Source organism: Typopeltis vanoorti, chromosome 13, assembly GCF_054136105.1.
Source record: "Typopeltis vanoorti isolate ZY-2024b chromosome 13, IOZ_Tvanoo_1.0, whole genome shotgun sequence".
NCBI lineage: Eukaryota > Metazoa > Arthropoda > Arachnida > Uropygi > Thelyphonidae > Typopeltis > Typopeltis vanoorti.
The window spans coordinates 15,093,085-16,180,030 of NC_143561.1; the positions used below are offsets into that span (position 1 = coordinate 15,093,085).

At 37.4% G+C, this 1,086,946-nt stretch overlaps 4 protein-coding genes, 1 non-coding gene and 1 pseudogene across 8 annotated transcripts; 2 read left to right on the forward strand and 4 right to left on the reverse strand.

Moving 5' to 3' along the window:
* Window positions 1-60,381: 60,381 nt before the first annotated feature.
* Window positions 60,382-744,868, reverse strand: LOC150099946 (ATP-binding cassette sub-family C member 1-like). Of its 4 annotated transcripts, none has more exons than XM_090403128.1 (32): window positions 744,734-744,868; window positions 687,461-687,637; window positions 680,827-680,952; window positions 643,755-643,889; window positions 634,742-634,855; window positions 625,082-625,143; window positions 606,121-606,246; window positions 597,930-598,127; window positions 558,810-558,984; window positions 525,355-525,609; window positions 487,694-487,759; window positions 483,581-483,718; window positions 470,104-470,250; window positions 437,183-437,267; window positions 375,101-375,294; window positions 370,681-370,857; window positions 362,084-362,251; window positions 337,332-337,528; window positions 299,845-299,956; window positions 275,130-275,225; window positions 271,348-271,468; window positions 257,715-257,859; window positions 248,807-248,972; window positions 233,463-233,662; window positions 206,692-206,818; window positions 166,340-166,441; window positions 151,556-151,699; window positions 118,918-119,076; window positions 114,618-114,784; window positions 103,749-103,943; window positions 85,439-85,564; window positions 60,382-62,686 (listed from the first exon to the last, which is right to left on the reverse strand). In XM_090403128.1, exons 1-31 carry the CDS (start codon window positions 744,773-744,775, stop codon window positions 85,453-85,455), a joined length of 4,428 nt encoding a protein of 1,475 aa, XP_090259254.1. In that variant the 5' UTR covers window positions 744,776-744,868; the 3' UTR covers window positions 60,382-62,686; window positions 85,439-85,452. The 4 variants fall into 4 exon arrangements, with proteins under 4 accessions (XP_090259254.1, XP_090259256.1, XP_090259257.1 ...); XM_090403129.1 differs by lacking the exon at window positions 60,382-62,686 and adding an exon at window positions 67,733-68,213; XM_090403130.1 differs by lacking the exon at window positions 487,694-487,759.
* TRNAV-CAC (transfer RNA valine (anticodon CAC)) lies at window positions 386,391-386,463 on the reverse strand. The gene has a single exon. It is a non-coding gene; the product is annotated as a tRNA-Val (tRNA).
* A 51,478-nt stretch (window positions 744,869-796,346) lies between the features above and the next one.
* LOC150099948 (anoctamin-7-like) lies at window positions 796,347-838,660 on the forward strand. The gene is made up of 17 exons (XM_090403180.1): window positions 796,347-796,628; window positions 820,151-820,253; window positions 823,935-824,035; window positions 824,426-824,501; window positions 825,415-825,769; window positions 825,936-825,983; window positions 826,072-826,169; window positions 826,295-826,506; window positions 827,789-827,944; window positions 828,049-828,085; window positions 828,188-828,297; window positions 831,483-831,637; window positions 831,753-831,927; window positions 832,037-832,166; window positions 832,541-832,674; window positions 833,584-833,664; window positions 838,538-838,660. The coding sequence occupies exons 1-17, from the start codon at window positions 796,347-796,349 to the stop codon at window positions 838,658-838,660; spliced, it is 2,376 nt and encodes a 791-aa protein (XP_090259306.1).
* A 3,540-nt stretch (window positions 838,661-842,200) lies between these two features.
* Window positions 842,201-884,165, reverse strand: LOC150099949 (chitin deacetylase 1-like). The gene is made up of 4 exons (XM_090402907.1): window positions 883,994-884,165; window positions 846,710-846,940; window positions 844,619-844,952; window positions 842,201-843,701 (listed from the first exon to the last, which is right to left on the reverse strand). The coding sequence occupies exons 1-4, from the start codon at window positions 884,052-884,054 to the stop codon at window positions 842,846-842,848; spliced, it is 1,482 nt and encodes a 493-aa protein (XP_090259033.1). The 5' UTR covers window positions 884,055-884,165; the 3' UTR covers window positions 842,201-842,845.
* A 9,656-nt stretch (window positions 884,166-893,821) lies between these two features.
* LOC150099950 (carbonic anhydrase-related protein 10-like) lies at window positions 893,822-1,015,580 on the forward strand. The gene is made up of 10 exons (XM_090403181.1): window positions 893,822-893,864; window positions 928,200-928,271; window positions 966,642-966,689; window positions 1,004,234-1,004,370; window positions 1,006,457-1,006,651; window positions 1,010,436-1,010,531; window positions 1,010,985-1,011,051; window positions 1,013,174-1,013,328; window positions 1,015,265-1,015,396; window positions 1,015,497-1,015,580. Exons 1-10 carry the CDS (start codon window positions 893,822-893,824, stop codon window positions 1,015,578-1,015,580), a joined length of 1,029 nt encoding a protein of 342 aa, XP_090259307.1.
* A 33,146-nt stretch (window positions 1,015,581-1,048,726) lies between these two features.
* Window positions 1,048,727-1,048,845, reverse strand: LOC150099951 (U4 spliceosomal RNA; annotated as a pseudogene).
* Window positions 1,048,846-1,086,946: the final 38,101 nt, after the last annotated feature.

Here is a 1,086,946-nt window from a genome sequence, read left to right on the forward strand (position 1 = left end):
TATGCAATTTAATTTTTTTAAAAAAATGAGATGAAAATCGGCACATATACAGACTAACAGATCGTCTTAAATCGAACTCGCGCGCACACATACACACAAATTACACTTTTTTTTTTTTTTAGTTTGTCTTCTATGACACCAGCTTAACTCGGGGTTGGCAACACGCAGCTTTCCCAGTCCAGTTTTGTAGCCTGCGATATTCATCATGCTTTCGCAGTAGGGGGTAACTTTGCCATCATGAAATCACAACATTCGGTAATTGGTTGGTTGCGCTCAGTTGTTTGGAATTAGGGCTGAGACAATCTGGTTGGCCGAGTTAGCGTATCCGCTTTCCAACCAAAAGGTTGAGCGTTCGAATCCCGTTATGGGATTGAGTGTTCGTCTATTGACGATTACTGAGCAGCAGCATTCTCACCTAGAATGCTTCTGCTCATAACCAAGCATTTAACGTATTTTTATATACGCTGTGTAAGTGACGTTTACGTCATATCTGCATAAAGGTTTCTAATTCACTGACAGGCATTGGCGCACCCAGGGAGGGAGCCAAGGGGCCCTGCCCCCCCCCAAAGAAAAAGGAAAAAACACTAGAAAATTTTCCAAAAATCTTTTCCTAATTTTTTTTTTTTTTTAATTTATTTATGTTGTGTCGTGTCTTCTATTTCTATACTACTTATGAATTAGCGGTCACATAAGGTGGGAATACCCTGTAGCTCTCGGGAATCACTGCCGTTGTGAACGCAAGGCGAACGAAGTAGTGCTGGCGATACGTTGTTTGCTCTAGCCGGGCCAGAGATCACAGGTATCATGTATTGGCGATCACTGCAGATGCTCAGTCATAGGTCGTATGCAATGCGCAGTGTGTATTCTCAAATCGTCTACTCAACTCCCCCCCCCCCCCAATTAAATCTTGAGTACTCGGCCCCCTCCAAGATTAAATCCCGAGTGCGCCACTGCTGACCGGTATGTGTATATACAAATGAAGCGGGATTTTCAACCTCAAAAATTCCACTACAGGTGGGATATTCGTAATACTCACTTTAAGACGTCCCGGAATGTAGACATAAGGATTCCCTTATGGAAAGAAGTGTGGTGAGGCATGGAGCTGCTACGGTAGCCATGAAGGTCCATAAGAAATCTTGAAAATCTGCTCGATCTAAACTGGTGAAATTGGTTGATAAGTTTCTTGAGAGAACAAAACGATAGTGATGGAGGTGTATGGGTTGTGCTAATAAATTTTTAACAACCAGGTCGTAAAGAGAGAGAGAGAGAGAGAAACCAATTCTTCTTTATAAGAATTACAAACCCTCCCTTCGAAGTTATAATTATTAGGTTAATGGAATGAATACAGCACAGAGAAACAATACCCTACAAGTTTACTGGATCCCATATTTAGTCTCTAGCTAATTTCTTTATGGAGGATTGTGAAAAACATGCCCTTGATACTACCATTCTCTATTTGGAACGTGATGTGTTCTCAATCCCACGTCTAACCAATGTCAGTTTGCAGAAAACCCACCCACACAGGCAGGACCGTACTTAGACTTTTCGAGGCCCGACTATTTCTTTATGCATTTTCTTTGTAAATGGAGCCCTGGGGGCCTCACTTACAAAATGCATAAAGACAAATAGAAATAATCAATATATACAAAAAAAAAAAAAAAAAAAAAAAAAAATTCATTCCATTTATTACAAAAACTTATGCTAAGGAAAGACAATACATTATTAATTACATAATAATATGTGGTCTCAATACCGAAAACTGCCCACAGAAAACAAAGAACAAAAATCAATACATATCAAATACAAATATTAAATATCAAACACAAATATTAAACTAGCTATTTTATATAACAAGGAAGACATTGATGTATAATATAATAAAATTTGAGATGAATTATATTAGTAATAATAAAATAAAAACAGCTACTTGAAACATGTAGTTTCAAATACAAAACAAAACAGCTGGCTAAATCTGGCTGAGATTAAATATATCTGGAGTTCCTCACTAAGAAGGATTACGGTATTTTTTCTAAAATCTCGATATCCGGTCATCTAGGAAAATGTGAGGATTATTTTCTGTCCCAAATCCCAGATCCTGAGGGCAATATAAATTCTAAAATGAATATATAATTATTATCAGTTAAACCTATAAACAGGGCAAAATAGTAATTCCTTACACATTTAAAGAAAGACATTATCAATGTTTCTCAACTATTAAAGATTTAGCTAAAAATAAATTTCAAACAATCTAGATTTACCTCAAATACATAAATGAAAAATCAAGTTAAATTAACTTTAAACAAATGAATAGATTAGCGTCTTCATACGGTATCTTTAGTGACAAATCGACTAATAGATAAGTGAAATGAGATTTCAAGATAAATGACCATAAACAGGTCATGGACACAAAATATGTAGAAATAAATAGTATTCGCATTCTTGTCTTTTAAAAAAAGTGCATATGATCTATTTAGATAGTGAGACAAAGCAACGACACCCTTTTACGAGGGTAGTCTGAAAAATTCTCGGCCTAACAATGAATAAACGAATTTATAATATCAACATAATCTCCCTTAAGAATAATATATTTATTCCAGCGATGCTCCAGCGCCATTGTCCCGTCCCTGTAGTGGTTCTCAGTAAGATCTGCAAAATACCCCTCTACAGCTGCAATCACCTCTTGATTCGAAGAAAAACGCTGACCAGCGGGGAAGAGTTTTAGTTTTGGGAAGAGATAGAAGTCAGAGGGAGCCAAATCTAGGGAATAGGGCGGATGTTCCAAAAATATATTGTGCAGATCCCTTAATTTTTTTATTGCCAAAACATCTTTGTGGGCAGGTGCATTATGCTGATGAAAGATGATTTTTTTCTTCTGCAAACCGGATCTTTTCTCACGAATTTTTTCATCTAGTCTGGTTAAAAGATCGGAATAATATTCCCCGGTTAATGTCTTATCCTTTTCAAGATAATTAATAAACAAATGCCTTTAGCATCCCAAAACACCGATGCTATCACCTTTCCTGCTGATGGAACCGACTTTTTCATCTTTGGCGCGGAACAACCGGCTTCCGTCCATTGTTTTGACTGCTGTTTGGATTCTGTTGTGATGGTAAATCCAAGCCTCATCCATAGTAATAAATCAACGCATAAAGTCAGTTTTATTCTTTTTAAAACGCTCCAAGCACTGTTCAGAGAATTTCATGAGAGAGATTTTCATTTTGATCTGCTATGAGGAAGCGCGGCACTCATATTGCGCAAAGCTTTTTCATTTGCAATTCTTCATGCAAAATATATCCTGCACTTTCTTTTGAAATGCCTATAGTCTCTGCAATTTCATGCACTTTAACTCGACGGTCATCCAATACCATATCGTGCACTTGATCGATGATATCTGGTGTTGTTACACTTTTTGGACGTCCTTCACGTGGATCATGTTCAAGGCTGGTACGGCCACGTTTATACTCGGCAGCCCATTTCTTAATTGTCAAAAACGAAGGAGAAGAGTGCCCATAATCTTTTATGAACTTCGAGTGAATTTACTTTGGCGTTAAACCTTCTTTTACAAAGAATTTTATAACCGCACGATACTCAATTTTATCCTTTTTCAAGGGATATAGACAACACTTTTGTTTCAGACAGCTATATAAAACAAATTACTTGATAGAATGACTTGTAATTTCACACGGATGCTTATGACAGATGTACCAACTTAGAAAAAAAAAAATCTTGCCGATAGTGTTTCCATCTACGGCCGAGGCAGAGAACTTTTCAGACCACCCTCGTATATACGAAGATATATTAGAGTAATACAGAAAAATTAATCATTTTTATGTTGAATTTTAGTTATTTATACTTTTATTTCTTCAGTTTTAAATCTCATTGTTTTGGGCCCTTAAATTTGTCCTAATTTTTCGTGCTCCCCTCCAACTAAAGTGTTTTGCGCCTGTGCATAAGCACCGCTCTGAACACAAGTAGATACCGTACATACATAAACTTTTCCATCCTTACCCCCCCACACACACACACTCAACAGTATGGCGTTATCAAAACCCTTGCTAACAGAGCCTGCGACCTTCTCCTTTCCGTTGAACTCACTTTTATTCACAAAACCCTCCTATCCAATGAATGTAATGCTAAAAAGATCAACAAATTGGTTTTTCCTTGCATCTCTCTCTCTCTCTCTCTCTCTACAGACAGACTGCAGTGATGTTATTACCATTCCCTATATAGGTAACACCTCAGCAAAACCGCTAGAATTCTAAATACATATTATCTCCGTATTGCTTTCAAACCACATCTGAAGCTGGTTGCCCTTATCCGTTCTCCTGACGATCCTCTTCCTCACCTCTCTGTTCCAAGTGTTTACAAGATTCCTTGTTCTTGCAAATTATCTTATTATGGTCAAACCGGGAGAATCTACCACCATCTGCCTAGAAGAACAAAAGAAGTACATTTGCCATCATAACTGTGGTCAGTCAGGCCTAGTTGACCATGTTTTGGATATCTGGCACAGAATCAAATAAAAAAACTTCACCGTAACAAAGATAAACTCGAAAGACTTTTCTTGAAAACAGCAGCGGATTTTGTATAACCTACCTAATCTTAATAAACATGTATGTCTTAAACTAATCAAGATTTTGGAAACTTTAATTCTTAGACCTCTGGCTCAAGCTAAGATTTGCCAATAGCATCTGTAGAGAGGGAACCCCCTCATAGGATAGGCTTTGTCTAATTTTTTTCCACTTATTTTTTGAGTGTTTCTGAGTGTGGTTTTACAAGTTTAAGATTGTATCCCTGATGATGTCTCTGTGACAGAGATAAAATAAAGGATCCAATAAACATATTAACAATGTAAACCATGATAATCACGGGTTTAAGTGATTAATAAAAACCTAAACATAGCCTTAAAAGGCCATTCCACTGGACAAGTAGATATATTTATATATCCGAGAAGTCTAATCGGTGAGGATGAAAAAATATAAACAAAGAATACAAATAGCCAAATAATGAAACAAATTACTAACAGAAACGATGTAAACATTAAAATACGACTCTTGACTGGTTATGGATGTATTTCATTATTATATCCCTCAGAAACACGGAAAAAAAATGGAATAGGGATTAATAGCTCTGGAAATGTGGTTAAGAAGAATGAGGCAGATCAATTGTATAGAAAGATTACAAACAAACAAGCACTTGAAAGAACAAACGAAAAAAAGAAGAGTACTGAATGAGATCAAGAAGTGAAAAATAAAATTCTTAAGACATGTTCTATACAGATCTTCAGAGATGCACAAGATACGAATAAGTGGAGGTCAATGGCCTCCAATCTCCGGATCGGAGATTGCGCTACTTCAGTACTACAATTATATTGTATTGGATTGTGCAGAATTAATGCTCATTTTAATAAATAAATCCTTTAACGCTTTTTATTCTCCTATAGGGAGTAGGCGAAACTGTTTTAGTCTTCTCTAACTTTGGGAGACTGAGGGGGTAGTTCATATTTAGAAAAATAAATGAAATATAAATTCTCCAGAGCCTTTTATTCTTCAAATGGAGTAGACAAAGGCCTTTTAGTTCTAACTTTTTTGGAGATCGCGGACAGTACATCTGTTCCCTTAGCTGTCATAGGCTATTAATAATTTCAAAGGCATCCAGGAAGAACAGTACGGCAGGCAACTGAATTAATCAGCGATTTAGAATTGCTGATTAATTCTGAACAGTTGCAAACTGGCTGCCCAACTGATTAATGTATCCATTCTTCAAAAAAAAAAAAAAAAAAAAAAGCCTGTTGGTTAAAATCCCGCCGTGGATATGGATGTTCGTAGTTGCATTTTGGCGAAAGATGAACTTCATCATCCGGTATGACACCGTCTTCCATTTTATTGGACGTCTGAATTTGATTGGAAAATTTCATGTTTGGTATCTAGAACACGGTCTCCAGATAATATAAAAAAATTAAATCCTTTAGAAACTAGCGGCAGCCAATTTCCATCCTTAGCCAATCGCATATAACTGGTTCAAGACTATCAGTGATTTTAAATGGACTAACCACCTTATCCTCGAGTTGGGGTTGCGAAGTCCAAGAATACTTGGAAAGGTCGTTGACGCTTGTTAGGACCACTGAAAGGATAGGATGAGACCTGAATATACACTATAAAACACACACACACACACGCGCGCGCGCGCGCGCAAATTTTCGATTTTTAGAAAAACAACTCGTACAGATAGATACTTATGTGCCTCCTCTCATCACTTCCCTCCGCATAAACTTGGTATCATTTCCACTGTGGCCAATTGAGCGAGAGCTCTAATTTCAGAAGAAGAAGATTTTCAAATAGAACTTAATCACCTCAAAAGCATCTTCCTAAAGAACGGATACCCACCTCAAAGCATTGAAAACCGTCTAGACCCACATATGCCAACTCGGCAAGAAGATAACTCCGATCCTATTGCACACATTCAATTACCGTACGTAAGTTCTCTATCACCAACATTGGCGAAAATTATGAAGAAATTTAACATTAGAACTTACTTCACTGCCCTATCAAAACTTCGTTCTTTCCTAAGTCAACCCAAGCCAAAACATAACCAACTTCAGTACCCAGGAGTTTACAAAATCATCTGTTGCAGTTGCAGAAAACCGTATTATGAGCAAACCGATAAGTCGGTCTCACTACAACTCGAAGAGCATCAACGTGATATCTCTCACAACAGAACACGTGCAAGCGCCCTCTCCAGTCATGTCCTTTTCTCTGCCAACTCTAATTTAGAAGAGCATCAACACCAGATAGTCTGGAATCTTACTACTAATATCCATAAATGCGCTGATGAACTAGAAAGGAGCATCTTAGAATCAAAAGAAATAGTTCTGGACCTCTCACACATGAACAGCAATTTCAGTTATAGCTTACCTGACTCACACAGCTGTTATTCAGTTCTGGTGCTCTCGAGATAGTTCCCACTCACTAACGCCTCACGCTAGACCTGCCACGCGGACGGCAGTTCAAATTTGACTGTTGTTGTTCCTAACTTTTTTATGCGAAGTCCATGTTTTATCTTGCTATTTTCCAGATTGTGATAATTTGTACACCTGAAGAATTCGGCATTCCGACGAAACTAGTTGTGCTTTAATTAAAGTTTTTATCTTACCTTATCTCAGTGTTCCTAGTCAGTAAAATTATTATTTAAAATGTCTTCAATCCGAGTAAATACCAGTTACAATATATATATATATATACTAGGGGGATACCTCCCCGGTTCCTATGGCGCCCAACCCCCCCGAGTTCCGGATTGGCAGGACGGTTCTCCTTGAATTCTGATGACTCGAATTTTGAAGACTCGAAATGGGGTACGCTCCCCTGGCGCCTAAGGTAGCCCCAGACTGTCGAGTCTGGGAAAGGGGGGTGCTCAATCCACCTGTCGCTTGACGTTGCCTTGGGTGATGTTAGGTTTGTGTGCAGCCATGGAAACCCATATTCTTCAGCTCGCGGAGAACATTTGCGATGTTGGCGTTGCTTGCGGAGACATATCAGAAGTCAGCAGCATCTTTGAACCGAAGAAGCATTTTTTCGAGTCACGCGCTTCAGCACTCGGTAATCCCGCTCTGTAATTTTATGAGGCCTATCAGGCAAAATAAATGGCCACATAAGCATAAGGCCACATAAAATTGGTTCCATCATCAGTAATTAAGTAAATGACAGACTTATATAGTGTGATGGAATTATGATAGTGATATGAAGCTTGTATTTGAATCTAATGGATAACATATCTCACTTATCCAGGTGTGCATACCAAAACAAGGTTTAAATATAAAGAAAAATAGAGTATTTGTATATTATTTTGTATATAGAATAGATTGTTAAACAGAATGGGAGAGGAAAGATTAACAAAATAAGTGTTCTCTACCAGGTTAGCAGGAAAAAGACCCAGAGGAATACCAAGACAGAGGTGGATTCATACGGTAAAAAGTGACTTAGAAAATAGAAATAGAAATAGAAGATTTGATAATGTTGGAGTCTTGACAGGTTAACAGATTGATTTAAAGGAAAATTGTAGATAGGAAGTTAGTAATGATGTAAATTTTTCATGTAGTACTATCATATCCTGTACACCCCCCCCCCTTAGAACATGGCAGAAATTTGATGATGATGATTATTATTATTTGTTGGAAGTTATTATTCAAAATAAGAGTGTAATCATCTTTGGATTTTAATGCGCAGTTTGAAGAACATAGAACTAGAGGGGAAAAAATTTAGGACCATTTGGTTTTGGTAAGAATAATAAAGGACAAAGGTTATTAGATTTTTGCATTGGAATCTCAAAATTGAAATCGCGAGTTTGAGAGAGGAAAAAGCTGCAGAATCACAAGGTGTAGTTGGGATAGTTAACAAAAAAAATGTAATGGATTATTTCCTCCTCGATGAAGAATGGAATAGGAAAATCATAGACATCAAAGGTATGGTAAATAAATGTGGCAAGATAAAAAAAAAGAAAGAGAGAGAGAGAGATCAGATAGATAGACAAAGAGCTGAAATCGTGAATGTTGAAACAGGCTGAGGCAAACCAAGAATTTGAGTTTCGAATCAGATTCAAGGACCAATTAATTACAGATAATGTAGATGAAGAGGAATTTTTTATAGTAATTTTTATAGTAGTTTTTATAGTTATGGTAGAACAGTAGAACAGATGTGTGGAAAAACAAATGTAAGCAGAAAAGGGACAGAAACATGCTGATGGAATGCGAAACTTTAAAGAAGTAGGTTTAAAAAAAAACTGTTTTTGCAAGGTCATGAAGATTAGATCAAATGGCGATAATAATAATTGCAATTTATAGATCATTAAGGAACTATAAGTTGCACAATTATTATTATTGCCATTTAAGAAGTACACGATCGGTCCATATTGGCAATCTTAATCATAATTTTTAGAATCAGGTATTGAGTGGTATGCCTCAGTATATATCCTTGTGGATATTCTCTTGTCCGGTTTACCTTTTTTACAGGATGAAGAACCTGCGTTTCAGAGAGGGAAAACTCTGCTATCTCCTAATAAAAGAAATTCACTCGCCTTCATTTGAAAAGCCTGATAATGGTTAACGTCCTAATCAGGATTCAAACCAAAGTCGTTTCGATTAAAAGGCTTCTCAAAAGCAACCTAGCTACGAAGGGTCTTTCAAATGATAACAGGATTGTTTTAATAAGAGAAAGAGCTAAGCAGAAAAAAATAATAGTAATTAATTAATTAATTAATATTTTTGTATATCTTTAATTAATTAATTAAACTCGCCATAATAATCAAAGAAGAAAAGATAAACAACTGATTTGAATTTGCACTGACAGAAGAAGCCATGAAGAATCAGTTTATTTATTTTTAATAAATGGAGACAGAAATCTTGTAACCATCCAGATATGAGCTGAAGCAGATTATGCAGATCATAAATAGCATAGGTCACAGAATCGAATATTAAGGAATTTGATTTTTGATGATTTTGTATTCTCTCAAGGTGTGTTATTTGAACCGCTTGACGCCTGTTTTCTAAACAGGATCGAAACTATAGCTTACACTCCCCCCTGATTCCTACGGCAGGAAATATGCTTAACAATGTCATGAAAAACCGAGTCATATACTCTCAGTACGTCTATGAAAATAGACTGTTGCTTTTTTTTACTGTTGGTAATGTTCTTATAAAGCTCCTCCGAAGCTCTAGACCAGCTAACTTACCTCACTGAAGGTGAGTTAGCTGGTCTTATACGAACATAGCAGGATTTTTTCCTCCCGGAAACTTAAGTTTTTCATTCCGCATACAGGCAAATAGGCCAAAAGAACATACTCAATTTACAAGAAGATAGGCTATTAGTGATAGTAGGCGGTTGATGGTGGTATTGTCGCTGTGCGCAGTTGGAAGATTATGTAGGGGGAGATGATCAGTTATGCGTAGTGTACCCTATGATAATTCCTTGCGCTCATTGGAGACGTCAAGTAATAATAACATAAACGAAACTCTATGTCAACATAACATATTAACAAAGCAAACATTAATGCATTCTATTACTATTAACTGTTAACACGAACACCTAATAATTCATTGAGAGATTTAGTACCATGATTTCTGCTATTTGAATCTTTTGGCTGTACTGTAATTTTTATTAGATAAATACTATACCTTGAAACATATCTACGCAATACCAATACATATGCACTTCTGTATTCATAAGGAAGTGTTCTTAAATTGTGAACGCTGTATTTCCTCCATTACACAATGGATTTCTAAAAGTAAATGAATATCGTCATGCTCTCTGCACACATTGACAACACAAACAGTTGGCCTGTAAATCACTCGAAATTTTACCTCGTAAAAATGTGATATCTTAAAGAAACGAAAGTTGCATGATGACATTTAAATCGAGAGTTGTGAAGATATAAGCGCCATATTGTATGTCAAAGATAACTTGAAAAGGTTGCAAGGCTGGAAATCATTGATTATTATAAAAACTTATAAAATGCTGTTCGTGCTACAACATTAAATAAACAAATCCTCTAAAGTATCTTTTAATTCTTCAACTCAGACATCTTTTTGGTTTTAAAGTTTTTGGAAATCGGTGGGTAGTTGTTTACACTCTTGGTCTTCGCTATTAGTTGAGTTAATTTCTACTAACGATGTCTAAACATAGGAGTGACGACAAACTGCTGCTTTTCGACTCCTAACTGATATTAAAGTGTGAAATAGTTATCAGTTTTCTATGGTTCGCTGCCCTGATTTATATGGTTGCAATCTGTTGGAAGGGAAGAAATACTTACTCGCGTATCGATAAAGGTAATCTATCTCGAGAATTAGGTGAAAATCAACTCAGAAATATTCCTTAGTTAGTGATTAGTTCGTAACTAGAAAATAATGTATAACAGCCTCTCTTTTGTCAATTGAGAGGAATGCAGTTACAATAAGACTACACAGGTAATTCACAACTATGTAAAACAGTGCAATTTAATAGACATGTCTGTGCATATTGGACAACCTTTCCTGTTTTTATTCATTTATATTAAACGAGAGTTATAGTAAGAGTGGCAGTCCTACGAAGTAATTTATACGAAAATATATCTCTTCTAATTGAAAAATATCTGGGGTTGATCCCTGTCTTGAATGAGAATTTATTTGCACATGACGACAGTTACCACGGGAGTGGAAGGCATAAAGAGCAATCTTTACATCTCTACATGCATTTTTATTGCCTTTGATTGGAATGACCTAATATGTGAATCACGTATAGAAGACTAGGAAATTTTTAAGAGCTTTTCAATTGAAAGCGAGCTTTATTAAAAAAAAAAAATAATAAACTTCTGCAACCGCTATATTTAAAATGAAAAAGCTGTCATCACGAGTGAATCCCAATCCTTACGCTCAATTGATAAACGCTCAAAGCCAAAAGAATACTCATGACTTCATGTTAAATGTTGATTTTTTTTATTCGTTTTTTTAATAGAATGAAGAAGAGTCTCCGCTGCTTAGTCAGCATATTATTATTATTATTATTATGTGACATCTTCAGGGAGTCCAAAGACTCGTCGAGGGAGAGTGTGCCAACAGCATCGAAATTGGATCCCTTCCAACTACTATTCGCGTTCAAACTTGCTTAACTTTTTGCGAGCCATTAGTAGCAGAGGCTCTACCACACACACACCCACACGAATCTACAGTCAAAAATAGAATGAAAAACAATCTAGCCATTCTTAATGACCAGAGGCGGTCCTGCTTCGTTGCTCTCATAAAAGAAGTGAAACGTTTACATCTGAATCATTGGTAAAGATCAACGACCTGCTATCAGGCAAATAGAAACTTTCCAGCATTATGTGACAAACAACAACACTGAGATTGTTTGCATATTAATCAGCGAAAATATTATAATCCCTTAACATATTGGACCCCTTTGGCCAAGATAACCACTTGAAGGCATCTTCGCTTTGACTCCACTATACCATGGAAGATATTCCTATTTATATAAGTTTATTGCCTGGCGTGAGAGCACCTCCTCTCTTTTATCGGAGTCCAGAAATGGCTTGAAAAAGTTCCATGTTCGATCTCTAGAGCAAAATTTCCGTATTATCTAATCGAATCAAAGATAAAAGAAAATAACCTTGGACTATCCACTGTACTAAGATACTATGGCTTTATAACAAGGGTGAGAATCATGCCTTACACGTAAAACCAAAACGCTTCCTATCTTTCAAGCAGCGATAATCTTGAAATTTGAGGTGATAGCGCGATAAAAATAATTACTATCGGTGTATATTACATAATATTACATCAAACGTTTGATGTTTAATTTTGTAGATAACTGCATCCTATACTTTAGGTTAGGGATGGTACAAAGTTCCTGTAGTGAAATTGCTTGTTTTATAACAATACGTTTTTTTTTTCTTTTGTGTATAAAGAGAGTTCCGAAAGGTGTTCACAATTTTATTACTGCTTTTATGTTTCTGTAACTAAAGATTTTAGAAACAAAGTTGTTCATCATGAATGAAATTCCTAGATCAGATTTATAATTTGATGTAGGAATTATAAATTATAGGAAATAGCATTAGTTACGTAGTAACTAATGCAATTTTTCTTTATTGCGACTTTTCAAAGATCCCAACCGGCTTATCGCAGAGCCTGGCGTTGGGGTATACATGTCCTTGTATGAGAAAAAGATGGAAGACAATCACAAACAGCCAGGCGAGACTCGAACCTGCAGCCTCTTGGCTACAGAGCGGAAGCACTAGCCACTTGGCCTGTTTGGCCAAGTGACTAGTTCTTCCGCATTGATTTAGTGCTTCCGCTAGTGCCTGTCATGATAGTTTTTTCAGGAGTATTTAGTCGAAATGTAGTTATAAAAAAAAAAAAATTAAATAATTCTGAAGGACATTCTTTCATAAAAAGAACTTCTGATAAAATCTCTCTCTCTCTCTCTCTCTCTCTCTCACACACACACACACACACACACACGCACGCACGCACGCACGCACGCACAGTGGGAACTGTGGAGTAGCTAGTCGGAAAAATGATTAGCTAATAACTGGAAGAGTTCTGGGTCCGGATCTTTCCTATTATAATATAATGTTTTTTAAACTGATTAGCTGATTTTATTCCCGTAAACAGATATACTTATCTCCAAAAAACGGACAAACCCGCCTGTGAACACGCGTAATTAACAGATCTGATAAACTGTTCTTAATAATAGTTACTTTGACATTTTTATATAGACCAATCCCTCGGATGCTTCCAATAACCAGAAAGATATTGTTAATACATGTATCCTTCGATTAACGCGGTTAATTAATCCCTTGATGCTACCGCGCATATCAAAATCGCATTAATCAAATATAATAATCAATGGTAAAAAGTAAAATTCGTCCATGATCGATTACTATACTAATAGTTCGTTTTATATGGTACTCTTTTAGGAAAGATGAATGCAAAGTGAATGTTTAATACATACATGTACCTATATTAGTTACAGCAATTATTTTTAATAAAAGAAGTTAACAAAAGTCGTTTGAACAGTTTTAGTTTTTTTCTTTGCGACATAAATTCTACGATAACAAGGAAAATGACTCTCCAGATCTCGGCAAACAAGCATTCTTCGACTAACATCTGGATCCCTATCCATTACTTGCTGCTGAAGCGATTCTAAACCGTGAAATATTCAATCCAGTTCTTTGATTATTATCTCCTTTGGAACCTCATCTTCACATTCCATTTACGTTGTCTTCATATGCGCGTTGTTGTTCACTTTCAAGAAGATTATTATCACTGAAAACTGAAATCTTTTAAATTTGAATCCAATAATTCTTTAACATCTTCTGCATCAACACCATCAAAACCAAAGTCTTCACCAATGGCAACGATTTCTTCAATCACGTTGTTCACAGGATTTTGAAAACAGTCATTGTCGCATTCTGGCAAAATGTTTTTCCAAACAGCTTTCATGCAGCTAGAAGACACTTGCTCCCATGAGTCACGAATGGTTTCAATTGTGTGTTTAATGTTAAATTTTTTCCAAAAATCGTGGAGCGTAATCGCATTTTCTCCCGTTGTTGTTTCTACTGCCTTTGAGAATATCTTTTTAAGAAAATAGACTTTGAAAGTTGCAATGACGCCCATGTCCATAGGTTGTAGCAATGATGTCGTATTTGTTGGGGAAAATAAAACTTTCACATTCTCACACAGATTATCAAGAGAATTTGGATGACCAAGTGCGTTATCTAAAAGCAAAAGAGCTTTGAAAGCTAAGTTATTTCACTTGCAATAAGCTTCAACTGCCGGGAAAAAATAAGACTTAAACCAATCTTAGAATAGACTTTGGGTAACCCAAGCCTTCTGATTCACCCGCCAAATTACAGTTAAAGAGTTCTTGTTACATCCTTTTAAAGCCTTTGGGTTCTGAGTTCGATAGACAAGCAGCGGCTTCAATTTAAAATCTCCATTAGCATTCCCTCCAAGCATAACAGTTAAGCGAGCTTTTGATACTTTATAGCCAGGCTGCGCTGCTTCTTTATATATATATATAAAGTTCTAGATGGCATTTTTTTCCAATAGAGGCCAGTTTCATCTACATTGAAAATTCGGCGGTAATCGTAACCATTTTCTTCGATAATTTTCTGCAGCTCAGCAGCAAATGTGGATGCAGCATCTTCATCGGCACTTGCAGCTTCGCCTGTTATTTTCACATTCTTTAGTCCAGCCCAAGATTTAAAATTTTAAAGCCAGCCTTTGCTAGCTGCGAATTTTAAATTGTCTTCTTTATATTTTGTCTCTTTAAGTCTTGAAAACAGGCTTAGAGTTTTTGGCCTTGACATAGGCACTAATTAGAATTCTGTTTTGATTGCTGCCTTCCAGCCAAATAATCAACAGTTCTTCCATTTCAATCATCATAGCACTCCGGTTACGTGTGCATTGCATACTTGCAGATGCATCTTGCTCGCAATCAGTGGCGGCCCATACATAAGCACTACGACACTGCAGCACCTCCAAGGAAAAAAATGAAAATTTTAAATTTTGTTTGTGTTTATAAATAATAACAATGCTTACAACGTTATATAAATGCAATACAACATGTTAAAGGTTACAGTTATGTTTTGACAATAGTTAATAATTGGAATTATTCGATTAACGCTTTAGATTACGAAACAAATGCACTGCGATCTAACGCCGATATTCGTTTGCGCTTGTCATTGCACGTTACGTCATTAGATACACTGCCGCTTAGGCAGTGTATCATAAGCTTGCGCGCGTTATTTCTGTGAGATATGAAACGCTTATTATTGGTGCGTGTTCGTGAACTATTTTTTGTAAATGTTATTTTATTTTGTTAAGATAACATATAATTATTTATTTATTATAAATACAAGGCTGAATTATGACGAGCGTCACTGTTGAAAATATGAAAAGAATTATATTTTTTCAATTATCGTTACATGAAACAAATGTACTGCGATCTAACGCCAATATTCGTTTGCGCTTGTCATTGCTATTGATACGAAACTTTTATTATTGGTGTTTGTTCGTGGTGAGGATGAAATATCTTTAATAAAGCAATTTTTTAATATGTAAATTTATTTATTAATAAATTCGTTACTGATTAAGATTTTTTTTTTTTTGGTATATGCAACACTCCCACTTGAAATTTTCACCGGCCACCACTGCTCGCAATACTCATCAGCTTTGGAGAAAATAGTTCGTATTGTAGACTCGTTAAAACCAAATTCGCTTCCGATCTTACTTTTACTTTCACCACGTTTGAATCTTTTAATTATATCAAGTTTTGCATCTAAGATAATTACTTTCCTTTTTTTTTTTTTTTTTTTTACTTAATGACCGGTTGTGGGATTGATCTTATTCTTCGAAATGATTAATGAGCTGTAAAATTTACGGAGAAGTAATTTGTAAACATTCTGGAGCTTGTAATACAACCACTCTTAATGTTGGCAGGGAAGCAACTGGTTGGCACTCAGGCTCAGGGAGCACGGCTGCGTGGGAGGAATGGCGTCATCATGCTCACGCCACGAGGCTTGCATGTTTTTGCGTGGTAAATTTAAAGGCACGTTAATCAAAACTCTTGCCGCGTATATCAAGGGATCAGGGCCGGCCATCTTGGGGGTGCAGTGGGTGCAATGCACCCGGGCCCCACGATCGAGTGGGCACAGGCGATACACATTTGCGGAAACGTATTATATTTCAAATGTTTTTTTTTTTTTTTCCTGTGCCAAAATCATTTGCAGGTAAGAGGTTTTACAATACGTTTATTTCGAATCCTTTAATTTTTACCTTTGAAAAATATTTTAGGGCCCCAAAAGGTTTCTTACACGCGGCCCCCTTTATAGAGAAGGTCGGTCCTGCAAGGGATTGCCGGAAATAATTTCGCCGGGTTAATCAAATCCCGCGTTAAGCAAGAGATAGCTGTATATGAATTCATGATAGCGAAAGAGAGCGAAAAAAAAAAAAAAAAAAACAGACATAAAAACAGTAGCGTAGTATCATTATGTCCTTGGGACAATTTCCAAGGTTAGACACCAGTGTTAGAAGGTCACTTCAACAGTGACAGGATATTTTACAAATTATCGAAAGTCATACTAAAAAAAAAAAATTAAAAAAAAAATGCATATAGATAAGAATTTGCCAAGGCCACCAAAAACCTAGCTACGCTTTTTTATGAAAATACCATTTTCTGTGCTTTCCCAGGTGAGAGACATTATAGGAATATGAGAAGGAAAAAAGCTTTCTCAACAAGGAGTGTAATAAAACGTAAAGGAATGCGATCGCCCGGAATGCTTCGGGAAAAAGTAACATTGATCAAGCATCCTGTTCCAGACTACTGTGGAAGAAATAAACACAGATACATAGTAAGTGTTCGTGGTATCAAAACAAACTTTCTCAACGAGGACAAGGATTATATATACATAAGCAAATAGACTTTACAGGTTTATGAATATGCAGGTAGGACTTTATACGGCAGACCATCGAATAAGGTGATAACATTTATTTTAATTGATATCACGACGTTTTATCTTAATTGCACAGGATTGTATCCAGGCTCTGTTCAGCATTTCATACTAATGAAATGTGTTCCCGACGTTTGCTATGAGGTCGCCTTCGCTCTACCACGGAGCATAAAGACAGATGATTGGTTATAACAGCAAAACGTAATCGACGCACCACAGCAGGTCAGCTTGCAAATCGGCTCCATTCAAGCATAGGCACGCGAATATCTCGATAAACTGTGGTAAGAGTCTGTGATAAGTAGGCCTATACCCGAAGACTTGTAACCTGCCTTCCTTTATCCACAGCTCATCGTAGAGCACATTTTCAGTGTTGTTGTATCATAAAAATCGGACCATTGGACCAATTTGGCCATTAGCCCATTGGACATCAATGGGCTAATGTACGTTTTACAGATTGAGAGTCGTCTTAGTCTTTCCTCTGATTCTAGACGACTCTTGATCTAGCGTGAAAGTGGTGCTGCTTATTATCGTGAGAATGGTCATAAAATAATGGAAAGGTACAATGAAAAATGAAAAAAAAAATGAAATAATAATGGAAAAAGGAACTAACTGGTGAGCAAAACGATGTTGTACCCAAGTTCTTCAACGTCATGTTCGATTGTTCCGTGGTGCTGTAGGCGAAATATTCATTTTTTATGGATGCCAATGCCATCACATTTTACCGAGCAGTGAAGATACTTCTAGAGATTGAGGATATTAATCGAATCGAGTGGCCAGCACGCTCCCCAGATCTTGACCCCATAGAACACGTTTGGGACGCAATAGGGAGACACATTGCTGCTCGAAATTCTCCCCCATAAAACAAACAAGGCCCTTTCCTTGCTCTGAAGGGGGATGAGTGGGCTAGTTTGCTTCAAGAACTCCTGAATCACTTGGCTCTAAACATAGTACGACGTTGTGAGAGCTGTATCGCAGATCTGGATGGACATATTCCATACTGAAATATTTCTCCATATAGTTTTCTGTAAGCACTGCATATTAATTCCTTAACAAATTTGTAAGGTACTTTTTTTGCCAAAAACACCATCAGCCATTGTCAATCCACTACTGAATGAAGGCCTTTGCAAGATTACTCCATAACTATCTGTCCATTGTTCTCCTTTCCCATGTCATTCCTGCAAATCCATGATATCATCAAAACACCATGATTAATGTCGGCGTCGTGGGCGTTTTTCCTCTCCAGGAATCCAATCCATACTTCTTTTGTCCATCGTTGATCTTGTCTTCAAGCAATATGCCCTGCCCCATTCCTACTTCAGATGTTTCACTCTTCCTATGATGTCAGACACTTTGGTTTGGTTTCTTATCCATGTATTCCTTTTGTGATCTAATCTTGTGACACCAAGCATAACACTTTTCGTACTAAATTGTGTTGATCTTAATTTTTGAATTTCCTTTGCATTTAGTGTCCATGTTTCACGGTCATATGTCAATATAGGAAGAATATTGATTAAAAACTTTTCTTTTCAAGCATAATGGTAGTTGACTTTTGAATATTGAATGTAATTTTCCAAATACTTCCACCCAAGCATTGTGTCTTTTAATTTCATCTATGATATTTTGTTCCACGGATATCTGTTGTTCTCAGTATATGTAATGATCTATTTGTTTAATTTCATCGTAATGGATTTGTATTATTTATGGTTGAACATAGCTATTGAACATAACTTGGGTCTTCTTTAGGTTTATCTTTAGTCCAGCTGTTTTGCTAGCAACTTGGAGTTCTTGGATACGAGTCTGTAATTCATGAGCAGTTGAAGTAAACATAACTATGCAAATGTAAATGGCTTAAATATCTTCCATTTATATTCAGACCTTTCCTTTCCCATTCAAGAAGTTTGAATATTTCTTCTAGGCATGCTGTGAATAATTTCGGAGTTATTGTGTTGCCCTGTCTTATACCTCCCTGTGTTTCCACAGTAGAGATTTTTCCATTGAAATGAATTGCTGCTGTTGCATTAGTGTATGCTGATTTTATCGTCCTGATGTATGGTTCCTCCACTTGTTGGTTTCGTAATGCTTTAAGTATTGCACAAGTTTTTATTGATTCAAAGGATTTCTCATAGTCAATAAAACCAAGACATAACGGTAACTGATATTCATTACACCGTTCAATAATCTGTTGTACAACTTGAATATGACCCATTGTACTAAAGCCACTTCAAAAGCGTGCCTGTTCTTTTGGATGCGCTAGGTCCAAAGTTGTACAAAAGCCTATGAGCTAAGACTTTTGTAAACACTTTGTAAACCACGGTAGTTCGCCAAGTCTTCTACCTCATCTTTTTTATGTAGCAGAATTAAGGCAGTCTTATTCTATGTTCTTGATACATCCTTTTTCTTCAGGCATAAAGTAAATAGTTTGGCTAAAAGTTTGTAGATCATTTCTCCACCTGCTTTTAGAGGTTCAGCTATAACTCCATCTTCACCTGCAGCTTTTCTATTTTGCAAGCTTTGGATGCTCCACATAACTTCTGGTAGAATCTGTGGTACTTCAACTGTATCGTAGTTGTCTTCTTCTTCTTCATTTACAATTTAATTTGTACGAAATGTATAACACAATTTGTGAGTAATATACTTTATTAATATGCTGGCAATGAAAAATTTTTTTTCGTATACAGATAAAAATATAGCTCGTTCTTAGCTTTTGGACACTAGTGTACTTAAGAATATAAAAGCAAAGTGATATTTACCCTTTATCAAGATGAGATCACTACTCCGATTCACAAAAACCTTGACATAGCACTTAAATATCTGTGTTTATCCGCTATGGTGCGATTGCCGGTCATCTTATTATGGACAGACAGAAAAAATCTATCGAACAATGTATTGAAGAATACGTTCGAGATATTGAATGCGGCAGGATTGAGGGTTCAATTTTGTCATCGCACGTGCTTTCTTCAGCTGACCCACAAGACACATCGGCAATGAGACAACAAGCGTTATGGGAGAAATATGAATAATCACATCGTTGCTATGATGGAACCAAGAGAAAAATTTGGGAATCCTTAGAAATTGCCTTAGATCCTAAACACTAAATATAAACTCAAGTATCAACTTGTCTGAATGCACCGCAGCCTTCATTAGCCAAATGTGTGCACACGAATGCGTAAACACGCACAGCGTGCTGGACAATGCCATGCACATTTAGAAATAATTAAAAAAAAATATTACTCTCTCTATAACTACCTCGTGGTTGTCACCTTTGTTAATCTTTACTGTTTGCGTATCAGTTTGTGTGTTTATACCTGAAGAAATCCTGTGCAATTAGGATGAACCGTCGTTTTCTTAAGTAAATAATTATAATTGTTTCCATCTTATTCCATGTTCTGCGTTATAAACTCATGCTTATCCTTGATAGCACAAGGCTATCAAGGATTTCATAGGCATCTGGGCAGAGAGCATAGCAGCCAACTGTCTCCATATTGTAGTCCTAAAGTCTAACAAGTATATATTATTGTCTGAGTATGCATGAGTTACAGGTGTAGGATTAAAAGCCCGAATTTCCAGGAGAAGTAAGCCATACTACTACTACTACTACTACTACTAATAATAATAATAATAATTATTATTATTATTAGTAGTAGTAGTAGTAGTATAGCCTATTTCATTCATTTTAATATCATATGTTCCCTATAATAACATTTTTTAACAATGCAGGTGTTTTATGAACACAATAATTTAATCATTACTGATGATACGCTCAAGGAGAGGAAGATTATTTTGATTATTTCCTTTTCTAGATAATCAAATAAAAAAAGCATGCAAAGGTAATTCCTACACTCCACTCTGCCAATGTGAGTAATACCTTTATCTAATCTTGGTTGCTAACTCAAACTTCACCTTTCATATACAACTGGGGTGGGGGAGGATCGCATACTCTCTTGTGTGAATCAATAGCACTTTCTAGTAATTTTTATCTAATATTTTTACAGTATTTTGGTAACACTTCTAATTTACCAGCATTGGCTGAGTGCATATTGTAGAAGCTATCCTACCAACAAGCTGTGGCAATAAGTATTGGCCATGATCTTTAGGTGGTGGACAATTTCCGGCGCTCCGTGGGAGATCATTATCTTACTTATTAGACACTTGAAATGGCTTCATAAAGTATTAGTACCATTGATGAGCCAAATGCTAAATAATTTGGAAATCCTCTACAGTGACCTAACACAACCATGTTTGTTCCCTAACACCATTGTGTTAGGTTCTAATAACAATGTGCATTGTTATTAGAACAATGCACATTATTTATTTGGTTTAATGTGCAATAAACTGTTTAATGTGCAATAAACCCAGTAAACTAAACCAAATAAATAATGTGCATTATTTATTTGGTTTAGTTTACTGGGTATTCTCTGCTGTTTCTTTCTTGGGCCTTAATATGTCTGTAATATTTTATGAATGTTAGTACGAATCTTTTACTAATCAGCACAAACCAATATGTGCCACTGATGTGAAAATCTATAATATATTTTGAAGTTTGCAAATTCTTCTCCCGTGTTAGTGACGTATGCAGTAGTGTACGTTTCTAAAGTGAATACATATTTCAACACTATATACGTTTGAATAAGTTCTGACGGTGAGAGTCATGAAATTTGTGTGTGTGTGTGTGTGTGTGTGTGTGTGTGTGTGTGTGTGTGTGTGTGTGTGTGTGTGTGTGTGTGTGTGTGTGTGTGTGTGTGTGTGTGTGTGTGTGTGTGTGTGTGCGTGTGTGTGTGTGACTTTACCACCATTCATAGATGGTAAAGACGCATAAAATTGAACAAAATCTTTACAACTAATGATGAATAATGATAAGCCATAATTCTTATACGTACGCTAATGAAACGTCAATTTCTATATCTAGAAGCACAGACTAACATTTTGGTGAAGAAATGAGCTAAGGTATATTAAATACATTTATTAACATTTTGTGGAAATTATAACTAGCAACTATTTTATTGGTATTATTTGCGTAGGTATTGGGGAATGTTCCAGATGGAAGTCTTCAACAACCAATGAAATTCATCACTTGTTGAAGACTGAAATATCTTGAAAAAGTTCCATGTTTTATTTGAAGAGCAGAGTTTATGGATTATGTAAACAATAAAACTAAATAAGTTAAAAAAAATATGCTTGACGTCCTTTCTTAACATATGAGATATCACTTTTTTTTCTCTTTTTTTTTTCTTTTTTTTTTTTCAGTCCTACCCGCGAAAGGTTTTAATCTTATAATACTGTGGTTAGTTGGGAACCATACTCCGGTAACCAAACACTTTTTACCTCAAGCCACTGCAGACTACCAATAAGCAAGAAAGTGGCTCACATTGGGCAGTGAAATTCATGTACCACCTAACGACATTCACAGACATCTAGGCCTAGGTAAGCGAACTTCCTCGCACCGGGAAAATCCAGTTAGAATTCAGCATTATAATAGAATGTATTAAAATTGTTATTATTGCTAGTTCGTTAAGTTTTTAAATCAGTAAATCTCACCACGACCCCTTCCCTACCAATATTTTATCGGGTGTATTGTCCATGTCATTTTTTTAAATTAGATAATGTCATACAAAAAGTATTATTATTATTATTATTATTATTATTATTATTATTATTATTATTATTATTATTATTATTATTATTATTATTATTAATTATCGGTTTTTTAACATTTTATTATGTCTCAGATAAATTATCTATGTATGTAATTTATCTGAGACATAATAAAATGATTACGAAAGCGATGATGTCTGACGTGCTGGATTTTGATAGCTGATATAAAATGTGATTCAAGGAATTTTGACTAGTAAATTTGCTAGTAGTAAATAGTTTTACTACTATAATCAATCGGTTTATTTTTAAAGAGGTCCAACGAATCAGCTAAGTAGGTAAGTCAACAAATTTCAAAACAACGGCGATACGCTAGGCCTACTGCCATTAGTATCGCCATTGTTTCATTGCTTCATTTACTTCATTAGAAGCTGTCTATTATTATTATTGTGGAAAGGGAAAGTCATGTCCTGCTCTACAGAACAAGACTTGGGTCTAACCATGCATGCACCGTACGAAGAACTTAATTTTAAACAACTTCTGGCAATATTTAAACACGTAGGAAATCTGCTTCACACAAAATGGCCAGGAAAGGTTATAGTTCATGAAATAGAAGTTGGTACAGATGATCTCAACTCTTAGAACTTCTTCAAGACAGCGCTAGCGAAATAGCAACAACTGCTGAGGATAATCCCTTTACTGACCACACCGATTATCAGGAGGTTCGCGCTCGCAAATAACGCAAAACTGCAGCCTCTGAACCACCAAATGCGGATGAAATGGAAGAAGAAGATGGCTCTGTCCCGGACTCTCCTACCTCCTCAAGGGAAAAGATACCCCCAATTATTCTGCTGATAAATGGATGTCCCTAAGGACTACGATGTACAACTTATAGATCTCATACAGCCAAGCAAAAAATGTCACAGACGGTATTAAAATCCAACCCAGGACAGTGATGGATTATCGATGGTTAACCTCTGAATTGAATACCAGAGGTATTCAGTACCACACTTTTTCACTGGGATCAGAAAAAAACCTCAAGGTAGTGATTAGCGGTGCATCTGAAGATGTTTCCACAGAAGAAATCACTGCAGATCTACCAGAAAGATTTACCACCCGTAAAGGTCAGCAGAATGACAAGGAGAGACAGGACTCCAATGCCACTGGTGTTAGTAGAGATCAGTCAAACCTACAAGCACATATATTATCTGACGTCCATCTGTGGACTGAAAATCATTATAGAACAATTAAGGAAAAGGGCTTCAACAGGGCAATGCCATAGATGCCAGAAGTTTGGTCATGCCCAGAAAATGTGTAAGGCTGAATTTAAATGCTTAAAATGTGGGGTCAGCCACCCAACAAATACATGATCTAAGCCAAAATCCATCCTGGCTAAATGTGCCAACTCTGGCGGTCCTCACACTGGCACAATCCAAGAAATAGAAAACCAGAAGAGGAACACACTGTTCCTCTCTTAGCACACCTACATCAGAGACTACTTCACACCCTCCTATAGTTCAACATAAAGGATCAGAAGCCCATCTGCTGAAATCTGAGGCCCCTAAAATAACAACTCAGAAACAGCATTCTAGGATGTATGCGGATGTAACTCGCCCTAAACAAACATCCCTGGAACAGCCAACATCGCATCCAAATCTGACAGCTATCATTTCCTCTTCCTTGGCAAATATGCTGTTGCATTTTAGCAGATCCAACCTTTCACAAAGTTCTACTAACAGATTTCTAAAGGGCATACAAGCCATTATTTCAGCGCTCACTAATGAACAGTAACAAAGTAAAACCAGAATCTCTAGAGATCATTGCGTGGAACGCGAACGGCCTGAGTAGTAAGATTTTAGAACTTCAAAATTTCGTCTAAAGACATCAGCCAGACGACTTTTTACTAAATGAGACGCACCTAAGACCTTCAGACAACACCAAAATTTGTGGATACCAACTGTACAGAGCTGATAGACTATCCCACAGAGGAGGGGGGGAGGCACGGCAATTTTCATTAAAAATTTCATCTCTCATCACTCCATAAACATCCCTCCTACCACCAATCTCGAAGTCACCGGCATTGAGATTCTCACGAGTTCTGTCGGCAAATTAAAAATCTTCGCCGCATATCATCCTCCACATAAATCATTACTGTTCTCGGATTTGAACACCTTATTCGATACCGGAGAGCCTATCAATGTGGCAGGTGATTTAAATGCCAAGCATTCAACCTGGAACAGCCGTTCCACCAACAAAAATGGAGAGACGCTACAAAACTATGTTGGTTTCAACAACCTTCTTATAATAGGTCCTGCTGATCACACCCAACACAACACTTTGGTCGGGCTGATGTGTTGAACATAGCCATATTGCAGCACATCAGACTCCAATACAATTTCATGACGATTAACGATCTGTCATCAGACCATAACCCAATACGATTAAAATTGGGAAACCTTGAAAAATTATCTCCCCCTCCTCACTCATTCATTCCTTGGGAAAGGCTGATCCCACCCATCACAATGGGAACAGGACCAATATATTTTGGAAGTACCTTGGAGAGCCTTCTCCAAGGTACTTCCAAAATATATTGGTCCTGTTCCCATTTAAATCAAAAGAGGAAATTGAAATAGCTGTTAAAAATTTAACAGAACAGATTAAAGCAGCCTGTGCAGCAGTTACTACCCCTGCAACTACATGCAAGTCCAACCACTTGCCAGAAGATATTATGAATCTGATTAGAGAAAAAAATAAGGCAAGAAAAAGATATCACAACACTAGGGCGCTGCAAGACAACGGATCTTGAACAGGTTCAACTCTGCAGTGAGAGATGCCCTTGCAGCACATAGAACTCAACTCTGGGAAGAAAAAATAACCCTCATCTCTACTGATGCCACTCCATATGGAATCTCATCCGAAAGATTAAAAAACAGAAATAAACCTCTCCCCCCCCTCCAAACAGATTCAGGTCTCATCCACACTGATGCTGATACAGCTGAAGCAATAGCAAATCATCTTGAAAAACAATGTAAACCTGCATACGATCACCTCGATTTTAACCATATATTCAAGCTCCACCGTAATGTCAGATATTCATTCAATTCTGCTCTCACATATTCCACTCAAACTGCACCCATCTCACCTGCTGAAATATATGATATTATTAAGAAGTTCAAGAACAAAAAGGCTCCTGGACCCGATGGTATCTCTAACAAAGTAATAAAGCTTCTACCACGTAGAGCTATTGCCCATCTGACAAATATAATTAACTCCATCCTTCACTACAAACATTTCCCTTCCTGCTGGAAACTGGCGGACATAATACCGATCCATAAACCTGGAAAATATCCCAGATTGCCTGAAAATTACAGACCAATCAGCCTCATCTCTAATCTCGGCAAAATTGCCGAGAAGGTAATTCTTACCAGACTTCAAGATTCAGTACTCCGATTAAATATCCTGCCTGAGGAGCAGTTTGGCTTCCAACAGTCGCATAGCACCACGCAGCAAATTCACAGATTGGTGGAACAAATCATCACGGGTTTTAACTGGCGTCAATGCACTGGGGCTGTTTTCCTTGACATAGCCAGTGCATTTGACAAGGTTCGGCATTATGGTTTGCTATACAAACTGATATCATCTGATGTACCAATTGGAATCATTCATCTTATAAAGGCATACCTCTATGATAGGCGCATGCAAGTCAGGATGTGTGGGGTAATCTCAACACAAAAACGCATCTTGGCTGGAGTTCCACAAGGATCCTTGCTGATGATACAGCGATATTAGCCAGATCTTTAAAGCACCTAGCCATCAAGAAACTGCAAGAAAACCTACTGCTAATCGAACAATATTTTTCCAAATGGCGACTCCAAGTGAATCCCCTGAAGAGCGTAGCCGTCCTATTCTCCAGAAGATCACTGCTTCCTAACGAAGATATTCTCCTTTTCAACACTAAAATTCTGTGGGAAAATGAGATCAAATATCTTGGTTTAATACTGGACAGAAAACTGACTTTCAGCTCCCATATCAAGACTTTCTGTGCAAACACATCAAAATCCATAGCCCAGCTCTACCCGATAATTAACAGAAACAGTAAGCTGAGCACCAGAATCAAACTTCTCATGAACAAACTGATGGTTCGTCCAATACTCACCTACGCTTCACCAGCCTGAAGTCATACTTCAAATTCTAATATTCTAAAATTACAACATATCCAGAATAAATGTCTCAGATTGATCCTGCGTGCCCCATGGTTCATCCGAACTGTCCAGCTACATCGGGACACAAATGTCCCCTATATTTACACTTTCATGCAGACTATAGCAATCAAATTCTTCTCAAAAGCATCTGTGCATCCTAACAAATTGATCCAACTGGCTGCAGATTATGACGCAATGGATCATTTCAAACAGAAAAGACCTAAAGCCATCCTAAACTTCAACACTGACGACTAATCTCCTAGCCCACTCATTGCGAGCAATTAGCTCATAAACTTTCTCCACTCACAGTTTCTCTCAAGATAGTCAGCAATATGAAAAGCTTTTGCTTCACCCCTTATGTCAGTAAAGTTGATAGTACATAATAAAATATTTTAAAAAAAAACCATTCTTCGTGACACCTCCAAGGAGTCCGTAGACTCATCGCGGGAGGACACCCACTGAACAACTCTTCGTCTTCACCACTATACCGAACCACTACTACCAATCATCTACATCAGGGCTGTCCAAAACGCGGGCATAATGCGACCGACCTGTGGGTTTTGATTTTCACAAGCGAAAAAATAAAATAACAATATGAAACTGAATGTTTCTACCAATCTTGTACACTTTACAGTCCATCCGAAATCCTCTCTAACACCCTTTCCCTAAAACGATTCCTCACATTCTATTCTTTCAAGTGAAACCACTTAATTGTCTTCATCTCATGGCTGCCAGAGGTTCTTATCTTCGATCTTATTTTAAGGTCAGCGAACAGCAGTCAGTGTTGCTGTGCCACTTGATCTGTTGGAATTACTTTACAATTTGTCACAACCTTAAGATGTTTTCTTCTAGTCAAAATGTAGTCAATTTGTGAACTGTTGTTACCACTCCTAAATGTTATCAAATGTTCTTTCCTCTTGTAGAAAAACGAGTTCACAATTGCCAGATCAAACGCTACTGCAAAGTCCACAACCCTCTCTCCTTCCTGGTACACTATTCTCACTCCATGGCCACCATGCACCCTTTCACAGTCTCTATTCTGTCTCCCTGTGTGTCCGTTCAAGTCTCCTCCAACAATCACCATCTCGTTTCTTCCAGTTCCCTCATTTCTTCATCTAACACGTTCCAGAACTCATCTTTCTCCTCTGCTGTACAGCCAACTTGCGGGGCATATACACATAATACGACCACCCGCTCTTCTCCAAAACTCAATTTCATTCGCATCATCCTGTCGTTCCTTCTACCCACTTCCAGTACTTCGCCCTTCATTCTGCCACATACCACACCATTTCTTCCCTCATTATTCGCTCCAGAGTAGAACAATTTATATCCATCTCTCGGTTCTTTTGCCTTTCCCCCTTCCACCTTGTCTCCTGCACACATAAAATGTCCAACTTCCTCTTCCTCATCATGTCTGCCACTGCTCTTCCCCTTCCAGTCATACTTCCAACATTCAGTGTTCCCAATCGCAACATCCTCTCCACCTGCTGGGCTCGCTTCTTTAACCGCACCCGCCCTTGATGCGGTAGCCCTCGTCCACTTCTCGCAGCTGTAGGGCGATGTGGCTGCGCGTTGCTTACGGGATACGCCCTAGCCCTTATATCATTTTCTCTTTGACTCATATCATAGCTAGAGCTGCGGTGAAGTTTTACGACCGGATGCCCTTCCTGATATCAACCCTCGCCATTTATCCGGGCTTGGGACCGGCACCTATTGAGGCTAGCTTGCCTCCTTCGGTGGCTGCATAAGACGAAATGACTTAGCAAGATAGGAAAGATTCACCCCTAGCCCTCGAATACTCTAATAGCATCAGGGGTAAGGAGCAAGGAGAGGAGAAAGAAGCAAAGAAAGAAGAGGAGCGACCAGTCTACAGATAATATAACAGATGTATATTACATGAAGTATGGCATGATCCAGCATCTGGTACCTCGGGTTTGCCATGCCCGTACTCACTAAAGTGAGCTCTTGAGGTACCTTGCATTTCTTTCATAATTTTTGAAATTCTGGTTTAATGGCTTCTGATACTGCGATACGAAGGTCTGGTTCCAAGTTTAATTTATTTCGATATTTGGTTTTAATACCTGTCATTGCAATAAATGATACCTCACATATAGAGTAGAACCAAACGGTAGGAGTGCATCATTTGCTGTGTTTACTAAATTGCTATACTTCGACTTCAGTCCCATCCACCAATTGTGAAGAGATTTCTGTAGAAATTCGTTTTTCAAAGTTGTGTTGTATCTAATGTCAATTAATTTATTATAATATTAATATTAATTCACTATTTCTAGTGTAAACGTAAAAGTAAGCACAAAAAGGCGTTGGAATTGCACAGAAACAATATATACTAAAAAAATGTTAAACTTACTACTAATAATCAAATAATTAATACAACTGTGGTATCATCTGTAGATAGCAGGATAACTAAGCAATTTTCCTTCTCTAGTTGGGCTTGTCAACACTAGGATGCTCTACAAACAATGGCAATGATAAGAAGTAAGAGATTTACTCCCTAGTTTTAAAAAAACATGACAGTTTTGCCACGGACGATTATGTGTGCAAAGTCGCCCAATGTGCGCTACTCGCAAATTTAAGTTTACACGAACTTTATAACGTCTTTGTCTATATTAGATATATGTTTAATTGATGAAAGAAAGTAATATTCTTTATCTTTAATTAATTACTTAATTTTTTTCCTATCCCACGTATCGACTTGCGTATCCCCTGAGGTACGCGTACCCCACTTTGGAGACCACTGCTGTATATAGTATCAGTGCCTCTGCTGTGTAACGACGTGGCACAAGTGCAACTCTATTTCTGATAGTAACATTATCTTTGTTATCGTATTTTTGTCTTGTTATTGTTAATAGTCAATCTTAGGGAAAAAAAATGACGAAACTCTACAACATCACCAGAAGTAATAGAATTTCAATCTATTCATACTCTTTCCTAAAATGAGTCATATATGAAACATCAAGTTATCTTAAACCAAGTTAGTAGCTCAATTACGTTATATTTCAATTGAGTGACGTCATATGTGTAGAACTGGACGTTCTTCGTTGCACCAGGTTGTGTTAAGCTGTTAAATAAACAGTCAGCAGAAGTTGGGTAATTTCAAGTTGTTTATTCAAGTAAGTAATAAGATCCATCAACATGAAAACGACATCTGTAAATCAATAACATATTTGGAAAACACTATCTTTTCTGGAGAATTACGACACCTATTATATAGTATATTAATTAATGTTATTAATAATCTCTAAAATACATTTATTAATACACTGATTTATATAAAATATAAATTGCTAATTATAGCAGTTTATATTAAATTTATACCAGTTTTTCTTTTATTTCATGGGTAAAAAGCACCGCTACGCTACACCAAGAGTACTGGTTGGGAAAAAGTTCAAGTATTATTATTATTATTAAAAATTATTATTATTTTCACATATGGATAGCTCCATGACGTCCATAGACTCATCGTGGGAAGTTTATTACTTCCTGTCATATTTTGCATAGAATTCATTCAATGACAACTCACTCACAAATGACTCTAGCAAAATCATTCCACTAATTTACCATTCTCCAAGAAAAAAAATCTACTCTCAAGCATTTGGTAATCAATTCTTACTTAATTTCCAGGGATCGTCCTATTTTATGTAATTTAATTTCTATTTAATGTAATTAGATTTCATTTTCAATGAATTTTTTTATAATAAAGAATCAATAACGACGCTGATTTCAGCTGTGATTAACCATGCATTTTGCACTGTCATTTTTACATAAAAGTTTAAATTTTTAATAATATTATTATTCTTTTAAAATATGATAAGGATAGAATGAATATATCAGTGTGCCTGCCTCAAATTTTCACACACTTTTACCAGAAATGGGATTTTATTTTATGTTAATTTTATTCAGGAAAGTTGGTAATCTATGACACAGTTTAGCGTCACGGATAGTCGGAGTTATATTGTCGAGGAATCCCGCACGAGACATCAAACATGAAACTTTTTCCGACCAGTCTTCCAATAAGCATAGCAGTGTGGTCTCACACCGATTATCTATTATGCTCCCATTGGCAAATATTTTACATTGTCCGGTTCCTTAATATAATGGCATATTTTCATATAATTACTTATTAACTCCGAAGTATGAAAGTCTCTTCCTCATTGCAGTTTCTTCATCCTGAATTGCGTAGAGTACTCTTCATTCTGATAGGATACTGGGATAATTTATAACTAAATTTAAAAAAAATTAAAAATCAGCTAATGCCTTTTTATTCCCGTATACGGGGAGTAGGCGAGATGGCGGGACATTTGAACCATCTCTCTCTTCACTGTGTACCGCTTAATTAGTGATAGCCTTGGGCCATCTATCTCTGATTGGTACCAGTGGAGATTGAATTGCCCACTCAGTCTCCAAAAGTTAGATAGGGCTAATTTATAACTGTCGATCAATAATATGATGGTAGAATTCACGCTAGAAACGTCAGGTAGGAGTATGTATGTATGTAGCTTTCGAATTTTAAGTAATGTGGTTGGAGAGGGAATATGACAGAAATAAAAAGAACAAGGAAGAAAATATAGGAAAGAGGATGGTTCATAAGAAATAGGGAGCCTTCATCGTGTTCACAATTACTCCGCATCACTATTAATTATTTACCATCCATACTTGGTTGTTTTGGTATTACTATTTGTTACCAAATACCAAGTAAATTTTGCTGTCCTCTCCCTCATAGATAAAAGCTTACTTATAATATTAAGCAAGGTGATGAGTGATAAGGAACTGAACAGAAAGTATATAAAGAACATGTCAGGAACGATTGTATTCATTCAAAGTAATCTTTAATATTATTAATTGAAAACTTAAATATAAATTAAAAGAATAAATCAGCTAATGCCTTTTATTCCCTTTTAGGGAGCAGGCGAGGCCTTTAAAACCTATCTAACTTTTGGAGACTGAGTGAGCATTTCAATCTCTACCTGTAGCCAATCAGAGATAGCTGCTCCATGTCTATCACTAATTATAGGCGGCAAAGATGAAGAGACGGGCAAACAAGTGCTGCATCTCTTGATACCTAACCCTGACAGGATATGTTACTTTCTGAAATAATGTGGGTTCTACGATCGATTTTCTTGGTTTTACAGGACGAAAAACCCGAGTTTCCAGGAGAAAAAAAGCCGCTTGCCACTGCCAGAGATCGACTAACTCGGGACCGGTTTTTTCCTATATTAATTAAAACGTTTATTTTCAAAAACAGCAATGTGTGCAGATGTGATTTTTAAAACTTTAAAAGTAAGAAAAGAAATTATTCTGAATTCAAGAAATAGTCTTGAGCACTATATCTGCATCATACAGTCTCCATAGTGTATATCCTAAACAACAGATTTATTCGATCGAAAAGACTGGTTTGAATCTAGTCTAGAATTAGGTTAAGTTATTTTGAATTACATTGAAGCCACTATGAGACATTATTTGTTTTCTTCTTGCCAGTTTATATTTTTCATGGGGTAAAAATAACTGATAGTTTTCCAGACAAAAACATGATACCCCTCCATGTAAGACTGAGTCACTTTCAGTTCTTTGAAATTCTTCATGTCGTAGATACACTGAATTAGATACTTTTATTTACCATATAGGCAATACTGATCCTTTTCAATTCCCTGCACATAGTTCGGTGAGATGTGAAGGTTGGGAATAGCCTTCGTTGAATACATCAGTCAATTGCTGCAGAGGAAGTTCTGTTTATCCGTTCAATTCTACTCAGACGAGCGATTTCGTTCCTGACAGAATGTCTTAAGACCATAGCTATGTCTCTTAGGCAAACAATGTGGGTTATTTTTCCACTGATTAAACACCCGAAATATCTCATCTTTTGAGAAACGAGCCAGCTCTGCTGTTTTCAAAATCGTGGCTCCAGCCAGACGGGCACTCACAATAAGCTCTTTATCGAACTCGCAAAATTCGTTTGTTTTTTCCCATTGTGATCAACACTGTTTATGATTACTGTCCAGCGGCATTCTTAATTAGTTGTCTAGAACATGTGGTTACGCACGTGACCAATAATTTTGCATATACGTTGTGCAAGTGAAATTTACGTCCATCTGCATAAAGGTTTCTAATTGAGTGGCCATTATATGTAGAATTAAAACACAGATCCTACCAAAGGGCATCATCGTTACCAATCGATCTGCGAAGTCTCCAGTTTGCAGCATGAAAAACATGAGAATTTTTGAACTGAATTGAATGCTTTGCCGCATGAAAACTGAAATCTCCTTCCACTTCCGTCTTATACGGACAGTTGGCGCGTATAAGACGAAAGTGGAATGAATTTCCCTGCAGAGATTTCATTTTTTCATGTAGCAAAACATTCAAACGAGAGAAGATAATATTTAATGATATATGGCGATTGGACAGAACATCATGTCTGGCAAGAGTTAGGTTTATACTAGTCTCAAGCCATTGGCAACAATGCCTGATGCAGAAATTACCTTTATTCTTCACACCGCTTTTGCTAATTGCTTCCTTAATGTTAATTTATTATTACTATTATTATTATAATTGATACACAGTCAAAACAAGATATCATATAAATAAAAATTTGATTGGTGAGTCAGAACAATTCAGATTCTACCCAAGAATCTAAGAATAGTCTGTCAGGTAGCGTCATTATTATTATTATTATTATTATTATTATTATTATTATTATTACACAGGCCGGCGATAGAAAAGTTGTCTGAGAAGTAATAATTTGATTCTTATAGATTTTTAGGTGCTGAGTTCAGAAAAAAAATTGTAAAATATTCCATCACCCACCAATTTTACCCAATTTCTAATTTTATCGTTTTTATTAGTAGTATTTGGATTTAAATTCAGCGCATTAGTATTTATTTTCATTCTCCTTTATTTACAGCTAAGTAGTTGTATAAGTGCTTTCTTCATGTGGCTTTTTATAGTAAATAAAGAAATTCCCATTAAACTTCTCATTCTTAAGATAGGAGAGGGAGGGAGGAATGCATGTAAAAGCGCAGGTGGCTACTTTGAATATGATTCGGATGACTTTCTTGTTGTCACAAACACTTACATTTTCTTGTGTGATTCTTTAGTTGAACTTTAGTCGTTGACTGCTCAAGTATATTTCTGAAAAGTGGTATATTTTCTCAGTTAGTGTGAAGATTTAATTTAATGTGTTTGCGTTTTTCTTAATATTTTTACGTAGTGTTGTGTAATAGTGTTGATGTCATTCGTTAAAATTCGTTGAACTGTGTTTTCTAAATGGTGTTTGTAATGACTTCAAACGGTTGCAAAAATTCACCTAACATTTTCTGCTACATACGTGGAGAGTTGGTGGTAAAAAACAAAAGAAACATTACAAAAACATGAAAAAAGTGTACTATGCGTATTTTGGGATGAAACTTGGTGACTTAGATACGTCATGGGCGCTGCATATAGTATGCTCCATTTATGTAGAACAACTTAGAAGGTGGTCGAAGGGAGAACAAAAATCTTTCCGTTTCGGAATTCCCATAGTATAGCCAGAAGCCCGCAACCACACCGATCACTGTTACTTCTGTTCTTTGAATGTTCGAGGTTTTAATGTGAAAAATAAAAAAGACATTTCGTATCCTAATTTATCATCTGCAATACTCCCAGTGGAACATGGCCTGAAATACCAGTGCCAAGAGCTCCACTAATTTAAGAAGAACCACTCAGCACCGATTCAAACGAAGAAGTTGAAGATTTCAATGATGATGATTACAAAGATAGTGGCCCATCTGAACTTTTTTCACAGACTGATTTAAACGGCTTGGTCAGAGATTTGGGTCTTCCTAAGGAATCTGCAGAACTGCTGGGCTCGAGACTAAAAGAAAAGAATTTGTTATTCACTGGCATTTCTTTCTCGTGGTTTAGATGGGAACAACATAGGCGTTAGCTGATTTTTTTGAGAAAGAGATTTAGATAAATTCTTGAGAGAGATCCCACTCGTGAACTTCAAAATCGTACCAACAATTTATTAAAAACAACTTCTGAACTGTCTAGAAACATTCGCCTTTCTCTTCGCTCTCTCCATCCGCTCATGCCACGCATATATGGAGTTCCCAAGATCCACAAGGAAAATACCCCACTTCGTCCCATTGTTGAAGGCATTGATTCACCAACATACAGTCTTTCAAAATATCTCGCAAAATACCTTAATGTTTTTCTGGCAAGTCTTCGTCTTTTATTAACAACTCTGCGGATTTTATATCATACATTAAGGATATTACTGTTCAAGAAAATGAAATCATGACTAGCTTTGACATAGTATCCTTAATGTATGATATAAAATCCGCAGAGTTGTGGATTTTATATCATACATTAATGTTCTGACACTACTCAAAGATAAATTATCTAAAAAAATGTTAGCCTTACTTACTCATTGCATCAAGTCTGGATACTTTAGATTTCAGGACACCATCTACAAGCAAAATCATGGTCTAGCAATGGGTAATCCTTTATCTCCTGTACTTGCCAACATGTATCTGGAAGATTTTGAAGTTAAAGCTATCTCTTCCTATTCCTTAGCACCTAGAATTTGGAAACGATATGTGGACGACATTTTCCTCATTTGGAGCCATGGACATGATTCTCTCCAGGATTTCCTTGAACATCTCAATAGTCAACACTCGAATATCCAATTCACGGCTGAGTTTGAAACTAATGGCTCCCTGCCTTTGCTGGACGTGAAACTGAAATGAACTGAAATGAACGTGAAATTTTAAGTTTTTCTTTTGAAAAACTTAAAATTTCGATCTACAGAAAACCTACACACACCAATAGATATCTCCATAGTCAGTCCCATAATTTCCCTCCTCGGAGACTTGGAATTATTTCTACTTTGGGACATAGAGCTCGCTCCCTTCTAAACGACCCAGATGAACCTCATAAAGAAATCAATTTTCGTAGATTTACTTTCAGACTGAATGGTTATTCTCAAAAAATTACTAAAAATTCCTTTTTAATCCTCCTAGTCGCCATACTGATGAAATGAATAATGTTAAAGGCAATATATCTATACCATAAGTAAGCTCAGTTTCCCAAAAATTAGCCAAGGTTCTCAAGAAATATAACATTAGAACTTTATTCACTCTGCTTCCTAAGATCCGCTCTCTAGTGAGCCGTCCAAAGTCTAGCCATCACAATCTAAAATATCCCGGTGTATACAAGATACGGTGTGACCGCGACATTCCTTACTTTGGCCAGACGGATAAGTCTATTGAATTGCACATGGAGGAGCACAGGAGGGACATCGCTTACAAGAGAACACGTGTCAGTGCTTTATCCAGCCGTATCCTTTTTTTCTGCCGATTCTGATGATCAAAACTATAGTCATACAATCCTTTGGGATAGATCTAACAACATTTTCCGTTGCCATGACAAATTGAAGAGAAAAATTGTAGAATCTAGAGAAAACATCCTCAACCCTGTACATTTAAATAATAATTAAAGCTACAACCTCCCAGACTGTTATTCTGCTGTGATCACATACTGGCTCTCACGAGACGCCATACGCACGCACTCACCCAACAATGTGGCTAACGGAGGAACAGCTTTGAATGCGTTAACTACGACGCTTTCATGTTAAATATGTATAGATGCATACATAAATGTATGGAACACGTTCAAAGAATGAAAACAGAAAGATTACCAAAACAAGCCTTAAAGTACAAGCCATTAGGAAAAAGAAAACCAGGATGTCCTCTTAAACGATTCAACGATGACTTCTAAGACCGGAACAGGCCAAGCTAGGCCTAAATCCTTGATACGCATGATGATGATGATGATGATGATATGTATAGTGACTTTTCTGTGCTGGTCACAGTTTTTATCTTCAATGTTTAATGTTTTTCCTTTTCTTTTATGAAAACACCTGAAGAAGGCTGTAAAAAGCAAACTACTCGTGTGATACCATTAAACCATTTTCCTTTACTGTCAGTTTATGTCATTCGATTCTTTTTTTAAAAAAAAAAAAGTGTATAAAAAACAGTGTACAAAAAAAAAAGAAAAAAATATATATATATGTAATCAATCATATTTAATCCTGTAGTGTAAATGACTAGCATTGATTTATCGACTAATTACGATACGACTAATTATGTACATTAAATGCTACTGACGAAATTCTAGGTAATTGTAAACTTGTATTACTCATGCATGATAACTAAACAAGTTGATTAGGAATTGTTGGTGCGGTGATAGTAGCGTCAACGGATACACCCGGATAAGGTAAGAAGATATTTCTTTTGTTAACGGTAACAGCGTGTGTTTTATCACTGTCAGAAGAATATATATGAGAAGAGGACAACTCAGATAACGTGACAGCTTACTGACCACCTGCGATTCACTTATCGTTCTTTAAAGACTTTTGGAGAATGATTATTATTATTATCAAATCAAGTTGGAAAGGGAATTTAACCAGAAGCGATTTGTAGTATTTCCTTATATATTTTTTTCCTTATGAAACAGCAGATAAATAATAAAATGCATAACCTGTTAATTTCATCATTTATGAAGATAAGGCGCCATCTGTATTTTCTTACGAAATCATGATTACAACATAACTTTTAAACTTAAATTTTGGAATATATTTAACATATTTGTTAGATAATAACAAGCAGGTTCATAACTAGGATTACATAGTACCTACGCAAAAATTTTAAAATTTATTTTAAAATTAAAATTTTAAATTTTAAAATGTATTTTAAAAATTAAAAAAAAAAAAAAAATATATATATATATATATATATATATATATATATATATATATATATATATATATATATATATATTTTTTTTTTTTAATTAGAATTTACTCGGGATTTATAAAAATAAATTTAACTGACTAGAACCCGAGAAATTATAACAAAAACCTTTAATAAATCACGACTAGTTTCATCGGTGCTCCGACTTCTTCAGGTGAGATATAAAAAAAAACATAAGACATAAAAATAACAAGGTAAAAGACATGGACTTTCCAGCTTAATAAAAAGTAGAATAGTAACAGTCATATTTAAATAGGTGACCGCGTGCTACCGTTGGCATGAGTTGAATGTGTGCGACAGCTAATTTTATAGCGCCAGTACTGGACCACTGCGCTATGGGAATCAGGCAAATTGTAGCCTAGATTGTTGTTCAAATGTGAAGAGTCCAGAACTATTTCTTCTGATTCGATAATTCTTCTTTCAAATTCATCCTTATATATATATAAATTAGTAGTGCGTTCCCAATCAACTTGATGTGGCTGTTCTTCAAGGTTAGAGTTTGCCGAGAAGAGGACATGACTGGAAAGGGCGCTTGCTCGTGTTCTACTGTAAGAGATGTCACGGCTATGTTCCTCAAGACGAAGTGAAACAGATTTATCTGTCTGGCCAAAATAAGGTCGACCACAGTCGCACAAAACTTTATAAACACCAGGAAAATGCAGTTGGTTGTGTTTTGGTTTTGGTCGACTCAGAAAGGAACGAAGTTTTGGCAGAGTAGTATAGTCGGTCTTTATGTTGAATTTCTTCAAAATCATAGATAGTTTCGCGGTAAGAGAGCTGATAAATGGTAACTGTATATGAGTGATAGGGTTGGAATCATCTTCTTGTCGAGATGTTGGCGTGGTCTCAAACGTTTAGTGATGTTACGAGACGAATATCCATTATTTAAGAAGGTGTTTTTCAGGAAGTTAAGCTCTGTTTGAAGGTCTTCTTCTGTGGAAGCGAGACATCTTGCTCGATGGGCAAGGGTGGAGATGATGCCCAGTTTCTGAGGAGGGAAGTGATGAGAAGAGCCATGTAAATATCTATCAGTGTAGGTGGTTTTTCGAAAAATTGAAAATTTAAGACAGTCAGGTAATCTGCTGATCTTTAGATCCAAGAAGGGGAGAATGCCGTTAATCTCTAGTTCTGATGTGAATTTAATGTTCTGATGTTGGTTATTTAAATGGTTTAGGAAGTTTTGCAGTTCCTCTAAACTATGTCCCCAGATAAGGAAGACATCATCAATGTGGCGTAACCACAGCTTAGGTTTTTAAAGTAGCTGAAGAAATAACTTTCTCTTCAAAATCTTCTAGAAAAATGTTAGCTAAGACTGGGGATTATTTTGGCCAGACAGATAAATCTGTTTCACTTCGTCTTGAGGAACATAGCCGTAACATCTCTTACAGTAGAACACGAGCGAGCGAGCGCCCTTTCGAGTCATGTCCTCTTCTCGGCAAACTCTAACCTTGAAGAACAGCCACATCAAGTTGATTGGGAACGCACTACTAATTTATATATATGCAAGGATGAATTTGAAAGAAGAATTATCGAATCAGAAGAAATAGTTCTGGACCCTTCACATTTGAACAACAATCTAAGCTACAATTTGCCTGATTCCCATAGCGCAGTAATTCAGTACTAGCGCTCTAAAATTAGCTGTCGCACACATTCAACTCATGCCAACGGTAGCACGCGGTCACCTATTCAAATATTACTGTTACTATTCTACTTTTTATTAAGCTGGAAAGTCCATGTTTTTTACCTTGTTATTTTTGTATCTTATGTTTTTTTATTTCTCACCTGAAGAAGTCGGAGCACCGATGAAACTAGTCGTGATTTATTAAAGGTTTAATTACACAATATATATATATATATATATATATATATATATTGTGTAATTTTAAATAAAAAATCTTTAAAAAAAGTAGATGGGGTAGTTGGTTGACAGGGAATAGTGACGTGATGTAGAGACGGAAGATTGAATAGTGTACAAAGTGGGTTATGTGGCAGGCCCTCCCGCGATGAGCCTTGTACTCGATGTAGGTGTCACATAACAATGTTAGAGCATATGTTGTCCCCAAATTCAAGAAAATGTGTAAAGTGAAAAACAAACAAACAAATAAAAGGTGTGTTTATGGTTAAAGTACAATTTTTGCTGGTAATTGCTGCCTATGAAACCTCTATTAGGTACTGCCTTAGTTTCTTAATGGGTTACGACGGCTCAGCTGAGGAAGATTATTTACATGTTCATCTTGCAAATTCTTTAATTATATCGCCAAACGTCAGTTTAATCATATAGATTTCAATAATCCTTAATGAATACTTTTGATAATTTTTAATGAATTTTAATTTCTTACAGGTTAAGAAAGAAAGGGTAATAATGGTTTATGATGAAATGAATACCAAGCTAGAAAAGGAATTCTAACATTTACATGGAATGACCTTTAATGAATGGTTGTGGATGGCGAAAATTTAAATAGGTTTAATGAATATAAAGTGTTATGGGTGAATGGAAAGATTAAATCATTTCACTTTACACCCGAGTGATTAGAATATAATTACGAATTTATTTTAATTGAAAAGCAAGTTGATAGGGAGGTAATTAACATTGTTGAACATTATGTATAAAATATAAAAGCTAAATAAATAAATAAAGCAAGTGAAAGGAAGAAATGGGGTCACTTAAAAATGAATAAATACAAGCCAACTGATGAGTGATAGCAAGGGGAGTTTCGAAACCGATATATCAGTTTTATTGAACTACAGCGGTAAAGTATACTGTTCATCTACTGCTGCTGAATGTTATCAGATATAGGAAAGTTCCTTCCCCCCCCGCAAATTGGCAATGTAAGGGTTTGGTTTCTTCATCCTTCAAATCAATTATTTTACGCTTCTCTCTTTAATGGCATTTATTTTCTATTGGTTTTAAAAAATCTTGTTCAAATAGCTTTGAGCATGTGCTTAGTACTAAGCACATGCTCAAAGCTATGTGCTTAGTACTAATATCGATGTAATTTTTAAAAGTAATTTCGTGTTCTTCAGAAGTTTGTCTCACTTATAGCCAGAGACGTAGCTAGGGAGGAGCGGTCCACCCCGGGAGACACTTGGAATCTTTTTGAACTTTTGCAGTTAATTCTGAAATACAGTCTCGAAAACTCATTTCCAACGATTGTAATACTACTGCGAATTTTCCTCACAATTGCTGTAAGTGTTGCTAGTTGTGAGAAGAGTTTTTCTAAATAATTGATTAAGAATTACCAACATTACTATGAAATAGACTTCGCCAATGTCATCAACGATTTTGCTAAAAGAAAAATAACATTTTAAAATGTTGAAATTAAAGTTTTATTTCAAAAATAAACATGGTGTTTTAATTTATTTCCCTATACGTCGTTTTGACGTTTCGTAGTATTTTTGGTGTGTACTGAGAGGGGCGGCAAACTCAGGGATCGCCCTGGGTGGCAAAAGCTCTAGCTACACCACTGCTTAAAGCAGACCCTGTTCACCTATTCCTCTTCTTGGTAACTGCAGTCGATCAACCTCGTGGATAATGCATGATACATAGTTATTAATTTTCGAGTTTAAGTCCAATTTGTCCAGGCCTTATTTTGTCTAATCTATTATGCCTGCTGTGTATCGGATCACTGATATAACTCAAGAGTTCATTGCCGGAAATGTGTTCAGTCCATTAAGTGTTATTCAAATATTTTATTATTATTATTATTATTATTATTATTATTATTATTATTATTATTATTATTATTATTATTTCTCAATCATAGATTTCGTAGCTTCCCAACAGAGCCAAAAAAAAAAAAAAAAAAAAAAAAAAAACACCCAATAAATAATAACAAACTGGTGTCATCCTCAGTTGGTTATTATCATTTCATGCATATGTAACCAAATGCATGAAATGTACGTATCACATGTAAACCAAATATGTAATGTATGTATTATATGTAAACAAACGTAAGTAATTGATCATATATAATCAAATGTATGTAATAACTGTAACAAATGTATGCAATGTAATAAAAAAAAATGTAAATGATGAGTTTACACTGTATATTTGTGAGAATTAGGAAATATAATATTTTGATTGCATATGTGTAAATACTGTTGTATAATCACACCTTTTCAAACTTGAAAAAAAAAAGTAAACTACAACATGTAATATTATACAACTTATGTAACTCTGAAGAATATGATTGTAAATTACTACTGTGATTGTTACTTTAAAAAAAAATGTTATTATCATTACTATTTAAATCTCATTTTATATATAGCACAACGTGCTGAACCTTGTAAAATAATATACTGAATAGATGATCATTATACAATATTTGAAAGAACAATTATTATGATTATCATTTTACTGATTTTCGAATACATAAATAAATATAAATATAATATAATAAACATGGATTTTCTATTTCTTGCAAATATTTGGAATAATGATGAACTATAGAAATCACATAATTGTTTTATGTTTAAAAGGTATTTTAACGGAATTTATTAAAGAAAAATAGTAATTTATTAATCTGTTTAATAATAATAATAAAAACATTTTATACATCTCCTAACTGCAAACAAATATTTATATCAGATAACCTGAGTAACCTAAACGATCATTCTTTTAAACAAAGAAATACTGTTCAGGTCAAAGTTTAGTGTACTACAGGCACATATTTTGTTGCTCAATGGTCAGAAATCTTGTCTAGCTGCAATCTGTATACGGTTGCGATTATTACACTTTAAAAAGAATGATTCACTTCTTGAATCAAGGTCATTTATTGATCAGCAAAGCAGTTGGCAGAGTCTGAATCTAAAATCAGCAATTTGAAGGGTTTTGTTTTTATTATTATTTTATTTTATTTAAGCGAACATGTGAATGGAGATTTCTAACAGATTTAATTAGGAAAGAACATTATATGTATTGCAAAATGTCCGTATTTATTTATTTATTTTGAAAAGGTTGTGAGCCTATGTTACATCAGTACCACGTCCGTATATGTTACAGTTCCTCGATACATTATTCATATAATGAGAATTTTCGGGTGAAAAATTCATAATGAACCTCAGACACTAACGGAGTGGTAAATATCTGACGGTTGGTCGAGTTTGACCCTTTCGCCTTTCGCACCCAACAAAACTTATGCTGTATATAAAACTGCACATAATTCCATGGCTTTCTGGTTTAGTTTGCTGCTATCTTTTTGTTCATGATATTGTAAATGGTGTGACGAGTGATATTCAGTTTTTGAAGATTTTTCATTAATACAATATACGGACTTTACGATTCATTATATTATATATCGGCTTAGACTCTTTAAAAAGTGTTGATCACTTTAAATAAATAAAAGTATAGAAGCTTATCAAGTAAACTGCAGTTAACAGTCACCCATAATTATATCAGTTAAAACAAACACGTATAATAATCATAAAGTCAAAAATATGCCTTCATTTGCATGATATTTGCATATAAATGCATGCATGCATTCCAAACCAAATACACGAATAAAAGGCAGACGAAAAGCTAGAACAGCCTCTAATTAGAAGATAAAGTGCTTGGTACGTGTGGCCATAGTAACGGTATTCATGTTGTTAGAAATGTATAAATGTTTTATTTGTGCATTTCTATATTTGTACAATTTTTATGTTTTAATCTCTGTTAGATTCGTATGTATTAAACAATTTATTTTTTTACTTTGCCCTCCTGAGGAAATGTAGTATAATGTATACGAAAATGGTAGAGATTAAATTGCTCCACAAATGTTTGTTGCAAAACTAACGATATGAAGTAATACAGAATACAGTATTTAAAAGAGACTAACAATGTTGCACTCGCACGATTCACTGCATTATGATGACTTGCGATGACACGGAAAATGTCCGAGCTCCACATGCATCAGGTTTTTCGCAAAGATGACCAACCACATATCTTACTTGATATCAGATACAGACTGTACTTTGTTTCTTGTTGCATTGATTAGGATTTTTTTATGATTGTCGATGATTCTTTGAATTCTCTGAAAGATATTGTAATCGATGTGAACCATTCTCTAGACCAGCGTTTCCCAAACTATGTTCCGCGGAAAGTGAATAAGTGTTCCCTGAAAAATTATCAACATTAATATGAGCCTGGGATGGTTTTAAATGATGCGGCAAGTTCAAACATGTTCGAAAATCAGGCGTTCCTCACTTTTGCGTGTGGACTGTGCTATTAAGGCCAGCGCGCGCTGGCATTAACTCAGCCGCCCGCGGTTGTCGACACCTCTGAGCGCGAGTGAAGTACGGAGGTATTTATTCTGGGAAACGTGCGGTCACAAGCAAGCGCACACTATCGCCACAACAGGCTGTGGAGATAGGGTGCGCTTAGCTTTGCATTGAATACGAGACCGATGATACTCGACTCTAACCAAGGTGTTCCGTTAAAATTTCAGAATTTGTGAAGTGTTCCATCGTAGGAAGAGTTTGAGAAACCCTGCTCTAGACTTCATATATGCACCCCTCCCCTTATGTCATTGGCGTATTTTTACATGCTTATCTCTCCTGACTGGCTTGTTTATCTCACATTGCAAATTCTACATAAACAAGCGATTTTGTATACAAAAGGTTTTTTTTTTTTTTTTTTTTTTTTTTTTTTTTTTTTTTTTTTTTTACAGTTGCTATGTGGCATCTATACTGGATATGAACTTTTAAAGTTCCCCATAAAATCGGCCATCAGAACATACGCAATTTGCGTACTAAAATATTGTTGGTGGTGGAAGGGCGGTGTGGAGTTGGGTGACCTTCCCCGATGAATCTTTGGGCTCCTTCGAGGTGTCACGCATATTTATTTATTTTTTTTTAACTAGATAAATACTTATTCACAGTATTTGCATATACATGAGAACGAATGTGTATTCAATTCACTATATAATACAATAATACAACAGACAATTCACTATTCCAGTTATTCTAACAGACAATTGGAATAATTTTATGAAAATACACGTATTTTTTTTTTTTTTTTTTTTTGCATTTTGTCATTATGTATTTAATACAGATATTTTACCACATACAATTTAATGATAATGATAGTAATAATAATAATAATAATAATAATAATAATTCAATATCAATATCAAAGTTTGTTTGTTTGTCTGTTAGTAATCAGCGTATTTACATATATACTATTAAAATATTATTATACCATTTTTCTCACAACAAATATTCAGTACACAAATTGCTGAGTACATTCATTTTTGATAAACTTCTTTGTCTGTTCGGGCGGAGTTTTGTTGTCTTTCTCGAAGCTTCTGCTGAGTTTATGTGAGGAAGATAATAGATGGCAGTGGTTTTGTTTCACTACCCATTGAGAGCCAGATGTACATGTATGTGCTTGGAAACATATATAGGGTGGACATAATTAGAGGTATTCAGAGCCCTGTAACGAAAAATGTAGTGGGCGAAATTAAACCAAACGTGGTGTAAGTGCACTCTGGAACATGGGTTTTTTTTATTCACAGAAGATAAAAATAGTACAAAATTTTGCCACCAGGGACATTTGGCAGTAGAATCGCGATATTTGCATAATTTCACTGTTTCTACTGGCGAGTTGGTGGATATAAGGAAGACCGAAACGGATTCGCGTCATTCTAATGAGACTGAAGGGCTATAGATATCATCTTTCCAGGACGTGTGTTGCTAGTCAAGCTTTACTATCAACGACGCGGTAAGGCTAATGATGAATTCCAGCGTTTGAAGGATAGGACAAGAGGTCCAATGACAATAACAAATCTTAGAAAAATTATTTTACGATTTGAAAATAGCGGATTTTTAGCAGTGAGACCAGAACGGTTTATTCCTCAACAAGCTGACGAAGTTGCAACTGCCGTCGTGGAACACGGAATGAATAACGAACAAAGAGTCCAGCAGTGCTCAGGCAATATCAAGGCAACTGAACATGCCACACTCAACTGTGTGGAAAATCCTGCTTCAAATGCTGAGGTTTTCCCCTACAAGATCTCCCATACTCAAGCTTTGCTTCATGCAGAAATTCGACTACACTTTGCCCTGACGTTCTTAGCTCGAATGGAGGGGGATGATTCATGGCCATGGAAGGCTTTGGAACTGTGGTGTAATTTCACTGCATCGTTTACTATCGGTCCATACTTTTTCAAAGAACCTCCCGACAGGACCAGTGACTTGTACAGTCTCTGCTATCAGATATAGAGAGATGCGCAACTTTGTTGTTTTGCAACTGCAGCAGTGAAGATGCCTTGATTTTCATGATAGTTGGAGCACCACCTCACATTGGATTGCCGGTATAGCAAATGTTACGAAAACACGTCAGAGAACACAGAGTGATTAGTCGTACGTTTCCCCACAGCAAGGCCACCTCGTTCGCCTGATCTCAATCCCCGTGATGGTTATCCATCTGAAATGCATGGTGTATGAAGGGCATGTTCGTGATTTAACAACCGTGAAAGAGAGGATAACACATCATGTGAGACAAATCGATGCAGATTTGTTGCGTTCTGCTGTAGAAAATGTCATTCATAGAATGTAGTTCTTAGAACATCTGAAAGGAGGACATATTGAATCACATTTGCCGGTTATACGACCACAAAAATTGATATCTTGTTGTGTCTCTTTTAGCCACTACTGTTTAATTAATCCCAAACCATGCACTTATAGCGCCAAATGTTCCCTGGTGGCAGAATTTTGTACACACACACACACACACACACACACATATATATATATATATATATATATATATATATATAAAAAAAAAAATCAGCTAACGCCTTTTTATTCCCGTATATACGGGAGTAGGCGAGGCCAATAGACGCTACGAGAATAAGATCGTCCTCAAAGGCCATAGCATTAAAGGAAAAAGCGCCTAGTGAGTAGCCTATACGGCTAGGAAGAGAGTGAAGAAACTCATGTATGAGCAGTTAAAGAAAATGGGAGATAGAGGATCATCCTGGCGAACATCCGCACTGCGGGATTAGAAGTCGCACGAGACCCTGTAGTGATACTGATGGAGCTACCCAAGTATAGCTCCATAACATGGGAAAGAAAGGGTTCTGGAGACATCCAGCAATAGACAGCGCTCGAAGGAGAGCAGGAAGGGAGACGCTATCAAAGGCCTTTTGTCCTTTGATAGCGTCTCCACATTGTCCAGCGACGCCCTATATAGAGGCTTAAAGCGGCTTCGGGAATCAGAGAGAAGAGAAGAAAGACGATATATATTCTCGGCACAGCTGTCCAAAGGGACAAACGCTCTCTGTCTATAATCATGCTGTATATGCTGCTAAAGCCGTTTGACTAAGATTTTATGATAGTCTAAGTATCACAGGGGAGATGGAAATAGGTCTGAAGTCTGATGCATGGCTTGAAGTTTCTTTCTTCGGAATGAAGATAGTTCTTGGGCCGCGTAGGTATGGTAGTACTGCTTTACTGGAAAGGAGAATGTCCAATAAGTCTTTGAAGAATATTCAACGGCATCTTCCGAAGCCTAGCTGCAGGAAAGCCATCAGTTTCGGAGGCGGAGAAATTGGATGGAAGAGCTGCTTTCGTCTCCTGGATGGAGACAGGCTGGTATATTTGAAGGGCAGGAACAGACCTCAATATCGTGGGTTAGTCATCATCAGGGAAGTGTGGAGGTGGAGCAGAAAAGAGTGTACTCCATAATTTAACAAAATTATCATGTAAATCTGCTAGAGGTGGAGGGGAAGCACCATCAAGGATGGTCTTGGCACATTGCCCTCTATTCTTTTTATAGAGGGCCTGCATAGGCCTTCTTCCTCTGTTTAATATTTGACAAAGTCATTGTAGAATGAGACATAAGCTGATGTTGTCGAGGCATCAGAGTTTTCGGAGAATTCAGCATGGAGGTAGTCATTTAGTTAATCTGTGATATCCATTCCCAGAAGGTGGGTCTGGATGTGAGAATTTGATGGTTATATTCCGGAAGAGAATCGTCTAGAGATGATGTCAGTCTGAGAATCAAAGCCTCTTCTTCAACAGCAGGATTGTAGCTGGAAAATGGAGAGGCAGGGACAGAAGATATGGAGTATTACCTGTCCCTACCTGTGGCGGATGGGCTGCCAATCCTTGAACTAAGGCTTTGTAGTTGGCTTTCCGTCTATGACACTTGATGGCATCCAAAGATCTTAATGAGAACACCTTAAATAAAGACTCGTTGATGTTCTTTATCCCTCGAGCCATCAACTCGATCTCATGAGCAGCGAGTATCTTTTCTTCTTTGGCAGTCCAATGTGCTTTGATGCCTTCAGTTCTTATTGCAGCGCTGGCTTCGGCTGGATGTTTTGAGGTGCGATGCACGCCAAGGCCAACTGCGGTGGAGAATGCACGATCTCAAACATGATGAAGTGTCTAAGGTTTGGAACTCCTTCACCGCTGGAACAAGCATGATGAGAAATTAAAGAAATGGGTTGGTGACTGTCCTTTCAGGGCTTTCTTTTAACTTTTTTCCTGAGGACGCCGCTGGAACCGGTGGCAAGATCACCTCCAAACAAGAACCAGGCATCTCGAATCACTCCCAACGAGTTTCCTGGCTCCAGCCTATACGAGTCGGAGCCTTCATCTGATGAGTTATTGCAAACGAGGAAACTTAACCCTACCAGGACTGCTAACCCTGGAAGGGAGGAATAGCATAGCAGGCCAGTCAGTCACCCGAAAGTGTCCAGGAATCTCCCCTAGGAGGCCGCCTACTGCCGCACTTGCAGCAAAATGTCTCAGGGGATGTGCAAGCCAAGACAACAACGCTTCGGATTCCCATACGTTTGCAGACTCAAATCCCCAGTATACCACTTTTTGATATCTGTCTCTTAGCCATCCTCTCATCCATGCTAATATTCTATAATCCAAACCCATTTTCTCCAATTAATGCAGCAGTGTACCATGCTGTATTCTGTCAAAAGCCTTAGCAAAATCCAAAAGTATCATGGTGTATCCATTCCCCTTGTCTAGTTCAATGGTAACATTGTTATAGAATGTGAGCAAGTTGCTAAAGCATGACCTTCCCGTATCAGCCTATTGATGACCTTCACTATCAACCTATTTCTAAATGCAGTAACCAATGTTTCCAAAATCTTCACCACTGAACTCCTGAGATACTAATTGGTCGATAGTTGGATACATCAGTCTTTGCGTCACCCTTGCCCAATGGAATTACCATACATTCCTTCCATTCCTGCGGAATCTTCGCTGTTCTGAGACTCATATTAAACATCTTGGTCAAAGAATAGCCTCTTCAGCTGAACACTCTTTTTACACCCATGCTGATGTCCTATCAGTTCCTATTGCTTAATTCTTATTCAATTCGCACAACACCTCTAGTACTTCCTCTCATACACCTGAGTTTCTCCATCCAGTGAAGAGGTAGCAGTGAGATTAATGTTGCATACACTAGGTTGAGAACTTTAACAACTGGGCACTCATTAGTTGAACAACCTCATCTGCATCTGTTACCCTCACGCCGTCTACATTTAAGTTATTCTTTCATAATCATTCCTTCTATTGCAGTATATCGATAGAATTCTTGTGTGTTGTCCTTAGCACGCAGGACGCAGGACATATATGGCGCAGAGGGTGAAGCTTGACGCTTTTCATATTCCCTGTTGTCTGTTTCGGGAGCAGTGATGGGAGAGATTTGTGAGCTATTTTAGCTCGCCCTGAGTGGGCAGAAGTGGTTATTCGTAGTTGGGTGTTAGGATGGCTTTCGGTCTTTTATGTTTCCAGTAGTCATTATCGTCATAGTTTCCGGCTTGTTGTATCAGTTGGTTTGGATGGATAGATGTCTTCATAAAGAATTTTTCTGCTAGGGAGCGTAGTAGTGGAGAGATGTAGGGGATATTTATGTCCCGATGGATCTGGGCGTTCCTGATGAACCACGGGGCGTCCAGAATCATTCGCAGGCATTTGTTCTGTAGTCTTTGTAGCTTGAGGATGTTTGTCTTGGAGGTATGGCTCCAGGCTGGGGAGGCGTATATGACTGTGGGACGGATCACTGTCTTGTACAGTAGTATTTTATTTGTTGAGCTTAGTTTGCTGTGTCTGTTGATCAAGGGGTATAGCTGGGCGATAACTTTTGAAGCTTTGGTGCATATGCTCTTGATGTGGCTGTTGAAGCATAATCGCTTATCGAGAAGTATTCCTAGGTATTTTGCTTCAGTTTTCCAGGGAATTTTAGAGTTGAACAGGGTGATGTCTCCTTTGGGGGATGCTCGTCTTCTTGTGAAGAGTATCGTTGTACTTTTCTGGGGGTTTAATTGTAGTCGCCAGTCTTTAAACCATTTTTCTAGATTCAGGATGGTGTCTTGTAGTTTTTTGGTGACGAGAAGTGGTTGACGAGATCTGGCTAGAATAGCCGTGTCATCAGCATAAAGGGCGATGGTGGATGTGAGAGGATTTTGAGGGATGTCTGCCATATAGATGTTGAACAGGATCGGGGCTAGCAATGATCCTTGAGGAACTCCAGCGAGGATTTTCCGTTGGGTTGAGACTGTCTCATTGATTTTGACTTGCATCCTCCTGTTGGAGAGGTATGATTTGATCAGGTGTATCATGTGTAGTGGAAGGTTAGCGATGATAAGTTTGTAGAGGAGACTTTGGTGCCAGATCTTATCGAAGGCCTTTGAGATGTCTAGGAAGACAGCTCCAGTGTGTTGATTCCAATTGTGGTGATGTATTCTACCAGTCTATGGATTTGATGGGTGGTGCTGTGATTTTGACGGAAGCCGAATTGTTCTTCTGGAATGATATTTAATTGGTTGACATGAACTTGGAGTCTGATGAGGATGATTTTCTCAGCTATTTTCCCTAAATTGGATAGCAGGCTGATGGGACGGTAATTTTCAGGTAGGTGTGGGTCTTTGCCTGGTTTGTGAATTGGGATGATGTCAGCTATTTTCCATGACTGGGGGAAGTGCTGCCATTTGAGGATGGAGTTTATGATGTTAGCCAGATGTGCTATGGCTTTGCGTGGTAGTGCCTTGATGACTTGGTTAGTGATGCCATCCGGACCTGGGGCGTTTTTGATATTGAGATGGTTGATGATGCCGATTATTTCGGTAGGTATTATAGGACTTGGATTGACATCGGGACGATTTACTGTGAACCTGACTTTACGATGGATCTTGTATACGTGCCTGATGTTTAGGTTATCATATGCAGGACTGCATTGTTTCTCTAGGTTTCTTGCTATGGCTTCGGCTTTGTCAACATCTGTGTATGCAAGGTGCTGTTCTGCTTGCAGAGGGGGGGGGGGGAGGAGAGACAGTTTCTTTACATACTCAGACTTTGCTTTCCATACAACAGGTGTAACTTTCGAGCCTGCTGCTTATAATTTTCATAGCGGACAACACCCTTATGTACACAGTATACCTTCCACATTATCCTTTTCTTACGAATCTCTTGTTTAGTAACATCCATTTGACTCCTACCCTATTTATTCTTCGAACTTTCGGGACACATTCTGATATCGCATCTTTTAAGTGTTGTTTAACATGTTCATTGCCAATCGCGCGATATCGCGGGATGCGAGCTCTCACCAAACGGCCGATCACGCGTTATCGCGTGGACGTCGCTAACTAAATAAAAAAATTAAAAAAATTTGGCCACCACACGAAATTCCAATTTTCAGCTTGGCAATGAAAGTGTTAAATGCTTCCCATGCACTGTCGATATTCTTCTTCTCCCACAACCGATCCCATTCCAATGAACTCAGTATACTCTTCAGTTGGTCATAAATTCTTGCTTTGTAGTTCAGCATGTAACCTTTCTGAGTAGAACATCCATAAACTTAACCATTCCCAAGAGAGTACCGCATGATCACTGCCAAGAACCGGAGGCAGAATAGTTACGTCTTTAACTGAAACGCCTTTTGACATTATAATCAAATCTAACACTCTTTGACCTCGAGTTCCTTCTGTCACTTGCTGCGTGAGGAAATTGTTCCGCAACAGCTCTATAAATGCATTTTCATTCTTCGCAAGAAATTCTAGTGCTATCTTAACCCTTTCTGCCCTAGTGATTCCAATTGGAAACACTAACTTTCTTGGCCTTCATAGCCCATATTACGTGGCGAATGATTCCAATTCTGAAATGATTCACTGAAAATGAAATTTCCATGAATCTTTGAAAAAAATACATTTTCATTTTCTGAAAAATGAAAATGTATTTCTCAGAAAAATACTTGATATCCTTGCTTTTTTAGACTTAAAGACAAAATAAATAGAAAGAAAGAAATTTTTTTTTCACTTGTAAAAAAAAAAAATTCAGGTCAAAAAGGGTTAACAATATTTGGATAATTAAAATATCCCATTATTTACTGTTTTCGCGGTCATCTTTTCTGTTTGGAGATGCATTTCTTCATCATCAGCAACCGATCCACCAAGTCAGTAACAACACCCCACTATATAATTGATCTTGTTAGATTTCACCTCACACCAGATGGCTTCAAACTCACTGCCACATGAAATATTGTTACTAGTAGTACTACAGTCATAGGTCTCAACTCTAACCGGATTCAATTCATCCAATATCATTAGCAGCATGCCCCCTCCTCTCCTATCTTCTCTATCCTTCCTAAAAATAGTGTACACTTTACTCTCGATACCAGTTAGTAGGTCTGATTCTGATAGCCAGATCTCACTAATGCCTACAGTCTGAGGTCTGGTATATGTACAATCTGTATGTAAATACGTTTTTTCCGGTTAACGTGTAGATGCACGCAGGGACAACCACTGCATGCGCACGGTTTAACCTTTTTTGGAGGGAGGTAATTGGATGGATGGGGGGGGTGCTTGAGTCCTCAATACAACACTTGTATTGATGTTTGAGGAATTCGTCAGTTTTTTTCTCGTGTGTGTGTAATTTCTGCCTAATTTTCCATCTCTCTATAATATCTAGAGCAGGCCTAGGTTTCTTTTATTGAATGACAGTTTGTTCATCGTCAGGTGCGTAAAAGTTTCGGTGGCTTGTCAGTAGTAATTATTATACAAATAGGTTATGTAGTTTGTTGACTGTGGTCTTGTTATCTGATATATTATTCTGGTTACTCTGCAAGTTGAACTGAAGTAATGTTTTAGCATGGCTGTGTAGTAGTATAGGTGTTTTACCTTAAACTATATAATAATAATAATAATTTTTCGAGTTTTCTTTTGTGCGAACATCTTCAGTTACGTCATACATTTAAGTATGTACTATCTTGGTAGGATCCAGCTACTTAAATGGTTAATGACAGGGGATGAAAGCACTAATGACGTAAGATTCGTTATTCTATAATAATAAGTCCTACAACTGCAGCTTGTTAGACCAAAAATCGAATGAATAACTGTTGTAATAATGAACAACATTTTTATATTAAAAAAACGTTCAAAAGTGCTATGGTAAGTAGCCTGATTATTTATGAGAATAATAATAGAGAATAGCAATAACTTCTATGAAGTGCAAATGGGATCATGTACGTTAACAAACAATGGCTGTACGATGCATGTCCTTTTTTTTTTTTTTTCTTTTGTGGTACGTCTATTTGTGTCGAATTTCCAAATATTTTCGATAATAACCTCAACAAAACGACACTATCTTATTATCGTGTGCGCAGAGTATGACGGCATTCGATTGTCTCCATCCAAATGACGTGTGATTACTTTTCAAAATCACAAGCGTGAAGTGATGTTGCAACATTTCGCGGAATAAAAACATACACTCTGCATGTCCCTATAAATGTTTTTTCTTCTCCTCTTGACGATTTGGATTTAATTAAAAGGAAAAAAAAAACGAAAATAATAGCAAACATTATATTATAACGATTTACATGTGCATTTCAGTTTTCTTTTTCTTCCATTTGCAGCGGTGGATGATTTTCGTCTGCTTATAATTAGGACCGTACGAGGGTTAAGAAAATAGTAGTGACATCTGGCATGACTCAGAATATCTCTGCATGAAAATTATGCAGAGATTTTCTGAGATTGCGTGTAGCATAATATATCGGCAGCCAAGATGCTAGATGATTTGTGTCAATCATATAGTGATGTTTGTGATTATATAGTGGAGACAGAAAATAACTGTCCATCAATTACATACCGCTGTTTTCGAATTTTTAAATATCAATTCCTCAACAATTGTATAACAAATAGCCCCATACCAAACTCCGATTATTACTGCTAAAACATATTATATATATCAGGGGCGAATATTCCGGGTGTGCTAGGTGTGCGGTACTCATCCACGAAATATTAGTATCACTGGTATTATATTTTTGCATTTATTCCCGTTAAAGACTCGCCCAATTGTTTGCAGACTTCGCGCGCGATTCCTAAAATTGAACACAATAAACTAGTAATGCTTCATTGTCCTCTTCACGAGGATAATAAAGCATTAAAGCAATTGACAGCTGAACTGGATAGAGGTAATGGATTTACAGTGATTCTACTGGACCTTGCAAAGGCCTTTGACAGGATACCACATGGAATTCTAATCAGTAAATTGCAGCATATGGGGGTGGATATAGGATTGGTGAGATGGATAGGAGGGTGGTTGACGGGAAATATCAGAGAGTGGTTTATTCAGGAGTAGAGTCCAAAAGATGGCCTGTGGCTAGTGGTGTAACGCAGGATTCTGTTCTTGGACCACAACTTTTCAATTTGTTCATTAACGATATAGGAAAGGATATGAGGGGAAGTGTTCATTTGTTTGCTGATGATGGAAAGTTGGGTAGAGCAATAGCGAGTGCACATGATGTCAAAATTTTGCAACATGATTTGGATAGTTTGAAGGACCGTACTAAGGAGAATGGATGTCAATTTAATTTGGCAAAGTGTAAGGTTATGCATTTTGGGGTTAAAAGATTAGCAGCAGTATATCACATTGGTGGAACCATACTGCAGGAGATTGACGAGGCCAGGGATTTGGGAGTGTTGGTGGATAGGGAGTTGAAGTTTAGGGTGGTACATCGCAAAAGTGGCTAAATCAGTTCATCAAATCACTTGGTTGCTGACAAATACTTTAACAAGCAGAGACAAACAGGTTATTGTTCCTCTGTATCAAGCCTTGATAAGACCCCTATCTCGACTACTGTGCCCCAGATTTGGTCACCTAGGTTTCTTCTTGATGGGGAGGAGGTTGAGAGGATCCAGAGGTGAGTGACCAAGATGATAGGTCTGTGGAATGAACCTTATGAGAACAGGTTGAGGCTTTGTGGGTTGCAAAAATTGGATAGGCGGAGGAGGGGAGATATGATTGAGACATTCAAATTACTGAAGGGTTTCTATAAAATTAATTCAGAAGATATTTTTGAGAACAGGGCTGGTTGTGGGAGGACTAGGGAACATCCATGGAAACTGGGCAAAAGTGTGGTTAGTAAGGGTGTTAGAGCTGGGTTCTTTACTTTTAGAGTGGTGAATGAGTGGAATGGGCTGCCGGAGTCTGTGGTGGATGCTGTGACAGTGAATGAGTTTAAGGCGAGGTATGATAAATACTATATGAATGTCGAATAGTTGTGATGAATATGATTTGGGGCCTCTCTCGATTAGTCTAAGGACTCCCTGGAGTTGCCCGTAATAATAATAATTAGTGCTTCATGAAGAAGGCGATTTCGCCGCGTAAACATTGCGTCACATTCGCGTTAATAGCTCGGGTGTGCTTTCAAAATGCATACACTTTAGAGCCATTCGAAAAGATGAAAAGAGGGCGCAGCGTGTCAAATTATTAGTGGTGTATTACTTTTAAACCGCTGAGAAGGCGTGACTAGGAGAGCTTAAATTTTGAGCTCATTCAGCACCTAGCGGCTATGATTGGTTATTGTGTCAACCAATCCAATTGATTGTTGTCACGAGTTTAGAGATTACTATATGCGATGGCTTTATTACAAACAGCTGTTACACGTTTTCTGGAACTGAAAATTTGAAAGTGGATATTAGGAGAAAAATGCTAATTGTGTTTTCTCTTGCTTGTGCGGTATAGCATCTTTTGAGGTTGCAAAGTTTTTTAATGGTATAGAGACATTTTTATTCTAGTCTTCGGAAACAACAGACAGTAAAAAATATCTATTCCTAAATAAAAATGAATATTCTGTGTATTATAAGACGTTGTTGATCTACAACAAAATACCAGCATATGTAAGATTGATAAGACCGCTGATACCAAATTAAAAAAAAACAAACAAAAAAACCTAATGAATTTAGGATTCCCGAAAGTGTTGATAATTCTGATTTTCCGATTCTCAAAAGTTTTTTTTTTTTTTAATTATGCTATTATAAATTCAAGTTTAGAATTTATAGGATCGTGCTATTCGCTCTACCCAGCAACTTATAGGACACATATCACAAATGATAATTATTAATTATTCGTTTACCATTAATGAAAGTGTTTCTGCTCACTTATTCCTTCCTATTCTCACATGTCTTATAAATGATGGTTCACATATTTTCAACTTTGAGTATTTCAAATATACCAACCAAATATAGCATTCTCCTGCATTGTTGTTTTCTAATCAATCATAAAAACAGATTCTTCCACTCTATGCAGAAGTATTCAAAGTTATCCTGCAATTAATTGCATTGGACCAGTTAAGATGAGTGCTGATGACCTCTCAAAACTTTCGTACATCGATAAAATGCAATCCCACAGTCATGGGCGTCTGCAGGGGGGGGGGAACGGGGTACTTCCCCCTGGGATCAATTTAAAAACTTCACAAATTATAATCGTAAAATTGATTGAGATATGTAATCTTGCACCCTCAATCCTGGGAACGCTTTGTCTGTCTTAAAATTTTATTATGGGTTGGCCATAGAACACGTGTTTCATTGCAGTAATAAAACACGTGTTCCTGTTTTTGGTTTGCCATCTCTCTAGTAAGTTACAGAATGAAGTGTGAATGTAAATTTATAGTGAAACAAATTTAAACAAAAAAAATACATTTTTAAAAGGTAAGTGTATGTAATTTAATATCATTCTATTTGTTAGTTTTATTATTTTTTTGCTTTTAAACTGAAATAATTTAATTTAGGATTAATTAATTAGTTGATTTTTAATAAAATATGCCAGTCCATTTTTTAATATATGAAATTGTGCTAAAAACTATTAATTCTGAATACCTCCCCCCCCCCCCCAAGGATTAAAAATCATTAAAATCGATGCAAAATGAAAATAATGTATTTATAGTTTACTTCAACAAATAATTACATAAAAAAAAAGCTAAAAGACGTTTATTGATGTAATTATTTAATTAAATCAATAAGTATAAAAATTTATTGATATAATTATTTGTCTCCAAGCTTCCCCCCCCCCCCCAATGGAAAACATGACAGCACACCCAACCGAAATGAATGATCACGTAATGCTACTGATATATATATATATATGCACCCTCTGTCTAAAAAGAAAAAAAAAAAAAATCAGCTAATGCCCCTTTTTATTCCCATATAGGGATTAGGCGAGGCCGTTTAGCCGTATCTAACTTTTGGAGACTGAGTGGGCAGTTCAATCTCCACTGGCAGCCAATCAGAGACAGCTGGCCGAAGGCTATCACTAATTAAGCAGCATGCAGTGAAGGGAGACGGCTCAAACAAGTGCCGCCATCTCGTCGTCCCTAACCCTAAACCAATATATATATCTAATGTCTGGAATAATGTGGGTTCTACGGTCGATTTTCTTGAGTTTATGGGACGAAAAACCCGAGTTTCCAGGAGAAAAAACCCGCTTGCCTATGCCAGAGATCAACTAACTTGGGAACCGGTCAAAAAAAAGGTTTAGAAAAATTTCCTCTAGTCGACGACTAGATTCGAAACAAAGTCTTCCTTCGTGCGGTCAAGCGCCGTGGTGAGCAAACGCCCCATCCAATGAGCTATACAGGCTCCTGTCCAAAATGAAACAGAACTTTTCGAAAATAGAAGAAACTAGTGGCGCCACCTGTTGTATCCTTTTGTTGTCAAAAGTGGCAACCTTCATTAGTGTTGTGTCAACTGTTTATGACATTTGTTTCATTAGAAGCCGAATAGTGACAGTGTTTTGAAGAACGGTCGTCGTCACGGTATTCATTCCGTACGCGACGAATTCTCGCTATCAATCGCTTCAAAACTTCGAGATAAAACTCACCATTGACCGTTTTGCCAGGCGGAACTAATTCTTTGTGGATAATGCCCTTAGAATCATAGAAACAAATTAGCATTGTTTTTAATTTTGACTTCTAAAAGCGACTTTTTTTCAGATTCCCCTCTTCTGGTGGTCTCCACTAAGAACTAGCGCTTTGTTTTGGGCTGATACTCAAAACACCACGTTTCGTCACCAGTAACGATCGTTTCAAAGAAGTTTGAGTCCTTACGAATGGTTTTAATGAGGTCCCAGCAGTGTTGAATTCGATACATTTTTTGGTCTTCGGGTGCACTTGTGGGGAACAACTCTAACTCGGCTTCTAATGAAACAAATGTCATAAACAGTTGACACAATACTAATGGAGGTTGCGGCTTTCGACAACAAAAAGGATACAACAGCTGACGCCACTAGTTTCCTCTATTTCCGAAAAGTTCGGTTTTCACACACACACACACATATATATATATAATATTTATAAAATTAATTTAACTGACTAGAACCGAGAAAGTATAACAAAAACATTTAAGAAATCACGACTAGTTTCATCGGTGCTCCGACTTCTTCAGGTGAGAAAGAAAAAACATAAGACTTATAAAAATAACAAGGTAAAAAACATGGACTTTCCAGCTTAATAAAAAGAAGTAGAATAGTAACAGTCATATTTGAATAGGTGACCGCGTGCTACTGTTGGCATGAGTTGAATGTGTGCAATAGCTAATTTTAGAGCGCCAGTACTGGATTACTGCGCTATGGGAATCAGGCAAATTGTAGCTTAGATTGTTGTTCAAGTGTGACGGGTCCAGAACTATTTCTTTTAATTTGATAATTTCTTTCAAATTCATCCTTGCATATATATAAATTAGCAGTGCGTTCCCATAGTGCAGTAATCCAGCACTGGCGCGCTAAAATTAGCTGTCGCACACATTCTGTTGGTGTGGCCGTTCTTCAAGGTTAGAGTTTGCCGAGAAGAGGAGATGACTGGAAAGGGCGCTAGCTCGTGTTCTACTGTACGAGATGTCATGTCTATGTTCCTCAAGATGAAGTGAAACAGATTTATCTGTCTGGCCATAATAAAGTCGACCACAGTCGCACAAAACTTTATAAACACCAGGAAAATGCAGTCGGTTGTGTTTTGGTCGACTTAGAAAAGAACAAAGTTTCGGCAGAGTAGTATAGTCAGTCTTTATGTTGAATTTCTTCAAAATCCTAGGTAGTCTTGGAGTAAGAGAGCTGATAATGGTAACTGTATATGAGTCATAGGGTTGGAATCATCTTCCTGTCGAGGATGTTGGCGTGGTCTCAAATGTTTAGTGATGTTACGAGACGAATAGCCATTATATTCAAATATGACTGTTACTATTCTATGTTTTTTACCTTGTTATTTTTATAAGTCTTATGTTTTTTCTTTCTCACCTGAAGAAGTCGGAGCACTGTTGAAACTAGTCGTGATTTATTAAAGGTTTTTGTTATACTTTCTCGGGTTCTAGTCAGTTAAATTAATTTTATAAATGTATACATCCCGAGTAAATCCTAATTTCAATAATATATATATATATGTGTGTGTGTGTGTGCGTGCTGTCATGTGGGTTATGAAACGCGTGCTACAAATTTCACCGCAATTTGGCTGTATGCATGGGCATGCATCAACAGTAAATTTTCCAGTGGGGGGGGGGAGCTTGGAGACAAATAATTACATCAGTAAACGTCCTTAGCATTTTTTGATGTAATTATCAATTACTATTTATTGATGTAAACTATATATACAGTACATTATTTTCGCCTACATCGATTCTTGGAAAAAAAACTATTCAGTATTAATACAGTTTTTAGCACAATTTCATATATAAGAAAATTGACTGGCATATTTTATTAAAAATCAACTAATTAATTAATCCCCAAATACTAAATTAAATTATTTCAGTTTAAAAGCAAAACATAATAAAACTAACAAGTAAAATAATATTAAATTACATATACTTACCTTTTAAAAATGTATTTTTCTGTTTAAATTTGTTTCACTATAAATTTACAATTCACACTTCACTCAGTGACTCACTAGTACTCAATTTGTACGAGCAAAAACATCTAGTTCTCAGATCTTTGCTAACCATGCCATTACTCAATTTTTCAGTAACTTCTTGTCCTCTATTCTGCTATATATTCAAAACTTTCTCCTGAGTCTATCCCATAAAATAATTATTTTAGTAACTTATGTTTCTATAACATGCAAACCTTTGTCAGCCTAGTTTGGCTGAGTGAATAGCATATTCACTCTCTGTCTGACAAGGTGATAGTAGATTCAAATCTTATTATGCAAAATGGATATTTGTGAGTCTTTAGGTGTGAGATCATTATCCTGATTATTGGCAGCCTGAAGAGTTTATAAAAGATCCCATGTTTCATCTTTAAAGCAGAGCTCCCAGACTATCTAATCATTAGCTTACCCATGGAACTAAAAAAGGAAAATAAGTATAGAATCTTTCGTGGGTAGTGTGCACATAAAAAAAAAAATAATAATAATTAGAAATCCACTTTTTGAAGCATTTGGTAACATCTACCATATCATCAAGTCTATAACAATAGACTTGATGATATGGATGAACCATATTGATAAATGGTTTGCCTTGTGTTTAAGCATATTATAGTTAAATTGTGAGAATCAGGAGAATAAAGAGATATCAAGAATATAATGAAAATATACTGGATAATTCAAAAACAGCAAAACACTTTATTACAACTTAGTAAAGAAAGTTTAGATTACATTACTGTGCAGAAACAAATATGTAAAAATATATAAATCATAAAAGAAATCCTTAAATTAAATTAAGTAATTAAAATTAGCTCATTCTCTTTTAATTCAAGAGGAGTAGTATTGATTTTTTTTTTTATCATTTCTCATTTGTCAAAGTTAATATTGTTTACAAGGATAAATATCACTTGAAACTGAATAACTACACTGTTTTTCAAATTAAGTGTTTGACACATTATGAAAACCGTTTTTAGTAGTTCACACAATTAACAAAAATGGCTTATGTAACATTCACATAAATATTCATAAGGCCCTATTTTATAATTTTTAACATGGATTTTAACAAGTCAAGCAAATAATTCTAAAAAATGAATAAATAAATCCTCTGAACAATGAAACACCATTTTTTATATATATGAGGAGGGTGGGGGGTTTGGAAAGTTCTGATAAACACCTAGGACAAAAATGATATTAAAGCAACTGATATAACCACAAGAAAGAACATATCATAAACCCCTTTCACCCCATATTTCACCAAATTTCAATAATCTGTTTTTCTTCTTTTAGGATCTATAAGAATACATAAAATTAATTTTTGTTCTAGGTGTTTATCAGAACCTTCCAGAACCCCCTCGTATATGCAAAACAAGTCTATTTGTACACTCTAACATTCCTTTAATAATCAAAGGTTGGTCGATTGGTAGAGCCTCTGCTACTAATGGCTCAGTTAAGTAAGTTTGAGCGCAGTTAGTATTGGAAGGGGACCAATCGTTTGATGCTGTTGACACACCCTTCCTCGATGAGTCTTTGGACTCCCTGGAGGTGTCAAATAATAATAATAATAATAATAATAATAATACAACATGGAGATACCTGTAATAATAATAATATACAATTAATTTAATTTCCATCTTCATAGCATGATAATTCAGACCCAACTCAGCTCAAACAGTATGGTTTGGTTTAAAATTTGAACTCTGATATATGTTATCTCTCCAAAACATTCTGTTTCGGAGAGATAACGTAGCAAGTTTAAATTTGAAAGACTATTCATGGAATTAGCCTCAGCCCTAAGAAACATGCCAAACCTCAACAAATTTGTTTGCATGAGACTGCCCCAAATTTGGGAGGCTTACATCAAGAGACCTTCAGCCCAACAGCCAAGAATACCTACATAGCCCGCTAGGGGGCACCATCAAGACTTAGGAAAGCCATAGCTTCCTCGCTTCATTTCTCATTTACTGTGTTTAGTGCCTGCGTGCACGTGTCTTTATTGTAAGTTCCTTTGAAGATGGCAACATGACGTTGCCGAAATATTGGAAATATATTAAAGTTTAATTTAATGTATATTCTATTGTACATTGTAATTTCCTTAAGTTATTTAGTAAACGTGTTATATTATATCATTATATCTTATCGCATATTTCTTAACTGACTCTTGCATGATTTTAGTAATTTGTTTCTTTAAATCTATCTCAAGATTTTTGTGACATGCCACTTTTCTCTATCATTAATGAAACTTCTCAATAATGGTCCAAATTAATCTAAACAAGTAACTTCCAATTACTTGTTTAGATTAATTTGGACCATTTTAGACTTGTTTAGATTAATTTATTAAGATTATGTAGGAATTGTAAAGCAGAGCTCTACTTTGCTTAAAAGAAACCGAAATGTCACACTTTCAACTGATGTTCAATGGGAATTGTGGAACACACACACATATATTTCCTCCATCTTGCAGAAATTGTCTTCATGACTCATGAAAGCACTTTGGATTTTTTGGAAGTTTAATGACATTCACACGTGTTCACTTTAGTTTACTGTTTCAATGTCAGTATGTGTGTCAAAGTTTTTAAGTGTCAAAGTGGAGATTCAATAGGATCATTTATGAGTTAAAACTGAGCATTGTATTAATTTTTTTTTTCTTTATTATTTAATACCAGCATAATTTGAAATTTTAGTAAGTTATGAACCAGGGTCTATATGATCATAAAGGATTACAAAGGTAAAAAACTTAATTTAAGTACTTATTCCAGTTCATAAGATTCCATGTAGGTGCGATGTTATGGTTTGATGATGTGAACTGATAACCTCTTTCTATCATCAGTTACTGGGTATGAACGTTCATACAGTTATTCATGTGTTAGTCTTCCTTTGATGAATGAAGATTCTTTTCATTTAAATCTTCTTCGAGCACTGGTAAGTGACAGACTTGAGGTATTCAGGCTACACTTTTCATCCTTTTTAGATTTCACCTTGTAATAATGTAACTGAAATATTTTAAATAAATAAATAAGAAAGTTGCAAAGTAGGAAAACAAAGAGAATGCAGAGAAAAAAAAATCTTACCACACCTCCAAGAATTCACAAGATCCAGTGTCTCCGACACTGCATTTTGTGAATTCACTGCAAATGCCACAATATTTTTCATACACCTCAAATGCCTTTGCAGTCCATGCCCTCACTACAATCACTGTGTAAAAAATGTATTCCTTTTAAAAATCTTCTCTCTGCTTTCTCTCTCTCTCCCTCTAATATCTTGCTTTATTATTATTATTATGATTCAGGCCTCCATGCAGTCAAAAGACTCATAGTGGGAGGTCCGTCCTAGAAAACACTGTCTATCATATCATTCCTTGAACTCATTAACCGTTTATGCTTTCACCACATCAGGCAATGCATTCCATTGCTCAACCACCCTCCACGTAAAGAAACCACTCCTCAACCTCTTGCTCACAGCTTCCTTTCGTAACTTCCAAGGATGGTCCCTTGTTCCCCCCCCCCCCCCATTCCACTAAGCAAAAGAACTCCCCCAGTGTCCACCCTGTAACTACCTCTCAGCAGTTTAAAAAGTCTCAATCACCTCACCTCTCCTTTTTCTATCTACCAAACTCTGCAGTCCACATTCCCTCAGCCAATCCTCAAAACCAACATTGTATAGTCCTGAAACATCTTTGTTATCCACCTCTGTAGGTTTCTTTGCATGGAGGGTGGTTGAACCATAGAATGCATTGCCTGATAGAGTGGTGAGAGCGAGAATGGTCAATGAGTTTAAGGAGTGGTATGATAGACTTTGTATTTCCTAAGAGGGCTCCCACGACGAGTCGTGATAGACTTTGTGTTTCCTAGGAAGGACATGAGTCTTTTGACTCCATGGAGGCTTGAATAATAATAATAATAATAATAATAATAATATTCCACAGTTAATTTATCCCCCTCAAATCGTGGGAACCAAATTTGAGAACAGTTGTCTAAGTGTGGTCTGATCAGGGCTTTATACAATGGATTGACAACTCTTTTATCTGTGAAGGTCAGAAAACTTAATAATATCTTACTTTCTCTCTCTTTCCCTCACTGTAATCACTCCCCCCCCACTCTAATATCTCTCTCCCTCTCTAATATCTTGCTTTCTTTTCTTCCTAATCTCTCTCTCCCCTCTAATATTTCACTTTCTCTCTAATATCTTTCTTCGTCTAATCTCTCAATTCTCCTTTAATATCTCACTTTCTCTCTCTCTCTCTGTGTCTAATATCTTTCTCACTGTAATCTCTCTCTCCCTCTAATATCTTGCTTTCTTCTCTTTCTAATCTCACTTTTTTTCCTCTCTCTCTCTCTAATATCTTTTCTCTCTCTCACTTCTTTCCTTCTCTCTTTCTCTTTCTCGAATATCTTTTCTCGGTGGTGTAGTAGCTAGAGCTTTGGTCGCCCAGGGCAGTCTCTGAGTTTGCTGCCCCTCTCAACACACAACAAAAATACAAAAAGTCAAAACGACGTATAGGGAAATAAATTAAAACACTGTGTTTATTTTTGAAGTAAAACTTTAATTTCAACATTCTAAATATATATATATAGTATCTTTCTTTCTCTCTCTGCAATATCTTTCTCTCCTTCTCTAATGTCTTTCTTTCTAGCTTTAATATATCTCTTTCTCTCTCTCTTGATTGTAGCATGCCCCCTTCTTCCTATTTACTAGGTTCTATAAATTACATTCAATTTCATTCAAATCATAAAACATTATACAGCAGATTCCGGTTAATCGATCTCATACGGAGGTAGCAGGGTTTTTTCTCCCGGAAACTCGGGTTTTTCATCCCGCATACATACAAATCAGCCCTTCAGAACACACGCAATTTACAGACAAAAATTACTAGTTGTGGTGGTGTTGGAGGTGGGCGGTAGATGGCGTTGATGGAGATGATTCGTAGTAGAGGTTAGGTGTAGAGACAGTTGTAGGTGTCCTCCCGCGATGAGTCTTTGGACTCCTTGGAGGTATCAGGAATAATAATAATAATAATAATAATAATCAGGGCAGCTATTTATTTGGGAAAAATACCGAGGAACAGAAACAAATCGAGAATATAACCCAAAGTTGCTTTGCTTGTTTGGGCACATTGCTGCTTTATTGGGACATGACTGTAGTTGGTGTACATGTAGTGAGTTACATAGAGAGTGTTGCTGTCAGTCAGTGCTGGGATACAGAGTAGAGAGGATGCATGTATTCTGACAGTGTAACGATTCTACTTACAGTGGCTAGGTAGTGTACTTTTGATTAAAACAGGTATGTGTTAAACTTTTTAGTAAAAAATGTAACAAACAGTGGCTAGGTAGTGTACTTTTGATTAAAACAGGTATGTGTTAAATTTTTTAGTAAAAAATGTAACAAACAGTGTAGCGATTTAATTTTTTTTCTTTTTATAAGGCACCCTGTCAAAATGCCATGGAAAGATCTAACATTAGCAGATAAAATCACCTTACCTGACTATGTCAGATTGGTCAACTGGATTCAGGATTGGCTGTCTGATAGGTATCAGAGAGTTGTGTATGGTGGAGCAGTTTCCAGGAGGCAGAGGGTTACAAGTGGGGTCCCACAGGGCTCAGTACTAGGACCTATATTGTTTAACCTTTATATCAATGACATAGCCAGTGGATTGCAGGAGGATATTCAGTTGTTTGCGGATGATGCGAAGCTGGGAAGGATTATTAGTAATAGTGCAGATGTGGTAGCCCTGCAAAAGGATTTAAATAAGCTAGATAGATGGGCAAATGAATGGGGGTGTCAGTTTAATGCAGCAAAATGTAATGTCTTGAGGTTTGGGAAACATCGATGGGATGCTGCATACTCTATGGGAGGAGTTATACTGGAGGAAGTAGGGGAGACAAGAGATCTGGGGTTGATGATTGATAGAAACCTGAAGTTTAGGGGACATATTGCAAAGGTGGTGAAGGTAACACAGAGGATTGCTGCTATTATGAGAAGGACACTGACCTGCAGAGATAAGAGGGTTATCATTCCGTTGTATAAGTCTCTGATCAGACCACACTTGGACTATTGTTCTCAGATTTGGTCCCCAGGATTTGAAGGGGATAAATTAACTGTGGAAAGGATACAAAGACGGATGACAAAGATGGTTTCAGGACTGTACAAGGATAGTTATGAGGATCAGCTGAGAGAATGTGGACTGCAGAGTTTGGTGGATAGAAGAAGGAGAGGTGATATGATTGGGACTTTTAAACTGTTGAGAGGTGGTTACAGGGTTGACACTGGGGAGTTCTTTCGCTTGGTTGATCAGCAGGAAGGAGTGATGACAAGAGGCCATCCCTGGAAGTTACGAAAGGAAACTGTGAGCAAGAGGGTAAGGAGTGGTTTCTTTGTGTGGAGGATGGTTGAGCCGTGGAATGCATTGCCTGATGGAGTGGTGGGAGCGAGAACGGTCAGTGAGTTTAAAGAGTGGTATGATAAACTTTGTGTTTCTCAGGGGGGGACCTCCCCTCGATGAGTCTTGACAGACTTTATGTCTTAGGAAGGACCTCCCTTGATGAGTCTTTTGACTCCTTGGAGGCCTGAATAATAATAATAATAATAATAATAATAATAATAATAATAATAAAAAGCCAACTTTCTAACACCAGTCATCATCAGCTGGCAGAGATAACCGGTGATCCAAAATCTACAATCATGTGTTTGTTAGGCCAGCAGGACAAATTGTGAGAAGAATGGGCATCACATGATGAACAACAGGGAAAATCCCAAAAATGGAAGCAAGAAAGCAAGAATCCAGATGTTGAGGAGGCTCAATCAATGATTCTCTATTGTAACTGGACGAGGCATGCATGTTAATGTTCAAATGTTAAAAATTAAATCAGAAGATTTAACTAGAAAGCTGGAAAATGTGAGCTTTAAAGCTACAGATGGTTGGTTGGTTATTGAGATGGAAACCAGACATGAAATAAAATTTAAGAAGGTACACGGTGAAAAGGACAGTGCTGATACTGTGAGCACTAAACAGTGGAAATCAACTAAACTACTCAAATTGCTGCAGATTAGTCCTTATGAAATCTATGATGCTGACAAAACAGGTCTGTTTTACCGTGCCACACCAGATGGTTCCCTCAGCTATAAACTTGCAGTGTGGTCAGGTTCAAATAAAGCAATGGATTGCATTACCATGTTGCACTGCTGTAACATGTTGGGAAGTGACAAATGGAAGCTATTCGGTACTGGAAAAAGCGCCAAGCCTTGATGCTTTAAAGGGCTTAGAATGGACATTTTGCCAGTTCTGTATTATGCCAACAATTATGAATTGATGACTTCTGTTATCTATCAGTAATGGCTAATGAGTTGGGATGCAGAATTGCAACAAAACTGCAAGAAATATTCTTCTGCTTCTGGACAATGTGGCACATCCTCAATTAGATTGTTTGAAAAACATTCAACTTGAATTTCTTCCTGCTAACACCAAGTCCCTGGTACAGCCACTGGATATGGAAATCATAAAAAATTTGAAGATATTGTGTTGAGGAAGGTTGGTACACTACACCCTTGAAACAGCTGAAGAGAATCTTATTATTTTATTATTATTTGACACCTCCAGGGAGTCTAAAGACTCATCGAGGGAGGGCACCCACTCTACAGCTCTGTCTCCACCACTTAATCCACCAACTGACCGCAACATCACCAATGCCATCTATTGCCGACTGAAGACTAGTATTTCCGCAGACAATCACAAACATCCATGCCCACGGCGGGATTCGAACCCACAGCCTTTTGGCTGGAGAGCGAATATGCTAACCACTCGGCCACACACTGACATCATCTTCAATGACCAAAGAAATCAGTGCAAAAGTTACCATTTTACGGGCAGTACAATTTGTTGCAGATAGTTGGCAAGAAATAAGCAGCAAAACAATTCAAAACTGCTTTGGTCATTGTGGCTTTAAGAATTCAAACCAGGAAATGCCAGATGGATAATGAGAGTGAAATCATTTTGGAACTGCAACAAGTCAGAAACTATGAAGAGTTTTTATACAGGGACAATAGCCTTCAATGTTATAATGAAAATAAAGATTGTAAGGATGCAATTGTTGGAAAAATTTCAACAAAACACCTAAAGACCCAGGAAAATAAGGAAAGTAATGAGGATGACACACCTGTACATAGGTGAATGACTTACCAGGAAATTTATTGCTTAATTATGATGCTACTGCAAGGTGGCAATCCTTTATCTGAATTAAATACTTGTGCTGATTTTGTTCAGTTACAGTCTAGAAAGAGAACACGTCAGGTTACACTTGATAAATTTTTCTAAAATAATTGTTAGGGAAAATATGCTTCGTTGATAGATACCTACTTCTTCTGGGAGACTGACACATATATTACTTAGTTTTTTTTTTTTAAATGAACTGTGGAATGCATTGCCTGATAGAGTGGTGAGAACATGAACTGTCAAGGAGTGATATGATAGACTTTGTGTTTCCTAGGAAGGACCTCCTGTGATGAATCTTTTGACTCCTTGAAGGCCTAAATAATAATAATAATAATAATAATAATAATAATAATAATAATAATAATAATAATAATAATAATAAATAGAAACATGGTTAACAAAGGTATACTGAAAATTTAAACTTTTTCCATAAAATTCAAACTAACCAGTTTGAAACAGCTGTCAGGCTGGTGAAACCTTAAAAAATGGACCAAATTAGAAAGCAAATATATGAGATGCCTGGGCAGCATGCATGTTTTCAAAGATGGTCCACACCAGGGCGAGTCGTAAATGCCGGTGGATGTATTCCCGTAAATGCTCTGGTCAACTTATTTTTACAAACTTTCATAGTTTCTACATTTAGCTTTGAAATAATGGTGAATCTAATATCCACTTGATTTTTATAATTTTTGCATTGCTGAACTGAAGCCTTTTGGCTCTTTATTTTAGTATAAAGTTAGAAGTTTATCAGTACAGTACAGTATAAATTAAAATGGATTTGTAACTGATGTACTTTCAAAGAATGTTGAAATAGTGCTGCTCTCAAAGTGGCAACATTTAGAATATTAGTGGGATTGTAGAACTAATCACAAAAGGATGCCCAGATTATTGTCTATTTCACACCGGATTCACCATATATCATTATTATTTATTATTATTATTGTTCCGGGCAACTACAAGGAGTCGACAGACTCATCGAGGGAGGCCCTAACATCATGTCAAGAACAACTATTCAACATTGACACAGTATCTATCATACCTTGCCTTGAACTCATTCACGGTCGTAGCACCCACAACAGACTCTGGAAGCTTATTCCACTCATTCACCACTCTCCAAGTAAAAAACCTAGCTCTAACACCCTTGTCAACCACGCTCTTGCCCAGCTTCCATGCATGGCCCCTAGTCCTCCCACCACTATTCATATTTTCAAAAATATCTTCTGGATCAATCTTATAGAAACCCTTCAGTAATTTGAATATCTCAATCATATCACCCCTCCTTCACCTATCGTCCAATCTCTGCAACCCACAAATCTTCAACCTATTCTCATAAGGTTCATTCCACAGACCTGCTATCATCTTGGTCACTCGTCTCTGGATCCTCTCCAGTTCCTCCCCATCACGAAGAAAGCCTGGTGCCCATAACTGGGCACAGTAGTGAAGATGGGGTCTTATCAAGGGTCGATACAGAGGAACAACAACTTGTTTGTCTCTGCATGTTAAAGTATTTTTCAGAAGCCAAATGATTTGATGAGCTGATTTAGTCACTTTTGCAATGTGTCCCCTAAACTTCAATTCCCTATCCACCAACACTCCCAAATCCCTGGCCTCATCAATCTCCTGGAGTACGGTTCCACCAATGTGATAACTGCTGCTATTCTTTTCACCCCAAAGTGCATAACCTTACACTTTGCCACATTAAATTGACATCCATTTTTCCTAGACCAGTCCTCCAAACTATCCAAACCATCCTGTAAAATTTTGACATCCTGTGCACTCACAATTGCTCTACCCAACTTTGCATCATCAGCAAACAAGTGAACACTTCCTCTCAAATCCTTTCCTATATCATTGATGAACAAACTGAAAAGCAGTGGTCCAAGAACAGAGCCTTGTGGCACACCACTAGTCAAAAGCCTTCTTTTAGACTCCACTCCTGAATAAACCACTCTCTGGTATCGCTCCTTCAACCACCCTCCTATCCATCTCACCAACCCTATACTATCCCCATCTGCTCCAGTTTACTGATTAGAGTTCCATGTGGTATCCTGTCAAAGGCCTTGGCAAGGTCCAGTAGCATCACTGTAAACCCATTACCCCTATCCAGTTCAGTCGTCACTGTGTTATAAAACGTGAGCAAGTTACTGAAGCATGATCTACCCTTCACAAAACCATGTTGTCCCCCATACAATATCCCATTTTCATCTATCCAATCCTGTATTCTTTTCTTGACTAATTTCTCTAAGACCTTGACAATGATTCCTGATATGCTAATCGGTCGGTAATTTACAACAGCAGTCTTGGAACCACCTTTATGCAGTGGAACTATTTTCCCCTCTTTCCACCCCTTCGGAACTAACCCAGACTCGAGACTCAAATTAAACAAAATGGTCAAGGGTACTGACAATTCTTTAGCTGCTTCTCGTACGACACGAGCTGGTATACCATCCAATCCAACGGATGTATTGACATTGAGGTTATTATATCATTAGGTAGAACATCTTGAAGCACAGATGTTTAATGTGATTTGATCTTTCCTTGTGTGATTTTACATACAACAAATGAAAACTGATTAGCTTTTGTTCCATCAATCTTCCAGTAGGCTTACAGATGTGCAATGTGCTCAGGCACAAAAAAACTATTCAAGCCATTTTTATTTCCTTGGAATATCATAGAATAAAGTTTGATGCTTTGCAAGGTACTAGAGTACGAGGTTTTTTCTATCACTAGCAGCTTATATCTGTGCATTTTTGCTGCATCTCACTTGGACTATTGTGCACAGTCTGTCTCCTGGTTTTCATTGTGATTCTGATATATATTGGAGAGAGTGCAAAGGACAGCGTTAAAAATGATATCAGGATTGTGGAATACCGATTATGAAGACATTGGGAATTTGTAGACTGCACACACTAGCAAACAGGAGAAAAAGGGGTGATATGTTTGAGACTTACAAACTGCTGAAAGGGTCATACAGGATTTCAATTGATGGAATTTTTCAATTTATGGAGGGTGGGGAAAGAACAAGAGGGCATCCTTGGAAGCTGAGAATGAAGGCCACCAAGAAGGGTGTGAGGGCTAGATTTTTCTCTCAGAGGGTGGTGCATGTGTGGAATGGATTGCCTTTGAATGTTGTGAGAGCAAGCAGTGTGAACTAATTCAAGAATAAGTATGATAGCTGGTGTGTGTAGTATGTGGCCTCCCTCGATGAGTCTCTGACTCCCTGGAGGTCTCTCTTAATGATAATAATCTGAGCACCCTAGGATAGCAACTCTATCCCTAGATTTTCAGAATCTGTGAGTTCTTATTTGTCCTCTGCCGTTGTTTTCTTTTGTGGTGTGTATGAAATTTATTATTATTATCGTTATTATTATCATCTGACCTCCATGGAATCGGAGACTCATCGTGGGAGGTACATGCTATTTCACACAATGCTCATCCAACCATGATTTAAATTGATTAAATGTTTTTTTTTCTTTCTTTTTTTCTGTGCAGAGTTGTGAATGATTGGAATGCCTTGCCTGAGAGTGTGGTGTCTGCAAGGAGTTTGAATGTGTTCAAGGCACGGTATAATGAGCTGTGTGTGTGATAAAAGGACCTCCCAGATGAGTCTTTGACTCCATGAGGTCTTGGGATAATAATAATAATAATAATAACACACTCAAAGCATTCCACTCTCCATGCAAAGAACCTGCTCATCACTCCTCTGCTCATACCATCTTTATACAGTTTCCAGTGATGGCCTCTTGTTCAATCCTTCCTTCCTATTCTATGAAAAATTTCTTCCATGTTAACCTGCTAATAACACCTGGCTAGCTTATATGTCTCTATCATATCCCCCCCATTCCTTCTATTCAGAAGGCTTTGCAACTTACATTCTCTCAATCTGCTGTCGTACTCCAAAGACCACTGATTCACAAAGATCACCTTTGTGAATCTTCTCTGGACCCTTCCCAGCATATCCTCATCACCAAGAAAACCCGGCAACCAAATCTGTGCACAATAATCCATATGAGGCCTTGATAGGCCTTATACAATGGCATCATAATTTCTCTATTTCTGCATGTCAGGGTCCTCTGCATCATCCAATTTCATCAGCATTATACAAGTATTCAGTACTGATGAGCTCGTCAGCTACACATTTAGCAAATTCTCCACATACTTAATTGCTGCTTCATCTTTAAGGACCATTTTTCACCACAGACACTTTATGGATAAAAATTTCATGATAAACTTTTGAAGCCATCCTTCACTAGTCACACCTTTATCCAGTTTACGTTCTTTAGCCATTGAGTAGCACACCCCAACCACACCTCCAATGTTGTCTAAACATTTCCATCAGCACTCGGTTATGCTCAATATATTTATGATTTTTCATAGTTTTTCTAATATTCATTTTCTTCTTAGAATGAGTGTCTGCAAAGAATGTCAGTAAGAAAGTGAAAACAAAGTTTTCACTTTGTTTCTTTATATCATACTCTATGGGAGGAGTTATACTGGAGGAAGTAGGGGAGACAAGAGATCTGGGGTTGATGATTGATAGAAACCTGAAATTTAGGGGACATATTGCAAAGGTGGTGAAGGTAACACAGAGAATTGCTGCAATAATGAGAAGGACACTGACCTGCAGAGATAAAAGGGTTATCATTCTGTTGTATAAGTCTCTGATCAGACAACACTTAGACTATTGTTCTCAGATTTGGTCCCCAGGATTTGAAGGGGATAAATTAACTGTGGAAAGGGTACAAAGGCAGATAACAAAGATGGTTTCAGGACTGTACCATGTTAGTTATGAGGATCAGCTGAGGGAATGTGGACTGCAGAGTTTGGTGGATAAAGGAAGGAGAGGTGATATGATTGAGACTTTTAAACTGCTGAGAGGTGGTTACAGGGTTGACACTGGGGAGTTCTTTCATTTGGTTGAACAGCGGGAAGGAGTGATGACAAGAGGCCATCCCTGGAAGTTATGAAAGGAAACTGTGAGAAAGAGGGTGAGGAGTGGTTTCTTTGCATGGAGGGTGGTTGAACCATGGAATACATTGCCTGATGAAGTGGTGAGAACGAGAAGTCAATGAGTGGTAGGACAGATATTGTGTTTCTCAGGGGGGACCTCCCCTCGTTGAGTCTTGGTAGACTTTGTGTTTCTTAGGAAGGACCTCCCAACGATGAATCTTTTGGCTACATGGAGGCCTGAATAATAATAATAATAATAATAATAATAATAATAATAAACAGTTGACAAATATCATAAGTATTACACAATTACCATATTGAAATGGCACAGTTCAATTGTTTCAACACTTCTACCTTATCTTGTATTAATGTGGACTTGTGTTCATACTGAATTCCACCGCCGAAAACCGATCCTCATTTTGAATCCCTAGTAAATGTAAGCAATTTACTAGGGCTAAGAATTTCTCAAAATCAAAGGATTACCACCACCTATAGGTGTAAATAGTTAAGTAAGCATGCACTACATGTAGTGCCATCTGCGGTGTCCCAGTGAACTGGTCAGGTGAATTTCAAGTGCACCTTCATAATTTTGTCCAGTTAAAGGAGGTGCTGGACCATCCATTACTGGAAAATGCATACCTGTAGTTGCTTTCTTTTACCAAAAACTATTTAAAATATAGCACAAAAACTGCACACAATTTATTATTATTATTATTAAAGAAACTGGCTCTGCGTGCTAAAGAGAACCCACAAGAATTCTATCGATATGCTGGAAGTAAAAGAAAGAATGAATATGAAAGAATAACTCTTCGAAATCCAGACAGTGTTATGGTTACAGATGCAGAAGAGGTCGTTCAGTTAATGAGTGCTCGTTTTGTTAAAAGCTATCAACCTGGTGTAAGCAACATTGAGCTCAAAGTTACACCTTCACTAGATAAAGAAACGCAGGTATATGAGGATGAGGTATTAGAACTGTTGCACAAATTGAATAAGAATTCAACAATAGACACTGATGGGATATCAGCACGTGTACTAAAAGAGTGTTCGGCTGAACTGGCCATTCCTTTGACCAGGTTGTTTAATATGAGTCTCGGAACAGGGAAGATTCTGCAGGAATGGAAAGAATGTATGGTAATTCCATTGCACAGGATGGGGAAAAGACCGATGGATCCAACTATCAACTAATTAGAATCTCAGGAGTGGTGGTGAAGATTTTGGAAAAATTGGTTAGGGCTCACAGAAATGGGTTTACTAAGGGAAGGTCATGCTTGAGCAACTTGCTCACATTCTATAACAATGTTACCATTGAACTAGACAAAGGAAATGGATACATCATGATACTTTTGGATTTTGCTAAGGCTTTTGAGAGAATACAGCATGGTAAACTGTTGCATAAACTGGAGAAGATGAGTTTGGGTTATACAATATTAGCATGGATAAGAGTATGGCTGAATGATAGATATCAAAAGAGTGGTATACGGGGATCTGAGTCTTCAAGGGTAAAGGTAACAAGTAGTGTACCACAAGGATCAGCACTTGGTCCACTGTTATTCAATCTGTACATTAATGATATTGGGAAGGATTTGACAAGTGACATACAGCTATTTGCTGATGATGCAGAGATAGGTAGGGTAATTAGGAATGCTGCTGATATGCAGTACTTGCAGAATGATTTGAATAGGCTGGAATTGTGGGCATGGGAAAATGGGTGTCAGTTCAATGTGAGTAAATGTAAAGTCATTCACTTCGGCATGATTACATATCCAATGTCGTATTATATTGGTGGGATTAGGCTAGAAGACTGCCTCTTTACAAGGTCTTGATAAGACCTCACTTGGAATATTGTGCACAGGTCTGGTTTCCGTTGTGATTCTGATATATTGGAGAGAGTATAACAGAGAGTGTTAAAAATGATATCAAGATTGTGGAATACTGATTAAGATAGATTGAGAATTTGTGGACTGCAGACACTAGTAAACAGGAGAAAGAGGGGTGATATGATTGAGACTTACAAACTTCTGAAAGGATCATACAAGATTTCAATTGATGGAATTTTTCAATTTATGGAAGGTAGGGAAAGAACGAGAGGGCATCCTTGGAAGCTGAGAATGAAGGCCACAAGAAGGGTGTGAGGGCTAGATTTTTCTCTCAGAGGGTGGTGCGTGATTGGAATGGATTATCTTTGGATGTTGTGAGTGCAAGCAGTGTACATGAATTCAAGAAAAAGTATGATAGCTGATGTGTGTAGTATGTGGCCTCCATCAATGCGTCTCTGACTCCATGGAGGTCTCTCTTAATAATAACAATAATAATAATAATAATTATTATTATTATTCCAAACTTCCATGGAGTCACAAGAATCATTGTGGGAGGCCCTATGTTAGACAATCATACTGCTCCTTAAACCCATAAACCACACTGCAATGAATTCCATGAGGTAATCACACTCAATGCAAAGCGCCTACTTGTCACCTTCCAATTCAATATTTCCTTTGAAATTTTCAGGGATGGCTTTTTGTCCATGTTCCTTCCCCCTTGTTCTACTTTATGAAAAATCTATCCAGTGTCAATCCTGTAAATACTTTTCCCACATACACAATTTCCAATTCACCAACCTGATATCTAACTCTAAGAGGGTGGTCTGAAAAGTTCTTGGCCTCAACAATAGATGGCAACAACATCGGCAAGATTTTTTTTTTCCAAGTTGGTACCTTTGTCATAAGCATCCATGTGAAATTGCCAGTCATTCTATCAAGTAGTTTGTTTTATACAGCTATCTGAAGCAAAAGTGTTAGCTGTATCCCTTGAAATGGATAAAATTGAGTATCGTGCGGTTATAAAATTCTTTATAAAAGAAGGTTTAACGGCAAAAGAAATTCATTCGAAGTTGTTAAAATTTATGGACGCTCTTCTCCTTTGTTTTCGACAATTAAGAAATGGGCTGCCGAGTTTAAACCTAGCTGTACTAGCCTTGAAGATGATCCATGTGAAGGACATCCAGAAAGTGTAACAACACCAGAAATCATTGATCAAGTGCACGATATGGTATTGGTGACCAGCGAGTCAAAGTGCGTGAAATTACTGAGACTATAGGCATTTCAAAAGAAGTGTAGGATATATTTTGCATGAAGAATTGCAGATGAAAGAACTTTGCGCAAGATGTGGTGTTGTGCTTGCTCATAACAGATCAAAATGCATTCACATGAAAATCTCTGAACAGTGCTTGGAGCGTTTTAATTACTATGGAAGATACTTGATTCACCATTACACACCAGATTCCAAACAGCAGTCAAAACAGTTGACAGAAGCCCGTTTTTCAGCGCCAAAGAAGACAAAGTTGGTTATATCAGCAGGAAAAGTCATGGCATTGGTATTTTGGGATGCTAAAGGCATTTTGTTTATTAATTATCTTGAAAAGGATAAAACAATAATTGTGGAATATTATTCCGATCTTTTAACCTGAAATGAAAAAATTATGAAAAAATTCATGAGAAAGACCCGATTTGCAGAAGAAAAGAATCATCAGGACAATGCACCTGCCCACAAAAGTGTTTTGGCAATGGGAAAATTAAGGAATCGGCACTATGAATTGTTGGAATATCCGCCCTATTCTCCAGATTTGGCGCTCCTCTGACTTCTATCTCTTCCCAAAACTAAAACTCTTCCTCCCTGGTCAGCATTTTTCCTCAAATCAAGAGGTGATTGCAGCTGTAGAGAGATATTTTGCAGATCTTACTGAGAACCACTACGGGGATGGGATAATGGTGCTGGCACATCAGTGGAATAAATGTATTAGTCTTAAGGGAGATTATGTTGAAAAATAAAAATAATTTTGAAATTATAAAGTTGTTTTTTTATTGTTAGGCCGAAAACTTTTCAGACCACCCTCATATGTGTCACAATGTTATCACGTGATACCTTATCAAATGCCTCCGAAAAAAATGGGAGTATATTCCTTTCTTTCACCAACTGCTCTTGTCACTTTATCATAAAAGGCAGGCAATTTCTGAAACAAGAGCATCTCTTAACAAATCCATGCTGACCCTCATAGATATTAGCCTTACTGCCCAATTTTGTATATGATCTCACTAATTTCTCCAAAAACTATCCCTAGTAACCTTAACAATTACAGAAGAAATGCAAACTATTCTACAGTTTGATGCTTGCATTCTACTACCACCACCACCACCACCATCCTTATGTAATGCAATTATTTTACCCTCTTTCCATTCACTAGGCACTTTCCCACAGTTTTACTTTCATGAACAGGCAGGTGAATTGAAGCTGTCAGTCCCTTAACATATTCACTTAAACACTTGGTTAAACATAGTAAATTTAGTTTAATCCTTTATCCAAGTGTGAGCAAACAAAGTTTGCACCTGAAAGTATCTTCAGGACTGGGGTAAGGTGGTACAACACCAGGGCAACTCGTTGCAAAGGTGGAGCAAGATACCAACACTCCTATCTCAGTATCTCCTATAATGCAAAACACATCTCCTTGCAGATATGTCTAATGTTATGCATTAAGGGAAGGGCCACTACCCAGACTAGTTTCGACCTTTATTGAGGTAGAATGGGAGTTCATGTCTTTCATCATCGGCCTTTGGAGTATAAAGATTGCTGAGGGTCAGCAGGTAGTAATAGGGGAAGTTAAAGAAAGGTAGAGTAGGATAGTAGGAGGTAAAAAGAGGCCTCAGTCAACCTGTTTAGCTGTGTAACCCAGAGGTTGTGGCTAAAAGGTCTGTAAAACATAATCTCCTTACACCTGTTCTAAAAAAAAAACTTAAAATTTACACTTCACTTTATACGAAAAAGATAACTTTAGGTTACATTAATCCAGGTATCTGGAGACGTCATCTCGTAACCCCTAAAAAAAAAAAAACGTTTGTTAAAATTTGGAACTTAGATTATTCTTAAACTATGCCTTACAACTGAAAAAGAAAAAAAAAAGAAAAAAAAAACTGCGATAGCGGGATCCGTATTGAGGTGGACTTTATCAACCAGAGAACCGAGAGTTGGGGGGGTGGGGAAGAACCCGGCCCAAGTGATGCAGCCCACAAGGAGCTGCACTGCCTCGACGTAAGCCTTTGCAGCCCGGGTTCTCAGGTCTACCCCCTCCTTAGTGAACTAGAGAAACCAATAAGTTGTACAATAGAATTAAGTATTTAGTTGGTCCTGAAAAAAGGACACGTTTTTAGTTTGCCCTTAACTCTTTTTTTGTTGTATTTTTCTGTAAGATTTGAGAAGCTACTGTTTTTTCCCGGCCATTTATTATTTGGTGAACAGCTTTATACAGATTCCTTTCCGTTTCTTCGTTTAATTCAGGGATTCCTTTTAGCTGTGCTGGGTTTAGTTCACTTAATCTTTCTATATAGAGGTCTCCCCCATTCTAAGCTTATGGTCTCAGGACCTGTGAGGAGGAGTATAGGTGCTCCTATTTTGTCTATTGCCCTTTGGAGGATTACCTCGGAATCTTCTGGGATTAAACGCATTAGAACCCTTTGGGCGTCCACGGCGGGGATGGATTCTTCCTCCGATTCCTCGGCTGAGGTAATATTGCCTTTTCTTGATTCCTCGGTCTCTTTTTGATTTTCTATTCTGATCTCCCTTTCTTCCTCTTCCTCAGAGTCAGATACTTCTTCTGGGCATGTGTTATCTGGTTTTGTTCTCTTCTCCTTCTTCAGGGCTGATTGGTCTTTTTTCTGTGTCGTTGCTGGCTTCCATTTCTTCTACTTCTGTGGTCTCTTCCATCTCGATGCGAGTTTTCCTTGCGTTACGTTTCTTTTTTTTTCTTTATTTTCCATTCTGAGTTTTTCGTGGCGGCGGCTTGATTTCCTGTTGTTACTGTCACGATAGCTGTGGGTTGAATGACTGGAGAGTCTTTCTGCTCCGTTGTTTTAGGCTCCTCTGCTGTTTTGCCTATAACTAGAATGTCGTCCTTTTTGTCGGGTTCAGGTTTATTTACTGGAGTGGTTGCTGGGGTTGGCGATATAGCACCTCCTATTCGTTCTGCTTGTGTCCTGTTGGGACAAACGTCTACCTTGTGGGTTGTATTTCCACATTTCAGGCAAGGTGCCTCACACTGGGCTAGGGCATGTCCTGCCGCCATGCAGTTCCTGCATTTGTTCTTGGGGCAGTCTGCACCTAGGTGTTCGAGTGATCCCCACGAAAACATTGCTTTTTTACACCAGGGTAGTTGACTATTACCCTGGCAGAGCCTAGAAATACAAAGTTGGGGACTTCGGCCTTCATCTCCATAAGGAAGGTCACCTCGCCAGTCTTCCAGTTGGGGTAGTCAGCATCGTTGGTGATTTTGACGTCCCGTACGTCTCCCCATTTTGAGAAAACCTTTTTTATTATCTCACTCCCTTCCTCGAGATATTCTACAGGGAACCTTTCTATTCGTAGTGTCTTCAGTAGACTTCCTACTACGAAGGGATAGATCATTTTCCCTTCACATTCTACACCTGCCATTAACTTATTCCTGGTTTCTATATCTTTCACCACTACCTGATATCTACCTGCTCCATAAGGTGTAAAACCAAATATCTTTTGTGCCCCTACTATGTTGGCGAGAGCTCTCGCTAAAGTCCTCTTCGGTACGTTGACACCTGCCTTTATACCGCGGGTCTTCACTTGCGTCAGAAATGAAGTCATTTGGAAGAGAGAAAAATATCTCACTATGAATTAAGTTCTGGAAAAGTGGATAGACCTTTAAACGAGGGCCAAGTGTTCCCGGTTTGCAGAAATCTCCTGCTACGCTACGTAGAGGCGGAAGACTACAAGCAGGCACCAGGCAAAAAGAAAGGACAAAAAATAGAACTAAAAAAAAATTTCTCACCAAGGCTGGAAGCTTCTGGCAGCAGGACTGGAACATGAAGCTCTCTTTCAGATTCGCTGGATCGGGCCTCACAAACTGGATCTCATCAGTGGGAGCTAGGCTAAAGTGGAGATACCAGGCAGAAGCATTAGCAGGTCATCTCCACCTATGGGAGTTGCCAAATGGTGTGCCACCCTTTTTTAATAAATTACTCTGGATTTAGAGAAAGATGTTGAAAGTTTATTTTACACTTGGTTAGAGTATAGTAAATTTAGTTTAATCCTTTATCCAATTGTGAGCAAACAAAGTTTGCGCCTGAAAGTATCTTCAGGACTGGGGTAAGGTGGTACAACACCAGGGCAACTTGTTGCAAAGGTGGAGCAAGTTACCAACACTCCTGAAGAGACCTCAATAAAGGTTGAAACTACTCTGGGTAGTGGCCCTTCCCTTAATGCATAACATTAGACATATCCGCAAGGAGATGTGTTTTGCATTATAGGAGATACTGAGATAGGAGTGTTGGTAGCTTGCTCCACCTTTGCAACGAGTTGCCCTGGTGTTGTACCACCTTACCCCAGTCCTGAAGATACTTTCAGGTGCAAACTTTGTTTGCTCACACTTGGATAAAGGATTAAACTAAATTTACTATACTCTAACCAAGTGTAAAATAAACTTTCAACACTTGGTTAAACAACATTTAGTCCCACTGCCTTACTAACATCCATTCAGGAACAGATACATTCTCAAATGATTAAATGTATTATGTAAATATTAAAAGTAATGATCAGTCATCATCATTTGATCCCTTTTTTCCATCAAACAGGGTGATTCATCCACAATTATTACTCTACTTCCTGCTAACCACATAATGAAAGAATTCCTTAGAATTTTCTATGAACTACTGCTGATCGCTTCTTGTATTCTATTTTTGTCTTCCATACTACAGTACACTAGTTACTTTCCTGGATTGAATCATATTCCTCATGAAACTGCTCTCCATGTCTTGCTTTATACTTTTTTTCATAACCTCTTTTTCATTTGCTGTTCCTGTTTGACTTTATTAGTCACCCACTTTTCACCAAATTGTGTTATCTCTTCCACTTGAGGAATGCAACTTGCCATTGCTGTTGATAAATATTTCTTCACTAGCTCCCATACACTGCTGATATCTCTTTCTTTCCATTCTTCCATCCACTGAACTGCCCTAAGCTGAAAGATTATTATAGTAACCTGCTTTATAATTCCATATAAATTACTTTTGCCTTGATACTTCTGCATATCTATTCATCCTCCAAGTCTAGACTGTGTAACGAATGCTGTTATTGTAGACAAGGTAGTAACTCTTTATTCTAATTAGCAGTGCGCTTTTGCTTTCATAACCTTTCTTATTTATTCTATTGTGTACTATGTTTATCCACCTTTCGTATTTACTACTCGTATGCCTATGAACACTGGAAAATTTATTTGTTAAGACTGCGCCACCACTATTTCTATATCGGCATAAGACTCAGTAAAATGTCCGGTAGATCTCTCTCTCTCTCTCTTACTAGCATAAATTCCTTCAATAAAGTTTACATAAACAGTCGTAGTTCTGAAGTACTTAAACTACACTTTTAACCTTAGTTGTTTCCCCGCTCACTGATCTGAGTTTATTTAGGAACAGTGCATTGTAAAATAAAAGATCAGGTGGCACTGTGTTGACATATAATTAAAACACATTTATTTACATTAATAACAAAGTACATTAATTAAATGATAGGGAGGTTACTCTCTCCACCTATCCGTTAGACTATCAATATCCGTTAGACTTTTTGCATAAAGAAACAAACTTTCCCTTTTCAATACTAAATAACTATACAATATAATTACTCAATTACTTCTCCACTTATTAAATCAAATTATTGAAACTAATTTACTCACAAAGAGGTTAGCTAGCTGTGCCAAGTCATCTCACAAATTATATTCCAATTAATAACAAATCAGAGGACTCTCTTATAGATACATCTTATTACTATTTCTTATCAGTCCTTCTATAACGTATCTCCTAGATTACAAAAGGAATGTACAACAAAAGATGGAACAAACTTTGGATGAGTGTGCGACACAGAGCCTCTGTGTCGCACACTCATCTAAAGGTCCTGCACTAAAGTCCCTATGCTTTTCCTTTCATCTCGGGCCTTAGGCTGAGATGAAAGGAAAATCTCCTGTATCCAATACCCCAATGAGACACCAATATCCCGATGAAACATCTCCTGAAGCGAGTCTCGCTTCAGGAGACGTTTCATCTGGATATTGGCGGGCTTTGGACTGCAATTTTCCGGTACTCGAAAAGCTCAGGCAAGAGATTTCAGCATACGAGCTTGAAGATCGCTCTGTGGCTTTTGGCTTCGGTCGACCTCCCGTGGCAAAAAGACATTCGACCGACACTGCCTCGGGTATTTACATCGGCTGGTCTCTCGTCATTCCCATTCTTCTCCTCTGGCGTGGGCTTGCCGTAACGTCAGGTCCTCTGGATCCTACTGCCGATATTTCTGCCTTTAACTGCTGACTCTTCTGCCTCTAACTGCCGACTCTGATGTTTGGCTCAGTCCTTTTTTATTTCACGTTCTTCAGGACTTTGCATGAAGGGTTGTAACCCCTGAAGAATTCGGCACGATTCCTTGATCTTCTGTTAAGACCAACTTGCTCTTTCTTCTCCTCCATGCACTCCTTTAATCCTATCTTGTCGAGCAGTGGAAACTTGTCTGAACCTTACTGTTCTCTTTGACACTGACCTAGAAGGTGTTTATAGGTAGAGCTCGCAAACAACTTTCTCATACACTTAAATCTTAAAAACTTTCTTATGCCCTTATACATAACTATTATACAAAGTTCCATTGGCAAAGCATTGCCTTTGTTTCTGATATTCTAGAAATTTTTTGTTAAAGCAGTGAATACAGTCAATTCCCATAGGGTTATTTACATTAATATTTAGCATAAAATATATAGAGACATACAAGATCATTTTTGTAGCAGTTCTCATAAGATGACTTATGTAAAAATCGATGTAAAGCGCTTTGGTATTTCCAAGCTACATTGAGTTTTACACATGGTCACTCTTACCAATGGGGGGAAAAGACTGCCTTCTCAGTTACAGTCTGATCCTCTGATGCAAGGACCAAATTCAAAATTTTGCTCCTTGTACTATATGTTTCCTGAAACACCTGTCCCTCATGAATTCCAGAAATTCAATTCCTTATTATATTGCTGTAGTTAAACTCTTTCATAATGATTACGTGCTTTGCACTCACCAAACTGATTTTCCTAAACATTTCCTATTCATCACTTCCTGTATGTTCCCTTGATTATACCAATGTCCTACTAATATTTTGTCCTGCCCCCAGACCTTTCAAATTCTTCACTCTAAGAGGACACAGCTCATCACTTATCATAAGTAACACTGTTGATAAATATTTCTTCACTAGTCCCCATACATTGCTGATATCTCTTTCTTTCAATTCTTCCAACCAATGAACTGTGCACAATGTATCCAATTTGCCCATCCTATCTGCTGAAATTAGCTACACATACTGGCCAGTGAATTAGAAACCTTTATGCAGAAGTATGTAAATGTCACTTACATGGTGTATATGCAAAATACTTGTTCACGTGCATTACCATATTCTAGTAACTATCTAAGAATGCTTCTGGTAAGTAATCATCAAAGTGTTGATCACAATTGGAAACAAAGATCTTTCAGAGTTCAATAAAGGGCTTATTGTGGGGGGCCCATCTGGCTGGTGCCATGATTTTGAAAACACCAGAGCTGACTGGTTTCTCAAAAGGTGAGATATCCTGAGAGTTTAATCAGTGGAAAAATAATCCACACTGCTTGTCTAAGAAGCATAACTGTAGTCCTATGACGGTCTGTCAAGAATGAGATTGCCATAATCAAAGAAGGCTTGTACAGACAAATAGAACTTCCTGTGTTGTGTGCAGCAATTGACTGGAGCATTTAATGAAGGCTGTTCCCAACCCATATCTCACTGAACTGTGCACAGGGAATTCTGTCTCAAGCTTATATGAAAATCGCTGTATTAAATAAAAGTTTCTAATTCAATGGCCAGTATGTGTAGATTTTTCTGCTTCTATTCCTGTTAGGACACATTTTTCTGTCAACCACATTTCAATGATTCCAGTAATCTTTAGACAAGCTGAGATTATCAATGTCACCAATTGTTTCCCTTTATTCCTGATACTTCTGGTAATTGTATAGAGACATCAATGCATTATCACCATTTCTATACCTATTAATATTTCCTCAAGCCTCCATCTGACTCTGCAATATATCGTACATTCTCCCATCTCCAAAGTTATTACTTCTATAAGAGTATCCTTGCTACCATTCACCCTGGCAACTCTAGCTTCCCTGCCCTAACACTCTCACTTGTCCACAGAACAGCAATCTCTCCAAATGTCTCTGCCCTTCCTGTTCAAATGAAGAGCATCTCTTGCATACAGCTCTCTTCTATCCTCAAATGCACTTCAGGCATCCACATATTCCAGACCTCTCTTTTGACACATTCTCAATATCATGTCATTCATTATTACTGCTCTCCTCCTCAATTTTGCATTATCATATCTTGACAATATACTCACTATCTTTCCTCTCACACTTTTACTATGGCACAATGCCATGGCATTAACCTCAAATATCTTGCCACCTGATTCACACTTCCTTTTAAATAATTTCTACCATCCATCACTATCATATCATCAACATTCTCACTTCGCTTTATTTCCACAGACACATTTTCTATCATTTATCAAAGACGACTGCTCCTCTTACATTCTGTTCTGCACACCACAAATTGTTGAATCTCCATACATTGCACCCCTCACAGATCCATTCATTCTTGCTCATCTGCATCCTTCTCTCTCCTCCAACACTCTCCTTCCTTGCGTTCCCTTTTATCATCCGCCTTCCTCTCATTTCTCTTTCCCTTTCTCCTGTGTCCTCTAGACTTTCTCTTCTTCCCTCTCTTTCCTTGTTCATCTCGCATCAGTCAGACTTTCAAGTCTTCTAATCTCTCCCTTCATTGAAGGTAACTCATTTTTCATACCTTCCAATTCCCCTCTCTCTCTCTCTGAGGATATGTATCTTCCTCTCCATCCTACATCTTATCTTTATTTGAGATTCACTGACACGGTCGACACCATCCTTCACAACTTTCATATCTCCAGTCACACTACCTAATGTCAAGTCTGTCACCACCTGATGTTCACCTTCTTCCCAATCAATCACATTACTCATAACTCTCTCTTCTGGCAAAGTCATTTCTGTAGCACCACTATCACTGCTTGATACCTGAGTTACTGATATCAAAATCATCCAGTTCTTCTCATTGTCTATATTTCAATCAAACATGTACTCCCTGTCTCTCCCTATATATATATATTTTTAAATATTATATATTATTTAAAAATGCAATCTTTAATTGGTGATGAACCAAGAAACATATGGCAGACATTATAATTCATAGAAGGAAAAGGTACAATACACAAAGCTATATATTGGAAAAGTACTTTAAACTCAAAAACTTCCAAATGTACACTCAGTAACAATCAACTCAGGCAAAAATGTATGCTTAAGTTATAACAACTTGGTAATAATTGATATCAAAACATTATTTCAGAACACTAAATTCTTCACCCTCTAAATTTATATAGCACTTGGTAAAAATTGTAAGGATTCAAAATATGATTCTGTTATTAAAGTATATTTTTTACCTAGTTCATATCTCTCAGACAAGACCAGCATCTTTAGCAAGAGAATAGAAATGTGATGATGATGTTTGTAAAAGTTGATTAGGATTTCCATCTTCTATAATTTCACCTTTTGATAACACAATTACTCTAATGAAAGATAATACATTTTAATATTCTAATTAGTATCACAAGCATCACAAGCAGTGCAAAAAAAAAGAAGATTATTATCTTTATCAGACTATAATAAATTTAGTTTAATCCTTTATCCAAGTGTGAGCAAACAAAGTTTGGCCCTGAAAATATCTTCAGGACTGGGGTAAGGTAGCACAACACCAGGCAACTCGCAGCAAAGATGGACCAAGCTAACATCACTCCTATCTCAGTATCTCCCATAATGCCAAAAATGTTATTGGCATTATAATGTATATAATGCCAATAACATTATATACATTAGATATGTATATAATGTTATTGGCAGTGGCAGGAAATATCTTTAGGACTGTGGTAAGGTAATACAACACTAGGCAACTCACAGCAAAGGTGGACCAAGCTCACATCACTCCTATCTCAGTATCTCCCATAATGCAAAACACATCTCCTTGCAGATATGTATAATGTTATGCATTAATGGAAGGGCCACTACCCAGATTAGTCTCGACCTTTATTGAGGTCTCTTCAGTGGGAGTCAGGCACAGAGGTGGAGATACCAGGCAGAAGCAATGGCAGGTCATCTTTTTCTATAGCAGTTGCCAAACGGTGTGCCACCTTTTTATTAAATTACACTGGATTTAGAGAAAGATGTTGAAAGTTTATTTTTCACTGTTAGACTATAATAAATTTAGTTTAATCCTTTATCCAAGTGTGAGAAAACAAAGTTTGTGCCTGAAAATATCTTCAGGAACTGGGGTAAGGTAGTACAACACCAGGCAACTCGCAGCAAAGGTGGACCAAGCTAACATCACCCCTATCTCAGTATCTCCCATAATGCAAAACATATCTCCTTGCAGATGTGTATAATGTTATGCATTAAGGGACCACTACTCAGACTAGTTTCGACCTTTATTGAGGTCTCTTCAGTAGGAGCCAGGCCCAGAGGTGGAGATACCAGGCAGAAGCAATGGCAGGTCATTTTGCACTACCTTACCCCAGTCCTGAAGATATTTTCAGGCGCAAACTTTGTTTGCTCACACTTGGATAAAGGATTAAACTAAATTTATTATAGTCTAACCAAGCGAAAAATAAACTTTCAATGTCTTTCTCTAAATCCAGAGTAATTTAATAAAAAGGTGGCACACCGTTTGGCAACTGCTATAGGTAACGATGACCTGCCATTGCTTCTGCCTGGTATCTCCACCTCTGGGCCTGGCTCCTACTGAAGAGACCGCAATAAAGGTCAAAACTAGTCTGGGTAGTGGCCCTTCCCTTAATGCATAACATTATACATATCCGCAAGGAGATGTGTTTTGCATTATGGGAGATACCGAGATAGGAGCGATGTTAGCTTGGTCCACCTTTGCTGCGAGTTTCCCGGTGTTGTACTACCTTACCCCAGTTCCTGAAGATATTTTCAGGCGCAAACTTTGTTTGCTCACACTTGGATAAAGGATTAAACTAAATTTAATCCTTTATCCAAGTAAAGGTCAAAACTAGTCTGGGTAGTGGCCCTTCCCTTAATGCATAACATTATACATATCCACAAGGAGATGTGTTTTGCATTATGGGAGATACTGAGATAGGAGTGATGTTAGCTTGGCTCACCTTTGCTGCGAGTTGCTCGGTGTTGTACTACCATACCCCAGTTCCTGAAGATATTTTCAGGTGCAAACTTTGTTTGCTCACACTTGGATAAAGGATTAAACTAAATTTATTATAGTCTAACCAAGTGAAAAATAAACTTTCAACATCTTTATCAGACCTTCATCAAACTGCTTTAAACTTGCTCCTCACATTCTCCTTCGTCAACTTATATGTTGTAACCATATTATCCCTTCTTTGTCTACCTACTAGGTTCTTGAAATAACATTCTCTAAATTTATCTTCTTAACCAACAGTCCAGAGATATGACACTACTTTTGGCACTCTTCTCTGGATCTCTTCATCTACTTAAAACCAGGTAGCAAAATCCATATACTACTGCTCACATGTAGCCTGCTCTTGACCTCAATAATAGTGCTTTATGGCAGTGCTTCCCCAACTTATGGTTGTAAAGGCCCCTTTGGAAAAATTAAAAGATTTCAATGTCCCCATCGAAAAAAAAAAAAAAATCGTAATACAGACATATATTATTATAATATTTATTGTATTTATATTCAATACAAAACATTCAGTGAATATTGCAAAAATCAAATGCAAATATTACATTTTTAGCATCTTACATACATATTTGACTTAGCACATTACCTTATACAGATAGATATATTGTTAAGTAGATATAATATCTACTTAGTTTTAAAGCATTTTAAGTTTGTTTTCATTATTTTCATTGGGTAGGTAAAAGGAAGGTGGCGCTAGTGTCCTTGGTAAATGTGGCGGTCGAGTTAAGCTAGTCTAGAAAACGTGTTTTTAAAGTTAAATATAGTGTGGCTTTTTGTCACAAATTGTGCATCGGTTAGAAACAAGTGTCCTTCAGTGGTATTATTGTTTAGAACTGTGTTGTATATATTGTGTTTTCACTGCCGTTTGTTTCACCATATCAACGTGTAAAGATGGCGTCCAACAAGAAACGTACGTCAGCGGCGCGCAGGACTTCTACTACTACACGAAAGGCTGGCTCAGCGTTAGATTTTTCGCAATGGATGCGTTGCGGAAACTGCTACATGTATGCACCGAAAAATGTGAAGGATCTGTGGTCGGTCTGGCAAAATGAAAAGAAAGAAAATGTCGACGTATGTGAGAAGTGTCGGGATAGGCTGGAGCGTTTAGGAATGGAAGCTGACATCGGGACCATAGCGGAAGAACTTCGGCGGGAGTTTACGAAAATGAAAAATGACCTTCATCTTCTTCATGAGGAAGTGGAAGTGATCGGTAAGGAGATACTGGAAGTTAAAGCTGAGTTTAATGTGTTAAACAGAGAAATTAGGACTATAGAGATTACTTTAGCTGAAGTAACTAGAACAGGATTACATATGGGTGAGTCTTTGGTGAATGATTCAGTAATAAATAGTATGGGAGTGATTGGGAGTCAACATAATAAAACCACAAGTGGCCAAGAAGAAATGAGATGTAGTGAGAGTGGGGGGGTAAGTAATAGAGAGTTGAGTAATGAAGCTGGGAGAGTCATGCTGAATAGTGTAGAGAATGAGTCCATGAGTGTGAACTTGAATGAAGTTAATAGTGGTAAAATATATGGTGATTCTATGATTAAGGGTATGGAGAGTGGTATGCATGAGGAGTGCTTGGCTGATGGTACAATAGAAAGAGTGGCTTTAGCAATAAAGAGAGGGCATGAAACAGACAAGATGATAGTTATGGTGGGTACGAATGACCTGAGAGGTAGTATAAATCGGGTAGGAAAAGATTTAAGAACATTATTAGATATTGTGAAGAGGAAAAGTGTCAATGGGAGAATAGTGTGTGTGCTGCCTCGTTTTGACAATTACGAGTTAAGTAGACGAGCAATGATAATGAATGATATGATTGCAAGAATGTGCAGAAAAAGAGGTCTGGAGTTTGTTGATGTTTGGAGTGTGTTTGAAGGAAAAAGGCAGTTGTATGCTAGAGATGGACTGCATCTTAACATGGAAGGACATAAGAGATTGAAGAAGTTATTGTTTTCTGAACAGGTTGAAGTTATTGGGCAGGGAAACTAATATTGAAAAGGTTGAGTGTAAGAGAGAGAAACTTTAGCACTGATTGTGTATTTATTGATCCTTATAGGCAGAATAAATTGCAGAAGAGAGGGGAAAAAAATCGGCATAGGACTACGGTAGTTAGTGACTTATATATCAGTTCTAAAGCCGGTACAAGATCTAGAGGGAATCTGCAATTTTTGTATACCAATGCTAGAAGCATTAGAAATAAGAGAGAAGAATTTTTGGCATTAGTCAGTGAAATCTCACCAAAAGTTGTAGGCATTAGTGAAACTTGGCTGTCAGCAGAAGATGAGGTCACTGGAATTGAATGTGACGGGTACAGTATTTTCAGGGAGGATAGAGAAGATAGAACAGGAGGAGGAGTACTGTTGATGATAGCTGATGTGTTGCAGCCAAAGAAAGTAGTATATCATGATGATAGACATGTGAATGAGAGTTCATTTGAGGCAGTCTGGTGCGAAATAGTGACCAACGCAACCAAATATACAGTTGGATGCTGCTATAGGCCAGGGAGTACAGGGGGAGATATTGAATTCATGCATCAGCAACTTAGTGCAATGAGTGAAGGCTTAGTGATTATTATGGGGGATTTTAATTATGGTGATATCAATTGGAAGGAGGAAATATCACGTAGCAAAAAGGAAATGGAGTTCATACATCTGCTACGAGATAATTACTTGAAACAGCACGTAACTGAAGGGACACGTGGTGTGAGAGTGTTGGACCTGGTTATTGGTTCAGAGGTTATATGCATAAGTAAGGTGACCTCGTTACCTCCAGTTGGTGAAAGCGATCATGTGGTATTGACTTGGGAGGTTGCAAAATCTGTGGATTTTTCTATTAAGAAGGGGTATGTACGAAACTACAGGTTAGGCAATTATAACAAGCTTCGGAGTGAGCTTGCAGCCATCCCATGGCAGAACATATTGCAAGGGAAAGATGTTAGCAGTGCTTGGGATAAAATCAGCGGGTATCTGAGGAAAGCAATATCAGATTGTGTCCCCATGGTCAGGAGGTCAAACAAGGCAGGCATTAGATGGATGAGCAGTAGTATCAAGCTTGAACTACAAAAAAAGAAAATGTTATGGAGAATTTACAAGGAGAAGGGCGATCAGGACACCCATGAGCAGTACAAGGCTCAAGCTAGGAAGGTTACCAGCATAGTAAGAAAAGCTAAATCAGATTATGAGAAGACCTTAGCCAAAGAGATCAAGGGTAATCCCAAAGAGTTCTTCCGCTATGTGGCAAGTAAGAGGAAGAATGACTTCGGAAGGATAACCTTAGTGGGTGCTGATGGTATTGAGGTGACAAAATCAGATGTAATAGTCGAGTTACTGAGTGATCACTTCTCAAAAGTCTATCACCCAAGTGAGGATATCTCTATACCTATAGCAATACCTAATGTGAGAATTGAAGCTAAAGAATCAGAGGTATTAAATATATTGCGAAACTTAAATGCAAACACTGCGGTAGGCTTAGATGGAATATCAGCTCGGGTGTTGCGTGAATGTGCAAATGAATTGTCAACCCCTCTTACCTGGATATTTAATTTAAGTTTGAACTCTGGTATGGTCCCTAGGGAGTGGAAGTTAGGCAAAGTGGTTCCTTTGCATAAGGGTGGCTCCAAAACTGCAGTATTGAATTACAGACCAATCACCATCTCAGGAGTAGTGGTAAAAGTATTGGAAAAGTTGGTTAAAGACAAAATTCAAGAATGGGTGGATCAGGATATGATACTCTATAGAGGCCAACATGGTTTTGTTAAAGGTAGATCCTGCCTTAGCAATCTATTAACTATCCATAATAGAATAACATCAGAGTTGGACAAAGGAACTGGCTACACAGTGGTACTTCTGGATTTTGCTAAGGCTTTTGACAGGATACCCCATAGAACACTGTTACGCAAATTGGAGCAGATGGGAATGGATATTAAATTGGTGATATGGATAGGAGAATGGCTCAGGGAGAGATACCATAAGGTGGTGTATGGAGGAGCCGAGTCCAGAATGAGGCAGGTGACCAGTGGTGTGCCTCAGGGCTCTGTGCTTGGGCCAATGTTGTTTAATTTGTATATAAATGATATAGGAAACGGCTTAAAGGGAGATATTCAGTTGTTTGCTGATGATGCAAAGTTGTGTAGTGCAATAAAAAATCAAGCTGATGTTGAAAGTTTGCAGGAGGATTTAAATAAGCTGGTAAAATGGGCAAAAGAAAATGGATGTCAGTTCAATGTGGAAAAGTGTAAAGTCTTGCATTTTGGGATTAAAAGATTACCAGCTGTGTACTACATAGATGGAAAGGTACTCCAAGAGATTGATGAGGCTAGGGACTTAGGGGTATCTGTAGATAAGGAGATGAAGTTCAGAGGACACATTGCTAAGGTGTCCAAGATTGCACATAGGATTACTTGGTTGTTGAGGAACACACTGACATCCAGAGATAAAGAGGTTATTATTCCCCTTTATAAAGCATTGATACTTCCACATTTGGATTACTGTGCTCAGGTCTGGTCACCTGGATTCCTTGGAGATGAGGAGGCTGTGGAGAGGGTTCAGAGAAGAGTGACCAAGTTGTTGAGTGATATAAAAAATGCTCCCTACATTGATAGATTGAGAGCTTGTGGATTGCAGAGATTGGTTGATAGGCGAAGAAGAGGGGATATGATAGAAACATTCAAATTACTAAAAGGTTTTTATAGGATTGATGCAGGGGAAATGTTTCAGCTGTGTGATAGTGATGGAAGAACAAGAGGTCATCTCTGGAAATTAAAGAAGAGTGTGGTTAACAAAGGTGTCAGAAGAAGGTTTTTTGCCTGGAGGGTGGTGAATGAGTGGAATTCATTGCCTGACTTTGTTGTGAGCTCTTCATCTGTAAATGAATTCAAGAAGAGATATGACAGATATTGTTTTGCTAGTTTGGGTCTCCCGCGATGAGTCTACTGACTCCATGGAGATACCCGTAATAATAATAATAATAATAATAATAATAATAATTATTTAATGCCCCCCCCCCATCGACAAAATTAACGGCCCCTAAGGGGGACCACAGCCCACAGTTTGGGAAGTGCTGCTTTATGGTATAAACAATACCAGAAGAATAAAGTAAATAATTAATTTATTGAGTTACTAATATTTTGCTAGATCTCAAACTGCCAGGTATCTTTTAGAGCACAAATTACAAACTGTGATAAGACCAATTACTCAATTAGATTGTCATTAATAGAAGTTATTAATTAGTGGAAGCAATTCAAATTTTAACTGAAAAGAACTGATGTCCTATCAAAGTATCCTCCAGGAGCTAAAAAATTAAGCTAAACAGAGAAGCAAGCTAAATACAGTATAAGAATCACTGTCTCCTAGACCTTAAGGAACTTAACCCTTTCACTACTGAGAATATAGAAGTTAGCCCACCAAATCTCCTTGCTGACTTCTTTCTTTTACAATTTAAATTAACAAAAATAACACATAAAACTTTACAATATATATATATTGTTTATAATGTGTCCAAACACATCATTTAAAAATTAGAAAGAGAAGAAAAAGAAGGAGTGAGGGAGCAGATGTATGTATGATAAATGTTGGGTGCCTTAAGATCAATCCTTGTTTCAAATAATATCATATAATTGCTAAATTTTGAAAGTATGATGGAGGTGATACTGAATGTTATATTTTCAATAAAACAATAACTCCTGAGTCACTAGTTTGGTTAATGAAAATATTGCTCAGTATTTTTTAATTTTGGCAATTATATGATATGTTTTGAAACAAGGATAGATACTTAAAGGCCCCAACATTTATCATATGTACATCTGCTCTCTCACTCCTTCCTTTTCTTCTTTTTTTAATTTTTAAATGATGTATCTGGACACACACATCACAATATCATCTGGGTGTTTTTTGAGCAAACTCAGTGTTGGAATTGTCTTCCTTTCAGTTTTTTTTTTTTTTTTTTTTTTTTTTTTTTGTGGTGGGGGGGAAAGGGAATCACCAGGTGATGTACATTCCATATTAGTGGTTGCTCTTAGCATATGGAGGATTTGAAAATTTTCTCTTATGTCACTTGAAAATCTGCAAATACTATATTTTCTCCATATTATCTGCCAGATGGTGAGGTCAGAGTTGCACTTGTTAAGGGGTAGCAGCAAAAAAAAAATAATAAATAAATAAAATAAAAAAAAGAGAAGTTTTTGTTATTTTTATTAGAGTTTTTTTTACTTTAATTATGGAGAATCTAAGCTAGATTCAACATATAGTCTGTCTGTAGGTAATTTGCAGTTGTGGAATTTGTACTTAAAACATAATATTTTAGTATAGTTTGTAGTAGTTCTTAGTGCGTTGGTTCTTGTGCAGTGTTTCAAAAATAATGGCAGCAGTAGCAGCTCCGTTTGCCAATGACTTTTAAGCAAGTCCCCACTCCATTTGAGGAATACATATTGCACAGCATACTATGGGATTTTGTGGTATGCAGTGCTTGAGGCATGTATGCATCCTGACATTTAGATCTGTAGCAGGTAATAGATTGAGGAGTGCATATATGAAAAAAATGTAGAAAATGGGAAGAACTTTGTGATTCAGACATTAGTACAATCAACCTCGGCAGCATTACATCAGAAACAGGAAAATGCTGACCAAGAGAGATGAGTAGCATGATCGAGGGTGAGGATAACGAGCAGAATGTGAATGTAAAAATAAAAGTAGGGAGTATAGTAAGTTTGAAAGATGGTGAAGTTTTCAAAGATGATGTTAATTGTTGGAAGTTTTTTTTTCCACTTAGTTAGACTATAATAAATTTAGTTTAATCCTTTATCCAAGTGTAAACAAACAAAGTTTGCACCTGAAGTATCTTCAGGACTGAGGCAACTTGCAGTAAAGGTGGACCAAGCTCTCATCACCTCTTGTCTTAGTATCTCCCATAATGCACAGCACATCTCCTTGCAGACATGTATAATGCTATGCATTAAGAAAGGGCCACTACCCAGACCAGTTTTGACCTTCATTGAGGTCTCATCAGTGGGAGCCAGACCTAAAGGTGGTGATACCATGGTGGAAGAAATGGAGAGATCATATTTACCTATATGAGTTGCCAAAAGGTGTCTCACCTTATTAATAAATTTATCTGGATTTAGAGAAAGATGTTGGAAGTTTTTTCCCCACTTTGTTAGACTATAATAAATTTAGTTTAATCCTTTATCCAAGTGTAAGCAAACAAAGTTTGTGCCTATAGCATCTTCAGGACTGAGGAAACTCGTGGTAAAGGTGGACCAAGCTCTCATCACTCCTTGTCTTAGTATATCCCATAACTGACAAGACCTCAATAAAGGTCGAAACTGGTTTGGGTAGTGGCCCTTCCCTTAATGCATATATGTATATATGTCCGCAAGGAGATGTGCTGTGCATTATGGGAGATACTAAGACAAGGAGTGATGAGAGCTTGGTCCACCTTTACCACGAGTTACTTCAGGAACAAACTTTGTTTGTTTACACTTGGATAAAGGATTAAACTAAATTTATTATGATGTTAATTGGGAGGATGAATGGCAAGTAAGAGTAGCTTGTAGAGAAAGAGAGAGAGAGAGAGAGATACAGATTGCTGAAAGTGTAATGCCTCAGGAATGAGTTGAGAAGCTTAAAAAAAGAGATTAAGCAACTGGAAACAATGAATGCAAAGCAAATCAGAGTAGACATGAGAGAGAGTTATGGGAATTATAGAAGAGGAGAGTCAGTAAAAGGGAGGGAATGAGAAAAATATAAGAGAGTACTGGAATTAGGGATGGAGAGATTCCTGTGACAAATGGAGAAAGCGTTAGAGTAGAGAGAGTGAGGGAGGAGGGTGAGAAAGGAAGAAACAGAGTAGTAAGAAGTGTGATGTATAGAGACTTGATGATCCATGGTGTACAAGATAGAATGTTTGAGGAGTGTTATTCATTATATTTGCTGGAGGAATGATAGCGTGATTATGGCAATTAAGTGAGGTGAAAGGGTGAATAATATAACGATGGTGGGCACAAATGATTTGAGAGGCAGTGTGAATCAGATGGCAATAGATATGAAGTTCCTGCCTGAGGTTGTGCAGAAGAAGATTGAGAGAGGAAAGACATGCATGTTGCCAGATATGATAATGCAGAGCTTCAGAGAAGAGCATAAATAGTGAATAGTATAATAGCCAAAATGTGTCAAAAGAGTGTATTCCAAGCCACTCTTTTGGCACATTTTGGCTATTAAACTATTCATTATTTATGGCTTGCATTTGAATAAGGAAGGATGCAGGCTTCTGGAGAGAATGCTGTTCTCTGAGCAAGTCAGTCAATGCTGAAACCAGTGGAGTCTGGAGGGTATAATGATAGGTTTAGAAACAGTGACAATGCCTTGACTGTTTATACTAATGCCAGGAGCATTTGGAATAAAGGAGATGAATTGGTGGTGCGGATAGCATCAGCCTATCTGAAGATTATTGGGACCTCTGAGACATGATTGATGGAAGATTGATGAATATACTGACAGGAATAGAAGTAGCAGGATATAGCATTTTTCTACAGGATAGAAAGGGAAAATGTCCACTCTGAGAGGACATAAATGATGATGTCCTCTCAGAGTGGAGGATTTGGAGAGCAATGGCACTAATAGTTTTGAAAGCATATGGTGTAAGGTAGAGGTGGGAAGGACAGGATATTTAGTGGGGCATTGCTACAAGCAAGGGAGCATAGAGAGTGAAGAGAAGATGTTTAAGCAGTTGAGCTTGGCAAATGCAAGAAGAATGATTGTTATGGGAGATTTCAACTACAGCAGTATAAATTGGGAAACTGCATGCAGTAATAAGGGAATGGAATTTCTGGAATTCTTGAGGGACAAATGTCTTAAGAAACATGTAGTAGAAAAAACACAAGGTTCAAGAGTTTTGGATTTGGTCATAGCATCAGAAGAGCTGATTATAAGTGAGATGGCATCTCTGCCTTCAGTTGAGAGAATGACCATGTGATTTTGACTGAGAAGATGAACAGACATGTAGGAGTGTCAAAGAGAAAGGAATGTATGTGGAATTATAAGGCAGGTTATTATAATGGACTTAGATATCAAATTGAGGCACTTCCATGGATGGAGCAATTGGAAGGGTGAGATATCATTAGTACTTGGGAACTTGTGAAGTGTGTCCGGACAATTCCTCGCCGAATATTGATCGCCGACAATTAACTGCGGAGACTATTCATTGTGAGGAAAATTAATTGCATGAAAATTCATCACAGATATATGTGAAAAAAATTTCCCATATAAGAAATATTTTAAAGAATTAAGAAATATTTTTTAACACATTTAAGAAATATTTTATATATTATTTAATATTTCGATTATATTTAGCTTTTTGAAAATTTTTATTTGGTATAAAGTTATTCATCGCAGATATATGTGGAAAAAAAAATTCCCATATGAGAAATATTTTAAAAAAATTAAGAAATAGCCAGTCTGGTTGGCCGAGTAGATAGCATATCTGCTCTCTAGCCAAAATGCTGTGGGTTCGAATCCCACCGTGGACATGAGTATTTGTGATCGTCTGTGGAAATATGAGTGATGATCGACGCTAGATAACGTTTGTGTAGTTGCAGCGAGTTAGTGATTGAATCTTGAAGATGGGACTCTAGACCAGGTGCCTTTCCTCGATTGAGTACTTGGACTCCCTGGAGGTGTCAAATAATAATAATAATATGTCGATTATACAAGGGTTGTCTAAAACATTTTGGCCTCGACCATAGATGTCAACACTATCGGCACAATTTTTTTTCTAAGTTGGTGCATCCATGCAAAATTGCAAGTCATTCTATCAAGTAGTTTGTTTTATACAGCTGTCTGAAGCAAAAGTGTTGTCTATATCCCTTGAAATGGATAAAATTGAGTATCGTGCGGTTATAAACTTATTTGTAAAAGAAGGTTTAACGCCAAAACAAATTCATTCGAAGTTCATAAAAGTTTATGGGCACTCTTTTCCTTCATTTTTCAACTATTAAGAAAGGGGCTGCCGAGTTTAAATATGGTCGTACCAGCCTTGAAGATGATCCACGTGAAAGACGTCCAAAAAATGTGACAACAACAGAAATCATTTATGAAGTGCACGATATGGTATGGATGACTGGCTAGTGAAAGTGCATGAAACTGCTCATTCTACTTGTTCTTTTGAAGTGCTTAGCACTTCAAAAGAACGAGTAGAATATATTTTGCATGAAGCATTGCAAATGAAAAAGCTATGTGCAAGATGGGTGCTGTGCTTGCTCACAGCAGATCAAAAACACACTAGCATGAAAATCTCTAACAGCACTTGGAGCATTTTAACAAGAATAAAACTAATTTTGTGCATCAATTTATTACTATGGATGAGACTTGGATTTACCAAAACACACCAGAATCCAAACAGCAGTCAAAACAGTGGAGAGAAGTCAGTTGTTCAGTGCCAAAGAAGACAAAGTCAATTCCATCAGCAGGAAAGGTAATGGCATTGGTGTTTGGGATGCTAAAGGCATTTTGTTTATTATATCTTAAAAAGGGTAAAACAATAACTGGGGAATATTACTCCGATCTTTTACCCACACTAGACAAAAAATTCGTGAGAAAAACGGTTTGCAGAAGAAAAATATCATCTTTCACCAGGACAATGCACCTGCCCACTATCTCTTTCCAAAACTAAAAGCTTTCTCGTTGATCAGTGTTTTTCTTTGAATCAAGAGGTGATTGCAGCTGTAGAGGGGTATTTTGCAGATCTTACTGAGAACCACTACAGGGATGGGATAATACCGGTGGAGCATCGCTGGAATAAATGTATTAGTCTTAAGGGAGATTATGTTGAAAAATGAAAATAATTTAAAAATTATAAATTCGTTTTTTCATTGTTTGGCCGAGAACTTTTCAGACCACCCTTGTATATATATATATATGAGTATCACATCTGGATAGATGTCTGAACAGTTCGCAGAACAAGTATTCTTAAATGTAATGTCCTTTCTTCCTATACCTATTCCAGTTTTTCAAATATTAACATTTCATCAGCAAAACCTGCAGTACTCGAGTAATAAAATATATTATTATTATTATTATTCCTGACACCTCCAAGGAGTCCGAAAACTCATCGCGGGAGGACATCTACAACTGTCTCAACCACTACACCGAACCTCTACTACGAATCATCTCCATATTTACAACTTTTTAGGAAGAAACTGAAATTAGGAAACTCGCCGATCAATAATATATTACTTTCATTGTATAAGAATAAAAATATTATGAAAATCTAATTAAAATCTAAACAAATAACAAATAAATACATAAAAAACTTTATTTTGTGAAATTTATCTTGCATGCATTTACTTTTCATATATCGGTATCAATATCATTTCAATTTTCTAGCAAATAATGCTTTCAACAAATTTTTTCCACGATGAATTTTCCCAGTGTAAAATTTTCCATTCGATGAATTTTCACCCGCGATGAAATTTCCCCCATGATGAAATTTCCTCTCAATGAATTTTCCCTGCAATAGATTTTCCTCTTAATGAATTTTTCCGCAATGAATTGTCCGTGAACCCTTTTGAAGGAATATTTATAAGGAGCAATAGCTGCTAATAAATATTCAAGTTGTATGCCACGAGTAAAGAAAACACAGTTTGGCATCAAGTGAATGACAAATAATATCAAACAGGAACTGCAGATAAAAAAGAATATCCTTATCTCTTTCATAAATTTTCCTTCCTTTCCTTCCAGGTAAGGAAGGAAAAACTAGGATACGAGAAGCGATTTACCCTGAGATCCAAAGAAAATCCTAAGCAATTTTTTTTTTGCTATGTTGCCAGTAGGAGCAGAAATGATTGTGGAAGAATGACATTGTTGGATAAAAATGGGAATAGAGTGACTGATGCAAAGGATGTGTGGAGTTGTTCAATGAACACTTCATTGGGATATTTCATCCTGGAGAAGTAAGTTTTAATACTAGAGGGATAGGGCAGGTTCAAGGTTTAGAGGTACAAGAGGAGGGTGTGTTCCAAATACTGAGTACCCTGGATGTCAGTAAAGCTGTGGGACTGGATGGTATTTCACCACAGGTTTTGAGAGAATGTGCTAAAGAACTGACAACTCTGTTGACCTGGTTATTGAATGAAAGTCTGGCCATGGGAAAGGTTCCCAAGGAGTGGAGGAGGGTGAGATAGTGCCATTGCATAACGATGGTAGCAGACTGGAAGTGTCAAACTATAGACCAGTTTGTATTTCATCAATATTTTTTATGATCTTGGAGAAATTAGAGAGGGATCATTTGCAGCATTGGGCAGATATGGGTAATGTTACCTGTGAGAGTGGGCATGGATTTGTTAATGGGCACTCTTGTTCAGTAATACGATTGTCTTTTATAACACAGCGACAAGAGCAGGTACCATACGATAAGCTGATATTTAAGTTGAAACACATGGGTTTAGATGTCAGGTTAGTGAACTGGAATTTGGATTGGCTATCTGATGGTTGTGTATGGAGGAGTATGAAGGAGGCAGAAGGTTACAAGTGTATTCCCACAAGGCTCAGGCTCAGTACTGGGACCTGTATTATAAATTTAGTTTAATCCTTTATCCAAGTGTGAGCAAACAAAGTTTGCGCCTGAAAGTATCTTCGGGACTGGGGTAAGGTGGTACAACACCAGGACTACTCGTTGCAAAGGTGGAGCAAGCTACCAACACTCCTGTCTCAGTATCTCCTATAATGCAAAACACATCTCCTTGCGGATATGTCTAATGTTATGCATTAAGGGAAGGGCCACTACCCAGAGTAGTTTCAACCTTTATTGAGGTCTCTTCAGGAGTGTTGGTAACTTGCTCCACCTTTGCAACAAGTTGCCCTGGTGTCGTACCACCTTACCCCAGTCCTGAAGATACTTTCAGGTGCAAACTTTGTTTGCTCACACTTGGATAAAGGATTAAACTAAATTTATTATACTCTAACCAAGTGAAAAATAAACTTTCAAATGGGACTTGCATTGTTTAACCTTTATATCAATGACATTGTCAGTGGATTGCAGGGGGTGTGATATTCAGTAGTTTGCAGATGATGTGAAGCTGGGAAGGGTTATTAGTAATAGTGCAGATGTAGTAGCTGAGTGACAAGATTTGAATAAACTGAATAGAGCTAAATGTAAAGTCTTGAAGTTTGGGATACATTGATGAGAGGGATCTGGGGGTGATTACTGATAGAAACCTGAAATTCAGGGAACATATTGTAAAGGTGGTGAAGGTAATCCAGAGGATTGCTGCAAAACTGAGAAGGACTCTGACCTGCATAATAAAAGAGTTGTCATTCCATTGTATATAGATCTGATCAGACTACACCTGGACTATTGTGCTCAAATTTGGTCTCCAGTATTTGAAAGGGATAGATTAACTGTGGAAAGAGTTTAGAGGCAGATAACAAAGACGGTATCAGGACTTTGCAATGTTGGTTATGAGGGTAGGCTGAGGGAATGTGGACTGCAGCATTCAGGAGGCTGCATACTGATACAGATAGAAGAACAAGAGGTGATATGATTGATACTTCTAAACTGTTGAGAGGTAGTTACAAGGTGAACACTGGGGAATTCTTCCATTTCGTGGAACAGGGGGAAGGAATGAGGATAAGGGGCTATCGCCATCCCTGGAAGTTAAGAAAGGAAGTTGTGAGCAAGAAGGTGAGGAGTGGTTTCTATGCATGCAGTGTGGTTGAACCATCATCATTAAAGCCACCCATTATTATCACCCTCCTGTCATTCACCAGTCTCATCTCTCTCTCTGAACATTTCAGAATCATTTCCCTCTGCATTCCCTAGCCTGTAGCAACAGCCCACTAAATATCTCAAATTAGTGCTCACCTCAACCTCACACCAAATGGTCACAAAGCCATTATCATTCCTGCTTTGAAGTTCCACACGGAGAGGACACAACGCTTTTGAAATCATCAGTAATATCCCACCTCCTTGTTTATCTTTTCTGTCTTTTGAGAAAAAATATTATAACAATCATATTCCATTCTAAGAAGTACATTATCTTTCATTACCAGGTCTCTGACACCAGTGATTTGCAGACTGACAACTCTATCAAGGCCATGAACTCTGCACCCATATTCCTAATACTTCTTGAATTGGATTGGTGTATAAGCAGAGTAGCTTTCACCTAGTTCTTCTTTCCTTCCTGCAATTCCTCACCCTATGATTTGAGCCCTTTCGACTCGAATTGATTTGAGAGTAATTTGTTGCTTCCACTTAGGCAATTTTGCATCCAAGTCTTCCTTTGTCATTTATTTCCCGCTGATCCTGATATCTTACTCACAGTCCCAATGTCTAGTTTTCATTTCCTTGACTGACAACTCTCTCCTCCTGTTTTCAACAATTTACCCAATTTTACATTGCTACTCTCCATCCAATGCAGACCATGTGCAGCAAACAATTCTCTCATACCCTTAAATTTATTCCACACACATCCATGTACTCAAGTCCTTTCTTCGTGCACGTTTTAGCTATCATACCATTCATAATCATTGCTCCTCTCCTCAGCCATCTACCATTGTACCTTGACAACACACAATTCTCCATCTCACACTCTTCCTCTTCACTGCTTAGCAACACTCACATATCCCGTGCTATCTCATTCACACTTCCTTGCAAATTCTGTGCTACTTCATTCATATTTCATCACAAATCATTTGTTCCTAACAGCAATTCTGTGCTACCTCATTCATATTTCATCACAAATCATTTGTTCCTAACAGCAATTCTGTACTACCTCATTCATATTTCATCACAAATCATTTGTTCCTAACAGCACAGTCAACATCTCTGCATTTCCTCTCTTCTCTCCACAACCCCAGTCACTCTTCCCACTGTTGATCTTCTCAGACATACTTTTGACTCCTGTTCCATTTTGACATCATTTGCCAGTCTCCCTATAGTACTACAATATTTTCCACCATTCAATGCAATCATTCATTCTTTGACTCATCTTCCATCGGCACCTTTCTTCTTACACTTCCAATGACCACTCTCTTTTTAAATGTCCTATGTCACTTTGTCCACACTTCAATTTATTCCTCAACCTTACCAGTTCTCTTGAATATCTTCACTCATGTTCACACAAGCTTCTTTACTATTCTTTCTTCACTCTTCTACTGTTTCAACATCTCTCACATCTTCCTCAGTCTTAAGTTGAGAGTTTATTTTTCACTTGGTTAGACTATAATCAGTTTAGTTTAATCCTTTATCCAAGTGTGAGCAAACAAAGTTTGCACCTGAAAGTATCTTCAGGACAGGGGTAGGCGCAAACTTTGTTTGCTCACACTTCGATAAAGGATTAAACTAAACTTATTATAGTCTAACCAAGTGAAAAATAAACTCTCAATGTCTTTCTCTGAATCCGGAGTGATTTAATAATAAGGTTGCACACCCATTGACCACACCCTAGGTTAGGATGACCTCTCATTACTTCTGCCTTTGTATCTCCACTACTGGGCCTGGCTCCCACTGACAAGACCTCAATAAAGGTCGAAACCGGTATGGGTAGTGGCCCTTGCCTTAATGCATAGCATTACACATATCCACAAGGAGATGTGCTTTGCATTATGGGAGATACTGAGATAGGAATAATGAGAGCTTTCTCCACCTTTGCAATGAGTTGCCTGGTGTTGCACTACCTTACCTCCGTCCTGAAGATACTTTCAGGCGCAAACTTTGTTTGCTCACACTTGGATAAAAGATTAAACTAAACTTATTATTATTATTCCTCAGTCTTAGTACTGTGTCATTCATTGCATTTGTACCACATTTGCTCCTGACTTTCACTATGCTCACATCACTTACGCCATTCACATTCCCATTGACTGTTTCTTTTGTCAGATGACTTGCCTGGAATGATAAACACTCTTTCTTATTGTTACATTCTCATACTTTCATCCTAAGTTACCAATACATTACTGTCCATTGAATCTCATTTAAGACACACTTTGCACACCCACATTTTTCCTTCCATCTGCCTTAAAACTCCATAACCTATCCATATAATTTGAATATCAAATTTAACTCATGAATAGATAAAATCGCTGCCATCTTACTTTCAATACCCATCAGTAGCTCTAAGTTTAAAGACTTTAATAGATTACTGAAACAAATAAGACCATACCTTACAAATACCACAAGTGCAAAATTTCTACAACAGCTCTCACACACAAACACAAAAAAATCTGCTGTTAACTATCAACAAAGAGTTATCTGATCCTACGGTGTTCTTGTACAATTCCTGCAAAGCACCACCTGACACCACATAATATGTCAATCCACCAGTTTACAGAAATTTACTTATAGGTGAGTTAATGGTTAGATAATCTAGTAACTCTTCTCTTGAGACAAACATGGAACTTTTTAAGTCACTTCAGGTTTCCAATAAACAGGCAGTTTTACACCAGCAATAAAAATGATCTTTCCCCTAAAAATATACTCATTTTTCTCAAGAATAATCACAAAATATTCATTTTGATACTCACCTATCATAATCCAACACTGTATGTAACCTATGAGCAACAGTGATAATCGTGCAGTGAGAAAATGCTTCTTTTACAGTGGCTTGTATTAAATGATCAGTAGGCAAGTCCACTGAAGCTGTGGCTTCATCTAGAACCAGTATACGGGACTGGCGCAATAAAGCTCTAGCCAAGCATAGTAACTGTCGTTGTCCATTACTAATTGCAAACAATGAAATTAAAACAATTATATTAGGAATTATATTTACTAATGCAACTAAATAATGTTAATGATTCTCTTTCAATTATCTTTATGTCCAACAACAAATATATATATACTGTAATATATATGGAAACACTATACTGAATACATTATTTCTGAGAGAAATATATTCCCTGAAGAACCTAACTGTAAAGAAACAAAGCAAATACTTTGAAGTGGAAATATCAGTTTCAAAGTTAACTGTCAACTTAACTGGATATCTCAATCTTATATTATTACAATTCAATTTTTAACTTTATTAAAAAATTAAATTAAAAAATTCTTTTGAAACTGATTCACCCTTTTTAATTTTTTATTACACAATTTTCAAAATAGTATCCTACTTCTGACCTTCAACTATAAGAGATTTTTCATTTAGAGGAAGTATAAATAGAAAAGAAGAGGAAATGATGGAAAAATTAGAGAGTTACCAGGTCAATAAGCCTATCTCGATATCATTAATTATTATCATTATTATTATTAATACATAACACCTCCAGAGAGTCTAAAGACGCATCGAGGCAGGGTACCTACTCTACAACTCTCCGTCTCCACCACTCCACCAGTCACAACTACCTTCATTATCTGCACCAAAGGCATCTACTGCCAACTACTGACTAATATTTTCACAAACAAACATCCATGCCCATGGCAGGATTCGAACTAGCAGCCTTTTGGCTGGAGAGTGGATATGTTAACCACTTGGCCAACCAGGCCAGCAATGTACAAGATAATGTCGGTAATGTACAAGATAAACAATAATAGCCCCAAGAGAGACAACTCCTATAGTACTCAGCTAGACTTTCCTCTTTATGGGACACCAACCTCCCATAAACAACACTCTAATGCCTGCCTGACAGCCAATCACCTATCCAACTCACTAGTCACTCATCCAATCTTATCTATTTCAATTTAGTTACTGGCTTGGTGTGTAACTATCTATCAAAGGCCTTTGAACCATCCAAGTATACTACTGTATATGCATTTCCCTTATCCAGTGAATTCGTCACCTTGTTATAGTACATAAGCAGGCTGCTAAAACATTACTTCCTCCTAACAAACATATCCTGATCATAATGAGAATACTGCTATTATTATACTGCTATTTTGCATGATATCTTATATTTCTCATGATTTCTTTTATTCTATTTCTTGCAATTTTGTTGAGTTTTTTTTTTTTTTTAACTTCTCACAACTGTGCCCTCTGTTTGCTAGTAAAATTTACGTTGACAAGTAAAATAGCTGAAATGAGTGACAAAATCAGAGTTGAATAATGTTAGAGGGAAAATCCTATTAAAGTAAATCCACAGTTTATTTCACATGTTTTTGGTAAACAAGAAAACTATAACCAATGATCATTATGTTAGAGGGCCACTGGGCTAGTTTTAAGTTCCATGGTATTCTTCACCTGAGAAGAAGAAGGCTTGCTTATGGAGGCAAAGAACAAGATGAGAGCTGCTGAGAGAATTTAGTAGAGAGGCAGCAAATACAGTAAACTACAAACAAATTGTTATGATCTCAAGAAGACCACCCACAGAATATTAATAATCTCTTGTTGAGATGAAGTTTATAGCTTGTTTAAACTATACCAGTTTAGTCTACAGATCTCACTTGTATTTGATGGGAATGGTTTGTAAGTGGAATAGTAATGCAGCATTATGGCATGCCTATGGTAGTATTCTTACTTGTCACTGATCCTAATAACTTTTCTTTTTATCTGCTCCAGCTTTTGTGTTCATGTTACTTGAGAATATCCCATCCACATCTCTAAATTCAATTTTCATTGTTCTATATTGTATCAGCAGCCTGATCTTTCTAAACATTTTTTTTTAAATTTATCACTTTTACTTATCATTTTTCACTAATTCACTACACTTGCTCTCCTTTGGAATAAAATATGACATAACTTTGTGTAGTTCACCAGTCAATAAAATTTTAGGTCTCGATAATTTATCTTTCTCTTTCACAAAGAACTGGAAGTATGAGGGTGGTCTGAAAAGTTCTCGGCCTCGACCATACATGGCAACACAATCGGCAACATTTTTTTTTTCTAAGTTGGTACATCTGTCATAAGCATCCATGTGAAATTGCAAGTCATTCTATCAAGTAGCTTTTATACAGCTGTCTGAAACAAAAGTGTTGAAAAGGATAAAATTAAGTATCGTGTGGTTATAAAATTCTTTGTAAAAGAAGGTTTAACGCCAAAAGAAATTCACTCAAAGCTCATAAAAATTTATGGGCACTCTTCTCCTTCGTTTTCGATTAACAAATGTGCTGCCGAGTTTAAGCGTGGCCATACCAGCCTTGAAGATGATTTTCGTGAAGGACGTCCAAAAAGTGTAACCACACCAGAAATCATTGATCAAGTGCACGATTTGGTACTGGATGAGTCAAAGTGCTTGAAAAAATTACTGAGACTATAGGCATTTCAAATAAATGTGTAGGATATATTTTGCATGAAGAATTGCAAATGAAAAAGCTTTGTGCAAGATGAGTGCCACACTTGCTCACAGCAGATCAAAAACACATTCACATGAAAATCTCTGAACAGTGATTGGAGCATTTTAATAAGAATAAAACTGATTTTGTGTGTCAATTTATTACTATGGATGAGACTTGGATTCACCATTATACACCAAAAACCAAACAGCAGTCAAAACAGTGGCAGAAGCCGGTTGTTCAGTGCCAAAGAAGACAAAGTTGGTTCCATCAGCAGGAAAGGTCATGGTTTTGGGAAGCTAAATGCATTTCGTTTATTAATTATCTTGAAAAGGGTAAAACAATAACCGGGGAATATTAATCCGCTCTTTTAACCAGACTAGACTAAAAAATTCATGAGAAAAGACCCAGATTGCAGAAGAAAAAAATCATCTTTCATCAGTATAATAAATTTAGTTTAATCCTTTACCCAAGTGTAGGCAAACAAAGTTTGCACCTGAAGTAGTTCAGGACTGAGGCAACTCATAGCAAAGGTGGACCAAGCTCTCATCATTACTTGTCTCAGTATCAGTAAGGAGATGTGCTTTGGATTATGTCCCATAATGCAAAGCACATCTCCTTGCAGACATGTATAATGCTATTGGAAGATTATTTTGCACTTGGTTAGACTATAATAAATTTAGTTTAATCCTTTATCCAAGTGTAAGCAAACAAAGTTTGTGCCTGAAAATATCTTCAGGATGAAGGTAAGGTGGTACAACACTTAGGCAACGCACAGCAAAGGTGTGCCAAGCTCTCATCACTCCTTGTCTTAGTATCTCCCATAATGCAAAGCACATCTCCTTGCGGACATGTATAATGCTATGCATTAAGGTAAGGGCCACTACCCATAATGCTTTGCATTATGGGAGATACTGAGACAAGGAGTGATGAGAACTTGGTCCACCTTTGCTGTAAGTTGTCTAAGTGTTGTACCACCTTACTTCAGTCCTGAAGATATTTTCAGGTGCAAACTTTGTTTGCTTACACTTGGATAAAGGATTAAACTAAATTTATTATAGTCTAACCAAGTGCAAAATAAACTTCCAACATTTTTCTCTTAATCCAGAGTAATTTAATAATAAGGTGGTACACCTGTTGGCAACTCGTATAGGTAAATATGACCTCTCCTATTCCTTCTGCTTTGGTATCATCACTTCTGGGTCTGCCTCCCGCTGACAAAACCTCAATTAAGGTCAAAACAGGTCTGGATAATGGCCCTTATCTTAATGCATAGCATTATATGTCCACAAGGAGATGTGATTTGGGAGATACTGAGACAAGGAGTGATGAGAGCTTGGTCCACCTTTGCTATGAGTTGCCTCAGTCCTGAACTACTTCAGGCATAAACTTTGTTTGCCTACGCTTGGGTAAAGTATTAAACTAAATTTATTATATTCTAACCAAGTGGAAAATAAACTTCCAACATCCTTCATCAGGACAATGCACCTGTCCACAAAGGTGTTTTGGCAATGGGAAAATTAAGGGATCTGCACTATGAATTGTTGGGACATCCACCCTATTCCCCAGATTTGGCTCCTCTGACTTCTATCTCTTCTCAAAACTAAAAATCTTCCTCACTGGTCAGCATTTTTCTTCGAATCAAGAGATGATTGCAGCTGTAGAGGGGTATTTTGCAGATCTTACTGAGAACCACTACAGGGTTGGGATAATGGCACTGGAGCATCACTGGAATAAATGTATTAGTCTTAAGGGAGATTAAGTTGGAAAATAAAAATAATTTAGAAATTATAAATTCATTTTTTCATTGTTAGGCTGAGAACTTTTCAGACCACTCTTGTAAGAGGGAGAATGAAAATATTCTAACAATCTTTTCTTAATGATATTTTAGTATCTAGCAACTCACTTCTGCAATGGATATATTGTAAACGGAGGCTATTTATTGCTACCATTAATATTATTTTTATATATAATTTCCTTTCTTACTCTACTTCCTCTATCTTACTATTGTTTATCCACCTTCCGTAATTACTAGCCTTATTCCTAAGAACACTGAAAATTTTTTATTGAGACTGTGGCATCAGTATATCCATATCGGCATAAGACTAAATAAAACGTCCAGGAGATCTCTCTCTCTCTCTTACTAGCATAAATTCCTTCAACAAAGTTTACATAAACAGTCATGTTTGTAAGTAACTAAACTGCGCTTTTATTGCCTTAATTGTTTCCCACTCACAAGTCTGATTTATTTAGGAACAGTGCAGTTGTAAAATAAAGGATCAGGCAGCACTCTTTTATGAAATAATTAAAACACATTTATTTACATTAATATGAAATATACATGAATTAAACAATAGTGAGATTGCTTTCTCTATCCATCTATAAAATCTTTAGCATGAAATTAGAACCCTTTTACTTCAACATTAAATAATCTCTTTAACTCAAAAACTTATGTAACTCTGCTTACAATTTCAACTTATTAAACTTCTAGTATACTTGCAAAGAGGTTAGCTAACTCTCTGTTAAGTTAATTTTATAAATTTTATATCAACTTCCAACATACCAATTGATTCTCTTAAAGACACTTCTCATTATCATTGAACAATCTCTTAAAAGTCCATCTACAACCTACTATGAGAGGGAATATACAAAATGTTTGAACTTACAAAAGACTCTGCATCGCACATTCAGTCAAAAGTCTTTCACTGCAGTCTTATGGCATTTCTTTCATCTCAGATCTAGAGTTTCCTTCAGGAATGTCTGGCATTCAGCAGTATCTCATCGGGAAAATAGTGGGCTGTGGATTGCGACCGGCAAAAGGTTGTTCTCCCACAGCAAAAAAGAAAATCTTCTGAGCGAAGTTGCTTTGGGTAATTTACATTGCCTTATTTCCTTTGCTTGGGCCTGGATGACTGGCTTTTCTATCTGCTGTTTCCAATAGCTCTAACTGCCGCCTCCAATGACCATAATTGCTGCCAACTGACTCTTATGGACTCCCGAATCTATTCCCTTTCTCTGGCGATGACTCGAAGACTTCTCGCAACCTTGAAGCTCTCTGTCTGGCGGCGACTGGAAGCCCTCCCTACTCGGCTCTGTCCCTTTTTATTATGCCTACTCTCAGACCTTGCACAAAGGGTTGTAACCCCCTAAGAATTTGGCATGACTCTTTCATCTTCCTTTAAGTTTGACCCGCTCTTTGTCCTCCTCCATGCATTCTTTTGATCGTATTTTGCCGGGTGCGGAACTTGTCTAAAACTAGTGGCACTCTTAGATACTAACTTTAAAGGTGTTAGCGCAGAGCTTGTAAGCACTTCTCTCATACACAAAACTAGTAAACAACTTTCCTGCACTCTTACACATAATTATATACAAAGTTCCGATGGCAAAGCATTGCCTTTGTTTTCGACATTAAAACAGTAAATACATTCACTTCCCACAGGGTTAACTACATTAATATTTAGCAAAACACACATAGAAACAAACAAGGTTATTTACAGTTCTCATGGGACTTACCTATGTAAAAAAAATCGATGTAAAGCACTTTGATATTTTTAAGCTACATCGAGATTTTACAATATCACTGTATCCATATTCTGGTCAACTTCCAATTAAACATCGAGGAATCATTTTGTCATATAAACTGTTAACTTCCCTACCAGCTGAGGTGGATGAAATAGCGAGACCAAATTGAATGGACCTTTCACTACACAAAGTTAGTAAACACTTTACTTACTTAAGATTTTTGCCATTCTCCATAACACTATAGCATAACCCACAGGGAATGATCATACAACTTATTTTAAATATGAACATTCCAAATTCATCCAAATTTGGCTAGCACTTTACTTTTATTTAGTAATGTTTAAAAGTACATAGAATTACTAATAAGTGAAGGAAAATTGCCTGTGAAGAGGAAAGTGACATGGAGAAATGTTTAGTCAGTTTGTAGGCTATCTAGCCGATATTTACTACTGGACAAAAGGGGGAGTATTAAGTTTGGGAATTTTGGCTACCCATATATCTGGGGTGGTCTGACATAAGGTTTAAGCCTTTTTGGTAATCTCTTTGGGCCACGATGTAACATTTTTAAAATAATTTATATGCTTTTTTTCTTTTAAGATTTTTTAGGATCCCAATCTGTAATCTGATAAGTAGAGGAATCCTTAAGGAGATGACTCATTTTTATGTTGTAATCCCTTTGGTCCATCATAGGGCCTGGTTGGCCGAGTGGTATAATAATAATAATAATAATAATAATAGTAATTATTATTATTATTATACAATCTCCATGGAGTCAAAGGCCTCACCACACAGAGATCCATTATTCACACAATACCTACATGCAATACACAATATCAGAATAGCCAGAGGTAGTAGGTAGTTGTAAGTGCTTCATTCACTGACAAAGCACTCACAACCACCTCTGGCAACTCATTTCATCCATTCACCACCCTCCAAGCAAAAAATCCAGTCCTAAATCCCCTTGCCAGCAATCTTGCACAATTCCCATTCCTCATTCTCTCTCACTAACAGCTGTGTACTAAAAAAAAACTTCAGTGTCAATTCTATAAAATCCCCATAACTTATATACTTCTATGAAGTCTCCTCTTTTCTGCCTACTAGTTAGTTTTTGAAGCCCACAGACCTTCAATCTATTCTCATAGGGAGTATTCCATAGATCTACCACAATTCCTTGCATTTTTTCACTTGGCTCCAGATCCTCTCCACCATTTTTTCATCCCTACAAATTCAGGTGTTCAAATCTCTATGCAGTAGTTCAGATATTGCTTGAATAAAGCCTTATAAAGGGAAACAATAACTTCTCTATCATTGCTTGTTAGCATGTTCTTTAACAGCCACATAATCTGATGGCTGTTTTGGCTATCTTTGCAATATGTCTGGCATCATCAGTTTTCTGCATATCAGTTCCATCAATATATAGTACACAGCTTGTGATCTCCTCTTCTCCAAATCTATTTAATTTATCCTGTAGGATCTGTACACTACCTTCATTTACTATTCAATTGCCAGTTTTGCACCATTAGCAAGGAACTGAATATTTCCTGTCAAATAATTTTAATCCCTACAGAATTCAGGTGTACAGATCTCTATGCAGTAGTTCAGATATTGCTTGAATAAAACCTTACAAAGGGAAACAATAACTTCTCTATTGTTATTCTATCACACGAATTAAAGAACAGAGAACCAAGTACTACCAAGCCGTGTGGTCCATAATTGGTCATCTGCTTTCTCCTAGATTCAACTTCTCAATAAACCACTCTTTGATATCTGTCTATCAGCCACTTGTAATCCAAATCATTAGATTCATATCCTTTCCTATTTGATCTAATTTACAACAGAGTTCTATGTGGAATCAAATGCCTTTGCAAATTCCAGCAGTATCACTGAGTAGCCATTTCACTTATCCAACTCCATTGTCACTTTATTATAAAAAAGTAAGCAAATTACTAAGGCAAGATGTACCCTTCAACTTTATAAATATTGTCCCCAAGTAAGATAGCACAGCTCAATGGGTTGTATGAAGAAGGAAGATGGATAAGTGGAATGCATAACAGTGAGGATGAGATGGTAGGAATGGCAATCAGAGTGAGGATCAGAGAAACGACAGTGGTCAGACCGAACAGAGAGGTGTGGTATAGAAGCTAAAATAGAAAATGTTGGAGGTGGTAGAATAACCTCAAAGACAGAGATTGTTATGTTTGTATACAAATACAAGCAGTATTCAAAATAAGAAAGCTGAGTTTGTTGCATTGATTGAGTCAGTATGTGAAAAGATAATTGGTATAAGTGAAACTTAGTTGTTTGAGGATGATGTCATATAGGGAATAGAAATGGAAGGATGTACAATTTTCTAGAAGGATAGGAAAATGAAAAATAGGCAGTGCTATTAATGATTGCAGAGGAATTGGGTCCACAAAGTGTGAAAGTTGATAATAAATGTGGAATTTGAATCTGTGTGTGTGAAGTTAAAATTAACAGTCTATTATATCTGACAAGATGTTGTTACAGGCCAAGGAATATAGAGAATGCTGATTGTGAAATGTTTAGGCAAATTGGTTGCACATGTAAAAAGAAGGTGATCCTGATGGGAGACTTTAATTACATAAACACAGAAAGGAAGGAGGAGAGAGTGTATGGGAAAAAAGGGAGAGTGAGTTTGTTGAAATTCTGAGGGATAAATATCTTAAGCAGCATGTGACTAAAGCAACTAGACACTTTATTGTCTTAGATTTGGTGATAACTTCACAATATGTAGTTATTAATCAAGTATTAATGCTGTGACCAGTTGGAGAGGGTGATCATTAGCTACTTGTTTGAGAGGTGGTAAAACAAGAAAAGGCTACTACCAAAAAAGAGATATATGTGGAATTATAAGATGGGTGATTATGGGATGCTCTGCAGTCAGCCAGCATCAATATATTGCATAGATGAGTTGTGCAGAAAAGATATTGATGGTGCATGGAAATTCATAAGGCAGTATCCAATACAAGCAATGTAAGTTATGTTAAGTGAGTGAGTAAATAGAGTAATAGTGAAATGGATGAACAGTGAAATCAAGCAAGCTGTGTTGGAAAAGGCTATGGAGTAGGTACAAGACTGGTGATTGGATCCATGAAGAGTACAAAGTGCAGGCAAGGAAGGTTATCAGCATGGTAAAGAACGAAAACATGCAGTATGAGAGAAGATTGACTGGTCGGGCCAATTAATTGAAAGGAATTTTTCCACTATATGGCAAGCAAGAGAAAGAATTATTATGGCACTGGTGGACAGTCATGGCAGCAGAGTGACTGTTCCAAAGGATATAATGGAATTATTGAATGAGCACTTTATCAGTGTATATCATACTGATGTAAACGATGCTGTGCAATTTATAGAAGGAAGGTGATTAGGAGAATTAGAAGTGAGAATCAGAGTTTTATCGGTTGTTAACTGGGTTAGATGTTAATAAGGCTGTGGGAATGGATGACATATCAGCATGTATTCTTAAGGAATGAGTACAACATTTAGTTATGCCTTTGACCTGGTTATTTAATGAAAGTCTTGATGAGGTTCCTAAAGAGTGGAACAATGGCAAAAAAGTACCACTCCATATGCATGGTTCTAGGACAGAAGTTTCAAATATAGACCCGTCTGTATAACAGCATTTGCAGTCAAGACGTTGGAGAGATTGGGTAGGAATAGAATGAAAGATTGGGTTGATGAACACAATATTCTTCATAATGAGCAGCATGGATTTGTAAAGGGCAGGCTTGTTTTAGAAATTTACTTGCATTTTATGATAAAGTAATGAGTGCACTGAGGAATCATATGCAATGAAATTCTTGGACTTTGCAAAAGCATTTGATAGATTACCATATGGTAAGTGAAGGAATCATATACAGTAATATTTTTGGACATTGCAAAAGCATGTGGTATCATCATGTGGTAGATTACCACATGATAAGAACCTCCTTAGGAAAACTAATAATGATGGTACATAGCACCCTTCAATTGGAAAAGGCCTGAGTTTGATTCTCATCATGATGAGAAGAATCTTTATATGGGCTTTTTCAAATGAAGGTGAGTTAGATGATCTCATATAGAGGTAGCCGGGTTTTTTTCTCCCAGGAACTTGATTTTATATCCAGCGTACAAGTATATTGGCCATAAGAACACACGCAATTTACAGACACAGAGCAATTTACAGATTTATCCCAGAGAGGATTATAAAAAGAGTAGAAATTGAAAGGGAAAGAACCAGAGGTTGTCCCTGGAAGATATATGAGTGTGGTGAAGGCTGGTGTGAGGAGTACATTTTTCACCTGGGGAATTGTCAGTGAATGGAACATATTACCAGGATATGTTGTTAAAGCAGAGAGTGTTAAGGATTTTAAGATTCGGTACGATAACATGTTGTCATTTGAATGAATCTCCTATGGTTAGTCTGCTAACTCTATGGAAGATGCAAAAATAATAATAATAATAATAAAGCATCATAATCATGTCACTCAGTTCCGAATTTTGTCTTTTGCCAATTTCTTCAATAACTTAATCATCACTATTTTGCCCTCTTTCCACTTCATTGGCACCTTGCTAGTAATGAGGCTTAAATTAAACAGCTTAGTGATGATTCAAATTCTCTTAATTTTAATGTTCTGCATTAATCCAATTTTTGCTAGCACTTTACTTACCTAAGATTTTCCCCATTCTCCATAAGAGTATAGTCTAAGCCACCTGGAAGTAATGATACAAATTCTTTTAAATGTGAATGTTCCAAAGCTATCCAAATTTCATCATCAGAATGCTCTTCAAATGGATCAAGATTCATACGTAAAGATCCAGCAAATATAACTGGATCCTATAATTAAAAAAAAAAAAAAAAACAGTTAACAACTAAAATATTGAAAACAGAAACTTCTAATAATGTTTCAGCATGGGATTCAGAAGTTAGCAATAACACACTCTTAGTTAACTATAGATTACAAATATGACACAATGTTATATGCACGTCATATCACTTTCTTATTAAACTGTTTCCAGTTGTGTATAAATACATAGTTGATTCCTACTTATATGGATGACAAGAATGATATCAGCCAGAAGTTGAGCAAGAAAATATAAGTGCAGAGAATGTGATTATGGAGGTGGCAGAGAAAGCAAAAGCAAGTGTGACTGCATTGAATGGAAGTGAGCCTAACGATCGAGATCAAGTCGGTATGATTGAGGGAATGAAAAGAAAACCCAATTGAAGGAGCTAAAGTGGGAGTGATTGTTGATATGAAAGAGAGCACGACCGATGGAATATAAGAGTTGAAAAGAAAATGACTGAGAAATGAGATGAGGCATATGCAAAATGAAATTAGGTTTGGTGGATATGAAATGGAAGCCTGTGAAAAAAATAAAATGAAAGATAGTGGGGAAAAAGGAGTGGCAAATGATTCAATGATTCGAGAATAGTGCTGTATAGAGATTCTATTATAAAATTGTAGTGGATGAGAGGTGCAGAAGGTTTGTTTTCCAGGAGGGAGGATGATGGATGCTTTGGATATGGGAGAAAGCATCAAGGGGAAGGTAGGGATGATACAATTGGGTTGGGCATATGGAGAACATGAGAATAGGAATCAGAAGATTATTCAGAAGAGTGAAAGACAATAGTGTGGTAGGAAAAGTAGTTGGTGTGTTATCTAGGTATCCCAATAATGAGTTGAAGCAGTGATCAAAAATCATGAGTGGTATGCTAGCAGATCTGTATAAAGAGAAAGGGATGCAGTTTGTTGATGTGTGAAAAGCATCTGAGGGACAAACAGAATTGTATTAAAAAAAGAGATGGACTATGTTTAAATGGATTTAGTGTGAAAAACTAGAGAGACTTGCTAGAAAAGTATAATGAGCGATGTGAATAAGGTTTCAGTAGAAGTCAATATTATATAAATGAGTAGGAGAGTGGATGAGACTGAAGCAATTGTGAATGAAGATGGGAATATAAGAACAGGAATGCAAGTTGGAAAGGGAAATGATGGGGGGAGGGGGAGAATCAGAAACATAAATGCAAGGAGAAGAGATGCTTAAAGAGTAGTTGAGTTTGGGAAGATATATGACAGGTATTGTGTTTTCCCTCCTAATCCTCATGTATTGAAAATTTTCTTTTGTGTAACCATATAGAATCCCTTTAGTAACTTATAAATTTCTATCATGTACCCTCTCCTCCACCCATCAGCTATAGCCTGCAACCCATACACCTTCAATCTATCCTCACAGGGAACATTCCACAGACCACGAGCTTGGTCACTTACTGAATCCTCTCCATGACTTCCTGATCCCCCCAAAACACAGTTAATCAAATCTGTGCACAGTAGTCAATATGAATCTGAATCATAGCCGTATAAAGAGGAATAATAACATCTCTATCTTTACTCATTAATGTGTTCTTCAACATCCAAGTAATCCTCTGAACTGCAACCATAAGTTTCTCCAGTTTAGCAGTTCTGTGGTAAGTTTTTTGGTATTGAGACCACATTATTATGGAATTAAAGAGTTTAATAAAAAATAAGCAATTAAAACCCAACAAGTTTTATAAGTCAAAATCTTTACATCATCAGGGGTACTGGTACCTAAAGTTTTTACACAACAAAAGCCTGTTAACAATTAATTACACATATTAGATGTTTTTGATAACTTCACAACTGTAAAGTTGTGAAGTTATCAAAATACATAATAATTTTTTTACACATAATTACATACTAATTCTTGTAGAAAGGCTTATATGCTGGTTAAACATGATAACTAAATACTTAAGGAATTGACAGCATACACTAGAAATATAAATTAAATCAACTTTAATATATACTTTCCGATATTTCGGCAAGGTCACGTTGCTATCTTCATGGGAACTTAAGATAAAGACACGTGCACGCAAATACTACATAACAGCAAATGAGAAACGAAGCGAGGAAGCTGCCATTTTCCTAAAGTCCTGATGGTGCCCCCTGGTGGGTTTATTAGGTGTTCTTGGCCTTTGGGCTGAAGTTCTTCTGATATATGCTTCCCAAATTTGGTGCAGTCTCATGCATCCAAATTTGATGAGGTTTGGCATGTTCCTAAGGTCTGAGGCTGATTCCATGAATAGGCTTTCATATTTGAACTTGCTGCATATTACTATGTGTGTATTACTGTGGCTTTATTCCACTTTATTTTGTGGCAAGTATCCAGAGCATGGTCTGCAAGCCCAGAGTGGCTGTACTGGTGAAATCAGATGTAGTCCTTGTGTTCTGAGATTCTGATATTTGCTGTCCTGCCTGTTTGGGCAAAGTCAAACAGGCCAAAGCCAAAAAAAAAAAAAAATTGTCCTACTTTGGCCAAACTGGCAGGACAGCAAATATCAGAATCTCAAAACACAAGGACTACATACAATTTCACCAGTACAGTCACTCTGGGCTTGCCCAGAGTGGCTGTACTGGTGAAAGTTCAAATATGAAAGCAAGTTCATATTTGAAAGACTATTCACGGAATCAGCCTCAGCCCTTAGGAACATGCTAAACCTCAACAAATTTGGATGCATGAGACTGCCCGAAATTTGGGAAACATATATCAGAAGAACTTCAGTCCAAAGACCAAGAACACTTAATATAGCCCGCAAGTGGGCACCATCAGGAATTTAGGAAAATGGTAGCTTCCTCGTTTCGTTTCTCATTTGCTGTTATGTAGTACTTGCATGGCGTGTCTTTATCTTAAGTTCCCATGAAGATGGCAACTTAAGATGGCCGAAATATCAGAAAGTATATATTAAAGTTGATTTAATTTATATTTCTAGTATATGCTGTCAATTCCTTAAGTATTTAGTTATAATTACATAATAATTACATACTAATACAATATATAATAATTTTTATTTACACAAAATAAAACAATGTTTTATTATGTGTAAATAAAAATTATTATGTATTGTATTATTATGTAATTAATTATTAATGGGCTTTTGTTGTGTAAAACGTTTAGGTACCAGTACCCCGATGATGTAAGTCTTTCTACTTACAAAACTTGTCAGGTTTTAATTGCTTATTTTTATTAAATTCTTTAATTACATAATAATGTGGCCTCAATACCGAAAACTTAGCACAGAGTCCTCTAAACTATTTTAGCAACTCTTGCAATATGTCATCTGAATTTCAAATCTCTATCAACCATCAATATGATATGAAGTATGTAATCTTTTCATCTCAAAGTGCATTACTTTACATTTTACAACAGTAAATTGACAACCATTGTCCTTTGCCCACACTACCAATTTGTTGAGAGAAACCCGGTATGGGTAGTGGCCCTTGCCTTAATGCATAGCATTACACATATCTGCAAGGAGATGTGCTTTGCATTATGGGAGATACTGAGATAGGACTGATGAGAGCTTTCTTCACCTTTGCAACAAGTTGCCTGGTGTTGTACTACCTTACCCCAGTCCTGAAGATACTTTCAGGTGCAAACTTTGTTTGCTCACACTTGGATAAAGGATTAAACTAAACTTATTATATACTACCAGTTTATTTAAATCATCCTGTAAGATATTTACATCACTTTTATCAACTATTGCTCTTCCCATTAATTAGCAGCCAACCTCTCAAATCTTTCACTATATCATTAATGTACAAATTAAAAAGTAGTGGTCCTAGTACTGAACCATGGGGCCCTCCATCAATCACACTGATTCGCCTTGATTCCACTCCACCACACACTACCCGCTGATAACTGTCTATGAGCCACTGCAGTTGGATCATTACTGGATAATTCTATAATTAAATGTTATTCACTATTTTTTAATTTATATCAAATAAACATTGTTTAACCTGGCATTAGTAAGGTGGGGTATCATAATTAATTCTTTCTATATCTTTGGGATCTGTGACACCCCACCTTACTAATGCTGGGTTAATAATTAACAACATTAATGGTACGGCATTTATATTATCACATACATTACATACAGGCAGCTAATCTTACTTGAGGTATTATGGACAATGCAGATCGCAAAGTATGTAGTTCTATTTTGTTAATATCTACATCATCAATATAAATATGTCCTCTAGTGGAATTAAGAGCTCTAAACAGGCACATAACCAGTGAAGATTTTCCAGCTCCAGTTCTGCCAACAACTCCTACCTAAAATAAAAATTGCAAAACTATACATTTATTCATATTTATTTATTCAAATAATGAATTTATGTTTATAATTTTTTTTACCTCTTTTCATATTTACAGTTATCCACAATTTTAATGTTTAATTAGCATATATTCTTTACATACTGATTTTTGGCCCAAATATAAGTCATGTACCAAAGAATCCTTTCAGAAATGTATTTTTATGTATATCCTTTCACGTATGCTGAAGAATATCCCCAAACTAATATGCTTTTAAAAATAGACTTTAATTAGCAAACTATAAATTGGTAGATTTATTAGCAGAGTGACACTATATCTTTCCAGTCTATCTTTACAGAATATAAATTAGTTAATACTATAACTTAATAGATAATTAATAGATTGTTCAATATAAGAAATGTATATGATATTTTTAATTATGGGTGTTAATACTGTGTATACTGTAATGAAGAGATGTCACCTAGGTGCAAGAAAATTGATTTCCTGAATTTTTCTCAGAGAAAATGATCTTAAACACAGATTTGGTCTTTGCATTGGAGAATGGTACTGTGAATGAGGCAAAAAAATCATCCTCCATTTGGCAAGAAAAATGAGAAGTTAATTATCTGGCAGTTTTTGGAGATGTGAAGACTTCTACGAAGAAAGGATAAATGTAGAACAAAAAAAGCCATTCATTCAAGAATGCTTAAGAGATATCTGAAACACTGACATGGAACATGGAAGTCAATGCTGCATGGGCACTGATCAAGAACTATTTAATAGGAGCAATGTCTGAATATATTTTCTAAAAAAAATATGTACAATGGATGAATTATATGATTAAGCAATCTAATAAAAGAGGATAACCTAATCAGATTACAAAGGAAAATTCCAGAGTTTGATATATGGTCACTAGAAGAAAAAAAAAAATTAGCATTGCAATGAAAAGTAGTAGTGTATCTGAATGGTGTTACAAAATGTTTTTTTTTTCCCTTAATTATATCATGTAGATTTGTGTAAAGTACTTTTGTATGATAGCCAGACTGGATATAATCATTGCACTGTGGTATTATGGTTCTAAAAATGTTTGCTTCAGTTTTTATTTTGATTAATGTGAAGGTGCCATTAATGTTACAAAAATGGTGGCAGCGGCAGCAAAGAAGCTTATGGCAGAAGCACGGAAGGTCTCAACTTGGAGATCAAGTTTTTCCCTGGATTTTTTTGCAGTGGATAAGATGCAACAATTGTTTTATGTATGCATACAAAAATGTCAAAGATTTATGGAGTGTGAGATAGAATGATAAAAAGGAACATATTATGGTACGTGAGGAGCGTGATGAAAGGCTAGGACATTCCAGAAATGAGAAAGGCATTACCAAGAATAATCAGAAAATGGATGCGAGTGCTTGTGATGGTAATAATAGAAGTGATGTGGAAGGCATAAGCAAGAGTTAATGAAAATGAAGAGTCAGGTTATGTGTATTGTTATTATTATTATTATTATTATTATTACCCTAAGATCTCCCCCCACCATGAAGTCAAACACTCATCTAGGAGGAGGGGGAGGAGGTATGGAGGTGGAAATTGAATGTTTAAAGAAGAACATAACTAATATGAATGACAAGGAGGTTAAGAAGAAGCAAATATCTAAATATGATAGGGTTGCTTCATATGATAACTCAATCATTAAAGGTGTGACAAAAATAAAATGCACAAGATGTGTTTTATTATTATTATTACATGACACCTCTAAGGAGTCCAAAGACTCATCTAGAGAGGGCACCCACTCTACTACTCAATCCACAAACTACAGTGAACTGCAACGACCATCATTATATACACCAACGGCATCTACTGCCCATTACCACCACTAGTATTTTCACAGACAATCACAAACATCCATGTTCACAGCAGGATTCAAACACACAGCTTTTTGGCTGGAGAGTAGATAAGCCAACCACTCGGCCAACTAGGCCGGCGCCTGGTTAGGTACCTGTTTATAGGATACAATAAAATGAATATCAGATGCTTTTACATATATGCAAGGAACAGGCATTTTTCTGCTATGTGAGAAGAAAGAGGAAAAATAATTACTGCTGGATACTGGTGGATAGTTATGGCAGCAGAATAATCATAGGAAATGATACGGTGGAATTATTTAATGAACACTTCATCAGTGTATATTGTAATAATATGAATGATGATGTGCAACATGCAGAAGAGAGACAAGAGTAAGGAGAATTAAAGGTGAAAGAATCAGAGGTGTATTAAATGTTCCTTGGGGTAGATGTTAATAAAGCCATGGGAATGGATGATATATGGGCTATTGGTCAGAGGATATTATTATTATTATTATTATTATTATTAAACAAGACCTCATGGAGTCAAAGACTCATCCAGGAGGTCCTTTTATCTCACACACACCTCATCATACCGCGTCTTAAACACATTCAAACTCCTTGCAGACACCACACTCTCAGGCAAGGCATTCCAATCACTCACAACTCTGCATGAAAAAAACCTGCCTCTCACTCCCCTACTAACACCCTCTTTATACAGTTTCCAGGGATGATCTCTGGTTCTCCCCTGATCTCCCACAATTCTCTGTAGAACTTCTCCACCATTGATCCTATAACAACCCCTTACCAACTTGTAGGTCTCTATCGTATCTCCCCTCTTCCTTCTCTCCACTAGACTCTGCAAATTACATCTTCTCAATCTTTCCTCATACTCTACATCCCAGAGGTCAGAAACTACCTTAGTCAGTTGCCTTTGGACCCTTTCCAACATCTCTTCATCCTTCTGAAAACCAGGTGACCAAATCTGGGCACAATAGTCCATGTGTGGCCTAATCAAAGCCTTATACAATGGAACAAGAATCTCCCTACTTCTACACGTCAGTGTCCTCCGCATCATTCCCAGAAGTCTTTGTGTTGTCTTCACAATTTTGGAGATTGTGTCCCCTAAATTTTAGATCCTTATCCACTATCACCCCCAGATCTTTTATTTCCTCTCCCTCCAACAATATATTCTCGCAAGCATAAATTCTGCATCCCATCTTTGTTTTCCAAATTTTAAAACCTAACATTTTTCAACATTGAACTCACATCCCCATTTGTTTGCCCAATCACTCAATTTATTCAAGTCTTCTTGCAAGGCCACAACATCTTCACTACTCTTTATGGTTCGTCTCAACTTTGCATCATCTGCAAACAACTGAATATCTCCATCCAAATCTTCGCCAATATCATTAATATACAAGTTAAATAGCAATGGCCCTAAAATAGATCCCTGAGGCACTCCACTAGTGACTTTCCTTTTCCTGGATATGCACCCCCATACACAACTTGTTGATACCTATCAGATAGCCAGTCTCCAATCCAATGCACTAATCTAATATCCAACCCCATCTGCTCTAGTTTGACTGTCAACTTATCATGAGGTACTCTATCAAAAGCTTTTGCGAAATCCAAGTATATTACTGTGTATCCTTCTCCTCTGTCCAAGGAAGCAGTCACTTTATTGTAATAAGTAAGTAGATTACTAAAACATGACCTCCCTTTAGCAAATCCATGCTGTCCATCAAAGATTATACCATTGTTGTCAACCCAACTCTGGATCCTAGTTCTCACAAGCTCCTCCAACGACTTAACCACAACACCTGACACACAGATAGGCCTATAGTTTGATGCTTGAGTTCGATCACCTCCTTTATGAAGTGGCACAATCTTGCCCTCCTTCCACTCTTCAGGGACTTGACCAAGTGCAAGACTCGTATTAAAAAAATATGTCAAGGCAGGTGTCAACTCTCTGGCACATTCCTTCAGAATACGCAGTGATATATTATCAAGTCCCACAGCCTTATTTATATCTAGTTTACTCAACTCCCCAAACACCTCTTGCTCACTTACAGTCAGTCTCTCCTCTCCATCATCAACTGCTCTTAATCTCTCCATGAAGTCACATTCACAAGATTGAAAGATCTTTATGAACTGCTCATTAAGTATCTCCACCACACATTCTGCAACAGCTGTCTTTATACCATTTCCTCCAATCAATGTCATCCTTTCATAATCATTCTTTCTTTTGCTGGCTACATATCGAAAGAACTCCCTAGGATTCTTTTTGGCTTCATTAGCTAACTGCTGTTCATACCTCTCTTTAGCTACTCTCACCAACCAAGTCACCCTCCTTGCCTGGTCTTTGTAGACCTCATGAAATTGGTTACTTCCACTTCTCTTATGCTGCCTCCACACTGCCCTTTTTCTCTGTATTGCATGCTTAATCTCTTTATTCATCCATCTCACACCTACCTTATTTAACCTTCTCACCCATGGTATACATTTAGACATTGCATCTACTAAATATTTTTTGAAAATCCTCCAAGCTGCATTGTGAGTGACTGGTCATGTAATTTAGCACGCGTGTAAAATTAGTGATTTTTATCTCTTTTATTGATTTTTAAATCTGAAAATTAGTGCATTATAGTGCTATTAGTGTAGATTTTTGTGTTTTTAGAGTATTTCGTATCTTTATAACATTTTTATTGTGATATTGTTGGTATGGCACCAATGAGACGAACAATGGGGGCAAAGACCATGTTGTCTGGCAATTTGAATTTGTGGGATATTATTCAGTGCAATGTATGTTAAATGCATTCGCAGAGAAAATTAAAGAATATATGGAAGGAAATTGAAACTGGAGAGAGACGGAGCATGTATTAAGTGTTTTAAGAGTGTCTATTAGGTGACAAGAATGCAACAAATACCGATTATAAGATGGGAAATGATGTTATTAATGTCATGGATATAGAGGAGAATGAAATGGATATTAATATCATACTTAAATGTTCCTTCATAGTACAAAGCATGAAATTGAAAAATTGCAGAAGCCGCAATAGTTAAGCAGAGCTGCAGAAAGAAAGAAGTAGGTGATCCGAAGGAATAATAAAAACCAATTGAACAAACAAGAAGAAGAACAAGTTAAGGAGAAATTTTGTATTGAGGCTCAATGATCATAGGAGTACTTAAACAAAAGTATGACAAAATCATGTTTCCCGGGTGCAAAAATTCACGCTATTAGCCACGCTATCCAGATACAAAAAAAGGTAAGTCAAAGGAAATGATTGTCTTGGTGGTACAAATGATTTGAAAGGTGAGAAGTACTCTATGAGGGATGATGTAAAGGAATTGTTAGAAGAGGCAAAACTGAAGAGCGAGATGGTGAAAATTGTAAGTCTCCTACCATGCTATGATAGAGGCGAACCGAGGAGGGCATTGATAGCTAGTGAGTCTATACATAGATTGTGCAAAAGGAATGATGTAGAATTTGTGGATTTTGGTCTTTCTTTGATCTGTGATCTCACAGAAAGAAGAATTTGAACAATCCTGATGGACTGCATCTAAATGTTTTTGGTGTTAGGTATCTGGGGAGGGAGGGGGAGAGAGAAAGAGAGAGAGAGAGAGAGTTGTTCACCAAGCATGCCGAAGTGCAAATTATTATTATTATTATTATTATTATTATTCAGGCATTCATGGAGTCGAAAGACTCATTCCTAGGAAACACAGAGTCTATCATACCCCTCGTTGAGCTTATTGACCGTTCTTGCTCTCACCACTCTATCAGGAAATGCATTCAACGGTTCAATCACCCTATATGCAAAGAAACCACTCCCACCCTCTTGCTCACAGCTTCCTTTTGTAACTTCCAGGGATGGCCCCTTGTCATCACTCCTTCCTGCTGTTCCACCAAGAGAAAGAATTCCCCCCAGTGTCAACCCTGTAACTACCTGTCAACAGAGAAATTCAGAGAAACTTAAGCAATTAGGGGGAAGCAATTGAGTTTGTGTGAAGGCACCCATGAAGCAAGTGAATGTGAGAATGACCAAGTGAGGAATCTAGTCTTTCAAGCAAAAATATTGAATAAGGAATATGGCAGCCAATTCAGAAAGTAAAGATGGATGGGGGGACTAAAGGGATGCTGAAGTTTCTGTATACTAATGCCAGAAGTATCAGGATCAAGAGGGAGAAGTTTTCGCATTACTTAGTCCAACCTTGCCAAAATTTATAGTCATTAGTAAGACTTTGCTAACAGCAGATGATGTAATTACAGGGATTGATTGTGAAGGGTTTAGTATTTTCAGGGAAGATAGAGAAGACAGGATGGGGGAAGGGTACTGCTGATGATAGCAGATAAATTGCAACCAAAAAGAACAGGAGACAGGTGGAAGGGTAGCGCTGTTCATTTGAAGCAATCTGGTGTGAGATTAAGGTGAGATTTTGGATAAATTTAGTGAATAAATTGAGTGAATGGGCATGGAAATGAGGATATGAGTTTAATGTTGCAAAATGTAAGGTTTTAACCATTCTCTACCAGCCATGGTGGATGAAATAGTGATACCAAATTGCACTTCTCATGCATGTTATTCAATAGATGTTACAGAATCGTATCCAGATTTTGCTGGAGGTCTACAGATGTCATGGCCAGTTGGGGTGTTAAAATTTGGGAAACAAAGATGGGATGTAGAATTTATGCTTGGTGGGGATATATTGTTGGAGGTGGAGGAAATAAGAGATCTTGAGGTGATAGTGGATAAGGTATCAAATCTTCCACCAGTTGGTGGGAGTGACCAGTCATTTGAGGTACTGTTAGAAAGGGATATATGTGGAATTATAAGACTGGTAATTATGAAATGCTCAGGAAACAGTGCGATAATAAATAGGAAAGAGGAACTGGATGGAAAGAATATCAATGCTGCTTGGGCCCTGCTCAAGAACTATTTGGTAGAGGCAATATCAGAATGTATTCCAAAGGTTAAGAGGGTAGAGCAGGTGTGAAATGGATGAATCAAGAGATAAGGTATGCAATCCGGAAGAAACACAAGATGAATAGTTATAACAACCAGTTGCATGAGAAGTACAAAGAGCAGCCGAGGAAGGTGATTCTCTTGATGAGGGTAGCAAAAGTGTAGTATGAGCAGCAGTTAGCTAAAGTGGCCAAAAAATCCCAAAGAGTTTTTTCGATATGTGGCCAGTATAAGAAAGACTGATTATGGTAGGATGGGATTGATTGTGAAAACAGAGGAATGATAAATGCTGAAGAGGATATAGTTGAGATATTTAATGAACAATTTATAAAGATATTTCACTCTCATGAATGTGACATCATGCAGAACTTGAAAGCAGTGGGAAAGAAGGAGGAGAAACTGAGAAATTGAATAGACTTGATGCTATTTCACCACATATTTTGAGGGAGTGCTATAGAGGCCTAACAACAGCTTTTGCATATCTTTTCATCATGAGTCTCTCACTGGGTCATGTTCCAGTGTAAAGAGGGTAAAATTGTTCCAATTCATAAGGAAGGTGTTAAGGGTAGGGCTTTGATTACAGACCAGTCGGTGTGTCTGGAGTTGTGGTTAAGGTATTACAGAAGTTACTTAGGACTAAGATTCAGAATTGGGCTGACAACAGAAAAATACTCTTTGGTGACCAGCATGGATTTATTAAGGAGGATCATACTTTAGCAATATGCTTACTTTTTATAATAAAGTGACAAATGCGTTGGATAAGGGTGTTGCATATACAGTGGTATATTTAGATTTTGCAAAGACATTCGATAAATTGCCACATGACAAGCTAGTAATTAAATTAGAACGAATGGGGCTGAATAGTAGATTAGTTTGCTGGATTGGAGATTGGCTGTCTGATAGCTATCAGCGAGTTGTCCATGGAGGAGCGATATCCCAGAAGAGGAACGTTACTAGTGGTGTACCCCAAGGGTCTGCTTTAGGTCCATTGCTGTTTAATTTGTATGTAAATGATATTGGGAGAGGGTCTGAATGGTGATATGCAGTTGTTTGCAGATGATGCAAAGTTGTGGAATGCTATCCGGAGTAGAGCAGATGCTGTCGCTTTGCAAGAGGATTTGAATACACTAGCTGAATGGGTAAATGAGTAGGGATGTCAATTCAATGTTGCAAAGTGTAAGGTTTTGAAATTTGGGAAGTAGAGATGGGATGTAAAGTACACAATCGCTGTTGGCGGAAATATCTTGGAAGTGGTAGAGGAAATGAGAGATCTGGGAGTGATTGTAGACAAGGACCTAAAATTTCGGGGACATGTTACTAAAATAGTGAAGACAACACAGCGGATAATGGGAATGATGCAGAGGGCACTGAGTTGTAGAAATAAGGATGTTATGGTTCTTTTGTACAAGACTCTGATCAGGCCACATATGGATTACTGTGCACAGATCTGGTCATCTGGTTATCAGAAAGATGAAGATGCATTAGAAAAAATTCAGAGACTATTGTCTAAGGTGGTTTCTAGTCTCTGGAATATTGAGTATGAAGACAGATTGATACAATGCAATTTGCAGAAATTGGCGGATAGAAGGAGGAGAGAGGATATTATCGAGACATATTAGCTGTTAAGAAGTTATTACCAGATTAACGTTGGGAGGTTTTGCACAGAATGGGTGAAGATAGGAAGAGAACAAGAGGTCATCCCTGGCAACTGTTTAAGGAGGTGTGAGCAAGGGAGTGAGGAGGATGTTTTTTTCATGGAGAGTCGTGAGTGATTGGAATGCATTGTCTGAGTGTGGTGAGTGCAGAGACAGCAAATATATTTAAGACGCAGTGATAAACTGTGTATAATAGTAGACCTCCCATGATGAGTCTTTCACTCCATGGAGGTTTTTTATAATAATAATAACACAAAGAATTCTGGGAATGATGTAGAGGACACTGATTTGTAGAAATAAGGAGATTCTTGTTCCATTGTATAGGGCTTTAATTAGGCCACACATGGACTACTGTGCACATATTTGGTCACCTGGTTTTCAAAAGGATGAAGAGATGTTAGAAGGTGTCCAGAGGCGACTGAGTAAGGTAGTTTCTGATCTCTGGAATATGAATATGAAGAAAAGTTGAGAAGATGCAATTTACAAAGGCTAGTGGATACGAGGAAGAGGAGTGGTATGATAGAGACCTACAAGCTAGTAAATGATTGTTATAGGATCAATGTTGGAGAGGTTTTACAGAAAATGGTGGGAAATCAGGGGGAGAAGTAGAGGTCTGGATGCTGTATAAGGAGGGTGTGAGAGTTAGAAGCAGAATTTTTGTATGCAAAGTTGTGAATGATGGAATGCCTTGCCTGAGAGTGTAGTGCCTGCAGAGAATTTCAGTGTGTTTAAGGCCATTATAGGAGACATGCATGCTAGATGGCGTCCATATATTTGCCTCCTATTGGTCCATTTTGATAAAGTTTCACTAGCCTAACAGCTGTTTCAAACTTAACGAAAATAAAGAGCCAAAACTCTTTATTTTAGTAAATACTTTTATGCACTGACTGAGAGTTCACTTATGACAAATACACCTCTCCAATGTTTCAAGTTCCTTAGTACTGAGAGTTTTTGCTCTCTTAACATTTCTGCCTGGTCTCTGACAAAAACCAACCAGTTTGAAACAGCTGTCAGCCCAGTGAAACTTTATCAAAATTGACCAACAGGAGACTGTCACAGCGTGCATGTCTCCTATAAGGTCCGTGCTAGGGCAACTCGTAAATACCAGTGAGCGTATTCCCGTAAGCTCGCTGGTCAAATTTCATACCAAACTTTTACAGTTTCTATATTTGGCTTTGAAATAATCCTGGATTTAATATTATTATTATTATCCAGGCCTCCATAAAGTCAAAAGACTCATCGTGGGAGGTCGTTTTTAGGAAACACAAAGTTTATCATACCACTCCTTGAACCCATTGACCGTTCCCACTCCAACCACTCTCTCAGGTAATGCATTCCAAGGTTCAACCACCCTCCACTCAAAGAAACCACTCCTCACCCTCTTGTCACAGCCTCCTTTCGTATAACTTCCAGGGATGGCCCCTTGTCATCACTCCTTCCCGCCGTTCCACCAAGTGAAAGAACTCTCCAATGTCTACCCTGTAACTGCCTCTCAACAGTTTAAAAGTCTTGATCATATCACCTCTACTTCTTTATCTAAATCAAGTGGATTTAATATCCACTTGATTTTTATAATAATAATAATAATAACTTTTATCTCAGTCCTCATCTGCACCCCACCCATGGCACTGATGTACTTATAGGTCTTTTGATCTCTCTTATGAAATCATTATAAAAAAAATCTGCAGGACCTACATCACCTTTATCAACTATTGTCCTATCCAATTTGCATCATCATCAGCAAGCAACTGAACCATCCTCCTCAAATCACATCCTAAATCATTATGGTACATTAAGATATAATTGTGAACACATCCTATATCATAAAGATGCAAATTAAACACTCCACTGGTTACTCTTGTTCTTCTAGATTCCATTCTACCATATATTATTATTATTCTCTGTCACCTCCAGGGAGTCCAAAGACTCATCAAGGGAGGGCATCTACTCTACAACTCTGCTTCCACCACTCACAATCCACCAACTGACCGCAACTACACCAACGCCATTACTCTCTGATGTCTTTCCACCCCCATTCACACCACTAGCTTCATATCCATTCCAATTTGCTTCAAATGACGTAATAGCTTTCTATGTAGTATTCTCTAAAATGCCTCTCTTCAAGGTCCAAAGTCCAGCAGTATTGTGGTGTAGCCAAGGGGGTTCTCAACCTGGTTTGTGGTTGCAGGCACATTTGAGATTGGGAAGAGTGGCAGGCACTAATATATTTTTTTTTCTGTGAAAAGTTATACTTGCTTATCATAACAAATGATAACAATTAAGAAATTAATAACTATGAAAGTAGGATAAATACACATGTAACATTTATTATATAACTAAATTAAAGCATCGGACAATAAGCAAAAATTGGGCAATAAAGCATTTCTCTTTACTCTACATAAAACAATAGTCTTCTTCCCAATCGTTGTTGAATTTATGGGTGCATTGTTTTTTATTTGGATTACTCATTTTATTATTATTATTATTAAGAGAGACCTCCAGAGAGTCAGAGACTCATCGAGGGAGGCCACATATTACACATACCACCTATCCTATCATACTTATTCTTGAATTCATTCACACTGCTTGCACTTACAACATCCAGTGGCAATCCATTCCAATCACGCACCATCCTCTGAGAGAAAAATCTAGCCCTCACACCTTTCTTGGCGGCCTTCATTCTCAGCTTCCAAGGATGCCCACTTGTTCTTTCCCCACCCTCCATAAACTGAAATCTTGTATGACCCTTTCAGAAATTTGTAAGTCTCAATCATATCACCCCTCTTTCTCCTGTTTGCTAGTATCTGCAGTCTGCAAATTCTCAATCTGTCTTCGTAATCAGTATTCCACAATCCTGATATCATTTTTAACACTCTTTTCTACTCTCTCCAATATATCAGAATCACAATGGAAACCAGGAGATCAGACCTGTGCACAATAGTCCAAGTGAGGTCTTATCAAGGCCTTGTAAAGAGGCAAAATAACATCCTTATCTTTACATGTGAATGTTCGTTTCAGCATTGCAATTATCTTTTGAGTTGTATTTGCAATCTTTGCACATGTGGCTCCCTAAACTTCAACTTCCTATCTAGTAACACTCCAAGATCTCTAGCCTCATCAGTTTCTTATAGCCTAATCCCACCAATATAATGCGACATTGGATATCTAATCATGCCGAAGTGAATAACTTTACGTTTACTGACATTGAACTGACACCCACTTTCCCATGCCCACAATTCAAGCCTATTCAAATCATTCTGCAAGTACTGCATATCAGCAGCATTCCTGATTACCCTACCTATCTTTGCATCATCAGCAAATAGCTGTATGTTGTTTGTCAAATCCTTCCCAATATCATTAATGTGCAGATTGAATAACAGTGGACCAAGCACCGATCCTTGTGGTACATCACTTGTTACCTTGAAATTTTGGGACAAAATTTTTAAACACGAGAAACAAAGTATGGTCAAAGTGTGTCAACAACACAGGTGAAGTGGTGACACATTCCTCAAGTGCACAGTAGCCAGTAGACTAAATACCTAAAATATACACACAAAATTGGCACTGGTATCACACACAGTCAAAGATAGAGGAATTACAAAATGTTCGTAATATAACATAAATGTTAATGCTTTTTATGATTTCAATAAATATTATTACTAGGAGAAGAGGATTGAGTACTGCTGGTGTAGCCATTTTCCTTATTCAACTCAGCTTTGCCTTATTGTAAAATGTGAATAGATTACTAAGACATGACCTTCCTTTTACAAAACCATGATGTCTATCATACAGTATCATATTTCTTACCACCCATTCCTGAAGAAACCAGTACCTTAATACTCCTAAGATATTAGCTGGTGTGTAATTTGCTACTTCTGTTTTGGAGCACCTTTTATATAGCGGAATTATTGTGCCCTCTTTCCACTCCCGTGGACCATGCCAGATCTGAGAATTGGATTAAATAACTTCATCAGATGCTTGCCTCCAAAGATTGAAGACACACTCAAGATGCAGCTTATTCCATTCACTCACCACATACCATGAGAAAACCCTGAAAGCCACATGCTTCCTAACTACCCTTGCTCAGCTTCCAGGAATGATCTCAAGTTTTTATTCCTAAATCATGTGAGTCGATAATGGAATTATCGACTCACATGATTCTATCATATTACCTCTCCTTCTTCTATTTCTCAAACTTTCTGCATGATTAATTTGAGAAATAGAAGAAGATCTTCAACTGGTTTTCATATATGTGCAAAATTCCACCAGTCAGATATCATTTTGGTTAGCCATTGAAAGATATTTTTGTCTTTCATCATACACATGAATTCAGGTGACCATATCTGAACACAGTAGTTGGGTGTGATCTTATCAAAGTCTTGACATAAGTATTTCAATCTCAGAATTCAGCAGTAACAGATACAGTACTTTGGAAGTGGGTGAGTGCTGACTTGTGGATACTAGTAGCACATTACCAGACAGTGAAGATGGTGTGATTTTTTGTGTGAATATTGGGTGAAACTCAGTCTCCTCCAAACACTGGTATCAGAGAAACTTGGTTAACTGAGGAGGATGTTCTGACAGGGATAGAAATCGAATAGTATAGCATATGTTGGCAGAATGTGGTAGTGGTGGAGTGTTACTCATGATAAGAGATGAATTATGTCCTCTAAGGGTAGAGAGTCAGAGTGTAAAAGACATTAATGGCATTGAGAGTATATGATACAAGACAGATGTCTATAGAGAAAGATATTTAGTGAGCTATAGATGAAAAAAAATGTGGTTTTTTGCTCACAGCGATACACAAGAAATGTTGGATGTGTGGAGAGAGAGAAAAAGAACTGCTGGGAAAGGAGATGGAAGGCATGAGACTGAGTAGAGGAGTGTGAATGAAGAGGAGGCTGGAGAGGGTGGCTATTTTGAAGAGAGAATGAGAGAAGGATGTAGAGAGTAAGGGGAGAGAAGAAGAGAATGGAAGAAACAGGGAAAACAAGGAAAATGAAAAACGTCAAGAGATTGTGGAAGCAAGGGATAGAAGAGAGAGAGAGAGAGATGAGAGGAAGGGAAAGTGGTAGAGAAAAGTGATTGGAATCAGTAAAGTTCAGGGATGCCAATAAGCGCAGAATGAATGAAACTGAATGAAGAGTAGAGTGCCAGAGGAGTGTTAGCTGGAGGAATGATATATTGTGCAGCAATGGAAATGAAGTGAGATGAAAATGTAGAAGAGATGACAGTGATGGTCACAAATAATCTAGAGGTAGCATGACTTATGTAGCAAGAGATTTGAGACTGATGTTAGGGATACTGCAGCAGAAATATGTCAGAGATAAGAGAGTGAGTGTGCTTCCTGTATGATAATGCAGAGTGGAAGAGAAGAACAGTCAGAATGAAATATGAAGATGCATGGAAAATATCTGAGGAGAGAACAGAGCTATATTCAAGGGAAGGATTATATCTGAACACAGAAGGATGTAGGCATTTGAAGATATTGTTGTTTTGTGGACAAATGAATATGTTAGACAGGGAAACTAGAATTGCAAGGATGAAACATAGCAGGGATGGCCTCATGGGAATATTTGACTTGAGAAATTAGAGGGTGTACACAGCATTTATTCCAGGAGTGCTAGGTGTGAGCCAAACATCCATAAAATTCATGATAACATAATTTTCAAGCAGTTATTTATTTATTACTTATATCACTTATATTATTTGAAGTAAATTATTATTATTATTATGTGACACCTCCAGGGAGTCATCCAAGGACTCATCATGGGAGGGCACACTACTCTACTTCACTAATACATCTCATCCTCTCCACTCTTACTTAATTCTCCAACTACGACACTACTACCATCAATGGCATCTATTGCCATCATCACCAACAACAGTGTTTTTTGTCTGTAAATTGCATGTGTTCTGAAGGTCAATTTGTCTGTACGCGGGATGAAAAACTGAGTTCCTGGGAGAAAAAACCTTGCTACCACCATATGAGATTGGCTAACTCCCCCTTCACTGAAAAAGCCCATATAAGGATTCCCCTCGTCATGACGAGAATCGAACCCAGGTCTTTTCCAATCGAAGGGCGCAATGTTCCGCTATTCTTCCAACTGCATTACGGTGGCTTAAATAGTCACAAAATGTTACAAATATCAAGATACTCACAATGCAACTGTATATCACATAAGGTAAGCGTTGCCCTTGAAGCATACACACTGACTAGTCATATATCAAGAGAGAGTAATGCAATTCCCTTTGTGTAATCTGCAACAAGGCATCTACTGAGTAGAACTAAGTAGATTGCCTACAGCCAAAAAGTGAAGTGGAGTTAATTATTCCTTGTGGTTTTCTGTTAGATAACTATATATATATATATATATATTTTATTTTTTTTTTAAACTGACATTTATTTTTATTCTTCTTGGAAAACAGTTTTGAAGTGTTGATATTTTGTGTACACCTTTTTCATATAAGAATGCTAAGAATGAATAAGGGTGATAAACAGTGGAAATGCAGTACTTTTCTGTGTCAAAAAGTGATGCCCATTTGCAGCTCTGTGAACAGGTGTTAAAATCTCATGACCAGAATGAAATGGGACAAACATGTTGAATGCATTCCAGAAGATGATTTGTAACTTCTTTATAAAATTTGGCTGTCACTGTTCTCCCCTCCAGTAGGAATTCTTTGTGCACCACACCTTGAGAGTAAAAAAAAAATGAACATTGTTTTGATGTATGACTTTATGAATCTCAATTTCTTCAGCATGTGATGTCTCATCAATTCATTTAGAACTCTGTCGTTTTGTTTTGAGATCATAGGTGAAACACCAAGTTTCATTTCCCATTATGATTTTATCAAAGAAATTTTTGTTTACATCTGTAATCACAATAATGTCCCGATGAAATGTGACTTGATCTTCTCTTTTCGGAGCTGTCAAGGCATGTGTCACAAAACGTGCACACAACTTCCTCCTTCCCCCAACTCTTCACTCACAATGCAAAGAATAATGTTCTTAATGATGTCTAAAGCCTCTGCTATCATTCATGATGTGATTTGTGAATCATTCTTTACCAACTCAGCGCCAGCAGGAATGTTTCCCTGAATTCAAGTCGATGTGTGATGGCCACTTCTCTCATCATGAAATCACGAATACCACCTGAAGATGTTAGATCAGTTCAGAGACTCATTACAGAAATGAGCAGCAGAAAGCAGGTTTTCTGTTGCAGATAGTAACTAGAATAGTAAGGAGAAAAAATTAAAATATGAGAAGAGACTAGTGCTACAGTTCAAGGAGAATCCCAATTAATTTTTTTGTTATGCAGACAATAGGAGGGAAAATGACTGTGGATTGATTTCCCTTTGGATGGAGATGGCACTTCAGTGATAAAGGCAGATGACATAGTTGAGCTGTTTAATAAACACTTTATTAGAGTGATCTGTTCTGGTAATGCATTCTTTATTCCTGGAGGGATAAGGAGAGCTGAAGAGTTACAAGTGAGTGAAAGAGGATGTGTTCTGAATACTAAGTATGTTAGATGCCAGTATAGTGGGGCCAGATGGAATTTTGCTGTATGTTTTAAGGGAAAGTGATGTGAAACTGTGTCATTAACCTGGTCATGCATGTCATTATACTTATATATACTTTGGTTAATGTGGAAACCAACCCATTTATGTTAGAATATTTTTATAAGCAAATCTTATATGAACAGTATGGCAGAAAAAATAAAAATAAATAAAATAAATAAAAATACTGAATAACTACAATGATATATTTACAACTATTGGTGGAATCTTGATTGAATAGAGCATTAATGATAGTAGATCATGTGCTTGAAACATACACTTTGTCTTTCAAGACAGGTTTAGGTCTTAGTGACAGAATTCTCTATCATCTTGGAGAACAAGGGTTGGGACATTTGCTGGACATTGTGTAATTTTATCCATTAGTTCATCAAGGATTGAAGGCGGGTCATGGTGGAATATCCATTCCTTCAACATACCCAAATGAAGGCATTACGAGATGTGAGATCAGGAGAACGTGAAGGATACAGGAATTCTGTGAACGTCAAAATGACCCTCCTGGGGAAGTGTTCTGATAAATAGGCTCTAGAAACCATGTGATGTGTGACAGTTTGCTCCACCCTGTTGGAATACCTGTGCATGAAATGGAATGTTTTTTGCACGACATATGCTATGCTATGTCGTGCAAAAAAGTAGTAGTGTCCAATTACGCCATGGCCAGAAACTGCACATCACACAAGCTGTGAAGAGGTTTCTCTTGTAAAAAGGTTTCGAGAAACCAAAAATCTATAGATTTGTCTGTTTACGACTGCTTAGATGGAAATGTGCTTCGTCTAAGAACCAGACATTATAGAAGGACGGATCTTCAATGACATTGGCCAGCATGTGTGCATAGTATTCTCATCATGCACTGTAATTCATTGCTATTAAAACTGACCCACCTGAATGACGTATGAAAAAGGCACCCAGCTCCTTAAGGATTCTATGTAGTGACCACCTCAGTATCCCAAATTCTATCACTCTTCAGCACTGACTGCTTTTTGGAAATTGCAACATTTGCTTCAGCACATTCCCATGATTCTCATTTGTATTAACAGTTCATGGTCTACCCAAATGCCCTTTGCATTGCAGCAAAACTTCTCGATTAAGGCAATGATTACACTATTACTTGGGGTACACTTATAGAAACAATGAACAAACTGCTCATAATCATGTCGTGGGCTTGAACCATTTGCTCTACCAACTCTGTATGAATGAAAATAATGCTCAACAATAAACGTCGTTACATGAAATGTCAATGCCACGGCTACAGCTAAGTGTAATTGCATAGACTCTACATGTGTTCTATTAATTCTTCTAATTAATATATAATTCTATTAATGTGCATGCAGTCAAATGGCATATCTTGTAGCACATGTACTGAAGGGGATGTCGAAGTTCAGTAGTGTTTTTTTTTGCTCCATACTGTATATAAACTCAAAATTTGAAAACAATTTTTTAAATCTGCGATATGAATTTTTGAGATTTGAGATATGAAAAATGTGAAACTGGCATGCCACACACACACTCGTGTGTGTGTGTGTGATATGCTGTGTGATACGATGTGCGATATTAGAGTTTTATGTTGTCTCTGAGCTTCTAGTTCATGTAATCTTTTGTAACCTTTTGTAATCTTTTATATAATGAGATAAGCCTAGTTTTTATGTTCTGGAGCACCCTTAGATCAGGATGCATCTCTTGACTGCAATTCTATGTTTCAATTATAATTAAAAAAAATTTTATGAAGTGATTATATATATTGCCTACCTTTGTTGTGCTTCTGTCAATGAATGTATGAAATCTGAAGTCAAGATTGCAGATGATGATGATGAACGAATATGGTATTAAGATAGGTGAAATAATATGATGAAGCTTCATTATTATTATTATTACATGACACTTCCAGGGAGTCTAATGACTTATCGAGGGAGGACACCTATCAACTACAACGAACCACAACTACAATCATCATCATCACCAAAGCCATCTACTGCCCCACCACTAGTATTTTCAGAGACAATCACAAACATCCATGCTCACAGCAGATTCAAACCACCATTTGGCTGGAGAGCGGATACGATAACCACTCACTCAACCAGGCTGGCAATGATTATAAATTGATTTTGTCATTGATTTTTAAAATAATTTTAAAACTGACACATGAAAGGAAGTTAAAAGCATAAAAATAATAAAAAGGATTTTTTTTTTAAGTATAAAGAGCTAATAAGCTTCATTTCGGCAATGAAAACATTACTTAAATTAAGGGGATATTAAATCCCACATAGTTTTAAAACTGAATAAGAAACACAAAGATCGGAATCAGAGAGTTTCTTGCCGAATATAGTAAACTATAAAGTATCGGCGACACTAGCGTTAGCCAATGCAAGTGATCCTAGTACATAGTATACAATACCGGGCAACTCGTTGCAAAGGTGGGGGAAGTTCAGATCGCTATTCTTAGGTATTTTCCATAATGTAAAAACACATTTCCTAGGAAATGTATGCTGTTATTACATTATGGAGGGAGGTCACTACCCAGACCGGTTTCAGCCTTTTTTGAGGCTTCATCAGTGAGTAGCTAGACCTAATACCAAAGTGTATAGCGAAAAGAACTTATGTACTCTGCGAACGAGTTTTCCAAACAGGTGCAACCATTAAGTTACTTAAGTATAAAGAGCTAATAAGCTTCATTTCGGCAATGAAAACATTACTTAAATTAAGGGGATGTTAACTCCCACATAGTTTTAAAACCGAATAAGAAACACAAAGATCGGAATCAGAGAGTTTCTTGCCGAATATAGTAAACTATAAAGTATCGGCTACACTAGCGTTAGCCAATGCAAGTGATCCTAGTACGTAGTACAATACCGGGCAACTCTGTTTCTTATTCGGTTTTACAACTATGTGGGATTTAATATCCCCTTAATTTAAGTAATGTTTTCATTGCCGAAATGAAGCTTATTAGCTCTTTATACTTAAGTAACTTAATGGTTGCACCTGTTTGGAAAACTCGTTCGCAGAGTACATAAGTTCTTTTCGCTATACACTTTGGTATTAGGTCTAGCTACTCACTGATGAAGCCTCAAAAAAGGCTGAAACCGGTCTGGGTAGTGACCTCCCTCCATAATGTAATAACAGCATACATTTCCTAGGAAATGTGTTTTTACATTATGGAAAATACCTAAGCATAGCGATCTGAACTTCCCCCACCTTTGCAACGAGTTGCCCGGTATTGTACTACGCACTAGGATCACTTGCATTGGCTAATGCTAGTGTCGTCGATACTTTATAGTTTACTATATTCGGCAAGAAACTCTCTGATTCCGATCTTTGTGTTTCTTATTCGGTTTTAAAACTATGTGGGATTTAATATCCCCTTAATTTAAATAAAAAGGATATTATTAAAGATGAGAATAACTTTGGTGAAGAATGACGTGATTTTATTGGTAAATACACTATAAAACTTGGAAAATTTAAAATGAAATGTTAAAAGATCAAAAACTAAAACATAAAATTGTAAAAGATAAAAAAGGAATGGATAGATGAAATGATTGTGATAGTGGGCATGCATGACTTGAGAGGAAATGTAAATCGGGCGGCGAGAGATCTAAGATTCTTGCTTGAGGTTGTACAAAAGAAAACACAGAGAGGAAAGATTGTGTGTGAGTTGTCCAGGTATGATAGTGACGAGCTGAGAAGGAGAGCAGTAATACTGAATAGCATAATAGCAAGAATGTGTCAGAAGAGAGGATTGGAATGTGTGGATGCTTGAAGGGCATTTGAGGACAGAATGGAACTATATGCGAGAGACTGCTTGCATTTGAATGAGGAAGGACAAAGACATCTGGAGAGATTGCTGTTTTCTGAATGAGTCGGTGTGTCGATGCAGGGAAACTAGAATTCCCAGGGTGGATGGTGGGAATGAGTGTTTGGGGGAAGGGGGATGACATCCGGTAACACTGAGTCCAGTGGGATCAAGAGGGGATAATGATAGGTATAGAAGCAGTGACATCTTTATGCTTTATACGAATGCCAGAAGTATCGAAAATAAAGGAGATGAATTGGTGGCGCTGATAGCATCAGCTTGGCCAAAGATTATTAGGATCTTAGAGACATGGTTGACGGAAGATGATATAATAACAGGAATTGAAGTAGCAGCCAAAGCCTCCTCTAAAAGTGGAGGCTTTGAAAGGCAGTGACACAAATGGTTTTTAAAGCATACGGTGTGAAGTAGAAGTGGCCAAGACAGGATATTTAGTAGAGTGTTGCTACAAACCAAGGAGCACAGAGAGTAGGGAGCAGGAGATGTTTAGGCAGTTGAGCATGGCATGTGCAAGAAGAATGATTATTGTTATTATTACGGGCAACTCCAAGGAGTCCTTAGACTCATCGAGGGAGGTCCTAAACATCATGTCCAGAACAACTATTCGCATCCACACAGTATCTATCATACTTTGCTTTGAACTCATTCACAGTCATGGCACCCACAACAGACACTAGCAGTTTATTCCACTCATTCACCACTCTCCAAGCAAAAAACCTAGTTCTAACACCCTTGCTAACCATACTCTTGCCCAGTTTCCATGGATGGCCCCTAGTTCTCTCACCACCATACCTTTTCTGAAAAATGTTTTCTAATTAATCTTGTAAAAACCCTTCAGTAATTTGAATGTCTCAATCATATCACCCCTCTTCTGCCTATCAACCAATTTCTGCAACTCACAGATCTTCAACCTGTTCTCATAAGGTTCATTCCATAGACCAGCTATCATCTTGGTCACTCACCTCTGGATCCTCTCTACCTCCTCTCCATCAAGAAGAAACCCTGGCACCCAGATCTGGGCACAGTAGTCAAGATGCGGTCTTATCAAGGCAGATAAAGAGGAACAATAACTTGCTTTTCTAGTAGCAAGGCTTATATGTTAATCATACATAACTGGTAATTAGCTTACGGAATTAACAACGCATATAAAGGATATTAATTAAAGGCAACTTTAATGAATAACTTCAATATTTCGGCAATGTCACTTTGTCATCTTCAGGAACATAAAAATATGGTATGTGCACGCAGGCACTAACAAAAGCAAATGAGGAAGAAGGCAAGAAACTAATATTGTTCCTAAAGTCCTAATGGTGCTCTCTGGCGGGCTAATTTGGTTGTCTTGGCCGTTGGGCTGAAGTTCTCATAATGTAAGTCTCCCAAATTTGGGGTAGTTTCATGCACCCAAATTTGTTGAGGTTTAGAACTTTTTTAGAGCTGCTGATGATTTCTTGAATAATCTTTCATACTTAAACTTGCTGCAGTGTATTAGTTTAGTTTTCTTCAAACGAATTCTATGGTGGGTATCTAAGGCATGGTCTGCCAGCCCAGAGTGGCTGTACTGGTGAAACTGAATGTAGTCTTTGTGTTCTGAAATCCTGATATTTGCTGTCCTGTCTGTTTGGCCAAAGTAGGACAATTTGCATCTGCAAGGGACCTGGTATACACCAGGTAGGTCTAGGGGAAGTGGTTGGTCTTTGGTAGAGCAGATAAGGGATGCCAACTTTTTATATGGTCTATAACAAGAAGTCAGGTCATATTTTTTGAGGATATTGGTTATTTTCTCAGAGGTGCCCTGGATGTAGGGGATGGTGATAGATTTGGTGTAATCTTTATTGTGGAGGGGGGGGGATTGTGGTTTACTGGTTTTAGTATTTTTTGGATTTTTTGGGGGTTATAGCCATTGGCTAAGAAAGTGTTGAGGATGTGGTTTAGTTCAGTGGTTAGAGCCGGCCTCGTGATCTGAGCAGATTAATTTTGCCCTGTTATACAGCGTTTTTATAACCCCATATTGTTGTGAGGGAGGGGGGGGATTGCTGGTGAATGTATCTGCCAGTATGGGTGGGTTTTCCAAAGATCCATCAAGCTGGCGAGTGATTAAAGTGTCTAGGAAGGGGAGGGTGTTGTATTCCTCTTTTTCTAAGGTGAACTGGACTCTGGGTGTTGGTTGTTTAAGTGTGTTAGGAATGAGTGGAGTGTATCTGAGCCATGTGGCCAAATAGTGAACACATCATCCACGTATCAAAGCCAAATAGTGGGTTTTTGTGGGGCAGAGTTTAAGGCTTTCTCTTCAAAGGTCTCCTTAAAGAAATTGGCCAAGGGTGGGGAAAGTAGTGAACCCATGGATGTCCCCTCTATCTGTTTGTAGAATTTTCCATGCCAAACGAAATAGCCTGAGTTCATTGTTAACTGAAATAGGGCTGAGATATCAGGAGGAAACTTGGCTTGGATGAGCCCTAGGGTTTCTTTGAGTGGGAGACATTAGTGAATAGGGAGGAGATGTCAAAACTGACCATTATGTCAGTGTGTTGGAGTGAGAGGTTTTCTATACTGGCTTTAAAGTGGGCTGAGTTTTTTTATGTGTGATGATGTGTTGCCAGTATAGTGTGTGAGCGTATTGGCTAAATGTTTGGCTAATTTATATGTGGGAGAAACAATGGCATCCACTATGGAACATAATGGCACATTTTGTTTATGTATTTTTGGGAGTCCATATAATCGGCAGGGGGGGGTCTAGAGTTATAAGGTTTTAGTTTGTTAGTGACTTCCACAGGCCAAGAGGTGACTTTCTTAAGGAGTCTGTGGAGAGTTCTAATCTGAGAGATGGTAGAATTATATTCAATAGGGAGGTAGGTAGTATGGTCTAGTAATAAAGCATTAAGCTTACCTTTGTAGTCCTTTTGATTGAGCACCACAGTGGCGTTTCCCTTATCTGCTTTGGTGATTACTTTTTTGTTTTTCTTCATTTCTAGTAGAGCTGCATATTCATCTTTGGATAAGTTGGTTTTTGGAGGTTTTGCTTTGGTGAGAACACCAGCTACATCCAGTCTGACATTGTTGGCGATATGGTTAGGAAGGCTGCAAATCCCACATTCTATTTGGATCATGATTTCCTTGGCAGGTAGTCTTTTAGGAGCTAGGGCGAAATTGTGGCCACGTGAAAGTGCGGTGAGTGCTTCAGGCTTTAAAACTATGGACGAGAGGTTGACTACATTGTTGAGTGGTGGCTGTGGTAAGGAAGTAGAATTCTTTATCAGGTTTTCGTATTTTTTCAAGTGCTGACTACGTATTTTTTTGAATTCTTTTCTTGCCGAAGTGCATGAGACATCATAAAGAATTGTCCAAAGATCATGGCCGAACATATCTGAAAGCTCTTTCTCTAGCACCCGTAAGGTTTTGTTTTCGTCGGCAAGGAGAACACGCGTTGTGGTAATTTGTTCTCTTAATAGGGCGAAGCTAGTGCGATTATAAATATGGAGAGCTTTCTGTGAAGTAAAACGGTGCTTCAATTTAACACAATTAGGGATTACCTTGTTATCCCGGCAGCGTTTTAGGAACGTCAGATGATTTAGTTGTCTCGATATATTCAACCTCATTTTGCCGTATTCACGGGCCTTTCGTGTGATGGAATCTCCATGGATGATCGTAATTCTAGTAGCAAGGCTTATATGTTGGTCATACATAACTGGTAATTAGCTTACAGAATTAGCAATGCATATAGAGGATATTAATTAAAGGCAACTTTAATGAATAACTTCAATATTTCGGCAACGTCACGTTGCCATCTTCAGGAACACAAAAATATAGTATGTGCAAGCAGGCACTATCAAAAGCAAATGAGGAAGAAGGCAAGAAACTAATATTGTTCCTAAAGTCCGTCCTAATGGTGCCCTCTGGCGGGCTAATTTGGTTGTCTTGGCCGTTGGGCTGAAGTTCTCATAATGTAAGTCTCCTTTATATCCTTTATATGCATTGTTAATTCTGTAAGCTAATTACCAGTTAATAACTTGCTTGTCTCTGCTCATCAAAGTATTCTTCAGTAACCAAGTGATCTGATTTAGCCACTTTTGCAATGTGCCCCCTAAACTTCAACTACCTGTCCACCAACACTCCCAAATCCCTGGCCTTGTCAATCTCCTGGAGTACAGTTCCACCAAGGCGGTATACTGCTGCTGTTCTTTTCACCCCAAAATGCATAACCTTACACTTTGCCATATTAAACTGACATCCATTCTCCTTAGCCCAGTCTTCCAATCTATCCAAATCATCTTGCAAAATTTTGACATCATGTGGATTCACTATTGCTCTACCCAACTTTGCATTATCAGCAAACAAATGAACAGTTCCTCTGAGATCCTTTCCTATATCGTTAATGAACAAATTAAACAACAGGGGTCCAAGAATAGACCCCTGCAGCACACCACTAGTCACAGGCCTTCTTTTGGACTCTACACCTGAATAAACTACTCTCTGATATCTCTCCGTCAACCACCCTCCTATCCATCTCACCAACCCTATATCCATCCCCATATGCTGCATTTTACCGATTAGAATTCAATGTGGTATCCTGTCAAAGGCCTTAGCAAGGTCCAGCAGTATCAGTGTAAATCCATTACTCTTATTCAGTTCAGCTATCACTGTGTTATAAAATGTGAGCAAGTTACTGATCTTTCCTTCACAAAACCATGCTGTCCCCATACATTATCCCATTATCATCTATCCATTCCTGTATTTTTCTCGATTACTTTCTCCAAAACCTTGACAACGACTCCTGATATGCTGATCGGTCGGTAATTTACAACAGCAGTTTTGGAGCCTCCTTTATGCAATGGAACTAATTTCCCCTCCTTCCACCCCTTTGGGTCTAACCCAGACCTGAGATCGTAATGGGAGAAGGTGGGAAGAGGAAAATGCATGTAGTAATAAGGAATGGAATTTCTAGAATTCTTGAGGGACAAATGCTTTAGGCAACATGTAACAGAGGGAACAAGAGATTTAAGAGTTTTGGATTTGATCATAGCATCAGAAGAGCTGATAATAACTCAGATGACATCCCCCCCCCGACAGTTGGAGCAAGAGTGACGATGTGGTTTTTACTTCAAAGATGAATAGACATGCAAGAGTATCAAAGAAAATGGAACGTAGGTGGAATTATAAGGTGGGTGATTATAATAGTCTTAGATATCAACTTGGGGCAGTTCCATGTAGGGAGGAATTGGAAGGGTGAGATATCATTAGTGCTTGGGAAATTATGAAGGAATATTTGTTAGCAGCAATAGTAAGCTGTATTCCACGAGTGAGGAAGAGAACACAATTTAGTGTAAAGTGGATGACAAACAATATCAAAGAAGAACTGCAGGGAAAAAGAGATTATGGAAGAGATATAAGGAGAGGGTGGAGAGCAGCTGCATGAGGAATATAAGACTCAGACCAGGAGAGTGACTAGTATGGTGAGGAAGGCAAAACTGGAATATGAAAAGAGATTGGCATTAAGATCCAAAGAAAATCCTAGGGAATTGGAATTTTTTTAGCTATGTCTCCAGTAGGAGGAGAAATGATTGTGGAAGATGATATCGTGGAATAAAAATGGGAATAGAGTGACCAATACAGGTTACATAGTGGAGTTGTTCAATGAACACTTTATTGGAGTATTTTAACCTAGAGAAATAGGTTTTAATACTAGATGGATAGGGCAGGTTCGAGGTTTAGAGGTGTAAGAGTAGAGTGTGTTTTAAATATTGAGTACTCTGGATGTCAGTAAAGCTGGGAGACTGGATGGTATTTCACCATGGGTTTTGAGAGAATGTGCTAAAGAACTGACAGCTCTATTGACCTGGTTCTTCAATAAAAGTCTGGCTGTGGCGTTGCATAAGGGTGGTAGCAAACTGGAAGTGTCTAATTATAGGCCAGTTTGTATGCCATCAATAGTTGTTAAGGTATCTTTGTCATATGCTATGAAAATAGCATATGACGAAAATACCTTAAACCCTCCAGGGAGGATATCTCCTGATCTTTCACGTCTGAAATCCAAGAATCTTCTCTTAAGGCTTGCAACTTGGAATGTAAGGACCTTATATGAAGCTGGGAAGTTAGATAACCTTATACAAGAACTTGAAGCAATGAAAATTGACATTGCTGGTATCAGTGAATTCATTAAAAATTGCAGCTCAACCTTTTAATATTTTTATTGTCCAAATTATTATTATTATTATATGATACCTCCAAAGACTCATCGAGGGAGGGTACCTGCTCTATAGCTTTGTCTTTGCCACTCAATCCACCAACTGACTGCAACTACACAAATGCCATCTATCGCCAAACACCACCACTGGTATTTCCAAAGACGATCACAAACATCAATGCCCACAGTGGGATTCGAACCCGCAGCTTTTTGGCTGTAGAGCGGATATGCTAACCACTCAGCCAGCTAGGCTGGCAAATGTACTTCTGATTACCCAGATGAAGATGTAGAATATTCCTATAAAGACATTCAAAATGCACTAAACAGCGCTAAATTAGAAGACACAACTATCGTTATGGGAGATCTCAATGCTAAAGTAGGGAAAAGATCTCTTCCTGCATGGGAAACCAGGACCTGGGACATAGAAATCCAAGAGGAGAAAGATTAATAGTTCTGTGAAGAAAAAAATCTGGTAATAGCAAATACTTTATTTAGCCACCCTCCTAGAAGACTTTATGCATGGAAAACTCCTGGACACAGCTGTAGGAACCAGATCGACTATATAATGATTAAAAAAAAGATTCCGGAATAACATCTTACAAGCCAAAACATACCCAGGGGCTGATATTGGATCAGACCGCAACCCTGTGGTCATTAAAGCAGCAATAAAATTAAAGAAAACAATGGAACCTTTAAACATAGAAAAATATGATCATGGCTCCCTTAAAAATCAAGAAATACAAGATAAATTTTTAAGGGAACTGGCACAATCCACTGCTATTAATGTTCCTGATCCCACCAAGTATCCTTACCCTAAAGATGAGATTGAGGATATATGGCAGAAATTTAAAGAGGGCATAAAAAAAGCAGTAAAACAAACAATTCCCAAATTTGAGAAGAAAATGAGTAAACCCTGGATGAATGACAAGATACTGAAAGTGATGGAGATAAGAAAGAAACGCAAAAATCATCCTGAATAGAACTTAAACAAGGAGATCAGGAAAGAATGTAGGATTGCAAAAGAACTATGGTTTAACAACAACAAATGCAAGGAAACTGAACTTCTAGACAAAAAGCACAAAACCAGAGAACTTCACGAAAAGGTTAGAGAACTAAATAACAAATCTTGTAAAAGGATAGGCTCTCATTGCATTGAAGGTACCGGTGGAAACATCATAATGGAGAAAGACAAAATAACGGATAGATGGGTAGAGTATTCAAAGGAACTCTACAATCATGATAGAACAGATAAGCTGATGCAAGAAGATTTGGAGGGGCCTACTATTTTTACCTGGGAAGTAACAAATGCCATTAGGAAACTGAAAGCAGGAAAAGCTCCAGGAATGGATGGAATTATGGCAGAATATCTAAAGGTTTTATTAGATGATAAGGCTATAAGATCACTGACTGACATATGTAACAAAATATACGAAACTGGACACCTACCAAAAGATTTTAAGCACTCAACATTCCTACCAATACCTAAAAAATCGAAGACAATCAAATGTGAAGAATATAGAACAATCAGTCAGATAGCAAAAGTTATGTTCTATATCAACCGAGAAAGAAATAAACATAAAATCAAAATGGAAATTAATGAAACACAATCTGGTTTCCAGGAAAATAAAGGAATTAGAGAAGGACTCTTCAACATTAGAACTATTATAGAAAGATATCTGGAGAAGCAGAAAGAAGTCTACTTATGTTTTATTGACTGCACAAAGGATATACAACATGAACAACTAATCAAATGCATCAGAAATTTAGGAGTAGATGGTAAAGATACCAGATTACTGATAAATCTATATCGGGAGCAAACTGCCTCAATAAAAATATATGGAGAAATCTCAGAGGAATTTCCATTAAAGAAGGGTGTCGGACAAGGCTGTGTTCTTTCTCCTATATTGTTTAACCTCTATACTGAAAATATCTTCCAGCAATTAGAAGAATTTAAAGGAGTCAGCATAGGAGGCAGGAATATAAACAACTTAATATATGCAGATGATACAGTACTGCTAGCTGAAAATAAAAAAGATCTTCAAAACCTACTAGAAGAGACGCTGAAGCTAAGTGAACAATATGGACTTAATTTCAACTTCAAAAAAACCAAAACCATGCTGGTAACAAGAGAAAAAGGGAAAATACCCGATATAAATATTAAGATCAGAGGAAATATTTTAGATCAAGTAGAGAGTTATATATATTTGGGTCACTAATTACAGAGAATGGGAAGTGTGATAAGGAAATATTAAGAAGAATAGAAATTGCTAGATCAACCTTCATTAGCATGAAAAACATTCTGACATCAAGGGAACTTCACACAAAAACAAGAATTAGACTGTCCAAATGTTATGTATGGTCAACCCTGCTGAAAATAAACTAAAAGCCTTTGAGATGTGGATCCTCAGAAGAATTCTTAGAGTCCTATAGACTGCCAAAAAAAAAGTAATTTAGAAATATTAGAAATGATTGGAGAAGATGGGAATCTAAGGAAAAGGAAAATCACCTACCTTGGTCTCACACTAAGACATGAATCCCTACAAAAAACACTTCTAGAAGAAATGATACAAGGAAAACGAAGAAGAGGAAGACAAAGAACAGATTGGATGGGAAATATTAAGGACTGGAATTTTTTGTCTATGAAGAATGCAAAAGAGAAGCACAAAACCGTACATGGTGGAAGCTCATGATAGTCAACCTCCTGGAAGGAGATGACATCTGACAAGACAAGTAGTTGTTAAGATCTTGGAAAAATTACTGAGGGACTATATACAGCATTGGGCAGACAATGGTAAGGTTATCTGTAAGAATCAACATGGATTTGTTAATTGGCACTCTTGCTTTAGTAATATGATTGCCTTTTATAATAAAGTGACAAGAGGAGTTGATGAGGGAAAGGCATATACTGCCATTTTTTTTTATTTTGCAAAGGCATTTGACAGGGTGCCACATGATAAACTGATATTTAAGTTGCAGTACATGGGTTTAAATGTTGGGTTAGTCAAATGGATTCAGCATTGGCTGTCTGGAAGGTATCGGAGAGTTGTGTATGGTGGGGCAATATCAAAGAAGCAGAAGGTTACAAGTGGGTTTCCCATAGGGCTCAGTAGTGGGATCAGTATTGTTCAACCTTTATATTAATGACATTGTCAATGGATTGCAAGGGGATATTCAGTTGTTTGCAGATGATGTGAAGCTGGGAAGGGTTATCGGTAATAGTGCAGATGTAGCAGCCCTGCAAGAGGATTTGAATAAACTAGACAGATGGGCAAATGAATGGGGGTATCGGTTTAATGCAGCAAAATGTAAGGTCTTGAGGTTGGGAAACATCGATGGGACACTTCATACTCAATTAGAGGAGATGTATTGGAGGAAGTAGGGGAGACAAGAGGTCTGGGGGTGATGATTGATAGAAAACTGAAATTCAGGGGACATATTGCAAAGGTGATGAAAGTAACACAGAAGATTACTGCAATACTGAGAATGATGCCGACCTACAGAGATAAAAAAGTTATCATTCCATTGTATAAGACCCTGATCAGACCACACTTGGACTATTGTTCTCAAATTTGGTCCCCAGGATTTTAAGGGAAGAATAACTATGGAAAGGGTACAGAGGCGGATAACAAAGATAGTTTCAGGACTGTACAATATCAGTTATGAGGAATCGGCTGAGAGAATGTGGACTGCAAAGTTTGGTGAATAAAAGAAGGAGAAGTGATATGATGAGACTTTTAAAATGTTGAGAGGCAGTTACAGGAGGGGACATTGGTGATTTCTTTCGCTTGGTGAAATAGCAGGAATGAGTGATGACAAGAGGCCATCCCTGGAAGTTATGAAAGGAAGCTGTGAGCAAGAGAATTCCCTCCACAATTGTTTCTTTTTTTTGCAGCTCAAGCTTAATAGTGTTATTCATCCATTTAACCCCTACTTGATTTATTATTTGGACTCTTGGTATACAGTCAACCACTGCCTCCTACAAACACTTCTTAACCACCTCCCATGCACTATCAACATCCAGCCCTTGCAGTTTTACATGCCATGGAACTGAGCCAAGCACACACCTAAGCTTGTCATCATACTTACCAGCCCGGTAATTCCACATGTACCCTGTCTTAATTGTAAATTCCACTCCTTTAGCCACCTCCCAAGTCATGACTTTATGGTCACTCTCACCAATTGGTGGCAACATGGTCATGTTCGTTACAGCCACATTCTCAGTTGCAATTACTAGGTCAAGCACTCTCTGCCCCCTGGTATTTTCCACTATATGCAGCTGCAGATAGTTGTCCCTTAATAACCGTATAAAATCCAATTGCTTCCTCCCATGTGCCCTCTCCTCTTTCCAGTCAGTGTTACCATAATCGAAATCACCCATAATAATTACCCTCTTTCCACTCATTTCTTCTATTTGCCTATGCATACTATCCCCACCATCTATTCCACCACCTAGTCTATAGCAGCACCCAATGGTATATTTTGTTCTGCTAGATTCTATCTCACACCAAACAGCCTCAAATGTGCTCTTTTCTCTATTCTGCAGTTCAACTTCTATATTCCTTGGCTGCAACTCATCAGCTATCATCAATAACACTCCTCCCCCTTTTTATTCACCCTGTCACTCCTGAACATGCTATACCTGTCGCATTCAATCCCACTAGCTTTATCATCTTCTGTCAGCCATGTTTCACTAATACCAACAACCTGTGGCCTGGAAGTGCCAACCAAGGCCAAAAACTCTTCCTTCTTGTTCCTAATACTCCTGGCATTAGTGTACATGAATTGCAGAAGCCCATTTGTTCCATCCCTACTTTGATGCTTTATACTAACTATCCCATTCTGATTTGTTGTCCTTCGTACTCGCTCAGGCATAATATACTCATTCATACACTCAACTGCCTCCCTAAAGTCTGCATATCTACTCTCCCCCCCTTAATAAATCTAGTTTCCCTGAGTCTGTACATCCACTTCCACATCATTCATCAACACTTTTTCAAGCCTCCATACACCAACTCCATTCAAATGTAACCCATCCATCTTATATAAGTCCTTTCACCCATCGAACTCATTCCACACATCCACAAATTCCACACCACTCTCCATGCATAACCCATGCATAAAGTCATTGGCAATTATGGCCCTCCTTCTAAACACTTCACTGTCATACTGTGGTAAAATACTCACCATCCTAACTTTCTCACTCTTCTCTTTTGCTACCTCAAGTAATTCCCTCACATACTCTATCATTTCCATTTTGTTCTCTTTCAAATCATTTGTTCCTGCCACGATTATCATCTCTTTCACCCTCTGATTTTGCACTCGAATAGATTCGCTGACGTCCTTTATGTTAACACCCGGCTGGTACAACTTCGTCAAACTCTGAACTATCACACCTCTTAATAGCGAATGCCCATACAGCACTTGATCCTTCATTTTATTGACGTTTACGAACATTCTATTATTTGTCGTCACAGACTTACGCCGGTTATTAGTCGGTACGTTCAGCACACATTTTTCCATACACTCCAGTTGCCTTTTCGCTCTGTGTATCGCTCCTTCAAACGCGCAATTTCACTACTCGCATTTATCTCACCATTTTCATTATCAATCAAAGCATCCATTCGTTCTGTATTTCTATCTTCATTTACACTTTCAACGACGCTCTCACACCTATCTGGCACTACCACGCAATTCTCTATCATACCGCCATTTTCTACATTCTGACTATCATTAACGATATCACTCTCGCCACCCGATATACATGCTTGAGATCCTCCTCCTTACACTTTCTGCACATATTAACTCCACTATCACCCTCTAACCAGACACCCACCGCTCTTCGCAAAGCATACATCTCACAGACAGCACATTGCATAAATTCGTTTACATCAAAACTCTTAAACAAACATGGCGAGCTGGCCGCCATTTTTTTTCTTTATCGGTGCCATATGTACGCTATCTCATCTTTAAAATAATACTTAAAATAACAGAAAACACACAAAAATTGCACAGACACACCAAGAAACAAAAAGCAAAGAATACTACTTAAAATTCTAGTAAAATTGGCAATGTTAACACAAAATACTACTAATCTTTATAGGAGCTCTCGACAAGTGCGACACCAAGCAGGTCAATAATATGCATGCAAATATAATAATAATATGCATGTGTTTATGATAAATCATATATATGAGGGTGCCTTCTGATTGTTTTGTAAAGGAGGGGTATCAAATTAAATTCTTTGCCTAGTATTATCACCCCTTGCATCTTTATGTCAGTGCAAATAGACCTTAATTTGAACACTGAACATGCATGTCAAATAAATCAAGAGAAACTGACAATTAATCATAAAAAAATAAACTCAACGGTATTTATTGCATAAGATAATTTTTTTCATCTAGCTATAGGATAATTTTTTTTTATATAGCTATGTTTTTCTTCTAAATATATTCATTAAACATCCAATATACATTATTCTTTACCTTTTCTTTTGGGTTTATATACAAGTTGACATTTGATAATACAGGATCCAATCCATCTCTGTAAGTAGTACTATAATTCTCAAACATGATGGCTCCTTGATTTGGCCACTCTGAAGGTATTTGGTATTGTTTCTCCCAACCATCCTGCAGAAAGTAAATTTTTAAAATAAGAATATTTGTGTATTTAGAAGTCAGCATGTTGTTATTGTCAGTATTACTATATATAGATTTATTATTATATATAGATATATAATTGCAATGCAGAAACAAATGTTCACATGTAAAGATAAGGATGTTATTTTGTCTCTTTACAAGGCCTTGATAAGACCTTGCTTGGACTACTGTGCGCAGGTCTGGTCTCCTGGTTTCCGTTGTGATTCTGATATATTGGAGAAAGTAAAAAGGAGAGTGTTAAAAATGATATCAGGATTGTGGAATACTGATTATGAAGACAGATTGAGAATTTGTAGACTGCAGAAACAGGAGAAAGAGGGGTGATATGATTGAGACTTACAAACTTCTGAAAGGATCATACAGGATTTCAATTGATGGAATTTTTCAATTTATGGAGAGTGGGGAAAGGACGAGAGAGAGAGAGAGAGAGCATCCTTGGAAGCTGAAAATGAAGGCTGCCAAGAAAGGTGTGAGGGCTAGATTTTTCTCTCAGAGGGTGGTGTATGATTGGAATGGATTGCCATTGGATGTTGTGAGTGCAAGCAGCGTGAATGAATTCAAGAATAAGTATGATAGCTGGTGTGTGTAGTATGTAACCTCCCTCGATGAGTCTCTGTCTCTCTGAAGGTCTGTCTTAATAATAATAATAATACTGTATTTTTCGATAGATAACGCACACCTCCAACATTTTCATCACTCCTTTTGATGTATAGATAATGCACTAGCAGTAGAGTTAGGAAGTACAGACAGAGGATGGAGTTCTTTAAAAGCCCCTGCACTGCTAGCAGTAGTGGTAGATTTTTTTAATTCTAAATTTTACAATTTTCACATTATTGGGGAGCACTGTGACATTACTACGACTTTTTGTGTGACTGTGCGACTGGGAAGCAAAAGTAACTAAATTTCATTTGTTTCTGAGAGAAAACTTGTGTGGGGTTGATGCTCGTCACTTTGGGAATATGGATGAGATTCCCATAAGTTTTGACATGCCTAGTTCTAGGACTGTGAATCTGAAGAGAGCAAAAGAGGATTCAGTTACTACAACAGGGCATGAAAGGTCTAACTTTACTATGGTTCTCTGCGTAACTGCAGATCATTCCAAACTGCCACCGATGGTGATTTTCAAAAGAAAGACTGTTCCAAAAGGTTGTGATTCTAAAGATATTATTGTTACTGCTAATGATAAAGGTTGGATAAATTCCAAGGTTATGAAATTTTGGTTGGAGAATCTATGGCAACAGAGAAAAATGGCATTTTTCAACCCAAAATCTTTGTTAGTGTTGGATTTATGTGGCACACACAACAGCAGAAGTTAAAACAATTGCGAGTATTCCAAATTGGCTGTCATTCCAGGTAGTTTAACAAAAAATAATTCCAATTCCTCGATCTTGCAGTAAATAAACCATTCAAAGACAATTTGCAGGCTAAGTGGGAAGACTGGATGATGAATGGCATCCATGAATATAACAAAACAGGGCAGATGAAAAGAATGTCATATAAAGATATAGTTATGTGGACTGTAGAAAGTTGGGATGCTGTAAGTGAAAACTGTATTAGAAATGGCTTCATTAAAGCACAAGGGAATGCAGTGGTCTGGTGACAATGATTAGGAAGCTGAAGAAATACCGTTAAATTGCATTAAAAACGAAATTTATTCTTTCAATATTGAGTCGGATGAAGAATTTTTTGGATTTGAATAGTGTAAGGTTCAATAAATATTAGGCAATACTTCTACCTTAGTTTTGTTATTATATTTGATTTACCTCTCATACCTTTCAAATGTATACCACGCATGTTTATTTTTAACGAATTTAGACTTTTTTGTATAAATAACGTGCGCGTTATCTATTGAAAAATATGGTAATAATAATTACCCAGAATGCACTTTATGAATTAAGATTTACCTTTGATCACAGACTGCAGTTAACTCTCTATAACAAACTCATAGGCACATAAATAGTAGTCTGTCTGTGGAAGACTTGTCATAATGAGTTTCCGTTAGCATAGTATTATGCTATCAAACTTTAACCTCACTATTGTGAAGTGTGACTTCACTTATTATTATTATTATTATTATTAGCATCTGACCTGCATGGAGTCAGAGATTCATCATGGGAGGTACACACTATTGAACACAAGGCTCATCCAACCGTGCTTTAAAATTCAATGTGTCTACATTCGCAACACACTCTGCAATGCATTCCACTCACCAACCACTCTCTATATATAAAGAATCTACTCCTCACTCCTCTGCTCACACCTTCCTTCTACTGTTTCCAGTTATGGCCTCGTGTTCTACCTTCCCCCCCCTTCCCATTCTATGAAACTGCTCACTCACAATTAAGCCATCCTCTTCTATGTCCACTACACTTAAGTTCCTCATGATTCCAACCCTGATCAGGATGAAAAACTCATATAAATTGTTGGGCATCTGCTTGCTTCAATACCGACTTAATATCAAAAAGGTTCAGTCATTAGCCAATACACTGCTTCAGCTGTCAGTGGTTCAAATTTTGAATTAAATGTCTTGAGTTATTCCTAGTTCATCTAATGCTCCCCAAAGGACTTCTTTGTAAATGCTATCATATGCTTTTCTAAAGTCTCCAATGAAATATAGACCTACAGATTATATATTCCCAAGTTTTTTTCTAGTTCTAAGTGTAAAAATTGCTCAAATGTTGATTTATTTCTTCAGAATCATGACTGATATTCACCTATATGTTCTTCAGCATAAAGCAAGATTCATTCTTTTTACTAAAATAATTATAATCATTTATATGGGTACTCCATGTAGTCAATGACTCATTGTGCGAGACCTATTCTATCGATTAATTAACAAAATATCTATCATACATTTCCTTAAACTTATTCACTAATGGAGTGGTCACAACCACCTCTGTCAATTTATTCCACTCATTTACCGCTCTCCAAGGAAAGAACCTAGTCTGCACACCCTTACTAACTACATTCTTAGACAATTTCCAAGTGTAACCTCTTGTTTCCACCTACTCTCCATCTACTGAAAAATTTCTTCAATCTTCAAACATGGTTGAATGAAGATGATATCGTAATGGGAATAGAAATGGAAGTGTACAGTATTTTTTGTGAGGATAGAAAGGGCAGGAAGGGAGAGGGGGTGCTGCTGATGATAGCAGGGGAATTAAGTCCACATAAGGTAGACATGAAATGGGGAAATAGTGGCAATGGTTATGAGGGTGTAGTGTAACGTGGAGGTTGAGAGGAAGACATATTTAGTTGGATGTTGCTATAGGCCTGGAAAAGTGGAAGGTGGTGATGAAGAAATGTATAAACAACTTGGATTAGTGATTTTATGATATTATGGGCGATTTTATTTATGGTGATATAGATTGGAATGAAGAGATAGCATTTGGGAATAGGGAAAATGAATTTCTCAGGTTCTTGAGAGATAACTATCGCAGGCAGCGCATAAAGAAAGGTACACGAGGATCAAGAGTTGTAGATCTCATCATTTCATCAGAGAATGTAATTGTTAGAGGTGTTTCACATTTTCCTCCAGTTGGGGAAAGTGATCATGAAGTAATCACCTGTGTTGTGGATAGTCATATGCAGACTTTTGCAAGAAATGGATATATGTGGAATTATAAGGCTGGTGATTATGACAAGCTTAGGAGACAACTTCTAACACGGAAAAGCTATAACACAGAACGAGGAGTTGAGCGGTAAGGAAGTAAATGCTGCATGGGAACTTACAAAGAAATACATAACAGCATCAATGTACGAATGTATCCCAAAGGCCAAAAGGCTGAATAAGGTAGGTGTAAAATGGACGAATGTGGAGCTTAAGCATGAAATTTGAAATTGAAAGTATACTTTGGAGGAAGTACAAGTTGAATAATGGTAATCAGTCACATGAAGAATATAAAGAACAAGCCAGGAGAGTGACTCAGTTAATAAGGAAAACAAAAGTGCAGTATGAGCAGAAATTGACAAATCTCATGAAGAAAAACCTTAGAGAGTTTTTTAGATATGTGGCAAGTAGAAGGAAGACTGATCACGAAAGATGAAGTTAAGGGATGAAAGTAGTAGAATGGTAACTGCTGCAGTAGACATTGTTGAGGTATTCAGTGATCAATTTATAAGGGTGTTTCATCCTGATCAGGGTAGAATCATGAGGAACTAAGTGTAGAGGACACAGAAGAGGATAGCTTAATTGTGAGTGAGCAGGAGGTATTTGAGGAAATAACCTTGATGTTAATAAGGTAATAGGATTTGATGACATATCACCACGCATCTTAAGGGAGTGTTTCAGGGAACTGGGAGTAGCATTGGCATGCCTGTTTAATACGAGTTTTGCAACACGCAGCAGGTTCCAAGGGAGTGGAAGGAGAGTAAAATTGTTCCACTGCATAAAGACAGTGATAAGGCTGTAGCTTCAAATTATAGGTCGGTCTGTATAATAGCACTTGTGGTGAAGGTGCTGAAGAGATTGGTGAGAAGTAGGATACAGAAATGAGTTGATAACTGCAGTATTCTCTGTGGTTATCAGCATGGGTCTGTTAAGAGGAGATCATGTTTCACTAACTTACTTATGTACTATATCAAGGTGACAAATACCTTGGACAAGGAAGATGCATACACAGTGGTGTACTTGGATTTTGCAAAGGCTGTTGATAGACTGCCACATGACAAGCTCTTAAATAAAATTGTATGGAGATTCACTATTAAGAGGTGTGATAGTTGAGAGTATGACGAAGTCATACCAGCCGGGTGCGAACATAAAGGACGTCAGTGAATCTATTCAAGTGCAAAAACAGAGGGCGAAAGAGATGATAATCGTGGCAGGAACAAATGATTTGAAAGAAGATAAAATGGAAATGATAGAGGATGTGAGGGAATTACTTGAGGTAGCAAAAGAGAAGAGTGAGAGAGTTAGGATGGTAAGTATTTTACCACGGTATGACAAAAGTGTTTAGAAGAAGGGCCATAATTGCCAATGACTTTATGCGTGAGTTATGCATGGAGAGTGGTGTGGAATTTGTGGAGTGAGTTCGATGGGCAAAAGGATTTATATAAGATGGATGGGTTACATTTGAATGGATTTGGTGTATGGAGGCTTGAAAAAGTGTTGATGAATGTAGTGGAAGTGGATGTACAGACTTAGGGAAACTAGATTTATTAAGAGGGGGGGGGAGTGGATATGCACACTTTAGGGAGGCAGTTGAGTGTATGAATGAGTATAATATGCCCGAGCGAGTATGAAGGACAACAAATCAGAATTGGATAGTTAATATAAGGCATCAAAGCAGGGATGGGACAAATGGGCTTCTGCAATTCATGTACACTAATGCCAGGAGAATTAGGAACAAGAAGGAAAAGTTTTTGGCCATGGTTGGCACTTCCAGGCCAGAGGTTGTTGGTATTAGTGAAACATGGCTGACAGAAGATGATAAAGCTTGTGGGATTGAATGCGATGGGTATAGCGTGTTCAGGAGTGACAAGGTGAATAAAAAGGGGGGGAGAGTGTTATTGATGATAGCTGATGAGTTGCAGCGAAGGAATATAGAAGTTGAACTGCAGGATAGAGAAAAGAGCACATTTGAGGCTATTTGGTGTGAGATAGAGTCTAGCAGAACAAAATATACAATTGGGTGCTGCTATAGACTAGGTGGTGGAATAGGTGGTGAGGATAGTATGCATAGGCAAATAGAAGAAATGAGTGGAAGGAGGGTAATTATTATGGGTGATTTCAATTATGGTAACACTGACTGGAAAGAGGAGAGGGCACATGGGAGGAAGGAATTGGGTTTTATGCAGTTATTAGGGGACAACTATCTGCAACAGCATGTAGTGGAAAATACCAGGGGGGCAGAGAGTGCTTGACCTAGTAATTGCATCTGAGAATGTGGCTGTAACAAACATGACCATGTTGCCACCAATTGGTGAGAGTGATCATAAGGTCATGACTTGGGAGGTGGCTAAAGGAGTGGAATTTACAATTAAGACAGGGTACATGTGGAATTACCGGGCTGGTAAGTATGACAAGCTTAGGTGTGTGCTTGGCTCAGGGCCATGGCATGAAAAACTGCAAGGGCTGGATGTTGATAGTGCATGGGAGGTGGTTAAGAAGTGTTTGTAGGAGGCAATGGTTGACTGTATACCAAGAGTCCGAATAATAAATAAAGTAGGAGTTAAATGGATGAATAACACTATTAAGCTTGAGCTGCAAAAAAAGAAACAATTGTGAAGGGAATTTAAGGAGAAAGGTGACCAGCAGGCGCAGGAACAGTATAAAGCTCAGGCCAGGATGGTAACAAGGGTGATAAGAAAAGCAAAAGCAGATTACGAAAGAAAATTGGCCATGCAGGCTAAAGAGAATCCCAAACAGTTTTATCAATATATTGCAGGTAAAAGGAAAAATGTTCATGGCAGAATGATTTTAAAAAATGCTGAGGGCAGGGAGGTAACTGAATCAGTCGATATAGTGGAATGACTGAGTGAACACTTTGCAAGAGTATATCATCCAGGAGGTGACATTGCAGGAATGGAAGAACCAACAGCTTATACTGGAATTGTGATGAATGAAGTAGAGGTAACTAGTCTATTACAAAACCTCAATGTCAATACATCTGTGGGATAGCAGCTAAAGAATTGTCATTGCAACCATTTTGTTTAATTTGAGTGTCGGGTCTCGGCCAGTCCCAAGGGGGTGGAAAGAGGGGAAAATAGTTCCACTGCATAAAGGCAGTTCCAAGGCTGCTGTTGAAAATTACCGACCAATCAGCATAACAGGAATCATTATTCAATCAGCATAACAGGTCTTGGAGAAAATAGTCAAGAGGAAAATACAAGATTGGATATATGAAAATGGGATACTGTAACAGGGACAGCATGGTTTTGTGAGGTGTAGGTCATGCCTCAGTAACTTGCTCATGTATTATAACCCAGTGACGGCTGAACTGGATAAGGGTAATAGGTTTACAGCGATTCTACTGGACCTTGCTAAGGCATTTGACAGGATACCACATGGAATTCTAATCAGTAAATTGCAGCATATGGGGATGGATATAGGTTTGGTGAGATGGATAGGAGGGTGGTTGATGGAGAGATATCAGAGAGTGGTTTATTCAGGAGTAGAGTCCACAAGACGGCCTGTGACTAGTGGTGTGCCACAAGGATCTGTTCTTGGACCACTGCTGTTTAATTTGTTTCTTAATGATATAGGAAAGGATCTGAGAGGAACAGTTCATTTGTTTGTGGATGATGCAGAGTTGGGTAGGACAATAGTGAATGCAGATGATGTAAAAATTTTGCAAGATGATTTGGATAGATTGGAGGTCTGGGCTAAGGAGAATGGATGTCAATTTAATGTGGCAAATTGTAAAGTTGTACATTTTGGGGTGAAAAGATTGGCAGCATTTTACTACATTCGAAGGTGAGTTAGCTGATCTCATACGGAGGTAGCAGGGTTTTTTCTCCTGGAAAACTCGGGTTTTTCATCCCGCATACAGAAAATCGGCCCTTCAGAACACACGCAATTTACAGACAAAAAATACTAGTTGTGGTAGTGGTGGAGGTGGGCGGTAGATGGCGTTGATCGAGATGATTCGTAGTAGAGGTTCGGTGTAGTAGTTGAGACAGTTGTAGGTGTCCTCCTGCAATGAGTCTTCGGACTCCTTGGAGGTATCAGGAATAATAATAATAATAATAATTGGTGGAACTGTACTCCAGGAAATTGATGAGGCACGAGATTTAGGAGTGGATAAGGAGTTGAAGTTTAGGGGGCACATTGCAAAAGTGGCCAAATCAGCTCATCAAATCACTTGGTTGCTGAAGAATACCTTTGGTAAGCAGGTTATTGTTCCTCTGTATCGAGCCTTGATAAGACCCCATCTCGAGTACTGTGCCCAGATTTGGTCACCTAGGTTTCTTCTTGATGAGGAGGAGGTTGAGAGGATCCAGAGGCGAGTGACCAAGATGATAGCAGGTCTGTGGAATGAACCTTATGAGAACAGGTTGAGGATTTATGGGTTGCAAAAATTGGTTAATAGGCGGAGGAGGGGAGATATGATTGAGGCATTCAAATTACTGATGGGTTTCTATAAAATTAATTCAGAAGATATTTTTGAGATCAGGGCTGGTTGTGGGAGGACTAAGGGACATCCATGGAAACTGGGCAAAAGTATGGCTAGTAAGGGTGTTAGAGCTGGGTTCTTTACTCTTAGAGTGGTGAATGAGTGGAATAGGCTGCCAGAGTCTGTGGTGGATGCTGTGACAGTGAATGAGTTTAAGGCTAGGTATGATAGATACTGTATGAATGTGGAATAGTTGTGATGAACATGATTTGGGGCCTCCCTCGATGAGTCTAAGGACTCCCTGGAGTTGCCCATAATAATATTAATAATAAAAAACTGAAACAAATGGGATTGGATAACAGACTTCTGTGTTGTATCGGTGACTGGCTGTCGGATAGGTACCTATCAGAAAGTTGTATATGGGGGTGCAGTGTCTCGAAAGAGAAAGGTCACCAGTGGTGTGCCGCAGGGGTCAGTTTTGGGACCACTGTTGTTCAATTTGTATGTTAATGATATTGGGTTGGGTTTAACTAGTGATATCCAGCTGTTTACGGATGATGCAAAACTGGGGAGAGCAATGCACAGTCAGGCTGATGTTAATGCCTTACAGGAGGACTTGAATAGATTGCATGAATGGGCAGGTAAGTGGAACTATGAGTTCAATGTTGCTAAGTGTAAGGTTTTGAGATTTGGTAAGCAACGATGGAATGCAAAGTATACACACTTGGTGGGGAAACTTTAACAGAAGTAAAGGAGATGAGAGATCTAGGAGTGATGGTGGACAAGGACCTGAAATTCAGGGCCACATTGCACAAGTTGTGAACACATCACATTAAATAATGGCAATGATGCAGAGAACCCTGACATGCAGAAATAGAGAGGTTATGATTCCATTGTATAAGACTTTGATCAGGCCTCATATGGATTATTGTGCGCAAATTTGGTCATTGGGTTTTCATGGTGACGAGGATATGCTGGAAAGGGTACAGAGAAGATTCACAAAGGTAGTCAGTGGTCTTTGGAATGTGGAGTACAAGGAGAGATTGGGAGAATGTAAGTTGCAGAGCCTTGTGAATAGGAGGAAGAGGGAGGGATATGATTGAGACATATAAGCTGGTCTGAGGTTGTTTTCAGGTGGACATGGAAAAGATTTTTCATAGAATTGGAGAGGGGAGCAGAACAAGAGGCCATTGCTGGAAACTGTATAAGGAGGGTGTGAGCAATGGAGTGAGAAGCAGGTTCTTAGCATGGAGGGTGGTTAGCATGTGGAATGCATTGCCGGAGTGTGTTGTGGATGTGGACACACTGAATCAGTTTAAGACGTGGTTGGATGAGCATTGTATGCAATAGTGAGTACTTCCCACAATGAGTCTCTGACTTCATGGAAGTCAAATGTTAATAATAGTAATAAAATCCCTTTAGTAACCTAAAAGTTTCTATCATATCCCCTCTCCTCTACCTGCTAGCTAAACAGGTGGAGGAGAAAAGATATGATAGAAGCCAGACACCCTCAATTTTTCTTCATAGGGAATATTCCACAGACCTGTCAAAGCTTGGTCACTCATCTCTGAATCCTCTCCACCACCACCTCTCAATTCACAAGAAATGCAGGTGACCAAATGTGTGTGCACAGTAGTCAACATGTGGCCAAATCATGGCCTTATAAAGAGGGATGATCATCTCTCTATCTTTATTTGTCAATGTGTTATTCAGCATCCAAGTAATTTCCTGAGCTATTTTGCCAGCTCTTGCAATATGTCCTCTGAATTTCTGATCTCTACCCACAATCACCCCCACCCACTCAGATCCCTAGCTTCATCAATTTCCTGTAAACTAGTACCATCAGTATGATACAAAGTATGTAATCTTTTCATCCCAAACAGCAATACTTACATTTTACAACATTAAATTGACAACCATTTTCCTTTGCCTACACTGCCAGTTTATTTAAGATGTGGGAAGTTTTTTTAAGTTTATTTAAATCATCCTGTAAGATATCTGCATCATCTTTATCAACTATTTTCCTCCCTAGTTTTGCATCATCAGCAAAGAACTGAATATCCCTCTTCAAATCTTCTGCTATATCATTAGTATACAAATTAAAGAGTAGTGGTCCTAGTACTGACCCCTGGAGCACTCCAATAGCCACTTTCTTTTGCCTTGATTCCACTTCACCCAAATCTCCATGCCACCAGCCTCATATCCATTCCCATTTGCTCTAACTTATGTAATAGTTTGAGGCGGGACCTACCTTTTAAAAAATCATGCTTCTGAGTATAATATTCCTATCCACCCATTCATGAATGGGTGGATAGGAATATTAGTGGATAGTGGTGGTTAAAGTATAACCACCACTCCAGAGATACTAATTGGTCTGTAACTTGCTACTTCTGTCTTGGAGCCACCTTTATGTAATGAAACTATCTTACCTTCTGTCCACTCCCTTGGAACCCTGCCATGAGACTTAGATTAAATAACTTCGCCAGAGGCACCACTTGCATTCTCATAGCACGAGCTCACATACCATTCAGGTCGACTGCTGTATTCACACTGATAATTTTCAACATACTGAGTACCTCCTGTTCATCTACCTCAATGCTCTCACCAGTCTGTCATCTCAGTAACTGCAAAGTCACCATATGGATGATATGACCTTGCAAAGTGATCACTTAGTAAGTGACTATTTCTTCTGCTTCTGTTTTTCCTACCACCAGAACTGAGTAAAGTTATCTTTCATAAGCATTCTTTCTTTTACTTACTACGTAACGAAAAACTCTTTTGGATTTATATTGGTCTAGTTAGCTAATTTTCTCTTGAAATCAGATTTAGTCTTCCTTACCACACTAATTACCCTTCTTGTTTGTGCTTTATACTGCTCATGGGCATGCTGATCACCTTGTTGATATTCCTTCCACAATACTTTATTTTTTTGCAGCTCCAGCATCATATTGCTAGTCATCCAATTAATCCCTACTCGGCTTATCCTACTGACCCTGGGTATACACTCAGATACTGACATGCCGAAACAATTCTTGACTACTTCCCATGCACTAGTAACATTCATTCCATTTAGTTTCTTATGCCATGGCACTGCTCCAAGTTGCCTCCTAAGTTTGTCATAATCATCAGCTTTGTAGTTCAACATAAACCCTTTCTTGACTGAAATTTCCACATGTTGAGCAACCCTCCAGTACAAGACCGCATGGTCACCTTTCCATGATCAGAGATACAGTTGCTACTGCAATTATAGATAAATCTAGATAGATAAAGATAAATAATATTAGATAGAATTTCGAAGCCTGCTGACAGTAGCGATGTCCCCCTATAATTTTCAGATACATTTTTGATTCTCTTTTTATATACTAGAGTCATTAGTGATTCTTTCCATTCTGCCAGTATCTCTTCTTTTTCCCATATTAAATTTACCAGCTTATGTAATAGGAGTGATTATTCACTTCCCTCATATCTGGTGAATGAATTAGACTACTATTCCATCAGTACCTGGTGCTTTGTTGTCATAGAGCTGCTTTATACTTTCTTCTATTTCAGCTGGTGAAGGTTCAAATATTTCTAGGTGACATGTGTGATAAGTATTCTGTTTAAAAGACTCAGTATGTTCATCACAGTTTAACAGTTTGTTAAAGTACTCTCCTGTTTGCTATTTCATCTCTAGTGGCTAGTGTTTGTCCATTGCTATTGTTTATTATTATAGGTTCTCATATGTTGTTTTCATATGTGGACCTGCTTTTTTTTGTTTTCAATTTCATGGAAATATTTTCTAATGTTATTACTGTATTTCTAGAGTTCTTCAATCTGTTCATGTAAACATTTTTTTTCTCTGTTGTCTGATTATTTTATTGGGTTCCTTGCTGCTCTTTGTATATATCTGAGCAGCATGAATATCAGTTGGAATATTAAGCTAAATGCTTCTATCTTTTTCTTTACTGCCATTTCACATTCTTCATTAAACCATTTTTTACACTGTATTTTACTTTAAATTCCAAATGAATTTCCTACTGCTACTTTGATACTATGCTTGATATGATTCCAGATCTAATCTTTAAAGGTACCTGCATCATGACTATAAACAATAAATTATACGATGACCACAGTAATTAACTTTAATGAAACATTCTTTGACATATTTCTTCTTTGACACTCTTTCTTTCAACATTCTTTGACATCCTTCTTACATGCACAGCCTGTGGTAATTTATCAACCAGTGTTTATTGAAAACCTACCTTTGCTGACAGATACATTCATCAAAAGTCTGCTCATCACACCTCTCAAAAAAAAAAATGGTGTTATCAAGTCTTTAATTAATAGAGCACATAATGTGTGCTTCTCTCCCTCAAGCTTACAACAAGAACTTCTCACTAGCAAAACATTAATGAAATTTAATGGTTACAACCCTAATCAAATCCAGCAGATAACTGATTCCTATGTTCCAACACCTCAGTATTCTTCAACAGACCACAGGGTTCCAATCCCTTATATTTCTGGCATCTCTGAACCGATTGGTAGAATTTTGAAGAGGTATCATCTCATTCCCACATATTTTCTTATGAACAAAATTTCTCATTGGTTGCCATCTACAAAAGACAACCTGTCACCGCTATCATTAGCTGGCATTTACTAGATACCTTGTGAACGTGTTCTGTGGAAAAAAGAATTAATGAACATCAGTATTATATTGGATACATAAAACCTCAAAAGTCTGGTCTGGCACAACATAGTATGGGCACTAAACGCAGTATCCAGTGGAATGAAGCTCGTCTTCTCCATAGAAGCAGGTTTAAATATGAATGCCTTTTCAAAGAAAGTTGAGAAGCCCTTTTACATTGGCCAAATCTGAATCAAAGTGATTGTCTCTCACTCTCCCAAAAGTTTGGGAGATTCTTATTTTATGTAACCATCAAAACAGTTTTTAATAATATTATTTATTAATATTAATTTCTAGCACATGGCAACAGTTTTTAATTGGTAAATCACCGACTGTTGTATGTACCTTGTATTCCCATTTCTTTGATTTGCTTGTTTCTTCGTATTGATGATGTACTGTTATTTTCAGTACGAAATATCAGTACTTTCTTTTCATTAAAGTTAATTACTGTGGTTATCGTGTAATTTATTGTTTAATGATTCCAGATGGTTTTTTTTCAGCTGCATATTTTTTAAATTTCTGTTTTAATACAAACTTATATTTTCATCTCTCTTCTGTTTTATGTAGTTTATTAATACTATATCTCAATGATGCAGAATAGCACCAAATAGAAAATAGTCACTATCACACTCAGCTCCTCTGAAGCTTTGAATATTCTGAATGCAATTCCTATGTCTTTTATTTATTATGATATGGTTTTTTTGATTGAATATATGTCCATCAGGATATTTCCACTTGTGCTACTTATTATTAAATTTAATAATAATAATAATCCCATTACACCAAAGTGTATAACTTTTACACTCTAACATTCAACTGATAACCATTTTCATATGCCCACAGTTGCAGCCTATTGAAATCATTCTGCAAGTACCACATGTCAGCTGCAATCCTGATCATTCTGCCATTTTTGCATCATTAGTAAACAGCTGTATGTCACATGTGCTTCCCAATGTTGCTGATCCCTGTAGTACACCATTAATTACCTTATAAAGACTCACATCTGCCTCATATACCAGATCTATCAGTCAGCCATCCTCTTATCCATGCTAATATTTTATAATCCAATCCTGTATTTTCCAATTTATGCAACAGACTTGCATACTACATTCTGTCAAAAGTCTTTGCAAAGTATAAAAGTATCATGGTGTATCCATTCCTCCTTGTCTAACTCAATATGAGCATTATTATAAAATGTGAGGAAATTGGTAAACCCATACTGTTCATTGCAAAGTATAGATTCTGTTCAGGCTATCTGTCTGTCTGTCAAGCACTTATCAATATTTCCAAAATCTTCTTCACTAGTCCTAAGGCACTAATAGGTCAATAATTAGAAACATTACTCTTTGCACCAACACTCGTGTAATGGGATTATCATACATTCTTTCCACTCCTGTGGAATCTTCCCTGTTCTGAGACTCAACTTACATAGCCTGATCAAAGGAACAGCCAGTTCAGTTGAACTGGCTGTTCACTTTTTTGTATTTATGCTCATATACCAACAACAAGTGGCAAAACAGAAGACTGACTCAATAAACTGTGTTGTTGCCAGTGTCAAGCAAATATTCATATTTTTTTGTATGTCTAATATATGTTTTTCTATTTTTTTTTTAATTTTTAAAAGTTAAATAAAATGCTTAATAATGATAATTTGATACGCATTTTTCACAGTCCAGGGAGGGAGTGAGGGAGTGTGTGTGTGTGTGTGTGTGTTCTTTGTGTCCATGCATATGTAAAGAATAAATCATTACATGTACATGGACACATGTAAAGTTGAAACATTTAAGAGTTATCATTCTGATGATTAGATTTTGCTTTCTATTAGAGAATCAAATTGCATGCATTATGTACAGTATACAAAAGGAGTTATAAACATATAATATTATTTCTTACCTCCTCTTCAATGCAGGAATACTCCTTGACCCTTTCCAGTGCCACAATACTAGTTTCAAGTTGGGAGGTAACTCTCACTAGCCATTCTAAACCTTCAATTAGCTACATAAGAATTGTTTGAAAATCAAAATGGATTTAACACGCACGCACGCACGCACGCACGCACACACGCACACACACACACACACATATATATATATATATATCATTGAATATACAGGTTAACAGCATCATCATCATCAACTTCCTGATATGTATCCTCAGGGGTGTACAGAATACTATAACAGTAATACATAATAATTTTATTATTATTACTATTACACCCAGTCTTCCATGGAGTGAAAGACTCCTTTTTTTTTTTTTGCATAAGTCTGATGCACAGCTTATAATATCATGACTTAAATACAATCAAATTCAAATACAGGTAAGCCTCGTATAACGTGGATGTTAGGTTCCATAGAAATGCCTTGTTATATAAATCGCGTTATGTAAGACTTAGATCACATAGAAAAAGTAGGGTTATGTTCCGAAATTTTTTTTTTTAAATTATATAAACAACAATGACATATCAAACAAAAACAATATTTTTATTTAATTCAGGTAATTCAAGTAAGTTAAGAAAACATAAACTATGAGCCAAATACGTAGTATAAAATTATACAAATTACAAATTGTAAATAAATTTCATTGCACATAATGCATAAATGTTTTAGACACAATAAAATAAAGTGCATATTTTAATCATCATCGTCTTCAGAAATAACATTTCGTAGATGTTCTTTAAGTGGCCGGAGGTCGTCGCCACTCGAAATCTCTTGGACATCATTTGTATAATTTTCATTGCATACTTCGGCTGGTTTAGTTATCAAGACATCAGTAATAAGACTTTGCTTTCCACTATGGTGCAATTTTTTTATTAAGTTCATAATATGGCACTAAACAAATAGCCAATTGTCTTGTGAATTTTCCCAAGAGCTCCATTGAGGAATCCAAGTCCAATCCTTCTGCTAATTTCTTTAAACTGAATTCTTTAACGGATTCATCACAATCAGAATCTTCGGCAGAACTTTTCCTGCCATCTGGTTCAACGCCATCTATTAATTGTACCAGTTCCTCCTCATTTAAATCTGTTTCTGCATCAATTAATTCACTAATTTTGTTTTCAACCATATCGCAAAAGCCCTCTCCACCAAAAATGTGTGTGACGTTTATTATACTATGTAGCTCGGCATCCACTGGAGGTACGAAATTTTGTTCCAGAATGGCTGCAGGCCATATTTTTTTCCAGCAAGCATTCAGTGTAGAGGGTTGTAATTCCTTAATGGACTTAGAAATAATTTTCACACAATTCAATATTGAAATCTCTTTCCACACTTGAGGCAGTGTCATGTTTGGATTAGATTCCATTTTTTCCAAAATAAATTGGAATGTTCACCGAATATAATATGACTTAAATGTTGATATTATTCCTTGGTCGAGTGGTTGAATAAGTGAAGTAGTATTAGGTGGCAAAAAAGTTATTTTAATATCCTGATGGCTTACATTTGTTAGGTGGCTTGGTGCAGTATCTAAAATTAGTAGAATTTTGAAGTCCATATTCTTTTTCTTTGTGTAATTTTTTACATCAGGTACAAAACACTTGAAAAACCAATTTTCAAACATGCTAGTTGTAACCCATGCCTTTTTGTTGGCCCGCTAATAAACAGGTATGGTGGACTTGTTGAGCCCTTTCATCGCACGAGGATTTGCGGATCGGTTAATAAACATTGGTTTTGTCATTATTATTATTATTATTATTATTAAACAAGACCTCATGGAGTCAAAGTCTCATCTGGGAGGTCCTTTTATCACACACACACACACACATCTCATCATACCGTGTCTTAAACACACTCAAACTCCTTGCAGACACCACACGCTCAGGCAAGGCATTCCAATCATTCACAACTCTGCACGAAAAAACCTGCCTCTCACTCCCTTACTCACACCCCTCTTTATACAGTTTCCAGGGATGACCTCTGGTTCTCCCCTGATCTCCCACCATTCTCTGTAGAACTTCTCCACTATTGATATTATAACAACCCCTTACCAACTTGTAGGTCTCTATCCTATCTCCCCTCTTCCTCCTGTCCACCAGACTCTGCAAATTACATCTTCTCAATCTTTCCTCATACTCAACATTCCAGAGGTCAGAAACTACCTTAGTCGTTCGCCTTTGGACCCTTGACCCTTTCCAACATCTCTTCATCCTTCTGAAAACCCGGTGACCAAATCTGGGCACAATAGTCCATGTGTGGCCTAATCAAAGTCTTATACAATGGAACAAGAATCTCCCTACTTCTACACATCAGTGCCCTCCGCATCATTCCCAGAAGTCTTTGTGTTGTCTTCACAATTTTGGCGATATGTCCCCCTAAATTTTAGATCCTTATCCACTATTACCCCAGATCTCTTATTTCCTCTACTTCCAACAATATATTCTCACCAAGCATAATTTCTGCATCCCATCTTTGTTTTTCAAATTTTAAAACCTTACATTTTTCAACATTGAACTCACATCCCCATTTGCTTGCCCAATCACTCAATTTATTCAAGTCTTCTTGCAAGGCCACAACATCTTCACTACACTTTATGGTTCGTCCCAACATTGCATCATCTGCAAACAACTGAATATCTCCATCCAAATCTTCGCCAATATCATTAATATACAAGTTAAATAGTAATGGCTCTAAAACTGATCCCTGAGGCACTCCACTAGTGACTTTCCTTTTCTTGGATATTGCACCACCATACACAACTTGTTAATACCTATCAAATAGCCAGTCTCCAATCCAATGCACTAATCTAATATCCAACCCCTCTGCCCTAGTTTGACTGTCAACTTATCATGAGGTACTCTATCAAAAGCTTTTGCGAAATCCAAGTATATTATTATTATTATTATTTCGGGCGACTCCAGGAGTTCTTAGACTCATCGAGGGAGGCCCTAAACATCATATCCAAACAATTATGCGATTACATTCTCACAGTATCTATCATACCTTGCCTTGAACTCGCTCACTGTCATAGCACCCACAACAGACTCTGGCAGCTTATTCCATTCATTTACCACTCTAAAAGTAAAGAACCCAGCTCTAACACCCCTGCTAACCACACTCTTGCCCAGCTTCCATAGGTGTCCCCTAGTTCTCCTACCACCAGTCCTGATTTCAAAAATATCCTCTGAATTAATCCTATAGAAACCCTTTAGCAATTTGAATGTCTCAATCATATCTCCCCTTTTCCACCTATCAACTAGTTTCTGCAACCCACAAATCTTCAACCTGTTCTCATATGTTTCATTCCATAGACCTGTTATCATCTTAGTCACTCGCCTCTGGATCCTCTCCACCTCCTCCCCATCAAGAAGGAACCGAGGTGACCAAATCTGGGCACAGTAGTCGAGATGAGGTCTTATCAAGGCTCGGTACAGAGGTACAATAACTTGCTTGTCTCTGCTCGTCAAGGTATTTTTCAACAACCAAGTGAGTTCATGAGCTGATTTAGCTACTTTTGCAATGTGCCCCCTAAACTTCATCTCCCTATCCACCAACACTCCCAAGTCCCTGGCCTCATCAATCTCTTGGAGTACAGTTCCACCAATGTGGTATACTGCTGCTAATCTTTTCACCCCAAAATGCATAACCTTACATTTTGTCACATTAAATTGACATCCATTCTCCTTAGCCCAGAACTCCAATCTATCTAAATCATCCTGCAAGATTTTGACATCTTCTGCATTCACTATTGCCCTACCGAACTTTGCATCATCAGCGAACAAATGAATTGTTCCACTTAGATCCTTCCCTATATCGTTAATGAACAGATTAAACAGCAGTGGTCCAAGAACAGAACCCTGCGGCACACCACTAGTCACAGGCTATCTTTTGGACTCTACCCCTGAATAAACTACTCTTTGATATCTCTCCATCAACCAACCACCTATCCATCTCACCAACCCTATATCCATTTCCATATGTTGTAGTTTACGGATTAGTATTCCATGTGGTATCCTGTCAAATGCCTTTGCCAGGTCCAGCAGTATCACTGTAAAAACCCATTTCCCTTATCCAGTTCAGCCGTCACCTTGTTATAAAACTTGAGCAAGTTACTGAAGCATGATCTACCCTTCACAAAGCCATGCTGTCCCCTGTACAGTATCTCATTTTCATCAATCCATTCCTGTATTTTTCCCTTGACTACTTTCTCCAAGACCTTGACAACGACTCCTGATATGCTGATCGGTCGGTAATTTGCAACAGTAGTCTTGGATCCTCCTTTATGCAGTGAAACTATTTTCCCCTCTTTCCACACTTTCGGGACTAAACCAGACCTGAGACTCAGATTAAACAACATGGTCAAGGGCACTGATAATTCCTTAGCCGCTTCACGCTAGACCCATGCCGGTATACCATCCAATCCCACAGATGTGTTCACATTAAGGGTTCTGTAATAGACCAGTCACCTCCACTTCATTCATCACTATTCCCGTATAAACTAATGGTTTCTTCATTTTTTCAATGTCATCACCTGGATGATATGCTTTTGCAAAGTGCACGCTCAGTAACTCCACTATATCGACTGATTCAGTGACCTCCTTACGATCGTCATTCCTTAAAATCATTTTGCCGTGTACAGTTTTTTTTTTGCTTGCAGCATATTGAAAGAACTGTTTGGGATTCTCTTTTGCTTGCATAGCTAGTTTCCTTTCATAATCCGCTTTTGCTTTTTTTACCACACTCGTTACCTTTCTGGCCTGCACTTTATACCGTTCGTGTGCCTGCAGGTCACCCCCTTTCTTTAAATTCCCCCCCACAGTTGTTTGTTTTTTTGCAGCTCAAGCTTAATGGTGCTATTCATCCATTTAACCCCTACTTGTTTTACTATTCGGACCCTAGGTATACAATCAGCCATAACCTCCTGTAAATGCTCCTTGACCACTTCCCATGCTCCATCGACGTCCAGCCCTTGCAGTTGTACATGCCATGGCACTGATCCAAGCAATCTCATAAGCTTGTCATACTTGCCAGTACGGTAATTCCACATATACCCTGTCTTAATCGAAAATTCCACACCTTTAGCCACCTGGGAGGTGGCTAAAGGTGTGATCACTCTCACCAATAGGTGGCAACATGGTCATATTCATTACAGTCAAATTCTCAGATGCTATTACCAGGTCAAGCACTCTCACACCCCTAGTATTTTCAATTACATGCTGTCTCAGATAGTTATCCCTTAATAATTGAATAAAATCCTTTTCCTTCCTCACATGTGTCCTCTCCTCCTTCCAATCAATGTTACCATAGTTGAAATCCCCCATAATAATTACCCTCCTTCCACTCATTTCATCAATTTGTTTATGCATACTATCTCCACCATCTATTCCATCACCTGGTCTATAGCAGCACCCAACTGTATATTTTATTCTGCCAGTCTCAATCTCACACCAAATAGCCTCAAATGAGCTCCTTTCACTATCCTGCGATACAACTTCAATTCTCCTTGGCTGCAGTTCATCAGCTATCATCAATAATACCCCTCCCCCCATTTTATTCTCTCTGTCCCTCCTAAACACACTATAACCTACACATTCTATCTCACTAAGTATATCATCTTCCGTCAGCCATGTTTCACTAATGCCAATAGCCTGTGGCCAGGAAGAGCCAATCAAGGCCAAAAATTCTTCCTTCTTGTTCCTAATACTCCTGGCATTAGTATACATGAAATGCAGTGATCCCTTAGTCCCACCCCTATATTGATGCGTTATTCTAAATGACCCATTCCCATTTTTTTGTCCTTAGTGCTGGTTCGGGTACATTATATACATTCTTACACTCATCTGTCTCACTGATGTCTGCATATCCATTCCCCCCCCCTCCTTGGTAGTTCTGGTTTCCCTGGTTTTGCACATCCATTTTCACTTCATTCAGCAACACTCTTTCCAGTCTCCGCACACCAAGTCCATTCAAATGCAGGCCATCCATCCTGTATAAGTCCTTTTCGCCCTTCAAACTCATTCCATACGTCCACGAATTCCACACCATACCGTCTGCATAACCTGCGCATAATGTCATTTGCGATTATGGCCCTCCTTCTAAACTCTTCTCTGTCATACCGCGGCAACAGACTAACCATTCTAACTCTGTCACTCTTTTCTTTTGCTACCTTTAACAATACTTTCAAGTCCTCTCTCATAAAAAATTTATCACTTTTCAATTCATTCATACCTGCCACAATTATTAATTCTTTCACCCTCTGTTTTTGCACTCTAATACTCTCACTTACATCCTTAAATTTCGCACCCGGTAAGTACGATTTAGTTACACTGCCATCTATCACCCCTCTTAATAACGAGTCACCATACAACACTAAAAATAGAATGAAGATGGGATTCGAACCCACGCGTGGAAACCCCAATGGATTAGCACGCCATCGCCTTAATCACTCGGCCACCTCGTCAACACCTTTTTTATTTACAGGTGATAACAACACCATTTACAGGTGATATCCTTTTATACGCTTATAAATTATTCCACTTTTTTTAATTATTACAATACGTACAAGCTGAATTTTGTTTTACACAAGAGAGCAGCTATAAAGACATGCATATGATTAGTTGAGTATTAACAAAAGGTTGCGCAACCAAAAGGCAACCACAAATGTTGAATTGAAATGCTAATTCTCTTCAATCGAATTCCATAATATCTGAAACTGTCATAACAACATTCACTATTAGTTTTAACACATTCACAACAGGGTGTCATTTATCGTTCCGACGGAACTTCTCATTACTAACTGGCTCAACTCACACAAACGTTTCAACCCGTGGTTTAATTTTATGGCTTCCCGGCAGGCAAACTCACACATTCATTATATGGCATGTTTCAATTCTTGGTAGTCTTTTATTTTAACTTAGCCTTTGTGATCTGTCATAATGACATCGAGAATTTCAAATGCAATAAAACAAACACTTATTTCATAATTGAAAAATTGGACAATAGTTTTTAGTTAGATACTGTGTTTCAGTGCAACATATGGTTTTGCTTAAGTCTACACAGCATAGTTTCTGTGAGAGGGGACATGTGATTTATTAGTTAGCGCCGTTTTTATTCCATCTGTCTCTAATTGCACTGTTTGTTGAAATGACACAGACTGCAAAAGCCTCTGTACTGTTCCTTATTCAGGGATACAATAAAACTAAATTCAATACTTTTAACTACTAGAGCGATAAAGGCAGACACAAATTTAATGAAGATAAAATCTGATTTTTAAAAGCTGCAGTGAAAAATATATGAAAAAAAAAAGGGTTACTAGAAATTGTAAACCGCGTTATATCTAAACCGCATTGAACAAGGGATACTACAATTTGTAGACCGCATTGTATCGAAACTTTAATAAAGTGACAAGCGCAGTTGATGAGGAGAAAGGCATATACTGCCATTTTTTTGGATTTTGCAAAGGCATTTGACAGGGTGCCACATGATAAGCTGATATTTAAGTTGCAGCACATGGGTTTAGATGTCAGATTAGTTAACTGGATTCAGGATTGGCTGTCTGATAGGTATCACAGAGTTGTGTATGGTGGGGCAGTATCAAGGACGGAGAAAGTTACAAGTGGAATCCTACAAGGCTCAGTACTGGGACCTGCATTGTTTAACCTTTATATCAATGACGTTGTCAATGGATTATAAGGGGATATTCAGTTGTTTGCAGATGATGTGAAGCTGGGAAGGGTTATTAGTAATAGTGCAGATGCAGAAGCCCTGCAAGAGGATTTGAATAAAGTAGACAGATGGGCAATTAATGTGGTTTCAATTTAATGCAGCAAAATGTAAAGTCTTGAAGTTTGGGAAGTATGGGAGGCTGCATACTCGATTGGAGGAGCTGTACAGGGAGACAAGAGATCTGGGGGGGGGGGTGATGATTGATAGAAAACTGAAATTCAGGGAACATATTGCAAAGTTGGTGAAGGTAATCCAAAGGATTGCTACAACTTTGAAGGATGCTAACCTGCAGAGATAAAAGAGTTATCATTCCATTGTATGAGACCCTAATCAGATCAGACCACACTTAGACTATTGTTCTCAAATTTGGTCCCCAGGATTTTGAAGGGAATAAATTAACTGTGGAAAGGGTTCAGAGGCAGATAACAAAGATGGTTTCAGCACTGTACAATGTTAGTTATGAGGATCGGCTGAAGGAATGTGGACTGCAAAGTTTGGTAGATAGAAGGAGGTGATATGATCGAGACTTTTAAATTGTTGAGAGGTAGTTACAGGGTTGACACTGGGGAGTTCTTTCACTTGGTAGAACAGTAGGAAGGAGTGATGACAAGGGACCATTCCTGGAAGTTGCAAAAAGAAGATGTGAGCAAGAGGGTGAGGAGTGGTTTCTTTGCATGGAGGGTAGTTGAACAGTAGACTGCATTGCCTGATAGAGTGGTGAGAACAAGAACGGTCAATGAGTGGTATGATAGACTGTGTTTCCTAGGAAGGATCTCCCACAATGTGTCTTTTGACTCCATGTAGGCCTGAATAATAATAATAATAATGATAAGAATCCCTTATCTGTCTTATATGTCTCTGATGAAACACTACTCCTCCCCATATCTACCAGGACTGTAAATTGCATCTTCTCAAACTTTTTTCATATACAACATTCCAGAGACCAGAAATGACTTTAGACAATCACCTCTAGACCCTTTTCACTATGTCTTCATTCTTTTGAAAACCAGGTGAACATATCAGTGCACAGTAGTCCATATGAAGTTTAATCAACATGTAGACTACTATATTCCAAAGTGGGGTGTATGCCCCACAGGGGAGCAATTTGAATATTTTGGGGGGCAATTAGAAAACGATATTGTATTCATCACCTCATCACCGATATAATAAAAAAATCACCATTGTCGGTGATGAATTATCGATGTTGCAGCCTGACTTTCCAAGAAAAAAAGTTGGATGCACTAGTACAGTAGTCAACATAAACACTTTGCAGCATAAGTGTGTTAAGATTAGATCACAGCAACTGTCACTTCTGAAAAGTAAAAAGTGCCAATTTAAAAAATTATAACACATTTTAGGAATGTTAGTCAAGTGAGTTTATTTATCATTCTACTAGTTTCACTGATTTTTGCTATCGGCATCTTCAGGGATACAATTGGTAAGCGATATGAGGGTAACAGACTAGGTTTTAACTGACAGTTCTAATTCATACAAAATTTGTATTGTGTGAGACAATGTGCGTCTCGGGAACATGATTTATTTGTTATGAGACATAATGTAATTGGCATGAAAGTTCATTTCTTTAATGTTTAGTGATCTAATTCAAGTTTTCCAAATTTCTGGTAGGATTAGACCTTGATTCTTATTCAGGTTTCCTGTTGAACGAGCAACCATAGCAGCCTCCTTGAAGGTTCTGAAATGGTAGTTCTCTTCTATATAGGGCATATGACTCTTATGCCACTCAGTAAGATGGTTGGTAGATGCAAAGTGGGAAGAAAGGCCTGAAATATCTTGTCTGTTGTTTCTAATATAGCCTATGTGCTCCTTCTGTCTCGTTTTGAAGAGGTCTTAAGCATATGGATAATAGACAAGACCCTCATCCATTCTACAACTACGCTGAAGTATATAATATACCTTGTTCCTGTGGTGTTAGTTACGTTGGTCAGACCTCTAGAAGCTTCGAAATGAGACAGAAGGAGCACATAGGCTATGTTAGAAACAACAGACAAGATATTTCAGGCCTTTCTTCCCACTTTGCATCTACCAACCATCTTATTGAGTGGGATAAGAGTCATATGCCCTATATAGAAGAGAACTACCATTCCAGAACATTCAAGGAGGCTGCTATGGTCGCCCGTTCAACAGGAAACCTGAATAAGAATCAAGGTCTAATCCTACCGGAAATTTGGAAAACTTGAATTAGATCACTAAACATCAAAGAAATGAACTTTTACGGCAATTACATTATGTCTCGTAACAAATAAATCATGTTCCCAAGACACGCTCATTGTCTCGCACAATACTAATATTGTATGAATTAGAACTGTCAGTTAAAACCTAGTCTGTTACCTTTATATTGCTTACCAATTGTATCTCTAAAGATGCCGATAGCAAAAATCGGCAAAACTAGTAGGATGATAAATAAACTCACTTGACTAACATTCCTAAAATGTGTTATAGTTTCTTATACAAGTAGTCATGAAAGAAAATCACACAGTGCCAATTTAACTTCGTGCAGCTTTTGTTGTAGAAAGAACAAAGCAAGTTTGTTTATTTTTTTTATGTATTGTCAATGTTTTTTATGCTAGGAGGCATTTTTCTATGTAACATTTTTAAATGTTGTTAGTTTTCTGGTCACCCAAAAGTTGCGCTATTACCAATTTAAATAAAATGAACATTTTACCAGAACTGTATTAGGTTCTTTGAAAACATAAACATAATCTATCATATTTCATTGTTTTCTTTTTCTCTGTTTGTGATGACAGACTTTTAAAATTTTACTTTTTTATTAACTTTTTTATTTATTATATGTGTTTGTAGTAGTATAAATACATGTTGATGCAAAGGCTAAGATATTTCGCTTCATTGCATTTCTGCAATTATGTCAAAAGAATGTTTCAGCCAAAAAATTTGACCAGTTTTTTTGGTGATATAAGCGTGATGTAACTGATGCTGCTGTAATTGTTATTGCAGATCAGTGGAGCAAAATGGATGATGATTTAAATGACAGATTTTCTGATTTAAAATAAATAGATTTTACATCTTGGATTAACTCAGACAATGCTAGTAGACTTAATTAACTGTTGTGGCCATGCAGGATCAAGAAAAACTCTCAGACATGCAAAATGATAAGTCTATTAGAACTTTATTCAACATAAAAGGAATAATGGTATGGCTTTGTGACAAGGCAGAAACGAAATACCCAAATTCAACTAGTTCTGCAAGAAAATTACTGTTGCCCTTCCCATTGTCATATTTAGTAGAATGTGGCTTTAGTGCTATAAATGACTTGTTACTGTAAAAAAAGAAATCATCAGGATATCACAAACCATAGGGATTTGAGATTGAAATTGACTAAATTTTTACCTAAAATAAAAACTCTTTGCAATAGACATCAAGCTCAAGGATCACATTAAGTTGAGCTTGATTTATGTTTTATAATATACAAAGTGTACGTGGATGGTCTGAAAAGTTCTTGGCCTAACAATGAAAAAACGAATTTATAATTTCAAAATTATTTTTATTTTTCAACATAATCTCCCTTAAGAGTAATATATTTATTCCAGCAATCCTCCAGAGTCATTATCTCGCCCTGTAGTGGTTCTCAGTAAGATCTGTAAAATACCCCTCTACAGCTGCAATCACCTCTTCATTCTAAGAAAAATGCTGTCCAGCAAGGAAGAGTTTTAGTTTTGGGAAGAGACAGAAGTCAGAGGGAGCCAAATCTGGGGAATATGGTGGCTGTTCCAACAATTCATAGTGCAGATCCCTTAATTTTCCCATTGCCAAAACTCCTTTGTGCACAGGTGCACTGTCCTGATGAAAGATGATTTTTTTCTTCTGCAAACAGGGTCTTTTCTCATGAATTTTTTCATCTAGTCTGGTTAAAAGATTGGAATAATATTCCCCGGTTATTGTCTTACCCTTTTCAAGATAATTAATAAACAAAATGTCTTTAGCATCCCAAAACACTGATGCCATGACTTTTCCTGCTGATGGAACCAACTTTGTCTTCTTTGGTGCTGAACAACCGGCTTCTGTCCACTGTTTTGACTGCTGTTTGGATTCTGGTGTGTAATGGTAAATCCAAGTATCTTCCATAATAATAAATCGATGCACAAAATCAGTTTTATTCTTGTTAAAACACTCCAAGCACTATTTGGAGATTTTCATGTGAGTGCATTTTTGATCTGCTGTGAGCAAGAGCTGCACCCATCTTGTGCTAAGCTTTTTCATTTGCAATTCTTCGTGCAAAATATATCCTACACGTTCTTTTGAAATGCCTATAGTCTCAGCAATTTCACGCACTTTGACTGATCCAATATCAAATCGTGCACTTGAGGAATGATTTCTGGTGTTGTTACACTTTTTGGACGTTCTTCACATGGATCATCTTCAAGGCTGGTACGGCAATGTTTAAACTCGGCAGCCCATTTCTAAATCAAAAACAAAGGAGAAGAGTGCTCATAAACTTTTATGAACTTCGAATGAATTTCTTTTGCTGTTAAACTGTCTTTTACAAAGAATTTTATAACTGCATGATACTCAATTTTATCCATTTCAAGGGATACAGACAACACTTTTTCTTCAGACAGCTGTATAAAACAAACTACTTGATTGAATGACTTGCAATTTCACATGGATGCTTATGACAAATGTACCAACTTAGAAAAAAATTCGTGCCGATAGTGTTGTCATATATGGCTGAGGCAGAGAACTTGTCAGACCACCCTCATAATATAAAATTTATATTCATTGAAGGATGTCAAATTGAAAACAGTCTTACCTGTGTTTCTTTTTTATTTAATATCTATTGATATTATACTTTTTCAGAACTTGGTTGACTATTATCCTAGAAGGGGCATCAAAATGTTTGAGGTGTTGAAGTGGAGCATGATTCAAAACAGGTTGGAAACTAGTGCCTTATATAATGGAATAAGAATCTACAAGTCAGTCCTCAGCATCACCGCCAGAATTCAGTAGTTTAGCTATTTCTAATGAGTCTCCACATCCTCCTGTCTTGGGCTATAACCACATCCAAGTTCTTTATCCTCAAGTCCTCATCCAACAGCTCCTCCATCCATCTGCATGACCTTCTTCCTACACACTTGTCCTCCCTCCCAATCACATGACCAAACCATCTCAACTTTGCCTCCTGTATCTTCACTCCTAAGTTCGTAACTTTCACTGTTCCCCTTTTCACCTCACAATTTTATAAATGTGTCCCCTAAATTTCAGATTGATATATACACCATCACACCCAGATCTCTGATTTCCTCCATCCATCTAATGTATCTCCACCATGTGCATACTTTACATCCCATCTTTGTTTTTTATATTTTAAAACCTTACACTTTGCAATATTGAAATGGGAACTCCACCCTAGTTCTCATTCACTCAGTCTATTTAAGTCCTGTTCTAAAGTCACAACATCTACTCTATTTCTCATAATTCTTCCCAGCTTTGCATCACTCGTGAACAACTGAATATTCTCATTCAAACCTTTCCTAATATCATTAACATACAGGTTAAACAGCAATGCCCCTAAAAAAGATGTACCAAATGAATCACTTGTCTGTTTTTAGTGCTGATCATTGAACTGATTATTTATTGCCGCTCATCTTATATTGTCCACATACTTCCTCTGTATTGCATGCTTAATCTTAATTTCACACTGACCTTATTTAACCGTCTCATCCTCACAGTATGTTTAGACATTGTTTCTATTATATAATTCTTGAATATCATCTAAGTAGCAATGATCTCTTTTCCTAACCAATTATTCATTCCATGTAACAGCTGCAACTGTCTCTTGATAATCACTCTTGTTCTAGATACAAATGTTCTTTCCTCACAAAAGTCCTTGGCTGGAAACCACCCAAGTAATCACTTCATGGTCACTCTTACTAACTAGAGGGATATTTGATGCCTTATTTATAATGACATCGTGTGATGACTTGAGATGATCAAATCCCAGGTCCTTGATCCTTGTGTATCCCTGTTATATACTGCCTGAGGTAGATGTCACTCAAAAACTCAAGAAATTCATTTTCTTTACTTCTGGATGCTATCTCATCATCCCAATCTATATTGCCATAGTTAAAATTACTCATGATGATCACCCATTTCATATTTGCTTGGCTAAATTGCTTATACATTTTATTGTCACTGCTTTCCACATTACTATGTTTATGACAACATACAGCTAAGTAATTCATTCTATTCACCTGTATCTTGCACCAGTCTGCCTCAAAATGTTGTCACTATTTCCCCCTTGCATGGGCATAACTCATTTTCTACCATCAACAATACTTCACCCAACTTTTTTTCATTTCTCTCTTCATGAAAAATATCATATCCTTCCATCTCTATTCCTGTCCAGATGTCATTCTCATCCAATCTCACTTATGGCAACAATTTTTTTTTTTTTTGGATCAAACTCAATCAAGGCAATAATTTCATTCCTTTTGTTTCTGATACTTCTAACATTTGTATACAAACATAAGTGTTCATTTCTGGATCTATAACAACTTTCACTGATATCATTTATTAGATGGAACTTCCCCATGCCTTCCTTGATCTGTTTTTCTCTCTCTCTTTCTTCCAATACCTTCTTCAAGCCGAACTGTCCAACTACCCGCACATCTCACCCTATTCGATTCTTTTGTCTACTCACACTTTCACTTTTTCTTTGAATATTGAATATCAACCTTGCTCATTTTATGTTCCCCTGTCCCCCCTGAGTCCTCCATTTTCCTGTCTGTCTTGTACACTTTTCTCATTCTCTACACTTGTGCTACCCACTTCTTCATTCATAAGCACCACTTCAATCCCTCCTTCTTAGAGCAGCAGCTTCTCCAAATAACTTACACAAAACCATTCAAATGCAGTCCATTCTATTCATCCTTCAAACGCATCCCACACATTCAAAAAACTGCACTCCTTTCTCTTCAACACTTTTCTGCTAGCATTTCATTCATAATTCTTGCTCTCTGTCTCATTTCATCACTGTCATACTCGAGTTACACAATGACTACTTTTCCTATCACACTATTATCTTTTATCCTTCTCAATGACCTCCTGAAAACAAAACTCATGCATCTTCTCATTCATCACACCTCTCTAATAACCTAATCCCTATACAACACTTCTTTCATACAGACATCATTCAGTTCAGTCTTCATCATTCTTCCATACATATATAATTTGCTTAATTTCACTCCCCCATCCACTTTATCTCTTGATTTATCTTCAACTCAGCTTTCAAATATTGCATTGTTTTTTGGTAACATTCTTTCTGACTATTTTACGATCAGTCACAAATGCTTTTTCTTCATTAGGCCCACTCTTCAATTTACAGTTATTTACACTTTGTTGTTTACTGTCATCTCACACATTTTCCTATGGTCAGTAACACTGTCTCAAGGGGGGGGGGTGATTATGAAGAGCTCAGGAGACAGCTTGCAGGTGTAGCATGGAATGAGGAGTTAGCTGGAAAAGAGATCAATGCAGCTTGGGGGATTTTCAAAAACTATTTAGTAGATGCAATGTCTAAATGTATTCCACGGGTGAGAAGGTTAAATAAGGTAGGTGTGAGATGGACGAATAAAGAGATTAAGCATGCGATACAGAGAAAAAGGGCATTGTGGAGGCAGCATAAGAGAAGTGGAAGTAACCAATTTCATGAGGTCTACAAAGACCAGGCAAGGAGGGTGACTTGGTTGGTGAGAGTAGCTAAAGAGAGGTATGAACAGCAGTTAGCTAATGAAGCCAAAAAGAATCCTAGGGAGTTCTTTCGATATGTAGCCAGCAAAAGAAAGAATGATTATGGAAGGATGACATTGATTGGAGAAAATGGTATAAAGACAGCTGTTGCAGAATGTGTGGTGGAGATACTCAATGAGCAGTTCATAAAGATCTTTCAATCTTGTGAATGTGACTTCATGGAAAGATTGAGAGCAGTTGATGATGGGGAGGAGAGACTGATTGTAAGTGAGCAAGAGGTGTTTGGGGAGTTGAGTGAACTAGATGTAAATAAGACTGTGGGACTTGATAATATATCACCACGTATTCTGAAGGAATGTGCCAGGGAGTTGACGCCTGCCTTGACATATTATTTTAATACGAGTCTTGCACTTGGCCAAGTTTCTAAGGAGAGGAAAGAGATCAAGATTGTGCCACTTCATACAGGAGGTGATTGAACTCAAGCATCAAACTATAGACCTATCTGTGAGTCAGGTATTGTGGTTAAGTTGTTGGAGAAGCTTGTGAGAACTGGGATCCAGAGTTGGGTTGACAACAATGGTATGTCAACCCAGATGGACAGCATGGATTTGCTAAAGGGAGGGCATGTTTTAGTATATTTTACAATAAAGTGACTGCTTCCTTGGACAGAGGAGAAGGATACACAGTAATATACTTGGATTTCGCAAAGGCTTTTGATAGAGTACCTCATGATAAGTTGACAGTCAAACTAGAGCAGATGGCGTTGGATATTAGATTAGTGCATTGGATTGGAGACTGGCTATCTGATAGGTATCAACAAGGTGTGTATGGGGATGCGATATACAGGAAAAGGAAAGTCACTAGTGGAGTGCTTCAGGGGTCTGTTTTAGGGCCATTACTGTTTAACTTGTATATTAATGATATTGGCGAAGATTTGGATGGAGATATTCAGTTGTTTGCAGATGATACAAAGTTGGGACGAACCATAAAGAGTAGTGAAGATATTGTGATCTTACAAGAAGACTTGAATAAATTAAGTGATTAGGCAAGCAAATGGGGATGCGAGTTCAAAGTTGCAAAATGTAAGATTTTAAAATTTGGAAAACAAAGATGGGATGCAAAATTTATGCTTGGTAAGAATATATTGTTGGAGGTAGAGGAAATAAGAGATCTGGGGGGTGATAGTGGATAAAGATCTAAAATTTAGGGGACACATCGCCAAAATTGTGAAGACAACACAAAGGCTTCTGGGAAATGATGCGGAGGACAATGACGTGTAGAAATAGGGAGATTCTTGTTCTGTTGTATGAGGCTTTGATTAGGCCACACATGGACTATTGTGCCCAGATTTGGTCACCGGGTTTTTTCAGAAGGATGAAGAGATGTTGGAAAGGGTCCAAAGGCGACTGACTAAGGTAGTTTCTGACATGTCGAGTATGAGGAAAGATTGAGAAGATGTAATTTGCAGAGTCTGGTGGACAGGAGGAAGAGGGGAGATAGGATAGAGACCTACAAGTTGGCAAGGGGTTGTTATAGGATCAATGGTGGAGAAGTTCTACAGAAAATAGTGGGAGATCAGGGGAAAACCAGAGGTCATCCCTGGAAACTGTATAAAGAGGGTGTGAGTAGGGGAGTGAGAAGCAGGTTTTTTTCATGCAGAGTTATGAATGATTGGAATTCCTTGCCTGAGAGTGTGGTGTCTGCAAGGAGTTTGAGTGTGTTTAAGACACGGTATGATGAGATGTGTGTGTGATAAAAGGACCTCCCAGATGAGTCTTTGACTCCATGAGGTCTTGGGATAGTAATAATAATAATAATAGTAATAATCAGTTTCACATGCTTTCTTAATATTCACACAATCTTCCTCAACATAAATTGACATTAATACTAATCCCCTGACAAAAAGTTTCCTACAAATTATTTGATTCACTTGATTTATTTATGTCTTCTTATAAGGCCACAAAATCTTCTCTACCCTTCATAGTTCGTCCCAACTTTGCATCATCTGCAAACAACTAAATATCCCCATCCAAATCATTGCCAATATCATTAACATGCAGGTTAAACAGTAATGCCCTAAAACAGATCCCTGAGGCACACCACTAGTGACTTTCCTCTTCGTGGATATTGCTTCCTCATACACAACTTGCTGATACCTATCAGATAGCCAGTTTCTGATCCAATGCACTAATCTAATATCCAACCCCATCAGATAAATAAATAGGATTTAGAAATTTCTGCTCGTTATTTGGGCATTATTTCTAAACCCAATTTTTCAGATCAATAAGTTAACATTGGTTTGAACACTGTCCTTGTATATTATATCATTAATGTTTCAACAAATTTCTTTCTTATTTCATATAAATTTATTCAGTTGACTGTAAACCATACCAGTGTTGCTTATTCTGTTGTCTATTTCCATATTTAATTTGCCACCTTCATTTAAAATTTGCCTAAACAGCTGAACTATTTTACTTGTTTCTATAAGTTTCAATGAGAATGCAGTTGAAGTTTTTCATGTTCCTTCCTATTTTCATAGTTTTTATCTTTATAAAAACTATGAAAATAGGAAATTCACCGATTAAAAAGTGATTTTTAATCGGTGAATAGTCCGTTTTTTTCCCGTTTTTATACGTTTTTGAGTGCTGAATTGTTTCTCTGAATACGAGTGTACTTCAGTGGTTGTTTTTCGGAAGTTAGTTGCTGTCGCGATATAATATATGTTGGTACCGTCAGAATCGAACGCGTAATGGTGGAAGACAAAACGAAGCTAAGTTACTTTGTATTTAGTTATATTTCATTTTATTTAATTATATTAGTACTTAAATGTTCTGATGTTTGTACTTTTTCCCCCTCTTATTTATTAATTGAATAATGATTAAGGATTACGCTACTCGGCAGTAAGGAATGATGGTGGATTCAGCAGCAGTTGCAAGTGGCGTAACGCCAAGTCCTCCGCCATTTAAGAACTCGATTATTAGCAATATCATAAGGGACTTTGTGGCATGCAGTACTTGCGGCATGTATGCTTCTAAGGAATTACATATGTGGTTTGTTAAAGAGAGTGGAGAGCGTATGTGCGCAAAATGCAGGCAGTTGGAGGAAATAAGTACATTAGATATATCGATATCCGACTTTGTTGCTCCAGGAACGGAGAATGAATGTAGGAAGACGAATAGTATGATAGGAGAGAATGAGAAAATAATGGTTGATAGTGTGGAAGGTGTGAGTGACTGTGGAAGTTTAGGAGATGGTTTTGTTTGGGAGAGTGAATTTAGATTAAGAGTGACTGACCTGCAGCGGGAGATAGATGAGTTGAAAGAGGAGGTGGAATGTCTAGTGAATGAGAGCAGAAGTATGAAAGATAAGATTAGGAGAATGGAAGAGATGAATGCAAGGCGAATCAGAGTAGGAGAGAGAGAGAATTTAAGGAGTATGAGTGAGAGGTATGGGGGTGCTAGAAGAGGAGAGATTGGAAACAGTAGAAGAGAAGGAATGAGAGAGAGGTATGGGAATGCTAGCAGACGAGAGGATGAAAAGAGTAGGAGAGACGGAATGAGAGAGAGATATGGAAGTGCTAGAAGAGGAGAGAATGGAAACGGTAGGAGAGATGGAATGAGAGAGAGGTATGGGAATGCTAGAAGACGAGCGGATGGAAACAGTAGTAGGAGAGACAGAATGAGAGAGGGATATGGAAGTGCTAGAAGTGGAGAAAATGGAAACAGTAGGAGAGAGGGAATGAGAGAGATGTATGGGAGTGCTAGAAGAGGAGAGAATGGAAACAGTAGAAGAGAGAGGTATGGGAATGAAAGAAGAGGAGAGAATGGAAACAATAGGAGCGATGGAATGGTAAGAGGTATAATGTATGGTGACTCAATGATCCGTGGTGTTCAGGATAGGATGCGTGAGGAGTGTTTGCCAGGAGGAACAATAGAAAGGGTGGCTATGGCAATTAAGAGAAGTGAAAGGGTGGATGAGATGATTGTGATGGTAGGAACGAATGACTTGAGTGGTAATGTAAGTCGGGCAGCGAGAGATATGAGATTTTTGCTTGAGACTGTACGGAAGAAGACAGAGAGAGGAAAAATAGTGTGCGTGTTGCCTAGGTATGATAATGATGAGCTGAGCAGAAGAGCGGTGATATTGAATGGCATAATAGCGAGAATGTGTGACAAGAGAGGACTGGTATATGTGGATGCTTGGAGTGCGTTTGAGGAAAGAGAGGAGTTGTTTGCGAGAGACCGTTTGCATTTGAATGAGGAAGGACGTAGGCATCTGGAGAGATTGCTGTTCTGAACGAGTCAGTGTGTCCCAGGGAGGATGATAGCAGGGGTGGCCTCTTGTGGGAATGGATACTTGGGAGAAGGGAGACAATGTCAGGTAAGACTGAGCCCAGTGGAGTCTAGAAGGGATAATGCTGGGTATAGAAACAATGGCATTTATATGCTGTATACTAATGCCAGGAGTATCCGGAATAAGGGAGAGGAATTGGTGGCGCAGATAGCATCAGCCTGGCCAAAAATTATTGCGATCACTGAGACGTGGTTGACAGAAGGGGATATAAAAACAGGAATAGAAGTCGCTGGGTATAGCATTTTTCGCCAGGATAGGAGGGGAAAGCGTGGTGGTGGGGTGCTGCTTATGATAAGTGATGACCTATGTCCTCTAAGAGTGGAGAATTTGGAAGGTAGTGAGACAAATGATTTTGAGAGCGTATGGTGTGAGGTAGAGGTAGGCAAGACAGGATATTTAGTGGGGTGTTGCTACAGACCCAGGAGCACAGAGGATGGGGACCAGGAGATGTTTAGACAGCTAAGTTTGGCAAGTGCAAGAAGAATGATTGTTATGGGAGATTTTAACTTCAGTAGTATAAATTGGAGAGAGGAAGATGCATGTAACAATAGGGGAATGGAATTTCTAGAATTCTTGAGGGACAAATGTCTTAGGCAACATGTAACAGAGGGAACAAGAGGTTCAAAAATTTTGGATTTGGTTATAGCATCAGAAGAGTTGATAATAACTGAGTTGACGTCTCTCCCACCAGTTGGAGAGAGTGACCATATGGTTTTGACTTGGAAAATGAATAGACATGCAGGAGTATCAAAGAGACGGGAACTTATGTGGAATTATAAGGCAGGTGATTATAATAGTCTTAGACGTCAACTTCGGGAAGTTTCATGGAGGGAGGAATTGGTAGGCCGGGATATCATCAGTGCGTGGGAAATTGTGAAAGAATATTTGTTATCAGCAATGGTAAGTTGTATACCACGAGTGAAGAAGAGGGCGCAATTTGGAGTAAAGTGGATGACAAACAATATTAAACAGGAATTGCATGCGAAAAAGAGGCTATGGAAGAGATATAAGGAGACAGGTGAAGAGATGCATGAGGAATATAAGACACAGGCCAGAAGAGTGACTTGTGTGGTAAGGAAAGCGAAACTGGAATATGAGAGGAGATTGGCCCTAAGATCCAAAGAAAATCCTAGGGAATTTTTTAGCTATGTGGCCAGTAGGAGGAGAAATGACTGTGGAAGAATGATATTGTGGGATAAAAATGGGAATAGAGTGACTGATGCAGAAGACATAGTGGAATTGTTCAATGAACACTTTATTGGAGTATTTCATCCTAGAGGAGTCAGTTTTAATGCTAGAGGGATAGGACTGGTACGAGGTCTGGAGGTACAGGAAGAGAGTGTGTTTCAGATACTGAGTACTCTGGATGTCAGTAAAGCTGTTGGACTGGATGGTATTTCGCCACGAGTTTTGAGAGAATGTGCTAGGGAATTGACAATACCTTTAACGTGGCTTTTCAATGAAAGTCTGGCTTTGGCAAAGGTGCCCAGGGAATGGAAGGAAGGTAAGATAGTGCCATTGCATAAGGGTGGTAACAGACTGGAAGTGTCTAATTATAGGCCAGTCTGTGTGTCATCAGTAGTTGTTAAGATCTTGGAGAAAGTAGTGAGGGACCGTGTACAGCATTGGGCAGATGAGGGTAATGTTATCTGTGAGAATCAACATGGATTTGTGAAAGGACGCTCTTGTTTTAGCAATATGCTAGCCTTTTATAATAAAGTTACAAGAGCATTAGATGAGGGAAAGGCATATACTGCAATTTTCTTAGACTTGGCGAAGGCATTTGACAGGGTGCCACATGATAAGCTGATATTTAAGTTGCAGCACATGGGTCTGGATGTCAGATTGGTCAACTGGATTCAGGATTGGCTGTCTGATAGGTATCAGAGAGTTGTGTATGGTGGAGCAGTTTCCAAGAGGCAGAGGGTTACAAGTGGGGTCCCACAGGGCTCAGTACTAGGACCTATATTGTTTAACCTTTATATCAATGACATAGCCAGTGGATTGCAGGGGGATATTCAGTTGTTTGCAGATGATGCGAAGCTGGGAAGGATTATTAGTAATAGTGCAGATGTGGTAGCCCTGCAAGAGGATTTAAATAAGCTAGATAGATGGGCAAATGAATGGGGGTTTCAGTTTAATGCAGCAAAATGTAAGGTCTTGAGGTTTGGGAAACATCGATGGGATGCTGCATACTCTATGGGAGGAGTTATACTGGAGGAAGTAGGGGAGACAAGAGATCTGGGGTTGATGATTGATAGAAACCTGAAGTTTAGTGGACATATTGCAAAGGTGGTGAAGGTAACACAGAGGATTGCTGCTATTATGAGAAGGACACTGACCTGCAGAGATAAGAGGGTTATCATTCCGTTGTATAAGTCTCTGATCAGACCACACTTGGACTATTGTTCTCAGATTTGGTCCCCAGGATTTGAAGGGGATAAATTAACTGTGGAAAGGATACAAAGACGGATGACAAAGATGGTTTCAGGACTGTACAAGGATAGTTATGAGGATCGGCTGAGAGAATGTGGACTGCAGAGTTTGGTGGATAGAAGAAGGAGAGGTGATATGATTGAGACTTTTAAACTGTTGAGAGGTGGTTACAGGGTTGACACTGGGGAGTTCTTTCGCTTGGTTGATCAGCGGGAAGGAGTGATGACAAGAGGCCATCCCTGGAAGTTACGAAAGGAAACTGTGAGCAAGAGGGTAAGGAGTGGTTTCTTTGTGTGGAGGGTGGTTGAGCCGTGGAATGCATTGCCTGATGGAGTGGTGGGAGCGAGAACGGTCAGTGGGTTTAAGGAGTGGTATGATAAACTTTGTGTTTCTCAGGGGGGGACTTCCCCTCGATGAGTCTTGACAGACTTTATGTCTTAGAAAGGACCTCCCTCGATGAGTCTTTTGACTCCTTGGAGGCCTGAATAATAATAATAATAATAATAATACTAATTTTTATGCCAATTATTCATGTTAGTTAAAGAATCCTGAAGACTTGCACCGGGTTTGCTGAGGAGTGTATATCATCTGCATAAAACCTTTCTTTCATAATGTGATTCATGATGAATAAGAGTGGTGACAGTATGCATCTTACACCTCATTTTACATGAAGTCAGCTTCCAGTATTTCTTCAGTTCTAACTCCTAACCTAACAACAAGAGAATTGCTTAAGGATCAAAGCTGGGAGGAGACCTCCATGTAGACTTTTAAAGAATGAAGAGAACCAAATGAGGCATCTTGCCTAATATCCAGTGTTCACCTTCTATCAATGTATTCAAGTAGTTCATATCCAGGTAGCTATTTGGGATCTAGCTACAACCTTTTGATACTATAGAAAAAAATGAGTACAAGATGAATAATGGTAATAATCAGTTTCATTAACAGTATAAAGAACAAGCCAGGAGAGTGAATCAGTTAGTAAGGAAAACAAAAGTGCAGTATGAGCAGAATTGGCAAATCTCATGAAGAAAAACCCTAGAGAGTTTTTTAGATATGTGGCAAGTAGAAGGAAGAACGATTATGGTAAGATGATGTTAATGGATGAAAATGGTAGAATGGTAACTGCTGCAGAAGACATTGTTGAATTATTCAGTAGTCAATTTATAAGGGTGTTTCATCCTGATCAGAGTGGAATCATGTCTGCATGGTTAGCCTAGTGGCTATGCACTTTGCAACCATATGCCTGGGGAAGGAGTGTCCTGGGTTCGATTTCTGTCGCCAACACAAGAAGCTTAGGGATCTTCCTCAGCCATAGCCAAGTTAGCCGGTCTTGGGTGTGGAGAGCAGGGTTTTTTCCCCTAGTTTATCTGGAGTTTTTCATCCCACAAGCAGGCAAACCGGCCCCGTGAACACACGGATCTACAGCCATAAATACTTAATCCCCCATGAGGGGGGGCTCAACTTGCCCCAATAGGGATGGGGGAGGGTGAAGGAAACTCCATATGAATAAATAAATAAGGGTGGAATCATGAGGAACTTTATTGTGAGTGAGCAGGAGGTATTTGAGGAAAGAAATAACCTTGATGTCAACAATGCAATAGGATTTGATGACATATCTCCACTTGTTTAAGGGAATGTTCCAAAGAACTGGGAGTAGCATTGGTTGAAGAAAGTGGAAAGAAGGTAAAATTGTTCCACTGCATAAAGGTGGTGATAAGGCTGTGGCTTCAAATTATAGGCCATTCTATATATTTGGAGTTGTGGTGAAGGTACTAGAGAGATTGGTGAGAGTAGGATACAGAATTGGATTGAAAACAGCAGCATGGGTTTGTTAAGGGGAGATCAGTTTTACTAACTTACTTATGTACTATAATAAGGTGACAAATACCTTGGACAGTGGAGATGCATATACAGTGATGTACTTGGATTTTGCAAAAGCTTTTGATAGACTGCAATATGACAAACTGGTACATAAATTGAAACAGATGGTATTGGACAACAGACTTCTGAGTTGGATCAGTGACCAGGTAGATAGGTATCAGAAAGTTGTATATGGGGGGGGGGGAGATGGGCAGTCGTATCTCATAAGAGGAAGTCACTAGTGGTGTACCACAGGGGTCTATTTTGGGGCCATTATTGTTCAATATTTGTATATTAAAGATATTGTGATGGGTTTAACTAGTGATATGCAGCTGTTTGCAGATGATGCAAAATTGTGGAAGCATTGCAGAGGCAAGCAGATGTTATGATCTTGCAGGACTTGAATAGATTTCATGAATAGGCAGGTGAGTGGAACTGTCAGTTCAATGTTGCAAAGCATAAGGTTTTGAGAATTGGTAAGCAACGATGGGATGCAAAGTATACATTTAGTGGGGAAACTTTAGAGGACTTAGAGGAGATGAGAGATCTAGAAGTGATGATGGATGAAGGTCCCGAAATTCAGGGGCTACATCGCATAAGTTGCGAAGACATCACATCAAATAATCATAATGATGCGGAGGATGCTGACATGCAGAAATAAAGAGGTTATGATGCTATTGTATAAGGCCTTGATCAAGCCTTGTATGGATTACTGTGCACATATCTAGTCGCTGGGGTTTCATGGTGATGAGGATATGTTGGAAAGGGCCCGAAGAAGAAGATTCACAAAGGTGGTAAGTGGTCTTTGAAATGTGGAGTAGGAAGACAGATTGAGAGAATGTAAATTGCAAAGCCTTATGAATAGGAGGAAGAGGGGGATATGATTGAGACATATAAGCTAGTCAGCGATTGTTATCACTTTGACATGGAAGAAATTTTTCACAGAACGAGAAACGGGGATAGAACAAGAGGCAATTGCTGGAAACTATAAAGAGGGTGTGAGCAGAGGAGTGAGGAGAAGGTTCTTTGCATGGAGAGTGGTTGGTGAGTGGAATTCATTGCCTGAGTGTGTTGTGAATGTAGACACATTGAATCATTTTAAGGCATGGTTGGATGAACACTGTGTGCAGTAGTGTGCACTTCTCCTGATGAGTCTCTGACCCCATGAAGATTGGATGTTATTAATAATAATAATAATATGAAGTGTATATGTTTGATATATTTGATCCATGTGGCTGGTTGGGGTTAAACCAAAATAAAATGATGGTACAACATGACAGAATTTAATGCTGGCAGGAGGCAATGCCTGGTTAAACAAGGTTTCTGCTGTTTATGTCAAGAAACCAGGGCATCTAGCAAAAAAGTCAGCTACTGGCAAAGTTCCAATTCAACATCAGTAGAGTTCAAGATTTGCATATCAACATAAGAAGCATCAATGGAAAACAAATTGAACTAGAAGATTTGGATAATATTCAGATCAACACAATTATTATTATTATCGTAAAATCCAATGGAGTCACAGACTCATCTAGGAGGTCCCTTTTGTCATAGACACAGTTCATCATACTGTGCCTTAAATTCTCTACAGACACACACTCTCAGGCAATGCATTTCAATCATTCATAACTCTCCACGCAAGAAACCTTCTTCCATCCTTGTACAGATTCTAGGGATGACCTCTTGTTCTCCCCCAATCTCTCACCATTTTATGAAAAACTTTAATAAATTTAGCTTAATCCTTTATCCCAGTGAGCGCAAACAAAGTTTGTGCCTGAAAATATCTTCAGGACTGAATATAGTATTGTACTCTAACCTGAGTAAGTAGTACAACACCAGGGCAACTCGTAGCAAAGGTGGAGCAAGCTACCAACAGTCCTAGACTTTGAACATACCGTGCTACTGCCTCTGCCTGGCATCTCCAACTCTGGGCCTCATTTTCTTTACTTCTAGTTGCTATCTCATCAGTCCAGTCTATATTGCCATAATTAAAATTGCCCATAATGATCATCCTTTTCTTATTTGATTGGCTAATTTGATTATACATTTCATTATCACCACCATCCACATTACCTGGTCTATAACAACATCCAACCAAGTATTTGATTCCATTGACCTCTATCTCACACCATACTGCCTCAAAACCATTGGCACTATTTCCCTCTTGCATCTCTACTTTATATGGACATAACACTTTCTCTATCATCAATAGCCCTCCCCCTCCCGTTTTACCCCTTCTATCCTCACAAAACACATCATACCTTTCCATCTCTATTTCTGTCAGGATGTCATCCTCTTCCAACCATGTCTCACTTATTCCGACAATCTTTGGGTGAACAGACGCAATTAATGCAACCATTTCATCTGCCTTGTTTCTTATACTTCTAGCATTTGTATACAAACACAACAGCTCATTTCTGGATCTACAGCTAGTTCCACTGATACCACTCACTTGATGTGATCTCTCCATGCTCAACTGGGGCCATTTCCATTTCTGCTTATTCATTTTAAAACCCTTTTCAATTCCAAATGTTTCCTCTTGATCCCAGGTCATCCCATTTCTTTCCTCTCTACACATGATCTCATCTCCTCTTGGAGCATCCACCTTTCTTATGCCATGTACCCCTGTCCACCCTGAGGCTTCCCATTCTCTACGTGTGTTGAAGCTTAAGTGCTGTGAAGAATTCATGTTAGAGGTTTAATGGAATATTAACAGCACTGAGAAAGGATTAAAACTAATTTTAATACTTTAAAATTAGTTTTAATCCAATATTTTAATCGAATACTTCCAATATTTCATCTCCGTCACAGAGACATCTTCGGGGATTACAAAAACTTTTTGTAACAACACACACACATAAATACAATACAAAGTGAAACTAAACTCATATCTAGGTGGTGTGCCCTCTATGGGCCTTTGCAGGTGGCATGGAATGTAAAGATGGATCTCTGATAATTAAAGTTTCCCAAATTTTGGGAAGTTTAATGCAACCGTATTTGTTTAAATTAAGTTGATTCCTGAGTGCAGATGCAGATTCAAAGAATAGTCTTTCTTTTTTGAATTTACTATAGTGGAGCATGGTATTTTTTTTCTAGGAGATTCTGTGGGATGTATCCAAAACATGGTCTGCAAGGCCAGACTGACCATAATCATGTTTACAGATGTAAGAACTGTGTTCTTCTAACCGGATGAATGCTGACGTGCCTGTTTGTCCGAAGTAGGCAAGTTTACAGGAACAAGATTCTCTACCAGGCACTGAAAGAGGAGGAAGCTGGTCTTTAGTGGAGTGGATAAGGATAGCAAGTTTACAGTGGGGCTTAAAAGCTGTATGGAGGTTGTACTTTTTTAATGATCTGGCTATTTTTTCTGAAGTACCACGGATGTAAGGAATAGTGATGAATTAACTTTAGGAGGTGAAGAACGGGAGAGAATGTTAGCTACGTCAAGTCTGATGTTATTGGCTGTTTCTGGAGCTAAGCGCAAGATTCCGCATTCGATGTTGTACATAATATCCAATACTATATAATATTCAATACTACATAGTATTGGATATTATGTACAACATCGAATGTGGAATCTGGCACTTAGCTCCAGAAACAGCCAATAACATCAGACTTGATGTAGCTAACATTCTCTCCCGTTCTTCACCTCCTAAAGTTAATTTATCTTCCAGTCAACTCTCTGCCCTCAAAAAATTACGGAAAGAAAAAAGTATTGTCATCACCAGAGTTGATAAGGGTAATGCCACTGTTGTTCTCAACGCCTCAGAATATAATCGGAAAATGGATATTATTCTCTGTGATTGCACTACCTACTTACCACTGGAACACAATCCCACAAAAACTCAAGTTAAAAAATTAAATAAACCTACTTAAAAATGTTTCTTCCTGGCCTCCCAACATTACAAAAAAACTCAAACCATTCTGTTCTCGTCCTCCTGGATATATGGTTTACCCAAATTCCACAAACCTAATTCTCCCCTAAGACCTATAGTAGATGCCACCAATGCACCTTGCTACGAATTATCAAAGCTGCTAGCTAACTCTTTGAAACCTCTCATTGGTCTTAACTCATCTTATGTAAAAAACTCCACCCATTTTAAAAACTTAATTGAAAATTTTACTTTAATTATGATTTTTTTCACTTTCGATTCCTGCATCACGCCGTTTCCAGTTTCATTCGTTCTCTCAATTTCGTTTCCTTCCACCACTCTTGCCTCAATTTCGTCCTTTTTAACATCCGTTACATTTTTTTATATCACTGGCTTTCTTTCTTACTGATTTTTTAACATTCTTTCACACCATCCTTCCCTTTCAAACGTGCACTCATTTTCCCTGCGACATTCTCGCTACTAACACTTTCTGTCATCAATTTCATATTTGCATTCATCAATTCCTTGTTCAGGTCGCACTTCGCACACACCATCCTTCCATCCGCCCTAAATATCCACAAATTATTTATGTAATCGAAAGAATACATATAGCACACCTCGCACTTAACAAAACGACTGAAGTCTAAATTAAAATCATGGAATTCGACCAACCTTTGCTGGCAATATCAAGTAATGAGATGAGAAAATATCAGAATAGGAAATTGGACAATGAGCTTATCTGTGTCTATGGTGGTCCCACAGAAAGGTCTACTAAGGAAGAAGTGGAGGAATTTTTTGAGACATTAGAGAAGGCAGTTGATACAAAGAAATCAGAAGACTAGGAATCATTACCACAACATGGAAATGTATTGAGAAAATTTGGAGAAAAGAACAAAGCTAATAATAATGGTAAGTAGCTGCTAGATTTATGTTCAGGATATAAACTAGTCATTACTAATTCCATCTTCCAACATACAGATTTGCATGAATTCATATGAACATAGGACACAAGAAATAAGAAAAATCCCATCGACTATGTTACTGTTTATAGTGATGTCTTCACACTAGATCAGGACAAAAGAGCATGCAGAAAATATAAAATAGGAAGTAATCACCATTAGTTAACACTAACGGTGTTAACTAATTCAGTTTTATCCTGCTGTTAAGCAGGATAAAACAAAAGATGAACTGCAAACTGAAATACACAAACATTATTAAAAAAAAAAAAAGTTTGAAATCAAGAAACTGTTTCAGCCCCTGAAGAAAACATTGACTGATTCAGCCAGAGAGGCATGTGGTGAAGTTATTTTGCAAGGATAGAAAAATCAGAATTCCATGGTGGACTAAGAAATTCTGATTTTAATCTGATTCTGATTAAACAGCCAGCCAAAGAAAAGAAGAAAGCATATCAAAGGTTTCTGGCAAGTAGTTCAGCATGCACTCTGAAAGAATACATAGAAAATGTAAGAAAGAAAAGTTGTGCATAAAACTAGCTAAACAAAAGTCATCAGAAAACTTTAGTGAGAATGTAGAAAATAAATATTCTTACCAGGAGTTTGTTAGAACCACATTTGTGATAACATGCCAATACCACTGGAAGAGGCTATATATTTCACATCATCAGCCTGTTAGGTTTAAATCATGAACAATAATGTAGTATTAGCAGGGATCTTTCAGAGGAAATTTCAGAGGGATCTTTATTCTTTCAGTTTAGATGTAAACTGAAAATATAAAGATCCCTCTGAAATTCCAAAAAACAATTTTAACTCAAAAATCACAAAAAAAGTCTTCCATAATCATTTTACTAACATCCATGACATCAACAGTAACTTAAATGATGTGCATCATCATCTTCAGTCATCCATACATAATGTTCTCTTTCTGACTGATCCTGAAATTTCTACAAAAACAACCACAACTCATCTTAACTGTCCAAATCACACCCTATATGACTCCTTTGAGTGTGGCTTTTTGTCTCAAATTATGCTGCAGTTGTGCTTCGGTTTAATACAAGTGTCCTTCAGTGGTGTTATTGTTTGAAACTCTGTTGTATATATTGTGTTTTCACTGCTGTTTGTTTCACTACTTCAGTGTCTAAAGATGGCATCCACAAGAGACGTACGTCAGTGGCTCGGAGGAATTCTATACGAAAGTCTGGCTCTGCCTTGGATTTTTTGCAATGGATGAGTTGCAGAAACTGCTATATGTATGCACCGAAGAATGAGAAGAATTGGCTAAATGAGAAGAATGAAAACGTCAACGTATGTGAGAAGTGTCGGGATAGACTGGAGCTATTAGGAATGGAAGCAGATGTCGGGACCATAGCAGAAAAACTTCAGCAGGAGTTTGTGAAAATGAAAAGTGACTTTTATCTTCTGCAAGAGGAATTGGAAGTACTCAGTAAGGAAGTTCTGGAAATTAAAACTGAGTTAAATGTGTTGAATAGAGAAATTAGGACTATGGAGATTACTTTACTGAAGTAACTAGAACAGGATTAAGTATGGGAGAGATTTTGGTGATTGATGAAGTAATAAATAGTATGGGAGCGATTGGGAGTCAACATAATGAAAGCACAAGAGATTTAGAAGAAATGAGATGTCGTGAGAGTGAGGTAGTAAGTAAAAGAGTGTTGAGTAATGAAACTGAGAGAGTGATGCTGACTAGCATAGAAAATGAAGCCATGAGTGACACTTGTTTGGACTTGAATGAAGTTATGAGTGATACAATATATGGTGATTCTATGATTAAGGGTATGCCTGAGGAATGCTTGGTTGGTGGAACAATAGAGAGAGTGGCTTTAGCAATAAAGAGAGGGCATGATGCAAAAAAGATGATAGTTATGTTGGGTACAAATGACCTGAGTGGTAGTATTAATCAGGTAGCAAAAGATTTAAGAACATTGTTAGATATCGTGAAGAAGAAAAGTGTCAAAGGGAGGATTGTGTGTGTGTGTGTGTGTGTGTGTGTGTGTGTGTGTGTGTGTGTGTGTGTGTGTGTGTGTGTGTGTGTGTGTGTGTGCCGTCTCGTTTTGACAATTATGAGTTAAGTAGACGAACAATGACAATGATAATGAATGATATGCTTGCAAGAATGTGCAAAAATAAGAGGTCTGGAATTTGTTCATGTCTGGAGTGTGTTTGAAGGCAAAAGACAGGTGTATGCAAGAGATGGGGTGCATCTGAACATGGAAGGTCATAAGAGATTGAAGACATTACTGTTTTCTGAACAAGTTGAAGAAATTGGGCAGGGAAACTAAAATTGAAAAGATTGAGTGTAAGAAGGAGAAACTTATGCAGTGATTGTATATTTCTTGATCCTTATTCATGGAATAAATTGCAGAATAGAGTGGATAAAAATCGGCATGGGACTACTGAAATCAGTGACATGCATATCAATTCTAAAGATGGTACAAGAACTAAAGGGAATCTGCAATTTTTGTATACTAATACAAGCATTCGAAATAAGTGGGAAGAATTTTTGGCGTTAGTCAGTGCAATCTCACAAAAGTTGTAGGCATTAGTTGAACTTGGCTGTTAACAGAAGATGTGGTTACTGGAATTGAATGTGTATAGTATTTTCAGGGAAGATGAGGAGGTTGTGGAAAGGGTTCAGAGGAGAGTGACTAAGTTGGTGAGTGATGTAAAAAATGTTCCCTACATTGATAGATTGAGAGCTTGTGGATTGCTGAGGTTGGTTGATACGTGGAGAAGAGGGAATATGATAGAAACATTTAAATTACTAAAAGGTTTTTATAAGATTGATACAGGGGAAATGTTTCAGCTGTGTGATAGCGATGGAAGAACAAGAGGTCATCCCTGGAAATTAAGGAAAAGTGTGGTTAACAAGGATGTGAGAACGAGGTTTTTTGCCTGGAGGGTGGTGAATGAATGGAATGAATTGCCTGACTCAGTTGTGAGTTCTTCGTCTGTAAATGAATTCAAGAAGAGATATGATAGATATTGTTTTGATAGTTTGGGTCTCCCACGATGAGGCTACTGACTCCATGGAGATACCCGTAATAATAATAAAAGATGTGTTTGTGCTTTTGTGAATTCTGATATTCCTTGCCAAAGGATGCCTAATCTAGATTCTCACCTTTTTCACATCCTTGTTTCCTTCATCTGCTGCCTGTACCATTCTCCTGATTCTGAAAATCATTCTAAGCTTTTTTTTTGACTTCTTATCTTTAAAGCTCGATTTCATACAGTCAAAAATTTCCTCATGGTACAATTTCATGGAATAATTATGGCACAAAAAGAAATAATTAAACTGCAGGTTTAATTGTTTAAACATTTCATCTGTCACAGAAATATCTTCAGGAATACAATGTTAAAATTGGAATAACACACACAAAAACAAACAAGAAACAATAAGTCGAAGAAATGAAATTAAACTAAATGGAGACTCAAGTCCAATGCAGGGTTCCCTCTATGGGTGTTGCTGGCATAAACAGAGAGGAGAGGAAGTGGATCCTTAGGAGAGCAGAGAAGGGAACCAGCTTCAAATGGGAGAAAGCCCCATTTGAAACCTGAGCTGGAGTCCCTTATCACTTCTCACTCTGTTCAAATTCCCCAACCGATATTATCTAAACCACAGTTCTCCAAAAAGTTTACTAGCGCTGTCTAAGAAAAGCAAAAAGCCATTAGTTGGTTTTTTGCTTTTTGCTTTTCACAAGTGGCTTGAGAGCAAAACATCAGCATCATTCACAGACTACACAATTTCCTTCAATATTTGTAAAACCCCATTAAAAGAGCAAAGTCTAAGTTCAACAAGGATATGTAGGAAACTCACTGCTTGTGTCACCAGCAGTTGCACCGTCAAGTGCAACTTTTGTCCATCTGTGCGTCTTCCTCTATCTCACCCTAATCATTGCATTATAACATCACCATAGCAAAGTACCTCCTTCCTTGCCTAGAACATCGCATCTCATGCCTTCTGTGACCTTCTGCCAGAAAGACATCAGAAGAATCATGAACAACTTGGATACTACAAAGCAGCTGTTCCTGATAGAATTCCACTCATTGTGCTCAAGAGATGCATTCCTGAATTAACATCTGTTCTCTATCATCTATTCACTAAACTGTATTCAAATGACATCCACCATCCAGCATGGAAGAAAGCTCATATGAAAGCTCACAGTTCCCAAAAAAAGGAGATAAACATTTACCATCAAGATATCGATCTATTGCTCTGACATCAATTTTCTCTAAAGTAATGGAGAAGGTTATTAACAATCAACTTCTTCAACACCTTAAGAACTGCTACCTAATTAGTGACCACTAGATCCACATGAGATCTCCTAACCTATGTTACTCACATTTGGACCCATTCCATGGAAAGGTTTGAGAGACCTGTGCCATTGCTCTTGAAATCTCCAAGGTTTTTGATAGTGTCAGGCACTGAGGGCTTCTTAACAAGTTACAATAATTTGGACTGTCTTTCGTGTAACTGAATAACCAGTTTTCTATGATAGATCCCTATGTGTAACTGTAGATGTTGTTCTCTCCTTAGACTTTTGTGTCAATGCTGGTGTTTCTCAGGGCTCTGTCATTTCATCCACATGCTTCATGATTTTTTATAAATGTCCTGCTCTCATTGACTGCAAATCCTATTCATAGTTTTGCTGCTATCTCACTCCACTCGCCCTACTCCTATGACATGAAGCTTCAAGATCATCTATAATAAAGTGCTCTGAACACTGATTGTCACAGTATCCTTGGTTGAGGTGAAAGCAACCTGGACAATTTCAATGCCTCCAAAATACACTTTTGTTATTTTCCCATAAAAAAGACCTCAGATCTTCTCTGCTGACTTTTGATAATGCTCAACAATCTCTCTTCTCAGAATGACTTACTCCAAACCTTTCCAGGCATAATTTATTTATTTATTTTGTATCCAAACACAAGTGGTACAGTAGTAAGTAAGTGGTACAACATTATTTACACCAAATTAGGATACATTACAAATGAGAACAGCTTAAATTTGATAGGTGAATTATATAGGGAATAATAATAAAATATGAAGAAAAAGAAACTGTACATAAGTTATATACAATAAACATGGTCAGATGTTCCTCCAGTATCTTGCACAATCAACTGCTCTTTTTGTGCAGGATATAAGGTCCTCTTTTGTGCAAGGTGATTGAAGAAGGGGGACAAGAAAGAAGGTGTTCCATGGACTGGGTTGTCCCACACTCACAATTATCTGGTCCTGTGAGGTAGCGCCATTTGATGAGGTTTTGTTAGCAGCATCCTGTCATTCGAAGTCTGTTGAGACTTTTCCAAGTATTCCAGTCCAAGTGGGCACCACATTGGAAGATGTGGTGTTGGAATACCAGTATTATTCTCAGGATATAGTGCAAGCCATTGTCAAAGTCTTGTCTCTGGAGGATTTTTAGGTGGTTCATCAGTTGCTAGGAAGCTATGTTGGGATCTTAGTCTTCAGGGCACTGTGATCTGGCTGAATAGTGGGTGGCGTTCATCATTCATTTGTCTGCTTCTTTCGTCAGCTGAGAATGCAGATCTTCAAATTGAGGGGGGGGGGTGCAATACCAGCCAAAGTATAGAGGTCTTTCAGTGGTGTTGGTTTCAGGCATCCTGTAATTAAGTGGCAACTTTCATTCCATGCTGGGTCAAGTTTTTCAGCATGGCAGGATCTGGACCATACTGGGCAGGCATATTCAACAAAAGAATAGCAAAGGGCCAAGGCAGAAGATATCAGTGTGCTAGGGTATGCATCCCATTTGGAGAAGGTAAGCGTTCTTAGTACGTTGTTTCTTGCATTCACTTTTGGCTTTGTTTTTTCTATGTGTGTTTTATATGAAAGGGATGCGATCGAGAGTCACACCGATGTAGGTTGGGTTCAGGAATGTTCTAAATTAGAGCCTTCCCAAGAAATCTGTAGCTTCCTGTTGGCTTGCTTATTGTTAAGGTGGAAAAGGCCAGTCTGGGTTTTCAAGGGTTTGGTTTTAATTGATTGCTGCTATAATATGTGGTTAGACTATTTAAGGCAAGTGATAGGGTAGTTTCAATGGACTCGAAATTTTTTGATTGAGTAGCTATAGCAAGGTCATCAGCATAGATAAAATTCTAGTTCTTGGAAAGATGGGGAGATCGTTGACGTAAATGTTGAAAAGTAATGGTGATAACACACTTCCCTGGGGGAGGACATTTTTTTTGGGAGAATGCCAGCAGCACTTCTGACCCCCTCACATCCACAGAAAAGCATCTGTTTTCCAAGAGTGATTGGATCAGAAGAACAAGGCGATAATCTCTTCTGTATATTTTATTTATTCTGTATAAAATATACAGTTATTCTGTATATTTTATTTCTGGATGTGAGATAGTTTATGGTATCATATGCTGCAGTTAGGTCTACAAAAGACTGCTCCTATGGTTAGTTTTTGCTCATAACCATTTTCTATATATTGAGTGAGGTTGAGAATTTGTGATGTACAGGATTTGCCTGGTCTAAAACCCACCTGCTCAGCAATAAGATGGGGTTCGATTAGAAGTTGTAGCCTATTCAAAATTAATCATTCATAGAGTTTGAAGAGATTGCTGAGTAGTGATATAGGTCTGTAATTTTTTGCTTCAGTTGGAGTTTTCCCTGGTTTCAGAAAGGCCACCACTTTAGCATGCCTCCAGATAGTTGGTATCCTTAGGGTTCTGAAACAAGTGTTGTATAGTTTTAATAACCACTCTTTAGTCCCAGATCCAAAATGTTTAATTTGTTCATTACAGATATCACCAAGGCCAGCAGATTTTCTAGGTTTTAATAGGTTTATGGCAGCATTGAGTTCAATAATGGTGAAATCTGACTTAATCATATTTGTTCCTCGCTTGGGGTTCTAAGTATCTTATTTTTTGGGTACTTTTTAGGAAATTTTCCATTCAGCAGCAGCTGGTGAGTAATTTGATTAGTTGTTACCTGTGGATGCTCATATGGCTTAGTGAAATCCTTCCTAATTCTGTTGATAAAGTTACATGCTTTTCTACTACTATGGGTCATATCAAGAGCTCCTATTTCTTTTTTCCATGAGGAACGCCTTTCCTCTGCCATCTTGGAGCATAATTTTTCTACTCTGAGAAGGGGATTGTTGTTTTAAAGTTGTAAGTAATTAGCATACTGGGCTTGTATGTCACTGGAAAGGCCTAGAATGTAATTTGTGTAGCATCCTCGGGGGATGTGTTTATTATTATTATTATTATTATTATTCAGGCCTCCATGGAGTCAAAAGACTCATCGTGGGAGGTCCTTCCTAAGAACATAAAGTCTGTCAAGACTCATCGAGGGGAGGTTCCCCCTAAGAAACACAAAGTCTATCATACCACTCCTTAAACTCATTGACCGTTCTCGCCCTCACCACTCTATCAGGCAATGCATTCCATGGCTCAACCACCCTCCACACAAAGAAACCACTCCTTACCCTCTTGCTCACAGTTTCCTTTCGTAACTTCCAGGGATGGTCTCTTGTCATCACTCCTTCCTGCTGTTCAACCAAGCGAAAGAACTCCCCAGTGTCAACCCTGTAACCACCTCTCAACAGTTTAAAAGTCTCAATCATATCACCTCTCCTTCTTCTATCCGCCAAACTCTGCAGTCCACATTCCCTCAACTATCCTTGTACAGTTCTGAGACCATCTTTGTCATCCGTCTTTGTATCTTTTCCACAGTTAATTTATCCCCTTCAAATCCTGGGGACCAAATCGGAGAACAATAATCCAAGTGTGGTCTGATCAGAGACTTATACAACGGAATGATAACCCTCTTATCTCTGCAGGTCAGTGTCCTTCTTATAATTGCAGCAATCCTCTGCGTTACCTTCACCACCTTTGCAATGTGTCCCCTAAACTTCAGGTTTCTATCAATCATCAACCCCAGATCTCTTGTCTCCCCAACTTCCCCCAGTATAACTCCTCCCATAGAGTATGCAGCATCCCATCGATGTTTCCCAAACCTCAAGACCTTACATTTTGCAGCATTAAACTGACACCCCCATTCATTTGCCCATCTATCTAGCTTATTCAAATCCTCTTGCAGGGCTACCACATCTGCACTATTACTAATAATCCTTCTCAGCTTCGCATCATCTTCAAACAACTGAATATCCCCTTGCAATCCACTGGCAATGTCATTGATATAAAGGGTAAACAATATAGGTCCTAGTACTGAGCCCTGTGGGACCCACTTGTAACCTTCTGTCTCCTTGAAACTGCTCCACCATACACAACTCTCTGATACCTATCAGACAGCCAATCCTGAATCCAGTTGACCAATCTGACATCCAGGCCCATGTGCTGCAACTTAAATATCAGCTTATCATGTGGCACCCTGTCAAATGCCTTCGCCAAGTCTAAGAAAATTGCAGTATATGCCTTTCCCTCATCTAATGCTCTTGTAACTTTATTATAAAAGGCTAGCATATTGCTAAAACAAGAGCGTCCTTTCACAAATCCATGTTGACTCTCACAGATAACATTACCCTCATCTGCCCAGTGCTGTATACGGTCCCTCACTACTTTCTCCAAGATCTTAACAACTACTGATGACACACAGACTGGTCTATAATTAGACACTTCCAGTCTGTTACCACCCTTATGCAATGGCACTATCTTACCTTCCTTCCATTCCCTGGGCACCTTTGCCGAAGCCAGACTTTCATTGAAAAGCCAGGTTAAAGGCACTGTCAGTTCCCTAGCACATTCTCTCAAAACTTGTGGTGAAATACCATCCAGTCCAAAAGCTTTATTGACATCCAGAGTTCTCAGTATCTGAAACACACTCTCCTCCTGTATCTCTAAACCTTGACCCTGCCCTATTCCTCTAGCATTAAAACTGACTCCTCCAGGATGAAATACTCCAATAAAGTGGTCATTGAACAATTCCACTATGTCCTCTGCATCAGTCACTCTATTCCCATTTTTATCCCACAATATCATTCTTCCACAGTCATTTCTCCTCCTACTGGCCACATAGCTAAAAAAATTCCCTAGGATTTTCTTTGGATCTTAGGGCCAATCTTCTCTCGTATTCCAGTTTCGCTTTCCTTACCACACTTTTCCCACAGTATTTTTATGAATTCAGATACTCTTGCAGGCTTGGTGGGACTGGTTCTATAGAGTAGTCAAGATCTTACATGAAACCCTTCCGATTAGCTTTTTTGAAATTAAATCGTCTCTAAGGGACTGTGTTAGACATAATGGCTGGGCTGACTTGAAGCATTATATGCCTATGTTGAGTATGTGGAATGGGATTTAAAACCTTGTTAACACAAATGTTGGATATTTTTGAGCTATATAACAAATATGAGCTATAAGCCTGACCTCATATAACAAATATGAGGTCATTATAGCCTCGCTTCCATCTGCCACTGTGAAAGATGTAAGGAGTTTTGGATTATGTATCAGGTTTAGAGAAAGGTTTTCAGTCCATTTTTCAACAAGTTCTCCATCTTCATTGGACTTTGTGTAATCCCAGTTAATACTATGGCTGTTAAAGTCACCTAATACAACATTAGTCATCTCTGTATTATTATTGAGGAGGATGTCGGGGAAGGAAAAGCTTCTTCTGGCGGTTTATAAACTGAGGTGATTGAGATATTTTAAAATGCGATTGTAATAATCTCAATGCTCCTGTTGTTCGTTGAGTCAATGGACGATGGCATTAAGCTTTCTTTTGTAAATATTGCACTACCATATTTATCATGGGGTATCTCTTTGATGAGTTTCATACCATGGATGTAAGGTCTGGCAAAACATTGGAGAAACCTTCAATATTAAATGATATTAATTTTAGGCCTGGCTCCAAGTGGGAAATTTAGGGCAGGAATTTGGGAGCATTTTAGATCAATTACTTGCGTTTGGTTGATAGCAGTGTTAGCTTTCCATAATGGGTATTAACAAGGTGCAGGAACGAGAACCTAGCTCTGTGCTAGGTTCCCATTCCTGAAATCATACCACTTCTATACCATCAAATGTCAAAAAACTTAGCATTATTTTCCAATCAAGGTGATACTTCTCCACTGAACGTTACTTACTCTGTATAAATCCCAAATCCAACCAACTTTGGAATACCTGTCTCATGTATGGAGTGGTGCACCTAAGACCTCCTTAAAAATTCTTGATGCTGTTCAGGAAAGGACAGGCCAATTGATAAATGATGCTTCTTTTATAGTGTCTCTTCAGCCACTTTCATTGATGATCAGTTTCTGCATTGTTTTTTGTACAGATATTTCCATGGCCATTGTTCAGCAGAACTAGTATCCAACATGCCTCTTATTTTTGCCAGATTTACAGGAACTCTTACTGCAACTGCTCAACATCATTTTACAGTCAGACTGCAACTAAAACTTACAATTACCAGTGTCTTTCATTTTTCCACCTCAATTCCATAGAACAGTCTCCCTCATGAAGTATTTCTAAAGGACTACAATCTTTAATGGTTCACGAAGAATGCCATCTTTCGTTCCTTCCACCTCAATTCTGTAGAACAGTCTCCCTTAGCATTGCTAAAGGACTGCAATCTTCAACAGTTTAAGAATATCAACAGATTATTTCTGATTCTACCCTCACACAGCATCCGTTTGCTATAGGCTTCTGCTTTTGTGTGTGGGATAAATATAAACACTCCTTATATAAAATTATTTACAGTCTAAGATGAGTCAGTAATACTTATTTATTATTATCCCAAGACCCCAATGGAGTCAAAAACACATTGTAGAAGGTCCCTTTGTCATACACACACCGTTCATCATACTGTGCCTTAAATACATTCAAATTATCTGCATACTCCACATCCTCAGGCAAAACATTCCAATTATTCATAACTCTCCAAGCAAAAAAAACTGCTTCTCATTACATGATCACACTCTCCTTATACAGCTTCCAGAGATGCCTTTTGTTCTCCTACCTATTCTATCTGAAATCCAACCTATTGACAATAAAATAGCACATAAAATAAACTATGATCAAATCGCGAATTAATTTGATCAGCCCACAAAGAAAATTTTGAAGAGACTTTTTATATTTTTGATGATTTTGTACTTTTGCATTTTTACCATAATAAATATATATATATATATATATATATATATATATTTTCCCCCCCCTTGCATGAAGTACAAAACATTTGTGCTTTTAAAAAATGAAGTTAAAATTTGAAAACTTTATGATAGGTGCAGTACAAATTGGCCTCTGACTCTTGCTAATTTTTTGTAGATCTGACCTGGGTATTATTCAGGAATAATAGTCAATATTTCAACATAAATAAATAAATAAAACTAATGATATCTACAAAAATATTATCAAATTTCATGCTTTTCAAATAACTGTAATAATAATTTTACCATTAGAGAATAGACAAGGGTGAGTCCAACAAGACCTGCATTCAAAGTATCCCTTCCAATAACTGAAAAAAGTGCAGTTATGAAAACAACAGAACCTCCAATTAAATAAAGAGATTCTTCCATCCATCTGAAACGAATAAAAGTTACAAAATAAATTATATTTGCATTTATCAATTATACTTACTACTGCAGATACATTTCATATTATACATTAAATTGCATTATTACTATCTGATAGCTGGCCTGGTTGGCCGAGTGGTTAGCGTGTCTGCTCTCGAGCCAAGAGGCCGTGGGTTTGAATCCCGCCATGGGCATGGATGTTTGTAATTGTCCTACAAACTTTGTGTGGAAAGGGAATCTGTGACCCTACCACTAGAATAAGCATAAGAATGCTTATTCTAGCAGAAGACATCATTGCCAAAACCATGTGAGGTACAGCAGTGACCATACAGCATCTACGGATGTCAAATGCGAAATTTTGTGAAATGTCACATTTGATGTCTACGAATGTGAAATCTGATATGCTTATCATATTTTTAGCTGATAATAAATCACACCTTCTAAATATCAAGGTCCTCATCTTCCCATTCTAGAATCTGTAATAATCGTAAAAAGGCTATTAAAAAATCTCTATTATGAAGTGTAGAGATTTTTGGTCCATTGATGAGGCATGACTTATTCCCTTCCTTGTTTCACCTCTCTCACATCCTGATGGTGCCATAGTAATATCACCTAATGGAATGTGTGTGTGTCAAGGACACACACACCCTATGCCATGAACTACTCACAGCATGCCTCTCTGCCTTCCTCCAAAAAGAAGACATCCGAAAAATCTTGAGTAGTCTTGATGTTAATAAGTCCCCTGGTACTATCCTTTCAATTATTCTTAAAAATTGTGCTTCAGAATTAACACCAATCCTGTATCTCACATAACACCCATCCCATGGTTCTGTACTCATACCCATGCTCTTCCTCCCATACATTGATGACTTTCATTTTCTAACTTCAAATTCTAATCATAGTTTTGCTGATGAAGTACTCTCCATTTCTCTTCTGCATTTGAGAAACTTTGTAGTATCAAATGATTCAACTTCAAGATCTTCCCTAATCAATGTCTTAAACAGTGATCATCTCATCTCATCATCCTTTTCCCTCTTTCACCTTGTGGTGTCGAGGGTTAGTTAATCATTGGACCTCAAACCATTCGCAGGATAAGGTGGTCAGCCCTACGCCCTGGTGTATCTTATGTCCTGTAGTGTTGAGTTCTCAAGGCCAGTTTGCCTGCTTTACAAGATGAAAAACCGCAGGATAAATTGGGGGAAAAATCCTACTGTCCATGCCCAAGACCAGCTAACTTGGCTATGGCATCATTCCTAGAAGCCTTTGTGTTGTCTTCACAATTGTGGTGATGTGTCCCCTAAATTTTAGATCCTTATCCACTATCACCCCTAGATCTTTTATTTCCTCTCCCTCCAACAATATATTCTCAACAAGCATAAATTTGCATCCCATCTTTGTTTTCCAAAATTTAAAACCTTACATTTTACAACATCAAACTCACATCTCCATTTCCGTGCCCAATCACTCAATTTATTCAAGTCTTCTTGTAAGGCCACAACATCTTCACTACTCTTGATGGTTCGTCCCAACTTTGCATCATCTGCAAACTGAATATCTCCATCCAAATCTTTGCCAATATCATTAATATACAAGTTGAACAGTAATGGCCCTAAATCAGCTCCCTGAGGCACTTCACTAGTGACTTTCCTGACTTTCCTTTTCCTGGATATCGCACTCCCCCCCATACACAACTTGTTGATACCTATCAGATAGCCAGTCTCCAATCCGATGCACTAATCTAATATCCAACCCCATCTTTTGTAACTTCCAGGGATGGGATGGCCCCTTGTCCTTGCTCCTTCCCCCTGTTTCATCAAGGAAAAGAACTCCCCCAGTGTCAAACTACCCCATAACAGTTTAAAAGTCTCAATCATATCACCTCTCTTTCTTCTATCTACCAAATCCTGCAGCCCACATTCCCTCAGCCACTCCTCATAAGCAAAATTGTATAGTTCTGGAACCATCCTTGTTATTTGCCTCTGTACCCTTTCAACAATTAATATACCTTCTTCAAATCCTGGGGACCAAATTTGAGAACACTAGTCTAAGTGTGGTCTGATCAGGGGTTTATACAATGGAATGACAACTCTTTTATCTCTGTAGGTCAACATCCTTTTCAGTATTGCAACAATCCTCTGGGTTACCTTCATTACTTTTGCAATATGTTCTCTGAATTTCAGGTTTCTATCAATTATCACCCCCAGATTTCTTGTCTCCCCTACTTCCTCCAGTACAGCTCTTCCAACAGAGTATGCTGCCTCCCACTGATGTATCCCAAACTTCAAGACTTGACGTTTTGCTGCATTAAACAGACATCCTCATTCATTTGCCCCCACATGTCCAGTTTCTTCAAATCCTCTTGCAGGGCTACCACATCTGCACTATTACTAATAACCCTTCCTAGCTTCACATCATCTGCAAACAACTGAATATCCCCCTGCAATCCCAGTATTGAGCCCTGTGGAACCCCACTTGTAACCTTCTACTTCCTTGATATTGCCCCACCATACACAACTTTTGATATCTATCAGACAGCCAATCCTGAATCCAGTTGACTAACCCGACATTTAAACCCATGTACTGCAACTTAAATATCAGCTTATCATGTGGCACCCTGTGAAATAGCTTTGCAAAATTCAAAAAAATGGCAGTATATGCCTTTCCCTCATCAACTGGTCTTGTCACATTATTATAAAAGGCAGTCATATTACTAAAGCAAGAACCCTCCTTAACAAATCCATGTTGACTCTCACAGATAACATTAACCTCATCTGCTCAATGCTATATATGGTCCTACACTAATTTCTCCAAGATCTTAATAATACTGATGAAACACAAACTGGTCTATAATTTGACACTTCGAATCTGCTACTGCCCTTATGCAGTGGCACTATCTAACCTTCCTTCCATTCCTTGGGTACCTTTCATATAGCAAGATTTTCATTGAAAAGCCAGGTCAACTGAGCTGTCAGTTATTTAGCATATTCTCTCAAAACCTGAGGCAAAATTAGTGTGACAGGAAAGGTAGTCAGTGCATTGCCCAGGTATGACTGTTATGAGATGAAGTAGAGAGAAGAATTATGAATGATATGTTAGAAGAAATGTGTGAAGAGAAAGGAATACAATTTGTTAATGTGTGTAATGAGTTTGAAGGAAGAATTGAACTGTATAAACAGTGATGGATTGCATTTGAATGGTTTTGGTGTGAGTCATTTGAAGAGAATGCTACTGGAAGGGAGAGTGATGAGTGGAGAGAATGAATCTGAGAAAATAAGAAGTAATGTGAAACAGCAGGAGAATAAGGAAGGTGAGATTGAAGTGGTGCTTATGAATGAAGAAGTGGGTAGTATGTGTAGAGAATGAGAGAAAAAGTGTGCAAGACAAACAGGAAAAACGGGGAGATTCATGGTGAACAGGGAACAGTGTGAGAAAGGTTGATGCTCCATGATGATGTGAATACATGGGTAGACAAAAAAGGAAGGGGATGACCTGGAATGTAGAGAAAACAGTTGGATTTGAAGAAGATTCTGGGATGAGTAAGGAGAAACAGAAATGGCTCAAGGAAAATATGGAGAAGTCGCATCTAATAAGTGGTATCAGTGAAACTTGTTATATATCTAGGAATGCACTGTTATGGTTGTATATGAAAGCTAGAAGTATCAGAAACAACGGAAATGATTGGATGAGGATGACATCCTGACAGGAATAGAGATGGAAAGGTGTGATGTATTTTGTGAAAATGAAAAGAGTTAAAAGGGAGGTGGAGTGCAGTTGATGATAGAAAAAGTGTTACGTTTATACAAAGTAGAGATGGAAGGCGAAATAGTGGTTTTGAGGCATCATGGCATGAGATACAGGTGAACGGAATGAAATATTTTTTTGGATGTTGCTATAGACATGGTAATGTGAATTTTAGTGATCAGGAAATATATGAGCAAATGGGAAAAGGGTGATCAATAATGGTGATTTTATTTATACTTAGGGACTTGCACTTGGTCAAGTCCCTAAAGAGTGGAAGGAGGGCAAGATTGTGCCACTTCATAAAGGAGGTGATCGAACTCAAGCATCAAACTATAGGCCTATCTGTGTGTCAGGTGTTGTGGTTAAGTTGTTGGAGAAGCTTGTGAGAACTAGGATCCAGAGTTGGGTTGACAACAATGGTATAATCTTTGATGGACAGCATGGATTTGCTAAAGGGAGGTCGTGTTTTAGTAATCTACTTACTTATTACAATAAAGTGACTGCTTCCTTGGACAGAGGAGAAGGATACACAGTAATATACTTGGATTTCGCAAAAGCTTTTGATAGAGTACCTCATGATAAGTTGACAGTCAAACTAGAGCAGATGGGGTTGGATATTAGATTAGTGCATTGGATTGGAGACTGGCTATCTGATAGGTATCAACAAGTTGTGTATGGGGGTGCAATATCCAGGAAAAGGAAAGTCACTAGTGGAGTGCCTCAGGGATCTGTTTTAGGGCCATTACTATTTAACTTGTATATTAATGATATTGGCAAAGATTTGGATGGAGACATTCAGTTGTTTGCAGATGATGCAAAGTTGGGACGAACCATAAAGAGTAGTGAAGATATTGTGGCCTTGCAAGAAGACTTGAATAAATTGAGTGATTGGGCAAGCAAATGGGGATGTGAGTTCAATGTTGAAAAATGTAAGGTTTTAAAATTTCGAAAACAAAGATGGGATGCAGAATTTATGCTTGGTGAGAATATATTGTTGGAAGTAGAGGAAATAAGAGATCTGGGAGTGATAGTGGATAAGGATCTAAAATTTAGGGGTCACATCGCCAAAATTGTGAAGACAACACAAAGACTTCTGGGAATGATGAGGAGGACACTGACGTGTAGAAGTAGGGAGATTCTTGTTCCATTGTATAAGGCTTTGATTAGGCCACATATGGACTATTGTGCCCAGATTTGGTCACCTGGTTTCAGAAGGATGAAGAGATGTTGGAAAGAGTCCAAAGGCGACTGACTAAGGTAGTTTCTGACCTCTGGAATGTCGAGTATGAGGAAAGATTGAAAAGATGTAATTTGCAGAGACTAGTGGAGAGAAGGAAGAGGGGAGATATGATAGAGACCTACAAGTTGGTAAGGGGTTGCTATAGGATCAATGGTGGAGAAGTTCTGCAGCGAATAGTGGGAGATCAGGGGAGAACCAGAGGTCATCCCTGGAAACTGTATAAAGAGGGTGTGAGTAGGGGAGTGAGAGGCAGGTTTTTTTCGTGCAGAGTTGTGAATGATTGGAATGCCTTGCCTGAGAGTGTGGTGTCTGCAAGGAGTTTGAATGTGTTTAAGACCCGGTATGATGAGATGTGTGTGAGATAAAAGGACCTCCTAGATGAGTCTTTGACTCCATGAGGTCTTGTTTAATAATAATAATAATAATAATAATTACCACAATACAGATTGGGATGACAAGGTTTGCAAATGGCTGTAAAGAAAATAGGTTTCTTGAGTTTTGGAGAGACAACTAACTCAGGCAGCATGTAACAGAGAGCACACAAGGATTGAGGGGCCTGGAGATTTGATCATCTCATCAAAGGTTGTTATTATAAAGAAGGTGTCAAATTATCATCCAGTTAGTGAGAGTGACGATGAAGTGATTACCTGGGTGACTGACAGCAGTGTGAGGACTTTTCTGAGGAAAGGATATATGTGGAACTACAAGGATTGTAATTGTGAAAAGTTCAGCAGACAGCTTGCAGGCATAGCATGGAATGAAGAGTTGGGTGGAAAGGAGATTAATGCTGCTTGAGTGATATTTAAGAACTATCTAGTAGAAGTAATGTCTAAGTGTATTCCAAGGGTCAGAAGGTTAAATAAAGTAGATGTGAAATGGATGAATGAAGAGATTAAGTATGAAATACAGAGGAAAAAGGCATTATGGCAGCAACATAAGAGGAGTGGTAATAATCAATTCCATGAGGATTTTGAGGCAGAGAGCAAGAAAAGAACAGGCAAGGAGGTGATTCAGTCGATAATAATAATAATTATTATTATTATTAAGAGAGTGACCTCCAAGGAGTCAGGGACTCATCAAGGGAGGCCACATTTCTGATTCTGGATCCCTGTAAATAATGACTTTCAACAATTCCTATTTTATGGTAGAATGGCATTAATTTTGAGAAAACGGTTTAAGGACAACTGCTGCAGAGGATATAGTTGAGATATTTAACGAGCAGTTCATAAAGGTATTTCATCCTTGTAAATGTGTAATTATAGAGAGCTTGAGAGCAGTAGATGAGAAGGAAGAGAGAGTGACTGTGAGAGTGAGAAAGAGGTACATGGGGAATTAAGCAAACGTGATATAAATGAGGTTGTGGGACTTGATTATATATCACCACATATTTTGAAGAAATGTGCTAGGAAGCTGATATCGGCCTTGACATATTTGTTTGATATGAGTCTTACACAGGGTCAAGTTCCAAACAAGTGGAAGAAAGGCAAAATTGTACCGCTTCATAAAGGATGTGACAGAATTCAAGCATTAAATTATAGGCCAATCTGTGTGTGTCAGGTGTTGTGGTCACAGTGTTAGAAAGACTGGTGAGAGTCAGGATCCAGAATTGGGTTGACAACAATGGTATTATCTTTGATGGACAGCACAGATTTGCTAAAGGGTGATCATGTTTTAGTAATCTACTTACTTCTTACAATAAGGTGACAGCTTCATTGGCCAACCCCATCTGCTCTAGTTTGACTACCAACTTACTGCATGGTAAGTTGATAGTCAAACTAGAGCAGATAGGGTTGGATATTAGACTAGTGCATTGGATTGGTTGGAGATTGACTGTCTGATAGTTATCATCCAGTTGTGTATGGGGGAACAATATCCTACAAGTGGAAAGTCACTAGTGGTGTGCCTTATGGGTGTGTTTTAGGATTATTGCTGTTTAACCTGTATGTTAATGATATTAGGGAAGATTCAAATTGGAATATACAGCTGTTTGCAGATGATACAAAGTTGGGACAAACTATGAGGAGTAGAGCAGATGTGGTCTTACAAGAAGACTTGAACAGACTGAGGGAATGGGAGTGAGGATTCCAGTTCAATGTTGAGAAATGTAAGGTTTTAAAATTTGATAAATAAAGATGGGATGCAGAATTTACTCTTAGTGGGATATGTTGTTGGAGATGTAGGAAATAAGAGATCTTGGGGATGATGGTAGATAAGGATCTGAAATATACACGACATCTATCAAAATCGTGAAAACACAGTGACAGTTTCTGATCCCTGGAATGTTGAATATGCAGAAATTCAAAACAATATAGTTTGCAGAGTCTAGTGGATAGGAGGAAGAGGGGGTGATATGATAGAAAAGTTACTAAGGGATTGTTATTGAATTAATGTTGCAGAATTTTTTCATAAAATGGCTGGTGATTGGGGAGAACAAGAAGTCATTCCTGGAAACTGTATAAGGTGGATGTGAATAAGGGAGTGAAAAGGACGTGTTTTGCACAAACAGTTGTAAATGATTGGAATGCACTGCCCGAGAGTTTGATGTCTGCAGAGAATTTGAATGGGTTTAAGGCATGGTATGATGAGCTGTGTGTGTGTGTGTATATGACGAAAGGGACCTCCTACATGAGTCTGTGACTCCACTGGGTCTTAGGATAATTATAATAACGTACTCATATGAAAGCTGTACAAAGAGGGATAACAACTATTTTTTTGCCTGTCTTCGTTTAGGAGTGTCCCTTATTTTAAATACATTGCCTCTTTTCTCAAGAATCCTTAAGGTATTATAACTGTATTTTAAATGTAAATATATGCAGATTAATAGAGGAAGAAATTTTGCACATACCTTGTTTGGAAGTTAGGATCTTCTTTCTCCATACCTCTGCTGTTTGCTGTTAAAAAAAGAGAGGGGGGGTTCGGAAATGTGGAGGGGGTGTTTTGATAATTTAGAAAACCCTTTTTTTTTAAAAATAATATATATATATACATTATTATATTTAAGGGTGCTTTTGGGGAAGGGGAGGGTTATATGGGAAACTGGGGTGGGAAGAGCATTCTCCCACTCCAGTTTTCCATATAACCCTCCCCTTCCCCAAAAAGTGCCCTTAAATATAATAATGCATATATTGAAAAAATTTTAAATTATTTAAAAAAACCTAGGTTTTCTAAATTATCAACCCCCCCTTTTTTTTTTAACAGCAAACAGCAGAAGTATGGAGAAAGAAGACATCCTAACTTCTAAACAAGGTAAGTGCAAAATTTCTTCCTCTATTAATCTGCATATATTTACCTTTAAAATACATTTATAATACCCTAAGAATTCTTGAGAAAAGAGCCAATGTATTTAAAATAAGGGACACTCCTAAACAAAGGCAAAAAAATAGCCGTAAAAATAATAGGAGTAACACGGGAATTTCCCAAAAATAATACCTAGGGATAACAACTTTCTTATTCCTGCTTGTCTCTTAATAATGTTTCTTAACATTGATGTGATGTTTTGAGATATTTTGCCTACATCTACAATATGTCATCAGAACTTCAACTTCTATCTACTATTACCATAAAACGCTTAGCTTCATCAATTTCTTTCTTGCAGTATAGCCCCATCCATGTGAACACACACCCTATAGTTTTTTCATCAAGTGTTACACATAACACTTTACACATTAAACTGGTAGCCATTATTCTTTGTCCTTGCCAGTCTATTCACATAATCCTGATAGATCGTTACAAGTAGATAACCTTTATTAACTATTGTTCCCCAAAATTCAGCAAACATTGACAAACAACTGGATATTTTTCTCCTCCAAATTACTTCTAATATTATTGATATAGAAATGGAACAGCAGTGGCCCAAGTACAGTACAATGTGGAACATCAATGGTCCTTTTTAGACAACTTTTATTAACAATTGCACTCCAAAGTTGAGCATCATTGGCAAACAATTGGATATTTCTCCCATTATTATTATTATTATTATTATTATTATTATTACGGGTGTCTCCATGGAGTCAGTAGACTCATCGCAGGAGACCCAAACTAGCAAAACAATATCTGTCATATTTCTTCTTGAATTCATTTAAAGACGAAGAACTTGAAACTAAGTCAGGCAATGAATTCCACTCATTCACCACCCTCCAGGCAAAAAACCTTGTTCTCACACCCTTGTTAACCACACTCTTCTTTAATTTCCAGGGATGAAACCTTGTTCTTCCATCACTATCACACAGCTGAAACATTTCCCTTGCATCAATCCTATAAAAACCTTTCAGTAATTTAAATGTTTCTATCATATCCCCTCTTCTCTGCCTATCAACTAACCTCTGGTTCTCAATCAATCAATGTAGGGAGCAATTTTTACATCACTCACCAACTTAGTCAATCTTCTCTGAACCCTCTACACAGCCTCCTCATCTACAAGGTATCCAGGTAACCAGACCGGAGCACAGTAATCCAAATGTGGAAGTATCAACGCTTTATAAAGGGGAATAATAACCTCTTTATCTCTGGATGTCAGTGTGTTCCTCAACAACCAAGTAATCTTATGTGCAATCTTGGACACCTCAGCAATGTGTCCTCTGAACTTCATCTCCCTATCTACCAACACCCCTAAGTCCCTAACCTCATCAATCTCTTGGAGTACCATTCCATCAATGTAGTACACAGCTGGTAATCTTTTAATCCCAAAATGCATGACATTTCACATTGAACTGACATCCATTACCTTTTGCCCATTCTACCAGCTTATTTAAATCATCCTGCAAACTTTCAACATCAGCTTGATTTTTTATTGCGCTAAACAACTTTGCATCATCAGCAAACAACTGAATATCTCCCTTTAAGCCATTTCCTATATCAATTAAATACAAATTAAACAACAATGGCCCAAGCACAGAGCCCTGAGGCACACCACTGGTCACCTGCCTCATCCTGGACTCGGCTCCTCCATACACCACCTTCTGGTATCTTTCCCTGAGCCATTCTCCTATCCATATCACCAATTTAGTATCCATTCCCATCTGTTCCAATTTGCATAACAGTATTCCATGGAGTATCCTGTCAAAGGCCTTAGCAAAATCGAGAAGTACCACTGTGTAGCCAGTTCCTTTGTCCAACTGGGATGTCATTCTATTATAAAAAGTTAATAGATTGCTAAGGCAGGACTACCTTTAACAAACCATGTTGGCCTCTATAGAGTATCATATCCTGATCCACCCATTCTTGAATTTTGTCTTTAACCAACTTTTCCAATAATTTTACCATTACTCCCGAGATGGTGATTGGTCTGTAATTAACTACCGCAGTTTTAGAGCCACCTTTATGCAAAGGAACCACTTTGCCTAACTTCCACTCCCTAGGGACCATACCAGAGTTCAAACTTAAGTTAAATATCCAAGTACGAGGAGTTGACACTTCCTTTGCACATTCACGCAACACCCGAGCTGATATTCCATCCAAACCTAGAGCAATGCTTGCATTTAAATTTTGCAATATATTAAATATCTCTGATTTCTTAACTTCAATTCTTACATTAATGATTGCTACAGATACAGAGATATCCTCACTTGGGTGATAGACTTTTGAAAAGTGATCACTCAGTAACTTGACTATTACATCTGATTTTATCACCTCAATACCATCAGCACCTACTAAAGTTATCCTTCCAAAGTCAGTCTTCCTTTTACTTTTTATAGTGGAAGAACTCTTTGGGATTACCCTTGATCACATTGGCTAAGGTCATCTCATAATCTGATTTAGCTTTTCTTACTATGCTGGTAACCTTCCTAGCTTGAGCCTTGTACTGTTCATGGGTGTACTAATCACATTTCTCCTTGCACATTCTCCATAACATTTTATTTTTTTGCAGATCAAGCTTCATACTACTGCTCATTCATCTAACGCCTACCTTGTTTGTCTTCCTGACCATGGGGACATAATCTGATATCGCTTTCCTCAGATATCTGCTGATTTTATCCCATGCACTGCTAACATCTTTCCCCTGAAATATATTCTGTCATGGGATGGCTGCAATCTCACTCCAAAGCTTGTTATAACTGCCTAACCTGTAGTTTCCGTATATACCCCTTCTTAACAGAAAAATCTACAGATTTTGCAACCTCCCAAGTCAATACCACATGATCGCTTTCACCAATTGGAGGTAATGAGGTTATTGGTTCAGATACCCTCTGAACCAATAACCAGGTCCAACACTCTCACACCACGTGTCCCTTCAGTTATGTGCTGTTTCAAGTAATTATCTTGTAGATGTATGAACTCCATTTCCTTTTTGCTACGTGATATTTCCTCCTTCCAATTGATATCACCATAATTAAAATCCCCCATAATAATCAGTAAACCTGCACTCATTGCACTAATTTGCTGATGCATGAATTCAATATCTTCCCCTGTACTCCCTGGCCTATAGCAGCATCCAACTGTACAGGGTGTTCGGGATAAATTTGACATATTTATAATTAATTATATTTTTCCGTAAGTTACATGTATTAACACACACTTCTCTTCATTTAAAAGTTTGGACCCTTCTTCATTCATATACAAGATGTCAGAAAGGATGGATAGCTGGAACCCACCTGAATCATGGAAGAGAATAACTTGTATCATGATGATTCGTGCCCGCCATCAAAATAAGGATATTACGACTGCTGCCCAATGCTCCCTGAATACAGTAAAAACAATCAGGCATGAACTAGAGACATGCAATGGTGACTACGAGGATGTAGCAAGAAGAAAGATCCCTAGCAGACGATCTGATTGCGTTCGTACAGCAGAATTCCTCGCAAATCTGCAGGAACAGGTGTTGAAGAACCCTGGCATTGGAATTTGGGCTTTGTTCGTGGAGTTGCTAACTGTAGTCAAGCCCTGGATAACAAGGGTAGCCAATGGTAGGCCGTATGTATGGCAGCAGGATTCGGCCCCTTGCCACACCTCTGGGAAAAGTCAAAAATGGTTGTCTGAAAATTTCTACGACTTCACCAGTCCAAATGTTTGGCCTCCAAACTCCCCAGACCTTAACCCCATGGATTATTTTGTATGGGGCGCAGTTGAAAAAGACACCAATCGCACTTCCAGTAATACAAAAGCCCAGTTAATGGATAAAATTAAAACAGTTTTTGCGGCCCTTCCCAGGGAGACTGTAGCATCAGCTTGTTCGAGGTTCCGAAGCAGAATTGAAGCTGTGATCGATGCTAATGGTGGTTATTTTGAGTAAATCTTGTTGATAGTATTGTAATTAACTCTGCCTGTAATGTTTTTTTGTCAATTCATTAAATTTAATAGATACAAAGAAGATTTTCTTTTTCCTTACGAAACTGTCAAATTTATCCCGAACACCCTGTATATTTGGTCGTGTTGGTCACTATTTCACACCAGACTGCCTCAAATGAACTCTCATTCACACGTCTATTATCTTGATATACTACTTTCTTTGACTGCAACTCATTAACTATCATCAACAGTACTCCTCACCCCGTTCTATCTTCTCTATCCTCCCTGAAAATACTGCACCCATCACATTCAATTCCAGTGACCACATCTTCTGCTGACAGCCAAGTTTCACTAATGCCTACAACTTTTGGTGAAATTGTACTGACTAATGCCAAAAATTCTTCTCTCTTATTTCAAATGATTCTTGCATTGCTATACAAAAATTGCAAATTCCCTCTAGTTCTTGTACCAGCTTTAGAACTGATATACAAGTCATTAATTTCAGTAGTCTCCCATGCCGATTTTTATCCACTCTATTCTGCAATTTATTCCATGAATAAGGATCAAGAAATATACAATCACTGCATAAATTTCTCCTTCTTACACTCAACCTTTTCAATTTTAGTTTCCCTGCCCAATTTCTTCAACTTGTTCAGAAAACAGTAATGTCTTCAATCTCTTATGACCTTCCATGTTCAGATGCACCCCATCTCTTGCATACACCTGTCTTTTGCCTTCAAACACACTCCAGACATGAACAAATTCTTATTTTTGCACATTCTTGTAATCATATCATTCATTATCATCGCTCATCTACTTAACTCATAATTATCAAAACGAGGCTGCACACACACTATCCTCCCATTGACATATTTTCTCTTCACAATATCTAACAATGTTCTTAAATCTTTTGCTACCCGATTTATACTACCACTAAGGTCATTTGTTCACACCATAACTATCATCATGTCTGTATCATGCCCACTCTTTATTGCTAAAGCCACTCTTTCTATTGTCCCACCAGCCAAGCACTCCTCAGGCATACCGCTCTCCATACCCTTCATCATAGAATCACCATATATCTTACCACTCTTAACTTCAAGTCCACACAAGCGTCACTCATGGACTCATTTTCTACGCTATTCAGCATGACTCTCCCAGTTTCATCACTCGACGCTCTTTTACTTACCCCCCCCCCCCCACTCTCACGACATCTCATTTCTTCTAGACCTCTTGTGGTTTTATTTTGTTGACTCCCAATCACTCCCATACTATTTATTACTTCATCATTCACCAAAGACTCACCCACAAGTAATCCTGTTCTAGTTACTTCAGCTAAAGTAATCTCTATAGTCCTAATTTCTCTGTTTAACAAATTAAACTCAGTTTTAACTTCCAGTATCTCCTTACTGAGCACTTCCAATTCTTCATGCAGAAGATTAAGGTCATTATTCATTTTCATGAACTCCCGCTGAAGTTCTTCCACTATGATCCCGACGTCTGCTTCCATTCCTAATATCTATTCCAACAAACACTTCTCACATACGTTGACATTTTCGTTCTTCTCATTTAGCCAGATCGACCACAGATTCTTCACATTCTTTGGTGCATACATGTAGCAGTTTCCGTAATGCATCCATTGCGAAGAATCTAATGCTGAGCCAGCTTTTCGTGTAGAAGTAGGAGTCCTGCGTGCTGCTGACATACGTTTCTTGTTGGACGTCATCTTTACATGTTGAAGTAATGAAACAAACGGCAGCGAAAACACAATATACACAACACAGTTTCAAACAATAACACCACTGAAAGACACTTGTATCTAACCGATGCACAACTGCAACACAATTTGAGACAAAAAGTCACACTATACTTAAATTCAAAAACACGTTTTCTAGCCTAACTAAACACGACCGTCACATTCACCAAGGACTAGCGCCATCTCCCATCCACCAAATTATTTAAAATATTATTGATGACAAATTGAACAGCAGTAGTCCAAGTATAGCACAATGTGGAACACCACCTGTGTTCTGTCCTGTCTGAAATTCAGCTCTACCATATTCTACTCTCTGTTATTTGTAACAATGATTTACAACATAAAAACACCATAGCAAAATAATTAATTTGTTGATCACTGATATTTCACTATCACTCTAATTAAATGCTACATAGGTGACATATCACACTTAATTAGATGGTTGTAGAAACACTTCAAATTATAATGAGAAGGAACTATGTTCTAACAAGGCAACCCCTTCTTGGGATCAAAATTAAGTTCATTCAGAAAGATTCAATTCAGAAAAATCAGCAGGATTTAACTACATTTTTCTCCAGTCCCAAGAAAAAGTCTTGTTAGCACATTAGTTCCTTTTCAGTTATTACCTGAATTGTTTCTGCTGTTATCTAATTTAGGGCTATGTGTCTATCACATTTATATTCATGTGCTATTAGGATGATTGTTAGAAATCCAGCAAAAAGTAAGTAAATAAGATTAATGAATTAACTGTTTATTTTCCCTTCATGTTGTTCATACTACAAAGCATGGTTATGAATACAAACATGACTGAAGGATTAAATGGGATATCAGCTTGCATACTATGATCTAAATATCTCAATGCAAATAAAGAGAAGGCCACCAGAGCAGGTGAGTGTGAGCAAGGGCATAAGGAATAGGTTCTTTGGATGGAGAGTGGTTGGTCAGTGATAATGCATGCCTGACATTGTAGTGAATGTAGATACACTGAATGAGTTTAAAGCACAGTTTGAATCCAGGAGAATGACTAGAGGAGTGCCTCATAGCACTGTACTAAGGCCATTGCTGCTCAAATTGTACATTAACGATACAGAACATGACTCAAATGATAGAACAGAGCTCTGCAAAACTGGGTTAATAAAGGTGATGTAGAGGTTATGTAAGGTGATTAAAATAAACTGGCACTGTGAGATAAGAATAATGGATGTCAGTTTAACATTGCCAAGTGTAAGGTTATGCAATTTGGGATGAAAATATATGCTGTGTATTACATTGATGATGTTGTGGATGATGGTGAAGATGGTGTGGAAATTTATAGGACATACTGCAAAAGGGAGGGGACAAAATATTCAAAATAGTACTTGGATATTGAAGAACACACTGCAAAAGTAGAGATAAGGAAGTTATTATCTCTCTTTATAAGGCTAGGATATGGCCACATTTTGATTCATGTTGAAGTTTCTGGAACAGAAAACTATGTAGGCACTTGAATGCAAATAAATAATTTATTGATTAAAATTAATTATTTACAAGCCAACATTTCACTAGTTGAAGCTGGCATCATCATTATTATTATTATTATTATTATTATTCAGGCCTCCATGGAGTCAAAAGACTCATCGTAGGAGGTCCTTCCTAAGAACATAAAGTCTGTCAAGACTCATCGAGAGGAGGTCCCCCCCCTAAGAAACACAAAGTCTATCATACCACTCCTTAAACTCATTGACCGTTGTAGCCCTCACCACTCTATCAGGCAATGCATTCCATGGCTCAACCACCCTCCATGCAAAGAAACCACTCCTCACCCTCTTGCTCACAGTTTCCTTTCGTAAATTCCAGGGATGGCCTCTTGTCATCACTCCTTCCCACTGTTCAACCAAGTGAAAGAACTCTCCAGTGTCAACCCTGTAACCACCTCTCAACAATTTAAAAGTCTCAATCATATCACCTCTCCTTCTTCTATCCGCCAAACTCTGCAGTTCACATTCCCTCAGCCGATTCTCATAACCATCCTTGTACAGTCCTGTACTTTAATAATACACACCCAACAAAGACAAAAAAATTAAATGTCCTGGATAACAAGGACAATCTTGCATGGAGGAAGACAGTGGTGCACTTGTTGGTGATTCCTATTATTAATGATGATGAGTAGAGAGGACAGTACACCAAAAATCTATGGTTCTATTAGTGTCACCCAGATTTCAGTAGATGATACATTAGTTCTACTTTCCAAAATATATTTCCCTGACATTTGTGAACTCTTTAAGCACTATCTTAAATTGGTATATTTTGGGTGGAAAAACCAGCCCTTTAAACAAATTCAAGGTGTCGCAATGGGCTGCGAACATTATACTTGAAATTGTGCATTTTTTTCACTTAATTCGGTCTCTTCCCCCCCCCCCCTGCCCAACACACACACAATCAAGCCCAAAGTATAGTTGAAAATATCTCATGTTCTTTCTAACTTTTTTACATTTCAATAGAAAGGGGGATGGTAAATCCCCCTATGTTTTTATAGCTGGGTACGAAACTCGGATCGAAATCCATCAAAATCCATAGAGTTTCATGCCGAAAAAACTATCGGCGAGCCCAAGTGTAAATGATCACTTGGGTAGTACAACACTAGGGAAACTCCATGCAAATAATAATAACTAATAACTTTTTTACATTTCTTCAATCATCAAATTAATTTCACAGTGGAAGAGGAAAAAGAAGAAGCTCTAGCCTTCTTGGATACTATAGTTACAAGGCAAGCAGATAGGTCTCTCATGTATTCAGTTTACCATAAGCCTATACATAGAGACTGATATCTACATGCCATTTCACACTGCCATCCTGTCCAGAAACAAAATTTTCAAAACATTAGCCTCCAAGAGCAGAGCAAATCTGTCCTCAATGATATGAATAGAGCCTGAAACAACAGGATCTATTCATATCATTCAAACATAATCATCATTATGATAAACTTAGGAGGCAGCTTGGAGCTATAGCATGGAATGAGGAGTTGAGCAGTAAAGAAATGAATGCTGCTTGGGAACTGACAAAGAAATACATAATAGCATCAATGTGTGAATGTATTCCAAAGGCCAAAAGACTGAATAAGATAGCTGTAAAATGGATGAATGAGGGGCTTAAGCATGAAATCTGGAAGAAGGTACTTTGGAGGCAGTACAAGATAAATAATGGTAATAATCAGTTTCATGAAGAGTATAAAGAACAAGCTAGGAAAGTGACTCAGTTAGTAAGGGAAACAAAAGTGCAGAATGAGCATAAATTGGCAAATCAGACAAATAAAAACCATAGAGAAAATTTTAGATATGTGACAAGTAGAAAGAATAATGATCATGATAAGATGATGCTAATGGATGAAAATAGTAGGATGGTAACTGCTGCAGAAGATATTGTTAAGGTATTCAGTGATCAATTTATAAAGGTATTTCATCCTGATTAGTGTGGAATCACGAAGAAATTAAGTGTAGACGACATAGGAGAGGTTGGCTTAATTGTGAATGAGCAGGAGGATTTGAGGAAAGAAATAACCTTCATGTCAATAAGGCAATAGGATTTGATGACATATCATCACATATATTAAGGGAATGTTCCAGGGAATTGGCAATAGCACTGGCATGCCCGTTTAATAAGAAGGGAGTGGAAGGAGGATAACATTGTTCCACTGCATGAAGGTGGTGATAAGGCTGTAGCTTCAAATTATAGATCAATCTGTATATCTGAAGTTGTGGTGAAGGTACTGGAGAGATTGAGAAGAAGGATACAGAAATGGGTTATAACAGCAGTATTCTGTGTGGTTATCAGCATGGGTTTGTCAAAGGGAGATCGTGTTTTACTAACTTACTTATGTACTATAACGAGGCGACAAATACCTTGGACAGAGGCAATGCATATACAGTGGTATACTTGGATTTTACAAAAGTTTTTGATGGACTGCCACACAACAATCTGTTAAATAAATTGACACAGATGGGATTCGACAACAGAATTCTGAGTTGGATCAGTGACTGATTGTCAGATGGGTATCAGAAAGTTGTATATGGGGGTGCAGTATCCTGTAAGAGAAAGGTCACTAGTGGTGAACCGCAGGAGTCAGTTTTAGGATCACTGTTGTTTATTTTGTATATTAATGATATTGGGATGGGTTTAACAAGTGATATGCAACTGTTTGCAGATGATGCATAATTGGGGATAGTAGTGTTCGCCAATATCATTAATATACAAGTTAAATAGTAATGGTCCTAAAATAGACGCCTGAGGCACTCCACTAGTGACTTTCCATTTCCTGGATATCGCACCCCAAAACACAACTTGTTGATATCTATCAGATAGCCAGTCTCCAATCCAATGCACTAATCTAATATCCAATCCCATCTGCTGTAGTTTGACTGTAAACTTATCATGAGGTACGCTATCAAAAGCCTTTGCGAAATCCAAGTATATTACTGTGTATCCTTCTCTGTCCAAGGAAGCAATCACTTTATTGTAATAAGTAAGTAGATTACTAAAACATGACCTCCCTTTAGCAAACCCATACTGTCCATCAAAGATTATACCATTGTTGTCAACCCAACTCTGGATCCTAGTTTCACAAGCTTCTCCAACAACTTAACCTGACACAGAGATAGGCGTATAGTTTGATGCTTGAGTTCGATCACCTCCTTTATGAAGTGGCACAATCTTGCCCTTCTTCCACTCTTTAGGAACTTGACCAAGTGCAAGACTCATATTAAAAAAATATGTCAAGGCAGGTGTACTCTCTGGCACATTCCTTCAGAATATGCGGTGATATATTATCAAGTCCAACAGCCTTATTTACATCTAGTTTACTGAACTCCCCAAACACCTCTTGCTCACTTACAGTCAGTCTCTCCTCCCCATCATCAACTGCTCTCAATCTCTCCATGAAGTCACATTCACAAGATTGAAAGATCTTTATGAACTGCTCATTAAGTACTCCCCCACACATTCTGCAACAGCTGTCTTTATACCATTTCCTCCAATCAATGTCATCCTTCCATAATCATTCTTTCTTTTGCTGGTACATATTGAAAGGACTCCCTAGGATTCTTTTTGGCTTCATTAGCTAACTACTGTTCATACCTCTCTTTAGCTACTCTCACCAACCAAGTCCTTGCCTGGTCTTTGTAGACCTCATGAAATTGGTTACTTCCACTTCTCTTATGCTGCCTCCATAATGTCCTTTTTCTCTGTATATCTCATGCTTAATCTCTTTATTCATCCATCTCACACCTACCTTATTTAACCTTCTCACCCTTGGAATACATTTAGACATTGCATCTACTAAATAGTTTTTGAAAATCCCCCAAGCTGCATTGATCTCTTTTCCAGCTAACTCCTCATTCCACACTACACCCGCAAGCTGTCTCCTGAGCTCTTCATAATCACCCTCCCCCCTTGTAGTTCTAAATATAACCTTTTTTCACAGGGATCCTTGCACTGCTGGCAACCACCCAGGTAATCACCTCATAGTCACTTTCACCAATTGGTGGATGATTTGACACCTCATTTATAATTACATCCTCTGATGAGATGACCAAATTCAAGACCCTTAATCCCCATGTGTCCACTGTTACATACTGTCTGAGGTAGGTATCCCTCAAAAACTCAAGAAACTCATATTCTTTACTTCCAGTTGCTATCTCTTCATTCCAGTCTATATTGCCATAATTAAAATCACCCATAATGATCACCCTTTTCTTATTTGCTTGGCTAATTTGACTATACATTTCACTATCACCATCATCCACATTACCTGGTCTATAACAACATCCCACCAAGTATTTGATTCCATTCACTTCTATCTCACACCATACTGCCTCAAAACCATTGGCACTATTTCCATCTTGCATCTCTACTTTGTATGGTCATAACTCTTTCTCTATCCTCAATAGCACTCCCCCTCCCTTTTTACCCCTTCTATCCTCACGAAACACATCATACCCTTCCATCTCTATTTCTGTCAGGATGTCATCCTCTTCCAACCATGTCTCACTTATTCCAACAATCTTTGGGTGAACAGACGCAATTAGTGCAACCATTTCATCTGCCTTGTTTCTTATACTCCTAGCATTTGTATACAAACACGACAGCTCATTTCTGGATCTACAGCTAGTTCCACTGATACCACTCACTCAATGTGATCTCTCCATGCTGGACTGGGGCCATTTCCCTTTCTGCTTCTTCATTTTAGAACCCTTTTCAATTTCATCTGTTTCCTCTTGATCCCTGGTCATCCCATTTCTTTCCTGCCTACACATGCTCTCACCTCCTCTTGGAGTATCCACCTTTCTCATGCTGTGTACCCCTGTCCACTCTGAGCCTCAATATGTTGGAAAGGGTCCGGAGAAGATTCACAAAGGTTGTCAGTGGTCTTTGGAATGTGGAGTACGAGGACAGATTGAGAGAATGTAATTGTTGCAGTAGTGTGTACTTCCCACAATGAGTCTTTGGCTATATGGAGATCATATGTTAATAATATTAATAATATTAATAATAATAAACAAAATGGATACAACAAAAAAACCTTGTGAAACTCCTTAAAAGAACAACAAATTTGCAACTTTCCCAAACCAGACTAAAACATACCATATCTTTACTTTACATCAAAGATACAACAGGGTTTCCACCTGAAACAACACAGAATCAGAAAAGTATACAAACTTTAAACAAAGTATCTACCCTCCTGAGACAAATAAAGGATCACCAATATCTGTTGATCCTTTATTTGTCTCAGGTGAATATCCTACCAGTGGGGAACTCAGGATTTGGTCAGACAGGATGAACTACTTTGCTCTTGAAAAAAATAACTTAAACATATATCCAGAATGGCAATCAAAGAGTGGACTCTCACAACATGCCTTGCAGAAAGATCACTTCAGCAGTTGGAAGAAAACAGGCTACATCACAAATCCTAGTTTAAATTGGAGAGACTGCTCATAGAAGTGGCACAAGTTCTGAATCCAGGCAGCTGTAACAGAACTGATGGTATGATCTTGAATAGATTTTGTTGCACACCCTATCTATCCATCATCACTAATAACAGGAATTACCACAAAGAGTGCCACTGTCATCCTCTATGCCCTTGTTATCCAAGTCATTTTGTTTTGTGTCTTTACTGAGTGTACATTAAAATGCTTCTGATAATGCTGGCTTGAGCTAGCAAAATGTCAGCTTGTAAATAATTAATTTCAGTCATTAAATTATTTTTTTGCATTCCAGTGTCTATGTAGTTTCTGTTCCAGAAGCTTCGACATGAATCACAGCAATAGATACAGAAAATTTAACATGGAAATGCCCACATCTTGACTATGGCATCTTAGATTTGATCACCTGGGTTTTTTGGGAAAAGGGTACCAGATGAGTGACCACAATGGTGAAAGGCCCATGTAGTACTCGAGGATAGATTGAAAGTGTGTCAGTTACCATGGTTAGTTGATAGACAGAAAAAAAGGAGGATATGACAGAAACTTATAAGTTACTAAAGATGTTTTATAAGACTAATACAAAATAAATTTTTCAATACATCATGAATATAGAGAAACAAAAGGTTGTTTCTAGAGGTTGTGTAACAGTGTGGTTAGTAAGGTTGGGGAAAACATTTTTCTGTTCATAGAGTGATGAATTGACCAGAATGGATTGACAAAGGTGGTTGTGAGTGAATGAATTCTGACAGTGAATGAATTTAAGGAGAGGCATGATAGATATTGTATGACTGCTGGGTATAGAAATAGTGGCATTTTTATACTTTATACTAATGCCAGGAGTATCCAGAATAAAGGAGAGGAATTGGTGGTACTGATAGCATTAGCCTGGCCAAAGATTATTGGGATTACTGAGATGTGGTTGACAGAAAAGGATATACTAATAGGAATAGAAGTAGCAGGGTACAGCATTTTTCAGCAAATAATGATTAGTGTGGACCTCATATGATGAATCACCCGACTCAATGAAAGCCTACATAATAATAACAATCTTCAGGTGAGAAAAAATATTTGGCCAGGTCAAAATATGAAACAAAGAATTTTTCACTGTTTTGCCACCAGTAACAACTGTCATGTGCTATTGTAACGGTGAACCTATTAGCTGAGCTACTGCTCAGAGGTAAGTTAAATCCATAATAATATAAGATTACTAAATCAAGTTCCAGAACTGAAATCAGAAGACATATCATTATTTGAAAAATGTAAATAGTAATCCATAAACAATTCTTTGATGGTAGTATTACCTAAATTTTCATAATACAGTATAGAAGCATCTACAATTTTTTTTAATATTTGAACCTCTCATAAAGATTAGTCTTACAGGTGACTCTCACTATAGCAAACACCACTGTAACAACTCACTCATTACAATAATCTACTGAAAAATCCAAACCAAAGCCCCAGGGAGGACTGTGAAATTTGCAGAGATGGTTTTGATTGGGAAAATGAATGGCAAGTAAGAGTGACTAACTTAATAGAGAGAAAGATGAGTTTAAATAGGAGGTGGAATATCTTGTGAATGAGATGAGAAGTACGAAAGATGAGATAATAAGAATGGAAGAGATCTATGCAAGGCGAATCAGAGTAGGGGTGAGAGAATGTTTTGGGAATGATAGAAGAGGAGAGAATAGAAGCAGTAGGAGAGAGGGAATGAGAGGTTTGGGAATGATAGAAGAGGAGAGAATAGAAGCAATAAGAGAGAGGTATGGGAATGATAGAAGAGGAGAGAACAGGATAAGTGGAAGAGAGGGAATGAGAGAGAGGTATGGGAATGATAGAAGAGGAGAGGAGAGAATGAGAACAGTAGAAGAGAGTTATGTGAACGATAGAAGAGGAGAAAATAGGATAAGTGGAAGGGAGGGAATGAGAGAGGTATGGGAATGGTAGAAGAGAGGGAGAGAATAGGATAAGTGGAAGGGAGGGAATGAGAGAGGTATGGGAATGGTAGAAGAGAGGGAGAGAATAGGATAAGTGGAAGAGAGTGAATGAGAGAGAGATATGGGAATGATAGAAGACGAGAGAATAGGAACAGTGGAAGAGAGAGAGTTATGGGAATGATAGAAGAACAGAGAATGGAAACAGTAGGAAAGAGGGAATGAGAAGAATGCGAGGGACCACTGGAACCAGGGATAGAGTGATGTCAGGAAGGCAGGTAAATAGGGGAACACAGAGAGAAAGTGTTAGAGGAGAGAGAGAGAGAGAGAGTGAGGGATGCATGGGAGCATGGGTATTAAATGATCCGTGGTGTGCAAGATAGGATGCATGAGGAGTGTTTGCCTGGAGGAAGGATAGAAAGTGTGGCTATGGCAATTAAGAGAGGGTGAAAGGGTGGATAAGATGATTGTGATGGTAGGAACAAATGACTTGAGAGGCATTGTAAATTGGGCAGCGAGAGATATGAGATTCTTGCTTGAGATAGTACACACACACACTATCTTTCCTCTCTGCGTCTTCTTTTGTGCTCAGCTCTTCACTATCATGCCTAGGTATGATAGTGAAGAGCTGAGCAGAAGAGCAGTAATATTGAATAACATAATAGCTAGACTATATCAGAAGAGAGGATTGGAATGTGTGGATGCTTGGAGGGCATTTGAGGACAGAGAGGAATTGTATGTGAGAGACTGCTTGCATTTGAATGAGGAAGGATGTAGGCATCTGGAGAGATTGCTGTCCAGAATGAGTCAGTGTGTTAATGCAGGGAAACCAGAATGCCCAAGGTGGATGGTAACAGGGGTGGCCTCTTGTGGGAAAGGGTACTTGGGAGAAAGGGAGGACATCAGTTAATGCTGAGAAGAGTGGAGTCTGGAGGAGATAATGCTGGGTATAGAAATAGTGGCATTTTTATGCTTTATACTAATGCTGGGAGAATCTGGAATAAACGAGAGGAATTGGTGGTGCTGATGGCATCAGCCTGGCCAAAGATTATTGGGATCACCGAGACGTGGTTGACAGAAGAGGATATAATAACAGGAATACAAGTAGCAGGGTACAGCATTTTTCGACAGTAAAGGAATCGAAAGTATGGTGGTGGTGGAGTACTGTTTACGATAAATGACGACTTATGTCCTCTAAGAGTGGAGACTTTGGAAGGTAGTGACATGACATTAATAATTTTCAAAGCATATGGTGTGAGGTAAAGATAGGCAAGGCGGGATATTTAGGGTGTTGCTGCAAACCAAGGAGCACAGAGTGTGGGGACCAGGAGATGTTCAGACAGTTGAGCTTGGCAAGTGCAAGAGGAATGATTGGTATGGGAGATTTTAACTACAGCAGTATAAATTGGGGAGAGGAAGATGCATTTAGTAATAAGGGAATGGAATTTCTAGAATTATTGAGGGACAAATGTCTTAGGCAACATGTAATAGAGGGAACAAGAGGTTCAAGAGATGACATCTTTCCCACCAGTAGGAGAGAGTGATCATGTGGTTTTGACTTGGAAGATGAATAGACATGCAGGAGTATCCAAAGAGACAGAAACATATGTGGAATTATAAGGCAGGTGATTATATTAGTCTTAGACATCAACTTGGGGAAGTTTCATGGAAGGAGGAATATATTTTAGTAGCAATAGTAAGCTGTATTTCAGAAGTGAAGAAGAGGACACAATTTGGTGTAAAGTGGATGACAAACAATATTAAACAGGAAGTGCATGTGAAAAAGAGGCTATGGAAGAGATATAAGGAGACAGGTGAAGAGCAGATGCATGAAGAATATAAGACATAGGACAGGAGAGTGACTAGTATGGTAAGGAAGGCAAAACTGGAATATGAAAAGAGATTGGCCCTAAGATCCAAAGAAAATCCTAGGGAATTTTTTAGCTATGTAGTCAGTAGGAGGAGAAATGATTGTGGAAGAATGACATTGTGGGATAAAAATGGTAATTGACTGACTGATGCAGAGGACATAGTGGAATTGTTCAATGAACACTTTATTGGTGTATTTCATCCTAGAGGAGTAAATTTTATTACTAGAGGGATAAAGCAGGTTCGAGGTTTAGAGGTGCAGCAGGAGAGCATGTTTCAAATACTGAGTACTCTGGATGTCAGTAAAGCTGTGGGACTGGATGGTATTTCACCACGAGTTTTGAGAGAATGTGCTAAGGAAACTGCAGATCCTTTGACCTGGCTTTTGAATGAAAGTCTTCTGGCTACGGAAAGGTGCTCAGGGAATGGAACAAAGGTAAGATAGTGGCATCTCATAAGGGTGGTAGCAGACTGGAAGTGTCTAATTATAGGCCAGTTTGTGTGTCATCAGTAGTTATTAAGATCTTTGAGAAATTAGTTAGGGACCGTATACAACATTGGGCAGATGAAGGAAATATTATCTATGAGAGTCAACATGGATTTATGAAGGGACACTCTTGTTTTAGTAATATGCTAGCCTTTTATAATAAAGTTACAAGAGCAGTAGATGAGGGAAAGGCATATACTGCCATTTCCTTGGATTTAGCGAAGGCATTTGACAGAGTGCCACACGTTAAGCTGATATTTAAGTTGTAGCACAGGGATTAGGAGGTTCAGGTTGGTCAGCTGGATTCAGGATTGGCTGTCCGATAGGTATCAGAGAGTTGTGTATTGTGCAGCAGTTTCAAGGAGGCAGAGGATTACAAGTGGGGTCCCACAGAGCTCAGTACAGGGACCTATATTGTTTAACCTTTATATCAATGACATTGTCAGTGGATTGCATTGGGATATTCAGTTGTTTGAGGATGATGTGAAGCTGGGAATGGTTATAAGTAATAGTGCAGATGTGTTAGTTCTGCAGGAGGATTTGAATAAGCTAGACAGATGGACAAATGAATGGGGTGTCAGATTAATGCAGTAAAATGTAAGATCTTGAGGTTTGGGACACATCGATGGGATGCTGCATACTCTATGGGAGGAGCTATACTGGAGAAGTAGGGCAGACAAGAGATCTGGCGTTGATGATTGATAGAAACCTGAAATTCAAGGGACATATTGGAAAGGTGGTGAAGGTAACACAGAAGATTGCTGCAATAATGAGAAGGACGCTGACCTGCAGAGATAAAAGAGTTATCATTCTGTTATATAAGACCCTGATGAGACCACACTTAAACTATTGTTCTCAGATTTAGTAGCTAGGATGTGAAGGGGATAAATTAATTTTGGAAAGGGTACAAAGGCAGATAACATGGTTTCAGGACTGTACAATGTTAGTTATGAGGATCGGCTGAGGGAATGTGGACTGCAGAGTTTGGTGGATAGAAGAAGGAGAGGTGATATGATTGAGACTTTTAAACTGTTGAGAGGCAGTTATAGGGTTGAAACTGGGAAGTTCTTTCGCTTGGTTGAACAGTGAGAAGGAGTGATGACAGCCTTGAAAGTTACGAAAGGAAACTGTGAGCAAGTGGGTGAGGAGTGTTGAGAATGGTCAATGAGTTTAAGTGAGAGGGAGAACGATCAATGAGTTTAAGGAGTGGTATGATAGACTTTGTGTTATTGAAGGCCCTCCTGCGATGAGTCTTTTGACTCCTTGGAGGCCTAAATAATAATAATAATAATTATAAAATAAATTCATTATAGGAAACTATTCACTATAACAAATCATCCCTGTGGTCCTTATGAGTTTGCTATAATGAGAGTTGACTGTGTCATACATTTATAAAGATATTAGCATGTGGTAATATACATGATTAACTCTTTGGCAGAGCTTTACACACCTGCTAGCATTATTTTCCAAATAAAAACAATTACGATTTTTATCAATATTACTGTAGCATTTCTTGATAAAGTGATGTTCAGCATTAAAAGCTTTGATAACTGCAGTTCCAGCAATGGTTTCTGTGAAGCTAGAATATATAGGTGACATAGTAAGAGATATGAAGCACCTGAGTTGTCTTGATGTTGTAACATAGAGTTTCTGTAAAACAAAACACAAAAAATAAAACTTACTGAACTTTAAAGTATTATTGAAAGTTTATTTATCACTAGGTTAGACTATAATGAATTTAGTTTAATCCTTTATCCCAGTGAGAGCAAACAAAGTTTGCGCCTGAAAATATCTTCAGGACTGAATATAGTGTTGTACTAACTTACCTGGGTAAGTAGTGCAACACCAAGGCAACTCGTAGCAAAGGTGGAGCAAGATACCAACACTCCTAACCCAGTATCTCCCATAATGCAAAACACATTTCCTTGTGGATATGTATACTGTTATGCATTAAGGGAGTGGCCACTACCCAGAATAGTTTCGACCTTTATTGAGGTCTCTTCAGTGGGAGCCAGGCCCAGAGATGGAGATACCAGGCAGAAGCAGTAGCAAGTCATCTTTACCTATGGGAGTTGCCAAAAGGTTTGCACCTTTTTTTTAGTAAATCACTCTGGATTTAGAGAAAGATGTTGAAAGTTTATTTATCACTAGGTTAGACTATAATGAATTTAGTTTAATCCTTTATCCCAGTGAGAGCAAACAAAGTTTGCACCTGAAAATATCTTCAGACTGAATATAGTGTTGTACTAACTTACCTGGGTAAGTAGTGCAACACCAAGGCAACTTCCTTAATGCATAACAGTATAGATATCCACAAGGAAATGTGTTTTGCATTATGGGAGATACTGGGTTAGGAGTGTTGGTATCTTGCTCCACCTTTGCTACGAGTTGCCTTGGTGTTGCACTACTTACCCAGGTAAGTTAGTACAACACTATATGAAGATATTTTCAGGCGCAAACTTTGTTTGCTCCCACTGGGATAAAGGATTAAACTAAATTCTTTAAAGTATTATTATAATTATTACTATTACAGAAGCTCTTCAAGGTGGTCAAAGACTTATTGAGGAGGGGATCTCTTTCAGTTTACATAATGCCTAAATACCTATCATATTGTTCTTTGAAAAGGAAAATATGATACCTTTTGCTTATTACTTGTACTTTGAAGATTACATTCCCTTGGTCTCAAATTCTCCACAGTCTCCTTCAGAGTTATAATTCCACAGGTCAGATATCATCTTGGCTACTCTGCAGGACTTTTCAATTGTTTACTCATCTCCTATGAATTTAAGTGATCATATCTAAGAAAAATAATCAATATATGGTATTATCAAAACCTTGTACAAAACCCGCACTATTTGCAGAATATTAATCATATATCTCTCCTTGAAAGCACTGACCAACAAATTATTCACAACAGACTCAGGCAACCCTCAATTCATTCACCATTCCCTCCAAATAATCTAGTTCTTTCACCGTTGCTAACATATGCTTATTCAATTTCCATGGATGACCCCTCATTCTGCCCTCTAGTTAAGTACTTAAATATTTTCTTTGATCCTATACAACCTTTTTTTTAGTAACTGAAATGTTTATCATATCCCTTCTTTTTGTCCTGTCAACCAATCATCTTGGTCACATGCCTCTGAATTCTTCCCACACATCTTAATCACCAGAAAGCCTATACTAACAAGTAGAAGATAAGGAACAATTACCTTCTGCTTGTTAGTATTCGATAACCAAATAATCTTATGAGCTCCACTGGCCACCTGTGCAATATGCACTCTGAACTTCAACCCCTGTTCACAAACACCCCTTAAATCCATAGGTTCATTAATTTGGAGTATAGTTCCCTCAATGTGGTAATATACAGCATGTAATTTTTTTCATTCCAAAATGCAGAACTTTATGCTTTTCCAAGTTAAACTGTCATTCATTATTCTTTGTCCCATCTCTCTACATCACCTATTAACTATTAGGCTACATCACCTATTAACATGAATCACAAGTCATAAATATTCACATGATTTATGACTTGTGATTCATGTTTTGAATGTAGTTAATTATTATTATTACCACCTGTGACACCGCCAAGGACTCCGAAGACTCATCGCAGGAGGACATCTACTGTACAACTCTCCGTCTCTACCACTACTGAACCTCTACTACCAATCAACTATATCAGCGCCATCTACCGCCCACAACCACAACAAGTATTTTTTGTCTGTAAATTGCATGTGTTCTGAAGGGCCGATTTGTCTGTGTGCAGGATGAAAAACCTGAGTTTCTGTGAGAAAAACCCTGCTACCTCCGTATGAGATCGGCTAACTCACCTTCAATTGAAAAAATCCATATAAAGATTTCTCCCATTACGACAAGAATCGAACTCAGGCCTTTTCCAATTGAAGGGCATAATGTACCATCATTCTTCCAATTGTACTACGGAGGCGCTTAATGGCCTCTCTTCCTGATGATGTCCATATAATATTGCATGAAATATATTGAAGTTTTTGAATAAAATTCTATATAATTTTTGTTACACATGTAAGCATTAAAGTTATTTTAATAGGTCTGTGCACGTTCCATTAAAGCCAATTTTACATTATTAGCAAACAACTGAATATTTCCATTCAAATAATTTCCTGTATCATTTATGTACAAATCAAACAGTCATGATCCAAGCACGTGGTCTTGTGGCACATTGCTATTTACCTGATTTCTCCTGGATTCTGACTCCTCCATACACTACTCTTTGGTATCTATATCCGCCACCTTCATATCCATATCACTTTGCAAGCTCCTTTGAAAAATCCAGAAATGTAAAATGACTATATGACTCTCTTCATATAATTAAAATGATTATATGAAGAGACTTAATTAAACAGTTTAGTTAGATGTAATGCCAATTTGTGCATTCTTATAATATTCCATGTAGTTCTATGGCTATATTTGCACTGAGATTATTCAGTATCCTGAGGATTTCCAATTCAGCAACTTATATAATAAATAAATATTCTTTAATCAACTTTTGTGATATTTGTGACAGAAATATTCTCACTTGAATGATAGACCCCCCCCTGCTTCAAAGTGGTCAGTCACCTGGTCTTCTCCTGTCACCTTGCTATCATTAGCACTCAAAGTTATAAGTTAGTGTATTTTTTTAAAATTGTAGTTATCCAATGTAAAGAATTAATCCCCTTAGCTGAACTGACATTTATTATAGAACAATTTATTCCCTTAACACTAATTTTGCATAATTATCAAATCATTGTATATTACTATTAACATCAATTCCAATATCACTAATATAAAAATTAAACAATAATTGTTCAAATACACAACGCTGCGATACCAAACATCACATTCCTTCAAGATCTTAGACTAAACACCACCATACACTACTCTCTCTAATACTAGTCAATCAGTTGCTTTCCTATCCATGTCACAACATATTGTGCATACCTATTCTTCTGAATAGAATAACAAACTACAGTGTGGCATCAACCGCCTTATCAAAATCCAAAAGTATTGTGTATATTTATCCTCTTATTCAACTTTTAGGTGACAGATGAATTTCACTGTTCAATGTGAGGCTCTTACCCTGCTTATTAGTTACCATCCATGTCTCAACCTATTCTACATACCTATCCCTCTGAGTAGGATAACAATCTTGTGTTATATTATGAGTCTTTGACTCCATGAGGTCTTGGGGTAATAATAATAATAATAATTCCTCTTATATAACTTTTAGGTGATACATGAATTTCACTGCATGGTGTGAGGCTATCACCCTACTTATTGGTGATCTGAACTGGCTTGAAAAATTCTCTTAGTTAGCCCTTAGTCTGCCCATGGTATTAATACTAACATATGATATATACAGGTAGGATATCATCATCATCATCGTTTATTTATAATTTTACAATTATAAATAGGGAAACCAATCAAAACAAAAGTAGTCTGTGTACACTAAGATAGGACTTGGAGGTTCTTACGACGTGAAGGAAAACCAGGCTTCTCTGTCATATGCTAATTGATGGATCTCTGATGCGGAGAGTTGGGGGTAAATGGGGAGAATATTACTGATATATGGGAAATACATCAGCAATATTCTCCTCTACCTTTTTCTCTTTTCCTATCTGTAGGGAAAAGAAAAAAAGGTAGAGGACCTGAGCATCAAGAGATGCAGAGCGTGGGTGTCTGAGTTGGTTGCTGAGCGATTTTATTTGGTTTCTTTGAACAGTGCTGACTAGAGGATCTTGCTGGGTTCCATCTAATATAGTAGAGTTGGGAATGTAGTCTTGCCAGGAGTAATCCAGGATATTTCTCAGACAAGTAGTTCCAAAGCTATTTATAATATTGATTGCTGCTTTTGTTGAGATGTTCCAAGTCTGAGAGCAGTACAGAAAGATAGACTGGCGGTGCATTTGTAAAGACAAATCTTCATCTCCTTTGAAATGAGGCTTGACTTCCATACTTTATTAAGACTTCTGTAAAAATGGAGTGCTTTCTATTTTTTTTTTTTGTCTTAATGTCTGTTAAAGAATCTGAAATGTGTGATCCTAAGTATACAAAATCCTCTACTTCGTCAAGGTTTTTGATTTATATTTTGATTTATATAGATGTGCCCATTTATTTGATTTTGCCCATAGTTCATTTGGAGGATGAATATACAGCAGAAGTATCAAGAAGAAAGGCATTTATGCAGAATTATAAGGTGTGGAATTATTAATCTTGGCAATTAGCTGGTGGAAGTTCTATGGATGGAAGCATTAGAAGGGAGAAAGAATGGGAACCAGCAAAGAAATATTTAATAGCAGCAATGGCAAGCTGTATACTTGAAATGAAAAATATATGTTGTGGTGTGAAGTGGATGACTAATGAAATTAAACACGAACTGTAGATGAAAAAGAGTTTATGGCAAAAAGTATAGAGGGATGGACATCAACTGAATGAGGAATATAAGACTCAGACCAGCAAAGTGACTACCATAATAAGCAAGACAAAACTGAAATTACAAGAGGAGATTGGCCCTGGAAACCAAGGAAAATCCTAAGACCTTTTTGCTATGTGACTAGTAGGAGAAATGATTGTGAAAGAATGATATTGTTAGATGAAAATGGTGGTCAATTAACCAATGCAGATGACATAGAGGAGCTGTTTAAGGATCACTTTACTGGGATATTTCATCTCAGAATCTGTTTAAAAATTTATTTCTGTAGAGATGGAGAGGGGATTCAGGGCTTAGAAGTGTATGATGAGAATTCATTTCAAAATACCGAGTACTCTGGATGTCAATCCTCAGATTGACATCCAGAGTACTCGGTATTTTGAAAGAGGGCAGAAGATAGCGAAAGTCGTGAATATTGGTGTTGAAAGATAAGTTCTTTTTGGAAGTTTTTAGCAAAATTTAAGTCATTTTTTGCATCATCATATTTATGAGTGATTAACTGTAAGGGTAGTGTGAGTGTAATTTTAGGATTTTTTAAAGGTTTAATATTTGTTTTTTTGTACACTGTATTGTGCATCATGGTGCCAATGTGCAAAACAATGGTGGGTGATTTTAACATGTGTGATTATGTTCACTGCAGCATGTGCAAAATATATAGCCTTCACAGAATGAGAAATTTCTGGAAAGAAAATGAAAGTGAGAAATGTGTTTGTTGAAAGTGTTTCATGAGCAAATTATTATTATTATTATTACATAACACCTCCAGGGAGTCCAAAGACACGTCGAGGGAGGGCATCTTCTCTACAACTCTTCGTCTCACTACTCCACCAACCTTCATCATCTACCAATGCCATCTATCGCCAACTACCACCACTAGTACTTTCAGAGACAAACACAAACACATGCCCAAGGCGGGATTTGAACCCACAGCCTTTTGGCTGGAGAGCGGATATGCTAACCACTCGGGAAACCAGGCCGGCGTAATAAGTGTATAAGTGTGAAGAGAGTAAGAAGAGTGATAGCGATGAGTTGCAAGACGAAATGAATGATAATGCAATTAGCATAGTTAAGTCATCATCATCATCAAATTGCTGAAATTACCCTCAAGGGGTGTACAGGATATGATAGTACAACATGAAAAATTTACATCATTGCTAACTTCCTACCTACAATTTTCTGCCAAATCAATCTGTTACCTGTCAAAGCTACAACATTGTCAGATCTTACATTTATATATCTATCTATCTTCTAAGGCACTTTATACCGTATCAATCCACCTATATCTTGGTCTTCCTCTGGGTATTTTTCCTGCCAACCTGGCAGAGAACACTTGTTTGGCTAATCTTTCCTCGCCCATTCTGTTTAAGTGACCATACCACCTGAGATTAGCTCTGCTAACGCATTCCTGGATGCTGGCAATGTCAAGTTCTTTTCTAATATCCTCATTTTTAATATGATATTGCCATTCATGCCATCTGTTCATGCCCCTAATCTTTCTCAGGACTCTCATATCTGCAGTCTCTAGTCTTTGGTCAAATGTTTTACTTATGACCCAGTTCTCAGATCCATAAGTTAAAATTGGTTTGAACACTGTCTTGTATACAGCTAATTTAGTGTTTTGACTAATTTCTCTCTTATTCCATATAAATTTATTCAGTTGACTTCCTACCACACCAGCTTTGTTGATTCTGTTATCTATTTCCATATTTAATTTATCATCTTCACTAAAAATCTTGCCTAAGTAGCTGAAATGTTTTACTTGTTCTATAGATTCTCCATTCAGAATGCACTTGATATTTTCAATGCTTCTGCCTATTTTCATTATCTTGTCTTGTTATTGCTGACCTTCATACCATATCTATCACAATAGTTATTCAATTTAGTCAATCTTGTAGACTTGTTGCAGATTTATTTAGAAATATAACATCATCTGCATAAAACAAGGAGCTGACATTGACATCTCCAATTTTGATATCAGGTTTAATACCACTTTCCTTCATAATGTAATCCATATAGATAATGAACAACAGAGGTGATAACGTATATCCTTGTCTGACACCAGATTTAACATTAAACCATCTCCCTGTACTTCCTTCAATTCTAACTGCTGAGTTACAACTCAAATAAAGACTAAGTATTGCTTGATATAATGCTCCACTGACACCATACAACTGTAGTGTTTTGAATAGCTTCTCTCTTGGCACCTTGTCACATGCTTTTTCCAGATCTACAAAACTTAAATACAGATCTTTGTTATGTTCACAGGACTTTGCAACTATTTGTCGTAAAGTGAATATCTGATCCTGACAGCCTCTATTTGGCCTGAATTCAGCTTAGTTAAGTAATAATATTATTATATTATGTATTTTATTACTGCATAAAATGCATACCTCAGTAAATAAAATGAATTGGTTGTCTACGGGTTGTCCATCGGTCGTCTATCAGAAGCCCATCGAGGATGCAACCTTCTGAAGAAGCCATGCCAGAAGTCCAAAGGGACGATGAAAAGCCGATCCGCCAGGCAGAGATTAGACCTGATGACAATCTTCGCTGGGAGCTATTTTCCGAGGAGAGGAAATTTCGACCTGGGAGGAACTTCTCCGTTACATTAAACGCACACGCACCCCTCATGCCAAACCCTTTCGCCCTAAGTGCCGGAGAGACAGCGTCCCAGAAGCTGACGGCATCGATAAATCTAAAGCCGGTGTGTATGAAGGGAGTCAAAACCTGACATGGAAGAAAAAGTGAGAACTCCAATTCGAAGCCAAGGAATAGGTACGCACAGTGGGTATCAGTCCTAAAGTGAGTTTGACCATTTTATTCTGTTTTGTGAATTATAGGAGAACTTTAATAGTGGACTGTTAAGTTTAAGGTGCTGAGCTTTGCAGAGTTAATGAATGAAATTTAATGCTTGATAAGTGATTGACAATCATGTATGTACTAGTTGAAGGTTAGTCGTTTGAAAGCAGTACAATTGCCTAGAATAGTAATTTAGTATTGGAAAGGAATGAATATTTATATGTCATGATAATCTTGAATTGAAAGTGTATTTTTAACATGATAGTTTTTATTAAGAGTTAAACTGAGAATGTCTCTTTAAATGGAATTATAGTGTAAATTGTTTACTTGTAAATAAATGTGGTTTTCAATTGTCAATAGAGTGTCGCCTGAATTTTAATTATACGATGCACTGTTCCGAAAAAAATTAGATCCAAATTTGCTGGAACCCAGGAGAAAAATAGAGAGAATAATTAATGGACCACAGCTGTAAACTATAATTAATCGGAGGTAATTTGCATTTAAAGGAAAAACTACTGGACACACTTAGCATATCTTATTGCTAGGAAACGAACATCGGTGGCGCAGCTTATCAAATAAATTTTGTTTATTTGATAAGCTGTTTGAGGAATAAGAAGTGAAGTGCAGAACACAGTTAGTAGAAAGGGAATTTATGCATTAAGGGAAAACATATATAGGAAGGAATAGAACAATATTACCAAGGTGCAGCCGACTGCATAGAGCATAAAGTTAAAGATAGGGTAAAGGTAAAGAAAGATAACGGTATACAAGGATAGAATACCGAGATTAAGAGAATATAAGATTGAAGGAAGAAGGAATAGAATAACGTTAAGATAATTAAATTAAATGAGATATAAAAAAGATAAATAAAATTAAGTAAGAATACACACCCCCGTTTACAATACCACTCCTTAAACTCATTGACCATTCTCGCTCTCACCACTCTATCACACAATGCATTCCATGGTTCAACCATCCTCCATGCAAAGAAACCACTCCTCACCCTCTTGCTCACAGTTTCTTTTCGTAACTTCCAGGTATGGCTCCTTGTCATCGTTTCTTTCCACTGTTCAACCAAGCGAAAGAACTCCCCAGTGTCAACCCTGTAACCACCTCTCAACAGTTTAAAAGTCTCAATCATATCACCTCTCCATCTTCTATCCACCAAACTCTGCAGCCCATCAGCTGATCCTCATAACTAACATTGTACAGTCCTGAAGCTGTCTATTATCTGCCTCTTTACCCTTTCCATAGTTAATTTATTCCCTTCAATCCTGGGGACCAAATCTGAGAACAATAATTTAAGTGTGGTCTGATCAGGGTCTTATATAACGGAATGATAACTCTTTTATCTCTGCAGGTCAGCGTCCTTCTCATTATTGCAGCAATTCTCTGTATCACCTTCACCACCTTTGCAATATGTCCCTTGAATTTCAGGTTTCTATCAATCCCAGATCTCTTGTTTCCCCTACTTCCTCCAGTATAGCTCCTCCCATAGAGTATGCAGCGTCCCATCGATGTGTCCCAAACCTCAAGATCTCACATTTTGCTGCATTAATCCGACACCCCATTCATTTGTCCATCTATCTAGCTTATTCAAATCCTCCTGCAGAACTTACACATCTGCACTATTACTTATAACCATTCTCAGCTTCACATCATCCTCAAACAACTGAATATCCCAATGCAATCCACTGACAATGTCATTGATATAAAGGTTAAACAATATAGGTCCCTGTACTGAGCTCTGTGGGACCTCCACTTGTAATCCTCTGCCTCCTTGAAACTGCTGCACAATACACAACTCTCTGATACCTATCAGACAGCCAATCGTGAATAAAGTTGATCAACTTGAACCTCCTAATCCATGTGCTGCAACTTATATATCAGCTTAACGTGTGGCACTCTGTCAAATGCCTTCGCTAAATCCAAGGAAATGGCAGTATATGCCTTTCCCTCATCCACTGCTCTTGTAACTTTATTATAAAAGGCTAACATATTACTAAAACAAGAGCACCCCTTCATAAATCCATGTTGACTCTCACAGAAAACATTTCCTTCATCTGCCCAATGTTGTATATGGTCCCTAACTAATTTCCCCAAGATCTTAACAACTACTGATGACACACAAACTGGCCTATAATTAGACACTTCCAGTCTGCTACCGCCCTTATGAGATGCCACTATCTTACCTTTGTTCCATTCCCTGAGCACCTTTCCATAGCCAGAAGACTTTTATTCAAAAGGCAGGTCAAAGGATCTGCCAGTTTCCTTAGCACATTCTCTCAAAACTCGTGGTGAAATACCATCCAGTCCCACAGCTTTACTGACATCCAGAGTACTCAGTATTTGAAACATGCTCTCCTACTGCACCTCTAAACCTCGAACCTGCTTTATCCCTCTAGTATTAAAATTTATTCCTCCAGGATGAAATACACTGATAAAGTGTTCATTGAACAATTACATTATGTCCTCTGCATCAGTCACTCAATTACCATTTTTATCACATAATGTCCTTTTTCCACAATTATTTCACCTCCTACTGGCCAAATAGCTAAAAAATTCCCTAGGATTTTCTTTGGATCTTATGGCCACTTGGCCCGTGTCTTATATTCTTCATGCATCTGCTGTTCACCTGTCTCCTTATATCTGTTGCCTCTTTTTCACATGCACTTCCTGTTTAATATTGTTTGTCATCCACTTTACACCAAATTGTGTCCTCTTCTTCATTTGTGGCATACAGCTTACTCTTGCTGCTAACAAATATTCCTTCACAATTTCCCAAACACTAATGATAGCCTGCCCTTCCAATTCTGCCCTCCATGAAACTTCCCCAAGTTGATGTCTTAGACTATTATAATCACCTGCCTTATAATTCCTCATATGTTCCCGTCTCTTTGATACACCTGCATGTCTATTCATCTTCAAAATAAAACAATATGGTCACTCTCTCTCCAACTGGTGGGAGAGATGTTATCTCAGTTATTATCCATTCTTCTGATGCTATGACCAAATCCAAAACTCTTGAACCTCTTGTTTCCTCTATTACATGTTGCCTAAGACATTTGTCCCTCTAGAATTCTAGTAATTCCATTCCCTTATTGCTACATGCATCTTCTTCTCCCCAATTTATACTGCTATAGTTAAAATCTCCCATAACAATCATTCTTCTTGCACTTGCCAAGCTCAACTGTCTAAACATCTCCTGGTCCCCACCTACTGTGCTCTTTGGTTTGTAGCAACACCCCAGTAAATATCCCATCTTGCATTCTTAGGAAATTGGAAAGATAGTGTTACTTTAAGTTTTGAAGTAACACTATCTTTCTATCTTGCCTATCTCTACCTCACATATATGCTTTCAAAATCATTAGTGTCACTGCTTTTCAATGCCTCCACTGTTAGAGGACATAAGTCGTCACTTGTCATAAGCAGTACTCCACCACCATGCCCTACCTATTCTGCCAAAAAATTCCGTACCCTGCTACTTGTATTCCTCTTATTATATCCTCTTCTGTCAACCACGTCTCAGTGAACCCAATAATCTTTGGCCAGTTCCTCTGTCACCAAATCCATCACCAATTCCTCTCCTTTATTCCAGATACTCCTGGCATTATAAAGCATAAAAATGCCACTATTTCTATACCCAGCATTATCCCTTCCAGACTCCACTGGGCTCAACATTACCTGATGTCCTCCCCTTTCTCCCAAGTACCCTTTACCACAAGAGGCCACCCCTGCTACCATCCACCTTGGGCATTCTGGTTTCCCTGCATTAACACACTGATGCGTTCTGAACAGCAATCTCTCTCTCCAGATGCCTACGTCCTTCCTCATTCAAATGCAAGCAGTCTCTCGCATACAATTCCTCTCTGTCCTCAAACGCCCTGCAAGCATCCACATATTCCGACCCTCTCTTCTGATATATTCTAGCTATTATGTTATTCAATATTACTGCTCTTCTGCTCAGCTCATCACTATCATACCTAGGCAACACACACACACACACACACACACACACACACACACACACACACACACACACACACACACACACACACAATCTTTGCTCTCTGTGTCTTCTTTTGTACTATCTCAAGCAAGAATCTCATATCTCTCTCTCGCTGCCCAATTTACAATTCCTCTCAAGTCATTTGTTCCTACCATCAGAATCATCTCATCTACCTTTTCACCCCTCATAATTGCCATAGCCACACTTTCTATCATTCCTCCAGGCAAATACTCCTCACGCATCCTATCTTGCACACCACCGATCATTGAGTTCCCATACATTACGCCTGTTACCACCCTATTCCTCGATTGCTCCCATGCATCCCTCTCTCTCTCTCTCTCTCTCCTCTAACACTTTCTGTGTTCCCCTACTTACCTGTCTTCCTGACATCACTCTATCCTTGGTTCCAGTGCTCCCTCGCATTCTTCTCATTCCCTCTCTCCTACTGTTTCCATTCTCTGTTCTTCTATCACTCCAATAACTCTCTCTTATTCGCTCTCTTCCACTGTTCCTATTCTCTCTTGTTCTATCATTCCCATTATATCTTCGCAAGGTTGAGATATGAGAAAAATATAGTCACTGTGGTTTTGAAGTAAGCAGTATGGTGTGAGGTGGAGATTGAAAAAATGAGATATTTATTTGGGTGTTGCAATAGGCAGGGGATGTGGAAAGTGTATAAGAAAATTGGCTTAATCATCAAGAAAAGGGTGATTATAATGGGTGAGTGTAATTATGGCAATATTGATTGGAATTATGTTATACTATCAGGAAATAAAGAGTGAATTTCTTCAAGTTATTGAGGGACAACTATCATAGGCAATATGTAACAGAGGGCACACGACAGTTGAGAATCTTAAATCTCATCATATCATCAGAGGAAACTTAGTGTGTATGTGTGTATGTATGTAGAAAGGTCTGTAGAAAGTTCCCTATGAAGATAGATTGAAGGTGTGTGAGTTACAGAGATTGGCTGACAGACAGAGGAGATGGGGACATGATAGAAACTTGACAGCAAAGATTGGTTGATTGGTAGAGCCTCTGCTATTAATGGCTCACGTAAACAAGTTTGAGTGCCGTTAGTAGTTGGAAGGAGATCAATCGTTCGATGCTGTTGGCACACTCTCCCTCGATGAGTCGTTAGACTCCCTGGAGGTGTCAAATAATAACAATAATAATAATAATAATTATAAGTTAATAAAGGTATTCTATAAGATTGATACAGAAGAAATTTTTCAATACATTGGGGGTTGGAAGAATCACACTTGTAAGTTGTCTAAGAGTGTGGTTAGTAAAGGTTTGAAGACTAAGATCTTTACTTGGAGTGGTGAATAAGTGGAATGAATTGCCAAAGGTGGTTCTGAGTGCCCTAACAGTGAATAAGTTTAGGGAGATATATGATAGGTACTCTGTTAATGGATTGTGTGAGTCTCCTGCGATAAGTCTTTTTGACTTCATGGAATCCATATAAATAATAAGAATAATAGTTTGATGATTCTAGTTCATCATGATCCTTCTTAGGAATACTTCCACTTATAAGATTTTCATTATGCATCAATGCCTCAGTGACTTCTGAAGCATTTAGTACCTGAAATATATCAGTTTCATTCTACTCCAATTCTTTATTCTTACTCATTCCTATAAAAATAAAACTTGTTTCACCATGATGAAATACTGTGATAAAAGGATTAACAGTAGTATATCATCTACATTGATCACCCAACTAATACAGATAACTAATAATATACTTCTACTTTTATCTGACGTTATCTCAGTTAATTATTTTTAATATATTTTGTTTATTTTATAGTATATTCACATCATACATTGTGAATATACTATAAAATAAACAAAATAAAACTTGTTTCACCATGATGAAATACTGTGATAAAAGGATTAACAGTAGTATATCATCTACATTGATCACCCAACTAATACAGATAACTAATAATATATTTCTACTTTTATCTGACGTTATCTCAGTTAATTATTTTTAGTATATTTTGTTTATTTTATAGTATATTCACATCATACATTGTAAGTTATGATCTTTGAATTTAGTTACTAATTTTTTTTTCATTTTATTTTATTTATTTATTTTATTTTTATCTTTCAAGAGTTGATGTAATATATATTCTGGCTTTTTTTTTTTTTACAAGGAACACTTGTTGTGAAGTTTGTACAGCAAGTCTTCAAAGGACTAGTACTCAGACAATTTATTCATTAACAAACACATTTTAAGACTTTGCAGCCTAGATTAGAAATGGTTTACAGTATAATGCAGTAAGAATGACACTTATATTACACTCTTCCATTAAGTAGCTCATAATCAACTGCATCCACTTCCCAAGCATTGAAGTGGGAGGGGGAACATGAAGCATGATATTTCTAGTGCATAACAGTGTGCACATGATGCAAAGTTGGGACGAACCATGAAGAGTAGAGAAGATATGTGGCCTTACAAGAAGACTTGAATAAATTGAGTGACTGAGCACGAGAATGGGAATGCAAGTTCAATGTTGCAAAATGTAAGATTTTAAAATTTGGGAAACAAAGATGGGATGCAGAATTTATGCTTGGTGAGGATATACTGTCAGAGGTGGAGGAAATAAGAGCTCTTGGGGTGCTAGTGGATCTGACATTTAGGAGACACAACACTGCCAAAATTGTGAAGACAATTTTGGCAATGTGTCCCCTAAATATGCAGGACACTGACTTGTAGAAGTAGGGAGATTCTTGTTCCACTGTATAAGACTTTGATTAGGCCACACATAGACTACTGTGCCCTGATTTGGTCAACTGGTTTTTAGAAGGATGAAGAGATGTTGGAAAGGGTCGAGAGGCAACTGACTAAGGTAGTTTCTGACCTCTGGAATATCGAATATAAGGAAAGATTGAGAAGATGCAATTTACAGTCTGGTGGATATACGAGTAAGAGGAGAGATATGATAGAGACCTATAAGTTAGTGTTGTTATAGGATCAATGTTTGAGAGGTTCTACAGAAAACAGTGGGAGATCAGGGGAGAACCAGAGGTCATCCCTAGAAACTATATTATTATTATTATATAACACCTCCAGGGAGGAGTTCAAAGACTCATCGAGGGAGGGCACCTACTCTACAACTCTCCATCTTCACCAATCCACCAACCACAACTACCTTCATCTACACGAGCGTCATCTACTGCCGACCACCACCACTAGTATTTTCACAGATAATCACAAGTATGCCCACAGTGGAATTCGAACTTGTAGCCCTTTGGCTGGAGAGGGGATATACTAACCACTCGGCCAACCAGGCTGGCACATAAAGAGGGTGTGAGCAGAGGAGTGAGAAGCCGGTTTTTTGCATGCAGGGTTGTGAATGATTGGAATGCCTTGCCTGAAAGTGTGGTGTCTGCAGAGAATTTGAGTGTGTTTAAAGCATGGTATGATGAGCTGTGTCTATGATAAAAGGTCCTCCTAGATGAATCTTTGACTCTATGAGGTCTTGGGTGATAATAATAATAATAATAATAATAATAAGAAGAAGAATATTCTTACCTGTATTATATAATATATTATTGCCAAAGGAACTGCTGCAATCAGTGAATAAACACTTGCTAGAGAAATAATAACTAGTGCACCAGGAACCCAAAGAATAATACTTCTACTGAATTCAAAAAAGGTAGGAATTTCCACATCAACTGATTCCATGTCACTACCAAATCTGAAAAATAATAAGAGAAACTTATGTAATTAAAACAGTAAAGTAAAATAATACAAGGGGGGGGGGGGCGGGTTCTGATAAGCACCTAGAGCCAAAATGATATTAAAACAACTGATATAACCACAAGAAAGAACATATCTTAAAACCATTTAACCTCCGTGTTTCATCACATTGTAATAATTTGTTCTTTTTCTTTTAGGACATATAAGAAGACATAAAATTAATTTTTGTTCTAGGTGTTTATAAGAACTTTCCAGACCCCCCCCCCCCCACTTGTAAGAAGAACAAACTTTCTGAATAATGTCAAGAACATAAATTCAAATTTATAGTAAATACAAATTCAAATATAGTGTTTACTATTTGTGAGTGTGAGAATTGTAAATAAGAATAAGAAGTAGTAAGATAGATTCTAAAACAGACCTCCCATGATGAGTCTCATGACTGGCCAGAATAATATTAATCTCCATGGAGATTTTTTTTTTGATATTACACAATGGTATTCTCAATCCTCAGTGTTGTTCTCTATCCACATTGATGACTTACAATATGTAGGATGAAATATCTGTATAATAAATCAATTTTTACTGTGGTATATGTGTGATTCTACAATAATAGATATCCCTCAGGTGTCGTTATACGAGAAAATATTGCTCATTTAGCTGGTGAATTCGAACATTAACAAACTAAAGCAAATGTTTACAAATAGCATTCAATGCATCATTTTTTGTAGAAGGCATAAAATTAATGTTTTATGTCTGGTGAGTTGGTGAATGGTGAGTTGGCAGTCTTTATTATGCAATACACTAAATAAATAAATAAATAATAATAATAATAAAAATTTCCCAATATACTGCACCAAATAGGTAATAAAAAAAAAGAGGAAGATAAACTTATTATCAACAGTCCACAGTGGGTAAGCCAAGTGCTCAATAATCATCCTTAATCGAACAATTTCTTGTGGATCTGACAAAGAAATAAGGGAGCACAGGTCCAATCAATCCATTGTATATCAGAACAGTTATCAAATACCTTTAGTATCTTCTTGGGCCTGGCTCCCACCAATGAGACCTCAATAAAGGCCAAAACTTGTCTGGGTAGAAACCCTTCTCGTAGTATTTCTGAAAATACGTATTTCTAAAATAGAAGCATGCTTGACATTATGGGATATTAAAGCAAATGAAGTCCATAACTTCTGGATATAACTTCTGATGTGAAGTCAATAACATCTGGATACAAGTAGACTAGTCATGAAGATACTTCACATGCATAATTTGTTTACTTATGCTTGGGTAAGCATTAAAACAAAAATATAATTTCCTGTCAGGTATAATATAATCATGAATGGTGAGTTGGCAGATGCGCATGAGGAGAAAGGATTGCAGTTTGTTAATGTGTGAGATGCATTCAAAGGAAGGATGGATTTATGTACAAGCAATGAATTGTATTTGAATAGATTTAATATGAGTGAAATGGAGAGACCATTGTTAGAAGGAATGTAATGAGTGATGTGAAAAAGATATAAGAGGAGGTAAGAGGTGATGTGAAAGATTAGGAGAGCAAAACAGATGAGGCCAAAATCCTTGGATACGGAAAGTATATCAGAAGAGATGAGGATTGAAAGATGGACAAAAAGGGGAAAGGTCAGGGGAAAGAGAAACATGCCATAAAGAGAGTAGATGTCAGAAGCAATAGTGAAAGTAATAGTCCAGTATGGGGAGATATATGAGGTAAGCGATAGCAACTGGGAATGGAGAGGTGTGGGGAATTTACAACCAACAAATGCCATGGATAGGACTTCTTATAGACCTAAGAGTGAACGCCTGTTTTTATTTATAAATATCACAAGCACCAGAAGTAAGAGAGGAAATTATTTTACCTACTGAGTTTATTTGCCTCAAAAATTTTAGATTAAGTGAAACATGGTTCAGTGATGATATCCTGAAAGGAACAGAAATGGAAGTATAGGACTGCAGTGTTTTTTGTGAGGATAGAAAGGATAAGAAGGGAGGAGGAGTGCTATTGATGACAGCAGGGGATTATGTCTGCACAAGGTGAAGATGCAAGAGGGAAATAGCAGCAATAGTTTGGGACAGTGTGGTATGAGGTGGGAAATTAAAAGATATTTCGTTGGATGTTAGCAACATCCAACCAAATATCTTTTCAACTGATCTGATGAAAAAATGTATAAGAAACTTCAGTTAGTGAGCAAAGGAAGGTAATCATTATGGGTGATTTTAATTATGGTAATATATATACTAGAATGAAGAGATACCGCCGTGGAATAAAGGGAATTGATTTCTTGAGAGACTACATCATGATGGAAAGTAACAAATTTGATCATTTCATTAAAGGATGTGATTGTGAATGGGATGTCGCATTCCCCCTCCAGCTCATAAGAATGATCATGAGATAAATTAAAGATACCAAGAAATTATATACTTGGTTTAATCTTTTATCCAAGTGTAAGCAAACAAAGTTTGCACCTGAAGTATTTTTAGGACTGGAGCAACTTGTGGCAAAGGTAGTATGACTTCACATCACTTGCCTTAGTATCACACAGTGCAAAGCATATCTCCTTGCAGACATGTATAATGCTATGCATTATGGGAAGGGTCACTACCCAGAACGATTTCCCTGTATTATGTGCAGGGTTACCTCTCCAAAACTCACGAAATCCCCCAGATACCTAACATTGAGTGAACCCAAGGATCATTTAACTCAGTGATTGTTCCCCTCAGTCAGGCTCACCCCATCACTGAGAACTCTCAGCGTTGGCTCTACCCAGTGGCAGGCCCATCCCACCACCGAGCAGAGCTGCTCATATCTCATCTGAGGGACAACAGCAACAGCCGGGCCTCAGTTAACTTCATGGGCTACAGCATTGCTATCCATTACCCCTCTTCACTTGGGTAACAGCTACAGCCGAGCCTCAGTTAAAACTTCATTGCTACAGCATTGCCATCCATTACCCAAGCTTTTGATACCAAGGTTGAAGTAATGCAGAAGTCAAATTTTTATATACAAGTTGCCAAAAGGTGCCACACCTTATTATTATAATACTCTGGATTAGAGATAGGTAGTTGTTGAAAGTTTTTCGACTTGGTTATACTATAAATTAAAGATACCATGAAATTATATACTCGGTTTAATCCTTTATTCAAGTGTAAGCAAACAAAGTTTGCACCTGAAGTATTTTCATTACTGGGCAACTTGTGGCAAAGGTGGTATGACTTCGCATCAGTTGCCTTAGTATCCCACAATGCAAAGCACATCTCCTTGCAGATATGTATAATGCTATGCACCAAGAAAAGGGTCACTACCCAGACTGGTTTCGACCTTTACTGAGGTCTCATCAGTGGGTGTGCCTTTTGGCAACTCGTATATAAAAATATGACTTCTGCATTACTTCAACCTTGGTATCACTTCAGGGTCTGGCTTCCACTGATGTGACCTCAATAAAGATTGAAACTAGTTGGCAGTTTGATTCTGGGGGAGCAAAGTTTCTGCTCTCTAAAGGTTTTTGCCTTGGGGAGCTTTTGAGCATCCAGGAATTTGGATCCATTGAGGGGGCTTGTATTAGGACTTCTTTGGCTGATGCTTTTCCTGAGCAGTTCTGCTTGGTGGTAGGGGAACCTGTCACTGAGCAGAGCCATCGCTAAGTTAAATGATCACTCAGGTCGCTCATTGCTGGGTAATCTTAGTGATCACACGAGTTTTTGGAGAGGTAACCCACACTTAAACAGGGAAACCGGTCTGGGTAGTGACTCTTCCCATAATGCATAGCATTATACATGTCCGCAAGAGATGTGCTTTGCATTGTGGGATACTAAGGCAAGTAATGTAAAGTCACACCACCTTTGCCACGAATTGTCCCAGTCCAGAAAATACTTCAAGTGAACACTTTGTTTGCTTATAACTTGGATAAAGGATTAAACCAAGTATATAATTTCTTGGTATCTTTAATTTATAGTATAACCAAGTGGAAAAACTTTCAACAATGATCATGAGATGATCAGCTGTGTGGTGGGTAGTCATACAAAAACTTCTGTGAAGAAAAGATATCTGGAACTGCAAGGTCAATGATTATAAAAAAGAAGACAGCTTGGAGCTATAGCATGGAATGAGGTGTTAAGTGGAAAGGAGATAAATACTGTTTGATTACTGACGAAGAGATGTTTAACAGCATCAATGTGTGAACATATGCTAAAGGTTCAAAGGAATAAAGTAGGTGTCAAATGGATAAATGAAGGAATTAAGCAATGAAATCTGGAAGGAAGAAGAGGATACTGCAGAGTCAACACAAGAAGAACAATAATAGTCAAGTGTATGAGGAGTACAAACAAGCAAGGAAAGGGCTCATTTGGTAAAAACAGCCAAAGTGGGATATGAACAAAAATTAGCAAACTGGCAAGAAAAATAGTCAGGCAACTAGAAGAATGAGTGATTATGGTAAGATGATGTTAATGGATGAAAATGGTAGATTAGTAACTGCTTCAGAGGACATAGTTGAGATATTCAGTGAGTTGAACTATCAGTTGAATGTTGCCAAGTGTATGATTCTAAAATCTGGTAGGCAAGGATGGGATGCAAAGTATATACTTGACAGGGAATTTTGAATGAGAACATAGAGGAATGAAAGATCTATGATGGTGGACAGGATGTGATCAGATTATGGTAGTGATATGAAGGATCTTGATACGGAGAAATAAAGAGGTTACGATTCTATTATATATGGATTATTATGCATAGATTTGGTCACTTGGTTTACATGGAGATGAAAATATATCAGAAAGCGTCCAGAGAAGAATTTACTAAAACGGTATCAGGTCTTTGAAATATGGGTATGAAAACAGGAAATACAATTTGCAAAGCTTCATGAATAGAAGGAGATATAAATGAGACATATACATCATTAAGAGGATGTTACTGGGTGAATGTCAAAGAAATTTCTCATAGAGTGGAGAACAGGGATAGAACAACAGGCCATCTCTGAAAATTGTAAAAAAGAGGGTGTGAGTAAGGGAGAGAGGAGCAGGTTCTTTGCATGGAGATTAGTGAGTGGAATGCTTTGCCTGAAAATGATGAATGTGGACACATTGAATAGATTTGAAGCATGGTTTGATGAGCTGTGTATGTCTTTTTTTTTTGTGATTCCCACTCATGAAAGGTTATAAGCTCGTGAGTGGGTTAAGGTTTTTTCCTACTTTTTATTAATTTTATATATTTTTTGTATTTTTATTTATTTTTACATAGTCCAAAAACCCTACTGTTATGTCTGTGACTCCCCATATTTATCTTTGCACTTATATTCTTTCTGTTATGTCCTGTTTCCTCGTCACTTTTTACCCTTTTCTTTGTTATTCTTATATTTTTCTATATAACTATTATTCATCACTCATGCAAATCAGTTATTCCATTGCCGACAAATTTATATTTGTTTAGAACGACTGCGCCAGCCGGCAACTAAATTCTGATACTCACATAAGTAAAGCTAAGCAACAAAGGGATCATGTGATATGCAGTCGTGGCTCCCGCCTTTTCTTTGTTACGTAAATTGCTTCCCCCTTCACTCATACAGGTCCGAAAATTTTATAAGTGGTAATTCAATCTCAGAAACAACAGACTCATGAATCTTGACATAAAGAAATACATTTATTATAAACACTTGCATAGATACACTTTATATAATAATTTCAATGCTAGAGAGTCTGAACTCCCCCCCCCCACCTCTTTAGGTTAAGATATCCAAAATTTCAATTCTTATGTTTAAATGAATCAATCCTATATCTCTGTTATATTATTATGTTCAGACTTGACTATTCCATACAGGATTACTCAGTACTCACTCTCTAAGGACAATTATATACAGACTTTATACAAAGTATGTCAGACGTATCTTATCTTGCATTTTAACATGGAAAAATATTCTAATACGTGCTCAAGCTCTATCCCTCCCCACCACAACTTAATAAAAATTCAGGCTAATATCTAACATTATATCATATGGCATCTTCCTGACAAACAGTTCTAAGGTTAGGTTCCTTTCTCAGCACAAGCTTAGAGTGGCACCAGCTTATTTGACACAGACAAATCAGTCCAACTAGTCTTTTAGGCACTATTATTATTATTATTATTACGGGCAACTCCAGGGAGTCATTGGACTCATCGAGGGAGGCCCCAAATCATATTCATCACAACTATTTGACATTCATACAGTATCTATCATACCTCGCCTTAAACTCATTCACTGTCACAGCATCCACCACAGACTCAGGGAGCGCATTCCACTCATTCACTACTCTAAAAGTAAAGAACCCAGCTCTAACACCTTTACTAACCACACTTTTGCCCATGTTTCCATGGATGTCGCCTAGTCCTCCCACAACCAGCCCTGTTCTCAAAAATATCTTCTGAATTAATTTTATAGAAACCCTTCAGTAATTTGAATGTCTCAATCATATCTCCCCTCCTCTGCCTATCAACCAATTTTTGCAACCCACAAATCCTCAACCTGTTCTCATACGGTTCATTCCACAGACCTGCTATCATCTTGGTCACTCGCCTCTGGATCCTCTCCACCTCCTCCCCATCAAGAAGAAACCTAGGTGACCAAATCTGAGCACAGTAGTCTAGATGGGGTCTTATCGGGCTCGATACAGAGGAACAATAACCTGCTTGTCTCTGCTTGTCATCGTATTCTTCAGCAACCAAGTGATTTGATGAGCTGTTTTGGTCACTTTTGCAATGTGTCCCCTAAATTTCAATTCCTTATCTACCAACACTCCTAAATCTCGTGCCTCATCAATTTCCTGGAGCACGGTTCCACCAATGCAGTAAACTGCCGCCAATCTTTTCACCCCAAAATGCATAACCTTACATTTTGCCACATTAAACTGACATCCATTCTCCTTAGCCCAGACCTCCAATCTATCCAAATCATCCTGCAAAATTTTGACGTCATCTGCATTCACTATTGCCCTACCCAACTTCGCATCATCCGCAAACAAATGAACTGTTCCTCTCAGATCATTTCCTATATCATTTATGAACAAATTAAACAGCAGTGGTCCAAGAACTATGGATAAGTTAATGTGTGGAGCTCCTTAATTCCTTGGTTTCTATTCCTTTTACAATTACAATCTATAATAAGTATGAAAAATTGTACATTACCATCGTTTTCTTCTCTTTTTATGGAGTTTCCGTGACTTCCCTCCATGCTTTCACTTCCGTATTTTCTCACCACGTATTTCATGGCATCAGCTACTTACTTCCACTATCTTCGAAGGTCGCCCTTTGCTGACTTCACTTTCGTATTTTCTCACCATGTGTTTTCATGGCATCAGTGACTTACTTCCACTATCTTCGAAGGTTGCCCTTCGCTGATTTTACGTTGGCTTAACTTACCAACGGCTCTTTACTGGAATTCTGACGTCATTCCTTTGGTGGCTTTACTCGACCCGGTGCAACAGCAACCGGGAGATTGTTGCTGGACACTGGCGACAAGCTTCCATAGCTATCCAGGACTTGGACGGGAACGCAGGCAGAAAACAAGAGAGAGAGAGTTTGAGTCTCGTGCCGTGCCTTATATTACAAATGCGAGCGCCTTCTCTCGGTGACTACGTCATACTCTTAGCCACAGCCGATTGGTCACCCCAACTCCGAACTGTTTTGACATGGTTCTAATACATAGATCTCTCATGCACATTTCATAATAACAATTTCGGTCCTGAGACACAATTTCCCTTTGCTTATTTTACACAGACATTATCAATTCTAAATACAGATTTCCTAAGTTTACTTAATTTTAACCATCTCAGTCGGTTTGATATACTTCTGAGTGAACATATGTACAATACTCTCTTAGCCCTCTCTCTGGAGGCATAAGCATGTCCTTATCCTTAGGTCTAATCGTTACTGTGTGTTGGGTCGGAAACAAGATGGCTTACAAATAGTGAGTCAGCATATTTTCCGACACAACACTACTCTAGAGTCCAATTATGGAATTTTTTCATGCCACTTCAGACCTCCAATATGCAGGGTGATGGTCTCACAATGGGCAATGCAATTCATCTCCCACCTAAGAAGGATGTGAAAGTGTGTACCTCTCATGATGAGTCTTCTGACTCCTTTGTAGTCTAGTGTAAATAATAATAATAATTTTCCTTTCTTTGAGGCTTACACGGTGATCAGAATACACTTTGGAAAATTATGGATACAACTCTCTTTTCTCAAACATGGTAGTTGTCTCCATAATTTTCCAAAATGAATAATAGTTTTGAAACATTACTTTATCATTACTATATGACGGTGCGTACCTCTCATGATGAGTCTTCTGATTCCATTGTAGTCTAGTAAATAATAATAATAATTTTGAAACATTACTTTATTTCTGCATTGTGTACTTTTGTGATGATATTGTGATCACCTAAACTCTGAAAATGCCTCAGTAACTGGAGGCAAAATATCAATAATAAAGCTTTTGCTTCTTTTATATGTGATAAGCTATTAAATCTTCAACGTAATAAGGTGAAGTAATTCTGTTTGGTTTTATATAAGGGTTTGCCTCAAAATCTCACTAAGCTATTGTAGGAAAAAATGTCACAATATTCAAGACAGCTTTTGAAATAATTTCAAAAGTTGGTGAAGGAGGAAAGGAAAGACATAAGAGTATGATCTGATAAGCTTGTTTTCATCATAGAATGCAGGCTTTTTGAAATACATAATCTTTATGTCTATATTTACCTGTTAATAATTCGACCCACTGGAGTAGTATCAAAGAAAGAAAGAGGAGCTTTCAAAATCTGAGTAAGTAACCTTTCATGTATAACAGACGATGCCTTAATACCTCCAATAAATGTTAAGAGTGCTGTGATTACTATAGATACACCTGAAATTAGAAATATTTATAAATAACATTATCATTTCCTTTTAAATAACATTATTATTTTTAGAATTTTTTTTTATAAAAGTAAATTTGTTATTTTAGATAAATCAATCATTCAGATGAGCATGGGCCAGTATATTCACTTAAAAACCTCAACTAATTCAATAGTAACCTTCTTCTTCCTCTTGTGCTTTATCCCATCTATTTGGGGTTAGCCTTCTTACATGATATAACCTTACATGTGTGATCCCAACCGACTTGTCGTAGAGCCCGTCCAAAGATTATTGGGATCGCTCAGACATAGTTGATGGAAGACGATATACTGACAGGAATAGAAGTAGCAGGATATAGCATTTTTCAACAGGATAGGAAGGGAAAACATGGTGGTGAAGTACCGCATATGATAAGTAATGATTTATATCCTCTGAGGGGAGGATTTAGAGGACAGTGGCACGAATAATTTTGAAAGCATATGGTGTGAGGTTGAGGTGGGCATGACAGGATATTTAGTGGAGTATTGCCACAAACCAGGAGCATAGAGGATGAAGAGCAGAAGATGTTCAGGCAGTTGAGCTTCCTGATTGCAAAAAGAATGATGGTAATGGGAGATTTTAATTACAGCAATATAAATTGGAAAGAATAAACTGAATGTAGTTGTTAGGGGGAATGAAATTTCTGGAATTCTTGAGAGTAAATGTCTTAGGCAACATGTAGTAGAAGGAACACTAGGTTCAAGAGTTTTAGATTTGGTCATAGCATCAGAAGATTATAAGTGAGATGGCATCTCTGCCCTGAGTTGGAGAGAGTGATCATGTGGTTTTCATTTGAAGATGAATAGACATGCAATAGTATCAAAGAGAAAGGAATGTATGTGGAATTATAGGCAAGGTGATTATAATAGTCTTAGATATCAACCTGGGGTAGTTCAATGGAGGGAAAAATTGGAAGAACACAATATCATTAGTACTTGGAAACTTGTGAAGAAATATTTATTAGGAGCAATGGAAAGTTGTATACCGTGAGTGAAGAGAGAGAACACAATTTGGTGTAAAGTGGATGACAAACAATATCAAACAAAAAAATGCAGGTAAAAAATAGCTTATAGAAGAGATAAGAAGGAAGGTGAAGAGCAGATGCATGAAGAATATAAGACTCAGACCAGGAGAGTGACTAGTTTGGTAAGGAACGGAAAACTGGAATATGAGAAGAAATTGGCCTTGAAATCCAAAGAAAATCTTAAGGACTTTTTTTGCTGTGATCAGTAGGAGGAAAAATGACTGTGGAAGAATGATATTATTGGATAAAAATGTGAACAGAGTGACTGATGCAAGGACACAGTAGGGTCGTTCAGTGAACAGTTTATTGGGATATTTCATCCTGGAGAAGGAGGTTTTAATACTAGAGGGATCGGGCAGCAGTGAGGTTTAGAATTGCAAGAGAAGCATGTGTTTCAAATACCAAGTAATCTCAATGTCAATAAAGCAATGGAGCTGGATGGGATTTTTCCATTGGTTTTGAGAGAATGTGGTAAAAACTGTCATCTCCGGTTTTTCAATGAACGTCTGGCCATGGGAAAGGTGCCCAAAGAGTGGAAGAAGGGAGTGCCATTGCATAAGGGTGGTAGGAAACTAGACATGTGAAACTATAGACCAGTTTGTACTTGTTAAGATTTTGGTGAGGAATTCGTGAGGAATCATATATAGCATTGGACAGATGAGGGTAATGTTATCTGTGAGAGTAAGCATGGATTTGTGAAGGGATGTTCATGTTTAGTAATCTGCCTTTTATAATAAGGTGACAAGAATGGTTGATGAAGGAAAGGCATATTCTGTCATTTTTTTCATATTTTAGAAAGGCAATTTTTGACAGGGTGCCACATGATTAGCTGATATTTGAGTTATAGCAAATGGTTATATTATTCAGGTAAGTGAACTGGATTGGCTGTCTGACAGATATAAAAGAGTTGTGTATGAGGGAGTGGAATCAAGGAAGCAAAAGGTTATAGTGGGATCCCACAGGGATCGATACTGGACCTGTATTGTTTAACCTTCATATAAATGGCATTATATTTAGGAAGAATATTCAGATGATATGAATTTGGGAAGGGTTATTAGTAATAATGCAGATGTGGTAGCACTTCAGGAGGAATTGAATAAGCTGGACAGAGGGGCAAATAAATGGAGGTGTCAGTTTAATTCAACTAAATGTAAAATGTTCAAGTTTGGGATACATCAATGTGTGGTTGCATACAGTTGCATAATCTGTTGGAGGAACTGTACTGGAGGAAGTGGAGAGGAGAGGGATCTGGAGGTGATGATGAAACCAGAAATTCAGGAAACATCTTATAAAGATGGTGAAGTTAACTCCGAGGACTGCTGCAATACTGAAGAGGATGTTAACCTTCAGAGATAAAAGAGTTCTCATTCCATTGTATAGAGCACCAATCAGACCACCCTACACTATTGTGCACAAATTTGGTCCTCAGGATTTAAAGAGATAAATTAACCATGAAAAAAGTCCAGAGGCAGATAATAAATATTATATCAGGACTGTACAATGTTAGTTATGAACTGAGGGAATGTGGACTGCAGAGTTTTGTAGATAGAAAAAGAAGAGGTGATATGAAATAGGGTGAAAGAGGGAGAAGGAGCAAGGACAAGGGCCTTTCCTTGAGAAAGTTGTGAGCAAGAGGTTTCTTTGCATAGATGGTGGTTGAACTGTGGAATGCATTGCCTAATAAAGTGGTGAGAGCAAGATTGGTCAATGAGTTAAAGGAGTGGTATGATAGACTTTGTGTTTTCGATCAAGGCCTAATATGCACCATTGTTTGGACTTTTATATGGATGTATGGATTATTATACAGCCTGGTTGGCTGAGTGGTTAGTGTATCTGCTCTCCAGCCAAAAGACTATGGATTCGAATCCTGTCATGGGCATGGATGTTTGTGATTGTGAAAATACTAGTGGTGGTGGACAGTAGATGCCATTGGTGTAGATGAGGTGCCCTCCCTCAATGAGTCTTGGACTTCCTGGAGGTGTCAAATAATAATAATAATCTCTGTTCCTGTTAGGATGTTAACCCCTCATCCAACCATGTTTCACTTATTCCAACAATTTTTTGGTGGACAAACAAATTAATGGAATCATTTCACTTCCCTCTTTTCCAGTACTTCTACCATTCATATAACAACATAACAACTCATTCCTGGATCTATAACAAGTTTCACTGGTACCACTTATTAGATGTGACCTCCTTACTTAACTTGAGCCATTTGTTTTTCTCCTAAATCATTCCAGAACCTTCTTCAAATTCAAATGTTTTCCCTGCACCCCAGGTTACAACTTCCCTTTTTGTCTATGCACACATTCACATTTTCTTGGATCATCAACCTCTCTCTCACCATGTTCTCCTGTCCATCCTGAACCTTCCAATTTTGTTGTTTTTCTTGTACAGTTGTTTTTTCATTTTCCGCACTCATATTATTCACTTCTTCATTCATAAGCACAACTTCAATCTTTCTTTGTTTACTCTCTGAATCTTTCACATCGCTTCTTATTTGCTCAAATTCATTCCCTGCTGTCATTACTCTGTCTTCCAGCAGATGCAGTCTCTCCAAATGACTGACACCAAAACTATTCAAATGCAGTCCATCACTCTTATACAGTTCATATCTTCCTTGAAACTCATTCCACACATTAACAAACTGGACTCATTTCTCTTTACACATTTCTGCTAATATATCATTCATAATTCTTGTTCTCTGCCTCATCTCATCAGTTATACCTGGGCAATACACTATCTTTCTTTCACACAATTAACTTTTATCATTCTAAACAACCTCCTGATATCCAATCTCACATTCTCCTTGTTCCCAGTCAAATCATTTGTTCCTATTACCACTACCAACTTCTTTGCTTGCACAATAATCCATATAAGGCCTTGATCAGGCCTCATATGGATTATTGTGCACAGATTTGGTCGCCAGATTTTCATGGTGACGAGGATATTATTATTATTATTATTATTCAGGCCTCCAAGGAGTCAAAAGACTCATCGAGGGAGGTCCTTCCTAAGACATAAAGTCTGTCAAGACTCACTGAGGGGGAGGTCCCCCCCTGAGAAACACAAAGTCTATCATACCACTCTTTAAACTCACTGACCGTTCTCGCTCCCACCACTCCATCAGGCAATGCATTCCACGGCTCAACCACCCTCCACACAAAGAAACCACTCCTTACCCTCTTGCTCACAGTTTCCTTTCGTAACTTCCAGGGATGGCCTCTTGTCATCACTCCTTCCTGCTGATCAACCAAGCGAAAGAACTCCCCAGTGTCAACCCTGTAACCACCTCTCAAAAGTTTAAAAGTCTCAATCATATCACCTCTCCTTCTTCTATCCACCAAACTCTGCAGTCCACATTCTCTCAACCGATCCTCATAACTATCCTTGTACAGTCCTGAAACCATCTTTGTCATCCGTCTTTGTATCCTTTCCACAGTTAATTTATCCCCTTCAAATCCTGGGGACCAAATCTGAGAACAATAGTACAAGTGTGGTCTGATCAGAGACTTATACAACGGAATGATAACCCTCTTATCTCTGCAGGTTAGTGTCCTTCTCATAATAGCAGCAATCCTCTGTGTTACCTTCACCACCTTTGCAATATGTCCCCTAAACTTCAGGTTTCTATCAATCATCAACCCCAGATCTCTTGTCTCCCCTACTTCCTCCAGTATAACTCCTCCCATAGAGTATGCAGCATCCCATCGATGTTTCCCAAACCTCAAGACCTTACATTTTGCTGCATTAAACTGACACCCCCATTCATTTGCCCATCTATCTAGCTTATTTAAATCCTCTTGCAGGGCTACCACATCTGCACTATTACTAATAATCCTTCCCAGCTTTGCATCATCTGCAAACAACTGAATATCCCCCTGCAATCCACTGGCTATGTCATTGATATAAAGGTTAAACAATATAGGTCCTAGTACTGAGCCCTGTGGGACCCCACTTGTAACCCTCTGCCTCCTGGAAACTGCTCCACCATACACAACTCTCTGATACCTATCAGACAGCCAATCCTGAATCCAGTTGACCAATCTGACATCCAGACCCATGTGCTGCAACTTAAATATCAGCTTATCATGTGGCACCCTGTCAAATGCCTTCGTTGGAAAGTCCAGAGATCATTCACAAATCAGTGGTCTTTGGAATGTGGAATGCAAGGACAGATTGAGAGAATGTAAGTTGTAAAGTCTCAATCATATCCCCCCCCCCCTTCAGGAGGAAAGGGGGATATGATTGAGACATATAAGCTTGTCGGGGGTTGTTATCAGGTTGACATGGAAGAGATTTTTCGAAGAATGGAAAGGGGGAGGGTAGAACAAGAGGCTATCACTGGAAACTGTATAAAGAGGTGTGAGCTGAGGAGTCAGGAGAAGGTTCTTTGCATGGTGAGTGGAATGCATTGACTAAGTGTGTTGTGAATGTAGACACATTGAATCATTTTAAGGCACAGTAGGATGAGCATTGTGTGCAATAGTATGTACCTCCCAGGATGAGTATCTGACTCCATGGAGTTTGGATGATAATAATAATAATAATAAACTGAAGCAGATGGGATTGGATGATAGCCTATTGAATTGGATAGGTATCAGCAAGTTGTGTATGGGGTGACACTATTTCAAAAGAGGAAAGTCATTAGTGGTGTGCTGCAAGGATCAGTTTTGGAACCATTGTTATTTAATTTGCACATTAATGATATTGGGTTAGGTTTAACTGGTGATGTACAACTGTTTGCAAATGATACAAAATGAGGAGAGTGATGAGGAATCAAGCAGATGTTGGGCATTACAGGAGGACTTGAATAAATTGTATGAGTGTATAACAGTATGGACCTGTCAATTCAATGTTGTCAAGTGCAAGGTTCTGAAAGTTGGTAGGCAACAGCAGGATGCAAAGTATACACTTGGCAGGAAAATTTTGGAGAAAGTTCAGGAGATAAGAGATCTTGGAGTGGTGGTGGACAAGGATCTGAATTTCAGAGGTCACATTGCAGAAGTTGTGACATCACAACAGATTATGGCAATGATGCAAAAGACCTTAACTTGTGGAAATAAAGAGGTTCTGGTTCACTTGTCATAATGCTTTGATCAGGTCTCATATGGAATCATTGTGCACAGATTTGATCCCCTTGTTTTCATGGTGATGAGGACATATTGTAAAGAGAAGACTGACTAAGGTTATAATGGAATATGATTATAGATTGAGGGAATACATAGGAGGAATATTGAAGATATGATTGATACCTTTTAGTTGGTGAAGGGTTGTTACCAGGTTAATGTGGCAGAAATTTTTGTAGAATGGGAAAGGTATAAAATAAGGGGACATGCATGGAAGTTGTATAAGGGTGTGAGCAGGGGCATAAGGAGTAGGTTCTTTGCATGGAGAGTGGTTGGTAAGTAGAATGCTTTTTTGGACATTGTGGTGAATGCAGATACATTGAATGAGTTTAAAGCATGATTTGTTGGACTCTCCCCCATTGCAGAAGGCAAACTCTGTTAGTGATGATTTTTTGACTTCATGGAGGTTTGGTGTTAATAATAATAATAATAATAATATTAATAATAATAACGTATTCCTTCTATCCAAACATCTATCACTCTACTGCCATATGCAAACAGATTACTAAAACATAACATTTTTAATAAATCCATGCTTGCCCTCAGAGTGAATCCTGCTGTTCTAAACCCAATCCTTGATCCTATTCCTCATGACCTTTCTTTTTCTTAGAGTTATGGTTAGGATATTACATTGATAATATCCTAACCATTTGAAGTCTCAGTCCTGGCACCATATTTGAGTGTGGAACAGTTTTTATCTCTTTCCACTTTTTTAGAATCCTCCCTATATCATAAGTCTTCTTGCCATATTAACATTGAGTAAACTTTATTTTTTGTACACTTCCTGCTTACTCATTTCAAGTTATGATTTTAAACCAGCATGAAATACCATGATGAATACATTTCTTGTTAAATACCTTGCATATATACTGCAGTGGCTACTAGTTTACCATTTTTGTTAAATGATATCACCCCTTTTATAATCATACTTTCCTCTATTAGTCACACATGGCAAAGAACTTTTTGTGATTTATATTCACTTTCTAATACTACGCATTTGTACGATGTGGTACTTTCCTAGCCTACTTTTTATTTATCTCACGTAAATACTTGAACTGCCTGAATAATCTTTTTTAACCACTCAAATGGTCACATTGATAAAATGTATCAAAAATATAAGCTTGTATCCATGTTATCACAGCAGTAGTCAAGTGTTATATTAACTCCAATATTCACTTTGCATTCATGTAATTATTGATATGTATATACATCAATGCCAGTTCAGTTGTTAAAGACTATCTGCTTATTCTCAACATTCATCCATTTATGCCAGCCCCTACTCAACCTCATTCAAATGTTGCTGTTATTAAATATTTCTTGACCAATGCCCAATCTCCTTCACACCTAATTCTTTATTCCATGCTGTTGTTGTTGGTTCTCTCTGGAGTTTTCATCATCATCACTATCCTCTAGCTCAACATACACTACCATGTATATGGTAGTGTTCGTGCAAGCTCCTGATAAGATAAGTATTATTTTCAGTTATCGTTGATAAAATTTACTTAATATTGCATAGTTTTGTTTGCCTTGCGTATTTTAGCACGTCTGTTTGTGTGTTTTTGGTGTGTTATAACTTATTATTTGATAAAACACGTTGCAATAATTATGGCACGTGTACGAAGGAAAATGGCGGCCAGTAATGATGGTTCGCCATCTTTATCAAAGAACGATAGTTTAAAAGAAATGAGTCAGTGTACTAGCTGTGAAATGTACGCTTTGCGGAGTGCGGTCGGAGTGTGGATAGATGATAATAAAGGATTGAATGTGTGTAGAAAATGTAGGGAGAATGAGGAATTGAAGTGTATTTCGGATCGTGAGTGTGATATTTTTGTCAAACTTCAGAATGAAGAAAATAGCGATATGACAAGAAACGGCAAGGTTGTACATGAGAATTATGAGAATGTGAATGTAGAAAGTGTGAATGATAGTATTAATGGTTTCTCAGAGAATAAAAAAGATGAGATAGATGCATTGAGTGAGATCGCGTTGTTGAATGGTGCGATAGAATGGGCAAAACAGCAGCTAGAGTGCATGAACAAAAGTCGACTGAATGAACCAACCAATAATAAAAGGTATGACAGGAAAAATAGGCGTATGAATGTGAATATGAACAAAATGAAGGACAGAGTGCTGTATGGAGACTCGTTAGTACGAGGTCTGTTAGTAGAGGATTTGACAAAATCGTACCAACCTGGTGCGACCATAAAGGATGTAACTGAATCTATTAGAGAGCAAAAGGAAAGGGTGAAAGAAATGATTGTTGTGGCAGGTACGAATGATTTGAAAGGAGATAAAATGGAAATGATAGAAGACCTGAATGAATTGTTTGAGGTAGCAAAAGAAAAGAGTGAGAGAGTTAGAATGATTAGTCTTTTGCCACGGTATGACAATGAAATGCTTAAAAGGAGGGCCATAATTGCGAATGACTTTATGCGTGGGTTATGTATGACGAGTGGTGTGGAATTTGTGGATGTGTGGAGTGAGTTTGATGGGCGAAAGGATCTATATAAGATGGATGGCTTGCATTTGAATGGTTACGGTGTAAGAAGACTTGAGAAAATGTTGCTGAATGTAGTGGATGTGCAAATTCAGGGAAACTAGATTTGTTAAGGGGGGGGGGGAGTAGATATACAGTCCTTAGGGAGGCAGTTGAATGTGTGAATGAATATAATATGCTAGAGCAAATAAGGACAACAAACCAGAGTGGGATGGTTAGTATAAGGCATCAAGGTAGGGCTGGGGCAAATGGGGGTCTTAAATTCATGTACACTAATACTAGGAGTATTAGGAACAAGAAGGAAGAGTTTTTGGCAATGGTTGGCACTTCCAGACCACAGGTTATTGGTATTAGTATTATTGATATAGCTAGTGGAATTGAATGTGATGGGTATAGTGTGTTCAGGAATGACAGAGAGAATAAAATGGGGAGAGGAGTATTGTTGATGATAGCTGATGAGCTACAGCCAAGGAGAATAGAAGTTGAATTGCAGGATAGAGAAAAGAGCACATTTAAGGCCATTTGGTGTGAGATTGTGGCTAGCAGAACTAAATATACAATTGGGTGCTGCTATAGACCAGGTGATGGAAAAGATGGTGGTGACAGTATGCACAAGCAACTAGAAGAAATGAGTGGAAGGAGGGTGATTATTATGGGAGATTTTAACTATGGTCGCATTGATTGGAGTGAGGAGAGGACACGTGGGAGGAAGGAATTGGATTTTATGCGGTTATTAAGGGATAACTATCTGTGACAGCATGTAATGGAAAATACTAGGGGTCAGAGAGTGCTTGACCTAGTAATTACATCTGAGGATTTGGCTGTAACAAATATGACCACATTGCCACCAATCGGTGAGAGTGATCATAGGGTCTTGACTTGGGAGGTGGCTAAAGGTGTAGAATTTTCAATTAAGACAGGGTACATGTGGAATTATTGGGCTGGAAAGTATGACAAGCTTAGGAGTTTGACTGGTTCAGTGCCATGGCATGTACAACTGCAAGGACTAGAAGTTGATAGTGCATGGGAGGTAGTTAAGAAGTGCTTGCATGAAGCAATGGCTGACTGTATACCTAGAGCCCGAATAATAAATCAAGTAGGGGTTAAATGGATGAATAACACCATTAAGCTTGAGCTGCAAAAAAAGAAACAACTATGGAGGGAATTTAAGGAGAAAGGTGACCGGCAGGCACATGAACGGTATAAAGTGCAGGCCAGAAGGGTGACGAGTGTGGTAAGAAAATCAAAAAAGGAGTATGAAAGAACATTGGCCATGCAGGCTAAAGAGAATCCTAAACAGTTTTTTAGATATGTAGCAAGTAAAAGGAAAAATGTACATGGCAGAATGATTTTAAAGAATGCCGATGGTAGGGAGGTAACTGAATCAGTTGAGATAGCTGAGTTACTGAGTGAGCACTTTGCAAGTATATATCAACCAGGTGGTGACATTGCAGAAACGAATAAACCAGTAGATTATATGAGAATTGTGGTGAATGAAGTGGAGGTGAGTAGTCTATTGCATAACCTCAATGTCAATACATCTGTGGGATTGGATGGTATACCAGCTTGTGTAGTATGAGAAGCAGCTAAAGAATTGTCAGTACACTTGACCATTTTGTTTAATTTGAGTCTCGGGTCTGGGTTAGTCCCAAGCGGGTGGAAGGAGGGGAAAATAGTTCCACTGCATAAAGGTGGTTCCAAGACTGCTGTTGTAAATTACCGACCGATTAGCATATCAGGAATCATTGTCAAGGTCTTTGAGAAATTAGTTAAGAAAAGAATACAGGATTGGATAGATGAAAATGGGATATTGTATGGGGGCAACATGGTTTTGTGAAGGGTAGATTATGCCTCAGTAACTTTCTCACGTTTTATAACACAGTGACGGCTGAACTGGATAGGGGTAATGGGTTTACAGTGATACTACTGGACCTAGCCAAGGCCTTTGACAGGATGGATACCACATGGAACCCTAATCAGTAAACTGGAGCAGATGGAGATAGATATAGGGTTGGTAAGATGGATAGGAGGGTGGTTGAAGGAGAGATACCAGAGAGTGGTTTATTCAGGAGTGGAGTCAAAAAGACGTCTTGTGACTAGTGGAGTGCCGCAGGGCTCTGTTCTTGGACCACTGCTTTTCAATTTGTTCATCAATGATATTGGAAAGGATTTGAGAGGAAGTGTTCACTTGTTTGCTGATGATGCAAAGTTGGGTAGAGCAATTGTGAGTGCACAGGATGTCAAAATTTTACAGGATGATTTGGATAGTTTGGAGAACTGGGCTAGGAAAAATGGATGTCAGTTTAATGTGGCAAAGTGTAAGGTTATGCACTTTGGGGTGAAAAGAATAGCAGCAGTATATTGCATTGGTGGAACTGTACTCCAGGAGATTGATGAGGCCAGGGATTTGGGAGTGCTGGTGGATAGGGAGTTGAAGTTTAGGGGGCACATTGCGAAAGTGACTAAAACAGCTCACCAAATCACTTGGCTTATGAAAAATACTTTAACATGCAGAGACAAACAAGTTGTTGTTTCTCTGTATCGAGTCTTGATAAGACCCCATCTGGACTTCTGTGCCCAGTTATGGGCACCAGGGTTTCTTCGTGATGGGGAGGAAGTGGAGAGGGTCCAGAGACGAGTGACCAAGATGATAGCAGGTCTGTGGAATGAACCTTATGAGAATAGGTTGAAGATTTGTGGGTTGCAGAAATTGGACGATAGGCGAAGGAGGGGTGATATGATTGAGACATTCAAATTACTGAAGGGTTTTTATAAGATTGATCCAGAAGATATTTTTGAAAATATGACTGGTGGTGGGAGGACTAGGGGGTCATGCATGGAAGCTGGGCAAGAGCGTGGTTGACAAGGGTGTTAGAGCTAGGTTTTTTACTTGGAGAGTGGTGAATGAGTGGAATAAGCTTCCAGAGTCTGTTGTGGGTGCTACGACCGTGAATGAGTTCAAGGCAAGATATGATAGATACTGTGTGAATGTTGAATAGTTGTTCCAGACATGATGTTAGGGCCTCCCTCGATGAGTCTGTCGACTCCTTGGAGTTTCCCGGAACAATAATAATAATAATAATAATAATAATATATATCTTTTCCTCATATAATTCTCCTTGTTGCTTTCACCAAGTGGAAGTAAGATTTAACACTTCACAATAATTCCCAATGCAGTGATTTTAATTCAAAGACTTTTTGATCAAGTATTTGCTTAAATACGTGATCCAAAAGTTTTAGAATTGAAACACACACACCCCCAAAGGTAATTCTCACTCTATTTCTTTCTCTGTCTCTTTCTCGAAGACAAATTCATTTTGCTTGGTCTTGGATGCTATCTGCTTACTAAAATATATATTTTCCTAATTGGATAGGGTTGGATATTAGACTAGTGCATTGGATGGGAGATTGGCTATATGATAAGTATCAACAAGTTGTGTATGAGATAGCAATATCCCAGAAGAAGAATCATTAGTGGTGTACCTCAAGGGTCTGTTTTAGGGCCATTACAGCTGTAAAGCAGGTGCCCTCCTTCGATGAGTCTTTGGACTCCCTGGAGGTGTCAAATAATAATAATAATAAAGTTTTTGATACAGAGACAACCAGTCCTCGACCAGTTCCTTGTAGTTTTGTGCCCCAACATTTCTGAGGAAGTTAGTTGACACCAGATGAAACGTGTCCCAAGCTTCACCTTGTAGCAGGTTTTTGAACATCTCGTCAATCAAGAGCTCTCAGATCTAAGGTCCCACAAAAACTCCCTCTTTAATTTTCACTTCGCTGAGTCAAAGGAATTTGTCAGCCAGGTCCTTGAAAGCTGATCCAGTCTGGTCCATGGCTTTTACAAATTTTTTAGCAGACTGAGTTGGTGTGTAGGGGTGGTAGCAGAATTTTATATGTTTCTGCCAGTGCTGGGTGTTGCACATTCTTCTCTCTGACCTTCAGAGATTTCCTCGCAGGCCAGTGTCTCTTCACATAATGCAAAGTCCTTGCTTGGTTGTCCCATTCACATAAAAAACAGCAGTACTTCGTATATTCCAGCTACAGACCACCAACACAGACACTATCTTCAAGTCACCACAGAGATGCCAGCTGTAATTGCTGCATTGAAGACAGTCAAACAGCTGTTTAGATTGCGTAGGTTTCTTTCATGTAAACAGTGTATCCAACTGGAACAAATGGAAGCTGGCCTCCATTATGAAGCAACACCGCCTTCAGACTCAATTTAGATGAGTCTATGAATAATTGAACAGTGTGTTATTATTATTATATATGGATCTCTCCACAAAGTCAGAAGACTCATCATAACCATTATTCATACAATATTTATTCCTCTGGCAATCCATTCCAGTCACCACTCTCTGTCTCTCTCTCTCTCTCTCTCTCTGGGCAAAAAATCCAAATACACAAGGGATGTGTTTTTACTTATTTTGGTGCTCATAAATTGGGACTGGCTAATCTGCAGGCTGACTATATGCAGTGATATTGAATAATCTGGATTAGCTGTGTTCATACTTGCTAAAATTTCATACATAGTAAAAGGATGGAGGTCTGAATAACTTATAAGTATATTTGAGTAATTTATGTTATATATTTCATACATGACAACGTAATCATCCATAAAGTATTTATGTCACATAAATTACTTTATGCAGCTCCAGGATTTAACTATCCATTCTAAATAAATTTTATTTCACAAATTATATTAAAAAAATCCATTTCTAATGATTTACCACTGGCAGGGAATTCTTATAAAGCAGCAGTAGTTATTCAACAGCATCAATAGTTTGGATCCCTAAAAAAAAAAATTACCTTGAGCAAGCATAAGTGATCCATAAACTCCAAGTCGTAAATTTCTTTTATTAATATCCTGCATTCCATTGGGGAGAGGCTGATCTTGACTCCAATCACTCAGCCACACAGCAGATCCCAACTGGTATGAAATAAAAACATTCAAATCATTACTAAATTAAGCTTACGATCTTGTTTAATAGTTACATTAAAATCAGATCACTATGTTATTATTGATTAAGCAAAGTTTTCTTAAAAGGAGATGACAAACAAAGGATTATCAAATTAATAATTAAGAAACTCTAAAAACCATTTTATAAAGTTCAAACTTTTCTTTAGGTAGAACATAACCAAATAGCGCAATACATTTTTGACAATCATGAAAACAATTTTGAGTGCACTAAGTTCTGTCCCATAGTATTGGTTGCTAGATGGAAAGGATATTGGCAGTGCATGGGATGCATTTAAAAAATACTTAAATGATGCAATATTCAAATATGTCTCTAGAGTTTGAAGAATAAACAGGGTGGGGGGTGGGGTGAAACTGATGTGCAATCTTATTAAGCAAAATATTTTTAAAGATGATGCAGAAGGAAAAGAATTATATTGTTATCGAAAAGAATGTTGCAAGTAGAAAAAAGAATAATGTGAAAGCATAACTGTACAGAATGAAGATAGTATGTGGGTGACAAATGCAGAAAAGATTATTCAATTAATGACTGCTCATTTTGCTAAGCGCTATCAACTTGGTGTGCACCATTGAGCTCAATACTACCTCTTCACTGGGTGAGAAAACTCAGGTGTATGAGGAGAGGGGATGGGGGTACTAGATATGCATAAAAAGAATAAGAATTCAGCAGTCAGGACTGATGGGAAATCAGCATAGTTGCTAAAAGTGTTCAGATGAACTGGCTACATCTTTGACCAGACTGTATAATTTGAGTCTTAGAACATGGAAGACTCCACAGGAGTGGAAAGAATGCATGCCAATCTTATTGTACAAGGGTGGTGCAAATGTTGATGTATAACTATTGACCTATCAGTATCTCTGGAGTGGTGGTAGTGAAGATTGTAGAAAAGTCGGTAAGAGCACAAAAATGGGATGACTGTGAATCTATCTATACCTTGCAAAGAACAGCATGGGTTTACTAACGGAGGATCATGTTTGAGCAACCTGCACATTTTATTATAATGTTATGGCTGAGTTAACTAATGGGAACTGGAGATGCTACAGTACTTTTGAACTCTATTATGACTTCAGACAGAAAGCACAATGGAAAGCTGTTGCATACGTTGGAGAATATTGGTCTCTATTATAAACTATTACCATGGATAAGGTATGATAATGAAAAGTTGAGATGGAAAGCAAGAATCATGAATGGTATGCTGGCAGAGTTGAGTAAAAAAAGGGGAGTGGAGTCTGTAGATATGTGGTGTGTATTTAAGAGAAAAAGTGGATTAGTACAAAAGTAATGGATTGCATTTGAATGGCTTTGGTGTGAATCAACTGGAGAAACTGGTTCTAGAAGGAAATGCAGTGAATGATGGGGAAGAGATCAGAGGAAATATGAGGTGAAGGGAAAGATCAGGAGAATGGAGCAGATGAGACTGAAGTGCTTGTGAGAGATAGGGAAATGGAGAGGATAATATTCTCCATCCTCCAAGCAAAAAACCTAGTCACACACCTTTGCTAACCACACTTTTACAGAATTTTCAGAGAAGGAGGAGATGACTTTGTTTTACCACTTCCTTCTATGCATTAAAAAAGACTTTTTTTGTCAATCCTATCAAATATCTTTAATAACTAATATGTTTCTATCATATCTCCTCTTTTCCATATATCAACAACTAGAACATCACCATCTGCACATCCGCAATCTATCCTGATAGGAACATTCTATATTCTTGTAACAATCAGTTCCTCCATGTACTATTTTTTTTTTGTCTATCTGCCATCCTCTTATACGTATCACCAGCCTCATATCCAACCATATTTGTTCCAATTTACACAACGGAGGTCCATGTGGTATCCTGCTGAATGCCTTTGTAAAGTTCAGTAGTATCACTGTGTAGCCATTTCCTTCATCCAAGCATCACATCACATCATATCACATTCCTGAATGCTGAATGGGTGGGCAGGAATATGACAGGATAGGACAGTAAATTCAGGAATGATTCCTGATTTCACTGCATAATGACCAGACTGCAATTTGCTACCTGTCTTAGAGTCCCTTTCATCATTTCTGACTGTAGATGACTTTGTAGGCTTTTGCCCACAAAGTATTCCTGGTGAGATTTTTACAGGATAGTTTGCCATTTCACAGGGTAAACACTTCCTTAAGCACTGATCTGCTTGCTATAATTCAGTATTGTGAGGACAGCTTTGTCAATTTTAATATCTCTAAAACACAATCTTTGATGTGTTTAATAATACTCAGATGTCCATGCAATTAGGTATCCCTCTTTCCTTGGACTGACTTACACCTCTAATCTCCCATGTAATAAGAATATCACATTCATAACAGCCTCATCAGCATCTCAGAAAAAAACCTGGAGTCATTTTCTGCTAAAGACATTATTTCTCACCAGTATACAATTCTTAACATTGTCTAAATCCTAAATATGCCTTCCCTTAAATATTATTCTCATATATCGGGTGTTGAACCAAACACCTCTCTAAAAATGCTTCATGTTGTCTGGAGGAGAACGATTCAGTTAAATGGTGACCCTTCTCTCACAGGATTATTCCAGTCACTGTCTCATAGATATGTTTCCTCTTTGTGGCTCTGCTACAGGTATTTATGGTAGTGTTGAACTGGCCAACACTATTTCACCACTTTCCCTCAAACCCATTTATTGTCCCTTAGTAGGGCAACAAATGGATGCTGGTGGCATCCATTTATTATCCTACTCAAAACATACTGAACCAACTTCTTGTCCACCTCTTTCTTATATCCTCTAGAAGTCCTCCCTACTTCTCTAAGGAATACAACATCCAGCTATTAAAAAACTTATCTACAGGTTCCTTCTTTTATAGTTTTTTTGTAATCAGATATCACGCATTTCAATTGGAAAAAAATTTTTGATGTGCTTCAGAAAATTGTAGTCAAGCAGATTTGACCAAGTTTCTTTTCTTTCCTTTTTATTCCAAAATAAAAATAAAAATCATGGCAATGTGGATTTCACTGTAAGCAGAATCACTGTAAATATCTACTGTATTTTTTCTACAGTTCTTGTTAATTTATTTATTCATCTGACCTTAATCTTGGAATATCCAATACTGCTGGTGTGAAATGTTCCTTATTTAACTTTACTATTATGTTTTGTGATATAGTAATGATGAAGCTCTTTGGTTTGGAAAGATCTGGCTTCAAAGTTCTCATTTAGGATGCAAAAGAACCTTTACTTTTTAATTGAAGGTAAGTTAGACAGTCTCATATAGAGGTAGCAATGCTTTCCAGTTGTTTTCTCTCAAAACAGGTAAATCAGTAAAGTACATACAGAAATGATCCTTAGAAGCAGCAAACAATGAGGATAAGGTTGATCACTCTATCATAATATTATTTATGTTTATATAAAAGTCAAGCTACTTGACCATGGCAGGCAACTGAGTCTGAAAGCATCATGTCTCAAAGACAATATAGTATATAGTAATATAGTACATATTAAATTTAAAATCAAATTTATAAAAACTATTTAAACTGTGTTGGAAGTTAAAATTATATGTCAGAATTTATTTAATGATTAACTTTTCAGTTTATACTATACATCTCTTATATTAATTTCAAAACATCAAATCTTACCTGACCTGCAACATATATGGCTGCAAATAATGTTGACATTGCAAATAGGAAGATGCCCATGTAGCAGATATAATTAAGGTATATTTGAAGATTAACCTAAATATTAAAACAAACATTAATTATGACTTGTTGGTAAATACTAAATATGTTCCTCTCACTATTACTATTTTTAAATTCCAGTACACTATAGCATTAGAGATACTGATATAAAGATTTGAATTCAGATTGAGAATGCTATAATAACAATTCTTTGTTTTTGAAGTGATTTGGATTAATATAATAAACAAAAGTAAGCAAAATCAATCATAGAAGAACACAAACACGCATACAAACAAATACTTACGATTAGGAAAATTAGCTCTTATTTAAATATGAGAATATGCTCAACTTTAATGACAAGAGCAGTTGATGAGGGAAAGACATATTCTGCTATTTTTTAAATTTCTCAAAGGTATTTTACAGGGTGCCACATGATAAGTTGATATTTAATTTGCAGAACATGGGTTTAGATGTCAGATTAGTCAACTGGAATCAGGATTGACTATCTGATAGGCATCAGAGAGTTGTGTATAGTGGGACAATAACAAGGAGGCAGACAGTTACAAGTGGGGGTCCCACAGGGCTCAATACTGGGACCTGTATTGTTTAACCTTTATATCAATGACATTGTCAGTGGATTGCAGGGGGATATTTAGTTGTTTGCAGATGATGTGAAGCTAGGAAGGGTTATTAATAATAGTGCTGATGTGGTATAGCCCTCCAAGATAATTGAAATAAACTAGACAGATGGGCAGATGAATGGGATTTCGGTTTAATGCAACAAAATGTAAGGTCTTGAGGTTTGGGACACTTCATACTCTATTGGAGAAGTTGTACTGGAGGAAGTAGGGGGAGACAAGAGATCTGTGGGTAATGACTGATAGAAACCTGAAATTCAGGGAAAATATTGCAAAGGTGATGAAGGTAACCCAGAGGATTGCTGCAATACTGAGAAAGGCACTGACCTGCAGATATAAGAGAGTTGTCATTCCATTGTATAAAGCCCTGATCAAATCACACTTGGACTATTGTTCTCAAATTTGGCCTCCATGATTTGAGGTGGATAAATTAATTGTAAAAAGGGTACAGAGGTGGATAACAAATATAGTTTGGACTATACAATGTTGCTTATGAGGATCAACTGAAGGAATGTGGACTGCAGAGTTTGGTAGATAGAAGGAGAGGTGATATGATTGAGACTTTCAAAATGTTGAGAGGTAGTTACATACTGGGAGTTCTTTTGCTTAGTGGAACAGGGGGAAGAAATGAGGACAAGAGGCCATCCCTGAAAATTACGAAAGGAAGCCATGAGCAAGAGGGTGTATAAGGGTGGTTGATCCATGGAATGCATTGCCTGATAGAGTGGTGAGAGTACGAACAGTCAGTGAGTTCAGGGTATGGTATGATAGACTTCGTGTTTTCTAGGAAGGACATCCCACAATAAGTCAATGAGTCTTTTGACTCCATTGAGGCCTGAATCATAATAATAATAATAATTGGCAAGAGGAGGAGACAGATGGCTTAATGATTTGAAAAAACATTAAGGCTAAAATAATGTTTTACAGACTTCAGGAAAAAAAGAGGTATTAACGATGTTATTGATTATATTTTTTTAAAAGAATAAATATAATAAAACAATACATGGCATAGTCTGCGCAAATATGAAAAAATTCAAATGCATTCCATTTAAAGATTCCATTTTCCAACTAGCTAAAGACTTCTTACCTGTGTTGTAATCATATTATTTTTATTATTCAGCACCTTCATGGAATCACAAGAATCATCATAAAATGCCAGTCTTAAACAACACAAAGTCTATAAAGCCATTCTTCGAACAGATATGCCACACAAGAAAATGTAATAAATTTAGTTTAATCCTTTATCCAAGTGTGTGCAAACAAAGTTTGTGCCTGAAAGTATCTTCAGGACTGGGGTAAAGTGGTACAACACCGGGCAACTCCTTGCAAAGGTGGAGCATGCTACCAACACTCCTATCTCGGTATCTCCCACAATGCAAAACACATCTCCTTGCGGATATGTATAATGTTATGCATTAAGGGAAGGGCCACTACCCAGACTAGTTTCGACCTTTATTGAGGTCTCTTCAGTGGGAGCCAGGCCCAAGTGGAGAGATACCAGGCAGAAGCATTAGCAAGGTCATCTCCTCCTACAGGAGCTGTGTAGGAGCTATTGGGCCTGGCTCCCACTGAAGAGACCTCAATAAAGGTCGAAACTAGTCTGGGTAGTGGTCCTTCTCTTAATGCATAACATTATACATATCTGCAAGGAGATGTGTTTTGCATTATGGGAGATATTGAGATAGGAGTGTTGGTAGCTTGCTCCACCTTTGCAAGGAGTTGCCTGGTGTTGCACCACTTTACCCCAGTCCTGAAGATACTTTCAGGCACAAACTTTGTTTGCACACACTTGGATAAAGGATTAAACTAAATTTATTACAGTCTGACCAAGTGAAAAATAAACTTTTAACAAGAAAATGTAATAGAAAATTACATTATACAGTGCATGGAGAATGTGAGGGTGGATATTAGACTACTGAGGAGAGTGGATTGTCAATGTCTTGCCAAAGTACGACAATGATAAGTTGAGAAGGAAAGCGAAAATCATAAATGGTATGCTCACAGTGCTGTGTGAGGAGAAGGTAATGCAATTTGTGGATGTGTAGTATATATTTGAGGGAAGAATGGAATTATACAGAAGTGATAAAGTGCATTTTAATGACTCTGGAGCGAGTGAACTGGAGAAACTATTGTTACATGGAGTACAGTGTGTGATGCAAGCAAAGAGATCTGAATTAAGAGGCTAGTGAAACATCAGAAGAGTGGAACAGAAAAGGCTGAAGTGCTGCACGACAAAGTAGTAGTGCGAGAGATAAGAGAGAGAACGGGAATGAAAGAGGAACAGGAAAACAGGGGGATTGCAATAGCCTTTTGTGTGGTATCCTATCAAGTGGCTTAGCAAAGTCCAACAGTATTATAGTATGTCCATTCCCTTTATCCAACTCAGCAGTAACATTGTTATAAAATAAAAGCAATTGTTAAACATAATCTTCCTTTAGTAAACGCATGCTCTTCCTTGCAGATAAAACCTTGTCTGTCAGCACATTTCCTTATTCGAGTTCTTTTAGTTCTCTAAAATCTTTGCCACCACTCCAGAGATACTAATTAGTTAGACACATTAGTTTATGTGCCACCCTTGTACAACAGAACTATTATACCTTCTTTCCATTCCTGTTGGATCTTATTTGAGCTGAGACTCAAGTTATATTATACAAACATGTTAAGGGTCTAGCCAATTTGGCTGAATATTCCTTTAGCATACATACAGATACCCTATCTGTCCCTATTGCTGAATTCTTATCCAGGCTATGCAACAGCTCTTGAACATCATTCTTGCACAACTGTATCTCTTCTTACATTGTAATAGTATGACTGTGCACTATGTTACATACACCTGGCTGATAAATCTTAAAATGAGCACTCATTATTTAAACAATCTCATCAGCTTCTGACACTGGGGCACTATATGCATTTGCTAAAGTATTCTTCCATGTTCATTCTTTCTTTTATTGTGATATAATGATAAAATTCCTTTGGATTGCCTGGATTGTTTTTAGCCTGCACATCAAGTTTCTAATATCTTCATTTACCCTCCTCAACTCAGTCTTCATTCCCTCTCTCCTTTCTCAGCAATTCTGTTTCTCTCTCCACACATCCTAGTTTAAATTCACACACACACACACACACACACACACACACACACACACACACACACACACACACACACACACACACACACACACACACACACACACACACACACACACACACAATCATGATCATCAGGCAAACTATTTCTGTCTGATACACTGCCCAAGGCTAAATCAATCTGTACATCTTTAATATTTTCTCCACCCTCCAACATGCTACTGGTATCCACAGACTGAATTTCACCGGTTTCTGAAGGATTATTTCTACTGCCATTATATCCCAAGATTGAGATACTTATGTCTCTCAGTATCTCCCACTGCCTACATTTCATGCACACATACACATTCCCATCTCACACCTGCCACATTTTTTAACAACAAGATGCATGCATACCACTTGTGTAGCAAGCAACAAAATAATCAACTACACTACGAATAATATAGTCTTTAAATCGTGGTGGGCTGGATAGGTTGCTAAAACTGGCAGCCAACAGAACTTTAGCATGTTGAATACAATGGGTACAGTTGGATATAATACTGAGACAATAAAATTCTAACAAAATACCACACAATCATACAAAAAAAAAAAAAAAAATCGTCAATCTGAATAGCACAAACTTAAAAATTAGTATTGACAATGAAATAAACACAACGATATCTTTGTTTTTAACAGGTCTTGACATGCACTACCTCTGTCTTCACATGCTAGCAGCACTACAGAGGAATGAAGGAAGCCTTAAGAAATCTACAACTGAACAAAAACACAGCTGTATAAAAGCAGACAAAAGAAATGCACATGGAATTTTTTCCATAGTAATTATAAAATTAAAGTCATCTGTATGAAGGGCAATTAATTCTACATAAATTGCCCTTCATACAGATGACTGTTCTTGCTCTGGAGATCATTTTAATTTTAGTCACTGCCCAGTGTTCGCAAAAAAAGGACTCATTAAAACCCTTTTTTTATTAAAAATTTATTAAACTCATTAAAACCATTAAATGCATCTATAAATGAATTTAATTTTGTATAAAAGTCCCCCCATACCCTCCAAAGTACCAATGTTTACTCGACATAGCATGTTCTGCTAAGCCAGACTGTTTCGATTTGTGATACAGATGTATGATTCATGTTCCTCACAACAGATGATTGCAGATCTACCAGATTGTAAGCCAAACGAAGTAAGACCATGGAAGAAAAGGATCTGGCAGACACCTTGAAAGCTGAATGGAGGAAGCTTATCGTTAAGCTTCTTTCTTTAAGGATATGAAAGAAGAAGCTTCTTTCTTTAAGGATATCGAAAACTTTCTGACAGGACAAAAGGACACCACAATGTTAAGTGATCTCAGAACTTTAGCAATGCATTCAGAAATCTCTTCAATATGCTGGAGTATGATTATTATTATTATTACTGTTATTATGCAACACCTCCAGGGAGTCCAAAGACTCATCAAGGAAGGGCACCTACTCTATAACTCTCTGTCCCACCCCCACTAATCACAACTACCTTCATCATCTACACCAATGCCATCTACTGCTGAGCACTACCACCAGTATTTTCACAGGCAATCACAAACATCCATGCTCATGGCAGGATTTGAACCCGCCGTGGGCATGGATGCCCATGCAGCCTTTAGGCTGGAGAGTGGATATGCTAAGCACTTGGTCAGCTAAAGAAAGTTTTTTTATTATTATTATTAAGTGACACCTCCAGGAAGTGAGACTCATCAAGGTAGGACATCTACTCCGTATCTTTCTGTCTCCACCAACTACACCAACGCCATCTACCACCCGCCACCACCACTAGTATTTCCACAGACAATCACAAACATCCATGCCCACAGTGGGAATTGAAATCACAGACTTCTGGCTGGAAAGCAGATATGCTAACAACTCGGCCAACCAGGCCCAAGATATTTCTTCCACATATCTCGAGACTGGAAGTCTAAAGCTGTTAAATGCTTTGTTGATAAAGGACTCATTAAAAACTCTTTTTTTTTTTTTTTTAAGGCAGATTTGATATACAGTAATGACAATTTGACAGTTTGCTTTATGATGTTGTTGTTGTTGTCTTGTCCTTTGAAGATTCTTAGATGTTTCCATTTGCTCCTTGAACTGCTTTGGCTATCTCGATTATTTTATATGTATAGAGCTGTTGTTTAAGATTAGGATCAATTTCTTGCAAGGCTGTTGTAATTGCTGGAAAGGTAAAGATATGAGTGGGTGTCAGTTCAATATTGGGGCAGTTGTTGCAGTTTCTATATGTTCTCGTATCATCTGTATTGATCTTCATTCCTCTGTAATGTCCTGTTCGTAGTCTTGCTATCGTGGTGGAGGTCTTTCTGTCAGCATTGATTTCGGGAATTTGATGTTGTATCACTGATTTCAGTGGAATTAGTTTAGCTTTTGCTAATGCATTAGCATCAGCAAGAGTTATCATGTGAGTTTCTTGGTTGAGTTCTCTGGCCTCTTTTGCTAATTTATCAGCTACTTCATTGTAATCAATGCCTACATGAGCAGAAATCCATTGTAAAATGCAACTTTTTCCTAAACACTTTAGTTGATTCAAGAGTTTATGGGTGTCTTGTGTGAGTTTGGTATTGCCATTTTTGATTGCCTCCATAGCTGATCTTGAGTCACTGTAAATTATAATTCCCTCAGATTGTTGAGATGGTGATAATTTTAAGTAGGCTTCAAGTGCTTTATTTATGGCGTAAAGTTCGCTGGTAAAATTAGAAGCAACTCTCCCAGATGCAACTTTTATTGAAAGTTTTTCACCTTTCAGGAGGAGAAGAAGAACACCAGCACCTCCATTAATCATATTGGTATCTGACGATCCATTGGTATAACAAATAATCTGTTTGGAGGATGAAAGAAGATTAATAGTATTTAGGCTCTTTCTTTGAGTATTTCTTTTGATTCTTTTTTTGTACAGAGTTTGGTAAGGTTTAGATTTATGGAGTATTTGGAGGTAAAGGACTGGAAAATAGAGGTTCTTTGTTTATGTGGGCATTTAGCTGATCAAGAGCTGTTTCCTTCCTGAGAGTGTCATCATATTGTAAAGTTGATGATCTATGAAGTCTGCATTTTTGATTCCAATGTTTAAACATTTTTAGGGAGATATGTTCCCTCTAATGAGAGTGTCCATGAGGTGATTACCTGGGTGGTTGCCAGCAGTGCGAGGACCTATGTGAGAAAAGGGTATATGTGGAACTACAAGGGGGGGTGATTATGAAGAGCTCAGGAGACAACTTGCGGGTGTAGTGTGGAATGAGGAGTTAGCTGGAAAAGAAATCAAGGCAGCTTGGGGGATTTTCAAAAACTATCTAGTAGATGCAATGTCTAAATTCTAAATGTATTCCAAGGGTGAGAAGGTTAAATAAGGTAGGTGTGAGATGGATGAATAAAGAGATTAAGCATGCAATTCAGAGAAAAAGGGCAATGTGGAGGCAGCATAAGAGAAGTGAAAATAACCAATTTCATGAGGTCTACAAAGACCAGGCAAGGAGGGTGACTTGGTTGGTGAGAGTAGCTAAAGAGAGGTATGAACAGCATTTAGCTAATGAAGCCAAAAAGAATACTAGGGAGTTCTTTTGATATGTAGCCAGCAAAAGAAAGAATGATTATGGAAGGATGACATTGATTGGAGAAAATGGTATAAAGACAGCTGTTGCAGAAGGTGTGGGGGAGATACTTAATGAGCAGTTCATAAAGATCTTTCAATCTTGTGAATGTGACTTCATGGAAAGATTGAGAGCAGTTGATGATGGGGAGGAGAGACTGACTGTAAGTGAGCAAGAGGTGTTTGGGGAGTTGAGTAAACTAAATGTAAAGAAGGCTGTGGGACTTGATAATATATCACTGCATATTCTAAAGGAATGTGCCAGGGAGTTGACACCTGTTTGACATATTATTTTAATACGAGTCTTGAACTTGGTAAGTTCCTAAGGAGTGGAAGGAGGGCAAGATTATGCCACTTCATCAAGGAGGTGATAGAACTCAAGCATCAAACTATAGACCTATTTGTGTGTGTCAGGTGCTGTGGTTAATTTGTTGGAGAAGCTTGTGAACTAGGATCCAGAGTTGGGTTGACAACAATGGTATTATCTTTGATGGACAGCATATATTTGCTAAAGGGAGGTCATGTTTTAGTAATGTACTTACTTATTACAATAAACTGACTGCTTCCTTGAACAGAGGAGAAGGATAGACAGTAATATACTTGGATTTTGCAAAGGCTTTTGTTAGAGTACCTCATCATAAGTTGACAGTCAAACTAGAGCAGATGGGGTTGGATATTAGATTAGTGCATTGGATTGGAGACTGGCTATCTGATAGGTAACAACAAGTTGTGTATGGGGGTGCAATATCCAGGAAAGGGAAAGTCATTAGTGGAGTGCCTCATGGGGTCTGTTCTAGGGCCATTACTGTTTAACATGTATATTAATGATATTGGCAAAGATTTGGATGGAGATATTCAGTTGTTTGCAGATGATGCAAAGTTGGGACGAACTATAAAGAGTAGTGAAGATGTTGTGACCTTGCAAGAGGACTTGAATAAATTGATTGATTGGGCACGGAAATGGGGATCTGAGTTCAATGTTGCAAAATGTAAGGTTTTAAAATTTGGAAAACAAAGATGGGATGCAGAATTTATGCTTGCGAGAATATATTGTTGGAGATAGAGGAAATAAGAGATCTGGGGGTGATAGTGGATAAGGATCTAAAATTTAGGGGACACATCGCCAAAATTGTGAAGACAACACAATGGCCTCTGGGAATGATGCGGAGAACACTGACGTGTAGAAGTAGGGAGATTCTTGTTCCATTGTATAAGGCTTTGATTAGGCCACACATGGACTATTGTGCCCAGATTTGGTCACAGGGTTTTCAGAAAGATGAAGAAATGTTAGAAAGGTTCCAAAGGTCACTGACTAAGGTAGCTTCTGACTACCTCTGGAGTGTCGAGTATGAGGAAAGATTGAGAAGATGTAATTTGCAGAGACTGGTGGACAGGAGGAAGAGGGGGAAATATGATAGAGACCTGCAAGTTGGTAAGGGGTTGTTATAGGATCAATGGTGGAGAAGTTCTACAGAAAATATGGGAGATCGGGGAGAACCAGAGGTCATCCCTGGAAACTGTATTAAGAGGGTGTGAGTAGGGGAGTGAGGGGCAGGTTTTTTTCGTGCAGAGTTGTGAATGATTGGAATGCCTTGCCTGAGAGTGTGGTGTCTGCAAGGTTTGAATGTGTTCAAGGCATGGTATGATGAGCTGTGTGTGTGATAAAAGGACCTCCCAGATGAGTCTTTGACTCCAAGTGGTCTTGGGATAATAATAATAATAAGAAGAAGAATATAGAAAATAAATATCAAGAAGGTGGAAAGATATTCTGGAGGTTGTTGAAGAAGCTCAAAAACTGTGGAGGAAAGAATGCTGTAAAAGAATTAGAGATGATAAAGGTGACATGAAAAACAGGAGGAAAAAGATATTCTTGAAGTGTGGATTAATTACTTTGAAAAACTGCTAAATGAAACAAGCAGTGATGACAGCACAGTAGTAAAATACACTGGCCAAGCATGTAGGCAGGAATACATATTCATATTTGAAGTAGAAAAAGCCATCAAAAGCCTGAAATGTCGAAAGGTAGCAAGAGTAGATGAAATTCGACCAGAAATGCTCAAGTATGGAGGTATGAAAGTCGTACAGTGGCTGCACTGCATAGTTCAGAAGGCCTGGACAGAGGGACAAATTCCAGATGATTGGAGTAGAGCGCTCATAGTATCCATATATAAAAAGAGAAATAAAACTGATTGTGAGAATTACAGAAGCATTTCATTACTGAATGTTTCTGGTAAGATATATGCAAGTATTATTGTTATTATTCCGGCCTCCATGGAGTCAAAAGACTCATCGCGGGATGTCCTTTCTAAGAAACACAAGTCTATCAAGACTCATCGAGGGAGGTCCCTCCTAGGAAACACAGTCCATCATACCACTCCTTAAATGCATTGACCGTTCTCACTCTCACCACTCCATGAGGCAATGCATTCCATGGTTCAACCACCCTCCATGCAAAGAAACCACTTCGCACCCTCTTCCTCACAGTTTCCTTTCGTAACTTCTAGGGATGACCCCTTGTCATGACTCCTTCCTGCTGTTCAACCAAGCGAAAGAACTCCCCAGTTTCAACCCTGTAACCACCTCTCAACAGTTTAAAAGTCTCAATCATATCACCCTCCTTCTTCTATCCACCAAACTCTGCAGTCCATACTCCCTCAGCTGATCCTCATAACTAACATTGCACAGTCCTGACACTATCTTTGTTATCCGCCTTTGTACCCTTTCCACAGTTAATTTATCCCCTTCAAATCCTGGGGACCAGATCTTTTTTAGAGCTCTGTTGGAAGTGTTAGATATGTGTTGTGCAAAACGTAATTCCTGATCAAACATAATGCAAAGGTATTTTGGATTTGTGACACTTTCAATTAGCTTGTTGTTGATCATGACTTTGGATTGTAGGAATGTCTATTTTTCCTGTCTGTACTGAAGGTGCTTAATTTTGTTTTGTCTGGGTTGATTTTGAGTTTAAGTTCATCTGACCATTTTTCTAATCCTCTCATGGATTTGTTTAGAATCTCTGATTCTTTGATTTTAGCACTTGTGTGCCAGATGGCTGTATCATCTGAGTAGCCAGCTACTTTGGTGTTTTCTGTAAGGTAGGGATGAATGTTATTGAAATATAAAAGGAATAGTAAGAGACTGAGTACAGAGCCCTGGGGGAACACCAGTCCAGGTTCTCCGCTCTCTTGATATTGCTGCATTGATTCTAACCTTGATCTTTCTTCCTCTAATGAAATCAGCAATCCAGATTAAAGCATTTCCTTTAATTCCAATATCATGTACTGTTTGTATTAATTTTTTGATCGAACACAATTGAAAGCAGCAGTCATATCAAGGAATATGGCAGTTGTCTTTTTTGTTGGTTTTCCTGACATGAGTCTATTATTGTGTGGCAGAAGTGGAATAACTGACCTGTTGTTGAATGACGGGCTCTATAGGCAGTTTGGTAGTGGTTAATTTTCTTATTTTTTTGTCAGCCAGTGCATGAGTCTGGAATGTATGATTCTAGTAATTTTACACAGTATGCTAGTTGGTGCGATAGGTCTATAGCTTTGACATTCTGCAGCATTTTTGTCAGGTTTCAGGATGAGTACAATAACTGATTTTTTTCATTCTTTTGGAAGTTTGCCTGTTCGCCAAGAGGTATTGAGAATGTCCAGTTGTTCTTTGGCGTTTTTGCCAAGGTGTTCGACCATGCGACCAAAGATAAGATCATTACCAGGAGATTTATTAGGTACAGTTTTCTCGATTGATGAATTTAGTTACATAATGTAAATTCTTCGGTGAAGATGTTTTAGTATTTTACTTGTGAGTTTATTGAGGATCTTGTCCTTTTTGTTATACTGAAGTTTGGAGTTGTTTGAATAGGTTTTTGCCAGTGTGTTTGCAATTTCTTGATCTGTAATAGCTTCTTTCCCAGCATTTATGATGAAGTTTATTTTCTGTTGGTTCTCTTCTTTGATATTGTTGTCTAGGATTCTAATAATTTGTTTTATGGTGATCTTCTCATAAAACACTCTTCATTTATGACCAGTGTCCAATTTATACGATGCTGCATTTGCTAAAACAATGCATTTAGCAAAATGATGCTCCCATGAATCACCTGACAGTTTTCACAAGCTGTTTACAACATCATTGTTCACTGTATCTGTCTCTATGTTATTAATAACGGCAGATAAAATTTAAATTAAAGATGCTGCTGTTTCTAATGAAACCCTATTACATTACATACTAATATCAAAATGATTAAACTTAGTGATATGCTGCATGCTAAACTTATTGTAACAACAGTAGTTATAAACAAAGTTAACGTTAAAGATACCAAGTAATTTTATAACCTTGGTTTTAATCCTTTTCCCCAAGTAACTAAACAATTTCCCCCAAGTAAGCAAACTTGCCACAAAGATAAAGTTCTTAGTTGAGTGCCACACTAGTTAAAACTATGGTTATCTATAAATATGACAATCTTATTGCTGAAATAGAAAAATTTGAATAGTGTAGTTGATGACGAAACAAGTTGGTTTCCCATAAGCCAAACTATTCAGAATAATTTTATATTTGCAAAAATTATTCTAAATTTTTTTGTTTGCATAACTGATGTAAATTATCTACACCATTTACACATATATATGACTGCTTAAAATGTTATTAAACCATTAAATGCATCTATAAATGAATTATAAAAAAAAAAGTCAGTGATCTACTTTATGACAAAATTTGCTATACAACAGTGGTCTAGAACATAACATGTTATATAACTTGGTTATGCCTGTAATTCAATTCTTGTCACAGAAGATCTTTAGTTTAACATATATTATGAGCACGATATAATAAGGTCTTAATATTTAAAATTTCTTGACTGGGATGATGATGAGCAGAACCATGGATATAATGATTAGCATGTGTTTCTTTTTTGAAAAACTGAAAATTGTAAATTATTATTTAGCTCACGTACAATCAATATATTTAAAAAGGCTAGCTGATTGATTTATTTTCCCTTAAGGAGATGCTTTTCAAATAACCCTTTATATAGTAGTTGGCAAGTGTAAGAGAGAGAGAGAGAGAGAGAGAGAGAGAGAGAGAGAGAGAGAGAGAGAGAGAGAGGACTAAGAGGATTATTTATGGTTAAACATTTAATCTTTTGATATAATTTATCTTAGCTAAAACAACCGGAATAGATAACAAAGCCAAAAAATTTGATAATCTCAGGAGGAAAATCTTATTATTATTATATTCAGGCCTCCATGGAGTCAAAAGACTCATTGTGGGAGATCTTTTTAGGAAACACAAATTCTATTATACCACTCCTTGAACTCATTAACCATTCTTTTGCTAACAACTCCCTCAGGCAATGCATTCCACAGTTCAACCACCTTCCACGCAAAGAAACCACTCCTCACCCTCTTCCTCATAGCTTCCTTTGGTAACTTCCAGGGATTGCCCTTGTCATCACTCCTTCTGGCCATTCCACCAAGCAAAAGAACTCCCCGATGTCTACCCTGTAACTGCCTCTAAACAGTTTAAAAATCTTGATCATATCACCTGTCCTATCCACCAAACTCTGCAGTCCACATTCCCTCAGTCAATCCTCATAACTGACATTGTATATCCTGAAACCATCTTTGTTATACGCCTCTGTATCGTTTCCACAGTTAATTTATCCCCTTTTTTAATTTATCCTCCTGATCAGGGTCTTATACAACAGAATGATAACCCTTTTATATCTGCAGATCAGCGTCCTTTTCAGATTGCAGCAATCCTCTGTGTTACCTTCACCATTTTTGCAATATGCTCCCTGAATTTCAGTATTTTATCAATCATCAACCCCAGATCTCTTCTCTCCCCTACTTCCTCCAGTATAGCTCCTAAAATTTAGTATGCATCCTCCCATCGATGGATCCCAAACTTCAAGACTTTACATTTTGCTGCTGCATTAAAGCTGCATTAAACCGATACTCCCACTCATTTGCCCTTCTGTCAAGTTTATTCAAACCCTCTTGCAGGGCTGCCACATCTGCACTATTACTGATAACCCTTCCCAGCTTCACACCATCTGCAAACAACTGAATATCCCCTTGCAATCCATTGACAATGTCATTGATATAACTGTTGAACAATACAGGTCCCAGTACTGAGGCCTGTGGAATCCCACTTGTAACCTTCTGCTTCCTTGATATTGCCTAACCATACACAACTCTCTGATACCTATCAGACAGCCAATCCTGAATCCATTTGATTAACCAGACATTTAAACCCATGTGCTGCAACTTAAATATCAGCTTATCATGTGGCACTCTGTCAAACGGCTTTGCAAAAGCCATTTGACAGAGTGCTACAAGTGAAATATATACTGTGAGTGCATTATATATTATAGCATTATATAATATAGAGTACATGATATACTGTGAGTGCATTATATACTGCCTTTCTCTCATCAATTGTGCTTGTTACTTTATTATAAAAGGCAATCACATTGCTAAAGCAAGAGCGTCCCTTAACAAATCCATATTGATTCTCACAGATAACATTACCCTCATCTGCCCAATGATGTATATAGTCCCTCACTAATTTCTTCAAGACCTTAACAAATACTGATGACACACAAACTGACCTATAATTAGACACTTCCAGTCTGCTACCGACCTTATTATTATTATATTCAGGCCTCCATGGAGTCAAAAGACTCATCATGGGAGGGCCTTCTTAGGAAACAGAGTCTATTATAACACTCCAACCTTATTATTATTATAGACCTGATCAGGATCTTATACAACGGAATGATAAATCGTTTATCTCTGCAGATCAGCATCCTTCTCAGTATTGCAGCAATCCTCTGTGCTACCTTCACCATTTTTACAATATGCTCCATATTTTCATATTGATAACTATCTTACTTTCCTTCATTCCTTGGATACCTTTCCTGTAGCCACACTTTTATTGAAGAGCCAGGTCAACAGAGCTGTCAGTTCTTTATCACATTCTCTCAAAACCCATGGTGAAATACCATTCAGTCCCACAGCTTTACTGATATCCAGAGTAGTCAGTATTTGGAACACACACTTTCCTCTTGCACCTCTAAACCATGAACCCGTCCTATCGCTCTAGTATTAAAACCTTCTTCTCCAGGATGAAATACTCCAATAAAGTGCACATTGAACAGCTCCACTATGTCCTCTGCATCAGTCAATCTATTCCCATTTTTATCCTGCATTGTTCCACAATCATTTTTCCTTCTACTGGCCAAATAGCTAAAAAATTCAATAGGATTTTCTTTGGATCTAAGTGCCAATCTCTTCTCATATTCCAGTTTGGCCTTCCTCACCATACTAGTCATTCTACTGACCTGCGTGTTATATCCTTCGTGTATCTGCATTCCACCCCTCTCCTTATATCTCTTCAATAATCTTTTTTTCGACTTCAGTTCCTGTTTGATATTGTTTGTCATCAACTTTACACCAAATTGTGTCCGCATCTTAACTCATATAATACAGCTTACTCTTACTGCTAACAAATATCATTATCAAATTCCTGATATATACCCTCAAGGGGTGTACAGGATATGATAGTACTATATGAAAAATTTACATCATTACTAACTTCCTATCTACAATTTTTCTCCTAATTAGTCTGTTAAATTTGAAAGCTGCTATATTATCATGTCTTATATTTCTGTCTTCTAAGATACTTTTTACTGTATCAATCCACCTATATATTCATCTTCCTCTGTCTTTTTCCTGTCAACCTGGTGGAGAACACTTATTTTGCTAATCTTTCCTCTCCCATTCTGCTTAAGTGACCATACCACCTGAAATTAGCTCTGCTAATGCATTCCTGGATGCTGACAATATCCAGTTCTTCCTAATGACTTCATTTTTAATATGATATTGCCATTGATGCCATCTGTTCATCCCCCTGATTGTTTCTCAGGACTCTCATATCTGTAGTCTCTAGTCTTTGGTCAAGTGTTTTACTTGTAACCCAGCTCTCAGATCCATAAGTTAAAATTGGTTTAAACTTGTATACAGCTAAAGCACTTTTATTGTTAAAATACCAGAAGATAAATGATAAAATATACAAAAAGCCAACAAGTTTCACTAGCCACTGTCTAGCACTTTCACGGCTGAACTGGTGTGAAAACAAATGCATTAAGTTACATGTAAAACATACATTTTAGTAACTGTTAGGGCATTACATTTGATCATTCGTGTTTGATGGCGTGCATGTGTTCGAATGCTTCAGTCAGAATCCGGTACATGACCACGTGTTGTGTAGTTTTTTGCATATTGTAGTTCTGTTGAACTGAGAGAGATGATGAGATTTTTCCATATGTCTTTAAGAATAACAACTTGATTTCTATTTAAATTATTGCCTGTGCGTAATACCACAGCTGCTTCTTTTCAAGTTCTGTGTCTGTAGTCATTCTCGATGTAAGGCATAGAACTGTTTTTCCAATCTATAACGTGATTTGATGAGCTAAACCAGATGTGATGATTCTATTGTGATTGACATCCCCCACATGTTCCTTCTGTCTTATTTCAAAACTTCTAGAAGTCTGACCAATGTAAGAAAGGCCACACGTGCGTGGAATTTCATATACTCCAGGACATTTGAAGAAAGGTACCTCATCTTTGGGTGATCTTAGGATTTGTCTGATCATGGTAGTTAGTTTAAAAATCACTTTGATGTTATGAGCTTTTAACATTCTCACCAATTTTGTGGAAACTGAATTAATATATGGAATGACAGCTGTGGACATATATTGGGGCACCGTAACCTGTTGTTGGTGGTTGCATTCAACTTTGCATCATCTGCAAACAACTGAATATCTCCATCCAAATTTTCACCTATATCATTAATATACAAGTTAAACAGTAATGGACCTAAAACAGACCCCCGAGGCACTCCACTAGTGACTTTCCTATTCCTGGATATCGCTTCCCCATACAGAACTTGCTGATACCTATCAGGTAGTGAGTCTCCAATCCAATGCACTAATCTAATATCCAACCCCATCTGCTCTAGTTTGACTATCGATTTATCATGAGGTACTCTATCAAAAGCCGTTGCGAAATCTAAATATAGTCTAAACATTCTTGCCAAAGTCCTCCCATGACTTTCATTTAGCCAGTTTTACAAAGTTTTTAGCTTTCTTACATTTGTCTCTGTATTCTCTAAGAGCGCAAGCTGACTTATTTGCCAGGACTTTTGATACACTTTCTTCTTTTCTTCTCTGCCTCTTTAACTTTCTATGTCCACATGGAGTTCTGACTTTTCTATCCTTGCATACAACCTCACTACATGTCTCTGGCTGAATCAATCAGTGTTTTCGTAAGGGCTTGCCACCGAATCTCCAAGATTTGGTTTCTGCTCTCAAACTCTTTCATTTTTTTTCTTGAATAATATTTGTATATTTTAGTCTACAGTTCATATCTGAGAGCTGCTCAACTTTTATTCTCTTTAAAATTTTCTTACATTTTCTTACATGTTAAGCGCCTCCGTAGCGCAATTGGAAGAACGACGGTACATTGCGCCCTTCGATTGGAATAGGCCTAAGTTCGATTCTCGTCGCGACGGGAGGAATCTTTATCTGGTCAATTTCAATCGATGGTGAGTTAGCCGATCTCATACGGAGGTAGCAGGGTTTTTTCCCCCGGAAACTCGGGTTTTTCATCCCGCATACATACAAATCGGCCCTTCAGAACACACGCAATTTACAGACAAAAATTACTAGTTGTGGTGGTGTTGGAGGTGGGCGGTAGATGGCGTTGATTCGTAGTAGAGGTAAGGTGTAGAGACAATTGAAGATGTCCTCCCGCGATGAGTCTTCGGACTCCTTGGAGGTATCAGGAATAATAATAACGTTCTTCTTTTCAATTTGAAATTCAATTTTATCCTGCTCAAGACTAAATGGTGATCACTTCCAATTTCAAATCCTCTGTACACTCTGATGTCCTGCACCAGTGGGAAAACATCACTATCAACAATAACATAGTCAATGAGACTTTTCTTATTCCTTGCCTCTTCTCTCCATGTGAATTTGTGCACATTTTTATGTTGGAACATTGTGTTAGTAATAACCAGTCCATGTCTTGAGCAGAAATCCAACAGCTATTTGCCATTATAATTAGCTTTGCACTTTTCTCCAAATTTTCCCAAAATATTTTTGTATGTCTGACAATCATTTTCTACTCTGCTATTTAGATCCCCCAACAAGAACCAACTTTTCCTTTTTCATTGTGTCAGTTGCTTTTTCTAAAGCATCAAAAAATTCCTCCACTTCTACCTTAGTAGAACCTTCTGTGGGACCATAGGCACATATAAGTCTCATTGTCCAGTTCCCCATTCTCATATTTGCCCACATCACTCTACGAGACTGCCTGCCATTCAAGAAGATTAGCATCGTATTTAGTGTTGAATACTATGGCTACTCATTCTTTTCCTTGACTGCCATTGCCTGAATATAACATTTTGTATTTATTGCTTAGAAAGATCTTGCCAGTTTTTGTCTTTTTTGTTCCAGTCATCCCTGTTATGTAATCTGGTACTTATCCAATTCCTCAGCTAGCTCCTTTTCTTTGCCATTCAGGCTTCTTATGTTGATAGTACCAATCCTGAACTCTGGTGATGTTGAGTTGGGGTAAGTTTTGGGATTTGTTCCAGTATCTGACTTTTCGCTGTTTATCCTGGTTCATCTGGCGAAAACAACGGGGGCCTTGTTTAACCGGGCATCACCCCAGCCGGCATGAAATACTGTCATGTTGTACCATCATTTGAAATTTTGGTTTAAGCCAATAAGGATACAATTTGGTCAGCTAAATCCCAAATTGCCAGCCCCAGCCTCGTCCATTCAGTATCTAGGTAGATACCTAACAGGGTGCACCACGAGAAGGTGAGGATTGGACATTAGGTCAGAAGCTCTGGTTGGTTCTCAGCATTCCTTTGAAGGCTATGTGGAGGTCTCCTCTCAGTTATATAGCTTTGACCCTTATTCCTTTGCAATTTCCTAAGCACTAATGATATTCTGGTCTTTCAGTTCTGCCCTCCATGGAACTGCCTCTAGTTGATACCTAAGACCATTATAATCACCTGCCTTATAATTCCACATATGCTCCCTTTTCTTTGATATACCAGCATGTCTATTCATCTTCCAAGTCAAAACCACATGGTCTCTCTCCAGCTGGTGGGAGAGATGTTATCTCACTTATTATCAGCTCTTCTGACGTATTACCAAATCCAAAACTCTTGAACCTCTTGTTCACTCTATTACATGTTGGCTAAGACATTTGTCCCTCAAGAATTCTAGAAATTCCATCCTCTTATTATTACATGCATTTTCCTCTTCCCAGCTTATACTGCTGTAGTTAAAATGTTTAAGTAAATTAATAGTGTCTGTTAAAGGAATACTTATAATGATAATGGATACTAGTAATAGTAATAATGAATACTAGAATGAATAGCATGTTAGCCAGAATGCGTCAGAAGAGAGGATCGGAATATGTGGATACTTGGAGGGCATTTGAGGACAGAAATGCCCTCCAAGAAAGGAACTGTATGCAAGAGACGACAGACCACTTGCACTTGAATGAGGAAGGATGTAGGTATCTGAAGAGATTGCTGTTTTCTGAATGACTTGGTGTGTCAATGCAGGGAAACTAGAATTCCCAGGGTGGATGGTAGGAGGGGCAGCCTCTTGAGGGAAGGGGGACAATATGAGGTAACACTGAGTCCAGGAGTTTGGAAGGGGTAATGATAGGTATAGAAACAGTGACATTTCTGTGCTTTATACTAATGCCATGAGTATCCGGAATAAAGGAGATGAACTAATTATGCTAGCATCATCCAGGCCAGAGATTACGGAATCTCTGAGGCATGGTTGACGGAAGATGATATAATAACAGGAATAGAATTAGCAGGGTACAGCATTTTTTTTGGCAGGATAGGAAGGTAAAATGCAGTGGTGGAGTACTGCTTATGATAAGTGAAGACTTATGTCCTCTAAGAGTGGGGCTTTGGAAGGCAGTGACATTAATGGTTTTGAAAGCATGTAGTGTGAGGTAGAGGTGGGCAAGACAGGATATTTAGTGGGGTGTTACTACAAGCCAAGGAGCCCAGAGGGTGAGGAGCAGGAGATGTTTAGGCAATTGCATGGCAAGGGCAAGAAGAATCATTGCTATGGAGATTTTATCTACAGCAGTATAAATTGGGAAGAGGAAAATGCATGTAATAATAAGGGAATGGAATTTCTAGAATTCTTGAGGGACAAATATCTCTTAGGCATTATGTAATAGAGGGAACAAGAGGTTCAAGAGTTTTGGATTTGGTCATAGCATCAGAAGAGTTGATAATAACTGAGATAACATCTCTCCTACCAGTTGGAGAGACTGACCATGTGGTTTTGACTTGGAAGATGAATAGACATGCAGGAGTATCAAAGAGAAGGGAACGAATGTGGAATTATAAGGTGGGTGTTTGTAATAGTCTTAGGTATCAACTTCAGACAGTTCTTGGAGGGAGGAATCAGAAGGCCGGGATATCATTAGTGCTTGGGAAATTGTGAAGGGATATTTGTTAGCAGCAGATGAAAAAAAGGTTATGGAAGAGATATAAGGAGAGGGGTGGAGTACAGATGCATGAAGAATATAAGACTCAGCCCAGGAAATGACTAGTATTGTAAGGAAGGCAAAACTCGAATATGCGAAGAGATTGGCCCTAAGCTCCAAAAAAATCCAAGGGAATTTTTTATCTATTTGACCAGTGGTTGGAGAAATGATTGTCGAAGAATGACACTGTGGGATAAAAATGGGGATTGTGTGAATGATGCAGAGGACACAGTAGTGTTGTTCAATGAACATTTTATTGAAGTATTTCATCCTGGAGAAGTAAGTTTTAATGCTAGAGGGATAGGGCAGGTTCGAGATTTAGAGGTGCAAGAGGAGAGTGTTTTCCAAATGTTGAGTACTATAGATGTCAGTAAAGCTGTGGGATTTGATGGTATTTCACCATGGGTTTTGAGAGAATGTGCAAAAGAACTGACAGCTCTGTTGACCTAGCTTTTCAATAAAAGTCTGGCTGCAGGAAAGGTACCCAAGGAATGGAAGGAAGGTAAGATAGTGCCATTGCATAAGGGTGGTAGCAGACTGGAAGTGTTTAATTATAGGCCAATTTGTGTTTCATCAGTAGTTGTTAGGATCTTGGAGAAATTAGTGAGGGACCATATATAGAATTGGGCAGATGAGAGTAATGTTATCTGTGAGAGTCAACATGAATTTCTTAAGGGATGCTCTTGCTTTGGTAATATGACTGCCTTTTGTAATAAAGTGACAAGTATATGCCTTTCCATCATCAAGAGCAATTGATGATGGAAAGGCATATACTGTTATTTTTTGGGGTAGTCAACTGGATTCAGGATTGGCTGTCTGATAGGTATTAGAGAGTTGTGTGTGGTATGACAATATCAAGGAGGCAGGAGGTTACAAGTGAGGTTCCACAGGGCTCAGTGGGACCTGTATTGTTTCACTTTTATATCAATGACATTGTCAGTAGATTGCAGGGGAATATTGAGTTGTTTGCAGATGATGTGAAGCTGGGAAGGGTTATTAGTAATAGTGCAGACAGATGTGGTAGCCCTGCAAGATAATTTGAATAAACTAGACAGATGGGCAGATGAATGGGATATCGGTTTAATGCAGCAAAATGTAAGGTCTTGAGGTTTGGGACCTTTCGTACTCTATTGGAGGAGTTGTACAGGAGGAAGTAGGGAAGACAAGAGATCTGTGGGTGATGATTGATAGAAACCTGAAATTCATAGAAAATATTGTAAAGGTGTTGAAGGTAACTGAGAGGTTACCTTCAACACCTTTAATAAGCTGCAATACTGAGAAGGACGCTGACCTGCAGATATAAAAGAGTTGTCATTCCATTGTATAAAGCCCTCATTGAACCACACTTGGACTATTATTCTCAAATTTGGTCCCTAGGATTTCAAACAGATAAATTAATTGTTGAATTAATTTATCTGTTTATGTTAATTTATGTCTCCTCCAAACTATCCAAATCATCCTGTAAAATTTTGATATCCTGTGCACTCACAATTCCTCTACCCAACTTTGCATCATCAGCAAACAAGTGAACACTTCCTCTCAAATCCTTTCCTATATCATTGATGAACAAATTGAAAAGCAGTGGTCCAAGAACAGACCCTGCAGCACACCACTAGTCACAAGCCGTCTTTTAGACTCCGCTCCTGAATAAACCACTCTCTGGTATCTCTCCTTCAACCACTCTCTGGTATCTCTCCTTCAACCACCCTCCTATCCATCTCACCAACCTTATATCTATCCCCATCTGCTCCAGTTTACTGGTTAGAGTTCCATGTGGTATCCTGTCAAAGGCTTTGGAAAGGTCCAGTAGTATCACTGTAAACCCATTACCCCTATCCAGTTCAGCCGTCACTGTGTTATAAAACGTGAGCTAGTTACCGAGGGATGATCTACCCTTCACAAAACCATGTTGTTCCCCATACAATATCCCATTTTCATCTATCCAATCCTGTATTCTTTTCTTGACTAATTTCTCTAAGACCTTGACAATGATTCCTGATATGCTAATCGGTCGGTAATTTACAACAGCGGTCTTGGAACCACCTTTATGCAGTGGAACTATTTTCCCGTCTTTCCACCCCCTCGGCACTAACCTGGACCCGAGACTCAAATTAAACAAAATGGTCAAGGGTACCGACAATTTTTTAGCTGCTTCTCGAACGACACGAGCTAGTATACCATCCAATCCCACAGATGTATTGACATTGAGATTATGCAATAGACTACTCACCTCCACTTCGTTCACCACAATTCCCGTATAATCTACTGGTTTATTCGTTTCTGCAATGTCACCACCTGGTTGATATATACTTGCAAAGTTCTCACTCAGTAACTCAACTATATCAACTGATTCAGTTACCTTCCTACCATCGGCATTCTTTAAAATCATTCTGCCATGTACATTTTTCCTTTTACTTGCTACATATCTAAAAAACTGTTTAGGATTCTCTTTAGCCTGCATGGCCAATGTTCTTTCGTAATCCTTTTTTGCTTTTCTTACCACACTCGTTACCCTCCTGGCCTGTGCTTTATACCGTTCATGTGCCTGCCAGTCACCTTTCTCCTTAAATTCCCTCCATAGTTGTTTCTTTTTTTGCAGCTCAAGCTTAATGGTGTTATTCATCCATTTAACCCCTACTTGATTTATTATTCAGACTCTAGGTATACATTCAGCCATCTTCATGCAAACACTTCTTAACTGCCTCCCATGCACTATCAACTTCTAGTCCTTGCAGTTGTACATGCCATGGCACTGAACCAATCAAACTCCTAAGCTTGTCATACTTTCTAGCCCGATAATTCCACATGTACCCTGTCTTAATTGAAAATTCCACACCTTTAGCCACCTCCCAAGTCAAGACACTATGATCACTCTCACCAATTGGTGGCAATGTGGTCATATTTGTTACAGCCAAATCCTCAGATGTAATTACTAGGTCAAGCACTCTTTGAGCCCTAATATGTTCCATTACATGCTGTCGCAGATAGTTATCCCTTAATAACCGCATAAAATCCAATTCCTTCCTCCCGTGTGTCCTCTCCTTACTCCAATCAATGCGACCACAGTTGAAGTCTCCCATAATAATTACCCTCCTTCCACTCATTTCTTCTATTTGCTTGTGCATACTGTCACCACCATCTTTTCCATCACCTGGTCTATAAAGCAGCACCCAATTGTATATTTAGTTCTGCTAGCCACAATCTCACACCAAATGGCCTCAATTGTGCTCTTTTCTCTATTCTGCAATTCAACTTCTATTCTCCTTGGCTGTAGCTCGTCAGATATCATCAACAATACTCCTCCCCCCATTTTATTCTCCCTGTCATTCCTGAACACACTATATCCATCACATTCAATCCCACTAGCTATATCATCTACAGTGAGCCATGATTCACTAATACCAATAACCTGTGGTTTGGAAGTGCCAAGCATGGCCAGAAACTCTTCTTGTTCCTAATACTCCTAGCATTAGTGTACATGAATTTAAGACCCCCATTAGTCCCACCCTACCTTGATGCCTTATATTAACTATCCCACTCTGATTTGTTGTCCTTATTTGCTTGGGCATATTATATTCATTCATACATTCAACTGCCTCCCTAAGGACTGTATATCTACCATCCCCCTTTAATAAATCTAGTTTCCCTGAATTTGCACATCCACTACATTCAGCAACACTTTCTCAAGTCTCCTTACACCATAACCATTCAAATGCAAGCCATCCATCTTATATAGATCCTTTCGCCCATCGAACTCACCCCACACATCCAAAAATTCCACACCACTCGTCATACATAACCCACGCATAAAGTCATTTGCAATTATAGCCCTCCTTTTAAACATTTCACTGTCATACCGTGGCAAAAGACTAATCATTCTAACTCTCTCACTCTTTTCTTTTGCTACCTCAAACAATTCATTCAGGTCTTCTATCATTTCCATTTTATCTCCTTTCAAATCATTCGTACCTGCCACAACAATCATTTCTTTCACCCTTTCCTTTTGCTCTCTAATAGACGCAGTTACGTCCTTTATGGTCGCACCAGGTTGGTACGATTTTGTCAAATCCTCTACTAACACACCTCGTACTAACGAGTCTCCATACAGCACTCTATCCTTCATTTTGTTCATGTTCACATTCATACGCCTATTTTTCCTGTCATACCTTTTATTATTGGTTGGTTCATTCAGTCGACTTTTGTTCATGCACTCTAGCTGCTGTTTTGCCCGTTCTATCGCACCATTCAACAACGCGATCTCACTCATTGCATCTATCGCACCTTTTTTATTCTCTGTAAAACCATTAATACTATCATTCACACTTTCTACATTCACACTATCACAATTCTCTGGTACAACCTCGCCGTTTCTTGTCATATCCCTATTTTCTTCATTCTGAAGTTTGACAAAAATATCACACTCACGATCCGAAATACACTTCAATTCCTCATTCTCCCTACATTTTCTACACACATTCACTCCTTTATTATCATCTAACCACACTCTGACCGCACTCCGCAAAGCGTACATTTCACAGATAGTACACTGAATCATCTCCTTTACATTACCGTTCTTGAAAGAAGATGGGGAACCATCATTACTGACCACCATTTTCCTTTGTACTGGAGTCATACTTACTAGTAACGTATTTTATGAAATTTTTATCAAATATTTGTTACAGATCTTAAACAAACTATTTAAAAATAAATATATAAAAATAATTGTCTACCTTTCCACTTTGTCTTTTTTCCATTTGTGTCAGGCAAACTATATCCTCCTCAGCTAATGAAACAGATGAAATGGCAGAATCTTCATGTATTGAAAGTTGTTTGTAAATGTTTCTGCATTAATAAGAAAAAAAAATTAATGGAAGTGTATGACAATATTAAAAGAAAAAAATTCTAATTCTAATTCGAATAAGGAGAGTACATCGTAAATTTTCAACACTGTTATTAGTTTATCAGAATTTGAATAAAGTTTATTTCATTTTCTGGTTAGTTTTCTATTCTGCAAGAAGAAAAACCCTGAGACTGCTGTATGATACCAGCTAACTCAATTCAGTTGAACAGCCCTCATAAATACTATCTATTCTATGTGTGATTTGAATTCAGGTCTCTCAACAACAAAAGTACATTGTCATTACCAAATGTATTAGTTCTCAAATCTACCCAACATTGTAATATTGCTCACACATTAGGATGGCAGTGGGTAGGGTTCCTAAGGAACGGAAAGAAGGCAAAATAGAGTACCACTCCACAAGCATGGTTCTAAGACACAGAAGTCTCCAACTATAGGCCAGTCAGTATAACTGCGGTTGTGGTCAAGGTTTTGGAGAGATTCGTAAGGAATAGAATACAGGTTTGGGTTGATGGACATAGTATTCTTTATGAGAATCAACATGGATTTGTAAAGGGTAGGGCCTGTTTTAATAATTTACTTGCATTTTATGATAAGGTAACAAGTGTGTTAAATGAGGGAGAATTATATACAATGATATTCTTGGCCCTTGCAAAAGCGTTTCATAGATTACCACATAAATAGGTGTACAAGCTGCAGAGGATCAGAGATTGGCTCTCTGAATGATACCAACAGGTTGTGTATGATGGAGCAGCATCTTGAAAAAGGAGGATAACCAGTGGCGTGCTTCAGGATTCTGTTCTTGTGCCCATGCTGTTTAACTTGATTGTAAATGATATATCTTCAGATGTTTGCTGATGATGCAAAGTTGGGAAGAATTATAAGTAACACTGCTGATATCAATTACCTCCAGGAAGATTTGAATAGACTTCTTACTTGGACAAAAGAGTGGGGTTGTAGTTTTAATATCAGTAAGTACAAGGTGTTGCATTTTGGAGTGCAGAAACATAAGGCTGTGTACTATATTGATGGTGCCATAATGCAGAAAGTGGATTAGATTAGAGATTTGGGAGTGATGATTGACAGTAGACTGAAGTTTAGAGGGCATATTGCTAGTGTTGCAAAGGCTGTACATCGTAGTGCTGCTATGATAAGACGTACTCTAACATATAACGATAAGGAAGTGGTTGTGCCACTGTATAAGGTATTGGTCAGGCCACAGTTGGACTATTGTGCTCAGATCTGGTCATCTGGCTTTCAATGTGATGTGGAGAGGGTTCTGAGACGAGTGACTAAGACAATATCAGGAGTTTGGAATGCTGACTATGGAGAGAGGTTGAAGAAATGTGACTCGCAGAGTTTGGTGGATAGGAGGAAGAGAATTGATATGATAGAAACATTTAAGTTAGTGAGAGGATTTTATCAGATTAATCCAGATGGGGACAATAAAAAGGTAGAAGGTTTAGAGGGGAAGAACTAGAGATCATCAAGTTATGAAAAAGTGTGGTAAAGAGGGGTGTGAGGAGTAGATTTTTTACATGGAGAATGTAATTTGTCAGTGAATGGAACACATTACCAGAATGTGTTGTTAATGCAAGGAGTGTTAAGGATTTTAAGACTCTATATGATAAATATGTTGTCACTTGAATAACCTTCCACGATGAATCTGCTGACTCCATGGAGGATATAATAATAATAATAATGATTAAAAAAATAATAATAATAACGTGTGTGCTTGATGCTCTCTTGAGGAAAATCTGATGCTCTCCTGGGGACAATCTAATTGAATACAAACCTCTTACAAACTCCTTGCAACCACTTTCCCATAAACACAGTTTCTGTAGTGTTTTTTTTTTTTTTCTATAGATATTTTTATGGACACCATTCTACTGAAATGACACCATCATTCCTCCACTTTGTTATTTGACTATAAGAACACAATAGTTTCCTCTGTTATTTGGAACATTTTAGTTACTCTGTCTACTCAAAAGATTACAGCTTTCTGACATAAAAAAAAATGCATCAACTGATTCCTTCTTTCCCCTTAGCCTCTTGCCTACACTTAATGTAATATAGGTTTTCAACCTTTTGATGTACAGATTAGCAACCTTTTAGAGTTTCTAATTATGGTAATTATTATTAATAGACTTACTAAATGGGCATGGCATCTCATTCATAGGTTATTCTGCCTATGAGATACAACTATTAAAATATGATAAACGAGAATTTTACCCTCCCCCCCTTTCATGATATTCCAGTCTACCACTTTTTAATTCCATCATAACAATATTCCAGAGATTCTGAGATTAAACAATATGTAATTTAATACATCACCTCAAAACTCAATAAGAATTTCATAATAAGTTACAGTCTACATTATGTTACAGTCTATATCTATGAATAATTATCCTTTCCTATACATTTTCTAGGGTAAAATCCCCTCCACCACCTCCTGGTTGCCTAAAATATAGGTAACCAAATCTGTGCACAATAGTCAACATGTGGCTGAATCATAGCCTTATAAAGAGGGATAACAAAAAGTCAAATAAAAGTTTGTGTGATGAAACCACTAAAATTAGTATTCATTTCACTAACTACATATATATAATAATTTACTTTGGCATCAAAATTATTATTATTAACATAGGTACTCCATGGAATCAAAAGACTCATTCCAGGAGACTCACGTTATCAACGCAGCCACCTCTGGCAATCCATTCCATTTATTCAGTACTCTCCAAGTAAATCAATCTAGTCTGCACACCCTTACTAATGATACTCTTAGACAATTTCCAAGTGCGACCTCTTGTTTCCCCCCCCCCTCCACCTCCCATGTATTGAAAAATTTCTTTTGTGTCAATCTTATAGAATCCCTTTAATAACTTATAAGTTTCTATCATGTCCCCTTCTCCTCTGCCTGTCAGCCAAACTCTGCAACCCACTCACCTTCAATCTATCCTCATAGAGGGAACATTCCTCAGACTTGTCACAGGTTTAGCCACTTGTCTCTGAATCTTCTCCACCTCCTCCTGGTTGCCTAAAAATGCAAGAAACCAAATCTGTGCACAATAGTCAACATGTGGCCGAATCATAGCCAAAGAGGGATAATAACTATTCTATCTTTACTTGTCAATGTGTTTTTCAACATCCAAGTAATCCTCTGAACTATTTTGCATCTCTTGCAATATGTCCTCTGCATTTCAAATCCATATTCACCATCACATTACCTGCTTTACAAAATAGCTGATTTTAATCTGACATTTTCTAACCAAAATCAAAAAGTCAAATAAAAGTTTGTGTGATGAAACCATCATCAAGTAGAAATACCACAACATAATATTAAACTTTCCAACAGGTAACTTGGGTATCATGCTGCACTATAATGAATGGTACAATTTCACAGTTTTGCCTTTTGCTATAAGTTACTAAAAGATTACTGAAATTATGCCATTTTGAATCTTACCAGAGGCATGTGAAAAGTCTATCCTGATTCCTACATTTCAACTGTTTGTACTACTTGCCCTCAGGTATTTGCCTAAGTCTCTTGAAATCCTATTCTATATTTGTTGCTCAACTATGTGTCTCCTGGCAGGGTGGCAGGTGGTACATAGTTTAGTGACAGTATGAATGTGGGCTTAGAGATAAGTGATTTTCTTTAGTATATAATTCACAATATTATAGATAGTCGTTGGTAGTAGTATTCTTGTTTATGACTATGCAATAGTATATTTTGCTTTTGATAGATTTATAAATATACATTGCATTCAAAGCAACAATGAGAATGAGAACAATTGCAGCTAAGACAGTTGTTCAGAGGGTTTGACATGGGGGATTTTTTGAGATGTAGTGTGTGTGCATGTGTGTGTGCGATGGAGACAGAGGGGTTGTAGAGAAAGTGCCCTCCCTTGATGAGTCAAAGGACTCCCTATAATAATAATAATAATGAGAGCAAGAGTGGAGGGGGAAGGAGTTTCATAAACTAGAAATGTGAGACTTGCTGGAAGTGGAAAAATGAACTGATGATGCTAATGCTGAAATGTGTGAAATCAAGAATGTTTTAGAGAATGGAATTCAAGGCATAAATGACAGTGAAAGAAATGTGAAAAAGTATAAAAGAGGTGACTGAAGGTAACAGGCCAACTGACTGTAAGATAGCAAGCATGAATGGCAATAAGGAAGAAAGCATGACCAACAAGGTAGAGAAAGTGAATGGAAGTGAGAAAGTAATTCTGGAGATGAATGCAGAGGTGGTGAAGATGAGACAAGAGACGAAGCAATTGCTGAGTAATATGAGGAGACTAGCATATATGTATAGAGTGAGAAAAATGGGTAACATGAATGAGGTGATGAATGATTTGAGAGTGGATATGTATGGAGGATTCAATTATTAGAAGTGAAATAATGAGAAGGTACATAGGATTTGCTTTCCAGGGAGTAGAATGAGTAGAGTAATTGAAGCACTAAATATGAGGAGTAAGCAAGCAAAGTATTGGTTGTTGATAGTAGGCACAAATGATTTGATTGGTAACAAGGAGAATGTAAGAATGCAAATCAGGAGGTTGTTGAGGAGAGTAAAAGATAGCAATGTCGTAGGAAACATAATCAGTGCATTGACCAGGGATGCTAATGATAAGCTCAGACAGCAAGTGAAAATCATGAATAGCAGAGTTGTATTAAAAGAAAAGAGTTCATTTTGTAAATGGGTGGGATGAATATGGGGATGGAATGGAGTGGTATAAAAGAGAAAGGATTTAGATTTAAATGGATTTAGTGTGAGTCAGCTGAAAAAACTGTTGCTATGAGAGAGAGAGAGAGAGAGAGAGAGAGAGAGAGACTGAGAGAGAGAGAGAGTAATGACTGAAGTGAATGGAGGTCCTAAGAAAACAAGAGGAGATGTGGATGAGAAGAAAGTAGGATAGAAAAGCTTGTAAATGGAGAGGTGAGTAGCATGAGTGAATAGAAAGAGAGAAAATGAATGCAAGATAGACAAAACAATGGGGAGGGGTGGACAGGGAAACTGTGTGAGGAGTGTGGATGATGGATATAGAAATGAATGTGTGAGTTTACAGGAAAGTTTTGAAATTATTATTATTATTATTTTATTATTATTGTAACGGGAAACTCCAAGGAGTCGACAGACTCATCGAGGGAGGCCCTAACATCATGTCAAGAACAACTATTCAACATTCACACAGTATCTATCATACCTTGCCTTGAACTCATTCACGGTCGTAGCACCCACAACAGACTCTGGAAGCTTATTCCACTCATTTACCACTCTCCAAGTAAAGAACCTAGCTCTAACAGCCTTGTCAACCACGCTCTTGCCCAGCTTCCATGCATGGCCCCTAGTCCTCCAACCACCAGTCATATTTTCAAAAATATCTTCTGGATCAATTATAAAACCCTTCAGTAATTTGAATGTCTCAATCATATCACCCCTCCTTCGCCTATCGTCCAATTTCTGCAACCCACAAATCTTCAACCTATTCTCATAAGGTTCATTCCACAGACCTGCTATCATCTCGGTCACTCGTCTCTGGACCCTCTCCACTTCCTCCCCATCACGAAGAAACACTGGTGCCCATAGCTGTGCACAGAAGTCCAGATGGGGTCTTATCAAGGCTCGATACAGAGGAACAACAACTTGTTCGTCTCTGCATGTTAAAGTATTTTTCAGAAGCCAAGTGATTTGGTGAGCTGTTTTAGTTACTTTTGCAATGTGCCCCCTAAACTTCAACTCCCTATCCACCAACACTCCCAAATCCCTGGCCTCATCAATCTCCTGGAGTATGGTTGCACCAATGCGATATACTGCTGCTATTCTTTTCACCCCAAAGTGCATAACCTTACACTTTGCCACATTAAATTGACATCCATTTTTCCTAGCCCAGTCCTCCAAACTATCCAAATCATCCTGTAAAATTTTGACATCCTGTGCACTCACAATTGCTCTACCCAACTTTGCATCATCAGCAAACAAGTGAACACTTCCTCTCAGATCCTTTCCAATATCATTGATGTACAAATTGAAAAGCAGTGGTCCAAGAACAGAGCCCTGTGGCACTCCACTAGTCACAAGACGTCTTTTAGACTCCACTTCTGAATAAACCACTCTTTGATATCTCTCCTTCAACCACCCTCTTATCCATCTCACCAACCCTATATCTATACCCATCTGCTCCAGTTTACTGATTAGGGTTCCATGTGGTACCTATCAAAGGCCTTGGCAAGGTCCAGTAGTATCACTGTAAACCCATTACCCCTATCCAGTTCAGCCATCACTGTGTTATAAAATGTGAGCAAGTTACTGAGGCATGATCTACCCTTCACAAAACCATGTTGTCCCCCATACAATATCCCATTTTCATCTATCCAATCCTGTATTCTTTTCTTGACTAATTTCTCTAAGACCTTGACAATGATTCCTGATATGCTAATCGGTCGGTTATTTACAACAGCAGTCTTGGAACCACATTTATGCAGTGGAACTATTTTCCCCTCTTTCCACCCACTCGGGACTAACCCAGACCCGAGACTCAAATTAAACAAAATGGTCAAGGGTACTGACAATTCTTTAGCTGCTTCTCGTACAACACGAGCTGGTATACCATCCAATCCCACAGATGTATTGACATTGAGGTTATGGAATAGACTACTCACCTCCACTTCATTAACCACAATTCCCGTATAATCTACTGGTTATATTCAATCTACTGCGATGAGTCTTCAGACTCATCGCAGGAGGATACCTACAACTGTCTCAACCACCACATCGAACTTCTACTACGAATCATATCCATCAACGCCATCTATCGCCCACCACAACTAGTATGGCCAGGGATATGGTGACAACATTCAGGTCCAGCGAAAAGTGTGAGATCAGTGATGATAGTGAGAAAAGATGGGAAGGAAGTATGAAGTAGTGTTGTATCCAAGAAGTGGGGCCAGTGGGATTTGTTACAGAACCAGAAATAGCTAGGAATGCATGTTTATGAATGCTAGAAGTTCAAAATAAGGGGAATGAAACTGTATCATTGGCAGAGTTTATTCACTGCAGAAATGGCTGAACGATGATGATATCCTGACAGAAATAGAGATGTAGGCATATGATGTTTATCATGAAGACAGACAGGGAAGAAAGATAGTAGGAGTGCTGTTGATGGTTGCAGAGAAGTTATGTTCATCCAAGGTGGAGATGCAAGAAGCAAATAATGGCAGTGGTTTTGAAACATTACAGTGCAAGGCAGAGATGAAACATTTACTTGGGTGTTGCTATAGAGTGTGATGTGCAGGAAAGTGAGAAGGAAATGTGTATAGGCAAAATTGTCTGGCTAATAAGAAAAGGGTAACCATTATGCATGATTTCAGTTGTGGTAATATCCAGCAGATCAGAATGAAAAGGCAAATCTGGAAAAAAGAGAATGAATTTCTTGAATTTTTTTTTCTTTTTCATTTTAGACAAATTATGGACTCTACAACAGCAAAGTCCATAACAGAAATAATTATCTTAATTTCCCGGTGTTTCAACCTTTGTATTAAGGTTGAAACACTGGGAACATCTGAAACATCTGGAGTATACAGAGACAAGCTATATTACATTTCACACAGTATGCTAAAGAGAATGATTTGATCAACAGTTATTCTACTAGCCTGACCTCTGGTGAAAATAAAATAAAATAACTACATCAAAGCTATATTTTATTTAAGACAACATCAGAGAAACATTCTTTCATATAGATAGTTTTATTACAGCAAAAATTATGTCCTAATTTAACATGACAATTGTTATATTAGATTTAAGATCCTGGATTACCTATAGTCCTATTTATAATTAACTCTTAGAGAGGAAGGTTATGTGGGTAGAATATGTACCTTCCATATTTTTGGGGTTTTTAGACCATCATTATTGTTAAGATTAGGGGTGATCGATAAGAATTTCGCAGGCCTCTTTAAATTTACGTTCATACCATGTTTTGGTGTGATGTAAACAACAGGTGCTTTCCCAGTCAATTCTATGTAAAGTGTTCAGGGCATGATCAGATAGTTATTATATTTAATGTGTCCCTTCCTGTTCCTTTTTTTTTCCTGATAGAAATTGTGCATCCTATTCCCCCTATACAGGGCAAATTATTATTATTATTATTATTCCTGACACCTCCAAAGAGTCCGAAGACTCATCGCAGGAGGATACCTACAACTGTCTCAACCACTACATCGAACTTCTACTACGAATCATCTCCATCAACGCCATCTATCGCCCACCACAACTAGAATTTTTTTGTCTGTAAATTGCGTGTGTTCTGAAGGGCCGATTTTCTGTATGCGGGATGAAAAACCCGAGTTTCCGGGAGAAAAAACCCTGCTAATTACAGGCACAATGAATACAGAATATTCCAGAGTGGGCCAGATGATCCTTGGATGAATTGAGTAAGTTCTTTAATTTTGCAGGAGATTTAAAGGTAGCTTTAAAGTTGTATTTCTGTAGTATTTTGTTTATTTTATGTGTTTTGTGTCCCTTTAATGTATGGAATAGTTACAGGTAAAACTACAGTTAAAACTGTGGTTTTAACTGTAATTGTAGTTTTATTGTAGTGTGGTTTATTTTTGTTTTTAAGTGAGGTCTTGTGAAGAATTTTGTTGATAGTATTTTGGCTATAGCTATTTTTTAGGAAGGTATTACTGATAACTTTTAATTCATCTTTAAGTGCTTGTTCATTGGAGCAAATCTTTAAAGCACTGTTTTTTAGTGTGTTAATGACACCTAGTTTATGTGTTGGGTGGTGGTGGTGGTAGTGGTAGGAGTTTATGTATATATTGGCCAGTATGTGTTGGTTTCTGGTAAACAAAACACAAAAAAATTCTTGAGTTTTTGAGACACAACTACCTATGCAGTACATAACAGAGGGTACTGAGGATCAAGGGTCTTGGTATCTCACCAGAGGTTATTGTAAATGAAGTGCTAAATCTTCCTCCATGTGAGGAATTCTGTGAGAAAGAGATATATGTGAAACTATAAGGCTGGCAAGTATGACAAACTCAGGAGACAACTTGCAGCTACATTATATAATAAGGAATTTGATGGAAAGGAGATAAATGTTGCTTCTGCCCTGCTCAACAACTATTAGGCAGAGGCAGTATTTGATTGCATTCCCAACTTCAGGATATCAAATGTGATGGGTGCGAAATGGATGAATAAATATGTGAGGCATACAGTTCAGAAGAAAAAGGCATTATGGAGGCAGAACAAGATGAGTAGTAATAGTCAATTGCTGGAGGAGTACAAAGAGCAGACAAGAAAGTATGAACAGCAGTTAGCTAATGATGTAAAAAAAACTATGGAGTTCTTTTGACATATTCTTTTGCCAGCCTGGCTGGCCAAGTGGTTAGTGTTTCCCTCTCCCCAGCCAAAAGGCTGCAGGTTCGAATCCCACCATAAGCATGGATGTTTGTGATTGTCTGTGGAAATACCAGTGGTGGTTGCCGGTAGATGGTGTTTCTGTAGTTGCAGTTAGTTGGTGGAGCGAGAGTTGGAGAGCTAGTGCTCTCCCTTGATGAGTCTGTGGACTCCCTGCAGATGTCAAATAATAATAATAATAATAATAATATGGTAATTTGAAGAAAGAGTAATTATGGAAGAATGATATTATTATTATTATTATTATTATTACGGGCAGCTCCAAGGAGTCAATAGACTCATCAAGGGAGGCCCAACATCATGTCAAGAACAACTATTCAAAATTCACACAGTATCTATCATACTTCACCTTGAACTCATTTACAGTCATGGCACCCACAACAGACTCTGGCAGCTTATTCCACTCATTTACCACTCTCCAAATAAAAAACCTAGCTCTAACACCTTTGCTAACCACACTCTTACCAAGCTTCCATGGATGGCTCCTAGTCCTCCCACTACTAGTTCTATTCCCAAAAATATCTTCTGAATTAATCTTATAGAAACCCTTCAGTAATTTGAATGTCTCAATCATATCACCCCTTTTCTGCCTATCAACCAATTTCTGCAGCCCACAAATCTTCAACCTGTTCTCATAAGGTTCATTCCATAGTCTTGCTATTATCTTAGTCACTCATTTCTGGATACTCTCCACCTCCTCCTCATCGAGCAGAAACCATGGCGCCCATATCTGGGGACAGTAATCCCCAGATATGGGCAGGCCACTTTTGCGATGTGTCACCTAAACTGCAACTCCCTATCCACCAACACTCCCAAATCCCTGGCCTCATCAATCTCCTAGAGTACAGTTCCAGCAATGTGATATACTGCTGCTAATCTTTTCACCCCAAAATGCAAAACCTTACATTTTTCCACATTAAATTGACATCCATTCTCCTTAGCACAGTCCTCCAAATTATCCAAATCAACTTTTGACATCCTGAGCATTCACTATTGCTCTACCCAACTTTGCATCATCAGTAAACAAATGAACAGTTCCTCTCAGATCCTTTCCTATATCATTAATGAACAAATTAAACAGTAGCGGTCCAAGAACAGAACCTTGTGGCACACCACTAGTCACAAGACTGCTGTTGAAAATTACTGGCCGATCAGCAAATCAGGAATTGTTGTCAAGGTCTTGGAGAAAATAGTCAAGAGGAAAATACAAGATTGGATAGATGAAAATGGGATACTGTATGGGGGACAGCATGCTTTTGTGAAGGGGTAGGTCATGCCTCAGTAACTTGCTCACGTATTATAACACAGTGACGGCTGAACTGGATAAGGGTAATGGGTTTACAGTGATTCTACTGGACCTTGCTAAAGCCTTTGATAGGATACCATATGGAATTCTAATCAGTAAACTACAGCATATGAGAATGGATATAGGGTTGGTGAGATGGATAGGAGGGTGGTTGATGGAGCGATATCAGAGAGTGGTTTATTCAGGAGTAGAGTCCAAAAGAAACCACTCTCTGATATCACTCCATCAACCACCCTCCTATCCATCTCACCAACCCTATATCCATTCTCATATGCTGCAGTTTACTGATTAGAATTCCATATGGTATCCTATCAAAGGCTTTAGCAAGGTCCAGTAGAATCACTGTAAACCCATTACCCTTATCCAGTTCAGCCGTCACTGTGTTATAATACGTGAGCAAGTAACTGAGGCATGACCTACCCCTTCACAAAAGCATGCTGTCCCCCAATACAGTATCCCATTTTCATCTATCCAATTTTGTATTTTCCTCTTGACTATTTTCTCCAAGACCTTGACAACAATTCCTGATTTGCTGATCGGCCAGTAATTTTCAACAGCAGTCTTGGAACCACCTTTATGCAGTGGAACTATTTTTCCCTCTTTCCACCCCCCTTTTCTGGTATACCATCCAATCCCACAGATCTATTGACATTGAGGTTTTGTAATAGACTATTCACCTCCACTTCATTCACCACAATTTCTGTATAAGCTATTAGTTCATTCATTCCTGCAATGTCACCACCTGGATGATATACTCTTGCAAAGTGCTCGCTCAGTAATTCAACTATATTAACTGATTTGGTTATCTACCTACCATCAGCATTCCTTAAAATCAATCTGCCGTATACATTTTTTCTTTTACTTGCAACATATCGAATAAACTGTTTGGGATTCTCTTTAGCCTGCATGGCTAATGTTCTTTCATAATCCGCTTTTGCTTTTCTTACCACACTTGTCACCCTTCTGGCCTGGGCTTTATACCGTGTTCATGTGCCTGTAGGTCACCTTTCTCCTTAAATTTCCTCCATAGTTGTTTCTTTTTTTTTTAGCTCAAGCTTAATGGTGTTATTCATCCATTTAATCCCTACTTGATTTATTATTCGGACTCTAGGTATACAGTCAGCCATTGCTCCATGCAAACACTTCTTACCTGCCTCCCATGCACTATCAACTTCTAGTCCTTGCAGTTGTACATGACATGGCACTGAACCAATCAAACTCCTAGGCTTATCATACTTTCCAGCCCGATAATTCCACATGTACCCTGCCTTAATTGTAAATTCCATGCCTTTAGCCACCTCCCAAGTCAAGACCCTATGATCACTCTCACCAGCTGGTGGCAATGTGGTCATATTTGTTACAGCCAAATCCTCAAATGTAATTACTAGGTCAAGCCCTCTTTGATCTCTGGTATTTTCCATTACATGCTGTCGCAAATAGTTATCCCTTATTAACTGCATAAATTCCAATTCCTTCCTCCCGTGTGTTCTCTCCTCTCTCCAATCAATGCTACCATAATTGAAATCTCCAATAATAATTACCCTAATTCCACTCATTTCTTCTATTTGCTTATGCATACTATCTGCACCATCTTTTCCATCACCTGGTCTATAGCAGCACCCAACTGTATATTTTGTTCTGCTAGCCTCAATCTCACACCAAATGGCCTCAATTGTGCTCTTTTCTCTATTCTGCAATTCAACTTCTATTCTCCTTGGCTGCAGCTCATCAGCTATCATCAATAATACTCCTTCCCCCATTTTATTCTTCCTGTCATTCCTGAATACACCATATCCCTCACATTCAATCCCACTAGCTATATCATCTTCTCATCTAGCTATATCATCTAGGTATATCATATTGGTTAATGAAAACTGTAGAATAATACTCACTGAGGAGAATATAGTAGAGAAATTAGCAGTTCATAAAGGCATTTTATCTTCATGAATGTAATATTGTGCAGAACTTAAGAGCAGTGGGAGAGGAAGAGAGCACCAATGGTGAGTGGATGACTCAATACCATATAACTATGTGTCTGGAATATCCCAAAGTATTTAACAGCAATTTTGAAATAATTTTCTAGCATGAGTCTTAGACTGGCACAAGTTCCAAGGGTAGAAAGAGTAGCCCTGCAACACTTTGACAAAATTGTTTTACTTCATACAGGAGATGATACGATTAAGGCTTTGAATTACAGGCCAATCTGCTTGTCTAAAATTGTGATCAAAGTGTTAGATAGGATAGTAAAGACCAAGGTTCAGAACTGTGTCAACAATGCTGACATTCTCTTTGATAGATAGCACTGGTGTGCTAATGAAAGACTAAGTTCCACTAGTAAGTTTTACTAGTGGAAACAAGGTAAAATTGTCAGCTTCATAGTATTATAATTATAGGATAATCTGTTTGTCTGAAATTGTGCTCAAAGTGTTGGAGTGCTACTCCATGCACCACGTAATTTCAAACACACACACTGCAATGGCCCCATTATCTAAATTTATTGCACTTCTACTAAAACCATTGTTCCTTCCTCCCTGATTTAATATTTTCTTGCCCATGTAGAAACACAATTTTTATTCCCCTCTCTACCAACTGGAATCTCTTATTATGGTAAATATTATTATTATAATTATGGGTAGCTCCATGGAGTCAGTAGACTCATCACGGGAGACCCAAACTTGCAAAACAATATCTGTCATATCTCTTCTTGAATTCATTTACAGTCAAAGAGCTCACAACTAAGTCAGGCAATAAATCCACTCATTTACCACCCTCCAGGCAAAAAACCTTGTTATGACACCCTTGTTAACCACACTCTTCTTTAATTTCCAGGGATGACCTCTTGTTCTTCCATCACTATCACACAGCTGAAATATTTCCCCTGCATCAATCCTATAAACCTTTCAGTAATTTAAATGTTTCTATCATATCCCCTCTTCTCTGCCTATCAACCAACCTCTGCAATCCACAAGCTCTCAATCTATCAATGTAGGGAGCATTTTTTACATCACTCACCAACTTAGTCACTCTTCTCTGAACCCTCTCCACAGCCTCCTCATCTCCAAGGAATCCAAGTGACCAGGCCGGAGCACAGTAATCCAAATGTGGAAGTATCAACGCTTTATAAAGGGGAATAATAACCTCTTTATTTCTGGATGTCAGTGTGTTCTTCAACAACCAAGTAATCTTGGACACCTTAGCAATGTGTCCTCTGAACTTCATCTCTGTATCTACCAACACCCCTAAGTCCCTAACCTCATCAATCTCTTGGAGTACCGTTCCCTCAATGTAGCACACAGCTGGTAATCTTTTAATTCCAAAATGCATGACTTTTCCACATTGAACTGACATCCATTATCTTTTGCCCATTCTACCAGCTTATTTAAATCATCCTGCAAACTTTCAACATCAGCTTGATTTTTTATTGCGCTACCCAACTTTGCATCATCAGCAAACAACTGAATATCTCCCTGTAAGCCATTTCCTATATCATTTATATACAAATTAAACAACAATGGCTCAAGCACAGAGCCCTGAGGCACACCACTGGTCAGCTGCCTCATCCAAGACTCAGCTCCTCCATACACCAACCTTCTGGTATCTCTCCCTGAGCTATTCTCCTATCCATATCACCAATTTAGTATCCATTCCCATCTGCTCCAATTTGCATAACAGTGTTCCATGGGATATCCTGTCAAAAGCCTTAGTAAAATCTAGAAGTACCACTGTGTAGCCAGTTCCTTTGTCCAACTCAGATGTCATTCTGTTATGAAAAGTTAATAGATTGCTAAAGCAGGATCTACCTTTAACAAAACCATGTTGGCCTCTATAGAGTATCATATCCTGATCCACCCATTCTTGAATTTTGTCTCTAATCAACTTTTCCAATACTTTTACCACTACTCCTGAGATGGTGATTGGTCTGTAATTAACTACCGCAGTTTTAGAGCCACCCTTATGCAAAGGAACCACTTTGCCCAACTTCCATTCCCTAGGGACCATGCCAGAGTTCAATCTTAAATTAAATATCCAAGTAAGAGAGGTTGACAATTCCTTTGCACATTCACGCAACACCCGAGCTGATATTCCATCTAAGCCAGCAGCAGTGTTTGCATTTAAATTTTGCAATATATTAAATAACTCTGATTTCTTTGCTTCAATTCTCACATTAGTTATTGCCACAGGAACAGAGATATCCTCACTTGGGTGATAGACTTTTGAAAAGTGATAACTCAGTAACTCGACTATTACATCTGATTTTGTCACCTCAATACCATCAGCACCCACTAAAGTTATCCTTCTGAAGAATGACTTCGGAAGAATATCTGAGGTTGATGATTGATATAAAACTGAAATTCAGGGAGCATATTGCAAAGTGGTGAAGGTAACTCGAGGATTGCTGGGTTATGATTCGAAGTTGGTATTCAGAAGGAATACATGGACATATTATGGTAGATACATGGGCGTTAGGTCCAGAAGAGATACCAAGGTTGAAATAATGAACAAATCATATATTTCCTTTATATAAACAAGTTAAAAGGGATATCACTTTATTATTAAATTACTCTGAATCAGAGATAGATGTCAAAAGTTTTTTCACTTTCTTATATTATAAATTAAGATGCCGGGAAATGGTATTCTGAATAACAGATTAAACCAAGAATATAATTTCTGGGCATCTTTAATCTAACCAATGATGGCGAACCTATTATATGTATGTCAACAGTGACACATCATGACATTTTGGGTGATACAGTAGCAGTATTTCTGATTTACCGGTTAGTAGAAATACCATTATAGACAGAGTGATGACAACGATCTCCAACATACAACATCAATTAAAAGGAGACTTAAATAATTGTAAATATTTTTCAATTTGTCTTCATAAAACTACAGATGTAACCTTGTTGATGTCACTGATGTCACACTGCTAGATTTTCTGATGGTCAGACAATGAGAGAAGAGCTAGTAAAGCCAGAAACAGTGCCAATAAATACATCAGAGAATGAAACATGTAACACTGATCTAAAAATGTGACCTAAGCATTGATATGTCGAAAGTTGTATCTGTGACAATAGATGGGGTATTCAATGAAGGGAAAAAAGTTAGATTTGTGACACAGTTTATAGAAGTAATTGGACATCCAGTTGTACCATTTCATTGCATTGCATTATCCACCAGGAGGTGTTGTGTGCCAAAGCAGAATCTACATTGCAGAACTACATGATATAATGACAGTTGTAACAAAAATAGTGAATTTAATAGCTGCTAAACCCCCTTCGGAAGCAAGAATTTTCTGCACTATTGCAGGACTATTATTATTATTATTATTATTCAGGCCTCCATGAAGTCAAAAGACTCATCATGGGAGGTCTTCCATAGGAAACACAAAACCTATCATACCACTCCTTGAACCCATTGACCGTTCTTGCTCTAACCACTCTCTCTCTCTCAGGCAATGCATTCCACGGTTCACCCACCCTCCACGCAAAGAAACCAATCCTCATCCTCTTGCTCATTTTCCTTTCGTAACTTCCAGGGATGGCCCCTTGTCATTGCTCCTTCCTGATATTCCACCAAGCAAAAGAACTCCGCAATGTCTACCCTGTAACTGCTTCTCAACAGTTTAAAAGTCACGATCATATCACCTCTCCTTCATCTATTCACCAAACTCTGCAGTCCACATTCCCTCAGTTGATCCTCCTAACTGATATCGTACAGTCCTGAAATCATCTTTGTTATCCGCCTTTGTATCCTTTCCACAAAGGATTTATCCCCTTCAAATCCTGGGGACCAAATTTGAGATCAATAGTCTAAGTGTGGTGTAATCAGGGTCTTATACAACAGAATGATAACCCTTTTATCTCTGCAGGTCAACTCCTACTCAGTATTGCAGCAATCCTCTGGGTTACCTTCACCACTTGGCAATATGATCCCTGAATTTCAGTTTTATATCAATCATCACCCTTGGCGCTCTTGTCTCCCCCTACTTCCTCCAGTATAGCTCCTCCAATCAAGTATGCATCCTCCCATTGATGGATCCCAATCTTCAAGACTTCATTTTGCTGCATTAAACCGACACCCCCATTCATTTGCCCATCTGTCTAGTTTATTCAAATCCTCTTGCAGGGCTGCCATATCTGCACTATTACTGATAACCCTTCCAGCTTCACACCATCCGCAAAAAACTGAATATCCCCTTGCAATCCATTGACAATGTTATTGATATAAAGGTTGAACAATACAGGTCCCAGTAATGAGCCCTGTAGAACCGCACTTGTAACCTTCTGCTTCTTTGATATTGTCCTACCATATACAACTCTCTGATGCCTATCAGACAGCCAATCCTGAATCCATTTGACTAACCGGACATTTAAACCATGTGCTGCAACTTAAATATCAGCTTATCATGTGGCACCCTGTCAAATACCTTTGTAAAATCCCAAAAAAATGGCAGTATATGCCATTCTCTCATCAATTGTGCTTGTCACTTTATTATAAAAGGCAATCTTACAAAAGCAAGAGCGCCCCTTAACAGATCCATGTTGATTCTCACAGATAACATTATCCTCATCTACCCAACGCTGTATATAGTCCCTCTCTAATTTTGCCAAGACCTTAACAACTACTGTGACACACAAACCGGCCTATAATTAGACACTTCCAGTCTGCTACCAACCTTGTGCATCTTACCTTCCTCCCATTCCTTGGGTGCCTTTCCCTGCAGCCAGACTTTTATTGAAGAGCCAGGTCAACAGAGCTGTCATTTTTTTTATCACATTCTCTCAAAACCCATGGTGAAATACCATCCAGTCCCACAGCTTTACTGATATCCAGAGTACTCAGTATTTGGAACACACTCTCATCTTGCACCTCTAAACCCTGAACCTGCCCTATCCCTCTAGTATTAAAACCTTCTTCCCCAAGATGAAATACTTCAATAAAGTGCTCATTGAACAACTCCACTATGTCATCTACATCAGTCAATCTATTCCCATTTTTATCCTGCAATGTCATTGTTCCACAATAATTTTTTCTCCTACTGGCCAAATAGCTAAAAAATTCCCTAGGATTTTCTTCGGATCTTAGTGCCAATCTCTTCTCATATTCCAGTTTTTCCTTCCTCACCATACTAGTCACTCTCCTGGCCTGTGTCTTATATTCTTCATGCATCTGCTGTTCACCTGTCTCTGTATATCTCTTCCATAGCCTCTTTTTCACATGCACTTCCTGTTTAATATTGTTTGTCATCCACTTTACACCAAATTGTGACCTATTCTTCATTTCTGGAATACAGCTTACTATTGCTGCTAAAAAATATTCCTCCCCTCTATGAAACTTCTCTGTCTTATATCCTTCATGTACCTGCATTCCACCCCTCTCCTTATATCTCTCCCATAATCTCTTTTTTCGACTGCAGTTCATGTTTGATATTGTTTGTCATTCACTTTACACCATATTGTGTTCTCTTCTTCACTTGTGGAATACAGCTTACTATTGCTGATAACAAATATTCTTTCACAATTTCCCAAGCACTAATGATATCCTGGCCTTCCAATTCTGCCTTCCATGGACATGGGAACCACCTCAAATTGATACCTAAGACTATTATAATCACCTGTCTTATAATTCCACATACGTTCCCTTTTCTTTGATAAGGATGTTGAATCAACTTACAGTAGATTGCTGATGTGCAACAATGTAAGGTTTTTAAGAGAGGAAAAGATTTGTGGAGTGCTATGAAGAAATTAATTTATATGTTGAGAATAAAAATTTGGAACAGGTTCTTAAGCTCAGTGATTATACATGGGTCAGCACACTGACTCTTTAGAGACCTCTCTGTTCATACGAATAAAATGAAATTTAAGTTACAAGGTTTTGGTAAAAGTATTGAAGTTATGTTTGGATACATAAAAGAGCCTTTGAAACTAAACTTCAAATTTTCAAACGAGATGTGGAGACTAAAACTTCATCTAAAAAAACTTGACTGAAAAACATTTTAAGGAGGTCAGCATGGATGTGCAAAATGAAATAAAGCCCTTGCATATAAAGTACTAGCATATTTTAAACTCAATAAATGATCAGTTTGGCAGATTTAATCAATTTAGAAGTTTAGAACAGACAATTAAAATAATTAAGTATCTGGATATAGTTGTATTCACTACTATTGAATTAAATGATTTCCAGTGGCTACAAACTGAAGGATCATAACTGCAGTTAGCAGAGTTCCAGGCCAGCATCTGGGCTGAAGTGTTTGTTGTCCAGAGGTCTCAACCTGAGGAGCTGGAAAGAAATCGCCTGCAGAATGAACAGTGCCACTACAAACAAGAAATTTTGAATGTTTTGAACCGAATACCAGAAAGTTTTAGCACCCTTAAAAATCTAGCAGTAGCTTTACTCACAATTTATCCCTCTATATACTGTTGCAAGGCTTTATTCTTGGCATTAAGCAATATTAAAACAAACAAAAGAAAGCGACTGAGAGGAAATAAATTAGTGCAGCTTGCTTGGGATTGAAGTGCACTAAGTAACTACCCTCAATTTCAGACTTATTAAGACTCAGAAACAAACAAAAAAAAAAGCATGAATTGATGTTAATCAAATCGAATGCAATGCGTTCCATATTTTTTTCAGTTCAATTCAAAATTACTATTACAAGTAAGGTAATTTTTAGTGCACTAATTTAAGCCCAATTAACAGTGTGCATATCATTTCCTCTATTGTAAAAAACTGATTTTTCTTTTGTATCAAACTAACTGTTTTTAATAATGAATCTGTTTTTTTCATTATATTATTTTACATGTGCATGAGTTTGTTTTACTCTTATTTCATTTTTGTAATTATCTGATGTGTCAATATATATCAGGCACTAGTATCATTAGCGAATGTGGCAGTCATGTTGAGTTGTGCTAGAAAACGTGTTTTCAAATTAAAGTATAGTATGCCTTTTTGTCTCAAATTGTGCTGCAGTTGTGCTTCGGTTGGATACAAGTGTCCTTCAGTGGTGTTATTGTTTGGAATTCTGTTGTATATATTGTGCTTTTGCTGCTGTTTGTTTCACTACTTTAGCAACTAAAGATGGCGTCCAACAAGAGACATATGTCAGCAGCACGCAGAACGTCTCTAAGAAAGTCTGGCTCTGCATTGGATTTTTCGCAGTGGATGTGTTGCGGAAACTGTTATATGTATGTGCCAAAGAATGTGAAGGATCTGTGGACTGTTTGACTAAATGAGAAGAATGAAAACGTCGAAGTATGTGAGAAGTGCCGGGATGGCTGGAGCGATTAGGCATGGAAGCAGACGTCAGGACCGTAGCAGATTAACTTCGGCAGGAGTTCGGGAAAATTAAAAGTGACCTTCATTTTTTTCAAGAGGAATTAGAAATGCTCAGTAAGGGGGTTCTGGAAATTAAAACAGAGTTAAATGGGTTGAATAGAGAAATTAGGACTATGGAGATTACTCTAGCTGAAGTAACTAGAACAGAATTAAGTATGGGAGAGTCTTTGGTGATTGATAAAAAAATAAATAGTATGGGAATGATTGGAAGTCAACAGAATGAAAGCACAAGAGGTCTAGAAGAAACAAGATGTCATGAGAGTGAGGAGTAAGTAAAAGAGCATTGCGTAATGAAACTGAGAGAGTGATGCTGAATAGTGTAGAAAATGAGGCCATGAGTGACTCTTGTTTGGACTTGAATGAAGTTATCAGTGATAAAATATATGGTGATTCTATGATTAAGGGTATGGAGAGCGGTGTGCCTGAGGAGTGCTTGGCTGGTGGAACAATAGAGAGAGTGGCTTTAACAATAAAGAGAGGGCATGATGCAGAACAGATTATAGTTATGGTGGGTACAAATGACCTGAGTGGTAGTATAAATCGGGTAGCAAAAGACTTAAGAATACCATGAAGAAGACAAGTGTCAATGGGAGGATAGTATGTGTGTGCAGCCTCGTTTTGACAATTACGAGTTAAGTAGACGAGCGATGATAATGAATGATATAATTACAAGAATGTGCAAAAAACAAGGACTGGAATTTGTTGATGTCTGGAGTGTGTTTGAAGGCAAAGGTGTTGACATGTGGTATTGACTTGGCAAGAGATGGGCTGCATCTGAACATGGAAGGACATAAGCGATTGAAGAAATTACTGTTTTTGTTAACAAGTTGAAGTAATTGGGCAGGGAAACTAATATTGAAAAGGTTAAGTGTAAGAAAGAGAAACTTGAGCAGTGATTGTATATTTTTTGATCTCTATTCGCAGAATAGAGATCAAAAATTATTCATTACTGTATCCCTTGTGTATTCAAAAGTATTCATTGCTGTATCCCTGTGTTCATGGGGCCAGTTTGCCTGCTTGTGGGATGAAAAACTCCAGATAAACTGGCAGAAAAAACCCTGCTGTCCACGCCCAAGATCGGCTAACTTGGCTATGGCTGAGGAAGATCCTTTAGCTCCTCACGTTGGCAACAGGAATCGAACCTAGGACACTCCTTCTCCAGGCATATGTTTGCAAAGTGCAAAGCCACTAGGCTAACCATGTGGACTGTGGTAGTTAATTACAGATGAATCACCATCTTGGGACTGGTGGTAAAAGTATTGGAAAAGTCGGTTAAAGACGAAATTCAAGAATGGGTGAATCAGGATATGATACTCTATAGGGGCCAACATGATTTTGCTAAAGGTAGATCCTGCCTTAGCAATCTATTAACTTTTCATAATAGAATGACATCTGAGTTGCTCAAAGGAACTGGCTACACAGTGGTACTTCTGAATTTTGCTAAGGCTTTTCACAGGATACCCCATGGAACATTGTTACGCAAATTGGAGCAGATGTGAATGGATACTAAATTGGTGATATGGATAGGAGAATGGCTCAGGGAAAGATACCAGAAGGTGGTGTATGGAGGAGCCAAGTCCAGGATGAGGTAGGTGACCAGTGGTGTGCCTCAGGGCTCTGTACTGGGACCCTTGTTGTTTCATTTGTACATAAATAATATAGGAAATGGCTTAAAGGGAGATATTCGGTTGTTTGCTGATGATGCAAAGTTGTGAAGCACAATAAAAAATCAAGCTGATGTTGAGAGTTTTCAGGATGATTTAAATAAGCTGGTAAAATGGGCAAAAGAAATGGATGTCAGTTCAATGTGGAAAAGTGTAAAGTTATGCATTTTGGGATTAAAAGATTACCAGCTGTGTACTACATTGATGGAACAGTACTCCAAGAGATTGATGAAGATATGGACTTAGGGATGTTGGTAGATAGTGAGATGAAGTTCAGGGGGAACACATTGCTAAGGTGTCTGAGATTGCACATAGGATTACTAAGTTATTGAGGAACACACTAACATCCAGAGATAAAGAGGTTATTATTCACTTTTACAAAGCGTTGATACTTCCAGATTTGGATTACTGTGCTCAGATGTGGTCACTGGTTTCCTTGGAGATGAGGAGGCTGTGAAAGGGTTTCAGAGGAGAGTGACTAAGTTGGTGAGTGATGTAAAAAATGTTTCCTACATTGATAGATTGAGAGCTTGTGGATTGCAGAGGTTGGTTGATAGGTGGAGAAGAGGGGATATGATAGAAATATTTAAATTACTAAAAGGTTTTTATAAGATTGATGCACGGGAAATGTTTCAGCTGTGTGATAGTGATGGAAGAACAAGAGGTCATCCCTGGAAATTAAGGAAAAGTGTGGTTAACCAAGATGTGAGAACGAGATTTTTCGCCAGGAGGGTGGTGAATGAGTAGAATGCATTGCCTGACTCAGTTGTGAGTTCTTCTTCTGTAAATGAATTCAAGAACAGATATGATACATATTGTTTTCATAGTTTGGGTCTCCCACGATGAGCCTACTGACTCCATGGAGATACCCGTAATAATAATAATAATAATAATATGCATAATACCACACGTGACTGGACTGTATATTTTGTAAATAAATGAATATATATAAAGAATTTGAAAATCAAAAGTAATTTAATAAAAAGGTGACACACTGTTTGGCAACTCCTCTAGGTAGAGATGACCTTGCTAATGCTTCTGCCTGGTATCTCCACTTGGGCCTGGCTCCCACTGAAGAGACCTCAATGAAGGTCAAAACTAGTCTGGGTAGTGGCACTTCCCTTAATGCATAACATTATACATATCCGCTAGGAGATGTGTTTTGCATAATGGGAGATACTGAGATAGGAGTGATGTTAGCTTGCTCCACCTTTGCAACGACTTGCCCAGCATTGTACCACCTTACCCCAGTCCTGAAGATACTTTCAGGTGCAAACTTTCTTGGCTCACACTTGGATAAAGGATTAAACTAAATTTATTATAGTCTAGCCAAGTGAAAAATAAACTTTCAACATCTTTCTCTAAATCCAGAGTAATTTAATAAAAAGGTGGCACACTGTTTGGCAACTCCTATAGGTAGAGATGACCTTGCTAAAATGCTTCTGCCTGGTATCTCCACTTATGCCTGGCTCCCACTGAAGAGACCTCAATAAAGGTCGAAACTAGTCTGGGTAGTGGCACTTCCCTTAATGCATAACATTAGACATATCTGCAAGATATGTTTTGCATTATGGGAGATACTGAGATAGGAGTGATTTTAGTTTGTTCCACCTTTGCAACGAGTTTCCCGGTGTTGTACCACCTTACCCCAGTTCTGAAGATACTTTCAGGGAAACTTTGTTTGCTCACACTTGGATAAAGGATTAAACTAAATTTATTATATGTATATAGAATTGTTTCTCTTGTGTTTGGGGGTGGGGGGGCATTTCAGCAGAGAGTCAAGTTAGGAATTTTATGAATTTTTGACATGCTGCACCTGAAAGGTTCACCATCACTCATCTAACCAAGTGAAAAAACTTTCTATAGAATTGTGTTTATCACCACCAACAACAAATTACAAAATAGACTAAAATACAGAACCACAATAACTTACGCTAAATGCTACTGTGCCATAATGTAGTTTATAAGTTCAACTGCTAGTCAGGATGAAAAATTTTTTATATTGGTTCTACCATTCATTCTATTAATCACGTCAAAATGGATAAAATATGGATAGCGGTCTATTCTGGCTATTCCCATTACTTTGTGGGGTTGTTGGAGTGGGATCAGCATGTTGTCATGTGACATGTCATGCTTCTTGAAGAGCACATTAGGGATGACTGATATGTGGGCCCCAGTGTTAAGCAGGAATTCACATGGCATTTCCTCTATGATCCCTCAAAAGGGCAAGGTTCCCTTTAAAGTCTGTCCCTGCTATATTAGTGTTTTGCATCCTGTAATGTATGCCCTCATGGTCTCTGGGAGAGGCGATATGGTCCTTAAAAAAATTTTTTTTTGTCTCCTCCCTTTATTCTTCTGCTAGTATCATATCTATGCATTCAGAGGCTTCAGTCACATCTGCTATTATTTTCACTTTCTCTCTCTCTCTCTCTCTCTGGCCGCTATGTAGCATTCATCCAGGCTGTTTGTTCCTTTCATGTATGTACTTCCTTTTAGCTCAGAGGAGAGGCCTGCCAGAAATTGTTGCAGTGTCAGCCATTCAATGCGTTCCTCATCGTGTGGTGATGTTTTTATGTCACGGGCAAGGGTTGACAGCCTGTTAAAAAAATTTGTCACCCTCTCCCCTTTCTTTAGTAGACAGCTGTAGAATTTTTTAATGTTTGGCTGATTCGGCATTTTTTTTTGAAATTCAGAGGTCAACGTCCTTTTGAAGTCCTCATACTTTAGTGCTCACCTCAAGGTGAGGTGGGAGCAGAATGTTTTTTTTTGCCTTCCCTATAAGCTCACTACATATCAAGGACAGGAGTTGAGGTTCGCTCCATTGGGCAGCCTTTCTTAGCTCCTCTACATACCAAACGAAGGATCACATGTCATCATTCCCTTCCCCTGAAAATTTTCGACATATCTGTTTGGGGTTTGTGTTTTTGAAGAACTCGGGGTTACTCAGTTCTGAACTCGATGGTGTAGCCATACCTGTACTCTTGGCTTATTCTATCAATTATTTTTGCACTGCCTGGTTGTTGTGTTTGAGATCGAGACCTACTCACTGTGATAGATCAAAATTAAGAAACATAAATCAATCAACTCTTTAACTCCCTTAAATTAGATTAAACACTTTAAGTAGCATTACATGACAATTTCAGAATATGATATGTCTATTATCTTCTAAGAGTGGACAGCACATAGGCATATACTAAGAATTGTCTAGACATGTATCTTTAGGGAGACAGCTAAGGTAACATACACACAAAAATTATTTCTGCAAGGATCACATAACTCTTCGGACTACCAGTCCGAAGAGTTATATATCTGAGACTAACTAACAATATAGTCTCAGTCTTCCTTTCTGCAAATGTGCTTAAACCGAATTTTTCATTCAATGCTCCCTCTTGAACTTCAGATAGGTCAAAATTACCTTAACATTTCTTGCAGCATACAGTCTCACTCAACCACCATGTGTGAGTCACGTGCATATCCTGGTTGGACTTTTATTCAGTGCAGATTGCTTTCCCATCTCATGGATTGATGCACACTCGATTTTAGTCATCATTGGGAAACATCTGCGATGCCTGTCTGGAACTTCTGTACCCTACAGGAGGGACATCACGGTTCGGGTTTAATTTTGGATCCGAGCCTTTATTTTGTCGGTCTGCACTTGGAGTTTTTTTGTCGGACCTCCTCACATCATACCTCTTTCACCTTCTTCCCCACTCTCTTGATTTTCCTACGATCAACTCCCTTTTTATCCTGCAAATTATAGTCATGGTCGCATCGAAGACTTTCATCTCGAACCCGTGAAGAGCTCCTCCGAGAATTTGCGAAAAATCTTGCTTGTAAGATTCAACAATGGGTTTATCAAAGTCATGATCTTATGGCTCTTAGTCATCACTGTGGCATGCACAGTTTCATAGAATCTGTCCTTGCGTTGATTATCAACATTTCCCTTTTTTTTTGTTTGTTGCAAATTACACATATTATTCTTCTGTTTCTGTTTACACATATATTATTTTCCACTTCCAATTTACACACATCCCTTTTAATTCACACATGTTAATATTTTACAATGTTTCCTCTCCACTGGGTGAATAGATATACACTTAATAGACAATTATATGATACACTTCACTCCCTTTCCTTATTTCTTTCTAGCACAATTTTCACCAGCAGTACAGGTATTTTCTTTGTTTAGGCTCTGTTCTTGTTAGATCCTGAACGAGGATCTGTCTAGCAGAGGTAGGCCTCATTCACGATATAACAAAGGCCCCCCCCCTTTTTTCTTAAAATTGTTTTCGTTAGAAAAAATTTTTCTTTAACCAGTTAGTCGTTGCCCCCATTTCCTGTTCCCTTCCTTTTCCCCTTTTAGCAACAGCATCTCCTTTCTCTGGAAAATGTTCTCCTGTCTTGCCTGGGTCTCAGCATGTACCTTGACATGGGGTTTTGTGATTACCCCTCTCCCCTGACCTCGTTGGCTCGCTTTGATCCCCCCCCCCTGACGGGTTCCATCTTCGTGGGTCATGTCTGGGGTCTCTCTGTGTCTCGTGAGGCTGGGGAAATATTCATCTGGAAGATGCCCTTCTTCTTCTCCCTTATGGTTTCCTTCTTGAAGTGATTGCAGATTGTCATGGGACTAGTACCCACTGTTCTTGTACTTGTTCCCACCCCTCTGTCTCCTCTTTGTCCCCCAGACATTTTCCAACGAGTCACTGAAGCAGACTAATCTCTCAGATCTTTTCTTGTAGAGCCTCAGGCAGTCAGAATGGACAGTGATGACCTTTCCTTTATGGTTGGTTTCCTTAATTTTAAACATCACGGGTGTTACTTTCTCGATTATCTCAAAGGGCCCAGCTGCACCACTACCAAATTTCCCCCCTTTTCCTTATCTTTTGAGGCTATGTTCCCTTCCCTCAGGTCCTTGGTTTTCCTTAGCCTGTTTGCATATTGTTTGGCATGCTGGGAAACCCTGTCACTAGATTCATCCACCAAGTCATAGGCTAGCTTGTTGACTCTAATAAGGTTGTTGAGGTATTCATCAATATCGGGAAAACCGGTCTCTGCCTTGGAGCCTCTGAAATCATTTGGAAACATGGTTTGAAGCCATAGAGTAGTACTGCGGGGTCCTCCCTGGTGGCTGCATGTAGGGCTGTCCTGCAGTGAAGAGGGTGTGAGGGAGATGAGTATCCCACTCTGAGATCTGCCCTTCTGCCAGTTTTGCTAATGTGAGCTTCAGAGTGCGGTTCATCCTCTCACACATTCCATTCGCCTGAGGTGATATGGGGTGGTGAAAAGTTTCTTTATCCCCAATGATTTGCATAACTGTAGGATTTCCTCGGCAGTGAAGTTCATGCCTTGATCTGACAACAGGGTTTCGGGTTCCATACCTTGAAAACATCATTTTGAAGAGCTTACTAGCTGCTGTCTTGGTCGTCTGGTCCTTCATGGCTGCAGCTTCGGGGAACCTAGAGAACATGTCTAATACAACTAGGATGTACATGTTTCCCTTGAGGTGGTGGGGAGCGGTCCCACAGTGTCCATGGCCATAGCCTGAAAGAGTCACGAGGGGAGAGGGAATGGTTGGATGCGGGCCTTACCCGTGATGGGAGACTTCCGTTGACATAAATGACACGAGGACACATATGCCTCCACATCGTGTCTCATTCCCTTTCAAAGGTACCTATCCGTCACCCTCTTCCATGTCCTGTGAATTCTCTGGTGTCCTGCCATGTTGGGTCAGTAATGTCCTTCTTCTCCTAGGCCTGGAGCCGGGGTTCGGGTGATGCCCCCTTCACAGTCCCTTGAATGACTGAGATTTGTTCAGTGGTTCCTTCATTGCAGCTGGGTTTCTCCTCAGCCTGGGGGTGTTAGTGACTGGGACAGGTAGTCAGCAACAACATTAGATTTTTCCAATATATAACTAACCTCCATATTGAATTCCTGCATCTCCAAAGACCAGCGCACAATTCTTTGATTCTTATCCTTCATAGATGATATGAAGGATAAGAGTTTGTAATCTGATCTGAGGATGATATTTTGTCCCAGCAGTATGCGACAAAGCTTACTGAGGCTGCACACAATTGCCAGTGCCTCCCTTTCAATCACAGAGTAATCCCTTTCCGAAAGAGATAATCTCCTGCTAATGAACGCAACTGATTTGAAAGATTCCCCTTCCGTTTGCTCTAGCACTGCACCAATGGTGTCCTTGGATGCATCAGTGGCAAGGTAGAAGGTTTGCCCTAGTCTAGGATAGGTAAGAACGGGATTAATATTACTTAATCACTCTTTCCCCTTTTTGTCATGGTCCATATTTTGGTGAGTGGCAATGTCATTCTCAAACACAATTCAATGACCAGGATTCAATTATAAACATAAAAAAGTTTTATTTTACACTATCAGTATACATGAAACATAAATCAATCAACTCTTTAATTCCCTTAAATTAGATTAAACACTTTAAGTAGCATTACATGACAATTTCAGAATATGATATGTCTATTATCTTCTAAGAGTGGACAGCACATAGGCATATACTAAGAATTGTCTAGACAAGTATCTTTAGGGAGACAGCTAAGGTAACATACACACACAAATTATTTCTGCAAGGATCACATAACTCTTCGGACTACCAGTCCAATGTCCCTAAAAGTTCCACTAACTAACAATATAGTCTCAGTCTTCCTTTCTGCAAACGTGCTTAAACCGAATTTTTCATTCAATGCTCCCTCTTGAACTTTAGATAGGTCAAAATTACCTTAACATTTCTTGCAGCATACAGTCTCACTCAACCACCATGTGTGAGTCACGTGCATATCCTGGTTGGACTTTTATTCAGTGCAGATTGCTTTCCCATCTCACGGATTGATGCACACTCGATTTTAGTCATCATTGGGAAACATCTGCGATGCCTGCCTGGAACTTCTGTATCCTACAGGAGGGACATCACGGTTCGGGTCTAATTTTGGATCCGAGCCTTTATTTTGTCGGTCTGCACTAGTTTTTTTGTCAGACCTCCTTCTCATGTCATACCTCTTTCACCGTCTTCCCCACTCTCTCTCGATTTTTTGACGATCAACTCCCTTTTTATCCTGCAACTTACAGTCACGGTTGCATCGAAGACTTTCATCTCGAACCCGTGAAAGAGTTCCTCCCAGAGAATTTGCGAAAAATCTTACTTGTAAGGTTCAACAATGGGTTTCAACCTTATGGCTCTTAGTCATCACACTGTGGCCTGTCCTTGGGTTGATTGTCAACATTTTCCTTTTTTTTTGTTTGTTGCAACTTACACATATTATTCTTCTGTTTCTGTTTACACATATTATTTTCCACTTCCAATTTACACACATCCCTTGTAATTCACATATTAATATTTTACAATGTTTCCTCTGCATTGGGTGAATAGATATACACTTAATAGACAATTATATGATACACTTCACCCCTTTCCTTATTTCTTTCTAGTATAATTTTCACCAGCAGCACAGGTATTTTCTTTATTTAGGCTCCGTTCTTGTTAGATTCTGAATGAGGATCTGTCTAGCAGAGGCAGGCCTCATTCACGATCTAACAGTGTCCTTCTCATTATTGCAACAATCCTCTGTGTTACCTTCACCACCTTTGCAATATGGCCCCTAAATTTCAGGTTTTTATCAATCATTAACCCCAGATCTCTTTCTCCCCTACTTTCTCCAGTATAACTCCTCCCACAGAGTATGCTTTCACCACCCTATAAGACAATACATTCCATCGTCTTATAGGGGTGAAATGGGTTCCATGGTTTCAATCCACCCAATGCAAAAAGAGCCACTCTTACTCTTTTTGCATGAGTGGATTGAACAAGAGGTCATCCCTGAGTGTTGCAATTTTCAGGGATGACCCCTTATCCTCATTCCTTTTTCTTTTCAATCATAAGTAAGAAATTCCCCAGTGTCAACCCTGTAACTATCTCTCAAATAGTTTAAATGTCTCAATCATATCACCTCTTTTTCTATTGAGCAAACTTTGCAATCCACATTTCTTATGTTCATTCCATATCTCATATCTTCAAAACCTGATATCATTTTTGTTATCAACCTCTGCACTCTTTCCAAGGTTAATTTATTCCTTTCAAATCCTGAGAACTAAATCTGAGCACAGCAGGTCCAGGTGCAGTGTAATGAGGGATTTATACAATAGAATCACAACCCTTGTATCTCTTTCAGTTAGTGTCCTTCTCAGTAGTGTAACAATGCTTTAGACTATCTTCGCCAGTTTTGCAATATGTCCCCCCCCCCGAAGTTTCTATTAATCATCACTCCCAAATCCTTTGCTTCCGCACTTCCTCCAGTTCCTCCAACAGGGTATGCAACCACCCATTGATGTATCCCAAACTTCCACATTTTATATTTAGTTGAATTAAACTGATATTCCCATTTATGTACACATCTGGACAGATGTGGACAGATGTACACAATGTATGAGTGTGCGTAGTAGCCAGTGGGAGCTTGGCGATTCTTCTTCTTCTTCTTTCACTCTGCCTTATCCCATGTTAAACGGGGTCGGCACACCAATCTTTAACCTTCCTCTTCCAAGTTCTCCAGTCCAGGGCATCCTTCGGACTCCATCCTTTCTCCCTAAGATCCTCTGTCATCTTATCCCTCCACCTGAGCTTGGGTCTGCCTCTTTTCCTCCTTCCCCCAACTCCATATACTCCACTCATTTACCAACATACTCCTCACCCTTCCTCTCAACATGTCCAAACCACCTCAGCCTACTTTCTTGTATCTTCTTGTCAATTGGTCCCACCTTAACCGTCCCTCTGATGTAGTCATTCCTTATCCTGTCCTTCTTTGTCACACCACTCATCCATCTCAACATCCGCATCTCCGCTACCTCCATCTTCCTCTCCTGTGCCTTGGTTATAGGCCACGTCTCCACACCATGGAGCATCGCCGGCCTCACCACCATCTTATAGAGCTTTCCTTTCCTCTTACAACTCACCTTCTTGTCGCACAGGACCCAGCTCATCTTCCTCCAATTCATCCAACCGCATGTTATTCGGTGCTGTATTTCCTCATCCAGGTCACCATTCCTCTCGACAACCGACCCAAGGTACTTGAATTTCTTCTCTGAAATTAGCCTTTCACCCTGGAGTCGTATGACGATATCCTCGTCACTCCCCGTTGACATATATTCAGTCTTCACCCGGTTAATTCTCATGCTGCTCTCCTCCAATGCCTTTCTCCACTCTTCCAGGGTATTTTCAAGCTTCTCTCGGGATGATTTGCATAGAACAATGTCATCGGCCAACAGCATGCTCCATGGTGCCTCCTTCTTGACATCCTCCACTAGTACATCCATGACCAGGTCAAAGAGGTAGGGGCTCAGAGCTGACCCTTGGTGTAGCCCTACGACAATAGGGAACCCTTCTGTCATGCTGACACTAGACCTGACCTTAGTTTCTGTTCCCTCATACATCTCCTTCACCAACCTCACGTACTTCTCCGACACCCCCCTCTTCCTCATACACCTCCATACCTCCTGCCTGGCCACTCTGCAACCCTGATTACCATCCATTAAATGTCAGGGCAGCTCTGAATATATTGCATAAAGAGCCATGGAACAGTGATTTTGGGATTTATTAGTAAATGGCAAAATATTGCCATTTACCAATCTGCAGTAGGCAAGAATGGTGAATTATAGTTCAATCTTCCAAGATGAGTCAAACAGCATTAAATTAAACTTCATTCTCTGAAGGCCAGATTGTTACCACAACAGCAATAGGCAGTTAAACATGAAATCAGAGAGTGCTAAGAATTCCCAGGTAACCAGATAATGCTGCTATTGTAAACTAGACCTTGGAACTTTAAACCGTTGGACTTTCATTTTTTGAAAAATGTATTCATTACTGATGTCATTTTGGCAAATTTAATCATTGTATTGAGTTTTTGATATTAATTAATATCATATTGCTCAGCAGAAACAAATAAAAAAGTTATTTATAAACAAAGTTAAAATCAGAACACGTAGAACTCCCATTTGCAATTCAGTCCTATTAGGAGTAATTTCCCTTCGGTAATGATATCTATCTTGGAAAAAAGAATGAATATGTCACTCACACACACACACACATATATATATATATATATATATATATATATTTGTAATAAATTTTTTTAACTTAGGGATTTCATGTTTAACTATATTATGTTTAAGACTTCATGTTTAACTGCCTATTACTGTTGTGGTAACAATCTGGCCTCCAGAGAAAAGTCCAATAGCTACTCACTGAGGAGACCTCAAAAAAGGTTGAAACCGGTCTGGGTAGTAACCCCCACCCATAATGTATTGCAGTATACATCTTTTAGTGAGATGTGCTTTACATTATGGGAAAATACTAAGAATAGGGATCAGAGCTTTACCTACCTCTACAATGAGTTGCCCTGGTGTTGTACCATCTTTAGACTTGAACTATGTTTCAGGTGCAAACTTAATTATTTGCATACTTGGGATTAGGAGTTATATAACCAAGCTTATAAAATTACTTGGTAACCCTAATACAACAGACACACACACACACACATATATATATATATATTATTATTACAGGTATCTCCATGGAGTCAGTAGACTCATCGTGGGAGACCCAAACTAGCAAAACAATATCTGTCATATCTCTTCTTGAATTCATTTACAGACAAAGAGCTCACAACTAAGTCAGGCAATGAATTCCACTCATTCACCACCCTACAGGCAAAAAAACCTTGTTCTGACACCCTTGTTGGCCACACTCTTCTTTAATTTCCAGGGATGACCTTTTGTTCTTCCGTCACTATCACACAGCTGAAACATTTCCCCTGCATCAATCCTATAAACCTTTCAGTAATTTAAATGTTTCTATCATATCCCCTCTTCTCCGCCTATCAAAACCTCTGCAATCCACAAGCTCTCAATCTATCAATGTACGCAGCATTTTTTACATCACTCACCAACTTGGTCACTCTTCTCTGAACCCTCTCCACAGCCTCCTCATCTCCAAGGAATCCAGGTGACCAGACATGAGCACAGTAATCCAAATGTGGAAGTATCAACACTTTATAAAGGAGAATAATAACTGCTTTATCCCTGGATGTCAGTGTGTTCCTCAACAACCAAGTGGAAGTATCAACGCTTGGTGAATTGGCAAATGAAATGATATTTGGTGAATGTAATCCTATGTGCAATCTTGGACACCTTAGCAATGTGTCCTCTGAACTTCATCTCCCTATCTACCAACACCCCACTAAGTCCCTAACCTCATCAATCTCTTGGAGTACCGTTCCATCGATGTAGTACACAGCTGGTAATCTTTTAATCCCAAAATGCATGACTTTTCCACATTGAACTGACATCCATTACCTTTTGCCCATTCTACCAGCTTATTTAAATCATCCTGAAAACTTTCAACATCAGCTTGATTTTTAATTGTGCTACCCATCATCAGCAAACAACTGAACATCTCCCTTGTAAGCCATTTCCTATATCATTTATATACAAATTAAACAACAATGGCCCAAGCACAGAGCCCTGAGGCACACCACTGGTCACCTGTCTCATCCTGGACTTGGCTCCTCCATACATCACCTTCTGGTATTGCTCCCTGAGCCATTCTCCTATCCATATCACCAATTTAATATCCATTCCCATCTGCTCCAATTTGCATAACAATGTTCCATGGGGTATCCTGTGAAAAGCCTTAGCAAAATTCAGAAGTACCACTGTGTAGCCAGTTCCTTTGTCCAACTCAGATGTCATTCTATTATGAAAAGTTAATAGATTGCTAAGGCAGGATCTACCTTTAACAAAACCATGTTGGCCTCTATAGAGTATCATATCCTGATCCACCCATTCTTGAATTTTGTCTTTAACCAATTTTTCCAATACTCTTGAGATGGTGATTGGTCTCTAATTAACTACTGCAGTTTTAGATCCACCTTTATGCAAAGGAACTACTTTGCCTAACTTCCACTCCGTAGGGACCATACCAGAGTTCAAACTTAAGTTAAATATCCAAGTAAGAGGGGTTGACAATTCCTTTGCACATTCAAGCAAAACCTGAGCTGATCTAAGCCTACAGCAGTGTTTGCATTTAAATTTTGCAATATATTAAATAACTCTGATTATTTAGCTTCAATTCTCACATTAGTTATTGCTACAGGTACAGAGATATCCTCACTTGGGTGATAGACTTTTGAAAAGTGATCACTCAGTAACTCGACTATTACATCTGATTTTGTCACCTCCATACCATCAGCACCCATTAAAGTTATCCTTCCGAAGTCATTCTTCCCTTTAGTTGTCACATAGCAGAAGAACTCTTTGGGAATTACCCTTGATCTCTTTGGCTAAGGTCTTCTCATAATCTGATTTAGCTTTTCTTACTATGCTTGTAACCGTCCTAGCCTGAGCCTTGTACTGCTCATGAGTGTACTGATCACCTTTCTCCTGGTAAATTCTCCATAACATTTTCTTTTTTTGCAGATCAAGCTTGATACTACTGCTCATCCATCTAACGCCTGCCTTGTTTGACTTCCTGACCATGGGGATACAATCTCATATTGCTTTCCTCAGATACCCGCTGATTTTATCCCGTGCACTGCTAACATGGAAAGATGTTAGCAGTGCATGCAATATGTTCTGCAATATGTTCTGCCATGGGATGGCTGCAAGCTCACTCTGAAGCTTGTTATAATTGCCTAACCTGTAGTTCCGTATATACCCATTCTTAAAAGAAAAATCCACAGATTTTGCAACCTGCCAAGTCAATACCACATGATCGCTTTCACCAATTGGAAGTAACGAGGACACCATACTTATGCATATAACCTATGAACCAATAACTAGTTCCAACACTCTCACACCACGTGTCCTTTCAGTTACATGCTGTTTCAAGTAATTATCTCGTAGAAGATGAATGAACTCCATTTCCTTTTTCGTGCGTGATATTTCCTCCTTCCAAATGCTATCACCTTAATTAAAATCCCTCATAATAATCACTAAACCTCCACTTATTGCACTAATTTGCTGACGCATGAATTCAATATCTCCCCCTATACTCCCTGGCCTATAGCAGCATCCAACTGTATATTTGGTTGCATTGGTCACTATTTTGCACCAGACTGCCTCAAATGAACTCTAATTCACATGTCTATCATCTTGATATACTACTTTCTTTGGCTGCAACACATCAGCTATCATCAACGGTACTCCTCCCCCTGTACTATCTTCTCTATCCTCCCTGAAAATACTGTACCCATCACATTCAACTCCAGTGACCACAGCTTCTGCTGACAGCCAAGTTTCACTAATGCATAGAAATTCTGGTGAGATTGCACTGACTAATGCCAAAAATTCTTCTCTCTTATTTCGATTGCTTCTTGCATTCGTATACAAAAATTGCAGATTCCCTCTGGATCTTGTACCGGCTTTAGAACTGATATATAAGTGACTAATTTCAGTAGTCCTATGCCAATTTTTATCCCCTCTCTTCTGCAATTTATTCTGCATATAAGGATCAATAAATAAACAATCAGTGCTAAAGTTTCTCTCTCTTACACTCAACCTTTTCAATATTAGTTTCCCTGCCCAATTACTTCAACTTGTTCAGAAAACAGTAACTTCTTCAATCGTTTATGTCCTTCCATGTTCATATGCAGTCCATCTCTAGCATACAACTGTCTTTTTCCTTCAAACCCACTCCAAACATCAACAAATTCCAGACCTCTTTTTTTTGCACATTCTTGCAATCATATCATTCATTATCATCACTTGTCTACTTAACTCATAATTGTCAAAACCTTTCCTGTTCACAATATCTAACAATGTTCTTAAATCTTTTCCTACATGATTTATACCATCACTCAGGTCATTTGTACCCACCATAACTATCATCTTGTCTGCTTCATGCCCTCTCTTTATTGCTAAATCCACTCTTTCTATTGTCCCACCAGCCAAGCACTCCTCATGCCTACCACTCTCCATACACTTAATCATAGAATCACCATATATCTTACCACTCTTAACTTCATTCAAGTCCACAGAAGCATCACTCATGGACTCATTTTCTATGCTATTCAGCATGACTCTCCCAGTTTCATTACTCAATGCTGTATTACTTACCCACTCACTCTCATGACATCTCGTTTCTTCTAGGCCACTTGTGGTTTTATTTTGTTGACTCCCAATCATCCCATACTATTTATTACTGCATCATTCACCAAAGCCTCACCCATACGTAATCCTGTTCTAGTTACTTCAGCTAAAGTAATCTCCAGTATCTCCTTACCGAGCACTTCCAATTCCTCATGCAGAAGATGAAGGTCATTTAGTATTTTCACGAACTCCTGCCGAAGTTCTTCCGCTATGGTCCCAATTTTAGCATCCATTCCTAAATGCTCCAGCCTATCCCGACACTTCTCACATACATAGACATTTTCGTTCTTCTCATTTAGCCAGACTGACCACAGATCCTTCACATTCTTCGGCGCATACATGTAGCAGTTTCTGCAATGCATCCATTGCGAAAAATCTAACGCTGAGCCAGCCTTTCGTGTAGAAGTCTTGCACGCCGCTGACATACGTTTCTTGTTGGACGCCATCTTTACACGTTGAAGTAGTGAAACAAACGGCAGCAAAAACACAATATATATACAACACAGTTCCAAACAATAACACCACTGAAGGACACTTGTATCTAACCAATGCACAACTGCAGCACAATTTGAGACAAAAAGCCACACTATATTTAAATTTAAAAACACGTTTTCTAGACTAACTAAACACGACCGCCACATTCATACTAGCGCCACTGACTGACATGGTGCTAGTGTCCTCATGCATAAGAGAAGTTGCAAAACCTATAGCGCAATGATACCATGTAAATTAAAGGTGCCATGAAATTATATTCTTGGTTTAATCCTTTATCCAAGTGTAAGCAAACAAGTTTGCATGTGATGTAGCTTCATGACTGGGCTATATAGAATTGATGTGATGTTATAGAAGCTAATAACATCGCATCAACAGCTTCAGTATCTCATATGCATTATGCAAAAATGGGATAACTTCACATCAACCCCACACTAATGGGATACTAAGATAATTGATGTGAAGTCATTAGAATCTACATAAGAGTAGCCCACTTCATGAAGATACTTCATATGCAAAGATTGCTTACACTTGAAAACAGGATTTCTTGGCATCTTTAATTTATAGTATAACCAAGTGAAAAACTTTGAACAGCAACAGTATGTGAGAGCAAGATTAAGGATGATGGATTTCTACTGCATTAAATGGTGTAACTAATGGAGTTTTATTTATGTGAAAATGGTATATCATGATGGCATATGAAGTTTTTTTTTTTTTTTTTTCAAAATTACTATAAAATGCTGAAAGTTAGAAGCAAATGATATGATAAGCAAACTGGCCATTTGGTTTTGTGTTTTAAAGACATATTTATTCATGATAAAACATGAAATGAAATTTTTTGTATGCACCACATACATATGTATGTATGAATGTATGTACATAAGAAACTTTGCACTCATATGCATTTCATGATAAAAATGCACTCTGCAGAAGGGTTGTACATTATTCATTTGTGCTTAATATTAATAAAATTATACAGAACATACTTGGAATTTTTAGAATCTAATGAACCATCATCTTCTTCATCTGTGTTTTGTTGTTTTTTAATAAACTCAACCAAATCTCTGTTCCTTTCGAACAGCTCTTGATAGGTTCCCTGGTCTTCAATTTTTCCATTATTCAAGATGATAATATGATCAACCTCAGGCAAGAATGATATGTTATGAGTGACAAAAATTCTAGTCTGAAAACAAATAATCTTTATTAGAAATTAATGTAAAGTTAAATAAATATTCTATTAAAAATTCTGAACATTTTTTTATAAATGAAGAGGTCCTGGATTTCTAAATTACACTGGAAAGCCATATAAATTTTAGTCAGTATTGGATTAATACAAGTGTTAATCAATACTTTTTTGCTATCAGATTACAATAATACGAGCATTGTTATAATCTGATTGCAAAATGTTTAGCATTGTGCATTAATACTGTGGTATTATTATTATTATTATTCAGGCCTCCATGGAGTCAAAAGACTCATCATGGGAGGTCCTTCCTAAGAAACACAAAGTCTATCAAGACTCATCGAGGGGAGGTCCCCCCCCGAGAAACACAAAGTCTATCATACCACTCCTTAAACTCACTGACTGTTCTCGCTCTCACCACTCCATCAGGCAACGCATTCCATGGTTCAACCTCCCTCCATGCAAGGAAACCACTCTCACCCTCTTGCAAACAGTTTCCTTTTGTAAAGTATCTAGTCTTTTTTTTTTCTCTTAGAAAACTAATACAAACACCTTAAAAAGAGTTTAAAAGCAGAACTCAAAAAAAAAAAAAAAAGACTACATAAATAGTTAATTCCATTTACTATTTAGGAATGACAACCTTTTGCTTAAGTAAATGGAATTAACACATAAAAACACATAAATAACCGTCAAGCCAATATAGGATAAGGAGTGCAAAATAGCATAGGACTACATCAGCTGCACAGGGAGAACTAGTACTATGCAAAGATTCTGTCATTTTTTGGATAAAAATTTGTTTATTTACAGTCTCGATTAGGAGAGTAATCTCTTATAATGCTACTAACATGCTAAACTTTTTGATTTCCTTCCCTCCCTCCTTCGAATATTAGTTTTCTCCAGTTCAACTTTCATAACAGAAAAATCATCTCCTTCATTAGGGAAAAATCATCTCCCTCAAAGAGGGAGAATTGTGGACATCAGAGAAATCACCTGATTTCTCTGATGTTCCCAATTTGATGTTCACGATTTGAACTGTATCTTAATGCAGTGATCCAGCAAGTAGAGATGGCAAAAGCACTTGTCATCACCAATGGCCTTACACAAATTGTTCATATTATTATTATTATCATTCAGGAGCTCTATGGAGTCACAAGACTCATCATGGGAGGCCCATCCTAGAAAACACAAAGTCTATCATATCACTCCTTGAACTAATTCATCATTCATGCCCTCACCATCCTATCAGGCAATGCATTTCATAGTTCAACCACCCTCCATGAAAAGAAACCCTTAAGACTTCCTTTTGCAATTTCTAGTGATTGGCCCTTGTTCTTACTTCTTCTTCTATCATATGAGAACTCCTCTGTGTCAACCCTGTTGCCTACTAGATAAGTCTAATCACTCTCAAACTTTTTTGATTTCTTCCCAACTAGTGATTCTTCTAAGTATATTATGGATATTAAGGTTTTAGTATGGCATAAAGAGCGTGTACTTTTCCAGTTGATTTGGTGTAAGGTATTGAGAGCGTGATCTAAGAGGCCTGCTTCACCAAAATGGTTATATTTAATGGCTAGAAAGTATTTTTCAGAATTGTATATCCCACAAAAGAAAAAGACAAGATAAAAATAAAAAAGAAACAATAGATCACACAAAAATATGCCAGTACTGTGAAACAATTTCACAAATAGAAGAAAAATAATAATACTAATAGAAGGTGAAAAAAGATGTGATATCAAACATAAAAATAGGCGTAGTACAAAGGACCAGACAGTATTTTTCAGAACAGTACAATCCCTACAAGCACTGTTGAAAATATTATTATGTGGAAGCCAGAAAACAGGAAAAGCAGAAGAAACTACCCCAGAAATACAAAATTTTGAAATAGAAAAAGCAATAATATGAAAAGTAATGATATGCCAAGAGAAGATGGAATTACAACAGGAATGATGAATGCAGCAGGAGTAATATTAACAGAAGAACAAAAAATCTATTTGATAAATGCCTAAAAGAGAACAACCAGAACAACGCTGCATGATACTCTTGTTCAAAAAATTTAATAAGATGGAAAATTACAGACCTATAAACTTGCTGTCACAAGTTTACAAACTGTATACAAAAATAATAATACTATTTATATAATAATACAATATAATATATTATAATTATAAGAGAGGTGTATATGGTGGGGCAGTTTCAAGGAGGCAGAGAATTACAAGTGGCCCCAGTACTGAGTCCCACAGGGCTCAGTACTGGGACCTATATTGCTTAACCTTTATATCAAAGACATTGTCAGTGGATTGCAGGTGGATATTCAGTTGTTTGAGGATGATGTGAAGCTGGGAAGGGTTATTAGTAATAGTGCAGATGTGGTAGCCCTGCAAGAGGATTTGAATAAGCTAGACAGATGGGCAAATGAATGGGGTTTGCAGTTTAATGCAGCAAAATGTAAGGTCTTGAGGTTTGGGACACATTGATGGGACGTTGCATACTCTATTGGAGGAGCTATACTTGAGGAAGTAGGAGAGACAGGAGATCTGGGGTTGATGATTAACAGAAACCTGAAATTTGGGCCACATATTGCAAAGGTGGTGCAGGTAACGCAGAGGATTGCTGCATTGCTGCAATGAGAAAGATGACCTGCAGAGATAAAAGAGTTATCATTCTGTTGTATAAGACCCTGATCAGACCACACTTAGACTACCTGTTCTCAGACTTCGTCCCCAGGATTTGAAGGGGATAAATTAACTGTGGAAAGGGTACAAAGGCGAATAACAAAGATAGTTTCAGGAATGTACAATGTTAGTTATGAGGATCTTATGAGGATTGTTAGTTATGAGGATTATATTGTTAGTTATGAGGAGTTATGTTAGTTATGAGGTAGACTGCAGAGTTTGTCCTACTTTTGTCACATTGATAGATAGAAGAAGGAGAGGTGATATGATTGAGACTTTTAAACTGTTGAGAGGTGGTTTACAGGGTTGACATGGGGAATTCTTTCACTTGGTTGAACAGTGGGAGGGGGTGATGAAAAGGGGCCATCCCTGGGAGTTACGAAAGGAAACTGTGAGCAAGAGGATGAGGTGTGGTTTCTTTGCATGAAGGGTGGCTGAACCATGGAATGCATTGTCTGATAGAGTGATGAGAGCGAGAACGGTCAATGAGTTTAAGGAGTGGTATGATATACTTTGTGTTTTCTAGGAATGCCCCACGATGAGTCTTTTAACTCCATGGAGGCCTGAATAATAATAATAATACTATTGGATGAAACTAAGCCTAATGAACAAGCTGGAAAAGGATTTAGCACAGCTCATTGACCATTTGTACTCTTACGACTCTATCTGGCAAAGCATTCCACAGTTCAACCACCCTCCGTGCAAAGAAACCACTCCTCACCCACTTGCTCAAAGCTTCCTTTTGTAACTTCCAGGGATGGCCCCTTGTCCTCGCTCCTTCCCCCTTTTCTGCCAAGAGAAAGAACTCCCCCAGTGTCCACCCTGTAACTACCCCTCAACAGTTTAAAAGTCTCTATCACCTCTCCTTCTTCTATCCACCAAACTCTGCAATCCACATTCACTCAGCAGATCATCATAATAATATGCATATCATAAGTATAGTCCTGAAATCATCTTTCTTATCTACCTCAGTACCCTCTCTACAATTAAATTATCTATTTCAAATCCTGGTGTCATTGATATAAAGGTTAAACAATACAGGTCCCAGTACTGAGCCCTGTAGGACCTCATTTGTAACCTTCTGCCTCCTTCATATATTGCCCCATCATACACAACTCTCTGAAACCTATCAGACAGCCAATCCTGAATCCAGTTGACTAACCCGACATCTAAACCCATGTGCTGCAACTTAAATACCAGCTTATCATGTGGCACCCTGTCAAATTCCTTTTCAAAATCCAAAAAAAATAGAAGAATATGCTTTTCCCTCATCAACCACTCTTGTCACTTTCCTTCCATTCCCTGCGTACCATTCCCTTGACAAGCCAGGTCAATGGAGCTGTCAGTTCTTTAGCACATTCTCTCAAAATCCAAGGTGAAATTCCATTCAGTCCCACTGCTTTATTTACATCCAGAGTAATCAGTATTTCAAACATACTCTGCTCTTGCACTTCTAAACCTCGAACCTGCCCTATCCCTCTAGTATTAAAACTTACTTCTTCTGGATGAAATACTCCAATTTAAGTGTTCATTGAGTAACTCCACTAATTCCAATTCCTCCATCAGTCACTGTATTCCCATTTTTATCCAACAATGTCATTCTTCCACCATCATTTCTCCTCCTACTGGCCATATAACTAAAAAATTCCCTAGGATTTTCTCTGGATCTTTGGGCCAGTCTCTTCTCATATTCCAGTTTTGACTTTCTTACCACACCATTCTCCTGGTGTCATTCTTATATTCTTCATGCATTTACTCTCCATCCTTCTTCTTATATCTCTTCTATAACCTTTTTTTCACCTGCAGTTCCTGCTTGATATTGTTTGTCATTCACTTTACACCAAATTGTGTTGTTGTGTCGGAAATAACCAGCCCACTGTCAGTCAGCCATTTATTTCGGACCCAACATGAGAAGGTGACTTACGATAAAAACATGCTTATACTTTCAAGAGCAGGAGTGAAGAAATAATAAATGAACTGTAATCAAAAAGGGTATATCAATTTAATTAGCAAGATTGTTATAAAATAGTCCAAATTGTATTCTAAATTCATGCCCAGTATGGAAAAATTATGTTAAAGAAATCAGAATCATATGTCAACCAATCAGCAGAAGGTCAAATCATTACGTAAGAGTCCTCAGTGACACAGCAGAAAAACCATATAGCCATCCGGTAACCTCAACCGTAACAGTTTCGTCAAGAGAGGCATGGACAAAAGAATGTGACATCATCAATACCTGGCGAATCAGGAATAGTCAAGTAGGTGACAAAAGTACTGAGAGAGGGCACTTGCGGATGAAATATAATTAGCCACGTGCACTTTAAATGCACTCTCATGTTCCTGTGTTCTTGTTCGAAGGCCGTGAAAGCTGAGGAAGCTTGTCTCCAGTATCCAGCAACATTCCACGTTGCTGTGGGATCCGTTATGCACAAGATATCCGGCAGAACATCGGCAGACCAGCAGACAGAGCCGTTGGTGAATCTGCTACCAATGTGAGGACAGCGAAGGAAATCCTTCGAGGAGAAAAGAAAGCAACAGACAGCGGAGCGACAAGAGACTCTTGCCACGTCCGAAGAAAACCTGGGATTAAGGAAAAGTCGGTAAGGTGCAGAACTTTTATTTTATGTATGTAACAAGTCATAGAGAAAGAAAGTAAACAAAAGGAGAGAGAACTTTGAGCATAGCCCTGCTCGAGCCATCTAAGTGATCCATTTGGACTAATCGCTGTGATAAGACCTTCCGATGTTAGTTTAATCTCTTGTGTGTAAGAAAGACATTATAGCAAAACAGTTATTAAATGATTCAGTATATGTGATAATGTGTGAAGGCCTTGTTTCCTACAGAGAGCCTACAACTTATATAAGATTTACAAGGAAGAGTTCAGTCCTCTGACTAAAATAGTGACTGTTGATTGAGTGAATGTATCATGTACATTTAGCTAAGATTGTAATATTCAAGAATTGCATAACCACGGGAGCATCACTTAATCCTAATGCTAGATGCAAGAATAAGGATGATTAACTAATGCTCTTGACATAAATTAGATGAGTTTGTATGATAAGAGATATATAAGAGCGGTTTTAATATTTAGGATATTTGAATGACCTATCACAGTAGTAAGAAAATCTATGCATGAATTATTCATTTTATTATTGAGATATAATTTTCTGTAAATATCTTTTGTTTAAATAAATGTATTCTTCTAAACTAAAACTTGTGAATTCTTGTGTTTGACACTGAATTACCGCTTAGAAAAGTTCGGACCTGTACAAGTAAGGAATGTTGTATAAAGAGGGGTAAAAAGGGGAGCCATGACTTCATACCACGTGATCTCTAACCTCAATTGAGTTGTTGCTATAATTAATACCCTAAATCTTAGTATCAGAAACTGGTTTTTGGCTGGTGCAGTCGATCTTTATAAATTTGTCAGGAACTGATTTCAAATACACGTAACTTCTCAAGATATAAAATTAAAATAGGGTATAATAGGATAACAAAATACCCAAAGCCAAAAAGAAAACGAAAAGGGGACGAGTCAATGATGTAACAGTGTCCTCTTCTTCACTCATGGAATACAACTTACTATTGCTGCTAACAAATATTCCTTCACAATTTCCCAAGCACTAATGATATCTCACCCTGCCAATTTCTCCCTCCATGGAACTGCCTCAAGTTGATATCTAAGACTATCATAATCACCTGCCTTATAATTCCACATATGTTTTCTGCTCAGCTCATCATTATCATATTTGGACAATACACACACTATCCTCCCTGTGTAAGTTTTATTCTATACAATCTCAAGCATGAAACTCAGATCTCTTGCTACCCATTTCATTCTAACTATCAAGTCATTCGTGCAGACCAGCACAATCATCTCATCCACCATTTCATCCCGCTTAATTGCCATAGCCACATGACCTGTGGTTCTTCCCTGATCTCCCACTATTCTCTGTAAAACTTCTCCAGCATTGATCCTATAACAACCCCTTACCACCTTATAAGTCTCCATCATATTTCCCCTCTTCCTCCTGTCCCAGACTCTGCAAATTACATCTTCTCAATCTTTCCTCATACTCGACATTCCAGAGGTCAGAAACTACCTTAGTCAGTCTCCTTTGGACCCTTTCCAAACTGTTCATCCTTCTGAAAACCAGGTGACCAAATCTGGGCATAATAGTCCATGTGTGGCCTAATCAAAGCCTTATACAACGGAACAAGAATCCCCTACTTCTACACATCAGTGTCCTCTGCATCATTCCCAGAAGCCTTTGTGATGTCTTCACAATTTTGGTGATGTGTCCCCTAAATTTTAGATCCTTATCCACTATCACCCCCAGATTTCTTATTTCCTCTACCTCCAACAATATATTCTCACCAAGAATAAATTCTGCATCCAATCTTTGTTTTCCAAATTTTAAAACCTTACATTTTGCAACATTGAACTCACATCTCCATTTCCGTGCCCAATCACTCAATCTATTCAAGTCTTCCTGTAACGCCACAACATCTTCACTACATTTTATGGTTCGTCCCAACTTTACATGATCTGCAAACAACTGAATATCTCCATCCAAATCTTCACCTATATCATTAATATACAAGTTAAACAGCAATGGACCTAAAACAGACCCCTGAGGCACTCCACTAGTGACTTTCCTTTTCCTGGATATTGCTCCCCCATACACAACTGTTGATACCTATCAGATAGTCAGTCTCCAATCCAATGCACCAATCTAATATCTAACCCCATCTGCTCTAGTTTGACTGTCAACCTATCATGAGGTACTCTATTGTTGTGTCGGAAAAAGTGATGAGTCATCCCTTTTTTCCCACCCAACATTAAGTTACCTCAAAAGCCAGGGATAAGGACATGCTTGTGCCTCCGGATGGGAAGTGTACCGTACAATGTCCTGAGAAAATGTAAATATCCAGATGTGTAAATTCCAAACTTTGTTAAGATAGCCCATAAGTTTATTAAGATAGTAATTCTGAATGAATTAAAGTAGAAAGTCATGTAGTATTATCAAATAGATATGTATAAGCTAAGTACGAGTATTAAAGCTTGTAAAGACAGTTCGTAGCCACGGCGTCCAATCGGCTGCCGCCGTATGCGTGACGACACCGCCGAGTGAGGGAGCTGCTTCGGAGTATAAAAGTTTCGGTGGGAGTTCGAATCGCTCTCTTATCTCTTTTCTCTCGTCTCTTATCTCCGATCGCTTGTGTCTCGTCTCCGAGGTTCGTCAGCATCAAGCTTCCCGAAGGAGAGCTATGTAGAGCTTGCCGCCATGTGTAGCAAGTATCTCCCCTTGCTATGCATGTTACATCGGTCAAAGCTGCAACTACAATGTGTTCAAACACATAAGGAGAAAGAGCCGCTGATGGAATCTACGTCAGCGTATAAATCTGTGTATGAGTGTTTTCAGTTCGTGTAGAACAAAGGAACAAAGCCAGCCATCAGAGGAGGTACAGTGAACAGATCAGAATACCTAGTCAAAGCAAGAATGGTAAGCAAAGATTTTCTTATATTAATGTAGGATTAAAGTATCCGTGGAATAAAGAAACAGAAGTTAAGAACACACGCTATTTACATGTTGTACCATAAGAACAGTCTGCAATTTGGACACTTGTGTCTACTGTTAAGAAGAAAACGTATTAGGCTCCAGCTGAACAGGAGCCCGGGCTCCGGACTGTTTAAGTGATTTAAGAAAAGTAATGTCATATGATCAGAAAGTAATTAAGTGTTAACAGATATTTTGGGGGAGAGAATTAAGTAGAAATAAGTACTGTTGTCCTAGAGAATTACATGTCAGATTTATTGAATTGTCTAGTGTTTATATGTAATGTTTCATGTATGATATTATCAGGTAACTTAATTGTGAGAGTTTGAAGATAGATATATGTATAGAAGTGAGGAATTTATGTAAGAGAATGTAGTACAGAAGTTTTGAATTTTGATTTATTAAGAAAAGGAACCTAGACTCTATTAAGGTTAAGAATCTAAATAACATGTATACTTGTCTTTGTGAAATAATAAATGTGTTTCTCTTACATAATCAATTGAGTTTGTCATATCTTCTGCTGATTTGAATTACTGTTTGGAAAATTTCGTACCATGCATTTAAAGGGGAAACCAATAGTGATATGAGAATAGGGACCACAACTGCATATATCTTGATCTCTACAATTTTCTTTAAGTATTTTAGATAGTGTATCAGAATTTATTTGCTGGCTGGCGCAGCCTTAATCTATACAAATTTGTCGGCAACTGAAGTCTGATAGCAAGAGATACAAAACTTAATGTTAACTAGTAAGTTAAAAGTTAAAGTAAAGAAAAAGGAAAGTAAAGATATTAACAGTAAATAAAGATAAAACCACAAGAAAAACTGGGATATAACACTATCAAAAGCCTTTGCAAAATCCAAGTATATTACTGTGTATCCTTTTCCTCTGTCCAAGGAAGCAGTCACTTTATTGTAATAAATAAGTAGATTACTAAAACATGACCTCCCTTTAGCAAATCCATAGTGTCCAACAAAGATAATACCATTGTTATCAACCCAACTCTGGATCCTAGTTCTCACAAGCTTCTCCAACAACTTAACCACAACACCTGACACACAGATAGGCCTATAGTATGATGCTTGAGTTCGATCACCTCCTTTATGAAGTAGCACAATCTTGCCCTCCTTAGGAACTTGACCGAGTGTAAGACTCATATTATAAAAATATGTCAAGCAGGCGTCAACTCCCTGGCACATTCTTTCAGAATATGTGGTGATATATTATCAAGTCCCACAGCCTTATTAACATCTAGTTTACTCAACTCCCCAAACACCTCTTACTCACTTACAGTCAGTCTCTCCTCCCCATCATCAACTGCTCTTAATCTCTCCATGAAGTCACATTCACAAGATTGAAAGATCTTTATGAACTGCTCATTAAGTATCTCCCCCACACATTCTGCATCAGCTGTCTTTATACCATTTTCTCCAATCAATGTCATCCTTCCATAAGTATTCTTTCTTTTACTGGCTACATATCGAAAGAATTCCTTAGGATTCTTTTTGGCTTCATTAGCCAACTGCTGTTCATACCTCTCTTTAGCTACCCTCACCAACCAAGTCACCTTCCTTGCTTAGTGTTTGTAGACCTCATGTAATTAGTTATTTCCACTTCACTTATGCTGCCTCCACAACCTTTTTCTCTGTATCGCATGCTTAATCTCTTTATTCATCCATCTCACACCACTTATTTAACCTTCTCATTCTTGTCATACATTTAGACATTGCATCTAGTAAACAGTTTCTGAAAATTTATTTCTCTATTTTGGAAAACCAAAGTTATAAAAAACAACAGATTGATTACAAGCTCACATGTTACAGGAAATGCTGGTTGATTAAAAAAAAAAAGTTAATGTGAAATTTGGCATTGTTTGAGCCTCGCAATATTTTCATAGTCAAGTTGATATGAAGAAGTGGCCAATTGCAGACAATCATTCAAATGATCATTTGTAATTTGGTTTCTTAATTCATTTTTTATGATGGTCATATTTGAAAAAGTGAATTCTGAAAAGTATGTCGATCCGAAACACGACAGAATTTTTCGCGCAATATCAGTTAATATTGGAATTTTTCATGTGCATACTTCCAAATGACTTCATTGTTTATTGATTTTAAATGTAAACTATTGTGAATGTTTATTATATCAAGCTCTACTTCAGTTTGGTTCATATCAAACAGCCCACTAATTTTAATTGAAAATTCTGTGAAGTTCAAGTTTTCTTGAAATGGATTATTGATAAAAGATACAATCATTTCAGTTTTATTAAAATCTTTAAATTTTGAATTTATTTCTTCCTCAACTAATTCTATTTCACAAATAAATTCTTTTAAATCATAGCAAAGCATTTCTTGATTTTGTTCAAAAATTTTAATAAATATGGGAGATGTCTAAATTTGCAGTCATTTATATTTTTCTTTAATGAAAGTAAGTATTGTTGGAAAGTTTTTATTGAACTTAACATGTCAATTAAATTTTTATCTCTACCTTGTAACTCTAAATTTAAATTGCTTAATTTCATACAGAAATCTACTAAAAATGATAAGTGTAACAACCATCTTTATCACTCAATTGAGATAAATATCTCCTTTTTCATCAAGAAAAAATTGTATATCCTTAATTAATACAAGAAATCTTTCTAAAAATTAACTTCTGCTGAGCCAGCGAACATTATTGTACAACAGAAGTTCCCTATCATCATCTGCATTAAATAACCGGCATTGCAGGGCTTTTCCTCAAACAGAATTTACAATTTTAAATGTAATATCCAAAACATCTTTTGTGTTTAATCTTTTACTACACAGTACTTGTTGGTGAATAATACAGTGGTACGTTAAAAAATCTGGATATCTGATCATTTTTACATAATGAAATGAAGCCTGATTTATTACCTATCATTGCAGGAGCACCATCAGTAGTAATAGCCACAAGTTTAAAAAGCGGAAGTTTGTGTTGTTTCACAACTTCATCAAATACCAAAAAGATGTCTTCTCCCCTAGTCCTTCCCAATAATGGTATAATTTTCAAAAGTTCTTCTTTACTTGAATAATCTTAAAATACCATGCGAATAAATACCATTAACTGAGTAATATAAGTAAAGTCGTTTGGTTCATCAAATTGTAATGAAAATGCAACACACTGGTGAATGTCTGACATTAACCTAGTCTGGAAACTTTTCTCCAGCAATCTGAAACCTTGTCTGAGGTCTAGAAGTAGTCTCTCTCTAGCGACATCTCGAACCGAGAAGCTACTTTCTGGAAGCAGGAAACTCCTCTCTCAAGCAACGTGGATCCGGGCATCTGACGGCGACTCTGGACCAGGCGGCCTCCTCTCTGACAACAATTCTGGAACCGGGACCCCTTCTGCTTGCTTCAGTCCCTTTTTATTAGGCCTAATCTGAGACCTCGCATGAAGTTTGGCAACCCCAAAGAATCAGTACGAGTCTTTTATCTTAAGTTTCAAGTTCGGCACGCCTTTTGTTCTCCTCCACTTTCTTTTGATTGTAAGTTACCGGCCATCGGAAAGTTGTTTGAGCTCTTTCTGACTGACTTCAGAGATGTTTACACATAGAGCCTGCAAGCCTTTCTCATACATACAAGTTTCAATAACAATTCTTTCAATTCTTTCTAATGCTGCCATGTACAGCTTCAGCAACAAAAACATTGCCTTTGTTTTTAACATAGGCAATGTTTTTGTTGCTGAAGCTTATTGTTGCTAATTCTTATTAAAGCAGTATATACAGTTAACTTCAAAAGAGTTATTTGCAAAAACATCTAATACAAACTACACCGAGAACAAACAAAGTTAATTTTTTTATGATATTCACATGGGACTTAACCTAAGTAAAAAATCGATGTAATGTGCTTTGAAATATTTAATATTTATAAGCAACAATCGAGTTTTTACACTTTGCTTATAATCATATTCACTTGGCTTGCTGTTTGACTTCCACTGATCCAAGTTAATTCATTTACCTGGACTTATAAGAAAATTACTGATTTGACAATTTTAATGAAAAATAAATGAACAATAGCAATACACTTAAAGTGAATTAAAAATAATACAAAATAATGATAAATAAAATATAATGTTTTCAGTTTTAATTAAATTTGTAAGTAAGGAGGAATACACAAGAGATCGACCAAAAATCGCTCTGCGATTGACAGGTTGAACACCCCTGCTATACTATATAACGAAAACTTATCTTTTTCTTCTGTTCTTCTGAGGAACAGGTCCGACTCTGACCACCTTATGCTCTCAGTACCAAATTATAAAAAGAAAACTTTCATTTCAGTTGAAAAACAAGCAATCCTAATAGTAATGAAGAAACACAGAGTAGGCCAAAATGATTATTATTATTATTATTTTAGTAACCTCCACGGAGTCAAGAGATTCATTGTGGGAGGCCCACATAACCAGCAAGACATCTATCATAATGAGCTTTGAAGTTATTTATAATACCTCTCTATACGGTCCCTCTTTATATGGCTTTTTGCTATAACAGCCCTGTGTATTATGGCTAAGTTTCGATTTACGGCCTACAATTTTTCAATATACGGCCAAAACGTCAGGAAATCCCCTGTGTATGTTTTTTGTCATGTGTTCTAGGCCGGCCTCACCGCTCTGCGCAGGAACGCTAATTGCATTGTCTTGTAGTCGCGCAATCTTCGTGTAGCACATAATTCGTACCTGCCTTCTGTAAACGTGCTCATGAGTAGATGCATTTAGTGATCAGCTTAGTAAATTAGGTAAATCTTCAGTATCAAAAGTAGAAGCGTTTGTTTCTTCTTGCATTCTGTTTCAACTATAAACATTGTTGATAAGTACATAATATGCATTTGTGTAAATACATATTAAAGTGTGTATGTATTCGTGTTGCTATGAAGAGTGTACATTATAACTGTTATTATTATTTGTTTTTTAAATAGAATGCAATATGTATTTGGGGGAAACATGAGCCCAACACGTTCTTTAAATTTGGAAAGTGAAGGAGTTAAAAAAAGAAGCCATAAATCTGTCAATATCAACAAATTTTTCAGAAGCTTCAATATTTGTTGATATATGTAAGGCATTAGGGCTTGCAAAATCTACGGTTCAAACAATTCACGCTAACAAAGAAAAAAGTAATGCACATTCACAGTCAGCTGCACCTTTAAGTGTTTCAAAATTAACATGCCAAAGAAGTAGCAATATGGAAAGAATGGAAAAATTATTAAACATATGGATTGTAGACAACAATCAATGGAGGATGCCAATGAGCCAAATGACTATCCAGGAAAAGGCGAAAAGTATTTTTGAAAATTTGAAGAGTGAAGATGCTAGTGAAGGTCTGGCAGATGAAACTTTTCTAGCAAGCTGCTGTTGGTTTGAAAAATTTAAAAATCGCCATAATTTGCATAATATTAAAATGAAAGGTGAAGCAGCTAGTGCCGATGCCAATGAAGCGATAGCCTATCCAAACATTTTGAAATCAATTAGTGAAAGAGGTGGATACGTTCCTCAATAAGTTTTTAATGTGGACGAAACAGCACTTTATTGGAAACAAATGCCTGAAAGAACTTACATTTCAAAGAACGAAAGGGCTGCATCTGGATATAAGGTGTCCAAAGAGCGATTAACTTTGCTCCTTGGTGTAAATATACCATATTCACACCAAGGAGCAAAGACCAATTCATATACCAGTGTGGTGTGAAGCTGAAACCACGTTTGGTATATGCTTCTGAAAATCCAAGAGCTTTAAAAGGATTGAACAAGAAACAATTGCCCATCATTTGGAGGTCCAACAAAAAAGCTTGGATGACCAAAATAGTCTTTGACGATTGGTTCAAAAATTATTTTTGTCCTGATGTCAAAAAATACTTGCAGGAGAAAAATTTAAGTAAAAATTCTTGCTCCTATTGGATAATGCTCCAGAGCATCCAGTTAACGTATCTGAATTATCTGAAGATGTGGAGATTGAATATCTACCTAAAAAAACAATGGCCCTAATCCAGCCAATGGATCAGGGTGCAATAGCTACTTTTAAGGCATATTATTTACGAAGAACCTTTTGAAAACTTATAAATGAAACCGATGGTGAATCGTTAATTAAAGAGTTCTGGAAAAAATTCAACATCAAAGATGCTGTGGACAACATTATCGAATCATGGAATGAGTTGAAATCAACCACAGTGAACCATGTGTGGAAAAAAATTTGGCTAGAATGCATTACAAGTAATGATTCTGAATTTGAACCCCTTTCTGAAATTAGACAAAATATATTGAACCTAGCAAATGAACTTGGTTTTGAGAATGTGGAAGAACATGATGTAATCAATTTGCTAGATGCTGATACTTTCTAACGAAGAATTAATATAGTTAGAAACAAACCGTACATTTGATGAGGAACAACAGGAGCCAGTTGTTAACCTCATTTAATTAACCTCAATAACAATTAACCTCAAAGGATTTATCGAATGTGCTTACTCATTTCGAACAAGGAATAAACATCCTACTTCAAAAGGATCCTAATGAAGAACGCAGTGCCAAAGTTTCTCGCGGCATTAACACAGTTATTAACTGCTACAAAGAATTGCAAAAAGAAAAGAAAATGGACTCAATACAACAAATGTTGGACAAATTTTTTAAACCGGGTCCTCCGACAATAACAGATGGTGACACTAATGAAGCAATGGCGTGCAATTCATCATCAGACTGATTCGAAAATTAAAAAAACGTTCATTTGTTATTTGTGTTTTATTTCGTATTATTTTATTAGTATTATAGAATTATATTTTTGTTTTTATTAATAACTAATGTAAACAATATTTTAAATGAAATAAAAAATGCATTTTCAACCAAAAATCCAATGATGTTCTCTTTTTTTATAAAATTGGAATGGATCTTACCATTCCAATTTATTTCCATAAAATATATTTATATATTTCCATATAAAGCCGAATTTATACGGCTTTATATGGAAATAAACGATTATACAGCATTTCGCTTTGCGGCCGACTTTCCACGAACGTATCTTGGCCGTATAGTGAGGTATGAGTGTACCTGCATTCACAGTGCACTAAGGCAATACGTTCCAGTCACTAACAACTCTCTACATAAAAAATCTACTCCTCACACACTTCTTCACCACATCCTTATAAAACTTCCATGGATGGCCTCTCATTCTTCCCATCTTAAGATCCACTCTTTTTTATAATTTCTTCTGTATCAAACTGATAGAATCCCTTAACTAACTTGAAGGTCTCTACCATATCATCTCTTTGCTTATCCACCAACCTGTGTAACCCACATTCTCTCAAATGCCCTTCATAACCAACACTCCAGAGTCCTGATGTCACTTTGGTCATTCTTCTTTCAACCCTCTCTAGTGTTTTTACATCATAATGAAAACTAGAGGACCAAATCTGAGCACAATAGTCCATATTTAGTCTGACCAATGCCTAATATAGAGGAACCACCACCACCTTCTTATCCCTACATGTCAATGTACTTTTTATCACAGCAGCAAAACAATGTGCAGTCTTTGCAACACTTGCAATGTGCCCTTGGAACTTCATTCCACTATCTAAAATCATTCAAAGATCCCTGAATCTCATTCTCTTCCTGAAGTAAAGCTCTACCAATACAGTACGTAGCCTTATCTCTCTGTATCTCAAAGAGTAATACCTTGCATTTATTAATATTAAAATTTCAATCCCACTCATTGGTCCAAACTAAAAGTCCATTCAAACCTTTCTGTAAAGAATTAACATCAGCACTACTCCTTATAGTCTACCTAACTTTGCATCATCGGCAAACATTTGAAGATCCTCAGTCAATCCACATGATATATCATTAACAAATAAGTTAAACAGTAGGGGCTAAAGAAGAGAACCATGAGGCATGCCACTGGTCACCTTCCTTTTCTGACACACTGCTCCATCATACACAACTTCCTGGTATTGTTCAGAGAGCCAATCTCTGATCAATATAAATAATATGCTACCTATTCCTATCCTCTGCAGCAGGTATACCAACTTATCATGTGATAATCTATCAAATGCAGAGTCCACAAATATCACTGTACATGATTCTCTCTTATCCAACACGTTTGTCACCTTATATTTCAATCCCGTATGTGAGAAGTGTCGGGATAGGCTGGAGCGTTTAGGAATGGAAGCTGACATCGGGACCGTAGCGGAAGAACTTAGGCGGGAGTTTATGAAAATGAAAAATGACCTTCATCTTCTTCATGAGGAAGTGGAAGTGATCGGTAAGGAGATACTGGAAGTTAAAGCTGAGTTTAATGTGTTAAACAGAGAAATTAGGACTATAGAGATTACTTTAGCTGAAGTAACTAGAACAGGATTACGTATGGGTGAGTCTTTGGTGAATGATGCAGTAATAAATAGTATGGGAGTAATTGGGAGTCAACAAAATAAAACCACAAGAGGCCAAGAAGAAACGAGATGTCGTGAGAGTGGGAGAGTAAGTAATAGAGCGTTGAGTAATGAAATGGGGAGTCATGTTGAATAGCGTAGAAAATGAGACCATGAGTGATGCTTGTGTGGACTTGAATGAAGTTAAGAGTGGTAAGATATATGGTGATTCTGTGATTAAGGGTATGGAGAGTGGTATGCATGAGGAGTGATTGGCTGGTGGGACAATAGAAAGAGTGGCTTTAGCAATAAGGAGAGGGCATGAAGCAGACAAGATGATAGTTATGGTGGGTACAAATGACCTGAGTGGTGATATAAATTGGGTAGGAAAAGATTTAAGAACATTGTTAGATATTGTGAAGAGGAAAAGTGTCAATGGGAGGATAGTGAGTGTGTGCTGCCTCGTTTTGACAATTCAGAGTTAAGTAGACGAGCGATGATAATGAATGATATGATTGCAAGAATGTGCAGAAAAAGAGGTCTGGAGTTTGTTGATGTTTGGAGTGTGTTTGAAGGAAAAAGGCAGTTGTATGCTAGAGATGGACTGCATCTTAACATGGAAGGACATAAGCGATTGAAGATGTTATTGTTTTCTGAACAGGTTGAAGTTATTGGGCAGGGAAACTAATATTGAAAAGGTTGAGTGTAAGAGAGAGAAACTTTAGCACTGATTGTGTACTTATTGATCCTTATAGGCAGAAGAGAGGGGATAAAAATTGGCATAGGACTACGGTAGTTAGTGACTTATATATCAGTTCTAAAGCCGGTACAAGATCTAGAGGGAATCTGCAATTTTTGTATACCAATGCTAGAAGCATTCGAAATAAGAGAGAAGAATTTTTGGCATTAGTCAGTGAAATCTCACCAAAAGTTGTAGGCATTAGTGAAACTTGGCTGTCAGCAGAAGATGTGGTCACTGGAATTGAATGTGATGGGTACAGTATTTTCAGGGAGGATAGAGAAGATAAAACAGGAGGAGGAGTACTGTTGATGATAGCTGATGTGTTGCAGCCTAAGAAAGTAGTATATCATGATGATAGACATGTGAATGAGAGTTCATTTGAGGCAGTCTGGTGCGAAATAGTGACCAACGCAACCAAATATACAGTTGGATGCTGCTATAGGCCAGGGAGTACGGGGGGAGATATTGAATTCATGCATCAGCAACTTAGTGCAATGAGTGAAGGCTTAGTGATTATTATGGGGGATTTTAATTATGGTGATATCAATTGGAAGGAGGAAATATCACGTAGCAAAAAGGAAATGGAGTTCATACATCTTCTACGAGATAATTACTTGAAACAGCACGTAACTGAAGGGACACGTGGTGTGAGAGTGTTGGACCTGGTTATTGGTTCAGAGGTTATATGCATAAGTAAGGTGTCCTCGTTACCTCCAGTTGGTGAAAGCGATCATGTGGTATTGACTTGGGAGGTTGCAAAATCTGTGGATTTTTCTATTAAGAAGGGGTATGTACGGAACTACAGGTTAGGCAATTATAACAAGCTTCGGAGTGAGCTTGCAGCCATCCCATGGCAGAACATATTGCAAGGGAAAGATGTTAGCAGTGCTTGGGATAAAATCAGCGGGTATCTGAGGAAAGCAATATCAGATTGTGTCCCCATGGTCAGGAGGTCAAACAAGGCAGGCATTAGATGGATGAGCAGTAGTATCAAGCTTGAACTGCAAAAAAAGAAAATGTTATGGAGAAAGGCGATCAGGACAACCATGAGCAGTACAAGGCTCAAGCTAGGAAGGTTACCAGCATAGTAAGAAAAGCTAAATCAGATTATGAGAAGACCTTAGCCAAAGAGATCAAGGGTAATCCCAAAGAGTTCTTCCGCTATGTGGCAAGTAAGAGGAAGAATGACTTCGGAAGGATAACCTTAGTGGGTGCTGATGGTATTGAGGTGACAAAATCAGAGGTAATAGTCGAGTTACTGAGTGATCACTTTTCAAAAGTCTATCACCCAAGTGAGGATATCTCTATACCTATAGCAATACCTAATGTGAGAATTGAAGCTAAAGAATCAGAGGTATTAAATATATTGCAAAACTTAAATGCAAACACTGCGGTAGGCTTAGATGGAATATCAGCTCGGGTGTTGCGTGAATGTACAAATGAATTGTCAACCCCTCTTACCTGGATATTTAATTTAAGTTTGAACTCTGGTATGGTCTCTAGGGAGTGGAAGTTAGGCAAAGTGGTTCCTTTGCATAAAGGTGGCTCTAAAACAGCGGTATTGAATTACAGACCAATCACCATCTCAGGAGTAGTGGTAAAAGTATTGGAAAAGTTGATTAGAGACAAAATTCAAGAATGGGTGGATCAGGATATGATACTCTATAGAGGCCAACATGGTTTTGTTAAAGGTAGATCCTGCCTTAGCAATCTATTAACTATTCATAATAGAATAACATCTGAGTTGGACAAAGGAACTGGCTACACAGTGGTACTTCTGGATTTTGCTAAGGCTTTTGACAGGATACCCCATAGAACACTGTTACGCAAATTGGAGCAGATGGGAATGGATATTAAATTGGTGATATGGATAGGAGAATGGCTCAGGGAGAGATACCATAAGGTGGTGTATGGAGCAGCCGAGTCCAGAATGAGGCAGGCGACCAGTGGTGTGCCTCAGGGCTCTGTGCTTGGGCCAATGTTGTTTAATTTGTATATAAATGATATAGGAAACGGCTTAAAGGGAGATATTCAGTTGTTTGCTGATGATGCAAAGTTGTGTAGTGCAATAAAAAATCAAGCTGATGTTGAAAGTTTGCAGGAGGATTTAAATAAGCTGGTAAAATGGGCAAAAGAAAATGGATGTCAGTTCAATGTGGAAAAGTGTAAAGTCATGCATTTTGGGATTAAAAGATTACCAGCTGTGTACTACATCGATGGAAAGGTACTCCAAGAGATTGATGAGGCTAGGGACTTAGGGGTATTGGTAGATAGGGAGATGAAGTTCAGAGGACACATTGCTAAGGTGTCCAAGATTGCACATAGGATTACTTGGTTGTTGAGGAACACACTGACATCCAGAGATAAAGAGGTTATTATTCCCCTTTATAAAGCATTGATACTTCCACATTTGGATTACTGTGCTCAGGTCTGGTCACCTGGATTCCTTGGAGATGAGGAGGCTGTGGAGAGATTACCAGCTGTGTACTACATCGATGGAAAGGTACTCCAAGAGATTGATGAGGCTAGGGACTTAGGGGTATCTGTAGATAGGGAGATGAAGTTCAGAGGACACATTGCTAAGGTGTCCAAGATTGCACATAGGATTACTTGGTTGTTGAGGAACACACTGACATCCAGAGATAAAGAGGTTATTATTCCCCTTTATAAAGCATTGATACTTCCACATTTGGATTACTGTGCTCAGGTCTGGTCACCTGGATTCCTTGGAGATGAGGAGGCTGTGGAGAGGGTTCAGAGAAGAATGACCAAGTTGGTGAGTGATATAAAAAATGCTCCCTACATTGATAGATTGAGAGCTTGTGGATTGCAGAGATTGGTTGATAGGCGAAGAAGAGGGGATATGATAGAAACATTCAAATTACTAAAAGGTTTTTATAGGATTGATGCAGGGGAAATGTTTCAGCTGTGTGATAGTGATGGAAGAACAAGAGGTCATCTCTGGAAATTAAAGAAGAGTGTGGTTAACAAAGGTGTCAGAACAAGGTTTTTTGCCTGGAGGGTGGTGAATGAGTGGAATTCATTGCCTGACTTAGTTGTGAGCTCTTCGTCTGTAAATGAATTCAAGAAGAGATATGACAGATATTGTTTTGCTAGTTTGGGTCTCCCGCGATGAGTCTACTGACTCCATGGAGATACCCGTAATAATAATAATAATAATAATAATAATAATATATTATTATTATTATTATTACACACTCCATGCGGTCGGCAGACTCACATTGGAAAGTTCATTGAACTGACAACATATTTATCATAATGAATTTTAAAATCCTTAACACTCCTTGCAATAACAACATATTCTGGTAGTGCATTCCATTCAGTGATAATTCTCCATGTAAAAAATGTACTCTTCACACCCCTCTTCACCATACTGTTACATAAGTTCCTGGGATGGCATCTGGTTCTTCCCCTTCACCTTCTACTTTTTTTACAAACCCCTCTAGATTCATCTGATAAAATCCTCTCGCTTACTTAAATGTCTCTATCATATCACCTCTTTTCCTCCTATCTGCAATCCACATTTCTTCAACCTTTCTCCATACCCAGCATTCCAAAGTCCCGATATTGTCTTCGTCACTTGTCTCTGAATCTTCTCCAATGTTTCCACATCACACTGAAAACCAGTCGACCAAATCTGAGCAAAATAGTCCAAGGGTGGTCTGACCAATGTTTCATACAGCAGTGGCAAAACCACTTCTTTATCCCTACATGTTAGAGTATTTCTTTGCAGCACTTGCAATATGCCCTCTAAACTTCAGTTCACTGTCAACCATCATTCCTAAGTCTCGAATCTTATCTGCTTCCTGCAGTACAGTACCAACAATATAGTACACAGCCTTATATTTCTGCACTCCAAAATGCAACATCGTGTACTTATTAATATTAGAATTACAACCCCACTCCTTTGTCCAAGTCAAAAGTCTATTCAAGTCTTCCTGAAGGGAATTAACATCAGCAGTGCTACTTATAGTTCTCCCAAACTTTGCATCATCAGCAAACAACAGAAGATCCCCAGTCAGTCCACATGATATGCATCATTTACAAACAAGTTAAACAGCAATGGCCAAAGAACAGAACCCTGGGACACACGCCACTAGTTATCCTCCTTTTTTAAGCACTGCTCCATCATACACAACTTGTTGATATTGTTCAGACAGCCAATCACTAATCCATCTAACAAATATACAGGGTGGCCATAAAATAACTTTCCCTCTTTGGAGTCATCTGTAGCTGAAACCAATAAACGGAATGAGATCAAATTTTATACTGAGACTTTTGAAGGCATGGGAAGGATTTCGAGGAAATCGATTTCCACAAAAAAAAGATTTAGTACCAAAAGTCGCCGATAGGAGGAATTTTGGTGCTGGCAGAGCCAAAAGCAGTCAAATATTTGAAGTAAAAAGGATTATGCAAATTTTATTGTACGTACTTGAAAGCAGTGCCACCAATTCCACTTAAAAAGGGATTGGGAACGTTCAGGCAGTTATTTGAATGACTGTCGGGTTATCAGTCAGTTCTTTCCGAAGTCATGGCCGCCTCGATCCCCGGGCATCACTCCATGTGACTTTTCGCTTAGGTATTTGAAATCCATTGTGTATGTTGATGGCATTCCCAATTTGCATGTCTTGAAAGAGAACATAAAACAGGCTGTTATGAATATCCAATCCAACTCCTTATGCTCAGCTGTAGAGCATGTCACACACGGGATGCAATTTGTTGTACACAAAGGTCAGCACATTGAAAATTGTGTATGTGGTCCAGTGGACCCTGATTCTGATGAATAAAACATTATTTCCTGTGAGTTCAATCACTTGATTAATTTCTGTGTGTCTTGCAAGTTGTTGTTTTAGTTTAATTATTATTATTATTATTATTATTATTGTAACGCACCACATATTCAGCTAGAATGAGTGATGCGGCTGTCACTTACACCATCAAAATGTTATTATTCCATTTTATCTGTCTTTAATATAATTATCCACTTATTTTCAGCTCCGCCAGCACCAAAATTTCTCCTATCGGCGACTTTTGGTACTAAATCTTTTTTTTCGCAGAAATCATCTCCCCATGCCTTCAAAAGTCTCAATATAATTTGGTCTCATTCCATTTATTGGTTTTAGCTACAGATACTTCCAAAGAGGGAAAGTTATTTTATGGCCCCTGTATTATCTATTCCCATCCTCTTCAGCTTGTACACCAACTTATCATGTGGTAATTAGCAAAAACTTTTGCAAAGTCCAAGAATATCACTGTATATGATTCTCCCTTATCTAACACACTTGTTACCTTATCATAAAATGCAATTAAATTGCTAAAATAAGACCTATCCTTTACAAAACCATACTGACCATTAACCAAATCCTGTATGCTATTTCTAACCAATCTCTCCAACACCTTGACTACAACTGCAGTTATACGGACTGATCTAATATGGGAGACTTCAGTCCTAAGAATTATGCTTATGGACCAGTATTTTGCTTTCTTTCCACTCCTTAGGAACCTTGCTCATGGCAAGACTTTCATTAAATAGCCAAGTAAAATATTGAAGCAAAAGTTGACAATCATTTAACTTCACAACATCAAGAAACAGACATAAGGTCTGATAGTTAATTACTAAAGAAAGAGTCAAAAAGGCATCATTTCAGTGATGTAAAATTATTATTATTATTCATCACACAAGGAGTCTGTAGACTCATCGAGGGAAAAGGTTGCAAAAGTTGACACACAAAAAATGAAGCAAAAGTTGACAATCATTTAACTTCGCAACATCAAGAAACAGACATAAGATCTGATAGTTAATTCCTAAAGAAAGAGTCAAAAAAGGCATTTATTATTATTATTATTCACACCTCCAAGGAGTCTGTAGACTCATCGAGGAAGGACGCCTACTGTACAACTTTCTGTCTTGACCACTACACCAAACCTCTACTACCAATCATCTACTTCCCACCACCACAACAACAACTAGTATTTTTTGTCTATAAATTGAGTGTGTTCTGAAGGGCCGTTTTTTCTGTATGTGGGATGAAAAACCCAAGTTTCAGGAGAAAAAACCTTGCTACCTCCATATGAAATCAGCTAACTCACCTTGGATTGAAAAAGTCCATATAAAGATTCCTCCTGTCACGATGAGGATCGAACTTAGAACTTTTCCAATTGCGCTATGGGGGGCTCTACATCACATAGTCAAAGTGGATATTAAATCCAACATTATTTTAAGAGCTGAATGTTTTAGAAACTATGAAAGTTTTATAAATTGATCTGAGAGCTTAAGAGAATACAATCCTCAGCATCCCCTAGTTGCCTAAGCTTGGACTACTTAAAAGACATGAGCACTGCCCAAGCTTCCATATATTCTGATCTGCTCAAGAACAAGCACTAGAAACGAATACAATAAAAGCAGAGTGAAAAGATCCATAACGATGGCAAATGTTGGTCCACTGTCTCTTCTTTATCTCTGCAGAGATAAAGAAGAGACAGTGGACCATCTAATTAGTTCTTGTAGCAAGATTGCCCATACAATCTATAAACAAAGGTATGATCTGTTATAAACAAAGGTATGATCTGTTAGCAAAAGCTTTATACTGGAGCTTATGCAGGAAATATGGGTTCCCAACTTGCAAAATCCTTTGGTATCACATAGTTGAAAATGAAAATGCCAAGATATTATGGGACTTTAAAGTTCAGTCAGATAGACATCTTGAATATAATATGCCAGACATCACTATAGCCAAACAAGAGCAGATGTAGTTTATTGATGTTACAATACCTGATAATAGTAGAGTTGAAGTAAAATTGCATGAAACACTGACCAAGCATAGAGATCCAGAGATCGAAATTCAATGACTTTTGCAGCAAGAAAACACCAACTACCATCCTAGCTGTCATCATAGGGGCATTAGGAGCAATATTTATGAGACAAGAACATTTATGAAACAGCTGAAAAAGTTGTGCCTCCCAGATAAAACATGATCTCAAATCCATAAAAAAAAAAAAGTCGCTTTTAGGGACATCTCCCATTTTATGACAATATCTAGTTGATAGGCCTTTGAATAAGGTCTGAATTGGACTCATTTGATAGTCAAAGATTTCATTGTTCTGTTTCATGTTTCTTGTTACTCTGACTGTAAACTCTGTTAATTGAATATACAAATTAGAAAAAAAAATAATAATATTTTATTAGAGGTAAAATAGATACCTTTTGTTTTAGAAGACCAAAAGGTCCAATTACTTTCTGAAACAGATGAGTTGCTACATGAGCATCAACAGCACTCAGGGGATCATCAAGCAAATAAATATCATTATCCTGATAAACTGCACGTGCAAGACTCACTCTTTGTTTTTGACCGCCACTCAGATTAATACCCTATTAATAAAATTCATTAAACTTTATGACAGGTAGCAAATTAATGACATGAAATAAATTTTTGTATACTGTTATCATTTTGAAAACTCATTTACAATATGCTATTGATAGTATTATAAAGGCTATCTACGTATTTGTCTATTTTTAATTTACTGAATTTGACCACTACTCAATAAACTTAAGCATTAACTCACAGACACCTGTAACCAACAAGAAACAGTAACAGTTATTTATATTTCAGAACACACTGAGAATGATGCACTATTTAACTTTCTGTAATTCCATTAAAAAATATTATAGCTCTGCAAAATACTAGAGAACAACCATTATTTTTAGAGCACATGTGTCTAAAAAATATTTCCTGAATTTGTTTATGTACACTATGGCTCAGGTAATTTTCAGATTATTTAACAGCTAAGGTGTTAACAGAAGATCTATCATAGACATGGTTGTTAGGTTACTAGTTAGTTAATTATGGTGAATCTAATGGTGATTTTTTGTTGACTCTCTCTCTCTCTCTATATATATATATATATATACAGGTAGTCCTTGACTTGGTTACATTCCAACCTCTCCGTCGTAAATCGATTCTGACGTAAGTCAAGGACTTTTGTTAATTCTTCATTTGTTTGATTTCTGCTATAATATTTTCATAAATTGGGTTTCTATATAACTTAAAATGGTGAAAACTGTATAAACTTACATAAACATTTATAAATTATTTACTAGCACATACAAAATAGATAAATACAAAATACAAAATTAAGAAAGAAAATTTTACGAAAAATAGTTGTTCAGATCTTGGAGAAAGTAGTGAGAGACTGTATACAGCATTGGGCAGATGAGGGTAATGTTATCTGTGAGAGTCAACATGGATTTGTGAAAGGGCGCTCTTGTTTTAGCAATATGCTAGCCTTTTATAATAAAGTTACAAGAACATTAGATGAGGGAAAGGCATATACTGCAATTTTCTTAGACTTAGCAAAGGTATTTGACAGGGTGCCACATGATAAGCTGATATTTAAGTTACAGCACATGGGTCTGGATGTCAGATTGGTCAACTGGATTCAGGATTGGCTGTCTGATAGGTATCAGAGAGTTGTGTATGGTGGAGCAGTTTCAACGAGACAGAGGGTTACAAGTTGGGTCCCACAGGGCTCAGTACTAGGACCTATATTGTTTAACCTTTATATCAATGACATTGAGAGTGGATTGCAAGGGGATATTCAGTTGTTTGCGGATGATGCAAAGCTGGGAAGGATTATTAGTAATAGTGCAGATGTGGTAGCCCTGCAAGAGGATTTGAATAAGCTAGATCGATGGGCAAATGAATGGGCATGTCAGTTTAATGCAGCAAAATGTAAGGTCTTGAGGTTTGGGAAACATCGATGGGATGCGGCATACTCTATGGGAGGAGTTATACTGGAGGAAGTTGGGGAGACAAGAGATCTGGGGTTGATGATTGATAGAAACCTGAAGTTTAGGGGACATATTGCAAAGATGGTGAAGGTAACACAGAGGATTGCTGCAATTATAAGAAGGACACTGACCTGTAGAGATAAGAAGGTTATCATTCCATTGTATAAGTCTCTGATCAGACCACACTTGGATTATTGTTCTCAGATTTGGTCCCCAGGATTTGAAGGGGATAAATTAACTGTGGAAAAGATACAAAGACGGATGACAAAGATGGTCTCAGGACTGTACAAGGATAGTTATGAGAATCGGCTGAGGGAATGTGGACTGCAGAGTTTGGCGGATAGAAGAAGGAGAGGTGATATGATTGAGACTTTTAAACTGTTGAGAGGTGGTTACAGGGTTGATACTGGGGAGTTCTTTCGCTTGGTTGAACAGCAGGAAGGAATGATGACAAGAGGCCATCCCTGGAAGTTACGGAAGGAAACTGTGAGCAAGAGGGTGAGGAGTGGTTTCTTTGCATGGAGGGTGGTTGAGCCATGGAATGCATTGCCTGATGGAGTGGTGAGGGCGAGAACGGTCAATGAGTTTAAGGAGTGGTATGATAGATTTTGTGTTTCTTAGGAAGGACCTCCCACGATGAGTCTTTTGACTCCATGGAGGCCTGAATAATAATAATAATAATAAAATACATACTCACATATCAAAAATGGTGCACTTACTTTAATTTGAAATTCCTTTAAATATTAGTTAACATAAACAAAAAAACTTATTAACAGTGTCTTTAATTAAACAGGTGAGTAACTGTCACTTATTTGGATGATTATGTTTATTTCTCGCGAACAGGAGTGGCTTTTTTAATCAGAAAATTGGTTAATGGGTATTTTTCTTTTTTTCTTCATATATTTTGCGATAACATCTGACTACTTCTCGAATTTGCTTTTCGATTTTGGTGAAGCAATCAGTGTCTTGATCCATATTTTCCAGTAGCTGAAGTTCTTGATTTAGTTTAGAAAATACTTCAGCTAATCCTTTTACAGTACATTTTTTAAACGATTTCTCTTCTTCATCTTCCTCATTATTCCTTTCTTCTTCTACAACTCTTTTGTTTTGGAAAATCAAGTCTTGATCAGTCAGTTCACCTTCTTCATGATCTGCTAATTCTTCTATATTGGTAATATTGATTTCTAAATCCAGTTTTCTTGCAATTTCAATGATTTCTTCACCAATTTGTTCTAACATGCTATGCTCATTGTACTCTTTGAGTGTCTCCTGTGGTAGTAACATCTTCCAAATTCCTTGCATACATTGTTCGAATACTTCCTTCCATGAAGTTTCAATGTTCTGGATACATTGGTTAATATTGTAATTTTTCCAAAAATCACATAATGTTATAGCATTGTTGTCCTTTGCTGTTATTGCTTGAGAAAATGTAGTTTTCAAGTAATATGACTTGAATGTAGCAATCGAAACTTGATCCATAGATTGAATCACTGTTGTATTGGGTGGTAGATACATCACATTTATATTTTAATTCAAACTGCTGATGTGAAGAGGTTGTCCTGGAACATTGTCAAGCAGCAATAGAATTTTAAAAGGAATGTTTTTCTCAAGACAGTAAGCACATACTTCTAGAATAAAACAATTTAAGAACCAGTCGTCAAATAAAACAATTGTCATCCAAGCCTTAGGATTACTCGTGTAGTAAACTGGCAATTTATTCTTGTGAATGTTTTCCAAAGCTCTGGGGTTTTGTGAACAGTAAACAAGAAATTATTTTAATTTAAAACCAGCAGCATTTCCTGCAAGAAGAAGCGTATTCCTATCTTTAAATGCCTTAAAACCATGCGACGATGTAGCTTCTCTGTGAATGTAAGTTCGTTCTGGAATTCTTTTCCAGAACAGCCCGGTTTCATCTAAGTTAAAAATCTGCTCTAGCAAATAGCCTTCATCTTTTATCATCTCTTTCAGATTTTTCTTGAAAATTTTGGCACTTTCAAAATCGGAACTAGCAGCTTCTCCAGTTATTCGTATGTTATGTAAGTTAAATCAGCTTTTGAATCGATAAAACCAACCTTTACTAGCATTAAATGTCTGCTCACCATATTTATCTTCTCGTTGTTTCCTTAAATTGTCAAATAGGCTGCGTGCTTTTGTTTGAATCGACAACAAACTGAGAGGAATATTCTCGTTGATTTGATCATCTATCCATAACATTAAAAGCTTCTCCATTTCATGAATTGGCCCTGCTATTTTTTTCGTTAAAATTGTACATTTCATATTAACTGCCCCTTTAGCTGCCTCCATTATTCTTGATTTATCTTTTATGATTGTTGAAACAGGAGAATGCAATAGGTTTTCTTCTCATGCTATTACACCGGCTTTCTTTCTTCTGTCATATGCTTTAATGACCTTCATTTTAACATCTAAATTTAAAGCTTTCCTCGCTTTCTTTTTTATGTTGGAATTTTCATCAGTAGTTTTACTTCTCTTACTGGACATGATAGGGTTACGACGAGATACAAAAATTTCAACGAGAGAAAAACGAACACTTTGACTGCTGATTAGCAACTAACGTGCCAAAGGCTATGATAAGTTAGAAGTGGATGAATCACAGCAGGGGCTATTGCGTATTGGTGATAGGCTTTGCTTGTCGTCTAATGGCGACGCTGCAATGCATATAAAAAAGCAATGTGATATATGTATGTATATGCTGGTGGCAAAGTTAAATTAGAGAATTTTTAATAATAATAATTGCTGGCAGCAAAGTTAAATTAGAGAATTTTTAATAATAATAATTGCTGGCGGCAAAGTTAAATTATAAAATTTTAATAATAATAATTGCTGGGAGCAAAGTTAAGTTAGAGAATTGTTAATAATAATAATTGCTGGTGGCAAAGTTAAATTACAGAATTTTTAATAATAATAATTTTGGCCATCATAAGTTGAGGACTACCTGTATATATATACACACACAAACATTTAACATAACTGTGAAGCAATCTAATGACAACTATTACTAAAATAATGGAATTCAGCAGGAAAACTATAATGACCATGAAGGATGACACGCAAAATCATGAAGTGTTCCACATTTTGGCTAGCCTGCTGGCTGAGTGGTAGCATATCTGCTCTCTAGCCAAAAAGCTGCGGGTTTGAATCCTGCTGTGGGCATGGATGTTTGTGATCATCTTTGGAAATACGTAGTGGTGGCGATCGGCAGTAGATGGCACTGGTATAATTGCGGTCAGTTGGTGGATTGAGCGGCAGAGACAAGAGTTGTCGAGCAGGTGCCCTCCCTCGATGATTCTTTGGACTCCCTGGATGTGTCTATTAATAATAATAATAATGATTCCAGAATATGCTTAACCAATATATATCCTGAATACTATAGATAAAGCCAATGGCAATTTCTGTTGCCTCTATACAAGTCCTACATATGCTGTCTAACCACAAATGCAAGGCCCACATTTGGCTATGTGCCAAGAAGAGTCAATTCATGTTGAAGGGGAGAAAGGAATAAAATGATGTATGAATTCGTTACCAACACGTGAAATCATGTGCTTTATACGTAATTTTCCAACTGTTCTTTTTCTTCTGCAGCTTCTCCCACTTAAGTGGGGTCACTGTTGATGACGAGTCTCCTCCACATCCTCCTGTCTTGGGCTGTCACCACATCCAAGTTCTTCATCCTCAAGTCCTCTTCTACCAGCTCCCTCCATCTCTTCTTTGGCTGACCACGCTTCTTCCTTCTTTGCGCATCCATCTGCATGACCCTTCTTCTCACATATTCGTCCTCCCTCCTCATCACATGACCAAACCATCTCGACCTTGCCTCCTGTATCTTTGCTCCTAAGTTCATAACTTTCACTGTTCCCCTCACATAGTCATTTCTCAGACGATCCTTTCTGGTCACACCGCACATCCACCTAAGCATTCTCATCCAACTGTTATATTTTCCAACTGTTATACAAGCAAAATAGTTATCACTTTAAAAACTAGAATTTTTATAAAGAAAAGCTAATTTTCCGACATATAATAATAATAAACACTCATCCCACAAAATGCATTGATTATCCTATTATTGGAATGGATTCACCTTCTTCTGTCATGTGCAGAAGTGTCGAGGGTCTCGCATCTGTGGTCACACAGTACCTACAACGAAAGTAACTGTGAAGGAACCTAATGACAACTGCCATTATATATGCCAGAAAAACATATGACATTCAAGTAAATTCAGGTACAAACTCCCTCCTGTCTATCTCACAGATGATCTGTTTCTGTATCATATCTTTGCTATAGGTATTTTCATGGGTGTTGCCATGCTGAACTGGTCACTACAATTCTGCCACTTTTTCACAACACATGTAAGAACATGAGCAGCTACAGGTCAACATCCATTCAAAATTCAGCTTCAGAATTATCATACTAATTGCTTATCCTCTATCTCTGCTTTTTGGAAATGTTTTCCCTATATCATTTTTCCCCAATGACTACAGCCCCCAGCTCTTCAAGAAACCAGTGGCACACCCAGGGAGGGGACCAAGAAGCCCTGGGCCCCCAAAAGAAAAAGGAAATAAACACTAGAAAATTTTCCAAAAATCTTTTCCTAATTAAAATTCATTTTTTTTAAATTTATGTTGTGTCTTCTATTTCTATATTACTTGTCATGTATTGGCGATCGCTAGAGATGCTCAGTCATAGGTTGTATGCAATGCGTAGTGTGTATTCGTAAATCATCTACTCAACTCGCCCCCCCCCCCCCCCCAAGATTAAATCTTGAGTGCTCGGGCCCCCTCCAAAATTAAATCCTGAGTCTGCCACTGCAAGAAACATATTAACAAGTTCTGTCTATATCATTAAATAGTTGTCTACACATTGCACTCAACTGTGTTAGATAAAACGAAAAAAAATTTTTTGCCATTCTTGGTTAATAAAATCTGATAATAATTTTGGATATTACCAACTGAGGAAAGTGCTCAGTATTATCATTTCTAATATATCATTATATATATATATATATATATATATATATATATATATATATATATATATATATATATATATTAAAAAAAAAAAACATTGGTCTACTCACTGTATACATAGCTTCATTCTCTTCAAGGTGATATAAAACAATCTGTGAAAATACTACATTGTTAGGAACATTAAAATCTTTTTGATACAGTTAAAAATTAAAATTTCCCAAAATTTGGGAACAAAAACTCCGTTGCTGCAATTAAGATTACTTTGAAATACTACATCAAAGCATCTTTAATATGAACATTTATTCAAAGGATGTTCCAACACCATAATGCATGTTCAACTCTCAATCACAATGACAGGTTTCCTATCTCCAAAGTGCAAGATTTCATTTCTAACTATATCAAATTGATTTAATCATAGTTTCTAATAGGTATCCTATTTTAATCTACTGAGGATGTTATTGTGAATGCAATCTTTCTCCATGAGGTGGTAATCTGAATTGTAGACAGACATATGACAATTACTGTAAGGAAAGTGTATATACTGCTTGGAAAGAAGTCAATAAACACCATTATGGGCAAGGTGCTTCATGCCATGTAATGAGTCATGTGTCTGTAGCCGGTATAAATTGGAGGAATACGATGCTGCAAAGTCAATGCAACTGGATGAAATGGCTGAAAGAAGGGACTGATGAAGTTTGAAAGAGACATTGTGATAGGATGCCATGTTATGGGCATATCTTTGGGAAATTGTTGACAAACTAGTCCATCCCAGGTCATTAATCAGTGATATCATACTGGAATGGAAGTGCAGGGAGTCAAAAGCAATACCTGCAGTGGATGACCCACTGCACTTACCTAACAGACATGACTGTAGGGTGCTACGAAGGTGATCCAATCGATACCCAGAACTCTGCAAAAACTGTCATTCGTTGGCCGACACAGTGAATGCAGAGTTCTGGGCATTGATTGGACCACAAATCGACACAAAAACATTCAGAACCAAGGCTCAGAGCATGGTTTCCATGGTAAGACTGCAATATGCAACTGCAAGAGAGGACCATTCAAGCATTAGTGCATTGTACCATGAAAAATAGACAGGCTACTACTGAGCAATTCTGCGAAATATTCAACACTCATTTCAACAAAAATTCTGCACTGGGAACCACACAGAGTTGGATATCATAGTCGAGTTGCCTTACACATGCCCTTTGACCACTCCCATCAATGCACATCATTGTGTCCATTGGTCCAAAGATCACAGACAGTGGACTATACAATAGTGGAGGGATGTGATATGGTCTGATGAATCCATATTCACACTTTTTGCTGCAAATGGCAAATATGTGTGTGGTGTTAGCTGAAGGAAGTTTATCAACCAGAGTGCTTATTTCCAATTGTGAAAGGTTTTGGTGGTTCTGTAATGGTTTGGGGTGTTCTCGTGGTATGATTTGGGTCCACTTGCTGTACTGGAAGGCAAAGTGGATGTTGCATGTTATCTTTCAATCATAAGTGATCATCTTCATCCCATGCTGATACACTTTTCTGCTATGCAGCCAGCCATGTTTTAACAGGATAATGATCCCATTCATCAAGCAAATGTGGTCACCCAGTGGTTTGCAGAACAAGATGGGTGAGGTGTTCTGTCTGTCATAGCCATCCCAATCGCCAGGCTTAAATCCTATAGAACATTTATGGGACATTTTGGAGAAAGCTCTCAGGCAATGTTTCCCACCTCCAAAGAACAAAGGTGAAGTGATCCGGTTTCTGTCAGATGAATGGTGTAAAATTCTTCCTGTTGAATTCCAAACACTGATAGAGTCTCTCCCTTGAAGAACACAGGCTGTATTAAACACCCACAGAAGACTAATGCTGTATTAATTGAAGCGTGTTACTGTTTCCATTTGTTGTCCATTACCTGTATGTATTTTCTTTATAAAATTTTAATTCAGAAATTTGAATTGATATAATGGTATTTCAAGATATTCCATTTACTTATTACTTTATTATATATATTAGTTCTTAAAGTACCTTTTCTCCTATTTCTGTCATATCTTTTCCAGGGAGGATTTCCAGATCAGGATTCAGTGCACAAGCATCTAAAGTTTCTTGATATCTATTTTTTTCCATATTACTGGTGAATAATATATTTTGCCTTAAGGTATTATTTTGAATCCAAGCCTGCTGAGGAAGATATGCTATTGATCCCTGTGGTGATAAAAAAAAAGGTAATTATGCATGTTCTTTGTTTTATGAGATAACCCTAATTATTTTTATTTGCTTTAAATTCATATATGGTATTGTCTAAAAAAAAATGTTTAATGTTCTAAAAATTTTTAAGTGAACAACAACATATTATTATTATTATTATTATATGACACTCTAGGGAGTCCAAAGACTCATTGAGGGAGGGCACCTACTCTACAACTCTGTCTACTCTACAGCTCATTCACTCATTACACTGTACATATTTTTACTTGATTGTAAAAATTATGGTTAATTATAAATTAACCATAAATGTAAATTATAAATATAGTTAGTAAACTTAAGTTAGCCAACGTCGTTGGCTGAATGGTTAGCACTCTCCAGCCAAGAGGCTGCAGGTTCAAATCCAGCCTAGGGCATGGTTGTTTGTGATTGTCTTTCACCTTCATACGTTCATTCATAGAAATATATATACACTCTTCCAAGATGGACTGGATCACCATGGGAAAAGTAGACCTAATTCTCCTGCAATCGGAGAGGCCTTGCCTTCACCCTGTAGTGGGTGAAACAATACAGGCTGATCAACATCATCATCAAACCATAGTTAACAAGAAATTATATTCTTATTTAATCCATTATCCAAGTGTAAGCAAACAAAGTGCACAAGAAGTATTTTCACGATAAGTGAGTGACAATTTCATAATAGTAATTTCATAAAAACTATTATAATAATTTCGTAATAGTATCTTTATATAGAGGCTGTTGACTTCACATCATTTGCCTCAATATCTCATAATGCAAAGCACACTTTCTTTTGGATGTGAATAAGTAAAGAAAAAAAAGGTCTGAATAGACCATTACTGAGGTCTATTCAGTATCACTGAGGTCTATTTAGAAGGGTTGCAGGGTGGAGGAGACACGGGATCTGTGGTTATGTGGTGATGTATAAGGATTTCAAATTTAGAGATGTGCTAAAATTCTGGGCATCAAGAAGAGATTATGACAATGATCACATGCAGAAGTTAGGAAGTTATAATTTTCTTGTATACAATCTCAATCAAACTACATATACTAGAGGCTGAATTATGTACATCTGCATAAAGGTGAAACCTTTATGCAGATGTACATAAATGCCATGTATGCAGTGTATATGCAAAATAATTGGTCACGTGTATCACCATGTGTTGTAGGCAACTATAGCATGCGACCAATTATTTAAGAATGATGCTGATCAGTAATAATCAATAGTATTGATCACAATGGGAAAAACAAAAGATCTTTCAGAGTTCAATAAAGGGCTTATTGTGGGTGCCTGTCTGGCTGGAGCCACGATTTTGAAAACAGCAGAGCTGACTACCTTCTCAAAAGGTGAGATATCCTGGGTGTTTAATCAGTGGAAAAATTATCCACATTGCTTGTCTAAGAGGAGTAACTGTGGTTCTAAGACAGTCTGTCAGGAATGAGATCACTGTCATCTCAAAAGACTTATATGGATAAACAGAACTTCCTGTGTGCAGTAGTTGAATGAAGCATTTAATAAATTCTGGATCCATATTTCACCAAACTATGAGCAAGGAATTGAAGAGGATCAGTGTTGGCAGTCACATGCCTATATGGAAACTACAAATTTCTGTGAAGTTTCTAATTCAGTGGCTACTGTGTGTGCATATGAATTACTGAGCACAGATTTGGTCACCTGAATTTCAAAAAGATGATGATATATTGGAAAGGGTATAGAGATAGTTAGCTAAGGTGGTTTATGGTCACCAGACTGTTGGGTATGAAAAGATTGAGGAAATGAAATTTGCAGAGTTTAGTAGATAAGATGAATAGGAAGATATGACTGAAATATACGTGTAAGTTGGTAAAGGATTTGTATCAGATTCATGTGAAAGATGGTTTCTCATAGAATGGGGGAGATGGGAGACTCTGCTCACACATCTCCTTATACAGCTTCCAAGAGTGTGAGCAAAGTTAGTAGATTTTTTGTGCAGAGAGTGGTGGGTGATCAGAATGCATTGTTGGAGAGTGTAGTTAGTGCTGAGATAGTGAATGAGTTCAAGGTGCAAATTGATGACTATGTGTGATAGTGGAGCCTCCTGCAATGAGTTTTAACTAGGTTAACTAGGTCTGATGATAATGATAATAACAACTGGAAGGTTAAATGCCATATAATTTGCAGTTGTCAATTCCTGTGACAGAAACTCCACTGCGACATCCATTAAGAGATAAACAGTAAAAAAATACTTAGAAATTTCTGCAACATGTTGATAATGTCATGAAGTTCTTTTCATTATAGTACTGCTTCTTGAGTGCGCATGTTTGTTGCATGACTAGTGATTCTTCAATCTGAATATATTTTTTAAAATTCACAGCAGGTGAAAGTGACAGCACCAGAATTAATGCAGAAAAAATATCAAAGGATTCAGGTGGTATTTTATGGAGATCTGCTTACCAAATTTATGCTGAATGAAAGAACATGAGGAGAATAACAGAGGTTTTACATGAAAGGTTTGTGTGGGCTCAGAGGGTGACAACTTTAGATACAGATAACTTGGAAAATGAGAAGAAGAAGAAGAAGAATGTTGAAAGGGACTTGATGTAATTGTAGAAGAGAAGTGCAGAAATTACAAATTGCATTACTAAGTCATGTGAGGCAAAATATATGATTTGTAATATATATGGAGTAAATCTGAGAGGAAACTGAAGTGTGGTTTAAGATAGACACACTACATCTGGATCTAAAGGAGGACTGAAGACCATCCTTCTCAAAATAGCTAAAGTAGATTACCTGACTGCACTGTCTGGTGCTAAACCTCAGAGGTCTAAGACACTATTGGAACTAATGAAAGTTCATTACAATGGGAAGTGAAGTATACTGAACTTCTGTTATGTCTAGCTGATCTGCAGTATCCATGTTTTCTGCCTATGCCATCAAACTGGTGGGCTCATTCAGTAGCTCTGGATATACTATCCATGAACGAAGTATTTATAGAAGCCATATGTACCTCCATGGAGACAGACTCATTGTGAGAGCCCAACATCAGCACAAAAATATTCAGAACCAAGGCTCACAACATAGGCTTCCATGGTAGGACTGCAGTATGCAAGTCCCACATTACCCAAACCACATGCAAAGTCATCTCCACTGGTGTAATGAGTACAGTTGAACATGGAAGCTTAGAAAGCTGTGTTATGAAATGATGAATCACACTACATCCTCTACTGATCAGATGCCCCATGAATGTCTCTTAGCAGAGGCATTCAACAATGTAACTCCCAACTATGAAATTCGGAGGTGGCAGTGTGATGGTATGATTCTATTTTTACTGGTTTGGCGTTGGACCTCTATTTGTGGTGCCAAGAACTGATAGTGGTGGAGACAAATGATTTAAATGGACATGAAAAGAATGTAAGGCTGGATATCAGGAGGTTACTAAGGAGAGTGAAATATAACAGCATAGTGGGACAGGTTGTCTGTGTCACCAAGATATGACAATGATGAGCAGAGACGGAGAGTCAGAATCATGAATGGTATGTGGTAGAGTTGTGCGAGGAGAAGGCAGCGCAATTTGCAGACGTATGGCATGTATTTGAGGGATATTTGAGGCAGTGGAAAGTAGTGTGAGAGATGAAGTGAGAACAGAATGCAAAGAGGAAGAGGGAAATGGGGAGAGCCTGGATGGACAGAGAAACAAGGGAGAGTGGATGATAGGAATGGTAGTGAATACATGAATGGGGATGATCAGCACAGAAATTTAATAGATCAGGATGCAAGTATGGTAGTTGAGATTCAGCAGATATATATGGTAAGCAACAATAAAGGTGATTGGGGCAAGGATAGGTGGTAAAATCATAACCAAGGGACTCAGGTAGGACTAATTATAGATCAAAAAGTTGTGAGTGTAAGCCCTAACAATGAAAGTTTAAGGAAAGGTATGATAGGTATTGTGTGCATAAAGTTTAGTGTGGGTCTCCCACAATGAGTCTTCTGTTTCCATGGAGATACACATAATAATAATAATAATTATATCAATGCAATGAGGCTTGAGTGAAACTTTTTTCCCTTTGGTAGTTTGCTATACCAAGTAAATTCACTATAATGAGAGCCGATTATAAATATATTGTGGACACTTAATGACTTACCTTCGTACATTATCATCATTATCATTATAGTTTGAATGGAAAAAACTTCACATGCAAGCATGTTTCTATATGCTTAATAACAGTAACATGGAATACTCACATTAATATTAACATTTCCATGCATTTTGTACATCTCTCCCAACATCGCAGATAAAAGTGAAGATTTTCCAGCACCCACAGGTCCTATAATGGCTGTTAGTGACCCTTCCTGAATTTTAAAACTAATATTTTTCAGAATTACAGCTTCTTTCGGATTCCAGGTAAATGTTCCCTTTTCAAATGTTATTCTGTATCCTAAATGTAGAAACTTTATATCAGAATAGAAACCTTATAGAAAACACATTGTGCAATTAAACTAAAAACTGTTCAATTGTAGTATTATATTTATGTGGAAAATATGACCACATAAGTTATCAATTAGTAAGCACAAAAGAACTGGCTCGGAAGATGGTGTATCAGCCCTTTAGCTCAGCACTTCCCAAACTGTGGGCCGCAGCCCCCTTGGAGGCCATAGGTTTTGTTGAGAGGGACCGTGAAATAATGAAAACAAATTTAAAATGTTTTAAGACTAAGTAGATTTTTTTTATTTTAAAAGAAACGTCTTTAACTTTTATTATTTATTTCTTTTTTGTTATTTTTTATATTTTAATGGAAAAATTCACACATTGGTGTTGGTTCACAAACTTTGCTTCCTGCGTATTTCGGAGCTTAATGAATATTAGTAAATATTGCTTATTCGTATAAGTTTCATTTCAAAGCAGTGGCTAATTGTATTTACTTCGAATGCTCTCCAGGGAAGCTCCAAATCTTCCTGTCCCTTTCATCACGCGTTCGTAATCAGGGACTGTTGATATTGACTTTATATACATATCAAAACTTGTTTTATGTTATCACAGTCATCCGAGCTAGTTTTCTGTTACCAATAAAAGTTTCGCATATACTTCACACATGAAAAAAAGCTTAAACAAGTTCATGTGGGGAGACAGTAACTTGCTTGCAGTGGTAAACAACACCCCCTCCCTAACAGACACTATTCTGCAGAGGCAATAAAAACAAGTACTTTTATTATGCAAGTGAATAATGTATGAGGAGTCTGTGTATTATATTTCTCAACAAATAGTGCAATTAGAGACAACTGGGATAAAAACACACTAATTAATGAATCACATGTCCCCTCATACAGAAACTATGCTGTATAGACTGAAACAAAACCATATGTGCATGGGCAAACACAGTATCTAACTAAAAACTATTTTATTAATTAGATGTGTCTGAGTTCGATTTCAGTATTATATGGTGTATCAGCACTTTAGCTCAGCACTTCCCAAACTGTTAATGAACATAAAACATTCATTATATATATATATATATATATATATAATGAATGTTATGGCAGTTTCACATATGGAATTCGGTTGAAGAGAGTTAGCATTTCAACTCAATTGTCAGCTATGCTTTTATCTTTCGGTTGCGCGATCTTTTGTTAATACCGCACCAATCATATGCACGTTTTAATAACTGCCTTTGCTGTCTGTTTCGTGTTAGGCTTAATTACCATAAAGGAAGAAAAGTCACAAAAGAGAAAAATGTTCTGGTCCAAGGATTCCCTTATTCAGGTAATATTCACTAATTTCATGTTATCAGTCTGTGGTGTGCCAGCATCGGTAATTGGTTATATTATTTGATCTATTCTATGTTAAAAAATGTAACCCTGAGATGGATAAGTGGTTGATAAAAAATAAAAAAAAAAATCCTGCGAACAATCAGAAGAAGCAGAAACAGACTAAAAAAAAAAAAGGACAGTATTTCATATTTTCCCAGAACAGCCCGCATCGTCTTCAGAACCAAACGGTAAGAGGCAAAAAATGTAATATATGCATTTGATTTTTGCAATATTCGCTGTGTATGTTTTGTATTGAATATAAATACAATAAATATTATTACTATTATTACTATTATTACAGGCAACTCCAGGGAGTCATTGGACTCATCGAGGGAGGCCCCAAATCATATTCATCACAACTATTTGACATTCATACAGTATCTATCATACCTCGCCTTAAACTCATTCACTGTCACAGCATCCACCACAGACTCAGGGAGCGCATTCCACTCATTCACTACTCTAAAAGTAAAGAACCCAGCTCTAACACCTTTACTAACCACACTTTTGCCCAGTTTCCATGGATGTCCCCTAGTCCTCCCACAACCTGCCCTGTTCTCAAAAATATCTTCTGAATTAATTTTATAGAAACCCTTCAGTAATTTGAATGTCTCAATCATATCTCCCCTCCTCCGCCTATCAACCAATTTTTGCAACCCACAAATCCTCAACCTGTTCTCATACGGTTCATTCCACAGACCTGCTATCATCTTGGTCACTCGCCTCTGGATCCTCTCCACCTCCTCCCCATCAAGAAGAAACCTAGGTGACCAAATCTGAGCACAGTAGTCTAGATGGGGTCTTATCAAGGCTCGATACAGAGGAACAATAACCTGCTTGTCTCTGCTTGTCATCGTATTCTTCAGCAACCAAGTGATTTGATAAGCTGTTTTGGTCACTTTTGCAATGTGTCCCCTAAATTTCAATTCCTTATCTACCAACACTCCTAAATCTCGTGCCTCATCAATTTCCTGGAGCACGGTTCCACCAATGCAGTAAACTGCCGCCAATCTTTTCACCCCAAAATGCATAACCTTACATTTTGCCACATTAAACTGACATCCATTCTCCTTAGCCCAGACCTCCAATCTATCCAAATCATCCTGCAAAATTTTGACGTCATCTGCATTCACTATTGCCCTACCCAACTTCGCATCATCTGCAAACAAATGAACTGTTCCTCTCAGATCATTTCCTATATCATTTATGAACAAATTAAACAGCAGTGGTCCAAGAACAGATCCTTGTGGCACACCACTAGTCACAGGCCGTCTTGTGGACTCTACTCCCGAGTAAACCACTCTCTGATATCTCTCCGTCAACCACCCTCCTATCCATCTCACCAACCCTATGTCCATTCCCATATGCTGCAATTTACTGATTAGAATTCCATGTGGAATCCTGTCAAAGGCCTTGGCAGGGTCCAGTAGAATCACCATAAACCCATTACCCTTATCCAGTTCAGCCGTCACTGTGTTATAATACGTGAGCAAGTTACTGAGGCATGACCTACCCTTCACAAAACCATGCTGTCCCCGATACAGTATCCCATTTTCTTCTATCCAATCTTGTATTTTCCTCTTGACTATTTTCGCTAAGACCTTGACAATGATTCCTGATATGCTAATCGGTCGGTAATTTACTACAGCAGTCTTGGAACCACCTTTATGCAGTGGAACTATTTTCCCCTCTTTCCACCCGCTCGGGACTAACCCAGACCAGAGACTCAAATTAAACAAAATGGTCAAGGGTACTGACAATTCTTTAGCTGCTTCTCGTACAACACGAGCTGGTATACCATCCAATCCCACAGATGTATTGACATTGAGGTTATGCAATAGACTACTCACCTCCACTTCATTAACCACAATTCCTGTATAATCTACTGGTTTATTCGTTTCTGCAATGTCACCACCTGGATGATATACTTTTGCAAAGTGCTCACTCAGTAACTCAACTATCTCAACTGATTCAGTTACCTCCCTACCATTGGCATTCTTTAAAATCAATCTGCCATGTACATTTTTCCTTTTACTTGCTACATATCTAAAAAACTGTTTAGGATTCTCTTTAGCCTGCATGGCCAATGTTCTTTCGTAATCCTTTTTTGCTTTTCTTACCACACTCGTCACCCTTCTGGCCTGTGCTTTATACCGTTCATGTGCCTGCCGGTCACCCTTCTCCTTAAATTCCCTCCATAGTTGTTTCTTTTTTTGCAACTCAAGCTTAATGGTGTTATTCATCCATTTAACCCCTACTTGATTTATTATTCGGACTCTAGGTATACAGTCAGCCATTGCTTCATGCAAGCAATTCTTAACTACCTCCCATGCACTATCAACTTCTAGTCCTTGCAGTTGTACATGCCATGGCACTGAACCAATCAAACTCCTAAGCTTGTCATACTTTCCAGCCCGATAATTCCACATGTACCCTGTCTTAATTGAAAATTCTACACCTTTAGCCACCTCCCAAGTTAAGACCCTATGATCACTCTCACCGATTGGTGGCAATGTGGTCATATTTGTTACAGCCAAATCCTCAGATGTAATTACTAGGTCAAGCACTCTCTGACCCCTAGTATTTTCCATTACATGCTGTCGCAGATAGTTATCCCTTAATAACCGCATAAAATCCAGTTCCTTCCTCCCGTGTGTGCTCTCCTCATTCCAATCAATGCGACCATAGTTGAAATCTCCCATAATAATCACCCTCCTTCCACCCATTTCTTCTATTTGCTTGTGCATACTGTCACCACCATCTTTTCCATCACCTGGTCTATAGCAGCACCCAATTGTATATTTAGTTCTGCTAGCCACAATCTCACACCAAATGGCCTCAAATGTGCTCTTTTCTCTATCCTGCAATTCAACTTCTATTCTCCTTGGCTGGAGCTCATCAGCTATCATCAACAATACTCCTCCCCCCATTTTATTCACTCTGTCATTCCTGAACACACTATACCCATCACATTCAATCCCACTAGTTATATCATCTACAGTCAGCCATGTTTCACTAATACCTATAACCTGTGGACTGGAAGTGCCAACCATGGCCAAAAACTCTTCCTTCTTGTTCCTAATACTCCTAGTATTAGTGTACATGAATTTAAGACCCCCATTAGCCCCAACCCTACCTTGATGCCTTATATTAACTCTCCCACTCAGATTTGTTGTCCTTATTTGCTCTGGCATATTATATTCATTCTTACATTCAACTGCCTCCATAAAGACTGTATCTCTACTCCCCTCCCCCTAACAAATCTAGTTTCCCTGAATTTGCACATCCACTACATTCAGCAACACTTTCTCAAGTCTTCTTACACCGTAACCATTCAAATGCAAGCCATCCATCTTATATAGATCCTTTCACCCATCAAACTCACTCCACACATCCACAAATTCCACACCACTTGTCATACATAACCCACGCGTAAAGTCATTTGCAATTACAGCCCTCCTTTTAAACATTTCACTGTCATACCGTGGCAAAAGACTAATCATTCTAACTCTCTCACTCTTTTCTTTTGCTACCTCAAACAATTCATTCAGGTCTTCTATCATTTCCATTTTATCTCCTTTCAAATCATTCATACCTGCCACAACAATCATTTCTTTCACCCTTTCCTTTTGCTCTCTAATAGACGCAGTTACGTCCTTTATGGTCGCACCAGGTTGGTACGATTTTGTCAAATCCTCTACTAACACACCTCGTACTAACGAGTCTCCATACAGCACTCTATCCTTCATTTTGTTCATGTTCACATTCATACGTCTATTTTTCCTGTCATACCTTTTATTATTGGTTGGTTCATTCAGTCTACTTTTGTTCATGCACTCTAGCTGCTGTTTTGCTCTTTCTATCGCACTATTCAACAACGCGATCTCACTCAATGCATCTATCTCATCTTTTTTGTTCTCTGAGAAACCATTTATACTATCATTCACACTTTATACATTCACACTCTCACAATTTTCATGTACAACCTTGCCGTTTCTTGTCATATCCCTGTTTCCTTCATTCTGAAGGTTGACAAAAATATCACACTCACGATCCGAAATACACTTCAATTCCTCATTCTCCCTACATTTTCTACACACATTCAATCCTTTATTATCATCTAACCACACTCCGACCGCACTCCGCAAAGCGTACATTTCACAGCTAGTACACTGACTCATTTCTTTTATGCTACCGTTCTTTGATAACGATGGCGAACCTTCATTACTGGCCGCCATTTTCCTTCGCACAGGTGCCATACTTATCTGTGACGTGTTTTGTCAAATTATACCCTAATCTTTAATAATTTTTCAATTAATAAATAAGAGGAAAAAAAGTACAAACATCAGAACATTTAAGTACTAAATATAATTAAATAAAATGAAATATAACTAAATACAGTAACTTAGCTTCGTTTTGTCTTCCACCGTTACGCGTTCGATTCCGACGGTACCAAAATATATTATATCGCGACAGCAACTAACTTCCAAAAAACAACCACTGAAGTACACTCGTATTCAGAGAAACAATTTAGCACTGAAAAACGTAGAAAAACGGGGGAAAAAGCGGACTATTCACCGATTAAAAATCACTTTCTTCTGCATTATAATAATATATCTCTCTATTACGATTTTGTATCGAGGGGGGCCGTGAAATATTTTAATTTTTGCAAAGGGGGCCCTGACATCCACAAGTTTGGGAAGCACTGCTTTAGCTAACAGGCAGTGGGGTTGAATACTGCTGTAAGCATGGATGTCTGTGATTGCCTTTAGGTATGAAATGGATTTCAATGATTTGGTCTGAGACCACAATCCTGCTTACAGAAAAAATTTTCACACAATCCTGCTATTGGAGACCTGAAATGGTTTGAAAGAGTTTAATGTTTGGATTTGAGAGAGTAGGATTTCAGGCATATGTAAAAAATATATTTTTTTTATTATTACCATTATCATTATTATTATTATTCAGGCCTCCATGGAGTCAAAAGACTCATCGTGGGAGGTCCTTCCTAAGAACATAAAGTCTGTCAAGACTCATCGAGGGGAGGTCCCCCCTAAGAAAAACACAGTCTATCTTACCACTGCTTAAACTCATTGACTGTTCTTGCCCTCACCACTCTATCAGGCAATGCATTCCATGGCTCAACAACTCTCCATGCAAAGAAACCACTCCTCACCCTCTTGCTCACAGTTTCCTTTTGTAACTTCCTGGGATGGCCTCTTGTCATCACTCCTTCCCGCTGTTCAACCAAGTGAAAGAACTCCCCAGTGTCAACCCTGTAACCACCTCTCAACAGTTTAAAAGTCTCAATCATATCACCTCGCCTTCTTCTATCCGCCAAACTCTGCAGTCCACATTCCCTCAGCCGATTCTCATAACTATCCTTGTACAGTCCTGAGACCATCTTTGTATCTTTTCAACAGTTAATTTATCCCCTTCAAATCCTGGGGACCAAATCTGAGAACAATAATCCAAGTGTGGTCTGATCAGAGACTTATACAATGGAATGATAACCTTCTTATCTCTACAGGTCAGTGTCCTTCTTATAATTGCAGCAATCCTCTGTGTTACCTTCACCATCTTTGCAATATGTCCCCTAAACTTCAGGTTTCTATCAATCATCAACCCCAGATCTCTTGTCTCCCCAACTTCCTCCAGTATAACTCCTCCCATAGAGTATGCCGCATCCCATCGATGTTTCCCAAACCTCAAGACCTTACATTTTGCTGCATTAAACTGACATGCCCATTCATTTGCCCATCGATCTAGCTTATTCAAATCCTCTTGCAGGGCTTCCACATCTGCATTATTACTAATAATCTTTCCCAGCTTCGCATCATCTGCAAACAACAACTGAATATCCCCTTGCAATACACTGGCAATGTCATTGATATAAAGGTTAAACAATATAGGTCCTAGTACTGAGCCCTGTGGGACCCCACTTGTAACCCTCTGTCTCCTTGAAACTGCTCCACCATACACAACTCTCTGATACCTATCAGACAGCCAATCCTGAATCCAGTTGACCAATCTGACATCCAGACCCATGTGCTGCAACTTAAATATCAGTTTATCATGTGGCACCCTGTAAAATGCCTTCGCTAAGTCTAAGAAAATTGCAGTACATGCCTTTCCCTCATCTAATGTTCTTGTAACTTTATTATAAAAGGCTAGCATATTGCTAAAACAAGAGCGCCCTTTCACAAATCCATGTTGACTCTCACAGATAACATTACCCTCATCTGCCTAGTGCTGTATACGGTCCCTCACTACTTTCTCCAAGATCTTAACAACTACTGATGACACACAGTCTGGTCTATAATTAGACACTTCCAGTCTGTTACCACCCTTATGCAATGGCACTATCTTACCTTCCTTCCATTCCCTGGGCACCTTTGCTGAAACCAGACTTTCATTGAAAAGCCAGGTTAAAAGCACTGTCAGTTCCCTAGCACATTCTCTCAAAACTCGTGGTGAAATACCATCCAGTCCCAAAGTTTTATTGACATCCAGAGTTCTCAGTATCTGAAACACACTCTCCTCCTGTATCTCTAAACCTTGAACCTGCCCTATCCCTCTAGCATTAAAACTGACTCTTCCAGGATGAAATACTCCAATAAAGTAGTCATTGAACAATTCCACTAAGTCCTCTGCATCAGTCACTCTATTCCCATTTTTATCCCACAATATCATTCTTCCACAGTCATTTCTCCTCCTACTGGCCACATAGCTAAAAAATTCCCTAGGATTTTCTTTGGATCTTAGGGCCAATCTCCTCTTATATTCCAGTTTCGCTTTCCTTATCACACTAGTCACTCTTATGGCCTGTGTCTTATATTCTTCACGCATACTCTCTTCACCTGTCTCTTATATCTCTTCCATAGCCTCTTTTTCACATGCAATTCCTGTTTAATATTGTTTGTCATCCACTTTACTCCAAATTGTGTCCTCTTCTTCACTCGTGGTATACAACTTACCATTGCTGCTAACAAATATTCTTTCACAATTTCCCACGCACTAACGATATCCTGGCCTTCCAATTCCTCTCTCCATGAAACTTCCCGAAGTTGACGTCTAAGACTATTATAATCACCTGCATTATAATTCCACATAAGTTCTCATCTCTTTGATACTCCTGCAAGTCTATTCATTTTCGAAGTCAAAACCATATGGTCACTCTCTCCAACTGGTGGGAGAGATGTCATCTCAGTTATTATCAACTCTTCTGATGATATAACCAAATCCAAAACTCTCGAACCTCTTGTTCCCTCTAAGACATTTGCCCCTCAAGAATTCTAGAAATTCCATTCCACTATTGCTACATGCATCTTCTTCTCTCCAATTTATACTACTGTAGTTAAAATCTCCCATAACAATTATTCTTCTTGCACTTGCCAAACATAGCTGTCTAAACATCTCCTGGTCCCCATCCTCCGTGCTTCTGGGTCTGTAGCAACACCCCACTCAATATCCTGTCTTGCCTACCTCTACCTCACACCATATGCTCTCAAAATCATTTGCCTCACTTCCTTCCAAAGCCTCCACTCTTAGAGGACATAGGTCATCACTTATCATAAGCAGTACCCCACCAACATGCTTTCCCCTCCTATCCTGACGAAAAATGCTATACCCAGCGACTTCTATTCCTGTTATTATATCCCCTTCTGTCAACCACGTCTCAGTGATCCCAATAATTTTTGGCCAGGCTGATGCTATCTGCGCCACCAATTCCTCTCGCTTATTCCGGATACTCCTGGCATTAGTATAAAGCATATAAATGCCATTGTTTCTATACCCAGCATTATCCCTTCTAGACTCCACTGGGCTCAGTGTTACCTGACATCGTCTCCCTTCTACCAAGTATCCATTCCCACAAGAGGCCATCCCTGCTATCATCCTCCCTGGGACACACCGACTCGTTCAGAACAGCAATCTCTCCAGATGCCTACGTCCTTCCTCATTCAAATGTAATCAGTCTCTCACATACAATTCCTCTCTTTCCTCAAACGCACTCCAAGCATCCACATATACCAGTCCTCTCTTGTCACACATTCTTGCTATTATGCCATTCAATATCACCGCTCTTCTGATCAGCTCATCATTATCGTACCTAGGCAACACACACTCTATTTTTCCTCTCTCTGTCTTCTTCCATACAGTCTCAAGCAAAAACCTCATATCTCTCGCTGCCCGACTTACATTACCACTCAAGTCATTCGTTCCTACCATCACAATCATCTCATCCACCCTTTCACCTCTCTTAATTGCCATAGCCACCCTTTCTATTGTTCCTCCTGGCAAACACTCCTCACGCATTCTATCTTGAACACCACAGATCATTGAGTCGCCATACATTATACCTCTTACCATTCCCTCTCTCCTATTGTTTCCATTCTCTCCTCTTCTTTTATTCCCATAGGTCTCTCTCATTCCCTCTCCTCTACTGCTATTCTCTCTTCTAGCATTCCCATACCTCTCTCTCCTACTGTTTCCATTCTCTCCTCTTCTAGCACTCCCATACATCTCTCTCATTCCCTCTCTCCTACTGTTTCCATTTTCTCCACTTCTAGCACTTCCATATCCCTCTCTCATTCCATCTCTCCTACCGTTTCCATTCTCTCCTTTTCTAGCACTTCCATATCTTTCTCTCATTCCGTCTCTCCTACTGTTTTCATCCTCTCCTCTGCTAGCATTCCCATACCTCTCATTCCATCTCTTCTACTGTTTCCATTCTCTCCTCTTCTAGCACCCCCATACCTCTTACTCATACTCCCTAAATTCTCTCTCTCTCCTACTCTGATTCGCCTTGCATTTATCTCTTCCATTCTCCTAATCTTATCTTTCATACTTCTGCTCTCATTCACAAGACATTCCACCTCCTCTTTCAACTCATCTATCTCCCTCTGCAGGTCAGTCACTCTCAATCTAAATTCACTCTCCCAAACAAAACCATCTCCTAAACTTTCACAGTCACTCACACCTTCCACACTATCAACTATTATTTTCTCATTCATATATATCTTTTTTTCATTCTCTCCTATCACACTACTTGTCTTCCTACATTCATTCCCTATTCCTGGAGCAACAAAGTCGGATATCGATATTTCTGATGCACTTATTTCCTCCAACTGCCTGCATTTTGTGAATATACGCTCTCCACTCTCTTTCACAAGCCACATATCCAATTCCCTAGACGCATACATGCCGCAAGTACTGCATGCCACAAAGTCTCTTATGATATTGCTAATAATTGAGTTCTTAAATGGCGGAGGACTTGGCGATACGCCACTTGCGACTGCTGCTGAATCCGTCATCATTCCTTACTGCCGAGTAGCGTAATCGTTAATTATTCAATTAATAAATTTCGTTAAATAAATAGAAAAAAAAGTACAAGCAATTACAAGCAAAACAAAACATTTAAGTACACTAAATAAAATGAAATATAACTAAATACAGTAATGAAAACTTAGCTTCGTTTTGTCTTCCACCGTTATGCATTCGATTCCGAAGGTAACCAAAATATATTATATCGCGATAGCAACTAACTTCCAAAAAACAACCACTGAAGTACACTCGTATTCAGAGAAACAATTTAGCACTCAAAAACGTAGAAAAACGGGAAAAAAACAGACTATTCACCAATTAAAAATCACTTTCTTCTGCACAGCTCAAATTCACTGCCACATGCTACGGCGACACTAGCGCCACCTATTCAATAAGCAACACATGTTCTCGCACGGGATCAAACCGAGGACCTTGTGCATGTGAGGCGCACGTGATAACCACTACACTACGAGAACACTAAAAATGTTACTTCCCCAGGTGAGGCTTGAACTCACAACCTCGGCATTACTCAAAGTACTGTCTTATAAGTACCGTGCGCTAAGCAGTTGCACCACTGGGGAACCTGTGATATAAAGAAAAGTTAAAATAAAGAAAAATTAACTAAATAAAATCAAAACTAATTTAAAAAAATAATAATAATAGTCCTGCACTGGTGATAATGTACTATAAGCAGACAACCTTTCATGAGTAGGAGCAGAAAAATAAATAAATAAATAAATATACTCAGTACAATGCCCAGACCTGAAGTTACTTCAGGCACAAACTTTGTTTGCTTACACTTGGATAAAGTATTAAAACCAAGAATATAATTCCTTGGCATCTTTAATTTACAAAGAACAGACAACAAGAGTGATTCGATTGGTGAGGGTAGCAAAGGTTCAGTATGTGATCCGGTAAGTTCATTCATTAACTAAATGAAGCCAAAAAAAAAAAAAAAAAAAATCCTAGGTAGAAAGGCACTGATTGTAGAAAATAGTATAAGTTGAGATATTTAATGGGCAAATAATAAAGGTCTTTCATCCTTGTGAATGTGATATCATTATTATTATTACTATTATTATTATTATTATGACTCAGGCCTGCGTGGAGTCAAAAGACTCATGATGGGAGGTCTTGCATGGAAAACACAAAGCCATTCCTTGAACTCATGGACCGTTTGTGCACTCACCACTCTATCAGGCAAAACATTCCATGGTTCAACCACCCTCCATGCAAAGAAACCACACCTCACTCCATTCAGCTTCCTTTCGTAACTTCCAGGGATGGCCCCTTGCCCTTGCTTCTTCCCCTTGTTCCACCAAGCGAAAGAACTCCATCAGTGTCAACCCAGTAACTACCTTTCAACAGGTTAAAAGTCTCAATCATATCACTTCTCCTTCTATCCCAAACTCTGCAGTCCTCATTTCCTCAGCCAATCCTCATAGCTAACATTGTACACTCCTGAAACTGCTATCTGCCTCTGTACCCTTTCCACAGTTAATTTATCTGCTTCAAATCATGGGGACCCAATTTGAGAACAACAGTCCAAGTGTGGTCTGATAAGGGTTATGGAATGACAACTTTTTTATTGCTGCAGGTTAGCATCCTTCTCAGTACTGCAGCAATCCTCTGGGTTACCTTCAAAAATTTTGCAACATGCGCACTGAATTCATCATCATCACCAACCCCAGATCTCTTGTCTTCCCTACATCCTCCAGTACAATTCTTCCAATAGAGTATACAGTCTCCCATCGATGTATCCCATACTTCAAGACTACCTCCCAGATGAGTCTTTGACTCCATGAGGTCTTGGGTAATAATAATAATAACAATAATACATTTTGCTGAATTAAACTGAATCCCCATTCATTCAACCATCTGTCCAGTATATTCAAATCCTCTTCCAGGGCTGCCACATCTGTACTATTACTAATAGCCCTTCCTCATTTCACATCAGCTGCAAACAACTGAATATTCCCCTACAATCCATTGAGAAGGTTGTTGATATAAAGGTTAAACAATACAAGTCCAAGTACTATCAGATTGGCTATCTGATAGGTATCAGAGAGTTATGTATGGTGGGGCAGTATCAAGCCTGAATCCACTTGACTAATCTGACATCTAAACCCATGTGCTGCAACTTAAATATCAGCTTATCATGTGGCACCCTGTCAAGTGCCTTTGTAAAATTCAAAAAATGGCAGAATATGCCTTTCCTTCATCAACCACTCATCACATTATTATATAAGGCAATCATATCGTTAAATTTGTAATCCTTGTAAACTTCATAAGAGAATTTACTTTATCACAATTTAACAAGTAGAAACCTTAATAAGAAAATCGTGCTTGCATCTAAGTATAAAATGAAATAAATATATTGAAAAGAATAATTGTTGACTCTCATATAACATATCTCATATAACATTAGAAAAATGAGATAATTAATTTACAGCATTTAGTTATAAGAATTTTGCATGTAAAAGGCTTGCTTGTTATACACTTGAAACAAGAGATTGTAAGTTATGCTAATTCTTGGAAAATTTGGGTGAGCTGATAGAGTTTGATAAAGCTGACTCATAGGATTAACTAGAACCAAAGTAAAGCCCAAAGTCACAGTCCCCGATTTAGACACTGCCGCGGGTCAGTCCCGTGCACACGGCCCACCAAAGGTAGAAGTTTCAGCAGGGAGACACCATCCTAACAGGTTACGAGAAACATGATGATATCGCAGGAGGAAGAAAATTAATTGCAGGCGGTGCCAGTAGGGTCATAATATAAAAGGGTTAGGGAACCCCCCCCCCACGTGGTTCTTTTTGTCTTTTGCCCAGTTTTTTTTTTTTTTGAGATTACCTTATGAGTTTCCTGAGTGACAGTCAGGAGCCCCCTTTCATCTGCCACGACATGGAATATTAGTAAGTGGGATTTTAGGTCCTGTTTTCCTACCATCGAGAGCAAAGGCCGCCACATAGTTGGGAAGAAAGATATTAACTGTATACTAAGCCAACCTTGGTCTAAAGGAAGGAGATCATCAGTAGAAATTGTGGATATCCTCATGGCGAATCTGATGACTGCAGAACAGCAGATAGATCGTGTTTCCTTAGAAGAAGCCTGAATTCATCCAGTCCTACAGCTTTATTGACATCCAGAGTACTCACTATTTGAAACACACTCTCCTCTTGCACCTATAAATCTCGAACCTGTTCTACAGGTTCGAGATTTATAGTACTAAAATTTATTTCTCCAGGATGAAATAGTCCAAGAAAGTGTTCAATGAACAACTCCACTACTCTGCATCAGTCACTCTTTTCCCACTTTTATTCAACAATGTCATTCATCCACAATCATTTATCCTTATACTGCCCACATAGCTAAAAATTTCCCTAGGAATTTTATTTGGATCTTTGTGCCAATTTCTTTTCATATTCCAACTTTGACTCTGTTATCATACTAGCCATTCTCCTGGCATGAGTCTTATATTCTTCATGCAACAGCTCTCCATCCCTCTCCTTATATCTCTTCCATAATGTCTTTTTCACCTGCATTTCCTGTTTGATATTGTTTGTCATCCACTTTACACCAAATTGTGTCCTCTTCGTCACTCGTGGAATAAGCTTACTAATGCTGCTTACAAATATTTCTTCACGTTTACCAAAGCACTAATGACTAAAATATCTAAAACTATTATAATCACCCAAGTTATAAATCAACACATATATTCCTTCTCTTTGATACTCTTGCATGTCTATTCATCTTCCAAGTCAAAACCACATGGTCACTCTCTCTCACCAACTGGGGGAAGTGATGCTATCCAAGTTATAATCAGCTCCTCTGATGCTATGATCAAATCCAAAACTCTTGAACCTCATCTTCCTTCTATGACATGTTGCCTAAGACATTTGTCCCTCAAGAATTCTAGAAATTCCATTCCCTTATTGTTACATGCATTTTCAGTTAACCAATTTATTCTGCCATACTTGAAATCTCCTATAACAATCATTCTTCTTGCACTTGCCAAGCTCAACAGCCTAAAAATCTCCCAATAATCACCCTCTGTACTCCTTGACTTGAAGCACCACCCCACTGTCTTGCCAATATCCAATAGCCCAATATCCTGTCTTGCCGACCTCTAACTCACACCATATGCTTTCAAAACCATTAGTGTCACTGTCCTCTAAAACCTCCACTCCAAGAGGACATAACTCATCACTTAACGTAAATGGTATTCCACAACAGCATTTTCCCTTCCTATCCTTTCGAAAAATGTTGTATCCTGCTACTTCCCCTCCTGTTATTATTATTATTACGGGCAACTCCAAGGAGTCCTTAGACTCATCGAGGGAGGCCCTAACATCATGTCAAGAACAACTATTCAACATTCTCACGGTATCTATCATACTTCGCCTTGAACTCATTCACAGTCTTGGCAGCCACAACAGACTCTGGCAGATTATTCCTCTCATTCACCACTCTCCAAGTAAAAAACCTAGCTCTAACACCCTTGCTAACCACACTCTTGCCCAGCTTCCATGCATGGCCCCTAGTCCTCCCACCACCAGTCCTATTCTCAAAAATATTTTCTGAATTAATCTTATAGCAACCCTTCAGTAATGTGAATGTCTCAAACATATCACCCCTTTTCCGCCTATCAACCTATTTCTGCAACCCACAAATCTTCAACCTCTCATAAGGTTCATTCCATAGACCTAGACCTGTTATCATCTTCGTCACTCGTCTCTGGATCCTCTCCACTTCCTCCCCATCAAGAAGAAATGCTGGCACCCAAATCTGGGAACAGTAGTCTAGATGGAGTCTTATCAAGCCTTGATACAGAGGAACAATAACCTGTTTGTCTCTGCTTGTTAAAGTATTTTTCAGCAACCAAGTGATTTGATGAGCTGATTTAGCCACTTTTGCGATGTGCCACCCTAAACTTCAACTTCCTATCCATCAACACTCCCAAATATTCTCCTGGAGTATGGTTCCACCAATGTAATATACTGCTGCTAATTTTTTCACCCCAAAATGCATAATACACTTTGCCAAATTAAATTGACATCCATTCTCCTTAGCCCAGTCCTCCAAACTATCGAAATCATCCTGCAAAATTTTGACATCCTGTGCACTCACTACTGCTCTACCCAACTTTGCATCATCAGCAAACAAATGAACACTTCATCTCAGATCCTTTCCTATATTGTTAATGAACAAATTGAAAAGTAGTGGTCCAAGAACAGAACCCTGTGGAACACCACTAGTCAGAGGCCATCTTTTGGACTCTACTCCTGAATAAACCACTCTCTGATATCTCTCCATCAACCACCCTCCTATCCATATCACCAACCTTATTATCCATTCCCTTATGCTGCAGTTTACTGATTAGAATTCCATGTATCCTGTCAAAGACCTTAGCAAGGTCCTGTAGAATCACTGTAAACCCATTACCCTTATCGAGTTCAGCCGTCACTGTGTTATAAAACATGAGCAAGTTAGCGAAGCATGATCTACCCTTCACAAAACTATGCTGTTCCCTATACAGTATCCCATTTTCATCTATCCAATCCTGTATTTTTCTCTTGACTATTTTATTCAAGACCATGACAACGATTCCTGATATGCTGATAAGTCGGTAATTTACAACAGCAGTCTTGAAACCTCCTTTATGCAGTGGAACTATTTTCCCCTCTTTCCATCCCCCTCGGGACTAACCGAGACACGAGACTCAAATTAAACAAAATGGTCAAGGGCACTGACAATTCTTTAGCCATTTCAAGTACGCCACGAGCTAGTATACCATCCAATCCCACAGATCTATTGACATTGAGGTTTTGTAATAGACTATTCACCTCCACTTCATTCACCACAATTTCTGTATAAGCTATTGGTTCATTCATTCCTGCAATGTCACCACCTGGAAGATATACTCTTGCAAAGTGCTCGCTCAGTAATTCATCTATATTAACTGATTCAGTTACCTCCCTACCATCGGAATTCTTTAAAATCATCCTGCCATATACATTTTTTCTTTTACTTGGAACATATCGAAAAAACTGGGATTCTCTTTAGCCTACATGGCTAATGTTCTTTCATAATCCGTTTTTGCTTTTCTTACCACACTTGTTACTGTTCTGGCCTGTGCTTTATACTGTTCACGCTTCCTGTCGGTCACCTTTCTCCTTAAATTCCATCCATAGTTGTTTCTTTTATTTTGCAGCTCAAGCTTAATGGGGTTATTCATCCATTTAACCCCTACTTGATTTATTATTCGGACTCTAGGTATACAGTCAGCCATTGCCTTATGCAAACACTTCTTAACCGCCTCCCATGCACTATTAACATCCAGCCCTTGCAGTTTTACATGCCATGGCACTGAACCAACGAAACTCCTAAGCTTGTCATACTTACCAGCCTGATAATTCCACATGTACTCTGTCTTAATTGTAAATTCCACACCTTTAGCCACCTCCCAAGTCAAGACCCTATGATCACTTTCACCAACTGGTGGCAACATGGTCATATTCGTTACATCCAAATTCTCAGATGCAATTACTAGGTCAAGCACTCTGACCCCTAGTATTTTCCATTGCATGCTGTCTCAGATAGTTGTTCCTTAATAACCACATAAAATCCAATTCCTTCCTCCCATGTGTCCTCTCCTCCTTCCAATCAGTGTTACCATAGTTGAAATCTCCTATAATTACCCTCCTTCCACTCATTTCTTCTATTTGCTTATGCATACTATCTCCACCATCTATTCCATCACCTGGTCTAATCTATAGCAGCACCCAACTGTATATTTTGTTCTGCTAGCCTCAATCTCTCACCAAATAGCCTCAAATGTGCGCTTTTCTTTATCTTGCAGTTCCACTTCTATTCTCCTTGGCTGTAGCTCATCAGCTGTCATCAATAACACACCTCCCCCGATTTTATTCTGCCTGTCACTCCTGAACACACCATCCTCTCACATTCAATCGCACTAGCTATATCATCTTCTGTTAGCCATGTTTCACCAATGCCAATAACCTGTGGCCTGGAAGTGCCAACCAAGGCCAAAAATTTTTCCTTCTTGTTCCTAATACTTCTGGCATCAGTATACATGAATTGCAGAAGCCCATTTGTCCCATCCCTATTTTGATGCCTTATACTAACTTTCCCATTCTGATTTGTTGTCCTTCATACACACTAGGGTATATTACACACATTCATACATTCAACTGTCTCCCTAAAGTCTGCATATCTACTCCCCCCCCCCCCTTAATAACTCTAGTTTCCCTGATTTTGCACATCCACTTCATTCAACAACACCTTTACAAATCTCCGTACACCAAATCCATTCAAATGTAAACCATCCATCTTATATAAATCCTTTCGCCCAGCAAACTCACTCCACACATCCATAAATTCCACACCACTCCTCCTGCATAATCCGTGCATAAAGTCATTAGCAATTTTGGCACTCCTTCTATACTCTTCACTGTCATACCGTGGCAACAGACTCACCATCCTAATTCTCTCACTCTTCTCTTTTGCTACCTCAAGTAATTCCTTCAAATCCTCTCTCACATCCATTCTGCTTCTGTTCAAATCATTTGTTCCTGCCTACTATCAATTCTTTCACCCTCTGTTTTTGCATTCTAATTGACTCGTTTACATCCTTAACGTTCGCACCAGTTGGTACGATTTTGTAAAACTCTCATCTATCACACCTCTTACTAAAGAATCTCCTTACAACACTTGCTCTTTCATTTTGTTTACACTCACTATCATACTCTTATTTTTCTTATCATACTTTTGCCGTTTATTAGTTGGTACACTCAGTAAACATTTTTGCCAATGCGCCCTGTGTATCGCTCCGTGTAACCGTGTGATTTCACTCATTGCATCTGTCTCATCATTTTTATTATCCATTAATTCATTTATTTTCTGTATGTTTACCTTCATTCTCACTTTCAATGCCACTCGCAGATCTATCTGGTACTACCTCGCAAATATCACTATTCATACTCATCGGAGGATGTAATTATCAATGAGGTATCAAATCATCCACCAATTGGTGAAAGTGACCATGAGGTGATTACTTGGGTGGTTGCCAGCAGTGCAAGGACCCCTGTGAAAAAAGGGTATATGTGGAACTACAAGGGGGGTGATTATGAAGAGTTCAGGAGACAGCTTGCAGGTGTAGCATGGAATGAGGAGTTAGCTGGAAAAGAGATCAATGCAGCTTGGGGGATTTTCAAAAAATATTTAGTGGATGCAATGTCTAAATGTATGCCACGGGTGAGAAGGTTAAATAAGGTAGGTGTGAGATGGATGAATAAAGAGATTAAGCATGCAATACACAGAAAAAGGGCATTGTGGAGGCAGCATAAGAGAAGTGGAAGTAACCAATTTCATGAGTTCTACAAAGACCAGGCAAGTAGAGTGACTTGGTTGGTGAGAGTAGCTAAAGAGAGGTATGAACAGCAGTTAGCTAATGAAGCTAAAAAGAATCCTAGGGAGTTCTTTCGATATGTAGCCAGCAAAAGAAAGAATGATTATGGAAGGATGACATTGATTGGAGGAAATGGTATAAAGACAGCTGTTGCAGAATGTGTGGTGGAGTTACTTAATGAGCAGTTCATAAAGATCTTTCAATCTTGTGAATGTGACTTCATGGAGAGATTAAGAGGTTGATGATAGGGAGTAGAGATTGACTGTAAGTGAGCAAGAGGTGTTTGGGGAGTTGAGTAAACTAGATGTAAATAAGGCTGTGGGACTTGATAATATATCACCGCGTATTCTGAAGGAATGTGGCAGAGAGTTGACACCTGCCTTGACATATTTTTTTAATACGAGTCTTGCACTTGGTCAAGTCCCTAAAGAGTGGAAGGAGGGCAAGATTGTGCCACTTCATAAAGGAGGTGATCGAACTCAAGCATCAAACTATAGGCCTATCTGTGTGTCAGGTGTTGTGGTTAAGTTGTTGGAGAAGCTTGTGAGAACTAGGATCCAGAGTTGGGTTGACAACAATCGTATAATCTTTGATGGACAGCATGGATTTGCTAAAGGGAGGTCGTGTTTTAGTAATCTACTTACTTATTACAATAAAGTGACTGCTTCCTTGGACAGAGGAGAAGGATACACAGTAATATACTTGGATTTTGCAAAAGCTTTTGATAGAGTACCTCATGATAAGTTGACAGTCAAACTAGAGCAGATGGGGTTGGATATTAGATTAGTGCATTGGATTGGAGACTGGCTATCTGATAGGTATCAACAAGTTGTGTATGGGGGTGCAATATCCAGGAAAAGGAAAGTCACTAGTGGAGTGCCTCAGGGATCTGTTTTAGGGCCATTACTATTTAACTTGTATATTAATGATATTGGCGAAGATTTGGATGGAGATATTCAGTTGTTTGCAGATGATGCAAAGTTGGGACGAACCATAAAGAGTAGTGAAGATATTGTGGCCTTGCAAGAAGACTTGAATAAATTGAGTGATTGGGCAAGCAAATGGGGATGCGAGTTCAATGTTGCAAAATGTAAGGTTTTAAAATTTGGAAAACAAAGATGGGATGCAGAATTTATGCTTGGTGAGAATATATTGTTGGAAGTAGAGGAAATAAGAGATCTGGGAGTGATAGTGGATAAGGATCTAAAATTTAAGGGACACATCGCCAAAATTGTGAAGACAACACAAAGACTTCTGGGAATGATGAGGAAGACACTGACGTGTAGAAGTAGGGAGATTCTTGTTCCATTGTATAAGGCTTTGATTAGGCCACCAATGGACTATTGTGCCCAGATTTGGTCACCTGGTTTTCAGAAGGACGAAGAGATGTTGGAAAGGGTGCAAAGGCGACTGACTAAGGTAGTTTCTGACCTATGGAATGTCGAGTATGAGGAAAGATTGAAAAGATGTAATTTGCAGAGTCTAGTGGAGAGAAGGAAGAGGGGAGATATGATAGAGACCTACAAGTTGGTAAGGGGTTGTTATAGGATCAATGGTGGAGAAGTTCTATAGAGAATAGTGGGAGATCAGGGGAGAACCAGAGGTCATACCTGGAAACTGTATAAAGAGGGTGTGAGTAGGGGAGTGAGAGGCAGGTTTTTTTCGTGCAGAGTTGTGAATGATTGGACTGCCTTACCTGAGAGTGTGGTGTCTGCAAGGAGTTTGAATGTGTTTAAGACCCGGTATGATGAGATGTGTGTAAGATAAAAGGACCTCCTAGATGAGTCTTTTACTCCATGAGGTCTTGTTTTAATAATAATAATAATACCTCGCATATCACTATTTTCTACATTCTCACTTTCAACAACGATATCACTCTCATGACCTGAAACACTCTTTAAATCCTCACATTCCTTACACTTTCTGCACACATTCACTCCACTATCATTGTCTAATCAGACTCCAACCGGTCTCCTGAAAGCATACATTTCACAAACAGTACACTGAATAAAATCCTTTAAATTAACAGTTTTAGACAAAGATGGCAATCTGGATGCCATTGTATTCATATTCCTCCTTATTGGCTACACACCATGTAGCCCTCTAGTGGCCTGAATCATATCATCTTCCATCAATGATGTCTCAGGAGATCCCAATAATTTTTGTATAAGCTTATGCTCTTAGCACCACCAATTCATCTCCTTTATTCCAGATACTCCTGGCAATAGTATAAAGCATAAAAATGTCACTGTTTCTATACCTATCATTATCCCCTCCTGATTCCACTGGACTCACCTGATGTATTCCTCCTTCTTCCAGGCACTTATTCCCACAAAAAGCCACCCCTGCTACCATCCACACTGGTAATTCTAGCTTCCCTGCATTGACACACCTACTCGTTCAGAGAACAGCAATCTCTCCAGATGCCTACATCCTTCCTGATTCAGATGCAAGTAGTCTCTCACATACAGTTCTTTTCTTCTCAAATGCCCTCAAAGCATCCACATATTGCAAGTTCCCTCTTCTGACACATTCTGGCTATCATGCTATTCATTATAATACTCTTCTACTCAACTCATCATTATCATACCTGGGCAGCACACACAATATCTTCTCTCTGAGTTTTCTTCTGTACAACCTGAAGGATGAATCTCAGATCGCTCTTCATCTGACTTACACTGCCTCTCAAGTAATTCATGCCCACAATCTCAATCATCTCATCCACGCTTTCATTCCACTTAATTGCAATAACCACATTTTCTATCATTCCTCCAGGCAAACACTCCTCAGGCATTCTATCTTGCATACCATGTATCATCAAGTCTCCATACATCACACCCCTCACCAATCTGTTTCTTTCTTGTTCACTTGCATCCCTCACTCTCTCTGCTCTAAAACTTTCTTTCTTTCTTTCTTCCCCTACTTACCTGCTGTCCTGGTATCTCTCCATCCCTGGTTCTAGCACTCTAATTTTTTTAATTCCCTCTCTTCTACTCTTTCTATTCTCTCCTCTTTAATCATTCCCATAACTCTCTCATTTCCTCTCTTACTGTATTTATTCTCTTTTCTTCTATCATTCACATAACTCACTCTCTCATCCCTCCTCTGTTTGCCTTGCATTCATCTTTTCTATTCGCTTGATCTCATCTTACACACTTTTAACTCATTTCCAAGACATTCCACCTTCTTTTTCAGTTCATCTATTTCTCACTGCAAGCTAATCACTCTTGCTTGCCATTCATCTTCCCAATTAAGACCACTTCCAAAAATTTCACAATTATTCAAACTTTCCACACTCCCCACTTTTATTTTTCATTTATATTTCGCTCATTATTCTCACACTCTATCACACTACTCGTCTCTGTAGGTCGAAAGTCTCCCACCTCTGACACAATGCTGCCGATGTCAATTATGGTCACTAAGTCCTTCCTCTTTCCTACATGTTCCACATATATGTACTCCCTCATCTCTCACCTGCTACATACCCAACTGCCAGGATGCATAAAGAGTAAAGTAAAGAGAGAGCCTCATACAAGTGTCTACTAGAGTCTTATACAATGATTTCATTATATAATATTCTAATTAGGATGCATATGGATTACTACACACAGATTTGGTCAACTGGTTTTCAACAGGATGAAAAAAATGTTCGAGAGAGAGTCCAGAGGCAATTGACTAAAATAGTTTTTGATATATAGAATGTTGATACGAAGAAAGGTTGAGACAATGCAATTTGCAGAATTTATAGTGGATAGGAGGAATAGGGGTGATATTATAGATACATACATGTTGGAAAGGGATTGTTATAGGATTAACATTGAAGAGGATTTTCATAAAATGCTGGGAGACTGGGGTGAAAACAAGAGCTTATCCCTTGAAGCTGTATAAGTAGGATGTGCAAAAGGAAGTGAGAAGTAGGTTTTTGGCATGGAAAGTTGTGAATGATTAAAATGCATTGCCTGAGTATGGTGTCCACAGAGAATTTGAATGTGTTTTAAGTATGGTATGATGAACTGTAAGTATGAGAATAGGGACCTCCTAAATTAGTCTGTGACTCTATGGGGTCTTAGGATAATAATAATACTAATACTAATATTATTATTAGTAGTATTAATACTACTACCAATAATAATAATACACTATTTAAGAACACTTTTTTTACCACAGCTCAATATTATTATTATTTTATTACTATCTGACCTCCATGGAGCCAGAGACTCTTTGTGGGAGGTGCACACTATTACACACAATGACATCCACCAATGCCTTAGACCGATTTAATATGTCTTCATTCAAATCGGACTCAGGCAATGCAATCTTCACACCAACCACTCTCCATGAAAGAACCTACTTTTCACTTCACTGTTCAAACCCTCCTTATTGTTGTTAGGGATGGTCTCTTGATTCAATCTTCTCTCCTATTCAATGTAAAATATCCTCCATTTCATCCTGATAAGGACCCCTTACTAACTTATGTCTCAATCATGCCTAATTATTATTATTATTATGTGACATCTCCAGGGAGCCCAAAGACTCGTCGAAGGAGGGCACCCACTCAACTCTCTACCTTCACCCCTCAATCCACAATGAACTGCAACTGCACCAATGCCATCTACCATCCACCACCATCACTAGTATTTTCAAAGACAATCACAAACATCCATGCCCACGGCGAGATTCGAACCCACGGCCTTTTGGCTGGAGAGCGGATATGCCTAACCACTCGGCCAACCAGGCCCGCAATGAGGCTTTGCAAATTACATTCTTTCAATCTATCTTCATACTCCTCATTCCAATGATTACTGCCTATGAACATTCTCTGGACTCTTTCGAAGTTATCTTTGTCACCGTGAAAACAAAGTGACCAAATCTGTGCCAATAATCCATATGGGGACTGATCGAGGCCTTATACAATAGCATCATAACCACTTTATTTCTGCATGTCAGGATCCTTTACATCAATGCCATTATCTAATGTAATGTCTTCACAGCTTGTGCAATGTGGCCAATGAATTTCAATTCTTTGTCCCCCGCCACTCCCAGATCTCTCATCTCTTCCATCTCCTTGAACATCAAGTGTATGCTTTGCATCCCATCCTAGCTTACCAAATTTCGAAACCTTAAACTTCAAACATTGAACTGGTAGTTCCACTTATCTGCCCATTCATATAATCTATGAAATCCTCACATAAGGCCATAATATCTACTTTCCTCTGAATTACTCTCTGCAATCTGCAAACAGCTGCATATCACCAATTAAAACCATCCCAATATCATTACTATACAATCTGAACAATAATGATCCCAATACAGACCTCTGCTTCAAACTAGTGACTTTCTTCTTTCGGGATACTGCATCCCTATATACAACTTTTTGATATCTATCTGACAACAAGTCCTCTCAGAAGCAAGTCTAACTCAGAAGAATGTTATCCAATCCTATCTGTTTCAATTTATTTAACAGCTTATCATGTGGCAGTGTATCAATATATTATCAAGTGCAAAGATAAAGCATATTATAGCATAATAGTATATGGATTATTACCAGGTTATTAGGGAGGCTGTCAAGAAACAAAGTAAAAGAATAAAGCAAAACTAAAGAGTTAACTGTTTTTGACAGGTACAAAATATTGAGATAAAATGGGTCATGTCGAAGTAACTAATATTAATGATTTAAGGCAGGATAAGTACAGAGAAGGCAATGGAAGGAGTGAGACGAAATATGAATGAAAGTATCAAAGAAGTGGCTAAAGGTAACATGGATGATTAGATGAGGGTGGGGTGGGAAGTGGCACATTTACGCAGAGTCCTTCACAGGACAAAATATGAGCTCGAGCAACTAGAGGAATGACTAGCATGTGGAACAGCAGAAGAGAGAGAATGAAAGAAAAAAGTGAATGGGAAAAGTAGGAAAGAGTGAGAAAACAGAAGTAAGGAGAAGGTATTCTATGGAGATTCAATAAGAAGTGTACTTAACAAGAAAGTGATAAAAGTGTTTTCCAGGTGCAAAGGTAAACAACATTAGTGAAGCTGTTAGTTTGTAGAGTAAAGAAGTAGAAGAATTGATTGTTTTGGCAGACATGAACAATTTGAAAGGAGAGAAATATGCAATGAGAGTAGATATGAAAGAGTTTCTGATAGAAGCAAAGAAGAAGAGTGAGAAAGCAAAGATTGTGAGTAAGAAAGTAAAGACTGTGCTTCCTCGCTATGATAGGATTGAATTGACAAAATGGCATAATTGTTAATAAGTCAAAGAGAAGAATGTACATTAGGAATGAAGTGCAGTTTATAAATGTGTCAAGTGACAAGATTTTTTATATTATTCCCACACACCAGAAGATACATATCAAATAAATCTTTTGTGTGTAAGCTAAAGGACAAAAGTATAAAAGGGCTTGTACACTGCTCGAAAAGAAGTCAGCAAACACCCTAGGAAAAGTGCATTGTGTCATGTAATGAGTCATTTATTTGTAGCTGGTATAAATTGGAAGAAAAATATGATACTCAGTACAACTTTGTCCGGGTGAAATTGCTGCGAAAAGAAAACTGACGAACTTTGAAAGACGCATTGTGATAGGATGCCATGTTGCAGGCCTATCTACGCAGCAAATTGTTGACAAACTGGTCATCCGAGGTCATTAATCAGTGATACCATACTGAGATGAAGTGCAGGGAGTCAACTAGAAGTGGTACTAACATTAGACAACCCACCACATCCACCAAACGTGACCATACAGTGACAAGAAGGATAATGTAAAACCTCCATTCATTGGCTAACACAATAAACACAGTGTTCTAGGCTTAAACTGGAACATGAATCTGCACAAAAACAATTCAGAACCAAGGCTCACAACATGGGTTTACTATGGTTGGACTGCATTATGCAAGCTCCACGTTACCCCAACCAGCATTCAGCGTCATCCTCAGCAGTGCAAAGAGTGTGTACAGTGAACACAGAATCTTGGAATGCTTTGTTATAGAGATTTGAATCACACTACACCCTCTACAGAGCAGATGAATGGATATGGGTAAAGCAGATGCTTAGTGAATGTCTCTTACCAGAGTGCATAACCCCAACTATGAAATTTGGAGTTGGGGGTGTGATGTTACAGTTCTATCCGTGGTGCCATGAATACTCAACTCTGAGAGGTATCAAAACATTCTGAACAATGCAATGCTACCTACTTTGTGGCATTTTTATGGAACTCGCCACTATTTCTTTCAGCTAGACAATGCACTATGTCATAAGGCTACTACTGTAACTGGGTGGTTTGTGGACGCAAATGTCATCACATCTGACTAGCCCCCACAGATTCCTAATCTCAACCCTAGTGAACATCTGTAGGAAGAACTGGAGTGACAAGTGAAGTCAAGGAACGACATCATATGTTGCAGGAACGTCTGTTCTGCAACAGTCCAGGTCCTCAGTACATGCCAACAGGAAGAATGGTCCAAAATTCTCATTGATTGCTATCATATGCTTGTGGAAAGTATGCCCAATAGGACTACTGCAGTCATTGCAGTGAAAGGAGTCCTACATCTTATTAAGGATAGGCTATGATGTTTCTTCCTCATACTATGGTATCTACTGACTCATTTCCAAGCAATGTATATGCTTTATGGAATTCATCTGAATGATTTCGGTGTGAGATAGCTGAGTAAAGTATTGTTCAATAAGCAGCTACAGTGCAAAATCAGGGAAGCTAGATATGTTAGGGAAGATGCAGTCATGTATGTATCAAGCTGTGTCTGGAACAAATAAGAGCAAGCAGAGATTGGCTTGGTTTATTTGAATTTATGGCCAAAGCAACTAAGGCTATGAAGCCAATGTTATTATTATTATTTTTATTATTATTACTCCAAGACCTCAAGGAGTCAAAGACTCATCTGGAAGATCCTTTTATCACACACACACACACACACACACACACACACATACATCTCATCATACCGAGCCTTAAACACACTCAAACTCCTTGCAGACACCACACTCTCAGGCAAGGCATTCCAATTATTCACAACTCTGCACGAAAAAACCTGCCTCTCACTCCCCTACTCACACCCTCTTTATACAGTTTCCAGGGATGACCTCTCTTTCTTCCCTGATCTCCTACTATTCTCTGTAGAACTTCTCCACCACTGATCTTATAACAACCCCTTACCAACTTGAAGGTCTCTATCATATCTCCCATCTTCCTCCTCTCCACCAGAAGCTGCAAATTACATCTTATCAATCTTTCCTCATACTCAACATTCCAGAGGTCAGAAACTACCTTAGTCAGTCGCCTTTGGATGCTTTCCAACATCTCTTCATCCTTCTGAAAACCTGGTGACCAAATCTGGGCACAATAGTCCATGTGTGGCCTAATCAAAGCCTTATACAATGGAACAAGAATCTCCCTACTTCTACACGCCAGTGTCCTCCGCATCATTCCCAGAAGCCTTTGTGCTGTCTTTACAATTTTGGTGATGTGTCCCCTAAATTTTAGATCCTTATCCACTATCACTCCCAGATCTCTTATTTCCTCTACCTCCAACAATATATTCTCACCAAGCATAAATTCTGCATCCCATCTTTGTTTTCCAAATTTTAAAACCTTACATTTTGCAACATTGAACTCACATCCCCATTTCCGTGCCCAATCACTCAATTTATTCAAGTCTTCTTGCAAGACCACAGCATCTTCACTACTCTTTACGGTTCGTCACAACTTTGCATCATCTGCAAACAATTGAATATTTCCATCCAAATCTTCGCCAACATCATTAATATACAAGTTAAATAATAATGGCCCTAAAAGAGACCCCTGAGGCACTCCACTAGTGACTTTTCTTTTCCTGGATATCGCACCCCCATACACAACTTGTTGATAACTATCAGATAGCCAATCTCCAATCCAATGCACTAATCTAATATCCAACCCCATCTGCTCTAGTTTCACTGTCAACTTATCATGAGGTACTCTATCAAAACCTTTTGCGAAATCCAAGTATATTACTGTGTATTCTTCTCCTCTGTCCAAGGAAGCAGTCACTTTATTGTAATAAGTAAACATATTACTAAAACATGCCCTACCTTTAGCAAATCCATGCTGTCCATCAAAGATCATACCATTGTTGTCAACCCAACTCTGGATGCTGGTTCTCACAAGCTTCTCCAACAACTTAACCATAACATCTGACAGATAGGCCTATAGTTTGATGCTTGAGTTTGATCACCTCCTTTATGAAGTAGCACAATCTTTCCCTCCTTCCACTCCTTAGGAACTTGACCAAGTGCAAGACTCGTATTAAAAAAATATGCCAAGGCAGGTGTCAACTCTCTGCCACTTTCCTTCAGAAAATGCGGTGATATATTATCGAGTCCCACAGCCTTATTGACATTTAGTTTACTCAACTACCCAAACACCTCTTGCTCACTTACAGTCAGTCTCTCCTCCCCATCATCACTGCTCTCAATCTCTCCATGAAGTCACATTCACAAGATTGAAAGATCTTTATGAACTGCTCATTAAGTATCTCCCCCACACATTCTGCAACAGCTGTCTTTATACCATTTTCTCCAATCAATGTCATCCTTCCATAATCATTCTTTCTTTTGCTGGCTACATATCGAAAGAACTCCCTAGGATTCTTTTTGGCTTCATTATCTAACTGCTGTTCATACCTCTCTTTAGCTACTCTCACCAACCAAGTCACTCTCCTTGCCTGGTTTTTGTAATCCTCATGAAATTGGTTATTTCCACTTCTCTTATCCTGCCTCCAAAATGCCCTTTTTCTCTGTATCGCATGCTTGATCTCTTTATTCATCCATCTCACACCTACTTTATTTAACCTTCTCACCCTTGGAATACATTTAGACATTGCATCTGCTAGATAGTTTTTGAAAATCCCCCAAGCTGCATTGCTCTCTTTTCCAGCTAACTCCTCATTCCATACTACACCCACGAGCTGTCTCCTGAGCTCTTCATAATCTCCCCCTCTTCATAATCTCCCCACATATATCCTTTTCTCACAAGGGTCCTCGCACTGCTGGCAACCACTCAGGTAATCACCTCATGGTCACTCTCACCAATTGGTGGATGATTTGACACCTCATTTATAATTACATCCTCTGATGAGATGACCAAATCCAAGACCCTTAATCCTTGTGTGCCCTCTGTTACATACTGTCTGAGATAGTTATCCCTCAAAAACTCAAGAAACTCATTTTCTTTACTTCCAGTTGCTCTCTCATCATTCCAGTCTATATTGCCATAATTAAAATCGCCCATAATGATCACCCTTTTCTTATTTGCTTGGCTAATTTGACTATACATTTCACTATCACCAGTATCCACATTACCTGGTCTATAACAACATCCCACCAAGTATTTGATTCCATTCACCTCTATCTCACACCATACTGCCTCAAAACTACTGGCACTATTTCTGTCTTGCATCTCTACTTTTATGGATTATTGAACAATTTGTTCAATATCGCCTGCTTTGTGGAATGAAAAACCCTAGTTTCCAGGAGATAAAACCATGTCACATCTGCATGTGACTGGCTAAATCACCTTCAGTTGAAAAGCTCTGATGAAGGTTCTTTGCAGCCTAGATGGATTTCAAACCCAGGTCTTTCCAACCAAACGACGTCATCAAAACTGACCAAGTTATGTAGGCTCCCTCCTGCGAGCACAGAAATGTTCATGAAGGACCAAATGCAGTTTCCGATTTCAAATCAGAATCGATAATAGTTGACATTTTTTTTGTTTGGTTTACAGTTTATTTGGCATAAAAACAACAAAGGTCATACTATACCATTTTAAAGGTTACAGCTATACAAAAAGTTGGCATAAGCAGATTTTGAAACATGTACTCAAATGCTATTGTATTTTCAGGGAGGACAGCGGGGAACAAGACAGAAAGAAAGCATTGCTGATGATAGCTGAGCTTCAACCAACAAAAATAGGATTTAAGGAGAATTTTTATGTTTGAGGGAGAAGGTTCATTTGAAGTAGTCTGGTGTGGTGCAAGATATAGGTGAATATGACAATATATATTGTTGGTTGATGGTATAGACCAGGAGGGTCACAGAAAAGATGTGAATGCAATGCTTTGTCAGATTAGCACAAGGATTCCAGGCTGAGCAATTATTGTGGGAGAGTAGTTCAACTATGAGGGCATATAATGGAGGGCGAAATGGGGCATGGCAAGATGGATATGGAATTTATAAAGTTACTATGGGATAATTACCTGAAGCAGCATGTTATGGACACTTTGAATATAGACAGTATGGACAATGGTGTAGAGGATCTATAGGCGAATGACAAAGAAGTTGTAGCTGGTTGTTAGGAGAACCTAACAGTAACCAATCTAGCTATGCTGCCTCCTCTTGTGGAAAATGATGATGTAGTCTTGACCTAGGAAATTTTCAGACATGTAGAATTTTCTGTTAAGAAGGGATACATGTGGAAATTTGTGGAATTACAAAGCAGGTGATTATGACAAGCTGAGGTGTCAGCTTTCAGCAGTGCAATGGAATACGAATTTGGAGTGGAGAGATGTTGGTAGTGGATGGGAGGTGGTCAACGGTGTTTAAATAAAGCAGTATCAAAATGTACATATGCCCAAAGTCAGGAGGTAAATCAAGTAGGAGTCAGATGGATGAGCGGATTCATTAAGCAGGAGTTGTAAAGAAAGTTGTTTAGGGAATATAAAAAAAAAAGGTGATCAGCATGCCCATGAACAATACAAAGCATAGGCAAGAAGGGTGGCCTGCATGGTGAGGAAATCCAAACAGTGGTGTGCCTCATGCCAGCCTGGTTGGTCGAGTGGATAGCATATTTACTCTCCAGCCAAAAGGCCATGGGTCAGAATCCTGCCATGGATATGGATGTTTGTGATTGCCTGTGAAAATCTAGGAGTGGTGGGCAGAAGATGCCGTTGGTGTAGATGATGATGGTAGTTGCAGTAGGTGGAGACTCCCAAACAAGTACCTCATGATCACTCTCACCAACCGGCAACAGTGTCAACACTTCATTAACTACATTTTGTGAATTTATCATGAAATCCAAAATATTAAAGCCTCTAGCTGCTTCAGACCTTATCTCTCAGAAATTCTGCAAACTCACTCTTCTTGTTCCCATACATTATCTCCTCCTTCCATTCCATATTCTTGTAATTAAAGTCTCCCATCATGTTCACTTTCTTTTTATGTGTGCAACTAATTTGTCTAAACATTTCACAATCAGTATTCTCTGCATTTCCTGGTCTATAACAGCATCCTATCAGATATAATAGCCTGTTTATTTCCACCACACAGATTCAAAATCTGTGTATGGACTATCAACTGCGACACAATTCCTCTGCAATCATTAATAGCACTCCCCCTTCTCTTTTCACATTTCTATCCTTCTGGAAAATTATATTCTATTCCAAACATCACATCCTCAGACAACCAAGTTTCAATTATTCCAATTATCTTTGGGCATATTGTCGCAATCAATGCACCAAACTCAGCTCGCTAGTTTCGAATACTCCTTACATTTATGTATAAACATAGCAATCCCTGTGTGTTTGAGGCCATTCTACCAGCACCAACATTCAGAAGGAAAAGCAATGAGCAGTAATTTTATTTTTTGCCAAAGCTATGGATACTTGCATTGCATGCTTGGCCAGAATCTTTCATATCCACACTGTTGAAATTGTACTTGAGCCTCAAAATAATTTTTTAAGTCAATAAATTCTTCACACAAATTTAGACGAACAGAATTGGCATCAGAAAGAAATAGATTTTTGATCCAATCAGGTATTTTAAGCTCATCAAAGTCTTTGAATCTGATCATCAAAACTTCTTTCATGTCAGAATATGGGAACAATAACAATCCGAATCTGTATTAAATATTAAATCATCTATTATTTGTAGACTTGGGAACTGCAGAAAATCTCACCTTGCAATACTCTGTTTGTAGAATGTTAATTTGCTGATAAAAGCATTTATAATTCCCTTTGCTTTAATAAGATTCATGTTGCTTCCCTGCAATTTGATGTTAACCTAATTTAATTTGTGAAAATATCAGAAAAATATGAGATGTCAATCTTTTCTTTTTTTAGAACATTACACATGTTCTCATCTCATGAATTAAGATATTCCAAAATAGTACCATAGAGATCATTAAAACGTCGCAGACAGTTTTGTAAAATCTTGTATAGAGAGAATTTTGTACAAAATTCTTATATATCGATTTTACTTGAGAAAGAAAGTCAATACCAAATACTTGTAGTTTAATTAACAATTTTTATAAATCTTTTATGTAATCTGGTAAAATATTAGAATGTATTGCTAAATTATATGACCACCAATATTGTACAAACACAGAGATAGCCCAGACAGGATTAGAACTATGGAACTGAGGCTATCGCTAGCCATGAAGGTCAGCAAAGTTATGGGATTTTCCTGCCATCACTCAGCAATTTCATAGGGGGGAAAGAATCCCTGGTAGAACATCCAGAGAACTAAATCTGAAGAAGTTTCAAGGTTGTGAAGGTAGAATAAAAAGGAGACAAGCGCTCTGCTCCTGGCTCTTTGTTCCTGCCTTGTTCTGGTTTCGCTTCGAAGAGGTCCCTGTGTCCAGCTGTTCCAAGGATGGAGGAAGATATCCCGCTAGCAGTATTTTGATGATGATAGGAGATTTTTAACGGCGGTGTCGGCCTATTCGAGAAGTCCAATTGAGAAATTCCTTAAGTGACCTCTGATTATGCTGTATCGTCATTGCCATGGAGAAGTGTCTGTTCTGTTTGCGGTTCTAACGGGAAGGAAGAATATATTCATGATCTCTAGTAGGATTTTGAATGCTGAACTAGCTGAGATAGGTTTCAAGTAAGATTAATGTAGAACTGTTATGGAATGCAAACCTTAGAGCAGGAATTGTTGATTATATAGTTGCTAGCATAATGTAAAGTTGTGAAGTCGGAAAGCTGCACTTCTAATTCATTGTGAAATAGTTATTAAAAAAATTATGAGCATTTGTCAATATTAAGAGTTATTGTTAAAGTTAATGCTGGACGGGAGATTGAATGTGAAGCTAGTTAGGCATAATTCTGTTAATGATCAGAGTTAATTTATTTTGAAGTGCGTGTGTGAAACTAACCACATGTCTGAAGTATATGTGAACGTATATATTGATCTTTGTCTTTAAGCTAAAGGCTAGAAGTGCTGATTTAAGTAATTTGATAACCAGACATGTGCATTGCATTGTTACTTAGCAGAATTAATAAGAACCAGATAATCGTGCCTCCATAGCGCAATTGGAAGAATGACGGTACATTGCACCCTTCGATTGGAAAAGGCCTGAGTTCAATTCCCATCATGACGGGAGGAATCTTTATATTGGCTTTTTTCAATTGAAGGTGAGTTAGCCAATGTCATATGGAGATAGCAGGGTTTTTTCTCCCGGAAACTCGGGTTTTTCATCCCGCATACAGACACGCAATTTACAGACAAAAAATACTTGTTGTGGTGGTGGTGGTGGTGGTGGGCGGTGGATGGCGTTGATGTAGTTTATTGGTAGTAGAGGTTCGGTAGTGGTGGAGAGAGTTGTACAGTAGGTGTCCTCCCGCGATGAGTCTTCGGACTACTTGGAGGTGTCACGAATAATAATAATAATAATAAATTTGATATGTGTAAAATCTTTTTCCTCTTATTTTGTAATTTCCATGTCTTAGTATGAATAAATTGTCTTGTTTGTTAATAACTTGCCTGGTTTCGACTTACCAATGCACTTCTCATAAAAATATAGAACCTTTGTGTCCTTAAAGTTAAAGTTAACCACGACTGACTAATAGTAAGTTTCAAACGTTGCTTGATTTAGAACTGAGTTTTAGAGATAATTCTGTGTTCTGCTGAGCATTTCTCTAACATGTATTGGAAAGGCAAACAATTCCTGTTCGTGATCTTTAATGGTGCAGTCATTATACAAATAAATTTTTAAAGATCAGTGAAAGAGAAAGTCAGCTAGTTAGACAAAGGAAATTGGTTCCAGCCAGAGGCAATTCCTGAATCTATACTCCACACATGTGAAAGTAGCATAGTTACAACCTTGAGAAGAGGGGGGGGGGGGAATGAAATGTAGACTAAAGGATTAAAGATGATAAGAATAGCTCAAGCAATGATTACAACTCAGAATTATGACTGACAAGAAAATAAATAATAATAATAATTATTATTATTATACTTGACACCTCCAGGGAGTCCAAAGATTCATCAAGGGAGGGCATCTACTCTGCAACTCTCTATCTCCACCAACTACAATCAACCACAACTGCACCAACGCTATCTACCGCCCACCACTACCACTAGTATTTTCACAGACAATCACAAACTTCCAAGCCCATGGTGGGATTCGAACCCGCAGCCTTTTGGCTGGAGAGTGGATACACTAACCACTTGGCCAACCAGGCTGGCGTAGTTCAACATTATCAAACTGAAATAAAAAAAGTTAAAAAAAACAAAAATAATAAATAGAAATAAAATATTACAACAAAACATTGTAAAATATTACAGTTTCATTTGAGAGCCATTTAACTTCGGTGTGAAGCAAAAGACTGAAATTCGATTTCTGAAATTCATTTTCATTGCAAAGTTCCCAAAAAAATATGGGTATTCAATGACTAGGCTTTTATTTTATTCACTGCTTTAATAACATCTAAAGTCTTATGTAGTCTACTGCTAAGATATTTTGCAACTAAGTTCTGTCTATGAAGAATGCAGTGAATTCTAAAGATATTTGAAACTGCTTCTTTTCAAAGAGTTATAAATCCACATCACCAATCCAAAGCACCACAACTGATGGAGCTGGTGCTCCATCAGTTGCACACACAATAATATTTGTGAGAGGAATGTTTTTAGCATTAAAAAATTCTTTAATAACCTTACAAATTATAGAACTTTTTCTGTAAATTTTCAGTTATTCAGCACGAGTTTCAATGTAGAAACTCTTCAATAATTTCTTCATTAATATTTATATAACGCACATAGGCCATTAACAAAGCTTCATTTGTCACATAAAGTTGTCTCATCGAGTCGCTAAGAAAATTCTATGGTTTTTAAATCATCACAAAGTTATTTGCCATTTTGTCAATTCTTGTTGATACTGAACTATTGCAGAGGAACTGACAATGTCATATTACTTTTACCTGGGCAAATCATCATATCTAAAACTTCATTTATAGCTGGTAAGATGACTTTCGTCAATAGTATGTTGCCCACATTTGGCAATTAAATTTGAAAGTTTGTAAGATAAGTCCCTACTCTTGTTGGTTACTTTGTATTGCAACCAACCCTGGACAGTCCAGGACAATTTTTAAATTTAGTCTTTAATTCACAAAAGTAGTCCACATCCTTTTTTGCTTTATTTGGATGTGCTTTGTTCTTAAATGCTCAATCATTCTTGAAGGCTTTATTCCATCATTTGAGAAAGTTTTTTCACATAATATTAAGCACTTTGGTAACTACCCATTATTTATAGATGGAATAACTCCATATTTTAAATATTCACTTGAATATTGACGGCACTTTCTTTTTTTTTTTCACTCATTTTAATGGGCTACAGTGCTACACAATATCAACAAAGTGCGCCACACAATACCATGAGCTAAATGTAAACTGCAAACCTGGGTTGTCAGATAGGCATTAGGAAAAGTAGCAGATAAAGCTTGTAAAAGTAGTGGATTCTGCTAAAAATAGTCCAGATTAATTATTTTCAATGTAGAAAATTCAAACCAAAAAAGTAGCTCAGTTACTTAACTTTCAATGTAAAAATTCTAAAAAATAAGTACCAAATATTTGTTGCAACCAAATATTGGTTGCCAGCAGTGCAAGGACCCCTGTGAAAAAAGGGTATATGTGGAACTACAAGGCGGGTGATTATGAAGAGCTCAGGAGACAGCTTGCAGGTGTAGCATGGAATGAGGAGTTAGCTGGAAAAGAGATCAATGCAGCTTGGGGGATTTTCAAAAAATATTTAGTGGATGCAATGTCTAAATATATGCCACGGGTGAGAAGGTTAAATAAGGTAGGTGTGAGATGGATGAATAAAGAGATTAAGCATGCAATACAGAGAAAAAGGGCATTGTGGAGGCAGCATAAGAGAAGTGGAAGTAACCAATTTCATGAGGTCTACAAAGACCAGGCAAGGAGGGTGACTTGGTTGGTGAGAGTAGCTAAAGAGAGGTATGAACAGCAGTTAGCTAATGAAGCTAAAAAGAATCCTAGGGAGTTCTTTCGATATGTAGCCAGCAAAAGAAAGAATGATTATGGAAGGATGACATTGATTGGAGAAAATGGTATAAAGACAGCTGTTGCAGAATGTGTGGGGGAGATACTTAATGAGCAGTTCATAAAGATCTTTCAATCTTGTGAATGTGACTTCATGGAGAGATTAAGAGCAGTTGATGATGGGGAGGAGAGACTGACTGTAAGTGAGTAAGAGGTGTTTGGGGAGTTGAGTAAACTAGATGTAAATAAGGCTGTGGGACTTGATAATATATCACTGCGTATTCTGAAGGAATGTGGCAGAGAGTTGACACCTGCCTTGACATATTTTTTTAATACGAGTCTTGCACTTGGTCAAGTCCCTAAAGAGTGGAAGGAGGGCAAGATTGTGCCACTTCATAAAGGAGGTGATCGAACTCAAGCATCAAACTATAGGCCTATCTGTGTGTCAGGTGTTGTGGTTAAGTTGTTGGAGAAGCTTGTGAGAACTAGGGTCCAGAGTTGGGTTGACAACAATGGTATAATCTTTGATGGGCAGCATGGATTTGCTAAAGGGAGGTCGTGTTTTAGTAATCTACTTACTTATTACAATAAAGTGACTGCTTCCTTGGACAGAGGAGAAGGATACACAGTAATATACTTGGATTTCGCAAAAGCTTTTGATAGAGTACCTCATGATAAGTTGACAGTCAAACTAGAGCAGATGGGGTTGGATATTAGATTAGTGCATTGGATTGGAGACTGGCTATCTGATAGGTATCAACAAGTTGTGTATGGGGGTGCCATATCCAGGAAAAGGAAAGTCACTAGTGGAGTGCCTCAGGGATCTGTTTTAGGGCCATTACTATTTAACTTGTATATTAATGATATTGGCGAAGATTTGGATGGAGATATTCAGTTGTTTGCAGATGATGCAAAGTTGGGACGAACCATAAAGAGTAGTGAAGATGTTGTGGCCTTGCAAGAAGACTTGAATAAATTGAGTGATTGGGCAAGCAAATGGGGATGTGAGTTCAATGTTGCAAAATGTAAGGTTTTAAAATTTGGAAAACAAAGATGGGATGCAGAATTTATGCTTGGTGAGAATATATTGTTGGAAGTAGAGGAAATAAGAGATCTGGGAGTGATAGTGGATAAGGATCTAAAATTTAGGGGACACATCGCCAAAATTGTGAAGACAACACAAAGACTTCTGGGAATGATGAGGAGGACACTGACGTGTAGAAGTAGGGAGATTCTTGTTCCATTGTATAACGCTTTGATTAGGCCACACATGGACTATTGTGCCCAGATTTAGTCACCTGGTTTTCAGAAGGATGAAGAGATGTTGGAAAGGGTCCAAAGGCGACTGACTAAGGTAGTTTCTGACCTCTGGAATGTCGAGTATGAGGAAAGATTGAAAAGATGTAATTTGCAGAGTCTAGTGGAGAGAAGGAAGAGGGGAGATATGATAGAGACCTACAAGTTGGTAAGGGGTTGTTATAGGATCAATGGTGGAGAAGTTCTACAGAGAATAGTGGGAGATCAGGGGAGAACCAGAGGTCATCCCTGGAAACTGTATAAAGAGGGTGTGAGTAGGGGAGTGAGAGGCAGGTTTTTTTCGTGCAGAGTTGTGAATGATTGGAATGCCTTGCCTGAGAGTGTGGTGTCTGCAAGGAGTTTGAATGTGTTTAAGACCCGGTATGATGAGATGTGTGTGAGATAAAAGGACCTCCTAGATGAGTCTTTGACTCCATGAGGTCTTGTTTAATAATAATAATAATAATAATAATAATAAATAAATTTGAGCAGTATTGTCAGACACAATATTCTGAACAGTGTTGCAAACATGCAATATAAATAGGAGTGTTAGATTAAATACGGGACTTTTTGCTTTTATTATATTAGTAGTATTATAATGCTTACTGCCCCCTTCAGCATTCACAGTACCCCCCCAGGGGATGCTACCGCCCAGGTTAAGAACCACTGCTGTAATCTATCAAAACACTTTTCACATACGTCAATGCTTTTCTTCTTCTCGTTTACCCAAACAGTCCACAAATCTTTCCTATTTTTCAGTGCGCGCGCACACACACACACACACACACACACACACACACACACACACACACACACACACACACACACACACACACACAGCAGTTTTTGGAACACATCCACTGCTAAAAATTCAAGGCAGAGTAGACTTTCATACAGAAGCCTTCCATGCTGCTGTCATATGTTTCTTTATGGATGCCATCCTCAGAAGCTAAAGCAGTACAAACAAACAAGTAGCAACACACAATATAAACAACAAAAATTTTCAACAACACCACCACTGAATGACATTGTATTCAAACTGAAAAAATGCAGCACAATTTGCAATAAAAAGTCACACTATACACTAATTAAAACACTTTTTTTTTTAGCACTGCTATGTTTACTTGAGACCACTCTCGAATATATAGCATTGTTAAATGGTGAATGAAGAATTTTATGATTATTAATACTTCATTCATGATTTAACATGAATTGCAGTTCCTGAGCTAAGTTTGCTCCTAAGTAAATTGTAATTTAAGCACTTACTGTTTTTTGTTCATTGAAATAATAATTATGATTTTTTTTTAGTTATTTATCTTATATAAATTCTTTATATTAACTTGTAAATGTATCCTAAACGAATTGTAATATATGCATTTTATTTGTTGTTATTGAAAGTGAAAGTATCTCTAAGGGACTCTGTTAATGTGATTTGCTTAGGCTACTGTCAGAAAATCAAGTTATTTTGAGATAGTGTGTGCCTTAGCGTTGGGAACTGTACAACGATCACGTGGGAATTTCATTGTAAACTGAAAGAGCGGAGAAAAACGAGTTTGGGTGGGAAAAAGAGAGAGGATTTTATGAGATATAGGAAGAAGGAACTAGAAGGAAATTGGAGAGAGTGTGGTTATAGTTTCCTGTCACCCTGTAAAGGAATTTACCTGAGTGAAAGGATAATAATATGATCGAGATTTATAGTAAGATAAGTTATTACGAGCAAGAAAATACATTTTCCAGTCTTAACAAATAAGTTATTGAACTCAGGGATACTATAACTTTTGTGTTGTCTATAGTGGAAGATTTTCGAGTGCCTAGAAGTGTTGTAAGAGTTTTCCATAATGTGCAAGCTATGATGATCATACCGATAAGAATATCTATTCTATAACTAATGTGTGATAGTGTTGCTTGTGTCCGGAGAACTTGGTCATATTTCGTGTTGCTGGAGCCAGCTACTCAAGCTTGAATGAGTGATATTATAAAATATTTTCCTTGTAAAACTAATGTGAGAAACTTCATTGAAGAATTAATTCATGTTTGAATGTGTTATCTCACAATGTATATGTAAATGCAAGATTGAGCCTTTTAAGAACTATTTTAATCCTCTGATAGATATTGATGATGCCAGCTAAGTGTTTGATAAAATTGAAGTTTGTGATTATTCTATGAGACTAAAAAGAATTACTTTTTAAGTGTTTTGCTGAATATTGTTGTTGTTGTTCAAGGTGAAACTAAGTTGAAATCCTAACGGATGAGAATTGTGAAAGCCTTATATATATGTTGTAGCATATATATAAGGCTTTCACAATTCTCACAATTTATAGAATGTATAAATTATTATCTAATTGTATTGATCTTAATAGAGTTCTTGTTTCTTATGTAAAAATAATTTTGTGAGAGAATTAAATATCTTGTTTAACTTGATTCTTGTGCTTGCATAATTTCAGTTTCATTGCACCGCTCATTAAAATACGAATCTTGCGGGAAACCCTATGTATAAGTAAGAAAATTTTGGCCTGTAGTAAGTTTTCACGTTGCTGTTGTGCTATTTGATGCTTGACTCCTTCACAATAATTGTGTGATTTCAAACATACACTGGTAGAGTATAATAAAAATTTTCTTTATGTTTGAATGTGGAGTCAATCAACAACTAGCAAATATAAGGTTGGATGAAAGACTGAAACCAACAGCATATATCATGAGTATGCCGCAAATACATAGCATAAATATGAATAGAAAAAAAGACAGCTTCCAACTTTAATGAAAATCAGATCATTGGTGAATGTGGCGGTCATATTTAGTTAGGCTAGAAAACGTGTTTTAAAATTTTTAAAATTTAAGTATAGTGTGGCTTTTTGTCTCAAATTGTGCTGCAGTTGTGCATCGGTTAGATACAAGTGGCCTTCAGTGGTGTTATTGTTAGAAACTGTTGAATATATATTGTGTTTTTGCTTCCGTTTGTATCACTACTTCAATGTGTAAAGATGGCGTCCAATAAGAAACGTATCAGCGGATCGCAGGACTTCATCTTCTACACGAAAGGCTGGCTCAGTGATAGATTTTTCGCAAAGGATGCATTGCAGAAACTGCTACATGTATGCGCCGAAGAATGTGAAGGATCTGTGGTCAGTCTGGCTAAATGAGAAGAACGAAAATGTCTACGTATGTGAGGTGTCGGGATAGGCTGGAGCGTTTAGGAATGGGAGCTGACATCGGGACCATAGCAGAAGAACTTCTGCAGCAGTTCATGATCTGAAAAATGATCTTCATCTTCTGCATGAGGAATTGGAAGTGCTTGGTAAGGAGATACTGGAAGTTAAAACTGAGTTTAATGTGTTAAACAGAGAAATTAGGACTATAGAGAATACTTTAGCTGAAGTAACTAAACAGGATTACGTATGGGTGAGTCTTTGGTGAATAATGAAGTACTAAATAGTAGGGGAGCGATTGGGAGTCAAAAAATAAAACACAAGAGGTCTAGAAGAAACAAAATGTCGTGAGAGTGGGGGGTTAAGTAAAAGAACATGGAGTAATGAAATTGGGAGAGTCATGCTGAATAGCATAGAAAATGAGTCCAAGAGTGATGCTTGTGTGGACTTGAATGAAGTTAAGAGTGGTAAGATATATGGTGATTCTATGATTAAGGGTATGGAGTGCAGTATGCATGAGGAGTGCTTGACTGGTGGGACAATAGAAAGAGTGGCTTTAGCAATAAGAGACGGCATGATGCAGACAAGATGATAGTTATGGAGGGTACAAATGACCCGAGTGGTGGTATAAATCGTGTAGGAAAAGATTTAAGAACATTGTTAGATATTGTGAACAGGAAAGGTGTCAATGGGAGGATAGTGTGTGTGCTGCCTCGTGATGATAATGAATGATATGACTGCAAGAATGTGCAAAAAAAGAGGTCTGGAATTTGTTGAAGTTTGGAGTGTGTTTGAAGGAAAAAGACAGTTGTATGCCAGAGATGGACTGCATCTGAACATGGAAGGACATAAACCATTGAAGAAGTTACTGTTTTCTGAACAAGTTGAAGTAATTGGGCAGGGAAAGAAATATTGAAAAGGTTGAGTGTAAGAGAGAGAAACTTTAGCACTGATTGTATATTTATTGATCCTTATACGCAGAATAAATTGCAGAAGAGAGGGGATAAAAATCGGCATGAGACTACTGAAATTAGAGACTTGCATATCAGTTCTAAAGCCGGTACAAGAACTAGAGGGAATCTGCAATTTTTGTATACCAATGCAAGAAGTATTCGAAATAAGAGAGAAGAATTTTTGGCATTAGTCAGTGCAATCTCATTAAAAGTTGTAGGCATTAGTGAAACTTGGCTGTCAGCAGAAGATGTGGTCACTGGAATTGAATGTGATGGGTACAATATTTTCAGGGAGGACAGAGAAGATAGAACGGGGGTGAGGAGTACTGTTGATGATAGCTGATGTGTTGCAGCCAAAGAAAGTAGTATATCATGATGATAGACATGTGAATTAGAGTTCATTTGAGGCAGCCGGGTGTGAAATAGTGACCAACGCAACCAAATATACAGTTGGATGATGCTATAGGCAAGGGGGTACAGGGGGAGATATTGAATTCATGCATCAGCAAATTAGTGCAATGAGTGCAGGTTTACTGATTATTATGGGGGATTTTAATTATGGTGATATCAATTGGAAGGAGGAAATATCACATAGCTAAAAGGAAATGGAGTTCATACATCTTCAATGAGATAATTACTTGAAACAGCACATAACTGAAGGGACACGTGGTGTGAGAGTGTTGGACCTGGTTATTGGTTCAGAGGATATATGCATAAGTAAGGTGTCCTAGTTACTTCTAATTGGTGAAAGCAATCATATAGTATTGACTTGGGAGGTTGCAAAATCTGTGGATTTTTCTGTTAAAAAGGGATATATACGGAACTACAGGTTAGGTTAGGCAATTATAACACGCTTCGGAGTGAGTTTGCAGCCATCCCATGGCAGAACATATTGCAGGGGAAAGATGTTAGCAGTACATGGGATAAAATCAGCAGGTATCTGAGGAAAACAATATCAGATTGTGTCCCCATGGTCAGGAAGTCAAACAAGGCAGGCGTTAGATGGATGAGCAGTAGTATCAAGCTTGATCTGCAAAAAAAGAAAATGTTATGGAGAATTTATCAGGAGAAAGGCGATCAGTACACCCATGAGCAGTACAAGGCTCAAGCTAGGAAGGTTACCAGCATAGTAAGAAAAGCTAAATGAGATTATGAGAAGACCTTAGCCAAAGACATCAAGAGTAATCCCAAAGAGTTCTTCCGCTATGTGACAAGTAAAAGGAAGAATGACTTCGGAAGGATAACTTTAATGGGTGCTGATGGTATTGAGGTGACAAAATCAGATGTAACACTCGAGTTACTGAGTAATCACTTTTCAAAAGTCTATCACCCAAGTGAGGATATCTCTGTACCTGTAGCAATAACTAATGTGAGAATTGAAGCTAAAGAATCAGAGTTATTTAATATATTGCAAAATTTAAACGCAAACACTACTGTAGGTTTAGATGGAACATCAGCTCGGGTAATGTGCAAAGGAATTGTCAACCCCTCTTACTTGGATATTTAACTTAAGCTTAAACTCTGGTATGGTCCCTAGTGAGTGGAAGTTAGGCAAAGTGATTCCTTTGCATAAAGGTGGATCTAAAACTGCGGTAGTTAATTAGATACCAATCACCATCTCAAGAGTATTGGAAAAGTTGGTTAAAGACAAAATTCAAGAATGGGTGGATCAGGATATGATACTCTATAGAGGCCAACATGGTTTTGTTAAAGGTAGATCCTGCCTTAGCAATCTATTAACTTTTCATAATAGAATGACATCTGAGTTGGACAAAGGAACTGTCTACACAGTGGTACTTCTGAATTTTGCTAAGGCTTTTCACAGGATACCCCATGGAACATTGTTACGCAAATTGGAGCAGATGGGAATGGATATTAAATTGGTGACATGGATAGGAGAATGGTTCAGGGAGCGATACCAGAAGGTGGTGTATGGAGGAGCCGAGTCCAGGATGAGGCAGGTGACCAGTGGTGTGCCTCAGGGCTCTCTGCTTGGGCCATTGTTGTTTAATTTGTATATAATGATATCGGAAATGGCTTAAAGGGAGATATTCAGTTGTTTGCTAATGATGCAAAGTTGGGTAGCACAATAAAAAATCAAGCTGATGTTGAAAGTTTGCAGGATGATTTAAATAAGCTGGTAGAATGGGCAAAAGGTAATGGATGTCAGTTCAATGTGGAAAAGTATAAAGTTATGCATTTTGGGATTAAAAGATTACCAGCTGTGTACTACATTGCTGGAACAGTACTCCTAGAGATTGATGTGGCTAGGTCCTTAGAGGTATCGGTAGATAGGGAGATGAAGTACAGGGGACAGATTGCTAAGGTGTCCAAGATTGCAAAAATAATTACTTAGTTGTTGAGGAACACACTGAACATCCAGAGATAAAGAGGTTATTATTCCCATTTATAAAGGGTTGATACTTCCACATCTGGATTACTGTGATTCTTGTAGAAAGGCTTATACACTGGTTAAACATGATAACTAATAATTAACGAATTGACAGCGTACACTAGAAATATAAATTAAGTCAACTTTAATATATACTTTCCAATATTTTGGCAACAATATGGAGTTATTAAGACACTATTCAACAGGGCAAAACTAATCTGTTCAAATGATGAAGCCCTAATGTGATTTAGTTCAGTACTTGCACTGAACTAAATCACATACTTGACACTTTCTCAGCCAATGGCTACCCCCCCCCCCCCAAAATACTTAAACCAGTTATCCACAACCCCCCCTTCACAAAAAAGATTACTCTAAATCCATCACCGTTCCCTACATCCGAGGCATCTCGGAAAAAATCAACAAAATCCTGCAAAAAACATGACGACCACTTGTTACAGACCACATTGAAAATTGGCATCCTTTATCCACTCCACTAAAGAACAACCACTTCACCTAGACCTATCTGGTATATACGAGGTCCCTTGCAGCTGTAAATTGTCCTACTTTAACCAAACAGATAGGACAGCAAATATCAGAATCTCAGAACACAAGGAATACATCCGATTTCACCAGTACAGTCACTCTGGGCTTGCAGACCATGCTCTGGATACTCGCCACAGAATAAGGTGGAAGAAAGCCTCAGCCCTTAGGAACATGCCAAACCTCAACAAATCTGGATGCATGAGACTGCCCCAAATTTGGAAAACATTCATCAGAAGAACTTCAGCCCAAAGGCCAAGAACTACCAATATAGCCCACCAGGGGGCACCATCAGGACTTTAGGAAAACGGTAGCTTCCTCGCTTCTTTTCTCATTTGCTGTTATGTAGTACTTGCATGCACTTGTCTTTATTTGAAGTTCCCAAGAAGATGGCAACGTGACGTTGCCAAAATATCGGAAAGTATATATTAAAGTTGATTTCATTTATATTTCTAGTGTACGCTGTCAATTCCTTAATTATTAGTTATCATGTTTAACCAGCATATAAGTCTTTCTACAAGAATCATAATCATCCACAGAGATTCCTTCGCACGCAAGGCCTGCCATTACGGCAAACTGAAGCTGAAGTTATCCAGAAAACTGAATCGTCTGACCTTCCTAAAACGCTGCCGGGATAATCAAGTCGTCCCAAATTGTGTAAAATTTAAGCACTGTTTCAGTTCACAGAAAGCTCTCTGTATCTACAACTGGGTGAGCCAGGCTTTACTTCGGGAGCAAATTACCACTTCACGCGGTTCCCTAGCCGACATAAACAGAGCTATTTTAGCGCTAGAGAATGAGCTTTCGAATACGCTTAATCGCGAGCTTTGGTGAGTTCTACATGACATCTAATGTACTGCGGCAAATAAAGAATTGGAACGAATACGGAGTCGACATATCACAAGTTTGATAAATTGAAAAAGAACTCAACGTCCAAACCTAAACTACAAACCAACACTGTAGTTAACCTTTCTTGAGTTATCTTAAAGCCTGAAGCACTCAACGCCCTGTCATGTGGTCACAACTTCGCCATTGCTCCTAGGATAATATTACCAGTTGAGGAATTAATCATCTGGATTGAACGCGGGATTCGCCACCTTCCAAACCATATCGCCAACGATATTAGATTGGATGTCACCTGTGTTCTCACAAAAGCTAAACCACCAAAAACCAACATATCCATTAGTGAATACAAGTCACTACAAGAATTGAAGAAAAACAAAGAAATAGTTATCACCAAAGCAGATAAGGGGAATGCCACTGTGGTACTCAATCATAATGACTACACAGGTAAGCTTAAGGCTTTACTATTAGATCGAGCTACTTACCTCCCCATTGAATACAATCCCATCAACTCACAAGTTAGAAAACTCCATAGGCTCCTTAAGAAGGTCACTTCTTGGCCTGTGGAGATTACCAACAGACTAAAACCATATAACTCTAGACCCCCCCCCCGTATATATATATATGGGCTCCCAAAAATACATAAAGAAAATGTGCCATTACATCCCATAGTGGATGGCATTGGTTTCCCCACTTACAAACTAGCTAAGCATTTAGCCAAAGCGCTCTCACACTATACTGGCAACACACCATCACACATAAAAAACTCAGCCCACTTCAAAGCCAGTATAGAAAACCTTACACTCCAACATAATGACATAATAGTCAGTTTTGACGTCTTCTCCTTATTCACAAATGTCCCCCTCAAAGAAACCTTAGAGCTAATCCAAGCTAAATTTCCTCCCGATATCTCAGCCCTATTTCAATTCACAATGAACTCAGGCTATTTCATTTGGCAGGAAAAATTCTTACAAGCAGATAGAGGGGACAGCCATGGGTTCACCTCTTTCCCCACCCTTGCCCAACTTCTTTATGGAGACTTTTGAAGAGAAAGCCTTAAAATCAGCCCCACAAAAACCTACCATATGGCTTCGCTATGTTGATGATGTATTCGCTATTTGGCCACATGGCCGGGATTCACTCCTCTCCTTCCTAACACACTTAAACAACCAACACCCTAGAATCAAGTTCACCCTGGAAAAAGAGAAAAACAATAACCTCCCCTTTCCTAGACACACTAGTCACCTGCCAACCTGATGGAACCTTGGTTTTCTCAGTTTTAGAAAACCCACTCATACAGGCAGATACATTCACCAACGATTCCATCACTCCCTCCCCCTCATAACAATATGGAGACACTATTCAACAGGGCAAAACTAATCTGTTCAAATGATCAAGCCCTAACCACTGAACTAAATCACATCCTTGACACTTTCTCAGACAATGGTTCCCCCCCCCCAAAAAAAATACTTAAACCAGTTATCCACCCCCCCTTCCCAAAAAAGATTACTCTAAATCCATCACCATTCCCTACATCTGAGGCACCTCAGAAAAAATCAACAAAATCCTAAAAAAACATGACATAGAAAATTGCGATCCCTTATCCGCTCCACTAAAGACCAACCACTTCCCCTAGACCTACCTGGTGTATACCAGGTCCCTTGCAGCTGTAAATTGTCCTACTTTGGCCAAACAAGCAGGACAGCAAATATGAGAATCTCAGAACACAAGGACTACATCCGATTTCACCAGTACAGCCACTCTGGGCTTGCAGACCATGCTCTGGATACTCGCCACAGAATAAGGTGGAAGATAGCCACAGTAATACACTGCAGCAAGTTCAAATATGAAAGACTATTCATGATATAAGCCTCAGCCCTTAGGAACATGCCAAACCTCAACAAATTTGGATGCATGAGACTGCCCCAAATTTGGGAAACATTCATGAGAAGAACTTCAGCCCAAAGGCCAAGAACTACCAATATAGCCTGCCAGGAGGCACCATCAGGACTTTAGGAAAACGGTAGCTTCCTCGCTTATTTTCTCATTTGCTGTTTATGTAGTACTTGTGTGCACTTGTCTTTATTTTAAGTTCCCAAGAAGATGGCAACGTGACGTTGCCGAAATATCGGAAAGTATATATTAAAGTTGATTTAATTTATATTTCTAGTGTAGGCTGTCAGTTCCTTAATTATTAGTTATCTGGATTACTGTGCTCAGGTCTGATCACCTGGATTCCTTGGAGATGAGGAGGCTGTGGAGCGGGTTCAGATAAGAGTTCAGATAAGAGTGACTAAGTTGGTGAGTGATGCTCCCTGCATTGACAGATTGAGAGCTTGTGGATTACAGAGGTTGGTTGATAGGTGGAGAAGAGAGGATATGATAGAAACATTTAAATTACTGAAAGGTTTTTATAGGATTGATGGAGGGGATGTGTTTCAGCTGTGTGATAGTAATGGAAGAACAGAGGTCATCCCTGGAAATTAAAGAAAAGTGTGGTTAACAAGGGTGTGAGATCAAGGTTTTTTGCCTGGAGGTTGATGAATGAGTGGAATTCATTGCCTGACTTAATCGTGAGTTCTTCGTCTGTAAATGAATTCAAGAAGAGATATGACAGATATTGTTTTACTAGTTTGGGTCTCTTGCAATGAGTCTACTGACTCCATGGAGATACCCATAATAATAATAAATAATAATAATATAATAATAATAATATTAAAAATGTAAACAGAGACGTATGGACACTGACATCATCATGATCGTCATCCTGTCTAGTATTAGGTCTTGGGAATGTTACGGTCTCATTCCATTTTTTATATTGTCTTCCTACTGATCTCTTTCCCAAGAGCTTGTATTCAAAGATTTGTTCGGTGATTCTACTATTGTCCAGATGTGGTACCCCTGCAAGAGGATTTGAATAAGCTAGATCAGTGCTTCCCAAACTTCTGGATGTCAGGGCCCCCTTTGCAAAAATTAAAATATTTCACGGCCCCCCTCGAAAAAAATATTGTAATAGAGATATATTATTATTATATTTATTGTATTTATATTCAATACAAAACATACACAGCGAATATTGCAAAAATCAAATGCATATATTACATTTTTTGCCTCTTATCGTTGTTCTGAAGACGATACGGTCTGTTCTGGTAAAATATGAAATACTGTCCTTTTTTTTTTTAGTCTGTTTCTGCTTCTTCTGATTGTTCGCAGGATTTTTTTTTTTATTTTTTATCAACCACTTATCCATCTCAGGGTTAAATTTTTTAACGTAGAATAGATCAAATAATATCACCACTTACCAATACTGGCACACCACAGACTGATAACATGAAATTAGTGAATATTACCTGAATGCGGGAATCCCCGTACCAGGAACATTTTTCACTTTTGTGATTTTTCTCCTTTTATGGTAATTAAGCCTAACGCGAAACAGACAGCAAAGGCAGTCTGTTTATTAAAACGTGCATATGATTGGTGCGGTATTAACAAAAGATCGCGCAACCGAAAGATAAAAGCATAGCTGACAATTCAGTTGAAATGCTAACTCTCTTCAACCGAATTCCATATGTGAAACTGCCATAACATTTAATATATATATATATATATATATTACTTAGTTTTAACACTTTTACGAATTTTAACACGTTCGGTTGAATTTTATTGCTGCCTTGGGAAATCGAACTCACATACATCTAATTAATAACAATAGTTTTTAGTTAGATACTATGTTTGCCCATGCAACATATAGTTTTGTTTCAGTCTATACAGCATAGTTTCTGTATGAGGGGACATGTGATTCATTAATTAGTGTGTTTTTATCCCAGTTGTCTCTAATTGCACTATTTGTTGAGAAATATATTACACAGACTCCTCATACCTTATTCACTTGCATAATAAAAGTACTTATTTTTATTGCCTCTGCAGTATAGTGGCTCTTAGGGAGGGCGTGTTGTTTACCACTGCAAGCGAGTTACTATATCCCCACATGAACTTGTTTAAGCTTTTTTTCATGTGTGAAGTATATGCAAAACTTTTATTGGTAACAGAAAACTAGCTCGGATGACAGTGATAATATAAAAAGAGTTTTGATATGCATATAAAGTCAATATCAACATAAAGTCAATATCAACAGTCCCTGATTACGAACGCATTATGAAAGGGACAGAAAGATTTGGAACTTCCCTGGAGAACATTCGAAGTAAATACAATTAACCACTGCTTTGAAATGAAACATATGAATAAGCAATATTTACTAATATTCGTTAAGTGCCGAAATACGCAGGAAGCAAAGTTTGTGAACCAACACCAATGTGTGAATTTTTCCATTAAAATATAAAAAAATAACAAAAAAGAAATGATAAAAGTTAAATACATTTCTTTTAAAATAAAAAAAATATACTTAGTCTTAAAACATTTTAAATTTGTTTTCATTATTTCACGGCCCCCCCTCAATAAAACCTACGGCCCCCAAGGGGGCCACGGCCCACAATTTGGGAAGCGCTGAGCTAGATAGATGGGCAAATGAATGGGGGTTTCAGTTTAATGCAGCAAAATGTAAGGTCTTGAGGTTTGGGACACATCGATGGGATGCTGCATACTCTATGGGAGGAGTTAAACTGGAGGAAGTAGGGGAGACAAGAGATCTGGGTTTGATGATTGATAGAAACCTGAAATTCATGGGACATATTGCAAAGGTAGTGAAGGTAACGGAGAGGATTGCTGCAATAATGAGAAGGACACTGACCTGCAGAGATAAAAGGGTTATAATTCCATTGTATAAGACCCTGATCAGACCACACTTTGATTATTGTTCTCAGATCTGGTCCCCAGGATTTGAAGGGGATAAATTAATTGTGGAAAGGGTACAAAGGCAGATAACAAAGATGGTGTCAGGACTGTACAATGTTAGTTATGAGGATCGGCTGAGGGAATGTAGACTGCAGAGTTTGTCCTACTTTTGTCACATTGGTGGACAGGAGAAGGAGAGGTGATATGATTGAGACTTTTAAACTGTTGAAAGGTGGTTACAGGGTTGACACTGGGGAGTTCTTTCGCTTGGTTGAACAGAGGGAAGGAATGATGACAAGAGGCCATCCCTGGAAGTTACGAAAGGAAACCGTGAGCAAGAGGGTGAGGAGTGGTTTCTTTTCATGGAGTGTGGTTGAAACATGGAATGCATTGCCTGATGGAGTGGTGAGAGCGAGAACAGTCAATGCATTTAAGGAGTAGTATGATAGACTGTTTCCTAGGAGGGACCTCCCTCGATGAGTCTTGATAGACTTGTGTTTCTTAGAAAGGACCTCCCACGATGAGTCTTTTGACTCCATGGAGGTCTGAATAATAATTCTTTCAATGTGAGGTTTCCATTTCTGTCTATAGTTGTGGATATATTCTATTATTGGTTGTTCATTGATTCTTCCATGCTTTCTTTATTTCTTTTATGACTTTCTTTATTTCTTTTATAGAAGTGAGGTGTGGATGATCAGTAAAGGAAATGAGAGAAAACTAACTCCAGCAGAAATGAGATTTATGAGGGAAACCGCACGAACATCTTGTTTGATCGGCCACACTTCACTTCTATAGGTCAGCACTGGTCTTGCCAATGTTTTATAAGCTCTAATCTGAGTATGTTTTTGCACACAAATTTCAATATAGCTTTAAATGTTATAAATCAGAGTTTAAAAACTTTGATTTATAACATTTAAAGCTATATTGAAATTTGTAGTTTCAATTTCTATATCTTTTTCTTCTCTGTAGGTTAGGTTAGGTGATATCCAAGATATTTGAAAGAGCTGACTTGTGAATGGGTGATAGGCCTGCCTTACCCACCTGTTTATAGGTTCCCAATCTGGATTCTTCCATTAACTTTTACTGCAACCATATTGTCTGTATAATCCAATAACTGTACTGTCTAAACAGATTTTACTTCTTGTTGGTTTTCTTCCTTTAAAGGCAAATACCTTAGTCTTCTCTTTTGAGATTTCCATATTAAATTTTTTTTGCTATTAGATTAAGATGATGGATAGAGTATTGCAGATCAGTTTCAGACGTTGCAAGTATAGTCTGAGCATCTGCAAACAGTATTGTATCTATATTAGTGCATTTGTTAATTGGGATATAACCATGGACTGCAAGTCTCCCATGTCTTACTATAGAATTCGTATAGCTTATAAAAGAATGGGTGATAGGCCTTACCCCCCCCCCCGTTTATAGGTTCCCAGTCTGAGATTCTTCCATTAACTTTTACTGCAATCATATTGTCTGTATAAGTATCATGGATTACTTTAATTAGGTGATGAGGAACTCTATCATTCATTAATATCTCAAATAGTTTATTGCCATTAACTCTGTCAAATGCCTTAGAATAATCAATAAAGACAATATGGGCTACCACATTGTATTTTTTATGCTTTTCTGATAAAATTTTTAAGGTAAAGTATTCATCTGTGCAAGAGCAGCCTCTCCTGAATCCATTCTGCTCTTTGCCTATCCTATCTTCATAGAATTGGGTCAGTCTATTTTTCAGAATTTTACTATAGATTTTATAGCCAGAATTCAGGAGACTAATTCCTCTATAATTTTCACGGTCATTAATATCGCCCTTCTTGTGTATAGGAATAACTATTGCCTTTTGCCAGTCTTTTGGTAGTGATTCACCATTCCATATTTCATTTATTAGTTTAAGGATATGAATTTTGAGGTTTGGGCATGCATATTTGATTAACTCAGTATTTATCTCACCTACACCTGGTATTTCATGGTTTTTGCAACTTTTCAAGTAATTTCTAACTCGTCTATTAATGTAGGATCCAAGAGTGCCTCATTATCAAAGTATATTGTTTCAAAATCTTTACTGTGGGTCGAAAAGGTTTTTATAATAGCTTAGCCAGGTATTCCGATTAAATGCGTGAAAGACGTGAATTTTCTCTTAGATCTCTATTTAAATTATTTAATATTTTATATGTTTTGGACTGTGGGCGTGTAATATCTGTTTCAAGTTCAGAGACACTGAGAAGAATTATAATTTGGAGTCAGAAAATCTAATCATAATCACTCTCTGCATAAACACCTACCAAGTTTAAGCAAATGAAAAATTACAACATGATTGAATGAAGATGATATCATAAAGGTTGGCTATGGCAATTAAGAGAGGTGAAAGGGTGGATGAGATGATTGTGATGGTAGGAACGAATGACTTGAGTGGTAATGTAAGTCGGGCAGCGAGAGATATGAGGTTTTTGCTTGAGACTGTATGGAAGAAGACAGAGAGAGGAAAAATAGTGTGCGTATTGCCTAGGTATGATAATGATGAGCTGAGCAGAAGAGCGGTGATATTGAATGGCATAATAGCGAGAATGTGTGACAAGAGAGGACTGGTATATGTGGATGCTTGGAGTGCATTTGAGGAAAGAGAGGAATTGTATGCAAGAGACCGTTTACATTTGAATGAGGAAGGACGTAGACATCTGGAGAGATTGCTGTTCTGAACGAGTCAGTGTATCCCAGGGAGGATGATAGCAGGGGTGGCCTCTTGTGGGAATGGATACTTGGGAGAAGGGAGACGATGTCAGGTAACACTGAGCCCAGTGGAGTCTAGAAGGGATAATGCTGGGTATAGAAACAATGGCATTTATATGCTTTATACTAATGCCAGGAGTATCCGGAATAAGGGAGAGGAATTGGTGGTGCAGATAGCATCAGCCTGGCCAAATATTATTGCGATCACTGAGACGTGGTTGACAGAAGGGGATATAACAACAGGAATAGAAGTCGCTAAGTATAGCATTTTTCATCAGGATAGGAGGGGAAAGCATGGTGGTGGGGTACTGCTTATGATAAGTGATGACCTATGTCCTCTAAGAGTGGAGAATTTTGAAGGAAGTGAGACAAATGACTTTGAGAGCGTATGGTGTGAGGTAGAGGTAGGCAAGACAAGATATTTAGTGGGGTGTTGCTACAGACCCAGGAGCACAGAGGATGGGGACCAGGAGATGTTTAGACAGCTAAGTTTGGCAAGTGCAAGAAGAATGATTATTATGGGAGATTTTAACTACAGTAGTATATTTTGGAAAGAGGAAGATGCATGTAGCAATAGGGAGAATGGAATTTCTAGAATTCTTGAGGGACAAATGTCTTAGGCAACATGTAACAGAGGGAACAAGAGGTTCAAAAGTTTTGGATTTGGTTATAGCATCAGAAGAGTTGATAATAACTGAGTTGACTTTTCTCCCACCAGTTGGAGAGAGTGACCATGGTTTTGACTTGGAAAATGAATAGACATGCAGGAGTATCAAAGAGACGGGAACTTATGTGGAATTATAAGGCAGGTGATTATAATAGTTTTAGACATCAACTTCGGGAAGTTGCATGGAGGGAGGAATTGGAAGGCCGGGATATCATTAGTGCGTGGGAAATTGTGAAAGAATATTTGTTATCAGCAATGGTAAGTTGTATACCACGAGTGAAGAAGAGGACGCAATTTGGAGTAAAGTGGATGACAAAACAATATTAAACAGGAATTGCATGCGAAAAAGAGGCTATGGAAGAGATATAAGGAGACAGGTGAAGAGAAAATGCATGAGGAATATAAGACACAGGCCAGAAGTGTGACTAGTGTGGTAAGGAAAGAGAAACTGGAATATGAGAGGAGATTGGCCCTAAGATCCAAAGAAAATCCCAGGGAATTTTTTAGCTATGTGGCCAGTAGGAGGAGAAATGACTGTGGAAGAATGATATTGTGGGATAAAAAAAGGGGAATAGAGTGACTGATGCAGAGGACATAGTGAAATTGTTCAATGAACACTTTATTGGAGTATTTCATCCTGGAGAAGTCAGTTTTAATGCTAGAGGGATAGGGCTGGTTCGAGGTCTGGAGGTACAGGAAGAGAGTGTGTTTCAGATACTGAGTACTCTGGATGTCAGTAAAGCTGTGGGACCGGATGGTATTTCACCATGAGTTTTGAGAGAATGTGCCAGGGAATTGACAGTGCCTTTAACGTGGCTTTTCAATGAAAGTCTAGCTTCGGCAAAGGTGCCCAGGGAATGGAAGGAAGGTAAGATAGTGCCATTGCATAAGGGTGGTAACAGACTTGAAGTGTCTAATTATAGGCCAGTCTGTGTGTCATCAGTAGTTGTTAAGATCTTGGAGAAAGTAGTGAGGGACCGTATACAACATTGGGCAGATGAAGGTAATGTTATCTGTGAGAATCAACATGGATTTGTGAAAGGACACTCTTGTTTTAGCAATATGCTAGCCTTTTATGATAAAGTTACAAGAACATTAGATGAGTGAAAGGCATATACTGCAATTTTCTTAGACTTAGCAAAGGCATTTGACAGGGTGCCACGTGATAAGCTGATATTTAAGTTGCAGCACATGGGTCTGGATGTCAGATTGGTCAACTGGATTCAGGATTGGCTGTCTGATAGGTATCAGAGAGCTGTGTATGGTGGAGCAGTTTCCAGGAATCAGAGGGTTACAAGTGGGGTCCTACAGGGCTCAGTATTAGGACCTATATTGTTTAACCTTTATATCAATGACATAGCCAGTGGATTGCAGGGGGATATTCAGTTGTTTGCAGATGATGCAAAGCTGGGAAGGATTATTAGTAATAGTGCAGATGTGGTAGCCCTGCAAGAGGATTTAAATAAGCTAGATAGATGGGCAAATGAATGGGCATGTCAGTTTAATGCAGCAAAATGTAAGGTCTTGAGGTTTGGGAAACATCGATGGGATGCTGCATACTCTATGGGAGGAGTTATACTAGAGGAAGTAGGGGAGACAAGAGATCTGGGGTTGATGATTGATAGAAACCTGAAGTTTAGGGGACATATTGCAAAGGTGGTGAAGGTCACAAGGAGGATTGCTGCTATTATGAGAAGGACACTGACCTGCAGAGATAAGAGGGTTATCATTCCGTTGTATAAGTCTCTGATCAGAGCACACTTGGACTATTGTTCTCAGATTTGGTCCCCAGGATTTGAAGGGGATAAATTAACTGTGGAAAGGATACAAAGACGGATGACAAAGATGGTTTCAGGACTGTACCATGTTAGTTATGAGAATCAGCTGAGAGAATGTGGACTGCAGAGTTTGGTGGATAGAAGAAGAAGAGGTGATATGATTGAGACTTAAACTTTTGAGAGGTGGTTACAGGGTTGACACGGGGAGTTCTTTCGCTTGGTTGAACAGCGGGAAGGAGTGATGACAAGAGGCCATCCCTGGAAGTTACGAAAGGAAACTGTGAGCAGGAGTGGTTTCTTTGTGTGGAGGGTGGTTGAGCCGTGGAATGCATTGCCTGATGGAGTGGTGGGAGCGAGAACGGTCAATGAGTTTAAAGAGTGGTATGATAGACTTTGTGTTTCTCAGGGGGGGGGGGATCTCCCCTCAATGAGTCTTGACAGACTTTATGTCTTGGGAAGGACCTCCCTCGATGAGTCTTTTGACTCCATGGAGGCCCGAATAATAATAATAATAATAATAATGGGAACAGAAATGGAAGGGTACAGTATTTTACGTGAGGATAGAAAGGACAGGAAGGGAGCGGGAGTGGTGCTGATGATAACAGGGGAATTAAGTCCATATATGGTAGACATGAAAGGGGGAAATAGTGGCAATGATTATGAGGCAGTGTGGTGTAGCATGGAGGTTGAGAGGAAGACATATTTAGTTGGATGTTGCTATAGACCTGGGAATGTGGAAGGTGGTGATGAAGAAATGTATAAACAACTTGGATTAGTGAACAAAGGAATGGTAATTATTATTGGCGATTTTAATTATGGCAGTATAGGGTTGGTGTAAAGTGGATGAATGTGGAGCTTAAGCATAAAATCTGGGGGAAAAAAATCCTTTGGAGGAAGTACAAGGTGAATAATGGTAATCAGTCACATGAAGAATATAAAGAACAAGCCAGGAGAGTGACTCAGTAAGGAAAACAAAAGTAGAGTATGAGCAGAAATTGGCAAAGCAGGCTAAGGAAAATAATAGAGAGGTTTTTAGATATATGGCAAGTAGAAGCAAGAATGATCATGGAAAGATGAAGTTAAGGGATGAAAGTGATAGAATGGTAACTGCAGAAGACATTGTTGAAGTATTCAGTAATCAATTTATAAGTGTGTTTCATTCTGATCAGGGTGGAATCATGAGGAACTTAGTGTAGTGGACATAGGAGAGGATAGCTTAATTGTGAGTGAGCAGGAAATATTTGAGGAAATAAATAACCTTGATGTTAATAAGGCGATATAATTAGATGAAATGTCACCACGCATCTTAAGAGAATGTTCCAGGGAACTGGCAGGAGCATTAGCATGACTGTTTAACAAGAATATTGCAACAGCACAGGTTTCAAGGGAGTGGAAGGAGGGTAAAATTGTTCCACTGCATAAAATTGTTCTACTGCACTACCAGATAAACAGACTGGTCAAATTATAGACTAGTCTGTATATCTGGAGTTGTGGTGAAGGTCCTGGAGAGATTGTTGAGAAGTAGGATACAGAAATGGGTTGATAACAGCAGTATTCTCTGTGGTTATCAGCATGGGTTTGTTAAGGGGAGATCATGTTTCAGTAACTTACTTATGTATAATACTATAACAAGGTGACAAATACCTTTGACAGAGGAGATGCATATACAGTGGTGTACATTTTGGGATTTTGCAAAGGCTTTTGACAGACTGCCACATGACAAGCTCTTAAATAAATTGAAAGAGATGGGATTGGATAACAGACTTCTGTGTTGGATATGACTGGCTGTCAGATAGGTATCAGAAAGTTGTATATGGGGGTGCAGTATCTCGAAAGAGAAAGGTCACCAGTGGTGTGCCACAGGGGCCAGTTTTGGGGCAATTGTTATTCAATTTGTATGTTAATGATATTGGGTTGGGTTTAATTATTATTATTATTATTATTATTATTATTATCCGGGCCTCCATGGAGTCAAAAGACTCATCGTGGGAGGTCATTTTTAGGAAACACAAAGTTTATCATACCACTCCTTGAACCCATCAACCGTTCCCACTCCAACCACTCTCACAGGCAATGCATTCCAAGGTTCAACCACCATCCATGCAAAGAAACTACTCCTCACCCTCTTGCGCACAGCCTCCTTTCGTAACTTCCAGGGATGGCCCCTTGTCATCGCTCCTTCCCGCAGTTCCACCATGTGAAAGAGGCGAGAGAATTAGTGATAATTAGCTGTTTTCAGATGATGCAAAACTGGGGAGAGCAATGCACAGTCACGCTGATGTTAATGCCTTACAAGAGGACTTAAATAGATTGCATGAATGGGCAGGTAAGTGGAAGAGTCTTCATGGAGGTCGGGTGTTGATGATGATAATAATAATAATAAGAAGCCTACCTACACACATGAAAATGAAGGAGAAGGGTACACATGCCATCTAATCATGTGCAAATAACACATGATCCTGAATATTGATAATACATTTCACATAGCTTTAACAATAACTTATGTTTATGGCACTGTAAAGAAAATTTGTATTTATATCTAATAAATTTAACATATTAATTGACAATAAATACTTCCAATCCATATTTTAATTACTTATGATTTAATTAAATCCAAATCCACATATATCCACACTTTAGAAAACCAATAAATTTTTTACAAAACACGAAAAAATATATAAAATTTGGCAGCCTGGTTGGCTGAGTGGTTAGCATATCATGGGCATGGATGTTTGTGATTGTCTGTGAAAATACTAGTAGTAGTGGTGGGCAGTAAATGGTGTTGGTGTATGATGATGGTAGTTGCGGTTCTTGGTAGTTGGTGGATGAGAAATGCTGGAGATGGAGAAGTACAGTAGGTGCTCTCCCTCGATGAGTCTTTGGACTCCCTGGAAGTATCACATAATAATAATAATAATAATATATGATGGTAAAGAAGTCACACCATGTCTGGCTGCCTGGCAAATGATGCAACAACTGAATGGGACAAAACTTGTATATCAGTATACTGTGGAGATAGATGGCTTTGAAATAGGATGTTTATTTCATTTTCTTATTACTTATTATTACTAAAACAGTTGATAGTGTTTGTTCTTTATAGCATTTTTATTTGGTTCTCTCTACTTAATAAAATTATATTCTATTTAAGTTAAAATATACAACTCAGCATAGATGTTGGATATGTATTTATTTTTTTAATTACTTTTTAAGGTTAGCTCTGGGTTGCATGCTGGAAAAAAAAGTCATTGCCATGTGACAATTGGCATACATGCCAAGGGTTTCCACCCCTGTCCTAGAGACTCTTTGACTTCATGAGGTCTTAGAAAATAATATTAATAATGAGAGGTTTTTTTCAATTAACACAAAAAGACACAAGGGATAAGCAGTACTATTTATTTAAGGCCATATATTTCGGCCTGAATTTTCAAACATACATTAGTATGTTGTTATGCATAGTAAACTTATTGCCCAGTTAGTTTCGGTGGACAGCATCTTCTGCACTCCAAACTACAGGCTGTTAGTTTGAATGACACAAAAAATGTACTAACTTGACCTGTAATATTCAAGCGGAAGTATACGGCCTTAAATAAATATTATTATTTGACATCTCCAGGGTGTCCAAGGACTCATCAAGGGAGGGCACCTGCTCAACAACTCCATCTCCACCATTCAATCACCAAGTGACTGCAACTACACCAATGAAATCTACTGCTGACCACCACCACTGGTATTTCCACAGACAATCACAAACATCCATGCCCATGGCAGGATTCAAATCTGCAGCCTTTTGGCTGGAGAGTGGATATGCTATCCACTCGGACAATCAGTAATAAATAGTATTACTTATCTCTTGTATTTTGTGTGTGTGTGTGGGGGGGGGGTAATTGAAGAAACTTTCTTTGTTGCACTTGCTGTTACTTCTAGCAGAAATATCCATAATGGTGAAGGTAACAGAGGATTGCTGCAATAATGTGGACACTGACCTGCAGAGATAAAAGGGTTATCATTCCGTTGTATAAGACTCTGATCAGACAACACTTAGACTATTGTTTTCAGATTTGGTCCCTAGGATTTGAAGGGGATAAATTAATTGTGGAAAGGGTACAAAGGCAGATAACAAAGATAATTTCAGGACTGTACAATGTTAGTTATGAGGATCGGCTAAGGGAATGTAGACTGCAGAGTTTGTCCTACTTTTGTCACATTGGTGGACAGAAGAAGGAGAGGTGATATGATTGAGAATTTTAAACTGTTGAAAGGTGGTTACAGGGTTGACACTGGGGTGTTCTTTCGCTTGGTTGAACAGAGGGAAGGAATGATGACAAGAGGCCATCCCTGGAAGTTACGAAAGGAAACCGTGAGCAAGAGGGTGAGGAGTGGTTTTTTTCATGGAGGGTGGTTGAAACATGGAATGCAATGCCTGATGGAGTGGTGAGAGCGAGAACAGTCGATGCATTTAAGGAGTAGTATGATAGACTGTGTTTCCTAGGAAACACATGGAATGCATTGCCTGATGGAGTGGTGAGAGTGACAACGGTCAATGAGATTAAGTAGTGGTATGATAGTCAAAAGACTCATAGTGTTTTGACTCCATGGAGGCCTGGATAATAATAATAATAAAATAACTCATCGTATTCCAGAACTGCATTCCAGGAATTACTAGCCTGGAATCAAATACTGATAAACACTGTAAATGTTTTATACGGAATTGATAGTTTTACTTCTAGCTTTGAGTTTTGAAAGGAATAAGTAGTACTATTTATTTATGGCCTTATATTTCAGCCTGAATTTTCAAACATACATTAGTATGCTGTTATGCATAGTAAACTTACTGCCCAGCTAGTGTGGATAGCATCTTCTGCACTCCAAACTACAGGCTATTAGTTTGAATGAGACAAAAAATACTAACTTGGCCTGTAATATTCAAGCTGAAGTATACGGCCTTAAATAAATATTATTATTTGACATCTCCAGGGAGTCCAAGGACTCATCAAGGGAGGGCACCTGCTCTACAACTCCATCTCCACCATTCAATCACCAAGTGACTGCAACTACACCAATGCCATCTACTGTTGACCACCACTGGTATTTCCACAGACAATCGCAAACAACCATGCCCATGGTAGGATTCAAATCCGGAGCCTTTTGGCTGGAGAGCGGATATGTTATCCACTCGGCCAATCAGTAATAAATAGCATTACTTATTATTATTATTCAGGCCTCCATGGAGTCAAAAGACTCATCGTGGGAGGTCCTTTCTAAGAACATAAAGTCTATCAAGACTCATCGAGGGAAGGTCCCCCCTAAGAAACACAAAGTCTATCATACCACTCCTTGAACTCATTGACCATTCTCGCTCTCACCACTCCATCAGGCAATGCATTCCACAGTTCAACCACCCTCCACGCAAAGAAACCACTCCTCACCCTCTTGCTCACAGTTTCCTTTCTAACTTCCAGGGATGGCCTCTTGTCATCGCTCCTTCCTGCTGTTCAACCAAGCGAAAGAAACTCCCCAGTGTCAACCCTGTAACCACCTCTCAACAGTATTTTGTGTGTATATGTGTGTGTGTTAATTGAAGAAACATTCTTTGTTGCACTTTATTATTTGCTGTTTCTTCTAGTAGAAATATCCATAATGATAACTCATTGTATTCCAGAACTGCAGTCCAGGAATTACTAGCCTGTAATCATCAACCTGGAATCAAATACTGATAAACTGCAAATGTTTTATACAGGATTGACAGTTTCACTTCTAGCTTTGAGAGGTTTCTTCAATTAACACAAAAAAGACACAAGGAATAAGTAGTACTATTTATTTATGGCCTTATATTTCAGCCTGAATTTACAAACATACCTTAGTATATTGTTATGCATAGTAAACTTACTATCCAGTTAGTGTGGAAAGCATCTTGTGCACTCCAAACTACAGGCTGTTAGTTTGAATGACACAAAAAATGTACTAACTTGACCTGTAATATTCAAGCTGAAGTATATGGCCTTAAATAAATATTATTTTTATTATTATTATTATTATTATTATTATTATTATTATTTGACATCTGCAGCGAGTCCAAGGACTCATCAAGGAAGGGCACCTGCCCTACAACTCCATCTCCACCATTCAATCACCATGTGACTGCAACTTGTATGTTGTTGTATATAATATTGTATACAACATACAATAGGCATTCATTTGTATGTTGAGTTGTATAGTAAACTAACTGCATTGTTAGTTTGAATGACATAAAAAATGTACTAGCATAACCTGGTGGTCAAGAATTACTGTTCATACCAACGTTCCTAAATTTCTTTATATTACCCTGTGGTTTGTTATCGTAGAGAGTATGAAATAAGAAAACCAGTACCAACCTTCCTGTGTTTTTTCTCCCACATTATTAGGATCAAGTTCTTCACTGTCCAAGAAATTTTGTAGTCTTTTAATTGAGACATGAGCCTAATGGAAAAAATGGATGCAACCATTTCATTTGTTTTGTTTTCTTTATTAAAATAAAATTTATAATTAATTCTAGTTTATTAAGAAATTTTTAATGTGTGATATATCAATTGCTTCAATTTAAATTAGGCAGATTTTTATAAGGAGCACATTATTATTATTATTATTTGACACCTCCAGAGAGTCCAAAGACTCATCGAGGGAGGGCACCTGCTCTACAACTCTGTCTCCACCACTCAATCCACCAACTGACTGCAACTACACCAATACCATCTACCACCACCACTTCCACAGACAATCACAAGCATCCATGCCCACGGCGGGATTCGAACCCGCAGCCCTGTGGCTGGAGATATTTGGCTAGTTTGTATGCAAGCATGGATGTGTGTGTGTGTGTTGAAACAGGGAGAATCAATACCATATATTCTGGGAATGGTGTGAGGTTTGTAGACCTATGGATATTTCATGAATGGAAAGACTTACATAATGCTGATGGACTGCACTTAAATGGATTCAGAGTTGTCTCACAAAAGTCCATATTAATGTTTCATGATATAAACAACACCAAAAGAGAGAAAAAAAATACATTTATTATGCTTACTAATATTTCAGTGGTTTTCTAACCAGAATCTTCATGTTGTTAATACCGTAAAGCACTATTACGAATAATCAAACCTAAGCCTTTCATACATGTCTCAAGAAAGCTCTGTTAATAGAGAGTGTAGAAACACAAAGCCATGAAAATGAAAGCCATTTATTTGGATGTAGGCACATGTCAGGTGAGCAAGTGTGAGAATGAACAAACCATGTGAAATCTAGTCTCTAAAGTAACAAAATAGAATGTGGTAACAATATAAAGCATAATAGTGATTAGGGGCCTAAGGGAATGCGACAGCTTATGTTTAAGAGATAACTTGCTAAGAGATTATTATTATTATTATTTGTGATACCTCCAAGGAGTCTGTAGGCTCATTGCAGGAGGACACCTACAACTCTCCATCTTTACCACTACACTGAACCTCTACTACCAACATTTACATCAAGGCCATCTGCTACCCACCACCACCATAACTAGTATTTTTTGTCTGTAAATTGCGTGTGTTCTGAAGGGCTGAGTTGTCTGTATGTGGGATGAAAAAACCCAAGTTTCTGGGAGGAAAAAATCCTGCTACCCCATATGAGACTCACCTTTGATTGAATATAAAGATTTAAGTCTTTTTATTAAAGAAAGAATTTAAGAAAGGATATTTGTTAGCAGCAATGGTAAGTTGTATACCACAAGTGAACAAGAGGACACAATTTGGAGTACGGTGGATGGATGACAAACAATATTAAACAGGAATTGCATGCGAAAAAGAGGCTGTGGAAGAGATATAAGGAGACAGGTGAAGAGAAGATGCCTGAAGAGTATAAGACACAGGCCAGAAGAGTGACTAGTATGGTAAGGAAAACAAAACTGGAATATGAGAGGAAATTAGAACTAAGATCCAAAGAAAATCCTAGGGAATTTTTTAGACATGTGGCCAGGAGGAGGAAAAATGACTGTGGAAGAATGATATTGTGGGATAAAAATGGGAATAGAATGACTAATGCATATGAGAGGACATAGTAGAATTGTTCAATGAACACTATATTGGAGTATTTCATCCTGGAGGAGTCAGTTTTAATGCTAGAGGGTGAGGGCAGGGTCGAGGTTTAGAGGTACAGGAGGAGAGTATGTTTCAAATGCTGAGTACTCTGGATGTCAGTAAAGCTGTGGAACCGGATGGTATTTCACCAAAAGTTTGGAGAGAATGTGCTAGGGAACTGACAGTGCCTTTGACCTGGCTTTTCAATGAAAGACTTGCTGCGGGAAAGTTGCCCATAGAATGGAAGGAAGGTAAGATAGTGCCATTGCATAAGAGTGATAGCAGACTGGAAGTGTCTAATTATAGGCCAGTTTGTGTGTCATCAGTAGTAGGTAAGATCTTGGAGAAAGTAGTGAAGGACCATATACAGCATTGGGCAGATGAGGGTAATGTTATCTGTGAGAGTCAACATGGATTTATGAAGGGGTGTTCTTGTTTTAGCAATATGCTAGCCTTTTATGATAAAGTTACAAGAGCATTAGATGAGGGGAAAGGCATATACTGCCATTTTCTTAGACTTATCGAAGGCATTTGACAGGGTGCCACATGATAAGCTGATATTTAAGTTGCAGCACATGGGTCTGGATGTCAGATTAGTCAACTGGATTCAGGATTGGCTATCCGATAGGTATCAGAGAGTTGTGTATGGTGGGGCAGTTTCAAGGAAGCAGAGGGTTACAAGTGGGGTCCACAGGGCTCAGTACTGGGACGTATATTGTTTACCCTTTATATCAATGACATTGTCAGTGGATTGCAAGGGGATATTCAGTTGTTTGCAGATGATGCAAAGCTTGGAAGGATTATTAGTAATAGTGCAGATGTGGCAGCCCTGCAAAAGGATTTGAATAAGCTAGATAGATGGGAAAATGAATGGGAATATAGGTTTTATGCAGCAAAATGTAAGGTTTTGAAGTTTGGGAAACATTGATGGGACACTGCATACTCTATGGGAGGAGTTTTACTGGAGGAAGTGGGGGAGACAAGAGATCTGGGTTTCAACATTGATAGAAACCTGAAATTTAGGGGATATATTGCAAAGGTAGTGAAGGTAACACAGAGGGTTGCTGCAATAATGAGAAGAACACTGACCTGCAGAGATAAAACAGTTATCATTCCGTAATTAAAATTAAAAGCCAAACGGCTAGTTTTCTGGCAACTTAACCCTTCGCCGATAGTTTTTCGGTATTGAGTTTCATTTACTGGCTATATAAAAACATAGGATTTTTATCCCTTTAATAACAGTTATCATTCCGTTGTATAAGACCCTGATCAGACCACACTTGGACCACTGTTCGCAGATTTGGTCCCCAGGATTTGAAGGGGGTAAATTAACTGTGGAAAGGGTACAAAGGCAGATAACAAAGCAAAGATGGTTTCAGGACTGTACAATGATAGTTATGAGGATTGGCTGAGGGAATGTGGACTGCAGAGTTTGGTGAATAGAAGAAACAGAGGTGATATGATTGAGACTTTTAAACTGTTCAGAGGTGGTTATAGGGTTGACACTGAGGAGTTCTTTCATTTGGTTGAACAGCAGGAAGGAGTGATGACAAGAGGCCATCCCTGGAAGTTACAAAAGGAAACTGTGAGAAAGAGGGTGAGGAGTGGTTTCTTTGCATGGAGGGTGGTTGAACCATGGAATGCATTGCTTGATGGAGTGGTGAGAGCGAGAATGGTCAATGAGTGGTATGATAGACTTTGTGTTTCTTAGGGGGGACCTTCCCTCGATGAGTCTTGATAGACTTTGTGTTTCTTAGGAATGACCTTCCACGATGAGTCTTTTGACTCCATGGAGGCCTGAATGATAGTAATAATAATAAGATTCCTCCCATCACGACTGGAATCGAACTTAGGCCTTTTCTAATTGAAGGGCACAATGTACTGTTATTCTTCCAATTGTGCTACAGAGGCGCTATATTTTTATCCACTGCCTCATCTACAACATTGCCATCTACTACCCACTACCACCATCACTAGTATTTTCACAGACAGTCACAAACATTCGATACCCACTGTGGGATTCGAACCCACAGCCTTTTGGCTGGAAAGGGGACATGCTAACTAGGCCAGCAATTATTACTTAAAACAGCATGTGATGGAGGAGACTTGGGATTTGGAGTGCTGGAGCTGGTCATAGGATCAGAAATCTGTCCATAACATCATGTTGGAGGCTTAATGTAATGTATATACAGCACTCAGAAAGGATTAAAACACATTTTTAATACTTCCAATATTTCGTCTGTCACTGAGACATCTTCAGGGATTACAAAAAACTAATGTAACATATACTCAAATACCACAGGATACTAAGCTAACCACATGGGTGACTTCAAAGTCCTATCTAGGTGGTGCACCCTCTATAGGAGATCGTAGGTTGCCTAGAATGTAAGGTGGGATCTCTGATGATTAATGCTTCCCAAATTTTCAGAAGTTTAATGCAACCATATTTATTTAGATTTGGTTGATTTCTGAGAGCTGCTGCAGATTTAAAACAGATTCTAAACACACGGATCTGTCCATAACCAAGGTGTTCATAATACTTCCAACTGAAGAAGGTGATTATGTGAACTGGACTTGAGAGACTGCAAAATATGTGAAATTTCAAGTAAAAAGGGATATATGTAGAAAGCTCTGGGAAGGAGCAAACAAAGTTTGCACCTGAAAATATCTTCAGGACTGAATATAGTGTTGTACTATCTTACCTTGGTAAGTGGTACAACACCAGGCAACTCGGAACAAAGGTGGAGCAAGCTACCAACACTCCTATCCCAGTATCTTCCATAATGCAAAGCACATCTCCTTGTGGATATGCATACTGTTCTGCATTAAGGGATTGGCCACTACCCAGACTGGTTTTGACCTTTATTGAGGTCTCTTCAGTGGGAGCCAGGCCCAGAGTTGGAGATACCAGGCAGGAACAGTAGCAAGGTCATCTTTACCTATAGGAGTTGCCAAAAGGTTTGCCACCTTTTGGCAACTACCTTTGGGGAATGATGCAGAGGGCACTAACTTGTAGAAGTAGGGAGATGCTTGTTCTATTGTATAAGGCCTTGATTAGGCCACACATGGACTACTGTGCCCAGATTTGGTCACCTCGTTTTCAAGAGAATGAAGAGATGTTGGAAAGGGTCCAGAGGCGACTGACTAAGGTAGTTTCTGACCTCTGGAATGTTGAATATACAGAAAGATTGAGAAGATGTAATTTACAGAATCTAGTGAATAGGAGGAAGAGGAGAGATATGATAGAGACTTACAAGTTAGTAAGGAGTTGTTATACTATCAATGCTTGAGAGGTTCTATAGAAAATAGTAGGAGATCAAGGGAGAACCAGAGGTCATCCCTGGAAACTGTATAAAGAGGTTGTGAGCAGGGGAGTGGGAAGCAAGTTTTTTTGCATGCAAAGTTGTGAATGATTGGAATGCCTTGCCTGAGAGTGTGGCGTCTGCAGAGAATTTGAGTTTGTTTAAGGCACGGTATGATGAGCTGTGTGTATGATAAAAGGATCTCCTAGATGAGTCTTTGACTCCATGGGGTCTTGGGGTAATAATAATACTAATAATAATAATATAATAAAGAGTCAAAAGGCTATTTTTTTGGCGACGTAAATTATTTAATTAAGGGGATAAAAAATGCTTCGTTATTTTAAAAACGAAGAAACTTGAAGATCGAAATCTAAGAGTTTCATGCATTAGTCGTAGTCCAGGCATAGACTCACGCTTGAACTTGCCGAATGTTCTTTGGCATGAAACTCTTAGATTTCGATCTTCGAGTTTCTTATTCGGCTTTAAAATTATTATTATTATTATTATTATTATTAAACAAGACCTCATGGAGTCAAAGACTCATCTAGGAGGTCCTTTTATCTTACACACACATCTCATCATACCGTGTCTCAAACTACTTGCAGACACCACGCTCTCAGGCAAGGCATTCCAATCACTCACAACTCTGCACGAAAAAAACCTGCCTCTCACTCCCTTACTCACACCCTCCTTATACAGTTTCCAGGGATGACCTCTGGTTCTCCCCTGATCTCCCACTATTCTCTGTAGAACTTCTCCACCATTGATCCTATAACAACCCCTTACCAACTTGTAGGTCTCTATCATATCTCCCCTCTTCCTTCTCTCCACGAGACTCTGCAAATTACATCTTTTCAATCTTTCCTCATACTCAACATTCCAGAGGTCAGAAACTACCTTAGTCAGTCGCCTTTGGACCCTTTCCAACATCTCTTTATCCTTCTGAAAACCAGGTGACCAAATCTGGGCACAATAGTCCAAGTGTGGCCTAATCAAAGCCTTATACAATGGAACAAGTATCTCCCTACTTCTACATGTCAGTGTCCTCCGCATCATTCCCAGAAGTCTTTGTGTTGTCTTCACAATTTTGGCGATGTGTCCCCTAAATTTTAGATCCTCATCCACTATCACCCCCAGATCTCTTATTTCCTCTACTTCCAACAATATATTCTCACCAAGCATAAATTCTGCATCCCATCTTTGTTTTCCAAATTTTAAAACTTTACATTTTGCAACATTGAACTCACATCCCCATTTGCTTGCCCAATCACTCAATTTATTCAAGTCTTCTTGCAAGGCCACAACATCTTCACTACTCTTTATGGTTCGTCCCAACTTTGCATCATCTGCAAACAACTGAATATCTCCATCCAAATCTTCACCAATATCATTAATATATAAGTTAAATAGTAATGGCCCTAAAACAGACCCCTGAGGCACTCCACTAGTGACTTTCCTTTTCCTGGATATTGCACCCCCATACACAACTTGTTGATACCTATTAGATAGCCAGTCTCCAATCCAATGCACTAATCTAATATCCAACCCCATCTGCTCAAAAATAACGAGGGATTTTTTATCTCCTTAATTAAATAATAATAATTATTATTATATGTTCATCAGTAGATAGTTTGGATCTCCTGTGATGAGCTTTTAGACTCTATGGAGATATCCATGCCATAATAATGATATAATAATAATAATAATAAACAATATTTTTTACCAATGTATACTGTGATAAGTATCCATGGCATGGTCACTGAAATATGAGTAGCCATATTTGTGCAGCTGGAAGTAGACTGTGTTTTGCAATCCTGATGTTGCCTGCCATGCTAGCCAACTATAGGGTAACTGGTAAACTCCTAAAAGACGGGTTGTAACTAATCCTTTGGAAAGCAGATAATGTATAACAAATGTCTGTGTTGTCTAAAAGTAGAAATCCTTTTATACTTCTTTAAGATTTATAGCATTTTTCAGTTCCTGGGACTTATGAAATAGATATGGACACTGTATTCTATGGCTGAAAAGGAGGGGGGGGGATAGGCATGTGAAGGTGTTGGTGTTCTCTTAATCCAATAAGAACTGCAGCAATTGGCTAAGAAGGCACTGCATGCTTGATTTCAGTAGAAAGGGCATTATCATCAGGAAGAATATCAAATGCCTGTTCACTAACGGTTTTGAAATTGCACACTATTTTGAGGGCTGGGGGCGAGAATGTTGATGAATGTACTTCCTTGTGTGAGTGAACACTGAATATGGGAACGTTGATATGTAGCAAAAATTAAGGATCTATCGATTTGGCATAGAGGGCATCTAGAAAGATCAGACTGTTATTGTTTACTTTACCAATAAAACTGATAGATGTTTAGGTATGCTCAAGTGTTCAGTTTTAGGAGCACATTGTTCTTATAGTGTAGCAAGATCTGTGCTGAGAACCATCCTTTTCAACTGTCTCTCTGAAGACATTAGCAATTAGTGTTGTATTTGTTATATATCTTTTATCTGTTTGTATATTTTTCTTGCCAAGCAAAATTCAAAGTTCTGATGAAATAGGTCGGAGATATTGAGCTAGAAATTGAGCTAAAATTCAGAAATTTTAGGGCATCTTTAAAGAAGCACTGGTAAATAAATAGGAGATATTGAGTGCAAGACTTATATACAGAATTTAAAGTAGGCAGAGTTTTTCGCATGTAAGAATTAGTAAGAAGAGCTAATTTTTGACAGGTCTATATGTGCGTGTGTGTGTGTAGGAGGGAGGGGGGGGAGAGTTAATACCATCCATTATAGGAAACAACAGCAAATTGTGTGTGAGAATTTTGGGTAACCCATATATCTTGCTGGCAGTGCCGTAATGAGGGTATGAAGTGCCTGTGGCAAGTGTCTAACTTGCGCCCCCCCCAACCCAAAAATGACGAATTTTGAAAAATTTAAATGCAAAAGTTAAATTTTACTAAATGCAATATGTTAAATACTTACTATTAACCCCATCAAAATGAGTTGCCTGTAAATCCAATTATGTATTTGTATAAATAAATCTTATTAAATAAGAACAAATTTTTATTCATATTCAATGACAAATAAATTCAAGAAATACAAGACACAGGTATAATATAATAAAAACAAGTTCAGCATATTTTATATAGAAATCTTTCTAGCTTTTTCATTTGCAAACTTATATTGTCATAATTTAATGTTTTTAAATATCTTTTTCAATTGATATTACAGACGTTTGTCATTCGCTCTTGTCCAATAGAACGAAGGTACGATTTTACAATTTTCAATTTGCTAAACGAACGTTCGCAGGAAGCAGTTGTTACAGGCATTGTTATGAACAGCCTTAATGCTATGTCTAGATTTGGATATGTGTTTTGTAATGAGAGTTCATAATTTCTGTGCAAGATTTGAAAAGCAACCATATCGCCTATATTTTCAAAAACTTCCATGGCTTGATATTCGAAACTCAATTTCACATACAAATTCTGGAGCATCTAAGTCGCTATTATATTTCAATGCCAGGTCAGTTGCACATCATTTAAGATCATCTAGCTGCATAATTTTTAAAGCGTGTCCATTTAAAAAACTAAAGTTGTTTGCAACCTCTTGTAAAGCAGTAAATCTACCATTGAGTTGTATTAGTATTAGATCTAAAACTTCATGCATTTTTTTTTTTAATAATGCAGTTTCATTCATAGCTTTCTCACCAGGCATATTTTTTATTTTGCGCCGTCTCTTTTCTAGAATGTAAGTTTCAATATTTATTGTTTCAGCTAAACTTTTTCCCGAACTGTGAAGCGAATCGAAAAAATCATTTCAGTACTGTTGAATTTCATTTTTTAGAGCTTTTATCATTTTCGACTGTGGTGTTTTTTCTTGTGAAAGTAAACTTACTTTATTTATCTTTCCTAATATTGTATCCCAAAATATTAATAGTGCAACAAAATTAAATTTTGTTAATAATTTTAGCAACGTTCGAGCATTTGTTACAGAGTCTGTTGTAACTTGTCTTTGTCCATCACGCATTTCATTGAGAAGTTGTATTATTAAAGGCATTTGATTTCGTAAGGCTTTTACCGCATTAGTTTTCAAGGACCACCTCGTGTCACTTAAACCTTTAAGACGAACAGATAATTTTTCCTTTAAAAGTTCCCATCTACTAATATAATTTACAAAAAAGTTAAACAATTATTGATTTGTTCCAAAGCATGATTTCATTTGAACAGATGTTTGTGCATCATGAACGCCTATTAAATTAAGGTTGAGAGCAGTGCACGTAACAAACCTCACCATATTGTTTAAAAGTAATATCCTGGCATATACCCCCTTATATTTACCTCCATTATTATTTGCTCCATTATCATATGACTGTCCTCTTATATTTCTAATATTTAATCCGTCTGATATTAACTTTTTTTCGATGTCATTCGCAAGTGCTTCGCTAGTTTTTTCATGTGTCACAATAAAATCTATAAAGGTTTCTTCAATGCTACATTTATTCATGTTAGGATCAAGGTTAACATTATGCAAAATTTGAGTTATCTGTTCCTAGTGAGAAGTGTCAGGTGTGCTATCAAATAAAATAGAAAAATATTTTGCTTTTTAAATATTTGAAATAATATGCTGTCTAATTTTAGAAGCAACTATATTAATTATATCGTTTTGTATTATAGGAGAGAAATAATTAACTTGATTTTTCTTATGAGTTTCAATATGTTGCACAATAATAGGATCGTAATGACTAATTGATTATATCGTGTTAAAAAATTTTCCATATTCAGGATGACCAATTTTTTCACAAGTTCCTCTCAAAGCGTCATTATTTTTTATGCAGTGCAGAATGGCATTCAAAATAACTTTTAAAATATGCCTCCACTTTTCTTTTAAAATTGCTTCTTGTAATTGATCATCTATAAATCCACCTTTCTTAATTTTTGATGTGAAAGTTTTCTATTCGACGTAAATTTTTTTATGATATAACGAATTTTCATGATGTGGTAACACAGGATTCAAATGCTGCCAGTCTCGAAACCCCACAGTGTCCATACATTCAGATTTTTTCCAAAAAGAATACATGAAAAACAGAACAGTGCATCTTTTCGCTTGCAATATATCAACTAATATCTGAGTACTTGTTCTCCGTTTGACATGGTTTTTACAACCCATTTTTTATCAAAATGCCGATTTTCTGTATCAGGATAAACACTTATATTATCGCACAACTCGGGTCCATGTTGAACAAATATTTGTATGTTACTATTGGTTATGTGCCATGTTGTGGAGTCATTAAAATCTATTATTTTTGCATTAGCAATATTTTCTAATTTAACATCCACCATATAATTATCATTATTACATTGTTTCTCGATTTTTTCGTTTTGATGTTCAATTGTACTTTTCTCTTCTGTTTCAATTTTACATGAAACATGACTACTTGTAAAAGGCAGATATAATTCAGTTGTTAAGCTTGAATGAACTAGAAGTGTAGATGATTTTTTAATAAAAATATCAATTGGAGTTATATTTTACTTGATATTTTCAGTCTTCTGTTCTCTTATTTTTTAAGCTGTGCATATTACCCTAGAAGTGTTTTTTAATTTAAATTTGTGTTTTTATTAATATAATTATTTATAGTACTTACTCAGTATGCCAGTATGTTGTATATAAACAAAATTATCTGTCTTCTCCAGTATGCTTTGTTCCACAAAATAGCGAAAATATCTAACAATTACGACACAGCAACAACACAACTGATCTCATGAATGACAACAAGACTAATAATTACACGATTTTTGAAATTCTCTTATCTACAAGAAGTAGAGACGAATGGAAATATTGTGGGTGGGAAGATTGTGATTTTCATTGGATCCTGGGTTTAATAGGTGTAAATAAGGGCTGGCGAATAATTTTTGTGGGTGGCTCATGAAATGACGGATTCAGTTAGATGGAATGATATCGAAGGAGGTCATAAAGGGATTAAAATTATAATATGGAAGGTAGTAAACTTGGGATGGGCAGATACACATTAGGAGGATAACTGAAGAATGTATTAGATTATTTATGCAAATGTTTAGGATTAGACATTTAGGATTAAGCGCCTCCGTAGCACAATTGGAAGAACGACGGTACATTGCGCCCTTTAATTGGAATAGGCCTAAGTTCGATTCTCGTCGCAACGGGAGGAATCTTTATCTGGATGATTTCAATCGAAGGTGAGTTAGCCGATCTCATATGGAGGTAGCAGGGTTTTTCTCCCGGAAACTCGGTTTTTCATCCCGCATACAGACAAATCGGCCCTTCAGAACACACGCAATTTGCTGACAAAAAATACAAGTTGTGGTAGTGGTGGAGGTAGATGGCGTTGATTCGTAGTAGAGGTTCGGTGTAGTAGTTGAGACAGTTGTAGGTGTCCTCCTGCAATGAGTCTTCGGACTCCTTGGAGGTGTCACGAATAATAATAATAATAATAATGATAATTAGACAGGAATTTGGAGATACAAAATCATAAAATTGGAAAATACATTCATTAATAGTTAATGGTGCAATGGAACAATTTACTTGAGACAAAAACGAGAACAATTGCAAAGAAATATGTTCAAGTGGTTCAAGTCGTGATATTAGGCACTGTCATTGCCATCTCACTCGAGACAAATTGTAACTCACCAGTGTTACCAAATGTAGCAGAATTCCGCTGTGTTGCAGAATTTGTATGTCTAAAGCGGCGTATTGCCGAAATTTAAAAATACAATATAAAATAGCGGATTTTTATATCTAGTTCTTTATTTTTATTTTTTACATTTTTACGTTTTGCACCCCAAACCTAGTTGCGCCCGTCGCAGGCGCCTCTTTCGCCACACCCTTGTTATGCCATTGCTTGTGTGTGTGTGTGGGGGGGGGGGGGGGGATATTAAACCATAACATGTTAGGGTGATTAGGAATTCAAAAGACTAGAAATTTACATTTTAAGAAGTCTGTGGACAGTTTCAATCCATGAGTTGGTGAGATTAGAGTCTAACAATACTGCATTTATGAAATAAAGATGAACAGTTAAAATACTTTCAATTTATTAAACCTGGCATTTCTCCAGTGCAACACTAGCATTTTCAGATACTAACAAAATGACTACAAGATATTAAGGAACCACAAAGTTGAGTCAACATACACGCTCTGTCCAAAAAGAAACTAGTGGTGCCACCATGTTGTATCTTTTTGTTGTCGAAAGCAGCAACCTTCATTAGTGTTGAGTCAACTGTATATGACATTTGTTTCATCAGAAGCCGAGTTATAATACCAAGAGTGACAGTGTGTTTTGACGAACAGTCGGAAAATGAGTTTCAAACAGAGCTGCGATTGACTTTTGTGTTAAACTTGGTAAACGTTTTACTGAAATGCATCAAATGCTTCAAAAAGCATAAGGTGATGAATGCTTATCCCGTACTCAAGTGTATGAGTGATTTAAGCAATTTCAAAGTGGTCATGAGAAGCTTGAGGATGACGAAAAGCCAGGCTGTCCAAAAATTGGACTGAGCGAAGTTAACATCCAAAAAGTGAACGATTTCATCAAAGAAAACCCAAAATCGTCCATGGGATTGATTGAAAATGAATTGGGGATTCCAAAATCAACTTTGCACAACATTTTGACACCCGAGAGTTTGGGCCTTTGTAAATTAAATTAGCGATTTGTTTCCTACAAGTTGAGCGACGAACAAAAAATATATCGAATTGAACAGTGCAAGGACCTCATTAAAATCGCTAGTAAGGACTCAAACTTCCTTGAAATGATCGTTATTGGTGACGAAACATGGTGTTTTGAGTATAAGCCCAAAACATACTGAGTGGAGGCCACCAGAAGAGGGGCATCCAAAAAAAGTCGCTTGGAGAAGTCAAAGTAAAGACAATGCTGATTTGTTTCTATGATTCCAAGGGCATTATCCACAAAGAATTCGTTCCGCCTGGCCAAATGATCAATGGTGAGTTTTATCTCGAAGTTTTGAAGCGATTGATAGCGAGAATTCATCACGTATGTCGTGAATATCGTGATGCAGGCAGCTGGTCACTTTTGCACGATAATGCACCGTCTCATCATTCAAACAATGTGAGACAGATTTTGAGCAAACACCAAGTTTGTGTGTTGGATCACTCACCGTATTCACCTAATTTAGCACCCTGCAATTTCATTTGCCGATGAAAGGAAAGCGATACAACACTGTTGAAAATGTTCAAGCGGCAGTAACCAGGACCCTCAGGAGTATCCCAAAAACCGATATAAAAAACTCATTTAACGAATTAATTGACCATGCCAAACGCTGTATTGAAGCTGAGGGACAATATATTGATAGAAATAAATGATTTGAATAATTATAATATGCCTGTGTTTCATTTTCTATCAAACGTTCGGTTTCTTTTTGGAAAGAGAGTGTAATAATGCTGGATATTTTAAACAATTCTGCTCTGTTTGTTTCTTTCTTTCTCACAAAAAAAAAAATATATATATATATATATATATATATATATATTTCACATTAATTCACAGTGTGCACACACGCACACACTTTGAATTAATGTGGCATAATATATATACACATACTGAATTATTTAATATATTATATAATTTTTTCAGGCAATGATTGGAGCAGAGCAATCACAGTTCTCATCTATAAAAAAGAGAATAAAGCTGAATGTGAGAATTACAGAGGAATTTCTCTCAAAAGAAGTTCAGAAAAATTATGAAAGAGAAACATAGAGAAGAACAAGCTAGATTTAGGCCAAATAGAGGCTGTCAAGATCACATTTTCACTTTAAGACAAATAATTAAGAAATCATTAAGATATGACAAGGATCTGTATTTAAGTTTTGCAGTTGGTCGACTGGTAGAGCCTCTGATACTAATGGCTCAGCAAAACGTTAAGCAAGTTTGAGTGCAGTTAGTGGTTGGAAGGGGTTCAATCATTCGATGCTGTTGGCACATTCTCCTTCGATGAGTCTATGGACTCCCTCAAGGTGTCATATAATAATAACAATAATAATAATAGTAATATTCTCATATGACAACAAAAGACATGTCACAAGGTGACCAGAGAAAGGCTTTTCAAAATACTACAACTATATGGGGTAAATGGAACATTATACAGAGTAATACATATTTATATTTAAGTTGTCAGTTAGTTACAACTAAAGGAAATACAGGAAGACAGTTTGATGTAAAACCAGGGGTAAGACAAGGATGTACATTATCTCCACTCTTATTTATTATCTATATGGATCACATTATTAAACAAAGTGGCATTAGGACCAATATTACAATTTGAAATTATTTTTTTTTATTATTATTATTCAGGCCTCCATAGAGTCAAAAGAGGTCATTCCTAAGAAACACAAAGTCTATCAAGACTCATCGAGGGGAGGTCCCCCCCGCAAGAAACACAAAGTCTATCATACCACTTCTTGACCTCATTGACTGTTCTCGCTCTCACCACTCCATCAGGCAATGCATTCCATGGTTCAACCACCCTCCATGCAAAGAAACCACTCCTCACCCTCTTCCTCACAGTTTCCTTTCGTAACTTCCAGGGATGGCCTCTTGTCATCACTCCTTCCTGCTGTTCAACCAAGTGAAAGAACTCCTCAGTGTCAACCCTATAACCACCTCTGAACAGTTTAAAAGTCTCAATCATATCACCTCTGTTTCTTCTATTCACCAAACTCTGCAGTCCACATTCCCTCAGCCAATCCTCATAACTATCATTGTACAGTCCTGAAACCATCTTTGTTATCTGCCTTTGTACTCTTTCCACAGTTAATTTATCCCCTTCAAATCCTGGGGACCAAATCTGCGAACAGTGGTCCAAGTGTGGTCTGATCAGGGTCTTATACAACGGAATGATAACTGTTTTATCTTTGCAGGTCAGTGTCCTTCTCATTATTGCAGCAACCCTCTGTGTTACCTTCACTACCTTTGCAATATATCCCCTAAATTTCAGGTTTCTATCAATGATCAAACCCAGATCTCTTGTCTCTCCTACTTTCTCCAGTTTAACTCCTCCCATAGAGTATGCAGTGTCCCATCGATGTGTCCCAAACCTCAAGACCTTATATTTTGCTGCATTAAACTGAAACACCAATTCATTTGTCCATCTATCTAACTTATTCAAATCCTCTTGCAGGACTGCCACATCTGCACTATTACTGATAATCCTTCCCAGCTTCACATCATCATCTGCAAACAACTGAATATCCCCTTGCAATCCACTGACAATGTCATTGATATAAAAGTTAAACAATACAGATTATGGTACTGAGCCCTGTGGGACCCCACCTGTAACTCTCTGCTTCCTTGAAACTGCCCCACCGCACACATAACTCTCTGATACCTATCGGACAGCCAATCCTGAATCCAGTTGACCAATCTGACATACAGACCCATGTGCTGCAACTCAAATATCAGTTTATCATGTGGCAACCTGTGAAATGCCTTCGATAAGTCTAAGAAAATGGCAGTATATGCCTTTCTCTCATCTAATGCTCTTGTAACTTTATCATAAAAGGCTAGCATATTGCTAAAACAAGAGCACCCCTTCACAAATCCATGTTGACTCTCACAGATAACATTACCCTCATCTGTCCAATGCTGTATACGGTCCTTCACTACTTTCTCCAAGATCTTACTAACTACTGATGACACACAAACTGGCTTATAATTAGACACTTCCAGTCTGCTATCGCCTTTATGCAATGGCACTATCTTACCTTCCTTTCCATTCCATGGGCACCTTTCCCACAGCCAGACTTTCATTGAAAAGCCAAGTCAAAGGCACTGTCAGTTCCCTGGCACATTCTCTCAAAACTCATGGTGAAATACCACCCAGTCCCACAGCTTTACTGACATCCAAAGTACTCAGTATTTGAAACACACTCTCCTCCTGTACCTCTAAATCTCGAACCTGCCCTATCCCTCTAGCATTAAAACTGACTCCTCCAGGATGAAATACTCCAATAAAGTGTTCATTGAACAATTCTACTATGTCCACTGCATCAGTCACTCTATTCCCATTTTTATCATTATCATTATCAGTACCACAATATCATTCTTCCACAGTCATTTCTCCTCCTACTAGTCACATATCTAAAAAATTCCCTAGGATTTTCTTTGGATCTTAGGGCTACTCTCCACTCATATTCCAGTTTCGTCTTCCTTACCATACTAGTCACTCTTCTGGCCTGTGTCTTATACTCTTCATGCATCTTCTCTTCACCCGTCTCCTTATATCTCTTCCACAGCCTCTTTTTCGCATGCAATTCCTATTTAATATTGTTTGTCATCCACTGTACTCCAAATTGTGTCCTCTTGTTTACTCGTGGTATACAACTTACCATTGCTGCTAACAAATATTCTTTGATAATTTCCCACGCACTAATTATATCCCGGCCTTCCAATTCCTTCCTCCATGAAACTTCCCCAAGTTGACATCTTAGACTATTATAATCACCTGCCTTATAATTCTACATACATTCCCGTCTCTTTGATACTCCTGCATGTCTATTCATTTTCCAAGTCAAAACCATATGGTTACTCTCTCCAATTGGTGGGAGAGATGTTATTATCAACTCTTCTGATGCTATAACCAAATCCAAAACTCTTGAACCTCTTGTTCCAACTATTACATGTTGCTTAAGACATTTGTCCCTCAAGAATTCTAGAAATTCCATTCCCTTATTGCTACATGTATCTTCCTCTCATCTCCCATAACAATCACTCTTCTTGCACTTGCCAAACTCAACTGTCTAAACATTTCCTGGTCCTCACCCTCTGTACTCCTGGGCCAGGCTAATGCCATCTGCGACACCAACACCTCTCCCTAATTAGCATTAGTATATAGCATATAAATGCCGTTGTTTCTATACTCAGCATTATCCCCTCTAGACTTCTGGGCTCAGTATTACCTGATGTTATCACCCTTCTCCCAAGTACCCATTCCCACAAGAGGCCACCCCTGCTACCATCCTCCCTGGGTCACACTGACTTTTTCTGAACAGTAATCTCTCCAGATGCCTACGTCCTTCCTCATTGAAATGCAAGTGGTCTCTGGCAATGTCAAACTTAGCTCTTTGCTTTATGCAGATGATGTTGTACTCCTAAGCACATTTAATGCAAGTCTACAGGATTTTCTAACTAAACTGAATAACAGTCGTGACAAATTTGGCATGGAAATCGGCAATAAAATGACGAAAACTATGAAAATAGGCAGGAGCATAGAAAACTTCAACTGCTTTCTGAATGGAGATCCTATAGAACAAGTAAAATATTTCAGCTATTTAGACACAAGTTTTAGTGAAAATGCCAAGTTAAATCTAGAAATAGATGACAGAATAAGCAAAGCTGGTGTTGTGGGTAGCCAGCTGAATAAATTTATATGGAATAAGAGAGAAATTTACTCCAACACTCGAACAAAAAGAAACTGACACACAGATAGGCCTATAATTTAAGGAGAGGTGATATGATTGAGACTTTTAAACTGTTGAGAGGTGGTTACAGGGTTGACAGTGGGGAGTTCTTTCGCTTGGTTGAACAGCGGGAAGGAGTGATGACAAGAGGCCATCCCTGGAAGTTACGAAAGGAAACTGTGAGCAAGAGGGTAAGGAGTGGTTTCTTTGTGTGGAGGGTGGTTGAGCCGTGGAATGCATTGCCTGATGGAGTGGTGGGAGCGAGAACGGTCAGTGAGTTTAAAGAGTTGTATGATAGACTTTGTGTTTCTCGGGGGGGGGGCCTCCCCTCGATGAGTCTTGACAGACTTTATGTCTTAGGAAGGACCTCCCTCGATGAGTCTTTTGACTCCTTGGAGGCCTGAATAATAATAATAATAATAATAATAATAATTTGAGTTCTGTCACCTTATGAAGCAGCACAATCTTGACTTCCTTCCATTCCTTTGGAACCTGACCCAGTGCAAGACTCATATTAAATAAATATTATTATTATTATTATTATTATTACGGGTATCTCCATGGAGTCAGTAGACTCATCGCGGGAGACCCAAACTAGCAAAACAATATCTGTCATATCTCTTCTTGAATTCATTTACAGATGAAGAGCTCACAACAAAGTCAGGCAATGAATTCCACTCATTCACCACCCTCCAGGCAAAAAACCTTGTTCTGACACCTTTGTTAACCACACTCTTCTTTAATTTCCAGAGATGACCTCTTGTTCTTCCATCACTATCACACAGCTGAAACATTTCCCCTGCATCAATCCTATAAAAACCTTTTAGTAATTTGAATGTTTCTATCATATCCCCTCTTCTTCGCCTATCAGCCAATCTCTGCAATCCACAAGCTCTCAATCTATCAATGTAGGGAGCATTTTTTATATCACTCACCAACTTGGTCACTCTTCTCTGAACCCTCTCCACAGCCTCCTCATCTCCAAGGAATCCAGGTGACCAGACCTGAGCACAGTAATCCCCCCCACCCCCCCCCCCCCCCACCCCCCCCCCCCCCCACCCCCCCCCCCCCCCACCCCCCCCCCCCCCCACCCCCCCCCCCCCCCACCCCCCCCCCCCCCCACCCCCCCCCCCCCCCACCCCCCCCCCCCCCCACCCCCCCCCCCCCCCACCCCCCCCCCCCCCCACCCCCCCCCCCCCCCACCCCCCCCCCCCCCCACCCCCCCCCCCCCCCACCCCCCCCCCCCCCCACCCCCCCCCCCCCCCACCCCCCCCCCCCCCCACCCCCCCCCCCCCCCACCCCCCCCCCCCCCCACCCCCCCCCCCCCCCACCCCCCCCCCCCCCCACCCCCCCCCCCCCCCACCCCCCCCCCCCCCCACCCCCCCCCCCCCCCACCCCCCCCCCCCCCCACCCCCCCCCCCCCCCACCCCCCCCCCCCCCCACCCCCCCCCCCCCCCACCCCCCCCCCCCCCCACCCCCCCCCCCCCCCACCCCCCCCCCCCCCCACCCCCCCCCCCCAAGTGGATAAGGATCTAAAATTTAGGGGACATATCACCAAAATTGTGAAGACAACACAAAGGCTTCTGGGAATGATGCAGAGAACACTGATGTGTAGAAGTAGGGAGATTCTTGTTCCGTTGTATAAGGCTTTGATTAGGCCACACATGGACTACTGTGTCCAGATTTGGTCACCGGGTTTTCAGAAGGATGAAAAGATGTTGGAAAGGGTCCAAAGGCGACTGACTAAGGTAGTTGCTGACCTCTGGAATGTCGAGTATGAGGAAAGATTGAGGAGATGTAATTTGCAGAGTCTGGTGGACAGGAGGAAGAGGGGAGATAGGATAGAACCCTACAAGTTGGTAAGGGGTTGTTAAATCATCAATGCAGGAGAAGTTCTACAGAGAATAGTGGGAGATCAGGGGAGAAAGAGAGGTCATCCCTGGAAACTGTATAAAGAGGGTGTGAGTAGATGAGAGTGAGAGGGAGGTTTTTTTCGTGCAGAGTTGTGAATGATTGGAATGCCTTGCCTGAGAGTGTAGTGTCTGCAAGGAGTTTGAGTGTGGTTAAGACACAGTATGATGAGATATGTGTGTGATAAAAGGACCTCCCAGATGAGTCTTTGACTCCATGAGGTCTTTGGGGTAATAATAATAATTTTAGTGTGCAAAAGCAAAGATTCGTACTTGGCTTCCATAGATATGCAAAGTTTTAAATGTCTTGTCTTGACTTGACTTGGTCTAGTACAGGTTTTAATATTGCCAGTAATGTTTTAGAAACTAGGGATTTTTGGTGCAAAAAACAGTGCATAGATATAATATTTGGGTTTATTTTCTTTGCAAGGGTAAGAAATCCTTTAATAGAGAGCCTACCATGACCTATAAACGATATTCTATTGGTTTGTGCATAGCAGTGTTCAGTAGTTACGATCAGAGTAGCCAACTACACTCAGAACTCTGTCACATGACATCTTCCACTGGAGGAACACTTGTAACCAGTTCGTGGAACACATCTGTTCCAGGGAACATCAGTTAAGAACCACTGGTCTAGTGGATAAAAGGGAGAGGGATGATTTGACAGAGACATATAGGTTGGTAATAGATTTATAGGATCAGTGTTGAAGAGGAATTTAATAAAAGGGTGGGAGATCAGGGTAAAACAGGAGATCATTCCTGGAAGCTGTATACGGAGGGTGTGAACAAGAGAGTGAGAAGCAAGTTTTTTGATGTAGAATTGTGAATGCCTTGCCTTGCCTGAGAGTGTGGTGTCCACAGAGAATTTTGTGGTATGATGAGCTATGTGTGAAAAAAGGACCTTCTAGATGAGTCTTTCATTTATGGGGTCTTAGGGCAATAATAATAATAATAATAAAAGTTCCTCATATTCTAGATGTGATTTGATTCCATGAAATTCCAAGTAAAGGATATCATAATTATTGACTGAACTAGATTTTATAGCTTTTGTCATACATTTTCTCTCTCTCTCTCTCTCTCTCTTGGAAACTGCAATGGATAGACCTGTCTTACCGAACTTTTTACATCATTCATTTTGAAGAACAGCAGATTTTAAATATCTTTTGCCAGATTTTTGTTTGGTATACTGTTTCAACGATGTATTGTTTCCCATCTGGAGTCACTGAAAATGAACTTCAGATATTCCTAAGCAAGATCTTTTTGTTTGCAACAGCAAATATGATGCAACAATGGGTATCGGTTAATATTTATCAATATAAACTAGATTTACTGTTGAAAGTGATAAATATAACACTCTTGCTTTTGTCTCATACATATCACTTCCTGATAGATCACTATCTTGCCAAGAAAACTTACTTCTGCTGGAAGATATATCCATGTGGACTACTATTATCTGTCTACCTAAAAATTGGAGTAATTAAAACCGTGGACCATTGAGGCATTAACATTTGAAATGAAAATTCTTCTAGCATTCTTCTTAGCATGCATAAGAACTGCCTTTCTTCAAATGGAGGGCTATAACTAATCTACCATTAAGCTGAGAATAGAAATTTCTGAACAGATATTTTCTTCATGCCTTCCTTCTTTCCACAAAAGGCAAAGTATTATTATTATTATTGTTCCGGACAACTCCAAGGAGTCGACAGACTCATCGAGGGAGGCCATAACATCATGTCAAAAACAACTATTCGACATTGACACAGTATCTATCATACCTTGTCTTGAACTCATTCACGGTCGTAGCACCTACAACAGACTCTGGAAGCTTATTCCACTCATTCACCACTCTCCAAGTAAAAAACCTAGCTCTAACACCCTTGCTAACCACACTCTTGCCCAGCTTCCATGCATGGCCCCTAGTCCTCCCACCACCAGTCATATTTTCAAAAATATCTTCTGGATCAATCTTATAGAAACCCTTCAGTAATTTGAATGTCTCAATCATATCACCCCTCCTTCGACTATCGTCAAATCTCTGCAACCCACAAATCTTCAACCTATTCTCATAAGGTTCATTCCACAGACATGCTATCATCTTGGTCACTCGTCTCTGGATCCTCTCCACTTCCTCCCCATCACGAAGAAACCCTGGTGCACATAACTGGGCACAGTAGTCCACATGGGGTCTTATCAAGGCTTGATACAGAGGAACAACAACTTGTTTGTCTCTGCATGTTAAAGTATTTTTCAGATGCCAAGTGATTTGATGAGCTGATTTAGTCACTTTTGCAATGTGCCCCCTAAACTTCAATTCCCTATTCACCAACACTCCCAAATCCCTGGCCTCATCAATCTCCTGGAGTACGGTTCCACCAATGCGATATACTGCTGCTATTCTTTTCACCCCAAAGTGCATAACCTTACACTTTGCCACATTAAATTGACATTCATTCTCCTTAGCCCAGTCCTCCAAACTATCCAAATCATCCTGTAAAATTTTGACATCCTGTGCACTCACAATTGCTCTACCCAACTTTGCATCATCAGCAAACAAGTGAACCCTTCCTCTCAAATCCTTTCCTATATCATTGATGAACAAATTGAAAAGCAGTGGTCCAAGAACAGAGCCCTGCGGCACACCACTAGTCACAAGCCGTCTTTTAGATTCCACTCCTGAATAAACCACTCTGGTATCTCTACTTCAACCACCCTCCTATACATCTCACCAACCATATATCTATCCCCATCTGCTCCAGTTTCCTGATTAGGGTTCCATGTGGTATCCTGTCAAAGGCCTTGGTAAGGTCCAGTAGTATCACTGTAAACCCGTTACCCCTATCCAGTTCAATCATCACTGTGCTATAAAATGTGAGCAAGTTACTGAGGCATGATCTACCCTTCACAAAACCATGTTGTCCCCCATACAATATCCCATTTTCATCTATCTAATCCTGTATTCTTTTCTTGACGAATTTCTCTAAGACCTTGACAATGATTCCTGATATGCTAATCGGTTGGTAATTTACAACAGCAGTCTTGGAACCACCTTTATGCAATGGAACTATTTTCCCCTCTTTCCACCCCCCTCGGGTCTAACCCAGACCCGAGACTCAAATTAAACAAAATGGTCAAGGGTACTGACAATTCTTTAGCTGCTTCTCGTACGACCCGAGCTGGTATACAATCCAATCCCACGAATGTATTGACATTGAGGTTATGCAATAGACTACTCACCTCCACTTCATTCACCACAATTCCCATATAATCTACTGGTTTATTCGTTTCTGCAATGTCACCACCTGGTTGATATATACTTGCAAAGTGCTCACTCAGTAACTCAACTATATCAACTGATTCATTATTAAAACACTTAAGGAATAGAACAACGTAGTTAAGGATATAAATTAAATTAAACTTTAATAAATATTTTCCGATATTTCGGCAATGTCACATTGCCATCTTCTAAAGGAACTTACAAAAAAAGGACGTGCACGTAGGCACTACAAACACAGTAACTGGGAATGAAGAGATGAAGCTATTGTTCTCCTAAAAGTCCTGATGGTGCCCTCTAGCGGGCTAAGTAGATGTTCTTGGACATTGGGCTGAAGGTCTGCTGATGTAAGCCTCCCAAATTTGGGGCAGTCGCATACAACCAAATTTGTTGAGGTTTGGAGAATTTCTTAGGGCTGAGGCTGATTCCATAAATAGTCTTTCGTATTTGTATTTGCTACGGTGTATTACTGTAGCTTTCTTCCACCGTATTCTGTGGCGTATATCCAGAGCATGGTCCGCAAGACCAGAATGGCTGTACTTGTGAAATCGGATGTAGTCCTTGTGTTCAGAAATTCTGATATTCGCTGTCCTGGCTGTTTGGCCAAAGTAAGAAGATTACAACTGCAAAGGACCTGGTATACACCAGGTAGGTCTAGGGGAAGTGGTTGGTCTTTAGTGGAGCGGATAAGGGATTTTCATCTCTTCATTCCCAGTTACTGTGTTTGTAGTGCCTACGTGCACGTCCTTCTTTTGTAAGTTCCTTTAGAAGATGGCAATGTGACATTGCCGAAATATCGGAAAATATTTATTAAAGTTTAATTTAATTTATATCCTTAACTACGTTGTTCTATTCCTTAAGTGTTTTAATAATGCATAACCAACGTATAAGCTTGTCTACGAGAATCAACTGATTCAGTTACCTCCCTACCATCGGCATTCTTTAAAATCATTCTGCCATGTACATTTTTCCTTTTATTTGCTACATATCTAAAAACTGTTTCGTATTCTCTTTAGCCTGCATGGCCAATGTTCTTTCGTAATCCTTTTTTGCTTTTCTTACCACACTCGTTACCCTTCTAGCCTGCGCTTTATACCGTTCATGTGCCTGCCGTTTACCTTTCTCCTTAAATTCCCTCCATAGTTGTTTCTTTTTTTGCAGCTCAAGCTTAATGGTGTTATTCATCCATTTAACCCCTACTTGATTTATTATTCAGACACTAGGTATACTGTACCAACTTCTAGTCGTTGCAGTTGTACATGCCATGGCACTGAACCAATCAAACTCCTAAGCTTGTCATACTTTCCAGCCCGATAATTCCACATGTACCCTGTCTTAATTGAAAATTCCACACCTTTAGCCACCTCTCAAGTCAAGACCCTATGATCACTCTCACCAATTGGTGGCAATGTGGTCATATTTGTTACAGCCAAATCCTCAGATGTAATTACTAGGTCTAGCACTCTCTGACCTCTAGTGTTTTCCATTACATGCTGTCGCAGATAGTTATCCCTTAATAACCGCATAAAATCCAATTCCTTCCTCCCACGTGTCCTCTCCTCACTCCAATCAATGCGACCATAGTTGAAATCTCCCATAATAATTACCCTCCTTCCACTCATTTCTTCTATTTGCTTGTGCATACTGTCACCATCATCTTTTCCATCACCTGGTCTATAGCAGCACCCAATTGTATATTTAGTTCTGCTGGCCACAATCTCACACCAAATGGCCTCAAATGTGCTCTTTTCTCCATCCTGCAATTGAACTTCTATTTTCGTTGGCTGTAGCTCATCAGCTATCATCAACAATACTCCTCCCCCCATTTTATTCTCCCTGTCATTCCTGAACACACTATATCCATCACATTCAATCCCACTAGCTATATCATCTACAGTGAGCCATGATTCACTAATACCAATAATGTGGTCTGGAAGTGCCAACCATGGCCAAAAACTCTTCTTTTTTGTTCCTAATACTCCTACCATTAGTGTACATGAATTTACGACCCCCATTAGTCCCAACCCTACCTTAATGCCTTATGTTAACTATCCCACTCTGATTTGTTGTCGTTATTCGCTCGGGCATATTATATTCATTCGTACATTCAACTGCCTCCCTAAGGACTGTATATCTACCATCCCCCCTTAATAAATCTAGTTTACCTGAATTTGCACATCCACTATATTCAGCAACACTTTCTCAAGTCTCCTTACACCATAACCATTCAAATGCAAGCCATCCATCTTATATAGATCCTTTCGCCCATCGAACTCACTCCACACATCCACAAATTCAACACCACTCGTCATACATAACCCATGCATAAAGTCATTCGCAATTATGGCCCTCCTTTTAAACATTTCACTGTCATACTGTGGCAAAAGACTAATCATTCTAACTCTTTCACTCTTTTCTTTTGCTACATCAAACAATTCATTCAGGTCTTCTATCATTTCCATTTTATCTCCTTTAAAATCATTCATACCTGCCACAACAATCATTTCTTTCACCCTTTCCTTTTGCTCTGTAATAGACTCAGTTACATCCTTTATGGTCACACCAGGTTGGTACGATTTTGTCAAATCCTCTACTAACACACCTCGTACTAATGAGTCTCCATACAGCACTCTATCCTTCATTTTGTTCATGTTCGCACTCATACGCCTATTTTTCCCATGATACTTTTTATTATTGGCTGGTTCAATTAGTCAACTTTTGCTCATACGGTCTAGCTGCTGTTTTGCCCTTTGTATCGCATCTTTCAACAATGCGATCTCACTCATTGCATCTATCTCATCTTTTTTATTCTCTGTAAAACCATTAATACTATCATTCACACTTTCTACATTCACACTATCACAATTCTCTGGTACAACCTCGCCGTTTCTTGTCATATCCCTATTTTCTTCATTCTGAAGTTTGACAAAAATATCACACTCACGATCCAAAATACACTTCAATTCCTCATTCTCCCTACATTTTCTACACACATTCACTCCTTTATTATCATCTAACCACACTCTGACCGCACTCCGCAACGCGTACATTTCGCAGATAGTACAGATGGTACAAAGTATATCCCTAGTCTCTTCCAGCTGCTTACAAAATTGCATGAACTTGAACAAAATACTAATTTCAAGCAACATATTCCAAATAGTAGGTTGTTTGGAATATGTCCTCCTAGAAGCAAAAGCAAAAAGTTGTTGTCAGAAGATCTAATATGCCAATATTGCCACAGGAAGTTTTTGTGGAGAAGATCTGCTATACCAGAATTCGTTAAGCTTATCTGGTCTTTCCAACAAGAAAGAAGCTCGGAAGTACTAATTGAAATTAAAATGAATTGGCAATAATTAAAAACTAAAATCAAGCATATTTGAAAACAATCAAGCAAGTTGTAATTGAGAGCAGTTGATGATGGGGAGGAAAGACTGACAGTAAGTGAGCAAGAGGTGTATGGGGAATTGAGCAAACTTGATGTTAATAAAGCTGTGGGACTTGATAATAATCACCACATATTCTGAAGGAATATGCCAGGGAGTTGACATTTGCCTTGACATATTTTTTAACATGTACTGGTTTCTTGAACTAGGTCAAGTTCCAAAGGAGTGGAAGGAGGCCAAGATTATGCTGCTTCATAAGGGAGGTGATAGAACTCAGACCTATCTGTGTGTTGGTGTTGTGGCTAAGTTGATGGAGAAAGCTGGCGAGAACTAGGATCAAGAATTGGGCTGACAGCAATGGTATTATCTTTGATGGCCAGCATGGATTTGCTAAATGTAGGTCATGTTTTAGTAATCTATTTATTTATTACAATAAGGTGTTGGCTTCCTTGGACAGAGGAGAGGGATACACAATAGTATATTTAGATTTTGCAAAGGCTATTCATAGATTACCACATAATAAGTTGATAGTCAAACTAGAGTGGATGGGGTTGGATATTAGATTAGTGCATTGAATTGAAGACTGGCTATCTGATTTCTATCAGCAAGTTTGTATGCGTAAGCAATATCCAGGAAGAGGAAAGCCACTAGTGGTGTGCCTCACAGGTCTGTTTTAGGACCATTGCTGTTTAACTTGTATATTAATAATATTGCTGAAGTAATAATATTGTATATTAATAATATTGGATGGATATATTCTGTTGTTTGCAGATGATGGAAACTTGGGACGAACCATGAAGAGTAGAGAAGATGTTGTGGCCTTAAAAGAAGACTTGAATAAATGGAGTGAATGAGCACAGAATGGGGATGCATATTCGATGTTACAAAATGTAAGGTTTTAAAATTTGGGAAACAAAGATGGGATGTAGAATTTATGCTTGGCGGGAATATATTGTTGGAGATAGAGGAAATAAGAGATTTTGGTGTGATAGTGGATAAGGATCTGAAATTGAGGGGACACATTGCCAAAATTGTGAAGACAACACAAAGAATTCCGGGAATGATGCGGAAGACGCTGACTTGTAGAAGTAAGGAGATTCTTGTTCCATTGTACAAGGCTTTGATAGGCCAGACATGAACTAATCTGCACAGATTTGGTCACCTGGTTTCAAAAGAAGGAAGAGATGTTGGAAACTTGTCCAGAGGGGACTTATTAAGGTAGTTTCTGATCTCTGGAATGTCAAATATGAGGAAAGGTTGAGATGATGCAATTTACAGAGTCTAGTTATTAGGAGGAAGAGGGGTGGTATGCTAGAGACCTACAAGTTAGTAAGGGGTTGTTACAGGATCATAGTTGAAGAGGTTTTACAGCAAACGATGGGAGATCAGGGGAGAACCAGAGGTCTAGAAGCTGTATAAGGAGGATATGAGCGCGAGTTCAGGTTTTTTGCATGCAGAGTTGTGAATGATTGGAATGCCTTGCCTGAGAGTGTGGTGTGCAGAGAATCTGAGTGTGTTTAAGGTGCGGTATGATGAGCTGTGTGTATGACAAAAGGACCTCCTAGATGAGCCTTTGACTCCATGGGATAATAATATTAAGTTAAAAAAACCTATCACACAACTACTTTTCCATAATACATTTGAATAAATTCTAAATGAAATAAAAGAGCCACGTCTGCATGGTTAGCCTAGTGGTTGTGCACTTCACAACCATACACCTGGGGAAGGAGTGTCCTAAGTTCGATTCCCATTGGTGATGTGAGGAGCTGAAGGATCTTCCTCAGCCATAGCCATGTTAGTCGGTCTTGGGCAGTAGGTTTTTTCTCCAGTTTATCCTGGGGTTTTTCATCCCACAAAGCAGGCAAACTGGCCTTGAGAACTCAGCACTACAGGACATAGGATACAACAGGGCATAGGGCTGACCACCTTATCCTGTGAATGGTATGAAGTCCGATGATTAATAAACCCTTGACACTGCAAGGTAAAAGAGGGTATAAAGAAGATGAGATGATGATGATGATGAGATAAAAGAGCCACTTTTCTGTTGTAGATAATATCGACATACTGTCTATGAAGCAAGAATGATGCTCACTTCAAAACAAAAGGCAAATAAAGCTGCTAAAGAAAGATCATGTTTTAACAATCTGCTTAGTTATCACAACAAGATGGTGAACGCGCACTGGAGATGGGGATTCATATATAGTAGTATATTTAGATTTTGAAAGGCCTTCAACAGATTTCCCCATGACAAGCTGGTAATTAAATTGAAACAGAATGGATTGCATGGTAGATCAGTGTCTTGGATTGGAGATTAGCTGTCTGATAAGTATCAGCAGGTTATGTATGGGGGGAAGAGTTGATATCCCAGAAGAGAAACATCATTAGTGATGTGGTCCCAGAAATCTAATTTGGAGCCATTGCTGTTAATTTGTATGTAAAGGACATTAGAAAGGACTGAAATGGTAATATACAGATAATACAAAGTTGTTGATAGTTATGGGAAGCAGATCGGATGTTGTAGTTTTGCAAGAGGGCCTAAATGCATGAATGGGTGCTAGCATGTGGGGGATATTAGTTTAATGTTACAGAGTATAAGGTTTTAAAAATTGGGAAGCAAAGATGGGTTGCAGAGTATAGGACTGGTGGAGATATCTTAGAATAGGTTAAGGAGATGAAAAATCTGGGGATTGTGGATAGGGACAAAATTTCAGGGGCACTTTGCTAAAATTCTGAGGATAACACTACAAATTATGGCAATGATCTGAAGAACAATGACATATAGAAGTAAGGACATTATGATTCCATTGCAGAATGCTTTGATCATGTTGCATATGGATTACCGTGAACAGATTTGATCACCTAGTTTTAAAACTGGTGGTGAGTTGTTGGAGAGGGTTCAGAAACAGTTAACTAAGCTGGTTTCTGGTCTCTCAAATGTGGAGTATCAGAACAGATTGAGAGAATGCAAATTGCACAGCCTAGTGGACAGAAGGAGGACAGAGGACATGATTGAGATAAGAGATTAGTAACATATTATGCTAATTTCATTCCCTGTTACACATCCCATCACTCAGTGTTCTTACCATCTCTCAAACCTCTTTCTGATGCACGTGCACACACACACACACACACACACACACACACACACACACACACACACACACACACACACACACACACACACACACACACACAACACACACACAGACCTTTTCTTAAATCAATGCAGTCCAAAGTTCTTTGCATACATGTAGAAACTTTTGGAGTGTATCTGCTGGGTAAAGTTCAACATGGAGAGGAATGAGCAATTGAAATGATTTGCCTGAGAGTATTGTGGGTGCAGAAACAATGAATGCATTTAAGGCTTATGGTTTGATAAGCTGTGATTGTGATAGAAGGACCTCATATAATGAGTCTTTTGACACCAAGAAGGTTGGATGATGATATCAAAAATTCAATCTGGGAGAAGAGCCAAAATATATTATTATTATTATTATTATTATTATTCAGGCCTCCAAGGAGTCAAAAGACTCATCGAGGGAGGTCCTTCCTAAGACATAAAGTCTGTCAAGACTCATCGAGGGGAGGTCCCCCCCCTGAGAAACACAAAATCTATCATACCACTCTTTAAACTCACTGACCGTTCTCGCTCCCACCACTCCATCAGGCAATGCATTCCACGGCTCAACCACTCTCCACACAAAGAAACCACTCCTTACCCTCTTGCTCACAGTTTCCTTTCGTAACTTTCAGGGATGGCCTCTTGTCATCACTCCTTCCCGCTGTTCAACCAAGCAAAAGAACTCCCCAGTATCAACCCTGTAACCACCTCTCAACAGTTTAAAAGTCTCAATCATATCACCTCTCCTTCTTCTATCCACCAATGTGACAAAAGTAGGACAAACTCTGCAGTCTACATTCTCTCAGCCGATCCTCATAACTATCCTTGTACAGTCCTGAAACCATCTTTGTCATCCGTCTTTGTATCCTTTACACAGTTAATTTATCCACTTCAAATCCTGGGGACCAAATCTGAGAACAATAGTCCAAGTGTGGTCTGATCAGAGACTTATACAACGGAATGATAACCCTCTTATCTCTGCAGGTCAGTGTCCTTCTCATAATTGCAGCAATCCTCTGTGTTACCTTCACCACCTTTGCAATATGTCCCCTAAACTTCAGGTTTCTATCAATCATCAACCCCAGATCTCTTGTCTCCCCTACTTCCTCCAGTATAACTCCTCCCATAGAGTATGCAGCATCCCATCGATGTTTCCCAAACCTCAAGACCTTACATTTTGCTGCATTAAACTGACATGCCCATTCATTTGCCCATCTATCTAGCTTATTTAAATCCTCTTGCAGGGCTACTACATCTGCACTATTACTAATAATCCTTCCCAGCTTCGCATCATCTGCAAACAACTGAATATCCCCCTGCAATCCACTGGCTATGTCATTGATATAAAGGTTAAACAATATAGGTCCTAGTACTGAGCCCTTGTACTATAAATTTAAGGATGCCATTTTAAAGTATTCTTACTGTTAATAATCCACTATAAAAAAAATAAAAAAACTTGCAATATACAAGCTGTGTTCAAAAATAGACGGAACTTTTGCTATAATACTTTGCTCGTTTTACAACAGTTTAAACACTGTCCCCTTCAAAGTAGTCTCCTCTACTGACCATCATATACACCATTCCCAACGTTTCTTCTATTGTTGAATGCTTCATTGAATGCACTTTCTTTGATGGTGCACAGTTCTCTTATCACATTTTCCTGAATCTCCTCTATGGTTTAGAAATGACATCCTTTCAAAGTGGTTTTAAATTTGGAAAACAGGGAAAGTCTGCTGTGGCTAAGTCCGCAGGTTAGGGTAGATGGAACACTATGGATGTCTGATGTTCCGCCATATAACTGTGGATGAGGAGTAACACATGAATGTGCATCTGAAGATTTTCAGTCAAAGTTTGATGGCAAGATCTTATGCTGATGCCAACTTTGTCAGCTACTTCTCGGACAGTTAAATGATGATATCCATGAATCACAGCATGAACTTTCTCGACATGGTTGTCGTCTGTTGATGTAGAAGGTAGTCCAGGCCTGGATTCTTCACCGACCAATGCTCTGCCCTTTTAAAAATGCTTAAATCACTCATAGCACTGCATTCGGTTCATACAGTCTTCCCTGTATGCTTGGTTAAGCAATTGAAATGTCTCTGTAAAATTTTTACCAAGTTTGCAGCAAAATTTTACATACACATATTATTCTTCAAGCTCTTTCATTGTCACTTTCTCAATAACCGATGAACAGCTTGTGCATGTGCTCACTTCATCAGATGTAACTCAATGACTAATGCTCATAGCAGAATGGGACATATGGCAGTTTGTTGTCAAAACGTGCAACTAGGTGTGTTCAGTAGCTGCAGCATGCTCGCTGCTGGTTGGCACGCTAATTAAAAAGTTTGGTCTTTTTTTGAACACATCTCGTATACGTGACATATAATACTAAAGAACTATTCTTATATCTACAGTTAAAAAATGTAAACAAAATGACTGCAAATTAACAATTAACTTTATATGATAAATAAAATAAAAAATCAAATATTTCATTTGGTTACTGTTTCATATTTGACATGTCTAAAATAATTTTCATACACATCTCTGTACAATCAATAATCATATTTTTTGTTATAATCACTGCATAACTCATAATAAGAGCCCAAAAGTGATTATATATAAATATATTAAATGACTATAAGCTGAGAGGTAAAAAATAGAAACACTATTTTAATTTAAGTAAACTGCACAACTAGTTTTGTCTTCTTAGAAGATTTCTTTGGGTGCATAACATCTGGAACTACCAACAAACATTGCAAGAGAAAAAAATCTATACAATAAAACATTAACATATTAACGTTTGAAGATGTTATGTGTATCTCTTCACTGTTAGGTGTGCACACGCATTCAAGGTCTCATAGACACCCAAGTTGGAGAGCAGTGCAGTTGAGGTTAGTGTTGAGATGTACATTCATGATTAAAGCTATTTTATGCTTTAATGTATGGATTTTTTCTCCTGCAGTTTTTGGTGGTTCCCATATGTTATGCACCCAAAAAAAGTCTTTTAAGAAAATGAAACTAGCTGTGCAGTTTACTTAAATTAAAATAGTGTTTCTATATTTTATAACTAAGATGAAAAGCCAAACGGTCAGCCATATGTCTCTCAGCTGAGTAAATCAGTTATATCATATATATATATATATTTCCCTCATCTCCCTGGAATTTATTGGTAAGTATGATTAAAAATTTTTATATATTTATCAGACCATTAAAGTTATTAATATAAATACTGGTATGAAATATAATCTTAGCCTGAAGTGATAGTTTTAGTCCATATCACTTTCTTTCTCTCTCACTCAAATTAATTTCTCCCAAACCAGTTTCAAAATGCTAACTCTCTCCAGCATTCTGTACTTCCTTTTGTATATATATATATTTTCTTCTTATGTGAATCCTACACATGAGAGTTGTAAAAACATAATGTAAGTATCTTTGGTGGGCTAAAGATTAAGATAATATGGAAATCCTACCCTGGAGACCAAACATTGAACTTTTTCAAGCTGCTTCAGGCTTCTAATATGCAAGGTGGTGGTCTCACACCAGGTGATGAAAATTGGTCCCATCGTAAAGATTTTCCCAAACATCCATGTCCAAGGTGGAATTTTGAACCTATGGCCTGCTGGTTAGTGAGCAAATATGCTATCCCTTCAGCCAACAAGACTGACAAATTGCTAAAGTTGATCAATAAATATTAGAACAAAAAAATAAATAAATAAAATAAAATTATTTATATTGAATAACACTGCAATATTAAAATAGAATAGAAAATAGAAAATAATTCCATACCCTAACTAATCTTGTCAGTAAATCTGGAAGAAGACCCATAGGAAATCGAAGTAAGTTGAAAAGAGATAAAGACACAAAGGCTGTATTAGCATCAAGAACATTACGAGCATCAACCAGTGTGTAGACAGTAAACGTAGCTAATGCAATCTAGAATTATATATATATATATATATATATGTTAAAAAAAAAGAATATTCATTGAACAAAATAAGAAATTCATTGTGATCACCTGTTCATTCATAACATAATGATTTACATTTTCTTAAAATTCACATGGGCTTATTCATCTAGTTATTAATGTAGAAACTTATATGTTGATGTATTTGGGTGTATAGAGTACTCAATTTCAATAAATTTGATATAATGGAAAGTAACAACAACTAAGTATTAAATGTTAAAAATACATTTTTTTTTTTTTAAATTTGAAAATACTACTGCTACAGCCTAAAATAAAAAGTAATAAAAATATATTATTTTATTGTAAGGCCTGTTTGGCCCTAGGGAAATGGTGGGCCAGGTGACCTGAATGAAGATCACTCTAAGTTCAATACTAGTGTCCAACTAGAGGAACCTTTTTTTAAAGACTTTCTTGAACTGGTTCCCAAGTTAGTTAGAGAAAATAAGCAGATTTTCTCCTGCAAACTCAAGCCTTAGAACTTGCACTATTTCAGAGAATGATATATAGTATTAAGGATAGGGATCATGAGATGGCAGCAGGTATCTGCTATACAATCTCCTCTCCTCTCCAAATGCCAATTAGAAATCATTGATAGTCTTGGGCCAACTATTCTGTGATTGGTTGGGGGGGGGGGGGAATAGCTGCCTACTAATCTTCAAATGTTAGTTTGGGAAGGAGTGGAAGGAGGACACGATTGTACCACTTCATAAAGGAGGTGATAGAACTCAAGCATCAAACTATAGGCCTATCTGTGTGTCAGGTATTGTAGTTAAGTTGTTGGAGAAGCTTGTGAAGATCAAGAATTGGGTTGACAACAATAGTATTATCTTTGATGGACAGCATGGATTTGTTAAATGGAGGTCATGTTTTAGTAATCAACTAGCTTATTACAATTAGGTGACAGCTTCCTTGGACAGAGGAGAAGGATACACGGTAATATACTTAGATTTTGCAAAGGCTTTTGATTGATTACTGCATGATAATTTGATACTCAAATTAGAGCAGATGGGGTTGGATATTAGATTGGTGCACTGGAATTGGAGACTGGCTATCTGATAGGTATCAAAAAGTTGTGTATGGGAAAGCAATATCCAAAAAAAGAAAAGTCACTAGCGGTGTGCCTCAGGGGTCTATTATAGGGCCATTACTGTTTAACTAGTATATTAACGATATTGGTGAAGATTTGGATGGAGATATTCAATTGTTTGCAGATGATGTAAAGTTGGGACGAACCATGAAGATTAGAGAAGATGTTGTGGCCTTACAAGAAGACTTGAATAAATTGAATGATTGGGCATGGGAATGGGGATGCGAGTTCAATGTTGGAAAATGTAAGGTTTTAAAATTTGGAAAACAAAAATGGGATGCAGAATTTATGCTTGGTGAGGATATATTGTCGGAAGTGGAGGAAATGAGATCTGGGAATGATAGTGGATAAGGATCTGAAATTTAGGGGACACATAGCCAAGATTGTGAAGAGAACACAAAGGCTTCTGGGAATGATGCGGAGGACACTGACTTGATGAAGTACAGAGATTCTTGTTCCATTGTATAAGGCTTTGATTAGGCCACACATAGACTATTGTGCCCAGATTTGGTCACCTGGTTTTAGAAGGATGAAGAGATGTTGGAAAGGGTCCAGATGCAACTGACAAAGGTAGTTTTTAACACTTTGGCTGCCGTAATGTTAAAAAATTTTGTGATCCCCGGACCAACTTCTTTTTGTTTTACAATTCGCTGAAAGTAACATAAAATAATCATATTTTATGATTTTTTATCTATTTCATGCAGCTAAATAGATTTGTTAAGTGCAAATCATGTGTGAACCGTGCGGCCTGAGAAGAATTTTTTTACTGACTGGGCCGAGCGGTGCACATGTGACTCGCACTCCACATAAGGTCAAACTTGCATATCTATGATGCGCATGAACAGTTATATGCATTCAGTGTTTTGTCCGGTGGAATAAATTTGTTATAAATTGCCCTGATATGGGAGACTATGAAAAAGAGCAATGTCATTTAGAAGCATTGATAAATGAAGTTCTATCTGATGACAAACCATACGAATATTCATTGGAAAGTTATAATGGAAGTGATCTTAGTTCTGTGTTTTCAGATTCTGATTCTCTCATTGCTAGAAAGAGAATAAAAGTATCTACAACTGGTAATACCGAAGTTTTTGCTGCTAGTACATCTTAGTTTACTGCTGCTCATTCTGTAGAACAAACAATTGATGATGTTATTAGAAATCTGCATTTGACTAATGATTCTTCCTCAGATGAAATACTTGGAATTTAACTGACCTACAATGGAATGAAATTACAGGTGATAATCTAAAATATTTTCAGTTTGTGGATAATAATTTTGGAATAAAACAAAATGTTATTGAAGCAATGCATGATAAACAGCCTGTAGACTTCTTTTTTATGTTTGTTGATGAAGGACTGCTGGACCTAATGGTGCAAGAAACTAACAGATATGCTCTTCAAAAACTTAGTAAGACAATTTTACCAAAAGCAAGGATAAGAAAGTGGAAAAACACAAATCCCAATGAAATGAAGATATTTTTGGGTCTGCAAATTTGGTTTGGTTTAGTGCAGATGCCAAAATTAGAGTGTTATTGGTCAAATAACATCCTCTATTCTACAGAAATCAAATAAGTTATGCCAAGGAATCAGTTCGATCTTCTTCTCAGTAACTGGCAATTCACAGACAACGAGGGTTGAAATACTTCTGAAAGACTTTATAAAATTACACCTCTCATAAATCATATAAGAAAAAATTTCCAGAAAATAATGACACCTTCGAGTAATATTTGTGTAGATGACACTTTAATTCCTTTCCGAGGTCGTCTTGCCTTTCGTCAGTACACCAAGAATAAACGACACAAATTTGGCATAAAACTATTCAAATTGTGTATTGAAGATGGATATACCTATGATTTCAAGATATACTGTGGCACAGAAAAGACCAATACCACTAATAGTGTTCCAACTTCCATTGTTATGGGACTTTGTGAGAATCAATCTACTTGACCATGGACGCACAATATATGTAGATAATTATTATACCAGTAATGAATTAGCGCACAAACTTTTGAATAGACAAAACACCTTGTAGGCACTTGGAGAAAAAATTGAAAGGGAATTCCACAGGATGTTATCCAGAAGAAATTGAAAAAGGGTGAATTAATTTGTAAAGAAAGTGACACAGGGGTGGTGGTAATAAAATGGTGCGATAAATGTGAAGTGCTTATGTTATCAACAAAACACAAACAAAATGAAATCTCTTACAGCAAGGATGGTAACGAAGTGCAAAAGCTGGAAGCTATTATAGACTATAACAAAAGCAAAAGTTTTATTGATCTATCTGATCAGGTAAAAGCCTATGCTTCTTGTCTTCGAAGAAATGTGAAATGGTAACGAAAACTCGCAGTTGAAATTCTTTTAGGTTCCGCTGTGGTGAACGCTTTTATAGTATATAAGTGAGTTAGTGATAAAAACATTAGCATCACAGAATTTAGAGAAAAAATTGCAAAAGAGTTATTAGGATTACACCAAAGGAAAATAATGTCACTACAACTTCAAACAAGAAAAAACATATTTTAGAAGAGGTTGGTACCAGTAATAGGAGAAGATGTACATCTTGCTACAAAAAGTTAACCGAAGAACATAATAGAAAATATGTAACATCTAAAGCCACACAGACACAGTGGAAATGTGTTCAATGTGAAAACTTTTACTGTGTTCGCTGTTTTACTATTGTGCATAACTGTACTTTGTAATAGTTTAGTAATAATTTCACCTAATTATTTTTTTCATATCTATTTGACTATTGTTTGTTTATTTTCAAAAAAGTATCATTTTTTGTTTCTTAGTTTTTCAATTTTTTAGAAGAAAAATTTATGATTTGGCACATTTATAATGACAAATATTATAAATAAATATTTAGCACCATTCTTATTGTTTAATTCAACATTAGAAATTGGCCTCAATCAGGTAAAAATAAAATCCCTATAATAGGCCACCTTTTGTACATGTTGTTGAAATTCCACCACGTTAACTATATAAACCTGTTTACCAAGCCCCACATTTCCATTACCCATAAGCATTTCATTTAGATATGATGAATCATGGGTGAACTACACAGCCTGAAAGAAAAATCTTTATGCAAAGCAAATATGATTCACGCAACGCATTGAAAAAACGTAGTGTGAATTGTATTTGATTCATACGGCGGTCAATGTGTTAAACTCTGGAATGTCGAGTATGGGGAAAGATTGAGAAGATATGATAGAGACCAACAAGTTAGTAAGGGGTGGTTGTTATAGGATCGATGCTGGAGAGGTTCTACAGAAAATAGTGGGAGATCAGAGGAGAACCAGAGGTCATCCCTGGAAACTGTATAAAGAGGGTGTGAGTAGGGCAGTGAGAGCAGGTTTTTTTCATGCAGAGTTGTGAATGATTCGAATGCCTTGCCTGAGAGTGTGGTGTCTGCAGAGAATTTGAGTGTGCTTAAAGCACGGTATGATGAGCTGTGTGTATGATAAAAGGAACTCCCAGATGAGTCTTTGACTACATGGGGTCTCGGGTAATAATAATAATAATAACAATAATAAAATCAGGCACTGATTTGAAGCAGAAAATATCATATGTGAGTAAGGAAATTGAATTCCTTAACTTAAGAACACTTGTAGTTGAAGCAAAGCATGAGACTTGATTATTAGAGTTAATATCATCTCAATATGGAGATAACAAGAATGTCATCACTATGCCAACTGGGGAGAGTAACCATGTGGTTTTAACAATATTATTATTATTATTATTATCCTAAGCTGGAGTAAAATAGTAACCTTGGAGGTCCCTTAGTCATACACATGCCTTAATATATTATTATTATTATTATTATTATTATTTAGGACTCCAAGGAGTCAAAAGATTCATCATGGGAGGTCCTAGGAAACACAAAGTCTATCATACCACTTCTTAAATTCATTGACCATTCTTGCCCTCACCACTCTATCAGGCAATGCATCCCATGGCTCAACCACCCTTCATGCAAAGAAACTAATCCTCACCCTCTTGTTCACAGTTTCCTTTCAAAACTTCCAGAGATGGCCCCTTGTCAATACTCCTTCCTGCCGTTCAACCAAGTAAAAGAACTCCCCAGTGTCAACCCTGTAACCACCTCTCAACAGTTTAAAAGTCTCAATCATATTGCCTCTCCTTCTTTTATCCATCAAACTCTGCAGTCCACATTCCCCCAGTTGATCTTAATAACTAACATCGTACAGTCCTGAAACCATCTTTGTTATCTGCCTTTCTACCCTTTCCATAGTTAATTTGACCCCTTCAAATCCTGGGGACCAAATCTGAGAACAATAATCTAAATGTGGTCATATCAGTGTCTTATACAATGGAATGATAACTGTTTCATCTCTGTAGGTCAGTGTCCTCCTCATTATTGCAGCAATCCTCTGTGTTACCTTCACCACCTTTGCAATATTATTATTATTATTATTATTCAGGCCTCCATGGAGTCAAAAGACTCATCGTGGGAGGCCCTTCTTAAGAACATAAAGTCTGTCAAGACTCATCGAGGGGAGGTTCCCCCTAAGAAACACAAAATCTATCATACCACTCCTTAAACTCATTGACTGTTCTTGCCCTCACCACTCTATCAGGGAATGCATACCACGGCTCAACCACCCTCTATGCAAAGAAACACGCCTCGCCCTCTTGCTCACAGTTTCCTTTCGTAACTTCCAGGGATGGCCTCTTATCATCACTCCTCCTTCCCGCTGTTCAACCAAGTGAAAGAACTCCCCCAGTATCAACCCTGTAACCACCTCACAACAGTTTAAAAGTCTCAATCATATCACCTCTCCTTCTTCTATCTGCCAAACTTTGCAGTCCACATTCCCTCAGCCGATTCTCATAACTATCCTTGTACAGTCCTGAGACCATCTTTGTATCTTTTCCACAGTTAATTTATCCCCTTCAAATCCCGGGGACCAAATCTGAGAACAATAATCCAAGTGTGGTCTGAGCAGAGACTTATACAACGGAATGATAACCCTCTTATCTCTGCAGGTCAGTGTCCTTCTCATAATTGCAGCAATCCTCTGTTACCTTCACCACCTTTGCAATATGTCCCCTAAACTTCAGGTTTCTATCAGTCATCAACCCCAGATCTCTTGTCTCCCCAACAACCTCCTGTACAACTCCTCCCATAAAGTATGCAGCATCCCATCAATGTTTCCCAAACCTCAAGACCTTACATTTTGCTGCATTAAACTGATACCCCCATTCATTTGTCCATCTATCTAGCTTATTCAAATCCTCTTGCAGGGCTACCACATCTGCACTATTACTAATAATCCCTCCCAGCTTCGAATCATCCGCAAACAACTGAATATACCCTTGCAATCCACTGGCAATGTCATTGATATAAAGGGTAAACAATATAGGTCCTAGTACTGAGCCCTGTGGACCCCACTTGTAACCCTCTGCTTCCTTGAAACTGTCCCACCATACACAACTCTTTGATACCTATCAGACAGCCAATCCTGAATCCAGTTGACTAATCTGACATCCAGACCCATGTGCTGCAACTTAAATATCAGCTTATAATGTGGCACCCTGTCAAATGCCTTCACTTAGTCTAAGAAAATGGCAGTATATGCCTTTCCCCTCATCTAATGCTCTTGTAACTTTATTATAAAAGGCTAGCATATTGCTAAAACAAGAAGGCCCTTTCACAAATCCATGTTGACTCTCACAGATAACATTACCCTCATCTGCCCAGTGCTATATACGGTCCCTCACTACTTTCTCCAAGATCTTAACAACTACTGATGACACACAGACTGGTCTATAATTAGACACTTCCAGTCTGTTACCACCCTTATGCAACGGCACTATCTTACCTTCCTTCCATTCCCTCGGCACCTTTGCCGAAGCCAGACTTTCATTGAACAGCCAGGTTAAAGGCACTGTCAGTTCCCTAGCACATTCTCTCAAAACTTGTGGTGAAATACCATCAAGTCCCAAAGCTTTATTGATATCAAGAGTTCTCAGTATCTGAAACACACTCTCCTCCTGTACCTCTAAACCTTGAACCTGCCCTATCCCTCTAGCATTAAAACTGACTTCTCCAGGATGAAATACTCCACTAAAATGTTCACTGAACAATTCCACTATGTCCTCTGCATCAGTCACTCTATTCCCATTTTTATCCCACAATATCATTCTTCCACACTAGTCACTACTCTGGCCTGTGTCTTATATTCTTCACGCATCCTCTCTTCACCTATCTCCTTATATCTCTTCCATAGCCTCTTTTTCACATGCAATTCCTGTTTAATATTGTTTGTCATCCACTTTACTCCAAATTGTGTCCTCTTCTTCACTCGTGGTATACAACTTACCATTGCTGCTAACAAATATTCTTTCACAATTTCCCACGCACTAACGATATCCTGGCCTTCCAATTCTTCCCTCCATGAAACTTCCCGAAGTTGACGTCTAAGACTATTATAATCACCTTCATTATAATTCCACATAACTGTTCTCGTCTCTTTGATACTCCTGCATGTCTATTCATTTTCCAAGTCAAAACCATATCGTCACTCTCTCCAACTGGTGGGAGAGATGTCATCTCATTTATTATCAACTCTTCTGATGCTATAACCAAATCTAAAACTCTTGAACCTCTTGTTCCCTCTGTTACATGTTGCCTAAGACATTTGTCCCTCAAGAATTCTAGAAATTCCATTCCACTATTGCTACATGCATCTTCCTCTCTCCAATTTATACTACTGTAGTTAAAATCTCCCATAACAATCATTCTTCTTGCACTTGCCAAACTTAGCTGTCTAAACATCTCCTGGTCCCCATCCTCTGTGCTCCTGGGTCTGTAGCAACACTCCACTAAATATCCTGTCTTGCCTACCTCTACCTCACACCATATGCTCTCAAAATCATTTGTCTCACTTCCTTCCAAAGCCTCCACTCTTAGAGGACATAGGTCATCACTTATCATAAGCAGTACCCCATCACCACGCTTTCCCCTCCTATCCTGACGAAAAATGCTATACTCAGTGACTTCTATTCCTGTTATTATATCCCCTTCTGTCAACCACGTCTCAGTGATCCCAATAATTTTTGGCCAGGCTGATGCTATCTGCGCCACCAATTCCTCTCCCTTATTCCGGATACTCCTGGCATTAGTATAAAGCATATATGTTCCCTGAATTTCAGGTTTCTATCAATCATCAACCCCAGATCTCTTGTCTCCCCTACTTATTCCAGTATAGAGTATGCAGCATCCCATCAATGTGTCCCAAACCTCAAGACCTTACATTTTGCTGCATTAAATCGATAACTGCATTCATTTGCCCATCTGTCTAGCTTATTCAAATCCTCTTGAAGAGTTACCACATCTGCACTATTACTAATAACCCTTCCGAAATTCACATCATCCACAAACAACTGAATATCCCAATGCAATCCACTGACAATGTCATTCATATAAAGGTTAAACAATATAGATATCTGTACTGAGCCCTGTGGGATGACCCCACTTGTAACCCCTTGCCTCCTTCAAACTGCCCCACTGTACACAACTCTCTGATACCTATCAGACAGCCAATCCTGAATCCAGTTGACCAGGCTGATATCCAAACCCATATGCTGCAACTTAAATATCAGCTTACCATGTGGCACCCTGCCTTCGCTAAATCCAAGAAAATGGCAGAATATGCCTTTCCCCATCTACTGCTCTTGTAACTTTATTATAAAAGGCTAGCATATTACTAAACCAAGAGTGCCTATTCACAAATCCATGTTGACTCTCACACATAACATTACCCTCATCTGCCCAATGCTGTATACGATCCCCAACTAATTTTCCAAATCTTAACAAGTACTGATGGCACACACTCTGGCCTATAATTAGTTACTTCCAGTCTGCTACTGCCCTTATGCAATGGCACTATCTTACCTTCCTTCCATTCCCTGGGCATCTTTCCCATAGCCAGACTTTCATTGAAAATCCAGGTCAAAGGAGCTGTCAGTTCTTTAGCACATTCTCTCAAAAACTCGTGGTGAAAAACCATCCAGTCCCACAGCTTTACTGACATCCAGAGTACTCAGCATTTGGAACATGCTCTCCTCCTGCAGCTCTAAACCTCAAACCTGCCCTATCCCTCTAGTATTAAAACTTACTCCTCCAGGATGAAATACACCAATAAAGTGTTCATTGAACAATTCCACTATGTCCTCTGCATAAGTCACTGTATTCCCATTTTGATCCCACAATGTCAATGTGGGATAAAATCTCCTCCTACTGGCCACATAGCTAAAAATTTGCCTAAGATTTTCTTTGGATCTTAGGGTCAATCTCTACTCATATTGCAGTTTTGCCTTCCTTACCATACTATTCGCTCTCCTGGCCTGTGTCTTATATTCTTCATGCATCTTCTCTTTACCTGTCTCCTTATATCTCTTCCATAGCCTCTTTTTCGCATGCAATTCCTGTTTAATATTGTTTGTCATCCACTTTGTCATCTAGCTATTGTTATTCAATATTACTGCTCTTCTGCTCAGCTCATCACTATCATACCTGGGCAACATGCACACTATCTTTCCTCTCTGTGTCTTCTTTCGTACAACCTCAAGAAGAATCTCATATCTCTTGCTTCCCAATTTACATTACCTCTCAAGTCATTTGTTCCTACCATCACAATCATCTCATCCACCCCTTCACCCCTCTTAATTGCCATAGCCACTTTCTATCATTCCTCCATGCAAACACTTCTGACGCATCCTATCTTGCACACCACGGATCATTGAGTCTCCATACATTACACCTCTTACCACCCTGTTCCTCGATTGTTCCCATGATCCCTCTCTCTCTCTCTCTCTCCTCTAACACTTTCTCTCTGTGTTCCCCAACTTACTTGCCTTCCTGACATCACTCTATCCCTGGTTCCAGTGCTCCCTCACATTCTTCTCATTCTCTCTCTCCTACTGTTTCCACTCTCTCTCGTCCTCTATCATTCCCATAACTCTCTCTCATTCCCTCTCTTCCACTGTTCCTATTCTCTCCTCTTCTATCATTCACATAACTCTCTCTCATTCTCTCTCTTCTACTAAACACATTCAAATTCTCTACAGGCACAACACTCTCAGTCGAAATATTTACGTATTAAAAACCTATTACTGTGGTTTTACGTGTGTTTATTTAGTCATGAATTCTCCACAGGTTTCTTTATATAATTAAAACATAATAATCACACATCTTTCAGGCAATACAACAAAAAGCAACACTTTCTACTCTAGCTACTATACCACACTTCTTTCGCTTTGGTTTACCACTATAGTTTCCCTGATCTGAATCTGATCAGAAAAACTGATCTGAATATGATCGTCATTTAAATCTGACTCATCCTCACTTTGTATGTCCACAATTGCATCTTCATCCTTGTATCCATCTTCCTCCTGTCCTACAACCTGTATGGCAGTGCTATCTTGCTTCATAATTATCCTTTGATCATTAGCTACACTAACTTCTTGATTCTGTGCCTTCTTAGTAAATTATAGTTCCTCTAAATATTCAACACAAAACCCATACAAATGCAATCCACAGATTCACAAACAATCACCTTTGCCTCGCACAATGAAGTAATCTTACTATTCGTTATCTCTGCTATCTCTCAACTCATTATTAAAGCAACTGCTTTTCCCATACAAATGCAATCCACAGATTCACAAACTGAATCACTTTTGCCTGACACAACAAAGCAATCTAACTATTCATTATCTCTGCTATCTCTCAACTCACTATTAAAGCAACTGCTTTTCATTCTCTCTCATACATATTTCATAATCTCTCTTTTTTTTTTTATGTACAATTCTCATTTGTTATCATTAGTCATCCACTTTACATCAAATTGTATTTTCCTTTTCACTTGAGGTATACAACTTGTCATTGCTTCTAATAAATAGTTCACTAGTTCTCATGCACTGGTGTTATCTCACCCTTCTAATTCTTCTATCCATGAAACTTCCCCAAAACTGGTTTCTGAAGTTATTAGAATCACCTCAGGAATAATTACCTGAGGCCACATGTGATAGAAGTTACTAGGGATCTGAGAGTACTTGATTAAGTAACTACATCACAGAATTTGTTCACAACCAAGGTGACCACATTGCCATCAGGTTACACTGATCACATTATCTTGGCCTAGGAATGGCTAAACATGAGGAATTATCTGTTAAGAAGAGGTATACTTGAAGTTAAAAAAAATTGTAATTGCAACATACTTGGAAACTGTTTGGAGTAGATGTCATAAGATTATGAGAGAAAATTGGCTTAGCAGGCCAAAATAAATCCAAAAAAAAAAAAATTCTTCTTGTTATAAAGCAAGTAAGAGGGAAAATTACTGCAGAAGGATGACTTTAATCAATACCGATCATAGAATAGTAAAAGAGGCAAAAGAAATAGTTGAGTGATCATTTTGAAAAGGTATATCATCCAGGCAGAGATTTTGCAGTTGCTGATGTGACACACATGCATGTCAAAACTGAGGTAGATGAACAAGAGATATTCAGCAAATTGAAAAACATCAATGTGAATACAACAGTGGGACTGGACAGCATGTCAACCCATGTACTACTGAATGTACAAGAGAACTGGCATTGTCTGTGATGAAGTTTTCAATTTAAGTCTCAGCTCTGGTAAGGTTCCAAGGGAGCGGAAAGAAGTTAAGACAGTTCCATTACATAAAGGTGGCCCCAAGACAGAAATAACAAACTAAAGATAAATTAATATAGCAGGATTAGTTGTTAAAGTATTAGAAAAATTGGTTAAAGGTAAAATCTAACATTCAGAAGTATGGTTCAGAGACAAGTCATCGAAAAGACAATTCATCGCAGGGACAATTCATCGTGGGAAAATTTATCACGAGGAAAATTCATCACAGAAAAATTCATCGTGCGAACTAAAAATGTTATTCGCTAGAAAACTGAAATGAATTGCATTGATACCGATATATAAAAAGTAAATGCAGTGCAAGATAAATTTCGCAAAATATAATTTTATTATGTATCTATCTATTAGACTGCGTGGTAAGCCGAGTGGCTGGTTGCTTCACAACCACATGCCTGGGAAAGGAGTGTCCTGGGTTCGATTCCCGTCACTGACATGAGAAGCTTAGGATCTTTCTCAGACATAGCCAAGTTAGATGGTCTTGGGCAAGGACTGCAGGGTTTTTCTCCCCAGTTTATGTGAGTTTTTCCTCCCACAAGCAAGCAAGCAAACTGGCCCTGAGAAGATAACGCTTTCACAGGCATAGGATACACTGGGAGGCATAGGCCAACCACCTTATCCTCGTATAACAGTTGCAGTTATAATTTTGTAAATATTAATATTCCATTAATGAATCTGTAGTATCAAAGTAAGAAAGAATATTTATACCATTTTAAGATGAAACTGAAATTAGGAAACTCACCAATCAATAAAATATTACTTTTACTGTATAAGAATAAAAATTATTATGAAAATCTAAATAAATAATACATAGATCTATCCCTCTTTTTACCTTTACAGTGTCGAGGGTTTCTATTCCTTATAACTGCAACCGTTATATGAGGATAAGGTGATTGGCCTATGCCTCCCAGTGTATCTTATGTCTGTAGAAGCATTACGTTCTCAAGGCCGGTTTGCCTGCTTGTGAGAGGAAAAATCCCATATAAACTGGGGAGGGGGGGGGGCCCTGCAGTCCTCACCCAAGACCAGCTAACTTGGCTATATCTGAGAAAAATCCTAAGCTCCTCATGTCAGCAATGGAAATCGAACCAGGACACTCCTTTCCCAGACATATATAGTTGTGAAGCAACCAGCCACTCGGCTAACCACACGGACTAATACATATATACATAATAAAATTATATTTTGTGAAATTTATCTTGCACTGCATTTACTTTTCATATATTGATATCAATGCAATATCATTTCAATTTTCTAGCGAATAACATCTTCAGTGAATTTTTTCAGCCATCAATAGTTTGTGCGATGAATTTTCCCTGCAATGAATTTTTCCCACGATGAATTTTCCCCGTGATGAATTGTCTCAATGACAAATTGTCACGCCGATGAATTGTCCCCTCAATAAATTATCTCACCAATGAATTGTCCAGACATGAGAAGTACTATGCTAAAGAACACTTTACATTTTCCATACCACACACATTTAGTATATACAATGCTATGTGTGGATACTTCTACTAATACTTACAAGAACAGGAGCTGTAGACCATACAAAGGTAAATACAGATGTAAAATAAAAACTGAATTGTAAATTTGATAGTTCTCCTTTGCGGACTGAAGATACACGATTGATAAATGGCAATTCCCATGCATACAGCTTTAACACCTAAATAAAACAAAAAATAAAATAAACAACATTTCTCCTTAGTATGTATATGAAAAAATGTCAAATTGATGTTTTTTGAATATGTTTTGATGATAAGTTTTTTTGCAAATATATCTTATGATTTTTCTGCAAAGGAAAACTATCAAATTGTAAATTTGATAACTCTCCTTTGCAGATTAAATGTAAATGACTTATAAATGGCAATTCCCATGCATGTAATTTTAACACACAAACAAAACTAAGACCAAAATAAAATAAACAATATTTGTTTAATACGTATATGAAAAAAAAAAAAACGTGAATTACACGCACATCACTTAAAATATGGAAAGTTGCATCATCTAGATGTGATAACAGCATTAGAGAATGAAAATGCAATTAAGGTATTGAATCTGCTCTAGTTAATATTCAAGCAGTACGGTTGAGAAATTGTACAGACTATAGAAATAATTTGTGAGCCAATCTCCAATCCATAAAATCAGAATACTATCCACTGCCATATTTTGTGGCTTGTACAACAAAATAAGGTAATCTATCAAATGCTTTTGCAAAGTCCAACAATATCACTGTATATGTACTCGCTTATCCAGCATACTCATTACCAAGTGTAAGCAAACAAAGTTACTTTGTTTGCTTACACTTGGATAAAGGATTAAACCAAGAATATAATTTCTTGGTATCTTTAATTTATACCATAACCAAGTGGGAAAACTTCTAACATTCCTTGGTTTCATCAATTTTCATGCAGTTCAGTTCCATCAATACAGCACACAGTTTGTGATCTCTTCTTTCCAAGGTATATCACCTTACACTTAGCCACATTAAACTGGTAGCCATTTACCTTTATCCATACTGCTAGTCTATGTAAGTCTTTCCTGCAGGATCTCTGCATTCCCTTCATTTACCATTGGTCTACCCAGTTTAACATAATCACTAAACAACTACGAAATCATTTCCTATATCAGTGATGTACAAATTACATCCATAATTATAATAATAATAATTATTATTATTATTATAAAAAGTAAGCAAATTACTACAGCAAGACTACCTACTCTTTGCAAACCCATGTTGTTCTTTACAAAGAATCATATTCCTATCCACTCAGTCTTGAATTCTGTCTTTCATCAATTTCTCCAATACCTCAATCACCATTCCCAAGATGCTTGGCCTATAATGGGACTCTTTCCACTCCATTGGAGTGGAAAGAGGTTTAAATTAAACAGCTTGGTCACAGTAGCTGATAATTCCCTTACAGATTCTTGTAATACATGGGCTAATTCCATGGCTGTGTTTGTGTTGAGTTCAGCAATATTTTAAGCACTTCCATTTCTTCAACCTCTATTCTTCTATTCTCTTGCCTGTGCCTTGTACTATTAATAAGCATGTCAATCACTTTTTCTTTATACTCCCTCCACAACTTTTTTTTGTCTGAAACTCGTACAGAGGCAGATGGTTTCAGGACTGTACAATGTCAATTAAGGATCAACTGAGGGAATGTGGATTGCAGAGTTTGGTGGATAGAAGAAGGAGAGGTGCTATGATTGAGACTTTTAAACTGTTGAGAGGCAGTTACAGGGCAGACATCAGGGAGTTCTTTTGCTTGGTGGAACGGCAGGAAGAAGCGATGACAAAGGACCATCCCTGGAAGTTACAAAAGGATACTGTGAACAAGAGGGTGAGGAGTGGTTGAACCTTGGAATGCATTGCCTGATAGATGGTGAGAGCGAGAATGGTCAATGATTTTAAGGAATGATATGATAGACTTTGTGTTTACTAGGAGGGACCTCCTGCAATGAGTCTTGATAGACTTTGTATTTCCTAGGAAGGCCCTATCAGGATGAGTCTTTTGACTCCATGGAAACCTGAATAATAATTATTAGATATATGAAGAGCCAAAGGCTTCAATTCGGCGACATATGACTTGTTTAAGTTAAGGGATATTACATCCCATATCGTTTCTTAGTCGAATAAGAAACTCAAAGAGTTTCATGCCGAATATATAGTAGAAACTATATAAAGTTCGGAGACTCCAAGCGTAAGCAAATACCTGGATACTGCAGCAACTGACCCTTAAGGTAGTGCAAGCTGAGGCAACTCATGTCAAAGGCAGAGCAAGTTCCAATCACTATTCTTGATATTTACCCATAATGTGAACTTAGCTCCTAGGAGCTGTATTACTGTTCTACATTATGAGAGAAGGTCACTACCTACACCAGTTTCAACCTTTATTGAGGTCTCATCAGTGAGTAGGTAGACATAGTTAATATCAAGTTTGTAGCGAACAGAACTTACAACCCTTCTATGAGTATTGCCGCTCAGCTTGCACTACCTTAAGGGTCAGTTGCTGCAGTATCCAGGTATTTGCTTACGCTTGGAATCGCCGAACTTTATATAGTTTCTACTATATATTCGGCATGAAACTCTTTGAGTTTCTTATTCGGCTAAGAAACGATATGGGATGTAATATCCCTTAACTTAAACAAGTCATATGTCGCCGAATTGAAGCCTTTGGCTCTTCATATATCTAATAATTTATTAGGACACCTCTCGGCAATGCTCATAGAAGGGTTATAAGTTCTGTTCGCTACAAACTTGATATTAACTAGGTCTACCTACTCACTGATGAGACCTCAATAAAGGTTGAAACCGGTGCAGGGCAGATCTGGCTTTGAGAGGCTCCACTTGGAGGTAGGTTTTTGCCTGTCTCTGAGTGGGACCACTGCTGAGATTATGGCTCTGCTTGGTGGTGGGGTGAGCCTGCCACAGGGTACAGCCAATACTGAGAAGTTCTTCTCGGTGACGTGGTGAGCTTGTCATCGAGTGGAACAACGCTAAGTTGGGCGATCTTTCGGGATCGTCTTATTTTTAGAGCCTGCTTCACCTATACATAAGGTTGAAACCAGTCTGGGCAGTGACCTTCTCTCATAATGTAGAACAGTAATACAGCTCCTAAGAGCTAAGTTCAGATTATGGGTAAATATCAAGAATAGTGATCAGATCTTGCTCCACCTTTGACATGAGTTGCCTCAGCTTGCACCACGTTAAGGGTCAGTTGCTGCAGTATCCAGGTATTTGCTTACGCTTGGAATCACCGAACTTTATATAGTTTCTACTATATATTCGGCATGAAACTCTTTGAGTTTCTTATTCAGCTAAGAAACGATATGGGATGTAATATCCCTTAACTGAATAATAATAATAATAATTAATGAAGCTATTCATACACATATATGCTTTCCTAATTTTCTTCAACAGAAATCTCAATAACAGTAATTTTATAAATTTTTATTCAACACACAGTTCAGACATATAAATATATTTATAAACATTTTATGTATTTTCAAATGACTGTGAACATTATCTTATAAACTGCTGACTTGGTGTACTGACTGATTTCTTTTTTATTCCATATAGATTTATTCACTGGCTCCTGTTCACATGAACCTTGTCTATTCAGTTATCAGTTGCAGCAATTATCTTTTTCAAAAAAAAAAAAAAAATTGCTGAAGTAACCAATGTGTTTCATATACTGTACAGTAAGTTCACCACTTAGAATTATTATTATTATTATTACTCAGGTCTCCATGGAGTCAAAAGACTCATCGTGGGAGGTCCTTCCTAAGAACATAAAATCTGTCAAGATTCATCGAAGGGAGGTCCCATTTAAGAAACACAAAGTCATACCACTCCTTAAACTCATTGACCGTTCTCGCTCTCACTACTCCATCAGGCAATGCATTCCACGGTTCAACCACCCTCCACGCAAAGAAACCACTCCTCACCCTCTTGCTCACAGTTTCCTTTCAACGATGGAATGTGATTGATGTTTACTGTTTTCCAGTCAAAATTAAACTATATAAACTATATATGCGTAAAATTATAACAATTTAATGCATATTTTAGTTCTGCATATACATCATGAGAGATTATTACATTAAAGTTATAAAATTGCATTGTGTGTCTATCTCTTACCTTAATGCCATTTAGAATTTCATTCATAATTTTCAATCTTTCATCCTTTTTTTTCATACGATTTTCCTAAATTTTAAAAAATAAATTCCATTAAAAATAAGCTGTTTTTTTCAGATTACCAAACTGAGTAGAATTTTTTTTTTTTAAATGAGATAACATATAAGTCCTTCATGCTAAGAAGATATTTTTTGTTTTTTATTTATTTTTTATTTTTTAAATGCTAATCCTCCTTAAGAAGAAACTTGATAAAGAGCAATCAGAGTTCAGTCCAAACAGGGGTCTCAGGAGCAGATTTTCACTTTACAACAAAATAATTGAGAAATCAGGGGAATATATTTTTATTATTATTATTATTATAACATTTTTATATAACGAAACCTGTGGTGAATTCATTACTAAAAAACACACGTAATAACCATGAAATATTGGGATGAAATATTTAATTCGTAAATATTTCATCCCAAGTGTCTTGGTACATCATCAGAACATTAGTTCAAACAATACTAGGAATAACATACAGTTAGGGAGCATGATTACAATGGAATCTCAATATGCGTGCAGTAACGTGTTAAAGAAGTAAATTAAATATAACTGGGGAAAAAAAAAAAAAAAAAATATATATATATATATAAAGATTATTTTACACAATTTCCATTACTTTTTTTATTATTATTATTATTACGGGCAACTAAAAGGAGTTGACAGACTCATCGAGGGAGTCTGTCGAATAGTTGTTCTTGACATCATGTCAAGAACAACTATTCGACATTCACACAGTATCTATCATACCTCGTCTTGAACTCATTCACTGTCATGGCACCCACAACAGACTCTGGCAGCTTATTCCACTCATTCATCACTCTCCAAGCAAAAAACCTAGCTCTAACACCCTTGCTAACCACATTTTTGCCCAGCATCCATGTATGGCCCCTAGTCCTCCCACCACCAGTCCTATTCTCAAAAATACCTTCTGAATTAATCTTATAGAAACCCTTCAATAATTTGAATGTCTCAATCATATCACCCATTTTCCACCTATCAATCAATTTTTGCAACCCACAAATCTTCAACCTGTTCTCATAAGGTTCATTCCATAGACCTGACATCATCTTGGTCACTCGTCTCTGGATCCACTCCACTTCTTCCCCATCAAGAAAAAGAAACCCTGGCACCCATATCTGGGCACAGTAGTCTAGATGGGGTCTTATCAAGGCTCAATACAGAGGAACAATAACTTGTTTGTCTCTGCTTGTTAAAGTATTTTTCAGCAACCAAGTGATTTGATGAGCTGATTTAGACACTTTTGCGATGTGCCCCCTAAACTTTAATTCCATATCCACCAACACTCCCAAATCCCTAGCCTCATCAATCTCCATGAGTACGGTTGCACCAATGTGATATACTGCTGCCAATCTTTTCAGCCCAAAATGCATAACCTTACACTTTGCCACATTAAATTGACATCCGTTTTCCTTAGCCCAGTCCTCCAAACTATCCAAATCATCTTGCAAAATTTTGACATCATGTGCACTCACTATTGCTCTACCCAATTTTGCATCATCAGCAAACAAGTGAACACTTCCTCTCAGATCCTTTCCTATATTGTTAATGAACAAATTGAAAAGTAGTGGTCCAAGAACAGAACCCTGTGGCACACCACTAGTCACAGGCCATCTTTTAGACTCTACTCCTGAATAAACAACTCTCTGATATCTCTCCAGCAACCATATCCATCCCCATATGCTGCAGTTTACTGATTACAATTCCATGTGGTATCCTGTCAAAGGCCTTAGCAAGGTCCAGTAGAATCACTGTAAACCCATTACCCTTAACCAGTTCAGCTATCACTGTGTTATAAAATGTGGGCAAGTTACTGAGGCATGATCTACCCTTCACAAAACCATGTTGTCCCCCATACAGTATCCCATTTTCATCTTTCCAATTCTGTATTTTTCTCTGGACTAATTTCTCCAAGACCTTGACAATGATTCCTGATATAATAAATTTAGTTTAATCCTTTATCCAATTGTGAGCAAACAAAGTTTGCGCCTGAAAGTATCTTCAGGACTGGGGTAAGGTGGTGCAACACCAGGACGACTCCTTGCAAAGGTGGAGCAAGCTAATAACACTCATGTCTCAGTATCTCCCATAATGCAAAACACATCTCCTTGCGGATATGTGTAATGTTATGCATTAAGGGAAGGGCCACTACCCAGACTAGTTTCGACCTTTATTGAAGTCTCTTCAGTGGGAGCCAGGCCCAAGTGGAGATACCAGCCAGAAGCATTAGCAAGGTCATCTCCACCTATAGGAGTTGCCAAATGGTGTGCCACCTTGTTAATAAATTACTCTGGATTTAGAGAAAGATGTTGAAAGTTTATTTTTCACTTGGTTAGAATATAATAAATTTAGTTTAATCCTTTATCCAAGTGTGAGCAAACAAAGTTTACGCCTGAAAGTATCTTCAGGACTGGGGTAAGATGGTGCACACCAGGGCGATTCCTTGAAAAGGTGGAGCAAGGTACTAACACTCGTGTCTCAGTATCTCCCATAATGCAAAACACATCTCCTTGCGGATATGTCTAATGTTATGCATTAAGGGAAGGGCCACTACCCAGACTAGTTTCGACCTTTATTGAGGTCTCTTCAGTGGAATCGGTCAGTAATTTACAACAGCAGTCTTGGAACCCCCCTGTATGCAGTGGAACTATTTTCTCTTCTTTCCATCCCCTCGGGACTAACCCAGACCCAAGACTCAAATTAAATAAAATGGTCAAGAGCACTGACAATTCTTTAGCCGCTTCATGTACGACATGAGCTGGTATACCATCCAATCCCAACAAATGTATTGACATTGAGGTTTTGTAACAGACTATTCACTTCCACTTCATTCACCACAATTCCCATATAAGCTATTGGTTCATTCATTCTTGCAATGTCACCACCTGGATGATATACTATTGCAAAGTGCTCGCTCAGTAATTCAACTATATCAACTGATTCGGTTACCTCCCTACCATCGGAATTCTTTAAAATCATCCTGCCATATACATTTTTTCTTTTACTTGCAGCATATCGAAAAAACTGGGATTCTCTTTAGCCTGCATGGCTAATGTTCTTTCATAATCCGTTTTTGCTTTTCTTACCACACTTATTACCCTTCTGGCTTGTGCTTTATACTGTTCACGCTTCCTGCCAGTCACCTTTCTCCTTAAATTCCTTCCATAGTTGTTTCTTTTTTTTTTGCAGCTCAAGCTTAATGGTGTTATTCATCCATTTAATCCCTACTTGATTTATTATTCGGATTCTAGGTATACAGTCAGGCATTGCCTTATGCAAACACTTCTTAACTGCCTCCCATGCACTATCAGCATCTAGCCCTTGCAGTTTTACATGCCATGGCACTGAACCAACGAAACTCCTAAGCTTGTCATACTTACCAGCCCGGTAATTCCACAGGTACCCTGTCTTAATTGTAAATTCCACTCCTTTAGCCACCTCCCAAGTCATGATCTTATGGTCACTCTCACCAATTGGTGGCAACATGGTCATGTTCGTTACAGCCACATTCTCAGTTGCAATTACTAGGTCAAGCACTCTCTGCCCCCTGGTATTTTCCACTATATGCAGCTGCAGATAGTTGTCCCTTAATAACCGCATAAAACCCAATTCTTTCCTCCCACGTGTCCTCTTTCCAATCAATGTTACCATAGTTGATATCTCCCATAATAATTACCCTCCTTCCACTCATTTCTTCTATTTGCTTATGCATACTATCTCCACCATCTATTCCATCACCTAGTCTATAGCAGCACCCACATGTATATTTTGTTCTGCTAGTTTCAATCTCACATCAAATAGCCTCAAATGTGCTCTTTTCTCTATCCTGCAGTTCCACTTCTATTCTCCTTGGCTGTAGCTCATCAGCTGTCATCAATAACACTCCTCCTCCTCCCATTTAATTCTCCCCATCACTCCTGAACACACCATACCCCTCGCATTCAATCCCACTAGCGATATCATCTTCTTTCAGCCATTCTTCCTTCTTGTTCCTAATACTTCTGGCATCAGTATACATGAATTGCAGAAGCCCATTTGTCCCATCCCTATTTTGATGCCTTATACTAACTATCCCATTCTGGTTTGTTGTCTTTCCTACTCGCTCTGGCATATTACACACATTCATACACTCAACTGTCTCCCTAAAGTCTGCATATCTACCCCCCCCTTAATAACTCTAGTTTCCCTGATTCTGCACATCCACTTCCACTACATTCAACAACACCTTTTCAAGTCTCCGTACACCAAATCCATTCAAATGTAAACCATCCATCTTATATAAATTCTTTCGCCCATCAAACTCACTCCACACATCCATAAATTCCACACCACTCCTCCTGCATAATTCACGCATAAAGTCATTAGCAATTATGGCCCTCCTTCTATACTCTTCACTGTCATGCCGCAGGAACAGACTCACCATCCTAACTCTCTCACTCTTCTCTTTTGCTACCTCAAGCAATTCATTCAAATCCTCTCTCATAGCCATTTTGTCTCCTTTCAAATCATTTGTACCTGCTACTAATATCAATTCTTTCACCTGCTGCTTTTGAATTCTAATTGACTCGCTTACATCCTTAATGTTCGCACCAGGTTGGTAAGATTTTGTTAAATTCTCAACTATCACATCTCTTACTAAAGAATCTCCATACAACCCTTGCTCTTTCATTTTGTTTACACTCACTATCATACTCTTATTTTTCCTATCATACTTTTGCTGTTTATTAGTCGGAACGATCGGTAAACATTTTTGGCAATGCTCCAGCCGACGATTTGACCTGTGTATCGCTCCGCATAACCGTGCGATCTCACTCATTGCATCAGTCTCATCATTTTTATTTTCCATTCGTTCTGTATGTTTACCTTCATTCTCACTTTCAACGCCACTCTCACAGCTATCTCGTACCACCTCGTAAATATCACTATTTTCTACATTCTCACTTTCAACAACGACATCACGCTTACGACCTGAAACACTCTTTAAAACTTCACATTCCTTACACTTTCTGCACACATTCACTCCACTATCATTGTTTAACCAGACTCCAACTGCTCTCCTCAATGCAAACGGTACACTGAATCAAATCCTTTAAATTAAAATTTTTATAGAAGGATGGCAACCTGAATGCCATCTTTGTATTCCTCTTTATGAGGGCCATGTGCACAAATAATCGTATCTATCAATGTACTAATTAAAATACTCAGAAAACACACAAAAATCCCCCAGACACGCTAAGATACGAAAAGTAAATAATACTATGTGAATAGTAAGAACATCGTTGCGGTTTAAATTTGGTCTGTGTAGTAGGGCTTCAGCACTTTCTTTATATAAATGTTCATATTTATATAAAGATCAGTGTAAAAGTTTCGACTTCTCCCAATGGATCCTATGGTTTGGATTTTCAACTCCGTATTGGGAGAGACCAGATTTCTGCGGTTTGAAAAGACGAATATGGTCTTGATGTTCCGAGATGCTTTCTGAACAGACCTACCTGCCTGACCAAAGTAAGACAATTTGCAGGAGCATGGGATCTCATAAATGCCAGGTAACATCAGAGGTGAGAGTTTGTCTTTATGGGAAGGTAACAAGTTATAGATTTGGTTGATAGGTTTGTAAGTAGTGGCAAAATTGTATTTCTTCATAATTTTTGAAAGACGTTTGGAGATGCCTTTGACGTAATGTATGGGAATCCTATGGACTTCTTCTTGTCTGGGTTGATGTGTGGGAAGGTGACTGATGATTTTTTGAGTTTTTCTAAGAATATAATTATTTAGTATAGCTGTATTTTTGATTATTTCTAGTTCTTGGCTTAGAGAATCTTTAGAGGAGCAGAATTTGTGTGCTCTAAAATTTGTGTGAGTGAGTTGAAAATCCAAACCATAGGATACATTGGGAGAAGTCGAAACTTTTACACAGATCTTTATATAAATATGAACATTTATATAAAGAAAGTGCTGAAGCCCTACTACACAGATCAAATTTAAACTGCAACGATGTTCTTACTATTCCTAAAGTATGGGAAATTGTCATACAAAATTGTGTAAAATAATCTTCATATATATATATATATATATATATATATATATATATGTTAAAGATACCAAGCAATTTTAAACCTGGTTTTACTCCATTTTTCCCAAGTAAGCAAACAGACAAAAATGTCAAGTTTGCGCCTGCAAGTGATGCAAGACTAACTGATCCTACAGGTAGTGCAAGACCAAGGCAACTCGTGGTAGAGGTGGAACAAGCTCTGATCACTAATCTTAATATTTACCCTTAATGCCAAAACACATCTCCAAGAAGGGGATGTATGATGTTTTGTATTAAAGGCAAGGGCCACCTACCCAGACCGGTTTCGACCTTTTTTGAGGTCTCATCAGTGGGAGCTAGGCTAGAAATACCAAGATTTAGTAATACAGAGCTTGTAAGTATTTTACCAAAACAAGTTACCATAAAGTGTTTTAACCTTATTAAATAAAAATCTCAGGAGGAGATATAGATGTAGAAAGTATTTTTACCTTTAACTTGTTTTGGTAAAATACTTACAAGCTCTGTATTACTAAATCTTGGTATTTCTAGCCTAGCTCCCACTGATGAGACCTCAAAAAAGGTCGAAACCGGTCTGGGTAGTGGCCCCTTGCCTTTAATACAAAACATCATACATCCCCTTCTTGGAGATGTGTTTTGGCATTAAAGGTAAATATTAAGATTAGTGATCGGAGCTTGTTCCACCTCTACCACGAGTTGCCTTGGTCTTGCACTACCTGTAGGATCAGCTAGTCTTGCATCACTTGCAGGCGCAAACTTGACATTTTTGTCTGTTTGCTTACTTGGGAAAAATGGAGTAAAACCAGGTTTAAAATTGCTTGGTATCTTTAACATAATTATACCCAAGGTAAAAATACTTTCTACATATATATATATATATATATATATGTATTCCTGAGCTTCTACTCAGTCAGTTACGGTACATTTTAAAATAGATATTTAATGACTTTAAACCGAGATAAAATATTAAGTTTTAATGAAAATGATACAACTAGTTTCAGCCTTTTACAGCCTTCATCAGGTATCCACTAAAGGTAGAACACAATAATAAAAATTGAAGTTACAAAAAATTGAGAATTACAGGCAAAAATGCAATACATAATTGACATAAAAAAACATTGTATTTTTTAAGTTGTTCTATCCAATGCACCATTGTTTTTTGAGTGCGTGCTTGAAAGTTCTCGTGAACGCCAGTATTGAACAATTGCAGCATGGCTATCAGGGATAGTGTAACTTAAATTGCTGTTCAAATGTTCAGGATTAAGGAGGATTTCCCTGGATTCCACAATTTTCCTTTCAAAAAAAAAAAATATATATATATATTTTTTTTTCCAGTTATATTTAATTTACTTCTATAACACATTACTGCACGCATATTGAGATTCCATTGTAATCATGCACCCTAACTGTATGTTATTCCTAGTATTGTTTGAACTACTGTACTGATGATGTCCCAAGATACTTGGGATGAAATATTTACGAATTAAATAGTCATTACTGTAGTTATTACGTGTTTTTTAGTGATATTATTATAACGGTGTCTCCATGGAGTCAAAAGACTCATCGCAGGAGACCCTACATTGATACGGTAACCATTATTTATGCAATACCCATCATACTTTTCCTTAAATTCATTCACAGACGAAGCATTCACAACCACCTCTGGCAACACATTCTGCCCATTCACAACCCTCCAAGCAAAAAATCTAGTCCTAACACCCTTTTTAACAACACTCTTACATAATCTCCAGAGATGGCCCCTCATTTTCTCCCTTCCTGCACTGGTTTTAAAAATGTCATCAGTATCAATCCTATAAAATCCCTTTAATAATTTATATGCCTCTATCATATCTCCTCTCCTACATCTATCAACTATTTTTTGGAGCCCACAGATCTTCAATCTATCCTTGTAGGAACATCCCACAGACCTGAAACAATCTTTGCAACTCGCCTCTGAATCCTCTCCACCATTTCTTCATCACCAAGAAATCCAGGTGACCAGATCTGTGCACAATAGTCCAAATACAGTCTTATTAATGCCTTATAGAAGTGGAACGATAACTTCCTTATCCCTGCTTGTTAGTGTGTTCTTCAACAACCATAAAATTTGATGTGATGTTTTGGCAATCTTTGCAATATGCCCTTTAAACTTAAGTTCTCTGTCCACAATAACTCCCAAGTCCGTTGCCTCCCAACTTCTTACAGTTCAGTTTCATCAATACAGTAAACAGCATGTGATCTCACCCCTCTTGAAATGCATCACATTACACTTAGCCACGTTAAACTGACAGCCATTTACCTTAGTCCATACCATCAGTCTATTTAATTCATCCTGCAAGATATCTACATCATCTTAATTGACTATCGCTCTTCCTAATTTTACATCATCAGCAAACAAGTGGTTATTTCCTTTCAAAGTATTGCAATATCATTGATGTACAAATTAAACAATAGAGGAACAAGCACTGAGCACTGAGGTACACCACTAGTCACCTGCCTTCTCCTGGACTCAGCTCATCGATAAACCGCGCTTTGATATCTATCCACCAGCCACCCTCTAATCCAAATCACCAGCTTTGGTTTACCCATTTGCTCTAATTTATGCAACAGAGTTCTGTTTGGAATCGTGTCAAATGCCTTTGCAAAGTACAGCAATATCACTGAGTATGGATTTCCTTTATCCAACTCCATTGTTACTTTATTATAGAAAGTAAGTAAGTTACTGAGGCAAGACTTATCCTTCACAAAACCATGTTGCCCTTATAAAGTATCATACTGCTGTCCACCCAGTCCTGAATTCTAATTTTTACCAATTTCTCCAAAATCTTAACCACCACTCCAGATATATTGATTGGTCTATAATTTGCAACCTCTGTCTTGGAGCCTCCCGTGCAGTGGAATTATTTCCCCCTCTTTCCACTCTATTGATACTTTACCAGAACTGAAGCTTAAATTAAATAGCCTGGTTAGAAACGGTGCTAATTCTCTTGCACATTCTTGTAACACATGGGCTGATATGCTATCTAACCCAATGGCGGTGTTAGTATTAAGGCTCTGTAATATATTAAGCACCTCAATTTCGTCTATCTCTAGACTCTCATCATTCAATGACACATTCGACACTGCAATATCACAACCAAGATAGCACACTTTTGCAAAATGATCACTAAGCAACTCAACTATTTGATTTGCTTCTGTAATTTCCCTACCATCAACACTTTTTAAAGTAATCTTTCCATGGTTATTCTTCCTTTTACTTGCCACATAGCGAAGAAAAGAAACCCTAAGGAGTGAAAGAACTCCTTAGGGTTTCTTTTGAATTCATCAGCTAGCTTCCTCTCATAATTAGCTTTGGCTTTCCTTACCATACAGGTTACTGTCTTTGCCTGTACCTTGTACTGCTCATGGGAACATTCATCTCCTTTTTCTTTATACTTCCTCCACAATCTTTTCTTTATCTTCAATTCCTGCTTAATAATATTATTCATCCATCTTACTCCTACTTGATTTCTCCTTCTGACTCTGGGAATACAGTCTGATACAGCTTTCTTTAATTACTCCTTGACAATCTCCCACGCACCATCGACATCATTCCCCTTCAAATTCTCATGCCATAGCACTGCTGAAAGCTGACTTCTCAGCTTGTCATAATCACCAGCCTTGTAATTCCACATATACCCCTTCTTAACTGAATATTCAGCACATCTTACAATCTCCCAGGTCAAGACCACATTGATCGCTTTCCCCAAGTGGAGACAGTGTAACTAAATTACTTATTGATATGTTCTCCGATGTTATGACCAGATCTAACACTCTCAAATCTCTTGTTCCTACCATTACATGCTGTCTCAGGTAATAATCTCTTAACAACTGTATAAACTCCATTTCCTTTGTTCCTTGTGACCATTCCTTCTATCAATCTATGTCCCCAAAGTGAAAATCCCCCCATAATAATTACTCAACCTTCACTCATCGTGCTGAAGAGGGCGCTAGTGGGCAAAGTGCTGCGGATGTGATTTCAAGAGCTCCTGATTCAGATAAGTTTTACTAGGAATAATTAAGTATATATGCGTAATTGTTTGAGTAAGAAAGAGCGGCTGTAAACGTTGTACGCTACCACACTATTAATAGTGTGGTAGCGAAAAAAGAAAAAAAATCCCACACTATTATTAGTGTGGGATTTTTTTTCTTGCCTAAACTAAATTACGAAATCGTTATTATTAGACCTAGTAACCTGCAGAGAGAGAAAAAAAATGTTAAAAAATCAGGAAAAAAGAAAAAGAGCGATTTGACAACCGTAACGGATGTTAAAAGAGACGAAAGTGAGGCGGAAAGAAACGAAATTGAGAGAACGAATGAAAGGAGAAATTGCGTGATGTAGAATTCGCAAGTAAAAAAAATCGAAAGAATAAATGATAGCGAAAAAAGAATAAATGATGGCGAAAGTTCGACGCATGTTGGAGTGAAAGTACTGAAACAAAGAAAGATGAATGACAGTAAAAGTGAGAAGAATGATAGCGAAAGTTGGATGCATGTTAGTCCGAAAGTACGGAAACAAAAGAAAGATAAATGAGAGTGAAAGTGAGAAGAATGATAGTGAAAGTTGGACGTATGTTGGACCGAAAGTACGGAAACAAAGAAGGATGAATGAAAGGGAAAGTGAGAAGAGGGGGTCGAGAGTTAGAAAGTTAGAAAGATTTAATGATAGAGTGAATGCGTCGCGAGGTTCGGAAGGTGAATTGAATTGGATGAGGCAAGAAATGAAGTGGATGCAGAATGAAATTAAGAGAATTCAGGTTAAAACTATTAAAATAAATCATGATGACATGAAAGAGTTAACGAAAGATGAGCGAGTGGCGTTGCATGGCGACTCCATTATTAAAGGTGTGCTAGAGGATAAAATCCACAAGGTATGTTTTCCAGGCGGTAAAATGAGTAGAGTGATTGAGGCATTGAATATGAGGCGGAAACGAGCAAAAGAGTTAATTGTATTAATTGGTACAAATGATTTGAGAGAGAACAAAGAGCATGTCAAAATGAATGTCAGGAGACTGCTTGGAAAGAAAAAAGAGAATAGTGTGACAGGAAGGGTGGTCAGTGTGTTGCCTAGGTATGATTGTGGTGAAATGAGGCGGAGGGCAAGGATTATGAATGATATTCTGGCTGAAATGTGTGAGGAGATGGGAGTACAGTTTGTTAATGTGTGGAATGAGTTTGAAGGACGAAGTGAGCTGAATGGGAGCGATGGACTGCACTTGAGTGGTTATGGTGTGAGTCGCTTGGAGAGACTGCTGCTGGAAGGTAGAGAAGTGAATAGAGAGAATGAAACAGATTGAGAGGAGAGTGATGTGGAAGAGCAGGAGAGTAAGGCAGGAAAGATTGAAGAAGTGGAAATGAATGGGGAAGTGAGTGGCATGAGTATAGAAAATGAGAGAATGAGTGTGCAAGAGGAGCAGGGAAACGGGGAGGCTCAGGGTGGACAGGGGTACACAGCGTGAGAAAGGTGGATGGTCCAAGAGGAGGTGAGAGCATGTGTAGGCATTAGAGTAATGGGATGACCAAGGATCAAGAGGAAACAGATGTTATTGCAAAGGGTTCTAAAATGAAGAGGCAGAAAAGGAAACGGCCCAGTCCAGCATGGGGAGATCACATCGAATGAATGGTAACAGTGGAACTAGCTGTAGATCCAGGAATGAGTTGTGTTTGTATACCAATGCTAGAAGTATAAGAAACAAGGCAGATGAAATGGTTGCACTAATTGCGTCTGTGCACCCAGAGATTGTTGGAATAAGTGAGACATGGTTAGATGAGGACGACATCCTGACAGGAATAGAGATGGAAAGGTATGATGTGTTTCGTGAGGATAGAAGGGATAAAAAGGGAGGGGGAGTGCTATTGATGATAGAGAAAGAATTATGTCCATACAAGGTAGAGATGCAAGAGGGAAATAGGGCCAGTGGTTTTGAGGCAGTATTGTGTGAGATAGAGGTGAATAGAATCAAATATTTGGTGGGATGTTGTTATAGACCTGGTAATGTGGATGGTGGTGATACTGAAATGTATAGTCAAATAAGCCAAGCAAATAAGAAAAGGGTGATCATTATGGGTGATTTTAATTATGGCAATATAGACTGGAATGAAGAGATAGCGACTGGATGTAAAGAAAATGAGTTTCTTGAGTTTTTGAGGGATAACTACCTCAGACAGTATGTAACAGAGGGCACACGAGGATTAAGGGTCTTGGATTTGGTCATCTCATCAGAGGATGTAATTATAAATGAAGTGTCAAATCATCCACCAATTGGTGAAAGTGACCATGAGGTGATTACCTGGGTGGTTGCCAGCAGTGCAAGGACCCCTGTAAAAAAAGGGTATATGTGAAACTACGGGGGGGGGGGGGGGGTGATTATGAAGAGCTCAGGAGACGGCTTGCAGATGTAGCATGGAATGAGGAGTTAGCTAGAAAAGAGATCAATGCAGCTTGGGGGATTTTCAAAAACTATTTAGTAGATGCAATGTCTAAATGTATACCGCGGGTGAGAAGGTTAAATAAGGTAGGTGTGAGATGGATGAATAGAGAGATTAAGCATGCAATACAGAAAAAAAGGGCATTGTGGAGGCAGCATAAGAGAAGTGGAAGTAACCAATTTCATGAGGTCTACAAAGACCAGGCAAGGAGGGTGACTTGGTTGGTGAGAGAAGCTAAAGAGAGGTATGAACAGCAGTTAGCTAATGAAATCAAAAAGAATGCTAGGGAGTTCTTTCGATATGTAGTCAACAAAAGAAAGAATGATTATGGAAGGATGACGTTGATTGGAGGAAATGGTATAAAGACAGCTGTTGCAGAATGTGTCGTGAAGATACTTAATGAGCAGTTCATAAAGATCTTTCAATCTTGTGAATGTGACTTCATGGAGAGATTAAGAGCAGCTGATGATGGGGAGGAGAGACTGACTGTAAGTGAGCAAGAGGTGTTTGGGGAGTTAAGTAAACTAGATGTAAATAAGGCTGTGGGACTTGATAATATATCACTGCGTATTCTGAAAGAGTGTGCCAGAGAGTTGACACCTGCCTAGACATATTTCTTTAATACGAGTCTTGCACTTGGTCAAGTTCCTAAAGAGTGGAAGGAGGGCAAGATTGTGCCACTTCATAAAGGAGGTGATCGAACTCAAGCATCAAACTATAGGCCTATCTGTGTGTCAGGTGTTGTGGTTAAGTTGTTGGAGAAGCTTGTGAGAACTAGGATCCAGAGTTGGGTTGATAACAATGGTATAATCTTTGATGGACAGCATGGATTTGCTAAAGGGAGGTCATGTTTTAGTAATCTACTTACTTATTACAATAAAGTGACTGCTTCCTTGGACAGAGGAGAAGGATACACAGTAATATACTTGGATTTCGCAAAAGCTTTTGATAGAGTACCTCATGATAAGTTGACAGTCAAACTAGAGCAGATGGGGTTGGATATTAGATTAGTGCATTGGATTAGAGACTGACTATCTGATAGGTATCAACAAGTTGTGTATGGGGGTGCAATATCCAGGAAAAGGAAAGTCACTAGTAGAGTGCTTCAGGGGTTTCTGTTTTAGAGCCATTACTATTTAACTTGTATATTAATGATATTGGCGAAGATTTGGATGGAGATATTCAGTTGTTTGCAGATGATGCAAAGTTGGGACGAACCATAAAGAGTAGTGAAGATGTTGTGGTCTTGCAAGAAGACTTGAATAAATTGAGTGATTGGGCAAGCAAATGGGGATGTGAGTTCAATGTTGCAAAATGTAAGGTTTTAAAATTTGGAAAACAAAGATGGGATGCAGAATTTATGCTTGGTGAGAATATATTGTTGGAAGTAGAGGAAATAAGAGATCTGGGGGTGATAGTGGATAAGGATCTAAAATTTAAGGGACACATCGCCAAAATTGTGAAGACAACTCAAAGACTTCTGAGAATGATGCGGAGGACACTGACGTGTAAAAGTAGGGAGATACTTGTTCCATTGTATAAGGCTTTGATTAGGCCACACATGGACTATTGTGCCCAGATTTGATCACCGGGTTTTCAGAAGGATGAAGAGATGTTGGAAAGGGTCCAAAGGCGACTGACTAAGGTAGTTTCTGACCTCTGGAATGTTGAGTATGAGCAAAGATTGAAAAGATGTAATTTGCAGAGTCTCGTGGAGAGAAGGAAGAGGGGAGATATGATAGAGACCTACAAGTTGGTAAGGGGTTGTTATAGGATCAATGGTGGAGAAGTTCTACAGAGAATAGTGGGAGATCAGGGGAGAACCAGAGGTCATCCCTGGAAACTGTATAAAGAGGGTGTGAGTAAGGGAGTGAGAGGCAGGTTTTTTCGTGCAGAGTGATTGGAATGCCTTGCCTGAGAAGTGTGGTGTGAGATAAAAGGACCTCCTAGATGAGTCTTTGACTCCATGAGGTCTTGTTTAATAATAATAATAATAATAATAATAATTTGCAAATACATACATACTATCTACATTCTCCCTTGGATTATAACAATAACCGATTACATATTTTGCCCTGTTGACCTCTATCTCACACCAAACAGCCTTGAATGAAATCATCATCAGGAATGAAATATACATTAGGATCTGTCCTTAAGTTTTGTAATTCTACAACTGGAAAAAGCATAAGGCAAGATAGCAAGAAAACAACAAAACCAATTATATATTTGGTTTAATCCTTTATCCAAGTGTAAACAAACAAAGTTTGCACCTGAAGTATTTTCAGGACTGGGGCAATTCATGGTAAAGGTGGTATAACTTCATATCACTTGCCTTAGTATCCCATAATGCAAAGCACATATCTTATGGGTATGTATAATGCTATGCATTATGGGAAAGGTCACTACCCAGACCATTTTCGACCTTTATTGAGGTCTCATCAGTGGGAGCCAGACCCAGAGGTGGTGAAACTAAGGAAGTAATGCAGAAATCATATTTACATATACCAGTTGCCAAAAGCTGGATTAAACCAAATATATAATTGGTAGCATAACCAAGTGAAAAAACTTCCATCAACTATCTCTAATCCAGAGAATTTTAATAATAACGTGTGACACCTTTGGCAACTGAACACTTTTTCACGGCCTGGTTCGCCGAGTGGTTAACGTGTCTGCTAACCACTCAGGTTCAAATCAAGCCATGGGCATGGATGTTTGTGATCGTCTGTGAAGGTATAGTGATAGTAGGTGGCAGTATATAGCATTGGTATTAGATGATGAAGGTTGGTGGAGTAGTGAGATAAAGAGTTATAGAGAAGATGCCCTCCCTCGATGAGTCTTTGGACTCTCTGGAGTGTGTTGTAATAATCATAATAATAATAATAATAAAAACTGGTATATGGAAATATGACTTCTGCATTACTTCCACATTAGTATCACCACCTCTGGGTCTGGCTCCCACTGATGAGACCTCAATAAAGGTTGAAACCAGTCTGGGTAGTGACCCTTCAAATAATGCATAGCATTATACATACCCGCAAGGATATGTGCTTTGCATTATGGGACACTTAGGCAAGCGATGTGAAGTTATACCACCTTTACCACGAGTTGAGCCAGTCCTGAAAATACTTCAGGTGCAATCTTTGTTTGCTTACACTTGAAGAAAGGATTAAACCAAATATATAATTGGTAACATAACCAAGTGAAAAAACTTCCATCAAAAACAACAAAACACTTGAATCTATGCCTATCCAGAGAAAGCTACACTCAAAGAGTAGATTCAGCTCATAAAAACTTAGCATTTGGTCAAATCTATCCAAAATCAATCTAAAATCCAAACTTTTTAATCTTATAAATCCTGATCCTTTCCTTTAGTGTTACATGGTGATCAGCATTCATTTCAGGCAAATTATGGAGAATACAACCTGTTAGAAATAATTACTTTAATTTTCCGACATTTCAGCCTTCACATTAAGCTCATCATCTAGCTTATACACACATATATATATAGATATCCCTTGCTTAACGAGGTTTTGCTTAATGCAGGATTTGATTAACGGCATAATTAATTGCGAAAATCCCTTGATATACGCAGTAAGAGTTTTGATTAACACGCCTTTAACCCTAAAGAGCTCGCAGCTGATCTGACAGATACATGCAAAATGTTTAATATAAATATTCTTACACAATTCAGTGCATAGCTTGGAGGTCATGAGTAGCTGTGCATTCATATGTTACGAGTGATATTCTGCACTGTTTTTTGCTGTCAGTTTGGTTTAACACGTTACGTAAAGGTTTGTGATATTTGACAGTAAATTGTATCTGAGAGATACTGTGGCCTCCGATGTCAGTACAGCATGGTTTAGTTTTTTTTTTTTTTTATTCTTTGTTCAATAATTTCTAGATTGTTACTGAAAATAAAAAAACCATCATGTATTACTGAAATAGAAAGTCAAAGGCTTACTTATCATACATGTCCTCTAGGAGATGTGCTTTACATTATGGAAAATATTAAGGAAAGTGATCTGGAGCTTATTCCACCTTTACAATGAGTTGCCCATAAGGTTGCTTATGCTCGCATCTATATATATTTTAGTTTCTATATATTCGGCACAAAACTCTTGTAGCTTCTATATTCGGCCATGAAATAATGTTGGATTCAATATCCACTTAATTTGTACCATTATGTATTATATTTGCAGTGTTTTATCTTTTATGTCTTATTGCTTGTTTGCCGAGGTCTGGAGAGTCATTTTGCTTGTTATCGTAGAATTTATGCCGATAAGAAAAAAACTAAAACTGTTCAAACGACTCTTGATAACTTCTTTTGATAAAAAAATTGCAGTAAATTATGTAGGTACAAGTATTTATTAAACATTCATTTTTTATCTTTCCTAAGAGTACCATATAAAACGAATTATTAACACCGTAATCGATCATGGACAAATTGTAATTTTTACCATTGATTATTAGACTTGATTAACGCGATTTTGATATACGTGGTAACATTGAGGGATTAATTAACTGCATTAATCGAGGGATACCTGTATATACAGAAACAAGCTATGTTACATTTCAAACAGTAGGCCAAAGAGACAATGATTTGATCGATGTTTATTCCACTGGCTGGACCTCTAATGAAAAAAATAAAAAAATAAATAAATAAAATAAAAAATTTTAAATAAAATACAAGTAACCTTTGTATAATGCGGATGTTAGGTTCCATAGATATGGCACGTTATATAAATTGCGTTATACGAGACATAGATCACATAGAAAAAGTACGGTTAAGTTCCGAAATGTTTTTTTTTTTTTAATTATATAAACAACAATAACATATCCAACAAAAACAATATTTTTATTTAATTCAGGTAATTCATGTAAGTTAAGAACATAAACTATGACAAATACATACTATAAAATTATAAAAATTACAAATTGTACATAAATTTCATTGCACATAATGCATAAATGTTTTAGACAATAAAATAAACTGCATATTTTAATCGTCATCACTGTCTTCAGAAATAACATTTCATAGATGTTCTTTAAGTGGCCGGAGGTCATCACCACTTGAAATCTCTTGGACATCATTTGTATAATTCTCATTGAATACTTCAGTTGGTTTAGTCATCAAGAAGTCAGTAATAAGACTTTGCTTTCCACTATGTTGCAATTTTTTATTAAGTTCATAATATGGCGCAAAACAAATATCCAATTGTCTCGTGAATTTTCCCGAGTGCTTGATTGTTTAAATTGTTGATTCATTTAAATTCAGAGTCCTTGCAACAACTCCTGGTTTTTCTCCGATTTTCAACTGATCCAAGATTTTAATTTTTTCTTCGAGAGAAATGAATTTCCTCTTCAATGTTGTTTTTTTTTCTTTCGTTGCAGTTTTAGTGGCCATTACAATAAAAATAAACTTTTATATTAAAAAAAAAAAAAGCATTACATATGTATGTAACTCACCAGAAAATAAACTGCTCTGCTTGAGAATAACACACTTATGATTTTAAATGCACTTTCCTGGCAGAAAACGAAGACAATTTTCAACAACAATAAACACTTTATACCCTAGATGGTGAACCCATGGCACTCGTGCCAGAGGTGGCACATCTGAGAATTTTGCTGGCACGTCAACGATTTACAGGTGATCTCCTTTTATACGCTTATAAATTATTCAAGTTTTTTTTAATTGTTACAATACGTACAAGCTGAATTTTGTTTTACACAAGATAGCAGCTATAAAGACGTGCATATGATTGGTGCGGTATTAACAAAAAGTTGCGCGACCCAAAGACGAAAGCAACCGACAAGTGTTGAGTTGAAATGCTAATTCTCTTCAATCAAATTCCATAACATCTGAAACTGTCATAACAACATTCACTATTACTTTTAACACATTCACAACAGGGTGTCATTTATCATTCCAATGGAACTTCTCATTACTGACTGGCTCAACTCACACAAACATTTCAACCCTTGGTTGAATTTTATGGCTTCTTGTTTGCATTTGAGATGGCAGGTAAACTCGCACATTCATTATATGGCATGTTTCAATTCTTGGTAGTCTTTTATTTTAAGTTAGCCTTTGTGATCTGTCATAATGACATCGATAATTTCAAATGCAATAAAAAAACACTTATTTCATAATTGAAAAATTGGACAATAGTTTTTTGTTAGATACTGTGTTTCAGTGCAACATATGGTTTAGCTTAAGTCTATACAGCATAGTTTCTGTGAGAGGGGACATGTGATTTATTAGTTAGTGCCGTTTTTATTCCATCTGTCTCTAATTGCACTATTTGTTGAGAATGACACAGACTGCAAAAGTTCTCTGTACAGTACCTTATTCAGTGATACAATAAAACTAAATTCGATACTTATAACTACTTGTGCGATACGGGTAGACAAAAATTTAACGAAAATAAAATTTAATTTTTAACTCCCAGGGTGAAAAATATGAAAAAAATAAAATAAAATAAAGGGTTAATTGCAAAATAAATAAAATAAAGGATTACTAGAAATTGTAGACCACGTTATATCAAAACCACATTGAACCAATTTGTAGACTGCGTTATATCAAAACTGCATTGTATAAGTACCGCGTTATACGAGGGTTACCTGTAACTACATTAAAGCTATATTCTATTTATAACAATATCAGAGAACAATTCATATAGATAATTTTATTACAGTTTTATTTTATCTATATGAAATCATTCTCTGATGATGTTATAAATAGAATATAGCTTTGATGTAGTTATTTTATTTAAATTTTTTTTCCACTAGAGGTCAGGCCAGTAGAATAACCATTGATCAAATCATTGTCTCTTTGGCATACCGTTTGAAATGTAATATAGCTTGTCTCTATATACAGTGGTATCTCGCTAATCCGAACTAATAAAAACCGTGCTCGTTCGAATTAGCGAAAAGTTCGGATTAGCGAATTTCTCCCCAAGAGACAACAATAACTAGCATTTAAGACAAAAATAACCAGATTCTAATACTATATCAATTTAATTCTGTAAATAAATTAACTGATAGAAAAAAGCTACTGTACTGTAATGTAAAACAAAAAAACAAATAATACAGCACACAAGCTTATTTTAGTAAAAAATTTCATTTATATGTACCTGTATTATTGAGGATTTTGATTTAATAAAATTGCATAGTTCAGTACGTAACTTAATTTACGTAAAAAATATCACTTTCTCGTACACAACATAAAAAGTTTCACAAAATAACACAAAAAAGTTTTTTTATTTCGTTGTAAAAAGTCACCGATTTTCTTTTGCTTCTTCGAAGCTAAACTTTTTTCGAATGCTTCTTCTCAAAGCTGCATTAGCAAACAAAATTTTGTGGAATGGCATATCATTCTGCTTAGCCCATTCTATACACATATTAAAACTATCAGCTGACTCTTCACGTTTTACTTTTTTTTCTTAGAGTTCTTCATCATCATCAGCATCTTCTAATTCATTCTGTAGCATCATATTTATAATTTCATCATCTGACTTGATTTCGAATTTCCTTTCGGTTCTACCTGTAATCCATTCCGCAACATCTGTTTGTAAAATTTCAACATCTGGATTTATATTTTTAATCAAATTATGCACATTTTGAATTTCCCTTTTTGTGTATATTTGTGATTCGTGCCGAAATACAGTACGTACTGTACAGTATAAAAAAAAGCAAACGTGAATACACAATAAATCAAAATAGTCCTCCAGTATAACCGTACAATCGACAGTATGAAAAAAATATTGTGCTGAAATAATAATAAAATAAATAATAATAGTTAAAATAATAATTATTAAATAAAAATAATAGTACACAAAGTAATAATACATAATAAATAAAACTTTTTTCTTTCAAACCGCAGTTCGGATTACTGGAGGGTTCAGACTAGCGAGATACCACTGTACATGTATATACTACAGATGATGATCTTAATATGAATGTCAAAACATAGGGAAATTAAAGTAATTATCAGCTAGCCCAGTTGGCCGAGTGGTTAGCGTATCTGCTGGTTCAAATTCTGCCATGGATGTTTGTGATTGTGAAAATACTAGTGCTGGTGATTGGTAGTAGATGCCATTAGTGTAGTTGCGGTTCATTGTAGTTGGTGGATTGAGTGGTGGAGACAGAGAGCTGAAGAGTAGGTGCCCTCCCTTAATGAGTCTTTGGATTCCCTGGAGGTGTCACGTAATAATAACAATAATTATTTCTAACGCAGTTGTAGTCTCCATGATTTGTCTGAAATGAATTATAAATCCTGATGTTTGGTGTGTGCATAGAATCATTGATAATTGAGACAAGCAAATGCAAATAATTAGAATATTTCTTCCTCAGTGAATAACTCTGAGAGCAGTCAACTGCATGTGAAATGAGTAGTCGCCAATCACTTGCAAGAAAATATCACTGATCAACCTGTCCAGCTACTCCTTAAATAATAGTGAACTCTTACTTCTTAATAAAGGCTTAAACCTAACAGTTGCACTAAGAACTAGTAATAAATTGAGTTTTATATTCCATATTGAAAGGAACATTAAATTTCTTCCAACTATTGTAGCCGATAAAATTTGTATAGAAACTTGTAAGATTTTGAATAATATCAAGATAATATGTAGCAATCTCATTAAACTATTACTAGTAGCCATGAAATCATTAAACGCAAATCAGGCATGAAGCCAGACAAGGGTAATGCTATTATCATTCTAAATAGGTCGATTTACCTTCATCAAATGATTCAATTCATCTTACAGCAATGCTTATCAACTTGTTATCAATACTTAATAATTCAGCTAATAGGATTAAGAAGAAAACTGTTAAGGTACTTAAAACTGTTTCTTCATGACAGATTGTTAAAAAGCTATTACCAGATTATGCTTGCACAACAAGATTTTATGATCATCCTAAAGTAAACAAACATAATGCGCCATTTAGCCGATAGCTGAACGTATAGGCAGCCCTGATTATTAACCTAGCCAAGTAATTAGCATCAACATTCAAGGTCTTCATTCCTACCACCCAATATAAAAAATCAAAACACTTCATAAACAAAATTAAAAACACCACCCACAACAAAGGGGCACTTAAGGGTCAAAACTCTATAACTGAGAGGAGACCTCAACATAGACATTAAAGGAATGCAGAGAACCGACCAGTGCTTTTGACCTAATGTCCAATCCTCACCTTCTCATGGTGCATGCTGTTAGGTATCTACCCTGGATACTGAAAGAACAAGGATGAGTTGGCAATTTGGAATTTAGCTGATGAAATTGTATTCTTATTGGCTTAAACCACAATATAAAATGATGGTACAGCATGACAGAATTTCATGTCGGCTGGGACATTGCCAGGTTAAACAAGGCCCCAGTTGTTTATGCCAGGGAACCAGGGCGAACAGCAAAAAGTCAGCTACTAGAACAAATCCTGAAACACACCCAAAGTCAATATTACCAGGACTCAAGATCAGTACTATCAACATAAGTCTGAATGACAAAGAAATGGAGCTAGCTGAGGAATTGGATAAGTACCAGATCGACATAATAGGGCTAACAGAAACAAAATAGACAAAAACTGGTGAGATCTTTTTAAGCAATAAATACAAAATGTTATATTCAAGCAATGACAATCAAGGAAAAGAAGGAGAAGATATAGTATTCAACAACTAAATCTGAAGAGCTAATCTTCTTGAATGGCAGACAATATCAAGTAGAGTGATGTCGGTAAATATCAGAATGGGGAACTGGACACAATGAGAAACTTATTTGTGAATATGGTCCCACAGAAGGTTCTACTAAGGTAGAAGTGCAGGAATTTTTTGAGGCTTTATAGAAAGCAAATGACACAATCAAAAAGGAAAAGTTGGTCCTTGTTGGGGATCTAAATAGTAGAGTAGGAAATGATTGTCAGACATACAAAAACATTTTGAGAAAATTTGGAGAAAAGAGCAAAGCTAATAATAATGGGAAATACTTGCCCAGGACATAGAGTGGTTATTACAAACACCATGTTCCAACATAAAAATGTGCAAAAATTCACATGAAGAGAAGAGGCAAGGAATAAGAAAAGTTTCTTATTCCTTGCCTTATTCCTTGAGAGTAGGAACCAAACCTTGGAGATTCAGTGGCAAATCCTGAAGAAAACATTGATCCAGCCAGAGAGGCATGTGGTGAGGTTATCTGCAAGGATAGAAAGATCAGAACTCCGTGGTGGACACAAAAAACTAAAGAGGCAGTGAAGGAAAAGAAGAAAGCATATTGAAAGTTCCTAGCAAGTAAATCAGCTTGTGCTCTTAGAGGATACAGAGAAAATGTAAGAAAGTAAAGAACTGGTAAAACTAGCCAAAGAAAAGTCGTGGGAAGACTTTGGGAAGAACATTAAAGATAATATCAGAAAGGTGGCAAAATATTCTGGAGCCTGCTGAAAAAGCTCACTAATGAAGAAAAGAGAGCTGTAAAAGAAATTAGAGATGATAAAGGTGACATGAAACTGGAAAAAAAAATATCCTTGATGTATGGAGTAATTACTTTGAAAATTGCTAAATGAAACAAGCAGTGATGACAGTACAGTGGTAAAAAACACTTAGACATGCAATCAGGAATACACATCCATACTTGATGTAGATAAAGCCATCAAAAGACTGACATGTGGAAAGGCAGCTCAAATAGATGATATTTGATCAGAAATGCTCAGGTATGGAGGTATAAAAGTCTTGCAGTGGTTGCATTGCACAGTTCAGAAAGCCTGTATAAAGACAAATTCCAGATGATTAGAGTAGAGTTCTCATTATACCCATATACAAAAAAGGGAAATAAAACTGAATGTGAGAATTACAGAGGTATGTCTATTGAGTGTTCCTGTAGATTTTCCCATGGTGCCAAGAGAGAAGCTATTCAATATGCTAAGTTATAAGGCGTCAATGGGGCATTATATCAAGGAATACTTAGTCTTTATTTAAGTTGCGGGGAGCAAGGATTATTATTATTATTATTATTAAACAAGACCTCATGGAGTCAAAGACTCATCTAGGAGGTCCTTTTATCTCACACACATCTCATCATACCGGGTCTTAAACACATTCAAACTCCTTGCAGACACCACATTCTCAGGCAAGGCATTCCAATCATTCACAACTCTGCACGAAAACAACCTGCCTCTCACTCCCCTACTCACACCCTCTTTATACAGTTTCCAGGGATGACCTCTGGTTCTCCCCTGATCTCCCACTATTCTCTGTAGAACTTCTCCACCATTGATCCTATAACAACCCTTACCAACTCGTAGGTCTCTATCATATCTCCCCTCTTCCTTCTCTCCATTAGACTCTGCAAATTACATCTTTTCAATCTTTCCTCATGCTCGACATTCCAGAGGTCAGAAACTACCTTAGTCAGTCGCCTTTGGACCCTTTCAAACATCTCTTTATCCTTCTGAAAACCAGGTGACCAAATCTGGGCACAATAGTCCATGTGTGGCCTAATCAAAACGTTATACAATGGAACAAGAATCTCCCTACTTCTACACGTCAGTGTCCTCCTAATCATTCCCAGAAGTCTTTGTGTTGTCTTCACAATTTTGGCGATGTGTCCCCTAAATTTTAGATCCTTATCCACTATCACTCCCAGATCTCTTATTTCCTCTACTTCCAACAATATATTCTCACCAAGTATAAATTCTGCATCCCATCTTTGTTTTCCAAATTTTAAAACCTTACATTTTGCAACATTGAACTCACATCCCCATTTGTTTGTCCAATCATTCAATTTATTCAAGTCTTCTTGCAAGGCCACAACATCTTCACCACTCTTTATGGTTCGTCCCAAATTTGCATCATCTGCAAACAACTGAATATCTCCATCCAAATCTTCGCCAATATCATTAATATACAAGTTAAATAGTAATGGCCCTAAAACAGATCCCTGAGCCACTCCACTAGTGACTTTCCTTTTCCTGGATATTGCACCCCCATACACAACTTGTTGATACCTATCAGATAGCCAGTCTCCAATCCAATGCACTAATCTAATATCCAACCCCATCTGCTCTAGTTTGACTGTCAACTTATCATGAGGTACTCTATCAAAAGCTTTTACGAAATCCAAGTATATTACTGTGTATCCTTCTCCTCTGTCCAAGGAAGCAGTCACTTTATTGTAATAAGTAAGTAGATTACTAAAACATGACCTCCCTTTAGCAAATCCATGCTGCCCATCAAAGATTATACCATTGTTGTCAACCCATCTCTGGATCCTAGTTCTCACAAGCTTCTCCAACAACTTAACCACAACACCTGACACACAGATAGGCCTATAGTTTGATGCTTGAGTTCGATCACCTCCTTTATGAAGTGGCACAATCTTGCCCTCCTTCCACTCTTTAGGGACTTGACCAAGTGCAAGACTCGTATTAAAAAAATATGTCAAGGCAGGTGTCAACTCTCTGCCACATTCCTTCAGAATACGCAGTGATATATTATCAAGTCCCACAGCCTTATTTACATCTAGTTTACTCAACTCCCCAAACACCTCTTGCTCACTTACAGTCAGTCTCTCCTCCCCATCATCAACTGCTCTTAATCTCTCCATGAAGTCACATTCACAAAATTGAAAGATCTTTATGAACTGCTCATTAAGTATCTCCACCACACATTCTGCAACAGCTGTCTTTATACCATTTCCTCCAATCAATGTCATCCTTCCATAATCATTCTTTCTTTTGCTGGCTACATATCGAAAGAACTCCCTAGGATTCTTTTTAGCTTCATTAGCTAACTGCTGTTCATACCTCTCTTTAGCTTCTCTCACCAACCAAGTCACCCTCCTTGCCTGGTTTTTGTAGACCTCATGAAATTGGTTACTTCCACTTCTCTTATGCTGCCTCCACAATGCCCTTTTTCTCTGTATTGCATGCTTAATCTCTTTATTCATCCATCTCACACCTACCTTATTTAACCTTCTCACCCGTGGTATACATTTAGACATTGCATCCACTAAATATTTTTTGAAAATCCCCCAAGCTGCATTGATCTCTTTTCCAGCTAACTCCTTATTCCATGCTACACCTGCAAGCTGTCTCCTGAGCTCTTCATAATCACCCCCCTTGTAGTTCCACATATACCCTTTTTTCACAGGGGTACTTGCACTGCTGGCAACCACTCAGGTAATCACCTCATGGTCACTTTCATCAATTGGTGGATGATTTGATACCTCATTGATAATTACATCCTCCGATGAGATGACCAAATCCGAGACCCTTAATCTTCTTGTGCCCTCTGTTACATACTGTCTGAGGTAGTTATCCCTCAAAAATTCAAGAAACTCATTTTCTTTACTTCCAGTTGCTATCTCTTCATTCCAGTCTATATTGCCATAATTAAAATCACCCATAATGATCACCCTTTTCTTATTTGCTTGGTTATTTGACTATACATTTCACTATCACCACCATCCACATTACCAGGTCTATAACAACATCCCACCAAGTATTTGATTCTATTCACCTCTATCTCACACCATACTGCCTCAAAACCACTAGCCCCATTTCCCTCTTGCATCTCTACCTTGTATGGACATAACTCTTTCTCTATCATCAATAGCACTCCCCCTCCCTTTTTACCCCTTCTATCCTCACGAAACACATCATACCTCTCCATCTCTATTTCTGTCAGAATGACATCCTCATCTAACCATGTCTCACTTATTCCGACAATCTCTGGGTGCACAGATGCAATTAGTGCAACCATTTCATCCGCCTTGTTTCTTATACTTCTAGCATTGGTATACAAACACAACAACTCATTTCTGGATCTAAAGCTAGTTCCACTGATACCACTCACTCGATGTGATCTCTCCATGCTGGACTGGGGCCATTTCCCTTTCTGCTTCTTCATTTTAGAACCCTTTGCAATTCCATCTGTTTCCTTTTGATCCCATATCATCCCATTACTTTCCTGCCTACACATGCTCTCACCTCCTCTTGGAGCATCCACCTTTCTCACGCTGTGTATGCCTGTCCACCCTGAGCCTCCCCGTTTCCCTGCTCCTCTTGCACACCCATTCTCTCATTTTCTATACTCATACCAATCCTTCAATCTCTCCTGTCTTACTCTCCTGCTCTTTCACATCACACCCCTCTCGATCTGATTCATTCTCTCTATTCACTTCTCCACTTTCCATCAGCAGTCTCTCCAAGCGACTCGCACCATAACCACTCAAATGCAGTCCATCGCTCCCTTACAGCTCACTTCGTCCCTCAAACTCATTCCACACATTAACAAACTGTACTCGCATCTCCTCACACATTTCAGCCAGAATATCATTCATAATCCTTGCTCTCCGCCTCATTTCACCACAATCATACCTAGGCAACACACTGACCACCCTTCCTGTCACACTATTCTCCTTTATCTTATCAAGCAGTCTCCTGACATTCATTTTGACATGCTCTTTGTTCTCTCTCAAATCATTTGTACCAATTAATACAATTAACTCTTTTGCTCGTTCCCGCCTCATATTCAATGCCTCAATCACTCTACTCATTTTACCGCCTGGAAAACATACCTTGTGCATTTTATCCTCTACCACACCTTTAATAATGGAGTCGCCATACAACGCCACTCGCTCATCTTTTGTTAACTCTTTCATGCCATCATGATTTATTTTAATAGTTTTGACCTGAATTCTCTTAATTTCATTCCGCATCCATTTCATTTCTTGCTTCATCCAATCCAATTCACCTTCCGAACCTCGCGACACATTCACTCTATCATTAAATCTTTCTAACTTTCCAACTCTCGACCCCCTCTTCTCACTTTCCCTCTCATTCATCCTTCTTTGTTTCCGTACTTTCGGACTAACATGCATCCAACTTACGCTATCATTCTTCTCACTTTTACTGTCATTCATCTTTCTTTGGTTCAGTACTTTTGTTCCAAAATGCATCCAACTTTCGCCATCAGTCATTCTTTTTTCGCTATCATTCATTCTTTCGATTTTTTTTACTTGCGATTTCTGCATCACGCCATTTCTACTTTCATTCGTTCTCTCAATTTCGTTTCTTTCCGCCTCACTTTCGTCCCTTTTAACATCCGTTACGGTTGTCAAATCGCTCTTTTTCTTTTTTCCTGATTTTTTAACATTTTTTCGCCTGTCTTCCTCACCATCCTTCTCTTTCAAACGTGCACTCGCAACACAATCGGTACTAGCACTTTCTGTCATCAACTTCGTATTCGCATTCATCAATTCCTCGTTCAGGTCACATTTTGCACACACCCTTCTTCCATCCGCACTAAACATCCACAAATCATTTATGTAATCGAAGGAATACATATAACAGACCTCACACTTAACGAACAGACTGAAATCCAAATTAAAATCATGGAATGACAATGCCGCCGCCATTTTTTTTTTTTTTTTCTGCAGGTTACTAGGTCTAATATTAACGTTTTCGTATTTAGTTTAAGCAAGAAAAAAAACCCACACTAATAATATCGGTAGTGTACAATGTTTACAGCCGCTCGTACTTAAACAATTACGCATATATACTTAATTATTCCTAGTAAAACTTATCTGAATCAGGAGCTCTTCAAAACACGTCCGTAGCGCTTGACCCACTAGCACCCCCTCTATTATGAATGATATGTGCTTGCTGAAATGTGTGAGGAGATGGGAGTACAGTTTATTAATGTGTGGAATGTGTTTGAGGAAAGAAGTGAGTTGTATGGGAGCTATGGACTGTATTTGATGTAGAAAAAGCCATTAAAAGCCTGAAATTTGGAAAGGCAGCTGAAATAGATGATATTTGATCAGAAATGCTCAAGTACGGAGGTATAAAAGTCTTGCAGTGGTTGCATTGCATAGTTCAGAAATGTTAGTCGCTTGGGGACACTGCAGCTGGAAGGTAGAGAAGTGAATAGAGAAAATGAATCAGATCGAGAAGGGAGTGATGTGGAAGACCAGGAGAGTAAGACAGGAGAGATTGAAGATGTAGATATGAATGGGGAAGTGAGTGGTATGAGTAAAGAAAATGAGAGAATTTGTGCAAGAGGAGCAGGGAAACAGGGAGGCTCAGGGTGGGCAGGGGTACACAGTGTGAGAAATGTGGATGCTATAAGAGGAGGTGAGAGCATGTTTGGCAGGAAAGGAATGGGATGACCAGGGATCAAGAGGAAACAGTCAGAATTGAAAAGGGTTCTAAAATGAAGAAGCAGAAAGGGGAATGGCCCCAGTGGAGCATGGAGAGATCACATCAAGTGAGTGTTATCAGTGAAACTAGCTGTAAATCCAGAAATGAGCTGTGTTTGTATATAAATGCTAGGAGTATAAGAAACAAGGCAGATGAAATGGTTGCACTAATTGCGTCTGTTCACCCAAAGATTGTCGGAATAAGTGAGACATGGTTGGAAGAGGATGACATCTTGACAGTAATAGAGATGGAAGGGTATGATGTGTTTCATGAGGATAGAAGGGGTAAAAAGGGAGAGGGAGTGCTATTGATGATAGAGAAACAGTTATGTCCATACAAAGTAGAGATGCAAGATGGAAATACTGCCAGTGGTTTTGAGGCAGTATGGTGTGAGATAGAAGTGAATGGAATCAAATACTTGGTGAGATGTTGTTATAGACCAGGTAATGTGGATGATGGTGATAGTGAAATGTATAATCAAATTAGACAAGCAAATAAGAAAAGGAATCATTATGGGAGATTTTAATTATGGCAATATAGAGTGGAATGATGAGATAGCAACTAGAAGTAAAGAAAATGAGTTTCTTGAGTTTTTGAGGGATAACTACCTCAGACAGAGGGCACACGTGGATTAAGGGTCTTGGATTTGGTCATCTCATCAGAGGATGTAATTATAAATGAGGTGTCAAATCATCCATCAATTGGTGAGAGAGACCATGAGGTGATTACCTGGGTGATTGCCAGCAGTGCGAGGACCCCTGTAACAAAAGGGTATATGTGAAACTAAAAGGGGGGGGGTTATTATGAAGAGCTCAGGAGACAGCTTGCGGTTGTAGCATGGAATGAGGAGTTAGCTGGAAAAAAAATGAATGCAGCTTGGGGGATTTTCAAAAACTATCTAGTAGATGCAATGCCTAAATGTATTCCAAGGGTGAGAAAGTTAAATACGGTAGGTGTGAGATGGATGAATAAAGAGACCAAGCATGGGATACAGAGAAAAAGGGCATTGTGGAGGTAGAATAAGAGAAGTAGAAATAACCAAATTCATGAGGTCTACAAAGATCAGGCAAGGAGGGTGACTTGGTTGGTGAGAGGAGCTAAAGAGAGGTATGAACAGCAGTAAGCTAATGAAGCCAAAAAGAATCCTAAGCAGTTTTTTTGATATGTAACCAGCAAAAGAAAGAATGATTGTGGAAGGATAACATTGATTGGAGAAAATGGTATAAACACAGCTGCTGGAGAACGTGTAGTGGTGATACTTTATGAGCAATTCACAAAGATCTTTCAATCTTGTGAATGTGACTTCATGGAGAGATTGACAGCAGTTGATGATGGGGAGGAGAGACTGACTGTGAGCAAGAGGTGTTTTGGGGAGGTGAGTAAACTAGATGTAAATAAGGTTGTGGGACTTGATAATATATCACTGCGTATTCTGAAGGAATGTGACAGGGAGTTGACACCTGCCTGGACATATTTTTTTTAATACGAGTCTTGCACTTGGTCAAGTTCCTAAAGAGTGGAAGGAGGGCAAGATTGTGCCACTTCATAAAGGAGGTGATCGAACTCAAGCATCAAACTATAGGTCTATCTGTGTGTCAGGTGTTGTGGTTAAGTTGTTGGAGAAGCTTGTGAGAACTAGGATCCAGAGTGGGTTGACAACAATGGTATTATCTTTGGTGGACAGCATGGATTTGCTAAAGGGAGGTCATGTTTTAGTAATCTACTTACTTATTACAATAAAGTGACTGCTTCCTTGGACAGAGGAGAAGGACACAAAGTAATATACTTGGATTTCGCAAAGGCTTTTGATAGAGTACCTCATGATAAGTTGACAGTCAAACTAGAGCAGATGGGGTTGGATATTACATTAGTGCATTGGATTGCAGACTGGCTATATGATAGGTATCAATACGTTGTGTATGGGGGTTCTTGTGTAGAGGCTTAAGTGCTGTGAGGACATTATGTTGGAGGTTTAATGGATTTTTTACAACACTCAAAAAGAATTAAAATAGAATTTAATACTTCCTATATTTCGTCCTAGTCACTAGGACATCTACGGGGATTACAAAAACAATTAATGTAACATACACACAAAAACTTACAATACTAAGCCCAACCACGTGGGTGACACTAAAGTCCTATCTAGGTGGAGCGCCCTCTAAGGGCGGTAGTAGTTGGCCTGGAATGTGAGGTGGGACCTCTGGTGATGAGTATTTTCCAAATCTTCGGAAGCTTAATGCAACCATATTTGTTAAGATTTGGTTGGTTTCTGAGAGCTGCTGCTGCTTCTAAGAAAAGTCTCTCTTTCTTGAATTTGCTGTGCTGGAGCATGGTGGTTTTCTTCCATGATACTCTGTGGGTGGTGTCCAAAACATGGTCAGCCAAGCCTGAATGGCCATAGTTGTGTTTAATGATGTAAGACTTGTGTTCCTCCAGGCGGATGGATGCTGATCTGCCTGTCTGTCCAAAGTACGCAAGCTTACAGGAACAGGGTACTTTGTAAACTCCAGGCAGAGAGAGAGGAGGGGGCTGATCTTTCGTAGAACGGATAAGGGTAGCAAGCTTGAGGTAGGGCTTATATGCTGTGTGTAGGTTATACTTTTTTAGTATCTTGGCTATTTTTTCCGAAGTGCCACGGATGTAGGGTATGGTGATGGCATTTTTAAAATCTTGTTGACGAGAGGGACGGGGAATGGGGGAGGAATTTATTATTTTTTTGATACTGTGTTCGCTGTAGCCATTGGAGAGGAAAGTTCTGTGTATGTGGTTAAGCTCAGTAGTGAGGGCGGTTCCACTGGAACAAAGATTGTGGGCTCTCTTGGTAAGGGTTTTAATGATGCCATATCGTTGTGAGGGGTGGTGGTGGGAGAGTTTGTGAATGTATTTGCCTGTGTGTGTGGGTTTTCTGTATACAGTGAAGGCAAGTGTATCATTAGGCATGCGCGTGACTAAGGTGTCTAGGAAGGGTAAACAATTGTTCTTTTCCTTTTCCATAGTAAACTGGATTCTTGGATGTAGGCTATTGAGATGACCGAGGAAGGAATCTAACGTGTCTGGGCCATGAGGCCAAATAGAGAACACATCATCTACATATCTTAGCCAGATAGAAGGTTTGAGTGTATGGCTCGTTTTTCGAAATCTTCCATATAGAAATTGGCAGGGGGGGGGGGGTGAGAGAGGGGAACCCATGGCGGTTCCCTCTATCTGCTTGTAGATTTTGTTATTCCAAGAGAAATACCCAGAGTTGATGGCAAAGGAAAAGAGATCTAAGATGTCAGAGGGAAAAACGTTTTCTAAGAGAGATAAAGTGTCAGTTAAAGGAATATTGGTAAACAATGAGGAGATATCAAAGCTTACTAATATGTCTGTATTATTCAAGGTTAAATTTTCTGTGAGGGCTTTAAAGTGGGTCGAGTTTTTTATATAGGAAGCTGAATTTCCGGTGAGGGGGGACAGAGAGTTGGCCAGCTGTTTAGACAATCTGTAACAAGGTGCATTGGTGGTATCTACTATAGACCTGAGTGGGGAATTGGGTTTGTGGATTTTTGGTAAACCGTATATTCGGGGGAGACGGGAGCGGAAAGGTTTAAGTTTTTTCGTGACGTCAGGGGGCCAGGAGGTTACTTTTTTAAGTGAGATTTTTAATTTCTTAACTTGTGTTTTTGTGGGGTCGTGTTCTAGCTACATTCCTAGAATGTAGAATTCCCAGTTCTAGCTACCTACATCCCGCTAGAACACGACCCCACAAAAACACAAGTTAAGAAATTAAAAATCTTACTTAAAAAAGTAACCTCCTGGTCCCCTGACGTCATGAAAAACTTAAACCTTTCCGCTCCCGTCCCCCCAAATATACGGTTTACCAAAAATCCACAAACCCAATTCCCCACTCAGGCCTATAGTAGATGCCACCAATGCACCTTGTTACAGATTGTCTAAACAGCTGGCCAACTCTCTGTCCCCCCTCACCGGAAATTCAGCTTCCTATATAAAAAACTCGACCCACTTTAAAGACCTCACAGAAAATTTAACCTTGAATAATACAGACATATTAGTAAGCTTTGATATCTCCTCATTGTTTACCAATATTCCCTTAACTGACACTTTATCTCTCTTAGAAAACGTTTTTCCCTCTGACATCTTAGATCTCTTTTCCTTTGCCATCATCTCTGGGTATTTCTCTTGGAATAACAAAATCTACAAGCAGATAGAGGGAACCGCCATGGGTTCCCCTCTCTAACCATGGGTTCCCCTCTCTTACAAGTGTTCTCTGCCTCATTCCACATTAACAGGTATATAGCAACACCCTATTAAACATTTCATCCTGTCCACCTCCATTTCACACCATACTGCTTCAAAACCACTGTCAGTATTTTCTCCTTACATTTCCACCCCAGATGGGCACAACTCCTCTGCCATCATCAATAACACTGCTCCTCCCTTTTTGCTTTGTCTGTCTTCATGAAAGACGACATATCCCTATATCTATATTCTTGTCAGAATGTCATTCTCTTTCAACCATGCCTTACTTATACCAACAATTTTTGGGAAAATGAACTCGAACAATGATACAATTTTGTTACCTTTGTTTTGAATACTTCTAGCACTTGTAAACATACACACCAGCTCATTTCTGTTTCTATAACAAATCCCACTAACCCCCACTTCTCAGACATGACTCTTCTACACTCTCCTCTGTCCATTCTTGTCTATCATCACTGATATTACACCCATCTCCAGACCAAAATGTCACCCTTACATCCTCGACTGTCTTAATTCTTTGTTGTGCACTTACACATCTACTCCTGAAACCATGATCTACACTTTTCATGCAGTGTCCTCCTGTTCACCATAACCTCCCCCATTTCTCCACTTTGTGATCCTTTTCTCTTATTCTCTTCATGCATAACACTCACTTTTGCATTCATAAACTTGCCTACCTTATTCTCCTGCTCCTCCACGCCTCTTGTTTCCTCAGGTCTTACATTCATTCACTTCAGTCATTCTTTCTTGCAGCAAGTTTCTCCCAGCTGACTCACACTAAATCCATTCAAATGTAGCCCATTTGTTTTATATATAGCTCTATTCATCCCTCAAACTCATCCTGCACATTCACAGAATGAATTCCTTTCTTCTCAAACAACTGCTAGTATACCATTCATAATTTTCACTTGCCTTCTCAACTCATCATTGAAACATGCTGACTACCTTACCTACCACACTGTTATCTTTCACTCTCCTTAACAGTCTCATGACATCTCTCCTGACGTTCTTCTTGTTACAAGTGAAATCATTTGTGTCAACTACCACTATCACTTCTTTTTCTCATGCGCTCCTCTTATCCAATGCTTCAACCACACTGCTCATTCTACCTCTTGGTGCACCTTTTCACTCACCACACATCTTATCATTGAATCTCTATACCCTGTCATTCTCAAATCATTCCATATTTCTTTCAAATCTTCTGTCCCATTCTTCCTCACATTCCCATGCAAATCGATAATTCTCCTCAGTTCATTCTCATATGTTTAATCTCTTGCCTCATCTTTACCAACTCCACTTTCATATTTTCAATTAGTTTTTCAGTGTCATTTACGCAAATTGCATTTTCACTACCTTGAATGTCCACTGTCTTACCGCTAACTCACTGACATATACGCGTGCTGTTTTAGTAATCAATATCACTAATTCATCGCCACTTTCACCAGCTGTCTTACCATTACTGCTCAAGCACTAAGCTGTTCTGTCAACTCTGCTTACTCATGTAGCTACATTCGCGATCTTTTACCAGCTACTGTTTGCATTCAATGATATCTCATAATTGAATGCTTCTTGTATTCAATGCTTCTAGCATTTCTAAACAAACATTTCTGTTTCTATAACAAGTCCCACTAACCCTGCTTCTCAAACATGACTCCTCTACACTTTCTCCTATCTATTCCTCTTAATCATCACTGATTTTACACTGATATTCTTTATTATTATTTTATTTCTTTTTTAAGTTAGGAAATTAATGACCAGTTTTTTGATATCTTACATTAGCTACTAAGTGAGTCTTTTTAGAATTGTCTGTTATTGTTTGATTGCTGTTCTATAATCCTGTGCTGAAGATGCCTATGACACTTAGGCAAAAATTTTACAATAAATAAATTTTAATGTTTATTTATTAATGTTTAATGTTTTTATAGTTATATTACTATGCAAACTCAGAGTATTCCAATATTGAAACAAACATTAAATACACAGTAGTGTCTCAAATTTTTATAAACACTATGTTATGATAAGATCTTACAATACTGGAGTCCTGGCACACAGCAGATTAATTGTGAAGAAAATTGTCAATAAGAAGTTAGTAATTATGGAAACTTTTCATCTGATACCATTCATAGTATCCTACTCATTCCTTGTGAGTACATACCAGGAATTTGATGGTGATGATAAAAGTCCAATAATAATAAAATGTCAAATTTAAGAAAGTAAATAAAAAAAACTCAAGTTTTTCATCAAACATACAGGTGAAACTGGCCAAAGAACACATGTAGATTACCAGACAGAAATACAATTAGCAGGCAAATAGGCAAAAATGATAGATTATGTGACATGTTGAAGTATGGAGTGTATTGGATTATGGATGTTGAACAATGTAGAGCACTCTCTCATGATGAGTCTCTGCAATCTTTGCAGGTGTTATATAAAATAATATTTGAATATAATATATTCAAATTGGCTTTAAATAAATAAATTCAAATATATATATATATATATATATATATATATTATAATAATAATAAATTATTAAATTATTAATGTGTGTGTGTGTGTATATATATATATACACACACACATATTTATTTATTTATTAATATTAATTAATGTTAATAATTTAGTTATTAATTTTACCCTAAATTAATAATATTATCAATAAATAAATTATATCTACATAAGGTAGACATGAAAAAGGAAAATAATGCAATGGTTTTGAGACAGTGTGGTGTAAGGTGGAGGTTGACAGGAAAACATATTTAATTGTCTATCATCACTGATATTACACTCTTGGTTAGTGAACAAGGAAAGAGCGATTATTATGGATCATTTTAATTATGATTGGAATGAAGAGTAGTATTTGGGATAAGGAAAATGAATTTCTAGACTTCTTGTGAGAAAACTATCTCAGGCAGAATAAGGAGAATACATGAGGATTGAGCGTTTTAGATCTGATCGTTTAATCAGAAGATGTGATTATGAGTGGGGTTTCGTACTTCCGTCCAGTTGGTGAGAGTGATCAAGAAGTGATCACAAGGGTTGTGGCTAGCCATACGAAAACTTCTGTGAGGAAAGGATATATATGGAAGTACAAAGCTGGTTATTACAACAAGCTTAGGTAACAGCTTAGAGCTATAGCAATGAATGAGGAGTTGAGAGGTAAGGAAATTAATGCTGCTTGGAAACTGGCAAAGAAATGCATAACAGCATCAATGTGTGAATGTATTCCAAAAGGTCAAAAGGCTGAATAACATAGGTGTAAAATGGCATTTTGAAGGCAGCACAAAATGAATAATGGTAATAATCAGTTGGATGAAGAGTATAAAGAGCAGGCCAGGAGAGTAACTCAGCTGGTAAGGACAAGAAAAATGGAGCAGAACTTAGCTAATTAGACAAAGAAAAAGCCTAATAAGTTTTTTTTTTTTGTAATGTGGCAAGTAGAAGGAAGAATGATTATCGTAAGATGCTGTTAATGGATGAGAGTGGGAGATTGGTGACTGCTGCAGAGGACATAGTCAAGGTGTTCAATGAGTAATTCATCAGGGTACTTCATCCTTAATGTGAAATCAGCTCAAGTGTAGAGAATGAAATGAGAGAAAACTTAATGGTGTGCGAGCAAGAGTTGTATGAGGAGTTAAGTAAGCTAGATGTCAATAAAGCTATGGGACTTGATGACATATCATCATATGTCTTAAGGGAATGTTCCTAGGAGTCTTTGCTATAGCAAAGCCTGAAAGGAATGGAAGGAAGATCAAATTGTTCTAGTTCATATGGCTAAGACAACAAATTATAGTCTGATCTGTATATCTGGAGATGTAGTTGAGGTATTGGAGAGATTGATAAGATATAAGATACAAAAATAGGTTGAAATATGTGATATTCTTTGTGCTTGTCAGCATGGGTTTGTTAAAGGTAGGGCCCACTTTACAAACTTGCTTATGTACTATAACAAGGTGACAAAGGTATTGGACAAGTGAGATGCACTCCCTTGATATACTTAGATTTTGAAAACGCTTTTCCTAGACTTCAATAAACTGAAGCAGATGGAATTGGATGATAGACTAACAAGTTGGATATGTTAATTGCTATCAGATAAGTTTCAGCGATTTGTGTATGGTCGGGCACTATCTCAAAAGAGGAAAGTCACTAGTGATATGCTGCAAGGTTCAGTTTTTGGGACCACTATTATTTCATTTGTATATTAATGATATTGGGACATTTGATATGAGGACAGATTGAGGGAATGCAGTTTGTAAAGCCTTGTGAATAGTAGGAAGAGAGGGGATATGATTGAGACATTTAAGTTGGTAAAGGATTGTTATCGGGTTAATGTGGAAGAAATCTTTTACAGAATGGCAGAAGGGGTGGAACAAGGGATATATCCAGAAACTGTATAAAGAGGGTGTGAGCAGGGCATAAGGAGTATGTTCTTTGCATGGAGAGAGAGAGTGGTTGGTCAGTGGAATGCTTTGCCTAACATTGTGGTGAATGCAGATACACTGAATGAGTTTAAAGCATGTGTTTGCCTCTCAAGATGAGTATTTTGACTCCAAGGAGGTCTGGTGTTAATAATATTAATAATAATAATAATATAAATAAAAACACAATAATCAACTTAAAATACATATACTACCTGAAATTTGTCTATTTTTTTGCCAGCACATGAAGTGAATGGAATCACAACTGCAACAACAACAGCTCCCATTAAGCAAGATGGTCCAAGGTACTGCCATAAAAGATATATTCCAATAATTATTCGTAATGGAATACCCCACAAATTGTGAAAAAAGAAAGTAACTTGGAGTATCTCCTCAGTATCTGTTGCCATCAGGTTGATAATTTCTCCACTTGTATGTTTTTTCCTAGTAGCACTACTGATTCTAAATATCTGTTTAAAGAAATATGAAAAGACATTTTTATTACCCATTTACTTTTTGTTCTTCCTAGTCTTCACATATATCATTAAAATAGTAAAGGCATTTAATTATAATCACTATGAAATATACACTGAGTGGCCACTTTATTAGAGACATCTCTCCATTTAGGAAAATAGACTATTCCTGAAGATGTTGAGTCACATGGCTGCAGTTGGCAATATAAAGTACACATATTGGCATCCAATGGTTGGTTCTGGGATTTTTTTCATGTTTGATGCATCACAATGAGTTAAAGGTGTGATTAACAACAGTGTTAGGGGGGGTTTACTAGGAGTGGTTTAATAACTAGACAACTTCAAGTGAACAGCAGTGCATCAATGACCTGTTCCTGTGCACAGGTTTCTTATTCACTTTAAATTGTCTAGTAATTGCACCACTCCTAGTACACCCAAACTGTTGTGTGAGAAAAGTCCAGAAGAGTTGACATTTGTGAGACACTGACACCAGCATGTCCTGCACCAACAATAATACCATGTTCAAAGTCACTCAAGTACATTTTATGTCCCTTCATGCCAGATGAACACTGTCTGAATACCACAGCTTATCTTGATAGTTTCACTGATCATATTCATCCATTCATGGCTTCAGTTTACCCACTATCAAATGGATAGACAACTTCAAGTGAACTCATACTCAGTCGATATAGTGGAGTTACTGAGCGAGCACTTTGCAAAAGTATATCATCCAGGTGGTGACATTGAAAAAATGAAGGAACCATTAGTTTATACGGGAATTGTGATGAATGAAGTGGAGGTGAATAGTCTATTACAGAACCTTAATGTGAATACATCTGTGGGATTGGATGGTATATCGGCACGGGTTGATTCTCAGTCGAGTCTGCATAAAGGAGAATCCAAGATTACGGTTGCAAATTACCGACCAATCAGCATATCAGGAGTCATTGTCAAGGTCTTGGAGAAAGTAGTCAAGGGAAAAATACAGGAATGGATTGATGAAAATGAGATACTGTTTGGGGGACAGCATGGCTTTGTGAAGGGTAGATCATGCCTCAGTAACTTGCTCAAGTTTTATAACAAGGTGACGGCTGAACTGGATAAGGGTAATGGGTTTACAGTGATACTGCTGGACCTGGCAAAGACGTTTGACAGGATACCACATGGAATTCTAATCCGAAAATTACAACATATGGGAATGGATATAGGGTTGGTGAGATAGATAGGTGGGTGGTTGATGGAGAGATATCAAAGAGTAGTTTATTCAGGAGTAGAGTCTAAAAGATAGCCTGTGACTAGTGGTGTGCCACAGGGTTCTGTTCTTGGACCACTGCTGTTTAATCTGTTCATTAACGATATAGGGAAGGATCTAAGAGAAACAGTTCATTTGTTCGCTGATGATGCAAAATTGGGTAGGGCGATAGTGAATGCAGAAGATGTCAAAATCTTGCAGGATGACTTGGATAGATTGGAGTTCTGGGGTAAGGAGAATGGATGTCAATTTAATGTGACAAAATGTAACGTTATTCATTTTGGGGTGAAAAGATTAGCAGCAGTATACCACATTGGTGGAACTGTACTCCAGGAGATTGATGAGGCCAGGAACTTGGGAGTGTTGCTGGATAGGGAGATGAAGTTTAGGGGGCACATTGCAAAAGTAGTTAAATCAGCTCATCAACTCATTTGGTTGTTGAAAAATACCTTGACGAGCAGAGACAAGCAAGTTATTGTACCTCTGTACCAAGCCTTGATAAGACCTCATCTTGATTACTGTGCCCAGATTTGGCCACCTTGGTTCCTTCTTGATGGGGAGGAGGTGGAGAGGATCCAGAGGCAAGTGACTAAGATGATAGCAGGTCTATGGAACGAACCATATGAGAACAGGTTGAAGATTTGTGGGTTGCAGAAATTAGTTGATAGGCAGAAAAGGGGAGATATGATTGAGTTCAAATTGCTAAAGGGTTTCTATAGGATTAATTTAGAGGATATTTTTGAGATCAGGACTGGTGGTGGGAGAACTAGGGGACACCTATGGAAGCTGGGTAAGAGTGTGGTTAGCGGGGGTGTTAGAGCTGGGTTCTTTATCTTTACAGTGGTAAATGAGTGGAATAAGCTGCCAGAGTCTGTTGTGGGTGCTATGAAGGTGAGTGAGCTCAAAGCAAGGTATGATAGATACTGTGAGAATGTCGTATAGTTGTGTGGACATGATGTTTAGAGTCTCCCTTGATGACTCTATGGACTCCCTGGAGTCGCCCGTAATAATAATAATAATAATAATAATAACAATAATCATACATCCCCTCTTCCTTCTGTCCACTAGACTCTGCAAAGTGCATCATCTAAACCTTTCTTCATATTCAACATTCCAGAGATCAGAAACTATTTTGGTCAATCGCCTCTGGACCCTCTCAAACATCTCTTCATATCTCATTTTGCATTCTACAAATTTATTTCAAGCCAGATACGAGGGTGATCTGAAAAGTTCTCAGCCTAACAATGAAAAAATAATTTATAATTTCAAAATTATTTTTATTTTTCAACATAATCTCCCTTAAGACTAATACATTTATTCGAGCAATGCTGCAGCGCCATTATCCCATCCTTGTAATGGTTGTCAGTAAGATATGCAAAATACCCCTGTACAGCTGCAATCACCTCTTGATTCGAAGAAAACACACTAACCAGCGAGGAAGAGTTTTGGTTTTGGGAAGAGATAGAAGTCAGAGGGAGCCAAATCTGAGGAATAGGGTGGATGTTCCAGCAATTCATAGTGCAGATCCCTTAATTTTCACATTGCCAAAACACCTTTGTAAGCAGGAGCATTTTCCTGATGATTATTATTATTATTATTATGGGCAACTCCAAGGAGTCAATAGACTCATCGAGGGAGCCTTAACATTATGTCAAGAACAACTATTCGACATTCACACAGTATCTATCATACCTCGCCTTAAACTCATTCACAGGCATGGCACCCACAGCAGACTCTGGCAGCTTATTCCACTCATTCACCATTCTCCAAGTAAAAAACCTAGCTCTAACACCCTTGCTAACCACACTCTTGTCCAGCTTCCATGTATGGCCCCTAGTCCTCCCACCACCAATCCTATTCTCAAAAATATCTTCTGAATTAATCTGATAGAAACCCTTCAGTAATTTGAATGTCTCAATCATATCACCCCTTTTCCACCTATCAACCAATTTCTGCAACCCACAAATCTTCAACCTGTTCTCATAAGGTTCATTCCATAGACCTGCTATCATCTTGGTCACTCGTCTCTGGATCCTCTCCACCTCCTCCCCATCAAGAAGAAACCCTGGCGCCCATATCTGGGCACAGTAGTCTAGATGGGGTCTTATCAAGGCTCGATACAGAGGAACAATAACTTGTTTGTCTCTGCCTGTTAAAGTATTTTTCAGCAACCAAGCGATTTGATGAGCTGATTTAGTCACTTTTGCGATGTGCCCCCTAAACTTCAACTCCCTATCCACCAGCACTCCCAAATCCCTGACCTCGTCAATCTCCTGGAGTATGGTTGCACCAATGTCATATACTACTGCTAATCTTTTCACCCCAAAATAAATAACCTTACACTATGCCACATTAAATTGACATCCATTTTCCTTAGCCCAGTCCTCCAAACTATCCAAATCATCTTGCAAAATTTTGACATCATGTGCGCTCACTATTGCTCTACCCAACTTTGCATCATCAGCAAACAAGTAAACACTTCCTCTCAGATCCTTTCCTATATCGTTAATGAACAAATTGAAAAGTAGTTGTCCAAGAACAGAACCCTGCGGCACACCATGATTAAAGATGATTTTTTTCTTCTGCAAACAGGGTGTTTTCTCACGAATTTTTTCATCTAGTCTGGTTAAAAGATTGGAATAATATTCCCCTGTTATTGTTTTCCGTTTTCAAGATAATTAATAAACAAAATGAATTTAGCATCCCAAAACACCGATGCCATGACCTTTCCTGCTGATGGAACTGATTTTGTCTTCTTTGGTGCTGAACAACCAGCTTCTGTCCACTGTTTTCACTGCTGTTACGATTCTGGTGTATAATGGTGAATCCAAGTCTCATCCATAGTAATAAATCAATGCACAAAATCAGTTTTATTCTCGTTAAAACATTCACCAAGCACTGTTCAGAGATTTTCATGCAAGTGCATTTTTTATCTGCTGTGAGCAAGCATGGCACCCATCTTGCACAAAGCTTTTTCATTTGCAATTCTTCATGCAATATATCCTACATGTTTTTTTTGAAATGGCTATGGTCTTCAAGTCTGGTATGGCCATGTTTAAACTCGGCAGCCCATTTCTTAATTGTCTAAAATGAAGGAGACACGTGCCCATAAACTTTTCTGAACTTCAAATGAATTTCTTATGGCGTTAAACCTTTAACAAAGAATTTTATAACCGCACGATACTCAATTTTATCCATTTCAAGAAATACAGACAACACTTTTGCTTCAGACAGCTGTATAAAACAAACTACTTGATAGAATAACTTGCAATTTCACATGGATGATTGTGACAGATGTACCAACTTAGAAAAAAAAATCTTGCCAATAGTGTTCCATCTATGGTTCAAGGCCGAGAACTTTTCAGACTCCCCTCGTAAATGAAAGTTTTTAGATAGCAAAACTTGAAGACATGTCTTAAAATAATCATCTCCGTACATCAAGATCTGCATTAATCAAAAGTGTGCAAAACAAAAACTGTGTGTGTGTGTGCAATCAAAAAGGTACTAAAAAATGGCTACATCTTTATATATATATATACAAAAATAAATATTTCATGTTCTTTCCATTTCTAAAAAAAAAATTCCCTTTCTAAAAAAAAAAAATAAAAAAGATACTTATATTTGATATACAAAGAAGGGTAGTTTTTCAAACTGTCAATCCTTAACAGCATATGGGATTGTCCTGTTAAATTGTGCAAATAACATAATGAAAATAGCAAATAGAGAGAAAATTATTCTAAAATTGGGCAATGCAGACTGTTCAGAACTAGTAATTCTTAAGTCTGCTATAAATGATCTGGCTACCAATCAGTAGTAATTCAGACTCATTTGGGAGTTGTTAAAACAAAAACTTCAGTGGCATGAAGCAAACATTTGTTCTAATTCAGGAATTAAGATGCAAGCACCAAATAACATTACTTCCTGTTGTGGCTGCATGGTCATTAGCATTCAATGTGCAAAATAATGAACACAAACTTCCATATCACAGTAATTATTATTTACTTAAAACTAAGATAAAATAACATTTTGGTCTTTATATCACAGTGATCAACACTAAAATATATCTACACACTGGAACATGCTAAAACATGATACACTTTAGCAAGTTACAGCATAACTGTTCAGATCAACCACTGACCTTATCCTGATCTCTGATAAGTAAAAGAAAAAAAAATCAGCTGATGCCTCTTATCCCCTTATGGGGAGTAGGCAAGGATGTTTTACCAATATGTAATTTTTGGAGACTGAGTGGGCAGTTCAATCTCCACTGGTAGCAAATCAAAAATAACTAGCCCAAGACTATCATTAATTATAAGCAGCAACTGATGATGCTATCTTGTAGCAGATTTGTTTTGTAGTCTCTTAATATTAATGGTTAATATTCAAAGTTAATATTACTTAAAAGCTTCCATGAATCTGAAGACTCATTGCAGGAGATTGAATGCTCACAAACTCTAGTGGGATATTATTATTATTATTATTATTATTATTAAACAAGACCTCATGGAGTCAAAGACTCATCTAGGAGGTCCTTTTATCTCACACACATCTCATCATACCGGGTCTTAAACACATTCAAACTCCTTGCAGACACCACACTCTCAGGCAAGGCATTCCAATCATTCACAACTCTGCACGAAAAAAACCTGCCTCTCACTCCCCTACTCACACCCTCTTTATACAGTTTCCAGGCATGACCTCTGGTTCTCCCCTGATCTCCCACTATTCTCTGTAGAACTTCTCCACCATTGATCCTATAACAACCCCTTACCAACTTGTAGGTCTCTATCATATCTCCCCTCTTCCTTCTCTCCACTAGACTCTGCAAATTACATCTTTTCAATCTTTCCTCATACTCGACATTCCAGAGGTCAGAAACTACCTTAGTCAGTCGCCTTTGGACCCTTTCCAACATCTCTTCATCCTTCTGAAAACCAGGTGACCAAATCTGGGCACAATAGTACATGTGTGGCCTAATCAAAGCCTTATACAATGGAACAAGAATCTCCCTACTTCTACACGTCAGTGTCCTCCTCATCATTCCCAGAAGTCTTTGTGTTGTCTTCACAATGTTGGCGATGTGTCCCCTAAATTTTAGATCCTTATCCACTATCACTCCCAGATCTCTTATTTCCTCTACTTCCAACAATATATTCTTACCAAGCATAAATTCTGCATCCCATCTTTGTTTTCCAAATTTTAAAACCTTACATTTTGCAACATTGAACTCACATCCCCATTTGCTTGCCCAATCACTCAATTTATTCAAGTCTTCTTGCAAGACCACAACATCTTCACTACTCTTTATGGTTCGTCCCAACTTTGCATCATCTGCAAACAACTGAATATCTCCATCCAAATCTTTGCCAATATCATTAATATACAAGTTAAATAGTAATGGCCCTAAAACAGATCCCTGAGGCACTCCATAGTGACTTTCCTTTTCCTGGATATTGCACCCCCATACACAACTTGTTGATACCTATCAGATAGCCAGTCTCCAATCCAATGCACTAATCTAATATCCAACCCCATCTGCTCTAGTTTGACTGTCAACTTATCATGAGGTACTCAATCAAAAGCTTTTGCAAAATCCAAATATATTACTGTGTATCCTTCTCCTCTGTCCAAGGAAGCAGTCACTTTATTGTAATAAGTAAGTAGATTACTAAAACATGCCCTCCCTTTAGCAAATCCATGCTGTCCATCAAAGATTATACCATTGTTGTCAACCCAACTCTGGATCCTAGTTCTCACAAGCTTCTCCAACAACTTAACCACAACACCTGACACACAGATAGGCCTATAGTTTGATGCTTGAGTTCGATCACCTCCTTTATGAAGTGGCACAATCTTGCCCTCCTTCCACTCTTTAGGGATTTGACCAAGTGCAAGACTCGTATTAAAAAAATATGTCAAGGCAGGTGTCAACTCTCTGGCACATTCCTTCAGAATACGCGGTGATATATTATCAAGTTCCACAGCCTTATTTACATCTAGTTTACTCAACTCCCCAAATACCTCTTCCTCACTTACAGTCAGTCTCTCCTCCCCATCATCAACTGCTCTTAATCTCTCCATGAAGTCACATTCACAAGATTGAAAGATCTTTATGAACTGTTCATTAAGTATCTCCACCACACATTCTGCAACAGCTGTCTTTATACCATTTCCTCCAATCAATGTCATCCTTCCATAATCATTCTTTCTTTTGCTGGCTACATATCGAAAGAACTCCCTAGGATTCTTTTTAGCTTCATTAGCTAACTGCTGTTCATACCTCTCATTAGCTACTCTCACCAACCAAGTCACTCTCCTTGCCTGGTCTTTGTAGAACTCATGAAATTGGTTACTTCCACTTCTCTTATGCTGCCTCCACAATGCCCTTTTTCTCTGTATTGCATGTTTAATCTCTTTATTCATCCATCTCACACACCTAACTTATTTAACCTTCTCCACAGTGGTATACATTTAGACATTGCATCCACTAAATATTTTTTGAAAATCCTCCAAGCTGCATTGATCTCTTTTCCAGCTAACTCCTCATTCCATGCTACACCTGCAAGCTGTCTACTGAGCTCTTCATAATCACCCCCCTTGTAGTTCCACATATACCCTTTTTTCACTGGGGTCCTTGCACTGCTGGCAACCACCCAAGTAATCACCTCATGGTCACTTTCACCAATTGGTGGATGATTTGATACCTCATTGATAATTACATCCTCCGATGAGATGACCAAATCCAAGACCCTTAATCCTCTTGTGCCCTCTGTTACATACTGTCTGAGGTAGTTATCCCTCAAAAACTCAAGAAACTCATTTTCTTTACTTCCAGTTGCTATCTCTTCATTCCAGTCTATATTGCCATAATTAAAATCACCCATAATGATCACCCTTTTCTTATTTGCTTGGCTTATTTGACTATACATTTCACTATCACCACCATCCACATTACCAGGTCTATAACAACATCCCACCAAGTATTTGATTCTATTCACCTCTATCTCACACCATACTGCCTCAAAACCACTGGCCCCATTTCCCTCTTGCATCTCTACCTTGTATGGACATAACTCTTTCTCTATCATCAATAGCACTCCCCCTCCCTTTTTACCCCTTCTATCCTCACGAAACACATCATACCTTTCCATCTCTATTCCTGTCAGGATGTCATCCTCATCTAACCATGTCTCACTTATTCCGACAATCTCTGGGTGCACAGATGCAATTAGTGCAACCATTTCATCCGCCTTGTTTCTTATACTTCTAGCATTGGTATACAAACACAACAACTCATTTCTGGATCTACAGCTAGTTCCACTGATACCACTCACTCGATGTGATCTCTCCATGCTGGACTGGGGCCATTTCCCTTTCTGCTTCTTCATTTTAGAACCCTTTGCAATTCCATCTGTTTCCTTTTGATCCCTGATCATCCCATTACTTTCCTGCCTACACATTCTCTCACCTCCTCTTGGAGCATCCACCTTTCTCACGCTGTGTATCCCTGTCCACCCTGAGCCTCGCCATTTCCCTGCTCCTCTTGCACACCCATTATCTCATTTTCTATACTCATACCACTCACTTCCACATTCATTTCCACTCCTTCAATCTCTCCTGCTCTTCCACATCACTCCCCTCTCGATCTGATTCATTCTCTATATTCACTTCTCTACCTTCCAGCAGCAGTCTCTCCAAGCGACTCACACCATAACCACTCAAATGCAGTCCATCGCTCCCATACAGCTCACTTCGTCCCTCAAACTCATTCCATACATTAACAAACTCTACTCCCATCTCCTCACACATTTCAGCCAGAATATCATTCATAATCCTTGCTCTCCGCCTCATTTCACCACAATCATACCTAGGCAACACACTGACCACCCTTCCTGTCACACTATTCTCCTTTATCTTTCCAAGCAGTCTCCTGACATTCATTCATTTTGACATGCTCTTTGTTCTCTCTCAAATCATTCGTACCAATTAATACAATTAACTCTTTTGCTCGTTCCCGCCTCATATTCAATGCCTCAATCACTCTACTCATTTTACCGCCTGGAAAACATACCTTGTGCATTTTATCCTCTAGCACACCTTTAATAATGGAGTCGCCATACAACGCCACTCGCTCATCTTTTGTTATCTCTTTCATGCCATCATGATTTATTTTAATAGTTTTGACCTGAATTCTCTCAATTTCATTCCGCATCCATTTCATTTCTTGCTTCATCCAATCCAATTAACCTTCCGAACCTCGCGACACATTCACTCTATCATTAAATCTTTCTAACTTTCTAACTCTCGACCCCCTCTTCTCACTTTCCCTCTCATTCATCCTTCTTTGTTTCCGTACTTTCGGTCCAACATACGTCCAACTTTCACTATCATTCTTCTCACTCTCACATATCTTTCTTTGTTTCCGTACTTTCGGACTAACATGCGTCCAACTTTCGCTATCATTCTTCTCACTTTTACTGTCATTCATCTTTCTTTGGTTCAGTACTTTCGTTCCAACATGCGTCCAACTTTCGCCATCAGTCATTCTTTTTTCGCTATCATTCATTCGATTTTTTTTACTTGCGATTTCTGCACCACGCCATTTCTACTTTCATTCGATCTCTCAATTTCGTTTCTTTCCGCCTTACTTTCGTCCCTTTTAACATCCGTTACGGTTGTCAAATCGCTCTTTTTCTTTTTTTCTGATTTTTTAACATTTTTTCGCCTTTCTTTCCCGCCATCCGTCTCTTTCAAACGTGCACTCGCGACACTATCGGTTCTAGCACTTTCTGTCATCAACTTCATATTCGCATTCATCAATTCCTCGTTCAGGTCACATTTCGCACACACCCTTCTTCCATCCGCACTAAACATCCACAAATCATTTATGTAGTCGAAGGAATACATATAACAGACCTCACACTTAACGAACCGACTGAAATCCAAATTAAAATCATGGAATGACAATGCCGCTGCCATTTTTTTTTTTTTTCTCTGCAGGTTACTAGGTCTAATATTAACGTTTTCGTATTTAGTTTAAGCAAGAAAAAAAACCCCACACTAATAATATCGGTAGCGTACAACGTTTACAGCCGCTCTTACTTAAACAATTACGCATATATACTTAATTATTCCTAGTAAAACTTGTTTTGTCTGAAATAGTGTGGGCTCTGGTTTTAAGTAATATTAAATTTGAATAATATTAAGCTTTTAAGTAATATTAACTTTGAATATTAATGGTTAATATTACTTAAAAGCTTCCATGGAATCTGAAGACTCATTGCAGGAGATTGAATGCTCACAAACTCTAGTGGGATATGTTTTGTCTGAAATAGTGTGGGCTCTGGTTGATTTTCTTGAGTTTGTGAGATGAAAATCCTAAGTTTTAATCCTAAGAGAAAAAACCTGCTTGCCCACGCCAGATATCGACTAACTCAGATTAACACAAAGAAAAGCTTAGAAAACGTTTCTCTAGTAGCTGATGAGACTTGAACTTTAGTCTATCTTTGGGCAGCCTATCATAGTGGATGCAAATGGCACTTCCACTGAGCTTCACAGGCCTAAAACATAACAAAGATTATAGTTAAACACTTAAATAAGTGGAACCTCATCATTGCTGCTGGTTAGTTTAATTCTCTACACCTTTTTATTTTTAAGTTCCGTTTAATGACCAATGGTTATAGATTGATCAATGTTAATATTACTTCGAAGCTTCCATGGAATCTGAAGACTTATTGCAGGAGATCGAATGCTCACATACCACAATAACTATCATATCTTGCCTTGAAGATATTTGGCATTAAAGCACTCATCATTAGTTATGGCAATGCATTCTACTCATTCACCACCCACCATTTCCATTCACCACTGGATCTTTTCCAACATCTCTTCGTCCTTTTGAAAACCATGTGGCCAAATCTGTGCACAGTAGTACATGTGTAGCCTAATCAGAGCCTTATAGAATGGAAGAAGAATCTCCTTACTTCTACAAGTCAGTGTCCTCTACATCATTCCTAGAATTCTTTGTGTTGTCATTACAATTTTGGCAAATGTGTCCCATAAATTTCAGATCCTTATCCACTGTCACCCCAAGATCTTTTATTTCATCCACCTCCAAGAATATATCCCCACCAAGCATAAATTCTACATCCCATCTTTGTTTCCCAAATTTTGGGAAACACATGAGCATCATACACATGAGCTGTGTGTATGATAAAAGAAGCTCATAGATAAGCCTTTGACTCCATGGGGTCTTGGGTAATAATAATAATAATAATAATAATAAATTTTAAACCTTACATTTTGCAACATTGAACGTGCATCCCCATTCCAGTGCCCGTTCACTCAATCTATTTAAGTCTTTAAATGAAAGATACCAAGAAATTATATTATATACTTGGTTTAATCCTTTATCCAAGTGTAAGCAAACAAAGTTTGTGCCAGAAGTATTTTCAGGACTTCACATCACTTGCCTTAGTATCTCATAATGCAAAGCACATATCCTTATGGGTATGTGTAATGGGAATTTTATGGGTATGTATAATGCTATGCATTATGGGAAGGGTAATTACCCAGACCGGTTTTGACCTTTACTGAGGTGAAAAAGTAAAGGGTTGCTCATCACTGGCCTAGAGTAGTTAGTATAGGGGTGAAAGAGAGCTTGATAGTATTAGGAGAAAGAAAGACAGATAGATAGGATGAGAGATAGAGAAAAGGCCTCAGCTCTTTTATAACATCATATAGCCAAAGGCTATCAGTTTTCCTTTTTCACTAATCTCATATAGATGAACAACTAAAAAACCAATTGAACTAAAGCACAAAGATGACTAATACCTAGATGGTTAGCTGCATCTGGATTAACTGCCTTGAGTTGGCCTTCTCTGCCTCGGATTGCTCTCCAGTCATCCCTGCAATTGACTATACGACCACATTGAATTAAGAGGATGGAACTATTTAAAAAACCTCTCAGAGCAAGAATAGACAGAATTTTATCTCCCCCTGGTGAATATTGCATAATGTGGGTGGTCTACACCATCTAGTCATAAATTTGATATCTCCTAGGATGCTTCTTTCTAAATACAAAAATTGTCTGAATGAACAATAAAATTCCACAATACAATATTATAAAGCATTTGGATGTCATATTGCTGGTTTTCAAATCCATATTTCTTTCTAACCTTCCATAAATGATATTTTATGGAAGGAATTAACCTTCCATAAATGGTAATTATAAAAATCAAAATTCTCTTCCCACTGCTGAGAGGTAGTGGGTATTGTAAAAAAAATAACCTGTTCTGTTGTAAGTAATGGAATGCCCAACACATTACATAATCTGTTCCAAATATATATGCAGGGCAAGAGGGCAACTGTAGAATGCATGTTCCACTGTTTCCATTTGGTAACAGATGCCACAGATTGGATCTCTGATGTTAAAGTACCTGCATTTGATGGTATTGACTGGAAGGAGACCATATGCAATTCTCCAAGCAAGATCTCTCCTGTTAGAGTACCCTTGGAACTTCATCAAGTTATGAAACAAAATATTGTTGTTTGTACCCAACTGTGGAACTTCATGGCGAAAGAGATTAAAGATTTCTTTGTACCAAATTTTACTTGTTTTAATGGAAAGAATATCAATTCCGAAGTGTTTTAGCAGTCTTACAGTTAAGCACAGAGTGTTGTAGTATTCAGGAACAATCTCAGCTTTTGGACCTGTACAATCATTATTTCCAAACAGGGAAAGATGAAAATTCCAAGTAGTAAAGGAGAAGGTCTGCACATGTGTGATCAGTCTGCAATATTTTATGGATTTTAGAAGCTGTATTGCTTAGATAGCAGAATTTTTAAATTTCTTAAAATTTAAAAGAAAAAACTTAAAATCTTAAAAGAACCCTAATAGCAAAATTCTTAATATTCTGCTATTAGGGTTCTCTCTTCGGGGTTAGTCCAAAAGGAATGCCTTCAAGATCTCACTTTCCATAAACTTTTAATTTTGCCTTGTCTGCATTAATAATTAATCTACTGCCTTTTGATGAATTATTCCAAAATACCAAAATATATATATATGGAATCATTATCCTTCAAGGTTCCCACTGCATCATTGGCATATGCTAATACCTTATTTTCCTTTATAGTTGAAGGAACTGTTATTCCTTGCACAGCAAGTGTATTGTTGACTTCCTGTAAGAAAGGTTCAAGAACCAATGCAAACAGCACTGGCCTGAGAGGGCAACCTTGCTTGACTCCTTTTTGAATTTTGACAGAGTCTGACAGGAACCCATTAACTAGGAGGCAGGTAGTTGAATTGGCATAGCCTCCTTTGATAACAGATAGCAGCTTTTTACCTACACCATTTTGCTGGAGGATGTGGAATAGAAAGGGATGCCAGACATTATCAAATGCTTGAGTAAGGTCAACTGATAGCACTGCCATCAACTGCTTTTTCATGTTAACTAAGCAGAATAGATTACATAGCAGAAATAGATTAAATTCTACTGCTCGACCTGGTACTCCATACACTTGTGTGCTTTTAATTATATATCTCATTCCCACTTTAAGCCTGTTATTGATAATGCGTAAAAATATCTTGTAGTCAGTATTAGATAGAGAAATAGGTCTCCAGCTGCTGATTAAGGTGTGATCTCTATTAGGTTTAGGAATGAGGACAGTATGGCTTGCTACAAATTCATTTAGTATGTGTCCTGATGAGAGAAAGGAATTAACTAGAATGGGAAGAATAAAATCCCAGGCTTTGCGATAAAGTTCTATTCCTAGACCATGAGGGCCTGGTGATTTTCTTGTTTGGCATTCTTTATAGGCTGTGGTAACTTCAGCCCATAAAGGTCTGTCAAGTCCATCTTGGATATGAACAGGAAAGAAATTAATGTTCCAAGGGTTATAATTTCCAACAGTAATACTATTGTCTTTAAACAGATTTTTGTAGTGTTTTTGAAAGGAGTCAAGGATGTCTATGGTGCTGTTTAAGTAAAGACCACTCTAAAAATTAGATGGTCCCTCAGACCACTCCCTACGAGTGGCAATCCAACTCAGCGTTGTTCCACTCAGTGACAACTCACCCTGTCACCAAGAAGAATGTCTCAGCGTTGGCTTTACCCAGTGGCAGGCTCACCCCACCACCACCAGACAGAGCCATAATCTCAGCAGTGGCCCCACTCGGAGACAGGCAAAAACCTACCCAAAGCAGAGCCTCTCATACCTCAAGGAAAAGGACCACTTCTGCACAAAGCACATCAGTGGGAGCCAGACCCAGCCCAGAGGTGATGCTAGGTTTGAAGTAATGCCGAAGTCATAATTTCTAATGCAAGTAGCCAAAAGGTGCACACCTTATTATTAAAATACTCTGGATTAGAGATAGTTGTTGGAAGTTTTTCCACTTGGTTATACTATAAATTAAAGATATCAAGAAATTATATACTTGATTTAATCCTTATCCAAGTGTAAGCAAACAAAAAAAGTTTGCACCTGAAGTATTTTCAGTACTTTTAGGACTTCGGCATTATTTCAATCTTAGTCTAGCACCCACAAATGAGACCTCAAACTGGTCTGGGTAGTGACCCTTCCCAGAATGCGTAGCATTATACACACCCATAAAGTTATGTGCTTTGCATTATGGGATACTAAGGCAAATGATGTGAAGTCATCAGCTTGTATATATGAGTTTCCCCAGTTCTGAAAATACTTCAGGTGCACACTTTGTTTGCTTACACTTGGATAAAGGATTAAACCAAATATTTAATTTCTTGGTATTGTTAATTTATAGTATAACCAAGTGGAAAAACTTCCAAAAACTATTTAAGTCTACTTGTAAGGCCATATCTTCTCTACTCTTCATAGTTCATCTCAACTTTGCATCATCTGCAATCAACTGAATATTCCCATCTAAATCTTCGCCAATATCATTAATTTACAGGTTTAACAGCAATGGCCCTAAAACAGATTCCTGAGGAACACCACTAGTGACTTTCCTCTTCTGCAATAGCCAGTCTCTGATCCAACGTACTATTCTAATATCCAACCCCATCCACTCTAGTCTGACTATCAACTTATCATGCAGTAATCTATCAAAAGCCTTTGCAAAATCTAAGTATACTACTCAGTATTCCTTACCTCTGTCCAAGGAAGCCGTCTCATTGTAATACGCAAGTAGATTACTAAAACATGACCTCCCTTTAGCAAATCCATAGTGTCCATCAAAGATAATACCATTGTTTTCAACCCAATTCTGGATCCTAGTTCTCACCAATTTCTCCAACAACTTAACCACAGCACCTCACACACAGATAGGCTTATAATTTGATGCTTGAGTTCTATCACCTCTCTTATGAAGTGACACAATCTTGCCCTCCTTCCACTCCCTTGGAACTCGACCCAAGGGGCACAATGCAGGTGCTGCAAAGAATATACATTATATCTACTATGGTAATGAGTACTGAGTAGGAATTAAGGTGGTGCCACTATTTAAAACAGTGGTCAGATCACACATGAACTACTGTGGTGAGATTCAGACATCAAGTTTTTAATGACGTTCTATGGATATTGAGATGATAATGATGATGATTTATGGTTTACTGGCACAAAAACAGCAAAGGTTATGTTGCGCCATATCAAAGCAGTACACAAGTTAAGACAATCAGACACATCCATGCCCACAGCATTTGAAACTGAAACTTGTTGGTTGGAAAGCAGGTATGCTAACTAGTTGGCCTGGTTGGCCAAGTGGTTAGCATACCTACTTTCCAACCAAAAATTATTTCTTTGTGCTATGCTACCAATTACACATTTGGTTTAATCTTTTATCCAAGTGTAAGCAAACAAAGTCTGCACCTGAAATATTTTGGACTGGGGCAACTTGTGGTAAAGGTGGTATAAGGTTCTGATCACCTGCCTTAGTATCTCCCATAAATGCAAAGCACATCTCCTTGCAGACATGTATGATGCTATGCATTACAGGAAGGGCAGCTACCCAGACCCGTTTCGACCTATATTGAGGTCTCGTCAGTGGGAGCTAGACCCACAGGTGGTGATACTAAGGTGGAAGTAATGCAAAAGTCATATCACCATATACCAGTTGCCAAAAGGTGTCAACACCATATTATTAAAATTCTCTGGATTACAGATAGTTGATGGAAGTTTTTTCACTTGCCTATGCTACCAATTACATATTTGGTTTAAACCTTTATTCAAGTGTAAGCAAATAGAGTTTGCACCTGAAATATTTTCAGAGCTGGGCCACCACCTCTGGGTCTAGCTCCCAATGACAAGACCTCAATAAAAGTCGAAACCGGTCTGGGTAGTGACCCTTCCCGTAATGCACAGCATCATACATGTCTGCAAGGAGATGTGCTTTGCATTATGGGAGATACTAAGGCAAGTGATCAGAACTTATACCACCTTTGCCACGAGTTGCCTCAGTCCTGAAAATATTTCAGGTGCAAGCTTTGTTTGCTTACACTTGGATAAAGGATTAAACCAAATATGTAATTGGTAGCATAGCCAAGTGAAAAAACTTCCATCAACTATCTCTAATCCAGAGAATTTTAATAATAAGGTGTTGACACATTTTGGCAACTGGTATATGGTGATATAACTTTTGCATTACCACCTTAGTATCACCACCTCTGGGTCTGGCTCCCACTGATGTGCTTTTGTACAGAAAGTTGCTTTTCCCTGAGATGTGAGAGGGTCTGCTTGGGGGTAGGTTTTTGCCTGTCTCTGAGTGGGGCCACTGAGATTATGGCTCTGCTTGGTGGTGGGGTGAGTGTCACTGATTGGAGCCACTGCTGAGTTGGACGGTCCTTAGGTCACTCATAGGGAGTGGTCTGGGGGACCGCCTAATTTTTAGAGGGGTCTTTACTTAAACAGCACTTCAATAAAGATCGAAACTGGTCTGGGTAATGGCCCCTTCCTGTAATGCATAACATCATACATTTCCGCAAGGAGATGTGCTTTGCCTTATTGGAGATACTAAGGCAAGTGATCAGAACTTATACCACCTTTACCACATAACTGGTAATTAGTTTACGGAAATAACAATGCATATAAAGTATATTAATTAAAGGCAACTTTAATGAATAACTTCTATATTTCGGCAACGTCACATTGCCATCTTCAGGAACATAAAGAATGGTATGTGCATGCAGGCACTAACACAAAGCAAATGAGGAAGAAAGCAAGAAACTAATATTGTTCCTAAAGTCCTAATGGTGCCCTCTGGCAGGCTAATTTGGTAGTCTTGGCAGTTGGGCTGAAGTTCTCATAATATAAGTCTCCGATTGGGAGACTTACACTATGAGAAGACTTACAATGTGACGTTACTGAAATATAGAAGTTATTCATTAAAGTTACCTTTATTTAACTTACATTATGAGAACTTCAGCCCAACTGCCAAGACTACCAAATTACAATGTGACGTTGCCGAAATATAGAAGTTATTCATTAAAGTTACCTTTATTTAACTTACATTATGAGAACTTCAGTCCAACTGCCAAGACTACCAAATTAGCCTGCCAGAGGGCACCATTAGGACTTTAGGAACAATATTAGTTTCTTGCTTTCTTCCTCATTTGATTTGTGTTAGTGCCTGCGTGCACATACCATTATCTTTATGTTCCTGAAGATGGCAATGTGACGTTGCCGAAATATAGAAGTTATTCATTAAAGTTACCTTTAATTAATATACTTTATATGCTTTGTTATTTCCGTAAACTAATTACCAGTTATGTCTGACCAACGTATAAGCCTTGCTACTAGAATCACCTTTACCACAAGTTGCCCCAGTCCTGAAAATATTTCAGGTGCAAACTTTGTTTGCTTACAGGATAAAGGATTAAACCAAATATCTGATTGGTAGCATAGCCAAGTGAAAAAACTTCCATCATCTTTGTGCTAACATTATTAAAAAAAATCATTAAAATATGTATAAAAACTTATTTCATTAAGGAAAACTGTTCTGTTTATACATCAATTCGATCCATTTCTGGGATGTAAACTTTTTGGGATGTAAATACTGTGTAAATTTGGAGGAGACAGCCACAGTTTACTGTCATTGACAATTATCCTAACTTGACAGCTTTAAAAATCTCTACACCAAACGTCTTCAACACTGTTTCCCCATGTTGCGAAGGATAAAATAAATGTCACTTTTAAAATATTATGCAGTTATCTAACAGGAAATCACAAGGAATAACCAATTGCACCTCACTTCTTTGCTGCTGGTAATTAATCTACCAAGTAGAACTAAACTAGCTGTGCTGTTGAGAGCTGGGATGTTTTTAATTCCTGTGCAAAGTTCAGTTAATGCTCATGCACTTACCTGTGTTCAAATTGGTTGCTGCTCACTTTTATCTGGTAAAAAGGCAACTGATTCTTCGTCACAGACTTGCATAATGAATCACATTTCTGTTATTTCATAACATGACTAGTCAATGATTGCCTTTTCAGATTTGATGGCAATGCTCACCTTATCTGATTTACAATCTCAATGTAAACATCTTGATATTTGTAACATTCATGACTATTATTTAAAATTAATAACTGCTAAAAATTATTTCTTCGTGAATTTACCAGTTCTGTGCTGAACACCTAGCATACCCTGAATATACACCCCAGCTAGTTTTAATTGCAACATGGAAACAATGGAGAGGTCCACAGATCCCTTATGAAGGGTTTATCAGGACTCTGAAATGTTGGTTGTGTGAAGAGGTTGAAGCAATGTAAATTGCAAAGTATGGTGAAATGACATGAGGTGATATGTTAGATATATTTAAATCAATAAAATAGATGTGTTTCTCTTGGCTGATTTGCTATGTGGGATGAAAAATCCAAATTCCTAGAAATAAAAATCCTGCTACCTTTATATGCGACAAATTAACCCACCTTCAAATGAAAAAGCCCATATAAAGATTTCTCTCATCACAAGAATAAAACTCAGGTCTTTTTCAATCAAAGAGTGAAGTCCCATCATCCTTCCATTTGTTACTGTGTGGATCAGAATTTAATTCCACCTGTTGGTCATAAATTAGGTGAATACATTATTGAAAGTTTCCATTCACCAGACTGATGCAAGATGAAAAGATTAATTTATTATTATAGCGGAAAGTTTGCTATAATGGACATTCTTTATAACAGCACTGTTGCTATGGGACTTTGGACATTTTCAGTAGTTTATAATGAATAAGAATGCTCAAGAAATTAATGTTTATTATTGCTATTCAACATTCAACAATGCTTTGGGCAATAACAATATAAAAAAAAATGGAATTCTATGTTCTGCAACAAAGAAGCCCAATAATACAAAGCAGCTAAGCTAAAATGACCAAAACTATTATAACAACATAGTCTCCACAGAGTCCAATAACTCAACATGTATAATCTAATGTAATTCTTACTCTGTAGAGTAAGAAATTACAAAGCAGAGCTTTAAATTTACAAGCATGAGAAATGGGATATCATCTGACGAATGTCACTGATTCATAATGCTGCAGAAAGATAAGTAATTTTATTCAAATTTTTACTAATAATACTGAGTGAATTTATTGTGTTTATTGTTATATGAAAGTGTGAGATAGACCAAGTTATTTAAACAGAAGTAAAATGTTATATTTCCTTATATTAGATGTAGATATATTGGTGGTATGGCACCTATGGCAGCTAAGATGTATTTCTTGGTGAGCTAAATTTGAGTGATTTTATGCAGTATAAAATTTGTGAGTGTACTCATGCAAAAGTTGAAAGATTTGTAGAAGGGGGAGCAAAACTGGTGAGGGGGTGTATAATAAATGCTTAGAAAGTGAATATGAGAATACAGAAATGGAAGAATACAGTATTTTTTGGGAGACTAGAAAAGGCAAGAAGGGAAGGGAGTGCTGATGATAGCAGGGAAATTAAGTCCACATAAGGCAGATGTGAAAGGGGGAAATAGTGGCAATGGTTATGAGGCAGTGTGGTGTAACGTGGAGGTTGAGAGGAAGACATTTTAGTTGAATGTTGCTATAGGCCTGAGAATGAGGAGAGTGGTGATGAAGAAATGTATAAACAACTTGGATTAGTAAACAAAGAAAGGGTAATTATTATGGATGATTTTAATTATGGTGGTATACATTGGGAATAAGGAAAATGAATTTCTTGAGTTCTTGAAAGATAACTATCTCAGGCAGCATGTAAAGAAGGGCATGCAAGGATCGACAGTTCTAAATCTGATCATTTCATTAGAGGCTGTAATTGTGAGACAGGGTTTCATACTTTCCTCCTGTTGGTGAAAGTGATCATGAAGTAATCACCTGTGTTGTGGCTAGTCATATGCAGACTTCTGTGAGGAAAGGATATATGTGGAATTATAAGGCTAGTGATTATGACAAGCTTTGGAGACAGCTCAGAGCTATAACATGATATGAGGAGTTGAGCAGCAAGGAAATAAATGCTGCATGGAAGCTGACAAAGAAATACATAACAGCATCAATGTGTGAATGTATTCCAAAGTCCAAAAGACTGAATAAGGTAGGTGTAAGATGGATGAATGTGAAGCTTAAGCATGAAATCTGGAAAAAGAAGGTACTTTAGAGGAAGTACAAGATGAATAATAGTAATAATCAGTCACATCAAGAGTATAAGAAAGCAAGGAGAATGACTCAGTTAGTAAGGAAATCAAACACAGAGTATGAGCAGAAATTGGCAAATCATGCAAAGAAAAATTATCATTATTATTATTATTACGGGTATCTCCATGGAGTCCATAGAATCATCGCGGGAGACCCAAACTAGAAAAACAATTTCTGTCATATATCTTCTTGAATTCATTTACAGACGAAGAGCTCACAACTAATTCAGGCAATGAATTCCACTCATTCACCACCCTCCAGGCAAAAAACCTTGTTCTCGCACTCCTGTTGACCACACTCTTCTTTAATTTCCAGGGATGACCTCTTGTTCTTCCATCACTATCACACAGCTGAAAAATTTCCCCTGCATCAATCCTATAAAAACCCTTCAGTAATTTAAATGTTTCTATCATATCCCGTCTTCTCCACCTATCAACCAACCTCTGCAACCCACAAGCTCTCAATCTATCAATGTAGATTGATTTTTTACATCACGCACCAACTTAGTCACTCTTCTCTGAACCCTCTCCACAGCCTCCTCATCTCCAAGGAATCCAGTTGAGCAGACCTGAGCACAGTAATCCAAATGTGGAAGTATCAACACTTTATAACGAGGAATAATAACCTCTTTATCTCTGGATGTCAGTGTATTCCTCAACATCCAAGTAATCCTATGTACAATCTTGGACACCTTAGCAATGTGCCCTCTGAACTTCGTCTCCCTATCTACCAACACCCCTACGTCCCTAACCTCATCAATCTCTTGGAGTACTGTTCCATCAATGTAGTACACAGCTGATAATCTTTCAATCCCAAAATTCACGACTTTACACTTTTCCACATTGAACTGACATCCATTACCTTTTGCCCATTCTACCAGCTTATTTAAATCATCCTGCAAACTTTCAACATCAGCTTCATTTTTTATTGAGCTACCCAACTTTGCATCATTATTATTATTGTTCCGGGAAACTCCAAGGAGTCGACAGACTCGTCGAGGGAGGCCCTAACATCATGTCTGGAACAACTATTCAACATTCACACAGTATCTATCATATCTTGCCTTGAACTCATTCACGGTCGTAGCACCCACAACAGACTCTGGAAGCTTATTCCACTCATTCACCACTCTCCAAGTAAAAAACCTAGCTCTAACACCCTTGCTAACCACACTCTTGCCCAGCTTCCATGCATGGCCCCTAGTCCTCCACCACCAGTCATATTTTCAAAAATATCTTCTGGATCAATCTTATAGAAACCCTTCAGTAATTTGAATGTCTCAATCATATCACCCCTCCTTCGCCTATCGTCCAATTTCTGCAACCCACAAATCTTCAACCTATTCTCATAAGGTTCATTCCACAGACCTGCTATCATCTTGGTCACTCGTCTCTGGACCCTCTCCACTTCCTCCCCATCATGAAGAAACCCTGGTGCCCATAACTGGGCACAGAAGTCCAGATGGGGTCTTATGAGGGCTCGATACAGAGGAACAACAACTTGTTTGTCTCTGCATGTTAAAGTATTTTTCATAAGACAAGTGATTTGGTGAGCTGTTTTAGTCACTTTTGCAATGTGCCCCCTAAACTTCAACTCCCTATCCATCAGCACTCCCAAATCCCTGGCCTCATCAATCTCCTGGAGTACGGTTCCACCAATGCGATATACTGCTGCTATTCTTTTCACCCCAAAGTGCATAACCTTACACTTTGCCACATTAAACTGACATCCATTTTTCCTAGCCCAGTTCTCCAAACTATCCAAATCATCCTGTAAAATTTTGACATCCTGTGCACTCACAATTGCTCTACCCAACTTTGCATCATCAGCAAACAAGTGAACACTTCCTCTCAAATCCTTTCCAATATCATTGATGAAAAAATTGAAAAGCAGTGGTCCAAGAACAGAGCCCTGCGGCACTCCACTAGTCACAAGACGTCTTTTTGACTCCACTCCTGAATAAACCACTCTCTGGTATCTCTCCTTCAACCACCCTCCTATCCATCTTACCAACCCTATATCTATCCCCATCTGCTCCAGTTTACTGATTAGGGTTCCATGTGGTATCCTGGCAAAGGCCTTGGCAAGGTCCAGTAGTATCACTGTAAACCCATTACCCCTATCCAGTTCAGCCGTCACTGTGTTATAAAACGTAAGCAAGTTACAGGGGCATGATCTACCCTTCACAAAACCATGTTGTCCCCCATACAATATCCCATTTTCATCTATCCAATCCTGTATTCTTTTCTTGACTAATTTCTCAAAGACCTTGACAATGATTCCTGATATGCTAATCGGTCGGTAATTTACAACAGCAGTCTTGGAACCACCTTTATGCAGTGGAACTATTTTCCCCTCCTTCCACCCGCTGAGGACTAACCCAGACCCGAGACTCAAATTAAACAAAATGGTCAAGGATACTGACAATTCTTTAGCTGCTTCTCGTACTAAACGAGCTGGTATACCATCCAATCCCACAGATGTATTGACATTGAGGTTATGCAATAGACTACTCACCTCCACTTCATTCACCACAATTCCCGTATAATCTACTGGTTTATTCGTTTCTGCAATGTCACCACCTGGATGATATATTCTTGCAAAGTGCTCACTCAGTAACTCAGTTATCTCAACTGATTCAGTTACCTCCCTACCATCGGCATTCTTTAAAATCATTCTGCCATGTACATTTTTCCTTTTACTTGCTACATATCTAAAAAACTGTTTAGGATTCTCTTTAGCCTGCATGGCCAATGTTCTTTCGTAATCCTTTTTTGCTTTTCTTACCACACTCGTCACCCTTCTGGCCTGCGCTTTATACCGTTCATGTGCCTGCCGGTCACCTTTCTCCTTAAATTCCCTCCATAGTTGTTTCTTTTTTTGCAGCTCAAGCTTAATGGTGTTATTCATCCATTTAACCCCTACTTGATTTATTATTCGGACTCTAGGTATACAGTCAGCCATTGCTTCATGCAAGCACTTCTTAACTACCTCCCATGCACTATCAACTTCTAGTCCTTGCAGTTGTATGCCATGGCACTGAGCCAATCAAACTCCTAAGCTTGTCATACTTTCTAGCCCGATAATTCCACATGTACCCTGTCTTAATTGAAAATTCTACACCTTTAGCCACCTCCCAAGTCAAGACCCTATGATCACTCTCACCGATTGGTGGCAATGTGGTCATATTTGTTACAGCCAAATCCTCAGATGTAATTACTAGGTCAAGCACTCTCTGAACCCTAGTATTTTCCATTACATGCTGTCGCAGATAGTTATCCCTTAATAACCGCATAAAATCCAATTCCTTCCTCCCACGTGTCCTCTCCTCACTCCAATCAATGCGACCATAGTTGAAATCTCCTATAATAATCACCCTCCTTCCACTCATTTCTTCTAGTTGCTTGTGCATACTGTCACCACCATCTTTTCCATCACCTGGTCTATAGCAGCACCCAATTGTATATTTAGTTCTGCTAGCCACAATCTCACACCAAATGGCCTCAAATGTGCTCTTTTCTCTATCCTGCAATACAACTTCTATTCTCCTTGGCTGTAGCTCATCAGCTATCATCAACAATACTCCTCCCCCATTTTATTCCCTCTGTCATTCCTGAACACACTATACCCATCACATTCAATCCCACTAGCTATATCATCTACAGTCAGCCATGTTTCACTAATACCAATAATCTGTGGTCTGGAAGTGCCAACCATGGCCAAAAACTCTTCCTTCTTGTTCCTAATATTCCTAGTATTAGTGTACATGAATTTAAGACCCCCATTTGCCCCAGCCCTACCTTGATGCCTTATATTAACTATCCCACTCTGGTTTGTTGTCCTTATTTGCTCTAGCATATTATATTCATTCTTACATTCAACTGCCTCCCTAAGGACTGTATATGTACTCCATCCCCCTAACAAATCTAGTTTCCCTGAATTTGAACATCCACTACATTCAGCAACACTTTCTCAAGTCTTCTTACACCGTAACCATTCAAATGCAAGCCATCCATCTTATATAGATCCTTTCGCCCATCAAACTCACTCCACACGTCCACAAATTCCACACCACTCGTCATACATAACCCACGCATAAAGTCATTCGCAATTATGGCCCTCCTTTTAAACATTTCACTGTCATACCGTGGCAAAAGACTAATCATTCTAACTCTCTCACTCTTTTCTTTTGCTACCTCAAACAATTCATTCAGGTCTTCTATCATTTCCATTTTATCTCCTTTCAAATCATTCGTACCTGCCACAACAATCATTTCTTTCACCCTTTCCTTTTGCTCTCTAATAGACTCAGTTACATCCTTTATGGTCGCACCAGGTTGGTACGATTTTGTCAAATCCTCTACTAACACACCTCGTACTATCGAGTCTCCATACAGCACTCTGTCCTTCATTTTGTTCATGTTCACATTCATACGCCTATTTTTCCTGTCATACCTTTTATTATTGGTTGGTTCATTCAGTCGACTTTTGTTCATGCACTCTAGCTGCTGTTTTGCCCTTTCTATCGCACCATTCAACAACGCGATCTCACTCAATGCATCTATCTCATCTTTTTTATTCTCTGAGAAACCATTAATACTATCATTCACACTTTTTACATTCACACTCTCATAATTCTCACGTACAACCTTGCCGTTTCTTGTCACATCGCTATTTTCTTCATTCTGAAGTTTGACAAAAGTATCACACTCATGATCCGAAATACACTTCAATTCCTCATTCTCCCTACATTTCCTACAGACATTCAATGCTTTATTATCATCTATCCACACTCCGACCGCACTCCGCAAAGCGTACATTTCACAGCTAGTACACTGACTCATTTCTTTTATACTACCGTTCTTTGATAAAGATGGCGAACCATCATTACTGGCCGCCATGTTCCTTCGTACAGGTGCCATAATTATTACAACGTGTTTTATCAAATAATAAGTTATAACACACCAAAAACACACAAACAGATGTACTAAATTACGCAAGGCAAACAAAACTACGCAATATTAAGTAATTTTATCAACGATAACTGAAAATAAAATTTATCTTATCAGGAGCTTGCACGAACACTACACACTACGATATAACCTCGAACTCGAACCCCAGTATGTTCCAAATCTATCATCAGCAAACAACTGAATATCTCCCTTTGAGCCATTTTCTATATCATTTATATACAAATTAAACAACAATGGCCCAAGCACAGAGCCCTGAGGCACACCACTGGTTACCTACCTCATTCTGGACTTGGCTCCTCCATACACCACCTTCTGGTATCTCTCCCTGAGCCATTCTCCTATCCACATCACCAATTTAGTATCCATTCCCATCTGCTCCAATTTGCATAGCAATGTTCCATGGGGTATCCTGTGAAAAGCCTTAGCAAAATTCAGAAGTACCACTTTGTAGCCAGTTCCTTTGTCCAACTCAGATGTCATTCTATTATGAAAAGTTAATAGATTGCTAAGGCAGGATCTACCTTTAACAAAACCATGTTGGCCTCTATAGAGTATCATATCCTGATCCACCCAGTCTTGAATTTTGTCTTTAACCAACTTTTCCAATAGTTTTACCACTACTCCTGAGATGGTGATTGGTCTGTAATTAACTACTGCGGCTTTAGAGCCATCCTTATGCAAACGAATCACTTTGCCTAACTTCCACTCCCTAGGGACCATACCAGAGTTCAAACTTAAGTTAAATATCCAAGTAAGAGAGGTTGACAATTCCTTTGCACATTCACGCAACACCCGAGCTGATATTCCATCTAAACCTACAGCAGTGTTTTCATTTAAATTTTGCAATATATTAAATATCTCTGATTTCTTAGCTTCAATTTTCACATTAGTTGTTGCAACAGGTACAGATATCCTCACTTGGGTGATAGACTTTTGAAAAGTGATCACTCGAGTATTACATCTGATTTTGTCACCTCAATACTATCAGCACACACTAAAGTTATCCTTCCAAAGTCATTCTTCCTTTTACTTGTCACATAGCGGAAGAACTCTTTGGGATTACCCTTGATCTCATTGGCTAAGGTCTTCTCATAATCAGATTTAGCTTTTCTTACTATGCTGGTAACCTTCCTAGCTTGAGCGTTGTACTGATTGCATTTCTCCTCGTACATTCTCCATAACATTTTCTTTTTTTGCAGATCAAGCTTGATACTACTGCTCATCCATCAAATGCCTGCCTAGTTTGTCTTCCTGACCATGGGGACACAATCTGATATTGCTTTCCTCAGATACCCACTGATTGTATCCCATGCACTGCTAACATCTTTTCCCTGCAATATGTTCTGCCATGGGATGGCTGCAAACTCACTCCGAATTTTGCGACCTCCCAATACCTTGGGAGGTTCCAATATCCACAGATTTTCCAACCTCCCAAGTCAATACCACATGATCACTTTCACCAATTGGAGGTAACAAGGACACCTTACTTATGCATATATCCTCTGAACCACTAACCAGGTCCAACACTCTAACACCACGTGTCCCTTCAGTTACGTGCTGTTTCAAGTAATTATCTCGTAGAAGATGTATGAACTCCATTTCCTTTTTGTTATGAGATATTTCCTCCTTCCAATTAATATCACCATAATTAAAATCCCTCATAATAATCACTAAACCTGCACTCATTGCACTAATTTGCTGATGCATGAATTCAGTATTCCCCCCCCCCCCAGTACCTCCTTGCATATAGCATCATCCAACTGTATATTTGGTTGCATTGGTCACTATTTCACACCAGACCGCCTCAAATGAACTCTCATTCACATGTCTATCATCTCGATATACTAATTTCTTTGGCTGCAACACATCAGCTATCATCAACAGTACTCCTCCTCTTGTTCTATCTTCTCTATCCTCCCTGAAAATACTGTACCCGTCACATTTAATTCCAGTGACCACATATTCTGCTGACAGCCAAGTTTCACTAATGCCTACAACTTTTGGTGAAATTGTACTGACTAATGCCAAAAATTCTTCTCTCTTATTTTGAATGCTTCTTGCATTGGTATACAAAAATTGCAGATTCCCTCTAGTTTTTGTACCGGCTTTAGAACTGATATGCAAGTCACTAATTTCAGTAGTCTCATGCCGATTTTTATCCCCTCTCTTCTGCAATTTATTCTGCGAATAAGGATCAATAAATATACAATCACTGCTAAAGTTTCTCTCGCTTACATTCAACCCTTTCAATATTAGTTTCCCTGCTCAATTACTTCAGCTTGTTCAGAAAACAGTAACTTCTTCAATCGCTTATGTCTTTCCATGTTCAAATGCAGCCCATCTCTAGCATACAACTGTCTTTTTCCTTGAAACACACTCCAGACATCAACAAATTCCAGACCACTTTTTTTGCACATTCTTGCAATCATATCATTCATTATCATCGCTCGTCTATTTAACTCGTAATTGTCAAAATGAGGCAGCAACACACACTATCCTCCCATTGACAATTTTCCTCTTCACAATATCTAACAATGTTCTTAAATCTTTTCCTACACGATTTATACCACCACTCGGGTCATTTGTACCCACCATAACTATCATCTTGTCTGCTTCATGCCCTCTCTTTATTGCTAAAGCCACTCTTTCTATTGTCCCACTTGCCAAGCACTCCTTATGCATACCAATATTCACACCCTTAATCATAGTATCACCATATATCTTACCACTCTTAACTTCATTCAAGTCCACACAAGCGTCACTTATGGACTCAATTTCTACGCTATTCAGCATGACTCTCCCAGTTTCATTACTCAGTGCTCTATTACTTACCCCCCACTCTTAAAATCTTTTAGATATGTGGCAAGTAGAAACAAGAATGTTAAGATGAAGTTAATGGATGAAAGTGGTAGAATAGTAACTGCTGAAGAAGACATTGTTGAGGTATTCAGTGATCATTTTGTAACGGTGTTTCATTCTGATCAGGATGGAAACATGAGAAAATTAAGTGTAGAGGACATAGGAGGAGATGGCTTAATTGTGAGTGAGTAGGCGGTACTTGAGGAAATAAATAACCTTGCTGTCAATAAGGCAATAGGTTTTGATGATATATCGCCACACATCTTAAGGGAATTGATAGTAGCATTGGCATGCCTGTTTAATAAAAGTCTTACAACGGCACAGGTTCCAAGAGAGTAGAAGGAGAGTAAAATTGTTCCACTGCATAAAGATGGTGATAAGGCTGTAGCTTCAAATTATAGGTCAATCTGCATATCAGGAGTTGTGGTGACGATACTGGAGAGATTGGTGAATAGAAATTGGTTAATAACAGGTATTCTCTGTGGTTATAAGCATGGGTTTGTTAAGGGAAGATCGTGTTTCATTAACTAGTTTATGTACTATAACGAGGTGACAAATACCTTGGACACAGGAGATGCATATACAGTGGTGTACTTGGATTTTGCAAAAGCTTCTGATAGACTGCCACACAACAAGCTCTTAATTAAACTGATACAGATGGGATTGGATAACAGACTTCTGAGTTGGATCAGTGACTGGCTGTCGGACAGGTATCAGAAAGTTGTATATGGGGTGCAGTATCCTGAAAGAGATAGGTCACTAGTGGGGGGCAGTATCCTGAAAGAGAAAGGTCACTAGTGGGGTGCCACAGAGGTCAGTTTTTAGGGCCATTGTTATTCAATATGTATGTTAATGATATTGGGATGGGTTTGACTTAATATGCACAGTAATCCTTATAAGGCCTTGATCAGGCCTCATGGATTACTGTGCACAGATTTGGTCACCAAGTTTTCATGGTAAAGAGGATGTGTTGGAAAGGATCGAGAGAAGATTCACAAAGGTTGTCAGTGGTCTTTGGAATGTGCAATACAAGGACAGATCGAGAGAATGTAAGTTGCAGTGCCTCATGAATAGGAGGAAGAGGGGTATTGATTGAGGCATATAAGCTAGTCAGGGGTTGTTATCAAGTCAACATGGAAGAGAATTTTCATAGAATGGGAGAGGGGAGGGTAGAACAGGAGGCCATCTGTGGAAACTGCATAAAAAGGGTGTGAGCAGAGGAGTGAGCAGTAGGTTCTTTGCATGGAGAATGGTTGGTGAGTAAAATGCATTGCTTGAGTGTGTTGTAGGTGTACACATTGAATGAGTTTAAAGCACAGTTGGATCAAATGTTAATAATAATAATAAAGAGAACAAGTTTCATGAAAGTCAAGTAGAGAGCAATGATACAACACTGGAAAATGTGAATATTGTTAAATACTGAAAGCTTGGTGGTGGATGTTCAGGAGAACTTAGAAGACCTGAATAAAAAAATGTTGTGCTTCCATGTAGTTATTCACAGGATAAAGAATGAGATTGAAAGGCTGCAGAAATGGCAACAGATCAGTCAAACTGAAAACAGAAAAACGAAAGAGGCCTGAAGTCAAAAATGAAAATTGTAAAGACTAATTGAGATATGACCATAAGAAAATAATTATTTACAGCAATTCTATGATAAGGGGAGTCTTCATGAAATGCTACAAAATCTTGTTATCCTGGTGCAAAAATTAGTAATATTAGTAATGCTGTCAAAATGCAGAAGAGAGGGTGAAAGAATTGATTGTTTTGGCTGGAACCAATGATCTTCTTCTTCTTCTTTCACTCTGCCTTATCCCATGTTAAACGGGGTCGGTGCACCAATCTTTAACCTTCCTCTTCCAAGTTCTCCGGTCCAGAGCATCCTTCGGACTCCATCCTTTCTCCCTAAGATCCTCTGTCATCTTATCCCTCCACCTGAGCTTGGGCCTGCCTCTTTTCCTCCTTCCCTCCAACTCCATATACTCCACTCGTTTACCAACATACTCCTCACCCTTCCTCTCAACATGTCCAAACCACCTCAGCCTACTTTCTTGTATCTTCTTGCCAATTGGTCCCACCTTAACCGTCCCTCTGATGTAGTCATTCCTTATCCTGTCCTTCTTTGTCACACCACTCATCCATCTCAACATCCGCATCTCCGCTACCTCCATCTTCCTCTCCTGTGCCTTGGTTATAGGCCACATCTCCGCACCATGGAGCATTGCGGGCCTCACCACTATCTTATAGAGCTTTCCTTTCCTCTTACAACTCACTCTCTTGTCGCACAGGACCCCGCTCATCTTCCTCCAATTCATCCAACCACATGTTATTCGGTACTGTATTTCCTCATCCAGGTCACAATTCCTCTCAACAACCAACCCAAGGTACTTGAATTTCTTCCCTGAAATTAGCCTTTCACCCTGGAGTCGTATGACGATATCCTCGTCACTCTCCGTTGACATATATTCAGTCTTCACCTGGTTAATTCTCATGCCACTCTTCTCCAATGCCTTTCTCCACTCTTCCAGGGTATTTTCAAGCTTCTCTCGGGATGATTCGCATAGAACAATGATGTCATCAGCAAACAGCATGCTCCATGGTGCCTCCTTCTTGACATCCTCCACTAGTACATCCATGACCAGGTCAAAGAGGTAGGGGCTCAGAGCTGACCCTTGGTGTAGCCCTACGACAATAGGGAACCCTTCTGTCATGCCGACACTAGACCTGACCTGAGTTTCTGTTCCCTCATACATCTCCTTCACCAACCTCACATACTTCTCCGACACCCCCTTCTTCCTCATACACCTCCATACCTCCTGCCTGGCCACTCTGTCGTATGCTTTTTCCAGGTCTATAAACACCATGTGCAGATCCACTTGCATCTCTCTATATTTCTCCATCAATTGCCTTAGCGCAAATATTGCATCTGTTGTCCCTCTTCCTGGCATAAATCCAAACTGCTCCTCACCAATTTTCGTTTCCTGCCGTAACCTTGCTTCAATTACTCTTTCCCATATTTTTAATGTGTGTGACATCAGCTTGATTCCTCTATAGTTGCCACAGTCTTGAACATCTCCTCTTCCTTTGTAGATTGGGACGAGAATACTTTTCCTCATTCCTCTGGTATCTTTTCCTGTTGGGCTATTTTACACATCAGATCCCATAACATATCCATGCCCTCACTGCCCAAACTTTTCCACACTTCCCCAGGTATCTGGTCTGCTCCCACAGCCTTTCCATTCTTCATTTTTCTCAGTACCCAAACCACTTCCTCTCTACTTATGTCTTGCACCGGTCTCTCATTTACCTCTCCATCCTCGCACCTCTCTCTTGGCTGGAACCAATGATCTACGAGCTGAAAAATATTGTATGAAGGAGGATGTCAAACAGTTGTCAGAAGGAAAAAGAACAACTAGATGAAGTTTGTGAGTCCACTGACATTCTATGATAAAGGAAAACTAAGAAGTAGAGTGATAATAGCTAATGAATCAATATGCAGGTTGTGCAGAAAGAATGATGTAGAGTTTGTGGACCCATGGCCTGAGTTTGGTGGATGAAATGTACTTAAATGGATTCAGAGTTAGGTGTCTGGAGTCAGAGTTGTATTCACTGAGAGTATGGAAGCACAAAGTCAGGAAAACTAAAGCAATTATGGTGGATGCAGACGTGTGTGTGAATGAAAAAAAATGTGAAATCTAGTTTCTCAGGCAGCAATATCATATGGCAGTTGGGAGCCCAAGGGGAAGCTACTGTTTCTATAGACTAATGCTAGAAGCATCAGGAATAAGAGTAAAGAGGTTTCTGGAGTTGGTTAATGCAACCTCGCCAAACATTACAGGCATTAGTGAGACTGGGCGAACAGCAGATGACATAGTCACAGGGATAGAATGTGATAGATTTATTATTTTCAGGGAGGATATAGTGAACAAAAGAGGGGATGGGGTATTACTGCTGATGATAGCAAATGAATTGTAGCCCACAAGATTAGGAGTCAATTGGGGATGGCAGTTCTTTTGAGTTAATCTGGTGTGAGATTGAGGCCAATAGGACAAAACATTGCACTGCCAGAGGTTGTGAATTGAATGCCACATTAAATAAAATTAAAGGAAGATATGACAATTCATAACTAGAGTGGACTTTCTACAACAAGTCATAATTTCATTAAGAATCAAATGATGATAATCTTCCATTAAGTGGAATAGTGTACTAGGATCATAGTTGGCAGCAAGCTAATAGTCTACAATGTTTTTCAGTTGCATGTATTCTTTAGAAGGTAAGGAGAAAATGCAGTTTCTGATAAAGAAAGAAAACTCAGAAACTTTAACAACTAACTCACCTTCAGCTAAAAAAGCTCTTATAAATGTTTATGAGTACCAAACGGGACTTAAACCTAGTCTTTCCTACCAAACTTAATGCTGTTCTTTTGACTTCATTATAGAAACACCTTAATAATAATACTTCAACAGAAAAATTAATCAAAACACATACATACACACTAACCTTTCTATATACAGCAGAAATCAGTGCTGATCTGACCTGAATAGATGCATCTTGCATGATGGATTGATGTTGTGTATAAAAGAAACCAGTAAACAATGAGCTAGCAAAGAACGCAGCAACATAGACAAAGCCATGCCAGTAGATCTCATCACCTTGGACAAAATCCAACATTCGACTAAATATAATACATAACAGGAAACCATTCGATTAACTTAAACCATTTCACCATATAAAAATATATATCGATATTAAGTAAAAAAAAAGAATCATTGTTACAAGGATGATATAGAAAATTAAATATAATACTGTTACTGTAAGCTTTTTTGTTTTGCAATTTTATTTCAACTAAATATTCTTAACTCTTATCTTCAACCATTACTTTTCAATTATTTAACAAAGATATAAAACTATGTCTTTTGAATATTATTATTATTATTATGTGGCACCTGCAAAGAATCCAAGGACTCATCACAAGAGGACACAACTCCATTACATTATTCAGCAGGGATGCAGCTAAGAAAACATCGATGGATAAAAAATAATTTGTTTGACTTAGGAAGTTTTCAGTAATTGTAAAGGGATAGCCTAATAATAATAATAATAATAATAATAAACTTTTATTCTGACATTCAGTCAAGTTTTACTAGAAAAGATTGTATTTTCGTATGTTGAAGACTGAAAATTTATTTCTTTATTCAAGTGAAAAGTGTGTGAAATGATTCAAATTTCTTTTACAATGTTATTAATTCTTGAGCTTATAAAGTAAATCATGTTTTTACAAAAAAAAAAAAAATAATGGTATTTTGAAGATATTTCTTACATGAGAGCTGTATGTCCAATGCTTATCATAAGATGATCATTTTAATTGTTTTATTCTAAATTTCTTAAATTTATTCTGTATGCCTGTACAAGATTAATGTAGAACAGATTTTTCTTGTGTGGAGGGAGATGTGGATTGAGGAAGAGGTCATCCCTAGAAGTTGTATAAGGAGGATGCAAGCAGGCATGAAGCACAGTGTTTTTTTTGCATAAGAAATGGTTGCTGAGCAGAGTGCATTGTCTGAGAGTATGGAAGAAACAGTGAATAAGACATGGTATGATGAGCTATGTATGAGGTGATAAGCAGCTTCCATTAAGACACTTCTTGATGTCATGATGATAATAATAATACCAATATTTTTTTTCACTCATATTAGTGACTTCATAGCATAATTTGAAGAACAGTGGAACACTGTGCCCTTCAATTGGAAAAGTCCTGCATTCAATTCTCAGAGCAATGAGAAGAATCTTTATATGGAATTTTTCAATTGAAGGTGAGTTAGCTGATCTCATGTGGAAGTAGCAGGGTGTTTTTCTCTTGAAAAGTTGTGTTTTTCATCCCACATACAGGCAAATCAGCCATAAGAACATGTACACATAGCTTACAGACAAAAAAAAAAAAAAAAAACTGTTGCTGTGCTATCCTGATGGGCAGTAGATAAGATAGCTTTGATGGTAGTAGTGTCCAGTGGTGAGCTATAAGTGCTTGCAGGGGCTCGCCAGAGCCATTTGTTAAATTTTTCTCAAATTTGTGAGTCCCTTGTTCTTATTGTTTACTTTTTTATTTTTTCAAAAAAAACATAATTTTTTGAAATATATTAAGCAACAAACTCATACGGTAACCTAACCAAGTGATTTTATTAAATAAAATATTATAGTTACTGTTACTACCATTTTACAAATAAGAATTCACTTTTGCTAATCACATATAAATAAATAGGACTATAAAATAATGCCTCTTGATTGGTACCATTGATTATCACTTGAAGAATAAAAACAAAAGGAATTATAACGTATTTCAATATTATTGTGTTTACATAATATTTATTATTTATATATTGTTTATCATAAAAATTTCTATCGCAAACAAAACAAATTTATTTTGTTTATAAAAAATGCGGACTATTGCATATGTGCAATTATAAAAGATTTTATTCTTATTATATTTTGATAGTTAAAAAATGTTTTTCTTATGTAACATAAATTAACACAGATGATTGTGTGCAAATATTTCATGTTTAGATCATGAAATATTTGTTTAAAAATGATAGCCTTTACAGGTTGATTGTCCCCTCATACTTTTTGATTGGCATTTGTACACAAGCTGTATTAATAAGTTTTTGTGTGAAATACGGCTTTTTTTTTTTGCTCGACGATGCAAGCCCTTTGTTAAAATTTCCATAGCTCACCACTGGTAGTGTCCTTGTGTGTACTTGGAGAATTAAGTAGTAGGGAAAGATGGTGAGATGTAAAAATCTTGTCTGCATAATTGGAAAATAAACAGATCCGAAGAGTCATCAAACATGACTGACTTACTACCCCTTCAAATTTTTGAAATAGTAAATCTATTTACAGTATGAGTTCGAAAAATGAAAATCTTGACTACAGAGACATCATACATCTTTACATAAGATTAACTGATGAACAAAATTCAGTTTGTTTCTTTGTTTCTTTCACTTTTATCCATTAAAAAAAACTGATCATAGCAACTAATGGTCCCATATCTTATTTTTTTTATACTAAGCTTATATACTCTGAATAGCAGTTAGGTGAACTTGTTGACCAAATTGACAACATGCCCACTATCAAACCAACAAGATGTAGGCTTAAATTCCACTGCAGCATGGCTAGGTGTGAAAGTTTTAAGTAAGAGACAATTATTGCTACTCAATTTGGAGACACCACAAAATTCTGCTTACTGGATGCCTAAAGTAGCCTAAAACTTTTGATCTCTAGAGCAGAAAAATGGATTATCTAACCATTAGTCCACCAAGGGGTAACAATTCTGATGTGCAATAGATTAACAACCTTCTATGGATGGAATTCACAAAAAAGAAACACTAGATGTGCTCAGCATATTGAAAAAAACAATGTGAATACAGAAGTGGAATTGGATAGTATGTCAGCTTATGTACTACAACTATGTGCAAGAGAAGTGGCAGTGCCTCTGACAAAGTTGTTTAATCTATGTCTCAGTGATGGCAACATTCCAAGGGAGTGCAAAGAGGGTAAGACAGTTCCATTACATAAAAGTGGGTTCCAAGATAGAGGCAGCAAATTACACACCAATTTGATCTCGGGAGTGGTGGTTTTAGAAAAATTGGTTAAAGTAAAATCCAGTAATGAGTGGATAGGAATACAATACTTTAGAAGGGCAGCAGAGATTTAAAAATAAAGGTACTGCCTTAGTAATTTATTCACATTTTATAATCAAGTCATAGCAGAACTGGATAAAGGAAATCTTTACATTATGATACAGCTGGACTTTGCAAAGGCATCTGAGAGAATACTGCATGGAAAATTACATAAGTTAGAGTAAATGGGAATGGATATGAAGCTGGTAGCATGAATGACGTGGCTGATAGACATCAGAGAGTGGAGTGGAATCTAGGAGAATGAGAGTGACAAGTGGAGTGCGTCAAGACTGTACTAAGGCCACTATTCTTTAATTTGTGTAGTAAGGAGAACAAGGAATGATTTAAGAGGGAATATTCAGTTCTTTGCTACATGAAAAAAGTACACTATTTTTAACTTCTGATCAACAATTTTCCTTCTAATTAATCTGTTATCCATCAAAACTCCAACATTATCATATTATATTTCTGTCTTCTTTTAAGGAATTTTTTTACTGTATCATCCATCTGTATCTAGGTCTTCCTCTGGGTCTTTTTCCTGCCAACCTAACAAAGAACTCTTGTTCTGTTAATCTTTCCCCTCTCATTCTATTTAAGTGATCATACCACCTCAGATTTTCTCTAGTAACATATTCCTAAATGCAAACAATGGCAAGTTCTTTCCTAATATCCTCGTTTTTAATATGATATTGCCATTGAGCCATCTGTTCACTCCACTAATCTTTCTCAGAACTCTCATACCAGAGGTCTCCAGTCTTTGATGAAGTGTTTTATTTCTAACCCAGTTCTCAGATCCATAAGTTAAAACTGGTTTGAACACTGGCTTGTATACAGCTAATTTAATGTTTTGACTAATATCTGTCTTATTCCATTTAAATTTATTCAGCTGAATTTCTACCATACCAGCTTACTAATTCTGTTGCTAATTTCCATATTTAATTTATCATTTTCACTAAATATTGTGCCTAAATAGTTGAAATGTTTTATTTGTTCTGTAGGTTCACCATTCAGGATACAGTTGATGTTTTAATGTTTCTATCTATTTTCATTGTTTTTATTGCTGAGTTTCATACCAAACCCGTTACAACAGTTATTCGATTTAATCAGGGAATCTTGCAGACTTGTACTGGATTTATTCAGAATTATAACATCATCTGCATAAAGTAAAGAACTAAGATTAACATCACCAATTTTGATATTGGATTTAATATCACTTTCCTTCCCTCATTTAACATCAAACCATCTTCCTGTACCTTCTTGATACAGGAGAAATATTCCAGCAGTGGGATAGTGGTAAAAGAACAAGAGGTCATCTTCTTGTTCTTTTACCACTTAAAGTTCAAGAATAAGTATGACTGTAAAGCTTAAACAGAGACTATGTATAGCTTGATATAATGTCTCATTTACACCATGTAGCTGTAGCATTTTGAAGAGCTTCATTCTTGGCACCTTCTGATAGGTCTTTTCCAGGTCACAAAACTTATATATAAATCTTTGTTGTTATTATTATTATTATTATTATACAGGCATCTCCATGGAGTTAGAAGACATGTTGCAGGAAATCTAAATTGTCCACACAATATCTATCATACTTATTCTTGAACTCATTGACAGACAAAACACTCATAACTGAGTCAGGCATTTCATTCCATTCATTCACCACTCTCCAAACAAAAAATCTAGTCATCTTATAAAAACCTTTTAGTAACTTAAATGTTTCTATTATATCCCCTCGTTTTCTCCTGTCAACCAACTTCTTGAATCCACACACCTGCAATCTATCCTCTTAGGGGAATATTCCACAGGCCACTCACCTCTGACTCCTCTCCACTGCTTCCTAATCCCCAAGAAACCCAGGTGACCAGACTTGAGCACAGTAATCCAGATATAGATGCCTTATAAAGAGGAATAACAACTTCTTTATCTCTGCATGTTAGTGTGTTCTTCAATAATTAAGTAATCCTATAAGCTATCTTGGACACCTTAGCAATATGCCTTCTGAACTGCACCTCTCTATCCACTAACACCCCTGAAGTCCTCAGCCTTGTCAATCTCTTGGACTCCAGTTCTGTCAATGTGGTACACAGCTTTTTATTATTATTATTATTATTATTATTCAGGCCTCCAAGGAGTCAAAAGACTCATCGAGGGAGGTCCTTCCTAAGACATAAAGTCTGTCAAGACTCATCAAGGGGAGGTCCCCCCCTGAGAAACACAAAGTTTATCATACCACTCTTTAAAGTCACTGACCGTTCTCGCTCCCACCACTCCATCAGGCAATGCATTCCACGGCTCAACCACCCTCCACACAAAGAAACCACTCCTTACCCTCTTGCTCACAGTTTCCTTTCGTAACTTCCAGGGATGGCCTCTTGTCATCACTCCTTCCCGCTGATCAACCAAGCGAAAGAACTCCCCAGTGTCAACCCTGTAACCACCTCTCAACAGTTTAAAAGTCTCAATCATATCACCTCTCCTTCTTCTATCCGCTTGTAATCTTTTAATCACAAAATGCATAACTTTACACTTTTTCACATTGAACTGATATCCATTATCTTTTGTCCATTATTGCCAGCTTATTTAAATCATTCCGCAAGCTCTGTACATCAGCTTGATTAATTTTTGTGCTACCAAACTTTCCATCATCAACAAACAACTGAATATCTTCCTTCAAGTCATTTCTATTATTTATGTACATATTATGTACATTTGTGTATATATTGGTAGCAGAGGTGAGTAAGAAGAGTTCCAGATTCAGATAATTTATAAATAATTAATTGTATATGAGTGTTTGTTTGAGTAAGAGCTGTTATAAAAGGTGTGTGCTACTAGTTTATTAGTGTGTGGGATATTTTGCCTAAACTTAATTGCAAATTACTTGTTATTAGACCTTTGAGTAGTAACCAGCAGAGGAAAGATGGCAGCGGCTTTGTCATTGCATGATTTTAACTTAGACTTCAGTGAAGTGCGAGGTGGGCTACATGTACTCTTTTGATTACATAGATGATTTGTGGATATTTAGGGAAGATGGAAGGAGGGTGTGTGTGTGTGTGTGTGTGTGTGTGTGTCTGTGTGTGAGGGGGGGGGTTTGAAGTGTGAGCTAAAGGAGGATTTCATAAATGCTAACATGAATTTGATGACAGAAATTGTTAGTAGCGAGAATGTCGTGGGGAGAATGAGTGCTCATTCGAAAGAGAAGGATGGTATGAAAGAGAGAGGCAAAAAATGTTAAAAAACCAGTAAAAAAGAAAATGGGTGATTTGAAAACCATAATGGATGGCAAAAAGGATGAAAGTGAGGCAAGAGTGGTGGAAGGAAACAAAACTGAGAGAACGAATGAAACAGGAAATAGCGTGCCGCAAGGTTCGAAAGATGGAAAAATCGAAAGAATGAATGAAACCGAAAATAGTGTGAAGCAAGGTTCGAAAGTGGGAAAAATCGAAAGAATGAATGATGATGAAAGTTGGACGCATGGACCAAAAATACAGAAACTCAAAAGGATGAATGAGAATGTAAAGTGGGGATCAAAAGTTCGGAAATTAGAAAGATTGAATGATAGAGAGAATGTGACGCGAGATTTGAAAGTTGAATTCAGTTGGATGAGGCAAGAGATGAAATGGATGCGGAATGAAATTAAGAAAATTCAGGTGAAAATGATTAAAACAAATCGTGTTGGTACGAAAGAATTAATGGAAGACAATTGAGTGGCGTTGTATGGCAACTCCATTATTAAAGGTGTGCTGGATGAGAGGATGCACAAAATGTTTTCCAGGCGGTAAAAAGAGTAGGGTGATCGAGGCATTGGATATGAGGAGGGAGTGAGCAAAGGAGTTGATGGTTTTAATAGGTACGAATGACTTGACAGAGGACAAAGAGCACGTCAGAATGGATATTAGGAGCAGCTTAGGCAGATAAAAGAGAATAGTGTGACAGGAAGGGTAGTAAGCATGTTGCCTAGGTATGACTGTAGTGAGATGAGGCAGAAAGCTAGGATTATAAATGATATGTTAGCTGAAATGTGTGAGGAGAAAGGAGTACAGTTTGTTAATGTGTTGAATGAGTTTAAAGGACAAAGTGAACTATAAGAGAGATGAACTGCGTTTGAATGGTTTTGGTGTAAGTCGCTTGGAGAGACTGTTTCTGGAAGGTAGAGAAGTGAGTACAGAGAAATAATCAGATCCAGTGGGAAGTGATGTGAAAGAGCATGAGAGTAAGACAGGAGAGATTGAAGAAGTGGTTATAAATGAGGGAGTGGCATGAGTATGGAAAATGAGAGAATGGGTGTGCAAAAGGAACAGGGAAATGGGGACGCTCAGGGTGGACAGGGGTACACAGAATGAGAAAGGTGGATGCTTTAAGAGTATGTGTAGACAGAAAAGGAATGGGATGACCTGAGATCAAGAGGAAACAGTTGGAATTGAAGAGGGTTCTAAAATGAATAAACAGAAAGGGAAATGGTTCCAGTTGAGCATCACATCTAATGAGTGGTCTCAGTGGAACTAGCTGTAGATCCAGGAATGAGCTGTAGTGTTTGTGGTTGTGATAATTGAGTTTGTTCACCTACTCAAAAATTGTTGGAATAAGTGAGACATGGTTAGATGAGGACGACATCCTGAGAGGAATAGAGATGAAAGGGTATGATGTGTTTCATGAGGCTAGAAGGGGGAAAAGGGGGGGGGGGTGCTATTGATGATAGAGAAAGAGTTATGTCCACATAAAGTAGAGATGCAAGAGGGAAATAGTGCCAGTGGTTTTGAGGCACTATGATGTGAGAGAGGTGAATGGAATGAAATACTTGGTTGGATGTTGTCATAGACCAGGTAATGTAGATGGTAGTGATAATGAAATGTGTGATCAAATTAGCCAAGCAAATAGGAAAAGATCGATCATTATGGAAGATTTTAATTATGGCAATATAGACTGGAATGATGAGGTAGCAACTGAAAGTAAAGAAAATGAGTTTCTTGAGTTTTTGAGGGATAATCTCAGACAGTATGTAATAGAGGGAACATGAGGATTGAAGGTCTTGAATTTGATCATTTCATCAGAGGATGTAATTATAAATGGGGTGTCAAATTACCCATCAATTGGTGAAAGTGACCATGAGGTAATTACCTGGGTGGTTGCCAGCAGTTGAGGACCTCTGCGAAAAAATGGTATATGTAGAACTATAAGGAGCGGGGTGATTATGAAGAGCTCAGGATACAGCTTGCGGGTGTAGCATGGAATGAGGATTTAGCTGGAAAAGAGATAAATGCAGCTTGGGGGATTTTCAAAAACTATCTAGTAGATGCAATGTCTAAATGTATTCCAAGGGTGAGAAAGTTAAATAATGTAGGTGTGAAATGGAAGAATAAAGAGATTAAGTATGCGATACAGATAAAAAGGTCATTATGGAGGCAGCATAAGAGAAGTGAAAATAACCAATTCCATGAGAATTACAAAGACCAGACAAGGCTTGGTTGGTGAGAGCAGCTAAAGTGAGGTATGAACAGCAGTTAGCTAATGAAGCAAAAAAGAATCCTAAGCAGTTTTTTTGATATGTAGCCAGCAAAAGAAAGAATGATTGTGGAAGGATAACATTGATTGGAGAAAATGGTATAAAGGCAGCTGATGCAGAATGTGAGGTGGAGATACTTGATGAGCAATTCATAAAGATCTTTCAATCTTGTGAATGTGACTTTATTATTATTATTATTATTAAACAAGACCTCATGGAGTCAAAGACTCATCTAGGAGGTCCTTTTATCTTACACACACATCTCATCATACCGTGTCTTAAACACATTCAAACTACTTGCAGACACCACGCTCTCAGGCAAGGCATTCCAATCACTCACAACTCTGCACGAAAAAAACCTGCCTCTCACTCCCTTACTCACACCCTCCTTATACAGTTTCCAGGGATGACCTCTGGTTCTCCCCTGATCTCCCACTATTCTCTGTAGAACTTCTCCACCATTGATCCTATAACAACCCCTTACCAACTTGTAGGTCTCTATCATATCTCCCCTCTTCCTTCTCTCCACGAGACTCTGCAAATTACATCTTTTCAATCTTTCCTCATACTCAACATTCCAGAGGTCAGAAACTACCTTAGTCAGTCGCCTTTGGACCCTTTCCAACATCTCTTCATCCTTCTGAAAACCCGGTGACCAAATCTGGGCACAATAGTCCAAGTGTGGCCTAATCAAAGCCTTATACATTGGAACAAGTATCTCCCTACTTCTACATGTCAGTGTCCTCCGCATCATTCCCAGAAGTCTTTGTGTTGTCTTCACAATTTTGGCGATGTGTCCCCTAAATTTTAGATCCTTATCCACTATCAGCCCCAGATCTCTTATTTCCTCTACTTCCAACAATATATTTTCACCAAGCATAAATTCTGCATCCCATCTTTGTTTTCCAAATTTTAAAACTTTACATTTTGCAACATTGAACTCACATCCCCATTTGCTTGCCCAATCACTCAATTTATTCAAGTCTTCTTGCAAGGCCACAACATCTTCACTACTCTTTATGGTTCGTCCCAACTTTGCATCATCTGCAAACAACTGAATATCTCCATCCAAATCTTCACCAATATCATTAATATATAAGTTAAATAGTAATGGCCCTAAAACAGACCCCTGAGGCACTCCACTAGTGACTTTCCTTTTCCTGGATATTGCACCCCCATACACAACTTGTTGATACCTATCAGATAGCCAGTCTCCAATCCAATGCACTAATCTAATATCCAACCCCATCTGCTCTAGTTTGACTGTCAACTTATCATGAGGTACTCTATCAAAAGCCTTTGCGAAATCCAAGTATATTACTGTGTATCCTTCTCCTCTGTCCAAGGAAGCAGTCACTTTATTGTAATAAGTAAGTAGATTACTAAAACATGCCCTACCTTTAGCAAATCCATGCTGTCCATCAAAGATCATACCACTGTTGTCAACCCAACTCTGGATGCTGGTTCTCACAAGCTTCTCCAACAACTTAACCACAACACCTGACACACAGATAGGCCTATAGTTTGATGCTTGAGTTCGATCACCTCCTTTATGAAGTGGCACAATCTTGCCCTCCTTCCACTCTTTAGGAACTTGACCAAGTGCAAGACTCGTATTAAAAAAATATGTCAAGGCAGGTGTCAACTCTCTGGCACACTCCTTCAGAATACGTGGTGATATATTATCAAGTCCCACAGCCTTATTTACATCTAGTTTACTCAACTCCCCAAACACCTCTTGCTCACTTACAGTCAGTCTCTCCTCCCCATCATCAACTGCTCTTAATCTCTCCATGAAGTCACATTCACAAGATTGAAAGATCTTTATGAATTGCTCATTAAGTATCTCCACAACACATTCTGCAACAGCTGTCTTTATACCATTTCCTCCAATCAATGTCATCCTTCCATAATCATTCTTTTTTTTGCTGGCTACATATCAAAAGAACTCCCTAGGATTCTTTTTGGCTTCATTAGCTAACTGCTGTTCATACCTCTCTTTAGCTACACTCACTAACCAAGTCACCCTCCTTGCCTGGTCTTTGTAGACCTCATGAAATTGGTTACTTCCACTTCTCTTATGCTGTCTCCACAATGCCTTTTTTTTCTGTATTGCATGCTTAATCTCTTTATTCATCCAGAGATTGATGGAGAGATTGAGAGATTGAGATCCACTTCATGGAGAGATTGAGAGCAGTTGATGATGGGGAGGAGATACTGACTGTAAGTGAGCAAGAGGTGTTTTGGGGAGTTGAGTAAACTAGATGTAAATAAGGCTGTGGGACTTGATAATATATCACCGCGTATTCTGAAGGAATGTGCCAGAGAGTTGACACCTGCTTTGACATATTTTTTTAATATGAGTCTTGCACTCTGTTACCTTATTGCTTGTCAAGTTCCTAAAAAGTGGAAGGAGGGCAAGATTGTGTCACTTCATAAAGGAGGTGATCAAACTCAAGCATCAAACTATAGGCCTATCTGTGTGTCAGGTGTTGTGGTTAAGTTGTTGGAGAAGCTTGTGAGAACTAGGATCCAGAGTTGGGTTGACAACAAAGGTATAACTTTGATGGACAAAAATGGATTTGCTAAAGGGAGGTCATGTTTAGTAATCTACTTACTTATTACAATAAGCTGACTGTTACCTTAGACACAGGAGAAGTATACACAGTAATATACTCAGATTTTGCAAAGGCTTTTGATAGATAACAGCATGATAAGTTTACAGTCAAACTAGAGCAGATGGGGTTGGATATTAGATTAGTGCATTGAACTGGAGACTGGTTATCTAATAGATATCAAAAAGTTGTGTATGGGGGGAGCGATATCCAGGAAAAGGAAAGTCAATAGTGATGTGCCTCAGGGGTCTGTTTTAGGGCCATTACTGTTTAACTTGTATCTTAATGGTATTGGTGAAGATTTAGATGGAGATATTCAGTTGTTTGCAGATGATGCAAAAGATACAAAAGTTGGGACGACCCATGAAGAGTAGAGAAGATGTAGTGGCCTTACAAGAAGACGTGAATAAATTGAGTGATTGGGCATGAAAATGGGGATGTGCATTTCATGTTGCAAAATGTAAGGTTTTAAAATTTGGAAAACAAAGATGGGATGCAGAATTTATGCTTGGTCAGGATATATTATCGGAGGTGGAGAAAATAAGAGATCTTGGGATGATAGTGGATAAAGATTTGAAATTTTTTCACATTTGAAAAAATATCCTGTCAAAAGCCATGATTCGGTGACTTCATGACATGGTGAAGACAAAAACCAGCAAGATCTTTAAACATAAAATGTTATATACAGGCAATAATGTTCCAGAAAAGGAAGGAGCAGCTAAAAAATGAAATGCTAAACTTCAGTTCAGCATTAAATACTCAAGGAGTTGTAGGCAAATTAAGGAGAAAATTGGATAGTGTTATATCTACCTGTGGAATACAAGTTCCAGACAGCAGATGTCATTATAGAAGACAGCTAAAATAAAATCTGATTGTTGGAGATCTAAAACAGCAGAGTAGGTAACAAATTCCAAATATACAGAACAGTTTGAAGATTTCTTCATTTAAGACATTGATCTGTTATTACTATCACCACATGCAAAGATATTCACAAAATTTTTCAACTATCTCTCTTAAAGTAAAAATCTGATTCTCACAACCTCTATTTGGCCTAAATCCAGCTTGTTTTTCACTAAGCTTCCCTTCCACAATTTTTTTTAGTTGTTTCTCAAGTATACTTGTATAAATCTTATTAGAGAAATACCTCTGCAATTCTCACATTCAGTTGTATTTCCCTTTTTATAGATGGGTGCTGTGAGAGCTCTGCTCCTTTGACCAGGCCTTCTGAATTATGCAGCTACTGTAATACTTTCATACCTCTATATTTGAGCATTTCTGGTTAAATTTAATCTATTCCTGTTGCCTTTCTACATTTCAGGCTTTTGATGGCTTTTTCTATATCAAATATGGATATGTATTCCTGATTGCATGTCTGAGTGATTTTTACCACTGTGCTGTCATCACTGCTTGTTTCATTTAGCAATTTTCAAAGTAATTACTCCATACATCAAGATATCTTTTTCTCCAGTTTTCATGTCACCTTTATCATCTCTAATTTCTTCCACAGTACTCTTTCCTCCATTAATGAGCTTTTTCAGCAGCCTTCAGAATATTTTGCCACCTTCCTGATATTATTTTTAATGTTCTTCCCATGACACTTCTTTGGCTAGAAACTATAACACATTTTAGGAATGTTAGTCAAGTAAGTAATATTTATTATCTGACTAGTTTCACCGATTTTTGCTATCGGCATCTTCAGGGATACAATTGGTAAGCAATATGAAGGTAACAGACTAGGTTTTAACTGACAGTTCTAATTCATACAAAAATTAGTGCTGTGCAAATGATGTTTGTGCTAAGTGATGTTTCTTGGGAACAAGACAACTTGTTCCCAAGAAACATCACTACGTTGTGCAATCATTGTTAAGAGGGGAGATATGATAGAGACCTACAAGTTGGTAAGGGGTTGTTATAAGATCAATGGTGGAGAAGTTCTACAGAGAATAGTGGGAGATAAGGGGAGAACCAGAGGTCATCCCTGGAAACTGTATAAAGAGGGTGTGAGTAGGGGGAGTGAGAGGAAGGTTTTTTTCGTGCAGAGTTGTGAATGATTGGAATGCCACCAATGCACCTTGTTACAGACTGTCTAAACAGCTGGCCAACTCTCTGTCCCCCCTCACCGGAAATTCAGCTTCCTATATAAAAAACTCTACCCACTTTAAAGCCCTCACAGAAAATTTAACCTTGAATAATACAGACATATTAGTAAGCTTTGATATCTCCTCCTTGTTTACTAATATTCCCTTAACTGACACTTTATCTCTCTTAGAAAACGTTTTTCCCCCTGACATCTTAGATCTCTTTTCCTTTGCCATCAACTCTGGGTATTTCGCTTGGAATAACAAAATCCACAAGCAGATAGAGGGAACCGCCATGGGCTCCCCCCTCTCACCCCCCCTTGCCAATTTCTATATGGAAGATTTCGAAAAACGAGCCATAGACTCAGCCCCACTCAAACCTTCTATCTGGCTAAGATATGTAGATGATCTGTTCTCTATTTGGCCACATGGCCCAGACACGTTAGATTCCTTCCTTGGTCATCTCAATAGCCTACATCCAAGAATCCAGTTTACTATGGAAAAGGAAAAGAACAATTGTTTACCCTTCCTAGACACCTTAGTCACGCGCCTGCCTAATGATACACTTGCCTTCATTGTATACAGAAAACCCACACACACAGGCAGATACATTCACAAACTCTCCCACCACCACCCCTCACAACAATATGGCATCATTAAAACCCTTACCAAGAGAGCCCACAATCTTTGTTCCAGTGGAACCGCCCTCACTACTGAGCTTAACCACATACACAGAACTTTCCTCTCCAATGGCTACAGCGAACACAGTATCAAAAAAATAATCAATTCCTCCCCCATTCCCCGTCCCTCTCATCAACAAGAATTTAAAAATGCCATCACCATACCCTACATCCGTGGCACTTCGGAAAAAATAGCTAAGATACTAAAAAAGTATAACCTACACACAGCATATAAGCCCTACCGCAAACTGGCTACCCTTATCCGTTCTACGAAAGATCAGCTCCCTCCTCTCTCTCTGCCTGGAGTTTACAAAGTACCCTGTTCCTGTAAGCTTGCGTACTTTGGACAGACAGGCAGATCAGCATCCATCCGCCTAGAGGAACACAAGTCGTACATCGTTAAACACAACTATGGCCATTCAGGCTTGGCTGACCATGTTTTGGACACCACCCACAGAGTATCATGGAAAAAAACCACCATGCTCCACCACAGCAAATTCAAGAAAGAGAGACTTTTCTTAGAAGCAGCAGCAGCAGCTCTCAAAAACCAACCAAATCTTAACAAATACGGTTGCATTAAGCTTCCGAAGATTTGGGAAACAGTCATCGCCAGAGGTCCCACCTTACATTCCAGGCCACCTACAACTGCCCTTAGAGGGCGCTCCACCTAGATAGGACTTTATTGTCACCCACGTGGTTGGGCTTAGTATTGTAAGTTTTTGTGCGCATGTTACATTAATTGTCTTTGTAATCCCCGTAGATGTCCTAGTGACTAGGACGAAATATAGGAAGTATTAAATTCTATTTTAATTCTTTGTGAGTGCTGTAAAAAGTCCATTAAACCTCCAACATAATAACTACACAAGAATTGCCTGAGAGTGTGGTGTCTGCAAGGAGTTTGAGTGTGTTTAAGACATGGTATGATGAGATGTGTGTGTGATAAAAGGACCTCCCAGATGAGTCTTTGACTCCATGAGGTCTTGGTTAATAATAATAATAATAATAATAATATACCTTGTTCCTGTGGTGTTAGTTACAATGGTCAGATCTCTAGAAGCTTCAAAACGAGACAGAAGGAGCACATAGGCTATGTTAGAAACAACAGACAAGATATTTCAGGCCTTTCTTCCCACTTCGCCACTACCAACCATCTTATTGAGTGGGATAAGAGTCATATGCCCTATACAGAAGAGAACTACCATTCCAGAACCTTAAAGGAAGCTGCTATAGTCGCCCGTTCAACAGGAAACCTAAATAAGAATCAAGGTCTAATCCCACCGGAAATTTGGAAAACTTTAATTAGATCACTAAACAGCAAAGAAATTCACTTTCACACCAATTACATTATGTCTCTTAACAAATAAATCATGTTCCCAAGACACGCATATTGTCTCGCACAGTACTAATTTTTGTATGAATTAGAACTGTCAGTTAAACCCTAGTCTGTTACCTTCATATTGCTTACCAATTGTATCCCTGAAGATGCCGATAGCCAAAATCAGTGAAACTAGTCAGATAATAAATATTACTTACTTGACTAACATTCCTAAATTGTTTTATAGTTTCTAATACAAGTAGTCAAGAAAGAAGGTCACACTTTTCTTTGGCTAGTTTTACATAGTGCTTCATTTTCTTACATTTTCTCTAAGAGCACAAGCTGACTTACTTGCCAGGAACGTTCAATATGCTTTCTTCTTTTCCTTCACTGCATCTTTAACTTCCTGTGCCCACCATGGAGTTCTGGTTTTTCTATCCTTGCAGACAACCTCACCAATGCCTCCCTGGCTGAATCTATCAATGTTTTCTTCAGGATTTGCCACTGATTGCTTCATTAACTTCCTGGGTCAACTATGGAAGTCTGATTTTTCTATCCTTACAGATAACCTGCCACTCTGGTGAATCAATCAATGTTTTCTTTGGGATTTGCCACTGAATCTCCTAGGTTTGGTTCTTGTTTTTAAATGCTTTCATTTTTTCTGGAATGATGTTTATGTATCTGAATCTACAGTTCACCTCTGAGAGCTGATCAACTTTTATTTGTTTTAAAACTTTCTTATACACTTTTCTTTTCAATATGAAATTCAATTTTTTCTTGTTCGAAACAAAATAGTAATCACTTCTTATTTCAAATCTTATCTATACTCTTGTGTCCTGAACTAGTGGGAAAACATGGAGTTTTCCCATTAGACTTTTCTTATTTCTTGTATCTTCTCTCCACATGAATTTGTGCACATTTTTATGTAGGAACATGGTGTTAATAATAACTAATCGATGTTCTGTACAGAAATCCAGCAGGCATTTATCATTAATATTAGTTTTGATCTTTTCTCCAAATTTTCCCACAACATTTCCTGCTCTGCTGTTTAGATCTCCAACAAGGACCAGCTTTTCTTTTTTTATTGTGCCAGCTTGAAAAAATTCCTCCATTTCTTCCTTAGTAGAACCTTCTGTGGGACCACAAGCACAAATAAGGCTCACTGTCTGGTTCTCAATGCTGATGTTTGCCCACATTACTCTACTTATTACTGCCTACCATTCAAGAAGATTATCTTGATATTTAGTATTGAATGCTATAGCTGCCCCCTCTTTTCCCTGATTACTATTGCTTGAATAAAACATTTTGTATTTATTGCTTAGAAATCCATGTGTGCTTAAGTGCTGTGAAGAATTCATGTTGGAGGCTTAATGGAATATTATCAGCACTGAGAAAGGATTAAAAACAATTTTAATACTTCAAATATTTCATCTCCATCACAGAGACATCTTCAGGGATTGCAAAAAAAATCTTTTGTAACAACACACACACACACAAATATAATCCAATAGTGAGTGAAACTAAGCCCTATCTAGGTGGTGTGCGCCCTCTATGGGCATTTGTAAGTTTACGTAAGCTTGCTACTCTTATCCGTTCCACCAAAGACCAGCTCCCTCCTTTCTCAGTACCTGGAGTATATAGAGTACCTTGTTCCCCCAAACTGGCTTACTTCGGACAGACAGGCAGATCAGCAACAATCCGGTTAGAAGAACATAAGTCATACATCTGAAATCACGATTATAGTTAATCTGGCCTTGCAGACCATGTTTTGGATACAATCCACAGGATCTCCTGGAAAAAAACCATCATGCTCCACCATAGTAAATTCAAAAAAGAAAGACTATTCTTTGAATCTGCATCTGCACTCAGGAATCAACCGAATTTAAACAAATACGGTTGTATTAAACTTCCCAAAATTTGGGAAACGTTAATTATCAGAGATCTCTCTTTACATCCTAGGCCACCTGCAAATGCCCATAGAGGGTGCACCACCTAGATAAGACTTTAGTTTCACTCACTATTGTATTATATTTGTGTGTGTTGTTACAAAAGGTTTTTTTGCAATCCCTGAAGATGTCTCTGTGACGGAGACAAAATATTGGAAGTATTTAAATTGTTTTTAATCCTTTCTCAGTGCTGATAATATTCCATTAAACCTCCAACATGAGTTGCTTAGAAATATGTCACCTGTTTGTCTTTTTTGTTTGTCATGACTATTATGTCAATCTAGTACTTATTGAGTTCTTTTGCTAGTTTCATTTCTTTCCCATTGATGTTACTTACATTGATAGTACCAATCTTGAACTCTGCTGATGTTGAGTTTGGATGTATTCTGGTATGTGCTCAGTATCTGACTTTGCATTGTTCACCCTGGTTTCCTGACAAAAACAACTAGGATCGTGTTTAACCAGGCAATGTCCCAGATAGCATGAAATTCTGTCATGTTATACCATCATTTTATATTTGGTTTAAGCCAATAAGAATACAATTTGGTTAAATCCCAAATTGCCAGCCCATCCTCGTTTGTTCAGTATCCAGGTAGATACCTAACAGGGTGTACCATGAGAAGGTGAAGATTGGACAAAGGTGAAGAAAGTGAGCATTAGGTCAAAAGCCCTGGTCGATTCTCTGCATTCCTTAAAAGGCTACATGGAGGTCTCTTCCCAGTTATACAGCTCTGACCCTTTAGCATCCCAAAGATACCTAAAATTAGCTACCCTTATCTGCTCACCTAAAGATCCTATCAACCATTTTCGTTCCGCCTTTTGCCATCTTGCCAAGGGATACTATAGACCATGATACTGCGTGCTTAAATACTTTGGACCAAAGTATTTAAGCGTTGTGTTCTTCTAGATGGATATTGGCAGGAAGAACTGCCAATATCCATCTAGAAGAACACAAAATGTGTCTTTCATCTACACTACAGTAATTCCAAGGTGGCATATCATGCCACAGACCATACAGATTATGGAATCCAATGGAGGAAAAAACTTCCTCCTATAAAGAAACAGATTTAAATCAGAGAGAGAAAGACTATTCCTGGATTCTGCCATGGCACTATAATATTCTCCAAACTTAAATAAATTTGGTTGCATTGCATTGCTAAAAATCCTGGAGACCATCATTTTGAGATCCTCAACAAGTGTCCATCACTACACCCAATGGACAACACCAGTTAGGCTGCAGGAGCCCACCTTTTACAATCAGTCTGTATTTGCCATCCTACTAGCATGCCTGAGTGCACATGCTCAATATGAATATTTCTTTGTGCCCATGAAGATCCTTAGAAATCAAGGCAAAATACTAGCTTATTAATTTTACTAGCTAAATAAACTTAGTTAGTTAATTATTAGCTGCAGATGTCTGTTTTTCTACTAAAGAACATGAGTGATACTTCTTGCTTATACAGATCCTAATGCTATATATATTCCATTGTTCATCCTAATTTCAGGATGAAAAACTCAAGCTTCTCTGTGAAAAACCTTGCCACTACTATATGAGACTGGCTAACTATCTTTTTGAAAAGATCTTATAAAGATTCTTTACATCATAAATGGGATTTGAACTTGGTTCTTTTCAACCAAAGGGCTATCAATATCAACTGAGCTGTGCAAGCAGATGATGGTTTGATGACTGACTTTCATCTTCTGTTTGGTTGGTTGGTTAAATCCAAATTGCCAGCCATCCTCATTTGTTCAATATCCAGGTAGATACCCAACAGGGTGCACCATGAGAAGGTGAAGATATCCATCTAGTTCTCATCCTTAATGTTTCATGTAGTAAGGTGAAAGATGATAGAGGATAGGTGTTAATTCTGGGATACAAATTTTGAACAGAATTTGAGGAATACCATCTGGAGATATCTAGTATCTAAATTAATGATGATATTTCTTATTCCTTTCTAGAAAAAAAAAAAAACCACTGGAGACATTCAGTGCAGTGAGTTATTCATGGAGGAAGTCATTTTGCTTAGTTGTCTGTATAAGAGTTGGAGAAGAATGATCTTTGGGTGATAGATCAAAGTCTGAATAGGGGGTTGGAGGATGAAAGCTTTTCCCAACATTGAGTTACTGCATAGCCATATTTTGGTTATGCAGTAAAAACAATGCTAGGATGAGAGTGCAAAGTCCAATCAGAACATAGAAAATAGGTGTAGAAAACCACTCAGGTCATCCCAATTTGTATTGATGTAAAAGGACATGTGACCAAGATTGATTAGGTGAACATCAATGTATAAAAAACAAAATAAAGGTTATGGTCAGAGTTAACAAGCTGAGAACTGACATCTGTAATCTTTTTGTAAGAAGAGCTGGTTAAGAAAAGGCTCAGGGTATTGAAAGAATGAGGAATCTTATCCAGTATTCTGATTAGCAATTTGACAATTTCTATTAGATCATTACTAACAGCAAATACTTTGGCAACTCTTCCAACATGATCTGTGAAGTTAGAGAAGAGAAGCCAGTTGAAATTATGAACTGAAGGCTCCAAAGAAAATTATCTCACTGTTTGGATTAAAAAAAAAATTTAATAGAATGTATAAAATCATTGTCACAGGTAAATATGCAAGGAAGTTTCAGAGATGCTAAAATTAGGTTTGGTCCCATGTACCATCTAGCTGAAGCCTGTAGAATGGCTTTACACTCAAATGGAGAAAGTACTGATTTCCTAGTTAATTATTATGTATTAAGTATACTGATGAAAGGTGTCACTTACACAGTGTGAAGAGATGAGGGGAAAAAGAAACCAGAGACCTTAATTTGAAGACCAATGGCAAGAGCCACTTCTGACCCCCAACAAGCAGGGCAGTCATGTTTCATTAAGTGGTGAGAGTTATCTACCAATCAGAGATCTAGTTTGCATTTTCTCCAACTAGGGATAATATATTTGTAAGGCAACCATACTCATCTGAAACACTCAAGACTCATTTGTGGACATAGACCATACCACAGGAAGATGGAGATGGCTTGGCTGGGAGGAGCTACATATTGCATTATCAGTCCATTAGTACACCAGGCTACTTCAGACTGCCATATTAATAATACTTTTAGTGATAAAAGAAAGGCTAGTATCTGAAAATTGAATGTTTAAAATTCAGGGTGAGGCATGTCATCAATTATCATTTCCATTCCGCTTTTCAGAATCTAAGAAACAGGAAGTCATAAACAATAATTCATTTTTGTGGTGCTCATCATTAAACTATTACTTGACATTGAAATCTGCTATTACCAAATCATATAAGATGTAACCCTCCTACTTCACTAACATGTAACCTCCTCCTCTCTGTCATTACAAATTCTATTCTATTCTACCTAAGACATCAGATAATGCCACAGTATTCCAGATCACCTCATCATTTTGATGAATATATGTGCACATTTACACCACATTTTCTACACTTCCTCTCTCTCTTCCAATGATATCAAAAAACACATATTTCATGCACATGTTCTCTTCTCCATTTCTTTACATGAGTCATCCACATTCTTATATCCTTCTTCTTCTTCTTCATCCTTAACTACTCTATCAGTTTTACACCTCTTTTTCACCTGCATTTAAATTTTCTTCCTTTCTATTATCTCTCATTATCCTGTAGTTTCCATGTTTTATCTGACCAACAACAGCCTTTCCAGAAAATTAACAACAGACCTATTCATGTGCAAAGCATTGTGAAATTTCTAATTAAATGCATTCCATGCATTTATAAATGCAGATGCTCATATAAAAAATATGAAGTAAAGAACAAAGGATAATGGGTGCTATTTAATCAATGAAGGTTTGGAACAATGACACATACCATTTATCACTTCTATTTAAAAATCACTTTACTTCATCATACTTGTTTCTGTCTTTATTATTATTATTACATCCTCCATGGAGTCAACAGACTCATCGTGGGAGGTTCATTCAAACTGACAACATAATTATCATATAGAATCTTAAAGTCTTTAACATTCCTTGCATTAACAACATACTCTGGTAATGCATTTCATTCACTGACAATTCTTCATGTAAAAAATCTGCTCCTCACACCCTTCTTCACCACACTTTTACATAACTTCCAGGAATGACCTCTTGTTCTTCCCCTCTCATCTTCTACTCTTCTTATAATCCCCTGTGAATTAATCTGATAAAATTCTCAAACAAACGTCTCTATCATATCACCTCTCTTCCTCCAATCCACATCTCTTCAACCTCTCTCCATAGCCAGCATTCCAAAACTCCTGATATTGTCTTAATCACTCATCTCTGGGCCCTCTCCTATGTCTTCATATCACATTGAAAACCAGGTGACCAGATCTGAGCACAATAGTCCAAGTGTGGTCTGACCAGCCTTATACAGTGGCTCAACCACTTCCTTATCTTGCATGTTAGAGTACTTCTTATCATAGCAACACTACGATGTGCAACCTTTGCAATACTAGCAATATGCTCTTTAAACTTCAGCTTACTGGAAACCATTACTCCCAAATCAAGAATGTCATCCACTTCCTGCAGTATGGCACAATCAATATAGTACACAGCTTTATATTTCTGCACTCAAAAATGCAACGCCTTGCACTTATTCATATTAAAGCTACAATCCACTCTTTTGTTCAAGTAAAAAGTCTATTCAAATCTCCCTGAAAGGATTCAGCATCAGCTGTGCTACTTATACTTCTTCCCAAATTTGCATCATCAGCAAATAACTGAAGATCCCCAGTCAGTCCAGATGATATATCGTTTACAAAGAAGTTAAACAGCAGGGGGCCCAAGAAAAGAACCCTGGGACATATCACTGGTTCCCCTTTTTTTTGAGACACTGCTCCATCATACACACCTGCTCGTATCATTCAGAGAGCCAATCTCTGATCCATCTAACTGTCTATTCCCATCCTACGCAGCCTGTACACCAACTTATCATGTGGTAAGTCTAAGAATATCACTGTATATGATTCTCCCTTATCTAACACGCTGACTATCAGTGTGTTAGATAAAGGTGATATCCAACACACGTATATCAGTGTCACCTTATCATAAAATGCAAGTAAATTACTGAAACAGAACCTACCCTTTACAAATTCATGCTGACCATCATAAAGAATGGCATGTCCATTAACCTAATTCTGTCTTCTATTCCTCACCAATCTCTCCAACACCTTGACCACAACTGTATTTATACAGACTGGCCTATAGTTTGAGACATCTGTCTTAGAATCATGCTTGTGGAGTAGTACTATTTTGCCTTCTTTCCACACCTTAGGAACCCTACCCACTGCAAGACTATTATTAAATAACCAGGTCAAGGGCATAACCAACTGTGGTGCACATTCCTTAAGGCCAAGGCCAAGCCAGAATTTTGTAAGAAGCCCTCTTTGACACTGACATATGGAGTATTGGATGACATATCACCATGTCATCCAATTCTCCATATGTCAGCGGCACAAAGGCTTCTGTACGAAATTCTGGCTTGTGCTTGGATTTTTTTGCAGTGGATGCGTTGTGCCTGCTATATGTATGCACCGAAAAATGTGAAAGCTCTGTGGACTGTTTGGGTAAACGAGAAGAAGAAAAGCATTAACGTATGCGAAAAGTGTCTGGATTGATTAGAAATGGGAGCAAACATCGGGAACCATAGTAGAAGAGCTTCAGCAGGAATTAATGAAAATGAAAAGCAAAATGAAACATCTGGAAGAGGATATTAAACAGCTATATGAGAGATTGGATGATGATAAGGAGGAGAAAGTTAATGTTATAAAGAAAGAATCAAAGGATAGTCGTTTGTTTAAACCACGTGAATAAAGGATGTTGTAAATACCAGGATGCTTGAAGAAAGCATTGTTATGCTTTGATGATCTTAACAAGTTGGGGATTGTCTTAACTGGTTTGAAAGTTACTCTTATTTTATGTGGTTTTAGAAGTGTTGCAATCTTCTGTGAAACTATCCCAGCATAAGGAATGGCAAAGGAAGATTTGTATTGAGTTTCTTTGGGTTGCTGTTGGGAGGAATTGGAGAAAACTATCTTTTGAATTAAATTTTTTGGATAGCCATTGTCTTTCAGGGTTTCTGATATGTGAGTTAATTCATCCTTGATAGTTTTCTCTTCTGTTATGATGCAAGTAGCTCTATTTTTGAGCATATGTATACTATTCAACTTTTGAGATATATGGTGTGAAGAAGTAAAGTGCAGATACCAGCCAGTGTAAGTCAGGTTTGCAGTAAACTGTTAGGTTAATATACCCATCCACTTGTTTTGTAATTAAGGTATCTAAAAACAGTAATTTTCTCTCTCTCTCAATTTCTAAGGTGAACTTTATTTTTTGACGGAAAGAGTTTATCTTAATTAAGAAATCCAAAAGTATTGCTTCTGTGTTTCTCAATATGATGAAAATATCATCAACATATCTCCACCAAACCACTGGTTTGGGGTCTAATTGTGAAAGAATGTCTTTTTCTAGTTTCTCCATAAATAGGTCTGCACAATGGGGGGGGGAGGGCTACCCATAGTAAGACCAGCTAATTGTTCGTATATTGTTCCATTCCATTTGAAGAAATTTGATTTTAGACAATATCTGAAAAGGGAAGTAATATCTTGAGGATATAGGTTGTCCAAAATGTTGATGACTTCATCCACTGGGCTGTTGGTGAACAAGGACACCACATCTAGACTTGTGAGAATGTCTGTCTCTGAGATTGAGATGTTTTTCAATGAAATGTTGCAGAATTTTTATACACATGTCAGAATTATGAATATGTGCATTCAGGAGATGAGCAAGGTGTTTTGACTATAAGTAGGTGGGAGAGTTTATTCCATTCACTACAGAATGTAGAGGTATTCCAGTTTTGTGAACTTTAGGAGAGCATATAGTCATGGTGTCAGTGGATGTAATGACTTAAATTTCCGTTTTAAGTCTGATGGCCAACTGTCCATATTGAGTAAAAGATTGTTTTTTCATTATAGTTCATCCATGTGGGGTCCAAATCTAATACACTGTAAGTGGATGTATCCGAGAGTAACTCTGTGACCTTTGTCATGTAATCTTTGGTGCTTAAGATAACTGTTGAGTTTTCTTTGTCTGCCTTTAGGATGATAATTTGTTTGTTTTTCTTCAAATTGGACAGAGCTCTTTTTTCTAGAGGCATGATATTTTTGTTAGGTGGCCTTGAGGATGAGAGGTTAATCTTAGATATTAGCTATTGGTTCAGGTAAAGAAAAGAGTGCTTTCTCTATGTTGCATATAATTATTATTATTATTCCGGCCTCCATGGAGTCAAAAGACTCATCATGGGAGGTCCTTCCTAAGAAACAAAAAGTCTATCAAGACTCATCGAGGGGAGGTCCCCCCCCCCCATAAGAAACACAAAGTCTATCATACCACTCCTTAAACTCATTGACCATTCTTGCTCTCACCACTCCATCTTGCAATGCATTCCATGGTTCAACCACCCTCCATGCAAAGAAACACTCATCGCCCTCTTGCTCACAGTTTCCTTTTGTAAATTCCAGGGATGGCCTCTTGTCATCACTCCTTCCCACTGTTCAACCAAGCGAAAGAACTCCCCAGTTTCAACCCTGTAACTGCCTTTCAACAGTTTAAAAGTCTCAATCATATCACCTCTCCTTCTTCTATCCACCAAACTCTGCAGTCCACATTCCCTCAGCCGATCCTCATAACTATCATTGTACAGTCCTGAAACCATCTTTGTTATCTGCCTTTGCCCTTTCCACAGTTAATTTATCCCCTTCAAATCCTGGGGACCAAATCTGAGAACAATAGTCCAAGTGTGGTCTAATCAGGGTCTTATACAATGGAATGATAACTGTTTTATCTCTACAGGTCAGTGTTATTCTCATTATTGCAGCAATCCTCTGTGTTACCTTCACCACCTTTGCAATATGTCCCCTAAATTTCAAGTTTCTATCAATCATCAATCCCAGATCTCTTGTCTCCCCTACTTCCTCCAGTATGACTCCTCCCATAGAGTATGCAGTGTCCCATCGATGTGTCCCAAACCTAAAGACCTTACATTTTGCTGCATTAAACCGACCCCATTAATTTGCCCATCTATTTAGCTCATTCAAATCCTCTTGCAGGACTGCTGCATCTGCGCTATTACTAATAATCCTTCCCAGCTTTGCATCATCTGCAAACAACTTAACATTCCCCTGCAATCCACTGAAATGTCATTGATAAAAAGGTTAAACAACATAGGTCCCAGCACTGAGCCCCATGGGACCCCACTTGTAACCCTCTGCTTCCTTGAAACTGCCCCACTACACAACTCTCTGATACCTATCGGACAGCCAATCCTGAATCTAGTTGACTAATCTGACATCCAGACCCATGTGCTGCAACTTAAATATCAGCTTATCATGTGGCACCCTGTCAAATGCCTTCAGTAAGTCTAAGAAAATGGCAGTATATGCCTTTCCCTCATCTAATGCTCTTGTAACTTTATCATAAAAGGCTAGCATATTGCTAAAACAAGAGCGCTCCTTCACAAATCCATGTTGACTCTCACAGATAACATTACCCTCATCTGCCCAATGCTGTATACGGTCCTTCACTACTTTCTCCAAGATCTTACTAACTACTGATGACACACAAACTGGTCTATAATTAGACACTTCCAGTCTGCTACTGCCTTTATGCAATGGCACTATCTTACCTTCCCTCCATTCCATCGGCACCTTTTCAGTAGCCACACTTTCATTGAAAAGCCAGGTAAAGCACTATCAGTTCCCTGGCACATTCTCTCAAAACTCGTGGAAAAACCATCCAGTCCCACAGCTTTACTGACATCCAGAGTACTCAGTATTTGAAACACACTCTCCTCCTGTACCTCTAAACCTTGAAACTGCCCTATCTCTCTAGCATTAAAATTGACTCCTCCAGGATGAAATACTCCAGTAAAGTGGTCATTGAACAATTCTACTATGTCCTCTGCATCAGTCACTCTATTTCCATTTTTATCCCACACTATCATTCTTCCACAGTCATTTCTCCTCCTACTGGCCACATATCTAAAATATTCCCTAGGATTTTCTTTGGATATTAGGTGTTAAAGATACCAAGCTATTTTAAACCTGATTTTACTCCATTTCCCAAGTAAGCAAACAGACAAATAAGTCAAGCTTGCACCTGCATGTAATGCAAGTCTAGCTGACCCTGCAGGTAGTGCAAGACCAAGTTAATTCATGGTAAAATACTTTCTACATTTGGATATCAGGACTAAACTCCTCTCATATTCCAGTTTCGTCTTCCTTACCATACCAGTCACTCTTCTGGCCTGTGTCTTATACTCTTCATGCATCTTCTCTTCTCCCGTCTCCTTATATCTCTTCCACAGCCTCTTTTTCGCATGCAATTCCTGTTTGTCATCCACTTTACTCCAAATTGTGTCCTCTTGTTCACTCGTGGTATACAATTTACCATTGCTGCTAACAAATATTCTTTCATAATTTCCCATGCACTAATGATATCCCGGCCTTCCAATTCCTCCCTGCACGAAACTTCCCCACGTTGATATCTTAGACTATTATAATCACCTGCCTTATAATTCCACATACGTTCCCGTCTCTTTGATACTCCTGCATGTCTATTCATTTTCCAAGTCAAAACCATATGGTCACTCTCTCCAACTGGTGGGAGAGATGTCATCTCAGTTATTATCAACTCTTCTGATGCTATAACCAAATCCAAAACTCTTGAACCTCTTGTTTCCTCTATTACATGTTGCCTAAGACATTTGTCCCTCAAGAATTCCATTCCCTCATTGCTACATGCATCTTCCTCTCCCCAGTTTATACTACTGTAGTTAAAATCTCCCATAACAATCATTCTTCTTGCACTTTCCAAACTGAACTGTCTAAACATTTCCTGGTCCCCACCTCTACCTCACACCATATGCTTTCAAAATCATTATTGTCACTGCCTTCCAAAGTCTCCACTCTTAGAGGACATAGGCCATCACTTATCATAAACAGTACTCCACCACCACGCTTTCCCTTCCTATCCTGCCAAAAAATGCTGTACCCAGCGACTTCTATTCCTGTTATTATATCCTCTTCTGTCAACCAAGTCTCAGTGATCCCAATAATTTTTGGCCAGGCTGATGCTATCTGCGCCACCAATTCCTCTCCCTTATTCCGGATACTCCTGGCATTAGTATATAGCATATAAATGCCGTTGTTTCTATACCCAGTATTATCCCCTCTAGACTCCACTGAGCTCATTGTTACCTGGCGTTCCCCTTCTCCCAAGTACCCATTCCCACAAGAGGCCACCCCTACTACCATCCTCCCTGAGACATGCTGACTTTTTCAGAACAGCAATTTCTCCAGATGCCTACATCCTTTCTCATTCAAATGTAAGTGGTCTCTTGTATACAATTCCTCTCTGTCTTCAAACGCACTCCAAGCATCCACATATTAAAGTCCTCTCTTATCACACATTCTAGCTATTATGTCATTCAATATTACCGCTCTTCTGCTCAGTTCATCATTATCATACCTATGCAACACACACACTATCTTTCCTCTCTGTGTCTTCTTTCGTACCACCTTAAGCAAGAATCTCATATCTCTCATTGCCCTATTTACACCACCACTCGTCATTTGTTCCCACCATCACAATCATCTCATCCACCCTTTTACCTCTCTTAACTGCCAAAGCCACCCTTTCTATCATTCCTCCTGGAAAACACTCCTCACGCATCCTATCTTGAACACCACGGATCATTGAGTCCCCATACATTATACCTCTTACCATTCTCTCTCGCTTATTGTTTCCATTTTCTCCTCTTCTTTCATTCCCATACCTCTCTCTCATTCCATTCTCTCCTCTTCTTGCACTGCCATACCTCTCTCTCTCATTCCGTCTCTCCTACTGTTTCCATTCTCTCCTCCTCTAGCACTCCCATACCTCTCTCTAATTCCATCTCTCCTACTGTTTCCATTCTCTCCTCTTCTAACACTTCCATACCTCTCTCTCTCTTGTTTCCATTCTCTCCATTTCCATATCCAATTCCATTCTCTTCTCTTTTATCATTCACAAATTTCTCTCCTCTCCTATCATTCCCAAAACTCTCTCTCGTCCCTACTCCGATTTGCCTTGCATTTATCTCTTCCATTCTTCTAATCTCATCTTTCATACTTATCATACTTCTCCCAAGCCATTCCACCTCCTCTTTCAGCTCCTCTATCTCCATCTGCAGGTCAGTCACTCTAAATCGAAATTCACTCCCGAACAAAACCATCTAAACTTTCACAGTCACTCACGCCTTCTACATTATCAACTATCATTTTCTCATTCACATTTTTTTCTTCATTCTCTCCTCTCACGCTACTCATCTTCCTGTATTCATTTCCCGTTCCTGGAGCAACAAGATCAGTTATTGAGATATCTGTTGCATTTATTTCCTCCCACTGCCTGCACTTTAAACACACACGCACCCCATCCTCTCTCACAAGCCAGACATCCAATTCCCAAGATGCATACATGCCGCAAATACTGCATGCCACAAACTCCCTTATTATATTGCTTATAATAGAGTGCCCAAATGGCGGAGGACTTGGCGACATGCCATTTGCGACTGCAGCTGAATCCGCCATCATTCGTTACTGCTGAGGGTCTACTGGCATAATCGTTAATTATTCAAAATCAAAAATAAATAAACGCTAAATAAGTAAACAATTACAAGCAAAACAAAACATTAAGTACATTAAATAAAATTAAATAAAACTAAATATAGTAATGAAAACTTAGCTTCGTCTTTTCTTCCACCATTATACATCTTCCCCGTCTTCTCAGTAAACAAAATACACAATATCGCGACAGCACTAACTTCAAAAAACAACCGCTATAGTTCACTCGCATTCCAGAAAAACAATTTAGCAATCAAAAATGTCCACTTTCAAAATAAAATCTGGGGTAATTGTAAAATTAAAGCCTTTCTTTAGTATGCTGACTTCCATATGTGTTGAGATATGGTCAGAGAAGTTAAAGACAACTTTGTTGTCTTCAAAGTTAGGCCTTGAATTACAACTTCTTTTATATAGAGTATTAAATTTACTGATTTGCCTTTTTTTGCTGATTAAAAAAGGTCCTAAATGCACCCATAGGTTGGTTTCTATATTGTTAGAAATTTCTTCGTATAAACGAAAGCATGTCAAATCTACCTGGCTTAGTTCAGATCTAGTATGTTGTATTCTCTCTTGTAGTAATGCTAGAGACATTTTAAAATACATCTGTTTTGCCCTTCTTGAATGGAACTGTTCTTTCATAACTAGGAACTTGAGAATGATGTTGTGGTTCTGTATCTCTTTAAAAACATAAGCTGGTTTTGAAATCTAGCTTTCTTACATTTAGTATGTTCAAATTTAAGTACCTTGTTTTTAACTTCCCACTTGAGTCTGTTCATGATAATTCTATTTTTCGACCACAAAGGATAACAATGCTTTCTTCAAACATCCTGGCATTTACAACATCCCTTAGAACAGCTTAGACCTGTTCTAAGCTTTTTTTTATCACCTTATGTATGCCCAGATGAAGGCAACAGTCAGGTTGGAAAAATTAGTCAGCTTAGTGTATTATTAAAATCTTCGGCCAATATATCTCAGTTTAATTTTATTATTGAATTAGATGAGAGTAATGTTATCTTTGATAGTCAAGATGGATTTGTTAATGGGTGCTCTTGCTTTAGTAATATGATTGCCTTTTATAATAAAGGGACAAGAGCAGTTGATAAGGGAAAGGCGTATACTGCTATTTTTTTTTTGGATTTTGCAAAGGCATTTGACAGAGTGCCACATGATAAGCTGATAGCTGATATTTAAGTTGCAGCACGAGTTTAGATTTTAGATTAGTCAACTGGATTCAGGATTGGCTGTCTGAAAGGTATCAGAAAGTTGTGTATGGTGGGGCAATATCAAGGAGGCAGGAGGTTACAAATGGATGCCACAGGACTCAGTACTGGGAACTGTATTGTTTAATCTTTATATCAATGACACTGTCAATGGATTGCATGGTGATATTCAATTGTTTGCAGATAAGCTGGGAAGGTTTATTAGTAATAATGCATATGTGGCAGCCCTGCAAGAGGATTTCAATAAACTAGACAAATGGGCAAATGACTAGGGGTATTGGTTTAATGCAGCAAAATGTAAAGTCTTGAAGTGTGGGATACATCGTTGGGAGGCCTACTTGATGGGAGGAGATGTACTGGAGGAAGTTGGGGACACAAGAGATCTGGGGGTGACAATTGATAGGAAACTGAAATTCAGAGAGCATAATGTAAAGATGGTGAAGGTAACCAGAAGATTATTGCAATACTGAGAAGGACGCTGACCTGCAGAAATAAAAGAGTTATCGTTCCATTGTATAAGACCCTGATCAGCCCATACTTAGACTATTGTTCTCAAATTTGGTCTCCAGGATTTGAAGGGGATAAATTAACTGTGGAAAATGTACAGAGGCAGATAACAAAGATGGTTTCAGGACTGTATAATGTTAGTTATGAAGATCAGCTGAGGGAATGTGAACTGCAGAGTTTGGTGAATAGAAGAAGGAGAGGTGATATGATTGAGACTTTTAAACTGTTGAGAGGTAGTTACAGGGTTGACACTGGGGAGTTCTTTCGCTTGGTGGAACAGCAAGAAGAAGCAATGACAAGGGGCCATCCCTGGAAGTTACAAAAGGAAGTGTGAGCAAGAGGGTGAGATGCGGTTTCTTTGTGTGGAGAATGGTTGAACCATGGAATGCATTGTCTGATCGAGTGGTGAGAGCAGTCAATGAGTTCAAGGAGTGGTAGGGTAGACTTTGTGTTTCCTAGGAAGAATCTCCCACGATGAGTCTCTTGACTCCGTGGAGACCTGAATAATAATAATAATAAGTAATCAGACAGAATAAATTTTTTTACAGTGCAAGCTGAATAATCCCAATAGTGTATTCAAATTCAAGAAACTTACTATTATAATATTTTATAATAGCGAGTTTCTATTATTTACGCTATACCATTTTCCTTATAATTATATTACACTATTATAATAATATTCATCAAGATTGCAAAACACGCACGCGTGCGCGCGCGCGCACACACACACACACACACACACACACACACACACACACACACACACACACACACACACACACAAATTTATTAGATTTTAGTGCCATCTTTAAAGGAAACTGCAAGCTTACTTTCTAGTTTAAATATACAAGTAACTATCATTATACACATTTTTACTGTACGTTTTTAACCTTTATATCAATGACATCGTCAATGCATTCCAGGCAGGATATTCAGCTGTTTGTCAATGATGTCAAGCTGGGAAGGGTTATAAGTAATAGTGCAGACATATTAACCCTGCAAAAGGATTTGAATAAACTGGACAGATGGACTAATAAATGGGAATATCAGTTTAATTCAGCTAAATGTAAAGTCTTGAAGTTTGGGATACATCGATGTATCCCAATATTCTGTAGGAGGAACTGTACTGGAGGAAGTCGGGGAGGCAAGGCATCTGCGGGTGATGACTGATAGAAACCTAAAATTCAGAGAACATGTTGCAAAGGTGGTCAAGATAACCCAGAGGATTGCTGTAATACTGAGAAGGACGATGACTTGCAGTGATAAATAAGTTATTGTTCGATTGTATAAGACTCTGATCAGACCACACTCAGACTATTGTTCTCAAATTTGGTCCACAGTATTTGAAGGAGAGTGGAAAGAGTGCAGAAGCAGATAACAATGATGATAATAGGACTGCACAATGTTAGTTATGAGGACAAGCTGAGGGAATGTGGACTGCAGAGTTTCATAGATAGAAGGAGGAGAGATCGATATGATTGAGATTTTTAAACTGTTAAGAGGTAGTTACAGGGTTTATTATTATAACTAAGATGAAAAGCCAAAACAGCTATTTTTTTCTGGCGAGGTTGATCAGTTAAGGGGATAAAAATCCCTTATTGTTTTTCAGCCAGTAAGCGAAACAAAGATCGAAAACTACGATCTGAACGTTTCATGCCGACGAACTGTCAGCGTATCCAAGCGTAAGTGACCACTTAGTAGTGCCACACCACGGCAACTCGTTGCAAAGGTGGAGCAAGATCCCTCACTGTTAGTGACACACCTTTCTGGCAATCATATAGCAAAAGTATGTAAGTTCTTTTCACTTAAACTCTGATATTCTAGGTCTAGCTACTCACTGATGAGACCTCAAAAACGGTTGAAACCGGTCTGGGTAGTGACCTCTCCTCATAATGTAAAACAGTACTACATCTCCTAAGAGCTGTGTGTTTCACATTATGAGAAAATATCAAGAACAGTGAGGGATCTTGCTCCACCTTTGCAACGAGTTGCCATGGTGTGGAACTACCAAGTGGTCACTTACGCTTGGATACGCTGACAGTTCGTCGGCATGAAACGTTCAGATCGTAGTTTTCGATCTTCGTTTCGCTTACTGGCTGAAAAACAATAAGGGATTTTTATCCCCTTAACTGAGGGTTTATTATTATTATTATTATTATTATTATTATCAATATTATTATTAAACAAGACCTCATGGAGTCAAACACTCATCCAGGAGGTCCTTTTATCTCACACACATCTCATCATACCGTGTCTTAAACTCATTCAAACTCCTTGCAGACACCACACTCTCAGGCAAGGCATTCCAATCTCTCACAACTCTGCATGAAAAAAACCTGCCTCTCACTCCCTTACTCACACCCTCTTTATACAGTTTCCAGGGATGACCTCTGGTTCTCCCCTGATCTCTCACTATTCTCTGTAGAACTTCTCCACCATTGATCCTATAACAACCCCTTACCAACTTGTAGGTCTCTATCATATCTCCCCTCTTCCTTCTCTCCACTAGACTCTGCAAATTACATCTTTTCAATCTTTCCTCATACTCGACATTCCAGAGGTCAGAAACTATCTTAGTCAGTTGCCTTTGGACCCTTTCCAACATCTCTTCATCCTTCTGAAAACCAGGTGACCAAATCTGGGCACAATAGTCCATGTGTGGCCTAATCAAAGCCTTATACAATGGAACAAGAATCTCCCTACTTCTACACGTCATTGTCCTCCTCATCATTCCCAGAAGTCTTTGTGTTGTCTTCACAATTTTGGCGATGTGTCCCCTAAATTTTAGATCCTTATCCACTATCACTCCCAGATCTCTTATTTCCTCTACTTCCAACAATATATTCTCACCAAGCATAAATTCTGCATCCCATCTTTGTTTTCCAAATTTTAAAACCTTACATTTTGCAACATTGAACTCACATCCCCATTTCCGTGCCCAATCACTCAATTTATTCAAGTCTTCTTGCAAGACCACAGCATCTTCACTACTCTTTACGGTTCGTCCCAACTTTGCATCATCTGCAAACAACTGAATATTTCCATCCAAATCTTCGCCAACATCATTAATATACAAGTTAAATAATAATGGCCCTAAAACAGACCCCTGAAGCACTCCACTAGTGACTTTTCTTTTCCTGGATATCGCACCCCCATACACAACTTGTTGATAACTATCAGATAGCCAATCTCCAATCCAATGCACTAATCTAATATCCAACCCCATCTGCTCTAGTTTCACTGTCAACTTATCATGAGGTACTCTATCAAAACCTTTTGCGAAATCCAAGTATATTACTGTGTATTCTTCTCCTCTGTCCAAGGAAGCAGTCACTTTATTGTAATAAGTAAACATATTACTAAAACATGCCCTACCTTTAGCAAATCCATGCTGTCCATCAAAGATCATACCACTGTTGTCAACCCAACTCTGGATGCTGGTTTTCACAAGCTTCTCCAACAACTTAACCATAACATCTGACAGATAGGCCTATAGTTTGATGCTTGAGTTCGATCACCTCCTTTATGAAGTGGCACAATCTTGCCCTCCTTCCACTCTTCAGGGACTTGACCAAGTGCAAGACTCGTAATAAAAAAATATGTCAAGGCAGGTGTCAACTCTCTGGCACATTCCTTCAGAATACGCGGTGATATATTATCAAGTCCCACAGCCTTATTTACATCTGGTTTACTCAACTCCCCAAACACCTCTTGCTCACTTACAGTCAGTCTCTCCTCCCCATCATCAGCTGCTCTTAATCTCTCCATGAAGTCATATTCACAAGATTGAAAGATCTTTATGAACTGCTCATTAAGTATCTCCACCACACATTCTGCAACAGCTGTCTTTATACCATTTCCTCCAATCAATGTCATCCTTCCATAATCATTCTTTCTTTTGCTGGCTACATATCGAAAGAACTCCCTAGGATTCTTTTTGGCTTCATTAGCTAACTGCTGTTCATACCTCTCTTTAGCTTCTCTCACCAAGCAAGTCATCCTCCTTGCCTGGTCTTTGTAGACCTCATGAAATTGGTTACCTCCACTTCTCTTATGCTGCCTCCACAATGCCCTTTTTTTCTGTATTGCATGCTTAATCTCTCTATTCATCCATCTCACACCTACCTTATTTAACCTTCTCCACCGTGGTATACATTTAGACATTGCATCTACTAAATAGTTTTTGAAAATCCCCCAAGCTGCATTGATCTCTTTTCCAGCTAACTCCTCATTCCATGCTACATCTGCAAGCCGTCTCCTGAGCTCTTCATAATCACCCCCCCCCTGTAGTTCCACATATACCCTTTTTTCACAGGGGTCCTTGCACTGCTGGCAACCACCCAGGTAATCACCTCATGGTCACTTTCATCAATTGGTGGATGATTTGACACCTCATTTATAATTACATCCTCCGATGAGATGACCAAATCCAAGACCCTTAATCCTCGTGTGCCCTCTGTTACATACTGTCTGAGGTAGTTATCCCTCAAAATCTCAAGAAACTCATTTTCTTTATTATACTGGGGAATTCTTTTGTTTGGTGAACAGGGGCCATCCCTGGAAGTTACAAAAGGAAGCTGTGAGCTAGAGGGTAAGAAGTGGTTTCTTTGCATGGATGGTGGTTGAACTGTGGAATGCATTTGCCTGATAGAGTGGTGAGAGAACAAATGGTCAATGAATTCAAGGAGTGGTATGATAGACTTTGTGTTTTCTATGATGTGCCTCCCACGATGAGTCTTGTGACTCCACGGAGGCCTGAATCATAATAATAATAATAACAATAATAATTTTATTATCCAAGTATTTGCATATATGTGGTTTCATTTCATTACATAAGAACTACTGCTGTTTCCTATACAAGGTCATGGGATCTTTTGTGCCTGTGCCTTTTTCTGCACTTAGTGTCCATTTTGTATCCCTACTGTATTATTGGTGTATGCAGTATTGTCTTTATCTGTAAATACGAAGATCTGGCTAAAGATAAAAAGCAGACAACACCTTTTGCTATAAGTTGTGAGTGATTGAACTGCTAAAATTGTCACTATACATTCCACAATCTCAACATGACTGGTGAGGCAATAGCTACAGATCACATTGTTGCTGAAAATTTTCATGATTTCTTGAAAGCAAAGATTAAATGAAATGACTAGATGAAACTGGAGTGTTTTGGAAGCATATGTTTAATCATACCTGGGCATAGTGCCTTCATATAAAGACTGCTGCACAGATTGCTGTAATACTTGTGGTACTACAAAGATCCTTTATGGTGTATCACTCAGAAAATCTGCAGTCACTTTAGGGATAAATCAAGGCAAGATTGCCTGTTTGGAGAGGAATAAGAAAGGCTGGATAATGACTGGTTTGCAGTGAATATTTTTTTGGGAGAGTTGCACAATGTATTAGTCTTGAAATTAAAGAACTACTTTAATAGTTACTTATTTTATACATACTCAATATTTTATTTGCTACTCTTATGCCTTCATATATACCAGGCCTGCACAACATACGGCCCGTGGAGCGCATCTGGCCCGCAATGCTATTTATTTTGGCCCATCTGCCTGATTGAAATTAATTAATCATATGGGGGGAATATGAAATTAGACGATTTGAATTAAATTTTTACTAAAACTCTGCATGTTTATGTTCATGCGATTAATGTCACAATCATGTTTCTTTCAACTCGAAAATAAATTGCATATGGAGTTATTCCCACTGTTGTATTTAATAACAAATTATTACAATCGCTTCGAGGTTTTGTTAGCACTAGTGTCGCTGCAAAGAAATTCAAAGTTACATCTCCGTGACAACGACTTGATGTCTACGAACGGAAACAAATCATATTATACAAAGTTGGCCATGCCTTGACTGGCTTTGGCAGTGTAATGGTTGGTTGTAGCTGGAGCAATACATTACATAACTGTTATCATAACCTTCATTATTGTGAGTTTTTCATCATTAGTTTTTTGTAATTAATATTGTCAATCTCGACACAATGAGCTTAAGTAAAAAGCATAAAATAGATTCGGAACATCGAGCATTTAACCCTGAGTGGAGACAAACAAATATTTTTTTATGTTGTTTAAGGACAAAATAATGTGCAGTTTGCCGGGAATCGAAACATCCTAACCTTGGCAAGTTGAATGCAAGTGAAAAGCAAATAAAAGCAGCAAAGTTATTGAAAGTCCTTAGCAGTGAGCAACAAGCCTTTAAAAAAATTATATCTGCAAATGAAGTTGCCACAAAGGTAAGCTTTAAAATATCACAAGAAATAGTTTGTGCTGGCAAATCATTTACTGAGGGAGAGTTGATAAAAAAGTGTCTGATGATTTCCGTTTCCGAATCGTGTCCTGATAAGAAAAATAATTTTGAAAATATCAGTTTGCCCCGTATGACTGTTCACAGTGCAGGGTGGCTGATATTGCCGAGGAATCTTAAAGATAACCTGCAAAAATCAGCCAGTGAATTTGTCTATCATTTGCTTGCTATGGATGAAAGTACTAACGTGAAAGATACTGCACAGCTTTTAATATATATAAGAGGCGTTAATAAGAATTTTGAGGTGACAGAGGAGCTTGCTGGTTTGTTCAATGAAAGGAAGAACAACAGGAAAGGAGATCGCAGAAAACGTAAAGATGTGTGTAACTGAAAAACTATCCTTAAATTTCAAGAATTTAGTAGCAGTTTGCACTGATGGTGCCCCATCTATGTGTGGAAAAAATGTTGGTGCTGTAACATTTATTGAACAGTAAGCAGGTAAACCACTGACAAAATTTCACTGCCTAATTCATCAGCAGGTGTTATGTTCAAAGGTTTTGCAGTTTGATCATGCGATTAAAGTAGTATTTGGTCTGGTCAACTATATTCGAGCTCAGAGTTTGAAACACAGAATGTTTGGTGTTTCTAGAAGAAAATGATGCTGAGTACAAGTGTTCTACCATACAATACTGATGTACGTTGGTTGAGCTGTGGTAAAGTTTTGTCATGCTTTGTCACTCTAAAAAATAAAACTAGTTGAATTTTTGGAATCTCAAGCAGATATGGAAAAAAATTCCCAGAAATAATGAATGAAGAATGGAATCAAGATTTATTTTTCTTGTCTGACATTTTGGGTCACTTGAATGACCTTAACTTATAGCTTGAAGGAAAAAATAAGTTTGTTTTTCAGTTAATGTCTCTTATAAAGGCATTCAAAATGAAATTAAGTTTGTTTGAAAATCAACTTGCTATGAGGGATATGTTGTTTCTTAAGTGAGGAGTTTCAGAAAAGAATGCCATTGAGTAATGAAGATGAAGTCCACATAAAAGTGATTGAGGATCCATTTTCTGTCAAAGCAGGAAATCTACCTGTCGAACTCCAGATGGAAGTTATTGATCTCTACTGTTCCGAAAACTATCGGGTCAAGCATAGGGAGAGTACTTCACAAGAGTTTTATTATATTCTGGATCAGAATAAATTTAAAACTTTGTTGGATACTGCCTACATTTGTAGGCAATATCCAACAAAGTCGTATATTTGGGAGCAAATTTGCTCCCAAACATACAAATATTTTGTATGTTTGGGAGCACATATACTTGTGAACAAACATTTTCGGTCATGAACTTGAACAAAACCAAACAGCATTCATCTTTAAGTGATATCAATTTAGAGGCCATATTAAGAATGGCCACTTCAAACATGACACCAAACTTTGATAAAATAGTGGCAACAAAGAAATGCAATGTGTCATTGATATTTCACTGAGAATAAGTGTTATATTCTCAGTGAAATTATTAGTAAACTTTGTGTTTATGTTTAAGTGCTTTTTATTGATTTTGCAGCTATATCTGTTTGTAAATAATTTTGATTATAATTTTAATTGTAACTCTAAAAAATTTAAATATTAATTAGTATTTACTGTAGACCTACTAACAAATTTACTTAAGTTTAGCTGCAGTGGAGTAGTTTAGGATTCAAGGTCCGAGGTGATCTGGCCCTTGGTCAGGTGGTCCAAGTTGGGTTTGGCCCTCAAAGACAATCAAGTTGTACAGGCCTGATATATACGGAAAATAGTTACATTTTCCAGTAAATTAATCTTGAAAAAAAGGAATGTCACTCGCTTAGGAATGCAATCTCTATTACTCATGCTATAAGCCTCCTGTTTATGCATTTTTAATATATGTACCCAATTCTTCAGAACACAATGGCTCTCATAATGAGGGTTACCTGCATTATGTATATCAATTGATATATCACTTCATATTTGCATTAAATTTAATTTTGTTTATTACAGATACAAACATTTGAATATGAATACATTAAATAACATCTTCTAATTAATCAATAAATAAAAGTACCAAGTATTATTTAATCAGGTTAATGGAAATCAAGAACTTCTTAAAACAGAATTCACCATTTGTTTTGACTTACTTTAAAATAAGTGGAGCAGTAAAACTGAAGAGTACATGCAATAACTGAAGAGCTGCTCCAATGAAAAAAAATTTCCAGCATGTGAAGGCTATTGCTACTGCTAGCGATTGCTTTTTCAATGTCACTCTTGGTTTGTTATTTCTTTCAAGCAGAGGAATAGATTCTTCAATTGATGGTTCAACATTTACTTCACAATTTCTAGCAAGAAACAAATTAATCACAAGTTCAGCTTATTAAATTGAATTCAATAAACATGGCCTATAATTAATGTTCAACTAAAAGATTTGAATGAAAGCACTGAATACTAAATTATCATTATGACCTTAGAGGTTTCTACTTTTAAGTACTACATTTCAATTTCCTATCACTTCTGAATTATAAGAAAATTTTGTCAAACTGTTTTTATCCAAAAGCATCCCCCCTCTCTTATTTTCCTTTGCAACCTCTGTAAATGCCCTCTTGTCCCATTACATGATTTAATGATATATGTAATATAATATAATACTCAAAAACAGTGGTTCCCAAACATATTTGGATTACCACCAAATTTTTTTCAAAAAAAAAATTATTCAGCACCCCCCCCCTGAAAACTACTTTCTAAGACCTGACCAGCTCTACTTATTATTATTATTATTATTATTATTATTAAACAAGACCTCATGGAGTCAAAGACTCATCTAGGAGGTCCTTTTATCTCACACACATCTCATCATACCGGGTCTTAAACACATTCAAACTCCTTGCAGACACCACACTCTCAGGCAAGGCATTCCAATCATTCACAACTCTGCACGAAAAAAAACTGCCTCTCACTCCCCTACTCACACCCTCTTTATACAGTTTCCAGGGATGACCTCTGGTTCTCCCCTGATCTCCCACTATTCTCTGTAGAACTTCTCCACCATTGATCCTATAACAACCCCTTACCAACTTGTAGGTCTCTATCATATCTCCCCTCTTCCTTCTCTCCACTAGACTCTGCAAATTACATCTTTTCAATCTTTCCTCATACTCGACATTCCAGAGGTCAGAAACTACCTTAGTCAGTCGCCTATTAAGTATCTCCACCACACATTCTGCAACAGCTGTCTTTATACCTGATATTTGATATATACTTGATACATACTTGATATTTGATAAAGAAAAAAAAATAATAAAACCACGGTATTTACATTCTGCTCCACCATCCCTTCATCTTCAATACTTGATACATATAAAAGAAAATCATGAAAATTGGATCAGCAGTTCGAGTTTTAAGCGAACAAACAGACAGATACAGAAACAAATTTGAGTTTTATTATGCATATAGTAGAGATTTTTGAAGTTTGGAAATAAGTCATCTTGTGGCTGAAATTTGAAAACTATTTATTGAAATCAACAAAAAAAAAAAAAAAAAAGAAATCAGCTAATGCCTTTTTATTCCTGTATATAGGGAGTAGGCGAGGCCGTGAAATCAACATAAAGAAACATAAATTGCACATAAACATAGGACAAGTTCAAGATGAAAATTTAATAACAAGAAAACAAACATAAATTGAACGTATGTAAAAATCACACATAAAACAGTAAATAACGATCAGTAATATTAAAAACAATCCTAATGAGAAGGATGAACCTGGTGTGCTGCTACCAATTTATTGATATTGAGCTCTATATTTGTCAGCAGCATTCTTAATTCACTGTGATCAGCTATTTGCAGTCGGTTTCTTTTTTTAGTTAAAAAATTTGTGATTGTACTTAACCACATTCCACTAAATATGATGATGGAAATATGATTACAATTTTTTTTACTGCAGTCCACCTTCCAGGATAAAGTATGGGCATCTGCTTTTGCAACCAGTACTGTTGATGTCCATTTTTGAATTTTAATTTCAATTTGTTGTTACTTCTATCAATTCTTTCTGTACTTGGAAAGATTCTTCTGTGTTTGCACTTGAAAACAGGTCCAAAACCCAATTAGGTATTTTCATTTCAAGAATACCTTTAAATCATTGGTTGAAATCACAGTGGAGATCCTCCAAATGCTGACAATAGCTGAGCACATCTCCATCACATTTTTCCACTGTTGATAGATTTGGAAACTGGCTGGATTCTCCTCATCTTAAGTTTCATTTGCACACTACAAGTTTTGACACAAATGTAGAAATAACAGCTTTTGTTAATTAAAATTCAAATCATCTCCTTGGAGCTGTAGATTTGTTTCATTAAATTTGTTAAACAAGTTGGTCAAATACGCTATGTCACTTTTGAAATTAATCAAGTTGGCTTGTAAAGAATCATCTCTGTTTTCTAAAAACTGTAGCACTGAGTCAGAGTTTATAAAATCGATTCAAACAGGCAGGCACTCTTTGATAGCCAACAAACTTCTGTATGGAGCAGCAAGCGATTGAATTCGTTTTCAATACAAAGTTGTCCAAATAATCTGTCATTCAATGAATGATTTTTGATTTTGTTGACTGCTGTAGTTACATAATATAATGGCCTGTGTAGGCGATCACTCGGGTATTTGGCAACTAAATGTTGATATGAATCACACAGTGCACAGTGAAGACATTTGGCAATAAAACTGTGAAAACACTCCATCATTGCTGGAGCAGCATCAGTGACAACTGACAAGATATTATTCAGAGGGATTTCTTTTTCTTTAAAAAACTTCCAATGCATGAAATATCGATTCTCCTTTAGTATCAATTAGCAAATAATAATTCTTGGCAAATTTTTTCTTCTTTTATGCATCATACATATGCTGAAAGTAAGGCTTCATTTATTGGTAAAGTAGACTCATCAAATTGTATAGCGAGCTGGGTGTTTTTAAATATTCACATAATGAGTCTTCAATTTCTTGGGCCATTTCATCAATTCTTTGTTGCACTGTATTATTGCTCAAAGGAATTTTCTTGATAATATCAGAGGCTGGCTTGTGCAGTACAGTGCATATGAGCTCACTAACAGCAGGTAGGATTAGGTCTTCACTAACATTATGCAGTTTTCCCGATTTAGCAATCAGTAAGAAAATGTTGAAGAGGTGGACAACCCATCATCATCTAGTTTGGATGCTGCTGAAAACAAACCTGCCAATCTGTCATTCGATGAATGTTGGTTGTTTCAAAACTTTTTCTTTAAGTGCTTGAAAATACAATAAATCCTTATCTTTTTTATCAGCATAAAATTTTGTCAAATGTTTTTCAAGTCTTGAAGGCTTCATAGATTCATTTGAAAAAACCTTTTGGCAAATCAGGCACATTGGTAATGTTTTGTTTGTAGATGATCGAATAAAGCCGTACTTCAATATTCAATATTATATTGTCTACATTTCTTTTTGGGTTCAGCCATGACATTATCTGTGGAAAAAAGTTAAATTTACAAAATTGCTAGAATGCTATTTCTCACATACCTAAACCAAATTATTTTTACAAGAAAAGGTATAAAAATATTGAGTATTTTTATACCTTCATTGTTTTATTGGAACAACAATAATTTGCTTTGCACATAATCTATGTAAGTAAGGAACTGATTGCAGGGGGGATATCAAATATGATATCCCCCCTGCTAAAATTTTGATGCATTATATCAAATTGCTAACTGCTTGTCACACAATTCCAAAATAATCTAAAATTGATTTCATATGTCTCATGTATTTACAGTATTATACAGCAAAAATATTCCTGCTGATAAGTACTGGACTTGTAAAATCCTGATCACTTGAAGGTGCGCACCTGCCAACACTTTGCTTGTTAAGACCTGTCATCGGACTTCAATGCCAGTTGGCTGTAACTTGCATTTTGCACATTTCCTTGGAAAATAAAGTAACCATTATGACCTTTACTTACATTATACAACAGTTATATCATCAAACGTTTTAGTGATAATTTTTTTCAGCACCTAATTTTTTCCTTTATGCTTTCACCATCCCCTTACTTCAATTCAATGGCTCCTTTTATTCATGAGGCCACTACCACCCCCAAGGGGGTGGAACCGCCCCCATTGGGAACCACTGCTCTAAATACTTTATATATATAATCCCATTGCACAAGGGTGATGCAAAGAGAGATATATCCAATTATCATCAACCTAATAGTATCTCTGGAATGGCAGCAAAGATTTGGAAGAGTTTATTAGGGTTCACATTCAGAATGAGTTAACAGATCAGTGGTGTAGCTAGAGCTTTTGCCGCTGGGGCAGTCCCTGAGTTTGCAGCCCCTCTCAATACACACCAAAAATACTACAAAAAGTCAAAACGACATACAGGGAAATAAATTAAAACACTATGTTTATTTTTGAAGTAAAACTTTAATTTCAACATTGTAAAATGTTATTTTTCTTGCTTTTTCTGATAGCAAAGTCGTTAATGACATTGGTGAAGTCTATTTCATAGTAATGTAGGTAATTCTTCATCAATTTTATTTAGAAAAACTCCTCTCACAATTAGCAACACTTAGAGCAATTGTGAGGAAAATTCGTAGTTGCATTACAATATTTGGAAATGAGTTCTCGAGACTGTATTTTAGAATTAACTGCAAAAGTTCAAAAAGGTTCAAAGTTGCAATGAATTTGCTAAGGAAAGATCATGTTTTAGCAGCTTGCTCACATTCTATAATAATAATTATAGAATGTGACTGTCTAACTCAATGTTACCATTGAGTTAGACAAGGGGAATGGCTACACCGTGATACTTTTGGATTTTGCTAAGGCGTTCAAAAAGAATACAGCATGGAAGACACAGCTATTTGCTGATGATGCAAAGATAGGCAGGATAATCAGAAACGCATTTGATATGCAGTATAGGCAGGATATGCAAAGATAGGCAGGATAATCAGAAACGCATTTGATATGCAGTACTTGCATATCACTGTCAATGGATTGCAGGGGGATATTCAGTTGTTTGCAGATGATGTGAAGCTGGGAAGAGTCATTAGTAATAGTACAAATGTGATAGCCCTGTAAGAGAATTTGAATAAGCTAGACAGATGGGCAAATGAATGGGGGTGTCAGTTTAATGCAGCAAAATGTAAGGTCTTGAAGTTTGAGACACTGCATACTCTATTGGAGGAGCTATACTGGAGGAAGTAGGGGGAGATAAGAGATCTGGGGTTGATATTGATAGAAACCTAAAATTTAGGGGACATATTGAGAAGGTGGTGAAGGTAACACAGAGGATTGCTGCAATAATGAGAAGGATGCTGACCTGCAGAGATAAATGAGTTATCATTCTGTTGTATAAGACCCTGATTCAGACCACATTTAGACTATTGTTCTCAGATTTGGTCCCTAGGATTTGAAGGGGATAAATTAACTGTGGAAAGGATACAAAGGCAGTTTCAGGACTGTACAATGTTAGTTGTGAGGATTGGCTGAGGGAATGTGGACTGCAGAGTTTGGTGGATAGAAGAAGGAGAGGTGAAATGATTGCGACTTTTAAACTATCGAGAGGTGGTTACAGGGTTGACACTGGGGAAGCCTTTAACTTGGTTGAACAGTGGAAAGGAACGATGACAAGGAGCCATCCCAGGAAGTTACGAAAGGAAACTGTGAGCAAGAGGGTGAGGAGTGGTTTTTTTGCATGGAGGGTAGTTTAACCATGGAATGCATTGTCTGATAGAGTGGTGAGAGTAAGAACGGTCAATGATTTTAAGGAGTGTTTCCTAGGAAGTACCTCCTGCAATGAGTCATTTGACTCCATGGAGGCCTGAATAATAATAATAATAATACTAATAATAATATATCTCTCTCTGCAAAGTTACTCACTCCTGCTTGCCATTATTCCTCCCAAGACCATCTCCAAAAACTTCACAATGATTCAAACTTTCCACACTCCCCATTTTTTTTTTCATTTACATTTCTCTCGTTATCCTCACTTTCTATCATGCTACTCATATCTCTAAGTTGGTATTCTCTTGCCTCTGACATAACACTGCTAAGGTCTGTTATACTAATCTCCAACTCACAGTTCTTTCCATTTATTCAGCAGGTATTTGATGATTTTGTTAGAAATCCCATCTGGACCTAATTTTTAGGTTTGGTGATGATTTTATTTACCTCATTGGAAGGTGTTGGTTGGATGGGTTTCATAGTCTGTTCATTTTAGCTTACAATGCAGCCAGGTGTGTACTTATGGTGAAGTCTAGATCTTTGTAGGTGTAATTTGGACTACATTATTTCTCTAGGTCTTCAGCAAAAGCTTCAACTTTGTCTGCATGGCAAATATGGTCTGCCATGAACTGGTCGGAGGGATTTATAGTCTGAGCATAGAGCTTTGGTCATTTTTCAGAGTATCCGTCCCTCTGTCTTTAAGGACTGAAGTTTTGTCGCCCATTTTTGATTTCAATATTTTTTTAAGTGCATAACAAACTTCCTTCATAGCCATGTTGAATGCTTTTCAGTGTCCTGTGGCCAGCTTTCTGTGGTACTGGAAAAAGAACACTTGCAGTGTTCTTTTTGCAGATGAGATTTTTTGATTGCTTCTGGAAGATGGCCAGAGTTTGTGCATGGCACATCCACAAGGATAGCTGTTAACTCAATTAACATGCAACTGACGTGGTTACTAATACAAGTGATGCAAATTCATCATCACTATGGGACTCATCATAGGAGGCAAATACTGTTACACACAACGCCAATCAAACTGGGCTTTAAACTCGTTCAATGTTCTGCATTCACCCAATATCAGGCAAAGCTGACCAACTACTCTCCAAGTAAGGAACTTACTCCTTATGCTCCTGATCACATCCTCCTTATATAGTTTCTAGGTATGTCCCCTTGTTCCGCCCTTTCTGCCAATCTATGAAAGATTACTTCCACATTAACCAGGTAAGAATCCTTTACCAACTCAAATGTCTCAGTCATATCCCATCTCTTCCTCCTATTCATAAGGCCTTACAAACTACATTCCCTCAATCTGTCCTCATATCCCACATATCAGAGACCAATTATAACCTTAGTCATTCTTCTCTGCATTCAACATTGCCATAAATTAACTGTGGAAAGGGTATAGAGGTGGATAACAAAGATGGTTTCAGGACTGTACAATTTTATGTTATGAGGATTGGCTGAAGGAATGTGGACTGCAGAGTTTGGTAGATAGAAGAAGGAGAGGTGATATGATTGATACTTTTAAACTGTTGAGAGGTAGTTACAGGGTTGACCCTAGGATTAGCTTGGTGGAAGATGGAAAAGGAGTGAGGACAAGGGGACCATCCCTGGAAGTTACAAAAGGAAGCTGTGAGAGAGGATGAGAAGTGGCTTCTTTGCATGGAGGGTGGTTGAACCATAGAATGCATTGTCTGATAGAGTGGTGAGAGCATGAACGGTCAATGAGTTTAAGGAATGGTGATAGACTTTGTGTTTTCTAGGAAGGACCTTCCATGACAAGTCTTTTGGCTTCGTGGCAGCCTGAATCATCATCATCATCATCAATAATAATAATTTATTTAAAATATTTTCTCTCTAATCAAATGTGATATCTACACTTCAAAAAGAAACTGAGATTGATTTGAACATGAGCAGCTGCAAGCAACATAGGATAGGAATAACAATTAACCCTTTCCTGTATAATTTGATTATTACTTTTTTAGTCCTGAGGTATTTTCCTTTTTTTACTTCCATTTTTTTTACTTCCATTTTTTTTGCTTTAAATTATTTTACTTTTATTTAGAATGTTGGCTATCTCGGTAATGTATCAAACTTACTTATTCACACATTGACAAATTCACTTATTTCATATATTATAGATCTCCTTCTTTAGAGAGTGACCTATCAAAAAAAAAGCAGATTTTGTAGCTCCACTGAAAGTTTTTATGGATCCTTATGAAAGGTCCCTCTCATTTTGGAAATCTTAGTTTTGAATATGTTAAGCTAAGCATGTTATGTAAACATTTTTTATTGATTTAGAAGATAATATAAATGCTAACAAAACATCATTACTGTTTGCAAACTGCATATATACTAAAGCAGTAAGTTTATGGTTTGATTAAGAGGCATTTGCCATGGTCTCTGCCTTAGATCATATAGATCATAAATAAATTGAGAAGTATGGGATGAAAATAAAAAAAAAAAAAAAGATTTTTTTTATTTTCTGAGATGCCTTTCAACATGCTGTCATTCCAGTGTCATGTCATGTGGTGGAATTAACTACAACAGATGAATGAGTTATAAATTCATGAGTTTCAAACCAATCAATATATATTTCACTTACAGTTTTGGCTGTCTCTGAAGGTAAGCATGATCAAACTTTTTAGATACCCGAACTGACTTAATTTCAGAACACATTGGTAATAAATTTTCCACAGTAAGTGTGCCATTCACTCCCTGTCTTAAGATTCTGCAACAAAAGAAATTTCCAAGTACTTTCTACATTAAAAAAAAAAACACAATTTTCTAATGGTTTTTATTGACATTTATTTTCATTTATCAAGTCTTAATTCATTCAAAATAAAACTATAATCCTCCGGCAATTAGACACTTAGAGTACTATAGTTTTTAGTATAAAAATGTAAGAGGAAAGAAGAAAGGAAAGTCATAATGGTTAAATCAAAAATGCTATTTAGGATTTGCAGAAGTTCCACCTAGCAACATTTAAATCCTTGATCAGTATCTTATGACAAATATAGTTTGAGCAATATTTTCTTTTTAATTTGATCAAACATCTATACTTGATAAGAAATTATATTTTTGTTCTTATGATTATAGGAGTATTTCATCCAGGAGGAGTCAATTTAAATACTACAGGGATAGAGCAGGTTCGGGAATTAGAGGTGCAGGAGGAGAGTGTGTGTTCCACATACTGAGTCCTCTGGACGCTAGGAAAGCTGTGGGACTGTATGGTATTTCACCATGAGTTTTGAGAGAATGTGCTAAGGAACTGACAGTGCCCTTGACCTGGCTTTTCAATGAAAGTCTGGCTGTGGGAAATGTGCCCATTGAATGGAAGGAAGGTAAGATAAGGTAAGATAGCACCATTGCATAAGGGTGATAGCAGACTGGAAGTGTCTAATTATAGGCCAGTTTGTGTGTCATCAGTAGTTAGTAAGATCTTGGAGAAAGTAGTGAGGGACCATATACAGCATTGGGCAGATGAGGGTAATGTTATCAGTGAGAGTTAACATGGATTTGTGAAGGGGCTCTCTTGTTTTAGCAATATGCTAGCCTTTTATGATAAAGTTACAAGAGCAATAGATGAGAGAAAGGCATATACTGCCATTTTCCAAGACATAGCAAAGGCGTTTGACAGGGTGCCATATGATAAGCTCATATTCAAGTTGCAGCACATCGGACTGGATGTCAGATTAGTCAACTGGATTCAGGATTGGATGTCAGATTAGTCAACTGGATTCAGGATTGTCTGTCCGATAGGTATCAGAGAGCTGTGTATGGTGGAGCAATATCAAAGAAGCAGAAGGTTACAAGTGCGGTAACCTTCTGCTTCTTCGATATTGCTCCACCATACAAAGAAGCAGAAGGTTACAAGTGGGGTTCCACAGGGCTCAGTACTGGGACTTATATTGTTTAACCTTTATATCAATGACATTGTCCGTGTATTGTAAGGGGGATATTCGGTTGTTTGCAGATGATGTGAAACTGGGAAGGGTCATTAGTAATAGTGCAGATGTGGTAGCCCTGCAAGAGGATTTGAATACGCTAGATAGATGGACAAATGAATGGGGTGTCAGTTTAATGCAGCAAAATGTAAGGTCTTGAGGTTTGGGACACATCGATGGGATGCTGCATACTCTATGGGAGGAGTTAAACTGGAGGAAGTAGGAGAGACAAGAGTTCTGGGTTTGATGATTGATAGAAACCTGAAATTTAGGGAACATATTGCAAAGGTAGTGAAGGTAACGCAGAGGATTGCTGCAATAATGAGAAGGACACTGACCTGCAGAGATAAAATGGTTATCATTCCATTGCATAAGACTCTGATCAGACCACACTTTGACTATTGCTCTCAGATATGGTCCCCAGGATTTGAAGGGGATAAATTAACTGTGGAAAGGGTACAAAGGTGGCTAACAAAGATGGTGTTAGGACTGTACAATGTTAGTTATGAGGATTGGCTGAGGGAGTGTGGACTGCAGATTTTGGTGGATAGAAGAAGGAGGATTGATATGATTGAGACTTTTAAAGGCATTTTAAAAGATGATTGTCAACCCTGTGACCTGTGGTTACAGGGTTGTCACTGATGAGTTCTTTCGCTTGGTTGAACAGCGGGAAGGAGTCATGACAAGGGGTCATCCTTGGAAGTTACGAAAGGAAACTGTGAGAAAGAGGGTGAGGAATGGTTTCTTTGCATGGAGGGTGGTTGAACCATGGAGTGCATTGCCCGATGGAGTGGTGAGAGTGAAAACGGTCAATGTATTTAAGGAGTGGTATGATAGGCTTTGTGTTTCCTAGGAGGGACCTCCCTCGGTGAGTCTTGATAGACTTGTGTTTCTTAGAAAGGACCTCCCATGATGAGTCTTTTGACTCCATAGAGGCCTGAATAATAATAATAATAATAATTTACAAACAAAACAAAGGAAATAAAAGATAAAAGTTTGTGTATTAAATACCTTCACAATTAAGTTACTTGTATTTAGAGGCTGGTTGACATCAAGTTGTCCAAGTATTCCATTCCATAATGAATGCTTCCATTCAGATATATATATTAACATTCATGAGACATATCATGTGTAATTTATTTCAAGGGCGAGGAATTTAGATTTAAGTCAAAGATCTGGTATAATTATTATTACTGCACCCTCCATGGAGCTGGCAGACCCATGGAGGGTGCAATAATATGGAATTTTCATTCAACTGACAACATATTTATCGTACCGACTCTTAAAATCCTTAATGCTCTTTGCATTAAAAACATATTCTGGTAATGTGTTCTATTCACTGATAATTCTCCATGTAAAAAATCTAATCCTCACCACACTCTTACATAACTTCTAGGGATGGCCTCTGGGTTTTCCTCTCTTGCCTCCTACTCTTTTTATAATCCCCTCTGGATTAACCTGATAAAATCCTCTAACCAACTTAAATGACTATGATATCACCTCTTTGCCTCCTATCCACCAAACTGTGCAATCCACATTTCCTAAACCTCTCTCCAATAGCTAGAATTCCAAAGTCCTGATACTGTCTTACTCATTTGTCTCTGGATCCTCTCCAATGTTTCCACATCACATTGAAAACCAGGTGACCAAATCTGAGCATGATAGTCCAAGTGTGGTCTGACCAGTGCTTTATACAGTGGCATAATCACTCCCTATCCTTACATGCTAGAGTACTTCTTATCATAGTGGCACTACAGTGTGCAGTGTTTGGAAAACTTGCAATGTGCCCTCTAAACTTCAGTCTGCTGTCTATCATCACACCCAAATCAAGAATGTCATCCACTTCCTGGTATGGCACAATCAATATAGTACAGCCTTATATTTCTGCACTCCAAAAAAACTATGACTCCACTCCTTTGTCCAAGTCAAAAGTCTATTCAAATCTTCCTGAAGTGAATTAATGTTCAGTAGCGCTACTTGTAATTGAATACTTGCAGAAGTGGCAAGAGATTAGCAGGGCTGAAAAGGGAAAGAAGCGGGAGGTCCAAAGGAATAATAAAGATTGACCAAACAAACAAGTAAAACAAGTTAAAAGACTCAATAATAAGGGGAGTACTTAACAAAAGTGTGATGTGACTAAATTGTGTTTTCTGGATGCAAAAATTCACGAAATTAGCCATGCCATCTGGATGCAAAAAGGTAAGTCAAAGGAAATGATTGTCTCGGTGGGTACAAATGATTTGAGAGGCGAGACATATCCTATGAGGGAGGATGTAAAGGAGCTGTTAGAAGAAGCAAACCTTAAAACCTCCTGCCACACTATGACAGAGGTGGACTGAGGAGGAGGAAGGTCTTGTTAATGAGTCTATACATAGATTATGCAGAAGGAATGATGCAGGATTTGTGGATCTTTGGTCTGTGTTTGACAAAAAGAAGGATTTGTACAATAGTGATGGACTGCATCTAAATGGTTTTGGTGTCAGGTGTCTAGAGAGAGCTTTGTTCAATGAGCATGATGAAGTGCAAATTCAGGAAAACTTAATCAATTAGGGTAGAAGCAAATGAGTTTGTGTGAAGGCAGTCATGAAGCGAGTGAGTGTGAGAATGACCAAGAGAAGAATCTACTCTCTCAAGCAAAAATATCAAATAGGATAGTCAATTCAGAAAGTAAAGGTGGGTAGAAGCCTAAAAGGATGCTGCAGTTTCTATATACTAATGCCAGAAAGTATCAGGAACAAGAGAGAGGAAGTTTTGGCATAAGTTAGTGCAACCTCACCAAGAGTTATAGGCATTAGTGAGACTTCGCTAACAGCAGATGATGTAGTTACAAGAAGAGGATGTGAAGGCTTTAGTATTTTCAGGGAAGATAGAAAAGATAGGGTGGGGGGAGGGGTACTGCTGATGATAGCAGATGCATTGCAGCCAAAAAGAATAGGAGATAGGCAGGAGGGTGGTTGTTCATTTGAAGCAGTCTGGTGTGCGATTAAAGCCAGTAAGACAAAATATACAGTTAGTTGTTGCTATAGACCAGTGAGTTTCACAGATGATCTAGAAGACATGCACTGCCAAATTAGTACAATTAGTACAGGTTGAATAATTATTCTGGGCGACTTCAACAATGGAGATATAGACTAGAAGGAAGAAAGATCACATGGCAGGAAGGAAATAGAATTTATACACCTACTAAGAGATAATTACTTAAGGCAGCATGTGATGGAGAGAACTAGGGGTGGGAGAGTATTGGACTTGGTCATAGGATCAGAAGAACTATCCATAACCAAGGTGACCACATTGACTCTGACTGGTGAAAGTGACCATCTGGTCTTTACTTGGAAGATTGTAAAACATAAGGAATGTTCTGTCAAGAAGAGGTATATGTGGAACTACAAGGCAGATGACTATCACCAGCTTAAGAAGAAGCATAAATCTGTACCATAGCATAAAACACTGCAGGGTAAGGATGCTAGTAGTGCATGGGATATAGTTAAGGGCCATCTAGAGGAAGCGAAATTAAATTCTATACCTAATGTAAGGAGGGTTAATCAGATAGGAGTTAGATGGATGGGTAATTTCATTAAGCAGAAGCTGCAGAAGACAAAAATGTTGTGGAAGGTATATAAATCAGACATGAACAGTACAAGATCAAATTATGAGAAGAATCCAGCCAAGCAGGCAAAAGGAAATCCCCAAAAGTTCTTTTGTTATATCACAGGTAAAAGGAAAATAGTCGACTACTATGCAAGGTATATCATCCCAGTTAGGCGACTGTTTAACATATGTGACAGACACCGATGTGGGAACAGAGGAGAATGAATTAGAGATTCTTAGGATATTACAGAATCTCAGAATTCCACAGCTGTATGTAAATACAGCTGTGGAATTAGGTGGGATATCAGCTAGGGTTTTGTGAGAATGTGCAAGGCAACTGGCAATGCTTCTGACTAGGCTCTTTAATTTAGATCTCAGCTCTGAGATCTAAATTATGCATAATTTATATGGGAGGGTCTAAGACTGCAGTAGCAAATTATAGACCAATCAGTATCTCAAGTGTGGTGGTAAAAGTACTAGAAAAATTGGAAAAAAGAGAATTCAGGAATGGATAAATAAAAATATGATACTGTAGGAGGGTCAAATGCTTTGTGAAGGATTGTTCATGCCTTAGTAATTTACTAACTATTATTATTACTATTATTATTATTTAATAATAATATTATTATTATTATGATAATAATATTATTATTATTTAATAATAATATTATTATTATTATGATAATAATATTGCGATGATAATAATAATACCGTGATGAGTCTTTTGACTCCAAGGAGTCAAAAGACTCATCACGGACGGTCCTTCCTAGGAAACACAAAGTTCATCATACCACTCCATAAACTCGTTGACTGTTCCTGCTCTCACCCCTCTATCAGGCAATGAATTCCAGGGTTCAACCATCCCCCATACAAAGAAACCACTCCTCACCCTCTTGCTCACAGTTTCCTTTCGTAACTTTCAGGGATGGCCCCTTGTCATCACTCCTTTCCGCTGTTCAACCAAGCGAAAGAACTCCCCAGTGTCAATCCTGTAACCACCTCTCAACAGTTTAAAAGTCTTAATCATATCACCTCTCTCCTTCCTCTATCTCCACCAAACTCTACAGTCCACACTCCCTCATCCGATCCTCATAACTAACATTGTACAGTCCCGAAACTGTCTTTGTTATCCGCATTTGTTCTCTTTCCATAGTTAATTCATCCCTTTCAAATCCTGGGGACCAAATCTGAAAACAATAGTCTAAGTGCGGTCTGAACAGGGTCTTATACAATGGAATGATAACTATTCTATCTCTGCAAGTCAGCCTCCTTCTCATTATTGCAGCAATCCTCTGTGTTACCTTCACCATTTCTGCAATATGTCCCCAAAATTTCAAGTTTCTATCAATCATCAACCCCAGATCTCTTGTCTCCTCTACTTCCTCCAGTATAGCTCCTCCAATAGAGTATCCAGCATCCAATCGATGTATCCCAAACCTAAAGACCTTACATTTTGCTGCATTAAACCGACAACCCATTCGTTTGCCGATCTGTCGAGCTTATTCAAATCCTCTTGCAGGGCTACCACATCTGCACTATTACTAATAACCCTTCCCAGTTTCACATCATCTGCAAACAACCGAATATCCCCCTGCAATCCACTGACAATGTCATTCATATAAAGGTTAAACAATATAGGTCCCAGTACTGCGCCCTGTGGGACCCCACTTGTAACACGCTGCCTCCTTCAAACTGCCCCACCATACACAACTCTCTGATACCTATCAGACAGCCAATCCTGAATCCAGTTGACCAACCTGACATCCAAGCCCATGTGCTGCAACTTAAATATCAGCTTATCATGTGGCATCCTGTCAAATGCCTTTACTAAATCCAAGAAAATTGCAGTATATGCTTTTCCCTCATCTACTGCTCTTTAACTTTATTATAAAAGGCTAGCATATCTAAAACAAGAGCATCCCCTCCCAAATCCATGTTGACTCTCACAGATAATATTACCCTTATCTGCCACTTGTTGTGTACAGTCCCTAACTAATTTCTCCAAGATCTTAACAACTACTGATGACACACAAACTGGCCTATAGACACTTCCAGTCTGCTACCGCCCTTATGAGATGCCACTATCTTACCTTCGTTCCATTCCCTGAGCACCTTTCCGTAGCCAGAAGCCTTTCATTCAAAAGCCATGTCAAAGGATCTGCCAGTTTCCTTAGCACATTCTCTCAAAACTCGTGGTGAAATACCATCCAGTCCCACAGCTTTATAGACATCCAGAGTACTCAGTATTTGGAACACGCTCTCTTCCTCCACCTCTAAACCTCGAATCTGCTTTATCCCTCTAGTATTAAAATTTACTTCCAGGATGAAATACACCAATAAAGTGTTCACTGAACAATTCCACTATGTCCTCTGCATCAGTCACTCAATTACCATTTTTATCCCACAAGGGGTCCGACAGGGATGTCCCCTCTCAGCAACTCTTTTTAATATCTACTTAAATGAAATAATAATAAGATGGAGTAAAAATTTACATCAAGGAATTAAACTTTCACCTACAGTTAACTTAAACACTCTCCTCTTTGCAGACGACCAAATAATAAATTACAAATTCTGAAGATAACTTACAGAAAGCTATTTTAAATCTAAATGAGATATCCAAAGATTATGGTATGATAATATCAACGGAAAAATCAAAAACTATGGCCTTTAAAGGACAAGATCCAGCAAGAACTAAAATAGTATTAGATAACAAGATCTTAGAACAGGTGAATTCATTTAACTACCTAGGATGTATGATCACTTATGAAAATGAAAAAGATATAAACATAAAAATTGCAAAATATTTAAAAATAACAGGAGTAATTAACTCTATATTTAAACCAAACCTAGTTCAAAAACAAACCAGGCTAAAAGTATACAATACATTAGCCCTACCGGTCTTAATGTATGGAAGCGAAATCTGGACAATAAAACAAAAAGACAAACAAAGAGTAACAACAGCAGAAATGAAGTTTATGAGAAAAACTGCAAAGTATACCCTATTTGATCACAAAAGAAACGAAAAAATTATGAAAGAATTAAACCAAGAACCAGTAATTGAAAAAAATTAAAAAATATAAACATAGATGGATGGAACACGTTCAAAGAATGAAAACAGAAAGATTACCAAAACAAGCCTTAAGGTACAAGCCATTAGGAAAAAGAAAACCAGGACGTCCTCTTAAACGATTCAACGATGACTTCTAAGGCCGGAACAAGCCATACTAGGCCTAAATCCTTGATACGTATGATGATGATGATGATGATGATGATCCCACAATGTCATTCTTCCACAATCATTTCTCCTCCTACTGGCCACATAGCTAAAAAATTCCCTAGGATTTTCTTTGGATCTTAGGGCCAATCTCCTCTCATATACCAGTTTTGCCTTCTTTACCATACTAGTCATTCTCCTGGCCTGTGTTTTAGGTTAAATAAGTTAGGTGTGAGATGGATGAATAAAGAGATTAAGCATGCAATACAGAGAAAAAGGGCATTGTGGAGGCAGCATAAGAGAAGTGGAAGTAACCAATTTCATGAGTTCTACAAAGACCAGGCAAGGAGAGTGACTTGGTTGGTGAGAGTAGCTAAAGAGAGGTATGAACAGCAGTTAGCTAATGAAGCTAAAAAGAATCCTAGAGAGTTCTTTCGATATGTAGCCAGCAAAAGAAAGAATGATTATGGAAGGATGACATTGATTGGAGGAAATGGTATAAAGACAGCTGTTGCAGAATGTGTGGTGGAGATACTTAATGAACAGTTCATAAAGATCTTTCAATCTTGTGAATGTGACTTCATGGAGAGATTAAGAGCAGTTGATGATGGGGAGGAGAGACTGACTGTAAGTGAGGAAGAGGTGTTTGGGGAGTTGAGTAAACTAGATGTAAATAAGGCTGTGGGACTTGATAATATATCACCGCGTATTCTGAAGGAATGTGCCAGAGAGTTGACACCTGCCTTGACATATTTTTTTAATACGAGTCTTGCACTTGGTCAAATCCCTAAAGAGTGGAAGGAGGGCAAGATTGTGCCACTTCATAAAGGAGGTGATCGAACTCAAGCATCAAACTATAGGCCCATCTGTGTGTCAGGTGTTGTGGTTAAGTTGTTGGAGAAGCTTGTGAGAACTAGGATCCAGAGTTGGGTTGACAACAATGGTATAATCTTTGATGGACAGCATGGATTTGCTAAAGGGAGGTCATGTTTTAGTAATCTACTTACTTATTACAATAAAGTGACTGCTTCCTTGGACAGAGGAGAAGGATACGCAGTAATATATTTGGATTTTGCAAAAGCTTTTGATAGAGTACCTCATGATAAGTTGACAGTCAAACTAGAGCAGATGGGGTTGGATATTAGATTAGTGCATTGGATTGGAGACTGGCTATCTGATAGGTATCAACAAGTTGTGTATGGGGGTGCAATATCCAGGAAAAGGAAAGTCACTAGTGGAGTGCCTCAGGGATCTGTTTTAGGGCCATTACTATTTAACTTGTATATTAATGATATTATCAAAGATTTGGATGGAGATATTCAGTTGTTTTCAGATGATGCAAAGTTGAGACGAACCATAAAGAGTAGTGAAGATGTTGTAGTCTTGCAAGAAGACTTGAATAAATTGAGTGATTGGGCAAACAAATGGGGATGTGAGTTCAATGTTGCAAAATGTAAGGTTTTAAAATTTGGAAAACAAAGATGGGATGCAGAATTTATGCTTGGTGAGAATATATTGTTGGAAGTAGAGGAAATAAGAGATCTGGGAGTAATAGTGGATAAGGATCTAAAATTTAGGGGACACATCGCCAAAATTGTGAAGACAACACAAAGACTTCTGGGAATGATGTGGAGGACACTGACGTGTAGAAGTAGGGAGATTCTTGTTCCATTGTATAAGGCTTTGATTAGGCCACACATGGACTATTGTGCCCAGATTTGGTCACCTGGTTTTCAGAAGGATGAAGAGATGTTGGAAAGGGTCCAAAGGCGACTGACTAAGGTAGTTTCTGACCTCTGGAATGTCGAGTATGAGGAAAGATTGAAAAGATGTAATTTGCAGAGTCTAGTGGAGAGAAGGAAGAGGGGAGATATGATAGAGACCTACAAGTTGGTAAGGGGTTGTTATAGGATCAATGGTGGAGAAGTTCTACAGAGAATAGTGGGAGATCAGGGGAGAACCAGAGGTCATGCCTGGAAACTGTATAAAGAGGGTGTGAGTAGGGGAGTGAGAGGCAGGTTTTTTTCGTGCAGAGTTGTGAATGATTGGAATGCCTTGCCTGAGAGTGTGGTGTCTGCAAGGAGTTTGAATGTGTTTAAGACCCGGTATGATGAGATGTGTGTGAGATAAAAGGACCTCCTAGATGAGTCTTTGACTCCATGAGGTCTTGTTTAATAATAATAATAATAATATTCTTCATGCATCTGCTCTTCACCTGTCTCCTTATATCTCTTCCATAGCCTCTTTTTCACATGCAGTTTTCCTGTTTAATATTGTTTGTCATCCACTTTATCCCAAATTGTGTCGTCTTCTTCACTTGTATACAGTTTCATTTTTTTGCTAACAAATATTCCTTCACAATTTCCCAACCACTAATGATATCCCTGCATTCCAATTCCTCCCCTCCATGAAACTTCCCCAAGTTGATGTCTAAGACTATTATAATCACCTGCCTTATAATTCCATATATGCTCCTGTCTCTTTGATACTCCTGCATGTTTATTCATCTTCTAAGTCAAAACCATATGGTCACTCTCTTCAACTGGTACGAGAGATGTTATCTCAGTTATTATCAACTTTTCTGATGCTATGACCAAATTCAAAACTCTTGAACCTCTTGTTCCCTCTATTACATGTTCCCTAAGACATTTGTCCCTCAAGAATTCTAGAAATTCCATTCTCTTATTGCTACCTGCATCTTCCTCTCCCCAATTTATACTCCTGTAGTTAAAATCTCCCATAACAGTCATTCTTCTTGCACTTGCCAAGCTCAACTGTCTAAACATTTCCTGGTCCCCACCCTCTGTGCTCCTTGGTTTGTAGCAACACCCCACTAAATATCCCGTCTTGCCTATCTCTACCTCACACTATATGCTTTCAAAAATCATTAGTGTCACTGCCTCCCAAAACCTCCACTCTTAGACGACATAAGTCATCACTTATCATAAGCAGTACTCCACCACCACGCTTTTCCTTTGTATCCTGCTGAAAAATGCTGTACCCTGCTACTTCTCTTCCTGTTATTATATCCTCTTCTGTCAACCACATCTCAGTGACTCCGATAATCTTTGGCCAGACTGATGCTATCAGTACCACCAATTCCTCTCTTTTATTCCGGATACTCCTGGCATCAGTATAAAGCATACAAATGCCACTATTTCTATACTCAGCATTATCCCCTCCAGACTCCACTGGGCTAAGTGTTACCTGATGTTGTCTGCCTTCTCCCAAGTACCCTTTCCCACAAGAGGCCACCCCTGCTATCATCCACCTTGGGCATTCTAGTTTCCCTGCATTGACACACTGACTCATTCAGAACAGCAATCTCTCCAGATGCCTACGTCCTTCCTGATTCAAATGCAAGCAGTCTCTCTAGTAATATTTATTTGTGAATAAATGCATGCATTTATAAGCATTCCATTTAGGCTTTTATTTTTGTAGACAGAAGACGTCTTAAGCTTGTATCTGGCAACAATTGAGCTTTGCATTGTGTATCGAAGGCCGATGCTTGCTCGGTTGTAGGAGCTTCCAGGTCCCCGCTGCAGCACCGTGATTTTATGTGCGCACATAGCCATTTCCGCTCCCTTCACGTCGTGTTAAACGCAAGGCCATACGCAGTCAAAGTAGCTCTAGCCAGTGAGCTTCAGCCAGCCTTTACAAGTGTGCATGTTGCTTGGTAAAATTAAGTTAAAAAGCAACTTTTTATGACGATATTATTGACAAATTCTACCCTACGGTTCTTCACAAAGAAGAACTGTAGGGTAGAATTTGTATTTAAGTAGCTAAATTGAAAAAGATAGAATATCATTTGTAAAATAAATGTTGTATTTGTATGATTAAATGTACATAAATTTCTAAATATATAGTTTTAAATGATCAGTAATTCACTATTCTGCTAATCAGACTTCAATCATACCTCTCACTCCCTGAATGATAACAAGAGCAAGCGTGAATTTCAAGACCAGCATTCGACCCTGGTCTCTCAAATACAATTCCTCTATCTTCAAATGCCCTCCAAGCATCCACATATTCCAATCCTCTCTTCTGACACATTCTAGATATTATGTTATTCAATATTACTGCTTTTCTGCTCAGCTCGTCACTATCATACCTACATAACACACACACACTATCTTTCCTCTCTGCATCTTCTTTCATTTATAATAGAGTAACAGCTGAGTTGGATAAAGGAAATGATCACTAAAAAACACACGCACTAACCACAGTAATGACTATTCAATTCATAAATATTTCACTGTACTAATGATGTCCCAAGATACTTGGGATGAAATATTTACAAATTAAATAGTCATTACTGTGATAAATTTAGTTTAATCCTTTATCCAAGTGTGTGCAAACAAAGTTTGCGCCTGAAAGTATCTTCAGGACTGGGGTAAATTGGTACAACACCGGGCAACTCCTTGCAAAGGTGGAGCAAGCTACCAACACCGCTATCTCAGTATCTCCCATAATGCAAAACACATCTCCTTGCAGATATCTATAATGTTATGCATTAAGGGAAGGGCCACTACCCAGACTAGTTTCAACCTTTACTGAGGTCTCTTCAGTGGGAGCCAGGCCCAAGTGGAGATACCAAGGCAGAAGCATTAGCAAGGTCGAAACTAGTCTGGGTAGTGGCCCTTCCCTTAATGCATAACATTATACATATCTGCAACGAGATGTGTTTTGTATTATGGGAGATACTGAGATAGGAGAGTTGGTAGCTTGCTCTACCTTTGCAAGGAGTTGCCCAGTGTTATACCACTTTACCCCAGTCCTGAAGATACTTTCAGGCACAAAACTTTGTTTGCACACACTTGGATAAAGGATTAAATTAAATTTATTACAGTCTGACCAAGTGAAAAACAAACTTTCAACATCTTTCTCTAAATCCAGAGTAATTTAATAAAAAGGTGGCACACCGTTTGGCAGCTCCTATAGGAGGATGACCTTACTAATGATTCTGCCTTGGTATCTCCACTTGGGCCTGGCTCCCACTGAAGAGACCTAAGTCTACCTACTCATAGCTACCTACTAGAAGTCTATTGCCAGAAGTCCCTATTTTCCAGCGACCCTGAGGGAGAGCTCCATGTTCCAGAATCCAGTCCCTGATCCTAGTGGTAAGATCATTTGCAATCTATTTTTTTTTTCTTTTCTTCTACTGTTGTCTAATTTTGCCTTGTGCCTGTTTTGCAATCTTCCACCTCTAGCTAGTCTAGCAGGAGATTTTCGGCAAACAGGGAACACTTGGCCCTGGTTCTGAAGGTCCTTCCTTTCTGGGACTTAGTTTTTTTTTTTCTCTAAATCATGATTTCTTTTTCATGGCGAGTCAGGACCCTTGGCATCGAAGCAGACGCCAACACACTTAAGAGGATGTTGGCAAAAGCTCTTAGCAAAGCAGTAGGGGCAGAAAATATAGTTGGCTTTACCCCTTACGGGGCAGGAAGGTTCCAGGTAGTAGTAAATAATGTGGAAACCAGGAACAAGTTAAGTAAAGGACTAGAATGTCAAGGGAAAAATTTTTTTCCCTTTGTAGTAGGGAGTGTTTTCAAGACAATAAGAATAGAGAAGTTCCCTGTAGAATATCTGGAGGGGGGAACCGAAATAATCAACAAAGTGTTTTCGAAATGGGGAGTCATACGCGACGTAAAAATCGCTGACGATACAGACTTCCTTGACTGGAAGACTGGCGAGGTAACTTTCTGTATGGAAATGAAGGCCGAAGTCCCCGATTTTGTCTTTCTAGGCTCTTCCAGGGTAGTAGTTAACTACCCTGGAGTTAAGAAACAGTGTTATAAGTGCAGTTCTCTGGAACATCTAGGTAAAGACTGCCCCAAGAACAAATGCAGGAACTGCATGGCGGCAGGACATGCCCTACCACAGTGTGAGACACCTTGCCTTAAATGTGGCACCATAGATCACAAAGTAGACACCTGCCCATCCAGAAACCAGGCAGAAAGGATGGGAGGTGCTATCATGCCAGCCACGGTAACACCAACAGTAAATATTAATGACACAGAACAGGAAGACTTCCCAACCCTGCAGGCTGCACATAACACAATAGCAACAGGGAATCAAAAACGCAATAAGAAGGAAGCGCCTGTAACTAAGAATGCAGAAACAACAAGCAAAGAAAGAACAGAGGAAGAAGAAACAGCCAAGGATCATGCCACCACCACAGAAACCGCAGTGGAAGAAATAAAGGAATGCAACCAACAAGAAACTACCACTTTAGATACAGAGAAGGAAAACGAAGCAGAGGAAGAATGCGAAACGGAGGAAGAAATGTAAACTACTAAAGAAGAAGGTACACAAAAGCGGTCACGAAGCCCTGAAGAAGGGAACATTAAAAAATCAAAACCAGGTAACACAACCTCATCGGAAGAATCAGAAGCTGATGAAAATGGAGACCAAAACAACAATATAGGAAGAGGCTGAAGAATTTTCTGTGAAGAAATGAAACTAGTTATGGGTGAAAATATATTTAAAAATGGGATTGCAATAATAAAGAAATGGAGTGAACCCTTCTTCTCTGTACATTGTTAAGAATCCGCAGGCAGTGTATTCTTAACAATGTACAGAGAAGATAGGCCAATGTTCCTCCTTCGGAAAGGAATTATAAGTATGAAATGGAAGGATATCTATATCGAGGACATAGCCACGGCCGTGCCCAACCAGGTAACAGGTCATCTGGGCCTGACAGAGGTCAAGAGTAAGTACTTCTGCAGAACTTTGAGAAAGTTAACAGAATCAGAGATCAAGGAAGACACTGAGTGGTTTGGACGTAAATACTTCCAAAGGTTATGACAGCTAGGAAAGTTGAGTTAGTTCAATCTTTATACTCCAAAGGCCGATGATGAAAGACACGAACTCCCATTCTACCTTAATAAAGGTCGAAACTAGTCTGGGTAGTGGCCCATCCCTTAATGCATAACATTATACATATCTGCAAGGAGATGTGTTTTGCATTATGGGAGATACTGAGATAGGAGAGTTGGTAGCTTGCTCCACCTTTGCAAGGAGTTGCCCGGTGTTGTACCACTTTACCCCAGTCCTGAAGATACTTTCAGGCGCAAACTTTGTTTGCACACACTTCGATAAAGGATTAAACTAAATTTATTATAGTCTGACCAAGTGAAAAACAAACTTTCAACGGTCATTACTGTGGTTAGTACGTGTGTTTTTGAGTGATGAATTCACCACAGGTTTCATTATATAAAAAATATATATATATATATATATATATATATATATAAAGATATTTGACAGAATACCACATGGACCTCTGTTTCGCAAATTAGAACAAATCAGGATTGACATGACCCTAGTTAAGTGGAGAAGAGGGTGAATGCTGGACAGATATCAAAAAAGTGGTATATAGAGGGGCAGACGAGAAGGTTCAGTTCTGGGACCAGTGCTGTTTATTTTGTACATAAATGATATAAGAAATAACCTGAAAGGAAATAATCAGTTGTTTAATCAATAAGAAACTGTAAGCAAAATCAGAGAAATTAGAACTATTAGGAAGAATGCAGATAAGCATGTGGATAGGTACCTAGAAATGAGCAAGTGCAAGAATTGGAATAATCAGAAGATGCTAAATATGATTTTGTGGGCCTTAAATCAGAATGCACAGTCAATGGACGATGCAAAAGTGGTTGTGGATGAAATTCACAACCACCTTTGGGGATAATCCAGTTCATGCACATCAATGTCAGAAACACCGGGAATAATGGTGAGAAGTTTTTGGTACTAATTTGTTCTCTGTAGAAAAAAATTATTGGCATTAGGAGAAAGAAACGTGATGAGGATGATACAACTATAGGGATGGGATAGAATGAAAGGGAATTTTTAGGAAGAGTGAAAAGAAAAGGATTAGGTACCATATAGCAGAATGCAACCAACAAGAATGGAAAGAAAAAAAAGGACTCATGGGAGAAGGAAGTGTAATTTATGCAATTACTAAGAGATAATTACCTGAAAGAGCATGCAATGGAGGGATCCATGATTTGATAATTTAAAAAATCACACCAATTTTCACCACACTTTTACATAACTTCCAGGGATGACCTCTGGTTTTTCCCCTCTCACCTTCTACCTTTTTATAGTACCCTCTGGATTAATCTGATAAAATCCTCTCACTAACTGAAATGTCTCTATTATATCACCTCTCTTTCTCCTACCACCAAACTGCGCAATCCACATTTCTTCAACCTCTCTCCATAGCCAGCATTCCAAAGTACCAACATTGTCTTAGTCACTGGCCTCTGGACTCTCGCCAATGTCTCCACATTATAATGAAAACGAGGTGACCAGATCTGAGCACAATAGTCCAAGTGTGGCCTGACCAGTGCCTTATACAGTGACACAACCTCTTCCTTATCCTTACATGTTAGAGTACTTCTTATCATAGCAGCACTACAATGTCCAGTCTTTGCAACACTTGCAATAAATATGCCCTCTAAACTTCAGTCTACTGTCAACAATCACTCTCAAATCTCATCCACTTTCTGCAATACAGTAGGTACAAAGACTTATATTTCTATGCTCCAAACTATATGGATTGCATTATGAAAAAAAGTAGCATTAAACCTGACATCAGAAGTGGAGATATCATACTTAGCTCCTTGATTTATACAGATGATATTGTATTCCTAAACATATCCAGTGAAAGTCTCCGGATTCTGTAACTAAATTGAATAACTGCTATAACAAATTTCACATGAAAACCAGCAATAAAAAGACCAAAACTATGAAAATAGGCATGCATATAGAAAACTACATTCTCAATGGAGAACCTATAGAAGTATAAAATAAAATAGCAAGTTAGGCACAGTTTTTACTGAAGATGGCAAATTAAAATTGAAAATAGAGAACATAATAAGCAAAGCTGGTATGGTGGGAAGCTAGCTGAATAAATTTTTATGGAATAAGAGAGAAATCAGCATAAACACTAAACTAGTAAATATGCAAGAAAGTGTTCAAACCTATTGCACCTGAAGTATCTTCAGGTGGTCCTGAAGATACTTCAGGTGCAAACTTTGTTTGCTTACACTTGGATAAAGGATTAAACTAAATATATAATTATAAGTAAGCAAACAAAGTTTGTGCCTAAAGTATCTTCAGGTGCAAAGTTTGTTTGCTTACACTTAGATAAAGGATTAAAGTAAATATATAATTTATAGTCTAACCAAGTGAAAAAAAATTTCCAGTGTTCAAACCTGATTTAAATTATGGATCTGAGAGTTGGGTTAGAAATAAATCACTTGATCAAAGATTAGAGAGCACAGATATGAGAGTTCTAAGAAAAATTACAGACCTGAATAGGTGGCATCAATGGCATACTCATAATTAAAAATGAAGACGTTAGGAAAGAATTGAACTTGACAGGGCTAATCTAAGATAGTATGGTCCCTTAGACAGAATGGGAGAGGAAAGGTTACAAAAACAAGTATTTGATGGTAATATGGCAGAAGAAGGATCTAGAGAAAGCCAAAATTTAGGTGGACTGATTCAGTCAGAAGTACCTTGAAAAACTGAAATGTTGGATACAATATTGGCATGCTGACAAGTAAGAGACTCATTTGGAGGAAAATTCTTGATAGGAGATTAACAATAACGTAAACTTAATCATGTAGTGCTATTATAGTAATTTGTATAGTATTTGAGGGTATATATCAGGAAATTGATGATGATAATAATGATGAAGAAAAGTAAATGGAACTTTTTTTTTTGAATAGAGAAATTAATGTTGAGAAATATATATATCAGGAAATTGATGATGATAATGATGAAGAAAAGTAAACAGAACGTTTTTTTTTCAAATGTCTATGTTAATAATGCTAAGTAATAAACAACAATTTTGGTAGGTATTTTATATCATTACTATTGCATATAATAATATTTAACTTGAGAAAAATCTTTTGGCATTAGAAATCACCTGAATCCCAGTATGTGTTGGATTAATATAAGCAGTATTACAGACACTACTCATTACTATATCTCAGTGGAATAATATTAAAAAAAATTCATAACTTATTTTAAAAATATTACAATACCAAATGAACTAAATTTTAAAAAGATTTATTAACTTGCTTATATTTTGCTGGATTACAAACTAGCATTCTTCTGAGCACAATAACGTGTTATAGTTTTCACATGACAACGAGTAAGTGAAACAATTCAAATTGCAATGGACAAAAGATCTAAAGTACCAATTTGACACCTTCTAATGTAAAGAACAAGTATTATAATTGTGTAAGAATTGATTTAGGAAAACAGTCTCCCAAATTTTTGGCAATTTAATGCAGTCACCATACTTAACAAGTACAGCTACATTAATCTGACAAAAATTTGAGAGACTTATCCTAAAATCAATTCCTACACATTGTAATACTTGTTCTTTACAACATTAGAGGGTGCCAAATAAGGACTTTGGATCTTCTGTCTGTTACATTTTGAATTGTTTCACTTACTCATCACATGAAAACTGTGACACATTGTTTTGAACTGAAGATGCTGCTTTCATATTCTACGAAATATAAGCCAGCTAATAAACATCTTTTTATAATTTATTATTATCCAAGACCCCATGGAGTCAAAAACTCAGGTTATTTCATGTTGTAATACCATTAAAATAAGTTATGAATAACAACCAAAGCTTATCTATTAGAATATTAATAAATGCTTCAGAATTCATTAATCTCCTATGAAACAAAAAAGAAAAAAAATTAACCTTAGCATATTTGTGAATGCATCCTTGCACTTACGTACATTGAATTAGATTGTTTACTTTTTCTACCTTAAAATTTACTTACCCAGTCATCCAGAAATATGTTAATCTAGAAAACAGAGATGCACCTCTCAATGGACAATCATCCTGCAAAAATTAACAAATATATAAGTATTAATTATATTTCCAATCAATATTTAATTCTATACCTACTCAATTAACTCCTCAGTGGAATCATCAATATTTGTAGAAGTGATGATTCTGGGACCAACAGAGGACAAAGACTGAAGGTGAGGAAATATATTTCAAACATGGTAAGGCCAACACTCAAAGGATTACCATAGAAATGAAAAAAAAAGTTATTATTCATTCCATTTTGGCCTTCTTTATATAGATTTTGTCACCTAGAATTTTGAGATATACAAATCTGTTGAAAGAGTTTCCAAACAGGTAACCAAAATTTTTGGCTTAAACAGTATTTGTTATATGGACAAAATGAAAGAATTAGTCAGAGGAAAGAAAAGAAGGGAATATAAAGACAAGAGTAAGTTAGTATTCAGATCAGATAGAGCAACAGATTCTTCTTCTTATTATTATTATTATCTTCTGATGTCCATGGAGTCAGAAACTCATTGTGGGAGCTACACACAAAGCTCATCCAACCATGCCTTAAACTGATTGAATGTGTCTACATTCACAACACACTCAGGCAATGCATTACACTCACCAACCACTCTCCATGCAAAGAGACTTCTCCTCACTCCTATGTTCACACCCTTCTTATAGAATTTCCAGGGATGGAAGAGCCAGAGAAGTCTCATGAGTTGATATGCAAGAGGAGGTTAAGAAGGGACAGCTGCAAGGGAAGAGAAGACAGAGTAAGAAAGAGCAAAAGAGGAAGGATAAGAAGGATGTGAGAAGAACATTGCATGGAAGAACCATGTGATATGAAATCTTTTTATAGCAATAGATAAGGCTATAAAAGGAAGCATTTGTAGCATTTCTGAAAGCTGAGAAAAATGTAATTTGCAAGTGATGAGGAACAAAAATTTCTCACAAAATAGGAAATGAATTGGATGCATTACTACAAAGGTGATAACCAACAACTCCTCAAAAAATCTCAGAATATAATAGTATGTTAAAAAGAGCTTAAAACATCCTCATGCTGGGGATGGTATATTAATAAATGGTAGAGGAATAAATAATAAATTAAAAATGATTAATAAATTACAGTGAACTATGATTGAAGGTATATTGTGCAAGAAGCAATGATTTTAGGAGCTGAAAAAGTTGTTTGTAAAAATACTGGTGATATTTGGTTCATTTTTAGTGGATTACTATTTACAAGTGGATTTGCTTGTTTGCTTGGCTCTAACAGCTGTTAATATTTATACTGTTCTTAGTGATACCAATATGTAACAGAATAATAGTAGAAAATTCCAGATGTGGGATTCTGTTCACTTCAGAACATGCAAAATACATTTGCTTTGAAAGGTGAAAGATTTGCAAAAGGAGAGTGAAACCAGTGAGCACCAAAAGTGTGGGGGAGTAAGAAGTATGACAGCAGAGAGTTGAATGATGAAAAGTAAGAAATGCAAGTGAATGCTAGCAAGGTTGTTGTTGTTGTTGTTGTTGTTGTTGTTGTAAGTGGACAGATACAGCATGAATTGTAACAAGAAAGCCAGATGGTAATGAGAGATAGATATTTTCTCCAACCATGCTATCTCATGGTTGGATAAAAAAACCAGTGAGTTGATATGCAAGAGGAGATTAAGAAGGGACAGCTGCAAGGAAAGAGAAGGCAGAGTAAGAAACAGCAAAAAAGGAAGGATAAGAATCAGAATTTGTATGGGAAACTCTATGATAATAGAAGTGCTTGAGGAGAGTATTTTAAAAAATTATATTTTTGTGTGGCAAAGATTAAGAAGTTTAGTGATGCTGAAAGATTACAAAGAGGAAAACTACAAGAGATGATTATCACTTATTTGGAAAGTATAAATGATGTGGTAGCAAAAAGTGTCGTATATAACAGGATATAAAAGCATTTCTGGTACAAGCAAATAAGAAGAGTGAGAGATTGGAAGTCTGCTGCCACAGCATGACAAATAGGTATTTCCATGGAATACCTGGAGTGTTCACAACTAATTCTGGCAAGTCATCCCACTCATTTACCACCCTACAAGCAAAAAAATCTAGTTTGCACATATCCTTACTAACCTCACTCTTATGCAACTTCCAGGTTGACACTCAGTTTCTATTTGTTATGTAGTGAAAATTTTCTTTTGTGTCAATTTTATAGAAACCCTAAACTTTGCAACCTGCACACCTTCAATGTATTCTTAGGGAGCATTCCAGAGATCTGTTACCAGTTTAGTCACTCCTCTCTACATCCTTTCCACTACCCCCCTAATCCCCAAGAAAACCAGATGACCAAATCAAGAGATGGCTGAATAACAGCCTAATAAAAAGGGATAATAACCTCCTTACCTTCACTTGCTAATGTTTGCTGTAGCCCTTGCATTCTCAGACAGATAATACTATAATGTATTCTATCTGCACGTTTAACTTTCATGAGTGAAGTAAATATTCCTGAAGATAATTTGCACTCAAATTACAGAGGTAAGTTGTTTTCCTTATTTTGTCATGAATGTTAACTTTGAGCCAGTGTAAAAAGATTCTTTAATTTGAAAAGATTTTATTAATAAGCTATGGTTTTGCAATCTTACAGAGGATTATTAAAGGAATGTATTTCCTTTCTTTTGTTTGTCATTGGAATTTTTAATTCCTGAATTTAAATTTCAAGTGGGTGAGTCTGAGAAAGAATGTGTTTTCTCTTACAATTTTCTTAATGTAAATAATTATGTTTATATAATTATTTAATTAAACATTGTTTCTTTTGTATTACAATTTCTTGTGTCTTATTTTAGAGATAAAGATAAGTGAATGTAATGTGGGAGTTTCAATAGTTTGGGGAAACTGGCATTGTTTTTCAAAGTAGAAAGAAATATATTAGAAAGAAAGCAAAAAATACTTAAACAATACTCAACCAAATTAAACATATTCAACCAAGTTATAGGGGTTATAAATAGGTGTAGGTAAATTATTATTATTATTACAGGTGATTCCAGGGAGTCCTTAGACTCATCGAGGGAGGCCCTAAACATCATGTCCACACAACTATACGACATTCTCACAGTATTTATCATACCTTGCCTTGAACTCACAACAGACTCTTGCAGCTTATTCCACTCATTTACCACTCTAAAAGTAAAGAACCTAGTCCTAACACTTGCTAACCACACTCTTGCCCAGCTTCCATAGATGTCCCATAGTTCTCTCACACCCAGTCCTGATCTTAAAAATATCCTCTGAATTAATCCTATAGAAACCCTTTAGCAATTTGAATGTCTCAATCATATCTCCTCTTTTCCGCTAATCAACCAATTTCTGAAACCCACAAATCTTCAACCTGTTGTTCTCATAAGGTTCATTCCATAGACCTGCTATCATCTTAGTCACTCGCTTCTGGATCCTCTCCACCTCCTCCCCATCAAGATCAACGAGATGAGGTCTTATCAAGGCTCGGTACAGAGGAACAATAACTTGCTTGTCTCTGCTTGTCAAAGTATTTTTCAACAACCAAGTGAGTTGATGAGCTGATTTAGTCACTTTCGTAATGTGCCACCTAAACTTCATCTCCCTATCCACCAACACTCCCAAGTCCCTGGCCTCTTCAATCTCCTGCAGTACAGTTCCACCAATGTGGTATACTGCTGCTAATCTTTTCACCCCAAAATGCATAACCTTACATTTTGTCACATTAAATTGACATCCATTCTCCTTAGCCCAGAATTCCAATCTATCCCAATCGTCCTGCAATATTTTGACATCTTCTGCATTCACTATTGGACTACCCAACTTTGCATCATCAGTGAACAAATGACGCGTGCCTCTTAGATCCTTTCCTATATTGTTAATGAACAAATTAAACAGCAGTGGTCCAAGAACAGAACCCTGTGCACACCACAGGTCACAGGCTGTCTTTTGGACTCTACTCCTGAATAAACTACTCTCTGATATCTCTCCATCAACCACCCACCTCTCCATCTCACCAACCCTATATCCATTCCCATATGTTGTAGTTTACAGATTAGAATTCCATGTGGTATCCTGTCAAATGCCTTTGCCAGGTCCAGCAGTATCACTGTAAACCCATTACCCTTATCCAGTTCAGCTGTCGCTGTGTTATAAAACTTGAGCAAGTTACTGAAGCATGATCTACCCTTCACAAAGCCATGCTGTCCCCCGTACAGTATCTCATTTTCATCAATCCATTCCTGTATTTTTAATTTGACTACTTTCTCCAAGACCTTGACAATGAATCCTGATATGCTGATCGGTCGGTAATTTGCAACAGTAGTCTTGGATCCTCCTTTATGCAGTGGAACTATTTTCCCCTCTTTCCATACCTTCAGGACTAAACCAGACCCAACACTCAGATTAAACAACATGGTCAAGGGCACTGATAATTCTTTAGCCGATTCACGTAAGACCCGTGCCAGTATACCATCCAATCCCACAAATGTATTCACATTAAGGTTCTGTAATAGACTATTCACCTCCACTTCATTCATCACAATTCCAATAAAAACTAACAGTTCCTTCATTTTTTCAATGTCACCACCTGGATGATATACTCTTGCAAAGTGCTCACTCAGTAATTCCACTATATCGACTGATTCAGTGACCTCCTTACCACTAGCATTCCTTAAAATCATTCTGCCATGTACAGTTTTTTTTTTTGCTAGCAGCATATTGAAAGAACTGTTTGGGATTCTCTTTAGCGTGCATAGCTAGTTTCCTTTCATAATCCGCTTTTGCTTTTTTTACCACACTTGTTACCCTTCTGGCCTGTGCTTTATACTGTTTGTGTGCCTGCAGATCACCTTTCTCTTTAAATTCCCTAACACAGTTGTTTCATTTTTTGCAGCTCAATCTTAATGGTGTTATTCATCCATTTAACCCCTACTTGTTTTACTATTCGGACCCTAGGTATACAATCAGCCATAACCTCCTGTAAATGCTCCTTGACCACTTCCCATGCACTATCAACCTCCAGCCCTTGCAGTTTTACATGCCACGGCACTGAACCAAGCAATCTCGTAAGCTTGTCATACTTGTCAGCATGGTAATTCCACATATACCCTATCTTAATCGAAAATTCCACACCTTTAGCCACCTCCCAGGTCAAGCCCTTATGATCACTCTCACCAATAGGTGGCAATGGAAGAGAAGCGAACAACTCAGAAAGTTGTATTGATCACATATTCATAAGAAACAGAATTATCTACGAGGTGTCCTCTGCAATCTACTTTAGCAAAATGGTCATATTCATTACAGTCAAATTCTCAGATGCTATTACCAGGTCAAACACTCTCAAACCCCTAGTATTTTCAATTACATGCTGTCTCAGATAGTTATCCCTTAATAATTGAATAAAATCCATTTCCTTCCTCACATGTGTCCTCTCCTCCTTCCAATCAATGTTGGAAGGAGGAAAGGACCCATAATAATTACGCTCCTTCCATTCATTTCATCAATTTGTTTATGCATACCATCTCCACCATCTATTCCATCACCTGGTCTATAGCAGCACCCAACTGTATATTTTGTCCTGCCAGTCTCAATCTCACAACAAATAGCCTCAAATGAGCTCTTTTCACTATTCTGCAATACAACTTCAATTCTCCTTGGCCGCAGTTCATCAGCTATCATCAATAACACTCCTCCCCCCATTTTATTCTCTCTGTCCTTCCTAAACACACTATAACCTACACATTCTATCCCACTAACTATCATCTTCCATCAGCCATGTTTCACTAATGCCTGTAACCTGTGGCCAGGAAGATCCAACCAAGGCCAAAAATTCTTCCTTCTTGTTCCTAATACTCCTGGCATTAGTATACATGAAATGCAGAGGTCCCTTTGTCCCACCCCTATCTTGATGCATTATTCTAACTATCGCATTCTGATTACTTGTCCTTAGTACTGGCTTGGGTACATTATATACATTCTTACACTCAACTCTCAATGATGTCTGCATATCCACCCCCCCCCTCCTTGGTAGTTCTAGTTTCCCTGGTTCTGCACATCCATTTTCACTTCATTCAGTAACACTTTTTTCAGTCTCTGCACACCAAATCCATTCAAATGCAGGCCCTCCATCTTGTATAAATCCTTTCGCTCATCAACCTCATTCCACACGTCCACGAATTCCACACCACACTGTCTGCATAACCTGTGCATAAAGTCATTTGCGATTATGGCCCTCCTTCTAAACTCCTCTCTGTCATACCACAGCAACAGACTCACCATTGTCGTGACGTTCTATTTTCATGTTGCGTTCTAATCTGCCATCTTGTTTCAAGTCACTCTTATTAATAAAACAACTAATTGCAAATTGATCACCGATCCAAAAGTAGGGAAATTTATGATTATACTGTGCCACCCTATTTTTAGATTAGTCTATATAAAACAGTAGGATCAATTCTTAATTAAGTTAACAGTCTTCTCATTTAGGCCGAATTATTTACTATTCTACTTGGGGCACCCGCAAGATTCGAATTTTTTTTATGAACGGTGCAATAAAAGGGAGTTCAGGGAAACACAATATTTAGATTAACAAAATAAAACATTTAATATATGATATATAACAAATACAAGAATTCTACTTTTAAATGAAACAATACAAATAACTTAATACATCTTGCTAAGTCACTCATTCCAATTCAATGTTCTAAACTTTAACATACAATTCACAGCTTCAAAATTACAAGCTTTCTTAACTCAAGTTAATAAAACAAAACTCCTCATTTGATCAGTCTGCACATATCTATCAGTTGTACTTAATGTTTAAATTCACAGCAGGCACTAATCAAGGTAGACAATATTCCAAGCAATCTTATTTCGGACCTTGAACTTCGGAGATACGTTATAGTTAATGTTAGAATAAACAAAATGTATGACTACTCTTACCAGATACAATCTTCAATACATCAATTCATTGTGAGCACACTTATGAATTAACTTATTTAAGCTAGCGGAACACATTAAATAAAATTCTCCAACGCTTTAACTGAACTACTGTTAATCGCGCTTCACTACTCTAAACAACAGCAATAAGGTACTGATATCTTTCCTTGTTTACTTTTCTCCAACTAGTTAAATTCATTATAATTCTTCTCAGGGCAACATAGAATTAAGACGTAATCCTAGACTAACTGGAACTAATCAGAATTTCCCATTGAATGTCCAGTTCTTTATTTATCTGATTACGACATCAATTTTCCTCTACAACAACAGCTGATTTCACTTGCAGCTGAGTATACGATTCACTACTTTTTTGCTCACTTCTAAACACTCTTCTCTTGAATTTCTGCCCTAAAGAACTTATAATTTCCTTTCACTTCTTTGCTTGTATCCTACCTTCCTTCAGGCTCTGCAAAACTCCCTCCTTTTCTCTAATTAAAATTCTTATTGCCTTTCTTTCTCCTTTTGGTTCCAAGGTCACGCACTCTTCGACTCGTGCTTGTTTATTTCATGCATCTCCATGACAATCAATGAACGCAAACATTTCGCTAATGTAATACAACGCTCTACAACTACATAAGTGATTACATAACGTTAAATTTTACAAATAAGAATAAACAGAATATTTGAGCTACTTAATCAGCTTTTTCATTACGTATACAATTATTTATAATAACACTTTTCATTACTTTATATATATTTTAGTTATCATAAATTTCTACACATATTATTATTTAATAAATTAATAGTAGGTTAAGTTTAGAATAAATATTTAAATAGTAATCCTTAATTAAGGAACAATAAATAATTTTTATACAAATCATGATTAATATATAATAAGCAATGTTAAATGTGAATGAAAAAAAATAAATTACACAACATAGTTTCATTCACAATTTAACACCATCCTAACTCTGTCACTCTTTTCTTTCGCTACCTTTAATAATACTTTCAAGTCCTCTCTCATAAAAAATTTATCTCCTTTCAATTCATTCGTACCTGCCACAACTATCAATTCTTTCACCCTCTGTTTTTGCGCTCTAATACTCTCACTTACATTCTTAAATTTCGCACCAGGTAAGTATGATTTAGTTAAACTCTCATCTATCATACCTGTTAATAATGAGTCACCATACAACACTCTTTCCTTCATTTTTGAAACTCTCCCACTCTTACGCTTATTTTTACTTTCAAACTTGTTTATTTCTGTTAACCGAGGCACTCTGGAAAGTGTTTTGCAGGTGCTCCAACTGCCGCTGCGCACTGTGTATTATTCTGCATAACCTAGCGATCTCATTCCTTACAAATAATTCCTTTTATTTTCATCAAAAAAATTTCCTCTAGTCATCGACTAGATTCGAAACCAAGAAGTCTTCCTTCGTGCGGTCAAGCACCATGGTGTGCATTGACTCCACATCCACTGAGCTACACAGGCTCTTCAAATGCAGATGCAGATAAATAAGATAAATGCAGATCAGTAGTCAAAAAATGGGTTACTGCTACTGACATCAATATTTACACATAACAATACCAACATGGTCAACACTGTTAAATGAGACTGAGGAGAAAGAGATCATGGGAGATTGAAGGAGATAAACTGTATTGGTGTAACTATACTGTAGAAGGTGGAAGAAGTGAGGGATCTGAAGGTGATAGCAAATAAGAAGTTAAAAGTTAGAAGACACTTTGCAAAAGTGATAAAAGTAACTCAGAAAACTGCTATAATGTAAAAGACTGTTCAGTGTATATAAGGTGACATTATACTAGGCACTTATAAGGCCACACTGGATTTCTGTGCACAGATCTGATCAACTGGGTATCTGGGAAACAAGGAAACATTAAAAAAAGAGTGCGTGTATGAGTGAGCGAGAGAGAGAGAGAGAGAGTGCAGACATGATTAAGACTCATCAATGGATGAGGATGAGAAAAGGCAACATGATTGAAACATATAAGTTGGTGAGAGGAGCCAATCAGATAGATGTAGTGGAAATATTATAGATACTGGGTAGTGGAAGAATGGGAGATTATCTAGGAAAGCTGTATACGTAAGGAAGAAGTCAATATTTTTGTAAGAAGAGTTGAATGAGTAGAGTGCTGCTGAAATGGATGGGGAGTGCACCAATTTTCAACGTGTTCCAGACAAGGTAAGGTAAGTATCATGGTCTGTTGAAAGTCTGGCCTCCTTCAATTAGTCTTGTGAGTGCCTAGAGATGCAAAAATTATATTAATACCATATCATGATTTTACAAAAGAATAGTTAGCTTTTCCTATGTCTATGCGAAGGACTTTGAGTCCTCATTTAAACACAGGAAATACTAGCTATTCTTTCAGTGCGAGACCACCACTCCCACTTACTGGAGGCCTGAAGTACCTCGAAAAAGTTCCATCTTTGGTCTCTAAAGCAGAGTTCAGGACTATATAAAAATAAATTTAAAAAATTACAACAAACTATATAAAATTTGAATAAAAATATTTAAAAAAAATGGGCTAATGTACATCTTTCACTGAAGATGTACATTAACCAATCCACAGTACAAAATATACAACTGGTTAGTAAATAACCTTTCATAGGTAGCAGCAACATAAAAAAAAAAATTCATGAGAATTTTGATTATACAGCATATCAAAGAAGTTTGAATAAAATATGGCTACTTACTTCTGGTGACCAGTTAGTCTTTGATTCAGCAAATCCAGATAGAATTAACTGACTCACAGTAAATACAGAAATAGCTACTTTAATGACAGGAACAAGTACATCTTCAGTGAAAGCCTAAGAAAAAAAAAATTAAATATACAGTTCATTTATTAAATTGCACAAACATTTGCATGAAATATAAATTTATGCTGATTGCATTCCATCTTACAAGAGGCAGAAAATTCCATCGCCTTTTGTGAGACTAGTACTCTATGTTCATTGTGAAGAATTTATAGAGATATAAACACACTTGCTGAAGCAGCGGCACACTCAAGATTTAATCATTGACGGGCCAGGTTGAGTAGATGATTTGAGAATAGACACTACGCATTGTGTATGACCTATGACTGAGCATCTGCAATGATAGCCAATACATGATACCTGTGATTTCCTTTGGTCCGACTCAGACAAACGAAGTAGTACTCGGTCTGCCCAAGCGCTACTTCTTTTGCCTTGCATTCACAGCAGCATTGATTCCTGAGAGCTATAGGGTATTCCCACCTTATGTGACTACTAATTGATAAGTAGATTAGAAATAGAAGACACGACACAACATAAATAAAAAAATGAATTTTAATTAGGGAAAGATTTTTGGAAAATTTTCTAGTGTTTTTTTTCCTTCCTCTTTTTTTTGGCAAGGAGGGACCCTTGGGCCTTCCTGAGTGTGCTACTGTGCTGAAGTAATTATTTTACTTACAATTATAAAAATTACACTGGACATTTCAACCTCTGAATTGAGATCATCATCAGGAAAACATACATATGCACAGGACACAAGCTACATGACATTCTACAAAAGTAAGATAAATCTAAATGTTTTGTTAATTTTTTATCCAAGCCTGACCCATGGTGAAAAAAAAAAAAAACAATAATAAATAAAAAATTATACAGAAATATAAATTAGTTAATTAACAAATTAATTAGTCGAGTGATTAGTGCATCTGCTCTCCAGCCAAAAGGCTGTGGGTTTGAATCCCGCTGTGAGCATGGATGTTTGTGATTGTCTGTAAAAATATTAGTGGTGGGCAGTAGACGGTGTTGGTGTAGATGATGTGGTTTGCTGTAGATGGTGGATTGAGTGGTGGAGAAGACGGAGCTCTAGAGCAGGTGATGAGTCCCTTGATGAGTCTTTGGACTCCCTGGAGATGCCAGGTAATAATAATAATATAATAATAAAGTGTAGTAGCAAGGCTTATACGTTGGTCATACATAACTGGTAATTAGTTTACGGAATTAACAACGTATATAAAGTATATTAATTAAAGGTAACTTTAATAAATAACTTGATATAAATAAATTAGTGACGTTGCCGAAATATAGAAGTTATTTATTAAAGTTACCTTTAATTAATATACTTTATATGCATTGTTAATTCCGTAAACTTATTACCAGTAAATAATAAAGTGGTAGAATGGTAACTGCTGCAGAGGACATTGTTGAGGGATTTAGTGATCAATTTATAAGGGTATTTCATCCTGAATAATCCTGGATAATCTGTATATCTGGAGTAGTTTGGTAAGGTACTGCAGTGATTCGTGAGAAGTAGGATACAGAAATGGGTTGATAACAACAGTTTTAAAGTAGTAACAGATAACAGCAGTAACAAACCCATGCTGTGGTTATCAGCATGGGTTTGTTAAAGGGAGATCATAAATTAAAGATGCAAGAAATTATATTCTTGGTTGAATCCTTTATCCAAGTGTAAGCAAACAAAGTTTGCACCTGAAGTATTTTCAGGACATGCCAACTCGTATATTATTATTATTATTACATAACACCTCGAGGGAGTCCAACAGAAGCTAATGACTTCACATCACTTGCCTTAGTATCCTATTATACCAAGCACATATCCTTACAGACATGTATAATGCTATACATTATGGGAAGGTGTCACTACCCAGACAAGTTTCACTATATAAGTGAAGGGAAGTCTAAAAAATTCAGGTGATCCCTCCCCCCCCAGATAATTCTAAACTCAAGTTCTGTGTGTATATATACACAGTAAAACTTCCTTATATGAACGCCTTCAATTACGAACAAAGTGTTTTATGAACTTTTCCATTGAAAAATAATTGTACTGATTGGTGGACGTTGTTCGTTTTACGAACAACGTCCACCTGACACACAACTGAATCCAATCTTTAGTGTGTATCATAATTTTGATAAATTTACTCACTGGTTCAAGGTTTTTTTCCTCCAGTTGTCTTGTGGTGTTTATTTAATAATTAGTTAATAATGACTCCTAAAAAGTGCAGCGATGAAAATAAACAGAAAAAGAGAGCACCCATACCAACTATTGAACTCAAGTAAGAACTTATAAATGGGAAAATGGAACTCGTATTTCTGAACTTTTTAATGATTATAACATGGCAAAATCAACAATCTGTACTATTATTAAAAACAGAGATGCGATTGAAAAGGCTGATGTGGTGAAAGGAGTGAAAACTTTGTATCTTAAAAGATCTCAGGTTGTTGAGGAAATGAAAAAAAACTTTTGTTAGTGTGGATTAATGATAAACAAATGGCAGGTGACAGTATTTTGGAGTAAAACCTGGTTTTACTCCATTTTTATGGAGTAAAACCAGGTTTAAAATTGCTTGGTATCTTTAACATAACTATACCCAAGTTAAAAATACTTTCTACATTTATATCTCCTCCTGAGATTTTTATTTAATAAGGTTATAACACCTTATGGTAACTTGTTTTGGTAAAATACTTACAAGCTCTGCATTACTAAATCTTGGTATTTCTAGCCTGGCTCCCACTGATGAGACCTCAATAAAGGTCGAAACCGGTCTGGGTAGTGGCCCCTTGCCTTTAATACAAAACATCATACATCCCCTTCTTGGAGATGTGTTTTGGCATTAAGGGTAAATATTAAGATTAGTGATCAGAACTTGCTCCACCTTTACCACGAGTTGCCTTGATCTTGCACTACCTGTAGGATCAGCTAGTCTTGCATAAATTGCAGGCGCAAACTTGACATTTTGTCTGTTTGCTTACTTGGGAAAAATGGAGTAAAACCAGGTTTAAAATTGCTTGGTATCTTTAACGTAACCTTAAGCTTTCAACCCTGGAATCTAGTGCCAACAGTGATGACTTTAAATGCTAGTAGGGGGATGGTTTGAGCGTTTTAAAAAGAGAACTGGGATCAATAGTGTAGTAAGGCATGGAGAGGCTGCCATGCTAACAAAGAGGCTGCTAATCAATATGTAGATGGATAGATGGATTTAAAACTTATGTAGGGATGGAGGGATTTATTCCTCAGCGAGTGTTTAATTGTGATGAGACAGAACTTTTCTGGAAAAAGATGCCTAAGGAAACTTATAACACACAAGAAGAGAAAGCACTGCCAAGACACAAACCGACGAAGGAACGGTTAACTCTCTTGTTGTGTGGTAATGCTAGTTGTGACTATAAAATTAAACCTTTGTTAGTGTTTCACTCAGAAAATCCCAGAGAGTTTAAATCAAATAATGTAATAAAAAGTATACTAGATGTGATGTGGAGATCTAACAGTGTAAAAATCTACCTTAAAAAGAACAATCTACCTTTGAAAACAATTCTTGTGCTGGATAATGCACCTGCTCAAATCCCTGGCTTGGAGAATGATTTGGGTGAGCACAACTTTATAAAAGTTGTGCTCACCCAAATTTCAAATTTCTGCCTCTTAATACCACTCCTCTTATCCACCCCATGGATCAGCAGGTCATTTCCAATTTCAAAAAATTTTATACAAAGACTTTGTTTCAAAGGTACTTCGAAGTGACATCTGACACACAACTGACCCTCAGGGACTTTTGGAAAAAAACACTTTATTATCTTGCATTATTTGAGGCTTATAAATAAAGCATGGGGGGGGTCTTTAAAAACTATGAACTCAGCCTGGAAAAAATTGTGGCCTGAGTGTGTCACAGGCACAGATTTTGAAGGTTTTCCTGCAGAGCCAACAGAATCTGTGGTTGATGAAATTGTGTCTGGGCAGATCCATGGAATTAGAAGTGGACAATGCTGATGTAGAGGGGTTGGTGGAAGATCATCAAAGACAGCTTACCACTGAAAGAAACTGCAAAAGGAGCAGAATGAGGAAGTTAAGGAACTTTTTTTAGAGGAGGAAGAGGAGGGGCCCAGTAAGGGAACCATTCAAACTGCTGAAATTAAAGAAGTGTGCTTCCATTGGGAAAAAATCAAAACCACTGTAGAAAAGTGGCACACTGATGTATCTATGGTTAATAACAGTGTTAACATGTTTAATGATAATATCATTGCAAATTTATCTTGTTCTTGAAATTTTAGAAAAATTTTAAGAACAAGACAAACCCAGATGACTCTAGATAAGTTTGTAATCAAAGCTAAAGAATCCCCATCTAGTCCACCCATAAAACAGAGGAGAGGAGAGATACATAGTAATATACTTAGATTTCACAAAGGCTTTTGATAGATTACCACATGATAAGTTGATAGTCAAACTAGAGCAGATGGGGTTGGATATTAGATTAGAGCATTGGATCGGAGACTGGCTATCTGATAGGTGTCAACAAGTTGTGTATGGAGGAGAAATACCCCAGAAAAGGAAAGCCACGTATATGAAAATATGACCTTGCTATTACTTCAACTTTAGTATCACCTCTGGATCTGGCTCCCACTGATGAGACCCCCAATAAAGGTCAAAACTAATGAAGTTCTAACTGAGGCTTGGCTGTTGCTGTTACCCAGGTAGAGGGGTAATGGATGGCAATGCTGTAGCCCATGAAGTTAACTGAGGCATGGCTGTTGCTGTTACCCCTCAGATGAAATATGAGCAGTTCTGCTCGGTGGTGGGGTGAGCCTGCCACTGGGTAGAGCCAATCGCTAAGAGTTCTTCTCAGTCACAGGGTGAGCTGTCACTGAGAAGAACTGGGGGATCTCATGGATTTTTGGAGAGGTAACCCCACACTTATTACAGGGAAACTGGTCTGGGTAGTGACCCATCCCATAATGCATAGCATTTTACATACCTGTAAGGATATGTGCTTTGCATTTTGGGATACTAAGGCAAGTGATGTAAAGTTGTTAGCTTTGTTTGTTTATACTTGGATAAAAGATTAAACCAAGTATATAATTTCTTGGTATCTTTAATTTATAGTATAACCAAGTAGAAAAACTTGGTGCAAGATGTGCTAATTATTGAAGGAGATGGAATTCTAAAGTTGGAATAGATAATGATGGTTGGGAAAGAGTCATGGGAAAATATGGTTTCGGAGAAAGAATTGAACGAGGTGAAAAATTGTTAGAATTTGCTGTGGACCACGAGATGATGATCTGTAACACAAGATTCCAACAAAAGGAGTGTAGAAAATGGACATGGCGATCAAATGATGGGAAACCAAAAACATGATCGATATGATTATGATTAAAAGAAGATGGATAACATCAGTACAGCAATGTCAAACTTTTCAAGGAGCGAATATAGACTCAGACCATAGTTTAGTGATTGCAAACATCAAGTTGAAATTAAAAAAGAAATATAAACCCCAACATCAGAATAGAAGAGATACAGCATGAATAAGTGAAGCAGCAATAGGAAGAAGGTACAGAACAGTGTTAGAAGAGAAATTTAAAAGTGTGGAGAAAAAAAAACTCAAATTTAAGAGTGAAAAGAGTAATGAAGGCGATAGAAGATGCAGTTGAAGAAACAGTACCAGAAGAAGAGAAGATCAAGAAGAAATGGATTACACAAGAAACACTGAAGTTAGTACAGGAGAAAAGAATGTTGAAGAAAGAAGGGATACATCAGAACGAAAGAGTAATACAGGAGAAAGTGTAATGAGGTGAAAAAAGCAGTCAGAATGGATAAGATGAAATGGTTAGAAGCCCAATGCAACAATATATAACAGTACTATGGAGAGCATAAAACAAGGGAGGTATACAAAATGATCAGAACCATTAATGGAAAGTGGCAACCAAAACAGACCACAATTAAAGATGAAAAAGGCAAAGTATTGCTGAATAAAGAAAAAATTGTACAACAGTGGACAAGATACTGTAGTGAGTTATATGAAGAGAAACTAGATTCAGATAGCATTGGGAAACTGACTGAAGAATTTAAGCAGATATCACCACCAGGTAATGAGCATGATATGGACATTTTAAGAGGAGAGGTAGAAAAAGCAATAGGACGGCTAAAACACAACAAGAGTCCTGGTAACGATAACATTACTGGAGAAATGATTAAATATGGTGGTGAAAGTATGGTTACAGAAATGCACCGACTATGAAATATTGTATGGAAAGAAGGGAAAATGCCAGAGGAGTGGGTGAAATCAATATTCGTAACATTATACAAGAAAGAAAATAAGCTAGAATGTAAAAATTATAGAACAATTGCCTTGATAAGTCACCTTGGTAAAGTGATGATGATCATATTGACAGAAAGATTGAGAACACAATTGGAAGCATGCCTTGCAGATGAGCAAGCAGGATTTAGGAAGGATAGAACTACAATTCAACAGATTTTGACAATGAGGTTAATAGCAGAGAAAGCTAGGAGAAAAAACAAAAACATATATACTTGCTTTGTTGATTTTCAGAAAGCATTTGACAGTATTGATCAGAAAGTGATATTAGCAGTTCTGGAATCCTATGGAATTGATAAAAAGCTAATAGCTATATTAAAAGATGTTTATCAGAATGCAGTTGCAGCAGTTAGAATAGGTGATGATTTGGGGAAATGGTTTAAAACAAGTAGAGGTACTAGACAGGGAGACCCAATATCACCAAGCATTTTCATCGCACATTTAGAAAGAGCAATGGACAAACTGAAAGAAGATGCCAAAGGAATATCTGTACACAGAACGAGAATTAACAATCTGAGATTTGCAGATGACATTATTATTATTGAAGAAGACGAAAGAGAACTACATAAAACACTGAAACTGTTAAATGAGGAAGGGAAGAGATTTGGACTTGTTATGAACTTGGAAAAAACAAAGACAATGGTATTTGGTGAGAAGAACATGAAACAAAAGATACAAGTGGATGGAACTGATATAGAAAATGTAGAACAATTCACATATTTGGGAAGTAAACTGACATATGACTTGGACTGTAAAAAAGAAATAAAGATCAGGATTGCAAAGGAAAGAACAAATCTGAAGGCCATGGATAACATCTGGAAAAGAAAGTGATCAGCCTGCAAACAAAACTAAGAGTACTGGAAACATGTATCTTCAGCGGTGTACTGTATGGATCTGAAATGTGGGTAATAAATAAGGAATCAAGAAAAAGAATTTTGACATTTGAAAGAACTTGTTACAGGAAGATTCTAAGAATAGAATGGATACAGAAAATCACCAATGAAGAGCTCTATCAGAAGATACAACCATAACAGAATCTAATGCAGAAGATTATAAAATGGAAGCTGCAATTATTTGGACACATCTGTAGAATGAGTGAGGACCGGAAGATAAAGACATTTGTGTTTGGTATTTTGAATGGTTTAAAAATAAGAGGTAGACCATACAGAGAATGGATAGACGATATAAAAGACTGGTGTGTAATGGATGTACAAAAACTGCGACACTGTGCACAGGACAAAGAAAGGTGGAAGAAGATAGTGAAGCAGGCATCGGACATCAACAGGCAGTGAGCCCATGATTCGTAACGATGATGATTAAGAGAAGGATCACTACCCAGACCGGTTTTGACCTTTATTGATGAGAACTTATACCACCTTTGCCATGAGTTCCCCAGTCCTGAAAATACTTCAGGTGCAAACTGTGTTTGCATATACTTAGATAAAGGATTAAACCAAATATATAACTGGTATCATAGCCAAGTGAAAAAACCTTCCATCAACTTATTTCTAATCCAGAGAATTTTAATAATAAGGTGTGACACCTTTTGGCATCTGGCATATGGAAATATGACTTCTCCATTACTTCCACTTTAGTATCACCACCTCTGGGTCTGGCTCCCATTGATGAGACCTCAATAAAGGTTGAAACTGGTTGGAAGCTTGGGTGATGGATGGCAATGCTGTAGCCAATGAAGTTCTAACTGAGGCTCAGCTGTTGCTGTTACCCAGGTAGAGGGACAATAAATATCAATGCTGTAGCCCATGAAGTTATCTGAGGCTCGGCTGTTGCTATTGCCCATCAGATGAGATATGAGCGGTTCTGCTCGGTGGTGGGGTGGGCTTGTCACTGGGTAGAGCCAATGCTGAGAGTTCTTCTCAGTGACAGGGTGAGCCTGTTAATGAGGGGAACAACCACTGAGTTAAATGATCCTTTGAGTCACTCATTGTTGGGTGATCTGGGGGGATCTCATGAGTTTTTTGGAAAGGTAACCCCACACTTAAACAGGGAAACCGGTCTGGGTAGTGATCATTTCTTTAATGCATAGCATTATACATGTCCGCACAGAGATGTGCTTTGCATTATGGGATACTAAGGCAAGTGGTGAGAACTTATACTGCCTTTGCCACGAGTTGTCCCAGTCCTGAAAATATTTCAGGTGCAAACTTTGTTTGCTTACACTTGGATAAAGGATTAAACCATTTTCAAGCATTTTCATCGTACATTTAGAAAGAGCAATAGACAAACTGAAGCAAGATGCCAAAGGAATATCTGTACATGGAATATATAACTGGTATCACAGCCATGTGAAAAAACTTTGATTAAAATGGTCCACGTTTGGTCCTTACAACAGTGTTTCTGGACTATGTAAAAAATAAATAAAATATAATAATAATATGATTAAAAAATTTGCTTAGCCTGCCCATGGTGCCTTTTATAGTTAGTAGACACATAAAACTCACACACACATCTGATTTAATTTAAAATTTATCAATCATGGAAAAGATGAATTTTAAAAGTAAAGGATCACAATGTATCCCTCTTAATTCTAATTGATATGCTTATATATATTCGTTTTTAAGGATAAACTGTTCAAAAAAACAATTTTTGCAGAAATAATAAAAGCTACATGACCTTACCATGTTGTAAGATTGAACAGCTGAATATGCCCGTACCATGGTTGACAATGACATAACAAACCAAAATGCAGATAAGGTCAACAAAGTTCGTATACCCCTCTTTCTTGAATAAAATGAAATATAGATGGTTGACAGCTAAGGGAATAAAGAAAAATCTTTAAATCATTTCATAAAACTTTCTCACAATATTTGTAAATTGTAGAAATATTCTAAATGAATCCTGCAAGTGCAACTCACCTATTCTACTTGGGTTTAGTTGAAATTATGGCCAAGGCAGTATAAAGTCATTATGTTTTTACTGGATGAATTACATAATGAAAGAAAGTAGTCTGTTAATAATGGCATATGTCATTTGACTTGTCTATTTTTCAGGATTAAAAAATTTAGAATTTGTACACAGAAAAACCTTTCCAACTTTATGAGAATGGCTAACTCATCTTATAAAAATCCCTTAAAAAAATTATAAATACACAGGTCTTCCAACCAAAGGACAACAGTCACATCATTCTTGTGAGTGCACTATATAGAAGTATCACTATTACTCTGAAGCAAATTTTACATTACTTTAGAATATTAAATCAAGTGTGCAATACAAATTCTGTCAAATGAATGTTCATGGACTATAGTATTATACTTGAAACCTGTTATCAACGGAGCCATAACAGAGCCTTATTTTTTCCCCTTTATTATACCCACTCTCTTTCAATCAAATCTGTTCCTTCCTATGCTTAAATCAACTTTAACTAACTTACAGTAATCTTCTTCTTCTTCTGCAGCTTCTCCCACTTAAGTGGGGTCACTGTTTATAATGAGTCTCCTCCACACCTTCCTGTCTTGGGCTGTCACCACATCCAAGTTCTTCATCCTCAAGTCCTCTTCTACCAGCTCCCTCCATCTCTTCTTTGGCGGCCCACACTTCCGCCTTCCTTGCACATCCATCTGCATGACCCTTCTTCCCACATATTCGTCCTCCCTCCTCATCACATGACCAAACCATCTCAACCTTGCCTCCTGTATTTTCGCTCCTAAGTTTGTAACTTTCACTGTTCCCCTGACATAGTCATTTCTCAGACGATCCTTTCTGGTCACACCGCACATCCACCTACGCATTCTCATCTCTGCTACTTCCATCCTGCTGATGTTATTTTTCCTCAGGGCCACAGTTTCTATAGCATATGTCATAGCTGGCCTCACTACTGTCCTATAAATTTTGCCTTTCAGATTGATCGGCACCCTCTTATCGCATAACACTCCAGCCATCTCCCTCCAGTTCCTCCAACCTGCTTGTATCCTGCATCCCACTTGCTTCTCAGCTCCTCCATCTTCTTCCACTGTTGAACCTAAGTATTTAAAGTGTCTCACCTTCCTGATGACATTTCCTTCCAGCTCCAGGTCTGTCTCCTGGCCACCGCCCACTGCGCAACACATATACTCTGTCTTACTTCTGCTCAGTCTCATACCTCTCTCTTCCAGTATTTTTCTCCATCTTTCCAGTTTAGTTCCCACTTCTTCTCTTGAATCTACACACAGCAAGATATCATCTGCATACAACATTGTCCAAGGCGCATCTTCTCTCACCTCCTCTGTTACCACCTCCATCACAATATTAAACAGAAACGGACTTAATGCTGACCCTTGATGCAAGCCAACTGTTACTTGAAAACTTTCTGTCTGTCCCAAACAGGTCCGAACACTTGTCTTCACATTTCTGTACATTTCCTGCACCAACCTGACATATTTCTCTGGCACCTTCTTCTCCCTCAGACACCTCCAGACTTCTTGCCTTGGCACTCTATCGTATGCTTTCTCCAGATCAATAAATACCAGATGTAGCTCCCTTTGTTTCTCTCGATATTTTTCCATCATCTGTCGTAACCCAAAGATAGCATCTGTTGTTGATCTACCAGACATGAAGCCAAATTGTCATACAGATCTTGATATGCCATGGCCTTCGCCTGTGCCACAACTCTCTTGGCTTCTTGCTTTCTCTCTTTGTACACCTCTCTGTCCTCTTCCACTCTTGACTCATCCCACTTCTGCTTTGCCTTCCTCTTAGCTGTCACTGCCACTTGTACATCATTATTCCACCACCAACCCTCCTTCTGCTCTCTAATCTTTCCAGATGTCTCACCAAGCACCTCGATTGCACAGCTCAGGATTACTTTTGAATTATGTTTCCACCAATCTTGTACACTTTCCAGTCCATCCGAAATCCACTCTAACACCCTCTCCCTAAAACAATTCCTCACACTCTCCTCTTTTAAGCAAAACCACTTAATTGTCTTCATCCCATGGCATCCAGAAGTTCTTATCTTCGATCTTATTTTAAAGTCTGCGCACAGCAGTTGGTGTTGTTGTGCTACTTATCTGTTGGAATTACTTTACAATTTGTCACAACTTTAAGATGTTTTCTTCTAGTCAAAATGTAGTCAATTTGTGAGCTGGTGTTACCACTCCTAAATGTTATCAAATGTTCTTCCCTCTTGTAGAAAAACGAGTTCACAATTGCCAGATCAAACGCTACTGCAAAGTCCACAACCCTCTCTCCTTCCTGGTTCATCATTCCCACTCCATGGCCACCATGCACCCTTTCACAGTCTCTATTCGGTCTTCCTATGTGCCCGTTCAAGTCTCCTCCGACAATCACCATCTCATTTTCTTCTAATTCCCTCACTTCTTCATCTAACACGTTCCAGAACTCATCTTTTTCCTCTGCTGTACAACCAACTTGCAGGGCATATACACATAATACGACCACCCGCTCTTCTCCAAGACCCAATTTCATTCGCATGATCCTGTCGTTCCTTCTACCCACGTCCAGTACTTCACCCTTCATTCTGCCACACACCACAATTCCTACACCATTTCTTCCCTCGTTATTCGCTCAGCTAACTAACTCAGCTCAACTAACTTACAGCAATAATTCCTTATTTTTACCTTTTCTACTCATCTATGAAAGTCTACTCCTAATTCTTATCATATTTTCTCTCTTTCTTTCTTTCTTTCTTTCTCTCTCTATTATTTGGGTTACTAATCTCTAGACATTATCTTGTCTTCTTTTGTCAAAATCTGACAAATGAATCAGTCCAGACTTAAGATCTGATCAAGATTTTATACAATCGATAACTTTCTCAGCTCTAGATCTCTTTGAACTTTTCACAAGCACTTCAAATGTGAACTTTGCCAAATGAAGCCATCACCTTATTGTAATAAGTACTTTAGTAAAACATGACCTCCCTTTAGCAAATCCATGCTGTTCATCAAAGATAATAATAATAATTATTATTATTAACATCTGACCTCCATGGAGTCAGAGACTTACCATGGGAGGTACACACTATTGCATACAATGCTCATTCAACTGTGTTTTAAACTGATTGAATGTGTTTACACCCACAACACATGCAGGCAATACATTTCACTCAAGGTTGGTTGACTGGTAGAGCCTCTGCTACTAATGGCTCGCAAAAAGTTAAGCAAGTTTGAGCACGGTTAGTAGTTGGAAGGAATAAATCATTTGATGCTGTTGGCACACTCTCCCTCGATGAGTCTTTGGACTCCCTGGAGGTGTCACATAATAATAATAATAAATCACTCTCAATGAAAAGAACCTGTTCCTCACTCCTCTGCTCACACTATCCTTATATAGTTTCCAGTGATGGCTTTTTGTTCTATCTCCTCTCCCATTCTATAAAAAATCTCTTTCATGTCAATCGGATAACAACTGCTGACTAGATTAAATGTCTCAATCATATCCCCCCTTCCTCCTATTCAGAAGGCTTTGCAACTTATATTCTCTCAAACTGTCCTCATACTTCACATTCCAAAGCCCACTGACTACCTTTGTGAATCTTCTCTGGATCCTTTCCAACATATCCTCGTCACCATGAAAACCCAGTGGCCAACTCTGTGCACAATAATCCATATGAGGCCTGATCAAGGCATTATACAATGGCATCATAACCTTTTTATTTCTGCATGTCAGGGTACTCAGCATCATTGACATTATCTGATTTGACATTTTCACAACTTGTGCAATGTGACCCCTGAATTTTAGGTCCCTGTCCACTATCACTAAAGGAAGTAGAGGAGATTTCTCATCTTCTCTACTTCCTTTAAAGTTTCCCCACCAAGCATATACTTTGCATCCCATCATTGCTTACCAAATCTCGAAACCTTACACCTTGCAACATTGAACAGACAGTTCCACTTACCTTCCCCATTCATGCAATCTATTCAAGTTCTCCTGTAAGGCCATAACATCTGCTTGACTGCATTGTTCTCTCCAATTTTGCATCATCTGCAAACAGCTGCATATCACTAGTTAAATCCAATCCAATATCATTAACATACAAATTTAACAACAATGATCCCAAAACTGATCCCTGCAGTACACCACTAGTGACTTCCTCTCTTGGAATACTGCACCCCATAATAACATCGTTGTCAACCCAGCTTTGTATCCTGGTTCTCAACAGCCACTCTGACACTTTACCCACAACAACTGACACACAGACAGGCCTATAATTGGATGCTTGAGTTCTGTAACCTTCCTTAAGAAGTGGCACAATCTTGATTTCCTTCCACTCCTTTGGAACTTGACCCAATGTCAAGGCAGATGTCAACTCTCTAGCATATTCCTTCAAAATATGTGGTGATATATTATCAAGTCCACAGCCTTATTAAAATCAAGTTTGCTCAATTCACCATATACCTCTTGCTTACTTAAGTCAGTGTCTCCTCATCATCCACTGCTCTCAAATTCTTCATAATGTCACATTTATAAGATGAAAGATCTTTAGGAACTGCTCATTAAATATCTCAACTATATCCTCTGCAGCAGTTGTTCTTATACCATTTTCTCTAATCAATGTCATCATTCCATAAGGATTATTTTTTTTTCATCATATGTTCGCTGAGATCCAGATATTGAATGGTCAATCCGATGCTTGGTGATGTGCCACACCAGACCTCACCATGTAGTCCTGTTGTATGCTTTTCTGGAGGCGTCAACTCTCTGGAGATCAGTCACTCCACACAAAACCATCTTTTACTTTCTCATTGATGGTCTACCCCTTCCTCTTTTTCCTGGAATTTTACTCTCCATTACTGTTCTGAGAAGTCCTCCTTTCATCCTTTGTGTGTCCAAATTATTTTAACTTTCTTCTGTCAATATCCTTAAGGAGCCTTAACGTTATACTGAGCTTTCCTATCACCCATTTATTTGTATGCCTTTCAATATATGATATCCTCAACAGCCTTCTGTAACACCACATCTCAAAAGCAGCTATCCTTTTCTTATCTCAGTTCTTTAGGTTCCAAATAGCTGTTGGAAAAACAACTGCATTCAAAATCCTTGACTTTGTTCCCATGGAGATAGATCCATCCTTCCAGATTTTAAACAAGCTCCTCAACATCACCAAACTTGCAATTTTACATATACCTTTTCCTCAGAGAAGTCCTCACACTGTTGGCAACCACCCAGGTAATCACTTCATGATCACTCTCACCAACTGCAGGATGATTGGACATCTCATTTATAATAACATCCTGTGATGAGATGATCAAATCCAAAAACCTCAATCGTCATGTGCCCTCTGTTACATACTACCTGTTGCCCCTCAGAAACTCGAGAAATTAATTTTCTTTACTTCCAGTTGTTTTCTCATCATCCCAGTCTATATTACCATGATTAAAATCACCAATAATGATCAGCCTTTTCTTATTTGCTTGGATAATTTGATTATGCATTTCATGGTCACTACTATCCGCATTACCAGGTCTATAACAACACCCGATTAAGTATTTCATTCTGTTCATCTCTATCTCACACCATACTGCTTCAAAACCACTGCCACTATTTCCCTATTGCATCTCTACCTTGAATGGACATAACTCTTTTTTCTATCATCAATAGCACTCCACCCCCCTTTTTACCTTTTCTATCTTAACAAATTACATCATACACTTCCATCTCTATTTCTGTCAGGATGTCATCCTCATCCAACATACCTCACTTATTCCAACAATCCTTGGGTGAACACACTCGATTAATGCAATAATTTCATTTGCCTTGTTTCTTATGCTTCTAGCATTTGTATACAAACATAATAGCTCATTCCTGGATGCAGCTTATGGTGACTGATTCATTTCTTTTTCTTCTTATTCATCTTAGAACATTCTTCAAATCCAACTGTTTTCCAACATCACAGATTATCATCTTCCCTTTTTGTCTACAGATGAATTTAGTGGTACACCCAGGGTGGGGCAAACAGCCCTGGCACCCCCCCCTCTGAAGATAAAGGGAAAAAAAACACTAGAAAATTTTCCAAAAATCTTTTCCTAATTAAAATTTATATTTTTATTTATGTTGTGTCTTGTCTTCTATTTCTATACTACTTATGAATTAGCAATCATTACAGATGTTCAGTCATAGGTTGTATGAGATGCGTAGTGTGTATCCTCAAATTGTCTACTCAACTCATCCTCCTCCCCCCCCCCAAGATTGAATCCTGAGTGCACCATGCAATGCATTCTCATCCTCTTGGAGCATCAACCATTCTGCCACTGTGTTCCCCTGTCCTACTGGAATCTTCCTTGTTTGCTTATTTTCTTTCACACATGTTCTCTCATTCTCTACATTTATGCTACCCACTTCTTCATTCATAAGCACCACTTCAATTTCTCCTTCCTTACTCTCCCGCTCATTCACATTGCTTCTTACTTTACTAGATTCATTTTCTACACTCATTTCTCTACCTTCCAGCAGCAGTCTCGCTTTCTTAATGACTCGCTCCAAAACCATTAAAATGCATTCCATCACTCTTATACATTCAATTCGCCCTTTAAACTCATTCTCCACACAATAATAAACTGCAATCCTTTCTCGTTACATATTTACCCTAACATATCATTCACAATCATTGTTCTCTGTCTGATTTCATTACTGTGATATCTGGGCAACACACTGACTACCATGCCCATCACACTATTATCTTTTATCCTTCTCAACAACCCCCCTGATATCCAATCTTATGTTTTCCTTGTTACAGTCAAATCATTTGTCCCTGTTACCACTACCAACTCTTTATCTTACTTACTCTTCATATCCAATGCCTCTATCACTCTATTCATTTAACTCCAGGAATTTTCAAACCTTGTACATCTTGATTACCACACCTCTAATAATTGAATTCCCATACCATGCCACTCACATTACATTATCTGTGTGTCAGCTGTTGTGATTAAGTTGTTCGAGAAGCTGGTGAGAACTAGGATCCAGAATTCAGTTGACACAATGGTATTATCTTTGATGGACAGCATGGATTTGCTAAAGGGAGGTCATGTTTCAGTAATCTGCTTACTTATCACGATAAGGGGATCTTTCTTGGACAGAGGAGAGGGATACACAGTAGTACACTTAGATTTTGCAAAGGCCTTTGGTTGATTCCCACATAAGTTGAATAGTCAAACTAGAGCAGAAGAGGTTGGATATTAAATTAGTGCATTGGATCGGAGACTGGCTATCTGATAGGTATCAGCAAGTTGTGTATGGGAGAGCAATATCCCAGAAGAGGCAAGTCACTAGTGGTGTACATCATGGATCTCTTTTAGGGCCATTGCTGTTTAACTTGTATGTTAATGATATTGGGGAAGAATTGGGTGGGGATATTCAGTTATTTGCAGATGATGCAAAGTTGGGACGAACCATAAAGAGTAGTGAAGATGTTGTGGCCTTACAAGAAGACTTGAATAGATTGAGTGAATGAGCATGGAAATGGGATGCCAGTCCAATGTTGCAAAAGGTAAGGTTTTAAAATTTTGGAAACAAAGATGGGATGCAGAATTTATGCTTGGTGGGGATATATTGTTGGAAGTGGAGGATATAGGAGATTTTGCAGTGATGGTGGATAAGAATTTTGAGGACACATTGCCAAAATTGTGAGGGCAACACAAAGAATTCTGGGAATAATGCAGAGGACACTGATTTGTAGAAGTAAGGAGATTCTTGTTCCATTGTATAAGGCTTTGATTAGGCCACAGATGGACTACTGTGCCCAGATTTGGTTACCTGGTTTTCAAAAGGATGAAGAGATGTTGGAAAGGATCCAGAGGCGACTGACTAAAGTAGTTTCTGATCTCTTGAATGTTAAATATGAGGAAAAGTTGAGATTGATATGAGAAAAGATGCAATTTACAGAGTCTAGTGATAGGATGAAGAGGGGTGTTATGACAGAGAGCTGCAAGTTAGTAAGGGATTGTTATAGGATCAATGTTCAAGAGGTTTTACAGAAAATGGTAGGAGATCAGGGCAGAAGGAGAGGTCATCTCTGGAAACTGTATAAGGATGGTGTGCAAAAAGGAGATTTTTTTGCATGCAGAGTTGTGAATGATTGGAATGCCTTGCCTGAGAGTCTGGTGTTTGCAGAGAATTTAAGTGTGTTTAAGGCACAGAATGAGGATCTGTGTGTCATTCTATCTGTGTGTATGACAAAATGACCTACCTATTAGATGAGACTTTGACTACATGGGGTCTTGGGAAAATAATAATAATAATAATATGAGGATGGTCTGAAATGTTCTCGGCCTCGACCATAGATGTCAAAACTATTGGGAAGATTTTTTTTTTCTAAAGTGGTACATCTGTCATAAATATCCATGTGAAATTGTAAGTCAGTCTAATCAAGTAATTTGTTTTATACAGTTGTCTGAAGCAAAAGTGTTGTCTGTATCCCTTGAAATGGATAAAATTGAGTATCGTGTGGCTATAAAATTCTTTGTAAAAGAAGGTTTAACACCAAAAGAAATTCATTCAAAGTTCATAAAAGTTTATGGGCACTCATCTCCTTCACTTTCGACAATTAAGAAATGGGCTACCGAGTTTAAACACGGCTGTACAAGCCTTGAAGATGATCCACATGAAGGACATCCAAAAAGTGTAACAATACAGAAATCATTAATCAAGTGCACGATATCATATTGGATGACTGGCAAGTCAAAGTGAGTGAAATTGCTGAGACTATAGGCATTTCAAAAGAAAGTGTAGGATATATTTTGTATGAAGAATTGCAAATGAAAAAACTTTGAGCAAGATGGGTGGCACATTTGCTCACAGCAGATCAAAAACGCACTCGTATGAAAATCTCTGAATAGTGCTTGGAGCGTTTTAACAAGAATAAAACTGATTTTGTGCGTTGATTTATTACTATGGATGAGACTTGGATTCACCATTACACACCAGAATCCAAACAGTGGACAGAAGCCAGTTGTTCAGCACCAAAGAAGACAAAGTCGGTTCCATCAGCAGGAAAGGTCATGGCATTAGTATTTTAGGATGCTCAAAGCATTTTGTTTATTATCTTGAATGCCACACAGAAGGCCAAGGACTCGCTGGATAGATTATATCCAAAACCTTGGGTGGACACGTCTGGGAGTCCCACCAGAACACCTGAGCTTGATGGCAGAGGATCGTGGCCATTGGAAATCCCTCTTGCAGCTGCTGCCCCCACAACCCAATTAGGAAAAGTGGGCCTAGAAGATGGATGGAATTATCTTGAAAAGGGTAAAACAATAACTGGGGAATATTATTCCGATCTTTTAACCAGACTAAACAAAAAAATTCGTGAGAAAAGACCTGGTTTGCAGAAGAAAAATCATCTTTCATCAGAACAATGCACCTGCCCACAAAGGTGTTTTGGCAATGGGAAAATTAAGGGATCTGCACTATGAATTGTTGGAACATCCACCCTATTCCCCAGATTTCACTCCCTCTGACTTCTATCTCTTCACAAAACTAAAACTCTTCCTCACTGGTCAGCGTTTTTCTTCGAATCAAGAGGTGATTGCAGCTGTAGAAGGGTATTTTGCAGATCTTAATGAGAACCACTATAGGGGTGGAATAATGGCATGAGCATCACTAGAATAAATGTATTAGTCTTAAGGGAGATTATGTTGAAAAATAAAAATAATTTTGAAATTATAAATTCGTTTTTTCATTGTTAGGCTGAGAATGACCACACTCCTAATAATAATAATTACCTCTTTCATACTGATATCATTTGTTTTTGTCTTCTGCAATCTTTCATACATATTGACAATTTTCTTCATTTCACTCTGCATCCATTTCATCTCTGAGCTCATCTTACACAACTCAGCTTTCAAATCTTGTGTCCTTTTTTCGCTCTCATTCAATTTTCTCTCTCTCTCTCTCTCTCTCTTTCAATTTTCTTGCCAGTCATACATGCTTGTTTGCCTTCAACATTGTTCACTACCTTACCATTAATTGTTCTCTATTTTTCAACTTATGCTACGTTCATATTATTATCTTCTTCTTTTTTTTTTCCTTTCCAGGCTTATAGGCCAAGTGACCTGTTCCAGACTCAATTTCATCTTTTTAAGGGTATTGCTCTGCATTTGGTGCTTTTTGCTTGGTAATTTAGAATTTGTTCAGGTATTCTACTTCCATTCATTCTGAGTATGTGTTCTTTCCATTTTTCTCTATAGCAAGTAACTGTTTCATTTAGGGAGTTTATAATGTGTTTAAGGAGTTCATAAAGTTTATAATTTGGGTGGCACTAGTGTCCTAGGGGAAGGTGGTGGCCGTGTTTAGTTAGGTTAGAAAACGTGTTTTTAAATTTAAATATAGCATGGCTTTTTTGTCTCAAATTGTGCTGCAGTTGTGCATCGGTTAGATACAAGTGTCCTTCAGTGGTGTTATTGTTTAGAACTGTGTTGTATATATTGTGTTTTCACTGCCATTTGTTTCACTACTTCAATGTGTAAAGATGGTGTCCAACAAGAAACAGACATCAGCGGCACGCAGGACTTCTACTTCTACACGAAAGGCTGGCTCACCGTTAGATTTTTTGCAATGGATGCATTGCGGAAACTGTTACATGTATGCGCCGAAGAATGTGAAGGATCTGTGGTCGGTCTGGCTAAATGAGAAGAATGAAAATGTCGACATATGTCAGAAGTGTTGGGATAAGCTGGAGAGTTTAGGAATGGAAGCTGACAATGGGACCATAACGGAAGAACTTCGGTGGGAGTTCATGAAAATGAAAAATGACCTTCATCTTCTGCATGAGGAATTGGAAGTGCTCAGTAAGGAGATACCGGAAGTTAAAACTGAGTTTAATGTGTTAAACAGAGAAATTAGGACTATAGAGATTACTTTAGCTGAAGTAACTAGAACAGGATTACGTATGGGTGAGTCTTTGGTGAATGATGCAGTAATAAATAGTATGGGAGTAATTGGGAGTCAACAAAATAAAACCACAAGAGGCCAAGAAGAAACGAGATGTCGTGAGAGTGGGAGAGTAAGTAATAGAGCGTTGAGTAATGAAATGGGGAGTCATGTTGAATAGCGTAGAAAATGAGACCATGAGTGATGCTTGTGTGGACTTGAATGAAGTTAAGAGTGGTAAGATATATGGTGATTCTGTGATTAAGGGTATGGAGAGTGGTATGCATGAGGAGTGATTGGCTGGTGGGACAATAGAAAGAGTGGCTTTAGCAATAAGGAGAGGGCATGAAGCAGACAAGATGATAGTTATGGTGGGTACAAATGACCTGAGTGGTGATATAAATTGGGTAGGAAAAGATTTAAGAACATTGTTAGATATTGTGAAGAGGAAAAGTGTCAATGGGAGGATAGTGAGTGTGTGCTGCCTCGTTTTGACAATTCAGAGTTAAGTAGACGAGCGATGATAATGAATGATATGATTGCAAGACTGTGAAAAAAATGAGTTCTGGAATTTGTTGATGTCTGTAGTATATTTGAAAGAAAAAGACAGTTGTATGCTAGAGATGGGATCCATCTGAACATGGAAGGACATAAGCGATTGAAGAAGTTACTGTTTTCTGAACAAGTTGAAGTAATTGGGCAGGGAAACTAATATTGAAACGGTTGAGTGTAAGAGAGAGAAACTTTAGCAGTGATTGTATATTTATCGATCCTTATTCGCAGAATAAATTGCAGAAGAGAGGAGATAAAAATCGGCATGGGACTACTGAAATTAGAGACTTATATATCAGTTCTAAAGCCAGTACAAGATCTAGAGGGAATCTGTAATTTTTGTATACCAATGCAAGAAGCATTCAAAATAAGAGAGAAGAATTTTTGGCATTAGTCAGTGCAACCTCACCAAAAGTTGTAGGCATTAGTGAACCTTGGCTGTCAGTAGAAGATGTGATCACTGGAATTGAATGTGATGGGTATAGCATTTTCAGGGAGGATAGAGAAGATAGAACAGGGGAGGAGTACTGTTGATGATAGCTGATGTGTTGCAGCCAAAGAAAGTAATATATCAAGATGATAGACATGTGAATTAGAGTTCATTTGAGGCGGTCTGGTGCGAAATAGTGAAGAATGCAACCAAATATACAGTTGGATGCTGCTATAGGCCAGTGAGTACAGGGGGAGATATTGACTTCATGCATCAGCAAATTAGTGCAATGAGTGCAGGTTTAGTGATTAATATGGGAGATTTTAACTATGGTGATATAAATTGGAAGGAGGAAATATCACGTAGCAAAAAGGAAACGGAGTTCGTACATCTTCTAAGAGATAATTACTTGAAACAGCACATAGGGGACATGTGGTGTGAGAGTGTTCGACCTGGTTATTCGTTCAGAGGATATATGCATAAGTAAGTTGTCCTCGTTACCTCCAATTGGTGAAAGCGATCATGTGGTATTGACTTGGGAGGTTGCAAAATCTGTGGATTTTTCTGTTAAGAAGGGGTATATACGGAACTACACGTTAGACAATTATAACAAGCTTCAGAGTGAGCTTGCAGCCATCCCATGGCAGAACATATTGCAGGGGAAAGATGTTAGCAGTGCATGGGATAAAATCAGTGTGTATCTGAGGAAAGCAATATCAGATTGTGTCCCGATGGTCAGGAAGTCAAACAAGGCAGGCGTTAGATGGATGAGCAGTAGTATCAAGCTTGACCTGCAAAAAAAGAAAATGTTATGGAGAATTTACATCCATGATCAGTACATCCATGAGCAGTAAAAGGCTCAAGGTTACCAGCATAGTAAGAAAAGCTAAATCAGATTATGAGAAGACCTTAGCCAAAGAGATCTTCCACTATGTGGCATAAAAGGAAGAATGACTTTGGAAGGATAACTTTAGTGGATGCTGATGGTATTGAGGTGACAAAATCAGATGTAATAGTCGAGTTACTGAGTGATCACTTTTCAAGTCTATCACCCAAGTGAGGATTCTCTGTACCTCTGTAGCAATAACTAATGTGAGAATTGAAGCTAAGAAATCAGAGGTATTTAATATATTGCAAAATTTAAATGCAAACACTGCTGTAGGCTTAGATGGAATATCAGTTCGGATGTTGCGTGAATGTGCAAATGAATTGTCAACCCCTCTTACTTGGATATTTAATTTAAGTTTGAACTTTGGTATGGTCCCTAGGGAGTGGAAGTTAGGCAAAGTGGTTCCTTTGCATAAGGGTGGCTCTAAAACTGCAGTAGTTAATTACAGACCAATCACCATCTCAGGAATAGTGGTAAAAGTATTGGAAAAGTTGGTTAAAGACAAAATTCAAGAATGGGTGGATCAGGATATGATACTCTAAAGAGGCCAACATGGTTTTGTTAAAGGTAGATCCTGCCTTAGCAATCTATTAACTTTTCATAATAGAATATCTGAGTTGGACAAAGGAACTGGCTACACAATGGTACTTCTGGGTTTTGCTAAGGCTTTTGACAGAATACCCCATGGAACACTGTTACGCAAATTGGAGCAGATGGGAATGGATACTAAATTGGTGATATGGATAGGAGAATGGCTCAGGGAGAGATACCAGAAGGTGGTGTATGGAGGAGCCGAGTCCAGGATGAGGCAGGTGACCAGTAGTGTGCCTCAGGGCTCTGTGCTTGGGCCATTGTTGTTTAATTTGTATATAAATGATATAGGAAATGGCTTACAGGGAGATATTCAGTTGTTTGCTGATGATGCAAAGTTGGGTAGTGCAATAAAAAATCAAGCTGATGTTGAAAGTTTGCAGGATGATTTAAATAAGCTGGTAGAATGGGCAAAAAGTAATGGATGTCAGTTCAATGTGGAAAAGTGTAAAGTCATGCATTTTGGGATGAAAAGATTACCAGCTGTGTACTACATTGATGGAACAGTACGCCAAGAGATTGATGAAGCTAGGGACTTAGGGGTGTTGGTAGATACGGAGATGAAGTTCAGAGGACACATTGCTAAGGTGTCGAAGATTGCACATAGGATTACTTGGTTGTTGAGGAACACACTGACATCCAGAGATAAAGAGGTTATTATTCCCCTTTATAAAGCGTTAATACTTCCACATTTGGATTACTGTGCTTAGGTCTGGTCACCTGGATTCCTTGGAGATGAGGAGGCTGTGGAGAGGGTTCAGAGAAGCGTTACTAAGTTGGTAAGTGATGTAAAAAATGCTCCCTATTGATAGACTGAGAGCTTGTGGATTGCAGAGGTTGGTTGATAGGTGGAGAAGAGGGAATATGATAGAAACATTTAAATTACTGAAAGGTTTTTATAGGATTGATACAGGGGAAATGTTTCAGCTGTGTGATAGTGATGGAAGAACAAGAGGTCATCCCTGGAAATTAAAGAAGAGTGTGGTTAACATGGGTGTCAGAACAAGGCTTTTTGCCTGGAGGGTGGTGAATGAGTGGAATTCATTGCCTGACTTAGTTGTGAGCTCTTCGTCTGTAAATGAATTCAAGAAGAGATATGACAGATATTGTTTTGCTAGTTTGGGTCTCCCATGATGAGCCTACTGACTCCATGGAGATACCCGTAATAATAATAATAATTTTTAGCATGTTTTTCAACATCCAAGTAATTCGCTGAGCAATATTACAAACTTTTGCAATATGCCCTCTGATTGTTACTCTTTGTCTGCCATTATCCCCAATCCCTAGCCTCATCAATATCCTGCAAACCAATATCATCAATATGATACACCATATGCAACCTTTTCAGCACAGAGTGCATAACCTTACATTTTGCAACATTAAATTGATAATCATTATTCTTTGCTCACAATGCAATTTATTTAAATCATCCTGCAGGATATCTACATCATCTTTATCAACTATTGCTCTCCTCAGTTTTGCATCATCAGCAAACAACTGAATATCCCCTCTTAAATCTTTCTCTATGTCATTGATATACAAATTAAAAAGCAGTTGCCCTAGTACTGAATTCTGAAGTACTCCACTAGTCACCATCATTCTCCTAGACTCCACTCTCTTGCACATCCATGTAGTACACAGACTGATATGTCATCCAGTCAAACTGCTGTGTTCATATTCATAATGTTATATTTTTTTGTGGTGTACTATCTCTTATTGCTTTAATCTATCCTTATCTCTTATTATTAATTTTAGTACTATTTGTTATCAGTTAATTCACTTGCCAACAAATTTATATTAATTAGTGACTGCGCCAGCCGGCAACTGAATTCTGATACACTATTCAAGATTGCTTATAAAAAAAAATGCTGGGACTATGAAGTATGCAGTCATGGTCCCGTTTCTTACATTATTAATGATTTCCCCTATAATACACGGTTCGTAAATTTTCCAAACGGTAATTCAATCCGCAGAAACATGACAAACTCATTTGAATACATATAAAGAAATACACTTTATTCTAACACAAAACATAACTATACATGTTAGTTAAACTTTTAATCAAGAGTCTGGGTTCCCTCCCTTTTCTTATTTTTAACATCCAAAATTTCTATTCATTGTTATATCCTTTATATTGACAAATCCTTTACTTCCATATATAGTTACCTTAGACCCAGACACTTTAAACTAAATTACTAATTGCTATTACACATGCTAATTACACATATATACAAGTTCACTCTATAATTCTGACATAGATTTCTTGTATCAATACTCTCTATATTTAGACTTAATCCTCCCTCAGAATTTTTGTTAGCATTCAATTACGTTTCAACAATACAATATTACAGTTCTTTAAACATAAACAGTTCGGAGTCTCGGTCTCTTATTCAGCTGGAGCCTAATATGCCCTTTTCTCAGATGTAGACAAAATGTCCAAATTGTAGACAGTTCTTGTGACACTGCACGGAGATAGGCTGTCTTCTTAAATTTCAGTTTCTCCTTCCTCCACGGTTACTCTAACTTAAGATAAGAAAAACTTCTCTTACTGTTCTTGCCTTAACTGGATATCCTGGTCAGCTTACTATACTTTCTTCAATGGCGGCTTCACCATTCTTTTGTCCCACACGAAACGAAGCACTCTTACACTGACGTTGATTTTCATCAGTGGCCCTTTCTTCTTAGATATCTAGATGCACTATAGCTGCAGCTTTGATCTATGCAGCACACATAGCAAGGGGAGATTCTTGCTACACATGGCGGCAAGCTTTTCACAACTATGTAGCTCTTCTGCACAGGAAACTAGGTACTGACGAAACCAGAAGAAAAGAGGATGATTCAAAACCCCGCCGAAACCTATATACTTCAAAACAGCGCCCTCATACGGTGGTGTCGTCATACATACGGCAGCTGCCGATTGGACACCGTGGCCACGAACTGCTTTGACATGGCTTAAAACTTGTATTAGCTTATGCATATCTTTTTGGAATTTATACATGATTTTATACCTTGGTTAATTTACAATCATTCTCTATTTACTTTATGGGCTACTTTAACATTGCTTATAGTATGCAAAATCTGAATCTGTACATGTTTTTGGGTCATAAATAAGCACATTTTCTATCTGGAGGCATAAGCATGTCCTTAACCACTCCTTCTCAGGTAACCTTATGTTGGGTCGGAAAAGGGATGACTCATCAAACGTGAATCAGCACTTTTTCTGACACAACAATAATTTTTAATATGCTGAACACCTACCTCAATGTTCATATGCATCTCTGTAACATCAGAACTAAAATCACCACCTGGATGATACACCTTTGCAAAATGATCACTCAGCAACTCAACTATTTCTTTTGGTTCGGTTACCTTCCTACCATGAACATTGTTTAAAGTTATTCTACCATAGTTATTTTTCCTCTTACTTGCTACATAACAAAAAAAAACTCTTCTGGGTTTACTTTGGCCTGTTTCTCTCTCATAGTCTGATTTTGGCCTTCCTTACCATACTAGTCACCCTTCTTTCTTGCACTTTGCACTGCTCATGAGTATGCTGATCACTTTTTTTCTTTATATTTCCTCCCCAATGTTTTCTTTTTTTTTTTGTAGCTCTTGCATTATATCCCTGCTCATCCATTTAATTCCAATTTGATTTATCCTACTGACACTTTGGGTATGCAGTCTGATATTGCTACTCTCAAGCAATCTCTACCCACTTGCCATGCACTACTGACATTCTTTCCTTATAGCTTCTCAAGCCATGGCACTGTTCCAGGATGACTCCTGAGTCTCTCATAATCACCAGCCTGTAGTTGAACATAAACCCTCCTTCTTGACAGAGAAATCCACATAACTGGTAACTTTCCAGGGTCAATCTCCCCAATTGGAGGTAGAGTGTCTACCTTGGTTACTGATACATCTGATGCCACCATCAGATCCAACACTCCCAAACTACTTGTCCCCTCTAGTTGAAGTCTCCCATAATAATTGTTTGGCCTAAACTCATTGAGCTGATTTGCTGATACATTGCATCTACAACTTCTTGTGGATCCCCTGATCTATAGCAGAATCCAACAATATATTTTATCACATTTGCTTCTATGTCACACCAGACAGCCTCAAATGAATCTTCTCCCTCAGACCTAACATCCTTCTAAATTCTAATTCTTGTTGGTTGTAATTCTGCAGCTATCATTAGCAAAACCCCACTTCCTGTCCTGTACCTTCTATCCTCTTTGAAAATACACCATCCTTTACATTCTATCTCTGTAACTATATCATTTTCAGTCGACCAGGTCTCACTGTTGCCTATAATTTTTGGCCAAGTTGAGCTTACCAATGCCAGAAACTCCTCACTCTCATTCCTGATACTGCTTGCATTTGTGTTGTTATGTCATTGTCTTTGTCCCTATGGTTATGGTTATATTATCTATCTATCACTTTATAGCTTCAGTTATTCCGTTGCCGACAAATTTATAATTGTTTAAAATAACTGATCCAGCCAGCAACTGAATTCTGATATACAATTAAACAACTCAAAATAATATAGGGATCAAGTGATTTGCAGTCATGGTCCCCCCCCCCCTTTTTTCTTTTGTTAATGGATTCCCCCTTTACTTATGCATGGTCTGAAATTTAAAAAGTGGTAATTCAAATCTCAGAAAACGACAGACTCTTGAACTTTGGATTAAAGAAAAACATTTATTTAAACACTTACATATATACACTTTAATTAGAAATTCCAATACTAAAGAGTCTGAACTTCCTCCCCCCCCAATTTTAAGTTAATATATCCAAAATGTCTACTCCAAAATCTATTCTAACAGTCTCATGCTTTCTTTTGTGTTACTATGTTCAGACTCTGTTAATTCACACAGAGTTACTCTGTTCCCACATATAAAATTAACACATGCACAAAGTTATATACAATCCTTGTGTAGAGCATATCAGACGTATTCATTATTTGCAATTTTAACATGGGATAATATTCTTGTTTATGCTCAGGCTTTATCCTCCCCCAAAATCCAGTTAATATTCAAGCTAATCTCTAACATAATGTCATAAATGCCAAATAAACAGTTCGAAAGTTTGGCTCCCTTCTTAGCGTAAGCTTAGGTTGGCACTAGTTTATTAGACGTAGACAGAATAGTCCAAAAAACAGTCCTTTAGACACTATATGAAAGTTAATTATGTGGAGCTCCTTAATTCTCTGGTTCCCATACCTTCTTTGGTTACTATTCAAAATGAGTATGAAAACTTGTGCCTTACCATTCTTGCCTTTTCACGGAGTTGCTAAGACTTCCTTGTTTAACTTCCGCGTTTTCTAACCATGTATTCTCATGACGTCTGTGACTTACTTCTGTTATCTCGAAAGGTTCACCTCTCGGGATTTTCGACCTCATTCCCTCAGTGTGGCTATACTCGGCACAGCACGTACAGCAACCGGGAGATTGTTGCTGGGTATGGTGGCAAGCTTCGCAGATATCCAGGAGTTGGATCAGGAACCAGGAACAGAAAACAAGAGAGTGATTGAATCATGTGCCGAAACTTATATAGTAAATGTGAGCGCCCTCTCTTGGTGACTACGTCATGCTCATAGCGGCAGCCGATTGGTCACCGCAACTCCGAACTGTTTTGACATGGCTCTAATAATACATATATCATTTTATATACATTTCAGCATCAATATATAATTTTTCCCTTGTTAATTATTTCACAGACATTATCAATTTTAATTATGGGCTTCTCAAAATCACTTAATATCTACAACTAAAGATGGTTAGACATACTTCTGAGTGAGCATATGTACACTACCTCTTAACCTTTTCTTCTGGAGGCATAAGTATGTCCTTATCCTTAGATCTAATCGTTACTTTATGGTGGATCGGAAATAGGATGACTCATCAAAAGTGAATCAATACTTTTTCCGACACAACAGTGTACATGCATTTCAACATCCCTTTGTACCCATAGTTACCCTTGTGTAATGTCATTACTGACCCATTTAAATTGGAGATCTGTGAAATCCTGTTCATCATTGCATAATCATTATTGTAATCATGCTTGCTTATCACAGGGGAGGCTAGACACATGTTTGATTTCATCCTCCTTAATATCTCTAGTTTCCCTGGTTTTGCACTCTCACTAAACAAAACTTTCTCCAAACATCTAACTCCAAAACCATTTAAATGTAGTCTGCCAGACATATATGTCCTTTCGTCCAACAAATTCACTCCATACATCAAAAAACTGCACACCATTCCTCCTGCACAATCTTGTCATTGATTTATTGGCAATCATGCCCTTCTTCTCAGTTCTGTCCTATTATACAAGGCAGTAGACTCACAATCTTTACTTTCTTGCCCCTCATTTTCAACAACTCTTTCATATCTTCTCTCATTGCATATTTCTCACCTTTCAAATCATTTGTGCCAGTCAATACAATTATCTCCATTCTTCTGCATACTTACAGCATCACTACATCCTTTATCTTCACACCTGGAAAACATGCTTTTGTCACTTTCTCATTAAGTACACTCCTTATCATCAAATTCCCATATAATACCATCTCTTTTCTCCCAGTCTCTTGCACATTTATGCTTTTCTCATTCACTCTTTCTTTCATGCTCATTCCTTCCGTACTACCACATGCCAATTGTTTCTCCATTCACTCGAGCTCACGTTTTGTCCTGTGAAGGAGTTCATGCAAGCGTAGAATTTCCTTTACACACTAGCATCTCATCATCCACATTACTTTCAACCACTTCCTTCAAACTCTCATTCATATTTTGTTCAATATCACTCACTGCTTCTGCTACATTCTCCACAATACCTTAACAACACCTTATATCCTTATTATCAGTCACTTCATTCTTTCAAGACTCGCATTTCTTATATTCACTTACAAAACATTTCCAACAAATATATTCTCTGTTCTCGTTCCCATACCACAAACCATTCACTCTCAACAACAAATACATTAAAGACATACTATATTGAACAAAATCCCGGAAATTGATATTGGTCAACATCGATGTCTTGGTCACCATTTTTCTCACGAGTATCGGTGCCATAATAAAAAAATTATTCTGAAAAGAATATCACTTAATAATAAATGACTAAACAACATGACTTAACTATACACTCAAAAATAAATGAAATACCACCAAATATATATAACAATTTCACTAATATCTACTAAAAAAGAATGACTTAGCTGAGCAACATGTGTACCACATCTGCTACTCAAGACGATGCTCTATTTATTATTATCCATAGATGTGTGTGCTTTCACATCGTATTAACACTGGCATTAAGTTTTTTAACCAGAGAAAAATCACTAACCAGATCCATTTTGACTTACTAAGATCTCATCAGTGGGAGCTAGGCTAAGACAGATACTGAAGTTGAATCAATACAGAAATCATATATTTTCTATTGATTTAACATTGGTATTGTCCTAGGTGTAGCTCCCAACTTCTGCGCACCCATGCACTGTGCACAGAATCGTACGAGCCTGGTTCCGTTAGTGCCGCTGTGCGCAGCCAACATTCGCATGTTTATCAGCAGAGAGAGAGAGAGAAAGAGAAAATTGTCTAGTTGTATAGGTTAACATGCAGTGGGAATATTATGAGAACCATGTATCTGTAATAGCACTTCACAAGATTGGAATGCACCTGTTATTTTCAACATGCTAAAAACACACGGGACTGCTAGGATATTTGTGTATCAGACTATTAACCATTATAATGATACAAAAGACATATCTGACTACCAAGAACAGGTTAACTATGTTAGGATGCAACAGCTTGTGTGGGCTGTGAAAGCACTCTGCTGTAATCCTGTGAGAAAACAGAAAGTGATGCCATGAGAGATGAACATTTTTCAGAAAACAATGTCATGTGTATAACTGATGACCTAGGGGTGAGAGCCTATTGTCATTCTACTGGACACTTTAACACCATAACTTATGCAGCACAGGGTGATAAAATCAAAAGCACTTTTCCAGTGGTAACCGAACAACAGACTCAGAGATATCCTCTTCACAGATGAGAAGATTTTCACCACTGAAGAGTCATTTAACTGCCAAAACAATCAGGTATGCCACAGATGGTCACATAGCATGTGCCATAACACCCAAGATTCAGAGAGTTCATCACTGTTGGGAGTAACATATCAGGGGATATCCAAGTTGCAGTTCTGTGAGAAAGGGATCAAAACTTTCACCAAAGCATATCAAGACACCATGCTGGAACTTGTGGTATGGCTCTGAACACCTTGTTTTATAGTGGTCAGTGAACCTTCCAACAGGACTCAGTCCTTGCACACTAGGTGAGGACCACACAACAGTGGTCGGAGGTGAAATTACCCGATCACATATCACCATCTGATTGGCCATCTGGAAGTCCCAATCTGAATCTTTTAAACTTCAAATTATGGTTGTAGCTTGTAAGAGTAGCCTGAAAGAAATGACACCCTAGCATCACCAGCCTGAAGGTGGATTTGGAACAAGCAGTGGCAGCATTTCCATTGGATGATGAAATGATCCAATGCCATGCCAGCATTAATATGTGGCCTCACAGACTTCGGGCTGAAGTCTGTGAAGCCACTGAAGTGCTCTTCTTTCAAGGAACACTTCATCTTTGGAAGAGGAAAAAGTCTGCCAGAGCCAAATTGGACAAATGGGGGAGATGTTCAATCACACAGATTGACTGACTTCAAGTCCAGAAACTGCTTCACAGGTAGAGTACAGTGTATAGGCACATTGTTGTGCAACAGAAACCAATTGCTGTTGTAGAACGGTTCTTTTTTGACACATCACATGTGACCATACACTTGTTGTATTACTCCTAAATAATACTGACTGTTCACTGTGGTGACCTCAGGAACAAATTCACAGTGGATAATTCCCGCAGCAGCATCAAAAAAAATAATGATCATTGTCTTGACGTGATTTTTGCAACGTGACTGCAATTATTGACTTTGCAACATATCACAATCTTGATTAACTGCATGGATGAAATTTTGACAACATGCAACCTGGTGCTCTCTCTCTGTGTGTGCCAATGTGTGTAGCACAAACTTGAACAAATTTTCCTCTTGTGCAAATCTCTAAGATTAATCTGACCATTTCCTTACTGATACCAAGCTGTACAGCAAGTAGTCCAGTGGTTATTCTTCTGTCATAGGCAACAATTTCCCTAGCTTTCACCACATTTTCATTTGTCCATGCAGAAACTGGCTGTCCACAGCATGATTCATCCTCCAGCAACTCCTTCTCCTCTTTAAACATTGAAAACCAGTGTAACACCTGTGCATAGCTTAGAAAGTCATCAGTGTAAACCTTTTTTAGATCTTGATACACTTCTGTAAGAGTTTTCCCTAATTTACAGTAAAATTTTATCACGGCTGTTTGCAGCATGATGCAACTTCTGACACACTCCATTCACACATTCTTACTTCAATGGTTGCCACATGAAAACTGCCGCATCACCAAACTCAAAAGTTGCACCTGCGATTACAACATGCTCTAATGTTCAAAACTATAAACACATTTGTTACATAGCCAAATAAGAAACTCAAAGAATTTCATGCCGAATATAGTAAATAAAGTTCGGCGAGTCCAAGCGTAAGCAAATACCTGGATAGTGTTACAACTGACCATTTAGGGAGTGCAACACCAAGGCAACTCATGGTAAGGGTGGAGCAAGCTCCGATCACTATTCTTGATATTTCCCCATAATGTGAAACCCAGCTCCTAGGAGCTGTACTACATTATGAGTGAGAGAAGGTCACTACCCAGACCAGTTTCAACCTTTACTGAAGTGTATTTAAGTAAAGACTTCTCTAAAAATTAGGACAATCCCTAGACCACTCAATAGTGGCCGAAAGACCGTCCAACTCAGCATTGTTCCACTCAGTGACTGGCTCACCCCGTCACCAAGAAGAACCTCTCAGCGTTGGCTCTACCCACTGGCAGGCTCACCCCACCACCAACCAGAGTCATAATCTCAGCGGTGGCCCTACTCAGAGACAGGCAAAAACCTATCCCCAAGCAGAGCCTCTCAAAGCCAGCCCTCCCACCAGTTCCAACCCCATATCGAGGTCTCATCAGTGAGTAGGTAGACCTAGAAATACCAAGTTTGTAGCAAACAGAACTTACATATACCCTACTATGAGAATTGCCAAGAAAGTGCCCTAATAAATTATTAATTATATGAAGAGCCAAAGGCTTCAATTCAGTGACATAAACTTATTTAAGTTAAGGGATATTACATCCCATATTGTTTCATAGCTGAATAAGAAACTCAAAGAGTTTCATGCCGAATATAGTAAATATATAAAGTTCGGCGAGTCCAAGCGTAAGCAAATACCTGGATAGTGTTACAACTGACCCTTTAAGGAGTGCAACACCGAGGCAACTCATGGTAAGTGTGGAGCAAGCTCCGATCACTATTCTTGATATTTCCCCATAATGTGAAACCCCGCTCCTAGGAGCTGTATTACTGTTCTACATTATGAGTGAGAGAAGGTCACTGATGAGACCTCAATAAAGGTTGAAACCGGTCTGGGTAGTGACCTTCTCTCACTGATTATTATTATTATTATTATTTCGGACGACTCCAGGAGTCCTTAGACTCATCGAGGGAGGCCCTAAACATCGTGTCCACACAACTATGCAATTACATTCTCACAGTATCTATCATACCTTGCCTTGAACTTGTTCACCGTCATAGCACCCACAACAGACTCTGGCAGCTTATTCCACTCATTTACCACTCCAAAAGTAAAGAACCCAGCTCTAACACCCCTGCTAACCACACTCTAGCCCAGCTTCCATAGGTGTCCCCTAGTTCTCCCACCACCAGTCCTGATCTCAAAAATATCCTCTGAATTAATCCTATAGAATCCCTTTAGCAATTTGAATGTCATATCTCCCCTTTTCCGCCTATCAACTAGTTTCTGCAACCCACAAATCTTCAACCTGTTCTCATATGGTTCATTCCATAGACCTGTTATCATCTTAGTCACTCGCCTCTGGATCCTCTCCACCTCCTCCCCATCAAGAAGGAACTGAGGTGACCAAATCTGGGCACAGTAGTCGAGATGAGGTCTTATCAAGGCTCAGTACAGAGGTACAATAACTTGCTTGTCTCTGCTCGTCAAGGTATTTTTCAACAACCAAGTGAGTTGATGAGCTGATTTAGCTACTTTTGCAATGTGCCCCCTAAACTTCATCTCCATATCCACCAACACTCCCAAGTCCCTGGCCTCTTCAATCTCCTGCAGTACAGTTCCACCAATGTGGTATACTGCTGCTAATCTTTTCACCCCAAAATGCATAACATTACATTTTGTCACATTAAATTGACATCCATTCTCCTTAGCCCAGAACTCCAATCTATCTAAGTCATCCTGCAAGACCTTGACATCTTCTGCATTGACATATTGCCCTACCCAACTTTGCATCATCAGCGAACAAATGAATTGTTCCACTTAGATCCTTCCCTATATCGTTAATGAACAGATTAAACAGCAGTGGTCCAAGAACAGAACCCTGCGGCACACCACTAGTCACAGGCCGTCTTTTGGACTCTACTCCTGAATAAACTACTCTTTGATATCTCTCCATCAACCAACCACCTATCCATCTCACCAACCCTATATCCATTCCCATATGTTGTAGTTTACGGATTAGTATTCCATGTGGTATCCTGTCAAACGCCTTTGCCAGGTCCAGCAATATCACTGCAAACCCATTTCCCTTATCCAGTTCAGCCGTCACCTTGTTATAAAACTTGAGCAAGTTACTGAAGCATGATCTACCCTTCACAAAGCCATGCTGTCCCCTGTACAGTATCTCATTTTCATCAATCCATTCCTGTATTTTTCCCTTGACTACTTTCTCCAAGACCTTGACAACGACTCCTGATATGCTGATCGGTCGGTAATTTGCAACCATAGTCTTGGATCCTCCTTTATGCAGTGAAACTATTTTCCCCTCTTTCCACAACTTCGGACTAAACCAGACCCAACACTCAGATTAAACAACATGGTCAAGGGCACATAATTCCTTAGCCGCTTCACGCAAGACCCGTGCCGGTATACCATCCAATCCCACAGATGTATTCACATTAAGGTTCTGTAATAGACTAGTCACCTCCACTTCATTCATCACTATTCCCATATAAACTAATGGTTCCTTAATTTTTCATTGTCACCACCTGGATGATATGCTTTTGCAAAGTGCACGCTCAGTAACTCCACTATATCGACTGATTCAGTGACCTCCTTACCATCGTCATTCTTTAAAATCATTTTGCCGTGTACAGTTTTTTTCTGGCTTGCAGCATATTGAAAGAACTGTTTGGGATTCTCTTTTGCTTGCATAGCTAGTTTCCTTTCATAATCCGCTTTTGCCTTTTTTACCACACTCGTTACCTTTCTGGCCTGCACTTTATACCGTTCGTGTGCCAGCAGGTCACCCCTTTCTTTAAATTCCCTACACAGTTGTTTCTTTTTTTGCAGCTCAAGCTTAATGTGTTATTCATCCATTTAACCCCTACTTGTTTTACTATTCGGACCCTAGGAATACAATCAGCCATAACCTCCTGTAAATGCTCCTTGACTACTTCCCATGCTCTATCGACGTCCAGCCCTTGCAGTTGTACATGCCATTGCACTGATCCAAGCAATCTCCTAAGCTTGTCATACTTGCCAGCACGGTAATTCCACATATACCCTGTCTTAATCGAAAATTCCACACCTTTAGCCACCTCCCAGGTCAAGATCTTATGATCACTCTCACCAATAGGTGGCAACATGGCCATATTCATTACAGTCAAATTCTCAGATGCTATTACCAGGTCAAGCACTCTCACACCCCTAGTATTTTCAATTACATGCTGTCTCAGATAGTTATCCCTTAATAATTGAATAAAATCCTTTTCCTTCCTCACATGTGTCCTCTCCTCCTTCCAATCAATGTTACCATATTTGTTGAAAGTTTATTTTCCACTTGGTTAGAGTATAATAAATTTAGTTTAATCCTTTATCCAAAAGTGAGCAAACAAAGTTTGCGCCTGAAAGTATCTTCAGGACTGGGTTAAGGTTTAACCCAGTCCTGAAGATACTTTCAGGCGCAAACTTTGTTTGCTCACACTTGGATAAAGGATTAAACTAAATTTATTATACAATGTTACCATAGTTGAAATCCCCCATAATAATTACCCTTCTTCCACTCATTTCATCAATTTCCCTATGCATACTATCTCCACTATCTATTCCATCACCTGGTCTATAGCAACACCCAACTGTATATTTTATTCTGCCAGTCTCAATCTCACACCAAATAGCCTCAAATGAGCTCCTTTCACTATCCTGCGATACAACTTCAATTCTCCTTGGCTGCAGTTCATCAACTATCATCAATAATACCCCTCCCCCCATTTTATTCTCTCTGTCCCTCCTAAACACACTATAACCTACACATTCTATCCCACTAACTATATCATCTTCCGTCAGCCATGTTTCACTAATGCCAATAACCTGTGGCCAGGAAGAGCCAATCCAGGCCAAAAATTCTTCCTTCTTGTTCCTAATACTCCTGGCATTAGTATACATGAAATGCAGTGATCCCTTAGTCCCACCCCTATATTGATGCGTTATTCTAAATGACCCATTCCCATTTTTTGTCCTTAGTGCTGGCTCGGGTACATTATATACATTCTTACACTGATCTGTCTCACTGATGTCTGCATATTCATTCCCCCCCCCCTCCTTAGTAGTTCTAGTTTCCCTGGTTTTGCACATCCATTTTCACTTCATTCAGCAACACTCTTTCCAGTCTCCGCACACCAAGTCCATTCAAATGCAGGCCATCCATCTTATATAAGTCCTTTCGCCCTTCAAACTCATTTCACACGTCCACGAATTCCACACCACACCATCTGCATAACTTGCGCATAATGTCATTTGCGATTATGGCCCTCCTTCTAAACTCCTCTGTGTCATACCTTGGCAACAGACTAACCATTCTAACTCTGTCACTCTTTTCTTTCGCTACCTTTAACAATACTTTCAAGTCCTCTCTCATAAAAAATTTATCACCTTTCAATTCATTCGTACCTGCCACAATTATTAATTCTTTCACTCTCTGTTTTTGCACTCTAATACTCTCACTTACATCCTTAAATTTTGCACCCGGTAAGTACAATTTAGTTACACTGCCATCTATCACCCCTCTTAATAACGAGTCACCATACAACACCCTTTCCTTCATATCAGAAACTCTCCCATTCTTACGCTCATAATGTAGAACAGTAATACAGCTCCTAGGAGCTGGGTTTCACATTATGGGGAAATATCAAGAATAGTGATCTGAGCTTGCTCCACCCTTACCATGAGTTGCCGCGGTGTTGGATGCCCTAAAGGGTCAGTTGTAACACTATCCAGGTATTTGCTAACGCTTGGACTCGCCGAACTTTATATATTTACTATATTCAGCATGAAACTCTTTGAGTTTCTTTCTTATTCGGCTATGAAACAATATGGAATGTAATATCCCTTAACTTAAATAAGTTTATATCATTTAATTGAAGCCTTTGGCTCTTCATATAATTAATAAGCATTTGTTACTTTTATTAAAAGGGCTGTCCTTTAAAAAATCAATCTCATTACTTAACCACCATACTGTGTATGTGCAGAAAGTCGTAAATGATTTACATGTAAATGATATCAGCAGTATACAAGCTGATACATTAAAGGTTTATGTACTCTTCAAGTTGTAACAGTATTTATGGCTAGACTAAGTACATGTCTTGTTGTGTCGGAAAAAGTGATGAGTCATCCCTTTTTCCCACCCAACGTTACGTTACCTCAGAAGGAAGGGATAAGGACATGCTTATGCCTCCAGATGGAAGTGTACCGTATAATGTCCTAAGAAAATGTAAACATCCAGATGTATAAATTCCAAACATTAACAGATATTTTGGGGAGAGAATTAAGTAGAAATAAGTACTATTGTCCTAGAGAATTACATGTCAGATTTATTGAATTGTCTAGTGTTTATATGTGATGTTTCATGTGTGATATTATCAGGTAATTTAATTGTGAGAGTCTGAGGATAGATATATGTACAGAAGTGAGGAATTTTTGCCCAGTAAGAGATCATGGTGCAGAAGTTTAAATGTGTTTAATTAAGTAAGGGGAACCCAGACTCTTTTAAGGTTAAGAATTTAAATAACATGTATACTTGTCTTTGTGAAATAATAAATGTGTTTCTTTTTACATAATCAATTGAGTTTGTCATATCTTCTGCGGATTTGAATTACCGTTTGGAAAATTTCGTACCATTGCATTTAAAGGGGAAACCAATAATGATATGAGAATAGGGACCACGACTGCATATATCTTGATCCCTACAATTTTCTTTAAGTATTTTAGATAGTGCATCAGAATTTAGTTGCCGGCTGGCGCAGCCTTAAATCTATACAAATTTGTCGGCAACTGAATATCTGAGAATAAGAGATACAAAACTTAATGTTAAAAGTTAAGGTAAAGTTAAAGAAAGTAAAGGCAATTAAAGATAATGATAAAGCCAGCCAAGCAAAGAGAAAAACGGCGTGTTATATCCCCGTTTTTCTCATGCTGAATTCTTTATCGTTATTTTATCTTTAATCTTTAAATTTACAGGTAATTTTTGTATCTCTTTCTATCAGACTTCGGTTGCTGACAAATCTGTATAGATTTAAGACTGGGCAGGCCGGTAACTAAATTCTGATACACTATCTAAAATACTTAAAGAAAATTGTAGGGATCAAGATATATGCAGTTGTGGTCCCTATTTTCACATCACTATTGGTTTCCCCTTTAAATGCAATGGTATGAAATTTTCCAAACGGTAATTCAAATCCGCAGAAGATATGACAAACTCAATTGATTATGTAAAAGAAACACATTTATTATTTTACAAAGACAAGTATACATGTTATTTAAATTCTTAACCTTAAAAGAGTCTAGGTTCCTTTTCTTAATAAATCACAATTCAAAACTTCTGTACTATATTCTCTTACTGGACATAAATTCCTCACTTCTAAACATATATCTATCTTCAGACTCTCAAAATTAAGTTACCTGATAATATCATACATGAAACATTACATATAAATACTAGACAATTCAATAAATCTGACATGTAATTCTCTAGGACAACAGTACTTATTTCTACTTAATTCCCCCCCCCAAATATCTGTTAACACTTAATTACTTTCTGAACATATGACATTACTTTCCTTAGATCACTTAAACAGTTCGGAGCTCGGCCTCCTGTTCAGCTAGAGCCTAATATGTTTTCCTCTTAGCAGTAGACAAAAGTGTCCAAATTGCAGACTGTTCTTGTGGCACAACACGTAAATAGCGTGTGTTCTTAACTTCTGTTTCTTTACTCCACGGATACTTTAATCCTACATTAATATAAGAAAATCTTCGCTTACCATTCTTGCTTTGATAGGTAATCTGATCTGTTCACTGTACCTCCTCTGATGGCGGGCTTTGTTCCTTTGTTCTACACGAACCGAAAACACTCAGCACAGACCTGTACTGTAAGTGGATTTCATCAGCGGCTCTTTCTCCTAATGTGTTTGAACACATCGTAGTTGCAGCTTTGACCGATGTAACATGCATAGCAAGGGGAGATACTTGCTACACGTGGCGGCAAGCTCTACATAGCTCTCCTTCGGGAAGCTTGGTGCCGACGAACCTCGGAGACGAGACACAAGTAATCGGAGATAAGAGAAGAGAGAAAAGAGAGCGATTAGAATTCCCGCCGAAACTTTTACACTCCGGAACAGCTCCCTCACTCGGCGGTGTTGTCACGCATACGGCGGCAGCCGATGGACGCGTTGGCTACAAACTGTCTTCACATGTCTTAAAACTTGTACTTAGCTTATACATATTTACTTGGTAATACTACATAACTTTCTACTATAATTCATTCACAGTTACTATCTCAATAAACTTATGGGCTATCTTAACAATGTTTGGAATTTATACATCTGGATGTTTACATTTTCTTAGGACATTATACGGTACACTTCCCATCCGGAGGCATAAGCATGTCCTTATCCCTTGCTTTTGAGGTAACTTAATGTTGGGTGGAAAAAAGGATGACTCATCGCTTTTTCCGACACAACAGGGGATATAATAATGGCGCAGTAGTCGACAGGATGTGCTGAAAGAAATTAATTTGCACACCAAACTGGTCTCAATCCCAGAAACAAACTCAATTGTGAAAGGTATAATAGTAAAATTAAGTTTTTTTGAATTTATTTGAATTTTGAACTGTGTTAATCAGAGAGCATAAGTATGTCCCTACCTGAGATAGCCGAGGTGACCGACACAGAATTTTTCAGAACAATGAGCCCTAAATAAATATGCCCCAGATTTTCAGGGGAGGGTAATGATGACATAGAATCCTTCCTTAGCCACATGGAAAGACTAAAAAGGGCAGCCAACTGGAGTCATCCGCAACTCTTAACATTAATACGCAGTGGACTAGAGGGGAAAGCAAAGAAAGCATTACACTCTCAACAAACACTAAACAGAGCAGTAACACTTAAAGACTTTAAAGAGGCCCTAATATCAAAATTCAGCAAAAGGAGAGGAATTGAACAAACGCTTAACAAATTCTTCAAATGCATACAAAAGAGAGGGGAAAGGGTAACCAATTTCCTTAACAGACTAACCAAACTGGCACATGATATAAAAACCCACACACAAGACAAAGAACACAATGAATGGCTTACCTTACAACAATTCAGAACAGGGATCATACCTGAATTGCAGGAGAGCATACACAAAAAGGAAATAAATAGCCTTGAAGAGTGCTGGGCAGCAGCCAGTGAGAAAGAAGAATTAATAGCAATTATTTCCCAATCCTCTGAATACAGAGAAATGATAACCGAAGAAGGGCACAGTAGTAGGAGTGAAAGTCATGTGACCATACACCACCAAATACAAAGTACCAACACCACTGAAGCAAGCCTTGAAGGAAACCTTACCCTAGTCCAGGGCAACATAGATGGAACACAATGTGAATTCCTCCTTGACACAGGAGCACACATATCTGTCATCCCTCACAACCTATACAAAAGGCTTGACATGACCCATAACAAAACACTTATTCCCCTCCAAACAGCTCACAAAATAATGGGAATAGCAAAGGTAGAACTACAATCTTCCACTAAACTGAGAGCGAAGTTATCCATCTCTTGTTTCCCCATTGATGTCACCCATGACATAATAATCTTACCAGAGATACCTGATGATACCAGCAATCAAGTCATTTTGGGACTAGACTTCTTAATGTCAAACCAGTCCGCCTGCGACTTTGGGAACCAATCAATATCTCTGTGTGGAAAGACCCACCACCCCAAAACCAACCCCTGCAAAACATCGCTCGAAAATAAGTCACTTGAGACCAATTTGATATCTGCTAAGGAGTTTGAAGAGGAACAGATCACTTACAAGGAGAAGATGATGAGCAAATCCACAAGTGGCCATAGCTCTAAGAAAGATATAGAAGAGATAAGACAATTTTTTAACACAGTGTACAAATTGTACCCCGGAGTCTTTACTGAGGGAATAAGCACCCTCACCTGTACTAATGCCGTAGAACATACTGTTCAAATAATCTCAACCTCATACACGTAAAACAATATCCAATCCTCCTCAAACACGCAAACAAATTAGAAAAGCTCATGGAAGAATACGAGAAGGCAGGTGTAATTGAGAAGTCTGTTTCCTGTTGGAACAGCCATTCATACTGGTCGAGAAAGCAAACGGTGATTTAAGATTTGTTCTTGATCTAAGGGAAGTGAACAAAGTCACGAAACCCATTGATTTCCCAGTGTGTACTATAGAAGAACTACTGTTTGGCCTAGAAGGGGCAAAGGTCTTCTCGAAACTTGACCTGAATTCTGGGTACTACCAGATTCCCCTCCGGAAGGAAGACAGACAATATTTCGCCTTCACCATGAAGTGGCAAAAATACTAACTCTGTCGGCTTCCCCAAGGGGCCCGAAACTCGGTAATGAGCTTCCATTGCCTCATGAATGGTGTGCTGGTGGGACTTTTGGGCAAAGGTGTCCTATGCTTCCAAGACGACCTAATGATATATTCCATCACCATGGAAGAGCACACTGAGATCCTACTAAACAGATTGGACAAGGCCAAGCTGTCTCTAAAATGCTCGAAATGCGATTTTTTTCTTGACAAGGTAGAATACCTCGGACACGTGATCACCGGGGACGGGATAGCACCCTCATATAACAACGTGAATGCCATTTTAGATGTAAAACCCTCCACCACAATCAGGCAGGTTAGGCAGTATCTAGGGATGGTAAATTTTTACCGAAAATTCATTCCCCAATGCTCTGAGATAATGATGCCAATAGTAAGCCTAACCAGGAAGGGAACCAAGTTTGCCTGGAAGATAGAGTAGCAAGAAGCATTCCATGCACTAAACAAGGCACTGACCACTGTCCGTGTCCTCATTCATCCTAAACTTGGGGAAACCTTCCATCTTGCCACCGATGCATCCAAAGACACTATTGGGGCTGTGCATGAGCAAAAGGAACGGGATTCTTTCAAACCTGTTGCGTTTGTTAGCAGGAAACTATCCCCTTTGGAGAAAAATTACTCCGTCATTGAGAGGGAGGCTTTGGCCATCGTGTACAGCCTCAGGAAATTCCGCCACCTTTTGTTAGGTCAAAACATCATCCTCAGATCCGATTACAAACCTCTGTCCTTCATGTCATCCATGAAGGATAAAAATCAGAGAATAATACGCTGGGCTTTGGAAATGCAGGAGTACAGAATGGAGGTCAGCTACATACCAGGAAAGGCTAACGTAGTAGCCGATTACCTATCCCGATCACTAACACCCCAGCATGGTGAGAATTATAGCCACATCAATGAAAACACCCAACGGATTGGAGTCATCCAGGAATATCAGAGAAGGGAAGCACCCGAGAAGCGATGTCAGACCTGGGAGAAATTTGAAATCATTCAGGCACAGAAGGCTGACCCGGTATGGGGACCAGTTTACAAGAAATTGCTAAGTGATGGAGGTAACTACCAGGAAGGGGGAACTGGTGACAACATATTCATTGATAATGACGGTCTCCTGATATCTAGACGAGGCGTCACCGGGAGATGGAAGGAGAAAATAGTTGTGCCCGAAGCAATGATCCCCTGGGTGCTGCACACACTCCATGATAATAAATTAGCAGGGCACCAGGGAGTGCACAGAACTTTAAAGAGGGTGACGGATAGGTATCTCTGGAAGGGAATGAGACGCAACGTGGAGGCATACATCCTCTCTTGTAACATCTGTCAAAGGAAAGCCCCAATCACTGGTAAGGCCCCTATTCAGCCGTTCCCTCTAACCTCACACCCTTTCCAGGCCGTGGCAATGGATATTGTAGGGCCACTCCCCACCACGGCAAGAGGGAACAGATACATCCTGGTTGTCATAGACATGTTCTCCAGGTTCCCTGAGGCCATAGCCATGAAGGATCAAATGGCCAAGACCGTAGCAGACATGCTATTTGAAATGATCTTCTCAAGATAAGGGACACCTGAGACCCTACTGTCAGATCAGGGTACTAACTTCACAGCCGAGGTGATCCTACAGCTGTGCAGCTCACTGGGGATAAAAAAGATCTTTACCACACCCTATCACCCCCAAGCGAATGGTATGTGTGAGAGAATGAACCGCACTCTGAAACTCACCCTAGCAAAGCTAGCAGAAGAACAGATATCAGAGTGGGATGCTCAGTTATCTCACACCCTCTTTGCATGCAGGACTGCACTTCACTCAGCTACCAGGGAAGCGCCCGCCGTAATGCTCTATGGGTTTGAGCCCCTCTTCCCAAGTGACTTCAGGAGCTTCAGGGCAGAAACAGGCTTTCCCGATATAGATGAATATCTAAACAACATCATTAGAGACAACAAGCTAGCATATAAATCAGTAGCAGAAACCAGTGAAGGGTGCTCTCTCCGCGCAAGATTATACGCGAACAAGCTCAGGAAAACTAAAGACTTGAAGGAAGGAAGCTTGGTTCTAATGGACCAAGGTTTTCAGAGAAAGGGAAAAGGGGGGAAGTTCGGTAAGAATGCAGTTGGACCGTTTGAGATAATTGAAAGAATAACCCTGTAACCTTCAGAGTCAAAGAAACCAGCCCTCATGGTAAGACCACCATTGTACATGCTGATCGCCTCAAACCATATAAAACTAGGCCAACAAGACTAGTCTGTTTTGGTGACTCCTTAGAGAGGGTCTTAGGAAATGCGAGAAACGTAAGGAGCCAGAACAGACATGGGTCCAGGGAAAACTCCCGTCCAAACTTGTCCCGCAGCAAGGTGCGACCAAAAGAAGACAGAGATCACAAAACAAGGAAGGAGGAATTCCCCCAAGACGAGTACCCCCTTTCTTCATAAGACATAGGGAAGCCCCAGGTATTACTAGTGGAAATAACACTGATCGGGGGGGGGGGGGGGTCATGATGGATTTTCTGAGCCAGATGAACAGCCGGCACACAGATACATGCTTAGAAGTAGGCAAGGAAGCCAACCCTTTCCCAGAGAAAGGAGAGGATGTTGCTAAAAGGAAATTTTGTCATAACTCAGTTAAGAGAAAATTTTAATTAAAGGGGGGGGCCTTTGTTGTGTCGGAAAAAGTGATGAGTCATCCCTTTTTTCCACCCAACGTTATGTTATCTCAGAAGGAAGGGATAAGGACATGCTTATGCCTCTGGATGGGAAGTGTACCGTATAATGTCCTAAGAAAATGTAAACATCCAGATGTATAATTTCCAAACATTGTCAAGATAGCCCATAAGTTTATTAAGATAGTAATTGTGAATGAATTAAAGTAAAAAGTCATGTAGCATTAACAAATAAATCACTCGGAGACGAGACACAGATCGCTTGTGTCTCGTCTCCGAGTTTCGTCGACACCAAGTTTCCCATAGGAGAGCTATGTAGAGCTTGCCGCCACGTGTAGCAAGTATCTCCCCTTGCTATGCATGCTACATCGGTCAAAGCTGCAACTACAATGTGTTCACACACTTAAGGAGAAAGAGCCGCTGATGGAATCTACGTCAGCGTATAAATCTGTGCATGAGTGTTTTCGGTTCGTGTAGAACAAAGGAACAAAGCCTGCCATCAGAGGAGGTACAGTGAACAGATCAGAATACCTAATCAAAGCAAGAACGGTAAGCAAAGATTTTCTTATATTAATGTAGGATTAAAGTATCCGTGGAATAGAGAAACAGAAGTTAAGAACACACGCCATTTACGTGTTGTTCCACAGGAACAGTTAAGAAGAAAGCAGGCTCCAGCCGAATAGGAAGCCAAGCTCTGGACTGTTTAAGTGATTTAAGAAAAGTAATGTCATACATTCAGAAAGTAGTTAACTGTTAACAGATATTTTGGGGAGAGAATTAAGTAGAAATAAGTACTATTGTCCTAGAGAATTACATGTCAGATTTATTGAATTGTCTAGTGTTTATATGTGATGTTTCATGTGTGATATTACCAGGTAATTTAATTGTGAGAGTCTGAGGATAGATATATGTACAGAAGTGAGGAATTTTTGCCCAGTAAGAGATCATAGTGCAGAAGTTTAAATGTGTTTAATTAAGTAAGGGGAACCCAGACTCTTTTAAGGTTAAGAATTTAAATAACATGTATACTTGCCTCTGTGAAATAATAAATATGTTTCTTTTTACATAATCAATTGAGTTTGTCATATCTTCTGCGGATTTGAATTACTGTTTGGAAAATTTCGTACCATTGCATTTAAAGGGGAAACCAATAATGATATGAGAATAGGGACCACGACTGCATATATCTTGATTCCTATAATTTTCTTTAAGTATTTTAAATAGTGCATCAGAATTTAGTTGCCAGCTGGTGCAGCCTTAAATCTATACAAATTTGTTGGCAACTTAATAATAAGAGATACAAAACTTAATGTTAAAAGTTAAGGTAAAGTTAAAGAAAGTAAAGGCAATTAAAGATAACAATAAAGTCAGCCAAGCAAAGAGAAAAACGGGGATATAATAGTCTGAAATGAAGTGTGTTGCGCATTATGGGATACCAAGGAAATTTATGTGAAGTTGTGAAAATACTTTATATGCAAACTTTGTTTGCTTATGCTTGGGTTAAGGATTTAAACAAGACTATGATTTTGTGTTTAGTATAATCTACATGGAACCAATCAGAAAAACATTCTAAGTGCAAAATTTATGCCAGTACTTTTATTAGTAAAATATAAATAATGGTAAATTTAATTTAATTATAATGATAAACTGAGTTCTTCAAAAACAAATTTTTTTTAAGAACATTATACTATACTCACAACTGCCAAAAGCTGACTAAGTGAAGCAAATATACTGGATAAATACAATATGGAAAGCTGAAGATCATGGTAAAGGTTCAATGAAGCATCACTGGTAATCAAGCAGCAAAGGAAAAAATTTAAGACCTGTAAATAATTCTCTTGTTATTATAAACAAAATTATCTAGATGAAAAATAGATACTATGTTATCTTATTTATTTATTTATTTTTTTTTTTTATACTGCAATGAATACTTCAAACTTCAAAAGTTTGGTCTTGCACAACATGGTTGTGGAAATAAACACAGCATCCTTTGAAGTGAGGCTTACCTTCCCCATAGAAGCAGCTTTTGTATCCACCATACCATCCTTGACATGCATATATGTCCATAATTACATGGATGCAAAGTGTCTATTAAAGTCATATAACCTTTGAATATTATAGAAATAATATGGATACAAGGTCCGCGCGGTTAGCCTAGTGGCTATGCGCTTCGCAACCATATGCCTGGGGAAGAAGTGTCCTAGGTTCGATTCCAGTCGGTGACGTGGAGCTGAAGGATCTTCCTCAGCCATAGCCAAGTTAGCCAGTCTTGGGCGTGGACAGCAGGGTTTTTCCCCCAGTTTATTCTGGGGTTTTTCATCCCACAAAGCAGGCAAACTGGCCTTGAGAACTCAACACTACAGGCCATAGGATACACCGGGGCATAAGGCTGACCACCTTATCCTGTAAACGGAGTGAGGTCCGATGATCAATGGACCCTCGACACCGCAAGGTAAAAGAGGGTATAAGGAAGATGATGATGATGATGATGATGATGATATGGATACAAAGAGTATAACTTTGATATATTTTATCCACATGGCCATCTGGGTAGTTAAATATGGTCTCTTAAAATTGTTGCAAGTTTTTCCATTTGATTACAATATAAATTAAAGATACCAAGAAATTATATACAGTACTTGGTTTAATCCTTTATCTAAGTGTAAGAAAAGAAGTTTGTGCCTGAACTATTTTAAGGACTTGGACAACTCGTATAAACAAGCTAATGACCTCACCTCACTTGCCTATAATGCAAAGCACATCTCCTTGCAAACATGTATAATGCCTATGCATTATGGGAAGGGTCACTAACCAGACCAGTTTCCCTTAAACAGGGAAACCGAGCAGGGCCACAATGAAGAGAAGTCATATTTTCATATATGCGTTGCCAAAGGTGTCACACCTTATTATTAAATTACTCTGGATTAGAGCAAGATTGTTGGAAGTTTTTTTCACCTGGTTATACTATAAATTAAATATATCAAGAAATTATATGCACCTGAAGTATGTTCAGGACTGGGGCAACTCGTGGTAAAGGTGGTATGACTTCACATCACTTGCCTTAGTATCTCATAATGCAAAGCACATCTCCTTGCAGACATAGCATAATTTCTTGGTATCTTTAATTTATAGTATAACCAAGTGAAAAAACTTCCAAGAAGTAGGGAATTGGCAGAAGAAAGAAACAAGAAGAAACTTGGACACTTGGATAAAGGATTAAACCAAGTATATAATTTCTGGATATGTCTAATTTATAGTATAACCAAGTGGAAAAACTTGCAACAGCTTTCTCTAATCCAGAATATTATAATAATAAGATGTGACATCTTTTGGCTATTCACATATGAAAATATAACTTCTGCATTATTTCAACCAGAGTATCACCTCTGGGTCTGGCTCCCACTGATAAGATCTCAATAAAGGTCAAAACCAGTTGGTACTTTGATTCCAGGGGAGCAGAGTTTTTGCTGTCTTAAGGTTTTTGCCCTGGGGAGCTTTTGAGCATTCAGGGATTTGGATCCATTGAGGTGGCCTGTATTAGGGCTTCCTTGGCTGATGCTTTTACCTGGAATATGAGCAGTTCTGCTTGGTGGTAGGGTGAGCCTGTCACTGAGTACAGGCACCACTGAGTGAAATAATCCTTCAGGTTGCTCATTTTGGGTGATCTGAGGGATTGCACAAGTTTTTGGAGAGGTATCCCATGCACTTAAAAAGGGAAAACCATCCTGGATTGTGATCCTTCCCATAATGCATAGCATTATATATGTCTGCAAGGAGATGTGCTTAGCATTATGGGATACTAAGACAAGGGATGTGAAGTCTATAAATTGTGTATTTAGTTGAATCCTTTATCCAAGTGTAAGCAAACAAACTTTTCCCCTGAAGTATCTTCAGGACTGGGGCAACTCGTGGCAAAGGTGGACTAAGTTCTCATCATTTTCCTTAGTATCCCATAATGCAAAACACATCTCCTTGTGGAAGTGTATACTGCTATGCATTATGGGAAGGGTCACTACCCACACCAGTTTCGACCTTTATTGAGGTCTCCCAGTTGCCAAAAGGTGTCACACTTTATTATTAAATTACTCTGGATTAGAGAAAGAGCTCCCACAGAAGAGATCTCAACAAAGGTTGAAACCAGTCTGGGTAGTGACCCTTCCCATAATGCATAGCGGTATACATGTCCACAAGGAGATGTGCTTTGCATTATGGGATACTAAGGAAAGTGATGAGAACTTAGTCCACCTTTGCCACGAGTTGCCCCAGTCCTGAAGATAATTCAGGTGCAAACTTTGTTTGTTTACACTTGGATAAAGGATTAAACTAAATACATAATTTATAGTCTAACCAAGTGAAAAAAAAATTCAAACATCTTTCTCTAATACAGAGTAATTTAATAGTAATTAAATTGGATTAAATTAAACTGCTTGGAAGCTTGGGTGATGAATGACAATGCTGTAGCCCATGAAGTTTTAACTGAGGCTCAGTTGTTGCTGTCACTCGGGTCCTGGGGTGGGGGTAATGAATGGCAATGCTGTAGCCCATGAAGTTAACTGAGTCATGGCTGTTGCTGTTACACTCCAAATGAAATATGAGCTGCTCTGTGCTCAGTGGTCAGGTGCACCTGACATGGGGTAGAGCCAATGCTGAGAGTTCTTCTTAGTGGCAGGGTGAGCCTGTTAATGAGGGGACCAATGCTGAGTTTTTGATCTTGCAGGTCACTCATTGTTGGGTGATCCAGGGGAATATCACAAGTTTTTGGAGAGGTAACCCCACACTTAAACAGGGAAACCTGTCTGGGTAGTGACCCTTTCCATAATGCATAGCAGTATACATGTCCACAAGGAGATGTGCTTTGCATTATGGGATACTAAAGAAAGTGATGAGAACTTAGTCCACCTTTGCCAAGAGTTGCCCCAGTCCTGAAGATACTTCAATTGCAAACTTTATTTGCTTACACTTGGATAAAGAATTAAATTAAAATTAAATACATTTTTTTTTTTTTTTTTACATAATTTATAGTCTAACCAAGTTAAAAAAAAAAACTTCCAACATGATGTGAAGTCATAGCTTTTTTTATATGAGTTGCCCCACTCCTGAAAATAGTTCAGGTGCAAACTTGACACTTGCTTACACTTGGATAAAGGATTAAACTAACTATATAATTTCTTGATATCTTTAATTTATGGTCTCTTCAAAGAAAGTTCTGATTCTGTTACTCGTGGATTTAATTCATCTGAACTGATTTTCATTTCTGATTTTGTAGCTCAGGAAGAGAGACTTACGTTCAAGTTTGGTACTGAATATAGGAATTTTTCTAAGTCTTTCTTTGACTGGCTCCCGAGTTGGTCAATCTGTGACATGGGCAAGCAGGTTTTTACTCCTGGAAACTCAGGTTTATCATCCCATAAACTCAAGAAAATTGACCACAGAACCTACATTATTTCAGACAGTAACACATCCTTTAGGGTTAGGTAACAAGAGATGGCAGCACTTGTTTGTCTCTTCATTGAGCCGCCTATAATTAGTGATAGTCATGGCCACCTATCTCTAATTGGTTACTGGTAGAGACTGAACTGCCCACTGAGTCTCCAAAAGCTAGATAGGGTTAAAAGGCCTCACAGGGAATAAAAGGCATTAGCTGATTCTGATTCTTCATCTAGTGTTACAGAAATAAGTAAGATTTAAAATTTAAAAGATTTAAAACACTGATATCTACTCTCCTACTTACTTTTTCCTTCTTTTACATTACACTCAGTAATTTTTCCCTTTCCGTTAGACTTAGAATTTACAATTACATTACTGACTTCAAATGGGAAATCTCCAGTGGGAATTCAAATAGGTGCTCATTCTGTTCTGAAATTTGTATGAATTCTTCTAGACAAAATTGCTCAACCAATCATAAATTGAATTTGAAAAATCAAGACTGATAAAAGACCAAAATCTCAGAATATGTATCCTTATACTGATTCAGAACTGACCCAGGAAACAGCCAAAGAAAGTGAAATATTCCATGAAATCAGCAGGAAAATAATGGCATTAATTAATCAAAATGTGGTAAAACTTCAACCACTATGGATACTGCAACATGCCACTATGAGGAAAGAGTTTTCCTACTAGTCATCCAATGAACTAGAGAACAATGGGTGGCAGTGGCCACAACTGTCTAAACGAAACCAATAGTGATATGTGAATAGGGACCACGACTGCATATATCTTGATCCCTACAATTTTTCTTAAGTATTTTAGATAGTGTATCAGAATTTAGTTGCCGGCTGGCGCAGTCTTAAATCTATACAAATTTGTCGGCAACCGAAGTCTGAGAATAAGAGATACAAAACTTAATGTTAAAGTAAAAGTAAAGAATAAGGAAAGTAAAGATATTAATAGTAAATAAAAGAAAAGAAAAACAGGGGATATAACACTGTGTTTGTGGTCTACTAGTTAGTTGTAGACTACAATGAACAAATATGTTGGAAAAAAATGTCCCAAAAACCACATAAGATAAGTAACTCCATATAGACAAGTTTTAAAACTCACTCTCAAATGCCCAAAATGGACAAGCTAAATGTTCGATAATCACTCTTAAAACAAGAATTTCTTTGAAAACCCAACAAGGGATAAGTGACCATAGATCTAATCATGCCATCATGCAAGAACAGTTATCAGTTATTAGAAAGTTCTGAAGCCCTGTTACGAATGAGAAGGATTGCCTTTCTCTTTCTCTCTCCCTGGAAAGTTTAGGATATTCTCATCCTATATAAACATCAGAAAGTGCTGTAAACCCTCGATTTTACGGATCTCGATTTAACAGACTTCAGATTTAATGGACAAAATTTCCAGTCCATATGTCACATGTGAAAATTTTAATTTTAAAATGCTTTTAACCAAGATTTGCTTATAATTAAATTAACAGGTTATTTTGTTATTAATTTCCTGTGATTTTTAACAAATTTTGGTGAATAGGCCATCATATGTTGGAAAAACACTCTAGTAAATTAGCCAACATAACTTTCTGCGGCAGTTTTAACGCGTGCCGGCCAATGCATTCGGAAAATCTACTTTATTATACAATGGACTTTCAAATTTAATGGACACCCTCTCGTACGAATTAGTCCATTATATCGAGGTTTTACTGTATTTATTATAAATTTGATTTGATCCTTCTAGTGTGTGAAACTTGCTGTCATCGTTGGCATTATACTCACGTGCCAAAAGCTGGCTAAGTGAGGCAAATATACTGGATAAATACAATATGGGAAGCTGAAGATCATCATAGAAGTTCAATGCAGCATCACTGGCAACCAAGATACAAAAAAAAAAAAAAAAAAAAAAAAAAATTAAGATGTAAATAATTCTCTTGTTATTATAAACAAAATTATCTGGATACAAAAAAAAAAAAAAATATATATATATATATATATATATATATATATATATATATATACTATTGTTGCCTTATTTTTAATACTACAACGAATACCTTAAAGACCAGACCTTAAAAGTCTGGTCTTGCACAACATGATGGTGAGATCAAACAAGAGTATCCTTTGAAATGAAGCTCACCTTCTCCATGAAAGCAGTTATGAATATAATCATCTCTTCAAAGAATTTTTGATGCCTTATTACACCAGCCTAATCTGAATCAGAATGACTGCCTCCTCTCTCTTTGCCTCCCTCCCCTGAAAATTTGGAAAATTTTCAGGGGAGGGAGGCAAAGAGAGAGAGATATATATATTTTATTTTGTCATTCGAGTGCATAGCACTTGCTTTTTAGACTCAACTGTATGTCTGCTGACCAGTAGTTGCTTGTGTCAGTACATGATTAAACAAAGTGACATGATTAGACAGGGTTTGTAGTTTTCGCTTGTAGAACATCTCAGCAAAATGAAAGCGATTCAGAAGGTGATGGTGCAGTACTAACCATTGGGAGGACTGCTGTTAACATAAGACCTCTGGTAGATGCTTTCATAATTTGACCAAGAGTTGTTGCATAAATCTGATTAGCGTGAAGTGCTTTGAGGAGAAACTGCGAACACAAGAAACCAGCTTTTTTTTCTTCCTCTTTTGTTCCATCTATCTCTGTAATAGTCCATCGCAAAAAGAATTTCCAAACAAGCAGTTTATTGAACTACTATAGTAGTTCAATAAACTGCTACCTGAGTCATTATCTGTATCTCAGTTATAGCACAGACATGGTTATAGGTCTTTTTCTATCTCTTGTGTATGGGATCAATATTTTAAAAAAAACTTTTTTAATAAAAAAACATTTACAGCAAGCTGTACAAAACTGGATCCAGAAAATAGTTATAAACTTATAACTCTACTTACCAATTTGGTGATATTCAAAAGGCTCCAAGGGATAGCAAAAGGAGAGGTCAGTGATATTAAACATAATTCTAAAGGTGCAAAAAGAATTAGAATGGCAAGTGGCACCCAAACTAGTGCAGTATCTTGGAAACATGATGTAAAATCTGGTGTGGTTGTGTTCCAAGTAATTTCCAAATCCTAAAAGAGAGAATTCATTTATTCATGGATTTATCACATCACATATATTAATTCATGAATTACAATACAAAAAAATCATTTCTGATTTATAAGAATTGAAAAGATTCAATGGAAGAAACATAAATACAGTACTTTTTATAAATTGTGAACAAAATATTATTATATTAAAATCTAATATTTTCCATACATTTTATTGTAAATGCAGATATGTTTAAAAATTTATTAACTATATAAAAGCAAAAATTACATAACCAAGTACTATGTGAGAATTTAACTTAATAAATCAGAGGTACTTAGTATATTGCAGAATTTAAATGCAAACACTGCTGTAGGTTTAGATGGAATATCAGCTCGGGTGTTGTGTGAATGTGCAAAGGAATTATCAATGCCTCTTACTTGGGTTATTTAACTTAAGTTTGAACTCTGGTATGGTTCCTAGGGAGTGGTTCCTTTGCATAAAGGTGGCTCTAACACTCCAATTACTATCTCGGGAGCAGTGGTAAAAGTATTGGAAAAGTTGGTTAAGGACAGAATTCAAGAATGGGTGGATCAGAATATGATACTCTATAGGGGGCCAACACAGTTTTGTTAAAGGTTGATCCTGCTTTAGCAATTTATTAACTTTTTACAATAGAATGACATCTGTGGACAAGGGGAATGGCTGCACAGTGATACTTCTGGATTTTGCTAAGGCTTTTGACAGGATACCCCATGGAATACTGTTGTGCAAATTAGAGCAGATGGGGATGGATACTAAACTGGTGATATGGATAAGAGAACGGCTCATGGAGAAATATCAGAAAGTAGTGTATGGAGGAGCAGAGTCCAGGATGGGGCAGGTGACAGGGCTCTGTGCTTGGGCCGTTATTGTTTAATTTGTACATAAATGACAGGAAATGGTTTGAAGGGTGATATTCAGTTGTTTGCTGATGATGCAAAGTTGGGTAGCACAATAAAAAATCAAGGTGATGTTGAAAGTTTGCAGGATGATTTAAATAAGGCTGTCAAAAATGGGCAAAAGGTAATGGATGTCAGTGGAAAAGTGTAAATTATGCATTTTGGGATTAAAAGATTACCAGCTGTGTACCAAATTGATGGAACGGTACTCCAAGAGATTGAGACTAGGGACTTGGGGTGTTGGTGAATAGGGAGATGAAGTTCAGAGGGTACATTGCTAAGGTGTCCAAGATTGCACATAGGATTACTTGGTTATTGAAGAGCACACTAACATCCAGAGATAAAGAGGTTATTATTATTCCCCTTTATAAGGCATTGATACTTCCACATTTGGATTACTGTGCTCAAGTCTGGTCACCTGGATTCCTTGGAAATGAGGAGGTTGTGGAGATGGTTCAGAGGAGAGTGACTAAGTTGGTGAGTGATGTCATCATCATCATCATCATACATATCAAGGATTTAGGCCTAGTATGGCCTGTTCCGGCCTTAGAAGTCATCGTTGAATCGTTTAAGAGGACGTCCTGGTTTTCTTTTTCCTAATGTGAGTGATGTACAAAATGCAAATTTTGTACATCACTCACTAACTTTGACATCACTACATTGACAGATTGAGTGCTTGTGGATTGCAGAGGTTGGTTGATAGGTGGAGAAGGGGGGATATGATAGAAACATTTAAATTACTAAAAGGTTTTTATAAGATTGATGCAGGGGAAATATTTCAGTTGTGTGATAGTAATGGAAGAACAAGAAGTCATCCTTGGAAATTAAGGAAAAGTGTGGTTAACAAGGGTGTGAGAACTAGATTTCTCGCTTGGAGGATGGTGAATGAGTAGAATGCATTGCCTGACTCAGTTGTGAGTTCTTTGTCTGTAAATGAATTCAAGAAGAGGAATGATAGATATTGTTTTGATAGTTTGGGTCTCCCGCAATAAGACTGACTCCTTGGAGATGCCTGTAATAATAATAATACTATAATAAATTCATCTCTAAAAGAACTGAGTTTTTTGGAATTACAGCCAACACAATTAAGGCTATAATGCCACATAGCTAAGTTTGTTAATTGTGCAGATTTCACACAATTAACATGCAAACAAACCTTCTGCTTTTGTATAAAACAAGCAATCTCACCTTTGTGCAGATTTCACACAATTAACATGCAAACAAACCTTCTGCTTTTGTATAAAACAAGCAATCTCACCTTCATTTAAAAACCGTTATAGAAATTTTACATATCATGGATGAGTTTGAAACCCAGGTATCTACAACCAAAGGTACATTAATACAAACCGAGCTACTAAAACGGATAGTAGTGCACAATATACAGGCTCTCTCTCTCTCACACATACACACACACATAATCAAGCCAACTTCACCTTCTTGTAAAATGTGCTGTTTCCACAAACATGGCTCTGGCAAACCCAGATATTGCCACTAGATGGTTGATTCTTCCCCAGTTGGAGAATCTCTCATCTAGATCTCTGAGTAGATGACTTTCAATGCCCAGTTAAACACCACAACAATACTTATTAGAAGAATAAAATACCTGCTGCCATATTTATCTTCCATAGTTGGGGTAACTGCCATTTAGATCTGAGTGGTTGATGATTTTCGCTGAACAGTAAAACACCACAACACTGCTTATTAGAAGCAGGAAGAATCTGCTGCCATGTTTAATCTCTAGAACAATGGTCTATGATATCTGTCCTCCAACATCTTCTGATATGCCACCTTTCATGGGAATGCCAAACAAGATGTAATAAAGTGGTTCAGAGCCTCTAGATAGTAAATGGAAATGAATATGATTAAAAAAAAAAAAAATCACAAGACTTCCCAACCAGCATGGGAATAATCCTGCTGCTAATTACCTTCCTTGATCATGCCTGTGAGTCTGCATGGTGGTATGTGTAAAAGGGAAGCATTATCGAGGCCATACATGGTGCTTCAACTTTGTGGCTAACATGATCATGAGCCTTTTGAATCCCACTGCATCCCCCCCCCCACTCTTTGTTTAACTGTTCTTTTACTTTAACCATGAAAGCAACATAAAAAAATACAATTATTTTCAGGGTTAGAAAAAAATCTCACAAAAAAACGAATCCCAAAAAAATCCCCAATATCCCAATCAATAATGCATGCAAAGAAAAAGTTCCCACATCTACCTTAAAAATAGAAATGATGTTAATTGTAACAAATAATGTGTCACTACCACTTAGAGTATCCAAACTCAACCTATTACAGGCAACCCTGGTATAACACGGTACTTATACAACACAGTTTCAATGTAACACGATCTACAAATTGTAGTAACCGTTTATCTTTTCATATATTGTTCATTGCGCAACTTAAAAATCAAATTTTATCTTCTTTGAATTTGTGTCTGCCCGTATCACTCATGTGGTTATAATTAGTGAATTTATATTAGGGGAAATACCCTTTAGCAAGCCTGTACGTCAATTGTTTACCGTAAAGTGTTTATTGTTGATAAGTCTTCGTTTTCTGCCAGGAAAGCATTAAAAAATCATAAGTATGTTAATCTCAAGCTGAGCACTTTATTTTCTGGAGATTTACATACATAATTAATATGTAATTTTTTTTATGTAAAAATTTTATTTTTATACTAATGGCCACTAAAACTGCAACGAAAGGGAAAAAAAAAACAGCATTGAAAATAAAATTCATTTCTCTCAAGAAAAAACTGAAATCTCGATTCAGTTCAAAAATAGAGAAAAACTAGGAGTTCTCGTAAGGACTCTGAATTTAAATGAATCAGCAATTCGAACAATCAAACAAAATGAACATAAAATCCGAGGAAGTGTTATTGCTGGGTCAATGGTAAGTGCGAAGCGCGTTGCTCGTGTACGCGATATTCTAATCGCAAAAATGGAGAAATCTCTAATGATTTCGATAGAAGATTGCACTCAAAAGAAAATTCCTTTGGATAGAAATCTTATTAAACAAAAAATTCTCAAAATTTATAAACATTTAAAAGAACTTGATCAAGATTCTTGAGAAGAAAGCTCTCAGAATGGATTTTTTTGCCAGTAAGGGTGGGTTCGAAAACTTTAAAAATCGGTTTTCTTTGCATAATCTTAAAATGCAGGGAAAATCAGCATCAGCAGACGTAGAAGCTGCTCAGAGATACCCAGGAGAACTTTTAGAAATTATTGAAGAAGGTGGTTATAGTGCAGACCAGGTGTTCACTGAGGAAAAATCCGCAGTGAACACCTGGTCACACTGAAAAACATTGAACATCGAAAAATTTCAGCATAGTGGTAAGCAAGGTCTCATTACTGACTTCTTAATAACTAAACCAGCCGAAGTATGCAATGAGAATTATACAAATGATGTCCAAGAGATCTCAAGTGATGACGACGTCCGGCCACTCGTAAATAAAGAACATCTACGAAATGCATTTTTGAAGACAGTGATGACGATTAAAATATGCACTTTATTTTATTCAGCCTAAAACATTTATGCGTTATGTGCAATGAAGTTTGCGTACAATTTGTAATTTTTATAAGTTTGTACTATGTATTTATTTCATAGTTTATATATTTTCTTAACTAACATGAATTACCCGAATTAAATAAAAATATTTTTTCGTTGGATATGTCATTTTTGTTTATATAATTTTAAAAAATTCGATTTCGGAACATAACCCTACTTTTTCTTTGTGATCTGAGTCTCGCATAACGCGATTTACATAACGCGGCATTTCTATGGAACCTAACATCCGTTATACGAGGGTTACCTGTATTCCTAATGACATTCCCACTAGCAACCTCAAAAACTACTGTCTAAACCAGTGGTCGCCAAAGTGGTCGATATCGACCCCCAGAGGTTGATATAACATTGTTAAGGGTCAATTCAGGCTCAGGGGTCAAGGGGTCGATAGAAAAATATAAGACATCATTGTATGGGTAATATTTATTTCGGTTAACTTGGATTACTTCCATCCTGAATGACAACGCAATTAAGAGTGAATCGCGGGAACAGTGACATGAATAGGACCTGTAAGATGGAGCAAGGTCATGAAAATAGTTACGGAGGCCAATCATAAGCCAAAATGACGTATTTACCAATAAACCGATGTCCGTGGTTCCCGCCCGTGGTACATCCTATATATACCTATAGGAAGATATTATTATTATTATTTTGTTATCTATAAATTTTATATATTATTTATCCCTCCTATGAAATATGTAATGTTAATAAGGACGTCAAAAACAAAAACGTATCCCTTGGACGTCAAACCAATATAATAATATAGTAAAACCCCTTTTTTACACTTTTCAGGGGAGTGATGGAAAAAAGTGTAAATAGCAGGAAATGTAAAAAAACATTTTAAAAAGGCTAAAAGATGACTTATTGCTAGTATGCGAGTCTACATACTAGATTACAAAATTTAATAACTGAAAATAAAAATTCTTATCCATTTAATATCTATTCAATTGCCAGAAAACTAACCTTTTGTCTTTTTAAAATCTTTAATTGTTGATTGTTTTTGCTTTTCGTTTTTTTTTTTTTTTTTTTTGACTTAGTGCCAGATTGCTTTGCATTGAGTTCAATGCTTGACCTGTTTTTTTACTATCGTGTTCAAAGTGGACACGGAGAGTCCAAGATCTTATGCTAAATGCACACGTGTTCCGGCATGCCAATTTACACGTCGCAGAATTGCCATCTTTTCTTCTACCGAAATACATTTTCTGCCTTTTTTCTCCATGTTACTAACATAGATAATCCACCACCGCAACTTGAAAGCAACTTTCGCACGCTAAATTACGTTGCAGAAATTCTGCAATATCAATTCGTACTGTGATTGAAAAATCACGGTATCGCTCATCACTACAGTACTGCTGCATGCGCGCAAATCACCATGATGGCGGAAACGAAACCATAGCCAAAAGCAACGCCACCTGAGAACAGAAATGCGCAGATTTCCGCTGAAATCGATCCGAAAATCGGTATTGCCACCGAGAAAAAAAAAACGCAAATCACGGGAAATAACGTACACATCAAGTTGTTAATGGCAGGAAAACAATACATCGTGAGAATAGGCCTTAAGACGGGACCAACAGAAAATGCCGTAAATGGCAGGAAAACGTAAATTGCGGGAACGTAAAAACGGAGTTTTACTGTATATACTATATTATACATACAAGAAACACTGTAACTATAAAATAAACAATCTAAAAACTCACATAAGCGTCTTTTTTTTGCTTGTCCTGTCATAATTACGTAATAGTAAAATAGAGGGGTCGATAAAAGGTCAAGAAACTCTTGAAGGGGTTGACGGTCAAAGAAGTTTGGCGACCCCCTGGTCTAAACTATATTTTCTTCCATTCATCACAAAGGCACTGTATATGCAGTACCTAGAATCTCCTCTTTTTTTTTTCTTTTTTTATTTTATCTCCATTGTGTAACATTCACTTGCTATCTTTAACACTCTTGATCAGATAGCCACTTTGATTTCTTTGATTATTTACTCTGCCGATTGACTTCAATCACTCTAAATGCCCTAACCATGAGGTATCTTTCTTGGTCACTTCAACCTAACTTCAAATTCTATTAATCAAGGCTATTCTATATCTTTGTTAGGACATATCAGCCATTGATAGCTGATAATAATCAGCAATCAAGCCTTCTATTCCTCTCACTTCAATCACCTCTTTCAAAAACAATGTAAGAGTTAATCAACAGTCAATTTCTTTATTATCTGAAGACCCATCAATGAATTAGCTATCACCAATAAGGATTCTTCCACTGTCGTTCCACAACATATTGTCCAGCCTTACCCACTTTTAGATAGAAGCCATAAAAAGGTTTGGAAAAACTCATAGTAACTCTTCACATTTCCAGGGCTTTTGAATAGGTCTGGTGTAGACGCCTACTTACGTAGCTATGGTTTGCCTTTTGCCAGTTTCTTCTCTGTCATCAGTTGTATGTCATGATGGATAGTATCCTCTCTTCAGATTTCTTTATCAATGCTGGAGTACCTCTCACTTACCTTAAATCCTAACATTAGGTTTGCTGATAATAGTGCAAACCATTTCTCTTTGTCACTTGACAAATCTTAGTGCTCAAATAATTCAAGCTTTAAGATAATCCATACCTTAACAAACATTTTCCATGATAGGAAACAGTAAATATAAAATGAAAGAGTAATTATAAAATTATCTGATAGATTACCGCATGATAAGTTGATAATCAAACTAGAGTGAATAGGATTGGATATTAGACTAGTGCATTGGATCAAAATCAATAGTGGGAGACAAAACTTCAGTCTTTAAACACAGAAGACTAGATGCTCTGGAAAATGATTAAAGCTTGATCAGACCGCACTTAGACTATTGTTCTCAGATTTGGTCCACAGAATTTGAAGGGGATAAATTAACTGTGGAAAGGGTACAAAGGCAGATAACAAAGATGGTTTCAGGACTGTACAATGTTAATTATGAGGATCGGGCCGAGGGAATGTGGACTGCAGAGTTTGGTGAATAGAAGAAGAAGAGGTGATATGATTGAGACTTTTAAGCTGTTAAGAGGTAGTTACAGGGTACACACTGGGGAGTTCTTTCGCTTGGTTGAACAGCGGGAAGGAGTGATCACAAAGGGTCATCCCTGGAAGTTACGGAAAGAAACTGTGCACAAGAGGGTGAGGAGTGGTTTCTTTGCATGGAGGGTGGTTGAACTATGGAATAAATTGCCTGATAGAGTGGTGAGAGCGAGAACTGTCAATGAGTTTAAGGAGTGGTATGATAGACTTTGTGTTTCCTAGAAGGGACCTCCCACGATGAGCCTTGATAGACTTTGTGTTTCCTAGGAAGGACCTCCCGTGATGAGTCTTTTGACTCCATGGAGACCTGAATAATAATAATAATAATAAGCGCTATGCACAGACCATTAATTCCTCCCACAGTCTACAGTGAAATTGCTTACTATTACACAGACAAAGTCGTAGCTTTTCCGACAGCCTAGAAAAGCACCGTAGTCCAAACTATACTCACATGGATCTAGACTTCATCAGTAAAGTACATACTTGGGTATATTCTATGCTAAAATTCGCAGACTATTAAAACCCCATCCAAATGGCATCTACTGCTGAGGTGGATGAAAACATTACCAAACATTAGGAAAACACTAGGCCTAGATGGTATTGCTAACAAAATGGTCATTAAAATTTTGCCTCTTTTACAAGACCTTGATAAGACGTCACTTCGACTATTGAGTGCAGGTCTGGTCTCCTCGTTTCCATGGTGATTCTGATAGAGTGGAGGATAGCAAAAGGAAGTATCAAAAATGATAATCAGGTGGAATACTGATTATGAAGACAGATTGAGAATTTGTAAGCTGCAGACAGTAGCAAACAGGAGAAAGAGAGATGATATGATTGAGACTTACAAACTTTTGAAAGAGATATATAGAATATCAGTAGATGAAATTTTTCATTTTATGAAGTGTGGAGGAAGGATGCGAGGGTATCCTTGGAAGTTGAGAATGAATACTATGAAGAAGGGGGCTAGGTTTAGGTTTTTCTCTCATAGAATAGTGCATGATTGGAATGGGTTACCATTGGATTGTGTGTGCAAGTAGCGTGAATGAATTCAAGAACAAATATGACAGCTTGTGGAAATAGTATGGCCTCCCTTGATGAGTTATTGAATCCTTGGAGGGCTCTCTTAATAATAATAATAATAATAATAATAATAATAATAATAATAATAATAATAATAATAATAATAATAATAATAAAACATCTACTTCTCAGCATGATGGGAAGTACCTGATGTAATCTTAATCTCAAAATCAGAAAAAGCAGCATGATTTCACTCAAATTGTTGCCGAGTTCAGCTAAATCTCTGCATAGGAAAAATATCCGAGACTGCAGAAATAACAAGATTGCAGAAAGTCACTAAAGAACTAAATCTCATCCCTGATGAATAAGTTAGATTCCTGGAGAGAACTACACCCTAAGGAGAACAAGTTCTTCTCAGAGTTGTTAAAAACATCAGCAAAGGGTACAAATGGAAGCAAAACACAAAGCTCTTCCTGATGTTGCCATAGCATTCAACAAAATATGGCACAATGGGCTCAAACTACTAGAAGTTAAAATTTCCACTACGGCTGGTTAAATTAACTAAATCCTATCACAGCAATCGCAAACTCCAAGTGAAGCTGCAGGGAATCTAATCGTCTGAACAAAAAAATCATAGCAGGCGTCCCCCAGGACTCCTCATTGTGATCTTTGCTCTTCTCCATGTATGTGGCTGACTTCCCATGCACAGTTACCACCATAACGACCCTATACCCAGAGAACACTGTAATAAATGATACGTTCCCTCCGACCTAGATAAGCCACTGAAAAACTGTAAACCACAAATAGTTCGAAAATGCGAAGCGATGTTAACACAGACAAGAGCACTGCTACAGTTCACAAAAAGAAGAGTGGGCGAAGACGTCATTTTTGGCATCCCAATTCCATGGCAAACCAGTAGCCAAATAGGACTGCAACTAGATAAAAGGTTTCGTGTTGATCATGTCTGCTCAAAAGCAAATAGGGCAATAGGATATCTATACTCATTACTCAACCGACGTAGCAGGTAAGCACGTCTGCGTTACTGGAGACATACGGTTTGTATTAGCAAACTACAGATATTCCAAGACATATGTTTATGAATAGCTGGTATCCCTAAGATCAAAACTGTCCTATGAAAAATGAAAAAAATAAAATAATAATAAGCTAACGCCTTTTATTCCCTTATAGGGAGTAGGCAAAGCCTTTAAACAACCCTATCTAGCTTTTTGAAAACTGAGTTGGTAGTTCAATCTCTACTGATAGCTATCAGAGATAGCTGGCCCATGTCTATCACTAATTACAGGCAGCAAACAAGTTCTGATCTCTCCCTTGGTATTTAACTCTAACAGGAGGTGTTACTGTCTGAAATAATGTGGGTTCTACGGTCGATTTTCTTGAGTTTACGGGACGAAAAACCAATCCGAGTTTCCGGGAGAAAAAAAAACCCTTGCCCATGCCAGAGATCGACTAACTCGGGAACCGGTTAAAGAAAGGCTTAAGAAACGTTCCTCCAGTTGGAGGAACGTTTTCTAAGCCTTTTTCAACTGATCGCCAAGTGGTAGACTGAGCATGACTCTACGAAATACAAATCCCCAAATCATACTAAATAGATAATTTTTAACTCACTGCCAGAAGTCTAAAATGAGCAAGCTAAAAGTTCGATAACATCCCAAGTCCGTTGTGGTCTATTAATTAGTGGTAGGCTACAACGAACAAACATCTCGGAACAGGTAGTTTTTTTTTTTTAAACGTACTACCAGTAGTTTGCAACTGGCGAGCCAAGTGCTTTATAATCGCTATTAATCCAACAATTTCTTTGAAAATTCAACAAAACGATATCAGACCACAGATTTTGCTTTTGAGGTCTAATAAGGAGGGCAATTTTTTTGAAGTGGTCATAATCAGATATGTACTGCACTACAAATACTTATCAAAACAAGGGATACGACATCATAATGTGCTGTTTTACAAACGAGATGTTTAATATCTACTCCACTTAGTACAACAGAAAAGTTTGTCTAATTTATCGACTTCGACGTCACCGATAACCGATCGTGTGGAAATATGTTTTATGAGACTGCCATATATATAGTATATATATATATAGTTAACCATATATACTATATATATAGTTAACTAAGGCTGCCTATGAGCTAACTGGTGACTCTCTCTCTCTCTCTCTCTAGCGTCTATTAAAACACCTTGGGCTTCTTTATATTAATTGGTGCAATGCTATTTTTTTTGTGATACCCCCCCCACACACACACACAAAGTTGTAAATCTGCAGTCATTAATATTATAGTGGCTGTATTAATGTATACAGTAATTCCGGAATCCTGCTCTAGAGACACAAAATATGATATTTTTTCAAACCATTTCAGGTCCCCCAGTAAACAATAATCTCACACCGAGCAATAAAACTGATTTACCACTCAAAGAGATTCATAAACATTCATGCAACAGTGCGATTCGAACCCACAGCTCGCAGGATAGAGAATGAAAAGTATTTATTCGCTTTTCTAGCCAGTCCGATGACAAAATGAGCTACATTGAATTTCTGGTATCACAATCATTTTTCCATACACGTTTCCTAACGTAGAGTACAAAAATCATAAATTTTTAATTTATGATTTTCAGAATAAATCATGCATACAGTGTAATACACTATAATGCAAAACTCATCGGAACACCAAAGCGTATCATAAGCCTTTATATTCACAACAACCCAACTTTCTCCCGCCTTGATATATTTTGGCCGTGATTAGAATGCCACTTTTATAGATATACTGTACTACTAAACGGTGATAAACGGACTGGTAAGTTGGAGCACAGGGGCCGGAGCTATCATTTAGGCAAACTAGGCAACCGCCTAGGGCGCAAACCATGAAGGGGCGCAAAACTTCAAGCTATGCTTTATTCATACTTTACTAAAATATCAAAATTAAATAGTGATATATGATTTAGGTATCGATTCTTTTTCCTTATCTTTCGCACATCACACTATTTTACTATTTAACTCTTGGTTCTTTTTTGTTCCTTACTTAAATGATTTGAACTTACCGCTATTTAAAATTCAGTTAAGATAAATATTTTAAAACGTTAACATTTTAAAATATTAAATTTCGGTATTTTATAACTTTTTTTTTTTTTTTTGTAAATGAATTATAACAGAGAATTTTCAAATTAATTAAAAAAGAAAATAAAAAAAGCCCTATTAATTTAACCTGAAAGACAATTTTATTTTGTTTAACGTCAATTAGAAACATTTTAATTTATGAAATAAGGGGCGCACTTGCAAACTTTGCCTAGGGCGCAAAATAACCTGGCACCGACAGTGTTGGAGCACGCTTTCCCCAAAATGGAAGTTCTTGTAGTGAAGCAGAACGTTTGCTTTTTGCTTCATCCAAGGTCCCTGTTCGTCCTCTTTAAAGGGACTCCAAATCGGTAAGCTGTGTAGGCCAGCATAAAGCGAAACACGTCCATTCGTCATTCCGCAGAGTAGCGAATCGTAATATCAAGCTTTCTAACTGTCAGTTGTTCAATCCCAGCGAGCTCTTCACCGTACAAGTGAAAACGCTGAGCACTGTTTGAGTTGTTTGGCTTTTATGTAGCATCTCTTTCATGGAAAAGAGGAGATATGAAGGTTGGATAATGTTCTGTCACCAATTTCCACTCTGAACTTGAACTTATGTTTAACAATCCAATGATTTACGACGGGGAAACACGGTTGCGATTGACTGGAGTTATGGTCAAGACGACTTAGGACAGGAGGCCAATACATTATTTCAATTAATGCATGGTATTAATTGAAACATGGCTTTCTGATTACGTATGCTTATTTTGTGGAAGATAAGAATCCTGGCAGCCGCATATGAAACTACACGCATACTCCGATCATACGAAACTTTAGGTTCGGATCACCGTCGTATAGCGAATCATTGCTCTCTTTTTTATTCCCCACCCCTGGCAGATGCATTAATGGTTTGATAACATTTTTAAGCAGTCATACATGTGCGTAAATGATCAAGTATTTATTTACGTCAGATACGTAAAGGAAAAATTCAGAATAATTTTTTGCAAACGAAAGTTATTCTGAACAACTTTGTCTTAAGGGAACACGCCAAGCACTTTGGTCACCAATCTACACCATTAAAATTTTTACCATTTCGGTAATAAGACTGTCACGTTTACGGATAACTGTATTCTTAACTAGAGTAGTAATTTTCACTTCACTAAGAAGTTTATCTCTGTTTTAAGCAACTGTAACAATAGGAATTCGAGGAAAGTTTACTTAGTGGCTATTTCAGTATTCGATACGCCATCGTCACTAAATTTAATAACTTTAATGTTAGAATGTAATGTAACAGATTGATGCATCTGCTTTTCACTGGAAGCAATAGCACCCCTTACTTGGAATTTTATATGCCATTATTAACAATAAAATTAAATAATTATAAACAGTTTATAATTCACAACAAAATAATTTATTTATTCTTATGGGAAAATGAATACAATGCAGCTACAGATCAATGTCCAGTCCAGAAAGCCAATTCAGGGCCTCATCCGTCACCTCGTGGATGTCCTGGAGGCACCATGAAATTGGCTCCTTGGAAAGTCATTCACAATATAAGTGATCATCTGGGCCAAGGGGGAACAGACATAATAAGGGTGGTCTAAATGTAGTAGGTAGCCACATCTGTCCTTATTAGTTCTGATCCTGTTGATCGATGACCAAATCTTTCTAAGAAGAGCAAAACCAGGCTGCGAAGCACAGGAATCTTCAACCAGGAAGCCATTTGTTGGAAGACCGGTAACACTGGTAACATGAAGCTTAAGTCTCAAACCAGGCGTCCAAAGGTACCAAGTCTCTTGGACCACTTGCAGCAACCATCAAAATAATAAAACATAAAGAGATACAGCGAGCAACGACGTCGTAAACAGTTCATGAAAACTATGCATCGGTTGAATCATGGGAACGAAATACAAAAAAAGGGAAGCTTTCGCATTACACTTATGTTAAGGTAATAAGAACAAAAAAAAAATTACGGACCCATCAATGATAAAATAATAAAATAGTACTCGACATATAGAAAAAAAAAACTTTTTAGGAGGCAGAATACACAATAATTTAAATCCGAATATATTTTATCTGAATGTCAACCAACAAAAGTTTATTAAACTTATAGTATATTAGTACTATAGGTACTAATGTACTGTAGGTGGGCTAATACTGGATTATATAACCCACAGTATATCATATAATCAGAAAGATTTGTGATCAAACATGGAACTTTTCAAACCTACAGTAAGGCAGTCTTGCGATCAGCGAAGAAATTCAGCTACTACCTATGTTGTACTCCCTATGTTGAAAATATGTATCAGCCCGTAACTGAAACCTAAACTGCGCGCACCTCAATAGCGTGTGTATTCTTCTTTGACTCGGATCACACTTTTACTCTTAATACTCGTATTACTCGAGTAATACTCGTTCAACTAGTTTTTATATTTGATGAGTATACCGTGCTGTAGACCATTTTCTTTTCGACATGACCATCACCCCATGTATAATCGTTGTTGGAAGCCAGGTTGTCGCCGATACCCGACATTCAAGTTCGTTACAAACGTTCGACATTCTGTTAAGTTTTTTCCACTTTATTTTCCTCAAACCACTACGTCACAATAGTACTTGCTGTATACGAGTACATAGCGCATTATTATCGTTCCAACACGGCCACAATGTTCAAAGCATTGTGATTTATATAAACGTGCCACATAAATCTTTCATAACTAAGGATATATCAGTAGGGAAACGCCAACTCATGGATGCGTTCGCCTCCAAACTTTTTGGCGCTAATCAAGGATAAGATGTTCCCAGGCATCCACCACATCCATACTCACCCATCTGATTGGAAAATGGTGGAGCACCGATATGTTAAGTCTGCGCTATTGATAGCCATGGTCGATGTTTAGATCAAGTTCCGTTGCCTTGCCATAGAAATCGAAACCGTAGTTTCAGTTTCTGTTACTAACCTGAACTCCGTAGACTCTTTCAGCCTTGGTTGATTGTTCCCGAAATCTGTTATTCTTTGGTTAGTTTTCTTGTTTTTAAAATTTACTAAAACAATTAGGTAAATGCGTTCGCGATATTAAGATATGTTTCTTATTATACCAGTTATTACATGGCACCTTCATCGTGGAAGGCCACTCCGCATTACACTAATCTACCTTACAACTGTATTTTGTTTGTTAATTACGTGTGTTTGCTGGCTGGTTTGGTATATTCCGAAAGGGAAAACACAGGTTCGATGGGGGGGGGGGGGTCCTACTACCTCTATATATGAAACCAGCACACTCACTTTAAGCAGAAAACGCTCAAATATACATCCGTCATGTCATGACCAGAATCGAACCGAGTTATTGTAACTCGTTCTCCCAATTGCACTACAAAGGCGTAAGTTACCTTTTATTTTTCAATCTGCGTCCCACTCACAAAAGGCTGTAAATCTATCGTACATTTAGTAGCGATAAGCTAAGGATTAAATAAACTGAGAATGTTCTAAAACAAATGTGGCAGTGTGCAAGCTACTTCAGACCTCCAATAAGCAAGTGGTAGTCTCATTCTAGGCGATAAAATTCATCTAATACCTAAAGACCAACAAACATCTATGTCATGATAAGATTCAAACCCACGGCCTATTAACTGGAAAGCGAAGATGCCGTCCACAGCTAATCGGGAAACAATGCCTGTTAAAAGTTCACAAATTGTAAAAATAAACAACAGCTATAGCAGCTCCAAAACAATAGACTGTCGTGTACCACAAGGATCTGTCTTACAACCAATTTTATTTAATATTTATATCAATGACTTCTGCAATCTTAAACTAAACAGTAAAATAAATACTTTTGTAGATGATGCAGTACTAATTTTCTCTACAGACACAACCGAACAAATGCAAACCATAGTTTTATATTTGTTCGGTTAAAAGTAATAAATTGGTTCCAGTCAAATAAACTCAATTTTAATGTCTCTAGAACTAAATATGTAAATTTTAATTTGCGAAATACAACAGGCAAAATGAACTTCACTGCACAATTAATTTCGCATGCTTGGAATTTCAGGACAAATTCAAATTGCAAATGTATGGAAATAGAAAAAAATCAATGTAATAATTTATTTGGAATTAAAAACTGATAGTAATTTAAGTTGGAAAGCGCCATCACCGATGTCGTAAAGAATGTAAGGATTATGTTAAACAGATTTTACTACCTAAATAGATTTTTAAATTTAAATATGCTAAAAATATTAATATTCTGCCTGGATTCAAAGCACACTACAAGATGGTATTTTGAGTTAGGGAGGAATCTGTCGCACTACGCTAGAACCTCTAGTTTCGACTCAGAATAAAGTAATTCATATCTTAACTAGAAACAAATACAAGGATACCGCAATGCGTAATAAATACACCATACTAAACATACTATCGCTTAGTTATTTATACGCATATAGGTTAATGCTATTCATAAAAAACGATAACGAATAAGTAAATATCAAACAAGATGCTTTCCTTAGTTGACATAACGGCTTAAAATATATAGTTACTAAAGCAAATAAAGAAGCAATTCACACACATTATACTTATTCAGCGCAAAAAATATTCAACACACTACTTTTTATCTGATTTTCCCTTTCAGTCGTTTACGACCGTAGGTGACTTTGTAGGCATTGCCCACAAAGTATTCGTGGTGAGAATTTTACAGGATAGTTCACCACTGCTTTCCCCAATCCCCCTATTTTATCCGGGCTCGGGATCAGCATATGGATGGGACGTATTCATGACTGTAATCTATATGTGTTCACGGGGCTGGTTTGGCTGTTCTGGGAGACGAAAAATCCAAATTTCTGAGTGAAAAAACCCTATGAGATCGGCTAACTCACCTTTAGTCTAAGATCAAATAAAGGTTCCTCACGTGATTGACAGGAATTGAACCCAGGTCTTTCCGAGCAAAAGGCTTCGTCTATACTGACTGAGCTAGGGAGGCTCTACACACTACTACCTTTAACAATAAGAAATGAAACAAACCCAAACAAATACAAAATTCGAATGAAAGAATGTTTATTTTCACACAGAAATGAGGAAGCTCTGTTTAAAATAATTTTATAAATGATTGGTTTTGCATATTGGTATTAAAAAGATCCTGTTTCAAGCGTAAAATGTAACAAATTTAAATGCTATTTAACTACTTTGTTTTTATTTTGTTCCTAATTAATGTTATGCAACTTTTTCTGTACATATTAGCATGTCTCCTGCAATTTTATTATGTTATTATATTCTAATAATATATAATATGTATATTATATGAATATAAAAAAAAAAAATCAGCTAACGCCTATTTGTTCCCGTATAGGGAGTAGGCTGGGCCGTTTACCCTATATGTGTATATAATGATAATGCATTACATAACGTTTTGTAACTATGCATATCGTAACCTGGACTTAGGATTGTCAAAATTTTGTACTAGAATATGAAGCTTACAGGAAAAAATATCTATCTAAAAAAAGCAAGAAGATGCTGCAAATACTGTTCTTACGAAAGAAAGTGCTAATAAATAAATAAACAACTTTTTTTGGACATAACGAAAAATATGAAAATTCGTAGAGAAACTACTCTAAATTTTTTCCTAATGCTTTTTTGTTTCTCACGAAAGCAGGTAGCACTGTTTTATCCCTAACTTCTGTAAATAGACTGGAAGCTAATCTCCACTTTATTATATGTGTCAGTACGTTTCTGGCCAGTTGAAGATCGCAGCTACGATTTCGTGTTCCTAATTCTAGCATATTACTATTCTACACTTAATTTGTCTTAGTTGTGTTCTTAAAAACCTGAGCTTCTTCCCGGATAAAAATAAGCTTATGCCAAAGATCAGCGTATGGGAATTAAATATATGGGATGGAAAGTACTTTTAATCACATCGACGTCGATATGGGTGAAATATATCGATCCTCATGCACTTCGCATCCACCATATATTTCAACATAATATCAATAATATTACAATTTAAATATGCACTTCGCATCCATGGAAACTTTGACGTGTACTCCTTCAAGGTCGGTTCGTATTTAAAAAAAAAGTTTCAAAACGTTGCGTGGAATTTGAGAAACAAATGAATAGTTTGTTATAGTAAAGTTTTATTTGTGCTTCCACGACAAATCCTGACTGCTTGTAATTGGTAGAGGAATCAGTGTACGTTTCGGAGGTCAGCAGGATAAGAAAGATGTGAGAATATACTCATATTTTCATATTCCTCTGTCAACAATAGTTCTGCTTGTATCAACTAGGTAAGAGCATATTATTATAAATGATGGTATGAAATAGTGATATTTTGGTGTGCGCTGGGATCTATTAATTTACAAAATATCCTCGACGATTCAAAGGATCAACTAACTTGAAATAAACAAGATTAATATGAGCACGGGAAGTTTTACTAAAGGAAGGTTTGGAAATATATCCAAATCTTCCCTTGCATGCATTTACTAATTGCAGGTTTTGCTTTAAAGAATTATTCTGTCATTTGGGAACTATTAACTCTTATTAAAAATTTATTATAAATAAATGAATAAATATAAAACAATTCTTATTTCTGTGCTATTTCATACAGAATAACAGGTTTTCTTGTTTCGAGAGTGACAGTTGAAAAAATTTCCAGTAAGGAAATAAGGAAATCAAATGAAGAAATGTTAAAATGGAGCATTCTAAAAGTTTAAAATTCTTGTATTGTACACTGAGTGACAGCATTCATTATCTCATCTGAACTGAGACACTTTTTTTTTTTTGCATTATAGCCCTGCAGAAATGATCTGCGTACATAGTGGCATAGCGCTAAGCATCGTAGAAAAAGACCGTTCTAAGTTCGATTCTAGTCGCTGACTAGAGGAACTTTTTTCTAAACCATTCTTCGGCCGGTTCCCGAGTTAGTCGATCTCTGGCACGGGCAAGTACGATTTTCCCTGCAGGAAATTCGGTTTTTTCATTTGATCGTGCAACTCAAGAAAATTGACTATAGAATTCACACCATTTTAAAAACATATAGTGTTAGGGTCAGGGACCACGAGATAGCGGTTGTCTGTTGTACGCGGTTTCCCGGATGGCGTTTAAAAATCATTAACAGTCTTGGGCCAGCTATCTGTGATCGGTAAGGATTAGCGATTCGCTTCTCCCCCAATTTCCGAAAGTTAGTCAGGATTAAATGATCTTGCCTACTCCATTTAGTAAATGAAAGGCGTTAGCGGATTTATTTTTAAGTTATGTGATGTAGAAGCAGTTTTGTTTTGCCTAACTTTATGATCACAAATGGCTCGAATGCAACCAAAACTAAAACGATTCTGAAAATTCTAATGGAGATCCTAAATAAAAAAATGTCAATAAATTTCATCCAGCTAGTATGGAATTATCAGTTCGAATCATTCCGCCAATTTTTTTTTTCAATTTGGTAGAATTTGGCAGACACAAACACACACACATACACACACGCGCGCGCGCGCCGATTGAAATCCAAATTGAAACACACTGACCTGATTTAAAACTGCAATGGCTAAACAATTTTTCCCAAATTTATACTTTGATTCGATATTTAGAAAATATCGACTCTAAGTAAAATCTCTATAGCCACACAATATATTATGTGAGTTTCAGAAAACGTGTAAATTATTAGTGCAAGAGAGAGCCTAATAAGAGGTTTCCACCTCCATAGTTCAATCTATCGAATGAAATGCAGATAATGGCTGTGGTTTATCTGAATTTCATCTAGAACGCGAAGAACAGTCCTGACGGCTTTTAAATTGAAGTTAATGCTGCAGTGGCAGGATTTTTTTCCCCTCCTCTTCTTTCATTTCCTTCTGCAAGCAGACAAACTAGCCCTCGTGTAAGCACATCTACAAATATGCCTATTCTTATTGGATCATACTAAAGTTGATTATATCTGGTGGCAGAACTGTCTCCCTCAACCACCCACCCACAGAAGCTTTAGTCGCACCCACGATTAATTATTTTCGTTGGATTCCTCAAAAATTTCAGTGAACTTCTTGTGCCTCCACCCCCCCCCTTATACTGACTACAGAGTGAATCAAAAAATTGTGTATAAATAAATTGTTATACACAATTTTTCGTAAATGTGTCAAACATTGTTCCAAACATCTTTCCCCCATCATACTGATATCATTTACATGGTATATTGAGACATGAGAAGTTTAGTGAACGTTTTTCTAGAGATACAAAAAGTAATCATGGATCCAATGAAAGCTTACACGTTGTTAGGAGGAGGAGGAGGAGGGGGGGGGGGGGACAACACTTCTACCACTAGATATGATCATTTAATCAAAAAATCAGAAAGCTGGAAACTAAGCTCGAGATACTCGACGACCAGCGCCCGATCGCAAGTGCACCTATATCAGCTAACGAACTTCGTGAACTAATCGCATCTACCGTACACTAGTCGCTCGAGACCGAAGATAGAAGACTCAACGCCATTATCCTGAACTTTCCGAAGGAAAACGATGAATCCTTAAAAGAAGACGTCGGCAAACTAGCAGGAGAATGCAATTTTGATCCCAAAAATATCGCTAAATGCTACTGTTTCGGACACATAAACAAAAGGAGGGAACGAACTTTACACGTCTCGTTAAAAGTTACCTGCGACACACCAACAAACACATCCAAATTTATAACGGCTATAAACAACAAGCTAAAGGACATTTGCCCCCCCCCCCAGTCACGCATACGTGCCCGACCTTATCTAACCTTTGCCCAGAGAGAACAAAGACACCAACTCCGAAGACAGCTAGAAGAAAAACGCCAAAATGGAGACAATAGTTGGATGATAGACTACAAACAAACAAAACTAGTGCAAAAACCAAGTGACGCCACTAGTAATCACCAAGGAGACCAGTATGCAGGCACTGCATAGGAAACGTGCAAGACACTTGCAGTCAAATCCATGCCTCATAGAACCTTGCATATCCACTTCACCAACATCAGTGGCCTCAATTCCAACCTTAATAGCATCCACTAACAGTCTGCCCAACCCCACCTACTCTTTTTAACAGAAACTCAAATCTCACTTTCCCCAGCACTATCCATCTCAACCTCCCTAATTATACACTATTTAACTCCTTTCGACCCAAGGGTGTGCATATATCCGCTCTGATATATCCTGTCAGAGAACACCAAACCTTGAATCGCCCAACTTCGATCTTCTTTGGCTAAAGCTGTCCCCCCCACCACCACCACCACTCAGTCAAATTCATCTGCTGTCTCTATCGCTCTCCTAATACCACCAATCATTCTGAGCTCTTTCATTTCCTCTCTCTAAAAGTTGATTTTTCTCCAATCCCACTCTCCTAACAGCGAAATCATCCTCCTGGGTGATTTTATTGTCCACAACACCAATTGGCTATCCTCTTCCAGTTGTACAGATCCTGCAAGCAGAGATGCTGAAACATTTGCTATCACTAATGGCAAATTGTTCAAAAGCTGACCAAAATACCAGATAACCCGAACAACTCCCCAAATATCCTAGATCTCTTCCATACTAATGACTCCTCTAAATGTGTAGTGAAGGTAGTGAGCCCCCCTGGGTAATTCCGACCACAACCTAGTGCTCATCTCTTCCCCCATACAACAGCGCTAACACAGTCACTCCCACACAAGAGTAGTTTGGCATTATAACAGTGCCGGTCACTTCTGACCAGATCAAGATCAAGATAAGATAAGGAATCGTGACGTGATTGGTTGTTTCTTTGATGACGTCATTGCGGGCGGACGTCATGAGATTGGAATGTTTGGAATTTCCCTGGGGGATTATGTGCCAGTTGATGTCAGTTCTTGTATTTTGGTTCGCGTATGGAATTATGGGTGATGGTAGAGATAAGGATTCGTGTTGTGATTGGTGGTGCACTTCTGACCACATCAAGATCAAGATAAGATGAGGGATCGTGATGTGAATGTTTGTTGTTATCAGATGAAGTAATTGACGTCATTTGTTAGTTGTAAATAAGTGACATTGTTCTTTTGAATGGAAAGGTAGATATATTAGTGTATAAGGAATCGTGTCCTGATTGGTGGGACACTTCTGACCTCGTGACGTGAATGTTTGGAATTTCGCTGGGGCCCTCGTCTGTCAGGGACATCATGTGGTGTGTTTGGTTTGCTTATTGCATTGTTGGTGTTATTTAGAGATAAGAATTGTGAAGTTATGTGTTTGGAAATTTCTGGGGAACATATGTCTCTCTGTGATATCACATGGTGTTTTGGTTTGGCTATGGAATTGTGGGTGATGTTTTTGAGATAAGATATCTTGGAATTTTTCCAGGGTCATACACATCCATCATTGTCATCATGTTTTGTCTTTGGTTGTCTATAGATGGCTGTACTAATTTTCCAATACATTTTGGGGTATTTCTTTCCTGTTAAAGGGTGGGAATTAGGTTTTATCAATGGCAGCTTTGATTAGGTTTTTCTAAATAATTTAATTATATACTGGTGTTCCCCAAACACACACACACACACATACACAATAGACATGAAAAGTCGCTAATGTATCCATGTTGATACTCTCTAATATGTACCCTATGAATATTCTTATGAAAAAAAAAACTATTCAGTATTAGAATTACGCTTACCAAAACATACCAAAAATTCTCCCTTTGATGTTTTACATGGTATTATCAGTTTCTATAGTTGACTACTTAATTTAGATTACTATTCGATTGGTTCTCTGTATTAATTCCTTCCCATAGTTGCTCATGCTATGTTTTCCTAAGATTGGTGGGAAAGTCTATGCACCTTTTTGCTTAGGGTAAGTGTTATTTCCTGTTTCGAATTCTGAGTGCTGTTAGAGTATGGAATTCTGACAAGTGAAATGATTTTTTTTAATTGAATGGTTATTTTCTGTATTTTACTTTTAAAATTCAGTTTAACTACATATTCTAACAGAAGAACTGAACAAAATTAATAAATTAATAAAATGTATGTGAATTTATTTTCCAACACTGTAGCTTTCTCATTAAGTCTTGTCTTAAAGATATCTCTCTTATCTGGTTGCCAAATTGTTGTACGTAGGTGAGAAATCGTGTGTTCAGGTTGGAACTCTTGGTTCTGTGGGAAATTATTGCTGTAATAAATTAATACTTACATTTATTTTTTTTTAAACCAATATGACTATTACTTTTACCTTCGATTCCTTGTGCTCTTAACCTATTTCTGTAACTGGAATTTATTTATTTTTATTTAGGTTTTCTTTAGCATTAGTAATTTTAAGTAACGGATGAGACAAACAAGGTTTTGAACTCTCTGCAGCATTTTTCTACACCAATCTTTTTAAAATATCTAATGGCTCTGTAAAATAACCAAATTGTAACAGTATTGTGACTTTTCAGGTGAAATGTCCTCCAATAAAATTCTGGCTATTAATTTAATACCCGATTATTCCTTTTGCTTCCAAGAGTTGACAGTTTCATGAAATATTTGAGCGTTTGCATGAACAAATAATACTTTTAATTTACTGAGTCAAAAAAGTCTCTGGTTAGTTTGTGGCATGAAATTTCACAAGGAAAAAATGTTATGGTGTTACTTAAATTTGTATAACGCATCAACGACACCCAATTTTTTCATTTAAATTTACACATTTTATTTGAATGAAATATTATTTACAAATTGTATTTACTGAATCTAACATACAGAAAATAAATAAATTGAAAAATACATCAAAGGTTCTTCCCATGCTTGTAGAATTGCCATCATGTGGTTTTTGACAATGTGACTCTCATCTGAAAGTTCATTTTTCATTTGGTGATCGTTGGGAATTTATTACTGTAGTAAAATTAAGGGTTGCATATTTATTTTTTTGAAACCAATACATATACTTCTCAGAATTGTTAAAAGCACAGAATCTTTCTTTATGTTTCCAAAAGCATTTAAAAGTACACATTATATTTTCATGTTTTGGGCATCCAATTTCATTTAAATCAAGAACAGGCCTCCCTATTAACCTCGTTAATGTTTTTGATTTTTCTCTTCCTTTGGCGAGTGATATTTGATATTTGCATGTTGATTCTATCATCCAATTTCTTAGTTTGTCCAGTGATAGTGAACCAATTTCCCACTTCAGCTGATGGTTATATTTTATTAACCAAGAATTCTGTTTTTTAACTCTTTCAGGTAATTCTTTCCAACTACAAGGTGATTTTGTCGATGCATATCTTACAATAATTCCATCAGAAATACAAATTTCTTTAGGAAATAAATTTGAAGTCTTATTCAAAAGAAATTGACAATCAATTATAGCAACGATAACTGAAAATTCGTATTTTTCACCCAGTGTCGATTTTTCATATTCGTTTTCTTCATTCTTCTTCTTCTTAGATTGCCTCATATGGCACCACAAATAAATAGTTATTTATTATTATTATTATTATTTCATTGATTATTAGCTCTGATCGGATATTTTATGTTAACTTTCTGTTACAAAATTCTAAACAATTAGAACTTTTCACAAAGAAACTTTCAAAAAATTTTGTGGTTCACCCATTATTTTTACATTACCAAACACAAAATACCACAACACAAAACAGCAGCTGTAGTGGATGAACGATTACCTTAAGTCCAAAGTCAATCGACTCCATGGTTTTTTCTTATAGTACTGTTTACCCTTACTATATGCCCTAACCTGACCGTTCGTTCAAAAATGAACCTTTTGCACAGATGACTCAATGACATGTTTTCGCATGCTGTTGGATATACTATTGGTGTGTTTTTATCTTACTTTGTGTGGAGAAAGATAAAATTTGTATATGTGTTATCTGGAGAGTACCAATATTTTTTCTATACCAAACTTTAGGAGTTTAAGTCACGTTTTTGGGTTAATTATCTGCAGGCTCTCTGTAAAACAACCAAATTCTAACAGTTCGGATTTTCGTTTTTTGTGAACGAATTGTTTTCAGATAACTCAAACAATATCAATAGGTAGCATTAGACAATTTCTAAAATAATCAATTACATGGATATCAGTTTTCAACACTTTTTCCCCCATTCCTGGCATTAATTTCACAGTAGTGATTTCTTTTTAAATCTTTTAAAATTAGTACAGCCTTCTATAGACAACCAAAGACAAAACATGATGACAATAACGGATGTGTGTCACCCTGGGAAAATTCCAAGATATCTTATCTCAAAAACATCGCCCTCAATTCCATAGCTAAACCAAAACACCATGTGATATCGCAGAGAGCCATATGTTCCCCAGAAATTTCCAAACACATAACGTCACGATTCTTCTCTAAATATCACCCACAATGCATTAAGTGAACCAAAGACACCACATGATGTCCCTGATAGACAAGGGTCCCAGCAAAATTCCAAACATTCCAAACTCTATAACAACATTCACGTTACGATTCCTTATCTTATCTTGATCTTGATCTGGTCAGAAGTGTCCCACCAATCACGACACGATTCCTTATACACTAATATATCTCCCTTTCAATTCAAAACAACGTCACTTATTTACAACTAACAAATGATGCCACTCATCTTCATCTGATAACAACAAACATTCACGTCACGATCCCTTATCTTATCTTGATCTTGATCTGGTCAGAAGAGCACTACCAATCACAACACGAATCCTTATCTCTACCATCACCCATATTTACAACTAACAAATGACATCACTTATCTTCATCTGATAACAACAAACATTCACGTCACAATCCCTTATCTTATCTTGATCTTGATCTGGTCAGAAGAGACCACCAATCACAACACAAATCCTTATCTCTACCATCACCCATAATTCCATACACGAACCAAAACACAAGAACTGACGTCACTGACACATATGCCCCCAGGGAAATTTCAAACAATCCAATCTCATGACGTGACACCCATGACATAATCAAATAAACAACCAATTACAACATGAATCCTTATCTCTACCTTCACCCATAATTCCATACACGAACCAAAACACAAGAACTGACATCACTGACACATATGCCCCAGGGAAATTTCAAACAATCCAATCTCATGACGTCACACCCACAATGACATAATCAAATAAACAACCAATCACGTCACGATTCCTTATCTTATCTTGATCTTGATCTGGTCAGAAGTGACCGGACTACTACTGCTCTATACTACTCCCACCTTTATCATACCCAGATGGCTCAACTGCAACATCACCCACAGAAAGCTAACCTCCCATACTCACACTCTGCCTCCAATGCACACATAATTGACAATGGTAAATGCCCTCCAGTCATTCCAACTGCCCAACATGCAATGCCCCCTGTATCCTTTTGCCAAAAGGATATCATAAACCTGTTGTCTAAATTAGACACAAAGTCTCCTGGCCCTGAAGGCATTCCTCCTGTGCAACAGAACTGACTCCTATCCTATTCCGTCTGTGCACACTCCTTACTCCACTGGTGTATATATCCTAAAGCCTGGAAACTGGCCCACATTCAACCGATTCCCAAAAAGTGATAAATCACTACTATCTAACTAGCGCCCTATCTGACTCACTTCAGTCCTATCTAAAGTGATGGAGAAAACCATAAACTGAGCTGCTACTCTACTTCGAAGGTACCCAACTATTAAGCGATCTCCAGTACGGATTCCGTCGAAACCGATCAACAGGAGATCTACTCTCATTTATCACCCATCGCTTGTATATTCTTGTATAGACTTGTATATTCTATAAATATCTCCATGGGAAATGTTCATCTGAAACAGCATCAATAATTCCCCCACTCTGTACTAAGCCCATTGAAACACGTACAGCTACTGCCCAACATCCTTTCACAGTACACCTTGAATCCCACAGAACAAGTTTCTTTTCCTCCTCCTTCATCCCTGCTACTGCGGTACTGTGAAAGTCTTCCCCTGATGTATTTTCCAAGGAATACAACATACAGGCTTTTAAATCAAATGTAAACAAGTTTCTCCTTTCCCAACCTACCATCCATATACGGTACTAACGTACTATAGGTTAACCAGCCAAAAAAAAAAAAAAATTAGCACATATGACAGATATTATGGCTAAGTGGAGTTATTCGCTTAATCATACGTCTCTGTGTGTATATTTGCACATACCCACACAAACAGTAGTAATTACTATCTGGAGTTCACTGCTTGAAACAGTTAAAAATATTAAGTTTATTCTGGCGCAATACTATTTATATATAATCTATGTGAGTACCACACTGTTGTTTGGTACTCACATTATATATAATCAAATTACAAACTCAGAGTTCATTGTCCTTTGTCATAATACGTTTACTGGAAAATGCAATGTTAAACAATTTTAGCAAATTAGAACCGTAAAACAAATAAAACTCTTTATCCAAAAGCCTATACAAAATTAAAATTTTCGTTCCTTTAAGCTAATCAAATAGTCTTCGCTCTTTTCCTTAATGATGTGTTTTGTTGTTGTTTAATTGACTGTTCATTCCACATTCGAATGTATGATATACATTTTATAATAAGGCAATTTCCTTCAATAGTTAAACCACAAAATTCATTAAAAAACTGGTTGATTCGATTGTGATGTTTACATACATATACGCTTAATGGAAAGCAGGAAGACATACATTAATATATTCTAATAGTTTTCCGTCCACCACGCAGCACACGATAAAGTTTACTACCCGTTCGGTTAATCGAAAATAAAACGAAATGCATTGTGGAAAAATCCTTGTTTTCGAACGATTCTCTAAACCAGTATGAATGAAAGTGGTTAAGGGGGAAACCTTGAGATGATGAGAAACAAGAAGGCGTATTTTCATGTAATTTTAAATTAATTTTGATGAAGAGAGATGGTAATATATGTAGTGCTCTCTCTCTCTCTCTCTCTCTCTCTCACACACACACACACACACACACACACACACACACACACACACACACACACACACACACACACACACACACACACACACACACACACACACACACACACACACACACACACACACACACACACACACACACACACACACACACAGAGAGAGAGAGAGAGAGAGAGAGAGAAAGCAAGAAAGCTATTAAAACAAAGGACTAATGACGATCTTTTCAGAAGACTCGTATTTCGCATACTGACGAGCTTCCTAAAAAGAAATCAATGGTCTTTTCACATGTGTTAAGGCAAGAACAATCAAGGAACTTATTATATCAGAATAAAGAATAAAGAAAATAAGATAATAAGAATAAAGAAAAGTGACAACAATGAAGAAAAATTAAATTCAATTATCACCAAATTTCTAATTTTGATAATACAGTAATTATTATTTTCTCAGACAAAAGATTTATGATCGTTTTTTTTGGCCGGAGTCCTCCATCTCCATAAAGGACAATACTCAAATAAAATTTCCGTGCAGCGTTTATGACTGCTCTGTAATCTTCTACGTCATTTTGTAAGTTTCATATTTATATAACAATACAGCACCTTAAGTTTGTTGTAATCATATGCAGATTATTATTATTGCATTAATCGACTTCTTTTATTGGCTTTCCAGTTACCATAAAAAATTGTTAATCCTTCTCACTACTGCTATCACTCATAAAACGCTCGTCAACGCTACTACTCATATGCAGTATTCATGATGTCTTAAATATATAATTTCCAGGAAAGATCCACTGTTTTTCTTCCCTCTACTAACATGTAAATAATTCAATCGAAATCAATTTGGTAATTGTCGTTCAGCAACTCGTACGTCTCAATCATAACATCTTCTTACAGAAAACTAAATTATTCTTTTTAAGTGAGATGCTGGTCAGAAAAATGAAGACCTCAGTTTTCTAGCTAACATTACGCATAAGTCCTAAAACGACAGCACTCCTAACACAGAATCCTGTGGAAGTTTAGTAGTCATTTTTCTTTGCTAAGACACCGTCTCCAGGTACAACTCGCCGGTGTCTATTAACCAGTCTCCTATTCAGACCTTCTCTCCCTTCTCACAGTAACGAGTGGCAAATGCAATGATTTATGCATTCCAAAATGCAGCATCTCGCAATGTTGAAGTAGTACCTCGCATTCTATTGTCCTATGTCTATCACACATTAATACCGGTGATGTCATTAAGTAGTCCAGGAAACCCTAATCTAGCGACCATGGTACGTTTTCAATTCCCTTCAACCTTCTAAGTCTCTAACAAACGAAATGCCACAGTGGGATCCGAACCCACATAGTCTCATCACTGAAAAAAGGAGAAGCCATCCACTCGAATAACCAGGTAAATCTACTTACAGAGATATCACACTGATCTTTATTAACCCTCCCCAACTTCGCATAATCCATAAACAGTCAAATGCGATGGGATTTACTCAATCAAATCTCATTAACATTCGAAACATTCAAACTAAACAGCAGCTATCCTAACACGGAATCCTGTGGAAGTCTTGTAGTCCTTTTACTTTTCTGAGACACTTTTACGAGTGCTTTTATATATTTATAAATATCAAACATCTACATAATACCGATTTATTTCTCCAACTACAAAGAAAAGTATTGTGTAACTCCATTACACAAGACTCAAAGCACAAGAATAAACATCCTTTGTATAATATAATCTTATGCTTTTTAATGTAGTATCCAAAAAAAAAAAGAAAAAAAAAGCTTATCGACATATTTCTCTTCCACTAGGCGTCAGCTCATAACATTGCTGTTTTATTGAGTTACTTAATCATATATCCATATGTAAAAGTCTCTAGGTGTCGCACTGATATGCTCGTCGGCTTGTCGAGAGTTCCTGAAAAGATTAGTAGTATTTTGTGTTATCATTGGCAATTTTACTAGAATTTTACGTAGTATTGTTTGCTTTTTGTTTCTTGGTGTGTCTGTGCAATTTTTGTGTGTTTTCTGTGTTATTTTAATTATTATTTTTAAGATAAGAATGAGTACATATGGCACCGATAAAAAAAATGGCGGCCAGGTTGCCATGTTTGTTTTAAGAGTTTTGATGTAAACGAATTTATGGAATGTGCTGTCTGTGAGATGTATGCTTTGCGAAGAGCGGTGGGAATCTCGTTAGATGGTGATAGTGGAGTTAATATGTGCAAAAAAGTGTAAGGAGAATGAGGATCTCAAGCGTGTTTCGGGTGGCGAGAGTGATATCGTTAACGATAGTCAGAATGTAGAAAATGGCGGTGTGATAGAGAATTGCGAGGTAGTGCCAGATAGGTGTGAGAGCGCCGTTGAAAGTGTAAATGAAGGTAGAAATACAGAGAGAATGGATGATTTGATTGATAATGAAAATGGTGAGATAAATGCGAGTAGTGAAATCGCACGGTTGAGTGGAGCGATACACAGAGCAAAAAAAGGCAACTGGAGCGTATGGAAAAATGTGTGTTGAACGTACCGACTAATAAACGGCGAAAGTCTGTTACGAAAAATAATAGAAGGTTCGTAAACGTCAATAAAACGAAGGAGCGAGTGCTGTATGGGGATTCGCTATTAAGAGTTGAGATAGTTGAGAGTGTGACGAAATCGTACCAGCCGGGTGCGAACATAAAGGACGTCAGCGAATCTATTCGAGTGCAAAAACAGAGGGTGAAAGAGATAATAATCGTGGCAGGAACAAATGATTTGAAAGAAGACAAAATGGAAATGATAGAGGATGTGAGGGAATTATTTGAGGTAGCAAAAGAGAAGAGTGAGAGAGTTAGGATGGTGAGTATTTTACCGCGGTATGACAGTGAAGTGTTTAGAAGGAGGGCCATAATGGCCAATGACTTTATGCGTGGGTTATGCATGGAGAGTGGTGTGGAGTTTGTGGATGTGAGGAGTGAGTTCGATGGGCGAAAGGATTTACATAAGATGGATGGGTTACATTTGAATGGGTTTGGTGTACAGAGGCTTGAAAAAGTGTTGATGAATGATGTGGAGGTGGATATACAGACTTAGGGAAACTAGATTTATTAAGGGGAGAGGGAGAGTAGATATGCAGACTTTAGGAAGGCAGTTGAGTGTATGAATGAGTATAATATGCCCGAGCGAGTACGAAGGACAACAAATCAGAATGGGATAGTTAGTATAAGGCATCAAAGTAAGGATGGGACTAATGGGATTCTGCAATTCATGTACACTAATGACAAGAGTATTAGGAACAAGAAGGAAGTTTTTGGCCTTGGTTGGCACTTCCAAGCCACAGGTTGTTGGTATTAGTGAAACATGGCTGACAGAAGATGATAAAGCTAGTGGGATTGAATGCGAAAGTTATAGCATGTTCAGGAGTGACAGGGAGAATAAAAAAAGGGGGGGGGAGGAGTGTTATCGATGACAGCTGATGAGTTGCAGCCAAGGAGTATAGAAGTTGAACTGCAGGATAGAGAAAAGAGCACATTTGAGGCTGTTTGGTGTGAGATAGAATCTAGCAGAACAAAATATACACTTGGGTGCTGCTATAGACCAGGTGATGGAAAAGATGGTGGTGACAATATGCACAAGCAAATAGAAGAAATGAGTCGAAGGAGGGTGATTATTATGGGAGATTTCAACTATGGTCGCATTGATTGGAGTGAGGAGAGGACACACGGGAGGAAGGAATTGGATTTTATGTGGTTATTAAGGGACAACTATCTGCGACAGCATGTAGTGAAAAATACCAGGGGGCAGAGAGTGCTTGACCTAGTAATTGCAACTGAGAATGTGGCTGTAACGAGCATGACCATGTTGCTACCAATTGGAGAGAGTGACCATAAGGTCATGACTTGGGAGGTGGCTAAAGGAGTGGAATTTACAATTGACAGGGTACATGTGGAATTACCGGGCTATTAAGTATGACAAGCTTAGGAGTGTGCTTGGCTCAATGCCATGGCATGTAAAACTGCAAGGGCTGGATGTTGATAGTGCATGGGAGGTGGTTAAGAACTGTTTGCAGGAGGCAATGGTTGACTGTATATCAAGAGTCCGAATAAGAAATCAAGTAGGGGTTAAATGGATGAATAACACTATTAAGCTTGAGCTGCAAAAAAAGACACAATTGTGGAGGGAATTTAAGGAGAAAGGTGACCAGCAGGCGCAGGAACAGTATAAAGCTCAGGCCAGGATGGTAACAAGGGTGGTAAGAAAAGCAAAAGCGGATTATGAAAGAAAATTGGCTATTTTCTTTCATAATCAAATGCAAAAGAGCTAAAGAGAATCCAAAGCAGTTTTTTCAATATGTTGCAAGTAAAAGGAAAAATGTTCATGGCAGAATGAGCTTAAAATTGCTGAAGGTAGGGAGGTAACCGAATCAGTCGATATAGGAATTACTGAGCGAGCACTTTGCAAGAGTATATCATCCAGATGGTGACATTGCAGGAATGGAAGAAACCACAGCTTATACTGGAATTGTGATGAATGAAGTAGAGGGAAATAGTCTATTACAGAACCTTAATGTCAATACATCTGTGGGATTGGATGGTATACCAGCTCGTCTCGTAAGTGAAGCGGCTAAAGAATTGTCAGTGCCTTTGACCATTTTGTTTAATTTGAGCCTCGGGTCTGGGTCAGTCCCAAGGGGGTGTAAAGAGGGGAAATTTGTTCCGCTACATAAAGGTGGTTCCAAGGCTGCTGTTGAAAATTACCAGCCAATCAGCATAACAGGAATCATTATCAAGGTCTTGGAGAAAATAGTCAAGAAGAAAATACAAGATTGGATAGATGAAAATGGGATACTGTATCGGGGTCAGCATGGTTTTGTGAAGGGTAGGTCATGCCTCAGTAACTTGCTCACGTATTATAACACAGTGACGGCTGAACTGGATGAGGATAATGGGTTTATAGTGATTCTACGAACCTTGCTAAGGTCTTTGACAGGATACCACATGGAATTCTAATCAGTAAATTGCAGCATATTGGGATGAATATAGGGTTGGTGAGATGGATAGGAGGGTGGTTGAAAGAGAGATATCAGAGAGTGGTTTATTCAGGAGTAGAATCCACAAGACGGCCTGTGACTAGTGGTGTGCCACAAGGATGTGTTCTTGGACCACTGCTGTTTAATTTGTTCATTAATGATATAGTAAAGTACCTGAGAGGAACAGTTCATTTGTTTGCGGATGATGCAAAGTTGTGTAGGGAAATAGTGAATGCAAATGATGTCAAAATTTTGCATGATGATTTGGATAGATTGGAGGTCTGGGCTAAGGAGAATGGATGTCAATTTAATGTGGAAAAATGTAAGCTTATATATTTTGGGATGAAAAGATTGGCAGCAGTTTACTACACTGGTGGAACTGTACTCCAGGAAATTGATGAGGCACGAGATTTAGGAGTGTTGGTGGATAAGGAGTTGAAGTTTAGGGGGCACATTGCAAATGTGGCCAAATCCGTTCATCAAATCACTTGGTTGCTGAAGAATACGTTGACAAGCAGAGATAAGAAGGTTATTGTTCCTCTGTATCGAGCTTTGATAAGACCCCCGCTCGACTATTGTGCCCAGATTTGGTCACCTAGGTTTCTTCTTGATGGGGAGGAGGTTGAGAGGATCCAGAGGCGAGTGACCAAGATGATAGCAGGTCTGTGGAATGAACCTTATGAGAACAGCTTGAGGATTTGTGGGTTGCAAAAATTGGTTGATAGGCGGAGGAGAGGAGATATGATTGAGACATTTAAATTACTGAAGGGTTTCTATAAAATTAATTCAGAAGATATTTTTGAGAACAGGGCTGGTTGTGGGAGGACTAGGGGACATCCATGGAAACTGGGAAAAAGTGTGGTTAGTAAAGGTTTTAGAGCTGGGTTCTTTACTTTTGGAGTGGTGAATGAGTGGAATGGCTGCCAGAGTCTGTGGTCGATGCTGTGACAGTGAATGAGTTTAAGGCGAGGTATGATAGATACTGTATGAATGTCGAATAGTTGTGATGAATGTGATTTGGGGCTTCCCTCGATGAGTCTAATGACTCCCTTCAGTTGCCCGTAATAATAATAATAATAATAATAATAATAATAATAATAATAATAATAATAATAATAATAATTACATGGTTATCACAAGAACAAAGATACCATTCTGCATGACATCAGGAAGTCACCAATCGTTATTGCGATAAATCACACCTTTCCTAGGTCAGTATTTATTTTCCAAGAACTGTACAAAGCGATGAACTAAATTCGACGTTTTAGACGTGTTGAATGTATGAGTTTGATTTCAGCTGTGAAAGGTTTCAAGCTTAAAAACAACTGTTTTCTATCAGTCTTCTGATTTTTTTACACTTTTCTTTTCCGTTATTTATTTATTATTTTTTTTTCATAATGCTCAGGGGAGGCCGAAATATCTATTACAAATAAATACGTGTACGGCTAAGGCTATTTTCTGCTAATTTTCTGATTATTCATCCTAATGATTCCTCCAGATAACTGACAGTGAAACATGTCGATAATGTCTTTTTCGTTATGTGAATTCCACCCACGAATGGCTGCAAACTTTTCAACTTTTCCAAGCCACTTCAGTCCTCCAAGAAGCAGTGTGGTGGGTCTCATATTGACAATGAAATTTATCTACCACCATGCTTTATCATCTATTTTATCTAGCATCTATCCTAGTGGTAATTTCGTTTTAAAAATAAAATACTTTTTATAAGTGTCGAAGTTTTTATACTCCCTTGGGGAAAAATCTATTCGAACTTTTACTAGTTTTGTGCCATACAGAAGATGAAACAAGCTTGGTGGTAAACCTTAAAAAATAAATGAATAAATAAATAATTTATGTTAATGAATTATAATAGGCAACTCATTACCATGCAGTACATTGAATTTCTGGCGATGGTTAACACCAGTAATTTAACATTAATACTAGAGGTCTCATGCCACTACAACTCAAATGTTACAGTCGTGTCTTTTTTTGAAAATTTAATAACAATACGCAAGGGCACGGTGCTATTGACGCCCTAATAAACATGACAGTAACAGTTAAAATACCCATAAAATCCAATCTAGCTCATGAATTACGGAGGTTGTCAGTTGGGAAAAAAAGTGTGTAGCACCAAAAACCGATTTTGAAGGACATAATAATTATACGACTACAAAAGGACTGGTTTATAACTTGTCTTGAATTTAATTTTTGAATAGAAACATAAATTCTGTGTTCATAGGTTCATAGGTATAAATAATCCAAGACAAGTATAAAATTTCAGAGAACTATCATTTATTCCTCCTCAAACATCACATATTTTTTCGAAATAAGTCCAATTAATAAACACTAAATCTATTGTTAATTTTGCTACTACTGTTGTATATGAAACGATACCAATTATTCTTGATGTTTCTGGACTGGCTGAAACACAGACTGGCCTTCTCATCATAAAAACAGATGTAAAACAAGAGTCTAAACAAAATTTAGCTACGGAAAGTATATGTATATATATATATATATATATATATATATATATATATATATATATATATATATATATATATATATATATATATATATATACTCGTATATATACAATATAGTAAACTTGGGAGAAAAACGACATTCGGTTTCTCTGTAGTCGATTGATTCTCTTCCGTTAAGGCCGGTTCCCTTGTCGGTTTGGTGGGTTTCCGTCCCTGTAGGGACAATGTAAGGTAATCTCTGTTGATTCATTCTGTTTACATGCCCATACCATTTTTAATCTCTTTTTATTTAGTTTGTCTAATAGTAGTTCTTTGTAATTTAGTTCATCCCTCACTATTTGATTGGTCTTTTTCTCAGTCCATTTAGTTGGGTTTATTTTTCGTAAGCATTTGGATTCAAACGCTTAGAATTTTTATTTCTTCTCTATAGTTTCCAATGGAAAAAAAAAATTGTTTCCAATGAAAACTCATTTCTCCAGTTATTTTTTTATTTCAGTACTTCCGATGTCTTGTTACTGTTGTGTATGTAATAAGCAAGATGCGTTATTTTTCGTTCACAGTTACTTACTGCTTCATTTCACTTAAAAAAAAAAACTTTTCGTAATGTTGCATTTCGCGATTTGTATATTGACAGCATCAGAAAAAAATCCTAAAAAAACCTCTAACTCCTTTTATTCCCAAATGAAATAGGCGACACTCATTTATATTTCTAAGTTTTTAAAGATCGAAAGGCAGCCAGTCTCCACCCTTTTCTGTCTCTGATGGCTAGTTCTGGGTTATCAATGATCACTAGGCATCAGGGGAGAGAGAGAGAGAGTAGCAGACAATCACCAATGCAGGAAGCATCAAATAAAAAAGGGATGAAACTAGCAGATGAATAAATACCATGTTGATGCAACTTACCGAGATAAAGAACCAATACACTAAACACAGTGACATCCTCCTACAAGAGATAAATTATTTAAACACTAAAGAACAGGCCATTAACAGGTATAGAGCTGAACACTAAACAGGATGCTAAACTGGTAGTTTAATTGGAATTAAGGTAGAATCGACTAAGGTTATGAGCAGAGGCGTAGGAACGCTTCGGCATTGAGGCAGTTGCCAAGAGCACAGGTATCAGAAGAGCACCAATGGCAAGATATTTTGCCAATTATCAAAATTATCATATTACCAAAGGAGCTTAGCTGGGAATTTGTCAAGGTGCTTAAACTGTAGCTACGCCACTGGGTATGAGGCCAGCATGGCTGTAGCCCCTCGGTAGTACAATTGCGAGGACAACGCTACATTTGCCCTTACACTGGAAAACCTGAAGTTCAAATCCTGTCTGGAATGCGAGTTATCCAGTTTTATATGGAGGTTGCAGGATTTTCTTCTAAGAAAAACAAACTCCAGTTCTACTTTGCTCGTTTTTCATCTAGTAAAACAGAAAACCCGCAAGAAAAATAGAGCATTTTTAACATAGATGCTGTTCTTGTTTCAGTTATAATTCCAATCAAACTATCTCCCTGTGCTATGTCTGTTAATTGCATCAGTCTGCAGCTAATTTTCCCGATTCGAATTTCAGGCTAAATCGGCTACATCACCTTCTGTCGAAAAGCTTTTATCAAAGTTCCTAGCATCCAAGTCTTTCCAACTAGGCGCTAAACGGGAAGGAAAACTTCTTGAATGAAAACTAATTTCGAATAAAGTGATATACGCAAATTTCAAAACGAGATGGACAGCAAAACATATTATGCATACATGCCTATTATCGCACCGACGGTTCCAGTAGTGAAAAGTTAGGAAATTGTTGTTTGAATTATTAGAAAAATCTGACATTAAAAAAATAATAAATAAAATAAAATAAATTGGTTCATGTTTTAGGCCTAATGGGAACAAATCGGAAATGATTCTCAGACTAACAGAAATGTTTTGAGAAAATTTGTGGAAAAAAAACGACAGAACTAATAATAATGGCAAGTAGCTATTGGGTTTATGCTCAGAATAAATGGGCTAATCGTTACTTACACCATGTTCCAACATAAAAATATGCATAAATTAACATAAAAAGAACGTATTAATAAAAAATATAACGTATATATAAAAAAGGTCTTTATCATTACATTGTTCAAATTTGGATGACTATAAGACAATCATCATCATGCGTTTCAAGGATTTAGGCCTAACATGGCCTGTTCCGGCCTTAGAAGTCATCGTTGAATCGTTTAAGAGGACGTCCTGGTTTTCTTTTTCCTAATGGCTTGTACTTTAAGGCTTGTTTTGGTAATCTTTCTGTTTTCATTCTTTGAACGTGTTCCATCCATTTATGTTTATATTTTTTAATTTTTTCAATTACTGGTTCTTGGTTTAATTCTTTCATAATTTTTTCGTTTCTTTTGTGATCAAATAGGGTATACTTTGCAGTTTTTCTCATAAACTTCATTTCTGCTGTTATTAATCTTTGTTTGTCTTTTTGTTTTATTGTCCAGATTTCGCTTCCATACATTAAGACTGGTAGGCTAATGTATTGTATACTTTTAGCCTGGTTTGTTTTTGAACTAGGTTTAGTTTAAATATAGAGTTAATTACACCTGTTATTTTTAAATATTTTGCAATTTTTACGTTTATATCTTTTTCTTTTTCATATGTGATCATACATCCTAGGTAGTTGAATGAATTCACCTGTTCTAAGATCTTATTATCTATTACTATTTTAATTCTTGCTGGATCTTGTCCTATAAAGGCCATAGTTTTTGATTTCTGTTGATATTATCATACCATAATCTTTGGCTATCTCAGATCTAAAATAGCTTTCTGTAAGTTATCTTCAGAATTTGTAATTATTACTTAAGACAATTAATTAGCTAAATAATAAGTAGATATAGAAATAAATAGAAGAATCACACTATGCTTAGAAATAAAGCTACTTAATGTGTTTATTCCATGTTTCCCTATGGGAGCGAAACTTGGACAACGACTAAAAACAAGAAGACAGGTTGCATTTGGCCCAAAGAGAAGATAAGAGAAGAATACTCCTCGTAATGAAAATGGATAGAATTAGAAATACAGTAACAGAATTACAGCTACAGCTAGAGTAGAGGGTAATGAAGTACCGTAAACATGTAAATGAAATGGGCTGACCATATGAGCAAATTAACAGGTATAAGATGGTCAAAGTGGATACCAAGAAAGAAAAGGGAAAGAAAGGTCGCCAAAGAACAAGATAGAGGGATAATCTACAAAAGTTGGACTTAATATGAAGGACACTAAGGGACAGAAATAACTAGAAATTTATGGGAATGAATATATCCAGCAATGGAACAGACTGAGCAAGAAAAACAAAAAGAGAAGCATTACGTTATTGTTGCAGTGATATCGTCGGACTGGTCCAGGATACAAGAGTGTACAGCAGATTTGAAATACACAGTGGTCACCATTTAGTTTGTGGTCACCATTTGGAAAAAAATAAAAGTAAGTATCACATCGAAAAGAAAACCTTTATAAGAAAGTTTTACTCAAAAATATCAATATTATTAAGAGAAAAGCGGAAGAATTTCAAAACAACAAGAATATCATTATTATTATCGTTATTATTGTTAGTGCGCAGGTACCTCCATGGAGCCCTAAGACTCATCGCGGGAGACCCAAACTATCAACATCTATCGTACATCTGCTTGAAACCAGACAAAACACACAATTCATTCACCACCATTCGAGTAAAAAATCTAGTTCTCATGCCCTTGCTAACCACACTTTTACTCAACTTCCAAGGATGATCTCTTGTTCTGCCCCCGCTAGCCAAGTGCTGACATATTTGTTTTGTATTACTCTTATAAAATCCTTTAAGTCACTTAAATGTTTCTAACATATCCTCCACTTTTTCGCCTATCAACTAACTTTTAAAACCCACAGATCCACAATCTACCCTCATAAGGAACATTTCACAGACCACTCACCATCACGATCACTCGTTTCTGGCCCTCACAGATTATCATATTCTTATCCACCCATTCCGGAATTCTCCTTTTTGACCAACTTTTTCCACCACTCCTGAGATACTGATTGTCTATAATTTGCTACCATAGACTTAGATCCTCCTTTATACAAAGGGATTATTTTGCTCTCCTTCAACTCTCTTGGGACTTTGTCAGAGCTGAGACCTAAATTAAACAACCTAGTCAAAGGCATCGCCAGTTCCCCCTGTACATTCTCTTAAAATGCGAGCCGATATTCCATTCGATTCGAGGTTGAGGTGAGATAATAATAACATTATCTCCACTTGGATTATCATCCAAGTACCTTTGCAAAGTGGTCACTCATCGGCTCAACAATTTCGTCAAAGTGTCTGTCGCCTAACTACCACCTGCATTCATTAAATTTATCCTTCCAACGTCATTCTTCCTCCTACTTGCCAAATAACGAAAAACTTTGGTATTACCTTTCATCTGCTCCCCTAATTTCTCCTGATAATCTGATTTTGTCTTTCTTGCAATGCTGGTCACCGTTCTTGCCTAATCATTGAACTGTTCATGAGTTAGTTAGTCACCTTTCTCCTTATATACCATTCATTTTTTTTTTGCATCTCATGATTAATGATACTCCTCCTCCTCCTCCTATCCGATTTATGTTTCTGACCATGGGTATATAGTGTGATATTGCTTCCTACAGATACCCCCCCCCCGACTATCCTCAATACAGTGTCAAAATCCTTCCCTTGCAGACATTTTGATACTTCAAGCTACCTCCTAAGTGTATCGCAATCACCTGCATTGTAGTTCCATACAAACCACTTCTTAACTAGAATTTCCACATGTTTTGCTACCTCTCAAGTCAAGACCACATGATCACCTCCTCTAATTAGAGGAAATTTAACCACCTTAGTTATGGACAAGTCTTCTTATCCTATAACCATATCTAACACTCTCGTACCCTGAGTCTTCTCTTCTGTTACATTCTGCTTCAAGTAATTATCTCTCGGTAAGTGTATAAATTCCATTTTTTTCCTGCTATGTGATCTTTCCTCCTGATCTATTTCTGAAGTTGAAGCTCACCATAATATAATTACTTGACTTGCACTCATCGTACTAATTTGCTGATGCATATCTTCCATATCATCTATGCACGCTCTCCTAGGATAAAGTGGAATTTACACGGACTCCGCTTTGCGTCCCATGTAGATGATGCCTGCTCAAAAGCAAACAAAGCAATAGGACTTTACGAATTACTGAACCTACACAGTCCGCTAGTCACGGAAAACAAGCTGCTCCTATACAAAACAATGTTCAGACCTATACTGACGTACGCCAAGCTGGGGACACAAATCATACAAAAGAAGTGTATTCACATAGTATTCAACGCTCCATGGTTCGTGAGGAATGCACAGCTTCATTAAGAAGCTGATATCCCAAATATAGCAACCTTCTCATGCGAAATGGCTGCAAACGTTTTTGCGAATGCATTCACCCACTGTCATCCATTAATCCATCAGGCAGTGGACTATGATAAACACGTCAGGAAACAAACGCCTCAAAAGCGCACTGTGAAGGTGTGGAATACACTGCTAATCAGCGCGTAATGGGCGAGCCAAGTGCTCGCTAAACAAATCTAATTTATATATTTTTTTTTTCTTTCGGAAACAGATAAAGGAATAAAGAACAAAAAGGTCGAATCTGTCTTGCCAGAAGCGTTGCTAATTATCAGAAAGGCACTCTAAACCTAAAGAAACCGCCGAATATTTCGAAATGATGATTTTTAAAGAGGAATCCCCCTTTCAAAATAAATAAAGAAATAAATATATGCAATAAAATAAAAAATAAAATAGAATGATTTTTCTTTTACTTATTCAGAATGCATGTTTTCAAATGAAGACGAAATGAACATAAACATGAAAATTACAAAATGACTAAAAATTAACAAGTAAAATTTGTACAATAAAGAAAAAAGATGAGCAAAGATTAATATCAGATGAAATAAAATTTATGAGGAAAAAAAAGCAAACAAATACTCTATTTGATCTTAAAAGAAATGAACAAATAATGAAAGAATTAAACCGACAACAGTAATAAAGAAAAAATTAAAAAAATAAATACAAACACATGTTAAAAAACTGCTCAAACAGGAATACAAATCTTAATATATATAAAAATATAAAACTTGAATATAAATCCTGGAAAATGGAGACCAGATCATCTACTAAAGAAATTTTGTAATGGTTTCTGAGGCGATATATGCCTAAATTCTTGAGCTAAATGAAGATATATAAAATGACGTTATTTATTTTTATTGCTTTTTAGAAGAAATTATGATCTTTGCGCGAGCTGTACAGTCTGCTTCAGTGGAGAAATACAGCTGTCTAGGTGGGCCTCTGTTTCTTAAATGAATCTATGAAAAAAAAAAAAAATACAACATAACAGTTTAAGACATTTCCCTCTCCAAAACTGTTTAAATCATTGAGTTCCAAGAATTCCACTTCCCCCCTAAGATTAATGAATTTAAGTAGTATTTTCTCATTATTTTATGGTCCGATCATCAAACATGAGTAGAAAATTTAACATTAACGGTCTGAAACCTATTGAAACTAAATTGTTTCGATAATTATTAGAGAATCTAAATACCAAATTTTACCAAAATCTGTCCATGCAGCGCGAAACATTATATTCGGAATGTCTTGGATTGAATAGATTAAGAGTTCCTACTCTTCATTTAGCAATGAAAATAATGAAGAAAATTTTAAATAAAAAATAAAAAACATTTTTGCTTCACTTCATTTGCTCCTTTAGAGGGGTGTCATTTGCTTTTATTAGATAATAAATGTATTGTGCTTTGACAGTTTGACTTCTCTTTTTATACGCCTTCATAACGCGGTCATAAAGAAGCTCCCAGTCCCTTTCAGTTTAAATCCTTCTAAGAAGCAAAAGGAACATTCATAAGGCCTCTTTAACATAAAGTGAATTTACTTGTTCACAAACCTGCATAGCACAGATGCAAGTACATCGAGACATGTGCATTTCAGTTGAAAAGACCTGCGTTCCAATCCCGTAGGTTTTCAACTAAGGTTAAGTTAGCAGGTATGTCTTTTTCTCCCTCAAAACAGCCAATACACTGGCCTCATGGACTTAGCTGCTTTCGCTGACCAAACCCAAACTGAGTGGAAGGTAACGAGGCTTCTCCTTTCTACAACTGGAGTATTTCATTCCAAAAAAACACAAATCATCAGGAGAATAATCAGTTTTTACTGTTTCTTTGTTCAGGTTTTAACATTTCTAGTCGATGGAAATCTCCAGTTGCCATTAAGGCTCCAACAATGCAGTTTCCTAGAAGTCAACTCTGCTAACATTTCTGCCCATCTTGAAGTACAGTTGCTGTTCGCTTGTTGGGATTGTATTTAATCCCTAAAAGATATGTGCTTATCTAATCTTTCTATTTCTCTGGACAGGCAGGAAATATACTAAGAAGGTGAAGATTAAAAAATAGACAGAAATGTGCCTATCAGAATTTTAAAAATATTCTCAAATCCGAGTTTGAAAGAGCATTCTGTGTAAAGTCAACGTTTCAAAGTTTGCTGGAAGTATGCTGGAAAAGCACTAAAATATGACAGATCCTTTGGATACATTTTATTAGTAGACGCTTAAAAAAAATACCAACCTCGCACGATAATAAGGGTTGATTTGAATTCACAGTATGAAGGATTTGCCTCCAGGCTAGCTTGCTTAATTATCTTGCTTAAGACAGTTTTCTAGATCTTGTCAGCTCAGCTTCCATCGTATACAAGTCAGTTCTTGAATTGTAATTGCGCATATTAAAAAAAATACTATTCATCCCATCGTAGCTAAAAGATTTATCACTTTGACATAATTATTTTTATAGCTCCAAAAGTTATTCGCATCACTCCATCAACTCGTTTCGTATGCATATGATCATCTTATCCTCAAATATTTTTAATCTTTAGTTTGCTCTCACCATAAATCAGTTTTTTACTGCTTTTTTTTGGGGGGGGGGGCATTTCCTTGTAAACTCTACGAAAAGATGTTTCACTCTCATTTGTGCAACTCGAGAAAATGTTTACTCGTTACTGCCTTCCAAAAAGGCAAGCATTGTAAAATTGATGCAGCGGCATGTAAACAAAAGTTTCCAAATTAATTGTAAAACAACTACACAGTTGTTAATATGGCGTTCACCGCCAGGCGATAGAATAATACAATCTGTTTCCAAGCGCTCTATCCTAGCATTTTGTTGACTAAACACACAACAGCATTTAAAGAACAATGTGCGTACTCATTTATCAAAAATACTTACTGAAATCACCGACTATAATTTGATGAACATTAGTAGACGTAATCATAAAGCAAACGGTCAAACATTTTGATGGTTTGTGACGTTCAAAATCCAATGAAATAAACAAAATAGGCTAAATAGCCATAAACATAACACTTTCGTTAAAGATTTTCAACATTCGAAACAAACATAACTACTCATTGGAAAGACCCGATGGGCAAGCAACCACTAAAAATACACAACCTAAAATTTGACTTGTTAATTAAAAAAAAAAAAATTAGATTACAAAGTGGATGTATATGTCTTTGGTATACGAAAAAAGTCACTTCAGTCATTCAAAAAGGCTTAACCATTTTACTCACCTCTCTCTCTCTCTCTCTCTCGCTGTTTTAAAATTATGACACACACACACACACACACACATATATATATGCTTATGTCATACATATATGTTAAAGATACCAAGCAATTTTATAAACTTGGTTTTAATTATTTTTTTTCCCAAGTAAGCAAAGTTTGCGCCTGAAGTATTTTCAGGTCTGAGGCAACTCGTGGTAAAGGTGGCATAAGCTCTGATCACTTGCCTAAGTATCCCATAATACAAAGCACATATCCTTACGGACATGTATAATGCTATGTATTATGGGAAGAGTCACTACCCAGACCGATTTCGACCTTTATTGAGGTGCTGTTTAAGTAAAGGCCTCGCTAAAAATTAGGCGCTCCCCAGACCACTCCCTACGAGTGACCGTACAACCCAGCGGTGGTTCCACTCAGTGACAGGCTCACCCCACCGACAAGCAGAGCCATAATCTCAGCGGTGGCCACACTCAGAGACAGGCAAAAACCTACCCCAAGAAGAGCCTCTCACATCTCAGGGAAAGCAACTACTTCTGTGCAAAAGTACATCAGTGGGAGCCAGACCCAGAGATGGTGATACCAAGGTTGAATTAATGCAGAACTTATATTTATCTATACGAGTTGCCATAAAGGTGCTTAAACCTTATTAAATAAAAATCTCACGAGGAAAGGAAGATGTAGAAAGTTTTTTTTTACCTTGAGTGTACTATACGTTAAAGATACCAAGCAATTTTATAAACTTGGTTTGAATCTTTTCTTATCCTGAGATTTATATTTAATAAGGTTTAAGCACCTTGATGGCAACTCGTATAGGTAAATATAAGTTCCGCATTACTTCAACCTTGGAATCACCACCTCTGGGTCTGGCTCCCACTGAAGAGACCTCAATAAGGGTCGAAACCGGTCTGGTTAGTGACCCTTCCCATAATACATAGCATTATACATGTCCGTAAGGATTTTGGGATACATGTGCTTTGTATTTTGGGATATTTAGGCAGATGATCAGAGCTTATGCCACCTTTACCACGAGTTGCCTCAGTCCTGAAAATTCTTCAGGCGCAAACTTGGCTTACCTGCTTGTTTGCTTACTTGGGGAAAAAAAAAGGATTAAAATCAAGTTTATAAAATTGCTTGGTATCTTTAACGTATAGTACACCCAAGGTAAAAAACTATATATATATATATTTTTTTTTCTTAATCATATATGTTTGAAGTAGATTAAATGACTGGAAGCAGAGAGATAAAAATAGAAACACTGTTATTTATTTAATTAAAACGCACAATTAGTTTCGTCTTCTTAGAAGACTTCATCGGGTGCATTACATGAAAAGGGAAATACAAACAGTGCAAGAGAAAAAGTTATATAAATTAAATTGCCAACGTATAACTGACATTTGAAGGCGTTCTGGATACTACTATATTGCTGGGCATGTACGCACGATCATGATCTCTTGAACGCCAAAGATAGCAGCTTAGTGACAATCAGAGAGAGATTATTGCTGAGGCTAGATGGATTGAGGACGATTTCCTTAGATTCTATAATTCTTCTTTCGAGTTCGTTATAGCATCTAAAGATGTTCTTTGATTTCACACACACACACACACACACACACACACACACACACTGTAAATACTATACACCCTCTGTCCAAAAAGAAACCGAACGTTTCGAAAATCGAAGAAACTAGTCGCGCCATCTGTTGTATCTTTTTGTTGTCGTAAGTGGCAACCTTCATTAGTGTTGTGTGAACTGTTTGTGACATTTGTTTCATTAGAAGCCGAGTTATAGTGCCAAGAGTGACAGTGTGTTTTGACGAACGGTCGGTCATTACGATATGCATGCCGTACGTGACGAATTCTCGCTATCAATCGCTTCAAAATTTCGAGATAAATCTCACCATTGACTGTTTGCTCATGCAGAACGAATTCATTGTGGATTATTCCTTTGGAATCGTAGAATCAAATCAGCATTGTCTTTATTTTTGACCTCTCCAAACGACTTTTTTTTAGGATGCCCCTCTTCTGGTTGTCTCCACTCAGCACTGTGGCGCTTTGCTTCGGGCTCATACTCAAAACAGCACGTTTCGTCATCAGTAACGATCGTTTCAAGGAAGCTTGAGTCCTTACGAGTTGAGTTTAATGAGGTCCTTGCGAATTTAGTGTTCAATTCGATACATTTTTTGGTCGTCGGTCAACTTGTGGGGAACAAATCGCGAATTCAATTTACGAAGGCCCAAACTCTCGGTCAAAATGTTGTGCACAGTTGATTTTGGAATCCCCAATTCATCTTCAATCAATCTCAAGGACGATTTCGGGTTTTCTTTGATGAAATCACGCACTTTTTGGATATTAACTTCGCTCAGTCCACTTCTTGGGCGGTCCGGCTTTTCGTCGTCCTCAAGCGTCTCACGACCACTTTGAAATCGCTTAAACTACTCGTAAACTTGAGTATGGGATAAGCATTCATCACCGTATGCTTTTTGAAACATTTCATACGTTTCGGTAAAATGTTTACCAAGTTTAACACAAGAGTCAATCGCAGCTCTCTGTTTGAAACTCATTTTCCGACCGTTCGTCAAAATACACTGTTACTCTTGGCACTATAACTCGGCTTCTAATGAAACAAATGTCATAAACAGTTGACGCAACACCAATGAAGGTTGCCACTTTCGACAACAAAAAAGATGTAACAGGTGGCGCCACTAATTTCTTCTATTTTCGAAAAGTTCGGTTTCTTTTTAGACAGAGGATGTACATGCGTATGCAAGACGCTGTGAGCTTTGTCTTCGGTACTGTAATCCAGAGCTTCCCAAACTGTGGGCCGCGGCCCCTTGGGGGTCGTACGTTTTGTTGAGACGTGAAATAATGAAAACAAATTTAAAATGTTTTCAGACTAAGTAGATTTTTTTAATATTAAAAGAAACGTATTTAATTTTTATTATTTATTATTTCTTTTTTGTTCTTGTTTATATTTTAATGGAAAAAAATCACACATTGGTGTTGGTTCAGAAATTTTGCTTCTTGCGTATTTCGGCGATTAATGAATATTAGTAAATATATGCTTATTCATGTAAGTCTCATTTCAAAGGTATTGATAAGAAACACAAAAAAGATTACAAACAAAATCTTGAATATAAATTGTATTGAATATATATACAATAAATATTATAATAATATCGGCCTATATTACGATTTTTTTTTTCCGATGGGGGCAGTGAAATATTTTATTTTTCCAAAGGGGGCGGGCCTTGGCATCCATAAGTATGGGAAGCATTGCTGTAATCAACGTTGTTTATGGCGAGAGACCCAATTTCTAGTTCAACGAAACAATAGACATCTCCAAGCATGGATTTGCAGTTTAGAAACGGGAATTTTTTTTTCATCTAATTCAACGATATAAAATTTTACTGTCTGAAAAAAAATAAGAAAAATAACATGCTCTTCCTGTGCTATTTACTGGCATCCAGGCACCAAATGATCAAAATTTCGTTACATTAGAATTTAGTTAAACAGTACTTAATAGTAAACACATTTAGAACAGAATAACAGTTTATGGAAAGTGACAACACTAAACTGCGTAATACAAATTATTTCACATTAATCTAAGGGTCTATTACCAAAGAAGTGTGTGTGAGGTTGTCTTCAAGTTTTCGTAATAAGGGACACAAGATTATTTTAATAAGTAGTTCGTATATAAATTGTGATATCAACTAAAGACACATTTAAAACTTAGATTGCCGTTACAAAGTAGCTGTATTGTCTTTAGTATACGAAAAAAGTCACTTCAAAAAGGCTTAACCATTGTATGCAAGTCTGTCTCTTTCATCTCTCTCTCTCACACACACACCCAAATTTTGTATTCAGAATGAAATATTCATTGCGCTCCCATTGAAATGAAGAGGTCCTTTCAGTTTTTAATTTTTATTTGAAGATCGTTTCTGTAAAAATGATATTTAAAAAATAATAATAATAATAACAGACATTGATACGTAAAATAGCAAAAGGTTTCTTTTATTTATTTATTGCTACACTGCTATATGTTGTCCTAACTTTCCTGCATGAAATTCTCCTGCAGAAAACAAATAAGTCTCTTATCCTTGCTCTGAATGAGGAGTGAGGTAGGTAGTTTATCTCAAGCATTCCTGAATCACTTGGTGCACATAGTACGACGTTGTGAGTGCAGCGTCGCAGTTCGGGATGGACATATTCCATATGGAAATGTCTCCCACATAGCTTTATGTAAGCACTGTACATTAATTCCTTAACAACGTCCTTAGGAAATTTGTAACCTTTGTCAAAAACGCATTGAAATTTAATTTGTATGAAATTCATAAACCATTTTTGTGTTCATATAATTTATTAGTATGTTAGCAATAAATTTGTGACTTTTAATAAAAGGTGACTTTTCCGCTCTAGCAGTAACATTGTAAAGGAGAAACCGTTGCAAGATCCTGAAGAAAACTGAAGACATTTCAGTATCTTTGCAAGGGTCGAACGTCAAACCTTAAACAGCCTGCTTCGTCAATGATTTAAGCGACTGTTCTATAAGTGGTACTGCAAACGTGTAACAAAAGTTATTAAAATGGAGAATATTATGGATTCATACATATTTTATGTCAAATTGAATCCTTTCGGCTCTATAATTTAGTAACAAAAGTTATTTCTCAGCATTTGCTTTCGGCAATGATTATCGTGCTAGTTTTCTTAACTCTCCAACGAAACAAACCCACAAAAACAAGGTCCTTAAAAACCTATAAAACTTCAAAATTCGAATTTAATCTAAATTAGGAAAGAAGAGTAATTAATCACCGGCTGCAAAGCGAATTATAAACTGGAGTACTTTACCTCACAATGGGTGCAATAGATGGCTGTGGAAAATGCTGATTAGAAACACAATTATTTTACAATGCGATGTATTTAAAAAGAAAGAATAAATTATTGAAATGTTCGGTTTTATAATGAAGTGATCGGTTTCATTTTTATAATGTAAAGTGTTTTATTAAATATAAATGCATATAAAAATAATTTTATATGCATTTATATTTAATAAATTTAATTTATTTTTCATTTACATGAGTTTACTCTATAAACCATAATTTTAACGCTATTCATTTTAAATGAAAGTATATTATGTACAATAAATCATAATATTTCTATTATACTCAAGTGTAGTAGCTATCTTGGCATTAAAATAAATAAATAAATAAAGACGCTTCCTTGAGCGATGTGTAATTAATCCCTATTAACAGTTCTTAGTTTATTTTTACACCTGGAATATAATACATGTATATCACAACCACCCTCGAAAATAATATAGCATGACAGATGTTTATTACATGCAACAATATAAAACTACATATTATTATTATTATTATTATTCGTGACACCTCCAAGGATCCGAAGACTCATCGCAGGAGGACACCTACTGTTATTATACAACTGTCTCCACCACTACACCGAACCTCTACTACCAATCATCTCCATCAACGCCATCCACCGCCCACCACCACCACAACTAGTATTTTTTGTCTGTAAACTGCGTGTGTTCTGAAGGGCCGATTTGTCTGTATGCTGGATGAAAAACCCGAGTTTACGGGAGAAATAACCCTGCTACATATAGCAGGATGAATTAAACTAACATGTAAATACTTGAAATTGTGCATGTACATATAATGTTCGCATATTGGATACACATCGTAGAGCATCATGAATCACAGTATTCTGATTGTTTCGTGATTATTCAGCAAAGCTATGTGCTATCCTAAATACCCACCTTATTAAATAACCAACTACTTCATCAAAATGCATTCCCACAGGGAAACACGACCTGTTGCTAGCCTATAACCTTATTTGTGAAACACTTAAAATCTAAATACTATTTTATGTGCTATAAAAGATCGTAAAATTATTGCATACATTTTTTTAAGAACTGGGTCAAGATAATTTTGAAGTGAGTGAAAAAAATAAGAGTAATTACACCAGATATACCAAATTACATTCGAGGAAATGAAAACGATTTTCGATAGAGCGGAAATATTGAATCGATTAATAGTGCAATGTTGGCGAAGACGAAAACTAGAAGGTTCATAATCGCGTTTCGTATCATTAGAATAAGTCATGGTTGCTGAGAAACAAAATATGTCTTCTAGTTCATAATCGAAACGCGATTATGAACTAGAAGTTCATAATCGCGTTTCGTATCATTAGAATAAGTCATGGTTGCTGAGAAACAAAATATTACGCCCCATGTCGAGAACAACAGGATGTCAAAAAGAGTTGATGGCTTATCATCGAAATTTAAACTTCCATCAGTCTTAAAAGTTATAGAACAAATGAGTCGGACGTTTTAAAAGTCATGAAAATGATAAATACTATCAATGTCATCGTCTCCATTATGTTAACACGAGAAAAATATTGTGTTTTTACCTGTATATGAAAACATTTTCATGCCGCAGCCAAATGTGGACATAAATTTATTGCTAACATACTAATAAATTATATGACACAAAAATGGTTTATGAATTTCATACAAATTAAATTGCAATGCGTTTTTGACAAAAGTTACAAATTTCCTAAGGACGTTGTTAAGGAATTAATGTACAGTGCTTACATAAAACTATGTGGGAGACATTTCTGTATGGAATATGTCCACCCCGAACTGCGACGCTGCACTCACAACGTCGTACTATGCGCACCAAGTGATTCAGGAATGCTTGAGATAAACTACCTCACTCCTCATTCAGAGCAAGGATAAGACCTTATTTGTTTTCTGCAGGGGAATTTCAAGCATCAATACGTCTCCCTATTTGCGTCTCTCATATTTCGTACAGCTCGTAGGTAAGGTCTCATGAGAGGAGATTATTTTAGAGAAGAGTCCTCAATACCAAAGACCAATCAATTTCACAGTCTTTTAGAAAGACATGCAATATGGTCTGGCTTATCGTTTCATTTATACGATTTTCGTGGATGGTTGCTCTTATCCATCTCACCCTCATTAGTACTTTAAGAAACATTTCAATTTTACTCTGGTAAGCTCTTCTCCACAATTTATCTCTCACTTCAATATCACTTCTCCTCTTATTTACTAAGATTTGTTACCCGCCTATGAACTATTTCTATTTCTAAAACTTTCTCATCTCCTCGAAATGTAGACGACTAAATTGGTGAAAAGTAGTCCAATTCCTTATCTTTATTTGTCAGCGTTGTTCTCATTATAGCAGGACGTTGAAATTCAAGGAACAATATACCCTTGAACTCCAACTCCATTCCCGCTATTATCTCAAGATCCCTTACCTCCTGCAGCACATCGCAAATATGGCGCACAGCATTATTACATTTTGCAATCGAAAGTACGAAAAGTATACATTTATCAACGCTAAACTAGTAACCTCATCATCTGCAATAAACTCTAATAGTTCTGAAGCCTACTTTGCATCATTTGCAGACATTTGAATCTCTCTCTACAAACAATAAATCCAAAGATAGAGTCCTATGGAACTCCAGTGTCAACTTTCTTCTGTGAAATATGACTCTTTGCATGCACATTCCCTTTGATGTTTATTAGAGGACCAGTCATATACAATAAACTAATCGATTATACAAATCCCCCTTTGCTGCAACTTATATGTCAGCCTACTATGCATATCCGTCAGTCGCCTTTGCAAAATCCGTAAATATTATAATATAGGCATCTAGTTCAGCAACTAGATTTACTGAAACAAGATTGTCTCCTTTAACAAACCCATACTAATCACTATATATAATCTTTTCTTCATCTATTCAGTCTTCCTACTAACTTCGTCGAAACCTTAACGATCAGTCCAAAAAGCAAACAGGATTACAAGTTAATCTCTGTTTTGCTTCCACGGTTATGAAACAGTATAATCTTATCCTCAAAATCAAGAACGATGTCAATTTGTTAGTACATTCTTTCAGAGCGCGAGGCGATATCTCATCAATTCCAATCAGTCCTCATTATTTTCACCAATTATTATAACCTGGATTGAAGCTCATTCGCCTTCAATCCAGCAACTTGCTACTCTCTTGAAACAAAATCGTCTCCGTTACTATGAAAAACTTTTAACAAAAGAACTATTAAACAGATTCACAATTATATCTGCCTAGGTCACTCTCTCCCACCAATCTCATCCAACATGAAAGTTATTAAAACCTTTTAAGTATGCTCCAAACATTCATGTATTTGGGAGCATTTATGGTGATGAGTTTTGAACACCAACTTCTCACAACAGCATCAGATAAGGTAATTGATACTGCAGCTAACTGGAAGAAGTAGATGTAAATCTCTTGTGGTAGCTATAGGTAAAACATTTACCTATAGCTTAATTATTACAGTTATTTTCTTTTGTGTGTAAATATTATGCTATCAAAGCTTAGTAAATTGTCGGGTTTTGAAGAAATCTTCGATATATCTATACTCAGAATCAACCTCATTCGGTACATTGATCCAAATGCGAAATGAATGAAACTAGAAAATAAGTAAAAATATCTGAGAACTAGTTTAATATACAAGGTGGCTTGCTACTCATGAGCTGATTAATAAGGTAGGATTATCATTTGGATCATTCGGACTCATTTTGTAAAAAATGAAGATGAAAAAAGAGGTAGACTACGCCTATTTCGTCCTTTGACTGTTTACGGTTCCGTGGAAGGGTGCTGTATTATCATAATGACTGCCATAAATTGTTGTAAAGTTGTTTTAAACTTTTTTTTTCAATGTTGAGGCACTCGTTATCTTCTCGACAACGCAATCTAATTCACATTGTTCTCCATGCAAAAAAATTTTCTCCTGACTTTCGTATGCAGAATTTCTTTCCAAGGACGAACGCTTGTTCTTACATCATTTGTTGCCCTTTAAATAAACCTCTCCTGTGTCTAGTAGACAGGCTAATTTTACTAACTTATGCCTCAGTCATATCTTCCCTCCTATTCTCTAACGCTGAAGTCTGCATTCCTTCAGTCTACCTTCCTTTCTATAGTTCTAATACTTCCTTAGTCTCCTCCGTACTCCATTTTTTCTTCATACCTCTCTTTCTCCTTTTGCAGAGCTAGAGGCGTCAACCCTCAAAGTCCATTTTATCAACGAATTCAAACACCTTCACATTTCACAACTAAAATCTCGGCCATCTGCCAACAGATCGAACTCATTCAAATCTTAGCAGCATTCTTGAGAACGAGGCGAGCTGGATCTGTCTGGTGTAGAAAAACTCAGGTTCGAATGCCACCTGGTATGCGAAGAACTTCATAAAGAGGATCCCCTCCCCTGGAAATGAATTAACTGATGTCATGCGGAAAGGCAGGGGTTATCCTCCCACCAGAAAATCGAGCAGAAGAACAAGAAATTAAAAGCAACAATATACTATCCACATTAATCCTTAGCTGTTTCGCCAGTAATAACTTCAAATAATCCCAATCCATTCTCTGCGATGCTACTCTTTCTAATTCTCCTCCATGCCTTTATTTAAATATTAATTTATCTTGGCTATCTATTGATGCCTTAGAAAAATCTAAAAATACAGGATAAGCGCCTTCTCCCTTTTCAATATATATTACCGTAAAATGTAACTAAGTTTTTTTTAAAAAAATCATACCATTGCCTTAATTAAATCAATGCTTTCTCCACAGAGCCTTCATTAGGGCTCTTGAAACATTTGACTGGCAAATGATTCAATTGTTACACCATTTTATGTAAGGGACACTATCTCTTCCTCCTACTCTTAAGACTCTTCTGATTGTAATGTTCTCGTCAAGCAATGAAGTCATAGACATTGTTGTATCCTTTGCGTTTATCTTAAAATGTGTGGTAAGTTCAGCTTCTCCATATTGCAAATATATTTCGTATTCCCCACTCCATTTTCCATTCTGCTTTCAATCTAGTATTGAAATATACTCATGAAATACAATGCATTTATCCTGAATATTTTCTCACAGCTGTTATTTACTGCTTTATTGATTCCTTTTATGATAATCTTTTCCATTCCAGAAACTCAGCTTTACCTTTAGTCACTTTCATGATATATATCGTCTATATCTTTTCCAAAAAATTTCAGGTTCCTAATTTTTTTATTCGCAATAATAAAACGTATTCTTGGATATTTTTTACCACTGATCTATCACTAGTTATTTCATTTAATAATTTTTAAAAGTAATTAGCCAGTCAGGTTGGAAAGTGGTTAACGCACCTGCTCTCCAACCAGACTTGGAGTTGATACCCTGCAGTAGGAATTGATGAATGAACCACCTTATTGGAGACCACCTACAATAAGACTAGCTTATTGGAGGCCTGAAGTGGCTTGAAAAAGTTCTATGTTTGGTCTCTAGAACAGTTTCCGGATTACGCCAAAATATAAACACACACACACACAGAATAATATAAAACAAAATAAAAATAAATCTTTAGCCGGCCAGAGAGAAGCAGACTACTGAAAGAGATTATTATTATTCATCTCATCTTCCTTTTACCCTCTTTTACCTTGCGGTGTCGAAGGTTTATTAATCATCGGATCTCAAACCGTTCAGAGGATAAGGTGTGCAGCCCTGCGTCCCGATGTATCCTATGTCCTATAGTGTTGAGTTCTCAAGGCCGGTTTGCCTGCTTTGCAAGATGAAATACCCCAGGATAAACTGGGAAAAAAACTCTACTGTCCACGCCCAAGACCGGCTAACTTGGCTATGGCTGAGGAAGATCCCTCAGCTCTTCACGTCACTGATGGAAATCGAACCTAGGACACTCCTTCCCCAGGAATATGGTTGCGAAGCGCACAGCCACTAGGATAACCACGCGGACATACACCTAAACTCAGATAAGACAAAATTAATGATATTCAGAAATCCACTGACTCGACAGTTGATAACAAATATATAACCATCCAACATCCACTCTCCAACATAAAAAACACATAGAACGGTAAAACCACTACAATCACTCAGGTTGAGACAATACGATATCTTAGAATTTACAATAACTGGCATACAAATTAAAAGACATAGTTCCCACACCTAAAAACACTAATATACAAAGCGCTATGCCAAAATATACTAAGATACGCTATAATAATGTATGCTGTCTGTCCACCTAGAAACTAAATAAATTAGTGGTTACAGTACAGAATGATAAAACTGATCTTTTGGGAACAAAGAGACAATATTGACTTTATATACACTGCAATGTAAGAACACAAAATACTGACAGCAAAACACTTATGCCACTGTGCAGCTTTGCTAAAACATTATTTCGATGCCAACTACAGAACAGTCAGAAATACATACCATATAAGAAGACCTCAGACAACTAATTATATCACATATAAATACAATAATCAGTAGGGAAAGGCCACACGAAACTTCTACATCCCGCACACGATAAACAAATTACCTTTTGAATACAGAAACCTTACAAACTACAATAGCCTGAAAAGAGCTCTATGGGCATACTATGAACAAGAAACAAGCACCCAAAATACCATACAAACTTAATGAAACACAATTCCAGTTCAGCGACACATCAAGACATTCCAAGTTTTTGTGTGTGTGTGTGTGTGTGTGTGTGTGTGTGTGTGTGTGTGTGTGTGTGTGTGTGTGTGTGTGTGTGTGTGTGTGTGTGTGTGTGTGTGTGTGTGTGTGTGTGTGTGTGTGTGTGTGTGTGTGTGTGTGCGTGCGCGCGCGCGCGCGCGCGCGTGCGTGTGTGTTACAGCCACTGATTGAGAAATTCACACGCACACGCGCGCGCACGTGCGTGTGAATCAACGGCTGCAAATTAAACATCAGTCTACTTCCCAACACAGCAAACCAATAAATAACAACTAACTGGTGTCATCCTCAGATAAGCTTAACAAATAAGCTTCGAGGATGAAACTGAGAAATTACATCTCATCCAAGATAATTTTAAAAAAAAGGGGAAAAAAATCCAAATCCATCTATCACATTTAAGTGCTGTAGTTACAGGGCTTAAATATACTAAAAAAAATCAACATTGTAAATATATATAACTCACTGTTAAAGGAATAAATGCTGTATTATTATTATTAATACGTTATACAGGGGGAAAAAAGAAAAGAAAGAAAAAATCTGTACGATTTTCAGTTACAAAAAAAAAATTAAACCTTTATTGTAGGCATAGGTTTCTGTGGTTTAGCAGTTCGTAAGAAAGATTCAGGTAATTGGACCACATGTTTATTAAGATAAATAACAATAAAAAAACAAAATCAGCGGAAATTCGTATGAACGAACACCAAAAAGACGTGCAAAAAGAAGAGAACACAAATCATGCCTAGCATATCATACAACTTCCACCGACCTTAATGTACTCTGGCAAGAAAAAAAAAATGTCTTACATTGAAAAAAAAAATTGTTACATAAGGAAATTTAAAGAAGCTGTAAACATGCTTAGATTTCCAACACAATGCAACAAAAATCAGAGCCTAATTCTACACCAAGTTTGGTCTGCATTGATAAAAAATATACCCAAGTCAGACCTCGGACAATGTGAACGTGAACAACAGAACGTGACAGCATCCAGCATTGTTCAAACTTAGCATCGCACTGAAGCTGCATTCGGATATTCAATTTAATGAAGTTGTCTACTGCATAGAATGCAGTTAGACAACTTCATTTCTTGTGTTTAAACTTTTGGTTACCTTTGACCCAAAAACTTTCGTTTGACTTACGAAACTTGTCGGGTTTGTTTTTTAGTGTTTTTATCTTAATAAACATGTGGTCCAATTACCGGAATCTTTTTTATGAAGAATTAAACCTGTTGTAAATATGTAATCATAATTTTAATAATAAAAAAAAGAGTGAATTTTTTTTAAAGAAAAATATGTCATGAAGTACGTACATATGTAATCAAATGTATGTAATGTATGTATTATGTAATAATAAAAATTAAAAAATATATTATTAAAAATTATTATTATTACAAATAATAATTTTCTTGTTTGTCATGACACCTTGACGGTCAAAAACTCAAGTTCTATTGCTTCCATTCTACTACCATCTTTAGTAACTAAAATTATTCTGCAGGCAGCCTTTCCTTTTAAAAGCGATATTTAGAAGTTTCTATGAGTTTGCTTCACTTCATTATAGCATTGTCATTTTCTTATTTCGTACATTATACATCACTATAAATAAATAAAAAAACTCTCAATGACCATCCTCTTCTACCTCATGGACATTGATGAAGTAGAGATCGACAATACTGTCTTAATTGCCGGATATCGATTATTCGTGACCTGGCATTCTCTTTAACGAGACTACCATTTTAGTCCACTTAACGATTTTCGCATGGGCTGATCGGTGGGGGGAACACTGTTCCAGAGCACGTTGTTTACTTTTATACTACGTTCATTAAATGAGAATAGATATGTTCTATAAAATTACAGGGCAATACGAAGTGTTTTTTAATATATGCCATTATGAAAAACAGTATCCAACTCCGTTACAAATAATATTTTTTAAGAAAGATCATGATTTTCGTTAGTTACGTTGTAAATCCCTAGTGACTACGTAATAAATCTCAAGTGGCTTTGACACAAGTCGTAATTTGTAACACTTACCCAAAATGGAGAGTTGCAAAAGCCGAAATCACGAGCTGGCATTTTTGAAAAAGTTACTGACTTCGATTACGGCAAACTCTATTCGATTTAGAAAAGCCACACTTTCGTTTGAAATGATTATACAGTGAACCTGAAACGGTGCAGTTGGTTACTTTTTATATCGGAGTAGAATAAGGATGAATAGTTGCACACGTGACAAGATTGCACCATAAGAGACCTACAGCAGAAACGACGCTCTCTTACGTCACTAAATCGTCACGTTTCAAAGTTTATTTGCGGCAGACGATGTTGTTCGCGATCTGTTTAATTTTCTTACCTGAAGAATTTGGATAGAAGGAAGAATTTATTTCGATTTAATTAGCTTTCTAGTTTGAAAGAAAAGTGATCTTACTCTAATAAAAATGTAGGCTCATACAAAAGTGATAAAAATTACAAATTAAAAGTATAATCTACAACTATTGCAACGCAGTTTTAACCATCTTTCTTTATCTGACTCGGGTTTGCTGTTATGGGCGATTATTTGCTTTTTACATTCACAAATAGCAAACAAACAGAAGGATTTTATGAAATGTCTCGTAAGAAAAAGAATAAAAAGAAACGTGTATTGTATGTTCACTAATTTTTAAGCTCTACAAGGTCACGAAGCGTAGCTAAATATGCTGGGCTATGAACAGTTTCCTCCTAGCTTCATTCAAGTGATTAGAAAGATCTGCGCTTGCGTGGAAAAGTGTGTGCAATTGAAGAGTATATTTTCTCGTTTTGCAGATTTTTTAAATATTTTTAACATGAAATATTTATTAATATTTTTATTTTTGTTTTAATAATTTTTAAACTTTATGAATTTATTAATTAAATATATTTTAATATTAACATTTTTAATACCACAGATATTTCATACAATAAGACATAAGACTATTTAAATTAAGGAGATATTAAATCCCACAAAGTAAATCCGCCGAAACTTTTATAGTTTGCTATATATTCGGCATGAAACTCTTTGATTTCTATCTTTGAGTTTCTTATTTGACTTTGAAATAATGTGGGATTTAATATCCCCTTAATTTAAATACTTGTACATCGCCGAAGTGAAGCCTTTTGGCTCTTTATTTCAGTAAGACATAAGACATATTTTACATAAGACATAATGTCAAAAAAAAAAGTATGTAAACTATTTCGCAGATCAGCCGCTTGATACCGAGCATAACAGTGACGCTTTAGGATGCTTCCAGGTCAAACTAGCGAATAATTTTGATGCTGCTGCTGCTGTGTGTGTGTGTGCGTGCGTGCTGCCTGGAAGGAGTCATGTAGTGGAGCACTGCACAGTCGCGATTTGCAGAGTAGTTCGGTAAAACTGAGGTATGACATAGCAAAGAATATCCATTACTGTATATTCCATGATCCACCGACTTCCAATTTACCTTGGACATCCTTGAAAATTCAAGTAAAGAGCAGTAAATGGCATACGAAAAAAGGCAAACCTCATAAAGACTGAATTTCAACCAAGGTGATGTTTACATCTCTAATGTATACTGGCACAGAACATGAGTTACCTGTTAATACACAGAGCAGCAGAACAATCGGTGAAACATCATTAGAAGCAGGAGGCTTCTTGTTATCCAGTTAGTAAACAGTTACTCTGATGTTTTCTTTTTCAAGTCCAGTAAGAACTGGACTTTAAAAAAAAAGCCAGGAAATTATGTAACATAGAAGTGCTAGAAATCTGAAAGTAGATCTGGAGACAAAAGCTACAACAGTTTGGGAAAGAAACAAGAAGTATGGCTGCCATTTGCACACAATTCAAGTTTCCCGCTTTGGTCCTTTAAAATTAATTTTGGATGTATCGATCATTTACTTGCGACTTTTTCGAGTATAAACAAAAAAGGAAGATGGAAATTTTGATGAAGACTAGTTGCAATATGTGTGATTCTTTACTGAATAGCTCTCGCAGAATGTTTCTTGCTGAATCAAGGCTTAGATAAGAGACGACAATTTAAAGTGTAATGAGGTCTGAATAAGAATACGAATAAGAATTGTTTCCGTGATTCGTTCAGTGAAAACGTTCGTATGAGAAGACTGGGAACAACAAACTAATCAAGGAAATGACACTTAGTAATCTCTGGAAGCACTTTACATCTTCTTGTCAATTTATGTGATCTTAATCTGATTGCTTACCTGGTTTTCTTTCCATTATTTGAAATTTCCAATACTCCAAATGAGCTAATTGCACCAATGACTCGTGATTAACACAGGATTGAAACAAATGTGCTTTATTTTTAAAATCCTGACGAAGCTATCAGTTTTAGTGTCAGCGAAACTAGTCAGATATCAGTTTCTTAAATAAACGACCAAAACAAACAAAAAAGATCTGTTTTAATTCTATGTTTTTAGTCGTAAATATCCATCAAAGATGATGATCAACATGAGATTCTCTAATCCTAGAAATCGATTAATTCGAAACCAATCCTCATTAGTTTGGTTTCGAATAAAATAACTCATCAAGTCATTTTTTTATTGATGTGTGGTTTATCATTGGTACGCATCACCTGAGAAAATGATTGATTTAAGCACGTTAAATATTTAAAGAATTTGATGAAAATTGCAGCTAATTAAATAAATAAAACCTCTAATGTCTCTTTATTCTTCATAGAGAGATATTAGGAGCCTTTTTTTAGCCGTAACGTGTGGAAATCGGTAGGCAACTAGCCTTTGCCATCGGCTATTAAGATATTAAGATATCTTAGCTGAGTGGCTACTGATTACATTGAGGCATCCGGAAACTAGTACTGAAGATCGCCATCTCGTGATCCAAAACCCACTAGTATTGCTGTATGAAATAATACTGAGTACTATGATAGTTTTTTCTGAGTTGCTAGATTAAAATCTAGATACAAGAAATGCCTAGAATAATGCTGCCATATTGGCCACCAGAAGCGAACCTATAAGGCTTTTCTTATGGCGGTTTAACATTCGAGAACCAGAAACGTTGCCACAAGGTCTCAAAAACTTGAAGTAGTCATTTATTTACTTTGTTTTTTTTTTAAATAGGTGAACTTATTTCTGTTCAACCCAGTTATCGGAAATTTCTTACGACCGCATTTTCATTTTCATTTTAAGCAAGTTGGATTTGTGAATGAGTGATGGCATACTAAATAATCTATGTATGCTTCTACCGAAGAGCAAAGCTTGTCAAGAAAGATAAATATACCTGTGTTATTATTTTGAAGAATTAAGGGTGAGGGCGCATGTAATTTGGACTTGTTCATAGTTCAAATGTACCTTACTATTTTGATAAGGCAAAAATAACGTTATATACAGTATACGATATTGTATACACCCAATGGTATAACACGCGGTCACAATACCTAAGGACTAGAGTTAATTTTCGCTCCCATATTTTAGGTAAAGGCAATTTGGCTATCTCAAAGCTACGAATCTCAGAATGAGTGGCTGAATCATTGTCTTTCCTTTCCTCTCCGTCCTATGTCATGGCGTACACCTACCTGTATTTATAAGGAAGTTTGTGTGTGTGTGTGTGTGTGTGTGTGTGTGTGTGTGTGTGTGTGTGTGTGTGTGTGTGTGTGTGTGTGTGTGTGTGTGTGTGTTGTGGTTATTTGAACACAAAAAAAGTTAAAGTTTGGTGAAAATAACTGCCATCACACTCGCACACCAGACAATTAGAGAGGGGGGGGATAAAAAATAACACGTCACGCCTACTGTACTCGTATGATGTAGCAGCTAGAAAATAACGTTATTTTAATAATATGTTGCAACATAATTATTGCGTACCATACAGTTCTATAGTGTTTGAAAGTAAAGATTTCGTTATGCAATGTGAACTGTATTTTAAATACCTGGTCAATGGAAAACTTGTAGTTTTACTAGTGAATTAATATGAAGTGAATTAAGACGCGCATGTAAGAAACGTGCGTCTCAAATAACACTTTTCACTCCTTTAAAAGACAGAAAAAATTATCAACTTACAAACTCATTCATGTGTTTTAAAGTTATTTCGCAACCTTCGTGTCCTTTCTATCCCCCCCCTCCCCCTTCCTCTCTTAATCTGTCAGTCATATTTACAACCGGAATTTGCCACTTATAGGACGAACAATATCGACATCGTCAAGGTTATTGTTTTACACAATATATATAAAGGTAAAAAAATGTGAGGCAACAAAAAACCTTCGTGATGGCAATATCTTTGATGATAACTTATCAAATTTAGCATATCTGCATCATATTAAATCTATGGGTTTGATTTATGATACGAATGTTTGGTTATACGATAACTATAGCAAATTGTTGTACATATGCAATAACAGCAGAAAAGTGTACTTCGTCAGTGAATTGAAAGGGGCTAATACGGAAAACAAATATCAATGACAAGACTAAGACATTCAAAAGCATGTTCGATTTTTGAATATTACAACACCACTTCTGTTCGTGCTACTATAATAGCAGTAAGCATTTGAGATGAATAAGAAATCAATGGGATATATTCGATAACAATGACCCTAAAATAGTTCTCCACCTAATCACCATACATGCAGCGATATTAATGTTCTGCAGTTAAAAAATAATAATAAAATAAAATAATAATTAATAAAACGATAATAAAAATAACAAATGAATAAAAAAATGAAATAAAATAATAAATAAATAAAACGATAATAAAAATATCAAATGGATAAAATAAAAATAAAATAATAAATAGATAAATAAAATAATAAAACATAACAAATGAATAAAATAAAAATAAAATAAAATAATAAATAAATAAATAAATAATAAATAAAACAAATAAAATAAAACTGTTGAGTAATTCATTACTCTAATTTACTAAAATAACTTATCTAGGCTGCACAGCAAGCAGAGTAATATCTTCTATCGTACTTGCACAGACATAGCTCCGCAGACAAAACTACCGGACAACTAAACTGAAATAACACTTGGTCGCTACCTTTCCCAGTAGTAGCTTGAGCGCTGCTTTACTTACATGATTCCCAAGCATATTTTAGCATACTGTTAGCGCTCTAATTAAAAAATACATAATTAAACTCAGTGGAATGGAGATTTGCACTCCTCAGAGCTAAATCGCCTGAGAACAGACTTAAGTTCAAGTCTAGTCGCCGACTAGAGGAACTTTTTCTGTCGTTTTTCGACCAGTTCCCAAGTTCGTCCATCTCTGGTACGGGAAAACGGGTTTTTTCTCCCAGAAACTCGGGTTTTTCATCCAGTAAACTCAAGAAAATCGACCGCAGAACACACTATTTCAGACATTAAAAATATTGTGTTAGGGACCACGAGAAGGCAGCACTTGTTGAGCAGTCTCTTCATTGCAGGCTACTTAAATCAGTGATAACCATGGGCCAGCTATCTCTGATTGGCTACCAGTGGAGATTGAGCTGTGCACTCAGTATCCAAAAGTTAGATAGGACTGAAACAGCCTCGACTACTCCCTACATGGGAATAAAAGGCGTTAGCTGATTTTTTTTTATAAATAAATCATCAGGCACCTTGTTATTCCATTCTCACAAGTTGAACTCTTTTCTATGCCTTAACTTCTGAAAATAATCAGCAACAACCATAATCAGGACTATTATTAAAGTATATGCTACCTCTAAGCAAGCACTATTTTGCTGTCTTTCTAAATATTATTATTTTTTTAATTTTTAATCAACTAACGCAGTTCATTTCCTTATAGAGAGAAGGCGAGCCATTTTAGCGCTATCTAACTTTTTTAGACTGATTCGACAGTTCAATCTCCACTAGTAGCTAATCAAGATAGCGGACCCAAGACTGTAACTAATTATAAACGGCATCCAACGAAGAGACGACAGACAAGCGTTTCCATCTCGTGGTTAATCCTAACATATGTTATTGTCTGTAATATATGGGTTCTACAGGTCGATTTTCTTGAGTTTACTGGATAAAAAACATGATTTTCCGCTAGCCCGTGCCAGAAATCGACTAACTCGGGAGAAAACGTTCTTCTAGTCGCGGACTAGAAATAAACCCAGGCCTTTCATCAGGCGGCTTAGCGCCGAGGAAACAAATGCCACTTACACGGAGCTATACAGGCCTTTATATTATATTACATTATACAGTGGTATCTCGCTAATCCGAGATACCACTGTATAATGTAATATAATAAAAAAACCGTGCTCATTCGGTTTTTTTTATTATAAAAACTAATAAAAACCGTGCTCATTCTGAGTAGCGAATTTCCCCCCCAAGAGAAACAATAACTAACGTTTAAGACAAAAATAATCAGATTCTAATGGTACATCAATTTAATTCTGTAAATAAATGAAGTAACTGATAGAAAATAAAGCTACTGTACTGTAATGTAAAACTTAAAAAATAATACAGTACACAAGTTTATTTTAGTAAAACATTTAGTTTGTATGTACCTGTATTGTTGAGGATTCTGATTTAATAAAATTGCATAGTTCAGTACATAATTTAATTTGCTTAAAAATATCACTTGCTTGTACACAACACAAAAAAGGTTTCACAAAATAACATACAAAAAAAGTTTTTTATTTCTTTGTAAAAAAGTCACTGATTTTCTTTTGCTTCTTGGAAGTTAAGCTTTTTTCGAATGCTTCTTCTGGGAGCTGCATTAGCAATAAAAGTTTGTGGAATTGCGTATCATTCTGCTTAGCCCATTCTATATACATATTAAAACTGTCAACTGCCTCTTCATGTTTTACTTTTTTTTTCTTCGAGTTATTTATCGTCATGATCATCTTCTAATTCATTTTGTAGCGTCATATTTATAATTTCAGTATCTGATTTGATTTCAAATTCACTTTCGGTTCTACTTGTAATCCATTCCGTAACATCTGTTTGTGAAATTTCAACATCTGGATTTATATTTTTAACCAAATTATGCATGTTTTGAATTTCCTCTTTTTGTGTATCACCGTAGTCATACTGTGTTGTAATAATAATAAAAATATATAATATATTTAATCCATTTAATATATTATAATAGTTAAAATAATAATTATTAAATAAAAATAATAGTACACAAAATAATAATACGTAATAAATAAAACTTTTTTTTTCTTTCAAACTACAGTTCGGATTACTGGAAGGTTCGGACTAAAGAGGTTCGGATTAGCGAGATACCACTGTATTATTATTATTATTATTATTATTATTATTATTATTATTATTATTATTACATTAACTCTTCTGAAGTCAAAGACTCATCACGGGAGGGGGGGGGGAGAAGTTCATACAGATTATATGAGAACTACATTATATGATGTTTACGAGAATGGCTCATGAACAGATACCAAAAAGTAGTGTATGAGGAGGTGTGTCCAGGATGAAGCAGGTGACCGCAAAGCTCTGTGCTTGGACCGTTATTATTTAATTCTTACATAAAGGATATAGGAAATGACTTGAAGGGAGATATTTAGTTGTTCGATGATGATGCAAAGTTGGGTAGCGCAATAATTAATCATGTTGATGTAGAGAGCTTGAAGAATGATTTAAATAAGCTGGCAATATGGGGAAAAGATAATGGATGTCAGTTCAATGTGGAAAAGTGTAAAGTAATACATTTTGGGATTAAAAGATTACAAGCTGTGTACAACGTTGATGGATCTGTACTCCAAGAAATTGATGAGGCTAGGGACTTGGGAGTGTTAGTGGACAGAGAGTTGAAGTTCAGAGGGCATATTGCTAAGGTTTCCAAGATAGCTCATATGACTACTTGGTTATTGAAGAACACACTGGCATGCAAAGATAAAGAGGTTATTATTCCTCTTTATAAGGTGTTGATAAGTTCTCATCTGGATTACTGTGCTCTGGTCTGATGGCCTGGATTTCTTGGAGATGAGCAAGTGGTAGAAAAGATTTAGAGATGAGTGACCAAGTTGGTGAGTGGTCTGAGGAATGCTCCCTACATTGATAGATTCAGAGTTTGTGGATTACAGAGGTTAGTTGATAAGAGGAGAAGCATTTAAGTTACTGAAATTGTTTTATCGGATTGATTCAGGAGAATTATTTCAGCTGTTGGCTAGTGGTGGAAGAACAAGAGGTCATCCCTGGAAATTAAGTAAGAGTGTCGTTAACAAGGGTGTGAGGACTGGAGCTTTGATTGGAGAGTGGTGAATGAATGGAATGCTTTGCCTGACTCAGTTGTGAGTGCTTCGTCTGTCAAATTTGTTTAAGAAGAGGTATGATAGATATTGTGTAGATAGTTCGGGTCTCCCACGATGAGTCTTTTAACTCCATGGAGATGCCGTATAATAATAATAATAATAATAATAATAATAATAATAATAATAATAATAATAATAATAATAATAAGACATTATGTGGAATAAGTATATATATATTACAAAAGTCTACAGACTTTTAATCAGAAAATCTCTCGTCCTGTAACATATCTATCATACCGAAGCTTAAAGTCATTCACACTCTTTGCATTCACAACATACTCAGGCAATGCATTCCACTCACACAACACTTTCCACGTAATAATAATAATAATAATAATAATAATAATAATAATAATAATAATAATAATAATAATAATAATAATAAACTCACTAGGGCTCCAGAACTCCACTCTCCCACTTGCCACAGGCTAGTAAATAGAGACAAGTGGCGAGTGAATTTTGGGCCTAGTTATAAATGCACTCCAAATATACTATGTTTTAGCATAATTTACTTTTTTTTTCTTAAAACATCTCATTCATTGTCGATTTATTTGATCAGGAGTGGTTGCCGACGTATTCATTACACAAGTTTTATTTCCAGAGAGTTGGAAATAAAACTTCTGGATATGAAATTCTTCATTCAGTGTTCTCTTTGAAAGAATCGCCGAAACAGTTGCAATTTTAGTTGCTGGTTATATGTACTTAAGCCAGTCATCTTCGCTTTCTTCCCTCCTTTTATCTCCTTTAATGTTCAGAACTTTATATTTCTTTCTACATGAAAGACTGTTCGTTTTTTCGTAGTAATTAAAAACTCGACCTGCAGTAACTTAACCACTCCACACCCCAAAAGTTGTACTGTCGTCATTGTCGTAACATAACTATTTTGGATAATTTAACTAATAATGACGAATTTAGATAACTTCTAAACATTTTGCTTTCTATATGAAACACTTCACAAATATCCGGTTTCGAGTTCAAAAATCTCATTTCTCTCACAGCAATATTATAATTCACACCACGCATGCTCCACTTCTGTTTTTTGTTTGTCATGAAGCGATAAAAATGAGCAACCATTATGTGTGTAATTTACCAACACAAATGGCCCGGCATCCTTAATTTCTACTCCTTGCCAGGAGAAGTTGAGGAAGGTGAAGACACTGTCCATATGGAGGAGAAGCTGTATTTAGAGGCCTCCACTCCCTCCCCCCAGACTCTGAAGAGGTCCTTGCATGCAAGACAACAACCACCACAGAGCCACCCATGGACAAACGGATGAAGATGGCTCTATCACGGATTCCTCTGCCTCTCCCAGTAAGAAGGTACCCCGATCATTCTCCGTGAAAAGCGCAGATGGACATCTATAAGGCCCACCATGTCCCATCTGTAAATATACAAAACAGCCAAAAATGTGGACGACAGCATAGAGATCCAGCCCACCACTGTAATGGACTACAGAAGATTGACCAAGGAGTTAGACTCAAAGTGTTCCATCTTCTCCCTCAGCTCGGAGAAAAACCCTGAATGTGGTTCTTCGACGTGTTTCTGAGGACATATCTACAGATGAAATCGCTGCTGATCTTCGCTATCAAGACCTACCACTCATCAAGGTCAGCAGGATGACCAGAGCTGACGAGAGTCCGATGCCTCTGGTCTTGGTCGAAATCCATTAGGCCTACAAAAACATCTATGACTTGACATCGATATGAGTACTTAAGATCAATCCTGAACCTCTTAAGAAAACGGCTTCAACATGACAGTGCCACCGATGTCAAAAATTCGGTCATGCCAGAAACTGTGTAAGGCCGAGTTCGGATACCTTAAGTGCGTGGAGTGCCACCCCACTAACACCTGCACCAAGCCAAACACCACCCCGGCTAAATGTGCCAACTGCGGTGGCCCTCACCCAGCCAACTATAAAGGATGTATGCAACACCCGAAGAACAGGGGGTCGGAGACAGCCAAACAGTCTTCCTCCTCTAATACACGAACGCCAGAAGCTCCTTCACTACAACCAGAGGCTCATCTGCTGAAATCAGAGATTTTTCAGAAACGTGATCACCATCAGCTGACAAGAACTTGTGCGGATGTGCTGGTCCGTTCCAACAAGAAAACACATGAACAAAGTCATCCGGTAGCACATACAAACCGGACCGCTGTTATTACTGACTCACTAACGAACATGCTACAAGATTTCAGCATGTCTAATCCTTCATTAACCTCCACGAAAAGATTCTTGCATGAAACATAAGCTATCCTCACAGCACTTATTGATGAATAGAACCAAAATATCTTCAGACTCTCTAATGATTGTTGCATGGAATGCAAATGGCCTTAGAAACAAAATTTTGGAACTCCAAGCCATTACTCAGATATATCAGTCAGATATCGTTCTAATAAGTGAAGCACATCTAAGACCTTCGGACAGCCCTTAAAGAATCGCGTAAAAGAGGAGGTAGCACAGCCATCTTTATTAAAAACTATATCAAAAGCCATTCTGTAAATAACCCCCCAACCTTTAACCTGGAGATCACAGGTATCGAAGTCACCACAAACTCAGCGGGAAACCAAAAAATCTACGCAGTCTACAACCCACTAATAAAAACATTGCTGACTTCAGATCTGGTCGCCATTCTCGGACTTAAGAGCCGATAATCACCGCCGGAGATTTGAATGCAAAACATCCTGCCTTGTTCAGTAAATCTACCAATAAGAATGGTTGTATCCTCTCTAACTACTCTAGTTCCAATTGCGCAGTTGTGGTTAGACCCCACAGAACCAATCCATCACAGTCCAACTGGTTCCCCAGAATGTTAAATTACAATAAAGCTTGGAATTATTAAACGAATTGACTTCTGACCATAACCCTATTCTGCTTCAACTGGAAAAATCAAGAGGTATTTTCCCCTACCCCTCGCACCTTCAAATCCTTGGAAAAATTATCCAAAGTGCTCCCAGACTACATCGGCCCTGTTCCTCGTATCAACTCCAAGGAGGAAGTCGATACTGCAGTCAATAAACTTACTCAACAAATTAACGCTGCCTTATCATCTATCACATTAATCACAACGGCTTTTAAGCCCAACCGATTACCAGAAGATATTATGAACTTAATCAGGGAAAAAAATAAGGCAAGACAAAAAAGGTTTCTCAACAAACTAAACAGCGCAGTTCAAGACGCACTAAAAGATCATAGAAACAAATTATGGAAAAACAAGATAGCTTCCATATCTCCTGTGATCAAATTGTTTGAAAACTGTTAAAATATTAAAAACAAAAACAAATATCTTCCCCCTCTCAAATCAGATCTAGGCATTGGATAAAGCTGAAGTCATAGCAAAAAATCTAGAAAAATAGTGCAGCCCATCATATGAAAACTTGAACTTCAATAATATTTATAAAATTCACCGCCATGTCAGGTACGTACTAAAATTGTCCGATACCTGTACCATCCAGCTCACACCTACCCCCCCCCCCCCTAGCTGAATCTATGTCATCATATAGAATTTAAAGAACAAAACAGCGCCTGGCCCAGACGGCTTCCTAATAAAGTCATTAAATTGCTGCCCAAGAAAGGCCGTCGTTCATCTAATCACAATAATAAATGCTATGCTCAGATTAAAATACTTCCCTTCGACATGGAAATTAGCAGACGTGGTCTCCATTCATAAACCTGGCAAAGATCCACAGCTACCTCAAAGCTACCACCCCATCAGTCTGATTTCTAATCTAGGCAAAATTGCAGAAAAAGTTATCCTCGCTAGATTTCAAGCCTCTGTAAATAAATTAAATATCCTCCCAAAAGAACAATTTGGCTTCAGGCAGTATCACAGCACCACTCAACAGATCCATAGGCTGATTGAATTTATTACCACCAGCTACAATTGGCGTGAATTCACTGGAGCAGTCTTTCTTGACAAATTACGGCACTTTGGCTTGTTATACAAACTAATTTTGGCCAGCATTCCATTGGATCTGGTCCGGCTTGTAAAGTCATTTCTTTGTGGCAGGCAAATGCGGGTTAAGTTGAATGGCAGAATCTCAACACAGCACCTGATTTTAGGGGGAGTGCCTCAGGGGTATCTGCTGGCACCAATACTGTTCTCGGTTTACATGGCGGACATCCCGCACAATCCAATGTCGTCCATCATGGCCCTCTACTCAGATGATACGGCAATTCTAGCCAGATTTCTTCGCCCTCACATTGTCACTAAAAAACGTAAAGAACATCTGCTAAAATTGGAGTACTGGTTCTCTAATTGGCGATTGAAAGTAAATCTTCAAAAGAGTACTGCCATGTTTTTCACCAATAATTCAATTTCTCCTAAAGAAGACATCTTCCTATTTAATACAAAAATCTCTTGGAAATCAGAAATCAAATATCTCGGTGTACTGCTAGACAGAAGATTATCTTTTAGCCCTCATATCAAAGCTTCATGTGTAAAGGCATCCAGAGCTCTATCCTCTAATTAACAGGAACAGCAAAATAGACACTAAAATCAAATTGCTTCTCTACCAGTTGACGATCTGTTCCATATTTACTTATGCTTCTCCCGCAGGGAGCCACACTTCCTACACCAATATTCTCAAACTGCAAAGAATACAGAACAAGTGCTTACGTATGATCCTGAATGCACCATGGTATGCAAGAGTCGTTCAACTTCACCGGGACACAAATATCCCTTATATTTACTCTTTCCTGCAAGCTTTAGCAGTAAAGTTCTTTACAAAATCGTCCACTCATCCAAATGAATTAGTTCAGCAAGCATCAAATTACGATGAAACGGATTTCACCAAATACAAATGACCAAAAGCCATCTTAGTACCAATCAACAACCGATAAGCTTCGCCCACTCGGGGCTAAGCAATTAGCTCATAAATTTTCTTCTTCACAGTATCCTCATCAGATAGAAGGGATTTTAAAAGCTTTATGCTTCGCCCTTGTAGACAGTAATGTTATGCGTTATGCGTATTATTTACAACAAATCAACGCTGCTTTATCATCTATCACATCAATCACAACCGCTTTTAAGCCCAACCGATTACCAGAAGATATTATGAACTTAATCAGGGGAAAAAATAAGGCAAGAAAATGATACCATAACACACGGGCACCCCAAGACGAAAAAGTTTCTCAACAAACTAAACAGCGAGACTTGACTTGACTCGACTCGCACTCGCACACTTGAAGCGTGCGAGAAAATACAGTATATGTAACTTTTTCATATCATATCCATTTAAATTAAGTTGCAGTCTCTTCTAACTCCATGGAGACACAATAATAATAATAATAATAATAAATCTTATTCTTCTAATTCCTTGCAAAAATAAGTCAAAGACCTGATCATGTGACTGAGTGCATCGTGAAAAGTGTGTGGCTTCACATCGCCTGCTACCTACTTTCTTGTGAATTTTAATAGCTAAATTACTGCTCATGGATAATTTACATAATCTCGCCCTCATTATGAACAATGAACGAAAGAGAACATAAACGGAGTTGTGATGCGATGTGTTATTAGGTACATTTTAAGCCCACCTTAAAGGAAAGCCTATTTCTGTATAACGACATGTCATGTATAGTGAGAATTAAAGAATGCATTACTTTGTTTTGTCAAGTGACATTTAGTTATTTTTTTAACATCACTTATAACAATATTTATATAAGTAGACGATATCTTGGGCGAGTAAACTTTTTTCCTGTCTAGAAGATTTAAATTGTATTTCTGGAGCCCTGCTTCTCACCCTCTTATTCACCACTCTCTTGCGCAATTTCTAAGGTTTGCTTCTAGTTCTTGCCTCTTCCTCATTTTCCACTATCTGAAGAATCTCTCTCGTGTCCATCCGGTAAATACCTCTCAAGAGCTTAAATGTCTGGATCATATCACCCTTCGATCTTTAGCAGCCAAACTCTCAGATTACATGACTTCAGTCTATCCTTGTAGCTAACATTCCACAATCCTGAAATCATTTTTGTCAATCGCCTCTGCACTCTCTCGAAAGCATCTTCATCACCCTCTTAAACCTTGAATACCAGGGTTTAAGAGGGGGGGGGGGTAACAGTAGTCCAGATATGGCCTGATCAAGGCCTTATACAATGGAATCACTACCATTTCATCTCTGCTGATTAATATTCGTCTTAATATAGCAGCAATCCTCTGAGTTGTCTTTATTACCTTTCCAGCATGTTCCTTAAATTTCAAATTTCGATCAACCATAATCCCAAGATCTCTTGCTTCCTCAACTTCGGCAAGGTCAAGAAATTATGAGAAAACCGACGTTTTCATGGTTTAGATGCAATTTTGCTAGTTTTTGACGCTTCTAGGCATTGCCTTAAGTTGTCTGTACTGGTTCAGGTGCCATCATAACCCATTGCTATGGATTACGATGGCAGTTAACAGAAAGAAAGAGCTGAAGAAAGACTAGGAAGTCTAGATACCTCGAGTTGGCGATTAATATCAAATTAATATTGGTCTTTGTTGAAAGGTTGCAAAGGTTTTTAATTTTAATGATTAGGCTAAATTTATAGTAATTTAATTAAATTAATTAAACGCCATTAAAAATAAGTAAAAATCACAGAAACAATAAGTTTTTAACATGCTTTGTGTGTTGGGAATACTTTGAATTCAGCGAAATACCAGCCGATAAATTCGTTATTTTAATTTTTCCTGATCTGATGTTACTGGATCTTATTGTTCAAATAAATAAATGAATAAATAAAATAATAAAAATAATTACAAAAAAAATTGTAATTTCTTAAATTTCGATGTTACAGTATTTTCGCTTATTTTATGTTGGGTACGCATAGCCTAAGTGCCACAATGTTGTATTCATAGAAGATAATTCTGTTTACTTGCATTAAATTAATAACTTATATCGTGCGCTAGTGTTATTGGCAGTGAATTTTTTATTTATGTTTTCGTTATTTAATATAAACGAATTTATAAGTTATATTTATAAAAATTTATAAAGTGAATTTATAAACGAAATCTCAGTTTCGAAACACCTGAACATGAATCTTATCAAACACTTGTGGAGTAGGCGAAACAATCAAAAACTTTGTACAGAAATTCTTGAATATTAGCACATCTACTATATATATAATTGATGTGCTATTAAATAAAAATAAAAATGTATGAGAATAAATTGTAAACAAAAATGTATGAGAATAAATTGTAAATAAAAATGTATGAGAATAAATTGCTAAAAAAATTAGGATATGGCTTAGTCTAAGTACAACTAATTTCATGAAACAAAATAGTTTTTGTCTCCCCTTACTTGAAAAATAATCCAGTTTCAACCACAAATAGATATTTTACGACAATAGCTATTACAGCACACACAATTTAACGTAACTGATATAGCTTTAATGTACACCTTGGAAAACAAAACATGCAAATTCATCCAGAAGTCTATGTAACCCTGAACTTACTTGAAAATACTAGAGCTGTTATGCTTCCAATGTTACGTTGATAATTTACAATACACAATGTCTATCAAAATATAACACAGATATCGAATTTAACATAATGACGATAATAATTATAACACCTAACTTGTAAACAAGCAAGTCAGAGAGCGGCAAACTTCTCTAATATATACGACGTAAATAATAAATAAGCGACACCACAGGATTTATTTGAAATTATCCGTTTTACCATAATTTTGCTTTTACAGTTTGGGAAATCGCTTTAGCAGAAATCGAAAATAATATTAATAAATTTATTTTAATAAATTTAATTTATTAAAATAAATTTAATAAATTAAATGATCAGAGCATGAAACTTTTCTATACCATGTTTAATGAGCTTCATTAATATTAACACATGCATGATAATATAAAACTGATAATAAATTAATAAATCATTAATAAAAAATTAATCGATTGTATGTAATATATTTATTTATAGTTTAAAACCTATTTTATATGAATTTATCGAAAATATAAGTGTCATTACAGTGAAGCACTTGGAATAACGAAAATCAAGCAATATTTGATAAACTAGTGGTGACTTGTCGCTTACTTCTTCCCTTCGTAGAACCATCCAAAGGTCACTACGGACACTTTGCTGTTCATATCAATGAAAGTTTAATCTTGTTTCAGATATCAGCTTTTGTAGCTGAATTAAAGAAAGATATCTCGGATGTAACAGCTTGAGTATGAAATGATCCGATAAAATAATTTTGTTACAATAGAGATGAACTTTTAATCACCAAAAACCTTCAAAGTTCATTTCCACTTCTTTCTGTGACCATTACTTTGATTTAGAAACATCAATGGAAAAGATACCAAGATAAACATAAGTCATGTTTCTTCCTCAGTTAAGCTTTTCGAATTTTGGTCTCTCATTCAAAGATTAAGTGCCATTTCTATTACATGTTTGCGTTTTTTATTTTGATTTATTATTATTCTTTTTTTATGCCTGATTTAAAAATTACCCTTGATATAAACAACAACTTTAATAATATCAGTCTGAATTTTACGTGGCACGAATCCTATAGTTATTCAAAGATATTGGAGGTAATTTGAATCCATTCCTTTAGCAACAATGCTTATCTATGCTCTAAGTGATAAAGCTGACTTCTTCTATACTTTTCGATTCTTCTTAAAGACGGCTCAACTGTTATTTGAAGAAAACTGAGAAAGTGACGGAAAGGTGCCATATCCATCAATGTTGTATGTCTTCTAGACAATTTATGTCAAAATCCAATACGAATTTCTTCTTCCATGGTAAAACGGACTAAGGTAATCTTTGTGCTGAAAGTGTTTCCCCTCTTGGTTATAAAATTAAATTAAAGATATACCACGATTTTATGCTGTGAGTCCTTCCAAGTGTAAGCAAAGGCATAGGATACCGAGGCAATTAATGTGAGGTCAATAGCATCTTTATACAAATTGCCTAGTTGTGAAGATATTTCGGGGGTAAACTTTGTTTTATTATACTTGGATAAAGGATTAACAAGAATATAATTTCCTAGCATGTTTATTCAATGATCTTCATGATTCGTAATTTCTACGCTTCATTTCCTTAGTCGAACTATCTCACAGTCTTCTGATCTACACATTTGTGTTAGGAGATTCTATATTTTCTAACATCTTCTGTATCAGCAAACTTAGACACTGCACACTGTTTTGGTGATCCACGGCTTAAACAATTCTTATATGGAAAATTCATTTCCTATACATATATTTCCATACTCATATTTTATATTTCCCATACTCTCTAACATTTTAATTTCTTGTCCCTTATCTAAACCATGATTGTCGAACAAAAGAGAGAAAAACCGTCCTAAGGCTGTTCAAGAAAAGAATCAAGCATATAGGAATTGACTTTCACCAAAATCTCCACCTTCCTTTTCTTTTTATACTAAAGCTGTAAATTGCATGCAAATTATCCAGATACACCAAAACTGGTTTAGAAAGGAACAAACGTAAGAAATCTATACTGCCCGAATGGAAGTCATACTAGATGAGCCCTTGTAGTGGCTAATGACCATGTTTTTCGTTGGCTGCAATTTTATATCCAACGTCACTTCCTCCTTTTTATTCTCAAATGGTTCTTTGCGTCGTTGCTGCGGAATCGTTAAGCAGAAAGCTACTTTTCAATCCAGTTCTTGCATTGATGATCTTGACAGATGTTCTTCTAACAACCTCTGAATAATATTCGATATCTATTGATATCTCATCAGAAAGAAAGCAGAAGAAATATTTCCAGTCTTATTACCAAAACGACTTTTCAGTAGAGGTAACAAGGTTTTTTTTATCCCGAATACAGGTAAATCGGCCAAGAAAACACGCAATTTATAGAAAACTACTATTTGTGTTTGACGGTAGATGTGTTATGTGTTGATGATGGAGAATAAAGTAGTAGAGACGGTGAGTTGTCCCCCTCCACGTGAGTTCTATGCCTCACTGGAGATGTCACGTAATAGTAATATCCTGCCTGCAAAGGTTGGTCGATTGGTAGAGCCTCTGCTACTAATGGCTCAGTTAAGTAAGCTTGAACGCGGTTAGTAGTTGGAAGGGGACAATCGTTCGATGCTGTTGGCACACTCTCCCTCGATGGGTCTTTAGACTCCCTGGAGGTGTCAAATAATAATAACAACAATAATAATAATAATAATAATAATATAATAATATCCAAGGAGAATAGGTGGGCGGGGTCTGCTGCAAGTGAAATAGACTGTGGAAGAATAAATTAGTTTAAGAAATTACATCGACAATAGCTCTGAGCAATGGCTTCAAGCAACAGGAAACAAATCCGATTACAAAAAGGAATAACAAAAAAACCGATATGTGCGCTGGAAAAATAAGCCCTTGCATGAACAATTTCTTCGAAATACTAAGGAAACAATTGACGTGAACAAGACGTGACGATAACTAAATGTGAATATATTAAAAAACAACAGAAGGATTGATTCTAGCAGCTTAACAGGCATTACAAACAAATTCAATAAAAGCTAACATTTTGAACATCAATAATAACAGGGAATGCAGATTATGCGATCAGAAAGATGAGACTGTAAAACATCTAATCAGAGCCTGCCGCAAAATAGCTCAAACTGACTATAAATACCGCCATGATCAAGTGGCCAAAATAATTCATTGGCGTGTATGAAAAAAAAATATGACTTTTCTACTTCTGATAACTGATAGCAGCATAAAATAGAGACCGTATTGGAAAACAAAACAGCAAACATTCTCTGGGACTTTCGAATACAAACTGATCGGCATTTGGAACACAATAGACCTGACATCACAATTATGGAACATCGACAGGTTTGGATTATTGATGTTGCAGAACCCAGTGATAACAACATTAAGAACAAAGAACTGGAAAAAAATTACTAAATATCGAGATCTGGCAATCGAAATTGGCTGACTGTGGCTTAAATGCACCAAAGTAATCCCAATAGTTATCGGTGCACTTGGTGCAACTTCAAAGAAGCTATCCAACTATTTACAGCAATTAAACATCAACGAAATGACCCCACATGACCTACAAAAAACAGCATTACTTGGAACAGTCCATATTTTACGACGCTACCTAACTGACTAGTCTTAGATTCTTGGGTAGAATCTGAATTGTTCTGTATCACCAGTCAAATTGTTGTTTAAATGATATCTTGTTTTGACTGTGTATCAATTATGTGAATAAAATAATAATAATAAGAAGAAGAAAACCCTAGTAAGGAGGATATAAAGCGTAGGTGGGGTAGGCATTTTAAGGGATTGTTGAATGAGGAGTTTTCAAGAGAACAAGTGGAACAGGGAAAAACCTAATATTGGAGTAATTAACAAAGTGTCAGCCCTTGAAGTAGGGGCAGCCTTAAAGTAAATGAAACCTCATAAGTCTATGGGATCAGATGGAGTTCCGCAGAAGTTTGGAAGATAATGGGGAAAAGAGGAATTGATTGGTTGGTTGAACTTTTTAATAGAATATTAAAAGGAAAGATTACAGATTCGTGGAGACAAAGCTACTTAATACCAATTTATAAAAATAAAGTAGATATCCAAGATTGTACAAACTACAGAAGTATCAAGCTCATGAGTCATACGATGAAGGTTTGGGAGAAAGTCAGAGAAAGAATTAGGATGAAAACTTAACTCAACCAATTTTTTTTTTTTTTTTTTTTTTTTTTGCATACGGCAACTAATGGAGAAGTATAGAGAATGAAGAAAATACTTGCACACGATATTCATAGATCTTAAGAAAACATACGATAAAGTTCCAAGAAAAGTGCTCTGGAGAGCTCTCCAACGAAAATCAGTCCCATTTAACTATATCTGCATCATAGCGGTAACATCTGTAAGAAGTTGCTATGGTGACACTGAATATCTCAGTGAGAGTTGGGCTACCCCAGGGCTCTGCCCTTAGTCCATATTTGTCTCATTAATATCAGACGAGCTTACTGGTGTGAGGAATGGCGCCATAGTGTATGATGTTTGCAGACGATGTAGTTTTGATTGCGCATACAAGAGAGAGGGCTAATTCCAGCTTGAAAGATTGGAGGAAGGCCTTGGAATGTAAAAGATTAAGATTGAGTAGGACAAAACAGGATATACGGGGTGCTGTTTTTTTGGACGAAGAAACGATGAAGAGAATACTATACCTCAATAATGATCGAAAACTATATTTTGGAGGGGAAGAAAAGTTTAGGTATTTAGGCTCGGTGTTACAGAGAGATGGTGAGATTTATGAAGAGGTGACTGGTGGAATTAGCACGGGATGGTTAAAGTGGAGACAAGCCAGCACTGTGTTATGTGACAAGTGTGTCTCGATTAGTCTAAAGGGGAAGTTCTATGAGTCAGTTATGAGGTCTGACATGTTGTATGTAAAGAAAATACACGAGCAAAGGGTGAATATGGCAGAGATGAGAATGTTAAAGTGGATCTGCGGAATAACGAGAAAGGATAAAATTAGAAATGATTTTATCAGAGGTAGTTTGGGAGTGGACCAATAGTTGAAAAAATGGAGGGAAACAGGTTAACATGGTTTGGACATGTTGAACCGTGCTCAGCAACTGAAAGTATAAATAGCACTATGAATCTGAATGCGGATGATAAGAGGTAGACAGAGAAAGATGTGGAGAGAAGTGGTGACAAGAGACATGGAAGAGTTTGAAGCAACTGAAGAAATGGCACAAGATAGGAAATAATGGGAAAATAGGACTCACAAGACAATCACAAATAGATGGGATAAGGCAAAAGAAGAAGATAAGAAACTTATATTGTTCTTTACTTGTTTAGTTGTACAATTTAGTTGTCATACATATATATACATTCTCATCGAATTAAACAGAAATGTAATAGGCAAGTTGTCCTCAACATTGCTGCGTTTAACATACATACATGGATATTATAGATAAATGAAAGGCTCAAAATATCAGCTAATAATATGCATTGGATCCCCCTTATATTTTATAAGTGATCACACAAGTTATGAAGTCACTAGTGATGAATAAAACGCTAATTAAAAAGAGCATTTTTTATTATTACTATTATTACTTGACGGGAGTCCAAGGACTCATCGAGCATTTGTTGAAAGTATATGAAATTTATTATTATTGCCTGCCACCTGCAAGAAGTTCAAGGACTCATTGAGCGAGGACACTCTACAAATATCTCCACCATTTAATCCACCAACTACACAGAACCGTTACTATCATCATCATCATCATCTACACTCAACGCCATCTACCGTCGACCACCACGATTAGTATTTTTTGTCTGTAAATTTCGCGTTTTCAGTGCCGATTTGCCCGTAAACGGGATGACCCGTTTCAGGGTAATCCTGCTACCTCCGTAGAAGATAACAGGGTTATTTAGCTAACTCGTCTTCATTATATATATTAAAAATAAATAAATAAATAAAAGCATACAAAGAAAACGCCAAGTTCCGAAGAGCGTACCCTCGTTCTTCCAATTGCACTACATTTATTAGCATTAATTACGTCAGGAAAATATAGAAAAATTTATATAATGAATTCCAAATATATTAATGCCAAAAAAAAAGTAATGAAAAGTATTCGTGACACCACAACCAAAAAAAAATGTGTAATTTGTTAACTTACAGTAATCGATCGAGTCTGGGGAAGTGATTGCGCCTTGGAAAAAAAAAAAAAAAGGGTCTAATACGAGCCTTCATAGAAGAAACTGAAAATTTTGGTATCAGTGCATCGCTATTCGTAATTGAGTGATGAGTGACAAAAACACTTGGATTTCATTAATATCAAAGGGATATGAAGGTTAAATAGAATACTTCTAAGGAAACTGTTGATGATATGTTTTCTTTTCAAAGTAGCAGGCCTATTTATTCATAACGACGATTTGCAAAAGACAAGACCTATCCTTAGTATTCTTTAAATATGTTGATTAATGCGAACGTCAGTGAAAATCACATCCGTTGTACTTTGAACATTGACTTCCTTATAAGTAAAATCAAGTGAACGATAGTCCTGCGATTATATACATAACAGAGGCTTCATTAAACAGTCACGGAGAGAAATAAATGCAACCTAGACGTAATAAGATACTCGTCTCGTTCTGAGCAATTAAGCAAACGATAGACTGATTTATTGATGTATAAATCATCCACTTTTGCGATATCTTAAATTAACACTCAACACTCTTTAATCTGTGGCGGCAGTGATAGAAATAATTTCGTTTATCACTGATCCTGAGAATCTATTTTAATTTATTTATGATATTAAGTTACATATCTAAAAATTCTGTTAAATTTTCATTTTAAAATTTTAGTAAAAAATTCTAAATATTCATTTTGTTATAAATATACATAGTAATAATTTTAATAATAATACTTTTCATCGTTCATTCCATTTACCTTATATATTTGCATGTATACGTGAATAGGGTTTTCAACTAAACATACACACACACACACACACCTATAAATGTTCCGTTATATAGTACGCCCAAAGATACGAAACCATCGACACTTCCACTTCTGCGCATGTCAAAAGAAGGAGAATCCATTCCGATAATAGGGTAATCAATCCGTATTGTGGGGTGAGTTGTTTATTATTACACGTCGAAAAATTAACTTCTCTTTTATGAGCATTGTAGTTTCTAAAGTGGTAACTATTTTGCTTGTATAACAGTTGGAAAATGTTACGTATAAAGCATGTAATTTCGCGTGTTGGTAACGAATTCGTACATCGTCTTATTCGTTTCTTCTCTTCAACATGAACTGACTCTTCTTGGCAGTCTCCCAACGATAGCTTTCGCTTATGTGGTCGGACTATAACAGGAATGTTGGAAGTTTTTTCCACTTGGTTAGAGTATAATAAATTTAGTTTAATCCTTTATCCAAGTATAAGAAAACAAACAAAAAAAAAAAATAATAAGATGGTACACCTTTAGGTAACTCGTATAGGTAAATATGACTTCTCCATTGATACTGAGACTGCCAGTCCTTATAAGGATAAAGACAAGGAGTGATGAGAGCTTGGTCCACCTTTACCACGAGTTGCCTCAGTCCTGAAGATACTTCAGGCGCAAGCGTTGTTTGCTTACACTTGGATAAACGATTAAACTAAATTTATTATAACAGGAATGTTATGCTTTCTAGTTGAAATTTTACTTTTTACTATAAATCCACAGATGCGAGACCCTTCGACACTTCTGCGCATGTCAGAAGAAGGAGAATCCATTCCGATATTAGGGTAATCAATGTTTCTTGGGATGAGTGCTTATTATTATACGTCAGAAAGTTAACTCTTCTTTCATGAAAATTGTAGTTTTTAAAATGGTAACTATTTTGTTCGTATAACGATTGGAAAGTTTACGTATAAAGCATGTGATTTTGCGTGTTGAGGACTAATTCGTGCAATCCTTTATTTCTTTCTCCCCTTCAGCATGAATTGACTATTCTTGGCAATCTGCCAGACTCGGTCCTATAAACTGTGGCATACAATAAATAATTTATTTGGAGATTTTCTAGTACGAGATTCGCATTGCTTACGATTATTGAGTTCTGTGTAATAGCAACTTGTTCACGGAAATTTACAATATGTTACGATAGTTATATTTAATTTAAATTTATGTTATTTCGTAAGCCCTATAGCTGTTTTCTGTATTACTATGACGAAGAGTAGTAGTTTAGAACAATATATTTTTTGGCTAGAGATAATAAAGGTGGTCCTTTACCAAAGATAACATTTTAAAAAATGATGTTAATATTTTCATCTGAGATTTAATAATTTGTTTAAAAACTGAAGGCTTTATATATATATAATTTCTTAATGCTTATTTTATACAAAATTCGTGTTTTATGTCATATTGCTTTATTTATACCTTGTTTCTTTTTAACTGAACAAAAAACAACAAGAAATTAGTGATTTTTCTCTCAATTTTAGAGGAAGCCAGGCTAGTTAGCAAATACCAAAATGAATAACAAAGTCAACAACCGATAAAGCTAAAGAAAACTAAACAGTTTACTACTTCTCTGATGTAAACAATACTGCGAATCGACATCTGATGGAAGATTTAGTACAGAATGCATATAAACAGCCTGGACATGAAATCAATTTATGTTGCTACTTAACAGTAAAAACACAGTCACTACTTACGGACATCTTGGAAGATTACTAACAAATGCTTCTAAAAGATAAATAATAAAAGTTGTAATGCTCAGAAGAAATTAAAAACGTCGTATTCTACCAGAGACATTTTTTTAAAATTTTCTACAAACCCAGTAAATCAAAACAATAGCTTGAAAGGTGTCTCGAATTGCAGATTATAATATACAATATATTGTGTGTATGTGTGCGTTAGTTTCGAATTTAATATTTTTCGGGTGCAGATTTGAATCAAATAATAATTAAATAATAACTATATTAATGATTATATAATATATACTAAAATGTGTATATTATTTTTTTTATCAAACTGCATTTGATAAAAGAATAGTAATAACTGAAGAATAATAAAATTGACCATTTTTCAACAAGCAGTTATTAGTGGGTATCGGAAAAATCAGTCCTTCCCCATAGTAGCATATTTTGGTCCCTTCCAGATACTGATATTTAATCGAAAAGTAGATGTTTCTGTGTTATTAAGTAGGTATAATAATTGTGTTAATTATGTTCATCTAGCATGCCAAATAATTATATTTGAACGTTGTATAATGAAAATTGTATGTCTTTCAAACTGGATTCGTTTCCTAATATTCTTAACCTTGTATTCTGGAAGAGGTTGCCTGAGATACGTTTTAACAGTTCAGAAAACTTTAAACTGAAGAAACATTAAAGGACAATTTAAATTTGGAGAGACCCAATAGTTTTTGGCTGAACAAAGTTCAGCCAAGAGCTATTGGGTAAATAAATCCAGGTTACAAAGGACTATCATTCCTTTGTAGCTGGATTTATTTTTTTTCAGCAGAATATGGTGTAGAACTTAATATAGTAACGTAAATAAAGTTATTACAGTAAGCTTTGTGCAATCCTCTTCTTTCCCCCGCCCTATCTTAATATTTCAGTTAACCTGCAGTATTTAATTATTTCTTTTCTTTACTTCGTTATTATTATTATTATTATTATTATTATTATTATTATTATTATTATTATTATTATTATTATTATTATTAAGAGCCTGTGTAGCTCAGTGGATGTGGCGTTTGCACACCACCGCGCTTGGCCGCACGAATTTCCTCCCGGAAACTCGGGTTTTTCGTCCTGTAAACTCAAGAAAATCGACCGTAGAACCCACATTATTTCAGACATTAAATATATTGTGTTAGGGTTAGGGACCACGAGATGGCGGTACATTTGAGCCGTCTCTCTTCACTGCGTACCGCTTAATTAGTGATAGCTTTGGGCCATCTGTCTCTGATTGGGTACCAGTGGAGATTGAACTGCTCACTCAGTCTCCAAAAGTTAGATAGGGCTAAATGGCCTCGCCTACTCCCCGTATAGGGGAATAAAAAGGCGTTAGCTGATTTTATTATTATTATTATTATTATTATTATTATTATTATTATTATTATTATTATTATTTAACCGCACCTTAAATATATTTACTGTCTCTGCCCTCACCACTCTCTTCGTAAAAGCTAACCCTAGCTTCGAAGTAGATCGGATTAGCACAGATTAATCAAATAATCCTCATTAGCCAATCACTACAATTACCTTCAAAGTCATAATACCTTAACCGATAATAACAAGCATGATATTTATTATTATTACTGTTGTTGCTACTGTTATTATAAAACATTCTACTAAACCAGTGTTTCCTAACGTTTTTTGGATCACGTCCCACCTCAACGCCTCAAAGATTTTGATGTCCCCCCCCCCACTTAGCATAATAGTCAGCCAAGTTCTGTAAAAGTATAATATAAATATGCATTTGAAATAAAAAAGGAACACAGGTAAAACTATTTTTAAATTGACTTTTTTCAATGAATATAAATTTTATATTACACTTTGTATATTATAAAACATAAATCGAACTGAACTCGGGAAAATAAAATCTAATTTAATGCGATCCTCGTGCTTGATATCTGCTGCAAAGAGTTTTTATTTGAGATACAATTTAGTCATTTTCAATCTCAAATCCCCATATATATGGGGATTTCAGATTGAAATTGAGATTTCTTTTTTTCATTAGTAAGTCATTTACAGCCATTAGGTAAAGTACAAGTAGTTAAAGTACAAGCCATTTAGTACAGGCCCTTTAACCAGTTAGTTAAAGTACAAGCCATTAGGAAAAAGAAAACCAGGACGTCCTCTTTAAAGATTCAACGATGACTTCTAAGGCCGGAACAAACAGGCCACGCTAGGCCTAAATCATCATCATACGCATGATAATGATGATGAAGTCATTTACAGCACTAAAGCCACATTCAACTAAATGTGACGACGGGAAGGGCAACCCTGTTTTTTTTTTTTTTTTTGCAAAACTAGAGTTGAATTTCAGTAGTTCGTTTCTGTCTCGTCGAGATGCCATTGTTCCTTTTACGTTGAATAAAGTTCTAATAGACTCGTCATTTTGCTTTTCTGAGAGTTCTTTTTTGATACTGTATTTATGTTGGCTGCTGTACTAGTGATATCAGCTTTTTTTTCTAGGAAAGTCAGGGTTGCAACATCGACAATTTATCGCCGACAATGGTGAGTTTTTTGAGTATATCGGTGATGAGGTGACGAATGCAACGTCATTTTCTAATTCCAAAATATTCAAATTGTCCCCCTGTCGGGGGCATACGTCCCAGGTTGGGAAACACTGTACTAAACCGAAAATACGTAGGCTGTTCAATAAGTAATAAGACTAATTTTACTGTCGCGAAACCACTCATCACAATATTAATTTCTTTGGAATAAAGAAATGTTGCTGTCTGTATTAATAAAAATGGTTGATAGATGGCGTATACGGGCTGATGTGCCAGAGTGTCACGTGACTAAACGCAAGCTTGTTTCGGCGCGCCTACGAGCGATTAAATTTTGTGTGCGTTAGCAAAAATCGGCATCGGACAAGCTTAAGAAGTTGTCGCCTTCTTGTTCCAGTCTTTCTTTCCATTCTGTGCTCACATCCACTCGATGCTGCATTTGCTCCGGTGTCAAGAGTTTGGGAATCCATCGGGCGCGAACACGTTTCAGTCCCAAATGAGTGAACACTTCCCACAGAAATATTCAGGACAACATGCAGCTGGCGTACTGTAATTCTGCGATCCTCCTTGATGATGATCCCTGCTGTGTTGATCATTGTCTCTGTGATGGACGTTGAAGGTCTTCCCTCACGTTCAAGATCTTCCACATTTTGCCTTCCTTCTCCTTAGAAGTTTTATGCCAGCGAAAAACACTTGCCCTCAATATTGCTTCATCGTGGAAAGCTTCGCGTATCATGTTAAAAGTGTCCGATGCCGATTTTTGCAAACGCACACAAAATTTAATCGCATAACGCTGTTCCAAGGACGCTTCGATTTCGACGACTGGTTGCGGTCGTAGGCGTCCCGAAACAAGCTTGCGTTTAGTCACGTGACACTCTGGCACATCAGCCCGTATATGCCATCTATCAACCTCTTTTGTTAATACAGACAGCAACATTTCTTTATTCCACAGAAATTAATATTGTGATGAGTGGTTTCGCGACAGTAAAATTAGTCTTATTACGTATTGAACAGCCCTCGTATATATATATATATTTCCCCCCCCCTTAAAAACCGATAATTAATTAAAAGCTTTAATGATGAAAAACACAACTTATTTCGGCTTTTTACAGCCTTCATCAGGTATTTTTTAGGAAGAGGGAACAATAATAAAAACTGAAGATTCTAAGAAATTGAGAAGAACGGATAAATTGTAGTACATAATTGAAATAAAAAACGTTGTATTAATATTCAAGTTGTTCTATTTTGCGTGCCATTGTTTGTTGTATGCGTGGTAGCAGACTCTCGAGAACGCCAGTACTGAATAACAGCAGTATGGCTATCAGGGATGTTATAGCTTAAGCTGTTGTTTAAATGTTCAGTCAGCTTTGTCTAAGATTACAGTTGCATTCCCTTTATCAGCAGGTAAGATAATAATGTCATTGTTGTTACGAAGTTGGTGTATTGCTTTCCTTTCTGTCGGCGATAGATTATCTGTAGGACGACGACTGTTGTTTATGGTAAAGATGGCATCGATCCTAAGTAGATTCGCAGTTTGTTTTGGTAATTGTGCAGCTGCCTTTTCAACTTTCGTAAGAAAGAGTTCTTTAGGAATGAAGGTCGGAGAAGGATCGAAGTTAAGGCCCTTTGAGAGCACACTAAGTTCTGCAGGAGAAAGTGTGTGAGAGGATTTGTTAATCACAACATTTTTTAAATTTTGTGAGTTGATATGGGATTGGCGAGTTTGTTCCTGTTTAAGTTGGTTGAATTTTCTGATAAGAATTAATTTGTTGGAGAGTTGCAATCTAGAAGCACGGAGAGAGCTCATGTTTTTAATATCAATCCAGGACCTGTTATCTAAAGATTAACTTAAGTTATTTTCTAAAGAATCTCTTTTGCAGAACAAAGAAGCTAACGTGGACTTGGTATCTGCGATTGTTTCATATAATAAATCAAGTTTAGCCTTGTGATAGATATTATGAGCACGTTTAGTGCAAATCGATTCTTTGAAATCTAAAAACTTTGGGAGGATAGAGTGAAATTTTAGAAAAACTAACCTATTAATAAAGTATAACAAAAACCTTTTATACATCACGACTAGTTTCATCGGTGCTCCGACTTCTTCAGGTGAGAAATAAAGATGTGATGTATTAAAGGTTTTTGTTGTACTTTCTCGGGTTCTAGTCAGTTAAATTTATTTTTATAAATGTATACATCCCGAGTAAATCCTAATTTCAATAATATTTATCTACCTTCTGACGTTAATGTACATCTTATCAAGGATTATGAAAAAACTCTGGTAAAAATTGGACTTTTTATTAATATTTTAGTTTTTCTAAAAAGATGCAAATTTCACTCTGTCCTCCCAAAGTTTTTAGATTTCAAAAAATCGATTCGCACTAAACGTGCTCATAATATCTATCACAAGGCTAAACTTGATTTATTAAATGAAAGAATCGCAGATACCAAGTCCACATTAACTTCTTTGTTCTGCAAAAGAGATTCTTTAGAAAATAACTTAAGTTCATCTTTAGATAACACGTCCTGGATTGATATTAAAAACATGAGCTCTCTCCGTGCTTCTAGATCGCAACTCTCCAATAAATTAATTCTTATCAGAAAATTCAACCAACTTAAACAGGAACAAACTCGCCAATCCCATATCAACTCACAAAATTTAAAAAATGTTGTGATTAACAAATCCTCTCACACACTTTCTCCTGCAGAACTTAGTGTGCTCTCAAAAGGCCTTAACTTCGTTAAGGCCTTTTGAGACCTTTTGAGGCCTTCTCCGACCTTCATTCCTAAAGAACTCTTTCTTACGAAAGTTGAAAAGGCAGCTGCACAATTACCGAAACAAACTGCGAATCTACTTAGGATCGATGCCATCTTTACCATAAACAACAGTCGTAGTCCTACAAATAATGCATCTCCGTCAGAAAGAAAAGCAATACACCAACTTCATAACAACAATGACATTATTATCTTACCTACTGATAAAGGGAATGCAACTGTAATCTTAGACACAAGCTGACTACCATTCAAAGATTAACAACTTATTAAGTTCTAATACGTATTCTATGCTAGAAAGTGATCCCACAAGAGAACTTCATAACCTACAAACAATCTTCTGAAATCAACTTCTGAACTTCCTAGACACACAAGACTATCTCTCCGCTCTCTCCATCCCCTCATTCCTCGGTTGTACGGCTTGCCTAAGATCCATAAGGCTGACACTCCTTTAAGACCTATTGTGGAAGGGATTGACCCACCTACGTACAATCTGTCTAAATATCTTGCAGCTTCTTTAAAACATTTAGTTGGCAATTCTTCTTCCTTCATCAAAAACTCTGAAGATTTCATCTCAAAAATAAAAAATGTGAATCTTTTAGACTGTGAGAGAATGATGAGTTTTGACATCGTATCTCTGTTTACGAATGTTCCTACAGATGAAGTTCTGACTCTTCTTAAGGACAAGGTTTCTAAAAAAATGTTTGCTCTTCTAACTCACTGCATCAATTCCGGTTATTTCTGCTACGAAGATAAAATATACAAACAAACTGGCGGTTTAGCTATGGACAGTCCTCTATCCCCAGTCTTAGCTAACATTTTTCTAGATGATTTTGAAGAGTAAACTATTTCCTCAGCTACTTTGAAACCTAAACTGTCGTTAGGCTACAATGATGACGTCTTTCTTATCTGGGGACATAGTTTAGAGGAACTGCAAAACTCTCTAAACCATTTAAGTAACCAAAATCAGAACATTAAATTCACATCAGAACTAGAGATTAACGGCATTCTCCCCTTCTTGGATCTAAAGATCAGCAGATTATCTGACTGTCTTAAATTTTCAATTTTTCGAAAAACCACCCACACTGATAGATATTTACATGGTTCTTCTCATCACTTCCCACCTCAGAAACTGGACATCATCTCCACCCTCGCCCATCGAGCAAGACGTCTCACTTCCACAGAAGAAGACCTTCAAACAGAGCTTAACTTCTTGAAAAACATATTCTTAAACAATGGATATTCGTCTCGTAACATCACTAAACGTTTGAGACCACGCCAACATCCTCGACAAGAAGATGATTCCAACCCTGTCACTCATATAGTGTTACCATTTATCAGCTCTCTTACCCCAAAACTAGAGATTTTGAAGAAATTCAACATAAAGACCGACTATATTACTCTGACAAAACTTCGTTCTTTTCTGAGTCGACCAAAACCAAAACATAACCAACTGCATTTTCCTGGTGTTTATAAAGTTTTGTGCGACTGTGGTCGACCTTATTTTGACCAGACAGATAAATCTGTTTCACTTCGTCTTGAGGAACACAGACGTGACATCTCTTACAGTAGAACCCGAGCAAGCGCCCTTTCCAGTCATGTCCTCTTCTCGGCAAACTCTAACCTTGAAGAACAGCCACATCAAGTTGACTGGGAACGCACTACTAATTTATATATATGCAAGGATGAATTCGAAAGAAGAATTATCGAATCAAAAGACATAGTTCTGGACCCTTCACATTTGAACAACAATCTAAGCTACAATTTGCCTGATTTTAGAGCGCAGTAATCCAGTACTGGCGCTCTAAAATTAGCTGTTGCACACATTCAACTCATGCCAACGGTAGCACGCGGTCACCTATTCAAATATGACTGTTACTATTCTGCTTTTTATTAAGCTGGAAAGTCCATGTTTTTTACCATGTTATTTTTATATCTTATGTTTTTTATTTTTCACCTGAAGAAGTCGGAGCACTGATGAAACTAGTCGTGATGTATTAAAGGTTTTTGTTATACTTTCTCGGGTTCTAGTCAGTTAAATATATATATATATATATATATATATATCTTCTTCTTATTGTGCTATCTTCTATCGAAGGTCAGCGACCATCTTGGCGAACAAACTGCGATCTTGTGTTAATCTGAGCAGTTGTGCACTGCTCTTTCCTGTCCACGTCTTGATGTTGTCAAACCATGATATTCTTTTTCTTCCTCTAGTTCCTTTGCCATCAATTCTTCCTACCAAAATAGTTGGTATTTGCTGTTTCTCATGATGTGTCCAAGATATGATGTTTTTCGTTTCTTGATTATTTGTACAAGATGTTTAGCTTTGCCAATGGATTTTAAGACATCTTCATTGGTAATTTTTTCTGTCCATGATATCTTTAGCATTCTTCTGTATAGCCACATCTCAAAGGCTTCGATTTTCTTGATGGTTGTCGCCTTCAATGTCCATGTTTCAACTCCATAGAGCAGAATAGACCACACGTAGCATTTCAGCATTCGGCATCTGACTTCCATGTTTAGGTCTTTATTGCAGAATAGTGTTCTCATTTTCATGAAGGACTGCCGTGCAACTTCAATCTTTGTCTTTATATCTATTTCTGGATCCCACCGTTCATTAAGCCAGCAACCAAGATATTTATATCTTGACATTTGATCAATATTTTTCCCATTGAGTGTCAGTTTCATTGATGAGGCTGGATGTTTGCTGATAATCATGTATTTTGTCTTGTTGATGTTTATATTTATTCCCATTCTTTGGCTTTCTATGTATACTCTGTCAACGAGTTTTTGGAGATCCATAATGTTATCTGCAATTAGCACGGTGTCATCTGCATATCGTAGGTTATCAACAATCTTTCCATTTATTGTGATTCCCTCTGGACATTCTTCCACTGCTTTTTTAAAGATTACCTCTGCATATGTGTTGAACAGGAGTGGTGAGAGCACACATCCTTGTCTCACTCCTCTTTTGATGTTAATATCACTGGTGGTAATGTTGTCTAATTGAACGGTAGCTGACTGACTCCAATACAGATTTGTTATTAGTCTTATGTCTTGTTCGTCTAGCCTCATTTGTTGAAGGATTTCTATTAAGTTGGTGTGTCTGACTTTGTCGAATGCTTTTTCAAAATCTATGAAACACATAAAGACAGATTTCTGTTTTTCTATGCATTTTTGTATCAATATTTGGGTACAGAAAAGGGCCTATCTAGTACCAAAACCATTCCGAAAGCCGAATTGTGTTTCACTTAGAGTTTCTTCACTTTTTCTATAAATGCGATTCTGAATTACTTTCAAAAATATTTTTAATGTTTGGCTCATTAGACTAATAAGTCTGAAGTCACCACAGGAATTCGCTTTGGGTTTCTTTGGCATAGTGATAAATGTAGATTTGAGCCAATCTGATGGAAATTCATCACTTTCATATATTTTATTAAATAGTTTTTCAAGAAGTTTGATGTTATCTGGTTCGATTAATTTTAAAAATTCTGTTTGCACACCATCTGGTCCACTGGCTTTTCCTGTTTTACTTGTTTGTATAGCATTCTCTATTTCGCATTTCATGATTGCTGGTCCTTGAATGTTATCTTTTATATTTATAGGTTTCTGTCTAGTATCGTTGAAAAGTTCTGTTACATATTTTATCCAAATCTGTGCTTTATTCTCTTCTTCTAGAACTATTTTTCCATTTTCGTCTCTTAGAGACACTATTTGCTTTTTCCTCAGTTTTCCGGAAATTTCGTTGATTTTCTTATACAGATTGAAATTATCATGTTGTTTCTGAAGCAGTTCAATTTCAGTACATAAATTTTTCATCCAATTTTCCTTGGCTTCTTTTATTTTTTTCTTGATGATGTTATGTGTTTCTGTATACCTGGCTAGGTCTTTGTTTTTATACATTCTTCTTGTATCAATAAGAGAAAGAATCTCATCTGTCATCCATTCCTGTTGTTTTATATTATTCACATAACCTACTTCTTCAATACTTGTTGTTACGATGGCATTCTTTAAGCTTTTCCAAAGAGATTCCACACTTTTATTTTCTTCTATGTTAATCTGTTGTAATCGCAGGTTAAGCTGTGTCTTGGCATTTTTATTTATGTTCGGGTCTTTCAGTTTTTCTACATCAATTTTCTTTTTCTTCTTTTGTGATTTTTTAGCTGATTTTAATCTAAGACGTATTTCTGCAACTATGGGATTGTGGTCTGATGAGATATCTGCTCCAGGATAAGTCTTTGCACTCTTTATACTACTGTGGAATCTATTATTTATCAGTATATAATCAATTTTATTTCTGACAATATTATGTTGGTTATCTTGAGGCGATTTCCAAGTGTACAGTCTTCTGGGTGGAAGTTTAAACCAGGTATTTGCTATTATATATATATATATTATATTTGCTATTATTATTATTATTATATATATATATATATATATATATATATATATATATAATAATATATAATATATATATATAATATATATATATTATATATATATATATATATTATATATATATATATATATATATATATATATATATATATAGGCCTGTGTAGCTCAGGCATTCCAATCACTCACCACTCTCCATGCAAAAAAACCTTCTTCTCACTCCCTTGCTAACGCCCTCCTTATACACCTTCCACGAATGACCTCTTGTTCTCCTCCTATCTTCATCCATTCTGTGCAAAACCTCTCCGACATTAATTTGGTAATAACCTCTTAACAGCTTATATGTCTCGATCATGTATCCTCTCCTCCTTCTATCCACCAATTTCTGCAAATTGCATTTTGTCAACCTGTCATCATACTCAACATTCCAGAGAACAGAAACCACCTTAGTCAATCGTCTCTGAACTTTTTCCAACCCATCTTCATCTTTATGAAAACCAGGCGACCACATCTGTGCACAGTAATTAATATGTGGCCTGATCAAAGCCTTATGCAAAGGAACATGACATCCTTCTAGAAGTAAGTGCCCACCGCATCAATCCCATTATCCGCTGCGTAGTCCTCACAATTTTAGTAACATGTCCCCGAAATTTCAGGAGACCTTGTCTACAATCATCCCAGGATCTCTCATCTCCTCTACCCTGTAGAGTACACTGATTGTTTACTCTACATCCCATCTCGGTTTCCCAAATTTCAAAACCTTACACTTTGCAACATTGAATTGATTTCCATACTCATTTACCCATTCAGCCAGTGTATCCAAGTGCTCTTGTAAAGCCACAGCATCCGCTCTTTTCCTGATAGCTCTCCCCAAATTTGCATCATCTGCAAACAACTGCATGTTACCACTGAGACCTCTCCAAATATCATTTACATACAAATTAAACAGCAATGGACCCAAAACATACCCTTGAGATACACCACTAGTAACTTTCCTCTTCTGGGATATCGCTCCTCCACAGACAACTCGCTGATGCCTATCAGACAGCCAATTTCCAATCCGAATTAATCTACTGTTTAGTCCCATCCGTTCCAATTTATTTACCTTCTTGTCATGTGGCAATTTATCACAAAATCTAAATATACTACTGTATATGCTGCAACCTTATCCAACGCATTTGTCACTTTATTATAAAAAGTAAGCAGATTGCTAAAGCACGATCTTCCTTCAGTAAATCCATACTAGCAGCTAATTATCCATGAAATAAAAAAAAGAAGCTATCACTATCAGAAGACCAACCTAAACCTTACACATAAAAAATAAATTAAATAAAATAAACTCATGATGAAAATGAGTAATGCATTTAAGGATTTTAAATTGACCATAAATGCCAGTAAGAAGATAAACAGAGATATCGAATAAAAAAATAGAAATATATAATTTGGATAGAGACTATAAATGAATTGATAATTAGACAGAGATCATAAATTATAATTATGATTTATGACATACAGACACTTATATAAAAAATTAAAGGACTGACGAAGATAAAGAACATGCATAAATAGAGAGCATCCCGTAACCAATAGAAGAATTACAGTAAATAAATGTTGTGGGGTCGCATTTCAAATTAACAAGGTAATTTATAATGTATACTATATAATGTACGGTATGTTATGTATATTATTTCTTAATAATAAGAATAAGATAAAAAAATATAACTTCGAAGTGAAAAAGTGCTGTTTTTGTTCTGTGGAGCAGGAGTCCCCTGATTTTTTACTTTCCGTAGCCTACTAAAAAACAAACGAATGCTATACAACTTTCGTTAATGAATTGGCGTTATGTATATGTTTAATAGGTTTATTCAAACATTACGTAATTAGTTCTTCTGCACGGGATCTTCGCGCTTCCGAAATCCACTTTTTATAATTAAATAATAAATTATAAATTATACGACGAGCACATTTGTTTATAGATCAATATTAGAAACAGATAATTATGCAATACCTGGGTGATAACGTATGGGAAATTATTCATAACGTGCAAATAGTGACCGCTATTTGCACGTTATGTGGCGCTAGTATCATTATAATATAGTGGATTAATAATTCTTTAATATATTATTCATTCAGCGAGTTAGCTGATTGTGATGTGTAATGAGGCAACATTACATGCTGTTGTTTTCACTGTTCAATCAGATAAATGCATTATTTTAATTATTGCGCTTAGTAACTAATGAAGATTCGCAGACTCATATAAATCAAAGAGTATTTTATTTTTAAATACATAAATTTGTTTATTTATTAAATAATAAATGCATTAATCAATAAATATATTTGTACTTTCTTTATTCTGAATATCATCAACTTAAAGTTGCAATGCGCTTTATAATTTCAGAAAAAGAAAATGGCCGGTAGATTGATTAGTAATTTTCTTCAGGATTTTCTTTCTGTAGAATGTACTTTCTTGAAAGATAATTCATACTTAAAAACCCAATATAATCATGTTAAATGTATATATTTATTATATCCTGCACTGCCAGAAGAATTAATACAAATCAACTCTGCAGTTGTTAAGATAATCTATAATTAGATACCTGAATTCTATCATTGTCCTTACGAAATGCTTAATTAAATATCCAGATCAGGTACTGTTAGTCCTTGGCGCACTTCCTTACGATACGAGGCGAAATCTCATCCAGTCCCTTCGCCTTGCTGACATCCAATACACTTAGCATTCTAAATGCATCCATTTCATTCATTTCTAATCCATTAACTTACCTTTACCCTAGAAATAAAACCTGCTTTGCCAGAATGAAATACCCACATAAAATATTAATAAATAATTTACGATCTAATCCGCATTGGCCACTCGATCACCTGTTCCATCTAGCAAGGTCATTTATCCACTGTTTCATCTGCTGGCCAATAACGAAATAATTCCTTGAAATATACATACATACATGGCCGGTAGATTGATTAGTAATTTTCTTCAGGATTTTCTTCGATATATATATATATATCAAATATATATATATATATATATATATATATATATATATATATATATATATATATATATATATATATATATATATATATCAATCCCCAATCACGAGAGGTCCAAAGATCCCCCTCCCCCCGACACGACATTGTCATTTGTGAGCAAGTGGTTACAAAGAAGAAAGGATTTGTTTATGTGTTTCCAAACCAACCAAAGAGGTGGGTTGTATTCATTGAGGAAAACAGTATGGGGAAGACTTTTCCAAAGAGAAGAGGTGTAAAGAATGAAGGTGGAGGATGAGAAGTTGGTTCGATGAATTTGGAGTTGAAATGTATATAACGATGACCAGCAACTACTCATGTTCGTATATGATTACAGAGAGTGAAGAGAGGGCAGCGGCCAGTGCCCATGGAAATGTCTAAAGAAAGACATAAAGTAGCACTTTCCCATAATTATAATGTATCAACTGAGCATCTATGGGAAAGCGATTGGAAGGAGCCAGTGATGACTAAATCATCATTAAGTGAGTTGCTCAACGATGACGTCTGAATACAGTCAAGTATTCTGAGAAAGTTCTAGGTGCACCACTCCAAATGGTGAACAGTAGTACGAGCTTGTGCCAGGATTGGTTAGATGTGAGAGTTAACCAAAGAAGAGAAAACTGATTCTAGTTGGCAAAAATATTGTGAAAAGTGAGAGAGTAAGGCGTGATCATTTTTTTCTGGAAATGAGAGTACTGCGATTTTGTTAAAATTCACCAGGTTATCCTCACCTCATTTGAAGATGGCAACGAGATCTGTGTTTAAGGTTAAGACATTAGCTAAAGTATATCTTGAAGCATAATTATCTGAGTGCTATAATGTTATTAAAAAAGAGGAATGGATAGTAATATCAGCAAAATCTATTAATAGGATTCAATGTAAGCTCATTGATGTATAAGAGAAAGAGTACAGATGAACACACAGAGCCCCATGGTGCACTAGCATTGACTGAAAAATATGAAAAGGAACCTACACCATACCCCACAATGAACCACCTGAAAAGAAGTTGGCAATTCATCCACAACGGGAAGTAGGAATACAATGTGATATTAGCTTGGTAAAAAGGCCACAATACCAGATTCGATCAAATGCTTTGGAAATATCAAGAGCAATCACTTCAGTTTCTTCGGTCTTTTCCATGGCCTACGGGTGGGTAGGCCATGGAAAAGGTGGGTAAGACTGTCTTCGAGATCTCTTATGGAACAAGAATAGATTGCAATATTTATATTGGTGATTACTAAGTAATTGAGTAATTGGTGGGTCTCTAAATAGTGGAGTTGGTTGTTGTCGACGTTTTCCATTATTTTTGAGAGTATTGAGGTCTTAACAATAGGAGAATAGTTTATAATGGTTGACTTTAATCTCCGCTTTCGGGATAGGCTAGATAAAAGTATGCTTCCGAGCAGCTGGATAAATGTCAGATTAGTGTAACAGTTTGAAAACACGCTACAAGATGGTTGTGAATTTGTAACCACAAGCTTTTAGTAGAATTGCAGGAATACCATCAGAGACAGCAGACTTTTGGTATCAACGTTACTGAGTATTGTTCTGATGACGAAATTTCAGAAGTGGCATAATGTGGATAGTTTGTTGGATAGTAGGAGGGGATCTCTGATCGTCTAAATAAAAGTTCGAGGAAAACAACTGATTCCAAGACGTCTGTCTGATCTTCAGGAGATGTTACCATTCTACCATCAGGATATAAGAAGGAAAGAAGCACGAAATGACAGAAGCTAAGCCTCACGGCCTTGGCGAGATACCATAAGGATCGGCTGCATTTGAATACAGGAGACAATCCTTAGTGCATTTTGCCCTTAAAAGCTGCTTTAGATTTGATAATGATTTTTTGAAGTTATTATTAGCTGATGCGCATGCTGAGTGAGGGGTTAATGTTCTTGAGCTGTTGAGCATATGAAGAATTTTGACATGGACTGCCTTGGCATAAATTTTGGAGAATACTGATTCAAGCTGGTTTCTAAGATTATTATAATCGCCTCTCTGGCAATCCTACATAACTTCCTTTCTCCTTAAGACTTTCGCGTATCTTTGCAACCTTCGAATCAACACTACGTGTTCACTCTCACCAACAGGTGATTCACAACATCCTCGGGTGTTATAACTAAATCCGAAATCATTGATCCTCGCATTCCCTTCACCACATTCTGATTAACATATTCATCTCTCAATAATTTCAAAAATTAAATTCCGTTACTTTGTGCTTTATCACTTTTTCTATCCATTCGATATTACCATAGTTGAAATCTTCCATGATTAACGTATCTAATTTGCTTCTTATAATTCATAAATAATAAATTCCAAAATTATTCATAATTCTTTGTAGTTTATAATTTAAAAGTAGCATTAACTTTTTTTTTTAAATTTTAATTTTCATTAAAGCTTATTTTAATATTTATTTTAAGGTTTATTTATTTAAATTATAAATTTTTATTATAAATTATAAATATTTATTATAAAATAAATTATATTTATTTTATAATAATAAATACGATTTATTATTTCCTTGTACATTTCTCTGTGTAACTTAGATAAACCGAGTTAAATAAATATGATCTGGAGTTGTCAAGACAGTACATATAAAACCATGATCCTGTGTTATAAATATTACTGGATGTGCATTTTCCTTAGACGAATAATAATCCTTGGGCTCCAAAAATTGTCCTTCTGTTGGAAGTGATAAAATTGCAGTTCACATATCATAACCCGTACGCTAAACGAATTGCAAAAAAGCCAATAAATAATATATATTTACGACTTTCTGTAGAGTGACCTACTTGACCCTTCACTTCAAGTTACGCAAAAAATATAAATAACAGATAAAGTCGTTAAATAAAAAATCACCGACGTTATTATCAGCTATTTTGAGATGATGAATAATTGGGTTGAAAGAAAACTGAACTCGGCTCCTGAAGCTATAAACTTAATCTATAAACGATAAACGTATACCAGCTGTGGTGTAGTGTCATTAAGTCTCTGACTTAATGATGCTTAAACCTAATAAAGCAACGAATTCAGTCGAATTTAATTGCATTAATTAATAACGAATGTGTGTGTCTTATATACGAAGGCCTACTTTTTTTTAAAAAAAAATAGTCCCACAAAGCCATGTTCCATAAGTTTGGATGATATCGCTTTAGAGAGATTATGAATACCCTTTGGCCAAAATTTGCAGTTGTTTTTTCCTGTTTAACTTTTCCTCTGCACCATTCCGATTTTTCAGAGTGCCAAACGCAAATCTAGATTAATATCTTGGTCATAATAGACGACACCTTCCTAAGAAACCAATCAGTTGTCATTACTGTCGACAATGGTTTGTTTATCTTTAAAACGGCAGAAGTACTCGAAACATTTTGCATGATTTATTGCATTTTTATTAGCACTGGTGCATGACGTTGTGGCGCACCCAGGGGGGATGGGTCTCTTCCCCCCCCAAAAAAAAAACGAAAATGGAAAAAAACTCTAGAAAAATTTCAAAAATCTTTTACTAATTAAAATTATTTTTTTTTATTTATGTTGTGTCGTGTCTTCTATTTCTATACTACTTATGAATTATATAAGCTGTCACATAAGGTGGGAATACCCTATAGCTCTCGGGAATCAAGGCCACTGTGAACGCAAGGGGAACGAAGTAGTGCTCGGGAAGACCGAGCACTACTTCGTTCGCTCCAGCCAGGCCAGAGATCACGGGTATCATGTATTGGCGATAATTGTAGATTCTCAGTCATAGGTCGTATGCAATGTGTAGTGTGTATTCTCAAATCGTCTACTCAACTCGGCTTCGCCAAGATTAAATCTTCAGCGCTCCCCCCCCCCCCCCAAGATTAAATCCCGAGTGCGCCACTGGTGGTTTGGTTTGCGTTTTTGCTGAAAAATTAATTCTTGCAGATTGTTTTTAATTCTTTGATATCAAAAAGTAACTCATAGTAACAAAACACTGACTTTAATTGATGGTGAACAACGAAAAAAATACAAATGAGGCAAAAAACCTTGTATAGGCAGTAATTGGCGTAGACATGTTGCTACAGCGACGGCCCACTAGGGCAATGCAATTTAAAATCAGCCTTTGGAAGAGATGTGGTCAGCAATATTTCCAGATTACATTTATTTTCTTAAGATAATCCCTAAGATATTTGCTTGGTATTAAATATTGCTCTCTTCAAAGTAATCCTTTGACTTAACACAGGAACTCAGTATTCGTTATTAAGTTTTTGAAAACATTTGTAGCAGTTCTGCGTTTTAAACTCGGAAAATATAAGCTACAATTTTTTTGGAGATATATTCGTTCCTTTGGTGCCAAAAGCTTCAAGATACTAAAAATTGGAGAGTAAATAAGAGAAGTTGAAAAACCAAGTATAGCAAGAATATAGAAAATTTATATCTATTTATTATATTTGTTTTCCTTCACTCTAGTAAAAGTCAAAAGGGACTAAATCAGGCGACTCATTCTCAATCGTTTGCTATGAATCATTGCGGTGAATAAATACATCATCTTTTAAAACACCAACTTTAGACGTCCATTTCCATAAATTCCGGATACTGTCAATTGATTTCTCCATTCTACTGATACCGAAGTATAGTTTTAGTTTATAATTTTTGATTTTACTCTTGTTTTCTTCATTTTGCAATGTGGATGACTTACTAGTTATTGCAGAAATACGTTTAAATACGAAATATAAAGTCATAACAATAATATCTCCAACGAAACATATGAGTATGTTTACACATGATGATATGTACATCAACAACTATTGGTGGAATCTTGGTTGAATGAAGTATTAACAATGGACAATAGATTACGTGCTCGAAATGGGCACCTTGTCTTTCATGACAGGTTTCGTAGCTCATGCGAAGGCTCTCCTCCATCTTGGAAAACAAGGGTTGGGACATCTGCTGGACATCGTGTAATTCTATCCCTTAGTTCATCAAGGTTTGAAGACAAGTCATCGTGGAATATCCATTCCTTCAACATATATCCCAAACAAAGCATCATGTGATGTGATATCAGGAGAACGTGAAGGGTACGGGAACTCTGAGAACCTCGAAATGAGAGAATCCTTAAGGAGTAACAAGCTCCTTAAGGATTCTCTGTTGTGACCGCTTCGGTATTTCAAGTTTTACCGCTGGTCGGCGTTGATTGTATTTCGGAGATTAACACTTGCTCCAGCACACGTCCGTGATTCTCATTTGTTTTAACAGTTCGGGGAATGTCCACTGCATTGGGCATTCCCCAAATACCCATTGCATTGCGATAGAACACTCCCAATACGTTGAAACCACTCGATTAAGGCAATGATGATACTATTACTAGGGGCACACTTAAGGAAACGATGAACGAACTGCTCACAAACATGTCGTAGGCTTTGACCATTTGCTCTCCCAACCCCGTATGAAAATATTGCTCAACAATAAATGTCTTTTCTTCCAACGTCAACGCGATAGCTGCAGCTTAACATAAAGGCATAGAGTGCGCACGTGCGCTTCTCTTAACATAGAATCAGTCGAACGCATATCTCATAGCGCGTGTACTGAAGGGAGTATCGAAGTCAGTACTATCTTTTATTATTATTATTATTTTGTATCATACCTATCATGTGACAAATGAAAGTTTGCATTCAGCTGGTTTACATTTCTTTCTCTCTCTCTCTCTCTCTCTCTCTCTCTCTCTCTCTCTCTCTCTCTCTCTCTCTATTCCATATTCCTAGTAATAAAAGATAATGTAATTCAAAGGAGAACAAACATGGCAATATTAATACAAATTAGCCCGTAATTTACAAAATGATTTTCTTTAGCCGGTTGTTTAGTCCGTCAATAAATATATATGATAGAGATAAGGACCAAGAGATGGCTATAGTTGTTCTGTCATACCTCTCCAATGCGTATGATATCACTGATAGCCTTGGGCCAGCTATTATCGACTTTGTTTTTCTTTATATGAATCTCACCATGGTAGGTTGTAAGCTTCAAATACTACTACGAAGGATGGGCTATATCAGATGATCGACTAATGCTGCTCTAAAATTTCACATAGATTTTACAAACACTTCATTTCAACACACACACACACACACACACACACACACACACACACACACACACACACACACACACACACACACACACACACACACACACGCGCGCGCGCGCGCGCAGAAGCAGACAGAAATCGTCTCCTCGTGAGACATTACTCAGGACTCAGAAAATTTTTCTCAGGTCTAATAAAATTATTTTATTCGTTAACTGATTTAAATAGTCCTGTGTAACTCAGTGGAAGTGGCGCTTGCGTTCTGTGCGCTTGGTCGCTCGAATTTAGACTTAAGTTCAAGTCTAGTCGCCAATTGGAGGAACTTTTTCTAAGCTTTTCTTCGACCGGTTCCCAGGTTAGTTGATCTCTGGCACGGTCAAGCGGGTTTTTTCCTCCCGAAAACTCGGGCTTTTCATTAAGTGAACTCATGAAAATCGACCGTAGTACCAACATTATTTTAGACAATAACCTATCATGTTAGGGTTAGGTACCAAGAGATGGCAGCATTTGTTTGCTGGGCTCTTCATTGGTGGCTGCTATTTTTATTTCGTATGGTAATTCAATATCCGTGTGCTCCTATTATGGGGTGGTATGACACCACCTGAATCCCCCCCCATGTTTTTATCCGGGCTTGGGACCGGCATAGCTGACAATTCAGATCTATGGCTGGAGGGATCGTATTAGGTATTCCTGACTGTATCCGTGTGTGTGTGTGTGTGTGTGTGTGTGTGTGTGTGTGTGTGTGTGTGTGTGTGTGTGTGTGTGTGTGTGTGTGTGTGTGTGTGTGTGTGTGTTCAGGAGGCCCGTTTGGCTGATTGCAGGGTGAAAAGCCTGTCTATTCCTAAGACTGACTTATTTGGCTATTGCTGAGGAAAATCCTTAAGCTCCTCGCGTCGCTGACGGAAATCGAACCTAGGACACTCCTTCCCCAGGCATATGGTTGCGAAGCGCAAAGCCACTAGGTTAACCGCGCAGACGTGTCTACTATAATTAGTGATAGACATGAGCCAGCAATCTCTGATTGGCTACCGGTGGAGATTGAACCGCCGACTCAGTCTCCAAAAGCTAGATAGGGTATAAAGGCCTCGCCTACTCCCTATAAGCTGATTTTTTTTTTAAATTTTATAACTGATCCAATTATATAAAAATCAAAAATACTGCGATATCGACTATGCTTTATACTTTGATATAAATGAAAACGCTTTTCGTTTATCTGATTCTTTAATTCATCTTATTTTATAATTTTAAATTCTTCATAATTGAATAGTGTTAAAATATCGTTACGGGCCAGAGAAGTTCCACAAAATGCTTGCTGTGCAACATTTAAGATCACTATGATAATACAACTAAATTAGCGATTCTATTGTAAATAAAAGCCATCAAGGAGAAAAGGTAAACAACATTTTACAAATTTTTACGGATCGTTTACAGTTTTACTGACAGTTTTACAGATTGTTTTCTAGGCTTGACCAAGAACTCCTACACTCATGTGGAATTGGGAACTTGTGATGTAAAAATGAAGTGCCAGAAGACCATTGATGAGGCTAGTTCATATGAATTACATCTCAATAGCATTCAAGAGTGATGTTTGTTGATAATTTCCTTCATGATCTAACATAGGAGAAGAAATTCACCAGACCGTTAAAGAAAATCAGTTAAGAAATACTTCTGATTAGACTGAGCTTGCAACGAGATTTTCAGTCTGAAATATCATTGAGATGTTTTGAATTAACTCAATGATCATTATGCGAATGCTCGTTGTGACAACATGCGTCTTTAAATGCAACTTCACACATTAATTTTAAAATGCAACGAAAGGAAAAATATGTCTGCAGTTTGGATTCACTTACCTACTATGCTTTCACGTCCTTTTCGGGTAGGCAGCGATATTGTTAGTAGTTTCCTCTAACAAAAAATTGATCCCTGATATTTTCATTCTGATCTTATATTAATCAATATTTATAAAAATGCATATCCGCGCTTTATAATACTAATAAGTTTGCACAAAAAGAATCATTCTCTATTAACATATCGTCAATAGTATTAGTAGCGATTAACTACTGGGTTTGACATTGACATTGGTCGATGGATAAAGCGGATACAATCTACCAAATTCATATTTTATTTATTGCATTGTAATTTGTATGCATCGTGGAATCGGAGAAAACAGTAATGGTGAAAACAATGCCGATAAAAGTGATTGCAATGAAACAATTTCTTCTGTAAGCACACGCACATCAGCCTCGCATAGCTGACTGTTGAATGCATGCATACACTTAGAGATATATCTTCCGGTCATAACTTTGTGACAGTTGTTGTTTTTCATATTTCACCTGAGGACAAAAAGGCATGACTAATACTTTCTGCAGTCAAACTTTATCGTATCCTTTCACCCAGAAAATAGTACTGAGGAGAAATCTGTTCCTAATTTCTTCTTTCCATCTTTTCCAGGTGGTTTATTCCATGTACTACCATCAGAATTCGTGTAAATTCTCATGCGCAGATAACAGATAGTAGAAGGGGAAGATGGCATAAATGCATAGATTCCACAAGGTGTTCGACTGCATATACGTCTGAAAACATACCAGGAGTTCACCAGTCTCTTTAACTGGCCCAGATTTCATGGAAGAGGACTTAGTTCCTGGATCTGTTTTTCTAACATTTCCCATACATTCTCCATGGGATTCAGATCTGGGCTCTGTGGTAGCCAGGGAAGATGGTGGAAGTCGTTTTCATGCTCGCTGAACCACTGCCTGTACGGAAACCGCAGAAATCAGCGGTTTCCGTACAGGCATGCGACTGCCAATACGGATCCTCTTCAATTCCCTGCGCATAGTCCAGTGGGATATGGGTCAGGAACAGAATTCATTAAACCTATCGGTTCATTGCTGCACACAGAAAGTTCTATTTGTCCGTCCGTGCCGTCTCAGACGACGGCGATCTCGTTCTTGACAGTCTTAGGACCACAGTCACGCCTCTTAGACAAGCAAATAATAGTTATCTGGTTGGCTCTTTTTCCACTGAATAAATACTCGGGATATCTCGCATTTTGAGGAACCAGTCAGCTGTTTTCAGAATCGCGGTTCTAGCCAGATGTTAATGTTATGCGGTCCTACCATAGTCCTACTTGCAATAAGCCCTTTTGCGAACTACAAAAGATGCTTTGTTTTTCCTATTGTGATCAACACTGATGACAATTGCTGAACATCAGCATTCTTAAATAGTTGTCTAACAGATGTTGTGAATTACGTACCTAGGATTTTGCATATACGCTGCGTAAGTGATGTTAACGTATATCTGTATTAAGGTTTTTAATTCAGTTGCCGGTATGTATACTTTATCATCTTTCTTCTACCAGCACAGTGTTGTCCAGATATCTCGCTGCCTACTAACTGTGATGATTACGAAATATTATTCTTAGAATTTTCGAATAATGATTGTGATTATTTTTATGATAATTATTTTTCTTGAATGTATATGATGCGCCCCTTTTCTGCGGCCTATAGATTCTATTTATAATTGTAATGAAATAGATCCAAGTTTCTTACTTTATAAACATTGCAATATGAATGTTGGTTTATATATATAATCCTTCAACAGGAAAGAAATTTATAATTCATTGTAAATCACTGAAATTCAGTCATATCTTATTTCAATTAATATATATCTGCGTTTCCACTTCAGGTGATATTTAAATAACAAATTTATTTTAATGGAATAACATTAACTTTCTCCTTTCTTGATTTCAAATAATTTACAGGTTTCCCTCCCATTTCCATATGAAGTAATAGTTATCTCCTACTAGCTTCAGTAAATTGACCATGTCACTCAGATGCCAGTTACCCGCATTCCAAAACATGTGATTCTTTCTAAACGGAAGAATTACTTAAAGAATAAATGCAGAGTGAAATAATCTTTACTTTATATCTGTAGAAACAGAGAAAGGCTATATCTACGGAATTTACGGTATTAAAAAACTGTGTGGCCAGCCATAGATAATCTCAAAATTAATATAAGAAAACCTCATGAGATTGCATTCACAAATGCTCCTTAATTACCAGTGCCTCCTGGAAACTCATGCTACCATTGCGTCAGGTCAGATGAGTCATGCATTGATCTAATCAAGTATTTCAGAACTCACCAACAACCCAGCATTTCGAAAGACAATCCTTCTCGTTCGTAAGTAATTGCCAATGATGATGATATTATAGCTATATACACTGCTTGGAAAGAAGTCAACGGACTCCATAGTGTGACGAAGAGCCACGGTGCTAACCTTAATAAGATGTAGGACCTCCTTTCACTTCAATGACTGCAGCAATTCTACAGAGTATGCTTTCCACAAGCGCAAGATAGCAATCAATGGGAATTTTGAACCATTCTTCCTCTAGGCATGTAATAAGGTCCTGGACTGTTGTGGGGTGGACGACCCTTGACTTCACCTGACGGTCCAGTTCATCCCACAGATGTTCAATAGGGTTGAGATCAGGGCTTTGTGGAAGCCAGTCAAGTGTGGTGGTGTTCATGTCCACATTTCACGCAGTTACAGCAGCAGCCTTAAGACACAGTGTATTGTCTTGCTGAAAGAGATAATTTTCAGTTCCATGGAAATTAGACAAAATAGGAAGCATTGCACTGTCCAAAAATGTTCAGATACATCTCGGTGTTCAGTGTTCTTGGCACCACAAACAAAGGTCACGAGTCACACCAAGAAAACCATGACCATACCATCACATCGCCGCATCCGAATTTCATAGTTGGGGTTACCTACTCTGGTAAGAGACGTTCACCGGGCATCAGCCACACCCGTTCATCTGCTCAGTAGAGATATAACGTGATTCGTCACCCCACAACGCAGCTTTCTTTCCAAGCTTGCACGTACACACTCTTTGCACTACTGAACTCTGCAAGTTGGTTCGGGTAATGGGGGCTTGCATATTGCGGTCCTATTGAGCATCGGTTCTGAATGTTTTTGGTGCAGATTCGTATTCCAGTCGAAATCGAATATGTAAAACCTCTATTCCAGCGAATGGAGGTTTTTACATATTATCCTTCGTGGCTCCCTACGATCACATTCGGTGAGTGTGGTGGGTCATCCACTGCAGGTAGCATTTGCAATTCACTCCATGTGCTTCCATCTCAGTATGGTATCACTGATTGTTGTCTGCGCGGTTAGCCTAGTGGCTTTACTTTTCGCAACCAAATGCCTGGGGAAGGAGTGTCCTAGTTCGATTCTCATAGGCGATGAGGGGAGCTTAAGGATCTTCCTCAGCCATAGCCAACTTATCCGCTCTTAGGCGTGGACAGCAGGGTTTTTCTCCCCAGTTTAGCTTGGGTTTTTCATCCTACAACCAGGCAAACCGGCCCCTTGAACACACACACGGATACAGTCAGGAATATCTAAGACGATCCCCCTCCAGCCATAGGTCTGAATTGTCAGACCTATGGCTGGAGGGGGATCGTCTATTTTTTATCCCAAAAAAAGGCTGAAGGGGGATCATATTTTTTATCCCAAGCCTGGATAAAAAATAGGGTGGTGCTGTACCTCCCTAAAAGGGGCTCACGGCCGTTGAATCACCATACGAAATAAAAAAAATAAATAATCACTGATTGTTGACCTAGGGTGGCCCAATTTGTCAACGGGGTTGCCGATCACATAGGCCTGGAACATAGCATCCTCACAGCGCCTCTGAAACTCCGTCAGTTCCCTTCTTGCAGCCATTTCACAGTAGTACTGACTTGTGAACACATGGTCCTCCAATTGATATCGGTTACAAACACGTGACTCGTTACATGGCACGATGCACCTTGCCTGTGGGAGTGTCTGTTGACTTCTTTCCAAGCAGCGCATATCTTACCTACAAAACGGTTTAAGGAACCTAATATAATGTAGTGGTGGAGGTGGGAAGTAGATGGCGTTGATGGAGATGATTGGTGGTAGAGGTTCAGTGTAGTGGTTGAGACAGTTGTAGGTGTCCTTCCGCGATGAGTCTTCGGACTCCTTGGAGGTGTCACGAATAATAATAATAATAATAATAATAATCAGACCATCAATAGTGTTCTTCTTCTTCATTAGTCGAAAGCTCACAAGCTATTCAAAGATCACTGTAAATCAAGAAGCAAAATTAATTTTGTTACACGTACTTTGCTTGCTTGATTTCGCAGGGGAATTCCTTCTTCTTTTTTTTTTTTTGCTATCAAATAAGGATGGATCTTAAATATCCCCATTTCTATCCATACAGTTGTTTTAGCTTACTGTAGTTTGTAGTTTAATTTAATGTTTATAGAAGGAAAAAAGTGAACTTAGCAGACATATTTAAATTTTCAAAATCAAACCATTTGCTCATCATGAAGTGGATGATTTACAGAGAGAGAGAGAGAGGGAGAGAGAGAGAGAGAGTTGCTATCATATTCTAGAGTTGTTAGCTTTCTCTTGATCGTTAATTGTTAATAATGCGTCGTTATTTCGAGTCGTATATTTTCATCAGACGTAGTTACCTAGTTATACAGGATGTCCACAAATGTTTACCCTGATTTCAACTGAGTATAATATTTTAGCAATGAAACTAACTGAATAAATTTTGTTGAAGGTAAACTTGGGCACTCATAATGTTTCATACTGGTATCATCAGTATACCGGTTTTTCCACCAGGAGTGCTGCTGCTGATTTTCCTTAAAATCGCTTCAGTACAGGAAAAAGCCCAATGTATTCTGTGGCTAGCAGAAATAAAATCTCCAGTTAGAGTGCCAGTGTTTGCGTACAAAGTCCAAATTGTCCAGGAGATAAAGCCGGATGATCGTCCAAGGCGTGAATAATTTGCTAACCTCATTTTGAATCGCATCGATGAGGATAATGGATTTTTGCAGCCTGTTTGTTTCTCTGATGAGGCAACATTTTACGTAAGTGGAGTAGTTAACAGACACAATGTAAGGATCTGGGGATCTGAAAAACCCATATGCCATAAGAGAACACATTCTAGTTAGTCCAAACTCAATGTGTGGTGTGGACTAATGCATGATCGAGTGACTGGCCCTTTCTTCTTTCTGAAAAAAATAAATTAATGGAAAAGTATACTTAGACATGCTCAATAATTATGCCATTCCCCAGCTACAGGAGATGCACCCAAATGTTATCTTTCAACGGGACGGATCCCCCTCCTTCATTGGTCTCGTGATGTTCGCAATCGTCTTAATCGAGAATTCCCGAATCGCTGGATTGGCAAAGATTGTCCAATCCCATGGCCCCCGAACTCACCGGACATTGCATTCCTAGACGTGTTACCTGCGGTGCACATGTTAAAGTTGTTCATTGACTTTTTTTTTCTATATGTTATGCATTGAAGTCTAACTTTGTGTTCCATTTCAAGTATCCACTGAAAAGTTATAATATATTATAATCAGGGTAAACATTTGTGGACACCCTGTATTTGAAAATAAGGTTGAAAAGAAGTCGTTTTGAAAATTTCTACAACTACTGGTTCGCTCTCAGTAAGTATAGCTCAAAGGAAGGAGGTATTTTCCATTTGTTTATTCTTTTTGTTTTGCAATGTCTTTAATAATATACTTGGAACTTTAGAAGAAAAGATTTATTTGTGTCATATAATAATGCACAAAGAAAAGAAAACAAAACAAACAAGCATCTTATCTGACAAGAATTGTTCGAACGTCTCCAAAAGAAGGTTCAGATGTTTTATCAATAAAAGTAGGCGGCACAGTTTTGTCCACAGGCCTGTAATTTACACAACTCGCGAAATGGCATATTCGAATCAGTTTGGTATTTTTTCCTGCGACTGTTAGGAATGTTTGGATTAATCTGGTTATCAGTTATATCAATTCAAACGGTAAACATCGGTGACAAATATCTGAAACTTTCTGTTTCAGATATTTGTCACCGATGTTTACCGACGCACTCGAAAAACATTTCCTGACAATAAACGTAAACAGAAAAACCAGTAGAACATTTACTGGATATAACGCATCCAATAAAGTTCAGCGTATCCAAATAAGTTCAGCGTATTAACTTACTGTTACTATAATAACAGTAAGTTTACGCGCTAATCCAACAAGCTCCGACCATCAAAGAGTTGCGTAATGTACGTGAACAGGTCACTATGCCATCTGTTCTAAACCCCTTGACATTGTTCACTATATTTAAGCAGCTTCGATCGTTTAATTAGGAAAGGATAATGCTAGCTTGGATACATCAAGGAAGTTCCAGGTGCACGAGGTTTTCTTCCTTTCTGAGAGAGCCATCGTAATAATTCTGTTGCGATTGGTTGGTGTTTGGCCACCTCAGAGTCGCGATTGTACACCAACATCGTTACCATGACAACGAAAAATCGACAGTAACTCTACGCGCTGTCGTCGGTCGCATACCATGAACGCGATGTATTTCACAGTCATTAGTTGCCTATCCGTGACCCACTACACCTCCGAGAGATGAAGATTAGCTTTTCCACTTGCTGCTGGAACCGTCAGAGGATCATGAGGAAGATGCCGCCTGTGATGGATTCATGACCATCCTATGTTAGATGTCTTTAGAGGCCTAATATTCCAAATACTTCCTCATGGATGATACGATCATCCCCGTCCGAATTGCAGACTATGTTCTGGTGTACGAAAAACCGGGCTACCGTCAAGATAATGATGATGATGATGATGATGATGATAAGGAACGTCAAAAGGAAATGGAGAAGTTACGCCATCTGTTCATATCCGCTATCAAGACAGAGGGTCTCGAGGTGGATGATGAGAGAGTGGGGAAATACGTATTCGTAAAGGTGTTTTGTTCCTTTGAGAGGTTGTGTCGGGAAGCTGAGGTTATGAGGATCGACATGGCACTGGAAGCGGTAAGTGAGGTTCTAATAACGAATTAGCAAGAAATTTACAACATACCTATAAATACTAATCTGATTGCTTCTTCTAAATTTTGCCTTTCATTCATTGAGCTTAGTTTCAGCATCCAAGTGCTCAGTAAATAAATAAACCTGCCTTGTAACGTACCGATTTAAAATATAGATAGTAATAACAAAATATCTCATGTAATACAGAAGTTAAAATCTGTTAGTCTAAACCTGAAACTCTGAAAAGAGAGAAATGTTTTTATCGACTTACAAAGTTCATCATTGCACAGACGAAAATATCACAGAAATCATCGCTGATATTTGCTCTAATTTGACACCTGCATTCCGGCCTGTAAATGATGCTCGACATAGATTTTTCTCTTTTCCAGGTAAGTGTTATGTGTGTCATCATGGGCGTATGCTGGTAAAGGCTATTTCAACTTTAATAGTGCGGACGACACACAATTCTATTTTCAGTAGAAGCATTTTGTTCGGAGGTTATTAATGTCTGCGCGTATAAAACTAGAAGATTTCTATATCTATTAGGGTGAAAAGGGACAGTATAGCGAAAGGGTGAGGGGATTTTGGTCTTTTTTATTTAAATGCTAAAATTCTCCAAAATATATTATTCTTTTCTCATAGTAGAGGAGCAATGATATTCAATCCGCTTAAATAGAACTAACAATGCACATATCCTTAGGAAACTTTAAAATAGCTTTTTTTTTTGTTTTTCTTTTAGAAATGTTCAATGCATGGTTGTGTCATGAATGTTTAAGATGATGGATACGAGTATGTTGTAATCAGAGGGAAACTTTCGGTGATAAATCTGTTTTGGTAATATTTATATAATTCTTATATGATGTATAACCTCAACCTCTCTCTCTTCTCTCTCTCTCTCTCTCTCTCTCTCTCTCTCTCTCTCTCTCTCTTTCTCTCTCTCTCTCTCGATGAGTCATTGACTCTGAGGAATGTTAATGTAATAATAATAACATTTACTCACCATAACAAAAGGCTGTCACGTGGTAATCCCTGGTGATTGCCATCTGCTCGGTAATCAGCTAATAACTCTTCTGTATGGGAGACGTCAGGCCAAATATTGCATGCGATCAATAAACAAATATAATTAACGGTGCTTTCGACAGTGTATGCCTTGATCACAACCTGATTGGCTTCCATATATCATATAATTAAATCATGTACCAAAGCGATTTTAAACAGTAGGCCTCCAGTATCTTAAAAATAATTACAGATTTAATACTTCAGAATTATTTCAAATATTAAACTAGCATAGTTATCAAGAAATGAGACATTTTTTGCATCTTTCTCGGATTATCCTTGATAATCCAAGATGAATGCAAATTCTAGCTATATTACACCTTTTCAAACTCATACGGAAACAGTTCCTCCTGAAAACTCGGGATTTTTCATATCTCAAAACAGGCAAAACAAGGCCTGAAGAACATTCACAAGTAATAGCCAAAATACGTTGACTCCATAGCCTTAGTTGCTTGGTGATTCCAAACAACCCAACCCCTAATCGAAAAAGCAAATAAAAGAAATATTTTGCAAAATCAATTGTCGACCAACAGGTCACGCGATGTGTTTGGTTGTTATAGCAATTTTCGCCATATTCATTTTTAATTTTGCGACGTTCAATAACTCTGTCACAGAAAGTAATTCACAGCAGTGTTTAAATCTCTTATAGCGTATTCGCTAGTAAATTAAGACTCATATTAAAATTAAACTAATTAATGCTATTAAAGTATTTTAACATTTCATAGTTTAAATCTGGATTTACCTACATTTATTTATTATTTATACATTTATTTATAAACTATGCACTTATTTATAAACGCATTACTGTAGGGGGCGCATTTGTCTATTTACATTACTGCGCTTTGAGCTTTGCTGAATTAGACAAAATAATAAAAAATAAAATAAATTACCTAAATTATTAGGTTTTCATCTCAGGTCATCCTGGTAATTTATTAATGAGAATAAAGATATGTCTTCTAACTGCAAGTTTAATTTAAAAAAATAAACCAAAATTCGCAATTTCATAGAAGCATTCATAACACTTTTGGTCTGGTGAAATCTGTCGTCTGCTGTTTAAGAATATGCATCGCCATTTCTGTAAGTCAAATTATCTTATTATATTATTTACAGGAAATTAATAATTACTACAAAGTAATAATTACTACAAAGTAATAATTACTACAAAGTAATAATTACAATAATTAATAACAAAAAATGTATCGCAAAACGTAATCGGGATTTTGTAATAAATAAATAATCAGAAGTTCAAAAATAAGATAAGAAAATTCTGTGTTGGTATGTATGTACGTGCAAATATACAGTACGGTGCATTTATAGATTTAGTTTTGGTTTTCATTTATTTAGGGAGTCTTGTTTAAAAATAGGAATAATACCATTAGTTATTCCTATACTTTCTGTTGATAACGTTAAGATAAGAAAATCGTTATTATTTGATATTTAGGAAGTTATAGAAAATGAATCAACATATACCAGGAACATACAGCTGCCAGTTCCCAGAATTAAGTGTTTTCACTTCGGCTCAAGTTTGGATTCAATCGTTAAGATGGGAGTAGTTGATGCCTCAGTTTCTTCTTCTACCAATACGTTTAGAATTTATTTAATCAAAACCCTAAGATGTTACAGTTTTAGAACAGAATTTTGCGGTTTAGAGAATATTATTTTAGAACTATAGATGAATAAAGGTTGGAAGTAAATTTAATTTATAGAAAATACATGTGAAGACAAGTCAAGAATGAATGAAAAGTTAATTGCAGCTGAACTGTGAAAGAGAGTGTTAGGTTATTGATGTTAAGGTTTGGGTTATAAACTGATGTCCAGAACAGAAATATCATCTTATTTGAGATGCTGTGTTTTATTATTGGTACTGATACTGTACTGCTATGTGAAGAGCCAGAGCTCGTCACATAAACCAGAGCCACAGCTCTATTCTGGCTCTATAAGGTTTCCCCTTAAGTCATGCAAAATAAATAAAGTCAAATTCCTAAAGGGAAAAAACAAAACTTTAATGCACATATTATTTTATTTTGTCAATACACAATCCGTGTCGCTCGTTCAGTTGTCAATAGAATTTTAACAGCTCTTCGTCTAGCTCGGTAATTTCCAAATTTTAAACAGACTCCCTCCGCTTTTTTTCTAAAACATTCTTGCTCCCTTTCATAAAACTTTCATAAAACAATAATAACCAATAGTTTTCTTAGCATGTACTTTATTCTAGTACTACCAAGATATTCTTTCACTTTTTTGATAGTACACAATTATACCTCATATCAAACTAAAAGTAAAATATCACTCAGAGATATTTACTTTAAAAATTAGAACTTTAAAGTTTCTAACTTAGTATATACGAGTACATAGCATGAGTTTGCCTAGAAAATCAACAGTAATATTGACCATTATTTTGCTTTTCTACTTTGGGTGTCGCGTTCCTCAGTTTGAAAACTGCTGGTCTAATCCGGGTTTATACTGGCAATCGATGACTCCTGAATCACGTCATCAAATGAAGAGTAGCGTCCAAGAATGGTAAAGATTTTCAATTAAACTAAACAGGAAACTAAGATGCTTTAATACTAAATTTCGCTAAACATTTCAATTATTGGCAAAAATAATGAGTAGTATGTGATCGTTGGGGGGGGGGGGGAGAAAAAACCTCCAAGAACAAAAAACATGATTTTTATCTGCACAATCTAGACTAGCTTTTTTTATATATAGGGTGGCTATACTTCTAATTTTTTTTGGAATTGAAAACGTAAAGTATATTATTAATTATAAAACTTTAACTAATAACTACCTATATTTCGGGAAAGTTACATTGCCAATCTTCATGGATCACAAAACAATGATATGTGCACGCAGGCACTAACACTAAGCAAATGAGGTTGAAGAAAGGCAACTGAAGTCAGTCCTAGAGTCCAAAAGGTGCCCCCCCCTTCCAATAGTCTAAATTGGGTTGCTTGGCATTGGGGTGATGTTCTTAGAATTCATGCTTCCCAAATTTAGGCAGTCTCATGTACCCGAATTTGTTGAGGTTTGGGAAGTTTTTCAGAGCTGTAGTTGATTCAAGGAATTCATTCATTTCGTATGGTGATTCAACGGTCGTGAGCCCCTTTTAAGGGGGAGGTACGGCACTACCTCAATCCCCCCTATTTTTATTTTCCTCCCAATAGTAATAACCCTACCAGTAGGTAATTTATTCCTACATGCTCTATTGCATACAATGCTTATATTACATGTAGCTTCCAAGTATTGATTGACATTTACATTTCCAATTTTGTATTAATATTCATATTTACATTTATATTTTAGATCTATATGTATATATTCCGACTTTTACATCCATATTTATATTTATATTTATGTGTGTGTGTGTGTGTGTGTGTCTGCGCGCGCTAATGGTTTAGGAGAAAGAAGGGTTGATTAAAAAGTTTCTTGGAAAGATTATATTCAATGGGGAAAACAGCATGGGCAGGCTGAATGAATGAATGAAGCGTGTCTGCTTCATTTATTCCATGTGCCTTGTTCCAAAGAACAGAGGCACATGGAATGAATGAAGCAGACAAGATATGAGTTCAGTATATTCTTATTTTGAGTTGAATTGTATATACATATTACCAGGAGCTGCTCGTGTTCGTACATGATTACAGGAAAGTGGAGGAATGGTTATGGCATGTTTGGTGGAGCAATGCCGATGAAAAGGCCTATTAAAAACGGCATAATAAAAAAAAACAGAACACCTATGAGAAAATGATGGGAGGGAGTCTATGAGAGAGGGTCACCTATTAAGCGGATTGTCGTTTTCTGTATACACTCAAGAATTCTTAGGAAGGTTTTGGAAGCACTACCCCAAATACGATAAAAATATTCTAAAGTCGATTGGATTTGGGATTTATGACGTGTTAGGAGTTCAACGAGATAGTGAAGTGATATTTTGAACGAAAAACGAATATCCCATTTTTTGCAAGGTGAGAGGCTAAGGATGTAATATGTTTATGCCAGGATAAGCTAGATGTGATAGTCTGCCCAAGAAGGGAAAACTGATAACTGGAAACCGAAACATTATCTAAGGTAAGGAGTGAAGTACGATCTTTCCTCTGTTAATAAGACAGGACATAGAATCACTAAGTTGTCTTCGTCCTACTCGTGAATGGTGAGGAGGTCAGTTTTTTTTTTTTTAGACATTAAGAATGGAAGATCTTGAGGATTGTATAATTTGAATATGACAAGATTTCTCGAACGAAGAAGGAGAATGTAGAGTACTGTCATAATTAGAAGTTAGAGTGAGAAAGAGAGAGAAGGTCATTGATGTATAAAAGAAAGAGCGTGCTCAGGCAGCAGCAACAATTCTATGTCTAAAAATTGGTAACCCTGGGTATTTCGAGAGGGAGAGGGTGAGAGTCTTTCAGTTTGGTGATATAATGCTTGTTGCTTGAGGGATATATCCAGGGCTTTAATTTCTAGTTTAATTCAGCGCTTTAATTTCTACATTTAATTCTAATCTAAATTTCTAGACCGAGGTCTAGAAATTTAGATTAGTATTAAATATAGGAAGTATTAAATTCTATTTTAATTCTTTTTGAGTGTTGTAAAAAATCCATTAAGCCTCCAACATGATGTCCTCACAGCACTTAAGCCTCTACACACGAATTCTAGACCGAGGATTGTTTGCCGCAGTCCGACTAGACTTTTCTGAAATTCTGTTACTCCACTGTGTAGTAGCTTAAAGCGAATTCCATCAACGTTTTAGACTTCTGAGGTTCCCTAGACCCTGCAATTTGACTTGGCTATCCCGATGAAAATATTTGCGGCCCTTTTTCATCCCCTGAATTACGTGACTGAAATATGTGAGATCTTAAACAATGCGTGCACATTCCATAATGTTTTTGATAAATATTTGATTAAATCCGATAAATATTCCTTGCGTCCTATTTGAGATTCAATCCCAGCTTTCCAGTCGAAGGACAACGTCCTCGCGACTGTGCAACGGAGGTATCACCAAGAGTGGTACGACATTACCGCATTAGTAGAACAATAAAATTTCAGCGAACTTTCTGCAATGTTAAAAATTTTCAGAGATAATAGAATTTCTTCTTCCGATGGGAGACCACCGCCGTAGTATAGTAGTATGCAGTGCCGTATTATCTAATAACTCCATCTTTTAATCAATTGTTAGATAAACTAGAAACAGAATTTCCAGTTGGAAGCAGTTATGGCTATGATGTAAGTGTGTTATGTCTCTTAATTGCGCCTGTTCTTTTGACCCCTTTCTTTGCCATCCGAGTTTCCGGGAGAAAGAACGCTGGTCTCATACTGGAGGGATAGCATGCTGCGACACCTCACGAATGTGATGTGTGGGTGCAAAAAAAATTATAAATGCCATTTAGAAGTCAGAAAGATGCAAGTAATATACTATTACAATCAACGTACATAAAACTCCACCATTAATTATGTGACTGAAATCGTTAATTGTAAACCTATCGTACATCAGTACAATAGGTGGAGTACAGTTTTTCATTCCGTAATACAGGAAAATCACCATTCATATATGGTCACTGGACATCCACAGTGGCTGTACCGTCACTCCGATGCTCGGTGATGTGCCACACCAGGCCTCGTCATGTCGTCCTGTTATATGCTTTTCTGGATGCTTCAAATCTCTGAAGATCAGTGACTCCACACATAATCTATCCATCTCATTGATGGTCTACTCCTTCCTCTTTTTCTGGGAACTTTATCCTTGAGGAGCATTCAAGTTCCACTGATCTTTTCTAACACTCATTCATTCGCACGCCTTTCAGTATATATCCTAAACAGCCTTCTGTATCACCAGATGTCAAAAACAGCCATTATTTTCTTATCTGATTTCTTTAGGTTCCAAGTCTCGCATCCATAAGTCGCTGTTGGAAAAACAATTGCATCCAAAATCCTCAACTTTGTTCACATGAAGATAGGTCCACCAAATCACTATTATTATTATTATTATTATTATTATTATTATTATTATTATTATTATTATTATTATTATTATTATTATTATTATTATTATTATTATTATTATATTGGAAGGCACTTTAGCAGAGTGCTAGCAAGCACGCTACTTCGATTCTCCCATATTTTAAGTTGCAAAGTAGATTTTTTCTTCTGAATTAAAATTTAAAATATATCAGTGAATTCCGTTCTTTAAGCCGAGCATATTGGCGTAAAAATTGTAAGTACCTGTTAAGTAATAAGTAAATTATAAGTATTCAAAGAACGAAGTATACGTTGGTCAACTACATGAGAGGAAAACAAAGGAACTCGCCATATTTGCAGTCACAACAAGATCGTTTAAACCAGAAATCCAGAAATATGAAGTGCTACAAATGCCGGGAAGATTTAACAGGGGACGAAAACCACTTAACGTGCAGGAACTGCCAGAGAAACATGCATTTTCTATGTTCGGTACTGTCCGAGGCCACTTGGCTGCGAAAATCAAACGCGAAGCGTGATGAGTGGAAGTGCCCACATTGTAGAGAAAACAAAGGAATGTCGCCTTCAACCGCAGGTGGGAAACAACCAACGCAGAAAACAACCGCAGGCGGTAAACAGCTAATGCAGCAATCAACAGAAAGGAAATGAAAAACAAAGAATGCAGCAATGGAAACCCAGGTGAGCCAACTTTGAATGCATTACTTGAAAATAGAAAATAGAAAATTACAAAACCTAAAAGACAGTTTAATCAATTTTGTTGGAGAACGTTTTGAAAAAATACCATGCAAATTACAAAAAAATCAACCAATATGAGGAATTTATTAAATTTAATAATGGCTATGTAGAGGATGTATTACAGACCATTAGAGAAATTAGAAACTGCGTTAAAGAGCTACGAACTCTTAAACCAACAACAGTATGAAAATAATCTCCTCATAGATGGTCTCCCAGAAATTGCTACGGAGCATTTCATAGACGCCGTAATACAACTGAGCCAAAAAAAGGCACTCCCATAGAATCAAAGGATATGCAGTCAGTACATCGGTTACCACAAAAAAGGAAAAGTGAAAGTAATCCCAGTCCTCCTCCTGTCGTGGTGCGACTCACTAACAGCCCAACAAAAATTACACTCATAAAAGCTAGCAAGATTAAAAAACCAGTAGTCAAGGATCTGGATGGAGCCCACGACAATACCCCAATATACTTGTACTTAACGCCATATTATCAGAAACTATTCTACCAAACAAACAGAAAAAGATTACCAGTTTATACGGATAAGAGACAGCAAAATATTCCTTAAAAAGATACAAGATGCAAAGCCAAATCCAAATAAAATCTGTAGAAACCTCAATGGGCTGCCACATTATAAAGAAAACTGGTGAGTGGTAAAGTAGGGAACAACGTACCAACCCACATGAACGCAGACCACCAAGCAGATGTAATCACCCAGGAACATGACACTGCCACATTCTGAAATCGATAACAGCATGGAAACAAGTGACTATCCCCCCAAAAAGGACTATCTATTCTCCACATCAACATACAACCACATCAACAAGATATAGACAACATAGACATTTTAATACCGACTTAAATATCTATGACAAACGAAGAGGCAACCATCTACCAAATGACAAACTTCCAACAAAACAAATACTGCAGATAAACTAAACGAGGCGGTGGTATACTAATATTTACCAAACATAAACTAGAAGTAACAGAAATAAACTATGAATTAGAATTTGCAGAAAACATATACATCGAAATTAAAAAAAATCAAACAAGAAAACTCCTTGATATTAAACGCAATATACAGACCACCCAACTTAAGCACTACAAAATGTCTAGATGAATTAAACAAATGGCTTTCAGCCATGGAAGAAGGCGCCTCAGAATACTTGATAATAATAGGTGACATGAATATAAACATTAGCACCATAAATAACAGCACAGAACAATATCTAGACCTCTTATCAGCATATATACAGTCGTATACACGAGAAGAGATAGTTGGAAATACAACCACCTCATCCTGTATTGACCATTACGGGCACATCCAAACAGCCACACAGCAATCGTCATAACGTGCAAACTGGCAGACCATTATTTCACTGCATTACAGTTACACACAGAACCGGAACCCATAAAACTAACTTAGACCACAAAACAGTATAATAACATCCTAAACGAAACAATAGTAAACGACGAAATAAAACAAAACAGACTGGACGCAGATAGCATCTTTAGACTCTGCTGATGCTGTATATAATAATCTTAAACTTGCATTTAATAAAATATATAACAAAGCATTAACACAAATAAAAATACGCTCCCAAACTAAACAGAATCCATGGATAACAGACAAGATATTAATAGACATACAAAGAAAAGATGCCCTATGGAAACAACTTAAGAAGTTGCCAAACGATATCGTTTTACAAGCTGAATACAAAATAAAAATGAATCTCCTAACAACAAAGATTAAAGCGCAAAAAGAAACTACTACAGAAATATATTAACAACAGCTTAGAACGACATAAGGAAACATGGAACCTGATTAATGAAATGCTGGGCAATATACACAGAACCACTGCCTCGGAAACAATAAAACACAGCTTTACTTGCGATCCCAAAAACCCCTCAAATAGTTGGCAAACAACTTTAATCAGAACTTGGAGAACTCTTTCCAATAACTACAAGAAACAACCTTTCCTCACACAAACGAACATTCTCTACTATGTCCACGAGCAACCAAGTCGATGTGGTTCCCCACAGTAACAAAAGAAGAACTATCACTGGCAATTCAGCAAATTAACCCTAAGAAAGAATCAGACCAAAAAAGGCATCAAGAAACACTCAACCAACCTATGTCCAGTTATACTAAAACTGTTAAATAAAATCTTCGAAACGGGACACATACCTGAAACATTAAAGACTGCATTAATCACACCCATAAATAAACATGAAAAAGAAACATTATAAATAATTACAGACCCGTCGCCACATTGTCTATAATCAAGCAAATCATGGAGTACATCGTGCATTGCAAACTCTCCACATACGTTGAAAATTTTCAAATCATACACACAACACAATATGGTTTTCAAAAAAATAAAGGAACAGCAACACTCATGGAAGATTTCACAGATCTAATAAACGCATTGGATAAAAACAGAATAGCATTAGTTGTTTTCATTGACCTAACAAAAGCATTTGACACACTAACACACAAAACCTTGTTAACTAAACTAACGCATATCGGAATTGGAGGTCGTCTACTCTAGTGGTTTAAAGCATACATGAAAAACAGAAAGCACACCACATGTATAGGATCAGCGTGCAGGTAACCTGTTGTATCAGCGTACAGGTAACCAGCGTGATCAGCGTACAGGTAACCGCAAGGAGCTGTCCTATCTCCCATTCTATTTAACATACACACACACACGACATAAGCCACCTTCCCCTAAAAAGTAAAATCTTCCAGTACGCAGACGACACGGCCATAGTATCAATTTACAACAACGCAAATATCGCTTACTTACACAAATATGCAACACGACATTAATCAAATCACTAACTGGCTAACCGAAAACGGCATATATGCAAACCCTGGAAAAACAAAGCTAATGGTATTCAAAAATCCCCAAACCCTGCCCATAGAAACTAAATATCTCAGTATCCAACATTCATCCTCCTATACACAAAGCGCAGAACCTAAAATCACAACCATCACACAGGTGAAAACAACACGCTATCTCGGACTTCACTTCGATTCTGATCAAAGTTGGAATAGCCATACAAACTACCTACACAACAAACTCAGAATCATAGCAAGCAAACTATATCGATTGAAAGATATTGCCCCGACACATACACACACACACACACAAATACTAATCAATAAAGCATTATGTGAAAACATTTTAATATACGCAATCACATCATATGCATTCTGCACAGAATACAGACTTAACAGGTTACAATGGTTGCAAGATAAAATGGAAATACTGATATTCGGGGAACAACCCACACTTATGCAGGCAGTATGGACAGAACACAAAATATTTAAGATGAAGTAATTATGCCACTACACAGTCATGTTAAAATATTACTACAGCCCAACCTATAGAGTAACCAGAACAACCTATCAAATAATAAGACCACAGTCAACAAACTACATAACATATAAATACAACAATCACTACGGCAAAGCCACCCGAAACTTCTACGTACCTGACATGATAAACAAACTGCCGTTCGACGACAGAAACCTAGGGACATACAGAGAGCTGAAATAGGCGCTATATAAATATAGCGAGAATGAAAATTAGAGCAATTCCTCTCTCTCTCTCTCTCTCTCTCTCTCTCTCGCACGCACGCACGCACGCACGCACGCACGCACACACACACACACACACACACACACACACACATGCGCGCGCACACGCACCACGCACGCACGCACACACGCACGCACGCACACACAAACAAAATAAAAAATAAATAAATAAAAACCTATAACAAACCCCTCTCTTTCAAAAAACACCATTAGAAGGATGAAAATATTACCATACTCAAATCCAACCCTACTTGCAAAAATAGTTAAACCATGCACAAGCAGTAGTATTCTTCTAAGCATCTACCTATATACAGTGAAATCAACACCTAGCTTGCGACGGGTATATAAACAAAACTACGAAATCACCCATCCATTATCTTCCTCAGATAAGCTCTGCAAAGCTTCGAGGAAGAAATCGGAAATTCCACGGAAAGAAATAAGTAAATAATATAATCGATTTAATAAAAAGTGAATCATTGTAAATATGAATGTGAAAAAAGATGTAAAACACTAAGTTTTAAAAGAGGTAAACCGTGAGTAGACATAACTATACATAATAAATAACGGAAAAACTCACGTAGAAATATTATTTAATAGTATAATTTTCGCCTGTGTGTCACAGGCATCTTCAGTACAATTAGGCACAAAAATTAAACATTAACTGACAATTCCAAAAAGCGCCACCTAAGTAGCTGGTGTAAGATAACTAAAAAGGTCAATAGCTTTCCTAAAAAATAAAAAAAAAAAAATAAAAAAAAAAAAAAAATTAATACAATAAAAAGTTAGGAAACATTAGCTGATTTGTAAAGTACTATCTCCCATAAAGGGGATAGACGTAAGCCGTCGGATCTGTTTAAGTTAGGAGAATGAAGTAGAGTTTCACATGCTTCTTTATAAAGGCGTTCCATGAGAAACTGACTTTTGTGAAGAACTCTTGTCTTTCTCCAATGAACTCTGTGTCTAGTGAAGATGGCATGTTCTGCAAGTCCAGACTTTTCAGGTTTAAAGTATTCAATATAAGATTGGTGTTCTTCTAGCCGAATGGAGGCAGATCTTCCCGTTTGTCTGAAATAACATAATCCACAAGAGCACGGAATCTGGTAGACACCTGGATGATTAAGATGTGGAAGCTTGTCCTTTGGAGAAGCGAGAAAGGTGGAGATTTTTCTAAACGGTCGAAAGGCAACAAAAATATTCAGTGGTTTTAAAATTTTTGCTATACGTTCACTGATGCCTTGTATATAAGGGATGGTAATGCGCGTTATTTCCTCTGTGTTTGAAGAGGGAGACATATTAAATCTACTCAAAGTTCTTTTAATGAAGCAATTCTTATAGCCATTAGATAGAAAGGAAGAAGTTATATATCGTATTTCTTTCTGTAAAAGATCGTCTGTAGAACAAAAGGAGTGGGCCCGATGAACCAGTGTTTTAATAGTTCCTGCCTTTTGACTGGGATGGTGATGAGATTCCGCATGGATATAATGGCCTGTATGAGTCTTCTTTCTATAAACTGAGAAATGTAGGTTACCATCTGGTTGGCGAAGAATTAGAAGATCTAAAAAGGCTAACTGCTTATTTGATTCTACTTCTAGGGTAAACTTGATCCTAGGATGAAATGCGTTTAACTTATTGAGAAATTGTTGAAGTTCATCAGAAGAGCCATTCCATACAGCAAAAATGTCATCGACATATCTGAACCAATGAGTAGGTCAGGGAGAAATATTGTCAAAGATACGTTGTTCAAAATGTTCCATAAAGAAATTGGAGATAGCAGATTATTAATATCTGGTTATTTTTCTTTTAAAAATAAGTTGTATCAACAAATTGAAGGAACAGCAATGGGTAATCCTCTCTCTCTATCCTATCTTATTGGATAAAGCTATCTCCAATTTCTTTATGGAACATTTTGAACAACGTATCTTTGACAATATTTCTCCCAGACCTACTCATTGGTTCAGATATGTCGATGACATTTTTGCTGTATGGAATGGCTCTTCTGATGAACTTCAACAATTTCTCAATAAGTTAAACGCATTTCATCCTAGGATCAAGTTTACCCTAGAAGTAGAATCAAATAAGCAGTTAGCCTTTTTAGATCTTCTAATTCTTCGCCAACCAGATGGTAACCTACATTTCTCAGTTTATAGAAAGAAGACTCATACAGGCCATTATATCCATGCGGAATCTCATCACCATCCCAGTCAAAAGGCAGGAACTATTAAAACACTGGTTCATCGGGCCCACTCCTTTTGTTCTACAGACGATCTTTTACAGAAAGAAATACGATATATAACTTCTTCCTTTCTATCTAATGGCTATAAGAATTGCTTCATTAAAAGAACTTTGAGTAGATTTAATATGTCTCCCTCTTCAAACACAGAGGAAATAACGCGCATTACCATCCCTTATATACAAGGCATCAGTGAACGTATAGCAAAAATTTTAAAACCACTGAATATTTTTGTTGCCTTTCGACCGTTTAGAAAAATCTCCACCTTTCTCGCTTCTCCAAAGGACAAGCTTCCACATCTTAATCATCCAGGTGTCTACCAGATTCCGTGCTCTTGTGGATTATGTTATTTCAGACAAACGGGAAGATCTGCCTCCATTCGGCTAGAAGAACACCAATCTTATATTGAATACTTTAAACCTGAAAAGTCTGGACTTGCAGAACATGCCATCTTCACTAGACACAGAGTTCATTGGAGAAAGACAAGAGTTCTTCACAAAAGTCAGTTTCTCATGGAACGCCTTTATAAAGAAGCATGTGAAACTCTACTTCATTCTCCTAACTTAAACAGATCCGACGGCTTACGTCTATCCCCTTTATGGGAGATAGTACTTTACAAATCAGCTAATCTTTCCTAACTTTTTATTGTATTAATTTTTTTATTTTTTTATTTTTTTATTTTTTTTTTTTTAGGAAAGCTATTGACCTTTTTAGTTATCTTACACCAGCTACTTAGGTGGCGCTTTTTGGAATTGTCAGTTAATGTTTAATTTTTGTGCCTAATTGTACTGAAGATGCCTGTGACACACAGGCGAAAATTATACTATTAAATAATATTTCTACGTGAGTTTTTCCGTTATTTATTATGTATAGATGTAAAACACATTGTTAATATCATTATCTAAGCAATTTAAATAAGATATTTTCCTAACATTCTGTACAGAAAAAAAAGTACAAAGATAGATAGATAATCGTGTAATCTATCCTGTGTAACTGAACTACAACTGATTGTAAACTATTACAAAAATCGTTATTATTACTAATAACACACAAATTGTTGTGCTATATGACTTGTGCACTGTACAAAGTATGAGATAAATTGGAATCTGAACTGAACCATATGTGATTATATTAAATTGTATGTATTATAAAAATATGTGTATTATATGTATTACATAAATTATATGTATAATTAAATTGCATGTATATGTAAATTATTAGACAGATAATAAAGTATTATTTGACATTTGAAAAAATATTATTATTATTATTATTATTATTATTATTATTATTATTATTATTATTATTATTATTAAAGACCTCCAAGGAGTCAAGGACTCATCGAGGGAGGCTATGCATCACTACACCAGATGTCATACCTTCTCTTAAACTCATTCACATAAAATGCACCCGCCACTGCAAGAGGCAAACTTGGATATCGCACCACACCAAAGTGCATAACTTGAACATTGAATTTGCAGCCATTATCGTTTCTCCACACCTCCAGCCTATTCAAATCTTTCTCTCTCTCTCTCTCTGTGAATGTTGTCTATCAGTAGCATCTGTTATTGCCTCTGCCTATCTTTGTATGATCAGCAACCTGCTGAAGATCTCCTGCCATCCCCTTTCCAATATCATTAATGTACAAATTGAACAACAATGGTCCATGGATTGATCCCTAGGGCACCTGCCAGATTCACATCCGCCATATACCACTTTCTGCTACTTGTCCTTCAGCCACTTACTTATCCAAGCTGTCCGTATTCCAAATTCCAAAATTTATATTCCAGTCCCATATTCTCTAGTTTATGCAACAGACTTTTAGTGTGGTATCCTATCAAATGCTCTAACAAAGTCCAACAGTATCACAGTGTATCTATTCCATTTATCCAACTCAGCCATAATATTATTATAAAATATGAGCAAATTGCTCAGACTTGATTTCCCATTAGTAAACCAATGCTGTTCCTTGCAAAGTATATCTCGTTTGTGCATCCATTTCCATATGCAAATTCTTACCAACTTCTCTAAAATCTTTACAATTACTCCAGAGTTATTGATGGGTCGAAGTTAGTCACATTCCATCTTTGCACCACCCTTGTGCAATGCGATTATCATACATTCTTTATATTCTTGTGAAACTTACATAATATACTTTTTGACGTCTCTCCCATCCACTAAAGGTTGTAAATCAATAGTCCATTAAGTACAGTAGGTGGAACTACAATTTTTTTAATTATTTTTAAATTCTATATTTGTTTATTTTGTATATAGTCCAGCAGCTCAGCTCTAGGGACCAAACGTGACCTTTTAAAGCCTTTTCTTACATCCAATAAACGGAACTGTGGTTTAACACAGTTCCGTTTATTGGAGTGCCGGTTATGAAGTTCATCTCTTACGTAAAGACAATTGCAAACATCCCCAACAACAGCAAGACTAGATTCCTGCAGCCTGCTGGTTGGAGAGCCAGTATGTTTCAACAGTTTGACAACTAGTCCGGACGAATACTGGCCTCAGTTTTTTCTTCGGCAATAATTTCAACCAACTCAACTCAAACTGATTAATATAATTTAAATTAAATATATAAAGCAACTATTTGTGTTTTAAAATTTTAAATTTGAAGCTTAGAATTGCGCTAGCACATACTTTTGTTCTAAACTAGAAGTGTCTGGATTTCATAGAGTAACCATATTACTTCACGCAAAGCTTTTTTAAGCTGAGATCAGTGATAACTGTATTATAAATATTAACTGATTTATACCAAACTTGGTAATATTTAATTTTAGGCATCCTCTCTGAAGAAACCTTTCTTGGTTTTGTGATTTTTTTGAAACAGTTGCTTTTGATTTTCAGCTGACGATTTCTGATTATTCGAAATTTTCTTCTAGGATTTATAACGCATATTTATTTATTAAAATAAATATGTCTTAGCTAAACTCAAGAAAATCGACTGTAGAATCCACACTCTTTCCGAGAAATAATATTCTGTGTCAGGGTTAAGGACCAGGAGATGGAGGCTCCCATCTACCTCTCTTCACCGGATTCCATTTATAATCAGTGATAGTCTTGGATCCTCCATCTCTGATTGGTTACCGATGGAGAGCCAATCAGAGAAGGCTGGCCCCTTAGTCTCCTAAGAGTTACAACGGGCAAAAACGGCCTAGCCCGCATACTCCTATATAGGAAATAAAGATGGAGATTGAACTGCCCCTTCAGTCTCCAAAAGTTAGATAGGGCTAAAAAACGTCCTACAAAGTAATTAAAGATTTTTATTTATTTTTATTAACAGTTTTTTTTTTACTGGCATTTACCATTTCAATATGCCATTAATCCAACAGTGTATATAGGAATTTATTCTAAGCTCCATCCTCCCCACTGCATAAGTCTCTAAAATTCCAAGTCAGATTGCAAATGGATTAAATATATTTGTATGCCGTTATAATACAGGGTGGCTATAAATTAACTTTCCCTCTTTGGAGGTATCTGTAGCTAAAACTAATACACGGAATGAGACCACATTTTATATTGAGACTTTCGCACACATGGGGAGATGAATGCTGCGAAAAAAATATTTAGTACCAAAAGTCGGGGATAGGGGTTGGCGCTGGCGGAGCCCAAAGCAGTCGAATATTTGCAGTAAACGCAGATAAAAAGGATTATGCAAATTTTACTGTGTGGTCGTGACAGCAGCGCCACTAGTTCCACTTAAAAACGGATTGGGAACGTTCAGGCAGTTATTCGAATGACTGACGAATTGTGCTCAATATGTGTGTCCTACCTTGCTTTACTGCTGCGTGCTTTACTTGTTAAGTTGTTTTATGTTAAACAGTGCTATGCCGTAGCTGCCCTTCTGGAATTTAGAAGGCTTCATAACCTGCGTACAGGTCCTATGTCAGCTGTAGCACTGAGAGCTATGATTAAGAAGTTTGAAGAGTTAGACCTGGCAGAGGATGGAAAGTAGTGCGGTTGCTACTGCGGTGTTCGATGACACAGGGACCAGTACTGGTCCAAGCGCTCGTGCCATAGCTCGCAAACTTGATATGGCTTATGGTACAGTCTGGAAAAGCTTACGGAAAATGCTTCACTTCTATCCGTGTAAGTTCAGTCGTGTGCAAGCACTAACATCCGCAGATCATGATAAGCTCATGACCTTCTCGCTAACGTTTCTTGCCCGAATGGAGGTCGACAATGACTCGCCTTGGAGAATATTATGGGGTGATGAGACTCATTTTTATCTGAATGGGTCGGTCAACACTCACAACTGCAGAATTTGGGCATCTGAACATCTGGCTGTTATGAACATCCAATACATCCAATCACAAAAATAAGAACCGCAGGAGAAGACCATATTTATTCATGTTATAAACATGAACATGTTATGAACATGTTCATAATATAAATTGCATGTTCATAACATGCAATTTGTTGTACACAAGAAAGGTCAGCACATTGAAAATCGTGTAAGTGGTCCAGGGGACCCTGATTCTGATGAATAAAACATTATTTTCTGTGATTTCAATCACTACATTAATTTCTGTATCTCTCGCAAGTTGTTGTTTTAGTTTAATTATTATTATTCTTATTGTCATTGTAATGCGCCACATATAGATGCTGGAATGAGTGACGCGGTTGTCGCTTATACCGTCGAAATGTTATTATTCCATTTTATCTGCCTTGAATGTAATTAGCATTTTGGCGTGAAGTCACTGCAAGAAGAAAGTGGTAGGGTTGCAGAGGCCCTTTCCACATAAGATGAAATAGCAAAATAGGAAAGATTCACCAACCCCTCGAATACTCTAATAGCATTGGGGGGAAGGTAGCAAGAAGAAAAGAAAGAAGGAAAGAAAAAAAAAGGGAGGGACCAGTCTACAGATAATATAACAGATGTATATTACATGAAGTAAGGCATGGTTCAGCATCAGGTACCTCGGGTTTGCCATGCCCGTACTCACTAAAGTGAGCCCTTGAGGAAGCATGCGTGAAGCATTGGATGAGCTCAGGACAGGAATTACGATAGGAGGTAGATTGATCAGTAATCTGAGGTACACTGATGATACAGTACTCCTTTGTAATGACATGGAAGAACTAGGACTAATTCTTGACAGTTAACAAGATCAGTAATAACAGAGGACTTCAACTCAATTCTAGCAAGACAAAGATCATGGTTCTCAAAGGAAAAACAAGCAGAGAAGCTCTTGAGAAACGAATGTATCTTAATGGAGAAAGAATTGAGGAAGTCATCAAGTTTGAGTACCTGGGATCCATTATTAATGTGAAGAATTGCTGTTCAGAAGATGTCAGAAAAAGGTTAGGAATGGCTAAAACAACAGTCAGAGACCTGTCTAAAATCTGGAAGGATGGATCTATCTCCATGGGAACAAAGTTGAGGATTTTGGATGTTGTTTTTCCAACAGCAACTTATGGATGCGAGACTTGGAACCTAAAGAAGTCAGATAAGAAACGGATATCTGCTTTTGAGATGTGGTGTTACAGAAGGCTGTTGAGGATATCATACACTGAAAGGCGTACAAATGATTGGGTGTTAGAAAAGATTAGTAGAACTTTAAGGCTCCTTAAGGATATTGACAGAAGAAAGTAAAAATATTTTGGACACATAGAAAGGATGGAAGGAGGACTTCTCAGAACAGTAATAGAAGGTAAAGTTCCTGGAAAAAGAGGCAGAGGTAGACCATCAATGAGATGGATGGATGGCGTGTGTGGAGTGACTGATCTTCAGAGAGTTGAGGCTGCCAGAAGGGCAAACAACAGGACTACATGGCGAGGCCTAGTGTGGAACATCATCGAGCATTGGAGTGACCATACGGCATCTGTAGATGCCCGGTGAACACAGACAGACGAATGTAATTATCAGCTTGTTTTCGGCTCCACCAGCGCCAAAATTTCCCTTATCGGTGACTTTTGGTACTAAATCTTTTTTTTTCGCGGAAATCATCTCCCCATGCCTTCAAAACTCTCAATATAAAATTTGGTCTCATTCCGTTTATCGGTTTTAGCTGCAGATGCCTCCAAAGAGGGAAAGTTAATTTATGGCCACCCTGTACTTTTAATTAGACACATTTTTAAATTCCCATTGCATATGAGATACATTTAGCGAAGTAGAGTAGTGTGCCCTCCCGCGATGATTCCTTGGACTCACTGGAGGTGTCATGTAATAATAATAATAATTTGTGTCCATCTGCACTTTTGCATGCCAGCGTTTATTCTAATAAATGAAGTGGGTGACTTCAATGGAATTCATAATGGTGTTTTTTCTTCAGACGAAGTGTCATGGAAGTTATCACGAGGCTACACGAGCACCTTAATGCATTTTAGACAATAAGATACTATAATAACTATTTGTTAAAATTTATCTAATGAACGAAAAACGGATCCCAATAAAAATGTGTCTAAGATCATGGCTTCTGCAGATAAAGTTTACAACGCACCAAGAGCTAAAGGAGCTGTTCATTGATTTATTAATATATTCATTTTCGTTTTCATTTATTTTTAAGTATAAGTATCTATAAGTATAATTTCTTGGAAATGCTGTGGAACAACTCTCTTCTTCAATACCGATCCAGCAGAAATTAGCGATTTCATTATATAAGTCAAGTGGATATTAGATCCAGCATTATTTTAAAGCCGAATGTAGAAACTATGACAGTTTCGTAAGTTAAGTTGACCAAATAGCTTACGGGAATACATTCCTCGACATTCACGAGTTGCCTTAGCGCCCTTCAAGCGTCTATATATTCGCCTTTTCCATTTTGATAAGAGTTCACTGAACTGACAGCTGTTTCGCTGTTCCTTAGTACTGAACGAGAGTTTTTGCTCTTTTCTACCTGATCTCTGAGGAGAACCAACCAGTTCGAAATAGCTGTCAGGTCAGTGAAACCTTATCAAACTGTACCAACAAAAGGCGAATATATAGACGCTTGAGCGGCGCCTATGTCTTCTATATGGTTCGTTACTAAAGCAACTCGTGAATGCCGGGGAATGTATTCCCGTAAGCTCTCTGGTCAACTTACCTTACGACACTTTCATAGTTTCTACATTCGACTCTGAAATAATGCTGGATTTAATATTCACTTGACTTATATAATTTTACATCGCCGAACTGAAGCCTTTTGACTCTTTATTATAGTAATGAATGATTTTATTTTTGTTGTTGTTTTTGCTTTGGGTTTGATTTCATTTGATTGTTTGCTTTTGGAGTTTAAGCGTTTTCTGTAGGGACTGGTGGAATTATAGACTGGGTTGACATTTGCATAGAAATATCGGTAGTACGCGAAGTATACGTGTAGAGCACTTATACTTCCCATACTAAGCACTTACACTCTTTCTCCACTCCACCCTTTTTTACGCACTGGACGTGTATGTAAGTGGGAGTGAAGCGAAAACTTAACTAATCTCTCAGATTGCTCTCTCTCTCTCTCTCTCTCTCTCTCTCTCTCTCTCTCTCTGAGTTTAAAATAAAGGAGGCTTTGAATTGAAATCACCTCTTCCCAGGATATGGGAGCCGTGTTCCGCATTTTTGGAAGCAGTTCTATTGAATATTCTTGACATCTTGCTTGTCTACACACCACAGGAGAAGACCATAATGATATATTTGTAAAGTTATCAACAAAAGCTTGCAGTGAGTGAACAAAGATAGCTGATGTGCAGTAGGGAGAGTGAATGAAAGAGCAGAGCTTTGGAATATGTGGGTGGTTTTTTATTTTCTTTCTTCCCCGCTTAAGATGAGAAGAAAGAGGATAAAAAACCACCCACTCACGCACAACGGGCGACTGCCTATACATGAAACTAGACATCCACTTGTAGCACACAGGAAAAAGACCTAATATGGTAGTTTATGCAGGAATGTTCTTTGAGCCAGATACGATCAAATACTCTGTACATATTTTAGAGTAACCCCGGGTTTCTCGAAACAACTCAATGTAAACAATAAGGTCTCGTCTTAGAGAGCTGCGATGTGAAATCCATACTGAAGATCGCTAATTTGGTGTTAACAGAAGTGTCTAGTGTGATGAATTTCCCCATTATTTTGGAGGATTACAGCAACAGACCCATGTTTTTAGATCATATGGATTTACATTTTTTTCTAAATAATTTTAGTATGCACTGAAATGGTATATTTTTGTTATATTTTTGTTTTAACATGAAATGATAACGATTTATTAATCACTGCCTTCCATTGTTGTACTGGATGTAGTTGAATGTTAGAACTAATAACTCTTCTTCCAAATCTAGTTTAATGTTTGTTTCCATGAGACCTTCTAGTTTACGTTAAGAATTTTTTATAAATATTCTTGGCGACATAAACAAACTCAAGGGCATGGTCGTCTTATTATTGTTTTCTAAATCTTAAATAAATATTCCAAAATAACAGAGTTGTTAATACTCATAAACATTACTGAATTAGGATTTCAGTCCAGCAAAATTACTAAATTTATCCATCATTTGAACTGAAGGATTTAAAACAAGCTTTTGTTTCTCTTACAAAATAAGATATTAATATGTCTAAGAAAGAACACGGTTTCTTCGTGACAAACTAAGGTAAAACGATAAGCGGTCTTGCTGCGGATTACAAAGGCAAATGAACTTTATCGTTCTTTTATTTTATCTGAAACAACACGCGAGCGAGAAGTTTTCCTTCTCCTCCAATAAATACTAACATTTGCGTGAATACAAATAGGGAAGCAGATCCCCCAAGTGAACTGCCGCAGTAAATAGAAACCCTTTCTTAATATTCAGAGGAATCTTTTACATGACATCGATCGTCAAGAGTTTTATTTACGACTATTATAGTAATTAGAGAAAAATATGAAAAACGGACATGAGTTGTATGGACTCCCAAAGTGGGCATATACCTGCTAGCATGTAGTCTTGGATTTTTCTTTGATTCCCTATACTTCTGGATATAGCGTTTATTACGTCTTATAATAAATAACTCATTGATATTCTTACGTGCAATATATTACTCTTTAGAACATCGTCTAAAGCTTCGTTACCGATCGATATTCTACTTTCATATATATTGATTTCGTGTCCATGAGCTTACTATCTATGGTGAAATGGACGAAGGGGGACAGCGGCATTTGTTGTTGTTATGGTAACATTAACAATAATAACACACTTACAAAGCCTATTGTAAAAATGTAAATATAACATGTTATACATGAATAGAAATGCTCCAAAGAAATATATAAGGATAATTTTGTTGATAAATGCCAACACTTTTCAAATATTGTTAACGTTTGCTGTATAAAAAACGTTAAATGTTTAATTGGCATCGACTTCATTATAATGGAGTCAATAATGTATTTTATATCGTCACTAAAATTGAAAAAAGGAAGAAATGGTTAGGAGTAGCTTTTCCATAAATAATGCTGTTAATGACATCTTTGTAAATGCACGACAATCATTCTTTGTTTTAGAAAATCACAATTTAAAATTACATGCTCTAGGTTTATTCCGTTTGATGTACTTGTAATTTTAAAACACAGGTAAAAACGTTATATTGAATCTTACAATATCTGAAACGCACATAATTTTTGCAGTTTCGTGCTGCCATCTCGTGATGAAATATTCATAGAATATTTAAAAGTCTAGCATCGTATATTAAAATGTAAATATTTAATATATTTCATTTCCTTCAATTCCTTGAGGAAATAGACCTTCGTGATACATTGCTAATATTTAACGATAAATGAAAGTAGTCCTAATGCCTAAGTTCGTTCAATGAACGCAGATAAAAATAAAAAATATAAAAAATAAAAGTAAAATTATTACTTGCGATTATTGTGATTAGACTAAGGAAAAATAAAAAAAACTTTACATTGGATAATTAATTACTAATGGAAATAGAATTCCTGTTATGATGAATAAAGGTGAGTAAAGAATGAATAAAGATGGATTTATTATTATTTTTTTCTATAGGCAATTATCGAGGACATGGGAGAGACAAAGAAGAAGAAAAAAGACCAGAAACCTAACGAAATACAGAAAAGAATGGAAAAGATGTTTGGCATGGTAAATGAAGGTACGCTTCTAATATAGTCTGCAATATTTGTTTCTAAATGGTGTCAACTACCAGTTATTGGCCTGGCGAAACGAAAGCCAAAAAGAATAAATTATTTCCAGTAATATAATTGTAATAATGCATTTATTACCGTATTAAACTGTACGATATTAAACGCATGCGCATAAATTAAAGTTTACTGTAAACGTGGTGTAAGCATCTACCACATCAACAATGTTTTGCTCCATGGCAACAACGATTGGTACATAAGTAACAGTAAAACTAGTTATGGAGATGCCGATATCGCTCTCCTGGTTACAAAAATGGGCATCACTATTTTCAGGCTTTGTTGTTAATATAGTCTATTGTGGACAATTAGTATACCTTAGCTACTAACTATGTGTTGGTTACCATGGCCACCTATATGTTGCATATGCAGTTATCACCGGAAATAAGCGGCTGCTATAGTAGCCACGTTTTTCATCTTTTAAAAGACGTTTTGCGATTTTATTTTTATTTTACATTTTTTTTCGTTTACTTTTATTTTAATAACCATCAAACATTCAGTACATTTTATAACATAGCATCCCCTCACACACGCCTTTTGAATAAAACATCGATTTTCAAACCTTCCTGCCTGAAATAGAAACTCAATTATGACGTCCCCTAACAAGATTGGTCTTGAGTTCATAGACATAATCAGTAAGATTGCTCGTATAAGATTCTAATTATTTATCATTATGATTTAGAGCATGAATGATATTCTACTTATGGGTAATTCAGGATAAAAACATTACTTTGTGATGGTCATCTTATATTGATTCCTTCATCGCTAAAAGAAAGGAAGTAAATCACACTTTAAAAAAAAAAACAAAAAAAAAAAAAAAACGAATTATTCTAATAAGAATGGGAAATGTCGCTATCCTGAAAGCGAAGTTGTCTCGATTAATTCGATTGATTTGTTGAAAAGAAAAAACTGTTTCCCTTCGACTAATGCCATTGATGTGCTGCTTCCAATGGAATCCTTTATTATCCTGAAATACCACATGACAGTGCTTACAATATTTTCTTGTTGCCTTGATTTATATGTTTTGCGTGTTTGACCATATCTGTTATATCAATACTCTTTGAAAAATGTTATGTAGTGGCTTTCCCATCCTACCAATGCCTTTCCCATTTTTGTGATTATCTTCTGCTGCTCCCGTTCATGTTATCTAGCTTTTCACTCCTTTGAAAATCCCTCCTTTAGACTGCAGTTTCTTCTTCTTTTGCCTGTATTGTATTCGTATTTGCCATTTAGCACTCACGTCTTGCTTTGAATTTTACGTTTAAACTTTTGCACTCTGTTCTAATAAAAATGCATTCATAACTTTTTTTTTTCACCAGCACCGTCCGATTTCTCCCACGTCTGTGTAAATCACGTGACTGTGTATTCCTGCGCACGCTCAGTAGCCTCTTCGATAGGTCTGTCAGTCATTGTCTGTCTGTCTGGATAGAGTCATTGAAACCATCTTTGCATTTCTCTAATGCTGAGCTAGTTTTTCTTTTCAGAAACGCACGAAGGGTATAGAGGAATGAAAGCGTGGAGTGGACGTCAGATTCCAATTACAGATGGTCGAAGATCGCATCGTAGATCTTTCCCCAGTAGACCCTCAGTCTCCTCTTCTTCCTCTCACGGATTCAGAACAAGTATCTCCATTATGATCATTCGTCACACAATTCACGGCTCTAGCACCCTTGTTTTGTTGCACTCCACCACCACCACCACCCACAAACACCCACAAACACCACACAGGGACTTATTCTTCACTCTCGTCGCAGAATGCAATGCTTGTGAACAGCACATAACTCCGTTTGCCAGATTACACTATTACAATGAGTTGCTAGGCAACCATCAGCTAGCTGCTTCCCTAGGAAATGCAATAAAAGGCTTTTTTTTTTAAAAGAAAACTTTTCAATGATTCAGATGTTGTCTTTAAATTTCCAAAGCATAGTTATACAGTTATTGTAATGAAAAAAAAAAAGTACATGGGAGTGGATATAACTACTTGTTGGAGTATTGATCAAGAGGCTCGTATTTTGTAGTTATACCGTATGCATAACAATAATAACAAACGTCCTCTCTGAAGAAACCCTTCTTGGTTTTGTGATTTTTTTGAAACAGTTGCTTTTGATTTTCAGCTGACAATTTCTGATTATTCAAAATTTTCTTCTAGGATGGTCCTTCAATAGATGCGGAAATTTGAGTACGTGTTTGTACGGAGAGCTGTTAAAATCCACTATCCTTTCATCACGTGCTTACTATTTTCTTTCTATCACTAAGTTGATTTCTTCGCTATCCCCAACTGTCTTTGAGAACCAACAAGATGTTTCTCTCTCTGCCTGAAATAGGCATGCTCCCCTTAAACTGTGGATGTTCAAGTTCCGGTTGATATGCTGCTGTCGATGATGTACCTCTACGTTGTCTTAGTACTCAGGCTTATCGTGCCGTGTTACGCCAGCTCGCGCAGCTGGGTCTACTGGACACTTCATTCCACTCACTGCTATTTATGGAAAAAGTCTCCTGTTGATTTCACTCTTATTAAACTTCCAGTGATGATCTCATTTCTTTCACTCAACCTATCTCATGGTATAAAAAACTATCCCATGAATCTGTTAAATAAGATCTCTTGACTAACTTATCTGTCTTTATTTATCCATCCCTGTTTTTACGCCTATTTCCTAAACTTAAAACAAAGTTCCCTTATTTAAATAACCTCGTAGTTGATAGTCCTGTTATCTTTGTTAACCGCCTCTGCATTCTTCACGATCTCTATGCTGCGAAATCTGGGCACAATAGACTAGACGTAATCGAATGAAAATCTTATAAAAAGGAACAACAAATGCTCTTCAGTATTTTTAGTCACTTACAGACATAATGCAGTGCCTCATAGCCTTGGATGCTTCGGTCATAATCCTAAACAACATATTCATAATCAAATTCCCTTTCAGGTGACAACAGTTTTCTTTTAGATCAGATTATTAAACTCCATATCAATGCCTTTTAGATACAAAATACGAACTTCTTCATCAACTAAAATGTCTTAAATTTTTTCCCTAGTTTTGAACCAAAGGTTGGTCAACAGATTTTAGTGGAAATTTTATTGTAATGAATTGGAATGTATCTAAAATTATATTTTGGGATGCAACCTGTTTTCATTTATTTGTACACGCTAACACTGCTTGCCACCTTTAATTCTTTATGCAAACATTGTACCCTAGAAAGCTTGTTTGCTTCCTGCTCACATCGTCAAATAATTAGAAACGAACCAACAATAAATGTTCTTAGTTTCCTCAAAAAGGGATATAAAAGTTTCAATCTAAATTAACAATAAAGAACTTATATAAAACTTTGATTGTAATGAAATTTAACAATAAGAGATGAGCAACTTTCTCAGTGTTTATAGATAATTAATAATAATAAGTTATGTTCTTTGCTCTCACAAGAATGAAAGCAAAGGACATAAATTTCTGCATCAACCCCAATTCGAAATCATCGCCTAATTTTTACCACACAAAAATCTTATTTAGAAAATATACTTTCCAAATATCTTCGAAAAAATTTCTACTTGAACAGTTTGTAATAAATATCACATGAATATTTTGGAATAAAATGCAGTTTCGACTTCATCTTAAAAAAAACAAAAAAACATGTTTTTTCAGGTGATCAAGTGTGTGCACCATTTCTGACCAAGTGCCTCGACTGGTTTATGGGCTGGGAGGATAAGGATGCCTTCTTCTGGTCGGCTATCAAGTTACGTCTTGTAAGTAATCCCATTTACTGGTTTGCTAAATTTAATATATGGCAAGACTGTGTTAGTGGAGACATAATGCATGCCTCTTGGTCCACCACAGTTTGGAACTATGGACAGGACAGGACCGGCATATATAAGGGGGGGGGGTAGAGAAATAATATTATTTTTTCTCAAATTTAACGATTTTTTAAGATGCCGATTCTTTCTGCCCTACAAGTAGTGCTGATCCTGTGTTTGATATTTTAATGTATTAATGCCGAAGATACATTGAGGTGTCTTCGGCATTAATACATTGTATTGAGGAGACAGTTTAATTAAGACGATGTCGATGATACAGTGAGGTTAATGCGATACATGGACAACCGTACATGTTTAATTGTCGTTATTGTGATATTTCAGGTATACAACGTTCTTCTTAACATTGACATCAGAAAAATGAGAGAAGACGTCAGCAATCCACGCGCTTCTAGACAAGGTAAAAGACCTATTATTCCTAATTTGTAACATAATTGAATGATTACAATGATTGTTCAATAAATAAATGAAAAATTGGAATAAAGATGATGATGACAGGTTGAGTGTTGAGTATCTACTTGATGTGTGTTCTGTTTCTGTGCTATTTTCATGCATTTAGTCTTTTTATTGATGATTTTCATTCCAAAATGTTATTTATTACCAAAAATAAAATGAAATCAGTAAACTATTAGATAACTATGATATAATCATTCTAAAAATATTCCGATAAAATTACTTTATTGAATGGCCATACGTCACTTATGGAAAACTTACCTAATTCCCAAGTGTTGAGAAGAGCTTTCTTTCTTTATTTTTTTTAAAACTTCGTACAATCTTTAAATATCCGATAAACATAACGCCAGTCAATGGCTTTACTGAAGATCAGATGAAACTAAATAATAAAGTAATAAATAATTCTATTAAAATAATTCTAATGACACAGCCAAACGAATTTCTTTTTGTTTTATTTATTCATTAAAATTTGAAGTGAAGTATAATTTCGTTGATTATAAATTTAATTCAGTAAGATTTTTTTCACTGCTCCGAAATCATTTATTGTAAAAAAAAAAAAAAAAAGTTAAACCTTCCCACTATGAATGCGGGAGTAATGGCTGATTTGCCTAAGTTAAAAAGGAATAAATTTCCGGGCAAGAACTTGGCGAAACACTTATTTAAAGCTTTGATTAGTGAAGAATTTTTTCGATTTGAAATTTGTACTCAAAAAATGGCTGACTTCAGTAAAGAAATTCCCATTTGATATTAGCGTAATGATGTTTCTAGCATACTCCTCAAATAAAAAGACACGTAGTTTTCCAAATAAATCGATGGCCCGATAATAATGATGATGAAGGGTTACTTAATACTTCCCTTAGGTCTTCTGCATTTGTTGATGGTCGGAGCTTTCAAAGATGCCTTCTTCCTCCACGATTGTTCTGCTCTGGAGCCCGTAAGCTTGAAACCATCTATTAGAGAGAAATCCCAAGTGAGGCTGAGCGATTCCATTGAAACTCCAGCACAGTACGAACCACCAAGATCCGTCATGGACACGCGTAAAGTACTGAGTCGTACTTGGGTGCGATGCTGCCAACAACAGCCAGTCAATCTCATTAGGAACTACTTTGGTGAAAAAATCGCCTTCTATTTTGCTTGGGTAGGGACGCTGATTTCCTCCCTTTATGGCCCTGCAATCTTGGGTCTTGTCGTTTTCTTTTATGGCGTAATCACCAGGTGAGTCTTCTGCATACGTCATTAATTTCTATTAGTTCATGAGTTAATTCAAATTGTTCAGGCAATATAAAAAGTCAGTATCGTAGGTTACCATGACGACAGAAATGATTATACTCGCTTATTTTATCTCGTGTTTTTTTAAAAAAACATTTTTTTTTAATTTCAGAGTAATCCATGATGATGAACAACCATCGAATTCATCGAATTCTACCAAGTAAGATCATTTCTTCATCTTTATTAGCGATTTAATCTAAGTCATTTGTGTTTCTGATGTGTCTGATTATGTGCATTAATTTCTCCAGCAATAGCGACCGTGGGGTCGCCTATTACATCGAACTCATTAAGTCATCAAGCGACAACACCCTCACCCCTGCGTTCGCTTTTATCATCTGCCTATGGGGTAAGTTCTGCTTTGATTTTTATCCGATTTAATTTTCGCGCCGCTTTAGTTTTTCGGTCGTTGAACTTTAAACGAGTGAGAGATAGCTTGCATTTCACGGTTGCTTCTTTCTTTGTTTCCTCAAGGCACAGTCATGATGGAGGTGTGGAAAAGGAAGCAGATCGCACTGGAGTATCGCTGGATGGTGGAGAACTTCGATGTGGCAGAAACAACTCGACCACAGTATTACGGCACGGAACTGGTAGAGGACCCGATCACTAAACAGATCATCCCCATCTATCCACTGAAGTACAGTTTTATGAAATACCTGACATCCATGACAGTCCTGCTTCTCATGGTAAGTCCAATGCTTTAGTTTCGTTGTCAGGACAACGAAACTAGGTGCTGTTGAAACACTGATTATCAATATAATAATCGTTGTGCATAGATAAGTAGGTAGCTACACACTTCTTTTCTTCTCCTAAATTGTACCCAGCTAATCGTGAACAAAATGAACCCTACTACGAATCTATATCTTAAATTAGATTTCGTTCTCTGAAAACATTCTCCGTTAGCCACTCCTTTCTCAATTGTTTTCAAAGCTTAGGAAGCGAATACCTTTAATTTCTCTTTGTCTGCATAAAAACATGCTAAAAGGTTCGAACCCGAGCCCTGCTTATTGGAGGCTTGTAAAAGTTTCCTGATTTGTCTCTAGAGCAGGAATAAAAAATACAAAAAAATATATATAAAATTAATAAAAATAGAAAAAAATAGAAAAAATAAAATAGAAAAATATATCTTGAAATACTTTTTAACTTGGTTCTACTATAAATTAGGGATGCGAAGAAATTATATTCTTTTTAATCCTTAATCCAAGTAAACAAAACAATGTTATGCGCGTGAAGTATCTTCACGTATCAGCTACTTGTATATAGAGGCTAATGATTTCACATCAATTGCAAAACACATTGCAAAATACAAAACAATTCCCATAATGCAAAACACACTTTCGGATGTGTATAATGCTATGCATTATGGGAAGGTCCACTACTCCAGACCAGTTTCGACCTTTATAAAGAAGGAATCACTTTCAGATCCTTGTTAATTGAAGTCTTCGTAATGTTGTACAGAACTCTTTTGTGTTTCCAGAGTCTGCTCGTTTATTGTCATATGAATAATTCACTCAGAAAATTGTTTCTGTATGGTGGGCATGCCGGTTTACATAGTTCATATTAGAAAATGAATTTCGTTTTTTTTGCAATTAAATATGCGAAATGTGCTCATTTTAATTTGATATTCCTCGTCTTTCCGATGTCCTATAAATCAATTTAGATTGATTGCTCTTAACAACTGAATGATCCAGCAGAAGGATAGATTACTGTATAGAGAAGGGAAGATATAATAAACGGCAACTTAGACCATCCCGGGTTCAAACTTTTATCCAGTTGAGTGAGTTATTCAATATTTTAAGAAATTTATAGATGCCTAAGCATCTTATCTTTTATTATTTTTACAACGTAGTAAGGAAATTAAAAAAAAACACTTAATAAAATAGATCTCACAAATAAACTTTTGTGAAACTATTAATATCGTTACTGAAAGAAATTTGGAATAAAAAAGAAACGCTTTTCATCCCTTAGGTGTGCGTGGTTTTCATCAGTGTCTTATCCGTGATCTTGTATCGCGTCTACTTTGAAGTGTCTGGATGCGACCAGACCGACAAGACATGTTTGCTTCTGCATAGCACCATAATCGCTTCTGTTCTCAACACCATTTCCATCATGATCCTTGGGGTGGTAAGCTATTCCCCCTCTTTAAATTTATGATTATGGGTATGTGTAGTTTCACGCTAATTAGAGGGACCAGATTTGCGAACTAACGACTATTATATTTCTTGCAGATCTACGAGATAGTGGCCGTAAGACTTACCAACTGGGGTAAGTAGTCATGCGCACAAATATTTTTTTAAATATTTTTCTGTTTTGACAAGAACGCCTGGTTTGTGTACGTCTTTCTTACTTCATACTGTTTCTTTGCAGAGAACCACAGGACCCAGAGCAGATACAACGATGCTCTCATCATAAAACTATTCGCTTTCCAGTTCGCCAATACCTACGCGTCGCTATTCTACACAGCTTTTTTCAGAACAGTAAGTCCTCATCAGTTATAAGATCACATTTACTGTTCAATTTAGTGAATCATTCACAAATCTACTTTGATCTAATTAGCAATAACTTATTAAATGAAGTATGAGTATAACTGGAAAAAGTGTTGCTGAATGAAGTGAAAGTGAATGTGCAGAATCAGGGAAACTAGAACTATTAGGGAGGGGGGAGTAGGAATTGGATATGCAGACATCAGGGAGGCAGTTGAGTGTAAGAATCTGTATAATATGCCTGAGCTAGTACGAAGGACAACAAATCATAATGGGATAGTTAGTATAAGGCATCAAGATAGGGGTGGGACTAACGGGCTTCTGCACTTCATATATACTAATGCCAGGAGTATTAGGAACAAGAAGGAAGAATTTTTGGCCTTAGTTGGCTCTTCCTGGCCACAAGTTATTGATGGCTGACAGAAGATTATATAGTTAGCTGGATAGAATGTGTAGGGTATAGTCTGTTTAGGAGGGACAGAGAGAAAAGAATGGGGGGGAGTGTTATTGATGATAGCTGATGAACTGCAGCCAAGGAGAATTGAAGTTGAACTACAGGCTAGTGAAGAGAGCACATTTGAGGCTATTTGGTGTGGGACTGAGACTAGTGGAACAAAATATACAGTCGAGTGCTACTATAGACCAGGTGATGAAATAGATGGTGTAGATAGCATGCATAGACAAATAGACGCAATGTGTGGAAGGAGGGTGATTATTATGGGAGATTTCAACTATGGTAACATTTATTGGAAGGAGGAGAGGACACATGGGAAGAAGAAATTGGATTTTATGCAGTTATTAAGGGATAACTACCTGAGACAGCATGTAATGGAATATACTAAGGGTTCGAGAGTGCTTGACCTAGTAATTGCATCTGAGAATTTGACTGTAATGAATATGACCACGTCGCCACCAATTGGTGAGCGTGATCATAAGGTCTTGACCTGGGAGGTGGCTAAATGTGTGGAATTTACAATTAAGACATGGTACATGTGGAATTACCGGGCTGATAAGTATGACAAGCTTAGGAGATTGCTTGATTCAGTGCCATGGCATGTAAAACTGCAAGGGCTGGAGGTTGATAGTGCATGGGAAACGTTAAAGGAGCGTTTGAAGGAGGTAATGGCTAACTGTATACCTAGAGTCTGGATAGTAAATCAAGTAGGGATTAAATGGATGAATAACTCCATTAAGCTTGAGCTGCAAAAAAAGAAACTGTGGAGGGAATTTAAGGAGAAAGGTGATCTGCAGGCCTATGAACAGTATAAAGCACAGACCAGAAGGGTAACGACTGTGGTAAGAAAAGCAAAAGCGGATTATGAAAGGAAATTAGCCACGCAAGCTAAAGAGAATCCGAAACAATTTTTTCGATATGTTGCAAGTAAAAGGAAAAATGTACATGGCAGAACGATTTTAAAGAATGCCGATGGTAGGGAGGTAACCGAATCAGTTGACATAGTTGAGTTACTGAGCGAGCACTTTGCAAGAATATATCAACCAGATGGTGATATTGCAGGAATGAAGGAACTAATACTTTATACGGGAATTGAGCTGAATAGTATATTACAAAACCTTAATGTGAATACATCTGTGTGATTGGATGGTATACCAGCTTGGATCTTACTTGAAGCGGCTAAAGAATTGTCAGTGCCCTTGACAATTTTGTTTAATTGGAGTCTCGGGTCTGGGTTAGTCCAGAGAGGGTGGAAAGAGGGGGGAAAATAGGTCCACTGCATAAAGGAGGCTCCAAGACTGCTGTTGCAAATTACCGACCGATCAACATATCAGGAGTCGTTGTCAAGGTTTTGGAGAAAGTAGTCAAGAGAAAAATACAGGAATGGATAGATGAAAATGGATACTGTATGGGGGACAGCGTGGTTTTGTGAAGGGTAGATCATGCCTCACTAACTTGCTTACGTTTTATAACACAGTGACGGCTGGACTGGATATGGGTAATGGATATACAGTGATACTGCTGGACCTTGCTAAGGCCTTTGACAGGATACCACATGGAACCCTAATCAGTAAACTGGAGTATATGGGAATGGATATAGGTTGGTGAGATGGATAGAAGGATGGTTAATATAGAGATATCAGAGAGTAGTTTATTCAGGGGTAGAGTCCAAAAGACGACCTGTGACTAGTGGTGTGCCGCAGGGTTCTGTTCTTGGACCACTACTATTTAATTTGTTCATTAACGATATAGGAAAGAATCTGAGTGGAACTGTTCATATGTTTGCTGATAATGCAAATTTGGGTAGAGCAGTAGTGAATGCACAGGATGTCAAAATTTTGCAGGATTATTTGGATAGATTGGAGGACTGGAGTAAGGAGGAGAATGAATGTCAATTTAATGTGGCAAAGTGTAAGGTTATGCATTTTGGGGTGAAAAGATTAGCAGCAGTATACCACATTGGTGGAACTGTACTCCACGTGATTGTCGAGGCCAGGGATTTGGGAGTGTTGGTGGATAGGGAGTTGAAGTTTAGGGGACACATTGCAAAAGTGGCCAAATCAGCTAATCAAATCACTTGGTTACTGAAGAATACTTTGACGAGCAAAGACAAGCAAGTAATTGTTCCTCTGTATCGAGCCTTGATGGGGAGGAGGAGGAGGATCCAGAGGCGAGTGACCAAGATGATAGCTGGTCTATGGAATGAACCTTATGAGAACAGGTTGAAGATTTGTGGGTTGCAGAAATTGGTTGATAGGCGGAAAAGGGGTGATATGATTGAGACATTCAAATTACTGAAGGTTTCTATAAGATTAATTCAGAGGATAGTTTTGAAAATATGACTGGTGGTGGGAGGACTAGGGACCATACATGGAAACTGGGTAAGAGTGTGGTTAGCAAGGGTGTTAGAACTAGGTTTTTTACTTGGAGAGGGGTGTATGAGTGGAATAAGTTGCCGGAGTCTGTTGTGGGTGCCATGACTCTGAATGAGTTCAAGGCAAAGCATGATAGATACTGTGCGGATATTGAATAGTTGTTCTTGACATGGTGTTTAGGGTCTCTCTCGATGAGTCTAAGGACTCCCTGGAGTTGCCCGTAATAATAATAATAATAATAAAATATGTTATCTTATTATTATTATTACGGTGTATGAATTGAGAAGATTCACATTTGTAAGTCACTTTTTATCTGGAATGATTAACAGAGCGAAAATTTCTGTTTATAGGGACTTGGTACGGATGGAATTTTGGGCATGGGAAGCAGATTTGTGGATAAATGCGACGATGCAGATCAGAACTGTATGTCGTTGTTGTCCTTCCAACTCCTGGTCCTTATGGTGGTGAAACCATTTCCCAAGTTCTGCAAGGATGTGGTGCTCCCGTAAGTGATAGCATATATTTAAAAGTTTTGATGCGAAGTGTGTAAACTAGATGGCAGCACTTACCAAACGCGAGAAGTTGCCGCCATGACTTCTAATGTGATTTGTTCGTTCCAGATGGCTGAAGAAACTTTTGTATCGTTGTTGTGGGATGAACCAAGTAGCCGACGCCTCTGTAGATGACGGTAAAAGCAAGCAGCACTACTTAATGAGAGAAATGCTAAAACCACCAGCCGAAGACTTCAGACTTGGGGAATTTACAGAAAAGACCATACAGTATGGATACTTGATGGTAAGACCATGTAAAATATTGTCTTTGTTTCCATTTAATACAGTATTAATAAAATAATTGTTTGAAGTATTCGATTGACATGAAAAACTGATTTTTTTTTTAATCACAGCTCTTCGCTGCGTCGTTCCCACTGGCCCCTCTCTTGGCTCTCATTTTTAATCTCATAGACTTACGAGTTGATGCTAAAAGACTTCTGTGGTGGAACAGACGTCCTGTTCCTTATAGAGACAATGATATAGGTAAATTTTTTTAGTATTATTACTAGTCATTGTTTATACGACGCAAATTACAATTCATTGTTTAGATATGAATAATATTCTTTGTTAGCATAGTCATTAATGTATTCCTTGTTAAGGCGATAAAATTGTTGGGACTGTTATGAACTTTTCCATTGCTAAGATAATAATAAATATTTCATTGTTAAAACAATGAAAATGAGTATTTATTGTTCAGATTGTTATGAAGACAATGTCTGATAAAATAGTCATGAATATATTCATTGCTACTAATCTCATTTTAATTAATTTATTGTTGCATAGTTATCATTTCGACGTCTGAATGCTAAATATATATACACATGATGTATTCATTGTTAGTTTAATGTTTACCTTAGGAATTTGGTTCAACATCATTCACATGATCAACATCCTTGGAGTAATCAGTAATGGATTTCTCCTGGCTATGACCTCGAAGTTCGGCAGGGACCGATCTCCGGCACATCGCCTTCTCATCATTGTTGTGTTTGAGGTATGTCTGCGATTGTTAATAGACACAACAGACGCTACTTTTAACAAACTATCCATTTATTATTAATAAATTGAGCGGAAAAAAGAAAGCCAGCAATATGCACTGCAGTTCACACATGATTTTATCTACGTTTTTAATTTAATTAGGAAGTCCCATAAGGAAGTGACAAAGGTTCCCCCCCCCCCTCAGGGAACCTCTGGTTTATAGTCTCATAAAAATAAAACCCACTGGATAACATACCCAATTAACAGACATATTACATAACATATATATTTACGAGAGTTGTAGGAAACGTCCTCATATTTTTTTTTAACATAGAAACCAATCATCCCTTTTGTTTTTCTATCTTTCGAGATGGTGAAAGTAATGAATTAATAGTGAAAAATAAAAATAGAAAAAAAAAATCTTAGCCACTTGGTAATGTATTACAACCTTTCGGGAATGACGTCACATAAAAAATAGACACTAGTATGTCTTATGATGTTAGTTGTCTTGGGATAATTCTGACCATTTCCTGTTGCCAAAGGCTTTCTTTAAAGCCTCTGAGAAGGAGGTCTGAACTTAACACTCAGATCAAGCGATATTCATTTGGAAGATCGGCCGAATCTGAAAATTTAATCGAAACAGTATAAAAGAATAAGTATTTTGCTTTCGATTGATAAAGCGATTGAAAACCTGGGATAAATATATGCTTCATCAGTACATTTACAAGTAAAATAGATAATTAATTAACTCTAATTTGGGTCCACCACTAGCCTCGTGTTAATGACTGCTCTTTTTGCTCAATATATATTTTGTGGTTTGCTATGTTTGTCTACTGATTTTATTCTCCAAGATCATTAATTAATATTTCTTTTTCTTAATCTAAGATACCTAATATTTAGTCCATATTTTTATGTTTATTTTCAGCATGCTGTGTTTTTAGGCAAGTTTCTTCTCATGATGATCATTCCGGATGTTCCCGCCAATATCAGGTTTTCCAAACGTCGGGTAAGTCCGTCTATTAAAATTTCATTTCTGAACGGCCTCTGGCTATTTTTTTTTAATTTAGAAAAAAATTAAAATAAAATAGATCTTCATACCCCTTTTCACTTCCCAAAGAGTGGGTAGATGTATAGGTAGGTGGTAGGCCTTTTTTTTTTTTTATTATTTCCCAGAAAGTTGATAGGCGGATGGTATTCTTTGACACTCGGTAGGCTTTCTGAATGAGATGAAGGCGTTATTATTGGAGGTCTGCAGGAAAAACTGGATAAAGGACAATTCAGCAGATAACTATTATTGTGCTCGTGTGTGTGTGTGTGTGTGTGTGTGTGTGTGTGTGTGTGTGTGTGTGTGTGTGTGTGTGTGTGTGTGTGTGTGTGTGTGTGTGTGTGTGTGTGTGTGTGTGTGTGTGTGTGTGTGTGTGTGTGTGTGTGTGTGTGTGTGTGTGTGTGTGTGTGTGTGTGTGTGTGTGTGTTCTGCAGCCGATTTTGATGAACTACAGAGTTAAAATCCAGAATTTAATTTAGAAAAGTCCTATTTGCTTAGAACCTATGACGTTTTCTTCTCCTATTCTAGCGTTGTGGAAGCTACTACAAGCTATATAGGCACCTCCTGTTTATTTTGTATATATTCATTGTCACATTAAAAAAAAAAAAACTTTGTGTGAAATATTTGGTTAGTCGTATATCATATAAAAAAGGAAACACTTAGTGTAGCGAGACATGTATACGCAGATTGTAACTTGTATGCAGTGTAAGACTACAGGGAGAAGTAAAACTGAGTATCTAGTTCATAGAATCCACCTCTACATCATAGACAGTCACGTGTTCTACTTCAAGCTTTATACAGCACATGAAGAGGGATTATGTATGAAGAGGGATTATGTTGCATGCATACAATGTGTGACAACAGCACGGACAGCTGTGCCAGTGCGAGTAGTGGGAAATTTCCTTTCTGGTGGGGATATTTACGAACAACAGCAGCATCTAGAACTTACTGAGAATGGTCCGACAGCAAGAAAACATTTTGGAAAACTGTTTCCTTTGGCAGGAAACAGCATACTAATGTGAGAGGCTACTGAAGTGGGGAATCCACCATGCAACAAGATGAATTCGCTGTAATGGTTGCTCAATGCAAAAGAAGCATTCTGAATGCGCAGTGTGTCTTACCCTATCACAGAGAAGGCACAGCATCAGCAGACAACTTCAACGACGAATTCGGATTGCTTACTGCTGAATAAGAGCCAGCTCTAACATATGCAACATCAACGAACGTTTCGTTACAACAGAAACATTGAAAGATTATATGGTGGTGGTGTAGGTTGTGATCCCATGATACCAATTGAGTGTCTGAATGTTTGTGCTGATTAGGTTTATTTCTTCATACAGGAAATGGCTGCTTCCACAAGAACAATGCAACTCGTTACGAGACACAAAAGTTGAGGTTTCACGTAGCGAGATATCATTATAAACATCTGGAATAGATTTAAAGATATGTAAATTGTTCAACTGTGTGATGCAGACTGCAAACGACAGTATACAATAGAACATGCAGGTAGATTATTATGTCTGTACACGAATACTAGGAGTTTCAGAAACAAAAGAGTAGAGTTTGTTGCCTTATGTTGGGACCTCGCATTGTAGGCATTAGTAAAACCTGACTAACAGAATCAGACCTACTAACTGGTATCGGGTATCAAGGGTACAGTATATTTAGGAAGGATAGAGAGGATAGGAGAAGAGGGCGGGGGTGCTGCTAATGATATCAAATGTCTTGAATCCATTTAAAGTTGAGACATTACTGCAATACTAGTAACAATTTTTCATGTGGCAGAGAGTTTGTAGCCATCTGGTGTGAGGCGGAATCTAACCATCAATTACATATTGGGGTGTTGTTACAGACCTTGCGGATCGGTTGCTAGTGATGAAGGAATGCATCACCAAATAGAAAAGAGGAGCACGAATAGAGTAATCATAATGAGAGAATTTAAGTATGCAAATATTGATTGGGTAGCAGTAGAATCTAATGAGAAGAATGGAAATGCATTTATTGAGCTGTTTCCGGACAACTTCCTCGGGCAGAATGCGACAAAAAGAATTTGGGGGCAAAGAGTGTTAGATCTGTTTATTGTAAGGGAGCGTTTTAGTTAAAGACATAACTATTCTGCCGGTTGGTGACAGTGATCATGCGGTACTCACTTGGGAAGTAACTAAGTTTATGAATGTTCCATTCAGAAAAGGTTACATGCTGAAATACAAAGGGAAATTATGACCAACTGAGGAGTATACTGAGTCCAGTGGAATGGAATCGGTTGATGAATGGTGAGAATATCGACAGTGCATGGGAAGAATTTAAAAATACTTAAATGATGCGATATCAGAGTGTGTCCCAAGAGTTCGAAGAATAAATAGGGTAGGAGTCAAATGAGTGTGAAATCTTATTAAGCAAGAGAAGCGCTGTTGTACGGAAAGCAAAGTCTGAGTTTGGAAAGAAACTGGCTCTGTGCGCTAAAGATAACCAACAAGAATTCTAGTGATATGCTGCAAGTAAAAATAAGTCTTCTAAATGCAGATGGAGTGAAGGTTACAGACCGAAAAGAGGTTTTTCAACTGATGAGTGTCTATTTTGCTAAAAGCTATCAACCTGATGTACGCAATATTGGGCTCACTGCAATCTCTTCACTGGATGAATTCAGCAATAGGGACTGATGGGATATCAGCACGTGTGCTAAAAGATTGTTCAGATAAACTGGCTATTCCTTTTACCAGGTTGCTTAATAAGAGTCTCAGAACAGGGAAGATTCCGCAGGAATGGAAGGAATGAATGGTAATTCCATTGCACAAGGGTGGTTCAAAGACCGATGTATCCAACTATCGACCAATTGATATCTCGGGAGTAGTGGTAAAAGTTTTTGAAAAATTGGTTAGAGTTCGCATTCAGAAATGGGTTGACAGTCAATCTCTACTTTGCAATGCGCAACATGGGTTAACTAAGGGAAGGTCATGTTTTAGCAGCTTGCTCACATTCTATAACAATGTTACCGTTGAACTAGACAAGGGGAATGGATACACCATGATACTTTTGGATTTTGCTAAGGCTTTTGACAGAATACAGCATGGCAGACTGCTGCATAAATTGGAGAATATTGGTTTGTATTATACAATATTAGTATGGATAAGAGGATGGGTGACTGACAGATTACAAAAAATGGCATACGGGGGATGTGAGTCTACCAGATTTAAGGTAACCAGTGGTGTACCACAAGGATCAGTGCTTGCTCCACTGTTATTCAATCTGTACATTAATGATATTGGGAGGATTTGACAAGTGACATACAGTTATTTGCTAATGATGCAAAGATAGGTAGGTAGGGTAATCAGGAATGCTGCTGATATGCAGTGCTTGCAGAATAATTTGAATAGGCCAAAATTATGGGCACTGGAAAATGGGTGTCGGTTCAATGTCAGTAAGTGTAAAGTCTTTCACTTCGGCGTGATTAGATATCCAATGTCATATTATATTGGTGGGATTAAGCTAGAGGAAACTGACGAGGCTAGGGATCTTGGAGTGTTAATAGATAGGAAGTTGAAGTTCAGAAGCCATGTGGCAAAGATTGCGAATGCAACTCAAACGATAATTGCAATGCTGAAACGAACGTTCACATATAAAGATAAGGATTTTGTCTCTTTACAAGGCCTTGATAAGACATCACTTGGACTATTGTGCACAGGATCTCCTAGTTTCCGTTGATTCTGATATATTGGAGAGAGTGTTAAAATGATATCAGGATTGTGGACTAGTGATTATGAAGAGAGATTGAGAATTTGTAGACTGAAAACACTAGCAAACAGGAGAAAGAGGGGTGATGTGATTGAGACTTACACACTTCTGAAAGGATCATACAGGATTTCAATTGACGGAATTTTTCAATTTATGAAGGGTGTGGAAAGGACAAGAGGGCATCCTTGGAAACTGAGAATGAATGCCCCTAAGAAGTGGGGATGGCTAGATTTTTTCCTCATATCATAGGATGATGGTTGATTGGAATGGATTTCCATTGGATGTTGTGAGTGCAAGCAGTGTAAATAAATTCAAGAATAAGTATTATATTTGGTGTGTGTGTGTGTGTGTGTGTGTGTGTGTGTGTGTGTGTGTGTGTGTGTGTGTGTGTGTGTGTGTGTGTGTGTGTGTGTGTGTGTGTGTGTGTGTGTGTGTGGAGTACTTGGCCTCCCTCGATGAGTCCCTAACTCCCTGGAGGGCTCTATAATTATAATAATAATAAGCGTCGATTATGTAAACCCCCTTCTCTCGCGCCCATCGCCCATTCTCAAAATTGAAACACAACCAAAACGTCCACACTTACAAAATAAACAGACCAATTGGACATTATCAGCTTGCCATTATCAAATGTGAATACTGGTTTGCACTAACTTGACATCAAATAGAAATTGAGCAGGTCATCAGCCTTAAAGAAAGAAACCTATCTAATAAATGAAAGATTAAGTCACAGGTTTTTTTCGAAGCAATGGAAGTACTTAATGACGTTACTGAACTGTAATAGCTCCTATGAATGATCTTCGACATAATCATGGATCAGCCTACGTGGTAAATTCGGCGTATATAACAAACTGCACATGGATACTGCCAAATGACGACCTCTGTCTTTAAGAAAATGTTGTTTTTCTTCGATTGCGTTTCAATCAGAAGTGATTAATAAATCATTTTCTTTCTTTCTCACTTTCTCTAATCTATAATATATATATATATATATATATATATATATATAATTAATTTTAATTTTAAAATGAAAATTAAGCACTGCGACTGCAGTGTTTAGGCTTAGCTGAGCGTTATTTATACATTTGTGCCTTTTCTTTTGCAGACACGTTTCCTCCTATCGCAATTGATGAGAAAAGTTGGATCAAGATGCACCCGAATTAGATGTGAAGAGAGTTCTTCAAGAGCAGGCTCTAATCTTAGTTATAGGTCATACTCGCCTTCTTAGTGAATAAACATCTCCACGAATTCATCTTTTGCAGTATATACATTTCATATCGTTGGGACAGCCTTGGAACGGTACCTGATCAAATACCACCTTTGTGCCTTTTGTTTTTGAGGGCGTGAGCAACATTTTACATACAAAGGGATAACTATTGTTTATACAATGATTTATCTCTCATTATCTCATACTTACAAAAGGCAAAATATTTGCCTACTATGTCATACGGAGACTAATTTATAACTCGCTAGTGGCTTGCCTTTGTGCCTTGACCCAGACTTTAATAATTAACGAATTCGTGACTCGACTTCTCTTTCCAACAAGGACCAGTAATGGTATTGTTTTCTTTCTCCTTCGGTCCAATTAGCAAAGAAATGTCACACTGATGTCTATGCTATTGCATATTTTTATATCTGTTTTCCGATGGTTTGGACAAGACAATGCACAATCTGCATCGGAATAATAGTGGTTGTGAAATCACACTTTGCGAAACCTTGATTTGTTTTGCGTTAGTTAAAAGTTCGCTTTCTTCCCCCATCCCCTGTTTTATGACTGAAGGACAGTTTACAAAGAATGCAATTAAAGTAACTACTGAGTTTAACTTATCTCGCCAGCTTATACCAAGTTGGAAGTGGTGAAATAGAGTGCGTCTTTATCATTCGTATTTATATGAGATCAGTTTGCTCAAGGCTTATCTTTCCGTTCTCACAAGTGTCATCGCATATTTCATCGTTTTCAATAAAGAAACTTCTCTTTTATAAAAATTCCGCTGTTATTTTATTAAATTAGTTTATTAAGTTTTTTTTTTTTTTTTTACGTAGGCCTATTAAGTACCTCTATTAAGCTAGCCTTGATAATTCCAGATACATCTGCATGTAAATCAGCGTTATCTAAGGTAGATTGTTAATAGGCTAGTTTAGGTTTTGAAATTATTTTATCATTATAATATGACCAATCAACAGACCTAGTCTAGTTGGCTAAGCAGATACTTGCTCTCCAACCAATAGGCTAGGGATACGAATCCTGGGACGTGAATGTTTTGCGAGTTTCTTCGGATAGAAGAAAATTTTCATTGTCGAGCCTAGGACTAACCATCCTGCTGATTCGGATGCTTGATGAAGTTTTATTTGGCATTGAGAGCAAGATTCCCGTATTATTTAATCCAGTGAATTTTTCAAAGGATGTGCTATGAAATTTTGGGTGTTATGCTATTGCAGATGAAACAAAATTACAAATAATTTTGTTTGATATAAATATTATATTGAACAAACTGTATGGAACTTACACTTGCAATCAGTTGGATCTTGCCTTTTTATGTTTAATCAAAAACTTATCCATATTAAATATTAAACCTGTACTGTACACTTACGCACCAACTTGAGAAACTCACCAAGAAAAACGGCTTCTCTCACTGAAGGGAAACTTGACATGCTTAAGTCTCCCAAGGTGTTGCCACGCTCACTATGCCGCGATTCCTCGCGGTAAGGAATGGAAAAACAATCGAGAACCACTAACAGTCCACACCATCACTCCAGATTTATCTAAAAACCGATGATAAAATATCACAGTCATTTAATTGAATGTTTTGTCTCGCAAATTTTAAATGGTGTTCGATTACACTTTTGTATTTCACACTAATGTAAGTTGACAAAACAAGAAATGATTCAATATTTCATGAAGAATATTTCTTTCTTTTATTTTCTATACTTTTATTTAGAAATAAATATCGTGCAGAAATATTTATATTAACTAAATTCAACTATAATTGTTTATAACTGTTAAAAGGTAAGTGAAAAGCAAGAAATTGAAAGGGCGATTTTATTTATTTATTTATTATTATTATTATTCCCACCTTAGAACTGGGAACACTTGGAATATAGATTCCCACCTTAAATGGACAGAACATATAGAATACCTACACAGAAAACTCCTGATCATCGCAGCAAAACTCTTCCAAGTTAAAGACATTATTCCACCCAACATAAAAAAACTCCTATATCACGCTATCTCTGAATCCTTACTCAGATACGAAATAACAGTTTATGCAAATACATCAAACAGCCACTTAACAAAATTAGAAACATTACACAGGAAAATCGTGTCAATCAACAGTGATCTGGATACCTTACACGCAACAGCCAATATCCGACGTGCACATGGCGATACACAGAATTCTGAGCATTAAAAACCTGAAACACTACATGACATTAACAAGGAATTACTTCAACATCACCTATCGAAACAACAGTGACACATATCGTATAACACGACCTACAACAACTCTCTACATCCCCACACCCTTCAACAACTCATACGGTTCTTTTGTGAGATCACATCAGTTACTCACGCAACTCAACAACCTACCAAGAAATTTAAAACACGTAGATAACTACAGAACATTAAAAAACGAACTCTGGAAAATATACCAACAAAGTTAAGAAACCATTAACACTAATATACACATCACAAATCACGAGCATCCAATGCCTACATCCCGTACATAAACAGTAGCAACAACATAAATAGTGAAGGCTAAATCCCACTCTCTTCATAAAAGCTAACTCAAGCTTCGAAGTAGGTGGGATTAACTTGCCTCACTCATCTACAAGTAATCCTTATGAACAAATGCAGAAATCTGTTTGTATAATCACTCTTTCTCAAACTTTGAAAAAAAAAATTATACAAAAAATTCTGTATAATCTTCACTGTTAATATTAGAAGAACATATGTTGTAAATACATAATATAAAGGCAAAAAAGTATTATTAAACATTTTAATTGAAATCCAATGTAGAAATTGCAGCACTTAGTGCTGAACTCTGTAAAATTATAAGGTGCAATGTCACACAAGATGTTTATTGTATGTATAAATATTTTAGCAATCAATGAAAATTATCATTATTATTATTTAAAAAAAATATTATTATTATTATTATTTTGTAATTAAATAAGCATTCATGGAGTAACTATAATGGGATGATGGGCTTAGTTGTACATCTACTTGTCTCAGAAATACCAAAATGTTAAGAATTTATACATTTTGTGCTGAAATATCACACATATTTTGAGAATAATTAATATTGTTCATTGTGCGCCTTCAATTTTTGATTCTCTGAAGAATTATTGTTAATTACGTAATTTATCTATTAATTACATAACTGATGTATTTATTACGTAATAATTTAAGTTTTCTTGTGCTAATATCTTTGATGTGCAAATATTTTGGCAAATTGGATTTTTCCAGCTTGTTATTTTCATTAGTGTTTACGTGAGTTTTGTGTAGTTTTACTCTTGTTTTAATTTGTTAAATTGGCAATGTTAAAATAAAATCATGATTATTGCATCAATGATAAGACTAGAATCGCTATATTTTCAATAAATAAATAGAAAGAGAAAGAGAGAAAAAGAAAAGTAGGACACTGCCAATTAGAGAACTGGAAGGAAAATAAAATAATTATAGAATGTAGGTTAAAGTATTTTAAGTAACATATTTTTTTAATTCGGAAAAGACAAAAAAATGTTATGTGAATCAACTAATCGAACAAAGGATAGTTTATGGCTTTATTCAAATATTGTGGCTACAAAATAATGTACATGAACGTCATAAAATGCAAGCATGTGCATAACAATATACAACTGTGAGATGCTCTTACAGATGGAATGTCTCACATAATGTCAGCATATGAAACAATGTACAGCTTTCACGTACGCTGATGGCTGAGTATTTAATTATGCTAGAATAGGTTTTTAAAATACCTATTATGATGAGCTGGTACATTAAATGATATTACAATGTCCTGTGATGCCCTCTACCGTCTCAACAAAGAACTAAAGTCTTGGGGATTCTTGAAATCTTAAGTTCGTTGAAATACAAATTTAACTGGAGGATATTTTACTCCAATTCAATTACTGAAATTACTGAATTTACTATTGAAATGAATGATGGAAATCTGAATAAATTTATACACTGAAGCCATCTCTTGAGAAACCAGGGAATCTATCTCTGGATGAAGGAATTTAAAATTATTCGTATTTCTCCTAATGAACAAGTATTTGTTCTGTTTAGGACCCAATTCAAAGGGACTCATCTTGAAATGAATATAACTCTCCTCTATCATGACCTTTTAGCTTAAATTCCCGGACTTATGATAAGCTGAGGATTGGGTGACGTTATAGACATAAGCGCCACCTATTAATTGAGATCGTCGTCTTCATCTTGACGGGATAGATCGATGATCTTCTGTCCTTTGTAAGCTCCCTCAAAGTTGCCCACCCATGGATATTTAAAAGGACATTCCATGCAAGTCTGCATGTAACGGATGTCATTGATGGATCGGGAATCCGTGAATGTGAGGCGACAGTTCTTTGGAAGTTTGCAGCTGGGTTCTCGTTTTTCACACTCCCAAGGAGCAAAGCTGTTGAGAGTGCTGCTGGTGGGTGTGGGGTGCTTCATCCATTCTATAGCTTGCTTCATTGTGACGAACCACACATCTTTGAACTGATTGAGGATTGCGTCCAAGAATTTGTGAAGTACTTTGACTTTCATCTTCTCATTAAACCAATTGACGTGGAAATACAGTCCAAACGGTGCCCTGTTGTTTTGGTAATGACGTAGGAAGTTTTGCATCAAGAAGTCATATACAGTTGATTCATCTTCCGTAAACACGCACTGGTCAGCCAGGAAACAACTTCCTCCCGTTCCGTCCTCAGTATACATCGTATTCAATGGAATCTCCCATACGCCTGGAAAAGACTGGGTTGGACACGTTTTTGCTACGCAGTGGTGAGGTATTTTGTAGTCCAGAGTATAAGGCCATATGGGCACGAGACTTATGGGTGCAGTCACGGAGGAATCGTAAGCAAATCCATAGTCGTACATCATGCTAGCCATGGCATTTCCTCCTGGCTTCAAGTAAGGAGCTCTCATACCAATTAAACTCTCCCGAGATACGTTGGCAAACTTGTGAGTGATCTCTCTCATGCCCACCATTTCTTCCGTATAGTTTTCATAAGAAGCTTTAGACCACCACTGCTCAGGAGGACGGTTACTGCAAAGAAAGAAAAAAATGACGATTATAATTTTTTTCTGGTTTCATCACCTTCATATATTTGCAACATCTGAAAGCTTTTCGTTACTTAATGTTGAATATCTTGAAGAATACCCATTAAACTAAAATAACCACTAATAAACCTCGGAGTGGCCGAGTTTCCTTTAACCATGTGTGTGTGTGTGTGTGTGTGTGTGCGCGTGCGTATGTGCGTGTGTGTGTGTGTGTGTGTGTGCAAAGCATACCCATGTTAATACATTCCCGCTAGCATTATACACTGGTGGAACATTGCAATTCGGTTGGAAGTGTTCTCCAGACTGTTCCATATCCTGATTATTCCAATGGATGGATCAGTCTTGAGAACACTTTCAACAGGATTGCAATGTCCAGGAAATGTCTTTTCACGTCTGCAGTCAAGATCCCTGGTTAGAGCATTTGTCTTGGAGATCCCAGTTGATAGCGATGAACCTAATGGTTTTAAGCGTCCTATAGCTTTAGGACACAATGACGAAAATAAGTGTAGTAATGATTCGACTCTTTTAGCCATTGAAAACAATAGAAGAGATTCTTGTAGCATTAATCTGAAGTTCCATCATACAATGGAGTTTCATATTAACGTATTAAAAGATATTGCATTTAAACTAAACATTGAACTTGACCGAGCAATTTCAGTCGTTAGTCAGAAAATGACTCCATTACATGTATGGGGAGAGAGACAACTCGATGCTTATTCCTGCTATGACGAGTTGCATTTGAATCCACTTTACCAATACCATCTTTTGCTTATCAATTGTTTTTTAAACGGATTTTGTAAATATCAACTTCGTGATTATTACTTTTTCACTTGATGTATATAAACAGAAATTCGGAGCAATAGTTTACTACTACACATCACGCACCTCGGGTTTTGAACTTACCTGATCGAATGCACTGCCACCTCGTGGCCATCAGCATAAACTTGCTGCACGTGAAAATAGCTACTGTACTCGTGAGACACGAAGAAAGTGCCTTTTATGGGACATCCATTTGGGTTACGCCGGCTCTGGTTCAGGACTTTCCAGTAATGGTGATAGTTCAAGGAATTCAGGGCTCCATCGAAACTAAGTAGGATCATCTGCGGAGTTTCCCCAGGTACGAGGTCGCCTGGGATTCGTGTTCCATCTGCACTGCAAAAACATTCTGGTAACGTACACACCGAGAGGTCACACTTTGGAGCGGCAAGTGGGTCAGCAGTAGGCGGCACTGTGATAGCTGAAACGAATTAAGGAACAATTGAAGTTAGTTCGACTTCTTTCCGCTAGGTAGCGCTTTTAAGATACTATAAGAACTAATTAGATAACATGATATCGGTAAGTCATTGAGCAGTGGTAAGATTTAGAACATTAATATTTGTTTTGATTAATGGCATTATTAAATGTATTAAATTATCATTATCATTTATTTATTACACTTTTATATGAGCATTTTATTTTAATCTACATTAATAAATAATGTAAAATAAAATAATGGATTTTTTTCCCTAATTTTTATTTTGCTGCTAAGCTTTTTTGAATGTAATCATCTTAAACAATGGACAAAAGAGAAATATCAATTATAAAAAACGGGTAAAAAAAGCGTTTTAAATTTTAAACAATGGCTAATAGATAAATGGTAGTTTAAAACTGGTCGGCATTGTTTAGAGGTGCATCACGTGATTTATTGGCGGTTAAACTGCCTCAACTGCCAAGTTGTGCGACTTGTTATGCATACTGACAAGAATATTAATCGATGTTATCGAGTCATCAGGTGGAAAATCTCGAATTGTGAGTATTCATAAGAACCGGTTAAAGCTAGTTATAAATTATTTCCCACTCGGCAGATTCTAAGCAAGCAATAAACGAAAGAGCGAAGAAGAAAGTCGGAAAGAATATTATTGTCACTGCTGTATGTCAAGGTGCACTGAGCAATAACGAACTCTTGACATGTTTTACCTATTATCAGTTTTACCTTGAGGTCTCTCTTTACACAAAAATAAACGAAGCGAAAATTATTCGTAATAAAATGTTGGAAGATTACTTTTTTAGAAAAAAGAAAAAAGAACTGGTTTGTGGGTTTCACCCTGGTTGAAACGATATTTCTAGGAATATTCATGTCCGGTGTGTTGAGCAGTCTACTAACAGGCGAGGGAGTGCTAAGAGGTTTAGATTCTTTAAAAATTGTAGATATTAGGGATGTTTTCTTCGTGTCATTTGCTCTGTGACCTTCATAGCGGTGAATCTTTCTCCCTTGGGCAAATAGAACACGTGAAAGAATGCAGCCAAAGGTTTAAATACGTCATTAATTTTACACATTTTACAGAACAGCAATATGTATATCAAAAAGCCAGTGAAAATATGCAACATTTAAAAGAATTAAATATGACCCTGGAATTCCTTCCTTGTGTATTTTATTATTCCAGCATTTTGATCAGCAAGGTGACATCAACAGCAGTTTGCGCAATATACTGAAGAACTGAAGCAATGCAGCAGTTAGATGCAAACAACATCTTATGCAATATACGCAACAAATGAATTTAATTAGTTTAATTGACAGAGCGCCTCTGGTGGCAAAATCTGAAAGTGCAGTTTGGAAATAACGAATAATTGCGTTTGGTTTTGCTGAATGGTAAACAAATCGACAATGAAAATTAAATTACGCAATTGATAATCCTAAGGAAAGTGATTATTTATTTATTTATATTTATATTTTTTTGCCCATTTATTTGCTAATAAGAACTCCATAAAGTTGTTATTGCTATTAAAAAGACTTCCTATTTGTTCTGCGTTATTTGGATGATAACTTGCAAATGGCACGCCATTTTAAAAAAGATTGCATACATTCTAAAATAGAAACGTTCCTTGCATGTAATAAAAAATTATGATATTCATTAAATTTTTTACTTGTCAATATGTTTTTTTTAAATTATTGTTTGCACATTTTAATAATGAATGAAATCAATTATTTTGCTACATTATATGTAAAACACTTACGTGCGTCTGCCGGGCCGCAAACCAAGTCTTTGCCTTTTCTCGTACAGAATTTCTTAATATCATCAAAATATAGCGAAGGTGGACAGTTTTGTCTGAAGGGATAATTTCCAGAACATATGTAGAACCGTCTACACGTGGCGGGATCAGCAAACAAACCGTCTGGTGACGGACATTCAAATTCTTGGTCTTCTTCTTCTTGGCGTTTATGTCTGCTATTGGGACTTCCTACGCCTAAAAAAAAAAAAAAAAAAAAAAAAAAAAAAAATTGATTGAAATTTTCCAACTCGTCAGCAAAGATGAATTCAGTTGGGCAGCTTCAGTCATGTTTATGTTTCACAATAGAGGGCGTAACAGAATCTTTAGAAATATCATCTCTGCCTGTCTGCTCTGTAGGTGGGGAGATATGTTGAACAGGGGGGGATGCAAAATTGCCTAATTATGATTTTTTTTTAAATGAGAAAAGCTCTTGCAGAGCAGGTAGAAAGGAATGGGGTCAACTGGTTTATAAGCTTGAGTTTAATAACAGTTGTAAATTAACTGAAGAAAAAGAGAGAGGAATTCCAACTGTTATTGTTAATTATTCTCATTAGAAAATTAACATAAAATATAGTAATTGTCCTTTGTTTGATTTCAGGGAATGTATTGCGCATGCGCGATTTCAGGCGTTTATTTCAATCCTACAGGATATATATATATATATATATATATACATACACTAGGGGGGATACTCCCCCCTGGCGCCTACGGCTCCCCCCCCCCGATTTCCGGGCTGGTAGGTCATGACTGATTATATGCGGTTGCCCTTGTGTTGCACTGCCTTTAGGAGAGAGCTACTTACCCAATGGTAGTACAACACAAGGGCGATTCGCAGCAAGGGTGGAGGAAGCATCACGCACTTCGTTACCTTCCAAAAGTCATGACCTACCAAGCTGACGTCACATCCGTTTCGAATTTTATGTCACATTCGTGACATAAAAATGTTTCAAATTTCGGCTTATCTTAAATTCCTGGAAACCTCTAATTAAAGGAACTTTAATGGAAGAAAAATAAATAAAGTAAGAAAAAATAAAGAAAGAAAAAATAATTTCATGAATATCTAGAGTAAATATTTATAATCCTGCATAATCATAAATAAACTAAATAAATCTTCTAACACTCTTTTATTTTATATAGAGTAGATAATGAATAACGTGACATATATGACGTTTCAAATTTTGTATTATCTTTTTATGGATAGATATAGATGTTGCGCGTTTAAATGTAGCTAGAACTGGAGCGCGGACTCCAATTCAAACTTAACTACAGTTTTGATAGCTCTGTTGTTATTAGTGTGTAATGTTTCTGTCGGTCTTTTTGTATATACCTTTGTGCTTTGACACCTGATGAAGTTGGCTTACCAACGAAACCAGTTGTGTCCTTATTAAACTTTTATTCTTAATTATCTCGGTGTCTTAAGTCATTAAAATTATTGAATATATATTAGAAAGTTTTTTACCTTGCGTATAATATATGTTATGTTAAAGATGCCAAGCTATTTTAAACCTGGTTTTACTCCATTTCCCAAGTAAGCAAACAGACAAATAAGTCAAGTTTGTGCCTGCACGTATTGCAAGTCTAGGCAACATGTAGTAAAGGTGGAATAAGCTCCGATCATTATTCTTAATATTTACCCTTAATGCAAAGCCCATCTCTTTGAGGAGATGTATGATGCTATGCATTAAAGGCAAGGGGCCACTACCCAGACCGGTTTCGACGTTTATTGAGGTCTCATAGTGGGAGCCAGGCTTACAAATAGTAAATATTAAGAACAGTGATCAGAGCTTATTCCACCTTTACAAGAGTTGCCTAGACTTGCATTACGTGCAGGCGCAAACTTGACTTATTTGTCTGTTTGCTTACTTGGGAAATGGAGTAAAACCAGGTTTAAAATAGCTTGGCATCTTTAACATATATATACACACACACTGTAGAATCGACAGTGTAGATAATGCTATAGTTACCCCACCTTACCTGGCATTTCTTTTTTTAAAAAAGGAAGTATGTATATACATGTCCACATTTTCGTTAACAGAATTAAACCAATAACTTGAAAGTTTTTTTGTTTTGTTTTTTCAAAAATTTCTGTGAAAGATTTCAAATTATATTTGGAAAAAAAAAAAGAATAAAAAAAATTCTGGGTTCACTTCAACTCCGTCATTTCTGCTATAATAATTTTGTATGCAGAACTATCTTACTTTTTTTACCCAGATTGCAACTATCTGTCATATCCGGATATCAGAAAAATACTCAGCCACCCATGGTTGGTGACTAACTAACCGTACTTATTAGAGGCTTAAGTGTTTCGAAATTCTATGTCTGATCTCCAAAGCAGAACTCCCGTTATAAATACGGTTTAGGAATTTCCCGGGTGACATTTATCATAAATAAAATTAATACAGTATTACCAAACAGTAGCTTTAAAATGTAAATAGAAAAAAATGGCCATTGATCTGCAATATTAGAAAAAAAATGCATGAATTGTATACAGGTTATATTAGTGGTGGTGGGCGGCGGATGGCATTGATGGAGATGATTGGTAGTAGAGGTTCGGTGTAGTGGTGGAGACAGTTGTGTAGTGCAGTGGTCTCCAAACTTTTTTGATCGCGTACCCCCAAGACAGAAAAAAATAAATAGCGCGTACCCCCAATTGATTGAGCAAAAATCTATTGTAATAAGTATTATAAAGAGGAAATATGCCTTGTATCATCATATAATAATTAAAATCGCTAGATATTTTTACACATTATTTTTATTATTAACAGCTTACAAATGTATTTATTACAATATTTAATGTGAACAATGGCCTTGCATTTCTTTTATAATTTCTTGAAATTCTGGTTGGATGACTTCTGATACTGCGATACGTTGCTTCTTTAAATTATCTGCAATGATTTCTATACGTCTACCAATAGTATTTGCTGATAAGGGAATACATTTTTCCATTGATTATTTCTACCATTTTTATGGCAGTTGGGAGTACAAGTGTTTTCCCAATGCTGTGTGGCTTTTGGTCTTTTGCAACCTCAAAAGATGCCTCCAAATATTTATCGTTAATTTTAGTGATTTTTTTTTTAAGTTGGTGGATTGAGAATTACATGTCTTCAAACATCGTTCAAAGAATTGTAAAGATTTGTGTTCATGTTCAGGATGTTTAGTTTTTAAGTGTCTTACTAATAATGATGGTTTCATACTTCCACTACATGGCATCTCATGACACAATACACATGTAGGACGATGTTCATTGTTGAATATCGTCGATGTAAATCCCCATTTCAAGTAGTCTTCTTGATAATTTCGAACTTTCTTGGGCAAGGTTTTGTTAAGTTTCAGATTACTGTTTTTTCACTTAATTTGACTGATAACGAACTTCTTTGAATAGGAGAATCAATCCTATCTTTTCCTTGTTCGTCTGATGTAGAAGTACTATCATAATTATCTTCAATTCGCGGTTTCGTTGGAGGAAATTTTTTTAAACATTTATCCATTTTGTGAGGGTTAATTTGTAAAATTTAAATATAATTCATTTACTATTGATAATATCAAACACTTTTAAAAAATGTAAGCAATTTCATAAATTTCATTCAAAATCATATTAATTCACTATTTCTAGTGTAAACGTAAAAGTGAGCACAAAAAGGCATTGGAATTGCACAGAAACAATATACAGAATACTAAAAAATCGTTAAACTTACTACTAATAATCAAATAATTAATACAACTGTGGTGTCATCTGTAGATAGCAGGATAACTAAGCAAATCTCCTTCTCTAGTTGAACTTGTCAACACTACGATGCTATACAAACAATGGCAATGATACGAAGTAAGAGATTTACTCCCTAGTTTTAAAAAACATGACAGTTTTGCCACGGACGATTATGTGTGCAAAGTCGCCCAATGTGCGCTACTCGCAAATTTAAGTTTACACGATCTTTATAACGTCTTTGTCTATATTAGATATATGTTTAATTGATGAAAGAAAGTAATATTCTTTATCTTTAATTAGTTACTTAATTTTTTTCCTATCGATATAAAACTTTCTTGACGTACTCCCACGCATCGACTCGCGTACCCCCTGGGGTACGCGTACCACACTTTGGAGACCACTGGTGTAGTGGGTGTCCTCCCGCGGTGAGTCTTCGGACTCCTTGGAGGTGTCACGAATAATAATAATAGTAATAATAATATATCACTTGGATATCCAGAAGAAGGTATAGACCGTAATGCTTCAAATTGTTAAGGAAATGGAAGAAGTGGTTATTATTATTATTATTATACGGACATCTCTATAGAGTCAGAAGACTCATCGCGGGAGACACCGGGAACATTTTCCCAGGAGTCATCAGGGGACATTTTTTAAATTAATAAAAGATCGATGTAGGTTAGATACACGATTTCTTGTAGGGAAAATTTTTTCAACCACTGGAATAAAAGCGTCCTGGATTAGATAACCTGTACCATTTCCAGAAGGTTTGAAAAACATTTCGAGGACATTGGTTTGGTATAAATTAATATTGTATAGTTTTTTAATTCTGCAAGATAGAATGTACTCAGTAATACACATACATAATAAATAGATATGATTAACGTCCTGTTCATTAGTTTTCTATGAACCAGAGTTACTTGGGTGTGTTAGGGCACTGAGTGCGACACGTAACGTGGAGTTGAAATTAGAGGTATTCGTTGTGGTTTGACAATAAGACCATTACGGATATGCTTTTAAGAATTTTCTTCTGACGTCAGTGTTGTATAAGCTTTGCTTACTTATATCGGATTTAATACCAATACCAATGGGATAACGAACTAAACTTCAGTTCCATTTTAGGAACGATTATATTTTGTTGTGTATTAAGTTAGTTTATTAAAAATTGTTTGAAAAATAAAGAAGTTGAATTAATAAACAACCAATCACGATCTAAACCATTGAGTAATTTTCGAGATGTTTCTTCTACCAAAAAAAAAAAAAAGCTTGAAATCGCTTTATAAGACAGAAAAGAACCTTGGAAAAAGGAAAAAAGACCAATAAGCAAAAGGTAAGAAGAAGAAGAAGAAGAAGAAAAAAAGGCAATTTGGCACCTCACACTGTTCTCAACATACGTCGTTCAACCACGTGACCATCACCACCTTTCTCCTTCTCGCGATGCCTTCCTAAACCTGTCCTTCATGCAGCGAAATTCCTGTGACCCCGTTTCCTTAAACAGCGCGTGACATGCCGTAGCCTTTTTCTTACGGCGGATGTTAGTTGAGGAATGAACAAGGCCCAAGGAAAGGGCACATTCCCTACTTCTATCTTTCTCTCTTCTGCGTTCGCATAATCACAGTGCGCACACACACCAGGAAGTGTGGGTTTGTTTTGCACCGTGCGAAAGATGTGATTATGGGGAGTGGGAAGAGACGTTCGTTTGAACTTTGATGACGACCCCGGCGATCGTTAAAAATTAAGTGCCGCAAGGATTTGCTTATAACGGTCCGCAGTGACCCAAAATTGTAAAGTCATTGTGTGTCTGATGGGAAGAAAATAGAATGTACACATCACTAGGTGCGATCAAAAAAGACTCATTAACACTATTTTCGTTAGCTACACAATGCGCAGTTATTCTTATAATTTATATGATACTCTGCAAGCAATGGAATGCTGTACGCTAAAAGTAAAAGCGACGCCCTTTCAAAAAGGCAAACAACAAATATGGAAGTATTTAATTTCAATGCTTTATTATATCTGACATCGATGAAAAGTTATTCAAAAAAAAAAAGTCCGTAGACATTAAAAAATAATAATTAAAAAGAAAAAGAAAAAAAACTCATTTTGATTGTCTCTGGTGGTGGATTAGCTTAATTATAAATTAGAAAACAGAAAAAAGTAGCTCGTATACGCTGGTATAAATGTTATCCTTTTTTTTGTGTGCTCAGAGATTCCTACGCAAATTGAAACTGCGTTTTTAGTGGAATTTTTACATCAATTTTCTGTGTTGCTTAATATATTAGAGAAACAAGAAAAATAGAATCGTGCATCGTTCATTATTAAGATCTATTTTCACTACGAGAGTTTGCTCAGAAGTCTTTGGAAAATAAATATAAAAATCCTCATCTATATCGGATCCCGTTATAGGAACTAGGGGCGAGGCCGTTTTAGCCCTATCTAGCTTTTGGAGACTGAGTGGGCAGTTCAATCTCCACCGGTAGCCAATCAGAGGGAGTTGGCAAAGATTATCACGAATTATGAGCATATGGTGAAGAGAAGGCAGTATCGCCACCTCGTACACCCTAACTAGTACAATATGTTATTGTCTAAAATAGTACGAGGTCTACAGTTGATTTTCTTGAGTTTATGGGACAAAAAACCTGAGTTTCCAAGAGAGAGAGAAAAAAAAGCAGCTTTCCCGTGCTGAGATCGACTAACTCGGGAACTGGTCGAAGAAAGGATTGGAAAAAATCCCTCTATTCGGCGACTAGAATTGAACGTAAATCTTTCTTGAGGGAGCCAGCGCTGAGGAAGCAAACGCCACTTTCACCGACATTATTTTATTAAACCCACAAAAAAAAAAAAAAAAAAAAAAAAATATATATATATATATATATATATATATATATATATATCATAATAAATAATATTTACAATGTATCCAGCTGCTTTTACCCTGAGGGATATCACTATTTGTTAAAATTATGTAATTTTGTGAAATTGCTTCTCGCAATTCTATAGTCCTACAAACCATTGTGGTTTATTTATATGTAAATACAAAAGGTTCATCCCTCCTTTCGCTTGACAATTTTGACTTATTATTATTAAACATTTGTGAAACTGGGTTTTGTATGCTTATTTCCAATTACATAAGAATAGTTACATATAACAATAATTACATTCTTAGTTACATTTAGTTTTATACACGTTTGTAAACTATAAATAAGCAATATTTATAGTTATAAGTCAATATTTAATATATAGATATAGATATATATATCTATATATATATCTATATATTTATTAAATTTATTAAATTTCGTTTAACAGATTTTAATTTTACATTATTATCCAATAATTAATGTTCTTGTGAAACCAATTCTGGAAGCAACACAAATCGTGACATGGAAGAGTAGTCCTTATAGTCCTTATAAGGACTGGCTTAAAGGGGCGAAGCAAGAATGCTTTTCATCTTCCCCGTTATCTGTAGAGGACAGTGTGTGGATAAGGTGTTATTGAGCAATTAAAGCTCTGATCATGGCAGGAGAGTAACAGCAATAGCCGAGCCTCAGTTAGATCTTCATTGGCTACAGCATTGCCATCCATTACCCTCCAAGGGTATTGGATTGAATGAATCAATCACCGTAATGTGTAAGTAAAGGTGATATCTCAAAAATATCGGACGATCTCTAGGCCACCCATTCGTGGGCGAAAGACCGTCCAAATCTCAGCGTTGGTTCTACTCAGTGAAACTCGAGTACCGAGCAGAACCGCTCATATTCCGAGGAAAATAATTCACCGACAAAGCCCCTCAGCGGGCCGTGCCGGAGAACACCTTCCCCGGAGACTCAAAGTGCTCCCTTAAGGCAAAAACCTTAAGAGGGCGAACTCAAAAACTCATCGCCCAAGGGGGTAAGAGCAACAGCCGAACCTCAGTTAAACTTCATTGGTACAGCTTTGCGTTGCTATCCATTACCCCCAAGGGCATTAATGAATCAATCACCGTATGTGTAAGTAAAGGTGATATCTCAAAAATATCGGACGATCTCTAGGCCACTCATTCGTGGGCGAAAGACCGTCCAAATCTCAGCGTTGGTTCTACTCAGTGAAACTCGAGTACCGAGCAGAACCGCTCACATTCCGAGGAAAATAATTCACCGGCAAGTACCCCTCAGCGGGCCGTGCCGGAGAACACTTTCCCCGGAGACTCAAAGTGCTCCCTTAGGGCAAAACCTAAGAGAGCGAACTCATTAACCCAGGATAACAGCAACAGCCGACCTCAGTTAAACTTCATTGGTTCAGCATTGCCATCCGTTACCCTATATGGGCATCTCATATAAAATCAATCACCGACTATGTAAGTAAAGGTGAAATCTCAAAAATACGGACGATCTCTAGGCCACTCCATAGTGGGCGAAAGACCGTCCTAATCTCAGCGTTGGTTCCACTCAGTGACGGGCTCCCCGACCACTGAGCAGAACCGCTCAAATTCCGAGGAAAATAATTCACCGACAAAGCCCCTCAGCGGGCCGTGCCGGAGAACACCTTCCCCGGAGACTCAAAGTGCTCCCTTAAGGCAAAAATCTTAAGAGAGCGAACTCAAAAACTCATCGCCCAAGTGGGTAAGAGCAACAGCCGAACCTCAGTTAAACTTCATTGGTACAGCTTTGCGTTGCTATCCATCACCCCCAAGGGCATTAATGAACCAATCGACTATGTAAGTAAAGGTTCAATCTCAAAAATATCGGACGATCTCTAGGCCACTCATTCGTGGGCGAAAGACCGTCCAAATCTCAGCGTTGGTTCTACTCAGTGAAACTCGATTACCGAGCAGAACCGCTCAAATTCCGAGGAAAATAATTTAATTCACCGACAAAGCCCCTCAGCGGGCCGTGCCGGAGAACACCCTCCCCGGAGACTCAAAGTGCTCCCTTAAGGCAAAAACCTTAAGAGAGCGAACTCAAAAACTCATCGCCCAAGGGGATAAGAGCAACAGCCGAACCTCAGTTGAACTTCATTGGTACAGCTTTGCGTTGCTATCCATCACCCCCAAGGGCATTAATGAACCAATCGACCGCATCTCACGGTCGATTTGATTCCACCACATGGAAGAGTACTGTATAATAACCTCTAAATTTTAGATAAAGAACATTAAGATAAATTAATGGTGTCTTATCAATTTTTGTTATTATTTAGAATTTTTCAAAATGTTTAAAACATTAAAATAAAAGAGTTGTTTATAATAATTTTGTTTTAATTTAATAATAAAGAATTTTTCACCACAATATATATAATTCATAAATGATAGAATATCGTAAAAACATATGTATGTTGCTCTAATTACATGCTTGATTTTGTTGTTGCTCCACAAATGTTTAATATAATTTTGTGAATTACACACGCAAGGTTGTGAACAGATAACACGTTAACACTGTGCACCATGGATGCGCGAAGGATGTTTTCATATTATTTAAAATTTTTATTTAGGGTGGTTGTATAGTTCTGTGGAAATAGCCTTTGCTTTCATAGCGATGGTCTGCCAGAATAGAGACTATTATAAGTTTGATTCTAGGTTATTATAAGTTTGCCGACGAGAGGAACTTTATCTGGGCTCTTTTAGCCACTTCCAGGAGTGGGGGCACTTGTCTGCTGTACTATCTTCCCTGCATGCCTATGAACATCGTTCACGGTCTTAGACCAACTGTGAGAGACAGATAAGAGGGAGGGGGGGATGGAGCATATTGAAGTCAATGAGGACTAAATGGATTTCCTTTGAGGAATAAAAGGTGTTAGGAGATTATATTTTATTTTTAATTTGATTTATTTTTAATTATATTTATGGCTGAATTTTATATATTTTAATGTTTTTTTTAAATTTATATATTTTAGTTCTATTTTTTTTTAATTTTATGTATTTTTTAAGTTAAGGGATATTACATCCCATATTGTTTCTTAGCTGAATAAGAAACTCAAAAGAGTTTTCATGCCGAATATAGAAATTATATAAAGTTCGGCGATTCCAAGCGTAAGCAAATACCTGGATAGCAGCAACTGGCCCTTAAGGTAGTGCAAGCTGAGGCAACTCATGTAAAAGGTGGAGCAAGCTCCGATAGCTATTCCTGATATTTACCCATAATGTGAACTGGGAGATCAGATCTTGCTCCACCTTTGCTATGAGTTGCCTCAGCTTGCACTACCTTAAGGGTCAGTTGCTGCTATCCAGGTATTTGCTTACGCTTGGAATCGCCGAACTTTATATAATTTCTATATTCGGCATGAAAACTCTTTTGAGTTTCTTATTCGGCTAAGAAACTATATGGGATGTAATATCCCTTAACTTAAACAAGTTATATGTCGCCGCATTGAAGCCTTTGGCTCTTCATATACTTAGTATGTATTTTTTTTTAATTTTATATTTTTTTAATTTTAATTTTATTTATTTTTTAATTTATATATTTTAGTGTCTATTTTTATTTTAAAACATTCTATGTATTTTTTATTTTTTATTTTAATTATGTTTGAATTCTATATATTTTAATGATATTTTAATTTTATATATTTTTAGTTCTAATGAAAAAAAGAGAGCCAAAAGGCTTCACTTTGGCGATGCAAAACTATTCAAATCAAGTGGATATTGAATCCAACAATATTTCAAAGCCGAATAGAGAAACTATAAAAGTTTCTGCGGATCCAAGCGTATTTTTATTTATTTTTTTAATTTTGTGTATTTTTTATTTTATATATTTTTAATTTTATATATTTTTAAATTTGTGTATTTTTAATTTTTAAATTTGTGTATTTTTAATTTTTAAATTAATGTATTTTTAATTATATTCTTTATTTTTTCTTAAATTTTATTTATTTTTTATTTTTTAAGTTTTTTTTTGAATTTTATATATTCTTAATTCTATTTTTTATTTTTTTTATTTTATGTATTTTTTTATTTTTAAATTTATATACAGTATTTTAATTCTGTTTTTAATTTTTTAAATTTTATGTATTTTTTTATTTTTAATGCATTTAACACGACAGCAAATTTGATGTGTATAATATGATGATATCAGCATTCTTGCTATGCATAAAGGGAACTAGGAATTATTTTTAAAAAAATCGCACACAGAAGCAGCCACTAAAATTCAGAATTATTTTTTTAAAAACACATTAGCACCAAATAGATCTCAGTTCAATGGTAAACGAATTGACGTTATTGTACAAGAGTGCACTTACTCAATCGACCTCTTTATATCGCTTACTTCTTCCTCTGATGCTTTTTTTTTTTTTTTTTTTGGAACAACTGGTCTCCACCCAACCATCGTTGAGGTTGAGTGCATTTCCGCAACGTGCTAGATGAGAAGTGAAATTCTTAAACAGAAATTGATTAAGAATTTCACTAAGTTGCGGGACCAAAAAATTGACATTTCTTTCGTGATGGAAATTCTTCTTGACTGTACTAAAGAATGATCAATTCTTGTACAGAATCGGACCGTAAGCAATATAACTTTAGCATTCGGACCATATAACGAATAATGAACCTTTTTATTACCTATTCTCTGTTACCCCCAATATCAGAATTGTGAAATCATTCTTACAACGAAGTGTTCAAATCTTTTTACTTTCCTATCATGAGAAAAAAAAAAAAAAAGATGAAACCACTAGACCAGATCGCTAAGTCAACTAGACTATGATATGGTATTAAGGTTCGCTATTTCCCAGCTAATGTAAATAGAAAAAAAAAGAAGAAAAAAAGTCATGTAGAGACTTCATTATTCCCGATTCTTATCATCATCAGGAGCTTAATGATCAATACGCTTTTAAAAAATAAGACTAATGGAAATTAGGTTTAACTTCGTTGGAGGGAGTAGCAACAATAGACGAAATAGCTCAGTGAAGGGACGAGCACCAGTTGATGTGACAGCTTAGAATTGAAAGTCGCAAGTATAATAATTCAGCGAAGAGGGGAGGTGCAACAATACACGTAAGAGCCTCATTGTTACTACTGCTTGATTAAAGTTAAGTCTAAGCAAGAGTGATTTGGTTATCAGGCTTGGACATGGACTCCGTCCACTCCATTCTCTTAATCGAATGCCAATAACCTCTTTTCTAGGAGTAGTTAGTGCTCGCAACACTTTCAGTTTACACGCTTTCCTTGTATGAACAGTTTATTATGAATGCTGTCGCCTGATTGACACATGTGGCACGTATCGTCTTGTTGTTCATGCAATTACTTCAAGATATTTAAATATATTGTTTCTACACTTGGTTGCACTCTCGTTTCTGTTATAGTAGCCATGTTGTTTAGACAAACTATGGCGGTTATTATGAATGACAACAGAGGAAATTTTTCGTTTTTAGTTGGCATTTTTGTACCTTTGAAAAAAAAAAAAAAAATCTAAGGGCACTTCCTGCTTGATTTCATGCATGAGCGACCTAAATACAGCCTAAAATATCAAAAAAAAAAAAAAAAAATGAGTTCGACGGTATTTGATAATTGTTTATTTTTCGCACTTTTTTTTTTTTTTACATTGCTTCTAGGAATAAGAGCGGTGATCAAAGGTTGCGGTCAAGGTCATATATTCCTTGAAAAGTCACTTTTTCTTTGCGTGAGGTGCGCGCGCACGTACACACCGTTCTAAATAGTTACCGTCTGCAACCTGTTATTTTCTTTCCTATATTTTCAGACACATGCAGTCTTTTATAGGTAGCAGAATCTGTCGATAAACTTTTAGTAGGTCAGTAGTGACAACTGAAATTTAATAAAAAACAAACGATAAGCGAAGAATTGAAATGTATTGTCTGAAAGAAACAAAAATATTCTTTTCAGTTTTGCATTAATATGGTATGGAAATTGTAGGAAACTTGTAGCAGTTTAATTCTTCTAATCACGTGACCAATGTTGTTTTCATCTTTAGTGTGCATGTATCGTTTTTTTTTTTTTTTGCTTGCTTTACCACGAATTCATATAAATAGATTTCTGTACTTCGTTATGGTGTCAGAAGATGGCATTACAAGTAGAATAGTGCGTGACTAGAGTCACCCGTATCAATAAGAGTTATCAACGAGGCAAATGATCTCTCTCTATCGTGAAAAGATTCTTTTGACCTTCGATGAACTCCCATAGGCGCCGAGACACAGATCACCGACCTACTTCCACACTTAGATACCAGGGGGTTGGCATTGTTTGACGTCTTCAATTCTCCACCACCCTTTGGGAACTTGCATGGATTTTTGATTTTTATTTCCGTCTGTTGTATTCTAAGCTCTCTGACCTCCATTCCGTGTCCCCACTGTGACTACAACATTTTTTTTTTTTTTTTGAATGAAGGTCACAAATGGAGAGTTGGGATTGCTAAAGACTGCCCATTGGAAATATCTTTGCCATTAAGAGTAAACACTCTCGAGTCTTCCGTACACAATCTATTATTTGATTGAGGGATAAAAAAAAAAATGTTAGCTTTGTCTGTGTAGACGAATACTATTTCTGGATACTGTAATAATTACGTTTTTGACAAATCTAGAAATATGTAAAATGTCACAAAGAAAACAAAACGGTAAGAGGAAATATAATTCAGAATTGAAGATAATGGGCGTCTTGAGAGAGGAGGAGGAAATGCTTGCAGAAAACCAGTTTCCCCTGTTTATGACGTGAAGCTAGACTGACATATTCTTTCGTGGAAAAAGCAAACAACACCTTTTACAAAGAAGCCTCGTTTCAACCTCTTTGAACACGAAGACATGGGAACTACATTAAAAATTCTTACACACACACACACACACACACACACACACACACACACACACACACACACACACACACACACACACACACACACACACACACATTTAATTTAATACTTAATATAATACTAAGGAAACTCAAAAGTATTTACAAAATATTGTATGTATTTATATCAATATTCAATAAAGTTTTCAACTTATATATATATATATATATATATATATACAGAAAAATACATTTTTTAAAAGGTAAGTAAGTGTATGTAAATTAATATTATTTTACTTGTTAGTTTTATAATTTTTTTTTTTTTTTGCTTTTAAACTGAAATGATTAAATTTAGGATTAATTAATTAGTTGATTTTTAATAAAAATATGCCGGTCAATTTTTTTATATATGAAATTGTCATTAAAATCGATGCAAAATGAAAATAATGTATTTATAGTTTACATCGACAAATAATTACATCAAAAGAAAAAAAGCTAAAAGACGTTTATCGATGTAATTATTTAATTAAATCAATAATTATAAAGATTTATCGATGTAATTATTTGTCTCCAATTTTCCCCTCCCCCCTGGAAAATTTTCTGCGGACGCACGTCCATGCATACGGTCAAATTGACGTGAAATTTGTAGCTCTTCTTCTTTGGTGCATCAATCCGAAAATTGGTAAATATAGCAGCACATCACAACATCCTGTCTTGTGACTTCCTTTTTATATCTTCATAACTCTTAGCGCCAGTTAGCATCATTATGTTATTTATATATGAAATTCTTGGTTTGCCTCGTGGCCTCTTTCCTTCTACAGTCCCCTCCATTATTTCTGTAATCAGTCCCCCATGCCTCAAATGGTGTCCAATTAGGATTTTTCTTCTCTTTTTGATGGAGAAATTTGTAGCGCGGGTTGCATAACCCACATTACAGCACACCCAACCGAAATGACGTGAAACGTGACATAAAAACGTTTCAAATTCCGGCTTATACCGATTTTTCGGGCGACGGATAGTCCGGTACATTCTTTAACTGGGACAAATTACTAAAACCCGCTTCAGTTCCCCATCCCTCATTCGCAACATCACAGATCGAGTGATGTTGCGAAGGGAGATTTCAAGTACATTGTAGAGATTTTTCCTTGACTGCCCGACTAGTTCACTGATGGCCTTGCTTGTAGTTATGCTCGCTTACTCCTATTTCTTTAAGGCCTTAAAATATCTCCTTAACACACGTGCATATAAAAGTGGCTGGATTTTCACCGAGATGACGCTAGTGTGGTTGAAAAGTTCCTTCTAATTTTAAACAGCTACTCATATGATTCCAGAGCGGAACTCTTGTGGAAGAAGGGTATTTACCACAAGTCCACTTCCAAGACCAAGGAATATTAATCTCCGTAACAGCTAAAAACTTTTGCTAAATGTCATAAATGCTGGCAAGCGTGTGGAGGTATTTATTAAAAGAATTTAACACGAAAGAAGTGCTTTGGTTCGTTGCTAGTGCCTGGGAATAGGTATGAGTGTCAACGCCAAAGAAATAATGACCTAAGTCGTGGCTCGTCTTGAAGTGTGATAATTTTCTTGATGACAATTTCTCCCTGAAACTCGGGTTCTCAAAGGCGCGTGCAGCCAAATCAGAACACATGCGGTTTACAGACAAAAACTACTGTTGGAGGTGGTAATGGGCGAGAGATGGCGTTGATGGTAGTTGTGTGTAGTGGGAGACAGTCAGATATGTGTAGCGGCGTGGAATAGAGTGCCCTCCTGTGATGAGTCCTTGGATCCCTTGAAGGTGTAACGTAATAATAATAATAATAATAATAATAATAATAATAATAATAATAATAATAATAATAATAATAATAATAATATGTTGGCAATGACTTCACAGGATTTAATGTACCAAAGGAGAAATAAGTTGTTTATGAGTTGCTTGCGTATGCAAAAGGTGTTAGGGGACATTCTGCCAAATGGATAAATATTGAAGAAGCAACACCTGTTGTTCATCACCATACTGACTCTCAAATTAAGGTGATATTGTTCTGAATCCGGATGAAAACAATGAAAGCCTGAAAATGAAACAGATATAGATGAAAGATTTACTTTTTGCAAGTTAATCGAGTTGACGTGTATGTTAATCAAAGAGCTAGAGCAACGCACCTTCATGTTGGAACAACAGCTAATGAATTTTCTGTTTTTTTTTTTTTGTAAGAAAAATTACACTGGGAAAGATCAAAGCATATTAAGCATCTTTGCTCGTATAAAATGTTTAGTAACATAGCTAAGAAGAATGTGTATCAGAGCAGCAGAAGCTTGCATCCAGTAATTCAATGGTTTCAACTTCTGCGGATGTCCCCTCGCCATGAAACACGCATTTTCATCATCACAACCCTCAATTTCCAGATCTTTGCAATCCCACTAAACTTGCTAACCACTTTATGAGAATAATATTACAACATTCTTCGTAAGAACAGCAATTAATAAACCTCCTTTAAGTTTAATGTAAGATGCTTTCATTTATACCTGCTAAGTACGTATGTCATATAATCAATTCACATTTGATATTTGTTTATTTTTTTAGCAATCCATGATGATTTAGAGGCAGACTTGGGGAGGGGATATATAATTAGTGGGTCAGAGATGTACAGGTGAATTATTATTACGGGACTCCCGTTAGTCTAAGAGGGCAAAGCTCTGGAACCAAGGTTGCAGGAAAATCGGTATTTTTCTGCACTCTAGTATATTTATATTATACAACATATTCGTAACTTTAATAAACATTGTAAGCAAAATTTTTCTAAATTCAATTTTTATTTTTAACTTGGAAAAAAGCAGAGTATGGCAGACACCAAATAATTGCTTGCGTAACATACAAATATAAAATGTATGTACATGAATTTCATACTTATGTAGACTGGATGCATGTGTAAATGTCAGTGAATAGGACTAGACTGTTATTCATCATGATCATATATATTCCCAATTACAGCAATACTGGCTTAACTTTGATATCTAGAAATTTGTGCATAGGATTTAATTTTAAATCTTGCCTTTGAATTTTTAATTTTCATTTCCAATTTTGATTGTGTATTATTAACATTCGTTTTTTCGTGTATTGCTTGAATTGAAAAAAAAAATCAATTTTTTTTTTAATTCACACGAATATTTGTGTGCAAAGCGTCTGAAAATGACTACTTAATCCAGGACAACTTTCACATTGTTATTTCCCCATTTTAAGTGGAAGTTATTGTTGCCATGGGAACATTAAGTGACAGCTGCCTCGATTCATATAAGTTTCATGTCACATCCGTTTCAAATGAAACTTTTTTTTAATTATTTATAAGGACAGTAAAATTTGGTATTTGATGAGGAGGTTTATTGTTTATTAAATTGGCTCCATAGCGCAATTTGAAGAACGAGGTGCGTTGCGCCCGTCGATTGGAAAAGACGTGAGTTCGAATCTCGTCGTGACGAGAGGATTCTTTATATGGAATGTTTTTCAACTGAAGGTGAGTTAGCCGATCTCATACGGAGGTAGCAGGGTTTTTTTCCGCCTGAAACACGGCTTTTTCATCCCTCATACAGACAAATCGGCCATGAGAACACACGCAATTTGCACACACAAAAAAATACTGTTCGTGGTGGTGGTGATGAGCGGTAGATGGCGTTGACGGTAGCTGTGTAGTAGGGGAGACGGTGAGATATGTGTGTAGCGGAGTAGAGTGCCATTCCCGGATGAGTCCTTGGAGGTGTCACGTGATAATGATCATAGTAATTAATTATTCAGTAATCTCATTGATTAACGAAGTAGTTCTCTCCAAGTCCACTTAGAGATTTTCGGTGCTTTTTTGATTACGTGTCGACGTTTGTGAGTACAATTTGACATTTGCCTACGAAAGTTCTATACGGAGTCTTCCACAGGAATCATGTGAACAGATATTCATTGATAGTGATCATCGAATGCAGTTTTTAACTTGTAAATAACCAGTAAACAACCGGTTATACACACACATTTAAGGTATTTTTCATAGATGACCATGAACTGGGCTTGTCCAGGAGTTGGTATTCATCTGAAAAAATGCGTGGATTGTGTGAAAGTTTGTTACTGTCACTTCCCACGGATTAGTTCAAGTAGAAGAAATGAATGTAGGTCACGAATTGTTAAGTGGTACTCGTGTTTGGTGGGATATTCATGTTTCCTCCCACAAGGTCATTATGGAGGGAGGGGAGAAGGATTTCCCACAAACGTTGCTTGTCTTTGTCCATATTCCCACCATTATGAATTTGTTTTCAAAGTATTATTATTATTATTTGACACCTTCAGAGAGTCCAAAGACTCATCGAGGGAGAGTGTGCCAACAGCATCGAACGATTGGTCCCCTTCCAACTACTAACCGCGCTCAAACTTACTTAACTGAGCCATTAGTAGCAGAGGCTCTAACAATCGACCAACTTCCATTTCCCACAGTCCACAAATCCAATCCAGCATGTACTTTTAGTATGTATTTCAAGATTATACTATATGTATATAATCTCCATATTCGTCTTATATGTTGGGCTCAATGATGGACTGTCATGTCAAAGAAACTTGATTTCATATAAACGCAGTTAATGTTATCATAACACTGTTAGTTGCTTATAACTCTGCGTAAGCCTTTTTTTTTTTGTCTTCTGGTACGAAAAATCTGATTTTTCGAAATGAAATATCATGTCTCTATTAAATTCAGTTTTAGATTCTATTAATTCAGTTTACCTTAAAAGTATAAACATAAACAGTTTGTGTTTAGAGCAGAATCAGATTAAGATTAGCATCATCAGATTTGTATCAAATCGTAGACATCAAATCTCCTTATAAGTCCTTATAAGGACTGGCTTAAAGGGGCGAAGCAAGAATGCTTTTCATCTTCCCCGTTATCTGTAGAGGACAGTGTAGGGATAATGTGTTATTAAGCTATTAAAGCTCTGATCATGGCAGGAGGGTAACAGCAATACCCGAGCCTCAGTTAGAACTTCATTGGCTGCAGCATTGCCATCCATTACCCTCCAAGAGTATGGTCGGAATGACTCCAAGATCCTGCCGACCTACCGACATCAAATCTTATATAGTCCTTATAAGGATAAGGACTGGCTTAAAGGGGCGAAGCAAGAATGCTTTTCATATTCCCCGTTATCTGTAGTGGACAGTGTAGGGATAAGGTTATTGAGCTATTATTAAAGCTCTGATCATGGCAGGAGGGTAACAGCAATATATCCGAGCCTCAGTTAGAGCTTCATTAGCTACAGCATTGCTATCCATTACCCTCCAAGGGTATTGGATTGAACGAATTTGCAAACTCTCGCAAACAATTATTATAATATTTTTATTTGAACTTTTGAACCGTGTACTCTACATATTTAGATTTTTATTCAAATATATTGATTATTTATAAAAAGATATGAAAATTCTTCAGTAAAATATAAGTTACGTTATTATTTCATATGAAAATAATTAGTAAAATTAAACAAAAAGCATAGAATTGATCTGAATCAAAACCTTTTCATAAATAAGAGAGAGAGAGATATGTAACATGGTTATCAGCATTAAATAAGAATTACGAAATCTGCACCCAGATCACTCTTACTTCCTTTAAAAATAACAAGAGAAATAGCAATAAATAAATAAATAAGAATTTAATTGTTTTCAACTTCATAAATGGAACATGTCTTTTTGAATCCTCAACCAAGACCCAGAATTACCTGTCCATTTTTCATGTTAGTTCCCCGTGGCTTAAATAGGGCCCTGCAGCTGAAAGAGGAAAGGTGTTTTAATACGGTAACACACATATTCAGATAGTGTAACCATGTTTATATGTTGCTGTTACATTAATTGTCTTGCACCCACAGCACATGAAGCAATCTTCGCAACAGTAGCGTTTAACCCGTTTCGTAGCTACGGTAGTTCAGTGACCCCAAAAGACCCTATCATGAAGAAAAAAGAGGCTGGGAAGTCACGCTTTATGACAAGTCACAGTGAATCTGCCAAAAATACAGGTCGAGTTTAACCAGGAGAAAAGCAATTGGTTTCCACAGGTGTAGATTTGCTGACAGAAATAGCAGTTAAACTCTTCGTAAGGGGGTGGAGAATGGGATGAAATTTAATTTAATTGCTAATAGGGACCTATGGCGATTATGTGAACCGTAAAGTATACGATTAGTAGACTCTGTGATGTATAATTATGAAAATTAGGTAGCTACAATGCATGGTGATATCGGAAAAGTATCACAACAAAGCATGTGGCTATTTTTTTTTTATTTGGTTCTATGTTTTCCTGCTTCAAGATTATGATAGCATGTCATTAACACCATATAGATTCGGAATTTCCCAAGGAAAGTTTAATATTTTAATAATACCCTGTTTGATTTGCTAAGAATCACTAATCTTGCACATAGCAAAATTTGTAGAGTTTTTTCCGTTTACATGATAAATAAATGCATGTTTATTATTAGAAACTAAGCTAAGCAGTATAAGCAATGCATTTTTTTTTTTTTTTTTTTTTTGGCTAGTTGGGTGAAGTAAGAATGCTTTTCATATTCCCCGTTATCTGTAGAAGAAAATGTATGGATGGGGTAATATAGTGCTATAAACTGTGATCATGGCAGGAGAGTAACAGCAATAGCCTCATAATAAAGTAAAGACAACTCTAAAAATTACTACGATCCCTAGACCACTCCATAGGAGCCGAAAGGTCGTCCAACTCAGCGTTGAATCCACTCAGCGACAGGCTCCCCCACCACCGAGCAGAACCGCTCAAATATCCAGGGAAAAGTATCCACCGACAAATCCTCTCACCGGGCCATGCCGAAGAACATCCTCCCCGGAGATTCAAAATGCTCTCCCAGGCAAACCCCCCATCACCGGGAGTAAACCTAAGAGAGCGAAACTCAACAATGGCAATGTCGAGCCTCAGTTAAAACTTCATTGGCTACAGCAGCAATACATTATTAACTATCAACTTTACTGATATAAGGGGTGAAGCAAAAGCTTTTCATATTCCCCGCCATCTTAAGAGAAACTGTGAGTGGAGAAAGTTTATGAGCTAATTGCTCGCCCTGAGTGGGCTAGGAGATTAGTCCTCAGTGTTGAAGTTTAGGATGGCTTTAGGTCTTTTATGTTTGAAATGATCCATTGCGTCTTGATCTGCAGCCAGTTGGATCAGTTTGTTGGGGTGCACAGATGCTTTGAGAAGAATTTGATTACTATAGTCTGCATGAAAGTGTAAATATAGGGGACATCTGTGTCCCTATGTAGCTGGACAGTTCGGATGAACCACGGGGCGCCCAGGATCATTTTGAGATATTTGTTCTGGATACATTGTAATTTGAGAATATTAGAATTTGCAGTATGACTCCAGGCCGGCGAAGCGTAGATGAGTATTGGACGAACCATCAGTTTGTATATGAGAAGTTTGATTCTGGTGCTCAGCTTACTGTTTCTGTTTATTAGCGGATAGAGCTGGGCTATGGTTTTTGATGTGTTTGCACAGAGAGTCTTCATATGGGAGCTGAAAGTCAGTTTTCTGTCCAGTATTACACCAAGATATTTGATCTCAGTTTTCCATGGGATTTTTGTGTTGAAAAGGAGAATATCTTCTTTAGGAAGCACTGATCTTCTGGAGAATAGGACGGCTACGCTCTTCAGGAGTTGCCATTTGGTGATTCGATTAGCAGTAGGTTTTCTTGCAGTTTCTTGATGGCTAGGTGCGGCTTTAAAGATCTAGCCAGTATCTCTGTATCATCTGCATATAGAGCTTTAATTGAAAATAATGGGTTGTGCGGCATATTACACAAGTCTAAGGAAAATAGGATTGGTGCTAATAAGGATCCTTGTAGAACTCCAGCCAAGATGCGTTTTTATGTTGAAACTACTCCACACATCCTGACTTGCATACGCCTATCGTAGAGGTATGCCTTTATTGATAAGATGAATTGTTCCCATTGGTACACCAGATGATATCAGTTTGTATAGCAAACCATAATGTCAAACCTTGTCAAATGCACTGGCTATGTCAAGGAAAACAGCCCCAGTGCATTGCGCCAGTTAAAACCCGTGATGATGTGTGTATTTGTTGCGTGGTGCTATGAGATTGTCGGATGCCAAACTGCTCCTCAAGCAGGATATTTAGTCGGAGTACTGAATCTTGGAGTCTGGTAAGAATTACTTCTCGGCAATTTTGCCGAGATTTGAGATGAGGCTGATTGGTCTGTAATTTTGAAGCAATCTGGGATCTCTTCCAGGTTTATGGATTGGTATTATGTTCGCCAGTTTCCAGTAGGAAGGGAAATGTTTGTAGTGAAGGATGGAGTTGATTATATTTGTCAGATGAATAATAGCTCTACGTGGTTAAGCTTTATTACTTTGTTGGAGATACCACCGGGTCAAGGAGCCTTTTTGTTCTTAAACTTCTTAATAATATCATATATTTCTGCAGGTGAGGTGGGTGCAATTTGAGTGGAATACGTGACAGCAGAATTGCGTGAATATCTAACGTTACAGTGGATCTTGTATATATGGTTAAAATCGAGGTGATCGTATGCAGGTTTACATTGTTTTTCAAGATGATTTGCTATTGCTTCAGCTTTATCAGCATCAGTGTGGATGAGACCTGAATCTGTTTGGAGGGGGAAGAGGTTTATTTCTGTTTTTAATCTTTCGGATGAGATTCCATATGCAATGGTTATCAGTAGAGATCGAAATCAGTTTTTCTTTCCAGAGTTGAGTTCTGTGTGCTGCGAGGGCATCTCTCACTGCAGAGTTGAACCTGTTCAAGATCCGTTTGTCTTGCGGCGCCCTGGTGTTGTGGTATCTTTTTTCTTGCCTTGTTTTTTTCTCTAATCAGATTCATAATATCTTCTGGCAAGTGGTTGGATATGTGGGTAGTTGCAGGGGTAGTAACTGCTGCACATGCTGCTGTAATCTGTTCTGTTAGATTTTTAACGGCTGTTTCAATGTCCTCTTTTGATTTTATGATGGGAACAGGACCAATATATTTTGGAAGTACCTTGGAGAGCCTTTCCCAAGGAATGAACGAATGAGGGGGGGGGGGTAATTTTTCAAGGTTTCCCAATTTTAGCTGTATTGGAGTCTGATGTGCTGCAGTATGGCTATGTCCAACACATCAGCCCGACCATAAGTGTTGCGATGGGTGGGGTTAGCGGGACCTATTACATGAAGGTTGTTGAAACCAGCATAGTTTTGTAGTATCTGTCCATTTTTGTTGGTGGAACGGCTATTCCAGGTTGAATGCTTGGCATTTAAATCACCTGCCACAATGATAGGCTCTCCGGTATCGAATAAGGCGTTCAAATCCGAGAACAGTAATATTTTTTGTGGAGGACGATATGCTGCGAAGATTTTTAATTTGCCGGCAGAACTCGTGAGAATCTCAATGCCGGTGATCTCGAGGTTGGTGGTAGGATGGATGTTTATGGAGTGATGAGAGATTAAATTTTTAATGAAAATGGCCCGTGCCTCCTCCTCTGTGGGACAGTCTATCGGCTCTATACAGATGGCATCCACAAATTTTGGGGTTGTCTGAAGGTCTTAGGTGCGTCTCGTTTAGTAAAAGGACGTCTGGCTGATGTCTTTGAATGAAATTTTAAAGTTCTAAAAACTTACTCTTCAGGCCGTTTGCGTTCCACTCAATGATCTCTAGAGATTCTGGTTTTAATTTGTTACTGTTCATTAGTGAGTGCTGAGATGATGGTTTGTGTATCCTTTAGGAAGCTTTTTGGTAGAAGAAGGTGAGGGGTTAGATCTACTAAAGTCCAGCAGCATATTTGCTAGTGAGGCAGTGATGATAGCTGTCAAATTGGATAGTGGAACTGGTTGAATCTTTTCCTGGGTTAACTTTTTTACACGAACTACGTCTGCATATGTCTTTGTCTGATTTTGTTGGGATGATCTTTTAGAGATATCTGGTTGCAGAGGATGAGTTTCTGAGCGGTTTTGGATGACCGTGGGGAACAGTGGAGTTGTGGTCTCTTGGATAGGTCTGCTATGGGGAAAGAAGAGTCTGCCTGCTTCCGTCTGCTTGTTTTTCGGGTTTTGGATGCAACCTCTATAGTTGGCAGTATGAGGGCCGCCGCAGTTAGCCCATTTTGCCGAAGTAGTTTTTGGTTTTGTACATGTGTTGGTAGGGTGGCTTTTTGCACACTTCAAGCATTTGAACTCTGCCTTACAAAGTCTCTGCGCATGACCGAATCTATGGTACTGTCCAGTAGAAGTCTTGTTTGTCAAAGAATCAGGGGTGATTCTAAGACCACATACTGATTTGAGGTCATAGATGTTTTTGTAGATTTGACGTATTTCTATTAAAACTAGAGGCATGAGTGTTCTGTCTGCTGTAGTCATCCTGCTGACCTTAATAGGTCTTAGGTCCTGGAGGCGGAGATCAGCCTCTATTTCGTCAGAGGTTATATCCTCTGAGAGATCCCTTAGACCCACCTTCAAATTTCGTTCTGAGCCAAGAGAGAAAGTATGGTATTGAATATCTTTTGAATCCAGCTCTTTAGTTAGTTTTCTAAAGTCTGACACAGTAGTAGGCTGAATCCTAACGCCATCGTCAATTTTTGACCGAGATATACTGTATCTGAAGGTTTGACATGATGGATCTCAGTTGTGCCCATTTCTTTTTTGCAAGTAGGACAATCGGAGGTCCCCTCTCTTTGGGGGAGGCAGTGTGATCAAGGCTGGGGGTGTCCTCTTCCATACCTAAATCCATGAGAGGTTCAGTGTTAGAGGCTTTACGTTTCTTACGAGCCCGAGTTTCATCGAGGTCTGTAGCAGGATAATTCAGCAAATCGAGTTTCTCCTCAGTCTGGGAACTATCTTCGCACTCTTCAGTTTCATTTGGCACGGAGTAGAAATTAAGAGTGCCTGGCCAACCATTTTCATCTTTTTTTTAGTATCTTTTTTGAGAATGCTAATTAAACGTCCTTTGGTGCTGAGTGAGTTAATATAAGCATCATCGTCATCTTCCTCACACATTGTGAGCTATTTATATACGCCTCTGTAGCGCAATTGGAAGAACGACGATACATTGCGCCCTTCGATTGGAATAGGCCTAAGTTCGATTCTCGTCGCGATGGGAGGAATCTTTATCTGGACGATTTCAATCGAAGGTGAGTTAGCCGATGTCATACGGAGGTAGCAGGGTTTTTCTCCCGGAAACTCGAGTTTTTTTATCCTGCATACAGACAAATTGGCCCTTCAGAACACACGCAATTTACAGACAAAAAATACTAGTTGTGGTGGGCAGTATTGATGGAGATGATTCATAGTAGAGGTTCGGTGTAGTGGTTGAGACAGTTGTAGGTGTCCTCCCGCGATGAGTCTTCGGACTCCTTGGAAGTATCAGGAATAATAATAATAATATCTAGAACGATAAATCAGCAATGGCGGTTAGGCCTAGCGAATTGGCCTATATTATAAATGGAGAATCACTTACCTGTGAGTGATTATGGTAACCACAGGCACGCACAGATTTTGTCTGGAAATTCTTACCAAAAATCAGATGTTCACAGACATCATTCGTGCTATTATCACTATTTTATGGATAAGCATAACATAAGATCCGCGTATGCTCACTATCAAGATATCCTAACCTATCGCAATATATATCGCATATATCGCAATATTTATTTAAACGTGTGGACAGACTTATGTGTTCGTCGAACATGTTGTTTATTATTTTAACGGTATAATAGAATACAGAAACTAAGTAAATAATTAATTTATTGACTTGATGCTGATATTTCGCTGGTATTATAACCAGCATCTTCAGAGCACAAAAAGACTGTTTGTCACAATACGCAAGACTAAAACAACATGGTGTACTTAACCAAAATTGTAGCAGCAACACAAAGACTAGAGTCCTGATTTTGGCGCCCTCTATCTGAAAAAAAAAAAAAAAAAAACGCTATCATATATTAGTAGAGTCCTAGAAAAGTGCTAGTTTTTTTTTCTTAATATGACTGTCTCCCAGATCTTCGGCAAGTTAATACAGCCATATTTGTTGAGATTTGGAGTGTGTTTTAGGGCTTCTGTCGCCTCTAAGAACAATCTCTCTGATTTATATGGGTTTCTGTGTAGTACTTTTGTGTTTTTCCAGTTGATCCTGTGTGCAGGGGTATCCAGAGCATGGTCTGCTAGGCCCGACTTCCCATAATGATATTTCCGGACGTATCGTTTATGTTCTCTGATGCGGATATTCACAGTTCTCCTTGTTTGACCGTAGTAGGCTTGATTGCATGAGCAGGGTACTTGGTAGACTCCTGGATGTGATAAAGGAGGAATGCTGTCCTTGGGTGAGCGGATGAGGGTGGCTAATTTGCTACATGGTCTGAATGTGGTGCGTAGTTTATGTTTATTGAGGATTCTTGAGATCTTTTCGGATGTGCCTTTAATGTAGGGGATGGTGACTGTTTTGTTGTAGTTCTCTGTGGTAGATGGTGGGAGGGGTTTCTTAGGAGTGTTTAGTATTTTGTTTATTTTTTGTGGATTGTAGCCGTTGGCCAAGAAGGTGTGGCGTAAGTGAGTCAGTTCAGCAGTCAGAGCCTTGTCATTTGAACAGATTGCTCTCGCTCTATGGGTTAGCGTTTTTAATATGCCATATTGTTGAGAAGGATGATGGTGTGATTGTTTGTGTAAGTATCTGCCTGTATGTGTGGGTTTTCTGAAAACTGAAAATGATAAGGAACCATCTGGGAGACGTGTGATAAGTGTATCCAGGAAGGGCAGACAGTTGTTGGCTTCCAGTTCCATAGTAAAGTGGATTTTTGGATGTTGGCTATTTAAATGTGCTAAGAATGTTTTCAATGTCTCAGGGCCATGTGGAAAATAGCAAGCACATCCTCAACATAGCGTAGCCAAAGTGTTGGTTTGAGAGTGGCTGTATTGATTGCTTGTTTTTCCAGGTGTTCTATGTAAAAGTTGGCTAGGGGGGGAGAAAGGGGGGAGCCCATGGCTGTCCCATCAATTTGTTTGTATATTTTCCCTTTCCATGTGAAATATCCTGCAAGTATTGTGAATTTGAATAATTCAAATATATCAGGGGGGAAGTGTGACTTCAGTAGATTGAGGGTTTCTATTAGTGGTACATTTGTGAATAGTGAAGTGATGTCAAAGCTTACTATGAAGTCTGAGCTTTTTAGGTGAGGTGTTGTAAGATGCTTTTTAGGTGTGCTGAATTTTTGATAAAGGAGGGAGAATTGTTAGTGAGAGTGGCTAGTAGCTTCGCTAAATGTCTAGCCAGTTTGTATGTGGGACTATTTATACTGTCCACAATTGGGCGTAGGGGTGTGCCTGATTTGTGAATTTTTGGTGATCCATAGATCCTCGGTGTTTTAATATGGAAAGGTTTGAGTTTGTTAACTGTGTCTTTGGGCCAGGAAGTGACTTTTTTTAATAATTTTCGTGCCTTATTCTTTTGTGTGTTGGTAGGATTGCGATCTATAATTTTGTATGTTGACTGATCTTGTAATAGTGAGTGCATTTTGTTTTCATATTCAGTTGTGTCCATCACCACAGTTGCATTTCCTTTGTCTGCTTTTGTTATGGTAATCTGGCTGTTGTTGTGTAGCTCTTTTATAGCAATGAATTCCTTATGTGGGATATTATTTTTTGGAGGCTTGGACTTGATTAGGATGTTGGCCACATCTAAACGTATGTTGTTAGCTATTGTTGGAGGCAGGTAGTAAATTCCTTGTTCGATGGACGCCATTATTTCGGCTTTTGGAACTTGCTTGGGAGTTATGGCAAAGTTGTGCCCTCGACTTAAAGCAGTCGTGGCTTCTTTGCTTAAGGTGAGTGACGATAGATTCAATAAGGAATTCATTGCTATAAAAGAGCTACACAACAACAGCCAGATTACCATAACAAAAGCAGACAAAGGAAATGCAACCGTGATGATGGACACAACTGAATATGAAAACAAAATGCACTCACTATTACAAGATCAGTCAACATACAAAATTATAGATCGCAATCCTACCAACACACAAAAGAATAAGGCACGAAAATTATTAAAAAAAGTCACTTCCTGGCCCAAAGACACAGTTAACAAACTCAAACCTTTCCATGTTAAAACACCGAGGATCTATGGATCACCAAAAATTCACAAACCAGGCACACCCCTACACCCAATTGTGGACAGTATAAATAGTCCCACATACAAACTGGCTAGACATTTAGCGAAGCTACTAGCCACTCTCACTAACAATTCTCCCTCCTTTATCAAAAATTCAGCACACCTAAAAAGCATCTTACAACACCTCACCCTAAAAAGCTCAGACTTAATAGTAAGCTTTGACATCACTTCACTATTCACAAATGTACCACTAATAGAAACCCTCAATCTACTGAAGTCACACTTCCCCCCTGATATATTTGAACTATTCAAATTCACAATACATGCAGGATATTTCACATGGAAAGGGAAAATATACAAACAAATTGATGGGACAGCCATAGGCTCCCCCCTTTCTCCCCCCCCAGCCAACTTTTACATAGAACACCTGGAAAAACAAGCAATCAATACAGCCATTCTCAAACCAACACTTTGGCTACGCTATGTTGATGATGTGCTTGCTATTTGGCCACATGGCCCTGAGACATTGAAAACATTCTTAGCACATTTAAATAGCCAACATCCAAAAATCCACTTTACTATGGAACTGGAAGCCAACAACTGTCTGCCCTTCCTGGATACACTTATCACACGTCTCCCAGATGGTTCCTTATCATTTTCAGTTTTCAGAAAACCCACACATACAGGCAGATACTTACACAAACAATCACACCATCATCCTTCTCAACAATATGGCATATTAAAAACGCTAACCCATAGAGCGAGAGCAATCTGTTCAAATGACAAGGCTCTGACTGCTGAACTGACTCACTTACGCCACACCTTCTTGGCCAACGGCTACAATCCACAAAAAATAAACAAAATACTAAACACTCCTAAGAAACCCCTCCCACCATCTATCACAGAGAACTACAACAAAACAGTCACCATCCCCTACATTAAAGGCACATCCGAAAAGATCTCAAGAATCCTCAATAAACATAAACTACGCACCACATTCAGACCATGTAGCAAATTAGCCACCCTCATCCGCTCACCCAAGGACAGCATTCCTCCTTTATCACATCCAGGAGTCTACCAAGTACCCTGCTCATGCAATCAAGCCTACTACGGTCAAACAGGAAGAACTGTGAATATCCGCATCAGCGAACATAAACGATACGTCCGGAAATATCATTATGGGAAGTCGGGCCTAGCAGACCATGCTCTGGATACCCCTGCACACAGGATCAACTGGAAAAACACAAAAGTACTACACAGAAACCCATATAAATCAGAGAGATTGTTCTTAGAGGCGACAGAAGCCCTAAAACACACTCCAAATCTCAACAAATATGGCTGTATTAACTTGCCGAAGATCTGGGAGACAGTCATATTAAGAAAAAAAAAACTAGCACTTTTCTAGGACTCTAGTAATATATGATAGCGTTTTTTTTTTTTTTTTTCAGATAGAGGGCGCCAAAATCAGGACTCTAGTCTTTGTGTTGCTGCTACAATTTTGGTTAAGTACACCATGTTGTTTTAGTCTTGCGTATTGTGACAAACAGTGTTTTTGTGCTCTGAAGATGCTGGTTATAATACCAGCGAAATAAGCATCAAGTCAATAAATTAATTATTTACTTAGTTTCTGTGTTCTATTATACCGTTAAAATAATAAACAACAATATTTATTTAGTTTAAACAGTTTTAAAATAGCACATTACTTTTAAAAAGAAAAAGGTGTACGAAGTTTAAAACTTAAAAACCAGATAATTTAAAATTACCATTAATGATTTAATAAAATTTTAATTAGAATAAAATATGCATTCTTTTTTCTAATATTTAAGTAATTTTTATTGAATTTTACACTTATATAATCATAAATAATTCTGACTGCAGCGCAATTATTATAAAATGAAAATGATTTTACTAGTCCCTGGGATAGAACGGAAAATCAAAATTTGCAAAAAATAAAAATAAAAAAATAAATAATTTAAAAAATGAATATAATGAGACTTCGGTAAGAACTTCTCCAAAAGTCATTTACTTTCCATCCTTTACAGTAATCCACATCGCATTAAGTCTTTAAGTCTTTCGAAATTAACTAAACGTAAGATTCTCGTCAAATATCATAAATATAAACCAAATCAAGTTGTACAAAAAAAAAAAAAAAATCCTTTACGTTATTTCACAGGTGACGCTCACTTGTCGTGTTTTTACTTTATTTTATATTTTATTTTATTTTTATCTTTTCGTGATCGGTCAACGGAGAAAGGATAATTAAAGTAACTTTTCTCATACTAATATCCCTTTTTCAAACACACTCAAATTCCTTATTTCTAATTCCTTCAATACATTACTCGTGCCATCTAATAATACGTTTTATTCTAAAGAAAGAGGACAGAAGTCCGCGTGCGTGTATTCGATTTTATCAATTAAATAAAATTGGAAATATGAATATTTTAACGAAATTAGAAGAGATCATTGATTAGAAATCGCCATTTTAGTTTACCTTTTGACTGAAAGATACACGTGACGTCACTTTATGTGATATAAAACATGCGCATAGACGTGCACACTAGCAGACGATTTTCTTACCAGATTACATAGTAACGTAATGTCATGGATGGCTGATATAAATACGCATTACATCACTGGACATAAACTTAGAAGGAAACTGAATTTAAAGTAACCATTTTCGCTGTATTGAGAGCTCGCATTAGCCTCGATTCGCTTTATATTGCTAAATATTGCTGCAAAACACGACACCGTTTTTCTTTCTTTTTTTTTTTTTTTCTTCCAGCAATCTTTCAATTATCAAATTTCCCTTCAAATATCAATCGAGGTTTATTAACTCCTGGTGCTGCTGCATAATAATCTACAACTAGTCATATTCTAACCTAGAAAATGGAAATGCGAGGATAAATAAAGACACAACTATGGCCTTGCATTCACGTAACCTCATATTCTCCGGTTATTCACAGCTGCGGAAGTCCTTCGGGACAAAATGGACGCAGTAGGAGCTGTTTACCGGATCATTGCGCTAGATAAATCGGAAAGTGTGAAACTAATAGGGTTAATTGCTAAAGGGCTTCGATCACCCGAATAGAAACTAAAGGATCTAACGATTAGGATCTCTTTCTATAAAATCATTATCATCATTAAAGAATTGCAGTCTCACATTCCACCAGACAGGGACTTCATTTTGAAGACCAACTCACCAGTTCGGTTTTTTTCCGTAGCGGAAGTGACGTCTTTCGAGATTTCAAACTTGTTTATCAGCTCCTATGTGCAGAAATTTAAAAGGTACTCCACCTTCGACAACAATATCATGGGAGACTCTCCCCTAACAATGACGTCATAGGGAAAATTCACGTGACCCACATTCTTCTCCAGGTGAAGAAACAGTTAAAAAGAATAGATTATTGGACAAATTTTCTAAAAAAAAAGCAAAAACAGATCAACCTTCTTGTACTTTCTCTGATTCTTCTTTAATCCTGTACGTTAGGCTGCTTTTTTTTTGTTTTGTTTTTAAGGCCTTCTGAACCTTCAGGTTGTAAGCAAATCGATGTTATGTTCTTCAGAATTTTCAATGAAATACTTAATTTATTGCAAAAATATGTCTAATATCATGACTGTTAGAAAAACATAATACCATTCTAATTTTTTTAATTTCATCCTACGAATTCATCATAATTATTAATATTAATTTAACATAATCCAAATACGTTGTACTTATGTAACGAACATGGATATTATTCAATTATTAATTTATATCAATTTTTATTACGTTATTTCGTTAATTTAACTCGTTGTTATATATATATATATATATATATATATATATATATATATAATTCAATTCTCAAGTTCTTAAAAGAACTGGGAGGTGGACTGAGTCCTTGACTCTTTATCCCGTCATCTGAATGAAGAAAATTACGGATGGAGTGTTGAGCTAAAAGCTCTAGTCATGGCTGGGTAACGGCAATAGCCGAGCCTCAGTTAAAACTTCATTGGCTACAGCATTGCCATTTGTTATCCTGGGAGTCCTAAAAAGGACCTTCTCTATGTTGTTTGACATAATTCAATTCTTAAAGTTCTTATAAGAACTGGGCGATGGACTGAGTCCTTGACTCTTTATCCCGTCATCTGAATGAAAATAATCTGTGTGGATGGGGTATTATTGAGCTAAAAAGCTGTAGTCATGGCTGGGTAGCAGCAATAGCCGAGCCTCGGTTAAACTTCATTGGCTACAGCATTGCCATTTGTTACCCTGGAAGTCCTAAAATGGACTTTTCCCTCCCTTCCTTCATAATTCAATTATTAATTATTTCAATTATTTATAAATTAATTATTATTTATTTTATTAAGTGTTTTTGATATTAATTATTTTATTTATAAATAATTTAGATAATTTCAATTTTAAATATTAAATAATACAATTATATCAAATGCATGATACTTTTATAATTAAAATAACAACAACAGCTCGTAGAGATAATTTTTTAAATGAAGATAAATCATACTGGTCTCTTATACACCAACTGAAATATGTCGATTGGTTGATAAGTCTCGTCTTAAAAAATAAAACTTTGCTTATTTATTGCTGAAACTTCTTTTCGTGGCCTTTCCTCATCAATTATTGCTCTAACCTACTTTAGTTGACTTTTCTGAATTGTTTCTATTAGAAATCTTGAAGAACAACAATGTTAGGAATCTGAATGTGAACTGTTCTATTTTCAATGCTGATCTTATCAATTTTTATTGATTAAATTATATTCTATTTTACAAGTTACTTAAATCCATTTTCTTCCCGGTTTGTGTGGAAAAATTGACAAAGTTATGTTGCATAGTTCAATTAGACAGTTTATTTTCAACGTAATATTGTGATACGCGAAAGATTAACTTATGTTAGCTGTTCTTAAAAGAACTGGTCGATGGGCTGAGTCCTTGACTCTTTATCCCGTCATCTGAATGAAGATAATCTGTGTGGATGGGGTGTTATTGAGCTAAAAGCTCTAGTCATAGCAGAGTAATAGGCAATAGCCTAGCCTCAGTTAAAACTTCATTGGCTACAGCATTGCCATTCGTTACCCTGGAAGTCCTAAAAAGGACTCCTGCAGCATAAATCTCCTGTAGTCTTATGTTAACTGTCCTTATAGTCCTTATAATAAGGACTGTCTTAAAGGGGAGAAGCAAGAATGCTTTTCATCTTTCCCATTATCTGTAGAGGACAGTTTAGGGATAAGGTGTTATTGAGCTATTAAATTGGCTACAGCATTGCCATTCGTTACCCTGGAAGTCCTAAAAAGGACTCCTGCAGCATAAATCTCCTGTAGTCTTATGTTAACTGTCCTTATAGTCCTTATAATAAGGACTGTCTTAAAGGGGAGAAGCAAGAATGCTTTTCATCTTTCCCATTATCTGTAGAGGACAGTTTAGGGATAAGGTGTTATTGAGCTATTAAAGCCCTGATCATGGCAGGAGGGTAACAGCAATAGCCGAGCCTCAGTTAAAACTTCACTGGCTACAGCATTGCCAACCATTACCCTCCAAGGGTATTGGATTGAATGAATCAATCACCGCATCTCACAGTTGATTGATTCCTCCTTCCACTCATATTTTCTTATGTTAACTCCTTATAGTCCTTATAAGGACTGGCTTAAAGGGGCGAAGCAAGAATGCTTTTCATATTCCCCGTTATCTGTAGAGGACAGTGTAGGGATAAGGTGTTATTGAGCTATTAATTAAAGCTCTGATCATGGCAGGAGGGTAACAGCAATAGCCGAGCCTCAGTTAGAACTTCATTGGCTACAGCATTGCTATCCATTACTCTCCAAGGGTATTGGATTGAAAATCAATCACCGACTATGTAAGTAAAGGTGAAATCTCAAAAATACGGACGATCTCTAGGCCACTCCATAGTGGGCGAAAGACCGTCCTAATCTCAGCGTTGGTTCCACTCAGTGACGGGCTCCCCGACCACTGAGCAGAACCGCTCATATTCCGAGGAAAATAATTCAACGGCAAGTACCCCTCAGCGGGCCGTGCCGGAGAACACTTTCCCCGGAGACTCAAAGTGCTCCCTTAGGGCAAAACCTAAGAGATAAGAGAGCGAACTCATTTACCCAGGATAACAGCAACAGCAAAACCTCAGTTAAACTTCATTGGTTCAGCATTGCCATCCGTTACCCTATATGGGCATCTCATATAAAATCAATCACCGCATCTCACGGTCGATTGATTCCCACCTTGCCAATCGCCCACTTCTTATGTTAACTTATCCTTATAAGGACTGGCTTAAAGGGGCGAAGCAATATTGCTTTTCATATTCCCCGTTGTCTGTAGAGGACAGTGTAAGGAAAAGGTGTTATTGAGCTATATAAATAAATAAAGCTCTGATCATGGCAAGAGGGTAACAGCAATAGCAGAGCCTCACTTAGAACTTCACTGGCTACAGCATTGCCATCCATTACCCTCCAAGGGTACCAATTTTAGTCGCCTCGTACGACATGCATTAGCTACATTGGTGCTATTCTTATCCCGGCAACCACACGGGGGTCTTATGTTAACTGTTGACAATTGACAATTGACATTTATGTCTTTAGGGGTGAAGCAAGATGCTTTTCATATTCCCCGCTATCTGTTGTGGTTGCAGTGAAGGTAAAATTTATGAGCAGAATGCTCGCCCTGATTGGGCATGGAGATTATGCATCACTAAAGGAGGCCAATATAGCTTTTGGTCTTCTGTATTTGAATATGTCCGTTGGATCGTATGCTGTAGCTTGTTGAACCAAATCGTTGGGATGTGTGGACGTCTTTAGGAAAAACTTGGTGGCTAAGGATCGTAGAAAAGAGAAGATATAGGGAATATTTGTGTCTCTGTGGAGTTGAATGTTTCTAACATACCACGGAGCATTCAAAATCATTCTCAGGCACTTGTTCTGCACTCGCTGTATTTTGATGATGTTAGCATTAGAGGTGTGGCTCCAGGCCGGAGAGGCATAGGTGATTATAGGACGAATCGTCAACTGGTATAGCTGCAATTTGATTCTGTTGCTGAGCTTGCTATTTCTATTAATTAGCGGATAGATCTGTGCTATGACTTTAGATGCCTTTGTGCATGCAGACTTGGTGTGTTGATTGAAAGATAGCTTTTTGTCGAGAATTACACCCAGGTAATTTGTTTCTGACTGCCAGGGAATTTTAATATTGAATAGTAACAAATCTCCTACAGGAGACATTGGCCTTTTTGAGAAAAGAACGGCTGAGCTTTTCTGGGGGTTGACTTCCAATCTCCATTTAGAGAACCAACCCTCCAGCTTTAGAATGTTTTCTTGAAGCTTTCTGGTAATGAAAAGGGGTCTGAGAGATCTGGTTAGTATTGCCGTATCGTCTGCATATAGGGCCAAAATGGAAGTCATCGGATTGTGTGGGATGTCTGACATGTATACAGAGAACAGCAATGGAGCCAGCAGAGATCCCTGCGGCACTCCAGCAAAGATGTGGCGCTGGGAGGATGTAGAACCGTTGATTTTTACTTGCATTGATCTATTTTGAAGATATGAGTGGATTAAATGAACCATTTTAGGTGAGATGCCGGCTGAGATAAGCTTGTGCAGGAGTCCAAAATGCCAGATTTTGTCAAATGCTTTGGATAAATCTAGGAAAACAGCACCTGTGCACTGGCGCCAGTTGTAGCTGGTTGTGATGTATTCAACAATTCTGTGGATTTGCTGGGTAGTACTATGGTGTTGCCTAAAACCAAACTGTTCTTTTGGAAGGATGTTTAGGTCATTTATTGAGGTTTGAAGTCGTGAGAGGATGACCTTCTCTGCAACCTTACCCAGATTTGAGTATGTTAACTGTGATGCAAAGTAATTTTATAAATAACCCTTGATTTAAAAAAAAAAAAGGTGGATATGTATTAAAATCTGAAAATTCTGAATTGTTATTTTAAAATTTATACTTTTAAGAAAATTTTATTTATTATATAATGATATTTCTTATTCTATATGAAAAAATAATTATAAAGAAAGTATTTAATGGTATTTAATAAATAGAATAACTATTAATTGATGCATGGAACTAGCTTACAGTTATGCCTCGAAATATACCTGACAAAATAGGCCTATCATTCAAGAGATTGAAAATTCCTTCTTTTAAGAATTTTTTTTTTCTACTTTCTACTAAGACTATGGAATTTTTTTCCGATAAAATACAAATTTATGGTTATTAGAAAATATAAGTTAAATCGATCTGTTTGTAATTATAAATCAAATGTTTAGTAGTTTGGTTTTCACCTCATGAGTTTATCGAATATAATTCCGTAATGTACGTGTGTACACCAATAAGCGAGGCTGATGATTTTTCTCTCAGTGTTGGCCCGATTTTTACCACATATTGGTAAAATATTTGGTAAAATAAATTAGCTACCATTTACGAGAAACACTTGGAAATAATTCTGCAAAACGTGACTGGAAAATACTTGATTCTTTAATTGCGAAACCTAGTGCGTTCAGTTAATTTTAAGAGAATGTTAACGCTTTTTAACCACAAATAGTTCTTAAAACATAATTTTAAAAGAATGTTAACGCTTTTTAACCACAAATACTTCCTAAAACAAGTCATCGACTTACGCTTGAAAATATATGTAAGCTTAAAAATATAAGAAATCATACCATTTTGAAACTTATTTACGGCTGATCAATTTTTAATAGTGGTGTAGTTGAATTGAAACAGAGTTCCTTTGATAATTTTTATTATTATCAAGAAACTTTATTGTAAATAATTTACTTTACTTTTTTATTCTTTTTTTAAATACCAAAATCCACGAATAAACAAAATATATACTGAAATTTGAATTTTAAAACAGTGAAATAATAGGAAAGTTACTAAATGGGTTTTGAGAAAGAACGAAGGAGAGATTGACAAATGTTTAACAGTTTTTAATTACTTCTTGTCTTTATTAATATAATTTATTTCAGTTCTTCACAAATAACATTTAGTTCCGTTATAATTTGTATTATAATTCCAAGAAATTAGATTTTATATATTAAACTAAAACTTTACAGTATCCTTTTTTCTCTATTTTTTTACAATAGGACTATTTATTATTCTCATCTATCGGATCGTCATTTATAGAGTACATACATCTTCCAATCTTCCAAAAACTTCCAATGGTCACGATCGAGTATAATAAATAAATAGAGTATAATAAATAAATAGCATATAACGCGCTATGTCCTATGCATAGCACCGAGTGTATAACAATGATTAAGGAAATTTAATATATATTGTTATCTCTATATATAAAAAGGTATTTTGATAGGTTTAAGGAATGCAAATAACTGTTACTTTTACATTTTATTATTTAAATTTACTTATTTTTTAATAATAAATAATTTAATTTATATTATACTTAAAATCTAAGGTTAAAATATTAAATATTTTAAAAATTATAAAAAAAAATAAAAAAATGCAAAATATACACCTTTCAATTATTAATATCACGCAACTACAATTAATCTATGAAAAAGACTCAATTCAAAGTTCTTTCATTACAGACCAAGGGGAATATGAATAGCAGTTTTCCTTCACCCATCTAACCAGAAATGTTAATATTGTGTTTTTCAAAATAAAAAGAAAATTGGATATATATATATATATATATATATATATATATATATATATATATATATAGCTGAATCATGTGATTTTATCTCAAATGCACTTACTTGTTTGTAAAACGATGGCAAAGAAGAAAATCCCTGATAAATAGGATGTTTCGAACCTCATCGCTGATCGAAAACGAACGTTTAAATCCTAGCGAGAAGCGCTGCGTTGACACACAGACACACAAACATACATTCGCTGCTGCCCAATGTACTTCTAGCAGACACCCGACAAACCGGACCTTTTTATATGTCTCGGTTGCCGTGTGACCTGCTCCTGCAAAAATCCCTCGTTCGGTAGGCCCGCACCTTGCTACGAGAGAATGTGGGAGAGCCGGTGCTGCGATTGTTTGTGTTATCTTCTTGTGGTCAGGTCGACATCGAAGATGTTTAAGAAGGTGTACGTGTGTAGTAGTTACATGTTTGTGACGTCACAGTTGACTAAGTTGATCGAAGACCGTTCTCCTATTTGTTACTTCGTTCTTTTGTTCCTAGGTGGCGCTGTCGACAGGAATGATCAGTTCGCATTTGTTAAATCTTTCGCTTTAAAAACTCTGAGATGTTTTCGCCCCCCCCCCCCTTTTGTAAACCGAATAGGTTAGGATTGATCACCTGTTTTAGAATGTGTCCAGTATAGGAGTAGTCGCGTATTTGCAATGCAATGCATACTGGGAAGTATATAGGCGAACACTAACAGAGCTACAGGATAATAGAGGTAGGAAAGTAAGACACATGTTATAAACTTAGTTTTATCAGGGAAGAAATACAGCTGGAAGCAAACGTCTATATTTATCAAAGATATCAAAGACGGAAGCAAAACAGAAGTAGAATGCCTGAGTCAAAGTTAAAAGTGTAGGAAAGAATTGCAGAGAAAAAAAAATCGAGTTTGGTTCATTGGTTGGAATGTGGTTGAAGCAACTATGAGGCAATCTATTAAGTCTGTAAATTGCTTGTATTTTAGGTAGGTTCGTATGTTTTGTAGGATGAAAAATCCTGATTTCCCGGAGGAAAAAAAAAAATTCTTCCAACTCTGTATATGACCGGATAGCTCACCTTGATTTGAAAACACCTTAGAAAGTTCCCTCTCGAAACGGGGATTTTAAACCCAGGTCTTTCCAACCAATAGGTGATCCTTCTAGCTGGGAAATGAGAGGCTAGAAGCCACCCGAGACAATGGACAGGATGGGATTAAATTAAGCAAATACACAAGATTTTTTTTTAGAATGCCACTGAGTTGCCAAGGGCAACATCGCTAGCGACATTGATCTCTACACTTGTAATTTTAAAAGTTTCTCAAGTGATGGAGGGCTTACAATAATACAATCGTCAACACGAACTATCTTAGTATGGTATCTAAGCTACGATAGTATCTTAGTACATTTACTACTGCACTGCTATTGTAAATGTGCTAAGATAGAATGAGTGCTTTTTTTTCAACTACTTCTTGGTCACACTAAGACGTTGAATTAGTGGGAGATTGGGAAAAAATCTTCACCTTCGTATGAGAGGAACTAACTTCCTTCAATTGAAAAATCATTATAAAGGTAAATCACGTTCTAGATGGCATTTAAACCAAATGAAAAGTCAAATTATCATGAAAAGTATTTACTGTCAGATTATGTTATTTGAGTAGATGCGGATGGTCGAGTAAAACAAGACATTTCTCTGAAGCTTTCTCGTCCCACAGATGCTTTCTGTAGGGTGTTGAGATCAGGGCGCTATGAAGACCAGTCAAGTGTGGTGACTTTCATGTCCACAAACTATACAGTTTACAATAGTAACCTTATGACAAGGTGCATTCTTTGCTGAAATAGACAATGGTCAGTTCCGTACAAACGCCACAAAGTAGGAAGTACTGCGTTGTTCAGAATATTCAGCTGCATCTCGGAGTTCAATGTTCGTGGTCATAAACAGAGGTAAAAGGCCAAACCAGAAAAAAAAAGGACCATAGCATCCCACTGCCATCTCAGAATTTCATGGTTGCGGTTACGCACTCTAAGAGACGTTCATCGGGCATCCACCACATCCGTGCATCTACTCGATAGAGGACGTAACATGATTGGTCAATCCATAACACACCTTTTCACGCTTCCACGTCCCACTGTACACTCTTTTGCACCACTGAAGACGACACTGCATGTTGGTTCGGGTAATGTGAGGCTTGCATGTTCCCGACCTACCATGGAAACCCATGTTGTGAGGCTCAGTTTTGTGTAGATTCGTGTTCCAGTAGATGCCTGAAACTTCTCATTCGATGTGTCCGATGACGCGGCGAGTTGCTTGCAGTTGATTCCCTACGCTTCCATCTCAGTATGGTATCACTGATTGCTGAGCTGAATGGCCCAATTTGTGAACAGTTTGCCAAACAGACAGGCTCGCAACATGGCATCCTATCATAACACCACTTTCAGGTTCGCCAGGGTCCTGTAAATAAATTTAAATGAGATCTTTAAAATAGCTTTGAATATATATAACTACACTATCTCTTTATATAATAAAAGATTTCATCTAACAAGGTGAAATTGGCAAGAGTAGTCACTGTACATTTTCCTAGTCAGCAGAATATATTACCTGGTCAAGAACGAAATAGGCGAATTACTTGAAAGATGTCTTCCTACTACCAAACGGTGCTGCATTCTGGCCGATTTAATAACCGTGTTATTAAATTTATAGAACGCGCAACGATTGCCTTGTTATTAATAATCATATAATAATGAATTTATCACTCAGACTACAGATGTTTCATTTCTCTCAATGGATATTGTAACAAATTTCAGTATCACTTCTAAACAAATTCCAATTATTCATAATACAATTATTGAATTTGATAAGAATTATTAAACAAATGAAAAGATTTTAAAGAATTCTGAAAAATTTAATTTATATATTGAATTCTAGAGGTACACCTTTAATTTTTTTAAATATTGATTTTATAGTATTTCTATGGGAAAAAGTGAATAGGTTTTAATACATTTGGAGGGTAATGGATGGCAATGCTGTAGCTAATGAAGTTCTAACTGAGGCTCGGCTATTAGTGTTACCCTCCTGCCATGATCAGAGCTTTAATAGCTCAATAATACATTATCCCTACACTGTCCTCTACAGATAACGGGGAAGATGAAAAGCATTCTTGCTTCGTCCCTTTAAGCCAGTCCTTATAAGGACTATAAGGATAAGGCGAATAGGTTTTTTTTTTGTTTTTTTACTCATTTCAACCTGGGCGTTATTTTTTTACGAAGATGAACATATTTTTATGATTATGTGTTTGAAATTATGATTTTAAGTCTCAAAAAAGCATATTATTTTATCTAAAGTATATAACATAATGTATATAACAAAAATGTATATAACAGAATGATTACGCAATCATCACTGTGTTGTGTTGGTAATAAATCAATGGTATTTATTACCAACAAAACAGATCTATTAGGCAATAACTGATCAATGTCATTCTCAGGTAGGCTTACCGCAAGCTACGGGAATGCATGCAATTACATTTCTTTTTTCTAATTTCTTTCATCCCATATAAATATATTCAATTGGCTACCCACCATACCAGTTCTGTTCATTGCGTTGCCTATTTCCAAATTTAGTTTGCATATATTCACTAAAACTGTGCCTAAATGTTTTTAGAACTAGGATATACGCTAGGATATGTGATATTCATATCATATATTTTGTTATTAGGATATAACTGTTACCAAATGTGTCCAAGGTCCGGTTTTTGTTTGTACAAAAAGTATACGTATATATAACACTACTGAGTCATTCTTATTTTATTCTTGTGTTTATTTTTTTCATTATAGGAATACTAGTTGCGAAAAAGAAGTGGCAAGTATTGTCGAAAACAATAAATTATATCATCAAGAACTAATAAACATCAGATAGACGATGCGTTTTTTTTAAATGAAACAATAATAATAGTAAAAGAAAAAAAGCAGCTCTAAATCGCTCATTTTGCGATGTAGTTGTGTATTATTAGGCATCCCAAATAATACATTGTTTTATGACGTGCTCTTTTATTTACATTTTCCAAGATAAGCCTAAGTCTAGCCTCTGCATCGATACGTTTCAAACAACAGTATAAAATCATCACGATGAGATACGCTGTTCTCATTGATTTTTTTATGTATAATTTAAAATTCTTTTAACAATTCAGGACACTCCACAGTTTAGGCTGTAATGCATACTTATCAATTATGACTTTTCCAGGTTGTAAGAAAGACAGATACCTCGATAGATAGGTGGTGTTAATATTGCGGATTAATTTTTAAAGGGTCCAATGACATGCGGGGAGGTCATGGGCATCAAAGTAAAGCATTCTTATGTTAAACTCAGTTCAATGACTGGACTGCGATTTGAACCTGCTAAATAAGACCCCTAGGAAACGTGTACACAGTACTGGAATAATTTCGATACATTACAACCGGTTATGTAATATTTTTTATTATAATTCTCAGCAGAAAGATTTTTTTATTTATTTAAAATCGAATGAAAACCAACCGAAGTGGTTTGATTGAACTTTGATAAATAAAAAAGCGTGTTGGATTGCCTTGTAAAATATTGATAGATACAAAAGATAATCAACCAGTACAGGAAATTCACCGTGTTCAAAAATTCCAACCTTTGACCTAATCCGCCTTTCCTTAGCTGTTTGATTGAAGTGTGGTTAAACCAGTTTTCAGATATGCTGAGAGAGTTCTTGAAGCATGGAGCAAGCACGTGTAGATCAATATATTGCAAGCTGTAACTTTTATAGACTACAACTTAAAGAATATAACAAATTCCAGGCTTTTCTTATCCTCATTCTTCCCAGAGTCTAAATGAGCTCTTGCTAATTAGTTCTTTGAATCTATCTATTTAGGTCAGTTATGCCACTCTATAACCTCTGTCATGAGTCACCTATGAAGATCTCTATCGTTAAATCTTCTGGTCACAACCTTGTATTATGAGGTAGGGAGTTGTGCAAGGGGAACGGCTAGCCCACTTTTCCAAGGAATCAGAGTGCAAGGACGAATGATAAAAGCGGTTTTAAAAAAAATAAAAAATCTCTGCTATGTTTTAGCATCGCCAGCTCGTACCCCGTAAGCACACCCCCAATGGAACATTATGAAAACATAGCAACTTGATTAGTCTGTGTTATCCTTTCAAAAAGCACTCTCATTAGAAAAATTCGTTAAAAAAATTAGAGGCAATGTAGATACATGTAAGTAGCGATTCCACTTTTTTGCTGAACAGGTTTGGAATTCATGGAAGACTTGCAGTCCAGTGGCCCACCACATTTTGCGGCAGCAACAAAGCATATAAGTGAGTTCACTTGTTCGGAAAAATGGCTGAACCAGTGCCACTGTGACCGTCCACTTCATAGAAAGATGAGAATACTAACGAGGTAACAAAGTCCAAAGAAGTATACGTTTCGTATGTGGCAATGCATAATAGACTTATTTCCATAAGTTTCTGCCTGATGGGTTCTCATGCTAAAAGCGGTTTAAAAAATCTATTGAACATTCCATGGATGATATAATAGCATCCTCCTTCGAGTCTAAATCTCGATCCGTTAAATTTTCACCTATGGAATGCTTAAAGGTGCTTCTGAAAGGCTTCCAGGAAGGTAGATATCTGCCCCTTCTTCGGGCATTTTTAATTCATACATACGTACAAAAACCTGGTGATGAAGTAGATTAAAAACTGGGAGACATATTGAAAAATTCTGCACTCGTATTTCTGTAATTTTGATGAGTCATTCTGGGATAACTTATGCATTAAATATATTTGATGCATTCCGATAGTCATGTTTTTAATTCGCACATAAGTTTTAAAATGTTCCTGTTATGAATACTGAGAGGGGAGAATCAAACAGGTTATAAATTTATGCCAAATTTATAACCTGTTGGACAGAAACAAGGCAACTGTTTTCATCTGAAAAAATAGATACCAGATGGCACATGACTGTCACATAAATTTGGGAGGTGGGTACGCCATCGTAAATTGCGATACTGATAGCGTTATGAGAAGTAAAGGAACGAAAACAAAAAAAAAAAAAACTTAGGTAAAAAAATAATGCATTGATGGGTTGGATTTTTTTTTTAATCTCTACACAGGTAAAACGTGTGTGTTAACAGAAAATGGGACATTTACATTCTGATAGCAGTGTGTGTGTGTGTGTGTATGGTGGGACGGGAGGGATGAATCTTAGATGTGAATGAGACTGATTTGTATGTACTGTATTAAAATTACGAAAACTTTCCAGGCCTATCAAGTACTGTGTCAACAATATTGCATTACGGTGACCCCATTCTCAATGATCATGTGGGAAGAATATCGAAAAAAAAAAAAAGAATAAATGTAACATTTTGCGTCACACCCTTTTGTGGAACAAGTTTATATAATCAGACAAAAATTCAAGGGCATAGATACCCTCTAAATCAGCGTTTGTAAAATACAAACCGCATTCTTGCTTTTTTTTTTTGTTTGTTTGTTTGCTTTGGTGTAACCGAAAGCTGTTTTCAGAATAGCATTTAAAATTTGTCTTTTTTTAATCATACATTTTTGTCGTTCGCATTTTAATGTCGTGGAAAATTCATAACCAGTGGAAAAGAATTAAATACAGTTTATTGTTATTGTTATTATTATTATTATTATTATTATTATTATTATTATTATTATTATTATTATTATTATTATTATTATTATTTTAAACAACATTACTTTATAAGCTAGAATTTCGCATTGTTTTACACAATATTTGCTAAATATTTAATTATTTAATAAATATAAACATTTAAAAAACAACTTAATCGTCAGAAAAGTATTTTTATTTTATCTTAAAAACGAATCGTTTGGTTTATCTGTAAGCAATGACAGCGCCCTCTCACACAGATCGGTGAAGAAAACGAAAAATTCATTTTTATGAATTCTCATATTAGAAATTCTCGGCTGTACTGCAAACATTTTTGTCGATATCAGTAAGTTCTTATAGGTAACTTTTTCTCTTTATTGTAGCCCCGAGCTCACACTGAGAGATGTTCATGTAAACAGACGTGACAAAAAGGGTCTTCATAAATGTTAATGTAATATTTGTTTCTGTTACTATATTTGTACGTTTTCCTTCTTTGCATTTCAGTAAAGCAAAAACAAATGCAGGTTACAAATAAAGGAAAAACGGGAAGTGCGAGAACAAAGTAATGACTTCCTTTATTTTGTATATCAAAGAACTATTACGTTTTTTTTTCAGTTTAAATCTCTTTCATTTTTATTCTTTAATTGCAAATGTTACAAAATCTAAAAATAAACCTAACGTAATATCCCTGCCAGCATTCCATTTAAGAATCTTAGTAAACATATCCAGACATTTTAACGTATCCATTTTAAAATAACAGTCCAGGATTTTTTTTTGTTTTCATTATATACAACTCAAATATAATTACTGTATTTATAGTTATGCGACTACAGTTAATATTACAGTTAATATTAGCTTGTATCAATTCGATACAAGCGTGAGAATGGGTTTATAAATATAGTATATTGACATTTTTAAATAAATAAAAAAAAAGAGTGTGTCTAAGGTAATTTTAATCCTTAAATAAAACACACTACGAAACTACGAAAACTCTTCACTATTCGTTTCAGGTTTTATTTACTTTATATTAACTTATTTAATGGCAAGTCAGAATATGCAACTAAAATGCAAGCACTATTACTAAAAAGTATTACAGAGTAAATAGTTGCTCAGAATGAAATAATCAATATTACAGTTAGTAATATTCATTCAAAAGCATTTTAAAATAAATACACCAATTCAAAATTCAATACAACTTTTTTTGTGATTTTTGAGCAGACGAATAGAAGTGAATTTAGTCATAATTGCATTTTTAATGAATTTCTTAATGAGAGGGCGCTGTTTACAGATAAACCAAACGATTTGTTTTAAAAATAAAGCAAAATATTTTTATCACGATTAAGTTGTTTCCTAAATGTTTCCATTTATTAAATAATTAAATACTGATAAATATTGTATAAAACAAGCAAAATCTAGCTTATGAAGTAATTTTGTTTAAAATAATGAAAACAGATCAAAAGCGTAAGTAATATGAAAAATGAATGCAATTTAGTAGAAACAGTTGAATATTTTTATTACATTAAATTATTTTAATTTTATATTTTTCGTTAGCAAATGAATCGTTTTGCTTCACTTATAAAAACTGATTATATTTCAACGTTTTGGTTAACCACATTAGAATCAATCGCACACAAATGCTTAAATTATTGAGGAAATAGTAAGATTTTAAAATATTGAAACAAATTTCATTCTAACTCTTTTTACTGTGAACATTTTGAATAGGAAATTTGAAAATACATTATAACGCTTACAAAAAACGTATGAGAGTTCTGTAATGGTCTTTTCCCCGATGTTAAGAAATTCGTTAGGATTAAAATATTCAAGATAATCATAATAGATAAATAATATATTTTTCAGAATTAATATAGATAAATACATAATAAATATAACTAAATATACATAAATATATTTCGTTATAATTTATACGAGGTTGCTGCAAAGTAATGAGTATGAATAGTCGTTCACATCAACCAAACACTGATCGGTGACAGCATTCCAACATTTGTTTATTTTTTGTTTGGGAGGGGATATGGGGAATACCTGCATTCCTTCAGGTCTTCAGTATACGGAACACATCTAGAGTATACGGAAAAAATCCCCGGACCTTACGGAACTAAATTTAGGTCTCTACACGCTAAGAAATTCTTATCATACAAGGAAATGCTAGTATCACTATTACAAACTGATGCATACAATGCTGTATCAATGATACAGCACTGTTTGCATCTCCACAACGATTGGTTACTGCGTGTGAGTTTCGAAGCATAGTAAATATCCTATGACAAATAAATAATAAATAATTATTTGTTGTTTATTATTTATTCCATTGGGTGTGTTCTACTATCGATGTTGATGGTCACAATAAATAATTACGACCATTCACATTGATCGAACACCCTAATCTATTCCCATTTGAGTAATTTTAACGATTTATGTTGAAATTTCTTTACACGCCGAGAACAGGGATGAAATCGATAATTTAGTAACTAATTAAGTATTTATAACCTGAGGCACACATTCACATAAGACTGGGTGAAGTTTGCTTAAAATGTTCAGACCTCCAGAGAAAGGACAGTCACGTATGTGAAGAGTGACAGCGCGTTCTGCGATGATGTTCTGTGATTATTGATGGATCAGATAGGACAATGCGCTAAAATGAATGCAGAATTATACCATCATTTCTATTACAGTTCACTGGGTTCTGTAGCAAACATGCCCCTTCCAGGACGTGTCTGTGATTTCAACAGGCAGCTCTGCTTTTTAATCTACATACGAAATGGTCTTCATTTCATATGCTAGTTTTCTTTAGAAAAATTAAGGGTCGCCAGGATCCTCTCTCCTTCTCAGATGTCTAGTATTGCCTATCATTGTAGGATTGAGTAGTTTGGATAAGACAGGACTGACCATCATGGTAAGAAGAAAAGAACCTAAAAAATATATTCGGTATGGACAACTCTGAATATCCTTCTAAAGTGTAAATCATAAAGAATGTTTATTGAAGCGGTTCATGTGCTACAAAACCCAATGAATTGTAATAGAAACGATGATGTAATTCTACATAAATTTTGTCACACTGTCCTATTTAATTTAAATCGATTTAATTTTAAATTTTATTCTTCGCTGCGTGCGTATCTTCAAAGTGCCTTTCATAATGCTAGCTGGAGCTGGCGAAACGTCCGGTTCTAAATTATTGAGTCATTAACTTATTTATTTCATTCTGTCGCTGCGAAATTTATTCCAGAAATTCAACATGGCACCCAATCTATTGTAGCATGGATGCTTCCAATGCTATGCAAACCACAGATATGGGAAAAGGTAATGATATCATGTAATAAGAAAAAGAGTATGATCATTGGGTGCCTTCATTTGGCGTACTTTTTTTTTTTTTTTTGGTTGCTCACGTCCACAATGGCTAAATTGTATACATAATGAAGCGAAACTCGAGACCAGCCTCCGCTGACAAAACTGTAAAGTTGTTTCGGTTGATGTCGCAATTTAACATAGAAACTGCATGAAAAACATCCACGTTCATGCAGTTTCAATTATACTTGTGGAGTTCTAGAGCTCAAAGTCCACAAGACATCTTCTCTTCACCAAAAGTCATCTCGAAAGCAGCTCATGGTATCAGCAGCACGCTGGTTTCACAATGGAGAATGAAAAATTTGCACGCTGCAGTTTTCTGCTTTACCACTCTGACTGGAACTTCCTTACTGAGGTGGACGTGTTTTTCCTCTCGAAAACTTCGATTTTCGAGAGGAAAAATCAAATGAACTCTGTCATGCCTCACCTGTTCTAGCATGGAATTAAGGTCTTCCAAAAAACGGCATAATAAATGACACAATCTTACCAGGCCACACTGTAAGGAATTTGTTCGAGGAACTAAAAACGGAGGGTATCGCTTCTTCTTCTTCCTCCCCCCCCCTTTTATCTTACGGTGTCGAGGGTTTTCTATTCATTTAACCGCAACTGTACACAAGGATAAGGTGGTCAGCCCTATGCCTCCAGGTGTATCCTATGTCTGTTGAGGCTTTGAGTTCTCAAGGCCGGTTTGCCTGCTTTGCGGGATGAAAAACCCTATAATAAACTGGGGAGGAAAACCCTGCGGTCATTGCCCAAGACCAGCTAACTTAGCTATGTCTGAGAAAGATCCTCACGGTTGCGAAGCGAATAACAATTTGGCTAACCTCGCGGACTGGAGGGTATCTCTTCGATTTGAATGGCGGACGGATACTCCACATCTCATCCCAATCCAATCGAGCCCCTTTTGGGATATTCTGGAACACGAAGAACGATATTGCACTCCATTATAAGATTTCGGAATGCCTTGAGGATATCCTGGCTACGGATCCACATGAACGCCATTTAGCAGAGTCATTTTCAGGTCGGACATAATCCATTACAATATTTTTTTCCCTGAAATTCGTAACGTGAATTTTCATCATAATTTTTATCCACTCGCGAGTTGTTTTCATAGACATGGCAAAACTGATAGGTACACTTTGCTTGGAACCACGTCTCAAACATATTAATGAATATTCATTAATATGTTTATGGAATGATCATTTTCATCGTACAGTTTTTGTAAAAAAATTCTCAGTAATTCTCAGAAAAATTCTCTTTGAAATAGAGTCATAGCTATCGGTGGTCACAGTACGATCACAACTGGAAAAAGTTGTAACAATGTGCTGCCATCTAGTAACTATGACATTAATTATTTTGCTTTGAAATGAATACTAAAAATTCTGTCAAATCTGTTTTATTTCTAGTCTTTTATTAAATAGTAGAAATAAAACTGATTCATTTCTAATTATATTGCGTGTAAACTGTAGGAAATAACAAGGATGAACACGTATTATGTTGAAAGGAAGAAGAATTTTCACAATATTTGTTCATTTTCAGCAAATAGCAGTCACTAAATTTTCCACTAGATGGCAGAACGGCAATACATAAACTATTAGGAAACCAGACGGAAGAATCTTCATATACCAGCTATTTTTATTATAAAATACAGTACTCTATTTTCGGCACATTTCGTAGTCCTACCATATATCATTCAGCTTGTAAAGCGTTTGTATTTTAATGATACAGTTCATTTTGCAAAAATTAATCTAAAATATCACCGCATAGTATAATTTCTAAAAACTAAAGGAGATACTTCGTGCTGCCATCTATTGAAAATTAGAAGCACTTTTGCAAATAATTGTTTTCTTTTATTATTAAAAATAATTGAACAAAATAAGCAAAAAAAAAGTGATCTTTAATTATTAGTTCTACTCTTGACATTTTTATTTTTTATTTTGAGAGGGAACACGGATCACATCTAGATCACAAACCACCAATCGACTTTTTCGTTATCATTTTTTTTTAATTATTATTTTAAATTCCAGTATGAGAATTCGTTTTTTAACCGAAGGATGACGCCACCAGTAATCAACCATAACATTGTTTTGAAATTCCATTGCGAGCATTGAAAGAGAGTTTCAAATATATTCACGGCATTCATTTCAGACTGGTAGGTTTCGAACAGAAGATGAAAAAGCCATAAAATATAAAATAAGCTATAAAATAAATTTATACAAAAATCATGTTAGAAGTTATAGAATTATATCATTCGTCCAGTTTTCTGAATATCAGAAATATCAGAAACTATTTAAAATTATATTACTTAAAGTTTTAAGGGGTTTTTTTTTAACCAGTCTGGTTATAAAAAAAAAATCGAGTATTAAACTTCAACATTTTTTCGCTACATATACAGAAAGCTTGGACACATGATATTAACAATTTTCTATAATAAAAAGTCGAAATTTCTGTTACAGAAATTAGAAGGAAATGCTTGTAATTTAAAAGCTGGTTGGTATCTAGCTCAAAAAAGTTGAAAATGCACAAATAGATATAGCAGCTAAATGATCGGGTTCTACAGGGTTCGATGCTTGGATTAGTTATGTTTATAATCTCTAATAACGATTTTTGTGACTTGCATTCATCGAGTAATTTAATATCATTGCGGATTATATTACATCAACCTTCACTAAATCCTGCAAACAAAATGCAAATTATACTAAATATAGATTGGAAAATATTTAAAAAAAAAAACTATTAATTATATGAAGAGCCAAAGGCTTCAATTCGGCGACATGAACTTATTTAAGTTAAGGGATATTACATCCCATATTGTTTCTTAGCCGAATAAGAAACTCAAAGAGTTTCATGCTGAATATAGTAAATATATAAAGTTCGGCGAGTCCAAGCGTAAGCAAATACCTGGATAGTGCAGCACCTGACCCTTTTAGGGAGTGCAACACTGAGGCAACTCATGGTAAGGGTGGAGCAAGCTCCGATCATTATTCTTGATATTTCCCCATAATGTGAAACCCAGCTCCTAGGAGCTGTATTACTGTTCTACATTATGAGTGAGAGAAGATCACTACCCAGACCGGTTTCAACCTTTATTGAGGTCTCCTCAGTGAGTAGGTAGACCTAGTTAATACCAAGTTTGTAGCAAACAGAACTTACATATACCCTACCATGAGAATTGCCAAGAAGGTGTCCTAATAAATTATTAATTATATGAAGAGCCAAAGGCTTCAATTCGGCGACTTGAACTTATTTAAGTTAAAGGATATTGCATCCCATATTGTTTTAGTAGGTATGTAAGTTCTGTTCGCTACAAACTTGGTATTAACTAGGTCTACCTACTCACTGAGGAGACCTCAATAAAGGTTGAAACCGGTCTGGGTAGTGACCTTCTCTCACTCATAATGTCGAACAGTAATACAGCTCCTAGGAGCTGGGTTTCACATTATGGGGAAATATCAAGAATAGTGATCGGAGCTTGCTCCACCCTTACTATGAGTTGCCTCAGTGTTGCACTACCAAATGGGTCAGGTGCTGCACTATCCAGGTATTTGCTTACGCTTGGACTCGCCGAACTTTATATATTTACTATATTCGGCATGAAACTCTTTGAGTTTCTTATTCGGCTATGAAACAATATGGGATGTAATATCCCTTAACTTAAAAAAAAAAAACGTAATTTATTTCGTATGGGGTTCCCCCCCCCTCCTTCTCCGTCCCTTAGATTTGAGCCCACCTAATAAAGTATTAAGTATGTATTTTTAATGACTATAGATCCGATATGAGGGATGAAAAACCCAAGTTTCCTGGTGAAAAAACCCATTATCTCCTTATGAGTTCGGCTATCCCACCTTTAGTCAAAGAGAACAGATAAAGATTCCTCACGTCGTGTGTATGTGTGTGTGTGTGTGGGGGGGGTGAGATCGAACCCGGGTCTTTCCGACCAAAGAGCTTCGTTTATACTGACTGAGCTACTGAAGCTCATTAAGAAACTGAATTCACTTTATATAACTTTGCAAGTAATCATACAAAAACAAAATTTATAACTTTTGTATTGAAAATTACAACCATTAGTAAAAAAAAACAAACAGATTTTCTATTAGTATAAAGCTTGAAATATTGCAGCAGCTGGACTAATTTAGACTGCAAATCATAGATTGAAAAATTCGAATGCTATTTCTTATTTAGGATGAAAAATAGGTCTACGGTGGCCAAAGCGATAATTAAATGGGACAAGATTTCAGATTCTTAATATAACTGATTAAGAGGGAAAAGAAATTATGTGTAGTGTATGGTAACACCGTCTATTATCACAACAACTGAACTTAGAGCTAACTGTTTCGCCTAATTTTTTTTATTAAAATGGTCCGATTGAAACTGTCTATATGGTTTCAATCGGACTTCGTCAGTCTGTATAGACGAAGCCATCTGGTTGGAAAGACCTGGGTTCGAATCTCATTTACCGTAGGACGCAAAATACCTTTAGCAGGGCTTTACAACTGGAGCCGGTCTCATACAGAATGGCAGAGTTTTTTCCTTCGCAAAACAGGCAAACCGGCCAGAAGAATACACGCAATTTTAGCAGACGATGAAGATAGGATTACTCGCCCATCATACAGTAGGGGATTCTAAGAAGTCAAGTTGCACGGCCCTGACAGTCGTAACACGAAAGGAAGAAGGGGATGGGACGAGAAGATTTTATATCGTACGTAGAAGTTTTACTAATAAAAACAAGTGTAAGAGTTTGATCACGTGATTTAAACAGGTTACTAAAGTGAGATACAGAGGAACAGCTTGCGGTAAATAATTGTAAGAGTATTGATTTGTGAAACGATTCTAGATATGCAATTGCAGTAACAACACTGCGTTAGGTCTGCGCATGTCACAATGAAAACAAAATGGCGCCATGACTGGAGAAATATAGGCATACAGAAAAAATGCACAGATATAGAAATGAACATAGTCCGCTGATATTAGTATCTAATATTGGCGGACCAAAGCCTCATACAAACTTTAAGATTAATTCTATTTCCTGAGTCTACTGTATCTGTGAACGCGGTGTTCTCTAACCGCCTGTTTTTGTTCGATGAAGTCAGAGCCTCCGTAGCTCAGTCAATACAGACGAAGCCCTTTGGTCGGAAAGATCACGTGAGGAACCTTTATCTGGTCTCTTTCGACTAAAGGTGAGTTAACCGGTCTCATACGGAGGGTTTTTCATCCCCTCAAAACCGCCAAACCAGTCCCGTGAACACACACGGCTACAGTCATAGAATATAGTACAGCAAGGAAGGCAACGGGAAACCACCTTGATCATAATCATCTCCCTAAGTATGGTAGGATGTAGCTGTCCCCACCAGCCGTATGGCTGAAGGAATAGAATAGATAGAAACCGGTGCTATCTAGAAGAAAAATCTCCGCATTTATATTACGACTGGCAACTCACCTTCAGATGAAATGATCTTATCAAGATTCTTCATGTCCTAGTCGGAATTTGAACTCGGATTTTTCTTGCCGAAGAGCAAATATGAAGGCATCTGCCAAGGAAGCGACCCAACTTGGACAAGGAAAAGAAAAAACAAAAAGCTTTTTGCTCGGCAAAATTTCTGGAATGAAAATATTCAGGGAGAATGTGTTTTAAACGAATTGATAGTTTTGGCACATCGGGAGGAAGATGACCACCAAAGCAACAGGAATTCAGGCTTAGTTAAATATCAACAAACATTGCCAAATCATTAACACACACACACACACACGAATTATTGGTGGAAACCTTTTTTGTTGTTCTGAGACCAAATGGAGTCCTTCGGACACAAAGTGCTCATCTGCTGATCAGGACATTCTCCCATTCTCGTCCTCATGCCTTTTCTCTCTTAATCTCTCCTCTCACTCTCTGTCTTGTTCATTCTTTCTTTTTTCTTTAGTTCTTCTCTCTTTTTTTCCTCATGTTCTCTGCCTCTTCTCTTTCTCTCTCTCTCTATCTTTTCTTTCTCTCTTGTTCTCTTCATCCATTCCCTCTTCTCTCTCTCTCTCTCTCTCTCCATCTATCTCTATATATTCGGTTTTTATTTCTTTTTTTTTTGCTCTATATGACACTTTTTTCATGGGCTTCATCTTTATTTCGTTCTTTTTCTCTGGTTTCATTTATCTATCTCGCACTTCTTTCAGTCTTCCTTCATCATTTCTCTTCTCTCTATCTATCTATCTATACCTTTTAGCTCCATCCTTTTTTTAAGGACGGATAAACATATATTTGTTTGTCTATTAGTGTGTGTGTGTGGATAATTACTTTCGAGTGTGGAGTGTTCTTTGAAGATTATTTCATGGGATGGAAACTTTTTCCAACCCCCTAACATCGTTCCCTTGGAAAGTCCACCCCCTCTCCCCCCCCCGTGCACTAAAGCAAACGATTGTCACTGAAGAAATGAGGTCAACAGAGCGTTTGCAATTCGGTCTCGGTGACATCTGAGGAGGGCAATCGATAGCACCGGAGAGGGAGCGACACTACGGGAGTTGTCCTTAATCCGTGGCTTCGTGATTTAATTTCCTTGTTCCGCCAGTCATTCATATTCCATTACGACGAATCATTCGGAGGGAAAATGCGAGCACTGTTCTGCCCGCGATTGTATCTAAATTTGATTTCTCCGAAGCACAAAAAGTCAGCGGGGACGAGCGAGAAAAAGGCATCCCACCAATGAGACGTTTTTTGCACACGGCACTAAACTCCGGGGAAATCTGATGTCACCGAGTGGATCCTCGTTCTGCGCTTCACTCGGCGAGTTTGTCTTTTAATCACCGCAAATACCGCAGCTGCGCGAGCCACTTCGCCGCCTCCGTACCGCCGCAGACCAAACTCGGACCCAACCTACTTTTACCTAGTTCAGCTTACTGCACTTCACCTCCGTCCTCTTCCAACGAAGAAGACAACAAACCGCCGTGCGAGCGGAGAATCGGGAAGGATGGTTGACCACAATCTGCCAGCTTAAATGCGAATAATAATAATAATAATAATAATAATAATAATAATAATAATAATAATAATAATAATAATAATAATAAAACAAACGGGGAATATGATCAGAAAAGAAAACGGGTATTGCCTTAGACACCTCCTCGAGTTTTTGCATTGTATCGCAATGAACAAAAGTTTTATTCAAAAGCTGTTCATGAATCTTGAATTATACCTTCCTCCCCTTCTCAAAGCAATAACAACTTCATTCATTGTCGTTGCAGTCTGCATTTGAATCGCTGCTCAAATATATTTCATATGTCTTCTATAAGTGCCTACGTGTAGCTGTCTGTAGCGGAGTTCCTTTTCAAGTTCGAACCCTGTCTCTAGAATAGGAGGAACCCTTACAAGAGCTTTTCAACCGAAGGTCAGGTAGCAGCTGGTTCATAGTCTTATACGGAGCTGGAAGTGTAAGACTATCTCTTCCACATCTGGCTTGACAATGTACACTTGGACAGACATGATCGGTTATACGAATACAGTGTATTATCACATTTCCAAACAGCATTACGTCGGTTTATATGAAGCCAAGTTACTTGGCTGTGGCCAGCTATTGAGAGACAAATACCGTAAGGTGAAGATGTGGAAAATTAGGGTTTTTTTCGCTATTTGTGCTGTGTTCAGCAACAGTTTTAATTTTGAATTTTTATTTTTAATTTTAAAATATTTAAATAATTAAAATGTACAGTTAAATTTATAAATACAAGACAGAAATATCCACTTACTGCATTTAATATCAGCCGAATTTGCTAATTTTAAAATGTATTTGTTAGGGTTGGTTATGCAGGATGTTGTCCACAAATGCAATTAATATTTGTGTCTTCCAGGGTTTAAATTATGTAATTTTTTAAAAGTTTTAAATTTCTAATAAAAAAAATGCTTTTTTTTAAATTTTATTTTCACTGATATACAATAATAATTTTAAAAGATTTCGCATTCCATTTAATGATTTGAAATAATGTAAAAATACGAATAACATTAATATAGTTTATGTAATTGGAAAATAATTTAAAACAGATGATCGTTGATAGCATTACTGGAATTTTAATACAGTTAAAATAAATTAAACCTTTAAACCCAGTGTAAGACCACTTCCTCATTTAGACGTATGAAAATAGCCTTGTTCGGTCTCTAGAACAAAGTTACTTTATTACATAATTAATATTTTTAAAAAAATTTATAAAATATCAAAAAAGAAATAAGAAAGAATTATGATTACGTATAATACATAATAAGTAATTTAAATATTATATAATACATCATAAGTAATTTTGATATTATATAATGCGTAATAAGTAATTTAAATATTATATAAATAATTATAAAAAACTTTATAAAATAATCAAAAAAGAAACACAAAATAATTATGATTACGTATAATATAATACACAATAAGTAATTTAAATATCCTTATATAAGGACTGGCTTAAATGGGCGAAGCAAGAATGCTTTTCATCTTCCCCGTCATTTGTAGAGGACAGTGTATGGATGAGGTGTTATTGAGCTATTAAAGCTCTGATCATGGCAGGAGGGTAACAGCAATAGCCGAGCCTCAGTTAGAACTTCATTGGCTACAGCATTAAGTTTTTAAAAGAACTGGGAGATGGACTCAGTCCTTGACTCTTTATCCCTTCATCTGAATCTGAATGAAGAAAATCTGTGTGGATCCGGTGTTATTGAGCTAAAAGGGTCTAGTCATAGCTGGGTAACGGCAATAGCCGAGCCTCAGTTATAACTTTAACTTCATTGGCTACAGCATTCCCATTTGTTACCCGGAGGTCCTAAAAAGGAGTTTTGGCTTGTCTAAAGCCTACCGGATACAGAACTACCATCTAATTAAATTAATTGTAATATAATGATATGAAAATTTTAAAGGTATGTTTATATTTTTATAATTATAGAAAATATTTTCTTTTATAAGAAAATTTAAACAGAAATTTTAATAAAATATATGTTATGCTATAGTGTTTTATAGAAATCGAATAAAGTATTTTAGATTTCCTGGTTTCAACACATTTAAATATGGAAACAATAAATTATTGTGGACGAGGCTACAAGTAATTATTGTTGAAGTGTAAGAATAAATGATGTTACTCACCAAACTGTAGTTTAGATTTCGTTTTTCGATGTGTCTATCCTTTATTAAACTTAGAAAAGGATTCTGTTTTTCTTTTTATCTCATTCGATTATTTAACGGATCCAAGTAAACCCTTAAGTGTATTTTTCTCTGAGCAAATTACACTCAGAAGTGTCGCCAATGGTGGAAAATCTCAGTGAAGATACGTCTTTGAAGATGCGTATTGTGTTATTGAAGACAGCAGACTAATTGGACATTTCAACAATGAATGCACGTGCAAGAACCCTCAATTGTTTTCGTCTGCTGAACGCTGAACATTAAAAAAAAAAAAATGATGATACTTGTGTTACTGAGGTGCAATTGGAGATATAAAAATATTTCTGGTGATAATTACGACCAGGAAAATGCTAAAGTAGTCTTAGCTTCTGAAGTGTTTCTTTATTCATTGAAATTTTATGAATCTTCGCGTGCTATTATTGTTAAAACGTTTAATTTAATTAAAAAGAATCTCACGAGTACACTGTTATATCGCCCAAAAATACCTTGTTGAAATGATGAAGACCATAACGATGCATGCCTAAAGAAACACATCTGTCGGTAATCTAAGTATCTTAGAGCTACTTTAACTTTCGTAATCTTGACGGGAGAGTAATTTTGAATGTCTTTTAATCAAGCGGATGTCGTCAGTGAGAGAAGAATAGTGTGCAGCCTATTTGCAGATCCATTAAATGACAACTCCATTTCCAAACGTTTTTCGAGCCCTAGTTGATGTCACATGCAAACGAGCTGCTCTTCATGCATAAACAGGAATTGGCTGCTGTGCATTAGTTCTACGATTGAAATTCCCAGTTTCTCTGAAAACATCATTGACATTTGAAAACATAGAGGGCGTGACGAGCACTGGTAAAACATTATGTTTGTATTCTGGACGACATTTGCCAGCTAAAACAAACACCGGAATCAAAGGTAATGAAGATTTGAGAAGGAGTGGATACTTTATTCTTGAAATGTTAGGCTTAGAGCAATGATTGCCCGTGGAAACTGAACGGAAATCAAATATTTTTAGGTAAGTACGGACACAATGGGATGTCGTATTTGAATATTCCAATGAGGGTTTGAAAATAACGGATGTTGAATAAGGGATTTAAGGGAAAATAGTGATTTTTTTTTTGGGTGGGAGTGGACAAACAAACAAACTTAAGTTTCAAAATTAATGAAATAAATTAAATGAAATTTAAATAGAAAAACAACTAAACTTGAACTTTAAAATAAGAATTTTCAAAATAAATAAATAAAATTAAAAAATATTATTTTTATTACTACGAAATTTTAATTTTAGATGAAAATGAAAGAACCCCAAAGCATATATATGAAATAAATATATACAGGTAACCCTCGTATAATGCGGATGTTAGGTTCCGCAGGAATGCCGCTTGATATTATATAAAGCGCGTTATGCGAGACTCAGATCACATAGAAAAAGTAGGGTTATGTTCCGAAATCGATTTTTTTTTAATTATATAAACAACAATGACATATCCAACAAACGAGGATTACCTGTTATTCAAAAACTTAAAGGGATTAATTAAAACACTTTATTTTAATTAATAAAAATCGATTTTAATTGATGAAAATTAAATTAATAATTAAAATTCAATATTAATTTATTAATATATTATCAATTAAACATTAACAATTAAAATAATTAAAAATAAAAATGCATTTAAATCAAATTAATAACATGAATTAAAAATAATAAACGAAATTTATATAAATGAAATATTTTCGTTATTAACAGTCGCAAATGGTTGAAATGATGTAATTAAAATAAAAATTATTAATATAAGTTAAAAATAATAAATGCAATTTAAAAATAAAATATAGAGTAATTAAAATAAATCGAATTACAAAATTGAAATCATTAAACGGTTTAAAACTAATAAATAACATTTAAAAAACTTTTAAATTTAAATCTGTCCTATAGTCTTAGCCTTATAACTAAGACCAAGAACATATGTTAGAGTACAGTATGTTCTATGGCTTGTTTGCCTGTTTTAAAGGAAAAAAACGGAACCTCTGTGACAACAGCTAACTCATCTTCGGTTGCAAAGGCCTGATAAGGGCTCATCACATCTTGGTGTCGGGATTCGAACCGTCATTTCAACTGTAGGAAAAATATCTTGTTATCCTATATTTGGTTTTCTGTTGGAAAGACAAAGAGATTGCTATTCATCCTAGAATTTATTCCTGTGTATTATTTATACAATATAACTTAGCATTTGGCAAAGGATAGCAGTCCAGAGTCTGAAATCTAGAAAAGGTTTCCTTTTTACATCACTCTCACACACGAGAGAGGTTGATATAAAAATTTTATATCAAAATAAATTTGATACGAATGCTTCAATTATTTCTACGAACGACTATTTAATATTACTATGAAGCTTCGAGTTGTTTTCAACTACAAAGCTTCCCATCCGATTGTTCTACAAGGAATGAAACTGGAAAAAAATAAGTCTGTCATGTTTTAGGGGGTTGCAAAAATATTAATTTTTTCTACGAATTATAAATGGCTTCAATCTCGCGACTGTCAGAACTGTGTGCCTCGCTCAATTTGTCAGTAATGAAGCCGAGAACTGGCTTACGACGCACTTGGGTGGTTTAACCACAAGTCGCAGTAATAGGTGGCGATCGTGTTCGCTCAAGTAGCATAATAGAAATTTCTGACCACCCAGTGGCGTTGTGTTTCTGATGGGTGGCCCAGTAAATGGAATGGTTAACCAAGATGGATAAAATCAATGGGCCATAAAATTTTTCAGGAGTCACTCGGAATGTTTATGGGAACAGACATATTGTTTTTTTTCTCTGTGTGTTTTTTTTTTTTTTTTTTTTAGAATGAGACCAGCAATACTGTTAGCTCTCAGTAGGAATTATGCTTAGTGCTGTGTAATGGAACATGCCAGACGTAGGATTACTTCAATGAGAACAAAAAAAGTCTACAAATCATTAAAAAAAAAGGGGTATCTCTACCGTTAACTATGCAATGGATTGGTTGACTAATTATTATAACAATGCAAATCAGCTGCTTCATTCAGTTCGATACAAATACCAAATACTCGGGAGTATAATAGGTTAATGCACTCCTAGATAACGTTTTTATTTTATTTTTATTTTTTATTTTCCCTTGGCAATTGGATTTTATTTAGATACGTAGGAAAATGTCGGATAGTTCTTGGTTTTACCGCTAGATGGCGTTCGCGTTCTGGCTTACGTGCAGACAGTTTGTTTTTATTATTATACAGATTAATAATCAGCTTAAGGTAAAGTGCATCTTGTTCTTTCTTCCCACACACCCATCACTACCACAATCTCTTAAAAATAAGGGTTATCAATTTAAGATAATGTGTAGGAAAAACTAAAGATTATTCTCCAACACCATTAAATAAATCGTACATCGATTAAATAAGTGCTTATTATAGTAACGTCGAAACATAATATTATTTCGTACATTTCTTTTATAACCTTTCTGGATGTAATACAAAAAAGAAATTGCCTTTATTTGTAGCATTTAGCCTCGAAAACAAATTATGTTAATGCCTTCCTCATGAAAAATAGCATTTTGGAAAGAATTGAGTGCGGCCTGAAGATAATAACATCATTAAAATGCATATTTTTTTTATATTTTATTGAGCATTCTATCCATGTAAAAACAAGATAGGTTTGACTCGCATAAACATGGTATTCAGTTTCAATCATTTTTATTCTTACGTTTGCAACAGTACTGTGGTATGATAATGAGGTCGGCTTTCCCTCCAGCTACAGAGATAAAACGAATCTAGGGACCACAGATAAGAATAACATCGTACGCATCTTATACCCGATTTATATCCAATGCATGCAGAAACTTCCCAAACACTCAAAAGGAAACAGCCAAGAAAAACAAGGGATCAATCTAGTGAGTGGATGATGGCATAATAATCACTTTTGGCCATCTTCGAATAATAATAATAATTGGGTCGTTTTCCTTCTCTGGAAATGAAGGGTTCCTTAGAGACGTAGATATGTCTTAGGAAGTGATAAGGCAAACAGTTTGCTTAAGCCTCATCAGAACTCTTCTTTCTTTTGTGGAAGTTGCATCCGTGATGTCGGCTCTTCGCCTTTTATTTTGCAGGTCTGGAGAGCAGTCACGTGTTCGTCCGGGTGTTTACACAGTGATAATTGCATATTTCTATCTAGGATTTATCGGCGACAGACCCCGCTAGTGACAATCCTATCTATTGAAAGCACACTGCAAAAGAATGCAACGGACGGACCCATTCAAATATCGAAAAGAAAACAAATGACATCAACAAGGGAAATGCATATTATTTCACAAGATCCAGTGACGTCATTCACAACAGAATGAGATTATATTATTGTACGCATGCGCACTAGTGAATAATGAGATATGTCCAAACTTCAGCGACATCCCATAGGTAGGTCTTTTGCGCAATCCGAAATCAAAATGAGCATGTCAGAAATATCTTATTTATTTATTTTTTTTTAAATTGAATAGTTTTGCTTTTTAATTACCTTACTGTTTAAATGATATTACAAGTATTTTGCGTAGAAATATTTATTTTCTCCGGAGTTTACTCTCCCAAAATATTAATTGGGTCGTAAAATATTAATTGGGTGATTTACCAGTGAAACAAAATCAGTCTGTATACTTTATTATTATTATTATTATTATCAAAGTCCGTACGTTTATTTTCTAGCATTCGTCGTAAAGCAAGAACTGCTTTCACCTTCCGGTTCATCTATTAAAATGTCGCCAATAAATTTTATCGAAGTCTCAACTACAATTAAGTAACAGCGGGGCTTGTTCGACCCGAAAAATTAGAAACGGGAAAAAGTTTCTATTTTTTTTTTTTTATTATTATTTTTATTTTGCTTTACAAAGTCCAAGTGGGCCTGGAAAAGTTTTTAACAAGAAATACTCTCTCTATAATTACCATAACTTGTCTTCCCCCCCCCCTCCCCATCGATCATGAGATGCTGGACGGTTCCATTCATCTTATAAAGCGAACAGTTTCGGCTTCCTGAGACTCTGTATCATTAGCCCACTTTAGCAAAACACGGTTACACATATTTGCTCCTGTAATGGCATTAGGGTAATAAATATTCCCACGCGAACGATGGCATCGCGTCAACGGCGTTTCTAGCGTCTAAGGTGGGTGGAGTAAGCAGTTTTTGAAAAGAATGCGAAGACTGTTGGTGGGCATTTTTGTGTGCGACGCTGCGGTTGTAATGTTCAGAGAAATACTCGCGCAAACGTGACTCAATTTACCTGATAGACTTCAATGAGGTGTGAAGGGCCGAAAAATAGAAATATATCTTGTGTCTGGAAACACACCAGAACATCCCCCCCCCCCGCAGACATTCCCTCATATATTTACAGCACACTGATGACTGGGATGTGTCAGATCCTGGAATGCATCAGAAACTTGAAGTGGGAAAAAAGTCTTATTACTCCGATCAGTGTTTTTTTTTTTTTTTCTTCTTTTAATAAACATAGGAGAGATATAAAAACATTTCAGAAAAAGAAATTACCATAATCTATTTTACTATTTGTGTATCAGCCTGTGTTACAAGATATATTTATTTTACTTTAAAATAAATTATTTTTTAAAAAATGATGAAAATAAAAATATAATTTACTGTTAAGTGTGATATACTTTTGAAATTTTGCTGTTTACTTTATAAAAATTTAATAAACTTAGAATATTTAGTAATAGAGTAACACACCGTTTTATTATTTTTAAATAGATAATATATAAATTCTACATTAGATATATTTTGTGGTTGGAAGACTGAATCAATCGACCGTGAGATGCGGTGAATGATTCATTCAATCCAATACCCTTGGAGGGTAACGGATGGCAATGCTGTAGCCAATGAAGTTCTAACTGAGGCTCGGCTATTGCTGTTACCCTCCTGCCATGATCAGAGCTTTAATAATAGCTCAATAACACCTTATCCCTACACTGTCCTCTACAGATAACGGGGAAGATGAAAAGCATTCTTGCTTCGCCCCTTCAAGCCAGTCCTTATAAGGACTATTTTGTGGTTTTTCAAGTATTTGTAGATCATGCATAAGCAGCTAATGAAAAAAAAAATAAATGCATTTTAATCAATTTTTTTTACTTTCAAATCAAAAAAATATTAATGCTTAGATAGAATTCGACAAAAAATTTAATGCTTAAATAGAATTCCACACAAAAAAAAAAAATTCTAAGCAATATATCTTTTGATTTAAAAATGTTACTTGTTAAATCTGATAATTTTAACTTTTTCTTTGTTGTTCATATTATGTGTATTTTATTTCTATTCAGTTTTTGTCTATTTAAACAAGAAAGATTGAGGTGAGCCGATGTTAGGATTTAAAGCGATTTTAAATCTAATAATGCGTTCTAAAAATTTTAAAAATCATATTTTTTAAAATAAAAATAAATTATGCCTTACTCTCTTTGTTATCTGTTCATCAAAATATTGTTTCTGTTATTTTTGAAAGAATGTTGTATTTTGATAAAGAAAATCACTTTATATTTATTTTTTGAACAAATAAATAAAAAGAATTCAATAAATAATATAAATATAATTTTCTTATTTTTAGTACAAAATAACAAACTAATTTTTAATTTTTTTGAAATATAATTCGTACACTAATATTTTAATCTTATCATTTAAATATAAATTTAATTAAATATAATTTGATCATGAAATGCGGTGATCAATACTCTTGGAGGGTAATGGATGGCAATGCTGTACCAATGAAGTTTAACTGAGGCTCGGCTGTTGCTGTTATCCCCCCAGGGGCGCTGAGATTCGAGAGTTTTTGAGTTCGCTCTCTTAAGGTTTTTTCCTTAAGGGAGCAATTTGAGTCTCCGGGGAAAGTGTTCTCCGGCACAGCCCGATGAGGGGCTTTGTCGGTGAATGCTTTTCTTCGGAATTTGAGCGGTTCTGCTCGGTGGTGGTGGTGTGTGGGTGGAAGGCCATCACTGAATAGAGCCAACGCTGAGATGGACGGTCTTTCGCCCACGAATGAGTGGCCTAGGGATCGTCCGAATTTTTAGAGACGGCTTTACCTTTAAATATGGCAATGCTGTAGCCAATGAAGTTCTAACTGAGGCTTGGCTATTGTTGTTACCCTCCTGCCATGATCAGAGCTTTAATTTTAACCGAGGCTTGGCTATTGCTGTTACCCTCCTGCCATGATCAGAGCTTTAATTTAATAGCTCAATAACACCTTATCCCTACACTGTCCTCTACAGATAACGGGGAAGATGAAAAGCATTCTTGCTTCGCCCCTTTAAGCTAGTCCTTATAAGGACTAATAATTAAGCTTTAGGCGACTTAGGTTTGAGTAGCCATTAAAGTTTTTCTATTTTCACTTAATTTAGTTATAATCAATTTTACAAACCTGAATCATTACTGACATGCAAACAAATCAGAAATATTTTCGTTATAAGTCTATTCCATGCACACTTGCAAGCTGTTGATTGCAAACACGCTGAATCTTCTCGCTGCCTAAATACGCCTTAAACAGGGGAAAATTATGGAATGCGTTTAAGATGTTTGCTATGTTGTGCTTAATAGGGACGTTGGGTTGCATTGGTGATGGGGAGCATCATTTTCATGCAAGTTCCATTAGCTCCTCACGAGATGAATAAGTTGCTACCCTAAAAGGGGAATTTCTTTATGTAAAGTAACCACGGCATTCATCTTGTTCGCCATTGTGGAAAATTAATTAAATGAGAACGGCAAACACACTTCTTCTTCAGTTCCCCTTAACAATGCAAATTAATTAAAGCAACAGTACCAACTAGGGGCAGCCCCTAAAGCATCGAAAACACACCTCGCCAGCTGACTTTTTAATATTTATGATATGGAATGCCTTCACAAAGCACCAGACATGTCCACTGGCTTTCGTTCAAACGAATGCGATCTGAAATGGCGATTCTACCCCCTAAATGATATATGCTCTACGCTAAGAACAGTAGTGGGCAGGGACTACATGCTCAATCTTACTTTATTGAAGAACTAAATCGGGTTTGAAACTATCTGGAAGAGTTCGCAAATTGCGTTTTTTCCTTCATTTTGCATTTTTTTTTTTTTTTTTTTTTTTTTTTACTTTCGAGTCCATGTTAAATCTTCCTTACCTATGGCCAAGTTCTCTATAAGTATGTTAGGCGTTCGTCAGCGATTCACGGTAGAGAGTTAACCTCTGACCTGAGGCCAGTGTCCGCTAACTGGGTTATTTCGATCGATCTATTGGTTCTAGGTAGGGACGATTGTGCAGACAACGAACGAAATCATTCTTTTCAACTTTCAACTCTTTCTTTTAGTGCTGTGCTTTAAGATTTCCAAACACACACACACACACACACGTTTCATGATATTAGAGGAACATTACCTTACATAGGATCGATCAATATTTGCCCCTTCTCTCTCTCCATAATATAAAGACGTCTATTTCACGCACACACAAAAAAATATCATTTACCTTTGATGCTTTAGTGACAGTGGCAGACTCATCAAGTCTCTTTAACAGCCGCAACGTATAGATAATATTTAGTCGCGTGTTTTTTTTAATGTAACTGCATCAAAGTATGCACCAACAACAAAACTTTCCATACTAACAGCTTACCAACCACGCACAAATTCAAAAAGCCAGCTTGCTAACTATAGTTCCCTTTATGTTCCAACGTAATGTTAGCATTACGCGACATTGTTTTCCAGCTTTGTTATTACTAAAACTGGTATTATTTCAAGTTCTAGTTTTAGTACAGTTTTCCGTCTCATTTTGTTATTTTTTTTTATTTGTTTTCTTTGTATTTTTTGGAGAATACGCTAAGATTACAGTTGAAAATAATACTACTAAATTATAATTTAATAACTAGGCTATTTTAAAGTAATATTTTCTTAAATTTTAAATCAAAAGTCATTCAACATTAAATGTGCTCTCTTTTACATAAAAATTTCTATTTTTAAAATAAAAATTTTAAATTTCGTGATGTCAAGAATGAGCAGTCCAAATGGCTTAGTTCTTCATTGTATTGTTGTGTTTCTTGCCTGAATTCCATAGGTCCTCCTCCTTTTAAGTGTTAATATAATATATAGAGGGTGATATGATTAACAAAAAGGCGTACAATTAGTATATTTAGAAAAATAATTATCAACAGAATAAAGCAATTTTGATTTTTGCATTAATTTTAGAACTGTAATAAAAAATATCGAATAAAACACTGCAAAAGTTGTTGCAAAAGAAAAAAAATCAGCTAACGCCTTTTATTCCGTTAGAGGGAGTAGGCCAAGCCGGTTTATCCGTATCTAACTTTTGGAGACTGAGGAGCCAACTTAACCACCACTGGTGGCCAATCAGAGATATCTGACCCAAGACTATGAATAATTTTAATAAAATTTTTAAAAAATGCTTTGTAAAAATTTTAATTTTTAAAAAAATGCTTTAAATATTAAAATATATTTATATTTTTCTTGAAAAATTAATTTTCTTAAATTAATTTAGAATTAAATAGAAAGATGTAACTATACCACTTGATTTATAATATATATATAATACATAATAAATTATACATTATACCAATTATTGATTCTTGTGTACTACAAGGATCATGGCTTTGTTCAATAAAATAATATTATTCAATCTGTACATTAATGATATTGGGAAGGATTTGACAAGTGACATACAGCTATTAGCTGATGATATGCAGTACTTGCAAAATGATTTGAATAGGCTGGAATTATGGGCATGGGAAAATGCATGTCAGTTCAATGTAAGTAAATGTAAAGTTATGTACTTTGGCGTGATTATTAGATATCCAATGTCCTGTTATATTGGCAGGATTATGCTAGAAGAAACTGATGAGGCTAGGGATCTTGGAGTGTTAGGAGGTTCAAGTTCATGGGCCATGTAGCACAAATTGCAAATACAACTCAAAAGTTAATTGCAATACTGAAACGAACGTTCACATGTAAAGATAATGATGTCATTTTGCCTCTTTATGAGGCCTTGATAAGACCTCACTTGGACTATTGTGCGCAGGTCTGGAGACAGTGGCGTATCTAAGGGGGGGAGGGTCTGCCCGGGCGGTACTTTGAACCTTTTTGAACTTTTGCAGTTTATTCTAAAATACAGTCTAGAAAACTCAGTTCCAAATATTGTCATACTACTGCGAATTTTTTTCACAATTGCTGTAAGTATTGCTAGTTTTGAGAGGAGTTTTTCTAAATTAAAATTGATTAAGAATTGCCTATATTACTATCAAAAAGACTTCGCTAATGCCATCGACGATTTTGCTAACAGAAAAGCAAGAAAAATAACATTTCAGAATGTTGGTATTAAAGTTTAACTTCAAGAACAAACATATTGTTTTACTTTACTTCATTTTGACTTTTTGTAGTATTTTTGGTGTATTGAGAGGGGCGGCAAACTCAAGGATTGCCCCGGACGGAAAAAGCTCTAGCTATGCCACTGAGTGGAGAGAGTGTTAAATGATATGAGGATTGTGGAATGCTGATTATGAAGACAGAGTGAGAATTTGTAGACCTCAGACACTAGCAAACAGGAGAACGAGGGGGGTGATATGATTGAGACTTACAAACTTCTGAAAGGGTCATACAGGATTTCAGTTGAAGGAAATTTTTCAATTTATGGAGTGTGGGAAAAAGACAAAAGGGCATCCTTGGAAGCTGAGAATGAAGGCCGCTAAGAGGGGGTGGGGGCGAGATTTTTCTCTCAGAGAGTGGTGCGTGATTGGAATGGATTGCGGGTGCAAGCAGCGTGAATGAATTCAAGAATAAGTATGATAGCTGTGTGTGTGTAGTATGTGGCCTCCCTCGACGTCTCTCTTAATATTATTATTATTAATAATAATAATAATAATAATAATAATAATAATAATAATAATTTTATTAGAATTAATTCAGGCCCATAAAACTGATCATTCAACTGTTGTCGAATTTGAATGAAACTGAATTCAAATTATCTTATAACATTTCTAGATTTTGTTGGAAAAAATTCAAATAAATTATAATATTCAAATATTAGAAATTTATTTGGAAATTCTAATAAGTTCATATTTTATTATAACATAAAGGATTGCATAATAAATGAAAGGTGAGAATGTAAGCTTTCTTGCTTCAATGCTAATAAAAATTACAAAAAATTAAATACACAAAAAAAAACATTGTAATTTTTAAAAAACCTCATACTTCCATGAACACAAATAAAAGAAACATTAAGAAAATATTTTTATGAATAGTACTTCGCATGGATCGAAGAAACATTAATTTTTTTTTCCCAAAATATAATTTTTCAATATATTAAAAAATTATATTTCGAAAAAAGTCACGTATCGTATTCTTTCATTCTTCATCGAAGTATAAAGAATAAAATGGTTGATCATGATGATAACTTATTCGATTTTTTGGTGGGACTCTCTTCAGTTAAACAAATTATATGGACAGAAACAATCCTCCTCCTCCCCTCCCCCCAAAAAAAGTCTGTTTAAAACATCATTTTGTTAAATATTGTTTTAAATTCTTTCCAATATTCAGATCTAAACAAAATATCCAGAACACCATCTTGGCAAGTTGCCAAAAAAAAAAAAAAAATAAAATAAATAAATAAATAAAAATAAATAAAATAAAAATCTGAAGGTTTTCTATTTTATTGATACTGTTATACTTATTTAAACAATTCCTTTTTAAATGAACAAGAATGTTTGTCATTCACAGATGAACAGATAAACATTTCGTCCTACTTTTTTAATTTTATCGTCTCCAAACCGGGTCATTAATTTTTATATAGTTAAGTAGACGAGCCATATTCCAGCTTACCACGTGCCGAGTAGCTTCATATTTCTCTGCATTAAGAGGTTCTGCAGGATTTGTGTTTATTTTGGTTAACACCAGAAGTCTTTGGCAGCTATAATAAACTGCTGTGTGTGTGTGTGTGTGTGTGTGTGTGTGTGTGTGTGTGTGTGTGTGTGTGTGTGTGTGGACGCAGAAGAAAGATGAGAGAAAGACTCCAGGACATACTTAATGTATTTAGACCATCTTCCTGTTTCTAATCTCTCGCTTCTCATGTCCCATGCTGTTTCCGGACTTCGGTGACAGCTTGAAATTTTTGATCTTCCAAAAGGAACGTGTTAATCTTTAGGCTGTCAGTTAGCTAAAGAAAAGTACCTCGAAACACTATTATAGTTGCCTGGTAGGCTGTTTAAAGTAATTACGTTCGCGTACGGAGCACTCTGCAAAAATATATATTGCACCAACCCACACGGCGAGTTCAGAAGTAGCCCTCCCTAGAGAATTATTTAAGCAAGGTGTTTTCAGTTTGGAAGATAATATGTCACAGTATCGACTGTGCACTTAACAAATTATGTGCTATTTTTGCCGATACAAGTCACCCTTTTTATACAATAATTCTATTTCCTGACAGAAGACAGAGGTGAAAAAATACATTAGCTAAAATGAATGGACTTTAAAAAAATGCAAATAACTGCAATAAATCCCATGCAAATTTCATTGGATTTCACATTGTTGCTCATATTAATGAGATCGTATGCAGATTTTTCATTGTATCAAATGTACGGTGGTCGTCCCAAGACACGTTACCTTAAAAAATAAAATCAACATTATTTAAAAGGTTTTGATTTAAATGATTATCCTCATATATGGTCATAAAAATAAAGTTACGCTTCGTAAAAAGCTACTTAAATTGAAAATAGAGGTGCTTCGCCTTGCTGAGATTTGTGAATGCAAAGATTGGGTTGCAAGGCCATTTCTCTGCTGTTATAACGTGTTAATACGTGTAGTATAATTCTAATAAATAGCCTAGAAATCTTCGGAATGCAGAGATGGTATCAACTAGTATTCAATAATAAGATTAATCGGATTGTTTGATTTTATCATCTGAAGGAGAACGAAAATGGTAGATAGGAAAGTAATTAGCAACCAATAAAAAATAATAATAAAAAAGGAAAAAACTAAGAAACTCTTAAGAACTTTGTTCTTTGTAATTATCCGAGGTCTCTTAATGGATCTTGTCAAAAATTCCACAGTGGACTGTCCTAGTTGCTATAGTAACGAGGAAATTGAAGCCCTTACTTGCTCCCAGATGTACAGCATTCATAGCAGACTTTTTTTATTTTATTATTTTTTTAACTTTGATGCAACTCGCAACTAGTCATGTTTCCGTACAGATCGTTAGCTGTTGTCCAGTGTAGAAGACTTACAGATCTCTAGGGATTTCCAATATTCGATAAAAAAAAAAAAAGGATACACGAGATAGAATTCTAGTAGTCTAGATGCACCACTACAGGTTCTTCTTAAATACCTATATAAAAAAAAAAATTAAGGGAAGCCGAATAAAAATTTACTAAATTAAACATAGATTTCCACCTTTTCTTATATTTTAAGCCTTTTATATTCTTAGTAATCTGCTGGGTAAGTTTATCTGCTGATCATCTTAGCAGAATAAGAAATATTGGACGCAAAATCTAAACCCCACTTACCTGGTGTGAATGCAAGTTTCCGGGGACAAGATATAACACCAAAATTGGACAAATATCCACGGAGCAGACAGCACTAATCTATCGTCCACTCACGAGGCGAGTCTGAACAAGGTGATAAGTGGGAAGGCATATATCCTGCTGATACGGAAGGGCGTTCGTCTTCCTTCTGATTATCGCAATCAAGAATTAATGTGACAAGGAACGGTGCAGGAGGAGGTGCATGCTTGCTCACCTGTCACAGTTGTCAAGGATATAGATAAGTCTTGGACATTTTTCCTGCGTTCTCTTTTGCCGGAAGAAACAGCAAGAAAAGATGATAGGAGAGTGGTGTTTTGCTTCTTAGTTTGGGAATTTATACTCTTCTAAGAAGGTAACTGACGGTGAAAGTTCAGTTTGCTGTATTCACATTTGGATGCATTTGTAGGCTGAGTTTCATCAGAATATCGAGATAAAAAACTCTGGTTTCTGGGAAAACTTTTATTTTTACCCAAACATAAGAAAATATACAACCTTTTCTTTTGAGTCTGTTTTACTTGAAGAAAATTTATCAAAGCATCATGTCTGTCTGTCTGTCGGTATCACTTACGCATATCCATCCATGCATATTTTAGATGGAAAATGAATTTCGTGGGCCAAGTGTGAGACCATTGCCTTACATAATGGAGGTCCGAAACTGATTGAAAATGTTCAATGTTTGATTTCCAAAGCAAGGTATCCGGATTAGTCAACCTTTCTCTCAGCTAAGATATGAACTTTGAATTCACGACCTTCCTGGCGGGATTTATATAAAAACTGTGGCTTTTTTTTTTTTTTTTTTTATGGGGAAGGGGTTTGCACGTTACAGATTTAGAATGAGATATGCAGTTGATACTTATAAAAAAGAAAAGAAAAGAACACAAGCTTCAGAAAAATAATATGAGGGGACACTATGCCGGGAGGCTCTTTAGCAAAAGGCATTATTTTACCTCTGAATAGCGGCTCTTTAATCCTATAAAGAGCCGCTCGACCATTGAATGCTGTTTGCACATCTTGGATAATGCCTCTGAAAGCTCCCTAAAATACTCGACTCAATACAGTAGAGAGCAATTAGGTTGCGTGATGACCAATCTCTCACCTACCAATTCATTTTGCCCACTCACAAAAGTGTACAGATTCGGCTGCTTGCATTTCCTACAAAATTCCTCCACCCTCTTTTTAAATCCATTGAAGTATGTGTAGCAACTTCTTGACACAACACTACTTCACAATTCAACTCCAAACCTGCAGAACAAATTTCTTCTCCTCATTCATTCCTTTCCACTGCTGGCTTCTGGAAAAACCTGCCGTCTTATGTCTCCAAGGAATACAATCCACAGCTGTTCAAAACAAATATGATCAAGTTCTTTTTTGCCTATCCAAAGTATTAATGTACTAAAAATTGGCGAAATTCTTGTGTGAGAATTTGATTTAAACAAAATTGTGAAGTAGAACATGCACAACCATCTTAATTCCACTGGTCTAGTGGATGGAGTAAAAATGTAATTGGTAGATGGGTTTCCATCTACTAATGTAAGACTACCACCCTTCTTATTGGAAGGAGGCTGAAGGTAGCTTTTAAAGGTTTCATGTTTGGTTCAGAACAACAATTTTAAGATTTGTTTATGAACAAAAAACTAACGAAATGCAAAGCTAAAGTCCATAAATTGGTTTTCGTATTATATAAAAGTCTAAATTTATGATCCAGTCATGGAAAAGGTATATTTCGTCCTAATTCCTATTCTATTTCAGAACTCACGTGTATATCTCATGGTGAATACGATGAGGATCAATAGATGATACGATAGAAAATCATTCTCGGATGTCCACATAACTAGAAATGATCGCAGACTTGGATTTATTTCTTCAAGAAGTTGCGAATGTTGCTTATCCAGCTTTGTATGACTAGCAATGAAATAAACACTTGTTGAATTCGGTTGCCAGAATTATAACGATGAGAAAACCTGAGTGTTCCTGGAAGTTTTCTTCCAACCATAAAGGAACCATCTTCTCATAGCAAAGTTCACTTGTGGACTCTTCTTCTTCGTATCTGTTTATAATAGGGGAAAGGCTCGATGACATCTTCTTTGGAGTACATTAATTACATACTCTCTTAGGGGAGGATAACATTTTAACTAAATTAATTAGGAAAAGAGAATAGAATGAGAAATCCGGTAGAGGTCTCTGTGGAGTGTGTATAATTAGGCTCAACACTTGCTTCGTTGGTCTTTACACTAGAGACGGGAACGGTTATTTCATTAGCATTATTTCTAAATTAATGTCGTGTGCCATCTAAATTAATTAATCATACTCTGGTCCTCAGCGAACAAGCATATTAGCTTAATAAATTCCTTCTCAAGAAAAATAGTTTAATATGACTATACCCATTTGTGGTTAATGCAAAAAAATTAGGATTCTGTCTATCCTTGACACAGAAATCAAACAGCGAAAATATAAAAATCACTCGTATTACTTCATACCTACTTTTTACCAGCCACGGTTTTTAACAATAAATCACCAATGTGTTTATGATCACCATAGTGATAACGATGTTTTTGAAATAAATGTGTCTTTGCATTTATTTCAATTCTCTCTCACGATAGTGAGTAGTCTCCCAGCACAAACCTGAAAATCGATTACTAACTCATCTCCTGTTTTTACTACAAGGTCAGATTTCCTCAATCCTTTGTTAGTCCTATAGTGAGGTTAACAACACTGAACAATATTAGTCAAAGTTTTTATATTCTGATATCCTGCTATGTAATTCTTATCGTTCCTGTTTCCTCGAGTTTTACAAGCTCGAGTTGGCAGAGCATTGTCTTGATTAGATTCCCATATTGAAATCCATATAGGAGACGAATCCAATTCTTATCGATTGAAGTTGTGGGAGGGGAAAACATGTTTATATTCTAGTAATGCTAATAAGTCGGCTGATTCGTGCAGCATGAAGCTCCAGAGGTTCCTGGTTTTCCCCTTTCAGTCGCTTCCGACCGTGGGTGAATTTGTAGGCATTGCCAAGTTCCTAGTGAGATTTTTTACAGGGTAGTTCACGATTGCTTCCCCCCACCCCCAATATCCTGGCTTGGGACAGGCATATGGCCGGTTTTCCTGTTCTGGGGATGGGAAAAAAACCCTCCGTATGTGACCGGTTAACTCACCTTTAGTCGAAAGAGAACAGATAAGGGTTCCTCACATCATGGACTGGAATCGAACCCAGGTCTTTCCCACCAAAGGGCTTCCTCTATACTGAGGTTCTGTTCTAGAGGTAGCAAGACATAATTCTAAAGTACAGATGAAAAATTGCTTTAATCTGGTTAGACGTCAGATAGGCAGTGATCATCGCAAGGAGGAATTGACTTCTATAGTTTACAATAGCATTAAAAAATACTAATAGTACATTAGGAAGATGACGCATCAAATATCGGACTGCCAAATAAACGGAACAGAACTGATTCGAGAGAGAGAGAGAGAGAGACTCTGCCTAGGATTAACCTACGGTAAAATCTAGAAATAATATAGTAATTAAGAATGAATAGCTGTTATTTCCAATCTTCCAGAAGTGAAACAGAATGCTAGGACCAGCCAATCCAAGGAAAACCCAAACCTTGGATGGCTTGTCCTTGCATTGCATTGAATTGAGGGGATAACAGAAAGCGTATTCGATTTTATCACATTGATATTTAGGCCTGAAACTTGAAAGAAGTCGAACGCTTAGTTGAGCGGTTCCTGCATGCCCTCTCTCCCTCCCAAGCCACATTAGCTATGAGTAGCGAATAGATAGTCTTCTTGACGTACACTGGGTCAAAAGCTGGGATGGAAGTCGACTTTGAATCTAGGATGATAAGGGAATTGGAAGAGTAAGACTCCAGAACATATGCAAGGTCCGAAAGAAAAGATAATACTGGATGACTGAAGAGGTTTAGCTAAAACCTTATGAAAAGGTGAAGAACCGGAGCATGCTTCTTACTTCTTTGGAATTAACTATTCTTGATGAGGAAGATAGAATGGTTTACATCTGCTAAACTGAAATAAATTAATTATATCTTGAAAGACAGCCGAAGTCCAGAAGGATCTAATTCCATCCATAAAATGCAACGAAAACTTTTGCTTCAGGAATGGACCTGGGATAGAATGGACTAAATCAAAAAAGGTGGTGGATGGAAAGACAGCCCGCCAAAAGGAGGAAGAGGAGATGCTCTAGCCCGTATTGGTCTAGCATAGGACCTTCTATTATTCTTATATAATGCCTAGATTTGTCCATAAAGAGGTTGCCATCCCTCTTGGATGGAACAGACAATGCAGGTTGATATTCTGCTGATGGTAAAGGAGGATGCGACCTGAAAAATTCTCACTTGAAATAACAATTCAACTTAGTTCTTGTAATAGAGATGATATTAAGTCACATTCTGATGGGGGGGAAATCCTTACGACTTTCATTCCCCTATAGGGAACAGGCGAAACCGTTTTAGCCCTATCTAACTTTTGGAGATTAATGAGGAAGTTCAATCTCCACAGGGAGCCAATCAGAGATATCTGGACAAAGACTATCATGGATGGAAATATTTAGCATCTGGTGAAAAGACGAGGTTGTTTTGCCCAGCAGTTAACACCAAGATCGATGGAAGTAATAAAAGTTCTTTGACATTCTAGAAGACAAAGTGTCTGTGAGACGATAGTACTTGTTGAAACTAAGATATTTTGGATATACAGAAAGAGAAACATGTGATTATGTTGAGGGGTTGACAATGGTGGCAAAGTTTTTATTCCCCAGCGCATATCCAGGACTGCTGGAATAATGAAAGCCTTATTACAAATTGGACAAATATACTGTCTCTGATGAAGGCCATAATCGAGTCAGGCTCATTCTAGAATTCATTGTTCATCTAGTTGCTGGTCTTCTTTTAGAGGTGACTAAAGTTACTGTGCGGGTATAGTTAGGGCATCGCAGGGACGAGTGACAGGAATGCCATCCAATGGAACAAATCCTATCAGTGTTGCTGCTGGGAGGACACATCGCATAACATAGCACAGTAGACAACTTAACCAAAGACAGGATGGACCTGCAGGTAGGACAACATAACTTTAGGGATCCTTTCCTTTTGCTCTCTCTCTCTCTCTCTCTCTTTCTCTCTCTCTCTCTCTCTCTCTCTTAGGTTTCCAGATTTTTCCCAAATAATTATGTATGCGTTATTGAGGTAATGATTCAACTGTGTTCAAAACTTTACTCAAGTGTTAATGTTCGTTACTAGCAAAATAGCTTTACTAATTAAATTCGCAGTATCGTTACACTTTCAATGTTGGTGCACGTGATTGCTACTTTGTACATTACATCACTTTATGAATTAAAGTTTGACCATTTTGGGGTTTTTCAACCACATAATTACTTCCCATATTTTCTCTTAATTGAGGCCAACTCTTCACAAATCAGTTCAAGCCACCATTAATCAGAACTCTTAAAGATAATTATTACCGATTAACCGAGAAAACTTTTGTAAATTATTGATAAACACTTTTAAGGTGATTATTTATTCTCGATTGAAGCTTTTAAAAATTATCTTCCTCAAGCACGCCACCTAGCGACGGTTTTAATCATTAACTCTCGATCTGAGCTTTTAAAAGTCACTCAGTTTACTAGAAAAAAAAAAATTAGAGCCACAAAGGCAAGCACGTCCAGCTTGCTAAAAAGAACGTAGACAAAGACGAACTTCAAGAAAATTGTCTTTTACGAACGTTCTGAGAAATGAGAAAGTGCTTTTTTTTTTTTTAAGTTTCAAAATGTTCATAATTACTTTCCTGTGACGTAATCTACGCGAGGTTCTTTGCGTGTGCTCTTATTCTAACGAGGGGGAAAATCCTTGACAGCGTGTTGGGTGAAGTGAGCCGAACATCAAGGCATTTAATGCCCGGGATTCACGCGAAGATGGGGTCCCATCGCTTTCCCGTGTTGTTCATTACATTAAAACGTATCTGAAGGAAATATTTACCAAATAGAGTCATCACGTTATTTTTCGTTCTTTTCTCTCCAAACAGCAGAAGGAATTATTTATTTTCGGAGCTCTTGGCGGATGTACTTTCAAGTCAAAAATAACTTGGAAGGCAAGTTGCTGTCACAACACAACAAATAACCAGAGAAATGAAACTTTTTCTGACAGAAAATGAGGAGAGAAATTATACTACTGTACTCTGTCGCTTTGTACAGAATTTAATGAAAAGAAAGAAAAAAAATTAACAGTTTTGCTCACTGTTGGCATTGCCAATTGGTTAAACGTCGGGTGCAAAAAGTTTCATAGATTTGTCTTTTTATTATTGCGGATGTTTTTATGTTGTAACTTGAAGATGGATGACGGACTGCGAACAAGTACTTGAGATTTATAAAAATGCCAAAGATGCAAATAACAAAAATGGAGTCTAAGAAGAGACTAAGGAAGGAAAAGAAAAATGTGGAATGAATATAAAGAGAATACTAACTGAAAAATCCAATGATGTAAGATTATAAGGAATGAAAAATAATGGTGAAAAAGAAAGAAAATAGAAAAAGAAAGACAAGTGGATGAAGAAGAAGAAAATTGAATAAGAAAAATAAAAAGGAAAAAAAAGATGTTGGATGGGAACATTCGGTGAAGTGTTTCATTCTTAAATATTTGTCGAAAATTATTAAAAACAAAAATAAGTTATCCGTTTGTCTTACAGCTAGTTAACAAACAATGCTTGGCATTTTTGAAACATCCATAACTTTTAAATATTAAAAAAAATGGTTAGGTTCGTCAAGGCAATGAATCTTTTAATAAGATTCATTGCCTTGACGAACTTTGGAGAAAATTATTTGGAGAAAATTAAGAAAATTAATTAAGTATCCTCTCTGGCCATTTATTGTGTGTCATGGTGTATGTCTTCTTCTCATCAAACTTCCTTATCAATGCTAGAATACCTACTCTAGGATTCCGTACACTCACCTACGCTCTTCCTCCTAAACATGATTAACTTCCTTGTTCTCACTAAATTTTTCATTCCTATTCATATGATTTTTTTTTTTCCAAAAAAAAGTACCTAAATTTCCAAGTCGCCTTCTTTTATACGTGTACAAACGACCGACAGTTTCTGACCACACAAGTATCATTGCTTTTATTTTTATTATTACTATTATTGTTTGTTGTTTGGAGCAATTTTTATTTTTATCAGCATATAATGCTTAAAACGTACGATAGTTTCTGAAGTATTTCGCCTGAGCTTAATTTCTTTTTTATTATAGAAAAATACACAAATAGCATCATATATAATAATTCAGTGTTTGACCGTTAGACGTCACTGTGAATTTTGTTTGCAGTATTTTTATTAGTTAGCTGTTGCTATGGTAGTGTGACACTTTTCTGGGAAAACAAAAATGTATGTTTCCTTCTTTACTCACTGGTGGCGTTGCATACGGTATATGCAATATTTAGTTTTGAAATTAATACGACCTGAAATAACATAACAAGTGCTTTAAAGTCCAACAATGTTATAGAATGCAGATAACAAAGGTGGTATGGTGTACATGAGATAGGTAAAGATTTAGAATAGTTATTTGGTATAGAATATATTAGAATTCAAATTAATTCTAATACTAAAAAGAATCGATTTAGTTTATTAGATATTTCACTTTTGTTAGCTTTTGTGTTTACCTTTCTGAAAAAAAAACATGTAATAAGATGGAAAGAGCTGTAATTGAATCGCCATTTTGGATAGCTTTGTAATGTGGATCGTGACTTATTTGGATTTTATATAGTTAGAAAACTAATTTCCCTTCTCTGAGAAGTATTTATCCGCATATCTAAATAGAGCGTGTGAGCATCCATTTTCGCTAGGGCACTCTCATTTACAATCCTTTCCACTTATATTTACAAAGCGGGCACACACGCGCGCATACACACACACACACATAAAACAAAATTTACTATTAAGTTTAATCAGAGTAGCTTAATTAAAGACAAGCCCGTGGTCTTAGAATAATCTTAAGCCCTGTTCCAGAACATTCTTAGCAGTTTGTAATTAAAAATGTTTCATTTTATTTTCATATTTTCACCTAAAGATTAATTGGCAGACATACGAGAGAATTAATTTTTGGTTTTCGTAATGGAATTTTTAATACTTTTCTTTACAGACCATAAAGGTAGGCTTTTTCGTTCTCACAGAAATATTAACATAATTCTGCTATGAATTATGTACAATCTAACTTCCGGAATATTTTTTTGTTTAAATTAAAGTTTATCAGTGTTCTATTTCTCTTCCGCAGGGCATAGTGATAAAAGACAGATGATGAATTGCAACTGACGTTGATTTAATAAAGGTTTTAGAAAGCTTATAAACAAAACAGACAATTTTCGAGTGTATTGTGTGGGTTCATCTAGTATGGAAAGCTCCACTACACCCGATTTCAATTATAGCGACTGAAATATCATTCACCGTGGTTGAAGAATTATTCGAAATAAATGGCTGAGCAATTCTTGAGCAAAAAAAAGAAATCAGATACCTTGGTGTGCTGGACAAAACACTAAACTTCAACCACCACAGCAAGCACTCGTGTGCAAAGGCATCAAAAGCCATCGCCCAGCTCTATCCCCCTAATAAACAGAAACAGTAAATTATACACCAGAATCAAACTACTCCTCTGCAAACTGATGATTCGTCCTATAATCACATATGCTTCGCGAGCATGGGGCCATACCGCCGATACTAATATCCTCAATTTGCAGCAAGTGCAAAACAAGTGCCTACGTGTGATTCTGAACTCCTCATGGGTTGTCAGAAATGTTCAACTTCATCGGACATCGACATCCCCTATATATACTCTTTCCTCCAGTCTCTTGCAGCAAAGTATTTCCTAAAAACGTCTACACATCCCAATCCACTGGTCCAGCAAGCTGCTGACTATGATGAAACGGATCTGTACAAACACAAAAGACCTAAAGCCATCCTAATTTCAAGAAATTATCTAAAATCCCCTTGCCTTCTCATATTGCTCATAAACGTTTTCCTTCGCTGTATCCATTTCAGACAGCGCGGGATATGCAAAGCGTCTTGTTCTCTTGGAGTCAGTGAAGTTGAATATATATAATGAGTGTCCTGGGTTCGATACCAACCTGAGGAGCTTTTTTTTATTATTTATATTTATAAATCTTTATAGATTTATAAATATTTTAAATATGAATGTTTCGAAAGGTATTTATTTATAAATGTGAAAGAAAATTTATATATAAATATAAATAGAAAATATAAATTTATAAATTATAAATATAAATATTTATCATATAATAGAAAACCATGTAAACAAAAGCGATACCGTCCGGTAAACAGATCATAGAGCGAATCACTCGCTAAAATGTATACCACAGTAGAACAACTTCAGAGATTCTAACGTGTCCACAGGAGTTGACGTAACTCCAACTGTGTTCACCAGAGGGTGAGTATAGTCGTGTTCGGCGCACTTGCAAGATATAGTAAGAACCTTGTGTTTTGTAAATTTAAGAATCCGGGTTTTTCATTATTGTATAGAGAAAATGTTGCATATAGTTAAGCGACCAAGGTGCAGATGATGCAAATACAGTAGGTAGCTTCTGATGATCTTTTTTTTTTATAAAAGGGACTGGAAAAGATGAGCTACAAGCGACGTGTGCAATAATGGATTTTTGATGAAGAGGATTTTGAATTATGAGGAAGATGAGAGTTGTGGCGCTGTCTGCAATAACATTGCCACAAATATACCTGGGCATTGGCACTAAATGCAGCCCCAAATGGAGAAGAAGCCCCTTTCCACGAAGTGACAAATTTGCTCAATAAGAAGTCACCTGATCGATGTATTTGTTATAATGAGCCTGTTTCAATATTCTTCGAGTTTCACGGACCAATCTTATTAGATTGGTAGGACCTGAATGAATAGTTAGAATATTGGAAATCTGCTCAATGGAGAAGAAAACCCGACAGTTTAAATTAGGGTTCAGAAAGAGAAAATGAGGAATGCCTGTGTGTGTGTGGGGGGGGAATAACTCAAGGACTACTTCTGGATTATTCCCACATGATAACCAATAACAATCCCCCCCCCCCCCACTGAGTTAACTCTAGTGAACTGAAAGGAAAAATCAGGTTAGCTATAAATTCAGTTGGCATCAACCATTGCAATGTACGGAAAAAATCAAAGTGACCAACGGTGATTGCTTTGAATACGTGTTTGGAATTTCTTTTAAATTCACATCTCTCATTTAATTTCTGTTTTTATTTAAATAATGAATATTTTAAAGTGTAATCATTATTTGTAGTGCCCCTGTTTATATTGATTTACTAGTGAATATATATTAAGTGATTTTTCAAAGACTATCCTCCTAGAGTACAATCTCTGCGTTTCTTAGAGGCCATTATTTGTCACCAATTTGCGATGTCATCAGTCTTAAGTTTATTAAAGGGCACGCCTATTATTAGCAATTACATCATTATCATGAATGAGAGACATCAGTTGAATCGATCGATTAATACCATCCCCTCTCTCCTTTCCCCTATCGATGTCGTCTCCCTAGATGGAGTTCCTTGCCCACCACCGATTAATGATAAATGCATTTTCCCCCATTTGCCCACCCCTTTGGTAGTTTGTCCCTGCTTGTATAAGGAGCCAATAAATCTTTCCAGATGTCAAGGGGATTATCACGGGACGTGATTTTCTCTTGCAGCTTACTTCATTACAGTAGGGTGGGGCAGCCTAAGGTAGGGTTCAATAATTGGCATGTTTATCAATTCTCTCTAAAGTGGTTCGTGGGTGCGCCACAACGAGAACTGTTTAGAGCAGTCAGGGGCTGTAAAGGTTGTTAGAAGGAATTTGAAAAAAAATCTTCACCATCTGCGTGATCATAGGGCGATTTCATAGCTTATCCAATGTGCTCATAGCAAAGAAGAAAAAAAATAACTATTAAATGGAGTCATCTTTGTGAGGGTAGTTATTTCGTGTGTGGTTACTGGGTTTTTTCTAACCATCTCTAAACAAATTTCCTACATGTGCCAATGATCAATGAAAGTCTTGGTTCATATTTAATTCGTACGCTATCATTTTATAACAAAAACACGCACAGTTTTATAAATATTCCACTTTTCAAGAGCTTTTGATGACAATAGTCCGTTCCAGACATCTGAAACAGACTATTATCATTAGTCATGCATCAAATATTCTTTTTATTTTTCTTTCACATCCGTTAGATGACTGATTGAGTCCCCTATGAGCAAACCTTTGAATAATTGTAGTCAAGTTCTTTTTGATCTCCTCCAATGACTCCATTCAAGACTATATTTGCTACTCTTTGAAAGGACATTCTTTGGAGGTGTCCAAACCATCTTAATTGCTGTTTACGAATTACGAATTATAGCTATGATAAAACTTCTCTATAGTTCGATTCGTTGTTTGACTTGCTCATTTGTTTTTGTGTTCTGACCATTGAGTCTAATTTATATCTCTTAAGAATTTCATTTGGAATACTTTGATTTTTTGTATTTGATTCTGATTGAGTCTCCTCCAGGTCTCCGTGTGTTGCTGTAAGTATAATAATGGTTTTATTTTGAAGCTTTTTGAAATGCTGTTATTTTTCCATATTTGTTTATATTCATAGGCCATCCTTTGTTAAATCTGTATTTGACTGTTAGTGTGTTGTCGGGATTCAGTAATGAGACTGCCAAGATATGTAAGTGCTTTTCTTGTTGAAGTAAGTGATTCTCTAAGTTTACTGAACAGTCCCCGTAGCTCAGCCAGCAATAACGGCTCCTTATGGTAAGAAGAACTCACTACATTATCCCACAACACAGGCAAACCGATCAGAAGAACACACGTGGCTATCCTACAGTCCCATATGTGAACAGCGTGACACAGAAAGTGGCTACACGGATTAGCATCTCTACGAGACAGCGCGGCACATAAACGACCTCTTGAGAGCGCGCAAATCTCTGTATAGCGAGTTCCTTATCATTCTTTTGTATTCTCACAAATTCAATCCTATATATATATATATATATATATATATATATAGGATTGAATATTATTTCTCTAGATTCCACGATTTTTCTCTCCAATTCATCATTGCAACGAAAAATGTTAGTAGATTTTTCCCAGCAGACTTTGTGACTTTGGTTTTCATCATTAGGATTAGCCGAGAAAAGGATATGACTTGATAATGCACTTGCTCGCTGTCTCTTGTAAGTAATGTCCCTCATGTGTTCTTCCATACGCAATTCGACAGATTTGTCTGTCTGCCCAAAATAAGGAATATTACAATCACACAATATTTTATATACACCAGGGTATTTGAGTTGATGATGACAAGGTTTTGGGTGGCTAATTAAGAAACGGATCTTTGGAAGTGGAGTGAACAAGGTTCTGATATTGTATTTTCTCAGAACTTTTGCTAATTTGTGTGAAACAGTACTTATGTAAGGAATAGATATATTGCCTTTGAATCTATTTGTTTCTTCTGAGTGATGTCTAGGAGGATTAAGAAGGAATTTTTCAATGATTTTCTTGGAATATCCATTAATATATATATATATATATATATCACGAACATGTTTTTGTTTTTGTTTTAAAAAAACAACAACAACAACTAAACCTGACTTACTAAGGCCTGACTTAGTAAGTGACAGTACGCTGTTTGTTAACGTGAGACATGATATATTTAATAACATAGCGAAAAATGACTGCTGCCACGTACACGCCACACTCACATTCTCATATTGTAAGCTTCAATTTAAGTCCGTGATATACTTTGTTTGTTTGTTTTCTTCAGCAGACCAGGAAGTTTACTGATGAGTTACCATTGGGTTAGGTCCCTACTATGAAGAGGCTAGCCTGTAAATGTACCCTCAAAATGGGAGTGCTGGGGTCTCTACAGTGCGTGAATTTAACCTATGTGACATTTCCTCCCACTAGGAAGGTGTGCATTGGTGTCAGCAATACACGTCACCAGAGTCACTCAAGCCCTAATGGGGGGGGGGGAAGACCACACAGTGGAAAGGTAGGGTTGGCTTAGTCGAGAGAAGCTAGTTAGCTTCTGTAGTTGTTCTCCAACAGCTATTACCTTCAGCATTTCAATAAAATAATCAATCGATTTCTTCTCCCTTAACTCTTCCCTATATACGCTACCAATATAATAGAGGTTATACTTATACAACCTCTAGTCAGTGTAATTGATATTTAAAAGAAAGGGTCAAAATTACAATGCTTCTACCCTCTAGGTTTCATGTAAATGAAACCTAGAGAGGATATGATATTTAATAACATAGTAGTGAAAAATGACTGCTGCCATACACACGCCACACTCATATTCTCATATTGTAAGCTTCAATTTAAGTCGGTGATACTACCAATTTTTTTCCCGTAATTTTTTCAGTTACCCAGCAGTGTATACATGCAACCTATTTACTTCCTTAAAATCAATTTAAAAGAAAGGCTTCACTTTGTCGTCCATGTGTCGTAGCGAGAACACATTTAGTTAGCGTCACAAGAAAAAGGATCTTTTGTTGCGAAATACAAAGCCAAACCGCTGGCTAAATGAACAACACGCTTCCACTTTAAGCATTCGTCATAGCTATTTAATGAAGCGAGTTAAAATATAGGATAAAAGTGCCACCTACCGGAAGCAATTCACTGTTTTTCATTAAAGCAATTTTTTTCCAGCTCCGATGACTGATGGCTTCGTAAACTGTGAGAGTTCCTGGCAAATGGAACATGATGGACGCAGAATTATTATTTTATAGAAGTACAGAAGCAATCAGAAAAATCAATGCAGCCAAAGACATTACACTGATCAAGGTTATTTTATCAATCAATTTGGAATCCAGAGAATACGATCTCTGCTAAATAGAAGCAATTCTGCTTCTTCCGTTTCATATGCCAAAGTTATTTTAAGGATAATAAACTTCTAGAAAAGCAATCTAAAAGTCTTGCTGGTCTGGAAATATTGGGCAAAAACAGTTTGCCATTTCATCGATTGCATCATTGAAAATAACTGCCGAACAATAGCAATGTTATGGGAATAACTCGGAGACAATGATTAGAATATAGAAAACAGCTGTACTGTAGCTGGGTTGCCTTGAAATATTCGCTTGCGAACAATACTCAGAATACATTCGGGTGATTCCTCCTCGTATGTGCAATACATTGTATACTTACTTTATTTTTATATATTCGTTTTCATATAATACATTTATATATATATTTTTTTTTTATTGTTTAGGTTTCATGTAAATTATACGTTACTTAGTTTAGTGTTTTTTATCTTTATAACTGCGTAATTTAAAAATAAGTAAAAGATAATATTTTTATATCTTTGTTCGAACTAATAAAAAGATATTTATTTATAAATAAATATATTTATTTATAATATATTATTTTATATTATATTGTTTTTTCACTTAGTTATAATATATTAGTTTTTTTTTTACTTGGTTATACTATAAATTAAAGATACTAAGAAGTTATATTCTTGGTTTAATCCTCTATCCAACTATAAGCCAACAAAGTTTGTGTCTGAAATATTTTCAGAACTGGGGCAACTCGTGGTAAAGGTATCCCAAGCTAACATCACTCCTATCTCAGTATATCCCATAATGCAAAGCACATCTGCTTGCGGACATGTACAATGTTATGCATTAAGAGAAGGGCCACTACCCAGACTAGTTTCGACCTTTATGGAGGTCTCATCAGTGGGAGCCAGACCCAGAGGTGGTGATACCAAGGTGGAAGCAATGGAAAAGTCATATTTACGTATATCAGTTGCCAAAAGGTGTACCACCTTATTATTAAATTACTCTGGATTTAGAGAAAGATGTTGAAAGTTTATTTTTCACTTATTAGATTATAATAAATTTAGTTTAATCTTTTATTCAAGTGTAAGCAAACAAAGTTTGCTCCTGGAGTATTTTCAGGGCTGGGGCAACTCGTAGTATAAGTTCTAATCACTTGCCTTAGTATACCACCTTTACCACGAGTTGCCTCAGTCCTGAAAATATTTCGCCTGAAGTATTTTCAATCGAAGGCGCAAACTTTGTTTGCTTACACTTGGATAAAGGATTAAACCAAATATATAACTTCTGTATCATTAATTTATGGATAAAATCTTTGTATATATGTTTCAACTTGATATGAGGTGCTTAGAAGCAAGTGACAAAAACCTAGTTTTGAAAAAATTGAAGTCAAAGTTCAGTAAGTATAGCAAGTTCTATGGAGTATCTCATAAGCACCGACCGAGAGTTCACTTACGAAAAATACACCTCTCTGACGCTTCAAGTTCCCTGGTACTGAGAATTTTTGCTCTCTTAGATTTCTGCCTAGTCTCTGACGAAAACCAATGAGCTTGAAACAGCTGTCAGACAAGTGAAACCTATCAAAATGAACCAATAGAAGGCAATATATGGGTGCTTTTAGCGTTCGTGCTTTTCCTATTAGATTCGGCTAGGGCAGGGGTCGGCAACCTGCGGCTCTTTGAATGAATAATTGCGGCTCTTTTCTTTATTAAACAATCTATTTTTTGAATAATGCAAAATGAATGTTATTTATTAAATTAGAAACTAAAAACTCTAAATTTAGCATCTGCAATAAATTAAGGACATTTTACATTAAGTCGAGGATATTTTACAATTGAAAATAGTACATGCGATGCTGAAAAATGTAATACTTTCATGTTTGAACTCTTTGAAATCATACGCGATAATCCATCTTTACATTCTATTTACATTTTACAAAAATTCTACTTTATGGTGGATGTGACTTCCAATTTAAATGCACTAAATAAGAAACTACAGGGAAAGGGAAATACAGCAGTTTTGCTTTTAGAAGTGATTTCGTTTGAACAAAAATCATATTTTTCTGCGACAGACTTAGAGAAAGGCACATTTTCTTACGTTGAAGAAATATCAACAATCACAAGCTGATAATAATTCCATAAATTTAACCTTTTTCAAAGAAATTGTGGTAAATATGCGATCTGCATTTAATGGGAGATTTGAGGAGCTTAGAAAGAACAAAACAACTATATCATTTTTATTGCGACCGCTTGAAATTAATCCTGCCGAATTAAATTTTTCACCTTTTGCTGGAATTGATGAGACTGCATTTGAACTTCAGTTAGAGGACCTGAAAACCCAGGATTTGTGGAATTCAAAATTTAGAAATTTTAAAGCTGACCTGGAGGAGTTGGAAAGACAAAAAATCTACCCATGCAATACAAAAAAATGGTCTGAAATAGAAGATCTTAAAAAGCAAGATCAGATTGTATTTGACACGTGGAATTGTTTACTGGACACTTACATTCGGTGATTTCAAACATACGCATTTGGATTTCTATCGATTTTCGGATCGACATATTTCTGTGAGCAAATATTTTCTAACATGAATTTTATTAAAAGTAAGTTGAGAAACCAACTAAACAACGTGAGTCTTTCGTCATGTTTGAAAATGAAAATTACGGCGTATTCGCCTCATATTGAGAAACTTATCCCAAGAAGTTCAACATCAAAAGTCGCATTAAAAAGATATTTTAAATTAAAAAAAAAAATTAAAGAAATAGGTATGTTATTGGATTTTGTACATATGTTTTTGTAAGGAGGAGCAAATCTTTGTTTTATTATTTAATATTTAATAATATCATATAATTTCGTGTGACATGCCACCCCTGTGTTTTACAAGTATGATAATGTGTTACTTAAAAAACACTGAATAAATAATTTAATTATATTATTTTTCAATGTAGTTTCTAAATTTAAAGCAGTGATGAGCAATTAAATAGTAAATCTCGGTTCGATCAGCATAAAGAATATTTTCTTTTTCTTTGATAAGAAAGTATTAATTTATTTTCCATCATTGAGCTATATTTTAATTTTTTAACCTGCACAAATAAATCCACATGTAAAAATCAACATTCATAAAATAGATTTTTAATTAAAATGTACTAATTCTGCCATACAAAACGAACACCGTGGACCGCACAAAAATCCTGAGAGGGCCGCATGCAACCACGGACCACTGGTTGCTCATCACTGCGTGCGGCTCCCTAATTTTTTTTTTTTAACAGATATAATTTTAAAAATGACTCTTCAATCCAAAAAGGTTGCCGACCCCTAGGCTAGGGCAACTCGTAGTATGGTGGCGGTGTATTCCTGCGAGCTTTCTGGTCAATTTTCGCACGAAACTTCTATAATTTCTGTATTCGGCTTTGAGATGATGTTGGATTTAATATCCACTTAATTTACATAATCTCATAAGCCAATTGGCTTATGAGAAAACTGAGAAAAACAAATTTTATATTACTTTAGCTCCCCATACTTGCAATTAACTCGACTGTTTTTTCAAAATGTCGCTAGTATCCTTTGGCTTCTAAGCATCTTATATAAAATATTTGTTTATAAAATACAGACTGACCAAAATTAAAGTATTCCTTTTTAGAGTGGTGTGCTCCACTAAGCTTTAAAAAGGAATACTTTTTAAAGCTTTGTGGAGCCCGTGAACGCATAATGGAAGTGAAGAAAAATGTGTTATTTATGCGTGCGTCGCTTCACACACAGAAAAATTACTACATCTATATTCGGTACACCATACAGCGCACCTAGTGGTAAATTTTGGAACTAACCCCCCCAAATGCTGCGAATCTGGGGGGGGGGGGGTTTAGTTCCAAAATTTACCACTAGGTGCGCTGTATGGTGGACCGAATATAGATGTAGTAATTTTTCTGTGTGTGAAGCGACGCACTCATAAATAACACATTTTTCTTCACTTCCATTATGCGTTCACGGGCTCTTCTGTTCAATATGCTGCCCTTCCAGGTATGCCACAAACTGCATCCTTTGCACAGCTTGTTCAAACGGCAGAACGCAACTGGTCGGAACTGATGTTGCACACATGCTGTAAAATGCTTTCAGCAATGGCGATGTATCAGGATAATCCCGAAAAACCCTATCTTTGACAAATCCCCAGAGCGAGAGGTCACGGGGGGGGGGACAGATCAGGTGAATGGCTATGCAGTATTAAACGCACCGTTATTCATTCTAGCTCTCGTCAAATGTTCTCGAAGATCCCCCTCCTGACCTGATCGATCGATGTGTGGAGGGGCCCCCCTGAGTGAATCCATGCACAGGCGCTGTTGTAGCTGTGGCACAACAGAATTGTTTATCCTATCGCGACACCCCTCGGCAGTAACTGAGCGGGTCACAGGACACGACTGGCGAATATCCTCAAAGAAGAATGGTCCAATGATAAACGAAGATGTAAACCTGCACAAGGCAGTAACTTTGGGTGAATGCAAAGGAATTTGTTGGATTGCATGAGGGTTTTACGTAGCCCATACCTCGTAATTTTGGATATTCACAGCTCCTTTCAAGTGAACTTGAGTGAGCCTCATCTCCCCACAAATCATCCACGGCCACGCAGCGCCCAACACTCGAGCAAGGAATGTTAAAGCGAATGTCAGTCGACTTTCAAAGTCATGTGGGTGCAATTCCTGCGTCAGGGTTATCTTGAATGGATAGAAATGCAGAATCTTCTGTAGAATTTTCCATACAGTTGTGTGAGGCACATCCGTGTGTCTTGGTACAGTACATGCCCTACAGTAACCGACGCTGTTATTCACGGCCTTCTCCACAACGGCAGTAGCAACCTCATCCACTTGTTGTTTCCCAACGATCCAGTTTCTTCAAACCGACTAATTATTCTTCGCAGAGCGCATGGAGATGGTGGATATCGTTGATGTTCAGGCGAAGAAATTCGCGGAGCGCAGCAACAGCATTGCAATAGTTTAGGTAGAACAGCTTCACAAGCAAAACACGCTGGGGAAAGGTTAGTGCTATCACGGTGGGCATTATTAACAACCAGAATCAGTGGCCTACCCAGAGGAGGGGGGGGGAGGAGGGGCCCGGGCATCCCCCAAAGAAAAAGGAACAAAAAAAAAAAAAAAACACTGGAAAATTTTCCAAAAATCTTTTCCAAATTAAAATTCATTTTTTTTTTTATTTATGTCGTGTCGTGTCTTCTATTTCTATACTACTTATGAATTAGCGATCACATAAGGTGACCTGGTGGTGAATTGTGGAACTACTTTTTTTTTTGTTTGTCAGATATCGCTTCCGCATTGCTCCAAAGTTTCGCAGCATTTGGATCCATGGATGGCGTGCCACAAGACCTCACTAAACAGCGATACTTTAATCACCCTGTACAATAAAATATAAAAGACAGAATGTTTGTATAGGCGTTTAAACTTCGTATAATATATTAAAAAAAAGAAATAAATATTTAAAACAATATGACTTTTGTATATTTATTCCAAATGCATATTCATAAATATATGAATATTTATATATTGATTCATACATAAATTCATACTCATAAATATATATATACGTGGATATGAATTTGCATTTATAAATATATAAAGTTACATTTATGAAGGTGGATAAATTATATAAATTATTTGTATAAAAAATAAAAGTTTAGGAGTAATTTTCCATTTAGGAAATAAAATTATTTTTAAAAATATAGTTTTGTCGTGTAATCTCAAAATATTTTAAAGTTTATATTAAAAAGAATGACATAGCTTATAAACAGAAAGTTATCTGTATTTTTATGTACCCTAAGGTCACAGAACACAAAATACGTATCCAGTAATGACGTTAACAGTAAATCAGTCAATCATCAATAGCAATAAAATATAAACAAAGCGTGAACGATAATTTCAAGAGCTGTCTTGATTTAGAAATCGGTTACCGAGCAACAATAGTAATACATAATTATTAGTAATGACTACAACACACAAAACTATTGCTAACCAATTATTTGAACACAGGGAAATTTCTGTGTGTACAGCTTCATAGTGAACAGCTTCACTATGCTGTTCAAAGGGGATGCTTTACTATGCTGCCCTCAATGGATCTGCATCAGCATTACGACAAGTAACTAGACAAATAGGGTGCAATATATTCACCTCTTAACCAGCAGCTTTGATCTCAGACCAACATCACATACTTCTCTTTCAACAGGATAAATGCAATTAGATAGGAACGAAATGCTTAAAGAGCTCTTACTACGATTGACGACTCCCTAAATGCGTTAACTCTTCCGACACGGCTGTCTTCTACACTCGGCCGAGGATGCAGTACGAACAATAACAATATCCCAGGGATGCTTCACTGTGTTGATGAATTTTCCTTTCAAAGTCCCCACTAGTCTCTCTCTCGGTCCAACCCTTTGCGTGATTAATGTTGGCCATTGGAGTGTAAGTCTCAATACATTCCTTTGACTTTTTTTCTCGTAAAAAGAAATAGTTGGCATTTTGGCTCTCTAGTAAGAAGTTACCAAGAAGTTGGTTCGTAGTTTTTTTTTTCCTTTTTTTGTTAATTCTCCACATCTCAAATGCCTTCATGCTGCATTTCATTGAAGAGATAGACCAATCTCTCGTATATTGCACCGCAATTAGAATGGAATCATTTTCATATTCACGATCAACATGGCGAAGAATTTGTTTATTCTACAGTACTTTCAGACGAAGCGATACTAACAATATTATTTTTTTTTTACATGAAACATTTATACATTCCTAGAGCATCTAGTTTATTCACCTTTGGAAGTGCTGTATTTCGTTTACGTATTATACTTATCTTTCTCGTTCTAAATATGGGACGTTTGGGACAAATGTACGTCCGTTTCCAAAAAAAAAAAAAAAAAAAAAATCGTATTTTTTCCCTTTTTTTGCTCTATCACTGTGTTGCACGCACCAGCCAACACGACAGGACGGACAATTTTTGATTGGTCTCACCTCATCGTTCCAATTGTTGGCTAGTACTTGGATAAGGACAGCTCATTTATTTCTTGTCTAGGCTACTACAGAGTGTTAAATGTGTGAGCTGATTCTATTTATCATGGGTTTATCTCGCAGTTCTAGACAAAAGATACCTCGTCAGAGAATCGTTGACCCACCGATTGTCATTAAAAGGACAGATAAAAGTTATAAGTCCGTAAAGGATATAATAGATATCATTGACATCGGACCACGAATTAGTAGAAATGCTTCTAACAAAAAAAAAAAAAAAAAAAAGCTTTCCGGAACGTCTATGTTATCAAAGTGAATCCAGAAATTTTAGAACAGTGTTACCTCTTTTTGATATAATTTTATGGTTGTTATTACATATCTTTTATTACTGGTATCGGCTCCTTGATTGTCAACAAATATCGCGTATAGTGCTCTGAGTTTAATATTAAATAAATGTGTTTTACAGAAGTTCTCGGTCTGTGTATTTATTTATTTATTGCCATGATTCTCATATTTCATTAATTTAACAAATAACTTTTTCGATAGTCTCGGCTGTTTGGTTGTTAATACTTTCAAAACTTGAGTTTTTATTGCTGTTTTAAATGCATAGTGAATTCGTCTGCAATTAAAAACATGTAGCTGTTCGTCTGTAATTTAAAAATATCACTTTTCGTCTGCAATTCAAAAATATCACTTTTCGTCTGCAATATATATATATATATATATATATATAAATTGCATTCTTCTGCTATTAAATGTCTTCTGCATGAGCTTTTTCTCGCTGTGAAAGTTTTCTTGCAATAAAAGGTAAATTTAATAATAAATAAAACGACATCTCTTGACAGATACTATAAATAGAAACATTAGCGAAAATTGCACACTTGCAGCTGAACTTATTCATAACTCACAAATTAATTCTAACAATGTTTATTAACCATAATTAAGGGTTTGCTAAAATAATTTTTAAAGTACAATTTTTTTATACTTTGGGGTTGGATATTCATTTTTCAACCTGAATATTCTGGTTAAGATTTACTTTGACCATGCATTTTTCCTAAAGTGTTTAAGACCTAGGAATCAAATAATAATAAAAAAAAAATCCCTAGCGCAGAGTAAATACCAACAACAAAAACTGAGACCTCATTAAACCTCTACCTCATAAGGGAACATATTTCTTAAACTGAAATACTGTCGTTACTAAAACTACATTTACTAATTAGTAAGGGCCTTCCACGCTAAAATATTCATACTTTTTTTTTTGCTGAAACATAAAAAGATAATTTTTTCCCGAGAGAGGGAGCTACTCTAGCAAATCTTATTTGATCTTGTTACGCATTGTGTTAAAGCAAGAGGGTGTTCCTTGATTTGGTGAAATAAGATTTTCTTTAGCCCAGAGAAGGATCTGTGAAGCGAGGTGGAAGAAATACCAAGTAGAAGAAAGAAAATAAAAAAGTGAACTTCCCAAAAATAGTTCACAAAATTTATAGGGAATGGATCTAGAGTCGTTTCAGTGCACTTAGAACTCACGTGATTAGACGATTCTTCATATTGATCTGCGATACTGAATAACTATATGACGTCATCAAATGTATTTCGCACCCTTCAATATATTTATACATTGAAGTTCTCATAAACTTTCTAAAACACTGCCAATTATCTGTACAGGTCAGTGAAACTAGGCATCGGAATTAATTAGTAAACAAGAATACCTTTATTTAATTCATAAAATAAATATTTAATTTATTTATATATTGGGTTCATAATTAAACATTTTAAATTTATAATTAAATACTTATATACAGTATTTGTTTAAATAAAAAACTGTAATATTTTACAATATTTTATGAAATATAAATTACTTGATTTATATTTAGAAGGCAACATAAAATACTAATATTTTTTTTTTTTCTTTAAAATATTTTCCTTTCCTTTTTTATCAATTTTCCACCATTTTGTAATAATGTGGTAATCTCGGGAAGCAACCAAACGTAATAAAAATAAGTTTTTTTTTAAGATTTGAAGAAAATAGAAATATAATACTATTTACTTTTAAATTATTACATATTTTTTCTTTCATTAAATATGTAGAATGATTATACTAGTAATAGAATGGGATATAAAGATTAACAGAAAAATTATTTTAAAAAAATGAAATTTTATTTAGTTATCTTTCAATTTTATATCTATTAATTTATATTTCATAAAATAATATACAAAAATATTACTTTTTTTGCAAGTTATTAAAGAAGTGGTAAATTCAAGTGGAACACTACATTTTTAAAACAACACTAAAGGAAGCAATATATATAATATTTAGCTCAAATAAATTAACACTACAGGACATTTTTGATAAAAAATTTTACCATGTGGGAAAAATTGCCATTCTAATTTATTTGCAATTAAGAAAATTTTGAAATATAAAATATCAATCAATCAAATATTACTATTTTATTAGATTTTTATGAATATTTTGAAAATAAATATGGAAATTCCTCCAACACCAAATATTATTAATTAAAGCATAATTATAAGATGCTACAGAATAAAAGTAAATAAATATAGAAAAGGGAAGATATAAATGGAAGAAACCCTTGGAGGGTAATGGATAGCAATGCTACAGCCAAAGAAGTTCTAACTGAGGCTCGGCTATTGCTGTTACCTTCCTGCCATGATCAGAGCTTTAATAGCTCAATAACACCTTATCCCTACACTGTTCTCTACAGATAACGGGGAAGATGAAAAGCATTCTTGCTTCGCTCCTTTAAACCAGTCCTTATAAGGACTATAAGGATAAATAAATATACCCGAATTCAGGGTGGAATTTTGATGGATTAATACCAATTCTGTAGTCAATGAAGTTTTAACTGAGGCTTGGCTATTGCTGTTACCCTCCTGCCATGATCAGAGCTTTAATAGCTCAATAACACCTCATCCCTACACTGTCCTCTACAGATAACGGGGAAGATGAAAAGCATTCTTGCTTCGCCCCTTTAAGCCAGTCCTTTTAAGGACTATAAATATACCCTTCTGCGAATTTCTTCAAATATGTGAAATTTATTTATTTATAAAATATGTGACATTTATATTTATAGTGACGTTTCTTTGTAAGGAATCTAAGCCAGTACTAATTTAGCGAACTAGTAATAAGTAAAAACATCTTTCAACATAACAGTCCTATTACAAGCATACTGCATAAGGAGCTCAATTAAATCCTGCCTCACTGTAACTTTCACTTGTTACAAACAAAACACAGTTAACTTTGCTACTCTTGTTGAGAAATTCCATTTTAGTTAACTACAGTATATCGAGTCATAACTGAGTAGGTGTGGCATAGGTGTAGTTGCTTCCAATTAGAATTAGTCTATCTACTTCTATTTTTGCTTTTTATCAAGTGTTCTTTCTCTGCGATATGTGTGGAAATGCGTTTGTGGATCAGTGTATTGAATTCATAATGCATTTGTAGCAAAGTCTGTTGAGCAGTCCATTTTTAAAACTATGAATTCTTTATACTGAAAGTAAGAAAATGCGTTTGTCTTTCCTTTATAACGATTTTAGTTCGAATATCTGTTTACAGTTCTTATATGAACAGTTATTCTACACTGCTTGTAAAAAAAAGTCAAAGGATACCGTAGTGTGAGGAACAAACAGCCATGGCGCCCACCTTAATGAGATGTAGGACCTTCTTTCTCTGCGATTACTTCGGTAATATTATGGGACACACTTTCCACAAGCGTATAATAACGATCAATGGGAATTTTTGACCGTTTTTCCTGTAAGCATGTAATGAGGTCATGGACTGTTGCTGGGCGGACGTCCCTTGACCTCAGCCGACGTTCTAGTTCATCCCATGCTTAATAGGATTGAGATCAGGACTTTGTGAGAGCCAATCAAGTGCTGTGACGTTCATGCCCACAAACCAAGCAGTTGTAGCAGCCTTATGACACACACACGGTGTACTGTCTTGCTGAAAGAGTGGTAAGCAATGCATTGTCCACAATGTTCAGATACCCCTTGGAGTTTAGTATAATATTCTGGTTTGGTGTTACTCTAGTAGAAGTTCACCAGAGATCTGCCACACTTACACCCTCCCCCATCTGGTTGATAGAAGATGTAGCATGATTCGTCGCTCCATAACACACCTTTCTAAGCTTACACATCCCACTGTACATGCTTTTTGCACCACTGAAGACGACGTTGCATGTTGGTTCGGGTAATGTGGAGCTGACATATTGCGGTCCTTTATGAGCCTCTGGTTTTGAATGTTTTTATGAAGATTCATGTTCCAGTCGATGCCCGGAAGTCCACATTCAACAGGTCGATGGAACTAATGACGGGTTTTACATATTATTCCTCGTAGCACCCTACTCTAACGGTCTGTGAGTGTGGTGGGTTGTCTACTGCGGTAGCACTCGCAATTGGCTCTGTGTACTTCGATCTCAGTATGGTATCGCTGATTAATATCAGATGGCCAGTTTGTCAACAGTTTGCAGAAAAGACATGCCTGCAACATAGCATCCTATCACAACGCTTCTATCAAACTCAGTGAGTTCCCTGAGATAGCGTGTACAAATACACTCTCTACCAGTAATTGTCCGGACACTTTATCAATTTACAATTGATACAGCAAGCGAACCCTAATATTGGGTATGTCCGCTTTTGGCTTTGATCACCTCCTACATCATTTGATAGAGCGAGAGGCTTTCCACCAGTGTGCGGCAGACATCGGGTGGAATTTGTCTCCATTCCTCCATCAAAGCAGCACTGAGTTCAGCGACAGCTCGATTTTTGGCATAGGGCATTGTCGTCTTGATAGTAACACGGGTCCGTTCCATAAAACCTTCACAGTGTAGGCAGCACCTGATTATCCAGAATATCAAGGTACTGAGCTGCCTTCATGGAACCATGGACAACGACCAGTAGTCCCACTCCAAACCAACTGAATGCACCCCACACCATTACTCCTCCACCACCAAACTCTACTGTGAGTACAACACACTGTGGTAACAAGCGTTCACCAGGCTGCCTCCACACCCTGCCATCAGACTGGAAACAGGTGAACTTTCATTCATCGCTCCAGGATACCATTTTCCATTGGTCTAGTTCATGTGCTTTTTGCAACAGGCTAGATGAGCCGCGTTGTTCGTTGTTGTGATGTTCAGCCTGTGTTCCGCTGCTCTTCCCTAGAAACCTATTAAATGGAGTTCTTTTCGTACAGTAGTAGTGCTCACCATGATGAAGGCATATCATGACACATATCGTGATATCACGTTGTTGTCCCTGTCAGTCATTTTTGGCGGTCGTCCTGGGTGTTTTGTTGCACCATTGATGCCAGAACGTCTCCATTTGTTGATCACATCACCAAATGTTAATTTTAGATGCATCAGTTGAACGGTAATGGCAGGTTTGGATATGCCACCAATGTGACAGTCCACGATAAGACCATCTCGAAGTCATTGAGTTCACGTCGTGTTGCTATACTACCTGGATTCAAGTGCTATGATGAAATACTGCTTCCTACTATCTGTACACCGCTTTTTTGTTATTTACAAACCTGGAATGTTCCATAACTTCAAGTAACAAGGATGTCCGGACAATTATTGGTAGATAGTGTACACTGATCTGTTATTCTAGATCTTAGTAACTGGTTTTAAATGATTAATTATTTATAACTTCATTTTATCTTTCTCAGAGAACGGTGTGGTTCGTCTTCTGTGTGTTCGTGTATGTACTGAAATAGAAACAGAGAAAGAGGGTGTACAATTCGGCTGGGAGAGGCCTCCCTTTCGGGGCTTCCGGCTTCGAGTTTGCCTTCGCAGTACAAGTTCATTTAGAATTTCTACTTCGTTAAGAGAATACAGGAAAGCAAATTAAAAGAAAGAAAAAAAAACACTATTGATACTCAAATAAACGGAAGAACAAACCGAAGGAACTTACCTTGATCTAATCTGCAGATGATCGTTGGGTTGCCCCACTGTTCTGCAAAGCCTGGTATGCCTAAAAGAACTTTTTTTCAAAATGAGGAAGCAGAAAAGAGAGTGATAAAATATTAATAGTATTATATAAGTTCAGTAGGGGTCAGATATATGTCGCTTTACGGTCTTCTAAATAGGATACTTTAGTTCTGCAATGAGGAACATATAAAGTTGGGTTTAGTTGTTCATCCCGAGAGGGGAAAAAAAAGGAATAACCCCTCGTCGAACGTGAAGGTTGGAATTTGCAAAGCCTTACCCACATTTATCCAGATGTGTTGCGCAAGTGGACAGTCATAAATCTGTTTGCTTTTGTGTGTTTCCATTGAACTGATATGTTCCCATGGCCGATTCTTCAAGACAGATCTTGTCTAAGTGTATAACAACACACCCTAGCCAGAATTTCGAAGAAAAGATCCTCGTTAGCTCCTAGATCAGGCGGTTGATGTTAATGGTGGTCAAATATTATCTCATATCTGTCTTTTTCTTTGGTAGTAATTATGTTGATACCTCTTTGTGAAATTTGTTGTATAGATTTTCTGGTAATAACCTGGCACGGTTTCAGGGCGAGGCCCTTTATAGTTGTGGGAACCAGAAAAAGTCAATTAAAAAACCTAACAGATATGGCAAAACAGATTTGCTTGGATGATTACAGGACAAGACTTTCTTTTCTTATTCGGACAGCATTTGTCATATAATGATACTGTAATACTGGCAGTCCAGCACGTACTTTATTTGCTGGATGACAAAGGAACGGTAAGTCTACTTCTTGGTGTTTATAATTCCAAAAGAAGAATAAGAGTGGTTTATATAAAGCTTTTTCATCGGTAACGCTCGTTCAAACTCAGTTTCCCCTTCTCGCAGCCATTTTACCAGGACACAGTTGCACTGAGTGCAACGATGCAACGAGTCAAACACGTGACTCGTTGAATGGCACGAGCGCCTTGTTCATGGGGGGGGGGGTATCCGTTGACTTCTTTCCAAGCACTGTGTTTTTATATACTCATAAACCTGTTTCCGGCCAATCAGACTTGTACGGTTGGCCAGAAACAGGCCAGTGGTGGTGATATCTTGATATGGGGAAATTGTTCTGATGGACATTAATCGGTTTGTCATTCCCATTGAACCTTGACAGCTAATTCTTACCTAGGGGTTATTTGGACGAAGTATTGCCCTACATGGTGGAAATATGGCCCGATGTATGTGGACACTCTTCAAGCATCCACGTTTAGTTCTAATAACATATCCAATCATTCCGTGTGTTTTAGTGGTCACCTAATTCTTCTGATTGAAATCCCATCCAACATTTGTGAGATCATGTGGAATTCAACATCCGCCTGTCGACGCAGGGCATCGTTGATCTCTGGAACATTATTGTCTGATTGGTCCAGAATATCTCAAGATACCACGAATGGTCTAGTGGAGTCAATGCCTAGGTGAGTGCAAGCGTTTATCTTCACAAAAGGAGGCCCAATGCGATACCAGCTAAGTAGTCATAATATTTTGACTCATGAATGTTAAAATTGCAAGTTCAAGATTTCATTGTGTGAATGTTGCCTATTTGGTTGTTCCGTGTGTCAGACACATTGCATTTTGGATTTTTTTTCATAAATGCATTCTCAGGCATTTGTAATTTTCATTTTTTAAGAAAGGAGTACGTTCTTCTTCTTCTTTAACTAGCATCTCCTAAAGGGAGAGATAAATACCATTCTTCTATTTGTTCTTATTCTCTATCATACATTTCGTATCATGATATGTCTTCCCTAAACTGATTTCCATAAATTAAGGAATGAAGAGCAAAATCGCGATAGCTCGGGGCGGGGGGACATGAAAATCAGGTACATTACATAAAAAGTGATGTTGAGTCAAGTTATCGCATACAAAGTGACATTGTCAGTTGTATATGCAAATGAGCCACAACATAAAAAGCGGGCGTTTCGGAGTGGTTTTCTATTTTGTGTCTGGAATAAGAATAAGACATTTCGAACAAAATTCCTGGTTATGACTGCAAGATATCATTTAATCGATGAATTCAGATGGTGAGTTATCGTAAGGCTAAAGGTCAGTCAGGCAGAGGTAGCCTGATGGTTGGTTGCATGTGGGTTATTCCTTGGTTCACAGACCGCGCCAATTTCAACAGCCACAAACAGCATCTGATAGCTGGAATCAGATATGATCTGACTTCTCGTCGGCTACAGGAACATTGGTATCTGCTTCCACTATGCGTAGAAGGCTTTACGAAGGTGGTCTGGTAGGCGACCGGCAGTCTGCGTGGCCCTATTTCCCCCATGCCACAGGACAGAACGTTTGAAATGGACCAGGCTCTACATCAACTTGATCTGTATCGACATTGTTTTACCGACGAGTCAGTTTGATCTACAAAACTATTCTCTGATCTGGACAGAACCAGGGACACTTTATGATCCATCTAATATCCATGAAAGGAACATTTATGGTGGAGGTAGTGCGATGGATACGGGATAAATCTCATTAGGTGGACGCACCAACCTGTATGTGCTTCCTAGTGGAACCATAAATGTTGCATCTTATGGAGACGAGGTCCTGGACCCGTATGTGGATGTGATGGGGAGTCCTTTATCCTGAAAAACGATAATATTCATCCTCATTGAGCGAAGCTCATGGGCCAATATCTTCAAGAAGAGACTACCGTACGTATGGACTAGCCAGCCAGGTCTCCTGATCTTAATCCCACTGAGCATGTCTTGGGATGCTTTAGGTAGATGTGTCGCTACTCTCAAACCCCTTCCACAAAACCTTGAGGGACTTAGAAGATCTTTGCAAGAACAATGGTTGCTATTACCAACCAAGCTCTTGGACACCATTATCGCTAGTACGAAACATCGGAATGTGGCCATCCCTTATTGATGCACTTTGGCAATCCCATTTTTAAACTCTTGTTTTTTGACCATTGTCTTCATGTATCCACTTGCTTGTGATTTTTCTCTTTGTTCTGTAATTTTTGGTAAAACCAGAGTATTTCGATCTCATCCATCCATGTTATCTTCTTTTTGTATTTTGCATATATTTTCTTCAATCTTATCTTCTTGGATCTGCAGTCAGTCCATTCCATTTGATCCACTATGTCCTTCAATTTTTAACTTTATTCTCATTAAATATTACCAGGAGTCTTCGTCGAGAAAGACATCATTGACTCCTCGATGTCAATGACGTTGCCATTGTTGAACACTGGTGATCATCACTGAACCACAATACGATCATCTATTGAAGACACTTGTTAAGATGTGTACGATAATCAGTTATTATCCCTTCATAATTCAGCTTCAAAATTACAGATATTAAACTTGGTTTTCATAAAAGCACTCATTTTTCGACTTATTCGATTTATTCATGATACTAAAGTGTTGTAAAAGATGAGAGAGACCCCTGTAGTAATACCATTAAAACAAAGCTTATCTTTTAACAATTCAATGGAGTGTATTATTCGGACCAAGCTAGGAAAAAAAATCGACATCAAGGAAGATTTTATTAGCAACCAGTAACACTCGAAATGGTAACAGGATTGCCTAACAAATCAGTGTACTAATTATCACATCGAAACTAATATTATAAGTTTTTCACCACGTCACAACTAAATGACTAATTATTATTCATCACCTTGCAACCAAAATTAATAATTAGTGATTATTATCTATCACGTAATAACAATTAAAATTCTGTTGGTAGTTACATATTATATTACTTATATTAAGTACGTAATAAAAGCATTTAGCTATTCTCAAATGCTCAAGCTACTACATATTAGGACAATAACATAATTTAACTATTTTAGTTAAATATTTTAGTTAAATTTAACTAATTTAGACAAAAGTTTAACTGAAAACTGGCGAGCAATTTCGAGGTGAAAACAAAGACAGCTAATTAATGATCGAACACTCATTCTCAATTACACCTTCTTTCATTTAATAACTACGGAAATGATTGAGAGTAATTGCATCCACGCTTTCAATAACCATTAATAGTTAACTAACTAATAATGGATGGTCACGACATGCAACAGTTGAAAAAGCAATCGATGCTAACAACAAAACGATTGGAACTCGAATTCATTAGAGTGGAGACCCTAACTTTGTTGTTAGAAGAGTGTAACTAGTGCAGAATCCTTTGTCTTCTTACGACGCAGCACGTACCGACAGATGTTAAAGAGTGACCACACACACGCACACACATAAAAAAAAAACTAATCTGCTATTTGCTCGTGTTTCTCTGGCCGAGCGAAGTTACCTGTGTGTGTCCAGCTCGACTACTGAATATCTCCGGCAGAGGGCGCCAGAGATCACGTGGAAATCGATCCTAAGAGAGAGAGAGAGAGAAAGATAGAGAGAAAGCGAACAAAAGCGGGTTGCCAACTTCCTATCTTATGTGACGGTATTCGTTGGAGTCCACCGGGCGGACCGTACAGCGAGTGAGTGTCGAAGCGGTGTGACTATACTCGATAGACGTCGTCGTCCCTCCCCTTACCACCACTGCCCTTAAGTAGAAGTGAAGCTCTTTTTTACAGGGACATTCTCCAATTAAGATGAGCTGCACGGGAAAGTCAGTGTCGTAATTAGTGTGGCATCGTTGAGACGAGGTCAAAGTTCGTCAAGTCTCGGGAAAAACTGCGTCTCACTCCTCCCTAAACAGCTCTAGTCAATGCCACGACTCCAAGTACCGAGCAGGATCGTTCTATGTCAAGGAATGACTCCATGCTTAACAATGACATCATAGTCTTTGGCTTTTAGGAACTTTTTTTTTGTAACTGCTTCCATCCTCCCTGATATGCGGGGGTTTGTCCTGGAACTGGTGTGGCTATTGACTGTCCCTATCTTACTCATCACACCAGGTAAGTAAAGGTCTTTGAAACTCTACAATATTCTTGTCTTTCATTGCACTTTCTTTCCTTTTAGGTCCGTCGTGTATATAACAGTCAAATATTTAAGCTTGCATTTGTCCACATTCATTTACAAATCAAGACTGTAGTCACAATGAGCGGAATATGAGAAAAGAATGGATAAATCAACGTGAAAAAGAAGTTATATTTCAAAAATCCAACAGTATGAAGTACACTAAAATCCTTATCGGGGGCCTGATGAGTCTCCACCATTCCAAACAGATTTTATGATCTGAAATGAACTAAGAATTGGAATAAGAAATTGGTCAAGTGGTTGATACACTCTACATGACACATATGATTATTATTTTTGAATCTATACATCGAAGACTTATGCTAGTATTCGCTAACGTCAGATATAATTCAGAGGGGGAATGTAATTTGTGCTTAAATATAATTAAAGTGAATTCTAAAACTGTATTAATTATGTGTGTGTACTTGCTAATTGAATGTCATTAATGATCAATATTTAATGACACCGAAACAGTCCGCCCTCGTTATGTTATAAAGTGCATTCGATTGTCCGTCTTCTAGAAGGATTTAATTATCTTCCGACTGTCATCCACACACAAGGATACTTCAACGTTCGTTGGGAATTATAGATTGAGATGTAATGAAGACAGATTAGCTTTCAATGAAGCAATCAATAATGATATATTGACTTAATGCGATCTCCGGCAAAGGATGATATTGTAAGTCATTATCAGATGAGTAGAAGGCAATGCCATGATCAATCACATGCTAAATAGCCCACCAAACACAGACCGTGGACCATCACGTACACGTTGATGTCATATATTTGATTATTCTATTGTAGTCATAGTTTTATGTAAGCGATGATAGATTGACTTTTTTTCGGTATTAGGAACCCAACTTGCTCTTCTATATATCGTTGGGAATCATATAAGACTTCGTACCATCTGACACTTGAATACGACAGTATCCAGAGCACCAGACACAGCGTGTTGAGGAGAAAAAAAAAGTACGCGTATCTCATATTAGCCATGTCTGCCAGAGTATAATATTAGCTATGCGTATATGTCTCGACCTGTGTTGTAAATAACACAGGAAGCGTGTGAAAATAAATGAGTTGGCCCAGTTCCAAATCATGGCCTTCTGCGAAGTGTATTTAAAATTTATGGTATTGGCAAAACAACTCAAAAGTTTACCAACCTCTTGCTGTCAACTTGTTCCATTTGTTTCCTCGTCCACTCACTTATTGGGATGACTTATGTCTTCGTTGCATTTTATATGTAAATTATATTTGCATGCCCAACGTATAATAATATCCCTTTAGTAGATTCTGTAACTGTTTTTGGTAGAAGTAACCTTAAAAATGATCATTGGATGTTCTTTGGTTTAACGATTTCGTTATTTTTATTTCGTTCTTCAGATCTAAACCTGCAATTCTACCTTCAAGATGGAAATAATTGGCCTTGGTAGCTTTTAATGTTATCACTCCCATTGCTTAATTTTTTTGACGCATTACGAGACATTAGTCTGGTATAATGAGATCCACTTATCCTATAAATATGGCAAATAATACACATGCAGCCATGATCAGCTGTGGACCAAGGGTGTGTTCTGGATATAACAGTGAATTGTACACTCATGAGTTCGATTTTAAATACTAGTATTCAGGAATCACTTTCCTAATTAAATTATACCAAAATACGATAATGGTATACAAACTGTGGTTAATTTTGAGGACTGAAATTGTATTATTTTCTCTAAGATAACGTCATTTGCTTTTTGCTAATGATTCCTATCCACGAAGCGTTTTCTTAAACATACAGCACATTAGTACGGTGGGTGGGGCTAAGGATGTTTCTATTGTAATGTTTCAAGTATTCTTCTTCGTTTCTCTGCAGACTTCAGTTGTCGTAAAAAGAAAAACAAGTCGCAGGGTGTCGGATCTCGAAACAGAAAGGGGAGATAAGAAATTTCTTGCGCATAAAAAACAAATGAGCGGAAGCATTGTCGTGATGTGGAAACTAATGACCAGTGTTCCATTGAAAATCGTTTTCGATGATTTTTTAGATATTAAGACTGTCTTTCGCAGTCTTAATATCTAAAAGGCTCCCAACTCGAAGCACATCTTGATGAGCATGCGCTGTTTAGTCTATATTTGATAAAGTGAAAATTCCAATCGTATTATTTTTCAAAAATGCAAAACAAAGCTGTTTGGCAGCCTCAACAATAAGACGAATTTTAGGAAAGAAAATCCTCAGTTGGTTTTAAACTGGGTAACTCACTTTCTTCTTCTTTTTTTTTTTCCTTCGATTCTCTAGAAGTAGATTTGCTTGATTGACAATTACCACGTTTTTTAACTGCTATGCAATTATTTATTTAAACTAGATGTATTTCCTCTAGTATGGTGGTCTATATGTGTAACAGCATCATCAGGAGGTTATTTACCATATATTAAAAAAAAAGCAAAAATTAAACATTTTCCAGCAATGTTAGTTGCAGTCTCTCCATTACTGTCTAAACTCTGGATGTGATTGATGGCATAGGAGAGAGAGATCTTTAACGTTACACATGTTAATGGCTTCCAGATGTCGTGAAGAATCATTCCTTGATTTCTATTTAGTGTGCCTTTTGAGCGAATGATCTAGAATGACTCATTGAGCAACCGGTCGAGGTAATTCTCTTCGAAGTAGGGGATGCTTGTCATTTTACCATGTGACGTTCTTTGAGAATTTGTGATACTAGACTGCTTTATAATTCCCGTTTATTTTCAACATCACCGGTTCTCTATGACGGATTTCGAAACTTTGGCCAGTCTGACCGTATATTATTATTATTATTATTATTATTATTATTAAGAGAGACTTCCAGGGAGTCAGAGGCTCATCGAGGGTGGCCACATCCTACACGCATTAACTGTCATACTTATTCTTGAATTCATTCACACTTTTGCACTCACAACATCCAATGGCAATCCATTCCAATCACGTGCCACCCTCTGAGAGAAAATTCTAGCCCTCACACCCTTCTTGGCAGCATTGATTCTCAGTTTCCAAGGATGCCCTCTCGTCCTTTCCCCACCCTCCATAAATTGAAAAATTCCATCTATTGAAATCCATCATCAGAAGTTTGTAAGTCTCAATCATATCACCCCTCTTTCTCCTGTTTGTTAGTGTCTGCAGTCTACAAATTCTTAATCTGTCTTCATAATCAGTATTCCACAATCCTGATATCATTTTTAACACTCTCCTTTGTATTCTCTTTCTAATATATCAGAATCACAACGGAAACCAGGAGGCCAGACCCGCGCATAATACTCCAAGTGTGGTCTTATCAAGGCCTTGTAAAGAGGCAAAATAACATCCTTATCTTTACATGGGAACGTTCGTTTCAACATTGTAATTATCTTTTGAGTTGTATTTGCAATCTTTGCCACATGGCCCCCTAAACTTCAACTTCCTATCTATTAACACTCTAAGCTCCCTAGAGTGATCATTTTCTTCTAGCCTAATCCCACTAATATATACGACATATCTTCCCACAAGAGCACGGGATCTTGTTTACATCTGGATGTTTATAAAAAGAAAATTTGGCTTTAGGGAAACGTAGAAAGGTCTTCGTAAGGTGTTGACTGACGTTCTGATGTTGACTTTGTTTTTAATATTTTGGCTATTTTTCTTGATGTATGGAACATAATATAAGTACGCAACTCACTTTCATTAGAAGAGTTGTTATAAAAATTGGTCAGGTCGAAGGCAGGATCGAACCCATGTCTTTCAAACTCACTCAAAAAGAACTGTCCCCAATCGACTCAGCAGCATTGTTAATTCATTTATTATGGAGAGTGCTTTTCCTGGACGGCCATATCAATGTCATAACAGCCGAGCTTAGCCAAAAAAAAAAAATTATATTAAAGAACCAATAATAGAGCCCCATTTCTTCAATGAGAAGATAATATACTAGTATTTTTCTCTATACACGAATAAGAATGATGTGAATATGTGTTAAACGTTGCAAATAAGCAACATTGTCTCTATATCTCCTATCAGAACTATTTCGAAAAGGGAATAAAGTCAATTAGATTATGTCAATAAACGTCTGTTTTTTGTTTGACAATTTTTATAATCCAATCTCGTATAAGACCTGTGCACGGTAATCAAATAAAATTACCAGAAATATCTAGTAACTAATTAAAAACTTCGATTTTTTTAAGCTCCAGGATATGTGAAGATGATTGACGCTAACTGGCTGACTGACTTGGAATAGATACTCTCGACATCAGTAATATATTCTTGCAGACGAGTTTTTTTTTTTTTTTTAACCGCCCACAGAATGGGTTCTATAATTTTCATAACCGAACTAAAAACAGCACATCTCTTTCTTGTTTTATCCCCAATGGACACTCGGTGACATATCCGGAACACAAATGTCAAATGACACCGCACGGTTGTATTTAACGCGAATGTAAAGTTCGTGTGTGCCTCGGTAAACACCGATGAGAATCAGATAAAGAAGGAGAAATGTGTCACTTAAATAATTCATAACTAAAATAGGTTTTTCCTGCTAGTTTGCGTACGTAATCTCTCTGGCTCCATCCACCCGACCTTTGCTGGTACAAGTAAGTTAATTAATATAATTAATTTTGTTCGCGGTAGAGTCTAGTAATTATGCACGGAACGCTGACAGCCGTTATTCGTCTATTTAAAATTAACACGTAGTTTGGCAATGAACGATGGTATTAATAGCCAGAGGTCGCCACCTATACGGAGACAAATGGAATTTACTTCTAACGCAATAATCATTGGAATTATTAAAGTTAAAATTGAATTGCACGGCAAAACATCAAGAGAAATGTATGTTTCGTAAATCTACTTCCTTAGCGACACCTGGCGTTTAAAAACTACATATATACAGGAATCTGTATATATGTAGTTTAGTAAATAAACAAATATATTTTGTTTGTATTTATTTATTAAGTTTCGTATATCTACTTCTTTAGCGACACCTGGCGTTTAAAAATTGCATATATACAAGAATCTGAAAAATATTTCGTTTATATTTATTTAAATTACTTTCGTTTTGCAATCGTGTCAATTCATTTTTGTAATAATTATAATGTAATAATATAAAATATTTAAAGACGGATGTTGTATATTTACGAATTTTGGATTAAGATTTAATTTGAAAATCAAATTAAATTTAAAATATAAATTACAACATATTTCTAAGAAAACTAAGTGAAATATATACGTAAAAAATTAACTTGTTCATTACATGTTTGATATTTGAGAAAACTTTTATCAATAAAGGCTTTTATATATAGATTCCTAGTCTATTATAAGAACTACCACACATTTTATTTGACATCTGTTGCAGATGTCAAAACTAATATTAATTATTTTTTTATTCTTCTTTTCCTTTTCCAAACGTATGTGTTGTTGTCGAAATTCCGAATTATTTTTTCGTGTTAGGGAATGTATTGAAATCTCTGCACTAATTGTTTTTGTCTGGACACTATTTTGACTTCCTACTATCTGAAAATAGCATTCCGACAACGACAAAATCAAGACCTAATGGTAATAAAAAAAAAAGTCATTGTCTTCAAGCGAGGTTTATTTCTCTCTTTATTCCTTTACCTTCTGATATTTATTTTGTTTAGATACTGTATTTTTGTATTTTCATTACATCGCTATTTTATCGCTATATTGTGTCGACACTAAAAAGCATCTTGCAACTACAAGAAGTTTAGAATCTCCATTTTGTTTACATGTTATCTTTTTGTTGTTTTGATGCTGTTGTATTATTTTTCACTGTTTTTATTTTGCTAAAATACTAGCAAACTTGATTTTGTTTTTTAAATCTTTGTATGGGCAGCCTAGCTCGGTCACTTTCGACGATGCTTAGATTAGTAAAAACATGGATTCAAATCGCGTCTAGAATGAAAAAAAAAAAAAAAAAAACATTTCTCACGCCTTTTCAAGTGAAGGTAAGTTAGCCAGTCTCATACGGTAGCGGAAGTTTGTTTTCCTCCTGGAAACTCAACTTTTTCATTGCCTAAAACGGGCAAAAATGTTAGAAGAATGTACACGCAAAATAAAGATGGTTGTGTACGGGTTTAGAGTTTTAATATTACGTAGACATTCTTTATTCTATTGTGATGTTTGTAAATTGCTTTGTGAGTCCTTATACGTTCTTGATCAATTTAGGAAAAGTGCAAAAAAATTATTTATTTCATTTAAATGAATTTTTCCTCGCTGCCACCCATTCCTTCTGTAACCACTATGGGGAATAGAACGTAACCATGACAACAGTAAAGAGTTGATCTTAGACCATTACCTCTTGACTAATCATCTTTGCAGATGAGATGCCTTGCTGGTTTAGGTGTACAAACCCTCTGCAAGTTAGGCTCTTCCTTACATATATTCCGATCAAGGCACCGCATTAAGCAGACAACAACGCCAATCTCATAGGGTCGGCAGTGTTGATTATCTCCTCCTGCATGTGGGTGGCACGCATTCTCTGCTAGTTTCTACACACAGTGTGCTGGACGAGGGAGAAGCAAACACAACGACGTTGAGAAAATTGGCCTCACAAAGAAACAAATTCGTTTGCCAAAACGTCAGACCAGACGCGTGCCTGTCGGCCTTCCTATTTTCTTTTTTCTGACCTTTTTTACCTCTTTTACGATGCTGAGATCCAATCGCATCAAACATGTCTTTTTTTTCCTATCTTCTAAAAATGTTTTTTTTCCCTTATTTTTTCGTGTTTTCAAACAACTTTACAGGGTTTTTACTTGTCAGTTTAAATGGACCAAAAAAAAAAAAAAAAGTCACACACACAAAACAGAAAATCAAATTTACATGTAAGAAAAACATGGACACATATTGGTAATAAACATATACCGGTAATAATTATAAATTGAATGATGTAAGGGAAGTTGAATCTTTCTTCGAAATTTTCTTTTGGAGTTGTTCTTGTCCACTTTCTTTTTCTATAGTAACAATCTCACACAGTGGTAACGAATTCAATTTTCTTATGCCACAGAATTGGCAGAGAGTATCAGAAGGCTGAAAGAAATTTCGTTGAAACCACAAACGAAGAATAGACTGCAAATGGAATATCACTCATATTCAAATAAAACTTAAAATGACCTAGAAATATAGGAAAACGGAAATTTGCAAGCCGGATTCAGTTTCAGTTGATTAGAATTACAGCTCGATGGAAGCTATGATGAAGCATACTGTGTTTAATGTATGGGTTCAAAGGCTAGTTTTTCTGTTTGCAAGAGGAAGCTCTATTATTACTTGAATGAGACCATTTCATTCATCGTTTGTTGAATGAAAAGCCCTTATAGAGTTCGCGTCCTGTGTGGAATTCTAATTCCTTGAAGAGGTCGTTAAAACCGAAAGGGCAAGTGTCGCTGCTCTATAGTGGCGGTCCGGAGTCGAAAAACTTTTGCAAGCGCTTCAATTATAAAAATAGGTTGAAAGTTTGTCATTAATTCAGTGAAACGTTGTCATTAATAAAAAAAAAAAGAAAAAAAAAAGAAAGAAGGAAGAAACGAAACGGAATTAATGCCAATGTCAAACACACTGCCAACAAAGAAGCCGTAAAATGGTATAATAATAATGCTAAAACTTAAAGAGTAAAGAATCCGAATTCATGTAAAGAAATAAAAGCGAGAATACGAGATGGAAAAGCGAAACTTTGAGAAGGGGATGTTAACCTTTACTTAGTCTCTAAACATGCTTAAAAGGAACCACTCAAAATTGAAAACGAGTTTTAAGTTAACATTCTATAATCTGCGTTCTTCTATCAAAGAAATCTGTTGTATTAAGAAACAACAGATTCACAACATTTCGTGTATGGGATTCCGATCCACATAAAAAAACGTTTTCTCAATAAAAAAAACACACATTTAAAACACTGATTTGAATGTAAGTTGTAAATCATTAAGGACTTCAAAAATGTCAACAGGGCGCAAATATATGACCTACGACTTGATGACAATATTCATTATAAAGTCCCATAATTCGACTATCTGAAAATTATTACCAAGTCCTACTGTGTGTGAAATAACCTAATAATTTTAATGATATTTCATTCGATTTTTAACCCTAGCGTTTTCCAGGGAAGATATTTTTTTTTCATTTATAATATTTGAGTTTTCATAATTCGTCTGTTATGTTTTCCATGTTTTATGATTAAGACTTTTTCTAAATTGTATGGCCTAATAAATAATCGTCTAAGTGTACTTGTAATTTTTTATTCCACCTTCCATTGAAACGTCTACTGTTTGGTAGATATTTTACTATTTCCGACGAATTGCTAATTAAAAAGAATTGAAAAGTGGTTCTGTAGATGATCTGATTCATGGGATGGCTCTTAATAAAGAAATTCCTGACTCATCCCCCTTCCTCCCCCCGACAAAGAACGTGATCAGTATTGCTTTAATGGACATTTCAATAGGCCCTGACTTCAATGGAATTTATTCTGATCTAGATGGATCAGAATGAATTCTTTGACATAAGGATATTTATTTCCTTATTTGCTTATTAACACTTCGTATTCTTTCGTATAAGATTTTATTCTAAATGGAAAATCCTCTACAAGAAATCTCACATGAAAGATCCTGGGAAGTTATTGACTTTAGACATCCAGGGAGTCAAGGACTCAACAAGCGAGGCCACACATCATTCACACCAGCTCTCATACCTTCTTTAATTCGCACTATTTTTACACTACATACACCACTACTTTAACAAGCAAACAGTTCCACTCACTCGTGGTTCTGTGAGAAAAAAATCTATCTTTCACTCCTTTCTTAACCACACACAAACTTAACTTCAAGAGTGCTTCCTTATCTTCTCCCCATCTTCCAAATTTCAGATCAAAATAAATAATAAACAGAGTTAGACCGATGAAACGCTGGATGGAGACCGAAAGAAGCCAAGTGAAGTAAATTCCTGAAATCCTATAAAGGAAGACGAAGAACTGGGGGAAAAAATCCTTAATGGATTTCGTAATTCTTCCGATGGCGATACGACACTTATTGTTACGACATTACAATTGTGGAGTTCTCTGTCATTTAGTATCAGATGGACAACCGAAGTATTTTTTGTGTTTTGCAGTATCTCATTAAGTGATACTCATTGGATGTTCACTGCATAGTGGCCGGAATGTTTTTAACATTAAATGTTTGGTGCGAAGAATTCAAATGTGTTCCTATGTCCATGATTGGATTACGTCAAGTCAGCAAAGAACTTCAACAGTTCGGGATAACAGCTGCGCATATTGCCAATCAAAGCATTGGGTGAGTGTGTGTGGAAATCAAACACCTTGCGGATGATCTTTTATATTTTATAACCTCGTAAACAAAACACTGTGAAAAAGCCTATGACGTTTTAGCATTTGGAAGTTATAAAAATACCCCAATGATGCCACTAACAACCAGGGTTAAGAGTATGCTGTATCCAGTGTATGATGTCTGTTAATGGTGCTTATTCTCCTCTGAATGGTGAATTCTATTGAAGAACAAAACAGCTGACCTTCCAGGAGGAAAAGAACTGTCAGCATTTCGTATGTAGTGAAGGATAATACAATGGGGTTGAAGACGCAAACCTTGCTCTCCGATCGGTCCCAGCTCTATAAATGCTACGAACATGAATGCATATTGCTGTGGAGTATGAAATTGGTCTAATGGTTTATCTCAATGTTACCATGAACACAGAATTGTATCTCTGCTTATTGAATTCCGTAACACAAGGCAACACATGTTCCTATGCAATAACTTGCCATGCCACACAGCTGTCTACTACCAAGGATTTTTTACAGACAACAATATCCTTCCAATGCACTGGCCAGCTCAGTCTCCTAATCTAAACTCAATTGAACATTTGAAGGATAAAGTGGTACAAATGTGAGAAATCGTCCCCCAAGGGGAGCCAGCAAACTGGCAGGCAATTCAGAACTCGTGTGAAGAATGGAGTTTAATTTCCCCTGAAACTTTTCAAAAGCAGATGAAAAGATTTCCACAGGCTCAGTGATGTGTAATAGGGCACATCACAAAAACCTACACTTTTTTCTATATTTTCCGCATTCCAATATTTTTTTGGTAAAACAGTGCGTATGTTCTGAAGTGCTCATAACATTGCTATATGTTAATTAATTTAAAAAAAAAACTGTTAGAAAATGTATGAATGATCATCATTCATACATTTTCCCACTTCCAATGTAGTTTTGTGAGCAAATTTTTCATGACTTCAAAAAAATTATTTGTACTCTTTCAATACAATTACCGGCTTATTAGATAGCTCCTTTCAGCTGTGCAAATACTTCTGAAAATTTATGTTTCAGAATATCCTCAAGAAACTATTGTTTAGTTTTATTTTCATCAAACCCATTCGCGGCTCATCTAGTATGTCTCAATCTCCAGCAGAGAGATACTCTAGAAGAAGATAAAGAACATGTTTACTAAGTAAGAATCGTTTACTATTTTGTAAGATAAGGACTGTGTTTACTACCGACCCCGAAATTTCATCCTATGTTATTTTAATGTGGTTTTAGATTGCACTGTGTATTTTAATCTAGACATTGTTTTTGATGGGGAAAACAGAAGATCTCCTTGCTAATGAATACAAATATAAGAGAGGAAAGTATACTTTGTAGTCTGTGACTAACAGGCTCAGTTCTCGGTAAAATTTCCATTAGAATAATTCAATGTTAAGGCTCGTGTAAAACTAAAATACCTGAAGATAATTATAGAATTGGTAGCTGACTATTTTGAAAACATGTCGTAGTCACTATGAATTAGTTGCAAAGCTTAGCTGGTTTTGTTGGTGGAAGGTTCCTTACACAGTTTTTCTTCTGTTTATTGGCTACTTTTGGGGTATTTGACGAAAAGTGAAAGAATTATTTATACATTTGAGAGAGAGATGAATTTGAAGAGGAGGCAGACTCTCCATTTGAAGAGATGTACATTTCTGTCAGTACATACCATCTTCCGACTGAGCATGGGACGAAAAGAAGGCTTTGGATGGAAAGAGTGTTTGAGAATTAGCAAGAATTAGAAAGTAATTAGTAAGTTTTGGGTTAAAAAAAAAGAAAGAATAAGAGTGCGTTGGAGGAATAAATTTCTGTAGCTGTACGAGTACTCTTGGCCTGATTAGGATTTATGTATGTTGAAGGAAGTAAAAAGGATTTGTTGGTGGTTGGGAGGGATATTCTACAGGAATTTATTGATGAATATTTGCAGATAATTACCTCAAAAGGTGATCCAGATGGGGGGGCTTCAATATTTATGGGTGGGTGCAATTTCAGGAGTAGTGTTTCAATGAGGAAAGCATTGCAGAGGGTGGAACCAAATGCCGATTATATCCGCAGATTCTGTCCGAGGTTTATGTTTCGTTTCCATAATATGTATCAATAACTCGTAGCGTCCTTTATAGAAGAATTTTTTTATTCTTTGGGTCACGTAATGGAAGATATGCAAGACAATATTTGCAATGGTGTTCGATAGCAAAAAAAAAAAAATCGTTCTGGGAGGGATCTGAAATAGATCCCTCCCAAAACGAGTGATATTCTTAATCGTTTTGTGGATCTTATCATAGGTCTGTGGTTCGTTTCCCTAAGAGTGTATTCGGGAGGTCATCACAGGTTTGTTTGATGTATGGGAAATCCTTTTTGGAGGTGGGGAAAAGATCAGATGGTGTTGGTATTGTTTCGTGTAGAACACAGAGGATCACCAACAATATTCCGTCTAATTTTTTCCAGCCCATCTGTGGATGAAAAACATTTTATGTTAAGTAAAAAAAAAAAAAAAAAAAAGATTACAACTCCGGTGAATTTAGAAAGAATTCATAGATCACATACTCCATTGTCAAACCAAATAATAAAACATAACTTATATAGGCTATTGAAAATCGCATGATGTGCTCGTAAAACGTCATGAGTATTCGAGCAGTGAAATATCCATAATAGACATCTTTATTAATTCAATATCTTTCTACAGAGGCATAACCATCCTGCCAATATCCATTTATCTTGTGAAAAATAACGAAACTGTTTCTAGCCAGGTCGACCTTCAAAATAAAAATTCACACACACGCTAGAGACACGGCTAAAAATTGAGTCATCGCCAGTGATGCTATTCCTGAATCTTTTGATGTCGCACCTCCACACAAATATTGATATCTTCACATCTCCAGATTACACAGAACTTCCTTAGCTCATACGGTATCGAGGATGCCCTTGATTGGAAAGACCTGGGTTTCGACCACGTCTATGATGTAAAAAAAAATCTTGCTAAGGCTTTTTCATCTGAATATCAGTTACTGATCTTATACGGAGGGGGGGGGTAGAGATTTTTCATCCCTCAAAATCAGCCATACCGGCCAGAAACACATGCAGTTAACAGGCATAATGACACTAATCATAATTTCAAATCGCACAAAATAAACACAAATCATATACGTACAAATCATTAGTTTCTGACTCAAACATTCCCTCTATAACTCATTCTCCTGTGGAAACTAGAACCCAGCCATAAATATCAGGCATCACACATACTATCTCGCACCTAAGATAATTCCTAATTACCTATAGGTCGATATTCATTACAAAATATTAACCCTCTCTCCTCCCTCATGAAAAAAGTCTTCCCCCCCACTTCCATACAGCAAGCAAATTCCCAGAGCAGGCAAAAATATGCTCACACCTACCCTACGAACATTCAACCCTCCAACACACTTCCCAGCTTTAATCCCAAAGATCTTCCCGACATACTCTCGAACTAAGAGTTATTACATGTTCACTTCATCCCTCTCTTTTTCCCTCCTGCACGATCGGACAATGGTGTGCTGAAAAAACATCTGATGCTGTTATAATCGAGTGAATCCCCTAACCTTTTAACCCCTTTTTGTAGCCCTCAACAGTTCCAAACTTCAATGCCTTTATAATAATTTTCTTCCCATTTTTTTCATAATACTCCTAAAGTGAAGACAAAAATTTTACAGCATGTTCCAGGCAACAAAATCAAGTACGCTCTTATTCGTTTCATGCCTAATAAGTAATGCAATGTCACTCCCTAAATTTATTCGCTCTATTCTATCAGTTTTGAGCTCAGCCTAGTGAACTTCTATTACAATTACCTCTACTCAAACCAGAAGTCTAATTTGTAGATCGATATTAATTCATTGTTTGGAAGGAACATCTGGGTTATACTTACTGCGTGAAAAGCGTTTGTATAACCAAGGCAAGACGATAAAATGTCAAGCACACTTGCAGAGATGGTATATTCCCATAGTCAGTAGGAATAAATCGCAAATGCAAATCACGTCACAAAAGTGATGAATGATGTGAGACAGGCGAAAAATGATGAATCTTTTGACCACTATAGTGTCATGTCTGTTGTGAAGAACACGCATTATGTTGGTGTCAGTATGCAGCACGCGAAGTTACCTCTATAAAACTGGCGAATCTAGAACACGCATACAGACATAGGGATATTTTACGTTTATGAACAAATGATAGGAATAAAACTCCATCTGTCAACTACGTTGGACTCTTCACAAGTTTGCCTTCATTATAACTACTTTTACAAAAAAAAAAAAAAAAAAAAAAAAACATTTTCAACTGGATGTGCTCTTTTTATTTCTTTGCTGCATAAATCTTCTGTGGTCAGATGGGACTCCCATAGGATTTTAAACGAATAAGGTTTAAACATTGAAAAATTCCACATAAATTTTCTGTAATTCCGACTTCGATTCAAATAATTACTTGACTTTCTTCTTAAAAATATGTAGCGTAATCCTTCAGTACTGCATCAGTAAGTATACGAGAAAAAAAAAAAGAGCTTTCTCACGTAATTCGTATTGCGATTTTCAATCTACAGCAAGTGAATAATACGGTAACCAATAAATAGTATGAAGTCATCATGACTCATCCAATACGTTAAACAATCAGAAGTCAAAGACTTCCCAGTATGCTCTTACAGAATCTGAATTATTAAAGCCGTCGTCCAAGGATAAGCCCGCTCGATAACCGTGCTGTATATTGGAAGGTTGTTGTATCGACTAAGGACGTAGCAAACGGAAGTTGTATTCTATGACCAATATTCAACTTTATTATGTTTGTAGCATGACGATGTCTAGATTTCAGACATTTGTTAAGTTTGCTGCTGTTTTTTTTTTTTTGGGGGGGGGTAGTTGGTTGAAGCAAGAATGCTTTTCATATTCCCCGTTATCTGTAGAAGAAAATGTATGGATGGGGTAATATAGGGTTACAAGCTCTGATCATGGCAGCAGGGTAGCAGCAATATCCGAGCCTCAGTTAAAACTTCATTGGCTATAGCATTGCCATCCATTACCCTTTAGTCGCCTTGTACGACATGCATGGGCTACAGTTGGGCTATTCTCATCCCTGGCCACCTCACGGGGTATTTGCTACTGTTTATTTATTTATATTTACTTATAAAAAATTGAGACTGTCCCTGTCAATGGCTGTTATTTATTTGATATTTGATATTGTTAACATAACTTCATTGGCCAGAAGGGAGAAGCAAGTTGCTTTTATTCCCCGTTGTCTGATAGGGAGGATAAATTGAAGGAAAGATTTATGAGCTGAGAGCTCTCCCCTTGGGGGGAGAGCACGGAGATTAGTCATTGTTGTAAGTGTTCAGGATGGCTTTTGGCCTCTTGTATTTGAAGAGGTCAGTTTCTTCATAATTTGCTGCCTGTTTAACTAGATCGTTGGGGTGTGTAGAGATCTTTGAGAAGAATTTTTCTTCTGTAGTTAGTAGGAAGGAGTAGATGTAAGGGATGTTTGTATCTCTATGCAGTTGCACGTTCCTTACAAACCACGGTGCATCCAATATCATGCGCAAACACCTATGTTGCACTCTCTGTAGCCTGAGGATGTTGGTGTTGGATGTGTGGCTCCAGTCTGGAGATGCATATGTCACCATGGTACGGATCGTCAGCAGGTAGAGGAGCACTTTGATTCTGGTATTTAGTTTGCTTTTTCTATTTATTAGAGGGTAAAGTCGTGCAATGGTTTTAGATGCCTTCGTGCATTAAGGCTTTGGTGTGTGGGTTGAACGTTAATCTTTTGTCCAGAATTACTCCAAGATATTTTGTTTCTGTTTGACAGGGGATTTTGGTGTTGAATAGATAAAGGTCCCCCATGGGAGTTGCCATTCTTCTGGTGAAAAGTATCGCTACACTCTTTTGGGGATTCACTTGTGATCTCCATTTGGAGAACCATTGTTCTAGTTGTAGCAGGTTTTCTTGCAGTGTTTTAGTAACAAGATGTGGTTGTAGAGATCTGGCAAGTACTGCTGTGTCATCTGCATAAAGTGCTAAGATGGATGACATTGGGTTGTGTGGGATGTCTGCCATATATATCGAGAATAAGATCGGTGCCAGTAGGGAACCTTGGGGAACTCCCGCAGAGATCCGTCGCTGACTTGAAACTGTACCATTTATTTTGACTTGTATGTGTCTGTCCTGGAGGTAAGATTTAATTAGGTGGACGATACTTGATGGAATGCCTGCTGAAATGAGTTTGTGTAGTAATCCTAAGTGCCATATCTTGTCAAAAGCTTTCGCTATGTCAAGGAAGACTGCTCCAGTTTGCTGGTGCCAATTGTAACCTGGTGATGTACTCAATTATCCTATGAATTTGTTGAGTAGTACTGTGATGTTGTCTAAAGCCAAATTGTTCCTTAGGAATGATATTTAACTCATTTACTGAGACTTGGAATTTAGAGAGGATGATTTTTTCGGCAATTTTACCTAAGCTTGAGATTAGGCTGATGGCTTGATACTGTTTTATAGTCCTTATAAGGACTGGCTTAAAGGGGCGAAGCAAGAATGCTTTTCATATTCCCCGTTATCTGTAGAGGACAGTGTAGGGATAGGGTGTTATTGAACTATTAAAGCTCTGATCATGGCAGGAGGGTAACAGCAATAGCCGAGCCTCAGTTAGAACTTCATTGGCTACAGCACTGCCATCCATTACCCTCCAAGGGTATTGGATTGAATGAATCAATCACCGTATTTGTAAGTAAAGGTGATATCTCAAAAATATCGGACGATCTCTAGGCCACTCATTCGTGGGCGAAAGACCATCCAAATCTCAGCGTTGGTTCTACTCAGTGAAACTCGAGTACCGAGCAGAACCGCTCATTCCGAAGAAAATAATTCACCGGCACGTACCCCTCAGCGGGCCGTGCCGGAGAACACTTTCCCCGGAGACTCAAAGTGCTCCCTTAGGGCAAAACCTAAGAGAGCGAACTCATTAACCCAGGATAACAGCAACAGCCGAACCTCAGTTAAACTTCATTGGTTCAGCATTGCCATCCGTTACCCTATATATGGGCATCTCATATAAAATCAATCTACCGCATCTCACGGTCGATTGATTCATATCCATCCTGCATTCATCCTTGATACTGTTCTTATAGTCCTTATAAGGACTGGCTTAAAGGGGCGAAGCAAGAATGCTTTTCATCTTCCCCGTTATCTGTAGAGGACAGTGTAAGGATAAGGTGTTAGTGAGCAATTAAGGCTCTGATCATGGCAGGAGGGTAACAGCAATAGCCGAGCCTCAGTTAGAACTTCATTGGCTACAGAATTGCCATCCCTTACCCTCCAAGGGTATTGGATTGAATGAATCAATCACCGCATCTCACGGTCGATTGATTCCATCTCCATCCTTGATACTGTTTAATGCTTCCTATATATTTTATATTAGCTTAATCATATTAATTTTGTGGGAGATTGGAATCGAATTCTATAAAATACCAAATTTTAGAGTCATAATGCTTTAATTTGGAAAATTAAGTAAATAAACATAAATATATTAAAGATACATAATGATTTTATAGTCAAATAACATGAAACTTTAAAAAATTTGGAAATTTACCAGAGAGATTATGAGAATATAATCTTCGGCATGGGAGTTGCCTTAGATAGTACAATTTAGTATTCTAATTACCAGTTCAGTAATTTATACATAAAGCAACTAACTGAGTTTTGTATTTTTATGTCATTAAATATAGAATACAAATTTAAATACATATTGTGAAGTAACTATTCTAAGAGAAGTGATTTTCTTTATATATATATATATTAATCTATCTTAAATTTTCAAAAATTTCGGCTATTATATTATATATATACCTTACTTTTATAGTTATAAGAAAAACTTCAATATTTTAAAATAATATATTAAATATAATATAATAAAACTCATTAAATATTAATTTAATGAGTTTCATTAAATTAAGATTTAACTGAAAGGCATTTCAAATTATTGAAATGCCATTCAGTTATTAAATTACTGCAGAAAATATTAGCATATATATTATAATTATATATAATTTCGTTTGATTAATGTGAAATTAAGATTTAATCAGTTTCATTATTTAATATATTATTTTCAAATATTGAAATTTTTCTTATAAAATATAAAAGTAAGTTATATAATAGCCGAAATTTTTGAAAATTTAAGAAACATTTTGAAATTATTTTTAAAACTTAAGGACTTTTAGTGAAATTTTTTTTATATAAATATAACTTTACTAGTCATCCCACAGAAAAAGATAAATTAATCCCCGTGGGATAAGAATAGCACCAATGTAGCTTATGCATGTCGTACGAGACGACTAAAATTGGTACCCAGGGAGGGTAATGGATGGCAATGCTGTAGCCAATGAAGTTCCAACCGAGGCTCGGCTATTGCTGTTACCCTCGCCATGATCAGAGCTTTATTATAGCTCAATAACACCTTATCCTTACAATCTCCTCTACAGAATACGGGGAAGATGAAAAGCATTCTTGCTTCGCCTCTTTAAGCCAGTCCTTATAGGGAATGAGATAAATTGAATTTGTTTTGGTACAATTAGAACTATAATGCTACGAACTAAATGCTCAAGTCTTTTTGAATTTAGGAGTTGGGTTGAGAATTATTGCTAAATTTTTGCTATATTCTATGTGTTTTGAAAAATTATCTGTATTATACGTTTCCTCAGTTAAGATGTTCTTTATTAAATCGACACTGATGCATAATAGATTTGAATATTCATTTTACTGGAATAAAAATTACAATAGTTCGCATTGCATCTTGGTCTACAAATGAGCCATGTAAAGTGTGTTTTCTTTCCTTTCCTGTAATGGCCATTATTATGTTATTTATTATCCAGTCATCGATGCCTTACCTTTCTTAAACCACTGTAGCACTAAAAAAAAAAAAAAAATGTTACAAATGAGCATATAATGATATTTCTTATGTTAAGTTTTTCGTATTTTTTTTTTAATTTTTATTTTCATTCTCACTCATTTTAACTCTTTAGTTTTTATGATATCACTTGAACGGCATTCTCAATAAAATTGCATTTTCGTATTTTTGTTCTTGCAGGTGTCCGCGGAAGTTGGGAGGAATGGTGGACATACGAAGGTATTTCAGGTAAGTTAAAAATAAAATCAAAAGTCAAGATTACTGATAAAAAAAAAGAACTTTAATTACTGACCTTTAATGATAAAGGGTTAACGATGGCTAATGTAGATAGAAAAGATAAAGGATCCAAATGGAATGATGCAATAACAACATAGTAGAATACATTTAACATTGAAAATAATAATAATAATAATAATAATAATTTCTGATCGCATAATCTGCATTTACTGTTAATATTGATGTTCATGCATTTGCTGTTATTATTGATGTTCATCATCATCATTATTATTATTATAAAATGTGTTTTTCTGTTTGAATCCTAGGAATACAATACATTCGTCCGGGTTTTAGAGTAGTATGTTAGTTTGATATTCCAGCATCTCAATGAATGTCTTTCGTTACTCTGAGCTGTGATCCATGTACGAGTTATAATCGAAATCGTTCTTCAAGTTAGGATATGATTCTTTAGCATAAACTTAAATCATAGAAGGCTACTTTCTAATCGTGTTTTTGAATCAAAGAGTACGCAGAATATCTCTTGAAATGTTACCTAGTGGCATACTAAACAAGCTGTTCTCGTATCTTTGGTTAATGTGTTTGTTATCCAGTGTTATTTCGACGAAGAAATGTCACATAATAAGATTAGGTTATGGTGGAATTTATTTATAATCAAAATTTAAACGTAAACAGCTAAAGAAAAAGTAGTCAATGAAGAAAGCTCGGATATGAAGATAAAGTTACCACTTAAAGAGAAAAGTTCAAAGGTTATGGGATTAGGATTAGGGGAAGGAAGAAGATTAAAGATGTACATCACGTAACAATAAAAACAGAAAGGTCAAAAGTGAAAATTAAAGGTTATAGGAGAAGGTTTTATGAACAAATATGTAAATGCAGTTGTTTATTTTAGTAAGGCTCGATTATCCCAGCGGTGTGTGACGTAAACGTTGTTCCCTTGAACCACGCTGGGTTTCTCTGTTCGCTCAGCCATATTCACTGACAATTTCCGCCTTTCCAAAGTTTCCTGTGTCACGTCTCTATGGGCTGCCTTAGCGACTCGTGATCTACATCATAATTACTTTTCATGCACGTAGGCGTAGTAGGCTTATAGGGAAGGACATCCCTTCGCCTCCTGTCCGCCTCGAAACACCGATCCTCTGCGTTAGACACTTGTGGGAGGAGGAACGCGATCTCGTGACGATCTATTTGGGAGCGGACGACCGACAGAGCACCTAGTAGTTTGATTGTGCGTCGCTTTCGAGTACGCGTACTACAGCAACCTCAACTGTCCACGCAGGCAAACATAAGCTAACTTATGACTGATGGCCACCACCACACCCCCCCGTGGTAGTCCATTAGTTCCACACATGAAGGGTCGTACTATTAGCAGATGATTTTCTGTATGCAGTTTTTCTAATTTGCTGTTTACAAGAGTGTTCTTAGTTACTTCGTTAAAGTGACTTGGCCCATAGAGCTTATTTTAAACATCCCACAAAGGGTGATCGTGATTTTAGATCCCCTAAATACCGGTAACTACGATATTAAAATATCCATTACACTCTAATGTGCATGCATTTGTCTTCATCGGAGATACTTGCACATAAAGAACATGACAGCTGATGGGCAACTTTTAAAAGCACTAATATATATCCTACATTTTTTATATATACTGGGCGAATAGTTTATGGTACATTCCCTCAGCTAATCATCGATGGAATCCGAAAGCGTGATGAAACCACATGGTCTGTTGTTTTAAGAGTTTGTGTTTGGACGTTTGTTGATTGTTCATGAATAACTACAACTCAGGAAATAAGTTGTGTGTATTCTAACAGCATCTTTTTAGTTTTTTTTATTGTAACGTCTCTTAGTAGGAGATTTTTTTATCTCTACAAAATTAAATGACTCATTCTTTTAAAGGGCTATTGCAAGAATCCTCAGCAGCTCAGTCGTAAGAATCTCTTGATATTTATTCCCTTTTATTAGTTTCGATTTCTTTGCAATGCAAGAAACTCGGTGGTTTTTTTTTTTCTTTAAGTGAAAGTGAATTAGGATAACAAAGGGTTTTCTTTATGGAATCTTGGAGTTATCGCCAACTACCTAGAGAATACAGACATAAAATAGTAGGGATCTAAGCTGGATTCGCCGCGTGGTACCTTTATTTCCCTCCATGATGGCAAGACAAAAAAAAATTCTGATTTCAAAAATGATTAAAGTATATCTTGTGTGTGTGTGCGCGCGCGCGTGTTTTCTATTAATCATGTGTTGTGGATCCCTTCGTTTGCGACCGTAGCAGACCACCGAGTTTCACCGATTTGAAAAACTCTACCATTACCAAGATATGTTAAGTCAATAATAACGTCTTTCAAATGGGAAATAGAAGAAACAGACCGCCAATCTGGAAAAACTCAGCGATTTATTTATTTAGAGGATCATATGTAACCGGCCACGAAGCACATAAGAACAGGTAAACACTATCTTGTGAAATCAATATAATTAAACAAGCAAATACTATACGTGGGTGGATAAAAGCATTTGATAGAACGGTCTTTGCCACGTACATTAAATTGAAATACGACTCGCAGAAGTATTATGTTGTGGTTTAACCTAAAGTTGTAAAGCGACGATTTGGAGCAGACTAAACGCTACTTATGTCAATAAAGAGGCTTCACCCGATTTGATGGTCCGACACCTCATTTGCACGTGTCAAAGCAGTAGTCAAGCGTATGGCTTTCTCTACTCTCCGCCTCCCAGAATGCAGTTAATGTTATGTAAATAGCAATTTAAGTGTTTGCATCGCATCTACCTCATTTAGAAGAGATTTCCCTTTCTCCTTTGATATTCCTCCTCCTCTCAATGACTCTACCGAGCTCCGATCGCAGACTCTTCTATCATGGTCCATAAACTTCTTAATAAATCTTTTCTATGTGGCTCCACACGGTAAAAGTAGCTCTAATCGATGATGTTTGTTCTCTTGCGCGATCGATTGGGGATTTGGCTATAGGGAAAGTCTTACACTCCCGCCCCTAGGGTGTGCTGTTTAGTATTCATCAATGCAACTTCTGTTTCCTTCCATCGGAGTTTGGGGCCTGTTATCGACCCTCGTATAGTTTGTTACAAACCCCAACTACTAGGAAGGGATACTTGTAGATGCGCGCTCATGCCAGAAAGAAAGAGATGCGGTGATTGAACGAGAGGTCAGGGTTCAATAAAGAGATCGAAGAATACTCAGAGAGAGAGAGAGAGAGAGAGAGAGAGATTGCATAGTTAAATTAAGACGCGGTTTTTGATATGTTTATTGGCTAGAGCTAGCGAATACGTCAAGTGGATATTTTGATTAATTTATTCGAAGATTTTTTATTACGGATGTAAAAGTTCAGTAACTAATCATTCCAATTCTATTTATGTTGTACAACAATAAATTTTAAAAGACTGAATTGTTGTCTTTCAGACTCGTTGGCATAATTGATAACTGCAGGTGAATTTTTTATTTAAATCTCACCCACAAAATGTTAATAATAATAATAATTTCGTATGATGATAAACGGCCGTTAGTCCCTTTTTACGGGGAAGTACAGCACTATCTCAGCAGCCCCCCCCCCAATATTTTATCCGGGCTCGGAACCGGCAAAGCTGACGAATCAGGCCTATGGGTGGATCAGTATTCCTGACTGTAATCCGTGTGTGTTCCTGGAGACGGTTTGGCTGCTTGTGGGATGAAAAACCTCAGATAAACTGGCTGGAAAAACCCTGCTGTCCACGCCCAAGACCAGCTAACTTGGTTACGGCTGAGGAAGATCCATAAGCTCCTCACGTCGTCGAAGGGAATCGAACCTAGGACACTCCTTCCCCAGGCATATGGTTGCGAAGCGCAAAGCCACTAAGCTAATCGCGCAGACCACAAAATGTTATAAACCAAGTACTGTGGATGCACACTAAGATTTAATAATTTGAAATCCTATTCTGGGGATCAAATGAGACCATTTTAAGTCACTTCAGATTCCAAATAAGCAAGATGGTAGTTTCACACCTAGAGATGAAACTCATCTACTTCCTTCATTATTAAACACGCGCAGGAATGTGGCAAGGACGTAACGTACTGTGCTTAAAAGGAAGTGGATTTAAAGAGGTAGTGACTTTGAACGGACACGATATGTGGGAACGAAAAAAAATGGTTCAGCAAAGAGTATCTAAGATATACCAAGATACTTTGTTTCTTGATATATCCTTCGGCGGCTTGTTACTTTCTGTGCAGGTGGTACCTTTCAAGGGATGCCATAAGTACTGTAATGACCAGGGATTTTCCATTTGAAGATACAGCAGGAAAAGGGTTTTATAAACTAGTCACTTGAAAATATATAACTCTGAACATGATAATTAATAATCAGGAGGTTTCCTTGCCACCTAGCTAATAATCCTTATAAGGACTGGCTTAAAGGGGCGAAGCAAGAATGCTTTTCAACTTCCCCGTTATCTGTAGAGGACTATGTAGGGATAAGGTGTTATTGAGCTATTAAAGCTCTGATCATAGCAGGAGGATAACAATAATAGCCCCTCAGTTAGAACTTCATTGGCTACAGCATTGCCATATGCAAAGGTAAAGCCGTCTCTAAAAATTCGGACGATCCCTAGGCCACTCAATCGTGGGCGAAAGACTGTCCATCTGAAATTGCTCCCTTAAGGCAAAAACCTTAAGAGAGCGAACTCAAACTCTCGAATATCTGCGCCCAAGGGGGTAACAGCAACAGCCGAGCCTCAGTCAAACTTCATTGGTACAGCATTGCCATCCATTACCCTCCCCACATAATATACATTGCCATATGTAAAGGTAAAGCCGTCTCTAAAAATTCGGACGATCCCTAGGCCACTCAATCGTGAGCGAAAGACCGTCCATCTCAGCGTTGGCTCCACTCGGTGATGGCCTTCCACCCACACACCACCACCGAGCAGAACCGCCCATATTCCGATGAAAAGCATTCACCAACATAGCCCCTCAGCGGGCCGTGCCGGAGAACAGTTTCCCCGGAGACTCAAATTGCTCCCTTAAGGCAAAAACCCTAAGAGAGCGTACTCATAACTCTCGAATCTCAGTGCCCCAAGGGGGTAACAGCAACAGCCGAGCCTCAGTTAAGTTTCATTGGTACAGCATTGCCATTCAATACCCTCCCCACATAATATACATTGCCATCCCATTACCTTCCAAGAGTATTCTTGTATCATATGCTAATAATCCTTATAAGGACTGGCTTAAAGGGGCGAAGCAAGAATGCTTTTCATCTTCCCCGTTATCTGTTGAGGACAGTGTAGGGATAAGGTGTTATTGAGCTATTAAAGCTCTGATCATGACCGGAGGGTAACAGCAATAGCCGGCCTCAGTTAGAACTTCATTAGCTACAGCATTGCCATCCATTACCCTCGAAGGGTATTGGATTGAATGAATCAATCACCGACTATGCAAGTAAAGGAGAAATCTCAAAAATACGGACGATCTCTAGGCCACTCCATAGTGGGCGAAAGACCGTCCTAATCTCAGCGTTGGTTCCACTCAGTGACGGGCTCCCCCACCACCGAGCAGAACAGCTCAAATTCCGAAGAAAATGATTCACCGACAAAGCCCCTCAGCGGGCCGTGCCGGAGAACACTTTCCCCGGAGACTCAAATTGCTCCCTTAAGGCAAAAACCCTAAGAGAGCGAACTCAAAAACTCATCGCCCCAGGGGGTAACAGCAACAGCCGAGCCTCAGTTAAACTTCATTGGTACAGCATTGCATTCTTGCCATCCATTACCTCCAAGGGCATTAATAAATCAATCACCGCATCTCACGGTCGATCCAATACCTGCTAAAATACCTTAGTCCTTATAAGGACTTGCTTAAAGGGGCGAAGCAAGAATGCTTTTCATCTTCCCCGTTATCTGTAAAGGACAGTGTAGGGATAAGGTGTTATTGAGCTATTAAAGCTCTGATCATGGCAGGAGGGTACCAGCAAGCAATATAGCCGAGCCTCAGTTAGGACTTCATTGGATAAAGCATTGCCATATTTAAAGGTAAAGCCGTCTCTAAAAATTCGGATTTTCGGATTCGGACGATCCCTAGGCCACTCAATCGTGGGCGAAAGACCGTCCATCTCAGCGTTGGCCTTCCACCCACACGCCACCACCGAGCCGAACCGCTCAAATTCCGAGGAAAATAATTTAATTCACCGACAAAGCCCCTCAGCGGGCCGTGCCGGAGAACACTCTCCCCGGCGACTCAAATTGCTCCCTTAAGGCAAAAACCCTAAAAGAGCGAACTCAAAAACTCTCGAATCTCATCACCCAAGGGGGTAACAGCAACAGCCGAACCTCAGTTAAACTTCATTGGATACAGCATTGCCATTCATTACCCTCCAAGGGTATATAATCTCTTCCTACCACAAAGTCCTTATAGTCCTTATAAGGACTGGCTTAAAGGGGCGAAGCAAGAATGCTTTTCATATTCCCCGTTATCTGTAGCGGACAGTGTAGGGATAAGGTTATTGAGCTATTATTAAAGCTCTAGTCATGGCTGGGTAACGGCAATAGCCGAGCCTCAGTTAAAACTTCATTGGCTATAGCATTGCCATTTGTCACCCTGGAAGTCCTAAAAAGGACTTTTCCGGGAATCCACCTACTCTTCCTACCACAAAGCAGCCACTTGCTCTATCATATCGTGCTCAGATTTAGGAAGTATATTGGTGTATGTGGTCGAGGCCAGAAGACTAGGCTTAATTCTTCTCGAGCACCTCATAAAAATAAAACATTTTTTTAAAAGCATTATGTTATCTTTTGTGAATATAAAGTACTCGATGAAAAAATCGAAACTACAAAGATAAAAAAAATTCAATAAAAATTCACTTCACATGGACTATATTAATATTCATGGCTTTAACACAAACAATGTATACCAAATAACCCTCTCTAAACATCCTTAATTTTTCTTCATTTTTCCTTACAAGTATGTTGTAAGAGTTCACCTGTCTTTCGTCAATCCAGACCAACATATTGCAAGCTTCCTCTTCCCCTTCATTCAGCCACTCTTTACCTCGTGCCCATTGTCATCACAACCACGCCCATCTAGCCAATTTCATCTCTCCTCTTCCGTAGGCAGATTATTCTTTCCATCCTCCAGATCCAAACGCTCGCTCTTTTAGGCGTAGTACAAAAGATTACAAGGTATTTGGGAGAAATCTTCAATAACTTGGTATACCAAATAATCATTCGTCTCTCTCTCAAAAAATAAAAAAAAATCGAGTCTTCATGGTATTCCTTCATGATTGTAGACTATCTTTACAATCCTTCATTCTTATTCAGTATTTAACCAACAGCCTAAAAGCAGGCTTATATTTAGTCTGTTCCAAAGAGAGAGAGAGAGAGAGAGAGATGAAAGTCAGTTTTCTAGGTTGAAACGGGTCTGGGTAGTGACCCCACCCATAATGTATTGCAGTATACATCTTTTAGTGAAATGCGCTTTACATTATGGGAAAATACTAAGAATAGTGATCAGATCTTTACCCACCTTTACAATGAGTTGCCCTGATGTTGTACCATCTTTAGACTTGAACTATGTTTCAGGCGCAAACTTAATTGTTTGCATACTTGGGATTAGGAGTTAAATAACCAAGCTTATAAAATTACTTGGTAACCCTAATATACAGTATCCCCAAGTTAAAAAATGAATTATATATATATATATATATATATATATATATATATATATATATATATATATATATATATATATATATATATATATATATATATATATATATATACACCCACTGTTATTTATATGTAGTTTGCGCAAGTAGTAGAGTGTTCGTAGTGCTTATCGTGTTTACTCCATCTTTTTAAATATTTGGACATTACAATAAAAAACATAACATTTGTTATAGGTTTTATTTTAGTACATTATTGGGGTTGTGATAATGGATTTTATTTTTAAGTAAATTTGAAATATACTAAACTGTATAATTTTATCGATAATAAACAATATTTTTTTATGTTCAATTTTTTTTTTAATTTTTACCATAATTTTGATATTTTATCCAAACACGTATACACTGTACTTACAGTGTGTATGTATATTTCGAAAGTTGCAGCACCCTCACGATTTCAAGCCACGAGCCGCCACTGGCCTAGAATTAATTTTACTGTTGAAAAGAAAAATGAAAGGACTCTAGCCTTCTTTGGATATCTTAGATGCAAGGCAATCAGATGGATTTCTCGCTTGTTCAATGTATCGTAAGCTTCTTCTCAGAAAACAGACAGATTCCCACATGCCACTTTACACCATCGTCCCTCCCAGAAACGTGGAATTCTTAAAACCTTATCCTCCAGGAGAGAGCGAATATTGTCTGCAGAACACACCCTGCATCTGGAACAACAGGTTCCAGGAAAAAGAACCTCCGCCTCACCAACCAAATTATACATGCACTTTATCCTTAGGTGCATGTATAATCAAAGGTATATAACAAATAGGTTGGGCTCATTATTAAGTCAGTACAAAATTGGAACAGTTTATAAACTCCTGGACAAAGTATTTGTCTTCCAGAGACAAATCAAGGGCTGCCAGGATCCTCTTCTTCCCAGGTTTTCAATATGCCCATCATATGGGGAGCCAACTAACACAACAACTGTTAGATGAAGACCATTTCATCAGGTGGATACTACACAGATAGTTCCACGTATTTTTTAATTACAGAAACTCCACTCTAACACGAATCATGAGTTAGAAAGGACTGTGTTATAAATTCTGTAACTCCTCATGAATGCGGTTAGTATTAAAAAAAAACTCAGTCAAGCATTAATATAACAAAAGTCTAAGGGAACATCATCTCGCCTATTTGACAATAAAACAAGAAGCATTAGTGGGGGGACACTAGATGTACAGAAAAGTCATGTTAATCGTAAGTCTAAGTCTTGCTCATGACGTTGAAGAATACAAGTACTACAACACGAAGCCATAGACCCATCATTGTTGGACGACAATAATTCAAGATGATGGCAGTGGAATAGGAGCTCTCATTACACATTGATCACCCTGTATATGACGGAAGCTTCAGCCAATTGGAATTGTTGTTTTGATAGTTATTCAATGCAAGTTCCGTCTAAAAGGTGAGGCACCACAACAGCTTCAAAAGAATGACAATAATTATTTAATTTGTAATCGATTTTATTTATATTTTATTTTATTATTTTATTTTATTTATGTTTTATTTAATATGCTTAATTATTTAGTATACCAATAAAGTTATTTATCAGTTTAAATCTCCTCTCTAAATTCCATACTTCTGCGAATATTTATGTAGTTTGGGCAAAATGAAATTCATTTTTTTCTCGTTTATAGCTTGAGAATATCACCATCAGGTTACATTCTCAAGATATGAAAGGCATAATTTTCGTAATCGAACAGCAGCACTTCACCCAACGACAAAATGAATAAAACATACTTTGCTGTGAGTGTGTACACATTTATGTTCATACGCACAACGAAGCAGTGCACTACAAAATTAGCTTTTGTGATAAACATCAGTAACACAAAATGTACTCAAGCAATAACTACATGGCTGCAACATTTGCTGATTTCTAAATCCGTACATTTTTATAAACAAACTACCGATATTTCCATTATAGACGTACTCTATTTTGATTGGTTTTTAGATCATTGAACTTACTTAGGAAAGCTGTAGATGTAGTCTGCGCGTAATTTCCTTTTTCGATTTATCAATTACATAATTTGTATCTACTATACTAAAAACGGAAATTATTTTGATATTTACATATTTAATATAATGATTCTTGAATAGTAATATTACATTATTATCTAAGAATTAGAATACTTTATTATTTCTTTCTATTACTTATTGTAATATTCCTACACCTACTTTTAATTAGCATATCTCTGGATATATTCCATAGGGCGCAAATAAGTGGTGAATGGGAATCACGACTGCCCATACACTTGGAGGTAATGAATTTAGTTTAATCCTTTATCCAAGTGTGAGCAAACAAAGTTTGCACCTGAAAGTATCTTCAGGACTAAGGTAAGGTGGTGCAACACCAGGGAGACTCCTTGCAAAGGTGGAGCAAGACACAATCACTCCTATTATATATCCTATATATATATCAGTATCTCCCATAATGCAAAACACATCTCCTTGCGGATATGTCTAATGTTATGCATTAAAGGAAGGGCCACTACCCAGACTAGTTTCGACCTTTATTGAGGTCTCTTCAGTGGGAGCCAGGCCCAAGTGGCTGGTAATGCTGTACCAATGAAGTTTAACTGAGGTTCGGCTGTTGCTGTTATCCTGGGTGATGAGTTTTTGAGTTCGCTCTCTTAAGGTTTTTGCCTTAAGGGAGCACTTTGAGTCTCCAGGGAAGGTGTTCTCCAGCACGGCCCGCTGAGGGGTTCTTGCCGGTGAATTATTTTCCTCGGAATTTGAGCGGTTCTGCTCAGTGGTCGGGGAGCCCGTCACTGAGTGGAACCAACGCTGAGATATGGACGGTCTTTCGCCCACTATGAAGTGGCCTAGAGATCGTCCGATTTTTTGAGATTTTACCCTTTACTTACTAATCAGGGTAATGGATGGCAATGCTGTACCAATGAAGTTTAACTGAGGCTCGGCTATTTTGCTTTACCCCCCCCCCCCCTTGGGCGATGAGATTCGAGAGTTTTTGAGTTCGCTCTCTTAAGGTTTTCGCCTTAAGGGAGCAATTTGAGTCTCCGGGGAAAGTGTTCTCCGGCACGGCCCGCTGAGGGGTTTTGTCGGTGAATGATTTTCTTTGGAATTTGAGCGGTTCTGCTCGGTGGTAGTGTGTGGGTGGAAGGCCATCACTGAGTGGAGCCAACGCTGAGATAGACGGTCTTTCGCCCACGATTGAGTGGCCTAGGGATCGTCCGAATTTTTAGAGACGGCTTTACCTTTAAATATGGCAATGCTGTAGCCAATGAAGTTCTAACTGAGGCTCGGCTATTGCTGTTACCCTCCTGCCATGACATGATCAGAGCTTTAATAGCTCAATAACACCTTATCCCTACACAGTCCTCTACAGATAACGGCGAATATGAAAAGCATTCTTGCTTCGCCCCTTTAAGCCAGTCCTCATAAGGAAGTGGTGCATTGAATAAAAAAGATTGTTGATCTAACCAAAAAAGTCCTTTTTAGGACTTCCAGGGTAACAAATAGCAATACTGTAGCCAATGAAGTTTTAACTGAGGCTCAGCTATTGCCGTTACCCAGCCACGACTAGAGCTTTTAGCTCAATAACACCCCATCCACACAAATTTTCTTCAATCAGATGACGGGATAAAGAGTCAAGTACTCAGTCCATCGCCCAGTTCTTTTAAGAATAAGAAAAAGTGGTGTATTGGAGTAGAAATGTTGGAATCAATCGATCGTGAGATGTGGTGATTGATTCATTCAATCCAATACCCTTGGAGAGTAATGGATGGCAATGCTGTAGCCAATGAAGTTTTAACTGAGGCTCGGCTATTGCTGTTACCCTCCTGTCATGATGAGAGCTTTAACTTTAATAGCTGAATAACACCTTATCCCTACACTGTCCTCTACAGATAACGGGGAAGATGAAAAGCATTCTTGCTTCCCCCTTTAAGCCAGTCCTTATAAGGAAGTGGTGCATTAAGCATCTTTTATAGGGGATGCTTATATATTTGGATTGAGTCTGCGTATTCATTTGATTACTTAATAGAATATTACTGATCAACATGAAATGCTGATTTATTTATTTTTTTACATTTATTTTTAAATATTCTGGATAGAGACCGCGTATTCATTACTTAATAGAATATTACTGATCAACATGAAATGCTGTTTTTTTTTTTTTTTTTTTTTAAATTTTGTATGCTGTTGTATGTCGAAGTCCCTATGAGTATATTGATGGTGATTTCTTTTTTTACACGTGTGGTTTTCGCTTTTTATTTTATTTTATCATTTCGCATTTTATTTCTTCTGGAATTTTGCTCCCGGTTAGTGAGGGTTTAGATTTTGGGGGATTTGCCCTGAGCATTTTGAGTCTCTGGGGAGGGTGTTCTCCAGCGTGGCCCGTGAGGGGCCTTGTCGGTGGATGCCTTTCCCTGGAATATATAATAATAATATGATCGGTTCTTCTCAGTGGTGGGGGGGGGCGTCACTGAGTGGAACAATGCTGAGTTCGACGGTCTTTCGGCCAATCATAGCGAGTGGTCCGGGATGTCGTCTTAATTTTTAGAGAGGACTTTACTTACATACCAGCTCCACTGTAGCCCATGCATGTCGTACGAGGCGACTAAAATGGACGCAGAGTTTCGCTCTCTTAGGTTTCTTCCGGAATTTTGCTCCCGGTGAAGGGGGGGCTTAGATTTCGGTGGGTTTGCCCTGAGACAGCATTTTGAGTCTCTGGGGGGGGGGGGGGAGTTCTCCGGCGTGGCCAGTGAGGGGCCTTGTCGGTGGATGCTTTTCCCTGGAATATGAGCGATTCTGCTCAGTGGTGAGGGGGGGGATCACTGAGTGGAACCAACGCTGAGTTCGACAGTCTTTCAGCCACTCGTAGGGAGTGGTAAAGGGGATCGTCTTGATTTTTAGAAAGGGCTTTATTTAAAAATCCCCCACTCCAGCCCATGCATGTCGTACGAGGCAACTAAAATCCCTGGGTACTGGACTGCCATCCAGTACCTAGGGAGGGTAATGGATGGCAGTGCTGTAACCAATGAAATTTTAACTGAGGTTCAGCTATTGCTGTTACCCTCTTGCCATGATCAGAGCTTATAGCCCTATATTACCCCATCCATCCATTTTCTTCAACAGATAACGGGGAATATGAAAAGCGTTCTTGCTTCACCCATTTACCCAAAAAAATGGTGCTGTGTGCAATGATTTGTGGCAACACGTTATTATTGTGCTGAAAATGAGTTAAGTATTTTTTTTTGCGAGTTGTGCCTCCCAAAGTTTGAGCGTTGATGTGATCAAACAGAGTGTGCACCAGATGATGTTTGGATTGTAGCCGCGTATTTAGGTCATTCATATGCAACGAGATGTTGGTCACAAAGGCAAAGTCTGTCATCCACTTCGGATCGTTAAATTCCGCAATCAGATTCTTCTTGGTTTGCACGAACTGCTGTATTTCGCTCCTTAAGTCAAAGACTCTTTTAAGAACCTTCCCTCTGCTCAACCAACGCACATCACTATAATAAACCACATCGCCGAGATCCGCTTCGCACTCTTGGGTCAAACACTCTTGGAACTGACGATGATTCAATCCTCTTGCCCTAATAATGTTGACGACAGTCCCAATAATTTTCACGACATTCTTAAATCCAATAGTTTTCTCGCACAAATTCTTCTGGTGTATTAAACAGTGGTAATGGACGAAATCTTTTTTTTAAAGTTCTTTCAATGTACTTAAACTAGTACTTAAGTATCGCTTGGCGCTGGTCGATGGCTGAAGAAGCATGTCTATTTAATATTTATTTTTTATAGGATTTTATGTAAAGCATCAAATGCACAGCCTTCCTTGGGAATCTGGAAAGCATCTTACAATTCTAAATACCGCAGTATAGCTTAGTGGCCCGCGGGCTTCAATAAAATAATTTTTATTTAATCGCGGGCCATGCATTGAAGACTCCTGATCTAATGTTTACTCCTCTAGGCACATTTCGAATCCAGATTACACAAGGTGCCCATAACTAAATCACTATACGATGACAAAAGAAGCTTATCACTACCATCAGTAAATCTGCTAGTTGGGGTTCCGATCTTAACGCTCCTGGATGGTTACAGGCATCTCTTTTGAGCATTGTATAGATTTAAATGATAAAGACATCGGAAAGCACACCTAGGAATGCCATAGTAAGCTAGCTCATATTTGAAACATGTATTTTCGTTAAGCGAAACAAGATCAGTGCATAATTCATAAATAAAAAAATATCAAAAAAAAAAGCTCCAACTTTGTTTGAAAATGATTAAGATAGTGGGAAATAAATATCCGTTGTTATTTGTGAATAATTATAAAGATTTCTCATCTAAAGTTCTCATACGTAGTTTGTGAGATGTTTTCTTCTTAAAATTCGAATTCTGTAACTCTAAAATAAACTTTAGCTACTTCGATATAATTCTAGAGCCTCCTTAGCTCAGTCAGTATAGACGAAAGACCTGGGTTCAATTCCTGTCAATCACGTGAGGAACCTTTATCTGGTCTCTTTCGACTAAAGGTGAGTTAGCCGGTCTCATGCGGAGGTAGGGATTTTTTTCACCCGGAAACTCAGGTTTTACGTCCCCCAGAACAGGCAAACCGGTCCGGTGAACACACATGGATTACAGTCATGAATACGTCCTAGCCATATGCCGGTCCCGAGCCCGGATAAAATAGGGGGTTGGGGAAAGCAGTGGTGAACTATCCTATAAACATCTCGCCTGGAATACTTTGTGGGCAAGCCTACAAAGTCATCTACGGTCGGAAACGACTGAAAAGGGAAAATCAGATCAGCTATAATTCTAAACAACAGCCGGAAGGCATACTTCTTAACGGTCGCACCACAAATGAATCAAACAAGAATAAAATAAACTATGCCAACAGTATATTATTATTATTATTAGTAGTAGTAGTTTCGAAATATAAGTTAATTTCCATCCAGAACGATAAAATCACCTTCAGAATATTGTCCTGCATGCTATTAAAACGAATGCAAGAAAATAGAGTGTGTCATTGATATCACCGAATATCAGACGTCCCCTACCTGACAATCCAACAAAGTCGACACGCTATGAGCGAAGATAAAAATGGCATCGATTGACACACACACACACACACAGAAATTTAATGATACGCAACGCGTTTCGCACTTAACCTCAGCTAAAGTAACAATTGCAGCTAGGCCAGTGCGTCCTGAATGTTTATGTCACCCCGAGTGCAGTGTGATTCATGCCCCTGGCAGAGCGCTGTATTGAGCCATAACAGCGGCTCACTAATATCTGTAATTAGGCCATAATTGCTGCAGAGTGAAATATGTTTTGCTCGGTGGGCGAACGAGAAGGCAACTCCAATACAAAACCTCATTATACTTACCCATTAAATATTTATCGTTCAATAAAGGACTGTTTAGAATATTAGCGCACACAAACTAAATATTAATTGTGTGGAATGTCCATTAAGCGGCCTACTGACTCAACGTTTACTTTGCATAAATTCTATTTACCTGCGTTATTCTCTTTATCATCATCCTTCTTATCATCCTTCATCATTCGTTTTTGTTCTTATATCTGATTAGGAAACTTTCGATGGTGAGAAAGAGCTTTGTTTTTCTTTTAGAAATCTCTTAAAGCAAATTAATGGGTCGCTATAACGGAAAAAAGACAGAAATTTGAAAATCTAGAGAGAGAGAGAGAGAGAGAGAGAGAGACGTGAGGTAGCGAGAGAATGACAAAAATAAAGGAAGAACAGACAGAGAGAGAGAGAGAGAGACAGAGACATAGAAAGAGAGTGAAGACAATGTAAAGAATAAGATAAGAAAAACGATAAAATAAAAGAGAAAGAAGAATAAGAGAGCAAAAGAGCTAAAGAGAGTGAAAGAAGAATGAACAAATAATAGAGAGAGAGATGGAAAGAGCGAAAGACTAAGGAGAACGTAATGAGAAAGAAAGAGCAAAAGGAGTGTAGAAAATAAAAAAAAACATAAAAGTAAAATTGTATGAAAACGAAATCATGAGTAAAAGAAAGAGAGAGAGAGAAGAAACAAGGGATTATATGACAGAACAAACAGAAAAAAAGATGACGACAAACACAAAATCGCTACACCCTCTGTCCAAAAAGAAACCGAACTTTTCGAAAATATGAAGCAACTTTCATTAGTGTTGTGTCAACTGTTTATGACATTTGTTTCATTAGAAGCTGGGTTATAGTGACAAGAGTGACAGTGTGGTTTGACGAACGGTCGAGAAATGAGTTTCAAACAGAGAGCTGCGATTGACTCTTGTGTTAAACTTGATAAACGTTTTACCGAAATGCATCAAATGCTTCAAAAAGTATACGGTGATGAATGCTTATCCCGTACTCAAGTTTACGAGTGGTTTAAAACGATTTCAAAGTGGTCGTTACACACTTGAGGACGACGAAAACCCGGGCCGTCCAAATAACTGGACTGAGCGAAGTTAACATCCAAAAAGTACGTGATTTCATCAAAGAAAACCCGAAATCGTCCGTGAGATTAATTGAAGATTCCAAAATCAACTGTGCACAACATTTTGACCAAGAGTTTGGGCCTTCGTAAATTGAATTCGCGATTTGTTCCCCACAGTTGACCGAAGACTAAAAAATATATCGAATTGAACACTGCAAGGACGACTCAAACTTCCTTGAAACAATCGTTACTGGTGTTTTGAGTATGAGCCCGAAACAAAGCGCGAGAGTGCTGAGTGGAGACCACCAGAAGATGGGCATCCGAAACAAAGTCACTTGGAGAAGTCAAAAGTAAAGACAATGCCGATTTGTTTCTACAATTACAAGGGAATTATCCACAAAGAATTCATTTCTCCTGAGCAAACGGTCAATGGTGAGTTTTATGTCGAAGTTTTGAAGCGATTGATAGCGAGAATTCTTCGCGTACAGCATGAATATCGTGACGACCGACCGTTCGTCAAAACACACTTTCACTCTTGGCACTATAACTCGACTTCTAATGACACAAATGTTATAAACAGTTGACACAACACTAATGAAGGTTGCCGCTTTCAACAACCAAAAGATACAACAAGTGGCGCCACTAGTTTCTTCTATTTTCGAAAAGTGCGGTTTCTTTTTGGACAGAGGGTGTACGAGCAGACATTAATTATAAATACAAAACAATAGCCAAAAAAGTGTCAGAAAAAGAACACGGGATCATTTTATAGCAAAATTGGAAAGAGGACTTACGCTGAAGACGCCAAAATACTTGCAAAAGTCTAAGAAATATGAATAAAGAGATAAAAGAAAAGTGAAATTTGCAATAACCAAAGAGTAAACCTTGCTAGACTTCTTCCAAAACTTATGGCAAGACAATAGCGAATCTCCATCTGACATAATGCTTACTTTAACTACACAGCAGAAGAAATGATATTACAAGAAACCCAACAAGCATACAGGAAAATAAATGAAGAAAATCCCCTGGAGAAGATAGAATGAATATAGAACTTGTAATGAAATAGAACAGGTATCCTTTCCATCAAATGATTTTTAAAATTATTTAAAAACATCTGGCAACAAGAAAAATCCCAGAAAATTGGAATAAGTCTATTATAATTACAATGTATAAAAAGGCGATAAGCGTGATTGAGAAAACTACTGAGGAATGTCTCCCAAATGCTGTCTATAAGTTATATGCATGAATATTAATTTCGAAATTAAATCACGTGTAGAGGTATAAACTTTTCTAATAACAAAATAGCTTCCTAAAAGGACGATTGTGTGTCAACCCAGCTTTTACATTAAAAATCTTAATAGAGAAGCATTGTGAAGTCAATATAGAAACACACACATGGCATTTGTGGATTGGAAAACAAATTTTGGCCTCTACTCAAGAATCTAAATATTCCAAGTCAGCTGCAATAGCTATAATTGAAGAGCTAGGAATCAATGAAGAAGTAACGGAATGGAAATCAATAAACAGAGGGGTCTGTCAAGGATGTCGAATGTCGTCACTCTTATTTAATATCTATATAGATGAAATGGTAAAGAAATTGAAGGAAAAACATAAAAAATCGGCATTTAAAATGGATCGTGTAACTTACCCTTATGTTTATAGATGGCCAAATCTATAGATTTGGCCATCTATAAACATCATCTACACAAATGTGTAGATAACTGGAAAAATTAAAGAGGACCGTAAGACACGCCATATTAAGAAGTCAAGATGAACTTCAGAGATCGATATACTCATTAAACATAATTTTGAATAAAATTGGAATACAGATATCTACATACGAAATAAAAATCGTGGCTTTTAAAGGACCATCTTCAGTCAGAAGTAAAATCGTGATTGAAAATAAAATTTTAGAATAAATTAAATGTTTCAATCTCATCGGATGTGTTGTACCATATACAAAAGAAGCTGCCATTGAGATCAAAATTTCAAACATCCTAAAGATAACTAGGATGAACAATAATATTTTCAAACCTAACAAAGTTCAAAAGCATACAAGTATAAGAGTTTATAAAGTTTAGGCAAGACCTTCTCGCTGAAGAAAAAAGAATAGCAACTGGATAAATGAAATTCCTATGAAGAACGGCAGGCTCTACTCTCTGGGAGACAATAAAGAAGAAGCAGAGAAATAAATAAAAAACTAAAAATAGGATCAGTATTGGACACAGTATATGAATTCCGAAGGAAGTGAATTGAACATATTGAAAGATTGTACAGTTCAAGACTAAGGAAAAAGGTACTTCGATACTACCCATTTGGAGGTCAAGGACGACCCCAAGGAAAAGGTGATGAAGATGATGACCACAAATATAGAAATTTAACGGGATAAAGTGACACACACACACACACACACACACACACACACACACACACACACACACACACACACACACACACACACACACACACACACACACACACACACACACACACAGAGAGAGAGAGAGAGATTAAAAGGATAGGAATGGAAAAGGAGTAGCAGAGAGCTTAAAATAGAAAGAAAGGCAAAGATCAACTACTTTTACACGTAGATTAACTGGAAAAATTAAAGAGGAACGTAAGACACGCCGATGTAAAGTACGTAGACAACTTGGAAGTCAGAACGATATGCTACAGAAGAAATAAGCAGATCTCTCTCTCTCTCTCTCTCTGGCTACCTATCGTCTCGTTGTTTGTGTTTCTGTAACGCTTCGGTGTTTGTAAGAACGAGGTGAGTGAAGATTAGAAAGCTTCGTGGGTCGTCCTTTTGCAAGCCAGTGATTTTCAGCACAAAGATCCATATTTCGGCGTTAAACTCGTTAAGGGGCGTGTTATTTGCACATCTCGCGTTCATGCAAATTGAGATTTTCTTATTTCAAACACCGAATGTTCATTTCAGTTGCGAAGTTTGTCGCCGAAAATATGCAAACGGTTCTTTTTTCGACGGCGTCTCTTTATCGACTGCGAGGAGATACCAATGAATTGGGACCGTGATATCTGAATAGATGCGTTTTCGTCTCTCCTCCCCCCCTTCCCCCGTCTTCATATTTCGCGGTCGATGACCGTACTACGTGAAAGAAGCGACTCACTCGCAGCTTTGATTAAAACGAGAAAAAAAAAAAAGAAAGAAACTCCTGGAATAGAGCATGTGCCAACTTTCTTAAGAAGTCCTATTTGTATGGGTCGCAAAATTCCTTTGTTACAACATTGGACGTAGGTGAAGTCAAACAAAGATTCATCCGTAACAATACGATGGGTAATATCGGACTATTGCGCTAGTGAGCAGCATAAATATGGCGAAGTTTGCGGGATGAACAGCAAAAAGCTTTTGACCCGTGTCACACTGTTTTTCTTCTAAACTACTCCCTTCCAATTTGTAACTTATGGCAGCTGTCAGCTTTGTTATTTCATACCGGAAATGCTGATGTTGGTCTGCATTTTAAATATGTCGCGTGAAATGCGTTTAATATAAAATACTCTTGAGATTCTTTGAATAATATGAATATCGGCTTGTGACAAATGCTCAGGAGTGTAATAAGAAAGAATAGTAATGAATAGTATAATAGTGTAGTTTATTTTATTATACAGTAAATAAAAACTTAAGTGCAATTTACTTGTGCTAAATAATATAGCAGAGGTGGCACTTTTGTTGGTAATCAAAGCCGCATATAATACATTTTTGAATGTTCGAGAGCAGCAGAAAATATTAGTTTAAATAATAAAAAAAATACAACTATATAATAGTCCTACTCACCAAAGAAGAATATGTTTAATCTCTACTCGTTAAAGGCTTTGATTGATTCTTCCTTTGTGCCGTTAATAGTTTAAAATCTGGCTGGTAGGATGTAAGCTGTTCTGAGAATCTCGGTGAGGTGGCTGTTAGTGAGGATAGCACGATGTTTTCACTTGACAAATTTCATTACAGAGAAGAGAGATTCACAGCAGTAAGTTGTCCCCAAAAACAGAGAGTAGTCGGAAGCCAGTTTTCTGAAGATTGGGATACTTTGCTTCTGGGATTTGTTTCCAAAATTCAGTTATAGATGAGCTTTTATGTACTAGCTTCAAACCAACATTTTCCTGCAGCTCAATAAGTTCTGTCTCCATTGAAGCAACATCTGCGGTAAAAGGTGCAACAACAGGACATCCATCGTTGATGACGTCAATCACAAAAGGATTCACAAGAAATTTGAAACATGGCTTTAACTTTTTTAGTTTCTCAAACCTATTCTCGAAATCATTGTAAAGTGTTTCTAAGTTTCCTTCGTATTGTTTCAGTTAAACTCATCCACTAAATAAGATTTAGTGTAGAAAAGTACTTATCTACACTAAAATTCACTAGTTATGTTCCACTACCACCACAAGGGATAACTTGTAAACCAATCAAAAGATTGAGCGATGACGCAGAGTCCAGGCAACAGAGGCGGTGGGTAATACAGCGATCATAATAGTCACTTTTGGAACTAATTTGGGCAGGAGCCACACAGGCCATAAAATGTCGAAACACTTTTTACCAACCAAATACGATAATAAAATCCACATTAACAACCCTTTTGGCCAGTACCATTTAAAAACTAAAAATGTAACGTTTCAAAATATATGATATTTTTTTTACTTATCTTTAAAGCATTTACAAAATAAAATATTCTAATATTGGTACACACTATACTACTATAGATTATTAATATAAAATTTTATAAAAAAAATAGCAATGAAAATCAATATTGTCTCCGGGCCGCACAGAGGAGCTTTGGGAGCCGCAGTTTGCCCATCCCTGTAATATAGCGTCATCAGAATATGCTCTCAGGTCATATTATTATGCAATTAAATCTAAACGTGCTTCCCTATTTGCTGGTGTTTAATGTGTATCTACATTCTATTGGTATAAACACCGTGTCAGCTTCGTTTGTGCTATTGTCTCATCTTGTAGCTCAAACCGCCAGAGATTTACAAAAGAATATTATCGCAGTATGGGGAAAAGTCAATGAAATGCGTAGGATGGGTAAAAGAGTTCAAAGTACGAACTTATACCTGATAGCGACAAATACTGAGGAGTTTGAAAGGTGTTCTTCTACATCATGACAATGGTCTACTAAATTCAGGTGATTCAACCATTGAAACAAGACAATCACTTGAATGCTTTCATACGACCAAATTTGTTCCAAATAGCTATTACTGGCCCTATGAAAAGCATTCTTAATGATGGTGAAACCAAAGACACATACACAAAGGCAAGTGTGTGCATCTTGACCGCAGGAATACTACAAAAATTGTTATCAGACAATATTTGTAAACCCGTGGGTCAATTTAACAAGTTAAAGTTACTTTAACAATAAAATTTCTTATATTTTACCTTTTTAAATACACTATAATAAATAAAAGAAATCTTCTAATGTCATTTGTTCCCCAGAAATAGGAGAAGGAGCTCCTTTAGCCCTAACGTTTTAAAGATTGGTGGTAGCTATCTCCACTTTTGGCGATCACTGATAAGGAGCTCGAGACTATCAGTGATTCCAGGCTTTAGGGGTGAGAGGTAAGATCACCGCAGACATGTGAAGCCATCTACCGCCACTAAACCACAACAACTATACATTATGCCCGAAATAGTCGGAATTCTGTGTTCAGTTTTTGAGATTTTCATCAAATATTCAATGTAGACCACGTAAAAGAGGGAGAGAAAGTGCAATTTTTTTATAATATTTTAAGAAATATGGTGAAATTTAATTATATCAGAGAAGCTGATCAAGCGATTATACAATCTAAGAATATTGAAATGTTTTAAAGCTTTTAAAATTTGTTAACAAAAAGTAAAGTAATCTGAGAATTTTATTGGTTCTCTGAGCTCTCAAATTCTACGTAAATGTCGCTGATATTACAATCGTCATCCCTTTTGATTTGCAATTTTCAGTACAATTTGTTTTTATCAGAACAGGAAAAAATGGAGTGTTTTGGATAAAATACACGTTTAAAAAATTTGTTTCACCTGACAAAAGACAAAACACAAAAGATTACCTACCACTAATCTTTATTTAATGCTTGAATCAACCACACGAAACTAGTGTTATTCTTTGATGATGTCGATTGTGTTGTTTGCTACAATGTTCTAATTCCTAGAATACCGACAGCTGGTACTATAAATAAACATAATAAAATTATATAAAAGTTATTCCAATTTTTACTAAAATATTTATAAATAAAATGTAAATATAAATTACTTTAAAAAACTTTATCAGAAATTAATTAAAAAACAAAATATTATAAATTATTTATTAAAATTTAATACACCTTTTATTATTAATGAAATATTTATTATATATAAAAAATATCCAGGTACTGGATATTACTGGATATACTGGATCTACTGGATCCAGTGCCATCCAGGTACTGGAGGAATCGTGAGATGCGGTGATTGATGATTGATTCATTCAATCCAATACCCTTGGAGGGTAATGGATGGCAATGCTGTAGCTAATGAAGTTCTAACTGAGGCTCGGCTATTGCTGTTACCCTCCTGCCATGACCAGAGCTTTAATAGCTCAATAACACCTTATCCCTACACTGTCCTCTACAGATAACGGGGAAGATGAAAAGCATTCTTGCTTCGCCCCTTTAAGCCAGTCCTTATTATAAGGACATTGCCATCCAGAAGTTGAAGGAAGATGGCGAATGCAAATGGCGGCTCGGTATTAGTTCAGTGCGATAGTTTTGAATGATAAATGATATATATAAAGGTAAGTGTTCTTCATTTTCTGAGGATTTTTAAGGTGAAATATTTGCTACCGATGCTGGTAGATCGATTTGATCTACGGGATATTTATATATAGAGTAACATTTTATTGCTGGTAGACACCTAAGAGTGTCTACGGGATTTGCTAGTGGACCCTCAAAAGTCCACAGGATTATCTTTGCCTGCTTGGGGCACCTGAGTGATCTCTACTCTTTCTCCATCTGTGTCTCAACACCTTTTAAATTCTTGAGATGGCTAAGCTTCTGAATGAGACCAAATTCGAAGAAGTTTACATGGAATTCCTTAGACTGGGAAAGCTACTGAGTGATAATTGGCCGGGAAAAGTTAAACTGTATGACACGTTTTCTCCCGAATGTGTCTCAGACGCTGTCGCTGAAGATCATTTAGAGTCGATGCCTTCTACTCCTTCAGACTTTGTAGAAGTGCGTGCTCGCAAAAAGCGAAGAACAACAGAAGAACCGCACAATGACAATACTGTAATGGAACAGGATTCTCAGGGTTCGGACGCCGCTACTTCTCCCAAAGAAAAGGTGCCTCCGGTCATCCTTAGAGAAAAACAAAAGTGGGCAGCTTTACGATCCACAATGTCCAATCTGCATATTGGCTTCATTAAGGCCAAAAACATGGATGAAGACATAAAGATCCAGCCAGCAACAGTGACAGACTATAGAAGGTTGACCAAGGAACTGGACGACAGAGGCATCCAGTATCATACCTTTGCGCTCAGTTCGGAAAAAAATTTAAAAGTAGTCCTTCGTGGTGTCTGTGAAGACATTGACACAGCAGAAATTGCTGCTGACCTAAATTCTCAGGATCTGCCACCAGTCAAAGTGAGCAGAATGTACAAAACAGACAAAACTCCCATGCCATTAGTCCTTGTTGAGATTCACAAAATATATAAGGATATCTATAACTTAAAAACAGTCTGTGGTCTCATCGTCACACCGGAACCACTCCGTAAAAGATCATCTTCTGGGCAGTGCCACAGGTGCCAAAAGTTTGGCCATGCCCAGAATCTATGCAGAGCGGAATATAGATGTTTAAAATGTGGAGACAGCCACTCAACCAATACCTGCACTAAGCCAAGGACCACCTCGGCCAAATGTGCCAACTGCAGTGGCCCTCATCCGGCGAACTACAAAGGATGCACACAACACCCAAAGAACAGACGGATGGAGGCTATCAGTCAGCCCTCCTCCTACAGTACAAGAACTCCAGAGGCCCAGACATCAAAACCGGAGACTCAGCGGCCACAGTCGGAGACCTCCAACCAAAAGCAAACAAGAAGTTATGCCGATGTGTCCCGTACAATTAGGCCAATTCCAGAACAAAATCAACCAAGAGCACCTAAAAACCTAACAGCTATTATCACGGCCTCACTAGCAAACATGCTACAAAATTTTAGCCTATCAAACCCTACTGAAACCTCCACTAAAAGATTTCTTCGTGAAACACAGGTCATCCTCACAGCTCTCATAAATGAATAGTAACAAACTCATTCCAGCATCTCTTCAAATAGTTGCTTGGAACGCAAATGGCCTCAAAAACAAAATCCTGGAACTCCGTGCCTTCACATCTAGGTATCAGCCAGATGTTATTCTAATAAGTGAAACTCATCTAAGACCCTCAGACAATCCTACAATAAGGGGCTATCACCTATACAGAAATCACAGATTACTCTACAGAGGCTGTGACACTGCCATCTTCATTGAAAACTACATTAAGCACCACTCTGTGAGCATTCCTTCAACCACTAACCTTGAGATCACAGGAGTGGAAGTAGCCACCAGCTCCACTGGCAAACTGAAAATCTACTCAGCTTACAACCCTCCCCAAAAATCTCTACTTCACTCTGATCTAAATGCCATCTTAGGCATCAGAGGGCCCACCATTATTGCCGGGGATCTGAATTCCAAGCATCCTGCGTGGAATTGTTCAACCAGAAACAAGAATGGTTGCATCCTTTTCAATTACTTAGGATCAAGCAACGCTGTTGTGGCAGGCCCCACCGAACCAACTCATCTCAGTACGTTCGGCACTGCTGACATCCTGGATATAGCTATCCTGCAGGATATTAAACTTCAGTACAGTATCATATCTATGGATGAACTATCATCCGATCACAATCCAATTCTACTACAGCTGGGAAATCATGAATTCCTGTGTCCTCCTCACTCCTACATTGTATGGGAAAGACTGTCAGCAGTACTCAAGGATTATATTGGACCTGTTCCTCACATACGCACAAAAGAAGAAGTAGAAACTGCAGTTACAAATCTCACACAACAAATTAATTCTGCTATAAAGGTAGCTTCCTCCTACAAATCTGCCCGCAAGCCAGATCGTTTGCCTGAAGACATCATGAACTTAATCAGAGACAAAAACAGAGCTCGAAAAAGATTCCGTAACACGTGTGCACCACAAGATAAAACAAATCTAAACAGACTAAATGGGGCAGTAAGAGATGCACTGAAAGCTCATAGAGACTATATATGGGATGAAAAGTTATCCTCCATTTCACCTAGTGATCACTCCATCTGGGGACTACTGAAAAATACCAAAAACAAAGGCAGATCCCTTCCCCCAATATCAACTGATCAGGGCCTTGCTCACACAGATGTGGACAAAGCAGAGGTTATAGCGCACAGCTTGGAAGAGCAATGCAGGCCTTCGTATGGAAACCTTGACTTTGACCACATACATAAGATTCACAGCAAGGTCAGACACTCACTCAAACTTCCTATCACCAGCACTGACCATATTGCATCAACATCACCTGCTGAGATTTATGACATTATTAAAAATTTAAAGAACAAAAAAGCTCCTGGACCAGACGGCATTACTAATCGTGTGATTAAACTTCTGCCCCGGAGGGCAGTAGTGTACCTGACCAGTATAATAAATGCAATTTTAAGATTTCACTATTTTCCTTCCACCTGGAAACTGACTGACGTAATTCCCATACATAAGCCAGGCAAAGACTCACACCTACCCCAAAATTATCATCCAATCAGTCTCATCTCAAATCGGGGTAAGGTTGCAGAGAAGGTCATCCTCTCACGACTTCAGACCTCAATAAATGACCTAAACATCCTTCCAAAAGAACAGTTTGGTTTTAGGCAACACCATAGTACTACCCAGCAAATCCACAGAATTGTTGAATACATCACAACCAGCTACAACTGGCGCCAGTGCACAGGCGCTGTTTTCCTAGACTTATCCAAAGCATTTGACAAAATCTGGCATTTTGGACTCCTGCACAAGCTTATCTCAGCCGGCATTTCACCTAAAATGGTTCATTTAATCCACTGATATCTTCAAAATAGATTAATGCAAGTAAAAATCAACGGTTCTACATCCTCCCAGCGCCACATCTTTGCTGGAGTGCCGCAGGGATCTCTACTGGCTCCATTACTGTTCTCTATATACATGTCAGACATCCCGCACAATCCGATGACTTCCATTTTGGCCCTATATGCGGATGATACGGCAATACTAACCAGATCTCTCAGACCCCTTTTCATTACCAGAAAGCTTCAAGAAAACATTCTAAAGCTGGAGGGTTGGTTCTCTAAGTGGAGATTGGAAGTCAACCCCCAGAAAAGCTCAGCCGTTCTTTTCTCAAAAAGGCCAATGTCTCCTGTAGGAGATTTGTTACTATTCAATACTAAAATTCCCTGGCAGTCAGAAACAAATTACCTGGGTGTAATTCTCGACAAAAAGCTATCTTTCAATCAGCACACCAAGTCTGCATGCACAAAGGCATCTAAAGCCATAGCACAGATCTATCCGCTAATTAATAGAAATAGCAAACTCAGCAACAGAATCAAATTGCAACTATACCAGATGACGATTCGTCCTATAATCACCTATGCCTCTCCGGGCTGGAACCACACCTCTAATGCTAACATCATCAAAATACAGCGAGTGCAGAACAAGTGCCTGAGAATGATTCTGAACGCCCCGTGGTATGTTAGAAACAATCTACTCCACAGAGACACAAATATTCCCTATATTTTCTCTTTTCTACGATCCTTAGCAACCAAGTTTTTCCTAAAGACGTCCACACATCCCAACGATTTGGTTCAACAAGCTACAGCATACGATCCAACGGACATATTCAGATATCGAAGACCAAAAGCTATATTGGCCTCCTTTAGTGATGCATAATCTCCATGCCCAATCAGGGCGAGCATTCTGTTCATAAATTTTACCTTCACTGTAACCACAATAGATTGCGGGGAATATGAAAAGCATCTTGCTTCACCCCTAAAGACATAAATGTCAATTGTCAATAGTCAATTGTCAACATTGCCATCCAATACCCTTGGAGGGTAATGGATGGCAATGCTGTAGCCAATGAAGTTCTAACTGAGGCTCGGCTATTGCTGTTACCCTCCTGCCATGATCAGAGCTTTAATAGCTCAATAACACCTTATCCCCACACTGTCCTCTGCAGATAACGGGGAAGATGAAAAACATTCTTGCTTTGCCCCTTTAAGCCAGTCTTTATAAGGATATAAGGACTTGTATATATGATATGATATGGAAGATCTTAGTCCTTTTTAGGACTTCCAGGGTAACAAATGGCAATGCTGTAGCCCATGAAGTTTTAACTGAGGCTCGGCTATTGCCGTTACCCAGCCATGACCAGAGCTTTTTAGCTCGATAACACTCCATCCACACAGATTTACTTCATTCAGATGACGGGATAAAGAGTCAAGGACTCAGTCCATCGCCCAGTTCTTTTAAGAACTTGTATATATAGTTCTTAAGAACTTTAATACTTCAAGTCGTGTGATAATTAAAGTCCTCAATCACTGTCCTCTACAGATAACGGGGAAAATGAAAAGCATTCCTGCTTCGCCCCTTTAAGCCAGTCCTTATAAGGAATAAGGACTTTAACATCATAACCCTTGGATGGTAATGATGTAGCCAAAGAAGTTCTAACTGAGGCTTGGCTATTACTGTTACCCTTCTGCGATGATCAGAGCTTTATATAGCTCAATAACACCTTATCCTTACACTGTACTCTACTCAGATAGGGGGGAATATGAAAAGCATTCTTGCTTCGCCCCTTCAAGCCAGTCCTTTTAAGGACTTTCACATTTTAATATTTAGTATTTAATTTATTCATTTTTTAATATTAATATATATATTTAGTATTTAATTTATTTAGTATATTTATTATATAATTAATATTATGATAGTACTAAATAATTTACAATAAAATCGACAATTCGAAATTAATGTTGTTTATTAAGTTTTCTGTTTGTCGGTTTTCCAACATATTGGTCTTCTAAGGCACTAATAACCACATCAAACCACATAGAACTTCGTATTCCTGTTGCTCTTTTTCCTGCCATCGTAGCATCACATACTTCTTTTAATCGCCTATTCCCTTTTATTATACTGAAGTGACTATATAGTGGATTTATCCTGCTCACATACCCTTGAATGCTAACAATACCAATTCTTTTTTATCTTCACTTTTAATACGATTCGGCCGTATATGCTATCTGTTCACGTCTCTATTTTAACTGGGAAGCATCATCGTTGTGATCTCTAGTCTTGAATCAATTATATGCCGTTAATTCAGTGTTTTATCTAATTTCTCTCTCGTGTTATATAAACGTATTCAGTTGGCTTTCTACAGTATTAGTTCGGCTTATCTATTTCCATATTTAATTTGCTATCTTCACTAAAAACAGTTGAATCATTTCGCTTATTCTATAGGTTCTCCATTGAAAATGCATTCGATGTTTGATACGTTCCAACCTAATTTTATAATTAATTACGTTATTTGAGTTTAACATCAGCTGCATAAATTAAAAACCTGAGTTCAGTATCTACAATTTTGATATCAGGTTGAATGCCACTTTCTTTCATAATGTGATCCATATAGATGATGAATTAGGTGGAGAAAGGGTGCAGCCTTGTCTTACATCTTATTGTACAACAAACCATCTTTTATTTCCTTCAATTGAAAGTGATTATCACTTAAATATAAACTGTTTATCGATCTATATAAGGACACGTTTACATCATATAATTATAGTGTTTTGGAACAGAGTTCTTTGGGATAATTCTCGTATGTAGGCTGGTTCTAATTCTACGACAAGTAATTTTGTGATTCTCTGACAACTCCATTCTTGGCTAGAAACCAGCTTATTCATCTCATCTTCCATTCGTGTTAGGCCCAAGGGACTGTTGCAATCAAATATTCTTAAAAATCTAATACTTCATGAGAGGATGATTAACTCTGTCGGCATTGTCTGTAATTGGGTGTGTTCTGGCCGGTATGTTAGATGTTTTTTGGAAGAAAGCAAAGATTCAGGAAGCAAAAAATCCTTTCATCTCTGTAATAAGACCGGCGAACTCATCTTGACTTAGAAAGCACTGATGAGGTTTCTTCGCGTTCTGAACGGGATTCAAACCCAGATCTTTCCAAATGAATGGTATTGTTGAATACCGATTGAGCTACAGAGGCACGTATCATGAATTTGCTTGGTCTTTACTCAAGTATACGTTCATAAATCTTAGAAACGCTAAGTACGGAATTATAAAAATCAAGTGGATATTAGATTCACCATTATTTCAAAGCCGAATGTAGAAACTATGGATGTTTCATAAAAATAAGCCAAAGAGCTTACTGGAATACACCCGTCGGCATTTACGAGTCGCTCTAGAGCGGACTACTTTAGAAAACACGAATGCTCCCCAATCGTCCATATATTCGTTTTCCAATTTGGTCCATTTTCTGATAAGGTTTCACTGGCCTGGCAGCTGTTTTAAACTGGTTCGTTCTCTTCAGAGACCAGGAAACTATATAAGTAAAGCCCTCTCTAAAAATGAGGCGATCCCCACACCACTCACTACTAGTGACCGAGTCCAACTGCCCAAAATTGAGCAGAACCTCATATTCCAGGGAAAAGCACCCACCGACACAGCCCTGATAGAGGTCCTGCCAGAAAACGCCAATTCCCCAGAGAGTTTTTCAAATTTGGGGAGTTTTGCTCTCTCAAGAAAAAACTCCCCAAAATCTTAAGCCTCCTCCCCCTCAGCGCGAGCTGAATAAGTAAAGGAGGTTTCTAAAAATTAGACGATCCCCCAGACCACTCTAAGTCACCAAAGGACCGCCCAATTCAGCGTTGGTTCCACTCATTGACAAGCTCACCCTACCAGTGAGCAGAACCGCTCATATTCCAGGGAAAGGCATCCACCAACAAGCCCCACACACGGGCCACCTGGAAAACACTTTCCCCCGAAGACTCAAGTTTCTCTCTCAAGGCAAAACCCCCCGAAATCTCAAGCTCCTTCAGCGGGACAAGACCCGGAGGAAACCTTAAGAGAGCAAAAACTCTCAGTACTAAGGAACTTGAAACGTCAAAATGCTTCACTTCGGCGAAAATAGTCGCCGACGTGAAGCCTTTTGTCCCTTTATTTTAGTAAATACTAAGCAGGGAAATTCCTCTGTAATTTTCATATTCAGTTGTATTTTTCTTTTATAGATAGATACTTTCACCGCTCTACTTTAAGTATCCGAAATTTGATCACTTGACCAGAGAGAGTTTAAATGATGCTGTGTAGCCACCATAAAATTACTTCAAATAATTTCTTAATGATTTAAATCTAAAATACTGTTTCTCTAAAGTTTGGTTCTTGGACAGTTCACCTCTGAGAGTTACTTCAGCCTTTTTTTAAAAAAACTTTTTCTTCAGATTTTCCCAAAATATTAACTTCTTACTCTTTTGTTTAGATCTCCGCCAAGAATCAGCTTTTCCCCATACACACCTTTTTTTCTATATGACAGCTGTCCCCCTCTTATAATCATTTAATGCTATGTTATTTTTAGTTCTTCGTAGTTACAATAATTATGTCGATACAGTACTTGTCTAAGTTTTCTACTAGCTTCTCTTCTTTTTCATTGATGCATCTTACGGATAGTCTCTCTCTTTAATTGCTGATGATTCCGGTAGGGAATTTTTCGTTGTTCTCTCCAGTTTTTTTTAAACAGAACAGGGCCAGCTGTTTTGTGGGGATTGGGGGGTACACCCCCATTCGGTACATTACATAATGTGTCATCTTTCTTGTTTGTTGTTTAAGCCAATACTGAATACCATTTAATTGAGTGAGTCCCTAATTGCAAATCCTTCCTCTTTCGCTCTATCCGGATGGACACCTAATAACTGGTGGCACTACGCGAAGAGAAGTAATAAACATTGGATCCAAAGGGATGGTCAGTTCTCTGCAGTCTTTAAAGGCTTTGTTAAGGTTTCTTTTCAAATATTTAGATCCACTCTTTTACCCACTTCTTTAATGCAATATGTTTATTTTAGTAGTCAAAGAGTTAATAAGATCGCATATTAATGTATTATATTAATTAATATTAATTAATTTATTAATATATGGCTCTGAAGTCACATTAAATCTTTAATATCCACTATGTCTACGTACTTAATGTACCGAAATACGAGGGTGGTATGAAACATTCTCGGCTTCAACCATAGATGGCAACACTATCAGCAAGAATTTTTTTCCACGTTGGTACATCTGTCATAAGCATCCATGTGAAATTGCAAGTCATTCTATCAATTAGTTTGTTTTATTCAGCTGTCTGAAGCAAAAGTGTTGTCTGTATCCCTTGAAATGGATAAAACTGAGTATCGTGAGGTTATAAAATTCTTTGTAAAAGAAGGTTTAACGCCAAACGAAATTCACTCGAAGTTCAGAAAAGTTTACGGGCACTCTTCTTCTTCGTTTTCAACAATTAAGAAATGGGTTGCCAAGTTTAAACGTGGCCGTACCACCCTTGAAGATGATCCATGTGAAGGACGTCCATAAAAGTGTAATAACACCAGAAATCATTCATCAAGTGCACGATGTAATATTGGATGACCGGCAAGTCAAAGTACGTGAAATTGCTGAGACTATAACCATTTCAAAATAACGTGCAGGATATCTTTCGTATGAAGAATTGCAAATGAAGAAGCTTTGCGCAAGATGGGTGTCACGTTTGCTCACAGCAGATCAAAAACGCACTCGCATGAAAATCTCTGTAGTGTGCTTGGGGCGTTTTAACAACATTAAAACTGATTTTGTGCGTCGATTTATTACTATGGATGGGTCTTGGATTCAACGTTACACACTAGAATCCAAACAGCAGTAAAAAAGCACTGGAGAGAAGCCGGTTGTTCAGTGCCAAAGAAGACAAAGTCGGTTCCATCAGCAGGAAAGGTCATGGCATCGATGTTTGGGGATGCTAAAGGCATTTTGTTTATTAATTATCTTGAAAAGGGTAAAACAATAACCGGGGAATATTATTCCGAATATTTAACCAGACTAGACGAAAAGCTTCGTGAGAAAAGACCCGGTTTGTAGAAGAAAAAAAAATCATCTTTCATCAGGACAATGCACCTACCCACAAAGGTGTTTTTGGCAATGAGAAAATTAAGGGATCTGCACTATGAATTGTTGAAACATCCACCCTATTCCCCAGATTTGACTTCCTATGATTTCTATCTCTTCCCAAAACTAAAACTCTCCCTCGCTGGTCTGCAATTCGCTTCGAATCAAGAGGTGATTGCAGCTGTAGAGGGTATTTTGCAGATCGTACTGAGAATCACTACAGGGACAGGATAATGGCGCTGGAGCATAGCTGGAATAAATGTATTAGTCTTAAGGGAGATTATATTGAAAAATAAGAATAAGTTTGAAATTATAACGTTTTTTCATTGTTAGTTGAAAGACTAACTTTGTTCGCCTAACTAAATGTTAGGCGAACATTTCAGACCACCTTTGTAAAGCTGTATGACTTTACTAATTACTTTTACGGACCGACCAAGAGTTCACTTATGGAAAATATATTTCTGACATTGAATTTTGTGTAGTGAATGAAAGTTGAGTTTTCCTTTGGGATTTCTTGTAGGAGCTGTTAAGCATTCGGGAATATGAGTGCGTTGGAGGTGGCCTTTATCGAGGCTACGTTTCTCTGGAATATGAACGTTTCTGCTCGGTGATAGGATGAGCATCCTAGTCGCCGCTGAATACTGGTCACTCATTGTTCTGCGAAAGAGATCGCCCGAGTTTTTGAAAACAAAACCACTCACATAAACAGACTGGTCTTTGAAGAGAACCAACTAGTCCGAAACAGCTGTTAGGCAAGCAAAAACCTTTATCAAATGCACTAATAAAAGGCGAATATACGGACACTTTGGCTGCGCTCGTGTTATTTTAAGTAGTTCAAGCTAAGGCAAATCTGATGCCGAGAATTGTATTCTCGTAAGCACTCCCGTCAAACTTACGAAACTTTTTTAGATTTTACAAATATTTGGCTCTGAAATAATGTTGGATCTTTAATATTCACTAGTAATATTCTAGTTTTTCCTTAAAATAAAAATTGTTTTGAATTATACACTAGGTTTTATAATTACACCTTTCCCATTAACTCCTTTTACTTATTTATTATCGCCAATACGACGATGTTCAGGTAATAGCGATTTTGTAATAGGAATTCAGTCCTTTTTAGGACTTCCAGGGTATCCGATAGCAATGCTGTTGTTGCCAATGAAGCTTTAACCGAGGCTCGGCTATTGCTATTACCCTCTTGCCATGATCAGAGCTTTAATAGCTCAATAACACCTTATCCCTACGCTGTCCTCTACAGATAATGGGGAATATGAAAAGCATTCTTGCTTCACCCCTTTAAGCCAGTCCTTTTAAGGACTTTAAGGAACATATGTTTAGATATTTAGACATGGATTTTCTCTACCACTTTGGAGACTAATTGTATTCACTTACTAAAGAGAGTAATGTTAAGTTGATGAGCGGTTTTTTCATTTCAATCTACGTGAGTTAAGAGTTATAATAAGGATTTTAGTCGATTTATTTATAATAAATTATGCTGTCATTTTTCTGTTCTTTTATTTAAAATCATCATAATAATAATTACAATAATACAACTGAAGTTAATTGTTAAAAAATATTTTAAACACGTTATAAGAACTGATGTTTTCTTTATGGAAACAGGAATTATTCCTAAAAATACGCTGTTTCAATGATAAAGATTCACCTGAAATTTTTCGTGTGTCATCAGAGGATCAATTAGAATACCAAAATCTGAATTTAAATGATCAACAAATCGCTAAGATGGTGATTCCCAGTGATAGTTATGTTAATGCTATACAATACATTAATGCTATAATAGCACATAATCTAATATTTCTACGATATATGTTTAATTCTAATTTTTATGAAACTAAAAAATAGTGTAAGCTGAACTAGTTTTAATTCTACTGAATGAGAGAGAGAGAGAGGCTACAGATCACCAGTCAATGAAACAGCTACAAAGGCAAGGCCAGTTCATGAGTCAGTGTGTTGATTTATAAGGGTAATCAGTCAAATCCTATCTCTGGGAATACCACGGGTCAGTGGGCTTGCACAACCCTAGACCTTCCATTTTCATAATGGGTTCTAAACATGTGATAATAATTCTCTGGTTCTGGAAACACGTCGAACTCACTTGATAGCGATCAGGAGACATTTTATTTCTCATCAGAATTCATTATCGGTGTAATTCCGCACTTGAGTTGCGTCTCGGCAATCAAATACCTCACTTTAGAGCCGTGTGATCATTTAAGGCGCCGTATCTCCTAGCGAACGGTAACTCCGTCGCCCACAAGACTTGTCATGTGACTGACTGTCGAACATAATAATTTATGAGTGAATGGGAGGGGAAGAGAAGGAGGAAAACAAGGATATCCCCAAATCAATTAGCCCCGAGGTTAGGAAGCGACTTCAGTAACATCGCTTCCGAACGAGCACACTCCACAGAATCAGTTTTAAATTAAGAAAAGAGTTCTAATTCGTTATCTGCTAGTGATTGCTTTATCTCCTCGGCGGTTAGAACGGACTTGAACGGGAACGTGCAGTCTCCTTGGGAACCTAACACATGGTGGTTTGTAGGCAACTGCGAGGAAGCAAATTGTTTTTGCATTCTTCCCAAACTCTTTCATCAGTGGGTGGCATAAATAGAGTTACAGTGAGGTGGCATGGTTTTGGTCAAAGCACGGTTTTAACCTGCAGAATACATATTGATGAATCATTTCTTGTTCCTTAGGGAGTTTACGCTCCATAGGACAGAAATAGCGTGTTCGAGGAGATTTTGCATAACACGGTAGCTTCATCGGTTAGTTATGCACTATAAATTTATCCTCAGGCTCAACATCCTCTCTTTAAAATGCTACAAAATATCAACAGTAAATTGAATGAGTTTCGAAGAAGCTGGTTTAAAAATAGTCCATTTTCTATGGAGTGACTCTTCTTTAATTAGTTTCAAATACAGGTTGTATAAATTTCTCTTTTGACCTTACTCTTTGTAGATAATTTATTTATGAAATCACTAGACTAGGAAGTGATGTAAAGTTCTTGCATGGCTTTCCTGCTTTGCAGGAAAACTACCTTTACAGGCGATTGAATTCTAATACTGGCATTGTTGAACAGTACAATACGGATAACTATTTTCAAACTATGAATCATCATTTTTTTCTTTTGTCTCTCCACGTTGTTTTTAGAGTTCTTCCTTCTATCCTATCAGTGGTTCTAACAGGCATTTAAGCGCTCACGACCTTTTCAAGTATTCTTGAACTTCGCAACCGAAACGTAATTCCAGGATAAGGTGGTGAGCCCTATGCCTCCAGGAGTGGCCTATGTCTGTAGATGTGTGTGTTCACGCGGCAGGTTTGCCTGTTCTGGAGGATGAAAAATCCCCCCCTACCGCTGTATTAGACCGGATACCTCACCTTTCTTGTCGAAGGTAGTTCACCATTGCTTTCCCCCCACCCCTCAATTTTATCCGAGTTTGGGACCGGCATATGGCTGGGACGTATTCAGGACTCTAACCCATGTGTGTTCAAGGGGCTGGGTTGACTGTTCTGGGGGACGAAAAACCAGAGTTTTCGGGTGAAAAAAAATCCTGTACCTCCGTATGAGACCGACTAACTCACCTTTAGTCAAAAGAGACCAGATAAAGGTTCCTCACGTTACTGACAGGAAGCGAACCCAGGTCTTTCCGACCAAAGGGATTCGTCTATACCGACTGAGCTACGGAGGCTCAGTTCTCACTTCTATAATCGGTTACATTCGTAGTACTAAACACCATTAACGATCACTGGCCGTCATTTGAACGCAACGATCGAAACATACAGCCTTTTCCTCTTTTTTTTTTTTTTTTTACTTATGTGATAAGTTTTTTCGTTGTTAAAATTGTGATAGAAATATAAAATAGAAATAGAAATAAAATAGAAAAATAAAAATAAAAATAGATAAAAATAGAAATAGTTACAGATAAAGGGGGAACAGAGAGAGAGAGAGAGAGAGAGAGAGAAGAAAGAGATATAATTAAATGTTTCATCCTTTGAGTGACCGAGAGAGAAGGTGAGCCTCCGTATCTTGTACAGACAAAGCTTTTGGTCGGAAAGACCTGAGTTCGATTCCCGTCAGTGGCTTGAGGAACCTTTATCTGGTCTCTTTTGACTAAAGGTGAGTTAGTCGGTCTCATAGTGAGGTACAGGATTTTTTTTCACCCGAAAACTCTGGTTTTTCGTCCCCCAGAACAGCCAAACCAGCTCTGTGAACACACATGGGTTAGAGTCCTGAATACGTCCCAGCCATATGCCGGTCCCGAACTCCGATAAAATTGAGGGGTGGGGGAAAGCAATGGTGAACTACCCTTGCTTTACCCTTGTAAATATCTCACCAGGAATACTTCGTGGGTAATGCCTACAAAGTCACCTACGGTCGGAAACGACTGAAAAGGGAAAACCAGAACCAGAGAGAAGGAAAAGGATAAAAGACGCACAGACAGAAAGAAAAATCAATGAAAAAAGATATGAAAGAAAGAGAGGAAGGGTGAAAAAAATATGAACCTGCTGGTTAACAGAGAAACTCTACGGAGACAGATGTGTCTGTATAAAAACACACAAACGGAAAAAAAATAGTTATGCTGAGATATAGACAGAGATACCAAATAAGAGAGAGAGGGAGAGAGATAGTGACACGAACACACAAAGATATAGAAACAAAAAGACAGAAATAGAACGAAAAAAATATAAAAAAAAAACGATCGAGAAATTGCAGCAAAACGAAAGAGATAAACAACAGAAATATATTGAAAAAGAGAAATATTTATAACAAAGGCAACGTGCAGCAGACGTACAGAAACACGAAGAGTAAAAAAGAGAGAAAGAAAAAAGCGAGTGACAGATAGAAGAAAGAGACAACGAAAAAACATGCAGTTATAAGAAAGACAAAAAGAAATAGAATATATGAATATTCGAAAGGCACTTTTTTTTCGTCATTATTCTCCCTGAGGTACTGAGGCACCAAACAGGCAGAAATAGAAAGAAAAGTAAAGGATGGGAAGATAAAGTTATAAATAATAAACCAATTTATTATGCATTCATCTGCAAAAAAAAAGTCATAATTGCGATTAAGATTCTAGTCAATATTCAATGTCTTCCTTGCATTGTTTCAGTGCATTGCGGGAATACTACATTTACAGGGGTAGGTTACTATTGCTGGTTTCAGAAGCGACCACAACGCATTTGTTTTGAAGCTGGTAGTAATCAAGGTTTATTTTTTTTTCAGGTCCTGACTTCTGGGGTTTGTTGAATCCTGAGTGGAAAATGTGCAGCAAAGGTCGTAGGCAGTCTCCTGTGGACATCGATCCAACCACATTATTATTTGATCCAAACTTAAGGTCAATACACGTGGATAAACAACGGGTATGGTTTCGATTATGTTAGACATTAATACGAAAAATGATTTTGTTCACAAATTAATTTCAAGATAATATAATTGATTATTATCGAAGTAAAATAGCTGTAGTAAATGCACAAATATGTGCATCGATTAATGTAACTTAACCATGGTTTAACTCCGTATGTCCAATTATAAACACAGTAGACAAATGACTATGATAAATTAACTAAATCTTATAATAACGTTTGTATTTTAAATATAGACTTCATCTTACCTTTACGAATACTCCGAATTTTCATGACAACATTAGAAGTTTCCCACGTGTAGCAAAAGAAAACTAAAAATGAACCACACACCATCTACCGACTTAAATGGCGTAATTTTAAATTGTTGTCCGTTGTGATATTCCCAGCATTTGCTAGCGAGCTAGGGGCATAGCAACTAAACACGCAACTGCAAACTAAATGCGAGAAATGAAGCCAGCTATAATTGGAATACTCCATGAAAACTCGCAACAGCTTGCGAACGTCTCTACTGCGAAACTTTACAGCTCTCACCAGCACCGAAAGCCTTGACAGTTTCCATGAGGTTGAACAATGAGCCAGGTCACACAATGGCTTGCATTCTAAGAGATGCGTGCAGATACAAGTATGGAATTGCAAGCCATTTGTTTGGAATTAACTTGCTATAATTCATTTAGCATTCAAAGTGCATGAACACTTAATTGCTTTTCATTCAACTTTACAAAATAAAGCAGTGATTACAGTTAGCTTGATGTATGCAGAGGAAAAGGACACCAAGATTTTAATCTCTCGATTACATTTCTTTTATTGTGCTATTGTTAAGACAATAGTTGTTATGATTAAAACAAATCCAATGTTATGATTAATACCATTTTCGACACACTGAAATTAGATTCAAATAAAGCCTGTCGAAAAGTCAGTAGACTGCTTTTAGGTATTAGCATTAAATTTATGCAAAGTTTACAGAGTATCGTAGGGAAGAAATAATAAAATAGGCGATGACACAAAAGGTTGTCGCCTATTCTGTTATTTCATCTTCTGTTGATCTAATTGTATTATTGCCTTATTTTATAATTTGATCTACATATATAATTAAATAAAGGTGGAGACAAACTACATCCCTGTCTCACACCTTGATTAATTTTAATTTCTTCTGTTAATTTATTACCTAATTGTCACTTTATTTTTGTGTCTTTATATACGCTTTGCATAGCTTATACTAAATGTAACTGATATCCTTGTTTTGACCATAATTTTTCTCTATGTATTTGATCAAAGCTTTCTCATAATCTACATTTAAACTTGGCATTTTAAACAGCTAAACCGCAGTTAGTTTCCAGTCGAATGAGATATCCTATTTACGTCTGAAAATAAATAGCCCTTGCTCTTTATTTATTAGCCTACTCTTCCCAATTTTAATATGATCAGAAAACGTTTGGTTTTATGATCATTATCATTGATAATTCCGAATAAGAATGGACTCATACTGAACTTCAGTGGAACTCCAGAGATATAATTTACAGATTTTTGTGTGAATGCCTTGCTAAAACCAAATATATAACGTATAATTTGTTTTAGTATTTTGTTGGTTTGTAACTGCATCATGGTAGCTAATTAATTTTGAATGGAACTCGTCATTAATAAAACCATCTGTTATATTCTCTTATAATTTGAGTACATCTAACCTCTATTAGCTTATGCTTATTATACTATTATTTTATCTGCATTTCATTTTTCGATCATTCTTTATGGATTGGTATAATATAATAATAATAATAATAATAATAATAATAATAATAATAATAATAATAATAATAATAATAAGTGCATCTCTAAACTCAACAGCAACTTTCCCCATCCTCACCACACAAATCTAATGAGGCATTATTATTAAATAGTTTGACTATCTCTATTCCCCCACCCCCCCGCTCCATAAACCATAAGTCCCCTCTGAAATTTCACACAAGAATTATTACAATTCATCCTTTTTTTACAACATCCTAAAGAACATCATCCAAATCCTCTGGGATTATCAGTTCAGTTTCTTTGCAATTTCTATAGTTGAGTATTTGTTTTTCCGTTTCAGGTGAATGGAGTAATCCACAACACAGGTCATAGTGTTGTATTCCGTGTTGATACGGACCATCTAACAGGGTATGTGAATATCAGCGGAGGACCTCTATCTTATACATATCGCTTCCATGAAATTCATCTACATTACGGCAGGAAAGATTCCTACGGATCAGAACATACTGTAGCAGGTCATGCTTTTCCAGCTGAGGTAATATTCTCTCTCTCTCTCTCTCTTTCTCTCTGAATATATATATATATATATATATATATATATATTTCGCGCAGGCCACACATTTTACCGCTTAAGCTTCCGTAACCGATGATCCCGCGGAATAGGTCAGTTGCTCTTTATTCCAGGTAGTATCCCATGTCTTATCAAAGCGTATGTTCACAGGACCGGTTTGCCTGCTTTGCGGGAGGAAAAACTCCAGAATAAACTGGACAAAAAACCCTGCTGTCCAATCCAAAGACCGGCTAACTTGGCAATGGCTAAGGAATATATATATATATATATATATATATTTGCATATTTATAGATAATTGAATATGATAATTTTCCGAACCTATTTACACAAAATCGTCATTTATTTGCAGGTAGTAATGTTTATTTTCTAGTACGTCTCTCTTCAACATCATAATTTCAAAGAAGTTGATGCTTTCTCCTCCTTGCTGGTAGATGCGCAGTACTGAGAGAAAGAGAGAGAGTCGCTCCTTTCTAACCACACACACACACACACACACACACACACACACACACACACACACACACACACACACACACACACACACACACACACACACACACACGCACACACGCACACGACACCCGCATGTGTAAAGTCAGTGGAAGATACCGGAGTACATCAAATAGGTTTCTATTGAAAGAGGGTTAAGGAGAAACAGAATATCATCACCGAAACAGCTATCTGGAAGATATTTATGGCTTTGGCGCACCTGTTTTCCATCTTTGGCGTATGCTTTTGTAGTCATCTCGTTACTTGGGTATGGAGGGTATCGTAAGCCTTTGTAGTGGGAAGAGGGGACCAAACTCAAACAAAATCCTATCTCTTGCAAGAAAGATGACACCCCAAAGTGGATACGAACGTGAAAGATATTAGCTTGTCGGAATATCGCGTGAAGCCTACAAAGGTGAGAGAATCCATGAGAGCTACGAAAAACAGACGTACGAGGGATCGCTTGTAATACCATTCATATTGCAGTAGGCTGTACACGGAGAGATGAGACAGTGTATTTCTTCGTGTCTTCGCATCTCCCAAATACATTTCCCGTAATAAAATTACAAAAAAAAAAAACATGATGCTGCTTTTGTTATAGATCCTTGAAAGATGGAGAGAAAGAGAGAGAGAGAGAATAAAGAAGAACGAATATATGTAGAGAAAGGGTGTGAAAGGACACCCGTGATGTATAAATGAATGAAAGATAGAAAGGAAACTGGGTTAGTAGAAAAAACAGGGAATGGATTATGCTGTTTAGAATTAATCCATAAACAGTTGAAGTTAAGAAGTGATGGGGTTACGTCCATCCATTAAATGTATTCACCAGTTTGTCTGGTTTAAGAAAAGATAAACATGAGTTTCGAAAGATAAACATGAGTTTGCAGAAAACGAATAAGAGAAATCAAAGAAAAGCTAAAAAAGATAAGAAAATAAATAAAACCGAAATGAAGAAGAAACAAAACGAAAATTTAAGAGAGATGAAAGAGGAATAGCATGACCAAATGAAAGATAAAAGAAAGTAGAAGAACAGGATGTGAAATTTACAATAGGAGGAGAGTAAGGAATTATAAGTTAGGGAGTAAAAAAAAAAGATAAAATATACAAATGAGAGAAAGACAAAAAAAAAAAAAGAAGAAGAAGAGACGCACGGATCGAGGAAGAAACAGGAATGGAAACCAGGGATAGATTAAAAGATGAGAAAAAGGAAGACAATCAAAAGGGGAGTGCAGACTACAATGAAATAAATAAAGACAGAAGATGTATAGAAATTAACAGGACAACGAGGGCAGAATAGATTTCGAAATCCGGGTGCGATGCTAATAAAATAAAGTAAAAGAAAACAGCGAACGAATGTGATAGAGAGCGATTGTAATTCAATAAATAATGAAATAAGTGATTTTCAAGAAAGAATCAGAGATTTTAACTGCTGATTCAGTGTTTCGACAGACCCGTTCGAAGATAATAAAATCCATTTGATCATCAAGGATTCGACGATGACACAGAGAGAAGACGTTGTCTCCTTCCGCTATGGAGGAAACAAGAAGACATTCTATTACTGCCCATACTAACCTAATAGTGTCCGGCGCATTTTTTAAGTACGTACTCTTCTCATCCGTACAGTAACCGCATTTTGGACTGTCACGAGGGCATCCATCTCCGAAGATGTAAGAAGAAATTTTATGAATCTCAGTTCCGTCTGGTTATAAAGTAATAAACTTTTATTCTCCTCCCCAGAACAGGTGCTCGCAAGAGAGAAGGCTGTAAGCTATAATTCTCTTAAACGCTCTTTCGGAGTGGGCCGCACTTCGATTGCGTTTTTATCCGAATACGTGTCGGAAGTTCCCTGATTCTGGAACATCATAAAACCAATAATATTCTAAGTAAGGCGTGGATGTTCTGCAGTTAAAGGAGAACGTCGTACCCATCAGTACTGATAGAATTTTGACCAAAAATAGTGGCCAGCACTGTTTAAAGAGAAGAAACCTCATTAACATCATTTCCAAGATGATTACGAGAGACTGTAAAAATCATCATGATAATCGATCATTTAACATAATCATTAATTGGTGAGTGATAATCGCCTTATTATCCTTATAAGGACTGGCTTAAAGGGGCGAAGCAAGAATGCTTTTCATCTTCCCCGTTATCTGTAGAGAACTGTAGGGATAGGGTGTTATTGAGCTATTAAAGCTCTGATCATGACAGGAGGGTAACAGCAATAGCCGAGCCTCAGAACTTCATCGGCTCTAGCATTGCCATCTGTAAAGGTAAAGCCGTGTCTAAAAATTCAGACGATCCCTAGGCCACTCAATCCTGGGCGAAAGACCGTCCATCTCAGCGTTGGCTCCACTCAGTGATGGCCTTCCACCCACACGCCACCACCGAGCAGAATCGCTCATATTCCGAAGAAAAGCATTCACCGACAAAACCCCTCAGCAGGCTGTGCCGGAGAACACTTTCCCCGGAGACACAAATTGCTCCCTTAAGGCAAAAACCTTAAGAGAGCGAACCCAAAACTCTCGAATCTCAGCGCCCCTGTGGGGTAACAGCAACAGCTGAACCTCAGTTAAACTTCATTGTCCTGCGCATTTTTTAAGTACGTCCATTACCCTCCAAAGGTATTAATGACCCATCTCACCGCCTAGTCCTTATAAGGACTGGCTTAAAGGGGCGAAGCAATAATGCTTTTCATCTTCCCCGTTATCTGTAGAGGACAGTGTAGGGATAAGGTGTTATTGAGCTATTAAAGCTCTGATCATGGCAGGAGGGTAACAGCAATAGCCGAGTCTCAGTTAGAACTTCATTGGCTACAGCATTGCCATCCATTACCCTCTAAGGGTATTGGATTGAATGAATCAATCTACATACCTCCTTTCCCTCACCGCCTAGAACTTACATTGTGAACATTTATCATGAATAAAATTAATATTTAAATGGTGTATTTTTAAAGATACTTTTTTTGCATTTAAAAATTTTTCTTTAAGAGATAAATTACCAAATTTTACCATAAACATTATATGTTGCACAACAAAATAAAAAAATAATCTAATTATTAATTTTAATCCATGTTGAAAACTAATAGAATTATGATTGACCTGATTTTGAAAAATAAAATCGAAACGTGCAGTTTGAATATGAAGAGAGAATTCGTCTTCTGAATATACGGACAAACACTACAACTTCTTAAAATAATAATTATTATAAACAATCGAATTATTTCATTTTCTTAAATATCTTTATTTTCTGTCAATTCAGGTGCAGATTCTTTGCTACAATGCCGACTTATACAACAACATGTCCGAAGCAGTGAAAAAATCCCAAGGACTCATCGCTATTTCGTTGCTGATACAGGTTTGTACCATTTTCTATGCTAACGCAGCACTCCATCTCCTTCTGACAATAGTTATTTAGTTAAAGATGGCTTCGTGTACGACCTCTAGTGAATTTCCTGCTTAATTAGGTTTACGAAGTCTAAATATATCTTGCTAAAGTAATCGATCAACATAGACACGGCTTGTTATCCCGTCTTACACGGGAATTAGCTGATCGATAGTTATCAAACGTCATCACACCATATCGGTGAGTAGTTCAGTCCGTTTATCATATAACTCAACCATCCATCATCCGAACCTATCCGTATTCATGTCATATGTAAACACCATTCCAGTTTAAGATTGATGAAGTGTTCCTACACAAGTTCTACACGCCTATCAGTAGTGTTGTGTCTTGCATTCGTGTGTCTCTTTGTGTGACGTTTGTGCATTGTTTAAACTTGCTCTTATATGGCTTCTTTGTGTCCTATAGGTAGGAGAAATAACCAACATAGAACTTCGACTGCTTACCAGTCAACTGCATCAGATCATGTTCAAAGGTAAGTAGAAGTTTACTTATTTCTTCCAGCATTCTCATTAGGGAAAGAATAGAGGAGTATAGTTAACACCCACTAAATTCGCATATGGGATTATCTATATCAACTTAAGAAAGTACACCGATTTAATATAAAAATAAATCAAAAGAAATACACCTGCGAATTATCCTGTCATCTTTTAACATAAGCATCAACTCGAATATGGACACAGAATCCGCATCCTTTATTAGCTCATCAGCTGTGACTTAGAGACATTATTACTAAACAAAAGATCGCAAATCAATCATGATATCCTCTACATAATAGAGCAGGACCACAAGATTCTAAGCTTGAGATTTGTACTGGTCTGAATTATGAAAGACACAACTAAAACCATGATGCATATTTATATTTGTTAAGTGCATGCGTTCTCCGGCTGTTTTGTGTGTTTTGTATTGCGAAACACCTTAGTATCGGGAAGGAAAAAAACGTTCTACATCCTTTTCAGACCGGACTAATTAGACTTAGTCCGGCCTTTATTCTTCCTAGCTATCCCGGCGTTAAATACGAGTATAATATCAGGACAGGATTTAGGCTTCGTAACACACTGAGCACTGACAGATGCAAGATCTTCAAAATGTAAAACCCTACTTAATTTGATATAGAATTATATGATTATTATATTAATACAAATTAAGGAAATTTTAACGACATCTTTCGATTTAATTTTGAATTTACAGGCTTCGTTTCTTACCAATCTTATTTAACAGAAAGAAATCTTAGTTTGATGCAAACATTTTATAATTAAATCCGTTGAATCATAATAGCGAGAAAATCAGCAAAGGGCCAAACAGGATTTCAATCGATGGAATTTTTCAGTTTATAGAGGATAGGGAAAGGAAAAGAGGGTATCCTTGGAAGCTAAGACTATAAGGAGGGGGTGAGGGCTAGATTTTTTTCTCAGAAGGTGGTGTGTGATTGGAATGGATTGCCATTCGATGTTGTGAGTGCAAGCAGTGTGAATGACTTCAAGAATAAGTATGATAGCTGGTGTGTGTAGTACGTGGCCTCCCTCGATGAGTCTCTGACTCCCTGGAGGTCCCTCTTAATAATAATAATAATAATAATTTTTTCTGGTAATTATTATTATTATTTTCATGACTAATTATTACATATTACATATGATATATGTATTACATTGATTACATATTTTTCTTTTAAAAAATTCAATCATTGTTTTAAATTAAAATTATGCCTAATATTGTGATTACATATTTTCAACATAAGATTACCTATTCACAACAGGTTAAATAATGTTTTAGCAAAACTCCATAGTGACATAAATATTTTGCTGTCAATATTTTGTGTTCTGACATTGTAATGTATATAAGGTCGTTATTTTCTCTTTGTTCCCAGAAGATCAGTTTTATCATTTTGTACTGTAGAGACATTAATCTATTTAATTTGTAGGGTGCACAGAAAGCATACATTGTTATAGCGTATCTTAGTTATTTTGGCATAGTGCTTTGTATATTAGTGTTTATAGGCATGTGGGAACTATGTCTTTTAACCTGTAGAGTTTGCGACTTATTGTTCGGAGTTTGTTGTGTAGATGGTTTATGTAGCTATTCCAGTTCGTATCTGCATCGAAGTAAATTCCAAGGTATCGTATTGTTTCAACCTGAGTGATTGTAGTGGTTTTCTGTGTGTTTTTTATGTTTGAAAGTGGATGTTGGATGGTTATATATTTGTTCTCAACTGGTCGAGTCAGTGGATTTCTGAATATCATTCGTTTTGTCTTAGCTGAGTTTAGGTGTATCTAGTTTTTCGTGAGCCAGTCTATGATCAGATTTATGTCATGTTGCATATTTGTTTGGGCTTTGCTAACGTTATTATGGATGGATATCATCGCTGTATCGTCTGCGTATTAGAATACCTTACCTTTGAGTGGTAGCTGATTAATATCGTGCGCGTAAATGTTGAATAGAGTTGGGGAGAGTACAGCTCCCTGTGGTACTCCACAGATTACTAGTAGCTCTCTACTTCGGTTTGACCCGATACGTGTGATAATAATAATAATAATATTTTTAATAATAATAATAATATGAGGCAGATATTAACCCTGCGTTTCTTTTCAATTTGTTAGGTCAAAAGGCATCATTAAGATCTCTATCCATTCTCGAACTTCTACCCGAGACCGATTACTTCCTCACATATGAAGGCTCCACTACAACTCCTGGATGTCACGAGACGGTGACGTGGATTGTTGTCAACAGACCACTGTACATCACTAGGCAACAGGTAGAATTCTATTTCGTGTTTATTTAGCAAATTAGTTTTGTGCGATCATATATAGAGTATTATTAGATTAGAGAAAGAGCGACTGTTTGCTTTTATGGATAGAATAGGACTAAATATGGTATATAATAATAATAATAACGAATATTACTCTTGTATTTCACAAGTACACAAATCACAATAGGCGACAATCGAAGCTGATGCGATGGATAATGAAATCAAAATTGCACTTAGTTGGACGGAGGATACACTTCAAAGGCTAACGGAGACACTGAATGTTTTATAAAGCATACTCGAGTGTTGAATCTTCGCCTAAATTGACATTTATGGAGGATCTGTGACTTATAATCCTATTTATGATACAGTAGCATCATAAATAGGATTATGTTTCTCTCCTTTATATATGATAAACAATATTTATATGGCGCAAGCAAATAGTTTCAAATTTATGACGCTTTTCATCCGAGGTATAGTTTTATTGAAACGAGAGGTGTTTCACAATGCGATGCTAATCTGTTTATAAGAACCCGAACTTGTGAGATTTCCATACCCATTTGCCCACATTGGAATAGTTTCCTAATGTTCCGAATAAAGAATTTCATTTGATTTCATAACCATGTACACTACGCAGAAAAAAGTATTGGGACATCTCTCGTTTAGAAGAAAATTTAGTAATGCTTTTATCTCTCATTATACGAGGGTGGCCTGAAAAGTTATCGGCCTAACAACGAAGAAACGTATTTATAATTTCAAAAGTACTTTTATTTTTCATTCTCCTTTGAGACTAATACATTTATTCCAGCGATGCTCCAGCGACATTATCTCGGCCCTGTAGTGGTTCTCAGTAGGATCTACAAAATCCCTCTTCAGCTGCAATTCTTGATTCGAAGAAAAATGCTGACCAGCGAGGAAGAGTTTTAGTTTTAGAAAGAGATAGAAGTCAGAAGTAGCCAAATCTTTTGAAATGCCTAGAGTCTCAGAAATTTCACGCACTTTTACTCGCCAATCATCCGATATCAAATCGTGTACTTGATCAATGATTTCTGGTGGTGTTACACTTTTTGGCCGTCCTTCACGTGGATCATCTTCAAGGTTGGTACGGCCACGTTTAAACTCGGCAGTCTAGTTCATAATTGTTGAAAATGAAGGAGAAGAATGCCCATAAACGTTTATGAACTTCGAATGAATTTCTTTTGGCGTTAAAACCTTCTTTTACAAAGCATTTTATAACCGCACCATACTCAATTTTATTCATTTCAAGAGTTACAGAAAACACTTTTGCTTCAGACAGCTGTATAAAACAAACTACTTGATAGAATGGCTTGCAATTTCACATGGATGCTTATGACATATGTACCAACTTAGGAAAAAAACATCTTGCCGATAGTGGTGATATTTATGGTTAAGGCCTAGAACTTTTCAGACCACCCTAGTATATGGGAGGTAGCTAAAAGACTAGGTTGATTGTCAGTAGCAGTGGAGAAAACCTCAACAAAGACTTCGAAAAAAACTGTTTATTATTCGATACATCAACGTATGATGGAAAAACTTCACAGGCCAAAACAGAGATCCTATCTAATTCCAGTAGAGCACTTTTAAGATAAATTTGAAGGTCGTGTATGGGTTAGAACAGTGCTTCCAATGTAAAAAGAAAAATTATCCACCGGAAACATTGCAAAATTCGGTGAATTTCTTTGAATATTGAAATGGACTTGCTTATATATGAACGAGATAACGTCAAACAGAAAACCAATACTTTTGCCGTATAAGAATTAATTATATGAAAGCTTTTATTTTAAAAGTATGATTTAATTACTAAAAATAAATTAAATAAATTTTAGCTGATTCCAAGTATTATTTATTTTTAGTGCTGATGTAAATTTGCTTTATTCATTACATTTCAAAATACGTAATGCTTTTATTTATTTAATTTTGACAGCTATATGCACTACGTAAACTGATGCAGGGGGATCCCACCAGTCCAAAAGCCCCTTTGGCTAACAATTTTCGGCCTGTCCAGCCAAGACACAGACGTGTGATTCGTACAAACATTGATTTCTTCCGAAAAATGGTAAATATCAGACGTTCCATACTTATAACGCATACATTGATATCATTAATTAAAGAATTGATTTGACCCAAATAAATTAAATGATTTTTTTTATTAACAGGGTCGAAACTGTCCAACAATGAAAAGAAATATTTTATACGAAGGTATGTTTCATTGTTTCAAACTTAATGTAAATGAAAATTGATTGGGTTCTTTTATTTGCGAATTAGTTTCAAAATACAATTTAGGAGAAAATCAGAGGTTTCGTCATTTGCATATTATATAATGAAACAGGTTCACCTTGAGGCTCTTAAAAAAAAAAAGACAGTTTATCTAGGATCACACGCAGGGCCTCTAAGATTTATTCATGTAAACATTGTTGTGTATTATCAGTACAACTACCACGGCTGCTTGAAATGCACGAAATCCCACTCGAGATTCAAACCAGCATACATACTTTAAAATATGACACGCAATATTGCATGAAGAAGATGAAGGAAAACACCTCACACACACACACACACAAAGGGTAAAAAAATGATGCTCTCGTTAGTTTATATAAATTTATACAAAAAAAACTAGAATGGGATGTTTTATAAAAAAGCAATATGTATCTTTATGATATACAACAAAAGTAAACAAAAATATTCGTCAAAGATTTTGTTTTTTTGGGGGAAATTATAATAAATATCTCATAAAATATTTAGCAAGGCTTTCTAACACCATCTACTTGAAAAGATAATGAAAGTAAAAACTGCAACAAAACATTTTAGTTTCAACTTATGAGATAAGCTCTCATAAGTTGAAACGAAAATGTTTTGTTGCAGTTTTTGTCGCAACTTATGCTTAGTTGTCAAGATGGGGTTGAGTTCCATGTGGATAAGAGCCTTCTACCGTTCTCTGTCTCTAGCAAGCTCTAGCTTTGGAAGTCCAATGTCATTCCAAGAGCTTTATGCCATGTTAATTTTGGTCTTCCCTTGGGTCTTATACTCTCTATAGTGCCCTCAAATACTAGCCGAAGAAGTCTGACTGGTTTGATTCGCACAATATGACCAAACCAGCGGAGTTGATGCTTTTTGATTATGTTAAGAATTGTTGGATCAGGGATATTCAAATCTTGCAGCACTTGTGCATTAGTCTTATGTTCTGTGCGATGACTTCTGTTGAGTTTCCTAAAGCATTTCATTTCAAAAGTTGTCTGTTTCATCTCTCTCCTTTTTTTAAAAAAAAAAAAAGAAGCAGAGAGAGAGGAAACATTGAATCTTTTGAAGCCACTTCAGGCATCCAATAAGCAGTTTAGTAGTCCCACACTAGGTGATTGAACATTTCCCTGCTGGAAGCAAGGCAATGTTCAAAATGTAGTTTCTTTATATTTTACTCCAATCTCTTGGAATGTATTTCTGTAGAATGAGCGGGAATGCCGATAAGACGAATTTTCAAAATGATTATCTGACTGTGGATCTACCTAACAATATTCGATGTATCGCAGTGAACAGTCTTCCTAAAAGATACTACCAATCATCAATATCAAAGATCACCAGATGTTAAAATAAAAATAAAGTATTAATTATATCATTAACTAAATATTTTCGATTTTAGACGTTGCTTTATTAAATCACATACTGGGAATATTGTATTGTCTTGTCTTAAGCCTTTCACGAACCATTGAGGATCTTTAGCTGTGGACTTCACAACCACGACCGTCTCGAGGATAAGGGGGCTGGTCCTGTGCCTCCTGGTGTGTCCTGTCTGTAAATGCGTGTGTTTAAGGAGCCGGTTTGCCTGTTCTGGGGAACGGAAAACCTGAGTTTCCGGGGGAAAAAACCCTACCTCCGTATGAGACCAACTAACTCACCTTTAGTCGAAAAAGACCAGATAAGGTTCCTCACATCATGGATGGGGAATCGAATCCAGGTCTTTCTGACCAAGAGACTTCGTCTATGTTGATTGAACTACGGAGCCTCCAGGGAATATTATATTACACTTCAAAAACATATGTCGTAGAACGTTACTGTTTCAAAATGGTGAAGCGCAAGTCTTTATATATTCTCCGATGTCTGATAGGGATACAACGAAGGGAAAAAATTTATGAGCTTATTGCTCGCCCTGTGAGGGCATGAAAGTTACACATGCCAAGATGCCTTGGCATATGTGATCTTAATATGGTGGTTGAAGTTTAATTTTTTGTCCAGCAGTACTTCAAGACGTTTGGCTTCTGTCTGACTTGGAATTATTTTCGTATTAAACAGAAAGATGTCTCCTTTGGGAGATGCTCATCTTCTAGTGAAGAACACAGCAATACTCTTCTGGGGGTTTACTTGTAATCTCCACTTTGCAAACCAATGCTCTAATTTTAGAATGTTTTCTTGGAGTTTTTTGGTTACTGAGTATGGTCGTAGCGATCTGGCTAATACTGCGGTGCCACCTCACAGAGAGCTTATAATACCATTTATTTTGACCTGCCTAAATCTGTCTGAAAAAATCACGTTTTTTTTGGAAGGGGGGAGATGGACCGAGTCCTTGACTCTTTATCACTTCATCTGATTAAAGAAAATGCATGGATGGGGTGTTATTGAGCTAAAAGCTGTAGTCATGTTTGGGTAACGGCAATAGCCCAGCCTCAGTTAGAACTTCATTGGCTACAGCATTGCCATCCATTACCATTTATTTTCACCTGCATAAATCTGTCTGAAAAAATCACGTTTTTTGGGGGGGGAGGCAGAGAAGATGAACCGAGTCCTTGACTCTTTATCCCTTCATCTGATTTTAAAAAAATGCATGGATGGGGTATTATTGAGCTAAACGCTGTAGTCATGTTTGGGTAAGGGCAATAGCCGAGCCTCAGTTAGAACTTCATTGGCTACAGCATTGTCATCCACTACCCTCCAAGGATATTAATCGCCGCATCTTACGGTCGATCCCAATATCACGTTAAGTTCTTAAAAGAACTGGGAGATGGACTGAGTCCTTGACTCTTTATCCCGTCTTCTGAATGAAGAAAATCTGTGTGAATGGGATGTTATTGAGCTAAAATGCTCTAGTCATGGCTGGGTAACGGCAATAGCCGAGCCTCAGTTAAAACGTCATTGGCTACAGCATTGCCATATTTAAAGGTAAAGCCGTCTCTAAAAATTCGGACGATCCTTAGGCCACTCAATCGTGGGCGAAAGACCGTCCATCTCAGCATTCGCTCCACTCAGTGATGGCCTTCCACCCACCACCACCACCGAGCAGAACCGCTCAAATTCCGAAGAAAAGCATTCACCAACAAAGCCCCTCACCGGGCCGTGCCGGAAAACACTATCCCCGGAGACTCAAATTACTCCCTTAAGGTAAAAACATTAAGAGAGCGAACTCAAACTCTCGAATCTCTGCGCCCCAGGCCTCACCTCTAGACAGAATACACAATTAAGATGACGTTTCAAAACTTCATTGGCTACAGCATCGCCATTCGTTACCCTGGGAATCCTAAAAAGGAATTTTCAATTTTCAACCAATATCACGTCTAATACAGAAATCTTGCATGTATTTTAGTATCTTTTTTTTTCAAAACGGTGTTCTTATCTTATTCTTTTTTGTTTTGAGAATAAACAAAATTTTGAAGTATTGATGTTGTTCTGTAATGCAGTTTATTATTATAATAATTATTGTATAACTAATAATACATAATTTTTGGTACATAGATATATATCTGCGCAGATACAATTTCTTTCCATATTTCTTTTTGTTTTTTTTCTAGCCAACGTGGGACGCTGGAGATTTTAACAGTTGCTACAATAACTTAACCACTCTCCCTTCCATTTATCTGGTGCCTTATGTAATAATGGTGTGTGTGTGTGTAGAGCCCTCTATCGAGAGAATTAGTTTTTAATCGAAAGTCAACAGACGGCTAACAATCAGCAATTTTCTACTGAAATTGTTAGGTAAAAGTGAAAAATTCAGAATGTTAATTAATTTTAATAAATGAATGCATTCTAATAAATTGTTTTTAAAATTGCGCATTATACAGTAGAATTTCTATACTAGGCGGCTAGCTATATTTCTGTTTCAAATTAACGCAATAAAAATTTAGCAGTAAATGAGATTTATGAAACTACAATATTGTGCACTTATAATTCTACAGATTTAAAAAAAAAAAAAACCTAAGTATTTATTTCTAAATAATTAAATAAATTTTTTCTTTGGATTTTAATTATACCAATTATGAAAATTATTTTAATTTAATTGACAAACTAGTAATGTATTAAATAAATTGTAAATAAATTAATAAATGGTAAATATAAATAATAAGTAAACATGGCATTAAATAAAAAGTAAATAAATAAATATTGCATTAAATAAATTTCGCCTGAATTCTAATTGCACTAATAAATATAGGGTCATTAGTCACTGATTTGAAAAGCGAGTCGAACTTAGAATATTATGAATTAAATTGCCATCTCTATTCTAAAAAATAGTAATAATAATAAATTAAATATTCGCCTAGATTCTACGTATTTAATAAATATTCAGGTAAATTTCAAATTTACATTAAATATTCGTCTGGATTCCAAGTTCTTAACTACACTGAATAAATATTTTCGTGGATTTTAAATGTGAGTGTTAAATATTCAATAAACATTCATAGTCTGGAAGCATAGTGATTGAAATCACTTCAGTAGTCAAAGACTTTACACACGTCTTTGTATCTTTCAGGTAGAAGAAATGGCTACCATCTCCCGAGAAGGCACCAGAGGGACTTCAACGTATCTTGCTTGGACTAGCAATTGTATTTGTCCGTGACAATCGGCTCACCTCATGGGACTATGTGAACAATGTCCTCGTTTTACGGATCATTTTATATACGTAGACATTTCTTCATCCACAACAGTAGTGCCACCTAGGGACGATGGGGGGAAAAGTTTTGTACTTTTTATCGAAGAGATTGGCAGTACATATCGCAGTTTTTTTCATGCTGTAATATCACGAAGCCCAGTGCAAGAAGTTTACCGTTCTCAATTATGAAAAACTGTTCGTATGGAAATAAATGCTAGAAATTACTGTACCTTGTTTCATCATTTCGTAATCAGCACACATGCAAACCTATTTTCGTCTGCGGTGCACGAGACATAAACGTCATGAAATCAGCGCCGCTTATGGCATGAATGCAATTGCGTTATTAATATCCTAATAAATAATAATATATTGGATTAAATTATGTGGTTCAATTTAATTAAATCATATTATTTAATATGATTTAATTAAATTTAATGAACATTTTAATGGTTTTTTTTGCCAAATTAAACATATTTTACAAGCAGTAATCCCGTCTTCCATATTTATTTAGTGTTTATACAGCCGTTATGCGCAACTGATAATTATTCACACAACCCACTGCGCAACTGGTTTCTATACAAAAGACATACGTGATATCGGTAATGTAGGATAAATAGAACTGAAATAAATGTTATTGCATTTAGTTAAATTAAATGATATTGTTACAGGTAACGTTATTTTAAAATTACATAAAATACATAATTATGAAAATAATACAAAATAAAATTTAAATGAAAATTAAATTATTTATTTAAAATTTAAATAAAGATATTGCCCATACTTTAATTAACCACTCAAATACAGACATAACCGTTATATAAAATTAAAATAATTGGCAAAAGTTATGATCTAAAGTTCAATATATCTATCTAAAGCTGAACAATATAAAGCTCAATATTCGGATTACATAACTAGCTTATAGGAATCTTTCAAGGATGCGAGGAACGTTTTATGTTAATCTCGGAAAAAGGGAAGGTTTTTTTTTTTTTTTTTTTTTTTTGGCTAAGGTAGGTTTCCATTCCCCTGAGGGTAAATAAAAAAACTGGCGAACACTCATGTGTCAGATAAAACAGTCGCCGGTGTCGTCCGCATCTGGATTAAGCCTGAAAAACAATCAACTAATTTTATGGGATTACTCTCCGCTTATAGATATTTTGGGAAACACACCTATTAAAACGGATTAATCGAAAAATAATTACAAGAGAAAAAAAAAACACATAAAAGAACGGTACATCAGTTAATAATTAGAGATGCATGGTGTTCACAATTATTTATTTGAGGACCAGTTTGCCAACATTCTCCATTGTACAGAAAACTAGGCAATAGAATTAATGCGGTGATTGGATTGTTCAAATTACCGAAGCAGGAAGATTGACAGAAGCAATAAAACAAAAAAAGATAGAAATAACAAATATATCGTGGAATCAAAAGACGCTGATTTAGCACACGTTTTTTAGAGAAGGATCAAGTAAGTTGTGGTAAAACTCTTTGCAATAATTATGGATAAAAATCCAGGATAAAATTATGGATAAAATACGTACACAGAGAGGCAAATATCCCCTGACGAATGTAAACATCCGCTACGACTGGGCGGTGACCCTCTATCCAATTACGACGAATTTGTTCAGTTCGTTTCTTTCCAACCTTCGTTGGAAAGAGACGAACTGAACAAATTTCTAACTTTTATGAAGACTTAACCTAACCTAAATGGTTAGGTTAAGTCTTCATAAAAGTTATCGATGATGCTGACTGAAGGATGTTCTTAAAGATCCTTCTCTTTCTTTCACGGTATTAGGCATACCGCCTTGTTCCTTAGGCCTAAATGAAATGTATCGTTTTTAATTACTGTTGTAATAAAGAATTTTAGGAGCCTCCGTAGCTCAGTCGGTATAGACGAAGCCTTTTGGTGGGAAAGACCTGGGCTCGATTCCCCTCTATGATGTGAGGAACCTTTATCTGATCTCTTTTGACTAAAGGTTAGTTAACCTGTCTCGTACAAAGGTGGAGCGTTTTTTCTTCGGTAACTCGGGTTTTTTATCCCTCAAAACAAGCAAACCGTCCTATGAACACACACGGCTACAGTCATAAATACTTATGGCAAGGAAACCATCTTGCGTCATTATCTCCCTAGTAATCAATTGCAACCCTCTCAAAGAGAGGAAGCCACATGATTAGGAAAGAATTTTAGTAATAAATAGAACATTGTAAATAAAAACATTATTATAAATATATCTGTACAAAAATCAATACTTTATTTAAATATGAATAACGGATTTATTAGGACTAGAAAAGATGAGTGTTGTTTGGTTAAGATTAAATAAGGAGAATTTTTACGGGGGGGGGATAAAAGCAAAAGTTTAAAGATATTTCTGCTTGGTGCTTTTCACCATATTGTCGGAATCTTTGAGAGGGTTGCAATTTTGATTACTAACACCCTTCATCATCCCACAGTAATGAACTTGCCCAGAAGTCATCCTAACTACCTGCTGTTTTTTTTTTTTTTTTTTTTTTTTTTAATTGCTCAACTAACTGAAAATTTAATGCCAACGGATGGCGGAATTATAAATTATGCTTAACAGTAATTGCTAAATTCCCATAGAGAATGATCCAATCATTATTATTATAATGATTGATATGAATATCTTACGTATAATCTATTAATATTTATAAAATGAAAATCGATCCTAAAAGTCAACGGTTTCCTATTGAATCAGAATAACAGAGGCTTTTGTTGCCACCAGCAGCGGTATTGAACTCTAATCCCAATAACCCCTCGCTGACTTTTGAACTCTATAAAGATGATTAAAAACTTCGTGCATCTCCGAGATGTTCGCAGTTTTTTTTTTTTTTTAGTTCTCAATTTTTAAACAGAAGTCTGCCCGCTTTTCTCTTCTGGCGTTCATCATTTTCTCTCGTGGGAGCACAAGAGGACAACATCTTCAGCCCGAATATCGAAGAGACGAGTTTTAGTGAGGAAAAGTTGCCCCCACGAACTTTGCACGGATGACCTCCGTCACGGTTAACTCTTTCCGTCTTCCGATCACGTTGCGCACGTATTCAACCAAAGCTTACCAGAAGATTATCAGTAAGCGAAACCATCGCCACTATTCTCATTCCCCCCCCCCCCCCGACACACACACACCATTCCTACTCAGATTCGGTTTAACAAAGTTTCAAATTTCAACTCGTGGCTCCATCTGGTGGAATTACAATTCGATTTCTTTCTTTAATTTCTAAAAGTTTGTTTTCCCATCATGCACTTCGGTAACCTAATGCTATTGTTTAAGCTTCAGTTAGAATGACGAATTCAAATTTAAAAAAAATAAGAGAGAGAGAAAATGAGAATGTGTAAATTTATTCTTTCCCGTGCCAAGCAAGCGATTAAAATCATTGTAACAAGTATTCTCAAATATCGTTCAACCGGAACTAATTGCCCCTTGGCTAGACGACAGTGGGACACTCCAACCGGTGATTATTTAAGTTTGATATAAGCATACAACTGAGAAATTACAATCTCCAATTAACTACTTACGTCTGGAGAGTCGTCGAGAAACACGTACAGATCCACGAAAGAGTCCATCACAAGATGAAGTCAAAGCAGTTCTTCTCTGACAGCATAAGATGGAGAAGTGCTCTTCAAGAGTTTACAATTAGCCTTCCCTGGAGGCATTCACAAAGAGAAGTGATTCTTTCCTGTGTCTAGCATTAATTCATTTCTATTTTTCATAAGACATGTACGTGCTACGCTGGAGAATAATGGTGTCAAGCGAAACATGAATGCAGATGGAGAGTTCAATTCTCTTGACCCTCTTTACAAGATGATAATCGAAGATCTGTCAGCCAAAAGACATAATACGACAACTAAACAATGTATAAATTGCTCAACATGTATCATTTGCATGCATTTCAGTATAATATAATAATAAATAAATAAATATAAATAATAAATATTTATATATAATATAATAATAAATAAATAAATATAAATAATTATTATTTATATATAATATAATAATAAATAAATAAATATAAATATAAATAATTATTATTTATATATAAATATAATTCTAATAACATAAAACTATCATCACACAGACGGCCTATTGCTACTTCTAAATTGTTTGTGGGCTAATCCTTAGACCTTATCCTTATAAGGACTGGCTTAAAGGGGCGAAGCTAGAATGCTTTTCATCTTCCCCATTATCTGTAGAGGACAGTGTAAGGATAAGGTGTTATTGAGCTATAAAGCTCTGATCATGGCTGGAAGGTAACAGCAATAGCCGAGCCTCAGTTAGAACTTCATTGGCTACAGTATTGCCACCATCCATTACCCTCCCTGGGTACCCATTTTAGTCGCCTCGTACGACATGCATGAGCTACATTGGGGATTTTTTTAAGTAAAGCCGTGTCTAAAAATTAGGACGATCCCTAGACCATTTTATAGTGGCCGAAAGACCATCCAACTCAGCGTTGGCTCCACTCAGTGACGGCCCCCACCACCGAGCAGAACCGCTCATATTCCAGGGAAAAGCGTCCACTGACAAATCCCCTCACGGGCCACTCCGGAGAACACCCTCCCCAGAGACTCAAAATGCACTCCCAGGGCAAGTCCCCCGAAATCAAGCCCCCCCTCACCGAGAGCAAAATTCCGGAAGAAACCTGAGAGATCGAAACTCAGCGTCTAGTTTAGTCGCCTCTTACGACACGCATAAGTTACGTCGGCGATGTTTAAGTAAAGCCAACTAAAAAAATTAGTTAGGACGATCCCTAGACCACTCCATAGTGGCCGAAAGACCGTCCATCTCAGCGTTGATTCCACTCAGTGATGGCTTTCCCCCCCCCCCCCCACTACCACCGAGAAGAACCACTCATATTCCGAAGAAAGGCATTCATTCGGCACGGCCCCTCAGCGGACCGTGCCGGAAAACACTTTCCCCGGAGACTCAAAATGCTCCCTTAAGGCTAAAACCTTAAGAGATCGAACTCAAACTCTCGAATCTCTGCGTCCCAGGGGTTAACAGCAACAGCCGAACCTCAGTTAGAGCTTCATTGTCTATTGTTTACAGCATTGCTGTTCGTTACCCTGGAAGTCCTAAAAAGGAGCTAATTTCTTGTAATCCTTAGACCTTATCTTATAAGGAATGGCTTAAAGGGGCGAAGCAAGAATGCTTATCATCTTCCACTTTATCTGTAGAGGACAGCGTAGGGATAAGGTGTTATTGAGCTATTAAAGATCTGATCATGGCAAGAGGATAACAGCAATAGCCGAGCCTCAGTTAGAACTTCATTGGCTACAGCATTGCCATCCATTACCCACCAAGGGTTCTTTCCACATATACATTTTTCACACCTATATATAATATTATGAATAAATTAATTTTTTAGATAACTTGTTAGCAAAAATGGAGGCAGATTAGCGGACACTCAAAAACTGCAGGACGCAGGATATATATGGCTCAGAGGGTGAAGCTTGACGCTTTTCATATTCCCTGTTGTCTGTTTCGGGAGCAGTGATGGGAGAGATTTGTGAGCTATTTTAGCTCGCCCTGAGTGGGCAGAAGTGGTTATTCGTCGTTGGGTGTTAGGATGGCTTTCGGTCTTTTATGTTTCCAGTGGTCATTACCGTCATAGTTTCCGGCTTGTTGTATCAGTTGGTTTGGATGGGTAGATGTCTTCATAAAGAATTTTTCTGCTAGGGAGCGTAGTAGTGGAGAGATGTAGGGGATATTTATGTCCCGATGGATCTAGGCGTTCCTGATGAACCACGGGGCGTCCAGAATCATTCCCAGGCATTTGTTCTGTAGTCTTTGTAGCTTGAGGATGTTTGTCTTGGAGGTATGGCTCGAGCCTGGGGACGCGTATATATGACTGTGGGACGGATCACTGTCTTGTACAGTAGTATTTTATTTGTTGAGCTTAGTTTGCTGTGTCTGTTGATCAAGGGGACTCAAAAACTCCTTATAGTCCTTATAAGGACTGGCTTAAAACGGGCGAAGCAAGAATGCTTTTCATCTTCCCCGTTATCTGTAGAGGACAGTGTAGGGATAAGGTGTTATTGAGCAATCAAAGCTCTGATCATGGCAGGAGGGTAACAGCAATAGCCGAGCCTCAGTTAGAACTTCATTAGCTACAGCATTGTCATCCATTATTGACCTCCAAGAGTATTCGATTGAATGAATCAATCCCATCAACCACTCAAAAACTTATCCTTATAAGGACTGGCTTAAAGGGGCGAAGCAAGAATGCTTTTCATATTCCTCGTTATCTGTAGAGGGCAGTGTAAGGATAAGGTGTTATTGAGCTATTAAATTAAAGCTCTGATCATGGCAGGAGGGTAACAGTAATAGCCGAGCCTCAGATAGAACTTCATTGGCTACAGCAATGCCATCCATTATTACCCATTCAAAGGTATTGGATTGAATGAATCAATCATCAATCACCGCATCTCACGGTTGACTGATTCATTCAATCTGGCCTCATGCTTGTTCTGGAATCCACTCAAAAACTGTCCTTATAAGGACTGGCTTAAAGGGGCGAAGCAAGAATGCTTTTCATATTCCCCGTTATCTGTATAGGACAGTGTAGGGATAAGGTGTTATTAAGCTATTAAAGCTCTGATCATGGCAGGAGGGTAACAGCAATAGCCGAGCCTCAGTTAGAACTTCATTGGCTACAGCATTGCCATCCATTACCCTCCAAGAGTATTGGATTGACTCAAGAACTCCTTATAGTCCTTATAAGGACTGGCTTAAAGGGGCGAAGCAATATTGCTTTTCATGTTCCCCGTTATCTGTAGAGGACAGTGTAAGGAAAAGGTGTTATTGAGCTATAAAGCTCTGATCATGGCAGGAGGGTAACAGCAATAGCCAAGCCTCAGTTAGAACTTCATTGGCTACAGCATTGCCATCCATTACCCTCCAAGGGTACCAATTTTAGTCGCCTCGTACAACATGCATTAGCTACATTGGTGCTATTCTTATCCCGGCAACCACACGGGGACACACCCACCTGTGACTCAAGAACTGACAATTGATTGACAATTGACATTTATGTCTTTAAGGGTGAAGCAAGATGCTTTTCATATTCCCCGCTATCTGTCGTGGTTACAGTGAGGGTAAAATTTACGAGCAGTTTGCTCGCCCTGAATGGGCATGGAGATTATGCATCGTTATAGGAGGCTAATATAGTTTTTGGTCTTCTATATTTGAATATGTCCGTTGGCTCATATGCTGCAGCTTGTTGAATCAAATCATTGGGGTGTGTGGACGTCTTTAGAAAAAACTTGGAAGCTAAGGATTGTAGATAAGAGAGAATATATGGAATATTTGTGTCTCTATGGAGCTGGCTGTTTCTAACATACCACGGGGCGTTCAGAATCATTCTCAAGCACTTGTTCTGCACACGCTGAATCTTGATAATGTTAGCATTAGAGGTGTGGCTCCAGGCTGGAGAGGCATAGGTGATTATGGGACGAATCGTCATCTGGTACTCAAGAACTGTTGCACGATGATAAAATGTAAAGCTCACATATATAGAACAATTAAAGGTATATAAATTACTTTTATTTTTTTTTAATTTTTTCAAATTTTTCTAAGATATTTACATATTAGTTGGAATGAAAATATCAGTTACATTATTATTTTAAATAGTTTAAATAATTGAAACCATTTAAATTATTCAAGATAAGCGTAAGATCTTATTGTCTCAAACTATCAAACAACAATTTTGTATATCGAAAAATACAAATTGTTTACTCGTGTCAAAATTTACGCAATCGGATTCTTTTTATTTCTGTTTAGACTCCATCAAAGTCAAGCCCAATTAAATAGAGATGATAGTATATATATAAATTATGAATGAAATCAACAGTTCTATGTGATAATTGCCAAAATCCATTTTAATTAGAACCATTACTAATAAAAGAAATACCTGCCAACAAATTTTTCAAATTATCTGCAAGATCCTAGTAATGAGCTCTGATATGCCAAATAAAGTAACGGCAAACAATTAAATAAGACAAAAGAGAGAGAATAATTAAAATTTAAATCTGAACCGATTTCTAAAGGAAATTTATATCAATGACTCTAACACGTTACACAAATAAGTTGCATTATTATATTATATTATTTACGAGAAAAATACCACAGGTACCTTGATATAAACAATATATTGGTATAAACAATGCATGAAGAACGTAATTTCAACTTAAATATAGGAAAAATGTGAGAAATATTTTTCTGTGTAATAAGCCTACAAGCTTTTCTAGATGTATATTTTCTCAAATTCAATTATTTTGTATATAACAAATCTGCAAATCTTGTATAAATATAGACAAATAGACAAGAGAATATATAAAATAAACAGACAAAGAAAACTATGCTGATAGGTTAAACTGTCCTATTAGAGCAGTTAATTACTACTCTAATAATATATTTACACACACACAAGGTTTGTGGGATTGTTATATACAGTGACGGCTCGTGGCTTGAAATCGTGGGGGTGCTGCAACTTTCGAAATATACATACACACTGTAAGTACAAGTGTATACATGTTTGGATAAAATATCAAAATTATGGTAAAAAATTTTTTTTTTTAAATTAAACATGAAAAATATTGTTTATTATCGATAAAATTATACAGTTTAGTATAATTCAAAATTACTTAAAAATAAAATCCTTTCCTTTAATTGTAATTAAAGGAACGGACATTACAACTAAATCCTTTAATTGTAATGTCCAAATATTTAAAGAGACGGAGCAAACACGATAAGCACTACGAACACTCTACTACTGGCGCAAACCATATAAAAAAAACAGTGGAACTGCGCGACGGACAGTGCCGCATTTCGCTAATAGCTCGCATCTCACTATGACGTGCATATGCTTGCGCGCATAGCAATATGACACTGTGGAAAACACAGTGCTACTAGCGTCCTTCTCCCTGCTATGTGCTTCGCCCTCCTATATACAAAAAATAAGAGACTTATACAGGATTTTTGATGATAAAATTAAATATTACAAGCAAATATAAATAAATTAATAAATATATTTATATATCAAGATAAACTGGGGGTGCTGCAGTTCCTCAAGCCTATGCACGAGCCACCCCTGGTTATATATCAACGTTTGCTCGTCAAATTCCAGCAAAGAAAAAAAAAACGTTATTTGAACACAGCAGGTGCTTATAAATTTTTTACATCCTTACAGATATAAATAAAAATAAAAAAAACTAGATACTTAAAACAGATCTTGCAAAACAAATTTATTAATTATGCTAATACGTTAGCAAAAACCAACGAAGCATCTTCTCACAACAACAACAAACTTATCATGCGAAATATTCAAAGTTCCTCTGTAACCATCTTATCTGGAAAGAAGTATTAAATGTATCTTCAAACATACGAACTTCAAATTCGGGTTTACAACCACAAATCTCTTCATCATCTCAACTAAACAAACACACAAAAAACGACATGTTACATTACCACATTATGGTCTACACCTTTCAGTGTTAAATTATCTGAGATTCTATATACATGGATCAAATATATGATGAGACATTTTTGCTAACCTTATCCACCTTCGGACATAAGCAATGAAAATATTTGGAGAAACCGTCACTTTTGATATTTTCAAGTCACTGATCAACCCTGTCATTGCTGTTTTCTTGCCAAGTTACTAGTTGTGATTGATTTATTGCTTCATCTCTGGTTGTAGTAAGTATCATGACGGATGTACGAGAGTGGTCTGAAAAGTTCTCCGCCTAACAATGAAAAAATGAATTTATAATTTCAAAATTCTTTTATTTTTCAACATAATCTCCCTTAAGACTAATATATTTATTCCAGCGATGCTCCAGTGCCATTATCCCGTCCCTGTAGTGGTCCTTAGTAAGATCTGCAACATCCCCCTCTATAGCTGCAATCATCTCTTGATTCGAAGAAAAACGCTGACCAGTGTGGAAGAGTTTTAGTTTTGGGAAGAGATGTTTAGTATGTTTCATCTTCGATGTGTGTACTCATTCTGTAATGTTTTCCGATTAGCCTTCCTTGGGGGAATTTAGTTTAAACCCTCTCGTTTGTCCTACAGAAATAGTTGCAAAAGCAGTCATGAAATTCTAGAGGAGTAGTGCTTCTTTATTGTTTTGTTTTTATAGTTATACACAGGTGTACATACGAGGGTGGTAAACGTTCTCGGCCTCGATCACATATGACAACACTATCAGCAATGTATTTTTTTTTCTAAGTTGGTACATCTGTCGTAGGCATCCATGTGAAATTGCAAGCCATTCTATCAAGTAGTTTGTTTCATACAGCTGTCTGAAGCAAAAGTGTATTCCTTGAAATTGATAAAATTGAGTATTGTGTGGGTATAAAATTCTTTGTAAAAGAAGGTTTAACGCCAAAAGAAATTCATTTGAAGTTCATAAAAGTTTATGGGCACTCTTCTCCTTCGTTTTCAACAATTAAGAAATGGGCTACCGAGTTTAAACGTGGCCGTACCATGATTTTGCTCCCTCTGAGCAAAATTATCTTCTCGAGATAATTAATCTCATCAAAATCTCATCCATAGTAATAAATCGACTCACAAAATCAGTTTAATTCTTGTTAAAATTCTCCAAGCACCATTCAGAGATTTTCATGCGAGTGCGTTTTTGATCTGCAGTGAGCAAGCGCAGCACCCATCTTGCGCAAAGCTTTTTCATTTGCAATTCTTCATGCAAAATATATCCTCCACGTTCTTTTGAAATGCCTATAGTCTCAGCAATTTCACGCACTTTGACTCGCCGATCATCCGATATCATATCGTGCATTTGATCAATGATTTGTAGTGTTGTTACACTTTTTGGACGTCCTTCACGTGGATCATCTTCGGTGCTGGTATGGCCACGTTTAAACTCGTCATCCCACAGTGGCGGCCGGTAAAAATTTTAAGTGGGGGTGCTGCATATACAAAAAAAAAAAAAAAAAAAAAAAAAAAAAAAAAAAAAAAAAATCTTAATCAGTAACGAATTTATTAATAAATAAATTTACATATTAAAAAATTGCTTTATTAAAAATATTTCATCCTCACCACGAACCAATAATGAAAATTTCGTATCAATAGAAATGACAAGCGCAAACGAATATCGGCGTTAGATCGCAGTGCATTTGTTTCGTGTAATGATAATTGAAAAAATATAATTATTTTCATATTTTCAACAGTGACACTCGTCATAATTCAGCCTTGTATCTATAATAAATAAATAATTATATGTTATTTTAACAAAATAAAATAAGATTTACAAAAAGTAGTTCACCACGAACACGCACCAATAATAAACGTTTCATATCTCACAGAAATAACGCGCGCAAGCTTATGATACACTGCCCAAGCGGCAGTGTATCTAATGACGTAACGTGTAATGGCAACAGCAAACGAATATCGGCGTTAGATCGCAATGCATTTGTTTCGTAATCTAAAGCGTTAATCGAACAATTCCAATTATTAACTATTCAATCAATGTCAAAACATAAGCTGTAACCTTTAACATGTTGTACTGCATTTATATAATGTTGTAAACATTGTTATTATTTATAAAAAACAAACAAAATTTAAATTTTTCATTTTTTCCTTGGGGGTGCTGCAGTGTTGCAGTGCTTATGAAGGGCAGCCACCGGCAGCCCATTTCTTAATTGTCGAAAACGAAGGAGAAGAGTGCCCATAAGCCTTTATGAACTTCGGATGAATTTCTTTTCTGCTTGATAGAATGGCTTGCAATTTCACATGGATGCTTAAAACAGATGTACCAACTTAGAAAAAAAAAATACATTGCCGATAGTGTTGCCATCTGTGATCGAGGCCGAGAACTTTCCACACTACCCTCGTATGTACACCTGTGTATATATTACACAGGTGTACATAAACAAAACAATAAAAAAGCACTACTCCTTCTCTGGAATTTCATAATTGCTTTTGCAACTATTTCTGTAGGACAAACAAACAAGCTTTGAACTAAATTCCCCCAAGGAAGGCTTATCGGAAAACATTACAGAATGAGCACACACATCGAAGATGAAAGAGACTAAAATAATGTTACTGAACAAATATTGATGCAACACATATTCACTATTTTCAACACGCATTGAACCATTACAAGAGTTCCCAAGTGTGGGTTTAATGTATCTCTGTTTGTCTTGTTTAGCTTGCTGTGCAGTAGCTCTTACAAATACGTTGTAATAATGCGCTGCGATACTTGGACTCCAGAACAAAGAGGAGAAATCCATTGATCACATAGCACGTAGACACTTCCAAACATTGCATTCAAAGTCTGGTAGACTACTATTAATGACAACTCCAGCCTTTGTCCGGTGAAATACGATTTGACTGAAGTTCCGCACCACTCCTGCAGAGGTCATATAAAGGACAGGGCAAGTACCGAACCTGGCAGGGTGACTTTTGTTTTGCTATCGTGTCCTAACCGTTGTTCTGTGCCGAAAAATAGAGAAACTTGTCTCAAATACTGTAGTCATTATACATATAAACTATCATGTTTCTTTGAATGCCACAACATTGTAAATTTTACCCTCTAAAAACATCATTGTTTTGCCATTTTGTCTGTTAGTTTTTAACGCTGAACTTCGCGCTTTCATTGACGGAGTGCTGCCTTTGAAAAAAGTAGCACAGTCATAATTCAATAGACTATGACGTCATGAATAACATGCAAATCAATGGTCAAAAAAATTCATGATCGGTGGCGGCTCGTGGCTTGAAATCGTGGGGGTGATGCAACTTTCGAAATACACATACACACTGTAAGTACAGTGCATACGTGTTTAGATAAAATATAAAAATTATGGTAAAAATTAAAAAAATAAATAAACATGAAAAAATATTGTTTATTATCGATAAAATTATACAGTTTGGTATAACTCAAAATTATTTAAAAATAAAATCCATTATCATAACACCAATAATGTTCTAAAATGAAAACTATTACAAATGTTATGTCTTTAATTTTAATGTCCAAATATTTAAATATTTAAAGAGACGGAGTAAACACGATAAGCACTACGAACACTCTACTAATGGCGCAAACTGCATATAAACAACAGTGGAACTGCGCGACGGACAGTGCCGCATTACGCCAATAGCTCGCATCCAGAGGCGTAGCTAGAATGGTGGGGGGGATACGCCCCGGGTGACACTTTTAACATTTTTGAACTTTTGCAGTTAATTCTAAATTAAGAATTATTTATATTACTATGAAATAAACTTCAACAATGTCATCGACGAATCTGCTAACAGAAAAGCACAAAAAGAAAAAAAAAAATGACATTTTAGAATGTTGAAATGAAGTTTTTTGCTAGAGCTTTTGCCGCCCGGGGCAGCAACAGCTCTAGCTACACCACTGCTCGCATCTCACTATGACGCGCATATGTTTGCGCGCGTAGCAATATGACACTGTGGTAAACACAGTACTGCTAGCGTGCTTCGCCCTCCTAAGTGCTACAAGATGGATTTTTATTGTTTTTTGTACAAAATAAGAGAATTGTATAGGATTGTCGATGATAAAATTAAATATTACAAGCAAATATAAATAAATTAATAAATATATTTATATATCGAGAAAAACTGGGGGTGCTGCAGTTCCGCAGTGCCTATGCACGAGCCCCCCCCCTCCTGCATATAATACACTTATACGGGTATCAAGATACCAAAATTTCATCGAAATCCGTCAAGCCCAACCAAGTTTGTGAAAAGGGTGTCAGTACAAATAACTAGGAAATGGATAAAATTGGATAATAAATAAATAAAAATTCCACCAGATAGACTTTCTAATTAGTTTTATAAGACTATTCTAGTCTTATTACTCTAAAGTACTGTAGTAACCCGATGACGTCACAAATCAGGTGACTACATACATTTGTATAATTTAACATGAACATAATTTATGCAAACGGCAACACAAGTAAATTTTTAAATAACCGAATGATCTCACCACAGACTTAGAATCACGCTTGTAGACCCACACTTCACCGCGCTGGAGTTCGAAACCAAAATCCTACGGAATAGGTTTAGTTAGTGGACAATTTTATAATCATTTCTGAAGTATTTGATTTATTTACTTACATATAAAGCGTTATTTTATGAGGTGCTATTGAGGTGAGCAGTGCAAGTGTTACAACATCATCGGCTTCCATTAAAATCTGCCTTCCTGTATATCAGGGGCGAATTCTTCATGCTTGCTATGCTTGCTGCGCAAGCTCATTACCTGAGAAAGAAGTAATATTTATTTGTTAATAAATGCATGCATTTATAGCATTCCATTTAGGCTTTTATTTTTGTAGACAGAAGACGTCTTAAGCTTGCGCGGTAATAATTGAGCTTTGCGTTGTGTATCGAAGGCCGATGCTTGCTCGTCTAGTCAAAGCTACTTTGGCTTGCTCGGTTGTAGGAGCTTCCAGGTCCTCGCAGCAGCACTGTGATTTCATGCGCGCGCATAGCCATTTCACGTCGTCTCACTCTCTTGCTTAAACACAGGCCATACGCAGTCAACGTAGCTCTAGCCAGTGAGCCTCAGCCAGCCTTTACAAGTGTGTGCGTGTTGCTTGGGAAAATTAAGTTACAGCCAACTTTTTATGACGATGTTATTGACCAGTTCATAAAGAAGAACCTTACGGTAGAATTTGTATTCGAGTAGCTAAATTGAAAAAGATAGAATATCATTTGTAAAATAGATGTTGTATTTGTATGATTAAATGTACATAAATTTCTAAATATATAGTTTTCAATGGTCAGTAATTCATTATTCCGCTAATCGGACTTCAATGACACCTCTTACTCCCTGAATGATAACAAGAGCAAGAGTGAATTTTTAAGACCAGCATTCGCCCCTGCTGTATTTTATTCAAGCGACATTTTATGTGCATCCAATATACTCCGTCCGTGCTTCCTGCGATGACTGACAAGCTGCCCTTCCCCCGCACTCTTCACCCCTATAATGAAGTGTAATCCTTGTCGATGTAAAATTTTTCCAACATTCATCTTTTCACAAATAATCCGCTGGAAGCTTAGTTGCAAGCTAAGACGTTAGTTGGGTTCATCTAAGCGAACATAACCACCTTAATGTACCGGAACTACCTTCGAGATTAATTAATTAATTAATGAAGATAAAACAATATCAACTTTATGTTCATCTAACGAACACTTGATTGAGATGTTTATGCTCGAATGAACACAATCGAGTGGGTTTTATTTTCCGTTTGTTTGCATTGTTAAATTGAAAGGGCACTTGTGAAACGATGGTCGCAAAAATCGGCGATCGTTAGCTGTCTTGAATGCATGCAGTGCGTGACAAAAGTATTAGGCTCATCCCGAAAATAATTTCAAATTCTCGTCATCGCTTGGGCGTTATCAATCAACGGATATCCGACCTCACCACTTTGACAACGCAACCATCGCTTGCGTCTGAAAATCACGTGATCTGTTTAGCCCCATTTGTGTCAATCCAAGTTCGTGATATTATTGTGAGCTCGACGAGAGAGGAGTGATCAACCCAAATTGGAAATGGAACTAATTCAATTGGAGGATTGTCCCCTCAGAATATCTATCACTGCCCCAGTCGCCATTGGCTTCTGTTACACGCACTCCACTCAGGATCAGCTTCTCTTTAGTATGACGCTGTCGTTGCAGCTGGCGTCTATAACGAGGGAAACCACTCAACGCTAATCCGACTTGGCACAGGAAACGCCACCGTTAACTCACATTGTGTGCTGATTTTTACACAAGCAACCCACGTCTCTTTCTAAGAGGATTTCCCAAGATTTTCTAAAGACATTCACAGAGCTCCTTCGTCATTGCACACGTCACAGGTACTGCTTTAATTTCTAACATCCAAATGTGTTCAAGCGATACCAGCGGGCTCCTAATAGAATGTTCGTTCCTTCACGAGACTATATCCGGGTATTTCGATTAGCAAACCTGCTGAGCACGCTTGATGCTCACTCATATCATCCCTTACCGAAAGAAATATAAAATTAAAAATTGTATTTATATTCGATACAAAACATACATAGTGAATATTGCAAAAATCAAATGCAAATATTACGTTTTTAGCATCCTACATGCACATGGCACATTATCTCATATTTTTATATAGATAGATATATTGGTATTGTACATTTGCAGTACAAGCATATGAAACGTAAAACGATTAGTAATAAAGAAATAATTAAAAACATAAAAGAAGTTTAATAACAATTTAATGTGATGGATGTGTTTCATTACTGCTACACAAAAAGTCGATATCAGGTGAAATATTTGAAACTGCAATTCTTAGATTTCTGCTTTGAAATGAAACTTATATGAATAAGCATATATTTACTAATATTCATTATTAAGCGCCGAAATACGCATGAAGCAAAATTTGCGAAACACGCACAAATGTGTGATTTTTTCCATTAAAATATAAAAAATAAAAAAAAAAGAAATAATAAAAATTACTTACTTACTTTTCTTTTAGGATAAAAAAATCTATTTACTCTTAAAATATTTTCAATTTGTTTTCATTATATTTTTCACGGCCCCCCCACCTCAACAAAACCTACTGCCCACAGTTTGTGAAGCGCTGTTCTAACACATGTATTTAATTAACATCGCCCAACAATCAAGGAGTTATCGAGAAGTTAGAAACCTCACCGAATAAACAGAAAACATACGAACATTCTTTGTAGTAGGTAATTAATTCTAATGTATGATTAAATTTAAAAGGTGTTAAAGTAATTTTCGATTTTTTTAATATTTATAAATAAATAAATTTTAAAAGCTTAAAATATTAATATTTATTTTATATTTTAAAACTTTTTTTATTCATTAAAGATCCAATAATGTGATTAAATTACTTATCACAAACATGATCACACTTGACTTGAAAATGAGAACTTAGATTGGAATTTCACAGTAATTATGCATTTGAAAATAGTTTATAGTTTAGTGATTAACTTTTTTTTGTATTTTTATTTATTTTTTTTTTATTATTTTTTTTTTTTACCTGGATGAAGAAATTCTTCTCCCATCTAAATACAATCGCAACCATTCATGACCACAAAGCAGTTAGGACTTGAATGAGAGGTCTAAAAATACGAAGATGCCTACACATATTTACTTTATCTAGTGTGGTTTACCCATATGAAGTATTCGCTCCCCCCCCAGAAGATTATCCACCAACCAATCAGTGAACACGAACCATATAGGTGTATATATATTCCCCCATCAGTTTGTATTATTTTATGTATTCTCTATCTACACTACTTAACAGAAGTATTGGAACGTTTTATATGATGCGATAGACAGTTCTGTTATTTTTAAATTAGTTTCCGCATTTAGATAACAAAAGCCGCCATCAAACGCGAGCATAAATTAAATTAAAACCGTTCAAAACTTAACTTCGGTATAGTGAGTAGCAAGTGCCGGAAGCGAGAAGGCCCACGCAAAGTTTTTTGACGAGAAACACCCGTTGGTCTGCTTAATCGATTAGCCAAGACTTTAATCTTCTCAGTAAAACCTCATAAGGTGGCCAACAAAATAAATTAAACTTCGGGGTCGCTCTGTTAATCAATCAAAGAAACCCAGGGTGGTGCTTGCGGCACGAGAATTCAGACACTAATGGAAATTTATCGCTCGCTATCATTTTTTTTTTCTTTCTTTTTTTTTTTTTTTAATTGGCAAGCTCATCTTTGGAAGCTTTGTCAGCTGTGATTAACTTCATTTAACAAGGAATAGGTTTACGTGCTAGAAAACATGCCTAAAACTTCGATGCGAGTAGATGTGGCAGGGTTTGCTTATCTGCTTCATCAAAGAAGATATAAAAACTGCGCTATTGAAGAGGAAAAAGAACATTCCACGTCTATTGGAGTTTGGGAAGATTATGCGTAAAATTTCTGGAGTCCAGAGAATCAGAAAGAGTCTTAACATAAACGTTCTTGATTCTCTGGAAGTGACAACTGGATATGGAGAATCACATTCTTGATATGATTTCGTGTTCTTCAATAATTGTCACACGTAGGCAGACATATAGTAAAAAAGAAGTATTTCTAATAGCTCGTTCATTTTTATGATAATTCTCCCCACATACACACACAGGTAAGGACTATTCAGCCATTAATACTAAGTATAGATGTTGCTGTTCGCCCTTACGAAAGAAAAAACGAAGGCTGTAATGTCAGCCTAAGTTTTCTGTATATTATATATTGTCTGTGAACTGCATGGGTTCTGGTGGGTTGCCTCTTTTGCAAAATGAAAGGCCTGAGTTAAATTTATAAGTTTAATCTTCTTCCTTTTACGTATTACGCCTAGTGGCCTGTCACAGAACTGTCTAAGCCATTCCAAACCGCACCCGTCCCGAGGAAAATTTGGTTAGCCGTATGCCTCCCGGTGTCCTATGGTAGACGCGTGTGTTCAGGGAGGCCCCTGTTCTGGGGGACGAAAAACCCGACTTTCAGGGTGAAAAAAAAAACCCTATCGGCGTATGAGAACGGCTAACTCACCTTTCGTCGAAAGCGACCAGATAAAGTTTCTCAAGTCACTAACGGAAATCGAACCCAGGTCTTTCCGAGCTCGTTATAAGTTTAATCTACTAATCCTTAACGAATTAGGTAATTTTAGGGAGTTTTTAGGGACAGTATTCCTCCCCCTTAAAAAACACGACGAAAATTCTCGATGTTTGGAGGAATTTGAGATTTATACGAAGTTATTAGCTGTTTTCAGAGCTGAGGAAATCCCGGACGTAAAGAGAAAACCCAATTTCTAGTTCTAAACTTTAAATATAAAGTCCATCCACCATAATACGTAATATGCAACCATAGAGAAAGTTGGCAACCCAGCTTCAGAAGTCTGAAAACATGTATGATGGAAACTTCTCGGTGACCAGATCAAATGGCTTAGGAATATGCCGGCCTGGTTGGCCGAGTGGTTAGCATATCCGTTCTCCAACCAAAAGGCTGAGGTTCGAATCCTGCCGTGGGCATGGATTTGTGATTGTCTGCGAAAATGGTAGTGGTGGGCGGTAGATGGCGTTGGTGTAGTTGTGGTTCGTTGTAGTTCGTGGATTGAGTGATGGTGGAGACAGAGAGAGAGAGTTATAGAGTAGATGCCCTCCCTCGATGAGTCTTTGGACTCCATGGAGGTGTGACATAATAATAATAATAATATCATGAACAAGCAATTTTGGTTCTTCAAAATGTTCTAATCATTTGTTCATAGGTGGATTACTTAAGCAAGAAGATCCTTTATTGATCGCTAGTGACAGAATCAATAGGAATTTTGAGTCATTATATTTGTCCCATACTTTAGTGCTTATCATCTGAAAGTGTAGTAATTCGATAGTAAAGATTTGCCAGGCTTCTTACGAATGGGTCGAATTAGGTTAATTTTCAAATTGCCGAATAGATACCAATGAATTTGGAGAAAATAAAAAGGCGATACATAACAGGTCTCTACTGTGGAGCCCAGACCTGCACAACAATTGGAGATATTTCATTAAGACCAGAAGATTTTTACACATTACACATGTGTCTTTTAATACCGCGGGTGGACTTGTTTAGAGGCAATCCGGAGTTATCGCTTTCTAGAATAAATATAATTTTCAGCCCACGGCAATTCTTCAATAAGCAGTGAGTCTCACACCAATCGATGAAACTCACTACCACCTAAAACATTCGCAAACATGAATGCCATAGTGAGAATCGAAGTAGCCTATTGGTTGAAGAGAAAAGATCCTATGCACTCTCAAAACAGACCTGAGAAAAAAACAAAACAAACAAACAAAAAAAAAAAAGGAGACATCAAATGTTATCAATCTGGAATGGTAGAAGGAAATCTACCAAAATCATCAATTTCTTTATTTAGCGTATGATAACACAACTTCCACGAGGACTATACCGGAAGGCACGGTACAATCTTAATAAACCAATATAAAGCTATTGACTGTGTAATGTAATGTTTGTCTATAAATTGGGTATGTTCCCCGCAGATTCGCCTGTATGTGGAATGAAAAACCCTACTACCTCCCCATGAGATCAGCTAACTCCTCTTCGATTAAAAATTTAAGGAAATGTGGCAAGTTGGGATGGAGTTCTCTGTGGGAAAACAATGCAACAGAAGCCTTTGAGTTCAAGAAGATGGAAAAATATTTTGGACAAAAAAAAAATGCTTTTGTCATGAGAGCCAAAAAAGTGTCAGTTTTGGATATGTTGATAATTTATTTATAACTATTTTGAGCTTTAGTATATAAAGATGAAACAATAAGAGATGTTTCAGAAAATACTTGGATCAGACGATTGAAAAACAAATTAAAAAATATCCCAAATATTTTTTGGTTACTTGGCTCTCATAATATCAGAAAACACGTGGCCATCTGTGTTCCTTCGTGGAAGAAGAGATCGACAATAGATGGTGGTAAACTTCAGAGGTGAAACAGACAACATCCAGAGTCATACTTAAAAGGGTGAATAGTGAGGAAGAGATCCAAAGTATTTAGGGACCGTTACGATTATCTGGTGGAATTAGCTCTGCTTACTTTGAATTGGTTGTTTCTCAAGAAACTGCAAACGAATATCTGATCGAATGAGACCAAGAAATGTTTATATAAAGAAAGTCAAAAAAAAACAAGGATTATATGTTGGACAAGTGGAATATTAGAAGAAGCATGAGGATCTTAAGGAAATGAACCTCTGTAAGTTTGAAACTATTTACATTTGGGAAGTGAATCTGAAACCTTTTGGGAGATTTACCTTTCTTTATCTGCATGTAATCTGTTTCTTTTCCCTCCGCTTTTCATGGTCGATGGGATTTGAAATTGGGTGGAACATGAAATATGCAGTAACGGATTCCTTACTAAGACATGTGAATGGAGAATTTCGTCCAGCTGATCTGCAGATCGTGCCGTAGCAATGTCCATTCCACAACAACACGCGGACTCCCTCCAGATACACTTGACAGAATAATGGCAACAAGATTTTTGCTGGATAACCCTGTTCTCATACTTGCTGATGAAATGCATATTCTTTCTGAAGATGTACACAAAACTTCTGTGCTCACAGTGGGATCCAAACTCTACAGCCTGCAGGTTGAAAAACGGAGATGATGCCCACTTAGCCAACCAAGCAGAGGCATTGCAACTCTTTCAAAGAAAGTACCTGCTGTACAGGAACAGTCTACAGGACTGTTGGACCACCGAGCGTAACAATTTGGTAATGATGATGATTCACCGGGCTGATTGCTCTACGTTTAAAAGTAAACGATTTTTAAGGAACTTGGGAAAAAAGAATCGAGCTCCGGAGGAAGACAAAGATTTGTAAGCAGTTTGTTCCAGTGAGACATAACTTTTGGAATGCTAATTATGCAACGATTTGACATGTTTATGGCAGAGAATCTCAAGCTATTTTATATATTAAAATAGAAATCTTCTCCGGTCTAAGAATATGAAAAGATAACAAAATCTGTAACAGAATCAGAGGGGCAGTTTTATTTATTTATTTTTTTTTTTTTGGAACAATGAAGAAAGACTTTAAATTACTGAAAACTAAATAGTTTCCACTCATCAAAGAAATAGAACCTGTCGTATTGCTAACACTAACATGGAATAACATCGACTTATATGATGAAAACATGCAATAGATATCATCCTATTACGTATATTAGGTATTCCAATGTGAAAAAAATTATCTTACAGAGTTTTTAGACGACAATAGAAATCTTGACATTACCTTCTACTGCAATGAGTTTTTCTTTTTTTTTTTTTTTTTTGTTATTAAGCTATAAGCTCTGGTCATGGCAGGGTAACGACAATAGCTCAGCCTCAGTTAAAACTTCATTGGCTACAGCATTGTCATCTGTTACCCTCTGGATTACCATTCCTGAAATCAGTTTGACAATTGACAATTGACATTTATTCTTTAAGGGTGAAGCAAAATGCTTTTCATATTCCCCGCTATCTGTCGTGGTTACAGTGAGGGTAAAATTTACGAGCAGTTTGCTCGCCCTGAATGGGCATGGAGATTATGTATCGCTATAGGAGACTAATATAGTTTTTGGTCTTCTATATTTGAATATGTCCGTTGGCTCGTATGCTGCAGCTTGTTGAACCAAATCGTTGGGATGTGTGGACGTCTTTAGAAAAAATTTGGAAGCTGAGGATTGTAAATAAGAGAGAATATAGGGGATATTTGTGTCTCTGTGGAGTGAAATCAATTTCCTTATCCTTATAAGGACTGGCTTAAAGGGGCGAAGCAAGAATGCTTTTCATATTCCCCGTTATCTGTAGAGAACAGTGTAGGGATAAGGTGTTATTGAGCAATTAAAGCTCTGATTATGGCAGGAGGATAACAGCATTAGCCGAGCCTCAGTTAGAACTTCATTGGCTACAGCATTGCCATCCATTACCCACCAAGGGTATTGGATTGAATGAATCAATCACCGCATCTCACGGTTGATTGTTCGAGTTTCAATCCTCAATTCTTATCAAGGCATATCATTTATGACATATATCATAAAAAATATGGTGTGATATCTATGAGGCATACGATGAAATTATATAATTTTAAAATATAAATAAACAAAATTAAAATCTTTAATTTTTTTTAATTTACGTGTTTGAGAATAGAAATAAAATAAAAAAAGACAATTTTAAAAATATTTATGTTAACAGATGATATAAGAACTATGTACCTATAAAGTATACAGAATCTAATGTATAAACCATAATCTAATGTCGCATGTAATATTTTATGTGATCTAATAATCATATATGTATAGGCATGTAAATATTCGTTCACACTGTGTAGCCTACCTTCAGTGCGCATGTTTTTGTTTTTGTTTTTGCTAGTAACCAGTATGACAATCGCCCTTGGTTACACGTATATTTTACATTTGTATCTTCCTTGTATTATGAATGTTATCTTTCTATCTCCCTGTACTGTAATTTTGTCTCAATGATAACAAGACATATCTTGTTCACACGTAGAAATAAGGATATTTATCCTTTAAGGATAAATAAGGCCTCTTTACAAGGCCTTGATAACACCTCCCTTGGACTATTGTGCGCATGTCTGGTCTTCCGGTTTCCGTTGTGATTCTGATATATTAGAAAGAGTATACAAAGGAGAGTGGTAAAAATGATATCAGGATTGTGGAATACTGATTATGAAGACAGATTGAGAATTTGTAGGCTGCAGACAATCTTTCTCCTGTTGGCAAAAAAGCCAACAGGAGAAAGAGGGGTGATATGACTTAGAAACTTCTGAAAGGGTCATACAGGATTTCATTTGATGGAATTTGTCAATTTATGGAGGGTGGAGAAAAGACGAGAGGACATCCTTGGAAGCTGAGAATGAAGGCCGGAGTGAGTGCTAGATTTTTCTCTCAGAGGGTTGTGCGTGATTGGAATGGATTGCCATTGGATGTTGTGGGTGCAAGCAGTGTGAATGAATTCAAGAATAAGTATCATGGCTGGTGTGTGTGTGTGTGTGTAGTATGTGGCCTTCCTCGATGAGTCTCTGACTCCCTGGAGGCTTCTCTTAATAATAATAAATCGATTTCATCCTATGTACTGTATTCCAGGGAGTCCAAAGACTCATTGAGGAAGGGCACCTACTCTACAACTGTCTCCAGGCGTTCAATCCACCAACTACAGCTAACCGCAACTAGACCAATGCACTAGTAATTTCACAGAGAATCACAAACATCCATGCACACGGCGAGATTCAAGCCTGCAGCCTTTTGGTTGGAAGATGGATACGCTGACTACTCGGCCAACGAGGTCGGCAAAAAGAGATGAAAATTTTCGCGTCTGTTTGTTAGAGATTCATCCATGAGTTGTATTTTCTAACTTGCTCTTGGGTTTGAAAACTTCAATCTAGCATATTCTAATGTTTTTAAACACCCGTGATAATGACCATTGATATTACTGAAATGAGACCATCGGGATATCAAATACTTCCATTATTCTGCCCACTACTATACGTAAAACTTTCTCTGTAATCCAGTTCATTTATAGTTCTGGCACCGATGTAGATACTCATGTAGTTGATTTTTATCTCGAGATTACCGAAAAGCTTAAGCCATTGTAATCCATATACCCGATGACACTTTGGCACACGATAAACTCTCTCTCTCTCTCTCTCTCTCTCTCTCTCTCTCTCTCTCTCTCTCTCTCTCTCTCTCTATTGCGTTTGGAAGGCGTCAATTTCAATGAGCTGTAGTTTAATGCGAGTGCCAGAGGAATCATTTGCACAAGCGTTCAAGTTGTTCTCGATTAATTACACGGTCGTGCAATATATTATCAATCACACGCGTTCTGTAGTAGCACTGGCAAACGTATTTCTCAGCTAGAAGATGCAAGGAGTTGAAAGTTCACGGGGTGGACATTAATCAACACCAATTATTCGTCAATTTCTGGTAATTGTGGGCCACCTAGCAAGTGTGAGAAGCAGGTAGAGTCTGTATCTTCAAGTCGACGCTAAGCCCTCAACTCCCCCAGCCTCTCTTTCCCACCCAGACTCTAATGACGGACCATTAGTGTTACGAGAACGATAAAGGTCTGTTTTCTAATAGTTGGCAGCTGGCTACAAGTTATTGGTTTATGGGGAGAAACAACAAATGAAAGCCAATTAAAATTCGTATTTACAAGACAGGCGAAAGAGCTTGCTAAGCTTGGTATTATACGATAAGTACTCCCTTATAAAGAAGTAATAAGTGACTGGAGAATATTAAAGTCAACCGATTCTTCTTTTTTATTTTAAACGAGGATTCTAACTTTAAGAAAAAGTAATCTGATCGATCAATAGAAAGGTTATAAAGATAAAAATCTTAATGAAACTTGGGATCTGACCGAAAATTAAGGAGTGCATCATTCTCTTTAATTTTCAACGATATCATTAATCCTTGATTTTAATATATGAGAATGGAGGATATTATGGATCCGTCCATATTTTATAGCCAAATATGTAAACTTTAAAGGTTTCGAAATTTACTAGATAGCTTAGGAGACAGTAACCATCGGTAGAGGAGTTGCCTTGGTATGCACTACTTAAAAGACACGAGCTCTGCCCAGGAAACCGTATGTTTATATTTTATTAGTGTCAGCTGTTACGAATTGTTGGTTCTCATCAGAGAGCAGGCAGAAACCTAAAAATAGCAAAAAAAAAAAAAAAAATACCATAATAATCCTATGATGATTATAAGTGAACTCTTGGTAGGGCTATAAATATGGATTGATCCATAATAACTTGTTAGGCCAAATTAAAACCTTTCGGTTATATATTTTAGTAATTGTTTATGCCGAGAGTTCAGTTACGATGAACTTTATATATATATACAGGGTGTTCGGGATAAATTTGACATATTTATAATTAATTATATTTTTCCGTAAGTTACATGTATTAACACACACTTCTCTTCATTTAAAAGTTTGGACCCTTCTTCATTCATATACAAGATGTCAGAAAGGATGGATAGCTGGAACCCACCTGAATCATGGAAGAGAATAACTTGTATCATGATGATTCGTGCCCGCCATCAAAATAAGGATATTACGACTGCTGCCCAATGCTCCCTGAATACAGTAAAAACAATCAGGCATGAACTAGAGACTTGCAATGGTGACTACGAGGCTGTAGCAAGAAGAAAGATCCCTAGCAGACGATCTGATTGCGTTCGTACAGCAGAATTCCTCGCAAATCTGCAGGTACAGGTGTTGAAGAACCCTGGCATTGGAATTCGGGCTTTGTTCGTGGAGTTGCTAACTGTAGTCAAGCCCTGGATAACAAGGGTAGCCAATGGTAGGCCGTATGTATGGCAGCAGGATTCGGCCCCTTGCCACACCTCTGGGAAAAGTCAAAAATGGTTGTCTGAAAATTTCTACGACTTCACCAGTCCAAATGTTTGGCCTCCAAACTCCCCAGACCTTAACCCCATGGATTATTTTGTATGGGGCGCAGTTCAAAAAGACACCAATCGCACTTCCAGTAATACAAAAGCCCAGTTAATGGATAAAATTAAAACAGTTTTTGCGGCCCTTCCCAGGGAGACTGTAGCATCAGCTTGTTCGAGGTTCCGAAGCAGAATTGAAGCTATGATCGATGCTAATGGTGGTTATTTTGAGTAAATCTTGTTGATAGCATTGTAATTAACTCTGCCTGTAATGTTTTTTTGTCAATTCATTAAATTTAATAGATACAAAGAAGATTTTCTTTTTCCTTACGAAACTGTCAAATTTATCCCGAACACCCTGTATATATATATATATATATATATATATATATAATATACAGGGATGGCTCGTGCATAGGCACTGCGGAACTGCAGTACCCCCAATTTTTCTCGATATCTATTTATTATTTTATTTATATTTGCTAGAAATATTTAATTTTATCATCAATAATCCTATACAATTCTCTTATTTTGTATATAAAAAAAAATCCATCTTGTAGCACTTAGGACGCAAGCAGCACTGGTTTACCACAGTGTCATATTGCTACGCACGCAAGCATATGCACGTCATAGTGAAATGCGAGCAATTAGCGTAATGCGGCACTGTCAGTCGCGCAGTTCCACTGTTGTTTATATGCAGTTTGTGCCAGTAGTAGAGTGTTCGTAGTACTTATCGTGTTTACTCCGTCTCTTTAAATATTTGGACATTACAATTAAAGACATAACATTTGTTATAGTTTTTATTTCAGAACATTATTGGGGTTATGATAATGGATTTTATTTTTAAGTAATTTTGAATTATACTAAACTTATAATTTTATCAATAATAAACAATATTTTTTCATGTTTATTTTATTTTTTTACCATAATTTTGATATTTTATCCAAACAGGTATACACTGTACTTGCAGTGTGAATGTACAGGGTGGCCATAAATTAACTTTCCCTCTTTGGAGGCATCTGTAGCTAAAACCAATAAGCGGAATGAGACCAAATTTTATATTAAGACTTTTGAATGCATGGAGATATGATTTCCGTGCAAAAAAAAAAAAAAAAAAAAAGTACCAAAAGTCGCTGATAGGGGAATTTTTGGCACTGGTGGAGCCGATGAATAATAACATTTTTCGACCGTGTAAACAACAGCCGCGTCACTCATTCCAGCTGGATATGTGGCGCGTTACAATGATAATAATAATAATTATAATTAAACTAAAACAACAACTTGCGAGAGACACAGAAATTAATGTAGTGATTGAACTTACAGAAAATAATGTTTTATTCATCAGAATCAAGGTCCCCTGGACCACATACACGATTTTCAATGTGCTGACCTTTCTTGTGTAGAACAAATTGCATCCAGTGTGCGACATTCTCTACAGCTGAGCGTAAGGAGTCAGATTAGATGTTCATAACAGTCCGTTTTATGTTCTCTTTCAAGACATGCAAGTTGGGAACGCCACCAACATACATAACGGATTTCCGTCGAACACCGCAATAGCAACGTCTGTTACTGTCTCTTCTTGCACTGCTTTCAATCCTCTGCCAGGTCTAACTCCTAGTGATCCAGTTTCTTCAAACTTCTTAATCATAGTTCTCAGTGCTACAGCTGACATAGGACCCGTACGCAGGTTATGAAGCCTTCTAAATTCCCGAAGGGCCGCTTCGACATTGCACTGTTTAAGATAAAACAACTTAACAAGTAAAGCATGCTGAGGCAAGATAGGACGCATACTGAGCACAATTCGTCAGTCATTCGAATAACTGCCTGAACATTCCCAACCCCTGTTTAAGTGGAATTGGTGGCGCTGCTGTCACGTACGCACAGTACAATTTGCATAATCCTTTTTACCTGTGTTTACTGCAAATATTTGACTGCTTTCGGCTCTGCCAGCGCCAAAATTTCCCCTGTCGGCGACTTTTGGTACTAAATCTTTTTTTTATGAGGAATTCATCTCCCTGTGCCTTCGAAAGTCTCAACATAAAATTTGGTCTCATTCCTTTTATTGGTTTTAGCTACAGATGCCTCCAAAGAGGGAAAGTTATTTTATGGCCACCTGGTATATTTCGAAAGTTGGAGCACCCCACGATTTCAAGCATTGTATATATATGTAGAATGTTTTTTACTTTGTGGTTAATATATGTTAAAGATGCCAAGAAATTTTATATATTTGGCTTTAATTCTTTTTCTAAGTAAGCAAAACAAAGTTTTGCGCGTGAAATATATTCACGTCTGAGCTACTTTATATAGAGGCTAATGACGTCATCTCACTTGCCTTAGTATGCATCCCATACCCATAATGCAAAGCTCAACCCCTTTCGGGCATGTATAATGCAATGCATAATGGGAATGGCCACTACCCACACCAGTTTCCACCTTATTTAAAGGTAAAGGCATCTCAAAAAAATTCGGACGATCCCTAGGCCACTCAATCGTGGGCGAAAGACCGTCCATCTCAGCGGTGGCTCCACTCAGTGATGGCCTTCCACCTACCATCGCCTAGCAGAACCGCTCAAATTCCGAAGAAAAGCATTCACCGACAAAGCCCCTCAGCGGGCCGTGCCGGAGAACACCTATCCCGGAGACTCAAATTGCTCCCTTAAGGCAAAAACCTTAAGAGAGCGTACTCATAATTAGCAATAGCCGAGCCTCAGTTAAACTTCATTGGCTACAGCATAATGCAAAACATCACACAATCACCAGTTTCCACCTTTATTGAGGTCTCTTCAGTGGGAGCCAGACCCGGGAGAGATACCAAGGTTGAAGTAATGCAGAAGTCATATATATCTTATATACGACTAGACAAAAGGTGCTTGACATTCTTAATAAACATTTCTGGATGAGAGAAAGATGCAGAAAGTTTTTTACCTTGGGTATAATATTTCTTGATATCTTTAACGTATATTACATGCAAGGTAAAAAAACCTTTCTACATCTTTCTCTTATCCAGAGATTTTTATTAAGAAGGTCAAGCACATTTTGTCTACTTGTATATAAGAGATATATGAGATATATATGACTTATGCATTACTTCAAGAGGAATCGACCGTGAAATGCGGTGATTAATACCCTTGGAGGGTAATGGATGGCAATGCTGTAGCCAATGAAGTTCTAACTGAGGCACGGCTATTGCTGTTACCCTCCTGCCATGATTAGAGCTTTAATAGCTCAATAACACCTTATCCCACACTGTCCTCTACAGATAACGGGAAAGATGAAAAGCATTCTTGCTTCGTCCCTTTAAGCCAGTCCTTATAAGGAATCTAGGAATCGACCGTGAGATGCGGTGATTAATACCCTTGGAGGGTAATGGATGGCAATGGTGTAGCCAATGAAGTTCTAACTGAGGCTCGGCTATTGCTGTTATCCTCCTGTCATGATCAGAGCTTTAATAGCTCAATAACGTTATCCCTACACAGTCCTCTACAGATAACGGGGTAGATGAAAAGCATTCTTGCTTCGCCCCTTTAAGCTAGTCCTTATAAGGTATAAGGCATTACTTCAACCTTAGTATCTCTCGCGGGTCTGGCTCCCACTGAAGAGGCCCCAATAAAGGTCGAAACCAGTTGGTGACTTGATTCTGGGGAAGCAGAGTTTCTGCCCAGGGTAATGGATGGCAATTCTGTAGCCAATGAAGTTTTAACTGAGGCTCGGCTGTTTGCTGTTACCCCTCAGATGAGATATGAGCAGCTCTGCTCAGTGGTGGGGTGGGCCTTCCACTGGGTAGAGCCAAGGCTGAGAGTTCTTCTCAGTGACGGGGTGAGCCTGTTGCTGAGTGGAACAACGCTGAGTTAAACGATCCTTCGGATCACTCATTGTTGGGTGATCTGGGGGTTCACGAGTTTTGGGAGAGGTAACCCCGCTAATACAGAGAAACCGGTCTGGGTAGTGGCCATTCCCATTATGCATTGCATTATGGGATACATGCTAAGGCAAATGCTATGACGTTATTAGCCTCTATATACAAGTAGCTCAGACGCGAATAGATTTCACGCGCAAAATTTTGCTTACTTGGGAAAAGGATTAAAACTAAGTATGAAATTTCTTGGTATGTTTAACATATATATATATATATATATATATATATATATATATATATATTTTTTTTTTTTTTTTCGTGAGACACGGACAAGCATCTTCATCTGGATCTTTTCCTTTTTGTTTGTCAAGCCTCGTACACTGGTTGAAACGACAAAATACTACCTTACCCATTGTACAGTGGATTATAATCGCCACAAACAACTTCTATCTTTGGAATCATTTCCATACAAACAATGCTTTTCATAAGAGATGCTTCTGGCCTGCGAATCACTTGGGGATTAACATTAGCCACGTTTTTAATTTCTCATCACGAGTAGCGGTTGGATATCACACTAGATCGTGTCTAGCAGTATCGCCTACAAGCCACACTCATCTATATTCACATCTCCCACCCACTAGCGTGTAGAGCTGTTCAGTTTGTTTGGCTTTTACAACAGTAAATACGCTTCTTGCATAGTAATGAACAAGTCCAAGAGGACATAGTTCACAGGGCTTTACCTTCGACAATTTCGCACGGTCGTCATCTGTTTCCTGCCTACATCCTCCCTCGCCCCTACCTTAACATACTTGCACAGTTGGTATCCACAGTCTCACAAAGAGAAAGATTAATAATGGCAATTATGGTGCGAGTTTGGCCGATGACAAATAGTTCTATTCTGTCATGTGCAAAACGGAAGTGGTCACTGACTGAAAGACACATGTATTGTTTTGTAACAATGGGCTTGGCACAGGCAGAACGTGCTCCTAATAAATTTATGCCTCTTTACCATCTAACTCAACTAGTTCGGTATTGGGAACTACTTCTAATATACGGACAAATGGATTATATGCAGGGAATAGAGATTATTGCTTCATACAGAGATTAATAATGTCTCTTGCTTCCAACTCAACGACATGACACCTACTAATAAGAGAAATCCATGAACAGTTTGGTTACAGGCTTTTTTGACATCGTGAACTGTAAATGAATGTCTGGTTAAATGATTACAGACACGTGATAATATGAATGTTAGGGCTACCAGATAAGTGATTTGAATTTCTCCTAGTGCATATACACGAAATCAATAACGATGATAAATAAACTGCTTCCGGTGTCAAGTAGTGAGACGATGAACGAATATATTTAGAAGTCAGTAACGTATTCGCTAGGTGGCGCACGCTGTCTAGAATTCAATACGCTGAAGTGTGTGAAGTCGTGGGAAGTTAGATTGAAGAAACAATAAGCAGCGGGTACAATATATTTAAAAATGAAGATAATCCTTATTTGCGGCTATTTTTTTTTATCAAAAAGGGTCAAGGTTAAAAGAAGGTGAAGGTCAAAGTAATTGATCAAAAGTGATACATCATGTTCAAACTTCATTTTTGTAACTTAGAAAAAGGATTTAAAATATACAATTTCTTGGCATATATTATTTACTTAGATAATTTAGAAAAAAATTGAATAGTAAATATTGTTTTATAATATTTTAATAATAAATTAACACACCTTTTTTATTTACAAATAAAGAAAATATATAAGATATGCATATTGCCTGAACATCTGGAAATTTTAACATTAAAAAAACCTCGTACAGAAGTTATGATAAAATTGACTTTGCAGGCAAGATACAACTGCGACCTGTTCGGTGTTTTACTTCATACTCTGTTATAGCGAGCTCTGATGTTCGGTGTTTTACTTCATACTCTGTTATAGCGAGCTCTGATACGAGCTAACAGGATTAAACGGTCAAGAAACTGTTATATAGTATTTGGTTTATGACTTTTTTTTTTTATATACGTGTGAAGCGGAGTGGCGTCTCTCTCTGGTCTATTTTCCTTAACGACCTGTGCAGTGAACACCTCAAATAGAATGATGGACTTTTGCTGTATGGGTTTTGATTAATGGGCAGAAAAAGTGGGCTATTGTCTGGAAACATCAATTTAGAATTTTTAATGATTGTCGAAATGGAGATGAATGAGTGAAGGGGGTATTGATCGCATATCTCTATCAATTCCCGACAAAACTTTTCTCACTGAACTGCAAACATTTCTTTTAGCACAAAGTCAAGCGCTTACATTTTTTGCCTTCATTTTTTTTTTTTGCTAACATAAAAGAAAACAAAAGCCACCAATAACCCTCAAACATTACGAAGAAAGTTGATGTTATAAAAAGTCACCGAATTGTCAAATTCGGGAATCTACTGTACCGTCCTTCCTCGATAGGCTGTTGGGTAAATACCCAACTGTTTTGTGGAAAGACATACTATTTATGGTTATGATGCGAAAGAATGGTTAACATGTATTTATTTTAATCCATACATCACATAAGAGTTTAGGATAATTTCACGCACTGATAATACGCTATGAACTTATATTGATAAAAACTACTCATGAAGAGATCATATTCCTTTAAACAGGTTATACAAATCCAAAAATACATTCAAATAGTTCTTAAAAGAACTGGAAGATGGACTGAGTCTTTGACTCTTTATCCCATCATCTGAATGAAGAAAATCTGTGTGGATGGGATGTTATTGAGCTAAAAAGCTCTAGTCATGGCTGGATAACGGCAATAGCCGTTATCCAGCCATGACTAGAGTTAAAACTTCATTGGCTACAGCATTGCCATTCGTTACTCTGGAAGTCCTAAAAAGGACTGATCAACCTATATTACATTCAAATCCTTATAAGGACTGGCTTAAAGGAGCGAAGCAAGAATGCTTTTCTCTTCCCCGTTATCTGCAGAGGACAGTGTAGGGATAACGTGTTATTGAGCTATTAAAGCTCTGATCATGGCAGGAGGGTAATAGCAATAGCTGAGCCTCAGTGAGAACTTCATTGGCTAAAGCATTGCCATCCATTAGCCTCCAAGGGTATTAATCACCGCATTTCACGGTGGATTCCGAACCATTATATTCAAATAGTCCTTATAAGGAGTGGCTTAAAGGGGCGAAGTAAGAATGCTTTTCATCTTCCCCGTTATCTGTAGAGGACAGTGTAGGGATAATGTGTTATTGAGCTATTAAAGCTCTGATCATGGCAGGAGGGTAACAGTAATAGCCGAGCCTCAGTTAGAACTTCATTAGCTACAGCAGCGCCATCAGTTACCCTCCAAGGGTATTAGATTGAATGAATCCATCATGTCATCCCTCTACATTCAAATAATGCGAATTAAGAATATATATAAAATTTAGATAGAAAATATAATGGTGCAAGAAATTTATTTTAAATAATTTCGATTTTTTTCTTAATTTTAAGCAAAATTGAAATATTTTATGTTTCATAAAAGTTGCAAAATTAATATATATATATATATAGTGATAGATTTTGTAATAAAATATAACTGTCAAGCAACAGATTCCATAAACAGCTTTTAGGTAGATATCGTTTTTAAAAGTTATAATAGATGCCACATTGTTGCATATGGCATCTCGTGTAACATGCAGTTGTTATAATATGAAAAGTCTGAACTTTGCTGGAATATTGGGAAGAAAAGTGACTCTTTTCAAATAGGTGCAAAGTTATAGGTGCGCGAATTTCATTATTTCAAGTTACGTTATTGTCAAGATGGCAATAACGCACATGAATAATTCCATCCAGCCATCCATTATAAAAATGAAGTTTGAACAACAAGGCAAGCTCCTTCTCTTGGACAATAGTAATTAAAAAAAAAAAAAAGGAAAGGAAAGAAAAGAAAGTGGTGAGCAGCTTAGCATTCCCATTTTTCTTCTTTTCTTCAAAAACCAATATATATAGAGATGTACTGGAGAATCAAACCATTTCTTAAATTATAAATGCGGATCTTTTAAATATTAAGTCGATCCCGCTATATCTATATATAAAGAAGAAAAAAAACAAAAATTGCACCGCCTTCAAAGACACCTGCGATATCTGGAACACTTCCAATTTTGGGCGAGTATTCACTCTGCCATTTGTAGAAGTGGAGTACATAAAGACGTCTAAAACCTTAAAAAGATATTACATCAAAGTGACATGTAGACTTATAAACTAAATTATACAATCCTTAGTCTCGAAAGTACCCGTATGTGTGTGGCTGTTGCATTCTGTATTTTGGCCACACAGGAAGGTCATTTGGAGTCAGGAAGAAAGAACATAGTAGCAAGATAAAACAGGACTATAGTTGCATGCCATCAGAATCATATGAAATCGATTAGAATTAAACAATCATGCCTTATAGCTGAGAAAACAAACATGAATCTTTTCAAGTAGGCTGCAATGGTGAGAAGACTTTGGAAAATTCCACTTTTTGACTGATACCCTAAATCTTATTGTTATTTAGTCAACTTCTACTTAAGTCCTACAAGTCCTACCTAAGAATTTTATACAAATTGAGTGCGAGATACATCTTGATATATTAGCAAATGACAACAAAACTTCAGCTAAAGGCTTACGTTGATAATGACAAACTTCGAGGATTAAAAAAAAAAAAAAAAAGAATTAAAAAAAAAGTGTAAGTACGCTTCGCTCAAACAGATCCTCAACTGCAACAATCGCGTTTCGTTTACAATTATAAAAATTATTCTTAGAATTAAATAAGATTTTATTTAGGTAATCATTAAAACAATGCTTTTACTATGGGTTTAATGATCTCAACGTTTATTATCCTAACAAAAGAAACTCTGATGAATCTTTCTCATTGGTGTGCGTAATTGGCAATCGTAAAAACCCAACTACAAATATTTTTCTTTCCCTTCTGCGAGTCTGGATGTCATTCTAGAATTAAATACGCGCTTAAGTTTAATAAGGAGAAACGATTTGCAGAGAAACGTCCTTGGCACTTGGTATTTATTTATTCAAGGCCTTTCAACTAGCGTAGGATAATCCGGGCGATTTGAATTCGAGTTGGGAATAGTTGCGTCAATTGTAATTCCTACCGGAGAATATCCGATTAATATTAATGTTTAATTTTGGTAGGTATTGGACTTCGTATAAATACCAGTGGGTGCGCATGCCATTAATTTACATATCTAATGTCAAAGGTTCACACCCAACCTCCCATACAAATGAAAATGAACAGATAAAGAATGCTATGAAGTACATCAGACGCATTCCTTTTAGAATTAAATAAGCCACTTGCCCTGTTAGCATACTAGGCCAAATCTGTTACGCGAAATTGCGCGCTGTATTCTCTTCGTATTGGGCAACAAATGACGCGACCTACGCTCCACTCTGTTGTGTGATTCACCTGCATTGTTACAGTTGTAATCTCGTTTCCAGAGGCACCAAATCAAGCTAGATGTAAATGAACCAGTAAAGCGTACTTCATTTTGCAAAGACTCTGTAGTTACATGCATTTCAGAGCTCGTAGCTAAATCTATTCTCTGGCAATCAGATTTCCGGTGGGTAGCTTGTTTTATTCTCACTCAAATGCGCTTTGTATAGAGAACTTAGTTCGTCAGGACTTCCTGCTTCTTGAAAACTGTAATCCTGTTCAGCTTGTGTGCCAAGAGACAGAATACGGTTGACAGTAACGAGGTGATCTTATGAATAGCGGACGAAATTTTCCTGTTTATATGCGTTAACGTATTTTTAAAGATTTGCCAAGCAATTTTATTAACTTGTGATTCGCTCAATGCTTTGTCTTGGGTTCGTCTTTTGAAATACATTTCCTGTGCTCTTCAAACTGTATAACTTTAGTTTCGAAGCTTCCGTTGCAGAACGAGAACTAAACCTCGCAAATAACTGGAAGTTTATCTGAACTGCGCAGACTCCAACTATGTCTCTACAATTCGGAATTCTTGGTGGATACAAAATCCTTTTTTTTAATTTGCATAATTTTAAACTCACTTTCAGATTAAATTACAGAAAGACAACCCCAATAGGGTAATTACTTTTGTAAATATTTATAAAATCAATAATATCCGATATAAATCATTTTTGAATAGTTTATGTGTATTTATAAATTCATTATTTTTAACTTTAAAATTTCGTCTTTTCATTTTTACACTGTTAAATTTTGCATTATAATTAACATTCAACTGAATTGCATAACATAAATATGCAGTTCAGTTGCATATTTATGATAAAAGTTGGACTCAATTCCTCCCCCCCCACCCCTCACACTTCTATGAAATGTACAAAAAAAAAAAAAAACTACCTGAAGCTCTAAGTCAATAACTTCGCTACACAGACGACGGAGGATCACATCTAAAAAAAAAATTATTATTATTATTATTATTATTATTATTATTATTATTATTATTATTATTATTATTATTTCTGTCTTAAGTTTCTTATGTTCGCTAAGTGCCGGACGGTTAGCCGAGTGGTTACGCGCTCCGCAACCACATGCCTGGGAAAGGGGTGTCCTGCGTTCGATTCTTGTCGCCGACGTGAGGAGCTTAGGATCTTTCTCAGCCATAACCAATTTAGCTGGTCGGGACTGCTGGGTTCTTCTCCCCAATTTATCTGGGGTATTTCTTCCCCCCCCCCCCACAAGCACAAACCGGCCCTGAACATACGCTTCTACAGACATAGGATAACCTTCAGGAATAAGAAGTAACCAACTTATTCTGTAGGATTTCGGTTCCGAATGCCTGCACCGTAAAAGATGTTGGTCTACGCGCGTGCGTAAATCAGGATGCGACCAGGATGGATGTTCGATAAGTACAATGTTAGGCACCTGTTTTATTTCTCAAAGATTTTTTTTTGGACTCAATTAAAAGCTAATAATTTTGTAGATCAGAAATTATTTTGTGTCGTTTTTAGTAAGCGTTTGGCAAAAACTTATTATTGGAAAAGTATTGTAAAAGTATCAGTAATTCTTTATTAAACCAAAAGACAAAACAGCAAAATATAACAGCCGAATAAAATTCCTCCATGTATTATTTTAAAAATCATAATATAATTGGTACTGCATCAAAAATGCTATAATATTAGTTATTACTTTTATATCAAATTTTACATTTTAATCCATAGAAAATAAGAATATTTTATTAATTTCTTAAAAATTAATAATAAATAAATAAAATTTATATTATTTAATCTTAAATAAGAAAAAATGATGAATATTAAAAAAAGCATAGTTAAAAGTATAATACACAATAATTTTATTAATATAAACTCGTTTTATTTTATGTGTAATTGTCTACTACAATATGTGAAATGGAATCAATCGACCGTGAGATGCGGTGATTGATTCATTAATGCCTTGGGGGTGATGGATAGCAACGCAAAGCTGTACCAATGAAGTTTAACTGAGGTTCGGCTGTTGCTCTTACCCACTTGGGCGATGAGTTTTTGAGTTCGCTCTCTTAAGGTTTTTGCCTTAAGGGAGCACTTTGAGTCTCCGGGGAGAGTGTTCTCCGGCACGGCCCGCTGAGGGGCTTTGTCGGTGAATTATATTTTCCTCGGAATTTGAGCGGTTCTGCTCGGTAATCGAGTTTCACTGAGTAGAACCAACGCTGAGATTAGGACGGTCTTTCGCCCACTATGGAGTGGCCTAGAGATCGTCCGTATTTTTGAGATTTCACCTTTACTTACATAGTCGGTGATTGATTCATTCAATCCAATATCCTTGGAGGGTAATGGATGGCAATTCTGTAGCCAATGAAGTTCTAACTGAGGCTCGGCTATTGCTGTTACCCTCCGGCCATGATCAGAGCTTTAATTGCTCAATAACACCTTATCCCTACACTGTCCACTACAGATAACGGGGAAGATGAAAAGCATTCTTGCTTCGCCCCTTTAAGCCAGTCCTTATAAGGACTACAATATGTATGTGGCGAGGGGGAACAATCGACCGTGAGATGCGGTGATTGATTTTATATGAGATGCCCATATATAGGGTAACGGATGGCAATGCTGAACCAATGAAGTTTAACTGAGGTTCGGCTGTTGCTGTTATCCTGGGTAAATGAGTTCGCTCTCTTAGGTTTTGACCTAAGGGAGCACTTTGAGTTACCGGGGAAAGTGTTCTCCGTCGCGGCCCGCTGAGGGGTACTTGCCAGTGAATTATTTTCCTCGGAATGTGAGCGGTTCTGCTCGGTACTCGAGTTTCACTGAGTAGAACCAACGCTGAGATTTGGACGGTCTTTCGCCCACGAATGAGTGGCCTAGAGATCGTCCGATATTTTTGAGATATCACCTTTACTTACACATTGCGGTGATTGATTTTATATGAGATGCCCATATATATATAGGGTAACGGATGGCAATGCTGAACCAATGAAGTTTAACTGAGGTTCGGCTGTTGCTGTTATCCTGGGTAAATGAGTTCGCTCTCTTAGGTTTTGCCCTAAGGGAGCACTTTGAGTCTCCGGGGAAAGTGTTCTCCGGCACGGCCCGCTGAGGGGTACTTGCCAGTGAATTATTTTCCTCGGAATGTGAGCGGTTCTGCTCGGTACTCGAGTTTCACTGAGTAGAACCAACGCTGAGATTTGGACGGTCTTTCGCCCACGAATGAGTGGCCTAGAGATCGTCCGATATTTTTGAGATATCACCTTTACTTACACATACGGTGATTGTTTTATATGAGATGCCCATATAGGGTAACGGATGGCAATGCTGAACCAATGAAGTTTAACTGAGGTTCGGCTGTTGCTGTTATCCTGGGTAAATGAGTTCGCTCTCTTAGGTTTTGCCCTAAGGGAGCACTTTGAGTCTCCGGGGAAAGTGTTCTCCGGCACGGCCCGCTGAGGGGTACTTGCCAGTGAATTATTTTCCTCGGAATGTGAGCGGTTCTGCTCGGTACTCGAGTTTCACTGAGTAGAACCAACGCTGAGATTTGGACGGTCTTTCGCCCACGAATGAGTGGCCTAGAGATCGTCCGATATTTTTGAGATATCACCTTTACTTACACATACGGTGATTGTTTTATATGAGATGCCCATATAGGGTAACGGATGGCAATGCTGAACCAATGAAGTTTAACTGAGGTTCGGCTGTTGCTGTTATCCTGGGTAAATGAGTTCGCTCTCTTAGGTTTTGCCCTAAGGGAGCACTTTGAGTTACCGGGGAAAGTGTTCTCCGGCACGGCCCGCTGAGGGGTACTTGCCGGTGAATTATTTTCCTCGGAAAGTGAGCGGTTCTGCTCGGTACTCGAGTTTCACTGAGTAGAACCAACGCTGAGATTTGGACAGTCTTTCGCCCACGAATGAGTGGCCTAGAGATCGTCCGATATTTTTGAGATATCACCTTTACTTACACATACGGTGATTGATTCATTCAATCCAATACCCTTGGAGGGTAATGAATGGCAATGCTGTAGCCAATGAAGTTCTAACTGAGGTCGGCTGTTGCTGTTATCCTGGGTTAATGAGTTCGCTCTCTTAGGGTTTGCCCTAAGGGAGCACTTTGAGTCTCCGGGGATAGTGTTTTCCGGCACGGCCCGCTGAGGGGTACTTGCCAGTGAATTATTTTCCTCGGAATATGAGCGGTTCTGCTCAGTGGTCGGGGAGCCCGTCACTGAGTGGAACCAACGCTGAGATTAGGACGGTCTTTCGCCCACTATGGAGTGGCCTAGAGATCGTCCGTATTTTTGAGATTTCACCTTTACTTACATAGTCGGTGATTGATTCATTCAATCCAATACCCTTGGAGGGTAATGAATGGCAATGCTGTAGCCAATGAAGTTCTAACTGAGGCTCGGCTAATGCTGTTACCCTCCTGCCATGATCAGAGCTTTAATAGCTCAATAACACCTTATCCATACACTGTCCTCTACAGATAACGGGGAATATGAAAAGCATTCTTGCTTCGCCCCTTTAAGCCAGTCCTTATAAGGACTTTAAGGACTACAATATGTGAGGCAAATCGATCAGGGGAATCAATCGACCGTGAGATGTGGTGATTGAGATTCATTACCCTCCAATACCCTTGGAGGGTAATGGATGGCACTGCTGTAGCCAATGAAGTTCTAACTGAGGCTCAGCTATTGCTGTTACCCTCCTGCCATGATCAGAGCCTTAATAGCTCAATAACACCTTATCCCTACACTGTCCTCTACAGATAACGGGGAAGATGAAAAGCATTCTTACTTCGCCCCTTTAAGCCGGTCCTGATAAGGATATATATATGTAAAATCCCATGGACAGCAAAAACGTCCAATCAGGAAGTACTGAAACAAATGGGGAAATCACGTGAACTTTTAGATACCATAAAAAGAAGGAAAACTGCATATCTTGGTCACCTACTTCGTAATGAAAAATATAAGATACTTCAATTGATTATAAAAGGGAAGATAAATGGAAGAAGAGGACAAGGAAGACGAAGAAAATCTTGGCTGGCAGATATCAGACAGTGGACTGGTATGAACTCTGAGAGACTGCTCAGAGTAGCTGAGAATCGCTCAAAATTTGCCAAGGTAGTCGCCGACCTCCGATAGGAGATGGCACTCAAAGAAGAAGATATGTACAGTATTTTTTTAGAGGCGGGAGATACAAATGATGCTTTAACTGAGGCTCGTTACTCAGCCATGACCAGAGCCTTTAACCCAATAACCCCATCCACACAGATTTTTTTCAATCAGATCAAGGGATGAAAAGTCAAGGACTCAGTCCATCCCCCACCCAAAAAAATTGTTTAGACCTCATGTGGTGGCCGGGATAAGAATAGCCCATGCATGTCGTACGAGGCGACTAAAATGGGTACCTAGGGAGGGTAATGGATGGCAATGCTGTAGCCAATGAAGGTTTAACTAAGGTTCGGCTATTGCTGTTATCCGCCTGCCATGATCGGAGCTTATAGCCCTATATTACCCTATCCATACATTTTCTTTATAGATAACGGTGAATGTGAAAAGCATTTTTGCTTCACCATCTAGCAATATATATATATATATATATATATATATATATATATATATATATATATATATATATATATATATATATATATATACATATATATATATATATATACATATTGTTTTAGCTTGATCGTGCAAGCTGTCAGACTATTCTTCTCCAAACTGATCATAACTGTCCCCAGAGGGCGAACGTAAAGCTCACAAAACTCCTTTTCCCAAATAACTTCCTTTACAGACAAAGTGGAATATGAAAAGAATTTTTGCTTCACCCATCTTGACAGTAGCGTTATTATATTGTTTAGCTACAAGCATGCAGGTAACATCAAATTTATATTGTAATCGATGTTAAAGCATTATGAGAATGTTGTATTATTTGTCGAGCTTACGATGTTGTCGCTGATAAATAACAGATTTGAAAAACCGGTTTCCACTCTTCTCTTACGTGTCATAAGTAATAGGTCGAGAACCATAACACGTGCTCAATAATTGGATCTCGATGTGTTTCGAAAAATGAGAGCATTAATCCTGTAATGTGATTATCACCTCGATTGACATATTGCTCGGAGAGCAATCAAAAGATGGGTAGATTTAGTGCAGTTATCCCAGCAAACTCCAGCTGAGTGGAGCAGATGATAATTTAATTGAAAGAACTCACTACACTCGCAAAGGTCAGAAATTAAGTCAACACGGCCTTTTCCTCTGGCGAAGGGAAATCACCAGGGGACCAGTATACAAAGCAGCTAGGGTTGTGGAAGTGCACCACGAAATGTTACTACAATCGCCGGCATCTTGCTTCGCGTCTTTGTGACCTCCGTAATAAAAGATTGCCGTCTTAGCAGGACGGAATGCCTCTTAATCCACTTTGGTTCGAGAAACGACAGCCTCGGGTATTGTGTGAGAATCAATCTTTTGTATGCTCACCCGTTTCTAGTCTCGGGGCTATTTCTGCGTTCACTCAGGGGTGTCAGCAAGTAATCCCCCCGCGCTCTTCCCCCCCCTCTCTGTTGCGCTACTATAACCTGAAGTCGCCTTGTGTGTATGGAGGAAATTGGAGTCGTACAGAGCACGGAAACGATACAACTTATATTTACTGACCACCAGGAGGTGCTTCTGTCGCTGTCTTATCTAACATATTCTTTTTTTGTTACGTTTAGTTTTTGTGGAACGTTCGTTTAGACTTCTAAACATTTTCCCCCAGAAATACTAGACATTCTCTACCAGTAAAATATTTTGCCTTTCAGCTATTTAAGCTGTGTAGAAAGAAAATCACTCACAGCCATCCAATCAATACGAAAAGTGTAATACTAGTTGGGAAATGAACAAAAAATTGTAGCAAGGCTCAGTGCGCAGGCGCCAAGACACGGTAACTTCCGTAAGTGAATTTGTCCACTTAAAGCAGTCTCTTCATCTATGTCAGGTTCTAAAACTATATAAAATAAGTAATTTTATTACATTATTAAAATAAAGGACAATAAAACAAAAAAAATTCTTTGCTAAATTATAATCAGAAACGATAAAATTAAAGAATAATAGCTAAAACCTAATACACCATAATTTAATTAATATCTTTTATACCTTATCTGAATTCTTAGTAGATAATTCTTAGTAGATTAATTTGTCAGCACAAATTAATTTAATGATGGTTTAATTGAAGTTTAATTAATTATTAATCAATAATTAATTATCAATTATTGATTAATAATAAAAATCAGCTAAATTACCAATTAATTTGTACATTACAAAATAACCAAGGTGTTCCCTCAAATTTTCAGGATTTGTGAAGTGTTCCGTAGTCGAAAAAAGTTTGAGAAACACTGATATATACAGTACACTGTTACCCCGTGTGGTGGCCGGGTAAAGAATAGCGTCACTGCAAACCATGCATGTCGTAAGAGGGGACTAAAATGGAATCAGAGTTTCTCTTTCTCAGGTTTCTTCCTGAATTTTGCTCCCGGTGAGAGGGACTTGATTTCGGGGGGTTTGCCCTGAGAGAGCATTTGGAGTCTCTGGGGAGGGAGTTCTTCGGGGTGGCCCTGTCGATAGATGCTTTTCCCTGGAATTTGAGCTGTTCTGCTTGGTGGTAGGATGAGCCTGTCACTGAGTGGACCAATGCTGAGTTGGAGGATCTTGGCCACTATGGAGTCGTCTAGGGATCGTCTTAATTTTTAAGAGCGATTTACTTATATACCGCGTCACTGCAACCCATGCAAGTCGAAAGAGACGACTAAAATGGAAAGAGTTTCGCTCTCTTAGGTTTCTCCCGAGGTTTTGCTCCCGGTGAGGGGGGGGGTTAGATTTCGGGAGGTTTGCCCTGAGAGCTCTTTGAGTCTCTGGGGAGGGTGTTCTCCGGCGTGGCCCGTGAGGGACCTTGTCGGTGGATTCTTTTCCCTGGAATATGAGCGGTTCTGCTCAGTGGTGTGTGTGTGTGTGTGTGTGTGTGTGTGTGTGTGTGTGTGTGTGTGTGTGTGTGTGTGTGTGTGTGTGTGTGTGTGTGTGTGCGGGGCATCACTGAGTGAAACCAGCTCTGAGTTGGACGATCCTTCGGCCACTCGTAGGGAGTGGTCCGGGGATTGTCTTAATTTTTAGAGGTGGCTTTACTTAAAAATCCCACGGTAACTCATGCATGTCGTAAGAGGCGACTAAAATGGATGCAGAGCTTCGAGAGTTTCGCTCTTTTAGGTTTCTTCCGGAATTTTGTTCCCGGCGAGGGGGGGGGACTTAGATTTCGGAGGGGAGGGTTCCTGAGAGAGCATTTTGAGTCTATTGGGAGGGTGTTCTCCGGTGTGGCCCGCGGGGACCTTGTCGGTGGATGCATCTTTCTGGAATATGACCGGTTCTGCTCAGTGGTGAGGGGGGGTAATAATGAAAATAATATTAGTAAACATAAAAATCCCCACTGCAGCCCATGCATGTCGTACGATGCTACTAAAATGGATACCCAGGGAGGGTAATGGATGGAAGTGCTGTAGCCAATGAGTTTTCAACTGAGGTTCGGCTATTGCTGCTACCTTCCTGCCATGATCAGAGCTTATAGCCCTATATTACCCCATCCATACATTTTCTTCTAGAGATAACGGGGAATATGAAAAGCACTCTTGCTTCACCCATGTAGCCAATAATAATAATAATAATAATAATAATAATAATAATAATAATAATAATAATAATAATAAATACAGTACACGCTTTGAAAATAAGTCTACGGACATTCTCATAAGCAAGATGCATCGTGCCATATAACGAGTCAGTGTTTGTAGCCGGTGTAACCAATTGGAGGAATATGAAGCTCCCGAGTCCGTGCAACTGTGTTCAGCTGATGATGACTGTGGGAAGGGAACTGGCAGAGTTTGAAAGACGAGTTGTGATAGGATGCCATGTTGCAGGCCTATCTGTCCGGCAAACTGGATCATCCCAAGTCAACAAGCAGTGATAATACCATGCTGAGATGGAAGAGAAAGGAGTCAAGTGTAAGTGCTACCCACAATGGACGACCCACTACACTCACCCAACTAAACCGTAGGCTGTTACGAAGGATAATATGCAAAACCATTCCTTGGCGGATGCCTTGAATGCGGAGTTCCAAGCATCGACTGGAACACGAAACTGCAGAAAAACATTCAATACCGACATAACATGGGTTTTTTCATGAACATGATCAGTGGTGCAAAGGGAGTGTACAGCGGGATGTGGGAACTTGGAAAGCTGCCTTATGGAGGGACGAGTCAAGCTACACCCTCTACCGAGCAGGTGGACGGGAGTGAATGTGGCGGATGCCCAGTGAGTGTCTCTTTCCAGAGTGCAAATGAAATTCAGTAGTGGCGGTGTAAAGGAATAGGGGTCTGTTTTTCCTGGCTTGGCCTCGGACCTCTGTGGTGCCACGAATATGTTTTGCACTTTGGATCTCAAAAACGTAGAGCTGAGTATCATATTGGAGACGTTGTATTACACGAAGAAGCGTGTGATCTTGGGATATTGATGGATAAAGAATTGAAGTTCAAGGGACAGATTGCAAAAATAATGGAAACAGCACAAAGAAATGCCAGTATACTAAGAACATTGATAAGTAGAGATAAGGATGTGGCCATTCCGATGTACAAGGTTTTGATTAGACCACATCTGGACGCATCGATTTGGTCAACTTGCTTCCTAGGTGAGAAGCAAGTTCTGGAAAAAGATCAGAGACCCTGACTAATGAAGACAGGCTGAGAGAATATGGATTACAGACACTAGTCAATAGGCTGAAGAGGGGCGATATGATTGAGACATAAATTGATAATGGATGCTTATCAAATAGATACCGAGGATAATTTTCAAAGGGTTGAGGGAGAGAAGGGGGATAGACAAGAGGTTGTGGTGCGTAAGAGAATGCGGCATGACATTTTTGCATGGAGAGTGGCTGGCGAGTGGAATTTATTGCCCAATGAGATGGTGAGTGCGGAAACATTGAACCAGTTTAAGATGAGGTATGATAAACATTATCATACCTCATCTTAGGTTTGTGGACATGAACGTCACTACACTTGATTGGTCTCCTCAGAGTTCTGATCTCAACCCTATTGAACATCTGTGGGATGAACTGAAGCGTCAGGTAAGTGCAAGGACTACCGTTCTGCAGCAGTTCAGGACCTCATTACGTGCGTACAGGAAGAATGGTCTAAAATTCCCGTTGATCGCTATTGTACGCTCGTGGAAAGTATACCAGGTAAGATGACTACAGTCATCGCAGAGAAAAGAAGTCCTACATCTTATTAAGGTGGGTGCCATGGGTGTTTGTTCCTCACACTATGGTGTGCCCGATAACTTCTTTCCAAGCAGTGTATAGACTGTATACAGCGAATAAGTAAATCAAATTCCTTATTGCAGGATTTTAGTGAACAGAGAATTTGATGAAAGTAATTAAAATTTCGTATATGGAAAGTGCAGTTATCCCGCTAATTTTATGTAAAATTAAATTCCCCGTTTGTGTAAGCAAAATGACCTTTTTATTGGATAGGTACGTAGCTATTTTTGGACGCTTATACAAAAAAATACAAATGCCTACCATTTTGCACATTCGTTCAGTTCACAGCATACTCTTTCGTATGCTGAAGCAGCAGAGATGTATTGTTTTGCTTTCCTAATTCGTCCCATTTCAGAATAAGCCGAGCATCTATTTCCCTTTTGTGTTTTAGTCTATTTGAGATCGATCGAAGGGTTCCGTCAAGTTGACAGCATCGCTGTCTTTCTGCATTCTCTCTTTTCTCTTCCATTTCCTTAAAGCCTGTGGACAGACAGTCTGCGCTTTGTGATGAATGGGAAAATCTGCATAATAAATGGTACTGTGACAGGCACTTGGAATGTCAGAGCAGCCACCAGTTCAGAGCAATGACAAGTGATGCGTACGCCAGTAATAGAAGGGGGGACCCGAATAAAATATGTAACCGTTTGGACGACTTTTGTCATCTTCTTCTCTCACGTTTGTAAAAGATGATCCTACAACAAATCTCTTCGAGCACGCACAATTACCTTCCTGACAAAAAGGCAGGTGAAAACGAGAAGACAAAAAAAAAAAAAAAATCTCCAGAATACACGATGACATCCCTCTTTGACGAAACAAGTAAAAAAAAAAAAAAAAAAAAGTCTGCTAAAATCGAGCCAAACCATGCACAAGAAATGATCCCGTGTGCGCGAGCTCGCTTGCCTTCTTCATTAGAGAGGCATAGTGTGCTGATGGGTGGGAAACACTTCGTTTTAAAGTACGGATAGGTGACTACAAAGAAAATGGCGAGGCATCCGATCATGGATGTCTTCATGAAAAATTCAACAGACATGTGTAGAAAACGAATGACGCCATATTGGAAACACCTGGCATTCCTCCCCACCACCCCTTCTTTAGGCTTACTGCGCTCATTCAACAAAGTGAAAACTTTTCTGACACTTAATTTCCGAACAAGACAGCAACACGACTAAAACGATTTTGAGTTTATCCGCTCCTCTTTAAGCAGTCTGTTTTCGAACGTACAAACTTCGTTTGACGATTGGTATTTTTTCGTACCACGCTAATGAAAACAAACGAAGAAATGTTTCAATTAATTGTAATATTTTGATATAGAATTATTAAAGGTGTGTTGAGTTATTTTTATTTAAAAACATTTTAAACTAGATAACTAAAATTTATGAGCATATCAAGTAACAATAATAACATTACAACTTTAAAGAATAAGTTGCTTTATATTTATACGAAAATATATTAAACTGATCTGTAAACGTTGTAAATTATGCAAAAATAGTATGAATTATGTCACATCTATTTTGAACTAGCTAAATATTTACATTTTTCATAGATTAAGAGAGGCACGTAGAAAAATGAATAATGTTGTTTATTTCGATAAGTAGTTAACTTAAATATGTATGCGAAATAATTTATGTGGCTCATGTAGAAAAACTAAATCAAGTAGTACGGTCGTTTAAAATGACACGTTTAAGCAACAACACAAACAAAATAACTCCGAAAAACTGTTCTTGCTATAATTATTATTATAACGTGACGCCTTCAAGAAAGCCAAGCGCTCCTTTCTGTCCCATAGGAAATCCTACAGGGTATTTGAATTACATTATGACATTAATATACTACATCACCTGATCGTTGATATACTACGCGACTATCCAGTCTACACACGTGCCATCTATCGTCAACTGATAGTATTTTGTCTGTGTTTTGTTTATATTTTCTGGTAGTGTGTTTTTCCATATTTCTGTTATTTTATATGTTATAATTTGTAATATAATTTGTTATATTATTATCCTTATAAGGACTGGCTTAAAGGGGCGAAGCAAGAAAGCTTTTCATCTTCCCCGTTATCTGTAAAGGACAGTGTATGGATAAAGTGTTATTGAGCAATTAAAGCTCTGATCGTGGCAGGAGGGTAACAGCAATAGCCGAGCCTCAGTTAGAACTTCATTGGCTACAGCATTGCCATCCATTACCCTCCAAGGGTATTGGATTGAATGAATCAATCACCGCATCTCACGGTCGATATCTTAAAGTTCTTAAAAGAACTGGGCGATGGACTGAGTCCTTGACTCTTTATCCCGTCATCTGAATGAAGAAAATCTGTGTGGATGGAGTTGTTGAGCTAAAAAGCTCTAGTCATGGCTGGGTAACGGCAATAGCCGAGACTCAGTTAAAACTTCATTGGCTACAACATTGCCATTCGTTACCCTGGAAGTCATAAAAAGGACTTCACGGTCGATATTATTATCCTTATAAGGACTGGCTTAAAGGGGCGAAGCAAGAATGCTTTTCATCTTCCCCGTTATCTGTAGAGGACAGTGTATGGATAAGGTGTTAGTGAGCAATTAAAGCTCTGATCATGGCAGGAGGGTAACAGCAATAGCCGAGCATCAGTTAAAGCTTCACTGGCTACAGCATTGCCATCCATTACCCTCCAAGGGTATTCTTCCTCCGATCTCCCTCACGGTCGATATATGTCATGTCATATTACAAATATATTTGTAATATTTCGATATGTACTTTCATGTGGTGTATGCTTTTTTTTATTTGTATGTTGTGGAGTATTTTTTATGGGCAGAAAGGTGAAATTTAGATTTTTATAAACATACGTGCTGCAGTACAATTCGACTACCCCCCCCCGCTTTAAATTGGAAAATAGAAATCGCCAATAAGAATTCTGCTAAATATTTTTACGCAGTTTTACGTAGGAATAAATTAAAATGCTTATTATTTTTAGAATAGCGCCGTAAGCAAATTTTTCTTGTAGGTTTGTAAGCTCGAATGGTCTGGCACCCGAATTACGAACATGGTCTTCAAAATCAGTTGATTGAACATGAATGAACTTGAACACGGTTAGCGGAACACTAATTCTCTGTGTCCGTTACAATGCTAATGAGATCGTACCGCCCGTTGCAATAACAACGGAAATGTTAAGAGTTGGAATTTAATTTTTTTTTTTTTTTTTTTTTTTAATGAACCTTCAAGTTTACTCCCTTCGTGAGAAAAGACATATGCGGGGACACTCACCGGATGAAACGTAGTACGGCCTATAGGAAATCGAACGCAGCACTCTTCCAAATAATCAGCACACGCAGACGAAAACCAATTAAGGGTAATAATTTTGGTCACTGTCGAAGCTTCCTTATTAGTGACAAGAAAAAGGTAAAAGAGGAGGGGGGAAAAAAAGGAGACGGTTTCTAGAAATGAGTTTTCTCATGACGCTACATTAATTAGGAACCGCTTAAAATAGAGAATATCGCGAGATACAGAACGCATGAAACCAGTAGAATAATAAGAATGTCTATCCTACCAAACGAATTTAAAACATTCGGGTTACTAAGCAACAGTGATTATCCCGCGTGGCGCCTCGTGTCATTATATCAATTTTCTGTATATTTCTCTGTTAAGTGACGAAAATTAAACCAAAAAAAAATGGACGCTTTGAAGGTTGGTATTGAAAATCTAATTTAGGATTCGACATCGCAAGTAGACTAATGACGTTGAATTCTTAGTAAATAATGACAGAGGGGCGGATTAAATATTTTTCACGTCAGTTAGTCTAGATTTATCTGACAATAGAGAAGCATTATCGAAAAAAAAAAATGGAAGGTCAGTATAAATGACATGTTTGAGCGATGAAGTGAAATGTCTCCATTTATTATATTAACACTAAGCTGTTAATTCTAATTAAATGAAATGCTTGGATGTGTTTCTTTCATTCTTTATTATTATTTTATTTTATTTTATTTTATTTATTTATTATTTTATTTGTTTTTTTTGAGTTACAGTGTACGAAAGTTAGTGTTTTTTTTTTTTTTTTTTTGTACGAATTAAAGTTTCTTCCTAACATGTTTTAGCAACCACTTAGCATATATGCCGCGTGATCAAATGATTCAAAATTCGTTTGTTTATGATTCCGATTCTGTTTTTAAAATCAACAACTAATTTCTGAAAGTATATTTTTATACTCGACAATTTTTATAGTTGTATTATTTAATGTAGTAATAATATCAAACTGTATCAAATAAGATGGAGGATTTCGTCGCCAACTCACTGACCTGGTCTGCCAAGTACAACATCTCAGCTCTCCAACTAACAGGCTGCAAGCTTGAATTACACGGGATACACTCCACAACTCCCTTCAAACGCACAACACAGGTTAACAGAAAGCAAATAATAAATTACGAGTGGTAATTTAGAGTGGTAACCACACATCTGCCTATTCTTGTTCTCCATGGTAGTGCGATCATGACATTTGTCATGATCGCACTACCATGACAATACGTCGATTAGTTTATTGTTAATTGCGTGAGTGTTCGCGGCCAAATTTCCCCCTTTCGTGGTGGTTTCCTGGGGGGGAGGCTCTGCAACTTTTGTGTGAGACAGACTAATTCGCTTTCATTTGAAAGCGAATTTACTTTTATACTTTTACGAGTTGCTTAGGTAATTATGTTATTTTAATAGATATTATTGTGCCATTACTACATACGAGGGTGGTCTGAAACGTTCTCGGCCTCGAACATAGATGGCAACACTATCGGCAATTTTTTTTTTTCTAAGTTGGTACATCTGTCATAAGCATCCATGTGAAATTGCAAGTCATTCTATCGAGTAGCTTGTTTTATTCAGCTGTCTGAAGCAAAAGTGTTGTCTGTATCCCTTGAAATGGATGAAGGTGAGTATCGTGCGGTTATAAAATTCTTTGTAAAAGAAGGTTTAACGCCAAAACAAATTCATTTGAAGTTCATAAACGTTTATGGGCACTCTTGTCCTTAGTTTTCGACAGTTACGAAATGGGCTGCCAAGTTTAAACGTGGCCGTACCAACCTTGAAGATGATGCACGTGAATGACGTCAAAAATGTATAACAACACCAGAAATCTGTGAAAAATTTTTTACCTTGGGTATACTATATGTTAAAGATACCAAGTAATTCTATAACTTTGGTTTTAATCCTTTTTTGCTTACTTGGGAAAAAGGATTAACACCAAGGTTATAAAATTACTTGGTATCTTTAACACCAGAAATCATTGATCAAGTGCACGATATGGTATTGGATGACCGGCGAGTCAAAGTGCGTGAAATTGCTGAGACTATAAACATTTCAAAAGAACGTGTAGGATATATTTCGCATGAAGAATTGCAAATGAAAAAGCTTTGCGCAAGATGGGTGCCGCGCTTGCTCACAGCAGATCAAAAACGCACTCGCATGAAAATCTCGGAACAATGCTTGGAGTGTTTTAACAAGAATAAAAATGATTTTGTGCGTCGATTTATTACTATGGATGGGTCTTGGATTCACCATTACCTACCAGAATCAAACAGCAGTCAAAACAGTGGACAGAAGCCGGTTGTTCAGCACCAAAGAAGACAAAGTCGGTTCCATCAGCAAGAAAGGTCATGGCATCGCTGTTTTGAGATGCTAAAGGCATTTTGTTTATTAATTAACTTGAAAAGGGTAAAACAATAACCGGGGGAATATTATTCCGATCTTTTAACCACACTAGACGAAAAAATTCGTGAGAAAAGACCCGGTTTGCAGAAGAAAAAAATCATCTTTCATCAGGACAATGCAGCTACCCGGGTCTTTTCTAAATACTTTATAATTTAATAATTTTTTTAATTTTTAATTTATGTTATATATATGTATAAAACTGACTTATACTCGGAAATGTTAGCGAAGTATGATTTAAAATAGGAATCCTCCTATCCTTAGTACAAATATTAGCTTTGAAACATCGAATGATGTGGTGTTTCTACGACTAGACCACAACTCATTATTTAGGGATCAATCCGAAAGAAAGAAAAAAAAAACGCATGACTCTGATAGCAGAGCTGTATTAAGTGTGTATGTCAATTATTAAACGTTTTTAGAAGTTTTGGCAGCATCGTGACGAATGACCACGCCCTGGACACGCAAAGCTAACTACGACAGGTGGACCTTTGAGACACACACTGCAAACGAAAGAAAAATTCTTCCACATTAAATTTTTCAGCCAAATAGTTTTCGCTTCACTTTACTTTTTATTTATGGAATCCAAAATAAATAAAGATTTTCAATGATTATTTATAAATCCCCATTGCATTCAAAAACATTTTTTCCCCTAATTTATTTTCTCATTTCACAGAACTTAAACATAGATTGCTTTTATAAATGTTTATTTTCTAACCTCACTTTTGTAACTTTACATGTCAGGCTAATTTTCTCCAAACAGTTTCATTCGTCAATTGTTAACGAGTGTGATAATCTGGTGAAAAAGATATCACGCTAGATGTCTCTTGAAGCGTGCGTGCCCTTGTATGAGTTTCATTTTCCAGAGAGCAATGCAAACATAACTGTGTATGTTATGTTTGCATTGCGGTGTGTGTTATGTTTGCTACTTAGTTTCATGTGGGTGTTTTTTTTAAAACCTTTCTGACATATGCTAAGAAGGGGAAATTACAAAATCGATAACTTACGTTTCTTTCGAAAAATTTGCATTTAAATCTACTTCTTGTTTGTTTGCTTTTTTTTTTAAAACTCGGAGAATAAACTAACACTATGTTTTATTTACTATTGACTTCTATTAATAGAATTGCTCAGTGGAATAAATTTCCGCGTAGATACGAAACTAACTCGCGCGTAATTGTAACTGCTATCGTCTGCTTGTAAGTACGTCGTTCGTATTGAATAACATGGCTGTTTGTTTTGCTTCTTGTGTAATTTACTACAGGCTTAGAAGTTTTAGTGAATAATAATGTTTGCTACAAATAAAGTAGCGTTGTTCTTCTCGTTAGGAGTAAATGGATGACTTAAAAATAAGGAAATAGTCTCTAAAGTTTTCCTTAAACAATAGTGATAATTCTCCGGAATGAAGGTTAGTTTTTGAAAAGTTTCATGAAGCAAAAATGCGTCTTAATTAAGTCTAGGAAAATTAAATTGTCTGTTTGGCAAATTAACGAAATTAGGAACAAACATAAACTTTCTGACTGAACTCTAATTTCATAAGATGCCTTTTTTCTTGCGTTTCTAATAAAAGTTTTATTTTTATTTTATTATATTATTATTATTTTTTTTTTTTGTTCCCGTTGCATGCATTCTGTGAAGGAAATTCCTAATTATTCCCTACAAGCAGATTATCTAGATTACGACTTCAAACCCGTCGATTTCCGGGACAAATTAAATTATTTCCGCAACATGGATTTGAACGAACTAATTTCCACACTCCATTTTCCCCACTTCGCTAGCGGGATTAGCGATGTTTTCCCCACCGCGTCATCTACAAGAATCGCTTGCCGTTCAGCTTCGGAGAGGTCTCTCTGTCGATGATAATCAGCTCGTTAAGCGAACATTCCAGATGCATTGGTCGAAACGGGAACATGATCTGGAGAGAATTAACGACATTAAGGACTTAGGACGGGCATCTCTATTACAAAACGCCTGCTGAGAGGAGGAGAAGAACGAAAGCCCTTTGGGGAGGTGTCTTTTCAGGGATTAGATCAGGCACTACAGTGTCTTGTTACTTTGGCGTTTGTTAAAACTTCAAGGTTTTCGTAAGAAATTCCTGCTGTCTACGTATTGGTGTCGAGATTAATTAGCTAGATGACGCTTTTCAAGGCTCGGCGGAAAGGGAGGTGTCGTGTAGTGTATCTCCGTGGGAAACGAAGAGATGTCCAATTAAAGGATCACACTCCGAAATCTTGGGAGTTGCAAAAGTAAGGTGGATTAAAAGACCAGTCGTGCAGAAGGTGGGCTCCCTCTGACAACTGTGAAATGTGCCTTAATTTCCCTGAAACTTAGAATTCTCTTTCTAATTGTGCACAAGGTATGCTTCTAAAAACCCTGAACTACGTATGCTTCCCTAACGAAAACAAAACGAAATAAATAAAGTAAATATAAATATTTAAGAATATAATAATAAATTTCTGCAATTCTACGTTTATTTCATATAAGAGGGTGGTCTGAAAAGTTCTCGGTCTACCAATGCAAAAACGAATTTATAATTTCAAAATTATTTTCATTTTTCAATATAATCTCGCTTAAGACTAATACATTTATTCCACCGATTCTCCAGCTCCATTATCCCGTCCCTGTAGTGGTTCTCAGTACGATCTGCAAAATACCCCTCTACAGCTGCAATCACCTCTTGATTCGAAGAAAAACGCTGACCAGCGAGGAAAAGTTTTAGTTTCGGGTAGAGATAGAAGTCAGAGGGAGCCAAATCTGGGGAATAGGGGGAGGGGAGAGATGTTCCAACAATTCATAGTGCCGATCCCTTAATTTTTCCATTGCCGAAAACACCTTTGTAGGCAGGTGCATTGTCCTGATGAAAGGTGATTTGTTCATTGTTTATTGTTTTTCCTTATTATTTTCCCCCGGTTATTGTTTTTCCCTTTTCAAGATAATTAATAAACAAAATGTATCCCAAAACACCGATGCCATGACCTTTCCTGCTAATGGAACCGACTTTGCACTGAACAACCGGCTTCTGTCCACTCTTTTGACTGCTGTTTGGATTCTGGTGTGACTCCAAGTCTCATCCATAGTAATAAATCGACGCACAAAATCAGTTTTATTCTTGTTAAAACGTTCCAAGCACTGTTTCGAGATTTTCATGCGAGTGCGTTTTTGATCTGCTGTGAGCAAGCGGGGCCATCTTGCGCAAAGCTTTTTCATTTGCAATTTTTCATGCAAACAAATAATTTTTTTTTCATGCAAAAAAAAAAAAATACAAATAAAAGAAATGCCTATAGTCTCAGCAATTTCACACAATTTGACTTGCCAGTCATCCAATATCATATCGTGCACTTGATCAATGATTTCTGATGTTGTTACACTTTTTGGACGTCCTTTACGTGGATCATCTTCAAATGGATTCGTTTAAACTCGGCAGCCCATTTCTTAATTGTCTAAAATAAAGGAGAAGAGTGCCCATAAACTTTTATAAACTTCGAATGAATTTCTTTTGGCGTTAAACCTTCTTTTACAAAGAATTTTATAACCGCACGATACTCAATTTTATCTATTTTAGGGATACAGACAACATTTTGTTTCAGACAATAATACATACTGTATAATGCAAACTATTTGAGAATAACTTGCAGTTTCACATAGATGCTTATGACAGATGTACCAACTTACAAAAAAAAAAAAAAAAAAAAAACATCTTTGCCGATAGTGTTGCCATCTATGGTCAAGGCCGAGAACTTTTCAGACCACTCTCTCGTATACGTGACCACCATAGAAATCCCTCTATATGACCTAGGCTCGAAACCCTTCTATAAAAGCCTTTGAGAAAAAAAAATGATAATAATTAATCTCGCAACCTATAAATTTTCATCTTGTAAGAGAGAAAAACCAACTTGAGAATACACGCAAATGAGAGCAGACTATGTAAATAGGATGAATCGCACTATACTGGCGCTAATTAAGTTTCTGTGAAGTAAGTTACCTCACTTCAGAGTTCGAGTTTGATTTATTAGTGTAGTAAAATAAATAAATATTTCTGTAGTTTGATTTTTATTTTTTTTATGTATTTGATTTTATTTTAAACTTTTATCGGTTGAGACCGTAACGTTTATTGTTTGATTTTGAATAAAAATTAAAATTAAAAATTGGCTTTTCATCAACCCAAATTTTAATGCTTATTGTTATTTATATAAATATTTAAATTAAAAAAATAATAGTATGTATAAAATCTTTAATATTTTATCGCTTCTAAATTAGTAAGTTTTTAGACATATACATACATGATTTTTTCGATTTAGAAATGTGAATATAAAGCGTATAAATTTGATTTTCCTTACTATTCATAAAATATTATTACTGTGTTAATTTAGTTATATTTTGAAAACAGTTCTTTTCCCGATTACACGCGATGTGTCGCCTGCTGAGCTGACACGCGCTGTCCTTAGCAACGGTAACTATGAAAAATCGAGATATAGACAGCTTTTAATGATAATGAACTATTATCTACACGGCAGTCTTTTTAATAATCAAGTTTGTATATTTAATCATAGATCACACATATTGAAATATCTACACGCACACAAAGTTCTTTGAAGCCGGTTGGTCGGAACCTTGAAGAAAATCAATAATAATCTGTAGGATATCATTTAGGTTTTTTGGTTCTCGACTTGATCGGACTGAAGCGTTATGGAAATAATAGAACTTAAAAAGAGCAGCTGATCTTTCACAAAACTTTCTTCTCAAATCAAACTCACTAATTGCACTACATTAAGAGCACTTAGTGGGGGTTGGTGTAGCGGAGGGAGGAAACGAACGCAAACCAAACATCTCTCTCTTGTATTCTCCTGGAAAAACTTGCTTCATCACCTCAAACCGACTAAGTGAGGTGGGATTGATTTTCTTTTCGCTGTTATAAGGAAAATAATACATCTTACGCAGAAAACATCTCTGCTAGGAAAGAATGATGTTGGTCTTCACTCGAGTACTCAAACGAGTTTCAAAACTTCGTGTGTTACTGAAGGTAGGGGGGGGGGGAATAGCTTAATTTCTTCTAAGGTTAAAAAAAAGTAAAATTTCTCAGCAACTTCTTTTTCTCTCCTCTTTTTTTTTAATCGCCCACTAGTCTCTAGTGTGGTAAACAGCAGAGTTAGGTCAGCCTAAGCTTCATTAATCTTTCATCTACCCAGGGAACGCGTGCAGGTAGCGGGTATTAGCGAAGAGATGGGAGTCGCTTGTGGTTTTCATAAGAATGAAAATAGTGCAGGAATTCTGGTAGTAGCTTTAAATATTTATTCCGTTGGTAGCTGTTCGTACGTCTGGCCCTCAACCTTTTAACCTATAGGGTGTGTGAGAAAGGTGTCTGTGTACACGTTGGCTATTATGTGTAGTTCAAGGCTCCCAAATAAACTGGAACAACTAACAAAAAAAAAAAAAAAAAAAAAAAAAAAAAACGTAACCCTAATTGAAGACAGGTCGGAATTAATGTTCTGCTATTAAACAAAGCACCTGAAGATATTTTACGTGTAATGTAGACTCAAAAAAAGGAAATTGAATGGCCCTAATAGTATATTCTATCCAAAAATTATAAAGTCTTGTTTCCTTGGCTTTCGAAAACACTTTAATATCATTGTTAGTAGTTGAATCTTTCGATACTAGGTGGCACTAGTGTATGTCAACTAGAAAGTGTATTAAACTTCTGGCACGCTACACTGTAATCAGTAAAGAGATAAGCAAATAACCACCCGCCCTTCAGAGCAATTGAGATCAAAATTCCAAGGTCCCCGGAGATTTATCCCTGTATAGTCTTCAATCAAAGTAAATGAACATTCAGTTATAGGACACTGCTACGTTGGATTCACAACAAGGAATTTGCGTCTCTTTAAACGCAAGAGTGGTGCGATAATTTTGTCAATTAGTGTACGCATAACGGATAGATGCAACTATACGGCCGTATTACGTTTATACGACTTCCACGTATCTTTATTTCACTAACTTTGATATTTTTAATGTCAGAGAAGAGAGAGAGAGAGAGAGAATGAGTGACAGAAACTTGCCGTGTTTCGGGTCAATTTACTGAACCCCTTAAATTGGCATTCCTTGTTCCTTCGAAACGTAGAAGTTTTACTTTCCCGCGGTCATCCCAAACTGTCGGCCGATAATCCTCGACACCACCGAACAAAGAAGAACGATTTCCCCCGGTTAAGGTAAATAGAATGGAGAAACAGAGCCGGGGTCCCTGCGGAGGAGCCCATTAATCAAATTGTTTTCTCACCGTCTGGAAGAAAAATGAGTGCGTTCAAGTCATCCGTCTTTAGCGAACCCTCCCGACTCTGAATTACGGAGTGTTTAAACCGCCGGCAGTTCTTAACTGGCGGCGCGTGGAAAAGGCAAGTCGGAGTGGAATTTTCGGCAAATGGATGGAGACAATTCGGCTTCTTAATACAGAAACAGGTAACAGAGGAAGTCGTCCATTCTCCCTTCTAACAAAGGTGAGTCCACACCCTACGAACCGACTATTAATGGCCTATCTAGCACAGCCGCCTTTATTGCTTCAATCTCGCTTTCTTCTCAGAAGACCTGCTACTTTATTAAGGAAGACTTATGTTCGCGAGCTGACTGGTAATTACCATCCAGAGACACGCAAGCCGATGGGTGTTCGGGTCGGTAGCTGTAAGAGGGATTAATTGATTTATAAAGAACGCAGGCTTTATATGAATCTTTAGGATGGTGAATATTTGTGACTATTTTTTTCTGGATTATTTATTTCTCTATTTTATTTCTCTACCTCGCTCCATTTCGCTTCGTTATTGAAGTGATGTCATTTCTTCACTAGGACTTGACTTGGTCAGGAGGTTACGTCAGACGCGACGCCTTTTAATATTAAGCAGATGTTGGCTCGGGACCAGAAATGTCACTGGTGACATCAAGTGTAGTACTCAGATCAGCACTTGGCTTCTAAAAAAAGGGGAAAAAAAGTTCAAACTGCAAACACCTGCTTTGATATCTCACAAGTTATTTAAAAAGAAATACTGTGTGTGTGTGTGTGTGTGTGTGTGTGTGTGTCTCTGTTTAATTTCCATAGAATTTTAGATGCTTACACATTCCTCAATATCAATACCATATTTTCTAATGCCTAATTTGTATGTCAGCACTTGAGATAACAGTATTTCTGGTGGACAGATTTGCTAGCTTTTTTTTTCTTTTTTTTTAATCGGCTAATCTAAATCGGAATGATTGTATTTCTTTACTAAAACTGTAAAAAATAATGTTTATTTTATTTTATTTAAATACAGTCCATCATTATTCGTTGATGTTTCGAGCTCGAGCGGCACGTGCCATGATTATGAAATCGATCGTTATTGTTGTTTGTATGTTTTGAACCACTCCGTTATTTTGACTAAAATATCAGATATATATATATATTTTGATAATGTTTATTTTCATTAAAGCTATTCTTGTATAAAAGTGTGTTATAATCAACGAAAAGAAAGATAGATGGGAAATCCAGAAGAAACAAAATAAGAAAGAATAAAAACAAATTTAGGAGTTAAATCACTTGAAACAGTTATCCAGAAAATGCGACTTAGTCCAAACCATCTACGATACATTTTCTGGATGATTTTGGACGTTCTTTTTAGAAGGTAGAGAATAGAGATATCTAAGAAATCTTGGCAAGTACGACACTAGTAGAAAAGAACCAGAGATGGATGCCTTCTTTCATCATTCAGGAAGAGGTCCTCTCCAAAGAGGACCCAAAACAGGGCATCCAGAACAGAGGTGTATCACATCTGCATTATCAGGTAGAAGTGAATCGACTGACATAAACATAATAATCAATATTAAAATCTGTTACATACTCTATTTACTACTAAATTATTACTTTATATAAAAATTAATTATAAAAAAACACTGAAACTTAAATAGTAATTATTATTTTATTTGAAATTTTATTATTTATCTGAATAATATTTTTATTTTGCAAAATTTTCGTACATTCCTTTTTGTAATTTATAAAGCCTAAGTAGAACAGTTTTGCGTAGTATTGTAATTTTTCCTTTTTTAGGCGCTGGTGTGCGTGATTGCGGTTGCCAAGTGTTTATATATATGATTAGTGATTTTGATAGTTGTTATGAATAATACGGAGTGTTGATTCAGAGTTTTGATATAAGCGAAAGTAAACAAGTAGCTGATGATTGTGTTGTTAATTAGTAATTGCGGTCTCAGGATAGTCCTTTAGTATGTTGTATTTTGTGTTTATACGCTATACGGAAGTCCTTGAGATCCAGCTCAGGTAAGCATATATTTGAATATTTTAAACATGAACAGTTTAAGTCCCGATGACTTTATCCAATCGTTGGATAAGAAGCTGGCGCTCGACCTCCTCAAAAAACTGTTGAAGAAATTTCAGGTAGGGTAGCCAGGGTTTCTAAACCTATATTCGGCGACAGACGACTCCACAGAAGGGGACAACTCAACACCAGGGGAAGATGAACCTGATAATCTCTGCTCCCACTCCAAAACATGATACAGAAACCCATGCTCGGAAAAAACGTAAAACAGCGGAGACTCAGATAAACGAGGGGGTGGAAGAAGATACCCCCAACACTGACCTCCCCACATCCAACAACGAAAAAGTTCCTCCAATTGTTCTACGAGAAAAAGAACGTTGCACGGACCTTAGGCCTATTATGCAAAACCACCAAATTGCCTATTCATGGGCAAAAAACGTAGACGACGGAGTTAAAATCCAGCCTGCCACAGTAGGCGACTACAGACTCCTCACAAAAACCATGGATGAGTCAAATATTAAATATCATACTTACTCACTGAAGTCGGAGAAAAACCTAAAAGTTGTACTCAGAGGAGTAACAGAAAACATCTGCACAGATGAAATTACTGAAGACCTCTGCCTCTACGATCTCCCACCTGTCAAGGTTAGCAGAATGCTACGGGCTGACAACAGTCCAATGCCCCTAGTGCTCGTTGAGATACCCAACACACACAAGAACATATACAACTTAACAACGATCTGTGGTCTGAAAATCACAACAGAACCACTAAGAAAAAGAGCCTCGTCAGGCCAGTGCTACAGATGTCAGAAGTACGGACACGCACAGAAACTCTGCAGAGCAGACTACACATGCCTCAAATGTGGGCAAAACCACCCCACAGCAACCTGCTCAAAACCCAGGACCTCGCCAGCCAAATGAGCGAACTGCGGGGGGCCCCCACCCGGCAAACTACAGAGGCTGCAGTCACTACCCTAAGAATAAAACAGACAACAAAAGGAAACAGATCTCTCAACCCTGTCCACAGACACCAGAGTTGACAAAAGACAACAAAATACCAGCTCTCACAAATGGAAAATACCAACAGTCTGGAAAGCCACCATCGAAGCAGGACATACGCCGAAGTAGCCCGCTCATCCAAAGATATCCAGCAGGGCCAAATTCTTCCAAACATGACAACAGTCATCACAGCCTCATTGGCAAACATGCTTCAAGACTTCAGTAAGTCAAACCCTTCACCAAACTCCACAAAAAGATTTCTAAAAGAAACTCAAACCATATTATCAATGCTTGTTATTGAATAAAACTAGATTACTCCCAGCCTCACTACAGATCGCCGCTTGGAACGCCAATGGCCTAAAAACCAAGACACTGGAGCTTCAAGAATTCTCTCACAGATACAACCCTGACGTCATCCTAATTAATGAAACTCATCTAAGACCCACAGACAATCCTAAACTGAGAGGCTACACACAAACACTATATAGAAATGACCGACTGGACTACAGAGGTGGTGATGGTATAGCCATATTTATCAGGAACTGCATCAGGCACAATGGAATACTCACCCCCGCCAACCACCAACCTAGAACTCACCGGTGTCGAAGTCGAAATCCACACAAATTCAACTGGAAGACTTAAAATCTACGCCGCCTACAACTCCCCCACTAAGACCCTGCTATTTTCTGACTTGGTTGCTGTACTGGGCACAAATGAATCCATCATCGTCGCTGGAGACTTAAACTCCAAACATCCCTCCTGGAACAGCAGAACCACAAATAAAAATGGCCGTATCCTCTTCAGCTACACAGGATTAAACAACGCTGTCGTAACAGGACCCACTGAACCAACCCACCACAGCCCAACTGGCACAGCCGACATCGTAGACATCGCCATTCTACACAACATCAAATACCAGCACAGCATTCAAGCACTGAACGAATTATCATCAGACCCCAACCCAATTCTACTTCACTTAGGGAACAGAGACCAGTCACCTCCCCCCACACCTCCATCGTCTGGGAGAAACTTAGGAAAGTGCTACCAGAACACATTGGTCCGGTTTCCCATATAAAAGCCAAGGAAGAAATAGATACAGCAATAAAGAACCTCACCAATCAAATCAAAAAAGCCATAACAGCAGCCACAGTGTTCACGATTACCCACAAACAAAATCGCCTCCAGGAAGAAATTATGGACTTAATAAGGGAAAAAAACAGACAAAGAAAAAGATATCACAACACTCGTGCTCCCTAGGACAAAACAGCTCTCAACTGATTAAACAAATCTGTCCGAGAAGCTCTCCAGAACCACAGGAACCAACAATGGGACAACAAGCTCACCTCTATCTCCACAGCAGATCATTCTATATGGAAATTCCTAAACAACCTAAGGAACAAGCGCAAATCCCTCCCCCCTCTGCAAGCAGAACAGCACCTTGCGTACACAGATGCTGACAAAGCCAAAGCCATAGCAAGAAACCTAGAGAAACAATGCAGTCCTGCATATGAGAACCTAAACATCAGCCATGTATACAAGATCCATCGTAAAGTCAGGTTCACAGTAAATCGTCCCGATGCCAATCCAAGTCCTATAATGCCTACCTCACCTACCGAAATAATCGGCATCACCAACCATCTCAAGATCAAAAAAGCCCCAGGTCCTGACGGCATCACTAACCAAGTCATCAAGGCACTACCACGCAAAGCCATAGCACATCTGGCAAACATCATAAACTCCATCCTCAAATGGCAGCACTTCCCCCAGTCATGGAAAATAGCTGACATCATCCCAATTCACAAACCAGGCAAAGACCCACACTTACCTGAAAATTACCATCCCATCAGCCTGCTATCCAATTTAGGGAAAATAGCTAAGAAAATCATCCTCATCAGACTCCAAGATCATGTCAACCAACTAAATATCATTCCACAAGAACAATTTGGCTTCCGTCAAAATCACAGTACCACTCAACAGACCCATAGACTGGTAGAATACATCGCCACAGGATTTAATTGGAATCAACACACTGGAACCGTCTTCCTAGACATCTCAAAGGCCTTCGATAAGATCTGGAACCAAGGCCTCCTCTACAAACTTATCATCGCTAACCTTCCACTAAACATGATACACCTCATCAAATCATACCTCTCCAACAGGAGGATGCAAGTCAAAATCAATGAAACAGTCTCAACCCAACGGTAAATCCTTGCTGGAGTTCCTCAAGGATTACTGCTAGCCCCGATCCTGTTCAACATCTATATGGCAGACATCCCCCAAAATCCTCTCACATCCACCATCGCCCTTTATGCTGATGACACGGCTATTCTAGCCAGATCTCGTCAACCACTTCTCGTCACCAAAAAACTACAAGACACCATCCTGAATCTAGAAAAATGGTTTAAATACTGGCGACTACAATTAAACCCCCAGAAAAGCAAAACGATACTCTTCACAAGAAGACGAGCATCCTCCAAAGGAGACATCACCCTGTTCAACTCCAAAATTCCCTGGAAAACTGAAGCTAAATACCTCGGAATACTTCTCGATAAGCGATTATGCTTCAACAGCCACATCAAGAGCATATGCACCAAAGCTTCAAAAGTTATCGACCAGCTATACCCTTTGATCAACAGACACAGCAAACTAAGCTCAAGAAACAAAATTCTACAGTACAAGACAGTGATCCGTCCCACAATTATATACGCCTCCCCAGCCTGGAGCCATACCTCCAAGACAAACATCCTCAAGCTACAAAGACTACAGAACAAGTGCCTGCGAATGATTCTGGACGCCCCGTGGTTCATCAGGAACGCCCAGATCCACCGGGACATAAATATCCCCTACATCTCTCCACTACTACGCTCCCTAGCAGAAAAATTCTTTATGAAGACATCTACCCATCCAAACCAACTGATACAACAAGCCGGAAACTATGACGGTAATGACTACTGGAAACATAAAAGACCGAAAGCCATCCTAACACCCAACGACGAATAACCACTTCTGCCCGCTTAGGGCGAGCTAAAATAGCTCACAAATCTCTCCCATCACTGCTCCCGAAACAGACAGCAGGGAATATGAAAAGCGTCAAGCTTCACCCTCTGCGCCATATATGTCCTGCGTAATTTTTTAATTTCGTCGTTTATGTTTATGTTTATAGGGGAGTCACTGAGAGTATCACCTCAGAAGATATCGCAACAGATTTTTTCAATCAGGGTTTCGGTGAGTCGGATGTACAGAACGGACAAAAAGCCAATGCCACTTATGTTAGGAGAAATTTATAACATTCAAAAACAAATTTACGAATTATCATCAATATGCGGTCTCAGAATTACTACTGAACCCCTTAGATAGAGAACATTAGCGGGATGATGTCGCAGATGCCAAAAATTTGGCCACGCTCAAAAGCTGTGTAGGGCTCACTGTCTGAAATGTGATAAAAATCACCCAACTAACTCCTGTACGAAACCTAGAACCACACGTGCCAGTTGCGGCGAGTCTCACCTTGCCAACTACAAAGAATGTAATTTCTATCCAAAAAATGGATGGACGGTAAGAAATATACAGCCTCTCTGTATTCGTCCACCCTTGTCAATCAAACTGATCATCCTCCACTCAAACGAACTCTATAAATCAGGAAAGAAAGCTACCACCGAGAAATCGACACTCCATGTACAAATAAATCCCAACCTAAATGGGGTCGCCATGTTACAAGATTTTAGCAAATCCAGCCTGTCCCTGATTTCTACAAGTGGCCCACTATATTCTAACTACACTTAGTAATGAATAGAAACAAAATACTACCAAACTCTCTCCTGATCGGAATGTCAACGGCGTCACCAACAAAATCCTTGAACTGCAAAAATTCTCACTCAGATACAACCCAGACGTAATTCTAATCAGTGAGATGAATCTTTGGCTAACACACAATCCGAAATGACGTGGATACGGTATGTATAAAAATGATAGACTTAATTCCCGAGGTGGCGGTACTGTCATCTACCTTAACCAATGCAATAGCCAACTCCCCAAATCAAAAATCTAGAGATAACAGGCACTGAAGTTTACACCAACAATGCTGGAGAACTCAAAATATATGCAGCCTAATAACTCACCAAGCAAAATTTTACTGATGGTGTAATTAGACATCATCTTAGGTATGATACCATAGATTCTACCATCATTGCAGGAGATATAAATACCAAGCATTCAGTATGGAACCTCAAAACGACCAATAAAACGGTCGAATGCTGATTACGAGATTCAATTATGTTGTAGTAGCAAGTCCCACAGAATCTACTCATTATGGTCCTTTTGGTAGTCTGAATACGTTCTGTGGGACCTTATTTAAGATCTGTGTGATCTTACTTAAATTAGGCACGCAGGAACAATTCTCCCCCCCCCCCACCTCATTCCTTCATAGCTTGGGAAAAATTATCCAAAGTATTCCCCGAACATATTGGTCCAGTACCCACCATATAAAAAAGGAAGAGATAGACGAAGCAATAGCCAGCCTCACAAATCAACCGTTTCCTGATCAGGGAAAAGAACAAAGCCAGGAAGAGACATCACAACGCACGTGCTCCACAAGATCGAAACCATCTTATCAAACTGAACAATCTAGCTAGAGAAGCTCTCAGAAACTACAGAAATCAAGATTGGGAAAATAAGTAAACATCTCCTTAGTCCTGAAGATCATCCAATTTGGAAATTTTTGAAACTCTCCATAAAAAATGTAACCCTTTTCCCCTATGTAGGCTGAGCACGGTATGGTATATATAGATACAAAGAAAGCCTCAGCTCTCGTCAGCATATAAATATAAAAATCAACCTCAGACGCACTTGAAGACGACCCAAAAACAACTCAGAATTGATTAACCCTACTTCTCCAGCAGAATTAATCATCATCATCATACACCTCAAATAACAAAAAAAAAAAAAAAAAAAAAAAGCACCAGGTACAGGCGTCCATAAACAAAATCATCAAACTACCTCACGTGCATCTTTTCAACATCATAAACGCAATACTAAGCTTGCAGTATTTCCCAACAAATGAAAAATTGCAGACATTATTCCAATACAAAAAACCAGGCAAAGACTCGCAGTTTCCTCAAAAACTACCGACCCATCAGCTTACTATCCAATGTGGGAAAAATTGCTGAAAAAATCATCCTATCATAACTGCAAGAATCAACAGATAAATTAAACATCGTTTTAAATGAATGATTCGGTTTCCGAAGAGGCCACAGTACAGTTCAGCAAATCCATCGACTTGTCAACTATATTACTACAGGATAGAACTGTATTACTGGACATTGCAAAGGCTTTTGACAAAATCTGGCACCAAGGTCTTCTTTACAAACTCATCAAAGCAAATGTATCAATAGATTTAATACGTCTAATTAAATCATACCGGAGTGACAGAAGAATGCACGTGAAGATCAGTGGAATAATCTCTACCAAGCGTAATATTTTAGCTGGAGTTCCACAAGGCTCATTTGCTGGCTCCGCTTTTGCTCTCTGTTGGGAATCGATGATGTAGACCGAGTGTATTCCAGGGGATACGTGCTAGGCTGTTAAGGGGTGTACGAAAAATAATCAGTAATGGTGGAAAAACAAGTAGAATAAACAAAATGCAAAACGTTAGTTGTGGAACAGTAAATGTTAAGTTTAAAATATTTAAAATTTAAAAACAAGGGGATACAATTTATAGAAATGGGTTTAAAAGGGATGCACAAGCGGATAAAGGTTGGGAACCACTAGTCTACATGACAGATATCCCACAAAATCTTATGACGACCATCACAGCTCTATATGCGGATGATACTGCAATATTAACAAGATGTCTCCGTCCTTACTTAATAACCAGAAGACTACAAGACAGTATTGCCACGTTGGAAAAGTGGGTCTCTGATTGAAGGCTTCAAGTAAAAGCACAATCATATTCTTCACCAAAGGCTAGCATCCCCCCAAAAGAGATATACAACTCTTTAATGCTAAAATCTCATGCAAACAGAAACTAAATATCTTGGAATCCACTTAGATAAAAGACTACGTTTCAGCAGTCACATCAAACTCGCATCCCCCAAAGGGTGAGCTTAAAGCTCACAAACTATTCCCACCAGCAATTTCTTACACAGATGAAGGGGAGTATGAAAATCCATTTCACTTCACCCATCATATCAGTAGCGTTGTTGTGATTTCCAAGTGATTTATTTTTAAATTAAATTTAAATAAGTAATAAAGAATATTTTTGTTCCATATATTTCGCG

Excerpts from the sequence above, each read along its gene's own strand:
- LOC150099946 (XM_090403128.1), bottom strand. The coding sequence starts at position 744,775 with ATGCCAGCTCGTGATTTCGGCTTTTGCAACTCTCCATTTTGG. Across the intron at positions 437,268-470,103 it reads TACTGACAAGATTAGTTAGG|GCTCATGTCTCAATTAAAAG; the intron begins GTATGGAATTAT and ends TTTTTCCATTAG. Across the intron at positions 248,973-257,714 it reads GTGGGTCGAATTATTAACAG|ATTTGGTAGTGACATGGAAT; the intron begins GTAAATATAGAC and ends ATTATTTTTCAG.
- LOC150099950 (XM_090403181.1), top strand. The coding sequence starts at position 893,822 with ATGGATGCTTCCAATGCTATGCAAACCACAGATATGGGAAAAG. Across the intron at positions 966,690-1,004,233 it reads GACATACGAAGGTATTTCAG|GTCCTGACTTCTGGGGTTTG; the intron begins GTAAGTTAAAAA and ends TTTTTTTTTCAG. Across the intron at positions 1,015,397-1,015,496 it reads TTGATTTCTTCCGAAAAATG|GGTCGAAACTGTCCAACAAT; the intron begins GTAAATATCAGA and ends TTTTATTAACAG.
- LOC150099948 (XM_090403180.1), top strand. The coding sequence starts at position 796,347 with ATGGATGATACGATCATCCCCGTCCGAATTGCAGACTATGTTCTGGTG. Across the intron at positions 825,770-825,935 it reads TTTTATGGCGTAATCACCAG|AGTAATCCATGATGATGAAC; the intron begins GTGAGTCTTCTG and ends TTTTAATTTCAG. Across the intron at positions 831,638-831,752 it reads TGCAAGGATGTGGTGCTCCC|ATGGCTGAAGAAACTTTTGT; the intron begins GTAAGTGATAGC and ends TGTTCGTTCCAG.
- LOC150099949 (XM_090402907.1), bottom strand. The coding sequence starts at position 884,054 with ATGAGGTTCGAAACATCCTATTTATCAGGGATTTTCTTCTTTGCCATC. Across the intron at positions 846,941-883,993 it reads TGCCATCGTTTTACAAACAA|GCGTAGGAAGTCCCAATAGC; the intron begins GTAAGTGCATTT and ends TTTTTTTTTTAG. Across the intron at positions 843,702-844,618 it reads GTGGCAGTGCATTCGATCAG|TAACCGTCCTCCTGAGCAGT; the intron begins GTAAGTTCAAAA and ends CTTTCTTTGCAG.